The 1,117,383-nt window shown below is 47.7% G+C and overlaps 25 protein-coding genes, 1 long non-coding RNA gene and 1 pseudogene across 71 annotated transcripts; 11 read left to right on the forward strand and 16 right to left on the reverse strand.

Moving 5' to 3' along the window:
• Window positions 1–6,128: 6,128 nt before the first annotated feature.
• TIMM17A (translocase of inner mitochondrial membrane 17A) lies at window positions 6,129–19,421 on the forward strand. The gene is made up of 6 exons (XM_047704575.1): window positions 6,129–6,215; window positions 10,653–10,752; window positions 10,878–10,941; window positions 15,086–15,214; window positions 16,023–16,133; window positions 18,670–19,421. Exons 1-6 carry the CDS (start codon window positions 6,190–6,192, stop codon window positions 18,753–18,755), a joined length of 516 nt encoding a protein of 171 aa, XP_047560531.1. The 5' UTR covers window positions 6,129–6,189; the 3' UTR covers window positions 18,756–19,421.
• A 17,890-nt stretch (window positions 19,422–37,311) lies between these two features.
• Window positions 37,312–38,689, reverse strand: LOC125085805 (uncharacterized). Its single transcript, XR_007123011.1, has 3 exons — window positions 38,384–38,689; window positions 37,575–37,626; window positions 37,312–37,461 (listed from the first exon to the last, which is right to left on the reverse strand). It is a non-coding gene; the product is annotated as an uncharacterized LOC125085805 (long non-coding RNA).
• Window positions 37,771–55,389, forward strand: RNPEP (arginyl aminopeptidase). Its single transcript, XM_047704574.1, has 11 exons — window positions 37,771–38,286; window positions 42,197–42,337; window positions 42,653–42,801; window positions 46,767–46,883; window positions 47,557–47,792; window positions 50,043–50,156; window positions 51,040–51,152; window positions 51,331–51,439; window positions 52,648–52,872; window positions 53,638–53,780; window positions 54,754–55,389. The coding sequence occupies exons 1-11, from the start codon at window positions 37,840–37,842 to the stop codon at window positions 54,910–54,912; spliced, it is 1,953 nt and encodes a 650-aa protein (XP_047560530.1). The 5' UTR covers window positions 37,771–37,839; the 3' UTR covers window positions 54,913–55,389.
• A 3,737-nt stretch (window positions 55,390–59,126) lies between these two features.
• ELF3 (E74 like ETS transcription factor 3) lies at window positions 59,127–64,284 on the forward strand. Its single transcript, XM_047705590.1, has 9 exons — window positions 59,127–59,292; window positions 59,738–59,908; window positions 60,266–60,487; window positions 60,727–60,813; window positions 61,009–61,128; window positions 61,323–61,412; window positions 61,589–61,705; window positions 62,636–62,831; window positions 63,477–64,284. The coding sequence occupies exons 2-9, from the start codon at window positions 59,746–59,748 to the stop codon at window positions 63,589–63,591; spliced, it is 1,110 nt and encodes a 369-aa protein (XP_047561546.1). The 5' UTR covers window positions 59,127–59,292; window positions 59,738–59,745; the 3' UTR covers window positions 63,592–64,284.
• Window positions 64,285–138,905: 74,621 nt separating this feature from the next.
• On the forward strand, window positions 138,906–145,684 carry GPR37L1 (G protein-coupled receptor 37 like 1). The gene is made up of 2 exons (XM_047704540.1): window positions 138,906–139,691; window positions 142,325–145,684. Exons 1-2 carry the CDS (start codon window positions 139,089–139,091, stop codon window positions 143,132–143,134), a joined length of 1,413 nt encoding a protein of 470 aa, XP_047560496.1. The 5' UTR covers window positions 138,906–139,088; the 3' UTR covers window positions 143,135–145,684.
• Window positions 145,685–147,161: 1,477 nt separating this feature from the next.
• On the reverse strand, window positions 147,162–155,593 carry ARL8A (ADP ribosylation factor like GTPase 8A). 3 transcript variants are annotated; one of them, XM_047704551.1, is made up of 7 exons: window positions 155,294–155,593; window positions 150,532–150,612; window positions 150,140–150,213; window positions 149,249–149,342; window positions 149,028–149,095; window positions 148,719–148,812; window positions 147,162–148,259 (listed from the first exon to the last, which is right to left on the reverse strand). In XM_047704551.1, exons 1-7 carry the CDS (start codon window positions 155,414–155,416, stop codon window positions 148,032–148,034), a joined length of 762 nt encoding a protein of 253 aa, XP_047560507.1. In that variant the 5' UTR covers window positions 155,417–155,593; the 3' UTR covers window positions 147,162–148,031. The 3 variants fall into 3 exon arrangements, with proteins under 3 accessions (XP_047560507.1, XP_047560506.1, XP_047560508.1); XM_047704550.1 differs by lacking the exon at window positions 155,294–155,593 and adding an exon at window positions 154,634–155,066; XM_047704552.1 differs by having other exon boundaries at window positions 148,061–148,259; window positions 148,719–148,789; window positions 155,294–155,591.
• Window positions 155,594–157,623: 2,030 nt separating this feature from the next.
• On the reverse strand, window positions 157,624–169,333 carry PTPN7 (protein tyrosine phosphatase non-receptor type 7). Of its 8 annotated transcripts, none has more exons than XM_047704549.1 (10): window positions 168,831–169,333; window positions 167,560–167,727; window positions 166,905–167,088; window positions 166,516–166,597; window positions 165,040–165,116; window positions 163,722–163,859; window positions 163,229–163,339; window positions 162,351–162,508; window positions 160,132–160,245; window positions 157,624–159,333 (listed from the first exon to the last, which is right to left on the reverse strand). In XM_047704549.1, exons 2-10 carry the CDS (start codon window positions 167,679–167,681, stop codon window positions 159,240–159,242), a joined length of 1,080 nt encoding a protein of 359 aa, XP_047560505.1. In that variant the 5' UTR covers window positions 167,682–167,727; window positions 168,831–169,333; the 3' UTR covers window positions 157,624–159,239. The 8 variants fall into 8 exon arrangements, with proteins under 8 accessions (XP_047560505.1, XP_047560497.1, XP_047560501.1 ...); XM_047704541.1 differs by having other exon boundaries at window positions 166,516–166,600; window positions 168,831–169,329; XM_047704545.1 differs by lacking the exon at window positions 168,831–169,333 and adding an exon at window positions 168,230–168,313 and having other exon boundaries at window positions 166,516–166,600.
• LOC125085792 (receptor-type tyrosine-protein phosphatase V-like) lies at window positions 165,813–191,798 on the forward strand. Its single transcript, XM_047704539.1, is given in 35 exon segments — window positions 165,813–165,868; window positions 175,008–175,072; window positions 175,418–175,466; window positions 175,640–175,912; window positions 176,120–176,389; window positions 176,575–176,838; window positions 177,263–177,517; window positions 177,601–177,801; window positions 179,574–179,846; window positions 180,992–181,255; window positions 181,451–181,528; window positions 181,531–181,716; window positions 181,863–182,144; window positions 182,485–182,625; window positions 182,904–183,114; window positions 183,625–183,692; window positions 184,885–185,011; window positions 185,135–185,182; window positions 185,843–185,936; window positions 186,099–186,189; window positions 186,274–186,350; window positions 187,313–187,393; window positions 187,395–187,448; window positions 188,175–188,297; window positions 188,708–188,868; window positions 188,958–189,093; window positions 189,439–189,506; window positions 189,604–189,760; window positions 189,874–189,952; window positions 190,043–190,119; window positions 190,260–190,388; window positions 190,534–190,644; window positions 190,753–190,913; window positions 191,271–191,406; window positions 191,623–191,798. Coding segments are annotated over 35 exon segments (4,899 nt in total). The 5' UTR covers window positions 165,813–165,819; the 3' UTR covers window positions 191,683–191,798.
• A 2,658-nt stretch (window positions 191,799–194,456) lies between these two features.
• Window positions 194,457–314,552, forward strand: LGR6 (leucine rich repeat containing G protein-coupled receptor 6). 7 transcript variants are annotated; one of them, XM_047705640.1, is made up of 18 exons: window positions 194,457–194,870; window positions 221,537–221,608; window positions 224,601–224,672; window positions 232,997–233,068; window positions 270,343–270,558; window positions 275,565–275,636; window positions 292,687–292,755; window positions 295,119–295,190; window positions 295,394–295,465; window positions 296,733–296,801; window positions 298,055–298,126; window positions 299,239–299,304; window positions 300,298–300,369; window positions 300,801–300,872; window positions 302,517–302,642; window positions 303,609–303,769; window positions 308,098–308,178; window positions 310,231–314,552. In XM_047705640.1, the coding sequence occupies exons 1-18, from the start codon at window positions 194,659–194,661 to the stop codon at window positions 311,484–311,486; spliced, it is 2,904 nt and encodes a 967-aa protein (XP_047561596.1). In that variant the 5' UTR covers window positions 194,457–194,658; the 3' UTR covers window positions 311,487–314,552. The 7 variants fall into 7 exon arrangements, with proteins under 7 accessions (XP_047561596.1, XP_047561599.1, XP_047561597.1 ...); XM_047705643.1 differs by lacking the exon at window positions 270,343–270,558; XM_047705641.1 differs by lacking the exon at window positions 232,997–233,068.
• A 6,447-nt stretch (window positions 314,553–320,999) lies between these two features.
• On the reverse strand, window positions 321,000–329,088 carry UBE2T (ubiquitin conjugating enzyme E2 T). Of its 2 annotated transcripts, none has more exons than XM_047705652.1 (7): window positions 329,013–329,088; window positions 325,447–325,619; window positions 324,852–324,921; window positions 323,188–323,293; window positions 322,974–323,072; window positions 322,757–322,840; window positions 321,000–321,807 (listed from the first exon to the last, which is right to left on the reverse strand). In XM_047705652.1, the coding sequence occupies exons 2-7, from the start codon at window positions 325,553–325,555 to the stop codon at window positions 321,682–321,684; spliced, it is 594 nt and encodes a 197-aa protein (XP_047561608.1). In that variant the 5' UTR covers window positions 325,556–325,619; window positions 329,013–329,088; the 3' UTR covers window positions 321,000–321,681. The 2 variants fall into 2 exon arrangements, with proteins under 2 accessions (XP_047561608.1, XP_047561609.1); XM_047705653.1 differs by lacking the exon at window positions 329,013–329,088 and adding an exon at window positions 328,955–328,975.
• A 5,006-nt stretch (window positions 329,089–334,094) lies between these two features.
• Window positions 334,095–550,564, forward strand: PPP1R12B (protein phosphatase 1 regulatory subunit 12B). 10 transcript variants are annotated; one of them, XM_047705542.1, is made up of 26 exons: window positions 334,096–334,556; window positions 384,408–384,538; window positions 391,308–391,426; window positions 399,532–399,691; window positions 400,987–401,131; window positions 402,384–402,458; window positions 405,151–405,230; window positions 406,341–406,480; window positions 413,406–413,518; window positions 415,960–416,163; window positions 417,433–417,515; window positions 419,086–419,211; window positions 421,623–421,802; window positions 425,357–425,539; window positions 454,955–455,045; window positions 460,572–460,775; window positions 462,847–463,036; window positions 463,122–463,234; window positions 464,287–464,328; window positions 523,791–523,807; window positions 527,021–527,165; window positions 528,089–528,193; window positions 531,548–531,598; window positions 532,815–532,865; window positions 537,861–538,041; window positions 543,272–550,564. In XM_047705542.1, the coding sequence occupies exons 1-25, from the start codon at window positions 334,266–334,268 to the stop codon at window positions 537,993–537,995; spliced, it is 3,174 nt and encodes a 1,057-aa protein (XP_047561498.1). In that variant the 5' UTR covers window positions 334,096–334,265; the 3' UTR covers window positions 537,996–538,041; window positions 543,272–550,564. The 10 variants fall into 10 exon arrangements, with proteins under 10 accessions (XP_047561504.1, XP_047561498.1, XP_047561497.1 ...); XM_047705541.1 differs by having other exon boundaries at window positions 334,097–334,556; window positions 531,545–531,598; XM_047705543.1 differs by lacking the exon at window positions 537,861–538,041 and having other exon boundaries at window positions 334,097–334,556; window positions 531,545–531,598.
• A 2,469-nt stretch (window positions 550,565–553,033) lies between these two features.
• Window positions 553,034–662,417, reverse strand: SYT2 (synaptotagmin 2). 3 transcript variants are annotated; one of them, XM_047705453.1, is made up of 10 exons: window positions 662,194–662,417; window positions 566,999–567,193; window positions 565,852–566,018; window positions 564,369–564,488; window positions 563,733–563,900; window positions 563,196–563,363; window positions 561,778–561,895; window positions 560,688–560,821; window positions 555,668–559,274; window positions 553,034–555,628 (listed from the first exon to the last, which is right to left on the reverse strand). In XM_047705453.1, the coding sequence occupies exons 2-9, from the start codon at window positions 567,174–567,176 to the stop codon at window positions 559,068–559,070; spliced, it is 1,260 nt and encodes a 419-aa protein (XP_047561409.1). In that variant the 5' UTR covers window positions 567,177–567,193; window positions 662,194–662,417; the 3' UTR covers window positions 553,034–555,628; window positions 555,668–559,067. The 3 variants fall into 3 exon arrangements, with proteins under 3 accessions (XP_047561409.1, XP_047561410.1, XP_047561411.1); XM_047705454.1 differs by lacking the exon at window positions 662,194–662,417 and adding an exon at window positions 597,337–597,857; XM_047705455.1 differs by lacking the exon at window positions 662,194–662,417 and adding an exon at window positions 570,529–570,607.
• A 16,660-nt stretch (window positions 662,418–679,077) lies between these two features.
• Window positions 679,078–764,071, reverse strand: KDM5B (lysine demethylase 5B). 3 transcript variants are annotated; one of them, XM_047704576.1, is made up of 28 exons: window positions 763,679–764,070; window positions 738,727–738,804; window positions 735,919–736,041; window positions 735,027–735,197; window positions 728,942–729,076; window positions 727,049–727,145; window positions 725,723–725,832; window positions 722,760–722,918; window positions 722,182–722,301; window positions 720,561–720,719; window positions 717,930–718,111; window positions 716,534–716,696; window positions 712,373–712,492; window positions 711,145–711,339; window positions 707,520–707,701; window positions 707,243–707,367; window positions 698,720–698,870; window positions 698,451–698,565; window positions 697,447–697,802; window positions 696,222–696,360; window positions 691,575–691,754; window positions 690,768–690,926; window positions 685,843–686,328; window positions 683,865–683,976; window positions 682,616–682,770; window positions 682,110–682,190; window positions 680,584–680,904; window positions 679,078–680,052 (listed from the first exon to the last, which is right to left on the reverse strand). In XM_047704576.1, the coding sequence occupies exons 1-28, from the start codon at window positions 763,880–763,882 to the stop codon at window positions 679,915–679,917; spliced, it is 4,716 nt and encodes a 1,571-aa protein (XP_047560532.1). In that variant the 5' UTR covers window positions 763,883–764,070; the 3' UTR covers window positions 679,078–679,914. The 3 variants fall into 3 exon arrangements, with proteins under 3 accessions (XP_047560532.1, XP_047560534.1, XP_047560535.1); XM_047704579.1 differs by lacking the exon at window positions 679,078–680,052 and adding an exon at window positions 680,060–680,284 and having other exon boundaries at window positions 763,679–764,071; XM_047704578.1 differs by lacking the exon at window positions 682,110–682,190.
• A 6,567-nt stretch (window positions 764,072–770,638) lies between these two features.
• Window positions 770,639–777,803, forward strand: LOC125085807 (alpha-1,3-mannosyl-glycoprotein 4-beta-N-acetylglucosaminyltransferase-like protein MGAT4E). Its single transcript, XM_047704580.1, is given in 6 exon segments — window positions 770,639–770,799; window positions 770,901–770,964; window positions 775,185–775,293; window positions 775,665–775,761; window positions 776,615–777,496; window positions 777,499–777,803. Coding segments are annotated over 5 exon segments (1,302 nt in total). The 5' UTR covers window positions 770,639–770,799; window positions 770,901–770,932; the 3' UTR covers window positions 777,681–777,803.
• A 21,323-nt stretch (window positions 777,804–799,126) lies between these two features.
• Window positions 799,127–807,645, reverse strand: LOC125086043 (tubulin alpha-8 chain-like). Its single transcript, XM_047705085.1, has 5 exons — window positions 807,518–807,645; window positions 805,419–805,641; window positions 803,894–804,042; window positions 801,210–801,890; window positions 799,127–799,522 (listed from the first exon to the last, which is right to left on the reverse strand). Exons 1-5 carry the CDS (start codon window positions 807,518–807,520, stop codon window positions 799,229–799,231), a joined length of 1,350 nt encoding a protein of 449 aa, XP_047561041.1. The 5' UTR covers window positions 807,521–807,645; the 3' UTR covers window positions 799,127–799,228.
• A 5,899-nt stretch (window positions 807,646–813,544) lies between these two features.
• On the reverse strand, window positions 813,545–824,428 carry RABIF (RAB interacting factor). Its single transcript, XM_047705362.1, has 2 exons — window positions 824,114–824,428; window positions 813,545–815,392 (listed from the first exon to the last, which is right to left on the reverse strand). Exons 1-2 carry the CDS (start codon window positions 824,411–824,413, stop codon window positions 815,147–815,149), a joined length of 546 nt encoding a protein of 181 aa, XP_047561318.1. The 5' UTR covers window positions 824,414–824,428; the 3' UTR covers window positions 813,545–815,146.
• Window positions 824,429–827,173: 2,745 nt separating this feature from the next.
• Window positions 827,174–857,961, reverse strand: KLHL12 (kelch like family member 12). 4 transcript variants are annotated; one of them, XM_047704324.1, is made up of 13 exons: window positions 857,388–857,574; window positions 856,994–857,089; window positions 855,285–855,518; window positions 849,638–849,791; window positions 848,342–848,559; window positions 842,404–842,553; window positions 840,846–840,960; window positions 832,640–832,746; window positions 831,376–831,571; window positions 830,083–830,241; window positions 829,463–829,561; window positions 828,899–829,085; window positions 827,174–828,717 (listed from the first exon to the last, which is right to left on the reverse strand). In XM_047704324.1, exons 3-13 carry the CDS (start codon window positions 855,477–855,479, stop codon window positions 828,591–828,593), a joined length of 1,707 nt encoding a protein of 568 aa, XP_047560280.1. In that variant the 5' UTR covers window positions 855,480–855,518; window positions 856,994–857,089; window positions 857,388–857,574; the 3' UTR covers window positions 827,174–828,590. The 4 variants fall into 4 exon arrangements, with proteins under 4 accessions (XP_047560280.1, XP_047560283.1, XP_047560282.1 ...); XM_047704327.1 differs by lacking the exons at window positions 856,994–857,089; window positions 857,388–857,574 and adding an exon at window positions 857,855–857,961; XM_047704326.1 differs by lacking the exon at window positions 829,463–829,561 and having other exon boundaries at window positions 857,388–857,575.
• Window positions 857,962–864,391: 6,430 nt separating this feature from the next.
• Window positions 864,392–879,969, reverse strand: ADIPOR1 (adiponectin receptor 1). 2 transcript variants are annotated; one of them, XM_047704328.1, is made up of 8 exons: window positions 879,780–879,969; window positions 871,673–871,907; window positions 870,065–870,181; window positions 868,833–869,004; window positions 868,211–868,397; window positions 867,014–867,201; window positions 865,600–865,793; window positions 864,392–865,267 (listed from the first exon to the last, which is right to left on the reverse strand). In XM_047704328.1, the coding sequence occupies exons 2-8, from the start codon at window positions 871,811–871,813 to the stop codon at window positions 865,139–865,141; spliced, it is 1,128 nt and encodes a 375-aa protein (XP_047560284.1). In that variant the 5' UTR covers window positions 871,814–871,907; window positions 879,780–879,969; the 3' UTR covers window positions 864,392–865,138. The 2 variants fall into 2 exon arrangements, with proteins under 2 accessions (XP_047560284.1, XP_047560285.1); XM_047704329.1 differs by lacking the exon at window positions 879,780–879,969 and adding an exon at window positions 879,474–879,676.
• Window positions 879,970–883,236: 3,267 nt separating this feature from the next.
• On the reverse strand, window positions 883,237–888,378 carry LOC125086216 (NADH-cytochrome b5 reductase 1). The gene is made up of 9 exons (XM_047705422.1): window positions 888,290–888,378; window positions 887,831–887,980; window positions 887,636–887,708; window positions 887,074–887,180; window positions 886,705–886,834; window positions 885,918–886,001; window positions 884,921–885,006; window positions 884,370–884,469; window positions 883,237–884,050 (listed from the first exon to the last, which is right to left on the reverse strand). The coding sequence occupies exons 1-9, from the start codon at window positions 888,302–888,304 to the stop codon at window positions 883,878–883,880; spliced, it is 918 nt and encodes a 305-aa protein (XP_047561378.1). The 5' UTR covers window positions 888,305–888,378; the 3' UTR covers window positions 883,237–883,877.
• A 35,070-nt stretch (window positions 888,379–923,448) lies between these two features.
• Window positions 923,449–933,452, reverse strand: LOC125086089 (alpha-1,3-mannosyl-glycoprotein 4-beta-N-acetylglucosaminyltransferase C-like). The gene is made up of 4 exons (XM_047705159.1): window positions 933,322–933,452; window positions 929,622–929,796; window positions 928,252–928,408; window positions 923,449–924,684 (listed from the first exon to the last, which is right to left on the reverse strand). The coding sequence occupies exons 2-4, from the start codon at window positions 929,727–929,729 to the stop codon at window positions 923,549–923,551; spliced, it is 1,401 nt and encodes a 466-aa protein (XP_047561115.1). The 5' UTR covers window positions 929,730–929,796; window positions 933,322–933,452; the 3' UTR covers window positions 923,449–923,548.
• A 9,757-nt stretch (window positions 933,453–943,209) lies between these two features.
• Window positions 943,210–957,683, forward strand: TMEM183A (transmembrane protein 183A). 4 transcript variants are annotated; one of them, XM_047705112.1, is made up of 9 exons: window positions 943,210–943,418; window positions 943,615–943,704; window positions 944,318–944,362; window positions 944,561–944,728; window positions 949,883–950,039; window positions 951,006–951,186; window positions 953,632–953,712; window positions 955,239–955,394; window positions 956,992–957,683. In XM_047705112.1, exons 1-9 carry the CDS (start codon window positions 943,310–943,312, stop codon window positions 957,175–957,177), a joined length of 1,173 nt encoding a protein of 390 aa, XP_047561068.1. In that variant the 5' UTR covers window positions 943,210–943,309; the 3' UTR covers window positions 957,178–957,683. The 4 variants fall into 4 exon arrangements, with proteins under 4 accessions (XP_047561068.1, XP_047561067.1, XP_047561069.1 ...); XM_047705111.1 differs by having other exon boundaries at window positions 943,211–943,418; window positions 949,880–950,039; XM_047705113.1 differs by lacking the exon at window positions 944,318–944,362 and having other exon boundaries at window positions 943,212–943,418; window positions 949,880–950,039.
• A 2,643-nt stretch (window positions 957,684–960,326) lies between these two features.
• Window positions 960,327–1,007,941, forward strand: PPFIA4 (PTPRF interacting protein alpha 4). Of its 6 annotated transcripts, none has more exons than XM_047704729.1 (31): window positions 960,327–960,461; window positions 971,520–972,152; window positions 975,382–975,483; window positions 975,840–976,004; window positions 976,298–976,372; window positions 976,602–976,691; window positions 977,265–977,456; window positions 977,762–977,908; window positions 978,166–978,300; window positions 980,144–980,227; window positions 980,460–980,591; window positions 980,889–980,951; window positions 981,621–981,712; window positions 983,747–983,855; window positions 985,418–985,626; window positions 987,135–987,375; window positions 987,791–987,826; window positions 988,042–988,175; window positions 988,477–988,643; window positions 990,599–990,692; window positions 991,156–991,237; window positions 991,498–991,698; window positions 992,403–992,465; window positions 993,084–993,110; window positions 994,773–994,948; window positions 998,282–998,379; window positions 999,047–999,222; window positions 1,001,370–1,001,438; window positions 1,004,959–1,005,133; window positions 1,005,270–1,005,307; window positions 1,005,602–1,007,941. In XM_047704729.1, the coding sequence occupies exons 2-31, from the start codon at window positions 971,919–971,921 to the stop codon at window positions 1,005,752–1,005,754; spliced, it is 3,759 nt and encodes a 1,252-aa protein (XP_047560685.1). In that variant the 5' UTR covers window positions 960,327–960,461; window positions 971,520–971,918; the 3' UTR covers window positions 1,005,755–1,007,941. The 6 variants fall into 6 exon arrangements, with proteins under 6 accessions (XP_047560685.1, XP_047560686.1, XP_047560687.1 ...); XM_047704730.1 differs by having other exon boundaries at window positions 1,005,270–1,005,377; window positions 1,005,602–1,005,811; XM_047704731.1 differs by lacking the exon at window positions 1,005,270–1,005,307.
• A 4,241-nt stretch (window positions 1,007,942–1,012,182) lies between these two features.
• On the reverse strand, window positions 1,012,183–1,015,023 carry MYOG (myogenin). The gene is made up of 3 exons (XM_047703674.1): window positions 1,014,482–1,015,023; window positions 1,013,654–1,013,735; window positions 1,012,183–1,013,049 (listed from the first exon to the last, which is right to left on the reverse strand). The coding sequence occupies exons 1-3, from the start codon at window positions 1,015,013–1,015,015 to the stop codon at window positions 1,012,928–1,012,930; spliced, it is 738 nt and encodes a 245-aa protein (XP_047559630.1). The 5' UTR covers window positions 1,015,016–1,015,023; the 3' UTR covers window positions 1,012,183–1,012,927.
• A 25,004-nt stretch (window positions 1,015,024–1,040,027) lies between these two features.
• On the reverse strand, window positions 1,040,028–1,055,031 carry LOC125085581 (60S ribosomal protein L9-like; annotated as a pseudogene).
• Window positions 1,055,032–1,056,407: 1,376 nt separating this feature from the next.
• ADORA1 (adenosine A1 receptor) lies at window positions 1,056,408–1,087,710 on the forward strand. 5 transcript variants are annotated; one of them, XM_047704956.1, is made up of 4 exons: window positions 1,056,408–1,056,633; window positions 1,057,502–1,057,899; window positions 1,075,657–1,075,800; window positions 1,085,806–1,087,710. In XM_047704956.1, the coding sequence occupies exons 2-4, from the start codon at window positions 1,057,559–1,057,561 to the stop codon at window positions 1,086,443–1,086,445; spliced, it is 1,125 nt and encodes a 374-aa protein (XP_047560912.1). In that variant the 5' UTR covers window positions 1,056,408–1,056,633; window positions 1,057,502–1,057,558; the 3' UTR covers window positions 1,086,446–1,087,710. The 5 variants fall into 5 exon arrangements, with proteins under 5 accessions (XP_047560912.1, XP_047560911.1, XP_047560913.1 ...); XM_047704955.1 differs by lacking the exon at window positions 1,056,408–1,056,633 and adding an exon at window positions 1,056,796–1,057,148; XM_047704957.1 differs by lacking the exons at window positions 1,056,408–1,056,633; window positions 1,075,657–1,075,800 and adding an exon at window positions 1,056,820–1,057,148.
• Window positions 1,087,711–1,088,114: 404 nt separating this feature from the next.
• Window positions 1,088,115–1,096,455, reverse strand: MYBPH (myosin binding protein H). Its single transcript, XM_047704954.1, has 11 exons — window positions 1,096,166–1,096,455; window positions 1,095,937–1,096,071; window positions 1,094,988–1,095,155; window positions 1,092,484–1,092,572; window positions 1,091,945–1,092,140; window positions 1,091,626–1,091,765; window positions 1,090,894–1,091,053; window positions 1,089,492–1,089,628; window positions 1,089,168–1,089,360; window positions 1,088,808–1,088,855; window positions 1,088,115–1,088,400 (listed from the first exon to the last, which is right to left on the reverse strand). The coding sequence occupies exons 1-10, from the start codon at window positions 1,096,395–1,096,397 to the stop codon at window positions 1,088,839–1,088,841; spliced, it is 1,467 nt and encodes a 488-aa protein (XP_047560910.1). The 5' UTR covers window positions 1,096,398–1,096,455; the 3' UTR covers window positions 1,088,115–1,088,400; window positions 1,088,808–1,088,838.
• A 3,245-nt stretch (window positions 1,096,456–1,099,700) lies between these two features.
• CHI3L1 (chitinase 3 like 1) lies at window positions 1,099,701–1,107,223 on the reverse strand. The gene is made up of 10 exons (XM_047704961.1): window positions 1,106,903–1,107,223; window positions 1,106,695–1,106,724; window positions 1,105,599–1,105,800; window positions 1,105,020–1,105,076; window positions 1,104,118–1,104,268; window positions 1,102,958–1,103,082; window positions 1,101,917–1,102,040; window positions 1,101,277–1,101,459; window positions 1,100,580–1,100,696; window positions 1,099,701–1,100,341 (listed from the first exon to the last, which is right to left on the reverse strand). Exons 1-10 carry the CDS (start codon window positions 1,106,925–1,106,927, stop codon window positions 1,100,201–1,100,203), a joined length of 1,155 nt encoding a protein of 384 aa, XP_047560917.1. The 5' UTR covers window positions 1,106,928–1,107,223; the 3' UTR covers window positions 1,099,701–1,100,200.
• Between the last annotated feature and the right edge of the window lie 10,160 nt (window positions 1,107,224–1,117,383).

Below are 1,117,383 nucleotides of genomic sequence, written 5' to 3' on the forward strand. Positions count from 1 at the left end.
GCTCCCCCCGCCTCCTGCCACCAAATCCCTTCTAGAAGCCCTGGTGTAACCCATCGGGGTAGATGCTTCGATCTTTCCTGGCCTCTTTCCATCCCAAGCCAGAGAGAGACAGTCACCTGATCAGCATTTGCTGAGTCCAGGGATCGTCTGGGTCAAAAAGTTGGCCCTGCGTTTAAAGTCTACTAGTCCAGCTTTAGGTTAAGGCTGAGTTGGGGCCAGGACTGACGGGAGGGACTGGAGTGCAGAGGTGAGGCAGGTAGACCTGAGAGGCAGGGTGGAAGACGGGCTTAGAGAATCCTGGGGGTTGTCATTTTTAAAAGGCAGTCATCATTCTGTTGGTGAGTCGGGAAGCATGTATTTATGGAGCGCTGACTATGTGTCTACCAGGCACTATAGGGTGAGAGATACAAAAATAACTACAACCCGCTTATTCTCTTTAAAAATGTATACGTTGGGGGGCAAAACCTAATTATACTATAAGGCAAAGTAAAACAAGACAGGTGGAAGCAATTGTGAAAAGTCCGACTGAAGACACAATAATTTTGTAGGAAGCAGTCAGGGTGAGCAGCCCAGAGGGTATAACGAAGGGCTTGAGCTAGCCTGAGGTGGGCTTTAGTTTCATCTGTTGGGTGGAAAGGACGCTTCCTGCACTGACAAGGAGCCTCTAGCCCAACCCCACCCCTACTCCGGCCCCGCCTTGGGTCACTCAGTCTCTACTCTCGCTCTTGCCTCGAAGGAGATTTCTGGAAGAGGCATTATGTCCAGGAATCTCTGGCTCTGGAGCCACCATGACCAACCTTGAGCCCCCAGTCCGCCAAAAGCAGCTCTCTCTCCGGCCTCCAAGGATTTTTCCTTCTTAGGCTTTTTACCAATGATGTCCACTCCTCCAGGCCCAGGGGCAGCCTTTGTACTACCTGGTCTCAATGGCCTTCTCTCCGGGTCCAGTGGTCTCTGCTTAAGGAACACACTCCGAGAATAAGTCCACAGCTTCCAAACTTCAAGGCAGGACTTGTGGCCTCCTAACCAATGTTTCTACCCACAAACCACTGAGTCTTCTCTGCCTCGGGTCCTATCATTCCAAGTAGCCGGCTCTTCTGATATGACTCAGTCTAAAGCTTTTCACTACCTAAGGCCCCAGAGACTGTGGGCTCACAGACTCTGAAAGTCTTCCCTTGAAAGTCATCACAGTGGGGGCCGAAGATTCAGAAACACAGAGTCCATGAGTACAGTCTCCTCCAGCCCCTGCAATGAGGGACCACTGGCCCCCGACTCTGTAGGGGCATTAATTATCCAAGTTCAGAATCCACTTCCACTCGAAACACACATCTTGAGAGTCAGGGGATTCTCCAGTCCCAGAGAAAAACAAGTACTATTGTGCTAGAATAAAAGGGAGAGAAAGGAAGAGAGACCTCCGGTTTCATAGCCAAATACATGGTGGCGGGGGCAGTGGGCATAGGGAACTGGAACCGATTTAACTGACGCTTAGGGGTGGCTCTCACTTAGGCTGGATGAGCAGGAAAGGCACATTTTCAGGAAGCTAGGGTGACAGGATAGGATAGCAGATAAGATCACAGGCTCTAGAGTCAAATGATGTGGGCTCAAATCTGAGATGTGTGACCTTGAGTAAGTTATTTGTCCTCTCTGAGCCGTATGGGCCCCAAGCGGAATATGAGGGCATTAGAAGTACCCACCCGAAGGGGAAAAAAAAAAAAAGTACCCACTAGGTCTGCACAGGGTTATGGAATTATTAAATAAGGAGTCGTAAAATAAGATTAAATAGGATAATGTGTGCTAAGTGCATCACAGCATCAGACCCACGGTCAGCCCTCAATATACTGTTTGTCCATATAGAATCACACTGGTTCTCTTCTTGTTGGGGGGTGGGGGGGAAACTGGAAGTTTCTCGAGAGCAGCAGACTTTGTCTCTGGAAGCAAGCCACGGGCCTGGCCCAGCACTCCTGAGGTGAGTGGACATGGGTAGAGGGGAGCTCCAAGACAGCACATGCCAGACTAATGGACCCCCTGGAAGGAGAGCAAGGGGGAGAGCAAGAGGGTAGACACAACAGATTGCCTCCCACACCCTCACCCTGACTAAAACGTCTCTGCCCACCAAAAAGGTACTAGGCACAGACTGGTTCCCCAGACCCAAGGTCGGCTCTGGTGAGGGCCTCACTTGTCCATGCCAATGTGAGTGTCTCAGGGACTGGACCAGGCAGGACTGGGGGATTTGGAGCCTCATACATGCCTGTGACCTCTTGGTAGACAAAGCTCTTTAAGGACTCCCACAGCCTCTGGCTCAACAGAGCTCAACCTACATAGGTCTGGGACCCTTGAAGGTACTGAGTGGTTGGAAGGGGCAGATTCTGAAAATGGCCATTTCACTTCCTCCATAGGTTGGGTCTGCATAAAAAGAAGCATTCCTGCTTCTTTTACTCATTTGTGGTTTATTCTCTTGCTCACTCCCCACAGAAGCTATTTCAGGCCTCCTCCTTACCCTATGACCTCTCTGTATCTTTCTAGAATGAACTCCTTTAGCTATATTAATATAGGAGATAAAACTCTAATATGTCTTCATTACCCTGGAAAGGAAACCAATCTGGTCCAAGGAGAGAAGGGAGACATCTCTGCCTTTACTATCCTGTAATTAAATCTGTTCTAGGGAAGGAAGTCCCTCTCTCTAGCTTCCCAAGGTCATTGGCTTCTTCTTCTTCCTCTTTCCCTTCCTCCTCCTCCTCCCCCTTCTCCTCCTCCTCCTTCTTCTTCCTCTTCTTCTTCTTCTTTTTAAAAAGATTTTATTTATTTGTCAGAGAGAAAGAGAGAGAACACAACCAGGGGAAGCAGCAGGCAGAGGGAGAAGAAGAAGTTTCCCCACTGAGCAAGGAGCCTGCTGAACAAGGAGCCTGATGCAGGCCTCAATTACACGACCCTGGGATCACAACCTGAGCCAAAGGCAGACACTTAACTGACTGGGCCTATCCAAGATCATCCCATCCAAGGTCATTTGGCTTCCAGAAACATTCTGGAGAACTGGAAGGAAGTTATTTCTTCATGCTTAAATGCGTAGATACAGGAGAGATCCTCCTAACACAGCTGATTGTTCCAGTCTTGCTTGTTGGTCATTCTCCACATCTTCTGCCCTAGAACTTTATCACTTGATATAGCTTTGCTCTAGCTGCTTTAGTCTTTCTATCCTCCTGTAGGACCAGCAATCTATCCAGTGACAACACCATGTTCTTTCCTGCCCACACTTTTATGCTATCATTCCCTCTACTTAGAATACCTTTCTCCTCTCCACCGATCAAAATCTGACCACTCTTCAAACTGTGGCTTAAATGCGTTTATCACACACATTTTGTGAGCACACTCAGGCCCCCAGGTCTCCCTCTCTCCTCTCAGGGCCTCTAGCACTTACCATGTTCTAAGTCACACATTTTGGCAATTTTATATAGTTGACCCAACTATTTCTCAAGAGTGCATTTGTTCTCTCCACGCACATTTTGAGGACCCTGAGGGTAGCAACTGTACCAATATTTTTTGTACTCTTTCCACCCTAATCCTAAAACTAAGGACAATCCTGAGTACCCAGTAAGGGTCTTATAATTGACTTGGATTATACTCCCTCTAGGCTCTCTCTTGGTTCAGCATTACCTGTGCACCCTTGATATCTATCAAATGGTCATCTCTCTCCAATCTTAGGCCTTGTCAGTGACCCCTTCCCCAAGAATGGTGGAAGATGACCACCATTCCTTCCATTCACCTTCCAAGAGTGGAAGATGAATAAAAGCTAATGGGGGGGGGGGCATGGCAGGGGTGGATAATGGCTTCAGAGTGGGGAAGAAGACACCAGTGCCATTGCCAGACTTGGCTACTTCATAGAGCTCAACAATCCAGGTGGTTCCCTGAGGATGATCTTCCTTTCTTCACCTTCTTCCTCACCTTGATCTCACCATCCTTTCCCCTTCTAGGGAATTCTCACAGCAAAACAAGCCCCAGAGTCACAGTTCTTTTAGTTCACACATGGAGCTATTTTCCCCAAAGCAATACGCAAAGGACTTGGATCACAGGGGGTTCCAGCAGTAGTCTCCAACATGGCCCAGAACACTACCTTTCACCAATACACCCTGCTGTCTTGAATCACCAGTTCAAACTCCCCTCACCTTTACTGTAACTTTTCTCCCAAGGACCCCCACTCCTTTCTTCCATCGTTCCTCCATGTCTTTGGCCATCCTTTCAGTGAGGGCCACGACAGTTCCTTAGACTTCTTTCAGACTCGCTAGGAGGAGATTAAAGTGCTAGTTCTTTTCTTCTGAGACATTTCTGCACTCAGATGAAAATGGATATTTTTGAAGGAGGGGTGACATCTTCCTCCTCTAGCCAACAAAGGCTAAGTACAAGGCCCTACCCAGCCAAAAATGTCCTGTTACACCCTATTATCTGTTGCAGTTAAAAGAAAGCAAAGAGTGAGAAGTCTAAGAATACTTGTTGGCCATTTGAGAAGGGCCTCCCAGAACAGTAAGGTTCTTTTGGATAGGGACTGTTGGAATGGAGTGAGCTGGGTAACCACAGCCAAGAGTCTGGCCCTCTGTTTTGTAAACTCACAAACTTAATATTATCACCATCCCTGGTAATTGACTTGATTCAAAAGAACCCGGTTCACAAGAGGCAGATGCATAAGCTAGTATAACTACCAAGTACACAAGAATAGTTTTGAGCACAATCCAGGGAATTCTTTCCTAAAGGAAAATCTATTCAGAAACCAAATAACAATCAGAAAAATGCATAAGAGCAAGGGGAGGTAGTTAGACCTAAGGAATATTTCACTTGGGTCCTGATGAGAACAGAAAAAAATATCCTTGCCCCATGAGAATGCCAGTCTTTAGTTACTGAAATATTCATACCCACTAGGTCTGGGGTGCTGAGCAAATATCAAATTCTTGCTCTCTGGCTCCTCTTGTTGCCCATCTCCCACATTCTCTCTTCAGCTTGTGCAATTAATTAGACTTAAAGGTTCTTAATTATAGTCACATTTCAAAAAAAGACTTCTTGGTCTTTATATATAATCAGATGACTAGTGTGAACTGTTCTTTTCACATAAAGATACACGTTGCTGACAATCTCCAGTTCTGTGGAGTGTTCAGTTTATCTGCTTACCTTATTTTCAAGATTTGGTGCATACCTCACTCTTCACTGCAGTTCTCTATGAACTGCACTAATTTTTTCCATAAAATTTCCACATATTTTTAAAAATTATTTAAGAGATCTTGAGCAGGGCAGAGGGGTAGAGGGAGAAGCAGACTTTCTGCTGAGGAGGAAGCCCAACGTGGGGCTCAATCCCAGGACCCTGTGATCATGACCTGAGCCAAAGGCAGACGCTTAACCAACTGAGCCCCGCCCCCCCCCAGGTGCCCCTATATACTATTTTAAAGTCAATCTCAAAAGGAATGGAGAAGTGTTCCTTTAACAGACATCACATGACTGAGGTTTTGTTGACTGTAAGCTAAAAGAGGTCAATGGGTTCCCATCCTTTTGGTCTCCTCTTTTTTGAGCTAAACACCCCTCACATCTGGTGATCTTTTGGAGGGTGGACTGGACGAGGTTCTGTTGTCCCTTCATTTGAGGTCCCCAAATTGGTCACAACACTCAAGATGGCCCAGGTAAGTTCACTTCAAACGCATTTATGGAACATCTATCACATTCCAAGCACTGTAATTATAAGGACTATGACACTGTCGGTCCTAACCCTGCTCCTGCTCCTTACAGTTGGTTGAGTTTCACAAACCATCGCGATTTAGCTAACATTAATTCCCAAGTAGCAGCCAAGGTACTAAAAACAAACAAACAAAGAAATGTATTTAGGAAATTTGGTGAACCCTAGCGGAATAAGGCCAGGTTTATCTCAGTCCACGGAACCTTCAGTAACCGTGTAACTTGAACTCCTCGCGATTGAGAAGCTACCAGTCCACGTAACCCAGACTTGCAGCCTTCGAGGACCTGGGCGGGGCCACGGCTGCTACGCAGCGCCTCTGCCCCGCCCCCACGCTGCCCTGAAGTCCAGGCTCCCATTGGTTGCGGGAGGAAAAGGTGAACCAATCCACATAGACCTTAACGCCCTCCTCTCGAGATCACTTCCGCCTCTAGGGTCAGGCTCCACCCAAGTTGCCCGGCATCACTCGCGCAGGTGGAGTCAAGATGGAGGAGTACGCGCGAGAACCTTGGTGAGCTTTACCACTGTTACTGCTTTCCTCCTGCCCCTCTGCCCACGGTCCTCGTCCTCTCTTGTCCAGTGCCCGGAGGTGCAAATTGAACTCAGTCGCGGGCTTGTTGACCTGGGTTTGATAAACGTAGGCAGCGCCGTCTAGAGCAGCCAGCCAGCTTCTCAGCCCTGTACTCCCCGGGCCGCGTGTGGCAGCCTCGCCTCCAACAACCCGGCACCCCGATGACCTTGCATTGGATGAGGAGGCCCACGCTTAGGCTTGACGGAGCCTCGGAGCTCCCAACCCCGGGCGTAGTCGATCTTGGGCGGGGTCCGTAATAAATCCCCTCTGTCTGCTGAGGTGACCTTGGACGCGTCCCCATGTCTCGCTTTGCTCAGTTCCTGTGTTGAGGAATGGGCAGGAGGCCGCTGAAAGGGATGCCATTCTTAAGGCATTATTTGTATCGTGACCTGTGTCCGCAGGGCGAAGCATTTTCAAGTGTATGGAACAGAGATTTTACCTAAAGGGCCTGGGTAAGCTCCTGTAGACAGGAGCCTCGTTTTCACCCTTTGAATTTTGTCTTAAGGGAGAAGGGAGACAGGGATTATCTGGAAAATAGAGATAGTAGCATGTGTTCTTTGAGAAACCATGAACAGAAATTCATGTATTCAGTATTTGAGTGAGGTCTCTGTGCGCACCTCTACAGGTTCAGAGAGTAACAGCATGAATAAATCAGGCACATACATAGTTATAAAACAGGTTAATTGCTGTCCGGTCTCAGATCGCCTAAATTTAAGGCTTCTGGGGGTGTTAAGAGGGAAATCAGATCTCGTTACTGCGTTAATCACCTGTTTATTGGGTTAGAACAAAAGCCAGTGTCATCCTCAACTTGTGAAAATGCCTACGATTTTATATTTTTACCTTGCCAGCAGTAGCCATGTTACCTGCTTTGTGCCTTTTCTTTCTTTCTTTTTTTTTTTTTAAACTCACTCAAATGGGATACGGGGCATGTTTCAGCACCTCCTGGCTCTTTAAAATTATCAAATGTAATTATCCCCCTTTCTAAAGTGTGCAGAATTCAGCACATTGTAGACTGTTAATCAGCTGCTGTTGGGTGTAGTATAATGACACAGGCTGGCAGGAGGGTAATTTTTTTTAACTTTGTTGAATTAAAGATATAAGAATAATGAGTTTTTATCTACTACTTGATGAGGTGGTCCCTTTGCTTTCTCTCTCTTAGTGCATATGTCCTGAAGCAATACAATCAGTTGTCTAGTTGGTTTTGTAGTCAGACCTGCTTTTGATCTTCAGTATTACCCTGTTTGGTAAGAGCATTTTCTCAAATCCTCCAACCTCAAACTATAAGAATCTTCTTCTTCCCTCCACACCACCCCACCTCCAAACATATACACCATATGCTGTCTGAATTCTTTCATAACTCTGCCTTTCCATGCCTATTATCACAATCTTACGTGGCATCCTTAACGCCTTTTGCAACAGCTTCTTAATTGCCCTCATTAATAAATCTCATTAATACAATCCCATTAATACAGCCCACTTTAATACATCATATGAACTTAATTATCCTAAATCCTTCATTTTACCATATGTTTCTTTTCGAAAACCTATAGTCCCTGTGATATAATGGAAAGGATTCAGAGCTTTGGAGTCCTAGCTTTTGTATTTGAATTGTACTGGTTACAACCTATATGATCTTGGGCAGATTACTTAATCTCTGTCTGAGCCTCCGTCCACCGTAAAATGGAGAGGAGACAGGAATACTCTTCTTCACGAAGTTAAAAGCTTAGAAATTCTATTGGAGAATAACCTTTCTTGAAAATCATAGGTCTTATTTGCATCGAAGACATCTAAAACATAGTTGATACTTAGCAAATGATAACTTAATCGTGTTATGTTACTTTTTCTCTGTCCCCTGCATTTGTCTAGTATTTCCATTATTTTAGAGTCTGGCTTCAACTTTCCTTCTGTGTAGCCCATCACTTCTCTGTAGGAATATTTTGATTTAGCCAGAGTTCAGAAACTATTTCCATCTTACCTTTGTTTTATATATCTCTCCTGGAATACTCTGGCTGCTCTCTGATCTGAACCCTGCTGTTCTTTTTTTTTTTTTTTTTTTTTTTTTAAAGATTTTATTTATTTATTTGACAGAGAGAGATCACAAGTAGATGGAGAGGCAGGCAGAGAGAGAGAGAGGGAAGCAGGCTTCTTGCTGAGCAGAGAGCCCGATGTGGGACTCGATCCCAGGACCCTGAGATCATGACCCGAGCCGAAGGCAGCGGCTTAACCCACTGAGCCACCCAGGCGCCCCTGAACCCTGCTGTTCTTTACTGATTTTTTTAATCCTCAACTAATAAGATCATTTGGACTAGTTCTTTTTTTTTTTTTTTTAAGATTCTATTTATCTACTTGACAGAGAGAGACCACAAGCAGACAGAGAGGCAGGCAGAGAGAGAGAGAGAGAGAGAGAAGCAGGCTCCCCGCCGAGCAGAGAGCCCGATGCAGGACCCGATCCCAGGACCCCGAGATCATGACCTGAGCCGAAGGCAGCGGCCCAACGCACTGAGCCACCCAGGCGCCCCTTTTTTTTTTTTTTTTAAAGATTTTATTTATTTATTTGTCAAAGAGAGAGAGGGAGAGAGAGCAAACACAGGCAGACAGAATGGCAGGCAGAGGCAGAGGGAGAAGCAGGCTCCCCGATGAGCAAGGAGCCCAATGTGGGACTCGATCCCAGGATGCTGGGAACATGACCCGAGCCGAAGGCAGCTGCTTAACCAACTGAGTCACCCAGGCGTCCCTGGACTAGTTCTTTTTAAAGTTACTGGCATACCACTCTGAGGGAGCCACTAATTCATTCTCCTTTGTCTTTTCTCTATACTTTCTATTAGTCTTTCTACCATTTTAACACAATCTCCTAATCCTTTTTAGTCTCAAGCACTGCTTCTTAAACTATTAAAGTGAAACCAGGTCAACTGGGATCATGTTGAACTGTAGACTCTGATTCAGTAGGTCCTGAGTAAAGTTTTGAGAGTCTGCACATCTGACAAATTCCCAGGTGTTGCTGATTTTGCTTTTAGGATCACAAAAGCAAGCCTTGGTTAGCAAGGCCGGAAGCATCCTGCTGACAGTTGGAGTATGTCCTGCATGAGAGTCATTCTGTACAAGGTCCTGATTTGTATTATACTTGAAAAAGAATAAGATGTTTTGATTGCAAGGTTTTGTATTCCACCAAAGGCATAAATTACTCATTCAAATTCTCCGGGAGCAACCACTCTCAATTCACAAGTTTACTTGAGCAAAGGTGATTGCCCATAGGTTCATTATGTAGCATTTGACCCTTAAAACTAGATCAAAGAAATTGCTTTTATTTACAGTGAGTCTAAAATGAATTTTTTTAAAAGTTTTATTTATTTGACAGATCACAAGTAGGCAGAGAGGCAGGCAGAGAGAGAGGAGGAAGCAGGCTCCCTGCTGAGCAGAGAGCCTGATGTGGGGCTTGACCCCAGGACTGTGGGATCACGACCTGAGCCAAAGGCAGAGGCTTTAACCCTCTGAGCCACCCAGGCGCCCCTAAAATGAATTTAACCAGGGACGTCTGAGTGGCTCAGTTGGTTAAGCATCTGCCTTTGGCTCAGATCACCTCAGGTCAAGTTCCACAGCGGGCTCCTTGCTCATCTGGGAGCCTGCTTCTCCCTCTGCCTGCTGCTCTTCCTGCTTGTTCTTTCCCTCTGACCAATAAATAAATAAAATATTTTTTTAAAACTGAATTTAACCATTCACAGACTTTTTTATAAGCCAGATCCCTAGAATAGTAGTTCTGTTCTGATTACATTATTCAGGTTTCATCGTGTTGTATAAGTTAGGTCGCTGCATTTGGAAACTGGGTTTACAAATATAACCTCTAAATACTGGAGATGAGAGTATTCTGGTGTGTTAAGTGGATGTAATACAGACCAAAGTTCCAAGTGCTAATGCGACTCAGTGAACCCAGAAAGAATTTCAAACTTTAAAAACTGTTTAAATTGGTTTCCCTCTGCCCCTGTTGAATATTCATTTTGGGGGGTCTCAACTTTAACTTCTGTTGCAGCTGGAGCGCTTACTTCGATCCCTCGGAGATTGGATCAGCATTGAATATGATGTAATTTCCTACATAGTTGTTGAGTCACTGTTGCTCAGTGCCCAGCTGTTCATAGATGTGCTGATTATTAAATGAGAATGAAGCACTGCTAACAATAGGGGGTTAAAGCCGGTACCATTCCCTATGGCTTGGAGCTGAATAGATGCAGATATGTTCAGCATTCTTTTGTCTAAATGTTTATTTCACTGGTTGTGGTGGGCCCTGCATTGGAATCTGTTGCATCCCTTACTGTGTTAGGAAAGAAAGCTTTTATGGTTTATGAAGGAGAAATACAATCATCTTTTCTTCCCCCCTGTTCTTAGCCCTTGGCGAATTGTCGATGATTGCGGTGGGGCCTTTACGATGGGTACCATAGGCGGTGGTGTCTTTCAGGCAATAAAAGGTTTTCGAAATTCTCCAGTGGTAAGTAGGTGAATGGTCTTATTTTATCATCACTTAAAATCTGGATTTGCTAATATCACTGGTGGCCCTGTCGGTAGGCTGGAAATGTCTTGTATTTCTGCTGTATTTTTGGTTGCTTCTTATAGGGCGTAAACCACAGACTACGAGGGAGTTTGACGGCTATTAAAACCAGGGCTCCGCAGTTGGGAGGTAAGCAGAATTTTCCATTTGTACTTCACAATATCTTTTCTTGTTCGGTTGAAGATGAAGCTTAGTTCAGCCTTACAGCTTATTAGGAATTACTGTCTCTGTAAGTTCTTCTGGATTTACAGTTTATTCAGAAAATTAACTGGAATTGCTGCATCCATTCATTGGAAAATTTTGTCTCTGTCCTTCAAACGACCAGTGTGGTATTTTGGTTTCGGTATTTTGGGGTTTTTTCCTCTTATCCAAAAGGAAGACTATGTGTGTAAAGCTTAGGTTTGTGAGTCAGGAGTGATAGCTTCTGGGGTAATAGAAAGCAGAAGAGAATGTGATCGGAAGGATTGGGTTTCATGAGAGAGAGAGTGATGATGCTGCTCCGGCTCCTCTCCAAGGTTAGGTTTTGGATGTCGTGCAGAGGTCAATGCAGAATGTGAAAAGAATTCATTACCCTTTTTAAACTTGGTTATTCAGAAGTTGGGAGAAGAGAGATGATAAAAAAAGCTGGAGCGGGACACTTGGGTTGCTCAGTCAGTGAAGCATCTGCCTTCATCTCAGGTCATGATCCTGGAGTCCCAGGAATGAGCCCCACATCCCGCTCCCTGCTGAGGGGGACGTCTGCTTCTCCCTCAGAGCCTCCCCCATCTCATGCTCTCTCTCCCTCTCTCTAATAAATAAATAAATAAAAGCTTGGAGGCTGTATTCATTTACAAAGATAGAGTCAGGTTGAGGAGACCATGTGGAACACATGAAAAAGACTTAAATACTTTTAGTCATTCCTAAGTAATTTTGTGTGACAGAAGAAATAGTCCTGTCTTTGTTTTTAGCATATTTTTCTTTGGAAAGACTGGCTAAGAGCTGCCATTTATTGGGTGCTTGCTGTGTGCTAAGCACTCTCCTACGGCATTATTTTAATCCTCACAACACCACAAGAGGTAAGTATAATTATCCCCATTTTCCAGATGAGGAAATTGAGGCTGAAGTGATGATATATCTTTTTCCTTTTCTTTTCTCTGTAAAATGATACCCTTTGGAAAGTAAATAGTGACTGATTTTCCTTTGCTTTAATGGTTACTTATGTTGTCAAGAAGGGTAAGTAGTATTAAAGCACACACCAACCCTGAACTCCCAATGTATGCAGAAGTCATACAGATTTTTGTATGTCTTTTAAGAGGCTGCTTTTATCATATTATGCTTTTTCAATGGATAAAAAAACAATCAGGAAAGGTTATAGCCAAGAGGGAACTTAAGGACACCTGACCACTAAATGTAATGTGGGATCCTGGAACAGAAGGACATAAAAACTAAAGAAATCTGAGTTAAATGTGGACTTAACATTGTGTTGATATTGCGTCATTAATTGTGCAGATGCATCATGGAAATGTAAGATGTTAGAAATTGGGGAAACTGAATGTGGGATATATGGGAATTCTGTGCTGTTTTCACAACTTTTCTGTGACTCTAAAACTTTTTAAGATTTAACAGTGAAATAGAAAAAGACTAAGTTGTGGTATGAGTGAATTGGGATTGTTTATTTCAGATCCCCGAGATTGGCTTTTTTTTTTTTTTTTTAAGGAAACTATTGAGAAATCTTTATGGTGTTTTGCTTTTTAAAAATACTAGGATGACATGGGCGCCTGGGTGGTTCAGTGGGTAAAGCCTCTGCCTTCAGCTCAAGTCATGATCTCAGGGGATCGAGCCTCGCATAGGCTCTCTGTTTAGTAGGGAGCCTGCTCCCTGCCCCTGCCCTGCCTGCCTCTCTGCCTACTTGTGATCACTCTCTGTCAAATAAATAAAATCTTAAAAAAAAAATACTGGGGTGACATTTTCACAAGTAGGCAGAGAGGCAGGCAGAGAGAGAAGGGTAGCAGGCTCCCCGCCGAGCAGAGAGACCAACTTGGGGCTCGATTCCAGGACCCCGAGATCATGACCCGAGCCAAAGGCAGAGGCTCAACCCACTGAGCCACCCAGGTGCTCTACTGAGTTTTTCTAGTCAAAATCCAGGGGACAAGCAACATGGAAAAATCACAGTTGTGTCCTGAAGAGACTTATATTTTCTTTTTCTCTTTTTAAAATATTTTACTTATGTATTTGTCACAAGTAGGCAGAGAGGCAGGCAGAGAGAGAGGAGGAAGTTGGCTCTACTGAGCAGAGAGCCCGATGCGGGGCTTGATCCCAGAACCCTGGGATCATGACCTGAGCCGAAGGCAGAGGCTTTAACCCACTGAGCCACCCAGTCGCCCCAAGACTTATATTTTCATAGAGGAAATTTCATGGGGGCTTTTGACACATCCTGTTATTCATCAAGAATCTTTTACATTTTGGAACAAGATACCCCAGGCTGGTCTTGTATTTTCCCTCCCCTAGCCATAGAGTCAGCCATTCTGCCACAAAGCTCGGGTTCCTTTTAGTTGAGAATGGTGTTTAGAAGCCAAAATCTGGGTACGAAGTGCATCATTGCTTATTGGGGGGTTGCTGTTCCCAGGCTTCTTTGTAATAGAACTTGGGAGTGTATATGTAAATATGTAAACACACACAACACAAATATATATACCCAAATATATATCTATATTTGTACATACATGTTGAAAATCATGACTTCACACCAGGACCTCAGTTCCAATCCAGCCGCATAAGGTTTATTCTACTTTCTCCATTTTTATATGAATACCTCCATCTTTGTCCTGCCTGGGTGGTGGCACCCCACACCAGGCCGCCCTTCCACATGGATACATGCAACTCCATGCCCGGCTGCGGACCCTACCTTATCCTGCTTTGGCTCTGGCTCCTCACACTGGGCCAGCCTTCTGGTAGACAGCCTTCTCACCCTGCTTGCACTCAGTCTTATTCTCATCAGTTAACCATAGCTTATTCTGGCAATTATTTTTGGAGGATGGGCAGGTTTTAGACTCTTGTGAGGGGTTGGGAGAGCCTTGTTTGAGGAATTTAGTGAGGTAATTCTAATATACCGAGGCATCAGATCTCTCCCAGGACGTAGAATTACTGAGTAAGAGGAAAGAACTAGTTTATTAGTTTATTTTTATGTAGTATGTGGTATCTAGTATTGGACCAGAAATGAGGGCTTATGGTATACTGAAACTGGTTATCTACTAGATTTAATGGATAATGTGAAAACCGAAAAAGGATTCTGGTGACGATCTGGTTCTGACATTTGGAGGAACCCAGTGTGTTGCCCTTACTAACATATCCCTACTATTTGAGATTTCAGAGGGTAAAAAATAAATTGACTAGGTCCCTTTTGGGCAGTTTTTCTTCTTTAATCATAATAAATATAACCACTCTTTATATAGTGCAAGTCATGTGCACTCATGATAGAGAATTAGGATGTTGGGCAGGCATGAAGAAATGAAGTCATGTGTCATGTCACCCAGAGATGCTGACAGTTAAAATCTTTGTGTTGTCTAAAGTTTTTTGTGTACTTGTATATGTGTATGTGTGGGTATTTGTTTTTTATTTGACAAAATCGTTAACTGCGTTTAGGAAGAGTTTAAGTGCCAAGTAATTTGATTTGGTGTGGTTTTTAGTTTCATGCTCGAGGAATAAAGGATAGAAAGGAGAGAGGATAGGTAATTTCTCTCCCCTTGATGTTCCATAATTCTAACTATTTGTATCATCCATTAGCCACTTTAGCATGTATTGGCCTACACCTCTAATACATTCCAGGATAGCTGGAGTTCTTTTGTATCTCTGTTGGTGATTTTTTTTAGAGTATTACATATGCTCAGTGATACTTACTGAAGAAAAGAAAAAACAGAAGTAAGGTAGAGCTATAAAAGGAGAAAGAAGGAAGAAGCAGGGTGGCTTTGTTGTGTTTATTGCTTTTTAAACAGAGATACTTGGTTCTGAAAGGAAGATTTGAATGTGTTTAGCCTGACTCTTCTGGGCTTGGCTTATTTCTTTTAGGCTTTGGGCCATTGCTAATTTTCAAGCTGATACCATACAACCCACGCTTTGTTGAAAAGATAAGTACTGGGACTGTTGGTTCAGTGCTTAGCCAAGCTTGTGTTTGCATATTTGTTTGGAGTGTGAGAGTTTTTAAGAATATAGTGTTGTTATTTAAAGTTATTTTCGACTGTAATATTTTAAATATAAGATGAAAAAACGAAATTTCTTCTGTTTTTAAATAAAACAGGTAGCTTTGCAGTTTGGGGAGGTTTGTTTTCCATGATTGACTGCAGTATGGTTCAAGTCAGGGGGAAAGAAGATCCCTGGAACTCCATCACAAGCGGTGCCTTAACAGGAGCCATACTGGCAGCGAGAAGTAAGCAATCATTATCTAAAAAAGAAGGAAAAGTAAGCCGTCATTACAGACACACTCGTAAAAGCCAGACTTTTTGGAAAACCTTATCTGTCTTAATTTAGTGATCTCTAATAAATCAAAAAGCATTGCTTAACTTAGCATAGCATGAATGTATCTGGCAATTTTGGGGAAGAAAATTAAGAGTATTTATTTGGAACGTTTAAGAATGAGAGCATGGGGTTCTAACCTATGCCGTGGTTAAGAGCAGTTCAAGTTCCAGTTCTGCCATTTAGTAACGTGTGACTGGGCATTTTGCCAAACTTTTTGTGACAACCATAGTTTCCTCATTGGTATTCTGGAGTTAATAATCATACCTGCCACATAGTATTGTTATGAATGAGGAGCTTAGAACCATCTTCTGGATCTTTGGGTCAGAAAGCAAATACAGAATTTGGGGGTGGGGGTGTTGTGTTTTAGGCAAGGGCCAGTAAACTCTTCTGTACAGAGCCAGATGGTAAATACTTTAGACCTGGTAGGGCTGTGAGGTCTTTGCCAACAGATGCTTAGCTCTATGATAATAACATGAAAACAGCCATGGATGATCTTTAAATGAATGAGCATGACTGTGCCAATAAAACTTTACATAAACAGGCAATGAACTGGATTTGACCTATGGACCTTGGTTTGTTGACACCTGGTTTTTAGCCAGTGAGAAAGGAGGGTTGGGAATGAGGGTAGCATGAACTCTACGGACAGCTCTTTCCTTTACTGAGTCTTATATTAAACTAGTTTTCTATTAAAGTAATCTCTTTGTTATTAATGTATCCAGATGGACCAGTGGCCATGGTTGGGTCAGCAGCGATGGGTGGCATTCTCCTAGCTTTAATTGAAGGAGCTGGTATCTTGTTGACAAGATTTGCCTCTGCCCAGTTTCCCAATGGTGAGTCTTCTTCTTGCTTACTACCATAGCTCAGACGCTGGAATGGCCTCTTGATACTTAGAGCGAACCTGTCTTCTAAAATATGGTAGTTTGTGATTTCTACATTTGCCATTGTTCATGAGGGTTACGATAATAGGCCTTGGTTCTATTTGAAATGGTAGATGTGGCTGTAGTTATTGTGTTTAACCACAGTAACCAAAATGCTTTGGTTAGATGGTTTGCTGTTGATCCTTCTTAATAGTTCTCAGGTTTTGTCAGTGCTTGTGTACATATTTCTAAGAAATTGCCAGTCATTTTAGAGGTGTTTGAAGAAAGGTCCTTGCAGATGTGTGACAGTAATGGTAGTCCATCCACAGCCTCTTACTGTACACGTATGTATGTGCCAGGCACTGTTCTAGATGCTGGGATGTAGTGGGAACCAAGCACTTACATTCAGGTGGGAGGAGACCAGCTAACATGTTAACAGATAAATGAGATTTGATTGTTTTGCTTGCTTTGAAGAGGATGAAATAGAGCGGTAGAAAGTAGCTATGTTTGGGAGGGTCACTTAACGGTTGGCAGGGGAAATTTTTTTGAGAGGTTGGTAAAATAATTTGTTGCTGATTGTTCCTTTTATCTGATAATATAGGGAAAAGTTAAATCATGGGCTGAGTGATCATTACATGGTCACGTAGTATTTGCTCAGCTGTTAAATTGTGTACCTTCTGATAACCGCAGAAAACTTCAGTTGTCTGTAAAGGGCCAATGTTCGTTGACATTGGAAGGAAGAATAAAGATAATCGTGAGGGTTTTAATAGGAAAAATTTGACCTGGCATTTGGGGAAGGAAATATACAGAATAGCGACACATGTTGAAAATTATTTTTGGAGCCTGGAAAAGATTCAGCATAGAGTTAGGAATAGATCATAGTTCCCAGTTTGATTTGATTTCCCTGAGGTGCCTAGCAAGGGATTCAGTGTCTCTTTGGCACCGTTGGTAAACACTGCTCAGTAGATGCCAGGGATGTTCTAGGGACCTCCTCGATCCTCTCACCTCCTGTTCCTGCTTTTTAATCATTACTTCTGAGTTAATCTGTTTTGATGGACACATTCTAATTTTGCTTCTTAGTTTGTTTTTATCACTTTGGTGTGAAAGGCTTCACATAAAACATCAGAAAAGTTTACTTTTTTTCAGAAATTCAGAAACATGTAACAAAAACGTCAGTTATGTTGTTTTTTTGTTTTTTTAAGTAGGTTCTTCACCCTGGGGGCTCAAACTCATGACTCAGATCAAGAGTCTCATGCTCTACTGACTGAGCCAGCCAGGTGTCCCAAGTTACATTGTGTTATAAAAATTAGTCTAGGTTACTTTGCTTTAGCCTTTTTTCCTCAGAGGAAATCCTTAAAAGAACTGTATTTTATTTGAGATAGGAGATGCGTTTCTGAAAAGCTGTGTTGGGAAATCTTTGAAGAGTTAATCATATTTTTTGAATTAACTGATGTGGAAAAGTTTTTAAAACAGTGGGAAAAAAATGAAGTAAAACTGTATCTAAGTAATAATGGTTATCTTTGGTTTATCTGTTTCTCTAGTTTTCTGAAATGAACAGATAATGCTTTTATAGTGGGGAAAAAATGTATCATTGGATTGAAGCATTGGAAAGCTTCAGGGAATTTTACCACTGCCCTCTTTCTCTCTTCTGTACAGTTATGTTTTAGTCTGCTTTAGTTTCCCTGAGGAAAATAATTGTGATTATGCCCATAAAAGTCTTTTTTTTTTTTTAGAACTGCATTTTTTGGGGGTGCATTGGGTGGCTCATCCTGTTAAGCATCTGACTTTGGTTTTGGCTCTGGTCTTGATCTCAGGGTAATATTGAGCCTGTGTCCATCTGCGTGCCCAGCTCAGGCTTACATTTCTCTCTCCCTCTCCCTTTGCCTCTGCTGCCCCCCCACCTCCCCAACTCACACCCTTCACGCTTGCTCTTTCTCTCTCAAATAAATCTTAAAGAAAACAAAACACTTTTTGCCCTCAGTTCACAGGCCCTCCCATCCTTTGAAAACTAAATATTGCAAGACTTTGTTCTACAGCAGACTAGGCGATGTCTTCCCATTTCGGAACTCATTCTCTAACTAGTTGTATAAACCGCGTTACTGATTGCTCTTAAAACATGACTAAGATACTTAAACTTTGTGAAAATAATTTTAAATAGCTACTGAAAAATATGTCAAGACGTGTGAGATCTTTGCCATCTTTATAGCAGCCTGTTACAGCAATTGCTTTAAAAACTTAAATTCACTTCTTGCTATAATTAACCCATCGGACTTTCCTGGCGTACCCGTTGAGAGCTGTTCATTCTGGAGCATAAGGGAAGCCAGGCTGTCGTGTTTTACCACATTTGGAGGCACTCTCATGAAAATTAGGCAGTAGAAATTCAGAGGACAGCTCTAAGGTAGCACGTTATTTTTACTGAGTTGATTGATTTGTTCTCTACAGAGACTTGTTCTTTTTAATTGTGTAATAGTCAGGTAGTTTTTCAGATTCTTTTCTTTCTTAACTGCAGGTCCTCAGTTTGCTGAAGACCCTTCTCAGCTGCCTTCAGCCCAGTTACCATCCTCACCTTTTGGAGACTATCGGCAATATCAGTAGGACTTCTTTCCCAGGATTTCTGTAACAGAATGAGCTGTAGTTCAAGAAGGAATTTCAGAAGATAAGTTAGAGTCTGCTTTTAAAACCACAGGTGGGATAGCTACGGCCAAATAGGCTTTGAAGAGACATTCAGCTCTTTTTTCTATTCAAGGGAACATTGCAGGGGTGGGGCGCAGACATTAAAAGATAATCCATTTATTTATTCACAGTTGGATTGCATTTGTGATCAAAATAAATGTCTAATATCTTTAAAAGAAAATATAATAAATGCTTAGAAGATGAAGGACCCACGGGACAAACAACAGTGAGACGTGACCATCATTTCTTCGGGGATTTCTCTGCCTGGTTTTGGGTGTTCTGTCAGCCAAACGATAAAAAAATCCTGGAATTCACTCTTTCTTTTAAGATAAGTTGTAGAGTTCTACTTTTCAACCTCGAACACTTCAGATAATGCAAATTGTGTTGAAAATTGCATGTTTTATAGTTAGGCTCTCATCTCACTTGAAGTAAATTATGTATGAGAAGAATTATGCAGAATTAACACGGATCGTCTCACAGTGGACACTGTGGATTGAAGGCTGAGATAAAATATCCTTTACTTTCAAAGTAAAATATGCGATTTTTTGGTTTTAAAGATTCAGATGTAAAACTTTCTTTACCTTTGAGGCTCCTGTGTCTTGATTCTTTTTTTTTTAAATATAAAGATTTTTATTTATTTAGAGCGGGGTTGGGGGGATGGGGTGAGGAGCAGAAGGAAAGAGAATCCCAAGTCGAATCCACGCTGAGCATGAAGCCCGACTTGGAGCTTGATCCCAGGACCCTGAGATCATGGCCCAAGCTGGTATCAAGAGTCAGATGCTCAACTGACTGAGTCACCCAGGTGCCCCTGCTGTGTCTTGATTCTTGATAATCAGTAGCCTCACCAAAAACAACTTCCTTCCAATTTTACGTAATTCTATACAAGAAGAATTCATGCAGGGTATAGTAGCCCTGGAAAAGTTCGGTGTTTACTGTGTGCTTGAAAATAAAATGTATGCTGGTTTTAATGTGTTCCAAGTCCCCTGAAGCTAATCTTCATAAAGGGTGTATTTTGGGGTCTCATTGAGCCTGGAAAATGGATTAGCATTTCAGAATAGGCCATTTTACTGTTAATATTGGAAATGACATGTGGCCTTACAGAAGGCATGATGCTGTTACTCATTTTCCTACATCTGTGCGAGATGGAGAACAAAGCCGTGTGGCTATGGCGAACACATAGTTCTCTTGGCCCAATGCCATACACATAGTAAGCATTTAATTACGAATTGTGGTTTCAACTTTTTTCTGCTTGGTAGGATATATATAAAATACTGTTTATCATTTTAACCATTTGTAAGTGTAGAGTTCACTGGCATTGAAATATAGTCCAGTGTTGCATAATCATCACAATTATGTATATCCAAAACTTCTCATTATCACCAACATCAATTCTGTACCCATTGAACAATAACTTCCCATCCCTGTGCTTCCCCCCGTCCCCGTAACCACAGCACTACTTCCTGTCTCTGAACAAGCCTATGAGGTACCTCTATAAGTGGAATCATACAGTGTTTGTCCTTTGTCTTATTTCATTTAGCATAGTGTTTGAAGGTCCATCTGGTTTTTCTTTTTAAAGATTTTATTTATTTATTTGAGAGAACGAGTGGGAGGAGGGGCAGAAGGAGAAGAAGCAGACTCCCCGCAGAGCTGGGAGCCCAGCACAGGACTTCATCCCAGGACCCCGGGATTGTGACCCGAGCGGAAGGCAGATGCTTAACTGACTGAGCCACCCAGGCGTCCCGAGGCTCCATCTATTTTGTCACATATACCAATATTTCATTTCTTTTAATAGCTGATTAAATATTCCATTGTATGTATATACCACATTTTATTTATACATTCATCCACTGACGGATACTTGGGTCACTTTCACCTTTTGATTATTGTGAAGAATGCTGCTGTGAGCGTAGGTTAGTCCTTGCTTGCATCCCTGCTTACCGTTCTTTAGGATACATACCTGGGAGCAGATACTGGGGCTTGTGGTAGTTCTATGTTTAACTTCATGAGGAACCGCCAAACTTCTCCACAGCAGCTGCACCATTTTATGCTCCCCCAGCAGTGCACAAGGGTTCCAATTTCTCCACATCCTCCCTTACCCCAATTATTTTCCTTTTTAAAAAAATTATAGTCATTCTAGTAAGTGTTAAGGTGTTATCTCATGGGTTTGATTTACATTCTCCTAATGACGGGGCGTTTGGGTGGCTCAGTGGGTTAAAGCCTCTGCCTTTGGCTCAGGTCATGATCCCAGAGTCCTGGGATCAAGCCCCATATTGGGCTCTGCTCAACGGGGAGCCTGCTTCCTCCCCTCTGCCAGCCTCTCTGCCTACTTGTGATCTCTGTCAAATAAAAAAAAAAATACATTCTCCTAATGACAAATGATACCGTGCTTATTAGCCATTTGTGTGTCATCTTTTGAGATTTGTTCTTAAGTCTAGAACTCTAACTTTCAGCCACAAACACAAGGCTGCTCTTCTATTGGAAGAGCAGTTCAAAGCTGAGAAAATGTTTAATTGCATACAGTTCTCAAGATCTGAATTTCTTCTCTTAAATGGTATATCAGTTTGGAAAGTAAGTTCCTTTCTTATGAGTTCTGATTCTTTAAAGATTGGGTATTATGTGATATTGGTATGTTTTTGCCATTTTATTTTTTTTATTTTTAAAAAATATTTTTTTTTTATTTATCTGACAGAGATCACAAGTAGAGAGGCAGGCAGAGAGGGAGAGGAGGAAGCAGGCTCCCCGCTGAGCAGAGAGCCTGATGCAGGGCCCTATCCCAGGACCCTGGGATCATGACCTGAGCCGAAGGCAGAGGCTTTAGCCCACTGAGCCACTCAGGCCCCCGGTGTTTTTGCCATTTTATTGGTTAACTCTGGTATCTTAAACTCAGCATATCTGAAGCAATCCTTGGTTACAGATGAGATTTCTGGAATTAGGAGTAGAATAGAAGAGAAAAAGTTTGAAAAAGATGGAAAACCAGTTCTTTTTAAATGGTATTTGTATTACTATTTTTAGAATGGGGAGGGGCAGAGGGAGAATCTTAAGCTGGTTCCACACCCAACACAGAGCCCAATGCAGGGCCTGATCTCATGACCTGGAGATCGTGACCTGAGCAGAAATCAGGGGTTGGACACTTAACTGACTGAGCTATCCAGGCGCCCCAAAGAGAAGAATTTTAAATTTCCACCATATGCAGGACACCTGATAGAATAAAACCTTGCAGGGCGCCTGGGTGGTTCAGTGGGTTAAGCCTCTGCCTTCGGCTCAGGTTATGATCTCAGCGTCTTGGGATGGAGCCCCGCCTCGGGCTCTCTGCTCAGTGGGGAGCCTGCTTCCCTCTCTCTCTGCCTGCCTCTCTGCCTACTTGTGATCTCTCTGTCAAATAAATAAATAAAATCTTAAAAAAAAAAAAAAAAAAAAAACCTTGCCAGCATGTTTCCCAGGCTTCCTGCCTCTCCTACTTGGTTGATAGTCTCCTTACTGTTTACATCGTGCAGTTAGGAGAGGCTTCGCTCTTTTTTTTTTTTTTCCTTCAAGATTTATGTATTTGACAGAGAGAGATCACAAGTAGGAAGAGAGGCAGGCGGAGAGAGTGGGAAGCAGACTCTCCGCTGAGCAGAGAGCTTGGTGCCAGGACCCTGAGATCATGACCTGAGCTGAAGGCAGAGGCTTAACCCACTGAGCCGCCCAGGTGAGGCTTTGCTCTTACGGAAAGGCTTTCTACCTTTAATGCTAGAGCCAGCTTGCAGGCAGTGGTTCAAACTTACCTAGAGATGGGAGCTAGAGGAAGAAGGTGTAAAAGGGGGAAAACCAACTATTCTTTTATGTTTCTTCTGGAAACCATGTGGAGCATGTGTGCTGTCCTGGCACAGGTGTTTTCACAGGTGGTTTTTTTCTTTTTCTTTTTTTTTTTTTTTTAAACGATTTTATTTGACAGAGACACAGTGAGAGAGGAAAGTAAGCAGGGGGAGTGGGAGAGGGAGAAGCAGACTTCCCACTGAGCAGGGAGCCCCACGTGGGGCCAGTCCCAGAACCCTGAGATCATGACCTGAGCTGAAGGCAGACACTTAACGACTGAGCCACCCAGGCGTCCCTTCACAGGTGTTTCCTAACAACCAGGAGCTTCTGTGCTGTTTCCTCCGCCTGCCCTCATCTTTGCTGGGTCATTCCTGGTAGTCTTCGAAGACCCAGCTCAGATGGCTTCTCTGTAGCCCGCCGGGAGTGCTTGGACTGAGCCAGGTCTTCTTTGCCCATCTGTCGTCACACCAGCACAACAGGAGGTGATTGTCAGCGGAGTTTTACAGGGAACACCCATACACCTGCCGCCTAGTTTCTGTTATTTTTTTTTTCCAAGTTTAGCAAATAAGAGAAAAGGTGGTTTAGATTTTAATAAACGTCTTCTTAAAAACTGACTTGAAGTTTGTAATAAGTATTTTAAAACTAATTTTTGGTATAACAAAATAGAGCCCAGAATATGAAAGCTAAAATAAGCAAATTGTTTTAACAAATAATTGGAGGAACAAGCAGACAGGAGGTTTTTCCTAGGTCTTTCCTGGAATAGTGGAGTGAGTTGCTCAGTTTCAAGGTTGAAATGCCCATCTGAAAGATCCCATCTGCTTCTCCTGTTTTTGATGAGCGTCTGACACTTGGTGTGAAATTGGCACGTAATCATTTCTGAGTCAGGAGATTGGAAGACGTGTGGGTACGGCTGCATCTACCATTGAAAGTGCATCTGTTTTCATATATGAAATGTCTGCAAACTCTGAAAGCATGGGCATAGCTCCACCCTGTGGTGTGTTTGGGTTAAAGCTGTCTAAATTCTCAGTCTGTTAATTATGGGTCAGCAAGCTACATGTAGCTTATGTTTGTAAATAGCTCGTTGGAACACAGACACATCCTTTCATGTATGTGCTGTCTGTGGCTGCTTTCTTTTTTTAAGCATTTTTCTTTTTTTAAATTTATTTATTTGACAGAGATCACAAGAGAGGCAGGCAGAGAGAGAGAGGGGGAAGCACGCTCCCTGCTGAGCAGAGAGCCCGATTTGGGGTTGATCCCAGACCTGAGCCGAAGGCAGAGGCTTTAACCCACTGAGCCACCCAGGTGCTCCTTTGGCTGCTTTCTTGCTACAATAGCAGACTAGAGTAGTTGTAAGAAAGACTGGCCTACAACCAGCACAGGAGAAGCAGGATTGAGTCTCAGTAGATGTTGAAATTGGATTTGAGGACAGGAATACATTTTATAATAGGTACGTGTTAAATATTGAGTGAGTGAATTAATTATAAGCAGATGTGTCTGTACCCAATTTAAAAGTCTGAAACATTTTAAAGAAGTTATAAGCTATTTCAGGCATACAAACGTAATTTTAAAAATATCCATGTGCCATCCACATAGCCGAAGAAAGAAACCTGCCTCAAACAGTTGAAGTCTCTTGAGCATAGCTCCTGGATTTCATTCACTTGCCTCTGCACAAGAATTAGCTGTGATCCTGAATTTGATTCTTTGCATTGCCAGGTATCTATGTTTGTATGTATGTATTTAAGATTTTATTTATTAGAGCACAAGCTGGGGTGGGAAGGTGGCAAAGGGAGAAGGAGAAGCGGGCTCCCTACTGAGCAGGAAGCCCTTTGTGGGCCTTGATCCCAGGACACTGGGATCATGACCTGAGCTGAAGATAGATGCTTAACTGACTGAGCCACCCAGGCGCCCCGCCATGTATGTATGTATGAATGTATGTATTTATTTATAAAAAGATTTTATTTCAGAGAGAAAAAGATCACGAGTGCAAGCATGAGCGGGTAGAGGGGGAGGTGCAGAGGGAGAAGCAGACACCCTGCTGAGCAGGGAGCCCAATGCGGGGCTCAATCCTAGGACCCTGGGAACATGGCCTGAGCCAAAGGCAGACACTTAATCAACTGAGCCACCCAGGCATCTCTTATTTTTAATTGGCCATTTTAATTTGAGATAATTTTAGATTTACAGAAAAAATGCAAAAATAGTTTCAGTATACCTTTCAGGCAGCTTTGCTTTATGTTAGCATCTTGCATAACCATAAAATAATGATCAAAACTAAGACATTCATGTTGCTTATATTAACTAAATTACAGACTTAATTTGAATCTCTGAGTTTTTCCTGTAATACCCTTTTCCTGTTTGAGGATCAAATACACAATCCCAAATTCTATTAGTTGTCAAGTCTCCTTAATCTCTTGCAATTTGTGACAATATCTCAGTCTTTCCTTGTTTGTGACCTTGATACTTTTGAGGAGTAATAGTCTGTAATTTTGAAGGAACCCCAGTTTGGGTTTGTCCAGTGCTTTTTCAAAGTTCTGCATTATTGGGGCACCTGGGTGGCTCAGTGGGTTAAAGCCTCTGCCTCCGGCTCAGGTCATGATCCCAGGGTCCTGGGATCGAGCCCCACATTGGGCTCTCTGCTCAGTGGGAAGCCTGCTTCCTCCTCTCTCTCTCTCTGCCTGCCTCTCTGCCTACTTGTGATCTGTCTGTCAAATAAATAAATAAAAATCTTAAAAAAAAAAAAAGTTCTGCATTATTGGAAAGGACAACACACAGATCTGCCCTTCTCAGTATATCATATCGGGGGTAGGTGATGTCTATACTTATTACTGATGATGTTGACCTTGATCACTTGATTAAGGTGGTATCTGCTGGCTTCCTCCACTGCAAAATTACCATTTTTCCCTTTGCAATAAATGTCTCGGGGGCGGATACTTTGCATATGTCATGTTTTACAAATGTCATTTTTTTTTAAGCATTTGCCCACTAACTTTGCCATGTAGTAGTGATTTTCTGCTTTTCTCTTACCTTCCACATATCTTAATTGGAAGTCTGCTGTAAGAGCTGCCTCTTTTCTCTCATTTATTTGTCTATTTATTTAGTTATTTATGTTAGTATAGATTCATGGGTCTTATTTGGGGGCTATAATGCAGTATTATTATTTATTTGCTGAGGTTGTTCTAACTTTGGCCCTTGGGAGCTCTTTCATGTTGGCTCTTAGGCCCTTTGAACACTGATTTTTGGTTTTTTTGTTTGTTTGTTTGTTAGTTAGTCCTTAATTACTTCCTAGCACTACAAGATGCTCCAGGTTCATCTTCTGTTTCCTTGCCCAAGCCCTGGAATTAACCTTTTTTTCCCAAGGAGCTCTAGTTCCCGTCACTGGATAATGGTATTTAGAAACCAAACTTCTGGTTGGTAGGTGTGCTCATTGCTACTTGGATGTTACTGCTGTTAGTTTCTTTCAGAACAAAAAAGCTAGGAAATGTATGAAGTATACTAACCAATGCACATTGCACATCTTTATTTCACATCCATAAAACAAAAACCGTGAGTCTTTCCAACTCCAGTCCAGCATCATAGGATTCATTCTAGCCTTCTCTCTGTATTTCTAACAGCAAGAAACCTGACTCTTATTATCCACAATCACTTGCTTATTCAATCCTAGCTACCTATAAGGTGATTTCAGAATGGCTTAACCAATACCTCTGTGAGAAACAAATTTGCCAACTAGAGTACAGCATTTGTTCACAGTTCTTTTTAGTGTTCAGTATTTATTCAAGACATTTTCCAAAGCTATTTAGGTCCACTTCTTTCTTACCCACCTTCTTCAGTGTGGCCATGTGATTCATTGGTAACATAGTCATATTTGTTGTATATGCGTTTCATCTTTCACATCCTGGTGGATTTTTTCTTTGTTTGTTTTAAATTTACATTACATCTACATACAGTAGAATTCACTCTTTGTGGTGTGCAGTTCTGTGGTTTTGACAAATGTTGACAGGTATGCACTGCCACAGTTTGACATACGACAGTTACATCATCCCCAAATTTTCTCATGCTGTCCTTTTGTTGTTAAGCATTCCCTCCAACCCATGGCAACTGCTCATATGTTTTCTGTCTCTGAGTTTTTCTTTTCAAGAGTTTCGTATAAATGGAATTCTACAATATGTAGTTCTTTGGGTCTGGTTTCTTTCATTTACTGAAGGGCACTGAAGATTTGTCCATGATGGGTGAATCAAGTTTGCTCCTTTTTATCGCTGAGTAGTATTCCATTGTGCAGATGTACCATTGTTCATTTATTTACTAGCTGAAGGACATTGGGTGGTTTCCTTTTGTTTAGTGATTATGAATAAGAGTGCTGTAAAAATTTGCTTACTGATTTTTATGTGAACATGTTTTCATTCTTTTGGTAAACACCTAGGATTACTTCGTCATAAGGTAGGTATATATTTAAATTTACAAGAAATTCCCAAAATGTTTTCCAAACTGACTACCATTTTGTTTTGTTTTCTTTTGTTTAAAGATTTTATTTATTTATTTGACAGAGATCACAAGTAGGCAGCGAGAGAGAAGAAGAGAGAGAGAGAGGGAAGCAGGCTCCCTGCTGAGCAGAGAGCCCAATGTGGGGCTCCATCCCAGGACCCTGAGATCATGACCTGAGCCGAAGGTAGCGGGCATAACCCACTGAGCCACCCAGGCGCCCCCTGACTACCATTTTGTACATGCACCAGGAACATAGGAGAGTTCTGGTTGTTCTGCATCCTCACCAGCACTTGGCAGTACCAATTTTTGTTCTTGTTTTTTCAGTTTAGCAATTCTAGGTACATCTTGTTTTAATTTGCATTTCTCTCATGACAAAGGTGTTGGGCAGCTTTTTATATGTTTATTTGCCATCTTTGTATCTTTTTAGAAAAGTGGTTCAAATCTCCACCTATTATTTTTCTTATTATTTGGTTTTGAGTGTTCTTTCTATATTGTGGATACAAGCCCTTTGTCAGACATTGTATTTGTAAGTGTTTTTTGCACCTTTGTCAAAAATTAGTTTTGTGGATCTGTTTCTGGGTTCTCTGTTCTGTTTCATTCTTCTACGTCTCTACCTTCCACTGGTATTACACAACAGCTTTATATTAAGTTTAGAAATTGGATAGTGTGAGTCCCCCAGCTTTGTTCATCCTTCTCAAAATTGCTTTGGCTATTCTAGTTCTTTTACTTATCCCTATACATTTTACAGTGAGCTTGTTGATATCTACAAAAACCCCTGCTAGAATGTTTATTGGGATTGAGTTTCATTAGTGTTCTGTAATTTTAAGCATACAGATCCTGCATAGATTTTGTTAGATTTAAACCTAACCATTTTGGGGGAGGGGGTTAGGGAGAAGTTGGGGGGCTTATGGACATTGGAGAAGGTGTGTGCTATGGTGAGTGCTGTGAAGTGTGTAAACCTGGCGATTCACAGACCTGTACCCCTGGGGCTAATAATACATTATATGTTAGTAAAAAATTTTTTTAAAAAACCTAACCATTTCATTTTGGGAATGTTATTTAAATGGTATTGTTTTTAAAATTTCAAATTCCATCATTCATTACTAGCAGTAGAAATACAGTTGATTTTTATGTATTGACCTTGTGTCCTATAAACATGATGAACTGTTAGTAGTTCAAGATCCTTTTTGTAGATTCTTTGAGATTTTTTCTGTAAACAGTCATGTTGTCTGGAATAGAAGCAGTTGTGTATTTTCCATCTGTGTGGCTTTTTTATCTCTCTCTCGCTTTTTTTTTTTTTCTTACTGCACAGTATAATATTGGATAGTAGTAGTAAGAGAGCACATCTTGCCTTATTCCCCATCTTGGAGGAGAAGCATTCAGTAGAATTTTTGTGATTCTTTTTGTAAGGTTAAGGAAGTTCCTTTCTATTCCTAGTTTGCTGAGTTTTTGTTTGCTTCTCTGTTTTGGTCATGAATGGATTTTGTCAAACGTTTTTTCTGCATCCACTGAGATGATCACATGGCTTCTCTTTAGTTTCTTATTATAGTGGATTACATTGATTAATTTTCAAATGTGAACCAGGTTTACACTGCCAAGATAAACCCTACTAAGCTATGGTGTATTATCCTTTTTTATGTATTTCTGGATTGATTTGCTAATGTTTAGGTGATGAGTTTTACATTGATATTCATGAGGAATATTGGTCTATTATTTTTTCCATGATGCCTTTGTCTGGATTTGGCATTAGAGTAATGGGGATCTGAAAATGAGTTCGGAATTATTTCTACCTTTTCTGTTTTCTGAAAGACATTGTGTAGAATTGGTATTTTTTTCCCTTAAATGTTTGATAGAATTCAGACATTTGATAGAAACCATCTGGTCCTGGAGTTTTCTTTGTTGGAAGGTTTTGTTTGTTTTAGTGATTTTATTTATCTATTTAGAGAGAGAGAGAAAGAGACCCCGTGTGAGTGGGGAAAGGGACAGAGCTAGGAGAGAAAGCATCCCCAGATGTCTCTGTGCTGAGTGCAGAACCCAATGCCAGGCTCTGTCCCAGGTTCAAGCCTATGACCCTGAGATCATGATATGCTGAGCAGAAATCAAGAGTCGGAAGCTTAACCTACGGAGCCACTCAGGCGCCCCTGGTGGAAGGTTTTTAAACTACAAATTCAATTTCTTTCTTTCTTTTTTTTTTAAGATTTTATTTATTTATTTGACAGAGAGAGAGATCACAAGTAGGCAGAGCAGCAGGCAGAGACAGAGGGGAAAGCAGGCTCCCCGCTGAGCGGAGAGCCCAACACAGGGCTCAATCCCAGGATCCTGAGATCATGACCTGAGCCGAAGGCAGAGGCTTAACCCACTGAGCCACCCAGGCGCCCCCAAATTCAATTTCTTTACTAGATACAGGACTTTTAGATTAAAAATTCCTTCTTGGGTGACTTGGTAGTTTGTGTCATTTGAAGACTTGATCTATTTCATCTGTGTTGTCAAAAATTTTTTTTAAGATTTTATTTATGTATTTGATAGACAGAGATCACAAGTAGGCAGAGAGTCAGGCAGAGAGAGAGAGGAGGAAGCAGGCTCCCTGCTGAGCAGAGAGCCCGATGCAGGGCTTGATCCCAGGACCCTGAGATCATGACCTGAGCGGAAGGCAGAGGCTTTAACCCACTGAGCCACCCAGGCACCCCTGTGTTGTCAAATTTATGAACATAGTGTTGTCTGTAGTATTTCTTTTTGTCGTCCTTTTTAATGTTCAGGAGATCCATACGGATACCTTCTTTTGTTCTTGATACAGTTTGTGTCTTTTCTCTTTTTCATTGGTCAGTTTAGATAGATGTTTATCAATTGCATTGATTTTCTCCAAAGAACAACTTTTGGTTTCAATTATTTTCTCTGTTGTTTTTGTTTTCAGGTTCATTGATTTATGCTTTCATTATTCTGCTTGCTTTGAGTTTAATCTACTCCTATCTAGTTTCTTAAGAATGAAGCTTAGAGGGGCGTCTGGATGGCTCGGTGGGTTGGGCCTCTGCCTTCGGCTCCGGTCATAGTCCCAGGGTCCTGGGATTGAGCCCTGCATCAGGCCCTCTGCTCAGCAGGGAGCCTGCTTGCCTTCCTCCTCTCTCTCTGCCTGTCTCTCTGCCTACCTGTGATCTCTGTCTGTCAAATAAATAAATAAAATCTTTTTAAAAAATACATAAAAATAAAAAATTTTAAAAAGAATGAAGCTTAGATGATTGATTTGAAAAACTTCTTTTCTAATATAATCATTTAATATAAATTTCAAATATTTTTATTTTATTATTTATTTATTTATTTATTTATTTATAGTCTCCACATCCAGCATGGAGCCCAATACAGGGCTTGAACTCATGACCCTGAGATCAAAACCTGAGCTCAAGAGATGGATACTTAACTGAATGAGGCACCCAGGTGCCCCTAGTTCAGAATAATTTTAAATTTCCATTGACCCATCCTCTTTGAACCATGGACTATCTAAAAGTGTGTTTTTCAATTTTCAAATCAATGGGTATTTTTCAGATATCTTTCTGTTAACTGATTTCTAATTTAATACTGTTTAAAAACACTTTGTATGATTTCTGTTCTTTTTAATATGTGAAGGTTTGTTTTATGGCCCAGACTAGGGTCTATTTGGTGAATATTCCATGTGTTCTTGAAAAGGATGTATACTCTGATACTGTTCTATGAATGCCAGTTGGTGGATTGATAGTGTTGTTCAGACTTTACATATCCTTAATGACTATCTGTCCACGTGTTCTATAAATTACTGAGATGAGTAGTGAAATCTCCAGTTTTGGTTGTGGATTCATCTATTTCCCCTCTCAAGTCTATCAGTTTTTGCCTCATGTGTTTTGAAGCTCTGTTGGAAGCTCAATACACCTTTAGGACTGCATGTTTGGGGAACTGACCCCTTTATCATTATGTAGAATTCTTCTTTATTCCTGACAATATTCCTTATTCTTTTTTTTTTTTCAAAGATTTTATTTATTTATTTGACAGAGAGAGATCACAAGTAGACGGAGAGGCAGGCAGAGAGAGAGAGAGAGAGGGAAGCAGGCTTCTTGCTGAGCAGAGAGCCCGATGTGGGACTCGATCCCAGGACCCTGAGATCATGACCTGAGCCGAAGGCAGCGGCCCAACCCACTGAGCCACCCAGGCGCCCCAATATTCCTTATTCTGAAGTTTACTTTGACATTAATATAGCTACTCTAACTTTTGCTTTGTGTTTGCTTAGTTTTGTATCTTTTTTCATCCTTTTACTTTTAACTCATTTGTCTTTATATTTTTTAATCTTTTTTTTTTAAGATTTTATTTATTTATTTGGCAGAGACAGAGATCACAAGTAGCAGAGAGGCAGAGAGAGGGAGGGGGAAGCAGGCTCCCTGCTGAGCAGAGAGCCTGACGCGGGGTTCGATCCCAGGACCCCGAGACCACGACCAGAGCCGAAGGCAGAGGCTCAACTGACTGAGCCACCCAGGCGCCCCTTTTAATCTTTTTTTAAAAAAGATTTTATTTATTTATTTGAGAGAGAGTGAGAGAGAGCATGAGCAGGGAGAAGGTCAGAGGTAGAAGCAGACTGTCCACAGAGCTGGGAGCCCGATGCGGGACTTGATCCCGGGACTCCGGGATCATGACCTGAGCTGAAGGCAGTGGCTTAACCAACTGAGCCCCCCAGGTACCCCTATCTCTTTATATTTAAAGTGAGATTCTTTTAGACAATATAGTTGGTTTCTTGCTCTGTCAGTCAATCTAACAACTTCTTCTAAAGTTTATTCACACTGAATGTGATTATTGCTGTGTTGGATTAAAATATACTATCTTGTACACTGTTTTCTATTTGTTTCATTTTTTGTTTACTTTTTTCTTCTTTTTCCATCTCATGTATGTTACCCAAACATTTTAACAATCCCAGTTTATCTTTTCTGTGAACTTATTATTTATATGTATTTAAAATTTTTTCAAAAAGAATAGTAATAGTAGACCTAGGGTTTACAATATACATCTGTAATTAGAGTCCACCTTAAAATAATAAGGTATCACTTCACATGTAGGATAAGGACCTTAGAAAAGTATAGTCTCAATTCCTTCTTCCCATCCTATTGCTATTGTCCTACAGTTGCTTTTTTTTTTTTTAGGATTTTATTTATTTGTTTGACACAAAGAGAGAGATCCCAAGTAGGCAGAGAGGCAAGCAGAGAGAGAAGGGGAAGCAGGCTCCCTGCTGAGGATGCGGGACTTGAACCCAGGACCCTGGGACCATGACTTGAGCCGAAGGCAGAAGCTTAACCCACTGAGCCACCCAGGTGCCCTACAGTTGCTTTTATACATGTCAGAGACCCACAGCACATTGTGGCTGCTTTCACTTTGTTCAGCAGACTTTCAGAGCAGAAGTCAGCAAACCAAGGCCCATTGGCCAAACTCACCCTGCCACCTCTTTTTGTATGGCCTGCAAATGAGGAATAGTTTTTAAAATTTTTTAATGGTTGGAAAAAATCAAAAGAAAAAAATCATGACATGTGAGAATTACATGAAACTGAAATTTCAGTGCCCCCAAATAAAGTTTTACAGGAATATAGCTACAATCATTTCTTTATGTTTTGCCAATGTCTGCTTTCATACTTAAAGTCAGTTAAGTGGTTGCAGCAGAGACCATAAGGCCTGCAAAGCCTAAAATATTTGCCTTTTACAGAAAAAATTTTTTTGCCACCCTCTGCTTTAGAGCAATTAAAAATAAGAAAGAGGTTAATTTTATTTTACCTACAGTTATTCTATTTCTAGCACTGCTCTTTGTGCGAACCCAGGTTTCTGTCTGATACCATATTCCTTCTGTCTGAAGAACTTCCTTCAGCTTTTTTTTAATAGACTAAATCGGCTAGCCCTTAATTCCCTCAGTTTTTGTCTGAGAAAGTCTTTATTTCCTCTTCATTAAAAAAAATATTTTCTGTAGGTTAATAGGTTTCTTTGTTTTTTTCTTTTAGTGCTTTAGGCACTTCATTGGTGTCTGGCTTGTATAATTTCTTTCTATCATTTTTTTTAAAAGATTTTTATTTATTTATTTGACAGAGAGAGAGAGATCACAAGTCGGCAGAGAGGAAGGCAGAGAGAGAGGGGGAAGCAGACTCCCGCAGAGCAGAGAGCCTGATGCAGGACTCGATCCCAAGACCCTGAGACCACGACCCAAGCCGAAGGCAGCAGGCTTAATCCACTGAGCCACTCAGGCACCCCTGGCTTATATCATTTCTGACTAGAAGTTAACTAATTATCTTTGTTCCCCTGCATGCCTTTTATTCTCTGTCTTTAAGATTTTCTCTTCATGTTTTTAAAAATACGATATGCTGAGGTGTTCTTTATTTGTCTGGCATTTATCCTTCTTGGTGGTCTTTGAGCTTCTTTGTGGTTACATGTCTGTCCTTACTTTTGGAAGATCCTTGGCCTTTGCCCACTGCATGCCAGTAGTTCCTCTCCTCTCAGCTGCGTTCACTAAGTTTGTCTCTGGACATTGTCAAATATCTTCTGGTGGGCAAACCCGCCCCGACTTGAGAACTACTATGGTAAGCAAACTTACCCTTGGCTCCAGAGGGAGTCGCTATCTTGCAAAGTTCGCTATAAAATCTTTAAAAGATAGTCTAGAACAAAGAGCAGTCAGTGCCTCCTTTTGCAAGATGTGAGGAAATGCATGTGATCCATGGATAACCTTTGTCTCCCAACATTGGTTTTAACTTAATGGCACTGTGGTTAGAGGAACGCTCCATATGCAATGGATTATTTGATTTGTTGAGACTTGTTCACTTGTTGAGACTTAGTTTTTGTAATTGTCTTATATGTGCTTGAAGACAGTGTGTTTTCTCTAATTGTTAGGTGCAAAGTTTGGTGTATGTTGATCAGGTCAAGATCATGACAATTCCATATAGATCTTTTGTGCCTATACAACTTCTCTGTTTGAGCTGCTAATTACTAAGAGAGGTATGTAAGCCCTTTCTGTTGCAAATTTGTCCATTTCCTCTTGTAATTCTGTTGATTTTGTATTATATATTTTGAGGCTATATTAGTAGGTACATCCCCCAATTCGAGAGCTAGAACACTGACAGGTAATTTACTTCAGGTGTTTGTGAGCTCTTCCCCGTCCTGGCCTCTGCCTCCTCCAACTGGGATAGCTACTGTCCTGTCCTGCTCTTTTTACTTTTTCCCTAATTTTTTTTTAATATTATTTCCCCCATTTGTTGCTTCATGAGTTATATTTGAATTTTATTCTTTAGATTGTTTCCTTTCAATTCTTAACACGTGTACTTAAGAAAATCCCATATTTATCCTTAAACCTACTCTCCTTCTGGGGCACCTGGGTGGCTCAGTCAGTTAAGCATCTGCTTTCAGCTCAGGTCATGATCCCAGCGCCCTGCTCAGCAGGGAGCCTGTTTCTCCCTCTTGCCTGGCTTGGGCGCTCTCGCGCATTCTCTCTCTCTTTCTCGTGTGTCAAATAAATAAATAAAATATATATATATATATATATTTTTAAAAGATTTTATTTATTTATTTGACAGAGAGAGATCACAAGCAGGCAGAGAGGCAGGCAGAGAGAGAGGAGGAAGCAGGCTCCCTGCTGAGCAGAGAGCCCGATGCGGGGGCTCGATCCCAGGACTCTGAGATCATGACCCGAGCCGAAGGCAGCGGCTTAACCCACTGAGCCACCCAGGCGCCCCTAAATAAAATATTTTTTAAAAATCTACTCTTGGGGTGCCTGGGTGGCTCAGTTGGTTAAGCGTCTGCCTTTGGCTCAGGTCATGATCACAGGGTCCTAGGATCGAGCCCCACATAGGGCTCCCTGCTCAGTAGGGACCCTGCTTCTCTCTCTCCCTGCCTGCTGTTTGTTCCCCCTGCTTGTACTCTTTATCTGTCTCTCACTCTCTCTGTCAAATAAATTAAAAAAAAAAAGTTTCAAAAAAACAAAACAAAACAAACCTCTCCTCCCAATAATACAAGCGGCTTGGAATGCTTTAACTCCAACCACTGCTTCTGTTCTTATGTTCTTTTCTGCTAATATCCTTGTTTTGTTTTGATTCTCTCATGCAAACATTATTAATATATTATTGTTTTACATAGTGTTTGTTTAAGTTCACCCACATTTTTTGCCTGTGATTCTGTATCTCATTCCTTCCTTGTATGATTATTTTCTTTCTTCCGAGTAATTTAGTCAACAATTCTCAGTTGACAGTTGTTTTTTTCTCATTATTTTGAAGATAATAGCTCTGGCTTCCATTGTTACTAATGAAAGCCCTGCTATTCGTCCAATTTCTAATCATCATTTTTTTTATAAGTAATCGGTCTTTTTTCTTTGGCTGTTCTTAACAGCCTTAACAGATCTTAACAGGTTTTTTTTTTTAAAGATTTTATTTATTTATTTGACAGAGATCACAAGTAGGCAGAGAGGCAGGCAGAGAGAGAGGGGGAAGCAGGCAGCGGCTTACCCCACTGAGCCACCCAGGCGCCCAAGATCTTAACAGATCTTAAGATCTCCTTTATGTCTTGGACTTACTCAACTTTACTAAAAATACATCTATATGTAGATTTTTTTAAATTTGTTTGGGGCTTATTGTGACCTTTAAACCTATAAAACCACATTTTTCATTAATTTTAGAAGATTTTTAAGCTATTATTTTGAAATATGCAAGCTATGTTGCATTCTAAACATTACAAAATAAATAAATAAACAATGGAAGCAGTTTGGGAGAGAGGTGGTTTGTGTCTGCAGAATCGTTCTACAGAGTAGAAGGCCTACCTACTCTGCTATGAGTTGTTACAAATACCAGCTAGAGGTAAACCAGACACTGGCAGGCATGCAGGGAAGCAGAAATGGGAATGATGGGAATATTCCTAGGAAGCAGTTAAAGCTAAAAGGAGAAACCCAACTTCATGAATGTTTTCTCCCACAGTCAATAGATCTTCTCAATCCAGCAATATTTAACTGGAAATATCAGGCGGTATATGTCTCCCTTGTGTTCCCATAGCATACTGTTCTTCCCAGAGAGTAGCACAGCACATGGAATTGTCCTGACCTGTTTTGTTTTGCTGTAAGTTAAAATATAAACTAGACTGCGAATACCACCAGGACAATACTATGCCAGATTTGTTAAAATCGTATCCCTAGCACCCAGCCTAATGGCTGGTGTATAGTAGATGCCCAATAAAAATGCATTGCTTCAGAGAATGAATAATTTGGAGGCAGATGTACTGACTGTCTAACAGTTAACCTTTTTGTGTTGAATGCCACAGAAAAGTGCTTTTCCAGTTTTTGGATTTCACTAACAAGTTAAAACATTGATCCTTTATGGAATTTTTAATTTTTATTTATTATTTTTTTAAGATTTATTTATTTATTTATTAGACAGATCACAAGTAGGCAGAGAGGCAGGCAGAGAGAGAGAGGAGGAAGCAGGCTCCCCACTGAGCAGCAGAGAGTCCGATGCGGGGCTGGATCCCAGGACCCTGGGATCATGACCTGAGCCAAAGGCAGAGGCTTTAACCCACTGAGCCACCCAGGTGCCCCTCTTTATGGAATTTTTTAAAACTACCATATCAGGGTGCCTGGTTGGCTCAGATGGTTAAGTGACTGCCTTCTGCTGGGGTCATGAACTTCGGTCCTGGGATCCAGCCTCCAGCGAGGATAGGGTGTCTGCTTCTGCCTTTCCCCCTGCTCATGCTCTCTCTTTGTATCTATCTCAAATGAATAAATAAAATCTTAAGAAAAACTACCATAAGCAATTTCATAAAATTTTAACACTGTAAAAGTAGGTGACACATGATAGAATACTATTCTCTTTTGTGAAAGACTCCCTACGTTATCTTTTTAAAAATCTCATTTCCCACCTGATCAGTGAAAGTATCATTGACTGGCTCCTTATTCACGGAAGGGCTATTGCAAACCTATTCATACAGAAAAAAAGTATAAGGTAGAGGTGCCCCTAGCTCGATAGGCTTTGTGGTAAACAAAACACACGCAACCGACAGCCTAGCGTTACTCTTCACTGTGCTGACTATTCCTTGGCAGAAAAACGGAAAGATAAGTGTGTTTGGAGCCCCTGGGAATGGATGAACCTTGGTCTGGTGTGGAACTCTGTGTTTACCAAGTGTGTTTAGACAAATTACCCGATTGAGTTATCACAATTAACTCGTGAGATATTACTCCTACCTTACAGGTGCAGAAAGGGGTTTGGAGAGATCCATCTTTGTTGGAGGTGATATGCCCAAGGACACACACAGTCCTACTGATTGGTTCAGCGCAGAATGTGAGATCCCGAACTCAGACACTTCCAATTCAGGGCTCAATCTACATCCTGCTACCTTCCTGCAAGATTAGGGAACGCAACGTCAGCAGAGAAAGGTGCACCACTCGGAGTACTGAAGCATCCCAGTAGGATGAGTAGGGACAAATGTGGACCAAAGTATCCCACAAAATACCTTTTTGTCCAAGGTCCTGAGGTACTTCGTATAAAGCTGGAAATTGGGTGACCTGGAGAGCAATGGAGAGGTGTGGTCAAGTCTCAGGTTTTGGGAGAGGGTTCGCGACCCAGCTAGGGCCTCTCTGGGGGGCGTGACCGGCGGGGCGGGGCGGGGCGGGGCCTGGCCTGAGACTGCCCGGCGCGCTCGGGGCGTGGCTTCCCCGCGGCAGTCCGCGAGCTGGTGGGCTTCCAGCACAGTAGTTCAACGGCGGCGCTGCAGGATAATGGGGAGCGACGGGCCTCCGAGCGACGGCTGCGTGCCCCCGCGGCCGCTGCACTCGGCGCAGGCGGTGGACGTGGCCTCGGCCTCCAATTTCCGGGCCTTCCAGATACTGCACTTGCACCTGGATCTGCGGGCCGAGTTCGGGCCTCCGGGGCCGGGCCCCGGGAGTCGGGGCTTGAGCGGCACCGCGGTCCTGGAGCTGCGCTGCCTGGTGCCCGAGGGCGCCACCGAGCTGCGGCTCGACTCGCACCCGTGCCTCGAGGTGACGGCGGCGGCGCTGCGGCGACAGCGGCCCGGCTCTGAGGAGCCGCCCGCGGAGCCCGTGCCCTTCCACACGCAGCCCTTCTCGCACTACGGCCATGCCCTGTGCGTGGGCCTCCCGCAGCCCTGCCTGGCCGGCGAGCGCTTCCAGGTTCTGCTCACCTACCGCGTCGGGGAGGGACCCGGGGTGAGTTCGACCCCGGGTCCCTGCCCCGCCGCGGCCTCACTCGGCCCCTTCCTGCCCGCCCTCCCCCCGCGTTGCTGGTCCCCGGATCCGCACTCACGCCCATCCTCAGAGAGAAGATGCTTCCGCTGTTGCTGGGAGGGGTCCCGAAGCTCTTCGGTGCACGCCCCTCGCCCTCCCACCTTCTGCGCCCTCTCTTCCTCCCCGGCTGCCCCGCTCTCCGTCTTCTGGCTTCGGGCCAGCCTCCGAGCTGTGCACCCTCCGTCTTTTCCGCCCTTCCTGCCTCCCCAACGGTTCTGCTTCCTTCTCACACACCGCCCTGTCTGGTTGCCGGTTCTGCCTGCAGAGGAAACCCTATCCTGTGCGGCTTTCTGGATCACCGGCTCTTTATAAATCGAATTTAACGTGTCACAGGGCTTTGGGGCCTAGGTGCCTGATAATGAGCTACTTCGTTTTTCCTTTCTAGCAGTAGGGACAAAGCCGGTTAATTAGCCCTGGGTGCTGACTCAGCCCTTTGTCCGCGTGCTCTTGCGGTGCCACAGGCTGAAGTAACTCTGAACCCCGGAGAGTTACTTTGTTTTCTTCTGCGAAGTACTAGATCGGTCTAATGGAAGAATTTGAGTAAAAATGAGAACTGGAATTAGGGTGTTCTAGGCTTTGTAGTAAGTTGGTCCTGTTCTTATTCTTGGTTGATTCTTAAATATTGATCGACTCTTAAATATTAATTTTTTGGGGGGGTGGGACAAATACTGGAACTAAAAGGATGGGTGGTTATGTGGCCTACAGTTGTAAGAGTTTGGAACTCCTTCATAAAGAGTCCTGAGGCCGTGGTTGCAAGTCATGTCTCAGGCAGAGTGAGTTACAAGTTCCAGGGGTAGGCTGCATGCCTACAATCAAAGTTTACTTATCTAGCTAGCAGTTCCTTTCACTCTTAGAGCTGGCTAAAAGGACAGTTCTGTTTCCGTCTTTATTCAGGGAATAAAGGAACCCAGGATAGAACTTGTTTCAAAAATGAAAAGTTCAAAGCAATGTAAATTGACCTCTAAGGCAAAGGAAAAACCCAGTGCCCCCTGGGGATAACATAGCATCGGTAAATGGATTTGGTTGCCCTGTTATGTGCTAGCTTCTGGTTTGGGGCAGGAACTAGGAATTGAACAGGGGAAATGGAAATTTCAAGCCGTCTCTGAAATCACCTACTGAAAATGGCACCTCAAATAGACTAAATAGCTTTCATTAGAGACGTAAGAGCAGACACCTGCACTTTGCACTGTGAAGATCTACATTAAAGAAACCCGCATTTATTCCTTCTTCTCATTGCCAACATCCCGAGGGAGGGCACTCACCTTAATCACTATACATTACAGCCTCACCCTGAGTTGAGACTCTTTCTTATATAGTGGAAATACTTGTATTACCAGGCTCCTTCATTCTCTCCTCTATGTCATTATAAACAAAACCCCCCCAAAACCCTCAAAGATGAAGAATAAGGAATTACGGTACACTAGAGGGGATGACCAGTACTTATGAACTTGACAAAAGTTAAATGAATTTTCTTTATAGAAGTGCCTAATATAGTGCCTAGTACCTAGTGAATACTGTGTTAGTCTTACTGTTAACACGTTAAATTTCTTTCAATAATAGGATTAAAGGCAGTTTAGGGGTGCTGGGTGGTTTAGTCCGCTAAGTGGCTGACTCTTGATTTCAGCTTAGGTCATGATCTCAGAGTTGTGAGATTGAGCCCTGCTCCCGCACTGGGCTCCGTGCTGGACGTGGAGCCTGCTTGAGATTCTTTCTCATCCTCTCCCTCTGCCCCTCCCCCTGCAAATTTAATCTAAATTAAAAATAATTTAGATTAACAAGAAAAGTGAGCAGATAGTAATGGAGTTTTCCTATACCCTTCCATACACAGATTGCTCTATTGGCATTTTGTAAGTATGATACAATCTGTTACAATTAATGAACCAATACTGATACAGTATTATTAACTAAAGTTCATAGTTGGGTTTTTTGTTTGTTTGTTTGTTTTAAGAATTTTTTGTATTTGACAGAGAGAAAAAGAGAGTAGCTTCAGAGGGAGAAGCAGGCCCTCCACTAAGCAGGAAGCCTGATCCGGGACTTGATCCCAGGACCTTGGGATCGTGACCTGAGCCAACTGAGCTACCCAGGCGCCCCTGAAGTTCATAGTTTTTTGTTTGTTTGTTTTCAGTTTCTTCCTAGGCTTTACTTAGTATCATTTTCTGTTCCAGGATCCCATCCAGAATACTACAGTATTTAGCTTTCATATATCCTAAGGCTCCCCTTGGCTATGACAATTTCTCAGACTTTCCTTCTTTTTGGTGACCTTGGCAGTTTTGAGGAGTATTGTATAGGATGCCTCTCTATTGGAATTTGTCTTTTTTCCCCCATGATCAGACTCGAGTTATTAAAAATTTTTTTTAAAAGTTTGTTTTTTACAGCAGCTTTAGGTTCACCGCAAAATTTAGTGGAATGTCACAAAGGTAAAGTGCTATCTTTGCATTGCATTCCGAGTATATGGTATCAACATGATTTGTGACTGTTTCATGATGACCTCACTCATCTGGCTGAAGTAGTGCTGCTTTTTCCACTGTGGTATTCCGTTCTCCTCCTTTCCATCTGTACTATGCCCTTTGGAAGGAGGCTCATTAAATTTTCACACACACACAAAAGAAACTCAAGCAAAGAAAAACCCAACATCTCCACGTGGCGTCCTTATGCCTCTTAAAAGTAGGTCTCCAATACCCATGTTCAAAGCCTTTCAGTCCACCTGCCAAGGCATGCCTCCCACCTCTGTATCCGAAATACCTCCAGTTCCCAGGGATCGCCCATCCATTCCCTTCTTCATGTTGCTGTCTACCTCCTTGAAAATGTCTTCTCCTTTCCTTTTTGACCATCTCGATCCTACTCACCTTTAAACCAGAAAGTTTTGGTTCCCCTCTAAAACCTTGCCAGAATTAGCAAATCCTTTTCTAAATTCTAAGTGGCATTTGGTGCTGACATAGCCTCTGCTCCCTCAAGATAGAGCGATGTAGGAAGTATGTATAGTTTGGGGGACTCAGCTGGCGCAGTCGGTAGAGCATGCAACTCTTGATCTTGGAGTTGTAAGTTTGAGCCCCATGTTGGGAGTAGAGATTGCTGAAGAATAAAATCTTCCAAAGAAATTTAAATAATAAAAAAAAAAGAAATTTAAATAATATATAGCCAATGCCTATGATGGAAAAATACATTTATTCTGAAAGGGTAAGTTTCAGGAATGGAGAACGTTGTTCAGAATGGAGACTCCTCCCACTTTCCTTCTGCTTTTCTGTGGCTCTTATCTCAAGTTCAAATACAGCTGCTGCTCAGTTGGTTCTTGTTTGATTTTTATTTAAAAAAAATTTTTTTTTAAGATTTTGTTTATTTATTTGACAGACAGAGATTACAAGTAGGCAGAGAGGCAGGCAGAGAGGAGGAAGTAGGCTCCCTGCTGAGCAGAGAGCCCGATGTGGGGCTCGATCCCAGGACTCTGAGAAGGCAGAGGCTTTAACCCACTGAGCCACCCAGGCGCCCCTTGTTTGATTTTTAATGAGAAACTACTATACCGTGAAGGACTCAGGGGAGGAAGAGAGGATGCCAGGGTCAGAGGCTGTGTCTGGAATTCTTAAGATACCCAGTGGGATACAGTGAGAGATGGAGCCTTTGTGGTGTTTCTACCATGGGAGGTGGATGTCAATACCTTGGCATGGGTTTCAGGGTGGATTAAATACACAGTAGGAGAGAACTTCCTAGTCAGGACCAAATTGCTGGCAGGATCGTAAAGATTACCTAACATTCTCCCCGGCCAGCCAACTCCTTTTCTCTGGCTGGACTGAGCTCAAGTAGGGGGTGTCAGTTTTGAAATGTTCTGTTCTCTTAGGTTTGCTGGTTGGCTCCTGAGCAGACCGCAGGAAAGAAGAAGCCTTTTGTCTACACCCAGGGTCAGGCTGTGCTGAACCGGGCCTTCTTCCCTTGCTTCGACACTCCTGCAGTGAAATGCACATATTCAGCTCTTGTTGAGGTAAGAGGATTAAGGTTAAGAGAACCTGCCCTTGGGATTGAAAATTTTAGATCTATCTCTTCACATTTCAGCTGCTCAGTTGTTAACATCCATCCAGTGGTACATCTGCAAAATTCCTCCATCTACAAATATTTTATCTTTGCTAAATCCCATCAGCCTAGCACAAGTTCAGTCTCTTGAAACCTTTGTGTCCTCCAAGACAGGCTCCTAGTGGTGGCTGTCACCATGCAGGTTGCCAGCCATGCTGTTCTTCCAGCGAATCAAAAGGACACTCTCTCTGGATAAAAATCTCCTCTAAGCTTCCTCTGTTGTCAGGTTCCAGATGGCTTCACAGCTGTGATGAGTGCTAACACCTGGGAGAAGAAAGGTCCGAATAAGTTCTTCTTTGAGATGTGTCATCCCATCCCCTCCTATCTGATAGCTTTGGCCATTGGAGATCTGGTGTCGGCGGAAGTTGGACCCAGGTAGGAGACAAAGACCCCTACAGGCAAGGTCAGACTGACCTCAAGGCAAGGAGGCCTCTGACCACTGGCCCAGCTGGGATGGTTCTTGGGACACTCTCGAAACTTCTCTGAATGGACAGCCTGTTCGCAGCCCAGAAGCATGTGGCATGAGTACAGAGGGAGGATGGGCTCTCCCCCCTCTGCCCCACTCCAGTTCTCATCCTGCTGTCTGGAATGAGGTAATCAGTCCTGCGAGTGGCAGGAGCTCCTGTCCTGGGCCACCTTGTAGCCTGTGGTTGGCACCGAGGCAGCAGTTCTAGAAGACTCATCTTTGTTAGGATCTTTTAGTTCTGAATTCCCCTCTAGCAATTATATTTGCTTTTTAATCTTTGTACCAAATCGCCCCATTTTCTCTAGCACATAGTTCCCGGAAATGTACACTTTGATCTCATTGTTGGCCTCTAGAGAGGAGAGTGGGAGTTCCTTCTCCTCTGCAGATATGTACACCTGAACCCATGGTGGCAGAGATACCTCCATGAAGTTAGATGAGTTTAATGGAGATGAATAAGGATTTTGTAAGGTTTCCTGCAAACAGAAACTTGACCGGGAGTATCGGTTTCTCCTGGCTCTCTTACGATCTGCCGGTACAGTGTAATCCTGTGGTAAAATGCCCAAAGGCTGGGCAGTAAAGCTGTGGCACTTTGCCCGGCTCTGTCGCTGCCACCCTGCTCTCCAGTCCTGGAGGCGGTGCTGACCTTGACCGCATTGGTTACGAGTATCAGACCTCATAGCTGGGCTCAGTAGCCCTGCTCAGATCATGAATCTTCGTTCCTGGGCTTCATCGAGAATGAGAGATGGGATGCCACTGGCATCTGCCTCCAGCACACACACTCAGAATGGTACCTGTCCTGAAAGACCTCTCCTGTCATGAAGGTCAGTCTTTCTGATAGGGTAGTAGGTAAGCAGAGGAGCGTCATTGTTGCGGTTGACTGGAAAATAGATAAGTAAAGGAAGGTTATTTTAGAGTATTTACTCTTACTAAGGTTCTGTTAATAAGAGTATGAACTATTTATTTTATTTATTTTTTTTTTTATTTGAGAGAGAGAGAGAGAGATCACAAGCAGGGGGAGGGGCAGAGGGAGAAGCAGGGAGTCTGATGCGGGACTCAATCCCAGGACCCCGGGATCATGACCTGAGCCGAAGGCAGATGCTTAACCAATTGAGCCACCCAGATGCCCAAGAGTGTGACCTATTAATGAGAAATGAAAGAAAAAAAATATTCTAAATGCACCAGAGAATACTGATTTTTTTCTGAGCCTTCTGTAATAAAAAGACAATACAGTATACTAGTCCAAGCGATAGAATTATTTAACTGGTGATGACGTCTTCCCTCTCTTCCCAGGTAGATAGTCCTTGCCTCGCAGGGAACATCTTAGGATCTTGTGAAGCTGTGTTAGATGAGAGGCTCTTCTGGCAAACTTGGCCACCAATCCCAGTCCCTGTTAACACAGGAGGAAAATCCCGGGTACAAGAGCTAGTGGGCATGTTCTAGTCCTGATTTATGTATAATCTCTTCTAACCCTCACATAACCTCACTGAGGGGGTTACTGTTGTCTCCTTGTCGCAGATAAGCAAACTGAGGCTTCTGGTGGCATTGCTTGTACAAAGTCACGTTGCTGGCAGAGCTGGAACGCCAACCCGGGCATTTCCATTGCACATCCAGTCCTTATCGTGCTAGACTGCTGGTGATAAAATTCCAGCTTGCCTGAGAATATCCCAGTTTCTTTTGACAGAAATCTCTGTGCTAGAGGAAGTATCTTGGATGCCATCTGTCTAGCCTAGGCTTTGCCTTCTAGTTGTAGCAAGCTAAAGTAGCTTGGAGCGCCTGGGTGGCTCAGTGGGACGAACAAAGGTTGTCTTCAACTACAGATACGCCTTCAGTATTGGTCGCCTTCAGTGTTGGTCACCAGTCGTTTCATTGATCTTCCTGGCTCCCTCTCCTTAAAGGAAGACTTTTGCCTTCAAATTTCCTATTCAGACACCAGACCCTCCCTCCAAGCAGAAGATCTTGTCTCCTACTTTATTGAGAATGTTTAATTTGTCAGATACACTTATGTCAGCTTCCTGTTTTCCATGTAAAACGTCATCTTCATCGGCTGTCGTCCTTCCCTTTCTCCCTCTGAACTCCAAAGAGGGATGTCCATGCTTCTGTTGGAACCACATCTCTGCCTTTGAGCCATCATTGGTTCGGTCCCTCCCCAAATCTGGTGGGGCTTTGTCTTGTTGTTTACCCCTCACTCTTCAAATGTGCAGCCTTCTCCCCCGTTGGCTCTTTCCTTCCAACCCTAACCATGTTTCAGTCTCTCGTAGCTCAAAAACAAAGCAGAAAACATGCTCATTGACTCCATGCTCCCTCCTAGCACATGACCTTCTGCTTCCCTACTTAGCTGAGTTTCTTACAAGAGTAGCATTTCTCCTGCCCACCCTCCATGTACTGCTTGGACCTGTGGGAACCCAGCACCTCTCCCCGTTGTGCCACAGAAACTCCTGCAGTGAGAGAGCCACTGGCCTCAACTTGTGTAGCACGTTGCCTTCTCCTCCATCCTTGTTTTGGTGTTCTGCACTTTCCTTCTGCCTCTCGACCCTCCTCTGGCTTCCATGACACAATTCTGTCCTGGTTCCAGGACCCCCTGGCTCGTCCTCTCTGGTCTCCTTTGTGGGCTTTTCTCTGCCCAGCAGCCCCCATGTGCTGGTGCTGTCCAGGACTCTGTTTTGGGCCCATTCTCCTCTCCTCCGTACTTTTCTTGGGGATATGCACTCACTTTTGTAATTTAAAGGTACCTTCTGGTACGACAGCTAGAGTGATCTCTCAGGACTCACTCTGATAATACCGCTTAGTGGTTTACTTATTTATTTGAGAAAGAGAGAGCACGAGCAGGGGGGAGGGGCAGAGAGAGAGGGAGAAGCAGACTCCCTGATGAGCAAGGAGCCCAATGTGAGACTCGATCCCAGGAGACTGGAATCATGACCTGAGCTGAAGGCAAATGCTTAACCCACTGAGCCACCTAGGCGCCCACCACTTACTGGTTTAAAATGCTGTTGTGGGGCACGTGGGTGGCTCAGTCATTAGGCGCCTGCCTTCGACTCGGGTTGTGGTCCCAGGGTCCTGGGATCGAGCCCCGCATCAGGCTCCCTGTGGGCAGGAAGCCTGCTTCTCCCTCTCCCACTCCCCCTGCTTGTGTTCCCGCTCTCGCTGTGTCTCTCTATTTGTCAAATAAATAAATAAAAATCTTAAAATAAATAAAATACTGTCATGGCTCTGAAGGGCCAGCTGTGTCACGTGGCATATCGGGCCCTTTGTGACTGGAGTGTCGAGGGCTCTGTACCCGCCCTTGCCTCCCCGCCCCCAGCCCTGATCTGACGGTGAGCGCGCCAGTAGTCCAGACTCTTGGTGGTTCCTCCCCTGCGTGTACAGTTTCTACTCCGAGGCCCCTGCTTCTGCTCCTTGGGGAGTACCTGCTCCTTCTCCTGCTAGAATATTTCCTGAGCTTCCACAGGGGCAGAGAGGAAGCCTTCCCTCCTCCTCACCCGGAACCCATCCCCTTTGCTGTCTTACATGCAGTCTTCTTTCATCTTCCCCACCCACTTTACAGATGGGCACACTGAGGCTCAGGTCAGTGACTTTTGCAAGGTCACATTCATTGCTGGAGACAGAACAGGACAGTGCTGTGAGTTAGAGCCTGCTGTGCACGGGAGCCAGCTCCGCCACAACACGGCGCCGGGATCTCATTCATCAGGTGTGGCAAGCAGCCTCAGACCCGCGCAGGCGACCTGACCTCGCACCTCCTGTTTCTGTGGCTGGCCACGCCGTCACATTCATGTGGCTCGAATATGAGACCGCCACATTTCTCCAGGTGCTTTTGGGATCAGGTCTCCACAATAGGTCTCCAAAGACCAGTCTGCTTTTTCTGTGCTCTTGCCTTTAGGAGCCGGGTGTGGGCCGAGCCCTGCCTGATTGAGGCTGCCAAGGAGGAGTACAACGGGGTGATAGAAGAATTTCTGGCCACAGGAGAGAAACTTTTCGGACCCTACGTTTGGGGAAGGTGTGGTATCACATTGACTCCAATGTCTTTTGCTAAGCTGAGTCCCTGGTTTCCTCCTCTTCTTCCTTCTGGTGTTGCTTCTCCTCCTCTGTCTCCTAGAGCCAAGTTCCCCAATCCCAGAAGTAGAGGAGAGGAGGAAGGGGAAGAGGAAGGGTGAAGCCAGGCCTCCTTCATTGTTGCTGAGGAGGGGACCCTGAGAGAAGGTTCTTGAAGTGTTAAAAATGGGCCTTCTAGCTGCTGAGTGTGGAGATGGGGAAACGCTGTCAGGGGACATTTGTGACTTACCTTTTCTGATTGCTGGACGCAGCCACACACTCCCATGTTAGCCTCCTCGGATCAGAGGGTCTGTTAGATCTTTGTGACCCCAAGCGAGCCATCAGTGAGCTAACCGTGACAAAGCTGATGATACGGCCATACCCTGCTTGGAAGGAAAACAGGGAGCAGCTTCCCGAGAGCCACCTCCAAGAGAGCAAAACCTGGTGAAAAGGAGGTCCCAGCAACCTGGCTGGAGGATGGAGAAGGCTGGGTGTCATTTCAGCGCTGGGCCCAGGGTTGGGTGCCACCTCTTCGGTGGCTGTGTCTCTCAGGGCTGAGGGCCCTGCCTGAGGAAGTGAGGCAGGGTCTCTGCCCTGGGGAGCCGAGACTTGTCTGTGACCTCTTGCTCTCTTGGCAGGTATGACCTGCTCTTCATGCCACCATCCTTTCCATTTGGAGGAATGGAGAACCCTTGTCTGACCTTTGTCACCCCCTGCCTGCTGGCAGGGGACCGCTCCTTGGCCGACGTCATCATCCACGAGATCTCCCACAGTTGGTTCGGGAACCTGGTCACTAATGCCAACTGGGGTGAATTCTGGCTCAATGAAGGTTTCACCATGTATGCCCAGAGGAGGATCTCCACTGTCCTCTTTGGTAAGCCAGCTCTCCGGTGCCGGCCTTCTCCTAGGGACCCCGCGTCTCATTCTTTCATCTGCGAGGCTGTGTGGTCTCCTTCGGGGTTTCAGGACACATGCGAGCATGAAGGGAGGGGCAGTGGTGCAGAAAGCTCTGGTGAAAGGCCAGCGAGGACCAACTCTAGACAAGAGTCCCTTCTGAGTGGATGAGCCCCACGGCGTGACATGGCACTGAGTCATTGGTGGTGAGTGGCAGCGGGGGGGGAGTGTCCCAGAAACTGCGTGTTGGTGGCATGAACTGATAAGGGGCCCGAGAGTGAAAGGACCCCTCAGCTAAGCTGAAACCTCACTCGGTGCTCAGCCAGGCAACCCCTCGGGGAGAGCTGCCCAGGGTCATTCACCCACATGGCTAGTTAATTTTACAAGTGAATCATAAGATCATTATAATCATTACCTTCTCTTGAACACCTACCTACCAGCTTTGTACAGGCACCTTATTAAAAATACCTCATTTAACAATTTCTCAGTAGCCCTATGAAACAGATAGGATTTCCATTTTATGTATGAGTTCACCGTGACTCAAAAAGCATAAGAAATTTGCCCAAGCCACTTAGCAGGTGGGGACAGAACCCCACATGGAGCCCAGGTGTGCTTTTAAAATATTTTCTCAACATTGTGTCATTGAAAACCTGCTATATATCAGGTCTTTAAAAATATAACATGTATTATTTTTATTATTTCTCACATGAAAATCTATTTTGATTTCTATGAGAAAGAACACACAGTAGGTTTATCCACAGTCTCATTGTTCAGAGATCATCGACGCCTGTCCTTTCAGACATTTTCCTATGTGTGTGTGAATCATCAAACCTTCCAGCTGCCTTTTTTTTTTTTAAAACCTAATGAAGTTAATGAACATTTTCCCAAGTCATTAAATTTTCTTCTATAGCTGCATAGTACGGATGTTTCTTAACATATTCAGTTTCTAGTTGTTAGGTTATCTTCAGTTTTTCTTTTCTTTTTTTTTTTTTTAGAGAGAGAATGTGTGAGCAGGGGAAGGGGCTAAGGGAGAGGGAGAGAGAATCTCAAGCAGACTCCCTGCTCGATGCTCAGCGTGGAGCCCAACAGGGGGCTCCATCTCATGACCCTGAGATCATGACCTGATCCGGAATCAGGAGTCGGATGCTTAACCAACTGAGCCACTCAGGCGCCCCCGTTATTTTCAGTTTTCTTTTCTTTTTTTTTTTTTAAAGATTTTATTTATTTATTTGACAGAGAGAGATCACAAGTAGACGGAGAGGCAGGCAGAGAGAGAGAGAGAGAGGGAAGCAGGCTCCCTGCTGAGCAGAGAGCCCGATGCGGGACTCGATCCCAGGACCCCGAGATCATGACCTGAGCCGAAGGCAGCGGCTTAACCCACTGAGCCACCCAGGCACCCTATTTTCAGTTTTCTAATCAAAGAATGTTTTGACAAATATTTTTACATATAAATGTTCATGCATATCTAAGACAATCTTAGGGAAGATAAATTCCTAGAAATGTAATTTCTGGATCTGAACATTTTAAAGGTTTTTTAGCACACATTGTCCATTGCCTCCCAGAAAGTTGGTACAAATGTATGCTTTCATCCAGAGTATATGGAATAAGAGATTGTTTGTGGATATCTTACCCAGCCACTAAGAATCCTCCAAGCAGATGTTGTCAGCCCACTATGCAGATGAAGAAGTTGAGGCTGAGAGAGATTGAGTACCTCACCCAGAGGCAGAACACCCTGTGAGCAGCAGAGGTGGCTGGTTCAAAACCTGGCCCCCTTCCCTCCACCATTCCCTTGGTCATTTTTAGAGCCAGAATGAGATGTAGAGACCACTAGAAAAATTGGGGGTGACAGTTTCTCTTGTCTGACTGGAACGATCAAATGAAAAATAGTTTGCTTTTATAGATCAAATTACTATCTCTAAAAATAAAAATATACAGATAGGGAAAGATAACAGTCATGGGAAAAGGTGAGATTCCCTCATCATGTCTGGGCGAGACCGACAGCCAGAGCAAAGTGAGTCATTTGTAGTCCGGAGCAACCAGAAGCTAGGGGCTGAGTCGGGCTCTCTGTGGCCAGGTTGCCCTGGCGTCCCCAGGGGGGTGAGGAGTTGAATCTTCAGCTATCTGTCATGGTTCTTGTGGCCACAAGGGGGCAGCACACCCTCTTTCGTCCGGAAATTATTCTTGGGGGTGGTGTTCTTGAGTTGAGGCCTATTGATTCTTTTTGCCCCAGGCTCTGCTTATACATGCTTGGAAGCTGCGACTGGGCGGGCTCTGCTTCGGCAACACATGGACATCACTGGCGAGGAGAACCCACTCAACAAGCTCCGCGTGAAGATCGAACCAGGTCCGGGAAACTCCTCTGTCCTACTACCCACTTCCCAGCACTGAGCTTGGAGGCCCAAGTTATTTGAGCTTCATGTTAATCAGTGTACTCCCTGACTACTCTCCTTGGGAAGCAGCAGCCCTCCAGAGCCCTTTTCAGCCATTCCCTGACCTCTAGGCAGACTCAACCGAAGCCATTCCAGTCTGTTAGGAGTTCCTTCCAGTTTTATGTACGGGCCCCTGTCGTTTTCCAGGGCTCTTTGCCGTGATTTTTCTATCAAGTGAGAACTGTAGTCGTGTAGCTCGAGCCTGAGCCTTATTTTACAGAAGACGTGAGTGAGCGCCCAACAAGTCAAATGACTTGTCCAAGGTCATGTGTTTTTATTTTCTGACATTTTTCTTTATTTCCATGTATGACTAATCTAAAACCTGTCTGTGTGATTTAAGCTTACGTTCCTTGATGCCAATGACCATGAAAATGAACTTCTTGTAGCCTGGTCATTAGTTTATTTTGGTCTAGACCATTCGTAGAAACAACCAGTTGTTCTGGGAGGGGCAGTTGAGTGTAGGTGGTGACCGACTGGCCTAGAAGAGGCACCAAGCCCTGTGCTCAGTCCTAAGAGTCCATGGAACCCAATGGAGCAAAGCAACCCCAGGAATAAGGAAACTTGCCAGTTCCCCTGGAAGGCTGGTTCTTTGTCCTCTTATTAGGGCCATAGTTAATGACCCTTTAAGATCAACTTTGAAGTCGCTTGAGAGAGGCCGTGGTCGATCTGGAGACTTTCCTGGCCTTTGCCAAACCCAAGGAAGCTGAAGTCTGATCTCTTCCCTAATTACTTGTAGAATCTGGAGCTGGAGAGGAACAATGACAGTGACAAGTTACAAGTGTCTGCTTTCTCTGCTAGGTGTCGACCCGGATGATACCTATAACGAGACCCCCTACGAGAAAGGCTTCTGCTTTGTCTCATACCTGGCCCACTTGGTGGGTGATCAGGATCAGTTTGACAATTTTCTCAAGGTATAGTCAACTCAGAGATGAGGGGGGAAGGAGGCGGAGCAGAGAAGCCAGCTGGGCCAGAGTCCAGGGGTAGAGGCAGGGGTGGAAGGGACAGGGGGTTGGAGGAGAACCCAAGGCACCGAGGGACTGTTCTCCCCAGAGGATCCAGAATGACTGAAAAGTACCTCCCTCCCTGCAGGCCTATGTTAATGAATTCAAATTCCAAAGTATCGTAGCTGAGGACTTTCTAGAATTCTACTTGGAATACTTCCCTGAGCTGAAGAAAAGGAGAGTGGAGTCCATTCCAGGTGAGCAGAGGAGCTGGCCTACAGGCTACTAGGAGATAGTAGAGAATTATGTCTAATTTCCATCCAGGAAGACGAAGATCGGGGCCGGAAACGTGAAATCTGAGTCCTCCAGTAAGTGGCACCTAGGGGCGCAGACCCGCCCAGGGTCCCAGGCCTTGTTCCACAAGAATGATTTCTCTCAGCTCCTCCCAGCCTCCTTTTCTCCACTGTTCTCCCCTCAGTGTCTCCTCTCTGTCTCCATTTTCCTCAAACCTACACACACATGACCAAACCCCCACTTCTGCCCCGGGAGCTGCAGCCGCCCCAGCTATGACCCAGGGCCGCAGGACCAGCAGCCGCCCCAGCTTGCAAGCGTGGAGTTGCCTCTGTGGCCTTCGGAGTACAGGAGAAGCCCAGTGGCTGCCCTGATTTCAGCTTGGGAGGCCCCGCTCCCTATGAGTAGACAGTGGCCTGTCGTGGACGAGGCTGCCTGCTGGAGATACCCCACCCGTGCTGGGCACTCTGAGTCAGGCCACGGTTGGTCTGGTAAAGTCACTTCCCCTGACAGCCGGGGCTGGTCAGGCCCGGAGCACCTACTCTCTGCTTGGAGGCTCCCACTTCAAGGTCATGAGACTCCGTGGCTGATGGAAGTTAATAATTACTGAGTGCTCCCTTCGCACCAGGCAGCCTGCTAAACTCACACTGTGTATTTGCTTACTTAATCCTCACCACTGCCAACAAATGCAGGGCCTCTCACCCTGCCTTTTATCATTTTACAGATAAAAGGGAGGCGCGGAGAGGCGAAGTAATGTGCCAGTGGCCTCCCAGCTAGTTAATGGCAGGGCTGGGATAGGAACCCGGGTAGCCCAGTCCCAGGGCCCAGGAGCCCTGACGCCACGCTGTTCTGCTCATCTGAAGGAGAACGTGAACTTGACTGAAGCTAGGAAAGCCTTTATCCACTTGGTTCTGGTAGCACAGTGTTAATTGACTGAGATCTAGTGTCACAGTAGGAAAAGGGGCCGGGCCCTTGTTAACAGTCTGTGGGCCTCCATGGAAGTGGGACCTGGCTGGAGCAGGTAGTCGCGTGGGAAAGTGATGTTAAAATCAGAGAAGCAGTTTGGGATCGAGAGAGGCAGACAGGAGCTTGAGGTATGGGTGTTGCTGGAGCCAAGTTGACCTTGACGTTGCCAGAGAATTCCGATGGCCCCCTCTCTCCTTCTACCAAACAGGTTTTGAGTTTGATCGGTGGTTGAATGTCCCAGGCTGGCCCCCCTACCTCCCTGACCTTTCCCCTGGCGACTCACTTATGAAGCCCGCTGAAGAGCTGGCCCAGCTGTGGGAGACCGAGGAGCTGGACATGAAGGCCATTGAAGCTGTGGCCATTTCCACCTGGAAGACATACCAGCTGGTCTATTTCCTCGATAAGATCCTCCAGAAATCCCCTCTCCCCGCTGGTAAGAAAAAGTGGGGCAAATGAACGCAGCATATCAAGGTTCCGTGTGTACAGAGCTTGATGTCAGGGGCAAGAGGGAGACCCAGAGGAAGGCCGTTGCAATGCTCACCCCCAGGCGACTGCCGGGTGTTGGCAGGTGGTCACAAGCACGTCACAGGGAGCACCTCGAAGGCTGCTGGGAGTCCCACACACGGGTGGGGGGAAGGGACTCCTGCAGCCCAGTGCTCACTGCGCCCTCCGGCTCTGCACGTGATTCTGAAGTCTTGAGTCCTCCTAACCGCTCATGCCTGGGGGCTGTGACGGTGACCCTGAAGGTAACAGGAGATGAAATAGGTCCTAGAGCCAGTGGGTGGCGGGCTTGGGATCGGGATGGTCTCAACCACTACTGCCGTGTGGCCGCTCAGGCAGGAATAACCTTCCTCCAGGGGTGCTGGAAAGAGAAAAAGTGAGAGCCCAGATAGTTCTCAGCAGCTGGGCGGTCACAGCTGTTTTAGGGAGATTACCTGAAAGGTAAGTGGGATGATGACAGAAGGTCTGTAATCACATTAAGGGAAGTTTTGTGGAAGAGCCTTAGACGTGAAGGTGAGCTTGAGGGTCAGGCAGTAGTTCCCTCCCGGAGCATAAGATGAGCAGGAGGAGTGTAAAGTGGGGGGTCGGGAACCTCCCTGACGTTATCGCAGGGGCTTTCGGGAGGGCCTGTAGGCCTGTAGCCACGCGGTCGTGGCTCTGATGACACAGCCTTTAAAAACCCATTTTCTTTTTTCAGGGAATGTGAAAAAACTTGGAGAGACGTACCCAAAGATCTCAAACTCCCAGAATGCAGAGCTCCGGCTACGATGGGGCCACATCGTCCTTAAGAATGACTACCAGGAGGATTTCTGGAAGGTGAAGGAATTCCTGCAGAGCCAGGTAGGGAACCCCCAACTCTTCGACCCCTTCAGGCCCACACAGTGGGCCGCCTCACCGGTAAGGCATAGTCCTGTGGGCGGAGGGGAAGGGAGAGGACCCCACTCAGCAGTCTTATTCCTGAGTGTGGCCAGGGGAGGGATTGCCATGGCGGGGAGAAGCCTCCAGGGTTGGAAGTGTTTTGCAGATGACCTGGTGAGGCCTGAAGGCCCCAAGCTGGTCAGAGCTAACCCCACACTGGGAAGAAGGGTAAAGCGGGACTTGAGGGCTGGTCTTGGAAGGAGGGGCCCAAGGACAAGAGAGGTGAGTGGAGGGTAAGGCCATAGGTGCCTGCTTCCTAGGGAAGCCCACCACCCGGGAGGGCTCCGAGGCCAGCAGTGGTCCTGCTGGGGAAGGGCTGGAGTGCCTCCGAGCCTGGGGCAGGACGGGGCTGGGTCCAAAGCAGCACTCAGATGCCCCCCTCTATTGGCGCTGGGAGCTGCGTTCCTGTCTGGAGGAGTTCTGAGCCCTCCTTAGGCTTCTCCAAGTCTCTGGACTTGAGGAGCTTTGTGACATGGCATTCTCACATTGGTGCAAATTTGACAATTGTGGGTTTTCTGGTGCTTGCCTGCAGTTGGGCCTTACGCGGCCCTCCGTTTTAATGTGCTATCAGCTCAGGTCTTGATCTCAGTCGTGAGTTCAGACCCTGTGCTGGGCTCCACTCTAAGGAGCCTACTTAAAAAAAAAAAAAGAGTGTAGACACCCCTGTGCTAGCATGGATTGGAGTGGATACCAAGACCTACCTACAGGGATCTTTGGCCCCCAAGAAGATACCAGAGTAAGAGCATGCCTGCCTGGGACCCTCCTCGTTCCAGCCCTGATAGCCACATCCCCTTTGGCTCCTGAGCAGGCCGGCTATTAGGGTGACCCTGGGGTTGGGGCTGTGCCGACTCACTGAGCAGGCCGCTCAGGCCGTGGGTATGTGTGTCTCTTGCAGGGGAAGCAGAAGTACACTCTTCCACTGTACCACGCGATGATGGCTGGCAGCAAGGTAGCCCAGACCCTTGCCAAGGAGACCTTCGCGGCCACTGCCCCCCAGCTCCACAGCAATGTTGTCAGCTACGTCCAGCAGATTGTGGCGCCTAAGGGCAGTTAGAGGCTCCTGGGCATGGCTTCTGCCTCTTCTGACTTTTCAGGCTTTCAGAATACTGTTCCCAAATTCCAGTTCTCCAATCAAATTCCTGAAGTTTACACACCCTTCGGAAAATCTGTTCTCAGGGCTTGGTGTCTGTGACTCTTGGGCCTCTGCTCTGGTGGAAACTTCTCTGGATCAGTAAGTCCTGTGACCGGAGAACCTTCCACAGCTCTCTCAGTGTAGGCTGCCGGCTTTGGTGAAGGCGAACAGTCTTCTCCCTCCTCCCAGTTCTCTGGGAAGAGCAGAGAGGATTTTCTTATCTCTTCCCTCCCCTTTCCTCCCCTTCCCTCTCCTACTCTTCCTTCCCCTCCCCTTTCCTCCCCTCCCCTTTCTTCCCCTTCTCTGATTCTTGAAGTACTATGCAAAGGGCTGTATTCTGGTAACTCATGTTTTTCAGGTTTAATCTTTATTTTAATAAATATTTTTAAGTGAAAAGTATTTAAGTTGGAGTTACGACCTGAGTGGCCATGAAATTTCCACTTCTACACGTGTCCTCTGTGCGGACAGATGTTCTAAGAAGGTTACAAGGGGGGGGTCACCCCAGAGGCTGACAGTGCTTCTCTGTCTGCAGGGAACTCCCAGACATAGGAGATGGGGGTCCCACACCTACAGATGGGAAAATACAGGGCAGTATTGTCGAAGCCCACTTATAGCAAATGAACCTCATTCCAGTTTTCTGTGAAGGCAGCTATGTTCCCTGCCTGTAGTGCCATTCCTCTTCATGTGTTCCATTGCTTAAAAAATGGTATTTTAATGTTTTTTTCTCTGCCCTTCTCACCATCCTTCACTGGGCCCCACCTACTTTGATCCTGGATAAGGAATAGAGTGGGTTTAGAACTTGGCACTGCATTCTGATTTCCTGGTTTCAGCATGGGAATCTCAGCAGTTAGCAGCTTGGATTTGAGGGAAGGGTCACCAAGAAATATTTAAATATATTTAAGTTGCCTCTCTTCAGTACAAGGCACTCCCGACCAAGTCTCCATGTGTGGCCATGTCCTTGGCTTTGAGGTTATGCATTCAGGCCTCCTGCCTTCCATGCACCGGGGCTTCGAGAGATCTGTTCTCGCTCTTACTTCGCAAGAGTTAGGGAACGGCCGTTGAGCAGGTGGCAGGCTGGTGAGGACCTCCGTCCCCTGCTATACCAGGAGCTTCACTAGCAGCGAGGGAACTTGGGGTCTGAGGAGAGGGAACGGCCGTTGAGCAGGTGGCAGGCTGGTGAGGACCTCCGTCCCCTGCTATACCAGGAGCTTCACTAGCAGCGAGGGAACTTGGGGTCTGAGGAGAGGGATTCAGGGTTGTAGGATCTCCTCTTGCAATTCGATGGCAGACTGTCTCCATAGATCTTTCAGGGATGTTTTTGTCAATATGCTGTAGGCAAGGCTGATTTTAGGGCTACCCAGATGCCTCGCCTACTCCCCAACTCGGTGTCTGGCTTATCAGCTCTGACACCAGGGGCTGTCTTGCCTTGTTTGCACAAAAACCTATGGTATAATCGTCACAGTGACGGCACAGGGTCACCATGGAAGCTCTTCCTCTGGCCGCCACTCTCGGAGCCCACTAACTTTGGGACCTCTCACTGTGCACAGCCTGGGTATCTGCAGTTGTGGTGCCTGTCCTGCTCACCACCTTTGCCACCCAACAGTCCCGCTGGGTGTGCCTGTCCCTTTATAGGTTTGGGAGACAGTGCTCTTGCCATCCCATATCCCAGGGATGAGGCTGTGCCATTGTCTGAGCAAGCTTCATGGGGAGGGCCGACGGGCTTTCCTGCCGTTGGCAGGGTATTGGGGAGGCTTACTCCACAGCTCTTCTACCGCTATCCTAGAACCTTCTCCCCACTCCACCTCCAAGGTACTGACCTCAGACTGTCATCTTTCCCGCTTACCCTCCATAAAATCGCCCATTACTGGGCTATTGAAGACCTTAATATTTGGAGATAAGGCGCTAGCATATAGGGATTCCTTTTTTTTTTTTTTTTAAAGATTTTATTTATTTATTTGACAGACAGAGATCACAAGTAGGCAGAGAGGCAGGCAGAGAGAGGGGGAAGCAGACTCACTGCCGAGCAGAGAGCCCAATGCCGGGCTCGATCCCAGGACCCTGAGACCATGACCTGAGCCGAAGGCAGAGGCTTAACCCACTGAGCCACCCAGGCGCCCCCATATAGGGATTCCTTATCTCAGCCCCATTTCTTTGGTGAAGCCCCGTGAAGGCAAACATCCTTCTCATCCCACCCTCTGGAGCCTGAGCCAGGTGTCCCCCAGGGCAGGGGAGCATGTGAGCCGTCCTGGGGCTAGAAGCCGGTTCTCCCACATTCCAGGGTGAGTGACTGGGTGGAGGGTGTGCCCGCCTCAGGCTCCTTGGGGGAGGCCCCCTGAAGGGCTGGGGAAAATCCTACCGCCAGAGCCCCAGGCTCTTCGGCCACCCCTGGCCCAGTGGAGGGGCCCCTGACCCTGGGCCCCGCTCTTAGGTGCCCAGCACTTTCAGGGACAAAGAGAAGGTTCCGGGAGATGGTCTTCTTAGTCATCTGGCTCTAGAGGATAAAGAAGGGGCAGCTCTGGAGGGGGAGTCATTTTGTTTTGTTTGATTTGGAGCCATTTCACCCACCGAGGCTAAGCTTGGCCACGAACCACCCAGGGTTGTGGCATTAACAAAGGAGGTGCGGAAGGAGACACTCAGATCCTACATCTTAGATGCATAAAAAACTAGATCTGGAATAGACCTTAGGGATATTAGGTCCAAACAACCTTGTTTTTACCCATGGGGAAAAAAGCAGAATCACGTAGCTGGGGAGTCACCTGAACACAGGTCTCCCGCCTCCTCTTCCCGTCCTCGGCTGCCTGTCTCCAGTGGGGTCTCTGTTCACACACAAAGGACTCACTGTGCCCAAGGGGAGGGCTCGGGGCTGGCGGAGCCGCTGAGCGGGAGGACCCTGAAGCCAGGACACGCCCGCTATCAGGAAAGAGCCCCAGCCCCGCCACTTAACCAATTTAACCAGCTCCGGTGGCCTGGGCAAGTCATGTAACCCCCCCACCCCACCCCAACCTGAGCTAGGATGTTCTCAGTTTTAAAATGGGGACAATTGGGGCGCCTGGGTGGCTCAGGGGGTTGAGCCTCTGCCTTTGGCTCAGGTCATGATCTCAGGGTTCTGGGATCGAGTACCGCATTGGGCTCTCTGCTTGGCAGGGAGCCTGCTTCCTCCTCTCTCGCTGTCTGCCTCTCTGCCTGTTTGTGATCTCTGTCAAATAAATAATCTTTAAAAAAATAATAATAAAAAAATGGGGACAATCACACATTCCTTACAGTGTTTTGTTTTGGAGACTATGTTACATGTGCCTGGTGAACACTGAGCGTTCCATTTTCTACGTGGAATGCCAGGACCCAGGGAGTCGGGCTTCTGGCCACTAGAGGGTAGCAGACAGGTACAGGTCAACTAGGCCGAGGGCAGGGAGACTAGGGGAGACAAACACCGCCATGTGGATCCCAGCACCTGCAGCTGCCACCAGGGTCCTAGGGCTCCGGCTGGGGCAGAGGAAGAGCCAGGTCTCTCCAGAAGCGGCTGCAGGTTGCATGGGGTCTGGGCAGGCAAAGCGTGTCAAGACTACCACCGAAGTAGATGCCAGCAAGCAGGCTACAGAGGACACTGGGGACAATGGGGACACCGGGGCCCCGAGGCTAGACCATATAAGCCCATGAATATTGCCTAGTGTCCGGAGAGCCTTCCAGCAGGAATCCTGAGCGTGTAGGAAAATTCCCTCAACCCCACTATCTGCTCTCCCTGCTAGGCCCCCTTGTCCTCAGACCTTTTTGGGGACTAGCAGTCCTCCTCCCCGCTTCTACCCCATTCCCTCCCCCCTTCCAGCCCATCCCAGGCCTGGCCCCCCAGAGGAATTTCCTGCACCAGAGGGTGGCCGAAAGTACAGATGCCTACCCCCGCGACTCCTGCCACCCGCCCAGGCCAGTGCCCTGTGCCCAACCCCAGAGGGTGCGGGATGACAGACTCTGACAATCATTAAACCAGCCGGGCCTGATTTCCCAGCACCGCCTGCCAGGATCCGGGCCAAGTGGCACAAAATATGCAAATCACCTGGGGCCAGAAGCCCAGTCTAAAGGCCAGGAAATCCCCTCTGTCCAATGAGCCACCAGCTCCGGTTACCGCCAGGCGCGCTATAAAGGCCTGGGCTAGGGGAGGAGCTCCCACAGGCCTCTATTTAGGGCGGGAGGGGAGTGCGGGCTAGACTCCTCAGAGTGGCTACCTGGCGCAGCTCTTTGCCTCCTGGATTTCTCGCCTGCCTGCTGTCCCTTAGTCCTGCCTGCCTGCCACACCCACACTCCGCCCCTCAGGTAGGACCACCACCTGTCGTACTGCCCAGCCTGGGCCCTGGGAAGCCGGAGAGGGGTCGAGGGGACGTATAGCTCTTAACCCACCTGCAGCGGCTCCGCCTGTAGGGCCCCTGAGCAGGAGTGTCGGGCGGTGGGAGTGCCCTGAAGGTCGCAGAGGCATGGTGTCAGGGAGGGACAGAGTGGCCCTGACTCTGCCAGTCTGACTCAAAGGGCCAGGGATGGGGGGTACTGAGGAGGGGGCCCAGCAGGAGACCTGGTGCCCATAGCAGGCTCTGCGGTCTTGGAGCCCTTCATGAAGAGGGGGTATCCAAAGAGATATTGACCTTCACCATGCGCCCCGCCCCCACCCCTTGAGGCTCCTCCTGGCCCAGGTTTGGCTGGAACAGAAGAGCTGGAGGATGAGGGGAGGACCCTGGCCCTCACCAGCCTTGGCCTCTGTCCCCAGGTAGCCTCATGGCTGCAGCCTGTGAGATCAGCAACGTCTTCAGCAACTACTTCAGTACTATGTACAGCGCAGAGGACCCCGCTCTGGCTTCTGTCCCCCCTGCTGCCACCTTTGGGGCTGATGACCTGGTGCTGACCCTGGGCAACCCTCAGATGCCACTGGAGGGCACAGGTGGGTCTTGGCAGGTGGGGCGGGGTGTTTGGGGAAGGGAAAGACAGCCCTCTAGGAGCCTGTTAGATAAATGGGGAAGTCAGGCAGGGACGAGGGTCCCCTCCACCCCCCCGCAGCAAATTCCAGCACTAGGGGCTGGGGTGACTTGTAAGAGGCTGAGGTACTGAGGCTGAGGGGCAGTGAGCGACCGTGAGGTGCTGGGCGAGGGCGCTGTGACTGCCACCCCTGCTCCCCCTGCTGGGCAGGGTCTCTGAGACTTGGGCTGGTGGGGGCAGGGGGGATGCACACGGAAGCCCAGATGGGCAGCGAGGGTCCGGGTGGCTCCGGCTGAACTGACGCTTGCGCGGTCCCTTGCAGAGAAGGCCAGCTGGTCAGGGAAGCAACCCCAGTTCTGGTCAAAGGCCCAGGTTCTGGACTGGATCAGCTACCAAGTGGAGAAGAACAAATACGACGCAAGCTCCATCGACTTCTCACGGTGTGACATGGACGGGGCCACGCTCTGCAACTGTGCCCCCGAGGACCTGCGGCTGGTCTTCGGGCCTCTGGGGGACCAACTCTATTCCCAGCTGTGGGACCTCAGTGAGTCCAGCGCCCCTGGGAGCCCAGGACTTGGAGGGGGAGGCCTGCCTCCTGCCTGTCTCCCGCTCAGTTAGGGTGGCTGGCCTAGGAACCGGCCCACACCCCTGGCCGAGGCCAGCACAGCTGTGGGAAGGACCTGGAGCCCCAGGCCAATGAGCACAGACAGAGAAAGAAGCCCTGAGGGGAGGGGGCAGTGGGATGCCTGCCAGGGCTCTGACCCCTCCTCGATTCCTAATCAGCTTCCAGCTTTCCTGATGAACTCAGCTGGATCATTGAGCTGCTTGAGAAGGACAGTACGGCCTTCCAGGAGCCCCTCGGCTCCTTTGGTGAGAATTCATTTTCTCCATCATTCCCTAGCTTGTCCTATCCCATCTCTGCCTCTCCCCAGAGCACTAGAGCTGACTCTCTGTCTCCAGACTTTCCCCCAACTGGAAAAACAGCAGGTCACTGGCCCTCTGGGGAGCCTAGTGTCCCTGCCTGTTCCTCTGAGCCCTCTCTGAACCCTTACCTCCTCTTCCCAGACCAGGGAAGCCCCTTCAGCCAGGAGATGCTGGAGGAGTGCCGGCAGGCCAGCCCCTACTTCCCGGGCAGCTACGGCCCAGGAGCCCCCTCCCCCGGCAGCTCTGATGTCTCCACAGCAGGTGAGATCCCTCTTCTGGACCACAGCCTCCCTTCCCCCACAAATGCCCCGCAGCTCTTGGTTCCCTGCACGAGAGCCCAGGCTTTCTGGGAGGAACAGGAGCAGGCTGGGCAGTGTGTCCTGAGACTCCCAGCAGCCAATCCCCCAGAAGGTGTGGGTTGGCAGGGGGACTCACTCGGACCCCACCTCCCCTAGGGACCGGTACTTCCCAGAGCCCCCACTCCTCAGACTCCGGTGGAAGTGACGTGGACCTGGATTCCAGTGACAGCAAACTCTTCTCTAGGGGTGAGTGCAGGGAGCCTCCTGGTCCCGTGGGGTGTCCCAGTGGGCAGTGTCCATGGCGCTGGTCCTTCCCCTCATCCCTGCTCCCCTGCAGGGTTTTCCTCCTGGGTAAGAGCTACCCCTTGAGTCCCCCCCGCCCCATTCCTTCCCCTCCTGACCTTGCCCCTCCCCTGTCTTAGATTGCTTTCCCGACTATAAGAAGGGAGATCCTAAGCATGGGAAGCGGAAACGGGGTCGGCCCCGAAAGCTGAGCAAAGAGTCTCGGGAGTGTCTGGAGGGCAAGAAGAGCAAACATGGTGAGCTCCTGGGGTCACCCCCTTTACTCTGAGGCCGGGCGGGTTCCTGGGGGTGCCGCTGATGCTTTCTCCTCCTGTGTTCGCTGGCTGTCCACACTGCTCCTCCCTCCCGCCATCATGGCTGTGCACAGGGCCTGAGGCTGTGTGGTACTGGTCACCACCTCCTTGCAGAGCCTGGGTCGGTGGTCCTGGAGATGAGGGGAAACTGAGGACCCTGGAAGAAGGCCCGAGGGACTAGAGCCCAGGTGCCCAGCCCACCCACTCTAGTTCTCTCTGCACTTGCTCTGTCTTGCCTGCCGGGACACCCTCAGTGGTGTGAGGGGGCAGCTGGTGGGTGCTGGGAGGGCCTGCGGGGCCACAGGGGCTTGGGCAGAGGACCGTGCCCCCGCGGCAGGCCTCAGGCCCCAGTGCGCACCAGCCAGATGCTGGGAACCGCCAGGAACTGCCAGGAACCGCCAGGTGATGTGACCCTGAGCGGCTCCTTGCCTCCGTTTTGTGCTGGCAGTCTCCCTTCTCCCCAACACTGGGCCTGGCTGCTTCTTATCTTCAGGGGACTCTTTTTTCCAGAAAGCTGTCCCCTCGTCCCCCAGGCCAGGGCCAGCTCTCTGGTCCCATACTTGCCAAGCTCTCACCACCTATGGGTGTGTCTGTTTTCTCATGGTGGCACCCACCGAACAGTGGGCTCCTTCAGGCAGTCATGTGTCTCAGTCACTGTCCAGTCCAGCCAGACACAGGATCAATATTTGAGCATAAAATAGCTGTGCTGTGTGAGGGGCAGTCCCCATCTGGTGGGGGAGGCGGGAGGGGAGCAGGCCTGGTGCGGCACAGCCACCCGTGCATGGGCCGCGTGCTGGGCCCAGCGGGGGCCCCACCACCTTTGGAGGAGAGAGTGGCCACCCTGGCCTCTGACCAAAGTCTCCGGCCTTGCAGCCCCCAGAGGCACCCACCTGTGGGAGTTTATCCGGGACATCCTCATCCACCCGGAGCTCAATGAAGGCCTCATGAAGTGGGAGAACCGGCAAGAGGGCGTCTTCAAGTTCCTGCGGTCAGAGGCGGTGGCCCAGCTTTGGGGCCAAAAGAAGAAGAACAGCAGCATGACCTACGAGAAGCTGAGCAGGGCCATGAGGTGAGTGGGCGCCCGGCCCCCGCGGGAGCTGCCGGGATGGCTTGTCCCCGCTCCCCCGGCACCCTCTGACCGCCGCCCTCCTGACGGGTTTGAGTCCTGTCTGCTGAGAACAGTGGCTGCCTACTTCGTGGGTTAAAGTATGACACGGAGAGAGCAGTAGGCTGGCAGGGCAAACACAGGGGACCCTCTGACAACATTCCTTTGCATTATCTGCAAGGCTTGTCCTGAGAAAAGTTCTCTGTGGTGAAAAGAGCGTAAGCCAAGGCCTCCACCGAACCTGGCTCTCCCCCTCTTGAGTCGATTCAATTGCATGTCTGACCTCAGTGTCCCCCTGAACGATCACTAAGGTCACTTCCAGCCCTAAAACCACTTGGTTTCATGATCAAGCCCCAGGGCAGAGCCATAAGAGCCACAGAAGCATGGGTGGCATCAGGGACCGTGGACACCTTCTAGGCCAGGGTGCCATGACGGGCGGAAGGACGGCGGGAGGAAAGAAGAGGAAAGCTGCCGGAAGTGGGTCAGGCTCAGGCTGGACCCCAGTGGGCCAGGCCCTGCGAGGATAACGGGCCTGGGGTAGGGGGAGGGCATCAGCAGTCCCGGATGCCCCGTACCTGGGCACTTCTGACCACCCCTGTCCGCACGCAGGTACTACTACAAACGGGAGATCCTGGAGCGGGTGGATGGCCGGCGGCTGGTCTACAAGTTTGGCAAAAACTCCAGCGGCTGGAAGGAGGAGGAGGTTGCTGGGAGTCGGAACTGAGGGTCCTAACGGGACCCAGGACTGAACCCACGGACTTGAGGCCTGCAGCCCCTCCTGGGACGACCACCAGGCCCTCACCATTCGGGCATACTGGGGCCGGGCCACAGAGAGAAGCTGAGGTTCTGGTACCTTGTTCAGCCATCATCCTGGGATCCGAGGCTTGTGGCCTCTCCTCTCCGCCCTGCTCTTGGAATAACGAGCCCTGGGGTTTGAGGTGACTTGTCGGCTGACCACAGGGGCCAGCATCACTCCCCTTACCTGGTGCCTCCTCAGACCCCACCCAGACAGCAGCTGCAGACGATGCCCTCCACCTCCAGAGGCCTGCACTGAGCCACGGAGGCCCAGGGAAGCAACAGGGGCGCCGTGAGAGAGGGGGCTGGGCAGGGTCCTCCTGCCTCCGGCTTTTGGACTGGCTTCCACCTCAGTGCTTGGACTCCGCAGGCAGGGGTCGGAGCACTCCCTAATTTATGTGCTATAAATATGTCAGATGTACATAGAGATCTATTTTTTTCTAAGACATTCCCCTCCCTGTTCCTCTCCCACCACGTGTTCGTGGTCAGACTGTTCTAGGCCCTCGGCAGGGCCGGTGAGGGGCAGGGAGATGCCATGACCCTCAGGATGGGGCTCCTGGCTCCTCTCTCCTGTGAATGGAGGCAGAGACCTCCAATAAAGAGTCTTTGGGGTTTTTTCTAACCTTCGTCTTTGCTCCCTGTGTACTGAGATTTGGATCTCCAGATTGGATGAGGCCGCGGGGTTGGAGGAAGGGGCCAGAGCAGGCGGGTTACCCGGCTGGAGGGGAAGGCAGAGGCCAGCTTGCAGGGTAGGGACAGGTGTCCTAGAGCAGGAGAGCTGGCTCTACAGACAAGCCGCCCCGGGGGCTGGAGGGCAAGCAAAGGAAACAAGGTGAGACTGAGAAAGTGTCCCAGGCTCTGTGCAAGCAAGGGCATGAGCCGGACACCAGGCCGGCCCGGCTGCTCCCGCCAGACATTGGCTCGGTGACCTTGGTCAGGTCAGCCCTCCCAGCCTGCTTCCGTGCTGTAAGGCTGGGGTTTGGAGCCGATGCTCTCTAAGAAGTCTAGAATTAGCTACCCAACCTTGCGGAATAGACACCTTGGATTCCAGCCGTGTTGGCCATAAACGGAGAAAACAAAACAGAGATGAGTACTTGGTGAGAAAGAAGGGGGGATGGGATAGATGTTTGCCAGCCTAGTGTACGCCAGGCACTGTGCTAGACCGCCGCTCAGCCCACCTCCTCTTCTCCCAAAAAGGGAGAGGGAGGTTTATCCCTCCCATTCTACAGATGCAGAAGGTGAGTGAGGTTCAACAGGGCCAGTGACTCCCCCAAGGCTGCCAGGACAGCACCTTGGTGCTCAGTAGCTTTTCCCCTGAGGGTGTCCCCAGGGTTAGGGCTCTTCCGACTTAATCCTCAGTACATTCCAGAACTGTGTTACTCTGTCTCCCCAGTGACCCTGCAGACAGGTTCTTGGAGAGGACGTTTTGCTAACAGGGGGTGTCTGGTTCCTCATGAAGGGTATCTTCCATTGGAAAGCTCCTTAAGTTTAAGGCTTCAGATTCCAGAGAGCACATTAAAAAGGCATGTTGTAAGTTTGGAATGCTCTTTAGTTGTCTTAGAAATACCAGATTATTCGCTGAAGGTCGCGGGTAAGGAAGGGAGCTTAGAAAACCAGACGTGTGGAAGATGGGCTTGCTCTGGAGAAACACTGGCAAAAAGGAAAGTAGGGAAGTTGGAGAGGATGGTGGGGTCACCATCCAGATGCTGGAATCTTCTGGAGCCATTTTGGGCAAAGTGTTCCTATAGCTGTACTGGCAAGTTAGTTGAGGAGAGTAAGGGGAGGGGTTAGCCTCAAATAGCCCTGGCGTCCAGGCCCGTCAGGCCACCTCTCAGCTGGGGAGCCTTCGGCGACTTAGCCTCAGAATGACCTCATTTCTTGGAAATGAAGACATGCTAGGCACTGTGCTAATTTCTCAGCCCATGTTATTTTGGGGGGTCTTACACCCTAAAGAGAGGTAACCCTGGTCGCCTGAAGTTGCCTAGCCAGGAGTGCCAGCCGAACCTTAGGGACTCAGAGAACACTGCCCCGATTGTCAGTGTCTTCAGTTTTAAAACGGAGTCGCCAGCCCTGGGTGTGCACCAGAGGGTCTGAGGGGGAGAGGAGCTGGGACCCTGGGGCCGGGGCCCCTTCACCCTCTGCCGAAGGGCTGGGAGATGGCTCTGGGCCCAGCACTACACTTCGACCTTTGTCCTGCCATTTTCTGTTTATGAGGTGCTTTCCTCATCCCATTATCTCATTTTATCCACACCATAGCCCTTTGAGGAGACTGGGCATCCCTGTGTCCCTGTTGAGGCTAGTGGCTGGTCCAAGGTCACCCTCCCCGCCAGGTGAGCCAGATCTGAGGGCTCCTGCCTCTGTGGGGGCCCGGATGGCAGTAGCTCCATGCTGCGGCGCTGGGAGGGGAACTGGGAGGCCGCCTGGGCAGCCCTGGCGTTGGGGAGGCACAGAGGGCTCCGCTGCTCCCTGTAAGGGACTTCTTTTTTTTTTTTTTTTTGAGGGACATGTTTCTTATTCAAGATGTCTTTTGCCCCAGCATCGCTCTCCACCCTCTTCCCTCTCAGGTCTCAGGACACTGCAGAGCCCAGACACAGACCCCAGGCCTGGCCTTTCTCATTCCCCCTCCTTGCTGTCCTCTCCATCAGGTGTCAGCCCCCCCCATACCCCCAACTCTCACCAGCTCAGGAGCCACTTGAAACCAGAGTTGACCCACCCACTCCAGAGATGGGCCCCGTCTCTGCCCAGGGGTGTGCGGCTCCTTGGGTGGGGCTGGGCTGTTTAGGTCCTGCCCCAGGGCTGCTGGTCACCTCTTATCTGCTTCTGCAACCGGGTGTGCTGCAGGGCAGGTCGGAGGGAGGTCACCCCTCCCGTGTTTGGGTGTGTCTGCTGGGGGCAGGTGGGGGGGGCAGGCTTTGGCCCTGGGCCTCCCTGAGAGAGTTCCCGGATTCTCCCCACAGCCTACCCCTCCCCCAGTTCTGGGGAAATCTAATTTTCCCTGCCCTCCTGGGTGAATTGGGTAAACTTGTTGTAGTTTTGTGAAGGATTTATTTCAGTCTGTTCTTTTACTCCACTTACCTGTTTCCAAGTCTTTCTCCCCTGTGGGGCTGACAGGGCCTCCAGGCAGGGGCCAGGCTTACTCATCTCAGCACCTTGCACAGCACCTGGCACACAGAAAGTGCTCAATAAATATTTGTTAAACTGCCCGGTGACTCTACCTGCCTCTCCCTGCCCGGCCACCACCTCCCCCTAGGCACACACTGTCACATACTCACACATACATACACACTCACACCCACACTCACAGACGTCACACACATTCTCACACACACTCATACACAGTTGCACACCCCACGCCCCACACACATTCTCACACACACCGCGGTCTCACACAGCCACACCACTCCCATACCCCACATACGTGCACACTCACATATCCCAGTAACACCCACACCCACTGTTGCATATCAGTCACACTCTCTCACACATCACATACACTCACACATCACAGTCACACACACTCACACATTAGTCACGCTGACATATGTCAACTGCACACACACTCTCTCCCACACACATCACAGCACATCACAGTCACACACACATTAGTCACACTCATACTGACACATGTCCACTACACACACACTCCCACACACGTCATAGTCACACTCATACCCACAGCCTCAACATCCCCCCCAGTGGATTAAACCCCCAGGCTCACCCTGCCTGAGCCCTGCTGTCACACTGCTCACCTCTTCCCTCTGGAACAACTGACCCCCTCCCCCACTTTCCTTTTTTTTTTTTTAAGATTTTATTTATTTATTTGACAGAGAGAGAGATCACAAGTAGGCAGAGAGACAGGCAGAGAGAGAGGGAGAAGCAGGCTCTCTGCTGAGCAGAGAGCCTGATGCAGGGCTTGATCCCAGGACCATGGGTTCATGACCTGAGCTGAAGGCAGAGGCTTTAACCTACTGAGCCACCCAGGTGCCCCTCCCCCATTTTCCTTAAGAGAGGGAGAGAGGGAGCTCACAGGGGAGGGGAGATCTTAAGCAGGCCCAACGCCCAGCTCCGAGCATAACTTGGGGCTTGATCTCATGACTTCAGCTGAAATCAAGAGTCAGATGCTTGACTGACTGAGCCACCCAGGCTCCCCAGGTGACCCCCTTTCTGAAGCATTTCCTGCCCTCTGCTCTGCCCTTTCTCCTCACCAGATGGGCTCAGACTTTCCCTCCACTCAGGGCCAGTTGCATAATTTGCAGGGCCCGTGCAAAATGAAAACTTGGACCCTTGCTGGGGTGTCTGGGTGGCTCAGTCGGTGAAGTGTCTGCCTTCAACTCAGGTCATGGTCTCAGGTCCTGGGATCAAGCCCTGCGTCAGGCTCCCTGCTCAGCGGGGATGCTCTCTCTTTCTCTCAAATAAATAAATAAATAAAATCTTTGAAAAAAAGAAACAGAAATCAGAAGATCTGGCAGAACTGAGTCAGCTCTCCCACTGGACCGCAGTCTGCAGAAGCAAGATCCGGCTGTCCCCTGTATATTCCCCAGTCCACCATACAGCCGCCACAAAAAATCTGGGTAGCCTCAGAGGCAGGAAGTCTTCAACCCCTTCAACCGCTGGTTGAAAATATCTACACCTAACCCCCTACCTGCTGCTCCCAGACTGGGAGCTCACTGTGTACCCCTCCACCCAGCAAAATGATGGTTGTTGAGGATGTCAGTAAGTAAATGCATGACGGCAGTGTGGTGTGGGGGGAAGGGGTGAGCACAAGCAATAGTCGTGCTCACAGGTGTGGAAACCCAGGACACCTGGGTGGCTCAGTTGGTTGGGCATCCAACTCTTGATTTCAGCTCAGGTCATGATCTCAGGGTCGTGAGATAGAGCCCCTGCATTGGGCTCTGCACTCAGCAAGGAGTCTGCTTGAGGATTCTTGCTCTCCCTCTGCCTCTGCCCCTTCCCCCCACCAACACTCACTCTCTCTCTCTCTCTCCCAAAATAAATAAATAAAATCTTTAAAAACAAAAATAATATAGAAACCCAGCCAGCTCCTTCTACTATAAGGGTCTGGGATGGGGAACAGAGTCCTCTGATACTCACTAGAAGTCTCACATTTTCTTACCTCCAAGAACATTTTTTTTTCTTTTTTCTTTTGTGTGTGTGTGTGTGTGTGTCAGAGAGAGAGAGCGAGAGAGGGAGCAAAGGCAGACAGAGTGGCAGGCAGAGTCAGAGGGAGAGGCAGGCGCCCTGCCGAGCAAGGAGCCCGATGTGGGACTCGATCCCAGGACGCTGGGATCATGACCTGAACCGAAGGCATCTGCTTAACCAACTGAGCCATCCAGGCGTCCCAAGAACATTTTTTTAAAGTCCAGTTTAGCGCATGGATATAATGGGCACTCGTGCACACTGGAGTGTCAGCTATGGCCTTCTGTGCTGGGCACGGCTGCTTAACCCAGAGTGCCCAAAGATACCAGGTCTGCTCAGCAACCTTGGCCCATCTAGGTAGCTCTCTCCCTGCTGAGTGGGAAGGAGAGTTGGCATGACCTCATTCATCTATGCAATAGCTCTATTATTATGCCTATCTATTACTATGCAATAGCTCTCCCTCTAGTATTTCTTCCCTCAACCCACCTCTTTTCAGGAAGAACAGTGCCCTTAGTCCCTACATCATAACCATCTCCCAGTGATTTGTAAAATAGAGCGCAAGATCCAGACGAACAAGCACATTTTATAGGTGAGGAAGCGGAGGCTCAGAGAAGGAAGGTGACTTGCTCGAAGTCACACAGCATGACAGTGCAGAACCTGAGATTAATGTCGACAAGGGCCCCAAGCCATATGCCAAGTGAGTGCTTAATGTACCACATTCATTTATGCTCTCAGTGAGTGTTCAAGGAGCGTCTGCTGAGTGCCTGGCTCCATGCAGGGTGCAGGGGACCTGGCTGGGAAGAGGTCACCCAGGGATTGTAGAGAGCCTGGTCTGGAGCCCGAGAAATTCCAAAGTCATGGACATGAGCCTCCCAGCAAGTCTGCAAGGTAGGATGAGCCCCTCGTTTCATAGAAGAGAAACTGAGGCTTTAGAGAGATTCAGAAACAGCTCAAGTTTCCAGAGCCAGTAAGTTGAAGAGATCAGAATTTGAACCCTGGCTTCCTGACTTTCTCTCAACCCTGCAACCGACTCTGTTTTGAGAGGCACCAAGCAACGCCGATGTCGCTGACCAGTGCCTGAAATCCCACCATTAGATGCATGCTTTGAAAGGGCTCTACAATCTACAAACCCACCTGGGATGAGGGGGTGCGTGGATTCACCTAGAAATGCTTTTCAGGGACTTCCTGATCCTACGGGAAGGATGGAGAGTGAGTTTTTAGTTTTTGAGATCCTCATGGGGCCATCCCTTGGGAGTGCTGTGCCCCTCCTCCCTCTCCTCCTCCTCCTCCCTTGGGCCCCTCCTCCCTCTCCTCCTACACGAAGGGCTGGGCTGGGGCGGCAGCAGCAGCAACTAGCCCGGCTCAGCTGCCCGTTACTGGAACCTTTGTGTCAACTCTGGAACTGATCCAGGAAACCATGCCCAGTGTCCCGCATGACTCAGCCTCACCTGCCCACCTCTACACCTGCGCCAACCTCAGTGACCCAGGCCTCAACACTGAGGGGAAAGTCCCAGCATCCTTTGGTCCATCCCTCACCTATCCCAGGGGTTTGCAAAGCATGCTGGGGTTTAGAGTCCTTATAGCACAAGCTTGGGTTCTTGGCTGATGTCTAGCCAGACAAAATGCTCCAGGCAGGGCCAATACTGAGGTTCAGAAAACTGAAATCTCTATGGAGAATGCAGACAGAAGCATCTATACTTCTCTACGATGGTTTGATATGAGAAACTTACAACCATGGGAGACACTACCTTTCACATAGCAAACTGGAAAAAGAATAATAACATTCCTGGTGTCTAGAGCTGTGGACAATGTAAAGATAAACTCAAACATGCCATGAACTGTTGGTCTAGGTGTGAATTAGGAGACACTTTCTGAAGAGCAATTTGACAAATTGTCTAAAAGCCTTAAAAAAACATGCATACCCACTTCACACAGCAATTTCATGTCTGAGAATTTTTCCAAAGAAAATAGCTGGATAGGTTCACAAAGATATATATGTACAAGGACTCTCATGGTGTCATAATTGCAGACAGACAACAGTGACCCAAGTGTCACTCGAAAGAGGACCGGTGAAATTAACAGCAGGAGAGAGATTTATTCAAATACTAGACAGCCATTAAAGTGATATTTCAGAGCTATAATTATAGATATATAGACTTGTCCAGGATATATTATGAAGTGAAGCGGGGAGAGGCAGGTTTACATTCATCGTGTACAGAGTGATCTCACCTTTGTAAAATGTTATAGCTCTCTCTGGGTGGCATGATGAGAAATCACTTCATGTTTTCTGAAAAAAGTTAGATTATATATATATTGCTATGAAGGAAATTAAACCATTTCTCCTTTTGAAAAAGAAATTTAGGTATCAATGGGATTGGAAAAAGAATTCAGGGGCTGTTATTTACATCTCTCTAGACATTTAAAAAAAAAGGTCAGGGGCGCCTGGGTGGCTCAGTGGGTTAAGCCGCTGCCTTCGGCTCAGGTCATGATCTCAGAGTTCTGGGATCGAGTCCCGCATCGGGCTCTCTGCTCAGAAGGGAGCCTGCTTCCTCCTGTCTCTCTGCCTGCCTCTCTGCCTGCTTGTGATCTCTCTCTGTCAAATAAATAAATAAAATCTTTAAAAAAAAAAAATAAAATAAAATAAAATAAAATAAAAGGTCTCAGGGTGGGGGAGGGTGGTGGGCGCCTGCGGGTGGCTCAGGTCATGATCCCAGGGTCCTGGGATTGAGCTCCACAGTTCATTGGTCAGGCCCCCTTCTCAGCAGGATTCTGCTTCTCTCTCACCCTCTGCTCCCTCTTTCTCAAATACATAGAATCTTAAAAAAAAAGTCTCCAGGGTGTTTCTTCCTTTCAGTCACTCAGAAGCAAGAGTGATTCCATACGATATGTTGAGAAAACTTTGGCTCTGAGAGATTAAGACTGTCCAGAGATTCGCAGCACATTATGGTGCTCTTTTATTGATTTTTTCTTTCCTCAGCTATATTGTCTTCTGATGAGCCCGTTGAAGCCATTCTTCATCTCTGTGTCCATTTTTCAATTCCAGCATTCCTCTTTGATTCTTACAATTTTCCTGCCTCTGCTAAAATTCCCTGTGTGTTCCTGCATGTCGTCTACCTTTTCTGCTAGAGCCTTTAACATTTGGGTCATTATGACTCTCGTTCTACTGGTTACATTGTTTCTTGGCAGTGGGGCTTTTTTTCCCCTTTGATTATTTTTGTATGTCTCATAATTTTCACTTAATTATTTTTTAAAGATTATTTATTTATTTGAAAAGGAGAGAGAGAGAGAGAAAGAGAGAGCACAAGCAGGGGGAGGCAAAAGGACAAGCAGACTCCATGCTGAGCACAGAGCCTGACTCCGGGCCCGATCCAAGGACCCTGAGATCACGACCTGAACCAAAATCAAGAGTTGGACACCCAACCGACTGAGCCACCCAGGCACCCCGTCTCCTAATTTTTTATTAAATGCTGGACATCTGTGTAGAAGAGTAATGATTGAGATAAATAGTACATATGGCTGGAAATGGGTATTCCTTCTCTGCTAGGTCATTAGGGTGTGTGTGTCTTTCTGTCTGTCTGTCTAGGGACATGGAGCCAGTCTGGTGAGGAGCCTGGTTTAGCTTCAGCTTTGCTGTTGCTGTGGTTGGGAGTCTTCAGGGTGCCTCTGGCTTCCTGTTCCTACAGCATCACCTTGGGCTCGGTGCTGGGTTTTCTCACTGCTCCTGCTCCGCCCTCCGCTTCCAGCCTCCCCTATGTGCCTGTGCCCAGGAGGGTTCTCTCCGTGCTCTCCTATCACCCCTATGGGTGGACGGCTATTGCTGGTTATGTCAGGCTTGTTAGCCTGGTGGCACAGGGCCTTGGGTCAGGAGGGTTCTGTTATTCTGGTCCAGACTCCATTTTAGGCAGGCCCTGTGTGTTTGGGTCTCGAAGGTGGGAATTTTTCAATGATCGTGACTCTCCTTCCTGTGGGAGTCAAACTGCCTTGTGTCTATGGCAGACCCTGTATGGGGAAGAGTTTCCTGCCGCTCTTTCAGCTGTGGGAGACCTGTAACCCCCACCAGTAACCCCACTTCAAGTTGACACTATTGACATTGTAAACTGGATAATTCTTTGCTGATGGGGCTGGTCTTGGGCGTTGTAAGATGTTCAGCAGCATCTCGGACCTCTACCTACCAAATATCCATAGCACATCCTTTTCCCCCAGCTGTGACAACCAAAACTGTCTCTAGACTTAGCAAATGTCCCCTGGGAGGCAAAATTCCCCATCCCCAGAATGGCTGCTTTAACAGGCTTCCTCCCACCACCAAGGGAGGCTCTCTGCCGTCTCCTGCCTGCCCCCACTCTTGCCTCTGAGCCCCTAGGAGGTCCGAGAAGAGTCCACCTGTGAATGTGCAGCTCTGTCACTCTGTCATTCTGTCACTCCAGCCCTCACTCAGCCTTCAGCAATTTGTTAAAAACATCAACAAAGCTCTTCCTTACCGGTATGGCCTACTGAGTGCTCCCCGCTTGCCTTGCCTTGGGCCAGCCTGTTCCTGCATCCCACCTCTCCTTGGACGGGCCTGTCTGTCCTCGGGTTCTGTGTTACTTGGTTGCCCCATGCCCCCAGCTCTCTGATAAGCTCAAGGAAAGCTCTGATCTTATAGATTATCTGACTGTTACTAGGGTGGGAGTGACGCCCTTTTCAGTTTGCTACATCCTGAGTGGAAACGTAACCTCCACTCATTCTTTATCCACATGGAGCTGGCCCTCTCTCAGACGCTGTGCATATTGGTTCTTTGAGGGGGAGTTCTAGATTTCTTTGAGTGCTTTCAGGAAAAAAAATCCTTCCCCTGACCCCACCCCCAAATGCACACATGTGTGTAATTTTGCCTCCCAATGAATCTTTCTCCAGGCCCAAGAGCATCTTTATCCCATTTCTAATGACTCATCCTCCAGAAAAAATGTTCATGTTGGTACAGGGGTAACCACTGCAGAATTTGGGGGAGAATAACAAAATGCTGGAAAGAAAAAAATAAGTTGCTTTCCTGAGTGGGTTATTACGTGTCAGGTGTTGTTAGTGTTCTACACGTGCAAACTCTCCATCTTCACGACCACCTTTTGAAGTGGGTCTACATCATCCCCCAGTTTACTGATGAGAAGACTTGCAGAGCTTAAAGGCCCATTATGAGGTTTCACAGCCAGTCAGTTTGAAACTAGTGCTCAAACCCATGCAATCGATTCCGGAGCTGTTGCTCTTAAGCACGTGCGAATGTCTGGTAATAGAGTACTGGTTGGATAATCTCAATTGAATTAAAAAGAATGCATAAATTTATGTAGACCAATCTCCAAAACAGGTTACATGGAAAAAGCGGATAATAGGAATGTGTATAATTTGTTATCACATGTGCGGACATGTGGGGGGGGGGTGGCAAGAAAGAAAGAATGACAGAAAGAATCTCTAGAAGGACAGAAAATGAACCAGTAACTTGTGTTACTTCCAGAATAGGAATGGGACTCAGTGTGGATGAGAAGTAGACTTTTTATAAGTCTCAAATAAAACTGAGTACTATTGAATACTTTTGAGTACTCTTGAGCACAATTTGAATACATTATTGTATATAAGTGTTTTGTGTTTAGCACTGTTTTTGTTTATTTTGTTTTTAGTGATCTCTACACCCAACATGGAGCTTGAACTCATGACCAAAGATCAAGAGTCATGTGTTGTTCTGACTGAGCTAGCGAGGCACCCTTTAGCATCATTTTAAAACACAGTATCTCATTAACCTTACAGTAGTCGTACAAAGTAGGAATTATGATTTCCAATTCACAATTGACTAAACCAAGATCTAATAAAGCTAAGTAACCAGTCTGTGATTATACAAATATTGGGTAACAGAACCAGGATTTGAACCCATGTGTTGGACCCAAGTCCAGAGCTTATCTTGTATGGTATTATCTCCATGCCTCTGTCTTCACTCACCCATTCCTTCATCCTAAAATACCTACTGAGCACCTTCAATGTGATTATCTGGGGGATTTCCTGGCTTCAAAGCTGATTAATATTCTCAAAGAGAATAGATACATAAACATTTCTCCCCTCATCCCAGGTTAACATAGAGAAAACTTACAGTAATCTGCACTGTTGGCCAGGGTATGGAGATTGGCATCCCCATACATAGCAGTTGTATGTTGAAGTACAACATTGTGCAGTCCTCCTGGAGAACAGTCGGGCCAAGACATTAAAAATGTACAAACAACAATTTAACTTCAAGGAATATGTTTTAAGCAAATCCTCAGATAAGTGTTCAAAGATGTTTCTACAAGGAGGTTCATGGCATCTTGATAACAACCAAAATGTCCAAAGAGAGGGAATTTGTTAAATAAATTGCCATAGGCATACAATGAAACACTACGCAGTCATCAAAAATGATATATGACTATTTAACAATGTGGAATTTTGTTCATTTTGCTCGTGTTCGACTGTTAAGAAGGTTCATTATAATGGTGTCTGGGTGGCTCAGTCAGTTAAGCATCTGCCTTTGCCTCAGGTCATGGTCCCAGGGTCCTGGGGTCGAACCCTGCATTGAGCTCCCTACTCACTGGGGAGTCTACTTCTCCCTCACACCCTCTCTCTGTTGCTCCCCCTTCTTGTGCTCTCTCTGTCAAATAAATTAATAAAATCATTTAAAAAAAGAAACTTCATTATAAAATAGTATGGACAGTATGTCTTGAATTTGGTTTTTATTTTATTTTTTTAAGATTTTATTTATTTATTTGACACAGAGAGAGAGATCACAAGTAGGCAGAGAGGCAGGCAAAGAGGGAGGGGGAAGCAGGCTCCCGCCGAGCAGAGAGCCCAATGTGGGGCTCGATCCCACAACCCCGGGATCATGACCCGAGCTGAAGGCAGAGGCTTAACCCACTGAACCACCCAGGCGCCCCTCGAATTTGGTTTTTAAATGTAGATAACTGTAGGGTATGTATGCGTAGAAAACAGCTTGGAAAGATGTGCAGGAGCCTGGTAACCAAGGCCATCTATGGATGTTTAGATTAGGTATGATTTTTCCTTTTGTTTCCATGCCTTTCTGTACCACCTAAATTTTGTTTGTTTGTTTTTGAATTTTCTTTTACAATAACCTTGTAATGCTCTTTATTATTATTATTATTTTTTTTTTTGACAGAGATCACAGGTAGGCAGAGAGGCAGGCAGAGAGAGAGGAGGAAGCAGGCTCCCCGCTGAGCAAAGAGCCCGATGTGGGGTTCCATCCCAGGACCCTGGGATCATGACCTGAGCTGAAGGCAGAGGCTTTAACCCACTGAGCCACCCAGGCGCCCCTTGTAGTGCTCTTTAAAAAGTAGACAGATGCCTTTTCTATTTTGAAAAATAAACATTAGTAACTGAAAAAAAAAGTAAAACAAACAATACCTCTCATATTTGGAATAAGTTAACTAAAGTATGACTCATCTATTTACAATCTAGAATATTACGCTTCCATTAAAAATGATGATTCACTGAAGACTCTGCTGTGTGCCAGACATTGATGATAGGAAGGAAGGAAAGACAAGGTCGGTGCTCTCCTCCCGTCACGAAGTCGTATGAGTAAGCAGGTGTTTACCACACACTGGGATTCCTCATGTGATGAAAGTAGTTACCAAGTGATATTGAAACCAAAGAGCAGAGCAGGGAATCTGGAATGAGGTGTGGGTGGGAACTTGCCAGGGCACAGAGATGGGGCTCATCCAGGCTGAGAGAACATCATGTCCAAAGGTAAAGATGCACAAAGTGGTCCCGTTTGTACAGAGAATAGTAGGAGATTGAGTAGGAGGGTGAGCATAGCATTCCGGGCAGTGGTGGCAAAAAAAATTGAGGCCAAGGGTTTGTAGACCATAAAATGCTTTGTCAGGTCCTGAGGGTAATGGTACCCACGGAAGGGGTTGAGGTATTGGTAATGGAATGACAGAGTCGTAATTGCTTTAGGGAAACATTCCGCAAAGGGGGTTGAGGACGGTGAGGGCGGCAGAGGGTGTAGATTGATGGGGTGAAGACCAGAGTGATGGTGATGGTGGCGGAGACAGGCTTGGGGAGGCGCAAGGGGTCAGGAGATCCCAGGATGTCTAATGGGCAAAGATGTCTAAGGGGCAGGATAACAGACAGGATCTGCCTCAACGACGGGTGACTCGGGCTGCCATTCTTCAGGAGAAAAACCCAATGGGCTGAGATAGGCAGTGATCTGACCCTGCACTTGTTAGAACTAAGGGCTTGAGGGGGCGCAAATAAATAAATAAAAAATCTTAAACCTCAGCAATCTTATGAAGCTGGGATGACCACCATTCATGTTTACAAATGAGAAAGTGAAGCCCAGGTAGGTTAAATAATCACCTGGTGTCAACAAAGCCAAGTATGCGACAGGACCCGGCTCCCAAGGATCCTGACTCCAGAGATCAGAGTCTTAGCTCCCAATCATGAATGTCATGAGGACCTGGTCTTTCAGGGGAGAGAGAGGGTAAAGAATGGCTGACAGATCAGGACTCCATGAGCAAGCGAGCACACCAAGTCAGCCACCGATGGAGGCCGAGCTGTGGGATGGGAGGGAGGTATCCCCTCTCTGACTGTGGCTGGAGGGAAGGGTGTAGATGTAGGAAGTGGAGGGTCTTCTCTTCTGATGGCTTTCTCAGTGAAGGGAGAGTCTAGGTGCAATTACTTGAAAACATGTGTAGTTTCCCTCCTCTTGAATACAGTCAGGTCTTGGTAACTCCAGTGGATAGAATGCCGTGGAAAGACTTTGTGTCTTCTCGATGCTGGATCACATAAGGCAATATAGTTTCCATCTGGTTCATTCTCTTGGACACTTGCTCCCAGGACCCAGCCACCATGCTGTGAGAAAGCCCAAGCCACACAGGGAGGAAATAAGGAGCTGTTCTGTCCAGTAGCCCCATCTGAGGTCCCAGATGATGACCAGCATCAAATGCCAGACGTATAAGGAAGAGTTCAAGATGACTTCAGCCGCAGCCACCATATGCTTAAGACTGTATGAGATGCCCTCAGTGAGAGCCACCTCGCTGAGCTCAGTTAGCCCCAAGAACCATGAAAGATAATAATACTAAAGTGGTTGTTGTTTTAAGTCACTAAGATGTGAGGTGATTTCCCATCAGCAATAGAGGACTAGAACAGAATAAGAGGTGTGATGCTATTGTGAAAACAGACAACAACCCTAAAACACAGGCTGTTGGCTTTAGGAACAGGTGGTGGGTAGAAGCTGAAAGGATGTTGAAGAGGCTAAGTATTGAGGAGTCTGTAGCCTGACAATCCTGGTGGGGGCTGTTCTCTCTCCCCCGCTTTACCCAGATTAAATTCCATATTCAGTCATTATCATCACTCTCCTTCAGAGAACCTGCACTCTCTTGCCTCCTTTTTTTTTAAAACGAACATATAATGTATTATTTGCTTTAGGGGTACAGGTCTGTGAATCATCAGGTTTACACACTTCACAGCACTCACCATAACACATACCCTCCCCAATGTCCATCACCCAGCCACCCTATCCCTCCCACCTTCCTCCCCTCCAGCAACCCTCGGTTTGTTTCCTGAGATTAAGAGTCTCTTATGGTTTGTCTTGTTTCATTTTCCCCTGCCCTCCCCTATGATCCTCTGTCTTGTTTCTCAAATTCCTCATATCAGTGAGATCATATAATAATTGTTTCTTTGATTGACTTATTTCGCTTGGCATAATACCCTCTAGTTCCATCCATGATGTTGCAAATTCTTTTGTCTCCTTTGACTTCATTCCCCTTACTTGGCAAAACCACCATCTTGATCTAATTCAACTCTCAGTCCCTCCAAATCAGCATCTGTGCTGATTAACAGCCACTCTGTCCTCAGTCTCTGTCTGTGGTTCTTCATGGGGCCAATTTTGCCACCACATCTGGGAACATTTGGCAATGTCTGGAGGCACACTGATTGTCACAACTGGGGAGAGGTGCCCTGGCATCTAAGGGGAGAGGCCAAGTATGCTAAGTATCTAGTTAAAGGCGGGACAGTGCCCCACAGCAGACTTATTGAGGCTAAAATGTCAGTAATGCTGAGATGAGAAACTCTAGCCTTGATCACTGATCATGCATCCCAAGGGGGCCTTGGGGTCGACAATTACTCTGCCTTTCCCTGGTTGGCTCATTCTCCTGTTCTCTCAGGGGATCATCTCACGTCCTCAGTCATGTCACACCTCCACCTCCTTTCCCATTCTTTGCTCTTATTTGAGGACCCTTTTCCCTATTTTGCCAACAGAATGGAAACAATCAGAAGAGAACCGCTGACACCTCTCACTGCCTGCTCCCCCTTAGCACCCTCCACGCCTGGACCCTTTACCTTTCTCCTTTACCATTTCAGATGGACTGTCTGTGCTCCTGGCTGCAGCCAACCCCTCCATTCATGCCCTAAATTCCCTCCCATCTCCCCTCCCCTCTCCCTTACTCCAGCAAATCCTTCCTCCCCTCCTCAAAATGTTCCTCTTTTCTTGATTATCCCCATTGCCATGTAAGTGTGCTTTTCTTTCTTCCATCTTATACCACCAACAACACAAAACTCTCTTTTGACCCACATTCCCATCTAGCTACTGCCCATTTCTCTACTCCCCTTAATGGCAAAGAGCTGTCTGTCTTAGTGGTGTCCTAAACTCAGTCAGGCTTTGGTGTCCCCACTGACAATGCTCTAACCAATGTGCCTCAGCGACCTTCGTCATGTTAAATCCAAGTCTTAGTCCTGATCTCTCTGATCTAGCAGTGGACATGACACCACTGATCACGTCCTCCTCCTTGAGACACTGTCTTCACCAGGCTTGATTTGGACACCACCTCAGGGACTGTCCTTCTCAGACTCCTTTCCTGGTGCATCTTCGTCTCCCTAATGTCAGTGTTGGAGTGCCCAGAGGTCAGTGCTTGCTCTTTTCTATCTCTACTTCCTGTCACAGTGACATTACTTAGTGCATGGTATTAAACGCCATCTACGCCTGACTTCCCCTGACGTCCAGACTCCCATGTCCAGCTGCCTCCATGATATCTCTACTTGCCACTCCAACCCCATATGCTCAAACCCAACTTGCAACCTCCCTCTTAAACACCTCTTCCATAATAAATGCAAACTTCTTTTTGTTATTCAAGCCAAAGACCTTAGCATCATCCTTGACTCCTCTCTTTCTCTCATGGGTCATATCCTATCTGGACGCAATCCTGTTGTCTTTACATTCAAAATACATCAAGAATCCAACCACTTCACCCATCTCCTCTGCTGCCAACCAGATCTCTTAACACCAAAGCCTCCTAATTGTTCCAGCCTTGAGAGCAAGTGGATCCTTGGCTCAATCTGAAGCTTCCCTCCCCATTGGAGGAGAAGCTGAAGTCCTGCCAGGGGTAGGTGAGGCCAGACTCCCACTGTGGCCTCACCTTTCTGATCGCATTGACTGCTTTCTGTTCTGCTAGACACTCAGACCTCATGGCTCTGGAACATGCTGTCGCCTCAGAGTTTTCAACCTCCTCTTCTTACTGCCTGGAGTCCTCTCCAGACCCAGATGCTTTACTGTCTCACTTCTTGTGAGTCTTTATTTAAATGTGACCTCCTGGGGCACCTGGGGGGCTCAGTGGTTTAAAGCCTCTGCTTTCGGCTAGGGTCATGATCCCAGGGTCCTGGGATTGAGTCCCACATTGGGCTCTCTGCTCAGCAGGGAGCCTGCTTCCCTCCCTCTCTCTCTGCCTGCCTCTGTGCCTACTTGTGATCTCTGTCTGTCAAATAAATAAATAAAATCTTTAAATAAATAAATAAATAAATGTGACCTCCTCTGCGAAGTCCCCCGATCTCCCTGATTAAAATGGCAACCCGTCCTGCACTTCTGCCCTGCCGGCACTCCTCATCCTCTGCTCTCGTTTCTGTCGCTTTCTCCATTGCATTAATCATGATCAGACACACCATATCCAGGTCTCTTTCTTTCTTTTTGTCAATTGACCTTCTCTCCCATGAATCTGTATGCTTCTCGAGGCTGTGGCTTTTTGCCCATTTTGTCACAAGGCCGCAGTGTGGACAAGACATTAAATAAATATTGTATTGAATAAATGAGTGGACCCACTTCATACTTCCTACAGAAATTAATCACCATTAGTTATCGTCTTTGCCCCCTCCTCACTGGTGACCTCTGGCAAGGCTGAGGACCTTTAGCTCTAATCAACAGATAAAAGATTGGCCTCTTTGCTACCGTGGCCTTTTCTTTGTCGGGGTTTTGGGAGGGATGAGGAAACTGTGTGAATGAGCTCATCACAGGCCTTCCTCTCAGAACTGACAGGGCCTGGGGTTTGCCAGGAATTAGTATGAAAAGGCAGAGGGAGGGAGAGTAGGGTGTGGAGGCCAAGCTGGGGGACCAGAGGGAGGGGAGGGCCACCGGGGGAACAGCAGGCAAGATGGTGCTGTGGTTCAGAGCCTCAGAGCCAACCTGCATGGGGCAGAGTCCTCAGTCGGCCTTGCTGCTGCGTGGTCCTGGGGCAGGTTCTAGCTTCCCTGCCTCTGAAATAAGGCTAATTCTCATATCCGTCTCCTGGGACCGTTCTGAGGATTAAACAGGGTCATTGGTGTAAAGCACCTGACATAACTTAGGGCCTTACCAGCAGAGACAGGAGGCCAAGGAGCTTCTGGTCTGTCCTTATTGGGGAGTAAGGATGGGGGCTTGGGGTCATGGCAGAGCCAGGACTAAGGTCTACAGACTCCCAATGCAGGGCTCTGTCCTCAGTTCCCGGATTGTGTCCAAATGTTTCTTCTCTTGCCTTGCCACACGGCCTGCCCCCACCACCAGGTCCCCTCAAATTAGGTGGAAGGACTCTTCCAGATTCCCTTTCCTTTTTTAATTTTATTTATTTATTTTTAAGATTTTTATTTATTTATTTGACAGAGAGAGAGAGATCACAAGTAGGTAGAGCAACAGGCAGAGAGAGAGGGGGAAGCAGGCTCCCCGCCGAGCAGGGAGCCTGATGGGGGGCTCGATCCCAGGACTCCGAGATCATGACCTGAGCCACCCAGGTGCCCCCTTCCTTTTTTTAAATTTAATTAAATTTTTAAGATTTTATTTATTTGTTTGAGACTGAACATGAGCGGGAGGGGGAGGGGCAGAGGGAGAAGCCGACCCCCACCGAGCAGACAGCAGACTCAGAGCTCCATCCCAGGACCATGACCTGAGCCAAAGGCAGACACTTAACCGACTGGGCCACCCAGGTGCCCCAAGATTCTCTCTCTGACCTTCCTCTTGCTGTGCTGGGAGCTGGGGCTGGGTTTATGGGAGGGGGTTCCACGAGACAGCTAGGGTGGGGAAAGGGTGACTTTAGTCTGGAATGCGCCCTTAGTTCAAGAAAGCACCCCCTGTTCCCCACCCACTCGAGGCCTGGCCAGGGTAGCGGCCTCGGGAAGGGTCAGGGTGACATCAGCCTCACGATGCAGGCTGGGCTGGTTTGCTGCAGGAATTACCTCTCCCTAGTGAGCCGGGATTACCTCACCCTGGAGCAGAGCAAATGGTTAACCAGATGCAAATGGCACCAGGGGGCCGGCAGCCAGGGTGCACAGAGCCTTAAAGACCTGGCTTGGCGGAGGGCACGTCCACAGGGCACAAGACAGAGGAAACCCCTTGGCCAGAGCTGGGTACACGACAGTCCCTGCTTTACTATCTGTGTTATTGCTGGGATGCCAGGGTGGCTCAGTCAGTTAAGTGTCTGCCATTGGCTTAGATCATGATTCCAGGGTCCTGGGATCAAGTCCTGCATCAGGCTTCTTGCTCAGTAGGGAGCCTCCTTCTCCCTCCACCCACTACTCCCTGTACTTGTGCTCTCCCTCTGACTAATAAATAAAATCTTTAAAAAATTCTTTACCTGCATTACTGCTTATGAGCATTGTAATTTGACCACATGTGACCACAGTATATATAAATACATACATGATGTGGAAGGTTTCCTAATGGCAAACCATATTTTACATTTTGCATAGGCTCAGGTGGTTCTTTATTCATTCAGTATTGTCAAAAAGCATGTATTTATATCTAAACCATGTAGAGTATTTATTTTTAAAATACCTTTTAACACTTAATGGGGCACCTCAGTGGGGCAGTCCAAATCTCGGTTTCGGCTGGGGCTGTGATCTCAGGGTCGTGAGGTCGAGCCCAGCGGGCCCAACACAGAGTCTGCTGGAGATTCTCTCTCCCTCTCCCTCTGTCCCTCCCCAGCCCAATAAATAAATAAATAAATCTTAAAACACATACTCTCTACCACTTAAGATCTCCACGTCATCTCTCTTCCCTTCATCATTCTTCAGATTCTCCATGACACCAAAAGTACTTCCGCCCCAGAAGGAGACCCGAGATTGAAATAGAATATTGAAATGGGATCAGCAACTTGGAACAGAAAGTTCTTGACTGGGGACAAACATGGAATTCCTCTCATGAAGAATTGTTGTTCCCCCAAGGGGAACGTTGTATAAAAAGGACTTTGACTGGAGTTCTTTTCCTCACCCATGAAAACTCCATTCACGTCTGAATTGAGTCCTCTTTCAAAAAGAAGATTTCTCAGGATTCCTATAATTTTTAAAAGAGAAACTACTTTCTGAGACACTGTGGCTGTTGTGTAGCTGTTCCGTTTTCTGAGGTAGACAAGTGCTGATTCTTAGAATCTGTCCCAGCAGTGCAGATGCAAATTATATTTTAGAAAGCGAATTTTTTTCTCAAGAAATTTCTCAAGAATCTAGATGTTGGGGCTTCTGGGTGGCTCAGTTGTTAAGCGTCTGCCTCCGGCTCAGGTCATGATCCCAGGGTCCTGGGATGGAGCCCCACATCGGGCTCCCTGCTCAGCAGTAGGCCTGCTTCCCCCTCTTCCACTCCCCCTGCTTGTGTTCCTTTTCTCTCTGTCTCTGTCAAATAAATAAATAAAATCTTAAAAAAAAAAAAAAGAATCTAGATGTTTACAAAGCTAGATATATAAAGCTAAAAATTATATGTTTACACAAACACACATACTTTACATACATACATGCATGTACTTACACTGTATATCTTTACATATCATATATGTTAATATCACATATTTTTAAAAGAACAGTAAAGAAAGATGCAAATTCAATAGAAGATATCAGAGCTGATGATCATGTGTACATTGACTCATCCCACAGATTTTCATGAGCTACGTCACCTCGGTAGATACATTGAGTCCTGTGCTAGAAAGAGGATACCGTGGGGGAAGAGAACAGGGCTTATCTCTTCTCTCAAGGCTTTCCAGTCTGTGCAATTAAAGAAAGATATCCTGGGCGCCTGGGTGGCTCAGTGGGCTAAGCCTCTGCCTTCGGCTCAGGGCATGATCTCAGGGTCCTGGGATCGAGCCCCGCATTGGGCTCTCTGCTCATCAGGGAGCCTGCTTCCCCTCTCTCTCTACCTGCCTCTCTGCCTACATGTGATCTGTCAAATAAATAAATAAAATCTTAAAAAAAAAAAAAAGAATGATATCCTACAGCTGCACAGCTAGGGGAGGTCTGGCTGCTAGTTAGAGCTGACCTGAGTCAGAAACTAACTGATCCTGCCAGGCGAGACTGCTCTGAGGGGTCCGCACCACAGACACGGCGGTAGTCCCTCCCACAGACCCAAGGGCACTCACCCACTCAGCACAAAGCACCTTGTGGAGGGTACATGACATTTTTTAGAAAATTCCAGACAAAGAATGTGTTTCTCAGAGAGAAATCATACATCCTGACATTTCTGGTTCACTCGGGCATGGTGCTAGGAGTTTGCCTACTCTGACCTTGGGTCCGGACTCTGCCAGGACCCCAACCCTCAGGGAAGATCTGGCCTCCCTCTCTATTCTGAAAATGCTTTCATTTGTTGCAATCTCTGGAGCTTAGTCCCTGGGGATTTTCCAGCCCGTCTTCTGTCTGCTTGGTTCCTGCCTGAAGGATTATTATCTCCCTACTAATTCAGATCCTTGAGCTATGTGACTCCCGGTCATTGGTTTCCACTTGGTGTCTTGGACATACCTGGGTTAGCACCAGCTCGAAGTCCCTTGGATGCTATCGCTTGGGTCTTGCCCGGTTATATGGGTGAAAAAAAATGGTACCAGAAGGCTTGGAGTGGAACCAGATGTAGCCTGTAGATTGGGCCATCTATCAGCTGCCCATCAGGCATTCACAGAGTGGACAGCCAATCCCCAGGCTCTGGGAGTGCAAAGTCTCCCAGAATAGCCCAGTTAATTCTTCACATGAGGAATTTATGCTTGGCTCCTTCTCTGCCTCCTTCACTGCCTCCTTTTTCTCGTGTCCCTGACATGTTTCCCACACAGCCGGGCATAGCAGATGGAGTTCTGGCTTGTCCTCTGAAGACAGGAGGGGTGGAAAGTCCTCAGCTCTCACAGCCTGACAATTCCCCATCTTATTCACCCCCATGCCATTGCCACATCTGCAGACCAACTAAGCTATTTATTTATTCTGCTATTCTCCTCTTTTATTTTGCTTTAATTTTATTTTTTATAAAGATTTTATTTATTTATTAGACAGAGAGAGACACAGCGAGAGAGGGAACACAAACAGGGGGGGGGAAGAAGAAGAAGCAGGCTTCCCACTGAGCAGGGAGCCCAATGCGGGGCTCGATCCCAGGACCCTGAGATCATGACCTGAGCTGAAGGCAGACGCTTCAGTCTGAGCCACCCAGTCCTCCTGTTCTCCTCTATTTTAAAGATTATTTATTTATTTATTTATTTGAGAAAGAGAGAGCACACAAGTGAGCAGGAGAGCAGGAGGGAAGGGAGAGAGAATCTCAAGCAGACTCCCTCCTGAGTGGGGAGCCCGACTCAGGGCTCCCCCTCACAACTCATGGGATCACGACCTGAGCTGAAATCCAGAGTCAGATGCTTAACCGACTGAGCCACCTGGCACCCTCCTCTATTTTAAATAGGCTTCCCTTGATAGTATAAGTGAAATAACCCAGACAGAAAAGGACAAAGACTGAATGACCCCACCTATATGAGTTACCCAGAATAGTCAAGGGCATAGAGACAGAAGGTCAGATGATGGTAAGTGGGGGCTGGGGGGTGGGAGGATGGGGAGTCACTGTTTAGTGGGGACAGAGTTTCAGTTGGGACGATGAAGTTCTAGAGTCGGGTAGGGTGATGATTGCACACTAATGTGAGCATACTTTGTGCCACTGAACTTTACACTTACAAATGATAGAACGGATGGGGCGCCTGGGTGGTCAGTCGGTTAAGCGCCCGACTCTGGATTTTGGCACAGGCCCTGGTTTCAGGGTCATGAGATTGAGCCACATTGGTGCAGAGTCTGCTTAAGACTCTCTCTCATTCTCCTTCTGTCCCCCACCCTCCTGCATGTGTGCTCTCTCAAATAAAGAAATAAATCTTTTAAAAATGGTAGAATGGTCAATTTTTGTTTGTATATTTTACCGAAATTAAGAAAAAAACCCTAGTTTATCAACACACAACATTTTTAAAAAAGATGTTATTTAGGGGCGCCTGGGTGGCTCAGTGGGTTAAGCCTCTGCCTTCAGCTCAGGTCATGGTCTCAGGGTCCTGGGATCAAGCCCCGCGTCGGGCTCTCTGCTCAGCGGGATGCCTGCTTCCCTTCCTCTCTCTCTGCCTGCCTCTCTGCCTACTTGTGCTCTTTCTCTATATCTCTGTCAAATAAATAAATAACATCTAACCCTAACCCTAACCCTTTAAAAAAAAAAGATGTTATTTATTTATTTGACAGACATAGATCACAAGTAGGCAGAGAGGCAGGCAGAGAGAGGGAGAAGCAGGCTCTCCGCTGAGCAGGGAGCCCAAGTGGGGCTCAATCCCAGGACCCCGGGGTCATGACCTGAGCAGAAGGCAATTGCTTAACCAACTGAGCCACCCAGGCACCCTAAACATAACATTTTTATGTGATACCTAGAAAAGTCTAATTAGAAGGGGACTGCGACCTTCAAAAAAAAGCTCCCCCTTTTACGTAAATAAATCTAATTCAAAAAGAAACTTCACCTTTCTATTTCTCATCAAGGGTTTGACATGCTAGTGACCATTTTCCTGGTATGCATTAAAACGAATGCACATCTACTGAGTTTTTAGAAATGTTTGTCCTTGTACCCCTTGAATCATCAGCAGTACACTTGCCCACACCTTGCGATAGGGTACAAGCAAGCACCCACTGAGGAGGTCAGGCAGACCTTGGATCCCCTCCTGCCACTGCCACATTTAAGCTATGTAACCTTGAGCAAGTGGCTGACCTCTCTGAGCCTTAATTTTCTTAGCTGTCAAATGGGGATGCTAAGAGTTTCTGCCTCCTGAAATCAGCGATAAGATCCGTTGGCGTAACGCAGGTAAAGCGTGCAGAGTAGCATGGCATCTCTCCTAAGCCTCTACTACTAGAGTTATAACGGGGCAAAGGAAGGAACAATATTTGGTCAGCTTTGGGTGGAAACCTTGGAAACCTTCACTGACACCCTCCTCCACTACCCTGGACCAGGTTAGGGACATACTCCCGTGCGCTCCCTGACTCCTTAGGAATGTCGCCATCACCACATTTGTATCCAGTAGCCGTTAGGGGTAAGTCTCTAGCATAGTGGCTCATGGGGTGTCTACAGTGAGCTGGCACTAGGACAGCCAGTCGCTTTAGGGAAATGTTCGGCGGGTGGCTCTGTCACTCTGGCAAGGTGGCAGGTGTGCGTGCTCGGCGAACAACACAGATTCAACAGACGAGGGATGGTTAGCAGGTTGGTGGGGGTGCCTGTAGGAGCAGTCGGCTTCCAGTCCCTCATTAGGGTCAGCCCACCAGCTCCCCCACCTCCAAGCCCCCATGTCATGCCATACAAGTTCACCCTTCAAGACCTCAGGTGGCCTCTTTGCTCTGCCCCCATGCTCTCCCTTCAAGATTCGGCAGGACAGCTGCCTCGTCCTTACTCAACCTCTGGGGGAGGCTGTCCCGGCCGCCCCTCCCCCAGCTCTCTGCTTCATCATTCTCCTCCTCACTTGCTGTGTTTTCATGCACAGTGCATTGATGGATTTCTCTTGAATGTCTCCCGTCCCACTAGAGTGGACACTAATGTGGACAGGTAGGGTCTTTGTTTTGTCCACTGGTGGATCCTGGCACCTAGGAGAGTTCTTGACCATGGTAGGTAGTCAGCAAATGTCTGCTGAGTGCGTGGCATTTTTCTGAATTTCCTATGTCTCCTGGGTACTCATGAGCATCTGAGATGGACCACCCTTGGGAGGCAGGGAGCAGTGCTCTCCTCTTTCTGTCTGGGTTCCTAGCTGATTCTTGCCGAGGCCCTTCTAGATGTCCTCAGCCTTCTGTCTGCCACCTCCTCTCAACTCCTTGAAATGGGGAGCTGAAGCCAAAAGTGCGTCCTTGCTCAGGGCAGGCCACCTGGCAAACCGGTGACTCAGCCCCTGTCGCTCTCTAGCTGTGTCCTGGAGAGAGGCTGCGGGCTAGGACCTTACCTGAGGCTGAGACCCCGGCTGTGAGAGAGGACAGGTGGGCCAAGGGCAGCCCCAGGAGAGGGGAAGGGGGACCCGTGGAGGGAAAGCACAGACGGCTCTGGCCCTGCATGCTGCCCCTCAGTGGTCCAGTCCCCAGGTCTGTGGGTGTCAGCCCCCCTGCGGTGTGATGTGAGCAGCCTCTGGGCCGAGTGAGGTGCAAACAAAAGACTCGAGTCGCCTTTGTCCTCCGGCCCGCCCCTTGTCCTCTGTTTACATCCTTCCTTCCTGTAAATGAGTTGGGCACTGGGCCCCGCTGGCTGCCAGCCAGACACACCTGTAGGACAGGTTGGGCAGAGCTCCTGGGGGTGGGGAGCCGGCAGCCAGGCTGGCAGGTGACTTGGGCCCTTGGGGAGTGAGCTCTGCTCCTTTCCCTAGCACCATTGGGGCCAGGCTTGCCGCCTTGGGCCAGGGATTCTTAGCCAACTCCAAGAGGATGAGATGTCTCCGGGGCGGCGGGTGGGGGGGCCTCCCTTGCCCAGGGAACACCAGGAAGTCATGGCCAAGTTGCCAGAGGCTGGAGGACCAGCAACTCTCTTCTCAGTGGGCATATCCTAGAGGGAAAGTGAGGTCGAGGGAGAGAGAGTGTAGAGTTTGCAATAAGAGCCATGCTTGACCCACTGGACATCTCGATGAGAGACCCCGCTGTACCCTGGGTGAGGCGGCTGCCATGGGGCTGGGCTCAGTCCCACCTTGGAACCAGGCAAGGCCCTCCCTCTCTGGGCTTTGTGGGGTCAGTGGAGCCAGTGAGGGTGAACCTGGAGTTCATGCCTGTGGAGAGAACAGGAGGAGAAGGCAGGTGGGGGAAGGGGTGGATGGGGGTACCAAAAGTGTCAGGTGAGGCCCATCTGGGGGAGACTTAGGAGGTTGAATCTCTATCCCAAAAGAGGGAAGATGGCGGGGGGTGGGCCAACCCCCAAGCTTATTTCCTGCAGGTCTAGGTAAGGCTGGGACTTGAGGGGGTGTGACTCAGTGGGGAGAAATTTCCTCCTCCACAGGGAATGATTAACTGACCAAGTTCATGTAACGTGTGTTTCCCCATGGTCGCTTCTGTCTCTCGAGGTTGATGACAGGCCACTCAGTCACCCAGTAGGTACTGACTGCCCAATACCCGCTCAGCGCTTTGTTGGCATCCGATCGCTGGCTCTGTGTACATTGGTGTCTATCCCATCCCTGCACCCCATCGGTCAGAGCTGTCCCAGTCAGCGCCCCCTCCCACTCCCACAACACCCCCAGTCCTCTTTTCCAGTTCCTGTAACCCAACCTCCTCATTTCCCCTCCCCAAATGGTCTTGCTGTTTCCTTCATCAGAATAGTTAGGAAATCTGACAGGACACCCTTTGGTTTCCTGCCCCATCGAATCTGCACCCACACCACCTTCTTTCCCAGTGGGGTGGGGGGGTGCCATCTCCGCCCTCTTTGCAGGGGCTTCCTCTCAGGATGGGGGGTGGTGGTCAGCACACAGAAGCTCTGCCCGAAGAGCCTCAGGGGTCCTACTTCAGGGGACCCTGCTGTGCGGGTAGTTGGCCCCACGTGGCCAGCTGCCCGCTGTATTAGGATGCCCGTGGCAAGGCCTGCAACCCCCTCTAAGTCCCGGACACAATTTCTTGGATTTCATTTTCACCTGCTCTTTGTCGAAGACAGTACCTGATGCTGGGGTGTCACAGCAGGCCTCCGGGAGTGAACTTGTCTCCTTTCCTCCATGGCGGCCCCAAGACGAGGCTCTGGGGAGCCGGAGACCAGAGATTTCCTGGTTCCCACCACCCGGGAAGTGTCAGGAGCTGTATCCCCAGGTCTCTGCCCACATCATCTCCCAGCTCCTCGTTCCTGCTTTCGCCACCCAGTTTGTGTCCCCCAAGGCCAAAGCCCACGGCCACTTCTCCCAAGCCTGCAGTGGCCCAGTCTGGGGGAGAGCATGTCCGCAGACGTGGGCCAGCAGCCTGTTCCTGCCCCTGCAGTCCCCCGCATGGCAGGCTGCGGTCTACCCGCTGCTGGATTCACAGCCCACTGACTCTACTCCAAGCCGCCAGGCTCCCACACCTTTTCCCCATGGGCCCCACTGGGTACCTCAGTAGGCCTGGTGGTCCCTGAGCGGTGGCAGGCTGCCCACAGGGGACGCCAGGGTGCCAACGGCTGGCCAACTAAGGACCAGGCTGAGGAGCTGCCTGCAGCTGGGACCTCTGCCCCCAAGGGGCACAGGGTCTAAGGGAGACAGCCCCCCCACCCCGGGAGGCCGAGCACCTCTGCCTGGCTCTTGGTCCCTCCACAAGGGACTCTGCAGCTCTGCTTGCTACCTCTCTGGCTCTTCAGAGCAGTGATTCTGCCTGTCTCCAGCCATGATTGCTCCATCTGTTTGTCTGTCACGAGGTTTCTCCTGTCCCTTAGAACATATGTCCCAGACTCCGCAGAAGGGATGGGAGGAAGGGGCCGGGGGGTGCGGGAGCAGCTGCGTCTCCCATATGTGAGCGGCTTCCATATGTGGTCTCATCCCCATCCAACAGGAGCCCCGTGAGGTAAGTACTAGGATCCTGCATGTACTGATGAGGACCTGGAGAGCCTCACGGGACAGCCAGGTCACCTAAGGCCAAAGTGTCAGCACCCAGCAGCGGGGAGCCTGGACACCAGCCCAGTCTCCCTCACTAGAGTCTCTCAAACTGTTTGTAGTGAAAGGACAGTTTGGTTTGGGTTTGTTTTGATTTTTCAATCAAATACTGTTGCAAGAGGCAATCAAAATGAATAATTACACAAAAGAAAAGGGAAAAAAAAGTTTCACAAAGTGTGAGCCCCTTTTTTGTTGTTGTTCTAGCAGCAGATACAAAATTATACCCCCGGATTGTTGTAAAAATGTTTAAACTTGGGCTGGCTCAGGTCTGTGGGGCAGTCACATGCTGTCTGAAGAGGATCTGGGTGACCCGTCCTCAGGGACAGGACCTGGCAGGTAGGGGTGGGGGGGTGGGGGAGGGGGAGGCTTGGAGAGAAAGCAGCCTTTGGATTCCAGAGGGTAATATCACTGGTAATGGCAGGATTTAAAAAAAAAAAAAAATAGGGACTTCTTCAGTTTCTGGGTGGGATGGCTGGACAGTGGGTAATCAGGACTCGTTGATGGTGGCCAGCTCCTCCGGGAAGCCCGCCAGAGGTAGCCTCTTAACCTCCCTGGAGAAAGCACAGTCTTGGAGACACTAGAGGGGCTCACATTTCAAAGCCTGGGGGAAGACTTTGGACTCCTCTGGACCTTTGTTTATTCAATGCAAAAATGGGGTGGATGAGGCCTTCTTATCTATTGACATTCAATAGACGTTTAGGAAAACACAAAGGAACTGAGGCCCAGGAGATGTTTTATAAATTCTAAAATTACCCCAGGGCAGGGGGAGATGGTTTCTGATCTGACTCTTCACAACCTTCGAGACCTTTTGGAGAGCTGCTCCGGGGTCAAATTTACTCTTTAATTTAACTACTCAGTTTATGTATTAATTCATTGTGTTTTCATTCTTCATCCTGGAGGCTCCCTGCTGGAGTCCAGGGGAGGCAATGGAGGCAGCAAGACGCAAGCCCCGCCTTCCAGAGTGCCCTTGCTCGGTGGGTTCTGTACCCCAGGGGGTGGGGGCAGGGTGCAAAACCAGGGTGGGGGGGGGGGACTTGGAGAGCTGGTGGGAGTGTTCACGCTGGCTTGGCTTGGCCCCAAAGACTTCCTAGAAGAGATGGAAGCTTTAAGTAGATCCTGCAGTGTTCACACCGTGGACGAGGGTCCCTCCCCCCAGTCCCCGGCGATCGCAAATCTACCTTCTGTTTCTATGGATTTGCCTTTTCGGACACTTCCTCTTAATGGGATCATACGATATGTGGTCTCTGTGACTGGCTTCTTGGATTCGGCACAAGGACTTCAAGGTTCATCCGTGTTGGTGCCTGCACAGTGGGCTCTTGAGCCGCACAGGTGTGGACGGTGGGGTCCACCTGGACGCGTGTTTTCTACGGCCCAGTGCTGTCTGTGCATGCATTTCCTCTTCCTTATGATCTTCTTCCTAATGTTTTCTTCCCTCTAGCTTATTTTATTGTAAAAATGCGGTATGGGGCACCCAGGTGGCTCAGTACATTAAGCATCTGCCTTCTGTTCGGGTCATGATCCCGGGATCCTGGGATCAAGCCCCACATCGGGCTCCTTGCTCAGTGGGGAGCCTGCTTCTCGCTCTCCCATTCCCCATGCTTGTGCTCTCGCTCTATCTCTCTCTCTCTGTCAAATAAATACAGTGTAAATACATATAGCGTACAAAATACGTGTCAATCCACTGTTTAGGTTACCAAAAGGGCCTCCAGTCAACAACAAGCCATTGGTAGTTAAGTTTTTGGAGAGTTGAAAGTTATATATGGATTTTTGACTCTGTAGCGGGCCGGTCCCCAACTTCAGGGTACTCAAGGATCAACCGACGGTACTTCTTTCCTCTTTGTTACTGAATACTATCTCAACTACTTATTACTATTACAATACTTTAAAAAAGACCCGGTAGGCCCTGAGTGTGGCACAGAAATGAGAAACTGTCTAAGTTGTTAGCATAGCTCGTTTCTCAGAAACGCTTCTGTTGAGCATCTCTCCTCTGAAACACCGGAGATACACGTGTGAGTGTGACGAGAAAGATCTGGGCCCTTAGGTGCCTTATATTCAAGTCGATCAGGGACAGATGATAACCAAGTAAGGAAAGTCGCTGAATAATTTCAGGAGATTGTAAGTACTCTGAAGACGAGAGGACAGGACGACATGTTAGAGAGACGGGGTGGAGTTGGGAAGAAAGTCTGTCTTTGGTTGGGTGTTGGGTGAAGGCTTCTCTGAAGAGATGAGATGAAGCTACGACTTGTGTGACGGCAAGTGAGGAAACAGAGGAGGCCCTGAGACCGGGCCAAGCTGGGTGTTTTTAAGAAGCAGCAATGCTGTGTGTTCAGGCCAGTCAACGCATGGGGTACCAGAAAAGACCGGAGAGGTAGACTTGGAGGGCCAGAATGCACAGGGTCTTGTGGCCCAGAGTCAAGAGTTGGGTGGCATTCCAAGGGAAACAGGATGCCATAGCTGTATGCTGAGGAGTAACCCAATCCAATCTCTGCTTGCAAAAGCTCACTCTGGGGACCACATGGAGAACGCAGGTGGGTGCAAGCCTGGAGGTGGGACACCGGTCAGGAGGCCATTGTCACGGTCCTGGGCGCAGGCGGTGGTGTGTGTACTGGAGTGGGGATGTGGAAAATGGGCAGATTGGGATTATACTTTGCTGGTGGAATGGAAAGGGTTTGTTGATGGATTTGTGTATGCACGAGAGACAGAGGAACCAACAAGGGTGTCAAGGCGTTTGCTTAGGGGATGGTAATGCTGCAGTGGGGCCGGGCCCAGATGACAAAAGGTTGCTGTGACTGCTGCTCTGATCTGAACTCTTTTCCCAGACCTCATGGGGTCAAGACAGGGAGAGGCTAGGACTGGCACAGAGGCTAGACTTAGGTGTGCAGGGCAAGTATGGACAAGCCCCATGTGGCTTGATGAGGCCCCAAACCGTGAATCCTAGAAAAGGAAATGAAGCTGCCCCAAGATTCTGGTATCTATGACAACCAAGGTCGCAGCACGTCCTAACTGTTCTCCAGGAGACCTCAGAGAAAGTCCTGCTGGGTTCCTCAAGCACCCAGGCTACGTGGGGGCTGGGGTGAGGCCCTCCTGCCTGCCCAGTCCTTGGCCTCCCTTGTAACCATAGACACACCGATGTAACCTGAGCTGGTCTCACTGGTGTGCGGGCGGGTGTGGCCGCGTGGGCCTGGGGCCAAAGAACTAAGCTAAGCGTCAGACCTGTTGGCCAGCTGAGCCAGGTGCCAGTACTCTGCAAATAGACTCGAGTCACGAACCCAACAAAACACTGAGCCGGGTTGTCATCTCGGCACAGAGGGCAAATATGACAGCAGAGGGTGGGGCTGGTCACACCGTGCTGACCAGAGTGTCCTTGCTGTGCTCAGGTGAGGGGTATCCTCTTGAGGGCAGACAAATGAGCTGAGTGGGTGGCCTGGGGGATCCTGTGGCCCTCACTGGAAACATATCCCGGGGAAAGGAAGGCAGGTGGGGAGCTCGCCAAACTGCCTTTTCTGGTTTCAGGAACGGAAAGAAAGGAAGAGTGGAGCCCACTTGTCTGATCTGCCAGCTGGCGGGATGGGAGACCCAGCGTCATCTGGCCACAACGAGGGGACAATTTCATATTAATTCAATAAACACCCGTGGAGCACTTATTTATGTGTAAGACAAAGCTGAATGAAGCAAGGGTTCTGTGCCTGTGGAGCTTAAAATCTAGTGAAGCTAAGCCATGGATGTAAATTCCTTATCCTGTGCCTACTTTCCTCTCATTTCTATGTCTTCCCTCTCCTCTCTCCCCTCATCCATCCATCCATCCGTCCATCCATCTCTCCGTCCATCCATCTCTCCGTCCATCCGTCCGTCCATCCGTCTGTCCATCCATCCATCCATCCGCTTATCAGAGCCCTTATCACATTGTTTTATCTCAGTTGGTGGACCTGCCTGTCTCCCTCACCCAAACTAATCAGGGATGGTGTCTTGGGCACTATTTTGTACTCAGCACTTACTACAAAATCTGGCACTTTGAAGGTCCTCAGTAGAAGTTTGTTGATTAAGGGGCGCCTGGGTGGCTCAGTGGGTTAAGCCTCTGCCTTCGGCTCAGGTCATGATCTCAGGGTCCTGGGATCGAGCCCTGCATCGGGCTCTCTTCTCAGCAGGGAGCCTGCTCCGCCCCCCCACGCCTGCTGCTCTGCTTACTTGTGATCTCTCTCTCTGTCAAATAAATAAATAAATAAAATCTTTAAAAAAAAAAGTTTGTTGATTAAGTAAATAAATGTATGATTGACTATAATATGACATAATCTGAGATAAGTGCCTTAAGAGAGGTTTTGTGGGGCGCCTGGGTGGCTCAGTGGGTTAAACCTCTGCCTTCAGCTCAGGTCATGATCCCAGGGTCCTGGAATCGAGCCCCACATCAGGCTCTCTGCTCAGCAGGGAGCCTGCTTCTCCCTCTCTGTCTGCCTGCCTCTCTGCCTACTGTGATTTCTCTCTCTGTCAAATATATAAAGAATCTTTAAAAAAAAAAAAAAAGAGAGAGAGAGAGAAGTTTTGTGTCTTTATTGCTTACTATTAAATCTCAGAGTCTAGAGCATAGTGGTTGCTCAATAAACATTAATTAATTAATTAATTTACTTATTTAACAGAGAGAGAGAGAGGCAGAGAGGCAGGCAGAGAGATAGGGGGAAGCAGGTCCCCTGCTGAGAAGAGAGCCCGATGAGGGACTCTATCCCAGGACCCTGAGACCATAACCTGAGCAGAAGGCAGAGGCTTAACCCACTGAGCCACCCAGGCGCCCTCTATCAAACTTTAAAAGTATTTTAGACTTATTCAATTCTCCCTATCTTCACCCCTCAGATCCTAGGTTTAGCCATGGTCATCTCCCACTTGGGCTACTTACTACAAAAGCCCCTCAACTGGTCTCCTTGTTTCCATCCTTGACCTCCTGCAAACATTCTCCACAGATTAGTCAAAACGGGTTTTAGAAACTCTTCTGAAGAAAAAACGTTTCCTACTCAGAATTCTTCACTGAGCTAAACTATTGTCCAAGTGTGAGAGTGGAATGGACGTTTTCAGCTATTAATAATCTCAATAAAGTTACCTTCCTTACATTCTTTCTCAGAAAGCTACTGGGAGGTGTACCTCACTAAAATGAGGGTCTGAAACAATTTTGATTCTTGATCATATTTGGATACACTCTCTCTGTCTGTCTCTGGCCAATTATATAAGCTTGTAGGACCTCTTGCTCTATTCCTGGAGTTCTAAAAGGTAACTGTGATGTGTCTTAGTATATTTCTATTTTCAAACATTGTCCTGGGTACTTGCTGCCCTTTGAACTTGGAAATTGAAGGATATTTCAGTTCAGTTTGGGGAAATTTTCTTAGACTATTTCAGGGATGATTTTCTTACTCCTGTTTTCTCTCTTCCAAGAACCCCTAATTTTCAGAAGTTTAACTCTCTGGGACTCATTAATTTTCTCATCTATTCACTCTTATTTTTAATCTCGTTGCCTTGTAGGTCTGTCTTCTGGAAGACTTCGTCAATTTTTTAAAAAGATTTTATTTATTTATTTATTTATTTATTTATTTAAGAGAGAGAGAGAAAGAGCTTGTGAGGGAGCACAAACAGGGGGAGAGGCAGAGAGAAAGGGAGAAAGCAGGCTCCCCGCTGAGCAGGGAGCTCAATGTGGGGCTCCATCCCAGGACCCTGGGACCATGACCTGAGCTGAAGGCAGACGCTTAACTGGCTGAGCCACCCAGGTGCCCCAAGACTTTCTCAATTTCATTTTCCAACTATTTTCTATCGCTTTCATAGAATTCTTTTCTTGCACATTTGTGTTCCGTTGCTACATAGCACATTACTCCAAAACTCAGAGATTGAGATCAATAGTAAACCTCTATTGTCTCACAATTTCTTTGGGTCAGAAATTCTGGAGGGGCTTGCTGGGTGGGTTCTGGGTCAGAATCTCCCAAAAGACTTCAGTCAAGATGTTGGCTGGACGCTTGAGGGGACCAGAGTGTCCATTTACTCACGTTCTATTCTTATAAATGGAGTTGTCTCTGGCCTTTCCCACTACCGTCTTAGGATTCGGTGTGTCAACGTGACACAGGTGCCAGTGGTCAAAGCTGGAACAATCTGAACAACAAAGTGAACAAAGTGGTATTGGGCTATAACCAAGCACGTCAGGTAAATGTCCGGACACCCGTACCATTATAAATAAATGCTTGTCCTACTGGATGGCTCTTGGTATCCAGCTTTTGCCTTTCCAACCCCATTTTTTTTTAAAGAGTTTATTGATTTATTTGACAGACAGAAATCACAAGCAGGCAGAGGCAGGCAGAGAAAGAGAGGGGAAAGCAGGCTCCCTGATGAGCAGAGAGCCCGATGTGGGGCTCGATTCCAGGACCCTGAGATCATGACCTGAGCCAAAGGCAGAGGCTTTAACCCACTGAGCCACCCAGGTGTCCTTCCAACCCCATTTTTGATCTTGAGAAAAACAAAGACAAATCTCATTTGAGGGGCATTTCCCAAAATATCTGACCAGGAGTCTTCAAAATTTTGACAGTCATCAAAAACAGGGAAAGCCTAAGAAACTGTTGTGGCCAAGGAGCGTCCAAGGAGATATGACAACTAACTTTAATCTGGCATCCTGGGTGGGATCTTGGAACAGAAGAAGGACATTAGGTAAAAACTAAGGAAACCTGGGGCGCCTGGGTGGCTCAGTGGGTTAAAGCCTCTGCCTTTGGCTCAGGTCATCATCCCAGGGTCCTGGGATCGAGCCCCGCCGTCGGGCTCTCTGCTCAGCAGGGATACTGCTTCCTCCTCTCTCTCTGCCTGCCTCTCTGCCTGCTTGTGATCTCTGTCTATCAAATAAATAAATAAAATCTAAAAAAAAAAAAAAAACCTAAGGAAACCTAACTACACTACAGCAGTGCCCCTTCGTCTGTGGTCTCCTTTTCCTCCGTCAGTCGCATGCAGGAAGCAGATGACTCGCCTTCTGAAGAGTCCTCAGAAGGTCACAGCAGCCTCATGCGACGTCACAGCGCCTGCGTCATTCCCCACACCGCGGCTCATTGCATAGGCATTTTATCATCTCACACCATCACAGGAACGGTGAGTCCAGTATAGTAAGAGGTTATGAGAGAGAAACCACATTCACATAACTTTGATTACAATCTGTTGTTATAATTATTGTATTTTATTATTAGTTATCGTTGTTAATCTCTTACTGTGCCTAATTTAGAAATTAAACTTTATCACAGGTAGGTATGTATAGGAAAAACAATATATATGGGGTTCAGTACTGTGGGTGGTTTCAGGCATCCACTGGGGGGGAACACACCCTCAGCAGATAAAGAGAGATTACTACACGGTATGGAATTTGGTTAAGAATACTGTATCAGGGGGAGCCTGGGTGGCTCAGTGGGTTAAAGCCTCTGCCTTCAGCTCAGGTCATGATCCCAGGGTCCTGGGATCAAGCCCCGCGTCGGGCTCTCTGCTCAGTGGGGAGCCAGCTTCTTCCTCTGCCTGCCTCTCTGCCTACTTGTGCTGTCTCTCTGTCAACTAAATAAATAAAATCTTTATTAAAAATAACACTGTATCAGTATCATTACCTTAATTGTGTCCAATGTACCATACTAAAGTAAGATGTTAATAATAAGGGACACTGCATGTGGGGTATATGGGAACTCTTGGTATTTTCTCAATTTTTCCAGAAATTAAAAATTAGTCTAAAATTAAAAGTTTAGAGGTGCCCGGGGGGCTCTGCTCCCTGCTCCATGGGAAGCCTGCTTCTCCCTCTCCTGCTTCCCCTGCTTGTATTCCCTCTCTCACTGTCTCTCTGTCTGTGTCAAATAAATAAATAAAATCTTTTTTTTTTTAAGATTTTATTTAGGGGCGCCTGGGTGGCTCAGTGGGTTAAGCCTCTGCCTTTGGCTCAGGTCGTGATCCCAGGGTCCTGGGATCGAGCCCCACATCGGGCTCTCTGCTCAGCAGGGAGCCTGCTTCCCTTCCTCTCTCTGCCTGCTTCTCTGCCTACCTGTGATCTCTGTCTGTCAAATAAATAAATAAAATCTTAAATATATATATATTTTATTTATTTATTTGACTGAGAGAAACCACAAGTAGACAGAGCAGCAGACAGAGAGAGAGGGGGAAGCAGGGTCCCTGCTGAGCAGAGAGCCTGATGCAGGGCTCGATTCCAGGACTCTGGGATCATGACCTGAGCCGAAGGCAGAGGCTTAACCCACTGAGCCACCAAGGTGCCCCAATAAATAAAATCTTTTAAAAAATAAAATAAAATAAAAAGTTTATTCTCAAAAGAGAGCTATAAACCAGGTATGTCACTTGCCTGCTTAATTTCCAGTGACTTTCTATCACTCTTTTTTTTTTTAAAGATTTTATTTATTTATTTGACAGACAGAAATCACAAGTAGGCAGAGAGGCAGGCAGAGAGAGAGAGGGAGAAGCAGGCTTCCCACTGAGGAGAGAGCCCGATGCGGGGCTCGATCCCAGGACCCTGGGATCATGACCTGAGCCGAAGGCAGAGGCTTTAACCCACTGAGCCACCCAGGCGCCCCTTTCTATCACTCTTGAAGTAAAATCCAAATCCCTTCTCCTGGCCCATAGAGGTTAACAAAATCTGGCTACTGGCAACATTTCCAGTCTCATTTCCCACCATCCCTGAGCCAGTCTGCTTCAGTTTTCTTGGGGCTCCTTGAGCAGGTCATGCTGGGTCCCAGCAGAGAACTTTTGCATTGGCAGTTTCTTCTGACTTCCGGTCTTTTTGCTCTCGGTCGAAATGTCACCTTCTGGGGGAGGGGGCGACCTCCTAATCTAAAGCAGTTTCTGGTCTCTTGGAACCAGCTCTGTCACTGCAAAGCCCTGATTACCTTCTGATGTTTTCCTTGGTTAGTTGTTTTTCTGTGGTCTGTCTCCATCTGTGGGAATGCAAATGCCAGGAGAGTAGGACCCTGTCTGTCTTTTGTGCTGCTTTAATCCCCAGAATGTGGAAAATTTGGCATGTAAAAGGTACTGAGTATTTGTTCAATAAGGGCAGAATTGGGACACCTGGCTGGCTTAGTCAGTGGAGTATGCGACTCTTGATCGCAGGGTTGTAAGTTCAAGCCCCATGTTGGGTGTACAGATTACGTAAACATAAAATCTTTAAAAATAATAAATAAAGGCAGGATCTTCAAGAGATATTTCAGGTTCAAATATTCTGTTGTCAGATTCTGCAACTCTGGTTTGGTTATCAAAATATGATGGCTAGGGGCGCCTGGGTGGCTCAGTGGGTTAAGCCGCTGCCTTCGGCTCAGGTCATGATCTCAGGGTCCTGGGATCGAGCCCCACATCGGGCTCTCTGCTCAGCGGGGAGCCTGCTTCCCTCCCTCTCTCTCTCTCTCTCTCTCTGCCTGCCTCTCCGTCTACTTGTGATCTCTCTCTGTCAAATAAATAAATAAAATCTTTAAAAAAAAAAAATACCCATGATGGCTAAATACCATTCATTTAGACTGATCAATCCCATCCCTATGATTTATTGCTTTGTCTTGTCAGTTATTTTGTGATGTTGCCCTCATTAGTAATTTCAAACTACACTTTACGAAGTTCTGGTAGTTTCAGGAACTTTCATCATTAGGGGTAGGCTTTGGGGAAGACACCGGACAGAGTGAGAGCTTAAGCCTTAGATCCCACCACCTTTCCACCAACCCTAAGCCGCAGTTCTGTGTCTTGTGTATTAGACTTTCCTGTAAACTCTCCTCTGAAAAAGGAATTCTAAGTCTCAAGCAAGTGTGAAAAACCCTAAAAGGGAACATTTTAATTCCAAGCTAAAAGTATTGAGGCTAGCAATAACCACATGATTAGATGCTAACATCATTAGGCACTAGGGAACTGCAAATCAAAACCACAATGAGACATCCCCAAGGGGGACTGTAATAAAAAAGATAGACAATCACAGGTGTTGGCAAGGACGGGAAGAAACTAGAACTCTCCTATACTGTGGGCAGCACTGTAAAATGGCGCAGTCACTTTGGAAAAGCAATCTAGCAGTTCCTCAAAATATCAAACATAGAGTTATCTCATGACTTAGCAATTCACTCCCAGGCCAGAGAACTGAAAACAGATGTTCACAGAAAACTTACACACAAATGTTCACAGCAGCATTATTGGTCAAAGGTAAAAATTCTTCAACTGGTAAATGAATACACAAAATGATGTGGATCCCTCAGAGGAATATTATTCAGCCATGAAAATGAACGGAGGACTGATACACTATGTGGAGGAACCTTGAAAACATGGCACTAAGGGAAAGAACCAGTCACAAGAGACCACATGTTGTATTATCCCATTTATATGAAATGGCCAGAATACAAGGTAGATTCCTGGTTGCGTAGGGCTAGGGGGTGTGGGAAGAATGGGGAGCAACTGTTAACTTCTGTGGGGTTTCCTTTGGGAGTGATGAAAATGTTCTAAAATTGATTGTGGTGGTTTTATGGCAGCAATGTCCACAATAGCCAAACTATGGGAAGAGCCCAGATGTCCATTGACAGATGAATGGATAAAGAAGATGTGGTGTATACATACAATGGAATACTATATAGCCATCAACAATGCAATCTTGCCATTTGCAATGACGTGGATAGAACTAGAGGGTATTATGCTGAGCAAAATAAGTCAGAGAAAGATAACTACCATATGATCTCACTGATACGTGGAATTCAAGAAACAAAACAGAGAATCATAGGAGAAGAGAGGAAAAAATAAAACAAGATGAAATCAGAGAGGGAGACAAACCATAAGAGACTCTTGACCATAGGAAACAAGCTGAGGGTTTCTGGAAGGGAGGGCGGGAGGGTGATGGGGTAACTGGGTGATGGACATTAAGGAGGACCCGTGATGTAATGAGCACTGGGTGTTATATAAGACTGATGAATCATTGACTTCTATCTCAGACACCAATAATACATCATTATGTTCATTAGCTGAATTTAAATTAAACAATGAAAAAATAAAATTGTGGTAAAGGTTGCATAACTGTGAATATACTGCAAACCATTGAACTGTGTACTCTAACTGGCTGAATTGTATAGTAGGTGAATTATATCTCAGTAAAGCTGTTTAGAAATATGATGGTTAAGGCCATGCTACACAGAGTGTAACTTTGGGGCTTCGATTCCTCATTCTTCACACATAAAAACAGACCTATAACAATCAGTAGAAGAATGTTGCCCCTAGTTGAACAGAATGTTAAGTCACAGGGCTCCATGAAAGAGAGAGAGAGGCAAGCTTTGTCCCCACCCTTCTGTGTCTGGGGACCAGAACAGTGCTTGGTAGACCGTGTACGTTGAATGGGTGCATGTTGACTTGCACCCTTGGTAGTTACAGACAGACGATGCCTGGATCCCCTTTAGGGAAGATCTTGCTGTGTGGAGTAGGGAGTGACGTCACCAGAAACTCCCAGTTCCAGGACAGCCTGGATCCAGACCCCGTGAGCTGAGCAAGAGAACACCCGCCATCTTGCCCCAGCACAGGCCAACCCTGTAGCCAGTACTCCCTCCTGAACTCCCTGCTGCTCAACCCCGGCTTTCATGGCACTTCTATTCCTCTGTCCAGTCCTGTTCTCCCTGTCCTTCCAGAAGTGTCGGTCCTTCATACATTTCTTATACTCCAGCTCTGTCTCAGCGTCTGCTTCTAGAGAACCCAGTGGGGAGTGGTCCAAGAAAGCAGGTAGGGAGGTGGGTTTGGGGGCTGGATGCCTCCCTGCCTGGCGGTCAGTGGAGACCCCATGGCTGTGGTCAGCAGATCACACAGCACCCCATAGCTTGAGGTGCAGCACTGAAACTTCAGCCGATGGTAAATCGGGATGGGGTGTCCGCGGGAGAGAATGTACTAGAGGCTCTGACGAGCTTGGAGTCTGATAGATGTCAGAGAAACGGCATCTGTGAGGAGAAGGATATTGAAGGCCACTGCTAAGATACTGATGCTGTACAGAAAAGTAAGGACAACTGAGGGGAATAGCAGGCAACTGAAAGTCAGAGGTCGAAGTCCCGAGGGCCTCTTTGGTTGGACACAGAGGAACACTGCAATGGGAAGGCCCAGAAAACTGAAGCCCAGGCCTAGGATTTAAAAGTCAGAACAACTGGATTTCAAAGCTTAAATAGTCAATTAGGACAAGTCTATTATACCAGAGTCAGAGACCTAGTTAGAAACTTCTGGGACCCTGACACATGGGATGCAGATGTCTGTGGATGGAGACCTGTGAGTGAGCACCTAAGATGTTGATGCCCCAAGTCTGCAGATGTGGTCCGGCCCTCCATATTTAGAGCTAGCACTGTCCTTCCCCCCCACCACCCCCCACCCACCTGAAGTCAGGGACGAGGCCTCTCCCCCACCATACAACATGCACCCCATCAGGACCCACCCCCACCTCTTATCCTGGCTACTTGGCCTTTGAGTCTTAACGTAACCCAGCTGGGGAAGGTCTGGGCCTCGTGCCAGAGCCAAGGGACCATATTCCAAATGAGCAGCAAGAACCAGTGAGAGAGCTGAGCCAGGGGAGTCTGCCCAGAACCGGATCCTGAGGATGCCACATTGAGGGGCTGGGACAGAAAATGGAATAAAAAGAATGTACTGACTTCTGGAGTCATCCTGAGACACAGGATTTAGTACCCCGGTGAGGACGCCAGGAGATAGTGTGACCTTGCTACGGTGATAGCTTCTGGAAGCATGGGAAAAGTGGCCGTCCACAGGGCGTGATGTTGCAGTAGGAGTATTACTGTGCCGACGGGGAGGAAAGGATGAGGGGAGTGGGTCAGGGGGACGACTGACACGGATATACTAGGTCCTATCAAAAGACCCACCTGGCGCTTAGGTTCCATGGAAAGCCCTAAGGACACACCTTTGACCAAGACCACGGGAATGTGCTGTTCAGGGGGGCAAGGGTGACTGTAAATGTTAAGTACAACAACCCCACTCTGCAAAGGGCGTGATGACCAGTGGCTCAGGGAGCCCTGGGAGCCACACCTGGTGAGCCAGCTCCTGAGGCCTCCAGCGGGCTGGAGGTGAGCGACTCTGGAATGGATGTTGGAAGGCGGAGAAGGCGAGCGTTTATGGCTGACCAGAGACCAGAGGCAGCCCTGAAAGTGTCGGGTGTCCCCCCGCCCCCGCCAAGCTCCCCAGCAGGAAGCAAGGTCCAGGGCACCTGGGTGGCTCAGTTGGTTAAGTGTCTGCCTCTGGCTCAGGTCATGATTTCACAGTCCTGGGATGGAGCCCTGTATCAGTCTCCTTGATCAGCGGGGAGCCTGCTTCCCCCGTCTCCATATGCCCCCCACACTCGTGCTCTCTCTCAAATAAATAAAGTCTTAAAAAAAAAAAAATAGAAGCGAGGTCCTCCAGGATCCCAGAGCTGTGGCCCAGACAGACATGGAGATGTGAACCAGAGCACCAGGAGGACAGGCTGCCCCGGATGTGAAGACACAGGGCTCCAGTCCCCTTCCAGGAGGGACTTGTCGCTCTGCTGTCATGGGGGGTGGGGGAGGGCGGGCCGGCTGCAATCAGCAGCCAGCCTCCAGTTGTGACCTCTTTCGGGCTCTTCCTGGGTACCCACATCGGGTCAACGAGGACAGTGGCGGGATATAAAGTCCTGGCAATCTCAGCCCTGTGTCGGACAAGCCTGAGAGGCGACACTCCTGAACTCCGTGCAAGGTTGGCAGAGGCCTTACTGGACCCACACTGCTGTTCAGCCTCTCCCTCTGCCTGGTTCTGTTGTTCCTCCCCTGCCGTTCGTGGGAACCATGTTGCATCCCAAACTGTGACTCAGCGGCTGCTTCTTAAGAACCCAAGCAATGACACGCGGGCCCAGGGACCGTCAGGAGACAGTCTCTCTGCGTAGCTGCTCGGCGGCTCTCGGGAGCTCCGTGAGAGATCGTCTTCGGGACCGATGGGTTCATCTATTCCTCTAGTCTAGGTGGTCTTCCCTGGAGTACCTGGGACCCTGCCAAAGGTTGTCTCAGCCCCTTCTAGGGCACTATGGGTGATGAGAAGGGACACTGGACATGCCTGGGAGCCCCTGAGTTTGCTGGTTTGGAGTTGGGCAGAGAAGCCTGGGTTCAGGAGACCTCACTGGGTAGCAGAGGGTGTGCGACCAAGGACTCAGGGAAGGGACTCAGATGCGAGGAGAGGGCTCACGGGTGGGGTGGGGTGGAGGATTGCCATGCCTTCTAGAAGAAGGAAGAGATGCCAGCAAGGGATACTTCGAGAAATAAGACTGCTCCAGATGGGGCTCAGGCCCACTGACTCTTGGGGATCGGTGTGGGATGGCTTAGAATAAAGGGTAATAGGGTCTCCTGGGTGGCTCAGTCTGTTAAGCCTCCATACTCTTGGTTTAGGTTCAGGTCATGATCTCAGGGTCATGGGATCAAGCCTCACGTTGGGCTCTGCGCTCTTGCACTGATGTGGGGTCTGCTTAAGATTCTCTCTCTCCCTCTTCTTCTGTCCCCACCCCTGTCTGCAGGCACACTCTCTCTCTCTCAAAAAAAAAAGGAAAGATAATAGCTTTCACCAAGGCTGAGACGGTATAAAATACAGCACATGGACACCTTCTGCTTCCATCACTACCATCTGGGTGGCTTAAGACACATTACCTAGCCACTCTGGGCTTTGGTTTGCTCACCTGTAAAATGGTGGCTCTCCACCTGTAGAATAGGTAAATCTATTTCCTGTGAGGATCATATGAGGTAAAGCATCTAGAACCTTCCAGCTCACAGGAAGAGCCGGTGAATGCCGGCTCTGACAGTTACTCCTGGTTCGAGGTGCTTGTATACAGAACCTAGGGTGACCTTACTTCCCCGTGTGCCCGGGACTGTCTGGATTTGTCTGTTGTTCCAGCGTTATTGTTAACAGCGGGCCCCTGTCATTCTCCGATGTATCCCAGCTTGGATAATAAATTATATGGTCACCTTAACATTTTCTGATTTAATCATTGACATCCTATGAGCTAGATGTTGCGATCCCAATGTGCAGATAAAGAATGGTGAGGCCTGGGGAATGTGATCGTCTGCCAGCGGGTCTGTCTGAATTCCCGGTGACAGTTCTGTCCTTTACTTCCAAGGGCTCCCATCCCTCATTGGAGATCAACTCCAGAAAATTCAGGGCAGGTTTGTTGGGGAGGCAGGAGAAGGCGGACCCTGGAGGGGTAGGGGCAAGTGTTCCCATCCAGCCTGGGCCAGCTGAGGCTCCCAGGACCTGGCTGCTGGGCAGGCTGGTGGCGGGCCCCTGACGGTTGGCTGTGCCACACCAATGCACACGGGCACTCCCCAGCAGTCTCGAGGTCCCTCCCACTGCTGTCACCACCCTGACCTGCCTTCCCCTTTTTTTTTTTTAAATATTTATTTATTTGAGAGAGAGCAGGGGGAGGGTCAGAGGGAAAGGGAGAGAGAGAATCCCCAGCAGACTCCCCACTGAGTACGGAGCCTGATGTGGGGGTTCAACAGAGGGCTTGGGTCATGATCTCAGGGTCCTGAGACCAAGCCCTGAGCCCAAACCAACTGCCCAACTCTTAACCAACTGAGCCATTTCGGGTGCCACACCAGCCTTCCTTTTCGTTTTTGGTTTTCTCATCCCTTGGTTCTATAAATTGAAAAAAATGTTATCTTCACTTTGAATCTCAGTGACACCAAGGGCATCTTATCTTCCTAATTAGTGCAAAATGGCCGCCTTTCGGATTCCGGGAGTGCGAACATTGTGGGTGAGGCCAGACTAACAAAGTTATTGATTTGACCTTTGCCAAACCATGCATTGCCTGATTGCCTTCATCCATCCCCCTAATGATACGTCCTATTCCCGCCTTCCTTTCCCCGAGTGGAAACTGAAACCGAGGGGGTGTCCCAGGTCCTCTTGACATCCTGCAGCCAGGATTTGGACCTGGATTCGTCTGAGGTCCCTGGGTGAGCCCTTGGCTGCAACAGAGTGTGTGGGGGAGACTCAGAAGTGAGCATGTGTGTCCTGTGGTTCCTCAAGGGCTCGGACAGGGCCGATCGTTCACTCCACAAGCACCTTTTAAGCACTTACTGTGTGCGCGGCACTGAGGACACCGAAATGAAGAGGACCCAGGACGAGCCCTCAGGGCGTGAGTGTGCAGCTGGTGGAGGTTGAAACACCCAGGTTACGGCAGGACCACCTGCCTGCTACCTTAGAGGGGTGCACTCCACATTGTGGGAGGTAAAAGAGGGGGCGATTAATTCTGCAGGGCATCAAACACACACACTGATGGAGGGGTTGCCACGTGCCAGGCACTGTGCTGGGAGTCAAACAAGGACCCAAGAGGGACAGCAACGCCCCTAGACAGAGGGGACAGCAGCCGCACCGTGGTGTGGAGGCGGGGGGCACTGTGGTCCCCTGGACAGGGGAGGAAGAGGTGAAGAGAAGGAGACAGATGGGCTTGCAGCCACATCATAGAAGACTGGGCGGTCTACGTAAGGGGTTTGCCTTTTACCCCGTAACCACACGCTCACCCAGCCTTTTGGGATGTGAAGACCCTTTTGAAAAAAAAAAAAAAAAAAACAGTTTAAAAATTTCTAAGGACCCTCTACGTCCTAGGAGTTCAGCTTCCGGTATCTTTAGACGAAGAAAGACACATGCACTTGTGCCATTTCTCAAAGTGTCTTTTCCCCCCCTGTGCTGGCTCCAGAGTCTTTCCTGCAAGTCTGAGTCTCTCCCCTCGGAGTGCCCTCCCCCACTCTCAGCAGCCAAAGGACCTCTCAAAGCTGCAGATCTGGTCCTGTCTAGCGCCCACAGAAAATCTTTGGCAGCTTTCCTTTGTCCCTAGGGTCCAGTCTATGCTCCTTACCCCGGCTCAGCAGACCTGAGATGTGCCCATCTCTCTAGCCTTGTGCCTTTCCCTCTCTCTGCTCCAGTCCCACTGGCCTTTCTTTGCTGATAAGCTGCTCTGTATTGGTTTTGACGAGGTGTTCCTAAGTCTCCTTACGTTCTCCTTTTCTTGGTTGGCATTCGCCTGCTTCACAGTGGAAGGGTACAAGGAAGGGAGGGGTCTGGCCGACTTCTGCAGATGTCACACGAGCCTATAGCTAATGGAAGGAGGGCAGCCGTGGAAGGCAGTTGCACAAGTCCTTCGGGGCATGCAATGCTGTGCCCTCTCTCCCGTCCCCTCTCCTGCCCCTGCTCCGAGCTGTAGGGAGAGTCAGGGCCCTGGCTCTCCTATCTCAATGGGGCCTGGGCCAAGGCACCACCTGGTGTGAAATAAGGTGAGGCAGCTGTCAGCCTTGGCCTTCTGGACTTTGTTTGAGCTTCGTGGGGGAGTCGGTGTTCTGCTGGGGATGGTGAGGAGATAGAATCCAAGGGCCTGGTCTCTGCAGCAGTGTGACCCAGTCTCCCCCTTGCTCACTGGGCGTCAGAGGCATAATGGTGACTTGGGCAGGTGGGAGGTGATTTCCTGGGGGAGGGTAGACCAGCACACCCTGCCCTAGTTCTCCCTGGCAAACTTCTCTTCCTTCCAAAGAATGTTGCACACCGGAATATTCTTAGAAGAAGCCTAATATCCAGGGCAGGTTTTGAGGTCCCATGGCTCAGGTTGTAAGAGGAGGCCTAGGACCTGTCCCTGAGCAGGTTAGTGATGACTCCAGATGGACCTCTGGCTACAGCTTTTAGCTCTGATCCCACCTGAGGGGGCTTCCTGGAGATTCAGCCTGTCCCCTGTCTTTCCCTAGACAGTGATCAGGACCGTGGGGCTGAGAATATGGGGCCCTGATGAGTGAAGGGAGGGCAGGCACATAGCAGCCTTCCCCACGCCAGGCTAGAGACCTGGCGCTGGGCTCCTAGCAGCCTGGAAAGCTGTTATTCTACAACCTAATAACTGCATGGGCTGGGCTGAAGATAAGGGGCAGCTGTTTGAAGTCCAGAGAGATAAGAACTTCAGAGAAAGTTGATAAGAGGAGTGAGATGCACAGGGTTAGGCCCCTGTCTGGCCTGCTTGCCTTTTGCCAGTCCCAGTGCCAATGATCTACTCCCGAGTCAGCTCCTGCAGCACCGCCAGGAGCCTCCGTGGCCCCGGTCTCCTGTGCCTCTCCCCTGGTGTCCTGGAGTCCATCTTTGGACCCGCAGGCCTCTGCTCTGGTCCTATGGATGCCTGTTGGCAGCGAGCTCTGCCTTCCCGACCTCACTTCTTTGTTGCCCAGTGCAGCAAAGAAATGCATTTGCTTCCCAAATGCATTCACTCATATATTTGTTCATTCATTTAACAAATATTTTATGAGTGCCCACTTCATGCCGGGCACTGTTCTGAGCCTCAGAGATCCAGGGAGCCCACCAGGCACAGTCTCTGCTCTCATGGGAGTTGATGCTCTGTGGGGGGTGGCGGGGGCGGCTGGGGACAGACCATGAAGGAGTAATGACAGTGAGTGGTGAGTGCCGTGGAGGAAATGGGGAGCAGGTTGTGGAGGCTAACAGGGGTGCAGCAGCTGGAGGCTTTGAGATAGATTGGTTCAGATGGCCTTTCTAAGGAGACCTGGAGGATGCAAAGGGGCCAAGGGAAAACCTCTCTGGAGAGAGAAAGTGCAAAGGCCCCGGGATCAGAGGGAGTGTGATCTGTCTGGGGGAGAAGCAGAAGCAGGATGGGGGACAAGTGTGGTAGCAAAGGATAGGCGCTGAGTGAAGGCAGCCAGACAGGCCCGCGTACGAAGTTTGGAGATGGTTACATGCACAATGGGAAGCCGTGGAAAGCTGATACACATCTCAAAAATTTCATTTTCGTGGCTGCATGGAGACAGGATGGAAGGGACAGGCTTGATAACAGAAAGCACAGAGTGGCTCTATGAATCCTGGCTCTGCCACTCATTTTCTTTTGGACGCCGGGCCAGTCACTTCACCTCTCTGTGCCTCTGTTTTCATAGGCTGAAAACGGGCTTTCTTCAGCCTGTTTTTGTTTGTTTGTTTGTTTGTTTGTTTTTTAAAGATTTTATTTATTTATTTGAGAGACAGAGATCACAAGTAGGCAGAGAGGCAGGCAGAGAGAGAGAGAGGGGGAAGTAGGCTCCCTGCTGAGCAGAGAGCCCGATGCGGGGCTCGATCCCAGGACCCTGATGAGCTGAATGCAGAGGCTTTAACCCACTGACCCACCCAGGCACCCCTCTTCAGCCTGTTTTAATGGAGTGGCCCCTGTGCTCGGATGCTGTTCTGCTGGCTCATGCGGGGGTGAACCAGGCCAGGACCCAGCTGACGTGGGGCTTGCATTCTAATGGGGAAGTCAGATGTGGAAGCAGAAAGCCAGCGAGGAGGCCCCGGTGCTTTGTGGGGAATTAAAACTTGGAAGGTGACTGGGTGTGGCCTTAAAGGTGGCTGGAGGAGGTGACATTCAGCCCAGTCCGAAACCCACCTGCTCCTGGAAGGGCCTCCAAGCAGTGAAGGGCCTGAGGAGGGAAGGGGCTTGAGGGAAGGTGACAACAGCTCCCGGGCCAGGGCCGGAAGGATTAAACAGCGGCCAGGAACAGGCCCCGGCCTGTGGAAAGTGCCCAGCGAGCTCATGTTTAGAAAGGTGGCTTTCTGGCAGGAGGACTGGGAAGACATGGGGGTTTGAAAGCTGATGTGAGGACTGAGGGAAAAGAAAGGAATCCAGAAGACCCCTGGGGCTTTGGCTTCATGGTAAAGAGAGGGTGGTTCTTTACTGAAGCACTGCTTGCCGCTTGAAGGGTCCCTTGCCCTAACCTGAGGCTGCCCTCACTTAGGCCGTATCTCATTCCCGGGAAGTCTGAAATGTTCTGGATAGGCCCTTACCAAGGTCCACCTCCCGCCACTCCCTGCACACCCTGCCTCACCTGGTGATGCACGGCCTGGTTCTCCTCAGGACCTGGAAGTGAGCTGGCCCTCACAGCCCCCCTGAAGCCATCCCGCACCACCTGTCTGGCACCCACAGACCCACGGAATCCTAGAGATCCGGTCTCATCCCCTCCCGTCTTCCATGTCGGGAGACCAGGGCTGCGTGATTTACCTAGCACTCCTCTCCCTGGATTCCTTCAGCAATCGTCCTTCAAATACTTATGGAGCTCCCACTGTGTGCTATTTTAGGTACTGGAGACACAGCACCGAGTCGAACAAAACTGACCCAAAAAAACCCCTTCGGGAGGCCAGCATTCCACTTGGGGCGACTGACAATAAAAATGTAATGACCCATCAATAAGCAAATGGTTATGTCACGTGTCGGCATGTCCCCTGAAGAAGAATAAAGCAGGGCCAAGGGACCCAGCTGAAGCGGGGGCGAAAGTGTGGGCTCCTGGTGAAAGGAGTGTGTGACCAGGGACCCGAGCACGCCAGCCATGGGGCCACCGTGGAAAAGCGGATCCGAGCAGAGAGCACTGCCTGGGTGCCTGAGGCCACAGAGTGAGGCTACTGTGAAAAGACGTGTGCGGCTGGGACAAAGCAGAGGGTGGGAGGAGATGGCGTCCAGAGTGGGAGCAGATCTTGTAGGGTCTTTGTAGGGCTTTGGCTTTCAATTTAAGTAAGATGCGGGGCCGCTGGATGACCTGGCTGCTGTGTGGGGACTAGCCCGTGGGGACCTCTCTCAAGAGAATAGAACGTGTCTTTGAGTAGGATCCCTGCCTCCTTCCTCTCTCTCCAGAGTCCAGGCCACACACACGGACCCAGTCAGGGGCTCAGTTCACGAATGGTCTCCTGGCTGCCTGCCTTGCTGGGCTGCTGTCCTTGACCCCCGCGGGGGTCCCTCAGGTACCTCAACTGGGACTCACCCAGAATGCCTGACTAGTGTCCCCGTCAGGCAATGGAGGTGTGGATTTGCTGTCCCCAGCCTGCATGGTCGTGATGCCTGGCCAGGCGGCATGGCATCATAGCCATGCAGGCCAGCCTCCCTCCAGGTACAAGGTTTCATGTTCCCCGTGGTAGGCATGGTTTTGATGTAATCTCGTGCATTATAATAACCGTGTGTTTACTCATGTCCCCATCGGTCAGCTCTTATCTGTCCCATCTCTGCTTGACTGTAAGCTTCCTTAGGGGAGGGACTGGGTCTCCCTGACATCTGAATCAATCTTGACTTTGCAAAAGGTCATACACCCCTGGGGGTGGCTGTTGGCTGGGAGACAGCCATACAGAGGGAAGAGCAGCGACTCACATCAGTAACCTGGGAGTTAGGGGACATTTGCCACTAACCTTGCTGAGTGACTTCCCCACTCAGTTTCCCCGTATGTAAAGTGGTGTGGACTGGGCGACGTCAGTGATTCTTACATTATTTTGAAATTTCAACAAAATCTGTGGTTCTCCCTAGAATAACGAATAGATACATCCAAAGGCCTGTGATGGGGAGGGGCGGGCTAACAAGCTTCTAGATTCGTCCCTGAGGCCTCATCCAATTCCGAGAATGTGATTTTTTGGTGCTCTCATTGTAACACTGGGTCGGGGTGGGGGCTCCAACCTTGAGGGACGGACTGATTTTGACCTCCATGTGATAGAGGACTTATTTTTGTTGGTTTCTTTAAAAAGGTACATGGGATCTTTCGTGGAGGCAGAGAAGTTTGTGGTCCAGAGCCTGTGTCCTTAGTCTCCTCCCCTGTACACTGGGGGTGATGGAGAAGGGAGGCCCCCCAGATGCTGGCTGAGAGTTGTTCCCACGTGGGAGATGCAGGGAAGGGGTGAAGGGCCACAAGGTGAGGTAGAACGGGGCTAGGAACTGGGAGGAGGCAGGGGTTGGAGGTGGCGACCGGAAGAGGGCTGCAGAGCTGGGGCAGAACAGGGAACCTGGGCCCCTGTGTCTTGGGATAGAGACTCACCCTGCAAATGCGAAAAGAGGTCCCTGAGAGTCTGAGGCATTGCCCGCCCCCTTGACTGAGGATCTGGGAGATGGGGGTGGCCCTGGGCCAAACCAGGCACCACCCTTTCTCACCAAGTAGTGCCTCTCTGCACGTTCACACCCAACGCTGTGCTGGCAAGGGCTGTAAATTGAGCCCCCGGTGCTGGGGGAGGTGGCAGGAGGGGCGCCGGGGACCTGCCCTGTCCTCCTCGATCTCCCCCAACTCCCTTCCACTCCGAGGTTCCCACAGGCCCAGCCCAGGGAAGAAAGTGTGTTTTCAGTGGGCTCAGGACGGGTCGGATTAGGGGCTCACGACAGCTTGTCAGCCAGGCTGAGGACGGCTCCATAATCCCCAGCGCCACGCACTGCCGTGCCCTTTGATCCGGCCTCTGAAAGCTTGATTATGAGACACAGCCCATGTTTCCATAAAGGGGAGAACAATTGTTTCCAACCCAGACAAAGGACTCTTTGTACAGCCCTGGGACCCGAGAGAGAGCCCGGGGAGCCGCTGGGGGAGAGGAAGGACAGCCCCACCCTGAGGTGGCAATGCAGGGGGGCGGGGAGGGCTGGGTGAGGCTCCCACTCAGCCTGCCCCTGATGGGCAAAGGGCATTAGTGACGTCCGCGACCTGCCTGAGGGGCACGCCCAGGCCTGGATGGGGTGGATGGGGGCTCCTGTCTGAATTGCTCCAGCCTTGGACTCAGCATGCACACAGCCTCTATCCCCGTGAGGGCTGGCGTTGGGGGGATTCGGCTGTTCCCCTCTGTTGGAGGGAAGAGCTGGCTCCTCCGTGTGCCCAGTTTCCCCCACCTGAGCACACAGGTATCAGGGTAGAGAGTGAGCGATGGGGAGTAAGAGTATCTGGGGGTCAGGAGAATTGGGAGAAGGTTTGGAAGTAGAAGGGAAGAAGCGGACATTTGGGGGGAGGCGGTAACTCTTCGTGCAGTGGAATGGGTCCAGCTGGAGCTTCTTCCTGCTCTTCCCCACCTGCTCTGGTGGCTTCCCTGGGGCCCAGGTATAGAATATCCTCAGATTTTGCAAAACAAATCAGGCTGTTGGAGGGGGTGGGGTTTTGCTCTCCTTCCAACACAAGGGAGAGAAGTCTGGATTGGTGGGGATTCTGTCCACCCCCAGTTGGACCCCTCACCCATTTGTTAGTTAAATCCAACCCCTTCCCTCCCTTCCACCTCTTCTGTCTGCAGGGGACAAGAGGTGGGGGCAAGGTGGGGGGTGGTACAGGGCTGGGCCTGGCTCTGGACTGGCCCCCTGGGGTAGTGGGGCAGCTGTAGGGCAGGGAGGTGGGTTTGGCCTCAAGGAACTCAGGAGACATACTGTTCAGGGGGGCTGCAGACAGGTTTGGGGTCTTATTAGGGCTGCCCTGCAGAGGCCAGAATGATTCATCTCAGGGAGAAGATAACAAGAGTGTTGAATGTCTACTCTCCGAATATTACCAGCACAGCCTACTGATAACACAAAGCCCAGTTCACCCTTCACCTTGATGAGGGACGAGCCATCCCAGCAGGGGTTTGGCAGCCTCTAGAGCAGGGACAGCAAGGTCCAGATGTTTTGAGAATTGGGAGTTCGTCCCAAAACAGCAGTCAGGGATTGATAGAAACAGCAAAGCGAGCATTTCTGAAGCAGAAGATTTAACGAATTTAAGGGAGCAGACTGTCGAAGTCTTTCCCAGCAGGTCCTATTGTAAAGGACAAGGCTTTTTACCTGGAATTAGTAAGGTTATGCTACTGGAGACAATGGGACAGTAAAGTCATATTTAAAAAGTCATGTAAAGTTGTGTAGATAGGTAGTTCTGTCTTTTTTTTTTTTAAAGATTTTATTCATTTATTTGACAGACAGAGATCACAAGTAGGCAGAGAGAGAGAGAGAGAGAGGAAGAGAAGCAGGCCTCCTGCTGAGCAGAGAGCCCGATGTGGGGCTCGATCCCAGGACCCTGGGATGATGACCTGAGCCGAAAGCAGAGGCTTTAACCCACTGAGCCACCCAGGCGCCCCGGTAGTCTCTGTCTTAGGTGGAAGTGGGGAGGGTGAATTCTCTAGGGGCTTGTTGGGGGTTTGTAGTTGAGTGGCTGACGGTGCTATGGTCCTAAAGAGTGGGGACCGGACTGATGGAGACAGAGAAGTTTTATACCTGGAGAAGTTGGGTGGGGCGGGTTGAGAAGGAACTCCAGCTGACCCCAGAAGAGGCCAAGACCCAACTATGTGGGCTGCAGGTGCCAAACCAGTCCCTGCCCATTGAGGCAGGCTGTGTTGACTTTGGCAGCCCTAAGTCTGCTTCTACCCCAGAAGGGCCTGAAACTGACACTGGGCCCTGCGGGAGCTGGAGATGTTCCCAACCCATCCTGCTCGGGCCGGCTGGGGCAGGCGGCGGTCCTGGCAATGGAAGCCCAAGGGGAGGCGTGGCGGGGCAGCTGCCCAGGGGGTGAGATGGGGGGGGGGGGTCGGGGGTGGGAGGGGGTCCTGGGGCCCTGCTGACTGAGGCCAGAGCTGGGGGACATCAGAACTGGAATGAGAGGCTTCTTTTTGGTTTCAGACTGAATATCTGAGCAGACAAGGCAGGGGGAGGAGAGAGAAGGGCAGTGGGGATACCAGCTGGTGTCCTATGAAGTTCTTCTAACGGTGAGTGCATCTACAATGAGCTGAAATGTAGGGACACATTCCTCACTTGTCACAACAAGGCATTTATGGGGGCGTCTGGGTAGCTCAGTCGATAAGCGTCTGCCTTTGGCTCAGATCATGATCCTGGGGTCCCGGGATCGAGCCCCGGGATCGAGTCCCGTGATGTCGCTTTCCCTCCCCCACTTCCCCTGCTTGTGTTTCCTCTCTTGCTGTGTCTCTTTCTGCCAAATAAATAAATCAAATCTTTTAAAAAAAATTATGAATAAAGAAACAGAGGTGTTGGGGTGCCCAGGTGGCTCAGTCAGTTGAGCATCTGACTCTTGGTTTCAGCTCAGGTCCCGATCTCAGGGTGGTGAGATGGAGCCGCGGAGCCACACATGGGGCCCTGAGCCAAGCGTGGATCCTGTTTAGGCTTCTCTCGTTCCTTCTCCCTCTGCCCCTCCCTGCGCACTTGCTCTCCCTCAAAAAAAAAAAAAAAAAAAAAAAAAAAAAGAAAAGAAAAGAAAAAAAGAAACAGAAGCACAGAGAGCTTCAGTGCTTTGGACAGACTGGGATGGAAGTCATAGTCAAGTTCCTGTGGCTTCCAAGGCCACCTCTCTGCGGTGCCACTTGACAGCACCCCCTGTGCTCTCCAGGATGTCGTTCCCGTGGAAGCCAAGAGGGGAGCTCAGATCACTCCTGTCTTGGCTGAAGGGACAAGGTGACAGGCAGACACAGATGTGGGAAGAACAGTGAGAGGAGTGAGGGAAAGAGGAGTCCGTTCAGAGGGGTGGGCAGGACCAGAGACAGGGAAGAAGGGTTTGGGGGGGTAGGCAGATAGAATGCGTGTGTACAAGTGTACACAGGGGCACGCATATATGTGTGCAAAACTAATAGCGTTCTGAAGTTTGAAAATAACCTTCTGCCTACTGTCCCTTTCCTCAGAGAGATGAGAGCAGGTGGAATGGGGCCTTAAGGGAGCCAGTGAAGGACAAAGAACTCCGACAGTGCAGAGCTGGGGAGAGTGTGGTCGTCTGGTGATGGGGACAGCCGGCCAAGGACTCTATCTCCTGCCTCCGCCGCCCCTGGCTAGTCCTCCGGACAAGACTGCGCCTTGCTGCAGGCTGAGAGGTGGGGTGGCAGTGAGCACGAAGACCCTGCTAGGGGGTCTGAGACGCTGTTAGGAGGAGTCAGGTGGGTGCCCTGGGTTCCGGCGGACAATGGGATGCGAGGGATGGTTTGTCTACCCAGTGGAGGCTTCTGTCTGGTAATGACAGACTCTATTTTCAATAAAGAGAAAGCCTGGGTCCTATGAGAAGCCAAGAGCCATCTTTCTTGAGGAGGGGCGGGCAGGGCCAGGAAGAGAGGAAGACATGGACTGGGACCCCTAGGTTTCTCACACCCTATGATCTCAGCCCCATATCATCTCTCATCCATGCCTCTCAGCCTTCCCAAAGGGACTTAACTATAACAATAAGAAAAGTAAGAGCAACTATCGTTCACTAAAAACATACCTTTGGCCAGACACTTGGTTAAGTGACTTATTCTAATTTTATTTCTTTTTTTTTTCCAATTTTATTCCTAAAATTTGCAACAACCTGGCAAGTTAGGTATTCTTATACCCATTTTACAAGTAAGGAAACTGAGTCCCAGAGAGGTTAAATCACTTTCTCACTTGGTCTAGGATTCCTTTTATTATTAATTTTTTTAAGATTTATTTATTTTAGAGAGAGAGACAAAGACAGAGTGTGTGGGGGAGAGGGGCAGAGGGAGAGAGAGAGTCCTAAGAGAGTCCACACAGAGCGTGGAGCCAGATATGGGGTTCAATCCCATGACCCCGAGATCATGACCTGAGCGAAAACAAAGAGTCAGACACTCACCCTACTGTGCCACTCAGGAATCCCTAGGATTCCTTCAAAGCACCTCAGTTTTGTCTAGGTCTGATCCCTGCCCCAGACACCAACCCATACTCATGGCCAGCTTTCTGTGGAGGCTGTCTTCCCCAGAGGCAGGCCACACAGCCACCGAGCCCCAGCCTCCCCATCAGGCTTGCAGATTAAATCTTTGCACACAGATTCACTCCCCATAGGCTCATCCCCTTGCTGGCCTGAGCGTCCTCTCTCCAGACCAAGCCTTCCACTATTTCCTTTTGCTCTAGACTTTTCCATTTTGCCATCTAAAAGTCTTTTTTTTTTTTTTTTACGATTTTATTTATTCATTTGACAGACAGAGATCACAAGTAGGCAGAGAAGCAGGCAGAGAGAGAGAGGAAAGCAGGCTCCCCGCCGAGCAGAGAGCTCCATGCGGGGCTTGATCCCAGGACCCTGGGATCATGACCTGAGCTGAAGGCAGAGGCTTTAACCCACAGAGCCACCCAGGCGCCCCACCATCTAAAAGTCTTGACCCATGAAAATTCTCTACATGCTCCACTCAGCCCTTTGATGGATTATTCCCAGCACCTATGGCCTCAACAGACACCTGGCTCCTCTGAGGCCCCCGCTTCCCAGCAGCATCCCAGGGCAGCTGTGACTCTCCTACCTTCCAGGCGCTGAAGGCAGACCTTGCCTACTAGTGTCACTTTCAGGGGTTCTGATGAGGCCCCTTCCCTCTGGCTTTGCTATCTATCCCCCCTTTGTCACTCTTTTCTACCACCTGCTGGTCACTTGGCCTCTTTATGGATGGGAGACGTGTGTGGGTGTGTCTCCTCATCCTGCTATTATTCTGGGTGGTTTCAAAGTCCCTGGAGACACCATCCACTCCCATAACCTCTTTGTTTCTTGACCTCAACCCCAAAGATCTTCCCTTCCCTCTCCCAGCCGTCTATCTCTGTGACCATGTCCTGTATTTTGTCATCAGTTAGAACTGCCCTACGACTTCAATCTTAAATTCAAATATCCCATGACCTCCTCTTCCCCTCTACAGCTCTCCTAGTCTCCATAATAAAGAATTTTGAAACCTCCAGTCCCCACGGCACTTCCACCTTATTCCTAAATCCATCAGATACTTTCTGCTTTTGTTCGCTACAAATCCAATTCAGACCTCAGCCTGTCGCTCTAATCCCTTTTTAGCCCCCTTGCTCCTTAGTTATTCTTTTGCAACAGTTTTAAGTGCACTCGATTGCAAACAATAGAAAGCATTCTATTTTAAGCAACAGGGAACATTTTTTTAAAGCATAAGACTAGCTTCCAGAATTGTTGGAAGGGCTCAGCACACAGAATCTAGGCTGAGCTTCCGGAAAAAAACGCCCCAGAACACATCACAGCATTAGGCTGCCCCTGTGCTAATGCCAGGTCTGTACTGGGGGATGGGGGAGCAGGGGGCCATTCCCACCTTGCCGGATGGCTCACACCTGCCCCTCTGCGGTGATTCCCACCAGCCAATGCCAATCTATTAGGGGTCTACTCCACCATGTTGGGAGTAGAAGTGGCCTTTAGTCTTTGCTTTAAATATTTTGAAGAACACGCATTTCTTTCGTAATTAAAACCAATTTCGAAACTGAAATTGGTTTTAATTACAAAATTGAAATTGACGGCCCACCGTCAACCTTGGCTTTCATGCAGACACCAACGCCTATTGCCTGGTCCACTCTAACAGCCTGCAGATGGGTTTTCCTGCCGTCAGCCTGGTGCCCGCTCCCCAACCGCCCCCCACCTCCAATTTATTCTCTATTGTGCAATCAAGAAATCTTTCTGAAGTATACCTCTGACCTCAAAACTCTTATTTAATTCCTTCTGTGGCTCTCCATTGGCCACAGGATGAAGCCAGGACAAGGTCTATCCTGGTCCGACTACAGGTCTCTCTCGGCATCCCTTCCCCCTCCCCCAAACTCTATTCCACTGTGGGCTTGCCAAACCCCTCTCCATGTCTCCAGGATTTTGCAATTTTATTTCCTCAGCTGGGAAAACTCATCTTTCCTATCCTTGCCTGACTCACTCTCACCCTCTTCCTAAGGAGGCCATAGCTTAGATGGCACCTTTTCCAGGAAGCATTCCTGGATCACACATGCCGCCCTCAATACCCCCCTCCCCAAATTAATTTCCCCTTCTGGTTATTCTGCAGAGCACTGTGCCACTCTGTTTCGTCATTATCTGTCTCCCAACCAGACTGTAAACTCCTGGCAGGATTGTGCCTTGTTTCCTGCTTCAGGCCAACAGCTAGTAGAATTTGGTGACAGTCAATGCATGTGAAATGAACGAATGAATACTTAATTCATTAATTAGCAAATGCCCCAAGCTCACATAGCTAGGAGGTGTCAGACAAACCCAGATCTGTCATTTTCCTTCATGCCATTCTGCTTCTCTGAATAAGTCAGGACAATCTGGTTCTCAGGGTTGTTTTTTTTCTTTTCTTTTTTTAAAATTTTATGTATTTGACAGAGGGAGACAGAGTGCGAGAGGGAACACAAGCAGGGGCATTAGGTGAGGGAGAAGCAGGTTTCCCGCCGAGCAGGGAGCCAGATGCAGGGCTCCATCCCAGGACCCTGAGATCACTACTCAAGCCAAAGGCAGATGCTTAACCATCTTAGCCACCTAGGGACCCCTCATCCCATGTCATTTTTTCCTCTCTTCCTCCATGATCCTATGCCTTGTTTCTCACATTCCACATACTGTGAGATCATGTGATCATTGTCTTTCTCTGATTGACTTAATTCACTTAGCATAATACCTTGTAGTTCCATCCAAACCATTGTAAATGGCAAGTTTTTTTGATGGCTGCATTATATATATATATATATATATATATATATATATATATATATATATGTGTGTGTGTGTGTGTGTGTGTGTGTGTGTGTGTGTGTGTGTGTATATACCCCTTCTTTTCACCACATCTGTATCTTTGGGGTAAATATTCAGTAGTGCAATTGCTGGGTCATAGGGAAGCTCTATTTTCAGCTTTTTGAGGGACCTCCATACTGTTTTCCAGAGTGGTTGTACCAGCTTGCATTCCCACCAACAGTGTAGGAGGGTTCAAAATGGGGATGATTCTAATGGTGCTTACCAGAAAAGATTTTTGAGGATTGAACCAGTTAATGCATGGAAAATATTTACAACAGTGCCTGACACATGAAAAGTGCCCCATAAATATAAGGAGGGGATCAGAATATGTCTCCCCAAAACATGCCACTTTGGCATAAAGATTCTTTTGAACTGAAGGCAACTGAGAAAAAGCAGACACAGAAAAGCTCTCTGCCCTTCCCCTAGCAGCCTAAAAGCAGGGCATAATTCTCCCTTGTGAAGCTGTCCCCCCACTCTGGTACTAGGAAAAGAAGAACAATCCTTATTACCAGAGATGAATCTGCATAAACTAAATCTTACTAAATAATCCTTATCTTCCATTAGTTTCCCATATATAGTTCCCTTCCTACAATTTACCACCCCTAGAAGCCCAAACCCCTTTTCCTTTGTCTTCTAATGCCTACAGTTTTTCCCTGTTAAAATAATAAGCTTTTTTTAAAAGCATTTATTATATAAATAACCTCTGCCCGTAACATGGGGCTCAAACTCACCACCCTGAGATCAAGAGTCACACACTCTTCCAAGCCAGCCGCTGGGCGCCCCTAAAATGGTACGTTTAACTCACTCTGTATCTTCACTTCATTTCTCTGGAGGCCTACGTGCAGATAAATATTAAAACATTCACATCAAATAAGTGTTCATACTTGTATGCCTTTTCTCCTGTTAATTTGTTTTTTATTAGTTTTATTTGCATATCCTAGTCCCTGAACCTAAGAGGGAAGAGAAAAAGTTTTTCTTCCTCTACCTTATCATCCTTGGTAGTAGCAGCAAACAGCAGGTCAAACAGTACAGAAAAGCAGAAAATGGCACCAAGAAGAGCCCTCAAGTTTTAAATCTTTTATTTTAAAACCTCCAGGGGTGCCTGGGTGGCTCAAGTGGGTTGAGCCTCTGGCTTCAGCTCAGGTCATGATCCCGGGGTCCTGGGATCGAGCCCCGCATCGGGCTCTCTGCTCAGCGGGGAGCCTGCTTCCCCTCTCTCTCTCTGCCTGCCTCTCTGTGATCTCTGTCAAAAAATAAATAAAATCTTAAAAAATAAATAAATAAAATAAAAAAATAAAATCTCCAAGCATCAGCAACAGCTATCGTACCTTTTGCAGGATAACTTCCACAGGGACCACGAGGAATCCAGAAATAGACATGAGGTCCCCGTCTTCAAAGAGTTCACAACCAAACACGCCATGCACGGGCCAGAGGAAGTGGGGGGGGGGGAAGTAGATAAGACCTCTGGGATCTTCTCTCACCTTTCCCATTTATGGCCCCTGCAGTAAAGTGTTTTTATGTGCATTTTCAGATTTTATCCTCCCAATAATCTTGTGATGCTAGGCAGGGGAAAGGATTAATATCCATCTTTCCAAATGAAGAAACTGAGACTTGGAGAACTTCCAGGAATTAGCCATGGGTGGAAAAGATAGAGCCAAGATAAGAAGGCAGACCTCTAGGGCCTGTCTGGTGTCCTTTCTGAAACAGTATCGTGATTTGCATCATGCAGGAGATGGAAGGCTCCAACACCAAGCAGAGTGCTTTCCACTCTCGCACAGAGCTGGGGACCTGCCCCAACAAAGCCTGCTCCCACCTGCAGACACCTGCGGATTCCAGCCCTGTTATCTCCTTCCCACCCTTCTCAGCAGAAGAGGAACACCCTCTTTCCCTGCTTTCCTAACCCTTCCTCCAAGGCTCCCAGGGACCTTTCCCTTCTCCCTTGCTTTTTTTTTTTTTTTTTTTTTTAAGAGCAACTTACTGGAGATACCAGTTCCAAACAAAATACACTCATTTCACATATCCTCCTGATGAGTTTGGCTCACGCACGCAATCCTGTATCAACCACCACTATCACTACCAGCCTTAGGCGTTTCCATCTCCCCCTGAGTCCCCCTGGAGCTCCTTTGCCGTATGTCTCCTCCTTCCTTCCCCAGCCCCAGACAAATCATCAGTCTTCTTTCCCTCGCTATAGTTTCGCTTCTTCTAGAATAGACATGGAATCCTGCAGTCTGTACTCATTTGTGTCTGGCCGCTTCTAAGCAGAATCATGTTTCTGAGGTCTGCACGGGATGTTTTCTATACCAGCAGTTTATTCCTTAGTGTTGCTGAGCAGTGTTCCACTGTGCGATATACCAGAATATGTTTATCGGTTCCATTGTTGCTGAACACCGGATCGATTCCAGTTTTTGGCTAGTATGAATGATGCTGCTGTGGACATTCCTGGACGTGGCATTGTGTGGACATACGCTTTCATTTCTCTTGGGTAGACACTAGGAATGGCATTACCAGGTTGTATGATAAGGGTACGTTCATAAGAAACCACCCGAACAGTCTGCTAGTGTACTATTAAGTCAAACATCCACTTACCTCTATTTGAACGTGACATACACAGCTCTCCTTTCCCACAGTGACTTTGCATGCACGCCATCAAAGTACTGCTTTCAAGGGCACCTGGGTGGCTCAGTGGTTAAAGCCTCTTCCTTCAGCTCAGGTCATGATCCCAGGGTCCTGGGATCAAGGCTCGCATCAGGCTCTCTGCTCAGTGGGGAGCCTGCCTCCCTTCCTCTCTCTCTGCCTGCCTCTCCGCCTGCTTGGGCTCTCTGTCTGTCAAATAAATAAATAAAAATCTTAAAAAACAAAAGTATTGCTTTCAGAACATGAAAAACATGAATTCCTATGAATAGTAAGCATCCATCAAAGCTTCAGTTTAAGTGTGAAGCAGGTTCAGCAATGAGTACGAGAGACCCCATGTATCTAGTCAGTGGGAAGCAGAATACTGGAAGAAGATGGTAGAGTTAGATACGAAGTTGGTTGTTGTCTTATAAGACAATAATACCCACTCTTTGATAGGATATTTTTCTACCAGTTAAAAATTACTTGCCACTTATCAGTTTCCTGCAAGTTAGCATCTACATTTTTTTAAAAAGATTTTATTTATTTATTTGACTGAGAGAGACACAGTGAGAGAGGAAACACAAGCAGGGGGAGAGTGGGAGAGGGAGAAGAGGGCTTCCCGCCAAACAGGGAGCCCGATGTGGGGCTTGATCCCAGGACCCCGGGATCACAACCTGAGCCAAAGGCAGATGCTTAACAACTGAGCCACCCAGTTGCCCCAGTATCTACATTTAGACAGCCCTATGGGACCTTACTCAGTCATGAATAGTAAGTCAAACCGAGCTATCTTCCCTAAAGCATCTGGGCATCCTTACATGGGCTTGTTAATGCCGTAGGGTATTTCTGAAAGATCACGCAGTCATCCCTTGCCTTATTCCCAGTTTGGGGGTAATTTTTCTTAAGAAGGAATATTAAAAGGAGCATCTCTTTACTTACTGGATGGGATGCTGTCCAATTTGTGAATGGCTTAATAAGGCCAATTACATCTTCAAAGGAAAAGAAGGCATATTAAAATCCTCCAGGTTCTAGAAATACCCCGCTCTTCCAGGTCTCTTTGGGGTAGGGGGCCTGTCTCCTCTCAGCTAGCTGTCTCGCTTCCTCCTTCAGACCTGAGGTCAGATGTCCTGTCTCTGACATATCCCCCCTATCCCCCATTTCCCCCAGTTTCTGGGTTTGGGGACTTTCTGGGCTCTGCCACCAACCTGGCTTCCCTCCATCCCGACATCCCAGCCAGCTTGCTTCTTGGTCTCCTCCCCTCCGGAAGCTTGCCGCCTTTCACAGGGCGGGACTGTTTTTTCATTTCTGTATCCCCAGGGCCTAGCCCAGTGCTTGGCACCCCATAAAGCTAAATCAATGTTTGCTGAATAAATTGAATGAGGTACTGGCTAGATGCCTCCTCAAGGTCTCTTCCAGACTTGATGGATCTTCATTTATGGATTGGTTGCTGTGGTTACTCATTTATTCTCCCTAACCCCCTTCCTCCCTCCCACTCTCCCCTCCCCTCTCCCCTCCCGGTCCGCATCCCCCCCAACCTTTCCCCTCTTCCCCTCCTGCACTGAAATACAAAGGAAACAGAAAAGGTCTTTCCGTGTGAGCTGGTGGACGTGGAGAAACTGAGGCATCTCTCCATGCCCCCTCAAGCCCTTCGCCTGAGAGGTCGTTCAGCCGAGCATGGGAGAAGAGGGTCCACACTGGTGTGTATTTGGGAGGAGGGGTCCCAAGTCTCCTCACCTTTCCCCTGGGCACTTTGGGGCTGGACACTCACTCCCTCTAGGGGGGAGCTGCCCCCCCCAGAACTCTTGCAGCTTTAGCAACAAAAAGAGCTTGATTGTAAGGTAATTTCCTCTTTACATATTTATCCTGGGCCTACTGAATTCTCTGGAAATTCACTGTCTTTTAGTTTTGGCTTCCTTAATTCAATAAGCCCCAGAGTGTGAGGAGAGGAACTTTTCTGCTGGGAGGCACTTCACTCTGGTCCGTCTGCCCCACAGGTGTCTTCATTGTCCCCTGTCCCCTACAACCCCGGCCCAGGCCCAGATAGAGCATTCTACCAGTGACCCACAGCACATCTGGGAAACCGAACAAAGGAGTGACAAGAAGGAAACAACGGAGAAGACTAACACGAAATCTTTGGTTGGCAAGACCGTGTCTCCTGTCCAGGGTTCTCAGGCCTGGGGTGACTGACTGTCACGTTTTAAACTGGACACCCCGGGACGTGAAGGGGGGGCGCAATGAACAATCCTATGGGACAGCAGCCTACACTGTGACTGTCCAGGGCGCTCTGAGATGGACAATCCGTCAGGCCCTTCCCCCTACACAGACCGGAGAAACAGGTCACGGAGAGAGCCTGTGCGGTCCATGCATTCATGGGGCAAACGTTTGCTCTTATCTTTACTGGGAATTCAAGATAGCAAGAGGTCTCTGGCCTAGGGAAGCTTCCAGTTGAGATGACAACTCATTGGAGAGTGAGGAATGCTTGGATAGGCACGGTGACAAATGGCAAGAAAGGAAGCGCGGCTGTTGTGGGTGCCTGTGGGAGGGCAACCACCCCCTCAGAGAGGGGGGTTGTTGCTCTGTGTCAGCCTCTCTGGGGGCTTTGAGGGAGGAGTAGAAATGAACTGGTAGCGAAGAGGTTGAGAGTGAACAGTGAAGAGTTCTAGTCAGAAAACACAGACCCCCCGCAAGCACAGAGAGGAGAGGATGCACGGATGTGTGCAGTAGCCAGAACACTCCTGCTGTTCTCTGGCCTTCCTCTCAGCGAGATCCTGGAGCTCTGCTTCTGGAGGAGGGGCCCCACATTAACTCCATTAGCCATGGTGGCCACAGGCACCTCCTCAATGACTTTCAGAAAAGTGTGGCATACAGGAAAGACAAAGAGTCCACACTATTCGTCTCTGTTAAAAACTCGGGGCAAAGTAGAGTCCTCTTCTCTACTACTTTTAGCTTCTGGAAATCAAACCCCTATTGTGATATGCCAGAACTTGCCCCGGATTTTTATACTCGGGTCGCTCCTTCAGTTGTCCACAACAGTTCCGCGAGGTAGACGTTCTCATCTTGGCGTCACAGAAGAGGCTCAGTGAGGCCAGAAACCTGCCTCGGTCTCCACGGACCGGACCTGACAAGTGAGATTTGCCAGCATGACCTGCTCCTCTCATGTCGCTAAACTCCCCCCCTCCTAATCGCAGTAGCACACGTACTCAGGGGAGGCTGGACTTTGTTATATATAGCTTGGCCCCAGATGACTGACTCAGTCAGCGCTGGGTGCAGCACCCAGAGGGTCCTGGGTTTCAGGGGGAGGGAGGTGGGCAGCAGGAAGAACATGGGGAGTTTCGCCCCCCCCCCCCCCCCCCCCCCCCCCCGTGGGTTTGTGGGTTTGCTGCCTTCTCTGCGTTTACTGCCTCCTGCGGGGTAGCGGGTAGGAAGAGCTGGCTCTGGCCGCTGACACAAAGCCAGACCTGGATCCTTCCGCAACCCCCTCACCAGGGTGGAACCGTTCTTTCCAGCAGAGCAGGTCCAGCCCCATGACGTCACGTCATTGGGCAGGGCTTCTGGGGATTGGTGACACCCTGCTGACCACTAATGGCAAGGGCAGGGATGCGGCAGGGCCCCACGCACGCGCGCGCACCCACGTCTCCCCTGTCCCCAGGGTAGCTTTGGGACTTGTCCGCTTCTTTAGCAATGGTTACAATTACAAATCTCTCTCCGGACTCCTTCCCGGTAGACTGTGGGGTCTGACTCTGGGCAGGGCAAGCCTGCTGGGAGTTCAGTTCCTGGCTCTGGGATTCAAACCCACAGCTCAGAAGTCCCAAGACCAGCGATATGTCCTGTGTTTCTAGATAAGTCACTTGTCATCCCTGGGGCTTCTATAGGGCTCAGTCCCCTAACTCAATAAAATAAAGAGGTCAGAAAAGAGATTTCCGAGGACACTTTCAGAAGTCCCAGAGGAGGGGTGTGTGGAACCTGCGTCAGCCTGTGTTGTGGCCCCATCTGTCCTTCCCCCATCCTCCACTCCCCGTCTCATCCCTGGTGGCCTCAGAGTGAGAACGTGAGTCATCTGGCTCCCGGCACCCAGTTTCAGCCTTGCCCCGCCCCTGCCGTGGGCCCTGCATTTGCTGTTTACTCCCAGGAGCAGATGCACCTGGGTCATTTCACGGTGGGAGGGAGATGGGGCCTGGAGACACCAGGGGCTCTGTCTAACTCCATACCCCCACAGGTGGCCCAAGGCCAGGATGGGGTCTTGGGGCTCCCAAGCCAGTGGAGAGATTTGAGTGGCCTAGAAAGCCCCTTCCTGCCCCCACCACAGGCTCTGCCACTCCCAGAGGCTCTAGGTTTCAGACACCCCCCCTTCCACTCCCCACCAGCTGCTGAGTCCTCAGCTATCTGCCTCTAATCTCTTCCCCTGGAGTCTTCCAGGCTCCCCTGGTCATGGTGGTTTCAGTATTCGTCATTCAGGAGCTACTCCTAGAGCAACTCTGGCCCCACCCTTGACCCCAAAGCCCCCCCAGGGAGTGCTCAGCTTGGGCAGGGGGCAGGGCCGGGGGAGCACCCCGAAGGTGGTGAGCCTCCCAGAGCTGCTTCTCGCATTGAGGAGGTGTGGAGGGGAGGCGGGCCCCACAAACCCTGTGCCAAAAAGAGAGGACAAGGGGCTCCTCGGAGGCTTAGTGGGTTAAGCATCTGACTTCGGCTTGGGTCATGATCTCGGGGTCCCACCTCAGGCTCTGTGCTCAGTGGGGCGTGAGCTTGTTCCTCTCCCTCTGCCCCTCCACCCACTTGTCCTCTCTCTCTCCCAAATAAATAAATTAAAAGTCTTTAAAAGAGGAAGAAGGAGAAGGAGAAAGGAAAGGAGAAAGGACAGGTGTGTAAGGAGAGCAGGGCTGGGAGATGGGCACCCCAAGTTAATGTGAGATGGAGGAGCGAGGCTGGAGGAGAAGAGAGCTCTGGGGGACGACTAGAAGGTGTGGTCAAAGACACTGGAATGTGAGTCTGGAAACCTGGATTTGAGTCCTGGCTTGGCCACCACCTCCCTCTGTAACCTGGGGCATACCCATTGCTCTCTAGGTGCCTCATAGCCCCATCTCTACAAGGCAGGGTGAGCCTTGGGTGAGCCAAGACTCCTTCTAACCCTGGTGCTCTGTTGGGCACCCATGTGGGCTTCACAGCCCAGTGACAACTTAAGCTCCCACATCTCTCTACAGAGGAAAGGCGAGACCCTGTCAGCGGCCATGGAACAAAACAAGAGTTGGTTAGTCTTGTGTGAGGTCACCCAAGACAACCTAGGGGCTCTCCTCCACGTACCTGAGGAGGCCTGCCCCTCCCCAGGCCCAGGCTCCAGACCACAGAGTGGACAACAAAGCCAGGCAGGTGGAAAATTCCCTCTGGCATTCTGCCTAGGTGCCCTAGACGGCATCTGTGCCAGTCTGGGTGGGCAGGGGCTGGGTGTCCAGGGGACTCCTGAACAGCTTGGCAGCCACGAGAAGCTGGCCAGGGGCCCGCCAAGTCCTTTCAGCTCCATCCTGCCCCACTGCCCAGACACAAAACTTGTATTCTGCTCAGGTAGGCAGAGGGAGGAGGGATAGGGAAGCTCGTGGTTGTTTGTTGAAATCCCGGAGCTTCTCAGAAGTCGCAGCCCTCATTCAAGACGACAGTGCGCCAGCTCCAGTGTCCATGCCGAGTGGTCCCTGGATGCAAAGGGAGGACTGAGGGTGGCAGCTGCTGCTGTGGCCAGGCAGGAAGAGAGCTTCGAGAAGTACTGCTGGGGGCAGATGTCCCTATGTCCGCTCCCACTGGCTGCTGGTCTCCATCCTGTGACCTAGGCCCTGTGTATCCCTGTCAAGGCCTTACTCTGTCCCATTTCAAACATGGGGATAGACGTGTGGGCCCATCCCTCACAGGCTGGGGAGGCGGGGGGCATGAAGCCACACCCGCAGAGGGCCTAGGGAAAGGGAGAAGCTCTGTGTGTACGTGCGGCCTGAGACTGGGACACAACGCACTTCCCACAGCCTGTGTGTCTGGGGGTGTCTTGGGTCTGAAAAGGCAGGGCAGAGGACCCTTTCTCCCACCTCTCTCCTCCTCTTTATTAGACCCTCAGAAATTGCTGAGTTACCATGGCCACATTTCCCTGCCCGGCTCCCTGGAGGCCTTTCCCAGAATCTGGAATTACTTTCTAGAATGTTTACCCACAAACATTTTATGTTGTCAGTCAGTTCAGGTGAGGCTTTCAGACTTGAGGAAACTCCTTTGTGGCTCTGCCAGGCTACAGCCGGCCAGCGAACAGTCCCCTCGAATCACTTCCAGGGTGGGTGCCATTGGGCACAGAAGGCTTGAAGTGTCGGGGTGTAGCAAGGTCAAGGTGAAACCACGGACTGCTGGGAAAGCTACCCAAGGGGCATGTCCCACTGACCTGCAGTCAGCAGCCTGAAAGCGTCATTGCCGATACGGGAACATCGTCCGTCTGGGCTGGCCAGGGAAGGCTCTAAAGATAAGGCAGGGCATGAACCTGACTCCATGACAGCCAATTAGCTCTGCCCAAGGAACCCAGCTCCAGTGACTCATGGACAGCCAATCAGAAGGCGCTGAGCCAGAGACCTTTTTCAGCCAGACACACCTGTAACCTGCTCGCCATCTGTTGGACCACACCCCTGCCCCAACCATTCCAGAAAGAAATGTAAATCTCTGTGTATAGTTGCCTTCGGAGAGCTCTGTAACTCTAACATGGAGGGAGATGCACGCCGATCGAATCGACCTCAGACACATACACGATGCCATCCGCCTGGGTTAGAATCAGCAAAAGAGAAAAAGTCCAGGGGATTGCAAAACAGACTTGAATATGTCTCTCCACCGTCCGGTGCCAGCTTTCTATGAACGATTCCTCACCCAAGAAACAAAAGCAAACAGACAAAAATATCAACTAGGTGTCATTCATTGACGTTCCACTGTGAATACTGACTTTGAAGGGGACTGAGAGTTCTTCTACTAAAGCCTACATTTATAGGTGATGGCTGGGTCCCAGCAGGGGAATTCTCTACCCAAAGGAAGGCACAGTGCTCCTTATTGTTGGCAAGGGCATCTTGCCAAAGTCCTAGAAGCCAGGTCAGACTTTGGCTACATGGGCCCATCTGGGGGATGTCCTGAGTGGGGACTCCCGAAGTGGCAGTGGTGGGTCAGACATGCCCACATGTGGGGAAGACATGGGAAAGGGACAATGTATTGTCTTCCCAACCTTCTTACCCTGGAGCCTGCCCAAGTGTTGAGAAGTCTGGGATTTCCTGTCATTTCCGATGGACAAATGGCCGGAGTTGTGGTAAGTTCGTGGGAGCCACAGCTCAGGGCTGTGGGCTAGAGGGACCTCAACAGAGGGAGATGGGGACAGCCTGCCACAGGGTAACCCAGGAGGAGGGTTCGGAAGAAATCCACACATTCTAAGTCCTCCCAAGGCTGGGTGCCTTTGCTGCAAGTGGTGAGCTTCTCTGCATGGTCTGGACTGCACAGCCCTGCTAAGAACAAAAACGATGAGTACATATGAAGTGCGGACTTAATGCCAGGAGCCCCGCTGGGCGCCGGGGTGCAGCAGCTAACCAGGCACCTGTCTCCCTGCCATCCATACCCTCATCAGGTAGCTTCAGCAAAGGCCTTCCCTTCCCGGTTCCCATGGTCACAGGATTCAAAGTCAGGCAAAACCACAAACGAGTCTGCAAGGAGACCGGCGGGACTTTGGGGCTGGTTTAGACAGAAAAGAAAACTCCGGAATCCCAGAGGATTCAGAAGGGGAAGATCTGACCTCTGCCACCAAGGCGAGCCAGAAGTGGGAGGAGTTTTGCCTGGGGCCAGAAATCGTTCTGTCCACCCATGGGGTCAAGTCTCACTCGAGACCTTGGACAGCTGGCTTGGCTCTGCTAATTCCGGGGAATGGGCTGGGCTGGGATTCCAGGGCTAGAGAAGCCCAACCCGGGGTGGGGTCTCTGAGTCTATTGTTAGCCTCCTTTGCATACGGGGGAGTCTCCTCCATGGGTCCTACAGGGGGCTGCAGCCAGGGTCTTTTAGTTCCCCTCCCTTTGGAGCGTCTTCTCCTTCTCCACCCCAGTCTGGGGCAATGATCAAGGTGGGCATAGATGAAAGCTATCCCCCTAGGAGAAGCAGAGAAGACCCTCGAACTCATTCCAGGGTCCCTCAGAGTCCCGGGATCTTGGCAACATGGCATGAGGTCCCATCAGCAAACCGAGTTGGGCTGCATGGCCAGGCCAGCTGGACAGCAGGTCCAGAGGCCTCACAATGTGGAGAATCCTGGGGCAGAACATTGTGCTTCTCGTGGGACCAGAGGAATGCGGACTGGTGTCATGGATGGGGTAGGACTACAGGGAGACAGGAAGGGAATTGACAATGAATTGATATTTATAAAAAACCTGCTTTGGTCAGGAATGTCACTTAAGTTGTATAATTTAAGGTTCAGAACCATCCTCTGAAGTTTGTATTACTGTTCTCATTTACCGTCAGGAATCCTGAGGGTCAGGGAGGTTAAGTGACTTGCCCAAGGCTACAGGCAGGAACTACGGAAAGAGTGGTCTATGTGAATCTAACTTCATGCTGTGTCTAGGACGTTCCACCAACTCCAGAGAAAGAGAGCAAGCCGGTGCCGCTCTTGGGCTCAAAAGGACTCAAGAGTAGAGAAGTTCAGGGGCGCCTGGCTGGCTCAGATGGGAGAGCGTGTGATCTCGGGGTGGTGAGTTTGAGCCCTGCATTGGGCCTGGAGCCTACTTTACAAAAAAAAGAAATAAAAGAAAAAGAAAGACAAAGTAGAAGTTCAGCTGTCTGTTCCCGCAGGCCCGACCCTACCTGCGCCCTGAATGCCACCCAGGCAAGGGTTAAGCCCTCCTCCTTGGCTCCACACTGCATTCTTTTGTGCTGAGCCCCTGCTGGCAGCTCAAGTCAGGACATCAGGGCAAGAAAGCAGAAAGGACATGGCCAGGGCACCTGGCAATGAATAATCTGCTTGTCCTGGCTGGGCTGCCCCAAGGCTGTGCTGTGCGGGCTGGGGAGGAGAGATGGCCTCCAGCGCCAGCACCTGAGGGCAAGGGGCTGTGGGGGCGGGGAGCTCAGGGAGGCAGTGAGGGGTGGTGTCGGGGCAGGACCGGGGAACAACACTGTGTCTGGAACTTGCTTCATCTCCCAGGCTGTCACTGCTTAAACAGAAACTTCAGTGGCTTTCTCCACGTCCCCATGGCTGCAGCCACACCTCTGATAGTCACAGGCTGGGGCTTGGCTCTCCCCCGGATTTATCCCAACCAGGTCCCACCTTTAGAGAGCCCTCCAACCTGCTCCTGGGGACGAGAATCCAGTAGAGGTGTCCTAGGGAACAACCCAGTATGTCAGGGACTTAGGTGGCCTCGTGCTAGGGAGCACCCGGGGAGGACCAGACAGGAGAGGACAGAGGACGGCCCTCCGTGCGTTTCCCAGACGCCTTCAGCCTCACCCCACTGCCGCCCAGCTCTTCACGGGCCTGCTGTTGTGACTCCGGGGCCAGGCTCGCTCCTCGGGCTGGGTGACACTCCGCTTCACCCAACAGGCTGGATCTGCCTGGAATCAAACCTTCCTCCTCACCTCCCTGCCAGGAAATTTTGCCCCACCTCCTTTCTGCCAAACCAGCTCCCTCACTTCCATCCAGACTCTGCTCCAGAAGAAATCCCCTGTGAGACTTCTCTCTAGGAAGCCTTCTTTGACTCATTGAAGCCCTGCTGTTGGCCCTCACTCTTGTCCTGCTAGTGTCCTATACACACCTCTGCCCATTGCTGGGGCCAGTCCTACTCCTTATGGAATTGATTTTGGGTCCGATGAGTATCTTACACTAGATGGTGTGTGTGTGTGTATGTGTGTGTGTGTGTGTGTGTGTTTTCTGTCTTCTCTAGGGAACAGATCCAGAACCAATGGGTGGGTCTTCCTGGAGTCACATTTCTAATAAAGGAGCAACTTCCACATTATTATAGCATCTAAAATGGGAATGGGCTGCCTCAAATGGTAGTGACCTCTCTGTCCAGAAAGGGTTTCAAAGAATGGCTTGTTGCTCATTAGTGACAAATGCTTTTTTTTTTAATTTTTTTTTAAGATTTTATTTATTTATTTGACAGACAGAGATCACAAGTAGGCAGAGAGGAAGGCAGAGAGAGAGAGGAGGAAGCAGGCTCCCTGCTGAGCAGAGAGCCCGATGCGGGGCTCGATCCCAGGACCGTGGGATCATGACCTGAGCCGAAGGCAGAGGCTTTAACCCACTGAGCCACCCAGGCACTCCGTGACAAATGCTTTTGAACATTAAGTATGTGTCTGGCACATAGTAGGCTTTCAATAAACATTTGTTAAACACATCCAGCATGACCCACTCCCTTCCTACAGTATGTAAAAATTTGGGATTTTGTGCTGATGGAGCCAATCAGTTGGGTCCTGAAAGTTAGGGTGATCTTTAAAGCATCTTGATGGGGGAACCTTAACCCAGAGGGTAGTCTAGGTGGGCAAGAGAGGACTCTGGTCACCCCTGGAGGCGAGTAGTGCCTATACCGAGCTCCTGGTGCTGGCTGCTTGCTGGGAACCACAGTGGAGGTGCTCAGGGATCTGGAAGGTAGAATGACACCTTGTTGGCCACACTGTCAGTTTCCTTGTAGCGAGCTATGCTTAGATCGACGAGGCAACCCGAACCTTTCCCCAAGTCTGAACATTCCTGCCTTGGTTCAGCTGTACTGCAGAGGGCTGGGGAAAGGGGAGATGTGTCTGGAACATGGCATTCTGGGAGGGGGTGGGGTGCTTAGGGGTGTGGCCACGCCTGGGCAAGAGCTCTCATGAGAGACGCCCCGGTATGGACGTCTTCCCACTGACTACCTTGACCGTGGTAAGTCTTCCTTTTGTTGAGAAAGCCAGGGGTTTCCTCCCCAGTGAGGGGACTTGGGTATCACAAAACAAGTAAGATTTGGTGAGTCGTTTTATGACTCTACTTACCGTTTATTTGTTCTCTCTCTTTCTGTGTCTTTTTTTTTTTTCCTTAAACACATATATCAAGCGTCCACAATGCCAAGGACAGAGGAAACTGACGGGAAGATACCAGAGCTCCGTGAGTCGGTGTTCTGGGAGCTCCCAGGGCCAGTTTCTTCCTTCTGCCCCATCCACCAGCACAGCCCAGAGGGGTCTGCAGAGACACTCCCACCCACCGCCACTGGAATTCCTTACACGCGGCTTCTCAAGTGCAGCACGCATTGCAGTCCTCCGCAGCGTCTGCTGAAACATGGGTCCCTGTGCCTGCCTCCAGAGCTTCTGATGGAGCGGGTCGGGAGGGGCCTGAGAATATGCATTTCCACTAAGTTTCCAGATGTTGGTGAACCCCTGCCATACAGTACCGTGGCCGTCTTTCCTTTGGCAAATGCCTTCACAAACACCCACATTTCATTGCAATAGCATCCTCAGGAGACCTCCGGGCCGAGATGATGCTCCTTACCTTTCACGGAGAAAACGGGAGGACAGAGAGGTTCTGCGACCCCAGGGCACCATCCTCTTACCCTCCGTGTCTCCACACTTCGTCCGCATGTTGTTTGGTGGTTAGTTTCTTCAGTGGCTGCCTCCTTCCCTTCACGTGAATGTGAATCTGAGGAGGGCAGCGGTCATGCCTGTATTGTCTACTGTTTCCTGAGTATCTAAGATTATGTCAGGCACATGGTAGATGCTCAGTAAGTATGTGTTAAATAAATGAATGAGTGATTACTGAGATTACAGGCAGGCTAGCAGCAGAGTTGGAACCAGCTGTCAGATGCCTTGACTTTTAGAAACGCGCTGTCCCGTTTGAGGCCCTTTGCCTGTCCTCCAGAGCGGGACTCCAGTGCCTGTTGGGCCTGGGAGCCCAGAGTATGGAGAGTTGGCCTAGGGGGATCCAATGGGGTCAGAGGTGTCTACACTTCCCCTTGCCCCCGCCCTCGTCTGGTGCCAGCTGCCGTCCCTGTTCAGGCTGAGAACCTGGCAGGGGGAAACCTGGCTCTGCATTCCTCTCCTGCCTCTCTGGACTTCGGTTTCCCAATCTGTGACATGAGGATAGGAGCCCCTGCTTCAGAAGGTTGCTGCGGCAATTCAGTGAGCTGTCACGGCCGCGAGCGCTTTGCTTACTGTGTGCCAGATGTTGTGCTAGTGATTTACCTACCTGAGCTCATTTCACCTTCACAGCAAGCCTGCTGTTATCCCCAAGTTATAGATGGAGAAACTGAGGCACAGAGAGGTTAAGTGCTTGGCCAAAGTCTCTCTCTCTCTCTCTCTCTCTCTCTCTCTCTCACACACACACACACACACACCCAGTCAGGGCAGAGCCATTGAGCAGTTACATCTGGACAGGCTAGTTTCAGAGTGCGCACTCCGCCGGAGAGCGCATGCGCAGAGCCTGCTCCAGGAAACGCTAGCTCCGACGATTCCAGAAGGCACTGCCACCACGGTCCAGACACCCTCACCTTGCTCAGTGCCAGGGGACAGTCCCAGGCTCTCTCCCACCCTGTCCCACCTCACTACCTGTTCTGCCAGCTCTGGGGAAATTCCCAGGGAGAGGAATGGGGAATTCCTGAGATCCGGGAGAGACGTTCCTAAGGGCTAGGGAAGCCTCTGCCTTCTGCTTGGTGTGCTTGCTGAATGAGGGAGGCGCTCACAGCTGGCCCAGGGAGAGGACTCCCCAAAGAAGAAGCTGGCAGGGATAGGAGAAGAGCACCTCTGGGGGACTTGTTCTGGGTGCCCTCAGGAAGGGTGGCGTGAAACGGTAGGTAGGGGATAAGTGAACCACCACCCCTGCCCCCCCCCCGCACCCCGGGCTATTGGCCCCTGGGAACACACCCTGTCACATCTCCAGACTGCCCCCTCGGACAGCTGCGGAGAGTCTGAGGACAGGTCTTGGGCAGGGTGGGGTGGGTAGGAGGGGAGACAGGACCAGGTCTTGGGCAGGGTGGGGTGGGTAGGAGGGGAGACAGGATGCCCTTAACTTCCATCACTGAACATCTGGTTCCATCTAGTGGCCTCTGACGTTCCAACAGCCCTAGCTGCACCCAGGAAGCTCAGGACCTGCGGAGGGGGTGCCCTTTCAGCCAATGGTTGTTTCTGGAGCACCTGCTCCATGCCAGGCATACTCTGCAGTGCAATGGGGGCGTATCCATAAGTATAAAGAAGAAGGAGGGGGCTAACGTTTTCCTGGCTCACCCCGTGCCAGTCTTGGTCTACGGGCGACACTGTGTTTGCACACGCCTGACACAGAGCACTGGGTATCAGAGTCTCGCCTTGACTTCTCTGGATTTCAGTTTCCACTTCTGAAAAGTGAGGGGGCTGGTGTACATCATCCTTAGGGTCTCCTCCTGGATAAAAATTCTGTAAGGCTACACAAAGGAGTGGTTGAGGGTTTTAGCTTCAGAGTTGGACAAACCTGCATTTGGATTCCAGCTGGTGTTCACGAGCTGTGTGCCCCTGGGCAAGTTACTTTACCTCTCTGAGCCTGGACTACTAATATCAAGATTAAGTGTGAAAATTATATCAAGTGTTCAGTACAGGGCCCGGCACTTGGTGAGTGCTCAGTGAACAGTGGTGATGATGTGGGTGGTGACTCTGTTTACCAAAAGAGCCACACCACAAGGTAGAAGGTCATTTGAACAACAACGCCCCAAGTGTCATGGGCATTTGGAAGGAGCTGGCTCACTCGGGGGCAGGTCCAGGGGTCAGTTCTCCAGTGGGACTGAGAAAGCACAATTCCAAGGGGGGACCCCATGATGCTGGGGATGAGGGCTGGGCCCCTGGTGCATCTCCTCCAGTGCCTCCTCCACCCTTCTCCAGATGTGACCTTGAGTCCTGGCTGCTCTGCTCTGCTGGGGGTGGGGGGCTGCCAGGGGGCTGCTGGCAACAAAGGGGACAGCAGAGTCCTTGGCTGACCTGACTTCTGAACCCCAGACAAGGTCAGTCTTGCAGCCACCTGGGCCTCTTGTCCCCATGAAAAGGATGACCAGTAAGAAGCCAGAAAGACAAGTGTTGAAAAGTCCAAAGACTCTTCCCTGACCTTGTCTGAGTGTATGTCAGTGTTTCTCTTTTCTTCTCCTCCACCTCTTCATTTTTTTTCTTGTGATTCCTATTTTCACGCAGCAGGTCGGGGCCCCTGTGGGTGTGGAGGCTTTGCTGGTCAGGAAGTCTTCCAGGAAAGTCCCTTCCAAGATGCTATGCTCCTGGGAGGCCCTGGTTAATGTTTGCTGAGAGCTCAAGTGACCTGCAGCTCAGGCCCCAGACGTCTAGCCGCTCTTGTCTTGCTCTGGCTGGGAGGCATGGGACACAGCAGCCTGCCCTCTCCTTGTTTTTTGTCCATTTTCTTCCTGCGCCCCTTCCTCGGGCTGCCTGTGGGTGAGGGGGCCCTCAGGCCTCACCCCGCACCCTCCCCTCGGTGTGCTCGCACTATCTCTGGCCCCCTTACCCACAACTCCACCCTCCTATCCCACATCCAGCTCTAGCCTAGATCTTGACCCAAATGACTGTGGCCCATGCAGTTCCAAAAGCACAAAGCCAAGGCTTTCTCCCACCCTCACACCATGTTCTCCCCCACACAGATGAGTGTCTCCCGGTCCACCCCACGCCCAGGGATCAGCCAGAGCCCCCAACACTGGCGGTTTTCCTGTGCTCTGTTCTTTGCCACCCTCCAGACTGCTGCCTCCCACAAGGGTGCCCCTGCATCCCGTCCTCCTGCATCCCCCACCCTCCAGCCCCCGGCTACCTGCCATGACCCCAGGTGGCCATCAGGGAGCCCTGGAATAAACCCACTGGAGTCACTGTTCGTCTGCTCAGCAGCCTGCAGCACTCTCCACGGCCTTTGGGCTAAATGGAAACCCCCTGGCCTGGCAGACACAGTCCTTCCCGGAACCTGCAGTTCTGACCTGTCCGGGTTCCCCAAGCTCCCAGGCTCTCTCCCACAGCCTCCTGCATCCCTGTCTCCTTGACATACCTGCTGGCTCTCAGGTGCGTTGCCCCTGTCGCATCTCTGAGCCATTGCCCTGCTGTATCTTCCGCCCAGAGCACTGCCTTCCCCATCATCTGTGTGGCAGACTCAGTCACATCTCAGGCACCATTCAAATGCCTGCTCGTCTGGGAGGCCTTCCAGATCCCTCCAGTCCCCTGTGGGTTCCCTCAGCAACTTGTCCTTTGCCTTTCACAACATCTATCACACTGAATTATAATTATTTATTGACATGTTCCTTTCCCCTCCAGAGAGAAAGCTGCTTGGTGGCAGAGGTCTTTTATACTTCTGTTTTCTGACTGTCTGGGCATAGCAGGTGCTCAGTAAATATTGGTTATTGTGAATGTCCATCCATTGCGTGCCTGGATCAGAAAGTGGTTTTATTTTTTCTTTTTAAGATTTTTATTTATTTATTTGACAGAGAGAGACGCAGAGAGAGAGCGAACACAAGCAGGGCGCGTGGGAGAGGGAGAAGCAGGGTTTCCGCTGAGCAGGGATCCCGATGTGGGGCTCGATCCCAGGACCCCGGGATCATGACCTGAGCTGAAGGCAGACGCCTAACAACTGAACCATCCAAGCGCCCCAGAATGTGGTTTTAAAGTTTTGATTTTGCTGCTTCCCGAGAGGAGTTCATGTGCTGAAGAGGCAGGCGGGTGGACCAGTGCCTGTTGAGTTACAAGCTCTGAATCGGACCCGGGTCCTGGGCCGGGCTCCAGCACAGGTAAGCTGTGTCCTAAGTCACTGACATCTGCAAGCCTGAGAAATGGCGATGGTAGCATTTGCGCAGTCGAGCAGTTGTGAGCATTAATGGGGAAGTCTGTGCGGGGCTAGGATCAAGGACAGCGAGTGTCATCGGCAGGTTTCAAGTGGAAGGAGCCGCCTGAGAAGTGTGTCCTGAGGCCAAGGCTGGAGGCCCCTTGTTTCGGTCCGGCTCCTGTTTCGGTCCCGGCTCGGTCTCTGTGCACCGTGGGACCCTAGGCCAGCCACATTCCCTCTCTGGCTCCCATGGCAGGAGCAGGTAGCCTCCAGGGGCTCCGAAGGTCTGATCTGCTGCTACCCTGTGGGGCTCTGAGGAGGAGGAGGAGGAGGAGGAGGAGGAGGAGGAGGAGGAGGAGGAGGAAGAGGAGGAGGAGGAGGAGGAGGAGAGGGAGGAGCGTCCTGGAGGGTGAGACAGGCGAGGGCAGCCCAGAGTGCTGTATGCCCAGCAGAGGGCCCTGCCCAGCCCATGGCCGGCGGGGTGGGAGGGAGCCGCTGGAGTCTACTGGAGCAGGCTGGTGATGCCAGACGCCTGACAGGAGGCGGACCAAGAGGCCAGCTGTCTCTCTCTCTCTCTCTCCCCGGTCAGCCCCGCACTTGGGTTCGGCGCCCTCACCTGCTCCTCGGGGGGCAGCTGCCTCCTGCGCCTCTGGCCATGCAGCAGCTGTGGTCGCTGGCCATTTCTCTCACCGTGGTACTGGCCGCGGGGCTGATCAGGGTCTCCGGGGGTGCCGAGGCCCAGGAGCCGCAGAACCGGTCCAAGAGAGGCACAGAGGACGATGAGGCCAAGGGGGTACAGCAATATGTGCCCGAGGAGTGGGCCGAGTACCCCCGGCCCATGCACCCTGCTGGCCTGCAGCCCACCAAGCCCTTGGTGGCCACCAGCCCCGACCCAGACAAGGATGGGGGCACGGCAGGCAGCGGCCAGGAGCCTCGGGCCAATCTGACAGGGATGCCGGGCCAGAGGCTGCAGATTCAGAACCCACTGTACCCGGTAACCGAGAGCTCCTACGGGGCATACGCCATCATGCTCCTGGCCCTGGTGGTGTTCGCCGTGGGCATCGTGGGAAACCTGTCGGTCATGTGCGTCGTGTGGCACAGCTACTACCTGAAGAGCGCCTGGAACTCCATCCTGGCCAGCATGGCCCTCTGGGATTTTCTGGTCCTCTTTTTCTGCCTCCCTGTGGTCATCTTCAATGAGCTCACCAAGCAGAGGTTGCTGGGCGACGCCTCTTGCCGGGCCGTGCCCTTCATGGAGGTGAGTGTGCGGACACTGGAGCTCGGCCCGGGGCTGGCGGAAGTGAGCTCTGTGGGTGCGCAGGAGCCCAGGGGCCTGGAGCTCTATGTCATTTCTCCTCCGGTTTGGGCAAGGAAACAGATGTTGCGTTGGTTCCTGGTAGCTCTCAAGTAACCGTGGCCAGCTGAGGGGAGCAGGGAATTGAGCAGGAGCCCTGGGGTTCAGACCCAGCCTGGGCTCTTGCTTCCGGAGCAGCCTCAAGGAGCATCTCTCCCATTTCTCTTTCCTCTGAGCTGCCCCCTCCTCCACCTTAACCCCCCTCCATTTGTCCACCCAGGAAATCGCTCTGTCCGCCGTTTGTCTCCTTTTCCTCCCTCTTTGCCACTGCCGCTGCCCTGCCCTTCTTCACTTCTGAATATCCTGCTTCTGCAAGCGACGAGTGAAGGGAGATCCCAGTTTCCTGCAGCTCCCCCAAAATCAAGCCAGTGTCTAATCCCCATGAATGCAAATGCCAGAAAGAAAGTCTCTTCCCTACTATGATGGTCGTTGCTCTCTGAAAGGGTGCTGGAGTCCGGGGGCAGGGGGTTCAGTATCAGCTCTGTCTCTGACACACTGGGTATCCCTGGGCAGGGCACATTTCCCGTCTTGTTTGCTTAGCTCCCAACCACAGGGTAGACCAGATGGCCCCTCTGGCAGGTTCCTTCCACAGTTCCAAAGTAAACCATCATCCTCACCTTTGGGGACTTCCACCTTAAGACAGGTGCATGGGTGATGATGGAGGTGTGACCATACACAGACAGCTTAATCAAAACCTTACAAAAATATACCAATCTATGTGCGTTTAGGTAAGACCCAGCGAGTCAGGCCACTGTGTCTGTCTAGGGGCACAAAATAGGCAAACGGCCTTTTAGTGAGTGGCTTCCCCATGAAGGCTGCTGCTCTTCCTGAGAGTGGAGGGTGCTATGGGACGTGGGTGACTTGCCAGGGCAGAGAAGGAGCCAGGATCAGGTGTCTGGGCCCTATTTCCTACTCTGTTCCCAGTTCCCTGTGCATTTAGCAATGATTTCATATTTGGACAGCCTGAGGCTCAGCAGTCAGTGTAGTCCTTTGTGTCCTTCCCAGCCCAGGGAGACCACCTACCCGGGACCCAAAGGTACTCAAACCTCAGAGAAGATCCTGCCACTGGGGCTATCCTTGGCCTCTTAGTTAGCACGGAGGGTACAGAGCGCAGGGGCCTTGTGAGAGGTTGGATACAAGGACTAGATCAGGAACTGGGGTTTGGCCCTCTCTAGCTGAGTGACTTAGGTAAGTGACCTAACCTGTCTATACCTCAGTTTTGCCCTCTGTAAGCTGGGGATAATAATAATTAAAACTATCTGAATGAATTCTTGAAGGATTAAGTGGGCACTAGTTACAAAGTCCTTAGAATTAACATAATTCAGTAAGTGTTGGGTTTTGCCAGGAGAGGAGGAGGGTAGACGGATGGGAACTCTTGTCTGCATGGAAGCCTGGCCCTGCCTGACTGTGGGTCTCAGCATTCCTAATACCCAGACTGTGGCCTCCATCCTCCTCGAGGATGGAGATATCATGAGCTGATAGACCCTCCTGTTAGGCCAAGTGATGGAGTAGGAGTTAAAATAACCTGTTCTGGAACCCTTTTATAGGGAGGATCTGAGGATGGTCCCCAGGAGGGAGCAGGAGAAGGCAACTTGGAATTTGGGTTTTTTGGTTTTGTCCAAGCCCCAAAGTCTGCTCCTCCTCAGGCCTGGGGTTCCCTGCCATGGGAGGGGCACGGGTTCTCACAGAGATCACTCGGTGGCAATGTTAATGAGCCCGAAGAGGAAAGAATTTGGACAGAAGGGGGGATCTGAGCACAATCCGTGAGTGTGGTCGAGCACCACCCAGCAGCCCGGGAGGGTTCTCCTTTTCCTCTCTTCTCTCTGGCACTTTCTTCCCCTGCTGCTCTGGCTTCTTTCTCTTGGCTCCCAGGGTGATTTTCCTCAGTGCTCAATGAATAGCATTGGGGAGGGTGGGCACAGGCTCTTTTGGAGGGAGGCTGCTTCCCCTTACAGCCAGGCCCTGGGCTTTTCTGGGTAGGATGGGGAGAGTGAGTGTGTATGTGAATGTGTGTGCGTGTGCGTGTGCGTGTATCTCAGCCATGTTTTGAAAACCTTTCACTTGATGCACATAATGGGATGTGGGAATGGAAGGGCCTGCAAAGACCCAGAACTTCTATGTCTTTGTCTGGATGCTTCAGTAGGGATGATTTTCCAAGGTCTCAGAGAGCACAAGGGTCTGTGGGACCCAGGCCGTCCATTCCCTCACCCAAGAGGCAAAGAAGCAGGCTGGAAAGGGTCGGGCCAGTCTGCACGTGGACCTCAACTCTGCCATTGACAGAGTCACTCGTCCTGCCTCAGCTAGTTTCTTCCCGTGTGGGATGGTTGGCTGCAAGGATTGGGTGACGGGTGTGAAATGCCTGTTCACTAACGTGTGAGAAATGCTCACTAAATATCATTCCTCTCATTTCTACACTTGCCACTCAGCCCCCCCCCCCCCCCCCCCCCCCGTCTAGGCTGGAGACCAGGCACGGCCCGCCGCCCCAGGGCCCCCTGGGTTTGACCACGTGCTCCTTTCCTCCATGCCTTTGCCCCCAGGTCACCTCACTGGGAGTCACCACCTTCAGCCTCTGCGCCCTGGGCATTGACCGCTTCCACGTAGCCACCAGCACTCTGCCCAAGGTGAGGCCCATCGAGCGGTGCCAGTCCATCCTGGCCAAGCTGGCCGTCATCTGGGTGGGCTCCATGATCCTGGCTGTGCCCGAGCTCCTGCTGTGGCAGCTGTCACAGGAGCCCTCCCCCACCGCGGGCACGCTGGACTCGTGCATCATGAAGCCGTCGGCCAGCCTGCCGGAGTCGCTCTACTCGCTGGTGATGACCTACCAGAACGCCCGCATGTGGTGGTACTTTGGCTGCTACTTCTGCCTGCCCATTCTCTTCACCGTCACCTGCCAGCTGGTGACGTGGCGGGTGCGGGGCCCTCCGGGGAGGAAGCCCGAGTGCCGGGCCGGCAAGCACGAGCAGTGCGAGAGCCAGCTCAGCAGTACCTTGGTGGGCCTGACAGTGGTCTACGCCCTCTGCACGCTCCCCGAGAACGTCTGCAACATCGTGGTGGCCTACCTGTCCACGGAGCTGACGCGCCAGACCCTGGACCTCCTGGGCCTCATCAACCAGTTCTCCACTTTCTTCAAGGGAGCCATCACGCCCGTGCTCCTGCTGTGCCTCTGCAGGCCGCTGGGCCGGGCCTTCCTGGGCTGCTGCTGCTGCTGCTGTGGGCAGTGCGGCGGCCCAGAGGCCTCAGCCGCTGGCGGCTCGGACAGCAAGCTCAAGTCCGAGATGCCCTCCTCCATCTACTTCCACAAGCCCAGGGAGTCGCCCCCGCTCCTGCCCCTGGGCACACCTTGCTGAGGCCAGGCTCCAGCTGGGGGGAGGATGGGAGCAGGGGCACGGAGGGGCAAGAAGGGTGCCCCCCCCCACAGCCTGGGTCTGGTGTTTCTGTCCCCAGAGGTCTTGCTTCTCGGCCGTCTTGCTGTCTAGAGGTGGACTTGGTTCCTCTTGCTGGGGGTTCGGTTTCAGGCATGGCAAAGCCCCCTCCCCCAGCAGGATCTTCCCTGTCACTCTCTGGGGGCTTCCAAACCCTGTGCTCGCAGCGGGTGGGTGGTGATGCTTCCAGGTCCTTAGAAATGTCTAGAAACTCTTAGTCCCCCACCAGCTGGGAGCCAGAACTTCACCTGTCTCTGTCGTGGAATCTGCTAGACTTTAGTTAGGCCCTAAGTATTGTCGCCCTGACACTCATCCATCCTAGAATATGGGGCCTTTGGGGGCCAGGCCTACCTGGGTCTTCTCTGGACCAGATCTCCCTAGCCTTGGACACCTCCTCTCCCTCCTGTCAACTACCCACACACACACCCCCCCGCCTCCCAGAGGATTTCTCTCTCCTTCCTCTTCCTCCTTTGACCTATCCTGGGTTGTGCTGCCCCCCACCTCCCTGGGTAGCCCCCCCCATAGCAGGCCCTCCGTCACAAACAATAAACGAGGCAGAACTACCCCTGTGCCCACTACAGTTTCTTGTACCACACCCTGACAGTGCCCGGAGGCATCTGCCCTTCTCCAGGACAGGTGGGACCCTAGCGGGATTCCTCCTGGCCCCTTTGACCCTGTCTGGCCTGTGGCTGATATCCTCTCCAGCCCTACAGCTTTATGGCTTTTGAGGGCAGAGTGGAGGGAGGGCTTGGGAAGTGGAGACCAAGTCTTCATCCTGACACAAACCCGAGCATCTTTGGGAAGTCAAAAGGCTGCAAACTTGTCTCTTCTGAAGCCCTGCCCTCTGCTCCTGGCTCTCCACCAAGTCCCCATTTTAGAGAACCCCGCAGCCCTCCTTCCCTGAGCCCCGGGGGTCCAGCCTCTGACTCTGAGAGCTGCTCTCATTCAGTTTCTTAGAACAGACTGTTTCGCCTGTAGACGGCCCAGCTGCTTGTTCCCCATCTGCCCCCACCCTGCCCCCATCGCATCCCCTTCCTGGCAGCCAGAGCTCCATCCTGTGCCCCCAGAGGCCCTCCAGGTCCTCCTGCCAGTCCGGCCCCGGGTGTCCCACTTCCGCCGGGTTCCCCCTCTGGGGACCTTCCAAATGCCCCCTTAACCCTGTCTGAGCCCAGAGAAGCAGGCCCAAGGTCAACCAGAAGGGGCACCTCGGCCTAATCACCCCTGCCTTCTGCCTCCTGAGCCCAGCTTCCTTCAGAAGTGCAAAGCGCGGCTCTGGGTCCCACTGGCAACTTCTGCCTGCCAGGTCTACCTAGAACCTCTGCAGGGGGCCTCGGAAGGGTCCCAGGGACCCGGCATGATGAGGGACAGTGGTTGCTGAGGGCACTGGGCCCCATTCTTCTCTGTCCACCCCACCCACACCCCTTGGCCTCAGTCCAGCCCGGACCCAAGCCTCCTTCCCCCTCCCCTCTCTTGGGGATCTTAATGGCCTTGTTCTCTCTTCCTGGCACCCACCCCCAGGACGGGTGACGCCAAGAGAGAAGGAGGCCGTTGCTAAGTGATGAGGCTGCCATGCGCACACTCTTTGTGCTGGGGAATGACACCCACCCATTTCTCAGCAGACCTGTTGCCACAGTGACTGAAGCCTTCAGCTTTGTCGGGAGAAACTTGAGATGGGTGGGTGGGGGGCAGGCTGGAGAGGGGGCCAGGCTTATGCCACTGAGGTTACCGGGGCCATCTCCCCCACACCCCCACCTCCCTCTCTGCCCCACTCCCACCCCCAGTCCTAGACACTCCAGGAGCTTCCTATGGGATGAGGGGGGGCAGGGTGAACTGAGGTGAAGTCTGGTACTGGGAGAGGCCTGAGGATGGAAGCCTGAGGGGGGGGGGGCGCCTCAGCATCCTGTTTGTGGAGGCCTTTTCCACAGAGGGCACCCCCCACACCCCTGCCTCTCCCTCCTGCTGGTTGGCCAGCTCAGAGCTGAAGGGGGGGATGGTGTCTCCGAGGCCCTGCCACCACCGCGCCTCCCATGCCTGCCAACGTGAATGGCTTGCAAGATCAGTCAGCAGCCCAGCAGGGCCTTGGGAAAGAGCCACTGTCCCTCCAGCCTGGGCCAGCTGGGGGAACAATGTGGCATTTGTTGCTTAGGGGTCCCAGGCTTGGAATGGGGGGGGCAGGTTGGCACAGCAGTGGGCGGTGGATTTGAGCTGGGATGCTCAGGGGCAGGGCGGACATTCTCCCACCCCAGGCTTTAGGCCAGCTCCCAGACCCTGATGTAGCCCACCTAGCCTCTCCCCTCAGCTGGGAGTGGGGAGCAGAGAGCACGTGCACTTCGCGGGGAGAGTCGCCTCCCTCTGACCAGACTGGACGCGGTTATGAGCCTCTCAGTTTCCTCATCTGTAAAACGGGAACAACCCCTCTCTCCCGGAGGACTACAGTCATTAAATGGGACAAGATATATAAAGCATCTGGCAGGACGCCTGGCACCTTTTCTTTCTTCCTTTTGGGGACTGAATTCTCTAGTACTACAGAGTAGGCTTGGCCAGGGTGCTCCCAGAACTCATCCAGGCTTTTGGCACCTTGAAGGGCCCCAAGCACGAGGATTTACATATGTACGCACAGTCCGCTCCCTGTCCAAGTTTCCCAAGTTCTTTAGGTCCTATTAGGCATCTGCTGCCTGCAGGCCCAATGGCAGGAGGCTGCTTGCTGGTCACCAGCTCATCCTCTCTAATCTCCAATCTCACCCTTCATCAGGGGATTCAGGACCGGGGAAGGCAGGTCAACCCTGACCCCTGCCCTGTCCTGCCCACCCCCCCACCCCCGTATGAGTGACAGGCCCCTTCCAGCCTCCCAGGCCAGGGGCAGCCTCTGCAGCCAGGAATCCACAGGCAGACCCTGGCCCCAGCTTTGACCTCCATAAGCAGGGCCACGTTTCCTATTCCCCAGACCTGGAAGACACCTTCAAATCTTTTTGTTCTCTTTGCCAAATTCTACCTGCCTATTTCCTCAGACTCCGGTGGGAGCTACCTCTCCAGGCGAGTCATTTCTGACTAGTAAAGTGCCTCTAGGAGGAAGCCCTGGGCCCCAAGAAAGGGCTGGTGAAGTTCAGAGTAAACAAGTCAGGCTCGGGACCCTGAGCCCTGGGATCCCTGCTCCCAGATCTTGGTGAACCCTGTGGCTCCTTTTTCCTACAGAGGCAGGACAAGAGGGCATGGGGGGGGTGCTGTAGGGGCCTGCTCCATTTTCCAGAGGGAAGGGAGGCTGAGGAGGGGCGGAGCAGGGGGGAGGCGGGGCTTGCTGCAAAACTGGGTCAAGATGGCCCCGCATTTGGGTAAACAGGTCCCACAAGGCTCTCAGGCAGCAGCTGTGGGCGAGGAGGGGAGGGTGACCAGCTCTGGAGGTTGGGGTCAAGTGGGGAGAGGACTGGGACTGGGCAGAACGATAAGGGGACAGCCTCTCCCAGAAAACCAGGAGCACCGACAGCAGCAAGGGAGCAGGGAAGGAGGGACGCTACCAGGGTCTGAAGGCCCAGCAGTGGCCCTGGAAACCGAGTGACTGACTAGCTCATCGTTGGGGGGGGACTGAGTTCTGGCTTCGGCCCAGCTCTGGCTGCAGGTGGGGCTCTGAATGGACTCTCGGGAACCAGAGGCTCAGGCCCGCACACTCGGGGACGCAGCTCCACACCCCCGCCACGCTGTCCCCAGCCCACGGACTCGCTGGGCTCCCCTTGGCAGCTGCAAGCAGAAAGCTGGGACCGCGTGCGAGTCTGACAAGGGAGGGAGGAGGCGGCCGGGCGAGGCCCCGGCACACGTGCGGGAGGCTGCTTTGTGAAGTGCCATTGTGTGCCCAGTGTGAGCACGTGCCTCGCTCTCTGTGGTGTTTGTGCCCCAGCATGCGGGCCCACCAGTCATCCCGCAGGGTCTGCGGACAAATAACCAGCCCCGGACACCTCCCCAACACAAAACTGGTCATTTTATTCTTGTTGTTAGGAGGCAAAAAAATGTACAATTACAAGAATCATTTTCCAAACAGAGGTTAAATATGAGCTAAAAGTGTAAAAAAGGAAGAGGAACATCACTTTACAAATCATTAAATTAAACAAATAAACAAACAGAAAACAAAACCCAAAGAACCAACCCCCCATGCTGAGTTCTCTCCTTGTGCAACTCTGCAAAACGAGAACAGAAAATGAGGTGGCCCATGGAGTTTCGGGCCCTAGGGAGGGGCAGGAGCTGGAGCCGGGAGCAGGTGGGGACGTGCTCCCGGGGTCATGTGGACGCTGGCTTCCGGTTGGCCGGTGATCTCTCCGGCACTTGGGTATGCCCAGTGGCCCTACTGAGACTGGGGGCAGAGAGGGGCGCCTCTGGAGGCTCCTGTCGGCCTGTGACATTCAAGCACGGCAGGGATAAACCAGACTGGGAAGTGGAAACAAACGGGACATGGGGACGGTCACCAGTGCCCAGGCTGGCACCTGCCCCAGATGCTAGCTCTCGCCTTCCCAATCTCGACCTGCCCGGAGCCAGCCCTGCCTCTCTTGCCTTCTTCCCACACCGCCCCCCTCCCAGAGCCTGACGGGCCCCTGCAGCATCAAATGGTTGATTTTAGTCTTTGCTTAAATTAAAATATATATACATATATATACTGTACACACAGGACAATAACAGAAGAGTGCTGAAAAGGGCAGCGTAGGGGCGGGACACGGGAGAGAGGAGGGCAGGGGCTGTGGGGCCTGGGCTGTTAAGGGAACGGAAGCAGGGGGGGCAAAGGGCAGAGAGAAGTGGAGAGGGCCAGAGGTTAGGGGGCCCAGAATGGGAGCAGTTTATTTTACAATAAAATCAGGAGTTCAAACCTCAGCAGAACAGGACTCTGGGATCCCCAGAGGGCCCCTCCCCACGGTGAGTGAGGAGCGGCGGGCTTACGGGAGATGGTGGGGTGGGAGGGGAGTGCGACTTCGGGTTTGGATGACAGCAGGTCCCTGGTCCGAGGGGGAAGGACTGCAGTCTCAGCTTCTCCGTGACTTTGAGTGTTGAATAAGCCACTGTAAGGTGATGTCTGGGTGGGGGACAACAGAGAAGGTTAGAGGCCTTCCCGTGCTGGGCCGACTGGGGACACAGTGAGCAAATACCCAGCCCAGGGCTTCCGAAACTGTAACTGGGGATCAACTCTAAGGGCACCAAAAGCCAAGAGCCGTGGGGTGCCACAGACAGAAGAGGCCTGGGAATCGCCTGGTCCAACCCTGTAATGTATAGTGGGGGAAGTGAGGCCCACAGAAGGGAGTGATTTGCCTAAGATCACAAAACCAGTCGAGGGCAGAGCAGGGGTAATGCTCAGATACCGAGTTTTCTGGACACTGTCCTATCCCAGAAGGTTCGAGCTTTGGTCTTCAAGGAAAGTTGTGCAGGGAAAGGCTTTGAGAGCCACTGTTCTAGAACACCCAGGAGGGCCTCTCTGCCCCTCCCCTCGCCCTGTCTGTTCCCAGAATGCCAGCAACTCCCCCATACCCACGCGCACCAATGTTGTCCTTTTCTTTGCAAGAGATGGAGTAGCAGCAGATCTCTCGGTCCTGGATGGCAGAAAGATTCCTGGGGGGAAACCAGAGCAGAACCTGCTGAGGCTAGGACTGCCCAGGGGGCCTGGGGCTGGGGGCAACAGAGACCTTTTCTTGCTAAAGGAGCTACAACGGTGAGGGCGAGGCTCCTGGAGAGGTGGGCTCTGCTGCCACCGTGTGGCAGGTACTGAGACCAGCAGCAAGCTGTCTCTCTGGCGCCTGGAAAATTCAGGGAGCGAGGAGGAAGGACAGAGAAGAGTAACCAAACTCACATTTTCTCAATCAGCTCCTTCTCATCCAACGCTCCTGGGAGGTCCCTCTTGTTACCCAGGACTAAGACCTACAGAGAAGGGAGAACAGGGACTAGGTCAAGGGCCGCTGTGCCAGCTTGTCCATTTCCCCTCCCCCATGCCTGGCCTTCACCTGCCTCCCGCCCTTCCCTGGGCCACTTCCCAGAGCGCTCCCTCCCCTGCTGCTCCACTAGGCTGCTGACCGGGATGCCCTGCAGCTGGGGTTTGTCCAGTAGGTTATGCAACTCATTCTTGGAGGCCTCAATCTTCTCCTGGTCAGCGGCGTCCACCATGTACCTGGGGGACAGTGGGTGGGGACAAGCATGTTGACATTACAGGCTGAGAGGTAGGAAGGGGAGCTGTGCTTGCAGCAGGAAACATCTTACTGGGGTTTAGTCACCTCTGGATCTATGGGCCACCTGGTTCTCCTCCATCATGGGCCATTATCCTGTCATCCGAAAGTCCCCTTTGGACAAGGTGTCACGTGGGGGCGCGGTGGAGTGGGGGAAGCTTGGCCCTTTAAGATTAGGTGTAAATCCCTCCCGAAATGACCCCCTTACAGACCCCTTAGGTCTGTATGGGAAGAATAGCCCTGGTTGAGTGAAAAAAGCAAAGGCAGCCCCAGATTATTTTGCAGCGAGATACTTCTAAAAAATGAGGTTAAAACAATGAAAACAAAACAATCTTTTGTTGGGCATATATATGTAGGATAAAATTATTTTTAAAAAGCAAGGGAACAAACCATTTAAATAATACAGAATCTGGAAGAATGGTGACTCTAGGCTGGGGACGCAGGGGGACACAGGGACTTGGGGCGGATTGATGCTGTCAGGCTCTAAGGTTGGGCACAGCGAGCTCGGAGCGGTTTCGCAGATAAGAAACACACAGCCTGGGAACTAAAGGCAGGCTTCGTATGGACAGGACAGTGAATCCTGAACCAAGGATGGTGACTAACCCCGTTCTGCGCCTGTGGTCCCCCGCAGGCAGTGAGGCTGGGGGGAAAGCCAGGGAGGGGTCCCTACAGGTAGTGAGGTTGGGGGCGGGGTGGGGGGAAGCCAGGGGAGCCCCCAACTCCCGCCCAGCCCTACACTTACACGATGGCACTCACTCCTCGGCAGTAGCGCTCCCACATGCTGCGGAATCGGGGCTGTCCCCCAATGTCCCAGAGCTAAGTGAGAAGAGGGCGACATGGTCTCAGCAGGAGGCAGGCAACCAAATCCAATGGCTCCAATCCGCCCCCCCCCCCCCCAGATTGCCAGGGATGGGTCTGTTGTCCATCCCTCCTGCGCCTACACCCCTCAGAGTGACTTAGAAGTCTTATGCTCTTTCCCACCTCTCCAAGCCCCTGCTCCCCTCCAGCTTCTTCCAGGGTCTCAGATACCCTCCCTAACTCCTTCCTTGTGGGTGCCCGGCCCCAGCAGGCACGCAGGTGCGCTTCTCTGGCCCTGAGAGCTTGTGCCCAGAGTTTTGGCTTCCTGACACTCACCTTGATGGTCACATTCCCTTTGGTGATTTTGCGCATGTTGAAACCCACAGTGGGGATCATATCCTCATTGAACTGTCCTGACTGGGAAGGAAGAGTCGGAATTGGCAAAGGGGTAGAAATCGACAGAACCCGGCTGTGCCGTCCCTGGCAGCCACAGCCACAAGGCCGCAAGAATAAAGCAGTGTCACAGGCATCCCTTTGCAAGGGGCACAGGGGCATCTCCTGAGTGTCCCTTGCTTTCAGGCAGGACGGCCATAAACAACTCAGGCGTCCACCCCACACCGCACGGCTCTCCTGTGAACAAGAGGCCACGTCTTTTCCAGGCCCCCTCAAAGTCTCTCAGCCTAGACTGAGAAAAAATTCTTGCTAAGGTCTAACCAACATCTCTCCATTGGAGTAGAAGCCCCTTTACTGAACCGAGTCTCCAGTGGAGCAGAAGAACAATTAACTGCCAGCAAAAGGACTTCAGACAAGCCACGGCAAACAGTCAGGGGGGATCTCAAGGAAGCAGACATATCTTCAAACAAGCAGTAAAATTTTGAGGGAAGGTAATTAGGCCACCCCAAAATGCACCTGTACACCAAGAAATTTCTGGATTATCCATGCTTCTGATTTATCTGCACTATACTCTGTTTGTGAGGACGGATAACCCCCACCCCACATTCCCTGTTGACTCACGGGTCTCCCACTAGACTGAGAGTTTCCTGGGGAGGGGAGCCATGCCCCCGTTAACAACAACGCTAGCAAATGTTTGCTGAATAATTAGGAGTTGACCCTAATTCCATATCCTGGAACCCATTTTCAAATTCTAATGATCTTCCTGTCTTCCCCTCTGAATTATCTCCAGGATGTCTAGATTGCTCTAAACTAGCCCCAGGCCTGAAGCCCCAAACTCCTTCCAAGGTCATCTCCATGTTTGTAGGTAGGACACTTCTGCTTACCGCTCTCCTTCCCCACATGCAGGAGATGGGACTTTATTTAACCTTGAATCTTCTGAGGGTGACAGCCTTGTCTCTGTACCATGCCATTTTCTTCTGCTAGGTAGCAGGAGTAATTTGCCTGTCACATACAGAAGTCGGGGGCTCTGACCATTAGCCAAGGTGTAGGAGACAATGATTTCTTATTCAGAGCCTGTAGGCCTGAGGGAAGACTCCCGAGGTCCCATCTGAATGAGAGTGACCGATTCCCTTTCATCTGCAGGAATCACCAAGGCCCGTGGAAGAGAGAAGTGAGCCCCCACGATGGATGCTTGTTATAATGCGGACCAAGAGTTCCTAACCTGTGGGCCACAGACTGACTTCAGAGAGTGTCCAAACCCCCTGAAATTGCACCTAATCTGCATATGCAAAATTTCTGTTTGTATGGACACTCCTCTGCAGAATGTGTATAGGATATTTCTCTGTGTCTTGGTTTTTTTTAGAGAGGGAGAGTGAGTGAGCAGGGGGTAGGGGAGCAGAGGGAGGGAGAGACTCTTAAGCTGGCTCCATGCCCAGTGTGGAGCCTGATGCAAGGGCTCGATCTCACAAGATGAGATCATCACCCGAGCCGAAACCAAGAGTCGGACGTTTAACCGACTGAGCCATCCAGGCGTCCCAAGGGTCTCGTATTTTTATCAGCTATCAAAAGGGCCCGAGAGCCCTAGAGGTTAGGAATCACTGAGAGAAAGGAATGCCCTGATGGAGGACGGCTTCTCTTCTCGCTAAGGATGGAGACCCTAACCATATGCGGTCTAAGCGCCAAACCCCAGCAGGGTGCCAAGGTGGGGATGGGGTCACCTGCTGGACCAAAGCCCATTCCTCTCCATCTGAGCTCATGAAGAACCTAAGGGTCTGAAGAAGAAAGCCCAGTTTTTGTTAATCACTCATCATGGAGGAGCTTGGACAAGGCCCTTTAACCTCTGTGGGCCTCGGTTTCCGTCTGTGAAACGGGGAGAAAGGTTCTCGTTTCATAGAGACTGGCAAATAAGGCTCATGGAGTGCTTGGAAATGGCATGGATATAGCATAAGGACCCATCTGGCATCTCCGGAAACTTGAAGCCCTACAGGCTCCCATATAAAGGAAAAGCCTAGCCCGGCTGAATGTGTTCTTGGGTAGGAGGACCCCCAGGGACCCAGGCTCCCCGGCACCCATATTTCCAGTGCAGCTGTGAACCAATGCTAAGATGGAACCAGGTTATGACTTCATTTCCCTGCTAATGCCTCCTGATCTCACAAGCTCTTCATTTAACGTTGGAAGTAACCCCAAAGTCATGTGGTCTAATCTCTGGTCTTGGGTGGGCTCCACCTCTCTGAGAGTTCTTCATACTGAGTCAAAAATCCATCTTCCTGTGACTCGCACCCCTTGTTCCAAAGGCTTGGGTACCCTGAGACTAGTTCTTCCACAGGATAGCCTTTTACATAATTAAATGGCTTGAAATATTTGAAAACGGCTCCCTTGATTCCCTCAGGCAAAACATCTCCTTCTTTGTACATCGCGACTTCTTCAGAAGAACTCAAAAGATCAGTTTTAGGTTCTTAGAAGCACTGTGAAGTCTCTATATAATTTTTTTTTTTCCAGTTCACATTAGGCTCTGAGTGGTTAGACACATCAACTCAATTTCTATTTACCGTCAGACCTCATAGAGCCAGCAGACAAAGCCAAATGGGGGAAAAGTTGAGACAAACAGATGCCAAATGAGCAGGCAAAGGTGATTCAGAGAGTCACTAGCGGGTACAGGAACAGAGCCCACGGGTCCCAATTCTTCATCTCTTTCTGAAAGACACTCTACCGTGGGCATACACAAAGTGGGCAGAAATGCCAGTGCAGGTGCCCAGGAGGACCCTAGAACACCAATTCCCCTGATGCTAGAACTCCCACTGAAGTCCACAAGGGGTGGTTTTTCTTGGAAGCCTCTTTAAAGGGAAATTTTGCTTGCACTTTTAGGATGTGCAAGCCCAAGTGGCAAACTGACTATCAAAAAGGGGAACGCATGGCTTAGGAGCGGGGCACGTTCCTGTTCCTTCCAGCAACTCTGCTCCTGGCAATGTCATCTGTGACTCCTGCGTTCTGTTCCTGTTTTGGACATGACGCACGTCTAGGAGAGGCCCTCCTGACCAGGAAGTGGAACCCCCCAGGGGACCTGTGGGTCTCTGGCCAGGAGCATGGCTTTCATAAATGCTCCATGAGGAGAGTTCCCCTGGGGACTGGAGGTAACACCGAGGCTAAGCCATTAGAGCCGCAGCAAGTTGTTCTTCCTCTTGGCCTTACCCTGGAGACACCTCCCAGATCGAAATGCCTAGAAGCCAAGCCACCCAGGCCTGCAGGATCAGAGTCCAGGCATTATGCTCCTGCCCAAGGGGCCCTAGGGGCCCAAGAGGCCGAGTCAATGCCTGATTTAACTAGGCGGCCAGACTCCAGGCCCAGAGCCTGGGCACACGGGAGCTCAGGGGCACCTGCTGGCCAGGAAACATCTCATGCCAAAACACCTGCATGGGCCTGAAGGTCCTGCCCTGTCAGACGAGGAGCCAGGAGCCATGCGGTGGAGAAAGGGGCAGAGGGCATCTGCAACGCATGTTTGGAAAAGGAAGCTGGTGCCCAAACATGTGGCCATGGGGTACCCACAGCCTTCCCTCTGCCCTCCTGCCTCAGGCAGCGTTCCTTCCGGGATGCTGAGATACGGCAGGGGCTCTCTTCTTCAGGATGGGCAGCAACACAGGCGCAGGGAGGTACCTAGGCTGACTGGCCATACTTCTTTGACCACCTCTCTTACGGTGCGCTGTTTGGGCCAGTACGAGGCCAATCTGCAATTCTCAGAAACCCTAGTATGGGGACGGCGATAACCCCAGCGCCCCCTGCCCCAAGCCTCCCTCAAGCCCACACGCCCAGTCCTGCCAGACTCCTCCATGCAGGCCGCAGCCATTACTGCAGCCTTAGCTCACACACCCGTGGAGCTCGTCTTCCCTTTTTTTGAGATAGATTTTAACTCCTTCCCCACCACTCCCTGGCGGCAAAAGACAGAAAATTGCCCACCTCGGACCTGACTACCCAAAGCCCTCAGAGCCACTCTCTCCCCTGTCCCCAGAGTGGGCAGCGCCCCTCCAACTCTTCCTCCGGGCCAAGATACCTCCAGCTGCAACTTCTGAGCCAAGCGGGGACTCCAAACTCCCTTTACGACGCCGTCCTCCCCGGACCCCCGGCTAAGTCGCCGCGGGTTCCTGGAGAGGAGGAGTCTGGGCTGGAGCCGAAGGCCTCAGCTGATTCCACTACCCCCAGGGGGTACGTCCCCTCCCCCTCAATAGCGCGGGGCTTCCTAATCCGGCAGAGAGGGGTTAAAGCCCCGGGGTGGGGCTGGGCTCGCCCAAGCCCCCTCCCCAAGCCGCTCCCGCTGCCGGGTCCCACGACCCTCCGCACGCAGGGCGGGAAGGCCCGGGCACTTTCGCCCCGTCATGGCCCCCTGCGCGGGGACCGGAGGGGGCCTGTCTCTGCAGGCGCTGGTTCCCTCCTGCCTCGTGACCCCTTGGGGCCACCAGTCCCAGGGCCCCAGTCCGTGTCCTCGTCCCCCTTCCCCGCCCCCAACCGTGCCATCCCGGCCCGGGCGGGAGAGCGGGTCGCGCGCCACCCGGGTCCCCCACGGGCCGTACTAGGCCCCAAGCGCCCTGGCCCGCTCCTCCCCCGCCCGGCGCCCAGCGGTGCCCGGCCATGCCAGGCGGCGACCCCGGCTCCCCAGGGCGCGGCGCAGGCCGAGACAGGGCCGACCCTCGGCCGGCGCCCCGCGCCCCCGTACCGCGATCACGTTGACGAAGGTGGTCTTGCCCGAGTACTGCAGCCCGACCAGTGTGAGCTCCATCTCCTCCTTCCAGAACAGGGCCTTGAACCAGTCCAGCAGCTTGTTGAACAAAGCGATCATGGTCGCTGCCGCCGGCCCCGCCCGGTGCCGGCTGCCCGCCGCCCCTCGCTGCCCACGCGCTGCGGCCCGGAGCGGCCCCTCCCCGGTGCGGCCCGGGTCCCGCGGCTCGGTGCGGGCGGAGGCTCGAGCGCAGCGGCCGACGACTCGCTGCCCCCGGATCCGCTCGCCGATGGGTGTGGCTTCAGCGCCCTCCTCCTCCGCCGCCGCCGCCGCCGCCGCCCTCCCGCCCCGCCGCTGCCGGGCCGTGTCCGGCTCGCACCCGAGCGCGCGCCCCTCCCTCGCCCCAAGCCCAGCGGGCGGGTGGGGTGCGCGGTGGGCCCTCGTGCCTCCGGGGTATGGCCTGAGCCTGCTGGCGTCCGCGGGCACTCGGGGAAAGAGGTCCAGGCTATTTTCCCTCCTTCCCGGGCTGCCGCGCCCTGGGTGGCACCCCCTTCCTCCCTAAAGGGCCGAGGTGGGTGAGGTCTCCTTTAAGCGGGGTGGAGGAACACGGGCCACCCACTTTCCAGGACCCGGAGATGAGATCTCTGTAAAGGGCAGGCGAATGGAGGCTTTTTGTTCCCCGAGTCCTTGCCTCTTGAACATCTCGGGGGACTGAGCGTTACCCTCTCCAAACCTAACCCGCGGAGAGTAACAGCCGGGTTCGAGCGTGTTAATGCTCCGTCTTGTTTCGCTAACCACAGTTTACCCGAACTGCTTGTTTAGGAAGCCTCTGGCCCCAAGTGAAATCAAGAGGTGTTTGAGGCCGATGCTGATTTTCCCTAGTATCACCGTAATTCACAGATAAAATCCTGCTTGGGGGCTGGGAATTCCAGTGAAAAAGTTGGCCTGTTTTGGTGAAAGCCAAAGTTTCCTTCAGGAGGACAGCTGTCGGTGGGAGGTGGAGGGCCGGCCCACAGGCCCCAGGCTTCAGAGGTTAGAGCCACAGGGCCTCCCAGGGCTGGCTGTTCCCCCATGGTCCCAGGCTTCAGGACAGTCACAGACCTAGGATGAGTGCTCCTTAGTTTTATTGGTTTTATTTCTTTCTAAGATATTATCTATTTATTTGAAAGAGAAAGCATGGGGTGGAGGGGCACAGGGAGAGGGAGAAGCAGACTTCTGGCTGACCAGGGTTGCCACCCCCCACCCCCAATGTGGAGCTTCATCACAGGACCCTGAGATCATGACCCCAATGGAAAGCAGATGTTTATCGGACTGAGCCACCCAGGCGCCCCAGTATCTGTTTTTGTTTTTTTTTTTTTTTTTTTTTTAAAGATTTTATTTATTTATTTGACAGAGAGAGATCACAAGTAGATGGAGAGGCAGGCAGAGAGAGAGAGAGAGGGAAGCAGGATCTCTGCCGAGCAGAGAACCCGATGCGGGACTCGATCCCAGGACGCTGAGATCATGACCTGAGCCGAAGGCAGCGGCTTAACCCACTGAGCCACCCAGGCGCCCCCAGTATCTGGTTTTCAAACTTACATGTAGTCTATTGTTGTAGTTAAAAGCACATAAATTGGGGCGCCTGGGGGGCTCAGTGTGTTAAAGCCTCTGCCTTTGGCTCAGGTCATGATCCTGGGGTCCTGGGATGGAGCCCCGCATTGGGAATTGGGCTTTCTGCTCAGCAGGGAGCCTGCCTCCCCCTCTCTCTGTGCCTGCCTCTCTGCCTACTTGTGATTTCTGTCTGTCAAATAAAAAATAAAATCTTTAAAAAAAAAATTCATAAATTATCAACCCAAACAGGATCTGTCAAAAGTGCCCAAGATTGGGCACCTGAGTGGCTCAGTGGGTTAAGCCTCTGCCTTCCGCTCAGGTCATGATCTCAGGGTCCTGGGTTCGAGTCCCACATCAGGCCCTCTGCTCTGCAGGGAGCCTGCTTCCTCCTCTCTCTCTCTGCCTGCCTCTCTGCCTACTTGTGATCTCTGTCTGTCAAATAAATAAATAAAATCTTAAAAAAAAAAAGTACCCAAGATGACCCTCAATGATCAGACACAATATCATCTTTCTAGCTTCTGCCCCTTATAAGTCCCTATCTAGCTCCTAAGGGTACACCTGTGCCCCATTTCCTAAAGTGACCCCAGTGGCACTTTGATGTGTCTCAGGAAGTTCTAGAAATGTGCATGTCCTGGGACAAGGATCTGCAGCCTCTTCCTGATGTATGGATTCTTACTCTATTGCTATAAAGAGGCTCCAGGGGCCCGAGAAAAAGATGGAAAGAAAAAATGAATCAGTCATCCCAAAAGCCTTTATTCTCCCACTTGGTTCCTTTTCCAGAGCTTGTACTTCTCTAAGTTCTAGAACGGGATCAGGGCGACAGTGCCAGGGAGGGGAGCCTCTGGGCCCATGCTCGTACATGGGTGTGAACTCCTTGCCCAGTTTCACGGGCCCAGGCTGTGCGTGCCTCGCACAGGGTTTAGACAAGTTGTGGGTGCAGGAGAGCCCACTCCCGGGGCTGTAAGGAAGGAGGAATTCCATTGTAAGACCAAGCAGAAGCGTTAAGAAAATTAACCCCAGTTTCAACATTGCAGGTTCTTCCGAAGAGATGTCATGAATGAGGCGGCTCAGCTGTTCTCCAGGACCCAGTCCCTCAGGGGGTTCCTCAGAGAACTGGCATCAGCCGAAGCAGACCCAAGGGCTGAGTTCCTGGAGAGATGCTGCCTTCCTTCATCCCCATAGGCAGCCCATCTTGGATCCAAGGACAAAGGATTTGGAGTTCTTCTCGGCGGTGTGGAAGTGAGGCCTCAGACAGATGTGGGGTGCCCTGGAACTTGTGTTGCTACGGAGATGCTGAAGGGAGTTCGTTCTCTGGAATAGACCGTGAGGGACCCCGAGTTCGTCTGAGCCCGCAGGTCTGCATGGAATGCGTTCACCCTGATCGTTTGTGGACTCAGCCAGGCTCTCCAGGTGCATTCTGCAAATGCAAGGGGTGAATGGCGGGGGACTGGTTTTCTAAAGTCAGGCCAAGCTCTATGTTTCTCCCTCACTCCTTCTTCTTTTGTACCTCCTGCTACCCAGGGATCTTCCGAGGCCATGGAAGGAAGACAGAGGATGCTGGGCCTCCCTAGGGAGTAACTGGAGTGAGTGGCTGGCAGGGGTAGCCCTCTGGACCTCTGAGGGGTCCCCACACTTTCCCTCTTCCAGAGGTTTCAACTGCCTGGCCTGGTCACCTGTGTAGCCTGAACCCAGAACTCAAGTGTGGGCACAGGGGTCATCTGGGTCTTGTTCTCTTGGGCGGGGTGTCTGGCCCACCTCATGGATGGGGGGTGAAGAAGCAGAGTCACTGGTGGGATGTCGAGATCTTGGCCATGGTCAGGATCAGACTTTTCCCAGCTCTGGCATCTGGCCTATTCTTGGGCAGGCCCCAGGCGGAAGATCTGGGGATCACTGTCTTGCCAGCCCCAGGAAGGGGATCTAGGTGGAGCGGCTTCTAGGAACTTCTGTGATTGCTTTTAACTATGCGAGCAAAACACCCAATGTCTGTGTCCTAGACAGAGAGATGAAGCTCACAGAGCACTTTAGACAAGAGCAGGACTCCTGGGCTCCTTCCTCAGCTCTGTGGTCAGTCAATGCCGGCTCCTGGCTCGCAAGTCAGAGAGACATGGGAGGTCCCCCCAAGTGTCCGTCTGGGGCTAGTCGAGGAAGCAGAAGAGCGGCCCATCTTAAAGACCTGTAGTCCAGTCTCAGTCCTTGCTGATGCAGCTCCCAGTGACTGTGTGTGCCCCCCGAGGAGACACCCCTTCCCCAGGCCCATCCAAGGGGTCCCTCAGATCCAGAGGCCTAATCTGCCCGACCCCTCTACCCAGGCCTGGGGGACTTTGGCTCCGGGGCTGGTAGAGGGCGCCAGGGCTCAGGGGCAGGGCTCATCAGGGAGCTGGGCTGCATACAGGGCCAGCGTGTGATGTAAGAACTGGTACTGCTCCGTGGTCTGGATCATTCCACCCCTGTGAGGGAAGCATACAGGTCATGAGTGGAGGAGGAGGGTCAGGCCAAACATCTTCATCATTCACCAGGGAGGTTCTCTCAAAGAACCCGTCAACTACTCCATATAGTCCTCCTCTGGGCTTCCTACTCCTGCTTGCCGCTCCTCACACCTTCCCCACAAGGACAGTCCCTTGGCCCCACACCTGGAGCTAAGCCCCTCAGCCGGCTGTGTCAAGGAGGAGACACCCCACACTGGAACTCTCTGACTCGTCAGCCTCCTGGGGCAGAACCAGGTCCCTGATTCCTCGGGCTGGGCCAGGAATATTCCTGAGCCTCCAAGTTTCCTCCTCCCCACCTGTGAAGTAAAAATGGTAATTCCCTATTTGGTAAACATGGTAATTCTCTCAGCTCTCTGAGGAAAGGAGCCATTATTTCTCTCTAGATAAAGACATGGAGGCCCAGAGAAATATCATGACAGCTCAGTGAGGTACAAGGCAGAGTCTGCACCTCGGTTCCCTGTCCCCAGATCTGGGGGCTTCTGTGCCTTCTCTGTGTCTGCGTTCGTGTCCCCTCTTCCTCCACCTTTCCCTGAGTAGGGAATCTGGAAATACAACACCAAAACAGAGACAAGGCTCAGCTATCCGCAGAGTGGCATTCCTGGGTGTTAGTGGCAAAAGAAACAGCTCTTTAAGCCAAGGGCCCCTTCCTTTCTCGAGGGAGGTGCTCGAGGGGGACGTGCCTCTGAGTGCTTCTGGGGCCCAGGAAGCAGGAAGGCTACACCTTAACATTGTCGGTCCCGTCCTCATCCACAGACCCACCTGTCCAGCCGCAGCTGGCACACGATGCCCAGAATGTCCACTTCCCCGCGGGCCTTCAGTTGCTGACAGCCAATTCGGATGGCAATGAAGCAGCCAGTCCGGCCAATCCCTGCACTGGACACAACCAGGGAGGCGACAGGGAGGTCACAGGAGGCCAGGGAACATGGGGGCCAGGTGAGTGAGGGAACATGGGAGACAGGTGACCAGGGAACATGGGGGCTGTGCCTTAAACTGCAGAGAAAAGCCACAGGCACTTAGGGCCTCTGTTTTAGGGGGTGGGGACCTGCGGAAGGATGAAGGCAGCAGGATCTTCGCAGATGACAGCGGGTGTTAGAGGAGTTTACATTTTTTACTAGCCCCACTGTAAACCTATCCCGGGTCCCCCTCCAGTCCCTGTGGACATTCCAAGGAGCCGTCTTCTGCGCAGCCGCAAAGTAGCAGCAGTTTCCAGCTGTCAGTGCTCACGCTGGGCCTGCTGAGCTCCTGGGTCCGCCTTCTACCATGACCTCATCCCCATAGCGGCTGACACTCAGCTCCCTTTCCCAGCCTTGTGTCCTTCCCACAGCTGGCCCTCCACTCTGCTCTGTCTTGCTCTTTATTTCAAAACCCGCCTGGCCCCCCTTTTTGGGACGGCTTCTCGTCTGGACCCCTGATAGAAGCCACTCAGGACTTCCCAGCACTTAAGGTCCAGGTGTCACCTGTGGGGAGGGGGCTCATGAGTCCCCTCGGTCTGTACTTTTTTTTTTTTTTTTAAGATTTAATTATTTATTTGTCAGAGAAGGGGTGGACAGAGAGAGAGAGATGCAGAGGGAGAAGCAGCCTTCCCACTGAGCAGGGAGCCCAATGTGGGGCTCGATCCCAGGACCCCGGGATCATAACCTGAACCCACTGAGCCACCCAGGCATCCCACCTCTGTATTTCTGCGACTATGTTCTATTTAGGGCATGCACTCCCGAATGGTTTCATTATTATAAGCTTATCCCCTGTGTTACCCGTGACTCCATCCCAATCAGATTCTTATTCTGTAGCCAAAGTAGCTGTAGCCTTTGGCTAAATCCAAGTTTCTTAGCCAGTCCTCTGAGGTCCCTGGCCTTTTAGACTTATCTTTTACCCCTCTCCTCCCTTCTCCCACATGACCTCCAGGCCCCCATCCTCTAACTCCACTCTCAGCAATGTGTCCATTTAGAAATGTCGTCTAGGGCACTGGGTGACTCAGTCAGTTAAGTGTCTGTCTTCAGCTCAGGTCATGATCCCAGAGTCCTGGGATCAAGCCTGCACTGGGCTCCCTGCTCAGTGAGGAGCCTGCTTCTCCCTCTCCCTCTGCCTACTGCTCCCCCTGCCTGTACTCACTCTCTCTCTCTGTCAGATAAATAAACAAGATCTTTAAAAATTTTTTAAATGTCAGGGCGCCTGAGTGGCTCCGTGGGTTAAAGCCTCTGCTTTCAGCTCAGGTCATGGTCTCAGGGTCCAGGAGCCCGCTTCCCCACCCCTCCTCTGCCTGCTTCTCTGCCTACTTATGATCTCTGTCTGTCAAATAAATAAATAAAATCTTAAAAAAAAAAACCAAAATAAATAAAGAAATAAAAATGTCATCGAGGGGCCTTTGTACATTCTGTTCCATCTCTCTGGAACGCTTCCCCTTTCCACTCTTCACTTGGCTAATTCACCGCTCAGGTTTTCAGTTAGTTTAAGTGTCCTTTTTCCTGGAAAACCTTCTCTGGCCCAAGTCTGGGATGGGCGACTTGGTCTTGTGCTCCTGGACACTGCCCTCAGAGCCCTCGCCACACTGTGCAGGGCAGCTTCACGTCATCTCCAGATGTAAGCCTGTCAGGGCAGAGGCCGAGCTGTCTCCTTCACGTCTATCACTGTGCCTCATGATAACAGGTTTTCAGTATGCATTTGCAGAATAAGTGAGTTTCTCAGCATGTCAACCATGTTGATCTCCCCCTGCCCCAACCCTGCCCTGAACAGACTGCAAAGCTTTCTGATACTCTGTCCCCTCTCTGGCTTGTGCCTGAATGTCCTGCCCACATGGCAGGTTTTTCATGAAGGAGAGAATAAACACAGGGCACTTTGCTGAATGATCAAGAGAGTCCCATCCTGGGAAGAATTGGGCCTGACTGATGCTGTCCTTCCTGAATGCATTCTAAGGAGAGACCCAACAACAAGGGAAGGGGGGGCCTGTGTCCAGGCTCGCCGTGGGGGGAGAGGGCGCGTACCTGCAGTGGACCACGATGGGCCCAGTGTTGGCAGCTGTCTCTGGGCTCTCTTCCACCTCGGCTACCAGGCGCAGCAGGGGCCCAGCCGACTCTGGGGTCTGGTGGTCAGGCCAGGCAGAGAAGAGGACATGCTTCACTCCCCGACACTCCTCCTGGTGCTGGCAGAGCGACAGGGCATGAGAACCAGGGTCGGGGAGGGGCCGCTGCCAGCCTTTTCTGGTGCCCAGAGGTCAAGGGCTAGAATGACTCCATGGCACAGTCAGGGACCCTGAGCAGGCAAGGTCAGCACTCCCTTCTCCTGCCCATCGGAATTCACAATTCCCTCTCCTGAAAGGCTGGAAGGAATGCTGTTCAGGGATGGGGGGAAAGACCCAAGTTCAAGTCCTGCCTCTGGCTCTGCCTCTAACTAGCACATGACTTTGAGCAAAATCCCTTAACCTCATTCTCTTCGCTTAGAAAAAGACAGTGATAGCTGGTTGGCTTACTTCTCTGGATGCTTGGAGGATAAGGGGTTGATAGAGAAATGCTTTGAAAAGTATAAAATGCTCTACGATAATAGAAGGCATTTAAAGCACTTCGCATGTGTCATCATCCATCTCTCTGGACTTCCTGGGGCTCCTTTAGCATGACTCCGGGACCCCACCTCTCCTTTCCCGACCCATTCAGTACGGGTGGATGGGCCTTCCCAGCAGCTCCTGCTGGATTTGTTGGCTCTGCCCTATTAGACCAGGGTGGTACCCATGTTTCTCTTTCTTCTGTGCCTCAAGCTCTTCTTTTAGATTTGTGTTCAAGAAGGTTTACATGAGCCAACCCTGGGATCCCAGGGAAGGCGGGGCCTGAGTTTCAGAAAAGCCAGAGATGGCCTGACCTTCCCGTACCTGGATGGTAAGCTGTCGCACGGTGTACTCCGGACACTCTTTCGTGTCTTGGATGCGGAGCCGGAAGGGTCCATAGGTTTCCTCTTCTGTGGGCCAGTAGTGGACACATTTCTAGGAGGGAGGGAGCTGGGAGTCAGAAGGGGGAAGTGTCTGTCAGCCCATGCAGGGGCCAGGACAGCAGAAAGGGGAGTGGGGCCTCTCCCCATCTCCCACCCCTGTTGGAGGGGCTGCTACTGCCTGGGTCAGCACCTGGGGCAGGCTCTCCTGAGCTTGGCACTGTGCAGAGGAAGTGCTCATCCCATTCCCCATTATGGCTGTGGAAAGCCCCCATGGCATATAGCTCAGAAACTTTCCTAAGACGTGCAAGCTGGGCCCGACAATAGCTATTGTCAGTTCCCAGGGAGCCCCTAGTCCTGAGGTGCCCTGAGTAGGGGCATGTGTGGTGGGGTAAGATGTAGCCCTTTCTGGGTTCACTAAGGACCATGGCTCCTACCTCCTTGCCCTCTCGGAGCTGAGTGAGCATGACGATGAGTGACACTTCTTCCTGCCACACCATCTCCCAGAAGTCTGACACGGTGTTGGGCATGGGGCCCTGGGTCGCGATGTAGACCTTCTCCTGTCCATCATAGCCCTGGGGAGGTGGAGGAACAAAAGGAAGAGTGGGAAGCAGTGAGCGTTAGCTCGCTGGGGACTCTGCAGGTCCTGGGATCAGGCCTAAGCCATTGGACGTGCACACACAAACACACACTTGTGTGCACTGGAAGCCACGTGGTGGAGAGGACACAGGTTCCAGAGGGAAGAACATGTGGGTTCAAATCCTTGTTCTATGCTCCCTGGCTATGCCACCATAAGCAGGTTACCTAGCCTCCTTAAGCCTCAGCTTTCTCATCTATCAATTGGGTATAATATCTAACTTGCAGGCATAGAGTACAGATTACATCCCACAAAGCATATGACGAGGCTAGCACATACCAGATCCTTTGTCAATGAGTGCCCCCCCCCTTCCTCCCCTGCTGCTTTCTACTAGCACAAAATAAGAAAACCATGTTCAACATTGCTAGAGTGAATGTTTCACTTCTATGTATTACTTTTATATATTTAGTAGCCAGATGTAGCACACTCTTGCTGGGCCCTTCCTCTCCCTTTCAGCTTCTCAAGATGACGAAATCCAAACAGACGACCATTCACCAAGTTTCCAGGACAAATGGGAGGTCTCCTTTCTTCAGGGGACCCTGGCTAACAGCTTTCCATCTCTTGGCACCTCGGAGCGCTGTCTTACCCACTTTGAGTCACTAGGGGGCGATGCTTTTACAGCTACTTAGGGCTCTAGAGTTGGGGGTGCTGGAGTAGAGAGGCCACCTTGCCTCCCTGGCTCCTATAGTTTGATGTTAAATCATCCCCACAAAGGAGGGGCTGCTTTGGAGAGTAGTTAAGGCTAGAGAGAGAGAGAAAAGAGAGACAGCTCAGAGCTTCTGTTTGTGCAAGCACCTCCCAAGCAGAGCTAAGAGGGTCGAGCCCTGGGGATAGGTGGGAGTAGGTTCAACAATGCAACTTCCTCCCTGCGTAGAGGGTGGGCAGGGATGAAGTGATCGGGTGTGTGGAGGCTGGGTGGTTTCTTCTCAGTGTAACATCTCCTCTGTCTTCTTGGTTGGTGGCTTGGGGCCTCTTCAGGGTCTGCCCCTGCTTGGCGGCCGTGATTTGAAGCAGGAACCCACAGTTGGAAGATGTTCTCTGCTCCCCCCTGCCCCCGCCAGCCCCAACACCCCTACTCCCTGCAGGGCAGCCACAGCCAGGCCACTCATACTACTCACTCGGATGTAGTTGGCGTTGATGTAGTCTCCGTCTTCTTGGCTCTGTGCCCGGCCTAGACAGACCCGGCTCTGGGGATCTAGGAAGTAAAAATCAGCAGAGGTCAGGGGTCAAAAGGGGACCAACGAATGCACATGCCAGCAGGGTCAGGAAGAGGTGAGTTCCTGTGCTTATCACAGTATCTCTGGCATAGCAGGTGGCCAGAGACCCACTAAATTATTTTACATGCGGACAATAGGGAGCCACAGAAGGTTTCAGAGCAGTGGAGTGACATGATCAAAGGAGTAACTAGGGAAGGTTAACTGGGTGGTGCCCTGTAGGACAGACTATTAAGGAAAGGGAACGGAGCAGGGCCAAATGGGTGGTGAGTGAGTTATTCTAGCCCTGAGATTGGGAGGGGTGTGGAGCAGGACAGTACCAACAGGAACAGAAAAAGAGATGCCCTGGAGAAAGAGCTTTTTCTGATGGTGAATATGGGATTTGGATGAGTGACTTGCCTAAAATCCCAAAGTGGGGAAGCGGGACAGAACTTCCGCTTCATTCCGCTACTGGGTGTGTCAGCCTCTCCCTTGAAGAGGGAAGGCTTTCTCCAAATCCAATCCAAGCAGGAACAGAGAACCTAGCTTGTGAGGAAAGGAGACTAGCTCTCTCGGTGCTGGTGCGGGCCTGGTTCTGGACAGAGCGGGATTTCAGGCAGAGGGACCTCTCCCCTCTCTCAAGGCTGCAGGCTGCTTAGACTTGGGCCAAGAACAAGGGCTGCTCCCTCCCCCTCACTCAGATGGATGCCGGCCCACCCCTGCGGGCAGAGGGTTGGAACCACAGGAGCTGGTGGTGAGCTAAGGGCTCGAGACTGGGAGTTGCTGGAGGTGGGTTGGCCAGACAAGGCTGCTCTGAGTGGGGGAGGGAGAGAGTCTTCGAGGGTCTCATGCTTGCCTCTGAAAAGTGGGAGGTGCTGATCCCTGGGTCCTTCGAGCTTGCGGGGACAACCCCTTACAGCACCTGGACTCCCATCTCCAAATCTGTCCCCGCTCGCTCGCTTCCCTGCATCTGAGCTGCTCAAAGCCCTCTCTCTGGGAGCCCTCCTGATTGTGCCTTTCCCACTACCTCTGCTGGGTGTTTCCCACAGTGGAGGAAAAGCAGAAAGAAGCCCTGATCTTGGGCAAGTTATGCAACCTTTCTGAGACTCTGTTGCCTCGTTTGTAAAAGGGGGGGCATCAACTTCATGGGGTCATCTTGAGAAGGGGCTTCCAGCACTGCCAGGCCCTCAGTAAGCATCTACTATGAGTGGCCGTGTTCTAACTGTGGTTAGGGTTCTCACTCCTTCTTCCCCCAGCCAGGGCAGGTACTGGGATTTCCCTGCGGAAAGCAGGTGCCCCTGTGAGGGAGCTCTTCCCCAGCTGAGGCTGTGTGTCTTTCCTTCTGAACCTTGCAGCTTCAGGGACAGCACTACCTCCCTTAATGGCTGTCACAGTTCTTACTTGGCAAGATGGTCTTATATCGGTCCTTGGAGGCATGGCCAGGAATATCCAGTTCTTCAGGGTTGACAAAGTTTGAGGGGATCTTCTGGCAGAGGGAGGAAAAGAGTGAATAGCCCATACCTCTTCCCAGCCTCCTTCCCCTCCCCCACGTTCCGCACCCTGATCTAGTGGAGCTGGTCCTGGCTGGCCCCTCCTGGCTTTAGGTCTGTGTGGGGTGGAGGGCAGAAAGAGGGAGCAGGGGGTGGTTTTCTCCCTCAGCACTGGGGTTCTCGTTGTTCTGGAGGGCCCAAAGAGGAGACATACCTGCAGTGCCTGAGATAGTACGGTGCCGGCTGGCTGTCTCTGATTCAGAAGGGCAGAGTGACTGGGAGGGGACCCTAAGTTCTTACCAAGAATTCCTCTTCCAGCTGCTTGGGGCTGGGTGGCTGGTGCTGCAGGGCCCAGCGGGTGAGGGGGTGTCCAGCTGTGCGCAGAAAGTGTAGGGTGACCTCCCGGGGTGTGTTCACCGAGCAGATGGGTTCCACAGTCCCCAGGGACCGCACATCGAGCATCAGAGCAACATTGGAGCCCCGCCTGCAGACGTAGGCGACCAGCGCCTTGTGAGCGCCCAGGAACAAGGGCTGCTTTAGCCATTCTTACCCAGATCCCCAGGAGATTCCAGGGTTCAGGGCCCCCCCGTATCCCTTTTATTTGTCTCTCAGATCAAGGCAGCCTTGAACCTCCAGCTGCCCACCCCTGCCAGTTCCTTGCAGGCTCCTAAAGCTCAGACCTATATCCAGATCTGCTCTATACCCTGCTCCAGGGGCTCCTCGGCCCAACTTAGGGTTTGGGGAGCAGGCGCAGGGTTGACATGAAATGTTATATCCCAGACATGAAAATGACATGCAAACGACACGCAAATGAACACATCGGGTTTCCTTTCCTGATTGGAGTCAACAGCTGAGGGCCCTCTGGACCCGGCTGTCAGAGCTGGAGGGGCCGATGGAGGGAACCGGGCGGGGTCCCAGGGCTGGGAAGAGACCCTTCTCCCAGGCAAGATCTCACCTCTCCTGAAGCCTCACATGCTTCTTGACCGGTGCCTTGGTGGGTGGAGGCTGGGTCATGGCTGCCTCCGAAGACCAGGCCAGCAGCTGTGCTCGGGAGCACCCCCCACGGTCCTGGACCATGCTGGGGGGAAGGGTGTGCTGGGCCTCACTCAGCCATGAGTTTCACCTGAAACACAGGGCCCCTCAGCTGTTGACCTCTGGCCTGTCCACCTGGCCAGGAGGAAGACTCCCATGCCCAGGCCAGCTGCCTGCTTTCTGGCACCCCTGTTTTCACTGGGGTGTCCTCTGTTCCCTGAGCAGTTCTGTCATTATCACTGCAGGAAGGCCGGGATCTCTACAGGGGGACCCAGGGTGGTGGGCAGTCTGGGATTGGGGTAGGGACCAGACAAGGCACAGAGATTGTGACGGGAGGGGAAGGGCAGGAAAGACTCCAGAAGGAGGGTGAGAGGGGATAAGAGGCTGCCTGAGGCCAGAGTACAGAGGGCTCAAAGCTGGGGCCCCAGCATCAGAGAAGGCGAGGGAGGAAACAGAAACGATGTGTTCTGTGTAGAAGGGAGAGAGAAAGCTCACAGAAACCACCTCTAGTCCAGGCCTTCTCTGAAATGAGAGGGTTGAGGCCTCCCGCACCCCTGGAGCCAGTTGGGGACCCTTGTAGACCCTGTCCTAACTGCTGGCAGTTCCCAAGTTCATTCTGGCTTCTGGGGTCTCTGTCCAGGGAGGTTGACTATGGTGGGGGGGTGTTTCCTTCTTCCTCTGCCCATCCCCCCATCTCCCGCCTCTGTAACCGTCACAGGAAATGGCCTCACCAAGCCCTTGAGCGGCAGTGCATGGTGAGGCGACAGCTGGGGCACAAGAGGGGGACATGGAGGTGGTGGGGCCCCTCTCCTCTTGGGGGACGGTCCCCAGCTTCCAGAGCCAGGTCATAGCTTCCGAGGGGTGGTGGCGGTGTGAGAGTCGCTAAGCCCACAGGCACAGAGGTGAGGGGACAGGGTGGGCCCGGCTCAGATGTGTGTGGTAGAGAGAAGCTCTCCCAAAGCACGCAGGGGGTTGTTGACCTCTGCTCTCCATGCATCTCCGCCCCGTGGCTCCCCTGCCCCGTGCTCCTCGGGGATATCAGCTAGGTCAGCGCCCATTCCCCAGCCGGGCACTGTAGTTCCCAATGCAACCTTACTCACACGGGCCTTGGAGATGCCCACCCGCCCGCCCCCCTGGGACTCACCCCCCCACCCCGGACCACAGGGCCCCTCCTCCCCCCATTCAGGTACTTACTGAAGCAGCTGTGTCTCCCAGGCTGCCTCTTGCCAGCTGTCTGTCTGTCTGTTGGTCGGTCTTTGAGGGCTGAGGAGGCTTCAGGAAGCCGGCTTCCTCCCTCTGCCCCTCCTTGTTGCCACCCACGCACACCCCAGCTGTGTGCTGCCCTCCTGCGCCCGCTGCCACCACCAGGGGTCGGGTGCCTCTTGCCTGTGCCCCTCTGGGGGTGGGCTGGCTGTGGCCTGGCACTTCTGTCACGGGCCTAAGGCCCTGCTCCGTGGGGATGGAGAGGGAGGGGCCGGCCCATTCCTAACCACCCTGGTCCCCTAGCTGCCAAACCCCCTTGCTCCCTGGACTGCTTGTCCTCTGGGCCTTTGTCACATCCAGTCCCTGCCCGCTTCCTAGGCGGAACTCAGCTGATCCCCAGCGCCACGCTGGCCCACACAGAAACCCCAAGTTTTTCCTGCTCAAGCTGGCCCTGTCCAGAGACTGACTTCTATCTGCTTCTGCCTCAAAGCCCCCGTCCCGGAAGCCCTTGCCCCTTCAAGTCCTGTGAGTTCATGGTCGGGTACACGTTGTACCTTCTCAAAGCAGAGCTGGGTATGGACTTGAGGTGGGCTGGGAGGTGAGGAAGGAGGCAGGACTCCTTGCTCCACTCTGGGGAAGAAAGGCCCAGGCTGGACCAGAAGGGTCATCCCCAGGATTCGAGCCACACCCCAGCTGTCAGCTACCGGTGGCTGGAGATAGACCAGCTGGCCAGGAAGTAGAGAGGAGAGACAGTTTGTAGGAGAGTCTGGGGGGCTTTCTCTCTGCCCCCAGCCCCTCCAGGCTTCCTCCCAGAATCCTGACATCTATTAGAAGACTTACAGAGAGTTGACAGTCTCTGGCCTTCACACCAGGGGGACTCCCGTGTCTTCTTCGCTTCTGGGGCGCCTGGATGACTGGGGCTTAGGAAGTGGCCCCCGCGTCCAAGACTCCACTGCCCCCCACCCCTGCCTCGCCTTGGCAGGCCCCTTGCTGGCCAGCAGCCCAGCCAGTTCACGCTCGCTGCACGGCTTCTTCTACCTTGTAACATTCCAAACACCCTTCCCTTCCTGGCCCCAACACGCGCAATCCCCATCCTCTCTCTTCCTCCCACTTCTCTGATTCAGCTGTCAAATGGTGACAGCAAAAAAGAAATGATTTACAGTAGACACAGGGGGTGCACACACAGGAAGGATGGTGGGGAGGGGGCTGGCCTCTGCTGCTGGCCCATAGGGGTTGGGGGGGACAAAGACCAGAATGACCCTTTGGAGCTCGGGAGGCCTCCTAGTGCCTGTTGCTCCTGGAAGGGGTGGGGGTGGGGGACCAGGCACTGGCTCCTTTCTGAGCCCCTCCAGGGCCAGCTGGTCTTGGACCCTTCTTCACTCTGGGGAGTGGGTGGTTTCCCTGAAAGGAGGGGCCAGAGTGGCAGTCAGTCCTGGTATCAAGGACAGGGTAGGGGCGGGGGCAGGAGAGCCTGGGAATCCCTGGTAAATCTGTGGGAAGTGACCCGAAGCTGACTTCTCTCCTCAACTGCTCCCCAAACCTTGGGGATCAAAAAAGGGGGCAGGAGGGGATCACAAAGAGGTCCACCCCCCTGGGGCCAGGCTGTTGATTGTTATCAAGAACAGGAAGCTAGGATACCACAGGGGTGGGGAGGAGGAAGCAGGCAAAGCCTTCCCCCCACTGGTCCACCAGTACCTCCAGGTTTCTACCAAGTTTCCAGGGTCAGCCCCGTGGTGAGCCGTGAGCACACCCTCTACCCTCCCAAAGCTGGGCCCAGCAGCGGTTTGAGGAGCTGGAAGCTGAGCTCTCCGGGGAAGAGCAAGGAAGCTGGGGGCCAGGAGGTGGGAGAGGGAGTTGGGGGTGGGGGCAATGGCATTGGGCAAGACCCTGAGGATCTCTCAGTTCCCTTTGGGTGTGTTTGGGGTTGGGGGGATAGTCACTCCTTGCCACCTGTCCTCGCTCTCCCTTCTGCTTCTGCTCCTGCTCATGGCAGTGTGTGGCTAGAGCTCAGGAGGCGTGAGCGCACCACCCACGAGCCTCAGAGAGGACAAGGTGCCCTGCAGCAGCTCCTCCCCAGACCAGCCAGGCTGCTGGAATGGGGGAAGGCCTGGTGTTCCCTCAGAGAGACTCCTCCGCCCCCAGAACCTTCCTCGTTCCTGGGGTGGAACAGCCCCAGACAGCTCTCAAACCTCATCTCTCCAGGAGCTGATTTGCCTTCCAGAGCTGGGGTTTAGGTCCCAGCCATCCCTTGACCCCAAAGAAAATACAGAGATCGTTGAAAGCCAGATTGTGTCACATGCAATGACTCGAAACTGTGCCACATTAGCTGTGTGACCCTGGGTGAGTTACTGAACCTCTCGGAGGCTCAGTCTCCACATCAGGCTATCAGGCTTCTCCCTTCCCATGCGGAGGATCCTGGCTTCTCTCTGATCCATCAAATGGCGCTGGGCCTCTGAAGGGCTCAGGAGCTGTGGGGGGGGGGGGGGCAGCAGGCCTGGGGAGGGGTCCAGGAGAGGAATATCTGGTGGGAAGATCCATGTCTCCTCTCTCCCAGACCCCCTTCCTCCAGACTGCTCCCTTCCTCCAGCCAGTCTGCAGGGACAGAGCAGTCTGGGCCCATGCCTCCCGCCCCCCGGCTCAGCATCCCCCTCTCCATTCCCCAGTCCCAGGGCTGCCAGCCACAACTTGCTGTCCCCAGTGTCAGAAGTCCTTTGGAGGGGCAGCTGTGTCCTTCCCAGAGGTTCCTTGCTCTCTGGCAGCACCTGGGGAACAGGCCAGGCGGCCACCAGCTCCGGAGTCAAAGCCTGCCACCCTGTAAAATTCCAGAGGGGAAGGATCTTGGGTACTGGACCTGCTGCTGGGGCGCCAGGACTCCGGGCCCCCACCTACTCCACCTGTCTTGTTCCCCTCCCTAGCCCTTTTCATGCCTCTCTCCAGAAGCCCTAGGATCATAGCTCCTCCCCCACATCGCCCCCAAATCCTGGGCCAGCCGAGGCCTGCCTCCGCCCCAGTGCTGCAGGCTCCTGCTTGCCCTGGCTGTGTGGGGGAGACGGAAATGCAGAGAGCTAGGAGCCGGGAGACCTCATCCTACAGAAGCGGGGAGGCCCTGGAGGAGAGACCCTGGGTGAGTGGGGCAGACTGTCGCTGTTAGGCCGTGTGGCTGTGATCTGGGCCCGCTGGTGTGAAGTCTGAAGGAAGAGGGAGACCCAGGGCCCTACCTTTGTTCCAGCCATCCCGGAAGCTCATCCCCCGCCCGACCCACTTTCCTTGACACCTTTTGGGGACCCTTGGTGAAGGGGACTTTCCCATACCCCAACCCCCGCCGAAGGACCAGTGAGTCAGGCCAGCTCAGCACCTGGGGAGCCAAGGCCAACCTGCCTGGAGATCCAGGAAAATGTCCCATTCTTGGCCCACTTGCTGTAACTCAGGTCCCTTGTTGGAGGACTCTAGGACGGAAGAGAGTCCCTCCCTCTCTCCCAAGTCCAGAGCTGGTGAAATGGACATCTGTTGTACAACAGGGTCCTTCCTCCCAGGGACCCTCCTGTCCCTCTCCCCCTCCACGATGTCCTTGGACACCCCCATGTACACACAGACGCCCACATGAGGAAGTTCATCCAGATAGGTGTGTGCACCCTCGCGGCTCATGCATGCACACACACACACGCACAGAGTGTGTCCCTCCACACTCGTGCCCAGGCTGCCTGCTCTCCATGCACCCGCCTCACTGATCTGCAGCCTCCTGCCCCTTGCTGCCTTCCCACAGCCTGGCCAGAGGCCTCCTCCCTCCCCGGTGACCTTCCCCAGGACGTGGGAGGAAGAGTGGGAGACTTGGCTGTCCGGATCCATCTACTCCTCCCCTGCCCGGTGATTATCTTCCCCTAGCGAGGGGGATGCCCAAGGCCGGGCTTTAGGCCATGGGAGAGGAGGGGGAGGGCCGGAAGGGAGCCGTGTGGGACAGCTGCAGGGAGAGCTGGGGCTGGCTCACAGTTGGGAATCAAGATGCCTGGACCTGTCTCTTGCCCTCTTCTGCCTCCCAGGTGGTTTTCTCCAGAAGGAATCAGTAAGGTGCTTTGAGACCTTAGGAGGACCCCAGGGGTTCTCTAGGGAGAGGATGTGGGTTTGTCTGTGGGAGGGGTTGCCGGGCAGAAGACTCAGCCCTTGTGATACTTTTTTTTGCTGAATGGAGAGGCTTGGGCTGGGGAGGTGGCATCTTATCTGTCAGATCCTTTCTACCCCCTCTCTGGAGCCCCTCTTCCATCCAGGGGCCTGACAGGTGTGCCTTCTGTGGCTGGGTGCCTTCTCTGGGAATGTCCACAAGACCGGCTATGGAGTCCTGGGTGTTTTCAACAAGCCCCTCTTTTGTGGGGAGACTCTCAGGCAGGGTCTAAGACCTGACCACCCCCCCACAACCGCGTCCTGCCACAGCTCTTCTACTTAGATTCTGAATTAGGATATTTCCACCCTCCCTCCTCTTCTCCCCTGTGCTGCTGCTGATGGACACTCTGCTAGAAAGAGTAGAGTGAGGTGACCCAGGGGAGGTGGGATGGACCTCTTGGCCAGACCGGGATCTTGTCTTTGGTATCAGCTTCCCCAGTTGCTCTTTGTGCCTCCCCACTGCTCCCCTTTGAAAGAACACATGCGTGCATGGATATAGACACACACACACACACACACACACACACACACACACACACACACGCTGCCTGGAAAATCTGATGATTTTGCAGTGCTCAGTTTCCAGGCCCCTGTCCAGAGGCCGGGTGGGTGGCTCTGAGGTTTGGGGCTGGGTGGAGTGGGGGAAGGGCAGGCAGCCCCTGGTTCTGAACTGAGCCAGAGGGAGACTGAGCAGGTCTCCATGCAGGCCTGTCCTTCCTGCTGGGGCTGGCCCCTGAGAGCCTGGCTCCCACCAAGGGGTCTCGGTGTTAGGTTTCTATACCTGCCTGTTTTCTGCCTATTCCCCCTCCCCGTTTCCTGAGTTAGCGTCTGAGTCCTGGGCCTCTTTCCCGGGGCCCAGAGCCATTTCTTCCCCTTTTGTTCTCCCTTCCCACCCCAAGACAGCTGACGGTGGGGACCATCAGCTGTCTTGGGGTGGGGACACATGGGTGAGCAGTTCCAGGTGAGGAGCTGGATTTAGGCCCAGGTGAAGCCCTCTTGCTTTTAGGCCAAGCCTCAGGGAAGCTCCCCTGGGCCTTCACCTGCCTGCAGCCTGGTGGGGCCTGGGTGGGGGAGAGGTGGGAGGTGGCAGGGGGATGGGTGGGCATCACTGATCTAGGTGGGTGGGGGAAGGAAAGCAGATGTCCTAGAGATTTAAGTAGCTCCTCAGAGGGGTTCAAGCTGAGGGGACCCCAATTTGGGGACGAGGACCAGGATTTGCCTTCTGGGGCTGGGCACTACCCTCTCTGGAAATCAGCTTCCTCATCTGGGCGGTGAGGATATGGGAACAGATTGGTCCCAAGGGCCAGGTGGGCTCTTCTAGATCTATAATTCCTGTGACTCACAGCCTTTAGAATGTGCTCCTGTGCCTCTGTCCACAAAGGCATGGTGCCACATGGATGCCCAGAAGGGGACACAGACTCCCAGCGGGTCCCTCCACTCCACAGCGACACACATCCATGTGGTGTCACCAGGATCCACCCCTCCCCCCACAACAGATCCCAAACAGCCTATCTCCCACGTATTGATAGAGTCAACAGAATCACACTCGTCCCCTGGGGTCAGGGAGCGGGGAGCCAGCTGCTTCTGCTCTGTGTGTCTACTGGCAAGGCCATCTCTTGTCTTGGTCTTTCCAGAGGCCTCCCTGGAAAGTCAAGCTCTGGAGGAGGGGTGGAGGCAGGGGAGGCAGCGGGAGAGGTGGGCTTGTCTGAAGCCTGACAGGTGCCGTCCCCTTCTACCTCCTGGGCCCTGGGGTCTTTCTCCCCTCACGGAAACTTGCCAAGTTTCTGCTGCTGCACTGGGTGCAGTGAGCGGTTAGGGTCTGGGCTGAGAGGCAGCCCCTCGCTCTTTGGCTTCCTGCTGCCTGCCATCTGCCTGGAACTCGGCCTTCCCAACCTTGCCCGCCTGCCCATCCACCCGCCAGCCTGCCCGCCCGCCTGCCCGCCAGCCAGCGGGGCAAGGGGAGGGCTGGGGGGACTGGCTCCTCCCCTGCTGCATCTTGTCTTTCCTTTACAGACGTCGGGATGAGGCTCTCAATGCTGTTTGCTGCCTTCCTCTGGCTCCAGGGTTTCTTGGCCAAGGTATGGTGGGTGCTGGGGGCAGGTGGGCGGATAGGGCCCTGTCCTCCGGGGTCTGTCCAGGCTCCCACCTCTCTGCAGGGCCCCACAGCTGGTCTACATTAGGCAGAGCAGAGGCTGCTCCTTCCTAGCTGCTGGCTCTGAGCACGGCAAGAACGAATTGCTTCTGCCTGCCCGGGGCTGCCTCCCAAGCCATCTCAGAAGGGGGTGATGTCCTTTTGGCCCTGTCTGGGGTAGGGCTGGACAAGAGGACAGCCTTCTCTCTGATCCTGGCCCTGTCCCCCAGTGGCTTTCACAGAGGCTTAGAGTTCTGGGGTCTCCTCTCCCCTCCTCCCTTCCTTCCCACAGGGAGATGAGTGTCATTCCCTGGCCAGGAGCCCGGACGGAGAGAGTGGAGGTAGGTGTCTTCAACAGGGGAGGGAGGTCTGGGAGGTAGGGAGTGGGGGCAGGCTCAGTTTCTCCATGCCAGACTTGGCCTCTACTCTGCACACCCTCCTTTTCTTTTTCCTTCCGTCCTTTTTTAGAGGAGAAAGGGCTTTGGGAGACTCTGAGTGCACCCTCTTTCCCCAGGACCACCTCTGAAAGTCAACGTGAGCAGCCAGGGCAGGCCTACTAGCCTCTTTCTGAGCTGGGCAGCCCCAGGGCCAGACAAGCTGAGCCATGCCCTCCGCCTCACCCACCTGAGTCCCCTGGGCTCTCCAGAAGGGCAACCGCTCCAGGCCCACACCAACACATCCAGCTTTGAGTTCCAGGACCTGGTGCCAGGAAGTCGCTACCTGCTAGAGGTGACTGCCCTGCAAGCCTGTGGACAGAACACCACCATCACCATCACCGCCCACACTGGTGTGTGATCCACAGGCTAGGGGGGCCAGGGGTGGGCCGGCATCACCCAGGGTCCGAGCAGGAGATAGCTGTCCTGGAGGGTTGGCTAAGGAGGGCAACTTCTCTGAGGACCATGCCTGGTCCAGTGACCCATGTAGAAGCACTAGAAGAACAGGGTTGATACCCCTTTGGCCCTGACCTTGGTGCTTCTCTCCACCTCTGACGCAGCCCCATCGACTGTCTGTAATTTGCGGTTCTACAGCCCTGGGAGCCCATCCAGCCTTGAGGCCTCTTGGGGGGCTGCCCCCGGGGAGCAGGATGGCTACCAACTTCTCCTCTACCACCCAGAATCCCAGACGCTGGTGCACAATATCTCCATGCCACTGGGCACCCTGTCCTATAATTTCAGCCACCTCCTAGCAGGTAGTGAGTATGTTCTGGAGGTTACTACCTGGGCTGGCAACCTCCAGGCAAAGACCAGCGTCCACCAGTGGACAGGTAAGGCAGGCACCTGGCAGGGCACGGATGGTAGCCGATCTGGGAGCGATAGAGGCCATCAGAGCCTCACGGGCAACCCTGTCGCCACACAGCTGGTTGACACTGGGACGGCCTGGGCTGGCGTCAGAGTCCGACTCCGGGCCTCTTTCTCAAGCCTGGCTTTGTTCTCGCCATCCTTCTTCCAGCCCCCGTGTCTCCTCCCAAGCTGGTGCTGCGGTCCCTGGGCACCAGTGCCCTACAAGCCTCCTGGAACAGCTCCGAGGGGGCTGCCTGGCTCCGCCTCATGCTCACGGACCTCCTGGGTGGCACCAACCTGACCACGGTGGTCAGACGCGGGGTCTCCAATCACACCTTCCTGCACCTCTCTCCAGGCACCCGCTATGAGCTGACGCTCAGTGCTGTGGCCGGGCCCCAGCAGGTGGCGGGGCCCAATGCCACCGAGTGGACCTGTGAGTGCTTTGGGGGGCATCTGGGGGACACAGCAGAGGCTCCTCAGCTCTTCTCTGGCAGAGGGGGTGAAGAAAGAGGGATACAACAGGTGGAGGCGGGTGGCTTTGGATTCCACGGGGAAGGGGTGAGGCTCGCAGGGAACACCCCTCCTGCTGGCCGGTGGGGCGTCCACGTGAGGCAGTGCATGGGGTTACTAAGAGCCCCGCTGACATAGATACCCCTGGTCACCGGATGTGTCGTTATTTCTGTGACCGTTGTCCGTGGCCAGATCCCAGAATTCACCCAGAATGGCAAATGGCGTCTGCCTGCCTCTGGACAAGACACTTTCTGGTGCAAACAGGTGGAAGCTGGCACGAGGAGGGGAAGATGGCTCTCGTCCACCATTTGGGTTTTTCTGCACATCTTTGCTCTTTGCCCCCCTAGATCCCTCTGCCCCTCTGGACCTGGTGCTCATTCCCCTGCCCTCTGCACTCTGGGCAAGCTGGAAGGCAGGGCCGGGTGCCCGCGATGGCTACCTGCTCAGGCTGAGCGGGCAAGTGGAAAAGAACAGCACTCGGGGCCCTGGAGCCCTCAACGCCACATTCCCGGGGCCCCTGCCCGCTGGACACTACATTCTGGAGCTGAGGGCTCTGGCTGGGCCCTACAGTGCCTGCGCCTGGGCTAGTGCCTGGCTGCGTGGTGAGTCTGGGCTGGTGGGGAACAGGCTGGGGTCCTGCCCTGGGGCACCTGTGAGGAGAAGCAGCTGGGTCCTCATTCCCCAGAAACAGCATCCTCTGCAGATTCTGCTGCCCAGCCCAGACAGAGCAACGGGACCAAGTTACAGCTGGATGGGCGGGCGGCCACTGGGGAGCCCAGGAGGGAGGCACAGCTCTATGATGAGGGAGCCCCAGGCCTCCTTGGAAACACCTCTGTGCCACCTGCCACCACCCGGAGCACGACCCAGAGCCTCACAGACCATACCAGTGAGTGCCAGCTACTGTGTCCCCTTACCCCGGGGTGAGGCCTTTCCTTGGGGAGGGACCTCTGGGTAGGGGGGGAAGCTCAGGAAAGCTGGGAAGGGGCTTCTCAGGGCCACAGACACTATATGGCCCCCTGACCAAACTGCACCTCCCTTCAGAGCCCCTGGTGCCCCAGTCCCTGGAGGTCACTGGCAGGAACAGCCCCTCTGACCTGGCTGTGGGTTGGGCCCCAGTATAGCAGGGGCAGCAGGAAGGCTCCAGGGCCACCTGGCATCAGGAGGGCAGCCAGAGGTCATGGGGCAGTCTTGTTGCCTTGGGACCAGAGAGTTGCAGCCTGACTCCCAGGTCTCTAATGCCCGGCTCCCGCTACATTGTGTCAGTGTGGACCTGGGCAGGGAACCCCAGCTCCAGCATTGTGAGGACGCATGCCTGCCCCCATGATTTCCTGGGCTGCAGCTTTCGGGAGGCTGGCCCAGGACCGTGGGGCTGGGGTCCTGGCTTCCTTTACTGCCTGCTCTTCTGTGTGCACATTCTGGATTTGGAGGGTCACGTGCCCATCCAAGAGGGACTTTTGGTGAATCTGTTTGCAAGTATTTTCTACTTCCTACCCTCGGGTCGGCCATCCATCCATCCATCTAGCCAACAAATATTTAGTGTTTCCCATGTTTTAGGTATGGGGCTAGGTGCTGAGGTTAAAACTCATGAATAAGACAATCTAAAAAGGAAGACTGACAAGTAAACAGAAGAGTATATATACGTGTATACACACATGCACACACATATTCTATGCTATTTTATGTATCAGATCGCAAACGTAAACATGGGATAGGGATATGCACGATGTATTTCAAACCATATGCAGACTGTCTTCTTACAGGTGAAAATTGATGACTATCAGGGATTTTAGGTGGTTCAGTCTAATCTTTTAGGACTCACAAAAGGGAAACCTCTTAGGGAGTCAGGGAAGGCTTCTTGGAGGAGGAGGAGGAGAGTGAGCTGAGAAGGCTACGGTCTGAGTCAGACAGACAAGGGCTTTCTGGAGAGGCTAAGCACGCACCAGGGCCCTCAGGAGAGGTGGTGTGGGGAGGGAGGAGGGTGAGAGAGAAAAGGAGAAAGAGGGAGAGAGAGAGAGAGAATGAGCTTCTGGGAACTGAATGTCAGCAGGTGAGCTGACCAGGGCCCTAGGGGGTTAAAGAGGTGGGTGCTGGGTCTTGTGGGGACCCTGTGAGCCAGACATCACACCCTCAAGGAACTGACAGTGTGGGGAGGAGGTAGGGGAGCAGACAGGGCAGAGATCCATGTTTTTCAAGTGGTTTCCTTCCTTCCTTCCTTCCTTCCTTCCTTCCTTCCTTCCTTCCTTCCTTCCTTCCTTCCTTTCTTCCATCCTTCCTTTCTTTCCCTCTTTCTTTCTTTCAGATTTATTTAGCTATTTGAGAGAAGTGGGGAGGGGCCTGGGGGAGGGGGAGAGAGAATCTCAAGCAGACTGGCTCAGCGTAGAGCCAGATGCAGGGCTGGATCTCACGACCCTGAGATCATGACCTGAGCTGAAATCAGGAGTCAGAGGCTTAACCAGCTGAGCCACCCAGGTGCCCTTTTCTTGGAAAGAAAATTGAGCGTGCTTGGAGCCCCACAGAAGCTGGATTTGTAGGCTGGCCATGTTTGGGGCTCTTGTGGAGACCCAGGAAAAGGGTGCAGGTAGTGGGAAGGGGGAGGGGAAAGAGACAATGGTAAGGCATTTGGGTCATTCCAATGCTGTTTCTTCCTTCACCTTGCAGTCCCTGCTCCTCCTGCCAACCTGAGCCTGGGCCTCGCCTCCCAGCCTCCTGCCCTGACGGCCTCCTGGAGCCCCCCACCCGGGGACAGGGATGGCTTCCAGCTGTGGCTTTACCGCTTGCAGCCCCTGACTCTGGAAAGCAGGGAGACTCTGCCTCCGGAAGCTCAGAACTTCTCCTGGGCCCGGCTGCCCCCAGGCACCGAGTTCCTGGTTCAGCTGGCCACCCTGCGGGGGCCAGATGAGAGCAGCAAAGCCAATGCCATAGGCTGGACGCGTGAGTGCCACCCGCACACCCCTTTCTCCCTGGCCACCCTTGCCGGCTGGATTCCCCAGAAACTATGTGTTCTCCTCGATGTCTTTGTCCCTCCCAGGGACCATGTGACCTTAGATAGGCCTGAGAAGAAGCTGGAAAGAGCTCTGGCCTAGGAGGCAGGAGACCTGGGTGCTAGCTGGGGCTCCATCCCCAGAGCAAACCTTGTTCCTCTCTGAGCCTCAGTTTCCCCCAGTTGCAAAGGAGGTGCTGACTAGGTGACTGGGCCAGGCTTATGTGACTCCGGGGCCTGGGCTCCAGCTGAGGGTGAAGGGGTGCTGCTTGGGCCCCCAGGCATTGCCTGTCCTCGAGAACCTGCACAGTCACGTGGGGGTCTTTAAAAGCTGCTTGGGTACAGGGTCTAGAGCTTGGAAAAAGCACCTGATTTAATCCTGGGGCTGTCCAGTCCAGCCCTGAATCCGGGAGTGGTGCTTTGGTAGGGAGAGGGCCTGATTCATTCGTGCACTCTGGGTGAGCTTGAATGCGGCTGTCAGGGACGAACTGTGAGCTGTGATGTGCGGCCGCTTCTGTTGGGGAGATGCTAGGGCTCACTTGAGCACACTGAGCTGCTGTTTCCTGACTGGGGAGGATGGGGGGGACACTCAGGGGAGCGGGGAGCCAGAGGTTTGGTTTGCTTTCTCCTGCATTCATTTGCCAGAGCTGCCATCACAGAGCACCCCAGGTTGGGCGGTGGGGGTGGGACTGGGGCTCCAGGAGCAGAAATGTATTGTCTCCCAGTTCTGGAGGCAGGAATTCTGAGATCAAAGTGTTGGCAAGATTGGTTTCTTCTGAGGGCCCTGAGGGAAGGATGGGTCCCCGACCTCTCTCCTTGGTTTGCAAATGACCATCTTGTCCCTGTGTCTTCACCTGGTCTCCCCTCTGCGTGTGGGTGTGTCTGAATTTCCTCTTCTTATGAGGACATGGGTCCTGTTGTGATCTCATTTTACTTAATGATCTCTCTGAAGACCTTATCCCCCCCCCCCCAAAAAAAACGGTTATATTCTGAGGTCTTGGGGATTAGGACCTCAACATGAATTTTGGGGGGGATGTGGTTTGGCCCATAACACCCCTCTTCTCATCAACCTTCCCATATTTTGCTCTCCCCACAGCCCCCCTCGCCCCTCCTCTGGTAAATGTGACCCCTGAAGGTCCCACCCAGCTCCGGGCATCCTGGGTCCATGCTCCTGGGTCACGAGATGGCTACCAGGTGACTCTGTACCAGGCAGGGGCCCAGGCAGGGGCCAGCACCGTGGGAGCTGAGGTGGACAGCACGAGCTTCTCAGCTCTGACCCCAGGCACCCAGTACGAGGTGGAGATTGTCTCGAAGGCTGGGCCCCTCCGCACGGCAGCTGTCAACGCCTCCGGCTGGACCTGTGAGTGGGGGCTGGAGAGGTGGGCAGGGCTGCCTCTGAGACCCCTGGATTCTTTTCTCGATAGTCCCTGAGCCCCCACATTAGTTCCATTTCTGAAACTCCACACCCGAGGGCCCCACCTGGGGTCAGCGGGCCTGTGGCCTCATGCGCTGGGCCCTCAGCAGCCGGCCTCACCCGCTCTCCTTCCCTCCACAGCCCCGCTCACGCCCAGTGAGCTGCTGGTGTCCATGCAGGCGAGCAGCGCCGTAATCAGCCTGGCCTGGGCCAGCGGTCCCGGGGGCACGGGCTGTGCCATGCCCGACTCTCAGAGGCTGGCCGCCTCTCCTGGGAGCAGCGCCTGGGGCTCGGCCAGGCCCGCCTCATTCTAAGGGACCTCACACCCGGACGTAATCTCTCCCTGTCCATCCTGTGCCAGGCGGGGCCGCTCCGGGCGTCCACTCACCCCGTGGTGCTGCCTGTTGGTATGTCGGTGTCTGTCGGGGGAGAAGGACATAAACGCCCGGTCCCAGTCCCTTTGTATCTGCTGGCTTTGAGAGCTGCTGAGCCAGACGCCAGCCTCTTGGGGTGTCCCGACGCCCACACAACACCAGCCCTTTGCTTCCTGCAGAGCCTGGCCCTGTGGAGGACGTTCGGTGTCAGCCCGAGGCTACTCACCTGGCCCTGAACTGGATGGTGCCCTCGGGGGACGTGGACGTCTGTCTGGTGGTGGCGGAGCAGCTGGCCACGGGAGGGGACGCATACCTCGTCTTTCAGGCCAACACCTCGGGGGATGCGCTCCTCGTGCCCAGCCTCATGCCTGCCACTTCCTACCGCCTCAGCCTCACCGTGCTGGGCAGGAACGGCCTGTGGAGTCGTGTGGTCACCCTGGTGTGCGCCACCTCTGCAGAGGGTAAGTGCTTCCCATGACCTGGGGAGCCCCCTCTGCTCCCTTAGCTCCCCTCCAGCATTGCCCACAGAGGTTCTCCCTGCCCTGGCTCTCCCTGCCGGGGGCTCTCCCTGTTCCCCAGCCCCCAGGGCTTTCTTTGGCCCTGATCCACATACCATAAGCTCTTGAGCTCCTGTCCGGCCCCCTCGCCCGGGGGTGGGGGGTGTCCTAGTCTTTATTTAGTTGTGCGCATCTGATACTAGTTGCCAGGCATTAAAAGAGGTGCCAGGGACATGACTGCATGGCCCATGCCCTTGGCTCTGGCACCTAGTTAGGACCTCACTCTTCCCCTCGCCATCCCCAGGCTGGCACCCCCCAGACTTAGCTGCAGCCCCCCAGCTGGAGCCAGAGGCAGGGACAGGAGTGATGATCACACGGGGTATGTTTGGCAAGGACGATGGGCAGATTCAGTGGTACGGCATCATTGCTACTACCAACATGTCACGTGAGTCCTGGCCCTGGAGGGGATGGGGAGTGCCTGGCCCCTGCCTAGCATGGGACGGGCGAGGGGGCTCCAGACCCTGGGCTGGAAAATGCAACATCCGAGGCTGGCGTGAGCACTGGAGCAGGAAGGGAGACCCAGAACATTCTTATGGATAGGGCTGCTGTTGTGCTGTGCGTGGTGGGAATATGTGAGAGAAATGGGGTAGCTGCTTTGTGGTGGGGAGAGTGGCTTCAGCCCCACGGCTGACTCTGCTCTGCCCCTTTCCTGTTCCTCTGCAGTGGTTCGGCCCCCGCAGGAAGCCATCAACCACACGTGGTACGACCACTACTATGGAGGACGTGACTCCTACCTGGCCATCCTGATTCCCAACCCCTTCTACCCCGGGCCCTGGGCTGTGCCGAGATCCTGGATGGTGCCTATGGGTACAGAGGACTGTGGCCAGACCCAGGAGATATGTAATGGGCAACTCAAGGCGGGCTCCCAGTACCGGTGAGGGCTGAGACTGAAGGGAGGGGGGAGCCCGTTTCATAAGTGAGTTTCACTTACGGGTTATTTGCACATTTTCTCCATAAAAGATCTGGACTGACTTACAAAGAGAAAGCATTTGCTGGTCCGTAAGGGCCCAGGGAGTTATTTTGACTGGGCCTCCTGGCAGGCGAGGCAAAAAAGGGAACACCCATCTGTTACGTGGTTCTTTTTTTCAGAAAAAAAAAAAAAAAAAAAAACGAAACAGAAACGGGAGGGGGATGAATTCTGTTTCAGCTTGCCAAGGGTGTGCAAACACTTATTTCTAAGGCTTCTTGCTGTGAGAATAGGGTAGGGGAGATGGAAGCGCAATTAGGGGTGGCTTGTTCTAAACTTGCCACGTGACACATAGCCTGTTAGCAGGTGAGGGGGCCTCTCACTTTCTGAGTGTCTACTGCTCATAACTCTATTTTCTGGAAAGGGCTCTGCCCTCTTTGCCCCTCCCCAACAGAAGGTCCTATTTCTCTACCCCAGGTTCAGTGTTGTGGCTTTTACCAGACACAGCCCTCCTGAGACCATTATCTCCTTCTCAGCCTTTTCAGGTAGGGTGGGCACCTGGCTACGGTTCCAGCTGGGCCCCAGGGGAGGGAAAGAGTGCTGGGGACCCCTCTCCCCCGTCTCTTCTGAGGCTGGAGGAGGGATTGAGCGTAGACTCCAGAGAGAGAGCAATGTCCTACCCAGCAGAGCTGGGAGACCCAGAGCCAGGCATACAGGTGCTCCTGGCACCAGACTTGGCCTGGGTGGGCTGAGGGGGCGAGTAGAGGAGGCAGGGACATTAGTGAAACAGTGTGTCACTCCCCACGATCCAACTACCTTCCAGCACTGCCCTTCTCTGTGCTGCTTCTCCCAGATCATCGAGGTTCTAGAACAGTCCAACAGTCTAGAACGGTCCGATAGAGACAGAAAGCAGGCCCCAAGTGTGAGCCATATATGTCACTCAATATTCCTCCATAGCTACATGAGACAGGTAAGAACAAACAGGTGAAACTAATTTTAGTAACATTTTATTTAAACCAAGATATTAAAAAATTATTATAGCCACATGGGATCAGTTTAAAAATTATTAATGAGATATTTTACACTCTTTTTTCTATTACTAAGTCTTTGAAATCCTATGTGTATTTTTTTTCTAAAGATTTTATTTATTTATTTATTTATTTGAGGAGAGAGAGATCACAAGTAGATGGAGAGGCAGGCAGAGAGAGAGAGAGAGGGAAGCAGGCTCCCTGCTGAGCAGAGAGCCCGATGCGGGACTCGATCCCAGGACCCTGAGATCATGACCTGAGCCGAAGGCAGTGGCTTAACCCACTGAGCCACCCAGGCGCCCCCCCCATGTGTATTTATACTTAGAACAAATCTTAATTTGGAGCAGCCGTATTTCAAGCGCTCAATAGCTCCACGTGGACCCCTAGCTACCATACTGGACAGTGCGGTTCTAGAAGGTCTAGGAAGCCAGGTCCTCACCCTCTTTTCTTTGAGAGGGTCATAGAGGGGTGGAGAGTCTTTGGGGCATGCTCAGAAGCCAGGGGCAGGGAGAGCTGGCTGGGCTTCCTGGGTCCCCGTGCAGGACGGTCCCGCCGATAGCCATCTCTGGCCTTGGGCTGGAATTTGGGACTTCAGAGGCGGGTTGTCACCGTGCCCTCCATCCCGAGGTTTCAAGTCCAGGAGAGGTTGGCCTGTCACCACAGGGGGACAAGGGCTACTCCATTCCACCCTTTCCTTCGCCCTTCCTAGAGCCCCGGGCCAGCATCTCTGGGGCAGCCATGCCCCTCCCCGCAGCAGTGGCCATCATGGGGGGCTGTGTCCTCACCGTCTGTACCGTGCTGGGCCTGCTGTGCTGGAGGAGGGTGAAGGGGCACAGGTGAGTGCAAGGGTGGGTGGAGCCAGCATGGCTGGGGGAGGAGGGGCTTCTTCCCCCCCCCCCATGCTCCCCACGCCCCTGCTCCCTTGGGCTCACTCCCATGCGCCTCTCCATCCTTCGCAGGGCAGATAAGACTCGGTTTTCCCAAGAGCTGACAGCTTACAACCTGCGGTGAGGGCGTCTTCCCGTCTCTCTTCGTGGCGTGCTGGGCAGTGAGGGCCTGCCCTGCGCCGGCCACAAGGCCACTGCCCCCGCTGTCCCCGGCAGCCTGCCCTTTGGGCCAACATCCCTTCCTGGTCTCTTCATACCTTTGTCACACCTTCGCAAAGGTGTCCCACCCAGAGCTCTCTGGCTCCTCTCTGCTCTTTCAGCCTCCTTCTCAGGTGCTGCCCTTGACCCTGACAAACCACCTGCGAGGTGTGGGGCTGAATACCTTTCTCTCCTTTCCTTCTCGGGGGATGTGAGATCTGTCCCTCTACGCTCTGTCCTTCCTGCGCTCCCTGACATTGACCTCACCTTGAACTGACATCAGGGAGCGGCGGCTGTGCACAGAAGCCCTCCTCAGCACCAGGGACGGGGTCTGCAAGATTGGCGGGCGCCTTCCTGTGTGGAGCCTGACTGCCCTGCCCTCCTCCCCCCTTCCCCTTGTCTGTCTCTTTGCATTGGGGGTTGGCAGCCCCGAGGTGGGGTCCAGGTCTGTCTGTCCACGCATGCTCCCATGTGACCAGGTTGAGCTGCCAGGACTGAGGTCGGTTGGTGGCTCTGTTCCCACCACCCACTGAGCTCAGGGTGGGGCTCCGCTGTCGGCCTACCCTCTCCCCTTCCCACCAGGCGGACCCACCGGCCCATCCCAATTCAAAGCTTCCGGCAGAGCTATGAGTCCAAGAGTGCACATGCTCACCAGGCTTTCTTTCAGGAGTTCGAGGTAAGGCCGCTAGCACCCTCGGGCTCAGAGCAGAGAGGACCTGAGGCCCCTCACTCAGGCTGGACCTGCTCCCAGCTGTGCACCCCCGCCTCCATCCCTCTCTGGGGGTGGGGTGAGATGGGTCCTCTTCAGCAGCCACGGCCTGCTTCCCAACCTCTGCAGGAGCTGAAGGAGGTGGGCAAGGAGCAGCCCAGACTGGAGGCGGAGCACCCGGCCAATGCCACGAAGAACCGTTACCCACACGTGCTACCCTGTGAGGGCCGGAGCAGGGCAGTGGGCACGGGGAGGGGGCCGTGTGTCCACCCGGCCCCGGACACTCAAGTTTTCCTGTCTGCAGATGACCACTCCCGGGTCAGGCTGACCCAGCTGGAAGGAGAGCCCCACTCCGACTACATCAATGCCAACTTTGTCCCAGTAAGGGCCACCTGCAGGGCTGTCTGTGGGGGGTGTCTGCTTGGAGACGGGCGCCTTTGCAGGACACACTGTCCCACCCTAGCTCCAGCAGTTGTCCTCGAAGATCACCAGCTTGTATTCCTCTAGTCAGGCCAGCGGGTATTTGTTGAGGGCCTACTGTGTGCCAGACACTGTACTGGGCCTGCCGGGGGCAGAGCTGGCTACCTGTAGTCTCGGCTTCAAAGGAGCACACTGTCTGCACGTGTGTGTGCGTGTGCCTGCACACGTGTGCATTGCGTGAGTGTGTCACCTCTACCACTCAGTGTGACAAGTGCTGTGTTAAGGGAACAAACATGGTACTCAAAGCACATAGAAGAAGAAATTAAGTCTACCTGAGGAATCAAGAAAGGCTTCCTGGAGGAGGGGACATGTACTTGCTTGAAGGATGAGTAGAATTTTGATAAGAGATAAAAGAGGGGAAGGGCATTCCGGCTGGCAGGAACAGCCAGAGAAGAGCTGAGTGGGAGCGTACAGGTGGTGTGTGGCGCTGAGGTTGCTTGGTGGTGGCACACGAGACGGGAAAGGCACATTGGGTCTGGATGAAGGAGGGGCTTGAATGTTAAGTTAAGGGCTCTGGATTTTACTTGGGCAATGGGGAGCTATGGAAAATTTTGAGCATGGAAGAAACATGAGTTTGGTTTGAGAAAGGGGCTGGTGAAGAGGTTGGACTGGGGACACTATTTCTGGCACGTGAGGACCTTGTTATTTTCATGTGGGTTGTTCTGGCCCCTTAAAGGTCATGCTAGGGCGGTAGTGGCAGGGTCTCTGAAGCCACCCCTCCTGATCTGAATTATTGGTGCGCACGTGTGTTCAGTATCTCCCTCCTGGAGATCTTACCTAGGACATTTACTGCTGTGTGCTCGCTGGGGCCTGGGGGACCAAGGGGTTACCGAGGAACACGTTCCTGTCTTCCACCGCCACAGGGTTACACCGACCCTCAGGAATTTATTGCCACCCAAGGGCCTCTCAAGAAAACTCTGGAGGACTTCTGGCGGCTTGTGTGGGGAGCAGCAAGTTCACATCATTGTCATGCTGACTGTGGGCATGGAGAATGGGAGGGTGAGCATGCCCTGCAGTTTCCAGGAACGGCCACCAGGTGGCAAACGTTCTCCTTACAGGAATGGCCCTCCTGCTGTCTCAGCCTTAGGTCTGGGAATGTGGGTCAGGCAGGAGTGAAGCCAGTTAGGCCTAGAGGTTGGTGCGGGGTCCCCAGGGCCATCCAGAAGAGGGAGGTGGGAGGAAGGACTAGGTACTTAAGCTCCCAGGTTGACTCCGTTTCTTCTGACCTCTGCTGTTTCTCAGTTTCTCCACTTCCTCTTGCTCTAGGCAGAGAAGGGCATAGAAGTTAGGAGAGAGAATGGGGTACAGATGGCTCCAGGGTGGGCATCAAAAATAGGGCATTCTGCATCCTTTCTTCCAAGAATCCCAGTGGATGTGTCCTCCGTGCACTGCTCAATGCAGGGCCCTGGGACAGAGAGAATGCCTGCTGGGTCCATCCTCCAGCTGGCGCGGTGAGGCAAGGCCAGACAGCCCTAAATAAAGCCACCTAGTTTTGCAAAGGACCCCAGCAGCTGCCCTGAAGTCCTAAGGGTCATATGAGAGGTGTGGGGGTGATGGTGCCAGAGGCCAGCCAGAGGAGAGTGGCTTCTGGACGAGGTAGCCATGGAGCTGGGTTGGTACAGAGAGCAGAATTTCAGCAGGGGGACAGTGACCAGAAAGATGGGTGGGAAGGGTCATCTGGATAAAGCCACAGCCACCCCCTCTGCTCTGACCCTCTGACCCTAGGTGCTGTGTGAGCATTACTGGCCAGCAGACCCTACCCCCATCACCCACGGTCACATCATGGTCCACCTGCTGGCCGAGGAGCCTGAGGATGAGTGGACGAAGCGGGAATTCCAGCTGCAGCATGTGCGTGCCCCAGGGTACAGGGCGGATGGGCACCGTCCAGGGAAGTTGGCTAGGGAGGGGAGAGGGAGGCACAGGAAGGTTAAAGTTTTCTCCAAAGCTGCACAGTGAGAGGTGGAGCTCAGGGCTTCCTGCCTCACCCCACACCCCTCGTGCTCATGTGCCTTGCCAGGCTGTGACAAGGGCAGACCAGGGCAGGAAAGCCAGGGACCGTCATCACCCCTCTGCCTGGGCACCCTCAGAGGCAGAGACTACCCAGGAGGCTGGGGAAGGAAGGGGGCAAGGGAAGCATCAAATCTGAGGGGCAGGCATCAGCCACCCTACCCTCAGGGATCTGGTGAAGAAAGCTGAGGGGGGAGCAGAGGGAGCCCAGGGTTAGGCTCCCCCACCTTGACGCCCCCCACCCCCGTCAGGTTGTCCAGCAACAGCAGCGGAGGGTGAAGCAGCTGCAGTTCACCACCTGGCCAGACCACAGCGTCCCTGAGGCCCCCCGCTCCCTGCTCACCTTTGTGGAGCTGGTACGGGAGCAGGCGAGGGCCACCCAGGGCACCGGCCCCATCCTGGTGCACTGCAGGTGAGGGCAGGCGGGCCTGGGGGGCGGGGCTCGGGGCCTTGGGGTGGGGGGACCCCCCTCCACCCACTCAGCCCGGGTTGTCCCCACAGTGCGGGTGTGGGCCGCACAGGCACCTTTGTGGCCCTGTCAAGGCTGCTGCGGCAGCTGGAGGAGGAGCAGACGGTGGACGTGTTCAACGCTGTGTATGCGCTGCGGCTGTACCGGCCCCTTATGATCCAGACCCCGGTGAGGGCTCCACAGGGACCTGAAGGAGTGGGCGGGACGTGAGTGGCCCCGGGGCCACAGCGGTCTGGGGGGCGGGGGGGGGGGGTGGCAGGAAAGGAATCTCAGGGACACACAGGGGACCTGGCGGGGGGGGGTTCGAACAGGTAGCCACCCTATCTGTCTCCCTTTCTGTCAGAGGGGAGGTGGGACAGTCCCCTGCAAGCTTTAACCCCTTGCGGCAGCGTGGGGAAGGTTCCCAGACGTCCGCCTTCCTCACCCCATCCCTGCCTTGCTGGTGGGAGGCTGGAAAATCTCCCGCACTGGGCCCTGCTCCCTCAGCTGACTCAGTTCTCCTTCTCCTGCCAGAGCCAGTACATCTTCCTGCACAGCTGCCTCCTGAACAAGATTCTAGAAGGGCCCTCTGCCACCTTCGAGTGAGTCGTAGCTCCTTTGGGGCCCTTGTGGTGTGAGGGGGCACAGGGAACCTGTGCCCCCTCACACTAATAGGCCCCCGATCCTGTCCATGGGCAGAGCTGAGAAGACTAGAAGCGGGAGCTGGGGAACCCCGTGTGCCTTGTCCCCTGTCCACCCCTCCCCCAGGTCCCAGCCCATCTTGGTGACAAACTTTGCACAGGCCTGCGCCAAGAGGGCGGCCAATGGCAACGCTGGCTTCTTGAAGGAGTACAAGGTGTGTTTCAGACTAGGGGGCTGGCAACCAGGGCGGGGGCTGTCCCTGCCCAACCGGCCCTTCTGTGGGCTCTGTCCCGCTGAGCCTCCTAAGGCCCTTCTCTGTGGCGCCAGCTCCTGCTCCAGGCCATCAACGACGTGGCTGACTCTTCTGCACCCCCTCCTGGCTATGAGCAGGACAGCACGGGCTCCTGTGAGTGCCTGTGGTCCCACTGGGTGGGCCCCCCGCAACGGGCGTGGGTGGAGGGCTTTTGGCACCCTCACCCTCTCCATCTCCCCTCAGACGACGACTATCAAGTGCGGTTTTCTCCAGTGGAGGACAGCCCCCCTAATGAGATGCTCGAAGCCTGTCTTTTCTCTGTGAGATGATGCCCTATCCCTTGCCCTCTCTGGTCATTTGTGCTTCTTGGGCTAGAGCTGGGGTTTCTGGGGGCTCCCTAGAGCTGTGATGGACAGGGAGTGCCCTCCATCCCTGGGAGCCAATGTCGTGTGCTCTACAGGGTGGGCCTTCGGGCCATGACCACGTTGTGCTGACTGGCCCTGCCGGGCCCCGGGAGTTCTGGGAGCTGGTGTGGGAGCACAGGGCCCACGTGCTGGTCTCCCTGTGCCCGCCTGACACCTGGGAAAAGGTGAGGGGGTGCAGAGAGACGATGGTGGGGGGAAGCCTCAGTGTTGGGGCAGGGCTGGGGGAGCTCATGGCGGGGCCTATGACCAGGGGTGGGCAGAGAGCTTGGGAAGCCACCTGAGCGGCTCTGACTTGGTCCCCGGTCACAGGAGTTCTGGCCAACGGAGATGAGGCCTATTGTCACAGACATGGTGACCGTGCACTGGGTGGCCGAGAGCAGCATGGCAGGCTGGCCCTGTACCCTCCTGAGGGTCACACATGTAGGTATCGGGCCCACAGGCTGAGGGGTGCTGGGCTGTGTGGGGAAGAGGCTTGTGCTGGTTTTCCTCTGCTCCTCCCTGGGCTGGTGCCAATGGCTTTGCCCCCAGGGGAAGAGCAGGAAGGAGAGGCAGGTGCAAAGACTGCTGTTCCCGTGCTGGGAGCCAGGGCGGGAGCTCCCGGCCACCACCCTGCTGCCCTTCTTGGCTGCCGTGGGCCGGTGCTGCTCTCGGGACAAGACAAAGCCAGGCACGCTGCTCAGCCACTCCAGGTGCTGCTGGACAAAGAAAGGGCTGGGAGGGGGGGTGTGGGAGTGGGTGCCCAAACCCCCTCACTGCCTCTGCAGCAGGTCCTCACATCTCATCCCATGACTTGGGTCATGGGTCAAAAGGGCACACTTTCCCAGTGCTCCTATCTCCTTACTCTGCCCTGATATCTCTGGGGAGTATGACATCTTTTAAGAATTTACCCCCTCCTGGCTCAGGCCCCGGCCTGCTGGCCCACTAGGTGCCCAGGGGTCCCTTCCCAGTCCCCAGGCCCAGGTGGGGTTCCCCATATACCTGGATAGCCCAGTGTTCTCTGCCCCTCCCCCCGCCCCGGACCCCATCTGACCAGAGGTCAATTGCAGCAAGGGTGTGGCCCAGCTGGGCACCTTCCTGGCCATGGACCAGCTGCTACAGCAGGCGGGGGCTGAGTGCACCGTGGACATCTTTAACATGGCCTTGCAGCAGTCACTGGCCTGTGGCCTCATGACCCCAACATTGGTGAGAGGCCCCCAGGGATCAGCTGTGGGAAGGGGTGAGGGAGCAGGGAAGGTTCCAGGAGCCGTCTTTAGGCAGCGTGCTTTGGGCAGCCACTAGGTGGTGCTGGGGACCACGATGCTCTGAGATGGAAGCCTAAGGGTTGGGAGATGCAAGGGAGACTTTCTGCCCCAGATGTGGCAGGCAGGGTGAAGCTCCTTCCCCCACGTCTGCCCCCAGGAGCAGTATATATACTTCTACAACTGTCTGAACAGCGCACTCATGGACGGGCTGCCTTGAGTCAGCACTGGTCATCGTGCTTATGTGGGAACAGAAGAGGTCTGGGCCCTGCCAGGCAGGGACCAGCAGCCTCAGCACACCCGCTGGGGCCTGGCTTCTTGTGTTGTGACGGGCAGAGTTGAGGAATAAAGAATGTGGTCAAGCCTGAGACTGAATGTGTTCTGTCCGTCCACCCTCCATAGAGGAAAGGAATGGTCTCTAAGACTTGTGCAACATGGGGCCCAATGGGAGGGCCTGGTGGGCAACCCTGAGCAGGGTAGGGTCTGGCTGAAGGGTCTGACATGCCCCCTGCATGCTGATGGCTTTTCCTGGGGAGCAGACCCTGCTGCCTCATCTTCCAGCTTTCCAGTGGCCTTAGACTTGAGTCTCTAGAGTCTTGGGGTGCCCCAGATTCAGAGCCCTGGTTACTCAGGGTTCTCCTGCCCCACCTCCCACCCCTGTATGCAGTAGGACCAATGGTGTTTCCTTCTTGCGTTTGCTTGCCTTCTCCCGCCATCCCCAGCCATCTCTACCTGCCAGTGTCCACAGGGTGGCCCTCAACCCCTCTCTGCTGCCCCCAGGGCGCAGGCACCGCAGCCTCACCTACGTACGAAGAAGGCAGGAGCTGGGGGCTTTGCTGCTTCATGGGATGCTGCTGCTCAGGCCAGAGTGGCCAAGTTTTCTCTGCTCCTTCGCTCCCTCCTTCCTCCCCTGCGCCATAGGAGGGAGGGAGGAGAGAAAGCAGGGAGGGAATTTTGGAAGGGAGGAAAACCAGGAGGAGAAACAGAAAATAGGGTGGGGTTGAGGACCTGGGAGAAAGCAGTCTGTCCCACCCTGTAGGACTGGACTGCACACCACATGACATGATATGGCCTCATGAGTTCCTGTCTGACTCCCAGACTAGACCGTACAATTTTGAACAGTGAGGTGCCCGATACTCAGCATCAGTTGTCCCTGGTGGAAGGCCCTGGGATGGGGGTCGGGGCACAGAGAGAGCCTGGACAAATCAGAGTGGGAGGCCCTGAGATGCAGTTAGATCCCCAAATGGAAGAGGAGGCAGAGCTCTCACTGGCCAACCTGAGTTCCTAGTAAAGTACGAGGGGTCAGCGGTGAGAGAGGGACTTTCTCAGGCCTGGTTGGAGAAGGGGAACAGAGGAAGGGCTCTCTGCTCCATCAGGACCCTTCCCAGGATGAGGTTAGGCTCCGGTGCTCCCCAGGAGGAATGGAGGTCATGGCCATCATGACCCTTAAATTGGCGGGCTGGAGACTAGCTCTGAGCCCCCCAAAACCCGCCATGAAGGGCTGCTGCTGAGGTTGAAACAGGGCTCAAGCATGGTTTTTCCAGTCTGGGCCCCTCACACTGCAGCAGCGGGAGCTGCAAACAGGCAGGGGAATGGAGCCAAGCTATGGATGAGTGAGGCCGGAAACAGAGGCTGATCTGGGAAGGCAGGGGCGGCTTGCATTTCTGGGTCTTTTCTGGTAATGAGAGCCAGGACCATCCGTGCAGGACCTTCTCTGGCCTTCCTAGGGGGCTCAGCCCCATTCAGGGCCATGGCCCCAACTGGAGCCTGGGGTCAGGATCTGATGGCTGACCTGGGGACCTTGGGGGTTAACAGCAGAGGCAGAGAACGGGACTGGGTGGGGAGTGGTTGATGTGAGGTATGAAGGGGTCTGGAGGTATGGGGTAGAAGGAATAATGGCTGCCTCTGAGTCTCCAAGCGTTGGGGAATACTCTCTGGTTGGGCCACAGGAAGGTAGAGCCCAAATGAGAGGGCAGGCTCTAGCTCTGTACTGGGGTCTGGTTCAGCGTGGAAGAGAACAGAGAAAGCAAAAGGCTACGTGAAGGAAGCACGGCCAGCTCAGTCTGGTCTAAGAAGAGAGCAGATACTTCATGCACCCCTTAGCCACCATCTGCCCTGCCTGTCAAGGCCCTGGGACCCACCAGAAGACCCCGCCCCTCGCCCCCAGCTCAGCCTCAGGGAGACTGGGCTGCAGTTACTGCGCTGGACTCCAGGTGGCGCCCATCCGCGGACTTTCAGGAAGCCTCTGATAAACCAGCCCAGCTTAGTGTCTACCTAGTTTGGTCCCCAGGACAGGATCCAGTTGATCCCAGGGCCTTGGACCTGAGTGGGGTTGCATGCATGCAAAGTACATTCATTGGGTGGAAATCCGCACTTTCTTTGGTGGCAGGGCTCGATGGGCTCAGTGAGAAGGCCCTTCCTTTTTGCCCACTGACCCCTCCTTGCATAAGGTGGAACCTTTCACCACCTGACCCCTTTCAGGACGACTCCTTACTTCCCTCCTCCAGGAGATACGACGACAAGGACAGGCCCTGAATTCCAGTTTTGGGGATCCCCCTCCTCCCCAAGCCATGTGACGTTGAACAAATCACTTCCCTCTTGGGTCTCCGTGGAAAATGTGGTAGAGGGGTTGGGGGCTCATGGGAACTCTTAAGGTTGCTTCCAGAGAGGCTCCTCCAAGTCCCTGGGACCGTGGCTGACCCCGCAGGCAAGAGGGTCCCCAGCCCGCAAGCCTAGGTCCTGGGACATCCCATGGTTTCCAAACAAGTGCAAGAGCAGGTCCCTAACATGCCATCTCTGCTCACTCTCTTAGAGTCTCTCTTTGCCTTTTTTTTTTTCTTTCTTTCTTTTTTTCTTTCCTGGATGAAATTCCTGCCAGCTCGGAAGGAAGGAGGGAAGGGGAGCGAGCCACAGCGCAGAAAGTTTCCTTGACTCCTCCTCCGCCTGTGTCTCCCTCCCTTGCCAAGCCCAGCCTGTAAAACTGAATAACGAAGATCACTCAACAATGCCTGCCCCTCTCTGACTGCACGGTCCCCGCGCCGCCGCCGCCGACACCCAGCAGAGCCCGCGGGGCGGTCCCCACCGACGGCGCAGCCCGCCGGCCCGGCCGCGGGACCCAGAGGCGAGCAGCGGCCGCCACCGCGCCGGAGCGCTCGCCCGTCCGCCGGTCGGTCCGCCAGGTGCTCCGGCCGCCAAGATGCCCAGCCCGCCCGGACTGCGGACGCTGTGGCTGTGCGCCGCGCTGTGCGCCTCCCCGTGCGCTGGCGGCGCCCCCCAGCCGGGCCCCGCGTCCGCCGCCTGCCCGGCCCCCTGCCACTGCCAGGAGGACGGCATCATGCTGTCGGCCGACTGCTCGGAGCTTGGGCTCTCCGCCGTGCCCGGGGACCTGGACCCCCTGACGGCTTACCTGTGAGTACTAGCCCGCACGTCCCTCCCTGCTCCCGCCTGGCCGCCCGCTAGCGCCCAGCCCCGGCCTCCGGCTAGGGCACCTGCCAGGCTGCTGCCAGGAGGCATGGGCATCCGGGGAGGGCTCGTCCTCTTCCAAGGGGACTGCAGCAGGACAGCGGTCAGGCGGGCCGGGTGGGGGGAGGGAGAATCTGAGACTGCGGATCAGACAAGTGGTGAGGCTGGGCTTCCCTTGGTTTCTCAGTGGCCCCTGTCTGTGGGTTCACTGTGGGAGCTCGGACTTGGTAAGAGGTGGGTGTCTGGACCCTGAAGCTGGAGGGCCCCGGGACTGGCCTGCCCTCCTCTTGCTGCTTTCTCCCCAACGCAGCAGTGCCCAGGACCGGGGCTGAGCGTGAAGCTGACTGATTTGGTGACAGAGGAGAGAGGAGGGCCTCCAGTGGGGTGCAGAGATTGTCTGTTCCTCTGCATGGCAAGGAGAGCAGAGCTGTCACACAGAGGCTGGGTGGCCTGGTTGGTGGTGGTGGGGGTTATCCCAGAAGCTGAGAGAGGGGCCTTGATCACTCCTGGCTTCTCCAAAAGCGCCCCTGCCAGCACCATCTCCCTCTGCTGAGGCCTCCCAGCTCCCCCAGGGGCCTCCCTGAAGTCATGTCCCAAGAGGCTGTGTTGGAGACACTAATTTGTGGGCAGGCGCCGAGGCTGAAAACCAGAGAACCATTTTTAGAGCTGAGTTGGGGTGAGATGGACTTGTGAGGGGACCCTATTGGGGACAGCTGTCCCAAGGAAGGCTCAGAGGAGCTTCCCCCTCAGAGCCTGAGGGCTGGAAGCACTCCCTGCTCCCACCTGGGCAAGAGGAGGGTGTGACAGCGCATTACAGACCACCTAACCCCACCCCCACCTCAGCTCTGTGGAGGAAATCTGCGCCCCCCACCCCCACCCCCGGCCCCAGCCCTGCCTAGGCTCCTTCACCTTTTCTCAGAGAAGTTCAGGTGGGAAAGTCTGGGACCATCTGTCCCAGGGACAGGCTCTGGGGCTCCAGGACCTGGGAGCCCTGAGGAAGAGGGGCTGGGCTAGTTTTCACAGGAGTCCGGCAGGTGTCTGTTGAGCTAGATGGGATCAGCGCAATCAGCTGTGGGGCTGTCCTGGAGGCCTGTGGAGGGCCCTGAATTGCAATCCTTCATGGAGCTCCCCTCCCAGTCCTTCTGTCCCTAGCTGGATGTCCCTCTTGACTTCAAGAGGCACAGGCTGGGGACCAGGGCAGAGAGTGAGAGGAGAAAATAGTGTTCATATTCCAAAAGGGCAAACTGAAACCTGCAGAGCCCAGGAGGTGAAGGCAGGGGTAAACCCTGTGAGTCCTTTAAGGGGCTAGGAGGGTGTCCCCACAGCTGCCAGAGGAGGACTGGCCCTGGCCCCCATGTCTGCAACAGCTAGGGCAGCCCCACTTTTAGCCATTTTATATCTTGGGGGTATATGACATTGCTTCATTTGAAGACAGGGTTCTGAGGCTAGAAAGCATTTGGCAATGGCATCTGTCTTTCTCCAGGGGAGCAGAAGGAAGGGCTTTTTTCTGGGTTGCATGGGGGGTGGGGAATGGGGCCTTCCAGAAATTGGGTGCTCCAACCTCCTTTCTCAGGACCTGTCTTTCCAGACGGACCCTTTTTCTGGAAGAACTAGGGGTAAGAGAGGTACGATGCCACCTTGGGAATCCAAGCATCCCAGCATCTATGCTGATGGAAGGTTTTCCACTGCCTTGTCACAGTTCCCTGGGGCTGTGAGGTCTGCATCTGGGTCCAGTGGAGGTGGCACCTTCTGAATTTGTCTTATGGGACCGTGGAAATAGAGGAAGGCTTTCTCTCCCAAGACTCAGACCTGTGGGGGCGCCTGGGTGGCTCAGTGGGTTAAGCCACTGCCTTCGGCTCAGGTCATGATCTCAGGGTCCTGGGATCGAGCCCCGCTTCCGGCTCTCTGCTCAGCAGGGAGCCTGCTTCCTCCTCTCTCTCTGCCTGCCTCTCTGCCTGCTTGTGATCTCTCTCTGTCAAATAAATGAATAAAAAAAAAAAAAAAGACTCAGACCTGTGGGAGAGGGGAGGAGACGGAGTAGGGTCCTGAGGCAATGTGGGGGATTTAGTGATGGGCTCTGGAATACTGGAGGGAGGTGGTAGAGAACCACGGCTGCTGCCCTGGGCTGCGGATGGGTCCCATGTGGGTAGTGGATGAAGGGGTCTCTGCTGGGGGTAGCTGGCCTGAGGGTGGCTCATAGAATGAGCCTTCTTCCTTTGCCTCTCAGGAGGGAGGGTTTGTCACTGAGAAGAGTGAGGGCAGGGAGGTCATGGAGCTCCCTTCCTTCTCAGCAATGTCCGGCAATGCCCAGTCTGGCCCCGCCTCGAGGAGCCCAGCCCTAGTGAAGGACGTTGCAGACTGATGATGGAACCAGCAGGGCTTCTCTTTCTGGGCCCCCAAACCCTGGTTCCTTCCCAGCTTTGCCACCTACTGAGTCACTGAACTCCTCTGAGCCTTGGGCTCATCATTTGTGTACAGAGACAAGCAGGTAGCAGGGAGGATTAAGTGAGATAATATGTCTGTAAGAAGTCCCCAGAACAGTGCCTGACACACAAGGGGTGATGTAGAAATAGCGACTATTATTATCATGCCTGCTGTTGGGTGTGCAGTGGAGGTGGGAACAAGCCCCCAGGACACTTCACACAGGAGGGAAATTGAGTCCACGGGTGGGTATAGAACTCGAGGGTGGGGCACCCGGCTGGCTCAGTCAGTTGAGGGTCCAACTCCTAATTTTGGCTCAGGTCATGATCTCGGGCCCCACACTGGGCTCTGCACTCAGCATGGAGTCGGTGTGTCCTTCTTCCTCTGTTTCTCCCCACCTCCACCAACTCTCTCTCTCAAATAAATAAATAAATAAAATATTCAAATAAAATGAATCCAAAGGGAATGGTATGTGGCAGGAAGAAGAGAGGTGTGTGCTCGGAAGTAATCTGCAGGTGCTGGTCTTGGTCAATGCTTGGTTTTTCGGGGTCTCTGGGGTCCAAGGTGTTGGTTGACAGTAGGGATGGGGATGAGAGGGGAGGGGACACTTACATCTTCCTGACACTGGGTGGAGAAAGTGAAAGATAAGATTAAAGCACTTGGGTGTACAGGAAGTGGCAGGCCTGAGGGTACCTGAAGATTCTTAGAAGGGGCCGTAGATTGAACCATAGGAGGCACCAACGAACTATGGACTCCAGAAGATACCTGGCGGTCCTAGACCCACCCCAATCAAAATTACTTCACATCTGCCTCCTCACCCTGGGAAGGTGAGGCTCCGTCCTTCTAGCCAGTGACCTCTCATGGTGCACACACCTCTACCTTCCTCCATCTTGGTTCTAGCAAAGACCGGAAAGTCTTCTTTATACCCAACTGCTACCTTTGCTTTGACACCTAAGTCCAAAAATTATGATTCTTTTGGGGCCCAATGCCAGCTCTGTTTGATCAAGCTTGGGAGGTCAGATTTGAAATACCCACAATTTTCAAATGTCTCTCATTTTTTGAAGTGTTCTCCCAAACTGAGTTGCCATGAGGTTCCCTGGGGTTTGGACCTTCTTCTTGAGTAGGGTGTCCTGGGAACCCATCTGGAGGAGGTAGAGCTCTGGGGCATCCCAGTCTGATGGTGACACAAAGACATGATGCCTCTTGCTGTATTCTACCCCACATACACACAGTGAAGGGACAGGAATGCCCAGACAGCAAATACTGGTTGGCTAAGTCTCAGAGGTTTCCCCCAGTGGGAGAATCCAGGTAGTTACTCTGTGTTCCTCATTTTGTTCCCAATGTCCAGCCGTATCAGGAGTGGGTGGTGGGAGAAAAGCCTTTTTGGGAGGCAAGTTGTAAAAGGCCTGAGACTCCTACACTTGTACTTGGCCTTGAGCATCTGTCTCCATCACCCACTGCTTCAGGGGCTAAGAGAGGGGCAGCCGTTCTGGGCAGTCCTAGTCAGGCTGCTCCCAACATGAAGCATGAACAAGTCGCTTCAGTGGATGAGAGCTGGCCTTGGGCAGGATGAACCCGGGAGCTCAGTGTGCCTGGTCTCCTGTCTCACCTCCAAGGCTACCCTTCCTGGCTTAGGCCTCAGTTTCCCTTTCTGGTAGATTCGAAGAGCCTGAGCATCTCTGCCTTCCTGGAACTCGGAGTCTGTGAGTTCTAATCCTCGGTCCCTCCGTTGCTGTGAGGCGAGCTCCCATACTTTTCTGGACCTCAGTGTCTACACATTTCATGGAAAAACTGGAGTGGGAGAGACAGGGGGAAATCAGTCCCGAGCCTGCTCCCGTGAGGCAGGATGGAGAAAGCCTCCAGGGAGAACTGCATGGCGGAGGTGGGCAGTAGAGGAAGGGACTGAGGGAAGGGGGAGGATCCGGACGGTGCCCAGACCAGGACAGAGAGGAGGAGGGCAAAGCCGGGGAGAGTGATTCCAGGAAACGGGGTGCCAGCCTTCCTCCAAAGGGCAGCCCGGGGGGACGGGGCCATCAGAGGGCAGTCCTGGGGGGTCGCTGGAGGAGGGTGAGAGCCAACACCCCAGTTCAAAGGAAAGGCAGGAAACAACCCTAGGCAAAAGAAAAAGGAAACCTCTGGGCTCTGGCAGCAGCGGGTGCTGGGCGAGGCCGGGTGGGGCGGCTGGCGGAGGAGAAGGCCTGGCTCTGAGCAGAGTTGGCCCCCAGCCCACCCCCTGCTCAATCCTGCCTTCCCGCGTGCCATGGGCTCTCAACCTTGATGGCCCTGCATGAGCCGCAGCCCGCTTCCCGACTGCCCCGTGCCCATCAGGCCAAGGGATGCCTGCTTCCCGACTGCCCCGTGCCCACCAGGCCAAGGGACGGACGGGACCCGGGACCGGGCGCTGCGTGCGGAGTCCCTGCCCCAGAGGCCAGGGGGACTCCGGCTGTGGCCTCCAGTCTCCGCCCCCATGGCTAGGGGCTGTGCGTCTTTGAACTAGTTACTTAACCTCTCCACAGTCGCTTCTTCATCTTGAACCTGGAAGCGGGAACAGTATTTACTCCGAAGGGGAGGGGGCAGCTCATGAGACAAAGGGGAGCACAGGTGTCTTTCCTGTTCAGACCCACTTTCATATGGTGACGATTTTTTATGGCTATTTTCCATCTTTTCACATGCAAATGATCTGCTGAGGCCCAGAAAGAGAAGAACAGAGCCACTTGGGACAGGGTGGGGATGTAAGGTGCCTGTGTGATCTTCTAGAGCCCTCTCAGATCACCTGGCCACCTGCCTCCCCCACTCCCTCCTTCCGTACTAATAACGCCCCCTCCCGCTGCCCTTCAGGGACTTGGGCCTTTCACAGAGCGCAGTCAGCTCCTGAGCTCCCAGCCCCCGGGAGGATGGAGGAAGCGATCCTCCCCACTTGTGAGGAGATGAGCCCTGGCCTGACATCTGGCGCAAGACTTCCCCAGAGGCGAAGTCGAGGTTTTCAAGTCACTCCTGTCTGCAGAGTCCAGCTTCTCCCCAGAAGCAGGAGTTCTGTGGAACTAGAGCCTTCTCTGGTACAGCCTGAGGAAAAGAAGGTGTGCGAGGTGGGGGTGGGGGTGGGCCCCCCCCACCCCCTGGGATTTCTGCCTGGGGAGAGTGGGGGTGGGCCCCCCCCTGGGATTTCTGCCTGGGGACATGCCCTTAGGGGTCCATAAGGATTCTCCTCTGAGTCCATCCCTAATGGGCTGTGTGACCTTAGGCTAGTAACTCACTCCGTTGGGTGCAAGGCCAAGGCAAGGAGTCCCACTGGGGATTTGGGAAGGTATAAGAGACGGGGGTGTGGGAGAAATTTCCAATTCTCTTTTTTCATGTGGGTAATGATGCCTTCTTTTAGCCAAAATGAAACGGGCTCATTGACTCAGGGGCTTTCAGGGTTGCGGGAGCCCCTTTGTGCTAACTAGTTCCTTGCTAAAAAAAAAAAAGGGGGGTGGTCTCCAATTTCTAATGACAATTCAGGTCTTTCCTCCCGCCCTTCAGACATGGGAGAACAGGTCTCAGGAGAAGAAAAACACCCAAGAAGCCAAACTTGGGCAGGGAGCAGAGTTATTTTGGAAGCAGCGAAAGGACATGGGGGGAGGGTAGCGGGAAGGGCTCAGGGATTGGCACTGGGCCCCCCGGAGCCATGCCAGAGCAGGCCACCGGCAGGCTGGCAGCGGGCAGGTGGGGGCTGGGCCCGGCTCCTCCGAGACAGGGCACCTCCAGAGCCACTGAGGCGTCATCTGGGAGCTAAGAAGGAAGATAAGTCCTCCGGGGCTAAGAAGGAAGGCCTGTATCTTGACTTTCCTCAGCCCTGGGGCCATCAGGGCTCCCTCTGATGAATCGTTTGAGATACAAAATCTAAGGCTGGGGCCAGGGAAGCACCTCACGCCCAGTTTCCTACCTTTCCTGTCTGCTCTCGCGCACGGTGGGGATGCCTTCCTGGTTGACATTTTCATTCCTGGGACCATAGATTTTCTTCAAGGAAGAAACCGGATTGTCAAGAAGGTCATCCTTGGGGCCCAACAGACATACCCAGGAAAAGGCCATTGCGAGGGCCTCCCTGCCTTAACCTGCAGTGGGTACTAGCTAGCAGTGACTACATTTGGGTAACTCTCCTCACAGCCTCTCGCAGCAACCCCGGGAGAGGGGGACTGGTGTTATCCGCATCCTATGGATGAGGAAACTAAGGTTTTTAGATATTAAGGGTCTGACCTGAGGCCGCCAGCCAGTAGCCGGATTTTACCCCAACCACTGCCACTCAGGGGGGTCAGAGCTGGGGATTTGGAGCTCTGAGCAAATGGACAAGACTCTGGGCACATTAAACCCCCAGGCAGAGCAGTCCCTTTAAGTCTGTTTCCAGTTTCTTGTCTTTCTCGAGAAGTGTCAATGGTTTCATATCTATCGCATCAGCCAGCAGGGTCTCTGGGAGCTCCTCCGTGGGGGTGGCTGAAGGGATGGTGCAGGGTCTCCTGCGAGGCAGTCAGGATGGGGAGGGGGATGTCTGAGGAGACAGGAAGAGTTGGCTCACCATACCAGATGGTCATGGGGAGTATCCCCGGAGGACCAGCAATAAGGTCAGGAGCACTTTGAGGACAGGGAGGAACGTGCTGGTCAGGGGAGACCCTGTCCTGAGTCCTGAAGGACCAGGGGATTCAGACAGGGAGCAGACAGGGAAGGCCCTCCAGGAGAAGGGAAAGCAGGAGTCTCGAACACAGAGCACACTGGGGCTCTGTTCCTTCCTCACCACAGTCTTTCCGTCTCACTCCTCGAGGCAGGATATGCCAGAGCAGGCTCTCGGCCTTTTTCACCTCAGGCCACACATTTAAAAAATAAAAACAGATTCAAGGTGTTTAGCAGCTGGGATAAATCAGCTAGGCTGCTCCCAGCCAAAGGCAGCTAGCCAACCCCGGCAGCATCCGGACCCCCAGGGCCTGAGACCCTCTCTCTGTCTCTCCCTCTCTATCTCTATCTGTCTATCTCCTGGCCACACCTGGAAGCTGTCTTTCAGAGGAAGAGGCTCGAGTTTGCAGCCTGACTGCAAAGGTTCAGATCTCAACTCCAGCACCAACTCGCTGGATGGCCCTCCCAGATTCTTTACCTCTCTGAGCCTCTACTGCCTTAGCTTCAAAATGGGCATAAGAATATCAAACTCTTTGAAGGACGTTTGCAATCTGGCAGCGTGCTTGGCACCTGGCACATGCCCGATCCATGGGGGCTATGGTCATTACTAACTCTGGTCTTCCTTGGAAGGAGAAGCACTTGCAAGGAGAAACTGAGGCAAGCACAAAGAGGCCCTGCATCTTACCGATGCAAGTCCGCCAGTCTAGGGCTGAGCTGGGAGTGAACCCAGAGGGTTGGATCTAGAACACAGCTCTCATCCTTACCCATTCGTGCCACTGTCCCCTCCTCTTTGCCCTTGGAGGCACTGGAGGAGGTGGGGGTGTCCCTGAGAGTGTCCAAAAAGGCAGATGGGAGGACGGTGTTGAGTGCCTTTCATTGCACTCGTGTTAGGGATTTGGACATGGTCCCTAGGCCCAAAGCCAAGGCAGATGGACTACTGAAGGGGGAAGAGGGGAGGAGTGGTGGTGCAAAGAAGGTGCCATCACCATCCCCATCTACCACCCCAGCCCCGTACATGCCAGAGTCACTGCAGGGCAGGGAGGGGGTGCTTGCTCTGATGGCCCACAGAGGATCAAGACTGTCTGAGCTTTATTCCACCTCCCTGTGTGATTGGCTAGTTTGAATGGTCCCCCGACCTGAGTCACCACTGACTCCTGGGAAACAGGCCAACCCAGCAGCCGCTAAGGGGCTTTTAACACCTCCTGTAGGAAGGAAGCCTTCCCTTAAGTTGACCCAGACTAAGGATTTTTTCCCCCAGGTCCCGGGGTCTGTCCCAATTTGCTTCATGTTCCTTGGCATATAGGATCATGCTGTTCAGTGGGGATAGCTCTGGGGGGTAGAGTGTGTTTAACCCCGGATTCAAGGGCAGTTGCTATAAGGCGCTGTTAGCATCCTGATAACACCTCTCCTCCCAGCTCATGCAGCGCTCTCCCCTTCCCCTTTGTGAATGGCCAGCGATCATGCCACTTAAACTCCCGAGCTGTGTGGGGAGCAAACATCTGTTTGAGAGCACCGTGCTAAAGCCTTTCTCCTGTGTCCACACTCATGGACGGGCACCGTCCCATCCTTCCTCCCCGTCTCAGATGGGGAGAGGGACACCCAGTGCAGGGGGACAGCCAAGGTTAGAGATAAGCTTGGGCACTCCGAAGCCCATGCTCTTTCCTCTGTCCCCGGGGGCTCGGAGAGGGAGATAAGACAAGCACACAAAGAATGGTGACACTTTGCAGAGAGTGTGACGTGTACCAGGCAGCTCTAGATGAGGAATGGCGGGGGGGGCAGGCGCTTGGAGGAAGGAGAGCTCATGCTAACTGATGCCACCAATGCAGAAACCCCTGGAGAGGCAAGGGAAAAACCATGGGAGTGGGTGCTAGAAGCTCTAGATGGACACTCACTTGCAAAACAGAATCATCATCTCTCCCGGATGAAATGCAAGGTCCCACTTGGATGAATGCTTAGCACATAGAGGATGTTATTTCCATTACCCACAGCTGCTCCGCTGCTGCAGAAATATCAAGTAGGACTGCATACCCATGTCTGTTGAGGGTGTGGGTGTGTCCACCTGTCTGTCCACCAGCCTCATCAGATTCAGACTGGGGGCAGGAGTGGTGCCTCTTTGCATTAGAAGTCAGAGCTCCCAGGAGAAAGGCCAGAACTAAGGCTTCAGACTGGGAGCTTCCTGAAGGCAGGATCTGTGCTCTGGGTTCCCGTCTTTTTAGGACCTCATTAGACGCCCCCCCCTCCCCCCGCCAACTTCAAACACATGGGCACGTGTGTTTGTGTACACACACACACACACACACACACACACACACACACACACACACACACGTACCAGCCTCTGCCTGCAGGGGGCACTCTGAACAGGGCCACCAACACCAGAGGACTATGCATTCAGTCTTTCTCCCTCCCCCTCGGCTCCAGATCTGGGGCAGCCCAAGGGTGGGGGTGTCTGAGGAAGGGGAAGTGGATCGAGTGTCCAGGGATTGTGAAGGTTGAGGCAGGAAGGGGCCGTAAACTAATCCCCTGCCTTTGTGGTGGACAGAGCCGATTAGGAGGCTGGGAGGAGAGAAGAAAGGAAGGGGACTATTGTTTAGGACAAAAGCAAGAGAGAACAAGAATTGGGACAGGGCCTGGGCTCCCGCCCTCATCTACCTGGGGGCAGACCCGGGAGAGCCCCGAGCCGGGAGCCAGCTCGCTTCTCAGCCGGGACTAGACCCCAGCTCTCCCAGCACGGTGACCAGCTTCTGCCCTTGTGAACTGGGTGGCTTGGGCTCACCCCTTAGACCTCCTTCACAGACGTGCCACCTCTGCCTCCACGCGGGCCCCGTGCTTGGGTGATTGCTGTCTGCTCTTGCCGTCTGACAATTCTTATCACTTTTAAACGAGTGGCCTCACATTTTTGTTTTGCTCTGGGTCTTGTAAATTGCCCGGCTCTTCACCTCTCTGAGCCTTGTATTTCTGGTTTGTAGAATGAGGAAACCTCTTGACCGGCCTCCCATCTCCCATTTTGAGTGGTCACAGATTCAAATGAGACCCCTTCTCTGTGCTCTGTCCTCTGATTCCTAACATGGCAGTTACGTGGCTTCTGTTCTGACAGTTCTGCTAGAGGGGGACAAGGGCAGCCACGGATGGGAGGAGGAGGGGTCTCCTGAGAGATGGCAGAGGGTAGAAGAGGCAGCTTGTGTCCAGATGTGCCTGATGTGGCCCTGGGGCTGGAAGGAACACTGGTATCACTGGGCTGGGGGCGCTCCTTCGCCTAAGCATAACATCCGGAGAGGACAAGGGTTATGGGGTGCGCTGTGCCAAGGTGAGGCAAGGGGCACACCTGAATCTTGGGGTAACTCTGGGGGGCAAGGTCTTTGCTTGAATGGGAGGGCCTCTGTGTGAGTTGTGTCCCATTCCAGTTTTCCCGAGAACAGCAGAGCGGTTAAGTGCACGAGCTCTGGATCTGCCCCTCCAGGGCTCTGATCCTGGCTGGGCCTTTCATCAATCTTTGGGGAGGGATTTACTCTTTGGTGCCTTAATTTCCTCACCTGGAAATGACAGGGACCATAATGAGAGCCCCCTCCCAGGGCTGTTGGGAGGGCTGAATGAGTTACTATATAGAAAAGGCTTAGAACAGTGTCTGACGCATAGTAACCTTGACGGCTGTTAACTATTATTATTCATTCATTTACTCAACTGATTGACTTTTACCGAGCGTGTACTCCCTCACAGACACAGCTGTGCTTGGCATGCTGTATTATAACAACAGTTTTCTTCCACATAACAGCCACAGTTGGCTGGTCCAGGCTGAGAGACAAAGATTTCGTGCCCTGTGGAAGCCCCTCCCAAGATCTTCCCACCCACCTGCAGAAACCTGCTAGCTCCGCTCTCCCACTCTCTGGCTACCATGCAGTGAGGGGCCGCTCATTCTGGAAGAATGGGGAGAGGGGAATGTCAATAGGTCCCCTCCTCCAATTCTGTCGGAGACTCCGTGGGCACAGGGCCCATCTGAGCTGGAGGTCTGCTCTCTGTTCAGTGGAACAGGAACCAGGAGACCCTGGGCTAGAATTCTGTCTTTGCCACCAACGTGCCTAGGACCTTTGGGCAAGTTTTCTGATCTCTCTGGGCCTGTCTCCTGTCGGGCTGGCAGTTCCTGATCCCAGGATATTATAAAGATAAATGATCGTGTATAAATGAAGAAGGAGAGGGAAGAGAAGGAGCATGAGTGAGGCCATGTTGAGACGGGATTGAGGGAGGTGTCGGGATCCCCAGAGATTTGCGATTTCACTCAGTGAGACTTGAGATCCTGGGGGCTGGGACAAGGCACGGCCATCACCAGCACCTCCAGGGCTGCGTGCCCAGCCAGAACAAGGCCCCCCATTAACTATGTGCAGCCAGCGGAAAGAGGAATGCCCACCCCCCCGCCAGCCGACGCCACGCCAACCCTCGCTTCATTGCTGGCTCCCCTGATCTGAATGCAGAAGCCCAGGGTGCCGCCTCCCCCTCTGCCTGTCCTGCCTCTACCTGCCAGAAAGTATTAGCCTCATCCTCCAGATTGGCATGGGGGTGCAGAGGCACCATGCTGCGGGGCCCGGGGGACCCGCTGGGGTGGGGCTTGGGGTCAGGAAATACCTGGGCTAACCCCTAGAACCCTGGTGTGCCCGGCACTGATGGACAGCCCTGGAGCCCGTAGGGGGCAGGGGGTAAAGAGTGTAGCAAAGGGGAAAGGTTTGGAGACTCAGAAGCTTGCCCTGGGGGCCCTCCTGAGGTTTGGCCCTAACCCAAGCTAGAACCCCTGCACAGGCAGACCAAGTCCTTCACCCCCCACCACTTGCTTTAGCGTGGCCCTTCAAAATGTGATCCCTGGGAAGTTCTTCCTGGTGTCCCTCATCCTTCCTGTTGTAATATCCCTGAGTTTCCTTCCTGTTCTGGTCAGAGGGGAGAGAGCCAGCAGCTACCCCTGCTTCGTTAGCTTCAAACGCACTGGGGGGTGGACTGGGTTTCACTTCACTTTCTCCAAGAGGAAGTGAGCCAACCCTACGGAGGCAAGCTCAGAGGCAGGAGGCAGAGATGGGGCGCAGTGCCCAGGGATCCTGGAGGGGCTCCTGAGTGTCTCTGCCTAGCATAGTGTCTCTGCACTGCATAGCCCTGCAGCTCCCTGCCCCACAACCCCCTGGGGCTGCCACCAGCCCACTCACCATGCGGGAAGGGCACAGAGTTGGTGAGTAGAGCAAGGACCAGATTTCAGCCTCTGCTTGGCCTTGTCCAAGTCGGGCCACAACTGGACATCTCTGTGAGTCAGTCTGGTCAATACTTAGCAAAAAAGTGATTGGAAAAGTATTTATGAGGGGTTGCTTGAAGAAGACTTATTCTATCTAGTCCTTTGGATCTCCCAAAGTCTTTTCATTCCAGGTATGGGCTGCAGACTAGCAGTGTCGGCCCTGGGCACTGTTAAAGTGTGCAGAAGCTCGGGCCCCACCCCAGGCCTACTGAGTCAGAAAGTGCATTTCTTTTTTTTTTTTTTTTAAGATTTTATTTATTTATTTGACAGACAAAGATCACAAGTAGGCAGAAAGGCAGGTAGAGAGAGAAGAGGAAGCAGGCTCCCTGCTGAGCAGAGATCCCGATGCGGGGCTTGATCTCAGGACCCTGGGATCATGACCTAAGCCAAAGGTAGAGGCTCTAACCCACTGAGCCACCCAGGTGCCCCAGAATGTGCATTGCAGAGTGTGCCACGCACTGCCCCAAAGCTTATCCTTACAATAAGTCAGACCATCAGCTGAGTCTCTGGCCAGCCACCTCCCCTCCCCCATACCCTCCCACCCAGAATTGCTTTAATCTCATTTATACTTAGGTGATGCCCCATTGATTTATATCTAGGGCACTCAGAAAGAGCCTTCTGGACATCACTGTGATTTTACTGCAAGGATGTGGTTAAGAAATGGGCTCAGACAAGAAGCCTGCAGCTCTGGGGGCCAGTCTTCAGGGGAAGCAAGGGAAGCATCAGCTTGATTTCAGATACAAGGGGCTGACTGAGATAACTCTTCTTCAGGAAAGCCTTCCCTAATCCCTCAGCCCTGGGAGAGGGCTCCCCTCTGTGTGCCTGCTTGACCCCAGGGCTCATCCCCTGGGGTTCTAGCCTTTGGTTACTTGTCTGTTTCCCAAACTAGGCTGGGAAGCCTAGAAACGCAGGGCTCCAGCCACCGACACACCCTGGTATCCTTGGTGCTGGCCCCAGCCCCTTGCACGGGGGTGCTCCAAAGTGTTGGTGGAATGAGTGAAGAAAAGAACGAAAGGAAGAATACAGTAAGGAATGGCCAGAGGCAGGAGGCACAGAGCAGAAACCAGCTTCGGTCAAAGCACATGTGCTCACCTGAGAGTGAGTGCCGGGATGCTGGGAGGGAGCACCACTGTCTCCAGACTTGGTGGTGGCCCTCACCTGGCTGCGCCCTGGGCTGGAGGTGTGGCATCCAACCCAGACGGCTGCGGTGAGCCTGGAGCCATGCTGGGGAGCCTCTTAAGCTGCCAGTTTGCCAGCTCGTGGCCAGGCTTGGGTTTCATTAGAGTGAGACATCTGTTCTAGAAACCCTTCTACTTAGAAGCTTTTGCCTTTCCTATCCATTCCTTTTACTGCTTTTTCTTTTAAAGGACACTACTTTTGAAAATTTCCATCCAGTTTCAAACAAGATGAGACGAACAAAGGTATGTGCTTGCCTCTAGGCTTGGATGGAGAAAGGGCTCCAGCGACTTGAGGTTGCTGGTTCCTCAGTCTCCATTGAGTGTCTGGGTCTTGCCTGAGCTCTGAAGGTCCAAGATGAGTGAGTCCTGTGGTCTGTGCTAAGAGAGATCTCAGGCTCGTGGGTCGGAAGGTTACCATCTTGTAAGTGCTTGGATGAGGACAGGTACAGGCTGGTCGTGGGGGTACTCGGGAGGCAGAGGGCAGCAGTGGGGAGGAGTGGGTCCCCTCGTGGAATCCTGCGGCAGTCTGGAGTGCTGGGGCCAATGGCCAGGGAACTCTGGGAAGGAGTCTGAGAACACCAAAGCCTTTGGCCAGGCTAACAGATGTCAGTAAGTGTTTCTTGAGCACCTACTACTTGCCAGAGCCTGTCGCAATGTCCTGGGGGTACAGAGATTAATGAGATGATATTGAGTCATGGACTGAACTTCCGATTTCAATTCAATGAGGTGAAAAGTTGGGAAGTATTGGCAAGATGCCATGGGAATCTAGAAGGAACCCTTAGTCAGGGTTAGAGCCAGAACCCTTAGCCAGCTTGAGGTTCATGGAAGATTATTGGAATGAATCTCTCTTTTTTTTTAAATTAACTTTTTATTTGAGAATAATATACGTCACAGAAAAGACTACCTGTCACCGGCTACATTTTTACAAGCTGTGTACACTGACATCGTCAGCACCAGACTAAGAAACAGAATGTCTGCAGCTTCCTAGAAATTCTCCACACATCATGCCTTCTTCTAGGCACTACCTCCCACCCGCCCGCCCCCCACAAGGGTAACCACTCTCATGATTTCTAACAACATAGGTACATTTTGCCTTTGTTTTGCACTTTATATAAATGGGGTGCTATTTTATGTATGGCTTCTTTCCCTCGCTGTGTTGAAGTAAATGTCCATACTACGCCCTTGGGGGCAGCCATGGCTCACTCTTGCTCATTGCTGCGCAGACTCACTTCAGGAGAACATAGAACAATCTATCCATTCTACTGCTGACGAGCCTTGGACACATCCCAGTTTGGGGGCATTGTGGGTAGTACTGACGTGGGGAGTTTTGTACGTTTGGTGAGCGTCTGGGTGTGTTTCTGTTGGTTATACATCCAGGAGTGCAATTGCTGGGTCATAGATCTGGGGGGAGTCTCCAGGGGGAGAATGAGTTTCCTAGCTGAATGTGGGATGGCTCATCAGCTTGGTCTGATCATCTCAGGTTGGGGGGCCAGTGGCAGAGGGTAAGGAGAGGGCTGGGGCAGGGGGAGCCTGCCACAGGGCCTCAAGGACCCTCAGTATGCTGAGACCCATCGGACTATTTACTGTATACTTTCCCGTGGCTCCTATTACGAAGTAGCGTGAACTGGGTGACTTAAAACAACAGGAATTGATTCTCTGGAGAATTGTGCTGGAGGCCGGAATCCAAAATCAAGATGGCGGCAGGGCTCCTCTCAATACAGAGGTTCTAGGGAAGAATCCACCATGCATCTCTTCTAGCTTGTGGCCACGTCACTCCAATCTCTGCCTCTGTCTCATAGTGCAAAACAAAAGCACATCACTTTGTTCTCTGTGTATGTCTCATAAGGGCACTTGTCATTGGACTTAGGGCCCATTCAGATAAACCAAGACGCTCTCCTCATTTCAAGATCCTTCTCTTAATTATAACCGCAGTGACCCTTGTCTTAAGTATGGTCACATTCACAATATCCAGAGATTAAGATGTAGACTTATCTTTTTTTTTTATTAACATGTAATGTATTATTTGCCCCAGGGATACAGGTATGTATCAGACAGGCCCTCCCTGTCTGTATACACGGGCACACATATGCCTCCTCCAGTTCTCAGCGAGACTCGGCACGCAAGGGCACTCGGAACAAGGAACTGAGGCTGCAGGCACCATTCCAGGAGGTGCCTCTGCCTGGCTCAGCCCAGGCCACTATGCCCACTGGCAGTCCAGTGACCAGCCTTTCTCTATGTCCCTCGCCCCCAGACACCAGTACCTCAAAGGGAACCTGACTGTTACCTTGTCCAGGGCTTCTGTGGCAGTCCTGGTTACACACACACACACACACACACACACACACATCCCACAGGGAGGAGGGAGGAGCCTGGGAGAAGGGGCAGGAGCCCAGCCCTTTGCTCTTCCTTGGAGGAGGCCTGGGAGACAGGAATGCCTTTGGCTGGGGGACCCTGGCCAGAGATCAGAAGATCAAAGGATGCGAAGATCAGGGCTGGGGCAGGTGGCACTCACTTGGAAGCAGCAGAGAGAAGTAGCAGCTGGTGCCTCCTAAGGGCAGGGCTGACCCAGAACGCCCTCCCCTCCCTTCTCTTCCCTTCCCCTCTGCCTCCCTACCCCATTTCCATTGTGACCCTACTGTGCTGCTTCTCCAGGAGGGGCTCTAGGGGTTGAATGCAGGGGAGGGGAGGGATGTTAACTGGCATTCACGCCACTTGGGGGGCCCAGCCATGACCCCCGACACACAAGAATTGTCCCACGTAACCCTCAACAATTCCCGTAAGAGGAACCATTACATAACCTGTTAGAGATGCAGAAACTAAAGCCCAAAGAGGAAAGGTAACTTGCCCAATGTCAAACAACTGGTAAGTAGTGGGGCCAAGATAGAAACTCTGGGCAGTCTGACACGGAGCCCACAAGCTACGACACGCTAACGGAAGGCCCAGAACTCTGTACAGCCCAACTGCAGCATGAGGAAGTGAGGCTAGACTTCAGGAAGAACTTCTCACTGGGCAGGGATGTTAGATCTAGATCTTGCATCTAGTCTTTGTACGAATCTGATGAACCCAATAGGTAGGGAGTTAGGGAAGGGGGTAGGTCATTGGGGCACCAGCCAGGGGGTGGGATGGAGGCAGCAGGAGGACTGGAGAGATTCGTCAGGGAGAAGACAGGAGTCTCTGGGGCACCAGTCATCGGGGACCTCAGCAGCCTGCTGACATGGGTGTGGCAGGACCTCCCCGTGGCCCAGAGGCGTGCCCAGCTGGGCTTGGAGGAAGGGAGCTGAGTTCTGGAAAGTTCCACTAGTTCCCAGGGTCCCCTGAGAGCAGGACTCAGAACCTGACGATGGATGAGATGGGTGGGGCTCTCCCCGCAGGCCCTAATTCCCCTGCATTGTTCCCGGAGATGCAAATGACCCACTGCCTCCCTGGCTTCCAGGCCCTTCAGCCCCAGGGCCAGCCTCACAACCTGGTGCCCTCAGGGACTGAGTTGCCACGCTGCCGCCTGCTCACGGGCTTCCAGCTCCCCACTCCCCACTCGGCTCCAGTGTGCAGCTGGGTTCAACAGAGCAAGCCGGTAGGCCTTTGGCTCTGCCACTTATTAACTGTGAGTAGATGTGAGGTAGCTCGGTATTTCCCAGCCTCCGTTTCTTCACTTAAAATGGGAATAAATAATGCTTCACTCCCTGGCTTGATAAAAGCATCAAATTAAATGATACCAAGGATGCACCAGAACTCTATGAACTGGAGAGGCAGAGGGGTGGGTTGGACACGATTTGGGACTTTGGCATCAGAGGGACCTTGGTTTTGCTGAGTCTCCTCTGTAAAATGGGTCTATAAAGCCTTTGTAAAGCAGTATCTGCCTCGGCAGAAGCTCTTATTACATGCTCTGAACTTCCAGCTTCTGCTCTTTCCCACTGGATTCAGGTAGAAGCCGGGACCAGGTCCAAGTTTGAAAACCTTTTCGCTGGGGGTCTGGGTGCTGCCCCTGGCTGGGGTAGGAGTAAGTGGCAATCGGGGCTCCCTCATGTGTTTGTCCATGGAGATAAGTGGAGTTGCTGGGTGGGGAAGGGGAAGGGATCCTGATGTGAGAGGAAACCTTCCATCTGGGATGTGGGGGTAGGAGGTATGTGACTCTGAATAGAGGGGTGTTTCTTCCATTTTCCACCCAGACACACCCTGTCCCTTTATCCAGTGAAATAAAGGCTAAAGGCAGCAGGACCAGGAGCCTCAGCTAAACAAACAGGGCTCCGGGCTGTGGTCTGTGCACAAAGTGGGCCCCACCTGCAGCTCTCATGCGGCCCTAGTCCTTCCCACCTGTGCCCCCTCGGCTCCCCACCCCACTCAGCCCCTCAGGGATTTCCCCAGTCTGAGGAGAGACACATAGTTCTTCCCCTTGGGGAGGTTTCTCCCAATGGGACAGCACCGTCCTCTGAGATGCTCCAAGTCTGAGAGAGCAGCCAGTTCACACCCATACACCTCCGTGCACAGAAATGGTACCCTTCTAGGTGGAGTTAGAGGTGGGAATGAGGGCTGGAAAAGATGCTGGCAGGTCAGGGGAGACCAGAGCTTGATGAGGTGGCCTTGTGACACTCAAGCCTCTTGGTCCCAGCACTTGTCACTCAGGCTTGTAATTGTCCACTCTTGTCAATGTCCCCACTGGACTGGGTTCCTTGAGGGGAGGGATCATACATTATTGGACTTTGTAGCTTCACCACCTAGCAAGCCCAGTGCCTGGTATATAGTGGGTGCTCAGCAAATGTTGGTTGAATGACACATGACTGGATAAAGAAATGTGTGGATGAAGACTGGAGGCTTCCTGTAGGAGGAGGCACTTGAGCTGGGTCTCAGTGAATGGTAGAGGCAGGCAGAGGTGCTCGCGGGTCGTACTGGTTGCTTATTTACTCTGTGCCAGGCACTGGCTGAGCACTTTACCAGTGGGAAAACTGAGGCAGAGAGAGATGAAGTAATTTGCTTAAAATCACACAGCTGGTAAGTGGCAGAACTGGGAAGCAAACACAGGTTCACCTCCAGAGGCTGTTACTGGTGCTGTCCAACATCCCTGTGATGAAGGACGTGCTCTAGATCTGCGCTGTCCATTGTGGCAGCCACTAGCCATGTGTGGCTATTGATCCTTGAACTGTGCCTAGTGGAGTTGAGGAACTCAATTTTTTTTAAGATTTTATTTATTTATTTGACAGACAGAGATCACAAGTAGGCAGAGAGGCAGGCAGAGAGAGAGAGAGAGAGAGGAGAAAACAGGCTCCCCGCAGAGCAGAGAGCCCGACGTGGGGCTCGATCCCAGGACCCCAGGATCATGACCCGAGCCGAAGGCAGAGGCTTTAACCCACTGAGCCACCCAGGCGCCCTGAGGAACTCAATTTTTAATTGGACTTCATTTTAGTGAACTTAAATTGAAATAGTCATACATGGGTGATGGCTACTGCACTGGACCGTGGAGGTTTATGCTGCCTCTCAGGAGAAAGAGATGAGAGAAGGGAGTCCAGAGACCGTCCTCCCCAGCTTCCAGAGGCTCTGTCCCTTCATGTTCACGGGCTGTTCTCAGACCACCCTGCCTGGGCCTAGGACGCCTGGGTCCCTTTTAACTTCTCCACTTGTGGGTGGCATGGCTTGGCCGTGGGGGAGAAGCACATGCATACACACATTATGCAATCCCTGGGCCATACTTCGCTCATGAGGGCCTTTGCCTGGCTCTGGGCATGTATGAGAATCAGCTCCCACCAGCCCAACTCTTGACTGTCCAGTGCAAGTTCTCTGAGGGTCATGACTAATCACCTGGGGTGGAAGGAGGACTTGCACCTGACCTGTTGTAACACTTCTGACAGGAATTCAGGGACGCTGGGAGCTACCCCAGCTTAGCCACTTTGCCCCACAGAGCCAGAGATATCCCTTAGCCTGGGATGAGCCTGACTCCCTCACAAAGGGATTCCCCTGCAGAACTGAGGGTCAGAGCTCAGCCCAGAACTCCAAATCTATCCCCAGTGCCTGTCCCCTTCTTTGCTCTGCCCAGGCACCCACACCTTTGACATGCTATTGCTGTCAGATTTCCCCCTCCTTTGTTCAACAAGAAGAAGTCAGAGCCATAGAGTTTGGTTTGAGGTTGGTTCTGATCGCCCCAAAACGCGTTTTCCCAGATCTAGCATCTTTGAATGGGAGGGACCTCTCTTGGGCCTCTTCCCTTCTTGGCCTTCTTTCTCTGCCATCAGAACTTGAGACCCACACCACACAGATGAAGTATCATGATACCCAGGAGTGACTTTCCCTGACTTCTGTGGTCTTTTAACCCAGGGCTTAAAAAAAAAAACCAAAAACACCTTGTACTTTTCTTTCACCTGACTTATAAGAATGTCTCCTTCCCTCACCCTCTCTGCCCTGCCTTAATAAATTGGGTCACCTGAGAATGATCTGGGTGTCCTGGCTCTCCCTGGTTCTCTTCCTTGTGCAAGCCTCAGATTTGGGGAGCAACTACTGGGGATTTTCTTTCCCTTTACAAATGAACCCCAAGTCTAGGGGGCCATGCCTACCCCGGCCACCCCTCCAGCTTCTCGTATGCTGTCCGCTACGTTCCCTCCATTCCACACCCTCTTGCGTCTCCAGGCAGGCTGGAAAACGTGCTGTGCTTATTACAAACAGGGGAGCTGAGACATAAAACAATGAAGCAACAGTACTTGTATTGAAAACTACAGCATTGTTCTCACGTAAGACTTTGGGCAAAGCCTAAGAGAATGTGTCCCCGCTGCCTTGTGAAGACGGATACATTTTATCCTGATTGCAGTACTCTCCCTTGTTTGGAAATCTGGGAAAATTGCAGAAACCCAAGAGAACTTTGTGTCAACTAGTGGGTTTAGAATCTCAAAGAAGACAGCTGGTATCACGTCATTTCTAAGGTCGTGCCACCTATAGGGGAATCAGCTGGGCAAGGGGAAGCTGCTTTAGAAAACCCAAGATCAATGTGATGGGGTGGCAAGAGCATTGCCCTGGGGTTTAGGAGACCTCATTCTCACTGCCATCAACTTGCTATGTGACGTTAGATCACTTTGTCCAGCTTTGGATCTGTTTCCTTGCTTGTAAACTGATTGAGTGCAGGAAGAGGAAAGCACCTTTCCTTCAGGGGTGTTTGGAAATGCATGGGGTGTTTTGGATGGTCACAACAACGAGGAGATGCTACCAGCACCAAGGAGCAAGCTCAGGGTTGCTAACAGCCTTGCGGTGAATGGCCAGCCCCGTCCACTGTGCCGACGAACCTCCTCCCCCACTGCGTAACATGGGGTGTTCTCTGGGTGCTTTCCACTCCGAACTCAGTTCTGTAAGCTACTCATGTCTCATAAACATCCCACCCTCATTTCTGTCCCAGGAAGCCATGCTGGTTTACCCTTTCCCCCTTCTGAGCCTCTGTTTTAGTCTTGAGTCTAGACACACAGCTCAGAACTTAATTGGGATAGTGGTTGAGGGAGTCACTTGTAAACCACAAAGCAGAATACATATGTGGGTTTTCGTTGCTACTCTGTGAGTAAACAATCCTTCCCCAGCAACACTATAAACTCTTGGAGGGCCCAGACCCTTCCCTGTGCTTTGTCTCCCTTCCAGGATGCCTAGCCTTATGCTAGGCACACTGAAGCCAGTCAGGAAAGAATGATCTGTAGGGATTGTGGGTCAGGGGAGAACCTTGGTATTGGCTTCACTGAACCAGCTTCCCTGATTCCAGATTCCACATTCTTTCCCCTTTCCCCTGTCACCTGCTTCTCTTGTTGACCGAGGAATTCAGCAAGTGTTTCCTGAGTGCCAGATGGTTCCTGGGGCAGCCAGCTTGTCTACTGGCCCTTTTCAGTGGGAGGGACTTCCCCATCCCCCTCACTGGACAATTTCTACCCTGGCTTATCCTGTTCCCCGTCAACCCCCAAGCTGTCTCCCATCATAGCAGGAAACGCACCAGGCCTGGCCTGGCCCTTGTGAGGAAGGAATGTTGTGGCAGCACATTAGGCCCTAACCAGAGACTGTTGCCCTCAGAGGAAAAGCCCAAAAAGAAACCTGAAGGTTCACGGTAGGTGCTTCAAGAGATCCTTCAGAGGATGACCTCACTTTTACCTTCTCTAGACGATGCTAGATGGAGAGACGAGTGAACATTGTTATCAACAGGCCCCATGGGTTGTGCACCAGACTGGAACTAAGCACTGACTAGGTTCTTTACAGAGGTTTACGCCCTTAACATATCATTGGGAGAAACTCAAATTAGACAACAGGAAGAACTTTCTAGGAGCAAGGTTGTCAGCCGCAGGAAGAGAAGCCAAGGCAGGATCATCGATCTCCAGTAATACATTCATTTGCATGTCTACTGCACACCCCTATTTGCCAGGTATCCCGCTAGGATTAGAGGATACAGAGAGGTCTAAGATGAAGTCCTCACCTTGAGCTCATAGTCGTATGGGTCATTACATACTAATCATTATAATTTAGTTAGATGAGTATAATATTAATAAGATCTATTAAGCACTATGTTTATTTTACATAAATGTAACTCGTGTAATTATTGCTACAACTAGCGTGAGGTAAGTACTGTTATTATCATCCCTATTTTACAGATGGGAAAATGGAGCCTTAATGTCAAGTGGCATGACCAGAGTCATGCCGCTAATTAGCCTTGTGCTGGTGTAATAATGAAGGTGGGTACAGCACTAGATACATAGCAGGAGCTCAGCCATCATCGCTGAGGGAGCGTGTACAGAATATTGTAGGTACCCAGAGGACACCACACCAGCTCTGCCTCCAGGGGCTGGGCAGGGCCTCGTGGAGGAGGTGACCTTGGGGAGTCATGCCTGGGGACAGGGGCTTATCTCCTACTCACTCTAACTGCCCTTCACCTGGCTGCAGAGATGGGCAATCTTAGCTCGAGGCGGAGACAGTGTCGAAAGGGCCCTGTTTCCCGGGCTTCTTCTCCAGCCAGGTGAGGACAGTCCTCCCAGGCCTGTCCCAGCAGAGCCCAGGGGCTTCGCTTTTCTCTGTTTCTTCTCCCAGAGGAAAAATGCAAACAGAACAACTTCACCAGCACCCTTGGGTATCAGCCAGATTGCCAGGGGGTGGGGTCCCCTACTGCCTCACCCCCCTCCAGTTTCGGGTCTTGCTGCTGTCTGTCCCCTTAGTTCCCCAGCATCCTCCCTCTTATCAAACCCTGTTCCTCGTCTCCATGGTGACACTACTGCCTCACCCAGCTTCCTTGGGTGGTCTGGTTGCCTCACAGGGTAAAACTCTGAGAACATTTTCCTAATGTGCAGCCAGAAACTTCCACTTCCTGTGCCCAGGGCTGCCCCTCTCTTCACTCGCCTCCCTCCCCTCCTTCCCCTCCTGCCAGCCTCGCCCCACTGACCCTCTCCTGCCGCCCCCCCGCAACTATGGTTGTGTCCAGCTAGAAGAACATATAGCCCCTCTGAGTGCAAGAAAACTTCAGAATGGGGTTGCAACCCATCCCCTCGATCCCCCCGCAGTTTGATTGAGAGAAGCAATTTGCAGGGCTCAGTACAACATGAAAATGTGGTGCCTCCTGTTCAGAATTTGTTAAGGATTTCAAACCGACAACAGCAGAGACGGAACGAAGCCGGACCCTTCTGAGTGTGTGTGTGTGTATAACTACACCGGCCAGCTCTCATGCCCAGGAAGTTGGTCAGGCGACCTGTCGTGCGTGCGCGTGCATGTGAATACGCATACGTGCGCATGTGTGTATTCGCAGTGGCCCGGGAGCAATCGTAGAGGAGGGTTTGTTTCGGTTCAGGCATCGTGTGTCTAATCCAGCCACAAGTTGGACCCCCAGACAGGGTCACTGAGGGACCTGTGCCCCTTCCTGGGGCCAGGAGATAGGCCGGAGAGGAGCCTGGAAGCCAAGAGAAGGAACCCGGCTTGCCAGAGGTCACACAGCCAGAAAAGCTTTCCAGCCCCAGGAGTGAGACTTGGGTGAGGCTGTTTGTTTCTCCCAAAGAATTTCTATCTTTTAACATGTGATGCTCTGAGAACGTTTATGACTTTTAACAGTACGCTAGTCCAATGTGCACATTCTAGATATGCACATGTCCTCACACATGGCACATGCGTGCCCAGCACCCTACAAGACAGGCACACCCAAGAGCCCGTATACCCCAATACAGGCCTCCCCCACCTTGTAGATACTGACAAGTTCATACAGCCAAGCAGATACGACCACAAGCAAACCCCAGCATCCTCCCCTACCTCCCAGGATTGGATGCCCTCTTCTTTGTCCTGGGTCCAAGCATGGCCTGAACGTGCTCGCTGGCTTGCACAAGGACAACTGACCTCGCCCCCGCCCCACCCCCCACCAAGGGACGTACTGTCTCAGAACCACCACTTCCCAGGATGATCCCTGTGTTCACAGTGCCTGCATGCGGCTCCCCTGCCTGCCAGAGACTGCCCAGGCGCACCTCGCCCCCAAGCAGGGCCTGGTGCTTCTTGCCAGGGCCCTCCGCTGTTCCCAGGGCCTGTGGCATCAACTTGGAGGATCTCAGCTCTGAAACCTGCCCTGCACCTCCCTCTCTCGGCTCTACGCATTCCTCTTCCTCTCCCTTTTCTGGGCACGAGCCCTACCCCTCGCCTTTTTTGAGAGGGCCAGGTCTGAATGGGGCTCCCCACCCCCAACACTGGAAATCCACCCTCCGGTGCCCCTCCTTACTGAGCCTTGCAGCTGGGCTGTGTGTTGTCTTGGGCAGGATGTGGGGGCGGGCTGGGGGGTCCAGGCCCCTTCCTCCCCAGGGGAGAACAATGAGGCCGCTAGTTAGGGTGGGGGGGCGGAGGGAATGGGGTGGGGGCATGGAGCCACATCAGAGCCTCTGAGGTGCGGCCCCTGGAGGGACAGCTGAGTGATGAGGTCTGAGTCACATGCCCCGTGTGCTCCTTGAACTCCTGCTGCCGTTCCTGTGGAGACACGTCCAGAAATGCACAGGGTAAATATTTAGAGGTAATCGTTTTTGGGGCACCTTGTGCCTCCCTGCCTGGCTGAGAATGAGCCAGGCCCAGGACTCAAAGGGGAGGAGTCCAGTCAGAGGCAGGTTCTGTGGGCCTTGACATTCCTTCCCCTGCCACTGTTCTATGCACCCTCGCGTCTTCACCTCTCCACCGGAAGCCCAGGCCAGTGGAGCCTAGATAAGGCCCGAGAACCAAACGCTGACATAAAATCCATCAGTGAACTCTCTTAGTTATGCTCCTTAAACCATGGCCATCAGCACACCAGCCCCCTCCACCCCCTCTTCTGCCTAGCCCTCTTCTGGATGGGACAGGCCCAGGGATGGCCCTCCTGTCCCCACATGGAGCAGAGAGGGAGCTGTGGACAAGAAGCATCCCTGAGTTCAGCAGGCCAGTTCCTTGGCTCCTCTCTGAACGGAATGTCTTCCTTCTTTAGAGGACATGGCGTCTAGAGTCTAAGCTTTATCAAAGATAAAACATTTGAGACTAAACAGTCTTTTTATAGATTGGAACTGGGCTCCCAAGCACACATTTCCCCATCATCTCTAGCCTGCCTTTCTGAGCATCCACGTAAAGCACACTCATTTCTTGGGGGAAAAGGGAGACACTCAGATTTGACAGCAAAAGTGCATTCCTAAGGAAGGGAGAAAGCTGTAGGCCGGCCTGGGGGTGGTGCCCAGCCATCTGGTGGTCTGGTTTGGACCCACCTCTATACCCCTCAGGGAGGGTGCTGGCAGAGGCAGGAAGCAGCTGTTAAGAGTTTGAAATAGGATGGAACCCAAATGTGTGAGAGGCACACACATGAAATCTTGAGACGTCATTGCTCACCCAGACACAAGCAGAGAAGGAAATACTAGCACAGTACGTGACCAAGCAGTGAAAGCCCCAACTCCTGCCCACTGAGCTCCCGGGCCTATTGGGCTAGGACACTTGCCCACAGGTCACCGAGGGGCGGGTGGCAGGAAGAAAGCAAATACCGTGTATACTATTTGTTAGGCAGTCTGTAAGCACTGGCTCATTTATAAAGCCCTTAGGAGTTTGGTGTTATTCATCCCATTTTTATGGATGAGGATACTGAGGATACTGAGGTCACAGTGGTTAAGAGCCCAAGGTCTGATAAGTGAGTAGAAGACAGAGTTGACCTCAGGGCCTTTTGACTCCAAAGCCCAATGTTTTTTCCTTTTTGTTTTCTTGCACGTGAGATGGAGAGGACTAAGGAATCTACCTTGGGGGTGGTGTGAGAATTACATGGAATTATTTGGTTAAAGATTAGCCAGTGACTGACACAGTAGGCCTTGTGTCAGCTGTTAATATTGTGGTTCTTTTGTGTTGAGGTATCTTTAGAGGACAGTGACCCTGAAACAGGGACCCTGGGACAGAGACCCAGTGGGTCTCTCACGGGATATGGGAAGGTTGGAATGATCCAAAGTAGGAGTCCTTGGAGGAATCAGGATGTGCATCGAGAAGCTAGGCATCTTTGGGGACATGCTGGAGGTCTTCTGGTAGCAGGAGAGTACGGGAGGAAAGCCAACAGGAAAGCAACTGGCAGAGAACACAGAGGGCAGCGAAACCCCGCTGGTTCTGGGATTGAGTAATAGGATGATCCCACATGGCCATTGCGGGGATGGGCACACCAGTGCCTGGATATGCACGAACTGGCTCCACAGAGCATAATGGCAGTAATCTCTAGGCTTCAGATTCCCCTTTGGTTAAAAGAATGCATGAGGCATCACATGTATTAAGTGACCCCTCCCCTCGTGCTCTGAAACTCTGCGGATGATTCTCTAGTTTCTCCCATTATAGGGAGGTCAGCCTCCTTCATAGTCCCAACCACAGTCATTCTTGGGGGAGTCTGGCCGAGGGAGGAGAAAGGCAGAGGGCAAAGTTGGAAACCATGGAGGGAATGCACACATATGGACCTGGAAAGCCTGACTCCCAGCCCAGTGCTCACTCTTAGAGACTGCACCTGCTCCTGCTGGGCTGGCTTGGGAATTCGATGGCACAGTGTGTATGTGTGTGGGATGTGCTGCGGGAACGGCTGGAGCTCTCTGTGGGTGTCTGGACCTGGACAGCACGGGTTGGGACTAATGGGCGGCTCACAGCTCCCTTCCTGTTTTCTCTCCATGCAGAGACCTGAGCATGAACAACCTCACAGAGCTGCAGCCTGGCCTCTTCCACCACCTGCGCTTCCTGGAGGAGCTGTGAGTAGATGCTTCATGGGATTCAGAGGCAAAGCTGCGGGACCACTGGTAGCTGTAGGAGCTAGGGCTCCCCAGGAGGAGGGCTGGAACTCAAAGGGAAGGGAGTGGTAAGCTGTTCTTGCTGGTACCCTACTAGCCAGCTGTGAATCCCAGGTGCTGTGTGGGACCACGTGCTATAGGACTCTGAAATCTGGCTCTTGGTCCTCCCTGAGGCCAGCTCTTACCTGCAGCTTCCCCTCTGTCAATGGTGCCTTCTCTTCCTGAAGGTCATCTTTGACCTGCTCCCATCCCTGCGTCCAGCTACCAGCCACCCCGCAACCCCCTGTCCCGGTGGTTCTTTCTCTGCAGTGTCTCTTACCTCCACGCCTTGCATCCCTATTCCCACTGCACCAGCCTCCTCTCAAATATACTCTGCCATCATCGGGGGGCATCTCCCCAGCTCGAGAACCTTCTCTGGGTCCCCAGTGCCCAAAGGATCCACTTCTTCTTCTGCTTCTTCTTTTTTAAAAAATATTTTATTTATTTATTTGACAGAGAGAGACCGAGTGAGAGAGGCAACACAAGCGGGCGCTGGGCAGGGAGCCCAGTGCGGGGGCTCGATCCCAGGACCCTGGGACCATGACCCGAGCCAAAGGCAGATGCTTAGCAACTGAGCCACCCAGGTGCCACCCCCCCAAAGATTCACTCCTAAGGCCTCTCCCAGCCTGGCCTAAACCTACCTGGTCAGCTTTGCCCCACTGAGGCCAGTCATATTTACTATTCTGGTTTCAGAGACTTCCCCTCCAACCAGTGTCCATCTTCTCAGGCACAAACCATTCCTCTATCACTGGCGAATACATAGGCCCGCTACTACCTCCACCAAGTCCTCCCCGGTTAATGCCTTCCCATAATGGCTGTTGCTCTCCCTCTGCGGTCCTTGGGGGCTGGCCTCAGACTCCACGGGTGCTCATGAATCAGTGACCTCTTCGGTTAGAGTCGCTCTGCTCCCAATCCTTGCATTTGTCCCAGCCCTGTTTCTGTCCTCCAGCCCTTGTCCCCAGCCTGCTTTTTCTTGGTTTTCTACCTCTATGGATACTCAGGGTTCTACCAAGGTTTGCTTAACTGCACAAAGCGTGGACTCCTGGCCCTGAGAACATTCACTATTCCACCCCACCCCTGGCCCTGCTGCTGCCCTAACTGATTACCCATCTCCACTCTAGACAGTGCAACCCCAAGATGTGGTCAGCCTGCCCCTGCTGGAGTTAGGATTCGGTCAACCACCAGGGCCATGGCTGGGTTTTCTAGACTCCATACTTACTCAGCTCCCCCTCTGTGTGAAAGACAAGCTCAAGGTGCTCTGGGGGGGAAACAAGATAGAAATCTAGGGAGCTTCTAGGTGAGGCATTAGAGCTGTGCCCCAACAGGTGAGCAGGGGAATCTGTGTTAGGAAGTGGTCAGGATGCAGGGGTGGGGGAGCTCTAGCCTGTGGACAGGGAATCCTTCCTGGAGGAGGAGTGTTAAGCCAGTGCTCAGAGGAAGTGACAGAATTGGAGGCAGCAAGGGGCCCTCTGAGGTGGAGGTGCCACAGTGTGGGTGCGAGTAGAAACAGGTGGGAAGGCTGAGACGCTGGAGCACATGACACCCACGGCGCAGTCTGAGGACGGAAGGCTCAGCTTTCATCTTCTGTCCCTGAGAGGGGCTGGGCGCTTTTAAATATTCCATCTAAAGGATCTTTCCATGGCAAATGGAAAGATTCTTATTCAAGATAGATTTTTTAAAAAGATTTTATTTATTTGACAGTCAGAGATCTCAACTAGACAGAGAGGCAGGCAGAGAGAGAGAGAGAGGAAGCAGGCTCCCCGCTGAGCAGAGAGCCCGATGCGGGGCTCGATCCCAGGACCCTGGGATCACGACCTGAGCTGAAGGCAGAGGCTTTAACCCACGGAGCCACCCAGGTGCCCCTAAAGATAGATTTTTTAAAACGAAAACAACTTGGGGTGCCTGGGTGGTTCAGGCGTTAAGCGACTGCCTTCGGCTAAGGTCATGGTCCCAGAGTCCTGGGCTTGACCCCGGCATTGGGCTCTCTGCTCGGCGGGAAGCCTGCTTCTCCTTCTCCCACTCCCCCTGCTTGTGTTCCCTCTCTCACTGTGTCTCTCTCTGTCAAATAAATAAATAAAATCTTAAAAAGAGAGAGGGAAAGAAAGAAAGAAGGAACAACAGCTTCTGAGGTGTGTCAGCCCAGCCTGTACACCCACAGCCTCCCAGTAGGAACGGAAGGACACCATAATGTGGGCGACTTGGGAGATCCCGAGTGCCTTCTGCATCAGCCATCGTTCGACGCCACTCATTCTGGTTGGGGCATTAAGGATATTCTGTCACATTTGCTCCCCTTTAGAACTGGCAGTCACCCCATGACAAGCGTGGAGACGCTTCATTAGACCCGGATGTTGAACTAATTCTAAAAGCCCATTTCCTAACCCTCCTGGATTAGCGGGGGTTAGCTGTGTCATTGAGGGCATGGGGAGGCATGGTCCCACCCTGTGTGTACCACCCCCCCCCACCCCCCCACCCCCCCCACCCCCGGTGACAGGATGCAGAGCAGCTCGACAGCTGAGGGCAGCACTTGAGTCATCCAGGTTAGCCAGGGAGAGGATGTGGCGCTGCAGGGCGGACCAGAGCCTAGAAGTGGATCAGGTCTAGCTGACAACACCAGGCTCGGCCACTGCCTGTCTCTGTCACGGGTAGGGGAAGTGACTTGACCTTCTCTCGGAGCCTCCGATTCCTCCTTTGAAATTTGGAGAGAATTCTAGGCACTAGACAGGGTTATTGTACGAGTTAAGTGGAAATGGGCATGAAGCAATGAACGCATTGGCGATATCAGTAAATGGTGGTTATCACCCCATCCTCCCTCCCAGATCCCAAGATGCTGAGTAAGCGGGCGGGGGCGGGGGTCCCCCACTCCTCCTATTTGGGTTCCCTGCTGACATCACTGACATTTTTCCTTGGTTCACAGGCGTCTCTCGGGGAACCATCTCTCACACATCCCGGGACAAGCGTTCTCTGGCCTCTACAGCCTGAAAATCCTGTAAGTACATCTTCCCTGTTTTCCCCAGAGGTGCAACCCCGAGAACTGTGGGCAGGTCAAGCATTTGTAAGCCAGGTCTTGGTTTGTCACTGGCTTGCTTATTCCCTCATCTTTACTTTTCATTTTAATTGTGATTTGCATTTCTTTGTCTTCACGTTTTCTATAACAGACATTCTGACTTGTGAACATTTCATTGCAGCTGATATGGCAACCCTCCATGGAAGTCAAGTATCTTTATTTTTTTTTTTTTCCATAATGTGAATAATGACCAGAGAGGCAGGTCTTCGCTCTCCCCTCATGAGACATCTTGGGCCAGGAGAGGAGGAATCCAGATTGGATTTCCTTGGCCATTTTTCCTCCTGAGACCCAATCTTAGTCCCTGTACCTACGTCCCTGAGTCCCCATTCCCACGGTAAATATTTCACTGCCCTCTGTTTCCAGGCTTCGTCATCCAGCTTCCTTTATCTTTCCTTTAAAGCAAAAGGAAAGTGAGAATTGGAGAGGACCTTGTGTTAGTGCACTAACTTACCCACTTGTTATTGAACTGATGGCCCATTTTAGAGAAGGGGAAACTGAGGCACCATTTCCTTCCATCCCCATCCATGGCTCACTTTGTTTCAACCAAGACTGTCTCCCCCGAGGCTTCTATAATGTTCTGATGAGGAGTGAGGATAAAAGGCCATAGGGGAAAGTGGATGCATGGGGTCTGAAAGTGGATAGGAGAGGTTCCTGGGGAAAGCACCTCACCACAGAAATGGACTTGATAAGAAAATGAGGATCTTGACAGCTGATCCTGGAGCAATAGAATGAGTGTTTGGAGCTTCCCTAAACTGGTGAGCCATTCCCCAGCTCTGCCGCTCCCTGAGTCCTCACTCACTTGACCTGCAGATCTTCTTTGTATGGTTGAGCAAGTGGTTTACTGCACAAGAACATCGGGCTGAATGGGTACGGAGAGGCTGAAATCCAGTCCTATGCCTGGCTCGGGTCTCGTCTCTAGCCACCTAGAAAGGAATATCTTTTTCGAATGTGCTCAGAGTTGTTTATGGGCTACCAATGGCCTTGGCCCCTTGGCCTGTGAGATTCAGTCTCTTAGGGGGTCAGCAGTCCATGGTCCATGGCTAAGCACTTTCTTCCTTTTCATGTTCCTGGTCTTAGAACCCCTCTGGCCCTTTGCCTCTCTCTGGATCTTTTGCCTCCAAGTCTGACTCCCAGGCTGTTCCAGTCTCTTGTCCTTCCCTCTGCTTCTGCAGTCCCCACGGGTCCTGTGGGTTCTCTCTAGCCTTGGTCTCCGGGTCTCTCCCGTCTTCCCCTTCTCTGTCTCCCAGCTCTTGCTTTCCGTCCCTTTGCCCCTCTGTGCCCCACCTCTCACTTCTCCTTCCTGGTTCTCCTCTTGGTCTGTCTTGATCCCCATCAACATCACTGCCCTGGGGTGTGGGGAGGCATCCCAAGCCAGACACAGAGCACAGGCAGCCTGCTTGGTGGCGTGTCTGTGCCCAGTGGCAGGCTCAGGCCTGCAGCTGGGATTAGAGCGCGGGCTCTGCTTGCTGGGCCTTCAGAAGATGTGAGACTCCTGTCCCATTCCTAAGACTCTGGCTTAGAGATGAGCCTCCTCTTTTTCTTTGCCTGCATTAGGCAATAAATCAAAGCCTCCGAGAAACCGCAAGCCTCCCGCCCCCTTTCTGCAAACGGCGCCCTTGGCTCTGGGAGCTGGGCAGCCAGGAGAGGCAGCTGGTTGGAGCCAAGGACAGCTGGACTCCCACTCCCCACTCTGCCATTGACCCCCACGTTGCCCCATCCTCCGAGACCCCAAAGCCTGGTCCCCCAAAGCCTTCGTGTCAGTTCTTTGCCTGCAGAGTTCTCTACTTGAGAGATGAGTTGGGTGGTCTTGGGAGCTTAGGCTCTAACTCAAGTGCTTCAAAGCAGAGGATTCCTCCTCCTGCATCTGGGCAAGAAGGACTTTCAGATGTCTCATGTGGGTTCTCTTGCCGCCTTGTCCTTCCGTGCTCAGTGTTCAGCACTGCAAGAAAAATAGAGCAGTAAGGGGCCCCTGGGTGGCTCGATTGGTGAAGCATCTGCCTTGGGCTCAGGTTATGATCCCAGGGTCCTGGGATGGAGCCCCAGGTCGGACTCCCTGCTCAGTGGGGAGCCTGCCTCTCCCTCTTCCTCTGCCCCTCCCTCCTGCTCCTGCTTTTGCTGTCTCTCTCAAAATGAATAAAATGAAAGAGCTTACAAGCCTTTTGTAAGCCTTGGTGACTTACAAAAACAACAATAACAACAACAACAAAAACAGAGCCATCAAGCCCACTATCTGCATAATAACCTCTTTTTGTACCAGGAAACTGTCCCTTTAGCTACTTCCCTGTCTTCTCAAGGTCTGAGACTCTTCGGGAACTGCATCTTCCTTTCTCGGAGGCCTGACTGTCCCTATAGGACACTTTGCCTCTTTCCTCTCGGAAGCAAAGGACAAAGAAGGGGGGATTCCCTCTCTGATCTTCTAAGTGCCGGTGGCAGACCCCTCCCTCCGTCCTTCCCATGGCAGCCCGACGCTTGCCCCACGCCTGCCCTGGAGGTGTTACTCTTGGATCCTCTCCTTCCTCTGCTGCTTTTCCAAGTCTTGGAGCCCACAGGCTCTGGCCAGGCTCCTGTGGGGAGAGCCAGCCCTGCAGGGGATTTCCAGTCTCATGCCTTTTCTCCAGACTGTAGGTAGGAATGTCTGTCCTCTAGAGTCGGGTAGTTGAGGCCCTGGGTTCACTGCCCTGTCCCTGCCCATTGCCACCGTCAGAACTGTCCTAAGGGAAGCACAGTTCTTGGGGCTGCTGCTGTGTGGGAAAGAGCCTGGCCCTCGGAGGGCTCCTAACGTGTGTGCCCTGTCAGGGTGAGGGGATGGCAGAGGCTGGAGCTCCTGCATCCTGACCCACAGCCTGAGGGCGAGGAGCTGGCCTGTGAGGGAGCTGTCCTGCTCTAAATGGCACAGAGGAGGAAGAAGGGGCAGACAGAGGGAGAGAGGGAGAATGGGGTGGGAGAGCAGGACAGAGAGGAGAGGGATAGAGAGAGTGTGTGTGCCCCAGCCACCTCTTCCCTCCTCACAGCTGCCTCCGTCTCCTCAGCTGCGTGAGGTCTGAGCCTTGGTGCCTTTCCTGCCAAGGCCGCCACCTTACCTATGTCAGGCGGGTCTGGCTCATCTGGAAAGACTCTTGATGGGCCTCAGTTGTTTCTCCCCAGACCTAGATCTGGGAAATGGGGGTTGACGGGTCAAGGACTTGCTTCCCGTTCATGCCCCCAGGAGGCTGGGCAAGAGATTTTCCCCAGACTACCTATGCCTGGTTTGAGCCCCAAATCTCTGGGAGGCCGTGGTTTGGGGTTCCTAGCTCATGCTGCCTTGGTGAAGCCTGAGTCTCACAAAGGGCAGCCGGCTGCGTCGGGAGCTGTGGCTGATCCCATCCGAAGCCCTGCCCTGAGGCCACCAAGGGGTGGGCAGCGTTAAGTCCCTCTCCGGCCCCATCCCTGAGAAAATCTCCCTTGGCTGTCCTCTAGTGTTGCCCTCTTCACTCTGGACTGGACAGTCTTCGATTGACATGGACTGTGTTTACTCTCCCCCTGGCTGGACAGCAGCCATGCGTGGCCCAGAGTTGGGCTTCCACTGGTATTGATGAAATGAATTGGACTGACCTAGGGAGGAGAGACTTGTGAACTGTTTTAGAGTGGGGCCTTCCTGCCTGGCTCTTGGGAGAAGGATGCTAGAAGCTGTAGGAGCCCAGGGAGATCCTCTGAGCTGTTCTTCTCCAGGAGGTGGAGCCTACCGCCCTGGTCCTGTCAAATGACTGGATGTCAGGAAGTGGGTCTCCGGTGCAGCAGATCCCAGAACACGAAGGACACTCAGACTTCCTCCGTTTTCTTTCTTTCTTTCTCTCTTTTATTTATTTATTTATTTATTTATTTTTAAAAGATTTTATTTATTTATTTGACAGACAGAGATCACAAGTAGGCAGAGAGGCAGGCAGAAAGGATGGGGTGGGAGGCAGGCTCTTTGCTGAGCAGAGAGCCTGATGCGGAGCTCGATCCCAGGACCCTGAGACCATGACCTGAGCCTAAGGCAGAGGCTTTAACCACTGAGCCACCCAGGCGCCCCCTCCCTCCGTTTTCTTACCTTTAAAATGGGGACACTGGAATACATTTTCAACATTTTAACTGCAAAAACTTAAAACCCAAACACCTCTTGCAGAAGTCCCAATATATAAAATAGATGAGGGAGGATTTCTCTGGTCACAGTGGATGAGGGGGTGGGCAGCCTCCAGGCCCCATCTAACCCACCCACCCCAGTGACCCCCAAGGCCTCTCCACAAAACCAAAGGAAGGACCTTTGTCAGCCATGGGTGGATCGCCTCTCTGGAACCTTCTAGCTATTAGTGCTCATGGTTCCTGCCCCCAAATGCCTCTCTAAACAGAGAGAGACTCCCCAGCGGAGCTTCACGGGTAACCAGGGGAGACGTCCCCTAGCCTAGGGGTGAGGCGGTGAGGCTTCACCTAGCCTAGGAGCTGCGCATTAGAGTACCTGGGAGTTTGCCTAAAATCCCCTGCCCAGAGATTTGGCCCCAGAGATTAACTGGGCTGCCGTGTCGTCTGCACGTTGGGATTAAAAAAAAAAATCTTCCCAGGTGGTTCTAACATGTAGCCGGCGTTGAGACCCAGTGCACTGGACAGACTCTGGCTCACCAGGGAGAACCAGGGCCAGCGAGAGGAGCAGGGAAATGTGGTCACCAAAGCAGTGACCTAGGAGACGGAATTGGGTCTTAGTCCTGATTCCGCCATTAGTTTGCTTTGTAATTGAGGGCAGGTCACTTCCCCTTCCTGAGCTCCAATCTCCTCATTGGGAAAACAAGGGGGCTCTTCCCTTCTAAAGGTACTTCCAGCTTTGATGACCCAGTTGTGTTTCAGTAAAGGAGTGATGGTTGGGAAAGGAGGCCAGGAACAGCAAGGGGCGGGGGACAGCGCCAGGCCCAAAGCCAACTGCCATGCTGTCCTTCAGGTTAGTGGGTTTTGATTCCATGAAAGCAAGGTCTTTCTTGACAAACAGATCAGACTGCCTGGCATGGGATGAGTTTTCTGGGACAGCACTGACTTCCCTGGCACCGGAAGGATGATTGTGCTCTGCACAGGTGCTACAGCATCTTTGTTGGGAGAGTGGTACAATTCGGAGACCATAAAGTTCTGTCTAGATCGGGGATTTGACAGAGGAACGAGTAAGGGGATCTGAGCAGTTGATGGGGTAGAGATGCATTGCGATGCTCAGGGGAGGTGGGCTTCTGCCTGCAGAATGACTGGATGCAGCCTCAGGGGCCCTTGGTGGGGTGGGGGCCTGTGAGGTGGCCTGAGCAGATTGTGTCCCTTCCTGTTTGCCAGCCATCATTTCTCTGTCTCCTTGCTCCAAGCACTGTGAAGTCTCTGGACGAGAATCAAGGCAGCCCCCTGAGGTCCCCAAGTGAAGTTCCCACTCTTGAGATGCAAGATGTTGATGTGTCTAGAAGGATAGAAGTACTAAGCAGGGTGAAAAGCAGGAAATGTCTTGGGTCCCTGAATGTTGTAACCGAGCAAGGGATTTTGCATCATCTGGCAGCCTCTTCCTTTGAAAGATGAGAATATTGAGGCCCAGAGAGGGGGAGTAACCTACTCAAGTCGTCCAGCACGCGATAAAATTTCATCAGAATACATCAGCTGGCAGGCTTAGTGCCTCCTCTGCCGTTTAATCAGTGCACAAGGTCATTATCATCATCCCCAGTTTACAGATGAGGAAACTGAGGGCCACAGAGTTTACGTAGGAGCTTGCAGGCCTCACACAGCTGGACAGAGGCAGAGCTCAGGAGCCAAATCCAGGGCTGCCTGACTTCAGAGCCTGCCGAGAGAAAACTGCTACACTTTGAGGAAGTCTGGGAGGCTCAGTTTTAAATTCTACCTTTTTTTTTTTTTAAAGTTGATTTTTAATTAATTAATTATTTATTTTTAAGTGGGGAGTGGCAGAGGGAGAGAGAGAAGGAGCCCAGTGCAGAGCCCAACTTGGGATTCGATCTCACAACCCTGAGATCACGACCTGAGCTGAAATCAAGAGTCAGACACCTAACCAGCTGAGCCACCCTCATGCCCCTAATTTCTACCTTTGAAGCAAAACTGTAGTTGGAAAAGCCCCATCCTGGGCTGTGTGGAGCCTGGCTCGGAGGGGCCCAGGGAGTGTGGTCCTGTAGGAGCACAAAGTATGAGCAGGAGGGGACCCTGGGCACTGCCTCTTCCTGTAGCCTGACCCTTCACTTCATGCTGCGCTCAGTCAGCCTCAGGGACAGGGGCAGGGGAGGACCCCAAGCTCAAAGCCCCAGTTCTCTGCACTCCTCAGCGTCTGGCCCTCCCTCCTCCTTCCTCAGTTGACCGGCATCAAGCGCTCCTCTCAGTCTCCAGGCCCACAGTGAGGCCAACGTTCTTTTGTTCTTGTGGTGCTGTGGTTTGGTTCCTCTTTGGGATTCTTATGTATCTATAAAGGGGTTTTAGGAGAGGTAACAGGGGTGGCTCTGACCAGGACAGTCATATAGGAGGTATGGGTAACTACTCGGTGCATTATCATCCCGCTCCGCATTTTGGGGCCCTCGCTGTCCCCTGCCATGCTGATGGAGGCCAGGTATATGATGGTTAGGTATTTGGACTCTGGGACCAAACCCTCTGGGATAAGTTTGAGTTAAAACGTGTAAAGCTCTATGACCAGGCATGTCAGCTGCTACTGTTTTCAACTTAAAGATTAGGAAAGGAGCTATTCTTCCCGAAGTACAGCAGCCTTCCGTGCGCAATCCCGAGTGAGATGCCCATCTCTGCTGAGCTTTCCCCTCTGAAAGATTGACAGGCTGCCTTAAGGAGAGGACAGATGCTGTACCTGGCACACAGTGGGACTCCCTGAGTGCTCCTCTGCTCCTGGTTCCTGAGGCACCTGGCACGTCCGGATGCACCCCTCGTCTCTGGGGCCGTGTGTGGCCCCGGGGGTCGCTGGATGGGGTGCAGTGCGGTGCAGGCAGGCTGGGTTGGGGGAGGGCCCACTCGCTCTGTGGGGGGCACTGGACACTGGTCCTTCCTGACTCTCTAGCTATTCTCTGGACTCCAGAGTGCCCACACCCCATGTGCCCTCCTCCTCTCCATTGCTGGGACCCAGCTCTCCAGGCGTCCCTGTAAAGAATATTTGGATGGTAGTGCCACCCGCGGGCTTTCCTATCCTTTCTTCACTTGGTCAGGAATCCTTGCTCAGGGCCCTACGTCTTAGAGTCCGTGTGCTTTGGAGTACCTTGTTCAAACATGTCTGAGGCCAGCTGTGATGCCTGGGGCCAGCAAAGCCACCCAGAGGGACAGCCCAGGCCTCCATGTCTCCCCTCTGTGTGCTCTCTGACCCTCTGCCCTGCGCGTCAGGTTTCCCAGGTGCCCAGAAGAGCTCCAGGACTCCTATCTGTGGGGTAGTGCTGGGGTCCTGTGGCCGGGCCAGTTCCAGAAGAGCAGCCTGCCGAGTGGATCAGGTCCACTGGCTGGCACATTTCTTCTGTGGGACCATGAGATGCGGCCATTGGAATAGTGCTCGCATGCTGATCTGGGGTGCCTCACGTTGTCTCTTTAAAGTTTTTTTTTTTGTTTTTTTTTTAGATTTTATTATTTATTTATTTGACAGACAGAGATCACAAGTAGGCAGAGAGGCAGGCAAGAGAGGGGGGTGGTGGGAAGCAGGCTTCCCACCGAGCAGAGAGCCCGATGTGGGGTTGGATCCCAGGACCTTGAGACCTGAGCCAAAGGCAGAGGCTTAAACCACTGAGCCACCCAGGCGCCCCACGTTGTCTCTTTAGACATGGCTTCCACAACAACATATTTGCTGGGATCCTGCCACCCAAGGGGTGGGGGTCTTGCCCTCATCCACATCCTCCCCTTCCCCAAAGACACTTCCAGCCTTTCAGTGGCACAGACAGGGACTCAAGCCTGGGGAGAAAAACCTGCATTTCTCCGCGTCCTTCCTGACCAAACTATGGCAGAATTGCAAGTGTTCTGACTTCCAGCCCTTCTGCTTCTCCATGGTCCTCTTCAGCCCTGCCTCATCCCAGAAGCCCTCCTGAGCCCCGCTCTGGCCCCACACACAGCTCGCAATTCCTCGGCAACCTCTGGACCCCCCTGATAGGACAGGGCGCTGGACTGGGACTCTGGGGCTCGGAAGCTGGGGCGAGAGGGAGGGGTCTGGTGTGGCTCAGGGGGTCGAGGGAGGACCCCCCAGCTGCACACGCTGTGTGGGTCCTCCAAGCCCTTCCCTCCCCTTACAGGATGCTGCAGAACAACCAGCTGGGAGGAATCCCCGCAGAGGCGCTGTGGGAGCTGCCGAGCCTGCAGTCTCTGTGAGTCACTGGAGGGCTGGGCTGGGGAGCCAGCTTCCTGGGGCCTGACTCACAGCTCTGGGCCCCCTGCCTCGGCTTCCCCTCCTTTCTGCGGGCCCCCCTTTCTCACTCCGTGTTCCAGACAGCATGCCGCTCCAGGCTTTGGTTTTTTCGGGGGTTGTTGTCATCAGTGTGTGTATGTGTACACTTGTGTGTGTATTTGGGAAGGAAGGCCCTAAGCCCGGACCCGAGGACTGTGGGAATGGGACCTCCCTAGGTGGGGCCACCAGGGCAGCGGTCCTGGGCTGTCTGGCATTCTGCCATGGAGCCTGGGGCAGAGTTTGGAGACTGCTACCCCAAAGAAGTGTCATGAAGGAGCTATCTCCCCCACCTAGTCTGCTCTAGCCCCCAGGGCTTGCGGTGTGTGGGGGGGGGCAGGCTCAGACACCCATCTCCTCTGCTTGTGGGTGGGACTCTATTCAGGGACTCACTGGCCACCCAGGACAGAACCATCTCTTCAAGGAGCCCTGCAGTTCCTTTCTTGCCCAATAGGGGCATCATGGAGGCAAGACTGAGTCCAAAGGAGGAAGCAGAAACAGGTGCTATCTAGTGATGTAAGCCCGCCAGCTGGGATCCTCTGGGCCAGGAGCTGTGTTTTTTTCATTTTATTCACGCAGAGCCCATCTCGGGGCCTGGGTCCTAGCAGGTGCCTAGTACAGGCCCGCTTTTGAATTTCCAAGTGCATCTGCATCTGATGGGAGAGTAAATAGATGTTTTGGGGGATATCAAAGTTGAGAGACAGGCCTGGCCATAACATTTAACCATGGTGGAAACTGAGGCGCAGGTAACACACACTGTGTTAGGACGAAGGCCTCTGGCATCCTCAGCCTGTGGGTTCTTCCGTAGTCCCTGCCCAGTCAGATGTGTCTGATTCTAAACTGTCCTGATTCTCCCCAGGTGGAAGGGTGAAGGAGGTAGAAAAGTGGCTTTCCTTCCTATAACCTGTATTCAGGCCCCACTGCACCATAAATAGAGGGGTCCAGCCGTGGTGGCCCTGGCCAGCTGTCTGTGCCACACCCATCCATGGTCCGGACTTGCCTCTCCTACCCCTGCCCTGGTCATCTCCTACCCTCTTCCTTCTGTGTCAGCACCCCAGCGCCCCCAGCTGCCTGACTGGCCGGCCCCTGCCTCCAAGCACTCTCTTACCTGCTCACCCTTCATCCCAATAAGTGCTGGGCCTCTGGTCCCAGACACTTTTTCTCCCTCCATCCAGGTCACCACTGAATGGGGCAGGCAACCCAGCATTTCCCTAGAGGCCAACATCAGAAGATCAAAGGCCAGAAAATCCTATGCTTGATCTCCACCTCTGAGTGCAGACTAAACATTTGCTTAGGGCACCAGCAGAGCAGGGGCAGCCAAAAATGGAGGGGTACGTGTGTGCAGAATTTGACATTTCATCCAAAGGATCAAAGAGGTATTCATAAGGGGGAAAAATAGAATTTTGCTGGACTTCACACTTATTTTAAGGTTAAGTTTTGTTTGTTTTAGTTGTGATTCACATCTTTTGCCTGTTTAGGGGTTCCAAAGGTCTTGTGTTTCAGACCAGGCATGAGACTTTGGGGCTCTCAGGCCATTTCTTCTGTACTTTCTGAGAGATGGGCAGCCCCTGTGGCTGGGGGACCTAGGTAATTAGCTTCCCTCTGCAGCCCTATTACTCCCTGTTGTCTGGGTGGGTCAGGGCAGGGCACAGATGCCAGCCCCCCACTTCCACAGTCTTAAGGCAGCTGAATAGGTTTTGCCTTTTGCAGTTTGGTGAGGAGAGCACTGGCCTGTGAAGCAGAAAACTTGGCTTCAGGTCCTGGCTCTGATCCTGGCTACTTTGTCACTTACCCTCTCTGTGCCTCAGTTTTTCCACCTTCAAGCTGGAAGGTGGCCTATCTCACAGGGTTATCAGGAAGACCAAATATATAGTAAACAGGAGAGGAATTTGTAGAAAGAAGACTCCACACAGCTGCGATGTGTGGTGACGCTATTATGACATTATTCACTTAACTAGTCATTGATCTATTTATTTTACGCATATCTTTTAGACTTTGCTGGGGAGACAAAACCTGACTTGCATCTTGAAGGAACAGTAAGTGTCAGCTGGGTGAAGAATCAGGGAAAGACATTCCAGGCAGAGGAAATAGCACATGCAAAGGCACAAAGATGAGGAACCCAGTAAATTCTGAAGACTTTACAAGGAAGTGAGTTTGGCTGAACTGTGTGTGTGTGTTGAGGGACTGGTGAGAAGGGCAGTGCTGGAGAGCGATCTGGAATTAGCAAGAGGTAATGCCTAATGAGTAGGTATGGACCTTGGTAAGAATTTGAACACTCACGAGCCACAGGAGAATTTGTAGCAGGAGAGCAGTGTGATCAAGTTTGCATCACTGAAAGATTACTTTGGCAGTAGTTACGGAGGACAGCCTGGAGGCGTGGAGCCAGTAAGGGACTGGTGAACCCAGGGAGCTTAATGGCAACTGAAGAAAGGCAGCACAGAAGTATCAAGATGCTATGTCGTCAGGACTCTGGATAGATGTCCTGGGTTGGCTCCTTCACTTACTACCTGTAGGACCTTGAGCAGATTAGTTAACCTCTCCGCTTTCATTTGTTTAGGGGTAAAATGGAGGTGGTGTCTATGTACCTCGATAGGATAAAATGAAATGAATTAAAATACCTGAAAAAACAGTATTTTTTGTTGCTACTACTACAGTTATTACCAGTAGCCGTGGTATGGACTGAAGGTGGGAATTGAAGGGGAGGAGGAGTCAAGTGGATGGGCATGTCTCTGGCTTCCACATCTGGGTGGACGGACAGACAGGCTGGTCACAGCGAGCCTGGCACATGGTGAGAACACAGTAAGAATGTGGGTAGTGACCCGCAGGGGATGAGCGCTCTGGGAGGGGCACAGGGAGACCTACTGAGTGTGAGGTACCTGTGGGTAGGGTGACCAAGCATCGTAGACAAGCATCGTAGACAAACTGGAAAGGGGGTCGCCCCACCTGCAGGACATCAGTGTGTGCTTGTGTATGTGTGTCTGTGCTGGGGAGAAGAGGGGGTGCATAACCTAACTGGAATGTTCTGTTTGGCAGGTGTTATATCCTGAGCTTTGGGCAGCTGGGGACCTCTGTATGAGGCTCTGTCCTACTAACTCAGGTTCCTCCATCTCAGATAGAGACAATAAAACCAGCCCAGGTTGGTAGGCTGAAAGGAGAGGGTGGGTGCAAATGACAATTTGGGGATCCCCTCTGTGTGCCAGTGCTACCGGAGATGTTTAATATGCATGATCTGACTTCATTCTTGCCAAAACTCCTTCATAGTTGCCTCCTCTGTTGGCAGATGAGAAAATAGAGGCTCAGATAAGTTCAGGGACTATTCCAAGGTAAGAGCTAGTGAGTGGGGAAGACAGGGCTATACCCCAGTGTTGTTGCTGTGCCCTTTCCATCATGGCTGCAAGGGCCAGTCACTTTTGGTGGCCATCACTGGGTTGCCCTCCCTCTTTCCTGGCAAATACCAACTGATAGAAATCTCCTCCTTTCTGTAGGAAGTCCATGGATCAGGGAGGCTGTATATAGGAGACGCATCTCTGCCCATGTCATTCCTGGGGGTGGTACCATCTCCCTGGAGCAAGCCAGACCCACCCAGGGGTTCAGGTCCCTGGGAAAGGCTGTTCCTTGCCTCCAAAAGGCAGGGTTCCTTCACAAACTCTTGTGGACATTCTTGGAACCTCAGTGAAGGTTCAGTCCTGTGGTTCACCTCTACCAGCTAGAACCAGACACTGGGGAGTAGAAAGTGGGTTTGGATTAGTCAGAAGTAGGGCCACATTTAGGGGATGGGGCCCTAAGTGACCAGTTGGGCATGATACACAGGCTGTTTGTCTTGGCACCTGGGTGGGTAGCACCCAGCTCCACAGTACCCTTTCCCTGGATACACTTGCTTCTTCCCCGACCAGTGTGGGAGGGAGAGGATGGCAATGCCAGATGTGTCACACCAGGCTTGAGCCAAGGCCAAGAGAAACCACGGGAAGCCAGTGGAGCCTGGGGGAAAATAGAAACTGGGTGGGGGTGAGGCAGGGCCAGGGGGAGAGTGCATGGAAAAGCAGAAAAACAGCCCAGAAAGACCTCAAGATGGGGCTGGGGTGGGGCCCGAGAAGTGCAGGCTGGCTGGTCCCTGGAGAAGAATCAGAAAAGCACAGTGGCAGGAATAAAGGGGAGAAAACAGGAAAACAGCCCAATCCTGGACACCCTGAGGGGAGAAATGCATAATTGCAAAGGATAGCCACATGAAACTGGCTAGCGTTGTGCCGAGCTGGGGAAATTAATTAACAGTGGTGCCGGACTCCAAACTGAAACCCAAGTTAGAACCACCACAACTCTCTTAGCACAAGCCAGCCAATCTAAAACACATTGGCTGTGTGCAGCTGAGGGGGAAGCGTTAGAGGAGTCCAGGATGGAGGCCTGTGTGGGGCGGGGGTATACCTGTGTGCATGGGAAGGCAACTGGGCTTAGGGTGATGTGGGAAGTGAGTAGTGGCTCCCACTTATCATACTTCGAAATGCTAAGCACATTCATATCTCATTTAATCCTGAAATCCCATTTTGGGATAGAAGACCATTTTGTAGAAGGGGCAACTAAAGGCCAGAGAAGTTCAACAACTTGACCAAGATCTCACAGCTAGGATGTAACTGAGCTGGCATTCTATTTTAGCTCTAATTCCAAAGTACTATGTTCTTTCTTTCTTTCCTTTTTTTTTTTTTTTTCCCCTTTTGGAGATAAAGAGAAAGTGTGTGGGCATGTGTACATAGGGGGAGAGGACAGAGGGGAAGGGGCAGAGACAGTAGGGGAGAGAGAATCTTAAGCAGGCTCCATGGCCAATGTGGAGCCCATTGGGGGCTCAAGCTCATCACCCTGAGATCATGACCTGAGTCAGAGTCAAGAGTCAGATGCTTAAAAAAAAAAAAAAAAGAGTCAGATGCTTAACTGACTGAGCCACCCAGGTGCCCCCAAAATACCATGACTCTATCTCTTAGCACTTCCTTTAAGACACAATGCTTTAGGATCCAGAGACCTGGATTTAAGTCCTGGCTCTGTCACTGACTAGCAGTGAGGCCATGGGCAATCTTCCCTTTCTGAGCCCAAGTTTCCCTATCTCTAAAGTGGGTAGGTCAAATGAGATGGTTGACAGAAGGTGTCCCAAGAGAAAGGATGTCATGCTCCAGATACAAGGAATGTCCTAATGGGGTTACTGGCCCTGTTCTCTGTCACTTATGATTGCTGTGTGTTTGCTCTCTCTGGGTCTCAGTTTCTCTCTCTGTGCAATAGAGAGCATCTTCATTGAACTATTTCAGTCTCCTGGGAATCTGGGAGTGGGGATGAGGAGGAAAGACTCAGACTTTTCCAGGAGAAAATGGAGAAACCGTTCTGGCCAGTGCCAGAGGCCAGTTCCATGAGGACGAGGATCAGAAAAAGTGAAAGCAAGGGGCTTTTGAGCAGTTCCCCCTCTCCTGTACATCTGACCCCCCCCTCCAAGGGACAGTTGTCCCCCTGGATGGATGACCACTGCCAGACCAATAATAACCAGTCCTTAGATGTCCCTTTCCATGTGTGAGGCATTCGTTCTTCTTACCTATCTTACTCCTTGCAGTTCTCCTCTGGGACACTTAGTGCTCATAGTCTCATCACACCATTTTACAGATGAGCACACCACTGAGGCACAGGGAGGGTGATGTGACTTGATGGAAGTTATTACAGGGAGTATATAGCAGGGCCGTGGCCCAAAACTCAGGCAGCCTGGCCCAGAGTCTATGCATATAGCCGTAGTGCTGGGCTGCCTCTCATCAGCATTCTGAGGCTGCTGAGTGAGCCAATGACAAGCCCTGAGGAGGGGTCATCACTGGGGCTCTGGAGACCAAGGTGTTTCCAGAGCACCTGCTCCCAGGGCTGACTTTGGGGGGTGCACCCTGCTGGGGGATGCTGGAGGAGCCCGGACTGGGCTGTCTCTGTCCTTACTCTGGCTGTCCCAAGCTTGAATGGAGCCAGTCTGGGTTGCTCTCACCAAGTACCATAGACTGTGTGGCGCATAACCAGGAGAAATTTCTAACAGTTTTGGAGGCTGGAAGTCTGAGATCAGCTGGCCAACTCGGTTGAGTAGAAGGGTGAGGGTCCTTTCCTGAGTGGCAGACTGCTGGCTTCCGATTTCACCCTCTTGTCTGGAATAGCAGAGATAGGAAGCAGGCTCTGTCCTGACTCTTACAAGGGCACTAATCCCATTCACATGGGCTCCATACTTGTGACCTCACCTAATCCTAATCACCTCCCAAAGGCCTCATCTTATAAACCCCTCACATTTCAGTCCATAACAAGGAGAGAGTATTGATTGCCTGGAGAGCTAGGGCTGCTGACACTGTGGCATGAGCATTGATCCCTAAAGACTACTGGCTTTGATCATAACCCCAAAGAGAGAGGGCCTGAGGCTGGTTGTCCCTAATAACCATCTACTTGTGAAGAGCATTAAGATCTTTCTAGAAACTTTTCATGAGAAACAGCTTTTCTTTTTTAAGATTTATTTATTTATTGTAGAGAGAGCGAAAGCACAAGCAATGGGGAGGGACAGAGGCAGAAGGAGAGAGAGGGAATCTCAAGCAGATTCCCTGCTAAGCATGGAGCCCAAAGAGGGGCTTGATCCCATGACCATGAGATCATGACCTGAGCCGAAATCAAGAGTTGAACGCCTAACCGACTGACCCACCTAAGCGCCCTTGGAACAGCTTTTCTATTTTACCCTTGCAAGGAATTGCACCAACATTTATAGCCCATTTTATAGACCCACCTGAGAGGGAAGGTACAGAGGGGAGGTCCTCTGCTCAAGATTCCCCAATGAGTTAGAGATGGAGCCAGGAGGGGAACTAAGTAGGACCTTCTTGTGGTGAGGGCAGAAGAGCCCAACCATGACTTACCTCACCACCTGCAGCCTCCCTGAAGCAAATCTCTGAGAAGCCCCAGTGGAAGGCCTGGGTGATTTCAAGAGAAAGAGCCAATGATGCATGAGATTAGGGAATTCCCTCAAGGAGGGAATTCTCAGCTGTCCTGAGCACTGTGGCCAGGAGGAGGACATTACTGGGTGGGGGACAAGGAAGGTTCCTTTGGGGGAGAGAATGGGCCAAGACAGTCATGAATAGGACTTATAGAATAGTGGTTCTCAAAGTGTGGTCCCGGGGCCAGCAGCATCGGCATTACCTGGAAATCTGTCAGAAATGCAAATTCTCAGGCCCCACCTTGGACCTACCGAATCAGAAACTGTGGACCAAAGAGACCAGCAGTCTGTGCTTTAAGAAGCCCTACAGGGGATTCCATGCACGCTGAAGATGAAGAATCGGGCCGGGAGAACCGAGATCTATTTGTTTCCTTGGGCTGCCACAGCACATTGGGCAGCTTAAAACAACAGCGATTCATTCAGTCATAGTTCTGGAGCCCAGAAGTTGGAAATCAAGGTGTCGACAGGGTCTCCTACAGCTTCCCTTGGTGGCCAGCGTTCCCTGTGGCTGCACCATCCAAACTTGGCCTTCCGTCTTCACGTGGCCTGCTCTTCTCTCTGCGTCTCTCTGTGGCCTCCTGTCAGGACGCTTGTCGTTAGATCCAGGGCCCGCCCAGATAATCCAGATGATCTCACCTCGAGAACCTTGACTTAATGCCATCCACAAAGACCTTTGTGCCAAATAAGGTCTCCTTCACGGGTTCTGGGAAGCGGGTCATGGTCTTATCTATTAGGGATAAGGGTCTATTATCTATAAAAGGGTCTATTATCTATTATAGATAATGTCTATTATCTATTAGGGTCTTATCTATAGGGAGCCCCTCTCCAGCAGGCCCCAAGGAGTAAGGTGGATAGTGGAGAAGGGCGAGTGAGCCTGCAGCCTCCAGGAGAGCACATGGGGTGGAGAGCTGAGAGTCGGTCGTGTCAGAATGAGGAGAGGAGGCTTACAGAGAGCCGTAGACCAGGAGCCAGCTGTGCGGGCACCTGGCAAAGTAGGGCCCAAGGCAGGCAGGCCAGGGGAGAAGAAGGCCCCGAGGGCCGTGCAGTTCTGATCCGCGTCCCATCCTGAAGATGTCCACTTTGCCATGGAGGAGCCCGCCCAGGGTGCCCCTGAACCCTTCAGGTGATCCAGGGAATCTCATCATTCCCAGCCGTCCATGTCCATTCACCCCTGCCCTTCTCTCCCAAGTTCTTGTCAGTGCCACCCAAACTTGCCTGCCTGCCAGAAAGGGCCCTGAGGCCCAGCCATGCTGTGGGGCCCAGCTGAGGGGTCCCCGGGGACGCCCGAGGTGGCAGATGGCCTCCCTGTCACAGCTATTTTGGGCTCCGTGATTATATGCTACCATATTTGGATCTCCCCAAGGTTCCGGGAGTTGATTACTACATTTGTCTGGGGCAGAGGCTGCTCTGAGGTGGGAGGGTGGGTGGGCGGGCACGCGGGCAGCCCCCTGCATATGATGAAGCTCTGGACGTGGGTAATTTGGCTCCTGGAGATTCTAGGAGAGTGTCCGTGGTGGGCTGGGCCCTGGGATCCTGTGGGGGTTTTTTTCAGCTGTAAATGCTGGTCTGAGATAGAGTCAGCCCAAGCAGGGCCACCCAGGAGCAGTGTGGTGTCTCAGCCCCATGAGGAACACCTCAGTCCAGATTTGTGGGTCTCCCCACCCTCCTGCCCCCTGAGTCCCCTGGAGCTCTTCCAGGCTTAGGCCTGAGAGATCTGAGAGAGGCAGGAGCGCCCCAGATTGGGATGTGGGAGCTGATGACTCAGATGTAGTGTAGGTGCACGTGGGCCCCAGGTAGAACCAAGAACTGGGTGACCCCCCTCCCCTCCCCAACAGAGGCAAGTTTCCTTCCCCCTGTATCAATGCCCTCTCTGAGCAGCTGACATCAGGGCAGAGCTCTGGCCTGGGTTCTGGGTATGTCCGGAGGAAAGAGGAGATCCAGCCCCTGGTGTCTGTCCATCCATCCATCCTTCCATCCTTCCTTCAATCCATTGGCCTATTTGTTCAAGCTTTGCTCAGTGCCTGGAATGCCCAGCAGAAAAGTTACCGAGATGAATCATAAAACAAGGGCCTGTCTTTCAGCAGCTTGTGGTTTAATGTGGGGGTATCACACACACCCAGACACCCATCTTCACTCCGCCCCTCCCATACATTATGGGAGGAAAGTCAGTGCAGGTGAACATGATATAAAATTAGTGTACAAGAGCAAAATGGGAGTTGACCAGAATGTTGAAAACCAGGCGAAGCCCAGTAGGGGTGTGGTAAGAATCCCGGTAGTTAACGTTTGCTGAATGCTCACTGTGGCACCGACCCTAGGCTGATGCTTCGCAAATAGCACCTTAGTTCCTCGTGACAAAATCTCTGTAGGAGGTACTATGATTTCCGTTTCATAGAAGAGAAAATTAAGGTTTGGGGAGTTGATCGCAGAATTGATAAAAATGGTTCATCTGAATTCCAAGCCCCTATCTGCCCCTATGCAGATGAGGTCCGTAGCTAGGAGGAACCCACTAGGTCTGGTCCCCATGGTCATCTGCCTCATGGCACTTAGGGAAGTTTACAAAGTGCGGATGCCCAGGCCATTTCTCAGACCACCTGACTAGGAATCTTGAAGGCTGAGGCTCAGGACCCCAGATGAGGAAGAGCCCTGCCAGGTGGTTTCTGAGGCAGAGCCAGATTTGGGAGCCAGCATTCTGACCCTCAGTCCTCCAAGCGTGGCTCGCAGGCCAGCAGCCCTTGTGTCTCGGGGTAGTGGGAGCAGGTCAGCATTGCCCTCTCTCAAGCTCTGGGGATTCTGAATCTGCATTTTAACAAGACCCACCCTTTTCCCTTCCGGGATATTGGTGCGCAGTTACAATTTGAGAATCACTGTTCTTTTGTCTGGGAGCTTCTGGGGGCACCCTGCCCCTCTCCCAGCCTCAGTGAAGATGGCCCTCAATCATTCCCATCCATCCACGTCTGTTCACCCCTGCCCTCATCTCCTAGGTGCTAAGGACTTTCTATGCAAAGTCCTCAAGCCTTAAAGCTCTTTTTTTGCATCATCAGTTGCACCTGTAGGGTGGAAATTTGAGGTTTGGATTGGTTTGGTTGTGGACCCACCTCCAAGATGATCTCTTGGAGGATGGAGGTGGAGACATAATGGTTAGACTCTGGGAAGAACTTCCCAGCAGCCTAAAACCACAGGGAAGGGGAAAGCCTAGAGCACTTCTTCTGAAAGTCCTCTGGAATCACACTCCCCATATCTGGCCGGGGAACGGGAAGTGACCCCATCTCACTCCTTCAATCCATTCAATGGATTGACATTTTCAGGGCGCTCACAACATCTTGTCAGTTCTGTGCCTCAGAAGCCTTAGAGTAGTCCAGAGAGGAGGTAGGAGAAGGCTCAGATCGCAGCCAGGAAGAGGTGGAGAGAGCGCCTGTGTGCCTGCAGCCAGCCTTCCCTGGCTGTACCCCTGACACCGGGCCACCCGCTCCGCGCACCCCCCTTCCCGCTCCCGAGCTTGCTGCCACCCACCATCCCTGTGAGAGAAGACTGTCAGGGGCTGGGAAAGTGTGGTCTTTTCCGAGAGTCTATGAGTAATTTTCCACCCGTTTATGAGCCTGTGGAGCCAAAGTGGCTGCCAGCCGCTTGCTGGAGTGTGGAAATCCACACACCAACCGGAAAAGGCTGTGAATGCGCCGGGCTCCTGCTCTGGCCACCAGCAGGGGCTGTGTGGGTGGAGGCTGCCCACCCCAGACCACAGGACCTTAGAATACCCAGCTGGAAGGCACAGCGGGGGTCACTCAGTCCAAGTGCCTCTTCCACAGGTGAGGAGACCAGGCAGCAGAGAGGGGAAGTGTCTCTCCCCGAGTCATCCAGCAAGTTAGTGGTGGGGGCTGCAGCTCGCTGGAGCCCAGGTCAGGCCAGCAGATGCTTTTTTGGTTCTGAAAGGAGACGATCTATTTATGAGCCTCTGTGACCCTCTCCCACCAGATGGCTCTAAGAGCGGTTGTTCTGGAATACGCCCCCTCAGGGACTCTGTCACCAAGGTGGCTTCCTCCTCCCTTGCTGGCCCTACACCTGTTTTGGATTGGTAGCCAGTTCCTTCCCCCGTCACCCTTAAATAAAACAACTCCGACAATGAGCTGGTCAGGAGGACCTTGGGAACCTTGGAGGGGCCTGGGTGCCAGGGAGGGAGCAGAGAAGGCCCACAGGGCTTGGTGGGGGTGAGCTGCTCTGGGTTGGTGGCCCTTGAAAGGATGCTGAGCTTCCGGGGGTTCTAGCAGGCCCTGGAGAGGAGGTCACTTCTGTCCCCTGCAAAGCAATCTCTTCCCTGAGGAAAAAGGGCCAGCTTGGCCATCCCAGCTCTTTCCCCTTTCCCATGTCTGCTGGAGAAATTGCCTCTTTCTCTGGGCGCTTTTTCACGGTGCCCTGCCTTGATCACCTTGGAAGCGGGGAATATAGCCAGCCTGTGGGGTTGGGGGCCACAGAGGACCATCCGGCAGAGGTGACCTTGGCCCCATGCCTCTCCTCAGTGCGAAGGCAACAGTATGGGACAAGACTCAGGGAAGAGTAGGAGAGAAGGCAGGAGATGGAGGAATCTTCCCCAGAGCATCTCCCATGTGCCAGGCATCACACCAGTGCTGTCAGCAGCTGGCCTGCTGGTACCACGAGGACTCTGCCCTAGGCCACTTCCAGTTGCCACCTCTCCTCTCCCCTCCTTTCAGTCCCACCAGTTGCCTCCATTTTGTCACCTTCAGTCCGGCTTCTCTGGGCCTCTCAGACCATCAAATGGTTCTTGCCAAGGTCACTGGACCTTCGCTCAGCCCAACAGGCTCTTTCTAGGCCTTATCTTCTAGCAGTATGTGCCAGTAGTGTGGGCCACTCTCTTCCAAGTCCTCTCCTCCCATGGCTTGTGTGCACAGAACTCAGCCTCTTGCTTCTCCCCTACCCTTCTCCTCAATTTCTTCACAGGTGGCTCTCCCTCTGCCCACCCTATAAATGGCAGAATTTTGTGGGGGCTCTTTCCTTGTCACTCTGTTCTGTGTGCTCCTCAATTTGTCCCTAGGCAGTTTCTTACCTGCCTATGGGCTCCCTTACCCTCCACACTGACGGCCCTGGGAAGGCCTCGCCAGCCCAGACTGGCATGTGAGTTACCCGTTGGACTCTCCACGTGGATGAGCCAACAGTACCTCAAACAGAACAGTTCCCCAAATGTGCATCATCTTCCCTCCTGTGGACAGTCCTTCTCCCATCACTGTCCCAAGAAGAAATGGCACCACCGTGCATTTCAGTCCCTCGTCCAGGGACTTGGCAGTCTTCCTTGACTCTGTCACCAGAGTGACATCTCATCGGTCAAGTCCCAGTGACTGCACGTCCACATTGCTTGGGAATAAGCCCTCCTGCCTTCTCCCCTGCACACCAACCGTCACCTGCCGGCCACCAGCCCTTGCGTGGCTTGCTACAGCAGCCTCTGAATGGTCCCCTGCTTCTGTTCCAAAGTCACCTTAATCTATCCCCACGTTGCAGTTACATGGGTCTTAAAACAGAAATCTGATTATGTCACTCCCCGACTTAAAATTCTTCAGGGGCTCCCCACTGCCTCCAAGACAAAGCCCAAACCCCTGGGCTCAGCTACAGAGTGCCACCTGGCTTCTGACTTCCTCCCCCCAGTTCACTCTCCTGCCGTCGGAAGGTGCGGCTCGGGCTCTCCTGGACCTGCAGCCCGTGTTCCTGAAACACTCGATCCTACTTCTCCTGCTCGCCCACCCAAGTCCGCCTCACCCACAGGCCTTAGCTTAAATGTCTCCTCCTGGGGGAGGCCTTTTCTGAGCACCCCCCCATCCATCCAGGTACCCCTGTGATGCTCTCACAGAGCGGCCTGCAGTCCTCTTCCCACCCTGTTTCATTGTCAACGTCTCCTTCTATACTCTGAGTTCTATGAGGCTGACACTGCATCCTTTTGTTGTTGTTGTTGTTATTCAGGGTTGCCCGCACCTAGTACAGTGCCTGGCACGTAGTAGGCACCTAGAGGTCTTTGCTCGTGAGTGCACAAATGAACAAATGAGGACACAGGGTCAGAGAGGTGAAGGAATTTGCTCAGTAACACACAGTTGGTGTGACCGAGGGCTGGATTGAAGCTCGGGGGTGTCTGATTCTGATGCCCCCACTTTCTACCAGGGCTCACCACCTCCCACCTGCCCGTGGGTGCTTCCCAAGAGTATCGAGAATTTGGGAGCAGCTCTGAGCAAGGCGGGAAGTCCAGGGGACCAGGGCCCTTCCTGCCCTCCACTGCCACTTTTAGGGGAGGTTAGGATAAGCAGACAGAGCTAAGAAAGGAGTGAGGGTGTGGAGGTGACCCAAGGGGTTCAAAGTGAGAGGAACGCAGATTGCTGCCTGACACCGATGAGTGCTGTGGCTTGGGCTATGCTTGGGGGGTCTCCCAGCTGTGTGTTCACAGAGAGAAGGTGTGAGGGGGACTGTAGGCACCCCCACCATCAGGTGGAGCAGTCAGGGACTGTGCGTTACTGTATCAACCTAAATAAAACAGAAATGGGAAATAAACTTATTTTTTAAAAACCCATGTCATACCTTCCAAAGCCAAGAATAACATCATTTAGAACTACCTGCTACTTAGGGTCGATCTCTGTCCCAACAGCGCTTAGCCCTAGTGGGGCGCGGAGCTCTTAGTGAAATAAAGCAGCAGGGGCTGGGGAAGCACTGCCTCAGGCTGACTACCCTGGGGGGCGGGGCATTCATAATTTCTGGAGCTCCAGCTTGGGGTGGGGGGTGGGGATGAAGAGGAAACCCCAGATTCATCCCAGCCAGGGAGCTGGGAAGGCTCTTTTTCCCCAGCTGGGACAGTCCCCCCAACCCATTCACTTTCCTTCCTGCTCTGTCAGCTGCAGCTGACAGGAATGAGGCTGCTAGGCCTCCCCAGGGAGCCATCAGGCCTTCTGGGCCAACGCAGCTGCCTCGCCCCCCCCCTCCCCCGCCTCAGCCCCTGTGAGCTCCCTTGGCCCCCATTAACCTGCCTTTCAGCTGCACATCTGCTAACCTGCGGCCTGAAGGGTCTTACAGTAAAAACCCCTTCGGAACATCTGGAGTGCAGGGGAGGGGCCCACCTGGAGGAGAGAGGAGGTGGGAGAGGGGACTGAATGGGAGAGCATAATCTGGTGTGTGGAGTAGGGGGAGGTTGTGGGGAGGCTGGAAGGAACTAAGTAGTCCCTGGGTTCTATTGTGTGTTGTTGAGGCAGAATGGGTCAGAGGGGGCGTGGTGAAGGGCGGGGCCTAAGGTGCCCACAAGTTATCAGATGGCACCACAGAAGTAATCTTCCTCCTCTGATTGGAAACCACCCACAGACCCCCAAGGACTAGCTAGGGGCAAATCTTCATTTGAGTTCCATCTGCTTTCACGTTGGTGTCCCTGCTTTCCACACACTCCAGCAAAGTCACTGACCCTTACCTCCCTGGCTCCCCAAACCTGTCCTCTTCTACCTCTAAGCTTTGGCTTAAGTTCTTTCTCGGCCTAGGATGCTTTTCCTCTTCCTTTTGGCCAAGCCTTCCCTCTCTACTCCCTATATCAATACAACATTCATCTCCTCCAGGAAGTCCTCCTAGACGATTCCATCTGACTCTGAGCCCAGAAGCAGGGGTTCTCAGTCTTCATAACCAGGAGGGGCAGAATGAGAGGCCCTGGCCAGAGGAGAGAAGGAAGATTGAGCAGAACTCTTGTCTTTGCAAGACCTAGAGAAGAAGCTGATCAGAATTCAGATTAGTAGAGAGGGGCAGGGTGTGGGTACAAACAATAAATACTCCTTAGGTACTGTCTAGAGATCTGGTTTCAGAACTGGGGCAGAGGTGGGGGGATTGCTGGGACACTCAGTGGTCACCTTCTGGCAAGTCTGGAAAGCTCTGAGTAAGGGCTCCATGCCTAGCCCAGGGCAGGTGGCCACCCTTCTTGGTTCATCTCCTTAGTATGACCTGACAAGTATCCTAAATCTCACTGGGCACAGGCTGCTCTGAGTCTGGACAGTGAGAAGGCAGAAGGAAATTAAGTCTTAGAGAGTGTTTGCTGAGTGCCTGGTGCTGTGCCAGACACAGACCTGGGCTCTCTCACACGACCCCTTAATCAAAACCCTCACAAACCCAGCCTGGGAAGACCCTGGCACAGGTCTAGCATTCTTCAAGTCTTGGCTCAGTCTGGGGCTCTAGATTGTGGTGGCCCAGAGAATCTGTCTCCTTTCGGCTCAAAGCGTGGCTTGTGATTTGAGGGTCTTTCTCTGGAACTAGCTGCTCTGTTCTTTGGAAGCCAGCTCTGCCCATCTTCTAGGTTAAGGATCATGGGTGAATTGTTCTGAGCCTTGGTTTGGTGATCTGTAAAGTGGGGATGAGAAAGTGATTGTTAGGAAGATTCATGGGTAATGTATAGATACTGCTTAGAATCTACAACTAGGGATATCCTAAGGACACAATAAATGGTGGTGGCCCTATCATTAGGCTAAACTCCAGAATTGTCCTCCCACGGTTGTCACCATTTTACACTAGTGAGGGGACTTGAGGAAGATGATTTTGGGCGGCTCAGAGAAACCCTGGCTGGGAGGAACTGAGCAAGACAGACTCAGGGGGCTAGGACTATGGTCCTTCCACCCCCCACCAGGCTCTGCCGCAAAATTAGATGACCCTGAGAGGGATGGGGTTCTCCCCCAAACCCTGCCCCCAGGAGTGGTCTTTTAGGGGGTCAGTCACCCCTCAGTGAGTGAGTGAGTCTCATCCATTCCATATCCCTTTCAAAATGTGGATCCATGGTGAGCACCTTCCTCAGTGAGTTCATAGTCGGGGCGTAGAGGGCGTATTCACAAACATACATAACAGGCTACGGCTGGTCCATGCTTCCAGAGTGCAGTGGGCAGGGGGCAGCTAACACCTGCTGGGCTCCTGCAGTGTCAGCTGCTGTGCCAAGTACCTCTCAGCACCGAGCATCAGAGCTGAGATCTCAAATCTGTATCTAACATCCAACTTCCTACTACTCTGCAGAGGCGAGAAGTCTGACAACCTAGTTTCTTATTTTTCTTTTTTGGTTTTATTGTACTTACCTTTGAAGGGCAAAAACTTAGATAACTTAAATACAAGTCCAACAGAACAATGGTAGTGCAAGGCAGCAGTGGTGCCAAAATGCATTCTCTCTTCCAGACCCTGAACAGTGCTATCTGAGTTTTCCGTCAGTAAAAGGAAAGGAGGGCGGGGAGGGGGTGGGGAGCGTCTGCTACCTTACGCATAGGCAGCTTTCTGATCTGCAGTGTAATCTGCCATTTCCTGTGGACACCTGAAGTTTTCCACATCCGTCTCAGGAATTTCAAGCCCAGATTCATCCTCTGAGGTCATGGTCATCTCCACGTGGTCCAGCTAAGCTGGGGTCTTTCATAAAATGAGAAGCTACCGAGATCTTTTTGGGTCAGTCTTGTCAGGGAGGTTGAACACACAAAGAACACAGTCCTTGGCTCCCTCTCCCATCAAAGTGGGGGGCGTCCCTGTGCTGGTAGCTCAGATGTGCAGCTCTGCACAGAACCTAGAGCAAGGGCAGGAAGGAAATGCTGGGCATAAAGGGCCTATAAATACAGAAGCCCAGAACTGTAGCATTTTCCCCCAAGCTTTTAGGGCTTTAGAAAACCCACATCATCTGACTCTATTTGTGGCCATCAGGTCACCTGGAGTCCCAGTGCTGGTAGTCACAGGAGCCTGACAATCCAGCTTCTGAGATGAGAGGGGAGGCTTTTGGTGTGGGGGATGCGCTGTGGCTGGGAGGGTCAGGAGACCCCGTGCGAGAGACCACGCTTATGTTGGGTATTGAAGGGAGACTAAAAGGGGGACAGGTGGAGGTCAGAGGACAGCTTTTGCTGGGAGGGGAGGGGCCTGAGCAATGTGGAGGCAGGAGATCCAAGGCAACCCCAGTGGGGGTGGGGGGTGGGGTCGGGGAACTGCAGCTTTGCTTGGGATGGGCCTAGCCACCCTCGCTGGCAGCACCATACCCCGTCTTGCCTGTGAGAAGACCTGGAGCTTTCAACAACCAGCCAGGGACTCTCTCAGAGGCAACGCAGGTCACTGCAGGCTTTTCACGGAGACAAACCTTTGCCTTTGAGAGGGCACAGTGGACCTCGCTGAAATAGGGACAGTGAGGCCAGTTACGAGGCCGCAGCAGGATAGGGCCTCAGCTACAGCAGGGACCCTGGGCTCAAGAGGAGGGGGCACAGCCTTGAGGTTCCTTTGCCGGGGCCTGGTGATGGCTTGGGTAGAAGATCCAGGGAAGGGTGGGGCACAGAGGTGATAAGATGCGATGCTGTGAGTTTCCTTCCATTGCTGGCTCTCCAAGCTTTCCTTCCCTCGAGCCCTTCCCCAAGCCGGCTCCGCGCGGAGAGCTCCCTTGCTGGCCTCCTTCATCTCAGCACTCCAGAGCCTGGGACTTAATTATACACTGACGCACTTTGTTTTTAAAAAAACATGTTTATTTTGGTTCTGACTCATTGTAGAAAATTTAGAAAACACAAAAAATAAAAAGAAGGAAATAAAAGTCACCCACAAGTCTACCACCCAGACACAATGCTTTTTAACATTTCTGTGTACTTCTCTATGAACACACATGTTCTTATAAACAGACATGCTTCTTTTATGATACATTAAATCTTTACAAGTTATTTAGGATCTTTTGTTTTTTCTTCAAGATTGTACTAATAGAGCACCAGTGTAATTATTTTAGGTTTAGATGGTTTTGAAAATTGAGATATGGGGCACCTGGGTGGCTCAGTTGTTAGGCATCTCCCTTTGGCTCAGGTCACAATCCCAGGGTCCTGGGATCGAGCCCCGCATCGGACTCCCTGCTCAGCAGCAAGCGTGCGTCTCCCTCTCCCACTCCCCCTGCTTGTGTTCCCTCTTTCACTGTGTCTCTCTCTGTCAAATAAATAAATAAAATCTTTAGAGAAAAAAATTGAAATATAGTTCATGTAGCATTAAATTCACCCTTATGAAGTGGACAGTTCGGTGGGTTTTAGCATATTGGTGAACTTGCGCCTCTATCGCATGATCAAATTCCAAGGCATTTTTTAGCAGTTTTTTCCCCATCTCCCCTCCCCCCATCCCCTGATGAGCGCTAATCCACTTTCTATCTCTCTGGATTTGTCAGTTCTGGACACATATAAATGGAATCATACAATAGGTTGCTTTTTGGGTCTGGCTTCTTTCAGTTCTCATGATGTTTCCAGGACTCATCCATCCTTATATCCAGGCATGTAACCAATGCTTCATGTCTTTTTGTGGCTGAAAAATATTCCATCGTATGGATATACCACATTTTGTTTACCTATTCATCAAGCCGATGGACACTGGATTGTTTCTGTTACGGCTTGGTAATCGTGAATAATGCAGCTCTAAACGTTGTGTAGACATATGTTTTCAGTTATTTTGAGTATTTAGGAGTGCAATTGCTGGGTTATATGGTGACTCTACGTACAATGTTTTGAAGAACTGACAGGCTATTTTCTGAAGTGGCTACACCGTCTTACGTTCCCCCCCAGCATGGTATGAGCGTTCTGATTTCTCTACATCCTTGTCAACACTTGTTACTGTCTTTTCGATTATGGTCATCCTCATGAGTGAGGCAGTGTTTCATTGTGGTTTTGATTTACATTTCCATAGTGACTAATGAGATTAGGTATTTTTTCATGTGCTTATTGGCAATTTGTTTATCTTATTTAGAGAAAAGGCTACTCAGATCCTGGGCCCATTTTTTGTTGTGTTGTCTTTTTTTTTAATTGTTGAGCTGTAACTGTTCTTTATATATTCTAGATATAAGTCCCTTATCATATCTGTAATTTGCAAATATTTTCCCCTGTTCTGTGGCTCGTCTTTCCATTTTCTTTTTGAAAAAAGCTTTATTTATTTATTTTAGAGAGAGAGCATGCAAGGATGGGGGAGGGGAAGAGGTAGAGGGAGAAAGGAAATCTCAAGCAAACTCCCTGCTGAGTGGGGCTCCATCTCACAACCCTGAGATCATGACCTGAGCTGAAATCAAGAGTTGGATGCTGTCCGACTGAACCACCCAGACTCCCCTTCATTCTCTTGATAGTGTCCTTTGAAGAACAAAATCTTTTCATTTTGATGAAGTCAAAGTTGTCTGTTTATTCTTGTTTCTTATTCTTTTGGTGTCATATTTAAGAGACTATTGCCTAGTCCAAAGTCAGGAAGATTTATGTGTATGTTTCCTTCTAAGAGTTTTATAGAATTTTAGGTCTTTGATCTGTTTTGAGTTAATTTATATATATGGTGTGAGGTAGAGGTCCAACTTTATTTTTTTGCATGTAGAAAGACAGTTGTTCCAACACAACATTTTCATCAACCGAAAGACTATTCTTTGAAAAGACTTATTCTTTCTGCTGTTGAACTGTCTTAGCACCCTTGTTGATAACAACTGTCCATTAAAACATGAATTTATTTTTGGACTTTAAATTTTATTCAGTTGATCTGTATGTCTGTCCTAATGCCAGTACTATACAGTCCTGATCACTATAGCTTTTAGTAAATTTTGAAATTGGGAAGTGTGAGTTCTTCAATTTTGTTCTTCTTTTTAGAGATCGCTTTGGATATTCTGGCTCCCTTGCATTTCCATATGAATTTTAAGATCAGATTATCAACTTCTTTTCTTTCTTTCTTTCTTTTTTTTTTTTAAGATTTTATTTATTTATTTGACAGACAGAGATCACAAGCAGGCAGAGAGGCAGGCAGAGAGACAGGAGGAAGCAGGCTCCCCGCTGAGCAGAGAGCCCGACGCCGGACTCGATCCCAGGACTCTGAGATCATGACCTGAGCTGAAGGCAGCAGCTCAACCCACTGAGCCACCCAGGCGCCCCTTTTCTTTTTTTTTTTTTAAGAGAGTGGGGAGAGGAGAAAGGCAGGGGGAGAGGGAGAGAGAGAATCCCAAGCAGGCTCCTCCACCCAGCACAGAGCCTGATGGGGGCTCAATCTCACAACCCAAGATCATGACCAAAGCTGAAATCAAGAATCAACCATTTAAACAACTAAGCCACCTAGGTGCCCCTCAGCTTGGCAATTTCTGGGAAAAAAAAAAGACATTGTGCATTTAGTAGGGATTACATTGGTCTGTAGATTAATTTTCAGAGTAATGCCATCTGAACAATATGAAGTCTTCCAACCCATGAATATGAGATATTTTTCCATTTATTTGTATTCTTTAGTTTCTTTTAACAGTGTTTTACAGTTTTCAGAGTATAGATCTGGTAGTTTTTGTTCGATTTATTCCTAAGTATTTTATTCTTGTTGATACTAATGTAAATGGAATTTTCTTAATTTCAGTTTTTGATTGCTCATTGTAAGTTTGTAGAAATACAATGGATTTTCATATATTGATCTTATAAACTGCAATCTTGTTATGCTCATTATTCTAATTAGTTCTAACAGCTTATTAGATATTTTATTTTTATTTTTTTATTTTTTTTAAAGATTTTATTTATTATTTATTTGAGAGAGAGACAGTGAGAGAGAGCATGAGCTAGGAGAAGGTCAGAGAGAGAAGCAGACTCCCCGCGGAGCTGGGAGCCCGATGCGGGACTCGATCCCGAGACTCCAGGATCATGACCTGAGCCGAAGGCAGTCGTCCAACCAACTGAGCCACCCAGGCGTCCCTACTTATTAGATATTTTAATGTTTGATAGAAGTTCTAGTCTATTTTTTGGTTATATTTTTCTCATCTATTTATTTTATGACATGAATTTCAGTTTTATTTTGCGAAGGCACCCTCAACCCCCACCAAAAAAATCCCATTGGGATCTTAGTTGGAAAGACATTAAATCTATAAGTTGAATTATAGACAGTTTATATATTTATAAAATTTATTCTTATATATTTATAAAATTTATTCTCATACGGGACTTATTTCTCTTATTTCAAAACATCTTTTATACATCTCAGTAATATTTTGCAATTTTTTTCATTAAAGACCTATGTATTTCTTGCTAGAATTATTCCACAATATTTATTGTGTTTTGTTTGTTCATGAGGTTTTTTTTTTTTTAAAGATTTTATGTATTTATTAGAGAGAGAGCTTGCACACAAGTTGGGGGAGGGGCTTCTGAGTGGAGAGCCTGATGTGGGGGGGAGGGGCTCAATTGCAGGTCTTGATCGCAGGATCCCAAGATCATGACCTGAACTGAAGTCAGATGTTTCAGTGACTGAACCACCCTGGTGCTTCTGTTCATGAGCTTTGTTTTAGAGGTTATTAGTAATGTAAAGGAGATGTTTTCAGCATTATCTCCTGTTTGTTTTTGGAATTCAGGAAAATATTGCAGAATATCCATCCATTTGTATCTGGTCACTTTATTGAATTCATTAATCTTAAGGGTTTTAGCATTGGTTCTCTTGGATTTGGAGCTATCTAATGCTCTTTACAAATAATAAGTATAGATAGACTTTATTTCTCTTTTCTGCCTTATGAATTAATTAGAATTTTCAGAAGAATGACTATGATTATTAATAATTATGACAATGAACATATTTATCTTGTTCTGGATTTTTTTTTTAAGATTTTATTTATTTATTTGACAGAGAGAGAGAGAGAGAGCACAAGTAGGCAGAGAGGCAGGCAGAGAGAGAGGGGAAAGCAGGCTCCCCGCTGAACAGAGAGCCCAATGTGGGGCTCGATCACAGGACTCTGAGATCATGACCTGAGCCGAAGGCAGAGGCTTAACCCACTGAGCCACCCAGGTGCCCCTTGTTCTGCATAATAATAGGAAAATCTCTAAGATTTTCCCATAGACTATGATGCTTGATATTTTTTTAACATAAGTAGAACTTATCATTTTGAGAAAGCATTCCTCTATTTCAATATTTTAAGTCTTAAAAATTAGGATTTGGGGATGTTTCGGAGTGACTTTTCAGTATATATTGAGATTATATATACTGAACCCATTATACTGTAATAGAATTCATTATTTTAATTATTATAGTATTCTTGGAATTACCCTATCCTCATGGTGGTCGTTGGTAGAATTATTCTTATTGTATTATTCTGTTGCCAGTGTTATATTAGAATATTTATATCCTAATAAAATATTCATAAATGAGAATGAGCTATATTTTATTTTCTGTGCTTCCACTGATAACTTTTGCTATTAGGTTAAACTAAGTTTGAAGAGTGAATTGAGTATCATTCCAACTTTTTTTTATTCCTGCCACTGTTTATAAAGCATCAAAGTTATTTTTTACTTGCAAGTTTGGAAGAACTCACTGATAAATTGTCTGGTCCCAGACCTGTGTTATAGAAGTAAATTCTTTGATAATGTTCCTAATTTCTTCTTTACTATTAAATATTTTGCCAGAATGTGACTTGTTATGAATTTCTTCTCATTCAGTTTACCTGGAACACGATAAACACTTTTTAACAATGTATCTTTTCAGCTCAAAGTGTTTCATTTTGTTTCTTCCCCCCAGGTAGCGCTATCTTGTCTTCCGCTCCATTCACTTTGTCTTTAATCCTCGGGAACACCTATAGTTCTTAAGCTCAAATTCAATTCTCTCTCCTATTTATCTCTCCTTATTTTCATAACTTTCATCTTTTACAGAGAGAGAGAGAGAGAGCACAAGTAGGCTTTTACTCTGACTTCAAAGGTCGGGTCTCATGTTTATTCTCCCTATTGCTGATTTAGTTTTCTTTGGTGCCAATTCTATTTTTATTACCTACAATGCAAATCTGAATTTTACTCTTTCAACTTTACGTTCCTGGACACATTCTTATATATCCCACCCAGTTCCCTTTGCATTTCAGCTTGTCTTCCAGATTTACCTTTATTGTTTTCCCATTTTATGCTGTTCTTCTGTCTCATCTTTTTTTTTTTTTTCCCTTCGGATTTTTGCTCTTATTTCACAGAGGTCATAATTTTTTGTACGTTATTGAGGATGCCAAAAAAGCTTCTACTTTTTCTTTTCTCATTCTGCTAGTCAATTATTTTCAGAGATTTGATCTTTTTCTGGGTTTTGAGATGCTATTAGCACTTTTTTATTTTTCAGAATTTTTTTTAAAGTGCTTTAAAATTTTTCTTTATCTTTTGAAAAAAATGTATTTAAAGGAATGTGGCAAAATACATATGACATAAAATTTATCATCTTTACCGTATTTAAGTATATAGATAAGTGGCATGAAGTACATTCATATGGCTATGTAACCATCACCAGCATCCATCCACAGACCTCTTTTCATCTTGCAAAACTGAAACTCTGTGCCCATTAAACACTAACTGCACGTTTCCTCCATCCCCCACCCCATCCCTGGCAACCACCACTCTACTTCCTGTCCATGAATTTATTGCTCTAGGTAGCTCTCATGCAAGTGTGACTGCTCTATTTTACATAGCAGAATGTCTCCAATGTTCGTTTATGGTGTAGAGTGGGTCAGAATTTCCTTGCATTTTACAACTGAATGGTATTTCGTTGTATGTGTATACGCATATACCATATTTATTCATCCATTCATTCGTCAATAGATGCTTGGATTGCTTCACCTTTTGGCTCTTGTGAATGATGCTGTGAACATGGGCTAACAAATCTGGAGTTTGTGCTTTTTCCTCCTAATCTTTGAATACAGCAAATTTTATCTAGCTACAGTAATAGTCATTAGGGAGGTCATGTGAGTTACACTGTTTTGCTTTCTAGCCTCCTGGTGCCAGTTCAATCAACTTCTCAGATACACAGATGGAAGAAGTTGGCGTGTACAATTCCCAGGCCAGTTTTCAGCGTCTCCGCAAATGCTCATCGGGTGCAGCTTGGGCGTCCTGTGGTGGGATCTTGCTCCTCACCCAGGGAAGAATTCTCTGATCTGCTCCACCAAGGCCTCTAGGAAAGCCTACACCAGTGGTTTGCTACCCTGGCTGAACATTAGAACCTCTGGAGGAAATTTAAAGTGATACTATTTTTATGCCCCACCCTGAACAAGTGGACTCCAAAATTTGAGGGATAGGCCCAGTCACTGTGGTTCTAGGCAGCCCCGTAGGTGATGCTCCCGTGGAGCTCTGTCTCAAGACGTGTGACCACTAAGGCTGCCCTCTCTCTGCCCCAGGATGGTCCTCGGCTTTGGGGACACTCACCTCCCAGGATGAAAGTGTCACTTCCAATCCTTCTCTCCACCTTCCTGCCATGTTGTTTTCAGGGAGCTAAAATCTCTAGGTAAATCCAGAAATAGGAGTTATGGTGGTGACGGTGGAGAATATGTTTGCAGCCTCGGCAAGCATCATTTGTACAGAATAGGAACAGGGCTGTCCAATTTTCTGGATTCTGGTTCAGAATAGATAGATGGGGAAGGAGGACTTGGTTTCATGGACCTCCTAGATAGCAGAGGCAGCAGATCCTGGTTAAGTATTGCTTTTGGTCAGGGTCTAAGTTTTCATCTTTTTTCTATGTCTTCACAGGTGTTTTAGTGAGAAGGTGGCTGAGTTTTCTTCCATTCGAACTGAAAACAACTTGAGTGTGTCTTGCTTCTTTCTTTCATTTCCCGCCTAGGCCAGAGGAGAGGGATTATGGCTAGTCTCCTTGTGTCAGTGATTTTAGTATGGAGTTGGGGGTACAGTGAGTACTTACGGATCAATCAGGAAGGACTGAGATGATGAGTATTGGAAGGACCAGCACCATGTGGAGTTCGGTCAGGACGCTCCTGAAGGAGGGTAGTTTTAAGCTTTGAAGAGAGGAGGGAGAAACATGTTTCTAACCATGGCACCAACCTTTCAAAGGTACAGAGATCAGTAAACCATGAACTCTGAAACAAAGAGGGAGTCAGAAAGGCATATTTCCCAGATGAAATGGAAATGGGGGGACCTTCGGAGAAATGCAGATAGCAAGAGAGTTATTTCAGGAAAGGAATCTTGAAACCCAAGCTTAAGGGTTTGGAGTTTACTGGAAACCACGGATGACTGTGATTAAGAGAGAGACAAGATCACAATATGGTCAGGGGAGGGGTTCTCTAGTCTGTGTGAATAAATGGATAGATGGATGGACAGATGGATGGGTGGATGGATAGGTGGACAGATGGATGGGTTGATGGATGGATAGACTGATGGGAGGTGGAGAGGTTGGGAAGGAGAGGACCGATACCACATATCTGTAACCTCCCTAGTTCTCATACTGGTCCACAGGGAGCCTGGGAGCCACTAGAAATAAGGAAGGAGAAAACGGTCTGGGAAAGACTGGAACCCTGTGTTAAGGAGGCCAGATCTGATACAGACTTTTTCCTTTCCTCCTTCTCCTCCACTTACCATGGTCCATGCAGAAGTATTAATGCGTGGCCTGGTCTCCCATGGTACTGCCCACTGCAGAGTCTGCTGGGAGGGCCTTTAAGTGTCTTTAAAGTGCTGCCATGTTGCCTATATTCCCTAAACCTGTGACATCGCCTCTCTGGAGAGACAAGTTGGGAAAATCCCCATCTGCCTCTTCCTCCACCAACCACAGCTGCCTTTTGCCAAGGGCAGGCATCCAGGCCCCAAGGAACCGCAGGACCCAGCTCTCAAACCCATCCCAGACAGCCCAGGAAGGTCCCCAGAAGCCAGCCTGATGTCTGGAATCCAATGGCTAGAGGCTGGGGGATGGACGAGATGGCTTTTTGTAGTCCCCACCCCGAGGATTCCGGGATCGTCACCCACACAGCTGGCCCTCTGCCCAGATCTCTAGGTCTGTGTCTTCAGGGGAAGCTCATAAAGTCTATACACAGAGCCTTGTCCCTGCCTCCATCCTGGAAGCTTGGGTAATTATTTCTATATACTGCTGCAGATTAAAACACAAGGAATGACTTGGAGGAATGCTCAGGTATCAGCCTTTGATGTATACAAAGGAAGCACCTTCCCTGCCTCCTGGGGTTCTTCTGCGTCCATCAGTTCTCTTGACAGATGGAGAGAAAAGGCGATTTGGGCATTAGCATAGCCTGGAGAACCAGTTGAAATTGCCTTCGTTTTAATATCCCACCTTTGATCTGTTGCAAGCCTGACAGTGAGAGGGGAAGGATCTTATTAGGTGGCATAAATCAGAACTGATGAAATCACTTTCCCCCAACGAACTCAGACCTTCCCCTGTGTAGGGAGAAGGAAGGGAAAGCCTTGCTGCAGCGAGGAGCTGCCCTCCCCCCTTCAGCCAGGAGCAGGGACACACAGATTAACAGAAGGATCCATCAACCCCACCCCGTCCCCTACAGGGAAGCTTGGGTTCTCTAAGCTTCTGGTGGCTCCACAGGGTTCTCTTCTCCCCGTGCTCTCTGTCACCATGGGACCCATCCATCCATCCCTCCTAGACTGTTTTGGTTCCAACTCCCAAGAGTTTTCATTTCTGGACTGTCAGAACTTGTGCCCACCCTATGAGGGCCTGGTGATGGGTTCTAGGCTAGGACCCAAAGTATGGGACCCAAATGTTGACTCTGCTGGCAATGGCTCTTGGAGACCAAGCTCTTCATAAGACCTACTCCAACAACATAGGGGTGCAGCCATCCTCCTGGATCTCTGGGAAACTGTCCCCATGGCACTGTCTCTGGGGGCAGAGCTTGATGAACAGCCCCCAGGTGAATAGGGCAGGAGAGAAGTAAACCCTGGACTCAACGGCAAAAACGTTCTTTGGCTCTACTGTCTATTCACTCTCTGACTTTGGATGCTCACCCCTTTCCTCTTGGCTGAGTGGGGTCCCTTTCAGCTCTCATTTCTATGACTGGTCGTCTCTTCTCAGCAGGTAGTTCCCTGAGCAGTGCTGGAAACAGTCATGATTTCATAAAACAAACAAACAAAAAACAACCCCACAGATTGAATGCCCACTGTGGGCGAGTCTCAGGGAAAGGGAAGACAAAGTCCATGCCCTCAAGGGGTCTTCCAGTCTAATGAAGAGAAAAGCGATCAAAGTGGGAGCTTGGTAAATTTGCTCAAAGGTCCAAAGTTGGCCCTAGCCTTTCTCCCACCTACACTGATCATCCCTCCCAAGTCTCTCTGGCCCAAAGCTCCTTGCATTCCAAGTCTGTGTCCCATGTCCAGAAGTTTCTCTCAGAAAAGCTGTTCTCCATTTAAAGTCTACCTAATAATACTTGCCAGATTAAAACATATATTAATTGGCAACTTGTACATCTAAAAAGGAGTATTGTCCAATAGGTAAAATTTTAGTCATCTTAAAATATTTGTAGGTCATGGGGGGTGGGGATTGGCTGCCTTAAGCTGCTGCATGACACCAAATGCTTCTAAGTTGGCCTGCCCAGTAAGCCCCTTATCTCAGGTATCCAGGGATACAACACAGAAGACTTGTCCAAAGAAGGTGTAGACACCCGGAAGGACAGAGCAAGAAAGACACTCCAGGCTAAGCCTCCCTTCGCAGGTGAAGAAACTGAACCCAGAGAAGGGAAGAAGACCTGTCTGAAGGCAACAGCCCTGTGCGCCCAGACGCACAAGTCCTTTGTCATTCTCCCCTCCCCAACCAGAGTTTTGTTTTTCAATCTCAGCTGAGAAATGCCTACACCTTCTCAATGCCTACAAGTTACAGTTCAGCTTCATAGAGCCCCCAAGGACCAGCACGTTTTCTTGCCAACTGCTTATTCCCATCTTGCTCATCTTGCTCAAGCCCTGGTTCCTGGCACACGTAGCTAGTTCACTTGTACGTGGGTCAGCACCTTAGCACGCACTCCCCTCTCTGCCGGAGATGCTTGTCCCCTTGTCCCTTTGGTGAAAATTCAGTTACTCATCAAGGCTCAGCAAAAATGTACCTCTTCTGGGAAAGCTGTCCTATCTTCCCTTCCTTGGATGAGTGACTCACACTGTTCTGCACACACTTCTGCTTGTTCCCCCAACTCTTGGTGCACACCCCACACGGATTCTCTCTCTCTCATTCTTCGTCTTTCTCATACACACACACATACACACACACACACACACACACACACACACACACACACACTGCATCACAATTGGTATTTTATTTATTCATCCTCATTGCTAGGCCGTAAGCTCCTCCAGGCAGGAACCAAATCTCATTCCATGTCTGTCTCCCTAGTGTCCTGCATGGAGCCTAACTAATTTCTTACAGCCACGTCGTCCAGCATGGCAGCCACAAAGCATGTGTGTCGATGAAAGTTAAATGAATTTAAAAATGCAGTTCCTCAGCCACACCAGCTACATTTGAGTGTTCAATGCCTAGTGGCTGCCATTTTGGACATTGTGGATATTGAACATTTCTCCCATCACAGAAGGCCCTATTGAACAATATTATCTTAGAAGAGACCAGAGACCTACAGTCCCCAGGATGGAGGAATCACGGGTCTGGGAAGACCTTAGCTGCCCAGACTATACATACGTCACTGCCTTGCACAGAGATGTGTAAAGGGAACATCCTAGAACTGGGTCTGGAGTTCGATCGCTTGGCTTCAAGGCTTGGTTGCTACTTTTAGCGCAGACACACTGTCAACACCTTTCCTGGCTACAGCCCCAAACTGTCAGCTCTCTCAGAGCCTCCACTGGACTGCTCTCCTTAGCTAGGAAATTTCCTTCCATAGAATAGAAAGGGCCTTTCAGGACAAGTGCTGATGTTCACGTCTTGCTAAGGAGAAGCCTCATCAGTGAACCTGGACTGAGTGATGGCCTTGTGAAGGTGAAGAGCTTTGGGTCAGAGGTTGCCTAGCTTCTCACTTTTCCCTCCCCTGACCCTTTACCATCCTAGGACAGGAGTAAAGGGTGTTGGTTGAGACAAAGTGTCACCTTCCACAGCCCCCATGAGCTGGGGGATCAGGGTGACGGGGCTGCCTGAGGCCCCCCAGCGCATGACTGTCATTGGCAAGATTTCATAGAATTATGCAGCTGACCCATCATCTGTTCTACACAACTGAGGGGCGTGAGTTCCTGGTCTGACAGCCTGGGAAAACTAAGCTTGCTTTTCCTTGGTGTCTCACACTTCCCTGACCGTACTCTTTCTGTTCTCCTGAGCCCTGTCCTCCAGGAGCCTTCCTTTATCATAAGGAGACATCTTTGACTTCTGTACTTAGCCTCCCAACTCTTGCCCTGCCCTCTGCCTTCACCCACCCCTCCCAATCCAGTCTCAACACAGGAGCCTCAGTGATCTTCCGAAAATGCCATTTTAACCTGAGAACCACTGTCATCTGCCCCTTTCCAGTTTTGACTGTCTGGTCTCTGGACCTTCCTCGCTTACTTTGACATCATTGACTATGTTCAGTGATGGTGAGGTACCCCCACCTTGCCGCCTCTGTGGTTTCTCTTGTGTTGTTCTTTTTTGCCTTGTGTCTCTTTCTCTAATACTGCCTCTTCAGAAAACTCCTACTCCCCTCTTGGGAGCCAGCTCAAATGTCACCTCCTCTGTGAGGTCTTCTGGATTTCCCAAGGAGGAAAGAGTGGGATCCAGCTTCCAGAATATTTTCCATTCACTTAACTGAAGTATGTATAATTGTGAGTTTAAAGCCACAGACATTGGCTTCACCTCTGTGTTCTTCCTTTTCTACCTGTAAAATGGGGATAATAAGATTCCTACTCCATCGGACTGGGATGGAGGTTAAATATAAAAATATATGTAAAGTGCTGAGCACACCTGGCAATCAGCTAGCTCCCAGTAGATGTTAGCTGAAGTTTTTATCCTGTCTTATTAAATAATAAAGTAAATAGTCTGAGAGCTTCTCTGAAGAGGGACTCTGTGTTAGGCATGTTTGAATCCCAGCACTGAGCACAATGCTGGCCTAGCGTAAGTATTCAGTGAATGTTTAGTGGATTTAATCCAATCCACCGGATTGAATTTTTTAATCCTTTTTGATTGAACTAAATCCAATCCGATTGAATTCTAGACCAAAGGAATGACACTTGGTGATTGAGTTGAGGCTAAAGTAATGAGGGGGCATTTCAGGCAACCTGATGGGTAGTGGGGAGATATTTGGGGGCAGTGGAGACTTTATGGAATCCTCAGGAAACTGCAAAGGGCCTTCACAGGAATCAGGCTGTGGTCTCCACAAAGGGAGCTCAGGAGGCTGTCAGCTTGTGCAAAGGTAAAGGCACCTGAGTGTGGGGTCCGAGCTGGTTGAGTCTGACTGACGCATGAGCCCTCCCTAATCAGGGCCAGGGTGTGCTACACCCAGGAGAGCAGCCCCCCTCCCCGCCCCCACCACACTGTTAGAGCCCCATGGCCCTCCCCGTGGAGGCCGGCGGCTGGCACTGGCAACTGCTGCCAGTGCGGGAGGCTGGGGCCTCCTGCCCGTGGAAGGCCTGGGGGTACCTCCTTGCCTCTCTGCAGGTGCCAGCCTGCTCCCTGCTGGAGCCCTCACCTTCCCTGGCAGGCTTTCCGTCAGGGCTGTTGGTCCCTCCAGGCAATGAACAGTTCCCACATAGAATATTTTCCCCACAGAATAACCATTTCCATAGTGGCTCCTTTTTGTTCTTTCTTCATTTTCAATATCCTCCCCCTTCCACCCTGCCTGTACTCCACCCCAACCACAGCCTGAGATGCCCCCGCCCCCGTGCAGCCCCTATCCTCTCTTTTCTTCTCCTTGCCCTGCTGCAAGTCACCTCTGTGCCTATACGTGCTGGGGAGGGGGCTGGGAGCTTCCAGGTGAAAAGACAGCCCGTTGACAACTGGGTGCCAAATGCACAGTCCTTGTCCTCAAGGTACCTCACCCCCAACCTCTTTCTTATCCTCACACTCACAATTAGGATTTGACAGCGGAAGGTGTGGCCCACAGCTTTTGAGGATTTCTGAGCTTGGGAGCAGGACTGGCTTCCCTGGCGTGTGCCCTGTGCCATTGTTCAGGACCTCTGCGCAGAAGGTTTAGTGCTTGGCTCTTGCCATCTTGAAATTCTTCATCATTTTTGAATAGGGGTTTCCCATTCTCATTTTGTGTCAGGCTCCGCGACTCACAGAGCCCATCCTGCCTAGGAGGGCTGGAACGGAGAGCAGCTTCAAGGAGAGGAGGTAGCTAGGTTGTAGTGGGAGTTGGAGCAGAGGAGCGCCACCAAATTCAGTGACCAGGTCAGGGGCGAGAGGTGGCCGGGGTTCCCCCTCTCTGAACTTCTGCATTGGAAATGGCACACTGGCCCTCCTTTCCCACTTTGCAAAAACCTGATGGGCTGATGAGGGAAGGGGATACTCTGGAGCCTAAGATTGGCTGGGGACACTTTCTTAGAAAGGGGGCCACATCAGGTAGGGGTCCTGTAAATACCCTCTGCCTCCAGATAGATGAAAAGCAAGAGTCTTCCCCCAGATGTCCCCAGCCCTTAGAACCTACTTCAAGCCCATCTGTTTTCCTGGATCCTGGTTTTCAGCCTCTCTCTACTCCTACGTATCCTGTCCTATAATCACTACGTCTTCTCGTATCATGTGGTTCAGAACTGGAGAGAGAACTCAAGTTGCACCTGACCTGAGTGCAATAAAATAGAAACCACCCCCCTTTTCTCCCTGCTGTCCTCCTGGTCCTGCCCAGGGACATGTTGACCTTTAGATTCAAAGTCACCATGTGTCCTGGGAGCAGGTACCAGGTGGCAGCTACCTAGCTTAGAGCTTTATGTGAATGATCCCTTTTAAATGAATACCTGGTGACATCCATGGGTCAGCTGGTGGTCCACTAGGAGCTCTGAATCTGTCCCTAGTCTCATATTTGACTCAGATCTGTTACGAAATAAGATGGATTAAAGAGGGAAATTCCAGAAAGGGCCCATTAGGTCTGCAAATGCCCTGTGGGCTGTGAGGGACTTTGGTTTTCAAATATAAATGTGTTTCCTACAGCTCAGAGAGGTGTATGTTTTTCTGTCATCCAGTCCTTTTAGGGAAGCCAGGCATTAGAAAGAAATGGAAAGGAGCCCTGAGTTTGAGTCCCAGCCCTGCCCCTCCCTTTGGGCATTTTCTTTATCTCTCTGGGCTTCAGTTTCCTTATATAAAATGAGTGAGGCTGCCAGGCTCCTTCAAGCTGATATAATGTGACTCTGAGTTTACACTGACACTGTTGTTCTTCTGGGTCATTGTCAGTGAACAACTTCTTGCTGTCTAACCTGACTCTCTGCTATAGCCACTTGCACCTGGTTAGGTCTTGATCTCATTTTAACTCAGTTGGACCGGGTTCTCATGTCACCAGCTCCCTGGAATGGCCTATGGCCAGGTGACTTTCAGACCACCTTTCCCATGGGACTTGGACCTGGAGGGAAGACACTCCAGCCATCACACACGTTCTCCCCACCCACTTCCCCGCCTCAGCCTGGGCCCTGGGCTGGGGGTGTATGAGGAGCACTTTGGCCCTCTAGAGGTTAAGCTGTTTCCCCAGAGCCCAAGCAAGCCAAAACTGGCCTGTGAGGTCCTTGTTAATCTGTCCTATTACTGCAGGTAAGAATTATAGTCAGAAATCATTCAAGGAGCCCAGGCCCACAAGGGAGAAAGAGAAGGGCTGTTGGGGGTTGTTGATTTTATTCTAGGGCTTAATTGGTATAATTGCTCTTTTCTTCCTGCCAAACCAGAGTCGGTCAGGATTGACTCTCCCACCTGTGGATGGGCCCATTAGTCCCAAGTGGTGAATTCAGGCTGCTTGGAAGCTCCCCTCCCCCCCGCCCAGATGACATGGGAGCCCGGGCCCATCTGCCCCAGAGGGGCCCCAGGACAGCCTGAACCTGACTCAAGGGGGTCAGGCAGCTTCTTCAGAGAGCACCTGATCCTGCTTGCGGTGGGGTGGAAAAAGAGTACAGGGGACTTCTCAGGGCTCCCCAAGTTTCAGAGGTCCCTGAGGGAGGGAGGGGATGCCTCACAAGAGGGGAAGGGGGAATACAAAAGTAAGTACTGCTCCATTTCTTCCCCTGTTGCCTTCCCCACTCCTCTCTGGGCCCCCTCGGAGCCCACTTTGAAGGGGGTGTTTTGTCTTCACGGACAAACCTACCAGGAGGACCCATAAGCCTGAGTCCTGTTCTCAAATAAGGCCCCTTGTTAGCTGGACCATGAACCTGCATATCGGGCTTGCCAGGCCCCTAGGCCAAAATCCTAACCCAAGTTGGGCTTATCCAGGCACCCATACCTGCTCTGAAATCCCTTTTTTGGGGGGATGCCCAGTTCCTCCCTTGGGTCCCCAGGGCACCCGTGGCCAGCCTTCTTGTTAGAAGGGAAGCTAATGGCTGGGCCTCTTATTTGCATTTAACCTCAAAATAGGTCCCTGGGTGGCCAGGTAGTCACACTACAGAGCTGAGGAAGCCAGCTGAAAATGTGAAGAGAGGGCCTTTGTGACTAGATCTTTCTGGAGGCTAAGCCTACACGTCCTCCAAGCTCTCCCCCACCTCCTCTGGGGACAGAGTCACCACATAAAACAGGAATATTGCATGGGACCTACTTATGTTTAAAAAGTTGTTCCTTGTATATCTGAAATTCAAATTTCACTGGGCGTCACCCCAATAGTACGTGGGACACATTATATCTGACAATTATTTGTTACTTATCCAAGATTCAAATTTTAATGGGCAACATGTATTTTATTTGCTAAACCCAGCAATCCTCTGCTGGGTCACATCCCAGCCCAAGCCTGCCTGGCCTGCGAGTGAAACCCTGGGACCTTCTGCTCACCCCAAACACAAATTCAGATCTGACTGATTTCCTCCATGAGCTTATCCCATCTTCTTCATTTGCCAGCTTGCCTGGTTTCCCCCTCTGGCGTGTCCCTGTCCCCAGGTCTCAGGAATCCGGCTGTAGGCACCTTCCTTCCACAGTCCCAGGCATGCCCCACCACACTGCTCCTGGAGATCTGCAAGGCCTCGCAGGAGAGGCATTCTCTCTAACAGAGCAGAAAGGGGCCTGGCCATTAGTCCAGGCCAGCCCTCACCTGGGAAAGTGTCATCCTGAGCCAGGGCTGTGCTTGGCCTGGCCTCTGGGGAAAGTGGCCCTTCTCTGGCCCTCCCGCCTCTGGGTTGCACACAATGCAGGCAGTGGTCTAATCAGGGCCATAGGTTACATGTGAAAGTGTGCGTGTGTGCATGCGTGGGTCATGTATGTGCTCACATATACACATGTGCATAAGAGGCAGCTTCCAAGTGCCTCCACAGCCACAGAGGACAAGATCGTTTCCCTCTTGCCCTGCCCCAGCGCCACTTCCTGTCTGCCCCAGAGCGCCTTCCCTCTGTCCACAGAGCAGGGCTACTGCCTACCAGGGGCTTGGGTCACGGCATCTGCCCTGTTTCCCAGGCTCTGTCAAATAGGTCAGCAAGTTCTCACCCCCTTCCCCCAGTACCAGCATCACACAGTGGCGAGACACATGAATTTGGGCCCCAGACAACCTGGGTTGGAGTCCCAGCTCTGTGGGTCACTAGTTAAGTGACCTCGGGCAGCTTAATCTCTCTGTATAATGGAGCTAACCAGAGATTTCTCATGGCATTGCTGCAAGGCACAGATCACACACTTGTCCCTGGCTCTGCACCTGGCATACGACAAGGGCTCGATATGTGGAAGCGTTGACTGCTATTGGTGTCATGGTTGTCACGATAGGGTTGCTCCCAGCCCCAGGCTTTAGAGAGAAAGGGAGCACCCCCCATCTTGGGGATTCCAGCCTCCTGAGTCTCTTAATCCCCCCCTTTAGGTAGGCAGTTGCAGAGACCCAGGCCCAGGCCTGTCTGACGAGCCAGACCCCAGCTGTCCTCGTCCCCTACATTCAATGGGTTGTTAGGCCTTATCAATTTGACTTCCTAAGGATGTCTGAAGTCTGTGCCCACTTTCCCCATCCACACTGGCCCTCTATTCTCCTGCCTCGGGGCCTTCACTCATGATACCTCACCTTCCACCTTGCCACCAAGACACTGCCCTCACTGAGCAGAAGGAAGTGGCGGTGGCATTCTTATGGGACGATAAGAAGACTCCTGGCATTGCTGGGTGACTTTATTGTTCCAGGGAGCCTGCCTGGCCAGCCCGGTACTATCCCAGGTCAGGAGCAACAAGAACTACCCCTAGGAGAGGATGCTTTTTGGGACTGGACAGCAGGGTGGCCAAGTTCACTTCTCAAGCTTCTAGGGCCATGGCTGTCCCTTTCCGGATGAGGAGGTTGTGTAAAGCAACTATCTCTTTGCTGATCTTCCTGCCTCCAGTCTGGCCCTTCTCCTGTACCAATAAGGTCTTCAGAGGAATCTTTTCAAAACAGAAGTCTGGCTAGGTTCTTCCTTTGCTTAAAACCCTTCAGTGGCTGTTTCCTTTAACACAGCGTTGCTTACGAGACCCCGAGAGCTCTGGCTCTGTACCTGACTAGCTCACCTTGCACTCTCCCTGCATGCTTCCCTCCCTCCTGCTGCAGCCCTACCTGACCGTTCTCAGCCCCGTACCTTGCTGTACCCTCACCTTCCCACTTGCCTTCCCTCTGCTCAGGATTCTTTTCCCCATCTCCTCCCCTGACCAGTTCCTCCTTGGCCACCAGGTCTCTATGTAAACATTACTTTCTCCTGGAGGCCTTTCCAGATGCTCACACAGGTGTGCTTCCCCTGCCTTTGCTGTCCTGTGAGTACGTCTGACTTGCCCACTGGATTTAAGCTACATCAGGAAGGACAGGGACATTGTCTTCTTCATAGCTGATGTGTATCCAATATTTCCCAAACCTGTCTGTGCACAGAAACTTCTAGGGTATTCTTTAGAAACAGATTCCCAGGGGCTCCTGGGTGGCTCAGTTGGTGAAGCATCCGACTCTTGATCTTGGCTCAGGTCTTGATCTCAGAGCCATGAGTTCAAGCCCCATATTGGGCTCCATGCAGAACACGGAGCCTACTTAAAAAAGAAACAAAAACAAGAACAAAAACAGATTCCCAGGCCCCCTCTGGACCTTCTGAACAACACTCTCCTGGGGAGAAGCTTGGGAGTCTGTATTTTCACAAAGTTTCATCCAGTCAGACCATCAGGAGTATGGTGACCACCATGGACGGACCATATCTGGAGTGCTAGGCCTTGCCAGTAGAGGGCACTACTCACTGAAGGGTGTTTGGTCCCATCCTTCCAGGTTTGATATGGGTGGGTGGTCTTTCTAATCTCAGCTTTCAAGAACAATCCAGGTCGGTTTGCTTTCCCATCTAAGGTCCCAGCATTGACCTGTTCTCTCCCCTTGATGGTGAGCCAGGGAGTGTCTCCCAGTGGCCCTTAAGACATTTGGCAAGAAAGGCACTGGTGAATTTGCTCAGGGAAGAGATAGAAGCCCAGCAGGACCTTCCTCTGCCCACATCACTTGTTCTTCAGGTTCAGGGCTATGGATTCCTTGGGCCTTTGTGGACAAAGGCTGGGTTGTCAGTGACTGAGGTGCCATATACATGTGGGAGAGCCATACCTCAGGGCAGAGCCTCCCCTCAACATAGAAAAGTTCAGGAGGGGGTCCCTAGTCACAGGCCAGCTTGTCTGGTCTCTGTGGGACCAGCTACCTAGAGTGATCCAATTTCAGCCCCCACTGAAGGCAGAATAGTGTATTGAAAAAGGACATCATGGCTGGGATACAGCTGTCAAAAGCTGACATGGGCAATCTCCTGTTTGGCTGGGCTGAACTTCTAGGTCTTCTAGATTTTGCATCAGAAGTTCCCGTGTCACCTGGGAACCTCTGGTTGTCACACAGACAGGAACACCACCATCTGTTTTCCTGTCTGAAAAGTAGCCTAGCAAGGACTTCAACTATAGCATATTAGGGACAATCAATTGAGCAGGAAGCCCTAGGACCTCGGCAGGAGCTTCATCAAACTACCGGCTCCTTGAAGAGACAAGGAGCAAGCGGGGCTGGGGTCAGGGGACAGGGAGTGGCTTGAATCTTTGGGGAAGCCTTCTCTTTGGCTAGGTCCAGAAGGAGGAGATTTCCCTCTATAAATGGTGGGACTATCCCTACCGTATGGCCTTGCACTGGAGAGGGTTGGGAAGAATAGTGCCTCACCCAAAGGAGGGGAGCTATGGCATAGAGTGAGAAGTCTGGGGGTGTGAGGGAGATACTGGTTATCCACAGAGGGGCTATGGATTCAACATTGGGTCTGAGAGGAAGAGCTGGTGCCATAAGTAGGAACATATGGCATAAAGGATCAAGAATTATGGGTTGGAATGGAGGCGAAATAGGGGAATGTGAAGAGGCGGGGTATAGGCTAAGTGGTGGTGAAGTCACAGCTGTAGTGCTAGGGTACCTCGAAGGCCCCGCAGGGGTCGGGGCTGGCCCAGCTCAGGTCAGTCCCAGACCATGGTCTGCATCTTGCCCGGGATTGATCCTTATCCATCCTCTCTTCCACCAGGCGCCTAGATGCCAACCTCATCTCCCTGGTCCCGGAAAGGAGCTTTGAGGGGCTGTCTTCCCTCCGCCACCTGTGGTTGGACGACAATGCGCTCACCGAGATCCCTGTCAGGGCCCTCAACAACCTCCCTGCCCTGCAGGCCATGACCCTGGCCCTCAACCGCATCAGCCACATCCCTGACTACGCCTTCCAGAACCTCACCAGCCTTGTGGTGCTGTGAGTGCTGCCCTGCCCGCTCCCCCGACCCAACTCCCAGCTGGGTCCTGCTGGGGCTTCGTGTTTACTCCAGAGCTGGGTTGGAAGTCTGGATAGCTCTGCTCTTCTCTGCATGGTACTGAACCTTCTGGCCTCAATTTCTCCTTTTTAAAGTGAGGACAATCATCCCCTGTTGACCCCATGGGGATTATCTTGAGGCCAAATGACAGTAGAGCTGTAGAAGTGCTTTGAGAAGCCAGAACACCATGATCAGAAAACAGGAATTAAGCTACTAGTTTCTCGCTATGCAAATATAATATAATAACTATACCAAGCTGATTGGAATATAAGTCAACAATCTCTTAAGCGATTTCTACCACATTCAACAATCAGGTGCCAACGCTTTGACACAGGGATAGGATAAATTCATCTCATTTCCCAGACTCCGAGAAGCAGAGAAAAGCCATCACTAGTAATTAGACAGCAAAGCCCCGTCAGGGTAATTACCTGGGAGATAGTATCCCTGGCAGGAATTGGGGACCGGGGTTACCTCTGCCTCCCTGGTGGGAACTTTGGAGTGCAAATTAGCTCCCAGCTAATTGCTATGAGTGATTGGAAGTTCATAGGGTAATTACTAAGGGCTTGGAGGTCATGTGTAATTGCTTTGGGTTACACGCTAATTGCTGCGGGAACATATGTGTTAGTGACTCTGCTAAACGGCAACTTGCCTCCCCTGCTCTTGGAAATCTGGTGTGATTTTCCAAACCCGAGCATAGATGAGGTGTAGGTCCATCTAAAAGCTGAACACTCAGGCACCAATTTGTTTGTTTAATCCTCTGTCCTGGAAGACTGGAAAACCAAGAGGACCATTCTTATGGATCATGTCCTTTTATCAGGATGGCCATTCCATCCCTGCTTCTGGGGGCCAGTGGGGGTATTAATAGAGGGTGAACAGAGCAAGGTGACTGATTCTTGTTTTGGTGACAGCCTAGTGACACCCTGAGGGGATGGGATCAGATCGTCGTCATGAGAGACAAGACTGGGAAAATGAGGGCCACATGAGGGGTTCCAGACAAATGAGGAGCAACAGGTGTTTCCAGAACCCGTATGTGGGGTGCTATAGAGTCTGAGAAGGATGCAAACAGCGGCTGCCCTGCAGGGGCTGACAGTCTAATTGAGAGAGTGGACTAAATGATGGAAAAGACAGCTGGTGATGTCCTTACTGTACCTTATGCCAAGATAGCTGGTGACAGATACAGATTCATGCAGTGTCGGAAACCTGGGCCGATGGGGAAGGCTTCATGGGGAAGTTGGGGTGGGTCCTGGGCCTGGGAAGATGAAGAACCAGACAGGTGAAGACCAACAGAGTTCCAAGCAGTGTCATAGAAGTCTGGCTGTTTGGTGGCAGTGAATAGGCTAGTTTGGTGTGAGCAGAGGATCCTCCTGCAGAATGTGGCTGGGAAGGTGGGTGAGGAGACTCAGAGTCCTAGCAGGGACTTTGGCTTTTGTCAGTCAAGGGGAAAGGGAAGCTTGAGGGTTTTCGAGTAAAGATGAGCAGGGCAATATTTCAGGAAGGCTAATTTGGAGGATGGGTGGAAATAGGCGACAGGTAGAAGGCTCTCGTCTATCAGCTGAGGTCTAGTATAAGGGGGTGGGAGAAGGAGTGGAAGGGAAGACATGACTGTGAGGGATGTTTTAAAGGAAGGATAAATGTGATCTAGGAAAGACCAGGAGGAAGGGGAATCAAGAATGACTCCAAAGTCTGGTTGGGAACCAGGAAATTGGAATGCTAGGCAGGCTGCATATCTGGCGGAGCCGGGGGGACCCCACTGGGCAAAAGGAGGGGCAAGGGAAGAAAACCTACCAGGGCAGAGTAAAGCTCTAGGGGAACTGGTCCCTTTGCCTGGAGCAGAGCCAGAAACATGACTCCTCTGTCCTGCCTCCAACTCACCGGGACCTGGGAGGGAAGAGAAGTCTGGAGGAAGCTGTCCAGGGACTATGGGATGAGGTATAAAAAGACCCAGGAGGCAGATAAGGAAGACCGAGGATGATAGGAAGTAGGAAAGTTTGATTAAACCCAACTGCTGCGTAGAAGTCTGGCTGGTAGCGTAAACAGACAAGTGAGGTGGAGGAGAAGGGGCTTCTGTGCAATCCAAACCCAGTCTGCTTTGATCGGGCTGCTATGAGCATGTGGACCTCCTTTGCCCACTGCTCTGATGTTGGTGGGACCCCGAGGCAGCACTTAACTGGCTGGGTTAAGTGCAAATCTCGCAAACATGCAAATCTTGTCTCTTCATCTGAACTAGAAGCCCCAACACCCCGCCCCAGGCTGGGCTGCTAGAGGCACCCAGGATGCCCGGGCTGAGTGAGTGGTTTGGAAGAGGGAGTCGGAACCCTGGAGCTGGATATTTAGGGAGCTGAGATGGTGTAGACCAGAGTTGCTGGGGGAGGAGGAAGGGGCTGGAAAATGGAAACGAGAGTCCAACAGGACACGGGAAGAAATGGTTAAGTTTGGTGACAGTCGGGATACAAGCATTAGGCAGTAAGGGAAATCAAAAGCCCTTGTTAGGGGAGAGAGTATATTCCCAGAAGGCTACATTTTCCCTGTCAAATCCAAAGCTGCCTGTGGCAGGGGCCTGTCTCCCAGTGGAACCTGGGAGGTGGACAAGGATGGGGAAGACCTACAGGACCCACAACTCTCAAGACCCCTATTTCTATCCATGTGTGCTGGATAGGGTCTTCCTGTCACCTTGGTATTTGAACAGCATCTTGGAGGCCTGTGTGATTTCCTCTCCTTGTAAGGGATTTCCTTTTTCTGTCTGAAGAGGCTTCTTAATTCTTGAACTTTACTAGCTTAACTAGAATATGTCATGGTGTAAAATATTCTGTATCTGATTTTTCTGGAACATTGTATGCCTGGGAGCTGCAGATTCTATGCTTTCTCCACTAGAGAATTTTCTTCCATACTCTGTGTTTGAATACATCTTCTGTCTCGTGTTTGGGTTCTCTCCCTCAGACATGTCAGTTACCCTTGTATTGAATCACCTTTATGTCTTCTCCATCTATGCACTTCTGTTCTAACCTTTTTGTCTCATTCAGCCATGTTCACCATGATTATCTCAAGCTTTTTCTCTGATACCAGTTCATTTTAGGCAGCATTGACCCTGTTTCTTGGCTCAAGTTTTCAATAGTGTAATTTTGGTTCTCAGTGTTTTTGTTGCCTATGATGTCATTTTCTTTTTCTTTTCTTTTTTTTTAAGATTTTATTCATTTATTTGACAGATCACAAGTAGGCAGAGGGGGGAAGCAGGCTTCCCACCAAGCAGAGAGCCCAATGCGGGGCTCGATCCCAGAACCCTGAGATCATGACCTGAGCTGAAGGCAGAGGCTTTAACCCACTGAGCCACCCAGGCGCCCTTTCTCTTTTGTTTTTAAAACTTCATTTTGGAAATACTGTTTTTTTAGTTTGTTTTGTAGCAGGAGGCCATTGTGGTAATTTTCCTTCTGTGTCTCATCCATTTGTTGTATTTTTTTTTCTTGGCTTGAAACTTTACCTGCCTTTGCACCTTCTCTTTTCCCCATCCTCGGTCTCCCTGGTGCATCCATAATTACCATGTGATTTCTTTGTTCTGGCTTATGCATGGAAAGCTGTCTCCTTGTTCTAGCTGTGTCATCTGGGGAGCCCCTGGTTTTCCCCTTCTAGCTGTCATTTGTGGGCTATTGTGGGTAATTGAGATTCCATCTGCTTTTCTGTGCCCGGGCAGTGGGGTGAAGGTAGGGGGAATGTGCTCTGAGGGGGAGCCCAGCCTTTGTCAGGCAGCCGGGGCTCTGCTGTATCTACAGGTTCAGAGTGTGTTAAATGTGTGAGTTCACTCCCTCCACCCAAGAATTCCCTCGGGCTTCGAGTCATTTCCTCAAGTCAGTGAGTAGCTTGGAACCTTTATTTTACTCCCCAGTGTCACCTGTTTCCTCTGGAAGCCAGACGTGGGGAAGGGAAACAAACCTTTTCCATAGAGCTGCCTCTCTTTAGATTTGGGGTTTTAGGGGAAATTCTCAGGGTTTCGTTTTCTTGCCAGCTCAGTTCTTGGAGAAAGCAGGACTAGTTAGGAGTTCCAGAGTTTCACCTCAGTCACCAGTCTGTGCAGTTTGTTTACATTGGGTTATGTCTCTGTCCTTGCTTTGCTGCTACTTGTAATATTTGGGCCGGAGTCGGGGTTCTTGTTTTTGCTATTTTTGCTTATTTCGTTAGGAATTGGGAGAAGATCATTCTGTCATTCGCTTTCAGTTAGCTCTTTACTTTGGAAATTTCTTCCGAGCTGATCTCCCACCTCTCCCCGACCTACATGCGCTCTGGCCAGGCGCTTCACCATCCAGCACAGACACACGTGCTCATTCCCACCTCCCCTCCTCTATCCCCCTGTTACCTCTGCCTGGAATGCCCTTCCCTCTGCTTGTCCAGATCACCTATGCTTCAAGGCTCTGCTCTGGATTACCACCTCTGTAAAACCTTCCCTAACTCCTCTGGTCTTACCAGTCTCCCATCTCTGAGCCTGTCTACAGCTCTCTCCAGCTATAACAAAAAGCTTAGCCTTTAATTATATGTTGTCTACCGCGGTTTGCTGTTGGCTCCCATAAGCGCGTCTGGCCACTGAGTCAGGCGGGCTGGGTCCTGGGGAGCAGGACCATAGAAGAAGCCTCAGAATGGAGTCCCCCTGACATCAGGACTCTCTCCAAGAGCTTAGTGGGAGCCTGCCTTAGCCTTGGTCTTGGGCATTCCTCTTGTGTTTTCCTTCAGTAGGAAGTGAAAACCATGTAGCCCATGGTTGATTCAGCCGTGGGGATTGTAACTTCAGAAATCAGTCTTGGCTAATCATTTTATCCCTGGAGACAAAGGGCTGGACCACTGGGGTCAGTGTGTTCATGCTTCTGCCTCCACCTTCCGACTTAAGCCATCGTCTGCTTTCTGCCCCCACCCTGAGCCCGATGCTGTGGGCACCCGTTCTGACGTGCCTTTCCTTCCCACACAGGCATCTTCATAACAACCGCATCCAGCATCTGGGGACCCACAGCTTCGAGGGGCTGCACAATCTGGAGACACTGTGAGTGCTGGGGTTGTGGTGGGGCCCTGTCCTGGTGAGGAAAGCCTGAATGCCTGGAGGCCGGGGGGAGGCTGGCAGAGGGAGAAGCCAGCGGGACTGGGGTGCTGGGCACTGGCTCTAGGCCTGCTCACCCACATGGCCCTCCCTGGCGTTCTCTCTAGGATGCCTCTCTGAATACATTCCTTCATCCTTCAGGTGGGTGGAATGTGCCCTCTGGGAGTTCAGGGTGGCCCAGAGAGGGAGAATCTAGGATTCCTGCCAGCAGAGACCACCGAAATAATGAACATTCCAGATAGGAAAGCCAAAAGAACGAGGATCTTGAGGCTGGGGACTGTAAGGCTTGGGGATGGGGATGGGCGGACTTCATGGCAGTTTTGGCATGTGTTTCAGGGTGGCTGCTGACGGAAGGGAGGGTAATACCATGGACTCATGCCGGCATGGTTGGCCAGTCGATCTAACTAGCCAAATGATTAATGGGGAGATGGCCCATTCAGCAGTCCAGCCTGACTATAAAAAGCACCCAAGTTGTTGACTCTCAAAAAGCCATATTATTCACACATCATCATCCTGGAATTCAGTTAAGGTCAGAACGCACCCAAACCCTCCCATCATTTCCTCTGGAGTCCCGCCAGCCCCCACAGAGTGGGCTGAGTGGGCCCCATTTGAGCAGACAACTGGCTGGGCTCTCTAAGTATGCTGGCCATGCCAGCTGAGGTCCCGCAGTTCCCACAAGGGAGCTGGCTGCCACAGCCACCTGGTGCAGGCCACCAGCGCCAGGGAGAGAGGGAGCCCCCCCCCAGCCCCGCCCCCGCCCCTGGTCACTGAGAGTGAGCCATTAAGGTTGGGGCAGGGCTCACGTGTCAGGGGCATGATCACGGTCACGGTGCCTTTTGCCTTCCCTCCTCCACCTCTTCCCTCCCCGCCCAACACCCAGACATGCACCCAAGCTCCCAAAGTGAGGGATTTTTCAAGAACCCAAAGCAGCCTGGGAGAAAATGCCGGGAGACAAGCTGTGACCCAAGGAGGCAGTGGTTTGGGGAAAACCATTTGGCAAGTCTAGCCCAGGAGGTCTGGGCTGTCTGCGTTTGTGGTTGTGGAGGGGAAGGGAATAGGGAGGCTGAGACCAATGCTCTGCTCCTCTTTCCGGTGGGCAGGAGACCCAGAAGCCCAGTTGTTCTCTTGGGCTCAGCCTGGAGCAGGAGAAATGGCAGAGCTGGGCCTGGCTTTCCCTGTGCCCTCACTCTGCCGCTGACCAAGTGCCTGGGAGTGGGGGATGGGGGGATGTGCCCCAGCCTGGAGTCAGGAAAGTTGGAACCTCTCCCCACCACTGTGTGTGACTTGGGCTCTGTGTTCCCTTCTCTAGCCTCCACAGACAGCCGGCCAGTGAAAGCCGGACACTGTAGCCCACTCCACCAACACACTAGCAACCCGAGGTCCAGGGAAGTGGCATGGCACGCCCAGAGTTACTCCCTCGGTTCAGGACAGAGCAGATCTGGGATGTGTTAACTGAGAAAATGCCCATGGAAGCTCCTAGCTTGGTGCCCTGCGCCCCTCAGCCATCTGAGTCGACTGTGAATTGTGCAAGTCTACTACGGCTAGGTGTTTGGGGTCAGGGGTGGCCAGGGACCTCTTAAGGCCCATGCCACCAACACCACCCCCCCTCAGGAGATACGGGAGGCGGGGGGCGGAGTTTGGAGCTGCTGGGCATCAGCAGAGTGGCAAGGAGCCCAGTGTTATCTGCCCTGGGGTGTGAGGGCTGTTAGTTCTGCCGGGAACTCCAGTGGGGAGGGGGCACACATACTGGGTGTGGGTTGGCACCTCTAAAAAGCCACCTAGCAGCTCTTTCTTCACTTTTGGGGCACACTGCCTAATTCTTTCTCAATTAGCTGCTGGATTGCTGCGCAGGGCATTTGGCTCAGCTGGTGCTGGCTTAATTACAGAGCGATCCTGCCGCTAAGTGCCCACTGTACCTTTCATCTGTGAGAGTGCTTGGCTCCGTCACACAGAGCCCAGGGCGTGCACCCACTGCCCAGACGTAAAGGCAAGGCGAAGAGATAGGAGAAAGCCTTATCGCAAAGTCTGTGGCCCTTAGCATCTGATACCTGGGGCTCATGCCAGTTCTACCAGCTGTGGGACCTTGGTCGAGGCATTTGCCTTCATGAGTTCTTAGTTTTCTAATCTGGAGTGTAATACCTGATCTAATGGGTTGATGTGTGGATTAAATGAGCTGATGTGTGTACGATGTCTGTCCGTACAGAGCCTGGGAATCCATGTTAGGAACCTACCCTGCACTCCTTTCTCATCCCCACCCGCTCCTCTGAGGGCCTCAATCTCCACAACACAGCTTCCCTCCCTGCCCTTGAGGGATAAGCTCTTCTTCCAACTTTTGATCTCCAATTAAAAAGGGGAAAAGTGTGTTCTTTATCCTCTATCCCCCCCCCACCCCCCAGCATTTGCTGGGGGAGCCTGCCGGGGCAGCCAGATGTGAAAAGGGGGAGGAGTGGCCGGGAGAATAAAAGGAGAAAGAAAGATAGTGAAACCTTTTAATTGTTGCATAATTGGCACACTTTGCAGCCTCGGTTATTACTTTGGAGCTTTTCATGTGAGCGTCTTCATTGGAAGGGTATTTGTCCCTCGGGCCCCATAAATCTCTGCCACTTAGACCTCTCTCATCTCCGCAGCAGGGGAAGATCAAACCCCCCTAGCCGGAGCTGTGGTTTGGCTCTGTCTGCAGGCTTTTTTGGGGGAGAGCGGCTCCCAGTCCTTCCACCTGGGGAGGAGGGGCCAGGTATGGGCCGGCGCATGCATGGTCACACAGCCATCCCCTACCGCACGCTGCGGGTGATGCACATGCACAGTGCACGCGCCACCACGTGCCCGTGCGGCTCGGGCCCTCCACTTTCTTCACCGCACAGTGCAGCACTCCCACCTCACACCTCCGCACAGCACACAGATACCTGGTGTAAACATGCCCAGGGCAACACAGTCTCGCCTATGCTCTCCGCTCTGGAGGTCAGGCCGCCTGGGTCCCACCCCTGGTTCCACTTCTGCAAGCTGGGTCAGCCAGGGCAAGAAGCCACACCTCTGTGAGCCTCGATGCCCCTGTCTGCACAATGGGCTGCCTCCAAGCCTAAGGAGTGAGTGAAATAAACAGGCCCTGTATTCTCATTTATTCCAAAAGAACCAAGCTGATCCAAGTGATTTGGGCAGGGCCCAGGGTCTGGGTGAGCAGAGCAAAGCATGCAGACTCCACAGGCCCCAGGCAAAAGCCTTACTACAAAGCGAGAAGCTCTGGGACCTGGATCCCATTTTTCCTGATGCCTTCATCATCATTCCTGACCTTGCCAAGAAATCCTAGCGGGTGGGAGACAGGATGAACTCTGTCCTGCCCCCACAGCTCCTTTCTGCTTCCACAGTGAGGATGTCCCACCCCTGCTGGGAATTTCAGAATCAGAGAAGAGCCAGCCCTGAACCCTTGAAATACCTTTTTCTTCTACTTTCCAGATCAGACCAAATCCAGAGATTTGGGACGAGTTGCCCAGATTTCTGCAGTTTGTAAGTGATGGTAAACCACTAGAATCCAAACCTCTTGCTTCCTAATACATTGCTCCACATAACCCTAGCTTCTGTGAGGTCAGATTAATTACAGGACTTCCCAGACTGAGAAATAAGAGAAAGCATGACCAGGAACAGTTCTGGGAAGGTTCTCCCAGGAGATCCCAGGGACTTGAAACCAGGCCCTCGTGCCCTTAGGTCAGTTGCCTGGAGATCCACGCTCAGAGGCCACAGGATGCTAGTCAGGGGCTGTCACGTCATGATCCTTGAATCCCCAGCCATACCTACCAATAAAATCTGTGCTAAATACGTACATATACATACATACATACATACATACATACATATATACAGCCTGGCAAATGCAATTACAGCCCACAGGCCCGCCCCCACTCCCTAGATCTGGGAATCTGATGTCTGTATCTTAGGTAGAACTCAGAGGGGCAAGGCCTAGGAAGGATCTGGGGACAACGTGCCTCTCTGCCCTTATTCCTGGGCAACGATATCTGGGCCCTGTTAGAACCTCATTGAACATATCAGACCCTATTGGAGCTCCTGTGCTGGCTAGACCTTTCTGCCTTTGGAGGGGAACTTGGGGTCATAGTAGGAACAGAAACCTCCTGTACAAATCAGTAGCAGCATTCAAGGGTCTGGGAGGAGAGGAGAGCAAAGCAGGAACTTACAGAATTCTGCCTTATAATATAAGATCGTGCATCCCATGGAATCCTCCTTTGGTGCCAGATGCCCCAGTGAGCTGCTTCTACAGAATATTTTATTTCAGCGGCAGCTGTGGCTGCAAAGTGTTCCTCTGTCTCCATGTCATTGAAACCACCCCCACCAACAGATTTTGCTCTAACTTGGTCCTGAGAGGATCTGGCCACCTCTCAACCCTGGGCCTGATGATTAGCCTTTGGCCTGGGCGGAACAACCAGACAGGTCTCCACTGGAGGCTTTTCCAGGGCTCGGGGACATTCTAGAGTCGAACAAGGACTGGACTAGAGTTAGAACACCTGCTTTGAGATCCACATGCCACCAGTGCGTGATCTGTGCAAGTCCTCTGACCTCTCAGGAGACTCAGTTGCCATCAGAGAAAATGGGGATGATATTTTACCATTCATAAGCAGTATTTACAGTGCCTGGAACACTGTACGTGCTTCATTTATGTTGGTGTTCTCTTTCTTGTCCTCCCATTTAATGCTGGACAGATAGCAATGTGCCACCCCCCCAAATTAACTAATTAAATAACTTTTCTTTCTTTCCTTTCTTCCTTCCTTCTTTCCTTCCTGTCTTTCTCCCTCCCTCTCTTTCTCCCCCTCTCTTCCTCCTCCTCCTTCATTTGACCTTGGGTCTTAGGGTGGCAGGGAGGGAATTGCCCAGAGGTGTCCCTTCGTAGCAGTCCACGGGTGACTCATCCCCTCTAGAGGGTGGGTAGAAGTTCCCAGGAGTCAGAGCATGGCTACTATATAGTTTCCTGTGGCTGCTGTAACAAATCACCACAAATTTTGTGGCTTAAAAACAAAACCCAGAAATGTATTCTCCCACAGTTCTGGAAGAGGCCAGAAGTCCAAAATCCAGGTGCTGGCAGGGTTGGTTCCTTGTGGAAGTTTGAGGCAGAATCTGTTCCAGGCCTCCCTCTCACTTTTGGTGGCTGCTGGCAACCCTTGGCATTCCCTGGCTTACAGATGCCTCCGTCCCTCCAGACTCTGCCTCTGTCCTCACATGGCCTTCTCCTTGTTTCTTCTTATAAGGACACTTGTCATTGGATTTAGGGCCATCCTGTTCATCCAGAATGATCATACTTGAAGATCCTTACATCGACAAAGGCCCTTTTTCCCAATAAAGTCATAGTCACAGGTTCCAGGGCTTAGGACTGGGTCATATTTTTGAGGGAGCTACAGTTCAATCCACCGCAGCTACCTCTGAGGCCGGGCTCTCTTGGGCAAAAGCATGGGTGGGGCAGAGGTTCAGATGAATCTTGTCAATTTTCTTTCTTTTTTTTTTTTTTAAAGATTTTATTTATTTATTTGACAGACAGAGATCACAAGTAGGCAGAGAAGCAGACAGAGAGAGAGAGGGGAAGGGAAGCAGGCTCCCTGCTGAGCAGAGAGCCCGATGCGGGGCTCCATCCCAGGGCCCTGAGACCATGACCTGAGCCGAAGGCAGAGGCTTAACCACTGAGCCTCCCAGGCACCCCTCAATTTTCTTTCTAATCTTAAGACACTGCTGATCATCCCACGATAATTCCCTGCAGTTAAGAGAATCAAAAATAGTTTTGTAAAGGCTGTTGCACCTCAGAGCTCCCTTATCCCCACGCCCACCCCGCCCGGCAACCACTTGTTGAGGAAAACAAGGCAGGAATTAACGTATCCTTTGTGTTAGAGGTGAGGAAACTGAGGCAGAGAGGGTTTGACTCACTCATTTCATTAAAAGCCGGGACTTGAACCTGAGTTTCTCTGTCCTTGGCACAGCTTCAGCCCATCAGACCACACTACTTCTCCAGGCTAACCCTGTAAGAACCAAGGACCTCTTTCCTTGCCAGTTCTTAATCATCTTACATTTGTGGGTTTATTAGCTGCAAATTTATGGGGTTTTGTGGCTTATAGAGGAATTTATTGTTCCATATAAAACTTTTTTTCTGGCTTTCCCCGCAGAAGCACTAATGACTTCTCAGAGGCAGAAAATCGAGCTGCCCAGTGAGTTTGTGTCGTGTTCTCATACTGTGACATGTTATCATTGGTTCTTCCCGGTACCGCGTTCCCATGCCCATCACCCTCGTGCTTGGGGTGACCAAGGTCACCATTCTTGTCACTGGCAATGGGGCCAAAGCTTCTACTCTCAACTTCTGCTGCTCCCACAGGCACCCTGGCCAGCTGGTTTGCAGTTGGGGGGTGGGGAATAGGAGTTTAAGGGGGCGGGTGGGGAGTGGGGCGCTGGTGGCACCGTGTTGGAACCACTTAGCAACAGGTTCTCTGGTAGACACCATGGAGAGGAAACAAGTTCAGGGCTGGCCCTTAATATCTGTGGGAAAGAGGAGCTGGTAAGAATGAATAATTACCAGGGGCACCTGGGAGGCTCAGTCAGTTAAGCGTCTGACCTTTGATTTCAGCTCAGGTCATGATCTTAGGGTTGTGAGGTGGAGCCTCATGTTGGGCTCAGCACTTCGTGGGGAATCTGCTTGGGATTCTCTCCCTCTGCCCTTCCCCCTGCTCTCTTTCTCGCAAATAAATAAGTAAATCTTTTTTTTTTTTAAAGAAACAATAATTACTGCTCTCTTTTCTGTTTCTTTGGATTTGCTCATTCCATAAACATTTATTGAGCTGATAGTATGTGCTGAGCTGTCACATGAGCACTAGGGAAGGACTTATGAACAAGAAAATTGCAGCCCCTGCTATCACAGAGACTAAGGGTTCTAGATCAGGAGTCCTGACTTCTTTTTAACTTATTACTCATGTACTGTTGCCAGCATTCTGACCTCATCACCCTAGCTCCCCAGAATCTGACTACTCACCCTTCGACTGCTACCATGCCGGCCCAAGCCAACACCCTTCTCTCACCTGGTCCTTCTGCCTTCATCCTTACAATCTCTTTTCAACACAACAGCCAGAAGGATTCTTTTAAAATACAAATTAGATCATGTTACTCTTCTATTCAAAACCCTCCGGTGGCTCCCCAACATCCTCTGGAAAGAAGCCAAAGTTCTACAAAGTTCTGGACAAAAGCCTACAGGTTCCGCAAGGTCTCAGGTGATGTGACACCCTGCTACCTCTCTGTTCTCACCCCTTCCTCAATCTACTCCAGTCACAGTGGCTTTCTTGGATATACCAGATGGACATGCTCCTGTCTCAGGACCTTTGCACTGACTCTTTCTTTGTCTGGAATGTTCTTCCTACAGTTATCCACATGTTTCAGGTCTTTTCCCACATGTTACCTTTTTAGCTAGGTCCTCTCTGATCACTATTTTGCAACATTTCCTATTACTCTCCATCTCCTTTTCCTACTTGAGTTTCTCTATGGAGCTCACCGATCTGATACCAATTTTATCTATCTATCTATCTATTTAGGTTGTTTGTTGGTTGTCTGTCTCCCTCCTCTCCATGAGGGTTTTTTTTTTTTAACTTTATTTATTTGTTTGACAGAGAGAGAGAACACAGCAGGGGGAGCGGCAGGCAGAGGGACAGGGAGAAGCAGGTTTCCCACCAAGTAGAGAGCCCAATGTGGGACTTGATCCCAGGACCCTGGGATCACGACCTGAGCCGAAGGCAGACCCTTAACCGACTGAGCCACCCAGACACCCACTCCATGAGTTTTGTAGCCCCTGACATTGTGCCTGGCATGGGGAAGGTACTCAATAAATACTTGTTGAATATATTAATGGGTTTATGGCCTTTGGCAAGTCCCTGTTCCTCTCTGAGCTTCAGTTTCTTCACCTGTGCTGTGAGGGCAGTGGATTCCCCAGTCTGTAGGGTTCAGCCTGGCTCTGGTCATCCATACTTAGTGCGGTGTGAGGTCTCCAGCCCAAACCCAGAGAAACAGATGGAGAAACAGAAGCCCCGAACATGGGCTGAACCCACTGGGATGGTCCCTTATCCTTGCCATAGGGATAGGTCACCCCCTTCATTCCCCGTAAGCCCTGTGGTTGAAGCCCAGGACCCTGACATTAGACCAATGAACTGAAGTCACTAGCACAAATCCTCAGGCCGCATCCTGCTGGGACCAGGGCAGTCTCAAAGCTGTCAGGTCATTGGGCGCCTGGGTGGCTCAGTGGGTTAAAGCCTCTGCCTTTGGCTCAGGTCATGATCCCAGGATCCTGGGATCAAGTCCCTCATCGGGCTCTCTGCTCGGCGGGGAGCCTGCTTCCCCCCACCCCTCTGCCTGCCTCTCTGCCTACTTGTGATCTCTCTGTCAAATAAATAAATAAATAAAATCTAAAAAAAAAAAAAAAAAAGCTGTCAGGTCCCCTGCCTTAATGGGCCCATGACCTCCAGGTGAGGGGTGTGCTGCCCCAGGGTCCACCCACATCTAGAGGATGCAGTTCCGTTGTACCATTCCTCCATGTGGCTAGGACTTTTCTGGGGAGAGTGATGAGAACATGAAATATCCACGTGCCTGGTTTACATGAGGGAGAAGTCTTTGGTGGAATATGGCAATCGTCTTTGGAAGACGGTTACGCATGGTCTTCCAGCTGACAGGACATGGACTAAGGGAGGAAGGAAAGGGGGTGCTCGAGCTCAGGGTGAGGAACTGTTCCTTAATCTTCCGAGCAGCCCCACTGTGGCGCCCCGGACACCCAGCCTGGACAGTGGGCCCTGCCATTTGCACGGTCCAGGCAGAAACTGAATCCCTGTCCACTTGGAATCTCACAGAGGAGTCCCGCTCGGGAGCAGATTGGACTGTTCCATGCCTCCCTTCCAGGGCTGGGCTTCTCTGATCCCAGGTGCTTCATGAAGGTGCGGCAGCAAGTGATGGCAGGGGCCGGGGGCCGGCAACTTTCATTCCAACTGGGGCTGCTATGGCTTCGGGTATTTTCTCAGTTTTCTTTCTGGCAGGGAAGTGAGTGTGGGTGGCAAGAGGTTAGGAGGAAGGTGTGTCTGTGTCTCTCAATAGAAACTGAGGACAATTTTACTAATTGCTGCATTTATTAATGGGTGGCCTTTTATGTAGGTTGTTTAGAAGGTAAAACAATGCTGTTAGTCATAAAGTCTTTGTTGGTTCCTGGCTTGCCAGGTCATCTGCCCCGAAGCATGCGGAGTCAGATGGAGATAAAGGCTCAGTCTGCAAGACGGGAAGAGCAATTAAGCCACGGATTTGTTGCTCGTCTTTGTTACAGGCCTTTGGGAGATAAAAATGGCTCAGAGTTTACAATCAGGAACGTCTGTGTTTTGTGTTTCACACGGGGGAGCTAGGCTCACCTGCATTCCTCCATGTGCCCTTATCTGTGATCTGATTTAAGAAACACAAATATTAGCCTTGAGAATAAAAGTGTAAGCGGAAGACCAATTAATTATATTAATCCTCCTTTATTGTTGTGAAGAGTAGAGAGACCAACTTGTGTATCTGCTGTTGCAGTGTCTGATGAATAGAAGCATCTGTTCTGGTGTCTCGTGTCTAGTAAAAGGAAGAGAGGGAAAGAATTGGCATTATTTTTTTCTTTTCTTTTCTTTCTTTCTTTCTTTCTTTCTTTCTTTCTTTCTTTCTTTCTTTGTCAGAGAGAGAGAGCACAAGCAGGGGGAGTGGCAGGCAGAGGGGGAAGCAGGCTCCACGCTGAGCAGAGAGCCCGATGTGGGACTTGATCCCAAGACCCCGGGGATCATGACTTGAGCAGACCTTTAACCGACGAGCCACCCAGGCATCACGAATCGGAATTATTTGAATAACTACTTTGTGCAGGCTCTGGACCTGGTGAACAGAGCAGCCTTATGTAATGGGCATTCCTAACGTATAGATGAGGAACAGACCGACCAAAGTTAAGTGCCTGCTTCAAGGTGATCCTGTTGGTACACAGAGGACAAAGCTCCTTCTACTCTAAAACTGGTATCACACAAATGGACATCTAGCCTTGTAACCAACAGGCTTTGACAGCATGGTGGCACCCAAAGAGACTGCCACAGGAGTTTCTTCCCCTGGGGGGAAGCCTGGTCCTCCCCTTCCACTTATCCTCCTTCCCAGTCTCCCTAAAATCTTTTTTCTCAGCCCTGCTACTTGGAGTCTAGCTGGGATGCACCTCCGGTGGTCTATAGAAAAGATATTAAACCAAGAGCCAACAGGCCGAACTTCAAATCCAGGCTGTGGGATTTGCCGTGATTTACCTCCTCTCTCTGAGCCTCCATGTCCTTATCGATAAAAAGAAGACTCTGGACAAAATGACTCTTAAATCCTGCTGTCTCTGCTCGAAGGCCATGGTGAGGCTCCCCAGAGAGCTCAGGAGTTGGCCATTTCTGCGCAGCCAGATGGGAAGGAGAAAATTGGGGATGTGGATCCTTGAACAGTTTGGGGCTTGGGTCACCTCTTTAGCTACTTTTACGGAGGGTGTGGGTCTACCATCAGTTTTGATTAGGTTTGCCTGGAAGCGGCTGAGCAGATGAAGGGGGCTATTAGCCGTGGACAGCTGCAGCCTCTGGACTGAATTCTGGCTGGAACTGAAAATGGTTTTTCTTTAACCTCAGCCCTTCCCTGCCTGCTCCCAGCTCCTGGGAACAGCATACAGAACAATGAACTCTTCCTGGGCTTCTGGCTGATTCCGGACTATTAAAGATAAAAGACTATAAAGCCATGGATGAGTTGTCTAGCTGAAGTTTAGGGCATCCTACACCGCCCTGCAATGCAGGAGTCAGACCAAATGAGGTTGTGCCAGGAAAGGTCCTTCCTGCGATGCGATTGCCAAGAGGCTGCATGATAGCTTCTAACCCCAAGGGCTGAAACAGTGCCCGAATGCGGCCAGCCACAAAGGCCAAAGCAGCCTCCATCTCCAGGTCTTGACAATATGGTCATCCTTGACAATGACTATTCACATATGTGGCCCTGTGCCTGGGCTTCAGGAGACCCAATGGGAACCCACGTGCTTCTTGATGGCAATAAGCTTCCTGTCTCACGGGGAAGACACTACGTATGCAGATAAGCCCATGCTGGACTCAAGCTGCCTGGGCTTCAGTCCCGGCTCTTCCGTCCTGTGCCCAGATTGCCTCTCTCTGTGCCTCAGTCTCTCACATGCAAAATGAAGAAGGTAGTAGTATCTACCTCAAAGCGTTGGCATGGGAAAGAAATGAATTAATATCTTTATATAAATCACCCAGAATCGTGACTGTTCCATAGTAATTACTATCATTATTATCATCATTATTACCACCACCGCCATTATTACCAGTCTAATGGTATGCATGTTTCTGGAGAAAACATCAGAAAAGCATCAAGAGAGTAAGTGATTCATTCTGACTGCAGGCATGGGGTAAGGTGTGCAAAGGAAGGGGTATTGACTTCAAAGGGGGCTAGGATTTCGACAGCTAAGTGGGGGGAGGGGGAAGGGTGTCCCAGGCTGCGAGCATATGAGGGGCACCAGGAAGCACCCAAGGCTGGGAAGATGCATGGGGCCGAGATGGTAGATGGAGCTGAAGGTTGCATATGGCATCACAGCCCACTGAGAAACTTGAACTTTGTGCTGTAAGTAATGAGGAGGCCTTTTCAGATTTCTCAGCAGGAGAGTGACACAGGCAGCCTGGCATTTTAAAATGGTCTTTCTGGCAGATGTGTAGCAGCTAAGAATGTGGACTCTGGACTCACACTGCCAGGGTTCAAATCCCGGCTGCGATGCTGACTGAATTAGTTAAGGTAGGCTAAATTGTGTGGCAAATAGGCCAAAACATGTATGACGGCTCAAACATAGTAGAAGTTTATTTCTGGATCATATAACAGCCTGAAGTGGGTGTTTCTTCTTGGCAAGTGGCCCTCCTCCATGTGGTGACTAAGAAACCGGACTTGCCTTCTTAGGATCTCACCATCCCCATAGCCTCACTGTGTTTGGTATCTAGCTAGTGGAAGGATAGAGAGACCATGGAGAGACCATGGAGACAGTCTGGCTATTTAAAAATCCTGCACTAGGAGTCAGGGGTTGGGGTAACTGGGTGATGGGCATTAAGGAGGGCACGTGACGGAATGAGCACCGGGTATTGTACATGACTGATCAACCACTGAACTCTACCTCTGAAACTAACAATACACTATATGTTAATTAATTGAATTTGAATAAAATAAAAATTTTTAAAAATTTTTTAAAAGTAAAAGTCCTGCACTAAATGTGGGACAGATCACTTCCGCCCACCTTCCATGGGAGAGCACACCTACCACGAAGAAGGCTGGAAAATACTCTAGTCCCATTCCTGGCTGTTCCTGCAATTACTCCAGGATGGCGATGTCCAACAGAACTTTATGTGATGAGGGAAATGTTCTAACTCTGGGCTTCCAATACGGTAGCCACTTGCCCCATGATATTTTGAGCCCTTGAAGTATCCCTAGTGAAACTGAGAGCTGAACTTTTGAATCATACTAACTTGTAATTAATTTACATTTAAACAGCTGCACATGGCTGGTGGCTATGGTATTGGGTTGTGGGGCTGTAGAGAAAGGAGTGGATTTCGGTGGAGAGATAGTGGTTTCTGGCACAGCAGTTTAATGGCTGTGTGATTGGGCAACATTTTTAACATCTCTGTGTCTGACTTTCCTCAACTGTAAAGTGGGTATGATAGTGATATCTACCTCTTGGGCTGTCATGAGGGTTATGAGATCATTCAGGCATAGCACTAAGTGCCCGGCACATAACCAGCACTCAACCAAGGTTATCCTGTGGATGACTTGGAGGTGGGGACTCCGGTTAGTCCTGGAGTTATGCCATGTCTCCACAAAGCCCTCCTGGTCTTCCCAACTCTGTGTGATCTCTGAAGGTTCAGTATCTGCCACATCGTGCCAAGGCCACTCATCTGATTGTCTCGTGCATTTGTCCTGACTGAGCTGTTTCTCGCCCATCTCTACATCTTCCACTTTCCCCAGGAGAATTCTCTGCATATTTTGAGCAGGTAAAAAACATCCATTGCACTGAATTGAATCCATCAAGGGCAGAGAGAGTCGCAAAGACGTGTTCCCTGGACAGTTAGAACCCGAAGTCACATCTACCGGGCCCCAAATGTAGCAGGGCTTTGCTACTTACCCAGGTCATTGAATGTGTGTAGGTGTCCAAACGGGAACATTCAGGCCACCCCCCCCCCCCCGGTGTGTTTGCAGTATTTCTTTTAACATTTGCACAGTTTTTATTCTCCACATTACACACACACACACACACACACACACAAGGCCATTTAGTTCACATGCCTTTTACTCTGTATCTTTTCCCACTGTCTGGAAGGCCATTCCTGGCAGAATTCCTGTCCAGAAGCTGCCAAGGAAGACTGGAACTACTCAGTTTGGCTTCCTGGACATGAGTCCAGTGACCTGTAGAAGGGGTCGGTGATAGCAAAATCACATGGGACCTGTCCCTGGGCCCTGGGGCCCTGCGCAAGCCTCACAGTGCCCCTCAGGATTCTCTAAGTGCCTCAGAGTCTTAAGGAAGTTCTGCCAAATATTCTAGATACTCTTAAGAGTCCATTAATGCTTTTCATCAATCAATTTATCTAGACTGTCTCATGTATTCATTCAACAAATATTTGTTGAGCCACTGTTCTATGCCAGTATTTGGTGTTTAGAAGATGAAACAGAGTTTCTGTTTTCAAGGAACTTTCATTTCTAGTAGGGTGGGAAGAAAATAGACACATATGTATCAGCTCTCAGTATGTCCTATGAGAAAAAGGAAAGCAGAATCTCTCCTTGTCTACTGCTACATAACAGATCAGCTCAAAACATCAGGGCCTTTCTCATACCTCTGTGGATTGGGACCTTTGGGACCTTTGCTGTTGGAACCTTCCCCTGGGCTCACTCATGAGGCCGCAGTTGGCCAGAGGTTCAACGACAGCTAAAGGCTCTGAGAAGCCTCATTCACAAGTCCGAGAGGGCAGCCTTGGTGCTGGCTGTTGGCCGGTCCTCCCCACATGGCTCCTCCACGGGGGGCTAGCCCTGGCTTCCTTGTGTGGTAGCAGGAGCGTTCCAAAGGAAGGCGCAGGCTGTGAGGCCTCTCGTGACTTAGGACCAGCTCACACCGTGGCCTCTCTGACTCATTCTGTAGAATGAGACTGTCAGGGCCAGTTCCAAGCCAGCCCCGTCTCAGGAGTGGGGAGGTAGAGGCCACTCCTTGATTGGAGAAGCCACAAAGGATTTGTGCCACCTTTTCTTCTCCAGCTTTATTGAGGTGTCATTGACATACTGTGTAAGTTGAAGGCATACAGGCTGCTGATCTCATACACATGTATTGCAATAGGAGAAGACGTGTGACCACTTTCAGTCTACCACACAGGGTAAGGGAACACAAGTGATGCTGTGTTAAATAGAGCCGTCAGACGAGTCCTCTCATAAGGTGCTCTTTGGGTAGAGAGAGACCTGAATGAAGTAGGGGCATAAGCCATGCAAACCGCTACAGTGTTGCAGGCAGATGGAAGGGCAAGCTAAAGCTCTGAGTTCGGGCAGCTGCAATTCTTTGCATTTTATGATAACACCACAATATGAAGGCTTTAAGAGAAAGTGCTCTTCTGTTACTTACCCAGCTCTCCCTGCGCGACAGTAGAGAATTCCTGAAAGGGCTGAGCGGAGTTAAAAGGGGGACCCTTGATTTGGAGACACCGAGATGTGAGGGTGAATCCTTTATAAAATCTAAGACCAGACATAGCCCCTCTGAGAGGATCAAGTTCTGAGTCGTTGGAGGGATAGGTGTAGGATTCACAAAGGAACGGGGCAGAGCAGAGCAAAGTGGGAGGGTTTAGGCTGTAATTAGCCAAGATCACCATGGGAGTCTGAGTGTAATCGGGTAATTAGTGTGTTTTGGGGGGGTAAGGGAGGTGAGGGAGTGCAATTACCCGGCTCACCGGCTGCCAGACGGTTGTCACTGCTCTTCTGACCCTTGGGCTGGGTTCCTGGCTCTACCTGTGGACTATTAAGTGTAATGACCTTGTCATGTAGGGGAACCTGTCATTATCTCTGTGTTAACATAGTATTTACCCATAGAATCTGCCAAGTCACTCTGTGATTAAAGGGCCTTGGCATGGTCCCCTGCCCTGGCATTGGATAGTCCTCTCATGAGCGTGGTCAGGGCAGGGAGGGCTGGAAAAGACTGAGAGAAGTTGGGCTGGGGTCATCCTGGGGGCGGTCAAGAGGGACCCTGTACCTGAGACTGTACCACAGACTCTGGCCACGGGAATTTGGAGACGCCGAGTCAACCCTCGCACAATCAGGCACATTTCCACATGGAGCTAACTCATTAGCCACTGAGGGAAACAAAAGTCAACTTTAAAATCTTGAAGGTTAAAAAAATATTAATGAAAAAACAAATGAAATCTTGAAGGTTGAGGGACATCTGGCTGGCTCAGTCAGAGGAGCATACAATTCCTGATCTCAGGGTTATGAGTTCGAGCCCCACATTGTGTATAGAGATTACTTGAAATTAAAAATCTTTTTAAAAAAAGTAAAAAGTTTTTAAAAATCTTGAAGATTGATGATCTCTTCTGAAGTCTCTCTCGTAGGAAGGCTAGGGGAGAGAATCCCATCACATAATGTAGAGCAAAACTCGCAGAAAGTCTTCTGCAGCTCTTGCTTCCTACTCCCCAATCACCTTGCACTGTCTTCCCCACAATGCAAGCAAGCATCCCTCTCTTTCGGCAGGGTCCCCCCTGCCGTTGGAGCTCCTTTGTCACAGGCAGCTCCAAATCTTCTCTAATGAGAATCCGATTGGCCCTTGGTCTCATGCCTTGCTCCTCTCTCCCATTACCCTGTCATTGCCATAAGGGCACAAACCCAGAAGACCACTTAAGAGGGTAGAAGGAGCAAACCTGTGATCACGTATGGGCCAACAGTCTGGGCGCTGATGCCTAAACAACACTGTGCCAAGCGTCCTCCTGCATATACCTTCACACCCAGGGCTAGACTTTTCTGTAGGATGAATTCCTGGACTTGGGGTGACTAGGTATGAATCTTTGAATCTGAAAAGATACTGTTGAATTATGTCTAAGAGATGATGCACATTTAATCTCTGGCGAATCATGTATTAGAATGCATGTTTCCCTGCTCCCTTTCCAATGTGGGTTGCTCCCACTTTCTCTTTTAAGATTTTATTTATTTATTTGAGAGAAGAGAGAGAGTACGAGCGGGAGGAGGGGCAGAGGGAGAGGGAAAAGCAGACTGTCCGCTAAGCAAGAAGCTGCTGGCACCGGTCTCAATCCCAGGACCTGAGCTGAAGTCAGACGCTTCACTGACCCAGGCATCCCTAGTTGCCACTACTTTCATTGCCTCCGTTGTTTGCTGATTGTATGTGTGACACATGTTCATTGTAAAAAAATAAAATAAAATAAAAAATCAGGAAATGAAGAAAAACTAAGAGAAATAAAAGCTAGCTGTCCTGCCACCACCCAAAGATAAAAAGCGTTGGTCTTAGAGATGGCAGAGGCCACAGCTAGCCAAAGTAATCACCTGATGGAACCTTCTGGAATCCCTAGTGCTGGTAACAAGGTGGTAAAGATGGCCTCATTCTCTTCTCTGTCCCTTCCCCAGCCACTGATGTCTCCAGAGGCTTGAGGTATTTTCCTCAGCCAGTGGGGACTGTTCCTGAAGGAGTCCATTCCAGGTATCCATATCCCTCATGGGTCTCCTGAAAACAGTTCCACTGCCAGGAAGCCTTCAAGCCTGAGGATTTGTGGAGTAGGAATGGAATACGAACATTCCAAAAATGTGGTTCCAGGCACTGACAGCTGGATCTGACAAATTGGAAAACGCATCTCTCCGGCCAGTCCCAGAGCCAAGTTTGTGTTTCTCCGGGGCCCTGACATGCCCTGTTAAGCCACCCGTCTAATGACGGCTCTGCTTTCCATTCCAGAGACCTGAACTATAATGAGCTGCAGGAGTTCCCCGCCGCCGTCCGGACGCTGGGCAGACTACAGGAACTGTAAGCTCTTCTGCTGCTTTCTGGGGGGTCCTCTTCTCTCTTCTCCCAGGGGCAGGGGCTGAAGCCGCCGGCCCTGGGCTTCCCTCACATCCTCCTATCCTGTGGTCCTTGTGGGAACCGTAGCCGCGTGCCCTCCCCGGCCCCCCGTGCGGGTCTGAATAGTCACAGACCTCCTTAGTTTGGCACGGAGCGTCTCCAAGTGGCGTGCCACCAGCAGAAATGGCTGTGGGCTCTTCCAGCCTGGAGGGACACATGGCACACGACACCTCTCGGTCGCTGGGCCCAGCACTGCCCCCACCTGGGTTGGGATGTGTCCAGAGACAAATGAAGAGAGGAGCTGGGGGCTGGGTAGCGGGGTCACTGCTCCAGCACCTGATTCCAGGGAGGAGATGAGAAACCGGCTGTGGGTCCTTGTAGACACCACTTCTTGTTACTCAGTTTTAGCACCAACTGTGCGAAGCACTATGCTCCCTGCTAAAGACAGTCCGGGAGTCAGATAGTCCTGGGCTGTCCCTAGGGATCTTTAGGTCTGTCAGGGAGCAGGACAGAGCAGCTTCGGGTGGGTATATAATTCCAGCTCTAATGGAACAGTAGTAGCTAAAATGACTGGGAATCCAGAGTGACTTGGAAAGAACACTGTGGACGAACACATCTGAGATTAGCTTTACAGGATGGATGGGATTTAGGTGGCCGTGGCAGGAGAGGGGAGGAGGCGTTTCAGACAGAAGAACAGAGTAGGCAGGCGGAGATTGGAAGTTGCATGGGCCGAGAGATGACTGCAGGAGAGGCCAGCCTTACTGGGGGAGAGGCTCTTGGCAAACAGTAGGTGATCTATTGTTAGTAAAGTGGGACCAGATTAAGGGAGCCTGACATTTCTTTTCTTTTCTTTTTTCTTTTTTTTTTTTTAAGATTTTATTTATTTGACAGAGAAAGACACAGAGAGGGAACACAAGCAAGGGGAGTGGGAGAGGGAGAAGCAGGCTTCTGGCTGAGCAGGGACCCCTATGTGGGGCTCGATCCCAGGACCCTGGGATCATGACCTGAGCCGAAGGCAGACGCTGAACGACTGAGCCACCCAGGCATCCCGAGCCTGACATTTCTGAGCAGCGCCCCACACTTTTAAGTAGCCTCGTATCTTTACTCAAACTACCACCTGAGACCTTCAGGACCAACCCCATGCCACCCACCATTCCCACCCCATGCAAGGTTGGAAGGTGTAAATGCCAGATGTGTGTAGCCGAGAAGGAGCAACTGGACCACCTCGGGGGGAAGGGTCGGGGTGAGAAACTACTGGAAGTCCTCCTCTGCCGATGAATCGCCAATGCGTATAAGAGTGTGCCTGTGTATGTGTGTGTCTGTCTGTCTGCCTGCCTGTCTGTCTGTCTGTCTCTGTATCTCTCTGTTTATTGAGAGAAGGCTGCTTGAGGACAAGGCCTCTAAACTTCTAAATCTCTCAGAGCTTAGCTTAGCTCAGCATTAGGCACAAAGGAGGAGTCCAAGAACGTATAACGAGTGAGTTAACAAAGAAATGAGAGAGTTGGGGGAGCAGCCTAGGTGGGTCGCATGGGCTGGGGGTGTCTGCGGGGACCTGTGGGGAGAGCATGAAAGTGGAAATAATAAGGGGAGGGGAGGGAGGAGAGAGAGGAGTGGAGGCAAGGAAGGCATGAGGAGACACTAGAAATCTCCCATGAAAAAGAGGGTGGCTGAGAGGGGTCTGCTCAGCCTGGATCATGTGTTTCTCAGTCCAACTTTTATCTTGTAATGTTCCCCCCAACTAACCAAACTTGTAATTCCTGGCTTCCAGAGCCCTGGACATTGGGACCTGGAGCAGGTCCTGGAGAGGGTCCCTCCCTTCTCACCTCCTCATGAGGCCACCCAGTCCCTCAACACCCGCTGCCTCTCCCCCATTCTGTGGTGTTGTCCTTCTAGATTCCTTAGTCTCCGGGCCTGAAGACCAAGCCAGCCTCCATTTGGGGGACATCTCTCGTTCCTGCAACCCCCAGAAGCTCTGTTTTTCTCACACACCCTCAGCTACCTCTTGGGGACCCTGTGGGTTTCCTGCCACATGGGACTGAGGAGAGGACGCATGTCCTGGGGTCTGAACTCAGCCTACTGCCCCCAAGTTGCTCCCCCACCCTTCTGCTCCCTAAGGCTCTACTTTTCACAAATGTCAGAGAAAAGGACGGGTGTGTGATGGAATGAAGCAGACACATCCCAGGCAGAGGTGAACCTGGAATCTCGGGCTGCCATCTCTTTGGTATTATGGCCCTTCTAATCAGCTTTCTGGAAGCTTCATGGAATTCTGTTTCTCCCTCTCCACACCTTTCTCCAAGTCTTTACTGACTCGTGGTGTTGTCTTCCAGGGGGTTCCATAACAACAACATCAAGGCCATCCCAGAAAAGGCCTTCATGGGGAACCCTCTGCTGCAGACAATGTGAGTCCTCACTTCTCTGTCCCTTGGTGCTGTGCCTTTTTTGGGAGAGGGGCCAGGGCCTGGGGAGGCAGGACTCTGTGAGGGGGGGCCTTCCCTGGTGTGTTCTTTCCTGGTCTGCTTTCCTGGACAAAGCAGAGATCGGCCGGGGTCTCAGCTCAAAGGGCCAAGTAACTAAATTCGATGTTTGGGTCTTTTTCTTCCAGACACTTTTATGATAACCCAATCCAGTTTGTGGGGAGGTCAGCGTTCCAGTACCTGCCTAAACTGCACACACTGTAAGTTGGACCTCCCCCAGGCCTCCCTCCTTCCCGCTGCCTCTGGCCTCCCTTCTGCAGGTGTCACACCAGCAGGGTGCTGCCCCCACTGCGAGGCCTGGTCTCCGACGCTGCGGCCTCTGCTCGGCTCAGGACTATTCCTGGACCCGGCTGCTCTAATCAGCCTCTAGTTAGCTCCCTGTGGCTTCTTCCCGGATCCCAGATGAGTGAAAGAGGGCCCTCCTCCAGAGCCCAGGAGTCTGATCTGGTGTCTTCAGGGTCCTGCTCGACAGAGCTGTTCCAGAAACTTTTGCTTCAGAAACCAACAACTGGGATAAGGGTCTGCTTCTCCAATGACCTTGGAGCATGGACCCCTCGGCCCTTTGCCATACCACCTTTATTACTTTGGGCCCGACGGCATTCCCTTGTTTCCTTTCTCCCATTCTTTTCATTCCCAGCCCAAGTCCCACTTCTTCAAAAATCTTCCACGGCTGACACATGACATAGGGCATCCCAGGAGCATAACTAGCCTTTTCAAGTGCACCCTTCCCCTTCATGTCCATTATCACGTTTCACTGCCCTTCTAACCACATGAGGCAGGTGGTGTTAGCACATTTTGTGGATGGATCTCGAGGTTCCCGGGGTTCTGCTCTGCCGTGAGCTAGGCCCCTGGTCTCCAGCTCCGAGAGGCTCCTTTCTGGACCCTACACTGCCTCCTTGTGGTCTGGCAGGACCCGTTTTTGCTGTGCTCTGGTTGGGTCCCTGTCCTCAGCCCTGTCCTCACCGGCAGGGGATGGCGGGGAGGGGAAAAGCCATCTGTCTAAAGCTGTCTGGGAGAGAGCCAGTGGGGAGGTGGTGACAACGCTTTAGCGGATGACGATTTAGGGGAGACCCTTTCTCAGACTCTAATAAGCAAACCCCTGTAGCCAAGAACTTTTTCAGAAGCACCCACCTTGGAGCCTTTTAGAGTCCATTCCCATGTCCCTTGCCTATATTTTTTTTGTTTGTGCATTTGTTGTGTTTTGCATGCTGGGACCCAGATGCCAGTTTGGGGGCTCTGCCGGGGCTCTAGGGGGCTGGGCCAACTTAAGGAAATAGCGGTTTGGACCCTGCTGAGCAAAGCCCCTCCCCTACAGGCCCTGAGTAGCTGGGGTATTTTTGAGGCCGGGTGAAGGATGACATTTTCCCAAAAGGTAGCTTCTCTCCAGGGGAGATCAGTGATGGTGGGGAGCCCAGATATCGAGATGCTCTGACCCCACCCTTCAGAGTGTGTCGCGTCTGCTTCCAGATCCCTGAATGGTGCCACGGACATCCAGGAGTTCCCAGATCTCAAAGGGACCACCAGCCTGGAGATCCTGTGAGTGGGGACCCTCACCCTCCACCTCATCCATGCCCCTGCTCCACCCCCAGGAGCTGTCCCGTGGAAGGCTGCTGGAAGGATCCTTTGCTTGGCCCTTATCTGGCCTGCTTCTGCTGCTGGCTCCAGCCTGGCCCAGAGGTCACCTGGCTCAGCCCCAGGGATCCATGGCCATCTCCTGATGTGGCACTGCCAGGCAAGGCCAGGGGTAGCAGATGGTTTGGGGTGAGGAGGCTGGTCTTCTCCTGACCATGCTTGGATTTTTCAGGCATGCCTTCGGAGTTCCTAACCCCAAGCTGTGAGCATCCTGAAGACCCGTGACAGGGGAGAAGAGTTGTGGAAACACATCTCCTTTGCCTTTCTGAATCACGATTTCAACAAGGACTTCCTCATATGTTCTATTATTATATCCTGTGGAGTGGGGGAGGGGTACCAGAACACAGTAGGACCTCAACACATTTAAGAGGATGAATGGAACAATCAAGCAAACACCCAGAGTGAGTGTTAGGAAGCCAACTGCCCTGCCCCCCATCACACAGCTCATTCATGGCATGGCCCAGACAGGAACTCTCTCTCCTCTGTGCCTCTGTTGTCTTCCCCGAGATTTGCTGGCATCTGGAAAATTTTCCATGAGGGAAGTAATAGTTCCCCAAGAATGACCTTGGCCTTGGGTATTTCTTGGGACACCCTGTCCCTAGCCAAAACTGCCCCACAGCCCTCTCTGTCCCAGCCCCAGGTCCTTCCCTTCTTTCCCACCCCTTCCCCCTTCCCTGGGGCACGGGGAGCAGACTCTGTGCAAGGTTCCCATGGCTCCACTGGGGTTGTTTTGTTTCATTTTTCCTATCTACTCCCTGCCCATGGCTATGCCCCCCCTCTCTAAGGAGGGCAGACGAGATTCTAGTTCCTGTCCTACATACCCCGTGTTGCCGGAGACCTCTCTGGGACAATGGGTGGGGACCCGATGGGTGGGTGGGGTGTGGGCTGCGCAAGCAGGAACTGTCCGCCAAGCAGAGAGCCCCTGGGCTGTGTCTCTCTCTGTTGCCCACCCCCACCCGCCTCCAGTCCCAGGGGAGCTCTGTGCTCAGATGCCAGACTTGCTCCTTTCTCTCCCTATAGCCCCACCCCTGCCCTGTGCCTTCTGCCACTTCTCTTCTGTCAGCTCTGTGCTCCATGTCAGCATCAGGCCCACAGCTGGAGGCAGCGGCCAGGGATGGCAGGGCCTGGTGCCAGCTCTGTCTCTGCTCTCTCTGCAGGACTCTGACCCGTGCAGGCATCCGGCTGCTCCCACCAGGGATGTGCCAGCAGCTGCCCAGGCTCCGAGTGCTGTGAGTGGCTCACAAGTATTCCCCAGTCTTGGCATTGTGCCCTTGCTCCCATGGGCTGGAGCAGAGGCCCCTCCTGCTTCTGTCCCTCTGGGTTACTTCTTTTGCTGGAGAATGGGACAGTCTGCGGAGTACCTGCTCGGGAGGGACTGGGCTGTCCTCTCTTGCTCGGGGCAAAGGGACAATAGCCTTTGGAGTCTGACCAGGGTTTAAGGCCCAGCTTTGCCCCTTAGTAGCTGTATGAATTTGGACTCACTCTCTAACGTCTCACGGCTTCAATGCCTCATCAGTAAAATATGGATAAATGTGTGAGGGTTGAAAAAAATGTCTGTCCAGCACACAGCACAGAGTGCTAGCACGTAAAAGCTGCTCAGCCAGTGGCATTGCTTATCTAGTAAGAACATTAAGGTCTTCCGGAAGCATGGAGGCATTTAAGTGGCCTATGAAGTCAAGGGGAGTTTTGTTCTCCCTCCTGAATCCGTTCAGAATGTGAGGCTTCTCCACATGGACCCACAGCTCAGGATGGGGAGGCTGACCCAGGAGACACTGTGTCCGCAGCTGTGCTAGCCTGGGTGTCTGGAGACGTGGGCTCAGCTTCCAGCCTTGCCACTGACTGGCAGTGTGTCCTTGGCAGATTCTGTCCCTTCCCTGTGCCTCAGAGTCCTCATCTGTTAATGAAGGGGTTGAGCCAGATGATCTCCACAGGCCCAGGCTTACCCCCCCTCCCCCACCTCGGGACTCTGTGCGTGGGGACTACGGGGATGTTTCTTGGGTTGGTGGTGACTGGCTTGCCCAGTAAGGCCTGATATGGTCCCTGCTGGCTGTCGCAGAGCCCCGGCATCCTCTATTCCTTTTCTCATCTCTGTGCCCCTCTCACTTCCTGTCTCCCTTCCCCCAGGACCCTCCTAGGGTCCCCTAGGCCTTGGGACTCAGCAGGAGGAAGGGAAGTCCCCTTGCTGGGAGGCGTGTCAACAGCCACATCCCTGCAGAGTCCTCCCAGCCCTCAGCTGCTTGACAGGAAGGCACATCCTGGCGGGGCTGCTTCTCCTGGCCCCCAGCCTCACCCGGTCTTGCTCTCTCTCTCTCTCTCTCTCTCTCGCTCTCTCTTCCCCCAGGGAATTGTCTCATAATCAAATCGAGGAGCTGCCCAGCCTGCACAGGTGTCAGAAACTAGAGGAAATGTGAGTTGGGGGTGTGGGAGCGAGGTGAAGGCATGCAAGCCAGACTCGGGACAAGTCTGAGGGGAGGGGGGTGGGCAGGGAGCACACTCGGACATTTCTCCCTTCTCTGAGTTGGTTGACCCTCCCAAGGGTTAGGGCTGGGAGCTCAGCAGAGGCCTAGACAAGGCCTCCAGGGACCACCGACGATGGACCCACCCCGTCAGTCTCAAGGTGGCTCATTGGGGGTCAGCCACAACAATGAAAGGTAGTAGTGATTAGGGCCAATGGAGGGCCAGAATCACATCAGCACTAGGAGGTGGGACACACTCACACATAGGAGAAGAATCCCAGGATTCAAATTTGACAAGGAAAAAAATCACCTAAAAAATTCTCTAAACTCTTTTCACTCAGCTTCTGTTTTTGTTTTTTTTTGTTTGTTTGTTTGTTTTGGGTTTTTTTCAAGCCTGGTGGGTCTCCTGAGCCTCCCTGTCTGTCCCTTGACCCCAGGTAGGGCAATGCCTTTTGGGGCCCAGGCAGGATAGGGGTGTGAGGGTCTGTCCTGTTTGTCTAGATGCCCAAGGAAAGAGGGTCTTCAGCATTACAGAGGGACACGCTCCATCTCCCATTCAGACAAGCAGTCCACTGAGCTCCACCCCCCAGCTTGGGCCAGTCACTGGGTCATCCAAGGGCGGGGCAGTGCTCTGCTGCTGGACTAAGGTCTGAAGAACGCAGGAGCGAGGTTGCCTGGGCTGGGAGCCAGCCCCGGTGGGAACCGTGGAAACTGACTCCCTTCTGGGCCACAGGGATGGTTTTGTGGCTTTGTCTTCTGACCCACTTACCCAAGGCAACCGGATCCCCTTGTGCTCCCTTTAATTCTGGTGACTTCCGCGGGCCCTTTCTTCCCGTGCCAGGAGAAGTGGGGGGCTCTCCTTTCTTCCTCATAGTGCGCGGGGGGCGTGGAACGGGGCCAGGGTTTGAGCCTATTGGCTCATCTAGTCTCTCTTGTTGCCCTAGAGGCCTCCAGCACAACCGCATCTGGGAGATCGGAGCAGACACCTTCAGCCAGCTGAGCTCCCTGAGAGCCCTGTGAGTATCCTGCAGCATCCCAGACTGGACCCTATGGGGGCCCACTGTGCCCCTCTCTCGGGCACACTCCATACCCACAGTGTACGTGGCAGTGGCAGGCACAAGTCTTCCCTGCTCGGTATCCCTGCCCCCAGCGCACGCGCACACACGCATACACACACACATATACCAGGAGAGGTGCCTCCCCTTCCAGATGGCTTCTGAAGCCACTTCTCCAGCTGGTGCCCAGGGGCTGATGAGATTCTGAGGCCAATCTGCCAAATCCCCTTTTCTGTGGCCCCAGCCAGGCAGCAGGTACCTTCCCTGAAAGGCTGAGGGTTCTGCTCCTGGGGGCAGCTCAGATGGGGAGTGTGAGAAGGAGAACTCAGGAGGGGAACGGCGAGCCCTGCACATGTCCTGGGTCTCACCTGTAATCCCCTCTCTGTGCACAGGGACCTGAGCTGTAACTCCATCCGGTCCATCCACCCTGAGGCCTTCGTGACCCTACGCTCCCTAGTCAAGCTGTAAGTGCATTCTGCACCCTCCTCCCGCTGGATGGAGACCAGTGGGGACCCTAGGCTAGCGGAGGGTGGGGGTGGGCAGGGGTGGGAGGACCCACCCCAGAGTGGGGACATGCACGAATGTCTGACCGCACATCCCAGCCTCATCAGTCATTCTGACGGTCCGTTTGACAAGCCATGGGTCCTGATAAACTCCTGCAAGCTCTGGAACCTCATCTGCTAACATTTGGCAACATCTTAGTGGCCTCAGTGCCCTGTGCCCCCACCCCCTCTGGTCTCAGGCCCTCCCCCAGCCTCTACATGTGCCAACAGAGAGGAGGTTAGAGCCCAAAACTCCTTCACAACCTGGGACAGTGGCAGCAGGTGTGGGAGCCAGGGTCTCAGCTCAACAGTCCCCCACATGAGCAGTAACACTAGAGGGCTGCCATTCTGCAGAGAGGCAGAGGCTCACAGGTTCCCTAAATTACACAGGCTGCAAACAGGGAGCATATAGTGCTGGCTGCATGGTCAATAGGTCAGAGCTGGAAGGGACCTCTGGTGGGACTGTCACACACTGTGGTGCAGGTTGTGTACTGCACAAGGGCTCCCACCCAAGAGGGAACTGACTGGCTGCTTCCATCCATGTCCCAAAGATGTGTCCATCCTAATAGGACCCTTTTCTGATTAACACCCAGACTCCACGGGCTAGCTCTAGTCCTGGCCTTGGAGATCATCTAGCCCAATCCCTTACTTCACAGGAGAGGCCTCCAGGCCCAGGGGAGAAGCCCGCTCAAAGCAAGGCCAGAATGCAAGCCTTCCAGGAGGTTCACAGTGCCCCTCCTGTCTGCCACTCTCTAGGCTCTGGGCCAGAGACTTGCAAAACTCACACCTCGGTCTTCCCTCTCCTGTTTGCTCTGCTCCTGCCAGATAGGTAGGGTGGATATTTTTATCCCCTTGAAAGATGAGGACATTGAAACTCAGGCAAATTTGTGATTCCCCTTGGTTATGCAGGGAGTCGGTGACAGCGCCAGGTTTCCTACCTTCCAGTCCAGGCTGTTTCCACGACGCACAGTCTGTGGTGCTGCTGTTTGGTTTGGAGTACTGGTTCCCTGTAATGTGTCTCCAGTAGAAGACCGTGCATGTCCTCATCTCTGGCTACAAAGCCAGCCCCCAAAACAGAACAGATGACCAAACCCCTGCTTGTAGTCAGAGGCCAGCTCTGTCCAATCCTTGACTCTGGCCTCTCATGTCGTCAGAAAAGTGGGGGAATAGGGGGAGGCAAGTACAGGCAGATGCCCTAGGGGGGTGGACAGGGACCCTCGGATGGGACTGGGAACTGGGCATAGGAGCTGTGGTTAAGGAACTCTGTGACCTATGAGTTGGGATGGCTTGACATTACCTTAGAGCAATCCCTAGTATATAGTTGGCCCCCAGTATTTGATGAAGGAATGAATGAATGAGTGAGTGAGTTAGGGGTGGTGCCTCTAGCAATCCCTGACCATCCTCCTGCTCCAGCATTTCGTGTCTTTGTCTCTCTTTGCTGATCTTCTGTCCTCTGCTCCTCTCCTCTTGCTTCCATCCCAGGCACCCTGGTCACACCCTCAGCACAGCCCTGCCCCCTCATCATTCCCACTGACTGCCAATAACCCTGACCATGCACTGTCCTAGGGACCTGACGGACAACCAGCTGGCCACACTGCCCCTGTCTGGACTTGGGGGCCTGATGCATCTGAAGCTAAAAGGGAACCTGGCTCTCTCCCAGGCCTTCTCCAAGGACAGTTTCCCAAAACTGAGGTGAGGGTCTGGCTTTCCCCCACTCCCAGATAGTTTTGCCCCGGAGTAGCTGGGGAGGCCAAGGAGGGACAGAGAGAGCAAAGCCATGGGGCTTCACCTTGAGAAAAACCTGATGGCCCAGAGGCATAGGGTTTGGTCACTGCTCAGTGGGAAGGGCTCGTGCCTCCCCTTCCTCATCTCATTCACAGCTTTTCTTTCTGTCCCAAGCAGCAGCCCTGAGGCTGCTGAGACCTCCTGTGAGGACAGGAGGAAGATGAGGTGCAGGCCCCCGGACCTCCTTGCTCCTTGTCCCCTTCGGGGCACACAGACTGCCTGTCCTCACTTGAGCAGCATCTGGGCCCCTGCGGTGAGGGCCGAGCCCAGGGCACCGAGGAGTGGAAAACAAGCCGCCCGACCGGTCCCTGGTGCTAATGACATCCAGGCCTTCTGCCTGCAGCGGCAGCACAGCCTGTGTGGCCCAGGCCGCCCCTACTGCCAGCTAACGAGCTGCCTTGGGGCATCAGCCCTCGCCTTCAGAGGGCACCAGATTCAGCTCTGCTCTGCCCAGGGGTGGGGCTGGGGGACAGGGCAAGGGTGAAGCAAGAGTCACTATGAGAATCCCTGTCTCCTGAGATCTCAAAAAAAGAGTTGCTGGCTGGGAGGGGAGCAGAGCACTGGAGTGCTGTGTGATCTTGGGTGAGCTGGTCCCATCCCTGAGCCTACTGAGGGGACCCCATAAAGGACAGAAAGTTTATCTTCCCATCTCATTCTCAAGATGAGTGAGGAAAAGATTGGCAGATGCTCAGAGCCCTTCAGAGGCAGGAGCCAGGCTGTAGGATCCGTACAAAGAAAGCCCAGAGGGCCGCCTGCACTGTCATCGGGGCGCTTTGGGGTTGAAAGGCCGGTGCTGAGTGCTGGGTCCCTGGGTGGGCCGCCTAACCATTCCTCAGACAGCTCATTTTACCCCTGTGCCCCCTCGGCCCCCAGGATCCTGGAGGTACCCTATGCCTACCAGTGCTGTGCCTATGGCGTCTGTGCCAGCTTCTTCAAGGCCTCTGGACAGTGGGAGGCTGAGGACTTTCACCTTGAGGAGGAGGAGGCTCCCAAGAGACCCCCAGGCCTTCTTGCCGGACAAGCTGAGAACCACTGTGAGTGATGGGGCTCCTGGGCAGGGCGGGTAGGTGGCCGTGGAGAAGAAGTTAGGGAGGAGGCCCGGGGGACCCTGAGAGGGGTCTGGCAGGGGCTGCGGAGGCAAACCCCAAGGGTGACCTGGGAGGTGACCTCTGTTTGCATCTTGTCTAAGAACGTAGCCCAAAGGTGCTTGGGGAGAAGATGATGACAAGGACAGTAGTAATGTTTCCATATTTGTCACGCCCTTCTTGGTCCCCAAGGTGCTTCCCAAGCTGCATCTTGTGGAGCACTCTTGCCCTCGTGGTTCACACGTTCCTTCTCCATGGCTGCCTCCTGGCTACATGGGCCCTGTGATTTCATTCTCAGAGAGGACACCCATTTTCTAAATCAACCTGAGCCAAGCAGGATTGAATTAAGTCAATTAAATTAAACCTCCGTTTAAAAAAAAAAAAAAAAGTCCCCTCACTATATGTCCTAGAGCCAAGTGGAACAGCGTGGGAGATTATCACTCTCCCAAGTCCTCCTGTCCCTCAGAGGCCACTGGCTGCAAGAGGACCTTGCTGAGAAGGGCCACATGGGTCTCTTTCTAGAACAGTTGTAAAAGAAGGAAGGGTGGAAGTAGGCAGCTGAGGGGGCTCCGAGAGACCATCTGCCAACGGTGTCTTAGATAGAGGGCAGCGGGGAGGGCTTCTGTCCCCCTCACCGTCACTCCATGTGACAGAACACAGGTAGAATCAGGAGGAAGCAAAAAAGGGCCCCTGATATTTGAATTTCGTTTTCAGTCTCTAACCCCCTCTCCACAGTATGTCCATGGAGAAGCGAAACAGAAAAGTCAGAACGAAAACATGTAAGAAAAGCATCTTATGGTGGTGTAGACAGACCTGGGTTCTAAACCCAATGACACCGTTTACCAGTTGTGTTGCCCAGGACAAGCTCTTCAACCTTACTGAGCCTTGTTTTTTGTTTTTGTTTTTTTTTTTTTTAATCTGTACAGTGAGAACTATACTACATATCTCACAGGTCATAGGGAGCAAAGCATGACCCCTGGTACTACCTGCCACTCTTACTACTGGGAACAGGGGCGGGGGCCTCCCCGTGTATGTGAGGAGGAACGGCGTGTTGTGTAGTTTGGAACACAGCTTATGGAGGCCAGTATTCCACAAGCAGTTAAGGGGTCTCTGGGGTCTCTCTCCCAGACCCCTCCCCGGGGAGGGCGTCAGGACCCCTTGAAGAGCCCAGAGGCCAGGCTGGCTCTGGGCCGGCAGACAGCTGTCCCCAGGGGACATTCCCGGATGTCTGTCTGCTGTACACTCCCTCAGGGGGCTGGAAGGAGGAATGGAAACTTTCCTTCCTCAAGGTGAAACTTTCCACCAGGCTTAGGTCTTGGAGAGCCACAGGGCGTCAGAATCGTGGGCTGCCTGCCGCTGGTAACGGGAGCTGGGGCAGGGCCCCCCACTTCCTGTGGGAGCTAATAAGCCTTGAGGAAGAAAGCCAGGAGCTTCGGCTGCAGCCAGATTTGATTTCCTCCTCGTTTCAAGAGTGGTTACTTAACACCTTGGCTGTGACTTTCCCAGCCTCAGACGGAGTCCGCGGGCCTCAGCCTGTGCATTTCATTCATGCGTTCTGATTTCAAAGAATTGCTGAGCTCCTTTCTGGAGAGCCGGGGTGGCAGGGAATAAAAGGTAGAGAGGAGAGGAAATGCCAGCACTCTGTGGGCACACCTCGGCCTCCTCCCCGCCCTGATGGTGTCTGGGCCAAGGGCAGCTCCACAGAGCCTTCCTGCCTCCTGGGAAAATGTCCAACTGAAGGTGTTTACCCTTTAAGTGGGGAGGAAGGAAACAAACCACATGAGTCAAAGATGGGGACAAGCATGACACAGAGTCACCCCTTGTTAGTGTGTGGTGGAGGACGAGCCCACGGGGCACTGTCATTGAAGCCCGGTGCCTTACAGGCGTCCTTCAGAAGAGAAGCAGGGCTCTCCTACCACTCGGGGCCTCAGACACCTTGCCTAGTCTCACTAGAGAAACTGAAGTCTTATTCTTTTTTTTTTTTTTAAAGATTTTATTTATTTATTTGACAGAGAGAGATCACAAGCAGATGGAGAGGCAGGCAGAGAGAGAGAGAGAGAGAGAGGGAAGCAGGCTCCCCGCTGAGCAAAGAGCCCGATGCGGGACTCGATCCCTGGACCCTGAGATCATGACCCGAGCCAAAGGCAGCGGCCCAACCCACTGAGCCACCCAGGTGCTCCTGAAGTCTTATTCTTAAAAAATAGTCTTTCGGTGATGAATTATTGCTGCAAACAAGCGTTTTGTCTTTATAAATGATAAGATGTTTAAGATGATCATTTCAAAATTCTTGTAGAATTTCTGGACTCCCAAGGTATCCCTAACACCCCTGGAGTTCATAGGCTCTGGTTTAAGAAACCCTGCCATAGTGACTAAGAGGAGAAAAAAAACTCCTACTTGATTCAAACAAGTTACAGAGTTTCTTTAACAATGGATTTATCTTTGTAATCCTATTTTCTCAGGCTAAGGAACCGCAGGGTCTAGATTTAGAATGGGAAGGATTGGTAAAGATGATCTAGTCCTGCCTCTCACCCCGCTTAGAAGTGCCCTTTCTCTTATCTGGGACTTTCTGTTCCAGCACCTCTGGGGACAAATGATGCCCAGCTCGTGCATCTGTAAAGCTGTCCCCACATTCCTTCCAGGCTGCCCCCCTCCAACAGGAAAGCATAACAGTTAAGTACCTGGGCTCTGTAGTGAGACAGACCAGGTCAGACTTCCGCCCTGCTGCACACCGACTGGGAGACCTGGGGCAAGTGCCTTCGCTTCCATGAGCCTCAGTGTTCTCATCTGTCAAATGAGGTCAAAGGACACCTGCCACATGCGGCCACCGGAAAGGTTAATGAGACCGTGAAGACCACGGCTCGCTGTGTGGAGCTGGTACAGGAGCTCAGAGACTCTTAGCCTCACTGGCACACATATCTGTTAGTTGACACGGTTCACACTGCCGTGACTGCCGGATCCTCTTCTGTCTCCATGAGCTCCCTGAGACCAGGACCGTGTCTTCCTCATCCCCAAGTTGCTCTGCCCTTGCCCGAAGCCCAGCAGATGGCAGGCATGGCATGCGGCCCCTGGGACCTCAGGCCCACCTCTCTGTCAGCTCTAAGTGTGGGAGCTTATTTGTGTTAGTGACAAGGAAAGCTCATTTGAATTGTTAAGTCACCTCCTTCTATGACCCTTCCTGATTCTATCCTCTGCACCAACACAGCATGTATGAGCACAGTTCCTTTATGCCTGATGGGACTTCAGCTCCTGGAGGACAGCCACAGTCTTCCCACTGAGTCTTGCCTTGCCTAAGTTAATCCCCCAGTGGCTTTGACCATTTCTCAAGTGTGTGGCTTCTACTCGTTCACTCTCCCTGGTTCACCTCCTCTGAATATAGTCCAGCTCACTACTCTGTCTTAAGAAGATGTCCTTCCTGGGGCACCTGGGTGTCTGACTCTTGATTTCGGCTCAGGTAGTGATCTCAGGATCATGGGATCAAGCCCCGTTTTGGGCTCTGTGCTGGGCATGGATCCTGCTTAAGATTCTCTTTCTCAGGGCTCCTGGGTGGCTCAGTTGGTTAAGCATCTGCCTTCAGCTCAGGTCATGATCCCAAGGTCCTGGGATAGATCCCTGCATGGGGCTCCCTGCTCAGCGAAGAGCCTGCTTCTCCCTCTTCTGTCTGCTGTTCTGCCTACTTCTGCTCTCTCTCTGTCTCTCTGTCAAATAAATAAATAAAATCTTAAAAAAAAATAAAGATTCTGTCTCTCCCTCTCCCTCTGCCCCTCAACCCTGAACTTGGGTGTTCTATCTCTCTCTTTCTCCAAAGATAAAAAAAAATAAAAGTAGAAAGATTTTCTTTCTTGCACATGGTGTTCACAACTGGACAGGGAATTACAGTGGGGGACTGGCCAGTGTGGAGAACTGTTTGATTACCAGCTCCCATTTTTAAGGCAGCCTCCACCCTAACTCTAACACGGTAACTCTAACACGTGCTAACCTAGCAAAAATAACTAGGCTGCCTGGAGGGGACGCGCGTGCTCAGTTACAGGATAAGACAAGCAAGTCTCAGATGAAAATTTGCCGTAAAGAGCAGACAATGCAAATAATCCACATGTAAATAATAGGAACAGACTCTTTTCACCCAAGAGTAGAACAGATGTGCAGGGCTGCTGGGATGACCTGTGCCGAGCAGAATGAGCTGGGGATGGCAGCTTAAAGAGGTGGGCATTTGGAGAAAGATGGGGCTTGATTGTCACCAAGACCTGGCCCCCAAGCCACCTTCTGGTCTCATCTCTCAGATGACCTGGATCTGGACGAGCTCCAGCTGGAGATGGAGGACACAAAGCCACACCCTAGTGTCCAGTGCAGCCCCATTCCAGGTGAGATGGGTGCCTTGGTACGGGGTTGGGGGCAGGACTGGGGGAGGAGTACCCAAGTATTTAGATGAGATGCCCATTCAGCGTGGCATGTTTATAACCATACTTCAGGCGCCTTCTCTGCCTAAAAGCCAACATTCTGAGGGGAAGACAACCTCTTCTGGTGATTCTTGGGGAAGGAGCTAGAGTTCTTCCCTTGGGTGGCCATTTGGAACAACAGTAGGGGAGGGGCGACTGCGGGGAGAGGGAAGTCAAAGCAAAGATCAGCCAATAAGTTAAACATCCGAGAGAAAGTGTCTCTCACTGAAGAGAGAAGCAGTGAAGAATGTCTTGACCCCATTGTTCTGGGTGGTGTGTGGCGCTGCTTCTGAGCACCCCCTCAGTCTAAGAGTCACAGAATCCTAGAGTCAGATGGGCCTCCGAAAGGTTGCCTTCTCCATCCCTCTCTGCTCTCTTTCTTGAACAGTGTGCTTCTCTATTTCATCTCCCCTCCATTTTCCCGTTTTCTCTCTGTCTTTGGTTCGTGTCCCTTGGCCACCTCTCTTGCTTTCTCTGAGCTAAAACAGTGCTCAAGGACTGCCAGCACCTGCTCGCAGCACTCAGTGGCTATAGCACGCCCTCTAGTGTCATCCCAGAGCAAGAACACCAACGCAGTCTGGAGGAAACAGGTGGTGTTTTCTTCCTGACTTGGAAACCCACAGGCTTCACACTGCCATAGAAATTTCGCCTCTGAAAACCAATAATCAGCAGTGTTGAGGTAAAAGAGGAGGCTCCAAAAGGCAAAGTCCAGCTTGAACTTGCTTTGAAGATAGATCGTACAAGTGGTCAGATAAATTATGGTACATCCATATGGGCAAGTATTTACTACGCGGACATGGAAAACATTTTGGAGGAAGATAAAGATTTGGGAAAGTGTGCATAATAAAATTTTAACTTAAGAAAGGGAATTAAAGCCTATATGTGGAAAATCCCAGTTTAGTTTAAAAACATATATGTTTTAGGTGCCTCGTTAGCGCAGTAGGTAGCGCGTCAGTCTCATAAAAACATATATGTTTGTATGTATCTTTTAAAAAATGGGAGGAGACATACCAAAACGATGAGTTCTTTTGGAGAGGTGGAATGATAAGCAGTTTTAATTTTTCCATGTTTTATTTTCCAAACTTTCTGCAATGACCATCTATTATATGGTAGTCGGGAAAAAAATATGTTTAAAAAATAGTTCCCACAAAAGCCTCTCAAATTCCCAAGCTACTAGAAATACATTGCAGAAGAGGAGTCTGAAGCCAAAAGAAATGAAGACATAACATGTCCAAAGTTACAGGGTGATTTAAGGACAGAACCTGAGGGGAGAGATGGAAAACACCACCATCACAACCATTTGCACAAAACCAGGTTGGAAAAACCCAGAATCATCTGTGTTTTCATTTACTTATTATGCTTTTCTTTCTGAATACCGATGGACTCTGTGAGTACCAACTGTGATCTCTCTCCCCGCCACAGAGCAAGGGAGAGCCAGCCAGGTACAACACCTCATCCACGGTGGGGTCTTTATCGGATCCCTGGGCACTGACTGGGAGAAGCAGAGCCTTGGGATGCGGACTGGTCACTCTCCGGGCAGCCCCCAACACCTCTGTGTCTCCAGCTCAGCCATATCCCAGTTCAGATGCCCCCGTTTTATGGCACACTCCTGTATGCTGTCTCACCCCTTCCTTGCTCCGAAATGCTTTGGAAAGTCTGCTTTGCTGAACGTTTCCTCAATGCCTGGGTTTGCGCTGTGTACTTTGTGTACAAATTTGTTTATTACGTGTTTCTATTTCTGCATGTATTGGGTGAGTGTTCCCTGCATTTGCAGCTCCTTGGAAGAAGAGCTGCGTATATGTGCCCACTGCCCCCTATCCCCCACCCCACCTGACAGTCCTCAGAGACCAAGTCAGCTCCTGTCAGCCCAGGAGTTCTCTGGGGACAGAGGCTGTGTCAGCCTCCCCAGCCTCATCCCCAGCACGTAGGCCCAGCAGCCTTGGACCTAGGGGTAATGTCTCATCCCCTCTCCCGCAGGCCCCTTCAAGCCCTGCGAGCACCTCTTCGAGAGCTGGGGCATCCGGCTGGCTGTGTGGGCCATCGTGCTGCTCTCTGTGCTCTGTAACGGGCTGGTGCTGCTGAGTGTCTTCACAGGCGGGCCTGGCCCTCTGCCCCCAGTCAAGTTCATCATCGGTGCCATCGCGGGTGCTAATGCCCTAACCGGCATATCCTGTGGCCTCTTAGCATCCGTGGACGCCCTGACCTTTGGCCAGTTCGCACAGTATGGAGCCCGCTGGGAGATGGGGCTGGGCTGCCAGGCCACAGGCTTCCTGGCCGTCCTGGGGTCCGAGGCTTCCGTGCTGCTCCTCACTCTGGCCGCCGTGCAGTGTAGCGTCTCCGTCTCCTGCGTCCGGGCCTACGGGAAGGCCCCCTCCCTGAGCACCGTCCGAGCGGGGGCCCTGGGCTGCCTGCTGCTGGCCGGGCTGGCCGCGGCCCTGCCCCTCGCCTCGGTGGGAGAGTACGGGGCGTCCCCGCTCTGCCTGCCCTACGCCGCGCCCGAGGGCCGGCCGGCTGCGCTGGGCTTTGCCGTGGCCCTGGTGATGATGAACTCCTTGTGCTTCCTGGCCGTGGCCGCTGCCTACATCAGACTCTACTGCCACCTGCCTCGGGGCGGCTTCGAGGCCGTGTGGGACTGCGCCATGGTGCGGCACGTGGCCTGGCTCATCTTTGCCGACGGGCTCCTCTACTGCCCTGTGGCCTTCCTCAGCTTCGCCTCCATGCTGGGGCTCTTCCCTGTCACCCCAGAGGCCGTCAAGTCTGTCCTACTGGTGGTACTACCCCTGCCTGCCTGCCTCAACCCGCTGCTCTACCTGCTCTTCAACCCCCACTTCCGGGATGACTTGCGGCGCCTCTGGCCCTGCCCAGGGACCCCAGGTCCCCTAGCCTATGCTGCTGCCAGCGAGCTGGAGAAGAGCTCCTGCGATTCTACCCAGGCCCTGGTGGCCTTCTCTGATGTGGATCTCATTCTGGAAGCTTCTGAGGCAGGGCGGCCTCCCGGGCTGGAGACCTATGGCTTCCCCTCAGTGACCCTCATCTCCTGTCAGCAGCCGGGGGGCCCCAGGTTGGAGGGCAGCCATTTTGTAGAGCCAGAGGGAACTCACTTTGGGAACCCACCACCCTCCATGGATGGAGAACTGCTGCTCAGGGCAGAGGGAGCCATGTCAGCTGGTGGGAGCCTGTCAGTGGGCAGGGCCTTCCAGCCCTCTGGCTCTGTCTTTGCCTCACACTTATAAATGGCCCTTCTCACTCTTTTCTTCCCATGTCTTCCCTCCCCTCTCCTCCCACTCCATGAATGATGGCTGCTTGTAAAATAAATCCAACCAAAACTCCACAGTGTGATCCACAGCAGGACGGCCCAGTCCCGGGGCCCTGGGCTCCACTGGTCTCCTCTCTCCCATGGCCATCACCAACATGTGCTTCTTGGCCTGGGGTCCTCCCCTTGGCCTTCCTCTGGGCCTCTTTCCTCTCACATCTGAAGCTGTGGACCAGAGATCTGGACACCTGTCTGGCTGAGGAGAATGAGGGATGAGGGAAGCACAAAGGAGTGACTGCGATGGGGAATCGAGCAGGTCAAGGATCAGGGTACAATGGGCAGGGGGGCCTCACAGGGAAAGACCAATAAGGGGGCAGCCAAAGGCATCCGGGCATCTGCCCTTTGACTTGCGGATTGGACACGAAATGTATTCTGTGTCCTGTTAATCTCAAGATAGGACATGCAAAAAGACTCTGTTCAAATCAGTTTTAGAAGATACGACACATTGTGTCCCTTTCTCAGAGAGTCACAGTGCATATTAGCACGGTAACGGCTGCCAGAATTCCCACAGCGGTAAAGTCTGTTGAACTTTGTTTAACCCACTTCCCCAAAATATTTGACAACAGGTTTTTGTTTGGTTGGTTTTCATGGACTATCCGTTAACATCTCACAGAATGTAACACTGCTCTCTCCTGGGGCCCCTCATGTCTACACCACCTAGTGTTCCCCAGTGACCTCACAAGTGCCACCGATCCTAGAAAACCCCTATTGTAGGAGTTTCACCTGGGGCAAAGATGATTCCACCAACCGGAGAAGACTCTCCACACTACTTTCCCATCCTTCTTGCTTTGCTCTGGGAAGGATGGGGGAGAGGCTGCCTTTGGCCCCGCTCACTGGGGCAGGGATAAAGAGATCCCGCACGGGGTCCCCCGTCTTCCCAAAGCCTAACCACCAGTGCAACTTCTGCCCTTAGTAAGAGAGTGCGTCCCCGGATCCTGGCAGGGTACACACAGGGAAGTCAATGATTGCTTGGCTTCCTTCTGGCTCTGACTTGCCTTCCTGTGGTTCTCCACCATAAGCCTCTTGCCAACTCCGGCCACAAGCCTAGTTTCTTTGCATCCCAGGTCCTGCCTTCTCTGTGGGACAGGGAGCCCCTGGCCAGCAAACTAGAGGGATGTTTGCATTGTATGTGTTGTTTTGTAGGAAGCATTATAGGAATCTGGGGTCCCTGGATGCCCCAAAGAAGCATGATGCTTCTGCCCCTCCCATCATAACCTTCCTACCTTATGGTTTACCAGGTGCTTCTGAGCATTCTAGCACTCCCCACCCCAAACACACACGCATTCGATCTCAGGATGAGGAGGTAAGAGCTAGGACATTCTTGGAGACACAAAAAGGGAACCCAAGGCTCAGAAAAGAGGTTCTACTATTAAGACAACTCTGAGAAGGTCCTTCCTAGCCTGCAGTTTATCTTCTCGTCTATCTCCCCACTGCCCCTGGTGCCCAGTGGAAATGCTGATGCATGTCCCCAAGGCTGACTAGGCTGGGGATGAAGGGATGAGGCAGAGACCGTGAGTGGAACTTGGCGTATTTCTAAACCTCATTTGACCAGCAAGTTGCCTGGACTCTTACAGGCTCTGGAGCTAAATGTGCTGACCTTGTGATCACCCATCCACCCTGTGGCTCCTAGCATAGGGTGAACCTCAGAGTAGGCACTCACTGGATGATGGGGAATTCATTCAGCAATTGGTTAAGAACCCTTGGCTCCTGTTTTCTAGGGCTGACGAAGAGCCTTTTATGGGAGGAATTTGCTCTCCTTTGGGTACTGGGAGTTGGTGACTGTTATGTGGAACGTTTCTCAGAGGTGCCCCAGGGATGTCAAAGTAGGTGAGATTTGGGGGAGCCTGGACTTTTAGGAAGTCCTTCAGGCCCTTCCTCACAGCTACCCCCACCCCATGTGATCACTTTTCCCCTTGGGGCCAGGGAGCCAGTGTTGAGTGGAATGTGGAGTGAAGTGGCCACGTGTTGGAGGTTTAGGAGTCATGGGAACAGTCCCCTACAGGTGGCCTCTTCTGTGAAAAGGGCGTCAGTGTTTTTTGGCTGCAAGCTCTCGGGTAGCGCCACTGTCCTCTTATCATTTACTCCCAAAGATCTGGGCATGTGCCAAGTCTGGCCCTTCTGGGCAGAGGAAAGGTGTAGGGGAAGGGAGTGGAGGCATTTACCATGAACTATCTTCCTTATTCAGAAAGCCTAGTCGATGCTGTACATTTACCCAAAATAAGGCGGCGAAGTAGTTTCTTTGTTTCTGACAGACTTTCTAGCAAGTCAGTATTTTACTCTTTTGGTTATCTCCATTATAATCACTAGAAGACTATAAGGTTTTATATGTCTTTGATGAAACCCAAAATCAAAAACCAAATAACTCAGTGCATGTGAAATCTTCCAAAATGGTGTCCATGGGGATGAATCCATCCAAAGGGCCGTGGTGGTAGAAATGTTGGGAGCTGCTGACTTGGGATGTCCTCCCCTGGCCTCCTTGCATTGTGCCTTGGCAAACAGTGCCTACCACAGTCTCTTCTTCTCAGACCAACTTGCGGAGAACTTTCTATATTCGACCAAGGTTTTTAAAGCACCTCTGCACATATCAAGAGGAAAACTCCTTAATTCAGTGCTGAGATTTGAAGACTGTGGATTAACAGAGCCTCTGGTTACGCTTTCTCTTAGCCTTCCTCTCCCTACCTCTGGTTCCTCAACCTCCTTCCGAATTTTCCTCTTCCAAGAAGAATAAAAGGTTTGAGGATTGAGGGAGGGGAAAGAAGAGTTTCCAACAATTAGTAGGGCCTGAATGAGTGAGGATGACGGGAAGTAGCTAGAATCCTTGATCCTGTCTGGCACCATCTCCTCTAACTACCTCTGCTCTGGTGTAGCAAGTCCTCCCACCCACCCTGTATCCCTCACATCACTTCTGGGTCCCCACCCCGTGCCCTCTCCAGCTGTGTGAAGTGTAAGAATTGTCGAGATGTAAATATTTGGATTCTTCTGTACAATAAAGCACCAGTGAGGTATCGCGTGTGTCCCTCGACGCTTTTCTGCTGCCGCCGATAGCTCTGTGGGGGGCTCCGCCAGACGTGGGGCTGCCTTGAGAGAGGAGTGACCAGAGAGTCAAGGCTCTTCCTCACCCCGTCCCCTGAGTTCTGGGGCATCGGGGGCACAGCCAAGGAGGCTCAGGTTGGAAGTTCAGAGGGATCAGAATCAATTTGGCTCACCCGTGTTTAAGTGGCCTTTGGGGGCTGGACCTGGGTTAGGTGGAAAACAGTCTAGAGAAAGCAGGCAACATGGTAGACTTGCTGTTACCCAGCCCCGAGCATCCTCTCAGACCCAAAGCCTATTCCTGGGGTTTCCCGATTCTGTGAATCCCAAAGAACCTATCAGCTTCCTTCCCTCTACTTGGGCGACCTTCTTCACCCAGTCTCTGCCTTGAAAATCTTCTCCCTGAAGCCTTGACCCAGGGTGGGATGATGTTCCCGAGACAAGCAGGTAGGCCTCTTCTAGAGGTAAGGGAAAGAGAGTGGGTTGAGTAAAATCCCACATTCGTGGGAAGGATGTGAGCCCGACAGGGCCTTACTGACCTAGCGCCCGACTTCCAAGAGGCCAGACGGTGCCTTCAGGAGCACCCTTCTTCCACCCTTACTGAAGTTAGAATCCCAAACCCCATCCATCCTTGTGGCCCAACTACCGGGAAGGCCATTCTGCTGCTCCCGCTGGACTGGACAGAGACGGAGACACAGGGGCTAAGTAAGTAAGTACATGTTCCCTAACAGGGTCTGTGGGGAGCAGGAAGGGAGGCAGAATCTCAGGAAATCGAAGACCAGCATGGCGGCAATGGGCCATTCTGGATGAGAGGCCATTCTGAGATCCAGCCGGTGGGAGTCTGTGGTCTGGGAGCCCACCAGCACCAAGCAAAGCTGCCCTCTCTAGGCCTGCCCAGGTATCTGTCCGCCTCTCACCACAGTCCACTGCTCCTCCTCACCCCCTTTTTACCTGGAGTAAGTAGTACCCGTGCATGGTTCGAATAAAACCCATCTGTTTAACTGTCCCCATTTGCCATTTGCAATTCCCTCGCTGGTCGCCCCTGTTGTTTCTTCTATATCCTTCCAGACTTACTTCACGCATAACAAACAAAATGCATATATATTCTTACTTCTCCTTTCTGCCCAAGGTAGCAATACCACAATTCCGCTTCTGCAGAATTTTTCATGTATTAAGAGAGCTCAAAGATCTTGCCTTACCAAAATGCTTTCCCATTTTTTTTAAACAGTATCTTACTTTATATAGATGTATCCTGAATTTTATTTCCTTCTTATGGAAATGTGGTTGCTTAATCTTTTGCTTCTACAAACACGGCATCAAGTAACACCGGACAAATGTCATTTAGCACACGTGTAGGCATATCTGTAAGACACAGTCCCAGACGTGGAATTGCTGGGTCAAAAGAGGGTTCTAGATCTTGTTCCTGAAGCCGTGGAGCCGCACGCGTGTGTGGGCGGTAGTGCACTCTGGGCGGGCGCACTGTGTCCCCGGGGTGTGGGACTCCGGGAGGCACGTGTCCTCACTGCTCCAGCTGGGGGGGGGGGCGGCGGTGCCGCGTGAACCCGGCCTCTGCTCCCTCTAAGAGGCACCTCTCAGGCCTGCTGTGCTCCCGGCCGCCCGGCCAGCCTCCTGGATGTAGGGTGTTCTGGGCCATGGGTCTGGCAGGAGGGGGGGCAGGCTCGATGGGGCCAGTGCCTCAGAGGGGCCGAGATGAGCCCGGGTGAGGCTTGGATCCGGCCCGGCATCATGCCCCTGATGGGAGTGAGTCACAAAAGCAAAGGGTTTTGTTTTTTTTAAACAAGAGTTTTAGTTAATAGCATCTTTCCTTTAACTCGTTTTTTCTTTTAACTCATAGTCTACGTTTGTTCATAACTTTTGCTTACGTGGGCCTCACGATAACCTGTTCTTCCTTAAGCGCTCCTCTAGGCATCCTTTCTTTCGGCTTCCATTCCTGGCTAATTGCCTTGCTTTCTTTTGGTATTTCCTAGAGACTGAGGGAGAATCTGACTAGCCCAGCTTCCTTTCCTACACTAGGTCAAATCACAGGTCAGTGTCAACCAATGCACTGACCACTCAGTCCAGGTGCCTGTCCCAGGCCACTAAATTGTAGCACATGTTTATGTGGGATCCCGTGGGACAAAATGTGCGGCCTTAGAGCCGCCCCTGGAGCATGGCTGTGGGCTCCTTCTCCCAGAATGGACAACTGGCGTCACAGGAAGATTCCACAAGTGCAGGGGCTGTGTTGGTGTCTAACCGCTGTTGTGTCCTCCGTCCTTTCCACAGGGCCTTGAACAAAAAGATGCTCAATTAATTTCTGCTGGGAAAAAAAATTTAAAAATTAACATATGTAAGTAGTCCCTAAAAATTCTATTTCCCAGCCTAATGGGGACATCTGGCCAGAAGATGCCAATAACACAGAACAACAGACAGCTTCTTGTGTGAACTACATTTATGTTCCTGAGAACTGGCACTCCATTCAGTAGCTCCGTGTCAGGCCCTTCGGGCATGTCCTTTCTCTTTCTAAGGAAGCAGAGTGCGCAGCTATTTCTGTGGTGAGATTTGAAGGGCCATCAAGTTCCCTGACCCCCTTCTCTGTGACAGCTCCTCCCTTGGCTAGCACAGCGGTTGAAATGCCACCATCATTGTTCCTCATTCCTCCAGCTTAGGTCCTCTGCCTGGGGCTTCAGCCTGCCCAGTCACCGCTTCCCTTCTTCCACGAGCACTAGCTTGGCTTTTCTAAAGGCAGTTGTCCCCACTGCTCCTTAATGCCTCTGGTTCGGTGGGGTTGACTCCTCTCTAGGTTCCAGAGGTGGGATGTGAGGCAGTCTTTTCAGTGTATTCTATGCCTGGCCACAGCGACTGGTCCAAGGATGGGCTCCCATCTCAAGTCCTTGTAAAGACTTGCCTGACGGTACATTGGGACTTCTCAGTTTGTGAAACAAGGTCTGTCACTTGTAAATAGGTTTCTTGGACACACCCCTCTCTGATCACCGCCTCTCCATGGCCCAGGAGTAAACTCATTGAGCTCTTACCAACTCTTAGGCTGGAGAGGGCAGTTACAGAATGGGAATAAGGAAGCAAGGAGGATTGTCAGGCTAGACTGTCAGGTGGGGATAGTGGGAGGCTGGGGGGAGGCCCCAGGGGGTAATACAGGGCCAGAGAGTGCTGGAGGAGTGGGGAGAATGAAAAGGGCAGATGAGAAGGTAGCTGAGACCAAACTCATTTATTTCATCGCTGAGCCTGGCCCCACAGGCTCTGGCCTTGGATCCCACAGGTAGTTTGAGAATCACAGAATTGCCAGGTATCAGCACTAGGAGACACCTTGGAGGTCATGGGCCAACAGAGGAGGGAAACCTAGACATTCCCCCAAAAGGAACCCCATCACCACCTGACCCTGTTAGGCAGTTCCCAGACATAACTCCCAGATCTGGAGAGAACCTAGTAAATAAATAAAAACTCACCTTAACCACCCTGTGGGATCATGGGGAAAGGCAAGCAGAGGAAACTCACAAAGGGATAAATACTGGAGTGGGGGTGGGAAGTGGGGGGAGGTGGGAGAGACACTGGAGAAGCTATCATCCTTGATGGGAACGGAGAGTTGGAGAAAAGGATGGGTGCTCGCTGGGAGTCATGGTAGGAGCCAGGGCAACCTGCCAAGGAGAAAATGGAACGTGCTCTTTCTGGGCATAGCACATCTGCGTCCATCACCCCAGGCTCAGCCCAGCCTCTCCCAGGCTTCACTGGCAGCCTTGTGTGGGACTCCAAGCTGCCCTGCAGCCTGCCATCCTGGAGATCGTGTTCTGAAACCACAGCACCCTACCCATCCCCCGTCCCGTTCTTCCCTCCCTCAGGCCGCCCCAACCTAAACAAGACAACCTGGGCAGGGGGGCCACACGCTGTTGGAAAAATACACACTTAGCTGGAAAAGGAGCTTTATTTGTGTGTGTTGAATTCCCACAGCAGCTGAAGGATAAATAGCTAGTCCCCAGCCTTAGCTTAGAGACTGCCCACAAGGTGGGTGGTAAAATCTGTTCTTATTTAGATAGCTTTTGGGGAGAAATGGGGAGAGGGAGTGGGGGCAGCAGGAGAGGGGAGCTTGGAATCTACAATGTTTATATGATCAGTCACGGAGGTCATCTCTCCTCTTTAATTAGGGGTTTGGAGCTGGGAAACTTCGCTCAGCTTGCTTGTCCTAGGAGCAGAGCAGACTGGCAAGTAGGCAAGGGGCACAACATCTCTTTGGGGCCCAGTTGAGGTTGGACCACTATCTTGTCTCCATCCAGTCTCCAGCTAAGCACTCGGTAAACGTCAGTACTGTGCCAGGCCCTGTACTGGACCCTTTATGTGCATTATCTTAGTCAATCTGTAAAACAACCTCAAGAGTTAGCTACTATCATTATCTCCCTGTTCTGTGGGAGAACCCCAAAGCACAGAAGGATTGAATAGCATACTGAGGGCACACAGTTGGTAAGCAGTGCAGCCGGGACTGGGCTGGGGTCACCTTGACCCCAGTAACCATGCTTTTAATACTTTTGCATCGTTCCTTGGGTGGGGTAAGGACCTGGACTTTTCTCACTCTCATTTTCTTTTATTTCTGTTCTCTAGCCCAGGTCTTCTGTACTCGCTATGTCAGAGAGTTGGATAGATGACTTCTAATCATTTTTGGCATTGTTTTTCTTGCATTAGAGAGAGAAGTTTCTTGTTGCCACTATATCCCCAGCACTTGGAACCAGACAGTGTACACACAATGGACACATTTTGTGATAGGTACAAATGCCATGAATTAAGTCAATGAGGGTAATGGGCTATATGCTAGAGTGCCTGGGACTTAAGGTGCTCCTTTAGATGGGACAGACAAAGACTTTCTGGGGCAGCTATATTTAGCTGAGACTATCATGGACGATGTAGAAATCCCTGAAGAAGGAATGAGCTAGGTCTGTTCAAGAGATTGGAAGTGGCTCATATTGCTGGAGTGTAGTGTATAGGGATAGAGGGTATGCCACAAGGATGGACAGATAAAGCAAGCAGATGCTAGATCAGGATCTTCTGGCCCAGGGAAGGAGACTGGATTTTCCACCCTGCTCCCCAAGTGGCAAAAGGAAGCCACTTGGAGTGTTTCAAGCAGGGAAGTAAAATCTGGCTTTGACATCATTTAAAGATTATTCTTGCTGATCTGAGAAGCATGGACTGTTGAGGGTCAAGGCTGGAGGCAAGGAGACATGGTCAGGTGACTTCAGTAAACGTGAGATGAGAATGGCTTAAATTAGTGTTAGAAGAGGGAGGGACAAGTGACTGGTAGAACTGACCAGACCTAGTGATCAGTTGTGGAGGGGGTTTGTCCCATAGGAGGGGCTCCTTTCCTACAACTCTTCCCTAAGTCCAGCTTACATTTCACATCTGGTTTCACCCTGCTCAGTCAGCACATGGCATTTCCCTGACCAAAGCGACTGGTTTCAGGGTGGTCCCATCAGAGGAACTTTCTTGCTCCACGGCCTGCTGGGTGTGAATTACAAAGTACCTGGCCCTGAGTGTGGCTAGGAGTCGCTCTGAAAGGGGACTATGTTTAAGGAGCAGGAAGCGAAGACAAAGTTTTTACTCTGGATGCCAGGTGGAAAGAGACTGAAATCTTGGTATTGTTGAGCCTCTGAACACATCAGTCCAGACGCTCACCTTACTCCTGGACTTTCCATTTATTCTGTTAGAACTTCTCGTGTTGCATCGTCACCAGTCTGAGTCGGATTTCACTCACAGCTGCAAGTGGCCAAACTGATATACTAATGTTACCTAGGAACCCCAGATCTGGCTTAAATATGCATGAATATAGAGAAAAACCTGGAATAAAATAATTTCTGGGCTTTAAGAAGAATTAATTTTGAGAAGTAGGTTTAAGAATTCTAGAGAAGTGGGAAATTGATGAAGTGGGGGATACAAAAGAAATTCATATTTTCAGTTTATGCCATCATTTGTCATTAACGGATTAAAAAATTCACACTTCCTGTCTTGTTTGCCTTGAGTCCAGCACCACACGTCATGTGGCAGGCTGTGCTGGGTGAGGACACACAGTAATGCCTCTTCCGAGAAGCGCCGTTTTACGTGCACAGTGCCTAGCCAAGGTATAAAATCACTGCTCCGGGATAGAACTGCTGCACTGGGATGTGGACAGGGACATTACGGTCTTTATTTTCTACTAGGACTCCTAATACCTACATTCTTCAGAAAGCCCTTCACTCAGCATGGGCAGCCTCTTTCCGCTTCAGCTGATTTCTGCTCAAGTCCATTTTCTCTGCATCTCAATAGAATACTAAAGTCTAAGTAGATTATAAAATCATGAGTAAGGGATTCAAGTTTGGCATCTATCTGTTCAGAGTAGTACCTGCCATAAAATGAAGCTAGGGACAGAAAGTGATCACAAAAATATTTATTTAAATTTGTATGATTACTTGGTTAATCTCATGTCTGATTTTTTTCCACTGTTATATTCTAAAACACGTGCACAATATTTGGTACACAGCAGGTATTCAATAAATATTTATTACCATGGTAATTCTGACCAGCTGTGTAAATCACAAAAAGTGAAAAACCGCAAAAAAATTAACAAAAGGGTCCATTACCTTATTCCCACATTCTGTTAAGACTTCTGAAAACCTAGAATCCTTGAAAGCCTGGTGGTAACTGAATTGTTTCCAACAGCGATTTTACATCTACGTCAAACATTCGGCGTCCCTAGTGATGTTGGTAAGTTGGCAAAATAAAAGACAACAATTCCAAATATTTTAACATTCTTATTATATAGCTTTCTGGACAGTTTGCTCCCAGACACACATTCAGGATAAACACACACTCAACATTAAGTGGTTATTTATTTTTCAGGTTTAAAAGGTTTCAAACTATGTATGTACAAGCTAAATAAAACAAACTAGTCTCAGAGAATCACTGTAGAGCAGAATCCATAAATACACAAGGTCTGTTTTATAGGACAGGAAAGATGATAACGTCATCAAATACAAAGAAAAACATCCAAGAGAGAGGTAGGCAGATTAGACCATCTTAACAAAGAATATATTAACTAGGACCAGGACAAACCCCTAAAGGTCAGAGCAAAATTTCTTTTCTATGCCTCCCAGCTGCCTGCCTTTTCTTTTCTGCGTTGTATTGCATACTTCTGAGTCACCAGCCTCTGGAAGATCATCAGGCATCTCTCCCTCATCAGCCTGAGAAGGAGCAAATAAGGTAAAATGTGAGGTTCACACCAGGAACCAGGATGGAGAACAATGAAGTGCTGTAATATTATTACCAAGTACTTCTTTGTGGCTTCTTGTATATGATTATTTCCTTCAAATGCATCTTTCTCAGTCTTTTGTATGTTTTAAGTTTTTATTTCTTTTCACAAGTAACTGTTACTTAACAGAATCTGAAGGATGTTCTAACTCAGCAAGAACCAGAATATGCAAATCTTTGTGTTCCTACAATTTATATTGTTAAATGAGGAAGTTCTATCAACTTAAACTGGGGAAATTTTCCTTCTCCCTTCTATCAATGGTCCTGTAAGAAATGTTAATTTTCCCCTCTTTCCTATTTCTCTCTCACTCCTTCCTGATTCCTGCAATAGTCCTTTCTTGTATTAGAAAACTTCAAAAAAAGAATCGGTCATCTCTATTTATCCTTGCTACCTCCAAGAATATAAAAAAAATTAAGCAGATGCTGCCTGCCCTCTAGTGTTGTCAAAGATGTTAGGAAAAATATACTGTTGGTTGAGCTACTAGGCTATTTTGTTGAATACCTATTTAGAAAGTTGTAATGGGGGGGCGCCTGGGTGGCTCAGTGGGTTAAAGCCTTTGCCTTCGGCTCAGATCATGATCTCAGAGTCCTGGGATCGAGCCCCACATTGGGCTTTCTGCTCTCTGCTCAGTGGCGAGCCTGCTTCCTCCTCTCTCCCTCTCTGCCTGCCTCTCTGCCTACTTGTGATCTCTATCTGTCAAATAAATAAAATCTTTAAACAACAACAACAAAAAGAAAGTTGTAATAGGAGAAAAGATCAATTAGCTACTCTAGAATACGGTACAAATTTGGCAAAGTAATAACCACTTATGCATTTACAGATAAATACACTTTTAACGGGTTAACAACAGAAGCAGAATCAGAACTGTACAATCATCATACCTTCTGTTTCTGTTTTGCATGCTTCTCTGTCCACTGCCTGGCATTCTTGAGGAAGACTGGCTTATTGTATTTAAATTCAGAGGACTGAGACAAAATCAAAGACAAGTCAATGGAGAGAAAAATGATCTGTAGTGATTAAGCTGCAGCTGCCATAAATGAAAAGTCAGAGGTATGAAGAAAGTAGGACGTGTGCTGCAGAGGCAAAAAGGATACTTACTATGTCGGCCATGAGTGGGTCATCAGGGTTGGGTTCAGACATGAGCAGCTGAATAGAAGTCAGTACAGTTGCAATGTTGAGGGATGGTCTCCAGGCACCCTATACACAGACAGACAGGCAGCTGCTTTTGTATTCCTAAGAGTGTGATACTCTAATTCAAGTTTTATAGATGAGAACCACAGAATGTTGTGTCCACCGTTTACCCACCACTCACTTTTGGTGGCAATTTGAGGACATCTAAACAAATCCTTCCAGCAGAATCAATGTTTGGATGATAGATCGGAGTCAGAAATCGGATCTGAGGAGGTTCAAAGGGGTACCTTTGAAAGCACAGGACAATAGAGAATTTTTATTAAAGTACTTGTTTCTTTATAAACATATATTATAAAGAGCTTCCTGGTGACTCATCAGGGTTGCCTTTGAGAGGCAAACCTTTTTTCTCCTCAAAATTTTATTATGAAAACTTACAAACAATAGAAAAGTTGAAATAATAGCATTACAAACATTCCTGTACCCACCACCTACATCAAGCCACTTTATCCTGTGAATGCTTCAGCACATATCTCCCAAGAATAAGGCTGTTCTCCTACATAACTGCAATACTATCAATATATCTATAAAAAAATTAAAAATATATTCCCCAATATCATCTACTATTCTGATTTCCTCAATTGCCACCCCCCCGTTTTTTTACAGTGAAGTTTTAAAAAACAGAATAAAAAAAAAATTCATACATTGCGTTTGTTTTTTTTTTTTTTTTTAAAGATTCGTTCATTTGAAAGAGCACACACATGAGAGCGAGCGTGTGGGGCAGGGGGAAGGAGTAGAGGGAGAGGGAGAATCTCAAGCAGACTCCCCACTGAGCACAGAGCCCAAACACAGGGCTCAATACCACAACCCTGGGATCATGACCTGAGCCAAAATCAAGAGTCAGACACTTAACTGAGCCATCCAGGTGTCCCCATTGCATTTGGTTTTTATGCCTTTTTAGTGAGACACAAACCTTGGAAAATTCCCAGCCGATTTTTAGAACTGATATATCACATGATTATCAAGCTACTTCTCTCAGGACATTAACAAGTTTAGCCAGGATCTGATCTAGTGAAAAGACATCTACATGTCAATAGTTAGACATTCATTTCTTCTCTTCCCCATTCCGCACAAAACTACAACTACACCTCACCCGATGAGAACCTTAAAGGAGACCTGAATTAAGAGAGGCCTTAACGTAAAGACAGAAAGTAGAATGGTGGTTGCCAGGTGCCGGGGGGAGGAGGAGCTGGCAAGTTACTGTTGAATGGGTATGGAGTGTCAGTCTGGGAAAATGAAAAGGTTTTGGAGGTGGATGATGGTAATAGGTGATTAATAATGTGAATATACTTAATGCCACAAACCAAACAGTTAAAATGGCTTAATCAATTTTATGTTATGTATATTTTAGCACAATGAAGAAAAGAGGGGCCTTAGATATGATCCAGCCCATTTTTAGAGAAGGAATTTGAACTCCAGAGATAAAATAACTTGCCCAAAGTCATATTATATCATAAGACTAGGATTAAAACCTACGAACTTTAACTTCTACACTTAACACTCTACTACATTACCCTATCTTTCAATAACCATACTCTACCCTATAAGTTTAGAATCTAATTCACCCTGGGCACCCTGGGCATTCAACCACTGGGTGGCTCAGTCAGTTAGGCGTCCAACTCTTGATTTTGGCTCAGGTCATGATCTCAGGTCAGGGTCGTGAGATTGAGCCTCACATTGGGTGTGGAGCCTGCTTAAGATATTCTCTCTCTCCCTCTGCCCTTAGCCCACTCTGCATGTGCTTACTCTCAAAAAAACAACAACAACAAAAATCTAATTCACACTAACCTCTCGGGAATGGTAACTTCCAGCTTGAAAACACCTTTTTCATAAGGTGTGTCAGCTGCACCTAATATTTCTTTAAAGAAAATAAAATTAAGAGGTAATCAGATGATTTGAACAATCACAAAAGCTGGGTCTAGGACAGTAATTCTCTCTTAGGGCTTTAACAAGCTTCTCATGCAATGCACCAATGTACCCAAAATGTTGATGGCGTCAAACAAAGGACAGACAGAAGATCAAACAGAAGTTGGACAGTACTGACCACAGATCAAACATAAGCCGCAGTTTTGTTTTGTCTGTACTGCAGTATTCTAATTATTTATGTTTCCTGTCTGACCTCACAGATATTTGAGATGGTGAGGTTTGGTCTAAACACTGCTTCAGAGCTAATGCCCAGATCTTGGCTATGAATCAGCAAAAGGTATAATAAAAGGCCAAAGAAGAAATGTCAAGCAAACCTCTTATACATGTAAACAAATTAGGTTTAGAACGCTGGTAAGGTACTTTGACCTTGCCACTGTTCTCTACTTTAGAATATACAAATGTTCAGATTTCAGCACAATCTTCAATAGGGTCGTCATAGGCATGACGTGATACCTACGAGCTTGAAGATCATCCATTTTGTCCTTATCTTGCCAGCAAGTGATGCCTGGGGGTGGCTCTGTGGCTAACAAGTTCAGTTCTCTCTTTAGACGTGAAGCTCTCTGCATGGTTCCCAAGTGGAAGGAACTGTACACGGTTCACTGCACCACACTAGAAGCTGGCTGGGATTCACTAGGGAGAAAAGGGGCAACTATGAAACAGTCCGCAAAGGTGACTCGAGTTTTTAGCACATGGCTTCAGTTTAGTGAAAAGCAAAACAAATTCTTCATTTTAATCTCTATTCTAAGAAAGGAATCTGAGTTTCTTCCATTTCCTTCCTGTTATCTATTCAAGCACATTTAAAAAATAAAGATTAAAGGGGCCCCTGGGTGGCTCAGTGGATTAAAGCCTCTGCCTTTGGCTCAGGTCATGATCTCAGGGTCCTGGGATCAAGCCCTGCATCGGGCTCTCGGCTCAGCCGAGAGCCTGCTTCCCCCTCTCTCTCTATGCCTGCTTCTCTGCCTACTTGTGATCTCTGTCTGTCAAATAAATAAATAAAATCTTTAAAAATAAAATAAATTTTAAAAATTTAAAAATAAAGATTAAAAATGCGAAGCATTCTACAAACAACAAAAACACAAGTTTTCAATTAACATGTTTCCACTGATAAATTATAAACTTATGAGGTAGAGCCTAGGTCTAATTTTGCCCCCCACTACATCCTCAGTATACCTGGCATAGAAAAGGCTTGACAAATATTAGCTGTGGGAGGAAGTCTATATATGCTTTGTAAGGAGAGCAAGGAATGATGATGATGGAGATAGTCTCTCTCTGAGATATTTGTAAGCGAATGCTTAAATGTGTGAGGCTTTCTCCATGTATTCTGGATGCCACATCCTCCCAATTCTTCAGTATTTCCAATCTTTTTTCCCATCAACATTCAAATATGCTCAAAATCTCTCTCATCTAAAACAAACACCCACACCTAGACACACTCAACACCCCTTCTAACTCTAGTTCTCCCTTCAGCTGCCAAAGGATACCGATCTTTTGATATTATGAGTTACATATACTATCTCCCAGTTTGTGGCATGTCTTTCCACTTTATTCATGTCTTTTGATAGTCACACAACTATTAACTTTAACATAATCAATTTTAAAACATTTTCCTGTACACTTACCCTTTCATGTATTAAATTTTTCCTTATCCCCAAACTTAGATGTTTGTCTAAATCTTCTAAGTGTTTTACAGTTTTGCTTTCACATTTAAGTCTTTAATCCAATAGGAATTGATTTTTGTGTATAATGTGAGGCAAAGGTCCAATTTTGGATCTTTTCCTCCATATGAAGAACCAATTGTCCTAGTCCTTTTTATTGGAAAGTCCACCATTTCCCTGCTGATATGGTCATAAACTAAATTTGCATATATGTGTGGATCTGTTTTGGGATTTTTCAGTTTGTTCCACTGATCAACTGGATTATCTTTGAGCCAATACCTGTTTTAATTACTGTAGCTTATTAATAAGACTTGACATAGAGCAAGTTGGGTTCCTCCACCTGTTCTTTTTCTTCAGGAATGTCTTGGTTATTCTTTTTTTTTAAGATTTTATTTATTTATTTGACAGACAGAGATCACAAGCAGGCAGAGAGAGGGGGGAAGCAGGCTCCCTGCTGAGCAGAGAGTCCGATGCGGGGCTCGATCCCAGGACCCTGGGATCATGACCTGAGCCGGAGGCAGAGGCTTTCACCCGCTGAGCCACCCAGGTGCCCCTATCTTGGTTATTCTTGATCCTCTGCTCTTCCATGTGAGTTTTAGAATCACCTCATATAAGTCCACACATATATACATCTCAGGATCTGGTTCTCAGTTTTGTAAACTGAAAACCGGACTTGGCAGTAAATCTAGATTTGGTAGGGCTTACTCACAAAGGCTTAAATGTTAAAAGGTCAATTTATTAATTTGTACAACTATGATACAATTTTTAATTTTAATCCCATTCCCTCCTTAAGCTATTTCTATTTGGAAAACTAATTATAACCAGAAGATTACCTGGTGGGCACAGATTGTCATTATTAGATGGTTGTTATGATAATCATGCACTTAGATTGAGGCCATCTACCTCCACCACCGGCATGTTTAAAGGAGACTAACTTTGTGTATTGGTTAGGTAAAGACATTCTCTTGAATTGTGCTGCAGACAAAATGGCCCTTTGGACCTTCCTTTTCTAATCTCCAGGCTTGCTGCTCCTCCACAACTCAAAAACTCTTCCAGAAATATTTAAATGAGAATAATACAACAGGTGAATTAAATTGTCAAACAGAATTACAGGACAAGTCTTTCATATAAATTATTCTTTAAAGTATTTTCAAATTTCCTTAGACCCTCATAAGACCATCTTTTGGAGGCAAGTATTTCATTGGATAATTGAATTAATTAATTCCATTGGATAATTAATCTCTCATTTTATATACAGACCCTTACTACTTTTCTCAGGAAGCAGATGCTGAGAAAGCGACCACAATAAGACAAGAATCCACAAGAAACAGAGGGTACCTTTATATAAAATGAGAACCCAGGGGAAAGGGATTAGAACAGGGTTGAGGAATTTTAAGCAAGACAGTTTCTCTAATGGGGGCAAGCAGACCCCAGCCTCACTATATTAACACAAATTGGTATATGACACTCCTTGGCTCAAAAGCCATCAATTACTGAGTATTCTCTGGGCACACAGGTTCTTTACAACCAAACCCCAACTTCATATCCTGTAACTACTCCCCACAAACTTAGGCTTCAGCCACACCGACTTCCTTTTCTTTTTAAGATTTTATTTATTTATTTGACAGACAAAGATCACAAGTAGACAGAGGCAGGCAGAGAGAAAGGGAAGCAGGCTCCCTGCTGAGCAGAGAGCCCGATGCGGGGCTCGATCCCAGGACACTGGGATCATGACCTGAGCCGAAGGCAGAGGCTTTAACCCACTGAGCCACACCAACACCGACTTCTTTTTGCTGCCCACTAAGAGTCTCATTCTCCTTCACACCTACAGATATTACACATGAAATGATCACTTCTTGCCTTTCTCTAGTAATGCATCCCAATCATTCACTCCTTTCAACTGTCACCCTCTCTGTGCTTCCACACCAACGTGCACCGGGAATCATCTCTGACAGCTTCTTCTCGTGCGGCAAAAATCCCTAGAGGACGGGTGTAGTCACCGTATTTTAATTTCTAAGTCAGCAATGCCACGACTATGCAGCCTGTTAGTAAGTTTGAATAACTAGCGGAGGAAACGTGGCTTGGGGACCAGATGGTGAGGAAGGCAAAACGGCTTGCGCGCGGCTCTCAGCGAGCGCGGCGCGGCGGCGTCTCTTGCCCCGGGGCACACCCCTCCCTGCCGGGCAGGGGTGGCTCGGGCAGCTCTGGCCGCCGCCGGGCTGCGGAGATTCCCCCAGAGCCTCCGCTCAGGAGCTGCTTCAAGAATCTCCCACATTAGGCAGAAACAGGACGCTGGTCCCTAAGACTCACAGGCACCGCCGCCAGGATGCCTTCTCTCCGTCGGGGAACCAGAAAACAGCCCTCTTACCTGTGCGCCTCCCCCTCACAACCTCCAGGCGCGGACGAGCGGCTATCCACTCCGGCGCATGCCCAGTCTGTTGGCGTCGCTCCGCCTCCCGCCACGAGGGCTTGCGATTGGTCCGCGGCAAGGCCCGGGAGAGGAGCTCAGCTCCCTATTGGCCAGCGCTCTGAGTCTGGTTTCCGCTCACGCCGCTTTCAAATTAGAGCGCGCGTAGGACGCAGTCTCTTCGCCTCGTAGGCGGAGCTGTCTATCAGGGTGGAGGCGCTCAGAGGTTCCGGCTGGCTTCAGGACTTGGTGTGGCCCGTGTGGTGACAAGTTTGGTGACGAGGTCAACTGTCTTTGTCAGAGCGGGGAAGGAGCTGGAAATCGCCTCATAGGAGGAACAGTGAAGGGAACCGGAGATATTTGGACTGGAGTAGCGACTGCGTGATACGTCTTCGCGAGGAAACTTTTACCGCGTCAGAGGATGCATCTAAGGCTAGCGGATGAAAGTTAAAGGGATGCAGAGTGTAGCCCAGTAAAGCATTCTAGCAATGAGATCCCTGAAGAACAGAACCGGTCACCTTGGGCCGCAGTGAACTCTTTCATCACTGCAAGGGCTCGAGTGGAAGTTGATGAGGGAGAGTGCAAAGGGGGATCCCCGCCTTTGGTGGAAGCTGAGAATAGATGGCTTCGAGGCCTTCTTCCAACTCTAAAAGTGTGGTGCTATCTGACGAAGGAAGTACCTGTTTATGGCTAAGCCAGCCTTGACTTTCGAAGTTTCTGGGCTCCGTGAGCGTTCATGGGTGACTCGGATTGACCTGAATCTAAGGACGCGGCTGGAACTTGACTAGCCTTTGGGGATACTGGGGGTGGAAAAACACCAGCAACACGTAACATGCGCCAAACCCTCCTCTCACTGCTTTCAGCTCATTGTGTGGCTTAACGCCCAGTCTTTCTAAACTTGCAAACCAATATAATTCTGGCCACTTCCGTGATTTCTGCGTTTCGTCCAAACTGGTGTTAAGTAGCTCGTGCTTCCCCGAGTCCATTGCAGGCATGTTACCTCTTCTCCAGAGACCCATACATTCACTGGCATACAATCACTGTCCGTGATTCTACCCTGGAGATCCTCACACTGGTTGTAAGAATGAATCAACTAAAATAGCTTATGAATTACAAGCATAAGGAATCCTGGGACTGTCCAGTCTAATTTCCAGTTAGCTGCTGGGGTTTTGCATTTATTGTTAATATTTAGTCATTGTAGTCAAGTGTGTTCTGTCATAAATCTGGAATTGGATGCTTATTTTACTACTGATACTTTGTTTTAATTCCTTCAATGTCTTTTCTTTTTTTTTTAAGATTTTATTTACTTACTAGACAGAGACAGAGACAGGGAGAGAGGGGACACAAGAAAGGGGAGTGGGAGAGGAAGTAGCAGGCTTCCTGCCCACAGGGAGCCCAATGCAGGATGGGGGGCTGGATCCCAGGACCGTGGAATCATGACCTGAGCTGAAGGCAGATGCTTAACGACTGAGCCACCCAGGTTCCCCTTTTCAATGTTTTCTTTATTTTCTTCCTACCCCAAATGTAACTACAGTTCTGTCTCCAGAACTGAAACCGATCACTTCCTTGATCTCTGAGATCAAGGTGGTTCTCTGAGAAATTAGTCTTTAAAATGTCTCTTAGAAAAAGCAGGAACTGTGTTGAGTCTGGTGGAGAGAAGAGATGGTATCATAAAACAAGCAAATGCCAATAATTTTGGCAACTAAACTCAAAGGATTGAATAAAAGGAAAAAGGTAAAAAGAACTCCACAGGCTAAATGTACAGTTTCCATTTGTCCACCAGAGGGAGGTATGTTAATTGGTGAGACTAGAGGCCAGGCTGGAAATTTTTCCTTACCTGTGTAGGGTGTCATTGCTTTTAAAAAGGGAGTATTTTAATATTATGATTTATTTCTTAAGTGTATGTGTGGGAAGTTATTTAACAAAAGTTTCTTCACACAAGAATATAGATGTATCATAGCTGGCTCAGTACATTTAAAAGCACAAAAATTATATTTTATTTATACACAGGATTATTTGCCAGGATTTATCACTTTTGTATAAAAAATTTTCTTTAGTATAGAGTATTTCTAAATCTAAACTATTATATATATGCATCTAAACTATTATATATATGCATATATAATAGTTTGTTATATATTTGCTATATATGTATTTACTATTTATTATTTTTATTATTACTATATATATTACTATAAATATATACTATATATACTTACTATATATATAGTAAATCTAAACTATTATGTTTGTTTAATGGGCTGGTTATATAAGTTTACTCTTAGAAAGTCCTGGAGGAAGATGTTACAGGAAAAAAAGCTAATGTGATTTTAATTTTGAAAACCTTTTTGATCCATTATACACAGATAAATTTGGGGGGGGGGTTTGTGGCATAACTTTTTTTTTGGTTGAGCCAGTTAAATTAGATTATAATAATTATTACTTTCATTTATGCTAAAATACTTTTATTTATACTAATTATTACTTGCTTTTTGTAATCATGTAGCTGAAGATACATTCCTCTCCTTCCAGGTAGGGATGCACTTAAATTATCCAAGGAATTTAGGACAAGCTCCAAAGAGGGTATTATATACTCTAACAACCTCAGGGGGAAAAAATAAGTAAATAAATTAAATATAGTAAGGAAGTATTTCCTGGAACTTTCTAATATTGAGATTGAATTCTTCCTGTTGAAATTTAAGTTTACCTCTTAAGAATAGAAGGATTTAACTTGAACTTGGCCAATTTTAGCATATTTATACAACTGGAGCCATATAGTTCTTCTTCCCTGATTCTGAATGTGAAAATAGTATAACCAAAAGAAATATAACATTATTGATCCTTGAAAATTTTACCCCTGGGGGCGCCTGGGTGGCTCAGTGGGTTTAGCCTCTGCCTTCAGCTCAGGTCATGATCTCAGGGTCCTGGGATCCAGTCCTGCGTCCTCTGCTCAGCCGGAAGCCTGCTTCCTCCTCTCTCTGCCTGCCTCTCTGCCTACTTGTGTCTCTCTCTGTTAAATAAATAAATAAAATCTTTAAAAAAAAAAAAAAAAGAAAATTTTACCCCTGTTAAGAATTGTTATTACAAAACATTATGTTGGGGCGCCTGGGTGGCTCAGTCAGTATCTGCCTTTAGTACAGGTCGTGATCCCAGCGTCCTGGGATCAAGCAGGGAGCCTGCTTCTCACTCTCCCTCTGCCTTTCCCACTGCTTGTGCTCTTTCACTCACTCACTGTGTCAAATAAACAAAGTATTTATTTTTTTAAAAAGATTTTATTTATTTATTTGAGAGAGAGTGCATGAGCAGGGGGAGGGACAAAGAAGGGGGAAAGGGAGAAGCAGACTCCCCACTGAGCAGGGAGCCCAATCATGACCTGAGCTGAATTGAAGGGAGTCGCTTAACAGACTAAGCCACCCAGGCACCCCCACATCTTGATTGTTTTATTACACATTGTTATTCACTGTTTATAAAGACTCTATAGTAAGAAAATTAATAGTTACAAAGTATTTAAGAATACCTAATTAAAACATATTTTGGACAGACACAGTATTCTTAAACATAATATTTTGCATGTGCATGTCATTTTTCATTTAATTCTCAGTTCATCTCAGGGGAAGTTGAGGCACCCACAAATGTTCACAATGGAATATAATAAAGTTTCCCTTTAGAATGTCCTAATCACTCTTGTAATAATTTTTTTTAAAGAAGATTTTATTTATTTATTTGACAGAGATCACAAGTAGGCAGAGAGAGAGAGAGAGAGAGAGAGAGAGAGAGAGAGAGGAGGAAGCCGGTTCTCCGCTGAGCAGAGAGCCCAACGTGGGACTCGATCCCAGGACCCTGAGATCATGACCTGAGCTGAAGGCAGAGGCTTAACCACTGAGCCACCCAGGCGTCCCACTCTTGTAATAATTTTTAATGAAAAATTTTAAACACAGAGAAGACTATTTGAAAACTTACAGAACCTAATAATTGTATATGCTCTCTTTCACTATGGACAGCACATTTAATTATATTTTGTCCAGGGCTAAGGCTGTGGGAGTGGGTATAGGTATTAAATCAATTGTATGGGTTTTATAACAAAGTTCACTGTAAATATGAAAATGTCCTGCCTGCTGCCGTAGGAGTTTAGTATGCCCATTGTTGTCTTTTTGTAACTTTGGGGGAATATTCCCAAAAGACCAGGTATCCACTCTGTCTCCTAAGAATTTAAGATCCATGAAAGGAGTAGAGGAGGAGGAGGGAGTAAGAAGGGAAATTAGTATTAACTAGTATATTAATGAGCTGATAATGTGCCAAATATAGTACTAGGTAGCTTTGCATGTATTATTTAATCCACAGGACTATTCTGTGAGATATTACTATTCCCATTTTACAAATCAGGAAACAGGATCAAGGAAAGCAAGTAACTTGTTTAGGGATGTGAATTCAATTTGAGTTGAAAGCTTTCGTGTTCTTTCCACCATGGTTGGATGCATCCTTTTCTGGATCTTTTAAGGGCCCAAAATATAAGTGACTCATTGAAAGAATTAATGCATAATATATGACATATTATGACAATATATGTATCCATGCTCCTCCTCCCCATGCACCTTTACATTTACTGTGAATAATATATGGTAATGTATTACACGCTATAATGTAAATAAAATTTAGATTTAGAACCAGGGCATAGATTTGAGTTTTTAGAGTACTTTATGCCTAGTTTCCCCCAACAGAAAATAGGGATAATTACTGCTTCTTTTCCACTTCAAAGGACTGATGTGATAATTAGGGAGCCAAGATTAGTCACAACAGGAATAAACTACAATTCCCGAAAGGCTCAAAGAGGCTGACGCCGGTCCGGGACACCGTTCCAGCTTTAGGGCAAAGGTGACCCTTCTGGCTCCCGCGGCCGAGTAGGGAGCAGCCAGTCCTCGCCTCTTCCCTGAGGCATCCAGGGATTTGTAGTTCCCTCAAGGCCATGATCTGCCGTTAGGGCCGGTCTCTCACTACAAGTCCCGTGATGACCAGAGGCGCGGGCAGCGCCTGCGTGTTGAAGCCAAGGGAACCGTGCGGGCGGTGCTACTGGCGGGAGGAGTAAAGATGGCGGTGCTGGGGTCTCCGCCTTCTGCTCCGGGCTGAATCGCTCTGAGGGAAGCTGCGGCGGCAACTGGGGCAGCAATAGCAATCCAGGGGTGGTGAGTTTCAGCAGCAGCTGCGGAGGTCGGAGCAATGGCGGAGCTGGAGCACCTGGGCGGGAAGCGGGCAGAGTCCGCGCGAATGCGGCGGGCTGAGCAGCTTCGGCGCTGGCGGGGCTCGCTGACAGAGCAGGAACCCGCGGAGCGACGAGGCGCGGGGCGGCAGCCGCAGACTCGTCGCGGGAGCCCCAGGGTCCGCTTCGAGGACGGTGCTGTTTTCCTGGCCGCTTGCTCTAGCGGGGACACCGACGAGGTGAAAAAGCTTCTGGCCAGAGGTGCGGACATCAACACGGTCAACGTGGACGGCTTGACAGCCCTGCACCAGGTAACTCCCTTTTCGGTCGGATAGGCGTCCAGTCTCCTACAGATGAGACTGTGACCCCTGCGGGCCGCCCATGGGGAGTGTTAGTGTCACCACCTAGCTCTCCTGCACGCACACTGGTCCTTTGGGGCTAGTCGGTTTCATTCTCGTACAGCTTGCTCCACTAATCAAGTCTTTTTCCGACCCCAGGGTCTCTACCTGAAGGAGTAGTGTCACCCCGCTGCCTGGTCAGTGTTTGTATTTCCCTCCACCTACTTGAGTTGTCATGGTTACTGATGATTTGGTCGCTGGTGTTATCCCTATAGATTAGTCATCTTCACTCTCTAGTTGGTGTGCCTGTACACCATGTCACTCGTATAGGCATCGTCAATGTCATCTGATGCCTTTTCAGAAAATTCAGTTTTCTGTGTGGCCCTGTTATCTTAGATCATTCAGAGAGTAAACCCCTATATTAGGTTAAAGCAAGCAGATCTTCTGAAACCATACCTCTTGTTTTGCTGGTTTGTAATGATTCATAAACAGCTTGTGTCTCCCACAGGCTCCGAGAACACCTCTGACCTCATTGTTACGTGTGTCTTTTTAGGAGTATTACCTCCCTAAGAGCTTCCTATGGAGAAGCTGAATACTTCTGAATACCTACTGAATCACTTATGTTTGTTTGATACTTGTGGAATAGTCTTTTTCTTTTCTTTTTTCTCAAAGCTTTTTATAAAAATCATATGCCCTATATATACCTATAGTATATGGGTTGTGGCTATAACTTAACAGTGGTGTGCTTAGTAATAACACTCTTAGTGCCCTCAACTTATGCAACAGTATTCTTACTTATGCAGTAATGTTCAATACATTCTGACTGTCATAACTAACTCCCCCTTCCCTCCCCTAACAGAACTTCACTCCTTATTTTGGTGAGCTGAGAGCTGGTCACCCACTCCTAATCTTTCTTATTTTTTTTTCCCTGCCGTGTGTACAAAGTAAATGTGTTGGCATGAGAATCCACTTCTAAATAATAATTCCATTTTGTGTCATACCACTTACTGAATGTATTAGCCAATAGCCTAAAATTATCCCTTACCGTGTTTGCAACCCTTCTCTTTCAGATGGAAGAACCTTCTCTTCTTTTCATTCTGTTTGTATCTGGGTTTTTTTTTTTTTTCCCTGCTTATAAGAGTGGCCCACCTAATTAGCAAGCAACATTTGTATAGTCCTTTGCTGTTTAAAAATTCTTATGTATGTCTTCCCCTATGTGGATCTCAGCAGTGATTCTTGAAGGAGGTGTGGCAAGTAGTGTTGTAACTCCCATTTTACAGATGAGGAATCTGAAGCTTGGAAAATTGTTACTTGTGCAAGATTAGAAAAGAAACAAGTTGCCCTTAGGCATTGATTTTTCAGACTTAAATTCCAGAGCTTTATATCTCACCTGATAAGGAACTGAATATAAATAAGCTAGATGCTAAGAGGGCCATATGCATTATTTTAAGTTTCTGGATTCTTTGAGAAGGTGAATATTTATTTTTCAAATATATTTGGAATGTTAAGGAGATGGAGATCTGGATTCTGGAAGGAACCGTTTCTTGGGCTCATAGATGGTAGAGAAATAGCATCCAGCTTTCTGGTCCATGTGCTCCTTTACTGAGTCCCCATTCTATCAAAGCACAGTTTTCTTAGTGCAACTCAGGAGCCCTGTTTCTTCTAAGGCGACTCTGCTACCTGAATCTGGTTCTTACTGTATACATTTTAGTAATGCCCTGAGAAAAGCACGTGCTTTGAGGTCACTCTGGTAGAGCTCCTTCTCATACAAGGTAACCACTCTTCTGATCCCTTCTGAGACTGACTTTCTTGGTGCCTTTCCTTCTGTCTTAACTACCGTCCCAAGTTGTGAAATACAACTTCTCTCACTTTATATGCTGTTCACATTCAGTTATCTCTTGAAACAAGAGAGGAAGGACAGCTATGAGATTTTTAAAAACAATGACACCTGCATAGGCAATGTAGGGATTTGTCCCCGTTTATGGGTCTGGCAGTGAGTTGAATTGAATAGGTATACTTAATACTAGACAAATTCAACCGAAGATTAAGCTGCTTCAAGATTTGGAGCCAAACAAACCTTCTGTTGAGAAACTATCTCTTTGTTTGAATCCAGACAAGGGGCCTTTATTGGCTCAGGAACTCTTTTACAAGTCAGTTTCCGTGGAGTGACAGTATGTTTCTCCATGCTCTGAAGAGCTCTTAAGGTACATAAAAGGTTATATTCAAAATGTGAGACTGGAGCTGCCAGGAGCTGAACAGCTTACTTTGTGACTGATTGTCCTTCTGTGAAATGGAGAGTGGTACAATTATCTGAATTATTTAGTTAAAATATCCATCAGTTATATAAACACAGTATGAATTATCAAGATAATTGCTTTCTTTCTCCCTTCTGTTTGGCCAAGGCCTCTTGACCAACTGTGAATGACCATCTTGGCATGTTGGAAGAAACCCCCAGGTGATAGGGGTGGTTGATTTTTCTCCTCCCCCAACAAGGTCACAGTAAATGATTTACACTTCAGGTTGTGGTGCCTTGATGCTACTTTTGACTTAGAGACCTTTCTTTCTTGGCAGCCTTTGCTAAGACCAGGAGGTGCTTGAGTCAATGATAAGCTCCAGGGGGCCTATTAATAATACTTGAAATAGGCTGAGGTAAGAAATATCTCAAAGGTTAGACCTCTGATGAAAGCCTTGGAAACTGATGCAGACTAACTAAACTTGGGTGAGTAAATTGTATATGCCCTTAGTATCCCAGAGCTAACAATGGAAATTAGGCATTACTCTGATTCTCTAAGCCGTGAAAGTATTTGTTTGCTCACAGAGGAATTCCCATTTCATTTATTTATATACACTATCAGTCATGACATATGGGTTAATATAGTTCTGTGTAAGGTGGTACTTCTTAAAATTTATTTTTATTTTTTTATTTTGCAAGGTTGATTGTTATCCCCTATTTTGGTATCCTTAGTATTACAATCTCGGGTGCTCTAGGTGTAGATACAGGCTCTTAAAACTATATCTGTCAAGTTGTTGGGCTGCTGTAAGAGGCAAGTGCTTGCTTTCAGAAAGGAGATTTTCTGGGATTTGTTAGAATGAGTGCCTGAGTATTTCTTCAAAACATATTTTATTGGCACGTATCTGTGTTGGGTGTAATGGATTCTAATGTCAGTCCACACAGAGATGAGGATGATTCTGTACTTGATTCAGAAACTCAGGTCAGTTTTGTAGTGGTCTCAGAGTCCAAGTTTGGGGACATCCCAGCCTGGAATTCAACTCCTAGTATTTTCTATTATTCTACAGCTGCCTCCATCTGACCCTGTAGCTTCAGGGAGATTAAAATGATCTATCTCTCTAGAAGACAGAAACAGATGAGGGAAGGAGGAAAGGCAGAGCAATTTATATTCAGAGTAAGACAGAGTAAGACAGAAGAATACTAGGATGGTAATGTGTTCAGTTCAGTACAAAATAGTATGTATATGTGCCAACAGGGGTGGTGAAATAAAACTTTGTATTCTTTGTAGTTTGTTTTTAAGTAATCTCTCTGTCCGATGTGGGTCTCAAACCCATAACCCCAAGATCAAGAGTCTTGCTCATCTACTGAGCCAGCCAGGTGCCCCTAAAACTTGTGTTCTTAACCCTTTCTCTTTTATTGCAAGTTCGTTACTTATTTCCCTTGTAGTTCTGCTTGTGAGATGCTTTACCTCACCCGTGTATATTGATGAATTCAGTTCAGTGTCAGGACCCGGGGCAATATGGGATTAAGAAGATCCTGTTGGCTTCGTTATTGTGGATCTAGAACAGTCATCCTGAGTCATTTAGTAGTTTACCTCTTTCAGTCGGTTATGATGCATCAGACTATGTCAGGCACCTGGCTCCTTGCCTTATGAGTATTAGTCCCAAGTTTCCATGCTATAATGGACCTCAAAGCCAGATTTGAAAAATAGGCTTATTTTTATGGTGGGGTATTTTTTTGTTTTGTTTTGTTCTGTTTTGGTTTTGAGTATAGAAGCAAGTTACTTTTATTTGTTCCCTAGCCAGATTTTTGTTGCCCATTCTTAAAGTCCTGTAGAGTAGCAGTATACTATCATTTGGGCTTATAGAATCTTCTCTGTGAATATTTTTAAATAGGCAAGCTGTCAGTGTGTTTGGTTTAAGCATAATTCTGCTAAAGGTAGAAGGTTGGATGGGTCTTGTTGCTAAATTAAAATTAAGTCATTGTTTGCTTATTTTTATTTTAAAGTATTTTTAAATTAAAGTACACTTTATTAGGATGCCTGGATGGCTCAGTCGGTTAAATGTCTGCCTTTGCTTAGGTCATGGTCCCCAGGTTCTGGGATCAAGCTCCAAGTCGGGCTCCCTGCTTAGCAGGGAGTCTGCTTCTCTCTCTCTCTCTGCAGCTCCCCTTGCTTGTGCTTGCTTTCTCTCTCTGTCAAATAAATAAAATCTTAAAAAAAAAAAAAAGTATACTATATATACAATAAAATTCACCTTTTTGCATGTAGGGTTCTGTGAGTTCTGACAAGTACATGCAATTGTGTAGCCACTATTGCAAATCAACATATAGAATATTATCATTATCTCCATGATTTCTTTGTCCTCCTTGTAGCTGCTTCCTCCTCCCACCCCCAGCCCCTGGCAGCCATTCATCAATGTTCTGTTCCCATAACCACAATGCCCTATAGATGAATCGTACAGCATGAAACCTTTTGAATCTGGCTGCTTTCATTTGCTGTAATGCAGTGACATCCATCCATTTTGTCGCATGTGTCAGTAGCTCACTGGCCTTTATTGCTGAGTGGTATTCCAGCATATGGAAGTACTACAGTTTGTTTATCCATTCACCAGTTGAAGGACATTTGGATTAATTTTAGTTTTTGGTAATAATGAATAAAGCTGCTAGAAACATTTGTGTACACATTGTTGGTGTGGGCATGTTTTGTTTCACTTTGGTCAAATTCCTAGCAGTGGGATAACTGAGTTCTGTTGCAATGAATGTTTAACACTTTTTAAAAATATTTTTATTTGTTTATTTACTTGAGAGAGAGGGAGAGAGGGGTAAGAGTAGAGGGAGAGGGACATGCAGACTCTGTGCTCAGCAAAGAGCCTGGGGCGGGGCTCCATCCCATGACCCAGAGATCATAACCTCAGTCGATGCTTAACCGACTGAGCCACCGGAGTGCCCCAGAGAATGCTTAACTTTAAAAGAAACTGCCAAACTGTTTTCCAGAGTGGCTCTACCATTTTGCATTCCACCTAGCAATGCATGAGTTCTAGCTGCTTTGCAGCCTTTACCTTGTATTATCATTTTATTTAAGCTATTCTAATAGTTACATCGTGATAAGTTGTTTTTAATTACAGTAGTAAGAATAGTAGTAACAGCAGCTGTGGTAGATATGGGGTACTTCTACGGTATTTACTCTGAGCCAAGGACTCTTCTAAGTTCTTCTAATATATTAACTTGTGTGGAATACTCAAAACAACTCATGAATAAGGTACTTTTATTATTGTCTGGAGTTTATAGAGATAGGGAAACTGAGACACTGCCCCTGGTCACACAGATAATAAATGGCAGAGCGAGAATTTACGCCCAGCAGTCTGACCGGAGAATCCGTGTTCTTAACTTTATATTGCCTCTTACTGGACTAAATTACTTCTCATTCTAAAAAAATTAGAAAGTGAAATTATAAAAAAAAAGTTGAAAGTAATTTAAAATCAGGCTACTCAGAGATATATACTACTAACATTTTAGTGTATTCCTTTCAGGGTTTTTATTTTTTAACATTATACTGGGTTCATATGTATGGGTATAAGAGCATATTTACAAAGTTGGTATTATATACTGTCTTCTGATTTTTTCACTTAACTTTCCTTGTAATTGTTTTCTTATATCATTAAATGTGCTTTGAAAGTAAAGTTTTTGACATTTGAATAGTATTTGATATGCTTTACTATATTATCTTCCTTGTTAAAGGTTTTATTAGATTGTTCAATTTACTGCTAATATTGAATGCCTAATAACAGATTCTAAGTCTGTGTTAAAGTGTATGTTTGTTGATAGATATAGTTTCTTCCCTAAAGAAACTCACAGTCTGGTTTGGAGATAGATAAATCAAAAACAGTTACTTTTAGAGTGATAATTTCTATGACGACAGGGAAAGATGCTTTCCTAAGTGGAGGGACGAAGGAAGATGGTCCATGATGATGGAACAGTGTGGGCAGAGAGATAGGAAGAGGTGTGGTGTGCGGGCAGAGGGGACTCAGTGGAGGAGTCCTAATGGATGCATTTGGAGGGTTAGGAAATGGGTGAGGATGACATCCTAGAAGACTTTGAGCATCAAACACCAGGCCAAGAATGCTTGATGGAGTTCTTAGCAGAAGACTTTTGTGGGTTTCGGCAGGGAAGTTAACCCAACCAAAGCAGCATTAAGGAATATGAGACTGCATTTGGATTTCAGAGTGAATAGAAAGACGCAGATGAAAGAACCAGCCGAGAGAATGCAGATAAGAAAGGAAAGTATAATACAGTTCTGTACTGTGAGTCTGAAAGAATTTTGTTACTCCAGTGGATATAGGAATCAGTCTGATTTTGGACCGAGGAGCTCTGAAGACATCCAAGTAGATATACCCTGTAGGCATCTATGATTCAAAGCTGATCACCACTTCCCTATCTAGGCTTCCTACCACTTCCCTACCAGTTTCCTCATATTTAAATGAGGGTTGGCGATTACCATAAAGGTGAGAGTTGAAGAAATGAATATGGAGGAGGAGAGACTATAAAAGAAAAGAACAAAAAAACCCACAATTAAGTGGTAGGCAGAGGATGCAGAAGTTCCCATTAGGGCCATAGGAGTACGTGGTGGGCTGACAAAGGCCCCCTCAAAGATGTCCATATCCTAATCCCCAGAACCTGTAAATATGTTACCTTGTATGGTAAAAAAACTTTGCAGATATGATTAAGTTTAGGATCTTGAAGTGGAAGATTATTTTGGATTATCCAGAGGGAGTCCAGTATAATCAGAAGGGTCTTTATGGGAGGGGAGCAGGCAGGAGAGCAGAGTCAGTGACAGATGTGCTGATAGAAGCAAGCAAGGGAGTGATCTGAGGAGGGGGCTGTGAGCCAAGAAATGCAGGCAGCCTTTAGAGGCCGGAAGAGGGGCACCTGGGTGGCTCAGTGGGTTAAGCCACTGCCTTCTGCTGGAGTCATGATCTCAGGGTCCTGGGATCGAGTCCCGCATTGGGCTCTCTGGTCCGCAGGGAGCCTGCTTCCCCCTCTCTCTGTCTCTGCCTGACTCTCTGCCTACCTGTGATCTCTCTCTGTCAAATAAATAAATAAAACCTTTAAAAAAAAAAAAACAAACTTTAGAGGCTGGAAGAGGCAAGGAAATGGGCCTCTGCCCATTTGGCCCTGCCAAAAATTTGACTTTAGCCCAGTGAGACTGAGTTCAGACTTCAGATCTCCAGATCTGTAAGGTAGTAAGTATGTGCTGTTTTAAGCTACTAAGTTTGTAGTGATTTGTTGCAGTAGCAACGGAAGCTAATAGAGAGGAGAACCAAAAAAGCACAGTGAAACTAGGGAGGAGTTTCGAGAAATGGATGGTTGATAATGTAAAGGGAAATTGAGGGGAAGACCTAAAAAAAAAAAAACAAACCCAAAACCAAAACCCGTTGGACTTGGTCATTTATAATCTTGGAAAGAAAAGTTCGATTGAAAGATGTTTTTGAGGGCTTTTGTGGAGATTATTTGAAGTTTTTTCTTATTAAGGGTAAGTTAACCTTTCTGTTGATTTTTGGAAAGAAAAAAAATAGATCTGCCATCAGTATGATTCTCAATGTAAATAAGGACCCAAAATATGTGGGAAGACTCCTAAAAAGCTGGCTTTTGGCTAATTCAAAATAATGAAAATGGTTTCATTATTTATGAGTTAAGAATATTATAGAATATTAAACTTGACTCTGGGAACAAAAAGGTTATAGTCCTATTACTGAAGGGCTAATTAGCTAGTTGAGATTATTTTATTTCCCAGTTCTGGTTTGGCCCATTTCCCACTCATTAGCACTGTCACTGGAGGGTAGCCTTAGGGGAATAGTGATAGGAAGGTTAGGACCAATAAAGAGTTTCTGCTGCCATTTATTCTTTCAAACTCATTTATTGAATGTCTACTTTATGCCTGACTCTGTGCTTCTTGTTGTTACTTAGCAATTCATATATTTTAGAAATGAACTAGGATTTTGGGAATGCTTTCCAGAATAGCTGGTTCCTATTATCATTTATAATAGGAAATTGGCTACGTAGTAATTTTCTATTTTAGCATCATATCTCTTGGGGATTGGAGGGAGAATCTTGTATTCATCAATATTTGTGATTATTTTTATCTGTGCTTGTGGATTTATACTTTTATACCTAAAGATGGTGAAAAATGGAAATTTGGAATAAAGTTTTAGTGTTTCAACAGTAGTAATAAATCCAGATGAAAGATCTTGACCCAGAATTTTATATAGGGCAAGGAAAACTTGCTCAATTTGTTGACTTGGGGCAGGAGGCTTTGAATGCATTGGGGATTTCTCCCCTACTTTTGAAGTGTAATTTGAAAAATCGTTTCTTAGGAGTGCCTGGTTGATAGAGCATGTGACTCTTGATTTCAGGGTTGTTAAGTTCAAGCCCTGCATTGGGTGTAGACATTACTTAAAAATAAAATCTTTTAAAAAATAAAATAAAAAATTGTTTCTTAAATCTTGGATTTTAGATTGTAACCAGTTAGAATAAATTTGGGAGACTTGAAGTTTTATCAGGCAGCAATGAGTTTATATTCATTTCATGGGTCGATGTAATTAGAAAACTGAATCCTTATTTCTTAATATTGAAAATTGATCTGCATGTGGTTTCTTTTTTTTAATTAATTAATTAATTAATTTGACGAGATCACAAGTAGGCAGAGAGAGAGGGGGAAGCAGGCTCCCTGCTGAGCAGAGAACCCGATGCGATGTGGGGCTCCATCCCAGGACCCTGGGATCATGACCTGAGCCAAAGGCAGAGGTTTTAACCCACTGAGCCACTCAGGCGCCCCTGTACTTTGCATCTTAAACGTTGTCATATTGTGACAATCTTTTGAATCATATTTTGATGCAATTTTGGGAAAGTATTTTACAATTCCATGCTTGGAATACCCATGATATATATGGTATACAACCTGGCCGTTACTTAGGAATTTTTGGTCTAGTGACCCACTTTCTTTAATTTTTATAAACCTTTTTATTGTAGAATATTTAAAAATACAAAGTACAAAAGTAAAGAGAATAGTATAAATGAATTCTCAAAACTTACCAACTCATGGCCAGTTTTGTTTCATGCCTAGGTAGGTCCTTTTCTCCTCATACCCAATCTACTGGATTATTTTACAACCAATCCTAGATGTAACATACTTTTATTTGTAAATATTTCAATATGCATTTCTAAAAGATGGAAGTGTAATAAAAACAATTACAATCTCATTATTACACCTAAATATTGAACACTTAACTCCCTAAATTATAAAATATTCAGCAGTGTTTAAATTTCCCTGATAGGTCATGGAGTTGTTTTTTTTTTTTTTTAAGATTTTATTTATTTATTTGACAGACAGAGATCACAAGTAGGCAGACAGGCAGGCAGAGAGAGAGGAGGAAGCAGGCTTCCCGCTGAGCAGGGAGCCCGATGTAGGGCTTGATCCCGATGTAGGGCTTGATCCCAGGACCCTGGGATCATGACCTGAGCCGAAGGCAGAGGCCACCCAGGTGCCCCCATGGAGTTTTTTTTATAATTGTTTTATTTAAATTAGAATTCATGTAAGGTCTGCATGGGTTCATATATATCTTAAGATTCTGTTAATTTATATTTTCCTCCTCACTTTTTTTCTCTGCATCGTATTTGTTTAAAAATAAGGGTTGTTTGTACTGTTGTTTCCCACAATCTGGATTTTGCTGACTGCATGATTGTACTGCTAACATGTTCATTTGTCTCCTATATTTTCTATAAACTGGTAGTCAGATCTAGAGATTTGATCTGATTCAGATTTGAAGTTTTTAGCAAGAATTCATCATAGGCGGTGGTGTATGTTTCTCTTGGGAGGCATATAGCATATAATGATCTCTCGTTGTGCTTTAATGGCATTGATGGCCTAACAGAATTTTGACACTTCAAGACAGACATGACTAGACCTGAATTTTAGCGATTAATTCTTTTTTTTTTTAAGATTTTATTTATTTATTTGACAGACAGAGATCACAAGTAGGCAGAGAGGCAGGCAGAGAGAGAGGAAGGGAAGCAGGCTCCCCGCTGAGCAGAGAGCCCGACGCGGGACTCGATCCCAGGACCCCGGGATCATGACCTGAACCGAAGGCAGAGGCCTTAACCCACTGAGCCACCCAGGCACCCCTGATTAATTCATTTTTTAAAAGATTTTATTTGTTTACTTGACAGAGAGAGGGACAGTGAGAGAGGGAACATAAGCAAGGAGAGTAGGAGAGGGAGAAACAGGCTCCCGCTGAGCAGGGAGCCCGTAATTAGTTCATTTTTATAATTGTTATTACATTTTCTTGTGTTGACCCTCTAAGTGGGATACCAGTGATCAACTAAAAAAATTGTGAACACTGTGAATAAAATGGTTAATATAGGTATAGCGTATTGACTGTTGGAAGGCTGGACATGGTACTAGCAAATTTAGATCCGTACCCTTCATGTGTAAATATTTGTCAGTGATGACGACAATGGAGTAAACTTTCTCTATCACCTCTTCGTATCAGTTCCTTTAACTCTCAACTGAAGTTCCCCTTATTTTGAAATAGTGTCCAAAGTCCAGTTCAGTAATATGATTTCTTGTCCCCTAAGATCACCACCAGCCCTTGAGCTTTATTAGAAAAGAAAACTTGAGGGGCACCTGGGTGGTACAGTCAGTTGAGCTCGAACTCTTGATTTTGGCTCAGGTTGTGATCTCAGGGTCCTGAGATAGAGCCATGTGTTGGGCTCTGCGCTCAGCCAAGAGTCTGGTTGGGACTTCCCTGCACACACGCGGGTTCTTTCTCTCTCTCTCTCTCTAAGATAAATAAATAATTAAAAAAAAAAAACCCCAAAACAAAAAAAACTTGAAAGCCTCCAAAGAAAACTAAAAAAAAAAAAAAAAGAGTAAATTGGCTGTACAGGAGAGACCTTCTTAATAGGCATCTGGCCTTATAGGGGAGACGATAGGAAGAGAAGGCTGCTCATTATAAGTGCCACAGTTTTGTAGGCAAATGATGTGCTCGCCTTAGAAAATGGGGGTGACATTTGGAATATTCTTATGGAGGTTGGGCTGGCAGATTTTGTGTTGTGCCCTTTGAGGCAGAGGAGAGATCTGCCCTTCTAATTGAATGTGAACTTCACAGTAGAGTATATGGTTTTATGAATTATGTTTTATTTATATGGGGCATTTCATGGGAAACAGGTTTACTTTCTTTCTGCTTCTCTGCAACCTTTTTGCCAGCTTTCTTATTTTGGTTAGCTGTTTTTGTTCATTTACTTATTTTTTAAGTCATTTGGCCTCACTATGAGATATGGCTGCGAAGTGCCAAGGCGGATTGTGTTTGGGTTTTTGGATGCAGTTTCAGTGTTGTATGATCACGACTCTTGTATTGATTTTCTTCCCCATGTTTAGATTGTTTCCCTTTGACAGTAAATAGCATGAAAAATGAGGTCAAAAGAATGACTCACTTCATTATAAATCACTAGAGGTAATGGAAAATGATTTGAAGGATGACCGAGCTATGTCCCATCTGTTGACAATCACTGTTGGAGAGCTCCTGCTGCACAGACCCGAGTGAAAAGGTCCCTCCATTCCGGTCTCACCAAGTGCTATACTGGGCTAGTATCAGCAGAATGTTCCTGCTGGAACTCTTTTAAGTGCTTAGTAGATTTTTTAAATAGGCAACATATTTTTTTTTTTAAAGTATCTATTTTAAATTTTATTTTTTATAAACATATATTTTTATCCCCAGGGGTACAGGTCTGCGAATCGCCAGGTTTTCACACTTCACAGCACTCACCATAGCACATACCCTCCCCAATGTCCATAACCCCCCTCTCCCCACCCCCCTCCCCCCATCAACCCTCAGTTTGTTTTGTGAGATTAAGAGTCACTTATGGTTTGTCTCCCTCCCAATCCCATCTTGTTACATTTATTCTTCTCCTACCCCCTTAACCCCCCATGTTGCATCTCCTCTCCCTCATATCAGGGAGATCATATGATAGTTGTCTTTCTCCGATAGGCAACATATTTTTTATTGGCATCCATTTTCAGGTGAGAGTGGAGACTTGTTTGCCTTGATTCAGTTCTTTCTGTGCTTTAGCAGGATTACCAAGACTCAAAAGTTTTCATAGGGGAATAACTTTGAAATATAATGATTTTTATCTCTCTGTTTCTAGTAAGTATCTAAATTAAGAAGGCTCTTATCTTCATTTTTTTTAAATATCAAGAGAAGAGAGAATTCCTGTTCTTATAATGTGCTTCTGTGGTTGGATCTTTAAAAATCCCTTTATTAATTGTTTTTGGTCAGATATTTATTGTGTACTTCTAGATGCCAGATCTTTCAGTAGATGCTGGGATACAGCGATGGCAAAGTCTCTGCCCTTAGGGATTCTGCAGTTACTGGGAAACTCATAGTTTTAAAGATATAGTCTGGTTCATATTGCTCCCATTTATCATTGAATCCATTTCCTATTATCCTGTTCATAGTAAAAGAAAAAAGGGTATTGATTGTTATCCATAGTTTGCCTTTCTATGTTTTTTAGATTATCAAGTGTTGGTCTTCAGCCTTGTGTAGTTCAGTCCTTAGCCTTCTCTAATCTAATGAACATGACCATCTGTTTAATTTAATTTAATTTAATATCAATTTCCAAATCATTAATCATTTGCTATCTCTACTGTGGATTTTTAAGCTCTCAAGCTCTCTTTGGGCTCAGTGATAAGAGTCAGTAATGGCTTCAGCCCTGGGAGAACACTATTATAGGGCCACTTGAAAGTAGAGTTTTAGGACTAGCCATTATGTATTTGTTTTGTTACAGGATTATCAAATTCCAGGACATTATAGCAAAAAGAACATTAGAGGACAACATCTGATCCACCTCTGTCAGTTGATGAATGAGAAATCTGAGTTCTAGAAAGAAGCTAAAAGAATGCCATAAGCATGAAACAGAAATAAAATATAATGAAATGTTTTTACTTATAAACCAAATGATCCAATATCTGCTTGATATTCTTTTCTATCTATGAAAGATAAGTTTGGGAAAAAGTAAAATATTCTCTAAATTCTTTTAAGAACTTTTGAAGAAGGATAATACCCTCTAGTGTATTTCTCTTTTGTAAGCCTCAATATGATAGAATCTTCATGTTATAATTATTCACATTTCAAGAGAATTAATCTCAGAGTTCTTTTAAAGTGCTGGTTTCACATTTAATTAAGTCATCTCTGTATTTACTGTTAAGTATCATCATAACATTACAACAAAATTATATAGGGGCGCCTGGGTGGCTTAGTGGGATAAAGCCTCTGCCTTCAGCTCAGGTCATGATCCCAGGGTCTTGGGATCGAGCCCTTTATCGGGCTCTCTGCTCAGTGGGAAGCCTGCTTCTCCCTCTCCCTCTGCCTGCCTCTCTGCCTACTTGTGATCTCTGTCTGTCAAATAAATAAATAAAATCTTAAAAAAAAAAACTCAAAAAACAAAATTATATAAAAGAAAAAACAATTCACTAGTACAAATAACACCATAACAATGAACTTTTTTCATTTTTCTTTGTTTTTTCCCCCCCAGGCTATTAATTTTTACAAATGTTTTACCATGGTAGAAATCAGTGTGTCTTGATTATAGCAAGTACTATTTACTGAGTGCCCACTGTGTACCAAGTGTTGCATTATGCATTTTGCTTTTAAAATTATTTTTACATCAACAACTCTACCAAGTAAGCGGTTTTATTTCATTTAATAACAAGGAAGTAGAATCAGAGAAGGCAATTTGCCCTTACCTAGGTCTCATTGAATCTAGGTCTGTCTGACTCAGAAGCTTCAAGTTTTCTGTCTAGGTTTTATTGCTTTTATTTTCTTTTTTTTTAAAGATTTTTTTTTTTTTATTTGAGGAACAGAGAAAGAGAGAGTGTGCCTGTGCACACATGAGGAGGAGGAGGGGCAGAGGACCCCATGCTGCTTTTCTGACAGTTCTGGTCCACCTCTCCTTTTAGAACTAATATTAACTTTATTTATTTGTTTTTTTAAAGTAGGCTCTATGCCCCCCACATGGGGCCTGAACTCACCACCCCAAAACTGAGAGACACATGTTCCACCAACTGAGAAAGCCAGGTATCCTTAGCCCTTCTGTTTACTTTTAAAAGGCCTCTTAGATCCTTTAGATTCGTACCATTTTGGGGCAAAGGGGGAAGATTTCCTTTTTTGCATTCTGTTGCTCCTTTGATTTTTTACATTGTCAGAATTTACATCTCAACTCTGTGAGATGATGCACGGCTTCCCTACCTCTTTCATGTCATGGCGCGCAGAAAATGACATTATTTGTATAGCACACTTGGAAGCCGTGGGAGTTTTATATAAAAGTGCATTGTATTTCCCTAACATATCATGAGAAAATCTATTAAAAAATTAAACTTTGGTTAATTGTTAGCATTAAAATCTATTATTAAGGGGCGCCTGGGTGGCTCAGTGGGTTAAAGCCTCTGCCTTTGGGCTCAGGTCATGATTCCAGAATCCTGGGACCGAGCCCCACATCGGGCTCTCTGCTCAGCAGGGAGCCTGCTTCCTCCTTTCTCTCTCTGCCTGCCTCTCTGCCTACTTGTGATCTCTGTCTGTCAAATAAATAAAATCTTAAAAAAAAATCTATTATTAATAAATGGGGCGCCTTGATGGTTCAGTTGGTGGAGCTTGTGACTCTTAGTCCTGTGATTGTCAGTGCCAGCTCCACCTTGGGTGTGTAGACTACTTAAGAATAAAATCTTAAAAAAATTTTTTTAAAGGAAAATCACTGTTTAAAAAATAAAAAATAAGTAGACCAAGAAGTAAGTCAAGAAATGAATAAAATAAATTAAATCTTATTTAGAAACACCTATTAATACCACATAATGACTATGTTGGTCATGGTGATAATTATGACATACCCACCTTCTAGTTAGAAATATTGTGGAGGGGCGCCTGGGTGGCTCAGTCGTTGGGCATCTGCCTTTGGCTCAGGTCATGATCCCAGCCTCCTGGGATCGAGCCCCGCATCAGGCTCCCTGCTTGGTGGGAGGCCTGCTTCTCCCTCTCCCACTCCCCCTGCTTCTGTTCCCTCTCTCTCTTGTCTCTCTCTCTATCAAATAAATAAATACAATCTTAAAAAAAAAAAAAGAAATATGGTGGAAAAATTGGAGCAAATTAAATAGAAAAACAATATATTTTACATGTGCATTTAAAACATAGAACTTCACTAGTGTTAAACAGTGGAGACTAAAATTAAAACATAGGCGAAAATGATTCAATAGGAAGATCAAGGAAAGGGCTATTTTATGGAGTCACTATAGCAAACTCACTGGCAATGGAGTTTTATATACCAAAATTCTTATTTCTAAATTTAGCAAGTTTATAGAGGTAGACATAAAAACTAAATATAACTTTACCTATTTTAAATTTTGATTGGCTACAAAAGATTTTTTAATAGTATTACAAAATTCCATTCAAAAAGATCTTTGCATCATACTTGTGACACATTTTTTTTTTTAAGATTTTATTTATTTGTCAGAGAGAGAGAGAGAGAGAGTGAGCACAGGCAGACAGAGTGGCAGGCAGAGGCAGAGGGAGAAGCAAGCTCCCCACAGAACAAGGAGCCTGATGTGGGACTCGATCCCAGGACTCTGGGATCATGACCTGAGCCGAAGGCAGCGGCTTAACCAACTAAGCCACCCAGGCGTCCCATACTTGTGACACATTTGTAGTACAATATTTGATTGGAAAGACCTAATAGAAAGTCCTTTAGATTAAAAAAAAAAAAAAAAAAAGCCCTTTAGATCAAACATTTAATAGTTAGCACTTAGTAAATATTGACTCTTATTATTATATTGAGTTACTATAACAAAATGGTTAAGATTATGGTTAAAATATACCTGGGTTCTAATCCTGGCTTTGCTTCTTACTAAGCTTTATTATGTAAGCTGCTGAGCAGTGCTGATTGCTAATAGGCATGTAGGTGATTTTTCCATTAGTCTTGAGATGAAGACCAGAATCTTTAAGGAGGCCTTCTGTGACCCATCAGGCACTATATGATCTGATCTCTATCACTATTTGCTTATCTACCTGAACTCATTTTTCTTCTTGTTCATTCCACTCCAGCCACACTGGCCTCTGCCCTGTTTCTGAAAAACTCCCGTTGCTGTTTCTGCTAAAGGACCTTGTATCTGTTACCCCTTCTGCCTAGAAGGCTGCTTGATCAGATAATCCGCCTGCCTTGCTTTTTGACTTTCAACAGATCTTTACTCAAATGTTACCTTTGCAGCAAAGCACTCCCTGGTCACCGGTCTAAAAATTTCAGATGAACTTTCCTCATTTTCTTATTTTTTTAAAAAGATTTTATTTATTTATTTGACAGAGAGAGATCACAAGTAGGCAGGCAGAGAGAGGTTGGGGGAAGCAGGCCCCCCTGATGAGCAGAGAGCAGGATGCAGGGCTGGATCCCCAGGGCCCTGAGATCATGACCCGAGCTGAAGGCAGAGACTTAACGCACTGAGCCACCCGGGTGCCCCTCTCATTTTCTTATTTTTTAAAAATTGAGGTATATATTGCATTTAGTAAAATGCATAGATCTTAAGTGTACAGATTAATGGGTTTTTGACAGTGTATATTACCATATAACTATCACCCAAATCAAGAAACAGGACATTTTCATCACCCTTGACAGTTACATTTGAGCTCTCCCAGGCAATCACTACTGTGATTTTTGTCATTCTAGGTTAGTTTGACTGTTCTTAAAATGGACTAGTATATGCTTCTTTATGTTTGATTTCTTGAACTGAACATGTTTTTGAAGTTTATCCATTTTTTGATGTATCAGTAGTTCATTCTTTTTATGGCTGAGTAGCTACTCCATTTTGTGAATTTTTGTAATTTGTTTATCCTCCTGTAGATTGACTTCTGGTTCTTTCTTTCCTTTTTTCTTTTCTTCCTCTTCCTTCTATTATGAATAAAGCTGCTGTGACTATTTTTCTACTGTACAAGTCTTTTTGTAGATATATGTTTTCCTTTCTCTTGGGTAAATACCTAGAGATGAAATTGCTGGGTTGTAGAGTATGTGAAATTTTAACTTTATTAATAACTTCAGCTTTCCAATGTGGTGGTACCATTTTACACTACTACTAGTCATGAATGATAGTTGTTTGCTCTACTTCCTTCTTAATTTTTGATTTTGTCAGTCTTTTTGTTCTTGTTGTTAAATCTTCTTAATACTAGCCATTTGAGTGTTTGTATATTGCTCTCTGATTGAGGTTTTTTGTTTTCAATTTTTTTTTTTTTTAAGATTTTATTTCTTTGAGAGAGAGAGCATGAGTGAGGGGCGTGGCAGAAAGACAGGGAGAGAAAATCCCAAGCAGACTCCTGGCTAAGCCCAGAGGGCTCAGTCCCAGGACCCCAAGATCATGACCTGAGCCAAAAATTAAGAGTTGGACGCCTAGGTGACTGAGCCACCCAGGCACCCCTCTCACTAAGGTTTTAATTTGGCATGACAAATGATGTTGAACACCTCATGTACTTACTGATCATTTGGAGTATGTATGTGTGTGTGTGTGGTGTCTGATTTAAATCTTTTGCACTTAAAAAAGTATTTTTTGGTCCTTTTATTATTCATTTGTAGAAGTCTTTTTTTTTTTTTTTAAGATTTTATTTATTGATTTGACAGAGAGAGACACAGCCAGAGAGGGAATACAAGCAGGGGGAGTGGAAGAGGGAAGAAGCAGGCTTCCCGCCGAGCAGGGAACCCAATGTGGGGCTCCATCCCAAGACCCTGTGATCATGACCTGAGCCTAAGGCAGATGCTTAATGACTGAGCCACCCAGGTGCCCCTTGAATGTTTGAATATTTATGTGCACGCAGGCCTTCACGGAAATGAAGTGAAGATATAAAGAGTGAGTTAAACTTACCATATTAGGGATGCCCAGCTGGCTTGCTTGAAAGAGCGTGTGACTCTTGATCTTAGGATGGTGAGTTTGAGCCCTATGTTACAGGCAGAAGTTATTGATATAATAAATGCTTGTTTCTGGTTTGTTAAGGTTTTTTTTTCCTTTAAGATTTATTTATTTATTTTAGAGAGTAAGCACACTCAAGCAGTGGGAGGGACATAGGGAGAGAATCTCAAGCAGAACCTGACACAGGGCTCAATCTCACAACCCTGAGATCATGACCTGAGCTGAAATCAAGAGTCAGATGCTTAACCAACTGAGGCACCCACGTGCCCCTGTTAAGGTTTTTTTGGTCGTTTTTGTTTTTGTTTTTTTTAAGATTTTATTTATTTATTTGACAGAGAGAGAGATCACAAATAGGTAGAGAAGCAGTCAGAGAAGGGGGGAAGCAGGCTCCCTGCTGAGCAGGTCCAGATGTGGGGTTTGATCCCAGGACCCTGAGATCACGACCTGAGCCGAAGGTAGAGGCTTAACCCACTGAGCTCCCAGGTGCCCCCCTGTTAAGGTTTTTAAAAACCGTTTTATATTGCAAAATGTAGTATGCATATAGAAAAGTGTGCATAAAATATAAATATACAAATTAGTGGAGTTTTGTAAAGCAAAGGCTTGAATTACCACTACCTCGGTCAAGAAATTAAAGATTTGCTAATGATTTAAAGAACAGGAATGGGTATTAATTTTTTAATACTTCTGACATTAAAACCATTAGTTAATAACCTTGGGAAGTTTAAAGGGATTATTGGAGTGATATCATAGACAGTATCCTTTAAAAGTGCCAGTTATCAACTGTAGCTTTAATTGAGGCACTGAAGCTGCCATTATTTTACATTTCCAGGAGGGTCTGATTTTCTCCTGTGCTTTGTAATTGATATCCGTCTGTGTTCTCATTATCTGTCCTTGGATGGCTCACGGGTACTTCAAAGTCAACGTATTTATGCTTCTCTTCCGGTGTTTCCTGTCTTAGTAAATGGTACCTCCCTCTCTCTACCCAGTTGTTATGTGAAATCTGAGTAACATCTGTGACTCCTTCCTTTCTTGACTGATTTGTTCAGCAGTGTTTATCTAGCACTTACTATGGGCTAGATACTTATTAGCACTGAGGAGGTAATAAGTAACAAAACAGACATGGTATTTTCATGAGCTTACACCACCATATCCTGTGGATAGCACCTCCTGAGTGTCTCTGAAGTCTCTGCTTTCGTTTGTTCCCCTCACCATTACTGTAGTCCAAGTCATTATCTTTCACCTGGGTTACAGAAATAGTCTGCTGAGTAGTTTCCCGGCTTGTCCTTTGCCTTTCCCAACCATTTCCTGTACTCGAGCCAGGAACAGCGGAACATTTTATGCTTTCCTTAAAATCCTGCGATGTTTGTCATTGCCCTGTTTTGAGAACTGAGAAGTCCATTCTCACTTCTTGCCATTCCCAACTTCGAATTCTGCGCTTCAACAATATTTCATTTACTCAGTTTGTGTTCTGTTTTTTGTACATCTCCTTCTACTTCTCTGATGCCTATTGTCTCTGTTTGCTTACCCATTTTTCAGGTCTCAGGTTCAACATCATTATCTCCAAGGAACCTCCCCATAGCTTACCCATACTATGTTTTTTTTTCCCATGGTAGGTTCTTCTCCTGCATTTTCCCCTTGGTCTCTGATAGCGTACGTGTCATAGCACTTGTCATATAGTTTTCTAGTTTCTCATTTCTTTGGCTGTCTTCCCCTAACTAGACTTCAAGCTCTGGGAGGGCAGGGACTATGCCTACCTTATTAGCCATTGTGTTAACTGCATCTACCACAATATCTATTAAATTTTAGGCACTGGGAATAAATATTTGTTCAGTGAATAAACTAATTAGGGATAGGGGATGGTAGCAAGGGAGGAGCAGTGAGTTGTTCCAGCCAATAATTTAATGAGAATAATCAGAATTGGAATTAGGGTTCATATTTCAAGTCTTTTCCTCAAAGTGTATGTTTTTTTCTCGGTAATTCATTTTCTGTTTTGGATTTTTTTAATCACTTAAACTTTGGTTGGTTAAGACTTAGAGGGAATTAGGAATTGGATATCATGTTCTTACATCTTTTGAAGACCAAGACAACAAGAAGGAAAACATAAACCAGGATTTTGGATGCTAAAAATATTGCAGAATTTAGAGCCTTGACCTTCAGGCCGTGTGTCAGTATGATGAGAGTTGTACAACTGTTAGGAATAAGCATCTCTGATATAGAAAGTTTTTGCCAAGTTCAGACAGTCTGCTATGTCGTAAGTCTTACAGCTTTGGAAATCAGCTGAAGGCAAATCAAAACACTAAATCGAATGGATTGGTAGAAATGCAAGCATTGTAGTAAAAATAAAAAGAAATCTTTAGCATTGTTTGGGGATTGGTATATAAATGCAGTGTTGTCCATAAAGCTAAGAATTGCATCCTTTTAGAAATTATAATGAATTAAATAAAATTAGTCTGTCATTTATTTGATATAAAAATTATACTGGAAGTTGTTATTTGTAGTAAAGGAGTGTGGAAAGGATCTTTAAAGTTTTTTTCAATATAATATAAATATTAAATAACGTAGTAGGATAATAAACCAAACCAAAGTTCACCAGGGACTTCAACCTGGCGCTTCTCTTGTTATGGTTGTTGGGAAACTGTTGGTCAAGGATGGTAGATACTTTTGTGCACTGCACTATGCTTGCAGTCTCAGCAGGATAAAAAAAAAAAGTAAAAGAAACCTTTTCTTCCTTCAAGGACTTTTTATACTATTTGGTACGATAAGACATAGTTACATGAAAAAAACCAACAGCAACAAAACAAGGTGTTTAAGGTAGAATAATTATAGAATGATTAGACTGGATAATTAGTACAGAGGTTTTGAAGAAATAGGGGTTACTGTCAATGGGAAAGGCACTGTTTCTGGCAGGTTGGCATCTCGTAACTGAGTATTGAACAGACTGGATATTTTGGAGCAAAGAAGTAATGTGAAAAGAGTAGTATTTTAAGTGATTAATTTGACAAAATTGTATTGAATAAATTGATTTGAGGAGGGAGAAACATAAGATGTGTAATAGCTTATGATCATAGACTCTATGGCAATAGTGAAAGGGGTTGAAGAGAACAGTAAGATGTGAAAAGGCATTTAGGAAGAATACAGGATATTGGAAATTACTGGATATAGAAAATAGGAGAAGGAGAAGTAAAAAACAATTTTAAATTTTAAGAATAATACTGAAATTCAACAAATATTTATTAAGCATCCATTCCTTACCACATACTGAACTAGGCGCTGAGAAAAAATGATAAGAAAGACAGTCCTCTTTCATTCTGCACTAAATTGTAAATTGAAATGGGGAAGGCAAGAAAGGAAGCTGATTTGGAGCAAGAGTAGAGCTTAGTCTTAGGTTATTAATTTCGGATAAGATATCGAACCGCTAATGTGCACTGAACAGTTGGAATTTAGAGAAGAGTTTAGGATCTGTGAGATAGATTATGAAGTTAGAACCAGCTGGGCTCCCAGGACACTAGTCATCACAACTGTCCTTTTGTAAGTGCCCTCTACTTTCCTTATGGTTTGTCAAGTTCACAGTCCTTACCCTGCCTCTTCCTAGTCTACTTCTCTCTCTCCTATACTGCTCAGCAGTGCTAGGTGAAATTTTAGAATATTTCTTATTGGCTACATGACAGACATACTGATTTTTGTATTAAAGAAGCAGCACAGTAGAGTGGTTCAAAGCACAACTTTGGAGCCAGACAATCTGGATTTGAGTCTTGGTTGTGTCATTTGCTAGCTTACACAAGTCACTTCATCTCTCTGTGTCTCAGTTCCATCACACACGCAATGAGAACCATAAGAGTGTGAAACTCATAGAGTTGGTATGAGGGATAATTGAGCTAATCTATGTAAAGTGCTCAGAACACTGCCTCAGCACACAGAGTGCTTGTATATGTATTTGTTAAGTAAATAAATTGAAACGCCCGCATTTGGGCCCTCATTACCACCTACCAATGTTTTAATCATCTCTAGTGGCTCCATATCTAACCACATCTTTCCTTTCTTTCCTCTTAAGACCTGACCTAATCATCATCTACTCAACAAACAAAACAAAACAAAAAACAAAGCAAAACAAAAAAACCCACATTCAGTATGCTCTTCTCCACCTCCAAACTGTCTCTGTTGTCATTTCTTCTCCCCTCCTTTCAGGGGCTAGTATCCTCCTTCCCCACCTCTTCCATGATATTACTAGATCAGTTATGTCTTCATTTGTGTCTTTACTTTCTTCTCCTCTCCTTTCTCCTTCTTTTCTTTAAAATCCCTCAAGTTGGGGTGCCTGGCTGGCTTAGTCAGTTAAGTGTCTGCCTTTGGCTTAGGTCATGACCCCAGGGTCTTGAGATAGAGCCCCACTTCGGGCTCCGTGCTCAGTGTGGAGACTGCTTCTCCCTCTGCCTCTCCCCCTGCTTATGCGCTCTTGCTCTTTCTCTCTCAAATAAAATTTTTTAAAAAAGAATCTTAAAAGTAAATAAATGAATGAATGAATAAATAAATAAATAAAATAAAATGTCTCCGTTCTTAGAAATAAAAATGACATGGGGTGCCCGGGTGGTTCATTCGGTCAAGTGTCCAACTCTTGATTTTGGCTCAAGTCATGATCTTAGGGTCATGGAATCAAGCTCCACCTTGGGCTACGCTGGGCCCTGTTTAGGATTCTCTTTCCTTCTCCCTGTGCCCTTTCCCCCCACCTCCCACTTGTGCTCTCGCTCTCTACCAAAAAAAAAAAAAAAAGAAAAGAAAAGAAAAAAGAAAAAAAATTGACCTTAACTGGACTTATTGTGATGCTCATTTTGCAATATATACAAATATCAAATCATATTGTATACCTGAAACTACTATAATGTTATATCGATTATACCTCAATAAAAAAATACACAGATAAAAATTACTACCAAAATCACTTTTTTTTTAAAAGATTTTTATTTATTTATTTGACAGACAGAGATCACTAGTAGGCAGAGAGAGAGAGGAGGAAGCAGGCTCCCCGCAGAGCAGAGAGCCCGATGTGGGGCCCGATCCCAGGACCCTGGGATCACCACCTGAGCCGAAGGCAGAGGCCTAACCCACTGAGCCACCCAGGCGCCCCCCAAAATCACTTTTTGTCTTAACTCTTGCTTTCGAACTACTGACTTATCTTTCTGTCCTTTCTCCTCGGATTCTCTAGGGAGTGGTGTTTACCCACTTAGATTCCTGTCATTCTACTGATACTGCTTTCTTGTAGGTCACTACAGACTTCCTAAATACCTTCCATACCTTCTTAGTTCTTTTCCTTTGGGACAATTTTATGATATTTTGTCTGCTTGATCCCTTTTATTAATTAAAAACTCAACCCTTGGCTTCTAAAACATTGCTTTTTTTTCCGGGTCCTCCTCTGCCCACTCTTTTTCCAGACTTCCATCTCCAGCCCACTTTTCTCTCTTGCCGTTTCTCCATTTGTAACTTTACCCACTCCCATGGCCTCATCTAGTGCGTACATACCCATGATGTCCTGATCTATCCAGCTCTGACCTCTCCAAACTTTATGTTTTCTCTGGACTCCAGATTTGCATTTCCTAGTCATCTACTACACATCTTGATCTACATGTCTTACAGATTTGTAGCAGTCTCAGTATTTCTGGAGCAAAACTGTTTTTTTCATCCTGTTGCTCCTCCTCCTTCTCTTCTCATCTTTTCTTCATAAACCATTCAGTCATCTAAGACATTAATTCTCATTTGTCAGTCCCACCGTTGATGCTCAGCTAACTGCAGAGGGCACATGTTAAAAATAGAAACTCTTAGTCCTACCCTCCAAAGAACCTGACTCAGTAGGTCTGGGGTAGGACCCAGGAACCCTTTACTCTGATGCTCATCCAAATTTGGGAATCACTGATGAAAACTGGAATTTGCTCCCTTCCTTCCTTCCCCTATGACCTGTTGAATCATCAAGACTTGTCAGTTCTATCTTTTTTGTGTCTTGACTCTGTCTTCTTGTCTCCCATTTACATGGCTGGTACCCTAGTTCAGGCTGTCATCTCTCATGTGAACCAGTAGGCACTTATTTATTTAAATGGCTGTTGAATAAATGAATGCGTCATTGCCATAGTCTGCTGTAGGTCTCTCTTTTTCTAGTTTTGCACACACTACTGTCCATTTTTAATGGAACCTTCAGAGTTATCTTTAAAATATCAATCTAATAATAAAAGTTTCCTTAAAAAAATCTATCAATGGTTACCAAATTTTATTACACATTAGGATACTCATTCAAATACACATGTCTCAGCCCTATCTCTGGAAATTCCAGTTCAGTAGCTCTGGTGTAGAGCCCAGGAATCTGTATTTTTTTCCATGGATCTCAGGTTATTCTGATGCAGCTTTACATTTTGGAACTATTGACATGGAGAGTAAAAAGGTTGTTTCCATGGCATGGAAATTTTTTAACCCATCTTACCAGTTTCTTTCCCCACGACTGCTCAACCATATTCACATAACCTGCACGTTTATTACTTGCCATTTCCTGAGCACTCCTCGTGAACATATGCTCATGTTGTTCTCCTTGCTTACATTGCCCTCCCTGCCCTTCTGTACTTGGTAGAGCCCCCCTAAATCTTTCAAGGTTCTGTTTAGATGTTACCTTCTCTCCAAAGTTTATCTTGTCAGAATTTATTTGTCCTTCCTTCTTGTCCTCATACACTTGTTCTTCATGATAGTTTATCAACTACCTGTGAAATCATCTTACACAAATTCATATTTAAACTTTTCTTACGCTAGACTGAGAGTTCCTGATAAGAGGAAGCGTGTTTCAACCATCTTTTTCTCCTTAGTGCCCAGTATACTCCTTAAATGAATGAATCAGTGTCCACTACAGTTCTGAAAGAAGAGGAACTCTGTTATTGTCAGGAAGAGGAGACCGAGGTCTGACCCTTCAGAAATTTACATGTTTCAGAAGAGAAGGAGTGATCATACAGAAAACTGAAGAACTAGTTAGTTATCAAGGAAGCTAAGGAAGCCTCAAGAGATACCATTTAATGGCTCCTTCATCCAGCTGTTTACTAAATACATATGTATTTATTGAGCATTTACTATCTGTCAGGCATTATTCTGGGTAATGAGGGATATTACTTGCTGCAGAGAACTTGGATGTGTATTTGCATCTAAAATAGAAAAATAGGGGCGCCTGGGTGGCTCAGTGGGTTAAGCCACTGCCTTCGGCTCAGGTCATGATCTCAGGGTCCTGGGATCGAGTCCCACATCGGGCTCTCTGCTCAGCAAGAAGCCTGCTTCCCTCTCTCTCTCTCTCTGCCTGCCTCTCCATCTACTTGTGATCTCTCTCTGTCAAATAAATAAATAAAATCTTTTAAAAATTGATTTTAAATAAAATAAAATAGAAAAATAGAAACATCAAAATCTTTTTTAAAAACTTGATTTTATCTTAATGAGGTTTATAGTTGAGGTTTCTTTCTATACTATTAAGTCAGTTATCTCTGTCTTTTAGAGGACAGAAGATCAATGTGTAACTGTCACACTAGCCCATGAATGCCGGGCCCCACAGAAGCTCAAGTCTGTTATTTTCCATCGTTCCCTAAGTAAATGTCCAGTTAGTTATTTTCCATCATTCCCTAAGTAAATGTCCAGCTAGTAAAGTCCAGTTAGTTGTAGGTTCGAGAAAGTTATACCCCAGTTTCCAAAACTGAATTTTCTAAAAGATTGTGAGGAGTCAGACCTTCTTAATTATTTGGAATAAACTGTTAATCTTACATGAAAGCGCAGGGATAAAATCTTTTTTTCCCTTTAATCTGAGAAACCTTTTTTTTTTTTCTGGTGAGATTCCTGGGAAAGCAACCAACTCATTTAAGAAAAGTTTAGCTGGTCTGAGACGAACATCTCAACTAGTTTTTCTTTTTCTTTTTTTTTTTTTTTTTAAAGATTTTATTTATTTATTTGACAGACAGAGATCACAAGTAGGCGGAGAGGCAGGCAGAGAGAGAGAGGAGGAAGCAGGCTCCCCGCTGAGCAGAGAGCCCGATGCGGGGCTCGATCCCAGGACCCTGGGACCATGACCTGAGCCGAAGGCAGAGGCTTTAACCCACTGAGCCACCCAGGCGCCCCTCAACTAGTTTTTCTGAACACATTGGGCAGAGGGAATTGTCTCACTCCCTCCTGTAGGGGCTCTAAATCATAAGAGCAACTTGATGAAATACCTTTTCCGTTTCCAGATCCAATAGTCGTGTGCTGGTAGAACTCTGACTATGCCATGATTGGACATCTTGACTGGTTGTTACATTTTCATGATTACTTGTTGGACAAGGGTGAGGAGTCCCATGTCTCCTGTATGATTTCTGCTTTTAATGAGGTTCTAGTAATGCCTCTACAAGGTTCCTGTTTTGTTTCTGTTTAGCCCTATCCTCAAGCAATTTTATTAGGTTCCATCTGGCCCGTGGCTAACAGCAACAATTTATTGCCTGGATTGTGCCTTTCTTAAATCTTATTTGTTCCTGCTAAAATCAAAAATGTTTTGTTTTAAACAGTGGGAAAAAAATTTAGGCCAGGACTCCAAGTCAGCATCCAAATGCATAAATTTTATTATTGCAAACTGTGGTCAATGACCAAACAGTTGACATTTGGAGGCATATAGTAGCTTCAGACTTCGCAGACTATCCATCAAATCTTTTTGAGCAAGTCATGCTGTGGCAGGTGGAAGACTCAGGAGCCAAAGCAGTTTCATTATTTACCTACTGTTTCCAGCCTAGGGCTACTGTTGCCCCAGTGGAGAGATTTATCAAACGGTTTTGATATGATGACCTGTGAGTAAGGAGGAAAATGTATTTCCAACAAAATCTATGAACATAAGTGGAACTTCGGGCTATGGTGCTTTCTATCCACTCTAGAGAGGGGATACACCTGCCTCATCCCCTAACAACAGAGCCCTGAAGATTTATGCTCTTAAGCCTGCCTTCCCCCTTGGTTCTGTCCTTCCTGGCCATCTCTTGACAGTGTCAGTAGAGACCTTCTCTCTGCTTTGCTGTAGGCCTGCTTTGGTTACTGATACAGTATAAAATCTGCTTGTCCTGATTATTTCTCTGAACTTGAGTTTATCCCATTTAGGACCTCTTACTTCTCCAAAGAAAGGATTACGCATATTCCTTTTGAATTCTTCATGTTTGAGTCATGTTCTGTTATAACACTTGAAGGACTAAGGTCTCTACTATCTGTGGTCTTTGAAAGTCACTGTCTCACCTTTTATCAGGGTTTCCCGTGGTTATTTAGGGAGTGATTGGATTGCACTGAGAGCATTAGGCTTTGTAAAGCGGTTAACTTGCTTTACTAATGACTGTTCTTCTTTCTTTATCTTATTCATAGATTGCTGTCTTTTATTGATATATACATAAATTGTTTCTTTTTTTTTTTTTTTTAAGATTTTATTTATTTATTTGACAGAGAGAAATCACAAGTAAGCAGAGAGGCAGGCAGAGAGAGAGGAGGAAGCAGGCTCCCCGCTGAGCAGAAAGCCCGATGCGGGGCTCGAACCCAGGACCTGGGATCATGACCTGAGCCGAAGGCAGCAGCTTAACCCACTGAGCCACCCAGGCGCCCCGACATAAATTGTTTCTTAATACCATTCCCCTTATGCAGATTTCACTAGTTTCACATGCATATACATACATACATACATACTTACATGCTTTTCAGGTTTTTAAAGCCCCAAGGGGCTCTGATGGTATCTGCAATTACTCAGTGTAAGAATGTTATTGTTTCTCTTCTAAACTTTAGTGGGGGCAGAAATCCCTTCTGATCACCTATCTTACTCTTAAGAAAAGGGGGGAAAACACATCTTTTGGTCTGACCTGATCTAGATTATCTGACTATTGACGCTTTGCGTTAAAGAGTATTGGAGTGCTTTTGGTGAGCTTTGTTGTGGTTGTGCGTATGAGTGTGTATGTGTTTCTTATCCCTCCACTGCCTGCTGCAGCCTCAACCATGACTCAAGGAACAGTGCTCTCTAGCCACATTACTGCTTGTCTAAGCTTTCAGTTATGACTTGTGAATTCCATCACTGTTTTTCCTAAGCTAATAGGGGATTACATCTAGCTGCCAGTGTATCCTGCTCTGTGCTTTTGGACCAGCTCGAAGACTTCTTTCTGGTAGGAAAGTTAGTATTACATTTTCTGTGGTTTCTGGGAATGGCATAAGAAAAGGAAATCTAGTAATTCTAAACCCTCTTCTTATGGTCTCTGTTAATATGTAGCATATTAAAATTATTAGAATTTCGCCTCTCTTCACCCTCTCGTGGACTAATAAGTAGTTTAAAGGCCAGAATTATTAGACAGTGGCAAGTCAGGAGGAGAAACAAAGAAAGTGGGACATCTGTAAGCCAACCCCTGGAACTGAAAATGTCTGGGTAAAGGAGTCTCATGCAGAGCTCAGAGAGATATAGGCAAATTATTGTCTCAGTAGCTCATGTTAGATCCCAGGAAATTTTTTTTTTTACCCTTTTATTTTGAAACAGTTGTAGATTCATAGAAACTTACACAGAGAAGTCCTGTTAATCCTTCATCCAGTTTTCTCCCACTAGTAATGTCTTATATAACTGTAGTATGTTATCAAAACCAAGAAATGGACATTGGTACAATTCATAGATCTTACTCAGATTTAAACTGAGAAGTCTTATGAGATGCCATCTAACTGTTGAGTTGTTTCCCAGCCTTTAACTTTGGTTGTATACTTGCTAGCAGTGTAAAGCGCACAGAAGTACTAGATGTGATGGCCAGACTTTTTCTCTCATTGACTTATTATTTTCAATAAACTCTTTGAAACCTTGCAGAGAATGATGTAACAAATACTCGTGTAGCTGCCAGCTAGCTTAAGAGATAGACTATTAGCAATACAGTTGAACATATCTTTATATTTTTACTTCATATGAATGAATCCCTGTATAATGTATGTTGTTTTACGTTTTTAAAATATGTAAATGGTGGGGCACCCGGGTGGTTCAGTGGGTTAAGCCTCTGCCTTCAGCTCAGATTATGATCTCAGGGTCCTGGGGTCGAGCCCCACATTGGGCTCTCTGCTCAGCAGGGAGCCTGCTTCACCCTCTCTCTCTGCCTGCCTTTCTGCCTACTTGTGATCTCTCTCTCTCTCTCTCTCTGTTAAATAAATAAATAAATAAATAAATAAAATCTTAAAAAATATATGTAAATGGCATATTCTACATATTCTTTTGCTATGTGCTTTTTACAGTTTAATATTATATTTGTAAGATTTGTTATCATAGCATTAGTTTATTCATTTTTACATTGATACACGGGATACTTTCTCATTTTCACATTATCCTATGGTAGCCCACTATATGATTGTACTAAAATTTATTATCTTCTGCTGATGGATATTTACATTGTTTTTAGGATGGTGATGTTCATTTTGCTATTAAAACAATGTTGAAATGAGAATCAAAACCACAAAGATAATACTTCCCACCCACTTGGATGTTTGTTTTTTAATTAACATATAATGTATTATTAGTTTCAGGGGTACATTTCTGTGATTCATCGGTCTTAGACAATTCAGAGCATTCACCATAGCACATACCATCCCAATGTCCATCACCCAGCTACCCTATCCCTCCCACCCCCTTTCCTTCCAGCAACCCTCAGTTTGTTTCCTGGGATTAAGAGTCTCTTATGGTTTGTTTCCCTCTCTGGTTTTCTCTTGTTTCATTTTTTTCTCCCTTCACCTATGATGCTCGTGTCTTATTTCTCAAATTCCTCATACCAGTGAGATCATATGGATGGTTTTAATAAAAAAGATGGACATTAACAAATATTTGTGACAATGTGAAGAAATTGGAACCTCATACATTGCTTGTGGGATTGTAAAGTGCCATACCCACCTTGGGAAACAGGCTTGGTAGTTCCCCAAAATATTAAATGCAAAGTTACCACGTATGTCCACGCAAAAACTGGTTCATGAATGTTTATAGCAGCATTATTCCTAATAACCAAAAATTGGAAAAAAACTCAAATGTCCGCTAGCTCATGAATGGATAAACAGAATGCGCTGTATCCATACAATGGAGTATGATTGGCCATAAGAAGGAATGAAGTACTAGTGTATGCGACAGTGTGGGTGAACCGTGAGAACATTATACTAAGCGAAAGAAACCAGATGCAAAAGACAATGTATTGATTCCATTTGTATGAACTGTCTAGAATAGGCAAAGACAGAGAGAGAATGTAAGTTAGTAGGTGCCAAGGGCTAAAGAGAGGGAGCACTGGGGAGTGTTGACTAGTGGATATGGGGTTTCTTTCTGGGGTAATGAAATGTCCTGAAATTAGATGCTGGTGATAGTTGCACAATTCTGTGAATATACTAAAAACTGCCAAATTGTATGCTTTAAAAGAGTTAAGTTTTTATGGTATGTAAATTACATCTCAATGAAGATATTATAAAAACAAAAAACTCATAATGCTACCGTGAGCATGCTTGTTCCTTGTCCCATGTGTACATGTGTTACAGTTTTTCTAAGGGTTATATGAAAGATCAAATGTTCGTGCATCTTTACCAGATAGTGCTGTTCTGAATTCTTGGCTGTACCAATTTGCATTGCCTCCAACTGTGTGTGAAACTTCCTATAGCTCCACATTCTCATTTTGTCAGATTTTTTTTTCATTTTGTCAGATTTTTTGTGTCATTGACTTGGCAGCTCAAAACTGATGTTCTCAAATCAATTGCCTACTATTCTCAGACAGTGCCAACAGTGTGATGCTATTCGTAAATGCCTATTGACTATTGCTACAGATTTCTTAGTGATTAGCTATAAAATATTAAGGCCCAAGTACTTGGCATATTGCTTGATATTTGAGGTTGGTGCATGACTAACATCATACAAAGTTTATGAAATCAGGGAGAGATTGGACAGGTCCATTATCAAAAACCTTCCTTAGCATCAGACAACTGCATCTCAGCAAACCATATTTGGATTTTTTAGTTTATAAATTATCTAGACACTATACATTTTTTCCACTGCCTCTTCTGTCCCACCATATCCCTCTGCAGTTTCTTTATAGTAAAAGTTTTTCTTTTCTTTTTTTTTTTAAGATTTTATTTATTTATTTGACAGAGAGAGGGATCACAAGTCGGCAGAGAGGCAGACAGAGAGATGGGGGGAAAGCAGGCTTCCCAGTGAACAGAGAGCCTAATGCGGCCTTGATCCCAGGATCCAAGGACCCTGAGATCATGACCTGAGCCTAAGGTAGAGGCTTAACCCACTGAGCCACCCAGGCAACCCTATAGTAGAAGTTTTTCATGTTGTAGTAGAGTTTTTTTGTTGTTTTTTTGTTTTTATTTTTATTTTTTTAGGATTTTATTTTTAAGTAATCTCTACACCCAACATGGGGCTTGAACTCACAACCCCGAGATCAAGAATCGCTTGCTCTCTACTGACTAAGCCAGCTATGAGCCCCTAGATTTTTTTTTTAAGATTTTATTTATTGGGGCTCCTGGGTGGCTCAGTGGGTTAAAGACTCTGCCTTCGGCTCAGGTCGTGATCCCAGGGTCCTGGGATCGAGTGCCGCATCGGGCTCTCTGCTCGGCGGGGGTGCTGCTTCCCCCCACCCCTCTCTCTCTGTCTGCCTCTCTGCCTACTTGTGATCTCTGTCTGTCAGATAAATAAATAAAATCTTTTAAAAAAAAGATTTTTTTAAATTTACTTGACAGGAGACATAGGGAGGAGGGAACACAAGCAGGGAAAGGGGTAGAGGGAGAAACAGGCTTCCCGACAAGCAGGAAGCCCAGTGTCGGGCTTCATCCCAGAACCTGAAATTACGACCTGAGCCAAAGGCAGATGCTTGGTGTCTGAGCCACCCAGGTGGCCCTAGATTTTTTTTTTAATGGCAAAATTCTGGCTGAACACATAGAAAAAGAAACTTAGATCCTTTTGATATATTTTCCATTTCAATCATACAATAATTGCCGCCTTTCCCTCTGGTTAGTGTTATGGTTTAAATAATTACGATTATTCCAAGAACTTTTTTTTTTTCTCCCAGTGAGGAGAGTCTTTATTAAAAAGGATTATTGCGGGGCGCCTGGATGGCTCAGTGGGTTAAGCCGCTGCCTTCGGCTCAGGTCATGATCCCAGGTCCTGGGTTCGAGCCCCGCATCGGGCTTTCTGCTCAGCAGGGAGCCTGCTTCCTCCTCTCTCTCTGCCTGCCTCTCTGCCTACTTGTGATTTCTCTCTGTCAAATAAATAAATAAAATCTTTAAAAAAAAAAAAGGATTATTGCAAGGTAGGAAGGGAGTGTGGTTATAGGGGAAGGGGGATATTTGCAATAGGGAAAACACTGTGGTGATAAGGTCTGCAACTTTAAGAATGGCTAACTTCAGAAATGTACGTGTAAGTCTGAGTATGTATTATAGGTTCCTGTATATTTATACAATCTGTTGACTTTCTTTGATTTTTGGCACATTTAAGGCACTGAATAATTGAGAATCAGCTAAGTGCTATTGTTTGACAAAGTTTTGTTTGTTTGTTTGTTTGTTTGTTTGTTTTTAAAGATTTTATTTATTTATTTGACAGAAACACAGCTTTCCGTGCGATGCAGGGCTGAATCCCAGGACCCTGGGATCATGACCTGAGCCAAAGGCAGACCCCCAATGACTGAGCCACCAGGTGCCCCTGTTTGATTTTTAAGAGGTTGTGTGCCAGGTATACTGGTTATAGCCCCATATTACCAGACACAAGGAGTCTTTTGTCAGAGGGAATGTTGTGTCTGGCGCAGAATCAACTGGGCACAGGATCATAGCTTGCCTGGCAGACCTCTAAACAGAGAGCCAGAACACCCCTGGCAGGCTGAGAGTGGGAAGGGTGGTGCCTTGGGTTGCCCAAGTAACTCTGTTTCAGTGAGGATCCTAACCGGCTGAGAAAACATACCCCTTTCAGTGGCCTTGGTGAAACCTTTTGATCGTTGACTATTTCCTTCAGAATTTAAGGGCAGGATCAGAAAAGGGCTCCTATTCATACTTCTTGCCATGTGCAGTGTTATGTTGGTGGAATTTTCAAATTTCACTGTTTAGTTCCCCTCCTTCACCCACTACCAAACACAGATCATTTTGTATTCATTGAGGTGAGAGATGGATTTTTGTATCACTAAAAGCTAGTATTGTGATTTTCATTGTGTGGATTCTGAGATGTCTGCTACCAGCTAACAGTGCCAGGACAAACTGGTTTCTCACTGGGTATGCACAGGAATGAATAGTAACCTGATTGATTATGTTAAAAATAGGATATTTGAAATTATTTTCATACTTAGTTATAGTCATAGGTTTGTCATTTAACTAGGAGATTTCTATCCTACTTACACTTAATATGTTAGGTTCTGTTCTGTATTGTTAATAATACCATTAAGCAAATAAATATTGAATGCTTTCTCTTTGTTTAGCACTATTCTGGGCCCTAGGGATACAATTAGTAATTCATAGTCTGCATAGAAAGAGTTCATAGTCTGGTTGGTAAGTTGACAAAGATAAGTACAGTAGAATGCAATGTACTATAATAGGCCCTCAGGAACACAGGTGGTGGTGACTAACTCTGCTAGGGTGGGAAGGACAGTCAAGGCAGGCTTTTAGTCTAAGTCAACTAACTCTTTGAGACCACAGAGAATCTCCAAGCAGAGAAGTATATTCTAGGCTGAGGAGATGGCATGTATAAATGTTCAGAGGCATATTAAAGTATGGTACATTTGGAGAATTGTTACGGGAATGGTCTGTGACAGCTAGTAGCAATATGTATGAGCAGTCACATTGTGCCAGGCACATACTTAACATGTACAATAGTAAATAATGTAGTCCTTACAAGACACTCTAAGAAAACTATTAATTGTTATTCCCATTTTAAAGATGGGGTAACTGAGGCAGAGAGAAATTAAGTAACTTACCTATGGTCTTATAGCCATTCAATTTCACAGCTAGCATTTGAACTCACATTTTTTGGCCAGTGCTCTAAATTGGGTGTCAGCAAACTATAGCCCACAGGCCAAATCCAGCACACTGCCTGGTTTTGTACAGCCTACAAGCTAAAAATGGTTTTTGCATTTTTAATTAGTTGCAAAAAGCAAAAGAAGAATAATATTTTGTGACATGTGAGACATATATGAAATTAACATTTCAGTATCCATAAAATTTTCTTGAAACACAGCTACACTCATTGGTTTAGGATTGTGATGGCTGCTTTCACACTGCAATTGGCAGAGTTGAGGATCTGCAAGAGACTATATGATTTGCAAAGCCTAAAATACTTATGGTCTCTTTACAGAGAAAGTTTGCCGACCCTTGCTCTAAAACAATTACTAGATTGCCTCATCGTATATTTTGTCGGCTAAAATAACACAGAGTGTGTGTTAATAGCAATAGTTGGCTTTATGTACTACTTACCTTTTTTTTTTTTAAGATTTTATTTATTTGACAGACAGAGATACAGGTAGGCAGACAGGCAGGCAGAGAGAGAGGGGGAAGCAGGCTCCCTGCTAAGCAGAGAGCCCTATGTGGGGCTCGATCCCAGGACTCTGGGATCATGACCTGAGCTGAAGGCAGAGGCTTTAACCCACTGAGCCACCCAGGCGCTCCACTACTTATCTTTTTAAAAATCTGTTTTCATATTTGTTATCTTATGTGTCCTCACATCAGCCCTGAAATTAAAGGAAGGTTAAATTTGGTACTTTATGTCTTACAGCTAGGAAACCTAATTGTGGGAAGATTGGGATGGGCTGTGACATTGAAGTTGGACTGTTTTTCCTATACAGTGTCTTGTAATATCCTGCACTCTGTTCTAAAATTTGCCTTCTACCTCTGTCTTAGATACACAGTTGCTCAGAGCTTGGGCTCAGGGCCACTCCATAAATCAGACAGTTGGGATAGATTGAAAGAGCAAGGTAACAACACTCTTTCCTTAACCTTCAGCACCTCTGCAACAGTGACTGAGATTCTCTGTCTTGGCAAGGTTCGACCTATTGGGAGCACACTACCAGTGAAGTGCTCCAGGAGGCTTGTATCTGATTTCAGATAAGTAAGCACTTATGGTCAAAGGAGACGGGGCATTTCTCGTTTTCATTTCCATGAAGGATGCCATTGCACTGGTGGACTATGTGGAAAGTCTTTGACTTAACAGTAAATTTTGAATCTTTTTTTTTTTTTTTTAGGCTTTCCCTTGTCCATTATTCTGCCTGTGGAGCATGAGATTTCTACTTTTTTGCTATACCAGGTCTTTTCTGAGCTTAGGAATGCTGCCTCTTAAGTAAAGGAATTTCCCTGGTTATCTTGGCACTACCACCAAGCTAGTCAGGGAGAGTGAAGTCTAACTCTTATATGTGACTACAAGGGGTGTTTGTGTTATCTATTGCTTTTTATTATTCATTGCACTCTCCTACCTCTAGGACATAGCAGTCTGAGGATTGAACTATAAGCCACATTTCTTATATTATTAAGCTTGATGCTTTCAGGAAAAAACAAGTCATTCAGATTTCCAAAGCCTTAACCACTGCAGTCTGCTCTTTCAGCCCAAGTGGTAAATTCATATTATTAGCAAAATTTATTATACCCAGATTTGGTCTGTTAAGGCCCATCAGAAACAAGATGGTACCTTAAGAGAGGTCAACTACATTTCCACTGACGGTCAGCCTTTTCTTAGCCACTGACAGTGCTGAGGTCAGAGCAATGTAGTAAACATTTTCTCTGTCCCAGGGGTCAGACACCTCAGGGATGCTGAAATGCCTAAAGTGATGGATTATTATAAGGGTATACATTTGTCAAAACTCAGTAAATGTGTACTGAAGATCTGTGCTTTTCACTATATGTAAATTTAACTTCAAAAGAAAAATAATACTCTAAACAAGTTTTGAACTCTTTTTTTTAAGATTTTATTTATTTATTTGGCAGACAGAGATCACAAGTAGGTAGAGAGGCAGGCAGAGACGGGGATGGGGGGGGCGGGAAGCAGGCTCCCTGCTGAGCAGAGAGCTCCATGCAGGGCTGTATCCCAGGACCCCGAGATCATGACCTGAGCCGAAGGCAGAGGCTTAAACCACTGAGCCACCCAGGCGCCCCTGAACTTTTGCTAAAAATGTGCATGTGACATGTTTGGGGAAATTATGATGAATGTCTGAAATGAGATGAATGAGTGAAGGGATGGGCATGTGATAGAGTAAGTGCAGCGCAGTGTTAATGGCGGACTACAGGTCATGTGAAGGTAAATGGATATTCACTGTGAAATTCTTTAAACTTTTCTATGTCTGAACATTTTCATAATAAAATATTTGGAGGAAATGTCTAAAAAGGATAGGCATGTAGTGTAACTTAATAAAATAGGCTAAGTATAAGATAGTAGAGAATGGTGGGGCGTGGGCCACCAGATATCATTCTCTGCGTAGAGAAAGCAGCTGCCATTCACCTTGGACTAATTGTTCCTTTGCATTGCCAGATATTCTAATTTTTAAAAAATCTCGAATGTAGAATTTTTTTTTTTAAAAGACACATTTATTCAGCGTCATGATCAGACTATTACATTTAGCAATCAACAGTATGGGTGCAAAAAAAAAAATCTACATTAAAACCCTTTGTTGGAATGCTTTACACTTTCCACAGAACAGAAACTAAAATAACCTGTTATACAATTAGTCACAAATACAGTCCTCGAGTTTTTTTGCCCATACACATGAGTATTGTCTAAAACATGTCTTCTTTGTAGCAGCTAGGCCCTGCCACCACTGTGCTTGGCTGAGTTCACAAATCTGTTGTAACCTGTAGCTTCCCTGTCACTTCTCTGGCTCTCCTCTCCTGCTAAGCTTTGTTTCCTGGCAGTAATTAAAACCTTCTGCCACTGCCGTAGCTGCTGCTGCTGCTGGAACCACCATAGCCACCTTGGTTTCGTGGTTTGGCGAAGTATTGGCCTCCACCACCATAAGGGCCAGAGCTTCTGCCTCCAAAATTGCCTCCTTTCATGGGTCCAAAATTTGAGGATTGATTGTTGTAATTGCCAAAATCATTATAGCTTCCGCCACCTCCAAAGTTGCTTCCATCGTTACCAAATCCGTTATAGCCATCCCCACTGCCACCATATCCACCACCACCTCGACTGCCACCAAAGCCACCTCGACCACTGAAGTTTCCTCTGCGACCAAAGTTGTCATTCCCACCAAAACCACCTCCACGACCACCACCAAAGTTTCCAGAACCACTTCGACCTCTTTGGCTGGATGAAGCACTAGCCATCTCTTGCTTAGAGAGCGCTTTCCTTACTTCACAGTTGTGGCCATTCACAGTATGGTATTTTTGAATGACAATCTTGTCTACAGAATCATGGTCATCAAATGTTACAAAAGCAAAACCCCTCTTTTTGCCACTGCCTCGGTCAGTCATGATCTCAATCACTTCGATTTTCCCATACTGTTCGAAATAATCTCTTAGATGATGTTCTTCAGTGTCTTCTTTAATGCCACCAACAAAAATCTTTTTCACAGTTAAGTGGGCACCAGGTCTTTGAGAATCTTCTCTTGAGACAGCCCTCTTTGGTTCCACAACTCTTCCATCCACCTTGTGTGGCCTTGCATTCATGGCTGCATCCACCTCCTCCACAGTGGCATATGTGACAAACCCAAAGCCTCTGGAGCGCTTGGTGTTTGGGTCTCTCATTACCACACAGTCCGTAAGTGTTCCCCATTGCTCAAAATGGCTCCTCTGACTCTCATCGGTAGTTTCAAAGCTCAGACCTCCGATGAAGAGCTTCCGCAGCTGTTCAGGCTCTTTGGGAGACTCTGACTTAGACATGACGGCGGTGGGAGGGGAGACTTTAACGATGCTTACTCGGCGGCGTCCACGGGCAGAAAGGAGTAATCTAACGAACGTATCTCTCGAATGTAGAATTTTTTAATGTGAAAAATCTTTATTTTAAAAATGTCACATGGGCCAAACAAAATGCTTTAATTTGCCAACATTTTTCTGCCCCAAAGATTTCAATTTTAGAGGAAAAATTGGAGGTGTCCATTTGAGTTGTAAAGTCACCATTGTTATCACTAACATGTGACTTTGAAGAGATCTCAGCAGTAGCAGAGACCTTCTGCCATAACCTCAGTTCCCCTGTTCTGTGGGCTGTTGTACAGTAATACTTTGCCAGGGCCAGGCTGCCGTATTCATGACACTGACCCAACCAGGGCTTTGCTGTGGGGCTGGGAACAGCTGTGAGACTGGGCTGGTTGGCATCGATTTTCCTGGGCTCACTTTAGGATTATTTAATAGGGAAAGGGCAGCGAGTAGTACGTGCTAGTTTGCTGCTCAGAGGTAGTTCCTGGATATAAGTCACTTAGGCTTTAACAGAAATTAGCACTCGGTGGGAATCAGCAACAGAAAAGACTTCTGAGACTTCCTTATATTCCCTGTTCTGACTACGTGGTGTCCCAGTCTACCCAGGGTCCTAAGCTCTTAACAGTCTCTGTGTTATTAGCCTCTTTCATTCTGATCAGCTGTGCTGTCCGTTCTACCCCGGGGATGCTTCTCAAATCCTTCCCCTCCACGTCTTCACTGCCAGTATCTACTTCAAGATCTCGTCCTCTCTAGCCTTGATTATTTCTCAGTGGTTGTCTCTCTGTTGTGAATTTCTCCTGGAAGCAGTTCAATCTTCATATTCCCACTACACTTACCATTCTGGTAATATCACTCCCTGGTTTAAAAGACAGTACCTCCCTGTTGCCTTCAGGATAAAGGTTAAACTCTTTATCATGAGATACATGGACCTTTATTGCTGCCAACCTATCCTACCAGCCTCTTTTCCTTCCATTTCTCATGAACCTGTAGGGTGAAATTCAGATTCTTCAGTATGGCAGATGAAGCCCTGTTCAGATTTTCATGTGTGCCCCCACCATCTGAGTACAAACACACCAAACTTCTCACCATTCCAAAAGACTTTCTTTTTTTTTCTTTTCTCCAGACCTTTGTATTATTGTTCTCTTTGCCTCTGATGTTCTTCATCCCTGCATTTCATTTCGTTTCATTTCATTTCATTTTATTTTTATTTCTGCTTTTTAAACTGGCTAACTCCTTCTTTATAACTCAGGAGAATAATATCCATGCTGCAAAGTGTTCCCTGTTACCCCCAGACAAAGTCAGTGACTTCTTACTCTGCATTTTAATACTTTATACATATCACTCATTTTATATTAGAGTATGATTTCTGTTGCATGTATCATTTGCATATCTCTTTCTACTTCTAAACAGTAAAGACTTACTCATTTTTGATTCCTGCATCTCCCCCTTAGGATCATGTCTGGCAGCATATAGGCCTCAGTAAATGTTTGTTACATGAATAAATGGAAAGGCACTTTACAGTCAAGGAATGTATTACTAAGATAAGTTCTTAACCTGTTCTTTGGTAATGTGAGTCAGTGTCCGATCCGGAACTTAAATCTGTGTTCTCAGATTTTCTGCCTGTTCTAACAATAGATTTGATGGACCCCTCTGTAGCCAGGGACTCAGATGAATTTTGGTTATGGCAAAACCCAGCATGCAGCCCCTGAACTTCCTTTACCAGCCGGAGGAAAGTCATTTGTCAACTCCTGGCTTAATTGTCTTCCCTTTCCTCTGATCTTCTAATTTACTTCCTTCTCTTGTTCCTAGAACCTGACTGTGATCTGTTGGCATCTACTAGAACTTACAGAGAGTTTATGCTATATTTATGTTTAAGTATATATATTTTTTTACCCTTTCTGGTGTGGAAAGGATTGTTCTTGCTAACTCTTAGAGATAAGGGAGGGGGAAGCAGTAGTAGTAATAATAATGCTAGCAGCAGTCAACGTGTGGCTTTAACTATATGCTGGACATTAAGTATTTTTATGTACGTTAGCTCATTTGTAACCCCATGAAGTAGGTACCATAATTGGTGTGATAATTTTATAGGTGAGGAAACTGGAACATACAGAATAACTTGTTCTAAGAACACAAAGTTTAGTAGACCTGGGATTTGAACCCACGAAGTCTTATTCCATAGTCTGTACTCTTAACCAGTACACTGTTCTGGGTGGGGGTTTTCTTTAGTATTCTCTACCACAGAGGACCCTACATGTGGGGAGACATTCAGTAAGTGGTGTGGTCTACCATATGACTAGCTTTGCCCGTGTAAAACTCTTGATGAAAATGTGCTGGGAAAAGAGTTACCTCTTGTTATAATATCTCCTTTTAGGGATAAAAATTTGCTGTACTGATTTGTACTTTCTGAGAATTCGGTCTTCCTGTAATTTTTGTGGCTTTTACTCCTTACCCAACTCAGATCCCAGAATTGCCTTCCTTCTTTTCACAAGGCTTACTTGACAGCCATGGATCCTTGCCCATGCCATAGCTTTCAGGCCGTACTCTTGCAGCTTATGAAACACTTGTTTATGGGCACGGAGTGATCTGGAGTTAAATAGAAAAATCCCTCTCCCTGGGACAGCAATTTATTCTACATGCCAAGTTGGCAGCATGTAGACCTTTGGGGGGCTGTGGTTAAGACAGGTAGCCAAGATATGAGGGAGGTTTCTAATCCAGACTCATGCTAATAAACAGAGTGGTAACCAAAGCACTTTAGTGTTTTGCATGTCGTCTAGCCAGGAGTGACCAACTCAGATCAACCAATTGGCCACATTCCTCATATGAAATTATTTGAGTTGACTAATATCAGTTTACCCTATATATGCTAAAGCAAAGTTATTTTTAGGAAGATAGTATCAGGTATTAAAAATGTCCCATGAGCCAAGTGGTATCTGGAGACTGGCCCATGAACTCTATTTTGGATAACTCTAAATTGGTAGGTAGAAACATTTAGGTGAACTGCATCTGTGACCTTAAGCAAGTCACTTAACTTTCTCGGGACTAGTTTCGCCACGTGCAACGTGAAAAATCGTAGTGCTTATTGTGCTAGCTACCATGTTCTTTCCTTCGTTTGCATCTTTGTTGTAACACACTTTTCCCAAGTGTGTAAAGATAAATCAAGTCTGCTCTTTTGCTCACGTCTGTAAAGATGAATCATCCCATTAGTGTGCTTCAGCTCTTATGTGCAGAGTTTGTAAGGAAATAACTTCAAGAAGGGCTTTCTTATTTCTATACAAGTGTCCGAGTAACTCAGCTGTGTACAGTCTTCTGACCTGAGAGGAATTCATACTTGGGATTTTTACATTATTACTAGGGCCTCCTGTATTGGTCCTCAAAGTCAGGGTTATCGGTGAATTGTGACGCAGAGATTTGGACACTGGGACTGTCAAAGTTCTGTTTGAAGAATAACCATGAGCTTTAAAAAGATGGGCCCTTTATTCTTTCTTCTTCTCAACTTTCTAAAAAGCTGTCTGGACCTAACAACAGGCAGGTCAAATGTGTGTAGCCTTGTATGGCACAAAAGTTGCCAAAGTAATACCTGCAGGACAATCTAATCGGCGCTTCTTCATTTAAGTGGATAAATGCATGGGGAATGGAGAAGACTGAAGGAAGCATTATTTAAAGGGTTTGGGCTTGGGGCATTTAAAGGAGGCCTTAGTAGAATCCAGAATTAACACATTTTTGATATCTAAATATCGTCAACCCTTAGTCTGATACTTGCTCTTAACTGAAGGAAAGTGTTTTCTGGTCCCAAATTATAAACGTTTACAGTCTTGCGGTCTATATGCCAGTTTACTGAGAATAAAATCTTAGTCAGTGTGACACTCCATGGAAAATTCTTTGCTTCTGCTGTATCTCTTGGCTGTCTCTCCCGAAAGGCTACAACAAATCAGTGTCCAGAGCCTGTCTGATCACTGAGTACATAATCAGATATAGTTCTCACCATCTGGGAGCCAAACTGTCTATGCCAGTGGGGTTGTGAGTCTTTCACCCAGGGCTGACAGTTGCTGGAGTCACCTGTCATGTTGGAGCAGAATGCTATTCTGATTTTCACTCGAGTAGTAGTTCTACTATATCATGATTGCAATAGGGAGACAGGTACTTGGAAGGAGTGACTCAAACGTTGGATCAGTCAATCTTAACTACCAATATGTTAAAGCCTACTTGTAGTGATAATCTGCTGATGGTGACGTTTTCCAAATTTACTGATTCCTTTATCACATTTAATTTGCTGGCATACATTCTTGTTCTGTACTGAGGCTTCCTCGTTCGAGCAGGGGGACTTTGAGCTTTGAAATGTTGGGTTTCACAGCAAACTCCTCAATCAGTCCTGCCCCCTAGTTTCAGTTTCAGTCCTCAGCCAGAGCACTTCCAGCAAAATACCTAGTGGAAGAACCATGGGCAGGTCTTTCAAGGCATTTGCTATTAGGGCTAACGACTAGAAAAAAAAGCCTTCGAAAATTTTCTATTAAATGTAGTCATCTTTCAAAAAGTGGTATAATTAATGTTTTGACCATTTTAGATCTGGCAAAGGATGACTCACTGCTGTGATTTTCATGAATACCAAGGAATAAGGATGTGGCAGACTCTTCAGGGTCTGGTTTCCTGTTTTCTGCCAGCTGCGTTTTCTCTGGGTTCAATAACAAATTACCAGAAACATGGTGGCTTAAAACAACAGAAATTTATTATTGCACAGGCTAGGTTGTATTACCTGAAGGCTAGAAGCCTGAAGCCCAGGTGTTGATAAGGCTGCACTCCTGTAGGCTGCAGGGGAATGTTTGGTCTTTGCCTCTTCAGCTTCTGGTGACTGTCAGCATGCCTTGGCTTGTGGCAGTATCAGCTCAGTCTCTGCCTCTGCGGTCACATTGCCTCCTCCTCTTCGGTCTGTTTCAAATCTCCCCCTGCCGCTCTCTCTTTCTCTCTTTTTTAAAGATTTATTTGCTTTGAGAGAGAGAGAGTATGTGTATGTGTGTGAGCAGGGGGAGGGGAGAGGGAAAGGGAGAGAATCCTTGAGCACACTCCACGCGGGGCTCAGTACCACAACCTGAGATTACAACCTCAGCCAAGACCAAGAGTCAGATACTTAACCAGCGATACCACCCAGGCACCCCCTGTCTATCTCTTATAATAACACTTGTCATTGGAGTCAGGGCCCACTTTGGTAATTCAAGATGATCATGTTATCTCAACATCCTTAATTATATCTACAGAGACTCCTCTTCCAGGTAAGGTACATTCACAGGTTTCAGGGAATAGGACACGGACATGTCTTTTGGGGGGCCACCATTCAACACACTGCACCATTGAAAAGGAGACACATGGACAGTACAAAATGGGTGGTAGGTAGCAATGTACAACATCCTTGACCTGGCCCTACTCCATGCATGGATGTGCTGTATGATTTTGATGGAATCACCTTGGGGAGCCAGAGAGAAGTCTTTGGGTGATTCTAGATATCTGAGAATCAGCTGAATGAACAGAAAATGTGACTTTCTATACATTTGGGCATTTATTCTTCCACTTAACAAATATCTAATGAGGTCCTCTTCTGTGCCAAGTGCTGCTCCGGGTGTTTGGGATACATCAGTGGACAAGTAGCCCTTGTGGAATTTATATTCTAGCTTTGGTGGGAATGACTTGAGGTATTCATATAGGTGATTCAGAAATGTACTGCTTGCCTGATTAATGTTTGTGTGAAAGAAATGGTGCTCTTTGTCTTATCTTCAAGCATTTAGAGTTTCCAGCATAAAGTTGAAATTATATAATTTGGGGGGTTATATAAATTTTGAATTGTATACCTTATATGTAAATTATTATTATTATTATTATTGAATTATATAAATCTTGGGAGGCTGAAGGACAAAACAGTGAAATGGATGGAATGGGGATATATTACAAACGTCATCATCTCTCAACATGTTTGTCAGCATGATTTGTTGGAATCAAGCAATGTGAGCTGAGATGTCCAAACACACAGGTGGTACGCTGCATAAAGCCCAGCTTCTAAGTGTCATCTGGCCTGGCATCTGGAGCTGGGTTTTGTGGGGAAGAGAGTTGTTCTGGGGCTAAGGCAGGTAGTTTTAGCAGTATTCTGAGACACGAGAGCAAGGTCAGCTCTTTGAGCCAGCAGCACTTGGTGGTGGCGACAGTTGCAGCTATTTTGGGAATGGAGGAGGCTTTGTTTTGTAAGGCTTTCTCTGCACTCCCAGATTTAACTCTGGCACTGATCAGCCATCAGCCACTTTTGTCTTTGATATAGAGAGAGCAGTATTAGGTACAGCAGAGAGATCATAGTGCTCTTTTATCATTTTATTGGTAAAATCAAGTGTTTTTCCTTGGAGATAACTTATCACTGCCAAGGAAATGTGACATGCTGATTTTAGGAAGCTTTAAATTATTACCTGGCAATTTTCCCAATATTTCTCTGGACCAATAATTAAATGATATCTCCTTTCGTTAAAGGAGCTTAGGACTACTTATTTTAGTAATGTTCTGTGTGTCCTTAGGAACGAAAAGCGGAAGGAAATGACATAAGCCACAGCAGAAGGAATAGGGTTAAATGGCAAAGAATATTCCCACTGATGTCATAAGTAACATCAGAAATGTCTTTACCATCCTTTGCTTATTCAAGGAAAGGAAAGACTCATCTATCTGGAAGGTTCATTATGGCACTATGTAGAGGACGTCATGTTGGAGTCCGTGCCCCTGGACAAGGTTTGATAGACGGACAGATCTGCTCATCCAACACGCTTCGTCGTGAATGAGTCAGCAGCACCAGCTGCAGATGGAGTGGGCAGAAGGGCATCTAAATTTAGTCATTATTCACTCGAGAAGGTTTTCAGTGACTATTTGTCTCTCCTTCATGGCTTTAGTCATATTCCTTCTTCTGGAGACAGAAACAAAAAGAATGGAGAATGGTCAGTCCAAGATATTTCATGAGCACAACTCTGTCGATTATATCCGAGGATGATTCTCTTTCAGTTGAACCATGATACACACTATTTATTCACACAGCTCCTTAATTTAGGAACCTAAATTCAGGTTTAGATTCCTAAACCTAATGGGCAGAATCCTGGACACTAGAGAAGGAATTTTTTGGAATCAGACTTAATAAACAAGCTCTAAAATCTTGATAGTTCAAAGACATTTTTTAAACCAAATTGCCTTCCTCCTCTAAGATCCGGGATGTGGGGGAGAGCAGTGGTGGTGAAGACTTAGTACATTTTGTGCTTTTTCCTGGGCAAGTTGCTTGCTATTTCTTAAACTGGTGGCTTAAAAACAACAATGCCAGGGTTTAGCTCCTTGAATCCTCACAGAATCCTATAAGGTAGGTGGTATTCTCATGCTGTAGTTGGGGACAGTGAGGGCGCCTGGGTGGCTCAGTCGGTTAAGCATCTGCCTTCAGCTCAGCTCAAGATCCCAGGGTCCTGGAATCGAGCCCTGCATTGGGCTCCCTGCTCAGTGGGGAGTTTGCTTCTGCCTCTCCCCCTGGCTTATGCTCTCTCTCTCTCAAATAAATAAATAAAATCTTTAAAAAAAAAAATGAGTACACTGATCCTCAGGTTACAAACTTCACTCCAGGTTACACATACTGGCAGAGCTGGTATGCAACCCTGGGTCTGTGTGACTTCAAAGCTGATGTTTTTAACAATATAATGTTCTTCACTTTGTGGAGGGCGTGGGGACTAATTTAACTGTTGACCTACTTTATTTTCTCTGAGATGATTCTTTGGAGACCGATGATCTGCCAAAGTACATTGCAGATTAGGCTAGCTTTTTGCTGTTGTCTTCTCAAACATCCTCACGATGTCTAAAAATACTAAAAATACTGTATAAGTTTGAGATTCAAAGATAAAAATGTCACAAAACTGAAAAGGAAGAGAACTGAAGTGGTGATAGGGTGAAGGAGATTAAGAAAAGGAAGGGAGAGAAGTAAGGGGGACGGAAGGAGAAGTTTTCTCCTGTTTGATACCTGGACTCACTAGGCTTATTTTAAGCCCTCTGGGATTTGGCTGCTCTCATCTTCAAGGGACAAAGAATGATCTTGAAAACCTTGGCTTCCAAAAGTCTGCCGGGTGGTGGTATGGTCATTGGAGCTAAGTTTTTAGATTGTTGAGCCAAAGAAATTTTGCAACCGAGCAGGAAGCAGTTGACCCAGCTGCTTAACACAGGTTAAGATGGCACATCTGATCTTCATGATACAGGAGTTTATTATTACATGAGCAAAGCATTTTCTTCTCCTTAGACTTTAGTGCCTTTTTGAAAAGTATTCCCTTCCATCCTTTCACTTGAAAGTCTTTACAAACAGTTTTTTGCAAGGTACTCAGCAGTGAGTTAGCCAAATCTTACCTGATGGGGCTTACAGACTGGCAGACATTCAATATTTCTGAAATTTTGTGAGAATAATAGCTATGAAGTATTTTACGTGGTAAAGAAGTAAAGAGTAAGTGAGGAATGCTTGTAGAAATTGATAAACCTAAGAGAACGTCGTAGAAGAAATGTAATTTTTGGAGCTGCTTGTTGAAAAAGAGACCAATATGAATTTTGGCAATAAGAGTCATCTGGCTTCCAAAGGTCAGGTTAGAGGAATATGTTATATTGCATCAAATCAAATCTAGGCTGATATGTTAGCTAATCCCAGTATTTGTAAAGAGAGTATCAAAAGGTTTGGGAAAAATGAACAAAGATGCTTTTTGTAACCAGGGTTACCTAATTAAATTTTCATCCAAATTGAATCAGTCTTTGTTCATGCATGCCCCTGCTTCTAGGCAGGGTTGATGTGAGGTTTATCTCTGGAGATAACTTAAGTTCCTTTAAGTTCTTTGAGTAAGATATGTATTACTTAAGCCCCATAGATAGATAAGCTTCGAAAGAAGAGTATTTTAATAGCCTGTATAGACAATTGTGGATACTTTTCTTAGCTATTATACTAAAAGTCCAGCAAGTAGGAGTTTCTTAAATATTAGTTGCAGTGCAGAATCTGAAACTATGTCGGTGGGTTTTTCTTACTTTTTGACATCAAAATTGAGTGGTCTGACTTACACTTTTTTTTTAAAGATTTTATTTATTTATTTGACAGTCAGAGATCACAAGTAGGCAGAGAGGCAGGCGGGGGTGGGGGTTGGGAAGCAGGCTCCCTGCTCAGAGAGCCCGACACGGGGCTCCATCCTAGGACCCTGGGATCATGACCCGAGCCAAAGGCAGAGGCTTAACCCACTGAATCTTTTACCCATGCATGATTATCTAATACCATGTATTTCATTAGGACTTGGAAAATAAGGGTTCATTGTGTTATGCAGATTTTCCAAATGTTAATGCATTTTCTTATATGTTTGTGAATAGTCCGAATGATCTCATCAGAAAAGTATTAGGAAGCTGTCAAACTCGTGGGAGTGGTATGTTTCCCAAATTCCAAGTTCTTTTGGATGGTCAAATTTTATCACTGGCAATAAATGCTAGTTATTTTCTTTGAAGTGACAGGCTCACCTTGTTCATTTTCAAGTCTTAAACCATAATTTGCACATCAGTTGTTCTTTTGAGTAAAAATAGCATTACATGAAAAAGTGGCTTTTTCATCTCACAATAGATCCACAAGTGCTTCTTTCTTTCTTTCTTCCTTCCTTTCTTTCTTTCTTCCTTTCTAAAAGATTCTATTTTTTATTTGACAGAGAGAGACACAGGAAGAGGGGGAACACAGGTAGGGGGAGTGAGAGAGGGAGAAGCAAGCTTCCCACTGAGCAAGGAGCCCGATTCAGGGCTCGATCCAGGGTCCTGGGATCATGAACTGAGCCGAAGGCAAATGCTCAATGACTGAGGCACCCAGATATCCCACAAGTGCTTTTTTCTTGGAGACAACCATCATGCTTTGGGATGCAGCAGAAGTGCTTTATGTGTACCTCCTATGTCACACAAATATTTAAAAGACTTATAGCCAAGGATTGAGATTTAATGAAATTAATAATATTTTACTGCTTTACCAAGGTTATTCTTTTTTTTTTTTAAGATTTTATTTATGTATTTGAGGGAGAGAGAGAGAGAGAGAAGGTGAGAGAGACAGAGAGAGAGCATGAGCAGGGGTTGGGGGCAGAGGGAGAGGGAGAAGCAGACTCCCCACTGAGCAGGGAGCCCGAAGTGGGGCTCAATCCCAGGACCCTGTGATAATGACCTGAGCCCAAGGCAGACACTTAACCAACTGAGGGACCCAGGTGACCCCATCAAGGTCATTCTTAAATGAAACTGTTTTGTTTTAAACTGTGAGTGCGTGATAGGGAAGAATACAGTGAGTACTAGTATCCTTTGATGGTACTGTCTTGATTCATATTAAGGCATCAGTAGTTTTACCCATAATACCTTTTGTATCCTTAGTGTAAATGTCAGCACAGTGAAAAGGGCAAATAATGTCTTAATATTGTTATAGAAAAATCATTTTGATCTGATAATAGCTTCTCAGCTGGAGTTTTAACTCCCACCACACATCCACCCAACCCCCACAGAGGGGATTTAAAGACAAGTTTTTTTTTAAAAAAGGAATTTCGGTGCACCTGGGTGGCTCAGTGGGTTAAAGCCTCTGCCTTCGGCTCAGGTCATGATCCCAGAGTCCTGGGATCTCTGCCTACTTGTGAACTCTGTCAAGTAAATAAATAAAATCTTAAAAAAAAAAAAAAAAAAGAGTCTCATTTGTTTCTAGGTCCTGAATTATTCCAGCTGTTTTAGAACCATCAAAGTCTTGATAATGACTGCCTTTATCAATGTGGACATTTTACCTCCTCCTTTTTGTTCTATAGATAAGTTAAGACAGCCTTTTGGTCTACAGATCTCATTGCTATTTGCTATTGGTTCTTTTAGGCTTATGGTAGGCCTAAAGTTTCTATTCAAAGAGCTCCTCTGCTTTCTCCTAATTGTTGCTGTGAGATGGGCAGCTGAGGATCCTTAACCATCCATAACGACAAGACACATGGACTTTGCCATATTGTTTGGAGCCATTCAAAAAATACATGAAAAGAAAGTACATTTCTTCGCTTTGAAATGATCACCTCATCCTTCCTCACCAAAGTGGGGATTGTGTGGCAACCCTAGAATCTTAAAACTATAGCTTCCTACTGAGAAAATTGCATTTGATTCTGTGTGACTGTTTTATTTTGAAATTCATAAGCAGATGAGTGGTTTCTAGCATGTCCTTTTTTTATATTATGATGATGAAACAGCTCATCTATTTATAGTACTTTGGAAATCACTTCATAATTAATCCTAATAGTACTGTAAATAAAATTAAGTATCGTTCTACCTATTTCACAGCTGAGGTGTTTTTTTTTTTAAATATTTATTTATTAGAGAGTGCATTCATGTGCACCCATGAGTGAGAGGGAGGGAGAAAGAGAATTCCAGCAGACTCCCCACTGAGCACGGAGCCTGATGCAGGGTTTGATCCCATGACCCCAAGACTATGACCTGAGCCAAAACCAAAAGTTGGGCACTCAACCAGCTGAGCCACCCAGGCATCCCTACAGCTGAGATATTGAGGCACCCAGACAATTCAGGGGTTTGTATAAAATCACAAAGCTTAGAAGTCATCCTCTGGACACTTCTGTCAGCATGCAAGAAATAGAAATTAATATGCTATTACAGCTGCCATATTGTCAATACCCAGAGCGGTGTCTGGCACATAGTAGAACTCAGTAAGTACTTGTTGAGTCAATGAATGGACTTTTCTTTTCAGGCCTGTATTGATGAAAATTTGGACATGGTGAAGTTTCTGGTGGAGAACAGGGCCAATGTAAACCAGCAGGACAACGAGGGCTGGACACCTCTTCATGCAGCAGCTTCCTGTGGCTATCTCAACATAGCAGAGTGAGTCTCTGTTTGGGTTTGGATTATTTGTAGGAATAGCCTTCCTTTCTCTTCTGCTCTTAAAAACTTGAATTCATAAATAGTTATCATTTATATTACAAATTATAAAAGTGGGAGGTTGAATAATTTTTTAAGAAATAATTGATACTGTGTTTTTATATACCTGCTAAATCCACAATTTTTTTTTTTAAGATTTATTTATTTATTTTAGAGAGAGAGAAAGAAAGACAGTGCAAATCAGGGGAAGGACAGAGGGAGAGAATCTTCAGGTGGACTCCCCGCTGAGCACAGAGCCCAGCATGGGGCTCCATCTCATGACCCATGAGATCATGACCGGAACCCAAACCAGGAGTCATCTGCTTAACCAACTGACCAACCAAGTGCCCCAAATCCACAGTTTTGTAGTTGAAATTTTTTGTTTGTTTCTATTCTCCGGTAATTCATACTTGCTGAGCTATTAGGAGGTGGCTTCTGTTGAACTCTCTGGGTCACAAATATGTGGGCAGGCCTAGAGATTTTTTCTGGACTTCTTTGTAAACTTGTTTTATTGTTTAAGAAAAAAAAAATCAGTGCTCAGTACAAATGAAGGTGGAGAATTCCTGCATACTGATCACAATACCCATACAGTTAATAGCAGAAGAATGAGCCTAAACATGGAACAAAGGAAGGGTAGGGTTTGGCATATGTTCTCCACATTAGTGGAATGGGTATGTTTATTAAGACACATAGATAGCTCCTGACCTCCATGACAACCACTTGTCCCTGTTTTGGGCAGAAGAATCCTAGCCATATCATGTCTGGTATACAAGGGGTACTAAATAAATGTTGAATGAAGGAATGAAGGTTATTGTTATTTTTATATTACGTATTTATTTTTAAATTTTAATTTATTTTTTAAAGATTTCACTTACTTTGAGAGAGAGAATACACATGCAAGTAGGAGGAGGGACAGAGGCAGAGGCAAAGAGAGAGAATCTCAAGCAGGTTCCATACTGAGCATGGAGCCCAACATGGGGCTCAGTCTCACTACACTGAGATCAAGACCTGAGCCGAAATCAGGTGCTGGCCACTTAACCAAGTGACCCACGCAGACACCTCTGTTTATTTCTTTTTACATAATCTCTACGTTCAGGTGGGGTTTAAACTCACAACCCAAAGATCAAGAGTCATAGGCTCCACCAACTGAGCTAGCCAAGCACCCTTGAAGGTTTGTTGTTTTTTTTTTAAGATTTATTTATTTATTCTTGAGATAGAGAGAGCAAGAGTGAGTGTGCCTGTGAGTTGGGGGAGGGACAGAGGGAGAGAATCTCAAGCAGACTCCCTGCTGAGTTGCAGCACCTCTCATGACCCTGATCTCCTGCCCTGAGCAGAAACTGATAGACACTGAACCAGCTGAGCCACTCAGGCACCTCCGAAGGTTTGTTTTTTTTTTTTTTTTTAAATAGGAAAGAGGCTGGGGTGCCTGGGAGGCTCAGTGGGTTAAAGCCTCTGCCTTTGGCTCAAGTCATGATCCCAGGGTCCTGGGATGGAGCCCTGCATCAGGCTCTCTGCTCCCCAGGAAGCCTGCTTCCTCCTCTCTCTCTCTGCCTGCCTCTCTGCCTACTTGTGATCTCTGTCAAATAAATAAATAAAATTTTAAAAATATATATATAAATAAATAAATAGGAAAGAGGCTTAGCAGTTAAAACATCTTTAAAATGAGATGGTTGAGTATATTCTAGATAAGAGTAGATTTAGGTTGATAAGGTAAATTCACTAAATAAAATCATGATATTCTGTGATCCTTTGCAAATCAGATGCTTGTTTTAAGGCACTTTTCCATATAATTAGAGCTCTATTATATTTCTCTTATCCAGCAAACAGCAGGGAGGATTCTGTTGGCAGCTCTGTGGAGGCCTGGAAATGGCTTCCCACACAATCTCATTTGCCCAGGTTTCCTGGGGGAGAGCCTGTGTCTCAGTTTTGCTTTTGAGCCGGGGATGCTTGGTGGGAGAAGTTAAACAATGGAAGAGTCAGAGCCAGAGAAACACTAGGCAGTGGTGCTGGTGTTTGGGCTGCTTGTTCTAAAAAGTGGACAACGGGACTGGTCCCAAAGCCAACAGAAACGAACAATGCCGTTTTCTTTAGTCTCAGTTCTTCTCCCTGTTCTAATTTAGTAAAAATCAGTCATCTCTTCATCCCTTAGCCTGCCCGCTTTTCAGAGTCTCATAGGAAAGGCACTGATTCTTACTCAGCCTTACCACTAATGCCAGCATTCTGATGTCTAAGAGTTGTGGTGGCTTCCTCATAGATTTTGTTTTTTACTTTAAAAAATTTATTTAAGAAACAGTTATAGAACATTCTAGCACCTCATTTTTTATATTTTATTGTTTGTTCAGGTAGCTTGTTGGTGATTTTTAAGTTACCGAATCTCATTACATTCAAGAATTCCACTTTTTTTCTCTTGGAAGGTAACAAGCAGAGCTCATGCTTGGAATTAGGATCACTTGTGCTGGCATTGTCCAAGGGGTCTCTTTCTTTCACTTCTTTTTGTGAAGCTGAGTACAGAAAATGATTGTAAATGCTTTTTTACAGTGATTTCTTTAATTCATCTCTCTGGATGAACACGATTCCTTTGGAAATAAGTTCAAAATTTAACAGTCTCCTGCCCAAATAAATATTACCTTGAGTGAAAGGAATCGGTAAGAGTTACTATTTCCTCATATAAATTATTACTCATTAGACAAAGTCTGATCAGGAGAGTGATGATCTAGACTAGACTGTATTGTATAGATGGGGTGATGGTTAGGGATGGCCTTCTTTAATTTATCTTTCGTTATGCATATCATTATTAGACAGGTTTTGACCTTGTCGTTATTTACTTATTTGTGATTATTTTCTGTACAATGGAAAAGAACACCACTGTTTATGTAATTCATTTTGGTTACCTTACCTTAGGTCCTATGAACAGTGTTTTAGATAAGATTAGCCCTTGGTCATTTTTTTCTTTCTTTTTTTTTTTTTTAATTTTAAAGATCTTAAGTTTTACACCCGTATGCTCTGAATCATAGGAATTCTAAATTTCAAGGGAGTGGAAACAAAAGGCAAACTAGCTTTCTAGGAAGAATCTAAGGGGCACCTGGGTGGCTCAGTTGGTTAAGCCTTTGCCTTTGGCTCAGGTCATGATCCTGGGGTCCTGGGATTGAGCCCTGTGTCAGGCTTACTGCTCAGCAGGGAGTCTGCTTATCCCTCTCGGTCTGGCTCCCTCGACCCTGCTCATGCTCTCTCTCACTCTCGCTCTCTCTCAAATAAATAAATAAAATCTTAAAAAAACCAAAAGAAAGAAATGCATTCTATTTCATATTCCATTACCTTTTTGTCTCATATTTGAACTCAGTATGGTATATTTTTAAAAAGAGGTTTAGAGGATGTTATTTTTCTCATTTTAATTTGAGTCCAGGCTTATTGTTAGTTAGCTGGATATTTTATATTTTTATTACCAATAAGTGTTTAACTTAGAAGCAACAGATAGAGCCAAGGGTACAGCATTTAGTTTGACTTTATAGCTTATTGGGATGCTAATTTATTCTCAGTTTTTAAACACATTAAATTTTCTTTCTTCCTCCTTTAGATAGTAGTAAAAATATATCAATCATGAGTTAGGAAGACACTAGAAGGGCTTTATTTTCTAAGGATGTATTTATTGAGCTAATGGGTATTTCTGAGCCTCTGGATAACTATAAAGATTCTCAAGGGTAAAGTAAATATTACTTTATAGATTGATATTTATTCTTTCTCAGGTAAAAGTGGGAAACTAAACAGGTTTTTACTTCTTTTTTTCCTAAAAATGGTCTAGAAAGGTAGATTTGATTAACCATAATCTCTGATTCATGGTGAACCAGATTGCTTTCTAGAAATGAGTCTTCTTGATCATGAGCGTAAGAGCATGTCGGAAAAGGAAAAACAGGGGCCGTTATACAGTGCCTGATCTAGTAAGGGATGGAGTAAATGTCAGAGCAGAGTGGTTAAGATGTTTCATTTATTTCAGGTAATGTTTATGTAGTGCCGAGAGAGTAGAGATGCTATCAGAATGTCATAGCAATGATAACAGTAAGGAAGATACAGTTCTTGCCCTCAACTAGCTTTCAGCCTAATTGGACAGTTGCGTCAGTAGTGTCTTGGCAGAGGTCCAGAATTGGTAATGGGGAGGACTGTGGGGGAGGGTGGAGTTAAAGGAAGCAAACAGAAAATTCAGTTGGTGAAAACAAGCAAAGGCTGCATGAAGGCAAAAACATTTCAAATGGACATTGAAATACGAAATTTCTAGAAGGAAAATGATAAGGGAGGGTGTTTCATCCAGTTGGAGGAAACTGTTTGAGCTGTGGAAGAGAGCTGGGTGAGAGTGGGATGTTTGGGGGAACATCAAGTAGTTCAGTTTGATTAAAGTGTAGGGTACAGCTTGATCCAAAAAGCATTTTTTTTTTAAAGATTTTATTTATTTGACAGAGAGAGACACAGCTAGAGAGGGAACACAAGCAGGGAGAGTGGGAGAGGGAGAAGCAGGCTTCCCGCTGAGCAGGGAGCCTGATGCAGGGCTTGATCATGACCTCAGCCAAAGGCAGACACTTAACGACTGAGCCACCCAGGCGCCCCATCCCAAAAAGCATTTACTGAGTGCTTACTCTGTAGATTATTTCCATTTTGATTTTTCAGGGTGGGGGAGGTATAATTAAATGTTTCTTTGACCTGAAGTTGAGGAACCAGAAGAGAGAAACTATTGAATATGTGGAAGTGAAGGAGTAATTGATGAACAGAGGACTGGTACTTGATAGAATTAAGAAAGCAGATACAGGGAATTAACCTTTGAATTGAAAAAAGTCTCATCCTCTGAGACTGTGAGGGAAGGACAGGGAGAGCTGAAAATTAGATGAATTGTGAGTGCTTTTGCACTTTATATATGCGCAGTTAATCCAGAAATTCACATTTATTGAGGCTCCATTATACCAGGTACTAGGCACTGAGAAAGCAAAAACACGATTTCAATATAGTCTTTTTTTTTTTTAAGATTTTATTTATTTATTTGACAGACAGAGATCACAAGTAGGCAGAGAGAGAGAGAAGAGGAAGCAGGCTCCCTGCGGAGCAGACAGCCCGATGTGGGGCTCAATCCCAGGACCCTGGGATCATGACCTGAACCGAAGGCAGAGGCTTTAACCCACTGAGCCACCCAGGCGCCCCTTCAATATAGTCTTTGTTGATTCTCTTTTGCCAACTCTTTGAGTATAGTGACAGTCTTGATTATCTTTTGCAAATCTATGATATCTGAAATGTGCCTTAAACATAGTAGGCGACCAATAAATGCTCACCGCTTTGTTGAAATTGATTTAAATAGTATTTCTTTCCCCCCTTTAAATACTCTGAGTATTTGGTAGTGTTCCCAGCATTACTGGGATTCTCACTGGCCCAAAAGCAACTTGATCTAGTGAACAGATGAACTAGACCTGAAGATGGGAGGCTTGGGCCATTACCTTTGTCGTTTGCCACTTCCATGATTTTAGGAAAATAACATGTATGAGTCTCAATTTCTTGTGCTGATGGTACTTCCCATATTGTCTACTTCTTAAAATTGCCTGACACATTATGTAATTTTATGTGAAAGCACTTTGAAAATCAAAAAGGATCCATTTAGGATATTAAAATGATCAAACCTTCTTCTTCAGGATTGACTATTGTATTTCAATATAGAATCTAATTGTTTAGAATTTAACTATTTCTTTTTTTTTTTTAAGATTTTATTTATTTATTTGACAGAGAGAAATCACAAGTAAGCAGAGAGGCAGGCAGAGAGAGAGGAGGAAGCAGGCTCCCCGCTGAGCAGAAAGCCCCATGCGGGGCTCGAACCCAGGACCTGGGATCATGACCTGAGCCGAAGGCAGCGGCCTAACCCACTGAGCACCCAGGCGCCCCTCTTTTTTTTTTTTTTTAAGATTTTATTTATTTATTTGACACAGAGAGAGAGAGAGAGATCATAAGTAGGCAGGGAGGCAGGGCAGAGAGAGGAGGGGAAGCAGGCTCTCCGCAGAGCAGAGAGCCCGATGCGGGCTCGATCCCAGGACCCCGGGATCATGACCTGAGCTGAAGGCAGAGGCTTTAACCCACTGAGCCACCCAGGCACCCCTAACTATTTATTTCCTAAGTAAGTTAGTTTCCTCTTAGAGTGTAGAAGTTTTCATGTAGATGGCTGGTTGAAGGGAAAGTTTTGTAGAGGCATAATTTAGGCAGATTCATGCACATTTTATTTCATTACTTTTCTGTTTTCATACCCAGCACTACTTAATATACTCTAATGCGGCATTGAGAAAGTTTTTGTGAGAATTACTTCCTTATATATCTTCTGAGGGCTCTTACTGCCAATATTCAAGTGTATAAATCCTTTTGGGAATCTGTCTTTGGACCTCAGAGATGGTGGGTGAGTTTTTATGGCTGCATGTCTTCCTTAAAGTATTTAGAAAATCTCTTGCTATCCAACAGGAGTGAGAGGACGGAAGTTAGGAATATGAGTGTGAAAGAAATCTTGCTTGTTGGTATTGCTCATCATGAAATAGAGAAGCTTCCAGTCCTAACTATTGAAGGCTAATGGAGTTAGAAAATAACAATGGAACATGTTATCTGGGACCATATTTAAGACCCCAAAACAGTGGCCTTGCTCTGCATAGAAGACGATATGCACAAGTATAAATCAATATTAGACTGACCGAGATAATGTAGATCCTGGATCTTGTCTACGCAGGTATTTCATTAACCATGGAGCCAGCGTGGGTATTGTGAATAGTGAAGGTGAAGTCCCCTCGGACCTTGCCGAAGAGCCTGCCATGAAGGATCTTCTTCTGGAGCAAGTGAAGAAGCAAGGTAACCTAAGTGATTCCAGGAGGCCAGGAGAGACTCTCAAACATTGCTACTTAGAAAATAATCCATTTGCTGTGTAGAGTTTTTCATTATCATATTATGAGAGGATTAGATCTGTCTCCACAGCATTGGGTATCTTGACTATCAATCACCAAAATCATGTGTCCTCTTAATAACTCACGCAAGAATAGGCCAGATGTCAAAAGGATGACCGGTGGTTCCTTGTTTTTGCCGTACCCAAGGGTGTATACGCATTGAATAGTTGGGAGTGACCTGAGTATTCTTTGATAATATAAATCAGACTGATGAGGAGCATGAAGTTTATCCACTGTGTGGACATGATACTGGATTTTTGCTACACATTGTGAAGTCTAAAGAAAGGATGATATATAGTGTAAATTGGAGTATTGGTCAAATTCCGTTGATGACTTTGTATCTTTCTCTTGATGAGACTAAAAAGTGGTGCTATAAAAGTATTATAACCTCTGAATGATCCTTAACCATACTGACCATGACAATTATTCTGTAGTTTGTTTATTTAGAGAAGAATAAACTCTATAAATAACTTATTTTAATTTTCAGAAGAATCCATATCAGAGAGTAAGTCAGGATTTTCCTGAAGTCTCTGGGTTCTTTTATTGCAAATGGTCAGATGGCAAGGAGAACAGGTTTTTGGAAGTTTGCTAGAACCATCAAAAAACTTTGTGGACATGATTTGTGGCGATGTTTATTTAGTCTTTCTGTTAAACTAGTTTACCTACGGTCTGCAGTTTATTCCAGAAGATTAAGCTCCAGTGGCCTTTCCTGATACGAACCTTTAGAGTAGGCAGGCCGAGGCTGGCTACATCCATTTGTTCACATATTACTGAAAGCTGCGTTTGCACTACCACAGCAGAGTTGAACAGACAGAATGGCCCACAAAGCGGAAAATATTTAAGATCTGGCTTTTTATGGAAAGTATGCCAGTGCCTTAAAATAATGATGTTCTAGTGTAGTAAATACTTGTTTTTACTGACTTCCTGTGTATAATTTTTGTGCCCTTTGAATTAAAGAACTTTATACTTAGTTTACCATTCAGTCCCACTCGGCCTTATGCTAAGATAGACATCACAATTTACAAATACTTTTTTTTTAAAACAAACAGTTTTTTAAGATAGCTTTGATTTAGAAAACCAACTTTTCTTGTGTTAAAAAAAAAATTATTTATTTGAGGGAGAGAAGGGGGAGGGCAGAGGGAGAGAATCTCAAGTAGATTCCCCACTAAGTGCAGAGCCCAGTGGGACTTGCTCTCACCACCCATGAGATCAGGACCTGAGCCTAAATCACCAGCCAGACAACTGACTGAGCCACTCAGGTGTTCCAAGAAACCAACTTTTCTATTTTGATTTCTGACTCTTCAGTTAAGGAATATGCTATGTTGGAAGAGGTGTTCAAATGTATGCTTAACTTTGTAGCACTGTTCTCTGTGTGGAATTCTGGTATGTTCTCAGTCAGATACCTCTTTCAATTCATCAAGATATAAGTCATAAATACATATGTACCCAACTTTTGAACACCTAAATATATTAAATACTGACAGATCTGAAGGGAAAAATAGATGATAATACAGTAATAGAAGGGGACTTCAGTACACCACTTGCAAAATGGATAGGTCATCTGAACAGAAAACCAACAAGGAAACATGGACTTGAACTATACTCTAGACCCTATGGACCTAATAGACATATATAGAATATTCCATCAATAACAAGAGGAAAACTGGGAAATTCATAAGTATGTGGATATTAAACAACCTGCTACTAAACACCCCGGTGGGTCAAAGATAAATCAAAAGAAGAATTTAAAAATATCTTGAAACACACAAAATGGAAACACAGCATGCTAAAACTTATGGAATGCAGCAAAAGTAGTTCTTAGAAGAAAGTTTATAGTGACATGCTTCCATTAGGAAAAAATAAGTATCTCAAATAACAACTCACCTTTACATTTCAGAGGAATAGAAAAAGGACAAAACTAAGCCCAAAATTAACAGAAGGAAGGGAAATAACAAAGATCAGAACAGAAATAAATGAAACAGAGACCAGGACAAAAAAAGAAAAAAGATCAATGAAACTAAGAGCTGCTTTTTTTTTTTTTTAAATAAATAAAATTGACAAACCTTCAGTTAGACTAAGAAGAAAAGAGAAGACTAAAATAAAACCAAATGAAAGGAGAGGCATTACAACTGATATCACAGAAATACAAAGTATGGTAAGAGACTACTGTGAACAACTATATGCCCACAAATTGGATAACCTAGACAAAATAGATAAATTCCCAGAAATTTACCACCTACCAAGACTGAATCAGGAAGAAATAGAAAATCTGAACAGACTGATAACAAATAAGGAGATTGAGTCAGTAATCAAACAATAAGAAAAGCCCAGGACCAGATGGTTTCTTTGGTGAATTCTACCAAACATTTAAAGAATTAATACCATTCCTTCTCAAATTCTTTCAAACAAAGAGGAGAGAACACTCTCAAACTCATTTTATGAAGCCAGCATTACCCTGATACCAAAGCCAGATAAGGACAGTATAAGAAAAGGAAACTGTAGGCCAATATCCGTGCTGAATATAGGTACAAAAATTCACAACAAAATATTAGCAAACCAAATTCAGCAGCACAAAAGAAAGATCAGACACTATGATCAAGTGGAGTTTATCTCTAAGATGAAAGGGTGGTTCAGCTACATAAATCGATAAATATGATACACAGCATTAATAGAATGAAGGGTAAAAATTATCATCTCAACAGATGCAGAAAAAGCATTTGACAAAATGCAACAACCTTTCATAGTAAAGATTCTGAACAAATTGCATATAGAAGAAATTATCTCAACATAATAAAGTCCATATATGACAAGCCCACAGTTAACATCATACTCAATGGTGAAAAGTTGAAAGCTTTTCCTCTATGGTCAGGAATAAAACAAGGGTAGCCACTCTCATCACTTCTTTTCAACATATTACTAGAAGTCCTAGCCAGAGTAGTCAAGCAAGATAAAGAAATAAAAGGCATGTAAATCAGAAAGGAAGAACTAAAATTTTGTTTGCAGATGATTATGATCTCAGATACAGAAATCCTGAAGACTACCAAAAAGCTGTTAGCATCAAAAGCAATAAATTGGTTGGGAATAAATTTAACCAAAGAGGCAAAAGATCTGAAAAGAAAGAAATTGAAGAAGACACATATAAATGGAAATCCACCCATGTTCATGGATTGAAAGAATTAATATTGTTTAAATGTCCAAAGCCATCTATAGTTCAGTGCAATCCCTATCAAAATTTCAGAGGCAATTTTTCACAGAAATAGAAAAAAAATCCTAAAATTTGTATGGAATCACAAAAAGACCTCTAATTGCCAAAGCAATCCTGAAAAAGAACAAAGATGGAGGCATCATACTTCCTGATGATAAATTATACTACCAGGCTATAGTAATCAAAACAGTTGTGGTACTGGCATAAATATAGATACATAACCAGTGGAACAGAATGGAGAGCCCAAAATTAAACCCTCATTTCATGGTTAACTACTATTTGAACAAGAGAGCCAAGAAGACTCAATAGGGAAGGGCTAGTCTCTTCAATAAATGGTGTTTGGGAAAACTGAATATAATCACATGCAGAAAATGAAATGAGACCCCTATCTTAAAACACTCACAGAAATTAACTCAAAATGGAGTTAAGACTAATGCATATGACCTGAAGCTATAAAACTCCTAGAAGAAAACATGGGGAAAAACCTCCTTTTTACATTGGTCTTGACAATAATTTTCGGGATATGAAACCAAAAGCACAAGCAATAAAAGCAAAAATAATAAGCAGGACCACATCAAACTGGAAGTTTCTGCACTGCAAAAGAAACAATCAACAAAATTAAGACATTCTATAGAATGGGGAAAAATATCTGCAAATCATATGTTTGATAAATACAGAAGGAATTCATACAACTCAATAGTAAAAAAAAGAAAAAAATGGGCGTTTTTTTCAAAGAAGATGTACAAATAGCCAACAGGTTCATGCAAAGATGTTCAGCATCACTAATCATCAGGGAAATCAAAACCTCTGGGAGAGATCACCTCATACCTGTTCAAATGGCTGTCATCAAAAAGACAAGAAATAGGAAGTGTTGGCAAGGCTGTGGAGAAAAGGGAACTCTTGTACACAGTTGGTATGTATGTAAATTGGTATAGCAGCTATGGAAAACTGCATGGAATTTCCTCAAAAAATTAAAAATACTACTACTATACGACCCAGCAGTCCCACTTCAAGGTATATATCCAAAGGCAATGAAACTAAAATCTCAAAGAGAGGGGTGCCTGGGTGGCTCGGTTGTTTATGCGGCTGACTCTTGACTTCAACTCAGGTCATGATCTCAGGGTCCTGGGATTGAGCCTCACAGTCAGTTTCCTTGCTCAGCAGGGAGTCTACTTGATTCCCTCTCCCTCTGCCCCTCCCCACTAAAATAAATAAATCTTAAAAAAAAAAAAAACTCAAAGGGATATCTGTATTCCTCTTTTCAGTGCATCATTATTCACAATAGCCAAGATACAGAAGCAACCTAAGTGTCAGTCTATGGATGAATGGATAAAGATAGATACACACACACACACACACACACACACACACATACATATGTATATATGTGCATATATGCACATATATACATATGTATGTGTGTGTGTGTGTGTGTGTGTGTGTGTGTGTATGAATATTATTCACCCATGAGAAAAAAGAAAGAAGGAAATATTGCTATGTACAACAACGTGGGTGGACCTTGAGGGCATTATGCTAAATGAAATAAGACAGAAGAAGAAACAAAGAGCGTAGAATGGTGGTTTCCAGGGGCCAGGGATGGGGATAAATGGGGAGATATTGGTCAAAGGGTACAGACTTCTGGTTATAAAATAAGTTCCATGGATCTAATGTACAGCATGGTAACTTTAATTAACAGTATTATATTATGAACTTGAAAGTTGCCAAGTGATTTTAAATGCTCCCAGCACAAAAAAGAAATAATTATGTGAGATGATATTGTTATTAATTAACTTTATTGTAGTGATCATTCTGCAATATGTGAGTATCAAAACAACATGAACAAATTTAGCTTACACAGTGTTTTATGTCTATTGTATCTCAGTGATGCTGGGGGAAAAAAGAAATAAATTGCTTACCCTTTCACCCCATCTGTCTCTCCAAATCAGGCAGATAATCCTTAGGGTAGTTCACAGGTTTTCATTTAGGAAATTAGTTGGGAGTAGACCAAGCTCAGATAAAGCCTGCTCATGAGTATAGAACTCTTTGGATGGGTATGTTTGTATTTGGGACATGCCATTTTTTTGGTAATTTTTTGGTATTTTTTTATTAACATATAATGTATCATTTGTTTCAGGGGCACAGGTCTGTGACTCATCAGTCTTATATAATACATAGTGCTCATTACAAAACATACCCTTCCCAATGTTCATTACCCAGTTACCCCATTCCCCCAACTCCCTCCCCTCCAGCAACCCTGTTTGTTTCCTAAGAGTTTCTTATGATTTGTCTCCCTCTCTGATTTCATCTTTTTTCATTTTTTCCTCTCTTCCACTATGATCCTCTGCCTTGTTTCTTAAATTCCACATTTTAGTGAGATTATATGATAATTGTCTTTCTCTGATTGACTTATTTCACTTAACATAATACCCTCTAGTTCCAGCCACATCATTGCAAATGACACAATTTCAATTTTTGATGGCTACATAATATTCCAGTGTATATAGATACCAAATCTTCTTTATCCACTCATCTGCCAGTGAACATCTGGGCTTTTTCCATAGTTTGGCCATTGTGGACATGGATGCTATAAACATTCGGGTGCACTTGCTCCTTCAGATCACTACATTTGTACCTTTGGGGTAAATACCCAGTAGTGCAAATACTGGGGCATAGGGTAGCCCTATTTTCAACTTTTTTGAGGAATCTCCATGCTGTTTTCCAGAGTGGCTGCACCAGCTTGCATTCCCACCAACAGTGTAGAAGCGTTCCCCTTTTTCTGCATCCTTGCCAACATCTGTAGTTTCCAGACTTGTTAATTTTAGCCACTCTGACGGTGTGAGGTGGTATCTCATTGTGGTTCTGGTTTGTATTTCCCTAATGCGGAGTGGTATTGAGCACTTTTTTCGTGTGTTTGTTGGCTATTTGGATGTTTTCTTTGCAGAAATATCTGTTCCTGTCTTCTGCCCATTTCTTGATTGGATTATTTATTATTTGGGTGTTGAGTTTGATAAGTTCTTTATAGATTTTTGATACTAGCCCTTTATCTGATATGTCATTTGCAAATATCTTCTCCCATTCTGTCTTGTCTTTGGTTTTGTGGACTATTTCCTTTGCTGTGCAAAAGCTTTTTATCTTGATGAAGTCCCAGTAGTTCATTTTTGCCTTTGTTTTTCCCTTCCCTTTGGAGACGTGTTTAGCAAGAAGTTGCTGCAGCCAAAGTCAAGGTGGTTGCTGCCCGTCTTCTCCTCAAGGATTTTGTTGGATTCCTGTTTCACATTTAGGTCTTTCATCCATTTTGAGTCTATTTTTGTGTACGGTATAAGGAAATGGTCCAGGTTCATTCTCCTGCATGTGACTGTCCAATTTTCCCAACACCATTTGTTGAAGAGACTGGTTTTTTTTCTAGTGTATATTCTTTCCTGCTTTGTCAAAGATCAGTGACCATAGAGTTGAGGGTCCAATTCTGGCCTCTTTATTCTGTTCCATTGATCTATGTGTCTGTTTTTGGCCTGTACCATACTGTCTTGATGATTACAACTTTGTAATAGAGTTTGAAGTCCAGAAGAGTGATGCCACCAGATTTGGTTTTCTTTTTCAACATTCCTTTGGTTATTCAGGGTCTTTTCTGGTTCCATACAAATTTTAGGATTATTTGTTCCAGCTCTGTGAAAAAAGTTGATTGTATTTTGATAGGGATTGCGTTGAGTGTGTAGATTGCTCTAGGTGGCTTAGACATTTTAACAATATTTTTTCTTCCAATCCACGAGCTTGGAACATTTTTCCATTTCTTTGTGTCTTCCACAGTTTCTTTCATGAGTATTCTATAGTTTTCTGAGTACAGATCCTTTGCCTCTTTGGTTAGGTTGATTCCTAGGTATCTGATGGTTTGGGTGCATTTGTTAATGAGATCAAGTCCTTAATTTCTCTTTCTTCTGTCTCACTGTTGGTGTATAGAAATGCAACTGATTTCTGTACAATGATCATGTCATTATTTTATGGAAGGGGGAATGCCCCATCGCAGCCCCTTTTCAGTGGCACACAAATGTTGGAGAGTTTCTGGCTAAAGAGAGGAACTTTTTGGAGTTCCTCTATAATGTTTTAAAGCGAAACAAAAGCTACATTCCCTTAGAAGCTTTAACTGCACGTGACCTACTCAGCTGCTCTAGATTATATGGCTTCAAGTCAGTATATTTCCCTACATGTGGAAATGAACATTAGAGGTAGATTATTTTTTAAAGTATATCATACCTGAATCTAAGATTTTTTGATACCAGGCTTATGGACTAGTAAGTGGAAAAGAACGACAGGGACCTAGGGTGCCAGGTTTCTAATGACAGCGCTAATGTGTTTTGTGGTCTTGAGCGAGGCACCTTTCTATGTTATTTTCTCATCTGTTAAATGGTGATAGTGATATCTGTTACATTTACCTCAAAGGATTGTTAGGAAACTAAAATGGTAAAACATGTAAAAGGTCTTTGAAATGTAGAGCATTGTATAAATACTATAACACAAAACTCAAAGTCCACTTCGGTCTTTATGTTCTTAAAACTGAAAACCATTTTAAGCATGTTACTTTAATGGATCTGCCATCACAGCGTATTTAAAATGATGCTTTAACCCTGATAAAACTACTAATGTGTGTATAAATGTCATTGTTCTTCTAAATAAAGAATAAATTTAATGAATACCCAACTTGATGACTTAAACCGTTATTTGTGGTTTTATTTATGATGTGTTTAGAATCTAAGGAAAATACCCCGTCAGATTTAAATGGACCCTGAGTAATGCTGGCTGTCTGGTTTCTGCAGGAGTTGATCTAGAGCAGTCAAGAAAAGAAGAGGAACAACAGATGTTACAGGATGCCCGCCAGTGGCTCAACAGCGGGAAAATTGAGGACGTAAGGCAGCCTCGCTCCGGGGCCACAGCCCTCCATGTGGCTGCTGCCAAAGGCTACTCAGAGGTCCTCAGGTATCGTCCATTTATGTCATTCAGGAGTTTGCCAGACTAGGAGAAGATGAGCTGGGGTTTGGAAGCAGGGGGTGAATTAGATTTTCAACTACAACATGTTTCCTTATTGTTTTCCTCTCTAATCACGCAGTCTTTTCTTATATTTTGTTGATAATAACCCATAGCTGGTCTCCCACCCTCCTACTGTCACTCTAGCTTCTCACTAAGAAACAGATGAGGTGTACTGGCCTAGAAGATGACCTTACATGATCTCTTCCAGTGCTATGACTTATCGTTACTATCCCAGCAGTCTCCTCCCCTGGTGACATGTAATACAGGACAGACTTGTGATTTGGGTCCTTTTTGGACAGAGCTAATTTCTCTGGGCTCTTTGGATTAAGGGTACAGATCTTGAATGTGCAGTGTCCAGTTAGAGTGGAGTAGTTAAACTGATAAGAGGGGATTTGGATTCTGCTACTCTGCCTGTTCCATTTTTTCCTTGTCCGTACATGCTTTATGTAGCTTTTGATCCTTACAGGTTGACAGGCTTTCCCGGATGCTCGCAGCTGATAGCATTGTGTGTGTGGTCATTGCCAGAATCTTCCAGTGCTTCGCTTTCCACTGAATATGGGGTTTCTAATGGGTGTGGCAATACGTCAGTGTACTGTTTCTGCCTGAGAGTGACATTCATATTCTGGTCATTTCTTAGAAGGTGTCTGGAGGCCCATGATATGGGTGACCTCAAGTCAGGCCAATGCATTTTGGGGTCTCAGGAATCATACCTTTCTTCCTCCATGCACACAGATTTTGATAGTTAGCAAGAAGTCCAGGCAAATACTTCACAGAGTTGGGAGTTTGAGAGTCTGCAGTAAATATATGGGATCCTGCAAATACTAACTAGAAAGTTAGTAAGTAAAAAGCCCGGAGGAGAATTGAGCTCTCATTCTAGATGTTCTTTCCTCCCCATACTGGGAAATGGAAAACATACCTTGTAACAGAATTGTGATTTGGCAAATTTAATCAGGCTTTGGTGACTCTCAAAGGGATACACCTTTCTCAACACTACGCTTGTGTGGTATAACATGGATATGCCTGGGAAATACCTTATGACCTTTCAGGGTGGTTGATAACTGCTGTCTGTGGTTGGTTCTCAGTGTAGGAACCATGAAGCCTGAGCTGTGCCTTAGAGGCCAGAAGTAATCACAATTTCCCAGTGGTTCAGGGCCGAAGTCTGAATATCAATTAGGTGTTAGTTTATTTGGCAGAAAACTGTAATATAGAGAGTGTAAGTGTCTTGTTTGGGGTTTTCTTCTTAGACTTTTAATCCAGGCTGGCTATGAACTCAATGTTCAGGATTATGATGGTTGGACTCCCCTCCATGCTGCTGCACACTGGGGAGTGAAGGAGGCTTGCTCCATCTTGGCAGAAGCACTCTGTGACATGGATATCAGGAACAAACTGGTTAGTATGCCTGACCCTCTAAAAGGGAGTAAAATTGGTGGCTGGGTCTCCAGAACGAAAGGCTCAAAGTTTCAGTTAAATGGCCGGGCTTCCTATCTAGGGAAATACGTATCCCAAGTAGCTATTGGCTCTCTTCCCTGCACCCTTCTCCTTCCCCCCTGCCCCATTACCAACACAGTAGTGTTAGCTATGTAAAATAAAACTCTACTGATCAGCGTTCTGATTCTATTTATATTGAAGGCCCTAAAATCAATTGGAAAAGAAATTTTTGCCCTTGACCAAAATGAGCTCTGGGAAATCCTAAGGTTACTGTCTATGGTGGCATTATGAAGGATTTTATTTTATTTTTAATTCAAGGACTTTGATCGCTGAGCTCTACTCTCATCTAGTCATCAAAAAAAAAATCATTATAATGACAAAGGTCCTCGAGTCTGGCTGAAAATAGTTACTCAGCCTCACCAAAGGAACTTTAGAGGCCTTAGAACTCCTATCCCTACATCTAGTGATTTTCTAGGAATACAGAGACAGTCTTTTTACTTCGTAGCTGTTCTACCTGCTTCACATCTCTCCTGAACCCAGCTTTCACCCCCAGATTATGGGTTAGGGTCCTGAACTGCGCCAATGTGTCCTAAAAGAGATACCCTTCTCTCACTTAAAGGGACATGACTGCTGTGACTTAATCTTTAGTGCACATGAGCCCTGGACCCCCTTCTGAGGCTTTTAAAAGCCCCTTATTGAATTTATCATATATATTAAGTAAGACCATTTGAGAACAGGTACAAATAGAGATTTCAATTGATTATATGCCGAGGTGCAGTAAGCATTAGAGATAATTTGGTGATTTCCTCAATCCTGTTTTAAAAAAATGTAAAAACATGTATTTAAAGGATTTGATGTGGTTTTTTTTGTTTTGGTTTGGTTTAGAGGAAGAGAGTATGCGTGGGTGAAGGTGTGTGTGTGTGTGAGGAGCTGCAGAATCCTAAGTGGGTTCCACGCACAGAACATGACCTGAACCAAAATCAAGAGACGCTTAACCAACTGAGCTACCCAGGTTCCCCAGCAGACTTGCTGTTTCTTGTTAAGTTTCCTCTGTGATAGATGAAGGCATTATTATAATGTAGAGTAGATAAGTTAAGGAAGTAGCTATCACTGGAACAAAGGCATAAAGTGAGTATTGAATAGTTCTCTGATAAAGTCACAACATCACTACTTCTGTTTTCTTTTGATCATGGCACCCCCTTTTCTGTACCAGGGCCAGACACCATTTGATGTTGCTGATGAGGGTGTTGTGGAGCACTTGGAGATGCTCCAGAAGAAGCAGAATGTGGTAAGTCTTTGGTTAATGCTTTAAAGCTTTTATAACAGTGCAGGTATCTCATACCTTGTTTCAGTTATGTCTGCTGAGAGTTGAAATGGACATATCTACATTTCAGAGATAACAACTGTTCCCTTCAGGGACTAACAACAGTCTGTTAGAAAATATCCCAGAAACCATTGTTGTTAAAGTTTACTCATTATAAGCTAGCCTTCAAGCAGCTCAAAGTCAAAAATGATGAGAACAGCAAACTAATAATTACCCTTGAGTTCTAGGAAGTGAATGTGGTATATTCAAAGTTTTTTCCAAATAGGGAGTACTAGATAGAGTAGAGGACATCTTATAACTTTTTTCTCCCCTTATTGACTGAAAGGACACATTTATTTAAAGCAAATTCATTACAGACAGAAATATATTTCTTTCTTAAAGAGTTTGGGTGAGCCTGGTGGTAGGTATTATGGAGGGCATGTATTGCATGGAGCACTGGGTGTGGTGCATAAACAATGAATTCTGGAACACTGAGAAGAAATAAAAAATAAATAAATAAAAATTAAAAAAAAAACTAAACCTGTCTTTTTGTATTGGACAATAATTGGTCAGTGATTCATATTTAGGATTCATCAGATATCCAGAATTCAATCCTCTCCCTTCTCATTCTAAATCTTCTATTGTTTGCTTATATGTACCGTTACGTTGCTTAGTGCTATACAAGAGAACTACCTAAGTATCGTACTCATGTACAGACTGCGGAAGGAAAAAACCCACCCAATATCTAAAAAAACAGTAAATAATTCACATTTTCTACCTGTAAGTGAGATGAGTAATTTTGGGCAAAGAGAATAAAGATCAGCTACTGACGATCATCAGGGCTGATGTCTGAACAGAGTAGGACAGAAAAAAATCACTAGCTTTCCTTTGTGTTTTCCTTTGCATGAGTTGTGACTAGGGCGTGTGAACTCAAGTTTAGGACAAAGGAGAGAAGCTTAGAGCAGTCCTGAAAAAAATAACTATGGAGTTCCCTGGTGGCACAGGTCAACTGTATTCCACCTCACACATGTACAGCACCACGTCTGGACTGGTAGAGGGAAGATCCTTGTTACTTCAAGGCTGAGTGGGACAGTTGCATACATAAAGCTCAGACAAACACAACTTAATAGTTCATTTTGTTTTCTTTGGTAAGCTGTGGAACCTAGGCTAAAACTTGGGACTTACCACACACTATCTGGGCTGTTATCTTGCAGAATCAGCCTTCCTAAGTTGTATACTTTTTTTAGTTAAGTTTTTGTTGTTTTCTTAAACTTTTTATTCTGAAATAATTTTTAGAACCACATAGAAATTATGAAAATAATAGAGAGTTTCAATGTATTCGTTACCCAGCATGGTTTGGTTTTTGAACATAAATGATATTTTCACTAAATAACATTTCTGCTTCTCTTTGCTCCCTGCATAACTTTGGGGTCCAGGGATATAGACTCATTTTGTCTAGAGCATGTATCTAAATACCAGATAATTGATTCTAAAGAGTGATTTCCCCTTTGGTACCTGTTTTTTACCTTGAGAACTATTGCCAGCCTAATTCAGGATATGGTCATAAAGAATTCTTTCAAAGTTCCTCCTTTTTTTTCTTTCTTTCTTTTTTTTTTTTAATAAACATATCATGTATTTTTATCCCCAGGGGTACAGGTCTGTGGATCGCCAGGTTTACACATTTCACAGCACTCATCATAGCACATACCCTCCCCAATGTCCATATCCCCACCACCCTCCCCCCCCCCCCCCCCCCCCGCCAGCAACCCTCAGTCTGTTTTTTGAGATTGAGTCCTTTATGGTTTGTCTCCCTCCTGATCCCATCTTCTTTCATTTTTTCTTTTCCTACCCCCCATACCCCCCCCACACTGCATCTCCACTTCCTCATATCAGGGAGATCATATGATAGTTGTCTTTCTCCGATTGACTTATTTCGCTAAGCATAATACTCTCTAGTTCTATCCACGTCGTCGCAAATGGCAAGATTTCATTTCTTTTGATGGCTGCATAGTATTCCATTGTATATATATACCACCTCTTCTTTATCCATTCATCTGTTGATGGACATCTAGGTTCTTTCCATAGTTTGGCTATTGTGGACATTGCTGCTATAAACATTCAGGTGCATGTGCCCCTTTGGAGCACCACGTTTGTATCTTTAGGACATATACCCAGTAGTGCAATCGCTGGGTCATAGGGTAGTCCTCCTCCTTTTTTTTTTTTTTTTTTTTTTTTTTTTAAATCCATCAGAAGCCAGGCTTTTTTTTTTCTTTTTAAAGTTTATTTTATTTTATTTTAGTAATCTCTCTACATCCACCATGGGGCTTAAAGTCACAAACCCCAGATCAAGAGTCGCATGGTCTTCTGACAGAGCCAGCCAGCCTCCCCTAGAAGCCAGGGTTTTTTTGAAGATTGAGTTTGGATATTTGATACAGACAGTTTTATTGAAGCTCTAACACCATGGTTTTTCTCTAACCTTGGATGAGGATTTTTGTCTGTCATTTTCTTCGAAGGAGACCCAACTGATGGGTTTCTCTCTTTCTCAGTTCTTTCTTCCCCTTTTGGTGTTAGTCCTGTCTTCTGCAGAATGACAGTACCATTTTGAGTTCTTCTCATTGCTGCTGATTTTACCAATAGTCAGCTTCTTCCCTTTCCTCTCTGTTTTCTCAATTTCCAGCTTCGAAGTGAAAAAGAGACACGGAATAAGCTCATTGAGTCAGACCTGAACAGCAAGCTGCAGAGTGGACTCTTTAAGAAGTAAGACATTCGGGGCTTGAGAAATGCAATGAGCTTTGCTGTGTTTGGGTGCATATGTGTGTGTGACATACTTAGCTTGAGAATTTATACAGGAAGGAAACTGTGTTCAATTTAAACCAAATGATCTTTAAACATGTGGGAAGTTTGAGGGGCAAAAGAGCTGGCATTGATACATGAGGGAGACACTGAGGATGGATGAATGTGTTGTTGTTGTTGTTGTTTTAATTTATTTTTTTAAAGATTTTATTTATTTGAGAGCAAGAGTGCAAGCGTGAGCAGGGAGAGGGGCAGAAAGGGAGGAAAAAGCAGACTTCCTGATGATCAGGGAGCCCAACACAAGGGATATGGGGCTTGATCCCAGGACCCTGAGATCACAACCTGAGCCAAAGGCAGACACTCAACCAACTAAGCCACCCAGGTGCCCCAGGTGATGATGTTTTATTTTTTATTTTTTAAAGATTTTATTTATTTATTTATTTGTCAGAGAGAGTGAGCACAGGCAGACAGAGAGGCAGGCAGAGGCAGAGGGAGAAGCAGGCTCAAGGAGCCCGATGTGGGACTCGATCCCAGAACACTGGGATCATGACCTGAGCCGAAGGCAGCCGCTTAACCAACTGAGCCACCCAGGCGTCCCGGTGATGATGTTTTAAATTTAGAAATTAATTGAGACAGTGTACAACATATTTCCCCCCCCAACTTAGGAGTTCTTAGTCCTAGCTACATCCTTAACTGTAAGTGCTCTGAACTCAGGGACATGTGTGTTTTGTTTATCACTGTAACCAGCTTGGTTCCTGGCAGGTAATGAGCACTCAGTAAACATTTGTTAAGTGACTTTTTAAAAACATTTACCTGCTTCATCACCGTCAAGATTCATAGCCCTCCTTTTTCCTGTGTGTTGAGCAGGCTAGATCTACTTCAGTCATATTCGAAAGTATGAACCTTAGTCTGCAAAAACCCAAGGATTCAGAAGAATGTGAAGAAGGATTTGATGTATTTCTGTTATTGCTTTTACACAGAAGTTTATGGATTTGTTTTCCTTATGTTTGATTGTCAATGAACCTAAATAGTTTGCCATTTCTGAGTTACACTCAAATCGTCATCTCTAATTAGCAAAGAGAAGATGCTGTATGAAGAAGAAGTACCCAAGTCCCAAGAAATGGAGGAAGAAAGCAAAGAGTCCAGCAGCTCCAGCTCAGAGGAGGAGGAAGGTGAAGATGAAGCTTCTGAGTCAGAAACTGAGAAGGAAGCAGGTAATGTAAAGATGTTGGTAGCAAAGGTCTTCTGTTTCCATAATGCAGAGAGATAACTGCTTATCAGAGCTAGGAGGCCTTAGAGGACTTTAAGTTCTTTAAGTTTAGTTTTCCAAGATAAGATACCAAATTTTAAGTGAAAACTTGGTTGTAAAAGCCAGTGAGCTAGGTTAGAATATGTGTATTAGTTTCTATGTAGCCATATGACAAGGCATGCACAAAAATTCCTTTTTTAAAAAAAGTTTTATTTATTTATTTATTTACTTATTTATTTGAGAGAGAGAGAGAATGAGTCAGCACCCAAGCATGTGCTTGCGAGCAGGCAGGGAGGGGGAGAGGGAGAGGATCTCAAGCCCACTCAGCATTGAGAGTGGAGCCCAAGAGGGCTCTTGATCCCGTGACCCTGAGGCCATGACCCCAGAGGAAATCAAGAGTCAGAGGCTCAACTGACTAAGCCACCCAGGTGTGCCACAACCCACCTCCCTCCTGCGCATCAAAATTCTTGTGTAAAGGAGCCAACTCTCTGACCTCAGGTTGGTAGGGTATAGAGACTAGATATGCAGTAGGCTGAGAAGGTGAGATCTTCATATTTGGTCAAGTATCTTTAACCAGCTGGTGAAAATTTGCATTTAGTTTTCAGGTTCCTCTGATTCCCTATACAGAATCCCAAGATCTTTTCATTTTCCTTCTGATTATGTGAAGCTCCTTCAGTTCCTGAGTTGGGGATTGAAGAAGGAACAAAATCATATTTACCTTTATGACTCTTATTGATATTATTATTCATATGGCATTTCTTAAGGTTATCATATGGAAGCCCAACAGTGAGAGTGAGGTGCTGAACATGGTTAGATCCACAAGTTGCAGAAGTACCCATTGGTTTTGATATATAGTCAGGCAGACATTGAGAAAAGAGATACTGGGTTGTTTTTTTTTTTTTAAGATTTTATTTATTTATTTGACAGAGAGAGATCACAAGTAGACAGAGAGGCAGGCAGAGAGAGAGAGAGGGAAGCAGGCTCCCTGCTGAGCAGAGAGCCCAATGCGGGACTCGATCCCAGGACCCTGAGATCATGACCTGAGCCGAAGGCAGCGGCTTAACCCACTGAGCCACCCAGGCGCCCCGAGATACTGGGTTTTACTGAATAGAGGTTCAACGGCAACAGAATAGCTCTCATGGATAACTGGAAGTTAACAATACTAAGGTTTTGTTTTGTTTTTAAAATTTTATTTATTTATTTGACAGACAGAGATCACTAGTAGGCAGAGAGGCGGGGGTGGGGGGGGGAAGCAGGCTCCCTGCTGAGCAGAGAACCCGATGCAGGGCTTGATCCCAGGACCCCAAGATCATGACCCTAGCCGAAGGCAGAGGCTTAAGCCACTGAGCCACCCAGGCGCCCCAATGATAACTGAAGTTTTATAGTACATGTGTCCTGCACTCACTGATTTATATTAGTATATAGTATAAGCTCACTGAATGTTACCAAAGGAAATTAAAGATCATTGATTGTATTAGAGAAGATAGATACCAACTAAGTTTATAGCATAGGAGATGACTTTTTACTCATGGAGCCTTGAATTTCTATTATTAAGCAAGCACAACTTAATCTGGAAATGCTAGTCTAGTACCTACCAACATTTGTATATGTTCATCTTTTTTATGTTTTTATTATTTATTGAGGACTTACATGTCTTAAGCTTCAGGAATTAATTACTATCTGGTCTTGCTCTATGCTAGATCACTTTGTTAGCTACCAAGGTATTTGAAGAATGGGAGGGAGCTCCCTGAACTACTGTAATTGCTTCGTGATATGTTCCCATGCTTCAGGTCTCTGGCCCATCTCTGCATTGTGGTTGGAGTAAAACACCCTCAGCTCCCTTTGATTATATTACAGCCCTGTCCAGAAACCATCTACGACCTCCTTCGCTACTCCCATCTTTGCTTGTAGAGTAAATCCCAAGTCCTGTAGCCTGACCTTCAAGATCTTTCATAATCTATCTCTAGCTAAGCTTTCCAGTGCTATCCATAGGCAGTGTCATCTACTAGCCAAGCTGGATTTCTTGATTTCCCCAAACATGCCCTTAGTTTTCCTACCCCTAAACATTTATTTGCACCTTAGAATTCATTTCTGACTATCAAATGTTTATTGACTGATTTCTGTTACAAGCTATAGGATTTACTGGAATGAAGAGCCCTTCTTTAGGTTTTTCTATATAAAAAACTGAAAAGGAGTGGATTGCTTCACTGTTCTCCCACCCCATGATAATTGCTCCCCTGTTTGTATCCCTCTAGCACTTCATACTTACCTCTGTTGTAGCACTCATCATTCTGGCTGGGAACTCCAGGTTTATCATTTACTCCTAAGTCTCTGCATGACGCCTGACACAGGACAGGCATCCATGTTCATTACATAAATGCTTTTTGTTGGATACATCTAGGACATACAGGGGAATAGAAGGGCATGTACATGAATAAAATACATGTCACATGAGAGATATAAATGTTGTCAATGGTATTCACTAGTAAGAGAGATTATATTTAGTTTGGGGGATTATAACAACATTTGGGTAGTGCTTTTTACTCTGCAGTGTACTTACAGCCACACCCGGAGGGCTGTATTATCACCATGTTTTAGAGTGGGAAATTGACCCTGTAAGGGGTGAGGAAAATTGGGTCTCATAGCTGGCAAGTCGTGTGCCTGAGATCCTGACTTTTTTTTTTTTTTTTTTTCAGGTTTTAATTTTTTTTTTATTTTTTTTCAGCATAACAGTATTCATTATTTTTGCACCACACCCAGTGCTCCATGCAATCCGTGCCCTCTACAATACCCACCACCTGGTGCCCCCAACCTCCCACCCCCCACCCCTTCAAAATTCTCAGATCGTTTTTCAGAGTCCATAGTCTCTCATGGTTCACCTCCCCTTCCAATTTCCCTCAACTCCCTTCTCCTCTCCATCTCCCCTTGTCCTCCATGCTATTTGTTATGCTCCACAAATAAGTGAAACCATATGATAATTGACTCTCTCTGCTTGACTTATTTCACTCAGCATAATCTCTTCCAGTCCCGTCCATGTTGCTACAAAACTTGGGGATTCATCCTTTCTTTTTTTTTTTTTTTTACAGCTTTATAAACATATATTTTTATCCCCAGGGGTACAGGTCTGTGAATCGCCAGGTTTACACACTTCACAACACTCACCATAGCACATACCCTCCCCGATATCCATAACCCCACCCCCTCTCCCAACCCCCTCCCCCCATCAACCCTCAGTTTGTTTTGTGAGATTAAGAGTCACTTATTGTTTGTCTCCCTCCCAATCCCATCTTGTTTCATTTACTCTTCTCCTACCCCCTCGACCCCCCATGTTGCATGAGATCCTGACTTTGATCTGGGACTCCTCAGAGTCGCAGAGGCAGAGTGAAATGTGGAAATCATCTGCCTAAAAGGTGGAAGCTAAAGGTACGGGAAAGGAGGAGATTTCCCAAGGGAGAGATTGTAGAGAAAAGATGTTCAAGAAAGAGTCATGGGGCATGCTGTGTTTAGGAGGCAAAGAAGGTATGGTCAGAGAGGTTGAGGATAACCAGGATATGTGTTTCTGCATCAGGAAAGCCAGGGTAAGGGGATGCCTGTGTGACTCATTCAGTTAAGCAGCTGCCTTCAGTTCAGGTCATGATCCCGGGGTCCTGGGATCGAGCCTCATGTCAGGCTCCTTGGTCACGGGGGAGCCTGCTTCTCCCTCTCCCTCTGTCTCCCTCTCCCTTTGCCTTCTGTTCCCCCTGCTTGTGCATGCTCTCTCCCTCTCTCTCAAATAATTAAATAAAAGCTTAAAAAAGAAAGAAAGAAAGAAAACCCAGGGTAAGAGTGGGAAGGGAGAGGTCAAGAAATAGACGGCATTTAGGGAGTCTGGTAATCTCAGCAGTTTCTGTAGCCTGATGGAGGCAGAAGCCAAATGGTTCCAACAAGCTTCCCTGGTCATTTCTGCCAGTTGAAGTTTTCCTAATATTTCAAAGCCCAGTTCAAATCGCTTCTCTTATGAAGTTTCTTTTATGAAACTTGTTTTCATCACAGAAACAAGTTTTTTCCTCCTTCTCTGACTGGTAGCTATCTGTTTGAACTTCTTTCATATTACTTACCCTACCTAATAGTAGTGTTATTTCTGTTTGTTTCTCATCTCCTCTCTTCTTCCCTTACCAGCAAGTTTCAGAAGCACTGAAATGTGTTGTCTGTTTTGTTTATCTTTCTGTCTTCCATAATGCCTGGCACTGGGTCTTCTAAGTGGTAGGTGCACGATAAATATACATTATACGTAAGTGTATATTGGAAGAATACGGGGAAGTGGATTATATCTAAACCTTTCCAAATGCCCAACACATTATATATGTGCTAAACAGTATTTCATTTTTTTTAAAGGTTTTATTTATTTATTTGATAGAGGGAGAGCACAGGCAGGGGGAGGGGCAGGCAGAGAGAGAGAGGGAGAAGCAGGCTCCCCACAGAGCAGGGAAAGCCCGATGTGGGCCTCAATTCCAGGACCCCAGGATCATGACCTGAGCTGAAGGCAGTCGCTTAACCAACTGAGCCACGCAGGTGTCCCTAAACAAGTATTTATTGAATTCATTTATCCTGTTTTTAAAGATCCACAGAGTAGGAAAAGAATTAACGAAACAAGATGGGATCGGGAGGAAGACAAACCATAAGAGACTCTTAATCTCACAAAACAAACTGAGGGTTGCTGGGGGGACGGGGGTAGGGAGAGGGTGGTGGGGTTATGGATGTTGGGAGGGTATGTGCTGTGGTGAGTGCTGTGAGGTGTAAACCTGGCGATTCACAGACCTGTACCCCTGGGGCTAATAATTTTTAAAAAGATCCACAAATATAGTCTCATAAAATGACAGTTTTCATGTGTCTTCCATGTAAATGTAGTTGTAAAGAATACTAACTCTCTCTTGAGGTGAATGTAAGCGGTTTGATCTGGATTTCTGTTTTCCCCTTTCTTTTACTTATTCAACTTAAACACTTGGTATATTAGTTATCTATTGCTAAATAACAAGCCATTCCTAAATTTAGTGGTGCTTAAAACAACTATTTATATATACCCAATTCTGTGGGTTGGCAATTTGGGAGGGACTTCCCTGGGATGGCTTTTCTCTCCGTGTGGTAATACTGGGCTTACACCTGTGTTGGTGGTCAGTTGGTAAGTTAGCTGGGGCTGGCTGGTCCCAGATGGCCTTACTCACCTCTCTCGTTGTTGGTTAAAATGAAGCAAGTGGACTGTGTTCATCAAGCAGACTAGCCCCTGCTTCTTCCCACAGCAGTTGGATTCCACAAGAAGAGAGGGCAATGTTCAGTGCACAAGCACTTTCCAAGCCTCTGCTTGTGTCACATTTGCTAATGTCCCAGTGGCCATCGAAAAAGTCACATTGAGGGGCGCCTGGGTGGCTCAGTGGGTTAAAGCCCTGCCTTTGGCTCAGGTCATGATCCAGGGTCCTGGGATCGAGCCCCGCATTGGGCTTTCTGCTTAGCGGGGATCCTGCTTCCCCCTCTCTCTCTGCCTGCCTCTCTGCCTACTTGTGATCCCTGTCTGTCAAATAAATAAATAAATAAAATCTTTTAAAAAAAAAAAAAAAAGAAAGAAAAAAAATAAAGTCACATTGATAAGCCCAGAGTCAATCTGAGAGGCCACTACACAGGGGTATAGATTCATTGAGGGTTCTTACTATAATGATCTGTCACATTTGGGTAGTAAGGTGTGCTTCTTGGGGAGAGAGATATTCAGATAATATTTAAAGAATGTCTTAAATATTCATAATAACCACAAGAAATGATAACATTAATAATAAATAACTGTTTACTAGGGACTTATTATGGCCATTAATAATACAATTTAAAAACATTATCTCTAGACTTTATAGCAATTCATAGGTAAGAATTAAAATCCCTGATTAATCAGTGAGAAAAGAGAGGTTCATATATGTTAAGTAATTTGCCCAATGTCTGCAGCTAGAATGTGGCTTAAAATTGTCACATAATTCATAGGTGGATTACTCTGGGGCCCTATTTCCAGAGTACATCTATCAGAAGGCACCACCATACCTATTAGGTGTAGGCGCTGATGTAGCAGTGAACGAGACAGATGGGGTTTCCACTTGATGGTCCTATAAGATGGACTACCATTATTTATTAAGAGGGTTCACCTACTACAGTTCTGTAGCTTAATTTGCAATATCCCTTGTAACCCTTTCTACCTTTACTTCCTGTTGTAGTCCCAAGAATGTTCATTACTTCAGTTAGGCGTGCTTAAATTAGGCCCACTTAGACTTAAATTTACTGACCAGCAGATGTGTGTATTTTGATCTCTGAGTCATTACTCATACCCTTTCTTCCTCTTGCCAGTTGGTATTTGTCTTCCTGTGTTTCTATGGCATCTTTCCTTGTCATTTCCTGCCTCAGAGGATTTACTCTAGATTCATAAAGCCCCATTGATCCAACTCAGCCAATTTAGCACCTAACTTAGATATGATCTTCTGTTGTTACTATTATCACTATGCATCTTATCTCATGTCTTGATTATAATTACCTAGAAAGCAAGATCTATCTGGTTTTTCCTGCCCAACCTCCCAAAACAGAGTAGATTCTTATTACGTACTTACTGATGAATTTTATATATGGTACATGATGTGGAGAAAGTTTTCAGCTATATATCTGGGAATAAGAGCCTATCGAGAAAGGATTTTACCATGGAGTTTATTTCCTTTTGGCAACAGTTGCTAGAGGTTTCATTTTAGTTTGAGTCCAAGCATTACACGGCCCTAATACTCTGTTTTGATAATGGGTAAACCTTTTCTGTTAGCAGAAAAGTACATACATAAATGCACAGATAAGGTTTTCATATTTGCCCTTGTTGCTTCTCTTATCTTAAATAATAGATAAAAAGCCAGAAGCCATTGTCAACCATTCCAACTCTGAAAGCAAGAGTATTATCACGGAACACATACCACCACCAGCTCAGAATACCTTCTCTGCCTCTTCAGCTAGGAGAGTGAGTATTTTGGAACTTACTTGAATATTATATTTCTCTACTATGGTTACATACAGTTTGAAAGGCCTTAAAGATGCACTCTTCATATAATATAGATACATCTTGCCTGTCCTTGTCTGCTTAGTCTGCGTAACAAAATACCACCAACCAGATGGCTTTAAACAATGCAAATGTATTTCTCACAATTCTGGAGACTGGGATGTCCAAGATCACAGAGCTAGCTGAGTCAGTTCCTAGCGAGGTCTCTCTTCCTAGTGTGCAGACGGCTACCTTGTCTCCAAATATTATAGTCATATTGGGCAGAGCTTCAAAGTATGGATGTGGGGGGGTGCACAACCATTGCATTATAACATTGCCCACAAAAGCTACAAATCCATCACCAAATTTGGCTACAGTGTGTTTAAATAACATAGGATATAGTGACCTGAGACCAAAGAATTTTGTCCATTGCTTATTTTCTTCATATCTAAGGTTAAGTAAGGTAAGTATATGTAAAGTTCAGACTGGGTTAGGAGGATAGCTAGCATTCAGTATTAATTGATTCGATGACTTACGTCCTTTTTTTACTTCTTGTTTAAAATTTTACTTTCATAAATAAAGTCTTGGCAGTACTCATCATAATGAGTAGAGAGCAGAGGTAGAAAGACCTTGTCGTAATACCAAAGACACCTCCTCCTGCAGTTCAGCCCAGACCTCTAAGAAGCTATAGGCTTCTAGGCAGTGAGATGGAGTTGAATAATGACCTTGCTCTACAAAGGATACAGTTAGTTTTGAGATTAAGAATTGATCTGAGTTCTTGGGAGGAAAGTTGTCGAAAAACTCTATGGTTTTATAGACACTAACTTATACCGATCTTAGTGCCTCATGAATCAAAAAGACAGGATTATGGTATCATTGTGGAGACGAGGAAACAAAGGCCTGGCTGCTTATTTATTCCCATGAGCACCGCTTTGAATCCGTAGCAATGTCTCCGAAAGAACCCGGACCTCCCTCCTCACCCAGGCATTTAGCTGTACCTCACGTACTCCCACTGCTTCTAAGTACGACTAGACTTCTTGCTTTCTTTTAATTTATTTTATTTCTTGTTTTATTTTTGAGAGAGAGAGAGTGTGTGCGTGACTCTCAGAATCAGGGTGGCTTAGAAAGAGCTGGAGGGAGTACATAAATATATCCATTCAGGGACTAAGTAAAAGAGAAAGTCTAAGTGTGAGCTGGAGATGAGTGTCTCTATTGCATTTTCACTCCACCAGGCAGTAAAGGTGGCCTGATAACCTGGAGAAAGACCAAAGCCATCTTGCAGAGGTCCCCCAGGTCCCAGGCATGGATCACTGACTGCCATTCGAAAGAGCAGCTACTTCAGACCGGTGTTTGGGCCTAACGCTAGTCTATGATGTTTTCTGTGGTTTATGGCAAAATGAGATGAAGACAATGGAAGCTTTTCAGAAAGCTCTCTTTTCTGAGGATTAAAATGTTTTTCTTTTTTTAATGAAATGATAGTGATGGAAATGGTAAGCAAGTGTTTAAAAGATGTTGTCCTGGCAAAATCTAGACAGATGGCAATTCTGTGACTTCTGCCATTTTTCTTCTTTTTTAATTTTGCTGCATGGTGAGATCTGAAACACTTGGAACTGCTGCCCAAGATCAAATAAACTATTTTCTTGAAATAAGCAATTAGAATTTGAGTGGAGTGAGTTTTAATATATTTTTTAAGATTTTATTTATTTATTTGACAGACAGAGATCACAAGTTGGCAGAGAGGCAGGCAGAGAGAGACGGGAGACGCAGGCTCCCCGCTGAGCAGAGAGCCCCAGGACCCTGAGACCATGACCTGAGCTGAAGGCAGAGGCTTAACCCACTGAGCCACCCAGGCGCCCCAAGTTTTAGTATTTTTATTACTGTTAACTTAAATCGGCTTACCACAGTCTTACCACAGTACCTTAAAACGTATTTATACATTGCCTCATCGGTGTTTTCTAGTCTTCACATGTTATAAGGAGGAATTAAGCTTATTATCACCATTTTACAGGTGAGCATGTTAAAACCTAGAGAAGTAAAATGTCCCATTTTCAGTTACACAGTCGAGCAAGAGAAGATGTTTTTACTAGAACGTGGATCTCCTGGTGTTCTAGGTCAGTACTCATTGCTAAGAGAGCTAACAGTGTTTAATTTCTCAGAGAGCAACTCTGTCAGTAGGAGCACTGTGTTAAGAATCTGAGGCTATTTCTGGCTCAGGGAGAAAGGGAGCCTTGAGCAGTTACTAGCGTCTGCCAGGTGAGGAAAGGAACATTGGCAGAAAGCCTGCCATGTGTTTGTTCTCCCTGTACTGCCCGATACTGCCTCGCTGAACTTAGTTAAGTGTGGGAAAAGGCAAATAGGCTGAAAAGAATCATCAGGACCTTTTTTTATTCCTCCTTTTCTTTTCTTTGCTTCTTCCCTCATAGTTCTCCTCCAGCCTTTTCAACAAGCCAGAAGAGCCCAGAGATGAATCTCCTTCTTCGTGGAGACTGGGACTCAGAAAAACTGGCAGCCACAACATGCTGAGTGAGGTGGCCAATTCTAGGGAGGCTCTGAGGGACCGAGGCTCCTCCATCTACCGGTCGTCATCAAGCCCTCGGATTTCTGCCCTGCTGGACAGCAAAGATAAGGTGCAGTTTAGGCAGGGTGCGGGGGAGTTCGTAGGTAGTTCCCTTCTGTGGAAATTCAGTCTCAGAGCAAAGGAAAGTGTGTTCTAGTCCCTGATTTGATTTTGGAAGTACAAAGTCTTTAAAGGGAGATGGCACATCGGTAGTTAAATCAGTTAGCGATTTGCTTGCTATTACTACTCGGCCAAAAAAGAAAAACCCTTTACCTTTTGGCATAGCTTATGTTCGTTTTTCCTTACCCTCCTTACCTAGGACAAATTAATTAATTAATTAATTAATTAAATCAGAAACAGGAAGATTTGGATATGGCCTAAGTTTCCCTTGAACCAATACCAGTAATTTATTCTTCCAGTGTTTGGAAGCAAAGTTCCTTAGCTGGACCTTTTTTTTTTTTTTTTAAGATTTTATTTATTTATTTGACACACACAGAAATCACAAGAAGGAAGAGAGGGAGGCAGAGAGGGGGGGGAAGCAGGCTCTCCACTGAGCAGAGAGCCCGATGTGGGACTTGATCCCAGAACCCCGAGATCATGACCTGAGCCAAAGGCAGAGGCTTAACCCACTGAGCCACCCAGGCACCCTGGACTTTTGATCCTAATGAAGCTCGGGCAAATTAGCACGTAGGAAAAACATGTTTCAGTGCCTCATTTTTTTCATGACTAGATGTCTGATCAGGCTTACTTCATAAACCCCTCATCCACGTAATCATCCAAGATCAGTGCATTGTTATTTCTTAACTTTTGGTTCTAGATTTTCTAGAGCTCCCCTGATGCCCTTCTCTGGGGTCAGGTCTGCCCTGTAACCATAGTGCCCTTGCTCAGGATTATGTTTCTGGAGATCCTGAGGGAGAGGAGGCCTTATTGGTTGGATGAACTCTGCCGCATGTTAGTCGTACATGAAGCTGCATTTCAAAGGGAAGATAGGCTGGGGAAGAAATAAGGCTCATTTCATGAAGAACCTTCTGTTTGTGGCTTTCAAAGGCTCCGTCTCTCCTGACAGCCGCTGCTTGTGTCATTTGTGCTGCTGTTTTCCTGTATTTGATCATCTTGGCTTTTCCCACGAGAATTATTTCCCTACATATTGGTTTTTAATGGAGGAAATGTAGGAATCAGCCTTTGGAAGGTAACCTTTTGTAATACTGCTCAAAGCAGAATTGGTATTGGATCAGGAAATAAGATGATACAGGTGCATCGCTGTCTGCTTTTTCACTCAGAACGTTACACCGTGTCAGTGTTGTACCTTCTCTGTGCTTCACTTGTTTTGATTTTACAGGAGAGAGAAAACAAAAGCTATTTTAGTTCACTAGCCCCCCGGAGGCTCAGCAGCACAAGCGACATTGAAGAAAAGGAGAACAGGTAATCCGAATACAGGCCAGAAGATGGTCCTCTGGGGGTAGGTGCCCCTGGCCCATTATGGATTGTTTATCCCTTCTGCTTAGAGCTCCTCCCAGCCCTAGCTCTCGTGCTTTGCCAGTTCTTCACCCTTCACGCTCTCATTTCAGCTTGGGTATTATTGTCTTTAGGAAGTCTTCCCAGACCCTTCCAAGGGTGAATTTGTTTAGTACACCAACAGGCTCTGTGAAGGTAGGGTCTGTATCTGTCTGGTTTCTCAGGGACCCCTAGTACCTAGCACACGACCTACTCCATAGTAGATAAAAAGATATTGTTCTTAATAGTGAACAACTTCTAATGTGTATGTACATAAAATTTCAAGTCTTCCTCATCGGTGAAAATGAATGTGAGGACTTTGAGATACTGCTGCATCTCAGGCAGAGCCTGATTGAGAGCCTTGCTTTTCGTTCTTTTTTATTTTATTTTATTTTATTTATTGGACAGAGATCACAAGTAGACAGAGAGGCAGGCAGTGAGAGAGAGAGGGAAGCAGACTCCCTGCTGAGCAGAGAGCCTGATGCAGGACTCGATCCCAGGACCCTGAGATCATGACCTGAGCCGAAGGCAGCAGCTTAACCCACTGAGCCACCCAGGCACCCGAGAACCTTGCTTTTCAAGGTGTGGTCTTCCCACTCAGCTGCACTAGTATCACCTGGAAGCATGTTAGAAATGCAGAATCTCAGGCCCCACCTCAGACCTGCTGAATTAGAACTTGCATTTTAACAAAATTCTCTAGGTCATTCAAATGCACATTGAAGTTTGAGGACTGTTATGGAGAGCCGCAGCTTTGGTCGCAAAAGCCCTGAGTGAACAGTTGTGAATTAGAAATCCTACTACTGCCCTTTCCTGGATGGCTTTTATTTATAACACTAAGTAGACTTCCAGCATGTTCTTCTCTTTTCCTCTTTAGTTACCTCTTTCCCTTGTGACAGACTTCCTCGTCTTCCCCATCATCCTCTTCTCTGCTTACTTAGGAACAATCTGTTGGTTTTGTAAAGCCCTTTAAAGGCGAAGCAAAAGTGAGTTCTCATTACCAAAGAATTGGAGACCTTTGATACAAGGATTTGGTACCTGTTGAAGTTAGTTGGCTTTGAAGTTGATAAAAGAAAGCAGGCAGTAGTAATACTTGACCCATCCTTTGTGTATACAGAAAACAGGTTCATATAAAACAAAGCATCACTCGAAAAGTGTTTCTATTTCTTTAGCCATATTACAGTTCCTGTCCCTGGCTCTTCTCTCCCAGTTTGGAGTGTTTTTGTTTGTTTTGTTTTATTTTGGTTTTGATTATTTACTTGCAGTAGAGAGAATGTGAGTCAGGGGTGGGGGGCGGGGCAGAAGGGGAAGCAGACTCCCCACTGATCAGAGAGCCCGATGTGGGGCTCAGTCCCAGGACCCTGAGATCATGACCTGAGCCAAAGGCAGACGCTTAACCAACTGAGCCACCCAGGCGCCCCTCCCAGTTTGCATTGTATCATGGACAAAACTGGTGGCAGGAATCAGTGCTTTGTTTTCTTTTTCTTCCATGCCTCTCCAGAGAATCAGCTGTTAATCTAGTGAGGAGTGGTTCCTACACACGGCAGCTGTGGAGGGATGAAGCAAAGGGAAGTGAAACTCCACAGACAGTTGCTCCTTCTACCTATGTATCAACCTACTTGAAAAGGTATCAGGTTCCACGGGGAGGGAGATGATTTTTCTTCACTCTGGTTATGGGCGTATGGGTAATAATTGCATGCCATTTTATATCCAATTATCACCACAAAAATGAATCAAAAATGAATTACTTTTAGATTTCTTGGGAGTAACATCTTGACTAATTTTAAATTAACATTTATTTTTCTGACTGAAGTAAAGTAAGCTAATTCCAAATTCTCACCACAGACAGATCCGAATTTTTACTCTTTCTTCTCAGTCCTATTAAAATCTTCAACTGGAAGTGACTTCTAGTAATCCCCGAGCAGGACTGAATCTAAATCACCTTTGTCCAGTAGCTAGTTTTCCTTTTTCTAAAACTTGAGTAGTTCTCATCTCAAGTTACATTTTTATGGGGAGGAAGGGAGGGACCCTATAGGGTGGTGAGGTGGGTGGGTAATGGGGAGTTTTGAATTGCATTAAAGAAGTTTCATATTGAAGCCTGTTAATTTAGGGACTTGAGTTGTTTTTTTTTTTATGACTTTAATGGCCCTCAGATCCATCAAGATGTGAAACTCGCAAGTTTGGTGCAGAGAAGGTACATGGGTTTCCTTCCCCTTTTCTCATTTATATATTCTCTTTTCTGCCATTATTTTCTTTGCCATGTACCAGCCAGCAAGCAAAGCACCTTTGCCAGAGCCATTAAGCTATAAGATACACTTAATTAGTGTTTTGATTTGAACTTTGCTGCTGATGTGAAAGAGTCTGGCTCTCATTGCTTACTTTGAATTCTTTCTTCACTTTCATTTACTCAACCCCTCCAGCTGCCTCTTCATGCCATGGGCTTCGTCATTAGGTTTTATGGATGATTGGTTGGCTGCCCGAGAAACAGCCTTTTGCCATAAAATACGTGTTTGGGTTCAAAACTTATTTCCACTGGATTGAAGGAATCTTGTCAACTAGTTAATGTCAGAATGTGGGAATTAGCGAGCTATAAAACAGCCACTGTGGCCTTTGGATGGTCTTCAGTTCTACGGGGGTAGTGGGTAGTTCAGTGATCTCACTAAAGCTTCATTTTATATACAAACTCGGTGTTTTTGGCTCAATGAAGCTATCACTTACCTGTCTTCAGGGCTAAGGTCTTAGTCTATCTAGATACATCATTACCTCTTATGGTTGCATCCAAGACCAAGAAAACTTTTCTAAGAAAGTAACGTTCTAGATCTAGGAAAGAGAGAAAGCTGCATTTAATTTCCAAGCATGTTGTTACATTGTGGTGGGGTGGTTCTTTTTCACCATCCAGATCATTAACACATGGGTTGAGTGAGTAGCATCTGCATAGATAGATACATACATATAGTTGGCATAATTATGGTAAACAGAGGAGAAAGGGACTGCTTCTGTTTAGGGTGGAAAGCATGCTTAATTATGAGTTCTTTTTGAAAGATCCACAACTTGCTTAATACTTTGGATTTCCAAACCTCTGTCACCCTCAAAGCATTTTTTGCTTATACAAAATCTCATTTTATGATCTTTTCAAAAGGGAAGAATTGTATGCTATCACTATTTTAAAAAGAAAGTGTGAGAAGATGTGTGGCCATCTTGGGCTCCACCAGTCCTCAGCATACTTTCCATTTTCTTCTAGTTCATCTCTTGTCCTTAGGCAGAAATTTCTTTCCTGTGTCCCAGTAAAATGCATCTTTACCAAAGAAGGCTTCATAGTTTGTCTTGGTCACCCCTGCTTGTGTCTCATTACTATAATAGTCAAGACTTTTTTTAAAAAATTCTAATCCAAATAATTTTTTGCTTCGATTGAGATGGTTCTTTCTTATCTTCATTTGAAACAAAGGAAAGTTACCTTCTGTTGCCCATGCGGTATTATGTTCTAGACTTAAAACCTTGAATCCTCCCAAGACACATTTTAGGCTAAATAACCACAATTCTCAGAGACTTTTTTTCCCCCCACAGAGCTTTTTTATTCTTCTCCACTCTTTAATTTTAAATTGCTACTCCAAAACCTCTCCAAATTCTTGGTCTTACTTTAGCTTCTGCACTGCTACTTCTGTATCAGGTAGACATTTGGGGTTGCATGATTTTTTGCCTTGGGGTTTGTTGGGAATTACTTTTTCTAATGAAATTATTCTATTTGCTAATACTTCGTAGTCCCTCTTCTGTTTCTATATACTACTCTTCTGCTTTCTCTTATTGCGTATCCTCTGTCCTACATGTTCCTTCACTCTTTTGGATGATTGACAGATGCCTGCTTGCTGCCAGTGACCCAGCTCTAGCTGGGGTTGATCACTCACTCCACTTCCCAGTTGCCGTACCCTCTCTTTGGTCTACATTCCTTTTAAAATGCACAATCTTGGGGGGGAAGGTGGTGCTGGGAAATGGTGGGTGAGCAGCATGTCCTGAAGAAAGTGACTGTGTGCTGTTTTGCAGTGCTTCATTTGGTAGAAGTAGTGACCCCACAAGTCCCTACATTTCAGCCAATCGCAATCCATCTGCTACCTCACCCATTACCATTGGTTCATCTACCTCTCGGGGCAGCAAGTGGCAACCTGCCTCTTCTTGCCCTGCACCAATCAGTGCAAACACTACTGCATCTGTACACCATGGCAGGTAAGGCTTCTTGGGGCCATTTGAGTTACAGTCATCAAAACTCATGCCTCTAGATGCACATATGAGATTCGAACCGAAGGGACTTTGGCACTGGGGATGCAAGTTTGAATTCTTGTGAAAATGTCTGTGATTTAACAAGGATGTTTTGTTTGGACTTGTATTAGCCACTCAGCAGTTGCTCATTGGGTATATATATATCTTGGTACTTGGTGTTTAGGCATCAACTTAAAATGACTTCTGTTGTGTGATTTCTGTGTAAGGGTCATCCTATTATGGGAAAACACATATTAAAAATATCCCCATACTTCACTTACATTAATTTTCCAGTAATTGTGAGTAGGAATCTTTTCTACTTACTCTTTTTTTCAGAGGATGAGATACAAACCCGAATCAGAAGAAAAGCTAACTCTTGTTTCAAAAGCTTCCTATAGTTTTCTGAAAATTCCCAGTCAATGAGAGCATTTTGCTGGAAACACTGTGGGAGGGAAGAGATTTGTGTTTGTCTAAATTTGTCTAGATTTGTGGTATTCCTGGGGCTATGGTGTCTACTCTGTCTAAGGGGTAGCATGGGGGTAGCATGGGCAAGGCTTCATTGTGAGAGTGCAACAGAACTTCAGCTGTGGTTTTGACTATGGCTTTTGACCCTGTATGTATGGTCAGAGATCTTTTTTACTTTGGGGTATGGCAAGGGGACCCCTTTTTGAGGGCTTGTTTCTAGAATTGACACAAAGAAAATGAAAAACAATGATGATAGTGTTGCTTGTTGCTGCAAGAACACTTGCTTATGGTAGTGCTTGATTGATTTTTGTCCATTTATTAGATTTCTTTCCTTAAAATAACTGGTGAGCATTGGTTGGCTCAGAGGAATAGCCTCGGGTTGGATTATTATTAATAATACTATATAGTTATGTAGAAATTTATTAGACCCTCACAATAATTCATCTGCACAGGCATAGTAAATATTATACCATAGATAAAGAAACTGAAACACAGAGAGGTTACTTGCTTAAGTATTAAGAGCTAAGACTAGGGAGAAACAGTAATGGCCGCCATTTGTTGAACCCTGTCATGTGCCAAGCATTGGCTTCGGTAATTACAAAAATTACATGAGCAATTGGTTTACTCCCATATAGCAGTAAATCTAAATAATTAAGGCTAAAATATGATAAAGGTTTATCTTTTTTTCCTCTCACTTAAGAAAGTCCAGCAATAGGCAGGGCTGGCACCATAGCTTTGAAGTCATTAAAGAACCCTGGATCCTAATGTCTTGCTGCTTCACAATCCTTAAATCATGCTTCCATTTCCATGGGTTGCCTCATGGCACAAAACAGCTGTTGAAGCTCTAGGAGTCATGACTGCATTCTAGGCAGGAAGAAGGAAGAAAGGGAGAAATACACAAAGAGGGAAGGCCTCTGAACGGAAGTTCCCCCCCAAAGCACCGATTTCTGCTTATGTCTCACTGGCTACCTCTAGCAGCCAGGGAGACTTTGGAAAATGTGAATTTTTAACTAAGTACAATGCTGGCCTCAATAATGTATGGGTTCTGTTAGGAAGAAAAGGAAAATGAATATGGGTCAGGCAACTCGCTATCTCAGGCACACGTACATTGTTTTTAAAGAGGCCTCCAGTATATGAAGTACCATTTTAATTTTATAGACATGGAAAGTGAGACCCAAAACTTATTCATCTGCTCAAGGTCACATATCTAGTAAGGAATCGAGGTAGAGTTTGAACCTGGATTTGTCCACGTCAGAGATCCTGTTTAACTATTTTGTTTCCACTGAGCTTATGTTTTGTTTTTGTCAATACTAAGTATTTGTCAATACTAAGTGTTCTTCATAAATTATTTTATTTAATTATCACAAGACCCCTGGATTTTATGGTATCGTTATTCCCATTTTACAAATGAAGAGACTAGAGAGGTTAACTTGGCTGCAATGTAGCACCAATGGTTCCAGAGCCTTTGACGCCTGCTTTGGAGCTTTTCCTATTCTGGCAATCTTTTTTTTTTTTTTTTAAGATTTTATTTATTTATTAGAGAGAGAGGGTGTGTGTAAACAGGAGGAGCAGCGGGCAGAGAGAGAAGTAGGCTTCCCACTGAGCAAGGAACCCACTATGGGACTCAATCCCAGGTCTCTGGGATTATGACCTGAGCTGAAGGCAGACACTTAACTGGCTGAGCCACCCAGGCATCCCTTCCTATTCTGCTCCTAACATTCTACTTGTAAAATCGTACCACACATCAAAATAATAGTTCAAGTCGTATTCTGTAATTCAGTAAAAGAAAATCCTTGGCATTTCTACAGCAGAAAAAACCACAGAGAGAACAAAACATGTTACTAACCTAAAAAGAATGTCAGGTAAGATTTTGATAAGTGTAATTTTTTATAGCTTTGTTTCTGGCTAATTATATTGGTATGTCCTATATAGACTTATACATCTTGTAAGTCTGAGGAATTTAATTTCACCTTTTTTCTGAGTTATTAATTGCTTCTGGGGAAGTGGCTTGTGTTTTTTAGATATCACTTCAAAACTGTTCTTTTTTATATTTGCATCTAGGTACCCTGTTTAGATTTTTACAATCTGATTGTTGCTTTCAAGCTTATTCTAATGATGTGATTATTTGAAAATGAGCTTATAGCTACTTACAAGCATTTCTGGTAATTGTGAGTACGTGAAAAAAAAACACCAGATTTTTAGCATTCTTTATTTTCATTGCTTTTCCCATCTCTGTGAATATCAATTTTGGATCTCTGTTACCCCAGCAACAAGCTGTGACATCACAAATGATAGCTTTTTGGGTGGAGACCCAATGGTTGCTCTCAACTCTTTGTTAAGAAACAAAGATCTTGTTTTCATGTAAATGAGCTTAATTATACAGCTTGCTGTTGGAAAGTCTGCAGTTAAGGTTACATATAGAATCTTAATTGTTTTTGTTTCTGTGGCTCATGTATACACTTAAGGATACAGGCAATCAGGCCATTTGGTTAAATAGAGAGCAGTTGCTGAGCTAGGTGAGAAAGAACTAGACATACTGAGGTTGTATTTATCACATATATCTGGAATCCAAGAAGATGGTCATCTAATCTAGGCAGAGGACTACCACAGACTCCTACTGCCAAGAATTAAGGGGCAGGTGGAGATTAATATCGTAAGTGACTTTAGTGTTGTTTTCATGTGTGTGGAGAGGCCCTGCCTCTGTGTGTGCGTGTGTGTGGAGACCAGATGGTACTCAGGAATCATTTAAAGCACTCTTGCATATGTTACTATCTTCCTCGTGCCATAGCTAATTTTTAAAAAAAATTTTAATCTTAAAAAAAAAATCATGAAATAGAACTCTTTGGGCAGAGGATATCATATTAAATGTATAATCATACTGTTCTCAGATTTAAGAGCTCAGAATTTAAAAAACCAGTCAACCAGCAAATAAAATCTGAGCCAGAAGATTCTCTAGTTAAACTTATCTCAAACCCTCTGTCTGTGTGCTAGTGCTTTGTTATGTAGCATGCCTGACCATTCTCTTTCTGCTTGTGTTTTTGTGTTTTTGGTTTCAGGACTCCTTACAAATCCCAGGCAGACTCAACAACAGAGAAAACAGTAGACAGTGTCTCTTCTAGCACCCCGCTCTGTGTGATCACTAATCGCCCTCCACCTAGCACTGCCAATGGGGTTACAACTGCCACTCAGCTCTCCGCTCCTGGAACAGACTCCTCTGTGGAAGCCCGGGACAGGAGGAGGTATGTTCTGTACTGATTGCATTTGCGGGATTCTGCTTTGAGGTAGGATAAAGGAGTGGGTGTGAAGTCTTTCCCCCAATCCCAAATATATTTGTGAAAGTAGATCTTTATATTACAGTATGGGTTTTCTATTTTGCCTCTGGGAGACTTTTGATGGAGCTCTTAATTATTTCTAATTATTTAACATACTTATTCTGTTATGAATATAGGCATATCTCTTTTCCACTTGTCTTATAAAAGAAATCGGGGTCAGGCATGTTTTCCCCATTTTGTGATGGAGAACCTGAAGCACGGAGAAGGATCTTTTCTTTTGTTCTGAGGAGTCGATGAAGACTTTTCCGGCAGCAAAGAAAAGCAGTATCATGAAAAAGACTCAGAGAAATAAAGCTAGGATATCATTTTAATTCATTAAAAAATACCAGAAAAAGAACTCAATAGTATATGATAATATGGTGGAAGGATAGGGACTGGTTACTGTACAATTTCTTCCAAGAAAAATTATGAGAGAGCAGTCATGATTGGCACAGGAGAGGTTTAAGGTAGACGCTAAGAAGAACTTTTTGATAGCATTAGGAAATCTTGGAAAATGTGACCCAAAAAAAGGGACATTTTCATCCACTTGAAAAAGTGGAAAAAATAGAATGCCCTCCATTTGGCTGTTTCAGATCTACTTAAAAACTGAAGCCATACTTATTCCTTTTTTAAGACTGGAAAAAGAAGTGAAATCTTATCAAAATTTAAATTTCCGTCTGGCTTCATTTTCTTTTGAATATCCAAAGGAAGAAGATTTTATGTTTGTGAGTGTGTGTATATGTGTAATAAATCAAGAAGTCTTATCATCTATAAGAATAACGAGTTAAACTTTTTTTTTTTTAAGATTTTATTTATTTATTTGACAGAGAGAAATCACAAGTAAACAGAGAGGCAGGCAGAGAGAGAGGAGGAAGCAGGCTCCCCGCTGAGCAGAAAGCCCGATGTGGGGCTCGAACCCAGGACCTGGGATCATGACCTGAGCCGAAGGCAGCGGCTTAACCCACTGAGCCACCCAGGCGCCCCACGAGTTAAACTTTTTATATGTTTGTTTATTGTAAAGACAGTTCGAAGAATAAAATTCTGAGAAGTTGAAGAGAGATGTTAAGTGATTGAAGAATAGTGTTTTTCTTCTTCCTTTCTTTTCCTTTCTTTTAATTCCTTCCTTTTTTCATTTCTTTATATAAAAATAGAAGGAAGTCAGTTTTCTGGGCTAACACATTACAGAGCGTCATCTTTTCATTGGTTTCCAGCTAAGGAAATTTTAATAAATCAATCTTGAATATTTAATGTTTATATATTTAATAGCTCAGATGGAATTAAGGTATTATTAGTTTCATCTAGGAACTAAATGTAAAATTAATTTTTTTCTGAATATTAGGTGAAAAAAACTCCCTTTAAAAAATCCTTCTGGGCTGAGGCAAGTAAAATGAGTTAAATTCATCATTAAGATCATGATCCCTGAAAGGATGGCTAAATCAGGCTTTTTATCAAACTGCATTACTAAATACTCATTGCATGCACCATTATTTAGAGAAATCTAGAGAGATAGTTAATGTCTTCTGGGATTTTTACAACCTACAAACAAAATGTAGCGCCTGCTACAGATTTTAATTTTGTTTTAGAAGTTTTACTTAAGCTACAAATATTTATTGGTTACATACTGTGTACCATATATTGTCACTAGGACATAATTCCTCAAGAAGCAGCAAATATAAGAATAGAAGAATTATATCAAAACATCACTGAATTACATGAATGTGGTGTATCAAGGTAAGTGCATTTTTAAAATGGTGCAAGATAATAGGGAGATATTAGATATTTATTAGATAACAAATAATCTTTATTAGACAAATAAGGTAATGGCACAAGATAAATAAGAAGATATTGCATAAAGAGCTGTTGGACTCAGTCACCAGCATTTATTCTATTCAAAATATTTATTGAGCATCGGCCATTGCAAAGTACTATGGTGAACCTCGGTAATACAGCAGTGAATGAGAAAAACAGTCTGAGCTCTTGGCAAACATATATGGTAAGTGAAGAAAAACAAACACTAAATAATGTGATATATACTGTGAAGAAGTAGTAGGATTTGTTATGACAAAAGATCTGCCTACAGAAGACTTCCTTTCTCCTGCGGGATCGGAGAAGGTTATCTTAAGAGGATGATACTCAAAGTGTAAAGGGCAAATAACAGCTGGGAGAAGGGGATAAACATTCCTGCCAGAAAATGTAACTGTTGAAAAGCCACTAAGGTGGGAAGGTCCTTGATCCTTTGAAGAATTTGGGGGGAAAAAAAAAGATTTTATTTTTTTTGACAGAGAGAGACACAACGATCTAGGGAACACAAGCAGGGAGAGCAGGAGAGGGAGAAGCAGGCTTCCCGCTGAGCAGGGAGCCCACTGCAGGGCTCCATCGCAGGACCCTGGGATAGGACCTGAGCCAAAGGCAGACACTTAACAACTGAGCCACCCAGGCCCCTCCTTTGGAGAATTTGAGAGAAGATGTTGTGGCTTTGGGGTAGAGAGTTAGGGAAAGAGCAGTCTAAGGCGAGGCTTGAGGAATAAATAGGAGCTATATAATGCAAAGTCTTAGAGCCAAGGACAAAGATTGTGGATGTATATGTTAAGAACCATGATGAGCTACTGGGAGCATTTTTTTTAACAGCTTTATAAAGATGTAATTTATATACCGTATGATTTAAGGTGTATAGTTCAGTCATTTGGGGTATATTCACAGATATGTGCAGTGATTACCACAGTCAATTTTAGGACATTGTGATCATCTTAAAAAGAAATCCCATATCTTTCGTTATTGGCCCTCTTGCTCCCACCCCCATCTCCCCATTCCCTAGACCTCAGCAACCACTGATCTACTTTCCGTTTCTATGGAGTTGCCTATTCTGGACATTTCATATAAATGGAATCAATATGTGGTCTTTGTGACTGACTTCTTTCACTTCGAATAATGTTTTCAAGGTTCATCCATGTAGTAGCATGTATCGGCACTTTATTCTTTTTTTATGGCCAAACACTATTGTATTGTGTGGATATACTGCATTTTCTTTGCCATTCATAAGTTGGTGGACATTTGGGTTCTTTCCACCTTTTGGCTATTTTCAATTATGTTACTGTGAACATTCGTGTACGAGTTTTTGTGTGGACCTATGTTTTTATTTCTCTTGGATATATATGTAGGCGCAGAATTGCTGAGTCTTATAGAAAATATCCAAAAAGCAAAAAGATAACATGACCTGACTTACATTTTTTAAAATTCTGGCTTTTAAACTCTGGTTACAGTAGTCCATATGAATTGGGACATGGGAAGGATGGAAAGGAATAGATGTAGGAGGACCGGTAAGGACACCATTGCAGAAGAAAGGTGCATGAGAGAGAGCAGTGGCTTGCCCAAAGGTAGTAGCAAAAGAGATCGAAAAAAGTGAATGGATTCGAAACTTGTTTAGGAAAACGTTTAGCAACATGGTAGATGAATTTATAAGGACCCCTACCCATTATAAATGTAGGAAAATAGAGTTGAGTGTAGAAAAGTGAAAGGAAACTGTGAAGTGACAAAAATGAGGAGAATCCAAAAGCCAGAATGGTTTGAGTGGCCCAGGGTTGGTATAAGACCTCTAGAACAGACGTCAGTGTCTGGAGGCTCAGATTTTAATGCCCATGCATGGGTGTACGAAGTATGGCTTTGGACCTGACTAGGTCAGGAGCTGTAAGTAAGAACCCATATAAAGCTGGAATTCTCTAAAGGCTGCCCAGTTCATGAAAAGGATGCTTTGCCTGTGGCCTAAAGGAGTGTCAAGGATGGCGCCTATCCAAGGGTCTGAGCAGGGACAGAAAAGTCTTCTGTGGGAAATTTTTTACAACCCATATATATGTGTGGAAATCCCAAGCCAAGAATTTTATTTATTTATTTATTTGTTTGTTTATGTATTTATTTATTTAAGAGAGAGAGCGCAAGCATGTGCAGTGGGGAAGGATAGAAGGAGGGAGAGAGAATCTCAGGCTGACTCCATGCTGAGTGGGGAGCCCAATGTGGGACTTGATCTCAGGACCCGGAGATCATGACCTGAGCTGAGACCAAGGGTTGGATGCTTAACCCAGTGCACCACCCAGGCACCCCCGACCTAAGCTGAGAATTTAACATAGAAACTAGGTCTGCATTCTTGAAACTCTGAGGCCATAGACACAAGCAATTTGAAACGACTGTGAAGAAACACATCGACAACCCAGGGTACCAAGGATTTCTCTAAAACAGTTGCCTGTCAAAGACAAACTCACATAGGAAATGAACCACTCTGAGGAAAAGTTAACAGATGCGGCTTCTTAGATACTTAGCTACTTTTAGAAGAAATACATCACTATACAGATCACTATGTAGTAGAATTTTTGGATACAAATCAGAAACCTCAAACTATTATTTAATTTGGTAACAATAACTAGACGTGAACCAGTTATATTGAGAATAGACGCATCTGTAAAAATGGCAAATTAATCAGAAGCGGTGCCTAGAATAAAATATTTTGAAAATGTGTTGTTCCTATATAAAGTCCTATTTAAATGGGAATCCACATATGTAAAGCCATCTATCAACCCTTTATTGACAGACTGCCATGTGCCAGGCACAGTTATTAGAGATATAAGGTCAAAGAAAACATCTTTCCTGCCCTTGAGAGTTTAAATTTACCTATTGTGGGAAGGCAAACAAGTAAATCAAATAATACAGTCAGTTGTTAAGTGCTCTGATAAGGATGTGTATAGATTGCTATGGGAGCACAGAGCAGGGAAGACTAAATCAGACTGAGTAGGGTGACAGAGAAGGTAATGCCAGAGGAGGTGAGTGGAGCTGAATTTTGAAGGCAGCTGGAAGTGAACTCTGAGTAGTAATAGGATCCTGGTATTTTAGAGGGCACACAAGAAATTCAAGAAACAAGTTTAATATGCCTGAAGCAGGGAGCAGGCAAGGCCCAGTGTTGTATTTCTGAAAGTGTCTTTGTGAAGTAGATTTAGATGAATCAAAATTAAAAAAAAAAAATCTGTGGGCAAATGAGTTTGTAAAAGAACGGTTAAACATAGTTAAACAGAATTACTCCAAAGCTGCCTCAGAATCCTTCCTCTCAGGGGGTGGGGGTGGGTGGGGGGAGTTGGGTGAGGAAAGGGGAGTGTAGGGGTGGTTAGAATTTGCAGCATTTTCCAAATTTCTGTGTCCATCGAATAGTTCTGTTTTATTTTTTTTTGTTTGTTTGTTTTTTCACAGAAACCCAAGACTGGTATCCCACTGGGTATACTTTGGAAATTGTGGAGCTAGAGAGATAGGCAGGAACCAAACCATGTAGATTTTTGTTGTGCTATGCTAAGAAACTTGAACTTCTGTTTTCAAAGCTATGGAATACCATTGAAGTATTTTCAGCTAGGGAATGACTTGATCAAATAAAACATATCATTTAAGCCTTTACAGAATTAAAGCCATTTAGAATCTCTCCCTCTAGACAAACATAAGCTGAAAGAAAAAAAAAATATCACATGTTTTGAAAACAGCTAAATTTTCCTTTTGAAAGAGCATGCTGGGTGCTAATTCTTCTCTTGAAGCTGCAGCTTTCTCTGTAATCAGCTCCTTGTGGAAGCATTTGGACTCCTGCTGGGAACCATGATGGAGGCCTGAAGCTCACATTCACAGGTCCAATTTGAAACAATTAGTGAACACTGGGATAAATGGGGCTTTAAAACTGGCCACAGGGAGACCTACCCAGTGGAAAAGCCATCTTCTAGAAAGAATCTCCATTTGCAGTGTAATTAGAGCACGTGGACTGAGGAGTAGGTCTTGCCATTAAAGCTGCACGGCTGGCTTTTCTTTTTTTTTTTTTTTTTTTTTTTTTTTTTAAGATTTTTATTTTTATTTATTTGACAGAGAGAAATCACAAGTAAGCAGAGAGGCAGGCAGAGAGAGAGGAGGAAGCAGGCTCCCTGCTGAGCAGAAAGCCCGACGCGGGGCTCGAACCCAGGACCTGGGATCATGACCTGAGCCGAAGGCAGCGGCTTAACCCACTGAGCCACCCAGGCGCCCCACGGCTGGCTTTTCTTTTCTGAGAATGCTTAGTCCTAAGAAGGAGTAGATGGGTATGTGCGTACCGACTGGCTTACGATGAGTCTCAGCCTTACACTGTGTGCTCTTGTCAGTTCATAACTACAGATACGTGATTGAATGGACAGAGCTAGAGACAAAAGAAATAGATGATGATACCAAACAATAATAAACATGGAAATCTTAACATTAGATTTTTCAGAGGGGGCCAAGGGTAGTTTTTTCTTTTCTTTTTTTCCTGTATTTTCTGAAGTTCCAGAGTGATAAAGTATTACCATTATAAGCAGGGCAGAGGAAGGGGAGCTTGAAAAAAAAATTTTTAACTCTAGAAACCACAGTCTTTCTTATGATATAAGTCTGTGAAGATGGCCATAGTCACTAAATAGTTAACAAAAGAGTTAAGAGTTTCAAGGTTTACGGCAGCCTGGGTGGCTCAGTGGGTTAAAGCCTCTGCCTTCTGCTCAGGTCTTGATCCCAGGGTTCTGGGATCTAGCCCCACATCGGGCTCTCTGCTCAGCAGGGAGCCTGCTTCCCTCTTCTCTCTGCCTGCCTCTCTGCCTACTTGTGATCTCTGTCTGTCAAATAAATAAATAAAATCTTTCAAAAAAAAGTTTCAAGGTTTGCAGGATTTTAGATAATTTATGATTTTGCTACATAAGCTCAGGGCAGGACTTCTGAAATAGCTTATTACTTTGAAAAAGCACATGATCTTGGATTTGCAAAGTTCCTTTGGTTTTCTTTCCTGAAAAGCTCAAGGGTGATTAAATGTATTCTCTTTATAAATGGAATTGCTGAGGCCCTAAGAGGTGGAATGATTTGCTTAATAGCACACCTGAGTCAGAGGCACAGTGGAGATTGTCACCCGAGCCTCTTTTTCCCTTGTCACTGAGCTCACCAACCATTTCTTCTTTTGGATTTCAGAATAAAGGTTTTGATTCAGGGGCCCGTCCATCTTAGTTGGGAGCCCAGCATGCAGCAGTCTACCTCCATGGCACCATAATCACTGTCATCCAGTCTTTGGAGTGACCCTGAGGATTACAGAAACCAACAGGGTCATCTGATTGTAAAGGAGTTGATTTGACTGGCAGACAGCGGGACAGAAAGGGCAAGTGGCAAGCAGTTGGCAGACAACTCTGCAGGGGCATCAGAGCCAAGCGGCAGCTGTCACAATAGTGTAGTGGCTGGGTTCATTTTCCAAAGCGCCACGTTTTACTTAGCAACAAAATGTAAACAGTTCCCTTGGCTAATATTAGAGTCTGATAGTGTCTGCCTTTGATCCTCTTGCTGTTTCTCCTCTAGCTTTTTTGCCTCTCAACCCAACCCCTGAATTTTGCATCTTTCTTTTTTTAATGTATGCAACTTCAGTAAGAAATGAGATCTAGATTACAAAATACTACCACTTAATGCTGAGTTTTACACCTTTTTTTATTAATGCCGTTTCCTTTTTTTAGAGAACCAGCCAAAATAGTTTTTCTCCACAGTGAGCTAAAATTGGGGGTGCCTGGGTAGCTCAGTAAGTTAAGCATCTGCCTTCCACTCAGGTCATGATCCCAGGGTCCTGGGATCCAGCCCCGCATCGGTCTCCCTGCTCAGCAGGAAGCGTGCTTCTCCCTCTGCTCTTCCTCCCTGCTTATGCATGCTCTCCCTCTCGCTCTGTCAAATAAATAAATAAAATCTTTTAAAAAAAAAAAACTAAACTAAAATTGTTTCCCTTTCCCAGATAGCCCGCATGCGACTGTGCTTGGTCAGGATATGGTCAGTATTGGCTGAGTCCTATATACCATACTTAACCAACCTTCTTGAATCCCTTGGGGTCCATGTAAGCTAGGTAGTTATTCCTGCTAATGTGAAGCTGTCAGCAAATTAATTTGGCGTCGTTTTTGGAATGTTAGAAATTTAAACCAAGTAATTAAACTCTGAGTCATGGTTTTTTAAAGTCATTTGACTCGTCTCTTTGTCTCCAGGCTAAAGACAGGCAGTTGTCCATTGGAAAAGATGCCCTAGAAAGGGGATTCCACAGTTCCTCCACTCTCTCAGCTTTGATTCTAAAATTAGTATTTTTCTCTCCCTATCTAAAAGACTGCAAAGAAGCTGAACTTACATTTTTCTCTACTGAGATAGTTCTCTCTCTTCCTAACTGTGACTGCGAACAGGAAGAGAGTGAAATGTGTATAGCAGTAGATACATTTTCTGCCCCCATCCTCAGGTTTTCTGGGTTGCTTAGGTGATGAGTTACTATGTTACCTTATTTGTATATATAGATTATGCTCTCCTGATTCCTTTCCTGCCTAGTTAGTGAGGTCAGTTTCTGTTGTTTTGTAACCAAGGACGCTCCAAACCATGCATGCACTATTTGATACTGTTGATTCTAGGGTGAACATTTTTCACATTTCAATGTATCTAAAGCCAGGATGTCTTACTGCTGGTTGTTCTAGTGCATGTGTGAATTTGGTCATAGGTATTCCATTACTGCCACTGAGGTATGTGCATTGCTGGTACAAAATATGTCTAAATCTGAAGGATCCGTTTCAGTAACTATTAGACCAAGTGCTGAAAAGGTGATGAAAAGCATGTGTGATTGGCACTGCTTTTTCTTTATTAGTGGTAAAGTGCCAGTGCAGCTTGCAATGGGCAATCGTTAGCTTTGGTGCAATGCAGCCCCCTTTAGCCAGTGAGAATGATGCTGTTGATTTATATTTAAAAACATGAACTGGAAAGTGAATGCTAATGCATGTGTGGTTTCTTTTTGGGGTGATGAAAATGTTTCAAAATTGATGATGGTGATAATTACATAACTGTGAGTGTACAGAAAACCAATGAATGGTACACTTAACTGGGGATGTGAACTGTATCTCCAAAAAGCTGTTTAAAAATAACACTAAGACCATATAGGTCCACCGAACTGTTCTGGGAAAGAAGACCTCGATGGTGCCTGCTAAGAGTTACTACCGCAAGATTTAAGGCTCTTGAATTTCCAAGTCTGTTATCTTTTTCCCTGTATTTCTGCTGCTAACCACAGCTGTTAAGACACAAACTCACTTCATTTTCCAGAGATAGTGGCATTTGTCACATAATTCCTCAGCACACCACTTAACAGTTGAGGAGTGGAGCTTTAAAACATTCCCCCACCCCTTCGGGACACATGCATTCCAAAGAAAGGACAAGAATCCGTTCGCTGGTGCGGTAGAGCCTCTAGTGGTTCTGTCCCAGTTCCCCAACCACTTCAGAGTAAAGTGAGCATTCACCCAGCACCTGCTACTCAAAGCCCTTATCAGCTGTGTTTTTACAGTTAATCTCCTTCTGATAAAGTGGTTCTTTTTTCAGAGCTGTATTGGTGACATGTGGGAGGGACCAAAATGTTGTGCCCTCTCTCAAATCCCCCTCCCCTTTCTCTCCTACGAGTTGATTTTCCCGGGTTGGAACAATCTCATAAAATGAGCTCTGGTGTTTATTAGGTTACTAGGGAAGGACAGTCCAAGGAGTGGCCACCTGTTTGTGAAAATTGGGCTTCTGGGAAGCTGCTGCACAGGTGTGTGGCAAGGTGTGTCTCAGGTAGCTTGACCTGCTCTCCCCTAGAATGATTTGATCTGGCAGTGGAGTTCCTTACTGTTCCTGGTTTTATGGAAATCCGAGGCACAGGAAGTTGATCTTTGTGTTCTGGGGAATTGAATCAAGCCCCTGCCATAATTTACTAGCGCCTTCTGTGTTTGGGAGCTAACTCGGTATGCTGAGTTGAGACATCAGGAATGGGCATGGAATAGCAGAAGCAGAAGGTAAAATTTCTTTGCTTGTTGGCTTTGATGTCCTAGATGTGTGTATTGATTGCATACCTTGTGTTGGTGGTGGCATGGTTGGGAGAAGAGGGAGAGGGTGGGTGTTTAAAATAAGATGTACATGGGCACCTGGGTGGCTCAGTGGGTTAAGGCCTCTGCCTTCAGCTCAGGTCATGATCCCAGGGTCCTGGGATGGAGCCCCACATCGGGCTCTCTGCTCAACAGGGAGCCCACTTCCCTCTCTCTCTCTCTGCCTGCTTGTGATCTCTGTCTGTCAAATAAATAAAGTTAAAAAAAAAAAAAGAATTAAGGTGTACAGTGTTCAGAATAACTGGTTTAGAACTTCTCTGGTGTTTCTTCATATTCCTAAAGAATTTAAACATGTGTACTGACTTAAGGATCCCACCCAAGAGGTTAGAGTGGCAGAGGACAACTAAGAATTTCAAGAAGTAGAAACATGCTTCTCTTTTCAAGAAGAAACTGATATCAGTAATGTATTCTTAAGTTGGATGATAGGTGGTGGTTGTATTCTTTTTTTTTTTTTTTAAGATTTATTTATTTACTTTAGAGAGGAGGGAGGAGCAGAGAGAAAGAAGGCAGACTCCTCGCTGAGCACTGAGTCTGACATGGGGCTCCATCCCAGGACCTTAACCATAGCCTGAGCTGAAACCCGGAGAGTTGAACTCTTAACTGACTGTGCCACCCAGGCGCCCCTGGTGGTTGTATTCTTTGTATCTTTTTAAGTCTTAAATATTATATAATATATTTTAAATAAATGAAACAAAAAAAATTGTTGGATATGAAGGACAATTGCAGAGAGAAGCTGGTTTAGGTAAATGAAAGGTTAGACTACTCTTTGTGATGGCCTTTGAACAGGAAATTATAAAATGCAAAGACTAGCTCATTGAGCTGTTTACATACTGCAAACCATACATTCGCATTGAATCTTCATGGAAGTAAATGTTTTCCCATACCTACAAGAGGAGAAGTTTCCTAAGTCATCTTTTATATTCAGAGGACCCATTTTTCTAGACAAAATTGAAAATCGTGCTGTGTCCGGCCACGTAAAGGATTCTGTGGATGGATAGTCATTTCAGCCCTGTAGAGAGATCACTCACTAGTCTGAGCTCAGCTTGTCCAGAACTAAACTTCTGCTCTTCTCACTGGTCCCTCTCTACTCTTCTTCTTGGGCTTTGTGTCTTTGACATCGTATCACTCTGTGTACTCAGGTAGAAAACTCTGGCTATTTCCCGAACATGCTTTTCCTTTTATGACCCTCTTTGTGCTCGACCTTCTTTCTGGAAAGGCCTTCTATCACCTTCCCCGCTGAAAAAGATTCTATTCATGGGGTGAAAACCCACCACTGGCTACCCTGCTTCCCCAGCTCCAGGCTGCACTCAGTACGATCTCCAGACTGTTCTTCGGTAGCACTTTTCTTAGGACTGCTTTAACTAATTAATTAAATTAGGTGTTGTCTCTCCTCATTACTACATTGTGAGCTTCTTTTTTTTTAAGATTTTATTTATTTATTTTGACAGACAGAGATCACAAGTAGGCAGAGAGGCAGGCAGAGAGAGAGGAAGGGAAGCAGGCTCCCTGCTGAGCAGAGAGCCCGATGTGGGGCTCGATTCCAGGACCCTGGGATCAGGACCTGAGCCAAAGGCAGAGGCATTAACCCACTGAGCCACCCAGGCGCCCCTACATTGTGAGTTTCTTGAGAATGCTTTTTTTTATTGGGTTTTCTGCATACCACAGAGCCTAATACATAGTAGGGGTTGGGTAAATATGTATAGAAGAAACTTCTCAGTGAAAATGAGCCTCTATGTAGTAATACACTCTGTCCAGAAGGTGGCAGCAGAAGAGCGTCAGTTGATCTACTTCATGTAAGGTGCCCTAAGACCTGATTTTGTGTTTGGGTCAGTTTGCAGATAAGTGTATTTACCCCATTCCGTGTAAAGTGTTTTTCTACAGGGAGTGCAGCTGTTTCTGGCATGGGGAGGCCCTCTGTGGACATCGCTGGGGTGCTGCTTCACCAGAGCGCAGCAAACTCCCTGGGGGCAAGGCAGGAGACTCCAGTTTCCTCTTCAGCTGAACACACAGTGTATGCCCTCTCAAGCAAGCCATTTAACTTCTTCAGGCTCAGAGTCTTAATTGGTTAGTCAGTGGAGTTAGGAGATTTGTAGGTAGTATTGGATTCTAAAATCATCAGATTCTAAGTCTTTGATGGCCATCTGACCGTTTCTGCGCTCTGTATTGTGCTGAGTATAATAAGAAAGGAGTATGTCCTAGGCAGTGCCTAGATGATCAGGGTCACCACATACACACACAGTAAACCAAGAGTACACATTAAGGAGCTGTATATCCTTGACTGCAAAACTGTGTTCCTGTATATTAGGAGTTTAGAGAAGAAGTTGAATGAATGAGGGAGGAGGGAGAGGGTAGGAAGGGCTTCGTGAAGCCACTGAAGATAGAATTTGAGTTGGCTTTTGAACATATGAGTTGGGTTTAAATGGGGTAAGAGAAATCATATTTTTGGAAGCTTGTTATGTTATACGTCGGTACCCTCCTAGATGCATTTAATCCTCCCAGCTTTGTGAGATAAGTAATATTGCTTTCTTAAAAGACATAAGGAAATTAAGGCTCAGAGAGACAATGGAAACTGCCCACACTCACAGAGCTAGTAAATGGCAAAACCAGGATTCAAAACCAGATCTTTTGGAATTTAAAGTCCATGCTTACTGTACACCACTGAGCACACAGATGTGTGCCAGGGTGCAAGGCTTCATTGGACCATTGTATACCATAAGCTCACAAGGAGCACAGTGGTTAAAATCTCTTGACATTTTTTTGAAGGGAAGACAGAACTTCTAGGAAATGAGTATTCGTCTTGGGAGATACCACTTTTGAAAACAAAGCAAATCAAATACTTTCTATCCTATCTGAAACTGAAATAGGAAATAAGGGTTTTGGGGAAACAAATGAGAAGTTGTCTTGTAGGTCCACTGGCTTATTCAGTGTTTTGTGAGGATGCTGGATATGGGAAGTTTACTTTTGGGAGAATTCCAGAGCCATGGGCAGGCTTGTTTCTATTTTAAGAAATATTTTAAAAATTGGGATTGGATGACAGCAATTACCATTGTTTCTGGTTTGTCTTTAAACCATTTCCCCCCCTTCCCCAGAGTCTTTTAGCTAATTCTGGGTAGTATAATTGACCCAGCTCTTTAAATTGTTTCCTCTGAATAAATCTTAGTCTTCTAACCTGAAAAAGGAAAATTGAATGTGATTCACAAATCTGGTGCATTTGTGCTGAAAGTGGCTCACTGCTCATTGCCATGTAAATAAAATATAGTAATAACTCAAGGACTACGTTCCTTTACAATGAAGCTTATAGTCTTTAAAAGAAAGAACATTTGGCACCCAAAATTCATAAGTCATGGGAACCAGAGCTGCAAGCTTAGCTGTATCTGTGACAAAAATACTCCTGCACAAAAATGTTATTTGTCCTTGACAGGTGCTTGTCTCTTGTGTCTTCATAGACTTACCTTCGGTGCTGCACTACCTTCTGAGGTCATCCTGTCTCACTCTGTCTTCCCTATTACTCTTGGAAAAGCCCTTATGTCACTTTATTTACTTCCTAGCCTCCTATTCTCTCCACAGCCTATTAAAGTAGAAATTCTGCCCCACTCGCCTGTCCAGTGAAATTGCTCTAGGAGGGGGCTCGGTGGCGTTCCTAATGATCAGATTCCTTAATCACTGCTTCATTTGTTACCTTGAACTCCCAGCAGCACGTTATGATGTTGACTGCTGTCCTCTGAAATCTTTATTCTCCCTTGACCCCTGAGATACCATTCTTTCTTGGCTCACTTCTGTCCTTTCTGACTGCTCCTTCTCTGTGTCCTTCTAAGCTCGTTTTCTTTTGCAAACACCTTATGTATTGTTCCTCGGGCTTCCTTCTTTTCTCTTCTCAGGACTCTCTAGTTGATCTTGTCCACTCCAGTCTCCTCAGCCATTTCTCGACTAGATTTCTAGCCTAGACATCTCTGATGAGCTTCACGGCACTGCGTGGAAAGGACTTAGGTAGAGTAGTGCCTGACTTCCAGTAGCCACACCTAATGATAGCCATTTCTGGCCATTTTTTTCCTTTCCCTAATATTCATGATTTCAAGTGTTATTACAGGTACGCATTTTTAAGGATTCTCTAGTCCTCTATAAGAAAGAGAATATAACCAAACCAAACCATTTCCTTCCCTCTGACCCAAAAAGCCTGGAAAGAGAGACAAAAACCTGTTAGTTTTCATGTATTTCTTTAGGATTTATTTATTTATTTGAGAGAGAGAGAGAGAGAACGTGAGTGGGGGTGGGGGGAGGGACAGAGTGCGAGGGAGAGTGTCCCCAGGCAGATTCCCCGCTGAGTGAGGAGCCCTGCACAAGGCTGGATCCCAGGACTTTGAGGTCATGACCGGAGTCAAAATCAAGAGTCAGACACAACCAATCAAGCCACCCAAGTGCCCCAGTTTTCATGTATTTTAAAAAGTCTTTTTGTCCCGAAGAAGTGTCACCCAATTGAGAGAAACAGAAATCAAACTAGAAACCTTCTCTTTACTTCCCACCAAGAAGTGACATACTCCTCACCAGGTCCTGTCATTCATTGTCAAGAGCCCTTCAATTATACTCTCTCTCCATCTGCACTGCCCTCTGTTAACTTGACCCCTCCCAGCTGGACCCTTGGCCGCCTTCTCCCCTTGCCCATCCCAACAGTCCCTCCTCTGCAGTGCAGATCTGATCGGCTCACTCTCCTGCTTGAAATCCAAGAATGGAGCCATAAGCAGTGCTGTCACTGGGCTTGGTTTAGGAAGCCCTCTTCCCAGTCTTTCTAGATTCCGTTCACATCACCTCCTCTATGTTTTATCTCTCACCTTTCAGATAATTCTGGGCTTTCTATCCAGAGCACGAGCTCTTTATGTCATGGCATTTCTTATCTTAAATTTTAATTATCACTCCTTTATATGTACGACTTCCTCACGAGATCCTATTGGAAATCAGGCCTTGTTTATTTTGAAATATAGTATCTGGAGTAGGTTAAAAAAAAAAAGTGTAGGATGGGGCAATTGTTGGTTAAATGGAATGAAGAAAATGAATGGATCAACACACTGATGGTGAAACTTTTCAAATGGTAAATAAATGAGCATGTGATTGGGACCAACCCTAAGAAAAAGCTATGTTAACTTGGATTCTAAATTTCCTCCATAACCTTAATTGAGTCCAGTAACCATGTTGGAGCACCTACTATAAGCTAGACACAGTGCTAAATGTTAATGATGTGATGACAAAAAATAGCCCACCTTCCTAAAACTTAGAGAATGGTGGCTAGTGGTGCAAAGAATATAAGGAATTTTATTTCACAAGAGCTTAGGCTCGTTTTTGTTACGATATAAGGTAGTGGCTAACACCTGATTTAGTGGGTTAGGACAGTTATTGGTTTACTTACTACTTTTTAGTGTGAATGAAAAAGTCAGTGTGTTCCTTTAGTATCAAGTTTTAAAGCTTTTTGTGTAATTACAAAAAATTCCCATAGACTGGGATTGGGAGAGATGGACTACAAAGGGGCATGAGAATTTGGGGAGCTAATAGATGTATTCTCTATCCTGATTGTGGTGATGGTTACAGGATTATAGGCACTTGTCAGAACTTACAACTCTTTGACCTGTATGCTTTCTAGGGCAAATTTTACTGTGTGTAAATTATATCCCAGGAAGCCTGACTTTTAAAAAGTGCCACTGAGGGCTAATTAATCTGTCATCTGCAAAGTGGGGTGGTTGGCTAGGGAAGATAATCTGTTTTACAGGCCTTCTCGGAAGAGAAATCTGATTTAGGTCCTTGAAGTCCTTCCATTCTAGACCCGTCTCTTCTTCTTTTTTTTTTTTTTTTTTAAAGATTTTATTATTTATTTGTCAGAGAGAGAGGGAGAGAGAGCGAGCACAGGCAGACAGAATGGCAGGCAGAGGCAGAGGGAGAAGCAGGCTCCCCGCCGAGCAAGGAGCCCGATGCGGGACTCGATCCCAGGACGCTGGGATCATGACCTGAGCCAAAGGCAGCTGCTTAACCAACTGAGCCACCCAGGCGTCCCTAGACCCGTCTCTTCTTAACCCAAGCTTCAGGAAAGTTCAGAAATCCCTGAAATTGTTAGCAAAATTTTGTTAGGTGTAAATTCCCTTTTTTTTTTTTTTTCTGGGAAGAGATGACAACTTAAATCTTGTTGTTATAAGTAGGTTACTGTTCAATAAAGGTTAAAAAAAACAGGTTGGGGTGCTTCCCCACTTCCCAGGTGCTCCCTTTTTCCTAATGAAGCCCATGCTAGTGATTACAGCAGTTGGAGACCAGTTTCTGGAGGGTGAGAGGAGTCCGTGAGTCCATTGACCTTAGTACTTAGAGCCCACCTGGTGCTAACATAGGCCTGTTCCTAATTCCCCACTTACATGGGTTAGAGCCCCTTTTTCCACCTTCTTAAACCTAAACTCTCACTCCCTTCTCTGTCCTAAGGGTGACGAAAGGATATTTTTTTCCCTGAAATATTTATATTACTTTAGTATATCCTAGAAAGTACCTGTCCTTTCTAGGTCACTGCCAATTATGGTAATAAAGGATTTTTCTAAGTGTGGAATATAACTACATCTTACTCCTTGAAACAGTCCTTTGAATATTAATAATCAATTTTTAAAGTTTGGGGTACCTGGGTGGCTCAGTCGGTTAAGTGTCCAACTCTTGATTTCAGCTCAGGTTGAGTTCTCGGGGTGGTGGGGTGAAGCCCCCGCATTAGGCTCTGCACTCAGTGCAGAGTCTGCTTGTCCCCCTCCCTCTCCCTCTCCTTCTGCCTCTCCCCCCACACTGTCTCTCTCAAATAAAATCTTTAAAGGTTTTGGAGTTTATAAAATTTTCCACCATGTGCATATTTTAAGGAGAAAAATAATTATTTATCCATAATCTTACCATTCAGCAATACCCCTACTAACATCTTTTTATGTTGTGTTGATTTTGAGATTATACTGTAGGTTTTTTCTTATTAAAATATTATTATTAAATATTACAAATACCCAACATATCCATTTTCTGGCTCAATTAAGTCCTAGCTATATTAGCTTCAGTGGTTTTTTTTGTTTGTTTTTTAGCTTCAGTGTTTTTTAAATAAAATATTAAAAATGTCGTTGAGGCCCCTGCATATGTCTCAGTCTCATCCCCTTGACTCCCTCCCTAGCTGGAGATAGTTACTATACTAAATTTTGTGTTTGTCATTTGCAAATTTTTATTAGTTATTATTCTGTTTATATATACACATATTAATACTTTCACATGTTTTTTTCTTCCTATAAATTATATCATTCTGCACACATCATTCTGAAACCTCATGTTTTTTATTTAGCATTCTTTTGTTCATTTTGAATGCTCATTTTAGTCCATTGTGTAGATATACCACAGTTTGGTTTTGGGTTTTTTTTTTTTTTTTCCTGCTAATGTACATTTAAGTCATTTTCTCTCTCTCTCTCTTACGAATACTAATTATTCTGTTGCGTTGCTGTGTACATTCTTGTTCATGTTTTCTTATCTAAATATGTAGCAGTTTCTCAAGGGTATTTATTTTCAAATGGAATTCCTGGATCTAAACAGTGAGTACCTCTTTACTTGAGATGCCAGACTGCTCTCCTGTTTCCACTCTCACCAGCAATGTAGGAGAGTTTCTACATCTTTACAACTAATGTTATACTTGATAATGTCAGTGGTTTGTGCTTTTGAGAATCTCAGGAAGATGAAGTGGTTTTCCTTGTTTTAATTTTGCATTTCATGATCATTAAGTGGAACTGAACATTTTCTCTTATGTGTATTGGCTTTGTGGGTTTCCTGTTTTGTAAATTCCCTGATTATATGCTTTGTTATTATTTCCTCTTGGATTCTTGGTCCTTTTTTAAATTGGTGTAAGTTCTTTACATATTCAAAATGCTAATATTTTGCAAGTTATGTATCTGTAGTAGTTTGCAGTTTGTCTTCTAATGTCTGGCAGACTCTGTCATGTGACTGTTCCATAATCTGTTCAGTTGTTCCCCCTGTTGTTTCCTATTTGGATTATTTCCGTGAATATTTTATGTGTTGACTTTTTGAATTTTCTTCTTAAAAAAAATTCAGTGGTGGTGCTGAATTTGACCTGGTCTATTTTGTAGTTAGTGATGAATGTTCGAGACAGTTGGCCAAGTCCAGTTGGTACAGCCTGTGGGTATGAAATAAAGCAGCACTTGTGCTTTTGGCACCTGAATCTGCCATTCTTGGCATCCCTAACACCTGTTCTGACCAATGAACTAACTGTAGAGTGACCTAAATAAGTAAAACATTGTCATTTGTAAAAGTGGTTTTGGCACTTGAAGCTGGAGTGTTTTTAATGGAACAAATGTTCAGAGATACAAGAATTTGAGGCAATATAGTACTTATCAAAGGTAGGTCACAGAAACACCAGGCTCACATGGTTTGTAAAGCAAAAGGAGTTCTCTGAGCTGTCATTTGGTGCCATATAACTTAAGAGGTTAGCACGGGGGATCAGCAGACTTTATTTGTAAAGGGCCAGACAGTAAATCTTCTGGGCCTTTTGGGCCCCGTGCTCTCCGCTGCATCTGCTTAGCTCTGCCCCTGCAGCATAGCAAGCAGTAGGCACACAGCCTCGCCCCTCATTTCTGTATTGTCCGTGACTGCTTTGGCACTACAGTGGAGGTGTTCTGTAGCCTTGCAAAGCCTGGAAGATAGGCTGTCTGGCCCTTCACAGAAAAAGTTTGCAAACTTGGCAATATTGACATTTGGGGCCAGATAATTCTTTGTCATTGCCCCTGGTGGGGACCAAATTGTTCCCTATTGAGGACTGCTGGTCTAGAGGATTCAGGAAATGCTTCGTTTAGTTGAGGGAACTCCTCCCTCCTTTTTAAATAATTATTCTGCGTAGGGGAGATGTAGCTTTGATTGCTTGCTTAAACTTTCACTCTGATCTCAGTGTTGAGTTAGGAGTATGTCAAATGAGCACTTGAATACAGTTGTCCCTAAACTGTGAATCAGGTCATACCCCGATATGTGACACATGCTGTATCTGGAAGTCTTTCTGATCTGTAGGTAGCTTAGCAAATTGAGCAGTACTTAGTCTTCCTTATTTAGCTTTAACCCACTTATGCCAGATTGGGAATTTGTCCCTGCATTTGTCTGTTCGTGTGTTCTTTTTTGTCTCTTTCTTTACCGTTGTTGACCTTTGCCAGCCGGCTGGGCCTGAGCCTCCAGTGAGGCAGTACTTAGAGCTTACGTGGGTAGATGCGGCAACCAGGATAGCCCAAGGGCAGACGAAATAACATCCGGAATAAGAATGCGGCATCTCTCTTGCTCTTTCACACAGAGTTCCTACCCCGCCCCTCTGTATGAAATGAGAAGTAGTATTGATTGGTTTGGTACAGTGTATAAAATATGCATCTAATGGAATGGTATTTTAGGCACTATTAGCAGCATTCGCTGTGCCGAGCCCCAAGAGTTTGCCTTCCTCGCCTTTTCTCCTCCCCTTCCTTCTCCTCCTCCTCCTTAGTAGCAGGTTCTTAGCAAATTGCAGCTTTGCCTCTGGCTTGCTGGATAGCAGTGGAAGCTCAAGCCTTTCCTAGTTTCCAAGGGAGACCGGGTGCTGAGACTGCAGTCTTGCCCAGCAGCCGCTTACCTTTCTTGCTATTCATCTCCACACATCTTGTGACCTTCATTCTGCTATGCAGGCCTGCACAAGGAGGTAACAGTCCGTTTTCTTGACGCTCTCTTTGTAAAGGGGGCAGAGGGAGAGAACGGTGGTTACGGGGTAAGGCATACGGGGTTAGCAGAGAATAAATGCTGCCATTAGGTAAAAAGTGTCTCTGAGGTGTGCTGTATCTTGAGCTTGTTCCTGTTCGCTGTGTCTATAAATATCTTACAGACAGGAGCCCCACCACTACATTATAGGACTTAAAAGCACCCCATGTAAAAATACAAAATTAACGTCATAATGCCTCTGAGAGGCACAGAAAAAAAAAGGGAACTTTAATCTTTGGAAATAAAATAAAATCAATTGGTTTTAAACTCAGCTGTCTGACAAACTGCATTCTGTTAGGCTGATGTTGTATGAGCTGAATCTGGTTTTCAGGTTTAAGGAGAAAGCTTCGTTATAATGTGTCTTAATTGGATTTTCAGGACTTCTGGAGCTGTGCTTTCCAGGATGGTAGCCAGTGGCCATGAGCGGTTGTGTAGCTTTAAGTTAACTAAAAATTAAATAAGATTAAAAATTCATTTCCTCTGTCATACTAGCACGTTTTAGGTGTTTAGTAGTCACACATGACCAGCAACTGCCATTTTGGACCATGCAGGGATACGACTTTTCCATTATCATACAAAGTTCCGTTGGACTCTACTAAAGCAAGTGACCTATAGAATATAGGAAATCTAGTATTTGAGCAGAAGCAATGAATAGGCATTTTAGTGAGAGACTTAGAGATAGTTTGTCCAGAATCAGCGTAAATACGGACTCACTAGGGCTTTAAGTTACATGGGACCTTAAAACTATAGACTTACCCTTCATTTTGTAAGTGGAGAAACTAAGGTACCAAGAAATGAAACCATTCTCTTGAGGTCAAGCATGTAGTTAATGGCAGAACTGAAACTGGAACCCGGGTACGTGTTCTTTCTGCCATACCACAGCGTTAGCATCCCAGAGCCCATTAGAAATAGCGAGGGAAACTTGAACTCAAGCCTACCTGCCAGAGCCTTGGCGACTGTAGCGTCAACTGCATTCTCTGTCACTTGTTCATGACAGCTTTATCGTGTGTTGGTGGCAGGCTCTGAAAATGGAAAAATCATTCTTTCCCAAGATAGAGTGTTGATTATGGCATTCTTCTGGGAAACATCAGGGGAAGATAGGGGAAAGTCTAATGCATGACATCTTTATACATTAATTCCTGATATTGCTAAATTTGGAAGAAGTGGTATCCTGCCCCATAAATCCAATAATTAGGGTACCCTTCACGGTGCTGGGTGGAAGAAACAGTTTTCAGTTCGTTGGTGTAATCTAAAAAAAGCTGTACTTGAAGCAGGAGACCACAGTTACAGTCCCTTTAGGCTTGTGACTGAACAACACTGTGAGCTTAGGCAAGTATGTTAATGTTTCCTTAGGCTTTTATCGACTCATCTCTAAAACAGGAATTTGTCATCTTAGCTGCAATCTTGGAATTAGATGACTTCTTGGAGTCATAAAGTCTTTATCCACGGGTTTATGAATCTGTTAATCCTCTTAAGTTGTCCCCCTCCCCTATAGCTATCTATAGGTGCTTCCAGATTGATACGGAAACGGTTCTCTATGGCCTTTCTGGAATACCTTGTCTCTGTATCCTTATAACATAGGATATAGTCCAAGGAATGACAAGCTGTCTCATAGGACCACTAGATATTCTATAATTAACGACCGCGGCCTCATGAGTGCCATGAAAGACACATATGGAACATGGTCCTTCCCGGTTTGAAGCTAACCATGTAAGTACCCTTTCTCTTCAGTACAGATTTTGGATACAGGACTCCTTAACGGTATTTCAAAAACCAATTTCCTATTGGTAGATTCCAGACAAAAATTTTATTCTAGGGAAAACAGCTTTGTTCTTATCTTGGAGATCATGGAAATTTATCTCTCTTTCAGTCTTCTACTTACAGTAGTTTTATTTTACTCAGAGAGCCCTTTGATCCTTCCTAGGGCGTATTTTCAAGGGAATCAACACCTTTTCCAAATGAATTATCCATTTCTGGTAAAAATAATTAAGGGGAACACTTAGATTAGATGGGTTGCCTATTACCGTACACACAGCCTTTCTTTTCCAATTGCCACTGCTGAGCTTTTACTGCGGCGATGAGAATAATGTTGTAGGCGGTGTGGTGTGCCCTGGTGGCAGCAGCAGCGACACTGTGCTGAGTACTGGCTGCGTGCCAGCTCGTGTTCTAAGCGCTTTATATGTTTTCTTATTTAATCTTCACAAGAACCCTATCTATATCTGCTAATATCTATCACAGCTATTAATATCTTCATCGTATAAGAAACTTGGGTTTGAGCGTACTTAAATACTTTATCCAAGGTCACTACCTAGCAAGGAAGTTGAGGAGTCAGGGTTCAAACCCAGGTGATTTGATTCCCACTCCCGGGTATTTTCTTACTACACTGTCCTTGTCAGAAGATATGTTAGGTCTTCTGTTATTATTTATTGTTACTTTCTTCAGGTTCACTGGTGATTTGCTAGGCATTCTGCACAGCTTCTTAAGCTAATATCAGCCCATCTGTGGTATATAAAGGGGCACTATGAATTTAGATGCAGAGAGCAAATAACTTTTGTGATGTCATGCTGATTACCTGTAATTATGTGAATTCCACTGATTATGTAACCTCAAAGTCCTAGCAAATACAAAGAAAAAAATGCTTCCTGCCCTCCAGGAAAGGTAGTAGTAGACAAATAGGGTAATCAAAGGACTTTGGCATTGGAAATCCTTTCTGTGCCGCTGAACTGGGGTTTTAGCCTAGTTTTATCTGGATGTCACAAACATGTAGAGCCATGGCTTCTGTTACACTTTCTGTTGTACTCTTTTGTGAACATAGACCCATCTTCTTTTCCTAGCAATAAGGACTTGTGTAGCACTCAGATTTCATGGATGGCTCAAATGCTTCTCAGAAAGAGCAAGGTGTGTTGAGCATGGGTTTGGTACAGGAGTCACCAGATTTTTTCTGTAAAGGACCAGATAGTGAATCCTTTAGGCTTTGCAGGCAATTTTGTCTCCATTGCAAATATTAAACTCTGTTGCTGTAGTTACATAAAACTTTATTTTACTTACAAAAATATGGCAGGCCAGATTTGGCTTAGGACCAGAGTTTGTTTACTACCTGGATTTTAGAAAGTGTAAGGACCTGGGCTCTACTTAAAACTTAGTACGTCCCCAAGGCAACTGTAAGTTAGGTGTGTTACTTTTGTGAACCTTGGGATCCAATCTAGGTAAAGGAAAATGAATGGAAATGTTACTTCCTTCCTCAAAATATTTACAAATTCAAGTATTGGAGTTTTCCGGGTTTTTTAATTTTTCTTTTACAATTTAAATCCTAAACCTCTCATATATTGACACAGGTAACAAAATAGTATACATGATATTTACTAAAAAAATACACTACGTACATACATACGTACATAGATAATAATCTAGACATAGATGTGGTAGAATGAAAACGGATTATTTTCATGTGGTGGAATTTAAGTTTATTTTTGTTTTTCCATTTTTGTCTTCTAATTTTTCTGTGAAAAACATGTATGACTTCAAATATTTAAGACTTCTTACCTACCAGGCCTGTTTTTACCATGTCTCTCATTCAATAAAACTCTAGAGTATGCAATGGGAGAAGCCAGTTTGAAGTTCTTTTCTTTCACTGTGACTCCCATCTAGTATGCAAAGAAAGGTTAACAGTCAAGAATTAAGTATAAGAGTGATGCTCTCTATATTTTGCAGGTAGAAATGACGTGTGTAGGCCGGTTGGTAACCCAGACAGAATTTCATGGGGAGTTAGTCCTCAGTGGTCCAGAGCTTTCCATGTTTGGAGACTTAATTTTTTTTCAGTTCACCGAGAAGAGAGGAACATATTAAGGAAGGACTCAAACCTACCAAACTTACAGTGGATTAATACATATATCAGAATTCCAAATCTGCTAATTCATATCAAGGGAAAAAGTAAGACTGTTAAAATATGCTTGGGGGCACCTGGATGGCTCAGTCGGTTAAGCATCTGCCTTCAGCTCAGGTCATAATCCCATGGTCCTGGGTTTGAGCCCCACATCAGTTTCCCCACTGGGCGGGAAGTCTGCTTCTACCTCTCCCTCTGTGTCTCCCCCTGCTTGTACACGCTCTCTCTCTCTCTCTGTCAAATGAATAAATGAAATCTTTTTAAAAATATATATAGCTTGGTTGGGAACCTCTGCTTCAGGCTATGGCATATCTTGTATTAGACAAACTCTCCAACTGAGAATAACTAGGAAAACTGGACAAATATTAAAAAGTACCTTTGAAGATATTGGAGAGTTATTAAGGAAGTGAAGTCAAGATCCTAGAGAGAAAGAAATCATAAAGAGGTGAACCCAACAATTGGCTGTGCTTTTCCCTTCGAGGCATTTGCTGATTGATAGAGCTGTAGCTACAAAGCTAAGAAACTGGGCAGGATTTTCAGTAATTGAAGTCTCATGGAGCCGAAGGAACAAAAACTGGGGTTCAGATAGTGGGGCCCCATATATTCACCTGAGACCACTGAAGAACTACTTTCTAAAGTGAGGACTTATCAGAAATAGACCAGCCCGGGGCGCCTGGGTAGCTCAGTGGGTTAAGCCGCTGCCTTCGGCTCAGGTCATGATCTCAGGGTCCTGGGATCGAGTCCCGCATCGGGCTCTCTGCTCAGCAAGAAGCCTGCTTCCCTCTCTCTCTCTCTCTCTGCCTGCCTCTCCGTCTACTTGTGATCTCTCTCTGTCAAATAAATAAATAAAATCTTAAAAAAAAAAAAAAAGAAATAGACCAGCCCTTGCAAACACTGAAGTCTACCTTCCAATCAGCTCAATCTCAAGGTAGATGAAGGTCATTTGCCTTGGCCCTGTAGTTCTCAGAGTATGGTCTCCAGATGAGAAGCATCACGGAGACCTGATTAGAAATACAAATTCTTAGGCCCTACTCCAGACCCGATGAATCAGGACATCTAGGGGGTGGGGCCTAACAATTTGTATTTCACAAGCCCCCTAAGAAACGCTGATGCAGATGGAAGTTTGAGAATCACTTCCTTAACCTAACTGCCAGAGGAAAAGAATATTTTCTCATTAAAAATGTTTGGCAGTTGACGCTTGCTGAATGCTCAGCCTCTGAGCAGTGATGGGTTCAGTGTTAAATGTGATAAATACTGTATTTTGTATTTTTTTAATTGGAGCTATAATGTGGATATGGTCCAAATAAGACAGCTTCCTCTATGCAGTGTGCTTTTTTTTTTTAAACAAGTAACAACTCCATTTAAGAAACAGTCACTACTTTGAAGTCATATCAGTGAGAAAGATGTGTGTGCACTTACAGTTTTCCTAATAAAGACATGTATTCAGTGTAAAACAAAATGTGGATTTTTTTTTTCAGAGATTAGCAGACATGCCAAGAAATAAGACTGCTTTACCAAAAGACTAAGAAAACAAAACAACATGAAACAATACGAATAGAGCAGATATTAATGTTATCAAACATGGACTTCAAATTAATTATGGTTAATATGTTCAAGAAAATAGAAGGTGGAGAATTTCAACAGAGAACTGCAGTCTATTTTAAAAAGAATCAAATAGAAATTCTAGAACTGAAACTTTAAATAACTGTAATTAGAAACTCAACTGGTGAGTTTATAGTAGACCAGCTGAAGAGAGGATTAGTAAAGTAATTAGATGGATGGTAACAAATATCTGGCGCAAGGTGTCCAGCTGGCTCCGTTGGGAGAGCGCGCGACTCTGGATCTCGGGGTTGTGAGTGCAAGCCCCATAATGAGTGTAGAGATGACTTAAATAAATAAAACTTAAAACAGAAAGAGGAAGAAAATAACTCAGAATGAAACTCAGACAGAGACTAGGAAGGGAAATATAGAAAAAGCATAATAAATAAATAGAATATGGCAAATAAGGTCTAACATAAGTAGAATTGGAATGCAGAGGAAAGAAAAAGAAGAATTAGCTGCTTTTTTCCTGGGACACCGTTTTTTACTTGAAAGAACAACTAGGCAAACTATGGTCCTTTAGACTTAAGTATCTGGCAGACGTTTTCTTGAAAATGAATATAGTGAGCTTGTCACAAAGTTAGTTGTTGCCAATTACGAAATAAATTTCAAGGAGAGATTAGAATTTTGGAAAACTTGTATCTGCCATTATGAGTGGTATTATTGGCTGCTTCCCAATATTAGAAGACTGCCCCAAGATCAAAGGTGATATTAAAGAATGATTTTTTATGTTTTATTTTTCTGGTTTTTTTAATTGAGATATAGTTGACATATTGTATTAGTTTTAGGTGTACAACTTAGTGATTTAGTAAATATATTACAAAATGATTACTACAGTGAGTTTAGTTAACATCCATCATCACACATAATTATAATTTTTTCCCTAAGAACTTTTAAAATTACTCTTTTAACAACTTTCGACTTTATAATACAGCATTGTTATTTATAGTCACCATACTGTACATCATATACCCAGGGCTTACTAATCTTGTAAATGAAATTTCATACCTTTTGAGCACCTTGACCTACTTTGCCCAGCCACAGATCAGTTCTCTGTTTCTATGAGTTCGTGTTTTTTTAAGATTTCACATATAAGTGAGATTAGATTTTTTTTCCCCTCTTATTTTGTATGAGTTCTTTATCTGTTTTGGATATTAACCTTACCAGATATATGATTTGCCAATGTTTTCTTCCATCTGTAGGTTGCCTTTTCTTGTTGATGGTTTGCTTTGCTATGCAGAAGCTTTTTAGTTTGATACAGTCCCACTTAATTTATTTTTGCTCTTGTTGCCTTTGCTTTTGGTGTCAAATCCAAAAAAATCATCATCAGGGCCATGTCAAGGAGCTTACCCCTATGTTACAGAATGTGATTTATAAAATTATTACTTTATAATGCAATGTGTCAATATTTGGAAGATCTGCACCAGTGTTTTCCAAATGACCGATGTGCAATGACCCAAATTCGTGCAGGGGTAAGAAGGTCCATTCAAAATGCAAGACCAATAGATTTCAATATAACAATATGAACAGTCTATTAACACGGTTTCAGATTCCACTTGCTACTAACCATTTTTTTCTTTATTTTTTCTGCTACTAACCTTTGAGAAACTGCCATTTGTGTTTTAGTATATAGTTTTTTTTTAAAGATTTTTTTTTTTAAGATTTTTTTTTTTTTTTTTTTTTTTTTTTTGTCAGAGAGAGAGAGCGAGAGTGAGTACAAGCAGATAGAGTGGCAGGCAGAGGCAGAGGGAGAAGCAGGCTCCCTGCTGAGGAAGGAGCCCGATGTGGGACTCAATCCCAGGACGCTGGGATCATGACCTGAGCCGAAGGCAGCGGCTTAACCCACTGAGCCACCCAGGCGTCCCTTAGTATATAGTTTTAAAGAAGAATATCCATAATTATCTAAAAAGGCTATTACAATAATACTGGCTTTACCAACTACAAATGTGTGAAAGACTGTATGTTCTTTATATATTTTAATTGAAACACCATTATATAACATATTGAATAAAGTGTGAATGAAAATCTGGTTATCTTCTACTAAGCCAGTGTTAAAGAAAATGATAAAAATGTAATACAACACCCTTACTAAAATCTTTTGTTTTAGATAATAGTTATTTTTCATAAAAGCTAAGTTATTGATGTAACTTTCTGTAATAGGGCTATTATTTTTAAATGCATTAGTGCATATTTTTCAAATTGATCAGTTTTAATTTCTGCTAGGGTAAATATGAATAGATACACATAAACAAAAGCCCTTTGAGGGGAGGTCTTCAGTAATTTTTAAAAATGTAAAAGGGTGGCACCTAGTGGCTTAGTCAGCATCTTAAGCATCTTCCTTCAGCTCAGGTCATGATCCCAGGGTCCTGGGATCAAGCCCCACGTCTGGCTCCATGCTCAGTGTGGAGTCTGCTTCTCCCTCATCCTCTGTCCTTCCCTCTTGCACACTCTCTCAAATAAATAAATAAATAAAATCTTTAAAAAAATGTAGGAGCCCCCTGGGTGGCTCAGTTGGTTAAGCATCTGCTTTCAACTTAGGTAATGATCTCAGGGTCCTGGGATCGAGCCCCACATCTGGCTCTCTGCTGAATGGGAAGCCTATTTTTCACTCTCCCTGCCACTCTCCCCTGTTTGTGCTCTCTCTGTCTGTCATATAAGTAAAATCTTTAAAAATATATAGATATAGATATATAGATACAGATATAATGTAGAAGGACCCTGAGACCAAAAAGTATCATTGCTACAGATACTAAAATGACAGTTAAAATATACAAGAGTAAAATAAATAAATAAAATATACAAGAATATTATGAATAATTTTGTGCCACTAAATATAAGAATATTAAGTTCTTTGAAAAATAAATATTACCAAAACAGAAAATCTGACTAGGCCTAAGTCAATTAAAGAAATTGAACCCCTTATTTAAAACCCTCCCATAAAGAACACTTTAAATCCAGATGGCTTCATTGGTGCACTTTACTAATTGTTTAAGAAAAAAACAACCTTAATCTTATACAAATTCTTACAGAAAAATAGACAAGGAGAAAACACTTACCAACTTGTATGATCTTATTTCTAGAGCTGACCAGGTTATTATAAGAAGGGAAAAATTAGGGACGCCTGGGTGGCTCAGTTGGTTAGACGACTGCCTTCGGCTCAGGTCATGATTCCGGAGTCCCGGGATCGAGTCCCGCATCGGGCTCCCAGCTCCATGGGGAGTCTGCTTCTCCCTCTGACCTTCTCGCTCATGCTCTCTCCCACTGTCTCTCTCTCAAATAAATAAATAAAATCTTTAAAAAAAAAAAAAAGAAGGGAAAATTACAGGCCAATTTCTCTAATAAACGTGGATGGAGAAATCCTAAACTAAACAATACTGAATCTATATAAAAGTAAGTAGATGTAGGGGTCTCTGGTTAGCTCAGTCAGTAGAGTATGCAACTCTTGATCTCAGGGTTGTGAGTTCAAACCCCATGTTGTGTATAGAGCTTACTTAAAAAAATAATAAAATATTTCTTTTAAAAAAATGATACATCATGGCCAAGTTGAGCTTATCCTAAGAATCCAATGTTATTTTATCATTCAAAAATTATTCAGTGCAATTCACCATATTAACAGAAAAAAGAAGGAAAATGATAATAATCTCAGTATATGGGGAAGAAAACCATGTGATTAGTTCAACACACACCAATGATTAAAAAACAGAACCAATAACAACAAAACCCTCTTAGCCTACTTCCTACTGGAATAGAAAGGAGTTGATTGAACTTGAGAAGCAGTGTCTACAGAATTCTTGCAGTAGACATCAGAGTGATAAAATGCTGAATGCTTTGTCTCTGAAGGCAAGAACAAAGCATGGAAACTTGCTATCATCACTCCTTTTCAACATATCCTGGAGGCTCTAGCCAGAGCATTAAAGCAAGAAAAGAAAGAAATAAAAATTGTAAGGATGTGGAAAGAAGAAATGAAATTCTCATTTTATAGATGACATGATTCTGCTTGAACAGTAATACATTTACAAGTAATGTCTTGTTTTCACTGATAGCATTTCTATCATTTTGATTCTGCCTAAGTTCATTCTAAGAGTGTAGAAATCACCACAGTATGTGGAAGTACCTTGTCATTCCCCATTCCCCAAGTACATGCAACAAAGGTCTCTTACTTCTGCTATGACTTTTTTTTCTCTACAGATCATATCTGACTCCTGTACGGGATGAGGAAGCAGAGTCCTTACGAAAAGCACGCTCCAGACAAGCTCGGCAGACTCGAAGGTCTACCCAAGTGAGTGTGGCCTTCTTTTTTATGTCATTTTGTCTATCTTCCTTTCTGTTGGTGGAACGATTAAAAAATCGTAAAACGAGTTCCTTACTCCAGCCACTGTTGTAAAAGTTTTCACCTGTGTTAAATCTTATACTACGTAGTATCAGATGTATTTATAGCTCCATCTGCCCACTCTCACTTTTATTTCTCTAGGCTCAGAGCAGGTTTATCTCCTTTCCTTCACAAGACTAATCATTCCATTTGTATTTAAGAGGCCACATCTGAAGAATCCCTAAAGGAGAAGGGTTTGGCAGTTTCTCAAAATGTTATCTGTACAGTTATCATATAACCCAGCAATTCTACTGTTAGGTATATAGTCAAGAGAAATGAAAACATATGTTCACACAGAAACTTGTATATAGTGGTGCCTGGGTGGCACAGTCAGTTGGGCAGCTGCCTTCAGCTCAGGTCATGATCCCAGGGTTCTGGGATCAAGCCCTGTATCAGGCTCCTTGCTCAGTGGGGAGCCTGCTTCTCCCCTGCCTGCCATTCCCCACTGCCTGTGCTTGCTCTCTGTCTCTCTTGCTTGCTTGCTTGCTCTGTCAAATAAATAAATAAACTTGTACACAGATGTTTATATAACAGCATTATTCACAATAGCCCACATCCCAAATTCAGTCTCATCTCTGAACTCTGACCAGAGTTTACTTGCTGTGTAGACCAACTCAGCTGTAGAGTTGAGTCCTGGGCCCCCAGCAGCAGCAAGGGTTAGCATTGTGTGGCTGGGTGTGCCTCAGCTATCCTCAGCAGGTATAGGAGTGGTAGGCATAGGTTGAGCCATCAATCAAACCAAATAAATTGAGCAGTTAGCATAATTGGGGAAAAAAAGAAAACAAATTTCCATCAACAAAGGAATGGATAAACAAAATATTATAGATCTGTACAATAGAATATTATTTGGCAATGAAATGATACATGCTAATGCTACAATGTGCAGGTACCTTGAGAAAACATTATGTTAAGTGAAAGAAACAAGACATGATTCCACTGATATGAAAAGATCCAGAATAGGCAAAGACAGAGAAATAGAAAAAATTAGTGGGGCACCTGGGTGGCTCAGTCACTTAAGCGTCCAACTCTTGGTTTCGGCTCAGGTCGTGATCTCAGGGTCATGCATCAGGCTCCGTGCTGCCCATGGAGCCTGCTTAAGATTCTCTTCCTCTCCCTCTGATCCTCCCCCAGCCTCACTCTCACTCGCTGTCTCTCTTAAGAAAGAAAGAAAAGAAAAGAAAAGAAAATAGGTTAGTGGTTGCCAGGGTGGGAGAGAGGAAGAAACAGGGAGTGACTATTGATGGATTGGAGTTTCTTTTTGGGGTGATGAAATGTTCTGAAATGAGACGGTGATGATGGTTGCGGAACTCTGAACATGCTAAAACCACTGAATTGTATACAGGCATCCCTCATTTTATTATGGTTTGCAGATACTGCTTTTGTTTGTTTTTTTAACTAATCGGAAGTTCAGAGTTCAGTGGCGGAAGTCACTGCGGATGTGGTGGAAGTAGCAAGGGAACTAGATTTAGCAGCGGAGCCTAAACATGGGACTGGATGGCTGAAATCTCATGATGAAACATGAACAGGTGGGAAGTCGCTTCTTACAGATGAGCCAAAAAAGTTGTTTTCTTGAGAGGGGATGTACTCCCGGTGAAGACTATTGAGATGACAACAAAGGATTTAGAATATGATCTCAACTTAGCTGATGAAACAGTGGCAGGGTTGGAGGGATTGACTCCGATTTTGAAAGCAGCTCTGCTGTGGGTAAATGCTGCCAAATAGCATCCGCTGCTACAGAGAAGTTGCTCGTGGACACAGGAGTCAAGCAGCGTGGTACACTCCTGCACTGTTGTCGTATTGTGTGGAATTGCCACAGCCGCTCTGATCAGTCAGCAGCCATTAGCGTAAAGGCAAGAGCCTCCACAAGCAAAAAGACTATGACTTGCTGAAAGCTCAGACAATGGTTAGCATTTTTTTTTAGCAATAAAGTATTTTTAATTCAGGTATGTACATTGTTTTTTGGACATAATATTATTGCATACTTAATAGACCACAGTATAGTATGAGCATAACTTTTATAAGTACCGGGAAACCAAAAAATTTATTTGACTCACTGTATTGTGATACTCACTTTATCATGGTGGTCTGGAACCAGACCCACAGTATCTCTGAAATCTGCCTGAACTTTATTTATTTATTTATAAAGATTTTGTTTATTTATTGGACAGAGAGAGACACGGTGAGAGAAGGAACACAAGCAGGGGGAGTGGGAGAGGGAGAAGCAGGCTTCCCACTGATCAGGGAGCCGGATGCGGGTTCGATCCCAGGACCCAGGACCCATGACCTGAGCCGAAGGCAGACACTTAAAGACTGAGCCACCCAGGCACCCCATGCCTATACTTTAAAAGGGTAGGTTTTATGATCTGGGAGTTAGGTTTCAATAAAGATATATATACATTTTTTTAAGATTTATTTATTTATTTTAGAGAGAGAAAGCGCGTGCGTGCCTGCACAAGGCAGAGGAAGGGGCAGAGGGAGAAGAGAGAGAATGTCAAGCAGACTCCCTGCTGAGCATGGAGCCTGAGTCGGGGCTCGATCCCAGGACCCTGAAACCATGATCTAAGCCAAAATCAAGAGTTGGCCACTGAACCCACTGAGCCACCCAGGCACCTCTTCAATAAAGATAGTTTTAAAAGAAAAAAAATCACTAAGGGAGCCACTAAAGTAAGGAAGAGTCTGGATATAATCTGCATTTATATAAAATATAGATATAAATATTTATATATATAATATTAAGAAATAAATTTATATATATACATATATAATTTTTTTTTTTAAGTAGGCTCCATGCCCAGTGTAGAGCCCAACACAGGGCTGGAACTCACAACCCTGAAATCAATACCTGAGCTGAGATCAAGAGTCAGAGGCTACGGAGTGCCTAGGTGACTCAGTCGCACTCTTACTCTCTCTCCCTCTTAAAAAAAAAAAAAAAAAAAAAAGCATCTGATGCTTAACCAACTGAGCCACCCAGTGCCCCAATCTGCGTAATATTGCAGAAATCACCATGCAGAGAATTGATGGGAATGGACGGCGAAAGTATGTTTGGCAAGGCAGGAAAACAAGAAGACATGTTAAGAAGCGTTACAGTAGTCCAAGCTGGGAGAAAAAAGACCATGAACTCAGGATGCACTGGCAGGGAGAAGGGAGAGAAAGCTGTGACTTGGCATTAAGGAGGCAGAGGATGATGAGCTGATAAAACACAATTAAAAGGAGCAGCCAGAGAGATGAAAGGTAAGCCAAGAAATAGGAACAGCATAGAAGTCAATGAAAAGTCAGTTTCCTGGTAAAAGGTGAAGGTAACAGTTGTAAATGCTACAGAGGTCAAGCAGGAAAGCTGAAGACTGAAGAAAAGAACTTTATTTTATTTTATTATTTTTAAGATTTATTTATTTGAGGGGTGCCCGAGTGGCTCAGTCGGTTAAGCATCTGCCTTTGGCTCAGGTCATGATCCCAGGGTGCTGGGATCGAGCCCTGCATCAGGCTCCTGCTCAGTGGAGAGCCTACATCTCCCTCTCCCTCTGCCTGCCTCTCTGCCTACTTGTGCTCTCTATCTCTCTGTCAAATAAATAAATGAAATCTTTAAAAAAGGAGATTTATTTGAAAGAGAGAGGGAGAGAGAGCACAAACGGGGGGAGTGGCAGAGGGGGAGGGAGAAGCAGACGCCCTGCTGTGCAAAGAGCCCCATGTGGGGCTTGATCCCACAACCTTGGGATCATGACCTGAACCAAAGGCAGACGTTTAACTGACTGAGCCACTCAGGCGCCCCAGAAAGGGACTTTATAAATAGTCACAATCGTACCCCTGTCTTCCCTGACTTTTCCAAAGTAGGTTAAGTGTCCTTCCTTTGTAGTAACTATGACTACTGTTACTTTGTTTTTGCTTCATTATTTCTCTGTTTTTCCCTCTTAGAATGTAACCTCCATAAAGACCAAGACTGATGATAACTTTTTTGTTTTGGTTTGGTTTATTGTGGTAAAATACACATAGCATGCAATTTACCACTTTACCCATTTAAGTGTACAGTTCAGTGTTAAGTTCATCTGCGTTATTTTGCGACTGTTACCACCATCCATCTCCAGAACATTTTTGATCTTCCCAAACTGAAACTCTGATGTATATTCAACAGTAATTCCCTCTCCCACCCCCTTCAGGTTCTGGCCACCACCATTCTACTTCCCGTTTCTCTGAATTTGATCAGTCTAAGTACTTCTCACAAGTAGAGTCATACAGTAGTTGTCCTTCGGTGACTGGCTTACTTCACTTAGCATAATGTCCTCAGAGTTCATCCTCGTCACAGCCTATGTCAGTGCTTCATTCTTCTTTAGGGATGAAGGGTATTCCACTCCGTGGTTAGACCATGTGCTGTTCATTCATTCACTTGCAGATAGCCACCTTTTGTCCACTGTAAATAATACTGCTGGGAGCGCAGATGTACAAATGATCTCTTTGAGACCCTGCTTTCAGTTCTTTTGGGTAAATACTCAGAAGCAGAATTTTCTGGATCATACCTTTTTGTCTTAATGACTTATATTCATTCCATTATGCTCATCTGTTTAGTATGTCTTTTCCATTAGATTAAAAGGTTCTTCGGTGCAGGAATCATTTGATTTGTCTGTAGTTCCAGTGCTTAAGGACACTTAATTTATTAAGAGAATGAGTGAGTAAATTCATGAGTAGTTAACAACAACAACAAGGTATAGTACTTGCTTAACTACCTCAGCTTTAGAACCTCCTTCTCCTGAAGACTTGAGCACATAACTGCTTAAGTTGGAATCAGTTCGCTCTAGTCCTAACTCTCTCCCTTCTTCTGCAGATGGCTCCTCCTCATTTTTCTTCTGTACTGCTGCTCCTAAGAGCCTGGGGGAAATATCAGTTGTTGGAATGTCTCTGTGTCACATTCCTAGAGTTACTTAGGAAATCATCTTAGAGTAAAGCTAATTTAGGTGGTGTCGTTTTTGTTGGTTGTTGGTTGGTTTTTTTGTTGTTCTCGCCTGGCTCAAATTTTCACCTTTTTGAGCCTGATTTTTCTTTCTATAAATAAAATCAAGTTTTTCTTATTATCCACTGTTTAGAGAATTTGTTTCAGTAGCCATTTGTTCTTGGGAGGTATGCAGCTTTCACATGAAGGTGTTGAGAATTAAGGGTATGAGAGAAGTACATCTGTGACAGGCAGCCATCAGTGTTGCCCTATTTTCTGGCACTCAAACTGGAAAAGCTAAAGTATTACATTTGAAATATGCATGGCCTCAGGCTGGGGCTCTCTGCACACCGAGGTGTTTATTTTAAGCAGATCTTACTTGAAATGGCCTCATACGTTTTGAGAGCTTCATTTGGAATTTGATACCATTAGAACTTTAAGGCAGTCTCCCTGCTTATTTATCAAGAGTTACTCCGCGGTTAAGGTGAAACTTCCCTGACCTTGTATCATTTTCCCAGGGCGTGACACTGACGGACCTTCAGGAAGCAGAAAGGACTTTCAGCAGGTCAAGAGCGGAACGGCAAGCTCAGGAGCAGCCTAGCCAGAAGCCCGCAGGCACCGAAGGGCTTGAGAGAAGCTCAGAGAAGCATGAGCCCTCAGCAGCCCCAGCAAAGGAAGCTGGCGAGGGTCGTCAGCCCTGGGGCGGGAGTCTGGATGAAGAAGTAAGTCACTGGCCTGGCCTGTGCTAAAGCAGGGTCATTAACGTGGGGAATCCCTCCTCGCTGGTAACTCGAGCACGTTGCTCCTTTGCAGTGGACAACGCGTAGAAAATACTGGTAACGTCTGTCTGTCATGGGCACACCTGAGTGGCTGAAAGAACTCAGAGGAGGTCCATCCGTCAGTCATCATTTTGTGCTCGGAGTTAACTGACACTTATTTTTCATCCAGTTTTATTGAGATGTTGACCTATAACAGTGAATTAACACGCAACATTTTATTAACTTTAGGTTATGTACAACGTGATGATTTGATACATGTGTATGTTGTGAAATGATTACCACAATAAATTCCATTAACTAAATTAATTCTTTAACTAAAGATGTTTTTCTGTTCTCAAGAGAGAGGTTATAGTATAATAAAAATACAAATAGAAATAAGAGGATTTACTGAGTGTCTACTTTATACCGGGCATTATTTCAACGATTTCGTATGTATTCAAAAACAACCCTCCGAGGTAGATGATATTATTTGTATTGTACATGTGAGGAAATCAGGTCACAAAGAGGTTAAGTAACTTGCCCAGCATTTCACACAGATGCGAAGTGGTTAAGCAGGACTAGAGCATAGGCAGTCAAGCCCCAGAGTGCTCTCTCAACCACGATTAAATTGTTGTCTAAACCCCTGCAAACCTAGGAGTTTATGAAGCACCCCCTTAATCCCGTGCCACAAGATGTCACTATTGAGGTGGACAGTTTTAGCTTATGTTCCCTTTCTCAAGTGGAGTTGGTAGTCAAAGGTATAGGGTTCTATTTAGAGTGAACATAACTTCTAGTTTACCTAAAATGGTTCAGATTACACCTGTTATCTCAGTGTAATTGTTGATATCATTCATCTCCACTCTCCGAAGTATCTTAATTGGGATGACAAATTTTTCTCGTCATCATACTTAGAGGAAGAAGAATCTCCTTGCTCCAACTCTGAATGGCTAGGTTATATAAACTAATTGAGGTTCTTTTTTTTATTTTGTCGGCTACTGTTTATTGATTACTTACTACTAGCCACTGTTCTAAGGAGAGCATACATTACCTTTATAATCCTCACAACCCTCTCTGAGAAGGTTATTATCCCTACTTTACATAGGAGAAAGCTGAGGCTCAGAGAAGTTAAGTAACTTATTCAGGGCCACACAGCTAGTAAGTGCTGAAACTAGAATTTGAACCAAGTTCTGCCTGATTCCAAAGCTTACTATATTTTATTGCTTCTGTCTTTATAAACAAAAAAGTATACAATCTCTACATGTAGTAAGAATTTCTCTCTCTGTGCACCTTTAATAAATCAAGTTAAGGCTTATTGTCAGGCTCTATCTTTCTCCTTGGGGAAAAAATTCAAAGTGGAAATGGGAATTTTTTAAAAAGATTTATTTATTTATTCATGAGAGGCAGAGAGAGAGGCAGAGGGAGAAGCAGGCTCCCCACTGAGCAGGGAGCCTGATGCAGGACTCGATCCCAGGATCCTGGGATCATGACCTGAGCTGAAGGCAGATGCTTAACCACCTGAGCCACCCAGGCCCCCAGGAGGTTTTTTTTAAGTTTTAATAAGCCTGGTTATGGCAGGCTTGTAGAGTGTTCAGAAATTGGTACACTGCTCAGACTTGGTCGCTGTTCTTGGATTACTGTCTTATTTCTTCATATTCTCGAGCTGCTTTTTATTTTTCCCTGTAAACTTTGCCTTTCAGTGCTCCATCTTAAACAGGCCATCATCCTTCTTATTTTCATTCCAAAATGAAAGGAATTTTTATTAACAAGGTTAATGCTACAGAGTACCCTTTGGTCAATTTAGGGGAAATTTTCCTGGGCTGCTGTCAACATGATGATGTTATCAGATAGGAATCTAGAAGCTGTTTCCTTTCTGGCTAATTAACTAACTAACTTTAGTTCAGCTCAGCAGCTACTTACTGAGCATCTACTATTAATAAGCTTCTTGGTATAGGAAAAGCCCATTGTTATAAGCCTGCTATCCTTATCATTTGGTTGGATTTGACCTCTAACATCTAGGCCTGTGGATTATTTCCAGCCTGTCTATCGTCGCCTGAGGTATCCAACTCAGCCAGACAAACCCACAACACCAGTGTCTCCTTCTGCATCAAGGCCGTCTCTCTACATCAGTTCCCATCTGCTACGGACAAGCAGATCTTCAGTCCCTGACACTGAGAGTTCGGAGACCACCACAAACACTGCAGTTGCAAAGGAAATGGACAAAAATGGTTTGTAGAGCTTCAGAATATGCAACCCCCACTCATGTACATGCCCCCACTTCCTGAGATCACACTTTGTTTTCTCTCTGGCCAGAGAGTGAAGAAGCGGATGTGGATGATCAGACCTCTAATAGACTGTCCATCCGTGAGAGGAGGCGGGCCAAGGAACGACGGCGAGGCACGGGCATCAATTTCTGGACAAAGGATGTAAGTGGATTGGTCCGCACTGGGACATATCACATCACCCATGGCTGCCATCCTTTGTTTGAGGGTCCCATGTGGTCCGATGAATCTTGCAGATGATCAAGAAATATTAGTGAGGAAAGAGAAGAAAGACTCCGCTGGAGTGGGACTCCTTTTATATATTCTTGGCTGGATACCCAATGCCTAGAACTGTGCCAGGCACAAAGTAGGCACTCAGTAAATAATAGGTGATGAATGAAAAGACCAGAAATGTGTAACAACCATGTAAGCAAATATAACAAGGGAATAAGCTTGTCAAATATTAGCAATTCTCCCTAGTAGTCCCAGAAAATCATGTAGTTAGATAATAGTATTATCCCATATAAGCAGAGGTTCTAATGAACTGTTTTAGGAGCATTACAAGAATTTCAAGGAACCTAAAATCTTAGTAACACAAGTTCATCTGACCCAATTTTACTCTTTTAGGGGAAAAATTAAAAAAATACATATAAAACAGATTAACTTCAACTTTAAAATAAAGGCAGGTGCACTGGTGCCTACCAACTACAGGCACATTCAGTACTCTCATTTACCCTCTTACTCTATGCCTGTTTCACTCAACTTTGTTATTGGCATTTTTTAAAAGTAAGTGACCAAGAATCAAGATGTCCCTGCTTACCAGTGACTCATTTGAAAACTAGATGAAACCTTCAGGGAGACAAGGAATGAAATGGTAATGGTCATCTCTTAGAAACTATTAAGATAAAAGTATCTCATTTTTATAGGACCAAATAGACTGCTAACTATTGACAGAGATGAAATAAAGTTCTTACTTTTCTGAAGATACCCCTTTTCCTGCTACGGCCTATGTGGCGTTTTTGATGACAGGCGATGTTCCTGCTCTGTCTGCCTCTGGCGTCTGTTAAAAACAGCAGTAACAGAGCATCACTTGGCAGTCAGCCCTCACTGCCTGTGTTGGAAATGCCGAGATGCATAATTGATGGGAGCTGCCCTTGTTGCTTTCAAGGAGGTCTGTGACCATGGGCTTCTTGTTTTTCTCCCTCTTCTCTTTTCAGGAGGATGAAGCTGACGTGTCCGAAGAGGTAAAAGCAGCACTGGTAAGTGGCAAGCCCGTGAGGACCGTCCCTTTCGGTTCAGCCTTTCTCGTGCGCATACAGTTTCGAGCGAAAAGAGCAGGCCCTATGCAGATTTGAGTTGTGGGAGGATTTGGAGATAGACATTGCTTTGAGAGATGGGGCAGGTGTTAGTTGGCGGTATATGGTCTCAGATGCTCTTGAGCAAGTTTCCTGCGCTTCTCTATGTCTTCTGCTGATCCCCAACACAGTTCTAGGAGCTGTCTAGGATCTAGAATCTGTCTGCTTTTTCTCTCTTTTGAGTACGCTACTGGATTGTAGAAAGTACTTTGAAGTCTTTGGAAGAAAAGTGAAGCCTGATACTATTTCTTTAATGGATCTGTACTTACATAGAGAAAAGGACATAAATGTGTAGAATGTAAACATCGCACAATCCAAAAGTCACTTATATTTGACTTTGAAATGAGGTTAAACCCTTGACTCTTATACAACTCAGGCCTGGCATCCAACTTTTCTCTGTAGTGGATGGCCTGGGCCCAGCTTTCCTGACATTCCAGGTTCCTGAAAGCCACTCAAAAATGACAGAAAGTTAGTGGTTTCCTTATCAGTACTGTTATTGAGGGAAGAAGGAATTTGGTTTTGACTACATGAATTGAGACTACATGTACATTTCTACTGGAAATTATGTAAAAAGATGGCCTTTATATATCCTGCAGTTAGCTGAAAGTAGGTTCTCAGAATATATTTGAGGGGCATCTGGGTGACTCAGTTGGTTAAGCGTCCAACTCTTTTATTTATTTTTTTTTTAATTTTTTAAAATTTATTTTTTTAAAAGATGGGGACTGGGCAGACGTCAAGAGAGAGAATCTTAAGTGGGCTTCACACCCGGTGTGGCACCTACTTAAAAAAAAAAAAAAAAAAAAGGAATGTATTTGATAAACCATACTGAAAATCAACAACTAACGCATTCTTAGCAGAGAAAATAGAAATACTGTATTATGTCATTGACCTGCCTGTATTTTAGTCAAGATGCAAAGCAATCAGTACGGCCTTCCAAAAAAGCAATGCCTAGACGACTAGTGGTGACATAGGTGAGAACTGCCCACCATTGGTTAAAGCCAGGTGGACTCACAAAGAGGAGCTGTATCAGTCAAAGTACCACAAAGACGTTCCTACACTTGCATAAATAACAGCAACTCTTCAATTCTTCACTGGGCTGGGAAGGGCTTTTGGAGTCATAAAGAGTGAATGTAGGAAAGTTGCTTTGGGGAATTATAAAATACCTAAAGAGAGAATCTGAATAATAAATTACAGAGCACTAAAATGGACTGTAGGGGCGCCTGGGTGGCTCAGTGGGTTAGGCCGCTGCCTTCGGCTCGGGTCATGATCCCAGGTCCTGGGTTCAAGCCCCACATCGGGCTTTCTGCTCAGCAGGGAGCCTGCTTCCTCCTCTCTCTCTGCCTGCCTCTCTGCTTACTTGTGATTTCTCTCTGTCAAATAAATAAATAAAATCTTTAAAAAATAAAAAAATAAAAAATAAATAAAATAAAATGGACTGTAATTCCTAGAGGGTTATAGGGGCCATTAAATCCATAAAGGGAATGACAACAAGAATGGCTTTGTTGTGACAGAATGTCTTTCGTCAGTGAGAATCTGTGTCTCCACCTTTCCAAACCACTTGGCATGGGAAAATCCTGACATAGGGCACAGGTTAGGAAAGCTAGAATGTTCTTGATGCAGTGCTTCCCAGAGAATTTCATCTCAGGGCTTGAATGAAATTGAATGAAAATTATAGAAAAAATTTTCTGATTGGAGGAAGAACAGACTATTGAGGTTTGATGTGAAAGTCATTTGTCAGACTGAAAAACATTTCACTCATTCAACTGCTTGAGGCATCTGTTAGTGTCTGCCATGTGTCAGGCGGACTCCAGCAAGAATCTTAAGAGAAGAATGAACAGTCCTTTATCTCTAGAAGGTAATTTAACTGGAGAGGGAAAACAAAAAGCCAAAAACACCTGTTTTTCTCGCAAGTACTCTCTTTTAACACGAGCAGGCATGATGCTATTATCATATGGACCCACAGACCAACATACTAGGCCGCGTAAGGTGCGGTTGTATTTCAAGACAGTCAGTGATCTCTTAGGACCAGTCTTTCTCCCCCTCCTCCATGTCCTTCCATCAGGCAGCAGAACTGAGCCAGCCAGAGGAGGGGGCATTCTGTTGAATTGGCACTGTTAGCTAATGAGCATGGATACTACTGAGAAGCCAGGGAAGTTCTTTCTTTTCTTGGTTTTTGGTTCAGTAAGACTATATATGCTATTGAGGTCATGACAACTCCCTTCTCTTTCTTAGCCTGTTGTTGTTAAAGAGTAGTGTCGGTATTTTTAAAATTAACTCTTCCCAAGACTCTGGCATATATGTTTTTTGAAATATAATTTACAATCTATAAACTGACGGATCTTCAGTGTACAATTTGATGAATTTTCACAACTGTATACACCAGTGTGAACACCACTCAAATCAAGATATAAAATTTTTCCATCACCTTGAAAAGTTCCCTCATGCCCCCTTCCCTGTCCCAAGAGGCAGCCACTCTTCTGATTTCTGTCACCATGGATTAATACTGCCTGTTTTTGAACTTTATATATATGAATCATACAGTCATACCTCATTTTAAGAGTAGAAAGGAAACTTTAATGGTTACCATCCCTATCTTATTGTCCAGTTAGAGTTAGAATTAAAATGACTGCAAATAAGTACAGATTCTGTTTCCTTCTCTTAAATGATTTCATAAGAAGAGTCTTTACCCTCGCACCCATCTATCAGTAACAATAGCATGGTTAAGAAAACTTCTCTGTTTAATCTAAATCTCTATTGGTATCATTGAAATCCATTTCTTCTTTTTGTGTACCTGTGCTAGAAAAATGTCATCAGCATTTATATACAGATATCATTTATTACCAGGAAGGGCCCTGGTGTTTGTTTTCAATTATGTGGTAGGAGAAAGACCATTCGTGCATTTCTATGGTGGTGACACCAAGGAATGATACTTAGAAGGCTGAGGACTTTGCTTAAGCCCAACACATTCCATGATTTTAGTCAGAACCCATCTTTATTGGTAAATCCATGAACAGGTGAGACTGACAATATATAATTTGATGTCTTAGCACCTCCTTGACAGGTGTGTTCAAAGCACATCTGTTAATTACATATTAGGTATGTAATAGAGACTTTCCAGAAGTCTTTTTGTTTGTTTGTTTTATTTATTTATTTGACAGAGATCACAGTAGGCAGAGGAGGCAGGCAGAGAGTGGGGGGCAGGCGGCTCCACGCTGAGCAGAGAGCCTGATGCAGGGCTGGATCCCTGGACCCTGGGATCATGACTTGAGCCGAAGGCAGAAGCTTTAACCCACTGAGCCACCCAGGTGCCCCCAGAAGTCTTAATAAATCTTTTATCTTGCTAAATGAAAAAGAGACTGTATCCAGATCTTAATGTAAGGAAGAACGGTATTCCAGTCATACCTGAAAAAACTTTTATATTCAGGAGCATGTTTGTTTTCTTCACTGTAAGTAATTACTAGAGGTAATTCCTTTACAGTGTTTGTCCTAGAAGGCACAGTCATAACCACACTGCAGAAAGTGATAGCCATTTGATTTCTTTCCAGCTGTTTGTTTGTTTTTTGTTTTTTGTGGGGTTTTTTTGGGTTTTTTTGTTTGTTTGGTTGGTTTTTTACCTACATCTTTGGCCTGCTTCTCTTTTGCTTAACACTGATTTTATCTACTGTGTTCTTGCTGTTTTCCCCCTTTTACTCCTCTGGAACAGACTGTTTGCCAAGCCAGTTCTGTTGTATAATTAAGTGTGTCACTAGAGGGCGTAAGTAGTCAACAGAAAAGATGCTGGAGAACGAGAGTGATGCCCTAAAAATTTTGAACAGAAAACAGATTCTTTAGTTTTAAAGGAATTGTTAAAGAACCCAGCTCAGTGTATTAAAGTTACTTGCCTCCCAACTTTTGGGAATTTAGAGATAACCTGGGTTAGGGACGTCAATTTACAGTTAAGAAAACTGAGGCACAGGGAAGTTAAGAAGTGTTCAGGGACATGAAAGCTCTGCTAGTTGATTACCCTGTGCCCCACATCAGGGAATCTTTTTATTCGACCTAAGTGAAACAGACCTGCAGTCAGGTCTTCTGCATTCCCTGTTGATCCTTCTGCATTCCCTGTTGATCCATTTGGTTTTTTACTCAACAGATTATGTGTTCAAATTGACTTGCTAGTAGCATCTCACTTCCTTAAGTGAAGGAATGTCTTCCTGAAGGACAACTGAAAAGCCTACTCTGAGTATCAAGATTCAGTCGGTAGGTAGAATAACAACATTCTTCTGTTGTCCTTGACATAAGTAGATACTTACGGCTTTTAAGAAGTAAGAATTTCCATACAAAATGCTTCCCTCCCGTCCACACCCTCCCTCCATCCCTGTTGGCTTTAGGCAAATCAGGTAGCACTCCATCTGAACAAATTCACTGAAGCCTCACCTCAAAATTAGCAATGTCATTTTTCCACTCCAGAATGGAACCAGTAGATCTTGATGGCTAATCACCCCTCAAAATGCTTTGGTAAAGGAGATATTGTTAAGGAATTACTAATTCATGAACATTAAGATATCTGTCTTAGAAAAATGGTGGCCTGGGGCGCCTGGGTGGCTCAGTGGGTTAAGCCCTGCATCGGGCTCTTTGCTCAGCAGGGAACCTCCTTACCCCCACTCCTCTCTCTCTGCCTGCCTCTCTGCCTACTTGTGATTGCTCTCTCTCTCTCTCTCTCTCTCTGTCAAATAAATAAGTAAACCTTAAAAAAAAAAAAAAAGATAAATGGTGGTCTGCTAGTGGATAGATGTGTTGGGAAGTTGCTCCAAAAGAAGCAAGCTATTAAATGTAAGTTTTTCATATTACATAAAAGAGAAACCATACAGAGACTTGCTGCCAAAGCTTGGTTTTGAACTAGGTTTTAACAGAAAATGAAACTTGCCTTGGGAGCCACTTGGCCCCAGAAATGTTTCTACTACCAGAAGTCACTAAATGCATTTCCGATTTTGTCCTGCCTTCTCCCTTTATAACCTTCTTCTCATTTATTCACTGAGCAAGTACTTTTAAGTAACATGTTATAATCAGGCAATTTTTTAGATACTGGAGATGCAACAATGAATGAAAAGCCCTGCTCTTACAGGTTTTACATTCTAGTGGAGGAAATCGACAATAAATAAATGTGTGAAGTAATATGTGAAAAGGTGGTAAGTGTTTTTGGAAAACCCACGTAGAGTAGGATAGGCAGGAATCAGAAATGCCTGAGTGGGATAGGAAGTTGACATGAGAATTTTAAGTAGGGTGGTCAGATGAAAGCATCATCTGAACCTAGACTGAACATCATCTGAACCTCTGGAGCTGGCCAGGGGGGATAGCACTTACAAAGATTCTGAGGCGGAAGTGTGCCTGATGTGCTTGAGGACAGGTGAAAAGAACAATGTGGCAGAGCAGAATGGGCAAAAAGGCCCAAATGACATAGACTGATAAGTCATTTTAAGGGCTCTGGCGTTTGATCTGAGTGAGTGGGTAGCCATTGTAGAGTTTTGAGCAGAAGAGTGACATGATTATACTTATATTTTAAGAAGTTACTCTGCCTGCTGTTTTGAGGATGTCCTCTAATGGGGTTTGCGTGGAAGCAGGGACGTCAGTTAGGAGGCTGCGTATAATTATCCAGGGAAAAAGTGATGGCGGTTTGGACCAAAGTGATAGTGGGTACTAAAGATACTGAGAAGTTTGCAGAATCAGGATATAGTTTGAAACTGGAATGAATAGAATTTGCTGCTGGATTGGGTATAGAGTGAAAAAAAGCCTGGGGTTGTGGAGAGGTGTAGTGATCAAGGTTGACACTGAAGCTTTTAGCCAAAGCAACTGAAAGTATAGAGTTTTCATAACTGAGATGGAGAAGACTGTGGAAGGAATGAATTTAGTGGGGGAAAAAGAGGCCTGTAGTTTGGGTTTTAGGAGTGTTAAATTTAGTATGTCTGATTGACATCCACTTGGAAATGTCAAGAAGAGACTTCATGTTTGGAATCTAGAGTTCAAGTGAACGGTCCAGACTGGACATACAAACTTGAATGTCAGCAAATGTATAGATTGTATTTAAAACCATGAGATTGAATGAGATCACCAAGAGAATGAGAGCAGACAGAGAAGAAATCCAAAGAAAATCCAAAGTGCCCTGGGGCACTCCAAAATTCAAAGTGAGAAGGGGAAGAACCACAGAGGAAACTGATGAATCCTAGCACTTCACTCTGAGAATATGACTATTTTTGGTTAAATTAGAAGAATTCTATTGATAACCATATTGCAGGTGATCTTTTACATAGACTCAGCTTTTGGTCTCCTTTGCTTTGCTTAACCTCCCTTAGCTTTATTACATCTTTGAATAACTAGCACTTCCATTCCACTTAAGAATAAGAGACTTTCTTTGAAAAACTTATTTCTGAGTGGTATCGTATGCTAAACTCTGAGTTAGCTCTATGATGGATAGAATAGAAATTATACTGAATTTTAGAACTGAAAGAGACTTACACTTCTAGTAAACTAGTTAAACTTCTCATTTTAAAGATAGCCACTGAAGCCCAGAGAGATTAAATAACTTGCCAGGATCACATAGCTGTGTTCCTAGTCCATGGCCATTGTACTGCCCTCAGGTGTATTTTTATGTCTGTTATGTATCGCCTAGTAGTTAAGAGTGCAGACCCATGACCTGGATGGACTCCCTGGGCCACTTAACTGCTTTGAATAAGTTGAAACTCACATGCTTCAGTTTCCTCATCTGTACAGTAGGGATAATCATAGTAGCTACCTTTTAAAATTGTAAAGTGAAAATGAAGAAATACATTTAAATAGTTAGAGATGATTGAGATTTATTCATGCTATCTTCCAAACTATAGGTTCGTAAATCTGCATGAGTATAAGACTTTGGGAATACTTTCCTTGACCTTAGAGTCATGTGATCTGGAAGTTATTTATTAATTTATCCCTAAAGAATGGGTTCTTTGGAGAGTCAGGGCAGTAACCAGGCTCCTTTCTGACTCCAGTATATGTCCATGCCCTAGAATGTACCTGATGAATTTTGAGAAGAAATTTTCAAGGGGGTTGCTGGAGTAGGAGAAACAAGTAATGAGTTGAAAGGGAAGAAAGAAGAACTAAACATTGGGACGCCTGGGTGGCTCAGTGGATTAAGCCTCTGCCTTCAGCTCAGGTCATGGCCTCTGCCTTCATCTCAGGGTTCTGGGATCTAGCTCAGCATCAGGCTCTCTGCTGGGCAGGGAGCCTGCTTCCCCCTCCCCCTCTACCTGCCTCTCTGCCTACTTGTGATCTCTCTCTCTCTCTCTCTCTCTGTCAAATAAATAAAATAAAATAAAACGAAGAAGAACTAAATGTTTCCAGTTTAGCTGGGAACTCTCTGAGCATCTGACCAAGTCAGGTTCCTGCAGATTTCTCTGTCAATCAAGCAGGCTTTCATTTCTGTGCCTCAGTTACCCCTCCATTTATCTTTCTCTGCCGGTATTACTCCAACAGTTCTAGTTTTATAGATCTTTACTCTCTCCCTATACTCCTCCCTCCCCCCACAACATACACGCTCTCTTTCTTTGAGGAAATAATAGTTCCTTTGCCTATTTGCTCTATTTTTTCCACAGCTTTGCTTCTGGCTATTTGCTGGGTCTTTTCCCCTCTTTCAAGCAGTATTTTTAAAATCTTGTTACTTAATCTTGTGAAGCCCCTTAATCTGCTGGAGGGCATCCAGTGATTTTCTGTCTGCTCTCCACCACCGGGCAGTATCTTTGCCATTCTCCTTTTAGGTAAAATCCTAGAACTGTTTTGCTTTCCTCTCTCTCTGGAGCTTGATTACCTAATATGGTAAGGTATGTCCCGGACAAGACGGCACTGTCGAGATGGAACAGCAGTTTGACTAAGTTTAAAGACACCGTAGGTGAGCCATCAGAGCTAGCAGGGTTAGTTATTTATGTAGGAAAGTCGTATTTTTTACAGTATACCATATATCAGCCACAGTCTTGTGTGTGTGTTTTTTAAAGCAAGTCTTTCTTTTAATCAAGTGAAAGGATAAGAAAATATAGATTTTCCTCCCTCTGCCTCTTTATCTTTTGCCAGATAAGGGGGGAAAAAATGAAGAGAACGGGGTAGTTTGTCCCCAAATTGAGAGGGTTTTGAGAAGTCTGAGAAATTTAGTTACATAAAAATGCTTATAAGGATATTAAAAAGAACAGTAGATTTAATAAGTGATGGCTGTTATAAACAATCCTGTGGGAGCGGGCTAGCATTCACATGAAGAAAAGCAAGCCGTCCTGGATTTGACCAATTGATGACAATGGGCAGTCCCAAGGAAGGAGATGGAGATTGAGACATGGCAGCCGACCAGCTCTGTGTGGGGGAGGCCGCCTTCCATCCAGTGTGCACTAAAGAATCTTCTCTAGTGGTTGACTCCACGTTAGCCTGGAAGGATCTTTTCTTTCACTGTACATTTGCTCTTGCTTTGCGACTGTAGTTTCTTAAAATACTGCAGATGCTGTGATTTTCTATATATGGGTCATACTGTGCCTTGCTCTAGCCCAAGCTATATAAACCAACAAAGTTTCTTTTGGCATCTTCCTTTTAAAGCCTCTATTAATTTTAGGTCGTGCTGTTGCCAAGGAAATCTCAGTAATCAAAGCTCAGATGTATTCCTTTGAGACCCTGTAATTTTTGGACCCATTGTCCCATTACATCAGTGAATTCTGCTCTAGTCAGAAATCGTTTTTGAGATAGAATAAACTGACCTTCGAGGTATCTGTTTGGGCCTTGCTCACACTTCTTATCCAAAGATGTGGAAGGTTTATCAACTAGTAAGGAAGTACAGTTAACCTCTTGACCTTTTGCTTTTCTTCCAATTTCTTTCTTCTGCTTCGCATTGCCTTCAAGGTATTGCTTTGTGTTAGTCACCTGTGACCTTCTGTCTCTTTGTTGGAGAGACACTGATGAGCTTGAAACTCTACTGAAACTTTTTTTATGGCTATGAAGTCAATATATGTCATTATAGAAAATATACTAAGTATAGGAAGGTGTAAAGCAGGGTTCTCAAAAGCAGCAGGAGCATTTCTAGAGGTTGTAAACATTCATGGGGATACTCGATGGGTCACAGCGATGGGGGGATGGTCTACATGCATTCAGTGGACAGAGGCCAGAGATGCTAGATGCCCTAATATGTCCTGTATGACAGTTGTCCCTGTAGCTTGCTTGACTTTTGACTACCTTCCTGGACAGTCATAGATGAAACCTCTCTGTTATCTGAGTCTAAAACCAAACTTGATTTTATGTACAAATTCGCATTTTATGGCAGAGGGAATCTAAAAATTCAACCACCATCTGAACTGAGGAAAAACTATAGTTTTAGTTTTACTCATTCCTGATAGCACTGCCATTTGTATAATGGCATTGTTATAAAACACATTCTACAGATCTGCATCTGACTTTGTTTTTCACTGCTATCTGTAAGGAGTCCAAGCCTCTGATTATTTCATTATACTTTCTAGTACTATTAGCCCAAGAGTGTATACATTGAAATAAATATTTCACTATAAATTTTTGTTTTTCTTCATAGTCTATTTTTGTTTTTCTTCATAGTCTATTGTTGTTTTTTTAAATGATTTGGGCTAAGTTTTGTATCTATGAGTTCAGGATAATAAAGATGGGGAGAGGCTGTTAGAAAATATTTATTATAAAAGGGGATTCTTTATACTATAAAGAACAAGAAAATAGTTATACCACTGAATGAATAGTCCAGAGTTATACCACTGAAAGGAAATTACTGTTTAACATTCTGGTGAGATTTCTGCTGGTATTTTCCCCAAGTTGTTTTATTTAGTTTTGTTTTGTTAAACATATTCAAGACTAACTAAGGACATTTTTAAGAAAAGGATCATTTCCAACCTGAGCATTCCTGAGACCCCATCATTACCATGATGACAATCTCATGACATTGTCTTCAAAGCACTTGGGTCCAACTCTTTTATCAAAGTAGTCAGTCCTGTGATGGCTTTGATTACAGAGAGCCTCCTGGAATAATTGTTTCTCTTTCAGTTGGAATCTAAGGGTTACCTTAGTTATGAAAGTATTCATTTCTTTCTGTTGATAGCATGGCTAGAGAGTTTTAACCATGGCTTAGGCTTAGCTAATGTCAGAGTTCTAGCCCCATGATTGAGGTAAAAAGCTTAGTGTGGGATTTGCAGCTCTTTTTCAGCAAATGGAGTGTTTATAGATTTGCCCCAGCAAGAATGTTGCCCTCAAGGCGCTAACAGATGTTGCTTTTAAAGCTATAATTCATGTACAAGCTAAAAGGTAGGATAGTTGGGGTGAAAAACCTAAAGATAAATGCTTACAGTCTACCAGTCTTAATTTTGTCTCTACCATCTCAGTCTTCGATGAAACAAGTTCAAGAGTCAGCAGCCATTTAGTGACATGACTTTCTTTCATAGAAAATCCAAAGTTTCATATCCAAATATGATTTTTCAAGACAATGTTCATACAGGTATGACTTACCAGTATGTGCTTTTGAAAATACTTGGCTTTTTCAATGCTTTAAAAATGTTTTTATGCCCTGAGCTCTTTTTTTTTTTTTTTTAAGATTTTTTTTATTTATTTATTTGACAGACACAGATCACAGGTAGGCAGAGAGGCAGGCAGAGAGAGAGGAAGGGAAGCAGGCTCCCTGTTGAGCAGAGAGCCCAATGCTGGGCTCGATCCCAGGACCCTGGGATCATGACCTGAGCTGAAGGCAGAGGCTTAACCCACTGAGCCACCCAGGCGCCCCTGCCCTGAACTCCTTAAACTATACCAATGTTACTGACCACTGAGAAGAAAAGAGGGGACATTTTTAAGACCCATTGGCATAAGTAACAGGGACTTAACAAACAGTATGGCAACTATCGTTTAAAATGCTGTGTGGGGCGCACACAGCTTCCTTCTCTCTCTCTCTCCCTCTCTCTGACTGCCTCTCTGCCTACTTGTGATCTGTCTGTCAAATAAATAAATAAACTCTTTTAAAAATAAATAAATAAATAAATAAATTAAATAAAATGCCGTGTTTCATAGGGCATGTGGGTGGCTAAGTGGGTTGAGCTTCTGCCTTCGGCTCAGGTCATGATCCCAGGGTCCTGGGATCAAGCCCTGCTCTCTGCTCAGCAGGGAGCCTGCTCCCCCGCCCCCCGCCCACCGCCTTCTCTCTCTGCCTGCCTCTCTGCCTACTTGTGATCTGTCAAATAAATAAAATCTTTTAATAAATAAATAAATAAAATGCTGTGTTTCGTGGTTGAAGGTTGCTAAGAGAATAAATCTTAAAAGTTCTTATGATTAAAAAAAAGTTCTTATGGTAAGAAAAAAAATTCTGTAACTATGGTAAGGGATTTTAACTAGATTTATTGTGTTTATTTTGAAATATATACAAATATCTAATGATCGTGTTGTACACGTGAAACTAATATAATGTGTATCATATACACCTCAATTAAAAAAACATTGGCAAGTTTATAGCTCAAACTAAAATTACTTAGCTGTTCGGGGACTTTGAAAAGTGGTATACCAAATTGGTGAGTCATGGGCTATCTATGGTACTGAATTCTTAGTTTCTTATTTCTTCAGGTGTCTAGTAGAGCTGCTTACTGGCTCTTGTGGAGGGTCAACACTGCCTTCTTGAGGTCCACAGGTAGGGCAGATGTCTATGTCTGTTCTCCAGTGGTGTGTGTTGGGGGAGGGACAATGGCAGCACGGCCAGCCTAGTTTTCATCTTCCGTACATTACACTTTCTAGGTCAGGGCTTAGCAAACCTTTTATATAAAGGGCCTGATTGTAATATTTTGTACTCTGTGGTCCATATAGTCTGTTGCAACTACTCAACTCTGCTATTATAGTGGGAGAGTAACCATAGACAGTATGTCAACAAATGGAGTGGCTATGTTCTAATAAAACTTTACTTATTAAAGCAAGTTGGTGGGCTGGCTTTGGCTTACGGCCCAGGCCACAGTTTGTCAGCCTCTGCTCTTGGCTACAGATTCAGAAATGTTTGCTGATGTAAACGTGGCTCCAAATGTCAGTTTGTTCTCATCCAAGCGCTTTTCTGGTAATTCAGCATTTTTCTAATTCCTCCGATTCTTTAGTATCATTGACACTTTGTGGGGCAAGGGGAGTCATGTGAAGTGATACTTGCTGTTTGTCCGCACTTGGAAAGCATCAGTTTTGGTCACGCTGCAGAAAACAAGCTATAACAATTCCTGAATGAAGGAGTAAAGGAGGGGGAATTTCTTCCATGTCATTTTAAGTGTAATTTCTCTGTTCTCTTAGTCCTGTACCTTTTTTCTTTCTTAAATATTTATCTTTTTAATGAAGTATAGTTGACACAAAGTGTTACATTGGTTTCAGGTGTACAACATAGTGACTCAGCAAGTCTACAGGTTTACTGTGCTTACCACAAATGTAGCTGCCATCTGGTAGTTCATTACCTTTTAAGGACAAAGTCTGAAATTCTCCTAATATGTCCCTATCTGCTTTTTTTTCATCTAATCCCATCCCTTTTTACCTCCCAAAGACCTGACTTTGAGGTTAGCTAAAATTACAGTTCGGGGATATATAATCACTTGACACTTGAGAAATTCTGCTTTTTTTAGGCTATGGCCATAAATAAGTTTGCCTTTAAGGCTCACAGATTCTTGGAAGGATACCTGTCATTCACTTTAATTGCTGGTTGTCATTTGAATTCCTTAGTCAGGAGTAGGTTATGGAGTATATTAGATTTTTTTTTTTTTTTTTTGCCTTGTTAACTTTGGAAGAATTTGGGGGAGATTTACAAAGGGGATGACAGAACTCTTTAAAGCTTTGACCTTGAGCTTACTTGAAATGATCATTAAGAGCAATGGATTTTTGGAAAGAGAAGCTAAAATTCTGGTTATTGAACAGATTTTAGGAAAAAAGTGATGAGAGCTAACAGTGATATGTCACAGTAAAGACTCATGTCACATATGGGAATCATCGATGGGTTGGCACAATGAATTTTGTGCCAAGTAAACAAAACCAGATCCTTTCTATAGAATAAAGTTCTGCCTAATATATGACATGTTGTCTAAGAAATCTTTCCAGTCACTGGTGACCTCTGGTTCTCAAATAAACCTAAGGAAATAGTGTTTGAGCAACTTATAAATCACTTTGGGGGTGTTCAACTTAGCGCTAAGGGCAAGTTTGAATACTGCTATCCAGCAAGCTGAGCCATTTTCAATAATTACGTAATTATGAAGCTTCTCTAGTAGTCTTCCTCAAACTTGTCAGTAAGAATTACTGGGGTCATTTGTTTATAATACAGAATTTTAGGCCTCTCCCCATTGAGGTTCTGAATTAGGAGGGGAGATGGTGGTGGAGGATGGAAAGCCTGGGAATCTGTATTATAATAGAAGTCGCCTAGGTGATTCTTAACAGGCAGATTTGACAAACACTCTTCCTACCGGTATAATATTTAGAGATTGCTAATATCCCAGGTCATTATTAAAAAGTAGGATTAACTATGGCACACTGAGGGGACTTAGAGCCAATCTCTATTCCTTCCTCTACTCCAAAAATGCCCATTTAACCCACAGAGAATCAAATTCTTAAAGGCCCCCTAGGACAGTTCAGTCCCATTCAGGAAGTCTTTGGCTCACACAGCAGCATGCCTTTATTCAATCAAGAAATGGTTATTGGTTACCTAGTATGTGTTAACTATTATGCATTAAGGATACAGAAATGTATAAGGTAGACAATGATCCTGCCACTCATAATACTCGTATTTTAATGGGGCAGGTGGTATTCCTATCAGACAGACAAGTTGAGATATCACATAGGCAGTTGAATATAGGAATCTGGTGATCGTGGGAGATACTAGAGCTGGAGATGAAGCTATTTGGGAGTCATTGTCTTAAAGATGATACTCAGAGATGGTGAACTGGGTGAGATCTCTCAGGAAAAGAACATAAAGAGGACAAAGGAGTCCATGATCACACCCTAGAAGACTCCAGGGCCGGCTCTAGACAGAAGCAGGAATAGTTCTTCTGTGGAACAGAACTTATACAGGTAAGTTAGTGGATCTCAAATGGAGAAAATGAAGTAATTCTGATCTGACTTGCTGTAATATGCAACACACACACACACACACACACAGTTTTTTTTTATACCTAGAGAGCAATTAGAGTCTATTTGTATCTAAATGAAAGATAATGAATGAGATTTCTAATGTTAAGTGTGGTTTGAATGGGAGGAACTTAAGAAATATGAAAACTCAACAGGATTTGATATTTTACTGGATGTGGACAGTGAACATAAAGAAGAGTCTAGAGTGGTTGAGAAGATACATGGATTGGTAGAAACCGTATTTGTAGAGCCAGAAAACCTAGGGCCAACGCAAGTTCCTTCTCTTTTTAGCTGTATGGTCTCAGAAAAGTAATTTAACCTCTCTGAATTCTAAAAGTGCTTTAATTGACTGTAAAACTGAGATTGTTACTCCTATCTTGTAGGCTTGATGTGAGGACAGCAATAATAATGTATTTCACTTTAAATAGTGCCTAGCTTTAGCAAGTTGTTAATTAACGAAAGCTGTGAGTTTAATAGTACTTCATCAGTGGCCCCCCCCACCCCCACCCCATATTTTTGAGCTTTCACACTTCATTCCCATTTCCTGGAATGCTCTTCCTCCTACTTTACTGCCTCTTCCTCTACCCACTCCCTTTTTTAACACCCATTTATGATTTAGATTAGGCCCCAACTGGGGCCTCCAAGAAGCTTCCTTTGACCCCTTCTTAGAGTAGATTAGGTTCTCCTCAGTATCTTGAATTAATCTTTAATATATAGTGATAACTATTACCGTGTGGTATTCACCAATTAAACTAAAATCCTTAAAAGCAAGGTCTGTTTCTTGTTCTTTATTTTAGCTCCCCAGGATCTAGCAGAATATCTAGTATTCAGGTATGTTTTCTATGAAGATTTGTAGAACAGTCCAGTTGATGACATTCATATTTCCAGCTTTGATGAATGCATGGATCATATGCCATTAATGAGATTGGGAATTCAGGAGGAAGAACATGTTTGTGATGAAGATAATGTGTTTGCTTTTGGACATGCTGACTTTGAGGTACCTGTCAGACGTACGAAATTAAATATCCTATCGGCAGTTAGATAGAGAGGCCTGAAGTGTGGGAGGTTTGGGGGCTAGAAATAGAGTTAGAGGGTATCAGCCTGCTGGTAATAGTTTTGAACTCTGAAATGAGTGATATTTTCCAAGAATAACTTGTAGAACAGTTGCTTCTCAACTTTTTTTCTTCCCCATTGTTGTAAGGGATGCACTCATTTGAGTAACTGGTTCAGCATCACAATGGTTCCAAGCAGGATGGGCAAAAGGAGCACGTTCCCCAGGGGAGGCCTCTCAAAATGACTGTGGGGCGCTGAGGAGGATCACTGCTATGAGAAAGGAAGAGCAGGCAGATTAGGACGGAGGCTGGGCCACACCTTAAGGGATAAGCCCAGGAGGAGAGGTGCCCATGGAAATGGTCAGAGAAGAAGCAAAAGAGCCAAGAAGGAGTATGTCCCGTCCAACAAGGAAGTGAAAAGTTTCAAGGACTCGAGGTGACTGAAATGTAACTTCATACGGCTCAGGCTCAGGCAAAAGGCTTATGTAACTCAGAAATCTGCACGTTGCTCCAGCCTGGTATCAGGCATGGCTAAATGCAGGAGGCTAAAACTTGGTCGTCGGAGCTCTGCCTCCTTCTCTGTGTAGACCACAAGAGGAAGAATTCCGTCCCTGTCTTAGTGTCTGTCTATCCAGCGGACCCTGCCTGAGTCAGGTAAACCTCCTGAGCCTATTTCTGTAGCCAGAGATTAGACAGTTAGAAGGGCAGTGAAGCATAGTGGTTAAGAGCCAGCACTTTGGAACCAAGGAATTTGAGTTCAGATCCCTGCTCTGCTACTTACTGTGCAACCTTGGGCAAAGTACATACTCCTTCTGTGCCTCAGTTTCTTAGAACTCTAACATGTAAGAAATAACAGTAGCTATTACATAGGTCATTCCTTTAAATGAGATAATACAGATAAAGCTTACCGTGCTGGACATGGGAAGTGCTCAGTAAATGGTAGCTACCATTGTGGTGGTAATGATGATGACAGTGGTAGTGATGGTTGTGATAATGAGGAAGTAGCAGCAGGAGCTACCCCTCGTTGCAGGGGGAGGGTTAGGAGAAGGTCAGCTATGCGTATGGCTCCCCACAGGCCAAAAGGATCCTGTTACCAAAAGAAAAGAAAGGGATAAATTGCTGGAAAGACAAACTGTAGCTACCACAGCCCTCTGTAACCATATCCAGTTTGATTCTATAATCCACAGAGTCTGAGAACCCCACACTACCCGGTGGATTTGGCAATAAGGAGATCTTGCTGCCGTGAGAGCAGTGTGGTGGTCTGGGTGACGCTGAATTAGCGGCCCCTTCTCTTTGTGACTGTCCACAATAATGATCTCAGTTAGTTTCCTGGGGGTTAATAGCATCTGGTTAGCAGCCATTCGCTCTGTAGGCAAAGCTCCAAGATGGTTTGCTAGGAAAGAAGGAAAGAAGAAAAGAAAAGAAAGAGCGAGGGAGGGAGGGAAAAGAGAAAGACTTTGTAAAGACTTAAAAGAGTTCAAACACATCTCATCAGCATATCATTTGGCAGATTGTGGTGACTGACTGATTCCATGCTTTACTCTGAATTGGGCTTCGTCTTAACAGTCCTTATTCCAGGGGCGCCTGGGTGGCTCAGTGGGTTAAGCCGCTGCCTTCGGCTCAGGTCATGATCTCAGGGTCCTGGGATCGAGCCCCGCATTGGGCTCTCTGCTCAGCAGGGAGCCTGCTTCCTCCTCTCTCTCTGCCTGCCTCTCTGCCTACTTGTGATCTCTCTCTGTCAAATAAATAAATAAAATCTTTAAAAAAAAAAAAAAACAGTCCTTATTCCACATTTCTGCCCCCTCTCCTTGTGGAGAACAGATGGTAGGCTAACATTCTTGCCTGCTCCTGCAAGCATATTTTGAAGGAATGAAAAGCAAATATTCCTCTACCCCAGAGGAGCATTTTCCATGTTATGCTAGCAATTATGAAAGAATTAGCTAGTGAGATGCAATTATCAGTCACTGTCAGGTTCTCATTACTGATCATGTTGTCCAGACCTACCATGTTTTTTCTGACCATCTTACCTTTTTTGTGTCTTAGTTGTTTACAGAGCACCTTCAGACAGAAAGCCTAATTCAGGATTGACAAAGTTCTGCTAAGCCACCCCAAGATTATCATAGCTAAAGAAGTTCAATAGAGTGCAGTTGTGGAAAACAACCCTTAGAGGTTCTGGATTAATTTAGAATGGCTTCCTGAAAGAAAAATTCCAGAAGAATTATATGGGAACCTTTTCCCCCAGCGTTGCCCCTCCTCAGCTACATCATCACCCCATAAAAATGACACAAATAAAACAGAGCTGTATAGCAGATAAGTATTAGGGAAAGATCAAGAACTGAGAGTTCTCGCTTCCAACTTGACAATTAATAAAAGCACATTGCAGTGTAATAATAATGCATAAGCTATGAATAAGCTATTCCCAACTATGCATTTAGGTTAGTCCCTTAAAATTTCTTCCAGAATTTGCTCCCTAAAAATGTCTTTTTTTAATTGCAGCCTACCACTGAGCTTAAGGAATAAATTTGATTTAGATAGTAAAGATTATTAGAAAACTATTTCAAGATGGACAGTGGTTAACATCTATAAGAGAAAGTACATAACCTCACTAGTATTCAAAACTATAAATTAGTATTATAAGTAGGGCTTTTTTTTTTTCACTAACCAAAATAGGCAAAGTTTTGAAAAGATAATGCCCAATTTACGTGAGTAAAGTGAAATGGGCCTCCGTGTATTTTACTGTTGGGAATGCAAGTTAATACTTCCTTTTTGGAAAGCAAACTGTCAGACTATGAAAAGCCCCAATTTGATACAGAATTTCCACTTACGGGAATCTTTCTCTAAGAAACAGCCCTAAATATAGGAAAGTCGGGAAGCTTTATATACAGAGATTTTCTTCACGGTACATTATATGTATGCAGCTCTATAAACGTTTATTCATTCAATAAATACTTGAGTACCTATTATGTGAAACGCTGTTTGCGAGGTACTATTGAACAAAACAGATTGAGTCCATTTAGCTATTCGTGATGGTGGAAGAATTGGAAACAACCTAACTGTCCAGTATTCTGGCAACAGTTAAGTAAACTATGATTCACCCATGCAAGGGAATACTATGAATCATAGTTTGCTTTCCTGTTCCCTGACTACTAGCCGTTTTCGGGTGTTTCCTTGGAACAGATTAGAGTATGAGGCAGCCATTTAAAATTGAGTTACAAAGATAGTGTAATAACCTGGATAAATGCTTATGATAAAATATTACTATATGAACTAGATGTACAATTATGTATATAATAGGAGTACAACTGTGAAGGGATAGAGGACACCCAGGTCCAGGTAAAAGAAACAGTGGGGAGAGTCTCCAGAGTGTTACCAATGATTGTGTTTCTAAGGTGAGACTAAATATGACTGGCTTTTTTCTATTTTTCTTTATTTTCTTTAATGCGCCCGTGCTACTTATATATATATTTTTTTCCTTAAATGCTTTGGCCACACAAACTTCCTTAAAGTGATGGCTTGCCTGAAAGTGAAGACTGAACCAACTGGGAATTTTGTCAGAGCACTTTTTCTGTCTCTGGTGATGGGTTGTGTGTTTCTGTTGGAGTACGAGTACTGGATGGTGGAGTCAGAAGTCTCCTGGGCACCCACCCTGCCCCTAATACCATCTGTGTCCACACATAGCAGGGTAGCTGCAGAGTACTGTGCCCCACACGTAGCATGTGGATGGTAAGGTGCCTTTCAGTGAATGTTGGGTTCTGGTTAGTTTGTTTGTTTGTTTGTTTGTTTGTTTGTTTGTTTGTTTTTTAAGTGTCTTTAGAATATTGTCTGAAGACTGCTTGGGAGTGGGGCTGGTCACATGCTAATTCTCCATCTTCGCATCTATGAAGTTGGAATCTCTGTGGCTTTTAGTGCAATGTGGTGAAATTAAACAGTTCATAGAAATTTACACTGTGACTTAGTCCAGGTGCTGAGAAGCTCTAAGATCATTGAGTTTTCCTTGCCAACTTAACTGAATTTTTGGATTTTTAATCCACTCTTCCTTCTTTTCAGTAGAACCCCAACTTTATTCTTTCCTTCCTCATTCTCTCCCCTACATGAAATCTATCGTGGTGCAGACTTTACAATGAGCAGAGTCAGACCCCTCACATCTTGTGACTGCAGCAGGATGCCCACTTTTGCCACTCTCTGCGCTTTGATGTGCTCAGTGTATGATTTATTTTCATTGTCTTCTCAACTGTTAGTGACAGATGTTTGTAGAAAAGACCTGTTTTCCTCTGTGGTGTCTGAGACTGTGTGTAGGGGTTTTGTTTTGGTCTGGCTTGGTTTGCTTTTCTCTATTTAAAACTTAGATTGTGTCTACACCCACACAGAAACTTCATCCAGTCACCAGGCACCAGTAGGCTGTTCCTTTGCAGAGTGGTGATCAAAAAAAGCCATACTTCTGGTGATTGTAAGTTTCAGTTTTTGAAGACTGGCTTCAGGACTGCCTGGTTTTCTTCCTTTACCTGGCAAGTTATTAACTCAGCAAACCAAAGAATGGAAGATTCGGCATAAGTATGTACTTCATAAGTAAGTACTTCATTAAGTATGAAGTACCAAACTGTTGAGATCACAGAAAATTATTTCTGGAAGGTACTTTAGAAGCTCTTCTAGCCCAGCTCCCTTATTTTACAGATAAAATACCTGTAGGGATCATGGCTTAACTTATGCTGTAGAATAGCTTAGTGGCAGAGAATGAGCTAGAACAGTTCTGAATTCCCAGATGGGCATTCTTTCCACTGCACTGATGGCTGTCTTCCAGGTGCCGGAGTGCAGGTGGTGCTTATGACAAGACTCTGCTGGCTGCAGTGCTGGCCCAAGGTCATGGGAAGCACCCTCTTCTTTTGCTCAGTCTGATTCCATTTATGGTAGAGTTTATACACAAGGTCTACAATTAAGTCTGCCGCTGTCCCAAGTTTCTTACCTTTTTAAAATAATCTTCCCTCCATTTCTGGTTTTTCAGTCTATCTGTTACATATTTTAATCCAAACTACTTACAAGTAATTGGAATGTTCAAACTACAGTTGATTTTGAGTTCAATCCTTGGATGTATTTGCTAATGTTTATAGACTGGTGAGATTAGGAGAATTGAACTGTTATTATTTCAAAAATAAAAGCTACTCCTAGGACTTCCAAGTCAGGATGGCAAAGTAAGGACACTGAATCCTGTTCCTCTCATTATAAAATTAAGAAGTAGTGTGTAAATATTTTTTAAAAGATTTTTAAAAGTACACAATCATACTTAAAAACAAGATGGAAAGTCTCTTTGGGCCAATAATGGAGAGAAAAGCCACTGTGGGAGGGGAGCTATAAATGGATATAGGCAATTGGGTCAGGGTTTTTTTGTAAAGATTCTGCCTACTCAGAGCATGAACCAGGAACACACTATGCTACCTGCAAATGTGGGCTGGGTTAGTTCAGCTCATCCCAGTAGCATTATAGAAGTACATCGCTTGCACCTGGCCAGAAATTAGAAAGGGCAGCCAGAGGCTGCAAGCACAAGGACCCACTCAAGATAGAACCCAGAGCTGTCAAACTTAAGATGGGGTTCAAGGCCAGCATCTTACCAGGTCTAAGATGAGGCAACTTGAAACCACCCTGTAGAGACAGATACTCATATTTTAACACTGTCATAGAAACTGAGTCCTCAAAATCCTATAAAGAATTCATAAAATTTAAGACCATGAAAAGCAGTCGGGAGACCCAACAAATGAGAGAATTGATACCTGAGAGAAAAGGTAATAGAACAGTCTAAAGAGGGTTTTAAAATAAGTTAAAATTCTCAACATACAAAAGAAGTTAGATCCCACAAAACAAGAATAACAGGTAATGAAACAAGAACAGAAAGGTGTGCTGGACGCCGGGTGGCTCAGTTGGTTAATCATCTGCCTTTGGCTCAACTCATGATCCCAGAGTCCTGGGATCAAATCCCACATCAGGCTCCTTGCTCAGCAGGGAGCCTGCTTCTCCCTCTGCCTGCTGCTTCCCCTGCTTGTGCTTGCTCTCTCTTTCTGACAAATTGGAAGGAAAAAGAAGAAAGAAATCTTTTTTTAAAAAAGGAAGAAGAAGAACAGAAAAGTATGAGAAAGAACCACTTCGAGGTCTTGGAAGTGAAAATGTAAAATATTTAAATGAAAACAATATCTAATGAGGTGACAGAAGAGAGAGACTGCACAGCATACTGCTTCCAGCTTCATAGAAAAACCAGTGAACTGGAAATAGGGTGGAGAAAACATCTCAGTGCAGCGTGGAGATGGTGGAGAAGTGGGACACACAACACAGCCTGAGGAGCTCAAGCTCACATCTGCCAGGAGGCACAAAGAAGCAGAAAGAGGGAATGAAAAAGAGGGGATAATAATGAAGATTGCAATAGAGTATTAATCCATGAAGGCAGGAGTCCTCAGAATAGAAAAACCTCATCCACAAAGCACAATAAATAAACCCATAGCTGTTAATCCCTTCCATAATGAAATTGTAGGATATTAGTGATATAGAGAAAAAAATGTTTTAAGATTTTATTTATTTATTTGAGAGAGAGAGAGAGAGCATGAGCAAAGGGCGGGGCAGAGGAGAAGGGAGAGAAAGAATCTGAAGCAGGCTCTGTGCTTGGAGCCTGACATGGGGCTTGATCCTGTGACCCCGAGATCATGACCTGAGTGAAAACCAATAGTCAGACACCCAACTAACTGAGCCATCCAGGTGCTCTGAGAAAAATTTTAAATGCAAAGAAAAAATACAGATAATGTATCTACAAAATGTTAATCAAATCGGCATTAGGCTCTGGCCGCAGTAGACAATATCCTCAAAGTACTGTGGAAAGACAATTATAAACCTACAATTCTATGCAGTGCTTTGTGTATACAAGAGTGAAACAAAGGCATTTGCAGATACACAGGGGCTAACTTCTCAACCTCCAAACTCTTGCTAATGAAAGAACCAAAGGAAAAAAGCAAAAAGAGAAGTACATGCAGAAAACAGTGGAATACTAGAAGCAGAGGTATTAAAATATGGTGTAAAGCTAATTTTTCTCTTTTATGTGTAAAAAACTGGATCTAAAATTCTAGCAACAACAATGTGTTAAATATATAAAAGCATGGTGAGGTCCTTATTTTAAGTAGAGAAGATACTGATTAAGTTTATAAACTTGAAAAAATACATTTAAATAACTTTGTTGAATGTAGGAATAATCACTAAAGGGGAATATGGAAATAGAAGATACAACTCCTAAGTCAGTAGTGGAAAAATTGGTAATTTTTAAAAAATTTTTTGAAGTTTACTTACTTATTTAAATAATCTCTATACCCAACATGGGGCTCGAACTCATGAACCTGAGATCAGGAGTCACATGTTCTTTCTATTGAGCCAGTCAGGCGCCCCTGAAAAAATAGGTAATTTTAAAAATGTATTTACTCGATTCAGTAGAAGGCAGGAAAGGAGATAAGAAGCAAAGGGAAAACATAGTAGATAGGAAATATAAAATAAAATACGTAAGCAATCATAATGAACATAAATTAATCTACAAAGCCAGAGAGGCACTCAGATTATTCTACTTACTTTATGCTGTCTTCAAAATGATACTGAAGGGGGTAAAAAAAATATGGGGAAAAATATATGCAGATACCCATGAAGAAAAAAACTGATATGACAACATTAATATCCATCCAAAGATAATTTCCTGCCACCTGCCACCTGCTCAATGCCAAGTCAACACACCTTCACCTCAGATTGCCAGCGGCTCAAACTGACACTCTGCCCCCCAGATTCCAACCCTGCGCTTGAGTCTGTGCACAAATCTGGGCTTAATTAGAACAGGAGAATGAAGCATCCCAAATAGTGACACTAATTCTGTGGAATATATAATGGGTAAAAGGAGTGTGCTAGGCTGAGAACATCTCCAACAAGCACATCAAAGAACAATACATACAGCATGATTCTGGTTCCTAAAAGAAACAAACCTGGGAAAAATAAAATAAGATGAAAACAGAGAGGGAGACAAACCATAAGAGACTCAACTATAGGAAACAAACTGAGGGTTGCTGGAGGGGAGGGGGTTGGTGGATGGGGTAACTGGGTAATGGGAGTTAAGGAGGGCACATGATGGAATGAGCACTGGGTGTTATATGCAACTGATGAATCACTGAACTCTACCTCTGAAACTAATAATACATCGTATGTTAATTAATTGAATTTATATTTTTATATATTTTAATAAACTAAATACTAATAATATACTGTATGTTAATTAACTGAACTTATATTTTTCTAAAAAGGAGCCCCCCAAAAAGATAATTTTTTATCTTTTTGAAGCAAAAAGCATCAAATTATAGGAAGATATTTCTTACTTGTTAAAAAAAAAAAAAAGGAATAGTCCACAAACAAGATACAAAATAATGGACTGTAGACACTGATATACAGTTTCAAAATTTATAAAAAGCTGACAGAGTTGCAAGGAAATAGTATATTGACATTCAGCGTTGCAGATTTTAACACACCTCTATCAGAAACTAATGTCAAATAGACAAAAGTACTTAAGGACATAAAAGATTTGAACAACATAATTAACCCTCTTGATCCAGTAGATATAAAGCACACATGGAATGTGTGCTTTATATCTTTATTTAAATTTAAAATCAACATCACTTAAATTTAAAAACAACATCACTCACTTGTTCATCAAATATTTGAGTGCCTGATATTTGCCGTACATTGCTGTAGGCACTTGGAATACATGAGTCAGCAAGACAGTTCCTGGCCTCGTGAAGCTTAACATTCTAGCTGGGAGGAGGAGGCAGACAGTGAGCAATAAACATAATGAAGTATATAGCATGTTAGACAGTGATAGATGCCGTTTGAAATAAAAAGAGTTGGAATAAGGGGGATTGGTAGAGGACAGGTTATAGTACCAGGTAGGTTGCCTGAGTAAACCTTGTTGACAGACTAAGATTTGAACAAAGATTTGAAGGTGAGAGAGTTAACACAAAGATATCTGGAGAAAGAGTATTCCCGGCAGGGGAAACACCTAGAGCAAAGGCCATGGGGTGGGCAAGTTCTGGCACATACAAGAAATTATAGAGGAGAATTGTAGGAAAGAGAATCAGATCATGTAGGTATAGGATGTTGTAAACCTTTGTTTTTACTCTGAATAAAATGAAGAGCCTTTGCAGGATTTTGAGTAGAGAAGTGACATGATCTGACTTAAGTTTTAAAAGAATTCTAGCTGCTGCATTAAGATTAGACTTGAGACAAGAGTAGAAGCTGAGGGACTATTATGGTAATCCAGGCAAGAAAAATGATGGGAACTTGTATCATGTGGCAGTGGTAGAGGTGTTGAGGGTTGATATATTCTGGATCTGTGGGATGTAAGGGAAAGAGGAGTCTTGGATGACTCCAAGGTCTATTGGCCTGAGGAATTGGAAAAGATAGAGTTGCTGTCAATTGACATGGGAAAGTCTGCAGGTGTTGAAAGTTGGGAAGGAAAATTGGGAATCCGGTTTTAAGATATGTTAAGTTTAAGATACCTATTAGATATCCAGCTGGAAAAATGACAGAGCTGTTGCATCTTTGGAGCATATAGAGGGCAGGTTGTATTTAAAGCCATCAGACCATAGGACATGATGAAAAGGGGGCTAAAGGGATGCCTAGGTGGCTTAGTTGGTTAAGCATCTGCCTTCTGCTCAGGTCATGATCCCAGGGTCCTGAGATCGAGTTCTGCATCGGGCTCCTTGCTCTCCCTCTGCCTACTGCCCACCCCCTTGCTTGTGCGCGCTCGCTCTCTCTCTCTCTCTCTCTGACAAATAAATAAATAAATAAACACTTTAAAGAAAAAAAAAGAGGACTAAGGACTGGAACAATATGGATATTTGACTAATTAGAATGGATTAAAAACCTAAATGTGAGATCTAAAACCATAAAAATTGTAGAAGTAACAGAGGCAGTAATTTTTCTGACTTGGCCATAATGATATGTCTAGATATGTCTCCAAAAGCAAGGTAAACAAAAGTAAAAATAATCAATTTGGACTACATCAAAATAAAAAGCTTTTTGCACAGCAAAGGAAACCATCAACAAAACAAAAGGACAACGCACTGAGTGGGTGATGTTTGCAAATGTGATATATCCAAAAACAGCTTAATATCCAAAATATTTAAAGAACTTATACAACTCAACATACATACACACACATACAAATCAGAGTAAGAAATGGTCAGAGGACCAGAATAGACATTTTTCCAAAGATGGCCAACAGACACAGGAAAAGATGTTCAGCATTACTAATCATCAGGAAAATGCAAATCAAAACCATAATGAGATACCCCCTTACACCTGTTAGAATGGCTAAAATGTGAAACACAAGAAATAGCAAGTGTTCGCAAGGATATAGAGAGAAATGGAACCCTTACACACTATTGATGAGGATGTTAGTTGGTACAGCCCCTTTGGAAAACTGTGGAAGTTCCTCAAAAAATTAAAAATAGAAATACCATATGATTCAGTAATTCTGCTATTGGGGTATTTACCAAAAAAAAAAAAAAAATACTCGTTGGAAAAGATATACGCACCCCATGTTTATTGCAGCATTATTTACAACAGCCAAGGTATGGAAGCAGCCTAAGTGTCCATCAATAGATGAACAGATGAGGAAGATGTGAGTGTGTGTGTTTGTGTATATATATGTGTGTGTGTGTGTATACACACACACACATGCCATGGAATATTACGCAGCCATAAGAAAAGATGAGCTTCTGCCATTGGAAATAACATGAATTGGACCTAGAGGGTATTATGCTAAGTGAAATAAGTCAGACTGAGATGAAAGACAAATACCATGTGGTTTCACTCGTTCATAGAATCTAAGAAAACAAAACAAAAAACCAAATGAATAAAAAATAGAAAGCAGAATCAGATCCATAAATACCAAGAACAACCCGACAGTTGCCAGAAGGGAAAGGGTTAGAAGATAAGGCTCTCAGTTACAAATGGACTATGCCGTGGGAATAAAAGGCACAGCATAAAGGATATAGTCTATGAAACTGTAATAGTGATGCATGAGGACAGATGGTGGCTACACTTGTGGTGAACATAGCATAAAGTATAAACTTGTCAAATCACTATGTTATACAACTGAAACTGTTGTAACATTGTGTATCTGCTGTACTCAATATTTAAAATGTAACAAGATATGATATGACTATATCTAGGTGGTGCAGGTTTCTCTGTTTGGACCATCAGACTTTGTGATCATCCTTCTGGGTGGTTAAAAATAGATTCGCTTTCCGGGCGCCTGCTGGTGCAGTCGGTTGTGCATCTGACTCTTGGTTTTGGCTCAGGTCGAAGTCTCAGAGTCTTGAGGTCGAGCCCTGTGTAAGGCTCTGTGTTCCACACAGTCTTAAGAGTCTCGCCTCTGCCCCTACCCCCTTTTGCTCTCTCTCTCTCTCTCTCTTTTTCTCTCTCTCTCTCTCAAATAAATAAATAAAATATTTTAAAAAAACAGATTTTCTTTGCTCTTAGAGTTTTGATTCCAGTTTTAATGATAGGTATTGTATACTCGGTTTATATTAGGACCAGTGGTATACATTTGTAAGATAGCTAGGTCACCAGTAGTCTGTTATGGAAAAGTTAATTTTATTTTTTGGTTTGTTTGTTTAAATATGTGTTAACTAAACGTATAGAGACTATGACCTTAACTCCAATAATGCATTATTATCACCACCCAAATTGACTAGCCCAGATAGTAACATTACATGCAGCATCTTACAAACTGATTAGAACAGTGCCCAGCGCACTCAAATATTAGTTCTTACATGCCCTTTGTGCTCAAAGCAATATTTGGTTCTATATATGCCAGTCAGTCAGTCAGTCATCATGGAGCTTAGTTCTTTCTGGAATTGCATGCTAAGCAACACACTCCAGGAATCTAATTAATTTGATCCCCACTTTGGTCCTCTGTGCTACAAACATTGCCATGCCTCATGAGCATTATATGTTGTGTTTCTCGGAGAAATGCATACATAGCATTATATTTATACTCTACAGCAGTGTTTGCCTCCACATAATTGTGTTTATGTGGAATTACATTGGCATTGCAATGTGGGAATGACGGGGTTGACAGGACCATTAACTTGAGTACTCTGGGAATTGTCCCCCCCCCCCCCCGCCGCCCCCAAACCATGGCTGACTAAAGGAGCCGTGTTTCTGAATGATGTTATGGTGTGGGAGTTTGAAATGGATTTCTTATTAAACAGTACGTAGACTGTTCTTTACCTGCCATGGGCAAAAATAATTTGGACAAAAAATAGTACTCTCCCTATGAAGTGTTTTATCTTTCAACTTTTTCTCTGTAATGAATGGCTTTTTTTTTTTTTTAATCTCTTGTACCTTAGGTATAGGAAGAAACTTTTATGTCCTCTTCAGAGTTATTGCTGTACTTTTTAACCAGAACCAAAGCTTAAACTTCCTCTGGCAGATCCCTGGTGAAGGGGCAAACTTAGGTCCATTGGAAATGAGAAAGGCAGAGAAAGGAAAAATTGGATATGGAGAGGATTCACTTGGCACAGAAGAAAATAATTTGAGCCTAAGAGAAATGAGGGCATTAGAAACTAAACCTATAGCAGTGCAATGGCATCTTCCATTTCCAACTATTTTGAAGTATTTTTAGCGGAGAGCATGAACATAGAGCATATATACACGGCACACAGACAGCTCATAAAGCATATGGATGCCCATTGACGCTGTGTCTGTCAGCAGTACCTGCAAAGCAGAAAGGTGCGTGCCAGTTTGTTGTAGACTAGGAAGCTTCCTTCATGGCTTTTCCAGGATCTGTACTATCATAAGAAAATTAAGTGTTGAGTTACTCTTTTTTTTTTTTTAAGATTTTATTTATTTGACAGAGATCACAAGCAGGTAGAGCAGCAGGCAGAGAAAGAGGGAGAAGCAGGCTCCCTGCTGAGCAGAGAGCCCAATGTGAGCTCCATCCCAGGACCTTGAGATCATGACCTGGGCCGGCCGAAGGCAGAGGCTTAACCCACTGAGCCACCCAGGCATCCCAAGTGTTGAGTTTCTAACTACATTTTTAATGCTACGGAGTAGTAGTCTTAGTAAACCTAGATGAGTGGAGCAGATTTTATATCTCAACCAACTATAAATTCACAGTTATGAAAGATTTAAAATTTCTACATGAACCACACATAGATTGCTCTTCTTAGTAATGACCTTTTTTCTTAAAACTCTGCCATCACTAATGATGGGAAATATTGTTCCTTTTCTTACTACCTGATGGAGGATTCAGCCAAATTTACAGGCTGTAAAGAAAGTTACCAAAACATTACAAAAAATAATAAATCAGGCTGATGACAGTTAAAAAACTTGAACTTAAGGTAGAATTTCTGAACCTTTGTGTTTATAATTTGTTTTTAAGTTGTAGTTTACATTGTCAAGAAACTCATTATCGCCAAATACTGAGGCTTAGTTTAAGGCATGTTGCCACCAGATGGTAGTACATTTTGCCTGATATACAGATTATAAGCACAACATAAATATCAAACATATCTTTATGCACCAAATTTATTTTAAAGACTACTCTAAAGTATAATTAAGTATATTAGGGTATTATAAAAAATGTAGTATTCGGCATCATTTTCCTTGATTTTTTTTTTTTTAATTTTATCCATTTATTTGAGAGGGTGCACACATGAGCAGGGGGAAAGGCAGAGGGAGAGGGAAAAGCAGACTCCCTGCTGAGCAGGGAGCCCGATGTGGGGGCTCTATCCCAGGATCCTGGGATCATGACCTGAGCTGAAGGCAGACACTTAACCAACTGAGCCACCCAGGCAACCCCTTTCCTTGACTTTTTAAAGTAACTGTATTAAGATAAACAACTTTTTAAAACAACTCTTGGGGCACTGGATGGCCTAGTCGATTAAGTGACTGGCTCTTTGTGGCTCAGGTCATGGTCTTAGGGTCATGGGATTGAGCCCCAAATTGGGCTCTGCACTGGGCATGGAGCCTGCTTTAGACTCTCTCTCCCTCTCCCCATTCCCTACCCGCCTCCCACCCCAACCAGTGTGCATGCTCACTCTCTCTCTCTCTCAAAAAATAAAAAATACAAATAAAAAAATAAAACAACTCTTTACTGAGTATTTATAGTTTTAACAAAAGGTTTAGATAAGTTACAGTTTTAAGTATTTAGTGTTTAACCAGCCGTATAACCAGAGAGCACCCTTTGGGCTACTTTTAAGCTAATCAAAAAAGATTTAATTTGCTCTGTTAGTGCTTCTGATCAGTTGAAACATTTTGACTGATCAGGGTATTGTGAGCATTTTGACAGAGTAGTTACTCCTTCCTCGTGTGGCTCTGTCTGGAGCAGAGCAGGGCACATTCAGCATCCCTGCCCCTGGCCTCCTAAATGCTGATAGCACTCTGCAGTCACCGTGAGAGCCAGTGTTCCCACATGTTTGCACATGCCCCTAAGGGAGAATTGCCCCCACTCCCACGCTACCCTTGGAAAAAACCTCCGCTCACGTTCTGAGTTGCCCCACCTAACTTTACTTAACTGCTGTTGCTATCAAATACAGCCTACAAAGAAAGTGTGAATATAGGAAAAACTACATAAGTTAATTCACATGAAAAAGGAGGTAGCTTCTCACTTCTCTTTGTCTTTTTCTGTTTAAACTTAATTGCAAAACACTAAACCTACAAACTAATTTTGGGACAGGTTTCTTAAAGGATCTGTAATAATCCCTTACCCTTAAGTGAGTTTCTGGGATTTAAACTTTTATAACACTGGGACGTTATTTACGTGTATGAGAGCAACATGGGAAATGTGCTGTAGACGAATAAAAACTGGTGAACTCCATGCTAGACAACTTATAGGTCTTATCTCACTTTGCTTCTGTGTTCCTACCTTGTACCTCAAAATGGCATTATCTTCTGCTCCTTTCCTCTGCAACCCGCCAGACTATACACAAGCCTTTTAGTGGTCGTGTTTTGTTGGTCTGATTTTTAGCTTTTATTGCTTTTTCATAAAGAACACATGTCGAAAGCCCTTTATTAAATGGAAAGAATTGCATGACTTCCTTCTGCTCTTTATTTCCTTATATCGTAATGAAGACCGACTGACTCTTCACTCTGCAGTGATTCGTTTCAAAGGAGAAGTTGAGGGTAAGAGAGTCATTTCACAGTAAAATCCCTAATATGTCTGCCTCACTCAAGAGCATCTTACCATCCAAGAGCTCCGTTACCATCATCGATCTTCCCCATCCTCAAAGAAGGGGGAAGATTTTCACATCACATAAATTAAAAATGAGGATTAAGATGGGAAAATGGAAGGACAAAGGAGTTATGTGACAAAGAACTTCCTGTTCCCTTCAGAACTTCTCATATATCCCTTTTCCCCCAAGTAATGCTTGTGGCCCCTCCAGGTGCCCAGTAGTCAGAACAACAGTGGAGAAGTAAGTGCATAGCTCTCACTCAACACAACAAAAAAAAAACAATGGAGGAGTAAGTGCACCGCTCTCACTCTCACTGCTCTTCTGACTTGACTGCGTGCTCGTGATGGTCGCCTTCAGAAACAGCTTATTTGTTTAGTGTGAAATTAGATATTACACTGAGATCATATGGAAGAGTAGGACTTGATTGGGTTTTTTGACTTTTGTTTTTTATGTTTACAGTTTGTTTTTTTTTTCTAAAGATTTATTTATTTTGAGAGTGCCAGATCGAGGGAGGGGCAGAGGGAGAAGAAGAGACAAAAAAAGAGAGAGAGAGAGAGAAACAAACTCTTATGAGTGCAGAGCCTGATGCAGGGCTCGATCGCGGGATCCTGAGGTCCTGACCTCAGCCGAAACCAAGAGTCGACCGATCACTCAACCCACTGAGCCACCCAGGTGCCCTTACAGTTCTCTCTTTTTTTTTTTAATTGAAGTATCGTTCACCTACAGTGTTAGATTAGTTTCAGGTGTACAGCATAGTGATTTGACAATACATCAGGCCATGCCACAGTGAATATAGTCACCATCTGTCACCATACAAAGTTATTACAGTATTACTGACTACACGCCTGATGCTGTACTTTTCATCTCAGCGACTTGTTTATTTCATAACTGGAAGTTCGTACCTCTTAATCCCTTTCACCTGTTTTGGCTGCCCCCCAACCCCCTCTCTTCTGGCAACCAACATTTTGTTCTCTGTATTTATAAATCTGTTCTGTTGTGTTTTTTAAATTCCACATGTAAGTGAAATCATACAGTATTTGTCTTTCTATGTCTGACTTATTTCACTAAGCATAATACGCTCTAGGTCCATCCATGTTATAACGAATGACAAGAGTTCATTCTTTTTTATGGCATATAGTATTTTTATTTTTAGGTTTTTGAGAAACCTCTATAGTGTTTTCCATAGTAGCTGTACTAGTTCACATTCCCACCAACAGGCATGAGGATTCCCGTTTCTTCACATTCTCACCAACACTTGTTATTTCTTGTTTTTTCTATAGTAGCCATTCTGACTGGTGTGAGGTGATATCTCATTGTGGTGCTAATTATTAATTTTAGCAGTATGGGGCCCTCACTTTGCCGTTATGTAAATCTTGACATTTCCTGTAATCTCTTTGAAGACAACAGTCGTGTCTTAAAGAACTTTATATAACCCTAATAATACCTTGCATGGAGTAAGTACTTAATAGTATTAGATAGATTGGTGGAAGAAAAGTATCAGTTGATGATTAAAAATAAAAATGTTTTCAGGGGCGCCTGGGTGGCTCAGTGGGTTGGGCCTCTGTCTTCTGCTCAGGTCATAGTCTCGGGGTCCTGGGATCGGGTCCCGCATCGGGCTCTCTGCTTGGCGGGGAGCCTGCTTCCTCCTCTCTCTCTCTCTGCCTGCCTCTCTGCCTACTTGTGATCTCTCTCTGTCAAATGAATAAATAAAATCTTTAAAAAAATTTTTTTTTCAGGATACCAGGGTAGCTAAATCGGTTAAGTGTCTGTGTTCTGCTCAGGTCATGATTGGGATGGAGTCCTGCATCAGGCTCCCTGCTCAGTGGGGAGCCTGCTTCTCCCTCCGCCTGCCGTTCCTCCTGCTTGTGCCCTCTCTCTCTCCCTCTCTGACAAATAAATAAATAAATAAAATCTTTAAAAAATAAGTAAGTAAATAAATAAAATATTTTCTTTGGCCCTTATATTCATAAATGGGGCTGAAAATGATTGCTCTATTTTAAACTCTTAGTTCCAAAAGGAAGAACAGGGATCTTAAACGATTTGTAGTTCTTAATTGTTAATATTTGACTCATTACCTTGTTCCCTAAATCTAAACTAAAATACTGTATAATGGGCACCTGGGTGGCTCAGTGGGTTAAAGCCTCTGCCTTCATCTCAGGTCATGATCTCAGGGTCCTGGGATTGAGCCCCACATTGGGCTCTCTGCTCTGCGGGGAGCCTACCTCCCCCTCTCTCTCTGCCTGCCTCTCTGCCTACTTGTGATCTCTCTCTCTGTTAAATAAATAAAATCTTTTAAAAATAAATAAATAAATAAATGAAATACTGTATATTGTGGCTACTTAGAAGTTTTATAAACTAAGCTACCAAAAAAAAAAAATTGATCTGCCGAAAGCAGCATAAAAATTTTTTTGGAAGACTAGGTAATGTCTGCCAATTTAACAATGTCCTTTAAGCTTTGAAGACCTTGTGGTTTGGAAGCCATGCTTACCTTCCAAGAGGAACTATCCTATGCTTTTTTTTTTTTTAAGATTTTATTTATTTGAGAGAGAGGGAGAGATCACAAGCAGGGGGAGGGGCAAAGGGAGAGAGAAAAGCAGACTCCCTGCAGAGCCGGGAGCCTGACACTGAGGCTCAATCCCAGTACCCTGGGATTATTACCTGAGCCAAAGGCAGACACTTAACTGACTAAGCCACCCAGGCGCCCCCTACTTTTGCTACATCTGGTGAAATGGGTGAGGAGAAAGGATTCTTTTGGCCCTATGCCAAAAATAGAATTTTAGAGATTAAAGTTCTAGATGATTGAGTTTCAGGTGTTGGGACCCCATCAGTAAAATCTAGGCCTGATGTTTCTGACTATAACCGTACAACATTTATTTATTGACTTAAACATCTCATAGTTCAGGCTCAAATCTGACATTCACAAGTGCTAATAGGTCTTTTCTGATCCCTCTCGCCAGAAGCACTTCAGAACTTAATTCTGTTACTGTATTTCCTTTTTTTAACAGAAGAGCTTGGAAGGTATAGATAGGGACCATTTGAGATTGTGAAACCACTCGGAGATCATTTTCATTTTAAAAGTGACTAGTTCTAAGAGATTAGTTTTTCTGTGACCTAGACAATGATAAAATAAAGCCTCTGTGGGTTTTACAATCTAATAGAATTATGAGGTCTAGGGGCGTCTGGGTGGCTCGGTGGGTTAAAGCCTCTGCCTTCAGCTCAGGTCATGATCCCAGGGTCCTGGGATTGAGCCCCGCATCGGGCTCTCTGCTCCGAGAGGAGCCTGCTTCCTCCTTTCTCTCTGCCTGCCTCCCTGCCTACCCTGTCTATCAAATAAATAAATACAATCTTAAAAAAAAAAAAAAAAAGAATTATGAGGTTTACTTTAAGCAGTTGTTCGTAGTTGATACATAATTTGCAGGTGTATCCAGCCCTTCCAATTCACATCCATTTACGTTTGTCTACTGTGCCCTCCGGAATTTTAAAAAACTAGTTTGGCTCTGAACCAAAGAGCAAATTATGTTCTTTCTAGCTGGCTATTGTCTCACCTGTGTCTTCACATTCTCTCTGTCCTTATATACTTAGTCCTTGCCCTATTCAAAATCTTTACCAGATGAAGTTTAAAAAAATATATATTTTTAATCTCTCCTGGGTAAACATCAGGACCCCTTCTATAGGCTCCTAGTCTGTCTGGAAGAACAAATACAGCAAGCAGAGTATCTAAAATGTTTTTTTTTGTGAACTTAATAATACCATGTTTAATATCCAAAATGTAATATGCTTACAAATTCTAACTACAGTCTCCCTGTTCATATGGTAATGAACACTGTTGATCTTGAATTATCGGTTTATTGGGGAAAGGGGGGAATCTGTGTTCTTCAACTAGGAAAAAAAAAAGTTGGAATTCCAAGCATACCTGTTTAAGATGATAATAGGGGTGTACTGGTTCCTCTAGTTAAAGCCCTTCAGTGACATTCAAGGAATCTCCATTCGAGCCTTAGACCACACAGAGGATTTGCAGGGTGCATTTGGGTAGTCTTAGTGTTTGTAAGGTGAAACTCTGACAGTCTGACACTAGAGATGTTTCTGGGAAATTTATCAGCCATAATAAAATCATTCTCTGGTGTTTGTCCACCAAATCCCACCAAAAAAGAAAATTTTATTTAATAAGTAGCGACTTCTTATAGTATTTTCAGATTTTACTGATCAAGCAATATAATATTGGGTCAAATTGAGTTCCAAGCACATATCTTTTGCCAGTTTGATAACTCAACAATGAGAGTCCTATCATGCCAGAGTAGAAACTACTCTTTGGCTTCTCCCCAGTGAAGGACTTGTACTGGCTCTTTGTTCTTTGCTTTCAGACTTTTTGACCATGACCCACAGTAAGAAATCCATTTTACACTGTGACCCAGGATACATATAGATGTATTCTGTCTAACAGAAACAATGGTTCCATGAAAGCATACCCTTACTCCATGTGTAATATACTCTGGCATTTGCTATTCTTTTTCACTTTTTTTTTTTAAGATTTTATTTATTTATTTGACAAGCAGAGATCACAAGTAGGCAGAGAGGCAGGTAGAGAGAGAGGAAAGGAAGCAGGCTCCCTGCTGAGCAGAGAGCCTGATGTGGGACTCAGTCCCAGGACCCTGGGATCACGACCCGAGCCGAAGGCAGAGGCCTTAGCCCACTGAGCCACCCAGGCACCCCTCTGTTTCACTTTTTATTGATCTGGTTTGTGAACCACTAAGTTGATTCATGGTCACGTAATGAATCTCACTTAGTTCATTGTGCTTTAGCCCAAGTGATTGCTTACTGCCATTAACAAATCCAGTTCTTTGGTGAACGCAAAATCTTAATTATATCTGTAATGAGAGACTGTGTTTTGGAAGTTCTTTGGAGACGGGCGCCTGGGTGGCTCAGTGGGTTAAGCCTCTGCCTTAGGCTCAGGTCATGATCTCAGGGTTCTGGGATCGAGCCCCGCATCGGGCTCTCTGCTCAGCGGGGAGCCTGCTTCCCCCTCTCTCTCTCTGCCTGCCTCTCTGCCTACTTGTGATCTCCATCTGTCAAATAAATAAATAAAATCTTAAAAAAAAAAAAAAAGAAAGTTCTTTGGAGTTAAAAGACGTTACCTCATTTGCTCCCATTTCCCACCCTCATAATACGAAAGAACTGAGTGGGTATTTTTTAACTTTTTATTTTGAAACAATTTCAAACTTACGGAAATATTTTAAGAATAATACAGGGGCGGGGTGCCGGGGTGGCTCAGTGGGTTGAGCCTCTGCCTTTGGCTCAGGTCGTAATCTTGGGGTCCTGGGATCGAGCCCCGCATCGGGCACTCTGCTTGGCAGGGAGCCTGCTTCCCCCTCTCTCTCTGCCTGCCTCTCTGCCTACTTGTGATCTCTCTCTCTGTCAAATAAATAAATAAAATCCTTTAAAAAATAAAATTAATTAATTAAAAAAAAAAAGAATAGTACAGGGGCACCTGCCTGGCTTGGTCGATTAAGCGTCTGACTTCAATTCAGTCGTGATCCTGGGAAGGAGCCCTGTGTCAAGCTCCCTGCTCAGCCTGGAGTCTGCTTGTCCCTCTGCTCCTCCCCCTCTCGTGCTTGCTCGTTCGCTCTCTCTCTCTCTCTCAAATAAATAAAATCTTTTAAAAAAATAGTCCAAAACCCTTATATATTCTTCACCCAGAGACCACATTCAAATTTCTCCACTTGTCCCAATGATGTTCTCTGTAGCAGAAGGATCCAGTACAGGATCACACATTAGACCTGATTCTCATGTCTCTCTAGTTTGATCTTTCCCTTGCCTTTCATGATGTTGTTTTTGGGGTTTTGTTTTGTTTTGTTTTCAAGATTTTATTTATTTATTTGACAGAAAGTGAAAGCACACAAGCAGGGGGAAAGGGAGAGGGAGAAGCAGTCTCCCTGCTGAGTGGGGAGTACAACACAGGGGCATGATCCCAGGACCCTGAAGGCAGACTCTTAACTGACTGAGCCACCCAGGCACCCCAACCTTGGTATTTTTTAAGATAACAGGCCTGTCATGCATGTCCCTCAATTTGGGCCCAGTGTTCCTCATAAGTATACCCAATTTATGTCTTTTTTACAGTGTCACAAAAGTGATCCTTTGCTCTGCTCATTGTGCTCTAACAATTTGTCCAACTACTGGCATGCTGAGCTTTGGTCACCTGATTAAGGTAGTGTCCGCTAGGTTTCTCCACAGTAAAGCTCCCTTTTCCTCCTTTGTGATTAATAAATATTTTATGAGGCGATACTGTGAGATTGTGTAAAATCTAGTTCCTCATCCTATATTTATCTATCTTTGGTATCCACTGTGTTCCTTTCTTGGGTTGATTTTGCAGAATGGTCATTTTTCTAATTTCATTACTACTTCTCCATTTCTTAGTAGGCATTCTATTGTAAGGAAGAACTTTCTGTCCTCCTCTCTTTTTATCATTCATTTATTTATATTAATGTGTGCTCATGGGTTCCTATTTTGTTCAGTGGGTTGTAACTTCTCACTACTATTATTTATTTTGATGCTCAGATTGTTTCAGGTTTGGCTTTTTTTTTTTTTTTTTTAAGATTTTTATTTTCTTGAGAGAGAGAGAGAGAATGAGAGCAGGAACACAAGCAGGGAGAGTGGGAGAGGGAGAAACAGGCTTCCTGCCTAGGAGGGAGCCCAATGTGGGGCTCGATCCCAGGATCCTGGGTTCATAACCTGAGCTGAAGGCACATGCTTAACGACGGAGCCACCCCGGTGCCCCCAGGCTTGGCTTTTTAAGCAGGTCTCCGTGTCCTTTTGTCATGTTCCCATTATTGTAAAGTGCTCCCTTACTTTCTGACACAAGAGACCCAGGCTCATTTTCTATCCCTTCATGCCAACTCTGGAATTAGTCATTTCTCCAGGGAGCCCCATTCCTAATGGAGAGTGGCATGTAGAAACAACGATCTGGGCACTAGATGTGCAAAATGCTGCTAGAGTGTCAGTCTTCCCACATGTCTCAGTGCACAGAGGAAGGAAATACACATATCGATGCATTTACTTAGATACATATGCACACACACATCCTTGCGTATTTTTTTTAAAGATTTTATTTATTTATTTGACAGAGGGAGAGAGATCACAGGTAGGCACAGAGGCAGGCAGAGAGAGGGAGGGAAGCAGGTTCTCTGCTGAGCAGAGAGCTCGATGTGGGGCTTGATCCCAGGACCCTGAGATCATGACCTGAGCTGAAGGCAGCGGCTTAACCCACTGAGCCACCCAGGTGCCCCACATTCTTACATCTTTCATTATTTATGTCTGTATATATTGTAGATTACTTGTTCACACCGATACCTTCAGTCCTGCGTATCACAAGGTTTATCCTAGGTTTCCCTTTTCTCTTATTTATACCTGCCTTCGCCAACATTGAGAAACCTAGCCCCCATTAGCCTTAATATGTTTGTTTATTTGCTCAACCCTACTGTATAAAGCCAATCCCCTAACTAGACCAGGTTATTGCCTCTTGGTATTGAGAAGATCAGGTGAGATAACGTATGTTAAAACACTTTTTTCCCCTAAGATTTTATGTTTTTATTTGAGAGACAGTGAACAAGAGAGCATGAGTCGGGGGAAGGGGCTGCAGGAAAGGGAGAAGCAGGCTTTCCACCGAACAGGGAACCCTTTTCAGGGATTGATCCCAGAACACTGAGATCATGACCCATGCTGAAGTCAGATGCCGAACCAACTGAGCCACCCAGGTACCCCAAAACACTTTAAAATATAAAAGAGTTTACCACTGCCTAGAAGTTGACACAAGAAAGAAAAAGAGACAGGAATAATAGTTGGGAGTAGTAGGCTTTTACATTTCCTGTTTAGTTGCCAAGGAGTAATGAAATCACTGTATAAACCTCACAGAAACAGGTCAGAAACTGACTGATCAGACTTGTTCTTGCCATGTCTTTCTTTTTTTTTTTTTTTTTAAGATTTTATTTATTTATTTGACAGACGGAGATCACAAGTAGGCAGAGGCAGGCAGAGAGAGAAGAAGGGAAGCAGGCTCCCTGCTGAGCAGAGAGCCCGATGTGGGGCTCGATCCCAGGACCCTGGGATAATGAATGACCTGAGCCGAAGTCAGAGGCTTTAACCCACTGAGCCACCCAGGCGCCCCTTGCCATGTCTTTGAGGAATAATGTAACTTGATGACTTTCATTCTTCCGAGTGAAAAAGTATCCCTCCTAATCCTTCCCTAGACAATCATGCTTGTTATGGGACTGTTACTATTTAGGTTTACATCAATATTTCTTTTCTAAGTCAAGAGATGTAATAGAGAAAAACTCTCTTATCAGATGAGATTAATTGTGTAAGTAGGATCTAAAATGTAAGATTCATAGATCTGAATTCCCAAGATAATTGGCCTTTCAGACACAATATAGTTCTGGTTTGTGGTAAAATTAATCAGTCTTCTTAAGTTTTTTTAGATTGGGAATGAATTAAGACCTCTTCTAATAAACCCTTGTCAACCTGTATTCCTCAGACCAACCCCCAAGTAGCTGATCACTTCCCTTCATTTAATTTCACAAAATTTGTCATAAGAATAAAGAAAATGTCAAGATAATTAGAGGAAAAAAGAGTGGCATGCTGGGAAGATTTGAAGGAAAAAGTATAAATTTTGTGTAGGAAAAGGAAGGGCAGGATAGAGTTTCCAAGAGCCCAGAGACAAGTGAGTTGTCACTTTGGGGCTAAACCCACTGGCTTAGAAAGCATTTGGCCTAGAAATGTTGGATAGGGTGGTGATGACAACAGAGTGCAAAAGATTAAATTTGAGATGTTTCAAGGCCAAATCCAAAAACCTTCAACACTAAGAAAATAAATTCCTTTCTTTTTAACCCTTAGTTGTGCCTGTGGGTAACTCAGTCCTGTAGTCTTGCGTTTCCGCTCCTGTCTCTGCTTTCTCTCTTCATTTCTGACCCTTTCTTTCCCCTTACCTGAGCCCCTTTCCTGTCTTGTTCTTCCCTGATTGCAGCATTTTGGAAAACTCTCTGGTAAGCTGTATACTCAGAGACTCAGCCATTAAAGTCTCTACTGCACAAAGAGCTTCCTTTGCAGTGGGCCAGATTTTCAGTTTGCTGGGCTTCCTTGTGCAGCCAGAATGACATGTCATTAAAATGAAACATAAAGGGCCTGAAGGTGCTCTGACTGATGTGTCTGTCAGGGCTTTGTTACTGAAGAGATACAGAAGTTGAAAAGTCCTCATTCTCCTATTTAGCTCACTGTTCGGAGAAATCAGCGTTGAAACTGCGGCTCACTCTAACTGAAACAGTGGATACCAGAAGGTTTGGTGGGGTTCACCCCTGAGAGTGTCCCCAAAGAGCCTCCCTTTATTCCTAGAAGCTGGCAGGCTTTCTTTTCCTCCTGCAAGTGGCAACCCGAATTCTGAGTTGAAAGTGAATCTTTGCCCTTGGCTCTTCTCCAGCATTCCTCGCTGAGCGAATAGGGATTTGGAATGTCAGAAAATAGAAGAGGGGAGGGGAAAAGATGTGTGTATGACTGTGAGTGTTTATATGTAAAAGCAGCTTCGTCTGGGAGGACTTCGGGAAACTTGACTTCCTCCGATTGCTTCCTTCTCATAAACTCTTGGTTCCTTATTTGTGTTTTGTTTTTTGTTTTTTGTTTTTTTAAGTTGTTTAATCTGAATTATCACGGCAGTTCTAAACCCCTTCCAGCCCAGTGGAGTCAAGCTAAGGAAAGACAGCATGATTTCCAGAGGATTTCTCTTTCTTCCCTCTGGATAAAGTGACGGTAATTCGTCCCAGGCTCGTCTCCAGCAGGATCCAAGGTCGTCTTTCCTCTGGGATTTAATCCGGTGTCATCGGGAAACTAGAGTTAGGTTTTACTGGGGAGCAAGTCTCACCAAGAAGTGTCCTTTTGGGAGAATCAAGGACTCGATCTAGGCAGAAAAGGTGTGGCTCAGCGCAGTACCCTACATCGTAAGCTACCAATCCTGAGCACTTGTGGTTGAAGCTGGACTGAAAATATTGATGGAACACGCTTCTCAGACTCTGTTTAACTGTGGACTGGTTCAGAGCGCAAGACTATAATTTACAGGGTGGCTTTTATCCTTTATTTAGTTCTATCCAAAGTCTTCTCGCATCAAGTCAAAAGGAGAGATTCTGGGAGGGTAACCTGCAGGGCCAGTTTCCCAGCGTTGCGTGAAGAATCCAGCGGTTGAGTGTCTGTCTCCATCCTGAGGAACCATGTCCTCTTTATACACCCGAAGTAAAGATTTCACTCGGAATAGGAAATCTCAGTCTGATTCTCCCCCAGCATCTCCCTCCCCGACTGCCAAGACGCTTCGAGTAAGCAGCATTTTGTTTACATATGTTCCTAGTTGTGTCAAAGGTGGAGAATGTGTGTGTGTAACTTGGGGAGTTAAGTTTAGAGCAAAGGCATTTCGGAGCATATGGGAATCGGTAGAGGAAAAAAGGAAAATTTGCAAGTAAAGACCGTGTATGCTTTTCTGCAGGAGGTTATGGTTCACAATACTTAACTGTAGTCTTAAGTAAAAGCAGATTTAACTATGTCAGACTACAGTTTCTGTCTTTTAGCTTTCAACCATCAGTTGGTAAGCTGTCTGACAGATTTTAGAGTCCTTGTCACTGTATCTGACATGCATTTCTTAATTTCTGTGGCTGTTTTTAGTTGCTCCCTTTCCTGTTTTTTTGTGGGTCAATACTATACTTCTAGAGAAAAAGCTCCCAAATGGTCATGAAACCATATACATTAAACTTCAGTTATGTGCAAGTTCCTCGTGAATGTGAGAGAGAATATGCCCTTGCCTGTTTTATGTGTCCGTTGAGTGATAGAAAAAACAAAACAGAGCAAGGAATTAATGGACACTTGGAGTCTTTCTTACTCCTCAGTCACCATCAGGAAGTTTCCTGCTTATAAAGGCAAAGAAAGAACTCCTAGCTATTGACAACCAGCTGTATGGAGGTGTTTGTAATGTCCTAGGCAGATCCACTTGAGTTTTTTCTCAAATGCATATTTCTGTGGAAGCAATTTGCGTCTGATTTAGTGTCTGCCTCCGTAGGAAACTGACAGAAGCGAGGACTGTTACCAATAGCAAGCGATGAGAAGCCCGATGGGCATATTAGGTAGTAGGCAAGGTAGCAGTTCCTTCTAGGGAACAAGATTGTGCTCTACTGTATATACAGAATAACAAGCATGATGGTCACAGCTTCCTTATTTGGGGAGCTGTGGGGGAAATATCTGCAAGAAACCAGAATTGACTGCTGCATTTCTGAGTTATTTTATATTCATTTTCGGTGTCTTTCTCATGGGATAAATTACCATGGAGTGGCATTTGGTGTGTGACATGTTGGTCTAGGACATCAGCTTGAGATGTTTAGTTACCGGAATACCAAAAGGATCTTGTTATAAAGCTCTTTCATTCATGACTTCTTTCTGTGAGAGGACTGGGAGGCTCCAGGGTATATGTCATCCTTGTTGAGTTCTGGGAGAGTTCCATAGGCTGCTGCCTTTCCTTTCTAGGAAGCTACAGAGTATGGGGCACCATGGGGCACTCAGCTGGTTGAGTGTCCAACTCTTGGTTTCAGCTCAGGTCATGGTCTCAGTGTCGTGGGATAGAGCCTTGTTTGAGCTCTGTACTGAGCATGGAGCCTACTTGGGGTTCTCTCTCCTTCTCCCTGTGCCCCGCCCCCTGCACACACATGTGCTCTCCCTCTCTCTTTCTCTCAATTAATTAATATTAATTAAAAATAAAAGGGACTATAAACATACACTTATTTAAAAAGAAGCAACAGCAGCCACAGAATGCTTTCCCCTCAACAGCTGTTGGGTACTTTTTGGTGGCCTCCAACTGAGGTCCACAAAATGGAGCACTTTTACTTCAGTAGTGTGTCCCTTTGTTCCTGTCCCTCTTACCAAACTTGGCAGTACGTCTGGTGTAAAGAACCCATCGTTAACATTTGTTCACTGCTGTAACCACAGTTCCCAGAGCACTCAGCAAATTCTGTTTGGTGACACATGTGCCTTTTCCTTTTCTCTTTGAACCCATTTCTTCTTCACAGTTAAGTACTACTTTCTTCTTGTCTCAGTCCTCACAGCTGTCATCCACCGTTTCCAGCCTCTTTCCATCATCCCCCCCATCCCCTGACTTTTTAGACAGAGGTCACCATGGGATAGAATTTGAAAATTTGGATTTACAGGAAACCAGCACATGCATGGCCTGATAAGAGACCGCATCCCAATGTTAGTGGTCAGTGGCTGTGGATTCCCATAATAGCATCTGCTTACTGTGACCAGCTTCTAGGTCCACACAGCCTTGGGCTCTACTCTGGAGACTGTTGATTTTTGTATATCATTCATGTTCTATTACATTGCTTGTGTCTTTACTGTCTGAGAGAGTAAAGGATATGCAAGACTAATTTGGAGGTTGAATGGGTTACAAAACTAGGATTTATCTCCTAAGAGTCCCCTGTAGCCTAGTTTACTCTCACGTCCTAACTAACTAGGGTGCTAACTGGTTTTGAATGCTGTGACCATCGCGTCTCTCACTCTGTATGTGGTGCTCTTTAATGACTAGTGTTGTGGTGGCGATGTTGCGCTCTTTGCCTTCTGATGCCCAGTTATTTTCACTGGCTGCTGCTACACCATCATTACCTCATTTCACCCCTAGCCACCCTGAAAGGTGAGTGTTGCTCTCACCATTTTACATGTGAGGAGACTGAGATACATGGAAGAGAAGTGGCTTCCCCACATCACTCAGCTAGTAAGCAGCAGAGCGTGGTCTCTCTGACCTCAAAACCCATATTTATCCACAACACTGGTTTTATACCAAGTACATTGGAAGGTTAAGGACATTCTAGAGTCAAAGATGACAGTTAAAAGCTTGGATAGCTGTGGGAATCCAAAATTCAGGCATAATGAGGACCCAGGAAACTGAAATTGCAGGAAGGAGGAAGGCGGTATCTGTAGACCAATGGAGGGAATTGACAGACTCTACTGATTTTCCCACGACTGATTCTCGAATCCTAGTCAGAGCATATGGAAACATGGATCCCATAGGGCCTGAGACCGTGTGGGCTACAGGTCTTCATATTTCTCTTAGAGGCAGAAATACTTTAGCAAGGATGCAGGGACATGTCTGTGTGCATCTCAGAGTTAAGATGGGAACACCTCTCGTTCTCCCCATGCAAACTTGTGTACCTTCGGTTTTCTGCTAAAAGTTGCACAAAGAAGCCAACATTTTTCTAAACAAATGTTTGAAATTTTGAGCCAGCGTATAAATATTTATGATTTTTTCTTACTATGGCTAAACAGGCTAAATATTAAATGCTTTCGTATAAGGAAAATGCTCTCAAAGGGAATTTTTAAATAATGGCTATTCACAGGGGAGCATGTTTTGGACCCCTTCCTCTTAGCCAGATGTTCAAGCAGCAGCTTGGGCAGACTGTAAACTGTAACTCAAACAGGTATGATTTTTAACTCGAGAAAACAAACAGGATGATTTCTCAGTACTAGAAAACTGAAACTCTCTCATCATACCTTTACTTTTCAACTCTCATCAGCTTCTGATCCTTTTAACATGACGTAATTCTGTGTTTCTGTACTTGGCAAACTAGGACCCTTTTTAATAGTATAAAAATGTAATAATGGGGGGCGCCTGGGTGGCTCAGTGGGTTAAGCCGCTGCCTTCGGCTCAAGTCATGATCTCAGAGTCCTGGGATCGAGCCCCGCATCGGGCTCTCTGCTCAGCGGGGAGCCTGCTTCCTCCTCTCTCTCTGCCTGCTTGTGATCTCTCTGTCAAATAAATAAATAAAATCTTTAAAAAAAAAAATGTAATAATGGGGGCGCCTAGGTGGCTCAGTCGGTTAAGTGTCTGCCTTTGGCTCAGGTCATGATCCCAGCATCCTGGGATGGAGCCCCACATCAGGCTCCCTGCTCAGCAGGAAGTCTGCTTCTCCCTCTCCCACCCCTCTGCTTGTGTTCCTTCTCTCACTGTGTGTCTCACTGTGCTCTGTCAAATAAATAAATAAAATCTTTAAGAAAAAAATGTAATGCTGGCCTAGAGATTAAAGGACTAGTATTCTCCCTAATGAAAAATCACTAGCATATGGAAGATAGTATGTGTCTTAACCAGCTAAGATTTTACTTCCTCTAATTTGTATTTCGAAAATATTTTTCATTCTCTGAACACAAAATTACACTGTTAAACATGGTTTTTAAAAATACACCCCTCTCTTTCCATAACGAAAATATCCATCATCCATTCTTTTAGTATCCTCACCGCGCTCTAAAATGGCTATGTCCTGGGATTGAGGCCCTTGTGGAGGCCTGCTTCTCCCTCTCCCTCTGTCTCCCTCCCCTGCTTGTGCTCTCTCTGTCTCTCTAATAAATAAAATCTTGAAAAAAAGAAAAGAAAAGATATCTGAGTCAGTCTGGAAGTTGTTCTGTTTTCCCTGAGTAAAAAAAATCAGAGATGAGTAGATCTGTTATTCAGGGAGCTCCACAAATTTTAGAGACAAAAGAGATGTTGACCTAGTGTGAAAGCCCAAAGACTTGTTTAAAAAAAAATAATTTGGGGCGCCTGGGTGGCTCAGTGGGTTAAAGCCTCTGCCTTCGGCTCAGGTCATGATCCCAGGGTCCTGGGATCGAGCCCCGCATCGGGCTCTCTGGTCAGCAGGGAGCCTGCTTCCTCCTCTCTCTCTCTCTCTCTGCCTGCCTCTCTGCCTACCTGTGATCTCTGTCTGTCAAATAAATAAATAAAATCTTTAAAAAAAAAAAATAATAATAAAAATTTCACTGTTCAGGGTCAACAGAGACCAAAACAGCAATATTAAGAGCATACCATTGAGAATAGTCATTTTATTTTTTAAAAAAGATTTTATTTATTTGAGAAAGGGTGAGAGAGAGAGAGAGCACAAGCTCGGGGGAGAGGCAGAGGGAGAAGGAGAAGCAGACTCCTGGCTGAGCAGGGAGTCTGATGTGGAGCTCAGTCCCAGCATCCTGGGATCATGACCTAAGCGGAAGGCAGACACTTGACCAACTGAGCTACCCAGGTGCCCCTGGGCTCAAATTTCTAATTTGAAACTCAAATTTCTAATGGGAACCACACCAGTGATTTATGTATGAGAATTTGAAGGCTTAGCCTCTGTTCTCACACTCTGAAACAACTACGTGAGGTGCTGGGTTCACACAATTAGTAGAAAAACTTCCTTTTGGGCTGCCTGGGTGGCTCAGTGGGTTAAGTCTCTGCCTTCAGCTCAGGTCATGATCTCAGGGTCCTGGGATCGAGCCCCACATCAGGCTCTCTGCTCAGTAGGGAGCCTGCTTCCCTCTCTCTCTCTGCCTACTTGTGATCTCTCTCTGTCAAATAAATAAATAAAATCTTTAAAAAACAAAAATAAAACTTCCTTTTGATGTAATTTTCCAACATTGAAAAAAATAATAATTCTGAACTACAAATACATTAAACACCTCTAGCTCTTGCTTTTTCCTCAGCATTTATATTATCGGGTCTCAAGTATATAAATTCTGTTAACTTAAAAATTAGTCAATTTAGATGGCTTAGCAGTTCTAAATCATCTTGAAAACAAGAGCCAGGTAATCAGTCATTGGTCAATGGTCTCAAATTATTATTTGCTAATTTAACAACATATTTTTCAATATAGGTATATCAAAAATAATAAAATACTAAAGAGTGTCCACTTTGTAGGGCTTAGTTGATATTTACTTCTTATATGGAACATTCTTGAAGTAGGTAGGTCATCAGCTGAACCCTGGGAATCTTTTAATTAGACAGATTTTCATTGAATTGCTTGGTGTTTATGATAATAGGATTGGGCCTGCATCTATAAAGCAAGATCCGTAGCATTTTTCCCACTTAATCTGGATTGTTACTCCTTCAGGATTTATATCTCAACTGAAAATGTAGAGATTTTTCATAACGTTTTTCACCCCAGCCATTAATATAAATAAAGGGAACAATTAACCAACTTGTTTTGTTTTATAACCAGTTCTACAGACTAATCAGGGAACTTTTGGTAAACAAGTGAGTGATAAAGGATCGCTGCTTTCACAGACCTCTCAGGTTAACAGCCTCCCCTCAGCCTCTTAGCCTTCCAGACCATTCATTATTGATAGTCATTCTTTGCATGTCCTTTCTGCTCTCCTGTGGCAAATACCAAACAGTTCTTTAGTGTATTATCCTGTCCTTTCTACCTCTCATTCTGCATCTGGGCACTACCAATCTGGAATTCATACTTCACTTTGCTTTATAATCCATTGTCATGGAATGAGAAACATTTGTCTGGGTGAAAAAGGCTAATGAAGGATGCAATCTGTGAACCATTTTTTTTCCTAATGAAAACCACTAGCGTATCTGTTTTCTTTTTTAATTCCACTCAAGAAAAGTCAATGGCAGTAATTCTATAACCCAAGGACCCTCCTAAGCAAGAATAGTAGAACCTGTAGAAACAAAAGCGGTTTCCCTATTTGGAATCTGAGGTGCTGGACTCGTTAACCCATGTTCTACATAAAGCTGCATGAGATGATGGGGCGCCTGGGTGGCTCAGTGGGTTAAAGCCTCTGCCTTCGGCTTGGGTCATGATCCCAGGGTCCTGGGATCAAGCCCCGCATTGGGCTCTCTGCTCCGCAGGGAGCCTGCTTCCTCCCCTCTCTCTCTGCCTGCCTCTCTGCCTACTTGTGATCTGTCTGTCAAATAAATAAATAAAATCTTAAAAAAAAAAAGCTGTATGAGATGGCATCTGAAGTCATGGTTTTTCGACCAGAGAGACTGAGAGTTTTGAAGGCATCAGTTCCTTTCGTGGAGTTTCCATGTGACAACACAGAGAGGCAAGCCGTGCCCTACCCTTGGCCCTCCAATTTTCTGGTTCCATGATAAATGTTTATCAAGGCCACCTACTCTATTTTCAGTCTTCTCACCAAATTAACATTCCTGGAGCATCTGCTATGCAAAAGCCCTATGCTGGACACTGGAATTCAGAAATGATAGATACAGTCCCTGCCTTCAGGGAATTGACAGTCTAACTAGAGAGATGAAAAAGAAAATCAAGTACAAGGTGTTTTTGTTTTAAGAGATAAGTCAAGTGTAAATGCATTAGCCGGATGTTTAAAGAACAATAGAAGATAGGTGGTTGAAGAAGGAGGAAATTACATTACAAAAGTGGGAAAAATATGTATGAGAAAGTATAGGATTATTTTGAGAGCTGCAGATCAGTGTGGCTAGAACAAAAGATATATTTAAGAGTATATTAGGAAATGAAACTGGAAACATAGCAGGAGCCAGGTCACATGGGGCTTAATATGTCATTCTAAGGATTTGGGGAGTTATCCTGTAGATAAAGGATTGTAAAGTTGCTGTGATCAGTATTGCTTATTTGAGAGATTTCTGGCATCTGTGGAGGCAGGATTGAAGCGGGGGGAGTCTAGAGGTTAAGTCCGTTGCCCCGAATGCTATACTCCAGTGAGAATTGATAAGGGCCTGAACAAAGACATTATCCAGGCAGAACAGAGAAGCATTCAGCTGTTTAGAAGGTAGAACTGACAAGACTTGGGAATTGATAGAATAGGGCTAAGGATGAACTTGTGAGAAGGCAGAGTCCAAGATGACTCCCAGGTCTCTGGTCTAGGTGACTCAGTAGAAGATGGCGTGACAAAACTTAGTTGGCATACGGGGGAGGGGGAAAAAAAGGCATGAAGTGGGGGAAATGATTTCACTTTTGGATATGTTAGAGGTTTGGAACATCCAGGTAGTGGTATCCAGGAAGAATTTGGTCTAAAGCTCAGGAGAAAAGTATGGGCTGAAAACACTGATATTTATGATTAAGCTATGGGAGTAGTGAGCTTGTCTGAGGAGTAGATATAACATAAGGGAGCTGAGAATAAAACCTTGAGGTGGGGGAGGTAGTAACAACGTGTGGCTTCTTCCTGTTGTTTTTGTTATTCAGTTACTGCACAGAAAGCAGATCTTATATATTGTTTGTTTGTTTGTTTGTTTGTTTGGAGGTATTGTAGTCACCTCTTAACGGTGATAAGCTTTAGTTCCCGAAGAATCCAGAAATTTAGGAGGTCAGTTTAGGGTCAGTTAAGAGTGTAGGGTTCTCATTTTATTTTCTGTACATAATCAGCTGTGCAACCTGGGGTTGTTTTTCGAATTTGAAAAAGTTTTCAATTTATTCAGCTTTGTTTTTCACTTCTCTTTCTCAGTCATAATATTTGCATGAACAGACAACTAATTATTGTCAGAAGACCCAAGGGAAGCAACCGGAGTTGGCTTTCATCCCCTTTTGTTCTTTTTCAGCCCCTTTTTGTTTCTGTTCTTAACCTGTTTATTATGCAGTGAGTGGCGGTTATCCACAACTGGGGCATTAATTCTCATCACAGCCCATCGTCTTTGGTTACACAATGCAGGGAGTTCTACCGGTGCGGTGATTAGATGGTGATACTAAAAGTATGGCTGGACCTTAGCCTTTATGGTTCATTATGAAAGCAATATTTTCATACAGGACTCTTCACACCTTTGTGTTTGTTGACTTCATGTGGTTGGTTATCTGGGAGTATAACTCTCCAGACAGTAAAATAATGACCTTCAATGTCTGTAGGTTAGAAAGGGTAAGTAGGAATTAGCCTGGATTATCAAAATCTACAAATAATCAAAACCCTTTTCTTGTGTGCCAAGGAATTTGTTTGAGCTCTTTACTCTTGCCGCCAACAAGCATTGGCAGAGCCAAAGGACCAAACAGGAGTGGAAGAGAGAATTAAAAAACAGAGAAATTGTGGTAATATCAGTAGCTAACATTTATAGAACATTTGCTGTATGCCAGGTACAGTCCCAAGCACTTATGTTTATTGTCTCATTTAGTGTTTTTGATAACATTATACACTGGGTACTATTGCCCCTGCTGTAGTGATGAGGACACTGAGGCAGAAAGATGTTAAATAATTAGCTAAGACCACCTAACAAGTAAATGCTGGAGTGCTTAAGCAGTAAGCCATCTAGCCAGGCCAGTGAGACTCCGGTCTCCAGTATACAACTCCCGAATTACAGCTAGTACCCCTGCCTACTGAACCTATTTCAAAAAGACTGTCATCACTAAACCTTATCAAAGGAACAAAAGCTTTACTGAATAATTTAGGAAGAAACAAATCTAAACTAGTCAAAAGTCAGAATTTTGCATCATCTCAAAATAGGTAGTTTTATTATTTGTAAGTATCTGTGATGAACTATTGCCAAGGAATGAAGATCTGCTATACCCTTTAAGGTAGTAATCTAGACTTTTTAGTGAGTGTATTAATTGTATATAAGTAATTATGCTAAAGCTCTAAGTGCTCAAAAGTAGATCCTTTAATAAGGTTATTTCTCTTCTTTCGCTTATGCTACTATAATTTGCTTTATAAAGTAATTTTTAAACAGGTGGTATAAGGGTCACCTGGGTGGCTCAGTTGGTTAAGCATCTGACTCTTGATTTTAGCTCAGGTCATAATCTCAGGATTGTGAGACTGAGCCCAGAATTGGGCTCTGTGCTAGGTGTAGAGCCTGCCTAAGATTCTCTCCCTCTCCCTCTGCCCTTCCCCACCCATAAATAAATAAGTAAAAGATGGTACAAAGATACGCTTGAATTCAGGACTTGTTAAGTTATAACAAGTTCTGAATTTGAAGAGCCTGAATTATTGAAGATTTTCTTATCTGAGGGACCCTTCTCCTGCCAAAAATCAAACAGACTGCAAATACTTCCCCTCTCCCAAATTTCTTCATTCTGAATTACCTGTTTTGTTTGGGGAGAAAAATTTAGCCCCCTAAATCCAAAGAATCTTATGTATCTAATACCTAAGGTCTATATGGGGGGGTATAAAACATTTCTAGTGGAAGAATCAAATTCAGTGGAATCAAATTTAGTGAAAGAATGCAAAGGGAAAAGAAAAGCTTGAGTTATCTTTTAGAGCTTCCAGTAGCATTTAGGGATAACTATGGCCCCAATAAGGTCCCAGCTTGTGCCAGACTTCTTACAAGTCATTCATGATAGTGTCTTTCTTCATGACCACCTAGTTTCAAACTCCAGACTGGTGAACCCGTTAGGCCTGTTCTTTCCATGAAACCTTATGGAAAATCTGTAGTCGGTATTGGTCTCTCTCTTTTCTGGCTACTTTTTTATTTGCTGTACTTAGCAGAAAATCTAGTGTCTGATCAATTTCTTGCATCATTCTCTCATTGTTTTATGAATACGCTTATCTTTCCTTCCCAAAGAAGAGCTCTTTGACATTAGAGAACCATGTCTTAGATTCTGCACATATCTATTTTTTCCTCTAAATATCACTCACAGAGCTGGGCACACAAAGGTATTTAATATACATACAAGGAATGAACACTGCTTCCTAATTAAGATCTGGTCTCTCTGTTCCTATCCCATTTGCGCACCTGGAAAGGAGTCAAAGGCCACATACTAGAAAACCCTATTTCTGAAATGAAGGCCAACCATAGATCTTCCCGGGGCAATTCAGATACCTGTTCATTGCAGTTGGCTAGTGCATCGGTAGCTCCAAGATACATGAGTTAATATTTTGGCTTCTTTGGGGACAGGAGGAGAAAAGGCTAAGAGCAGAGAAAGTGCCTGACCTTATGTGGGACCTACTTAGAAGTAAAAACGTTTACCTTATGTTATTTAGGTTCCCAAGTGTTTATTTCCTCTTGAAATGTGAGGTCTGGAGAGCCTCACTAACCCCCTTGCAAAGGTTTTGATTTGATCGTAGCTGTCTAAATCTAAAAAAACTGCTGCTCAAGCAGGCTGTTTGTTATACAAGGACATTTACCATGTTAAGAAAAAAAAATCCGTCTTTTCCCAGGCTTTGGGAATGGAGAGGTTAATGCCTAAAGTAGGTGTGAGTGGTGATCAGTAACAGTGTCTACTGCAGAGCCTTTTTCTTTTTTTTTTTTAAGATTGTATTTATTTATTTATTTATTTGAGAGAGAGAGAGAGAGAGAGAGAGAGAGCGAGAGAGAGAGAGAGAGAGAGCATAGGCCCAGGGCAACAAGCCCTCCAGGGAGTCTGCTTCTTCCTTTCCCTCCACTTAAGTGCGCTCACTCTGAAAACTTAAAAAAAAAAAAAATGTATGATATAAACTGAACGTTAAGTACTGTATTTATTGACTTTCTTGCTTATGTTCCATGGGAATTAAATAATTGGGAAAGACAAATCAAGGAGTATAATATGATAAAGTTATATGTAATTTAATCCTTCTAAAAGCTAAATTTTACTGGGACGCACACTCTCACACACAGCACCTGCTTGCACGGACAGGAGCTTCTCCCCAGTGCAAGACCACGTTCTCGGCATTATTCTAGTTCTGAACGCATATCATCACCTAACTGCAGCTGATTGGCCATATGTACTAGTGATATTTCTTATTTTGAGGAAGTTATAAACTAGACCACGTGTTTTTGTTTTTGCTTTTGTTTTTAATTCTTTTTTTTTGTTAAGATTTTATTTATTTGACAGAGATCACAGGTAGGCAGAGAGGCAGGCAGAGAGAGAGGGGAAGCAGGATCCCTGCTGAGCAGAGAGCCCGGATGCAGAGCTCCATCCCAGGACCCTGAGATCATGACCTGAGCCGAAGGCAGAGGCTTTAACCCACTGAGCCACCCAGGAGCCCCTAGACCACGTGTTTTTTAAAGAGGGATCCTTGTGCTAGTTAGAATTCTGAAATGGCTCCGCAGAGATGTCCTGGCCTAATCTCCAAAGCTCAGAAATATGATGAGATAGTTCTTCTCTGATTATGTCATGTGGCACAATTCCCCTTAAGACAGGGGGATTTTTCTGGGTGGGCCTGATCTAATCACATGATCCCTTAAAAGCAGAGAGCTTTCTTGGCTGATGACAGAGGGGAAGCCACAGAAATTTGAAGTGTGAAAAGGACTCAGTCTGCTGTTGTTGGCTTGAAGATAGAAGAGGCCTTGCGGGAAGGAATGTGGACACCTGTAGGAGCGGTGAGCAGCCTCCAGCTGACAGCTAGCAAGGCAGTGGAGATCTAAGACCTACAGCCGCAAGAAACTGGATTCTGCCAACACCGTGAATGATCTTAAAAGCAGATTCTTCCCCGAGCCTCCAGCTAGGAGCCCAGCCAGTAGACACCTTGATTTCTGCCCAGTGAGAACGTGAACAGGGAACCCCGTAGACCTATGCTGGACTTCTGACCTGCAAAAACTGTGAGATAATAAATGGATGTGTTGAGGCACTACACTTTATTATAATTTGTCACAGCAGCAATAGAAAGCTAATACAAGTGAGATTTTTTTTAATGATATTAAGGAAATATTAATTTTTTAGATGTGGAGAAAAACCCTGATATAGGCCTCACCATCACTATCCTTTCCTGTCACACCTTTGTGTAAGTCTTGAAAGTTTTTCTCCACCCCGCCCCTGTATTTTTCCAAATTGTGCAGGATCCCCAAGTTTATTACTAGAACAATATAGATTCAGAAAGATCCCTTTTCAAGCTAGACTGGGAGCCTCTCCTTTCAAGTTACTCAAGTCCCATCTGTTTGAGTTGTAAAGAGTATTCTTCCCTTAAGGTAGAAAGCTAGGAAAACTTTGTCTCTCTGAGACATAAGTAGGAAATCAGAATGATTCTTAAGCTCAAGAAGTTACAGAATTCTATTACTTGTCAATTAGCTCCGATATTGAGTAGCTTTGCAGTAACCCTACAAATCCGAAAGGTCCATGTTGCAACCACACTCCCATCCTTGACTTGTTCATCATCAGTCATTAGTCTGAGAACACTGAAGGGAAAGGCTGGTTCTCTGTAGGCCATCCCAGAATAGCTCAGATTGTTTCCCCTGGCTCCGCTAGTGCACGAAAACATGATATAAAATGTTCTCTCTGCTTAGTCCCTTTCAGGGAAAATGTAAATAGGAGATTTTTTCCCATCACTGTGGGGTCAGGCCCTAACTCCAAAGGAACATAAGTTAAACCCCTTTCAGTCTTGGCAGAAGACATGTGACTTAGTCTCATTCCTTTCCCTTGGGCCCAGCTTTCCAGAGCCACAATTTTATTTTAAACTTGGTCGGAAGAGTTTGGTTTTAATTACGTGCCTTCCTGAACTCCTGATAACTTTCAAGTTAAAAGCTTTTGTGGGGAATTTTCTAAGCCAGTCTCTGGTGTTCTGAGAGCCCTACACATTTCACAAATCAAAACCAGCCTGGTTCCCGTCCCTTTCCAGGATTGCCGTCTGAATTAATGACGATCTTCACTCTGTTCTTTGATCAGAAACAGGTCCCAACCAATGAAATTATTATGGGAGAATTTCAAGAGGCATGAAAGGAGAGAGCCCACTTCTTGGTTTTGGAGCACTTTTTAATATGGCCTATGTAGCTGATCATTCTTTTTATCTCTGTTTTCTGTGTTCCTGGTGGTTTCTGAAGATCTCTTAGTCTTTACCACTCCAGGGTCTCATTCACAATACCTAGTGCCCCCAGTTGGGCCCTAAAAAGCTGTGAAATTAATTCCTTCTGTGAACAGTTTTTATATCATTCAGATGCACCGAAGAGTTTCTCCATCATTCGTCTTCAGTAGAAGGTAGAGGAACACTCTTTAACTAAAACACTTAGAGAAGTGCCTTCTACGACTTCCTGACTAAAGCACCTAACATAACACATGTGTGTTAACTGCAAGTAGGGTAGAGTACTCATGCCTTCTCTAAAATATATGATGTCACCATGTACAGATGAGATCTTCAGACCCTATTGAAAGAGTAGACTAAGAGTAACTGTTGTTTTTTAAAAGCGAGAGCCCAGGGGGGCACCTGGGTGGTTAACCGTCCGACTCCTGATTTCAGCTCAGGTCATGATCTCAGGGTCCTGAGATCAAGCTCCACATTGGGCTCTCCACTTAGTGCACAATCTGCTTATCCCTCTCTGTCTGCTCCCCCTGCCCTCTCTCTCATAAATAAATAAATGAAATCTTTTTTAGAAATAAAAACAAAAGAGAGACCCTGCAGAGAAAGATAGGGCTATGGGAAGAACATAGGTAAGAGGAACTCACATTCCTAGCTTCCAGAAGATCCTAGATTTGGCTAGCGTCCCCGAGCCCTGTGTTGTAGGGCTTCTCCTTATTTGCTGCCCAATAGGCTGACTTCTTAGAATCTTCGCTTGGAAAACCTTCAGTGTTCATTTCCCCAGCCTGTGTTCTGCTTACCTTTTATGATGTCACTTCCTGGCTTGCTGTTCCCCTGAGACCACTTAGGCAAACTCCTACTCTATCTTGTCTCCCTCTCTCCACATTCACTCAGTAGTCTCCCTGCAGGGATGGCAGGCAGCTTCGTAGAATGAGAAGCAGTGTCAGGATAATGGTGAACTGTGCTTTAGTTTGATCGACAGCAGGATGAAAAGGGAAGACTGAAGTGAAGTCTTCACCAGTTCAGCAGCTCTGCTCCTTTTACCCAAGAACCAAGAAACCCAAACTTTTCTCTCCCTAAATCTAACCAGTGTTTTTTCATCAAACACCAGATTATCTAGAATATCAAGAAGCCAAACAAAATAATAGTTTCTAGAGATACTCCACCAATGAAAAAAATGAGGACGTATGATCTGAAAAGGTTTTTATTAGAAGCTGGGAAATTGTACCCTAAGTCCTGTGTGTTTTGTTGTTGTTGTTGTTGTTGTTGTTTTTAGAGAGGGAATGGGGGAGCATGGTACGGGGGAAAGGAGAGAGAGAGAATTTTAAGCAGGCTCCATACCCAGTGTGGAGCCCAGCACAGGGGTCAGCCTCACAGCCCTGAGATCAAGAGTGGGCTGCTTAACTGAGCCTCCCACATGCCCCATGTCCTGTATACTTTCAGCCTATAGGAGCACTCCTCTTAAGCTAATTGCTGTTGTAGTGAGAATAGCATCACCTTTAGAAATCCCAGTTGTCTTCTTTCTTTGGAATGATACTGTGCTATGCTAATACGCTGCCTCTATTGTATCCACATCTCAGTTCATAAGGTTGATATACTCTCCTCTATTTGGTTGGGTTGGCCTTCCCAGGACATACCTAAGGTAGCCCTTGAAAGCTATAATAAAAAAAATAAAAAATAAATTAAAAATAAACAAACAAACGAAAAAAAAAACAGGGAGTCCAGATAGCTCCAAAGGTCAGGTAAAAGCTGGAGGGGGGGGAGGAATGTCCGAAGAAGTGAGGAGAGAGCAAGATTAACTGGAAGTCCTGCTTTCTTGAATATCTGGATCTAGGGACATCATCTTCCCTCATGTCTCCTGGATCACTCATCACCTAGACTTTTTTTTGATTAAAGTTCACCCCAAAATCAATTGATAACGCAAATCTTAACATGCCTTTAAAAATGATAAACAGCAGACTGTGATACTTGCTTTCAGTTGCTCCCAGCAGGTGGAAATCAGTGTCCTTCATCAGCTTCTACGGGGCTGTCTGTGGGAGCTCTCTCCTACAAGTATGCCTGGAGGGACAGAACTGGTACGGCGGGCACAGGCTTGAGCACCCTTAGCAGTACCTTTCTCGGCATGCTGTCCTCTGTGGAGAAATTCATTTAGGCCTTTTGAAAACCCAATGGAATCTACCTTTTCCCATCCAGGAACCTGATTGCTGCGTGGTAGCTCTAACCTATTTCTTGTTTTTAAGTGTTAATATTTTATATCAGCCTCCTCAGTGGTGGCCAGACGGTATATCCAGCCATACTGTGCAGTCACATATCTGTCTGAGAACTTTCTTGGGGGTGACGACAGGACATAAAAAGCTTCATAGTGTTTCCAGACCATCCTAAATGAGAAAGGTTAATTATGTGTCATTCTTATAAGGAATAAGTCAGTGGAAATGATTAGCATGCTTTGATGTCTATGTAATAGCTAAAACTGATACCTGGTAAAATCCTAATTTCCTTGTCTTCGTGAAAAGAAACACTGTTTCTTCACTCTAGAGGGACCTGCCAGAGTCTATGGGGCCTGCTGGACTTAAAGCTGAAGATGTAGCTAAAATCTTACCCAACAAATTAGATTTTTACAAGGAGGAAACTAAAGCATTTTCAAGTGAGGGCCCACATTTTAGGAATAACAAAGTCAATAGATAAACATGATCTGTCAGTAAATGAATGAGCGTATACCATGCAAGGTAAGCTTCTGTTTCAGTTAGGAGGAAGCAAAAGAAGGCACAAGGCAGAGCAGTTTGATTATACATGGGTCCTTTTCCATACCTAAGACATGGTGTGGCAGGTCTGTCTTGGAGAGACTGACAAGAATGATTCTCCCAAGGGGGTAGGTGGGGGAAGAATGATTATCTCATATGGATAATGAAATTTGAAAAAGGCAGCTCTGCCTAGAAGCAGCAAGAGAAAGTAAGTGGTCTCCTGAATTGCTAAATTATTGTTTCATTTGGTTGTCTGTGAGCTCAGTTCCCTGAATCAAAGGTCCTAAGCTAACTTACTGCTCTAACGGACATCAGCGGCCAGTATAGTATTTCTACAACCAGAAAGGGAATGGGGGAGGGGGGTCAGGGCAGGAGAGGAAGCCGACATTTTAAGAATGTACTTCCTCGTAACTATCACATTTAATTTTTACCACAAGAGTAGCTGGTAACTTGCACAAGGTCACATAGCTAAAAGATGTCAAAGCAACAATTAGAGCTGAGGTCCAGCCAAGGACATCCCACTCTTTCCCAGAAACATTAACAGTTTAGTTCAGTGAGTCTTTACCAAGCACCTGTCATGTTCTGGCACTGAAGGTGTCACTGGGAATAAATGCATGGATCACTGCATTAAGGAACCCCCACCCCAACAACATATCTTTTTTAAATGTATGTATGTATATCTTTGTATTTCTCTAACCTTCTCTTCTCATAATTCATGAGTTTCAGGAAGCCTTTGTGGTTGGAGCCCACTTGTGAGCTCACCTGGGTTCCTCCCATCGCTTCAGACGATTGTTGATTCTGTTCATAGTGCTCTCCTGACTCATGCAGCCTATTCTGGGCATTCTTCCTTGGGACCTCTTCTGCAGGGCTTTACGTGCAGTGGGTTCTTAAATTCAGTAGACCCTTAACATTTGCTGGTATGGAGTTGATTCTTAATTCATGAATCTTTGGCATATCAGTTTACAGTCCTCCTGGGATATGAATTTGAATTCACCCAGATGCCTTAAAGGCTGGACCTTATCACTAAGCTGGTGAGTGGGCATTGCCTACAGTGTAGCATCTCAGTTTTACTTGAGTAGACTTGAAACGTGTTTATATGTTAATTAAATTCTAAAGAGGTGATTAGAATTTAGTGTCTTTGTTTAAAAATAGGATTTAAGTAAGAGAAACAACCCTAGGGGCGCCTGGGTGGCTAGGTTGGTTTTAAGCTTCTGCCTTTGGCTCAGGTCAGTGATCTCAGGGTCCTGGGATCAAGCCCCACATTGGGCTCTCTGCTCAGCGGGGAGTCTGCTTCCCCCTCCTTCTACTTGCCTCTCTGCCTACTTGTGATCTCTCTCTCTCTCTGTCAAATAAATAAAATCTTAAAAAAGAGAGAAACAACCCTAGTTAATGTTGATAGGGTAGTCATTGATAGTGTAGGCTAGGCATATGGTTTTCACTGAAGATAAGTTATAAATGTGAGACGGAAATTCTTCAATTCCAGATTTGAAAGCTTAGGATACCCCAAGCGTCTGAGAAGGCTAAAGATGCACCATATACTTTTCTTACTGGCTTCCCCATCTCCAGCGGTCCACATCCGCATGTTGAAAGCCTTTGTTTAGTCCAGTGGTGCTTGGCCAGGGCTGTAAAACAGAATCACCTGGGGGACTTTATAAAGAAATACATGTCAGAAGGCACTACTCTAGACCTTGGGAAAGAGGGTCTCTAGGATTGACGTTGGGATATGTGCATTTTGAAAGTACACAAAAGAATTCTTATGAATATACTCATGATTTAGAGAATTCCTTTCAGCAAACACTTCTGGACCGCTTTAGGGGGTGGTTCTGTATTGTACTGCCATGCTCTGTTGGTTGGCAGACCAGTGGCTTCCAGGGACTGTGTAATGCTTCTACAACAAAGCAGTATCATTGAGCGAGTCCTCAGTAGTCAAAGAATTTATTATTCATTTTGTAGATTATTGGGCCCTTGTTTCCCTTCCTCCTCCTCTTCTGTGTCATTGAGGACTTTATTGTTCTTCAGTATCTCCAAAGAGAAAATAAGTAAATACATTGAAATCAACTGCGTTTCTGTTTGCCTGAGTTCTTAAAAAAAAAAAAAAAAAAAGTGGAACTAAGAGGGTAATGGTCATCTATGATTTTTAAAAATGTAAAATATCAACATAATTATTGTTTGTTTACAACCATAGATAGACCATCGGTAGATAACCAAGCTTATAGTGTGCATCTACAAAACTCCTTTCTGCTGGGACCTCAAAGTACTTCCTTATTCTTTTCATTTTCTAACCACCCTCCTAGGGACTAGGATTCCTGTTCCCCGCACCCTCTTACTCACCCTTCACTAGGTGTCTAGGGTAAAGCCAGGAACTGTCCTCTGTTTTAATATTTGTAGATTGCAGTACTCAGGGCAGGGCTGGGGGTTTGTGAACCAAAGGAAGTTAATAGAATGGACATTGAGATCCAGAGAGGCTAAATGCCACACAGAAAATCAGTCCCTCCTAGAACACAAGGATGGTTTGTTGGGTGGCGCGGATAAGAGTGGGGGTGCAGTTTTTGATCATTTTACAGTTTGCTGACTTCCAGTTTAAAAAGATGCTTTCCCCAAAGTCTCGAATCTACTGAGTCATGGAAGACTGGCTAAGTAGCCTTCTGTGCTGTCCGTTGAATTGCTCTTCTTAAATTGCACCCGTACCTCCAACTGTGAAGTTGAGACATCTGATTTGAAAAGTGCATTTGTAAATGGAAATAATAATTATCAGTCCCTTGCTAATGCTGGTTTTTTGTTTTGTCTCTTCCTTTCTCTAGCATGAAAGACTTTCTAGGTAAGACCTTTCCCTGTTTTATATGCATGCTTAATACTTGTGAGAAGTGCATGTCTAATTGAACTTAGCTTTATATCGTACGCTCATATTTCTCACATCCTTTCCTTCCATTTCCTCAGCCACCACGGTAGTTCAGACTTCTGTTATTTCCTGCCCAAGTTAATGCTGCAGCTTTTCAACTCACCTCCGGCCTTCAGAGTCCCCTCCTTCCAATTCAGTTTATGTACTTCCACCACATCAATTTTCCTACAGCACCTACCAGGCACTGTGCTACAGAAACAACTCGAATAAAACCCTATCCTCACCTTCAGTAAGGGCCAAGATAGTAGTATGGACAGGTATTATGAGCAGAGAGAAAAGGCCATTAGCCTAAACTGGTGGTTCAGGGAAGACTTTGTTGCAGGGTACGTGCCTGAATTGTGATTGTGTTTAGATACTGTCACTTAATAATGAACCTAACACAATTCCTTGTACCTAGATGGTGCTCTGTAATAATTTATTGAATGAGCTGAAGACCAGAGTTGCAAGTGCTGAAAAATTAAGGAAACAGATCAGAGTTTGGGAATGATCCTAATTTTTCACCTAGCATCTGCGGATACAAAACTGATCTTCCTGAAGAACAGATTAAAAAAATATAAAGACTGTGGAGCCAAAAATATGAACCTCTCCCTTTCCACTTTTCCTCTGATAGAGAAACTAAGAAGAGATTGAGGAGAAATGTAGTTATGGGATAACATAGAACAAATGAGTCATAATTTATTTGATAATTGAGCTTATCCTACCTTAATATATATTTCAAAATGTGTAAACTTGCGTGGATTCTTCCTCTGCTTACCCTCTCACCAGGCGCAGGCTGAAGATAAATAATTTACATCTAACCTAGCAGAAAATTAGCTTTGCAAAACCGGTGGAGAGTGGTATTTTGCTATAGTTAATTTTTTTTTAACTCTGTTACATTATAATAGCCATTTATGAAAAGAGACTTCCCTATAGACCTCAAAATATGTTACAAAACTAATGGTTAAAAGAGTGAGGTATTAGTTCAGGAATAAACAAAGATATCAGTGGAACACAGTAGATAGTCCCCCAAAAGTCACGTGTGTATAAGGTGATGATGTCTCAGTTCTGTTGGGGAAGAGTTATTTGGTAAGTGATCATTGGCACAACCAACTATTTGGGAAGACAGATCCTTCCCTGAAGCCATACCAAAAAAACAAAACAAAACCAGATTCCAGATGGATTACAGTTTTTAAGAGAAAATTATTTTACTACAAAAGCAATAGAAGAGAATATTTATAATCTTTATATAGGAAAGACTCTCCCAGGCATGGTACCATAAAGGTAAAAATTGTCCAATTTAGTTATATAAAATGTAAAATCTCTGCTAGTAATAGATACCATAAACAGAGACAAAAAATAAAGTAGGAAAAAATATTTGTACCTTATGTTCGTCTTAAAAGCCTTGCTCTATAGAATGCTCCCACAGTGTAACAAGCAAAAGATTAACAAAAGCTTTGAATAGACAATTCAGAAATGAAGATGAATAACCAAAGATACTCAGCCTTCTCAGTGACCTACAAATATTTAATTTAATGAGAGTTTATCTCCTATTGGATTAAACTCTCTGAAGGACAGTATGACAATACGTATATCAAAATTTAAAATAGACTTGCCCCTTGACCAGAGGGTTCCACTTCTAAGATTGGACAAATGCACTAAAATTTATAGACAAGTCTTCTCACTGTAGCATCATTTCTAATAGCTAAAAAGTTATAAATAATATCATTGTCTGTCACTAGAAGATTCAGTTGCCATACAACCACACGGTGCAAGACTCTGCATCATTTTTTTTTTAATGAGGCAGATCTGTTTACTTACGTGGTGAGATGCCTCCAAGTGGAGGGAGAAGGAGGAGAGTTAGATAATAGTATGTATTATCTGGTTTAATTTATAGAAGTATGTACATTTTAACATCTATGTGTTTAACATTGCAAGGATATGAAATAAACTGTTAATAGTGGGTTCGTTCTTGGGCAGGATTATGGAATGACTTTCACTTTCTGTTTTAGACACTTTGGTATTACTTACATTTTTCTTCAAGCATATATTGCTTTTGAAATCAGAAAAGTCAGTAAAGAGGTTTCTATTTACAAATTTTAAAAAAAAAAAAGTGTAAGAAGAAAAAGAACGTTTCAAAGAACGTTGTAGGACTTAGCGTCTCTGTAAGACAGAGTGGCCATTAATGTCATTAGGAGCTTTGCCTCTCCCGCTCTGTGTCCTCCCTGTTGTCCCTTTACTACTTCTGACACTTAGTTCAGCTCCCCGACCCCCAGCTTTGGCAATAGCTATCGCAGGACAGAGCCTTCAGATGGAAGTTCCACAGCTGTAACTCTGCACACCATCCCCGTTCGGGGAGGGAGAGCTCTGCAGGGCTGGTCTGTACGTAGCAGTCTCGTGGGCCACATTTTCATTTGGAAAGAGCAAAGTCTGAGAAAAATGTAAACCATGGTTAAGAATCAGGATAATCGTTGTACACTTAAACAGATAATCAGCTGAGAGACCCTTCCACTAATGAACTTACCACTCCTGGAAATGAGGCCCCCGTCAACTCTCAGAGCTCAACTGCTGGAAGGTGTAGAAACCCTCATCACAGTCCACAATGTGGACCAGAAAACAGAGGGTAGAAAAATAGCTGTGGTGGTACCCTGAAATGTTTGAGATTCCAACAGACCTGCAGTGCACCTAAAAAACATACGCACCATGTCCTCCTTATCATCCCCCCCAGGCCCCCTTCCGGTTCAGAACTCTCAAGTCCATATGTTTCTGATTCATTGACAGTTCGTTGGAATCATTGTCTAAGAGCACTGAGATCCAAAAAACTTATGCTTTTAAAAGCACACTCTTTGAGGAAAGCTGTTCAACCCCAAACTAATTTGAAAAGCTCTAAGATTTAAGTCGGCACATGAGTCCAAACCGCCAATTTTTCAAGTAAGCTCCATTCTTGGCAAAAGACAACCGCCTCCTCCAAGCTGGCTCGGCTTAGCCCCGAGGTCCGAGAATGCTGGCGGAGGAGATTTGAGGAAGGAATGTGCCTTGTTTCTAGCCAAGGCTCTCAAGAGCTTCTTAGAAAAGGCGCAACTCCCCTGAAGCATTACCCTCCCCCATCTCTTCATTCTTGAAAACCAATGTTTACCTTTAACGTATCTCCAACAGGTTGGAATCAGGAGGTAGTAACCCTACAAGCAGCGATTCTTATGGTGACCGGGCCTCAGCGAGAGCCCGCCGCGAGGCCCGGGAAGCCCGCCTCGCCAGCCTGACCAGTCGCGTGGAGGAGGACAGCAACAGAGATTATAAAAAAGTAGGCTCCCTTTTCAATTTCCCGTTGTTGGGTTACAACACGTCGAGCTCTCAGCCTTTTCCCCAGTGGAGAAAAATGAGTGTAGTTCCCATGAACCAGAAGAAAAGGTGCTTCCGTGATAAATCCAAGCAACTAATTCCTTTCGGGTTTCTTGGTTTGCTCCATCTCTCTTCTAGCTAAATACAGACCATTCCATATATTGTTTTTAGTGCAGTAAATCTATGCCTTGAATCTGGTATTTAGAGGTGTAGGAGAAAGTAAAGATTGACAGTTGTAGGAAGGGAAAATAAAAGTAGATTTCATGTGTCTGAGCCGTGGAGAGTCATTTGGTAAGACTTATATTAACAAACGTGCTTTTCATGAAGTCCTGTGAATGTCAACCAAATACTTCTTGGTGATGGTAAATGATAATCTGGTTTGGGGGGGTTTAAAACACTTTACAGTTCATTGCCTTTGGTTCTTGCAGAAGAGGACCTAGCTCCAGGGGTCAGCTTGAAAAGCTTCCCTTTCAAGTGCTTGAGATGCCAGGGGGAAAAACCGTTTTTGTTAACGAAATGTTTGTTTTGTTAATGTGTTAAACAGAACTTGACTAAAATTAATATATACACTAGACCAGCTCTAAAAAAAAAAGTTCTCTTTGTACGGGGAACCACATTGACTATTTTTTGCCCTGGAGATTACCATTTTTGAAGTTGGAGCACCATTCTATTCGTTTGTGTTCAGCACCTGGGACTTCACCAATACTGAGAGGCAAGAAACCAATTGGCTGAATATAATTTGTTTCCTAGACTTCCTCCATCTTCTCCATCTGCCCCACAGTGATGGTCTGGGGCAGCGGGGATTCTCATAGGATGAAACTGTGGGAGTGCTAATCCTGGGAGCCCTGCCTAGTAGGTGACCTGATTCTTTTTCCCTCCCTTCAGCTCTACGAGAGTGCCCTGACTGAAAACCAAAAACTGAAAACAAAACTTCAGGAGGCCCAGCTAGAGCTAGCAGATATAAAGTCCAAGCTTGAGAAGATGGCCCAGGTAAGGGAGAAGAGGAAAAAGCCTGGGTGGCAGGGTGAGTGCAAGGAGGCAAAGTAACCTAAGGCTATGAGAGAGGGGAAGTGACAGGGAATGAAGACTGGCCCTCCCCAGAGACAGGAGGACAGAAGTGGAGATTCTCATCTGATTTCAGGGTTCAATCGGCATTTAACTTAAAGCGGAAAACTGATCGTTCAGTGAACAATTCCTAATAGCCTGAGTGCTAATAATTAATATTATGGATAATCTACTTATTTCTTAGTAGAAGGGTATTAACCAGTATCACAAGATTAGTGCCTAACAGTGTCTCCTGTCGTGATCATCATGTTTCAGTTCAGTTTATCTGCGGTCAGCTCCTAGAGAGGGATAAGCAAGACACCATTGAACCCAATGTAGAGAGGCAGCAAATTAGGCCTAGAGAAATAATGGTTAGCATGGGTCGTACAAGAAATTAAGGACAGGAGCACCTGGGTGGCTCAGTCAGTTAAGCATCTGACTCAGTTTCAGCTCAGATCATGATCTCAGGGTCGTAAGATAGAGCCCTGAGTTGCTCCTTGCTGAGCATGGAGCCTGCTTAGGATTCTCTCTCCATCTCCTTCAGCCTCTCCCCTTTCCTCATGCTCTCTCGTGCTCTCTGTCTCTCTCTTTAAAAAAGAAATCAATGTCTTGTTAGAATGTACAACCAGATCCCAAAGCAAAGATTCTGTCCTACAGCATATGTTACCTCCTCAAGCCACCATCGTTGTTCAGCCTAGGAATAAGGAATGTTAGCGGCAAACAGACCAGATAAACCCTTTTAGTGCCAGGCCTGATTAATTAGGCAACGCTTTAGAGGGAACTAGAGGCAATAAACTCATCACCAGTGAGACAAACACTGCAGCAAGTGCCGTCTTGGGTGATTGCTGAGTTGACAGGAAACCTATGGAGTTATCGCCCTCCTGGAATACCCAGTGACTAAGAATTTTGAAAGCTGAACGGGGGTAAAAATGGCTCTTTACTGGGAAGCCATAAATGAAAACCAGAGACAGCTAGTTGTTCTGGCTGTATGATATAATGGAAAAGCAAAGCCTAAAACACTAGGAGTGTACAGTACTGAATACTCGGGGCTCGGTGGGGCAGGGGTGGTCAGGCACCTTGGATCATCTAGAATGGGGTGAGCCAGTGCTGGGAGACCGCACGACTTAACTGCAGACAGCTGGAATACAGGGCTCTCTGGAGAGGGGCCCGGCCAGGCGCCCAGTGGGTGGCCTGGACTGTGAACTGCCCGTCATTTGAAAGAGGCCCCCCTCCGCCTGGTTGGAGTAGCTGAGCATGGCTCTTCAGCTGGGGTTTGTAAGACCTACTGTAGTGATTCAGTGGGACAAGAGTGATTCAGTGGGACAAGAAGAGTGGGTCTCAGTCCAGAACACACACACACACACACACACGCGTGCACGCGCGCGGCAGGGGGATGGAACTAAATGAACCTCGAGGGCTCCGCTGACCCCAGCATGCCTGAGGCAGGCAGAACGTCTCATTCACAGCACACACGCGGAAGATTCCGAAGGCTGACTTTTCTTCTGAGTCGTGCCACAAACTGACAACGATTAATTAATACAGACCTGCTGCTGCTTTCCCTCAGGAATGACCAGGGGTATTTTACAGGAAATGAGGGGTGTGGTCACGTGAGCCATGGGAGGACCCAATGTCACCTGCTCCCCACTCTTTCCAGAAGCACATTTCTTGATCTTTAGGGGTTCTTGGCTTTTCCTCCGGCTCCGGAGCAGTGAGCAGGCTAACAAGTGGTGACATTGACTCTCACGGGGGACACTGAAAATAAAATCAGCCCTTCCAGTCACCGGGGGAAAGGGCTTACTTTCTAGCCAACTGCTCTGCTGGGTATGTCAGAATATACTGAGTTTTGCCAAATACACATGATGGAAATTCAGAAGAAACAGTGGTGCTACAAACCAGTCCTCTGCTGTTTACTACAAATGGAGTGTCTGGCAGGACAGGAGGAGAGCCTGTCAGCCCCACACATCGTAGAGAGACACTCACCGCATGGACACATGCGACATTTTACATGAAAGGTCTGCCCTGACTCTAACGGGGTTAAGCTTTTAAAAGCAAAACAAAACAAGTTCTTTGTAGAAGTGAACTAGTTAAGGTCACTCTGTAGAAGGGGACTAAATGAAAATACTGAAATCGTGACAGTTTCTGTGCTTCTCAGGCTCAGGGAAGGGAGTCGGACGAGGATACAAACCAGAGCCCGGATCTACTTCTGCCTTTTTTCTTTTCCTTCCACTTCTTGTAGATTCAGTGGAAAGGCAGATGGCCCTGACCTTCAGAACAGAAGGTGAAAGCCTAGGACAGGAGCCAGAAATCAGAGTTTTACTGTTAGCTCTAGCTATCCCTTAACATTCTGAAAAAAGAAATCTCTGCCAAAAGACCAGTATACCTTCTGTATTTTTAAAGTGTTGCTTGCACATGGTACTAGGCAAAATAAAAATAATCACCCCGTATTTATTAAATATAGTCTATTAAAAATACAAGAAATTTTATAGCGCTAAGGCCAAAAGGAACTTAAGGTTCATTTCCAGTCCCTGTTTAAGAGTCACTACCTGAAGTTATTCTACTTTTTAGCTACGGTGGCTAAATCTTCTTGGCCCTTCTGTGACATTTATAGCAAAAATCAAAGATGTTATAAGTTCCAGTCTTTTGTTCAGGTAAAATCTCACCTCACCTGGAAGCTCAGTATACAAAAGAGATAAAAGTGGAGCTGTTCAGTTCAAAGCAGGGCTGATCGCACGAATGGGCTCCGAGAAACCCGGGAAGCCCGCCCACACGTGCACGCCACTGCTTTAAAAGAGAAACAGCGTCAGTGCCCAAAGCAGAAAGACAACAAGTGCAAAGGGATTGCTTAGGAGAGTGCCATGGGACTTGGACCCCCAAGTTCATGAGCCTCTAGCTTTCAAAGAAGAAAAGCCACTTTTCATTTCATCTGAGTCGTGAGATTACTCACAGACCAGGAGAAGAGAGGGGCAGTGAGGTATAAGGAGACAGTTGGCGTTGAAGACCTAACAAATGTTTGTGTGTCTGTGTTGGGGGATGGCTTTGCACTTGGGACTGTGCTAAATCTTAAGAAGCATTACTACCACCTCTGCTCCCTCGTGGGAATCCTGCAAACTTCAGAAAGGCAATAATGTCAGACCTAGAGATCTATCGGAATCTGTTAACTAGGGTTTTCTGCCCCAGTGAGAGCCCAAGCCCTGACATCTATTTCTGGGTGTCTCACGGTGAAGCTGAACCAGACTGGGCTTCCTAGTGACCCTGAGACAACCGAAGTGACCACTGTTTGTCTTCAATTTGCACTAGCAGAAACAAGAGAAGACCTCTGACCGATCATCAATGCTGGAGATGGAGAAAAGGGTATGTGTGTGTTTCTTCCCCCGGCTCTGTTTCATCTGAGTTTCTCTGACTTTGTTGTTCAGGCCAATGGAAAAAGTTTGTCTTAAGAAGGCGGGAGTTCTGCCACATTCCATTCCTAGCTTGATAATAAATTCTTTTTGTGTGACTCTGGACAGCAGTTTGATTGCTAGTCCTTTTGGCTTCTTTAGATGGTTAGTGCTTTTCACTTAGTCCAGTCTTAGGGTCTGGGGTGGGTCCTTGGAAGGTCATCCCATGCCCTGGTTTGGCCTATAGGCAGAACTGCACAACACACACACACACACACACACACACACACACCCCTACAGTATATTTTGGTTTACTGTAAATCAGCACACATGTACACATCCGGACCAAGGTCTCTTTTCCCTTCCTGTCACCTTGAACAGAATGGAAGCTTTCAGCAGGACCCTGTGCCATTGATTTAGGTCTTCTGACTTGTTCTATGAGCCAGCAGAATCTTGCACTCACTCTGACTGGGGGGTGGGGAGGGGACATTCCAGTTCAATTGCTGACCTCCCAACTGCATTCAGAATATTTTTCTGGGATTTGACATTCTTGGATTGGGAAAACTCAGATTTATTGATGAACCTAGCTGTGATTTGACCCTAAGAGTATAATATGTTCTCATCCCTCCTGTTTAATTTGGAAAACATCAAAGTTTTATATTTTATTTCCTTGGCCTATAACAAAACCTCACTGGCATGTCATCTAATCAAGGAATCTTCAGAGTGCAGGCTAAATCAGGAGTGGGTTGCTGGGAGAGAGATGGGCTAGGGGAAAGGGTGCTGTTTCTTCCCAGATAATGATGGCTGCTTCCCCACTCACCATCTGCTCCCCACCATGGTAGAGGCAGCTCCTTAGGAATTTGAGGGGAGCATTATTGAAGATAAGGATGCCTTTTATTAATAGAAAACAAGGGCCCTGGTCACTGGCAGTCATTTGAGAAATTCCGTAAAATCAGAATATTCAGAGGACCCTGGTCCTACCATTTGCTTCTCTTCGAACATCCTGATGGAGATTTAAGTCACGTGATTTCTATCAACGAAGTAGTTTCATCCCACAGATCAGTCTCTTAGTCTCCTGCATGAGGTTTGCCTGAGATGTGACGCAGCTGATCACGTGGCCCCTGGGAGGCAGCATTTTGACTCCCTTTTAACCCCAGTCGATGTTAAACAGTCTCATTGTTTCTAAACAGGAGAGGCGAGCCTTGGAGCGGAAAATGTCAGAGATGGAGGAGGAGATGAAGGTATGGAGAGCTCTTTCTTCTTTCTTTGTGTGCCCATTCCCTAAATGCCTGCTAGGACTGGGTCATTGAGCTTAGGCCTGCCCCTCCAGATTTCCCCACACACTCAACCCCCTCAAGAAGAGATGATGTGTGAAGAGGAGCCGAGCAGAGCATCTCTCCTCAGCCATTTCAGAGGCCCCCTGTGGGCACTTCGCAGCCTCTCTGGGAACCAGTGCTGCTCTGGCTTAAGGGGAGGTGTCTGCAGGCTGGAGACAAAGCGAAGGTCAACTTCTTCTAAGATTTTTCCAAGCAATAGCTTCACCCTCAGGGGCTGGATGAAAAGGCTAAAACAAGGGTCCCAGCTCTCTAGGCCTGGGGTGCCCGAGGGAGCCTGAACACAGCCAGAGACTTTCCTGCGCCTTCGCTGTGACACAGTTTGAGTCATTCTGCAGCAGAATGCAGATTAATTCACACATCCATTTCCTGCCCCAGCCCATTTCCCCCTAAATATTCAGTAGTATTCAGCACTCGCCCACTAGAATAAGCTCATGCCCCCAGTGACACCCCATGGCTTACTGCTTTCCTCTCTCCCTTCATCGTGCCCTGCGTTGACCATCATCTCCATTAGCCGCTTTAACAAACAACTGCTGTCCCAGGGGGCTTTGAGTGCTGAGAACTGGCAGTCAACCCCGAAGAGGCAATTCCCTGCTCTGGAAGGGGCCTGCAGAGCAGTAGGGAACATATTGCTGCTCGGGGTAGCCACCTAGGGGTGACGTGGGAGCATCTGAGCCCTGAGAGTACATGTTGCCTCATGTCCATAGTCACCTAGCACTTGCTCGGCTTTGGCCTTTTTTTTTTTAACTTCAAGGATCTTATTTTACTAGCTGTATCATACAAAGCATTCCTCTGAAGAAACGCGGGTTTTCTGACGTGGGAGCAACAAACACTGGGGTAGTACAAGGCAGATCCCCAGAGCTCTTGCGAGCGAGCATCCCTAATATGCAGTTAGAGCACTTCAGGAGAAACATTTATTACTACAATGGCCAAAAAAATCGGTAATTTACTGAAGAAAAAACTTCTCAGCACCTGACAAGGCCCAAGTTTACAGAAGATCCAGTGCTCATAGTCCTATTACTCTTTATATAATTCCAGAATGAGGGAGATACGCCCTGCCCTTGAGTTCTTAGTCACCATTCCAAAGCTGTAACTGATCCCATTCACATAGAATTTCAAGCAATACCTATTTATATCTCCAAAAAGTGGCATTTATATCTTTCAAGTTGATGTAAAACAGCAAGAAGTAAAAACACTTAATGGTTAATTCTCCTATGGTAAAAACAGGATGACCCAACACCCTTAGCTTCTCCATCTTCTGATTTTTCCAAACGCACCTCACCTAGACCACAGAAGTATTCTCTCCCATTTCGAGCGGTGTGTTAGTGGAGCTGAACAGTTTTGGAGGAATGAATAGCCACAGTTCTTGGTTGCGCTGGGGGCTCCTCCATTTTTGAAACCCCTTGAGTAGACACTGTCTGTACTCTACTGTTAGGCAGCTGTCGGTGGTGCTCATTAAGGAACAGCCTAAATGCTGATGGGGAACATGTAAATGAAGCCAAAGGTGGTGCCTTCTCATGAGGACCCAGGAGCCCAAGGCTAGCCCAGACCTACTAGTCACAGAACTCCGCACCACTCTACCCAGGCCCGCATGCAAAGACCCAGAAAGTCCCCAAGTAGAGCAGCTGAGGTCCTTCTTTATTTCTGTTCCGATCCTAAATTGCCGAGCATGAGAGCCCCTTCAGTGGTTCTAGTTGCTCTCAGGCCTGGTTTGAGACAGGCTTCCAGATTTCTTTCTCCCTGTTCTGTCAGGGCGAGGACTTCCTCAACTAGGTCACGAGTTCCTTTCTTTCCTCAAGAGATCAAAATACATGAAGGTGTTCACTCCCTCAGGCTCAAGTTGTTTGCCAGCCAGCTTAGATCCAGTTGTTTAAATTATCAAAGGAAGCCAGATTCTGGCTGTTTAGACCTCAAAAAATAGGCACACTGATTTGAAACTGGTTTTTGTTGTTGGGTTGTTTTTTTTTTTTTTTTTTTTAGTTTAAAAATGGATGCATTCCGTCAATTGCCATTATTCTCCATGACCAGGTGCAAAGTCAAATGGAGAAGACACACCTGCAAGTTCCAAAGCCCCTAAACCCCCTTTGCTCAGGTCCAAGCCCAACACCAGGTTTACAGATCGTCCGGCTCCCCCTAGAGGACGAAGTGGGAGGAACATACAAGCCTCACAGCCAACACCAATTTCGTGTTTGTGTCTATATCTTGAGATAAGCAAAAACGTCAAATATTTAGATACAGACATCATAAAATTGATGTCACTGACCTTAAAGGAGTCCAAGAAGCTGCTTGGGTAGCTTTCAGGTCCTTCTTCATCCAGGCTACAGTTTGTGGTCAGTAACATCTTGGGAATGATCAGTGATTAAAATCTCTGTGTGCTAGGCAGCCAGTCAACCACACAGGTAACTAACTGTCTTATCGAATCTGAGACCCAGTACAACTAAGGTCCAGTTAATCCCCTGGCCTGTTGCGTATTTGGTTTATACAGATGCTCAAACCTCTGGGAGCAATCAATAGGGAGCAGGTTGAAGGTTGACCTCCATTGAACCCCGAAGATCCAGTAGGTCCTCAAGGACTCTGGTGCCTGTTTTTCTGATTCTGGCAAATAAAGTGCAAAGGCCAAGTGAAATGGGGAACCCTGAGATGGGCTTGCCCAGATGTCCATGGGGCTCTGAGCTTGTGACATGGGTTGCATCTTTCTGGCCTTACTAGAAAGGTAAGTATTTATGAGTTCTCCCCAGGACATACTGCACTCAGATCCTGGATTGGAGTAGAATGATGTGCCAGCCTCTGACAGGTGTGCATGTCAGCGTGAGCTGTGCGAGGCTGCACTGGGTCTGGCCCGCATCAGACCGGATGACTTTTCTACTGCATCAGCCATTCAGCATTGGCCTCCTTCCCAGACCTCCTCCCTGCCTCTCCCAGGTCCTTGCATGAGGGGCCCAGCAGCCACTCCCCTTTTAGATCGCTCTTGGAATTTTTATTTTTACTTACTCTGGAGATACCACTAGCTGATCCTGCCCTTGCCCACCCTGCTCTGTGCCCTGCCCTCCCCTCCATCTTGCTGCCTTATTTTCAGTACTGTTTCCTACGGAACATTCCCCCAGATTGTTTCCTGCCTCTCTCCCTCATGCTGATAACTTCCAAATTCTTCCACCTCGATCTGCTTGTACTCACTTGTTAGATTGAATCATTTCATTGCTCGTGCCTTTTATATTATTCCCTAGGAGGCAAGGACCACTTCATGTAATGACTGTGGTTATGTTGAAAGCTTTGGTGCAAGGTCAACACCAAAGAAGGGTGAGAGCCAGGGACTTTCCATTGGTTCTTATGTTTGGTCCCTGCCCATTTCTTTAAATATTTCCATATGCTGCACCATGATCTCCTCTGATCTCAGTCCTCTCCATGGCCTGGATGCTTGCAGAGGGTAAGATCCACTGCCTGGTCCCTACCCTTCAGTGGCTCCATGGAAGTGTTGGACTGCTCTGCCTTTTTTCCAAGGTGCTCATTCTCCTCCTTTGGGGAAAGAGATATTCTGCAGTTTGTCTCTGCTTGTTTTTCCTTTTCACTGTTTTTCCCCCCTCATGCTGCCTTTCATTTTCTTGCTTCTTCACGTCCAACTATAACTCTGCTAGTTCTTCATTTCTGTGCCTCACATCCATGTGGGTATGAGAGACTTCTCTCTGGTTTGTCATCACTGTAATCCACAGGATTTTTCATCTTCCTCTGTGAAGCCCTATTTGCATAATAAAATCCTTTTCCTCCTCCCAAAGAGCTGAAGGTCTTGGTTACAGGGTCAGTACGGACAACCACTTAGGCAAGGACAGTAACAGTAAGCAGCCCTGTGATATAGTCCCGTTTATTGAAGTCTTTAGGTCCTTTATGGGCTACGAGGTATTAGGAAGAGTATCTGTGGACTGGTTATTCTGTCCCATTTGTAACACTTACACATAGGGAGGTCTGAACTAGTACATCAGTCCAAGCAATCCCCCTGTCTTGGACATTTGTTTCTCCAGCTTCTGTGCACAGCTGTAATTTTCAGAGCATGAGTCTGTATGGGAACACCTCCAAGCAGCCATCCGCCTGTTCATGAGCTGGGACAAAAAGCACAGTCAGCTGTGAATTTCACGACGCAGGTAGTCCTCTAGCAGCTGAACGGCGGGTTGGCAGTTCTTGGAGCCTGGAACAAGCTTCCGGACTGCAGTGGAGAACTAGCAGGGTTAATGAGGCACCCTACAAAACAGGCCGGAGGACCCTGCCGATCGCTGCCCGTCTCTTAGCTTGTACGTGCCCCTTCGACCTTCTAAACAGTACATGCCTCGTGCAGAAAGTACTTAAAACAACAGGCCTCTCTTTTGTTTTCCTTGTTTCATTTTTTTAAATAAAAAATGAAGAGAAGGACCCGGGGGTCAGGGGAGTAGGAATAGGGGCCAAGTATGGGGCACGATGAGAGGAAGGAGAGAGAAAAGGGCCACAGCTGGGTTTAGGAACGCATGGAGTCCTCAACTCCAGGTCCCACTGAGGATGAAGAAGGGCCCCTGAGGCAATGGGTCAAGCGTGTTAAATCCGTTCAGAAGGCCCAAGCCACATGGTGGCTCTCCTTCTCAAAAGCCATCCACACATGCTGTTCGAGAACATGGTGGTCGTATTCACGTGCTGACCTGCAGCGTAGTTAGACCTTAGCCAAGAATCGTAGGCCCGGCTCTCCCCCTCGTTGGTGCTTTTCTCCCTTCTGCCTCCTCTCATCCTGCACCATCACTCCTGCCTTTCTCATTTCCTTTCTTGCATGCCAACTAAAAACAAAAAACAAAAAGTCACGTGATTTCTTTGTCCTACTTTTATCTCTTCTGGTCTGTCTTGTCTCTCTCTTGTCTGTCTGTCCTCTCCATGTTTCACTCTCTACAGAACCTCCACCAGCTAAAACAGATTCAAACCTTGAAGCAGATGAACGAGCAACTGCAGGCTGAGAACAGGGCCCTGACCCGAGTTGTGGCCAGACTCTCGGAGTCCGTCGAGTCCTCGGAAACCCAGGAGCTCTAGTTCTTGCCCCTCTTCTCCACCTCACTTCCCTCCTCCACCACTCCAGGCATGTTCACTCTTCTTGTTGGACCCAGAAGCCCTGTGCTCATGCCCCTCCATCGGAGCCACCGTATTGTGGGTGCCTCTAAGTGTCGGTCATCTGCAGATGGAAAGAGCCAGGACTGAGACCACAGAGTGAGACATAACAGCCTAGGTCAAGGGGAGGCCGTGGAGGAACCCTTACCTGGGCCAGTGGTCTATTTGGTAAGATCACCACATCACCTCCTCCCCTGGAGACTGGATGTGGATTTGCTCACTCGGCTACACATAGGAGTACACAGATGTGCACCCAAACCCGTGGATGTGCAGACTCGGCAGGGTCATTGCCGAACTGAAATTGAGCTGCTTGGTCGGCAGCAGCCTGAGTACATCATGGTCGCTGGAGCAATGGCGGCTGGTCCTGGACTCCAAATTCTTGTTGGGCCCGGGGTAACCAAAGTTAGGGACTCTGAACCCTGGCTGGGAGCTTTTAATGTATGTAGTGCCTGGTGGACCCATTCCCCCCTTCCCCACCCTGCCCCAATCCCCAGAACGTACCAGACAGAACGAAGTCTTCCACATCTGACAACATGCTGCATGGGGACGACCAGCACTAAAGGCTAGAGCTCCACCACCAGCAACGACACTGCCCAGCCCACCATTTGAGTAGAATTGGCTGTTCTTTGCCTCCCTTCTGCAATAATCTTTGCTTTCTTCCCCCTCCTTGGGAGGGATCGTTCTCATCCCTGTCACAAATCTCCGGGTCCTAAGGATGTGCCCCTTTACCCCCACCCCTAGCCAGTGTGGGCTGTGAGGCAGAACACAGCCTGGATAAATGAGACCCGCACATAGCCAGACCTTCCCTAATGGGGGTAGGTTTGCAAAGGACATGACAGTCGTTGGAGCAGAGAGGAGGGATTTATTCTCAGCTGGGAACCAAAAACTATGTTTGCCAACCTGGAGCCTTTCCTTGGATAGAGGCCTGAAAGACAAGCTCACAGATAACTTGTTTTCCCATTCCGCGGTGGTGTGATGGGGTCACCGCTGCTGAGCAATTTCACTCTCTGAAATGAGTTTTTAATTTTCAGCAACAATCTAATTAGCCCTGACCAGTGCCTGTTCTTTTCTCTGCCTATTTGCTTGTGCCTTCAGGGTCAGCAGCTGGTAGTTAATACCCACCAGATCTCAAGCACTCAAATTACCATAAGGGCTGAGCTAACATCCTGCTGTAGATGCTATCACGCACAGAAAGAAAACTGAAAGGGAAGTAATACCGGGCCTGGCACCAAGCAACTTAGTCACCCTACTTACCGAGTGCCATGTCAGGTCCTAGCTCCGTGCTTTAAAGTAAGCCTCGGGATTACTGGAAAATTCGACGGGTGAACTAGGGACCCACAGAAGATGTCCCAGTTACTTTTAGTTTCCCTCTTGGTGCAACATAGTATAGAGTATGGAGCAAAACTAGATCTCGTGCTTTCAGTAGTTCATAACTAAGGTAACAATTATCACTTATTAAGGCCTGTGCACAGTACCTTCTATGCTTTTTCTCACTTCTTCCCCAGAACAGTCCTTTTAACATGTGGGGGGAAAGCAAGTTACAGATCAAGTAACCTGTCCAGGGTCACTCAGAGAGTAAATGGTAGAACCGAAATTCATACCCAATATGTCACATTCCAGACCCAAGCACTCAACCACTGTGATTTTAGCTGCCTCATGTTTGGCTCAGAGTTTTAGCCATTTGTTAAGCATATGCACTAAACAGTGCAAGAAGAATCTGTTGAACAACCATAGTGTGCCCCACCTTTGCAGCTGAGGGATGGGGGGCAGCATTCTGCTTTCTCTGCACTCTTGACTACTTCAACAGCCATTATCACCCAAAGATTTTGCCACTGCAAAGAAACCATTGCATAGCACATGTAACAGACCAGCAAACCGTGGCCCATCGAGTCTGGCCCATAAGCCATACAAATGGAGGGGGGCAGAAATCAAAAGACAAAGACTATTTCATGACACATGAAAATAATGGAATCAAATTTTGATGTCCAAAAATAAAGTTTTATTGGAACTGAGCCATGCTCATTTGTTTACATATTATCATTATGTTTATAAGTACTTTTGGGCCACAAGAGCAGAGTTGAGTAGTTGGAGCGGAGACCATATGGCTTGATACCAGTTTTCTGGCCCTTTACAGAAAACACTTGCCGACACCCACCAGAAGAAAGAGGGGATAAATAAGCCAAACTGACAGTGTGGCCAAGAAAGTTTGCCCTGACTTTTTGGGTGTTTTGGGGTTTGTTTTGTTTTTTAATAATCCCTTAGAGAAATCATCTTATCTCAATGTGTTGTGTACGCCATTTCCAAAAGAATGTAAGCGTGGGACGCCCTCCCCACTTCCCAAGTAGTCAGAAGCAAAGCAGCCTGGGTAAGGCTCGTCCTGAGCTCCCATCACCCTGCAGCTAGCTAGCCTTGTCCTTCCCAGGACTCCGCAGCTTTAAGACCCTCATATCCTCTCCCTCTTCAACACATTCCTCATCAAAGGCTGTACAGAGTCATGTTTGGAAAAACATGCACTTAAATTTTATTTGCCCAAGACACCTTAACATCAAACCGGTGAACTGGTAATTTAGAAGTTAAGAAAGCTGACCTCCAGGGGGCTGAAATGATAAAGCTCCGTTAAACCTCCTCCTCCTCTAGAGCTTCCGCATGTGTTCTTATTTAATCATTCTTTAACTCCAAGTGAGTACCAGATAACACTGTTCATTTCCCCCTCTCCCTTTTGAGAGTCAAGTTTATGAGACTCTTTTCCCCCTTGGTTTCTACATTCCACGTCTTGTACTTTTTGACACTCCCTTAAGATGTCAGTTGTAGCGTATTGCAGCTGGGAAATTGCCTTGTCCAAGGGTTTTTTTTTTTTGTTTTTTTTTGTTGTTGTTGTTTTTTTTCCCAAAGAATTGAGTTCTTAATGTGGAAATAAATCACCAAGTCTCAAAGAGTTGTTTGTACATTTAAAAAGCAGGGAGGGGTCAGCTCAGTTCTGATTTGGTGAGCTGCCGGCAGAGGAATGAAATCCAAGAGACGTACAGCTCCTTCCCTGCCTATGGAATGCTATTGTGGAAATAACGACTTTCAGAGTCTCACTGATACCCAGGCTGGCGGTGGGATCCAGGATGGAGCACTGGAGAGCAGATGGGAAGCTGAAGCACTGTGGGGCCAACCTGGCTCACTTTTTCTAAAAATCTTCTTGGACTGAGCTTTCTGAGCATTCACTTCTGGTAGTCAAGGCCACAGGGATAGAGGCACAGAAGAGAGCAGCCAGAACAGCTTTGATTAGGCCAGAACAGCTTTGATTAGGGGAGGCAGAGGCAAAGGACCAAAACTTTATTTTGATACTATCTGGATTAAAATCTTCTCAGTAAAATTTGCAGATCACCTACCTGCCATCCCATATTCATGGGAGGACTCACCGCGGTCATGAGAATCCCGAGGATCACAGAGCACGTCCTGCCCGTCAGCACACTTCCCCGTCCGGTTCTCCTGGGGCCCTCACAGGGGCCCGACTTGATGAGCGACCGGGGCAGAGAGGATGATTCTTCTTCAGACACAGAAATGGAAGCCCAGACAAACTGAGTGATTTGCTTAAAGTAATAGAGACCATTCATGACCGCGACGGTGCTGGAATTCTGGACTTCTGGTGCTCTGTTTTCCGCCCCCACACGACCTCTGTAATGAAAGAATCATCTTCAGAGTCAGGCAAACATGGGCTCGGTATCAGCTTTGCCATTTAAGAGCTGGGTACTCTGGACTAGTTAGGAAATTCTTCATTTCCTCATTTGTAGACGTAAGGATAGCACCTGTGTCACAGACTCGTGCAGTACTAATGAGACGATGGGAGTGAGACCTTCCCCATTATGGTTGTTCACTGCTGTTTTCGTTCCCTTAATACAAATCCTTTATGTCTCTGTGATACATATATTTGTGCATACACATAGTATTCGTGTAATCAAGTCTACATCCTCCATAAGAGATTGAGGAAACAAAAATTCTGTTTCTTAATGTACAGTTACAGCCCCTAAGTGGTTAATAGCATGCCGGAGCTAGAATTAAACGGGCCTCATGACCGCTGAACCCAGGCCATCCTTGACTGGTGACCTCACCTCCTGCTGGAGTCCTGTAGGTTTGCTGACTAAAAACATCGAAGCACGTTTGCCTTGATGGGATGTAGATGTAGATTTCTGTAGCTTTCACGGTGAAGATGTACTTCCCCTCTAACCGAAGTCTCCCTGAACTGCCAGCAGGGCCCACACAGGAACTGTCCCCTCAGCAACGTCCCATTGTAGTGCTTTAGATGCTCAGCACACCTGCCAGCCTGTCTGGTCCCATATGAAGACTTGGCTGTCCAGACTAGGGCCTGGGCTGCCGCATTTCCTTTGTTCGCCTGTTGAACAGCACTGTGTCGTGTTCCAAGATGGCAGAACTGATGGACTTGGAATCTCTATTCCCCCATCCCCCAAAGCACCTATTTCCCAGATTTGTAACACTATCCCCTAAAACTGCTGCTGAGGACCCTTGGTATCCTGTGGTAGCTCCCCACAGGGAGCTCTGGGTGAGAATTAAATACATAACCTATCGCTCCCTGTGCGTCACAGCTGTACAGTGACCGAATTTGTACACTCCCTGGGTTTTAGTGGTTGAAAGTGGATACTTTGGGTGGATTTTATCACAGAAGGCACAAGGAGGACCTTAAATCTCGTGGGTGTGACAGAAAGCCAAGTTGTGCCCCTCCCCCTTGCATTCCTATTTTTGATGGGGTGTGAAGCAGTGTCTGCCCTTAACTCTTTTAGTTGACCAGGACTCCTTTTTCAGTTTCTCCTCTATCCTCACCAGCTCCCTTTGGCACTCTCCTTACTATCTCCCGGCTAGAAGTGAGTTCAAGCGCCAGAACCATTGTGAACAGTTAGCAATTCAGGAGAATGAAAGGACACGAGGTGTGCAACGTGAAATAAGACGCTATTGCTGAATATGCTAGTTCAAAAGATGGAGGGCTGTGGTCTCCCTAATGCACATCTCCCTTTGCACATCACCAACTCAACAAACATGAAGATTCGGGGGACTTCCATCCCTGGGAGAAAGGGTGGTGACAGTACCCTGCATATGCTGCCTCCGAACGCCCTGCTCGCTGGGCTGGCCGGCCTGGGCAGGGACAGTACGGAGGTGATGATTCCAAGCTCTAACACACCTTTCCCTCTGTCACCCTGCAGGTGTTAACAGAACTGAAATCCGACAACCAGAGGCTGAAAGATGAAAATGGTGCCCTCATCAGAGTCATCAGCAAACTATCCAAATAGACTAGGCTCCCAGTTTGGGAGGGAAGGGGCAGCATTTGCTGTTCCCACCCCTCTTTTCCAGCCATTGCCTTCCAACCAAAAGAAGTGAATGTTTTGGTGGAAGGACTTCTTTCTGACCCTCCTCCAGTCACCTCCTCTGCACCGTACGTGTCCTCCGCACTCTGAATGCCCTGTCCCTCCTGTGCCCCGCACCCCCTGAGTTTATGGCAGTTTTAATTGAAGCATGATTGTGATCATTTGAGCTGTTCAAGCCATCTGGAGAAGGCCTTGGGGAATCCACCAGGCTCAGCTGTGGGTCCCAACTCCCTGCTGCGCAGCTACTCATCCACACTGGATTTGATCCAAACATGTAAGGCTCTACCCAAACCAGTACCCCACAGCCTTTCACACGGACCCAGTGTCCTCTGATATAGGTGAGTCTTACGGTGGCCATTCTAGGATCCTGTCTGGGATGCCAGGGGAAACAGGATGTTGGCATAACCATTGGACAGCCTCTGGAGCTATGTTTCCATTAGATTCCAAGGTGACCGTGACTCTGCATTGAAGGCCTCTGCTAGTCTGCACCTCTCAGGAACTGACTTTTCTCTTACTCCTTGCTGGTGTTACTGTTATTTTTTCTATCAACAACCCAGTAACATGCCTGATTAGTCTTAATTCTTGTTCTTTCCTCATGCCTGGCCCCCTTCCCCAGGGCTCAGATGACCCTGGCTTCCTTATTCCTTTCCTCTCTATCCTTCTATTTTCCTTTCTGTCTCCCCTCCACCACCTTACCACATTGTGTAAGAGCTAGAACAGAGCATCTGACCTCACTTGTCTTTGGCCATTATGGAAAATCATTTCTCCTGGGGCGCTCTGGAGACCAGAAGAATTGCCTTGGCGGCACCACTGGCCCTGTTGCAGGAAAGCCATACCATGGCATAAGTGTCAGCCCACTGTTCTCATCTCCCACTTGTCTTCCCTGGGCTCTGAACACGCCATTCTGCCCCATCTCCTTTTGACCTTGTTTTCCTCTCTTCACTCTGGCACCTGCTCCAAATGAGAAAGGAAGTCCTTGGAAGGAGTCAAGAGCTGGGATGGGTGGGAGGTGGACCGGGGAGTGGAAGCACACATACCTGGTGTGAGTAGAGTATCTGGGGACATCTGCAACCTTGTGACAAAGAGGACAGAAGATAGGTCGTGCTGTGGTAATGGTGGTGAATGTGATGATCTCCAGTGGCTAGATGTAGGGGAGAGACCATTTGTTTTCTAAAAGCCAACAGGAGAAATGACCTCTTAATAGAGGCTTAAAGTGATGGGATACTTCCAACCCACTAAGTCTCAGAATCTTAGAGTGGCAAAGCCCAGAGGTCATTTGGTTGAGCTTTCCATTGTCATGTTAGAGGGACCCCCGCCGGGACCCCACTGCCCCAGCTCTGGCCCGCTGTCAGATAGCTGTGCATTTGTCCCTCGAAAGGTGGGCAACTCTGATAACCAGAAAGCTTTTCCTAAGATAAGTCGAGGTCTGCTGTGGGGGCTCCACACGGTCCAGTGCTGCCCTTTGATATGACAGCCCCTCGTGTCGTTGGTCATCTCCCCTTAACCTTACTTCCAACTGGCGTTTTCCCGGTCCTTGAAGGCATCCCTCACATTGCATACTTTTCCTGCCTGTCACATCTCGTCTGTCTGCCTAACGTATTTGGCCTTTACAGGCATTTTCTCCCATGGTTGGTTTGAGTGTGCGGGTCATGTAAATCCTCCTCATTTTAGAGTGGCCCATGGTATTCAGTGCTTAGGGTGGTCCATTCTCTTAACATATACCACCTCTGCCCATTTTTAATTTCTTTCCCAAAAACGACAGTGTAGTTCTTCACGGCCCTCTGAAATGTTACATGCTCTTTAAACCAGAGGTCCTAATTCCAGAATAGGAAATATGTCTCCTCTGGCAAGACCCCATTTTTAGAATATACAAAATTCTCTCTTCCGTTTCTGACCATTTTCCAAGAGAAGCCACTACTGATTAGTATTTCGTATGACCTTGGGAGCACTGTCAGCTCAGTTCTCAGGGAATGCTAAATTAGAGTAAAATGTTTCCTCACTTCCACTATAAACATCTTCTTCATTCTAGGGAGAGGGAAAATCAACAGAAGGTGTTGACTAATTGATTCTCCGGGCACATCCTGGATATTGGGCAAGGCATGGGGGTGGTTCCTGCCTCTTTCTTAGGAAAGGAAAGCTGAATTATTAGGAAAATATCCTGACCCTCTCACATTAGATAGACCAGGGAAAGGGGTTATAGTTCCCTCATCTGTTTGTGCCTTTCAAAAGCGTGGGACAGAATCTAAAAACTCTTAGGTGGGTGTTAGGCCCTGCTGCTTCACACAGCCCTTTCACATTAAAGATGCCTTTTCTTGCCAGAAAGTTTTCCTTGTGATGAAAAATTTGCAAGCTTTTCAATCTCAGGAATATCGGATTCTATGGCCAAAAACCATGAAAGTGTAAACCATCCCAGGTAATTTCAGGCATTCTCTCTTATGCAATTAATTTTATTGGACAGATAGACTTTGAATTCTGGTCCCTTCTCAGAGAATAAAATACCCTTTCCTCACAGTTGCGTTGACTGGAAGCCCAGGAGTGATGTCTAGAGACCTAATGGCCAGTCATGTGCTCTCGGTGCCGACAGCAGCAGGCCTCCCTCCACTTGTGCTTTTGGTCTCTGCAGTGGCCACAGACCTCCTGTCCTCAACCTACTGGTCTGGATACCAAGAGCACCCCAGATAGCTCAGGCTGTGTGAATACTGCCGGTCTGGCCAACAATTTGGGGCTCAGCTGTGCTGGGTCACTTTCAGACTCTTTACATGAAATAGCAGGATGGGGACGAGAAGGTTCTTGGTACGACTTTATATCCTCTGTTCTCATTAATTTGATATTTTTCAAAACCAAGCCACACCTTCGGGAGTAATGATTCGGCCATTCCAGAGATTCTCTGGCTGAAGTTTCACTTTTCCGCCTGTTTGGCCTTCAAGGGCTGTGTACTCTTTTCCAGATCGCTCTTGGGCATGATGGCCCCTGCCCCAGTCCCAGTCTCCAGTGCAACAGGGTCATGCAAATCTTGGGGTGTTGCCTGTAACGAATCTGGAGAACAGACATGCCCTGGGCTTGTGCAGTGCGCTGGGTTCTCTCTCGGGCAGTCTTGCTTGACGTCTCCTGGAACCCGCCTGGCTTTTCCTATCCAGCTACAGGATGCGTTCACTTCTTTCTGTGCCTTCCTGTCTCCCACTCCGCGTTTGAGACCAAGATACATTTATTGCTTTCTGAGGCCTCTGGTGAAGGAGGCTTCAGATCTCTGGTTTGGGTCATTTCACCGGCTTCCCCTGCCCAGAACAAAACGTGCTCATTCGGTAGTTGTGCTCAGAAAGGAGAAGGCTGAAACCCCATGTGTTAGCCTGTGACTCTCGCAAAATTGTGCGTCAATTTTCAGGGGCTTTTAACTGAGCCACGGATGAGATGAGGAGAAATTCTCAAAGCTGCGCGTTTGGTTTGGTCTCTGGCTTTCTGGCCCCAGCGCAGCCTCCCCTAGCCAGACAGACAGACTGCCTCCTCTCGGACACAGGCCAGCGTTTCTATCCCGATCACGGTGGCAGTCCTTCTGCCGTGGGAGAAGCATAGAGAGGAGAGATGAGCTATTGAAAATATTGCCGGTTCCTCAGCTTCCAGGCTGCTCAGCCCCACGAAAGGGAAAGCCTGAAGGATTCAGCAGCTGAGCCACGAGGCAGGGGGCAATTCCTGGTACCACCCCACTGGGTGAGCCCCTGGTTCCACTGGAGCTTAATGGGTGACACTAGATGGGCGCTGGCTGTGGTCCTTCCCTCCTGGCCATTCCCAGGGCCACTATTTGTGCCAGCACCACACCTAACTCTAGACACACAGTTGGCAGCCCCAAATCTTGGCCCGATTCTAACTGCAAAGCTTGCACCCCACACTGATTTTTAAGGCAGGTTTCAGCCCATCAAAGGATGTGAGTCCCCTCACCCAATAAGCACGGCAGCTTTGAGGGCAGAAGAAGGCAACAGGAAAGGATAAGCCCCTAGGAGTCAGAACAGCTGCATTGTAGGGCCAGCTCTTACTAGCCGTGTGACCTTGGGAAAGTCACCTTCGCCGTCTGCAGAATGCAGTTTTGCACTAGATTGTCCTCAAGATCCCTTCTAGGCTTACGATTCTGTGATATATTTATTCCTGGGAAGATCAGAACATTTCTTAACTCAGAATTTTTGCTCTTTCTAATGGCAGAAAATCTTGTTTTCTTCTGGATTCATACTGTTTAACATCGGCACGTCAAGGTTGACTTCTCATCCTTGTTAGAAAGTGAATTTAATATTGAGGGTAATGGAATGGTGTTGCAATTGCTTTCCCTCCTAATGGCTCGGTAGGAATATTAAAACCTGCAGAGGTGGAAATTGGAGCTCATGGGGAAATGGATGGAAAGTAATTCGTTGCAGGCAGCCTTTGGACAAGTTGTTTTAATAGGAAATAGAGCTACTGCTTCATAGATTTCGTCAGCCTTCTCGAATGTGGTCTTCATGGCCCTTAGCATCCAAAGGGCAGACACGGCCCTTCTGCTTAGCACCAGCTTACACATAGTCTTAAATTCTGCCCTACAGGAGCAAGAGAGTTTTCCTCAATAAAAACCTCAACCTTTAGTTCTGGGGAGCCCCTCTGGGTTCTGGACTATCCAAAGTAAGAGGTTCCCACGCTGTTCAGGGTGATCCTTCCTTTAAGCAGGTCTGCAGAGGAGACCGCTGGTGCAGGAAGAGCTCAGAGACCCTAAGTCCACACAACGGTGTGGCATAGAACAGCGCTCGGCTCCGAAGAGCCTCCTGCAGGACTGGGTGTGAGTGGAGTGAAAGGCCAGAGACCCTGAAAGTGAAGGTGGCCCGTGCGCTGCGGTGGGAAGGTGGGAAGGAGGCAGAACCAAGAGCAGGATGGAGGCTGCCAGCGGGGGGCGGGGGGGTGGAGGGGGTCACTGAGCAGTAGAGCTGCACGCAGGAAAATGAGTGCTCGTCCCTGGTACCCTGGTCCCTCGGCCTCCCGCAGAGCAGAGATGTTAATCAGCTTCCCTAATGGGTATCGACATGGCTCTGGAGAAGTAGACCCTATCAAGGACAGCTATTGATTACTTGTGTTCTGATTAGATTGGAAAATAGATCAACTTCATTGCAGCCCAGGAACTGTTACTGTCACAGCTACTAGGGAGGAGGTGGTCTCTGGGGGCTGATAAAAACCAGCTTGAGAATCTTGACAAGCCTGCTAGCAACTGCAGAGTAAGAGATGCATTCACTTCTCCTTTGAGATTTGTGGTTGAGGGTCAAATTGAGCATAGGTGTGGCTTGCAACCCAGTTTCCCTGAAGAGTATAGGGAGTAGGTTTGTTCACAGATACCACTGGTGAGTGATGAATTGACGAATGATCTGATCTTACCTCAAGAGGTGTAACGACTGGGAGATCGCCCTTGCTTCTAACCTGCATGCATGCGCATGTGCACACATGCACACACATGTGCACACAAGCACGCATGTGCACACATGTGCACACATGCACATCTGCTGGCCTGGTGTGTGCTTGGATCATTGTTATCCAAGTCTGTTATTCTGTTAATTCATATCTTTTGCTCTTCCCCTGCCCTTCCAATCCCCCAAAGGCCTTCTCTCTGAGCCATTCTCCAGTCCCATCTGCTTATCATTTCAGACTGTGAATCTGCCTGAGTAATAGCTTCTGTTATTTCTCCTCCAAATTTCCCCTTCATGCTTCCAATAAACTTCTTGGGTGTCCCCTTAAGGTGACATTAGGATGCTCTTGTGTCCCTACAAGCAAAGAAACTTTCCGTTCACCCTTCCTCTCCCATCTCCCACCATTCTTTGTTCTCTGCTAGTCTCACTTGGAGCTAGTGGCACTTAGGAGGTTTTCCACACATCAGCCATCGTTCCTGTTCCACTTCCATTCTCCAACCACAGCCACCACCACCCCTCTTCTAGTTTCAAAGGTCCCTGGCCGTTCTAACAACCTCTCAGAGAGGAGGTCTGAATGGTGGGCCTGTCTGACTTGTCCATGGCCTGGCCAGGGAGACCATGGGTAGCCGTGTGTAGCTTACTCAGTCTTTGTCCTGAGAGCTTTGACTATTTCTAGCTAGGGACAGAATATTTTCCCAGAAAAAACCTCAGCCCATTGCTCCCTTGCAGGAGAGGATGCAGGAGAGGCACACTGACTGCAGGGAGCCTCTGAGAGCCTCCGATGTTCCCACAAAACCAGATTTGAGGATGAGGGGCAGATCCTGAACAGGGACATGTGAAGTCAACACTCACTAGACTCTCACCTTAATATATCTGACCTTGTCTTTCCTCCCTCCCACACCACTGAAGCCTGGGACAGATTCCAGCTTGTCCTCTAGTGAAGAAGGCCAGATAACGAGAGGTTAGAGGAAGGAGGATGTAGGGGCTCAGGCACAGAACACCAGGAGGTGGGCTGCAGGGCTGGGAGAGGATTCTGGGAGGTTGCAGCTATCCAGAATAACACCACTTCTGGCTAGAGTCCCTTGAGCCTTTGAAAGACTGGGCCTATCACCTCGCTGGTCCCCAGGAAGGGCCATCATTTCCCTGAGGAGGGATGGAACCTGTTTCATCCTTGCTCCCCTGCTCCTGGAGAAGATACAGCCTGTTCTCACGGGACTCATGCAGATTCCGGCATTGACTTCGTGGTTTCCCTCCCTCTGTTCTTCCTCTGCCCTTGACCGTGATCAGTTAGGGGTGAGAAGAACTTAGAAGAACCACTCTGGGGTCCTCATGCCTCTCCCATTTTAGGGGTTGAATTTTGTCTTTTCTCCACTCAGTTCACTCTCCACTCCCGACCTTACTTCCACCGCAGTTAAAGCACCAGATGTAAGTTTTTCAGCCAACTTGTACGGATTAACTTCAGTCCATTGTAAATACACCTGGGGTGGGATAAGGGCATTTAGGGAGGGGGAGCCAGATTCGCTTTGTGAATTGAATGTATTTTTATGCAATTTTGAGTGGCCTTTCAACCCTGAGATGAATGATTTTGTTTTACTGGTTGTTATTATATAGTATTATTAAGTATTCTGTGTTTGAAAGTTTGGGAGTAATATTCACATCTATATGATGCCTGTAAACACGACCATATTTATAAATGAGTAAATAAAACCGTGTTTTAACTTTGTGACTGTGTCTCCACGGTTAAGGAAATGGGGTTTATAGACTCTTCCATCTGGGGCATCCCATTCCAGTTTTACCGGGGTGGAGGGTGCTCACCCTCCTGCCTCTGTCCCAGGAACAGCCAGGAGTGAGTCACTGTCACCGAAAGCGGGATCTCTGGAGTCAGACCAAGGAAAAGCCAAGATTGGACGTTCAAAGGAACCATCCAAAGAAATCAAGCTTCCCAGTGTTGAGCGACTTGGAATACGGTGATTTCTTTGCTGGGAGCAAGGCTCCGTGGCTGAGGGGCGGAGCCAGTCTGGATGGATACTGACGGCGCGGCGCTCGGGCACACGGGGCCGAGGGCTGGAGAGGCGGCAGCTTTCTTGGGCTCCTGGAGGTCGCCCGGCGTTCCCCCTCAGCCCTCTGCTGTATCCATAGTGGTCTTCGCTAGGCCACTGTGTGACTCAGGAGAGCCGAAACCACGCAGCAGCTTCCAGCTACCAAGCTGCGGGGTTACTGGAGGTTAAATCCGAACTCCCAGCCAAGCAGCTGTGTGCAGGGGGGCGGCCGCTCAGGCCTGCCGGCCGGGGGTGCAGGTGGGTGGCCAGGTCTGACCTCGCTCAGCCAAGGTTCGGGTCTGCTTTCTCCATCCAGCAAGCCCTGCCTCGGCTTGGCTCAGCCCTGTGTTTGCTGCCAAGCGGAAGTCCCTGGTCACCGACTTGGTACAAGCACCGGGAGGAAAGATTCTTTTCCCTTGCTGTCACCCAGCTGCTCGTAGCCCAAGCAGCAACAGAACAAACATGACATCATGGTTGAAGAGTTCAGACCTGTCCTGGGGCCCGAAACAGAGGCAAAGCAGCATGTGTGATGTGAGGGCCTTCGAAACCGCAAACGTCCTTTCTCCTTCTGTTCTCCCCGGCTTGAGCTGGTGAGGTGTTTGTTCCCAGTCCCGGTATCCCCTGGCCAGCCCTCTGCAAAGGGGAAGAGCCCGTGGCGGAGAGTTCACGTGTTCAGCCAAGAGACCCACCACCGGCAAGTCCCCAGCCCCCCAGGCTGCCCAGCCCGCCCTGCTCGGGAGCTAAAGCAGCAAGCCCAGATCCGCCTTCTGGTCTGGGTGCCGTCGCCTCCTCCTGTGTCCACACCCGACAGGCAAGCTCAAGTTTGGGCCCAGCGGCCCCGCTCCCACCCGGCTGCCCTTAGAATCAGCCTGGGCGAAGCTCTCGAAATGGCAGAGATCTGGCCCGTCCTCGAGGCGAGGAGACAGGTCCACAGGAGGGAGGGAACCGAGGAAGGGGCCTCACCCTTGCCAGTTCTTAGGGGTGTGGACCTGCGTGAAACCTCAGAACATAAGAGACTCCATTCTGGGACTGACGCTTCATCGTGCTTTCAAAAACACGGACTGGGGCGCCTGGGTGGCTCAGTGGGTTAAGCTGCTGCCTTCAGCTCGGGTCATGATCTCAGGGTCCTGGGATCGAGTCCCACATCGGGCTCTCTGCTCAGCAAGAAGCCTGCTTCCCTCTCTCTCTCTCTCTGCCTTCCTCTCCGTCTACTTGTGATCTCTCTCTGTCAAATAAATAAATAAAATCTTTAAAAAAAAAAAAAAAAAAAAACACGGACTGAACTACTGAATTAGCCAGAGGCACAGGCCTGAACACGGGCCTGCTGCCTCCACATTCTTGATAACAGTCGGACACTGCAAAAGATTTTCCAGAACCGACCGTACTCGGAAAACCAACTGTACAATATGATTGTATCTTCCAATCATAATTTTTAGAAAACAACTTGTGTGCATTTCTTAATACTTCCACAGTCTGCTGATAAAAACCTCAGGGTTTTACCCTTGAAGGGACACAACTGGTTTGCTACCTGAAGTTGGGTCCCCTGAATTGCAATTCTAAGACCCCACACAAATGCCTTTATTTCAGTTCGCCCTCTTTTCCCTCTCAATAGGGGCGGTTGCTGCTCTACTTTCTCTTTTCTTAAAATTCTTAAAATTCTTAAAATTTCTTAAAATTCTTAAAATTCTTCCTCCTTGGCCCCTAACATCTTTGCCTCAGAAGTCAAAGACATTTGAAGTTCTTTACAATGGGGCAATCGAGGACTTCGTAGACATTCTCACTTTTCAAACTTCCATTCCCCAGGCCCAGGTTCCATGTCTTAGCGCTCGGAAGGTCTGTTCCCCCAAGCCAGGCCCACAGGAAAGGAATGGAGGATCCCCCAGCCTCCCAGGCCGCATTCCCCAGCACCACTGCCCTGACCCTGTCATGGGGATGTATGCGCCCCACCGCCCATCACAGACTGCATCCCCAAGAAGAGAATGGGCCTCAGGACCCTTGCACTGCTTCCCTGAAGGAAGACGCTGGCCTCGAGGCCAGATTCTCCAAACCTGCTCCCCACACGCACCCGCCACGCAGACCCTCAGGAGGCAGCTCCTGCCAGGCCCCTCCCCACAGCCCAGCAAACAAGAGAGACACCCCCCCACCCCCGCGTTTCTTTCAGCTCATTTCTTTAATAAGGAGACGCAGCTCATTACAAAATAACAGTTGACAAGAGATCAGACAAGAACAACAGAGTCCACATAAGGGGGTGTGGAGAGCATTGCCAAGCAGAGGAGGTGGGGGGGCGAGGGCTACACATGTGTCCTTCTTATGAAGACAAAGGCAGGGTTCCTGGCAGGGCCGATGCATTCCAGCGGTGACCCGAGGCAGGCTAGGGTCTGCCCCGCCGGTTTTGAAGTTTTCAGATCCCTGGGATTTCAGAAGCAGCAAATCAAGTCCTTAGAGGAGGAGGAGTCAGGGCAGAACAGTCAAGCTTCTTTGAAGAGGGTCCTCCCCGAGTCCTGATGGCTGAGGAGGGCTGGGTGGAGAGACCCCCGACCCCATGCACCCGGCTCTGCCACTCCACCAGGCCTGACCCCCTCAGCTCCTGGCATTGCTGTCTGCCGTAGGTGGGGAGAGCGGGAGGGTCCCAGAGAGCACTAGCAGGGGCTGGGCTCATCTTCCCTCCTCCAAGCTCGGGATCCCAGCCCACCCGGAGACGGTCCCCAGCACAAAGATCCCTGGGACTTCTGTGTGCTCACGAGTCATGGTTTGTGAAGGGCAGAGCCCACCTCACCGCCTTTGGCCTTGCTGTCAGGTTTTTGTCTCTCTTCTCCCTCATGCTTACTGGTTTTCATGCCTCAGGCCTCCGCATGAGTCTTCTGCCCTCGTCGGTGCCCTTGGGGCCAAGACCTGCAGGCTGGGAGCTATGTGCCCGTCCTGGTACAACATAGTGACATGGGACCTGCAGAACCCCCAGCCCCCCCACCCCAATTCTCTACCACAGGATGCTCCTGGCTGGGGCTGCCCTGGAGAGCTGACGGGAGGGTCTGCAGGCCACAGGCCACCCGCTCTTGGGCGCTGTCAGCCTGCAGGAGGGAGCATGGTGGGAAGAGACCAACCCACGGCGTTCTCCAGTATACCCCCCAGAGGCCCTCCCCCATTGCCACCCACAGCCCCTGAGCCCACAGGGTCACAGAAGCAGGGCTGCTTCTGTCAAGCCTGGATGGTGATGGGAACCTGAGCCGCTGACTAGCTGCTCCTGAAAATCCTGGTGGCCTCCTCAGTGCCCTTTGAGAATGTACCCAACACTATGGCATCCCCGCCACTGCCCCGTCCACGCACGGGATGGAGATGGAGCTGGACTATCAAATCCAGGTGAAGGAGCCCGCTCGGGCAGGGCCAGCCAGGACGCCTCCTGGGACTCGGCCAGAACCCCTGGATGCCATCCGTCCTCATGACACGGGGCTGAGAGCGGGAGGGGTGACAACAGGTGAGCCCTTCACAAGTGTTCTGTGGGGAGCCAGTCAGAGGGACACGGGGGGCTCCTAGGAGGAACCAAGGGCAGTCTCCTGTAGGAGGCCCCCTTTATGGCTTTTCAGTTAATTCATACAGTGGGAGGAAGGGGCACACCGCATACACACACACACGGGGCACAGAAGCTACTGGGACAGCAGACACCAGGCTGGACACAATGCTCAGTACACTGAGGGTCAGCTCGGAGACGGATGTGCAGCAGGCGGTCGGGACGGGACTTCGGGGCGCCAGGGGTCCTCCCATGTTCCCGAAGGCAGGGCTGGGGCTGGTGCCGGAAACTGGTGCCCCCGGCCCGCGCTACTGGGGGATTCCCGATGGGGTGAGACAGGGTGGGGCTCGGGGACAAAGACTGGACATGACATAAAATCGAAGGGGCAGCCTCAACGAGGTGTGTAAAGTGGGATCGAGGTCAGGGGTCAGGGGTCGGGGGCACTCTCAGCATATGGCCATGCGGCTATTTACAGAAAGTCAGAGACATGCATGTTGGGTAAACAAGACTCGGCTCGTATGTTTATATGTCACTATCTTCTTTTCTATCTAATTAAATGCACATGGAGGGGGTCATGAGGCTCAAATGGCTTCAGAAGGTTCTTGTTTTGTTGTCACTTAAAAAATAAAGTATATTCGTGTGTCTTCAAGTCACAGTGTCCCCTTCTCAATATTGCAGCTCGAAAAGCAGGTTAAGTAAGATCCTCGGTGACCAGTCGTCTCTGGCCCCCTGGGACTGAGGGGAGAGGGGGGAAGTGGTCATAGAATGGGGTGTCAGATAAAACAGGATGGCCAGTTAAATTTGAATCTCAGATAAACAACAAATCACTCTTTGTATCGTATGTTCCAATTTTTGCCCAAGACATACTCAGGCTTTAAAATTATGCATTGTTTATCCCCAATGCAAATCGAACTGGGTATCTTGTATTTTTATTTGTCAAATCTGACAACCATGTCGTGGGGCTCTGGGCCACCAAGGTCAGGCCTTGGGACTCTTCCCTGCCTGCCACCAGCCAGGGCTCTGAGAAATGACCCCCCAACCAGCCTCAGGTGGGAAGGGGGTGGAGGGTAAGGACAGAGTAGAGGGTAGGAGGGCAGGTCCCGGCTCAGTCTCTTCCTACCTTGGCGTGGAGGGACAAAGGACAGCCTCTCTCAGTATAAGGTTGGGTGAGACCAAGAATTAGCATACATTAGCATTCATGGAATCTCTCACTCCCAGCCCCAGGGGAGGTTTCAAAACCTCTCTGCTCACCCACCACCACCCCACTGCAAGGAGGCAGCACTTTCGGGGAGCTGGTTTTACCCACAGGAGGACTGCTGCAACCTCTCTCTTCTCTCTCACTGGAGCCCTGGGCCAGCAACATCAGCCCAAACTGATTCTGCAGAAACCTAGCTAAGTATGGTTTCCTGGGAAGAAAAAAAAAAAAAAAACCGGATCTGAGGCTGTGCTCTAATCCCGGCTGGCCCATCCTCCAGCTGAGGGATCCCTGCAAAGGCACTTCTCGCTCATGCCAAGCACCTGCTCACTCCCTGTCTGGGGCCTCCTGAGTGTCCTCTACCCTGCTTCCCCCAGACCTCAGCTTCCGCTTTCCAAAGTCCAAAAATGTGCCCACGGCTCTGGCAGAGTTACCTTCCCTTCTGGAATGACTATTCAAGGAGAAAGGCGAGGACCAAGCTTTCTGGCCTCCCCCCAGTTCTGGGTGGGACTGGGTTTGGGTCTTTATGGTCTCAGTCCCTTTGGAAGAAAATCACTCCTATGCTATGTTCCTGTCTGCAATAGACTTTGGGCGTGAAAACGCACAGCCGCAGAGACCTCCAGAACCCCTCACTAGCCAGACCCTAACCCTGTCCTACTTAGGGCTCGCATCCCAGCATCCTAACATCCCCAGAAATAAACCTGCATGGCAGTGAGAGTTCAGAACAATGCTCCGTGCTTCGGGTAACATCATCTCTCAGATGCGGAAAACTTACAAGCATAAGTATGTTTACCAGCCTAGTTCATAGACCTGGATAGAGGCCTTCGCTAGGATGGCTCATCTTGGCCAAGTGCCCATCCAAGGACCAGCAGGAACCTAGGCGGGTGGGAGGGAGGAATTGTTGCCCACACTCAGGTCTCTCCCCTGGGCCACACTGGTGCCAACACCCAGTCTCTCGGCAACGTGTCCCCACCCCTCAAGGCTGCTCACTAGAGGGGGGCCCAGAGTAACAAAATCCAGCCCCTGTCTTCTTTCTGGAACATCACCCAAACCACCAGAGGTACCCGCCATTTCCTCTCCTCCCCATCAGGAGAGTGGCAAATCTTGGGCTCTTAAAGGGCTAAATAAGGCTCATGGGCACAGAAGAATCTCAGATGGTAGAAAGTACATCAGGAGAGGGCAAAAGAATGGAGGTAAGGAAGATGAGATCGACAGGGAGGTCCTCTGAACAGGGATTGTGGGATAGAGCAGGGAGAGAGACCTGAGAAAGCACCAAAATCCCACAGCTCTGGGGATGGGAGAAGAGTCCAGTGACTTCGGATGTCCATACCAGGACATCCTATGCTGCCGTCAGCCAGATTCTGAAGGCACCCTATTTTCCTACAACTCTCTACTATGACCACAACTCTGGTCCCAAGGGCCAAAGTTCACAGTCCTTGTCGGAGTCCTACCTTCTGATCATTGAGTACACACCCACACTCACACAGGGTCCAGTAAAATACAATCTCCCATGTACCAAGGGCCACTAGCAAGAAGGAGAAGGGTCTCTGAGAGATGAACAAGGCTGAGCCCTGCTTCCCAGTCTGTTTCTGGTGGAAGTGTTCCCTCGTCCCCAACTCTAAACAAAAAAGTTGGCACAGCAGAAACAAAAAACCCATCTTTCTTTTAACAAAATAAAAAGACACTCTGCACCTTCTTCATGTGGATCCTCAAAGCCTGATTTTCTCTAACACTGTCCATCTGTCTCAGGTACCTAGAGAAAGCTGAGGTGGCCCAGATGGGGCATGACAGGAAGTGCTGCCATTTTTGCCGGGAAAGAGAGAGATCCCCAAGGTTCTGAGGAAGCTGTGAGTCTTCTGTGGCGAAGAGATGACAAGGGCCTCAGGGCTTCATGGATGGAAGAGAGAGGCTGAAGGCTAAAGGAAGGGAGGCAAGGACGGGAGGAAGGGGCAGAAGGAAGTGGCGCTGGCCTCAGGCCGTGTGGGGCCTAACTCTCTTGCCCAGACTGAATGTTTGGAAGGAGGCTCAGTGCAAACTTGTCTAACATATATATGGCTTTTTATCAGTGTTGGGGACAAAAGGTGAAGAAGGAATGGGACACAATGGAGCGTGGGGTAGAAACCCCCACAGCTGTCGTCCACCTCCCATTTGGAATGGATATCCTGCTTCTTGGCTTTCATAGAGAGAAGCCTCCCTAAGAAGTGGTAGGATGGGGCTCCCCACAGGTCTCCCTGGGCCACGCCAACTACCCATAAGCTATCTGGCATGGAAGGCAGAGGAGTGGGAGCTGGGGGGGAATCTCAGCACTCCCACCCATCTGATCCGGGAAATCTCTGCCATCTGTCCACCATCCTCCCCCTTCTTACCTGGACCTCAGGGGAACTAAGAATACTTAAACCTTCCTTTTAAGAGTTCTCTGGCTCTGTACAGATAACAGTCTTCAGATAGCATTGCTCCACTTAGATTAAAAGAGAAAACAGAAGCAAAGGCATGATGGGGAATCAATGCAAATCAACCGCATAGCTTATATTCTGGAAAGGGAGAAAGCATCTGTGTTTCCCACTGGAAGGGACTGAAGAAGATCCAGGAGTTTCATTTGGTCTTCCTAGGTAATGGGTCTTGTTTCTTCATAGTTTGATGTTAACTGTCAACAACAGTGAGATCCCAGGAGTGATGGTCCCTTGTTAGAGCCTGACCGATCTAGTAATAGTTCATGTCCATGAATGTCCCAGAAACCACACTTGGGGAAACCATGCCTGACAGGAGAAAGTCTATGATGGCATCAGGGGTTTGGTCCTAGTTCTGGACAAATCCAGTCTCCACATCTTGCCTCCCACACCCACCCACAAGGAGTATGGGAGTTTCTGGCATCTGGCCAGGATTCTGAGCCCTCTCCACGAGCTGACAGATCTCCCACTTAGACAGTGGACGTCTCTTCATTTCAGAGTCCCTGAAGAGCCTTCTCTTCCCACACAACTTCACTGTCCATGGCTCATTCCAGGAATGCAGAGAGATACTCAAACACATACACACACACATGTACACACACACATGCACACAAATACACATACACATCGTAGGCCACTGTGTTGCCTTTCCTATCAGGAAACAGGATGTGCTGCCATTTTGTTGGTCCAGAACGCTCGAAAAACAGGAAGTGCTGAGACTTTCTGCCAGAAGAGGGCCTCACTCAGGGTGAGGCTTCAGAGAAGCTTTGAAGGAGTGAGAGGGAAAAGTGACAGGGCATGCAGCAAGGACAGCTCCTGGGACGATGAAAAGAGCCAGGCTTCTCTTTCACCTGTTAGGGGATTCTCCTCACACAGCCTTCAGAGGGAAGTTGGTCTTTAAAAAGAGATGAAGGAAGGAAAAACAAGGACAAAACCACAAACAAATGAGAAAGAAAACCTCTAAGGTCGCATAACTGAGGTATTGATAGCTCTGGATCTTGTCAGTGTCTGTCATGGTGCGGGCTCCCGGCCACTGCTGCCTACTTGTTCTTCCCCAGAAGCGCGTCCACCTCCTCCTCAGGCTTGAGTGAGTGCCACTGGGCGATGGGCCTCCGGGGGTTGGCCAGCATGTCGGACCAGTGCCGCAGCTCCGTGCCTGTGGCGTTGCTGCCCACGAAGATCTTGCCGATGGCTTCATTCTTGCCCAGCTTGTCATAGTCCAGCACGGTGACCACCACCTGGACTTTCTGTGAGGAAACAAAGGAGGGAAGGAGTTGGCAGGTGAAAACGAGCGATCACGTGACCGAACTTCTCCTCTTCCCTCCTCTACTCCAAATGCTTGGCAAGGAGAGCACCTTGCTTCCCTTTCTGGCTCCAAGAAGGCTGGACTTACACACAGGCAGGGGCTGCACCTTCTGGAAACAGCCTTTGTTTCTACCAATAGCTACTTACTGAGCACGTGCCATGCTCCGGCCACTGCTGAGGGCCAGTGGGTGGAGGGGGATGAGGAAAAGGGAAAAGGCAACATCACCTCTAATGAAAGCAGCAGACACGTACTCAGAAACATACAACTCAAAGTGATAAAGTTTAAGCTAGAGAGGTAAGTAGAAGATACTATGGGAACATGGACAAGGTGACCGTCCTCCTCGGGTCAGTCAGGAAAGGCTTCACAGAGGTGACACAGATTCACTGGAGGGAGACTGGGCCTGGCTGGGGGGCTGCGGCAGGGTTGGGGGGGTGGGGTCGTGAATGCCTGAACCAAGGTGGGGCAGTGTGAATGGAAGCAGAGGCCAGACTGGAGAGGTGTTGAGTGGAGAGAATCAAGAGGACTTGGTGGGTCAGTCGGACTGACTGAGGGGACAATCAGTACCTTCCTCTGGCCTGGCTACCACCCCCCCCCCAGCCTCTCCATCCCTCCCCCATCTCTGGCTCATCCTTTAGGACCAAACTTGCTCCAGGGAGCCTCAGCTAAGTTGTTCACCGTGCTCTGCAGTCACACACACTGAAGCCCCATCTCCCTGTGTTTCGGTGGCCTGTTCCTGCGGTCCCTCCCGACTGTGAGGTCCTCGACAGTGAGGACTGTGTCTTCTACACCTGTGTTTCTCTAACGCCTCACAAATTCCTGGCACTTAGGGAATGCTCAGCGAAGTATGTTGGATAAATGAGGAAGGAAAGAAAAAGGGCAGATGATCTGAAATGATGCCCAGATCTCTCACTTACCAAGCTTGCTGGTAGGAGGAAGGAAAAAGGAGAGAGCAGAGAAGGGAAGGATGGAGGGAAAGAGGGGAGAGGAAGGGGGCGGTGGGGGGAGCTGGGAGCAGACCTAGGGAGCAGCAAAAGTGGGGGAAGGACGACCAAGGCGGGAAGTGGCCGGGCCAGGAGGAGGCTGCCGCCCACCTCCTTGGCAGCTCAACCTCACCGGCCCATCGCACAATCGGGTGCCCTCCCCCCGGTAGAATTGTTTTGAGTAGTTCATGTTCATCTCAGAAAAATTCTAGAAGGGGGCCTGGGAAGGAGATCCCAGGACGGCACCGTGAGAGCCAGAGCCCTCCCTGACGATCGAGGCAGCTCCAGGTCTGCGGGTGAGCTCCCTCATGCCCCTCAATGGCACAACTGCCGCCCCCACCCGCCTGGGCCCCCGCGCCCGGAAACGCGAGCACCTGAATCTGCTCGAAGGGGATCTCAAAGCTGAAGGACTCGTTGAAGTAGGGGTTCAGCGTCTTCTTCTTCACCGTCGTCTTCTTCTTCTTGAGCCTCTTGCCATTCTGCATCAGGTGGATCTTCACGTAGGGATCTGCGCAGGGAGAACCGTGGCCCCGGAGAGGCCCCCTCAGCCCCCCACCCTCCCACCAAATGCCCTCGCCCCCCCCGAGCGTCCCCGGGCCAGGGCCAGGCGTCCAGCAAGCCCGGAGGCACAGGTGGCTGAGTCCCAAGGAAGCAGAGTGAGTGTCTAGTTCAGGGACAGCAAGAAGGCTGCCCTGGGAGGACCAGCGCGGGCTGACTGGTTGTGGCCGCCTGGAGCATTGGATGTGGGCCATTCCTGAGACTAAGTAAGGCATCATCCAGAAGGAGTAAAGCGGTCATGTGCTGCTCTGTCCTGGGCAGGGGACATAGGCATGCCACAGGCACCACACACATCTGCCATCCCCGATTCCATCTAACCCTCCAGACCTTGCAGATGAGAAACTGAGCCCCACAGAAGGGAAATGACGTGCCCTCGGTCTCATGGCCGGTCCGTGACAGAGTGGGGGATGAGCCGCCAGGCCTGATTCCCGGCAAGGCGCGACAGAGACAGCATGCTCCCCTGTCCCAGCAGACCCCCTGCCATGGGCCAGTCCCACTCCAAGTGCTCCCCATCCCGCAGTCCCCTTCCAAGGTAGAGCCAGCAGGGCCACCCGTAGAGAAGTGTCCCAGGTGGTTGGTGACACGACAGAGAAAAAAGCGCTGGCCTGCAACCCGTCCGCTTCCTACACCTCCCTGGGAGAAGCCATTAACTCATCTGGGAGATAAGACTCTGATCATTTCCTCCACAGCCCATACTGCCTGGCAGCTCAGAGTGGGGGCAGGGCACCCTTGGAGAAAGGAGGCGTCTCCTGTTCCATGGTCCAGCCCCAGGACCCACTGCTGCTCAGACAGCCTCTGGTTCCAGGGACAGGAAAGAGTTCCTCGAACCAGTGCAGGAACGGAGGGCTCTGGGCTGTGACTGGCTCGCTGCTGCCACCCAATGGCAGCCAGAAGCCCTGCATGTACCTGAAAGGCCGCCCACGTCCATCTTCTTCAGGTTCTTGGCCTCCAAGATGCAGACAGTGAGTTTCCCGGCTGTGGGCACATAGCGCAGGGAGGTGCAGATGTCGCCCAGCTTCTCTGGCTGTCCAGGGGGGAACAGAGGGACTCAGGGTCATCTCAGCCATTCCGCCACTTCTAGCATGGTTCACCCTCCTTTTGCTGAGACTGGCGAGACAGTGGTCCTCCCCAGCTCTCTCCGTCCCCAGTCCCCATCCCCATATCTGTGATCTTTGAGGTCTCCCAGCCTCCTGCTGCAGTTCAACGAAGCCCCTGAGAGTGGCGCTGCAGGAGCCATGGCCTCCAGAGTGAGAGGAGCAGAGCACAGGCTGCGGGTGATCATAGACTCGGGGTGCGGGGTGTGGCCCGGCTCCTACCCCAGGCCTAGGGGAGGTGGGAAGGAGTGGGTGTGGTAGACTGGAAAGGGTTCATTTCCAAGGACACTGGGAAACTGTCTCCGAAGTCTTCCTCCCTGATTCCTCCCGCCCTTGAGGCCGCTCTGGGTCAACCATTCCGCCTGAAGAGGGATCTGTGGTCTTCCAAGCACTTTGCATCCCTTTTCTTGGGTGACTGTCCCCAGAATGCTTTCACATAGATAAGTGGGGGTTCCTTGTGACCAGTGAGAGTTCCACAAAGTCCACAACAATTTAGCACTGGGGGCAGGGGAGAGCCCAGCGCTGGTGGGTCCTAAGAGCTCTACCAACACCAGGCCAGAGTCGAGCTGCTCAGAGACAGGGTGCTCAGAGACGAGGTGCTCAGAGACGGGGCCCCAAGGGAAGGAAGGGTGTTGTAAGTGTCTCTTCTCACCTCCCCCCATTACCACCCAGTACTGCACTGGGCACACAGCAGGGGCTTGGCTGAGACAAAGAACGGATGCTTGAAAGGAGCAGTGGCTAAAATGGAATGTTCGGCACAGTATATGGCACACAGGTGCTTAATAAATGTTGGGTAAGTGACCAAGTGTCGTAGCAGTTGCTGGGAGGGCAAGCCCCCATGCTGAGAAGCTTTTAGAATAAACGTGGGCTTTCCCTGGGGGTAAACTGAGGCACAAAGTCAGGAACCCCCTGGCCCTAATGACAGCAGAACCTTAGGAGTAAAATAACAATGGTGTTCTCCTTTACTTGAGCACCTACTAGATGCCAGATGTCTACTGGGTGCTGGGGCATTACAGAAATAGGTAATTCTCACCTGCAAAAACACACTACAGGAGAGAAGCCAGGTCTAAAGAGATTAAGTGATGTACCCAGGGTCACACAGCTCTGGCTGCAGAGCTGGGATCCTAACCCAGCCCACCCACTCTAAAGGCCCCCCTCTCCCTGTCGTGCCAGTAGGTGGCAACCCAGGTGGGCAGCCACATTCATCTTCCATCCGGTCTCTCCTCTCACCTCCTCCTTCTCCCCGCCCTGCAGGTCTCTCCACTCCTCGATGGGCTGGCCAAGGTCCACGGTGTTCATAGGCACCTTTACCTCTCCGATGATGTCGTGTTTGGAGAAGCGGTCAAAGTCGTAGATGGCCATCACCAGGGTTTTGCCTCCTAGCTCCTGGTATGGCACCTGGAGGGCACAAGCAGGATCAGAGAGGGGTCAAAGCAACTCACACACCTCCAGGGGCTGCTGTGGGCGGGACCCTGGGTCTGAGCTCTACTCCCCCTAACCCATGGGACTCCCGACAAGTTTGTAGAGACAGAGAGACAACTTCGGGGTCTAGGGGAGAAGAGTGTGTGTGGGAAGGTGGGATGTCACCATCCTACAGGAGCCTGAGTAGTGACCTCACCCATAAGACCACAGTCCAACCTGCCATTGTTCCAGCCTGAGCTCATTCCAGGGCCTTAGCCACGGCCAAGGACCAAGGAAAGGTCTGAAGAACTGAAATAGAATTGGGATCAGGGAGAGAACTGGCATTATCCTTTCCAGCCGCATCACCTTGAAGGTGAAAGTTTCATTGAAGGCAGGGTTCAGGGTCTTCCGATGGACTTTGGTCTCGTATTTCTTCTTCTTGTCTGGAAGAAGGAAGACTTTGACATAAGGGTCTGAGGTGCCTCCCATGTCCAGGGCGGGCAATTCGGCAGCCTGCAGAACGCCGACGGTGAGCTGTGGAGAGAACGAGAGGGGCCCTGAGTCTCGGGACTGCTCCAACACCAGACGTGGCCCCGGACCCAGCACGCACCAACCCTTCTCCAGTGCTGGGCAGCTGGGGAGGCGGGAACAGGCTGGTGCTAGAGAGGAAGACCGGTCTCCATCTCCACCCCAAGAACTTGGCATGACATCGGTGGAAGCCGGAGCTGAGAGGTTAACTGATTTGCCCAAGGTTGGTAGGCAAGTTCACGGCAGAGCCCATCCGAGCCAGGGAACCTTCTCTAGAGCACAGTGGTGGCCAAGGCAGTCTTAGGGTACATGCCTGTGGTTTCCAGCCCACCCCACTCCATGAAAAGGAGCAATGCCTATGGGCCGAGGAGGGAGTGAGGTGTGTGGGAGTGTGGAGCTGTTTCTATCCCCTTCCCACCCACATCCCAGCCCTCTGCCCCAGCCCCCACTTTACCCTCCAGCCAGGTCCTATACCTGGTTGGCCTGGAAATCATAATCCAGGGAAAACTGCAGTTTGCCCAGATTCTCTGGCTCTTTCTCTTCCTCTCCTTCACCCTCTCCCTCAGTCAGGCCGGTCTCTGCGTCGTCATCATCCTGTGGGGGCTGGGCAAGAGGATGGGCGAGTTAAGAGAAGAGAGAACAGAGCCTGGCCAGTGCAGGGCCAGCGGGAAGCCAGGCCCTCTGTGCAGAACCTGACTCGGAGCTGGGTGTGGAGCGAGGAGTGGGAATGCGGCACTGCCCTGGGGGACTTGCTTCTGCACAACCCCTCAAAGCCCCCAGGCAGCCCGTCAGGACCCCAGCCTGTGTCTGGAAGACGCGGCTCTGGTTTGGGTGTGCCCCTCTCCCTGCAAGACACAGTCCTGTGAGCCCAGGCACCATGCCAATGCTCTAGGACTTCTTGAGGCGGGGGAGAGGTGCTTCCCTTGTTAGCCTCTCCTCAGTGGTTCCCCAGCTCAGGCCCCACCCCCCCAGGGCAAGACTTACCAGGAGCACAGTCCGGGCATTCAGGAGTATGGAGAGTCCACAGAGGTGAGAAGGGAAGGAAAAAAGGATGTAAGAGAAAATCATACAGCTCAGACCAGCCCCTGAAGTCACAAGCACCTGGTGAGAGCAGGCTGGGCTACATCCAGATCATTCTTGGAGTCTTGCCCCCACCTCGACTGTATACTGCAGGCTTTCTTTGGGCGCGCGCGCGTGCACACACACACACGCGCATACAGGCAGGAATATACGAGCACACACAAGCCCTCAAAGGCTTAAATCTCTGGCTGACTTCTTGAAATCAAGCCCTTCCTTTCACCTTCCATATTGATTCCTTGAGCAAGAGATTTCCCCTCATCACTCCCAGAACAAATGAGCAAATGTGGGCAAAAGTGAAGCACACAGGGGCCTTTGTAAACTCAAAAGGAGAAACAAGAGTTTATCAAAGGACCTTTCCGGGCCAATCAACGTCAAAAAACAGGGGTAAATAAGCCAAATTATTATGTGAGAGACGGATTCCACTTGGCCCTGTCTTGGTGCCTCGTGATCATTCTTTTACCTCATTCGGTCCCCCACCCGTCCCTAGCAGAGGCCTCCAGCCAGACTTTGTCCTCTAGTCTCTTCCGGCAGGAAAACACAGGGCCACTCCAATGGTGGTTTCTTGGCAGGCTGGGGTTTCTCTTTCCAACATTTTGTCCCATAGCCTCGTTGGGCGTCAATATATTGTTCTCGTCGTCTGTGTTTTCAAGGAAGAGTCCGTGCTAACATGTGACTAAGCCCCCCCTTCCCACCAGCTGATGGGTAGACAACAGTTCACTCGAGATGCAGCCAATAGGCACGAAGGTGGGGGCATGTGGAGTTCTAAGAAGGGGAGCTGTTTTGGCTGTAGAACCCAGAAGTCTTTGTTTCACCTTCTAGAATCTGGAATGGCTGGCCTGGGCCCCTTTCCATTCCTCCCACCCCTGCCTTGTCCTACCTGACCCCCTTTCATGTCCTTCATGTTCATGGCGTTCTTCATGCCTTTGCCTTTCTCCTTCTTGTTCTTCTTCTTCTTACAGCAGCACTTTTTGGCGATACAGAAGCAGCAGGTGAGAAGCAGGAGGCCCGCGACCACGGCGATGGCGATCAGCGCCCAGGGTGGTACTGCCCGCACAGAGAAGACCCCGAAGTCAGCAGCGCTCTGCCTTACAGCCCCTGATCCCAGAGCACTGGCTAGAAGGGGTGGAGACTATGAACTCCAATGCCCACACTCCACCTTTGTGAACCACACACTCACGAGTGATTGACATAGAAGTTGCTTATCCTTTTTGCGTGTCTTTTCATTAATACCCTCCTCTCTCCTTAGCCTACTACCCTTGTGGTATAGGTCCCTGAGAGACAGCAGCCAGGTGTACATAAGGAAGAACATCAACTCTGGTTGTGGAGTTGTCTTCCCACTGGCTCTGTTGAGTTTTGACTCCTTTGATCTATGGAAAACTGGCTTATAGTGGAGAGAATGGGATGGTCCTTATTGGACCAAGTATAGGAAGAGCCCCTCCAACCCACTGCCTATGCCCAGTCTTGAGACGGCTGACCCAGAGCCAGCAGGCCAAGCTCCTTTAGGACCTAGAAGGCTCAACTTGGCAGACCTTGCGGGCCCTGGGCTGCTCTCCGTGGTCCTGAAGCGCCATCTCCCACAGGTGGGGGGTGCTCCCCTTCATCTCTGGTGATCCCATATAGCCTTTGCCAAGAATTCAGAAAGCGATGGGAGATGAGGGGAGGTATTTTCCGTCTTCCACACTAACGTAGTTTCAGAATGTGACTGGAAAACCTCAATAATAACTTCTGTTTTGTGATTTTTCATCTTCCTTTGGTTTCAAATTTTGATAATTTTCTAAACTTTAAGAGTTTTTATTTTTCCCCCGGAAGACTGGGGCATATAAAACCCTTTTTCCCTTTATTAGTGCCAGACCACACTCTCCCCCATTCCTGAAGGGACTCCCCAAATAACCCATCCTGAAATCCAAACATGCAGCCAATCTTATCCCACGGGCATTCCCCACTCTTCCCCACCCTGCCCTGCCCACAAGGCCTTTCACTAACCCTAGCCTCACCCCGCCCTCTTAGCCCCCTGGGACACTCACAGGGGATCTTCTGGATCTCATTGAAGAATTTGTCCTTTATCGTGGCAAACATGTCCTCCTTACTCTCCCCAGCACCCCCGCTCTCGGTAGAGTTGTCTAAGAGCCCAGTTGATATTGTAGCGGTGGTAGTGGCAGGAGCCACAATGGGCTCCTGGTTCCTCTTGAAGATGTTCCTCATGGTGGCAGAGGAGGTCACTGCAGATGAGAGGGGAACAGGAGCAGATGAATGTCCCAGGGGTCTGATTACAGAAAGCTCTACCCAAAGGACTGGAAAAATTCTTTCAAAAGTGAGACTATTCAAATAGTCCCTTTATAATTCAAAGATATTTCCTGTAATATTAACAACTATGGTAAAACAAAAACAATAATAGTCATTATCAAGTTACGATGTCTATGAGTCAGGCATGGTGCAAAGTATTTCCATGCATGACCTCAACTAATCCAAACAATTGCCTAATTTTTTTTAATAATTTTTGCTCTACTTATTTATTTGAGAGACAGAGAGTAAGAGAGAACACAAGCCGGGGGGAGGAGCAGAGGGAGAAGCAGTCTCCCCGCTGAGCAGGGAGCCCTATGTGGGACTCAGTCCTGGAACTCCAGGACCATGACCTGAGCCAAAGGCAGCCACTTAACCGACTGAGCCACCCAGGTGCCCCAATTCTTTTAAAGATTTTTATTTTATTTACTCATTTGAGAGAGAGAGAGTAAGAGAGAACACAAGCCAGGGGAGGAGCGGGGCAGGGGCAGGAGCAGAGGGAGAAGCAGACTCCCCACTGAGCAGGGAGCCCGATGTGGAACTCAATCCCAGGACTCCAGGATCATGACCCAATAGCCTAATGTTTGATTACTATTCCCATTTAACAGATGTGGAAATGGAGGTTCGGAGAGGTCAGCCAGTTTTCCCAAGGTCACTTAGCTGGTAAGTTCTGAGACTGATGTATGAACCGGTTGGCCTGACTCCAAAGCCTGTAAACCTTATCGCTTTCGTATATCTCATTTAAATCCAAACACACAACTCTAGGAAGGAGGCAAGGTTATGCTATGGAAGACTTCTTCTTGAGCCTGTCTTCTCCTTAACTTCTTCCATGACCTCGTTCTGCCTAGATTCCTGCCCGTTCCTATCAAATTCCTGCTGTCTTCATCCCTGCCCTCAGTCTACATCAGCATCTCTAGAAAACAGAGGACAAGAGACTGAAAGAGAAGCTTCCCATAATTTTACCACCCAGAGATAACTCAGGTTTACATTTTGCAGCATTTTGTAAGTTTTTCTGGGTGTGTTTGACTTGTTGAGACCATACTACGTGTAATTCAGCATTTTGCTTTTTTAATTTTTTTAATTTTTATTTTTTCCATGACCCTGACTTTTTAAAAGATTTGTATTTATTTATTTGACAGAGAGAGAGAGAGAGAGAGATCACAAGTAAGCGGAGAGGCAGGCAGAGAGAAAGGGGGAAGCAGGCCCCCCGCCGAGTAGAGAGCCCGATGTGGGGCTCAATCCCAGGACCCTGAGATCATGACCTGAGCTCAAGACAGAGGCTTAACCCACTTAGCCACCCAGGCGCCCCATTTTGCTTTTTTTAATATATAATTTTACCATAAGCCTTTTCTCTATCTTTTTTATTTTTTTTATTTTTTTTTAAAGATTTTATTTATTTATTTGACAGAGAGAGATCACAAGTAGATGGAGAGGCAGGCAGAGAGAGAGAGAGAGAGAGGGAAGCAGGCTTCTTGCTGAGCAGAGAGCCCGATGCGGGACTCGATCCCAGGACCCTGAGATCATGACCTGAGCCGAAGGCAGCGGCTTAACCCACTGAGCCACCCAGGCGCCCCTCTCTATCTTTTTTAAAAAAGATTTATTTATTTATCTTAGAGAGAAAAAGAGCACGTGCACAGGCGAGTGGGGGAAGGGGCAGAGAGAGAGAAAAGCGAACTCCCCCCGGAACTCAGAGCCTGATGTGAAGCTCGATCCCAGGACCCTGAGATCATGACCTGAGCCAAAATGAAGAGTTATTAGATGTTTAACAGACTGAGACCCTCAGGCATCCCCAACCTTTTCTCTTGTCATTAACATCTTCCTTTATTATTAAATAACTAGACAGCACCCCATTCCGTGGAGGTCTCATATTTGCTTAACCATTGCACTATTAGACATTTAGATGGTTTCCAAGTTTTTGCTGGTAAAAATATTACTCTGGTGGCATTCGTTTAAGGCAGAGGAGTGACCTGCTCTGTTAAAAGTGGGGCTTTGGGAAGACAGCTCCACAGGCACTGGAGGAAGTGAGGCTGGGGCTGAGGGCCAGCAGAGGGCTAGTTCCACAGACCAGACAGAGACGACGTGGATCCAGACCAGAGTAGGAACACAGGGGATGCACTAGAGAGGACAAATGTGAGAACCATTCATTCATTCATTCTAAGTGAAAATAAAAGTGTGATTCTGAGAAATGCCACAAAGGAGTGATACTTGGTGGTATGAGTTTATAATGGGGTACATCTGACCTAATCTGGGAGAGAAAAAAATGCTTTCCCAAGGAACTGACCAAGACCTGAGGATAGTGGGAAATATCCAAGTGAGGAGGAGAGGAAGGAGCAGCCTAAACAGACAGGACAGCATGTGCAAAGGCCCGGAGGCAGGAAGCAGTGTGCTGAGTACAGAACCTGAAGGGAAATCAGAGTGGAGGGAGCCTGAGTCAAGATGGGGCTGGAAGAGCAGGCCGGGGAGGCCCAGGCACAGACCCTCACAGGCCACAGCAAAGACTTTGTCTTCACCAAAAGAGTAATGGGAAGCTGTCAGAGGGTTATAAGGATGCAGATAATGTGTACAAAAATACATTTTGAAAACTGCACTTTGGGGCGCCTGGGTGGCTCAGTGGGTTAAGCCGCTGCCTTCGGCTCAGGTCATGATCCCAGGTCCTGGGTTCGAGCCCCACATCGGGCTTTCTGCTCAGCAGGGAGCCTGCTTCCTCCTCTCTCTCTGTCTGCCTCTCTGCCTACTTGTGATTTCTCTCTGTCAAATAAATAAATAAAATCTTAAAAAGAAAAGAAAAGAAAAGAAAACTGCACTTTGGCACCAGTGAGTAAAAGCCTAGAAGGCACCCTGACTCCAGAGGGAAGGGGAGAGAATTTATTTAAAACAGCCAATAATGGATGTCATGTCATCCCCAAGTTCCCATGAAAGATTCTCCAGTGTTCTTGGGCAATCCCCACAGGGGAATGACAACAGCGGCTTGGAGGTTATGTGGGGGCTGTTAATAAGGCCACAGCACAGAGCAGTGGCTTCTCCAGGGCCCGGAGCCTGGAATGCCCTTTTAAATCCACTTCTGGCCAAAAAGCATGAGAACGAAACTGCCCAGCTAAGCAAGGGAATAATGGAGATGCTGGAGAAGATGGCTCTTGACACAAGGCAGGGGCAGGAGCAGGGGCAGGCGCGCGGAGATGATGGGGCGGATTCAGGGCCCACCTGCTCAGCTACGCATCTAGAAAGTGCTACTTTCTAGATGCATCACTTTCTAGAGTTATCCTGAGCTCCTCACCTGCCGTCACCCCACAGGGGGTGTGCAAACTCGTCAGCTCCACTCGCAGTGGTTTCCAAGTCTGGCCACTTTCCACCTCTCCACCTGGAATCCCACAGTATCCACCTGTCTGGAAGCTTCCCGCTCTCCTCTGCTCAGTCTAATCATGCGGCAGCCAGCCATGTGTTTGAAAACCCTCCAATAGCCTCTCATCTCACTTAGATAAAATCTCTGCTTGGCCTGGCCTCTGGCCCCTGGCTGGCTCCCTGGAGCATTTCCTAACTCCCCTGCTCTCAGCCCCTCAGTTCCTGTCCCAGTGGTCTTCTGGCTGCAGGTCACAGGCTCACCAACCCAACTCACAACTTTCACACTTATTTTCCCCCAGCCTAGCCTGACTTTCCTCCAGAAAGCTCCTTGACCTTCCTGAGGCACCGTCAGCCCCTCCTGTCTTCACCTTCATCTGGATGAAGACAGGAGGGGCTGACCACTTCAGAGTGGTCCAGCACGCCAATAACTTTCTCCCTAATTCCCTACATCCTCTCCCCTTCTCTGCCTTTTCAATGCCCGCCAGGCTAAACACCGCCTGGAGAAATCCCCTCCCCCAGGAGGTCTGAGTGTTTGTGAGTCCCCCCCCCGCAAACTCCTATGTTGAGATGTCAAGCTCAGCATCATGACATTAGGAGGCAGGGTCTGGGAGGCATTTAGGTGATCGGGTGGAGCCCTGGGATGGGGTTAGGGCGGGAGAAGCAGAGGCCAGAGCTAGACGGCTCCTTTCGCCACGTGGAGAGCCAGACATCTGCAGTCTGCAGCCTGCAGGAGAGCCATCACCGGAACCCAGCGGTGCTGGAACCCCAACCTCAGACGTCCCAGCCTTCAGAGCTGTGAAAAAGACAGTTCTGTCATGGATAAGCCTCCTGGTTTATGGTATTTTGTTATGGCAATCGGAGCTAAGACCCACACTATCAGCATCGTCCTCTCTGCTGCCCCCCAGACCACCGAGCACCGCAGGTGAGCAGCCCGCATGAAGGCAGCTGGGCGCCCCCCGGATGCTCAACACGGAAACCTTCGCATACACGCCCCCATCAACTCACTCCGCCTCCCTTCGCAATGGACACGGCCACGTGACCCTTCTATTTCCATGGCCCCAACACCTGGCCCGTTATTATTAAGCCATTGAAAGAAATCTGAGAATGCCCCACCAGAGGCCAAGCCACCCACCCTCTCCTCATGACGGCCTGTTTCAGCTGAGTACTTTCCTCCTATCGAAGACCAGGCCCTCCATCTCGGTTGGAGGCGACCCCTCTGACCTCAGGACACCGTCTTGATCTGTGGTCTTCCTTAGCCCCACCTTTCCTGCTCAACCAGTTCGTTCAGGTCTAGTTGCTTCATAGCCTACCAGGACTGGTCACCAGGTCTCCTAATGCCTGCCCAATCCTATTTTCCTCTGGACCATGCAACCTCTTCAATGGTAGAGGATACACTAGTAAGAAAAGTTATTTGTAGGCTCAGGAATTATTTTAGAACAGTGGATGTTGTCATTTGAGCCACCACTGTATTAGTAGCAGCTGGCAGTTGGTGAGGGATACAAAACAAATACAAAGTGCAAGTAACAGAAACAAACAAGACAAAACAAAAATGGAAACAGGGCAAGGCCGGGGATAAGAAAAGTTTCCTCTCTGGGGCGCCTGGGTGGCTCGGTCAGTTAAGCATTCGACTCTTGATTTCTGCTAAGGTCGTGATCTGAGGGTTGTGAGATGGAGCCCTGTGTCAGGCCCCGCTGGAGAGTCTCTCCCTCCGCCTACACCCCTGCTTACTTGCTCGCTCTCTCTCAATCATAAGTGAATAAATCAGGAAAGAAAGAAAGAAAGAAAGAAAGAAAGAAAGAAAGAAAGAAAGAAAGAAAGAAAGAAAGAAAGAGAAAGAAAGGGAGAAAAAGAGAAAGGGAGGAAAAAAAGAAAGAAAGAGGAAGGAAGGAAGGAAGAAGAAGAGAAAAGAAGAAAAGAGAAGAAAAAGAAGGGGTTCCATGTGCTGGATTTTTCCCATTTTAAAATACCACCAACCAAGCAATGAAGACCCTCCCTGCCCCTCCTCATTCAGATGCTTCAGTCTCCCCCTCCCCTCAGGGTCACACCTACCATATGGTCTCTGTTCCCTCGCCCCCCTCCCTTCAGCGCCCCCTCCGTGGCTTTGCCCCATCACTCCACTGATGTGGCCCTCTGCCTAGCCACAGATGACCACAAGGTCGCTGAGCCCAGCAGAACCTTTCATTTGGTCATACTTGACCTCCCTTGTGTTCACCCCCACCACTTCCTGATTTTTATCCTAATTCAGACTCCATCCGTTGCCTCAAGGTTTGCCCTCAAGCCTTCTCTCCTCAGGCCTAGGGTCCCCCCAGGTGACCTCTGGCACACCCTGGCCTCGGCCACATCCCCATTCCAACGGCTGTCACAACCCCCCTTACTTCTGAGCTCCGAGGCCCTGAGGTCCAGCCAGGCCCTTGACACAGATCCTCCGTCCCCTGTATTTCCTCTCGCCCACCTCCAATCAGTTCTGCAGGTGCCACTGAAGCAACCTTCATAAAACATGAATCTGACCACGTCACTGTGGTTAAAAGCCATCCCAGGGGCACAAGCCGCCATCCCAAACGTGGCCTACGAGGCCGTCCTGTTCTGTATCCACTTCATCTCCTCTTCCCCTCCCCAGTCTCTAACACCAACCACACCTGCTCTCTGCTCTTTCCTCTAATACACATGCACCGCCCCTGACACACACACACACACACACACACACACTCTACAGGGCCTTTGCACCCGCTGTGCCCCCTCTCCCCAACTTCACGGAGCTAAGGCCTGCACACCCCTCTCAGCCCAGCTCAGATGGCACCTCCTCGAGAAAGCCTTCCCGACCACACCCACGGCTCCTGCCGCCACCCCCACCAGACCAAGGCCTGCTATGGGTCCGTGGCTCCGTCCTCACTCTCCCAGCCCTTACATGGCCTGTAACTATTTAAGCAGAGACCACGCTTGTTTTGCTCACTCCTGTAGCTCTGGGGCAGGGTTTGGTAAACTCTGGCTCGCGGGTCACACGGAGCCCACTGCCTAATCTTTGTAAATAAAGTTTTATTGGAACACGGCCACACTCATCCGTTCACACGATCCCTCTGGCTGCTTTCTGTACCACGACAGAGCCGAGTGGCTGTGGCAGAGCCTGGGTGGCCCGAAAAGCCTACCGTCTCTACTCTCTGGTCCTTTAAGAGAAACTTTGCTGACCGTGCCCTTGCAGATACCACAGCATCTGACATATCACAGGCATTCAGTAAACATCTGATACGTGACTGGAACAGTGAGTGAGCAGGACACAGACTCTTAGATCACTGGGCATGTTATGTCATCTCACAGATGACACCAGAGCCCATCCTTCCCAGACACGGGGAGCACCACTGCCTGACTCTGCTGGCGGGCTCTTTCCAGAAGCATGTTAAAGACTCCATCCGACTGCTCCAGTAGTCCCCAGGCTGGTTCAGTGTGCGTGCATGCACATGTGCGTGTGTGTGACAAGACAGGTAAGTGGGGGTGTGCACAGTTCTGGGGGCTGCCCACCCTTCCTCTCCCTTGGCAGCCAGGCCCCTGCCATGGAGTCAGGCACATTCCCAGATGAGCTGTCTGACCCTGGCTGGTTTCTTTGATCTCCCTGAGCATGAGATGGCTTCACTGTCAAACAGATAGCGTTCCTCCTGCCTTTAGTCTCGGCTAGGATTAAATGGGCTGGTGCGAGCGCTTTCCAGGGCCCTGTGCCTGCCCGGAACACTGACAAGTGCTTCTCCTCTTTCCGAGGCTGCTCTTTGGGCTGCATTTCCATTTCCCCTCTAGAGTCACTCCCTCCGAAGTGACTCAATGACTCTTATCTCCTCCCTCATTCTCCCAAGCCCTCTCCCCACCACCCCATAATCCCACGGTGCCCTCTAGAGGCTCCAGGCCTCTCTGCCCCTCTGCCCTGCCCCGGAGCCCTCCCAGGCCTGATCTTCCCAGGGTGTTTTTCTTTCTTTCTCTCCCGGCATAACCCCTCCCCCACCACGCGGGATTCGATCCCAAGACCCTGGGATCATGACCTGAGCTGAAGGCTGATGCTCAACCAAATGAGCCACCAGGGACCCCTCAGGGGGCCTTTCTGTCAGGACAAGGGGGATGGTAGGCTCCCTACTTTCCCTCTTGTCCATCTCTAGTTTGTCAGCCCAGCAGGCAGAAGGATCCTGTTACAAAAACAAAACGCTTACAGTGGCTCATTCCCCCTCGAAGTACCCCGTCCTCCCAACAGCATCAAGGCCCTGCACACGGAGCCCGTGCCCTTGCTCCTCCCCTCCCTCTGCTTAGCTGGCCTCCTTCCAGACCTTCATGCATGCCAATCACACTCTTAACTCAGAGCCTTGGAACCTACTGTTCCCTCAGCCTGAAACACTGTTCCCTGCAGGTTTCCACATGGCTACATCTTTAGCTCAGCGAGGTCATCGGTGATGACCGTTTTTGAAAGTGCAAACCCCACCAGCCACTGACACTTCTTCCCCCCACTTTTTTTCTCTATAGCACTTCACCAACCAACACATGCTGTATTTTATCATTTTATGTGTCTCCACTCCCCAGACTTGAAGATTCATGAATACAGGGATGTCTGACTAGTACACAGTAGGCCCTCCCAACCATCTGTCAGGAATAGATGAATCCCATGCCTTTCATGTCCGCAGTGTCTCCTAGAACTCACCCAGTTGTGAATGTTTGTGACATCACCAACCATTTCTAGAGCACGTATGCATTTCTAAAAACAACGAGGTTTTATGTTCCCTCTTGGGTAAGCCTAGGGGGTCAGTGTTTTCTTCCCTACTTATTCCACCAGAAGCTAAGGAAACAAGAGGTTGAAGACTGGGTGCCAGTTCCCAACAGTCCTGTGGAAAACAGAGGCCCAGAGAGGTGAAGTGACTTGTCCAAGGGCACACAGCCCATGCTGCTGGCAGTGCTAGGAACAGAATCTTCTGGAGCCCCAACAAGTGCTCCTTCCCTCCAGCAGAACCACCTCCTTCGTCTCCAGGGATCTTCCCCACTCTAGGCTTCCAGGGTCTGAGCAGAGGCAGAGACAAGCACAGAAAAAGAGGAAAAGTCCAATCCTCGGGGATTTATAGCTGCCGTGGCCTCCCCCGTGGCTCAGGCTGCAGTCCTGGGGAAGGCAGCCAGCTGGAAGGGTTGAGGATGATAAATGATTAGAGGCTCCGGGGGCTCCCAGGACGGAGTGAACTCCTGTGTCTGGTGAGAATCGCCAGAGCGGGAAAGCATGAAATGGCACCATCAGGCAGGGAGGGCTGCAGGGTGCTGTGACACCAATACCGGGACAGCTGGGAGATGGGCTGGGGGCTGGGTGGAGGCACCCACTCTGGGCCTGCAGGGTGGGGCTCAAGGTCTGACAGTGGGGGGCAAAGGGGCTCCCCAGGAGACCCAGCCAGGAGCAGACAGACAGAGGAAGGGATGAGGGAGAGTCTCATTCCTAGGGAAACCCTGGGAAGCCTGTGCAGACCCACACCCCCCCCCCCGACAGCCTGTGCCCTCAAAGCCTGGCTCACCGGGGTGGAAGTGTGATCCTGAAACCCCTGAGCAGCCGCAAGCGCCCTGGATCACCGTGACACAGGAGCTCAGGGGCCACACTGTGGGAACTGAGGTTCTAAGACTTCAGAGAGGCTTGTCAGGGGAAGTTAAAGTTCAAGACCAGTGCCTGGAAGTCAAATAAGCCTTGAAGCCTCTGCGACAGCGCCCTCTGCAGGCTGCTGGAGGAAAGGCAGGCAGGAAGGACTGAGTAGTCAGGTCTCCAGTCTTGTTCTCCATGAATCGGCCTGGGAGGGCACGGCCATCAGAGATACGGCAAAAATTCCTCTCAGCTAAGTGCCTGCCCCACAGTCAGCATCATGACTGGAGCCCAAGTCTGCCTGAGGCCCCTCCTGCTCTCCCACTCCTATCCCCCCCAACCCCGGGGGTGGCATCGGGGGAAGGGGCGAAGCGGAAGCTCAGGACGGGGGAGTCTCCAACAGTGGAAAAAGAAGCCCCAGGAGCAGGGGTGGAGCTGAGCTAGGTAGCTGGGTGGATGGAGAACCCCCGCAGGTATTCCCTTCTGCCCCCAGCCCACTGGTTGCCATCCTTCTGTCTGTCTGTCTGTTCAGGATGGACACTTGGCTCCTGTGACGGTCTGAGTCCTCAGCACTCTGGCCTCGGCTTCCCTCCTCAGCGGTAGTCAGTTGGGCCTCTGGGCTGCAGCCACCACTCAATGAGCCCTCTCCACCACCACAAACTCCGTCCCCAGCTTCCCCTCCTCCCCCACCCCTGCACTCTCCCGGAGAAAAGCAAAGAGGGGAGGCAGGCTTGGGTGGGCAGGGCCAGGTGAGGTGGTGCAGGTGTTCTAAGAGTCCTTGCACACTCAGAACCATGCTGGGATCTCTGAGCACTACTAGCTTGCTGCCTCTGGCCCCCTCTGGCAGGATGAGCAGGCACTGACACTGGTGGGGGGGGCAGTGTAGGGGAGCCAGTGACAACCTGGTTGACTTATTCCTTATCTTACCCATCTACCTGAGGAAGTGCCCTGGAGCATGGGAGGAAACAGGATAGCCCGTGGGGGTTAAGCAGAGCATATGAACAGAGAGCCCTGGGGTACAGCAAGACAAAGAGGGCTACCCCCTTCTCCAGAGAGCCCTCCCAGCAAGCAGAAACAACAGGCCCCTGGAGGTGATCTCCTCATGAGCCAGAGGCGCTCCGAGCTTAGCTGCGATCCCTGTTATCTAAGATGCCCTTGACCACAACCTGTCCGACAGGATGGAAGGGGGTCAGACGAGAGGCAGAAGGTGGCATGAGCCAGCCTCGCACCCCCTCAACACCCACAGAAGTTCTCCAATGCTCTGCTTTTGGGGTCTTTGCTCAGCTCATGGTCACCAGATGCAAGAGGGAGGTTAATCTGCCCCAGGGCTTCAATCTGTGGGTGCAGATATGGAGCAACCTCAAGAGAATGTTAATCAAAGAATGAATATGCACGAGGGTAAGCATAATATCGGTTGGGGGGGAGAAGACGTGTAGATACGGGCTTATATATTCAGAGACTGCTTCTGGAAAGATGCAGAGGGAGTTGGTGACATGTGTTGTCACTGCTTCAGGGGAGGGGAGCTGGGAAGGAGTAGTTGGCAGAGAGATTGCTGTGCACCCTGCTATGGTGCCTGGGTTTTGAAGCACACAGGTAAATCTGCCTATCCCCTCCCCAGCCCCGGGGGGCTTCCAGAACCAGGAGCCCAGTCCCCAGCCTTGCAAAAGACGGCACAAAGGAGGGGGCTTGTGTAGCTGACCCAGGAATCAACTAGCTTGGGGGTCACCGAGACCTCCCCTGCCTCCCCTACCCAGAGCCCACCCTGCTCCCTTCCCCTGCTTCTCCTCTGCCCTAGAAAGCATCAGCAGCTCTGAGGCCCCACACGCTTCTCAGCTTCTCCAAGGGGCCCCTGGACCCCCACGGTGTCCTTCCTGATGAGACTCCCTTCAAAATCAGACTCTGACCCCACATCAAAGCTGAGTACATTTGATCCCCACCTCCCACCCAAAGCACAGGAGCGTGCATGTGTGCACACATGCACACACACTCACCAACAGCCACCTCAAACCTCTTCAGAATGATCTGGGGACGCTGCACGCCTGTGGATTACCACACTCAGGCCCAGATCATGGGGTGCTAACTGGATACAATGTATTTAATGTCTCCTCAGGTTATATTTGCAGAAACCACCATAAGGAGATGGAAACACACAACCAGCAAGCTGCCTCTCACCAAAGCCGGGCAGGCTAAAAAGATCAATACTTCAGGATAAGTTACTTTCTTATTTTATTGAACCAATGCTCCAATCCCTCATTTGGTCCGGGAGGCAGAAGATAAAGTTTCAATGAATTACTTTTTTAGCTCATTTTGGAAATACATGAGCCATCTCTGCGAGTTCCTTGTGTAGCGAGGCCTGGGACAGGCCACACGTCCCGCAACTTGGCAAGGTCGCCACGGCTTCTCTATAGAAGCAGAGCCTGCTGTGGACCCACCACAAGGTCCCAGGGAGCTAGAAAGTCCTTCTCAGGGTCTAACTTCAATCCCTCCTACGGCAACACTTCACACTCCTTTCCCTTCTTTTGCATTTAGGCTGAGGTCAGCAAATCCTAGGCCACCTGAGGAGAGGCCCGGGCAGATGGGGGTGATGAGCGAGACTGAGTCCCTCCGGAGCCTTCCCTGGCACCTCGCTAAGTTAACCATCCCCGCTCGGCTGCCCGATGGTGCCGAAGGGGAAGGCCGCACACCTGGCGCAGGGCGTCTGTCCCCGGACCTAGACTTGAGGCACGGCTACTCTTCATCACGGACGAGTGAGAGCTGAGGAAACCCAGCAGACAACGCAGTCCAAACCCCTTGTCTGAAAAGTGAGGAAACCGCCCCCCAAGGGATGTGAGTTCTCACCTCACACAAGCAGCAAGGCAGAGCACAGAGAGGCGGGAGCAGTCGCGTCCTCGACTCCCCGCTCTTTGTCGCCCCTGCTCCACCCCCAGCAGCCCACAGGAAAGCAGGGTGCAGGAGGACCGTGGGGGGGCAGGGATGCCCCATTCCGGCCAGGCCCCGGGGACCTGCGTCCCTCTGCCACTCCAGCCAGGACCACAGCTGGGACCAGGAGGGAGGAGCGCCCACCCACCCCCTGGGCGGTGGGGAGAGGGACCAGGGTCCTGACTTCCTCAGAGCAAGAAGGCTCTGAGAAGCTGCTGAGTCACCTCCCCAGGCTGCCCGCCAGCCGCTGGCCTGTGCAGAGCAGCCGATGGGGGCTCCCGTGCCACCAGTCTAAAGGGTCCCTCTACCCCTGGACCTGCTGCTTTCCCTCCCCCTTCTCCCAAGACTCAGAATCCTAGGTCTTGGTCCCGAGCCCCGCTGCCTGACAATGTCTCCCAGACAATGTCTCCCAGACCCACAGGCAGCTCTCCTGGGGCAGAGGAAAGGGTTTCCAAGGGCTGGGTATAGGGATGCTTGGGAACGGGCTAGGAAGGCTGGGGAACCCTGACCGAGTGGGGATACATGACAGCTTGGGGACACGTGTCTCCCAGGCTGCCTGGTGCAGTGGGGGTACAGAGGCCTGACCCCCAAATGTCACGGAGCCTCCGTGTACGGGGCAGGGAGGGGGCTGTGCCCTCGTCAAGGGTACCCAGGAGAGCCGCTTCCTGTAGCACATGGGGAAGCACTGGTTTCGGAAGAGGAACCCGATGGCTTAGTAGTGATTATTTGACACCAGTCCACGGGCTCCTTGCTCTGCCACGTGAACGGCTCTGCACTTCCCAGCACGGCCCTGTTACCCTGCATGCCAAATGCACATCTTCATTTTGAGCTAAAAACCGTTAAAAATTGATGCATCTTCTTCCTGACTAAACGTTACGAGCTTTGAACACACCAGCTCTGCTCAGCGCTGCCCCACTAAGGGACCGGGGGTTAGGGGCTGGGCTGCAAGCAAAGGTCTTTGAGTTTGAGTGTGTGCGTGTGGCGGTGCGCGCTGGTGCGTGGGATGAGTTTATGAGCGTGTCGGAGGGGGCGAGCGTGTGAACGTGAGTGTGTGATGTGTGTGTGGGGAGGGTAGTGTGGGTGTTGGGGAAAGGAGGAGCAGGCAGGAGCAGGAAGCCGTAGCAAGGTGACAGGGGCCCTAGGTGGCTCTGAGGAGGAAGTGAGAGACCCCAGGAGCCTCCTCCTCGGCGGCCTGGTGGTGCCCCCACTGTTTGCCAGCAGGCTGCAGCCGGCCGGCCCCATCTTCATTTCTACATGGGGGGCCATGGATGGGGCCCCCCAGCCCTGCTCAGGCTCACGGATTCCTAGGCCCCACTCAACGCTCACAGCCCAGAAAGGAGGAGGTGGGTGAATGGTGGAAGGCCCCATTAGCCGAGTGATGGAGCAGAACTGCGGCTCCGTGGCGTGTGCTGGCAGCCGCTGGGAGACAAGGGAGGCTTGGTACCCCTCAGGCCCAGCCCAGCTAAGCGACAGCAGCCACTGAAGGACCGGGACAGTGAAGGGCAGAGGTACCGGAGAGGCTCTGTATGTGACACCATGTGCCACTGTGCTAACACGTGTGCACGGCACTGTGAACACGTGTGTAAACAAGAGAGTAAATGTGTGTGTCACGCAGCCACGTACAGGAGTGTGAGAAGCCCTAGGAAGAGAAAATTGGGGAGTCCCAGACCACACCCTTGTCCAGGGCTTCGGGTGACATGGGAAGACCCTGTACGTGGATGGCAAGCGGGACGGACCCCAGCTTGGGGCACCTTGCAAAACCGCAGAGCCCTGGGGGTGGGGGAGACCCCTGGCAGATTCCCACTGCAGCAATCCTGTCACCTCTCATTGGTCCCCAGGCGAGAGGATCCTCTGCTTCCTCAGATGGCCTGAGGTACGGGACCCGACGGAGGCATGGGGGGACCTGGTGTCTCCCCGCTTCCTTCCACTCTCTGGAAAGTACCTCTGAACCTCCCTGGGTGGTCTCGTGACCTTCCGAGATGCTTGGAGACCTTGACCTCTGAGTGGGACCAGGCGCCTAGCAGTGGGGCACCTCTGGGAGCAGGGCTCAGGCCCCAGCAGAGACAGGGCGAGGTGCCTATCCCGGCAGGGCCCCGTGAGGACAAAATCAGCCACGAGGCACTGCCACAGAGTGGCCTGAGTGCCCACGCCTTGCCCTTCCTCACCAATCCCCAGAGGGGCTGGCAGTGTCCATGCTGACCATGGGCCCCAGGTCAGGGCTCCTGTCCCCAAAAGGAGTCCGCAGCCCTGGCTGAGAGTCAGGTACTCTCCCCCGAGCCCTGCCTTGTCTCGGGGAGACTGCGCCACTCCTGTGTCACAGTCCCTGCATGAGGCTGTGAGGTGGGAGGTGTCTTGTTGGCCTCCGCATTTCCTGCCGGCACCGGCCCTGCACCCTAGAGCAGCCTGGCTGCTGCGCTTGACGGGCAGGGAATGGAGAAGGGGGGGGTGTGCAGGGCACAGCATCCTCCCCTCCGGCAGCCACGCCAGCAAGCTCCCGGCTTCGGAGGGGAGGGGAGAGACTCCGAGGCTTGAGGCATGCTGTCAAGGCCAGACCCCCACAGCCTAGGGCCTGAGCAGTCCTAGGTCCAGGAGAGGCAGGCCTGCTTCCCTGGACGGCTCAGCAGGGAGACAGACATGGACAGCCTCCAGCAGGCTGTTCCCTCGGGCTCCTCCCTCAGGAAAGGCAGTACCATGCGGTTCAGACCTCAAGAGAGACACAGGCCGAGGAAGAGCGTGAAAATTCCTTCCCTCTGTAATGAGGGACCGGGCAGAGGTCGCCCGCCTCATCCAACCTTGAAGGTCATGTCAGGGGTAAGTGCCGGGAATACGAATGAAGAAAACTCAGCCCCATCCTCAAGCAGCTCGGGGCAAGACGACACACTCAGGCTTTCTCAGAGGTGGCGAGCAGATGGATTCTCCCCAGTGACAGGAGACCTCTGAGGCTCAAAGATCAACGTCCCAAGGCCTCACTGTGAACTGGAACCCTGATTTCCTGGCACCCAGCCCAGGGCTCTGTTCCCTCCTAACAGTCAGCCCCAGCTTGTGGGACCAAGTGTCGGGGGAAGAGATCACGAAGGCCCTGGGCCCGCAGGGTGGGGGTGTGTGTCAGGGGAAAGGAAGGAGAGCTTCCCTTTCTCGAGTTTCTACTGCCTGCCACACTGAATTTCATTCATGCTCAGCCATGTCAGGTAGGTACAATATTCCCATTTTACAGATGAGGAGACTGAGGCCGAGCAGGGTACATTCACATCGTGCCCAATTTCCCCTGCCCCATAGGATGGGAAGAGCTGCCCTCAGGGGCAGAGCATTTCATACTCTGAAATACTGAGATCAGAGTATTTCATCGGAGGCCGAGCAGGGAGCCGGGGCAGTCAGAAGTCAGGGGAGCCCAGTGCGCTCTCAGCACCCAGGCGGGGGGTCAGCTGAGGGGGGATGCTGTCTGCTCCCCCCACATCCCCCCAGATGCTGGACAGGCCCTGGGGAAAAAGACGTGCCCTTCACTTTTCCGACGAAGATGCCCATTACCCGCCAACACCTCTGGCAGCTCATGGTCTCCAAAAACTAAAGTGGGTCACGTAAGTCCTGGGGGCACAATTATAGTCCCCGAAGAAGCCGACTTTCTCTTGCCTGACCTGGGAGTGAGAAGAGACATGGGGAATAGGGGCGCACAGGGGCAAACCATGTCCTCAAAATGCCAATGGGCTGGAGGAGGGAAGAGATGCAGGAAAATTCCAAGTTGGAAAGTCCAGCTCAGATTCTATGTGGATCCCAACCTGGGAGGCAGGACCACTAAGAAAACGGAGCCCCTGGGGCCAGTTGGGGGGGGCGGCGGTGGGCAGCCACGTGGTGCCCGTTAGCACCCGACCTTGGGGTCAGACGACCTGGCTTCAGGTCTCAGCTTTGCCACTTGCAGCCCTGCGAACTTGGGTGGGTAGCTTAGCTTCTCCGGGTCTTGCTTCTCCAACCCTGAGATGAGAACCAGGAGAGTTCCTGCCTTAGAGGGTTGTGAAGCTCAGGGACAGTGACTGTCCTGTTCCTGAAGGGTGGGGGAACCTGCAGGCAGGCGGGCCTCTCCCAAGCACATAAGCCTCCAGCCAGCACCCCCATTCTGCAGCGACAGAGCCTGGAGGCAACGGGGCTAGTGGTGCTGGTGCCCGGAGGATGTCCCAGCTGCACCCTAGCCATGCCAGTGGGCCACCGAGGGGCGGTGACATCGGCAGGTGCCTGGCAGGCCCATGTGCACTCAGGAATGGGCGCTATGGGGAGAACTAGGGTCTGGGAGTCATTAGCACAAGTTGGGGGGGGGGTGTTGGGAGAACAGTCACCCCAGGGAGAAGGAAACCAGAGACAGGCTCCGGGGAACATCCACATTGAGAGGATTCGCAGGAAGAAGGGAAATGCCAGGCAGATGAAGCACAGCCAAGTACGGAAGGAGACCCAGCAAGAAGAGAAAACCGGATGGGCGGCAACAGAGGAAAGAGAGCAGTGGGTGGGGACACAGGTGGCTTTTGGGACGCTCGCGCAGGAGAACATTCCGGTGAGTTGTGCATATTAATCTAAGTTCCACCTCAATCAGATAGACCAAAGAACACGCAGAGCAGAAAGCTCTCCCGGCAGACCCGTGGTCAGTGCTCCAGCTCCGCACTGATACGCTCCATTTGGTCCACGAGAGCCAGACTAGAGGGCCACCCGGGGAGACTTAACATGGCCCCTGCCCCTGGCGCTGGGCACCAAGCAGCGCACCTGCTTCCTCCATGATGCACAGGTGCTCCTGCTGAGAGACCACGGAGCAAAGGCACAAAGAAAGAACCAGAGAGCACCCCTGGGGGGAGGCTTCCTGAGCCCCAAGCCAGGGACACAGACGTGGACCTGGAAGGGGCTGGACAGTTCTAGGCAAGAGATCTGGCAGGTGGCAGGGGTGGGTGTCTGACAACCACAAGATGAGATGGGCCCACTCACCACCATGGCCTGGAAGGTGCAAGAATGACATCTGACAGGCAGTAGGACATCAGCCCGGGCTCGAGAAACCCCACCTTCTGGGACATCCACCCCAGAGCCTGACCTGGGGCAGGAGAGTCTCCTTGGGCCAGGATACCAGAGGCCTCTAGGCGTTCTCTCCGGGAGCTGAAGCACTGCTCTACACCCACCATTGCCAAGCACACTGGGAATGAGCCAGGCCATAGTCAGGGGCAAAATGCACACAGGTTTCCAGCCTCTCCACCATAGGCTAAAGGAGACCCGAAAAGGCATCGGGCGGGCGATTGTCCCCTCCATGCAACCGGGGACACTGAGCATGACAGCATTCAGCAACCGCAGGGCGAAGATGCCCACGTCCGTTCTGAAGGGCCACACGTAACACAGGTTAAAGCAGAAGAAACCGAGCCAGAGGGAGGAAGTGACTGGCCCAAGGTCACAGGGTTCATGGGGCAGAGCCTGGCTCCCAGGTTCAGTGCTCTTCCAAGCCGGCAAAACCCTCAGGACTAGAAAGTTTCCCAAAATAGACACAATGTGAACATCAGGGGTTTCCGTCTCCCTATGGAAGGGCCCGGGTTAAAACTTTAGCTGGAATTCCTGGCGTTGCTCCCATCAGACCCCGCAGCCCTGTGGCTGGTAAGCGGGAAGCCGCATTTCACCTTTTCCATATACGGAGCCGGTCTGTTTTGTCATTTTGATTTTCTGCCACAAATTCAAGCTCCTCACACACTTGAAGCAGGAAAGGCTTCAGGCAACTAACTTCAGTTTTCTCTGGCAGCCATCTTGGCTCTCCTTGGTAGCCCCCTCAGAGGTGAGGACCATAGCACACCTCCAGGGCTCAGAGGCCAGTCTGCCCCTGCCCCGCACACTGCGCTGAGGGATTCCTCTGCTTCCCCTCTTCAACTCCAGCAGTGTGAGGGCTGGGGAAGAAGATGAACTCTTCCTCAGGCTGAAAATGAGGGAGGAGTTTTGCACAGTCAGCACTTTGCAAAATCCTGATGGGATGGTGGTTTCGTGAGGTAATGAGTACCCTGTCATGGAAGGTATTCAAGCTGAGATTAGACTACAGAAAGGGATGCCATAGACAGGGAGGAGAAACAGAGTTGGCCTAGATGAACTTCAAAGTTCCCTCTCCAACCCCATGAGACTCCAAACCTCTGACTCTCATCCCACTGCCTGCTGGCCCCTGGCTTCACTCGCTCCCAGGCTCTTTGTCCTCAAGAGAAGCCACCACCGGATAACATGGGGGTGCTCAACAGTTCTCTTCAGAACATCACTACTCTTGCAGGGATGGCTTCGGGGTATTGAACTTAAATACAAAACGGAGACCAGACTGGAGAATTCCCTGAGCAGACAAGACCATTTAGGCCATATCAGCAAAACTAAACCTAGCTTATTTGATAAGTAAAATTTAACTTAGATTTGTTCTTGTAAATGCCTCCGATGATCGTTTAAAAAAAAAAAAAAAGCTGCCTTCCTGAAAAAACGATGTAAGATATTCACCTTTAACCAATCCCCTGCTAAGCGGAAACCTCCATTGTAATAAGGCACTCTTGGTAAAGGGTAAACAACTTCCTTCTCACTTTGATAAGCCATCCTGTGATGCCAGGTCCCTGAGCTTCTTATCAGTCTTTGGATTTAAAAGCTCCCAGTTCACCAACTATTCTTAAATGCACAATAAACTCTCACTAAATACTATTTATTGATTTGGTGGTTTCAATTTTGCTTTTTCTGGGCTTGGGGCAGGATGGGGGGAAAAACCAGGACAAAGGACGGCATGGAGGGAAGGGGAGGGGCATGGAATCCAGTGTGGCCATCACCAAGGCCAAGTTGGGGGGCACATGGGAGGGCGGGTGTCCTTGAGCAGAGTTGGGACCCAGACAGGCCACAGCCCAGCGCTGGCCTCCTGATTGGGGGTGGTTGTCAAGTGAGAAGGGAGCCCGCTCAGCTCTCCGAGGTTCATTAGAGAAAAAGGTGAATGTTGAAGACGTGTCATGGCAGGCAGCTCATTAAGCCCACGGAGCTTAAAAATAGTGAGACACACAGGCATGGTGGGGGGGGAGGAGAACTAGGGCCTGAAACCAGCTCAGCACCCCAGAGGCAGGAACAGCAACCCCTGGAGAGACTGAAGCCATCCCCAGGGGAAGGAAAGTTTTGCTTAGATCTCACCTGATCTCCCTGGGTAAGCTTGGAGCAGGACCCCACTGGAGACGCTGCACCCCAAAGGATGACTGAGCTCCATGCAGATGCAGACAGAGATACGGCAGTGGGACACACACCTACCTTGGAGGACTGCAGAGCCTGCCTGCTCATAGACACTACTCAGTTTCCCTGGGTCCGAGCACCCCTCAAACGTCCTTTATACCACCTTTCTGATCAGTCTGCTGTGCAGGCTCTGGGATTAGACCGCCTTCACTCAAATTCTCCCGCTGCCACCTACCAGCCTGGTCACCTTGGAGAAGGCACTCCCCTCTCCTGGACTGGCCTCCTCTTCCATAAAACAGAAACACCATGGATCCCCACCACATAGGGCTACATGCACTAGCCCCGCTATGCCTGGAACGCAGTAGGACCTCTGGCAGGTTCCAGGAAGCAGGGAATGCAGAGTAAAGGGAGGGCCTGGGAAAGGATACCATGGCTCGAAGAAGATGCAGAATTGTTGCGGCTGCCTTGCTTGGTGGTGCTTGGCTGGGTTTGGAAAACAGTTACGGCTCTCTCTGAAAAAGGGTGGGAAACTAGGGGAACCAGATTCCGTCAGCCAGCACACGCGGGGCACCTGCTGTGTGCTCTGCTCTTTTCCACAGGTGGTCCCAAACCAGGAGGTGGGGCCAAGCACCAGAAGCCAGCAAGGTAGTTGCTGGTGTGGGGATCGCAGTGACTCTAGCCAGAAGAATTCCAGAAGTGCAGGACTCAAGAGAAGGGAAACCGAGAAGGAGGGGTAGAGGTCGGGGGGAGGTGGGGTGTGAAATGGCTCTTTTCTGGGTTAGATCATAGGAGAAGGTCCCCAGTCCAAGGGCTCTAGGATGAAGGGGGCACCAAGGGGGGAGGGAGGTCTCGCCCACCACCCCACTCAGCCCCAACCTGGCCTGTTAACATACTGGGTGGGAGAAGTATTGTTGAGCACCCATGGTGACCCGAGACCCTGGGCATGTACTCCAGGCTTCGCTCCCAGGGGGTTCAGGCCACTGAGGAGACAGCATGGGGCTTACACAGGACAGAAGAGCTGCAACGCACCTTAGGGTAGATTATTCCAGCCCCTTCTGGAACAAAGGGAAACCAAGACCCAGAGAAGGGAAGTTGCTTTTTCTTTTTTTTTTTTTTTTAAGATTTTATTTATTTATTTGTCAGAGAGAGCGAGGGAGAGAGAGCGAGCACAGGCAGACAGAAAGGCAGGCAGAGGCAGAGGGAGAAGCAGGTTCCCTGACGAGCAAGGAGCCCGATGCGGGACTCGATCCCAGAACGCTGGGATCATGACCTGAGCCGAAGGCAGCTGCTTAACCAACTGAGCCACCCAGGCGTCCCAACTTTTTCTTTTTTTTTTAAGATTTTATTTTTATTTACTTTAGAGAGACAGAGCATGGGGGGTGGGGCAGAGGAAGAGGGAGAGAGAATCTGGAGCAGACTCCACACTGAGCGCAGAACCCGACATGGGGCTTGATCCCACAAGCACGAGTTCATGACCTGAGCCGAAATCAAGAGTCGGGTGCCCGACTGACTGAGAGCCCACCCAGGAGCCCCAGAAATTACTTTCACGTCAGTAAGAGAGTCAGAGCTAGAATCTGGGATGCTTTCCACTGCACTGCACTTGCCACACCCTGACCCTGGGTCATAGGTCCTCTCTGCCTCTTCAATTCCACACTGGAAGCTTTATATTCTGGAGGGAACTGGACTAAGGCTCAAAGGGACACAAGATGTTCCGAAGGCCACACAGCAGGCCAGACAGAGAAATGCAGGGTGCCTGATTATCTTCCCCAGGATACAACAAACATTTACTGAGCATCTACTATAAGTCAGGCAGTGTGCTGGGAACACTCTGGTGCTAACACTCTCATTTAAACCTCACATACAGAAGCAAGATGCTCTGGCGCTACCCCCAGACGCTCGAGGTTCAAGTCCTGGCCTTGTTAGTTCAGCACCCCCAAATACATTATCTGGGCCTGGGTCTCCTCATTTTGCACAATGGGACTAGTAATAGCACCTGCCTCACAGAGTAAAGGAGATAATCCGTGTAAAATACTCACAACAGGACCTGGTAGAAGTCAACTTTCAAAATAAGTGTACAATGGACCCAGCAATTCCACTCCCAGGAATGTGCCCCAGAGAAGTGAACATACATGTTTTCTCAAAAGCCTTGACATGCAGAGCCCCCTGGTGGCTCAGTGGGTAGAGCACACGACTTGATCTCAGACTTGTGGGTTTAAGCCCCACATGGGGAGTAGCGATTACTTAAAAAAAAAAGGAAGAAAAAAAAAAGTACATGAATGCTCATAGCACTCGTAATAGTTCAACCCAAATGCCCATCAACTGATAAAGGATAAACCAAGTGTGGTCTATCAGCACAGTGAAACATGATGTAACAATGAGAAGAAATGAAATGGAATCTGCTACAGCCCAGAGGCACCTTGAAAACAACATGAAGTCAAAGCCAGACATGAAAGAACATGTATTATATGATTTTGTTTATATGTAATATCCAGGACAGGCAGAGGTGGAGAGACAAACCGTAGACCATCTGTGGGTTAGGCTTGAAGAAAGGAATAGGGAATGACTGCTAACGGGTGCAGCTTTCTACGTGGGCTGAAAAAAAAATTCTGAGATTAGATTGTGGTGGTGTTCATACAACTCTGTGACTGTACTAAAAACCACTGAATTGTGCACTTTAAATGAATGAAGTATATCTCAATAAACCTTTTTTTTTTTTAGTAAAAAATCGATATCCCCCAGTAAAAGTAAGGAACTTCCTATCACATTTAGGGAGGGAAAGTGATGAGGTTCAGAGAGATCCAGCACTTAGCCCAATAGGGCTAGAGTGTGTAGGATCTGACTTTGGACTTGGTGTTATTGAACTCTGAGTCCAAGGCTCTTTCCCGAAGCTTCTCCTAAGACCTAATCCAACCTGGACTCCCAAATGTTTTGGCAAAATCTTCCTTTCTCTCCTCTTAACAAAGCTACTCTGCAAATTCTCCTTGCTATTTAATCTAAGTCCTTCCAACTCCCTGAGATATGAGGTACAGGGAAATCTGAGGTCAAGGCGAAGGTCACAGGAGACAGGCATCAGGCTGGGCCCCTCCATTTCTAGCCAATGTCCAACGCCTTCTTTAGGATGCCTGGGGAATGGAGCGGATAAAATACAGTGGACTCTGAGCATGAGCTCACGGCTGACTTTGGAGGTGACCTTGGCAAAGCAACCTCATCTCTGGGACTCTGGGTAAAATGATATTTAGAAAGAGGCTCTGAGGAGGGCTCCAGAGGAGACATTTCCAAGGCCCTGAGTAACTCTGAAATAAAGTGTCCTCCCTTCTCCAGATCTGCCATTCACCCCAGATGACCAGCTGTGAGGGATGGGGACAGTGGGCAGCTGTCAGTTGCGGGCTTGGGTATCTGCAGCCTGGTCACCCCTGTGGTCTTCGGCAGAGACCTTTGGTGACCTCGTGTGGGACCCTTGGCCTAATCATCAACCCAATACTGTCAGCAGGTCAGCTTGGTGCCATCTCCCACCCCAGGAAGGAGACGGATAAGGGAGGGGATAAAAGCGCTATCAAGCAGGGTCCTTGACTTACTTGGCAGGAAAGGTGCTGAATATGACCGGCGCCACTGCCCTGCTTCCGGGCAGCACCCCCTCTTCCCCCCTGCACTGCAGATAGCCTGGCTGAGGGTGGGAGGAAGGAAGTGTGGCCTATTTTGGCCAGCCCAGGGAAGGCATGACCCCAGTCTGCCTGTGGCTCCTGGCCAGGGTGTCCCCGCTTGAAGGAGATGGTCAAGCCTCCTGCTCCCTGTTTGTACAGCTGTGGGCCGTGTCCAGAAGCGCTCCTGTCCCACTGCTAGGAAGCATGGAGAGACACAAAACCATCATCCCTTTTCCTGGCCAAATGAAGAAGAGCAGACCTGGAGAGAGGCCAGATTCCCCCCAGAATCACCCAGAGTCTGAGTGGTCTCACTGGGAGAGCGGCCCACTGGGTTTGGTGCCATTTGTAGAAATTTCAACAGGCCAGAGCCTCAGCCAGGAAGCCTGCCTGTATCACAGAGCTCAGACAGGAGGACGCCAGGGTGTGCTTCCTCCAGGCCCACCTCACTGGATCCACAGGGCATCCTGGAGGAGGTGAGAGAGAGTCATCCTTCTCCACATTTTCAAATGGGGACAAATGAAGTCCAACGATGGGAAGACACAGCGTGTGTGGGACCATGTGCAGTAACTCAGCAGTGAAATCATTGGCTTCTAGATCCTTCTAGTCAACTACGGTCACATCCCTGCCTCACCCCACTCCTAGCTCCAGTGTCACGTTTCTTTTTCTGCAAAATGTCCCTTTTCGTTTTTTTTTCTTTTTAAAGATTTTATTTATTTATTTGACAGAGAGAGATCACAAGCAGGCAGAGAGGCAGGCAGAGAGAGTGGGGGAAGCAGGCTCCCTGCTGAGCAGAGAGCCTGATGCGGGGCTCGATCCCAGGACCCTGAGATCATGACCTGAGCTGAAGGCAGAGGCTTAACCCACTGAGCCACCCAGGCGCCCCTCCCTTTTCGGTTTTAAGAAGCTCCACAACAACAGTTGTGCTAGCACAGAACGCCAGGTACTTGCTCTTCCTGAACTTCTCATGTCAACCCTCCGGCATACCAGCTGATTTATTTCCATGTTAAAGATGAAGAAACTGACATTCCAAGTGTTTAAACCACAAAATCCCAAAGGAGTTGGGGCAAGCTAGCGCCCTGGCATCCGAGATCTCAGCCACCGTGCCATAGTACCGAGGACCCAGGAGGATCTTTATGCTCCAAATCCCACCAAAAGCGGGGGCAGAGGTCCCCAGGCAGGCCCAGGAAGTCTGCTCAAGATAGAGCCCTGATGCGGGGAAGCGGGGCTATGCTCCTGCCCAGAGGCCATGTGCTGGGAAGCCTGGGGACAGGCTGCTATCTGTCCCTGAGCAGCTGGCTGCTCCCAAGGCCCAGCCCTGGCCAAGCAGTGGGAGCAGGCTGAAGGCAGGCCCCGAGCTGGCAGCCTTGGCCTGCCCCACTGCGAGCAGCAGCTCTGAGAGACTCTCCTGCCGCCAGGGCCTGAGAGGCTGGGTGGGGAGGCCCAGGGGCCTCCTTCTCCCCCTAGCTCAGCCCCTCAGCCCCAAGCCCGCAGCAGCAGCAGAGTGGGCCCCGATGGCGGGAGGTCACTCTGGCTGCATGGTCTCCAGGGCCCATCAGTCCTGCTGATTAGTTTGGGAGCTACAGCACCAGGGTTAGCCTTAGGGGGCAGGGCTGACCTCCAGGAAGGTCACTGCAGCCTCTTCCCGGGGCAGGTAAGAAAGCTAGCTCATTGCCAAATGAGCTCAGATCCACCCCCACGGTTCCCCCCTAGCAGACTCACAGAGAGCCGGTGAGTCCCACCTTAGGAAGTCCTTCCTCGTACCTCACCTGAGTCCTTCCTGCTGCAGTTCAACCAAGCCCATTTGCCTCATATAAGAAATGCTTCTGCTTCCAAAGGCACCCTTTGTGACATTGCTAAGATGCGACTCCACGAGCAACACGGCCATCACAGAAGCCATTAAACCAGCCGGCAGCTGGCGTGGGGTCAAGAATTTCATTTCAGTGAGAAAAGGCTGGGGGCTTCGACCCTCCTCCTCCCAGCCCCTATCCAAATTCAGGACCCAGAGAACAAGTAAGTGGGATGCAGAGGAAAAAAAGGGAAAAAAAAAAAAAAAAAAAAAGGAAAGATAACAAAACAACGGCAGGGGGAGAAAAAATCATTCACAGCTTCTCTTGACCTGCCAAGGACTTTTTCCACATCTTTCCCTGGGCTCAGGGGCCCAGATAAGGAAGCAGCTTCTCTATGGCTCTGCCTGAGCTTCGCTCAATGGGCATCTGCTCCGAGGCCTTTCTGCAAAAGCTTTAAAAGTCCCATTTCTCCAGGGAGCTGGAAGCTGGGGGAGGCGTCGGCTCCAAACAATAAGGGAAATTTATTAGGGATCAGGGCTGCCAGGAGGATGGAGCAGGCAGATGCTGTCCGAGACGCAAAGGGTTATTTAATGCGGTAAACCCAAAGGCTCCTTTAGAAGTCAAGTACTCACCCGGGAGGCCCTACACTCGGCAACCTTCCTTTTCAGAATCCCTCTCCTCCTCCCCAAACCTCAATCCCAAGTCAGACTTATTTCCCGTCCTTTGCCACTGGGCAAATATTGACTTTCTTTCACTCAGCGTTGCCAGTGGAACTGAGACCAGCGGGGCTGGCTATTGTCTCCTTCCTCCGCGAGGGCAAGGCAGGCTGTCAGCAGAAGAGCTCCGAGCAGGGGCTGACAGAGACGCGTCAAGAAAGAAAGCCTGGAAGGAATATCATGGTCATGAGAGTAATATTTCTGTCTTTCTTTCTTCTGCTTTGTCTTTCTGTCCTCTGTCCCTTTCTCAAGCACACTGGGTTTTATCTTCTCACGTTCTGGCTGTCCTGCGGCCACGTAGCATGTCTGACCCAGGAAAGACAGCCTATGACAGCTGGCAAACGACCAGAGCTCTGGCCCGGGAATTACAGTCTCAGACATGGGGCAACCTTTTGCTAGTCTTGTCATTTTTCTGGGACCTCAGTGTTCACATCTGCAAAATGGGAATGTCAGACTAGATGCTCTCAGGATTGGGTTGGAGGTGCTTTCCCACCCATGACCCCTGTCCTCTCCGTGGCCATCAAGACGTAATGCCTTGTGCTCTCTGATTTTAGAAGATCTGGAAAATACCTGCTTGGTGCTTACTGGGGAGAGTGCAAAGGGCACTGCACGAGGGCCCCCAGATGCAGACTCAGTGCCACCCCTGGCACCAACGGGTCGTGTGGTCCTGGGCAAGGGGCTCCCCCTCCCTGAGTCTCAGTTTGCCCATAATCAAAGTCAGACTGGATAAGATGAACCGCACAGCCTCTTCCAGTGCCTCGTGCTGTGGTTCCGATCACCTAACCCATCCCCAGGAGCAGAGATGCCTTTTCCCCAAGACCTCATTTTACAGCCCTTTCCTCGCGACTAACCTTGAGTGGAAGGCTGTGGCGCCTCCAGCTTGTACTCCCTGAGCACCAGCACGGGGCGCGTTTTGTTAACCTCCATGTTCTCTCTGACAGTCTCACACTCTGCCTGCAGCCCCCTGTGGCTGAGCTCACCCCTCCACGGGCCCTGGGACAAGGACCAATGCATCCAGACTCCTGAAGCCCAAGCCAGGGCACAGAGGGAACCGGTCTCAGAAGCCTGTGCCTGTTGACAACTGCACCGCTGTGGGCTCTGTCCCCACCCTTCCTTTAACCCAAGCCCCCCTTAGTGACAACACAGAGCCTCAAAAACTCATTGCTAGGGGCGCCTGGGTGGCTCAGTGGGTTAAGCCGCTGCCTTCGGCTCAGGTCATGATCTCAGGGTCCTGGGATCGAGTCCCGCATCGGGCTCTCTGCTCAGCAGGGAGCCTGCTTCTCTCTCTCTCTCTCTCTCTCTCTCTCTCTCTCTGCCTGTCTCTCCGTCTACTTGTGATCTCTCTCTGTCAAATAAATAAATAAAATCTTTAAAAAAAAAAAAACTCATTGCGTATGCAGCACCCAGTCCCCACCTAGAAATGCCCATACTCATGGTCCTGGGAAGAATTTTATAGAAGTTATTCTCATGTAATCTTCATAAGAACCCTAGGCGATAGGTAATTTTCTTCCCAATTCACGGATGAGATAGCTGAGGCTCAGAGAGCTTACATAATTTGCCCAACTTCACACAACTCATAAGAAGAGAGAGCCAAGATGAGAACCCAGGTCTGTCTATGTGCAAAGCCTTTGCTCTTAACCCTCAGCATTCTTACTAAGAGAAAGACGGCATCCCCTCTCCCCAGGCTGTCCTTGAATTGTGACCAAGGGGCAGGGAGTCTTGATGCCCAGATCATGCCCACAAACCTCCCATCCATCCCACTGAGCCTCAGCAAGGGCAGTGCCAACCGGGCCCTGAACCCAAAGGGTTGGAAGGACCTTGGATTCATCTCAAGCAACCTTTCACTTTGCAAATGAAGAATCAGAGGACTGTGGATGGGACTTGCCTAAAGTCACTCCAAGAGCTGGCCCTGCCACCCCTCCTCCCAGCCCACCAGGGCACCCTGTCCGGTCTGGCTCTGGGGTCTGGGATCCTGAGAGCTCCCCCAGGGCTGAGCCAGGGCCTTTGCCAGCCCTTCCACCCAGCCCAGACATGCCTCTGGCTCCTTGCCCCCCAGGATCCAGTCTCAGCCCTCCCTAGGCTTGTGGGGGGGGCTCATTCCTGGAAAGTTCAGGAAGTGGAATCAAACCCTCATGTGTCCTCACCATGGAAGGGACCAGAGGTGTGGCAGACAGTGGGGAAGGGAGAGCTAGAGGCAAACAGGTATGAGGTTATAGGAAAGTCAAGCAGTTTTTTTTCTTTCACATGAAGATTCTACTGCAGAATGATGTTAATGATGAGAGAGGAGGGGGGGAAAGGGGGAAAGAGAGAGGGAGAAGGGGAAAGAGGGAGGGGGAGAGAGGGAGGGAAAGAGGGAGACAAGGAAGGAGAGGAGGAGGGAGGGGGAAAGAGGGAGGGGAAAAAAGGGATGGGGAGAGAGGGAGGGAGAAAGAGGGATGGGGAGAGAGGGAGGGAGAGAGGGAGGGAGAAAGGGAAGGAGAGAGGCAGCCGTCCCATAGGGAAGCTCTGGAAGCCCAGAGGAGATCCCAGGGCCCCCTCCGCAGGGAGGCCCACCTGCTCCTGCAGGCTTTCTGGGTACCACGACTAGCAGCTACCCACTCACTGAGGACACAGAGGGCTCAGCACTGGATGAAGCATTTTTTGAGCATTTCTTGTTTAATCCTCACAACAATCCTAAAATACCACGACTATTTTCATTTCAACCGAGTAACTGAAACTCAAAGATGTAAAATCCTGTATCTCGCTCAAGGTCACTCAGCTAACAACCAGTAGAGCCCAGGGTCTCCCAAGGATTCACTCCTTGGTGTGCAAGGCCTTGAAAGGGGTCCCTCCATATAGGGAGTTGAGGCTCTGGTGGTCTCTGCGCTGGGGACAGAAGCACTGGGGACAGAAGCATGTGTGAGGCTGAGGCTGGGGAGCACCACCTGCCCCCATCACCCAGCCAAGCCCCCTGCTGGCTACTCAGACACAAGTTCGGAACTCCAGCCACAGAACCACAAGGTGGGAAGGGCTGGGGGAAGTGATTCAGTTCAACCCTCTCCTTGGACAGGTGAGGAGAGCAAGGAAGGGGCTTGCCCAAGGTCACACAAGGTCACACAAATTGGAGGCAGGGCTTGGAATGAAACTCTTGGCTCCTGTCTTAAGCCAGGACTCTCCCCCCACGACACCCTGAGGCCCAGGGAGAAACTAAGGTCCCATCCCACCTGCAGACAAAACCAGAGTTCACCCGAGAAGGAGTGAGACGAGGTTTTCCTATGGCAGAGGCTTCGAGGCTGCCCAGTGGAGTGCTGGGGGCTACGTTAGTGGAGATCTCTCTAATCAGAGACAGGATCTTTCTAAACATAATTCCTTCAGATCACCCTTGTCTGAGGTGGATGCAGCCCTGTCCAGAGCCAGGGGCCAGACAGCATGACCTTGGGGGGTTCTTGACATCCCCCTTTTGCCCAGGGGACTCCTATCTGTCCCTGGGAATCTCTTCCCAGGGAAGCTCTGCGCCCTGCAAGGACATGTGGCGCTACGAAGCCGGATAATCTCACATCCGGACTGGAAATTCTCGAATGGGAAGAAATGATGGATGAGCAGGCAGAGGGTCTCAAGGCCCCGATAACTTTCTTAGGGGGCGGGGACCCACAGCTTCCCCAGAGGCTAGGTCACAGCAGGAAGGCAGTTCCTGCGGCTGCACCCCATCCATTCCTTCCATTGGCCTCCCCTGCATGCTGGGGCCTGCAGGTATCAGAACGAGGAGACTTCAGATCCAGAAGCTCCAAAACCCCATTCTGCAGATTACCAGACTGAGGTTCAGAGGACCAAGTGAGTTGTCCAAGGTCACAGGCTGGGTCAGAATGGAAGCTTCCTGACTTCCCCTGGAACGCTGGGTACACAGTTCCACACTGCCATCTCCTCCCCAGGAAGTGAGCGCGGAGCTCCCCGCAGAGAGGCCTTGGATCAAGGGCGTGAGTTCCTAGGCTCCAAAGCAAGGGACAGGCATCCCGGAGGCTGGTTCCCCTGACCACCCTGTTCCCCACCTTGTCCCCATTCCTGACTGGAGCACCAAGTGTCTCCATCTTCGTGAAGTTCAGAGAGGTGCAACAACTTGTCCAAGGTCACACAGCAAACTGAATAGAGCATGTCCTCCTCCTGCGCTGTTGCCCCTTCCCCAACCCCCACCCGTGTCTCCAAGCTCTGCCGCTTGCCAGAATCCTTAGGACCGGGCTTCCTCCAACAAACGGAGCCGCGGCGCTTGTTGGGAGTATGAAAAAGTTTCGAGGAGAGGAAGGGGCGAAGATGCCGCGGTCCATTCCAGCCCCAGAGCGCTGCGGTGGCGCTGGGGGCGCGGAAGGGAATAGAGAGCTCCGCGCACCGCCAGCGTCCACAGCGCGTCCCGCTCTGCGCCAGGGGGCTCCCGAGCTCCGCGCGCGGGGCCCTTTGGCTCAGCCTCACTGCGGCGGGGGCGGCGGGGGGCCCCACGTGCCCCGCACCCACTTTTCACAGTACACCCACTCCATCGGCCTCCTCCGCACCGCCTCCTGCCGTGCCCCGCTAGCCCCGGGTGCCCGCGCAGATGCGCCGCGGCCTCTCTCGCCTTCTCCCCGCGCGCGTCCCGCGCTACCCGCGAGGAGAAGCAGGGCAATGGCGAGGGGTTCCCGGCATAATTCAGGACGCTTCCCCCGGGACCCCCCCGGTGGTTCGGAAGCAAGTGGATTTCCGAAGCCCACTGCCCCCACCGCGGGCTCCGTCCCGCACTTAGTTTATCCGGCTGTGAGCGCCGAGCCCAGAAAAAGTCGGAGCGTCCCAGATTGGCGACCCTGCATCCATCCGCCCCGCGCCCCAGGCCCTCCGGGTGGCCGCGGATGGTCGGCGCGCTGCTGCGCTCGGGACCACGCGTTGCCCTCGCAGGGTGTCCCCGCCCGGGGCGGCTCTTACCGGGGACGTCCGTGCGCGGTGCGGTGTGAGCTCGCCCAGAGGCCAGAGCGCGGGGACGGCCGGGGTCTCGAAGTCGCGGTCCCCTCTTTCCACTTCGCGGCGGGCCGGGCCGCTGCGGCTCTCCTCCCGCCCGCCGGCTCCCGGCTCGCCGGCTCGCCCGCGCTCTCTCTCTCTCTGCAGTAGTAACAGCCCGATCCCGCTCCCCCCGCCCGCCAATTGAGATGCTCCTCACATCCGCCTGCACACGGCGCGTGCCGGCCCCTCCGAGGGCGATCCCCGCAAACCGCGGCGCAGGGCCCCCACCCCAGCAATCCCGGCTCGGGGGAGGCCGCCCCCGCACGCCCCGCGCCCCCCTGCTCGGGTCCGGACCGCCGGTGGGCGGGGAGGGAGGGGCGACAGGGAAGGGGAGGTGTGTGCGAGGGAGACGCGGCGTGCGGGAAAGGGGTTCGACCCGGCGCGCCCCTAGAGAAGTTTGCGGTGGGTGGGGCCGGCCTCGGGTCCCCAAAGCCCCGCGGGGCAATGCGGAGGAGTCCCCTCCCGCCCCCTGCCCTCCTGCGACACTCCCCACCCCACCCGCGCCACCCACGAGCTTTACGAGCCTCTCGGGAGCGGGGACTGGCTGGGGGAGGGGCGCGGGGAGGGGGATCGCTGCGCGGTCGGGAACAGACTAGCGGGTAGGAGGGAGCCGATTTGCTTCAGGGGATACGGATGAAGGTTTTCCTGAGTCGGGAACGGAAAGAAAAGGGAGGGAGAAAGGGAGTGATGGAGACAAAAGGCAGAGAGCAGAGAAGGGGCGGTGGGGGGTGTCTGGCCCGGAGAGCTCGGACGGGGCGCAGGCCCCCGCTTCAGGGCGGGAGGGCTAAGTAGGGACGGGCACCCGGGACTCTCCTCCCGTCTCTCGGGAAGGGAGGAAGCGGGTGGAGGGGCCCCTGGGGAGCGAGGGGGAAGTGTGCGCTGCCCTGGACCTGGGCCTGGCCCCCAGGTAGGAACCCACCGAAAGGGCTCCGGCCGGAAGAACCCAGAGACTCCCCGCTTGCCACAACTCCGCTTTCTCCCTCTTGGGGAACGCCAGGCCTCAACCCTTAAAGAGCACCGAGAGGACCAGGAGTTGCCCCGACTCTCAGGGCAGGAAGGGGCGGGGAGGGCTGCGAACCGGGTCGGGCTCCTTTGCCTGGCCTCACCCTCGAGCCTCCGCCCTCAGGGCTCCAGCTCACCCCGTCCAGTTCGTGCTGGTGTGGTGCCACCACCCATCCCTGGACCTTCCCAGCCCCACCCCACCCCACCCCTGCCCTCTTCCCCACGGCTTCCCCTCCCCCTCAGCTTCCTCCCGTTTGCTCCTGCACTTCAGATCCAGACTCAAGAATCAACTTTGGGGTTTGACTCAGGAGGTGATTCTCCCGTCACGCCCCACCCTCCGAAAAAAAATTCCCATATGTGTTATGTGTTGGGGAGGGCGTCCCTCAGAGCTTTCCAGGGCTTCTTATCTCCACAGAGTGTGAGGAACCCTGGGAATTCCCCATACCTGCAGCGAATCCCCTCTCCCTGGCCCAGCCCCCTGACAACATCACCCCAGAGCCCGGCCACTGCAATACTGCGACACCCGCAGCTTCTGGCTGGGCTGGAGCCTCTCTTTAGAACAGCAGCTCGCTAGTCACGGCCCCTGGGCTGCAGAAATAGCTGATTCGGGGATTTCCAGGCTGCGATAGAGTGGGGGAGCGTGTGCCACCCACCGATGTGGGGCCGCACATCGCTGCTGGGAAGGGGGTGTGTGTGCGCGGCTGTGTGTGTGTTTAGGTGTGGGCTAGGGGACAAGACAGTGGCCCGACGAGAACTCTCTGGTCAGCTCTGCTGACCCCTCACCATCCTTCGGATGGAAAAGGGGATCGACCATCAAAGCTTCAAGGTCAGATGCTCCGCAGGGAGGACACTAGGGATTCTCCCCCACAGCACCACACCGAGGACCACAGGGCTGCCGGCCTCCCACACTGCGGGGGGCTTGTCACTTGGCTGCTGCCTTTCTAGAGGAAGAAACGCTTCTCTTTTGAGATCCACCAAAGGCTTTTTTGCCAGGAGGAGGGATAAAAGGGCTGAAAGTTCAGTGGCCTGGATGGGGCACAGACTGGGATGTCCTGAGACACTGGGACAGCGGATGCCTTGACGACTGCAACGGACTGCTGCGTGGATGCTGGGGGATGGAGGACAGGAAGCCCCTGGCTCTTTCTGGTAAAATGGAGGAAAAGATACCTGAGTCTTATCAAAGCTTCTGCCAGTTAAATTGGGTCTAATGACAGAAAATAAAGCATTTATATAGGACTGTGTCTGCTCATGAAAATCCCTGTGTTCAATGTATAAGCCTCCTCCACTGTGGCCTCTCCCTTCCTGGGGGAGTGGGATTCTGATAGGGTAGGGAAGGATCAGGTGACATTTGCACAGGCAGGGGGCTGGGTCAAGATGGGGAAGGGGTAGCAGTGTGGTCCTTTGAGAAAAGCTAGCTTGGGTTTGCTGAGAGCCCCTAGGGCCCCAGAGGGGCACCCCCACCACAGTCCACTATAGGGTGGTAGCAACAGCTTATAGCCTTGATTTTACTTGTTCCTTTCAAGCAATCCCAGGAGGTAGCAAGGCAAGAAAGGGACAATTCTTCACTGAGGTATAGGGAGCCCTCAAAGGGGGAGTGACTCCCCCAGGTGCCTGTGTTGTTTTGGTAGGGAGTTAAGAGCATGGAGCTGGGTCCTGTGACCTCACATGCTGACCCTCTGAGCTGGTTGTATAGCTCCAGCTGGGGCCTGTTCCCCAGGGGCTCCTTACGGTTACCTCTCCTACCGCCTTCTTGCAGATGTTTCTAGATGTGGCCCCTGCCCACCCTCCAGCTCGGCCTGCCACCCCCCCAACTCCCTCACCCTCTGAGCCCCAGCTGCCCTGATCTTGCAGGTCTGGAAAGGGCTGTGCTCTTCCCTCCCACAGAGCCTTTGCACAAGCTGTTCTCTGATGGAGGACACTTGTCCTCTCTGCCCCACGTCACCACACCAACTCCCCTCTGTACTGCCTGCCAATCTCAATTCCCTGGGACCTCTCTTGTGTACTTCTCATCTGTAGCACTTGTCACCCTTGCCATTTCCTGCTGGAAACTACCCCCCCCCCAGACTGTAAGCTCCAGGAGGGAAAGGAACCCCTGCCCATCCAGCTGGTGCAGAGTCAGCACCCAATAAATCTTAGTGGTTCTAAGTTTCAGGGTCCTCAAATCCTGGCACAGCCACTTGTGTGCTGTGCTGTGTGACCTTGGGCAAATTACATAACCTCTCTGAGCCTCAGCTCTCTTACGTGCAATGTGGGGATTTTAATTATAAAATAGGGTTATCTCAAGGATTACAAGGGGTAATTAATGTAGAGAGACTAACAGTGCCATTCCTCACATATCCATGTTAGAGAAATAAAGGTTGTAAAGAAATACAAATGAATGAGGATTGAAGGAAGAAAGGAATGGCCCATATTCCTCTGCTTCTAAGCTTCTCCATGGGGTGCTCAGTGAATCTCCTCTCCTTGCCCTCCCCAGGCTTCCAGGACCAAGTAGTCAGCATCTGCCGTGGCTCCTTCCTCCCCACCCAGGCTTTGCCTTTCAGCCCAACATGGCTTCTCTGCTCTGACCCTGCGCTGGCTTCAGCGGCTGGCACAACCCAAGCCTGCTTGGAGCTTGGCAGAAGGCACTGGCAGAGCCTAGCACAGGGCAGCAAGGTAGCCTCCTTCCTGATCTGTATCAGCATCTCCCAGAAAATCATCTCCAACTAAAACCAGTCCCCTCACCTCCCTTCCGGTGAGATGGCAAAGTTTGAGCTCCTCCTACACAGAAATTCTGGAGCTGCCCCGGAGCTCTGGGCTCTAGGCCAACGCCGCAGGATCGGGCTCCTGTGGCCCATATGTTTCCTGGGCCCTGGGATGGAGGGCCATGTGGGGAAGAGGTGTCCTGAAGAGGACTTTGCAGGCTCCCCAGGCTGGCGTCCTGTTGCTGGTCGGATGTCCTCCTTTCTGTGTGAGTGACCCGGGCCTTCCTGAAAGCTAGTGCTTAGCAGGTTGACAGCCCCTTCCCCCCAGCCCTGTTCCACGAGTAGCCCCACAGCCGGTGCTCTGGAGGAGCAGCTAAGGCAGCCTTGCTGGAAACCCCCAGGCCACAGCCCAAGCCCAGGCTGACTGAGAGAAAGAAGGGAGGAGAGAGGAGAAGAGGAGGGTTGAAAAGCCAACCTAGCTCTTCACCTTGACCAAGTTCCCTCTCCATTCCAGACCTGTCCAGACAAAATAATGACTCTCCATTCTTCCCTTCCAGAAATGCAACTGGATTTATGCAAAGAGCTTCTAAATCCTGCAGCCGCCACCAACTAGTGTTAGCACTCATGCTAACAGAGCCCCGCTCCTCCTCTCCCCCCACCACCCCTACTCCTGTCCCTCCCTCCCCCTCAGCTTCACTGAGCAGCGGTCTCTAGTGTTTGTCATGGGGCCGTAAGACTTAGAATCATGGGATCTTCACAGCAGTCCTAGGTGACAGGGTGGACACTACGCTGGGTAAAAACACAGGCTCCGGGGTGCCTGGGTGGCTCAGTCATTAAGTATCTGCCTTCAGCTCAGGTCATGATCCCAGTGTCCTGGGTTCGAGTCCCATATCGGGCTCCCTGCTCAGCGGGGAGCCTGCTTCTCCCTCTCCAGCTCCCCTGCACTTGCATTCCCTCTCTCGCTATCTCTCTCTGTCATAAATCAATAAAAAATATTAAAAAAAAAACCTGCAGGCTCCAGCTGTATAACCTTGGGCAAGTTTCTCAACCTCTGGGCGCCTCATCTGTAAACTAGGAACAAAAATGGTATCTATCTTGTGCAGTCATTATGAATATTACATGAATCAATACATGTGAGACACTTAGAACAATGTCTGGGACATAATAAGTAGTTAGTACATGTTAGCTCTTATTTTTATATTATCTCTATTTTGCAGGTGAGGAAACTGATAAAAATAGCTACTATTTATTAACTGCTTACTCTGTGCTAGGCAGTTTATATGTTGTCGGGGGCGAGAAGTCTGGGACAGTTACAGCCAAGAACCATCTGCACACACTAAATCTGGGGTGTGCGCAGACACCCCTCCTCTTCTGGAGTATGTATTTGCATCCGTTGGTTTACATGGGGGCTACACATTATAGGGAAGCTTGAACTTCGCCTATAATGGACTCTAGACACAGGAAGTTTCTGATAGTCAAAAAGAAGGAATATGGCTGACAAAATGAGCCAGACCCCACAGGAGGGCTTGAGGGTTAGAGGGAGTGACCCTCCAGGTTGAGGAGAGTGGCTAGCACTTGACCTTGCCTGATTCAGTGGTCTGCAAAGAAAAAGAGCTGTGTGTAAACTGAAGGGAGGTCTCACGGGCTGGCTTCCCAAATCTGACACCTCGGGCTCAGGCCACCCTGTCCCTCAGATGAGTATTTCACGGTGGGGGGTGGGGAATACTGTTCTCCATCTCCCCTTTGAAAGAGCACTTGCGGGGCAGGGGAAAGATGGAGAGCCCGGGCTGATGGGCACATCAGAGGGAGGAGCAGGGAGAGGCTGCAAAGAACAGCTGGGACAATGACAAGGTGTGGGGAACCAAGACACCAAGACACCAACAGCAGGGTCAGCCCAGAGCCACGTGGAAGCACGCATTAGGAGGACCCCACACAGGCACTGGCTGCAGCAGACTTAGGAACTAGACTTCCTGTAGGAGCAGGTGGGTGCGTGGAGCTGATGCAGGGCGGGTACTGAGATGCTAAAACACAGTGACAGCCGTGGGGACAGGAAACACACATGGGGAGCGTGTTCTGTGCCAGGCACTGTTTAAGTGTTCAACATGAACTTACTTAATGCAACAACCTTAGGACCGAGGATCTTCTTATTCCCAGTTTACAGATGGGGAAACTGAGGTAGACAGAGGTAAAGTAACCTGCCAAGATCATGCAGCTAGGAAGTGGAAGATGGAGGATTTGATTCTGATTTTCTGCTTCTGAGGCCATGCTCTCAATTCCTCTGTCCCATGTCTTGCCAATCCTTAGCATGTGCCCTTGTTCCTAACCAAAGCAGGACAGGGGTGGGGACGCTGGGTCCTCCATAAGTTTTTACAACGACCTTAAGAAATCAGTGTTTGTCCCCATCTCACAGCTGAGTAAACTGAGGCTCAAAAAATGCAAATGATTTGCCCAAGTTCACATAGCTGGGAAGTGCCAGAGCCGGGATCCGAGGGCTGGCCTATGGGGCCCTCACAGTCATCCAGCTCCTGGGGTGTGACATGACTTGTTCAAGACCACCCAGCTACCTCCGGTCTCTCAGGCTGCTGTAAGTTCAGTCCCAGTCTTACTGTCACAAGAGAACAAATCACCTCCATGTCCCCCGTTTTCCTGGACATGAGGAGGGAGTCCAAGTGCTCTCTAGTCTCAGGCCGGACATGTAGGCCGTCTAAGAACAGCTGTTTGGCAGAGGGCCCTGAGGAGGGAAAGGGACTTGTGTCAGAGGATCTTCCCAGAGAATTCAGGAAGCCAACGTAATCAGCTCCCACTACCGTGGGTGTGTAAGTGGCAGTCCGAGGAGCTCTGTCTACCTGGGCAAGCCTCAAGCTTCCAGGTCAGTCTGCCCACCTGCGAGCCGGGATTTTAGCTGGCCTGAGACAATCACCAGAAGGGGACTCGTGTTTGCACAAGGTGACATTTCTGTCGCCATCTACTGGTCAGAGGATATATGTACAGGACATAGCCTGAGCGTATATTCCTTTTGGCGTGACTTTGGTCTAGTGGGTCATTGGAATTTATTTGTCAGAGGGAGAGGGAGAGCACAAGTAGGGGGAGCGGCAGGCAGAGGGAGAAGCAGGCTCCCCAAGGAGCAGGGAGCCTGACACAAGGCTCCATCCCAGGACCCTGGGATCATGACCTGAGCTGAAGGCAGATGCTTAACCGACTGAGCCACCCAGGAGTCCCTGGAGGGAGCAACTTTAAGCCACCCAGGTGAGGGCCCCGTGCAAGGCCTGGAAGCAGTGTGCTGTCAGCAGCAGTGAGCTCAGCGGCCATACCGGACAGAGAAGAGGCGGGCCACTGCCATAAGTAGGTGAGAGATGATCCCAGCCTGGACAGGGAGCACAGAGGGAATGAAGAGGAAGGGGAGGAAGACTCCCCATACTGGTGTCTGGGAGTGCAGGGTGGGGGAGAGGAGCCCAAGAGGGCCCTGATGTGGGGCTCGTGTCTCACCACCTTCCAAGATGGCGGAGCCATTCACTAGGAGAAGTAGTTCCCCCAAAGGGGGATGCGGGGCGGGTGAGGGAGGGGGATGTGAGCTGTGAGTTCATTTGCAGGTGGGTTCTGTGGGGAACCTGTGCTAGATTTAGGAGATGTTTGGGGGGTACTTGGAAACGCGGGCCTGGAGTTCAGGAAGGAGGCTTAGACAGGAGATATGCCTTTGGAAGTCACTGATTAATAAATGAGAGAGAAAACCTTGCTCTGAAGATGTTAATGACCCAGTGAGTGGCAGCGACTGGATCTGACCCCCAGCTGTTGTATCCCTATGCTGGTTACTTCTCCCACCTCAGCACATTCCTACCTATTAACAGTTACTACTTCGGGGCACCTGGGTGGCTCAGTCGGTTAAGCGGCTGCCTTCGGCTCAAGTCATGATCCCAGGGTGCTGGGATTGAGCCCCACATCAGGCCCTTTGTTCGGCAGGGAGCCTGCTTCTCCTTCTCCCTCTCCCTCGGCCTGCCTGCCTGCTGCTCCCCGTGCTTGTGCTCTCTCTCATTATCCATCTCTCTATGTCAAATAAGTAAAAATATTTTTAAAAATAGTTACTACTTTTCAGGTGTAAATTTCTATTCCAGTATTATTCTACCCATTTTACAGAATTGGAAAGTCGAGACACATTTTAAAATAAGCCACAGAAGTTGATTAGAGAGTTTGAAGTAGTGTCCGTCACAGCCATTCAGCCAGAACTCTCTCTGAGATTCTCCCTCTGCAGAGCGGGTGGCAGTCGATGCCCACGGAAAGGACGCCGCTGGAGAGAGAACACCCCCTACCCCTTTGCCTTGAGTGAGTGGCATCTCAGCTCAGGACAGTTTGGAAGTCTGGCTTGCTGGGGAGAAGTGGGCATGTGTCGAGGGTTGTGGTGGTGGCAAAGTTGGAACTCATGGGCCGTGCAGATGTTGCGGGGGGCAGGGAGTGTGAGGGGGTTCAGTTCCCATCTTCACTGTTTTCCCAGAATCCACCACACAGACCTCCTAAGCTTCTTCTTTTTTTTTTTTTTTTAAGATTTTATTTATTTATTTGACAGACAGAGATCACAAGTAGGCTGAGAGGCAGGCAGAGAGAGAGAGGGAAGCAGGCTCTCCGCTGAGCAGAGAGAACCCGATGTGGGGCTCGATCCCAGGACCCTGAGACCATGACCTGAGCCGAAGGCATAGGTTTTAACCCACTGAGCCACCCAGGAGCCCCCCTCCTAAGCTTCTTATCTCTCACTCTCCTTCGGTGGCTGGCACCTGTCCTTCTGCAGGAGACCCATCCCAGATCAATCTGTCTTCCCTGCTTTCTGCTTCCTTGACAACAACGGATGAGCACGGGGGGACAGGACCGTCCCCCTGCAATGGTGGGATGGCTGGAGCTCCAGGGCCAAGGCGGGAGGCCACCTACTGCGGTGCTTCTCAACGTCCATCCGTCACCAGAGGAGCTGGAAAGAAGGATGGCCAGTTTCCCCCTGCCCCCGCCCGGAGATTCAGATTCAATTAGCCTGGGAGGGGCCCGGGCATCCGTCATTCTCTGTGTAGCCAAGGGTGAGAACGGACGGCTTGAGAACCGGTCTTCCCCTGTGGCTTCAAAGTCAGACCTGGAGTCTCTGCTCTGCCTTACTGTCAATGGTGCCACTTGGATGAATGACTTAAACTCTCTGAGTTCTGTTTCTTTCTCTGAAGGAACGTTCAGAGCCAATTCACCCAAGAGAGCACATATAGCACCGTGCCTCGAGCTTGGGCTGCCCTTTGATACCTGTCACTCGGCCCCCAACCTCCAACTCCCTCAGAGCGTGGGGCTTCCTCTTAAGCAAAACTTGCGAGAAGTCCCCCAGCTTGGCAACCCACGGAAAATAGGTCTCTCCCCAAGGCTGGCGTTCCCCCACTGACTCCGCATGTGTGGCTGGATACCGCGGTGCCATTACCTTCACTGAAAACCCTGAGCATCATCCTTTTCTAGCGGCAACCAGGCAAAAGGCTGCCCTCTGGCCATCGCGGCCCTTCCTGAACTGGCCCCATCGGATCATTCCAGCTCCCTTGCTCTGCCCTCAGTGCCGACCCTCCTGAGCCATCCAGCCGTCTGCACCTGCCCATGCAGGGACGGGTCTCCCTGCACATATTCAAACAGCCACCTGGAGCACCTTTCATTGTCCCTCAAATCCCTCCCCTCCCCAGACGCCGTCTCTTCCTTCCTGGCGCCAGTCCTCCCTGGCTGGTCCTCGAGGACACACCGTTCCATGCTCCATTACTCGCTCTCTGCGTGGCTCTCCGGCTGCTTCAGGGAAAACTGTAAACTTGGGGACGTCAGGGCTCATCCTAGCAGTTGGATCGAGCCCCCAGTAGGTGCTTAATCAGTCTGGACTGATCACTCATGGGGACGTCAGAAAGAGACTGGAAGCTTTGCACCCAAGACTGTCCCCAGAGACTGGGAGCAGGGCGTTGGGGGGGGGGGGCTCTTGAATCCTACTTCAAAGACTCTAGCCTCAGTTTCCAGATGTGGGAAGAGAGACTGGGGGCTAGAGTCCCGGATGGGGGCGGGGGCTCCTCGGGTCAGCCTGTGGCTCTGGGTGAACCATGTCGTGTGACCCTGTCCCCACACCTCCTGGGCCACCATGGTCATCATCCGTACATCTTCTCTTCTCCCCCTCAGGAGGCGGCCCTGGTCTAGGAAGCTGGGAACCAGGGCTCTGGGTCTGCCCCTGTGTGACCTTCGCTAAGTAATTCTCTCTCTGGGGTGACATCTCAAAGCCCTGGAAATCCTATGTCTTTATCAGGGGGTCCATGAGGTAATGGATGGTCATGGGCCTTCCAGTGCCCAGGCAGCCTACTTTCAGCCCCCAGGGACCCTCTCTCCTTCCCCCTCCAGGCCCCAAATGGGGGAAATTAATTGTGTGTTCATGTCCCACCCCTTGCCCAGCCATAGCCGAGCTTACTGGGGAAATTAGGGTGACATTGGTGCAAATAATTGAGTGTCTTTCCCAAAACGGTCTTCAGGCCCTGTTGCTTTAGCTGCTGCTTAAATGGATGAGCTAATTAATTTAACTAATTGTTCTTGAGGACTCATATTTTCAGTCACATCACCTAAAGGCACATTCTCCCAAGAAGGCCACTCAGTAGCCCCCAGTCTCTGTCGGACCAGGCTTTGGGGGAGCCTGTGATAGCTGCCCCCACCCTGCGTGCTCTACACTCCCCGGATCTTTTAGGAACCAGAACCTTCTCCAGCCTCTATCCACACGCAAAACCCAGGGCTCTACACTCTCCCTCACCAGTTCATTCATCCGTTCAACAGCTTTGTGCCTACCTCATGTGTCAAAGCCTGTTCTTGGCATTGAGGTGTCAATGAGGAGTAGGAGCAGACAAGGCTGTGCCCCATGGGGTGTTCAGTCTACTTACAGATAAGACACTAATCCTACGACCACAAACACACACACACACACACATGCATGCGCGTGCACGTCAGATCTATACTATAGTCAGTACTGTGAAGGGGTGTGAGACGGTACTATACAACTCTACTAGACAGACTTCATGGGGGAGATCAAGGACGGCTTCCTGGAGGAAGTGGCCCCTGAACTGAAGCTTGAAGGCTGCACAGAAACTAACCAGAGAGGAGGAAGGGAAGTGCATTCCAGGCAGGGTGAATAGCTACTTCGCAATGCAGGTAAGAGACTGGCTGGACCAGAGGGCTGGAGAGGGACAGAAGTGGAGGGCTTTTTTTTTTTTTTTTCATTTTTTTTTAATTAATTTGAAGTGGATGGTTTTAAGAGAAGGGACTAGCTTTGGTATGGGGTTGGATATGAAGGGAGGGGGTGGGGGAAGCGTTAATAATCACTCCTAAGCTTCTGGTCTGTGCTGCTGGCTGGATGGGGAGGTCACTCACTGGGACAGAAAACCCTAGAGTCAGACAGGTGTGGGCAGTGGGTATAAGCATGAGCTGGATGCCGAGGTGTCTCTGAGGCCCCCAAACAGGGATGCTGAATGCGCAGATGATCAAGTGGCGGTGTTCGTGGAAAGAGCGGAAAGAGCGGGCTGCGCTGGAAATGCGCGTCTACACGTCCCCTACGAAGAGGTGGGGGCTGATGCGGCAGGGTGTGGTCGGTCAGATGACAACTGTCCTGGGAGCGGCAGCTCGAGCGAGCAGGTACAACTGGCCCCAACCGCAGCCCTGTGAGACGACAGATGCAAGCGCGCGCCCCATTTCCACAGTGTCATCTGGTTCTCTTTTCCTCTCTCAGGGTCACGTAGGTTTCCTGTTTCCTTTATCTCCTGTTAAACCGACAGCTGTGTGAGTGAGACTCTCCCTGTGACAAGGGACCACTGCCTCGTTCACAAGGGACACCACGGTTCAGCTGGGCACTGTGCCGAGTCTTTCCCTGTTTTCACTTACTGCGTCTCTGAGGCAGAGACCCCTGTCCTTGCTTTTCAGAACAGGATGCAGAGCTCACAGAGGTGAGCAGCGTTCCCAGGGTCAGGCCTGTGTGATGCGTTCTCACTTCCACATGTGTCTCCCCAGAAGCGGTGGGTGTGTGCTACAGGACCTAAGAGACCCTGAGAGCACTGGGGACCAGAAGATTCCGTACCTGGTTTCCTCCAGCTGCTCCCAGGCCTGCGAAGATGCAGGTAGGGAGGGCACAGGGGCCTCGGGGGGCCAGAAGTGCTGGGCCAAACCGGGGAGAGGTCTGGGCCAGTGACTTCCTGGTCAGCGCAGCAGTGGGAGACTGAGGCAGGGAGTGGGACCAGAAAGCGTGGCCTGTGCGCCCAGAGGAGGCTGTGCTGGGGAGAGGGGGAGGGCAAGGTGAGAGAAGTAAGCCCGCACACAAGAGTGGGAGCAGAAAAGGGCAAGCTAGCCTAGGGGGGTGCCAAGGACTCCAAACCTGAGGGCCAAGGGGCTCCCGCCACGTCCTGCCCACCCCACCTGCTGCCCACCCTGCGGGCTTCATTGCCAGTAGGAGACGAGGGTAGGACCCAGTCTTACTGGGGCTGTGGAGGATCTGGGAGGGGGCTTAGCAGGACAGAAGCCAGGAAATCCTCCCAGCTGCAGCCGCTTAGAGGTAGAACAGCAGGTGTTTCCAGCAATTGGTCCCGCAGCTCGTGGTGGGCTGGGATGAGGGACCGTGAGGCACTGCGGGCAGGGGCGGGCTATGGGATACACACGTGTGCGTGCAGGGACACACAAGTGTACACGCACATATGCAGGGACACACGTGCATGAGCAAGCACACGCATACACGCGCGCACACACACCCCAATAGGGGTAGTCAGTGGAGGTGGTCAGTCATAATCCAGGGGCTGGGATAACCCAGGGGCTGAATGATCGTAGCTGTATGACTCCGAGGCAAACAATCCTCTCTGGACCGCCATACCTTCAGCTCCCCAGGGCTGCTTCTGCTCCCCTCTCTCCTTGACTTTGCTGCTTTTTATTCTAGACCCAGAGCAGGAGCGATGTGGTCCTCCATCTGGGCATCTGGCCGCTCCCTCCTCTCCAGGGCCCCAGAGAACCTGAGACTCAAAGCTGAGAGTGGGAGGGGCCAAGACCGAGGGACCCGGCCTGGGTTTGAGTCTTGGCTGCTGCTTCCTAAGCCGGACAGCCTTGGGGAAGAGTCCTGAACCTTCCCAGGGCTCAAGTGTCATCCTGAAAAGCAGAAAACCACACTTCTTTCAGCAAGGACGCTGCGAAGTTTTGAGGATTACAAGGCACGTTGACTCAACCCACTCAGACCCACCGCGCGCAGAGGGCCGGCCACAGCCGTCACTGGAGGTCTCTTTGCTTCTCTGCTAGGCTGTCCACGGCCCCAGCTCCCGCTCCCGGCAGGAACTCCCTGTCCCCATCTCTGATGACCTGGCCTCTGCCTGCACATTCTAGCAGGGGCCCAAGTGAGGAGACACCCCTTCCCACTTTGTACGTCTTCAAGACGGGCTTCCTTAGCTTGAGCTGTAATCTTTTGCTGGGGCTTCCACGCCGATGAGAGCGGAGCTGCCCAAAAGGGTTGGTGGTCCTCCCACTCTCTGACAACAGCCGCTGGGGCCCCGAGAGGTGGCCATGTCTATCTACCAGGCTCCCTCCATCCTTCTTTCAGCGTTTGCCAAGCCTCTACTGACCCGGCCAAAATTCTTCCGGACAAGATCTGGTCTGTCTGTCCTTCTTGAAACAGGGTATCCAGAGAGGTACAACTGACCCTACATAAGAGCCAGGGAGGCCAAATTCCCGGCGTCAGACTTTGGCAGAGCCTGGGCAAGAGGTATGGTTACATTTCTCCCCCACGGATGTACTTCCTATGACCACTGACTTTTTACATAATTCATAATCTTATCTGGAGATGTTCTCAAGAGCGACCCAGACCTGACTGAGATTTCTGGTCAGTGGCACACAAATGTTTTCATCCGCCTTGAGCAGAACTGGTCCAAACACACGCACATGGGAGGTGCGCTCACCACGGTCTGAGGGCCGCCTCCCAGAAGGTCCCCATGGCAGGCTTCAGGAGGCGTGCTCAGGACCCGGGGAGGGCCTCTTTGCCCACCCATAAGTCTGTCCCCTCCCAGGCAGACTGGAGCAACCTGCCTGGGAAAGGGCAGGTCAGGCCCCTGGACAGAACTGTTCTTTGCTTTTATTTATTTATTTTTTCAAAGATTTTTATTTATTTGACAGACAGATCACAAGTAGGCAGAGAGGCAGGCAGAGAGAGGAGGAGGAGGCAGGCTCCCTGCTGAGTGGAGAGCCCCATGTGAGGCCCGATCCCAGGACCCTGGGATCATGACCTGAGCCGAAGGCAGAGGCTTTAACCCACTGAGCCACCCAGGCGCCCCTGTTCTTTGCTTTTAGAAGGGACGACTGGAGGGGTGATCACACAGCCCTGGGGAGAGTTGGGTGGGAAGGAGAAGTCGGACAAGTCTGTGAGCTGGAAAAGGTTGGCAGATCTCTGTCTTTTTCCCTCTCCTCCCTCACAGAGGGAGCTGTGAGCTGGCTTTGGGTGCATGGCTCCTGGGGCGATGAATGGAAGGTGCCCCCCTGCTCAGCCTCTCTCCTGGATGTCGGCACCCCAGTCCAGAAACTGAGAGCTGCCAGCACAGAGGAGGACCCTGAGAGCCCCCTCACTGTCCTTGACAAGTTCTGGAAGATAGGTTTGGAGCAGCAGTAGAGAGAGGGCTTCTGGAGGGTGAGGGCAGAGGGCTCCAGCGGGGACTACCCCTGGAGGAGCTCAGAGTATTGGCGGGTGACACTGATCCCACACCTCCTCCCTGGCTGCCTTGAACAGCTAACCTATGAATTCATTAATCAATCAAAAGAAAGCCACTGGACCCCTGGGGGTGGGGGAGTGCGCTGTCCCTTGGTCTCGCTTAGCATGTCCCCATCACTTCCTGTACTACCTTTGGGCCTCTGCTCTAGGACCAGCTCTGACCCCAGTTCGCCGAGTGACCTTGGGCAAGTCACTTCACCTCTCTGGGTCTCGGGTTCCTGGGTGATACAATAAAAGGATTGGGCCGGATGGCCTCTCAGGTCCCTTTCACCTCTGATGGTTCTAAGAGTCTGTAAGCTAGAAGGCAGGAAGTGGGGGGACAGCAAAGGCTGTGTGGCCCCTTTTCTGGAGAAGGAGAAAATGACAGGGATGTCTCCCAGTGGGTGGCATCAGGGATGAGCCTGCGCTAAATGTGCCCTCGGCCATGGAGATACCCAGAGGGTTGTGACAGAGCCCAGCCACCAGGTCCCCCCTGCTCTCTCCCCTCCCCCGGCTCTGTCATCCCCAACTTTGCCTCTCCCAGCACCCCTGGAATCCTGCCTGGGCCTGTCAGGAGCTGGGTGACAGGAGGGCTAGTGACCCGCTGCCCCTGCCCCTGGCCGGCAGGGCTGTGTGGGCAGCTGCCTGCAGGGCTGACTGTGCAGGGTGCAGGCCGGGTGAGGACGAGCAGCGGGTGTGAGCCTCGAGCACACACCCAGCAGCCGGCCCCAATCTCACAGGCACTGCAATGCAGTGGCAGGATTTTTTTGGTCATTGTTAGTTTTTTCCCTAAAAGTCCTCATTTCCCAGGGAAATGTACAGCCAAATGCTTCCAGAAAGGAGTGGCCAGGTTGCCTGGAGATGTGTCAACCCTTCTACTTCAGCATGGTGCCCCCCACCCCCAACCCCTGCTGGGGTACAGCCCCCTGCCCTCTGCTCCTGGAGGAACCGGGAGGCCAAAGGAGCAGGAAGGGGCCCGTCTTCGCTTCCCAAGGCCTGAGACACAGGCTGATGGAACTTAAATATCTGCTGATTTCGAGCACTTGTCAGTTTCCTGATCCCCGGGGCCTCCGGCTGGAAGCTCCTTCCCTGAGGCAGAGATGCCTTCAGATTCAAAGAGAATCCATCTCTCTCTCTCTCTAGGAGCATTTTTTGGGGTGTAGGGGGGACCACGCCCCTCTTTAGAGTGTCAAATACCAAATCTGCTGCAGGGTCTCCTAGGAGGCCAAGAACTTGAACCACCATCTTTCTCCCCTGTTCCACCGCACAGCCCGCTCACCTTGCACACACTCCCCTTCTGTGTTCTTCTGTACTTGGGTTTCATTTTAAGGGGACTTTGCTTGCTTGCTTCCTTCCTTCTTTTCCTTTCCCCTTTCTTTCTTTCTAGATTTTTATTTATTTATTTATTTATTTATTTATTTATTTATTTATTTGACAGAGAGACAGAGAGAGAGAGAGCGCACGAGCTCTCAAGCAGGGGGAGCAGCACACAGAGGGAGAAGTAGGCTCCCAGGATCCTGGGATCAAGACCTGAATTGAAGGCAGACATTTAACTGACTGAGCCACCCAGGCGCCCCTTAAGGGAAGTTTTTAATCCAGCTCCGCTCTCCCAACTAAAAAAGTGATGGGTTCAATCAGCTATGAAAATAAAGCCAGACAAGGAGTCTAGGGGAACAGGGGAAAACCTATCCCTACCAGCTCCACCCCTCCCCTTCCCTCTTTTTCCCCACAACTCCAACAGGGTTGGGGGGGGCATGGGGAGCAGGGGTGAGCTGTGAGCTCTTTGCTGACAGAGAGCAGCAGCAGCAGAGAGCTTAGATGAGTAACTATGGAGTTCATCAGCAGCATTTGCTAGGGGAGTGGCATTTCCTCCTTAAAAAGGACTTTGAAAACCCTCTCTCTGCAGGGGCAGGTAAGGCTGGGAACCTGCTCTCCCTTGCCCTAAGCTCTCTCCTCACAACCTGGAGGGGCTCTGAGGGCCCCGTCTGCCCTTCTCTGTGGCGTTGGGTCTCTTGGGCACAGATGGCTCTAGCTCCGGGGCAGCCAGGACACAGCCAAGCCATCTGGGTACAGCCCAGGGGCAGGGGCTGCCAGTCGGCCATCTGCCAAGCAGGTGACAGCCAGCGACATGCAGGTCCTGGCTGAGGGGCAGGGAGCTCAGGGCTGGCAGGGTCCGAGCTGCTGCCTGCAGAATCCCCATCCCCAGGCCCCAGACAGGAGGTGCCTCTAGGCTCTGAGCAGCGGGGAGTTCTTTAAATGAAAACAAACCAAGCCTCCGCCCCCTTCTGCATTGTATATTTCCATCAAAGCACAGGCTGTAGATGAAAGTGACAGCGCTTCTCTTCTCCCTGAGATCGGGACAAGGGACTCCACTCCGAGGACCGTGAGGGGAATCGAGGTTAGCCACCAGGAAACACCCTACCAGGACAGCAAAGGGAATCCCAGGCAGTGTGCAGTGTTTATAAACCACACTTTGGTTCTGACTCTGCTACCGTCTTGCTGTGTGCTGCGGGGCAAGTTCCTTAACTCCTCAGAGCCTGTTTCCTCTCCTCTAATAGCTGTGTTTCCCAGGGCTGCTGGGAAGTTACAGGACAAAGTGCAGAGACACCTGGGGGAGTGACAGCTGTTTGTTTTAATACTACAACCCGGGAGAGTAGGTGAGAAAGGCAGAGAATCTCCACCTCAGCAACCTTAATCAAACAGCTCCCAGATTTTTTTAGAAGGCTGGGAGGAGGGGCGGGGGGGTGGGTGGAGAGAGTCTCCAGCCCAGAGGGAAGCCCAACTCAGGGCTCAACCTCAAAACCCTGAGATCATGACCTGAGCCAAAATCAAGAGACTGAGCCACCCAGGCACCCCAAGGCTCCCAGATTTTAATGTACATTAAAAATCTCCTGGAAGCTTCCAGAAAGTACAGAGTCCCAGGCCCAGCCCCCCAAATTCTGATTCAGTAGGTTCAGTTTGGGCATCTTGTGTTATTATGACATGATGGTTCACAGAACACATTTTGAGAAGCACAGCCCCCGGAGAGATGGTCCCAAGACCTTGGCTCAAGGATTAACCCTTGCCCCTGCTCCTCTCCCCTGACCAGGCCTTCCTCCTCCCAGGCCTCTCCTGTGCCTTGTCCCTGCCGCAGCCTCACACTTTGGCTCCCACATTGCTCAGTCAGGTCCTCATTCAGCAAATCTTTCCTGAGTGCCCACTGGGTTCCAGACGCTTCTAGGTGCTGGAGAGAGGGCAGTGAGTAAGACAGAAGTCCTTGCCCTTGCAGACCATATAATTCGTGTACTGATTGACTCACTCAGCCACTCACTCTTTCATTCATTCATTCATTCATTCATTCATTCATTCAGTGAATACTACCAGGCACCCACTCTCTCCCAGGCACTGGGCTAGGTGCTAGCGTTGACATTCGCAGAGTCCTCCTTGTCCAAAATAAGGGCAAGGAAGAGATGCTCTTAGGGACCACATGCCCCTGGGGACTCTCTGATCCAAACCCCAAGGCAGAGGGCAGTGTCAGGCTGGCTGCTGCCCCTTCCCCCACAGAGGCAACCTGTGGGGGACCATCCGCCAGCCCCACCAAATGCAGGGTGGGATCATTAAGCAGAAGCCATCTGCAAGAGATGGATGGCCTGCCCTTCCTCCCCCGCTCACTCATCGTCACTGCTGGATACAAAATATTTCTTTTTTCCTGATCCAGCCCTGTCCCTTTACATAATCCTGTGCCTCGTAATTACATGTGAGGACGAGCCAATTCCCCCAAACACGGTGTCAGGCCATCGATAACAGTCCCTTGCTGTTGCACGGCGCCACTCGGTGGCCCTCAAGCCACCTGGCAAGGGGGGCTCAGCCCCTGGCCTCGATTTTTCATGGCAGTCCTGCATCCATCACCAGGCCGCCAGCTCCGGTCTCTGCTCCAAGGGGGCAGGTGTTCAGTGAGAATGCTCTGCAGGCTTTGGCCCATTCCCACTACCCCTGTCAGAGGGTTTAAAAGCACTGAGGGCCTTTGGAATCCATCGAACCCAATCCCCTCACTTTGCAGGTGGGGTAACTGAGGCTCAGGGTAGGGCCTTAATGTGCTCAGAGTTGGTCACAAAGCTAGCTTTACCTCATTCATTCATTTACCCATTCATTAATTAATCTGTCAAACACCTTGAGAGTCTGTCAGGTATGACAGCTCTGCTCATCACTGAACATGGAACATGACCAAGACACAGTCCTTGACCTCAAGAGGATCACACTCCATTTAGGAGACACACATCACCGTAGTTTAATATAGTTAGCACACTAATGTGTGTGGTGGGATTAGAAAGGAGCTGAGGGGGCTTCTGGGCAGAGTTTTAGAGGGAAAATAGGAATCACCCAAGCATATGGGACAGGAAGGGCATCCCAGGCAGAGGGCACATGATAAGCAAAGACCAGGAGGGGTACCTGGGTGGTTAAGCGTCTGCCTTCAGCTCAGGTCACGATTCCCAGATCCTGGGACAGAGCCCCGCATCATTGGGCTTCTTGCTCAGCAGGGAGCCTGCTTCCCTCTGCCTCCCCGTCTCCTGCTCCCAGTCTCCTGACTCGTGCTCTCTTTCTCTCTCTGTCAAATAAATAAATAATCTTAAAAAAAAAAAAAAAAAGCAAAGACCAGGAAGTGACAAGAGGCTCATTGTATGCAACACTAGTGGTAGAACTGGGCCCCGATCTCCAGATTCCAGTGTTTTCCCCTCCCTCTGCAGCCTTGTGGCTTCCTAGGGTCCTAGGGATGCAGGAATTACACTTCCCTCTGTGGAACCAGGCCTGCCTGGGGGAGAGGTGACCCTCTAATTCATGGCGATGTCCAGGGTGACCTCAAGAAGGGAGCAAGCCAATTACTAATACCTGCTGGGGTCAATGGCCCTTCTGGAGGTAGAGCAGGCACGGATGCCAGCAGGGCTGAGTGCGACCCCTGCACCTGCTCAGGGACAAGACAGTTAGGCGGCTCCACGTCATCAGTCAGCAGGGGGTAGGGGTGGAGTCAGCAGGCTGGAGACCCTGAAGCGGAGCTTCCTCCAGACTCTGAGCTGACCGTACATGTCCCCCACCTCCTGGGCCGGTGTGCCAACCTCACCGGGAGACTCTATGGTGACGACAGATACAAGCTTTGGCATCACACCAAGCCTGGTCTGATCCTAGTTCAGGCGCTTACTAGCTGAGCAGCCTTGGGCAAGTCAGGCAACATCTCTGAGCCTCAGGATCTTCGTCTACAAAAGAGGATTCCTAACGCCCGTGCCAACAAGTCAACACGGTGTATACAGAACGGCGAGCCTAAGGGCCTGGCACGTGCTCAGTAACCTGGACGTAACAACAGTGGAGAGATGACGGGGGCTGCGAAGGAGCTTGTTCCTTCTCAGAGGACAGAAGCCACAGCAGGACAGGACCCTGGGTCCTTGGACACAGTTCCATTGCCCAGAGTTAACTGAATGAACTGGCCCAAATGACTCGTCTCTTGGCTTTATTGGTTCTTCCTTTTATTTTTCCCTGTAATGGAAATACGGTTTCACAGGGTTATTATGGGAATGACCTAGCCTGTGCCTGGGAGCTGCTTGCATGTAGCAAGAGTGTAATAAAATTGTCTCTGCCTTCTGAGAACCGGGCTCCCACTCATGGAGGGCACATGGCGGTCCCCTTCCCCGGATTAGCCTGAGATGATGGGTAGGTGGGGCCACAGATGGGGCCAAGGTACCAGAAATTTCCCCACACATATACAGTCAGTTTATGACAAAGGAGCCAAGACTGTATCAAGGGACAACAGAGACCAATAACCCTCAGCAAGAAGAAGGCCTCTGGGCCAACACGCTTCCTCGGTGGTCCCTCTTGCACAGAGGCTGGGTTCCCACGCCGGCATGTCAGCCTTGCTCCCAAGGCCAGGCCTCCCCTTTCCAGCTGTTTGCTAGACTCCATCACCGGCATCCGCTCCACAGTACCTTCCGTGCAAACTCCTCCAAGCAGGCTCCTCCTCCTGACTTCCCCGTGCCTGGTCGTGGACCCCTGTGTCTCGGTCTACTCTGCTTCGAACCCTTTGGGAAATCTTCTTAAAGACTTTTTATTGGGGCGCCTGTGTGGCTTAGTGGGTTAAAGCCTCTGACTTCAGCTCAGGTCATGATCTCAGGGTCCTGGGATCGAGCCCCACATCGGGCTCTCTGCTCAGTGGGGAGTCTGCTTCCTCCTCTCTCTCTGCCTGCCTCTCTGCCTACTTGTGATCTCTGTCTGTCAAATATATAAATAAAATCTTAAAAAAAAAAAAAAGACTTTTTATTTATGGACATTTTCAAACTTCCAGAGAAGAAGAAAGACTATAATACACCTCATGGGCTTGTCACCCAACCTCAACATTTATGAACATTTGCCCATCTTGTTTTACCTAGCGTCCTCTACACATTTTTTTTTTCCTAGAGTATGTTATTTATTTTTTTGAACACTTTACTTATTTATTTGAGGGAGAGAGCTTGAACTCGAGAGGGGGGAGGAGCAAAGGGAGAGAGAGAAGCAGAACCCCCACCAGCCGCTAAGCAGGGAGCCTGACATGGGGCTCTGGGGCTCGATCCCGGGACTCCAGGATCATGACCTGAACCAAAGGCAAACTCCCAACCAACTGAGTCACCCAGGTGTCCAGTTCTGGAGTATTTTAAAGCAAATCCAGACATCATATTATTTTTCCCATAAATACTTCATCATCGCTCTCTAAAAACCTTTTTAAAACACAATCTTCGTAACTACCATGTCACTATCACACCTAGCACAGTAAGATTCTTCAGTAGTATTTGACACCCCATCCATATTCAAATTTTTCTGATTGCTTCAAAAATACCTTCTCCCTCTTATGTTTTCTTCCAGAATTGTTATGGTTTCTCATCTTACGTTCAAGTCTGTAATCCACTTTAATTTATGCGTGTGGTGTATGATAATAGTCCAGCCTTCCTAACACCATTTATTGAAGAAACCATCCATTCCTCGTTGAATTCTTGCCTCCTTTGTCATGAGCTCACTGACCACGTATATATGGGTTTATTTCTGGGCTCTATATTCTGTTCTGTTGATCCGTGTGTCTGCTTTGATGCCAGTACCATACCATTTTTTTTTAAGATTTTATTTATTTGACAGAGAGAAACACAGCAAGAGAGGGAACACAAGCAGGGGGAGTGGGAGAGGGAGAAGCAGACTCCTTGCTGAGCAGGGAGCCTGATGGAGGGCTCAATCCCAGGACCCGGGGATTATGACCTGAGCCGAAGGCAGACGCTGAATGACTGAGCCACCCAGGTGCCCCGGTACCATACCATTTTTGATGACTGTAGATTTGTAGTATAGTTTTGCCCTTTCAAGGTCAGTTTGTGGGGTGCCTGGGTGGCTCAGTCGGTTAAGCGTCTGCCTTCATCATGATCCCAGGGTCTTGAGATGGAGCCCTGCATCGGGCTCCTTGCTCAGCCAGCCTGAACTCGGCTTCTCCCTCTGTCCTCTGCTTGCTTGTGGGCGCATGTGCTCACTCTCTCTCTCTCAAAAATAAATAAATACAAATTTAAAAAAAAAAGATTTCAAGGTCAGTTTGTTTGCGTCCACACCTTGCATTTGGTTATTATATCCAGTAAGTCTCCTTTATTCTACGAAAAACCTTTCTGTCTCCCTTTTGCGGTCACTGCTTTGTGGCACAAACCAGGTCACTGCTCCTGCACCGTGTCCTGCTCTGGGGGTGGGCTGACTTAGTCCTCCTGGTGTGGTTTAGCTTTCCTCTGCTTCCCCGTCACAGCTCACGCCTCCACATTCTTCATTTACCAGTTTACTTACATGTTTCCCCCTGGACTGGGAGATCCTGGGGTGGGGGGAAGGGGAGACTGGCTTTTAATCCTCTTCCCACCCCCAGGGCCTAACACCATGTCTGTCCCATCATAAGCATTTAATCAATATTTAGAGAACAGATGCAAGTCCCCCAGAAATGGCCCTGGGATCACAAAGCCTAGGGCAATGACAGGGTTTTAAAAGCGCTCTCCAGTCAGGCGCTGGGAGCTCACAGGCACACAGAACCAGGGACCCACGGAGCAAGAGGAGCCTCCTTTGCAGGGAGCGGGAGTGAAAATTCCCTCCTGCGCCTCACATCTCCTCCCTGCCTGTCCTTCACCCCATCGCCCCTCGAGGCTTCCTTCAGTGGACTGGAAACAGATGCTCCCCGGGTGGGCTAAGGAAGCTCTGCTCTGGCCACAGGGCCTGTGGCCAGTCCCCGAGCCTGAGCACCGTGATACTCAACAGCCCCCAGCAGCCCCCAGCACCCGGGTGCTCTGTGCATTGGGCTCTCAGGAAAACGGGTTCCCCTTTCTCTCCACTGCACAAATTTTCTGACGGCCTTGAAACCCAAGAAGTTCCTCTCCAGGATGCAAGTCAGCCAGATTACCAACTCCCAGGATTCCATGAGAGTGCCCTCTGGGGTTGTACCATGAGGCAGAATTTGGGGGTGGGGGGAATCAGCTACTCTGCCCTGTGCTATTCCTTGTCACTACCCTCAAGTAATTGTCTTCTCTTCATGCTCACAGGTGGGGACGCAGGTTTACCCATCGCCTGCAGCCGGGCTTCCCCAAACAGAAGACGTGACTGGTAAGGGAGTATTGGGATGACCTTTCCACATGAAATGCAGAAACCAATTCCTGGTCCCTCTTCCTAACATAAGGTCAAGACATCCTTATGAGGTCTAACCTCAAGCCCCTCCATCTGGTCCAGCCTTAGCCGGCAAGAAGGCAACTCAATTACATCCAACTTAGATTTCCCCAACACACACAACACCAGCAAAGCCCAATTCTTTCACTGCCCCTATTTTCGTGTTTTCTAATCAACTTTACTAAGGTATAATTACATAATATAATAAAACATACCAATTATAAGTGTACAGTTTGATGAATTTTGTTAATTTCACCACCATTCTAATTTAGAGGCAGAACATCCCCATCACCCCAAAAGTTTCCTTGTGCCTCTTTGTGCTCAAGCCCCCATCATCCCCAGCCCCAGGTAACGACTGATTTGTTTTTCTCACTATAGATGAGTTCATCTGTTTGAAAAGCTCATCTAAATGGAATCCTTCAGTACATACCCTACTGGACTGGCCTCCGTTACTCAGCATAATTGTTTTGATTTTCACCCACATTGTTGCTGATAGCAATTCATTCTTTTTTGTTACTGAATATAGTATGCCATTATATGGAGAACCTATTTAAATTTAAATTCAATTTAAAATAATTTAGGCAGCTCTTTCTGCCCATGGGTCCTGTCTCCATGCGTTAATAAAAACAACTTTTTGGGGGCCCCTGGGTGGCTCAGTGGGTTAAGCCTCTGCCTTCAGCCTAGGTCATAATCTCAGGGTCTTGGGATCAATCCCCACATTGGGCTCTCTGCTCAGCAGGGAGCCTGCTTCTCTCTCTCTCTGCCTGCCTCTCTGCCTACTTGTGATCTCTGTCAAATAAATAAATAAAATCTTTAAAAGAAAAAAAAAACAACCTTTTTGCACTGAAAAAAATAAAATAAAATAATTTAAAGGTTATTTATGTCTTCTGTTCTTACCCTTCCCCCAGTCTCCTGTTCTAAGAAATTCTGCTGCCTTCTAAGAGAAAAATGAGTTTGTCTCTGGGATGAACATGTTAAAGTTAAAAAAGGAAAACTGCAAAAAAAAGAGTAAAAAAGGAGACTCTCTACTACTACCTCTTACAGACAGCATGAAGTCCAAAAGGTTATGCCTGGACTGGGGAGAGGCTGAACCAAATAACTTCTTAACACTGATTTTCAGCTCTCTGATTCCCTTTCTGTGACATTCATCAAAAAAATGTGAGCAGCAGGACGCAGTCAGTAGAGAATGTGACTTTTGATCTTGGGGTCATGAGTTCGAGCCCCATGTTGGGAGTCGAGATTACTTTTAAAAAAATATATGAGCACTGACTATGTCCTTATCCCTGGGCTGAGGACACTTGACAAGGTTCCTGAGTTCAAGGTACTTGTCAGGGAGGCAGGCAGATAAACACGTGTTTCTACCCTGGACTAGAGCCGTAGAGACCTCTGGGGATCTGCCTTCAGATAGGGTCTATGCCTATAGCTGGGAAATAAAACTACTTAAGTCTGTAGCTGTGATATCCTAAAAGGCCACAGGAGAGAGGCATCACTTGGTGAATTATATGTTATTTCTCTACATTTCTATCTTGTTCTGTACATGAGGGTCTCTCACAGAGCCTCTGAGCATGTCTCTCTCCCCTCCCCACCTGTCCCTTGCTCCCTTGTTGTCTACCCACATTAACTGGTCATTAGTCCAAAACTTAAATTTTTGTTATTTTTTTGTGCTTATTTGATATGCTTTTTAAGAAGCAGATAAATAGGACACAAATTTATTTCCTTAAAAATCTCACCAAAATGAATTAGTTTTGTCAGGATGACCTGGTCCCTGGCCTTCGTGACAGCAAACAACTCCTTTAACTTGAATTTCCCTGGTGATGTGACAGCTTGACTGAAAGTTTCAGCAGAATCTGGGTCCAATCTGCTTGTTGAAATGGCAAACTTCTGTTCACCCAGAGAAATCTCCCATCCAGGAACCTGGGACAGACTGGCACCCCTCGGAGCAATCCTGTGGAGATTACGACCCCGTAGGATTCTACACGATCTTCAGGTCTTACACAACACATCAAACCAAGGGAGAGTTTGAAGGGCAGAAGCCAACTAAGGGCAAAGAGTTACTGCAAAGGAAAACAAAAGCAAGAAACCCCGACCACTCCCAGAGCTGGTACAGGGAAAGCAAGAGGAGGGGGTACCATCAGGACCCAGAATCTGGGGCCATCTCTTAGGAAATAGAGCCACAGAGGAAACACAGATGCTGCCAGAGAGGCCTCAGGGAGCCAAAGGGAGACAGGCCCCTCCAGCCCTCCAGTCGACCTTTGGCTGAACTGGCCCAGACGCCAGTTAGCAAAGGAGCTTGGGAAATGTAGTTCTTGCTGTCAGAGCCGAGCAAAGGGCAGGTAGCGGATCTGAGGGCAGGCAAAGAACCAACATGTTTGTGTGTGTGTGTGTGTGTGTGTGCATGTGTGCACAAATAGTCATTGTCGTCGTCGTTGTTGTTGTATGTGTGCGTGTCTGTATAGCTATTGCCAGAAAGCAAGAGGTACTGATACTTTAGTTTATGCTGGCCATTCTAAGCAAGCCCCACGAGAGCAATTCACCGGGCCTGCAGCAGGCTTCTCCGACATTCCAGGCAGCTCTTCCTCCCAGCACTATCCGAGCTCACAGAGCAGCTCAACAGCATACAGGAGAATGGAGGTGGACCGCCTGCTGCGACCAGAATAGAGGAAGGAGGCCGGAAGTTCGCCCAGAATAGAAAGGTCTGGAATATACCTCCGCCGACTGGCCCTCCTACTCACAGACACGTGGAGATAAGCATCGGCTCACACACTCACCCATTTGTATACTCAGACACACATATTTACACTGCGGCTAGCACACATAATATCTGCTTTAAATCTTTTTTTATTGTGGTCTGGAACTCTCAGGAGCAGTGTGGGATGTAAACAGAGTAGTCTACGTAAAAGCGGTTTATGGAGTTTATAGCACATTACTCAAACAAGCAGAAAAATGGAACCTGGATTCCAACTTTATTCCGTAGTTAGTTTGTTGTGAATGAAGCCTGCTCGTGATGGTTAGAGGTGTAATTATTAAAAGACTTACTAGGTTTAAAGACTCTGGGATGGGGGCGCCTGGGTGGCTCAGTGGGTTAAAGCCTCTGCATTCAGCTCAGGTCATGATCTCAGGGTCCCGGGATCGTGCCCCGCATCGGGCTCTCTGCTCCGTGGGGAGACTGCTTCCCCCTCTCTCTCTGCCTGCCTCTCTGCCTACTTGTGATCTCTCTCTCTGTGTCAAATAAATAAATAAAATCTTTAAATAAATAAATAAATAAATAAATAAATAAAAATAAAGACTCTGGGATCAATAAAGAGGAACCTTTATTTGGGGAAAATATCATAAGGACAACACCCACTTATCACATGCTTACCAGACACCAACTATTTTATGTGTACTCTTCTATTTACCACTTGGAGCATTTCTGAGAGGCAGGCATTACTTTTCCAGTTTTCCAAAGGAGACAAGGTTAAGTAACCAGGGGAAGAGCTCACGCCTGCCAAGGGCAGAGCCAGGATTTGGGGCTTGGGTCTGTATGGTTCTGAGTCCCACCCACCCCTATGTAAGTCATCTCCTCAAAGAAGGGAATCGAGGCATTGCTGAAGGGTACCCCAGGAACCTGAGGGCTTTCATTTTGAAGCCACGGGTATTTCTTGAAGCAGCAGCAAAGAACAGTTAAGTCAGGTAGAAAGGATGTAAGGAAAAAATGGCCAAATGGAGAAGAACAACACAGCGGTCAGGTTATCTATTTGTATCTCCTTTTTGTCAAGCCTTCAGTAATTTTGGAACCCTCTGATGATTCTGAAAGTCTTGAGCTCTATGAATAAATTCAGAGTGCCTGAATTCCACACAAACCACGAAAATATCAGCTACTAATACAAAATTAGATATTGTGAGTCACATAACTAGCCAACGTCTTTGCATCTCTTTAAATTTTGCATTAAACTATGTGTTAAAACACCATTCAGAAATACTGGCTAAGGTTTAATCCTTAACTTTAATAGATTTTTAGGAACCACAGTCGAGCAGAAAGACACAAATACGCTCCCCTCACCCAGTCTACTTACCCGGGAGCCCTGGCCTTTCAGATCACAGCATAACTAAAACACCGCCTCTGCCTGGTGACAGCTTTTCCTAGTTGATGTGGAAGGAGAAGGTCTGAAGAACTCAAGGTTTGCATGTTCAGACCCAATGGAGGTCGGCGTCACACTCCACTCCAAGCACTGATTCACTTGCCTTTATGCTCAGATACATATGGCAGCGCTCAGGAGGAAACAGAGCCCACAGAGGCCCCAGAAAGGATGGAGACCCACAGAACACCCCCATGCTGTGAGCCAGAGGGAATGAGGAACAGGGTTTTCAGAGTTTAGGGTGATACCAGAATGTTAGAATTTAGCTCCCCAGGTCCCACGAGAGACTTTCCCTCACGGGAGCTCTGGAGCTGATGGAGAAGGAACTGGGGACAGGCTGTCTATCATTCCAGAAGCTCAGGAACCTCCAGAGAGAACAGGGCTGAGGCTAACAGAAAAGTGGGAGAACTTAACTCTCTAACCCCTACCTCGCCAAATGTCCTTTCACACCCAGTGAGCTACTGGTTCAAAGTTGGGGTGAGGCACCTAAGGCCCCGTAGCTGAAGAACCCCAGAATCTCCCGTTCCCCAGCTAGACATCACCCTGGAGTAACGCTCTTCTTTGAGCCATTCGCTGTGTAGAAAATGAAGGGAACGGGGGAAGGGGGATGCTAGTACATTGGGCACTAAATCAAGATTAATGAAGTTCCCTCCAGGATTAATTACTGCTCTCCCTGGGAGCTTGCGAGCATAATGTGGGCATGGCCATTTATAATGGCGGAGTCTGGATCTGAAAAGCATGGGCGGGATGGGATGGGCACCTTAACCCTCTCACACCTGACGTTTGAAGGCAGCTGTGAAGGAAGCAGGGTGAAAGGAAGGCACCCCCGACAGCCCTGGGTCACTGCTCTGCATGGAAATTCATCCTTTGTTCGTCCCAGTTCTTGCATCTGCTCTGATCAGTGTGGGCTCTGAAGAAGTCACACCCAGCCACGGATAAAACAGAAAAGCAATGTATTCAACGGCCTGTGGATGGGGAGGTGGAGTTGAAATGTGACCTCCCTTCACAGATTCTTCCTCCCCTTTCTGGACCCTAAATGTGCACCATACCAAGGCCTCCCCGTGACGGACAGGCCAGCAGAGCCTGTGTCTGCTCACGTGGTCAGTGCTGATCTAGGGGAGTCCAGCCAAAGAACCAATTGGTTTAGCTAAGCGACCCATCATCTCCTTGGGACATCAGCTGGTCTCATGAAACAGAGCAAACAAAGCCACACTAGTCCTCAACCAGTGTGCATGCGGACAAGGGACACGAGCAGCCGCCCCTCACCCCTTCACACAAAAAAATCTGTGACCATCCTCTCTGACTCCTGAAAATAAAAGCTAAAAGAAGTTTGGGGAAGAGTGAAGACCAGAGCCAGAGCTATGTGACCTATAACCTCAGAGCGGGAGAGAAGTGTCACTGTTCCTACCTTCGTGGGACAAGCTCACAGCTCCAGGATACCACCCTAGTCATGGCCGTGGGGCTGCGCGGGGCCAAGCGTGCACAGGCCAAAACAGAGGGATCCACTTTAGCAAAGGGAAATTAGGGAGTGAAGATCAATCCTCCCACTGAGGACAACTAAGAAAAGTTTGAGGAAATACAAAATCATCTTTTTTTTTTAAGTTTTATTTAAGTAATCTGTACATCCAAAGTGGGGCTTGAACTCATGACCCTGAGGTCAAGAGTCGCACACTCCTCTGACTGAGCCAGCTAGGAAATGAATAGGAAATCATCCTAAAAGCTTAAAACACCCAACCAGGTAATGAGGAGGCCCTGAGCCAAAATCTATAAGACAACAAAAGCCTGCAGACGCAAGTCTGGAAGAAAAACCACTTTTGTCCATGAGGAGGATACTCTGAGAAACTGAGTACAGCACCACGACCCCTCTGGCAACTGCCTTGGGTCGGGGGAAATTCGAGTCAATGTCCAGGGCCCGCCAAAGCAGGACTATGATAAACTACCTATTGTTTTAAACTATGGTCTCATCCTTTAAATGCATTTCAGAATGAGACTTCTGGTCTGATTTTCTGCTCTCTGATTTAAGGAAACTTAAGGCCTGAACTTAAATTAAGGTACCCTGCTCTAGGAATGTCCCTAGGCAGCCCGTGGAAGCAAACAAAAATCCAGGGGAAGACAGCATACACTTGGCCCAAGGTAGTGCTTATGAGCACATCATTGAAGAAAATTAGATGCGCCAGGAAACAAGACTCCTCAAATGAGAATGGGCAGGCACAACAGATAACAGAAAGAGACCCACAGGCACTCTGGGAATGAGAATTAGCAGATGCTGATTATGAAACTACTGTTTGCTATGTTCAAGCCAATAAAAAGCCAACCATGGAAATTTCAGCAGGGAACCAAAAACTGTAGAAAGGACCACAGAATTGAAAGAATGAATTGTAAGCTTCTAAGCGATAAATACAATGAATGAAAATAAGAATTCAGTGGGCAGATTTAACCACAGGTTTTATACAGCCGAAGAAGAAATTGATGAAATAGAGGAATGATCAGAAGAAATAATCAGTGCACAGTGGTGAAACGTGGCAAATGCAGAAGACAGGTGAAGAGACCTAGTGAAAAGAGTGAGAAGAGGGGCACCTGGGTGGCTCAGTCGTTAGGTGTCTGCCTTCAGCTTGGGTCGTGGTCCCAGGGTCCTGGGATCGAGCCCTGCATGGGGCTCTCTGCTCAGTGGGAAGCCTGCTTCTGTTCTCCCACTCCCCCTGCTTGCCTGTCCCTCTCTCTCTCTCTGTGGGTCAAATAAATAAAATAAAAAAAAAAAAAGAGGGGCGCCTGGGTGGCTCAGTGGGTTGGGCCTCCATCTTCGCTCAGGTCATGATATCAGGGTCCTGAGATTGAGCCCCGCATCAGGCTCTCTGCTTGGCGGGGAGCCTGCTTCCCCCCACCTCTGCCTCTCTGCCTACTTGTGATCTCTGTCTCTCTCTGTCAAATAAATAAGTAAAATCTTAAAAATAAATAAATAAATAAACAAACAAATACAAGAGTGAGAGGAAAATATCTATTTCATTGGAACTATAGTAAGAAAAAAGAGCTGAAGGGACAGAGGTTATGTTTAAAGAAATGAAGACTGGGACAGATATCCAGGGCTGATATTCAGAGCTGATAGGAGATTCAAGAACCCCAGCAAATCCCAAGTGGAAAACGGGAACTGAAATTCACAGCGGACATCTCTAAGAGAAACTGCAGAAAAGCAAAGGAAAAAAATCTTAAAAATATAGAGCCAAAGCAAGCAAACCAAGAGTCAGGAGAGCAGTACAGATGCTGGTTGTCTCATGATATCCAGAAGTTTGCTAAAATGGAAGCTGAATGAAGACACTTTTTACTCCTTGCCTGGACATCTGGGCCCATGGATGTGGTGGGAGGGAGAAAAGAAAATCTTGGGGATAGGAAATAGGGGAAATGAGAAATATGAGTCCCCCAAGTGTAGATGGAGGGGTGGGCCTGGATTTATGGAACATTCTTTTTTTTTTTTTAAAGAGTTTATTTATTTATTTGACAGAGATCACACATAGGCAGAGAGGCAGGCAGAGAGTGAGATGGAAGCAGGCCCCCTGCTGAGCAGAGAGCCCAAATCGAGGCTTGATCCCAGGACCCTGATATCATGACCTGAGCCGAAGGCAGAGGCTTTAACCAACTGAGCCACCCAGGTGCCCCATTTATGGAACATTCTAACAAACCAACCAGGAAGAGACAGGCGTCTAAGTGATAGGTACAATTAAGTCTCGCTTAGTGATACGAATGAGAAGTCTTTTAGAATAAACAGCAGGATAAATCTTCCAAGACCGTGTAGCAGGTCAACTTCAGCACTGGGACATAGAAGTCAAAAAAATAAGTGAAAAGGCCCAAACAATATTGTAAAACCATGGGCCTGAAACCTCAGTGACTTTCCAGGAAAGAATCAGCAGTCTGTATCAGATCAGGCCCCAGAAAGATACAGATGTTTTGGCTAGATATTCCAAAAACGGTTGGAAGTGAGTTCTGACTCAACTAACGCTTCTCCTCCCAGAATGAATCAAATGATACGGACGTTTCTATGTCAAGAGGACCAACAACACTCAGCCCATTCTTGGGGGCGGTCCAGACAGCAAGGGCTGACAGCACGCGTCACCCGTCACCCAGGGAAGGAAGCCTCTGTTACCTTGAGGTGACCTTCCAGCCGCCTTCCCCGCTCTTGGGCAAGTGGAGAGCCCCAGCTGCTGGCACGCCCCTCACAGATTTACTACTCTGTCCCCACCACCATCTACAGCCACCTCTAGTCGCTAGGACTTTAATGCATTTTTTACATCTGTACAAGATTTATTTGAGGTAGGGAGATTTATTTAGCACATTCATGCTCAACAGAAAGGACAATTCCTCACAGAGTTCTGATCTCATTTGCCATTAGAAACCTGGATGACATTGCCTGGGTGATGGGCGGCGCGAGTTGGCCAACTCCGGGTAGGAGTGAATGTGTGTGTGCATTGACGCGGACGTGAAATTCGTGTGTCCCGTGGAAGTCCTGTGTGGGCAGGCTGGTGTGTGAGCGTCCTCGCATGCGGTGACAGTGCAGGTGTATTTAACTACACCTAAGCCCAGAGGTCGGCATGGCACAGTCAAGCATCTGGACATCTGTGTGGAAGAGCATGGAAGTCTGCGGAATACAGTGCTATCCATATACATGTACGAATAGAGGGAAGATGAGGTTTTCTTTTTTTTTAAGATTTTATTTATTTATTTGACAGAGAGAGAGACACACATACATACACAGCGAGAGAGGGAACATAAGCAGGGGGAATGGGAGAGGGAGAAGCAGGCTTCTTCCCGCTGAGCAGGAAGCCCGAGGCGGGACTTGATCCCAGGACCTTGGGATCATGACCCGAGCCAAAGGCAGACGCTCAACAGCGGAGCCACCCAGGCACCCAGGAAGAGGAGCTTTATCTGATGATGATGTGTGCATACCACAGTCACACATGTTCAGCCCCACACCTGTATCTGTATAACCCATGGGAGCACAGTCCATTACTGACCAGACAGTTCTTCCAAAACAGTGAGCCACATTACCTCTCTTCAGCTTAAAACGCTCCAAGAGTTCCTGGTGCATTTAGGATGAAATCCCAAGTCCTTATTCAGACCTTGAAGGCCTTGTGTGGTCCAGCCTGTCCAGCACACAGACCTCAGCATCCCACTGGAAGCCTCTCCTGCACTGCTCTGGTCACAGCAGCTCCCTAGTGTTTCCTCCACCCACCACGCTGGCTTCTTCCATCATACTTGAGGACCCCTCAGACTGTAGCCTCTGCCCCGGGCCCTTGACCACTTCTTCTACCCCTCCTCCCCCAGATGCGTTAGTCTGCTAGGGTTCCTACAAAAATACCATAGACTAGGTGGCTTATAATCAGAAATATATTTCTGGAGGCTGGGAAGTCCAAAATCAAGGTGAGGGCCTGCTCCCTGGTTCACAGATGGCCATCTGTTCACTGTGTCTTCACACAGTGGAAGGAACAAGGGAGTTCTCAGGGGTCCCCTTTATAAGTGAAGGCTCTGTTCTCATGACATGGGAACAGAACCCCCCCAGCGAACACCAAAGGCCCCCCCTCCCAACACCATCACATTAGGGATTAAGTTTCAACATACGAATTTGGGAGGGAACACAAGGACTCGGTCTCAGTTCAAATGTCTCCTCTTCGGAGAGGTCACTCCTCATTCTATCACCATAGCATTTTCTTCAGAGAACTTACTGCCCTCTGAAATGATCTTCTTCCTGTATTTACTGTGTTTACCATCTATCCCTGCCTTCCACGACAAAGCAAGAGGCAGAGGGGGGACCCCGGACTTCTTGTTTATGTCTGTACCCCAAGAAGAGCTTGGCACCCAGAAATGGCTCAGTAAGTATCTGTTGAATGAAGGACTCTACATGCTCAACCATGAGATACACATAAGGAAAAAGGAGATGCAGTGAGTGTCCGTGGACTCCGGGCACAGGAATTAGAATGAGTCTCTATTACCCTATATTTCATATACAGTTATCCATTCAACAAATATTTACTGAGCTCCTACCAGACACTCTAACAGACCCTGGGGACATGCTAATAAGCCCTGCTCTCATTGAGCTTACAGACTAGTGGGGGAGGCACACAATAAATTTTCAAAAACATAAAATTATGCCCCGACTAGGAACACAAAGCCCGGAGAGCCGAAGAGTATTTGACCAGGACACACGGTTGTGTTGAGGACTGAACAAACGCACTCCTGAGGGCTGCAGGCATGGCCAGGCTGAGGTAACACCAGTAAAGGCTGCACTTTGCATCCCGAGTGTGTATATTCCTCAGCAGCTGTCATCACTAGAGGTCCTGGACACAGAGCAGGGAGAACTTCCGGTCTTTCAGGATGAAACCTACTCGTTCGCTGACACCCCGATGGGTTTCTCTCGTGGCCTCCTGGCTGGTCTGGCTCCAGCTTCCCCCACGTCTTTACCCATCCCACCCAGCCAGGTTGATAACCTGAAACAACACCTAAAGGACCAAAGTCAAGCTCTTCAATTGAGGTTCCGGCCACCTGTCCCCTGGCCTTTGCCTGCATGGCCATCATCGCTCCTCATCTGCCTAGTTTACAGATGGAGAGACTAAATAACTTGTCCCCGGTCATCCGACGAGGAAGTGGCAGAAGTAGCAGGTTCCATCCCAGCCCAACTCACTACAAAGGACAGTCTCTCCAAGGCCACTGTTTTTTTCCATCCAAGCAGCCAGGCAGGTGACTCGCTGTCACTCCCACCCGGGTACCCAGGTCACAGCCCCTTGCCACGGAATGCCCATCTCCTCCCCCCCCCACCAACTCCAGTCCCATTTCCTGCATTCCGCATGCATTTAGAAGGCAGGAGCCCTTCAGGGGACTGGGGACAGGAAGCTGGGTGAGAACTACACTAGCCTCAGGAGCCCAGGGGCAGGATACCCCACCCAAAGGCAGCTTCTAACTCAGCCCCTGCTGATCACACCCTCTGAACTCCACTTACAGACCTCGCCATCCCTGTGGGTGCTTGTCTCCTCTGCCGGATTACTGGCTTCTTAGGGGCGAGAACCCTGCCTTCTATTTCTTTGCCTGCCTTACAACTCAGCATACAGACTCTCACGGAATTCATTTTGACTGATTACGTTTCTCTTTGCCTTATCTTGCTGAGATTTACAGTTGAACAAGTGGCAAGAGTCTGGAATTTCCCAACAGACAACCAGGCTCAGCCTTTTGGCAATGATAGCACTCATCAAAGCAAGAGCTTTCCACCAGGTGAGCATTTGGCCTTACTAATATAGGGCTACACTGAAACCAAACCCATAATATTGCTAACAGCTCTCCCTCACTCTCTGAACCTGAACGCCAGCTACAACAGGCATAAGAAGTAAGCTCAGTGGGGCGGTTGCGTGGCTTAGTCGGTTGGGCGTCTGCCTTTGGCTCAGATCATGATTCCAGGGTCCTGGGATCAAGCCCAGCATTGGGCACCCTGCTCTGCAGGGGGCCTGATTCTCCCTCTCCCTCTTTCTGCTATTCTGTCTACTTGTGCTCTTTCTTTCTCTTAGTCAACCGGGTGAATGAAATCTTAAAAAAAAAAAAAAAGTAAGTTCAGTTCTAAATTTCACATGATGCTGAGCGAGAAAAGCAAAGCAAAGCAGAGTACAGACTATAAAATTCTGTTTAGGTCAAAGTATTAAACACACTTGTGGCAAACTATTACCTCCCATCCAACACAGTCTTCCTGCAATGTGACTTTGACATTGACGGTCCACATCTGTCCATCTGCGTCCCCTCATTTTGAAATTGGGTGGATTCTGTGACTGCTTTGGCCAATAAATTATGGCAGAAGTGATGCCATGTAACTCAGGCTTGGTAATAAAAATGTAATGTATTTCCGTTTTGTTCTCTTAAGACGCTTACTCCTGGAACCCAGCCCCCATGCTGTGAGGAAGCCCAAGCAACACACAGGGGAGCTCGTGTGGAGAAGAACAAAAGTCCCCAGTCCACATAGCCCTCTACTGCACTCCCAACCACAGCTAGCACCAACTTGCTGGCCATGTGAATGGACCATCTTCTTTTTTTTTTTTTAAGATTTTATTTACTTGGGCGCCTGGGTGGCTTAGTGGGTTAAAGCCTCTGCCTTCGGCTCAGGTCATGATCTCAGGGTCCTGGGATCGAGCCCCACATCCGGCTCTTTGCTCAGCAGGGAGCCTGCTTCCTCCTCTCTCTGCCTGCCTCTCTGCCTACTTGTGATCTTTCTCTATCAAATAAATAAATACAATCTTTTAAAAAATTTAAAAAATAATAATAATTTTTAAAAAGATTTTATTTATTTATTTGACAGAGAGCTCACAAATAGGCAGAGAGGCAGGCAGAGAGAGGGGGGGAAGCAGGCTCCCCACTGAGCAGAGAGCCTGATGTGGGGCTCAATCCCAGGACCCTGAAATGACCTGAGCCAAAGGCAGAGGCTCAACCCACTGAGCCACCCAGGCGCTCCCTGAATGGACCACCTTGACTCTCCACGCCTCCGTCAAGCTGACACCACGTGGAACAGAGAGGAACCGTCCCTGCTGATCCCCGTTCAAATTTCAGATGTCTCAGCAAAGTAGATGCTGGGTGTTTTAAGACACTAATTTGGGGTGGCTGGTTCTCAGGCATTTTATCAGGTCCCATAAGGTAGGCTGTTGCAACACACCACCCGGTTTATGAAGTCTGCACAGCAAAATCCTCATGGCAGCCTTCAAAGAAGTGGACAGGGAACGAGATTGGAGGGGACACTCCAGAGGGGACCCTGGCTTCATTCTGTGATGTGTCCCATCCATACACATATTTTCATAAAGGGCGGTGTGCACCTACATTATTTGTACTGTTCTTAAATATATAGAAAAAAAGACTGACACACATTCGAAGTTGTTAGTTCTGTGAAAATGGATATTTGTCATGTTCTTCCGCGATTTTAATTCCCCAAAAACAATTGTTTAAAAAATATGGCAACCTTTCAAGATTGATTCTACAACCTGTGCGAATCCAGATGCAGTCTGTGATTTGGAGAGTGAGACTGTGTCTCTCAAGGCACTTCTGCCTCTCCCCTTCCTTTTTGTTTTCATTTCGAGGCTCTCCCAATTCCCTGCCTCCCCCACGGTCCCACAGCTCCGTTGTTAAAGTCTCTCCCTCTGGGATCCTACATGGGTTTCCATCTCCAGGGCTTCCTCCCTGTCCCTGTCTTCCCCCAGCCCCACCATTCTGCCACTCCCCCTCCAAGTCTCCCAGGCAAGGACTGGCCTTATTCCAGCATGAACAAGTCTCCCTGTGCCCTTTTCCCCACACTTCCCACCACGGTCCTATTCCTCGCCTCTCCCCAGCAGCTCCTCTATCTTCCATTTGCCTTGCCTTTTCCACGTACAGAGGAGCTCAAGTTTATTCCATTGATAAATTTAAACACACGTACAACCTCCAGCCATGCACACGTATTTCTTCTTCCTGACACAAACACACTGCTATCACCTGTTGGAGCACACGTACTCCCCTTCCTGCCCACCCCAGACCTACTGGCCCCATAATCTGACAGGGTCTGGCTCTGTAGCCCTGGAGGGCCGATTCTCAGGGACACCTCCAGCCGCTGCCTTGCTTGACCTCACTGGCATCTACATAGTCCCAGCTCCTTTACCTCCCCCTGCCCACCTGCTCTGGGGCAACAACCCACCTTCTGTTCTGCAGCAACTGCTCCCCTCCCCCACCACGCCTGTCCTGCTGGGACAGACACCCCCATCCCCTTCCCTGTCTTCCCTCCCTGCCCACCCCCCCTCCCCTGACATCTGATCCTCAGCAACCACCCCATGGGGCAGACACCCCCACCCCCTTCCCTGTCCTCCCTCCCTGCTCTCCCCACACCTCCCCTGACATCTCATCCTCAGCAACCCCACCCCCATGCCCCATCCCTCCGGAGCACTAGACTCACACTTGCAGCTGTTTATCTGTAATTTCCACACAGACGTCCCAGAGGCACTCTGAACTCACTCCATCCCAAACTGAATTCATTCTCATCTCTTGAATTAAACCCATCCTTCCTGCCCCACTTCCCTTCTCAATGCACAGCGCCATCGTCATTCAGTCATCTCCAGGTTCAGAGGCTCAGTGATCATCCCCAGCCCCCTTCCCCTCTGCCTCCCGTGTATAATTGGTTATCAGGTTTGGTGCATTATTCTTCCTAATTAGCTCTCGAACGCAGACTCCAGCTCCCAGAGGCCCAGGCCTCATCGCTTCTCACCTACATTCCACAATTATCTCCTAGCCGCTTCCCCTGCCTTCTGTCTTTGCCCCCCTTCAAACCAGGAATTGCACCTCTGTCAGACTGAAGCTTCTAAAACGCACGTCTGGTCTTACTTATCAAAACCCTGCTTATTATCCGGCAAAGCATAAAACCCAAACTCCTCAGCCTGCCATGCACGATCCTTCATGGTCTGGCCTCATTCCCAACTTCTCTGCACACCCCAGAAAGCCCTTAGTCCTCATCATGCCTTTCCATTCATATCCATCTTGTTCCTTCCATCTAGGACACTCTATTCAACAAGCAACCTCTACTCCTTCACATTTATGGAATGACACCTCCCCTCTGCTGTCCACCAGGTCTTCCTTAGCACACCCAGTATTCCCATCCTTCTGAACGTCATCTTGCTGAACTGAGGTACCGTCTTGCATGTCAGTTTCCCTGGGACATGGGCGCTCTGAAAGCTGGGGCCGTGATCATCTCTGTACCTCAGAAGCCAACACAGTGAATGTGGAGTGTATGGAGTTGGGACTCCATACATTTTGGCTAAATATAGAGCTTCCTTAAATCAAACATGAAAATTCAGAGGATTCTAATTAATATGGGCCATCATGTAATTGTTGCTGAAAGAGGAAACCGGAACATGCCAGCTTCTGCCTCTAGGGGGTCTAGCAAATAGGACCTACCTATGCAATCTTTGTGAATGATTCTTCCTCTCATTATGTAGAACCCGTTGGTGGTGAAATGTGTCACTGTCAGAAGCGATGGAGCAAGAAGGTGGGAGGGAGGTGCCCGAGAGGAGAACAGAAGAGTAACCCCACATCCCACTTCACCATAGAATTTGCATCGTTCCCGCACATTCTCAGCTTCTTCCCCGCTACCTGCTGCCCCTGCTTCTCTCCACCTAAAAGCATTCCCAGAGAACCAAAGCCCCAGCCCACAGCAATGAACCCTTAGTGTTGTCCAACAGCAAATTCCTGAAGCAAACCTGCCAAGAAGGAATGTAGACAGAGGCTGGAATGATCCATCGCTCCCGAGTGAGCACGCGGATTTCTGCAGGCCCCACTGACTGCCGTGGACCCAGGAAAATGGCCCTGAGCTACGCTACCGGGTGACTTGAGCAGACAGAGAAGAGTCCTTGGCAAAAACAGCTGTCCCATCCCCGCAGCTGGCGCCCGAAGCCCACCATTATGCCTCCAAGATGGCATCATGTCCAAGTCCTTCACTCAAGTGCAGGTAGTTCTGGCTGAGCCAATGCAGCATGGCCAGTGCCTCAGCGAGGTACCGCTGAGGCCCAGCCTGACTCCCTGCCACATCCCGCTCCAGTCACACACACACACATGCCCCGCCCCCAGCCACGGCCACTGGGCATCAGGAGCCCACCTTCCCTTGCTGCCCATCACACTCAGAGCGTTCTCGAGGCCCACTCTACCCACTGGCCTAACCTCAAGGGGGCCCCCGTGATGCTCCCAGGCCCAGGGGGCCCGGAGGGTGGGAACGAACTAGAGGGAAGGGTCCCCACCCCAGGATATGTAAAGTGCAAGTTGGCCATTACAGAGGGCCCACCGCCTCCCCACGGTGTCTCTGTCTCATCTTACTTAACAGGGGAAATCCCCAGAGCAGGGCCCTTAACTTCTCCAGGTGAGGCCGGCAGACAGGAGCACTCAGGAAATGTTAAGTGAATCTCTAAGAGGTCCCACTGAAAGCCCATCGGCCTCCAGGGCTGAGAACAGGCTTCAGACCAGAGGAGAATCTGCAGCCATGAGAGCAAAGGCTGGGAATGCACCCCCTCTGCCTCCCCAGGGGGCTCAGTTGGGAGCAGAATGAGTCATCCTCCAGAGTGGGGGCAGCGGGGTCAGCAGAGCCCTTCTGCGGGCTGCGATGCTGTCCCGGGGCGAGGGGGGGGGGCGCGGACAGCAGGGGCTCCTTGTTCCCAGCAGTGGGGAATGTGTGGCAAGGAGCTATCCCTGTTTCCCCCACAGCCCCGTTCCCCCCAGCTATAGCACTAATAAGCACACCGAAGTAGTAGGAAGTGAAGAATTCCCATATCCTAGCACAGCCTCCCCTGTGAGGCGGGAAATGGGGTGCATGAAACAGAGGTGAGCGACATTGCTTTCCTGAGAGCAGCTGCGAGCCCTGGTGGGGATCAGATCTGGGACAGTGACCTCATCAGCCACCCCATCAACCAATCAACGGTGCAGCCTTCTGATTATAGGACCTCCTTATGAGATCGGGGCCACAGCCTGTCAGTGACCTTGGGTTTCTCAATCTGGATCCCCCAGCCCACACCTGCTTTCACACCACCTCTACAGCTCCTGGGCCCCTGTCTTGTCTCCCCAAAGAGAGTGAACTCATGGAGGGGAGGTACTGCTCATGGCTACATCCCTACCCTTGCAGTGCAGAGCTGGCACCTAGCAGAGGCACAGAAAAGGCATGTTGGTTGACTGAGTGCCTGACAAGTGGGTTCACAGAGAGGACAAAGGGAGGATGATGAGGTTGTCCTGTGACCTGACTTCTGACTGCCCCCTCCCCTTTCCTGGCTCAAGTAAGCAACTACATCGTGCCAGGCACTGCGGAAACACAGTGACACCACCAACTCAGGGAGATGAGGCAAAAACACACATGTTAACAAAATAAGACAATAATGGAAGAGGTGTCACAAGACTGACTGACTGAATGGATGGATGTATGGATGTATGGATGGGTGATTAATTGCTAAAGGAGGCCAACAGACACAAAGGGCCAACCGTCAAAGGGGAAGGGACCATGGTGAGCTGTTGGAGGTGGGAAAAGGCTCACAGAAGAGGGGGGATTTCATCTGAATGGGGCTGGGGGAGCACTGGGATTTGAATACCCCAAAAGGCTCCTAGAAAGCATTCCGGGTGAAGAGCAAAGGCCCGGAGGTGGGAAGCAGAGAGTGGATCTGAGGCTGGGCTGTGGTCTAATCTGACCCAGCCCAGGGTTTTTCTGAGTGGGATGCAGGGAGGAGTGAGGGATAAAGCCCGAGAGCTGATGCGGGGCCAAGCATGGACACTAGACAAGCAGCAACTGGATCCAAACAGGTGAATGTTGATGGAAATCAGGGAATGTGCAATTACCAGCCAGGTCCTGGTTTCCTGAACTACCCGACCCAGCTCTTGTGCTTTCGGAAGAAGAGCACGAGTGAAAGGTCAGGGCCTGGACCTTTAAGAGAAGTAGGCCTAATAGGCCTGATGTGCACAAATCAACAAGAAGACAGACAACCCAGCAGAGAAATGAGCAGAAGACTTAAAGAAGAGTAATTTTATTTTTATCTATTTATTTTTAAAGATTTTATTTATTTGACAGAGAGAGATCACAAGTAGACAGAGAGGCAGGCAGAAAGAGGGAGGGAAGCAGGCTCCCCGCTGAGCAGAGAGCCCGATGCGGGACTCGATCCCAGGACCCTGAGATCATGACCTGAGCTGAAGGCAGCGGCTTAACCCACTGAGCCACCCAGGCGCCCAGAAGAGTAATTTTAAAACAAGCTGTCCAGGGCCACCTGGGAGGCTCAGTTGGTTAAGCATCTGCCTTCGGCTCAGGTCATGATGCCCGGGTCCTGGGATGGAGTCCCACATCAGGCTCCCTGCTCAGTGAGGAGTCTGCTTCTCCCTCTCTCTTTGCCTGCTGCTCCCTTGCTCATGCTCTCTCTCTCTCTGTGCCAAATAAATAAAATCTTTTAAAATAAATAAATATAAACAAATAAATAAATAAATAAATTTGTCCAAACCTCCAACAAGTACATGGAGAGAGACTCAGCTTTTTTTCAGTCACAGGGGACGTGTACATTGAAATCAAAAGGAGAGAACATAAACACCCACCAGAATGGCTAAAATAAAAAGACAGATAGTACTAAGTGTTGGCAATATGGAACAGCAGCGACCCGCCAACACCGCTCATAGGAGTGTAAATTGGCAAGAGCATTTTGGAAAATGCATAGCCTCCAGTGACAAAACCAACCATGGATGGACCCCAAGACCCAGAAGGAGAAATGTGTTTACTGAGAGGCATACAGAAATAAGTCACAGCAGCACCGTTCACCACAGCCCCAGAACAGAAACGATCTACATGCCATTAACAATGGAATGGACAAATAAATTGAGGTACATTGTCATAACGGGCTGTGACACAGCAATGAGAGGAAACAAACTCCAAGTACAGACAATGACATGGTTAATGTCACAAACGTGAAGTGGAAGAGGACAGTCACAGGTGAGTGCACTCTGAAATGTATTATTCCAGTTCAAAGACTGAGCTATAGTGCTAGAAGCCATGGCTGGAGAAATGAGGCATTTCTCATTTACCCGGTGCATCTCCTCCGTCTGGGGGGCTGGAGATGTTCTATCTCCTGGTCTGGCCGCAGGAGACACAGGTACATTTCATTTGTGAATTTCACCCAACTATACACTTAGGATCTGTGCACTTTTCTGGGTTTATATTTCAGTCAAAGGTTTTTTTTTTTTTTTTAAGATTTTATTTATTTATTTGACAGAGAGAGATCACAAGTAGACGGAGAGGCAGGCAGAGAGAGAGGGAAGCAGGCTCCCCGCTGAGCAGAGAGCCCGATGCGGGACTCGATCCCAGGACCCTGAGATCATGACCTGAGCCGAAGGCAGCGGCTTAACCCACTGAGCCACCCAGGCGCCCCTCAGTCAAAGGTTTTTAAAAAGAGAGCATATGCAGAACCTTGTCCCCAGGTATTTGTCCCGAGTGTCCCCCCCTCCTTCTTGCCCCCGATATAATGGGTCTCAGTCGGGAGTGAACCCTTCCCCTACCCCGCCGAACTCAACATGTTTCTCTGTCCCCAAGCTATGAGGATCTGTCAAAACTCTCCATCCCGGCTAACGCACCTCCAACCCACTCGCCCGCTGTTGGCATCATCACCCAGACCCTCCCTCTGGCTCCCTGACACCTTCTGGGAAACAGAATTTGAGTGGGGGAGGGGAAGGCAGGGACATGCTCAAATGACAGTTCAGGGATATCAGTGTAGCCGTGGGCATGGGGTGGGGGCTGGGGAATGACCAGGAGCCCTGGGTGCCAAGACACTGGTCTAGATAGGATGACGGCAGCAGCATGAAGAGAAGGCTGCAGAAGCTTGGAATCGAGAATCATCCCTGGGGACATCCCCCTTGCCAGGGGGGGAGACAGAGCCCTTGGCAGAATCCGGCTCTGGGAATTCAGCCCTCTCCTGGCAAACCACCCGCTGAGGAAGTAACTGCGCGAACAAACAGTACTTTTACCTCCTAAGGAGTAAAATAAACGAAAATAGAGCCATTTCCCATTCACCTGGCTGGCATTATTCATTCTCTGGGTACAGTCTGTTTGCAGGTTATGAGAAACAGAAGTGGGGTGTGCTGAGAAAAACCCGATCCGCACCAGTGCCCACACACCCCCGGGTGCCAGGCCCATCCTAACAGCTCCATTGCTCACACCAATAGGAATTCTACTAGCAATGCAGAGAATCAATGGATTTAATTATTCAGGCCCAGGTATCCAGGAGCTTTAAACATGCCTATTCTTTCTTCTGTGTTTCTAAAGTCGCCATCATTCTAGAAATACAAGGCTTCAGCTCTAGCGATATCTCCAGCGCTTTGGGGTTCTGGAACCTCCACAGCTCCTTTCCCACATCTTTCACCCCTCACCCCACCCCACCCACACACAGGGATGCTCAGGTCGGGGACAGAGGAAAGTCTGGGGGAAATGTACCCTTGAAAGCTGGTGTCTGGGTGAGATCCCCACATTATTCCTTTTTAATGCTCTGTTGCAAAATACACCAAGTGTTTTATTTCAATCCACACTGAAGCATATTTCAGGGCAAATTTCCTATTGCCTGTCACAGCTCAGGGGAAAAATGAATGCACATTTCCCCAGCTCCATTAGCTAGGGAAACAGGCTCACATGGCTAGAAGGCATGGTCCCCGCAAGCGAGGCAGGGGAAATGAGATCACTGGGAAACAGTCTCATGGGGTCCGGGCATGGGGTGCACAGGTGCACAGAGCTCTCGCCTTCCCGGGGGCGACTGCCAGGGGGCCCCGGGAGCAGGGACAGGCACATCCGCTGGAGAGAGGATCAGCCCAGGGGATGTGACCCTGGTCCCCATTAGCACTGTGCTCCCTGGGTGCTCCCCTGTGGCCTTCCAGCGCCAGCCTGTCTTCTTATCATCCCTACTTTAGACAGACAGACAGACAGACAGACAGGGTCTCAAGAAAAACAGTTGAAGCCACAACGTCTCTCTTTCTTTCTTGAAGGTGGAGTTCTAATGCCTGTCTCTACTAGACTGAGAAAGCAAAGGCATAATCTGGGGTAGGTTCCCCACTCCCAGGTTTCTCAAGGAGCCAAGGACAAGCTATCCTGACACCCATTCCCTACACTCTGCTGAGTGGGGGTGGGGCAGAGACTGGTTCTGGTTCCAACCAGTCCCTTTGTCCACCACCTTACAGGGCCAATGCCGCTAACAAGTCCCCAACCCTAGCTTCCTCTCTCTTACCACGCTCTCCATGCCATTCTTTGCACCCTGAGTGAGGGCCCCAGGGGCTCAACTAGCTCACCTCCGTCCTTCCCACTGAACATTCACCACCTTCCGGGGAGTGGCCCCTACCTGTCCCCCTTCAGCCCGATTTCTCACTGCCCCTTTTGCCACTATTTTTGCCCCCCCCCCCCCCCCCCCCCAGCCTTTCAAATCCCCCCAGGATAACTCCAACCTCCAAGTCTTCATTCCAGTGACTCCCTCTGCTGGAAATGAGCATCCTCCCTTTGTTCATCTGGAAAATGCCTGACGTTTCTTCTAGCACCAGCTCAGGCTTCTCCTGGTTGAGGTCCTTCCTGATTCCCTTCAGCAGAACTGACAGAGATGCCTGGGAAGTAGAGTCAGCTAAGCATCTGGCTCCTGGTTTCAGCTCTGGTCATGATTCAAGGTCCTGGGATGGAGCCCCGTGGCTGGCTCCCTGCTCAGCAGGGAGTCTGCTTGAGATTCCTGCTCCCTCTCCTTCCACCCCACCCCTCCCCCCACTCACTGAGCATGTGCTCTCTCTAAAATAAATGAATAAATCTTTAAAAAAAAGAACAGACAGCTCCCTCCCTTGCCCTACTGTACACTGTAAATTTATCTCAGCACTTACCTTTCTATCCTGAAATTACTTGCTGATGTGCTTGGACCCCAAGCCCATGGGGGGAGGGGCACATGTCATCATTAAGCATCTCTATCCCCAGCACTCATAGTGCCTGTCCCCTGATAGGTACCCAATGAAATATTTGTAAAATGAATGAGTGAGCTCTCAAAGACCCCAGTGAGGTGTGCTTCTGATATAAGTGTCCTCCTCCAGGAGGTCCTCCAGCCTGCAACAAAGCAGTCCTCAGTCTCCTCACCCTCCTGTCTTGTGTGGCTGCCCCCTCCCCACCGCCGATGCTGACTGTCCCATCCGTGTGACAAGTTTGTGTTGCCATCTCCTGCCATTTCCCTTACCCCCAGGGGAGTTTAGTCTGAATCTTTTCCATGTCACCCAAGGGCAGAGAGGAGCCTTTGGCCCTGCACAGTCTAGCCCTGGGCTGGTGTGCAGTAGCCCTGCAGCAGAGCCTAAGGACTCAGGGACTGATGGATGGAGAAGGGAGCTCTGTGAGAGGGATGTCCCCTCGACCAGGTGCTGGACAGTAAGCCCGGGGACGGTAACTCCAAAGGCACGTGTGGCTCAGACAAGGAGGGCTGCTCTGTGAGAAACAGCCTTGTTTCTTTTTTTAATTTTTATTTTTTTTTAAGATTTTATTTATTTATTTGACAGAGATGGCAAGTAGGCAGAGAGGCAGGCAGAGAGAGAGGAGGAAGCAGGCTCCCTGCTAAGCAGAGAGCCTGATGTGGGGCTCGATCCCAGAACCCTGGGATCATGAACTGAGCCGAAGGCAGCGGCTTTAACCCACTGAGCCACCCAGATGGCCCTGTTTCTTTTTTTAAAGAAGAGATGCTCTTGCATACCATTAATATTTCCTTTTGGGAACCCGAGGCATGAAAGCTATCCTTTTCCTCGAACCCTGTGCCTTCCTATTTGCCAAGTCCTTTGCACCTAACACAGAACTGAAGCTAAAAGAAGCAAGAAGAGCCTTCGAAGCCATCACAGCTCAGAGAGCATATTAACAGGGACAGGGAGGGATGCCTGGGAGGCTCAGTGGGTTAGGCATCTGATCCTTGATCTTAGCTTAGATCTTGAGCTCAGGGTCATGAGTTTAAGTCCTCTGTTGGGCTCCATGCTGGGTGTGGAGTGTGGAGCCTACTTTGAAAAAAAAAAAAAAAAAAGATAATGGAATAGGGACAGTGCCCCAGATGGCAGCATGGGCCCACTCTGTGCCTCAGCCCATCTAGTCTGCCAGGGCCCCTCCTGCAGCAGAGGCCAAGAGAACAGAGACAACTTTCGAAGGTAGGATCCTCGTGGCTTTCTGGTCATGCTCACTCCCCATACCCAGGGCCTGGATTTCTGAGCAGAACACCAACAACACTTTCACACTCCCACTGCAGTGTGAACTTTGGCATGCCATTTTACTCTGAGTCTCAGCTTCCCCATCTGTAGAATGGGCTAATGAAATCTGCCATAGTGACCTCACTCCTTCTCTACCCCTAGCATCAGGAGGGTGAAATGAAGGAGGTGGTGAAAGCCCACTGAGGTTTTTAGTCATTCCTTAGCAAGGATGACCCTTTTATTATAACACTCTGGCCTGCCCCAGTGGGAGGACACAATCAAGGGTCTACACGAGGCAGGGAACCGTCCTGCTAGATGTTCTGATTTGGCGTCCTGGACAGCGCCCAGGTATCGAGCGGAGGAATGTGTCAAGTTGGAAATGAGAGATAGCGACACAGGGATTTGGCTCTAAACCCCAAATCCTGAATTGCGTTTTCCTCTCTGTTAAGCAAGCATTACTCATCCATCTCCCACGCCTGTGGTGTTACAGGAGACCGCGGAGGGAGAGAACTGTAGACCCAAAGAAAAGAGGATACGCTTGGTTGCAGCAGGAGGCCATGGGACTAGAAGCCAGAAGAACTTCCTGATGGTGGGAGGAGCTGGTGAGATGTGGAAATGGGTGGCCAGGGGCAGTGGCCCTCTCCCTCTCCTCAGACTATTTCAGAACTTAGGAGGGTGGGCTGAGTTAGGTTGTTCATCCTACAGTCCTGTCCTTAGGCAGCCCCTGACCTAGCTTCTGGTGGGGATGGAAGACATGGGGACAGAAGGAAGATCTATGGGAGTCAGGATTTATGGGTTCTAGTTGGGGTCCAGAGCTCCATGGAAGGTGAAATGCTCCTGGGAGCAGCATCAGGAAGGCCAACCAGATATTGAGAGTGGGCTGGGGCGTAGCAAGGGAAGGCACTCCTTTCAACCCCACCATGGAGCCAGTCCCTCACTGCAAATCTGGCAGTGTCCTCCTTTAATTCCTGGCACTGATATACTCAGGGGCTTCCTCTCCTCCCTGCTGAGCTGATCAGACTCAGACACACACACACACACACACACACACACACACTCACACACACACACACACACACACTCTCTCTCTCTCTCTCTCTCCCCGCCCCCCCCAATCATCCCATCCCCCACAGTGAACCAGCCAGCCTTCTCTGCACAGCTGCTTGGGGCTGTAATTCAATCCCGGGATCCCAATGACATCATTCCTACAGGGTCAGTGGGGAAGGGGAGGAGGGGACAAGGCAGAGTTGGGGAGGAGAGAAAGGGCCAAGAGACTGTCAACTGCAGACCCAGCTCTAGGAGGCATTGTGGGAGAAGCCCAGCTCCGCAACCCTAAAACAGTATGACCTTAGGCAAATCGCTTAACCCTTCTAAGCATTCTTCCTCATCTGCATAATAAGGCCATTCTACAGAGTTGTTTAAAGTACCCAAGGGGCAGGGAACACTGTGAGAGAGGGGGTTTCCCCCATCCTCTGTGTCAGTCAGCATCTCACTGTCCCCTCTCAGATAGCCCAGGGATGTCTGTGGCATCATCCTCTCTGTAGTTCAACATCCTGAAAGTAAGGCAGTACACTGCCCCACAGAGCAGGCAAGTCCAGAAGAAAGGATTATGGGCTCCTGCCCCCTTTCTCTGTAAAGTGCACCCCGAAAAGGCCACTGTAAGGGGCCCTCTGCACCGAACCTACTTCTCTTTGGGGCAGTGCCCCCCCCAGGATTCTGAGAGTCGGGGAAACCCAGGAGTCCCACGCCTACCAGGAGGGCGGCATGAAACATCTGATTACACAAACCTGCCACAGTCCCTGCTGAATATTTCATCCGGGAGCAATGATCCATTAGTCACCATCAATTATTCATCCTCATCAGGGCCAGGGACGCAGCATGGGAGCAGCTGGCGCTGGGACCCACACCCACTCCACCTCCACTCCCCCTCGAAGGCGACCAGCAATCTCTCCACCCCCCAGGCCCACCGAGGGTCCTACTGAGCACACATCTCCAAAAAGTGAGCACGGCAGTCAGACGGACATCACCGCACCGAACAGATGGCCAAGCAAATCACAGGCCAAGCTGAGGCTGCCACACACCAGCCGCGCGCTGAGGATTTCCAAGAAACTATGAGAGAGAGATTCTCCTTTATCAAGTTCAACAAGCGTCTTCAGCAGCAGGTTGATTTCACAGAGGGGGCTGGGCCACAGGTACGGGGTTATCTGTCCCTGATGAAGACTCCCATGGTCAGGCCAGTTCTGGCCCCATTCCGAAGGTCTCCCTCCTTCAAAAGAAATCAGAGTCCTCTCAGAGTTGGAGAGAAATGGCCCTGAAGACCAAGCCATCAGTGTCACAGGAGCCCATCCAGCAACACGACAGTGAACGCACCTCGGGACAGGATGCTTGTGTCTCCTAAGAAAAGCCACTGAGTGTTTGGACGTACTAATCCTTCAACATCCGTTCAGTAAATATTTGCTGAGTGTCTTCCACATGCCAGGCACTGAATGAGACACTAGGTTTACACCCAACACAGACCAAATTTTTGCTCTATTAGAACTATCTTCCCCACGGTGGGTCAAAGTTAGTGTCCACGTGTCTTGTGCTCTCTAGACCTAGGAGAAGATGAGAAATAGAATCTATTGTCTTTAAGACCAAAGCCTTGGGGTCACTGGAGTAAGACTGTGGGACCCAGCTTGCTCCTCCAGGCTGAACTTGTACCCCAAAGGGTCATGGTTAGACAATGGTTTTCAGGACGGGACCTGAGCAATGGGCACTCTTGGTGCTAGTGGTTTAAGCCCCTAGTTCTCCCTCCCCCAATAAGAATAGTGTACCCACAGGGCGCCTGGATGGCTCAGTGGGTTAGGCCTCTGCCTTCGGCTCAGGTCATGATCTCAGGGTCCTGGGATCGAGTCCCGCATCAGGCTCTCTGCCTACTTGTGATCTCTCTCTGTCAAATAAACAAATAAAAAAAATCTTAAAAAGAAAAAAGAAAAAGAATAGTGTACCCACAAATGCAAATTGCTCCACCTCTCCCTGCCCCCACTCCACTCCCAAGAACAGGCTCTGCCCACTGGTGAGGTAGGCAGGGTTATAAATGATAGAGGAAAGCACTGCCTTAAATATGTTCCCCAGTAGCCCTAACCAGGCCTGGAATCCCATCATTATTTATCCAGCCCTTTCTGGGTAGGCATCACTGCCTGTTCAACATGCAGATGCCTTTTTGTTGGGAGGAGTGCCATGTTCAGGAGAGGAGCAGCTTGAATCTGTTCCTGGGGCTGCAGAAAAAGACATATTGCACTGTTCTCTGGGCTGGCAAAAGGGAGATGAGGTGAGCAGACCAGAGTGGGGAGGACTGGGTAGGACAGGACAGTTGGGAGGCACTTGACGTCTCTAAGGGGAGAAGCACACCGAGGGGAGACAGAAGGTAACCAGAATATTGCCTGGAATTTGCCTTTTGTGTTGGGTAAGTTATGGAGGGCTCCGAGGGATCCAACCCAGTAAGCAGAGCCCGAGCTGCCTCTCTAATGACCCAAAGAATGACAGGTACACACTCTCCCCCACACTAAGTGCCCTGGACAGGGAAACAAGGAGCGTTGGGATTATCATTTTAGCAAAATATATGGTGGTCAGGGAAGAAATGTAGATGCAGGGAAAATGAGAAAAGAAGGAACTAGAGGACAGAAAAGAAGAGCTTCGCTCCCCTTACAGGATTTCTGGGGGTCAGAAAGCAGAGGAATGACCCCATTCAGATGAACCAAGAGGCTGAAAAGGTGGTGTAGTCCTCCTACAGGCACATAAGGACACAGTCATGGTCTGATACTCTGATACAGTCATGGTCTGATACATGGTCTGATATCTTCTCTCCCACGATCACAGGCTCCCCCAGTCCTCAGAGCTCTGCAGAGCTTCCAGTCTCTGCCCACCCTACCCCCACACCTGGCCCCATGCCAATCGATGCAGCCATTCCTCCTCTCCTGTTGCAGGCCTGCTCCCACAGCAGCCCAGCCCTCCCACAAATGAGGGAGGGGCTCAGTTCTAACACCCTTCTGACCTCCCAACAAGGAGAGGACTGGATTCTCCACTCAAATTCCGACATAGTCCTCTCCCCTGCAGGGATGACCAATCAGCTCCAGCTTCATTTCAGCACTGTCTTCAGTTAAGCTACATGTGACTGCACCCTACCACGAAAGCCCTCCCCTCTCACCAACCCAGGCTAGATTTTGCCTACGAGTGGAGTGGACACTCGGGTATCTGGAATAGTGAATATTATAGGAAAGATGCCCCTGCTTTACACATCTCAGCAAGCTGGAGGGAGATGCAGGTCACGGACTCCGGGAGACGACAGCCAGATTCCAGGATTTGAGGTCATGTATTCCTATCACCTACAAGCTAAACTGACCCTCCCCTAACCCAGACCAGGCATGTCAAAGCTACTTTTAAAGACCTCCTGGGAAAGATGATTATGTAAACACTCAGGCTCATAGCATGTTTGGAGTTCATCCCTCTCATTTTACAGAGTAAAAAGTGGGATCCAGGAAGAGGAGGTAGCTTGGCCAAGGTCTCACAGTCAAGAAAGGGTGATAACAAATTTCTACAACACCAATGTTCCTTTCACCCCTGCCTCTATCTCCAAAATTGGAAAGTTGGGGCTTAGCCTCTGACCATCCAGTCTGGACCAAGAGTGTGCGGGTGCAGTGCTCTGTCCATGGTGCTGAACCTCCTAGTCCAAGCAGTCTAAGTTTGCCTTTATTTTTAATTTTTTACTTTTATTTATTTTTTTTCCAAACCTGCATTTTTAAAAAATGTTATTTATTTATTTGATAGAGAGGGAGATAGCAAGAAAGGGAACACAAGCAGGGGGAGTGAGAGAAAGAGAAGCAGGCCTCCCACTGAGCAGGGAGCCTGATGTGGGGCTCGATCCAAGGACCCTGGGATCATGACCTGAGCCCAAGGCAGAGGTTTAATGACTGAGCCACTCAGACGCCCCTCAAGACCTGCATTTTTAAGCACTGTCAGTGTTGGGCCCTCTAGCATGGCAAGGGTGCTATGGGAGATTCAGGGGAAAGTTGATAATATAATCCAGGAGACCATTTATGTAATGGAAGGAGAGACTAATTCCAAGGAGATAAACAGGCAAGATGTGCAAGAGAATGGGGAAGGGGACAGTGCACCATCCCTACCCCTGACCTCTTTTCATCCTCTTGAACTGGGTATGGCTTTCTGGTTCTAAGATACTGAGATACAGGTCCTTTCAGAGAAGCTGAAAGTGAGAAAACTATGTGACTGACAGTGTTTAGTCTCAAAGTTTCCAAGAGAAACTTTCTCAGAAAGAAGTCACCAGAAGCAAAGGCCAAAAGAAATTTGGAGTATATGTAGATAACGGGAGTCTTCAGAAGATGTGGGAGATTTTGAAAAGTCCTGCCATGAACATGGAGACTGGTTATCAGGATCTTTCAAGGTCACACCCCGAAAGTCCAGAATCATGACTGGGACACTTCTGGGGTTCCTTGGAATCAAGTGGGGGGAGAGCGGGGGTGAAAAGTAAATCCACTGTCAGGATTGTTCTAAAAAGGTTCGTCTAGCCTGAGCCCCAAACTGGAGTCCATGCTGAGAGAAATCCAGAAGCCATATTCTTCACAAAGTCCCTGGCTCTGTACTCTCTTCAATATGGAGGCCAAATGACGGTGCCTTGTTGGGAAAGCAAATCCGCAGCATGTGTGAATGGACCCCAAACAAAGGAGCTGTCTGATGGGTGCTCGCTTTGCGCAGCTGTTAGAGCATGTGACTCTTGATCTCAGGGGTTGTGAGTTCAAGCCCCGTGTTGGGTGTAGAGCCTACTTAAAACAAACCAACAGGAGCTGTTCTAGCAAGAGATGGACAGCATCTTGAACTTAAACAGGCAGCTCACAGGATAGCAGGCATCTACACATTCTGCTGCAGGTTTGACTCTCCTAAGGGAAGTCTCCTGATGTTGAGTTCACACACACACACACACACACACACACACACCCTCCCTTACCTCAGAGATAACTTAATACTGATAAAAGGCTTTTACTCTCCTGAGCCCTATTATGCACAGCATTATTCTCTTCCCCTTCCTCCTCCTCCTCCTCCTCTTCCTTTTCCCCTCCCATACTGTGACACACCACTGAATACAAGTCAACTATAACAACTGTGCACACAGCCAACTCTCTTCAGCATGTCTACCTCCACACTCAAGAACCTTGGGATGCAGAAAATCTTGGCGGTCAGTCTATCCTTTCTAAATATCTACCCTGTCCCGGGGCACCTGGGTGGGTCATTGAGTTAAGGCTCTGCCTTCACCTCGGATCATGGTCTCAGGGTCCTGGGATCGAGCCCCGCATCGGGCTCTCTGCTCAGCAGCAAGTCTGCTTCTCCCTCTCTCTCTCTGCCTGCCTCTCTGCCTACTTGTGATCTCTCTGTCAAATAAATAAGTAAAATCTTAAATATATATATATATATATACCCTTTCCCAGACAGTCTTCTCTTTGGAGATCTCACCATCTGTTTGCTTTTCTGTCACAACATCTAACCACATTTACCGTTCAGAAATTCCTCTTTGTGTTTACCTGAAATTCTTCATGCTCTAGGATGCTATTCTGACATTATGAATCACTGAAGATGAAGAGCGTCTTCCTTGGGGGGACAGGGTGTCATTGGACCTTTCAGTCTAGAGGCAGAGACATGCACCAGGACAATACTCACCCCACCTACGTACACACGGAGGACCTGCGACTGCGGAAAATAACGACAAAGAAGTCCAAGGTCACAAAGAACCCTTGAGATGGCATCGGATCTATCCCCCACTCATGGAGAGAGGACTGCCTCAGGGTCCTCTGAGAAGACGGTCTCGTGGGCTGCTCAATCCCATGCCCTCAAGAAGCCCATCTCCAGCCTTTGTTTCTGCGTCTGCAACATAAAACACCCTGGCCTCCCTTAGCCCCCAAATCCAGCCTCCCAAGCAATCACAGCAACTAATACACTTCTCAGAAGCCATATTTATATTACAGCCGGACAAGAGAGCAAAGGTGTAATTGGGCTCGATTTGATTGAGTGTGACAATTGCAGTTAGCCACATGTGTCACCGAGAGATGTGAACTGGGGATAGTTTATGCTCAAAAACTCATTTCCAAGAGGACCTGACATCTTCCTCTCCCAGACATCAGACAGCGCTGACATCAGTGGCAATGCAAGATATCCACAGACTCGCTTGGCTGAGGGAGACCTAGTAAGGTCATCTATCCGCCCCCACACCCACCTCCACACAAACATTCCCTCAGAAAAGCTTTTTCTCTACTTTCTGGAATACCTGACGCGCTCTCTTCACCCCCTTGATGGCCTGCCAGATATCTCAGTGCAACATGCATGAGAGTGCTGCCTGACGTCTAACCAAAACCCGGCTTGCTTCAGTTTCCACTCCTTGCTCTAGTCCTGCTCCTGGTGCAATGACAGCAGCCTTATCCTGTTATGTTTCCATCCCTGATTCCAGCCACTCCGGGGACACACCGCCATGCTCACTCCCCCCTTTGTGACCTCAAAGAACCATGATCCCCTAGTTCTGGGCTTGTTCTCTCCCCACTGCTCTCTGGAGTCAGTGGCCAAGGAGCTTTCACATCCTTATTCCTGAATTCTTTTCTCAGTCTCCAAGAGAACTATAGTTTGGCATTTGAATATCTCTAATGCTTTTGCTGGGACTCTGAGAAAGGACTGCAGGGGCTTCTGGTCAAAGATCCCCATTTTAGGGCGCCTGGGTGGCTCAGTGGGTTAAGCCGCTGCCTTCGGCTCAGGTCATGATCTCAGAGTCCTGGGATCGAGCCCCGCATCGGGCTCTCTGCTCAGCAGGGAGCCTGCTTCCTCCTCTTTCTGCCTGCCTCTCTGCCTGCTTGTAATCTCTCTGTCAAATAAATAAATAAAATCTTTAAAAAAAAAAAAAAAAAAGATCCCCATTTTACAGAGGAATGAACAAATTCAAAGGGGGAAAATGACAAGCTCAGGGTCACCAGTGTAATCAGAAGCAGAGCTGGACACTCCCTTGCCCTTTGCAACCCAGAACCCGCTTCGCAGCTCCCTGGCAGTGACCTTAAGTGGCCCAGGAGTGCTTACGGCTCTCCAGAGTTCAGGAGCCATGGGGGCCATTATGCCCATTAGCTCCACCCTGCTAGGTACCCCCATTATAAGCCCTAGGAGCATTGAGCTCTTTTTACTTCACATTGATTATCATAATTGTCATTGAATAATCAATGGTGTGCTTCTTTTCTTCAGTGCCCTGCTTCCCTCAGACTATAAAGATCAGACCAACTTTATCACCACTGCAGCCTCGCTCATAAGTGCTCATTACATGAATGAGCGACTGAATAAAGTATTTTTTTTTTAAGATTTTATTTATTTATTTGAGAGAGAGAAATGAGAGAGAGCATGAAAGGAGAGAGGTCAGCAGGAGAAGCAGACTCCCTGCGGAGCAGGGAGCCTGATGGGGAACTGGATCCTCGGACTCCAGGATCATGACCTGAGCCGAAGGCAGTCGCTCAACCAACTGAGCCACCCAGGTGCCCTGAGCGACTGAATAAATAAATGAATGAGTGGGGCCTGTGGAGGGGTGGCCGTGGCCAGGAAACGAGAGAGGCTGCAAGGCTAGGGGGTCCTAGCCTCTTGCCCTGCCTCCAACACTGAGGAGAGGAACAGGTAATGTCACCACTCTCCCTTCACTAGAGAATTGGGACACAGAAAGGAGATTTGTCACTAAGGGGTCCACGCGAAGCAGCCCCCTGCTTTAGGTGAGCCCTTCACCTCAAGTGGTTGGGGAAAGGATTTAGTGAGTCTACATATTTTCTCACCTATCTTTCTCCCCACCGCCACCTCCGCCGCATCACCTCTGTCACTAGAGCAATGACTGGTGCCCCAAGCCCGGGTCCCAGACACACTGTCTCATTCACCTTCCCACCAAGCCTCCTGCTTCTGAGCAACACAGCACCCCCCCCATCAATGCTGCCTCCAGAAAGGTCTAAGCTAACAGCCACCACCAAGCAGGCTTCACCTACATTAACTCCTAATCACAGATGGCAGCTGCCACAGGGTCTGGAAAGGCAACAATAGTTATGGGAGAAACCACGGGTCCAAATCCTGCAAGCGGATCAGAGAGCTGCCATGCCCCCGCCCCCGCCGCCCCCAGGCCTCCCCGCCCCCGGCCACCATGCCAGACCTCAGCCTAGGACCGCTCCCAGCAGTTTCTAGCCTGGCCGGGAAGTGGCAGGTGGAAGGAAAAGGAGAGCACATGTCACCTGGAGAAGTCCTCTCCAACCTGAAGATAAGGTCTCAGATCCAATTTCATTCTCAATTTCCAAGGAATGTGAGAGGGAGGCCCCACTGCCCACAGGCAACCTGCCAAGAGCTGTGTGTGTGTGTGGTAGGTCTGCATCTGTGTGTTTATGTGGAGTTGTGAGTCTTCCCTACTCCGAGCCAAGTGCTCCAGGATGTCACAAACCCCAGACAAGGAAATGCTTCTGAAAGTAGGGCAATGGGATAGACTCTGGGAAAGGCTGTTTGGGAATCTGTCTAGCTTGTTAAAGGCCAGAGCTCTGCACCCCAAACTGAGAGTCCTGGGGGTACCACCCTGCCCTATGGAGGCAGCCCCGTCCTGTCTCTCTGTGCTTCCAAATTTACTGTTCAGTCTCCCCTGCCCACCAGCTGCCAAGCCCAGGGTCTCTCTCCAGTGCATCTCCTGCCTCGAGAGAAAGAGCCAGAGGGACAGAAACACATTCATGGGGCTGAGACAGTGGATCAGGGACCCAAATCCTGCTTTAGCTCCGTGAAGCCATAGGATGGCTTCCAGGGGTTCCATGTTCCCTCCCCTCTCCCAAGAAAGGACAAATTACTCCTGTGACCCTCTCATCCAGGAAGGTCTCCATCTTTTACTATGTATCGGTCTTTCCCATTCCTGGTCTAGGATGAGGAGTCCAGGATGGCTGAGCTGGGGAAGGAGCCATGTGCCAGGATAATCAGTTCCCCAGCCATGTGGCCACTGAAGATCTGTGAGACACATGTTCCCGGGGGGGCAGATGTGTGTGTGCAGACACCTGACCTCGTCTGAAGGTGGCTCTTCCACTGTCCTAAAGAGCCTCCCTGCCCTGCCCTTCACTTGTCCTCCCAGGACGAACCGACCACATTCCCTCAGTGCCCAAGCCACAAAAGCCACAGAAGAGCCACGAAGACTGCCCATCCTTCTTGAGGCAGGAGCAGTTACCTCTTGGCCTCTCAGATCAGGGTGCTGACTCTTCATTACAACAGGCGGGTGCCCAGGCGACACAGCCCGTAATGCGGGATCCAGCTCGCAGCCTCTCTGTGGCTGCGGGACTGCGTACACTGACCCCCAGATTCACCTGGCAGGAGGCGGCAAAGGATGTATTTTATAAGAGGAAATAGAACTCCGCAGCAGGAGAGATACGGTTAGAAACAAAGAACTTCCTCACTCTAGGGGGTTACCATTAAGGACTGATTTTACTTCCCACCAGATAGCCCTTGGAGGGCCTGTCCAATAAGGAGTTCTAGGCGCCCTATACAAGATAGGCAACAGGAAGCCTAAAGGTTACTTCTACAGGGGGCTGACATCCAGGTTTCCTCTGCATCCCCAGAGCTGTGTGGACAGAACCAGTGTCCAGACTCCACCAGCATGACCAGTTCCAGAGAGAGCCCTGTGAATACCAGTCTGTAGTGGGCATCTATCTATGGTCTAGCCTGATTGCCCCCCACCCACACACAGTCCAGCCTGACCAGCCCCATCCACAGTGTGCAGTCTGGGGAAGTAGGGCGGTGGCAGGGGGAGGTTTTTTTGTTTGTTTTTTTTAAGATTTTTTACTTATTTGACAGAGAGACAGTGAGAGAGGGAACACAGGCAGGGAGAGCAGCAGAGGGAGAGGGAGAAGCAGGCTCTCCACGGAGCAAGGAGCTGGATGCAAGTCTCGATCCCAGGACCTGGGATCATGACCTGAGCCGAAGGCAAACGCTTAACAGACTGAGCCACCCAGATGCCCTCCCCGTTTTTTTCCCAGCAGCAGCAGCTCTTTATTGGGGGGGGGGGCGCACCCAAGCCTGATCTGTCTGTTGACTCAGCCCCCCACTAGCAGTGTGACCCTGGGGACATTCCCCTTTCTGAGACTCACAAAGAGGGTGAGAAATCATATGCTCTAAAACAAGAAGGGCTTTGTGCGTCCTCATTTCTTCACAAAGAACATTAAAAAGATGAGCACTTGAGAGTCAAGATTTAATAAAACTATGTAATCTTTACTCCTCCATCAAAGAAATTCTTAAGTGAAACCAGCATTTATGTGTTTCTTATTTAGCAGGCGTGTGGTGGGGAAGAGTGCGGCGGACACAACAGTTTGGGGCTCTGCCGTGATCCGCACTACGGTACCAGGAGTTCAACCCCTGGCCTCGGGACCGTCACTGCCACCATATTACAAATGGCAGATCACCTTACGATTACGCGGAAAATAGCTTTGACCTTATGGCTCCCCCTGAACAATTCTCGGGGACCCTCAGAGGTCCACAGCCCACAGTTTTGAGAACTGCTGTCCTAGGACATCTCGTGTTCTCGTCCCATGGGCTATATCCCTTGTGCAATACTATCGCCATTTTCAAATGAGAACCTGAAGCTCAGTCCAAGTCGCTTCCCTGGGAAGACACAGGCAGGACAGGGCAAGTGCAGTGTCTGTTATGCCCTGCAAAACTCACAGCTGTGGGGCACTGACCCAGGGGGTGTCGGGCATCACCTTTCTGCCTTGCCCATCACCTGTCTTCCCCAGCCCTTGGCGCGCTCACCATCTATATCCCTGGGGAAGCCTGAGGACACCTGCCGGCCTCTGCAGTGGTGAGGACCTAGCTTTTGCTACAGTCTGTCCCCCCTGGGCACCTCTGTCACTCTTGTACCAGAAGGACACCTGCCAGGGCTGGGGATCAAGGTCTCTCCGGGAAGCCTCAAACTCTGGGGGCCTGAGCTGTCTGCCCATCGCAGGCTCAGCCCTCACTACTCCCCTGCCTCCTAGAGCAGCTGCCAGCATCAGGCATCAAAGAGCTAATCCAATTTCTCTGTGTGCTTCCCCACTCGCCTCCTGCAAAGCCAGGATTGATCTGGAACCAGGGCAGCCTTATTAAAGTGATGCCTTTTCCTCCTCACGGGAGAGTCAGACTGGGAGAGGGAGCCCTCTTGCCTTCTCTCAATTAACTCCAAGTGTCTTGCTGACCGCAACCCCACCTTGCCGCCACCCTGTGCTTCCTGGGGCTTAATTCTAACTCACCTTGGCTCCTAGTGATGAGGTTGGGTTTCAGCCCCCAGGTCTGCTTCCGTAGGATCCCAGAGCACTAAAATGCTAGCTTCCTGTTCATCCTCTGTACACTCCTCAGACAGGGTGGAAACACGGGAACGCAATGGTTCTGGCATCTATTCTCTGACCCCATCACTTGGCCCATGACTTTGGTCCATGGCGGTTGGCACAATAAGGGATCCATGGCTAACAATGAAAATGGGGAGCCAAGGAGCCCCAAGGAGGACAGAGATAAAGGACCATGTGTTTGCGTAATATGCTTTTCTCCAAAAAAACACAGAAAATGAGAGACAAAGAGGGTCCCTTGAGACCACGATGCAGGGCCCGTGCCCAGGACCCCCTCATGCCACCTGTCAAGCTCTCCTCCTCTCCAGGAGGGAGGCAGGGGATGAAGTTGAGGTGGAGCAGAAAGACATCAGAAAGGAATTCCTTTCCATAAAGACCATAAAAGCTGCTTCCCCAATCACTTGGGGGAACAGGAAGCTAAAGGAGCATGTTGAAGGCCCAGGTGAGTCTCCTTGATTCGACCACAGTCACCTCTTGCCATCTGCAGGGGACCCAGCCTGGTCTCCCCTCTAGGTCATGTCCTCCATGCCCCACCCCCATGCTCTGTCCAAGAGGACCCCCCATCCCATTCCTCCATTCATTTCTGTTTCCTCAGCTCCCTAGTGCCAAGCTCCTCATTATAACCACTTACACTCAATATTAAGATGTATGCCATGGTAATGGGTGACTGCCACCTCCAACTGCAAAATTCTCTAATTGCTAAATTCCAGAGCTACCACTTCAACCCAATTATCAGATGCCCTGCCAGGGGTTTCAAAGGCCTGAGGACTCCCTGTCCCACCCAGAGACACCTGGGTCTCCCTGACTCCCCCGCTCAGCCTCTGCTCCACCCTAGTCCCAGGCTGTCCAGTGATGAGCCCCTTGGGGTTCTCAGTCTCTCTGCAGAAATAGGAAGGGCACAAGGCTCCAAGGACCGAGGGAAATCTGGTCCTTGCAGGCAACTATCCTGGGGTTGGGGAGCTCTGGGAGCCCAGGCTCCTTACACCCAGCCATCACAAATGCTCCTGGCTACAGAGCACTACTCTGAGGGCTGGGGGGCACCCAGCAGAGGAGAGGGAGCCCCATGCTGTCTGCCTTTGGGGAAACCCCAGGCCAACGGACAATACGCGGTTATTCAGCCCTAGAGCCTTTTCTAGAACAGGTGCTTAGTCCATCTGAACTGGAAGTGGAAGGGAAAGGAGGAAAGCGGGAAATCAGGAACAGTGTGCTCTGGCTCAGCCACTGCTTGGACTCTAGCTGCCGCTACACAAGAGGGTTGAGTGCTGGGCTGTTAAGTCCATGGGGATCTTGACTTCTCAAGCCTGGACTTTCTGAAGAAAAGGGGCAGTCAGATACCAACCAGACACGAGCATCTCTGCCCGTGCCTGGGTCCTCTGGGCTTCAGAGAAGACTTGACCAAGCTGGGACTTGCTGAAGATGCCAGCACCCCATTCAGAGAAGGCCGCCTGAGGCTGGGGGCAGAGTCCCCGGGTGCCCCGGCATTTGCTCTGCTCCTTCGGCCGGGGCTCCTCCCTCCTCGCTTCAGAGCAGGTGCTCCTGAAGATGCCAAATTCCTCACAGGGAGTCCCAGAGAAACCCAAGACTGGAGAGGGAGAGCTGATTCCCTTTCTCCAAGGGATCAATCCCTAATTTTGTAAAAGCCTGCTACGTGATTTCAATGACTGGTCCCCTGCTTATACTCAGAGCATTAATGACCCGGGGGACCCCTGTCCATGTGGGCAGGCTCCATACTCTAGATGGAGCTGGTGAGAAGGAAGAGGGGAGGCTCCTGGGGGAGGAAAAGTTCTGACCGATCAGCTACAGCAGCCTGGAAAGACACCCCCCCTCCCCAGAGTGCCCACATTCTGGGTTTGAGACCTGGCTCTGGCCTCCATGGTGGGAGATTTTAAACCAGTCACGCAACTTCTCTGGGCCTTTGCCTCTTTGTTGGAAGTGGGACTGTGATGTCTGCTCGAGACCTCTGTGGTCCTGAGGCCCGCAGGGATGGGAGGCGGAAAAGCGCTATCATAGAAGGAGAAACAAAGAGGGGAGCTTGAGACAGGAGCGGGCGGGGGGGGGGGGGGGGGGGGGGGGCTGGAGAGCCAAGTGCTGCCTACACCCAAAGCTGGAGTGCCAAGGCCGGACAAAAACGGTCAGAAGGCGGGGCTCTCCCGACTTTACAAGAGCAGGGCTGTCCTCTCCTTTTCTTGCCCCAGGCCTGCAACTTGGGAGCTGCCTGGCAGCTCCCACCCCTCCAAGCATCAGTGGCTATGATAACAGACAGAGCAACTCCCAGCCTCCTTCCCTAAGGAGCCAAACTCCCCATCCAGGGCATTCAGTCCTGCGGTCTGCTGACCCGCCAGGTGGGGAGGTCTGTCCTAGTCCGGAAATTATCCAGGGAGGAAGGTTTAGAACATCTCTTGCATACTACATATTTGGGGCACCCTTCCTGATGTTTAATTTTAGACCCCCCTGCCAAAGCACAGACCTCTGCATGTGTCTGCTGGGTGGGGAGAGAGGGGGCTAACAGCTAGGTGCTCTATGCTCTCGACTCAGCAGGACTGCTCATGTCTCTCTAGGCCCAGAATCAAAGGGACCCTAGTTCCTACCCTGAACTATCAGTTCCTGGGAGGAAAATGAAAGACTGCTGGGACAAATCCTTCCCAGAAATTAAGCTTTGACAACATAGGGCCTCGTCGGGCATAAAGAACTGCGTGAAAATCAGAGGAAGAAAATTCTGGAATGGCCACCAAAGTAGTTATAGCAGTTCCTTCCTTTGAGTTTTTAAGATTAACAGAGGTGGAGAGTGTTCTGAGAGATTCTGGGCTGCAGGCAGGGAAAGGGCTAGGAGGGCCAGCAGGCAACAGGACAACAGTGGAACACATTTGCCAGGCTTTCACCAGCTGCTAGACGCTGCTCTAACCCTTTCCAGGAATTCACGCATTTTGCCTTGGCCGAAAACCGCCCAGGTCAGATTCAGGTTTTATCTCCACTCATAGACAGGCAGACTGAGAAAGAAACTGAGAAACTAAGAATTTGATCAACTTGCCCCAAGTCAGAGGGAGGGGCAGAACCAGGAGGAACCCAGGCAATCTGGCTGGAGGCACAACACCATCTCCACAACTTGACCTCTCACCGGTGGAACCATGGTATTGGTCACAGGCTCCCTGTCCTCATGAGAACCCAGGAGCAGATCCTGGCGTCTCTACCTTGGTTCCTCTGACCTAGTGGAGGACGAATAAGCAACTCGTGGCATGGAGGAAATTTAGAATTGTATCTATCCACAGCACCACATGAACAGGTTATCATTTACTGGATGCTTCCTACCTTGTGGGATAATATATTGTTATATTATTGTCGGATTTACAGATGAAGCCTTCCAGACATGGTCAGGTGACCCCACGGCACAGTCTCGAGGCATCCTGTACATCTCCCTAACAGATGTCACAGTTATGATGAATTATTTATGTAATAATCTGCTTAATCCTGTATGTTACTCACTAGATGGTAAGTGCCATGAGGGCAGGAACCAGGCCTGTTTTGTTCCCAGCTGAGTCTCCATGGACTAGCAAACCCCCTGGTACACAGCAGACTCTCGTAAGCTAATAGTTGAATGAGTGTAGAAACTGATCCTCAAGAGTAGCTAAGCAACTTGTCTAGGCCTGTGGCATGCAAAATCCACAGCACCCAGGGCTTCTGTCAGTTCACTGCTGTATCCAGTGACTAGAACGATGCACATAGTAGGCGCTCACACAGCAGGTGCTCACTAGTAAATAAGTCGCATGAATGAATGAACAAAGTCACACGCTGTGTAATTAGTAGCCCTGGGATGATGGACCCAAACCTGTTGGGTTTGCTGCTTCCTTTGTTAACCGCTACCCTGTCCTGAGTAAACATCCTCTACTGTTCCCTCTGGCTTGCCATTCCAGTTCCCAGAAATCATCTCCCTCACTCTGGACTTTGTGTCTCGCTCAAACAAAGCAGATCCAGCTTCAGCTAGAACCCAGACCAGGAAAGCCCAAATCCCAAAGGTAAACAAAAAAATAAGTCTACCCTCCAGGGTCTCTGACTATCCCCAAGGATGCTTCTGTCCGAGGAAGGGGAGGACGAGCCACTCTCCCAGCCCACTGAGCCTCAACTTCCTCCCCCTCCATCCTCTGTCCTATCCTTCCCACGCCCTGGATCCCAGAGCACTGCTGGCCTTCTATCCGCTCTCCTGACAGGGCTCCACAGACTCCACAGGGTCGGCAGGAAGAGACAGGAGACTCCACTGAGAATGGACAGAGTCCAGGTAGAGGCACAAAGGTGGCGGGAGATCAGGCTTGCTGGGGCTGGGGAATACTGGCTCAGGGGGAGCAGGGAAGAGGCTTCTCCAGCCATATCCACAGCCCACCGGCCCACAGTTCCCTGCAGGGCCAGGGACATTTCTGTCACTCCTGCACAGCAGCTGACTGAGAGTGAAAGGGAGAATGACCTCTGATCCCCTTCTCCTAGGGACAACCGGCCAGGTCTCTGTGATTCTGGAAGTAGGACACTTATATCTGCCTTCCCCTTTTTCAGCTTTCCAGAGTTCCCCAGCTCCTCCTTGGGCAAGGCATGGAGAGCGGGCCAGGGTCAAGCCCAAGAGGTCCCCAGAAGAAGCAAGTCCCCGCAGGAGTCTCCTAGAGGGTGAAGCCAGGGTCTGTCTGAGCGCCAGGCAGGACAGAGGCTGGCAGCACCCCAGAGCAGCCCAGGACTGAGGGATGAGCTGGTACCAGTCATTCCCAGGGGCATGGGGAAGAGAAGCAGACTTGGGGCTGGGCTCCCTGGCCCAGGTCTCAGTTTGCCTGCTGTGGACCCCTGACGCTGACTCACCCCTGGGGCCCTGACACAGGCCACAGCCGGTAGTGGCTGCCAGGGACGCACGCCAGGCACGCACGTCCCACTGCATCAGAGCCTCCCCATCCCTCCCACCTGCCCCTCTGGCCCCATCTTAGGGCATGGCTCTTCTTTTGGCTCCTCTGGTGGGCACAGAGATAGTTCTAGCAGCCCAAAATCTGCACTTTGACCTAAGCAGGGGAAGAGAACTGGAAGATTAAGGGCTATCCTGCTTCTCGTGGTCACACAATCTGATGAAGGGCTTTGTTACCAAGGGCTGGATGACTCAGGTTGAGGATAATCTATTACACATGGGAGACCCCCTCAGGATGGCAGCAGGAGGAGGGGGAAGGGCACCCCCAGCTCTCTCCAGGTTAGACATGGCCCACCTTCCTGTCTTTCTGGGTACACAGAGCCTAAGGACTTCTCCATCCTTCCACCTACTCCATTCCAATCCGGGTCCACCCACCCCATCAGGCCTCTGCCCTTCTCCCCCCACACTGCCGCGCCACCCCCTCCTGGGCCACCTCCTGTGTCCTTGCACTCCTTTCTGCTGCCACAGGAGAAAGCAGCCAGAACACTTACTTCTCTACCTCAACAGTGAATGGGGGGAGAATGCTGCAGAGGGCGCGATGGGACTTTGGAGGCCCCCACACACACCATGGGCTGGGGGTGTCCGGAAGGCACCTGTGGAATGCAACAACGGAAGGGTAGAAAGGAGAAAGGAGGGGGTATTGGGTTAATGGGGTAGGAGATAGGTAAATCATCTACCCTTTTAGTTAAAAAAATAAAGCCCCTGTGTCCTGAGAGAGAGGTAGGGGGGTGAACAGAGACAGGGGAAGGGGGGGACCCCAAATGGGGAAGGTAAATGAAGGAGTCCAGAAAAACGGGGTGGGATTGTCTGCACTTTCTGGGCCTAGGTCTGGGAGCCCAGCCCTGGGAGGAGGGCTGAAGCAGGGACGGGACGTCCTAGGTCGTGCTGAGTCATGAGATTTGGAGAGAGACTAGGGGTGCTTCCATCCCCCTCTCGCGTCCCTGTCCCAGTTCCTCTCGACCCTCACTTCCGGATAGTCCCTGGAGTCTGTCCCCCGCCCTCCCGCAGCCCCCCGCCCTCTCCTTGCCTCCTAGAGCCCGCAAACCCGCCCTGCCCCTCCCACGACGGCGGGGCCGGGGGTCCCTGAAGCGCGAGGCGTGGGCGAAGGAAGCTGCGTTGGGAGACGGCCGCGAAGGGCAGGGGGCGGGCGAGACGCGGGGCGGGGGGCGTCCAGGAGACAGGGCGGGAGCCGCGGGGACCCAGAGCTCCGGGGACGTCGGCCCGCCGCTCCGCTCTGCACCTCATTCTCCCCCCACCCGAGCCCAGGGAGGAAAGCTGCTCCTTCCTCCCGCCCCAAGCCCGCAGAGCCGCGGACTCCTCGCCCCTCGGGTCCAGCTTCCGCAAACGAACCTCCCACCCGCACGCGTCCAAACTGCCTCCGAAGGAAGGACGGTGCGGGCGCGCGGCCCCCTTGGCGTCGAACTTCCCGGACCCCACCCCCCACCCCTGCCGGAAGCCCCCTCGACCCACCGAGTGGCCCCTCCGCTCAGTAGCGGAAAACCCGCCCGGGGAAGAGAAACTTTGGAGGGGGGAGTCGGTGCCCCCCCACGGGCGCGGGGGACGGACTTACCCGGAGCGGCCAGGCAGGAGGGATCCCGGGACCCCGAAGTGAGGGGGCGGCGGGCTGCAAGGGCGCCGCGCTAGCCACGGCGCAGAGGGGCGTCCGTTCCCCCGGGGCCCGGAGTCCCCGCTCCGCCCCGGCCCCAACTCGGTGCGAAGTGCCTTTGCCGCAAGACTTGCTGAGCTTGGCAGTCTGCGCCCAAGCGGCGGCGGGAGGCGGCTGACGGATGGGCAAGCGCGGCGAGCGCTGCAGTGAGGGGAGGAGACGCGGCCGCGGGGGGCGGGGCCGGCGGGGCGGGACAGGCCGGGGCGGGGCGGGGGCGGACCTGCCCTGCGGGGCCCCGGCCGATGCGCGCCCCCGCCTCCCGCTCAAGGTCACGGCTGCGGCTCGGGGTCCGAGAGAGTCGGACCGGGACCCTGGCGTCCTTGTCCCCACCCGCGAAGGGCTGTCACTCTTGAGCCAGCTCCCTCTCCCAACCCCCGAAACCCACCGCAGCTCAAGGCTCCATTATTGGCTTCAGGAGCCCATGTAGCCATTTGGGATCTCTGAGCCCCTCCCCCCCCCATCTGGTTCTCCAAGTTAAGGCCACCTGGAGAGTAGGGGCTTCTGAGCCTAAGGGGTTGATCACCAAGAAGGGGATGCTTGGGAGAAGTTATAGGTGGAGAATAGGGTGGGTGGGGGGAGAGAAAGCACGGGGAGGGGCCAAGGAAAGGTGGGAGGAGAGGGAGGATCTGGAAGGAGGTGGAAAGGAAAAGAGGAAACTCCCATTTATTAAATGACATGGTTTCCATGCTGGAAATCCATGCTGGTTTCTTAATGCTTAAGACATCCCTTTAAGGTAGGGTCACGAGTAGTGTGTAGTGAGGAAACAGCCTCTGTATGGTCCTTTGGGCAAGAAGCCACAGACACACAGTCGGGGGTGGCATGGAAGAGCCTGGGGAGAAGAGTTGTGAGGACAAGGTGGAGCCTTCCTCACCTGCCCAGGAGCCCGAGCCAGGGCCAGGGGTGGGCAGCAGGACTTGCTTATGGCACAATTTGAATATTCACTTTAACTCTTGTGGAGTCAACTTTTTTTTTTTTTTAAGATTTTATTTATTCATTTGACAGAGAGAGAGAGAGCACAAGTAGGCAGAGAGGCAGGCAGAGAGAGAGAGGGAAGCAGGCTCCCCGCAGAGCAGAGAGCCCAATGCGGGGCTCGATCCCAGGACCGTGAGATCATGACCTGAGCGGAAGGCAGAGGCTTAACCCATGGAGCCACCCAGGCACCCCTGGAGTCAACATTTATAATAGGACATGAGCACCCTGCCTCTCCTCTCCCGTGGATACTGGGAGAGGCTCCCATCCAGATCTGACCTGACATCAGTCCTCAATCCCTAGTGACCCAGTGAAAGACTAGCTGAAGGACTGCAAGAGGAAATGGGATTTCAGGCTTGGGGGCAGGGAGGGAAGCAGCACCGAAGGGGGCTTCTTCAGATCACTTTGCTGGTAATGTCAGGTAGAACATGGAGACCATGCCCAGCCACCTTGCCTCAAAGCAAGGGGCCAGGGCTGCCACTCAGTGGCTCTCACAAAAGAGGTGATGAAGGTCTTTAGGCAGTCCTAAATGAGACTGAAGCCGTGCCTGCCATCCCCGGAGGCTCAGAGGTCATCCCCACTCCCCTGCAGGGCATCTGCTGCAAGGGGCAGAGGAGGAAGTTGGGAGTTGAGTCTGAATCTATGAGGGACTGAACCAGACTAGTAAGTCATCCAGTGGTCCTCAGAGGACACTCAGTCCCACCCTCAGCCAGGAGCATCCCAGAACTTGTTGCTCACCAGAAGGGCTCGGTGTGCTCCTCCATGACAATGAATCTGCAGGACATTCATTGGGGAGGAGGCCAAAGAGAGCTGCAGCCTCCTCACACAGACCCCAGCCAAGCTAACTGTTCCCACTCATGGGCCACCCTTGTCTCACCTTGTAACCCATCTGCTGCCCCCAAGTTCTCCTAAATCCACCTGGGAGCCTGGGGTGGAGGGGTAGAAGAAGCCAGCCCGCCTTTCCAGACTATAATTTAGAGAGTCAGTGCTGCAATCAATTTGGTTAAATGAAAAATGTGGTGTCCCTAGCTATGGCCTTAATGTTCTTTTAATTCATCAGGACCAGCAGTCTCTTGAGTTATAAACCTAATCAGGAGCTCAGCCTCCCTCACGCTTATTCCCCCCAGGCTTCAGCTGGAAAAGGAAAGAATGGAAAAGACATCCATCCCCTCCACACCCAGCCAATTAGCCAGTACTTTTCTTTCTTTCTTTTTTTTTTTTTTTTAAGTACTTTACTTTTCAACCGTTGGTCCTTGTAAAAAGACAAGCCCTTGGAAGTCTTAGACCCGCCATCCCTGACTTGCGTCAGGGACCACCCAGGTAACTTGCGTCAGGGACCATCCTGGTAACTGACCTCTTTGGCTCCTTACCATATCCCATCGCACCCATGGCGATGCTGGGGAGACAGGGTTGCCCGACTAATCCCAAGCATTTTCCAGGGAGGAAGAGTCTGTAACTCCCTGGCTACAGGTGGTTTCAACACTTTCCACTGAACAGTGCTGCCTGGAGGTTTCATTTTTCTGGTTTTCCATAGGGAGCAGAGAGGACAGGGCAGGGAAGTGCACCATCACCCCCATCGCACCTCTCCTGGGTGGGGGACCCAGCTTCCCTGCGCCCTCCCCAGTGGGTGGCTTATCTTCAGCTTAAATAACCCCGTCCTGCTCCCCTCTCACCACCACCACTAGCACTTGCACTTCCTCACACTTGGATTGGATTCCCTTCATTCTGGTGAGGTCTTTGTCTCCACGAAGCTTTCCAAAGCTCTGCTTGTCATCAGAGCAAATAGAAAAGAGCCGGAGACAGGCCAGCCGGCCTTACCGCAGGCCCGGCCAGCCAGCTCCTGTTTCCTGCTTTCTCTTCTCACGAATGCCAACACTAACACCTCCCCCCCCCCCCCCCCCCCCCCCCGCTATTCCCATCCTCCCCCCTGCACACGCCTGCGTTTGTCCTCTGGAGCAGTTTCTATTCCTGACAACTAAGCAAACAAGGATTAAACTCTCCACTGAAGAAGCAACACCTGCTTTACCGATGGGCATTGAGAAAACAGTTGTAAAAACTTCCTTAGAGGGGCGCCTGGGTGGCTCAGTGGGTTAAAGCCTCTGCCTTCAGCTCCGGTCGTGATCCCAGGGTCCTGGGATCAAGCCCCACATCGGGCTCTCTGCTCAGCAGGGAGCCTGCCTCCCCCTCTCTCTGTGTCTGCCTCTCTACCTACTTGTGATCTCTGGCTGTCAAATAAATAAATAAAATCTTAAAAAAACTTACTTAGATGCAAGTCCTGTCAGCAAAGATCTTGGTTTTCATCTTCTGATCTGAGTTTGGGGACATGCCAACTGCAACTGTATTTTAAAGTTTACTTAAATTAATATATTTCATACCAAAATCCACTGAACTTTCAGATATTGCCTAGAAATGGTTTTAATCCAGAAGACACTAATTCATTAGATGGGGAGGAAAAAATAAAGAAACATGAATAAAGTTAAATATCCTACAACCCAGGGCAGTGATGACCCCAGCGTGATTTCTGTCCCAGCAAAAATGAGCTCCTCCAAGGAATACTTGACCTGTAAGAGCATTCTGGAACTGTGGGTGAAACTAAAGACTTCAGTGTTTCTGTTTATCCTAAGCTGGTGTGTGGGGCTGAATAGGAAAATTTCCCTGCGGCAGAAGTCAGCCAGATTTTGAGACATCAGGAGTGCAGTAGGGGGCGAGATAGGAGATGACTCCTGAATTGAGTGTGTGTGTATGTGTGTGTGTAATAATATCAGTCTGGAGTTCTTGATTTTTATTTTTTTAACAATTTTATTTATTTGGCAGAGAGAGAGCACAAGCTGGGGAGAGAGGCAAAGAGAGAGGGAGAAGCAGACACCCCACTGAGCAGGGAGCCAGACATGGGGTTTCAACCCCAGGACCCTGGGATCATGACCTGTGTCAAAGGCAGACGCTTAACCGACTGAGCCACCCAGGCACCACTGGAGTTCTGTGATTTTTTAAATGCAATAATAATAATTTCTTATTTGGAAAGAAAAAAAAAGTATACATGCTACACAATATCTTAGGTCTAAATTAAAAATAACCCCTGGTTGGGGGTGCCTGGGTGGCTCAGTGGGTTAAGCCTCTGCCTTCAGCTCAGGTCATGATCTCAGGGTCCTGGGATGGAGCCCAGCATTGGGCTCTTTGCTCAGCGGGGAGACTGCTTCCCCCCCTTCTCTCTCTGCCTGTCTCTCTGCCTACTTGTGATCTCTATCAAAAAAATAAATAAAATCTTTAAAAAAAAACACATTAAAAAAAAAAAACAAACAACCCCTGGCCTCCAAAAGGCCAGTGAAAGCCAGCTCCTCCAGGAAGCTGATTAAGTGAACTGTAATTAATTATTCCCCATGCAAGGAACAAAACAATAAGTAAAATGGAGTCAAATAAAACTCTTAAATACAACAGAATGAGGAGGAGGGTGAAGGGGGACTTCCTATCTATAATTTTACACTCCTATAGGGGAAGCATTCTAATGTTTTCTGGACCATATTGGGCATATAAAAGAAATTCACAAAGTCACAAATAATAATCTCAGAATTTTATCAGATTCCAAGAACTAATTTATATCATGGGGACTTCATCTTTTTACATTCTTCTATCTCCTAATTTGTCTGGAAATTATTTTCTTTCTCAGAGAGAGTAATTTAGGGGCGCCTGGCTGGCTCAGTGAGAAAAGTGTGAGACTCAATCTTGGGGTCATTGGGTGTAGAGATTATTTAAATAAATAAAACTTTAAAGTTTTAAATAAATAAAGATTATTTAAATAAATAAAACAAAAGGATTAATAATTTTAACCACCAGAATAGACTGGTCCTCCTTCCTCAGGGAAGCACCTGTCACACAGCTTCGTGTCCTAGGTAAGTCAGTCTGAGCGTTTTTTCATTCCTCTAATAGAGGACATGGTTCTTCTGGATTAGTCTGCCCAATGTCCAAACTGTCTCCTTCTCCAGCCACTTCCCCTCGCACTTGCACTTTTAGTGAATCCAAAAAGAAGCAGGAGATGGTACGCACAGAGATGTGCTTGCTTTCTGGAATGTGAAGAATGAGTGGCTCAGAACTAGAGATCATACAAGGGAAGGATGTCTTTTCTTCCCAGGGAGTGAACATGGACTTTGAAGCTACCCATCACTGGGGCACCTGGCTGGCTAAGTCGGGAGAGCATGTGACTCGACCTTGGGGACAGCAGTAGGAGCCCCACATTGGGGATAGAGTTTACTTTGAGGAATAAAAAAAACCTTAAACCAAAACTAAAGCTACCTGTCATCGAGGGGACGGAAAACAAGTCAGTTGAAACACTTTCTGAATCATTAACCCTGGCCCTTTAATGTTCCCTTGTCCATTAAAACCCTCCAGGGACGCCTGGGTGGCTCAGTTGGTTAAGCAGCTGCCTTCGGCTCAGGTCATGATCCCAGCGTCCTGGGATCGAGTCCCGCATCGGGCTCCTTGCTTGGCAGGGAGCCTACTTCTCCCTCTGCCTCTGCCTGCCATTCTGTCTGCCTGCGCTCGCTCTCTCTCCCTCTCTCTTTGACAAAAAAAAAAAAAAAAAAAAAAATCTTAAAAAACAAAACAAAACAAAAAACCCTCCATAAACTGGGGTGCCTGGGTGGCTCAGTGGGTTAAGCCGCTGCCTTTGGTTCAGGCCCCTCAGGGTCCTGGGATCGGTCCTGGGATCGAGCCCCACGTCGGACTCTCTACTCGGTGGAGAGCCTTCTTCCCCCCCCCGCCTGCCTCTCTGCCTCCTTGTGATCTCTGTCAAATAAATAAATAAAATCTTTAAAAAAAAAAAAAAAACCTCCATAAACTGAGGTTGTATCGCAGATGTGCCGTTGGTGTGTGCCCTAGCTGTGGAAGGGAAGCATCAGAAGCCAGATCAGAGGACATCTGGGGAAGAAGCTCTAGGAAGGATATGCTCCTTGCTTGGGGGTCCCAGGGCCATCTGCCAACTTCCTCTCCTCTCGGTCTTAGGTGTAAATCTGGAGCAAAATCTCATAAACTGCAGACTCATTGACTCATGTCATCATCCCCCTAGTCACAAAGTTTTACCACCACCAAGGATATTGTCTGCCAGGCACTGTGCTAGGGTCTGGCAACATGGAGGTGAGTACCAAAGGAGTTCAGAGCCTAGTTAGGGAGGACGGGCAGGGAAATAAACAGCCACAGTGCAGGGAGTGAGACATGCGCGCCAGAAGAGTGTACAGTGTATGGAATGGAGGCGGTAAGAGCCACCAACTCCACAGGGTGGGAGGGCGAGAACTAATGGCAGGCTTCCCTGATGCAAGAACCTTCAGCTGCCTTCAGAGGAAGGGCTGGTTGTCCAGGTGGGCGATGAAGGGGAAGGCGCTCCAGGCAGACACACCTGCCTGGTTAAAGAAGGTACCGCGCTCACTGCAGATCTTCGAAGTCCAAGTCAGGAAGCTGGGACCTTGGGCACATTTCTTAACATCTCTAAAGCCTCCATTTCTTTCTCTGTTGGAGCCTTCGCCACCTACCTTAAGGCATTGTTGTGAAGATCAAATAATGTAAAAGCGGGGTCTTAATAAAAGATAGTGACTATTATTCTGCTTAAGGAAATGGAAATCGCTCCCCAGGGGCTATGGAGTGAGGGGTGGCTCTGGGGAATCAGGAAAGATCAGGGGGGCAAAAGCAACATCAAGATGGCTCCGGCAGATCAGACTGTCTGGATTTTCTTCAGAGGCCACAGAAACTGTGAAGGAACACAAGAAGCGCAGGGCCAGTTTTATGTTTTGGAAGAACCACTCACTAGGGGGTAGGTTTGGAGATCCTGTAAGGTCCTTTCCCCTGCTGGCTTCTCAAAAGAGGCGATATGGAAAGCGGTCACCAGTTGGGCTTCTGGATCCCAGTTGCCAGGATTCAAATCTCAACTCGCCTCTCACAAGCCCTCAGGCAAGTTAGGTGACTTCACAGAGATGGGCTTATAGGATTAGTTAACTGAGGGGATCCAGCTCCTGGCACTGTACCAGACACCCTAGTAAGCACTCAACAGTAATTATTGCTTCTGGCGCTAGGAGGCAGCAAAGAGGCGTCTCCTTGTTGGCCCCAGAGCACCTGAGTAACTCCCAGGGAACTTCACTAAGTCTAGAAGCCAGCTCCGCTAGGGGAAGGTTGGAAAAGGACCCAGAACTCTGAGCCTGCCCCCCGCCCCCTAGGGAGCCATGTTAGGTACCAGCTCCTGTCTGGACGGAAGAGGGCTCTGTGTGTGTGCAGCTAAGCCCCACAGGCAGCGCAGGCCTGCTGGGTCTTGCGTGGGGCTTAGGAGCCACTGACCACAGCTTCTGGCCCCTCAAGGGCAGCTGATCTCGGGGCAGGTCCTCTTTCCAGTTAGGCCAGTCACTTGGAGACTCTCCATACTTATGCTTATGCAACTTTTATCACTAAAGGTCTTGGTTTTCTCGTACTGACTTGGTCTCATTGCCAGGAACACAATAAATCTGCCTGACCTCAGTCCCAACTAAGGGGACGTGGCTACTGGTGGGAGGAGTTGCTGGAGGGGAGCTGAGGGGAGCCACTATCCACCCCCAGGAAGCCCCTGAGGGCAGGGTCCCTGCACACGGGCCTGTATGCCGCTGGCACCCTGCACCCCGAGGCCGCAGATACCGGGATGTTAATGAGGCAGCTGAACACCCAAACCAGTTTAGGAAAGAGAAGAATGTTCACTCACTCCTCTAAAAATAAGGCTTCTATAAGCCTCAGCCTACTGGTCGTGGGAAGGAGAAAACCCGCAGCATTGAAGGGCGGCAGCAGGTTTGCTGGGGAATTTTAGGAAGGGCTGATTGCTTTGGAGAGCCAGAGGCTAAACTCAAGAGAGCTTCTATCTTGTTTTTATGGGTCCAGACCCTGGAAGTAGGCTATCTGGGTTAGAATCCTGGCTCCTCTATGTACCAGTTAGATGGCCTTCAGTCTTAACCTAAGTTCCAGTTTCTCATCTGTAAAATGGGTATGATAGTGCCAACCGCACTGGGATGTTGTAAAGACTAAATTACTTTATATATGCAAAGTGCTCAGAAAAATGCCTGGCACATACTAAGGGCTGGGTTGGCCTTTATTATTACATGGCATTTCTTTGCCCAAAATGTCTTCTTCCTCAGCTTGCCCCAGATGTACATCTTGTTCTGGTCACATTGTGAATCCTTGCAGGTGCTAAGCAGACTCATGGGACCACTTCCCTCCTTCTCCACTCACACAGCAGAGTGCGTGTATCCAAGTGTCCCACTCTTAGGTAAGACCTACTCCTACTCAGACGCTGGAACAATTTGCTGTCCCTGTTTGACTACCTTAGGTGGTGCTCTAGGTAGCTGTTGTTAAACCAAACTTGGGTGAGGGAGGGAGGAATGATGTCCCTGGGGATCTTGTAAACCAGTCTTAATTTTTTAAAAAAGATTTTGTCAGAGAGAGCACAAACGGAGGGATCCCCACTGAACAAGAAGCTGGATGTGGGACTCAATCCCAGGACCCCAGGATCATGACCTGAGCTGAAGGCAGACACTTAACCGACTGAGCCACCCAGGTGTTCTAACCAGTCTTCATTTTATTTTTTCAAAAGATTTTATTTGACAGAGATCACAAGTAGGCAGAGAGGCAGGCAGAGAGAGAGGAGGAAGCAGGCTCCCCACTGAGTAGAGAGCCCGATGCAGGGCTTGATCCCAGGACCCCGAGATTATGAGCTGAGCCGAAGGCAGAGGCTTAACCCACTGAGCCACCCAGACGCCCCAACCAGTCTTCATTTTAAATGTGCTAAGCCTTCGTCCTCTGCAAGGCCAGTTTGGTAAGGACATAGTTCAAGTGTCAACTTTTCACTTTTCCAAAGCCTTGCTCTCCTCTGGCTCCATCACAATTATGCATGCCCACTAGAGAAGAAACTGTTCACATAGAGATCTACGCTAAAGTTGGAGCTCCTCGGGTGCAATGTCCATGTTCTACCCACCCTGAGTCTATAAAACTTAGTGCAGGGCTAAGAATATAGGAGGTGCTCAGTATGCTGGGCACATGACTAGGATATCCAGCGGTTTAGGAATTTGCTCTGCCTTAGGTGGAATGAGGACCCCAAGCCTGGGCTTCGATCTTAAGTCTACAACTCAAAGCTCTTTCTAAACAGCGAGTTAGACAAAGAACTGAACTTTGTAAAGGGGTTAACATCGTATTAGTCTGTGTCTGAAGGCAGGTTACAGAAAAGCAAAGATAAGAATGATCTTGAGTGTCTAAGCCTACCATGGCCTCCCCTCCAGTGGGCTCCATACCAGCTCTGGGAACCGGGTAGGAAAACAGCCCAATCCTGGTCCTCTGCTGCCCTCTTGTGTTGCTTATTAAGTAAGAGACGTTCCTGTAGGCTTGTCCTGAGGTCCCGGGCAAACACCCACTTTCCTCCCCAGTAAATCACGCCGCCCCGCCCCAGGGCAGCAGTGTATTAGAGCATTAATAGTAGAAGCAAGAAAGAGAACTGTGATTGCCATTAGTTCAGCTAGGAAATAGACCGCTATCTTCCTGGGCAAAAAGGTATAGGAATCCTGAATGTCCCTCCTTCAAAGGATCTGGATGTGGAGCAAAAGAAATACTGATGTGCTCCCTATTCCAAATTTTTTTTTTTTTTAAGATTTTACTTATTTATTTGACAGAGATCACAAGTAGGCAGAGAGGCAGGGAGAGAGAGATGGGGAAGCAGGCTCCCTGCTGAGCAGAGAGCCCAATTCGGGGCTCAATCCCAGGACCCTGGGATCATGACCTGAGCTGAAGGCAGAGGCTTTAACCCACTGAGCCACCCAGGTGCCCTCCTATTTCAAATTCTAAAGCTAACAATTAAGGGCACAATTTTGCATCAAAATCCCACCACCCACCCATACCCAGAGGGAAATATTACTACTTCTTTTTTTTTTTTTTTAAGATGTTTGGTTGTCTTTTTTTTTTTAATTTTATTGACAGAGATCACAAGTAGGCAGAGAGAGGAGGACGCAGGCTCCCTGCTGAGCAGAGAGCCTGATTGGGGACTTGATCCCAGAATCCTGGGATCATGACCTGAGCCGAAGGCAGAGGCTTTAACCCACTGAGCCACCCAGGAGCCCCTACTTCGTTTCTGTTAGCAGGATTAACTAATAGATGTAAAACCCCGAAGAATACTATCTGGCCATTTGTGTTGTATAAGCATTTTATTTATTTATTTAGATTTTTATTTGAGAGAGAGCACGCGCCCAAGCAGGCAGAGCAGCAGGCAGAGGGAGAGGAAGGATCAGGCTCTCCACCCAGCAGGGAGCCCCATGCAAGGCTGGATCCCAGGTCCCCAGAATCATGACCACCCAGGTGCCCTTATATAAGCATTTTAAAAAAGAACTTAGGAATGTGGTAGAGGTCACAGCACAGTGGAAAAAGCAGGAGTCACGTATTAGCAAGATATGGGTTTGAGGTCTGGCTCAGCAACTGGCTTCAAGCCTCATACAAATTCTATCCGTATTCTAGCTCAGTGCAAATCCTACACTCCCCAACTTCCTCAGTACTCAGTCTATCACCACCCAGCAGAGATAATGACCAGCTCCTACATCTGCTTCCTCCAGGACCCAGCCACTACGGATTCATAGAAAGCCCTCCATTATACATGTCAGTTTTGTTATGGCCCAACGAGGGTGGCCCTGAGGAAGACACAGGCTTCCAATCAGCTCACCTCACTCCTCTGATCAGGCCAGCCTCTCTCTGGGGTTTTCCCTTATATCCCAATCCCTGAACCAAGAGGACCTTTATTCCTAATCTCTACCTGTCCCATTTTCCCTTGGATTTATGAATTTATTCAAAAACCAAAGTCGGGGGGGGGGGGTCTGTGCAAGAAAGGACTGGAGCCTTAACTCCTATTAAAAATAGCCTAATTTGTTTCCCTTTTGGTCAATTCTAAAGGGGACAAACCTACATCAACATGGCAGGAAGATCCATGGCGTTTATGGCAACCAAGTAGCGCTCCCTGGTGGCCAAGCCTGGAGCGACAGCCAGGGTTGCCTCTAGTAGTGGCTCCTTCAGGGACATGCATCCATGTATAGACAAGGAAGTCTGAGAGCTTTCATATCCCGCCACACTTTTCAGATTTTATTTAACAAAGAGCACAAGTAGGCACAGAGGCAGGCAGTGAGAGAGGGAGAAGCAGGCTCCCCGCTGAGCAGGGAGCCCGATGCAGGGCTTGATCCCAGGACCCTGGGATCATGACCTGAGCCAAAGGCAGCTGCCTAATCAAGAGAGCGCCCACACTGACTTATTCCTTCTTCAGACTCTCCTCTGCTTTGGTTTCTGGACACCACTTCCCCTGGATTCAGTAAGAAGCCCCACTCTAAGCTGCCTATTCCCCCCTTGAAGAATTTCTCTGGGTGGGGTGACGAGGTGGGACAGCAACAAAGAGATCATAACAGGGGCGCCTGGGTGGCTCAGCGGGTTAAAGCCTCTGCCTTCGGCTCAGGCCATGATCCCAGGGTCCTGGGATCGAGCCCCACATCGGGCTCTCTGCTCAGCAGGGAGCCTGCTTCCTCTCTCTCTCTCTGCCTGCCTCTCTGCCTACTTGTAATCTCTGTCAAATAAATAAATAAAATCTTTAAAAAAAAAAAAAGAGATCATAACAGCCTGGACACTCCCACCTGCCATGCTCAGTCATCTTGCAAGGCATACACAAGTTTGAGAGGCCTGTGCCCATGACCTGCCTCCGCTCATGAAACTAACTGCCTGAGGAGACACACAGGTCTCTGGCAGGGCCAGCACTCTCATGGGACACACGTTATGGACCGTGTTCTGTCAGGAAAACGAAACTTGTTGAGGGCATTTTGCCCATTCAGGAGTGGCCACTTCAAGGCTAGTGATGGCTGCTGGATCATGTCATCTCTAGAAAATAAAAAGCCTCTCACAACCATAGTCACAACAGAACAAATGGCCCACTGGGGACTACGACCTCGGTCATACTTGCCCACTCCTCGCCTACTGTCTGGAGACAAGAGGAAGGTGGGGGCTGGGGCAGAGGGTGAAGTGGGGTCACCAATGCCAGGAGCCAATATGCTGAGTCCTTTGAGACTCAAAGAGCCCCAGACCAGAAACCAACAAACCACACTGAGGGATTGGTTCTTCCAGATCAGTCTCCTCACATTCCTAAGCCCACCTGACCTAGGACTGGCTTGCTTTAGTTTTCACACCTGTGAAATAGGGATACTTGCTACCTTCACCTTGAGACGTCACCCTAAGGAACAGTGACCATGACAGGGACTCCGTTAGCATTAAAGGAACAGAATTGTCTGTGCGCTAAGTGGTCAGCGCGTAGGGCCAGCTCCAGAGGCTACAGGTTATCTCTAACAACAGCCTCCTCCGAGCGGCTAAGAAAGCCTCACAAGAGCTGGACCAAGTCTAGCTTAAGCTAAGCTTGTTGTACTTTCTGTAAAAGGCACTGGTGGTCTTGGCCTGTAGAGTGCTGGTAATTTGCTCCCTTCTGATCACCTGTGGAGCCGCATTTGCTCCTCATCCTATACTAGTTCATCTGTGCAAGTAATTATGTTCTCATTATTACACAACCAATGAAATGTGTGAAAAGAACCTGTATAAAAACTAGATTGGGGGAGTCAGTAGAGCACGTGACTGGCTGACTCAGTAGAGCATGTGACTCTCTACCTCAGGGTTGTGAGTTCGAGTCCCACATTAGGCATACAAGTGACATGAATATTGAGATGCTTATAAAACTTGCTATTAAATTAGATTTAGGTCAAACTATAGATTGGAGAAATGAGTAAATTATCTAGAATCCTGAAGTCCAGTTCCTTCACAATGTCTAAATTCTTTGTGCATTTTAAAAGAAGTCCATGCTAGGGCTCCTGGCAGGCTCAGTCAGTGCAGCACGCCGACTCTTGATCTTGGGGTGCGGAATTTGAGCCCCATGTTAGAGTAGGGTTCACTTTTAAAAAGTTCAAGCTGAAAATCATAGATCATTCATTATGATTATTGTGAATGAAGGTCCCTTGCCTTCTTTTTTTTTTTAATCACCATTTTTTTTTTTTAAAGATTTTTATTTATTTATTTGACAGAGAGAGATCACAAGCAGGCAGAGAGGCAGGTAGAGAGAGAGGAGGAAGCAGGCTCCCTGCCGAGCAGAGAGCCCGATGCGGGCCTCGATCCCAGGACCCTGAGATCATGACCTGAGCCGAAGGCAGCGGCTTAACCCACTGAGCCACCCAGGCGCCCAGGTCCCTTGCCTTCTAACCATAATTTTCCTCACTTTTAGAGTTTATTAGTAAGCATATGTAGGATAACTATGCTGTATGGCCAGCTTAAATGTACAACTTTTTCACACTCAACTGACTTTTTAACTGTTAAACTACCCATCCCAATCATATGTAAAAGCGGCTTTTGTTTAAATTCCCACTAAAATTATGGTGAGAAACCACTGGCACGGGACAAGAGGAGGAGTCAGGGCTAGAACGTGCACTCCTGTCTAACTTTGAGTGGGGAGGAGACTGCTGGGAGCTGGATTTTTATTTTTTTATTTTTTGGAGAGGGTGCTTTTGGGCATTTATTTAAAAAAATAATAACTTTTGTTTCCCCAGAAAGGCAACTTTTTAATTTCTCTGTTTTTCCAACTTAGGGGAAACAAAGAATAGTCCTTTGGCCTCCACTCACCTGGAACAGATCAAATGACATCACAATTCCATCCCTCGATGGCAATGCAGCAGTTGTCCTGAAAATAAAAGACATGTCCAAACCCACCATGTCCCAGCCCTCCATTCTTTACAATTAACCCAGAGCCAGGACAGGGAGCTGGATGGCCTGTTGCTGGGTTCCATTCATACTGACAAAAATGTAAAGATCTATTCCTAAGTAAGCAATCATGATAACATGAAAACTTTACATAAATTTGGAAGACGTGAAATATACACTTTACAAATTAATTCTTTATACTTTCGAAATGGATTTACAACAGTATTACTTTACACAAGTTCCTACTTTATACAATATTTTGTTTAGGCAGCTTTTCAGTAACATTTCAATTACAAGTTAGTTACACATGGAACCTCTCAGAAAGTTGGGAAGACTGAGGAGCTACATGCAAGGGGCTGATGACAGGGGCAAAAGGTGTGAAGCCATCGCTCTGGTGCCCAAATAGGAGCTGAGAAAGACTCCGACTCTCATATGGGGCTAAATCAAGGCACTGGGATCTTCACTGTTTTCCTCAGCTCTTCTTCCCAACAGGTAAACTTTCATCAGAAGAGGACTGTGTTTTCTACATCAATATGGCAATGAAAGGCCTCTTAATATAGGTAGACACCTATCATAGACTAGCACAGATACTGAATGGTGATGGGTAATGACTCTTGAAGTATCTGTCGTTCAATTCTATCTCCTGTTACAGGTATATAATAGCATCTATAATCCATTCCAATCTGTGCTAAATCCATTCCAATCTGTGCTATATAGCAAGAAATCTAGGCAGGACTAAGCCCAGAACACCCAGGAGCACAAAATATCACTCAGTGCCTGATCCAAGCCTGAGGCAGGTCTTAATACAGTGCCAAATACCCAGCAAGATTATGAAAAAACAGAAGAGGCAGAAACCCATTACAAAAGGGCCTTCAGAGTTCAACAAAACGTACAATGCAACACCAAGTTTTACCCCCTTTCCAGGTAGGCCTCCACTTTGTTCTCACGGTTATCCTGCATAAATACCTGAAGGGTCAGGTTAATTTTAACAGCAAATTAAGTGAATCCCAGATACTTCTGTCAAAACGGAAGACCTAAAGTCTCAAGATCTTTATATAGCATTTTTTGAAGCTCTGTATGGCAGAATGAAGCACGGAAATGCAGGCTTTTACCAACTTCCACCATCATGGACAGCATCTCTGGCTTTAGGCTAACCTTGAAATAGAAGAAATAAGTTCCACCTCCCACGATGCTGAAATGAAATTGTGAAAATAAGTCTAACTCCTTTACAGCTAGTCTAAATTACACAACCTTTCTCCAGCCTAGAGCCTACATAAGAAACAAGCCCTTTCTTGAGTCCATGTAAGAAATCCTCTAGTCTGATTTGGAAGAAGGAAAAACAAAAACACAAGAGCTGGGCGCCTGGGTGGCTCAGTGGATTGAGCTGCTGCCTTCGGCTCAGGTCATGATCTCAGGGTCCTGGGATGGAGTCCCGCATCGGGCTCTCTGCTCAGCAGGGTGCCTGCTTCCCTCTCTCTCTCTCTGCCTGCCTCTCCGTCTACTTGTGATCTCTCTCTGTCAAATAAATAAATAAAATCTTTAAAAAAAAAAACAAAACAAAACACAAGAGCCACCGGCATGAGGCAGGGGCACTCATCCGCCCTCTGGCGCTGAGTTCACTAGACTCCTTCCCCCTCCCAGCTCAGAATCCGGCTGACGGTCCTTCCTTCTCACACCTCATGCAGCTGCAGGACTACGGAGATGAAGCATCAGTTTCTCTGTGTTTTCTCCTCTTTCTCAGGTGCAGAAATTTCTCTAGGACACAGGCTGGCTTCACAGCTAACACCCCGTAAACAAGTTTTTAGATAATACCACTCTGCAGTCGAGATCTGGGTTCTTAACAGTGGGCAGGTGACCGCGCTCTCCAACTTCAGTATCATCGTATGTGAAAACATCAGAGGCTCTCTCCTGGGAGGGGGGGGGTAAATACACACATTCTTGCCCTTCCCCCCGACTCAGAGGGGCAGAGAAGCTACCTCACTGGGAACGCTGTAGTCAGGGACTGTGGACAACCCACACGTGAGAAGAAAAACGAGGAGGGGGCACAGGAGGTACATACCAGATGGGCAAAAGCTCTCTAAAGGCAAAGGCTTTATTTTAACCGCAGTGTATCCTTTTAGCTTATATTCGCAATGGAATTGGGACAGCTGGCATCCTGTCCCAGTGTCAGGGGTTCTAAGAATTCGGATACTTAAAAAAGGCCAAAGCACAATTATTCCAGATTGTCCCCTGGAGACTCTTCTTCTCTTTTGGCCCCAGAACCCTCAACAGATGAGGACAGACATCACAACTGTGGGAAAACTGCAGACAACTGCAAGTCATTCTTAAAGAGATTTAATTATTTGAATTGCATCATTTCAATCTCTGCTACATCACAAATTGCTGTTTTTGTTTTCTTTCATTCAAGACCCACTAGTTCTACCCATCTCCTGGTTTACGGCTATAGAATGGGGGGTGGTGGTGGTGGATAACTATGACCAACAGAAGATGAAAACCCAAGCAAGGGTCTGTTCTGTTCAGCAGAAGGCCTTCTTCACTGCAGAACAGAGCCTTTTAAAAAAGAGAGGAGGAAAAAGACTGTGGACTATGGACAACCAGTAACAACAGCTAGAGTCAGAGACAGGGAAGGACGTGTCGGAGGCAGAGCCTGCATGTTGACAAGCTGTCCCTTGACCCACACTTTCCCAGCCCTCCGCAAGGACCATCTTCCTTAGATTTCCTTTTGACATCTTAACCCTAAACCAGGTTTTCCTGTCAATTCCAATATAATGAAGACATCATTCTCACGAGGAGGACTGGAATGCTTTGCCACCATTCTGAAAAGCTTACTGAAAAGCATCATGGCTTTAAAGACAAGTTCTGTTCCTTGAAGACTAGGTGGGGTTCTTGATTAGTAGAGACGGGAGGCATATGGCCCACCAAGCAGAATAAGGTACAGAAGAACCGTCCACCGCTGCTGTAGCCTAGTTGGGCAGAGGCCAAAGCAAGCAACCCCCCTCTTGCTCTTCCAGGCCCACAACGTACAGGGGCGTATGAAACTGTAGTCTAATGGCTCTAAATAACCAGCATTTAGTGTTAAATTAGGACCAAGGATTTATTCCACAATATAAACTGCAACATTTGATACAAGCTACCAAAAAAATAGTAGGAGAGGAAGGAAGGGGCAGGGGAAAAGCCAAAATACAGCTGTGGCAATTACTTACAGAGCAGTCTCTTTTCTACATCACTAGTTCATCAGTGACACTAGAAACTAGACATTTGTGTTCTGTACATCAACCAAATGCTAAAGCACCAACACACTGTTTGGAAGTTTGTTTTGTTTTGTTTTAATTCCAGCCACTGAAACCAACATAGAAGTTATTGCTTTGATAAATAAATCTAGTCTACCAGGAAAAAGAAAAGTGGATAAAGAAACAAACAAAAACCCCAAAAGTGAAAAACTTAAGTTCCCCAATATGGTAACAGAGTAAACAAGAGAGAAATTCCTCAAATGAGGATTTACTGGAATCTCTGGAGCCCTTCTGGGCACTGGAACTGAGTTGGACTCTTAAGCCGGTAAATCCCAGACAGAGGTAAGACTTTAATGCTGTACATGAAAAGGTGAAAGCTCCAATGCCTTCCAAATTGCTGGAAACCCCTGCAAAAAAACCAGTCAGCATTTCACACCTCAACAACCACAAACAGCTCTTAAGGAAAAAAATACAAAAAGTGTCAAAAAATTTTTTAGTTGTTTTTTCTTTTTTTCAAAGAGTTCTGGAAAAATGATCCCGTAAGGAATAGAAATAGCACCGTTTACAGGCTGGTCTGAATACCAGTCCTGTAGCTTTGCTGAGAAATTGAAGAAATCTTCTTGGTTGGAGTCCTGAATTACATTAAGTGGTTGGGGGTGGGGGGTGTTTGTGTTTGTGTTTTTTATTTTCGGCTTGGTGCGTCCTTCACAGTACAGCGCACACAGATGTAGTCTTCTTTCTCTGCCATCTCTGGAGAAACACCAACACAGACCTGGTGAAACCACTGATTGCAGCTGCCATCACACTGGACCCAGTCCACCTGGTTACAAAGAGCAGGGAGACGGGGTTTTCAGAGGAAAAAATGTGATTCGAAATTGGGCAGGCCAGCCTCAAGATATTCAGGCCGTTTGCCACCAACGGCCACCGTCCCACCACTGGGACCTCCGGCACAACAGCTATGCCACATGAGTGTAGCTGGCCCACCAGCCAAAGCAACCAAGTCAAAGCCATTCTTCAAGTCGTGACTGCTTTGGGGTTAAGACAGCGCCGCCCTGTGATAAGTAAGCAAAAGGGCATTACATCAGCATCCCTCCCACCTTCTTAGCGCCGGGAGGTGAAAGCTGGAAGAGCAGGAAAAGGAAAAAGGGAAGAATAAGAGTTTCTTCAAGAGAAGGGAGAAGACCCAGGAACGATGTAAGAGCAGAGATATCAGTGGGGGAGGGCTGAGCAATCCATTCAGATCAGCTCAAAGCAGATAAGCAGGAGAGAAAGACCCAGCGAGATGAGGTGTAGCTTACAGGGTTTCTGAGTTAAGGGAAAGCACGTCCTCTATGGCCCAAACCTCACTGACCTCATCTCCTTCTGGCTGCAGGCAGCTCACAGCTGGGCAGATGGCATCTTCATCCTCAGAGTCCTCCTGTTCGGAATAGGATGTATCTGAGGGCAGGGAATGAGTTTCGGCAGAACGGACTAACTCATAGCTACGCTCTCTCTCTAACTTGAAACTGTTCATGTCCTTGGAGTGGCTCAGTTTGATTTTCTTCTTTTTGGGGGTCCGCATTTTTTTAACTCGATCCCATCGGTCACTGGAGAGGCCTTCTCTTTCCAGGCGTCTCTTCAGTTTTCTCTCAAGACTGTTGATTCCGTCTCGCTTCCCGCGGCAGCACTCATTCTAGGTGGAAGATAGGCAAATTGGATTTTAGCCGTCCGTCTGCCTGTTACTCAAACTAGTGAATTATTAGCTGTATGAGAAACCGGATGATCTCTCATCAACATTAAAAAAAAAGCCTGCAACCCGGGGCACCTCGCTGGTTCAGTCGGGGAAGAGCACTCAACTTTATCTGGGGGTGAGTTCGAGCCTCACATCAGGTGTAGAGAAGACTTACTGAAGAAAAAAACAAAACAAAACAAAACAAAAAAAACCAAACCAAAAAAACCCAAACCCGCATCCTAACACCCCTGCTACCACGTCCTCTCACGTACTACAGGACAACCTGTTTGGGTTTAGCTAACTTAACTGCTAGTGCTATCAAAAGAAAGAGTAGGAAAAGGAAATGTTAAAGACATGATTAGCTTTCAAATTAGCAGCAGAAGATGGGGAGATGCCTACATTCTTCTCTTCACCAACTACAGGAGTAAAAGACTACCATGTAGTTCCTACCTAGGTGTATATGCTTATCCTCTTACCTATGGACTTCTAAGGAACTGTGCTGATACGTTCCTTAAGGACATACATCCCGACCCCTTAAAGAAATAAAGTGCCTTAAATGAACGTCATCAATAATGGTGCTACACTACTATTTGGTATCATAATGAAAAATAAAATTCTAGGGGCACCTGGGTGGCTCAGTTGGTGGAGCGTCTGACTTTTGTTTTAGGCTCAGGTCATGATCTCAGAGTCGTGAGATCGAGCTCCACGTCAGGCTCCATGCTCAGTGGGGAGTCTGCTCTCCCTCTCCCTCTACGTTCTCTTCTCTCAAATAAATAAATAAATCTTTTTAAAATTTAAAAATATAAAAAAAAATAAAATTCTAAATGATAGTTGATAATGAGATTCTTCTCTTCACCCTGACTACATTCTCATCAGGAGGTTTTTTGTTTTTGTTTTTTTTAAAGATTTTATTTATTTATTTGACAAACAGATCACAAGTAGACAGGGAGGCAGGCAGAGAGAGAGAGGGAAGCAGGCTCCCTGCTGAGCAGAGAGCCCGATGCGGGGCTTGATTCCAGGACCCTGAGATCATGACCTGAGCCGAAGGCAGCGGCTTAACCCACTGAGCCACCCAGGCGCCCTCATCAGGAGTTCTGAATGTTATAGGTCAGCTCGCTCACTAACATAAGAGTAGCAGCATCTTTAAGCTAAGACGTAGGACATACATGGTATCTATCCCCTTCAAGTAAGTCAGCACTCAAAACAGGCCCCCTCAGTCTGATGACCCAGTCCTTGCACCAGCTGTCCTGTTAGGGTTAGAGCAGTTAAAACATTTGTTAAACATTAACTCCAAGATATTCTTTAAGTTTTGAAAGCTTTATACCAAAAGCCTTCCCAGCTATAATTTTATTTTCATCTCTACAGTCTTTCTCTTACAGGAAAAAAATTCTACTTCTAGCTATTATCATATGGAGATGATGAAAAGCACCATGCTAAAAGGAAAAAAAAAAAAAAAATTCACAGTCACTTAAAAAACAGCACCAAACTCCAGGATGTGAGGCCAGAGTGATGCCTACCGCCCTTCTGCTTATCACAGCCTTAGGAAAGGAGGCTGTGAGGTAGAAGTCTGCATCCTTTGCTGGATGGAAAACAGAATCCCATTCACTGAACGAATTCGACGGGATGCCCCCCACGCCAGGCTGTATTCCCCGGCTGCCCGGCGGACACGCACCTTCTCACTGCTGGGTCTAGCTGGTGAGCTTCGATCAGTCTGCGGAGCAGGGGCTGGCTTTGCAAGTAAAGTCTGGTAAAGTTCCTGAATTTCAGGAAGGGATACCTGGAGCAACTGGGCTTCCATCAACAGTTCATTCACTTCTGGACTAACACCTGTCAAAGAACACACCAAAGCGTAATGACGACAAATGGAGGGTGTTCCACATGGACGCGGACATGCAAGCAAAGCAGGACTAGCCCTCAAACCACTGCCACTCTCTCCTTGGGAAATTATATTCAGTTGCAGTCAGGTTCACATAATGTGTTTAAAGCCATAATATAGTAAGAGCCCAAACAAGATTTTCTCAGGCTTCTGATTACTGGGGAAGTACTAATTCTACACGGAATCCCATCTTCACTTTCAATTACAGCTAACATGGAAGAGGCCGTACATCTGCCTGGATAGCTTCTGCCTTCAACAGAAAGCAGGGAACAGGGGCAAGACGTGGGCAGTCTGGGTGAACTGAGTAGCTCCAACCCCATTATTAAACAAATACTACTAGGGCCTGACTAAGGGTCAGAACTCCCGTTGTGGCTCCAGGCAGAACTCCTGGGACAGCCATGTACACACAAGCACAGCGGACCCCTGAACAACGGAGTCAGGGGGGCTGCGTGCCTGCACAGCTGAAAATCCGTTATTACTTTCAACTCCCCAAAACTTCATGCTAACAGCCTACTGTTCACTGGAAGCCTTACCAATAAAGCTGATTGACACATTTTGTATATTTATGTATTATATACTATTTCCAGAATAAAGTAAGCTGAGGAGAAAAGACTTCAGAAAATCAGAAGGAAGAGAAAATATACATTTGCAGTCATGTATTTATTGAGAAAAATCTGTGTTTAAGTGGACCTGTGCTGTTCAAGAGTCAACATAGAAAAAAAAGGAGGTAGGGTTCAAGTATAGACTATGTGTAAGATCCCAGCAGAACCCGTGACGTGGCATCTGACTGAAATGACTGGTATTTAAATGTCAGCTGGCACGGGATTAACCCTTTCGTCCCTGAAAGCAGTGTGTTAAAGCCTTTCTCTGTTTGTTTTGCATTTATAACCTTAAAGCATGATCATTCTCCTACCTTGCAAATACACAGTAACCCATATCCGAATCTGAAGATAAAGTCTTTTTATGGACCTGAACAACAAAACCTACTGCAAGATTACTTGTTCTAGCCCAGCCCTCCCCGCTCCTCCTCATCAGAAATACAAACCATGGAGGGGGATGCAACTTCGGCCAGTGGAGAAGGGAGAGTGTACGTATGAGGCTTTGTTGTCCCAGTCATCAGGCAAGGAGAAGGATGTTGTGCCAGTAGGCTGAGACACCTAATGGAAGGAAAACATTTTATAGAAAGGCTTTTTCACCATTTGCGACGACGTGGATGGAACTAGAGGGCATCATGCTTAGCGAAATAAGTCAATCGGAGAAAGACAACTATCATATGATCTCCCTGATATGAGGGAGAGGAGATGCAACATGGGGAGTTAAGGGGGTAGGAGAAGAGTAAATGAAACAAGATGGGATCGGGAGGGAGACAAACCATAAGTGACTCTTAATCTCACAAAACAAACTGAGGGTTGATGGGGGGAGGGGGGTTGGGAGGGGGATGGGGTTATGGACATTGGGGAGGGTATGTGCTATGGTGAGTGCTGTGAAGTGTGTAAACCTGGCGATTCACAGACCTGTACCCCTGGGGATAAAAATATATTATATGTTTATAAAAAATAAAATTAATTAAAAAAAAAAAAAGAAAGGCTTTTTCAGGATTAAAAATTCTCCTACTAGTCCAGGGAATGTAGTCTGGGTTATCAAGCAGGTAAACAGGAAAGAAGGATTTCAATTCCCAACTGAAAGAAGTCTCTATTTTAGATCAAGCTAAATCAACTCATATCCAACAAGCCTTTAGTCTTCCTGGTTTTACCTGGACTGATTCCAGAGAGATCAAGACCACCATTGGGAGATAAGGCATTTTCTTTGCATGAGGACAGATCATACAGCCTTGTATTCCCTATGTAATTCTCCTAACGAAGGCTGTAACACAATGAACACAGACATGTGCCCCTTTGAGCAAACCGAGCGAGGAACTGCCAGATCTCATGCATGTCCACCTTCTTCCCTTCCTCAGTGTTTATTAAAAAGTGCTAGGAGAAACACTCCTTTGACTGTGAACTAGTAAATAAGTTAAACGAGTTATGTCCTCTCCTTTTATCAATAGAAGTAAACTTCTAGCCTATCTTACGTAAAGAGCAGACATGTTTCCCCTGTAGGCTACCCAAATGACCACAACTCACCCTATGCAACAAGAATTTAATTCATCATTTGCTAAGTGCCAGGCACTGCCTGTATTTCACAAGCCTGGAAAGAAATGTAGAAGAAAACAAGGAAACATATATGATAGAAATCAATTTTTTTATCTTTTATCTTTGGTCGGCTGAACAATTTAACTCATAATTCACTGTCTGTGTTAGTATAGCACAAGCAAGCTATGAGATCTCGGCTAGAAAAATCTGTATGAGATCTGAAAATCAGGTCAAACTCCTAAGACAAATGAATACGGCCCTCCTGACTCTACTTTTCTGCGATTTCACATTCTTTTCCTGCAGCCACCTTCTATGGAAGAAGACAAAACACTCTGCCCACCCCAGTGATGGTCAGGAGAATCTGGCTTTTATAGCAGAAAGATCACGGCTGGTATGAAAGCCACTGCCTTTCCTCAGAAGCAACACAGTACTCAGACACTTCAAAACCTACTCCTTCCTCAAGGGGCAGTAAGAGACACAAGGCAGAAAGCACCTTCCCCTCTAGTCAGTGACTTACACGAGAGGAAGCAGGGGGGGAAAAACCAGTCAAGCAAAAATTCCAAAAATTCAAGTACGTTAAGTATATATCCCACAGAATGGGAAAACGTAGATAGCTACGTTATCTATGAAAAGGTGAAAACTGCTCTCCAGAAGTAGACTGCCTGAGAAACATCTTCCCAGTGCCGGGAGCAGAGGAAACGAAAACAACACGGCAGGGACACAGAGCCCTCGAAGTGGAGAGCTGCACAGTCAGCACTGGTACCAAGCACTGGTACCAGCACTGGTATCAAGCCATTGCCAGGAGCAGCAGCCGTCCCAGAGCAAAGGTATTAGGGAAAGGGACAGAGCTGGGCAGATCCCAGGAACTGGCAGAGACAAGTCCAGACTCACCTTATTTGTCTCGGCCACCTGTCCCGCTGAGGCCTGCCATCTGCTATACCACAGTCCCGAGCCCACTCGATCCTGCACAGACTTGAGGTTCCCTGATGAGAGCAGCTGCTGGGCTCTGTGCTGCCAGTTCACCGTTCTTTCGATCATGTATCGAAGTGCATCTCCCTCAGGAAGGCGAACGCGGATACGCTGCAGGGAGGCCAGCAGGGGCAGAATTTTCTCTAATGGAGGCTTCTCTGACCTCCGACAATGGGGACAAAGCCAGATTCGGAGGCCTTGTGAAATACTGGGTACCGCCACACAGCTTGTGTGGAAAGCATCCCTGCAGAGTTCACACTGGATCATGGGGGCAGCTGGGGCCTTCTGACACAGGCAGACTCTCAGCTCCACATCTTGGACAGGTGACAGCAGCTTCCCTTCATTGGCTAGCCTGAGAGACTGCAAGGCTTCCATTTCCCTTAGGCGAGCTTCCCCAAGTGTTGCCATCTAAAAAGGACCAATCAAGGACAACGTCAGAGAGAATGTAGCCCTCTCCTAAACCCCAGGTCCCAGAGAAGATGATCTACGTTCGAATCCTGGCTCCATCTCACTGAGCTGAGTGGCCCTGGGCAGCACATTCCACTGCAGCTCAATATTCACATGTATTAAATGGGGTTCACAGCGGAGCCCACCTCCCAGGCCTGCAGGGATGACTGCGGGGCAGCCGCTGTGCCTGGCACACAGTGAACAATGAGAGCAATGACTGAGCACACGCTACTAAAGTCTAACTTCCTTGCACATTTACTTCTCTTAAAAGAAGCAGGCTTCTCACACATCTGCATGCTCTAATTCCCGGGGTTCTCCATGTTTTCAGAGTCCCATTAGCTCCTGTCCTTCTAGAGAGGCACTTTGGGTAGAAAAGGCTCTAGAGCAGCTACTGCGCGGCTGGTAGTTTATGCCTCCTACAATCGCTAAGGCCTTCGTGTGTGCTGAACACAACCATTGCAGATAATGAACCTGATACCTCATGAAAGAATTAAATAGAGAGCACTTTATCAGACTTCACTTATACACGTGTACACACGCACATGTCCATGCTAGAAAATAAGCTCACTGGGGCACAGACAAAAGCAAGTTGCTTTTGTGCAGAGTGTGGCAGGTATATTCAAATTGGAAAATCTTTCCTCCCTATTAATACACGAGCCATGTCCCAGAACAGTGGGGAGCTCAGTTAACCTGTATAAGTGGCTTGAAAATAACTCATAAACAGAAGCCACTTCACATAAAAACCTGAGGTGACACTGAACATATTCCTGAACAGTATTTACAAGATGTCCATAATTAGAACCTTTATATGAACGGACTAATGAACTATATAAGCTGTCCAATACATAAACTAGGTCTAGGCATTACAGATTTATCCATTATGCACCATGAAGTAAAAGCTATTTAAATGTGATAAACTAAAATCACTGGCTACATTAAGAGTTAGCTACTACCACCTTGAACTTAATACCCAGTTTCCCCGATAAAAGGCTGGACCACCATGGTCCTCCAACAGCACTTCATTGATACAGAAATATAGATAAATGGAGGAGAAAGTGTAGACTTTTAAAACGGAGCTCTTCCCTCTAGAAACAGAAGCTACAGGCTGTGGGAACCATTCCTTTCCCCAATTCTATTTGCAAATCCTTAAAATGTTAACCTGTTACAGTTAAAACCATTCCCAGTTATCACACCCACCCACCATCAGACCCATTATGATTCACCAGATGAGGTGCCCTGAGTCATAAGGCCAAAATGAACTCTCCATTATCTTTTTGGAACGGGAAAAAAAAAAGTATGAATGAGTAGGAAGAAACAAAAAGATCTAGAAGTAAATTAGGTAACAAATCTTTGGCATATTTTTAAAAAATCCACTGTTTCTGTAGACAAAAACAATGTACAGGCAATATATACATGGGTTATGTGATAAGATGCCTTCCTAGAACTCACAAATGGAGAGCCGACAGCTTGTCTTTCAGAGTTCTACTATGAAGTCAAAAAGTAATGTCTGAGTTCTTAAGCCATGGCTTCATACACTAGATGGGGAGAGACTAGACTCTGAAAGATACAGCATGCAAAGTTCAAGAAAATGGATTTACAAAAATAGACCACAGAAGTTAACAGTGGAAAGCAGCACCTTAAAAAAACCAGAATGAGGGGTGCCTGGGTGGCTCAGTGGGTTAAGCGGCTGCCTTTGGCTCAGGTTTGATCTCAGGGTCCTGGGATTGAGCCCTGCCCTGGGCTCTCTGCTCAGCGGGGAGCCTATGCCCCGCCCCCTTCTCTTCCTGCCTCTCTGCCTACTTGTGATCTGTCAAATAAATAAATAAAATCTTAAAAAACAAACAAACACAGAATGATGCTCAAGCAGCAGAATGTGATTAGAATCTGACCAATATACAAATATGTGCTAAGGAAATCTGTGTCAAAATACATAAATCAAGGCAATCCCATGTCAATCACCAGAAGTCAGACAGCTACAAAGGAATGGACTGGGAAGAAGCTGGAAGAGCGGAGAACACTTTGTGCCACTTAAAGCACCCAGATGGGACTACATCCAACTAAAAGCTTCTGTATAGCAAAGAAAACCAACAGAATTAAAAGCTGACCTATAGAACAGAAGAAAATATTGGCAAAGCACATACTGATAAGGCGTTAACAAAATACATAAAGAACACATACAACTTAATAGTAGAAAACAAACATAGGCAGAGGATAGGAATATTTTTCTAAAGAAGACAAAGAGGACACAAGTACATGAAAAGGTGGTCAACCATGAAACTGCAAATCAGAACCACAATGCAAGATCAATTCACACCTAGCAGAATGGCTATTATAAAAAATGCCAAGAAGTAACACATGTTGGTGAGGATGTGCAAAAAGGGAACCCTGATGCACTGTTGGTAGGAACATAAATCAGTGCAGCCATCCTGGAAAACAGTATGGAGGCTCCTCAAAAAATGAAAAATAGAACTACCAAATGATCCAGCAATTCCACTTATGGGTATTTATCTGAAGAAAAGAAAAAAACTAACTTAAAAGTTAGTTTTAACTAACCTGCACCCCCCATGTTCACTTCAACATTATTTCCAGTAGCCAAGACATGGAAGCAACTTAAGTGTCCACCAGTGGATAAATGGATAAAGATGTGGTGTACGGAGATGCCTGGGTGGCTCGGTGGGTTAAGCCTCTGCCTTTGGATCAGGTCATGATCCCAGGGTCCTGGGATCGAGCCCCACATCGGGCTCTCTGCTCAGCAGGGAGACTGCTTCCCCCTCTCTCTCTGCCTGCCACTCTGCCTGCTTGTGATCTCTGTCTGTCAAATAAATAATTAAAATCTTAAAAAAAAATGTGGTGTATGTATATACAATGGACTATTATTCAGCCATTAAAAAAAAAAAAAGGAAATCTTGCCACTTGCACTAATACAGATGGAATGTAACTGCGTTAGGTTAAGTGAAATAAGTCAAAGACAAACTCTGTATGAATTGAGGGGAAAAAAAAAACACCCAAAAAACAAAAAACAAAAAACCAAACCCACGGATATAGAGAACAAATTGGTGGCTGCCAGAGGCCAGGGGTAGGGAGTGGGCTAACTGGGTAAAGGCAGTCTAAAGGTACAAATTTCTTGTTATAAAAGAAGTTCTGAGGATATAAGGTACAGCATGTTGACTACAGATAATATTGTACTATACTGTATACTTGGATGTTGCTAAGAGAGTAGATCTTTTTTTTTTTAAAGATTTTTAAATCTTTAAGATGTAAATTTATTTTTTATTTTTAAATTTTTAAATCTTTAAGAGTGCACAAGTAGGCAGAGTGCCAGGGAGAGAAAGACGCAGAAGCAGGCTCCCCACTGAGCAGTGAGCCAGCTGCGGGGCTCGACCCCAAGACCCTGGGATCATGACCTGAGCTGAAGGCAGCACTTAACCAACTGAGCCCCCAGGCACCCCAAGAGAATAGATCTTTAAAGTTCTTCTTTTTTTTTTTTTTTTTAAAGATTTTATTTATTTATTTGACAGAGAGAGATCACAAGTAGGCAGAGAGGCAGGCAGAGAGAGAGGAAGGGAAGCAGGCTCCCTGCTGAGCAGAGAGCCCGATGCGGGGCTCGATCCCAGGACCCTGAGATCATGACCTGAGCCGAAGGCAGGGGCTTAACCCACTGAGCCACCCAGGTGCCCCAGATCTTTAAAGTTCTTATCATTAAAAAAGAAAAAGTCCATAACTATGTATACCTGAAACTAACAATGTTATATGTCAATTACAGCTCTATAGAAGAAAAAACAAAAAACAAAAAAACAAAGCATCCAAATCACCTATCTTCTTTTGTCCTAATACTATGGCTCACTAAACATGAGCTAGACTCTGCTTCAGCTCCTTATGATGATATCATCTTTGAATCAACAGCGCTTACTAAATGCAGCCAGACACAAAGGTATCCAATACACTTTTCTTTTTTAAGCATGTGTGTTTGTGTATTTATTTATTTTTACTTAGTAAGCTCTACACCCAACATGGGGCTTGAACTCACATTCACATTTGACAATTTTCAGAAAGTCTTTCTGGTAAAACGGAGTTTTTTTTTTTTTTTTTTTAATTTATTTGTCAGAGAGAGAGGGAGAGAGAGCGAGCACAAGCGGACAGAATGGCAGGCAGAGGCAGAGGGAGAAGCAGGCTCCCCGCCAAGCAAGGAGCCCGATGTGGGACTCGATCCCAGGACGCTGGGATCATGACCTGAGCCGAAGGCAGCTGCTTAACCAACTGAGCCACCCAGGCGTCCCAAAACGGAGTATTTTTAAGGTTATCCTTTTACATGCCTTACCAATATCCCTGTGAACAAGAAAGGGTTAGAAATCCTCCTCCCTAGGCAACAGAGAAAGAAGAAGAAAAAGCCCACTACGTACAGCTGAAGCAGTCTCCTTGCTTTCACTTAAAGCTCTCTCCAGGTCACTCAGACTCTCTAGTTTGGTGCTTTTCTTCTTTCCACTTGGTGAGGGCTCCTTGAACTTTCTCTGCTTCCTCTTCAATCCCCAAAGGCCAATGTCACATCGAGGACACAGGACCTAACGTGGGGCAAAGCACAACAGTAAGATGGTTTCAGATTAAGCCTTAGGAATAAGCCCCACAATAAAGCCTAAGCAGTGGTTAGGATGGAAACTTCTTATCTAACGTTTCCTCTATCACATGCCATCCTAAAGTCAGAAAACTCTCCTCTACCAAGGGAGGGCCGAGGAGGGAGGGAATGAATTTCCCAAAAATGACTGACTTTGATTATAGATCAGATGAAACAGTAGTTAAGTTCAACATGATATTTACCAATTCTAGTAATAATGTACCATCAGTATCAGCTACAAAAAATACAACAAGTGCAACTCCAGCAGTTCATGAGCGGTGGATGAGACCATTTACCAGGCTTATTAAATGCAAATGGTGCAGCATGGACAAGGTTAGAAGTCCAATTTCAACCCAGATTGAAGAACTTCAATGAGAAAAATGTTCTTCTTTAGACACTGAATGCTATCCCTAAGTATATCCAGATGACATTTAAATGTTATTTCACTGGAAGTTTAGAAGAATCTCCCTGGCTCTACTGAAAAAATAACTCCCAGTATGTAGACCAGTCAGTGATGCCACCTTTGTAAGGGAAGGGACTGCACGTTCTATAAGCTACGAGATCGAAGGTCTCGTAGGTGGGCTGGTTGCAAACTTACCTCTAAGAGAGAATATGGAGAATTCTCAGTCAAGAATGTATTAGCAGCACATTCTTTCCAAGCCTGAACCTCAGCTACTAGTAATTCCAGTCTTGGTAAAGAATTCAGATGTACCGGGATAGATCGGCCTCTGGTAACAAGTTCTATGAGTGTGTCTAATACTGGCACACGTCCTCCAACCTAATGAGTCAAGAAAAATTGTAGCAACTTAGGAAAAAGAATACTTCTCTGCAAAGTGGGAAAAGCACAATTCAGAGTAGACCTACTCCATGATTTCAACATGTTAATTTCATGGAGATGGACAAAATTTGCCAGCTGACCAGTGGCAGTGGGGGTGTGGGTGACATGTATTCCTTCACTTAATACTTTAAAAGAACCTAGTTTATACTAGTCGCCAAGGATACAACTATGAACGTGACATACACTGTAACCTGTTGATTTTTTAAAAAATTTATTTATTTATTTGACAGGCAGAGAGTACAAGTAGGCACAGCAGTAGGCAGAGGGAGAAGCAGACTCCCCGCTGAGCAGGGAGTCTGATGCGGGGCTCGATCCCAGGACCCTGGGATCATGACCTGAGCCGAAGGCAGTTGCTTAACAGACTGAGCAACCCAGGCACCCCTCTTATTGAGTTTTTTAATTTAAGATTTTATTTATTTATTTGACAGACAGAGATCACAAGCAGGCAGAGAGGCAGGCAGAGGGAGAGAGGAGGAAGCAGGCTCCCCACTGAGCAGAGAGCCCAATGCGGGGCTCAATCCCAGGACCCTGGGATCATGGCCAGAGCCGAAGGCAGAAACTTTAACCCACTGAGCCACCCAGGCGCCCCTCTTGTTGACTTTTAATGCCCTTCTAAATTCAACTGTCATCTTGATCCCTACAGACAGTCTGAAAAAAATTCAAGAGAAATGCAGATTTGCAATAACTCAAAAGGTTTTCACACAGACTTATGTTGATAAAAGCAACAGTATTTTACTCCAATCCACCAATGATGAAGCAGCTCAGTATAAATTATTCAGAAAACTAAAAGAAGGCAAAAAGTCCCATGGTTCTCAAATGTTCATATGCATTAAGAATCAACTGGAAGCTTGTTTAAGTAAGTTTCCTGGGCCCCATCTGCAGATATTCTGGTTCAGGTCACCAGCGAAGAGCCCATGAATTTGTATTTCTTTCTTTTTTTGTTTTTGAATTTGAATTTCTTCATATGTTTCCAGATGATGCTGATGCTCTAGAGATACTGAGACCACATTTAAGATTTTATTTATTAATCTGAGTGAGTGAGCATGAGCAGGGAGAGGGGCAGAGTGAGAGGGTCAGAGAGAAGCAGATTCCCCACTGAGCAGGAAACCCGATGTGGGGCTCTATCCTAGGATCATGGGATCATGATCTGAGCCAAAGGTAGATGCTTAACTGACTGAGCCATCCAGGCGCCCCTTGGGACCACCTTGAGAGTGAGAGACCCAAACAGGAGAAGAATAAAAACATGAGGTTGGGGGTAGGAGCACTGGTGTGCTTGTTCTAATACAGTGGTAAATTCTAGCCTCACTAAGTAGTCATCCAAATATGTCTCCTGACGTGATGCAATACAAAGTATACAGTATCATCTGATTATTCTAAGTAAAAAATATTTAACTTCAACCCATCAACTCTTTGAAACTAATTTCCAGTTTAGAGGAAATACCAAAGCCAGAACACACCATAAAGAAATAAGGAGACAAATCCAGAAGGCAGAACCCACCACGGGGTGACTATTCTAGACAATGACATGAAAGAAAGAAGGCTCAAGAAGAAAACACCATGAGACTCAAAGCAACTTAAAACCATATGTCAGTTAGGTGCAACATGTGGTGGCAGACGAGATAAACAACCAGAAGGGACATTTTCTGGGAAACTGGGGAAAACTGAACATAGACTAGGAACTTGCTGTTTCATTGCTTTTGATATTTATTCTTACAGGCTGGAACTGTAAGGGCATAAATGTTCTGTTAGACACTTAAAAGAGGTGACTCACAAATTACATGCTGTCTTTAGTATTTATTTATTTATTTATTTAAAGATTTTATTTATTTATTTGACAGAGAGAGATCACAAGCAGGCAGAGAGGCAGGCAGAGAGAGAGGAGGAAGCAGGGTCCCTGCTGAGCAGAAAGCCCGATGCGGGGCTTGAACCCAGGACCTGGGATCATGACCTGAGCCGAAGGCAGCGGCTTAACCCACTGAGCCACCCAGGCGCCCCTGTCTTTAGTATTTATTTATTTATTTATTTTAAGATTTTATTTATTTATTTGTCAGAGAGAGAGAGAGGGAGAGAGAGCAAGCACAGGCAGACAGAATGGCAGGCAGAGGCAGAGGGAGAAGCAGGCTCCCCGATGAGCAAGGAGCCCAATGTGGGACTCGATCCCAGGACGCCGGGATCAAGCCCCTCATTGCATCGGGTTCTCTGCTCAGTGGGGAGCCTGTTTCCCCCGCTCTCTCTGCCTGCCTCTCTGCCTGCTATCAAATTAATAAGTAAAATCTAAATAAATAAATAAAATAAATAAATAAATGGAGTGCTTCCTATGTGTAGAGTACAGACTAACATTGTAAAGTACACAACCCACTAGGTACGAAGAGGCTCCATACTGTTCATCACGTCCCTCCGTTAGTCCTTAAGCACATAGTACAAGTAAAGGCCAGGCTGTTATTTTAGGAATGGAGCAAGACTTGCTTTTTGTCCTTGTGGGCGCTATGGAAAACACAGTTACTAAGTAGTATATAGTACGTCCTCCTCCTGATTCCACGTGCTCATCTCTCCTTACTGCAATGACCTCACCCTGCCTTTCTGGTTGCCACCAACTCTAAGTAAAAAGGGGGACCGCGACTAAACCTAATCAACAATATCTCCATCATTAACAAGAGCTTGCATCTAAAACTCCCATTAAGAAAGTGTATGTACACAGTACATAAATTTTTTTCCTTTGGCTAGCTGGGGTCACCCCTTAATTAGGTAATAATATCTATCAAACAATAATGTGTTCTCTCTTCCCTTTCAACTAGAATAGATGACCAGATGTTTTGTTGCAAACAACTGGCTAAAACTGTCTGATTTGGCATTTCTTGTTAGCAAAATTTATCAATTAGCACTACTTAAAATTAGACAAATATTCAGAAAACCAGGTAGTATTTTTTATTTTTAGAATCCAATGGCTTCAACAAAACAGAACTCGAGACTCAGAATGAGATAAAATTTTAAAAACCTAGCCTATTGAAGAATTCAAAGATCTTTTTTCCTCAATATGTCTGTAAGACTGACCTACGACAATTACAAAGACAAAAGCAAGACACTATCCACCAACCACTTTTCAAATGAAGCAATCCAACTGCAACTGGGTAAATCACAGAATGCATTTTGTCTGTACCTTAAAAATGCTACAAGTGAATTTAACGCTTTTCTAAAATATAGGCAAGTCATTTAAGTATGACATCTAGCACGTACACTTAGCGCTAATTACTTTGGAACTTGTTAAGTTTCATTTCTTTTGTGGGGTGGGGAGGCACTGTTTTTTTTTTTAAGATTTTATTTGACAGACAGAGATCACAAGTAGGCAGAGGGGCAGGCGGAGAGAGAGAAAGGGAAGCAGGCCCCCTGCTGAGCAGAGGGCTCAATCCCAGGACCCTGAGATCATGACCCAAGCCGAAGGCAGAGGCTTTAACCCACTGAGCCACCCAGGCACCCCGGCACTGTTCTAGTGAGGGGTCACTAGACTAGTAGTCTAGTCACTACTTAATGAGGGGTACTGGGGTGGCTCAGTTGGTTAAATGACTGCCTTCGGCTCTGGTCATGATCCTGGAGTCCCCAGGATCGAGTCCTGCCATCAGGCTCCTTACTGAGCAGGGAGTCTGCTTCTCCCTCTGACCCCCCCCCTCTTCTCATGCCCCCGTCTCATGTGCTCTCTCATCTGCTCTCTCATGCACTCCCCAGTCTCTCATTCTCTCACTCACAAATAAAATCTTAAAAAGAAAAAAAGTCACTACTTGGTGAAAAATTCCGGGCCCTGTGGCTTACTTTCGCCTTGTAATCATATAACCAGACTCACTAAATCTGTTACTCTTGTCTGTACTCTAAGTTGTTAACAAGCCAACTAGAGACAACTGTACTCAAAGATCAGAAACTACCTTTCTCCCACTTCCATTTTTAGCTTTTTCTTTGAAACTTAACCAAGTACTTAAGTTTGTTAAGAAGATCCCAAGCTCCCAGAAAAAGTTGGTTGAATTACCTAAACTTTAAATATTTAAGCCAACTGGTCAGGACAACAGGTGGGTAAGTAGGTCTATGTAAGGCTGAATAGAAAAAATTATTAATCTGGCCAACTGAAAACAATCTGTATGGTGAGATTCAACAGTACCTTTTAAAATTTTTTAATTATTACTCTTCATAGATGCACCTATACATGCAAGACCTTTTTTCCTTTTTTTTTAAATTTGACGGAGTGAGAAAAAAGCATAAGCAGGGGATGTGGCAGGCAGAGGGAGAAGCAGACTCTCTGCTGAGCAGGGAGCCTAATGTGGGGCTCGATCCTAGAACCCTGGGATCATGACATGAGCCAAAGGCAGACACTCTACCACTGAGCCACCTAGGCACCCCAAGACATTTTTTTCTTACACCAACCTGCAGGGCCTCCACATCCTGAAGCCAGTCCCTGGCTCTCTGCACTGAGTCTTTGAGAGCTGCACCATTTGGCAGATATGCAGGGATCTCCTCAATCTCCTTAACTGCCGTAGTAAGGCTGCTCAATGAATGCCGAGGTCTAAAATATGAAATGTAAGAACTATTTAACATTTTATATTGTGGTTCATTTTTTCTTTCTTTTTTTTTTTTTTTTGGTGGTTCTTTTTTCTTAAGGTTTACAAAAGAAACTAAAAAAGCCATTTCAAAAGAAATTCAGGATAGCAAAGAATTTTTTTTAAGTGTCAGTAACTACTAGATATCCAACTAACGAGTTTCAAAAGTCTGCATAAAACTTTAGAGCATCAGAGACAAAGGAAATAACCAATGTAAAGCATTTAAGTTCTACCTATTCCTGAATTTATGCTGCTATAACCACAAACTTTTCATTGCAGAAGGTAACTTAAAGATAATTTACTGTATTGAATTACATACACTGTTAAGATTCATACAGTTTCACTAAGGAAATTTAAATTCTCTAGGTTATCAACATACCAAAAGCATAGTATCAAAAAATGTGCTCTCTACTCAAAGACCACTATTTTAGGATTAGAGAAGATGTCTGTAACCATGCATTTTTTTGGTACTTTATGTCATCAATTGGACCAGTGAAGATCTGTCAGAAAGCAAAACTAGGGAGGGCCTAATCTTTCTCTCAGATGGTTTACCTGAGTCTAATCAAATCTCTCTAACACAGGTAAGATGTTCCGTGTTACTACCCAACAGCAAAAAAGTACATTCCTACTCCTGTTGGGAATTACTGGCACTACCTTCATTTTACAGAACAGTGCCAGCAAGTAAATGTCTTCAACTCAAACATTTCAAGACTCCTTGGGAACTTACTAGCTGTGGGTTTAAACAGTTTGCTACTTATTTGTAAAATTTTTTCTTCTCTTGAAGATGGATGGTATCATTGGGGTCCAAAGAAATTTCAAACAACTCTAGGAAAGGCAATTCCCCTTTGAACCATTCATTTCACAATCAGGAAAGTAAGAAAAAAATTAATATTCTTTTAGTCGCGTTCCAAAGCACCCCAAACATCTCAGATATTTCTACATGTATTCTATACCTATATCTGCAGCTCCTGAACACTGGTGTGTCTACTGCTCTACGATGGGACATATTACCCAATCTTCCCCAAAAGAAAGAGGTGGGTTTGCTTTTTTACCTGGCCTTGAGAAGACTCTTGGCTTTGTCATCCCAGTGCTCTGACACTGTGAGCAGTTCCTGAAGCCGGGCCATTGCTTTCTCCACTGCTGAATATGGGGCCAGACCCACCCCTAGGTCTATGAGACGTCTCATATCATCTAATGTAAGGGAGCTGGGGTCTAGGCAAGCTTGCTGCACCTCTTCTAGCCAACGGGCCTGCTCCAGACGGATACGCATCTCAGCAAGCTGTGGAAGTTCAACGTCGAATTCAAAGCTGACGTCCAGCAAGTCTTGCAGCTCTGCAGCACTGGGCATTTCCTCAGAGAGCAATTTCTGGCTGTGCTGTTGGAAATCTTCTACACGATTCAAGAGATCCTAAAAAAACACAGGTTGTTTTATCAAAATAGCAATTTGAGTAACTGGATTCTTTCGTACTTAGAATCTTCAAATCATATTAAATGGACTCTTCCATCTCATAGGATTTTAGCAATAGTACTGGTAAATGAGAGAATATGTAAGTCAAATGACGATCGAAAGAACGGACTATAATAGCCCTCTTACCTACTGCAAAGAGGAGCAGATGGTTACTTTTAAGGTAAAAATTTCCAACTTTACCTCTCCTTTGTAGGCCTGTTATAATCTCTTTATACACACACACAAAACACTCAGCAGGTTATTAAAAACATCTGCAAAACAGGGTGCCTGGGTGGCTCAGTTGGTTGAGCAACTGCCTTCAGCTCAGGTCATGATCCCTTGGCCCCAGGATCGAGCCCCACAGCCCCAAGATCTAGTACCGCACCTGGCTCCCTGATCAGCAGGGAGTCTGCTTTTCTCTCTGACCCTCCCCACCCTCTCGTGCTCTCTCACTCTCTCTCTCAAATAAATAAAATCTTAAAAAACAAAAATAAAACCTGCAAATAAATGTACAAATTAACCACCCAAGATGACTTAATCATGTCAGTTGAAATGATTTACAAAACAGAGGATGACCAAAGTACTTCCCCACACATCTCTAAGAGTTACCTTTAGCAAAGGTGTTTGACTGAGGACACATGGAAGCGCATACAGCTGTGTCACAAACTGTCGGAGCTCATTCACTGTCAACTGATTTTGGGATTTTCCACCACCAGATCGGTATCTATAAAGACAAAGGCCCAAGAAGCCATGAGAACATGATACATTCATCATTCTCAGATTCAGTGTCACAGGAATACAGGATGAAAGGAAAAACTAGTTACAATAGGTTTCCAAGTTTAGTCACAAAAGAGTCCAAACTCAAGCAAAGTAAATACCTAGTCTGTCTTTTGCCATTAAGCAGCTGCTGTGCGACAGAGGCACACTTCTCTGCATCCTGCGTGACTAAGCGAAGGTGGCGCAAAAGATCGTTGTCTGGGAATTTCTTCATTTCAGATTCTTCAATTAAAGCCTTAAAGCTGACAAGACCTAGGAATAAAGAAAAGGTCATTTTTTATCTGAGATCATTATTGTTTATTATGAGTGATATGAAATACAGGAGGAGAGTTTGTCATTTAATTTTTATTTTTTTGCTAAGGGTGGAGTGTTTTTATTATTTTTAAGTTTTATTTATTTATTTATTTAAATTGTTCCCCGACACTATTAATTTTATATGTTTTTTATAAACATATAATGTATTATTAGCCCCAGGGGTAGAGGTCTGTGAATCGCCAGGTTTACACACTTCACAGCACTCACCATAGCATATACCCTCCTCAATGTCCATAACACCATCACCCTCTCCCTACCCCCCTCCCCCTGACTCCCCTCAGTTTGTTTTGTGACATAAAGAGTCTCTTATGGTTTGTCTCCCTCCTGATCCCATCTTGTTTCACTTATTCTTTTCCTACCCCTCGAACCCCCAACGTTGCATCTCCACTTCCTCATATCGGGAAGATCATGTGATAGTTGTCTTTCTCTGAATGACTTACTTCACTCAGCATAATACCCTCAAGTTCCATCCACGTCATCGCCAATAGCAAGATTTCATTTCTTTTGATGGCTGCATAGTATTCCATCGTGTATATATACCACCTCTTCTTTATCCATTCATCTGTGGATGGACATCTAGGTTCTTTCCACAGTTTGGCTATTGGGGACATTGCTGCTATAAACATTTGGGTGCAAGTGCCCCTTCGGACCACTACATTTGTATTTTTAGGGTAAATACCCAGTAGTGCAATTGCTTGGTTGTGAGGTAGCTCTATTTTCAACTTTTTGAGGAACCTCCATGCTGTTTTCCAGAGTGGTTGCACCAGCTTGCATTCCCACCAACAGTGTAGGAGGGTTTTCCTTTCTCCGCATCCTCACCAGCATCTGTCATTTCCTGACTTGTTAATTTTAGCCATTCTGACCGGTGTGAGGTGGTATCTCACTGTGGTTTTGATTTCTATTTCCCTGATGCCGAGTGATGTGGAGCACTTTTCCATGTGTCTGTTGGCCATCTGGATGTCTTCTTTGCAGAAATGTCTGTTCATGTCCTCTGCCCATTTCTTGGATTATTTGTTCTTTGGGTGTTGAGTTTGATAAGCTCTTTATAGATTTTGGATACAAGCCCTTTATCTGATATGTCATTTGCAAATATCTTCTCCCATTCTGCCAACTGTCTTTTGGTTTTGTTAACTGTTTCCTTTGCCGTGCAAAAGCTTTTAACCTTGATGAAGTCCCAATGGTTCATTTTTGCCCTTGCTTCCCTTGTCTTTGGCGATGTTCCTAGGAAAAAGTTGCTGCGGCTGAGGTTGAAGAGGTTGGTGCCTGTGTTCTCAAGGATTTTGATGGATTCCTTTCTCACATTGAGGTCCTTCATCCATTTTGAGTCTATTTCCGTGTGTGGTGTAAGGAAAGGGCCCAATTTCATTTTTCTGCATGTGGCTGTCCAATTTTCCCAACACCATTTGTTGAAGAGGCTGTTTTCCATTGGGCATTCTTTCCTGCTCTGTCGAAGATTAGTTGACCATTGAGTTGAGGGTCTATTTCTGGGTTCTCTATTCTGTTCCATTGATCTATATGTCTGTTTTTGTGCCAGTACCATACTGTCTTGATGATGACAGCTTTGTAATAGAGCTTGAAGTCCGCAATTGTGATGCAAACAACACTGGCTTTCTTTTTCAATATTCCTTTGGCTATTTGAGGTCTTTTCTGGTTCAATATAAATTTTAGGATTATTTGTTCCATTTCTTTGAAAATAAAAAGGGATTTTGATAGGGATTGCATTAAATGTGTAGATTGCTTTAGGTAGCATAGACATTTTCACAATATTTGTTCTTCCAATCCATGAGCATGGAACATTTTTCCATTTCTTTGTGTCTTCCTCAATTTCGTTCATGAGTACTTTATAGTTTTCTGAGTACAGATTCTTTGCCTCTTTGGTTAGGTTTATTCCTAGGTATCTTATGGTTTTGGGTGCAATTGTAAATGGGATTGATTCCTTAATTTCTCTTTCTCCTGTCTTGTTGGTGTAAAGAAATGCAACTGATTTCTGTGCACTGATTTTATATCCTGACACTTTACTGAACTCCTGTACAAGATCTAGCAGATTTGGAGTGGAATCTTTTGGGTTTTCCACATATAGTATCATATCATCTGCAAAGAGTGATAGTTTGACTCCCTTCTTTGCCAATCTAGATGCCTTTTTGTTGTCTGATTGCTGAGGCTCGGACTTCTAGTACTATGTTGAATAGCAGTGGTGATAATGGACATCCCTGCCGTGTTCCTGACCTTAGCGGAAAAACTCTGTTTTTCTCCATTGAGAATGATGTTTGCGGTGGGTTTTTCGTAGATGGCTTTGATAATATTGAGGTATGTGCCCTCTATCCCTAAACTTTGAAGAGTTTTGATCAGGAAGGGATGCTGTGCTTTGTCAAATGCTTTTTCAGCATCTATTGAGAGTATCATATGGTTCTTGTTCTTTCGGTTATTAATGTACTGTATCACATTGATTGATTTGCAGATGTAGAACCAACCTTGTAGCCCTGGAATAAATCCCACTTGGTTGTGGTGAATAATCCTTTTAATGTACTGTTGGATCCTCTTGGCTAATATTTTGGTGAGAATTTTTGCATCTGTGTTTATCAAGGATATTGGTCTGTAATTCTCTTTTTTGAGGGAATCCTTGTCTGGTTTTGGGATCAAGGTGATGGTGGGCTCATAAAATGAGTTTGGGAGTTTTCCTTCCATTTCTATTTTTTGGAACAGTTTCAGGAGAATAGGAATTAATTCTTCTTTAAATGTTTGCTAGAATTCCCCTGGGAAGCCATCTGGCCCTTGGCTTTTGTTTGTTTAGAGATTTTTGATGACTGTTTCAATCTTACTGGTTATGGGTCTGTTTAGGTTTTCTATTTCTTCCTGGTTCAATTGTGGTAGTTCATATATCTCTAGGAATGCATCCATTTCTTCCAGATTGTCAAATTTGTTGGCGTAGAGTTGCTCATAGTATGTTCTTATAATTGTTTGTATTTCTTTGGTGTTGGTTGTGATCTCTCCACTTTCATTCATGATTTTATTTATTTGGGTCCTTTCTCTTTTCTTTTTGATAAGTCTGGCCAGGGGTTTATCAATCTTATTAATTCTTTCAAAGAACCAGCTTCTAGTTTCGTTGATTTGTTCTATTGGTTTTTTTGGTTTCTATTTCACTGATTTCTGCTCTGATCTTCATGATTTCTCTTCTCCTACTGGGTTTAGGCTTTCTTTGTTTTTCTTTCTCCAGCTCCTTTAGGTGTAAGGTTAAGTTGTGTATTTGAGACCTTTCTTGTTTCTTGAGAAAGGCTTGTACCGCTATATATTTTCCTGTCAGGACTGCCTTTGCTGTGTCCCACAGATTTTGAACTGTTGTGTTTTCATTATCATTTGTTTCCATGATTTTTTTCTATTCTTCTTTCATTTCCTGGTTGGCCCATTCATTCTTTAGAAGGATGCTGTTTAGTCTCCATGTATTTGGTTCTTTCCAAATTTCCTCTTGTGTTTGAGTTCTAGCTTCACAGCATTGGGGTCTGAAAATATGCAGGGAATGATCCCAATCTTTTGATACCAGTTGAGACCTGATTTATTACCCAGGATGTGATCTATTCTGGAGAATGTTCCATGTGCACTAGAGAAGAATGTGTATTCTGTTGCTTTGGGATGGGATGTTCTGAATATATCTGTGATGTCCATCTGGTCCAGTGTGTCATTTAAGGCCTTTATTTCCTTGTTGGATCTTTTGCTTGGATGATCTGTCCATTTCAGTGAGGGTTGTATTAAAGACCCCTACTATTATTGTATTATTGTCAATGTGTTTCTTTGATTTTGTTATTAATTGGTTTATATAGTTGGCTGCTCCCATCTTAGGGGCATAGATATTTAAAATTGTTAGATCTTCTTGTTGGACACACCCTTTGAGTATGATATAGTGTCCTTCCTCATCTCTTATTACAGTCTTTGGCTTAAAATCCAATTGATCTGATATAAGGATTGCCACCCCAGCTTTCTTTTGATGTCCATTAGCATGGTAAATTGTTTTCCACCCCTCACTTTATATATGGAGGTGTCTTTGGGTCTAAAATGAGTTTCTTGTAGGCAACATATTGATGGGTTTTGTTTTTTTAACCATTCTGATACCCTGTGTCTTTTGATTGGGGCATTTAGCCCATTTACATTCAGGGTAACTATTGAGAGATATGAATTTAGTGCCATTATATTGCCTATAAGGTGACTGTTACTGTATATTGTCTCTGTTCCTTTCTGATCTACTACTTTTAGGGTCTCTCTTTGCTTAGAGGACCCTTTCAATATTTCCTGTAGAGCTGGTTTGGTGTTTGCAAATTCTTTCAGTTTTTGTTTGTCCTGGAAGTTTTTTCTCTCTCCTTCTATTTTCAATGATAGCCTAGCTGGATATTGTATTCTTGGCTTTATGTTTTTCTCATTTAGTGCACCGAATATATCATGCCAGTTCTTTCTGGCCTGCCAGGTCTCTGTGGATAAGTCCGCTGCCAATCTAATATTTTTACCATTGTATGTTACAGACTTCTTGTCCCAGGCTGCTTTCAGGATTTTCTCTTTGTCACTAAGACTTGTAAATTTTACTATTAGATGACAGGGTGTGGACCTATTCTTACTGATTTTGAGGGGGGTTCTCCGCACCTTTTGGATTTTGATGCTTGTTCCCTTTGCCATATTGGGCAAATTCTCTACAATAATTCTCTCCAATGTAACTTCTGCTCCCCTCTCTTTCTTCTTCTTCTGGAATCCCAATTATTCTAATGTTGTTTCATCTTATGGTATCAATTCTCTCTCGAATTCTCCCCTCGTGGTCCAATAGTTGTTTGTCTCTCTTTTGCTCAGCTTCTTTATTCTCTGTCATTTGGTCTTCTGTATCACTGATTCTTTCTTCTGCCTCATTTATCCTAGCAGTAAGAGCCTCCATTTTTTATTGCACCTCATTAATAGCTTTTTAAATTTCAACTTGGTTAGATTTTAGTTATTTCTCCAGAAAGGGTTTTTATTTCTCCAGACAGGGTTTCTATAATATCTTCCATGCCTTTTTCGAGCCCGGCTAGAACCTTGAGAATTGTCATTCTGAACTCCAGACCTGACATATTACCAATGTCCATATTGATTAGGTCCCTAGCCTTCAGTACTGCCTCTTGTTTTTTTGTGGTTTTTCCGCCTTGTCATTTTGTCCAGATAAGAATATATATGAAGGAGCAAATAAAATACTAAAAGGGTGGCAAAGACCCCAGGAAAATGTGCTTTAACCAAATCAGAAGAGACCCCAAATTGTGGGGGGAGAGAAAGGGGGTAAAAAGTTATTCACGGGAAAAAAAAATTAAAAAAAGAAAACAAATAAAGAAAAAATATAAAAAAGAAAAAAGTATATATATATATTAGACTGGTGACTAGAACAGGGTCACCCACTTAATTTTGGGAGTATTTTGGTCTCTTAGAAGAAACTACCTCCCAAAATTTTAAAGAATGAAAACCATATATAAGGGTAAACACAATGAAGCAATGGAATAGGACTATAAAGATGAAAAAAATTTTTTTTAATTTCTAAAAAGGGAGTTATAAGGTAAGTTGGTTGGGAGAATAAAGAAAAAGGAAGTGGAGAGAATTTGCTCGGGCTGGAGACTAGAATAAGCCTGGTGCTAGATTTAGGGTGTATTTTGATCTATTAGAAGAAGTTGTACCCCAAATTTTTTAGAAGAAAAAATCCTATGTGTATACAAAAAATAAAGTTAGATACAATGAAGGATAAAATATGACTATAATAATGAAGGTTTAAAAAAAATTTTTTTTTAAAGATTTTATTTATTTATTTGACAGACAGAGATCACAAGTAGGCAGAGAGGCAGGCAGAGAGAGAGGAAGGGAAGCAGGCTCCCTGCTGAGCAGAGAGCCCGATGCGGGACTCGATCCCAGGACCCTGAGATCATGACCTGAGCCGAAGGCAGCAGCTTAACCCACTGAGCCACCCAGGCGCCCTAAAAAATTTTTTTTTAATGAAAGGTATTGTTAAGATAAACTAGTTAAAAAAACATTGAAAGAGGAAAGGATAAAAGTTAAAAAAAAAATTAGCAGAAGAGAAAAAATATTAAAAAAAATTAATTAACTTTGCAAGACTAAAGATTCATGGGGAGAAAGCCATGAATTCCATGCTTTGCTTTCTCCTCCTCTGGAATTCCGCTGTTCTCCTTAGCAAGTGAACTTGGTCTTGGCTGGATTTCTTGTTGATCTTCTAGGGGAGGGGTCTGTTGTAGTGATTCTCAAGTGTCTTTGCCAGAGGCGGAATTGCACCACCGTTACCAGGGGCCAGGCTAAGTAATCTGCTCGGGTTCACTTTCAGGAGCTTTTATTCCCTGAATGCTTTCCATAGAGTTCCGGAGGACGGGAATGAAAATGGCACCTCCCAATCTCCGGCCTGGAGGAGCCGAGAGCTCGGGGCCCCATTCCTCAGTGTGCCCTCAGAGAAAAGCGCTCAATCGCTCCCGTCTCCCTGGCTGCCGGCCACACTCTGAGCTCACCCAGGTGTGACCAAGTGTCTTTGTCTCTGGCACACAGCTCCACCTGGAGTCTCAGAACCCCTAAGATTCCTGAGCTCTTCCGGGGGGAGGTCTTCTGGGATCTTGTGGGGTTCCCACTCACAGAGTAGTGGCCTGTGCCACGGATTACGGTTCAAGGTAACCCCGAGCTGAGAGCTCACTCCTCGGCTCTGTCAGTAGCCAGCTTCCCCGCTCTAATACTTGCGAGCTCTGCGACACTCAGGCACCCCAGATCCTTCTGTGACCCCGCGGGACCTGGGGCCACGTTGTCCCCACGTGGGCTTCACCCCAGTTTAACCTCTGGAGCAATGTCCCTCAGTGGAGCAGACTTTTAAAAGTCCTGATTTTGTGCTCCCTTATTCCGCTGCTTGCCGAGAACCGGGCCCTCCCCCTGCGGTCTATCTTCCCGTTGCTTTAGATTCACTTCTCCATGGGTCCTACCTTTCAGAAAGTGGTCAATTTTCTATTTCTAGAATTGCTGCTCTTCTTCTTTTCAATCTCCTGTTGGATTTGTAGGTTTTCGCAATGGATTGATAAGCTATATAGCTGATCTCCTGCTGCCTGATGTCATCTCAGCCGGCTACTTCGCCATCTTGACTCCTCCCCCCAAAGACCTATTTATTTACTTTTAAGTAATTTCTGTATCCAATATGGGAATCGAACTCATGTCCCTAAGATCAAGAGCTGCATGGTCTTCTGAGCCAGCCAGGAGCACCTTTAGAGTGTTTTAAACAAGTGCCTAGAGTTGCTCTTCAATGTGCAAATGTTTCAGAGATGGAAGACAATGGACTTGTCAAAACAAGGCAAATGTAGATTTCCCATTGCTGCATGACCAGTCCTTTCTCCTACACTCTGTAAGTGATGGGAAAGTCGTGACTTTCAAGGTAATAACAAGAGACAGAAACTGTGACTTTGATTAGCACTGAAAAGTGATAAACCAGAAATTCCTAATTTAATATAACACACTTCAGGACGCCTGGGTGGCTCAGTTGGTTGGTTAAACAGCTGCCTTCGGCTGGGCTCGTGAATCCAGCATCTTGGGATCAAGTCCCACATCGGGCTCCTTGCTTGGTGGGGAAGCCTGCTTCTCCCAATGATTCTGTCTGCCATTCCGCCTGCCTGTGCTCACTCTTTCGCTCTGTCGCTCTCTCTTACAAATAAATAAATAAAATCTTAAAAAAAAAAAAAAATAACACACTTCCTTTGTCTTCAGCTCTAGGTTTTTAAAATGTTTTCCTAGGGTTCCATATAAAATGTGAGATATTTTTGTTTCTGAGACAAGAGGTGTAAAAGGTTATTCTGTTTCCTAATACGGTCTTTGTTAAAAACATGATCTTATACATTAATTCATCTATCAAGATTTTCCTCTGCCAAATCTTGTGGCTTCAAACTTCGTATGCTTACACTCCATAAACCTGGCTAAAAAGGGGAACTACAGGGGCACCTGGGTGGCTCAGTGAGTTAAAGCGTCTGCATTCCACTCAGGTCATGATCTCAGGGTCCTGGGATTGAGCCCCTCATCGGGCTCTCTATTCAGTGGGGAACCTGCATCCCCCCTCTCTCTGCCTGCCTCTCTGCCTACTTGTGATCTCTCTCTCTCTCTCTGTCAAATAAATAAATAAATAAAAATCTTTTAAAAAAAATAAAAAATAATAAAAAATAAAAAGGGGAACTACACAAGGAAAAAGTCAGGTTGTTTCAAGTAATATGTTGATAACTACACTGGCTACATTAAAATCAGTCCCCATTTGTCAATCACCAAGACACACTTTGTATACTACATACTTTTCTTTTTGTTAATCTTTGCCTCCAAAGCTTCATTCACATTCAGGGCCCATTCATTGTAAGATTCTGCTCGAAGCTTCAGTGCATTCATCATGGGGTAGAGATCATCCAGAGTGTATCTATACCTGGACACAGAATAGCAGACTTAGTTTTGACAGATTTGGGTTTGGAGAAAATCATACATCTTATACTATTTCAATCCTGGAACAGAAATATCATTGAGCTTTCATTAAGGATTTAGGGTTTTCCACAGAAAAATATCATTCTCCCTACTCACCTCAGTTTATATTTGTAAGGAGGACAGGAACACAGTTCTTTTACATGATGCAGGCAAACAAGCAGGCCAGGTTTACAAGAACAGGAGATGGCAGACATGAAGCATGTGGTTTTACATTTTATACACTGACGCTCATCATCTGGCAACAGCTCGAAATCCATTCTTTCTGAATCAATTACTCCCTAGAATAAAGTGTACTTTAGAGATCTCCAAAGGAATATATAATCCACCAGCCCCCAAGACAAATACGCAATAGGTGAGTTTTAAAAATTTTTTTAAAAAGGGAGAGGGGGAGCCTCACCAAAATAGGAGTGCATGATTAAAAATGTGTGGAATACAAAGTAACAATGACCTAGCAAATATGGGCAAGGTAAACTACCTCACTTGTTTGGGAAGAATGTCTTTGTAGACAAGATAGGTCCTTAGGTTTGGCCATTTTGATCAGAGTATGAAAACAGTAATTAATAGGACTATAGACTATTGAGATTTGCTCTTTATTCTACTCCGAGCTGGCTCTATCCACAGTTTGGGTATAGATGATAAGAGCAAAAGAAATGTGTATGTTTTCTACTTCAGAGGAATTATTATACAGAATGCCAGAGTAATACTGCTAGAGAATCCATAAAAAGAACAAAACTAAATAAAAGGAAGAAGAGAAGACTATCATGAAGCAATGACTGATGAGAAGATGCTGAGTAGTCAATTAGCTTTCACAGGCAAAGTTACCTAAAGGGACAGTATTTATCTGAAATGTTAGAAATATGCACAAGACACTAAAGTCATAATAAATCATTTCCTAACTGAAACAGTATCAAGTAAAATGAGGTCTTAAACCAATAAATTTTAACTGCAGTTTGTAACACCTAGAGAGTCCTCCCTACGATATACCTTTTGTCACTGAAAGATCAAGCTTTGACCACTTTTTCTCCCTATCCGAACCTGGATCGAAATCCAACCATGAGCATGCCAGAATCTGATTAAGTCAATTTATAAACCATCAAGCTCCTTTGTCTTACTGTTTTATTCTGTATTTTAACCTTTTGATCACTTCTTGCTGATTACATGGACCAGCAAAAACAGAGGAGAGTAAAGAAACCGCTAATGAATGAATTTCGGTTTTAAACTGGAACTGATAAGGGACACCTGGGTGGCTCAGCTGGTTAAGCCTCTGCCTTCGGCTCAGGTCATGATCCCAGGTTCTGGGATTGAGTCCGGTATTGGGCTCTCTGCTCAGCAGGGAGCCCACTTCTCCCTCTCCCTCTACCTGCCGCTCCTCCCATTTGGGCTCTCTCTCTCTCTCTCTCTCTCTGACAAATAAATAAAATCTAAAAAAAAAGTAAAATAAAAAAATTAACTGGAACTAATTAAAAAGAACTACAAGATAAAAAAAATGGTTGCGATTTTTATTTAAAATGAGCTTAAGGACCAACTTTATGGATCTTAGTTAAGAACGAATGATATACAGTTCACCCAATTTTAACTTATCAATTTCCACATTTGGAAAAACTTGTAAATTCTCAAAGTTCCTCAAATGAGTTACCATTTTTGATTTAAGACATTAGTAAGGCACTTAAACCCTCTGGGCATTGCTTCCCTAATCTATAAAATATCAGAGGAAGGTGAATAAACTTGCTGTTGGTCCATAACAGGCTTCAGAGAGCCAACATTCAAGGATTCTATCTAAAAAGTCATATTTAAAAAAAAAAAAAAAATCAGTGTGACTCTATTTGTAGATTCCAAAACAATCTATTAAAAAAAAGCCAATAGGGGCGCTTGGGTGGCTCAGTGGGTTAAAGCCTCTGCCTTCGGCTCAGGTCATGATCCCAGGGTCCTGGGATCGAGCCCCACATCGGGTTCTCTGCTCAGTAGAGAGTCTGCTTCCTCCTATCTCTCTCTGCCTGCTTCTCTGCCTACTTGTGATCTCTGTCAAATAAATAAATAAAATCTTTTTAAAAAGAAAAATAAATAAATAAATAAAAATTTAAAAAGCCAATAGAACTATTATTGAGTTTAGCAAGGTTGCAGAACATAAAAAGTCAATATACAAGTCAATTACATTTATAAATGCTAGCAATAAACTGTCTGAAATAAAATTTTAAGGCATCATTTATAAAAGTACCAAAAAACATAAAGTACGTGATTTTTTAAAGATTTTATTTATTTATTTGACAGAGGAAGAGAGCTCTAGCTCAAGCAGGCAGAGCAGCAGAGGGAAAGGGAGAAGGAGAAGCAGGGCTCCCCAAAGAGCAGGGAGTCCAATGCGGGGCCTGATTCCAGGATGCTGGGATCATGACTTGAGCTGAAGGCAGTCGCTTAGCCAACTGAGCCACCGAGAAGCCCAAGTACGTGATTTTTAAACCCAAGAAAATATGTGGAAGATTCCTGTGTCGTAATCTGCAAAGTAAGAAAGAACTCAAGACTTAAATAAATGGTGGATCTACTATATCCATGAATTGGAAGACTCAACATTGTTAAAGATATCAATTCTCCCAACTATATTCATGGATTTAATGGAATCCTAATGAAACTTGTCACAGGATTTTTGGTAGAAATCAATAAGCCAATTCTCAAATTCATATGGAAAGCAAAGGAACTAAAATAGCCAAACCAATTTTTAAAATGAACAAAGCTGGAGGACTCACACTACCTAATTTCAAGACTCATTACAAAGTTACAGTGATCAAGACCATATGGTAATAGCAAGAGAATAAATGCATAGGTTAAGAAGAGTAAAACAGTCTAGCAATAGACCCACATACAGGTGAACTGATTTCATAACAAAGGTGCCAGGGCATTTCAACAGAAAAAGAATGGTATTCTCAAGAAATGGTGCTGAAACGATGAGAAAACCGTTTGTAAAAAAGGGTAATTTCAACCGCCACCTTGTACCATAAATAAAAATTACTTGAGATGGATTAGAGATTTACTTGTAAAACCTAAAACTAAAAATTCTAGATGACTAACAAGAAAAGGCCTTTGTGACTTTGGGTTAGGAAGATTTCTTAAAGACATAAAAAAAGATAAGGGTGGCTTAGTCGGTCAAGCATCTGACTCTTGATTTCAGCTCTGGTCGGCTCAGGTTGTGATCTCACGATGGTGAGATCGAGGCCCACCTCAGTGGGGAATCTGCTTGAGATTCTCTCCCTTTCCCTCTGCCCTTCCCACCCTTGCCAAAAGATCCATAAAAGAAACAACTGCTTAACTGAACTTCATCAAAATAAACTTCTGCTTTAGAAAGACAGTGCTCTGAGAATGAAAAGTTAAGCCACTGACTGGAAAAAATATTTGCAGAACACTTATCTGATAAAGGACTGGTATATAGGATGAACGGACATCTCACAACAATCCAATAAAAAAGGGGGTGGGGGGAAATATCTGAACAGTTAACCAAGGAGATAATATACAAAGAATAAATACGTATATACACGATAGGATGTTCAGTAAATCAGTGGCCATTAGAGAAAATTAAAACCACAATGAGATATTAATACACATCTATCAGAATGGGTCTTAGAGGAAAGTAGCCTAAGAAAAGACTTCTTAAAATGGTATTAACATGATTAACATGTAAGAATTTTACTAAGTTATACCCAGAGCCATGCAATAGGGATTCCAGAAACCTTACCAATTTACGGACAGTTTCTCTTAAAGCCTTCTCATCCTCAATCATAATGGCCATGTCTTTCTGAACAGTTGAAGCCACCACGACATCTAGTACATCAGCCTTGGAAGCCATCTTGCAAATCATCTCATCATGGGAAAACACACAATAGCGGTGAAGCAAGCGGTAATGCTCCACACACTGTCGGCCTAATGGCAGCTGTGTCAAAAGACAGAGGATAATATGTGACATTCATCGTTTTCCTTCCTATTTACAAAGACTTCTGACCATTATCAAATTACCGAAGATCATATTCCAGGTCATAATACATACATCAACCCTACAGCCAGACTCGACTCTAAGAGGCCTCGGGCCTTTTTAAATCTTTGCATCTCAAAGATCAAGCATATTAGATACCTTTTAATTAAAAAGCAGTTTAAAAAAGCCAACATACAGTGATACCTGGCCAGCTCGGTCAAAAGAGCATGCAACTCTTCATCGTGGGGTCGTGAGTTCCAGCCCCATGTTGGGTGCAGAGATTAATTAAAGACACTTTTAAAAAAACCCAACGTATTAACAATGTAGTTAATGTCCAGAACAATGTACAATCTAAATGGACATGTGAATTTACACATTCCCTGAAACAACTATGCTGAACTGGTGTGGTTAAACCTACTTCAGGGAAAAGGATGCTCCAAACTACATAATGGAAAATAATTTTAGATATAGGCAGTACTATTACTCAGTAAAGCACTGAAACAAGGTTATAATTCATCAGATTTAACATCACATACTTTAAACGAGATCTTTTTACGTAAATGAAAAGTATTAGTACTAATATAAAAATTCTACTTTACAACTGAAAGCAAGTGCATCATTAAAAAAAGTTATGCTGTAGATGATCTAAGGTAGTGTTATATAGTCTTAAGAGAGAACTCTTTATTATGAGTTTGCAGTAAGAGACTGAATTTTGCCCCCAGTGTAAATCAACACTCATTTATTCATCAAGCCTCACTTTTACAGCAGAAAAACTTATCAGCTGAACTGAGCAGTGTGTTGAGTTAGTAAAGGCTTGGTTTACAGTGTGGTGCCAAGTGCTTTATCCTGCTATGGATGGTAAATAATTTGTAGACCAGCCATTTGAGGAGCAACAGGTTTAAGCAACCACACCTGAAAGCTTCTTAAGTATTATATGCCATTTCTGCAGGAAAACAATACATTTGAAAAGGCGCACTACATCATGATTACATACCCAATCAACAGTACAGAAGTTAACAGCCTCAGCAAAATTAAAACCTTGATTAAAACCACTGTGGTAGGCTCTTGGAAATGTAATCACAAACTCCCCAGCACACTGATTAGTTCGGTAAACCTAGAGAGACAGAAATTGGGGATTTTTAGTGACATTCATGAAAGACAATCTGGACACAGACTATCAGATGATTCTCCAGAAAGGGAGGCTTTTTTCCAAAACAAAAGACAAAAAACAGAACAACAACAAAAAAACCCAAAAACACACCAGAACAGAATGTAACAGAAAGAATTACGGTAAAATAATCAGAGAGATACTCAATTCTGCCACAAGATGGGAGTAGTATCCCAGATTATGAGGGCTGATTAGTATCTGAAAGGAAAACATGGCTTTCACTAGGCTTTGACTACAAAAATTTAGCTACATCCAGGATTAGGACATACCTAAATATAACTACAATTAAGAATATTCTAGGGGTAGGGGCGCCTGGGGTGGCTCAGTGGGTTAAGTCTCTGCCTTTGGCTCAGGTCACGATCCCAGAGTCCTGGGATCGAGGCCGCATCAGGCTCTTTGCTCAGCAGGGACTCTGTTCCCCCCTGCAGAACCCCTCTTCTGCCTGCCTCTCTGCCTACTTGTGATCTGTGTCAAAAAAATAAATAAAATCTTAAAAAAAAAAAAAGAATATTCTATTATTATTATACCAAAATAGAATCTCCTGCCACCAATTAATGAAATTGCATTATTTTTCAAGTATATCATCCCATAAAGAGATCTTGATTTAGGCCTCACACATCTCCCTCCAACAATTTCCCTTTTCCCACCACCCACTCAAAAACCACCTGTAGTAAGGTAGCAATCTCTTGGACACGAGCCTTAGCAACGTTTTTCTGGACAGGTCTCAGGTAAGGGAAATAAGTAAAAATACACTACTGAGACTACGGAAAGCTAAAAAGCTGTTGAACAGCAAAGGAAACCATCAATAAAAATGAAAAGGCAAGCTACTCAGTGGAAGAAGACATTTGCAAATGATGCATCCAATAAGGGGTTAATATCCAGGATAGATAAAGAACTCCTACAACTTCACACCAAATAATAATAACAATAATACAATTAAAAAATAGACCTGCATATACATTTTGCCAAAGAAGATATCCAGACGGCCGACAGGTACATGAAAAGAGGCTCAACATCACCAATCATCAGGAAAATGCAAATCAAAACCACAGTGAGAGATCATTTCACATCTATTAGGATGGCTAATATCAAAAAGACAAAGAAATAACAAGTCTTGGCAAGGATGTGGAGAAAAGGGAGCCTTTGGAATGGAAATTGGTGCAGCCACCGTGGAAATATGCGAACCCCTGTGTTCAATACGGCATTATTTATAATGGCCAAGATACGGAAGCAACGTTAAGTATCCATCGATAGATGAATGAATAATGATGTGGTAAAATTTAGAATGGGAATATCACTCGACCATAATCCTGCCATTCACAACAACATGGATGGTCTCAGAGAATATTATGCTAAGTGAAATAAGTCAGAGAAAGAAAATTACAATGATGTCATTTTTATGTGGAATCTAAAAGACAAAAATAAAACCAGAAACAGACTCAGAGACACAGAACAAACTGGTGGTTGCCAGAGGGTAGGGGGGGTGGGGGCATAGGCAGAAGGGGATTAAGAGGTACAAACTTCCGGTTATAAAAAAATAATAAAAATAAATAAGTCGCAAGGATGAAAGTACAGCATAGGGAATATAATCAATAATAACTTTGTATGATGACAGATGGTAACTACACTTACTGTGGTGAGCATTTTGCCATGTATAGAACTGTCAGAACACTATGATGTACAACTGAAACTAATGATGTATCAACTAAACTTCAATTAAGTTTTTTTCTTTTTTTAAAGGTTTTGTTTATTTGACAGAAAGACCTCGCAAGAGAGAACACAAGCAGGGGAAGCAGGAGAGGGAGAGGCAGGCTCCCTGCCAAGCAGGGAGCCCAATGCGGGGCTCGATCCCAGGACCCTGGGATCATGACCTGAGCCGAAGGCAGACGCTTAATGACTGAGCCACCCTGGCACCCCCTTCAATAAAGTTTTAATTTAAAAAACCTATATTGCTCTAGGCACACAAACCCTCAGACTGAACTTACGAAATAAGAAAATTAAATAGCTTTTCAATGTATCTCTCTCCATCAGTGGTTGTACAAAATGTAGTTCCTGGACTGAATGGGGAACTTGTTGAAAATGTAAATTCTTGAGCACCACCCAGACCAGCAGAACAAGAAATTGGGGGTGAGGATCAGCCATGTGTATTTTTTTTTTTTTAAAGCTAAGGCGTATATATATTTTTTAAACATTTTATTTATTTATTTGACAGAGATCACAAGTAGGCAGAGACAGGGTTGGAAAAGCAGGCTCCCCGCTGAGCAGAGAGCCCGCTGCAGGGCTTGATCCCAGGACCCTGAGATCATGACCTGAGCCAAAGGCAGAGGCTTGACCCACTGAGCCACCCAGGCGCCCCTAGCCATGTGTACTGTAACCTGCCATTCAGGGTTCAAATATAGTTAGCAGTTTGAAGACCACTACCCACCACATGAACACAATCCCTCTTACTGCTAGTACTTCCTTCCCTCCACCCCAAATCTGCCAAAAATATTCCTTCTCAGAGATCCAAGTTTTAATTCAAATGGTCATTTTGGGTCCTTTCTAATTCTCCATAGAGTTAATGGGTCAGCCTCCTCGACGCCACCATCAAACCACACCACAATGCCATTATCTGTGTAAACACTATCTGCCTTTTCTGACAGGTTATGATTCCAGGGTCCTGGTATCCAGCCCCGCATCGGGCTGAGTCCCCAAATGCACAGGTTCACTCATCCATCTCTGTGGTCCAGAATCAAGTCTCAAGGGTTCTTCAACTTAATAACTGAGAACCATGGCCAGAGGTCCCATTTAGGGCAAGTTACTTATAACAAACCAGAAAGATCAATCAATATGAGGGGGGAAAAAAAATCAATGTGCAAAATACCAATGAGGAGACCGGCATTTTACTGGTCATTATTTTCTAAGCTATTGTCCATGAATAATTTATAATCCCTCAAAGAAAAATCCTTTCCATCTGCCCCCATTTACTAGCCTGTGAACCCCCAAAGCATGAAATTTAGGTCACAGCAGCATTAGGAATTCACTTAGCACAGTAAATATATCATTTACATATGACTTAGCAAACTAAGATGGACCCCCTCAATTTCATACATTTCAATCTGGCCTCCCAAGATATCTTCAGAGCATTCTCCAGCAGGAAATCAGTATACAAGTAAGTGTCACTTTGTATATCAACTGCAGAGACAGTATCACCAACAGTACCTTTCAGTCTAGAAGAGACTCCCCTTAAATCCAAGCCCAGGAGCTTAAAATTAATTTTTTCTTCAGGGGCACCTGGGTGCATCAGTCTCAGGGTCATGGGATGGAGCCCCCCATGTTGGGGCTCCCCACTCATCAGGAGTCTGTTTCTCCCTCTCCCACTGCCCTTTCCCCCCAACTTGTGCATGTGCTCTCTCTCAAAGAAATAAAATCTTAAAAATTAAATAACCAAGCAAGCAAGCGTAATTAGGGGTGGAGGTTTAATATCTACTGAGCATGTAAATTATTTCAGTTTATCATTCAGAATTAAGTTCATGTAGATTCCATAAATTATTTTTTTAGGTATGGACAGAGTATGAAGGATTCTAACACTAGAGTTTAGATCTAATTGTAACAGAACCCAGACATTTTCACAGTAATTTATACAGACAAGTAACATTAAGGTTTTTGTTTTGTTGCATTGAAAGACAGAAGTTCTAAGGAAAAATTATAGTTTAGAAACCCTAAAATAGACACTGAATAAAAAAGAAAGCATCATACTTATTATTTGCAAAATATGGCAGCTAGCAAGCTAGTTATTAGCAGCAACAAATTAGTTTTTATGGTGTCTGAGGATCCAGTCCTACTGGCTTATTGCAATATAGTATCAAATTCACCAAACAGCTATTTTTTCTATCCAGTTATCGTATGGAACACACATAACTAAATCAACTTCATAAAAAAACTGAGTAACAGGGAAGAGAAGTGGTGGATTAAGCCTAAGTACAGGAGAATTGATGCAGAACATACAGGCACTTCGTGAGTCATCAGGGTATTGGGGTTCATGATGGTCACAAGCTGATGGAGAAGATCTGGCTGGGACACAAAGAGCTCTGGAGCTAGTTTCTTCATTACATTTTCTAGCTGCTCAGCAGCATACCCCGGGACTCCATACCAGGTTTTTGGCTCACCCCTGGAAACAGATTGTAAAAATAAATCAATCTCAAGAAATATATAAACATCAAATTTCATTAGAAAAAAATCAGTCTGCAACACTAACACAAACAAAATGGTTAACAAGTCATGTTTCTCAGACCCTGCTTTGTAAGATTATTCCACAAAGGAAATGTTCAAACTGAGTGTCATTAGAAATGCGATCTGAACATATGTGATGCATTTTCCCCCTTCACATACAGAGTTTAAATGAGAGACTTTCCATCTGAGGCTCCCCTCCTCCCTCCCATTTTTATCTGACTCTTTAGAAAATGTAAATATCTAGAATTTCTAAAAATACGAGGCATCATATGTTAGCTACAGGATATGTGGTTACCACAGTCTCTTATAGCAACTGACAAGGGATGGCAACTCTCCATCTTCCTTTTCCCTTGTCCATTCTGACAGGCGAGGGTAAATCAAACACTAGTAAGGCAATTAGCATTTCCAAAGAGCTCTTATTCTTCAAAGCACTTTAAACTGTCAACCAATTAATCTGTAACATCCCTGTGAGGTATGGTAAATATAATCTTCATTTTACAGCTGGGAGCAATTGCCTAGGGAGGCAGAACTGATGCTCCACATATATTTCCCAACTCTCTCTTTCTTGTGGTACATCCTCAAATTCCTCGTGTGGGGATTTAAGTGAGTTACAGAGCTTCAGATATTTCTGTACTTAGAAAAGCAAAGGAAACGGAGGGGGTAAAAACAGATGTGAAAGAAGACACAAAAAGTAAAAAAAGTCTGAGTATCTGCACCCCGCCTCCACGCACTTGTGCACTGATGAAGTCCATTCTACCGTGTGTAATGATGCCAAAACTCAGCGCAACAAAACAGGCCCAAGGAGCTGGAGGGCACTTTGGGACCTATATTCCACTACCCAAAGGGTATGGTATCTGGGCTGTCCCTGCCACAGAATGGGATTTCTCCATAGGAAAAGTAATGTTCGGTGCTTTTTAATCTTTCCATGAGCAAAGGCTTCTTTCACTAACAGCTGTTTATCCCCTCCCCGGAAACATGTTATACTTGAAAAATAGTATATATGCAATTTCAGGGAATTGATTGGATTTCCTAGGATCATTAAGAACCACTGCCTTATTAAGACGCCTGGATTCAACAGTAGTGAAAAAAACAGTTCGTTACTCTTCAGACACATTTAAAAAGTTTCCAGCCCAGCTCGCATACGATTCATAGGTTATGTGGATCTTCTTACCAGTGCAGGTAGTTGATTGAATAGCTCCAGTGGTCTTCAATATGCCAACAGAATGAAGAAAAGCACATTCCTACATACAACCAAGGAAGTTTCATGCCACATATATCAGCAGTAATGTGAGCAAGGACAGACTGTTCCATCACTGGCATATTGTTCAAATTCCAGCCACTATCAAGGTACTCCTAAAAAGGAAACAAAAAAGGTATAAAGGATTAGCTATGCATGCTAACATTTTAGATTCTCAATGTTTCAAAAAGCTGGCTGAAAATAGTCTCCCTCAAAATAAAAGGGTAAGGGTTGGAGAAAAGGAGGGGAGACCACTATGCTAACTTCTTAGATGCCCACTTCTGCTCGGTTTTGAGCTTAACATAAATAGATTCACATATTATATACTTTTGTATCTGTACAGCCTCCCCCTTGTGTTGTCTACAGAGGAAATAAGATAGCAATGAGTCTGTTTATATCAAGTCCAAAAATAGGCAAACTAACCTATGGTGTTGTATCTCAGGATAGTGATTGTCCGGAGGGTGGGAGAAGTGGTTTTCCTGAGACAGGGAAGGTAGCGAAAGAGGGAGGACAAAAGGGGAACTTCTGGGGTAAGGTCTGGTAATAACTGGTAATGTCTTAATTCCTGTTCTAGTGCTGGTTACATGCATGTACTCAATTTGTGAAAATTCAGTGTGCATATTATTATGTACTTTTTTCTGTGTATATGTTACATTTGAAAAAGATTTTTAAAAATCTGACTTCTGGGCGCCTGGGTGGCTCAGTGGGTCAAGCCTCTGCCTTCAGCTCCGGTAATGATCCCGGGGTCCTGGGATCGAGCCTGCATCAGGCTCTCTGCTCAGCAGGGGATTTGCTTCCCTCCCTCTCTCTTTCTGTCTGCCTCTCTGCCTACTTGTGATCTCTGTCAAATAAATAAAATCTTTAAAAATCTGACTTCCTACTAGAATAGGAATAGAAACCCTCCTAGACGTTTGCTATTGTGCAAAATAATAGACTCATAAACACTAAAGTTCAAAGATAAATTGAGGTCTGGTCCCAATCCCTCAAATTTTCCTCAGAAGGTAGTATCATAGTTATAGACTGAAAGCAAAGGGAGCTTAAGTAATCTTCCCATATCATCACAATGTAGTTGAATAGCTGGGACTAGAATCCTTCTATGGGCTCTTTCTACTTTTCTTGAAATCATTAAAAATCTAGTAATCAGAGTGCCCGGGTGGCTCAGTGGGTTAAGCCTCTGCCTTCGGCTCAGGTCATGATCTTAGGGTCTTGGGATTGAGTCCCGAATCGGGCTCTCTGCTCAGGAGGGAGCCTGCTTCCCCCTCTCTCTCTGTGTGTGCCTCTCTGCCTACTTGTGATCTCTCTTTGTGTGTCAAATAAATAAATAAAATCTTTAAAAAAAAAAAAAAAATCAGGGCACCTGGGTGTCTCAGTGGGTTAAAGCCTCTGCCTTCGGCTCAAGTCGTGATCCCAGGGTCCTGGGATCGAGCTCCCCATTGGGCTGTCTGCTCAGCGGGGAGCCTGGTTCCCCCTCTCTCTCTGCCTGCCTCTCTGCCTACTTGTGATTTCTGACTGTCAAATAAATAAATGAAATCTTTTTTTTTTTTTTAAAGATTTTATTTATTTATTTGACAGAGAGAGATCACAAGTAGACGGAGAGGCAGGCAGAGAGAGAGAGGGAAGCAGGCTTCCCGCCGAGCAGAGAGCCCGATGTGGGACTCGATCCCAGGACCCTGAGATCATGACCCGAGCCGAAGGCAGCGGCTTAACCCACTGAGCCACCCAGGCGCCCTAAATAAATGAAATCTTAAAAAAAAAAAAAAAAAAATCTAGGGGCGCCTGGGTGGCTCAGTGGGTTAAAGCCTTTGCCTTTGGCTCAGGTCATGGTCTCAGGGTCCTGGGATCAAGCCCCACATCGGGCTCTCTGCTTGGCGGGGAGCCTGCTTCCCTCTCTCTCTCTCTGCCTGCCTCTCTGCCTACTTGTGATCTCTCTCTGTGTCAAATAAATAAATAAAATCTTAAAAAAAAAAAAAAAAAAAAAAAGCCTCTGCCTTGGGCTCAGGTCATGATCCTGGCATCAAGCCCAGCATCCAGCTTTCTGCTCAGCGAGGAGCCTGCTTCCTCCTCTCTGCCTGCCTCTGCCTACTTGTGATCTCTCTCTGTCAAATAAATAAATAGAATCTTAAAAAAAAAAAAAAAAATCTAGTAATCAGGGGTGCCTGGGTGGCTCATTTCCGTTAAGTGTCTGGCACTTGGTTTTGGCTCAGGTCATGATCTCAGGGTCCTGGGATCCTGACAAGAGCCCTGTCAGGCCTCCCCGCTCAGCGGGGGAGTCTGCTTAATTTTCTCCCTCTGCCTCTCTCCCTGCTCGCACTTGCTCACTCTCTCTCAAATAAATAAATAATTTTTAAAAAAAATCTGGTAATCAAAAATGTACTGAAAGTGATCATAAACTATTTCAAGCAAACCAAACAGAATTTTAATTAATAATTCAAGTTCCAACTACATGCATGTTTGCACTAAGGCAATTAATCCTGTATTAAGCACTTTAGATAAGGATATGCGGAACTATTAGGTTTAAATGCAGGTCTCTGCTTGAACTAGAAGTGCCTCCAGGTGAGAGCCTACCTCCTCCTCAGGCGATAGTTTGATTTTTCCATCTCGGACAGGGAAGCCACTGCCAAATTCCTTAGAGGCAATATCGGCTCCATATTCTACTGTGACATCCTCTTCAATAGTGCTTACCAGTCGCCAAAATTCTTTCTCAACTAGTTCTGTGGGAACCATCTGGAAACAAAACAATGAGGAAGACAAAAAACTGAATTTTCAGACACTCACAAACTACCCATGACCAATCTGAAGAGATTAGCTAAGTGACAGGAGTCACAGCACAACACACCCAGGAAAATCATACCCATAATATTCCACAATTGATCCCAAGCGGTTTAGACACAGACATTATTTTCTAAAAGCAATTTTGTAACCAAAAAAGTAAGTACTGATTAAGAATTCATGTTCCTCTATCACTGACCTGGCCACTATACTAAAAGGAAGTCAAGGAAAGCAAAATTCTGAATCAAAAATGGAGATGTTTTTGTGTGTGAGAAATGTAACCTATAACTTGGTAGACCATTATACACTAGTAATAGCTGTGTTTGAATGACACTTCATCCTTCAAGATGTGTTCAAACACACTACCTGAGTCCATCATTTCACTCCTTGCCCTTGACCTGGCTGAGAGTAAGGCAGACAACCATGATGAAAAAGACAGAGTGCAAAATATGAACAGAAAGAACAATTCCTTTGCAGCAGCCTGCAGCGGTACAAAGAGCCACCAGACGGCGTGTCCAGGATCTGTTGTTAATCTGATGCAAATCTAGAGAAAGGTAACTTAAATGCCTTAAATTTGCGCACCACCAAGACTGGCTAAGCAAACATACCGGGACATCATACAATGTATGAGGCGTCAAAAGAACTGAAACTCAAATGGAGTATAATTTGAATTTATAAGCCCTTCAAGTAAGCAAACATTTTAAGTAACTAACAGCTTATGCTAGTGCTATCAGGGAAAAACAAGTTCACACACACATTGCTGGGTTCCCATAAATGATACAGCCATTAAAGTGGGGAGGGCAGGAATGGATAAATATTCTTATCTGACCTCAGTAAGAACCCCAAGAAAATAATCCAACTAGAGAGATCTAGATGTGTGAAGTGTCTGCTACAGCACTTTGTTGGTAAGTGAGAAAAACACAGCTCAAGTGTCCAGCATTAGGGCAGAAAACCATTTAATTCTGCTGCACTCACTTGACAGAATGTTAAATGCTGAATAAAAGATGCTTATGCTTCTAAGAGCATAAATGAACTCATCCTAAAGTTTACAATACTAACTTACAACACAACAATATATAAATGTGTTCCCAATGCATAGGATGATGACTGGCACATAAGAGTCATTCAATAAATTGTGAAATTTTCTTTAAGTTACATTTGTTGAACTGAAAGGATTCCTGATAATTGCCTTTATTAACATCCTGTTATTGCTACTGTATGATGTGTGTGGAAAAGACCACCTGTAGAGAAATCAAGTGAAAAATCAGAATGCATTTTAACATTTTAATTTTTAATATCATTTTTAATTTTAACACCATCAGACAAGTTAAAAATAAATGCCTAGTGAAATTGTCTTGATACACTTTTTTCTAACAGTTATTAAAATTCCAAATCAAAGCAGTATATATGTACATACATGGACTGGCATGTTGAAATAATCAGATTTGAATGCATCTGCCATTTCCCCAAAAGTACGGAGGGTATAGTCCCTGGCTGCTTGTTCAAAGCCAAATGCTTCTTGTGGCTTACTACACTCCTGCCAAAAATAAAAAAGGTAAAAAAGAATATTTTTATTAATATACACATAGTTATATTTTATTTATATATTTGTTAAAAACAGATCAGTAAAATTACTTATGTAGTGTTTAAAATATAAAAAAAGTCTGGATGGATATACAACAAAATAACTTGTCTATCAACTGCGAAATCATACTCTCTTTTAAGTCATTTGGTCTAAGAATTTTTGCAAAGAACATGCAATGCTTTTTTAAATGAAAAAAAAAATTTAAGTGTAGTTAGAAAATTTTTTCTGCCTCTTCGCACGTTGCATAGATGTGGGACTCACTGCCAAGACCTCCTTCCTAGTCAGGTCCAGCCCACTCTTTACCATGAGGCTCACTGTTACCAACTGCTAAATCTAAAACCCAAAAGCAAACAAACAAAAAAATACTGTGAAGGAAATTTTCTAATACTATCTCTGCTATTAATTCTTACCTGAGCCAAACACTTAGGACACCTCCAGTCTCCCTTGGGAACATCATGGAGAGGGGGGATCAAGCAAAAGGTGTGGTAACTGTCGTCACACCCGTCACACAAAAGCAGCCGGTCTTCATCATTGCCACTGCCACATAAGAGGCAGACATATAGATCCACCTGCAGCAGTGCAAACAGGTACAAAACAAAAGAGCATGAGCTACATTTGATTTTGTGAAATTCTAAGAACAAAATGGATAGAGGCGTAATCTAGTATTCCCGTCCTTCAAATGAAAATGATTCACCTCCCACGAGAGGTATTTTAAATAAAAATGCTTCACCTTTTTTATAAGAGATACTTTATAATGCTTAATGCATTCCCAACACTAAAATCTAATGTCAGAACTTTTTCAGCTACGTGTGTGTGTGTGTGTGTGTGTGTGTTTCTAAAGATTTCTCTGGGGCACCCAGGTGGCTCATTCATTTAGGCCTCTGCCTACATCTCAAGTCATGATCCCAGGGTTCTGGGATCAAGCCCTTCATCGGGCTGGGCTTCCTGCTCAGTAGGGAGCCTGCTTCTCCCTCTCCCTGCTGCTCCCCCTGCGTGTGCTATCAAATAAATAAGTAAAATCTTAAAAAATAAATAAATAAAATAAAGATTTTTTTATGTAGGGCACCTGGGTGGCTCAGTCAGTTAAGCGTCCAACTCTTGATTTTAGCTCAGATCATGTTCTCAGATCTCATGCCCCTCTCCCTTTTTTTGGAAAAAAAAAAAAAAAAATAAAAATAAAATAAAAATAGATGTATTTATTTGAGAGAGAGTATACATGGGAAAGGCAGAGTGAGAGAAGAGAAAATCCCCAGCAGACTCTGGCTGAGCAGGGAGCCAGAAGTGGGGATCCATCCCACAGCCCATGAGATCAAAATCAAGAGTCTGACACTCAACCGACGATGCTGCCCAGGTACCCCTCAGCTGTGTGTTTTAAAGTTTATTACTAGGATATCTAGCTTCCAGTGGCTTAGAGAAAGCTAATCTTCTAGAAGAACAACATGTTCAGTAATAAATTATCAGCTTAACCAAAAACAGAATTTTAGAGAAAAAATTTCCATTTTGCCATGCTTAAAAGAAAAGAAAAATGTTTAAGTTCATTAACCACATTAAGTTACTTTATATTGGGGTACCCAGGTGGCTCAGTGGGTTAAGCCTCTGCCTTCGCGCCAAGTCACGATTTCAGGGTCATGGGATCTAGCCCTTTATGGGGCTCTCTGCTCAGCAGGAAGCCTGCTTCCCACCCCGCCTCTGCCTGCCTCTCTGCCTACTTGTGATCTGTCAAATAAAAAAATAAAATTAAAATTAAATAAATAAATAAATAGGGTACCTGGGTGGCTCAATGGGTTAAAGCCTTTGCCTTCAGCTCAGGTCATGATTTTAGGGTCCTGGGATCGAGCCCCACATCAGGCTCTCTGCTCAGTAGAGAGCCTGCTTCCCCACCCTGCCCCCTCTGCTTGCCTCTCTGCCTACTTGTGATCTCTGTTAAATAAAATAAATAAATAAATCTTTAAAAAATAAATAAAAATAAAAGTTAAAAAAATGAATAAAATAAACCACTTTATATTCTAATTAAGGATTCATGGTTAAGAAGTTCCCCCAAGGGGCGCCTGGGTGGCTCAGTGGGTTAAGCCTCTGCCTTCGGCTCAGGTCATGATCCCAGGGTCCTGGGATCAAGCCGCGCATCAGGCTCTCTGCTCAGTGGGGAGCCTGCTTCCTCCTCTCTCTCTGCCTGCCTCTCTGCCTACTTGTGATCTCTATCTGTCAAATAAATAAATAAAATCTTAAAAAAAAAAAAAAAAAGAAGTTCCCCAAACACAGTGATAAAAATACATAGTTATTATCTGTTAATGGACTGAGCCCCAAAATTCGTATCTTGATGTATTTTTTGTTTTCATATCTTGATGTTTTAACCCCCAGTACCTCAGAATGTGACTATATTTGGAACAGGGTCTTCAAAGAGGTTAAGATAAAATGAATTCATAATGAGTGGGCTCTAATTCAATATGACTAGTATTCAAGAAGAAATTAGGGCATAAACAGGTACAGAGGAAAGCCACATGAAGACAGGGAGGAGACAACCATCTACAAGCCAAAGAGAGGGGCCTCAGGAAAAAAACCAACCCTCTAGACAACTTGATCTTAGATTTCCAGCCTCCAGAACCATGAGAAAATAAATTATTGTTTAGGCCAGTTTGTGATACTTTGCTACGGCAGCCCCTAAAAACTAATACATCACCCAGTAATACAGAAAGCTAAGAATTCAACTAATCAGGGAATCTTCTCGGTCTTTCTGTTGTAGCAAATAAAAACCTGGATTCTGATCATTTTCTGATTGTATTTTTTTTTCTTTTAGTGGTAGGGTGGGAATGATATTTATGAATAGAAGAACACGTAATTAGAATAATTTCAAATTCCAAGATAAAAAGCACTGTTGTCAAGCTATTCACTGAGCTCTCAGAAGGGGCAGAGAAGAAGAAAAGCAACCAGATCCTCTGTAAAGTCCTCAAGCTTTAAGTTTCCATTTGAGTAAGTGGCTACCTAGTCCTTTAATTCTTATTGGGTGCTCAAGTCCTATTCCCTCAACCCCTTTCCTTTACTCTTCCTACCCTGTTGTAAAGTTGGAAAACGTGAACCTGATTTCTGATCTAGCTCTCAGATCATCTGGATGTGATCTAGTGACTTAGGAACATTCCATATATAATCCAGCTCACATTATTTGTCTTTAAACTGCATGTACTCCAGAAAAATGGCTGTGAATGCCCCCTCCCTCCCCCATATGTTACTATTATCTTCATAACGCATTTGTGTGTTTCTTCGATTAAAAACGGATACTATAAATGGACATGAAAAGTTCTTTTAATTGTCACACTCTAAACTAGCAGTCCTAAGTAAGGCACAAAAGTGGTTAAAGTGTTTAAACATGTCAACTCACAGCATTGGTGGCTTTTTTAGATCGGCTCTTGGGTTTTTCCTTCTCGCTTTCTACAATGTATTCTTTCTTCTCAATGGTTTCTTGCTTGACGATACCTTTCATTTCTTTCTCTGTAAGAGGCAATCCGAGTTAGAGCTTCATGTACTACACTTGACTCACCTTGTTCCCTCACCTTTCCCTCCCCCAAGCACACGCAGGACACAAACACAATTTCCTTGTTTCTTTTCAATGCAGGAGCAGCACCCAGTGTTACTATGTTCAAGGGCTAGGTGCTGATAACTTGTGATAAAATGAAAACTCTCACACCATTTAAATGTGGTAATAAATATGGATATGGGTACTTCTGGAGATGTTGCTCAGGTCTGTAGGCTTTTAATAACATAAGAGCTGAAGATACAGTCTTCTTAACATGTACCAACATATATTATACTGACATATATACTTAGCATGACATATATTGATGAAAGCAGGTTCCTCCTGACCTTAACTGTACCTCCTACACATTACAGAGTATCCCTCCATAACCTATGACTACTTACTACCCCAATATCCTGGTTCCAAAGACTGACAATTTCAGCTATAAAAGTTAACTATCAATTAATGAACTATCCTATCATAGGTAGGTGCTGTGCTAAATGCTATCCGTAGATTACCTTTTGCAACAAATCCATTTCAAAGACAAGAAAACGGACATTAAAAGAAATCAAGAAATATCTACAGTCATACAACTTGTTAGTGGTTAGGCCAGGATTCAGATTCAGATCTGTATTTTTAAAAATCCATCTACTTTCCACTACAATGTGCAGCCTTTCCACTAAATTCACCAATCACTAAGCAGCAGCAATTTTACTAACTTCTTCATTTGTATGTGCCTGCCCATACAGGGTTGAGGACTTCTCTTTTAGAGTCCTGAACTTACCTCTCAGTGAGTAACATCAAGCAACAGCCAGCTACGCAATTATCAACTAAAATTCAGATTTAAAAACCATGTCTGCCTGCCATGCCTGAAATAAACTTATCAGCTATCCAGTCAAAGGCACCTATGCTACGCATAAATCACTTTTTTCAACGAATGCCATTTAACCTAATTCCAAAGTAGCAATTAGTGACAGCTGAGAAACTCAGTCATATTTCTAATATGCAGATCTGTTTACTTCTACCGGTCACTATGAGAACTGGGACATTAACGTATTAAGATTTTATTTCAAGACCCAACCCACTGACTAGTATTCAACAGTTGTTGTAATGTTTTCTTAAAAAATGAATACTTATTTTTACTAATTTACTTTTTACTCTCCTTTCCTACTCTTGGATAAACTTTCTTACCATTTTCACATTTTGGAGTTGGACAGCCCATTCGTCGTCTCAGGTTATGAGTTCTGGCTTCTGCTGTCTCTTCTGGTTCTATTTTAATATTCATGGCCTTTAAAAAAGTTGTCATATACATAAATATTTCCTTTTAAAAAATAAATCTTCTAAAATCCAACTGAAATCTCCAGGTGACTATAATCTTATAAACAGACATTCAAAACATGCTTCTCTCTCCCCACAGAGGTGTGATGTACCCTTAAAATTACTATTATTTAAGGAAAGGAAAAATCTAGTAAGTTAGAAGAGTATCTACACTTTGACAGGTCAGAAAAAAATATGGAAAGAAAAAAATAGAGAAGAATCAAAGGATCAGGAACAAATTCGGGGGAGTATCATTACCCCACTGGGATCAGCTCTGATTTTCCGCCTAGAAGCTTCCCAGTTCTTATCTACTCACCTTATGTTTGATTCAGTCATCACTAAGCCAAATCCTTACTAGTTATATAAGTATCATATAATTTCATTAGCCTTGAAAAGTTTGCTGGCTTCTTCCAAAGTTGGCTCGCATTTACAGAAAACTCGGCTTCCGTAATAATTTTCTATTAATTCTTCTGTTAAAGCGTTAACACAAGCTACTCTTCTAACATCACTAAAGTATTAAGGATTCCCCTATCATTAAGTCAGTCTAAATTTCCAATGTTTCCCAAAGTGGTGATACTTACTAATAAAGCAAAACAACTTTTGTGAAGTTTGCAATACTACACTTGATCATTTTTGCCCATGTTCATTCGTATGTACTCAGGGTGTCCACTGCTGACCAAATCCCTCCCAGGGTGCTATTATCACCCTCTGCATCTCTCATCAAGGCAAACCTAGGCACCCACAGCACTAGGGCATGTCTTCTACATTTAATGATCAAGACGTGCTCAAACAAGAATATTTTAGATTAATGAAATATAAGCAGGTTTATGGGCTTCAAATTACCATATTTTCCTATTCTGAGGCAATCTTAATTCAGAAAAATGGAGTTACTAAATTTTTTCCTATCTCCAACTTACCTAAGTTAAAAATAATCCCCTTATTTATATCCATTTCTTCAGGAAACAAAATAGGTATTTTCTTTTTCCCTTTTTTTTTTCCATCTTGACCAATAATTACTAATAACCGACTGATTTAAATACCTGATTAATGCAACAAGGCTTCCCAGTTCTAAGATGTTCCTAATACATTATCACTGATTCCTAACATTTACATGTCCAATTAAGGTAGGCAAAACCCCCAAACCTTCACACCTCTGTACAGAAATAAGGTAACCAGCAAAATATACCTTTCATAGCAGAAAAATCTTGACGCAAACTGGCTTTCTTATCCATTCATTCCTCCTGATCATCCCTCATGTTCTTTCATCTTATATATTCAAAGCCTCCACCCCCATGCTGCCTAATTATTTCCTGTATTAGCATAAGTGTCTCCCATAGATTCCATACTCCTTTTCAGGAAGCCTGAGAAAAACAGTTTCCACTATCCTCTAACCTCTCTGGTTCAAGAAAAAAGGCAAGTTTCCAGTTCTCTATTCCCTAGCCTCAAACCTCAATAAACACTGCCTAATTTCATCACGGTAACAGGCAAACCAAACACCATCACAATGAATGCCTATTCTTCCAAACTCTGTCAATAAAGCAGCTGTCTGTTCAGGCAGCAGAAACCTAGTAAGAATTCTTCAATCCCTTATCGCTTTGACAGTACAGTCTCCCCAAGTGTAAAAGCTAGAATACAAACAGCATCCTTCTCTGAGGTTAACAAGGTTCAAAACTATGAAGAGCACACGCATGAGAGAAATCCAGTGTCAGACAGACATTGGTACAAGGGCTCAAGAATTCTGTCTGATCAACCTCATGAGGCTCTCACCTCTGCTCTCATGCGTTTTGCTCGTCGGGCTGGGGGGCATGTTTCTGAGGGCTGCACAGACTGCCTCTGGGGAATATCATGAGGTTTGTACTCCTTGTCCTTTGTGTCTGTGCTCAGGTTTGGCTTCTGCAGACACTAGAAATAAAACACAATTTATTAATGAATTTCCCCTCCTTTTTAAAGAATTTCAATGTATTTTTGCAAGGTATATTTTATAGTTGTTTGCATAGATACATAAAAAGTCTGTAATTTTTAAGATCTAAATAAACACAAGTCTGCAGTTACCAATCATATACACACACACACGTAAGAGTTTAAAAAAAAATTTAGTAGGTGAATGGTGTTGCTTTAACTCATTTAACTGCTCATGACATCAGGTTATACCAGGCCACAGCAGGCTCAAGGCATCCCAATGAACCACTTGCCATTATCCCTGCTTGCAATTGTCAATTAATTGAAGGCTCAAACTGTTAGATAGGCTTCTTATGAGTTTCCAAAATAACTTTCCATATTAAGAATATTCGATTTTTTACAGTGTTTAGAGTCATAAAATATGGAACCCAATAGATTTTCTACATTTTATTTAGAATCCTGCAGTTTCAAATATAACTAACAATGTTGTGATCAAAGATATCATCTGAACTGAAAAAACAGGTAGTAAGACTGAAATGTTCTCCCTTAGTAGTTTTACTTACTTCAACATATTCCTACAAGGTCTAACTCCCAAGACAAAGGCTAATAGGTAGCCCACAGCAATAACTTCTGGTTCTGATCAGACCAGAGTTTCTTCTTGCTTTGATTATTTTTTAGTTTGTTTCTAAACTTGCTGATAGAGGGTACTTAATGCCAACACAACAAAACACAGTAACATCAAAATATTACCATGGAATCTAATACGAATTTCAAGTAACACTCCTTTGTAATAGGACCCACGAGTATCACAAGAAGCACTTTTTAAAAAGCAGGTTCCAAATTGTTACCACTTTAGGTATATCATCTATGCTAGAGTAAGACACAGTAAATTAATACTCTTCTAGAACTCCTGGCTCTACGGGTACCATTACTACCATACAGTCTCACTATTGGCTCCTTCCTCCTAACATTTGCAGAAAGAATTCAGAGAAAGGTGGGAAATACAAGAATAACAAAAGCTGGGGCGCCTGGGTGGCTCAGTGGGTTAAAGCCTCTGCCTTCAGCTCAGGTCATGATCCCAGGGTCCTGAGATCGAGCCCCACATCAGGCTCTCTGCTCTGCTGGGAATCCTGCTTTCTCCTCTCTCTCTGCCTGCTTGTGATCTCTGTCTGTCAAATAAATAAAATCTTTAAAAGAAAAATAGCAAAAGCTGAGTAATCATCTAACAAACCCTATTTCTAACATTTAAAAAATATAATACACTATAAAAAAGCTGATACAGATTTCTTGATATTCCAAACAAGTAAATAATCTACCACAGATACAACAAACATATATATATATATGTGTGTGTGTGTGTGTGTGTGTGTGTGTATATACATGTATATATGTGTGTGTGTGTGTGTATATATGAATGCTCATTTTAATTAAACTCATATACTGATTTGTCTGGAAATGTTAACAAAATTAGTATGGAATACCACCCTCCATTCCATAGTAAGTTCTCAAATTAAGTACTTAAGAGTATTTTTTTTTTTTAAGATTTTATTTATTTATGTGACAGAGATCACAAGTAGGCAGAGAGGCAGGCAGAGAGAGAGGAGGAAGCAGGCTCCCCACTGAGCAGAGAGCCCCATGCGGGGCTTGATCCCAGAACCCTGGGATCATGACTTGAGCTGAAGGCAGAGGCTTTAACCCACTGAACCACCCAGGCGCCCCACTTAAGAGTATATTCAATGAAAGCATACAGATGGGAATAAAACCTATCATCTAAATTAAGCTCTTTTATGTATTTTATAAACTTTCTATGTGATACCTAACAGTATGTGTGATCATGCAGGTAACAAACTGAACTGAATCAAGGAACTTTTAAAGTAGATGGTCAGATATTCAGAGATTAGGAGCACCTGGGTGGCTCAGCTGGCTAAGCATCCGAGTCTTGATTTCAGCTCAGGTCATGACCTCAGGGTCCTGAGATCGAGCCCCACGTAGGGCTCCACACTCAGCGGGGAGTCTGTTTCTCTCCCTCTCTCCTTCCCCACTCACATGCTCTCTCTCTCCCTAAAATAAATAAATTTTTTTTTAAAGGAAATTAAGAGATTATATATGTGGTCCCTATCTCTCACAAAGTTTATATAGTTCCATAAATGATGGTCTGCTTTGTTCTATAAGGACTTTAGAGATTGAGAGCCTTATTATTTTTTTAAGGTTTTATTTTTATATATTTTATAAGATTTACTTGACAGAGAGAGCACAAGCAGGGGGAACAGGAGGCAGAGGGAGAGGAGAAGCAGACCTAAGCCGAAGGCAGGCACTCAACTCAGCCAACTGAGCCACTGAGGTATCCCTTTTAAAGATTTTATTTAGTTGAGAGAATGAGTGAGCAAGAAAGAGCACAAGCTAGGGGAGGGGCACAGGAAGAGGGACAAGCAGACTCCCGGCTGAGCAGGGAGTCCTAGATGGGACTTGATTCCAGGACCCGGGGATCATACCTGAGCTGAAGGCAGATGCTTAACCGACAGAGCCATCCAGGTACCCAAAGAATTTTATTATTTTGTTCCAAATCACAATTCCCAACACACAACTGATGTGTTTGCTCTGTATCCATTGCTAGTACATCAGACTAATTTTAACCTTTGAGAAAGTGGGACTGAGAGGTGACTGACAGCACAGCATGAGGACACCATGCTACAGAGACAGAGACATTTAGAAAACACAGAAATACAAGAGGGGCACCCGGGTGGCACAGTCGGTTCAACATCCAACTCGTGCTTTTGGCTCAGGTTGTGATCTCAGGGTTGCGAGATCAAGCCTGGCATTGGGCTCCATGCTCAGGGCAGAGTCTTAGAGTTTCTCCTTCCTTCTCCCTCTCTAAAATAAATAAGCCTTGAAAGGAAGAAAGAAAGAGGAAAGGAAAGGAAAAAAAAAGAAAATGAAAATGAAAATGAGAAACAGAAGAAAACACAGGATTACAGGAGTGGAGCCTCCATGCCACTGCACCAGTACATCTCTACTCAACTTTTCGTTAAGTTTCCCAAAACTTGCTCTCAGCTTCGGTTCACCCTTTTGCAACAATTCCTTTGTTGGGCATGATATTTTTCCTCTTAATATTAAGCCTTTATTTTTTTTAGAGAAGTTTTAGGTTTATAGCATAGTTGAGATGAAGGTGGAGATTTACTATACACCCTGCCCCCCGCCACTCACAGCCTCCCCCACGGTTGCCACCCCCACCAGAGTAGTGGTACATTTCTTACAAGTGATGAACCTACGAAGTCCATAAGTGACATTAGGGTTCACTTGTGGTGTACATTCTATAGGTTTGGACAAATGTATAATGCCATGGAGGATATCTTTACTGCTCTAACAATCCTCTGGGCTCTGAGTATTCCCCCCACCCCTTCCCTCCTTCTTGCCCCAAAACCCCTGGCGACCACTGATCTTTTTACTGTTTCTATAGTTTTGCCTTTTCTAGAATACTATGTTTGGAATCACACAATATGTGTAGTCTTCTCATGTTGGTTCATTCACTTAGTGATATATATTTAAGGCTCCTCTCCTTGTCTTATCATGGCTTGAGATCTCTTTTTTCTTTTCTTTTCTTTTTTTTTTTTTTTTACATCTCCTTTTAATGCCTAATAATATAATACTCCATCGTCTGGATACACCATCATTCATTTATCCACTTACCTACTGAAGGACAGGTTGGTTGCATTCAACTCGTGGCACTTAAGAGTAATAAAGTTGCTAAAACACATCTGTATGCAGGTTTTGTGTGGACAAAGTTTTCAACTCCTTTTTGTAAATACCAAAGAACATGACTGCTGGACTGTACGGTAACAGAGTATGTTTAGTTTTCTAAGAAATGGCCAAGTGTCTTCCAGAATGGCTGTGTCATTTTAACATTCCAGCCAGCAATGAATGAAAACTTCTGTTGTCCTTGCCAGCCTTTGTGCTGTCAGTGTTCTGAATTTGGCCATTCTAATAGGTGTGTTGTGCTATTGCTTTCTCCATTCTTTTAAAATATATGTATTCTATTTATCCTTTTTCTAAGGGTTATTTTCAAAAATCAGAAATGAGCCAAAAATTAGGTACAAAAACTGGCCATCACGGTATAATATAACATTCAATAATAGAGAAATCAAGTCTAGCTACAAAAATGGAATGCCAGAGTCATTCAACTAGACTTTCAAAAATATTCAAGGACATGGCGAATGCTCATGATATATTAAGCAGAGGAAAAGCAGATTATAATATTGTAAATGAAGAATACAATCCCAGTGTGTATATATATGCATAAAAAGAGCCTTAAAAGAAAAAACAGGTGAAAGGATTAAAGAGTGATTTTATTTTCATCGCACTTTCCTTTGTTTTTAAGCTTTCTGCAATGAACACCTTTCAGTGCCTAGAACATACTTGGCACACAACGGGCCCCTCAATAAGTATTTATCTGTGTTGTATACGTAATGTTTGTAAAAAGTATCTTTAAATACCCACTCCCCTTCAAACTACAATTGAATAAATGCTTACATTCTTTTCAACTACAAAACTTACACTACCTAAGTTTATAGATATTCTTAAAATGTTGCCAACCCATAAAGCAGGCAGACTCTTTCCTCTTACTCATTGTGCCTTCCACACTGAAACGGAAAGGTTATGAAGGAGAAAATCTACTGTAGGCAACTGTATATAGATCTGACTATAAAACAGAGACTTATAGATTCCAAATACAACGTTCTAAATAATTTCATCCCTGGGTTCATTAAATATTCACATGTGTATATTTAAAAATGACAACTTTCTGAATATCAGACTGATCATGTTCTTCTAAGCTGAAAAGAAGCTCTCCTGGAATAGAGAAGGGAGAAAGGAAAGAAAAATGCAATGCTATAAAAATCTATAGGATTTGAGCATTACAGATGGTACGTCTCTAATATCAAGACAGAGTTCTGATTAGTAGTTTACCCTCTGAAACTATGTTATTAACTTTCTAACTTCACTACAGCACAGTAACAATTCTTAAAATTACAGGGCTTACAGCTCTTGCCTTAGAATAACTCAAAGGGTATAAACGGATTATGACATTACTCTTTCCATCAGTGTCTTGAAATAAGTAGGAAGATTTTATAATACAGTTATACTTTAATTACAACAAAAAGTTCCTATTTGAGTAAGCTGGCAGATACCATCTTTGTAAGAACAAACATGGCTACCCAGGAACTATTAGAAGAAGGATCCATTAGCTATCTAGCCATTATTAAGTCCCCTACCTTTTACCCCCATCAGCCTTGTATCTGAAAATCTCCTTGGAGATTTCAGCTGGCCAGAGAACAGGTAGGCAAGTTATTTCACAGGTTGTACTTTCATGTGACAATTAGGAATATGATCGCCAACGTACGTGAATGCAAAAGCATGAACCATAACAAAATAATAATCAACCTGTCATAAGGAAGACGCAGTTTTCGTGAAGATAAACACAGACTTCAGCCTCGGACAGCAAAAGGCTATTTCCTCCACAAACATATTCGTTCCAGAAACAAACTTCTAAGTATGGCTGCTCTCAAAACAGAACAACACAAACACTGGAGGAAAAATTCACAAAACAAAATCTTCTCAACAATTCACAAAACAAAGTCTTCCACAGAGAATTAATTAAGGCCTCTTCATTCACCCTAAAAGACAACATACCAATAAGCTGTGAAATAAAACAGGTTAAAGTTGGGGTGCCTGGGTGGCTCAGTGGGTTAGGCCTCTGCCTTTGGCTCAGGTCATGATCTCAGGGTCATGGGATGGAGCCCCGCGTCAGGGTCTCTGCTCAGCAGGGAGCCTGCATCCCCATCTCTCTCTAGCCTGCCTTTCTGCCTACTTGTGATCTTTCTCTCTGTCAAATAAATAAAATCTTTAAAACAAAACAAAACAAAAAAACCACCAGGTTAAAGTTGACCTGAATACTCACCCTCAAACTGTCTCCTGACAGGAACAAGTTGTAGGGATTGAGGATGCGTTCATAATGCCCTCTGATATGGGACCCCACAGCTTTGCCAGGAGCAAATCCCATCTTGGTGGCAATTTTGGTCCATTTTCTATCCTTGCAAACAACTGTAAATCCACCTTCTTCTGCAACTAACTGTTAACAGCAAAAGAAATCAGAAATGTCTGTATAGAAATCACTTCTAATTCCCTCTTACCTAGGTACAACTCCAAGAACAGAATGTTCTTGCCTGTGCTAATTTTTAAAAATACATTTCCCAAGTCAGATGAAAATATGTATGCATTACTTATTTCAAGCTAGAAAATTAGAAGATCACTTTTCACAATACAGTCCATAAACATTTTGTACCCCCAAAAGCTACTTCTCAGCTCCCCAGAGCAGTCAAGATTTTCTGGGAGGAAGAACTAGATCAACAATTAAATCCGTAACAAAGAACAAATCCTTGGTCTAACGCAGTGACCCTCAAAAATCTCCATAAACTAAGGAGTGGGAGAGATGGCACTATTTTGGGGAAAAAAACGTAGGCTTTACGCTAAAGTAAACCTGAATTTCAGGTATCAGCCTTTAGAGCTCGGTCAATTTTCTCCCTAAGCCCCAGTTGTTTTAGCTATAATAAAACAGAAAGGAGTATCTTACAGAAATATTGTTAAGTTTTAAAATGATACCCACAAAAGGTAGCAGCAAAATATTTCACGAGGCTTTCAGACCTGACAAATAGAGCCTAATTACCACTCAAGTGAACGGAGAATTTCATTTTATATTTCAAACAATAACTTTTTTTTTTTAAGATTAGGAAGATCAAGTTTATGCTGGCAGAAAAGCACTAAAATGAGGGAGATGGCCATTGGCCTCTTACCTTATTGAGCTGAAACAAGTCCAAGATCTTCCTCTCCACATGTGGAATTTTCAGAGTACTTCCCTGTAACTCCCAGTACTTTGCAATCTGGTCCAAGAAATTCAGTTTTACTCGAGTTTGAGCCTAAATGACAAAGAAATGAATTTTAATCTCACCTAGCTTATTTTAAAAATCCTGTGTGTGGTATTTTCACTCCTAGAATATTTAAGTGAGGTGTGCCTGGGTGGCACCGTGGGTTGAGCATCCAACTTTTCCTTTCGGCTCAGGTCATTTCAGGGTACTGAGACTGAACCCACATGGCGCTCTGTGCTCAGTGCAGAGACTCCTTGAATTCTCTCCCTCTGCGCCCCCACTCATGCTCTTTTTCTCTCTAAAATAAAAAAATCTTTAAAAAAAAAATAAGATATTTAAGTGAAGAAGTATCACTCCTAAATCCAATAGAGAAACTGTAAAAAAATATACAAAATAAAGCTGGTTGAATAATTATAAATTGACTCAACAAAAATTTAATTCAGTGCCTACCATGTGTAAGCAAAGAGTTAAACAAAGTAAGCCTCCCTTAAGTAGGCACTCTGAAAAGGGCTTCACTTATAGAGGACTTGAGCACAATTTTGTTATTGGTTAAAATTATATGACAAATAAGTTTCTATATGCCCCTCTAGTTTTTTTTTTTTTTTTTAAGATTTTATTTATTTATTTGACAGAGAGAAATCACAAGTAAGCATAGAGGCAGGCAGAGAGAGAGGAGGAAGCAGGCTCCCCGCCGAGCAGAAAGCCCGATGTGGGGCTCTATCCCAGGACCTGGGATCATGACCTGAGCCGGAGGCAGCGGCTTAACCCACTGAGCCACCCAGGCGCCCCCCCTCTAGGTCTTTTTACAATTCGGGTATTTTATGAGACTTGACACACTGCCTACTGCGCTAAGGAGGCATCTTAATTGGGGTATTTTGAAGGTCTGTTCTTTCCAAGCACAAATTTTCTTATTTTCTCAAACACAAATCTAAAAACAGATTTTACAACAGTGATTCCGTATCAATTTTAATGAGTCCTGATAAGGTAACAGAAAACTAGGAGATACTTTTTTTTTAAGGATTTATTTATTTATTTGACAGAGAAATGACAAGTAGGCAGATGTAGGCAGAGAGGCAAGCAGAGAGAGAGGGAGAAGCATGCTCCCTGTTGAGCAGAGAGCCTGATGTGGGGCTCGATCCCAGAACCCTGAGATCATGACCTGAGCTGAAGGCAACTGCTTAACCAATTGAGCCACCAGGCACCCCAAGGAGACACTTTTTTTTTTTTAACTTAAAAAAAAAAATGTTTTTCTTAAAGATTTTATTTGTCAGAGAGAGAGAGAGAGAGAGAGAGAGAGCGCGAGCACACAAGCAGGGGGAGTGGCAGGCAGAGGGAGAAGCAGGCTCCCAGCGGAGCAAGGGGCCTGATGTGGGACTCCATCACAGGACCCTGGGATCATGACCTGAGCTGAAAGCAGACCCTTAACCTACTGAGCCACCAAGGTGTCCCAGGAGACACTTTCTTAATTAAATGTTATTCCTTTTATTACTGTTGTCTGTAATTCATTAAAAAATTTTTTTGTCATTTTTCTTTCCCCTCCTTGAAAATTAAGTTTAAGTCAGACAGTTTTAGGAGTTTTATCTTGCTCAAGGGCAAAACTGAGATGAATGTTCAGATGTTCCCAAACACAGTCCAAGACCCTTTTCGTATCTTTGGAGCTCAACTTAAAAATACAGACACTAGATTCTACTACCACCAAATCCATGTTTCTACCACAGAATCCCAATGAACATGTGCTCCATTTAAGTTAAAAGGGTTTTGTTTTTCTAATAAAAAAGCAAAACATGATTCAATGTTAAAATCAGATTAGAAGGCACCTGGATGGCTCAGTTGGTTGGGCGGCTGCCTTTGGCTCGGGTCATGATCCCAGGGTTTCAAGATTGAGTCCGGCATCGGGCTCCCGGCTCCACAGGGAGTCTGTTTCTCCCTCTGACCTACCCCCACTCATGCTCTCTCTCACTGTCCCTCTCTCAAATATATAAATAAAAATCTTTAAAAAAAAAATCAGATTAGAAAAAGGTTGATATAAACATTATTTCAGGGTTATCAACACGCAATTCTCATTCACCCTGTACTTCAGGGTTTCAGTAGCAAAGAAATTGAACAAACATCATCTCTTCTCTGGAGAATAGCCAAGTAAGTATTCCTCACCCCTTCTTAGGAAATTAAAGTGTGTTATTAAGTCTAAGTAAAAATGTGTATTTGGAAGAAAATTAGAGCTGGAAATCTTTTCCATTAGATGGTTCTCAAAGTACATTCCTTTCAAAATCTAAATTCTTGTGGCTGTCACCTAAACTTAGAAAGATGTGTATGAATTAAGAGGCCAACAATGATTGACTACAATTGCTGTTTTTAATGAAATCTTGATTGCTATGAGGGCCTTACCCTTACTGCCATTTGTTTTACCATGATTATCAATAATTGGCCATAATTTAGCTTCACTAAAACCACTAGATTTGGGGCGCCTGGGTGGCTCAGTGGGTTGGGCCACTGCCTTCGGCTCAGGTCATGATCTCAGGGTCCTGGGATCGAGTCCCTCATCGGGCTCTCTGCTCAGCAAGAAGCCTGCTTCCCTCTCTCTCTCTGCCTGCCTCTCTGTCTACTTGTGATCTCTCTCTGTCAAATAAATAAATAAAATCTTTAAAAAAAAAAAAAAACCACTAGATTTGTGACGGAGATTCCTCAAAGAAAGTCCCTCTGGTATACAGTCCACCAGAACAACAGTTAAGATATTACCTCCAATTCATTCAGCCTCTGGATACGTGGAGTAAAATGAAGTTTGTCAACATCACATGCAAATGGTGGCTGCCAATCCTAAGGGAGAAGCAAACGCTTTGATTAGAAGAATTTATAATTCTGACATTTTAAAAAAATTCTGTTAAAACCCCAGGTGAGTAAAACACACTATCTCTAACCAGTTAAATAAAATAGAACATGGAGGGACGCCTGGGTGGCTCAGTTGGTTAAGCAGCTGCCTTCGGCTCAGGTCATGATCCCAGCGTCCTGGGATCGAGTCCCACATCGGGCTCCTTGCTCAGCAGGAGCCTGCTTCTCCATCTGCCTCTGCCTGCCACTCTGTCTGCCTGTGCTCACTCTGACAAATAAATAAAATCTTTAAAAAAAACAAAAATAGAACATGGATAATAGTTAACCTTTTTTCCACCAGAACAGCAGAATATGTATGATTACCCTTCCCCATACAAATGATGCAGCTTGTGCACACGCCTCTTCACACCTTTCAAATGAGTAGTTACTGAACTGCAAGTTGTTGAAAAACCCCTGCCTTTAAAGTTTATTCACGGGGCCCCTGGGGGGCTCAGTCCTTAAGCGGCTGCCTGCAGCTTGGGTCATGATCCCAGGGTCCTGGGATCAAGTCCTGCAATGAGCCCCGCATCAGGCTCCCTGCTTGATAGGAAGCCTGCTTCCCCCTCTCCCACTTCCCCTGCTTGTGTTCCCTCTCTTGCTGTGTCTGTCTCTGTCAAACAAATAAATTAAAGGAAAAAAAAGACAAAAAACAAGTATTTTTTAAAAGTAAATAAATAAAATAAAGTTCATTTATTTTTAGTAATCTCTACACCCAACATATGGCTCCAACTCACCACCCCAAGATCAAGAATCACATGCTCTTCGGACTGAGCCAGACAGGAGCCCCCCGCAAAAATCACTGACTTTGAAAGAATCAAAATTCCTCTATTCCATAAAGGTTATCTTTTTACAAAATAGCTGTATTAACGTCAAAACATCCATAAACTAAATTTTTATATGTAATTTCCTAGTTACCTTAACTTTTATTATAAAATTAAAGTTAAGTTTGGGGGTGGTGGTGAAGACTGCCATGCAAGACTAATTTTAAAGCATCGTCCTTAACGTATCTACTGCTACAGATTCTTAGAAGAACTGCTGTCATGAGGAAATAATCAGACAAGGAAAAGTATTATGCTACCTGTAAGTAGAGAAAACTGCAAACAACTTAAATGTCCACAGTAGAATACTTAAAGGAATAAAAATTATGCTGTATTAATGGGGCACCTGGGTGGCGCAGTTGGTTAAGCAGCTGCCTTGGGCTCAGGTCACGATCTTAGTAGTCCCACATCTGGCTCCTTGCTCCCTCTCCCTCTGCCTGCTGCTCCCCCTGCTTGTGTTCCCACATGCATGCGCGCTCTCTCTCTCTCTCTCTCTCTCTCATAAATAAATAAATAAATCTTTAAAAAGAAAAATTATGGGGCACCTGGGTGGCTCAGTGGGTTGTCTCTCTGCTTTCGGCTCAGGTCATGATTTCGGGGTCGTGGGATCAAGTCCCACATTGGGCTCTCTGCTTGGCAGGGAGCCTGCCTCCCCCCTCACCCTCTGCCTGCCTCTCTCTGTCTACTTGTGATCTCTGTCAAATAAACAAAATCTTTAAAAAAGAAAAGAAAAGAAAAATTATGCTGCATTAATGAGTACAGAGTTCAGTTTGGAATAAAGAACAAGTTCTGGAGATATATTGTTAATGGTTTTTTTTTAAAAGATTTTATTTATTTATTTGACAGAGAGAGAGAGAGAGAGACAGCGGCGGGGGGGGCGGGAGCGAGAGCGAGCACACAAGCGGGGGAGTGGGAGAAGGAGAATCAGGCTTCCCACAAAGCAAGGAGCCGGATGCAGGGCTCAATCCCAGGACTCCTGGATCATGATCTGAGCTAAAGGCAGACTCTTAACAACTGAGCCACTCAGGTGTCTGGCGTTAATGGTTATGAATGTACTTAATGTCACTGAATTGTACCCTTAAAATTATTACAATGGTAAATTCTTTATTATGCATATTATAATATTTTTAACACATTTAAAAAAGCAAAAAGACAAAAAATTATGCAGTGGTAGAGCTCTATTTATTGACACTGAAAGATGTTCCTTATATTTGTTAAGGAGGAAAAGAAAGGCAGACTATGCAATATAAAAGTGTAACACTGGAAAGATATACAGCAAAAACGATTAATTGTGGTTGTCTTTGGTGGTAGGATTACAGATGATTTTCTTTTACTTCCTTAGCCATTTCAAATACAATCTGAAATATATTACATACATTAAATAACATTTCTTACATATTAAATAAATTACTTTGGATTAAGAAAACAATACAAGGAAGTTCACAGTCTTTTTACCCTATTTCATACCCAGAAGTTTGTTCTAAGAAAATAATTCACCCGGAATCAACATACATGAAATTAACTACAGTATAATGTTAGAAAGATGACTGATATTATAACAACACTGAATATTATACAGCATTTTAAAATTCTAGATTTATGAAGAACTCATACCAGTAAATAAGAAAACACAGAAAAATGGACAAATTGTGTTAGTAGTTACCAAGAAAAAATGGCTAGCTGTAAAAAGACTGGTGTCCAAATTTACTCAAAATTCAAAAAATACACAAGATCCCCGTGTTTTTACCTACCAGGTTAGCAATGATTTAAAATATACACACCACCAGTATTAGCAATATGTGAGGAAATGTGGACCCTGATGATTAGTATGCTGTTTCTGGAGGTCAATTAGAAAGCATCAAATTTTTAAAGGTCTATTGACCCAGCAATTCCTCAGGTTAGAATTTACAAATATTTGTTACCATTCACAACACCAAAATATAAAGAAAAAAAATTAACTGCAGAATTGTATTAACTTAAGACCTTACTAATGGGGCATCTGACTGGCTCAGTGGGTGGAACATGAGGGTCTTTTTTTTTTTTTTTTAAAGATTTTATTTATTTATTTGATAGAGAGAGATCACAAGTAGATGGAGAGGCAGGCAGAGAGAGAGAGAGAGAGAGGGAAGCAGGCACCCTGCTGAGCAGAGAGCCTGATGCGGGACTCGATCCCAGGACCCTGAGATCATGACCTGAGCCAAAGGCAGCGGCTTAATCCACTGAGCCACCCAGGCGCCCCGAAACATGAGGCTCTTGATCTCAGTTTGAGCCCACATTGGTTGTGGAGATTACTTTAAAAAAAAAAAAAAAAAAATCCGAAAAAACAAAACAAAAAAAAACAAAAAACAAAAAAACCTTAGTATCTATCAGTGAAGAATAAGGTAAGTAAATGTTGACACATCTGTAAATAGCAATAAAACACTCTGCAGCTGCAATAAAGAAAAAAAATCTACATGTTCTAAATATAGAAAGACAGCCAAGACTGAATGAGTAAAAAAACCTAAAACATGTAAAATCGTGCCAACAGTATTACATGTATGTAAATTTTAAAGACTTTCATAATAGGAGGGGGAAAGAGATTATTATTTGACACACTGATCACAACTGGGCAGAGAGGCAGTCAGAGAGAGAGAGAGGAGGAAGCAGGCTCCCTGCTGAGCAGAGAGGACGATCCAGGGCTTGATCCCAGGACCCTGGGATCATGACCTGAGCTGAAGGCAGAGGCTTTAACCCACTGAGCCACCCAGGCACCCCAAAAGAGATTATTATTATTTCAAATCTATATTATTAGAATTTTTATTACTATTGGTTAATTTTAGTTTAAAAGTAAAACAAGGTCTGGGGCACCTGGCTGATTCTGCCTCAGTTCGTGGAGAATGTAATTCTTCATCTTTGGGTCCTTAATTCAGATCCCACACTGGGCACAGAACTTACTTTAGACCAAAAAAAAAAAAAAGTAAAAGAAGGTTTTGTTTTAGTGATCAGAAGACTTCAGTAAAGTGCCCACCAGCGATGCCTGATAAACTATTATGCTAAAAAGATTACATCTTACCACAATTTCTTTTAATAAGGAAAATGCAGATCAGAAATTGGTACAAAGCTATTTACTATTAGAATACCAAAAAGAGGGGCGCCTGGGTGGCTCAGTTGTTAGGCGTCTGCCTCCAACTTGGGTCATGATCCCAGGGTCCTGAGATGGAGCCCGGGGGTTCCTGCTCTGCGGGAGGCCTGCTTCTCCCTCTTCCACTCCCCCTGCTTGTGTTCCCTCTCTCGCTGTGTCTATGTCAAATAAATAAATAAAATCTTTAAAAAGAAAATACCAAAAAGAAACAAAAAAAAAAAAAAAAGAAAAGGAAAAAGAAAAAGAAAAAGAAAAAAAAAAAAGTGGCAGCACTACCTGTTTAAAAAAGTCATCACAGATAAGGGTTTCAAGTATTTTATGTTGTCACACTGCCTCTTCCACAAAGACTATGGCTCCTGTTTCTTTTTTTTTTTTTTTTTTTTTTTTTATGGCTCCTGTTTCAATGTCAGTTGTCATTTAAAGAAATACTATACTTTATTAATCAACTTAAAAATATTACCTACTCCATCCTGGGTTGGAAAGGGGCAAGTTATTTATTTTTGTTTGGCTTGATAACTAAAGATAAGGAAAGCAATGTGTTTAATTATATAGAACACAATGTAGTGGAAGACAATCACATTGCTCAATATTCTATCACAGGCTAAGAGGAAGACTTTATGTTGCTCAGAGCTTTGCTCTCTAATATCTCATAAAAGCTGTAGGCTTTCTGAAATGAACTGATCTGGGTTGAAGGTTACACCAAAAACGTATCAAAGATAATATGTAAGAATATACAAGTAAATGATTAACATACTGTCCACATGGCCTAAGATTTTATAAGCTAAGACTTATGGGTAATGTAAGACATCCCCTAATTAATCAAGTCGGCCTTTTTCTTTGCCAAATAGGCCTTCTAATCCCAAAACACAATGATAGGAAATTAATTTCATCTTATCTATATATTTAAGTTTTATACATACAGTGAGTTATGTCTTTGCATGTACATGTGTATGTATATGTATGTATTATATAATATATGCTTATTTTATACTGAAGCTTTTTCAAATAAAATGAATCCTAAAAATAAAGCATCAGGAGGAAAACAGAACATATCTATCACTAAGGAAGTTCACACAGCAGGGTATAATAAGCTAAAAACTAAAACTCAGAAGATCATTCCTTCATTAAATACAGATCGCTGAAAACTATCACTTCTTCTAGTTACAGAGAATGAGGGAAAATGGGATGCCATTTAGTTTCAAGACTTTCACTGTCAGCTGCAAAGCTTTACTACAATAAAAGAATTACATATCATTTGCAATGCTCACATTGAAATATTAGCATTAAGATATCATTGGCTGAGTCTCGCCTCAATGAGCTCTACCTTTAAATGGGGAGGAAAAGCCAGCAAAGAAGGAAAGAAATCATTAAATAACAGTGTAATAATTTTGGGTTTGACACTTAAGTATCTAAAGGGAATACCATATAATCTAACCAAAACTTTCAGTCCCGAACAATAAAATGATTCACAAATCATTTTTCTAGCATAAAAAGAGCATTTCCATACTAACTAGGTATTCTAAGAGTTCATAGATTGCAAGGCATCCCATATAAATTTCCTGCTAAGATTCACTCACTTTTAAAACTTCAAAATGTCTTTTAGAGGTGCCTGGGTGGCTCAGTCAGTTAGGGGAACAACTCTTGATTTAGGCTCAGGTCATGATCTCAGAGTCATAGGATTGAGCCCCATGTCGGGCTCCAAACTCAGTGCAGAGTCTTGCTTGAGTTTCTCTCTCCCTCTTCCTCAGCCCTCTCTCTCTCACTGAAATAAATAAGTCTTTTTAAAGCCTTCATTTTGAAAGGCTTATTTATTTATTAATTATTATTATTTAACTATTATTTAAACGTTCAATTATTTTCCTAATCACTAAAAAAATATATTCCTTGGAAGGCAATTAAATAGGAAGTTGAAGCTTCAAAATCGTCAGAGGCCTGGGAAACATTAAGCAAACATTTTCCTTAGTCCCAGCACTAACTGAGCAACAACTTACAGTACATTTAACTGAGCAATGTGCAATAAAATTGACCAGTGGGAGATTAACTTAACTTTCATAGGATGCTAAGAATTTTTCAAAAACTCCATGAAAATTCATTCTGCGAATCATCCCCAACTAGCATCCACATATCAGAATACTGTCTTAATATTTCTAAATACAGAGAAGCTATCACCATTTTGAGATCTAACACTAAGAAAAATTAGAAAGTACATACTTTACAAAAGGCTTTTCCAGAAGTTGGTTCTCGGACTCCTGCAGACAAAATAACTTTTACAGAAATTAATGTCAAGGGGCGCCTGAGTGGCTCAGTCCTCTGGGCATCTGCCTTCAGCTCAGGTCATGATCTCAGGATCCTGGGATCGAGTCCCATGTCAGGCTCCCTACTCAGCAGGGAGTCTGCTTCTCCCTCTGCCTCTGCCCCTCCCCCTGCTCGGGTTTGCTCTCTCACTCTCAAATATATAAATAAAATCTTAAAAAAAAAAATCATTGTCAAAAGCTCATTCTGGTTAGTTTACAAAGAATAACATTAACTAAGGACCACCGTATTTTGTAACTGCATATGTTCTATGAAAGCCAGTCACGCCAGAATAAACGCACTCAAAGGATTTTTAATCCAGTGCAGCAGAGCTACACTTTGTGCCTGAATCCAGAGTCTGTCTCTAGGTTATCAACACAGTAACACAAAATGATAGTGCAAAATTTTAAGGAACCGAACAAAGAATCTGTTAGTATTTTAATTCAAGTCAGAAAATTTTTCAGTTAAGCCACCAAGATTTATCAACCTGAATAAAGATTTTTTTGAGCTGTTTATTTGAGAGCTCCGTGGTGGGAGGAATGGTGTTGTTAGGGAAGCAGAGGAGAGGGAGACAGAGAATCCCAAGCAGGCGCCACACGCAGCACACAGCATGGAGCCCAAGATGGGGCTCAATCCCACAATCCCAGCGGAATTGACCCCAGCGGAAATCCAGAGTCGGGTGCTTAACCAACTGAGCCACCCAGGCGCCCTTCAAACTTAATAAAAATCTGAGTAGCACATATGGAAGTATGTATGAAGTACAATTTAAAAGACTACTTTCTCATACATTAACAGTTTTATGTCAACACGATGTCCTTAAGACAAATTCAAGGAGGAAGAACTGGGAAGAGCATAATCACTATAAATCCCCACTTATAAATTAAAAGACAAGCAGAGTTACTATTTGTGAGTCCCTCAGTAGAATCCACTGACCACTCACTGATGGGCAGTCTACCAGGCAAGTTCTGTAATACAAGACTTCAGTGTCTTCCCAAAAGAAATAAAACGTGTTAGATACGACTAATTTCTCCCTTTTTTCTTCATTCCCTCTGGATAGGCTTGGCACTAAGCAGCTTTAATTAGCCACCCATTTGTTCAAAGTCTAAGATCTCCTACCCTTAGTGAGCCACTAGTAAAAAAACAAACAAAAACACTGAGAATTTTCTTTTTAGACTTTAGAATCACACTTTCTTCCTTAAATCAGAGGTTCTCACATTGTACAGAATTGAGTGAATGTGGATTTTGGCCAGCCAGTTCACAGCTTTCACCAGGGTTTCACAGGGGTATGTAACCTCAAAAGAAAGAAAAAAAGTCCTGGGAGTATGTTTGGCTTTCATAAATTTTTGTACCTCCAAGTTCTTTCTCACTACCCCAACCTACTTAACCAAGACATGATAATGGATAAGATGCGTGGCTCCTCAGAATGTCAGGAGGTTGTAGATATTATAGTATAGGACACAAAGAGCAATGCACTTAGAAGTCAGAAGACCTGGATTTGCATTTTGGTTCTTTAACCGCCACTAGAAGGATCTTAACTTTTCAATTTGAAATGTACAAACAAGAGCCACCTTCAGAACTATGGCGAAAATTAAAACAACAAATATAAAGCACTGTTTATTGTAAAACAAAAATAGAAAGTACTATATTTACATTAAGTTCGGATTACTGAAATATCATTTCTTCTAGCAAAAAGTCACTACAGGGGGGCACCTGGGTGGCTCAGTGGGTTAAGCCTCTGCCTTCGGCTCAGGTCATGATCTCAGGGTCCTGGGATCGAGCCCCGCATCGGGCTCTCTGCTCAGCAGTGAGCCTGCTTCTTCCTCTCTCTGCCTGCCTCTCCGCCTACTTGTGATCTCTCTCTCTCTCTCTCTGTCAAATAAATAAATAAAATCTTTAAAAAAAAAAAAAAGGGAAGAAAAAAAAAAAAAAAGAGGTAGTTCTTTTGGACCTGCTGAAAAGGTCTCAAGAACACTCCAAGAGTCATTCCTCAACCCAAACCGTGGAAACAGGGGCGCCTGGGTAGCTCAGTGGGTTAAGCCTCTGCCTTTGGCTCGGGTCATGATTTCAGGGTCCTGGAGTAGAGCACTGCATGGGGCTCTCTGCTCAGTGGGGAGCCTGCTTCCCCCTCTCTCTCTGCCTGCCTCTCTGCCTACTTGTGATCTCTGTCAAATAAATAAAATCTTTAAAAAAAAAAAAAAAAAAAAAAAAAAAAACACCAACCCCTGGAAAACAACTCTTAATAATCCTTATCCCTACGGAATTCCCAACCAGTCTGTCCCTCCATGGAACTCTATCCATCCAGATTTTAAAAATAGTCCCTTTAAGTGTTTTCTCTATTCACTAACAATATTTCTTGACCTATATGTGTACTGCCAACCTTTTTAGAAAAGGTATACCAGTGTCAGCCCTGTCTTCCCTAAAAACCCTACCACCAAAAAGATCCTGAAACTACCAAATTAATCATATGCAAACATAAAGAAATGATTAACAGAGGTACTAAAGGGGCACCAGGGTGGCTCAGTCAGTTAAGGGTCTGCTTTCAGCTCAGGTCATGATCCCAGAGTCTTTGGATGCAGCCCCCAGTTGGGCTCCCTGCTCAGTAGGGGTGTTTGCTTCTCACTCTGTCCTTACTCCTGGTAGTGTTCTTTCTTGCTCATTCTCTCTCAAATGAATAAATTAAAAACAAAAAACAAAAAACACCACTTGTACTAAAATATTAAGGACCTTTGTTAAAATTTTAATGCCTATAATTGACAGGACCTGGTAAAAGCTGTCAGTTTACATTTTACAGACATCTTTACAGACATCTTTACAAGAATATTAAGTGTCCAAGCACTATTTCTATGGAGGAGAATCTATTAGTAAATGAAAACACACTGGTATAAAAGGGACACCCCATGTACTTTTTAAGCATCAGTCCCAATAAGGTCCTCTTTCATCACTTTTTAAAATTTTTATTTATTTATTCAGGAGAGAGAGAGAAGAGAGAGAGAGCATGTGTTGGGGCAGAGGGACAGAGAGAGAAGTGGACTCCCCACTGAGCAGGGAGCCCACCACGGGACCTGATCCCAGGAGTCTGGGCTCATGACGAAAACGAAAACCGAAGGCAGATGCTTAGCCGACTGAGCCACCCAGGTGCCCCTCTCTTCCACCACTTTTTTTTTTTTTTTAAAGATTTTATTTATTTATTTGACAGAGAGAGACAATGAGAGAGGGAACAGAAGTAGGGGGAGTTGGAGAGGCAGAAGCAGGCCTCCCACGGGGCAGGGAGTCTGATGCGGGACTAGATCCCAGGACCATGAGAACATGACCTGAGCTGAAGGTAGAGGCTTAACGACTGAGCCACCCAGGTACCCCCATCTTCACCACTGATAATAAAACTTGCTAACAATAATCTGTATTTGTAGGACCTCTAAGTGACTTAAATTTATTATTGTCAAAACCATGTGGAAATACCATGGAAAATAGTCCTCCCAAAACTTCAAAAAAAAGATGGTTTCCTTTCCAGGCCAGTTACAGGAACAAGCTAAGTACCACCTTGTTTACAAACAGTAAGAGCAAAGGAATAACAAGATCACATGAAGACCTTACTCTTTCAAAAGGTCCCTAACAGGGGTGCCTGGGGGCTCAATCGATTAAGCAGCTGCCTTTAGCTCAGGTCATGATCCTGGGGTCTTGGGATCGAGCCCCACTTCGGGCTCCCTGCTCAGCAGAGAGCCTGCTTCTCTCTCTCCCTCTGCCTGCCACTCTGCGTACTTGTGCTCTCTGTCAAATAAATAAATAAAATCTAAAAAAAAAAAAAAAAAAGTCCCTAACAGATGTCTACCCCCCTACCAAAAAGTTACGTGCTGAGGTGATTCATACAAATTTTTGGCATATTTCCAAAAGTCTTATTTATATGCTTCTATATAGAAGCATCCTTTTAAAAATCACACGGAAGGATCATAAGAAAGCTAAATCCCTAGTAAAAATAATCATCTTCCACTCAAATAGGTTGACATGATAGATCACTCATGAAAATTTAAGAGGAGAGCATTATTTCTTTCGGATCATTCATTGACACCTCATGACACAAAAGTCACCAAATAAAACCAGAAGAAATGTCAGAGTCTTCTCCCCTACAGCAATTATAACTGGCGTAAATATTGCTTCAATACAATCAAGTAGCTGTACTGCCAGAGTTTCTCCCCCAAGGAAATTTAATTAAGTAATTTTGATTCCATTTTTCTTTTTTTTCCCAAGTAGGATCCCAGTGAGGAAAAGACAATTTCTGACAGAAAATGGAGGCTACCAAGGTTAAGAAAAAATAACATGCTTCAGAGAAAGGTTCCAGAAATGATCTGTCAGGGGAAGGGGTTGAGGAAAAAGGTTGGACTCGGTCCCTACAACCTTCCCCTCAGCAACACCCAAACCCACCCAACAGCCCACACCCTACCTTGAAGGCCTTGCTGTATCTGTAAACACCTGTTCTACAACTTTAGTACTTTACAAACTGGACACTCCAAGATTCAAAATCAAGGTCACGAAAGGGACAGTAACTACACTACCAAATGCCCTGTCTCTGAGAAGATACTAAAAGACTACAAAATCTTTGTTTTTGCTTGATGTTCCATATCAAGACATATTTGGCAATTGTACTAAAAAAGAGAAACATAAATAATAAGCCATTCATTTCACTAGATGCAAATATTTAACAGCTGTTTAGCCCAGCTACAATTAGCTGCAAGCCTAACGTTAAAACTGGAAATAATTTTAGAACCTGTATGATCCCTAACAGCCGTATCTGAAGTAAAAGACTGAAGTCTGGACTTGAACAGGAATTGCTAGGAAGCTGCTCTACACATCCCACTACCGGATCACTTAGTATTTCTAGGGCAACATGCAATTCTACTCAATATGCTATCATTCTGACCATGGTTCAAGGCTGGGTAGGTCTGCTATTTGAAAGAGAAAAAGATGTGCTAACACATAGGCAAGCTCAACTTACAATGGCAGATAAATAGGTCTTACCTCCAAAGGTCTTAAATTTATCCTGGGATAGATCTCAAACCATGCTGGTATTACTGTAGAGACAGCACCATCAACTGCCTTATTGATTTTACGTTTACTGCCACATTTAATAATAATCTGATTTACAAGAAAACCCACTTTAATGTAAAATACGCAGAAACTGCAGCCTAATTAAATCGCTCCTCATCTGAACGGCTGCCTGGTATCAAAGGGACAAACTCCGCAAAACTCTTCTATTTTTGCAGGTTTTAAATAAAGGATTTTGCAGCTGTGGACCATTCATTTCTTCATTCACCAGAGCTGAAAAAAAGGAGTCTCTAGTTTCTGGCCCTACAGTTGAGAAATTCTGCTAATTCAAAGTCGAGGGATAGAGAATTCCTTATATTAACAGCTGCCTAAACCTTATCAGGGAACTATCTAAAATCAGTTCTTAAACCTAGATGGGGGGCGGGGCACCTGGGTGGCTCAGCCGGTTAAGCCGCTGCCTTCGGCTCAGGTCATCTTCCCAAGGGTCCTGGGATCGAGTCCCACATTGGGGTCCCTGCTCAGTGGAGAGGCTGCTTCTCCCTCTCCCTCTGCGTGCCACACTGCCTACTTGTGTTCTCTCCCTCTCTCTGTCAAATAAATAAAATCTTAAAAAATAATAAACAAACACACACACCTAGATGGCTTTTAAAATGACCAGAGGAGGGCGCGTGAGTGGCTCAGTAAGTCAAGCATCTGCTCAGGTCCTGGGAATGAGTCCCCCCCACCACCAGGATCCCTAGTGGGAAGTCCACTTCTCCCTCTAACACAGCCATGCCCCCCCCACCATTTTCTCTCTCTCTCTCAAAACTAAGTAAAATCTTTTAATAAATAAACAAATAAATATGACCAGAGGCCAGAGGAATGCCTTAAAATTCAAACATGGGCATCCCATGAGATTCTAATTCAATTCTGGGGTGGAGTCCAGGATGATTTTGATGGGAGTTAGGGCTACATTCAGGGTGCCTAAGGCTTAATGGATACTCTTCCATTAAACCTGGGTGGTTACTAAAATTGATGAGCCAGGAGTCTCATACAAATAAGCTCAAAAACCAATAGTATATGAATGAAGTGCAAAGCTCATACATATTAATAAACTAAAAGAATGAAGATAAAAAAAAGAATTAAGAATACAGGATTTATTTAAATTTTCATAAACAAATTTTAGAGACAGGCTAAAAATGAAATGGTATTTTAGTATCATTCGGTATCACTACTAATTTTATTGATGTCCCTTCAGTTGTGTTTGGATGGTGAGAAGGAAGCTAGGGAAAACCACTCTTCTCCCCAAAAAGCCTATGAGAGGAAATAAGAAGAGCTAGCTAATTCATGGGACTTATTAAGGGAGTCACTGTATATAATAAGGAAGAACAGTGAACTTGGAAGTAAAGCCATGGTTTGGAAGTTTCTAACCTGTCCTTTAAAAGCTGTGTTACCTTAGGGGGTACACCTGGGTGGCTCATTTGGTTGACTGTCTGACTCTTGATTTCGGCTTAGGTCATGATCTCAGGGTCTTGAGATCGATCGAGTCCAGCACTGGCTTCTACGCTCAGTTGGGGGGTGCCTGGGTGGCTCAGTGGGGTAAAGCCTCTGCCTTTGGCTCGGGTCCCAGGGTCCTGGGATCGAGCTCCGCCTCGGGCTCTATGCTCAGCATGGAGCCTGCTTCCCCCTCTCTCTCTCTGCCTGCTTCTCTGCCTACTTGTGATCTCTGTCAAATAAATAAATAAAATCTTTAAAAAAAAAATACACTCAGTTGGGAATCAGCCTGAGATTCTCCCTCGCCCTCTGCCCCTACTCCACTCACACACACTCTCACTCTCTCTCAAATAAAGAAATAAACCTTAAAAAAAGGCTTTTTCACCTTAGACAAGTCACTTAACTTCTCTCAGCAGTTTCCTTATCTATGAAACTGTCATATGTTAGCAGCAAGAACTAAGTAACAAAAATGTTTTCTGCTGAGTATATCAGAAAAAAAAAAAAAGGGTAGCCTACACCAGGACACGAAATGTATAAGCAAAAGAATAATACAAACAGTTAATAAAACAGCCAATAATAAAATAATAAAAGACTCATAATTTTCCATCAACTGTCTCATCTAATCCTAACTGTATCTTTACAATGGATATATGAGGCAATATAAGTAGTAGGGTTTTTTTTTTTAAGATTTTATTTATTTATTTGACAGACAGATCATAAGTTGGCAGAGAGGCAGGCAGAAAGAGAGAGGAGGAAGCAGGCTTCCTGCCGAGCAGAGAGCCTGATGTGGGGCTCGATCCCTAGACCCTGGGATCATGACCGGAGCCGAAGGCAGAGGCTTTAACCCACTGAGCCACCCAAGAGCCCCTAAGTAGTGGTTAAGCGCACTAACTCTAGGTTCAAATCCTTACTCCATCACATAATGGTCAGGTGACTATGAGTAAGTTTACTTACCTCTTTTAGGACTCACTATGTAAAGCAGGGCCAGCATCAACCCCTTTTATAGGCAAGTTCAATGGAATAAGAAACTCTGAAAATAGGACCGGACCCTCTTAAAGCTAACAGCTCAAGGATAACACATTAGCAATGGAACACACACCAGAAGGCAAATGTTTTGTTTCCTACTCTAGTATTCTTTCCATGAATCTGTTCTCTTGAAGTTTTCACTTCCTAGCTAATACCAACCTCCAAAAACAAATTACCTTGGATCCTAAGTCAAATTCTAAACTCTGTTCCTCTCAAAAAAAATCTTGATAAGCAATTAAAACATAAGTCGAAGATATATTTTATAAATGAAGAGGAGAAAAGCCACAGATTAGCAATGAAAAAAAGTGGTGAAAGGAACCCAGTAGAATGGACTGCCATGAAGTACAATTTTTCCTTTAATGACAATTTTCTTTTTGTTTTTAAAATTTTATTTATTTATGACAGAAAGATAGTGAAAGAGGGAACACAAGCACAGGGGAGCTGGACAAGGAAAAGCAGGCTCCCCACTGAGCAGGGAGCCTATATGGGGCTCCGATCCCAGGACACTGGGATCATGCATGACCTGAGTCAAAAGCAAATGCTTAACGACTGAGCCACCCAAGCTCATGAAGCACAGTTTTTAAAAACCCTAAATCCACACCATACACAAATCCCCGAAGCCAGCCTCCTACTGGAAAATCTGGTGGCTATTCTCATTTATCCATAATACATCATACCACTGGATAAGAGCCTCTCTGGGAGAAGAAAAAGCTTTGAATATGTGAATATCTGAAGTTCTACAAAATGGAAATTATACTCCGAAGTCTGTCTTTGTAGACCTCTCTCATCTCCACTCCCTCGCCCCTGTCCCACAACTAAGATATAATACAAATCCTAAGAGATCCTGCTCTCCCCATCTCTTCGCTCCAAGTTAAAGACTGGCAAAGATGAGACATTACCATCTGGTTTAAGTATCACCAAATGATGAGTTGGTACAACCACAGAGAAAATTGGGAGGATTTTTTTTTTTTAAGATTTTATTTATTTGACACAGAGAGAGAAAGGAACAGGGAGAGAGGGAATACAAGCAGGGGGAGTGGGAAAGGGAGAAAAGCAGGTTTCCCACTGAGCAGGGAGCCAGATGTGGGCTCCATCCCAGAACCCTGGGATCATGACCTGAGCTGAAGGCAGAAAGCTTAATGACTGAGCCACCCAGGTACCCCTGGGACGATCTTGCCTTAAAGACCTTGTAAATGTGTGGGTTTGATAAGGATTTCTTCTTTGTTTCCGGAGTTATGAGATTAGAGTAAAATGGTAACATTTCAGTATCTAGTTTGGAGTATGTATGCCACATAGGAATATGAGCTTAATGAAAGCCCCAACCAAGTGCTCAACACACACTAAGTTTTCCACTTTAGTTCTCTGAACATTACAATCTGGTCAAGCCAGTGAGACGGCAAGAATCAGCACAGGAATGCACAAAAATCTACCTACGGCCACATAAGGAACATAGCTCGGAAGAGAACTCTAAGGCTAGGTGCATGTTCCCTAACTAAAATACTCAACATTTAAAGACTTAAAAGTTGTTTAAACATACTGGAGAGTGTTTTTAATACATCTAGGAAGCAATACTGAATAAACTGCTTGATTCAAGATAAAAACAAACAAAAAAGAAACGGGCACCTGGGTGGCACAGTCTGTCGAGCCTCTGACTCTTGGTTTCGGCTCAGGTGGTGATCTCAGGGTCGTGGGATCAAGGCCCGCAGTAGGCTCCACACTCAGTGCAGAGTCCACTTGAAATTTTCTCTCCCTCACCCACTGCCGCTCCCACGCTTGAGCACTCTCTCTCTTGAAACAAGAACAAACCAAAAAAAAAAAAAAAAAGCACTAGTACAAACAGTATATATGGGTCTATGTAAGAGACAATGTTATGAGGTCCAATAACAAGATACAACCGGACAAAAAACTGGGGAATCCAGGTTTGTATGGGAATTCTCAGCAGCTTACTTTTTTTTGTTTTAAGTTTGCCTAATTGTTACTAAGGAAAAATATACAATCTGGCTCTGTCCTGAGGATCAAAATAAACATCTTCCCTGCCGCCTTTTACTTTTCTCCCCATTTTACAAGAAGAATTACTGTGGAATATTACATTAAAGACTCAATCTAATAACTCAATTTCCTACTTAGGAAAGACTGGGATTATTTAAATTGTTAGGTAAGATAAAAGCCCTCCATTTACAGGGCTTTGACAGCATCACAGCCATCTCATACTAGGAGAGATTTAAATGATTTTAAACATTTCTTAACACAAAGCCCACCTAATAAGAACTCTTGCCTAGATATGCACACTACACAAGACACACATAACATATACACCTGCAAATTTTCTGAAATAGTTTATAACAGCTCTACTTAAAAAAAGATTGTAATTTATTTTTTTTAAGATTTTATTCATTCATTTATTTGACAGACAAAGATTACAAGTAGGCAGAGAAGCAGGCAGAGAGAGAGGAGGAAACAGGCTCCCTGCTGAGCAGAGAGCCCAATGTGGGGCTCGATCCCAGGACTGTGGGATCATGACCTGAGCCAAAGGCAGAGGCTTTAACCCACTGAGCCACCCAAGCGCCCCTAAAAAAAGATTTTAATCTAATTTTAAAAAATATCTAGGAATAGACAAGCTTCATCTAGACCAAAAGAAGAATTACATCCTGTACATCGTAGTTTTGATGCTGAGTTTTTTACTTTTCAAGTTTCACTTTTTAAAAATCCTTTCACTGTAGGGGAGCAGGAGGGATACATATTTGTACTAACTCTTGCCTCACTAAATCTGTTCCCAGACTCTTCCTAGCAGTGAACAAATAAAGCTTTAGGATTTAAGCTCCTTGCAATCCATCAATTAATTAATCTGGACAGCAGCCCTAGGTCAGTGTCAGATCCCCTTAAAGCAGATGAGAAGGCATACATTGGAGAAAAATGACATTGTCCAAGGTCATGACAGAATTAGACTCAGAACTCTACCCACCTATGCTCTAAAATCTAGAAACACGCAACTCCTTCTTTTACATAATAAAGGAACAGACTTTAGGGGCTCCTGGGTGGCTCATTTGGTTAAGTGCCATGGTCCTGGAGTCCTGGTATCAAGCCCCAGTTGGGCTCCCTGCTCAGGAGGGAGTCTGCTTTTCCCTCTCTCTCTGCCCCTCCCCTGCTCGTTCTCACACACACTCTCTCTCAAATAAATAAAATCTTTAAAAAAAATAAAGGAACAGACTTAAAAAATAATAATCCAGGGGCGCTGGGTGTCTCAGTAGTTGGGCATCTGCCTTTGGTTCAGGTCATGATCCCAGGTTCCTAAGGTCAAGCCTCTGCTCAGCAAAAAGTCTGCTTCTCCCTCTCCCACTCCCCCTGCTTGTGTTCCTACTCTGTGTCTTTCTCTGTCAAAAAAATAAAATCGTCCTAAAAAAAAAAAAAATTCCACATACACTCCCCTTGATAAAGCTTACTTTTACCCATGCAAAATATTCCTTAAATTTTACATCTATTGTAAAATAACACATTACCAAGTGAAATGAAATCAGTAAGTTCTAAAAACCATTCATGGGACACCTGGGTGGCTCAACTTCGGCCTAGGTCATGGTCTCAGGGTCCTGGGATCGGGCCCCGCATCAGGCTCTCTGCTCCCCTGCTTCCCTCTCTCGCTCTGCCTGCCTCTATGCCTACTTGTGATCTCTGTCAAATAAATAAAATCTTTATAAATAAATAAATAAATACAAGCATTCATTATGTGATCTTCTGCCTGGTGTTGTTTAACTAGTTTCCTACTGAGAAATTAAGTTATTATTTTGGTGGGGAAAGCAATTAAATTTTAAGGGCTTACTGACAGAAAATATTTTTCAATGACCTGATTTTCATACTGTGCCTTTTCAACTTTTGACACCACAGAAATGTTTATCAACAGTTCTGCTGAAACAGAAACTGCACCGAGGCTGAAGGCCAAACTACCCCTCTTCACAGAAAAGTGAACCTAACAGCCTGAGCAACAACTCAGCCCCCTTTGATTCTCATGTTCTTAAAACTCCTTTTCCAGGAGAAATTTCAGATTCTTTTCCCCTACAGCAATTGTTAATTGGTGCAAATAGTATTTTAAACATGCCTATCCCAAGCCATGTTATAAGGAAGTAGCTACACTGCCACCGTTTGTCCCCCAAGGGAGAGAACAGTTGAGCTAGCCTGGCAGACAGAAATGGACAGGGAGAGAATGGAAGGATGCTTGCAGAGCATGCCTCCAACCTACTCCAACCTACTTCAACCACCACCACCACCACCACACTTCTGGGTGCCAAGAGTTGACCGAAGATGGTCAAATTTCTGCATAGGTTCCAATAATGTGTAATAAAGCAACAAAGCCACTGCTTAAAACTGAGAAATGCAGGGTGCCTGGCTGGCTCAGTCAGTGGAGCGTGAGAGAGTCTTGATCTCTAGGTTGTAGGTTCAAGTCCCACATTGGATACAGAGATTACTTAAAAATAAAATCTTAAAAAAAAAATTGAGGAATACAATCCCCATTCTAATTGGGTAAAGAAACCATCACTCACTAAAGGTTAGAAACCCCATTCCTAACTGCCCAAATCTCACTCACACCCTTTATAAGACAAAACGTAAGCCAAAATTGTTCTTTATAACTAACTGAAGGCACTAGCTTACTCTCAATCCCAATGCTACTAATCTGCTTTCTGCTCTTCTATATCCAGGAAAATAGCTAAAAGGGACTACATTCTCTGTGCTTTTGTGTATGGTTGAGTATTTTCATAATAAAAATCTTTGACTTTACACACTGGAAGTGATAGCTCTGGCAAAACAAAATAATCTTTCTGTCCAGAAAGAAAGGTAAATGAGAAAAACAAAAACAAAACCAGATGGGATGACTCTAGACAGTGTCTAAGGTATAAGGCAATGATAGAAACTTTAAGAGGAATGGTCTACAATGAAATATTTTTAAAAAGGGGGGGGGCTTTTAAGAATGCATTTAGTCAGATTCCAAACATGGCACAATTATGGAACAGAAATGTCTCAGTGCCCTGGTGGCGGCTTTTCCTCATTACTCTGGTTCATAAACACGGGACTGTATAAAAAGCACATTCACCACAGAAATCATCTAATAGTTAATGACAGAAAAAGCAGTACTTTTGGAAGAATTTTTGGAGGTATGAAGGTAGCATCTCATTTAACTTTTTTCCATGCTAAGACACAGCAGTTAACAAAAAAGTCCTCGGTATGCTGCATACAATTCTCATGTCTCCAACAAGTCTCTCACAAATTACATTTTAAAATCCAGTCATAAGTTCCTCGAACTTTATATTTTTAAAAGATTTTATTTCAGAGAGAGAGACCGAGAGCGCGCGCACAAGCAGGGAGAACAGCAAAGGGAGAGAGAGAAGCGGGCTCCACCACCCCAGGACCCTAATCCCAAAACAGCCGCTTAACCATCTGAACCACCCAGGCACCCCTCTCAACTTTAATATAAAACAAAATGGGAGAAGCCCAAGTTTTAGGTTTTCCCAAAGTACCACTCTACTCACCCACTTACCCTAAACTCATCAGTTAGCCTCTGGTAATACCTCTTCAAGTGACTCAAACTTAGAATTTCAGAAAGAAAAGTACAGACAGCCTTTCAATTCCCAACATTTATCCCACTTAACCTTTTTTTTTTTTTTTTTTGAGATTGGTTTAAAAAAAAAGTTTTTTTTGAGGTTGTTCTACACTTTAAACAGGTGTATTAGCATCTCTACAGAATATCTAATTATCTTAGAAAGGAAAAAAAAAATCACTAAGTCAACACAAATCAAGCTGAAAGGTCTGTACAACGAGGAAAGCAAAGATTTTCTAGGTTCCTGGTTTTTTAAACCTATATACAGCCTTTATATAGCCTTTGGAAAGAGGTAACACAAGTAGGCTTCCTGGAACCAAAATCCAGGAACCTAATTAGCACTTTCATGGTGGGGGGCGTACATAAGTTCTCCCTTTATCCCTTTCTATACCCAACTTCTAATGTGGTCCAATTAAAACAAGAAGTTACAAAAGTCTAGAAAAATATCCCATTTACAGCACATAAACCAGATTCAATTTTTTTTATCCAGTAGTTTGCAATGATATATTTTTTTAAGATTTTATTTATTTATTTGACAAACAGAGATCAGAAGTAGAGAGGCAGGCAGAGAGAGAGGAGGAAGCAGGCTCCCTGCTGAGCAGAGAGCCCAATGCAGGGCTCAGCTCGGATGCCAGGACCCTGGGACCATGACCTTAGCCGAAGGCAGAGGCTTAACCCACTGAGCCACGCAGGTGCAACCCCCCCCCACTTTTTTTTTTAAGACTTCATTTGACAGAAAGAGAGAGAGAGCAAGAGAGGGAACACAAGCAGGTAGAGTGAGAGGGAGAAGCTGGCTCCGTGCTGAGCAAGAAGTGTGATGCGGGGGTCCATCCCAGGACCCTAGGATCATGGCCTGAACCAAAGGCAAATGCTTAAAGACTGAGCTACCCAGGCGCCCCTTTTTTTCCTTTCTGAAAGAAAATTCTCTCCCTGGAAGATTTCTATCTGCATATTAAAGTATCCTAAACATCCTGAACTTTCTGTCCCTCAAATTAAACAAATAATTAAGTTCTGCTGATCAAACTGAAATACTCTTAAACTTAGGCTAACACATCATAAAGAAAATTAAGTACCTCAGAGACAAAAATTGAAATTGAGGGCTAAATAAATTTTTCCAAATTTTTTCTTATCAGTATATCTCAATAATGAAAGCTTTAACCCCAGCTTTAACACAACATTAACACTTTTCAAAGGCAATTCTCAGTTCATTTTGCTCTTGAAAAAGGTTTAGGTTGCATGTTTAAACAAATCCTATAATCAATGGTAGGGAAATTTTTCCAGTGGGGTATGAATCTTAGGCTGAGCTGGCTGATGTATTTATAACACCGCTCACATTCTATTCTAAAAATCTATAAATTTTGTTGATCAGTTCACTAAACGTCACAGCTAGGTGGATAGATTCGTGGCTCCCCGTGTGACCAATTTACAATTTACTACTAGCAAAGTCAAATTCAGCTAAGCACCCATTCAAAGACTAATAACAAATGAAGTTTGTTTTTATGTTGTTAAGGCAGACACTTTCAAACTACCTGAAGGACTTAATCCAGTCTACTAAGTGAGAAAAAAAGTTTTTCTTCTGAGCAGCACAGTCCTAAATTTGTCTTGAAAGACAGTTACAAGTGGGCAACAGGGTTTCTTTCGGGAGTGATGAAAATGTTCTAACACTGATTGTGATGACCTGAAACTACTTAAAACTACTACGTGTTACATTTTAAGTTGATGAATTACATGATATATATGAATTATATCCCAATAAAGCTGTTATTTTTTAAAAAGTAATTATAAGTTTTTCTTTCACTCAAGGATGTTTTTATTGATAAGCTTTTTCTCCAAATGGTGAAGGGGACTAAGGCGGCTAAAGAATCCCAACCAGAGAAAAACTCCGAGACACCAAAGGAACTGGGAAAACAACAGAAAGGGTTAGGCCAAAGTCAATCAAACCTAAAATTAGGGAGACTGATAGGGTGGAATGAGAGTAAATGAGCTCCATATCATTAACACCTCTAACCATACAAAGAAAAGTGTATTTAAGTTCCTCCCTGCTCCTAATGGTAGAACCAGCAGGCTCACTCAAAGATGCTGACTGCATTAAAATACTCGAAAGTTTTACACTTTGCCTATAAAGAGGACGGGATCAAACTAATGACCCACAGGAAGTTAAAGTTGAAAAAAAAAAAATGTGTCCATTGTGCCATCTGGGGTTTGATTTAAATCCCTGATTTTTGGACACTGCCAAAAAAATATGTGGAATCTGACTATCTATGGCCAAATGTTAGACATTTGAGGACAACAAAGAAAGTTATTAAAGCCATCAAATATATTCCAATCAAACTTGGGAGACTCAATAAGTATCACTGAGCAGCCAACCTATTTTTTGCTTAACAGTTAACACTCCTAAAATTAATCACTTCCAAATACCACAAAGCAACATGGAAAATCTGCCCTTAAAAAGACATCTAAGCACATCAAGGAGGAAATGAAAATGTGCATTTTGCAGGTAGCAAAACCAGAAGTCAGATTAATTGTAAAGTTAAAAAAATTGAAGCTCAGGAAATAAGCCTTGTTATCCTACATACGTCACTTGAGAGACATTTATTTCCTTCTTTAAACTTTTAACTCAGAATTTAACAGTCTTCTTAATTTATTACCTTTTATCACATTTATTAAAATTTCACAAATTTCTGTGAACCCCAAGTTTTCAGAAGCAAAACAGTTTAGGACCATCACAGAATGCAGCTATAAACTGAAACTGTGTAAGTAATATTAATTAAAGATATAAAGATAAGAACAAAAGGAAACAGAAATGCTTTATAATTCTTCCCCTACTCTCCCAACAACAAATACCAACAGACCCAATCTCCATGTTAATAGAGCCACTTGTATTCCAAAAAACTAGAGAACAAAAACCATCTAGAAACACAGGCATTATATAGCTATACCAGGGACAATATTTCATATCTCTTGGGGTTTTTGTTGCTTTATTTCAACTATATGAAACCACTTGTTCACAGCTTTCTAAAACAGAACAGTTTCTAAAACAAAGACTGTTTACATCCTTAAGAAACCTTTGTTCCAACAAGACCCTTCTTTAAGAGCTACAACTTCTGGAAAGATTTCCCTTTTTGTGGTTATATCAACAACAAACTCTTTCCATTTGACACAGGAGTTTGTTAAACAAAGGAGGAAGAAAGCCCCCCTCACACAAAGGAGGTCTCCAAAACAGAGCACTGGTTATGTTTGTAGATTATGTGTGCCTACTTAACACCCTTTCTCAGGCTGTAGAATGTACTACTCTCATTACAAAATGGTGGCCATCATGTCTGTCTGGCATTCAGAATGGGAAAAGGCAGTATGATCACACATTTTGCAAAGCTTACCATTAATACCCTAGCCAAGATGAAGAAATGGGTAGCCAAACCTAACCAGAGCCAACACTATCTTTCTGGGAAAGGGTTCTATAAAAGGCACAGAATAATAAAGTAAAATAAAGGGCTTACCCCAGCCCTAGTATACCACAATACCAACATGGAGGACAACTCTCACTCCTAGGAACCCGACTCCACACATTTTGGTTACCAAGAACTTAATCAAGTTGCCGGATTTCTGAATAAAGTCTCATTAATGCAAATGAACAATACTCACATTCACTCTCCCTAGCATATGACATAAAGCCAAACTGCTAAATGTTTGAAACATGACCTATTCTTCAAGAATTAAAACCTTAGCTCTAATAAGCCCCGGCTATAACTTCTGCAGGCCTCTGCACTCTAGAAGAAATACACTTCCCTTAAGCAACAAGAACCAACCTTATCCACTTCTTGAAACAAATGGTTCTATTTTCAAACATTTCCCCCATTCTAGCTGAGCAGTAATTTTCTGAGGCATAGGTCTCATCTCCATCCTCAAACTTGTCCAAGAAAAACCAAAGTGTGATGTGTTTTAATTTTGGGGGGAAGGAGATGGGAGACCCGAGAAAGGAGACATACAGAGATCTCCCTCAAAACTGCCTTTCCAAACCAGAAGGATTACATACAGAACCCCTGCAACTCCAAATGTCATTACAAAGAGCAAGCTTAAGAAAGAAAGGGATGGGGGGGGGGGGGGCGCAGAATCTTCCTCCAGCGGGTGTGGGAGCGGGGGTAGGAGTGGGGGTGGGGTGGGGGCTGGGGAGGATAATGGGGAGAAGATTCTTCAACTGTAGGAAAAGCAGTTAAACATCCTTCCCAACGGTTCCAGCCCGTCCAGGCCCATCCCAACGGTTCAGGCCAACTCGGACTCGGACCATCCGCAAGGTGGGCAAAAAAACAGGGGTGTAGGCGCGCACCCAGTTCCGGGTGGGGGTGGGGGTGGAGGCGGGGGTGGGGGACAAGGAAGGGCTGGCCGGGCTCTGCTCAGCGAACGTTGGAGCCGTTAGGGATGACTTCAGCAACACCCCACCCCTCACACACACAGCCCCCAGGCCCGAAGCGCTTTAAACGGGGCTCAGAGGGCTTAAGTGGGTCTGCATTTCAACCTCCGCGGGTTGCGGGGCGCGGGAAGTGCGCGTGAAGCCTCCGGAGGTCTTCTGGTCTGACACGTCCCCCTACTGCACGACCTCGCCCCCACCCCAACGACACAGCCCAGACCTCCCCGGGGAGCCGAGCGGCCCGGCACAAAGTCGGGTGTGTGCGCAGCCGGGCGCGCGGGCGGGCACCCGGCCCTCCGCCGCCGGTCCTGCGCCCCAAGCGCCCCCAAGCGCCCCCACACACACTTACGCCCCCCACAACACCACCTCGGCTCTGGGGCCGGCCCCGCGGCTCCTCCCCGCCCCCCGGCAGCGCTGGACGCCCCCTCCTCGAGCTCGGCCCGTGGGACAGCAGGAGGCCCGGGGCCCGGGGGGCAGGGGGGTGCCCCCGCCTGCAGGGTGGGGCGCCCAGGTGAGGGCCGCTCCGGGCCGACGCCGCCACCACACAAAGGACCAGGGGCTCCCGCCGCCATATTGAAAACTTTCCTCCGCGCACGACAACTCGCAAGTCCCCCACCCCCACCCAGCACACACCCCCGCACCCCGGGGGAGGAGGCGAGCCCCAGCCCGCGGAGCCGCGCCGGGCCCGGCGCCCGCCCTCCTCGCCCGCGACGCCGCCGGCCTCCGGCAGGAAGCACTCCCGCGCCCACCCCGGCCGCCACTCCATCCGGAGCCGAACCCGAACCCCGGGCCGAGCTGCACACCCGTCCGCCCCGGCCGCGCGTCGCCCGGGCCCTCGGGGTGGCACCACCGAAGCGCCCGCTCTCCCACGCTCCTCTTCTCCAACCCCGGAGAATCCCCGTCCTCCTCCCCCGGCCTCAACTCCGACCCTGGGGCAGCCCCAAACTTGACGCGGCCTCTAGGGCGACCCCGCTCCCCGCCCCGCCGCCTTTCGGGCCTCCCCGGACCTCGAGTCCCCGCTCCCTCCCCCAGCCGCAAGCAGGATCCGGGGTGCCGGCGTGACTCACCGGCGGCGGCCGCACCTTACAGATCCCAGTCTGCTCGGCTATGGGCCGGATCTTGTGGATGAAAGCGAAGGGGTCCGCGAACTCTTCCCAGCTAGGCTCGAAGACCGGGCACTCGGGGGGTGGCAGGAACTCGCCCAGCGGGCCCGGGCCCCCGAGGGGCAGCGCCGGGCGCGGGCCCGGGGGCAGCGCGGTGGCCGGCTCCATCACCGCGGGTCGGAGACGGGTGAGGACCTGCTGGGCTCCGGGACCGCGGCGGCAGGCTGCGCTCGGTCCGAGACGTGTACAGACACGACTCCGACGACAGCAAATCCGACTTGTATCAGCAACGGCAGCACCTTGGGCTTTTTCAGCCTTCCTCCGACGACGTCTTGCCGCTAACCCACGCCGTGCGCCTCCGCCGCCACGGCGAGGAAAAAGAGTCCCACCCCCACCCCCACCCCCACTCACTCCCCCACCCCCCAGCGCCAGGATCTCGGCCCCGCCCCCGAATCGGGCGGGGCCGGGGCCTTTAGCCTGGGGATGGAGTTGATCGTTACAGTTCAGTCAGGCCAGCATTTATTGACCATTTACTACGTGCCAGAGTCCCTTCCCTCAAGAAGTTAATACTCTGGTGGAGAATATCAGACACTTGAGTGGGTTATTCAGTCATGTCGGCACACTCTGGTAGGTGCCATGATAGAAGTGTACACACTTAGTAAAACCTGGGGAGGGGCAGAAAGTATCCGGCGTAATGGAGAAGGATCTTCTAGGTAGGGGGAGCCGCTTGAAAGCAAGAACAAAATGGAGGTGAGAAAACAATCGTTTTAATGTTAATAATAAGCCAACTCTTGAGCACTTGCTATCCTGGGAACCGTTCTGAGTGCTTTGAGTAATCATTTAATCTGCACAGCAGCCCTATGATGTAGGTACTCTTATTTCCATTTTACAGATGGAAAGTGAGGCACAGGTTCAAAGTTTACACAAATTCATACAGCTAATAAGGAATAGAGACTCTGTCTTTGGAAAGAGGCAGGGAAAAGAGTGATCCTTGAGCAATAGAACAAGGAGACGGTGGTGAGAGAAGAAGACTTTAAAAATAATCTAAATGAGAAACGATGGTGCCTAAATTAAGGCAGTGGTGCTATTCATTAGGAAGAAGGGATGCAAATGGAGATAAAATTAGGACTCAGTGATAAATTGGGGAGGGACAGTAAGGTATGGAGGATGATTCAGGCGTCCAAGGTACGTGCCTGAATGGTTGCTCTGCCATTGACATTGCTGAGACATTCCCCTAGATTACATACAGGAGAAATCAATATGAGGAGGGAAATAATGTGTTCACTTCTGGATGCGTTTTGCATATCGTTGAATCTGAGGTGTCTTTGGTACAGCTGGAAATATTTAACAGGCTGAATAGTATGAAACTGAAGTGGAGGTGTAAGTCTGGAGTTTTTGGCATATGAGTGATAGCCATTATCTAATGCTTACTGTGTGTAAAGCATTGTTGTAAATGCTTTGAGTGTGTTAGTATATTTGCTCATTGAATCTACAGAACCATCCTGTTGGGTTGGTACTATTATGTCCATTTTTTTAAAAGATGTTATTTTATTTGTCAGAGAGGGAGAGACACACAGAGAGCACAGGACCAGGGGGAGCGGCAGAGCGAGAGCGGGAAGCAGGCTGTCCACTGAGCAAGGAGCCGGGTGTGGGACTCAATCCCAGAACCCTGAGATCATGACCTGAGCTGATGCCAGACACTTAACTGACTGAGCCACCCAGGCATCCCCTATTATGTCCATTTTGCAGAGGAAGCAATGGAGGCACAGAGAGGTTATGTAACCTTGAGAGATATGAACACTTTTGAGGCATCGGGGTAGGGGGACAGGTTGAGTGCCTAGTGTCCTGCCCAGAAAAGAGGAAAGAGGAAATTCAACAATTAGGACCTTAACACACAAAAAAAATCTCTCTTATCCAGAAATCAGCCAAACCCATGAAAGTACTGTTTGGGTCAACATAGTCCTAGTTCTGCTTTCAGATTCATTAGAAGAAAGAACTCTCTCTTATCCTTAAGGAGTCTTCAATTTAAAAGAGGGGAGGAGGGGCGCCTGGGTGGCTCAGTGGGTTAAGCCGCTGCCTTCGGCTCAGGTCATGATCTCAGGGTCCTGGGATCGAGCCCCGCATCGGGCTCTCTTCTCAGTGGGGAGCCTGCTTCTCTCTCTCTCTCTCTCTCTCTCTGCCTGCCTGTCTACTTGTGATCTCTCTCTGTCAAATAAATAAAATCTTAAAAAAAAATAAAAAAAAATAAAAGAGGGGAGGAGAGAAGACTCCTCTTCAATAAACTCTTCCCAGAAGTACTTGGCCCCAAAAGATTCCAGAAAGGTCCTTTACAGAAAGTACTACTTGTCTTAGCTCTCTAGGACTCCAGACCTAGGTGAATCTGTTTGGCTCCCCACTGCAACAGACGCTTAAGCCAGGGGGCAGCTGGCATCCTGCTGGAGAAAAAGTCTTCAGTGCAAAATAGATACGAGATACAGTAAATTCTATAAAATGCTAACGGTACCTAGGTAGTGGGTCTAGAGGAATTCGCTGCAAAATTCTTTTAACTTTGCAGAATATTTGAAAATTTTTCATAATAAAATGTTGGGGGAGAAGAATCACTGTTGCTCTTTGCCGAGAGTATATATGCTTTTGAGGGTCTCGCTGCAGTTGATTTCCTGTCATGTGCTCTTTCCTGGGAGAGCGTTAAGACGATTTTCACACTTAACACTGGCATCCTTCAACCCGGATAGGTGTAACTTCGGGGAAAATCTAGGGACATATCAGTAATGACTAATACTTAACTGAGGGGCACTGGAAGGAGTCTAGGAAAAGCTTTCCCAACCCTCGGCTGTGTACTAGGACTCCCTCACGCTCCCAACTCCCAAGCTCTCTCCATTTCCGGTAGTGACCCTAAATGATGAGATTTTGTTGCTCCCAGATCTGGCAGCAGCTGTTTGGCTCCCCACGGACCCGATGTGACGTTGAGGGAGGGGGCGGTTGCCAGGGTAGTGAGAGGAACCTAGGGACCCAAAGGGCTCTCCCGCAAGGCGACAACTCCCCCATCTCGCACCAGACGCTTCCCTTGCCCTTTATGATGTGTGTTTACATGGGCGGAGGGATCCCTCGCCAGCTGACAGCCACACCGCGGCCGGCTCTTCTTTTTTTAAAGAGCCTAGCCACAGGCGGTGATTGGCCGCGGCCGGGGCCGCATCAGCCTCCGGGGGCGGGGCCCGGGCCGCATTGTCTCGTCTGGGGCTGGCCGGACGCCCCACAGGCCGGACCTGGGTAACCCCGGTCCAGAGGTCCCAGGGCTGGAGCTCCCGGAGGCCTGGGTGCGAGGCCTGGGCGGGTCCGGTCCGGCTTTCCGGGGAAGAGCGGGGTTGGAGCCCAGGCGCCCGAAGCGGAACCAAGCCCCGCTCGGAGTGCCACGTCTCCAGTAACCCCCTCCTTACTCTTGGACAACACTCCGCCCCACCCGGGCCTCCGTCCCCCAAACCACCCCTATTTGTGCAGCCCCAAGTGCTTCGGACACATTCCTAACGGTCTCCATCCTCATCGGGCTCCCTTGGTCTCCAGGCCTCACTCCCCGAACCTGCGCGATCCTACTCCGCCCCCGGCCTGCGCCCCAGATCTGCAGCCTTCGCCCCTAGATCCGCCCGCCTAGTGATGAGGCGCTCCCCGCGTTCCTTCCGGTCGCCTCTACAGGACGGCCAAGCTCCAGGGTTGCAAGCCGGAGGAGCGACTTTCCCCTTCCCCAACCCCCACCCCCCCATCCGCCAGTCCCCAGCTCATTGCGGGGGGACTGGACTCCAGGATGAGGGGCCGGCCCGACTCCCCAGCAACCAGGGAGGGGGCGGCGGCCCGCGCAGCACGTAGCGCACGTGTAGGAGCCGCTCTCCACCCGGTCTGCCGCCCGCCGCCTCCGACCACTTTCCAGAGCTCCGGGTGTCGGTGGTGCGCCTGCCTTCCGCCCTGACCTCCGGTGTCTGCGCCCTCCGAGTACTGCACTCCTTCGAACACCACCCTTCCCTTCCCAGCCCTGGTGATCCTCTGCTCTTTCTCCTTTCCCCCAAGTTCCCCGGTGCGCGGGCCTTTCCTCCCCGCCTCTTCACAATCCGTCTCAGCGCCTCGGCCAATTCAATGCCCTCCTCTCTCTCCCTGTCCCCCGCCCCACTCTGGGTGTCCTGGAGTGTTTTGTGTCAGATGTTCCCTGTGGGAACTCACAAACCCTGAGATCTCGAGATGAGCTGCAGACTCTTCGGCCTCCCTGTTTTATTTATTTTGTGTACTCCCACAGCGTCTCGTTACTACTCTCTTACTGCACTCATAACTCGGTAATTGTCTTTAACATTGCCTTCTTCCCCTATACATGGCTCTCCTCCAGACTGGAAGCCGCTAGCCCTGGCAGCAGGCACGTGGTAGAAACCCCAGAAATATTTGTTGAAGGGGACGGAAAAAGGCCTTGAGCGTCTGTGGCTCCTACTGGCTGAGGATGCAACTTTGGGCTGGAGAGGAGAAGAATCTGGCCTCCACAATAGATCAGTATGTGCCGGACGGGGGCCCACATAATGGGATAAATCCATCTCCCCCATTCCCTGCCCTGTTCATTTTCCTGGAACCAGCAATACCGTTTCCTCTACTGGGCTTGTCTCTCCTGTGGGGCTTCTTTGCTCAATCCTCTGCCCTACCCCCAGCTAAGGGGGCTGTCTCTTGTCATCAGCTCACCACCCCAGGACAAGGATCTCATCTCTGGGCTTCTGTCCCTGGGAAGCTGGGTCTGGATTCTGGGGAAACACCTGATAAGTAAATATCTCTTCCCCCTTCTCTACTTCTATCCCTTCTATCCCTTCTCTACTGATTCAACCCAAGGGGATCCAGGATTCAGGGTTTTGGTTGACCTGGGTGTGGGGTCCAAAGGGCTAGACCCTCCTCCTGGCCCCCTCCCCATGGAGCCTCCAACAGACACTGGCAAGTGGGGCAGTTCCCACGGTGTGGTCAGCCCTGCCCATAGGGGTGGGGAGGGCCAGAGTCACCCGCACTAGGGCTTCAGGGTGTTTCCTCCCTTTCTGGTTGGACCACTTTAGAGGCCCAGGACTCCTGTGGAACAACCTTGTGCTGAGGAGAGAAGTGGAGAGGCGGAGAGGGAGACACCCTCTCAGTTCATTCTGCGGCAAAACCGCCCCAGCTAAGGTCTGGGGACAGAGGCGTCCCTCTCAGCACACTGTATGGCCTTGGATAGCTGGAATGTTTGGAATTCCCTATATCCGGGATGAAAGTCTTCCAACAGGAAGAAAATGACTTCTACACGAATTATGTCAGAACTTCAGGGAGCACTACCAAATCTGCCACGCTCCTTGGAAATGCCCAGTGTTTTGCCGAATCCTGTTGAGTGACCCGCACAGGGTCTCACACACTAAATGCTAATTCCCTTCCTTCTCTCCCCTGGCCGGAAGTGGTGATATGTGAACAACGAGAAATTCTGCCCTAGCATGAACGAGACAGGGCCAGCGGCAGGGAGTAATTCAGAGTCTCTCAGACATATCAACAAGGTGAAGTAGGTGGCTATTAGTGGCATTGCTTTTCAGAGGGGGAAAATGAGACTCAGCAAGGTTAATGAGCCAAAGTCACACAGATAATAACAGAGCCAGGACAGGAATGGCGATCCTAGAGCCTTTGATCTTTCCCAAACACCAAGCTGATTTCTCTAAAGCTGAGAAACGGGAACACAGACTGTCACCCCTGCCCGCCTCTTCCCGTGCCAACACACATTCTCTCCCCTAAGCCCCAGTGGCCTCACACTTTGACTGTGATCTCCAGGACTTTTGTTTATATCCCAAGAGTTTCACAAAACAATACAAGTTTCACAAAACAGCACTTGCCCTCACACAGTGACGTACTTCCTTGCTAATTAAGATCCACGGAAGCTGGTTGTATAACCCATTAATGGACTGTGACCCTCCATTTGAACAAGGGCGCAGTTTGTTTTTCCTGCTGTTTGGGCAGCTTTCAAGATGATACGGATCAAGCAATGAGTTTTCTCTACCCATACCCTTCTAATCTTGAATTTTGGCCACTGCCCCTTCCCCCACCCCACCTCACGTCTTCTGTAAGCCCTCCAGAATGTTATCCACATCACATACAAAATTGGTCATCTCTTCCCTCCTCATTTTTGTTTTTCATTGTTTATCATTCACTTGTCTGCAACCCTCTATTCGTTTTCTTCCTACCCTTGACCATGGCACTTCAGCCCCAGGGATGATTCTGTGCCTCATCTTTTTAGCCCCTTATCCCAAATGGGTGCCCAGTATAAGACTGGGATCTAACATCGTCTTCCAGTCTCCCAAGACCTGACTTAAAGCAGTGGCCAAAGACTCACATGCTTCAAGGGGCAGAAGTAACAGGAAAGTCAAGCAGGTGGCATCTGAAGCAGATGGCACCGAGGGCCATCACCCATCAGGTGGGGGCGGGGGGGTGGGGAGGCGGGCGGAGGGAGCAGAAAGCTGCAATTTTTCAAGAGAAGCCAAAAGTCTAGGTTTTTATACAAGCTCCCCTTGTGTTGAAATATTCAATCTTCAAACAGATTTTTTAAAAAACAGTGTGTGGGCCAGGGGCACCTGGGTGGCTCAGTAGGTTAAAGCCTCTGCCTTCAGCTGGGGTCATGATCCCAGGGGTCCTGGGATCAAGCCCCACATTGGGCTCTCTGCTCAGCAGGGAGCCTGCTTCCTCCTCTCTCTCCCTGCCTCTCTGCCTACTTGTGATGTCTGTCAAATAAATAAATAAAATCTTTGAAAAAAAATTAAAAAATAAAAAACAGTGCGTGGGCCAATCAAATGGGCTTGTGATCGCTGTGAGCTGTGTGGGGCCACCTGTCCTGGAGAGGCCAGGGGGATGATGAACTTCAGACCTTCCGAAAGAACAATGGTTGTGAGGGGGATCACTCACTGAGGCACCCAGAAAGAAATGCTGGAATGGGGGTGGGCTCCTGCCCCATCCCTAGCCTGTGGAACAGGTTCACGTGCCCAGGCTTAAAGGAGAACTCTGACTTTCAGCCAAGTCCGGAGCCCACACCCAGGACATACCGTGGCAGCAGGCCCGGTGTCAGAGTTGGTCTCCTCATAGATGCAATGCTAATGAGGGACCTGGGGGGTGTCGGTGCTTTTCAGTATTTACTCCCCCCCCCCTCTATTTTCTGTCTCCTCTAAAGCCCTCAGAGAAGTGGAAATCAAATGACAAGACATGGAAGAGTCCTCAAAGTCTCGTGCATCAGTGTAAGAATCTCAAAGGAAAACTGGGGTGAAAGTTTAGGAATTAAAGTAAGACGCTCTCCCAAGGGTGAGGGAAAAGAAGTCCATGCTGAGATGCCTGGGGGGCTCAGTCAGTTAAGCATCCAACTCCTGATTTTGGCTCTGCTCATGATCTTGGTCGTGAGATTGAGCCCCATGTCGGGCTGGGCACTGGGCATGGAACCTGCTTAGGATTCTCTCTTCTTCAGCCCTTTCCCCACTCTATATATACGTAAACATATAATGACAGTGCTGTCATGGTTGAAAACGATAGTTGTTCAATTTACTGAATGCTAGCTGTGCTAGGCATTTTTTGTGTGAATGATCTCTTAAAATCCTCATACGAACTCTCAAGAATAGACATCATCTTCATTTTCTGGATGAGGAACTGGGGTTCAGAGAGGCTGAGTCATTTAGCTACGGACACACAGCCAATAAGTTTAGCAGAACCCAGATTCTGCCCAGGCTGAGTCCAGCATCTGCATTCTTTATCCATTGGCCACACATTGCCTTTCTCTGGCATACTGCACGGTCCCAGCACCTAGCACAGTGCCTGTTGAAGACATACATGATCATTCACCATTATCACATAATGCCTGATAATTACTGAGCTGATAACTAGCTGCAGAACATGTTCTCTGGGCCAACTACCAAGCAAAGCACTGTAGACATAGCACTGAATAAAACAAAGTCCTACCCTTCAAGAGATTATGCTCTAGTCCAGTGGATAGAGACAGGCAATAAACACATATGGTTTCTGGTAGAAACCGATGCTAAAGAAAAGCGAATATGTGACAAGAGTGATAGGAGGCTAGATGGGAGGGGTGGTGAGTGGCTACTTGAGGCACAGTGATCTAAGGCAGGAAGAAAAACATCTGGGCTCAAATTTGAATGTTGGGAAGAAGATGGCTCTTGGAAGGTCTACAGAGAATAGCTCCAAGAAGAAGAGTACCATACACAGAGGCAAAAAGCTTAGACTATCCAAGGGATGACGCCCCTCCCCCAGAAAAAGCCAGTGGGTAGAGGGAGATGGGGTCAAAGAGGCAGGCAGAGGGCTGGATCAGGCAGGATCTTGTAGGCCACGGTCTGGAGTTGGGATTTTGGAGTTTGGATCTGATCTTTCAATGGCAAGCCTTTGGAGAATGTAATCCAGGAAGGGATAGCATTTGATTTACAATTTTAAAAGGTCTCTCTGGGAGCGCTTGGGTAGCTCAGTTATGCGTCCAACTGTTGATTTCGGCTCAGGCCATGATCTCAGGATAGAGCCCTAAGTCAGGCTCCCGGTTCAGCGGGGACTCTGCTTGGGATTCTCTCTCCCTCTTCCTCTGCCCTCCTACCCACCCACCACACCGTCTCTAAAATAAATAAATCTTTTAAAAACAAACAAATAAAAGATCTCTCTGCCACATGGAGAATAGATTGCAGGAGAATGGGGATGGAGTGAGAAACCAATTAGAAGGCGGTTACAATAGTCCAGGCAGGCGATGACGGTGGCCCAGACTCACAAACGTTGTAGCAGTAGAGATGGGTGAGAAAAGCTCATGCTGGGGATACGTTTTGAAGGAAAAGGTAACAGGACTAATTCAACTGAATGTAGACTGTTAGAGAGAGCTATCAAGGATGACTTGTACATTCTTCCCCTGAGTGAATGGGCAAAGGGTAGTACTGTTTACTGAGATGCAGAAAACTTGGGAAGGAAGACACTGGGGAGGTTTGTCAAATCTGGTTCTATTTTGGTTCTATTAAAGCTCAGGCACCTCTTGTTCACCTGGATGGAGGTGTGCGATAGTCAGGTAATCTGGAGCTCAGGGTAAGGGGTCAAGGTTGCAGGTAAGATCAGCTCTGGGTTATCTCTGTGTGTGTATATATATATGTATATTTCCACAGGCTTATACATATATAAGCCTGTAGATATAATGTATACACACCTATAAATATGCATACATGTACTGTATATACAGGGAGAGCATGTAGGAAGAAGAGAGCCAAGGACAGAGCCCTAGAACACTCCTACATTGACAGTTTGGGAAGAGGATGAGCCAGGAAAGAAACAGAACAATCAGTGTGGCAAGAATGATGTCAGGGAAGAAAGTATTTCAAGGAGGCAGTAGTCAACCACGTGAAAAGTTGCGGAGAGGTTGAGTAAGAGGAGAGAAAACGTGACATGAAGTGGGACGACATAACAGAGGCAAGGCTTTCGAGGAGTTTTGCTGTGTTAGGGTAGCAGAGGAATGGGCAGGATTCAGAGAGACCATGAATTTTGAGAGGGATTTTGCTTTTTTGCCTCTGTTCCCACCGGGATATAGTAGAGCTCCTTGTCAAGATGACAGGAATGGCGGAGCAGAGAGAAAGAGAGTAACACAGAAGAGAAAGGGTTCGTTGCAGGGGTGAAGCATCTGAGATGGTGAGAAGGGGGTGGAAGTCAGGGCACAACCACTAGAAGCGGGGGGAGTATGGCATTGAGGTTCAGGGAAGTGGAGGGCACGGTGGTGGGAATGTTTGATGGTTCTTGGCATCTCTTTGTTGAAAGATGCTGATGCTGGTCTTTGGAATGCATCATACCAGCTACCAGTTCTGAAATGTACACCTGTGCCCTGGTGAGTCCTGCACCTGCTCTGATGGTGGGGCAGTAGGTGAAGGGGACACAAGAGTAACATCACAGAGGGGGCTTAGCTCAAAGCTAGCTCAAAGACTTGCTTTGCTGGCCTCACCCTTTCTTGTCATTGTGCCTGGAGTGACTGGTCTGGTCCTCTGCTCCCCAGCCCTCTTTTCCTCTCTCTCCTGCCTCTTCCAGAAGTCTGTGCAACTCAGAGGGCTACAGAAGAGTGGTCCTCCAGCTGCGACTGGTAGGTGACCCAGGAAGGGCTGAGGAGAACGGAGCTATGGCTGTGGCCGTGAACTCCTTCAGCTGTCATTGTAAAGCCTTTTAATCCGATATGTATCTTTGTGTTTATGTTCTGGAGGAAAGAAGCTGATCTCTTTGACATCAAGTGGTTTGTACGTGAATCACCTAAGTGACTTGAAGTCCTGGCTTAAGGCAACTAGGTAAGAAAAGTTTACTCTGGGATGCCTGGGTGGCTCAGTCTGTTAAGCTTTTTACTTCAGCTCAGTCATGATCCCACGGTCCTGGGATCGAGCCCCATGTCAGCATCCTTGCTCAGCTGGAAGCCTGGTTTTCCCTCTGCTACTCCCTGTGTTTGTGCTCTCTCTCTCTCTCTCTCTCTGTGTCAAATAAATAAATAGGAAAGTTTACTCTGTGAAGCCTTCCTACCATGTGCAAGTTTTCTCTTTATAATTCTTATCAAAAAGCTAAAAGGTTAAGGGAGCGTGTTAAGCTCTGCGGAAATACTGCACTGGCAGGGATCCAGAAAACAGGGAGATTCGAGAATATTACAGCCTCAGGAACACAGAAATCACCCACTACCATTTCTTTTCTTTTGTGTGTTGAACATGGAAAGAATCAAGAGCAGGTGACGAGGCATACTAAAGCCTTTCCTCTGATCATTTAGAAACAATCAGGGAAACACATGCTCACTGGAGAAAAGACACTGAAACAGAGGAAGAAAGCTGTAGACAAGTGCTTTTGAGGCTGAATTAGCTTGAAGTCCAAAGCCTAACATTTACAAAAGGATTTTCTTTTTCACTCTAACAGAATCACGTTCTGATCAAGGTATGTGAATAAGATTAAACATTGCAATAAGTTAAGGAATATCATTTATTAAAAAGGAAGAAAGGCACCAAATTGCCTAGCACTTAGCAGTACTTCAAGTTCGGCTATTGTAATAAACTGGCTGTTTTTTAAAATAGCAAGGGTGGGTGGTGGCATCTGTTTTCCAAGATAAAAGGGCCTCATCACTGAAGCCCCAGCTGACCCTTATCATTTGGAGAAGGGAAAACTTTGGGAACGTTGAATCTCCAAACAAACCTATGATGAGAAGGCAGCAGAAGTCACAGGACAGGTGACATTCCTTTTGGTCAGGGAATAAGGCTATTGTTCCCAGCTCAGATAAAAAGCAGGCTTTGGTAATAAGTTAACAAGGAAGAGGAGGAGGAAGAATAGAATATGGGGGAGTGTGTGGGGGGAAGCTTCCAGGGGACGAAGAAGTTCTAAGCATGGACAGACGGAGAGAGTGCCCAGCTGCTGTCCATGTTGACTTTTTGCTATAGGAACAACACCCAACAGCCCCCATGCGGTGTTCCATCAGGCGCAGCTTCATAACCTCTGTGAGCATCGGATTCCTGTGGCTCTTTATCACCTTGAAAGTCCCGGAGCAAATTGAACATGATCAAAACGAGATGACTCTCAAAGGCCAGGTAGCAACCCTTGCTTCTCTGTACGGGAATCGAGGGTGTAGGGTGGGAATGGTGTAGGCAGGTGGTTCCTCAGAACACCTGTGCCTTTTCACCTGAGAGCAGGAAGCTCCAAAAGGAGTTGGAATATGAACCTGAACCCATTGGTCCATAAGGAAGCTCCTCGCCCACCCCCAATATTTGTTAAGGTAAGGAAGAGAGCAAATAGAGCTGGAGCCCCCAACACTTTGGCTAGTGGTCAGACATCCTGAGGATGTGCTGGGCTCGCTCTAGGGAGAGTGATCCATTCCCTCTCTTATGAGAAGCCTCTAGGGGCTAAACCCTATTCTTTTTATGAAAGGAGGTACATGTTTTGCCTTTTGTGAATGCTCTAGGAGGACAGTTATGACAAAAGGAAAGATCTGAGACCACTAGAAGACTGGCAGAATCTTACCTTCAAATATTTTAAAACGGTTCAGCAGAGAAGAAAAAGTGAGTTCTAAGGAGGAGAATGGGGGATCCTAGTGGAAGTAAAGACATCAAGAAAAGTATGGTAGCTAGGAAGGAAAGAAGAAGGGAGAGGAGAAAAGGCAGGACAGTGCCCAGGAATAGTTGAATCTGGCACACAATTCCCTCTCTACCATGACATTTGCATATCAGGAATGAGGAAGAAGGAGGGAAAAGATAATTGTTACAGGAAGGCAGAGTCACTGCATTAGAGAACATCTGGGTTAGAAGAGGCCTTAGAGTCAGAGTCCAAACCCCACTGTTTCGTGGATCAGGACTAAGCTCAGGAGTAAAGGGCCTTGCCCAAGGTCACACAATCAGGACTCCTGACTTATGAAGAAGTACTTTTCCTCTCACCTAAAGGTGAGCTTTAGAAAGATGAACTAGATAAAACAAAAAGAATGATAATAACTATAATATTTATTGAGTGTAAACCATGTGCTACAAAATTCTGGCTCAAAAAAAAAAATTCTGGCTCAAAGAAGACTCAAAGGGACCTCTAAAGCAGCATCACCTAGCTTAGTGCTTCTCAAACTTTAACGTGCATGTTAGGTCCTTGGTGATACAGTCAAAATGCAAATTCTGTTTACCTAAGAACACAGATTTTGTGTTTCTAATAAGCTTCCAGATGAGACTGATGTTACTGGACTAAGGCCCACATTCTGAGTAACAACGATCTAAGCATCCCCTCTACCAAAAGAGAGAATAGAGTGGAAATAGGAGAGGGAAGAAAGAAATAGAAAAGGTCCCAAAAAGCATCCCAACCCTGAGCCCTCTGACCACCTTTATCATCAACCCAATGGACACTGACAGTTGTCCCTATTTTGCCTCTCCTCAGCATGGCTGACAGTGGGGATCTCCTCAGTGCCACAACCACATCAAAGAAGCCTCTTGCACACATTGGTCTCTCTGTTCCGTGCTTCCTCTAAGAGCGAGAAGAAACGTCTCACAGTGCTGGTCCACCTGGCACATTCTGACCTCACCCGCCTCAGAGAAACCGTTCTCCGTATTTCAACCCTCTTCAGCCCACAGATCTTGGCAGGGCAGCTGCTACTGATCCATGCTCCGCCTGATGTCTACCCCTCCGTGGATGACATGAGGAAGGAGGCCCGTCATGGGGAATTCTACTCTAGGCAGAATATAGATCACGCCTTCCTCATGAACTTTGCCACAAGTCTCTCTGAATACTTCCTGTTACTGGAAGACAATGTCTTTTCTGCCCCCAACTTTATCACCCACATTGATTGGAAGGTGAACACCATGAGGTCTGACCCATGGGTGCTCCTGGAGTTCTCAAATCTGGGCTTCCTTGGCAAACTCTTTCACAGCAAGGACCTCCCACTCCTGGCCCATTTCCTCCTCCTCTTCTACAAGGAACAGCCCCTTGACAGGCTGATCCCCCACTTCCGTACCCTCCTAGCTCAGAAAAACCCAATCATCTGCAGACCTTTCCTTTTCTACCCCAGGTTCTTCTTCCACATCTCTAATGACACCCAGAAGGCCACGCCAGCTCAGAAAAAGAACCCCTACATTCCTGACAACCCACCTGGAGCCATTTTCACAGATATGAAGGTTTTTGATGTTCATTTCCCCTGGGAAGCCTACACTCTGGATGAATCATTCTTCTGGACCCACAACGTTAGTGCAGGGAACCACCTGACAGTCATTTTGAACCATCCGGCGAACTTGAGCAAAGTGCAAGTGTTGACAGGCACCATTGTGGATGGAAAGTACGCCCTAGAAAAGGGGCAAGTGGAGCTGGGCTACAACCCCGAGGGAATGCCCCAGTACTGTACCAGCTTCACCTTGCTGGGCCATCTCTTCGAAGGGCAGATGAATCAGGAGATATTTCTGAAAAGTATGGGGCACAATGTGAGCTGCATAAGGCTGGTGGTGAAGGCTAATCAGGTTGGCAGTCTTATAATCAGGCATATTTATCTCTGGGAGCAAAATGCCAAAGATATGGAAGGAGGTCAGAGTTGGAGGTAAATCAATAAGGGTGTAAAAGAAATTAAAGTCTTGAAGCCATTCCATTCTAAGCCTATCTGGTTAAGAGACCAGTTCCTTCTTTTCTTCTACCCAGACAAGTGATTCTTATAGGACATCTTTTTCTGGGAGCAGATACAGCTTACCCCACCTTGGTGAAGGCCTCAGTCACCCCCAGAATGTTTGGATTTGGGGGGATGCTGTTTTTGTTTGTGTGTGTGCATATACACAATTATATGTTGACACAGGTGGGGGGAGTGTAAATGTGGGAGTAGGAGGGTAAATGGGGAAATCCTGGGGTGTCCCTAAAATTGACATAAGAAGCCAAGAAAGTGACTCTCATTAGAAGTCAAATTCTCTGAAATCCAGGAAAGTGGCAGATGGACTGATAGCAATAAAACTAAGCCCTTAACTCTACCCCTTTAAGCTGTTTCATTGTGCCCATCTAGTTTCATCCGTTCCTCAACAACTTGGCCATAAACAGTTTGTAACTAAAACTTCACTTTCTCATCAACAATTCACTCCTTAACCCTCAACCCCCTACTGGCTTCTACATCCACAATGCTATGGAAACTCTTCCCTATTTGTAATGACAAAAAAATAGTAAAAAACCCAGTGACATTTTTTCAGAGCTCATTCCCCTAAACTCTCCACAGCAATACACAATACTAACTAGTATTCCTTCTTGAAACAACCTTCTTCCTTGACTTCTGGGATGCATCCATTCCTCAGACACTTACTGAGTGGCTACTATGTGCCAGGCACACAAAAAAGCCCCTGTTGGGGTTAAGTGCATGGTGTTTTGGAAGCACAAAACTACTCTTCCTAAAACATTCTTGGGGGCTTAGGAAAGGCTTCTTGGAAAATAAAATATCCAAGCCTAGACCTGACAGATAATTAGAGAAGATATCCAGGTAATGTGGGAAGAAGGTCAGAGAGATTTTCCAGTAAAAGAATCAGCACGCTGAGAAGTAGGCCAGAGGTGAGAAAGGCTCATTTGGGAAAATACAAATCATTTAGTCGGACAGGAGATGGAGAAGGAATGGGGCAGAAGGTGAAGCCACAGGACCGAGAGAGGACCAGTTTGAGAAGGACTACAGACAATTCAATGGGCGAAAGAATTGTCTTTTCAACAAATGGTGTTGGAACAACTGAATATCCACATGCAAAAGAATGAAGCTAGACCCCTACCTCACATCATATAAAAAAAATTGACCCAAAATGGATCATAGATCTAAATGTAAGGGCAAAAACTATAAAATTGGGGCGCCTGGGTGGCTCAGTGGATTAAGCCGCTGCCTTCGGCTCCGGTCATGATCCCAGGTCCTGGGTTCGAGCCCCACATCGGGCTCTCTGCTCAGCAGGGAGCCTGCTTCCTCCTCTCTCTCTGCCTGCCTCTCTGCCTACTTGTGATTTCTCTCTGTCAAATAAATAAATAAAATCTTTAAAAAAAAAACTATAAAATTTTTAGAGGAAAATATAAGGTATAAATCACGGTGACCTTGGATTAGGCAACAGTATGTTAGGATATGACACCAAAAGCATCAGCAATCAAAGAATAGATAAGTTGGGCTTCATCAAAATAAAGACTTCTGTGTTTCACAGGACACTATCAAGACAGTGAAACAACACCACACAGGATGAAAAAAAAATTTGCAAATCATATTATCTAATAAGAGACTGGTATTCAGAATATTATAAAGAACTCTTATACTCAATATAAAAATACAACCCGGGTGCACCTGGGTGGCTCAGTTGGTTAAAAATACAACCCATTAAAGATGGGCAAAGGATTTGAATAGAGATTTCTCCAAAGAAGATGTAGAAATGGCCCATAAGCACATGAGAAGATGCTCATCATTGGTCACCAGGGAACCGCAAGTCAAAACCACCATGAGATACCACTTCACACCCACTAGGAAGGCTCTGATTAAAAAAAACATGGAAAAATAAGTGTTGGTGAGGATTTAGAGAAATTGGGACCCACATCCTTGCTGGTGGGGCTGTGAAATAGTAGAGCCACCTTGGGAAAGTGTTTAGCAGTTCCTCAAAATGTTCAAGAGATTACTGTGTGATCCAGCAATTTCACTCCTAGGTCTATACTCGGAAAAATGAAACTTACATCCAGGCCAAGACAAATGTTCATACCAGTATCATAATGACCCCAAACTGAAAACAATCTACGTGTCCAACTGATGAAGGGATACACAGAATGAAGTATATGCCCATACAATGAAACAGTATTTGGCCATAAAAAGGAAAGGAGTACTGATATATGCTATGGCATTTATGAACCATTCATTATGCTACATGAAAGAAATTGGTCACAAGAGGCCACATGTCATAGGATTCCATATATAGAAAATGTCCAGACTAAGCAAATCCACAGAAACCAAAGTAGTTTAGTAGCCAGGGCTGAGGAAGAGGGAATTTGAAAGTGACTTCTAGGGATGCTTAATTTTGGCTGAGGTCCTCATGTCAGGGTGGTGAGATGGAGCCCCACAATGGGCTCTGTGCTCAGCAGGGAGTCTGCTTGGGATTTTTTTCACTCTCCCTTTCCCTCTGCCCCTCCCTCCCACTTGCACACTCTTTCTCTCTCTCAAATTAATAAATTTTAAAAAGAAGATGGGCATGGCTGTCTTTTCTGGGTAATGAAAATATCCTAAAATTAGGGGCACCTGGCTAGTTCAGTCAGTTGACTGTGCAACTCTTGATCTTAAGGTTGTAAGTTCGACTCCCACGTTGGAGGTAGAGATTACTTAAAAGTAAAATCTTTTTTTTTTTTTTTAAAGAAAGTGTTCAGGATGCCTGGGCAGCTCAGTCATTAAGAGTCTGCCTTCAGCTCCAGCTATGATCCCAGGGCCCTGGGATCCACATGGGGCTCCCTGCTCAGCAGGGAGCCTGCTTTCTTCCTCTGCCTGGTGCTCCCTCTGCTTGTGCTCTCTCTCTCTCTGACAAGTAAATTTAAAAAAGAAAGAAGAAAAGAAAAAGAAAAAGAAAGAAAGAGAAAATGTTCTAAAACTGATTGTCATAATGGTTGCACAACTCTGTGAATATCTAAAAACTATTGAATTGCATACTTTAAAAGGCAAACTTGGGGTGCCCAGGTGGCTCAGTCAGTTAAACGTCTAACTCTTGATTTCGGCTCAAGTCATGATCTCAGGGTTGTGGGATCGAGCCCCTACATTGGGCTCCATGCTGAGCATAGATCCTGCTTGAGATTCTCCCTTTCCCACTCCCTCTACCCAAACCTTGCTTGTGCTCAATCTCTCTCTATTAAAAAAAAAACAAACACGTGAATTTTATGGTATGTGAATTAAATCTCAATAAAGCAGTTGTTTAAAAAAAAAAAAAGCTGTAGAAGCACAGGAAGGGGTTTCGACTACCCTGATGGCAACAGGGGATTGACGGAACAGTTTTAAGCAGGAGAGCAAAGCGATCTGTGCTGTGCTTTGGAAAGATCACTACTGCTGTGCCGACAACTCTGAAGGGGGTCCAGATGGAGAATCCAGTTAGAATTAAACAAGGAAATACAGACAGATGTCTATCTCAGCACCTGGCATGTAACAGACACTTAATAAATGACACTGCCCACTTTCCTTTCCTTTCTCCCCTCTTCCCTTCTCTTTCTCACCTTTCTTCCACAAATCCTATACCAAATCTTTATTTCCACCTGCCTCTCTGAACGGTGATCCCTGTCACTGACACTGTTTCCTCCACCCATCCTTAAACATGGGAATGTTCCAATGTTCGTCATTGTAATATTCCAATATTCGTCATCTATATCTTCTTTCTCATATATATCTTCTTTCTCCAATTTCTCGATCATGCTCAGAGGCACCTGAAGGAGTTTCCAGGTGCTACCTAAGTCAGCAGCATCCTCTGAGGTCTCCAATCTGAGCCTCTGTGTCTTCTCTCTGGCTTTTACAGGTACCCTCCACTTGGTTCTTCCACTGTCATCTCGAGCTCAGCATGCTTGAAACCAAATTCTTTAGCTTGCTCCAAAAGCCAGGACACCCTTCCAGATGTTTCTATTTCTGGCCATGGTTATCTTACATAACTAAACTCAAAATCTTAAAACAGTGTTTTAAAAGAGTGGTCTAGGGGCACCTGGGTGGCTCGTTGTGTTAAGCCTCTGCCTTCGGTTCAGGTCATGATCTCAGGGTCCTGGGATCCAGCCCCACATCCGGCTCTCTACTCAGCACGGAGCCTGCCTCCTCCCTCCCCCTCTGCCTGCTTCTCTGCCTACTTGTGATCTCTCTCTCTCTCTCTGTCAAATAAATAAATCTTAAAAAAAAAAAAAGAGTGGTCTATGAACCACTTGCAACAGAATTACCTAGAATTGCTTGTCTAAAATGCTTTTACCAAATCTTGCTCATTCTCCGCCCGAAGTGTTTCAACCTCTATGATTTTCTATTTTCATATCCTCCCCAACGTACACCTATTACTTCGGCTCACGTTCAAACTTTTCCACGGAGTAACTTCTTACGAGCCAAGGAGCATTCTGTGTCAGGCCCTGGGCCCCAGGGTAAGAGGCCCTTGGCTGTGGACTCGGGCTTAAAGAGCTCTTGGTCTAGTGTGAGGGACAACTAAAATACAGAACTCAGGGGGCACAGTGAAGGGAGGGAGTGACTGTGCCTAGAGCCATTAGGGACAGTTTCACAGAGGAGGTGACCGTCAAATGGGTGAGGTACTTCTCAGGCAGGGGAGTGGGGGGAAGAGTATTCTAGGCGCCAAGTGTTAAGTGAATAAGTCAAGCAAGAGGACTAAGACCTTATCAGGGCACCTTCTCCTTGGACATTGGCTGGGCCTTATTCATGTGTCACTGGGACCCTGAGGTAACACTGGCAGGTGAAGCAAAGCCTGGTGTAAGAACCCAGTAGCGGGGCACCTGGGTCACTCAGTGGGTTAAAGCCTCTGCCTTCGGCTCAGGTCATGATCTCATGGTCCTGGGATCAAGCCCCACATCGGTCTCTCTGCTCAGCAGGGAGCCTGCTTCCCCTCTCTCTCTGCCTGCCTCTCTGTCTACTTGTGATCTCTGTCTGTCAAGTAAATAAATAAAATCTTAAAAAAAAAAAAAAAAGAACCCAGTAGCAACACTGTTGTCCTAACTGGCCGCTGGTCCTCAGCCTCAGTGTCTGGGAGATGGTGGAAAGTGGTGAGGCCTGTGGCCTACGGGTTCACACCCCCATGTGAAGGTCTGCACAGCTTTACTGCATGGGTGCCTTGTAGGCATGTGGGTCCTGTGTTGCCCGATCTGGAGATTTCTCAAGAGAAGATGGAAATCCCAATTTTCATGTCAGACTGCTCAATTTTTAATTTTTGTTTTTTTAAAGTTTTAAAGTAAGCTCTACATAGACCCAGCATGGGGCTCGAACTCATGACCCTGAGATCGAGGATTTCATGTTCTACCAACTAAGACCCTAGACCTCTCAATTTTTAAAAAGCCGGCAACTGATTCAAAAGATATAAAAACACTATTTTATTATTATTATTATTATTTGTTAAGATTTTATTTATTTGACAGAGAAAAAGAGCACAAGCATGGGGAGCAGCAGGCGGAGGGAGAGGGAGAAGCAGGCTCCTGAGCAGAGAGCCCGATGTGGGACTCAATCCCAGGACCCTGGGATCATGACCTGAGCCAAAGGCAGATGCTTCACTGACTGAGCCACCCAGGTGCCCCTAAAAACACAATTTCAGAGCACAATGTGCGACCACCCTGCCCTGCTCTGGGGAGGCTTTCCCAGGCTACCAGCTATAGTTCAGGTTATAAAGCCTATAAAGATTAGATCACGACATTCTTGGATACCCTCTCCGCCATCCTTTCTGCTCCAGGAGCACAAGTCACTCAGACAGAGTCTCAGGACACACCCTCCTCCTCTCCCTCAGTCACGCAAACCATCTTTGAGCACGGATTCGTCTGCAAATGGCCGAATCGATGTGCTCCATTTCTTGGCTCCGCTTTCAGAGGCTGCCAGGGTCCTCCTATCGTCACCCCCACCCTATTTGAGGCTTAATGTCCTCCAGAAGGACCACACCATTTAGCATAAGCCATCTAATGATTTACCCTGAGTGCTATAATTCAAAAGGAAGCCTTGTCACTACGGATTAGGGTCATCCAAAGGTTGAGGAGCCGAAGGAGATCGCCTGTGTAGGATTTAGGGTATAGCTCAGGCCAGGTCCTGGCTGGGTGTGACTGACCCAGCCGAGGAGGGCAACGGGGGTCGAAGTCACAGACCCCAGAGTGGGCGTGCAGCCCCCCAAGATGGCCTCCTTCCCATGCTCTGGGCTGCGGGGTCTTACCTTGAAGGAGCCGAATGGTAAAGGTCAACGATGAGCTGAGGCATCATGGGGTTGGCAGATGAAATGCAGTTAGGGAAGAAAGCAGCCACATCACTGGGGAATGATTACAGGCTGTGGTGATGAGTGCTGAGAATGACGTGCCTCGTCAGACCTCTTTTTATTTATTTAGATTTTATTTATTTGAAAGAGAGAGAGCATGAGAGTGGGGAGGGTTGGAGGGAGAAGCAGACTCCCCATGGATCGGGGGATCTCCCGGGCTCCAGGATCATGACCTGAGCTGAAGGCAGTCGCCCAACCAACTGAGCCACCCAGGCGCCCATCAGACCTCTTTTTAAAGAGAAGTCCAGGGGTCATTTGGGTGGCTTAGTTGGTTGGGCCTCTGCCTTTGGCTCGGGTCATGATCTTGGGGTCCTGGGGTTGAGCCCTGCATTGGGCCCTCTGGGAGCCTGCTTCCCCCTCTCTCTCTGTCTGCCTCTCTGCCTACTTGTGATCTCTCTCTCTCTGTCAAATAAATAAATAAAATCTTAAAAAAAAAAAAAAAAGGAGAGAGAGAGAGAGAGAGAGAGAGAGAAGTCCAAGCAGAGGTTTGGAGGACGTCAGGCTTGTGGCTGCCATGTGTCTGATTGAGCCTTATAGGCTTACCTTCCCCACCACCCCTTTCTCGGGAACATTCTTTGTCTCTTTGTTGTTGTTGTTTTTTTTAAAATTTTAATTATTTATTTATTTATTTTTTAAGATTTCATGTATTTATTTGACAGAGAGAGAGATCACAAGTAGGCAGAAAGGCAGGCAGAGAGAGAGGGGGAAGCAGGCTCCCTGTTGAGCAGAGAGCCCAATGTGGGGTTCGATCCCAGGACCCTGAGATTATGACCCGAGCCGAAGGCAGGCACTTAACCAACTGACTCACCCAGGCGCCCCTTTTTAAAAGATTTTTATTTATTTATTTGAGAGAGAGAAAGAGAAAGCAAGAGCAGGAGGAAGGGCAGAGGGAGAAGGAACCTGGGATCATGCATGACCTGAGCCAAACATGCTTAACTGACTGAGCCACCCAGGCGCCCTACGTTGTCTCTTAAAGGGGTTGCTCTGCTCCTGTTTTCAAGTGAGGGGCAGGGGAAGCCAAGGAAGTCACTGATCAAAGTTGCCTTAATTTTCCTCTGGAGGAAGTAAACTCTGTAAGGAAACTAGCCTTGGCTATGAGAAAGCAAGATGCTTCTCTGAGCACGAATTCTGCTCTTGCTTTTCCAACTCCTTGCTGGGGCATTTTGGGATTGCTGAGATGCAGAGCTTTTGGTCAGGTTTTGAGTTCAATCTAGGCCTCAGCCCCCTCCTAAATACATCCCTCTGACTCTTCTTTGTGTGTCCTTCTAACCTTACTTTGGCCTCTCTCAAGCCAGAAACCCTCTTACGAAAAGCTAAAGGAATTGAGATTTTGGATTGAAACTCATGACCCTGAGTTCAAGAGTCCCATGTTCTAGGACTGAGCCAGCCAGGCGCCCTCGGGGGAGGGGGGGGTGTCATGCTTAAGGAAAGGAAATGTTGCTTTGAAAGGATATTTTGGAGGGTTGAAAAAAGTAAGAGGACTCCTTTTTTTTTTTAATTAACATATAATGTATTATTTGCCCCAGGGGTACAAGTCTGTGAATCATCAGTCTTACACAATTCACAGCACTCACCTTAGCACATACCCTCCCCAATGTCCATCATCCAGCCGCCCTATCCCTATCCCCCCACCCCCCAGCAACCCTCAGTTTTTTGTTTTTTTTTATATTTTATTTATTTATTTGACAGAGATCACAAGTAGGCAGAGAGGCAGGCAGAGAGAGAGAAGGGAAAGCAGGCTCCCCGCTGAGCAGAGTGCCCGATGCAGGGCCCGATCTCAGGACCCTGGGATCCTGACCTGAGCTTAAGGCAGAGGCCTAACTGAGGTGTCCCCGCCTCAGTTTGTTTTGTGAGATTAAGAGTCTCTTATGGCTTGTCTCCCTCCAATCATAAGGGGGCTTCTTAAAAAGGAGGTCTTAAGTTGTGGCTCAGTCGGTTAAGCATTGGCCTTCTGCTCGGGTCATGATCCCAGGGTCCTTGGATCAAATCCCACACGGGGATCTTTGCTCAGCTTGGAGTCTGCTTCTCCCTCTGCCCCTCCCCCTGTCCATGCTCTCTTTCTCTGAAAAACAAATAAAATCTTTTTTTTTTTTTTTAAAGGAAGTCTTACAGTGAGTGGTTACAACTGCACCTTTTAGAGTCAGCCTAACAGGGTCCAAAGCTCAGGGGTCGTTTACTGGCAGAAGGAGTTTGGAATGTTACTTTCTCCTGCGGACCCAAGTTTTCTCATCAGGTACCAATGGGGGTAATAAGGCGCAGAGCTGAGAATTAAGGGCGAGAAATACAGGAAGCCCTTAGAATTTTGTGGGTACTTAGTAAGCACTGGATGGGTGTTAGGCTTCGCTAGAATTACCCAAAGGAAAAAAAGACAAAAAAATTCTGTCGTGGCCATCAAGTGTGCCTTGGCTCCCTGTCGCCCACACCCTCCCCACCCAGTCTGGAATCCCTCCCTCCTTTTCTGCATGGCTAACCCCTGCTTCTTCCGCAGGATCCAGCTCAGCGGCCCTTTCAAAGAGCTCCCAGGGCAACTTGAGTTGGATTTGTCTGGACAGTGAGTTCCTGCTTAACCTCCAATTCCATTGCCCAAAAACTCTGTGGGTGTCTGCTGAATGAGTGAATAATCCCCTTGCTTTTTATAGTCACTTTAGTTCATAAAGCTCATAGGAAGGAATACCTTATCCGATTTAATCTTCAGAAGCACACCGTATAAGCGATCTCTCTTTTATAGATTAAAATATACAAATACAAATGAGAGAGACAGATGACCTGGGGTTTGCAGGGGTCTCACGGGATTGCCACAACCCAGACCCTGGCTGAGGCCCTTGCGGTAGGAGAGCAGCCAAAGGTGGCCGTGCTGGGGCTGGGCCCCTCCCCCCAACCCCATGCCTGAGGGACAAGCCTGCCCAGAAACCTCACAGAAGTCACCACCCAGCCGCCTGCTGCCCCCAGCCCTTGGTGACGCAGTGGGGCTGCGGGGGCGGATGTGGAGGAAGCGAAGCGGGATCACAAACCACCCCCCATCCCATCTGGGCTCCCCCAGGTCGGTCCACGCTGTCCCCTTCGCTGGCCTCTTTTCCTCCCTTTATGCCTGCCACATCCTTTATCCAAAGCAGCTGCTTCATGTCCTTTGAATTGCCTTTTCGGGGAATGGCGTTTCTCCTTTGGTAGCCAGATTCCGGCTCCACGCCCCAGCCAGGCGGCACAGCAGCTGGTGCTCAGGTGAGACTGGGGAGCCCTGACACCCACCACTCCGGGAGGGTTGGGGAGAAGCCTGCCAGCCAATGGGCCCCGCAAGAGACCCCTGCCTCCCTCGCCTAGGCCCCCACCCCCACCCCACCCCACCCCCACCCCCACCCCACTCCCAGGACTCAGCAGCGAGCCCTCTCCCGCCAGGTTTCTCATTCAGGCAAACCTTCGCTGAGCTCCCACTGAGTGCTCAACACCTGGGGTGAGGGGCTGCGCCAGTCTCACATCCTGCTGCAAGCCTTTGAGGCTCTCCCTGGGAATAAGAAAACTCTGTTTACCCGGTTAATGCGGTTCAACGGGGAAGCTCTCAGGCTTGGGGTCACCCAAACATGGGCTTCAGTTCCGCTCTGTTTACTAGCTGAGATTTTAAAATGTTATTCCCTGACCCTGAGCGGGGGGTGGGCGATCAGAGCACAGCAGTTTACCCTCCCTTCGCTTTAGGAGACAGGGCAGGATCAGCCCTCCCACGGGGTCTGAGCTCCTCCCCTCTCCTAGGGAGTCTCGGACAGGCCGGGGCAGGTAGACCGTTTCCTTTGTGTTGTCTGCCCAGCCCCAGGTGGGTGGGGAGGGGCAGATTTTCCCATCGAGATACCTCAGGGTATGATCCTCCTCCTTCTGGTTGGGCTGTTTGTGAAGTCCTGGACATCCTGGGAGCGGAGGGCTCAGACGGGAAGGCCACCCAGGCCCCCTGCCCCTCCCCCAGGCATCATCATTACCACTCCCCTCCCATTGGTCCACTTGGGCACTGGCAGTGTCTCCCTGGCCTGCGGAAGGAGAAAGGAGTGGGACAGATCTGTGAACTCAAGACACTTACTTGACCTCTGTTATCCCAAGTGTTCTTATCTGTCAGTGAAGGTATTACCCACACAGGGTTGCTGTGGGAGTCAAATGAGATTAGCATGTGTTAGGGCTCAGAATTTTTAGGCAAGGAATACATCAGGTTGGGTCACGACATTGCCTCTTACAGTCCCTCCAGGGGCTGCCCTATGGCTCTTTGGGGTAAACCCGTTTTTCAACACTGCCTACAACTGTGTCACTGATCTCTGCTCCCACCACCGCAGCCACACGGTTCCTGCTGTTCTTTTCATGGGTCTGACCTGGTGCTAGACCTGGGGCTTCCCCATGGGCTCTTTCCTGGCCTTAACCAAATCCATCTGGCTAACTCTGTCCTCTGCTTCAGTGAAGGGTCCTCAGAGGGGCCTCCCCTGCCCACCCACACAAGGCCGGGCCTCCTGCTACCTGCTCTGTCTGCGTCCCCCCAGCTGGAGCTGGGAACTGTGGGAGATCTGTCACCCGCTCCTAGAGGGTGTGCCTGTTTGTTCACCCCTGGACCCCAAGGCCTCACAGTACAAGGCAGGCATTTTGTTACCTGCTGAAAGAAGAAGCTGTAGAGGGGCACCTGGGTGGCTCAGTGGGTTAAAGCCTCTGCCTTCTGCTCAGGTCATGATCCTGGGAGCCTGCTTCTGTTTCCTCCTCTCTCTCTGCCTGCCTCTCTGCCTACTTGTGATCTCTCTCTATCAAATAAATAAATAAAATCTTAAAAAAAGAAGAAGAAGAAGAAGCTGTAGAATCCTAGAATCTGAGGCAGCTTCCCATCCAGTTTCAACGCTCCCTTAGCCTGAAGTCTACAGCAGTCACATCGTGCCCACCGCCCCCAACCCCCAAGACACAGCAGGCCCAGCAGAAAGAAGAATTGGGAGGGAGGGTCTGACTTTTCCCTCCTCATTCCTTCCTACCCAAACTTGAACTTCCGGTCCCTTGCGTCTTCCCTCTCTGCTCCCTTTCCAGACCCCAGCGGAACTTGCCCTGTTCACTCTGTTGCCTCAGTGCCTAGCTGGGGGCTGTCCTGTGGATGATTAGGTTCACCTGTCAGCAGACCTCCTGCCTGCTCCCATCCCCCTCTGCCAACCAAGGAACAGGGCATCTCCTAGCAGCAAGTGGGTGCAGGTCCAGGGTGCCCTGTCCTAGCTGTGCCTTTGTCATTACAGCTCAGTGCCATGGAATCCGCTGACCTTCTGTCTGAGGTCGCTGAAGCACAAAGAATGAAGCATAGGAGCCCAGAGACTTCCCGACTGTGGGCTTGCTCTGTCAAGGTCAAGGGCAGAGTAGGTGCCCGGTAGGTTTGGATATTTTGACTCAGGTTCAACAAGTTACTGAAGGCACCTGTGGAAGGTTTATCTGCTAAGGCCGAGAGCCTCCTCAAGTCCATGCTGCTGTTTGAGGCGGGAATGCAGAAAAGAGGGATTCCTCTGCTCCCTCCTTGTGAGGACTGAATTCCCACCTCTTTCTTGACCAGTGGCACTATGTCTGTCATGAGAGGGATATGGGACCAGAGGCAGTTACAAAGTGTTCCAGAAGGGTGACAGGAACTTAAAAGTCAAATTCCTTAACCTCAGGAACTGAGGGAACACCTTTTTCATCATCAAAAACTGTATCCTCCTCAAAAAAACAAAACAAAACTGTATCCTCTTTGGGCCGTTGCTGGTCAGATTGAGGAACAATTTTTCTTAAAAGCACTTTATTGGCTTTATGGTACTGTCTCTGTGAAAGTCTGGGTTCCTTGAGCCCTGGCTTTCAACTCCGGCTGCACATTTGCTTCACCTGAGATTTTTAGAAAAATACGAGAGCGTGGATCCTAGAGCAGTTAGACATAAGCTCTAAGGTAGAGCCCTGGCCTTAGTGTTTGGGAAAGCCCCCCAGGCAATTCTAACAGGCAGACTGGGCTGGGAACCACTGCCCCAATGTCTTAGAAATGCAAATTCTCAGGCCCCACCGGGACCTATAGAATCAGAAACCAAGAGTGGGGGGGTGGTGACCAGCCATCATGTTTACAAACCTTCAGGGGATACTGATCCAGGCTACAAAAGAACTCTTAGGAAGCCCAGAGTTTTAAAGCTGGCAACAGTCCAAAAGGTTATCTTAGCTAAGCTTGTCCTTAGTGTCCGGGAAAAAGGGGATGAGAGCCACACGGCTTCTCCAACACTACCCAGAAAGTTCTGGGGAGTCAGGCGTAGAACCTGGGCTTCTCTAGTCCGTCCACTCTTGGGCAGTCTTGGAGCAGAGGGTCTGCAAGGACAGCCACACATCCCCATCCCTGTACGTGTAGGGCTCCCTTCCCACCAAGAGGCAGACTTCATTTCCCTTTGGGATTCGTTTGCTGGGCTGTTGTAGCAAAGTCCTACAAATTGGGTGTTTAAGACAACGGAAAGTTGTCCTACGGCTCTGGAGGCTAGATGTCCAAGATCAAGGTGGAGTCGGGATTAGATTTCCTCTGAGCCACTAGGGTGGTCTCTGCCCCAGGGCTCTACCCTAGCACCTGACAGATGTACGAGCATGAACTCCAACCCGCCTTGGTATTCTCCTTGTGGACATGTCCAAACTCCTTTTTTTTTTTTTTTTTTTAAAGATTTATTTATTTATTTGACAGATCAAGTAGGCAGAGTGGCAGGCAGAGAGAGAGAGGAAGGGAAGGAGGCTCCCCACTGAGCAGAGAGCCTGACACGGAGCTCGATCCCAGGACCCTGGGATCACAAACTGAGACAAAGGCAGAGGCTTTAACCCACTGAGCCACCCAGACGCCCCAAACTCCTCCTTTAATAAGGGGCGTAGGGGTCCACCCTCCTCCATGATGACCTTCCAATTAAGGCCACATTCTGAAAAACCAAAAGAACGTCAGCATATGAGTTTGAGTGGGTAAGGGCCACAGTTCAACCCATGACGCCTCCCACTGAAGCTGGGCGTGAAGGCCTCAGTCTCCCGAGTCCCCCGAGCTTCTGGCTTGATGCTCTGGAGGCCGACGACTCTGTAATGCCTGATTACGCCGCAGGATGAGGGACGTGGATGAGAGAAAGGGAAATGCAGGCCACCCCCAGACATCTGTCACCTCTGCTGAGGCACTGGACGTGGGTGAGGCTGTCTCGGGATCTCGGGCTGCCCCAGCCAACCCTACTGAGCAACGGTGAGCGGCTGCACCAAGCTCTGCCCAAATTACAGAATCATGAGCAAATACATGGTTGTTTTAAGCCACTGAAATTTGGGGTGGCTTGTTTTAGATGGAAGGAGAGCACAGGAACAAGGCTCAAACACAGGGCCTTCACAATTCATACGGGATTCTTCCTGTTGGAACCTTTCTGCCAGAGCCAATGCCTGCCTATCGCTCTGATAAAATATTTGGGTCTCACTGCTGGCTGAGTGGCTGGGAATTAGGACAAAGTTCTGCTTGTACATAATGAATGGCACCCTCTGACCTACCTAGAAGCTTCTGAGAGCACGGGTGAGATGCCGAGGCCCTGGCTGCGGGCAGGGGAGGGAGCAGAGAGGTACTGAGGGGTGCTTTGTGCGGGTGGGCCTACAGCCAGAGCTTGGACGCACAGAGCCAATTGTGCGGGCTCCAGAACACTGGGACTTGGGGAGAGGAGGAATGCAAGTGGTGAGAGGTCTTGGCGGAAAGGAAAATTGGAATAATTAACCACTGAGAATGAGTATCTTCAAAAGAGCTTAATTTGGGGGGAAGGAAGAGCATCAGGGAAGACAAAGACGTGATTGCTTAGAATAGGATCAGAGGATTCTATATGGAGAACAGTGATGGAAGATGCTCAGACCAATACAGAAAGTCCCCCTCGTCCCCCTGCAGCGGGTTATGCTAACTGCCGTATTGACAGCAATGAGCGCCAACGGACACTTGCTGCGTGTCCCAGGTCCTATTCTAAGCACTGTGGGTTTAGCCTCATAACCACCCTAGGAGGCAGGGCCTGGTGTTCTAGGCTCATTTGAGGGATGAGGAAACGGAGGCCTGGGAACATGACAAAGGCCACACAGCGATTAAGTAACCAAGCTGGGATTCAGATCTAGGTATTCTGGCTGCAAAGTCTGCTCTTAATCATGAGTTAAGCTGCTCTGTGCTTTTTAAAGCCAGCTGAATGGATTTGCACACTGCCCCTCACACCTCTGCAGAGTCTTAAATATAGCAATTAGACATGAGTTGTGCTCAGAGCTTATGAAATCCACTCCAGGGGCCCATCCCCCAGTGGGGATGGGGACTAATCCCTGGTAAGCCCCTCGTTAGTACAAGGTGACCAAATGGGCCAGGGTCTGCTTTTTCGCCTTTAGTTGCTGCTCCAGAAAATCCTGTATGGGACTTGCCTGTGGACTTCCTGATGTGATAGTCTAAAAGCAGCCCCTCCCAGAGGAGGCAAGCCACAGCCTTCCAAGGAGCCTGCCTGAGGCGGGGAGCCTGCTCAGACTTGATGGGAAGAACCAGACTCTAGATCAGCAAGAAAGAGAGAGAGAGAGAGTGCGCGCGTGTGTGTGCCCGTGCGCGCGCACCTGTCCCTTGAACACCCGCGTTGCTGGATTTCTTCCTTACTGCCTAGGTTCTGTGTCCATGTCCATACACAGGAAGTGTCCCTAACTGGACATCTGGTCCATGGCCTCCACTTACAGACAAGGAGTGTCCGGAGGAGAGAATTACTTGACGAGGTCTCCACCCCTCCCCTGAGAGCTGGGTCATCCCTCTTCCCAGCCTGCTGTACTGCTCGCCTCCCTGCTAAAGGCTAGAGCAGAGGGGGAGAGGAAGTCAGGCGCCTGCAGCACCCCCCAGCCCTTCCTGTCAACAAGGGAATTCCACACAGCTGCCTTGGCTGAGTCCGCCCAGGTCTTCGTGAGCAGGTGTTCAAGTCACGGCCGAGCCAGCACCCAGAGCGCCCACTTGCTCTTCTGATGGGGGGGTTGGTTGGTGCGTGTGTGTGCGTGTGTCAGAATGCTCCAGGAAGTGCAAAAGCAGTCTCTGCTTGAGGCTGGGGCCTGGAGCTCTGTCACCAATTTTGTATCCAGCTTTGTTCTTTCTCCCCAGTACGAAGGAACCTGCTTCAACTGTGGGTTGAGGTGGGAAATAAGGGGCCAGGGATGTGGGCAGTCAGCAGAATTTATAACCATCTTCTAAACCTTAACTCCCAGACTTCTGAGGTCTCAGGTGGTCACCATCTTTCTCTCCTTAACAGAGCACTCCGACTCCCATCTTCCTGACTCACACCTGGGCCTGCACTATGTGGGGCATGACTGAAACATAGGCCCTGTCCTCAAAGGCTCAAGCACAGGAAGGGTCCTTTCTTCTCACTCTTCATAGGGACCTCTTTTTTGGGTGGGAAGATAGCTGTGCTGTGGAGACATGGCCTGTTCCTGTTGAATTTTCACCTGTCTCCCACCATTCTGCCCTGAATCTTTGGCCCTGGCAGCAGAAATCTAGCTGTAATAGTTCTGAGATGTTATGCTGTGCCCTCTGCCTTGTTCCTTTCTGGCCAACTCCTATTCAGCCTTCAAAACTCAGTCACCATCAACCCCATAGACTAGACTCCGGACTTTATTCCCATTCCTACTCATCTTTGTTGCATATTGTAATCTGTTCACATAGCTTCCTCTTTGTGTTTCTTCCCTTCTAAGCTTAGATTCAGGTGCCCCCCCCATGCCAGGGACCCCTTCCTTGGTAGTGGCTGCATTGAGGGGTCTAGGACCCTGAGGGCTCAGAGGGGATGAGGCGATGTCTGCTGCTGGGCATTTTCAGATTCATTGGGTAGAGAGCAGGGAAGCTTCTTCCCATTACCCCCAGAAAATCAAAAGTCTCGAGTAGTATCCTATTCTTTTTATGCCATTCACGTGAATGAATCAAAGATGAATTCTTTTTTTAACATTTTATATTTTATTTATTTGTCAGAGAGAGAGAAAGAGAGAGAGGGCAAAAGCAGGGGGAAGTGGCAGGCAGTGGGAGAAGCCCCTCCCTGCTCAGCAGGAATGTGGGACTCGAATCCAGGACCCCAGGATCATGACCTGAGCCGAAGGCAGATACTTAATCAGCTGAGTCACCCAAGTGTCCCAAAGATGAATTCTTCTACTTTAAATAAAAAATAGGGGTACCTGGGTGGCTTAGTTGGTTAAATGTCTGCCTTTAGCTGAGTCAGGATCCCAGGGTTCTGGGATCAAGTCCCACACTGGGCTCCCTGCTCAGTGTGGAGTCTGTTTCTCCCTCTGCCCCTCCCCCCACTTGTGCTTTCTCTCTCTCAAATAAATGAAAATCTTTTTTTAAAAATTTTTTAGACTTAAAAAAAAGATTTTATTTATTTGACAGACAGAGATCACAAGTAGGCAGAGAGAGAGAAAGGGAAGCAGGCTCCCCGCCAAGCAGAGAGCCCGATGTGGGGCTCAATCCCAGGACCCTGAGATCATGACCCGAGCTGAAGGCAGAGGCTTAACCCACTGAGCCACCCAGGTGCCCCAATAAATAAAAATCTTTAATAAAAAATAAAAAACAGAAGCCAGGAATTCCAACTTCCTACCTGCAGACCCAACTATACCAGTACCCGTCTGTCTCTGTTGCAGCTCTGACTCCAGCATCAAGGACTAAAAACACATCCCGTCCCCAAACCTTCTGTGATTGTTCTCTCCCCTGGGCTGGGAGGTCTCTCTACCCCTCTGGACAGCAGAGCTCTCTGGGGCATCTCCTCTGTCCTTCGGTACTCTCCATGGGTGATCTCACACCCTGACCCTGAGTTTCAGAGCAGCATCTCCGGGGGCTCCGTGTAATTTGGCTGGCCCCAGGGAACTCAAGCTCAGCATTGTCTGTTAAAGGCTGAACTGTGCCCCTGCGAAATTCATATGCTGACATACCTCAGAGTGGGACTGTATGAGACATAGGACCTTTCAAGAGGTAATTAAGATAAAATCATACGGTGAGTCCTAGATGACTGGTGTCCTCATAAGAGGAGGAAATGGGGACACAGGCACAGAGGGAAGACCATGTGAGGACACAGGAAGAAGATGGCCATCTGTAAGCCCAGGGGAGAAGCCGCAGAAGGAACCAACCCTGACGACACCTTCGTGTCGGACTTCCAGTGTCCAGAACCGTGAGAAAGTTGATTTCTGTTGCATAAGCCCCCCAGTCAGTGGTCCTTGGTTTATGGCAGCCTTAGGAGATGAAATACAGTGTCTGAAGATGAATTCCTCTCCAAACCCAAGCAGAAGAACATGGAGGGACAGCATCTCATGGCGTCCATGGCAGGAATGCGGTCATGCACAACTCTCTCCATGGGCCACACCAGCTGGTCCTAAATATTGGGATTCCAACCTCTTCTCTTCCCCATCTCACAGCTTTGGCTGAAGCATCAGCCCTCACCTCGCTTACCACAGCTGCCTCTACCCCTCTCCTGCACTGTGCTTGGGAACGGACCCTTCTTGCAACAGCCAAGCAATTCTTTAAGGCAAGGTTTTCAGTCTCGACACGACTGACATTTTGGGGCAGGACAGTTCTTGTTGAGAGGAGGTCTGTCCTGTGCCTCATAGGATGCTTGCAGTAGCAGCCGAGTTCTCTCCCCGCGGCACGCCCAGCACCCCCTCTGCAGGTGTGCCAACCCAAACCGTCTGGCGACATCACCCTAGCCTGAGAACCACTGCTTTAAGGACAGGTGACCCTGGATGCTGGCACTTGACAGCCACTGAAGGTTTTATACAGAAGAAAATTCAAACTCCTCTGTTGCCTCATTGGTTCTGTCTAGCATCTAGAATAATCTGTGCTACATAGTAGGTAGTCACTCAATAAACATTCAAGAAAGAGAAGGCAAAACCAAGGTCCTTTAGGTCAGTACCTTTTTCTCCTTTTTCTCTAGCTTCCCCTTCTTCCATCTCAAGTTTCAGCTACAAACTGAAGAGAATGTATCTGTGCTTCCTGTAGCTTTTCCTCTGCCAGTCTGCTGGGAACAGCCTGCCTTCTCTCCATCCCAGTACACCTTCAGTATCTGGCTCAAGTGCCAGTCCCCTCAGAAGGAGGAGCTGGGGATTCCCACGTCCTCTAGATGCACCCTGCCCATTTCTCACCCCAACCTGAGCTTTAAGGAAGAGGGAAGACAAAGAGAGGCACCAGATCGGTTCCTTGCTGTAGCTAGGACTGGTGTACGACACTATGTGCTTACAAGAAGCAAGAGGGCTCCCATCACCGATCTCCAAAAGGCCAAGGGACTGGAAACCCTGGGGAGTTCGGAAGGTGGAGGCAGGGGAGGGGGATACAGGGAAGAAGCAAGAACAGCAAGACCAGTCAAAAGTCTTCAAAAAAGCAGTCAGACCCCAGGACCCTGTCTTTCACCTTAGAACTGGCAGGCACCTGTTAACACATCCAGAAGAAAACAAGGTTACACCTCGAAGCAGTCAGATCTAAAAGGCTCTGGTGTCCGGCATCTCAGGCACAGCTCAGGGGAGAGGTAAGGAGTGGCCTGAATACCAGGAATTAGTGAAAATCTGCACCAGAGAGAGAAAGAAACACCCGAGGCCTCCATACTTTTTTGAGGGTGGGAATTTTTTGTCAAGCTTCTAATACCGGCTAGCTGCGGTAGAGATGCTCTAATCTTCCCTGTCATTGAGGCTAACGCCTTTTAGCGTCCTGTTCTGATCACCAGCGGGATAACCACCCTCCTCTGCAAGGACTCCGCAGAGCCAACTTCCCACCAGACTCCCAGGTCCTGGGTCTGTTACAAATGGAAGGGGGTACCTGCAGGAGGTCATCTGGGTTTAGGCCCTGCTATGGCCAGGGCCGGTGCACACCTGCTGCCAGCTCCAGGGAAAACTCTGCGTGAACACCCCACCCTAATGCTCATGGTAGGGTCACGCTTTACGTAGTAGAGTACTTGTGAAGACACGGAGTGCTCTCAGTGTCAGACCACAGCTCCCATGGCAAAGAAGCTCTAGGCTTCTCCATCATTACCCCACCAACAACTCCATAGCTGGAAAGGAACCCGGGCAAGCCTCTCCCTGGGGACCCAAGGATATGGCTCTATCTGGGGCTCAGCAGTGGGTGTTGGAGGGGAGGGGCAGAGTCCAGACACAGACGTAACAAAAGACTCCTCCTGCTTATTTCGAAAATACACACAGAAAAGGGATAGGAAGTGAGAGAAGGGAAAGTGACTTAAACCTATTCTGGTTTGGGGCCACAGGAGAAGAAGATGACAGCTGCAAGTTTATCCAAATAAATTATCTGGCTCGCTCCGCCCACTTGTAACTGACTCACCCCATCCCCGGCTCTCATCACAGGAGGGCCTTGGGGTTAGGTGTCTAATTCCCACCGGCTGTTCTCCTTCCCAATGCCTGGGGCACCTGTAGGGCGAGGAGGGGTCTCTCTATTTAGTGGTTTGAACCCATAGAGGAAGAACTGCTAGTATGTATGAATTCATGTGTCCAGTGAGACAAAAAGCAGAGAAAGAAAGAGGAGAGAAAATGTCAGCTCTCGGTTTCTGGGTGAAGATACAAGTAGAGCAGGCTGGACGTACTTGCTGAACATAGACTAATCCAGGTCCTTGAATAGGCGCTGGCCACGTTTTCCTAACCTTCTTCCCTTCCTACTACACCTTAACTCCACCTCTAATCCAAGCCCTAAGTCCTTGCGGATCTTCAGGAAGAGACCCATTCAGTTGCCTGAGATTGACAATTTGCATAGGTCCACAAGCCCTCTGAAACGTCTGCAGCTTCATGGGTAGGGGTCAAAGTGTGGAACAGAGTGCTGAGCTCTAGGACACTGAACGCCCCCCCCAGGGATCAATCCAGCAAGGCTTAAAGATGTTGGGAATCAGTTCCTAGGTTAGCATTAAGAAACTTGTCCCCTGAACCCAAAGCAAGGCCACTGCGGACACATCTGGGTAGCCCCAAAGCTCACTGGTGCCTAAAAAAGGCAGAGACCCATCCTGAGTGACACGCTGCAATTCAATGTCTGAAAGATAAAAAGCAGGTAAACTCAGATGAAGAATACAGGCCCTACCCTTCTGGTGGGGGCTGGGCTGGGTTCCGCTCAATGGCCTTAACAGGGGCTGGGCTTGGTCAGATGGAGATATCCCACCTCTTTAGAGAATACATTCCTGTCTGGCCGAGGGGCTTTCAAGCACATTAAAGAGACCTCCCGGAACCCGGGCCATGCTGGAAGGGACCCTCCACTTTCCTCCTAGGTCCTGCTAGGTCCTTCCACTGACTAATACATTGATCTCTAAGACCGTATGTGGCCAGGTCCTAGAACTGTACCTTTCTCATCAGGGACCCCTTTAAAAATAAAAAATATAAACTTTTTTGTCTAAAAGGCTCATAGGCACTTTGAAAAGTATTTCAGATGTTCACAGCCCCAAGCTAAAGACCCCGTCTTTTGGGATCCTGGTTCTTGGACGCCGTGCCTTCACTTCATACGGCATCCCGCTCGAGCCCTAAATTTTAAGATGGCAGCTGCAGATCGGCTGGTCAGTTCTTGTGGCTTCAACCTCTACTGCCCTCTGTTGGCCATGAGGGAGGGAGGATAGGTTAAAAACAAAACAAAACAAAACAAAAAAACCCCAACATACTTGACTCCTTCCTGGCATTGAAACGGAGACAGACTTTCTGTCCTGGAATGCTAGGGGCAGACAAACTTCCAGCAGCTTTCGCCAGAACCTCTAGAAGGTTTACCTTTCTTTGGGGGGTGCTGGGATAAGGGGGTACACACAGGGAACCACCATGTGCCGTCAAGGCACCACAGGCCAGGTCCTGAGCCCCTGCCTAGGTGTCAGGGTGGTCTGATCGGTCCTCCTGTAGGCCACCCCCCTGGCTGGAAGCCCTGGGAGGCAGAGGCCGCCCTGCCCCTTAACTCAGAAGGACGACGAGGATGTTGGGAAGTTAGTGAAGGCCCGTGCCTGGGCAGAACCTCACATCACAGAGCTCCACATCACTTGCAACACTGACTGTATTGGTAGGGGGTTAGGGAAACAGTGGAACAAGAAATACAAAACTAGGTAGAGAGACCGGGCATTGCAGGGGCCAGGACCCCCTAGAACTCCTCACTTTCATCTTCGCCGTCTATAGACTCTGTTCCCACTTCTTCATAATCCTTCTCCAGGGCGGCCAGGTCCTCCCGAGCCTCTGAGAACTCTCCTTCCTCCATGCCCTCGCCCACGTACCAGTGCACAAAGGCCCGCTTGGCGTACATCAGGTCAAACTTGTGGTCGAGGCGGGCCCAGGCCTCGGCGATGGCTGTGGTGTTGCTCAGCATGCACACGGCCCGCTGCACCTTGGCCAGGTCGCCCCCGGGCACCACTGTGGGGGGCTGGTAGTTAATGCCAACCTAAGAAGAAAAAGCAAGCACGGTAAGCTCCTGGTTCTGGGTTCCCGGGGAGGGGTCTGTGGAAGGACTCCCAAAGCCCGGAGAGGGGCTATCCCCTGGTGTCTGGCATTTGCCAGTCTAAGGAACACAGGGATAAGGGAGCAAGTTTACCGCCATTAGGAAACAAACGGATCCAGAATGTGGGACTTTCAAGACACTAAGACCAGTCCCTTCAAAACCACCGCCCAGAAAAAGGGCGGCTGCTTTACATTAAAAGAATGAAGAGACCAATACTATGCCTGGGCCTAGATTATATCCTGACTTTGGCAAACGGATATGAGAGATACTTGTGGAAATTGGGAAAGTTCAAATATTGACTCAGGTATTCTTATTTTGGAGGAGTATTAGTTTTGTTAGGCACAAAAACAGACCAGTGGGTCAGAAATGTCTGTAAATGAGTGTAAATGGGTCAGCAAAGCAAAAATAAAGGAAGCCTAGGAGAGTCAGATGTTGAATCTAGACAGTGTACATGTAAATTGTACTAATCTCCCCATTTTTCTATAGTTTAGAAAATAGTTTAAAAAATATAAAATCTTGGGAGATCTCCAATTGGATCTAAAACTAACCTACTTTAAACACTGCTCTGTCAGAACATATACATTTCATATTCAGCGTTTAAAAAAAAAAAAAGTCGGGGCGCCTGGGTGGCTCAGTTGGTTAAGCAACTGCCTTCGGCTCAGGTCATGATCCTGGAGTCCCGGGATCGAGTCCCACATAGGGCTCCCAGCTCCATGGGCAGTCCGCTTCTCCCTCTGACCTCTCCTCTCATACTCTCTCACTCTGTCTCTCTCTCAAATAAATAAAATCTTTAAAAAAAAAAAAAAAAAAAGTCAACTTCCCTCTTAACTGCCTCTCCAGACAGCAAGCTTACTACTTCCTGAAGGCAGCCTATTCCTTCTCCCAGTAGCTGAAGCTTTCCTAATATGGAGTTGGGAGAATTCACCTCCCACACTTCCTAGCCCAGGTTGTTAGTTTTGAGCTATAGGACAGCTCTTCAGTCCCAGCACATGGCTGTTGGCTTTAACACCGGAGTCCCTGTGTCCCCTCCTGTCATGGTCACGTCTGCAACAGCAACCCCGGGCAGGGAAGCTGTGGGTTTTCTAAATGCCACAGCTGCCACCTTTAATCTTTCTAATTTCACCCTGGAACAAAACCCATAAAACTTGAACGTGCTCAGTACCCTCTGGGAATGTGGAGTGAGAAAAGAAAGGGGTATAAACAAATTCTTCCTCATTACTTCAAAAGGAAGGGGCTGCGTTCATAGATCTTCCGACCATGTCTTGCCCATTATCTGAATGGAAGGCCTTTCTGCGTTTCCAGAAGCATGCTCTTCTCAGCAGGAGCCATATTGGGTGGGTACGTCCCTGGCACAGGTGAACGATTGGTCCCAACCTGACAGGCAAACCCAGAGAGTGCCTATTTGCCAGGCTAAGAGACGTGAAACCTACTTTTCCTTTCATAAAGACAAGATTTTGAGCAGAATAAAAAAGCTGTTATTTGCCCGAATCTCTCCATCCCTAGAGCTTTTGTCGTCCTGCCTGGCGCTCTGTAGCAATCTCCCCTCTTGGCGGGTACACAGGCCTCGTGCTCACCGCCTCCCCTCTCCCCCACTGCACCCCTCCCACCCCCGACTTCATTCCCAGCTTGCCTTGAAACCTGTGGGACACCAGTCCACAAACTGGATGGTGCGCTTGGTCTTAATAGCAGCGATGGCAGCATTCACGTCCTTGGGCACCACTTCCCCGCGGTACAGCATGCAGCAGGCCATGTATTTGCCATGGCGAGGGTCACACTTGACCATCTGGTTGGAGGGCTCGAAGCAGGCGTTGGTGATCTCTGCCACTGACAGCTGCTCATGGTAGGCCTTCTCGGCCGAGACGATGGGGGCATAGGTCACCAGGGGGAAGTGGATGCGGGGGTAGGGCACCAGGTTGGTCTGGAACTCCGTGAGGTCCACATTGAGGGCCCCGTCGAAGCGCAGGGAGGCTGTGATGGAGGACACAATCTGGCCGATGAGCCGGTTGAGGTTGGTGTAGGTGGGGCGCTCGATGTCCAGGTTGCGCCGGCATATGTCGTAGATGGCCTCGTTGTCCACCATGAAGGCACAGTCCGAGTGCTCCAGGGTGGTGTGGGTGGTCAGGATGGAGTTGTAGGGCTCCACCACGGCCGTGGACACCTGGGGCGCGGGGTAGATGGCAAATTCCAACTTGGACTTCTTGCCGTAGTCTACAGAAAGCCGCTCCATCAACAGGGAGGTGAAGCCTGAGCCAGTGCCACCCCCAAAGCTGTGGAAGATGAGGAAACCCTGAAGGCCAGTGCACTGGTCTGTCTGGGGTAGGAGAGAACAGCGTTAGCAGGCAGGTGACCCACCCCGCCCCCTAGCTTCCAGCCCCTTTCTCCCAACGGAACCCTTTTCTGTCCCCAAAGCTACTGTGACCCAACCACAACTTTATTCACTTCTGTATTTAGAAAACAAACAAAACAAAATAAATAAACAAAATAAGACGTGTACCACAATTTGTACTACATTTTTTTGCAGGTATAATGAACGGTTCGACAAGTGTATATACCTACATTACCAAATTAATCAAGATACAGAAATTTCTGTGACTCCAGAAAGTTCTCTCATGCTCTTTTGTTTCTTCTCAGTAGAGGTGAGAAGAGAACACCTACAGGGGTTTGGAGTTCTAGGGGACAGATGACCTCGAAGGGCATTGCTGTGTTCATGAAGTGGCAAGTGAGGGGCGGTGGGAGGGGAGAGGTGAGGAGGGTCATGTGGGATGGAACATTGTTGTCAGACAGCTGGGCCCTCTCAACTCTGCAAGAGAGTGGGAGGTCGGGGGAGGCAGTGGCGGCATCTTGTTGAACATAGAGATTCCCTGGCCCCACACTTGAGACTGGAATCCAGGGACCTGCGGGTTTAACAAGTACCCAGACTGACTTCTGATGTAGCTGGATCTTGGGACTAGAAGAACGTCAATCTGGGGGTGCCTGGGTGGCTCAGTGGGTTAAAGCCTCTGCCTTCAGCTCAGGTCATGATCCCAGAGTCCTGGGATCCAGCCCCACATCTGGCTCTCTGCTCAGCAGGGAGCCTGCTTCCCCTTCTCTCTCTGCCTGCCTCTCTGCCTGCCTGTGATCTCTGTCAAATAAATGGATAAAATCTTAAAACAAAAAAATGCACCCTTTATGGAGTGTACATTTTTTTTAGAAGAGCGTCAATCTGTACCAGATACACAGGGACTGAGGACATAAAAATTCTCCATTTATTTGTGATCTATCCATATAGTGAATCATTCTGTTGTACACCTGAAACTAATGCTATGGCAATTATATCCCAATAAAAATCACTTAAACAAAAAGCAAGCTTTATGCAAACTGTTAACAACTAAAAAAACCCAAACACCTCACCAAACTAAAACCAAAAAACAAAACCCAAAAAGCAAACCATCCCTCCTCCCCACACCCCCCAGCCCAAAAATCTCTTAAAAAAATCCTAGGACACCTGGGTGACTCGGTTAAGCATCTGCCTTTGACTCAGGTCATGATCCCAGGGGCCTGGGATAAAGTCCTACATTGGGCTTCTTAGCCGGGAGTCGGCTTCTACCCCTCCCTGCTGTTTGTATTTATTTTTTTGAGAGAGCAAGAGATCACAATCTTAAAAAAAAAAAAAGAAGAAAGAAAGAAAGAAAGAAAATCCGAAGCCCAAAGGGAACTTTGTTTTTGCAAGCACAGAATCCCATTCCTCAAGTCAATGACTGGCAAGTCCTCCGTCTTGCAGAAGTATGTTTGGACAGTCCCTCTAGAGGACCAGTGCCATAGTACCGGCTCCCACTTGGCCTCACTCCTGGTTCTCAGTGCCTCAGGCAAGGGATGGGGTAAACTGGGAAGTGGTTAAAAACTAACCAGTAATCGGGGGGCCTCTCCCAGGTGTAAAGTTCTGCTTAGGAATCTAAGAACAGGCTGAGCAGCCAAAGCAGCTTCCACCTACCCGCTGGGGGCAGAGAGGGATCAAAGCTCAAAGAAGGCTTGGATTGGACGGTTAGACCTGCCAAAGCTAGGAACCAGCCGCTCAGGAGCCTGAGTCCAGACTCGGGGCAGAACCAGTTATTCCGGCTCCTAACCCTAGATCCACACCCAGGACACGCAGCTCCCCCTAGGGGAAGGCGAGGAGACAGACAAGCCAAAGGAGCCATCAGGACACCACAGGCCCTGGTCACAGCCACAGATCTGTGGTTTCCCTTTCTTCCACGCGTGTCCAGCCTCCCAGGCCAGGAAGGGAGAGTCAGGACACATGGAACTCCTGAAGGGGTCAAGGGCGCTCGGTCTGCTCACCAGTTTTCGGATTCGCTCCAGCACAAGATCGATGATCTCCTTTCCCACAGTGTAGTGGCCTCGGGCATAGTTGTTGGCAGCGTCCTCCTTGCCAGATATCAGCTGCTCAGGGTGGAAGAGCTGCCTATAAATGCCAGTTCTTACCCCATCTTGAGGGGAAGAAAGAGGGCAAAGGTAAGAGAGGCTGGTCTCCGCCCCCACGAGGACACAGGTGCTAGGATTTATGCTGTTAAACTAAGCTCCCCTAGGTAAAACTGCAAAAGGGAGCATGAATGGCAAAAGGCCTTCCAGAGACCCCCTTCCAAAGTCTAGTTCATCCTCCCTGGGCCTGAGAGGGGGTAAGTCAGGGGGTCCCTTTAACAGCGCCTTCCCTCATAGCTACTTCTACTTGGTGAGGAATCAGAGGAGGTCCAGGGGAATCTCAATGACTTATTTTTTTTTTTTTTAAGATTTTATTTATTTGAGAGAGAATGAGAGAGAGCATGAGAGGGGAGAAGGTCAGAGGGAGAAGCAGACTCCACATGAAGCTAGGAGCCCAGTGCGGGACTCAATCCCAGGACCTTGGGATCATGACCTGAGCTGAAGGCAGTCGTTCAACCAACTGAGCCACCCAGGTGCCCTCAATGACTTTTGACTGGGACTAGAACACAGACTGATGCAGAAAACCCACTCCACAGTTTAACATCTACAAAACGGTCTTTGGAAAGATGGGGAGATGGAGAAGTGCTTGGGTGGCTCAGTCGGTTAAGTGTCTGACCTTGGTTCAGGTCACGGTCTTAGGGTCCTGGGATTGAGCCCCTCATTGGGTTCCCTGTTCAGTGGGGAGCCTGCTTCTCCCTCTCCCCCACACTTGTGCTCTCTTTCAAATATGTTAAATCTGAAAGGAAGGAAGGAAGGGAGAGAGAGAGAGAGAGAAAGAAGGAAGGAAAGACACAAGGAAGGAAGGAAAGAAGAAAAAGAGAGAGAAGAGGAAAGAGAGAAAGAAAGACGGGGAGAGGGTAGGCTAAACTTGTCAGGAACAGGAAACTGAGGGGATCCAGATGCAGAAAGGAGGAAGCAGAGAACCTCCTGGGAGCCAGCAACAGCCAAGTTCCCACAGGTCCACATCCTATTAAGGGGCCCACTCCTTCCAGTTAAGGCTGAGTAGGGGGCCATTAAGAATGTTCTCAGTGCCCGGTTCCGTAGGCAGTGTTAAGCTCAAGAGTCTGCGGGTAGGAAAAAGGAAGTAAGTTTAAAGTTGCGGCTTTTATAACCATTCTTTTCTGCAGCCTTCATTCTGCGTCTGACCCCTGACTCAAAAAATCTGGCCGTTTCTGGGCAGAGCAGTTTGACTGATAACCCTCTCGGCACAGAAAGCCCTTAGGACCCCTCCTGAAGTCAGAGTCTAGACAAAAGAGCAGACTTCAGAGTTGTTCTTGGCAGGGGGCTGCCTGCATTCCAACAGCTTTTCCCCTAAGCAGAGCTCCCCACTGACTTTGGGGCTGACAAAAAATACAGGCTGGAGAGGGGAACCCCGCCCACTCACCTATGACAGCAGGCTCCAGGTCTACAAAGACAGCCCGGGGCACATGCTTGCCAGCCCCGGTCTCACTGAAGAAGGTGTTGAAGGAGTCATCGCCGCTGCCCAGCGCCTTGTCACTGAGCATGGTGCCATTGGGCTGGATGTCGTGCTCCAAGCAGTAGAGCTCCCAGCAGGCATTGCCCATCTGCACGCCCGCCTGGCCCACATGGATGGAGATACACTCGCGCTGTTGGGGGGAAGCAGAGAGATGATGTGGTGTGAATGGAGAAGGGAAGCAAGTGGGCCTTGAAAAGGCCCTAGAAGCACCCTTTTATCCTCCCTCCCTGGAGCCTGAGGCCTGACAGTGAGTTACATGGTCCAAAACCCAAAAGCCTGGGTTCCCTTTCCAGACCTTCCCACACTTTAAGCCAAATGACCTCATTTTCTTTTCATTTCCTTAGGGCTCAAGAACGAAGGTGGCTAAAAAGCCTAGGTCTTCAGGGGCAGGAACTAAAGAAAGCCGATACCAAGCCGTCAAGTCCCACTGCCTAGTGCCCTGTGTGCTGGGCGGGGCAGGGACAGGAAAGCTCAGAGTCCTGCACACCAAGATGGGGCCTCTAGCACTGGACCCCTAGGAGAAGGGGTCTCCCATGGTGGGGACTCTGTGCCCCTTCTGAAGGGGCAGAAGATGAAGTTCAGGTCTGTGGGTTAACAGAGGCAGCGGCTCGGAGTTAGAGCTAGTCTGAAAACTCATCTGCAACCTCCCCTTCTTTTGGGGGGGGGGGGGAATAGACCCGGACTCTGGACACTTGTCCCTGCCCACCGCAGTACACAGTCAACCCAGGTAAGTGCTGCTGGATGGTCACGATGGAGCCAGAAGACTCGCCCTGCCCTTTCAGCTCTCCTGAGGTAACTCCTACAAGGGACAGACTCTTTTCTATTCTGGTCCTTCACCCCCAGCCCACAGTCTAGAGTGTGAAAGCGCTTGCACACGTCCCAGAGGCGGAGGAGGTCTTCTTTTTTTTTTTTTTTTTTTTTTTTAAATTTGACAGAGATCACAGGTAGGCAGCGAGGCAGGCAGAGAGAGAGAGAGGAGGAAGTGGGCTCCCTGCCGAGCAGAGAGCCCGATGTGGGGCTCGATCCCAGGACCCTGGGATCATGACCTGAGCTGAAGGCAGAGGCTTTAACCCACTGAGCCACCCAGGCGCCCCGGGAGGAGGTCTTCTAAGACAACCGGCAAGAGTTTAGCGATTTCAGGAGCTATCCTTCAAGACAGCGTCCGAGCCTTTACAGGGGCTCAGGACACAGGCGGGGTCTAAAGATTCCTGGGAGGCCCTGACGCCTGACACACGCCGAGCCCTTCGGTTTAACTGAGGGAATTCACGGGCTTGGGCAACCAGAAGAGAAGTGGAGTAAAGATAGTCCTCCTTAGAGGGCAGGAGGAGCTCACGGTCATGCCTGACCAGGGAGGGGTCAAGGTCGTGCACCTCTGACTTCTGGCCGGAATCTGGCCGCTGGCCGGGCGAGACGAAGGCATCCGGACGAACAGTGCAGAACTGGAGAAACCTGCCGGAGTTGGCCGAGCGGCCCGGGTCCGGCCTCCAGCGCGGGAGTGTGACTTCACAGGGAGGCGGGGACTGCAGCTGGGGGCGGGCGCCCCTTTGTCCCGGACTGCCGCGGGACAAAACTGGGGCGGGTCCAGGCTCCCAACTCCGGAGCGCGCTGCCCAGCCCTGCCGGGGTTGGGTGCCCCCAGGCTGCGCGCAGCGCGGGACGGACCTCACCACGCTGGCGCCCCGCCTGCCCCGCGCCCTTCCCTCCCGTCCGCAGCCGAAGCGCGCAGAACTTCTCCAGCTCACGTCCGCCCCTCCCCGCCTCTCCCGGGCAAGGAGCTCAGAAGAGCAGCGCTCGGACGCGGCGGGCGTCCCCGGCCTTCCGCACAGCCCCCCACGCCGTAGTCGCCGTGACCGCCCAAACCCTCCAACACACCCCGGACTGCCCGGCCTCCCCTCCTTCCCGCGAAGCTGGCCCTTACCCGGGACCCTCGGGCGCCCCCAGCACGCTCTCTCCCGCGCAGCACCCCTCTCCCCGTGGACTCCGCCAGTGCCCCCAGCTCCCTCTCACCATGGCTATTCCGACAGGTGATGCTTGCGGAGGGTCGTTGGCTGCAGACGCGTTACGGGTCTCCAGCAACACTAGGAATCCCAGAGCAGGCCGGCTAGCTGGGGCTTATATATCCCCGCCCAGCCGCCAGCCATGCCTCCTGGCGGGGCTCCCGCCCGCTCCGCGCCTCTCATTGGGCCGAGTTCCCAGCGAGGCCCGCCCCCCTCTCCGTTATTGGGCGGGCGCTTATGAAATATCCCCGCCCTAGCAGGTCATTGGGCAGTTTGTAAAGCCAAAGGGAGGGAAAGCCTTGGGGATCCGAGTCCTCCCGGGCCGCTCGACCCTCGTCCCCTCTGTTGGAGCGTGTGCTGGATCTGAGAGGTTGGCGCTTTGGAGAAACGCGTTTGTTCCGTTGTTGTCTTAAGTCATTATACGGGTAACGCGGCGGACCTAGTTCGAAAAGTGCATAAACCTTGGACGGTGGCGCAGACTGGAGCTCAGCAACCGCTAGAGAAGGAAAGATGCTGTGTTGAGAACCAGGTGCTGAGAGCTCAAAAGGCAGCTAGGGTGGGGGAGGGTTGGGCAAGCAGGTGTGGGAGAGAGCATTCCAGGCGCAGGTAATTGCAATTTACCTCCTTTCACTGCGGCAAGCGCTTCAGATCAGGTGACTCCGATTGCGAGCGAGCAAGGGGTCCAGGCTGGGTAAAGCACAATGAAGAGGACTTGTAGGGTGAACATGGATGCTACTTTGAAGAGTTTGCACATAATTCCACTGGCTGTGGAGCACCTTTGAGGGCTAGTGATTAGAAGAGTGATGTGATAAGCAGTATTTTAAGCAGTTCATAGATGTTACTTCTGTATTTTTTTTCTCCCGGTGGTGGTTTCATATATTTCCATGCGAAAGGGCATACACACATTTTCCCTCAGTTGTTTCTAAGATGAGGTCTTACTTCTAAATACCTAAGCGAAACAAATTAGCCCATTTCTTAGCTTGGGAGGGTTAATTGGCATTTGGTTTAATCAAATATCTGGACACCCCACAATGATTACCTTAATATTTGTTCAGCACATTCCAGAGGAGTCTGAAGCATCTGTCACCTCCTGTTCTCACTTCCCACTGGCAAGGGAACTGCACCCAGATTATGCCAGTCAATCCTGGAGAATTGAATTGTTGCTTTAGGAAAATCTGCAGCTGCAATGACTTTCTGTTGATACAACTCATGAAGACATAAAGTTACTGTGTCACTCACCAGTGTGACATCAAATCAGCTGCCCCCCTGGATTCCTGCACCTGTTTCTCTACAAGACTCTAGACATATTGTTCAAAAGTGTCTTGACATGTTTTTGAGACTAAATGTTTGTCTAGGTGGCTTGGTGGTTTAAATTCAGGGTGCAAAGGTTAACTTCAAACTCTGAAGTGTGTTCTTTGATCCCAACCCTTGTATTTTATGAGGCTGCTGGCTTTAAAGTGGTTGTCTCTGGTCAAGGGATAAGGTGAGAGAGTGTGGTTGAACATTCAAAGAGGTATTTTGAAAATCCTTGGATATACAAAGCTAAGACATAGTTATTCATTGTCTGTTAGTGGCCCAAGCAAAACAACTCAAATGTTACATCTTACTGAATGTGGGCATATCAGTGATTAAAATGAAGCTATCTGGCCGTAAACTCAAAAAGCATAAACTCCACACCATCATCTCTTCCTTGCCTATTAGGTATTCATCCCACCAGCTTTGTAGCGTCTGCCGGTTCAAAATGTCCTTCCATTTCATTATTGAATACAGTGAGTGGGCTTTACCACCAAATAAAACTATATTTGCAACAGTAATCCTGTGTTATTGTGGAAATGACACAAACCAACATCTCTTGACAATGTGTTCTTTATAGAGCACAGATTAAAATCAGTTCTCTCATAAGGTGTTTGGATTTATTTTTGTTATCTAGATGACTGCAAAGCTTAGATTTTTTTTTTTAAGGTCTTATTTTACTTATTTGACAGAGCGAGAGATCACAAGCAGAGGGGCAGGCAGAGAGCCTGATGTGGGGCTCGATCCCAGGACTCTGGGATCATGACCCGAGCTGAAGGCAGAGGCTTAACCCACTGAGCCACCCATGTGCCCTCCAAAGTTTAGATTCTTTTTCTAACTTTCATCTTTTTCTCTATATTACTCCGCTGATCTCAAGCTTAGTGCCATTGCAGACATGCCATTTTTACACAGTTCTTCAAGAATTTAAGATATACTGAAGTTCAGAGGGAAAGGTCATGGTTACCTCTAAGTTTCAAACAATCTAAAGATTCCTGATAAATCTGTATCCTTTCCCGATAGGTACTTCCTTCCTGTCCTGCCTTGCCACAAAGAATCAAATAACACTGAATTGAAAGGAAACCCACAGTCCCGTCTGGGTGAGGGAGGGACAAAGAAGATGGAGAGGCTTTGTGGGAACAAGAATATCCTGTTCAAGGCGCCTGGGTGGCTCAGTGGGTTAAGCCTCTGCCTTCGGCTCAGGTCATGATCTCAGGATCCTGGGATTGAGTCCCGCATCAGGCTATCTGCTCAGCAGGGAGCCTGCTTCCCCTTCTCTCTGCCTGCCTCTCTGCCTACTTGTGATCTCTGTCAAATAAATAAAATCTTAAAAAAAAAAAAAAAAAAAGAATATCCTGTTCATCCGCTGGTGAAGAATCAAGGTAGACAGGGAGACACCAGGGCCATACCTGACCTATTCATTCTTGAGTCAGTGCCAACATTGTAGAGGTAGTACCTGCTTTTCAAATGACTGAGTTACCTAACAATTCATGGCCACTCTAGCAAAGCTGCCAAAGTTGGGTGTATCTGTGAGCTCGCTTTTCCCCCTATTGTCTTATCTTGAAATTCACCTACCCTGGGATTGGGGCAACTGCTCCCTAGGATGGAACCTCTTTCCACCCAGTCCCTATTTCACATCTCATAGCAGAACCCATTTAGGACAAAGTAGGGAAGGATTGTATAAACCCACCAGGAGTTGGTAACTCTTCCCTCACTTCCTTAGGACTGTAAGTGTCCCTAGCCCACATTTAATCTCTTTACCAGTTCCCGCAGGTAATGGTTCATCCTGGCCCCATATCTGAAATAGGATGTCTGGGGTCACCAGGTCTGGATTTTGAAGGGACCCTGCTCTAATTGTTGCAGACGACTTGTTCCTGATGTGCAAAAATTAGAACCACTGGTTGTAACACCGTGCTTTGGGTACTCGGAGTTTTGTGTCACTGGCTACTAATTACTCGTGGATAACACTGTTTCCATACAAGGCTAAATGAATTCTAAGTTTCAATAGATTTGAAGCAAACTGGGTGGATACTTCTCTCGACCTTAAATTTTGACATTTAGATACATTTTGACATATTCCAGGAATTTAACTCTCTGAACACAAGAACACCTTGGTCACAATGGAAAGATTGACAATACTGAAGTTAACACCTTTATTTTCTTACCCTGTGAAGACTTAGATGTGGTCATGACCACATAGATGTACTCTGTGCATGATTCTCTACCACAAGTTTTCATTGTCTTTATCAAAAAGCATTGGGAAAACAACAACAGTTCTTTACCTGGCCTCTAACCCACTATTATTCACTGCATCGGAAATATAATTTATTCTAGGGACGGCTGGGTGACTCAGTTGGTTAACATCTGCCTGTTTCAACTCAGGTTATGATCCTGGGGTCCTGGGGCTGAGCTCCACACCAGGGCTCTGTGCTCAGTGGGAAGTCTGCTTCTCCCTCTCCCCCTGCTCCTTCTCACTCTTGCTCTCTCTCTCTCTTAATAAATAAAAATCTTAAAAAACAAAACCAACTTCCACTGAATTCTTTATTTTGGTTATTGGATTTTTTGAAATTCTAGAATTTGTATTTTTTTCACATGTCCAGGTATCTGTTCAAATTCCCTAAATTTGTTTATCTCCTTGAACAGAGTAAGCAGTTATTTCATAGTCTGTGTTTGAGAGCTCCACCGTCTGTGGCTCCTGTGGGCCTCTTTCCACGGTCTCCTATTTCACTGGTTTTCTTTTTTTTTTTTTTAAGATTTTATTTATTTATTTGACAGAGAGAGATCACAAGTAGGCAGAGAGGCAGGCAGAGAGAGAGGGGGAAGCAGGATCTCTGCCGAGCAGAGAACCCGATGCGGGACTCGATCCCAGGACCCTGAGATCATGACCTGAGCCGAAGGCAGCGGCTTAACCCACTGAGCCACCCAGGCGCCCCTCACTGGTTTTCTTAATATCTTGTCCCATATGCTTGGTTCCATTTTATTGTATTCAGGATATTGTATTAGCAAAATTACTGTAGAAACAAGTCAAAGTTTAGGGTGATGACATTTTTTCTCCAGAGAGTTTTTGTCTGCTTATGCCAAGGGTTTGGGGAAATCACTACTCTGGGATCAACTTAATCTGATTTCAAGGACTGCTATCATTGGAAGCCTAGATGCATCTCCTGAGTGAGCCTTTCTATTTCCTACTCTGGCTCACCCCTGTTCTTGGGGTGCAAAGGACTGAGAGCCTCGACCCAATGTGAGAAACACTTACAGAGTCTACCACCCCCTGACAGGCCCAGACCCCTACTTCTGGAAGGCTGTCACAGTCACCCACCAGGCTCTGACCTGCCCCTCTCCACACTGCAAATGCCCCCAATGGAAGAGTGGCCTGTAGTACTGAGTCCGGTTCTCAGGGCAACTATCTTCTCAGTGGTCCTGGTCCAGTAATTCTTCAAACACATGTTAGTTCTCTGAGGCCTCTGGATATTTAAAATACTTTGTCCAGCCTTTCTAGTTGCCCTCAGTCGGATGGTCATCCAAAATTACCCATGTACCATGATCAGGAACCGAGGTTACACTTAGGAGTTACCTGAGTAGGTTCACACATGGCACAGTAATGATATGGAAAATGTCAGTACACCCCTGTCCGCCTTTGACTCTGTGTTAAAAGAATTTTGTAGAAACAATTAGGCCTTGGAAAAATCAATTGCTCTCCCTAACAGGAGCTGCTGGTTTCTGTACTCCTAGCAGCAGGTTTCTATACTCACGGGCCACTTCTATCTGTGACAAAGCAGTTAATGATTTCATGAGTCTTTTCCTGAGAGCCAATGAGGGCCTATTATGCATAAGGGGAACAAAGAGGTGATATCCTCATTTTACAGGGACACTGAACGATTAATTAATTAGTTGACAGACCTCAAGAGAAACCCTAAGGTTCAGGTTTCCGCTTTCCTCTGCTTTTTCAAATTGCGTATTTTTCCCAAGGACATACAGGAATCTAATTTCTACTGTTTAAATGCCTTTATTTCCATTTAAACTGCAAAGGCAGAATAACAACTTGATATTTTTGGCTATTCGGGCAACAATATTTGGCAATTCTCTAGAAAAAAATACAAATGACCAGCAAGTATATAAAAATTTCATTAAACATAAAATAAATGCAAATTAAAACAAGGAGATACTTTTTCTATTAAAGTGGCAAAATATTCTTTTAACGATAATAAATACCCAGTGTTAGGAAGGTTTCAGAGAAATGGGTGCTCGTCTACGCTGCTGGAGGAGGGTGGACTTGCACAGCTGTTTCTGAAGAATATCTGTCAATAATCCATGAAAACGTGCATATTTTACTTCTAATAATGTAGGAAATAATTACGAATGTGTATACAGATTTAACTATAAAGTCACACATTACATCACATTGTTTATAAGAAACTGGAGACAATCTAATAGTAGATTGTTTAAATAAATGATAAGACAGAAATATAATGGAATGCTAAAAACAAGGGTGTCCATGGATGGTTATCTGTTAACATGGGAAGTCATTATTTTGTCAAATGGAAAAAGCAAGTCGTAAAAGAGCACAGTATGATATTGTATTTATTTTAAAAAATCATACATGTTTATATATACATTTAGAAAAACACTGAGAACCGGAGTTTCACCACACTACCAGAAGCAATCTCTGGATGGTGGAAATGAGGGATTAAAAAAATGTTAATACCCATTTTTGTGTTTTTCTTCAGTGAACGCATACTATTTCTGTGATTAAAAAAGGAAAGAGAAGTCAAAAATCTAATCTTAAAAAAAAAAAAAAAAAAAAGCTTTGCTTAGGTTTTGGCTTGTGATTGAAGGGGCCATGTGCCCCTAGAGGCATCTACTTGGTTTTGTTCCTTCTGACCTGAGTGGATAATTCTCACAGTTGTTTTCTGCAAATGCCATAATCATGGACAGTTGACTGTCTAGAGAACAGTTCTCTCATTTTCAACTAGAGCTCACTGAGGCTATGACTGCGGAAGGAAGCCACCTTTCTAGAGTATGTTGGTTGCAAAACCATGGCCAAGGCCCACACTTTTTAGTTGGGGAGCCCTTAGAAAAGTTCTTGGGAGAAAGAAGGCAGAAGCAAGCAGAGAACAGATACAGAAGGAGGGGCTGTAGATTGTAAGGTTTCTGTTTAGTCCTTATTTCAATTCTAGGGTCTCCTCAGTCTTAGATGTAGGGCTTATGCAAGGACACCTGAGACCTGGTCACAGAAATTCCTAAGATGTTGAGTTATTTCAGAAGATGTTCAGAAGATGTTATTTCATTTCGACAGAACAAGTGACAATCATACTGAAGGGTTAATCAGTCTGCTAACCTCGAACTGTTAGAGCAGTCCCCACAGCTATAGAGATAGTGGCATTTGGACAGAAAGTCTGTGTTCTGGGTTGGTACAAGGATTCCAAATGAACCCAAATTCCGATGAGCACTCCTGGTAGGTTCAGTAAGTGATGACTCTATCCATCAGAGAAGTCTTTCCTAAGAACAAAGGAAAGAGTTACCTGCACAGATAAGACAAACCTGCAAAGTCACATACAATGTGGCAAGGGTCTCTCCCTCCTATATTCTGCATCCTCCACTCTGTTTCGAAGCCAGGGCTGAGTTTTCCTTGGATTGGCTGCCAGATAGGGTTGAAAATCTGATTCTCAACTTACAGGCTATAATGTAAAGAGAAACCACGGCAAGATTTGAAGGGAAAAGGGGATATATTCATCTTCACAATATAAAGTCACTATCCACCTAGAGGCTCGGCTCTCAAACATGGTATTACAGGTGTATCCAAAGTAATGTGTTTCTTAGTAGTAGCTTAAATTCCGAAGTCTGTAAATGCTACGCTTTTAAAAAGAATAAATTACTGTAGATAAAGTTAGTCATATGACAAAGTCACTCTCAGACACTTGTATGCTTTCTTGAATGAGATAAAAAGGTGGCATTTGAACTATTAGCACGAGCATCAGCTGTCATGTGTCATCTTGGCTGAAAGGCTGGATGTTGCTCTTACAAAGCAAGAAACAAGGGAGCCCAGGGTCAGGGAGCCCAGGCAAGATGCCAGGGATGAGAGATTTGTGGACATGTTCCAGTGTCCTGCAACTGGGGGAAAAGGGAGATCAGGAGATGTTGGGCTGCAAAAGTGAGCTACATAAGAGGCATGCACTTGAGGCTTTAAGGAATCGGGGTCAGCTCTATGCATGTTCAGCCGGACATGTCGATACTCATCATTTACATCAGTACAGAGAAGGCGGCGCCAGAGCAAGGACACCAGCTTACATGCCAGTTCTCGAGGGGAGTAGCTTTTATAGTCGCGGCTGGAGCTGCGTTCCCCTCCCCTCAGTTACTCATGGGAAACCCGTTCCAAGGCCACATAGAAACTGTTCTTGTCATCCAGGCAATGCCAGCCAATTGGTCCGATTTCACAGTCTGCGCACACCAGGAACTTGATGTTGCCCACGTCCTTGGTGAAGCCCACGTTCTCAAAGATGAACATGTCATCAACCAGCCAGTGCTCCTGGAGGAGATCGCCATCAGGATTGCTGCCGTCAGCGAGAGCGGGCTTCTTTCTCATGGAGGGAAGGAAAAGCTGTAGTGGAAGAGAACACAAGGAATTCGCAAGCTGATCGGCCCGGTCCCATCATCACCACATTCTGCAATACTTCACATGCTCCCTGGCAGTTTCTTGGAATGAAAACGAAATGAGCAGCCCAATCACTAAGTTATGGACCAGGATGTTGGGTGGCTTTTCTGTTGCCTCTAGTCCATGCCTGGATTTCTTAAGACACATGAAAGAGGTAATGTGCTGTTATCATGTGGCTTTACTGCTGTCCTTACCGTGGTCTGTAAGGCCCTGCCTGTTCTTAATCTCCATCTAGGTCATTCTGCTTCAGCCACACTGGCCTTCTTGCCTTGCCTTGCCTTCTGCAGAAAGGGTGAGTGTGCTCTGCCCTCCGATCTTGGCAAGGCTGGCTTCATGATATTCAGCTCAAATGCAACCTCTTCAAGGAGGCCGTCTCTGACCAAACAATCTCAGTTAGCTTCCCATACTGCCCACTGTATTTTATTTTTGAAAATACCTTTCCTGAGGTATAACTGACACACACACGGCACATACTTGAAGTGTATAATTTGATTCATTTTGGCCCATGCAAATACTAATAAACCATTACCAGCAAGATGTCACCCCAAAAGTTTCTTTATGCCACTACCTCTTTATTGCTTATCATTCTCTGAAATTACTAATTTATTGGCTTAGTTATTGACCATGGGTCTCCCTCCACTGGAATGTAGGCCCCAGGAAAGCAAGGAGCTCACCTTTCCCATTTGGAATATCATCCCAAGGATCTTTGTACCCATTAATCAACATGGCTTCCTGATCATTAGGACAAAGCTTCACGCACATACACACCCTTTAATTTTTTCTCTATGGTTAATTTATACACCTTTAGCTGCCCTAGCGTACATGAAGACACGATGCCAGCAAAGCTTGTTACTACTCTGTCCCTCATCATTATGGCTGCTGCCAGTGCACCCATTTTCCACCCGAGGGTACACTTCTATTGCATCCCCAAACTCTAACAGGATGGCCTCAGTGAGCTAGTCTGACATTAGCAAGCAGAATAAAAGCAAAAACACATTTTTTTAATTAAAAAAAAAAACAAAAAAACAAAAACCAAAAAAACCAAAACTGTACTGACATTAGTCCAAAAGAGACAAATGCTTTGGGACAGATGAACAAGTCTCTTCCTGAACGCTACAGTTAGGGAACCACAGAGCTGCTGGTTTGTATTCAATACCCTGGAGTTTGCACCTCTGAAGTCTGGACCAGATTCTAGCCAGTGGCTGGCCCTAATAGGGAGGAGGGAGCACTGAAAAGAGGAGGGAGCACGGATCCATAACATTTCTACTCCCCATCTCCCAAGCACAGGTATCTGTGCACTACCCTATGGTGTGTCACCTGAGACAGCATTTGAGGATGTCACAAAAGAGGACAGTCCCTCCTCCTCTTACATTGTCATTCCAGTCGCCCTTTTCACCTCATCTAATGTTTAAATGAGGCCCCAATGCTTTGTTTTACCCTAAGTGAAAATGGGAACAGGCAGAAGCGAAGAGGAATCAAAATTCAGGGACCGGGAAACCTGGGTTCCAATCCTAGCTCTATCTCTCTGTGGGCCTAAACTTCCCTACAAGTATTTCTGGCCTATAGTGTAGGTGTGAAAGCAACATCTTAACTAAACAGAAGGCGAGTGAAACTTTAAGGGGAGAAATATCAAAGACTTTTTAAACGTTAGTTTAAAAAGTGTCTAACAAAGGAGCACCAGCTTCCCTCCTACTGTCTTTTGTTTATTTTTTTATAATCCCAAACACCTCTGCAGTCCCTTTTGAGTAGTGATTTTTTATTTTTTATTTCTTTTTTAAAAGATTTTATTTATTTATTTGACAGACAAAGATCACAAGTAGGCAGAGAGGCAGGCAGAGAGGGAAGAGGAAGCAGGTTCCCTGCCAAGCAGGGAGCCCGATGTGGGGCTCGATCCCAGGACCCTGGGACCATGACCTGAGCTGAAGGCAGAGGTTTTAACCCACTGAGCCACCCAGGTTCCTCTGAGTAGTGATTTTTAAAACATTTTTCTTAAAAAATATTTTATTTATTTGACAGACAGACACAGCGAGAGAGGGAATAGAGAAGCAGGGGGAATGAGAGAGGGAGAAGCAGGCTTCCCACAGGGAGCCTGATTCGGGGTTTGAACCCAGGACCCTGGGATCATGACCATGAGCCAAAGGCAGATGCTTAATGATTGAGCCACCCAGGCTCCCCTCTTTTGAGTAGAGATTTTAAAGGAAATACTATTAATCATTCATTCAAGGGGTCAGACTGGGTCCTGTTCCCTTTCTTTCTCAACATACCCATTTTTATTTAAATCATGTAAGTCAGACCCACAAGACTAGACTTATTTATGTGTACGTTGTACACGTATCTGTGTGGATCCCAACCCATTCTCTGCAGCGCCCAGGGCTACTGCAGGGTCAAGTTCTGGGATCTAACATTTGGAATACAATTAGGCTTTCTAGACAGACCACTGGGGTGGAAATCAAGATATTACTATCTAATTTGAGGCTGCTAATTCAGCTGGTTGGGGGCCAAAGTCGCCAGTTCCCTCCCTGACCAGGTGGGTTAGCTGCTCAAGACCCTAGCCAGTACCCTAATCCTGGACCATCTCTTCAAAGAGATGTAGAACATCGCACCTCAGTGAGTGAGAGTGTCAGCAGAACTCCTTTTGCTTTTTCAAGAACTGCTAACAGGGGAGCCTGGACAGCTCAGTCAGTTAAGAGTCTACCTTTGGCTCAGGTGATGATCCCAGGATTCGGGATTTATAAAAATAAAATCTTAAAAAAAAAAAAAGAGAGAGAGAAGAGCACAAGCGGTGGGGGCAGCAGGCAAATCTTTGAAAAGGGAAAAAAAACTGGTAAGTACCCTTTCATTTCATTAGTTTTTAAGATTTTATTTATTTATTTGGCAGAAAGAGATCACAAGTAGGCAGAGAGGCAGGCAGAGAGAGAGGAAGGGAAGCAGCCTCCCTACGAGCAAAGAGCCCATTGTGGGGCTTGATCCTAGGACCCTGGGATCATGACTTGAGCTGAAGGCAGAGGCTTAACCCACTGAGCCACCCAGGTACCCCGGTAAGTACCCTTTTAAAAATACTTTCTTTCTCTTTGTAAAAATCCATTCTCATGGTAGAAAACTTGGCAAGCATGCTACATACAATATAGATGAAAATAAAAACTGTTACAATACAGAGTAAACTTCTGATAACTTTTTTGAAATTTTCTCCCTTCTGTATTTGTGGTGGTTTTATTTATTTATTTATTTATTTATTTATTTAAAATATTTTATTTTTTTATTTGACAGACAGAGATCACAAGTAGGCAGAGAGGCAGGCAGAGAGAGAGGAAGGGAAGCAGGCTTCCTGCTGATCGGAGAGCCGGATGCGGGACTCGACCCCAGGACCCTGGGATCATGACCTGAGCTGAAGGCAGCGGCTTAACCCACTGAGCCACCCAGGTGCCCCTTTGTGGTGGTTTTAAAACGTGCACAAATTCTTTGACAATCCTTCCACCAGGAGGCAGAGTCCATGCCTCTCTCCCTGAGCCTGGGCAGCCCGCTGTGCCAGTCCGGATGAGTCAAGTGTGAGGGAGATGACAGGCTAGCTTAGAAAAGGCCAGGCTGCTTTTGGCAGTTTCTGTGGGAACACCTGCTCTGGGAGCCTTCAGCTTCTATGTAAGAACTGCAGCTTCTGAGGCCCCCATGGGGAGAGAGGCCCCTGGGGCCTGTCCCAGTGCTCAGGTGTGTGAGTCTTCCCAGGCCACAGGCAGACACATGAGGGAGGGAGCGTTTCAGATGGCCCTTCTGACTGCACATGAAAGACTCCAAATGAGAACCGTCTAGCTAGGCTCAGTCAACTCCCCAAACTGTAAAGCAAAATAAATGTTAATAATTTAAGTAACCAGTCTTGGGTGGTTTTGTTACGTAGCAACAGAGAACTAGAATATTGCCTGACCTAGTTGAGATGCATGTTCCATTCTAATTCCTAATTTTTGTGATCAACTATATATACATACCATAAAACTTAGCAATTTAAAAAAAAAAAGACTGTACTTATTTCAGAGAGAAAGAGAGACCAAGCGTGAGCAGAAGAAAGGGGAAGAGGGACAAAGAGAATTCTCAAGCAGGCTCCCTGTTGAGAGTGGAGGCTGATGGGGGTTGGGGATAGGGTTTCCCAGGACCTTGAGATCATGACCTGAGCCAAAATCAAGAGTCAGACGCTCAGCGCTCAACCAACTGAACCATCCAGGCGCCCCTAAAACTTACTGTTTAAGTCACGTTTTAGTGTGTGGTTTAGTGACATTAAATATCATGTATGTTGTTATTGTAACCATCACCCCCATCCACCTCTAGAATTTTTTTCACCTTCCCGAACTGGCACTTGGTACCCATTAAACACCAACTCCCCATTTTCTAGTCCATGGCAACCACCGCTGTGCTTTTTGTCTCTGTGAATCTGACTACCCTCGGTACCTCATAAGAGTGGGATCATACAGTAGTTGTCTTTTTGTGACTACCTTATTTCACTTAGCATAATGTCCTGATTTTTAAAATGTTTAATCAGTTTTAAAGTTTTATTAAGGTAATTACAGGTTCACATTAGTGAGGAAATAATACAAAAACATATATACTATTTCTTTTTTTTTTTTTAAGATTTTATTTATTTATTTGACAGAGAGAAATCACAAGCAGGCAGAGAGGCAGGCAGAGAGAGAGGAGGAAGCAGGCTCCCCGCTGAGCAGAGAGCCCGATTCGGGGCTGGAACCCAGGACCTGGGATCATGACCTGAGCCGAAGGCAGCGGCCCAACCCCCTGAGCCACCCAGGCGCCCTACTATTTCTATTTAAGAAACAATACAGGGGCGCCTGGGTGGCTCAGTGGGTTAAAGCCTCTGCCTTCGGCTCAGGTCATGATCTCAGGGTCCTGGGATCGATCCCCGCATCGGGCTCTCTGCTCAGTGGAGAGCCTGCTCCCCCCCCGCCTGCCTCTCTGCCTACTTGTGATCTCTGTCAAATAAATAAATAAAATCTTAAAAAAAAAAAAAACAATACAGAAATTCCATGTACCCTCTTTTTGGTAATACAGTTTCCCCTGATGGTAATATTTTGCAAAACCAGATTATAAAATCACAACCAGGACATCAACACGGATACACTCCGCTGCTTTCATTCAGATGTCCCCCGTTTACTTGGACTCCTTTCTGTGCCTAACGTGTGTATATAGAGTTCTGTCAATTCTACCCTGGGTAAGTTCATGTCTCCACCACCACTGCTGTCAAGACACCAGCAGGAGGATCCCTCTCATCACCTTTTTAACCAGACTTACCAAAGCCCCCAGCCCCCCGTTCCTAACCCCGGGAATCCCTCGCCTGCTCTCCATTTCTAAAACTCAAAAGCGGCACAGAAATGGAATCATATAGTATGTAATATTTGGGGACTGGCTTTTTTCACTCAGCAGAATTCCCTGGAGATGCGTCCCAAGTTGTATGCATACTAGGTCACTCCACTGTCGTTCACTGCAGCGGATGCCTGACCAGTCTCTTTAGTCATTCCCCTGTTGAAGGACACCTGGGCTGTTTCCATTGCGGGGATATTATGAATAAAGGAGCAATGGACGTTCATGTACAGGTTTTTGTGTGAACATAGGTTTTCATTTCCCCAGGATACAGGTCCCACAGTGTACTGGCTGAGTCTGGATTAAGGACATGTTTTGCCTCAGAAGAAAGTGCTCTTGGGTGCGCTCTCAGGTCCTCTGCTCTCATATTCTTCACCAGACACCGCTCTGTACCTCCTCTCTCTGAGTTAATCTTCCACTGCCCACTCCTGCCACGAATCTCCCGCTCCAAAAAATGGGACAAAGGAAATTACCCTCTTCTCTTATAACATCATCACTCTTTCCTACATTCTCAAACTCTGGTGAGTGTTTCCCTTTTCTCTTTGTCTTTAAAGAAATAAGGCTCTTGGCCGAGGACACCGCCACTGACTCCTGGGTGCTGCCCATTCTCTGACACTCCTCCTACTCTGGATGGGGAATGGGAACCAGTGCTCTTCTTGCTTCCAAATTCTTACTCCTATATCCTCACATCCACCTTTGCTCCTTTAAGGTTTCTGCCATCCAGTGACTGGTCACGGTCATCTGAGGTGGCCTCGTCACCCTGTAGTATCCACAGCTGACTGGCACTTGGCTTAGCTTCCAAAAAGGAAACTTTCTGATTCCACATCCTACCCTCACTGAGGGGCTTCTACCCCGCAAGGGGATGAGTCCTCCCCAGAGCTCCCTCACCTCGTCTATTCCAATCCCCTCAACTCGTCTGGCCTCACTTCTTGCCAGTTGTATTACGTCCTGTGTTCTGGCCAAGTTGAACTTTTTAGTTCTTCAAACATACTATACGTCCTCTAACAACAGCGAAACATCACACTGCTGTTCCCTCCATCTCTGTTCGGCTTCATTATAATTTCCTCTGTCATCAATTTTAGATAAGATTTCAAGCAGTACCAAATTCAAGGGTGTGAACATTTTATATGTGAAACCGAACCAGTTATAGGGGCACCTGGGTGCCTCAGTTGGTTAAGTGGCTGCCTTCAGCTCGGGTTGTGGTCCTAGGGTCCTGGATCGAGCCCCACGGTGGGCTCCTTGTTCAGCGGGGCGCCTGCATCTCCCTCGGCCTCCTGCTCCCCCTGCTTGTGCTTGCTTTCCGCCCTCCAAATAAATAAATAAAATCTTCAAAAAAAATTTTTTTAAAAAGATTAAAAAAAAAGATTTTATTTATTTATTTGACAGAGAAAGATCACAAGTAGGCAGAGAGACAGTGGTGGGGGAAGCAGGCTCCCCACTGAGCAGAGAGCCCAATGCGGGCCTCGATCCCAGGACCCTGAGCAGAAGGCAGAGGCTTAACCCACTGAGCCACTCAGGCGCCCAAAATAAATAAAATCTTAAACAGTTATAGGACTTACAAAGAACACATGTTGCACCAAATAAATAAAACAGTAAATATAAAAAAAAAAAAAATCTTAAGAAAACCCCAAAAGTTATAGGACTTACAAAGAACACATGCTGCACCAGCAGTGGCATACTAGTCCATTCTCTCCCTGCTAACTCATTATTTACACTGGGCTAATAGCTTTTGTTCACTAATTTATTTACATCTAATTATCTACTATTATCTTATGTGCACGGTGTGTTTTTTTTTTTTTTTCTTTGAAGATTTTATTTATTTATTTGACAGAGAGAGAAATCACAAGTAGGCAGAGAGGCAGACAGAGAAAGAGGGGTAAGGAGGATCCTGGTTGAGCAGAGAGCCTGGTGTGGGGCTCAGTCCCAGGACCCTGAGATTATGACCTGAGCGGAAGGCAGAGGCTTAACCCACGGAGTCACCCAAGCACCCCTATGTGCCCAGTCTTAAGTGTAGGAGATACGCAGGTGGGTAAGATACAGGACCTCACAGGCTAGTGGTATAAACGACAAATACTAACGATACTGTAAACTCAACTGGGATTACACATGTGAATGAGCTTTGTAATCTTTAGGCCATGGTTTCTCAATCTTGGTACTACTGACATTCTGGGATGGAGAATTCTTTGTTGTGGGGCCAGGTGGAGGGAGGTTGGTGTCTTAGGCTTTGCGGGATGCCTGGCAGCATTCCTGGTTTCTCAGTACTAGCTGCTAGGAGCACCCTGTTATAGACTGAGCGTGCCCCCCCCCCATTCTTATGTTGATACCTAACTCCCAGTGCCTTAGGTCATGAGGGCAGAGCATATTTTTAGGGACAATTCTGAGTGACAGGGTATGCACATAGCTGGAATGAGATTATACTTTGCACTTTCCTGTGGGTATGCTACACCTCAATGAAAATTTACCAAAACACAAAAACGGGGGGCACCTGGGTGGCTCAGTGGGTTAAGCCGCTGCCTTCGGCTCAGGTCATGATCCCAGGTCCTGGGTTCGAGCCCCGAATCGGGCTTTCTGCTCAGCAGGGAGCCTGCTTCCTCCTCTCTCTCTGCCTGCCTCTCTGCCTACTTGTGATCTCTCTCTGTCAAATAAATAAAATCTTTAAAAAAAATACAAAAACTGTTTTCAGCTTTCCCCTTTGGGGGGTGATGACAGTATGAACAGATCACAATTCGTAACTTGAAGAAAAGATTAAAACAGAAATTAAATCTTCCTTCAAAACTGACTTGAGGTGTCCATCCCACCTGAAACAGGATTCGTGTGGGAAACTCTGCGTTCCGCCCAGTACCCTGGTAAAGCGTGTAGGTCACGGGAGGCATCTGTCACAACCCCTACACTAAAGTTGTTTCGGGAGCTCCCCCTGGAGCGAAGGGGTCGCCCGACGTCTGGAAGAGCGGCGGCGCGGCGCGATGCGGGCCGGGAGTGCCGGTACACCGGGCGCCATCGGGCCGCTCCGCAGCGTGCGTCCCGGCGCGCCGAGCCCTCGGAAGCCGGCGGGCTCGGCTCAGCCCCGCACCGCAACGCACGCGGAGCAGCAGCGTCCACACCTAGCGCCGGGCTGGGGCCGGGGGTCGGCCGTCCCGGGAGACCGGCCCCGGGCTGCGCTCCTGCCGCAACTCCGGCGCGGACAGCCTCGGGCGGAGCCGGGCCGCGACTAGGGGCGCGGTCTCCGGAAACGCGCGCGGGGAACGGGACTCCAGCCGCCGCGGCCCCTGTGAAGACGCGCGGGTGTGAGCCGCCTCCAACCTGCCTCCCTACCTGTCGGCGGGAGAAGAGAGCGGTTCCTGGCTGCAGCACCCGGGAGCCACAGCGTTGGCACAGCACCGCCTTCCGGTTTCGGCCCTCGGCTGACACTAAGTCGTTCAGCGGCTCGGCTGGTTCCATCGCCGCTACCGCCACGGCTCCCTCGGCCACGGCCGCGCAGGCGCTGTCTCTGCGGGATCTTTCGGAACTGCGCTGGCGCGGCTTTCCGAGACGGGGCGGGGAGCGTGCGACCACTCCCGCTCTGCGCAGGCGTCCGCTTCCCCCGCTCTGGATTCTACTGCGCAAGCGCCCCATTCATCGCTTAACCTGAGTGGTTAGGTGTCCGCCGGCTTTGTGACAGGGTCACTCACTTCCTGGGACGTGACAAATCCTCTCTTCATACTCACCTGGTCACCGGCCTTCCCTTATTATTGAGTAAAACCCGGGTAGGTAATTCACTAAAGTTGACCAAATCTTTGTTTACTGAAATTTAAATTTAGTCTTAGGAACGAATGGGGACGTTTCTGGAGGCGATGTGAAGGGAATCCGGGTCACACTACACATCAGCAAGTCTTATCCATGTTAGTTCCTTCAGTAAAAGACTATTTAGAGGGACATGTACCTTTTTGGTGTTGGAAAAAGGTGCCTGGAAACTTTAATTGCTGGTCTCTGTTCTGATCATACTGTTTACTATGTGGCAAAACACCATGTTGATACGCTTTAGAAACAAACCTATTGAATTATCACATTTCCTTATGAGGTTGTCACTAATTACTCCCAGGGCACAACTGAGAAAGGTAAAGATCAGAAGGGTTACTTTCCAGGGTCAATAGATCCAGGCATGGCTCTAAAGCCACTGCTCTTGGTCATTACACTATACTTTCCTGTTCCATTTGATTAGATCTCTAGCTTGCCCGTTTTAGTGCTTTAGGCCATGGATATCCTGAAATGGCAAGGGAAGGAGAATATGAAGGGGAACTAAGCTATTGATTAGGTAATGTCTAATCTACTACCTACCACCACCATCTGCATGTTTTTCTTCTTCCTCTTTGTCCTTCAGTAATTCAACTTTTTTTAAAAAGATTTTATTTATTTATTTGACAGAGATCACAAGTAGGCAGAGAGGCAGGCAGAGAGAGAGAGAGGAGGAAGCAGGCTCCCTGCTGAGCAGAGAGCCCGATGTGGGGCTCGATCCCAGGACCCCGGGACCATGACCTGAGCCGAAGGCAGAGGCTTTAACCCACTAAGCCACCCACGCGCCCCAGTAATTCAACATTTAGTGAGTCGTTCTGTAATATAATTATACCCTGACAATACAATGGTAATAGGGACCCTATATTTGAGAACATAGTCTAAACAGGAAGGCATTCTCCAAACCAATGACATGTGATAAAGACTACCATGGGAACAAAGTAAATGGAAGACAGGATTAGGGAATAATCCCCACCTGGAGAGTCAGAAAGGCTTTTCCTAGGTGACATTTGAATAAGGCATCTGAATGTGACTAGGATTTTTTTTTTTTTTTTTTTGAAAAGCAAGATTATTTCAGATAGAAGAACAGCAGAATACCTGAACAAAGTTGAGAACAAATTTAAGAACGGTTAGTAGTTCACTGAACTACCTATACCTACGTGAAGAGAGAATAGTAGAGGGAAGAAAGATCAGAATGGTAGAGCGGGCCCAGAGCACCATGGGTCTAAAGTCATGTGAAGGAATTTGAACTTTTTTAAGATTTTATTTATTTTTTGACAGACAGAGATCACAAGCAGGCAGAGAGGCAGGCAGAGAGAGATGGGGAAGCAGGCTGCCTGCTGAGCAGAGAGCCCAATGCAGGCTCGATCCCAGGACCCCGAGGATCATGACCTGAGCCGAAGGCAGAGGCTTTAACCCACTGAGCCACCCAGGCGCCCCAGGAATTTGATCTCTGTAATATGGGCAATGCGAATCAATAGAATTTTGGGCTAGGAATAACTTTGATATTCTCTGAAAATTTGCTGTATGTTAGGTATTGTAATGATCCTAGTTGTACTTTAGGAAGATCACTGATGACAAAATGGAGGGGTTCTAGACTGGAAGAGTATAGGTAAAACTATCAGGAGGCTCTTACTCCAGGAGTCTGGGCAAGAGATACAGGCCTGAACTATGCAGTAGCAGAGGGAATACAAACATAGGAATGTATTTGGAACTTTAAAAGATAAAATCATGTAATCTAGAAATGAACTGGATGTCTATATTGTGATAGGGGTGACACAAGATAAATGACAGCTCTCTGAGACAGGGTAACTAAGTGGCTGGCTGCCATCTAAGAGAGCTAGAAAGACAAGAACCTCTAAATTAGGGGTACCTCTGTACACGCATGAGCAAAGCATGTAAGACTGGGAGGAGTGGAAAGAGAGCAAAGAGTTTCAGTTTCTGCAGAATATTTAGTTGGGGCTGCCATATATGAACTATTTGGGAATTTGGTCTGAAACTCACAAAAGTCAGCAGTAAAGATAGCCATCAGTTCTTTTTACCCCCTCACTTCCCTGCCTCCCCTGGATCTCTTCCTGATAGGAGGAGTCACATGTTTCATAGCTGTGGTCTGATCAGCAGGCACAATCCATCTGCTGAGGAAAGGTTGGCAGGCTCCTTTAGAGAAAATAACTTCCTCTTTGGCTCCCCCTTCCCTTTTCTCTGGAAATATCAGGATTTTTTGCAGTGTTGCAGGGCAGGCCTTCCGGATAGCTGTTTACGTCACGTGACATAACTCTGTAAGCGAAGAGTGAATAAAATCCTAAAAGTCAAGAGGGTACGTACTAAATGAGCTCAAAACTGAGTCCTCTTTATTCTGTTTGGCTTTCAAGTAAACTCCAAGTATGAGAGGAGTCGATACCTATGCCATTTTTGTATAAATATTTTACCCACAAGGGTAAAGGGGTAGGCTACCTCTTACCCATATCTAACAGAGAAACACAGAAGAGCTAGTTGGCTAACACGTAAGGTGAACGGGAAGAAGAGAAAGGACATACAGCTGACCGCCTGCTCCCCCAATATCTGCAAGACAGTGCTGGTTAGCCATAAACTCTCCTACAGGCATTTGAGACAATTGATTTTTAATATTTTCTTAAAAAAATACAAAGGAAATGAACTCTTGAGGTCAATACAACTCAGGGAAAGAGGAAAAAATGGAATTTTGGAATAAAGGGAAAGTGCATCCTTGTTTAGGTTATCACATCCCCAACACTCCCAATACCCACAAAATCAAGAATTTCACTGCAAAACACAGGGGAGCCTTGCATGGTGGCTCAGAAATGGCAATACCAAGTACTGGAACTAACAGAAGGATTTTGGTTGTTCTTGATTATTCTGTCCTGGGATGAGTAAAATCCACTCTAAGGACAGGTGAGGGAACCTTCTAGTAGGAAAAGCACTCATTGTACCAAACACAGCAGTAAAAAAGCACTCCTCAGTAGGAGTGTGCCCTTAAAAGAAACGGGGCCGTAATCGGGCGGCTGCATTTGTAGGCTGCTGCATCCCACCCCTCCTCAAATAAATAGTAACGAAGTATAATAGTGTAGTAGTATTTGATTCAACACAGAAAGAGTGTCTCACCCACTCAGGGCAAACCATGCCATGGATAGGCGAGCCCTGGCAGGAAATAAGACGACTGTAAAATCACAGGTACTTCTAGTTTGTTCCCAGGCATAGCGAACTCCCACATTTATTCTGTTATCTGTTCACCCCAACATTTGTTCTCTCTTATTCTGTCAGTCTCCAGTGCCAAGATGCACACCATTCTAGTTCAGAAAGACCATGGGGAAATAAAAAGATCCTTCCAATAATACACCCTTGTAAGTCTTCCAGGTTATACTTCAGTGGTGTTCTAGGTTCATTCACATTCCATCAAATTCCATTGACTTCCCTTACTCTAAACCCAGTCCTGATATACCAACCCTGTCCCTTAAGGAAGTGCCAGGTCTCTCCTCAAGCCCCCCAGATTTTGACAGGGGGCTTTCCCCTTTGTTATTCTCCAGAATGGAATTGTGTTGCCCCTAGCTACTGTAGACTAGGAAAGATATTCTTGGAAAACAAGACTTGGGTTTTACCCAGCTTACTCAAGTTCGTATCCTTCCAATCATCTACACGCTGGATACTGCTCACATCTAGTAGGTCACACTCACCATCTTTCTCTGCAATACATGAGGCACAACAGATACAGATTCTCCTGAGCACACGAGAGTGCTCTCTACACCAGAAGGAGAGGTGATCTGGCCTCTCAGATCCATTCGGTGTGCACGGTCTTCCCTTGAGTGTCTGTTACCCACCCTCCTCAGGGACAACTACCAGCGCAAGGCGGAGTGTGTGTCAAGTAAGTACAATCATCACTGCGCTGGTGCTTGTAATCATCCTGTGCACACAGTGAGAAATAGATATTCTGGAAAGGATCCTTGACTCTCCCATAAACTGCCCCCCTTGGACTGGTCACTAGCTCTGGATGGTGCTCCAACAGTGGTCACTTCTCACGAAGAACACACACGCCAGCATCACAGCGCTGGGTTCCCATGGATGTCACTACTTCCCAGTTGTCGATGATAGGGTCATAGCACTCAATGCTACTCAGCAGGGAATTCCCATCATATCTGAGTGGGGAAGAAGCAAAAGAAGAAAATAAATTTTCTCTTCCTTTCCATACAGTCCTACATTAAAGGCTGTCACTGGAGAGGTCTCCCCCAACCTAAAGTCTGTCTTGATCCAAGGATTTGGATCAGATCATTTGGTCCTGGATGCATGACAACTTTAGTCTGGCTTCCAAATCCTTACCCTGCAATAGCATAAAGTCTCCCTCGAAGCACCGTGGCCCCTACATAGCATCGTGGAGTGGTCATACTAGTGACAGTTGTCCAGGAATCGGTGCGAATGTTGTATGCTTCCACAGAAGAAAGGTGGGCTGTACCATCAAATCCCCCTACTACATAAATATGGTCATTCAGCAGGGCTACTCCTGCACCTGGGGGAAAAAAAGGCATAGCAAGTGAATACTACTAACCTTAGGATCAGAATTCTAAAAACAAAACATGATCATTGATGGCTAGCTGAACTCTAAGTTAGTTGAGGGATGTGGACTAGGGCCAGACAGGCCTAGAATTATCTAGTTGTCTTTATTATCACTATATAGTGATCACTATATAGTGATAATAAAGATAGTGATAAAAGATAGACAAAGAGGAGAACAGATCCTCACTCCTTTTACTTTAAGTGTACAGTGAAGAAAGAACTTTAACTCTGATTTGTTGATCCCCCATTTTTGACTGCAGCACCCCTACATAATGTAAAGATTTGTCAGCATGGTCTACTGTCCTTTCCCTTAGATATGACTGGTCTTACCAGAGCGTTTGGTGGCCATTGGTGTAACATTAGTCCAGTGTCCTGTGTGGGGATCATATTTCTCAACTGAATTTAAGATATTCAGGCCATCATATCCTCCTGAAAAAGCAGAGAGCATTTCGGAAAGAATGGGAAATCCTCATGCCCATTCCCAGGCTGCCTTTCTCTTGGGTGTTTCAACCAGTTCTTTTAATTTCAGTTCTTAAGAATTTCAATAATCTGGAGAGAAATCTGGCGGTACCCTAATTTCTGCTTCCACAAAAAAGACAGTCCCAGCTAAGAGAAAAGATATGAGGATAGACTAGGATTTTAGTTGAAAAAGTCTATGAACTTTATTTTATTAAAAAGGGATCTGCAGGGGCACCTGGGTGGTTCAGTGGGTTGGGCTTCTGCCTTCGGCTCAGGTCATGATCTCAGGGTCCTGGGATCAAGCCCCGCATCGGCCTCTCTGCTCAGCGGGGAGCCTGCTTCCCTCTCTCCCTCTGCCAGCCTCTCTGCCTACTTGTGATCTCTCTGTCAAATAAATAAATAAAATCTTAAAAAAAAAAAAAAAAAAAAAAAAAAAAAGGGATCCCCACCTAGAAGTTGCCACCCATTAAGTTCCCTCCCATACTGAATACCTAGACAGTAGATCACTCCGCTGGCCACAACCAGGCCGGCGCCCTCACGGGCTGTCTGCATATCTCCTAGCATGCTCCACTGGTCAATGTTTGGGTCATATCGCTCCATACTGGTATGACGCCTGCTTCCGTCAAAGCCTCCGGACACATAGATCATATCTGCTCAGAATGAATGAATCACAGACTATTAGAAGATGAGAGATTTCTAATAACTCCTCTCTTTATAAATTCCCCGCAAGTACTTCAAATGTTTGGGAACAAAAACAAAGTGTTTTTCATGGGTAAGTCTTATAGATAAGGAAGGAAGACATCACAGTTAAGACATCTGAAAAGATGGGGTACCTGGGTGGCTCAGTCACTTGGGCATTGACTCTTGATTTTGGCTCAGGTCATGATCTCAGGAGGACTGTGGGATTGGGCCCCATGTCAGGGTCTGTGCTCAGCAGAATCTGCTGGAGATCCTCTCCCTCTGCTCCTACCCCTACAACACCCCTGCTAGTATGTGCCTGCCTGCACTCTCTCTAAAATAATAAATCTTAAAAAAAAAAAAAAAAAAAAAAGACATCTAGGGGTACCTGGGCGCTTCAGTTGGTTAAGTGTCTAACTTTGGTTCAGGTCATGCTATCAGGGTCCTGGGATCAAGCCCTGAGATTGGGGGTGGTGGGTAGTCCCTGCTCAGCAGGGTGTCTGTTTCTCCCACTGCCCCTCTCTCCACTTGTGCGTGCACACTCTCTCTAATAAATAAATAAAATCTAAGGGAAAAAAAAAAAGGACATCTACAAAGAATGGGGTCAGATGGAATCCTCAAAGACTGGCTCGAGGGGCACCTGGGTGGCTCAGTGGTTAAGCCTCTGCCTTCAGCTCAGGTCATGATCTCAGGGTCTTGGGATCGAGTCCCACATTGGGCTCTCTGCTCTGCAGGGAGCCTGCTTCCTCCTCTCTCTCTCTCTGCTTGCCTGTCTGCCCACTTGTGATCTCTCTCTGTCAGATAAATAAAATCTTAAGAAGAAAAAAAAAAAAAAAAAAAAAAGACTGGCTCGAGTTTGCAAAAATACAACTAGGGCCAATTCTCCACTCAGCACATGGAACCTGATTTACCAACTCTGTTGTCAGTGCTGAAATACCCATTAATACTGAAAAGCTTTGGTAACATTACTATTTCCAAAAGCAAAAAGGAATATTTATCCTTACCAGTATCTTCCACATTTCACACTCCTGCCAGCTAACAGGAGAGGTATGAACACTGATCCAGCCACGACAAAATGGAAACAATGCCCTGCACACCAAGCATACCTCCTAGGGTGGTGGCTCCAGCGAGGCCTCTTCGGACATTCATAGGGGCTACGGAATACCAGACCCCATCCTCATCTGCTGTGTAGTCAAGGCATTCCACTGAACTGAGGCGGGAACGACCATCATAGCCACCAATTACATAGATCCGGTCATGTAGGGACACGGAGGCCACATAACGTCTCTTACGAGTGATGCTCTATGGGTTTAGGAGAGAAGAGATACAGATCATTTTAGGCATGGCAAGTCTTAGACTTTACTTTTTGCTAACTTTCCTATTTTTATCTACATTCCTCTCCTTCACTTGTCACCATAAACCCTTTCTAAGACAGTGGTTCACCCTCATGTGGTCTCCACTGTCTACTGAATGAACATCCTCTTGCTTGTTATGATGCTTTTCAAGATGCAACCCTTCTGAACATCTGCCTCTTTCCAAGGTTTCCAAAAAGTTTAATGTCTTCCCATTATCCAATATCTGATTCCTTTCTATTCTACTATCTATTCCAGGGCTAAAGAACTTTATATCCTTTATATCCTTCTATAAGGCAGAAAAGTATCCCCAAACTGCTGATCAAAGGGCCAGAGATCCTAAAAGTTAGGAGGGTAGATTAAAAGATTTCCATGTTTTGTGGGGTACCTCGGTGGCTCAGTCGGTTGAGCTCATCTGATTCTTGATTTTGGCTCAGGTCATAATCTCAGGCTGGTGGGATCAAGCCCTGAGTTGGGCTCCTACTTCAGTGGGGAATCTGCTTTTCTCCTCCTCCTTTTCCCTCTGCCCCTGCCCTGACTTGACTCCTCTTGCTCTCAAATAAATAAATAATCTTAAAAATTGTTTTCCCATGTTTTCTCAGAATTATTGTTCATCCAGTACTAAAAGAGACATATTGAGGGAGAAACATACAAAGACTTCAAGTAAACACTAGCTCAATGTAATATAATTTAACACTGAGTTCAGTTTAACAGAGCATGATAATAGAGCATGCTGCGAGTTACATAGACAGCTCAGGAAGGTGCCCCAACAGTGGTGGGCCAGGAAAGTTTAATTTGACACAGGGCCTTTGATAGTTCTGAAGTCTGATCTTCTACCTAAATGGTCTGTAACTACTGACAGACTGATCTAGAACCCACTATGCGTATGACGCCATTGTGAAGAGCATCATGCGGTTACTAGGCTTTGCTACCTGCAGGGCTGGATTAGTTAGGATCTAGAGTCAGCGACTGAGAACATTTAAACTCTTTTCCCATGACTGGTTCCCCCACTGCTCACTGGCAAAAAGCTCCACTCCTGAGTCTTGGGGTCATATTTCTCTACCACATCGATGGGAGACTGCTGGCTTCCAAAGCCCCCGACCACCAGAAGTACTTCATTGGCTCCTGAGGACAAAGAGAGAAAAAGACAGGTTACTTTACCATCCCAGGGGAAAGGTAAGTAGAAACAGTTGTAAGATTTTGTTTTATGGAGCACAGAGAACAATCTGACATAGGACCTTCATCATAAGGCTGCCTAATAGGAAACTACTTCTTTCCGAGGCACTAGCTCTTGAGGACCTGGATCTCTGAAATTAAAATTTTAAGACAACATCAAAACTCTGAAGGCAAACTTGAACACATTCCAACCCATCTAGATGACTCTGGTTGACATAATAAGTGAAGTTCTCAGTGCAGGTAGGGGGCTAAAGGGGGCTTCCCTTCTCAGCCTGTAAAACTCAAAATGGGGAGTTTTTGGTAATGGGGAAAGAACATTCTCCTAAAATAGTCTCAAGAAAGTTAGAAGTTATGGTTTAAGAACCAAGTGATAGGGACGCCTGGGTGGCTCAGTTGGTTAAGCGGCTGCCTTCGGCTCAGGTCATGATCCCAGGGTCCTGGGATCGAGTCCTGCGTCAGGCTCCTTGCTCTGCAGGGAGTCTGCTTCTCCCTCTACCACTCTGTCTGCCTGTGCTCACTCTCCCTCTCTCTGACAAATAAATAAATAAAATCTTAAAAAAAAAAAAACAAAACAAAAACCAAGTGATAGATTTTTAAACCTCTCTTTCCATGAGTTTTTTCCAATTTAGCCAACTTTATGATCATGTTCCCTGCCCATTCATCACAATTGCCAGGTAGTCATAACAGCAGGCTTTTAAAGAGACTTTTTTTCCTATTATTTTCCCAAAGAAGGTATTTTGGTGGCCTTTGTATCTTCCCCTCTTCCTTAAAGCCTTCTTGTGATATCTCCTCCTTTACCTCTTCAAAGAGCAAAGTCTTTTGAGAAAATCCTCTGTACATGTGCTCTACTAGAGCTCATGGAAAGAATCAAGCATTTTGTAAATTCAATTACTAGAAGGGCACTGAGGAAACCAAAGTGATCTTATAAGTAACTAGACTTGAAAGAGCAAATGGAGTACCTTTAAAAAAACACAGATGCAGGGGCACCTGGGTAGCTTAGTGGGTTAAAGCCTCTGCCTTCGGCCCAGGTCATGATCCCAGGGTCCTGGGATCAAGCCCCACATCGGGCTCTCTGCTCAGCAGGGAGCCTGCTTCCTCCTCTCTCTCTGCCTGCCTTGCTGCCTACTTGTGATCTCTGTCCGTCAAATAAATAAATAAAATCTTAAAAGAAAACCAAACCACAGATGCACCCCAATGAATAATGGCTCTGACAATTATTATCAAAAGCTACTAAAATCATTAAGGAAAAGCAAAAATACTACTTCATAATGCTCCATAGGAAGTACACCACCATCACCAATGAAGTATTCTTGCTAAAAAAAAAAAATGAACCCAAATCTTGAAACTTACCTACTAGACTAACCACTAGTTTATAGGCAATTCAGGGGACAGAACATACTAAATGACACTACATGGATGCAATCAGCAAAACTGAGAATGTGGGAAATTCTACAAGTCAAACAGCTTGGTTTCTTCAACAAATAAACTGCAAGGAAATACCAAAGTAGGATGGAAAAACCAATGGATTAAAAGAGCCTAAAGAGAGGGGCGCCTGGGGGGCTCAGTGGGTTAGAACCTCTGCCTTCAATTCAGGTTATGATCCCAGGGTGCTGGGATCGAGCCCTGCATTGAGCCCCGCATGGGGCTCTCTGCTCAGCAGGGAGCCTGCCTTCCTTCTCTCTCTCTCTGCCTGCCTCTCTGTCTACTTGTGATCTCTGTCAAATAAGTAAATAAAATCCTTACAAAAAATAAAAGAGCTCAATGCAACATGTGGACCTTGTCTGGATCACAAGTGGGGCAACATAAGTGTTCAAAAACAAAACTGGGGGAATATGAACATGTCCTTGATATCTGATGAAAATAAGCTGGTTGTGGGTTTTCTTTTTTTAAAGACTTTATTTATTAGAGAGAACACGGCAGGGGGAGCAACAGGCACAGGGAGAAGCAGGCTCCTTGCTGAGGAGGGAGCCTGATGTGGGACTCCCACCTTGAGATCATGACGGCCAACAGTCTGACCCACCCAGGTGCCTCTGGTTGTGCATTTCCTTTGAAGAGTGAGAATGGCATTTTAAACACATTTTTAAAAAGCCCTTTATCTTTCAGAGATACATATGAAAGCATAATATATATGGGTAGAATTATATCCCGAGATTTGCTTCTAAATTGGCCATGAGTTGCTAATTATTGAAAATGGATGATGGGTATGGGGAGTCTTTCTATTATTCTGTTTCTGTGTATGTTTGAAATTTTTCCTAATAACTAACACATAAACCCTTAAGTTTAACCTCATTAAAGAGAGCATCTGTCTTGTGTACTTGCCAAATAAAATAAGTAGATCCTTTTCCAAGGTGAGCCAGTAAGCAGGTCTCAGGAGTCAGTTCCTTTTAGAAAAGCAAAGCATTTAAACAAAGGTCCTTTCATATTATGCTTATTTGTGCATAGAATTCCTTCAAGCTGGGAGATGCCAGAACCACAAAGTATTTGCTTCTTCCTTGGTAGCATTATTCCCCTATTTGTCCCTTTCTTAAGGCACCTTTTCTCTCCCTTTGATTTGAACAGAGGCAATAAAAGCAATCCTTCTATCCAAACATATTTCCCCTTATAGAAAAATATGATGCTAGGGACACCTGGGTGGCTCAGTTCATTATGTGTGAGACTCTTGATTTTGGCTCAGGTCATGGTCTCCGGGTTGTGAGATCAAGCCCTTTGTCAGGCTCCATGCTGGGTGTGGGGCATGCATAAGATTCTTTCTCTCCCTCTGCACGGCCCCGCACCCCCAGCCAAAATAAGAAAACAGTAATAAAAAATCTAAATCTTTTTAAAAATAGTGATGCTAGTGAATGATACCGGTAAGACTAAGACAATGAAAATACTCCACAACTGAGAGTTTTTTCTATGCTTTGTACATTTAAAAAATTTCCACTGATTTTCAGCTTTAATTCCTGCTGCCATTTTTTGTTTCTGGTAATTACATCTTTATGTAATTACCAGAAACAAAAAATGGCAACAACAACAACAAAAAAAACCTAGGGAAAAAAACATTCTTTCTTAATAATCTGATTTCACTCAGGCAGATTTTGAGGGATGGGGACATAAAAACACATAGGAAATATTCAGATTATGCTACAAAACCCAGAGAACTGACAACACTTCCTCTTATTTCAAAGTTTCTCAGTAAGCATTCTGATAGTAACTATATTTCTACAGTGGAACATGGACAAAGGTGTCAGTGTGAGTTACTCAGTTATTTTATGGTTCTAAATGCCTGGCGCCCTAGGATCATTGGTTCCAGAACTTCTTTGCCACAAAGCACTCTTTTCATTATTTTTCCAAGATAGACCTTATGTTCTAAAAGATGATCTACCAAGATGAATTAGCAAGCTAACTTCCCTATTACTGCCAGAGTTACATCTAAGTGCCAACGTAAGTATGAGAACACCAGTGTTTTCACAACGAATAGATATAATTTTAGTCAGTTCTGAGGTCTTTATTTAGTGTAGTAGCTTTGTCTAGCACAAAAGCCATTTTCTTTTAGAAAATTTGAGAAATAATTCGAGGATTAGTATATTCTCATCTTTACTTGCCTACTAAACCCCCATTGGTTAAAAAGATTTAGAAATCATTTCTTGTGATTATATTTATTTATTTGACAGAGAGAGAGAGATAGAGAGATCACAAGTAGGCAGAGAGGCAGGCAGAGAGGAGGAAGCAGGCTCCCTGATGAGCAAAGAGCCCGATGCGGGGCTCGATCCCAGGACCCCGAGATCACAACCCAAGCCGAAGGCAGAGGCTTAACCCACTGAGCCACCCAGGCGCCCCCATTTCTTGTGATTATAAAACATAAGTAAAATACATGCTCACTGGTAAAAGAACTTAGAAAATAGAGACAAGTATTATGAAAAATGTTTACCCGTAATTCCACAACATGAAGACACACCAAAATTTAAGAGATTATTCCCTTCCAGCCTTGTTTTTAAATATTTATATAACATAAATGGGACATTTATTGTATCCTAGTTTTTTAATTATTTTTTTATGATTTTATTTTAAGTAATCTCTACATCTACAACCAACGTGTGGCTTGAACTCATGACCCTGAGATCAAGAGCTGCACGCTTCACCAACAGAGCCAGCCAGGCGACCCCCTCCAGCTGCTTATATATGTATTTTTTAAAATTTTATTTATTTATTTGACAGATCACAAGTAGGCAGAGAGAGAGAGGAGGAAACAGGCTCCCCACTGAACAGAGAGCCAGATGTGGGGCTCGATCCCAGGACCCTGGGATCATGAACTGAGCCGAAGGCAGAGGCTTTACCCAACTGAGCCACCCAAGCGCCCCTCCAGCTGTTTATATTTAATTTCCCAAAGATATTAACAAAAATCTTTTAATACATAATTTTACTATTCTTAGGCATTTCAGGTGTTTGTAATTTGGGACTATAAATAATCACATATAGTCCTGTAATAAATATGCTTGAATATGAAATCCCAGTTATTTTCTTAGGACAGAAATGGGAGGGTTGCTGGAGTGAAGAACGTGAACTTAAAAAAAACTTCTAATATACATTATAAGAGGAGCACCTGGGTTTCTCAGTCAGGTAAGTGTCTGCCTTCTGCTCAGATCACGATCTCAGAGTCCGAGATTGGAGTCCTGAGATGGGCTCCCTGCTCGGCATGGAGTTTGCCTCTCCATCTGCCCCCACCACACCGCCCCCCCCCCCCCCGACCTTGCTGGCACGTGTGCTTGCTCTTTCTCTCTCAAATAAATAAAATCTTTCAAAGAATATATGTATATTCTAAGAATACTTTCTGAGGTTTAAACCAATTTTTTTTTTTTTAAAGATTTTATTTATTTATTTGACAGAGAGAGATCACAAGCAGGCAGAGAGGCAGGCAGAGAGACAGGAGGAAGCAGGCTCCCTGCTGAGCAGAGAGCCCGATGCGGGACTCGATCCCAGGACTCCGAGATCATGACCTGAGCCGAAGGCAGCGGCTTAACCCACTGAGCCACCCAGGCGCCCCGGTTTAAACCAATTTATATTGCCACCAACAATATAAGGTTGCCAATTCATTCTACTCTCTGTAGCTAGATAGTTTTCTAAATCTCTGATGCTTTGGTAGACAAAAACAAAAAATTGTAGTTATTGTTTTAATTCTTACCTTATTACTAATAAGACTCTATAAGTAATTAGGTTGAATTTCCCCCCTCATATTTAGTAGTCAATTGTACTCCCTCCTCTGTGAACTATACATTCAAGTCTTTAGTATTTCTCTCATGTATTTTTATTATGAGCTCTTTATATATATATGTATGTATATATACCTTTATAGATATATATCTTTATATATAATATATATTATATACAAATAAATAACTCTTTTCCATGGTTGTAGAAAATCTACCTAATTTGTCTTATAATGTTGTGCATGATTTTTATTTAGTCAAATACACTGATCTGTTCCTTTGTGATTTCTTCTATTGCTTTGTGCCTAGGAAGTCCTTCTCTCCTGGGTGAACTCCTAAGTGTTTCAATGTCTTCAGACTCTAAGCTGGGACACTATTTAACAAGCTAGTGAAAGGAATAATTAGAAGGAACCCTGTTTGTTCTCTGCCAACGAATGGCGGGGTGGGAGGACAGGGGACTGGACTTGTTAAGTTAGATTTCTCTGTATCATGAACAAAGTATGTCTAAAACACCTGACAAAAACAGTATGAAAAAAGCACATTAGTAAAACTGAGGCATCTTGACTGTGCCACTGTTATTACTGGGTGGTGGGGGTGGGGGAAGGAGTGTGTGTGGGCTGTGGTGTGCTGTTAGAGGACTACAGCAGACGGCTTGCAGGATTGCTAACATCACAGGGTTCAGAGACTACATTTCCACATGTATTGATTTTTAGCTCAGAAAAGGAGACGGTGACAAATCAGCAATTGCAATTTCCACTGTACCTTCTGTAAAAGAATAATGGGTAAAAGGTAAATAACTAAGACAAAATCCCCACCCATTATCTGGCATGCAATTTTTATGTAGCTGTAAATTTAATTTCCTTATGTGTATGCAGAAGAATCATTATCCTGGTAGCTGGTTTAGCAATCTCTGTGAAGAGAGATGAGTAAAAGACATGATGGTAGGAACAAATTTAGTTTTAAGGAACTGACAAGGAGATGCTAAAATAAGAATCTAGTTGGAGACAGCTTCAGAATTTCTTTCCTGGAACTTCTGAAAAATAACCTCACAACTCTAAGGGCACGTGTAGAATCATATACTAATCTCTCGAGATCTTCTCTGTATTTCTAACATTTCTACACTGAAATACATCGACGTACAGTGCTTATGCCATTAAAAAATTATAGGAGACAAATCATCATTCTACTTAAAGCAATAAGTAAAACTTAATTATCAATTAACAACTTCATATATATGAGTCCACAATTAGGTAAGAGAAAAAGTAGACAAGAACAAAAACAAAACACCCCATAGATCATTTATAACCTACAATAGTGGAATAGGAAGGATAGGAACCGGAAGTGAGGTAATATCTAAGTACTTACTTAACGTGTCAGCTACAATGTCAGGCATCTTACATATACTATCCTACTTAACCTCCACAACAACCCACTGAATGAAGACATTAGTATCCTCATTTTAGACTTTTTTTAAAAAAAATATTTTATTTATTTATTTGACAGAAAGAGAGGTCACAAGTAGGCAGGCAGAGATAGAGGGGGAAGCAGGCTCCCTGCTGAGCCGAGAGCCTGATGCAGGGTTTGATCCCAGGACCCTGAGATCACGACCTGAGCTAAAGGCAGAGGCTTAACCCACTGAGCCACCCAGGCACCCCAGTATCCTCATTTTAGAGGCAAAAGCACAGGTTCAGATAAATTGATACCTTACCTAAGGTCACACAACCATCATTGGTGGAGTTGTGATTTGAACCTAAGTCTCTTTGCTAAAGTAACAGCTAATGTATATAGTACTTTTCATGTGCCAAGAACGGTCCTAAGCCTTTTAAATAAATTACTTCATTTACTCTTCCTAACAAACTTGGAGATAAGAACTGTGATGATTCCCACTTTACAGAAGAGGCAACTGAAGCACAGAGAGGAAGTCTCCTGCCAAAGTTAATATACCTAGTAAGTAGTAAGCTGGGATCTACACCCACACAGTCTGACTCCAGAGTCAAGGCTCTGCACGACTGCATGTCACCACCAAAACCCCTGAACTTTCCACTGTGCCGCACTCCCATACTTGTACACTTCTTTTCCTTCCTCTTCTCATTCCAGAATGTGAAACTACTACGTGGCATTTGAAATAATTTCTAATCCAGAAAACTCCAAAAATAGTGAAAATAAGGGGCACCTGGGTGGCTCAGTGCGTTAAGCCCCCTGCCTTCGGCTCCCGTCATGATCCCAGGGTCCTGGGATCCAGCCCCACATCAGGCTCTCTGCTCAGCGGGGAGCCTGCTTCCCTTCCTCTCTCTCTGCCTGCCCCTCTGCCTACTTGTGATCTCTGTCAAATAAATAAATAAAATCTTAAAAAAAAATAAGTGAAATAAAATTTTATCTTTTTTAAAAAGAAATATTTTATTTATTTATTTCACAGAGAGAGGATGGGGAACAAGCAGAGGGAGAGGGAGAAGCAGGCTCCCCACTGAGCAGAGAGCCTGATATGCGGCTGGATCCTAGGACCTGGGATCAGGACCTGGGCTGAAGGCAGACCCTTAAGCTAGTGAGCCACCCAGGCACCCCAGTGAAATAAAATTATAACTTATTCTATCTAATACTTGACAATTTAGAAAGTGTTGTTACATACTCTATTCCATTTAATCCTTCAAACAGTTATGTGAAATAGACAGGGAAGTATCCTTGGTTTGTAGGAGAGCTCAGGGTGGTAAAGTGGCTTGTCCAAGATGACACCATCACTAAAAGATTAAAAACAGGTCTGACCCAGGTCTTTGTACTTCTTACTGAATGTTTTCAACTACATCATGCCACCAAGAGGTGTTGAGAAATATCCCTTCCTCCTGCCATCTTAAGATGCTAGCTTACCTAGACGAGCCCTTGTCCTGGGTCCCTGCATCTGACTTCGCAGTTCAGGCCTCAGATGAAACTTCTTTGCTTCATCAACTAGATCCCTGCACTGCAAACTACAGCGGATGAAAGGCTGAAACACAGCAGACAGTACAGTGACCCCCAGGGGCCACGTCTTTAATATACAAGTATAAATGGCACACATAGGAAGTAACTTCTTGATACAGAAAACCAGTTCCAAAAGGGCTGCTGGTAATAACTATGCAGTGGGCTTCCACAAATTAAGAGAACAATTTTTTAATAGACAATATATTATTACACGGTTCAAAAATCAAATGACGTAAAAGGATGTATTGAGAAGTGTTCTCTCTCTGCCTTAGCAGTAGGCATTAACTCTTTTTATTAGTTTGTTTGTACATCCTTCCAGCGATTACACAAATATGAGTAGGAAATAGCTAATAAGAATCTTAAGGGAAAACCGAAAGGCCTCTGTTAATTCCTGGGATGGTAGGAAGAAGTAAATTTTGCCTGAAATAATTTCCCCAAGGTTCATAGCACCATCACAATGCCTATGTCTCCTGACGGAGCTCTGTACTGGGCAGCTCTCCTTTACATCCCCAGATTCACTCCACATCCTTCCCCACTCCGCTTGCTGGCTTAGAAGGCTGGCCTACATGAAGAATGTCGTAGGGTCCCTAGGCCCTCTGGCTTCTGGCTGGGCTGAGCCAAGGAGGAGCTCTAGAAGAGCTCAGAGGGAGAAGGGGAGTGAGGCCAGGCTCCCTCACTGCGGGATGAGCAGTGAATTGAATTTGGGATTTCAGTCTCCTGAGTTGGACTCAAGAGTCTGCACTATGAACCACAATGTAAAGAACAGAGTGATGGCTATATGAGTTGTTAGAAATTACAAATATGAGAAAAAGTTTGACATGTGACACTAACCAGCCTGCAACTTTTCTAATGTGACCTGGAAAACTGTGTATGTAGTTAATTCCTTAAGAGGTCTGGGGCTGGGCCAGGAGGAAGAACACATTCACTGACCTGGTCTTTATTTATATGTTAAACGGCAGTATTTGCCCACAATATGGTCTAGGTAAATCGGTGATACATATGGTAAAAATTATGAAAACCTACCACACAGGAAGAACTTGGGCCAGAAAGATACTTTTATAAATAAACACAGTATAACCCAAATTGGTACTAAAAATACATCGAACTACTTTCATGTTGCTATCAGGAGAAGTCAAAAATAGACTTGATATCAAAGCATCTTTTTCAGGGCAATTTGGAACTACTTATGTTGAATGGGGAAGGGGACATTTATCACCTCATGTTGCTTATGTAAAACACATAGGGACATATAAAACAAAAAGACAAGAAAACAAAAATTAAACCATAGGTTTCCATCCCCAGAAGGCTGACTTGCCAAGCAATTGTCTAGAGACTAGTACCTAGCGCCACCCTCTGCAGCATTCCTAGACAGCTAGCTAATGTAGGCTCATAACCAATTTTGAGTACACAATACTAAGTTGCAAGAGATATTCAAGGCTTTGGACCCTGTGTGTTTTGTGTGCCTTACCTCAGCATCTATTACGTCTGTGATGTACCTGGGGGTCAGCAGGGGCATCCGGACGTACTGCAGCAGGTCAGGCAAGGATTCTTCTCGCTCCTTCTTGGCATGCTTCACCCAGTTGATGACAGCTTCAAAGACAGGCTCTTCAGAATCCACCTAAAAGTGTGTAATTACACAGCATGGAACTGTTTTTCCAATTACCTCAGAAAGCAACCGTGCTTTCTCCTTCCTGTTCCCCATGCTCTCCCACCTTTATTTCTTCTCTTCCAGAAATTGCTAAGCACTTGGGAAAACAACACTTGTCCCACACAACTCACTAAGATCAATTAAAGAGCTGCAGTCAAACTGGATAAAAAAAATCTGAGATAGGGCCTAATAAACCATCAGTCACAAGTTGGCTTTTACTTCAGAAGTTTTTCCATTCCTGAATTTTTTTTCTGGTTATTTCTGAAACTTTACAAGGGGAGGAGGAATCTGTTGCCCTATTCAAAAGTGGTTTTTTTTTTTTTTTTTTTTTGGTTGTTTTTTTAAAGTATGCTCTTTGCTCAATGTGGGGCATGAACTCACAACGCTGAGATCAAGAGATGCATGCTCTACTGACTGAAGCAGCCAGGTGCCCACAAAATCAGCTCTTAAGATAATTTGTGTTTAGTAAGTGTTGTCTGAGAACTTCCAGGATTGCTCCCCAACTCTTCCATCCAAGCTGATGAGGCAGGAACTTCTCTTCCGTCATTACGCTACAATGCTGCAGTTTCCTAAGAAGTGTCCATTAGCATCTGAACAATTCCTATTTATCAGGCACTGTGCTTGGAGATGATAAATATAATTAATCATTTGGGGAGTGTATCTGTTCTGAGGTACCTTTCAGAATGTGACAGTGCCTAGATAAAGACATCATTCTGTGAACTTTTCCCAAGAACTAAAAATAGAGAAAATGTCTCAGAATATTCATTCATTGGCTTTACCAAACACCTACTAAGTGCCAGCCACAGGGCTGGAAGCTGGTTATACACTGGTAACAAATCAGACATGAACTTTGTTTTTATGCAGGAAGAGAATGCAAAAATGAATAATCCCACTTTGTCATTATATACCATGCAGGAAAAGTACAGGGGCTAAGAGACAGAATAACATGAGGTTTCCTAATTCAGACTGATGGGTCAGAAAAGGCCTCCCTGTAGAAGAAATACATTTCAATCTGATGGCTGGGTAGCAGTTAGCCAGGAAGAGTGAGAGAGGACTCCAAGGCAAAGAGAAGAGCACAGCAAAAAACCTTGAGCTGTACTGCCCAACACGGTAGTCACTAGCCACGTATGGCTATTTATAGTTACATTAATTAAAATTAAGTTAAGTTAAAAACTCAGCTTCTCAGTCAACTAGCCACATTTCAAGTGCTCAGCAGCCACATGTGGCTACAGATTAGCAAATCAGACGGCACAACTATCGATCCTCTCCGTCTTCACATCAGAGTCTACTGGACAGCACTGTCCTAGAGCAAAAACAGACAGACTATAGGATGGTGTAGTAGAATGAATGAGGCAGGGGAAGAATGGTAAAAGATCAAGCTGGAGAGGTAGCCAAGGGATAGTTCAGAGAGAGCATTAGAAGACTGGAATTTACTCTAACAGCAATGGGAAACCACTAAAAGGTTTCAACCAAGCTTGTCATATGATCATATTGATGTTTGCATATTACCCTGACTACCATGGGTAGAACAGTTTAGAAGGGCCAAGAGCTGGGATACCAATTAGAGGCTCCTCTGGTACATTAGGCAAAAGGTGATGGGTGCTTTGGGGTGCCTGAGTGGGGTGCCTTGGTGATGGGTGCTTTGGGGTGCCTTTGGCTTAGGTCATGATCCCCAGAGTCCTGAGATCAGGCCCTGCGTCAGACTCCCTGATCAGTGGGGAGTCTGCTTCTCCCTTTCTTTCTGCCACTCCCTCTGCTTGTGCTCTCTTTCTGTTAAATAAATGAATAAGATCTTAAAAAAAAAAAAAAAAAAGCGACAGGTGCTTAGACTATGGCAGTAGTGAGAGAAATTTATGCACCAAATCTATGGGAGGTCAAACTAACCCAGCTGCCTGATGCATTAGATAGAGACCTGTGCAGAAGGCGGTCCACAATTAAAACTCTTTTTTTAAAGACAAGAAGGACAAGCTAATAGTTGTAAATAGCTACATACTAGGCTCTGATATAGTCTAGGTTTAAATGAGATGTATCAATTTATAAAGAGGTTTTCCAATCCTAAGCAGATATCCTTGATCTCACTGAAGACGGAATAAACTAGTATTGCAGAGAAACAACTAAACTGGGAGGGAAAAACCCCTGCATTAATACCTCACTACGGAGAAAAATTTCCCCATCACAAATTTTCACAGGGAACTATTTTATGTATTGGATACTGATATTTAATGATCAGAATGGCCCTATGCACTAAGCACGATTACTATCTATGGCAGAGGAAACTGAAGATTAGTGGTTGGGTTAACATGTGTCACACAGCCAAAATAAACCCCAGGATGATTCTAAAGCCCATGTCGTTTTAACCAGTACAATATACTGTTTCCCACTGCATTAAATACTGTCGTTTTATATAATTAAGAGAAAGTATTAGCTGGGGAGTAAAACATCTGGTTCCTCTTTCTGGCTGGTATATGGAAGAGAAAAAAATGTGCCATTTGCTGTCTTTCCAGAAAAAGAGACAGTCCTGACAGAGGCTGACGGAAGACTATACAAAAGAGTTCTCCGACTCTTTTCGTCGCAGTTTCTGAATAAAAGTTAGTCTTTTCCTATACCTGTTCCATTTAATTTTATTCCAAAGTTTATATAGTTCTAGAACAAATGATTGCTGTGACTGTTTGCTGATTTGGTCAATGAGAAACTAACTAGGCAACCTGCTCATAGTTTCTTGTAACAGAACAATCTGGAGCCAGATTGCCCAGATATGAGGACTGGTTCTACCATTTATTAGCTCTTGTATGATGGGTACCCTCGAAGCCTCAGTTTCTTCCTCTGAAAATTGGAGACACTTTTGGAACTACATTAGATAAGATATACCATTAACATGGTATATCTTATTAATGGTATATATATTAATATGGTATATACCATATTATTACCAATAATACCAAGAATGATACCGTTAAAATGAAAAGTCCAGAGTACAGAGATTTTTATCTTTTTTGTCCACAATCAGATTGCAGGCACCTGGAACTGTTCTGGATATACCGCAAGTACCCAACATATATTTAATAAAGGAACCAATAGTAAATGCTCAGTAAGTTTTAGCTCTTTTATTATTATGCGCAGTAAAACTTCAAGTCTATGGTACTCATCCTATGTACTGTATTTTCTCATGTATGGATAAATCAAGAAAAATCAAGATATTCTAGCAAGTTATCAGTTTCCCAAGTCTGAAGAATGTGCCATTTGTCTATACCTGGCATTTCAGTGCATGGACACAATGTCCTACCATAACAAGATTGAGAACAAAACCTTAGAAATATTTGGCTCAGTAACATTTCTAACAGCAGCTTCTCTGGACTAATATGACACTGTGTCGAACTGTAATATGATTCCTCTTTAGTTGGGAACAATGTCACCAAAGTGCCCTAATCAATTTTCCCTCAGAAAATTCAGTAGGGAAAGGCAAAAAGAAAAAGCTGGCTAAAATTTGATAAGAGACATTATTAATACTATTTATTATATTACATAAAAATCTTAGTTTTAATAAAATAATTATCATTGGGTTTACAAAAGTATATTATAGGATTTCTTTAGCAAATTCCTTCCATAGCACTTACAAAATTTGTCAGACTTTGATTCTTTCCAATATTAAACTGAGGTGCCACGAATTTCTGGGCTCTGCGAGGCATTTTCTGGGAGCTACTAACTAGAGAATTTGACCACTGGAAATTAATGCTTTGGGCTTCAAAGACATCTCTAGCCCTTTATTGGACTTCTCACTCCAACTGTCAGCCTAACTACAGATCTCCTGCAGTAAAAACTCGGCTAAGCTACTGACACCGTAATTTAGCATTAGGATTGACCAACATCCTTCTTGCTGGGGTAAGTCGCTGAACCCTTGCCTGCCCACAGGTAGTTTCCCCTCTGCTAGGTGAAAAACAACTCCTTCAGGGCTCAGTTCACATGTCCCTTCTTCCCACTCTGTCCCACTCCCAGTCCCGTCAGGCATTTATCATTTGCCTCCTGCTTATGATCACCAACCTTTTTTCACTTCTTTTTTTTTTTTTTTTTTTAAAGATTTATCCATTTATTTTGACAGAGAGAGAGATCACAAGTAGGCAGAGAGGCATGTGGCGGGCAGGGGGACAGGCTTCCCACTGTGCAGAGCTCCTGATGTGGGGCTCGATTCCAGGACCCTGGGATCATGACCCGAGATGAAGGCAGAGGCTCAACACACCGAGCCACCCAGGTGCCCCTTTTCACTTCCTTTTTGATCTACTTCCTTTTTAAAAAATTTTATTTATTTATTTTAAAAGATTTTATTTATTTATTTGAGAGAGAGAATGTGAAAGAGAGAGAGAATGTGAGAGAGAGAGAGAGCATGAGAAGAGGGAGGGTCGGAGGGAGAAGCAGACTCCCCGCCAAGTAGGGAGCCCATTACTTGATCCCAGGACTCCAGGATCACGACCTGAGCTGAAGGCAGTCGCATAACCAACTGAGCCACCCAGGCACCCCACTTCCTTTTTTTTTTTTTTTTTTTTTAAGATTTTATTTATTTGACAGAGAGAGATCACAAGTAGGCAGAGAGGCAGGCAGAGAGAGAGAGGGGAGGAAGCAGGCTCCCCGAGGAGCAGAGAGCCCGATGCGGGGCTCCATCCCAGGACCCTGGGATCATGACCTGAACTGAACGTAGAGGCTTTAACCCACTGAGCCACCCAGGCGCCCCCCACTTCTTTTTTTTTTTTTTAAATATATATTTATTTGACAGATAGAGATCACAAGTAGGCAGAGAGAGAGGAGGAAGCAGGCTCTCCGTTAAGCAGAGAGCCCGATGTGGGGGTCGATCCCAGGATCCTGAGATCATGACCTGAACCGAAGGCAGAGGCTTAACCCACTGAGCCACCCAGGCGCCCCCCCACTTCCTTTTTGATCCACTTCCTTTCTGATCTCATTTTTAACTTAAAAGGTTTAATTCTTCTTTTTCTCTAACTTCTTCACTTTGAATAAGTTCATTACTCTCATTTATACTCTATAAGTTTTGTCTTTTTGTCTGTTCTCTACCACTACACAGTGAACTACTGAAAACAAGAACTGTATCTCACTCACTTTGTGACCCATAGCACCTGGCATGTATAGTTTATTGAGAATATCTACTGCTGTATAGCAGAAAGTCTTAATAAATGTTTGTAAAATTAATGAATAGTAGAGAAGTATTCTACAGAAATCTACTTTATTTCCAATTTCTGCTTATTCTACACTCTCTTTAACAGTGATTCTTGGGACACCTGGGAGGCTCAGGTGGTTGAATGTCGGCCTTTGGCTCAGGTTGTGATCCCAGGGTCCTGGGATCAAGTCCCACATCGGGCTCCCTGCTCAGCAGGGAGTCTGCTTCTCCCTCTGCCTGCTGCTCCCCTGCTTGAGCTCTCTCTCTTACTCTCGCTCTCCGTGGCAGATAAATAAAATCTTAAAAATGGTCAGTTGTAACACATCTAATGTTTCTCTAAACATTAAAAAAAAAAAAAAAAAAAAGTGACTCTTAACCATTGGGATCATACACTGAGGAAGGTGGCTAACTCCCTCCCATAAAAATGCAAATAAATTTGGCATATAATTTCAGGGTATTGAGTGAAACCTTTGGAACCAATACTGACAACTCGATTAAGGTGCCCTCCTACAGAAACACAGTAATTCCACCTTGTTTTTCCCAAGTTCTGTAATGGCCCAGTCTTGAAGAAACCCGAACACCAAACCAGATTTGTACCTGAATCTCATCGCATTTGATTAGCTTTTCCACCTCTCCTTGACTTAGAAGAATGAATTCTTCGTGCTGTACTACTTCAGGAAAATGCTTCTGGCTAAAGACCTCAGCTGCTTGCATCAGGTCAACACAGTTGTGAGTTTCAGCAAAATCCCTGATACCCAGGCAATTGGAGGGGTCCAACTGACTTTCTAAGAATTCACAGCAGGCTTGCTTCACACCTAGGACAAACACAGACAACGAACACTTCAGGGTACTTGACCAGGTGTGAACTGGTCTACATCCTTGGATCAAGGTATCCTCTCTACATATCTTCTCTACAAGGTAACAGAGGAATCCTGGCTCAACACTGATGATCAGATTAGAAATTTTATGCTTAAGGAATTCAATTTCTGTTTCATGTGCTATGTGACCTTGGCCTTCACAACTATGTCTCTGTTTTGGCTTTAAAATAAGTATAGTAAGACAAACTGTTTCTATGGACAGTGGCACAATTAAAAATGCCTATAAGCCTCTTGGGAATCAAGCTTTTATAAAACCAATCACAATTTAACATAACGTACCCAATTTCTACTCTATATGCAAACTTACTGAAAGACTCCAATGAAGGAAAACTAGAAGATACTAACACCACTCTTTTATTTCTCTAATCGACAAGTTCAGATCATAAATCTAATTTTACGGCTGTGCAATAGTGCAAAAGCTTCACACTGTTTTCAATCATGTGTTAAAAAATGAAAATTTTCAACCACGTGTTTGAAAAAACTGAATCATAGAAACATCAGGGCAGATTAAGAAAGACAGACTGGGAATATGAATGTTTAATCCTGTGAAAACATTATATACTTTCATTTTTGTATGCCAATTTAAATTCCCAAGAGATAGTTTACATGATTCAAAAATTCAAAGTACAAAAGGGTTTACCCATGAATAATCCCTCGGCCTCCCTGTCTACCTGGCCATCTAGTTCCTTTCCATGTCGGCCATGAATAGTTAAGTATCAGTCTCCTGTGTTGCCCTGTAGAGTCAGTGCATACATATATGTAAGCAAATGTGTCTATTATTCCCGCTTCCACTTTTTAAAAAACAGAAAAGGCATAAATGCTTTCTTTAAACGAGCCAAATACTCACATGTGGAGAGGTTCTTTGAAATTACGACTGAAATCTGATCTTTTGTGCAACAAACAGTAAACACGAGTGCCCACAGTCCGCCTCCGTAATTTTCAGGATTCAGTTTACAGCATTAATTTTAAACACTCCTAAGGCTACGCGGCGCGACAGCATCGTTAACAGCCGTACCCTTCAGCTGCAGGAGACAGGCTGCAGGGAGCAGTTCTTGCACATTCTCCACTGTCACGTGTACCGTTTCCGTGTATACAAAGTCCAACAGAATTTCCATAGTAGAAGCAGTTAAGCCTTGAATATCAACATAAGGTTTCCCCTTCTCCGAAAGCTGAAGGTTCAAAGGGCATGAAATAATGGTGATTATACTTCCATGAGATGAAGGCAGAATCTCGTATCCAAGAGCTTGAAGGAATGTTAACATTAATGGAATACACAGTTTTAAAAAATCACGGTCTAATTTGTTTGATTTGTATAAAGCAAAGATGGCATGTATTTGTAGCTTTTCCTTTTTTTTTTTTTTTTTTAAAGATTTTATTTATTTATTTGACAGACAGAGATCACAAGTAGGCAGAGAGGCAGGCACAGAGAGAGAGAGAGAGGAGGAAGCAGGCTCCCCGCTGAGCCGAGAGCCCGATGCGGAGCTCGATCCCAGGACCCTGGGATCGTGACCTGAGCCGAAGGCAGAGGCTTTAACCCACTGAGCCACCCCGGTGCCCCTATTTGTAGCTTTTCAAATTGGGGGCAGCTGTATGTAACCCAAGAGCACACAGTGAGGTGACGCCTTGGAATATCAATTTTACTAGTGAATAATTTAAAACACTACTTTCGTAATAAAACAAACAGAGATCTATTACAGAATAGAATTCAACAATTCTGTGAACATACACTACTGTGGCCCTGAGCTTTCACGGTAAAACTCAAAATTTCAATGACATTTCATGCTCGTAGAGGACCCTGTGGCTTACAGCTCGACCCTCCAAGACTACTCAGTGTTGTTGTCTGTCGTTAGACTACACTTGGAAATGATGAAACGTGCAAGTCATCTTAAGGGGCCTTCTACTGGGGCACTGAATATAACTGAACTTGTGATACTTTTTCAAAATACTGGATTGAGTCTATTTCGGGATTACTGAATTGTTAGTGGCATATTTAGTCCCTACCTTAGGAGTTATGAGTATCAAAAAGGACAGATAATCACAGAAAACTTTGACCAAGAGTGCAAATCTTCAGTTTTACAGGACAGTAAACGACCTGGAAACTGATTACCTTATGAAAATTTTATTACATCTTAACCTTAGTTAGAAATTAAAATCACTCACAAAACTTCCATTATAAACTAAATGACTTTATCATCTTTGATTTCTCCATAAGCCCAAAATAATAATCAAGAAGTATTCTCGGGGCGCATGGGTGGCTCAGTGGGTTAAAGCCTCTGCCTTCAGCTTGGGTCATGATCCCAGGGTCCTGGGATCGAGCCCCGCATCGGGCTCTCTGCTCAGCGGGGAGCCTGCTTCCTCCTCTCTCTGCCTGCCGCTCTGCCTACTTGTGATCTCTGTCTGTCAAATAAATAAATAAAATCTTAAAAAAAAAATTATCATCTACCAAAGCCAATAACAAAATCAACCCCTAACATTAAAAATGTCATTAGTGGGGCGCCTGGGTGGCTCAGTGGGTTAAGCCTCTGCTTTTAGCTCGGGTTGAGATCCCAGGGTCCTAGGATCAAGCCCCGCATCAGGCTCTCTGTTCAGCGGGGAGCCTGCTTCCCTCCCTCCCTCTGCCTGCTTCTCTGCCTACTTGTGATCTCTGTCTGTCAAATAAATAAATCTTTAAAAAAAAAGTCGTTAGTAATCATTTTGGAAAAATGTTTTATTAACATTGCAAAAAGTAAAAATATTTACAAACAGAAACATATAAGTAAATCTATTCCAGAAATTTCTTATTCAACAAACCACATTCCCATCAAATGACTTAAATATGAAAACATTTTGCTATTTATTAACTCAGAACAATTTATAGTATCATTTCACATTTATATTTGCTTTACAATTTTTCCAAGTGCTTCTTATTTCCTATTATTTCACCTAATTCTCACAGCAACCTGGTAAAGATTTAGAGGTCTGGTATTATTCCCATTCAAAGCAGTTATGTGACTTAACCAAGGTATCTTAACTAGTAAGAGACAGCTAAAACTCAGGTCCTTTTGTCTCACTGAAATGATCTTTTCGTTGGACTTCATTCAAGGAGCATTTCAGGGCTGGAAGAGAACAATGAAACCATCTAGTTCAACTACTTTATTTTAAAGATCAACCCAATGAAGTTAGATGGTTGTCAGGGTTCACAAAGCACTGATAAGAGAACTGAGTCTTGGACCTAGATCTCTGGTCCCTCTCCTTTGTATCAGCTACTTTTAAAAATAAAGACAAACCAGCTGGCATTTTCTTGCCTAATACCAGTTTTTAAAGAAAGACTATAAAATAATCCCTGATGAGAAAAAAGAAAGAATTCTTTTATAGAACTCCGTACCAATTTCAATGTGCAGAGAGAGCAAAGACAGGCTGATTTTCCTCAAGCTGACAAAGAACAGGATGTACAATATATAATTAGCAGTCAGCAGTCCTGCTCCATTAGTACCTCATGCTCAGCAGCTGCTGAGAGAACCTTCCTTACCCAGTTAAATGCCAACTGCTCCTGATGCTCCTGGGCAGTTACTGTTTCTGGAGGAAAACAGGACGTGATCGGTGATGTTATATTATACAAGAGCGTTTTACAATTAGCCTGAATTAGCAGGAATGATCTGGCAGGTTTCCATGTTTTTCCTACCAGCCATGTGACCCAGCATTGGCTCAGAGCATCCTAAACTATTTCGGCTTTGAAATTACAGAATATAAAAATCCGCATATCAGAGGCTGAGGAAGCACAGTACTTAAAATTTGTATAAAGCAACTAAGTAAGATTTGTATAAAGCAATGTGGCATATATTCATAGCTTTTCAAATATGGCATATATTGTTTAGGTCTAGAGTCAGAAAATTTAGGAGTAAACCCTACCTCCACCGTTTATAAGCTACGTGACCTAAGGCAATATTGGGGACCTTGTTTCTTAGTTTGTAAAATGAGATGGCAACATCTAACTCTAGGGTGAATGAGATAAAACCATCATTCTCCCATTCAGATCCAATAACATCTTCACTAAGGTAAAAAGATTAAAGAAAATACTGATGGTTTAAAAAAAAATGTCTTTTAAGATTTATTTGAGAAAGAGGGAGAGAGAGCACGTGCGCATGCTCATGAGCAGGAGGAGAAGGAGAAGCAGGCTCCCCTCGGAGCAGGGAGCCCAACGTGGGGCTTGATCCCAGGACCCCAGGATCATGACCTGAGCCAAAGGCAGAGGCTTAATGAACTGAGCCACCCAGGTATACCCCGTTTTTGTTTTTGGGTTTTTTTTTTTTTTTTTTAATTTTTTTAATTTTTAAAGGGGCGCCTGGGTGACTCAGTCAGTTAAGCCTCCAACTCTTGATTTCGGCTCAGGTCATGATCTCAGGGTTGTTGAGACTGAGCCCTGCATTGGGCTCCCCACCAGAGATTCTCTCTCTTCCTCCGTCTGCCCCTTCCCCCTGCTTGCGTGCTTTCTCTCTTAAAAAATTTTTTTTGAAAATAATGTTAACATAATAATGTTAAAAATAATGTTAACATGAGATATTTCAGACACATGCATAAATACAGATACATGATATAATACACTGGTGTACTCTCACTCAAGCTTAAAAAACTTCAAGAGCTTGGGTGGCTTGTAAGTTAAGCATCCAACTCCTGACTTCTTTCTTTTTTTTTTTTAAAGATTTTATTTTTATTTACTTGACAGACAGAGATCACAAGTGGGCAGAGAAGCAGGCAGAGAGAGAGAGGGGGAAGCAGGCTCCCCGCTGAGCAGAGAGCCCGATGTGGGGCTCAATGCCAGGACCCTAGGATCATGACCTGAGCTGAAGGCAGAGGCTTTAACCCGCTGAGCCATCCAGTTGCCCCCAACTCCTGATTTCTTGATTTCAGCTCAGGTGATGATCTCAGGGTTGTGAGATCAAGCCCTGTGATAGGCTCCATGCTCAGCTTCCCTTCTCCCTCTGCCTCTACCCCCCACTCCCATACTCTCTCAAATAAATCTTTACAAAGAATTCAAGATAATTGATTTAAAATTTAAAAAACCAGACTTGAGATTTTGAAAAATAAAAAAAAGTTGCAGTGCTCTCTGTTGTTTGGCTTTGTAAGAGCACTTCACAATATATTTAAGAGCCTTACTCTACATTTTAAGTATTCTGCCAACTACTAAAGCAGTTTTTTAAAGAAAGATTTATTTAGGGGCGCCTGGGTGGCTCAGTGGGTTAAGCCGCTGCCTTCGGCTCAGGTCATGATCTCGGGGTCCTGGGATCAAGCCCCGAATTGGGCTTTCTGCTCAGCAGGGAGCCTGCTTCCTCCTCTCTCTCTGACTGCCTCTCTGCCTGCTTGTGATCTCTCTCTGTCAAATAAATAAATAAAATCTTTAAAAAAAAAATTTATTTATTTATTTATTGGGGGGGGGGGCAGAGAGGGAGAGATGCTTCAAGCAGACTCCCAGCTGAGTGGAGAGGACCAGGATGGAAGGCAGGCTTGTCTCATACCCATGAGATCACAACCTGAGCTGAAACTAAGAGCCGCTTAACTGGCTGAGCCACTCAGACACCCCTAAAACAGTCTCTCCTTCTTTCTTTCTTTCTCTTTTAAAGATTTTATTTATTTATTTGACAGAGAAAAAGAGAGAGGGAGGGAGAGAGAGAGGACGTGGTGGGGGTAGGGAGGGCAGAGGGAGCAGACTCCCTGCTGAGCAGGGAGCCCAATATCGCTCAATCCCAGAACCTTGGGATCATGCATGACCTGAGCCGAAGGCGGACGCCTAGCCAAGAGAGCCACCCAAGCGCCCAATAATACCTATAAGCACAACCTTTTTTCTTGTAAAGTCAACCTTTTCCTTATTCCCTTTAACTGCTTACACCCCACAGTCAGCATCTTTTTCCAAGTTATACTCCATACACCTATTCAGTCATGCAGTCATTTATTAAGTCCTCCTCCTCTCATCTGAAATTACTCTAACTCTATACTGGTCACATGATTGTTGATTTTCTTCATATACTGTTAGGTGGAGTTGGATGAGGACTGAATCCTACTCTTCTTTCCTTCCCTCCCTATTATCCTCCTCGAATTCACTTTAAAATATTAGACTTTAGAAGGAGAAAAAAACCAGGAAAACAAATTTTAAAAATAAGTAAAATCTAGTAGCTGACATTTGCGTTTTGCCACATGCCAGACACTGCTCTAAACACTTCATGTTATTTTCTCAAATAACTGTCACAGTAACCATATGTGATTGCACATTGCAAATACCCCTAATTTAGAGATGAGGAAACTAAGACATCGTCTAAAGGCAGATTTTGACCACAGCCTGCCCACCGAACCACCATACTATAGAAATGTACTATTACATCAAGCTTCTACTATTTTATCCAATGAGATGAGACAACTACAAGGTTACAAGTGTGCGTTTCGGGGCGCCTGGGTGGCTCAGTGGGTTGAAGCCTCTGCCTTCGGCTCGGGTCATGATCTCAGGGTCCTGGGATCGAGCCCCACATCAGACTCTCTGCTCAGCGGGGAACCTGCTTCCTCCCCTCTCTCTCTGCCTGCCTCTCTGCCTACTAGTGATCTTTGTCTGTCAAATAAATAAATAAAATCTTTAAAAAAAAAAACAAAACAAACAAGTGTGCGTTTCATTTGTGAGGCAGTGACTGACCACTTACCTCGCTGGTGAACATGGCACAGAAATAGTCGCTACATGCAGCTAGCACGATCCGATGGGCAGGGAAGTCTTTCTGCTCTACTCTCAGGGTCACATCACAGAGGGTGTTGCTCTTCCGGAGAGAGTTCATTGAATTGAGGATGGATTTAGCGTGAGTATTTGTCATTATGTCTTTGGGGGCCATAATGCCTCCCATCAAGCAATATGGAGAAGGAAAGAAAGGGGTCCTTGGATGCTGCAAGTATAAGAGAAAAAAAACCCAGAGCACACTTGAAGGACTAGCAAAATTAAACATATTCAATTAGCTATACAAATTAAGGCGGCTTCCTCAGACCCAAACACAAGTACAGAGTACTCCTACTACTGATCTTCCCACAACAATCTCGCCATAAACCCAAGTAAAAACAATCTCCTCTTCCTACAAATTCCAATATCGAGTGCCCCTACCACTTGACATTTACTATAATCAATACTCAACTGTACTTTAAATGGAAAAAAACCCATACATATCTTGCATATCTTCACAATGCTGTCACAGTCTCAAATGATAAAATGAAAAGATAAAATTTCCTAGAGGTGTGATATCACTATTACTTAATATACATAAATAAAGTAGGTAAATATTTAGAGGATAGGATTCTGTTTTATATATTTTTTCCCTATACTAGCAGGTGTACCTTAAATGTTTAGAAATCAAATGCAAGAAAATAAAGATTGTGTATTCAACTTAGAGCAATAAAGGCCAGAGTCACTGAAAATAACTTTTTTCTAAAGACATATGCAAAGAATTATTATGACTTCCAAATATATCTGGATTTCTTCTTAAAATGACATTTCAAATGAGGACCCATTACCTACACTAAATAATGGAAATACTGCAAGCTTACCTATGGCTCTCACGTGATTAAGTTATTGAAGGCTCTCATGTGATTAAGTTATTGAAGGTTCTACATTAGTAGCAAATTCTAGCAAATTAGTAGTAATTCTTCTATACTGAAACCAAGAGCCTAATTATTAGGGTAGAAATCTATTAAAACTCCACTACTAATTTCACTGCTACAGCCTGTCACTTGCAAAGTTCACTTACATGCATCAAGTTAAAAAAAACTCAGTAATACATTCTTATTAAAAAGACCCAATGTACTTTTTACTTTCTTGATTGTTGACAGGCTTTAGTGACCTTTTTTTTTGTTTGTTTCAAGGACAATTTCTGGGGAATGAAATGGGATGGTTATTAAGAGTCTATTTGGGATCTATCACTTTCTGATATAATCCAAGGGAAAAAAAATTAAACAATGATCCTCAAGAGTCCACAACTCACAACCATAATTTTTGAATAGCACACACGAGATCCTAAATTCTCATCTACTTCTATGTGCAGTTAGCATTATTTTATAAGAACTCTACATAAGCTCTCCAACAACCTGCAAGATCCATTTTACAGAATAGGAGGCGATTCGTCAAAGTATATGACGTTTTTCAAAAGTATTTTCCTTAAGTGTATTTACTTCCAATTCTGGAGAATTAAGAAAAAATCTGAACAGATGCCCATTTTCGGTGAAGATTTTCTGAGTTACCACAGGACTCAGCCCAGGACTGGATTTTACAGTTTGTGTCACAAGCGACAGTTAACCTTAATTCAGTGTAGTCTTCCTCCTTGGGCATTCCTGCCTCATCATGCAAAACCTCAGCCCTATCTTTCCCTCTCACCTTTCTGGAACTTCTGTTAACATCTGAACAGAGGGGTTCCACCACGGAAGACTCGGGAGGAGGGCGAGAGCGGAAAGATGTCAAATTCTGGAGAGACTAAATTCCAGGTGGAAGAAGGGGAGGACTCCAGGTGGGAGAAGGAAAGACAGTCTTCCCTCCTGACAACACTGGGAACAGCTCTGGCAGTTCCAGGTGGAGGTCCTGGAGGGGCGCGGTCAGGAAGGGGCTGAGAGAAGGGCGCTCTACACTAGAGCCCCGCAAGCCTCCCTCAACTCTCCGGCGTCTCCGCGTTCCAACACGGAGGGAGTCGATGGATGGGGGAAGGGCTGTAAGCGGGAGCCAGGGGCTAGGAAGGGAAGGGCAGAGCTGCCTGCCACCTCCTCCTGCAACTCACCTCCGCTCGCGGGCCCACCGAGCTACGCCGGGCTGGTTCCCTGCCGGTGGGGATTGGGTGGGGCTCGGGGCCAGCAGCCGGCTCAGGAGGAGCCCAAGCGCTGCCGCCGCCCCGACCCGGAGGCTCTGGAGCCGTCACCGTGGTCGTCCGGGATCTCGCCTCCGCGGCCGCGCGACGTAATGACGTAATGCAACTCGAGACCCACCCTACTCCCGGCCCCGGTTGCGTCACGTGAGCAGTAGGCATCATGTGACCTTCAGGTACCCGGGAGCCGGCTTCCGCCCACTTAGAGAAAAGCGGAAAGAAAAGGTAGGGCAGGGTGGGGTCCGGCAAGGAGGGGCGGGTGTACAGTTCTCTGCCGCGTGATTGGCTGAGACCAGATTCTGCCCGAGTCGCCCGAGACCCGGCGGATGGACGCGATTCCACGTTTCTAAACTCAAGGGCTGGTTGCAGGAAGCATCTTTTACCTGCCGGGTATTCAGGAACCCCCTCACATCGAGAAAACGCACGGGGGCTTCAAGTTTCTTTGCGTCCATTGTCCACAACGGCCTTATCCCGCGGACCATGGCTGTGGGGAGAATCCTCTGAGCCTTGCGATCCACTGACCTCAGCATTCTCTGCATCATAATGGGCCTATCATCACCCTTGAGGTGGTTCTCCTCTACTTCTTGTAGTGCAGGACAAAGTGGAAGGAACTTGTGGTCACTAGAAGTTGGACGCTTTGAGGGAAATTGCAAAGGATCGTATGGGAAGTCCCAGTGGTCATCATATCCCCCTCTTTCTCTTCTGCTGGCTTTTCACCAGCTCGCGAGTGCAGAGTGTTCAGTTTAGGAATTTTGTTTCTAATTGATTCTGGCATACTTAATCTTAGTGGTCCAGAGGGGAATGAGGAATTACCAACTTCTATGCATGTCCAAACTATTTTTGATGGTACAGTGCTTCTGCCTTATCCAGGGGGGATATGTTCCAAAGCTCCCAGAGGATGCCTGAAATCACAGATAATGCTGAATACTATTTTTGCTATGTTTTTTCCTGTGCATACGTATCCTGAAGTTTAATCGTTAAGTTAGGCATTGTAAGAAATTAACAACAGTAGTAAAACAGACTATACCAACACACTAAAAGTTGTGTGAATGTGATCGTGCTCTCTAAAACTATCGTACAGTACCCACTGTTCTCTTGATGATGTGAGATGATAAAATGCCTACGTGATGAGAAGAAGTGAAGGGAATGATGTAGACACTGTAACATAGTGTTAGGCTTCTCACTGACCTGGCCATATGTCTGGAGCATCATCTGGTTCCAGAGATCAGTGGCTACCAGTAACCGAAACTGGAGAAGGGAGAACCACTGTACTGTTTTCCTTTGTAGGGCCTTTGATTTATGGATAATAAAATGATAGCCTAGTGGATAGCAATCTAATTTTACACAGTGTTTCCATCTTTTGTATCATCTCTCTCTGATCTAAAAGTATTCCTGATTGGGCCACCTGGGTGGCTCAGTCATTTAAGCATCCCACTCTTGGTTTTGGCTCAAGCAGTCATCTCAAGAGTCATGAGATTGAGCTCCACCTAGGGATTTGGTGCTCAGCAGGGAGTCTGCTTGAAGATTCTCTCCCTCTGCCAAGCACCCCCCACCCCGCTTCTCGCTTGCATGCACATGCTCTCTCACAAATAATCTTAAAAAAAAAAAAAAAGGAAGTATCCCTGATTTACACATTATGGGTGGGCAAGCAGGACTGGCACAAGTTCCTTTGGGGGCAGTTGGGAAACGAAAATGATGAATGAAGATAACTTCGAGGGATTTTCATAAATTTATCCCTCCTATATACTCATGCACATGTAAAATGATGTGTGCACCGGGTTCTCTGCAGATTAGACTGAAAACAAAGTACATCAGGAGGGAACTGCTTCAACAAGTGTGGTACATTCACATACAATCCAATATCATGAAGTTGTGAACAGTGTGTATAGGTTGCTATTATTTGTGTAAACATTTGGGGAAATATTAATACTCATATTTGCCTGTATATGTACAGAATTCACCTGGAAAGATACAAAATGTTGGTTTCTTTGGAGAGAGGAACTGGTTGGTCATGACACAGGGTGTAAAGATTTTTCCCTCTATAACTTGTGCCTTTTGAGCTTTTCATCATGTGGATTAAACATACATCCAATTTAAATAAAAAGTGAAAATGGGGCACCTGGCTGTCTTGGTCAGTGGAGTGTGTAACTCTTGATCTTGGGGTGGTGAGTTTGAGCCCCATGTTGGGTGTAGAGATTAAAAATAAAATCTTTCAAAAAGCAGGGTGCCTGGGTGGCTCAGTTGTTAAGCGTCTGCCTTTGGCTTGGGTCATGATCCCAGGGTCCTGGGATCCAGCCCCATGTTGGCCTCTCGGGAAGCCTGTTTCTCCTTCTCCCACTCCCCCTGCTTGTATTCCCTCTGTCACTGTCTCTCTCTGTGTCAAATAGATAAATATAATCTTTTAGAAAATCTTTTAAAGGGGCACCTGGGTGGCTCAGTTGTTCAGCATCTGCCTTTGTCTCAGGTCATGATCCCAGGGTTCTGGGATCAAGCCCCACATTGGGCTCCCTGCTCAGCAGGAAGCCTGTTTCTCCCTCTCCCACCCACCCCTGCTTGTGTTCCCTCTTTTGCTGTGTCTCTCTCTGTCAAATAAATAAAATCTTTAAAAAAAGAAAATCTTTTTAAAAAAGAAAGTAAAAAGAATCCCATGTTTTCCAGATGCAAAATAGCACTTTAATGATAAAATGCCTAATTCCTGTCTGCTAAATTGAGAATTTTTCATGATATGAGAGGGAACTTAAAACAAAAAGTGGCTTTGTTTAGAATATGCCCACACTTTTCCCAGAGAATAAAAGATGGAGAAACTGCTAGCAAAAAAGCCAGAACACTGAGGGAGTTAGTTCAGGCTTATCCAATTTTATTCAGGGATACAATCTCAGCATGTTTTGGGTCTTTAAGTCATGGGGATGCTATCCTTTCCCCACAAGAATATTTCTAGTCATTTGGATAACTGACCCCAAACCCTATAAACTTATTCTGACCTTTTTAGGCCCATTCTGGAGGGCTAGGGCTGGATAGGGTGAGTCAGTCAGTCTGGTTCCAAACATCACCCTGGCTTTATGGTTTGGGTGTTAAAGGGTTTCAGGAACAGAAAACAAAGAACTGGTCTTGGAACCCCAGATCAAGTACATAGAATATAGGTTGAATCTCTGAAACCAGCTAGGCAGGATCCATTGCATTTCTGTACCACCAAAACATGGCAGACAAGAGAATATATCTCTTAATCATTCACTGAATGTCATCAAAGCAGGTCCCCCGTTGCTGCTTTGAAATTCTTCAGTGAATTTGCACCCAGGTCATGTCTTCCAAGGGCTGGTTCCAGGCCCCTTTCTGGTTGATAGGAGAGAGAGATGCTAAAGCAGACCTTTTCTAGGGAAAACGGGACTCCATTGTCAGGGGACTCTGGGTCAAGGGCTTCTCCCAAACAAAGGGCTTTGCTGAAGCTTTCTTAGATTGCAAGGCAGTCGAGGATGGCTCTCCCAACCTTCTCTCCCTCTTTTCTTCAGTTGGGGGGGTGTCAGGATGGCATCACAGCCTCATGGCTCTCCCTGCCTTCTCTGGCTCCCTTTGTATTTTCTTTTACATATATGCGTTTCCCATAATAAAAATCCTTGTATACTTAATTTAATCTTGGAGAATGCTTCTGTGAGGACCAGACTGACAGAGTGTTCAAGAATTTCCTTAGATCTTATCCATTTGTAGTAATTTAAGAGTTTACTAATGTTCCCAAACTTCTATGTTTAAATTGAAAATGGATGTTCTAAGGATAGAGATAAGTTAGTCTCCGTCCTAATTTTTAATTTATTGATAGGGAAGAGCTAAAGGCTGATCCTTTTATTCTTGGCTTTTCTTTAATCAGAGCTTGGCAGTGTTTTGCCATCATTTACTTCTTCTCTTCTAGTGCCTACTATACAGCAGGTCCTGAACAAGTATTTAGGAAGTGAATGAACTACGTGTATGCAGCTAGAGAAAGAAGATAATACTCACTTGCTACTAGTTAGCAGTTCTGATAAAGATAAGGGAGGATACAGAAATCAGGAGCAGAAGGGATTTTTAAATGATCCAAAGCTTTAGAGCATGGGGTTTAAGTCAGCATGATCTCCATTCAGATACTGACTCCAAACCTGTCCATCAACTTCGCAGAAAGTCTTGGTCTTTTGGGACCTTAAGTTTTCCTTCCTTCCTACTTTCCTTCCTTCCTTTTTAAATATTTTATTTATTTATTTGATGGAGACTCAGCAAGAAAGAGAACACAAGCAGGGCGAGTGAGAGAGGGAGAAGCAGGCTTCCCACTGAGGGGCTTGATCCCAGGACACTGGAATCATGACCTGAGCCGAAGGCAGACACTTAACGACTGAGCCACCTAGGTGACCCATGGGACCTTAAGTTTCTCTCATCTGTGGATTGGGATAATGCTACCTACTTCACAGGGTTAGAGATAAAAAAGATATAATATGACATATGAAAAGTACAAAGATAACAACGTTCTCTCTTAGATCCTCTTACCTGGATCCTACTACTGACAGATGATCCAACACCTACACACTAGGGTTCACTAATCGCTGGGGATCTCTGTTTGTCCGCACAGACAAAAATGGATGCAGTTGGGTCAGATGCAGTCTGTTTCCTTCCAGCTTTATACTAGTGACTGCAAACTTAGCTGCTTCCAGGAGCTAGGCCAGTGACCCCAGTGAGCGAGGGGCAGTAATGCACTGAGAGCACGAGCCCTCCATCAAGGGCATTGCTGGTACTGAGCAGCAGGCAAATGTTTGCACACTGTAGGCCAAGCAAAACATGTTTGTGGAGGTTTGCAGCCTGCTGGTCACCAGTCTGTGACTTGTGATATCAGCTCTTTAAGGACTTTCTGAACTTCAAGTTGTTTTGTATTCAATGGATATAAATACTTCCGTATGTGCAAGAAAACACAACTATGGTATGAGGCACGCCCAGGTGGTTAAAAAGATGGGCGCCTGGGTGGCTCAGTGGGTTAAGCCTCTGCCTTCGGCTGAGGTCATGATCTCAGGGTCCTGGGATTGAGGCCCGCGTCGGGCTCTCTGCTCAGTGGGGAGCCTGCTTCCCCCTCTCTCTCTGCCTACCTGTGACCTCTCTTTCTCAAATAAATAAATAAAATCTTTAAAAAAAATGTAAGCGTTACTTTTGAAATATTCTATGGGCCCCTGTTCTAATCCTGTTCTTACTCTTCCAGAGGTAACTATTTTTTTTTTCTGAATTAACATTGCTTCTTTCAAGTTTTTACCATGTCTATATCCCTGAACTAGCACTAGTTTTGCACATTAATAGCTTTATGTAAATGCAATCATACCAGATGTATTCTGAGTTGCTTCCCTCCTATCCCTAATCTGGAGATTCATCCATGTTGTTGCTTGTCACTATAATTTTCACTGCTAATTAATGTTTTCTTATATGAGTAAACCAAGATTTATTTTTCCATTCAATAGTTTTCGACACTTGGCTTGTCTGTATATGTTGCTACTAGAGACAGCTACCGTCTTTTGGTATAAGCTAAGTTTCTCAAAGGTAGTGCTTTTCAAAGTGTGAGCTGTGGCCCACTAATGACTTATCAACAATTTAATGGGTCAGACGGATCATTTTTATTTATTAAAGATTCTATTTATTTGAGAAAGAGCATGTATAGGGGAAAGGGGCCGAAGGACAAGCAGACTCCTCGTTGAGCACGGAGCCTGACTTGAGGCTGGATCCCAGGACCCCAAGATCATGACCAGAGCCAAAGTCCGATGCTTAGCCAACTGAGCTACCGAGGTGCCCCAGGAGCATTTCCAAAAATGAAGAGATCGAGGATAGATATCAGATGCATTTCATATGTAGAGTGTTGTTTCATAAAATGTTTGAATATTGTAATGTGTCTATATGGTCTATGCATGTCCACACGGAGTCATCTACCAATGTGCACTTGCACCAACAGCATCTGGTCTGCTCCACATCTATACCAACATTCAATAAGACCTTCAATTTGTGCCAATCTGCCAGGACTGAAATTTTTTTATCACTTTGGTTTTAATTTACATTTCCCTGATTACTACTTGAGGTTGAGAAACGTTTCCTATGTGTTGGCCTAATTGGATTCTTTTTTAAAAAGAACCATTTGTAAAAAAAAAAAAAAAAGAACCATTTGTTCTCCCAGTTGTACAAATGTGACCTTTGAAGTGAACCCAACTTTGTTTTTTTTTTTTTTTAAATTTTTTTTAATTTTTTTTTTTTAAAGATTTTATTTATTTATTTGACAGAGAGAGATCACAAGTAGGCAGAGAGGCAGGCAGAGAGAGAGGAAGGGAAGCAGGCTTCCCGCTGAGCAGCGAGCCCGACGCGGGACTCGATCCCAGGACTCCGGGATCATGACCTGAGCCGAAGGTAGCGGCTTAACCCACTGAGCCACCCAGGCGCCCTGAACCCAACTTTGTAACTCAAGAAGATTCCTATGTAACTGCGTACAGTCAGTGACAACTGCAGACCGTATGCCGCCTAATGAAGACAAATCAAGTTGAGCGCAATTCACAAAAGCCCAGAAAAGCATGGAATAACCTCTTGATGAGACATCCTCAAGCCAGGCAGCTTTAGAAGAATGAAACTCTTAAGTAATATGCAGTAGAGATTTGATCACAGGGATATATTCCCAACACCTTCGAGAATCTTCTAATTAATACTACTACAGCAAACCAAACTCTCTAGCACAAGGTCTGTGTGGTAAGTAGAGAAAAACAAAGCTGTATTGAGAAGCATATGCTAGGAATTCAATTAGGCTCATTCATCGGCCCGCATATGCCAGCCTGTCAATCAATGACTATGATTCAAGTTTGTATCTCAGCAGAATCTGAAACTACGTTACTGGTTTTAATCCTTTGGAGTTGTGTACAAATAGTTGAGACCACACATGTTAAATCTTCGAATGCCGAGTGTCTTCTGTACTTTCTTTTATTATCATCATAGTCTTTGCATCAAGATACATAGCAATGATAGCAGGTTTCTTTTTAAAGCTTAGTATTAAATATTAAATATCTTTCCCCATTTTAATTTTACATTACTCTGCCAAGAAAAAAAAAAAAAATTAAAAGTCAAGTTACTTGAAGCCTGGACACACTTCCATGATTAGCCGGGCTATGTAAAAGTTGGTGGCTTTGTTTTTCCTGCTGTAAAAGCAGATCCAGGCCCGAGAAAGATGGGACCAGGTTCTAATTGTTTTTGAAAAGTGTGCTACAAAAATGGATGGCCTGTTATAAGCCAGGTTACAAAGTAAGGATGGGGGTAAGGGAGGGATATTTTCCTCCAGAAAGAGAATTTCTGAAGAGTCCCAGTCCATCATTTTTTCCCAAAATGGTTGGAGGAGGGGTAAAATCTCAACATGAGCTTCAAAGTACTGTCTCTGTGAGGGGACGGTAGTTGCCTTGCCAACAAGGGGGAGCTGCTGAAGACGGGCATGGCTAAATTGGGCCATCCCCGCTCTCCTCAGCTAGGGAAATGGAAAGTATTGCCCAGTGGGTGTGAAAGTGGGCTGAAGCTTGGTTGGTACTGAATTCTCTAAGAGGTTTCTTCTAGAAACAGACAACTCAGACTCTTCCTCTCACGTCAACAAAGAAGTTATTTTTAAAAGCACTTGGGAAGTTCCTCCTCCACCCCTCAGGTAGGAAGGCTCAGAGAAGGGAGTCGTCAGTACAGCCGCCCTCTAGGCCGTAACGGAATTCTTGAAGGTTGGAGACCCCGTAGAAGTGGACAAAGGCTGCGGCCACCACCAGGACATGGAAAATCTGATGAGACTGGAACTGCAGGAATGACAAGAGAAGGGCCTTTAGGACAGTGGCAAGGGGAGATCAGTAGTAAGTAGCAGGCATTTGCCTCTTCTAGTGTCTCCTTAAAAGTCTTTTTACATCATAAAAGTGATGTATTTGTTGTAGAAAATTTTTTTATAAATCTTGTGAGAGATACATCAAAATGTTAATACTGGTTATTCCCCTGCCATTTCTCCCTGTGTATATACAGGTACCCCGAAACACTACACTACGTGGTCCCTATGTTTCTTACCGCCTTGTACTCAGACCTTTAACTTTGGCTGGTCACTCACATCATAGGCCCCGCTGGAAGAGTCCCTTCTTACCCATATGTCAAATTTCCCAGGAAAGAAACGCTCAGGAATTCGCGCAGCATAAAGGCCGGCTCCAGTGATGTACATCACAGCCATGAGGAAGAACCAGCCCATCTGGCCCACTGTGGTGGCCTTGACAAAGCCCTCAGCGATAGTAAAGTGCATGGTGGGCACAACACCACTCAAGCCAAGTCCCAGGAACACTCCTGAACAAAGCAGACATAAGATTGTCAAGGAAATAGCCACCACAAAATACCACCACTAAGCACCACTGTCTTACTCTACAATTCAGATGTTTATTGTCACAATTAGCTATTTTCTGGTGAACAGGACATGTTTAGGAAACTCCACCACATGGCGAATAACAGACAGCAGACATTTCTTCAACATCCAGAATGGGAAGAAGGCTGTCTGTGTCCGTGCTAATCTAGCTATTACCTTTAAGGAGCACCGAGAACAAACATCCGACATTCTTAATTATTTGTTAAGAAATGTGAAGGCTGGGCCAAAAGCCTATGTCAAACACCTCTCATGGCTGACTTGGATACAGAACCTAAATGGCAAGGCTTCAGGTGGGTGGCTTCCAAGTCAGAGAGAAGCTGGGCAGCTTTTCCATTAAGTTCATAAAAAAATTAAGCAACGGGACTCTGACCTCTCCTGAGTAGACAGACATACCCAGATCAGAAGTTGTCAAGGCTCAGGGACACACAAGTCAGGTAAGAGGAAGGGAAGAATGGGTATTTGTCTCAACATCACTACCCTACACTTAACTGGAGGGCAGGGCTGACCTTCCGCATTTTTGTAGATGCCCTCGTTAAAGCACAATGCTGGCACACAGCTGGTGCCTCATGAATATTTAATTCTTTTAACTGAAGGTTTAAGACACAGCACATATTAAGAAGTCCAAAGGGCCTGAAAACTAGTGGTAACTAATGTGCTGCTGCAAAAATGAAGCTTAAAAGGAGAGTCCAGATGAGACAAGACAAAGATGTTTATGTTTGTAGCTGTTACAATAGTTGTGACCAGTGTTTATGCGCAAGGTGTGTGTGTCTGTGTGGTTTTTTTGTTTTTTTTTTTTTTAATAATTCACCAAACCAAGCCTTCCATCCCCTTGCTTAGGACTCAGGTCACTAAAATGGCTCCATATATTTTTTAACTTTCTCAAACCAAATTTGAGAGCAATCACTTCTATACTTACAGCGAACTGACCAGCTTGGTAGTTATCTGTCCTGCCAACATGCCACTCAGATACTATGAAACACGGGGGAGAACTGAACTTTGAAAATTCCTGGTGCTTTCCGAGTTCTAAACACAAATCAGGGCTTGGATGGGGTCCCCCAACTGCAAACCTTAGGGTCCAGGGTTAGGCCTATTAGACTCAAGAGCCAAATATAAATGAAGTTTACCTCTATGTCTTCCTACCCACCTGCTCTTGTCTGCCGGTGCTTAGGAGTGGCAAACCGGTCCCACTGTGCCACGATGATGGCAGAAATGCCCAGGACACAGACGATGGAGAGGTAGATGAGCCGTGGCTGTGGGGAGCAGTAGAAGGAGTAATAGAGCCAGGGGACAAAGCTCCCCATAATCAGTAGAGCAATCCCTGAATAATCCAGTCTAAAGAAAGAGCCATAAACATGAAATCAATCAGCGGGAGAAATGAAGAAATCCCATGGCTTGTTGAATTTGTTCTTTCTGTTCACCTGCTCCCGTATTTCAACAGCTCCACTCAGCCTCCCCTCATTTCCCATACAGTCTATCCTGCATCCTGGATGAAAAACCCACCAGGTCAAGCGCGTCTATTTTGCAATGGAAAAGTTTCTAAGAATCCGGGATCCCAGGACTTCATCCCTTCCCTTCCTTGTGAGCAGCCAAATCTCCCCCTAGTGGAGACTTCAGTTTAGGAGTTCTGCACTAGCTCATACCCAGCTTCCCATTCACGAAGGGCTCTGAATGTTCTTCAGTTCTGATCACTTGAGTTCCTCAAACAAAACCCGTGAATTGGGAGTACTCCTAAGACGTACTGTTGTGATTTAGTTGACTTTTTTAATGATGAAAATGTATTCCTGTTAATGGTGTTATGGGAAAGCCAAAATAACCCGCCGCTGCCACCACCAAAACCAACAACAACCACCACCACAACAAGCAAATAAACAGAATTCCAGGCACAGAGTTGGAGAATCTAAAAAGCATTAGAGGATGGACATCTGGGGCTTCCAGCAGTGCGTGGGCAGCAAAGATAAGGCCAGTTGGACGAGTGGGGAGAAGCATTAGCGGCATGAAGCAGGAATACCTTATCATGCCCTGCTGTGGCTCAGGCCAACGGGAAGGTCAGATAGTACTGAGTACTTGGGCTCAAAGAGCAGCCCACTGGTACCCCAAATTTCACAAGCGATAGTACCATACAGGTAAAATCCATCTGTTGAGGAGGCTGTAGTGTATTTTTTCATGAAGGATTTAAGAGAAGAACTTCACCACCCAATTATACCCACAAAATAGAAAGCCCTTCCTCTGCGACATCAGGGAACCTTTAGGAGTGACTGGACCTTTCAGCACCCGGTCAGCTCATATCACAAGACGTGACAGTAGTGTGTGGTCTTTCCGTACTGACATTCTTTCAACTCACTTGGAAAAAGTCCGAGAGACTTTCTCTGAATGACAATAAACGGTGTGAAAGAGCCAGGAGAAACTGAGGCAGAGCACTGCACCCAAAAAGAACATTCCAAAAACCACCTTCTCCTGTAGAGGGGCCATGAAGTACATATTTGGTCTGAGCATGGTCAAGATTCCCAAAAAGAGAAACAGCACAAAACCTAGAGGAGGGAAAAGAAAAAAAAAAAGCCTAAGACAGTACATGCACCTCGACGGTGTTAAATCAGCACTAAAACAAAAGAGTTCAGAACTGTGGTCTAAAATTTCAGGAGAAAATGGCACCAGTCATAGAAACTCAGACTAAAACAGCACTTTTTGAAATGTTGGCATTTTGTTTGCACAGTGGGAATTCATGAGATAGAAGCGACTGCCTCCACGGACAGTTCTACCAGGAATCCCAAAAGAACATCTAGTTCCAATTTCTTCTCCTGGTTCTAGGCCTTCCTTTTCTAGTCTCAAAGACCAGGGATCAAGGATCACTGATCAGTCAGAACAACTTTGTTCTTTTCCTTCCCCTGGACAAAGGCTATATAATCTCTCCTTTGGCATTTAAGGAGATCGAAACATTGGATTTCTTCCCCGCCCCAATCACTCACCAAGCAGATGGGTCCAGATGTTGCCAGTTTCTGTATGGATGCGGAAAATGCTCTTGAAGCAAGCCCGGAAGGAGGGCATAGGTGGTCTATGGCCATGTAGCAAGTAGTCATTGTCCTTCAGCCAATCAGGGAGTACGTCATATGGGATGACCCTCCAGCGTCCTTCCCAGACCTGGAATATGTACACTCTAAGAAGGGCCCTAAAGAATGGTAGTTTCCACAAGGACAAGGAACTCAGCCTGGACTTGCAGATATCCAAGACACAGTACGAACGAGCCCGTCACAGTACTGTATATCTTGACCAATTTTTGCTAATGCCTTTGTTCCTGTGTCATGTTAGTTTATCTGGATATGCTTTAGATAAATGTATCTCAATCTTGAAAAAAAATACGGCAGGACCTTCTTTAAGCTACTTGAAATTAAATAAGTACAATTAAGTAAAAATAGTGAATGAAAACAAAGAAATAGAAATTACATATAACGGTTTCAAAAATATACATTTTATCCCTCCTTTGCCCCTCTAATCCAGAAGATTCTATTTGCCCCCTGCTCAATCCTCTCCCCCCAGTAGATTCTAAGTCCTTCCTAGGTTGGGACTATGTCTTTATAGAGCAGGGGTTCTTAACCCAGGACACACAGACAATGGATAGAATCCAGGGAGGGGTGGAAATCCAGATGGAAAAAAATGATCTTTCATTTTCACTCACCTCTACCTGGAATCTAACACTCCTTTCAATTATAAATGTGACCAAAAGCACAGTAGTGCTAGAACCTGTGACTGTCACCCATGGAAATGGGAGGGAATTTCATACACTAGTTTTGCAGATCTCAAAATATTGTTACTCTTCACTGCTTAGAAGTATAAATTTTAATAAAATACATTATCACTTGTCATTAATGCATATCTAATGTGTGCATAAAAGGAGCCCACATTAAAATTTTGGAATTTTTAAAAATTAGAAAATTCTAACAATTGCCAAAGGGATCCATAGCAAAAAAGAAAGAAAAAAAAAAAGGCTAAGAACTTCTGTTTTAGAATATATTCTGAGCACTGCCTAACACAGTAGGTAGTAAAAATGTAGCTACCCTTCCCCTTGATATCCTTCACCCTAAGTAAAGACAAACCCACAAGAGGGAGTAAAAGTTCTTCAGTCCAATGCGTGGATGCCAGCTGGGAGCATCCCGGGGAAGCCCACTGCCCTTGTTCCAGGACAGAAGCTACTGGGCTGTACCTTATACACAAACTCCTCCATCTTCTCCATGGCATGGTGGGCCTGCAGGGGAAGCGTCAGTACCCGCACCTCCTCCTCCTCTTCCTGGGGTACCGGGCATGCTTGCTCTTCTTCAGCCTACAGGGATGAAAAATATGCAAAAACCAATCCTAAGGGCCGTCTCATAATCTCTGCTAGTCCAGATCAGAAAGATCCAGAGAAACCCAAACTCAACACTTCCTGCCTGGCCACACTCCTACACATAGGACCTTGTGGCCTTTTTCTCCAAAAGCATGATAGTTAATGAGTTTATAACACGGTAGCTCAGGCTTGTTAATACTTTGCAAGTGCTGGAGTGAGAGCTCGATTCAGCACCCAGGAGGTAGACGGATGGGGGCTGACGTGAAAGGGATACGGGACTGCCACGCCAGTCCTAAATGTTAAGTTTGGAGGCCCCTCCTCCTCTCGGACAGTGGTTCTCAACTGTCCCCAATTTCCAAATATCTCTCTATTCTAGACCACTAAATTCTCGAAACTATGGAAGAGACAGAGTCTCAGAGATTCCCTTAAGAATTTAAATCTGTTTATAGTTCCCAGTTCACAGACTCTGGGGATTATATCGTGACTGTAACTTTGTCTTCCTTGCAGCTCCCAAGGGTCTCAGGGCCTCCAGACTGGTTTTGTAGAAAGTAGCAGCGCTGAGTCCTATACCCCAAGGAGCCTTGACACAAAGTGTGCACACGGGAGAGCACTTCCCTTTCAAGGAGAGAGACTTTTCTCTCAGTCCCAAGGCTCTAAACCATGGAGATGAAGAGCCAGGCGGTTTGGCTCCTTCTCTTTCTCTCTCCCGTTGATGGTCCCTGGGAAACAAATGGTCCCTCTTAAATTTTGTGGTACAGATTTCTGCTTGCCTACCCCAATATCCATTCTCTCTCTCTCTTCCTCAGTAACAAAGTCCTTGGTTTTACTCAGGGTGGCAATGTTCCTGTAATTTTACTCAGGCCCAAAGAAGAGACTACTTTGCCTATATTCCACTGCAGCCGAATATAACTGTGTAATGAAGTCCAGCCTATGGGATGTAAGTGGAAGGGTTGTGAGGTACTTCCAGAAAGGGTGGGCCCTTCTTCTCTTTCCCCTTCCTCTTTTCTGGTGGCTTGTAGGGGAGTGTGATGGGTAACACTGACAATGGAGGAGGGGAGCAAGACAGGGCCTGACTGGAGTGGAGCCTCTGTTATCAGCCTGGGATGGATTACGTCTAAAATTCTTTTATATGAGACACACCATCTTGTCAAGACTACAGGGGTTTTTGTCTGTTATATGAAGCCAAACCTAATCCTAACTGATGCTTCATTCATTCACAGGAATTTACTAATTACTTACTGGACTTCAGGCCTTGTGTTAAGTCCTAAGGTTCTAAAGATGAGTGAACTTGCAAAAGCTTACTGTGGGAAAAGGATACAAATAAGTAAGATACATGTAATGTAGTATGATAAGCCTGGGATAGAGATATTCCCAGGGTGCTATGGTTCCTCCTTTGGGGAAAGAGGTGAGATTTTAGAAAAATGGATACTGACACAGGCCTAATGAGAAGTTCTGATCAAGGCAATGACTCCTGGGAAGACAACTTACTTTGGTTGGGTTGGCAATTACCCGTTTGCCCTTCTCTTCTAGCAGGGGTCCCAGTTCAGCCAGCTCCACCGTGTCCGTTTCCCTGTTACTGGCCGGAGCTCCATTGCCCTGTGCCACCACAGATCCTCTGTGAGAAGACATCTGGCTGGTACCCCAAAACCCTGCAGCTTCAGCTTGGGGAAAGGTTGGGGCCTCTCAGCCCCAGGGGGCAGAGATCTCCCTGTGATGGTGAACACTGAAAGCAAACACAAACAAGAAGGGTATTGGCAATTGATTCCTCTTCCACTTTCATGACCACGAGTCAACCCTGAATAAGACACAGCTAATCAGCTGACACCCTATCTCCAATTCTGAAGTCTAGGTGATTGCTAAATTAAAATCTATTCTTTGTTCTCCCTCTTCAATGTTAGTCTTGACTCAGAACTTCACTAATCTTTTTTTTTTTTAAATTTTTGTTTATTTATTTGACAGAGATCACAAGTAGGCAGAGAGGCAGGCAGAGAGAGGGGGGTGGGGAAGCAGGCTCCCCACTGAGTGGAGAGCCCAATGCGGGGCTTGATCCCAAGACCCTGGGATCATGACCTGAGCTGAAGGCAGAGGCTTTAACCCACTGAGCCACACAGTGCCCCAGAACTTCACTAATCTTACAGATAAGGCTGAAAATATAACATCTGATTGGTTGTCTTCAAAGGATCTGTGGTTATTGTACCAAACTGTCACCACAGAAAACCAGTGACTCACCCTCAACCACCCCCTGCCACAGGTGTGGAGCCCATTTAATGAGAAGAGTCTAACCTACCATTCCCAAAGCTATTCTGCTCAAGAAAGGTTTGGCTCTGAGAATGAAGAGCAAAAATAGGAGGCCAGGCCCCGGCTGTAATTGCAGCTGACCCTTCAACAACACAGGCTTGAACTGCGAGGGTCCACCTGTATGCAGATTTTCTTCAAGACATATATGTTCAGTACTGTAAATATATTTTCTCTTCCTTAGGATTTTCTTAATAAGTTTCTTTTTTCTAGCTTTATTGTAAGAATACAGAATGTAATACATGTAACATACAAAATATGTGTTCATCAACTGTTTATGTTATTGGTAAGACTTCTGGTTAACAGTATGCTGTTAGGAGTTAACTTCTGGGAAGTCCAAAGTTATCCGAGGATTTTCAACTGTGTGGGGATCACTGCCCCTAACCTCTGTGTTGTTCAAGGGTCAACTGTATTTCAAGACCACCCAAGCTTGAAACAAATCAAATGTCAACTGAACTCGGGTGGGCTTTTTCTACAAATGCTCTGCCAAGTATGCATCACATGCAGAAGGAAACTAATTGTGAGCCAGATGTTCAGTGGTTAATTTCTCCGCAATGTCTACTAATTCTGTAGTAGGATAATAGCCTGGGTTTAACACGTGGATAACAAGCTTTCATCATAATCTCTCCTTAAAGCAAGCAATAACTTACCTGGGACCAGGAAGTTGAAGACAAGGAGGCAGCCCCAGCCTTGCCCTTTGCCAAACACATACCAAACAACCAGCTCAGCAAGTGCTTGTCACAAACACTGTAGCTCATAATCTAAGCCCCACTCAAATTAGTTTTTCAGAAACTAGAGACAAGTACACAAATCCTTAAGGAAAACCAGAGAAACCTAGAAGTCAGTTTTCTAGGAAAAACTACTACTTGAGGTTTTCCTGAACTGGACTTCAGGCAGTGGTCTTTCAATCAGGTCTCAGGGAGATGAAAATAATATTGAAAAGAGAGGAAAAGTGTCCGAAGATATTCACCATTTTGCATATTACTAGCCCTCCACCCAAAAGAAAGGAGTTTATTACTCATAGCAACACTAATGACCAGAATATTAGCATTTTTATGCACTGGCTATCTGAACCCAATGAACACAGGGCAATGCAGAGAGGTCAAGCAGCACCTGCATGGGGAGTGTGCTGCATTACCAGAGAGGAAATGGAAGCTTAGGGAACCCAAACCTTTTATAATAGGCAGTAACCATGACTGCTCATGAGACAGACACTCCCACTGCTGTTCACTACATAAACATATTTGATAGCTCATACCAGTTCTCTTTTTATCCAAGACTAATTACAGTTCCTTCTCAGGGATTATAATTGGATATAAGTAGTCAGATGAGGGCAGTCCTTAAGTTTCAAAAGTCATGCTACGCTCAACTCACAAGCACATCTGAAAGCAACAGGCAAATCTGGTTCAAGAGCAAACAGTAACTCACTGCACAATAGACTTTTACACGGTGTCGACACATGGATAGTTCTTCCTTCAAATGGGCGAGATTCTGACAAGACAGATGCCAGCCCACAGTCAAAGCCAACAACTGAGCCTAAGGAGAACAGGCAACTGGAGGCTCCTGAAAACCTCAGGAAATAGGCAATCCCCATAAGAAACACTGGGAAGGGCGCCTGGGTGGCTCAGTGGGTTAAGCCGCTGCCTTTGGCTCAGGTCATGATCTCAGGGTCCTGGGATCGAGTCCTACATCGGGCTCTCTGCTCAGCAGGGAGCCTGCTTCCCTCTCTCTCTCTGCCTGCCTCTCTGTCTACTTGTGATCTCTGTCTGTCAAATAAATAAATAAAATCTTAAAAAAAAAAAAAAAAGAAACACTGGGAAATCTTTTTCAACGGGTTGACCACAAAACAAATTTCCTTAGAGTGAAGTACTACTGAATTAACAATTTTACTAAGAAATAATTTATACTAGAGAAACAAAGAAAAGCTTTCCGCACTTCGGACAAGCCTGAATTGGGAGCATACACTTAGACTAGAACACTGCTGCCAGGGCAGAAGAAAAAAAAACACACAAAAAAAACAACAACTCAGGTTCTGTGCTATGTATCCTTGATTTTGGTCAGAACCCAGCATTCTAGTCAGCAAGCATATGACTTATTAGCTTCTTGTCACCAACTAAGGGTTTATGTACTTTTTCTTATGCTTATGGGGCTTTCTCTTTTCCCTCAGAGTAAGCTGAAATATTCACGAGTATTTAACAAATATATCTAGTATTAGCACCCTAAGGCGTTCTAAGGTACTGTGCAAAATACACAGCTGAAGAAGTGTCATCAAAGGATGGCATGACATCACTTGTAATACGTACAGAGTCAGTGATATAATTTCACAGTCCCAGGAGCGCAGCGGTGGGGGGGGAGAACTCATAACCTAGAATGGTCGCATACTAAATTCAATTATTTCGAATGCTGTGTCACTATTTCACTAGTGGCAATGAGACTGACAGAGTCAAAGTGTAAGTTGGGCAGTTAGGGTCAGAGATCCAATGCAGAATCCAGCTTGGTATTCTTACTGATTTCCTCATTTGATCTGCAAAGTTTTTATGCCCTCGAGTCTAGTGTTCTCCTAGGATGATCTCTTTCTCTTGGCCATCATGTCTTTTCCCTTTCAGTCCAAATCACTGTCTGTTAATTCTTCTGATGCCCGCCAGCTCCTCTATCCCTAACTCCTACACCTCCCCTCAGCATTGACTTCTAGGCCTGGTCACTACACCTAACAGACATCCCAATGAACTCACAAATCAGCCACCAGCTATGACTCAGCATACAAGATATGGCATCATGCATCATGTAAAGTACATGCAATGGAGGTCAATGGAAATCATGTCATCATAGTGAGCAAAGTCCATTGTCCAGTTTGGTCTTCTAAACTGTAGCAACGCAGAGACAGGAAAGGGAGAGATAGGGATTGGAGGTCTGGCAAGAGAGAAGAGCAAATAATACTGGGACCTGGAAATATAACTTCTGACAGGGTGACCAGTCACAAACACCTGGGAATTATTACAAGCAAGCCTTTTTGTCTGTATTCTATAAAACCAGCATAAACCCGTATGGTGTTAAGACCAATTCTGGGAGCGCTCAGGAGAGCCAAACATACTTCAACTTTCTGCCACCTTTCTATATCCTTAGTATTTTAGAGGAAATACATTTCCCCTCAAACTCACCACACCCAGTGTAACAAATTATAACTGGGCCAAACTCCACTGAGTGCATTTTTTAAGGGATTTCTTCAATTCAAGCTAATAAAAATCTTTACCACTAAGCTTTCCAGCTGGATAAATCTATGATCTTAAAAGAAAAGCGCTGTGGAGGCAGGGAGGTGTTTGTGCTCCTATAAATAAGATAATCCTCTGCCACACTTGAGGAAAGAACTGATTCTTAATCACCAGCCAGTGAGCCAGACAGTTTACTTCCCTCACAGTTTCTGGAGATGTTTACTCTGAGAACCAGTTCCTAAGTTTTCCAAGCACACTCCTTCCGTGGGGTCAAAGGCATCAAGCTTCTTCTGCAAATTTTTAAGCCGGGGTTTCTGGACTCTTAGAGATTCTGTGCGTAGGCATGGGTAGGCTCCAACTATGCCTGCCTGACTCTATCATTCCAAAGCAAGATTAGTTTAGCAGTAAAGTCAAAGAACGCGGCCATCTTCGCTACATCTGCTCTGTTAGGGGACATGGCTTCATAGCACTGCTACGGGAAAATGAGTAAAGGCGAAGACCCATGTTTGAAAATTACCAAACTGCAGCAGCGGGCCTTAGCATTCTCACTGGATGCTAAGTGTCATAGATGTAGTGTCTGAAGTGGAAAATCACACTCTAACCTCCCTTGTAGCTTTCCTCCAGCTACCCCAACAGAAGACTTTTCGATCCTACAGAAAGAAAATATTTTTTTTAAAATATTTTATTTACTTATTTGACAGAGAGAGACAGCGAGAGAGGGAACACAAGCAGGGGGAGTGGGAGAGGGAGGAGCAGGCTTCCTGCTGAGCAGGGAGCTCGATGCGGGGCTCAATCCCAGGACCCTCGAATCATGACCTGAGCTGAAGGCAGATGCTTAACGACTGAGCCACCCAGGCACCACCAGACAGATAAGCTTTTCAAATGCCATGACCCCATCCCCACATATTTTTAAAAAATTAAAAATTAAAGAAAATACCCAGGCTGACGATGGAGTTTCATGCCAGTCCCTGTTTTTAATATTTGGCTTTTAGACATACAGTCAGTATAGTTCTACATCAGAGCGGTCACATTACACTGTGCACCTCAGAAACCCCATCTAGGTGCATGCCTAAAAGCCAATCAGTTGGAACTGGTTTGCCTACAGGGCACTTTCAAGGATCACTTCCATTGAAGATAGTTACAAACTTTATAAACACTAATCACGCCCCCAACATTACTGAGCAGGAATCAGGCCCCCAACATTACTGAGCAGGAAAAGGGAATTAACTTTGAGAATGGTGAGAGGAACAAAGTTTGGTGGGTGATATTAGAGACAAATGGACGTCAAGGACAAAATGTAATGACTTTGATAAGTACCAGTACCAGAAAAAAACAATAGCAACACCATAATTAATAAAGCTTCTGGGTTTGAACATGACTATTTAGTTCACCAGTGCAATCACACGTAGATGGGGCAGGATAATACAGCAAGGTTTTTTTTTTGTTTTGTTTTTTTTTTTAAGATTTTATTTATTTATTTGAGAGAGAGAGCACGCATGAGTAGGGAGAGAGGCAGAGGGAGAAGCAGGAGCAGGGGGAGGGGCAGAGGGAGACACAGTCTCCCAGCTGCAGGGCTCTATCCTGGGACCCTGAAATCATAACCTGAGCCAAACACAACCTGAGATCATGACATGAGCCAAAGGCAGCTGCTTAACCAAATGAGCCACCCAGGTGCCCCTACAGTAAGAGTGCTGAAGAGTTCACTTTGGGGCGCCTGGGTGGCTCAGTCGTTAAGTGTCTGCCTTTGGCTCAGGTCACGATCCTGGGATCCTGGGATCGAGCCCCGCTTCTGGCTCCTTGCTCAGCGGGAAGCCTGCTTCTCCCTCTCCCACTTCCCCTTGCTTGTGTTCCCTCTCTCCCTGTGTCTCTGTCAAATAAACAGAATCTTAAAAAAAAAAAAAAAAAAAAGAGTTCAGTTTGGCTTTATATTACAGGGGTCAAAGGAAATTTCCTAGGGAAATAGAGAAGAAACTTAACTGGCCTAGAAAGAAACACAAATTCTATTCTTCATCCATCTGACAATACCTACTGATTGTTTGCAGTGTACGTGGCATTGTGGCTACAGAGATAAGGCAAAGAATTAGCAGTATGACATGGTTGCTGGCCTCTATTTTAAGAGGGGGGCAATAACTTTCTTCTACTAACATCACTACAGAGCTAAATGCCATTAAGTGCTGGAGGAATTCAGAAAAAAAGCTCAATTTTAGTTGGGGGGCGCCTGGGTGGCTCAGTGGGTTAAAGCCTCTGCCTTTGGCTCAGGTCATGATCCTAGGGTCCTGGGATCGAGCCCCGCATCGGGCTCTCTGCTCAGCAGGGAGCCTGCTTCCTCCTCTCTCTCTGCCTGCTTCTCTGCCTGCTTGTGATCTCTGTCTGTCAAATAAATAAATAAAATCTTAAAAAAAAAAAAAAAAGCTCAATTTTAGTTGGAATGACCAGGAAAGGTTTTGTGGAAGATTTTAAGGAAGTATCTTGATAGGTAAAATGGAAGTAGCGCCCATTCTAGAAGTGTACATAGCATGAACCAAGGCAGGCTTGAGAGAACACAGTCCCCAGGGCAGTGAATAATCCACTTTTCCATAAGGGACTCTTCCACAGATAAAATGAGGCCAGACTTTAAGAAACTGAAGACAGCCTAAAAGCCTACTTAAGGTGGAATCCTTTATCCATTAGCAATGGTGAGACTAGTGATGCTTTCCTACTTGCAGGCAAAGTGGTCATTTATTTTTAAATCCCTTGGGAATCATGTAATTTCTTGGCCACTGAGAACAGAAGGTTTTCATATTCTATTCCACAATCAGGTATGGTTTTGTGGCGGTCTACCCAAAGAGGGACCCTCACATACCACAGTTTTTCAGAAAATTGATTCCCCAAGTACCAACGGCTATAGGGGAACATAGAAGTTACTCCGGAAATAAATTTAGTGGCTGCAAGCTGGAAATGGCTACCCTGACAGGGCAGTCTACTTAGGAGCTCCCGTCTACATTCCTGGTGCTGTACAGATGCTCTAAAATATCAGCAACAACAGTTGCACCCTAACAGGTGACCCAGCCCCTATCAAGAGAGAAAGGCAGTGAACAACCCCACTAGGACTTCACATTAGAAAAGAACCAGCCATTATGGTGTTAACTTTAAATTAACATCAGCAGCCTAAATATTCCCTGCTGTTTTCTCGCCAGTCTTCTAAATACTTGGGGGAAATAGTATGGTTAATCTGGGAAAGTAGTATGTAGGCCTCCTATTTCTCCAGGCACCTGAAATTGTAGAAACTGAAATTCGCCGCCTCAGTTTCCCAGTAGCCTGAGAAGTACCAGAAACTGAGGGGAAGCACTTATCTATTTTATTTTCTTAAAAGCCAAAGGCTTGAAGACCCAAAATCTCACACGTAAGATAGTACACATCAATGTGAAATTTCTGACGGAATAAAATTCCGTTTTTCTCCCAGTTTCGATTTTGCTCACGTTCCAGCTTTTGGGATTACCTTAAATAAAGGTAAATCGTCCACTAATCTCACTTTCTCCCCCCGCCTCCCACCCCGTCGAGGTGGGCACACTGTCACAGTCTGATCTGCCAAAGACTTGTGATGGAGGACCCTTGGGGCTGCCCCTGTCACCAAAGGCTGAGAGAGGCGCTTCTGCGACCCAGGCCCACACCCCCATTCCCCACTTGCCTCGCGCAGCGGCCTTGGGACCCGGCTTAGCTCTGGCCTAGCCGGTCCCGATACGATCCCCGGGCCGGGATCCCGACGTCTCAACCCCGTGCCAGGGCTGGGAAAACTCAGCACTCACCAGGACTGTTGGCAGCCGGGGGGTTAAGCCGAGAACGAGCAGCCCACCCGCCCTTAGACAGCCGTGGAGGCCGCCCGGGAGGCGGCGCGCAGTGGGAGGGGCCGGAAATGTTTACAACCCCTACCGCGGAGCAGCCGGGAGGAGCTGCCCGCTCCGGGGTGGGGGAACTCGAGACCCTCGCTTGTCTGGGCGGGTGAGCCCCACGGGCTGTCCCCGCCTCAGGTCTGCGTCGAGGCTCCCGGGGGTCCCAGTGCTGCGGCCTATCCTCGCCCACCCGCTCGCCGCGGCAGCCCCGGGGGAACTTACGGCCGGCGGGCGGGCTCTGCTGGGGGCCGCGGTCCCCCGCGCTACATCCCGCGGCGCTGGAGGCGGCCTGCGGCCGAGGGGCCCCGGATCTTCAGCGCCCTCCTCGCGCCGGAAGGGGCGCGCGACCACACAGCGTCACCTCCGCGGCCGCGTCACCTCCTCTCAAGCGCTCCCTCCCCTACTGCCAGGCATTCCTCCCGCAGTCCCAATCACTGGCCCCGTCCCCTAGGCCACGCCTCCCGAGCGCAGAGTGCCGCCCCCTCTGACTCGGTCCCGCCCCCTCCGCGGCAGGCACCACCCTCGAGGCGCAATTTCCCCGCGGCAGGCCCCGCCCCCTCGCTCTGTTCCAATGGTAAACTCCGCCTCTCCAGACCCTGCGAGGACCATACCTCCGAGTTACCAACTCCAGAGCGTGATGGGAAGGAATTTCAGGGATTTAGACGGAACCCAGCGAAGGAATGCCGAATTTCCTACCATGCACCTTGTCTTCTAAATTGGGAAATTCTCTCTACTTCATCTATTACCAACGCCAGTGTTTTTTTTTTTTTTTTTTATCTCTACAACACTTAGTTCCTTCTTCATTCTCACCGTCCCTTTCTCCCCTCCCCGAATGTTTCTTGAAGTGCCTATCGTGTGCAAGGCACTGGGCTAGACTTTTAAGTTTTTTTTTTTTTTTTTAGACTTTTAAGTTTTGACTCCTGTTACTTCTTTTCAGAAACAGCGGGGCTGTTTTCTAACTAGTCCTGCTTGAGAACTCTCTGCTCCAGCTCCCTGCTCCCATATCGCAGTCAGAAGGGTGGTCCCAGAGTGCTTGTCTGGGAGACAATTGGGTGGTGCAGCCTTCATATGAATCACAGAACACAGAAACTTTGAGGAACTGACAATTTTCTCAATTCTCCCAAGAATGGTATATAGCTAGTGCTATCCTACATGCTGAGAGAGAAGGCAGTTTATTATATTCTTACATGGATGGCTCAGGGCACTGGGATTAATTCTTTTGGTGCTGGTTAAAAGAGATTCAGGAGTCACATAGAACCAAGTTTCTGACCCTGGCCAGCCTATGATCTTGAGTACATTACTGATCAAGAGAATGATCTCATCCGAAAAATGCGAATAAAATCGTGGTGTTTCAGGGGCACCTGGCTGGCTCAGTCATGGAGCACATGACTCTTGATCTCTGAGTTGTGAGTTTGAGCCCCATGTTGGGTATAGAGAGTATATTTATTATTTAAAAATAATAAATATGTATTTATTAAAATATTGCATTTATTATTTATAAATAAAATGGTATTATTAAAATAATAAAAAATAAAAATGTAAAAAATAATAGTCATAAAATCTTTTAAAAAAGCACTAGCTCACTGAATCTTTGTCAAGATTAAATGATAATTTATGCAGATTCTTAGTGTGATGGCTGGCAAATGCTTCATAAAAGTTAGCTATTATGAGTTGCTCACTGTATAAAACCCTTAGAAACTTCCATTGTCCACAGAATTGAGTTTTAAATTTCATTTTTTAAATTATTTATTTGTTTGACAGACAGAGATCACAAGTGGGCAGAGAGGCAAGCAGAGAGAGAAGAGGAAGCAGAGACTCCCTGCTGAGCGGTGCTCGATCCCAGAACCCTGAGATCAGGACCGGAGCCGAAGGGAGAGGCTTAACCCACTGAGCAACTCAGGCATCTGAGCTCTAAGCTTCTTTAGTGTGACATTACAAAGGCCTCTATCAGCTGGCTCTCACCTACTCTCAGGATTCATCTTGCTCTACTTTCCCTCTGGCATTTGGGCCTCTATGAATTTCTAGTTCTCCAAATACAGACTTTTCTTTCATTTCTCTAGGCTTTTGCAAATGTTGATCCTTCTGCCGGATTGCCCTTCCTTCCATTCTCTGCTGAAAGACCAAAGCAATTTACAATCCCAGTCCTGGGTTTGGCTTTGGACTGAGACAATGCCAGGTGCACATTCTGGCTCTGCCAGCCACTGACCGACCAACTGTATGACCTTTGGCAAAAACTTAATCTTAGACTCACAGGATTATCACAAGGATTAAATTATACAGATGAGTATTTACCACAGCATGTATTAAATGGCTAACTCAAAAATGTTAGTTCTTGGGACGCCTGGGTGGCTCAGTTTGTTAAGCAGCTGCCTTTGGCTCAGGTTGTGATCTCAGGGTCCTGGGATAGAGTCCCACATCCAGCTCCTGGCTCAGCAGAGAGCCTGCTTCTCCCTCCCACTCTGTCTGCTGCTCTCCCTGCTTGTACTCTCCCTCTCTGTTAAATGAATAAATAAAACCTTTAAAAAAAATGTTAGTTCTCTCTCCTACTCTGAGTCTTTTCCCAACCCTTCCCATCTGCATCTTGTATCTCTACTATACTGTTAATCACACTGCACACTGTGTTATAATTGTTTATCACTTGTCTCTCTTACTCTAGACTGAGTTCTTGGGGGGTCTAAGACCAACCTTGGTCAGAATTGTATCCTCAGGAACTAGCACACTGCTTGGCTGGTGGCAGGTCCTTAATAAATGTTTCTATGTTGAGTGAATGAGGCAGAAACCCATATAAGACAAGGAATGGTGAGCTCTTGTGTGGGAAATTCTCTTTGTTGGGCTGCTTCACTATTTGAGCCTAACAATCAATGCAAGATCTTTGTTTTTGGAGGTGAGGTAAACAAGTGTGTCTCATGGGGCACAGGGACCTACACATTCTAGTTGATCATGAAATGTTTGATGGCATACTAGTAACAGCATTCACTGATGACTCCACTTTATGGAGGGGTAAATTCTGTGGGTCCCACAAGCCTTTCTCCTGGGGCCCCAGGGAAAGCAACACATATTCCATGCAGAGAAGCAATGTCGACCTTCCTCCTGGGATTGATTCACTGTTCTGTCCCACTAACAGTGGGACTAACAAAGAAGATCTGAGAAAGCTGCCCTGGTCCAACCCTGGGGGAAGGGCAGTCAGGACAGATGGGCCTGGGGTAGGCCAACTCTCTCCAGGCACCAACAAGTCTGTCTGGGGATGGTGATATCAGGTTACTATTTAAAGGAGAAAGTGTCTTTTCCAAATAGAAAGACAATACTTTAGTTTGCTTGCCAGGTACCCTAAGATAGAAGTATGGTGAAGGAAGGGGAAGGGTGGGCCAAGAGAAGGCAGGGAAAGAGTGGCCAAACCAAGGGACCACTGTGATCCTATCTGGGTTCAGAAAGCATCCCCTCTGACTTGTGTTCTCCTCCCCCACCCATAAAAGGCTCCAGGGAGAAGCCAAGCTTCTGGCTCTGCTGCGGCACCTGTTTGTTAAGCCTGAGTTGGTGGCCGGTCAGATTTCAGCACATGGCTCTACTGCTCAAAGGTTCTCTGGAAGGCCTGGGAGAAATTCTGTGCTGGGAAAGGCTTCCTCCCAGGATTCCCAGGCATGAAAAGCCTTAAAAACAAGGATCCCAAACACAACAACCCTTTAGGTATAACACAGGGGCCTGAGCCCCATTTATTTGCATAGCCAGAGGTTTCTGCCACAAGCGGCTGATTAGACTGTGGGTATCCATCTCCTTCCAGCCTGGGCAGGGGCAGGGAGAGACAGACACACACATACATTATTTCAGATTCCCTTTTCTGAGGTCTAAAGAAATCATTTCCTCCTTTCCTGCAATTGCTATGAGACTGTGTAAGGCCGCTCAATTTGCACTCACACGTGCAGAATCTGCTTGGGTTCAGCACCAAATATTAAGTAAAACCCACGACACAGATTGTTCCTTTCATCACAGACACCCAGTGTGATGCTATCAAGGAACTAGCTAGTCTTGGGATGAATGCACATGCTTCCTTCTTTCTTACCCGTGGAAGAAATTGGTCTGTGGGTCTGACCTGGACCTTCTATCACAGGGAGATCTGGGGGGCCTTCCAGGGAACTACTCAACCCTGGCCCTCCTCCATGGCTACAAGGATGTTGTCCCTGCAGGTAGCATCCAGATTTCTGCTGCAGAGTAAGACAAGAAGGCTGATACTGTCAGGAAAGCAATCTGGGACTTAGAGCATTTGAGTACTGACTGAGGACAACTGCAGGGACCAGGGAAATAGCACCATGGAGAGCAGGATGCTCAGTAGGTGAATCGCATCTTTTGGGAGTAGCCCAGTTTGTCCAGGTTGGGATGGCAGGCCAGCTGCACCATCGGGGGTGGTCCACAGAGCAGCAGTAGCACATCGTCACCTGGGGCGGGCAGATGCTCCTGGATCATGTCTGCCGTCACAAAGCCCTTGCTGTAGGCCCAACCTGAAATACAAGGCAAGAGGAGGGCAGACACTACAGACTCAGGCTGGCAAGGGGGTCGGGGGCCATAGGGTGGGGAGGGGTGAGTCCTGGGTAAAGCCTCTTGAGAAGGGATCAAGTTGTAGCAGTAGCTCAGTGGGTATACCGAGCCTGCTTCAGGTTCACAGCCAACCCTGCCACTATCCCCCGGAAACAGGAACCAGAAGGAGAGGGCTCAGCAGAGGCACTAAGTCTGTGCCCTCACACTTGGGAGTTTGGTGATGTCAGGCAGGGTTGGTTTAACTGAAATCCCCAGGGGGATGTCCAGAAATGGGGCAGGTACCTTCTGGGGGGTGATCCAGGGTAAACCACAGCTTAAAGCGATTGGGATATCGGGCCTGCAGCTCCTCCAGGTCCTCCCGCAAGATTATGTCCTTTTCAGTCTGAAAGGGGAAGCCAAGACTTTAGGAACCTCCTTAGGCGTGTGTGAAAGAAGTTCTTTGCTATAACAACTTTCCAACCAGGATGAAAACAAAAAGCTGAAGTTCTGGGGAAGAAGCAAGGCGTTTAGAGAGGTAGCATGTGGGGAAGGAGAGGGGAGTAGCCCTCACACAGGAATAAAAATGGAATATTTAACAAAGGAAATTCAAGAAACAGCTTTCTACACTTAGAACTAGCTTCTTTGTACATTTTCTTTTCATTTTCCCTTGGGGGCCAGGGAAGGAGTTTGGCTCAGTGCTTTGTCCTCCTTGTGGCAGGAGAGGGTCCTCTGCCTTGAAGGGGGGGTCCTTGGGTAGAGGCCACAATTGGCACTGGACTGGCTGTGCCTGCCTGGGTCACCTCTCAGCCTCTACTACAACTTAGAAGACTGAGGCCTGACAAAAGTAAACCAACCTGGTTAGCAAAAAGCAGACAGCATTGGGTTGGATCATCAGGGTCTTTCAGGATGGCCCGGATCAGCTGTAGCATGGGGGTGATTCCTGCCGACAGACAGCCCACGATGAGGTGAGATGGCCGCAGCCCCTCCCCCGTCCCCACACCTTAGCTGATCAACCTTTCATTTTCATTCTACTCCTTCACCACTCTGCTCCATCTTCCTGTAGTACCTGAATCCTCTGTCTTGCTGTGTGTCCTGCAGCACTGACATTCCAGGGCAGACATGCCCTTGACCCCACACTCAACTTTGTATCCGGTAGGTGAACTGTGGTCATGCTCACTATTCACATAAGATTATACTGTTAAAATCCTACTAAGGAACCCATCTCAGATTCTTCCTCTGAAAATCTATTAGAGGCTAGACTCAAATGTCACAGATAACTATGAGTACCTACTGATTCAATGATGAAGTTTTGGGAACACCGGGCTTGTGGGTAGAGAGCATTTGCTTTGGAACTGGACAGAGCTAGATACTAATCCTGCCCTTGCCCATTATTATTTAGCCCTGTGGAGACCATTTGATCTCTCTGAACCTCCACTGTTCTCAACTGTAAGCAGGGAAGACTGGTACTTACTTCATAGATACACATATAAGGTCACTAGCATCATGTCTAATATTGAGAAATGTCCAGTGTTTGTTCATTTTCTTCCTTCTTGACTACCCTATTTCTAGCTGCTTCTCCATTCTCACCTAAAGATTATTAGATTCATTCAACTGGAGGTCTTGGGAGAGCCCACACAATTTATTTCTCATTCTATTTGTTAATTATTATTATTATTTTTTGCTTTCCACCTGATTATGCTTTTGTTTTTCTCATACTGGGGAGTTCTAGGCATTGCCAGGAACCCCTGATTAACATCTTGGCTATGATTACCAAACCTTCTAAGAGTCACCTGGGTGTTATGGCAACAATTAACAATGGAGGGAGAGAACGGCCCCTCAAGTGACCGATACCTGTTCCGCCAGCAATCATCCCCAGTTTCTTCACCACTTGGGGTTCCGGTGGAGACTTTTTGTTTGGCTGAATGCTAAAATTCCCTGAAAAGTTAAGTGAAGAGAGGGTAGAAGAAAAAAGTCAATACCGAGAAATAAGAAAACAAACACAGAACTGAAAACATGTCGCAGGCCAGTTTAGCAGCTGCTACGAAATTGGATCCCGCAGCTTGGGTGGGTGGAGGTTTGATCTGAGCAGCCCTGACAATAATATACTTGAGGGACAATGGGGCCAGGACTATCTGTCCCATATTATTAAGTCTCAGTCAGTTTAGGGCCACACAGTGAGTCATTAGCTGCTTCTGGCAGAGGGTCACTCCCTGGTGAGGGCGACAGGCAAGGGGCCAGGTGGTAATCTGTTTTCCCAAGTGGCACAGAGCAGCTCTGGAGGCCTGCTAGTGCACACAGCTGTTCCCATGGGCAGGGATGAAAAAAAGCTATCTCCAGCTATCTGAACTGCTTAGCACGAGAAGTGAATCTCTTGAGGGCGGGAAACAGAGACATGGGTTTGCTTTAGACATCTCCACAGCAGTCATGGCTGATGAATTCGAGTGGCTAGGGAACCGATCCCTGGGGCAAATGGAGCTGAGAAATATGCCTATCCTATCAGTGCTGTGTTTAAAGGAAGGGCGGCTCTGGGCCTTCCCCATGGGCGCACATATACGCATGCGCACAGCCACACAGTGCCAAGAGGACTATGGGCACTGGAGAAGCAGGAGACAGGCTTAGGGAGGAGAGAGGCCATTACCTTTTCCAGTGTAAGTGAGCAACCCACTTGGCCCTCGAAATTCCACCACATCCCCAATTTTCAGGCTATTCAGGTACTGAGACATCTTCCCTCCCTCAGGAAATTTGGGGTGCACACCTTTCATGTAGACCTGGTAAAAGAGGATGGAACATATTTTATTTGGAATGTCACTGACTTCTGAGCCGCCTGCTGGAGGATCCTCCCTGAAGCTGGGGCAGGAATTACGCACGTGCTATCTTTCCCAGTCCACATACTTTCATCATATGACCAAAGGACACGTGTCTCCTGCTATCAAACAACTCCTGAAAGTTTACAAATGCCAGAGAGAGAAGGATAAGGAGCTCCTGGGGCTCCTTCCCACCCCCTTACCTTGATGACAAGATCCACGTAGCCTTGGTCCTCGTCACTGGTGACAGGAGTGTATGGCCTGATGACCAGGCTGCCATCGATCCGCGCAGAGAGGTAGACGTGTTTGCCTGGGGACCACGTGGGGAGCTACATAAAGGCTGCTTGTAGATGAGCGGCATTCCTGTTATCTTTCGAAATACTTAAGGAGTTTTGAGAGAATAAGGATGTCTTGCTTCCTAACATGGTTCCAATGAGCTACCAGGCATGAGGTGACCCTTTGGGCCATCAATTGTATCCCTCATAAGCCCCCCATTGGAGAAACTCATCACTTACTGCCAGGAAGGGCAGGTGAACTGAGGGTCTGGGCAGTGAGAAAAAAATTAGTGTTTGCTCAGGGGGAGGTATAAACAAATCCTGCAGGGAGGAGGAAGAACTGGTGTGTGAAGGATGTCTGGGGGCACAGAAGCCACACCCTGGAGGGGTCCAAGGGTCAGTGGTACCTGATGGATGCAGAACTGGGTGGGGAACGGGAATTACCCTGTTAGGATACCAGGGAAAGGAGCCCACTCCACACTTTCCTTACCCACAGGCAGCCCCAGAATGTGGTGGGCGGTGGGCAGGGCAAAGCGGAATCTCTTGGTGTTGTGGCTCACAGTCTGGAGGGGATGCATGACACACAAGTTTCACCAGGCAGGTCTGGTGCTGCGAAGTCCCCTGGGGCATCCCAACCACAGTGGATGGTCCCCCCTCTACCCAGGTTCCTTCCTTCACAACTTACCGTCTTGTCTAGAAGTCGCAGCAGGTACTTCTCATTGGGATCCAAGAGAGTGACCTTTGGCCGGCGGGACCTCCGAACCAAGTAGGAGCCCAGAGCCAGGCCCAGCAGAGTCAGCAGCCCCACCCCCAGGGAGGCCAGCAGGACTGGGCTCTGTGGGTAGAGGAGGCAGCGTGACCGTCATGCTGGGGAAGAGCCGGGGAGTGGGTGATGACTGCCCCGTACGACCAGCCGCCCTAGGGATAGCGATCCCGAGCTCCAGCGCGGGAGCCTGTCAGGGCTAGAAGGGTAACCTCAGCAGGGTCCCGAGCCCGACTGTGCGGTACCGGGACCCCGGCATCCTGGGTAGGTGCAGCGCCCTACAGGTCGGGGTTGGCGGCGAGAGCCCCTGGTCCGGAGCGGAGTTCCCAGAACCAGACAGGGCGGAGTACCCTGGTGCAGGGCAGCTAGCAAGGGTCTCACCGGCTGGAAGCCCATTTCCGCGAACCGTGTCCTCTGCCGTCAGGCCCGCGGACAGATCCCACAATGCGCCGCGGGGCGGGCAGGAGGCGGGGCCCGGTGGGGGCGGGGCCTGGTGGGGGCGGGGCGTTCGGGCGGGCGGAGTGGCTCTGCGCTCTACCCCTTTGCTCCCAGACTCGCGGCCACGGGGCATGGATTAATCCAAGATTTTTAAAGATCGCAGCTCCATTCCTCTTTCCCCTCCCTAGCCTTCCGTCCCTGCCACTTCGATCCACTCTTCCCGAACAAGATGGGAGACCCGTCAAATGTAGAACCACACCAAGGGTGGGGAGGATTGGAAAAACGGAGTCTGCGGAAACTAAACAGAAAGTTGTCTGGCATTGAGCCAGAGATGGGCCCACAGTCGAGAAGGAAAGGCTGAAATTAATTACCTTAGTTTTCCAACAGAATGAATTGCAACAGAATTGCACAGTCTGGTGGGGGTTCTTTCAGGAATGAACCGTGTGGCATTGCAACTTCATTTCCCGGTCCCCCTTGACTGGTTATGCTTATAAGCTCCAGGCCATCTGGGCCGCTCAGTAGCTTCCTTTGGGTCCAAATCCAGCTTGTCCTGATCGGGGTTCTCCTATCCTCAGGGTCAAAGTCTTGGGATTTGGAGGCTGACTGTACTGGATAAGAATCTCGCCTCTAGCACGTCCGGGCTCTGTGACCTTACTTAACTTCTCTGGGATTCCTCGTCTATAAATGGATCTTTACTACCATCTGTCTAGTCCATAAGGTTGTTGTGAGGCTTGAATGAGATATGTGCCTAGTGTACTACCTGTTAGAGCAAAATACTTGACAGATGTCAGCTGCTATCATGGCTCAGAAGATAGCACTGATAGGGTTTTAGAACTGAGCTCTGTTAGCAGCAAAATGGGACAAGAGACGCTGAGAGCCCCCGGATGCCAAGATGGCCATTCTTTCTCCTATACAGTTTCCCAACCAGACTGACATTTTGCCCTTGGTTTCTTCTGAGGTCTCTGACGTGGGCTGGTAGATACACATCTTCCGGTATTTTCCCAAGGTCTTATCTCTGTGTGTTTGTTTCCTAATATCCTCTCCTTATAAAGCCACTGGTTGTATTGGATTAGGTCCCACCCTACTGACCCCTTTAAAGTCTCTATCTCCATAAGAGACTCTTAGTCTCAGGAGATAAACTGAGGGTTGCTGGAGTGGAGGGGGTGGGAGGGGTGGGGTGGCTAGGTGATGGATATTGAGGAGGGTATGTGTTATGGTGAGCACTGTGTATTGTGTAAGACTGATCAATCACAGACCTGTACCCTGAAACAAATAATACATTATATGTTAATAATAAGAAAAATTAAAAAAAATAAAGACTATCTTCGAATACAATTACTTTCTGAGGCTAGGGGCTAGGACTTCAATATATGAATTTTGAGGGGGCTGGTGACACAATTCAGGCCATAATAGAAGGGTGCTATTTTAAATGCCATTGCTTCTTAAAATTTTGATTTCTAATTGTACATTATTAGATAGAAATAGATCGATTTCTATGTGTTGACCTTGTATCCTGTGATCTTGCTAAACTCATTCACTAGTTCTAAGGGTTTTGTTTTGTTTTGTTTATGGTAGATTTCTTGGAATTTTCTATACAATCATGTCATCTGTGAATAGAGATAGTTTTGTTTCTTCCTTTCAGTCTATATGCCTTTTCTTTTCCTTGCCTTATCGAACAAACTAGTACTTCCAGTACTAGTACTGTCTTGTTCCCGATCTTAGGGAGAAAGTACTCAGTCACCATTAAGTGTGGTGGTAGGTGTAGGTGTTTGTTTTGTAGCTGCCCTTTATGAGGCTGAGGAAGCTCTCTTCTACTCCTAGTTTTCTAAGAGTTTTTATCTTGCATAGATGCTGAACCTTGCCAAATGTTTTATTCTATATCAATTGATATGATCATCTTTACATTATAATATAGTGGATTATGTTGGGTTTTTTGTTGTTAATATTGAACCAGTGTTGCTTTCCAAGGATAAGCCCCTCTTGTTTCTGGTGCACTGTTCTTTTTATGTATTATTGTATTTGATTAATATTTTTTTTGATAATTTTTAAACCATATTCATGAGAGATAGTGCTCTGTAGTTTTTTACTTCCTGTACTATCTCTGTCTGGTTTACATTTTTAAAAAATGTGTTGTTTGAATCAGAATCCAAATAAGGTCTTCACACTGAAATATGTTTACATCTCTTAGGTATTTTTAAAGGCATAGATTTCTCCTCCATCTCTCTCTCTCTCTCGCCTTTTTTCCCCCTCTTACAAATTTGTTTACTGACAAAACAAGGCTATACTCCTAACACTATAATAACTTACTTGTAGAAGGTATTTGAGGTCCAGTATCTAAGATTTATTTTTTTTAAATTTTTATTTATTTATTTGACAGAGATCACAAGTAGACAGAGAGGCAGGCAGAGAGAAAGGAGGAAGCAGGCTCCCCACCGAGCAGAGAGCCCGATGCGGGGCTTGATCCCAGGACTCTGGGATCATGACCTGAGCCAAAGGCAGAGGCTTTAATCCACTGAGCCACCCAGGCGCCCCAGAGGCCCAGTATCTAAAAAGCACAGCAATGTCTAAGTCTATAGATATTCCTGGGTGAATCATAATAAGTCACAGGGGGTCCTACTGATCTGCAGGAAGGTGAATAGTTGTTATCAGGGAGCTCTGTAACTCCTTCTCAGATAGGGAGCTCTGTCTGGGTAGAAACCTCTAGTCCAGGAATATTTGTGTTCAATCTCTATGAACATAAGTGTAAAATTAATAAATAAAATATTAGCAAATTATACCCAACATTTATTTATTTATTTATTTGTTTATTCATTCATTCATTCATTCATTTATTTGCGAGAGATGGGGTGAGAGACAGCGAGTGAGCGGGGAGGGGGGCAGAGGGAGAGAATCTCAAGCAGACTCAGCACCAAGTATGGAACCTGATGTGGGGAGCTGATGCGGGGCTCGACCCCACAACCCTGAGATCATGACCTGAGCCAAAACCAAGAGTCGGATGCTCAATCGACTCAGCCTGAGGCACCCAGGCAACGCTATCCAACAATTACAATTTTTTTTAAATTTTAAAGCTTTATTCATTTATTTGAGAGAGAGCGAGAGCGAGCGTGAGTAGGAGGGGCAGAGGGAGAGGGAGAGAGAATCTCAACCAGACTCCATGCTGAGCACAGAGCCTGATCTCACCACCCTGAGATCATGACCTGAGCCGAAACCAAGAGGCAGACACTTAACTGACTGGGCCACCCAGGCAGCCCTCCAACAATTGTTATTGTTATTTTTTAAAGATTTATTTATTTATTCGAGAGAAAAAAAAAAGAGATCACAAGCTGGGGGTGAGGCAGGAGAAAGGACAGCAGACTCCCCACTGAGCAGGGAGCCCAACATGGGGCCTGATCCCAGGACCCTGAGATCATGACCTGAGCAGAAATCAGACCCTTAACCAACTGAACCACCCAAGCCCCAACAATTATTTAAAAAAAAACCAAAAACAATAAACCATAATCATGTTGGATTTATCTCAGGAATTTTAAGAAAGGAAATATCTATATAAAATTCTTTGCATTAACAGATTCATGGAGAATGATCACATGATCATCTCATTAGTTGCTGAAAAAACATTTAATAAAATTCAACCCTGGGGCGCCTGGGTGGCTCAGTGAGTTAAGCCTCTGCCTTCGGCTCAGGTCATGATCCCAGGGTCCTGGGATTGAGCCCTGCATTGGACTCTCTGCTCAGCCGGGAGCCTGCTTCCCCCTCTCTCTGCCTGCCTCTCTGTCTACTTGTGATTTCTGTCAAATAAATAAATAAATAAATAAATAAAATCTTAAAAAAAATTCAACCCTATAATTCTTAGGAATCTAGGAATAGATGAGAACTTCGTTAACTTGGTAAAGATCATACATCAAGGGCGCCTGGGTGGCTCAGTGGGTTAAGCCGCTGCCTTCGGCTCAGGTCATGATCTCAGGGTCCTGGGATCGAGTCCCGCATCAGGCTCTCTGCCCAGCAGGGAGCCTGCTTTCCTCTCTCTCTCTGCCTGCTTCCCCGTCTACTTGTGATCTCTCTCTGTCAAATAAATAAATAAAATCTTTAAAAAAAAAAAGATCATACATCAATACTATATTGCAAATATCATATTTTAGATACATTTCCATTAATCAGGAACAAAGCTAGAGTATCTGCAATCAATGCTATTATTTAATATGGTATTGGAAATCCTAGCCCAAACATTGGCAAACTTTTTCTGTTTGGGTTGAATAATAAATATTTTAGGACATATAGTTTGTGTTGCGATTATTCTACTGTGCTGTTATAGCATAAAAGTGGTCACAGGTAACACACGAATGAATGAAAGTGACTGTGTTCCACTTAAACTTTATTTACAAAAACAGGTAGTAGGAAATATTTCACATGCAGGCCATAGTTTGTCAATCTCTGTTCTAGCCAATGCAACAAGATAAGAAAAATAAATGAGAAAGAAGAACCAAACTTGACAAAACAGTCATTATTGGCATAGAGTGTTCCTCTGCATAGAGAATTCAAGAGAATCACTGAGCTATTATTAATAACAAGAAAATTCAAGATGATATTTGGATACAAGATTAAACTAAAATACTAAAAAGTCAACGGACATCTGGGTGTCTCAATTGGTTAATCACTGGACTCTTGATTTCCACTCAGGTCATGATCTCATGGGTCCTGACGTCATGGGTCATGAGACTGAGCCCCATATGGGTCTCCCAGCTCAGCGGGGAGTCTGATTGTCTCTCTCCTTCTCCCAATGCCCATCCCCTGCTCATGCTGTCTCTCTCAAATAAATAAATCTTTCAAAAGTCCATTATGTTATAATTGATAACTATGAAGTATAAATATTATAGTAACAGTTTAATATATTAATATCAACAGAAAATAGAAACTATGTAGGAATAAATATAACGAAGGAAGGGCAAGGCCCTGATGAGAAAATTACCAAATTCCCTTAAAAGACATATAAAAACTTCTTTCCTATTTCAGTGGAAAACAGCTCCATCTTTCTAGTGATTTGGTCAAAAACTTTGTGGAGTTATTCTGACTGTTTTCTCAAACCCTACAACCAGTCATTCAGGAAATTCTCTTAGGTTGATTTTCAAAATGTATTAAAAAATCTGGCCACTTCTCACCACCTCCACTGCCATCACTCTAGTCTAAATGGTCTTCTCTCGCTTGAATGCCTGTGGAAGCATCCTAATTAACCCTGTTTCCGTCCTTATTTCTCTATAATGTCCTTGCGACACCGCGGCCAGAGTAATCCTTTCATAACTTCAGTCAGATCATGTCATTCCTTTACTCAAACCCCTGTAATCTCCCTGCCTCACACTTACTTATTCCTTCCGCTCACCGCCTCTCTCACTTTAGTATATGTGCCCCACAAGGCTAGCCATCTTGGCCTGCTTACTGATGCATCCTGAGTGCCTACATTAGTGCAAATAATAAAAGAGATAACCACTAGCTCCAAGGAAAAATTATACGTGAAAGAAAATATAATCACAGATTGCTATTGTGAAATCAAACAATCAGGCAATCCCTAAGCACAGCATAGCTGCTAGGTTGTCTTGCCACACTGCCATAATGCCAGTTGCTAAGGAAACAAAGAAACTATTATTTCCCATGACACAGTAGGTAGCCTGGACTTCATGATGCAATAATTCCCTTTGCTCCCTGCCTCAAGTTCTTCCTGGGAAAAACAGCAGATTTATGTCACAGCTGAGAAATGCTAAACTGTAGAAGTTCTCAGTCTTATGAAGGGACTGCTAGCGAACCCAACCTTCGCCCCTCTGGGAGACATTATCTGTATTATCCTGGTTTAGGAAACATCTTCTTTGAGGAGGGAAAGGAGACCTTATTATTCTGCAGTGTCTCTGGAGTATTATGTCTCTAAATCTCTCCAGAGAGAGTTACTGTCTTTTAAAACAAATCTTCCCTCTGTTGTGGCAGAAGACACTAGCTCTAACTTCCAAGTCTATCTGCTGTACAAATATCCTTGTAAAGAGAGTGCAAGGGGCGCCTGGGTGGCTCAGTGGGTTAAAGCCTCTGCTTTTGGCTCAGGTCATGATCCCAGGGTCCTGAGATCGCTCTCTGTTCAGCAGGGAGCCTGCTTCTCCCCCCCGACCCCCACCTGCCTCTCTGCTTACTTGTGATCTCTGTCTGTCAAATAAATAAATAAAACCTTAAAAAAAAAAAAGAAAAGAGAGCGCAAGTTATATAGAAATGTCTTGGAGGACTGCCTGCCAATGACTTGTTCAGCAGTGAACACTTCACCTAAGCATCAAAATGTGATCATGGAGAAAACTACATTGGAAGAATGAAAGGATAGGTGTCTATTTGCGGAGTAGCATGAAAGGGTTAACACCTTAGCTGTCATGGCATGGAATTGTATATAAAGCTAATCAAACAATGGTAGTGTATGTATAGTATTTGGAAATATGGATACAAAGAAACATCAGAAAAAACAGTTAAAAGGGCTGAAAGTAATTGTGTCAGGTCACACTCACTTGCTTTTCCTCCGATCTCTATGTCTGCTCTTTCTTGCTCACCTTTGCTGGCTCCCGTTCATCTACTCAGCCTCTTCATATTGAAATGATCCAGGGCTCAGTCATTGAAAACCTCATGGTTTTACATGCTGACAAATTTCAAAATTTGCAAGCAGGAGGTCATTAGAATCTTGACAAGAGCTTTTTTGGTAGAGTGGTAGGGGCAGAATCCTGAGTGGAGAGGGTTTGAAAAATTCGTAGATTTTTAAAGTATGCTAAAATGAACCATAAATTTAATAAAATTAAAAAAAAGATTTTTAAAGTATGGACATAGTCCCTTCAAGGATTCAGATCATCTTTGTATTACAAATCCTAAGCAAAACCTTATATTTGACAAAACACCATAATTCAAATGGAAAGAATCATGAAGTTAGAAGAAATCCTAGTAGAAATTCCTTAAAATTTCACACTCCTAAATTCTTTTCTTTATAGACATTTTTAAAGATACATTTTATGCATGCTACAATTTACTCACTGAGCTAATGGTTTTGCCTTTTGTGGCTAACATAATTTTTTGATCTGTCTGCTATGTGATAATTCCATTTTCTCCTTACATACTTTTGACACCTGCTTCTGAAAAATTGTTTAAAAGTAGTGTCATTTTGGGGCACCTGGGTGATGCAGTTGGTTAAGCGTCTAACTCTTGGGTTCAGCTCAGGTTGTGATCTCAGGGTAGTGGTCTCAGGTGAGATCAAGCCCTGCATTGGGATCCATGCTCAGCGAGGAGTCTGCTTCAGATTCTTTCTCCCCTTCCCCCTGCCCCTCCCTCCTGTGCTCTCACTCCCTCTCTCTTTCTAAAATAAATAAATATTTTTAAAAAATAAATAAAAGTGGGGTCACTTGTCAGGTATGCTGCGGCTGATTCATTGGAATACTGGCTTTTCAATGTGGGCACTGTTGACATGTTAGGTGGGATCTTTCTTTGTTGTCAAGGCTGTTCCATCTGCTGTGGTTTGTTTAGGAGTACTCCTGGCCTCTCTGCATTAGATGTCAGTAGCATCCCCCAGTTGTGACAACCAGAAATATCTCCAGATATTACCAAAGCTCCCCTGGTGGGGAAGGGGGGCAAAAATCACTCCTGGTTGAGAATTACTGTTGAAGAGAGGGTCAGGGAACCATGGAATGCAGGGAGGCTGGGAAGAAGGTACCTCTACAGTGAGGGTAGAATGGGACTGAGAAAGAAAACTGAGTATTTGTTTGTTACCTCTGTTAGGGTCGGTGATCAAAGGAACGAGACCAACACAAAGCAAAAGTCAAGCAAAGCTTTATTTCGCGCCAAGCATAGAAAATCAAACCGACCGGTCGGGGCCATCTCTTATGAAGAGGTGACGCCACTGCTCCTGATGCCGCCGCTCCCGACTCCGCTACCCGTTGGAATCGCTACCCAACAATAACGACAACGACAACCCTACCCAGCGGCGCTGCTCCCCAGCTAGGCCACTCCCCTGCGACTACCCTACCCTACGACCACGCTGCTCCGGAAGACCATGCTGCTCCGGAAGACCACGCTGCTCCAGAAGACCATGCTGCTCCCATGACTACGCTTCCCAGCCTCTCAGACTAACTTTTATTGAGGTGGGGTTGAGCCCGGCCCACACACAGGTGGCCAATGAGATTGCAATACACAGGGAAAACTGCACAGTCTTGCTAGGTGGGCAATACGGGTGACCAATTGAATTTCAATTTACCATAGTAAATATATGTGCACCCTACTGATTGGATGTCTCCATTGGGCATGGGCCCCCCCCATATCTGGGGTTTGCAAGGAACTTCCTCTGGGAGGGGCAGGGCCAATCCAAGTTTACAAGGAAATGGCTCCCTCTGGCTAACCAGGCCCTTACAACCTCATTTTATCTTTACCTTAGTTCTGGTCTTTGTCACTTTTTGTTATTTAAAACAGTCCCCAGTCCTCCAGGAATGCTAGGTCAGTGTTTCCATATCTGCTAGACTTACAGTGTATCTTTCTTGGGCAGAAACAGATTGGGGGTAAGAAGCCAATATTCACAGAGAATTAACGTTTTCTGTGGGCACAGAAAGCACTCTGGACATGACAGATCATTTCTTTCTTTTTTTCCCACTGTTGTTTCTGTACCCTTTGTTTTTCTGCCTGATGAAGTTCTTGAACCTAGGTGAGGTTCGGTGGGGTGAGGTTCAGAGCCGATGGCTAAGAAAGAATTCTTAAGACGTCTTTGGTGCAAAAATGTGGTTTATTAGAGCACAGGGACAGGACCCGTGGGCAGACGGAGATGCTGCACCGGGCATGTGAGGAGTGGCTGGTTATATACACAGCAGTTGGGTAGGTGAGGACAAAGGGGTGTCCAGAAGGGCTATTGGGGTAAAGAAGACTGTCAGGATATTGAAGGCCTGGTTACCATCAAGCCAAGGCCGCTTTCCCCTAATGAGGCACTAACATAAAGACAATTGGGAGTCTCCCGGTGGAATGTCACATTCCTGCTATCAAGCGTCCTTGTTAGTGAGATTTAGGTTTAAAAGAAAGTTAACTTTATTTACCTTTCCTTCTACCTCAGCCTTCTTCAGTTTTTATGGAGGGGAGGGTGACATTAGGGCTTGAGGAACTGAGTTATGTGCCTTTGGAAATTGGGCTATTGATAAGGTAACTTCTTTGTTGTAAATCTCAAGGACATTTGTAAACCAAGGGAGACTCTGTCTTGCAGGATTGTGATCTCTGCAAGTTAACTATTTGTTTCTCGTTTATGGCAGTCAGGGGTGCCTGAGGAATGTGACACATATTACTGAGGGGAGCGGGTGGAGAGGGGGTGCAAGGTGCCAGCTTTTGCTTTGTTTTCAGCCAGCCTCCTGCTCCCTCATCATGCCTACTACCTCCTTATTGTGAGCGGTACTGTGCCTAGATCTGTCTTTGCTAAGGACAATCGTATGAAACAAGTCTGAGTTCTTCATGCCCCTTTGAACATGGTAGTTCATCAAAGAATAAAGGCAGAAATGGTATTTTGGGGAGTGAGTACAGTGCAGGATGGCTGGTAGAGGGAGAAGTGGTGAGTGAGCTGGCAGATACAGGCAGTGGTTAGATTGTATTTTTGCAGAAGAATTAGGGTTTTCCTTTAAATAATAGTACTAAAATCAGATGGGGGAGGAGCAAGATGGCACAGGAGAAGGAAACCTAAATTTCAGTCTGGTCCCAGGAATTCAGCTAGATGGTGATCAAACCATTCTGAACACCTGCAAACTCCACAGGAGATTGAAGAAAAGAGTAGCAGCAACTCTATGAACAGAAAAGTGACCACTTTCTGGAAGGTAGGACGTCTGGAGAAGTGAATCCAAGGTGATATACAGGAAGATAGACTGCGGGGGGAGGGCCTGGAGTGGGGCAAGTGAGAGAGCAGCGGAGCACAAAATCAGAACTTTTAGAAGTCTGCTCCCATGAGGGACGTCGCTCCAATGGCTAAGTGGGGATTGGAGCCCTCAAGGGGACAGTGTGGTACCAGGACCTACAGGGTCACAGAAAGACCTGGGATATCTGAGTGTGGCAGAGCTCCCAGGGATCGGAGCGGGGCAGCCGGCTTCAGAGATGGAGCCGAGGAGGGGGCTCTCAGCTCAGGGTTACCTTAAACTGTGATCCGAGGCACAGTCGGGCCATTGCTTTTCAGGCAGGGACCCAACAAGCAGCAGATCTGGGGAGACACCCCCCCCCAGCTTCCTCCTCTGGGAGGAGTGGCTTGGGAGCACGGGGCAGGAATCTGCTGGGTTTGGAGACTGTGCACCAGAGACAGAAGTGCTCCCAGGCCGGGTGAGCTCGGAGCATGGCCCGAGACAGGGAGACGGGAGTGATTGAGCGCTTTTCTCTGAGGGCGCACTGAGGAGTGGGGCCTGAGCTCTCGGCTCCTCAGGGCTGAAGACTGGGAGGCCGCCATTTTCATTCCTGTCCTCCAGAGCTCTACAGAAAGTGTTCAAGGAACAAAAACTCCTGAGAGTGAACTCCAGCAGATTACTTAGCCCGGCCCCTGGCAAGGTGGTGCAATTCTGCCTCGGGCAAAGACATTTGAGAATCACTGCAACAGGCCCCTCCCCCAGAAGAATGGCAAGAACATCCAGCCAAGACCAAGTCCACGGATCAATGAGAACTGCGGAACTCCAGTGCCAGGGCAATACAGCACATAGAATTCATGGTTTTTCCCTCATGATTCTTTAGTCTTTCGAGGTTTTTTTTTTTTAAATTTTCTTTTTCTTTTTCTCTCTTTTTCTTTTTGAATTTTTCTTCTTTCCTTTTTCAATCAACATCTTATCAATTCCTTTTTAAAAATCTTTTTTAAATTTTCATTTTTACCATCATATTTTATCCCTTCATTGTATTTAACCTTATTTTTTTGTATAGATATGTTTTTCTTTCTTTAAAATTTTGGGAGGCAGTTTCTTTTAACAGACCAAAATACACCCCAAATCTAGGGTGTGCCTCTGTTCTATTCACCAGCCTGATCATATTCTTTTTTTTTTTCCCCTTTCTTTTCCCCCTGGTTTTGTGTCTCTTCTGATTTGTTTTGTGTATATTTTTCTGGGGTTGTTGTTACCCTTGTAGCATTTTGTTCTCTTATTCACCTATTCTTCTCTGGACAAAATGACAAAATGGAAAAACTCACCTCAAAAAAAAGAACAAGAAGTAGTCCTAACTGGTAGGGACCTAATCAATACAGACATTAGTAAGATGTCGGAACTAGAGTTCAGAATGATGATTATAAAGAAACTAGCTGGGCTTGAAAAAAACACAGAAGATATTAGAGATTCCCTTTCTGGTGAAATAAAAGAACTAAAATCTAACCAATTTCAAATCTAAAAGGCTATTAATGAGGTGCAGTAAAAAATGAAGGCTCCTGGGGCACCTGGGTGGTTCAGTCCATTAAGCAAGCATCTGCCTTCATCTCTGGTCATGATCCCGGATCCTGGGATCAAGTCCCACATCCGGCTCCCTGCTCAGTGGAGCCTGCTTCTCTCTCTTCCTGCTGCTCCCCCCAGCTTGAGCTCTCTTGCTGACAAATAAATAAATAAAATCTTAAAAAAAAAATAATGAAAGCTCTCAGGCGTCTGCGTGGCTCAGTAGGTTAAGCAGCTGCCTTTGGCTCAGGTCATGGTCCCAGGGTCCTGGGATCAAGTTTCCCTTTGGGCTCCCTGCTTCTGCCTCTCCTGCTTTCTCTGCTTGTGGTCTCTCTCTCTCTCTCTGACAAATAAATAAATGAACTCTTAAAAAAAGAAGAAGAAGAAGACATGGCTCTAGCAATTCTTCTTTCTGTCATCTGTATCATTAAATTTTCACTCTGCTGGGTTATTATCATCAGCAGTCTTAAAAAAGAAAGAAAACTTCTCTTGTCTCCATTTGCTCTGCCAAATATCTCCTGATTTTTTTTTCTTCCTTTGCAGCAAAACTCCTTCAAAGAGCTGTTTCTAGTTTTCCTGCATCCAATTTCCCCTCTCCCACTCCTCTCAACTCAATGGAATCAGATCTTCACCCCTGATGTGCAACCAGACAGATATCCATGACTTTTTCACCAAGTGAACATACTCACGCAGATCAAGAAGTAGAATGTCACCAGCACCTCAGAAGCCTCCATACTCACTCCCATTCACAGAGGTAACTACTACTCAGATGCAACTTTAGTTTTGCCTATTTTAGGAACTTATATAAAAAGGATAATACAGTACGTATTTTTTCATACTAGCTTCTTTTGCAATGTGTTGGGGATTTTCCCATGTTGTTATGATAGTCGCAGTTTGTTCGTTTTCATTGCTGAGCAGTATTCCATTGTGTGGCAAAATCAAACTTATTTATGCATTCTACTATTGATGTACATTTCGGTTGTTTCTAATCTGTGGCTATTACAAATAGTGCTCCCATATACATTCGTGTAGCATGTGTACTTGTATTTCTGTTGTGTATATACATACCTGCTCCATCAGAAGGTACACAGGTGTTTGTAGATAGTAGAAGTAGAAACTGCCCATTGTCCAAAGTGGTTGTGTTGGTTTACACCACCGCTAGCAGCATGAGTGTCCACATTTCTCTACATCAGAAGCTGACAAGTATTTTCTTTCTTTTCTTTCTTTCTTTCTTTTCTTTTCTTTTGAGAGAGAGAGCAAACGTGTGTGTGTGTGTGTGTGCATGTGCACACATGGGGAGTGGTGGTGGTGGGAGCCCAGAGGAAGAGAGAGAATATCTTTTTAATGTTTTTTTTTTAAGATTTTATTTATTTATTTGACAGAGAGACACAGCAAGAGAGGGAACACAAGCAGTGGGAGTGGGAGAGGGAGAGGGAGAAGCAGGCATCCCATGGAGCAGGGAGCCTGATGTGGGGCTCGATCCCAGAACCCTGGGATCATGACCTGAGCCGAAGACAGACGCTTAATGAGTGAGCCATCCAGGTGCCCCAATAAGTAAGTTTTTTAAAAAAAGTTCTGTATTTCAAATATTCTCAGTCCTTAATCTAGTCATTTATTTTTTACTCATATTTTCAATCCTAACTTCAATTTAAAGAATATATTAAAAGTTATTCTTTATTCTGTATCTGATATTTTCAATATTTGAAGTCTTCTCAGCTCTGATTCGGTTATGCTTTTTTTTTTTTCCTGGTTCTCATTATAGTGTCATTGTGCCTTATGGGTTCTGTGAATTTTTACCAGGAGCCTGTTTTTTAGAACTTTGTGAGGATTCTCTGAGTCCTAAATTCCTCCAAAAGATTTACATTTGCCTTTTCCCAGAATCTTGGGAGGCACTACCAACTTGAACTGTGACCAATTTAAAAATATAATCTTTTTTTTAAGATTCTATTTATTTATTTATTTATTTTCTAAAGATTTTATTTATTTATTTGACAGAGATCACAAGTAGACAGAGAAGCAGGCAGAGAGAGAGGAGGAAGCAGTCTCCTTGCCATACAGAGATCCCGATGCGGGGCTCGATCCCAGGACCCTGGGATCATGACCTGAGCCGAAGGCAGAGGCTTTAACCCACTGAGCCACCCAGGCGCCCCTAAAGATTTTAATTATTTATTTGATAGAGAGATAGAGAGAGAGCACAAGTAAGCAGAGCAGCAGGCAGAGGGACAGAAAGAAGCAGACTCTCCGCTGAGCAGGGAGCCCAATGCGGGGCTCCATCCCAGGACCCTGGAATCATGACCTGAGCCGAAGGCAGCCGCTTAACCAACTTAACCGACTGAGCCACCCAGGCGCCCCTAAAAATGTAATCTTGGCCAGAGATTTTTGGGAGCACTTGGTTATGTTAATTTGGGTCACAGCAAATCCATAAAGGACAACTTGTGTTTAGGAATATCAGGGAAAAATTTTTTCCCATCTAATAGTGCAGACTGAGACAGGTAATTTTATTTCTGTTCCCTCCTGAGGAGTTGTCTCTTTCCAGCTCTCTATGATGAGATGTAGTTGTTTGGTATAGTAGATTTACATGGCGGTCTCCCATTATCCACAAAATCTTAAGTATCCCTGACCTTTTCTTTAGTCTCATGCACTCCACACAGCTGTCAAAAATGGAGCTCATAGGAAACAGATTGAGGGTTGTTGGAGGGGTGAGGGGTGGGGGAATGGGGGCAAATGGGTGATGGACATTATGAAGTGCGCTGGATTTAATGAGTGCTGGGTATTAAGTAAGACTGAGGAATCACTGAACTCTACCTCTGAAACTAATAGTACACTATATGTTAATTAATTGAATTTAAATTAAAACATAAATTTAAAAAATGGAGGTCAGTGTTACTGATGTTTGGTTAATTTCCTCAGGGCAAAATTCAGCTTAAGTCCTTATTTAACTTATCTGGATTCTTATTTTTGTTTAACTTTTTGGTCTTTCAGTATTTCTTATATTCTTTTCATTTCTTTGATACACTTAAAAACAACTTTTATGTAGTATGTGTAGTATATTTAGTTGTTTTAATCAGGAGAGTTTTTATAGGATTCATAGACAAATTGCCAGTAATAGAGTCTTCTGTAGTTTCTTTTTATAATGATGCTGAATGAAAATGCATAGAATTTTTTCACATGAATGAATAATTTTGTATATATTATATTGAAGCTGGGGATTTTTCATTTAATGGTGTGTCTTGACAATTTTTTCAAGTTATACATAAAGTTTTTTTATAATAGCAATTTAGGTATTTGAACCTCTTATGCAAGACAGCTAGAAAAGTTGAACAAAATATAAATAGCATCTGATTGAAAGCAATAGCAAAGTAACAAGATGAAGAATTATTAGGTCAATGCGAAAAAGGTTTCTGCCGGCTGGCTAAACCTCTATTGGAATTTTTTTTTTTAAGTTTTTATTTATTTATTTGACAGAGAGAGATCACAAGCAGGCAGAGAGGCAGGCAGAGAGAGAGGAGGAAGCAGGCTCCCTGCTGAGCAGAGAGCCTGATTCGGGGCTCGATCCCAGGACCCTGAGATCATGACCTGAGCCGAAGGCAGCAGCTTAACCCACTGAGCCACCCAGGCGCCCCTCTATTGGAATTTTTTAATGGAAATCTCCCCCAAAGTTTTGCTTTCATTTTATTGGTCAACCAAATTGCAAGGAACATGGGAACTTTTTTCTTTTTTAGATGTGTTCATGGTTTTCTGTGATGTTATCGTTTCTAATGAAATGGGAGAATTGGAGTATCTGGGTGGCTCAGTCAGTTAAGTGTCTGACTCTTGGTTTCGGCTCAGGTCATGATCTCAGGGTTGTGAGATTGAACCCCGTGTTGGGCTCTGTGCTCACTGGAGAGGCTGCTTGGGATTCTCTCTCTCCCTGCCCCTCTGCCTCTCCCTCGACTTGTGCTCTCTCCTCTCTCAAATAAATAAATAAAATCTTTAAAAAAAGAAATGAGAGAATAAATATTCTAGTGAGAGGCAACTGGTAGAGTCAAATATTTTTTTCTTTTAAATTCAGGAATAATTTCTGGGCACCTTGGTGGTTCAATTGGTTGAGTCTGCCTTCAGCTCAGATCATGATCCCAGGGTTTTGGGACTGAGCCCCGCATTGGGCTCTCTGCTCAGCAGGGAGCCTGCTTCTCCTTCTTCTCCTGGTTCCTGCTCTCTCTTGCTTATCTCTGTCACTCTCAAATAAATAAATAAAGGTAGATATGATATTTTAATGCTGTGATGAAAGTATTTTCTTCTAGGAAAAATGCACATATGAATTCCTACCAAATTTTGCATACAGTTCTAGGGGATTCAAGGTATTTTGTTTTATTCATAGATGTTTTAAATGTCCATTCCTGAATCCCAACTAAGCAAACTTTGCCTCAGCAAGGTCTCAACCTTGGCACACTGGAGATTTTGGTCTTGCTATGGCCTGAATATGTCCCCCGAAATTCATATGTTGAAATCCTAACCCCCAAGGTGATAGTACTAGGAGATGGAGCTTGTGGGAGGTGATTAGGCCTTGGGCGTGGAGCCTTTATGAATGGGATCAATACCCTTATAAAAGAAACTTGAGAGTTCCTTTACCCAAAGATGCAGCCAGTCATCTATGAACCAGGAAGCAGGCCCTCACCGGACAGTAAATCGGCCAGCATCTTGACTTTGGACTTCCCAGCTTCCAAAACTGTGAGAAATAAATTCCTGTTGTTTATAAGGCACTCAATCTATGGAATTCTGTTATAGCAGCCCAAACAGACCAGGACAGGTGTATAGATCTGATCCAAAGTCAGTTCCACCATGATCATAATTCTACCGCTATAAAGACTGCCATAACTCTAGATAGGGCAATAACTCCTTCATGGAAGATCTTGGGATGTTATACTTGTTTGTTGATGAGAACCCAGGCAGTTCATGGTGACTCCTTCCCTCTTTCTGGTCCTTGGAATCCAGAGGACATTGTCTTGTCTCTGTTCCTCATTAGGCTGTGTTACCTATCTTGAGTAATCTAGAAAAATCAGAAATCAGAAAAATCAGGACGTTGGACTTATCTCAGCTACTGTGGATCAGACAGACCTGGATTAGAGGATCTCCAGGGACCTGCATAAACCCATGGGTTCTGGCAATCTAGGGTACAGCTCATCAGTACCTACCCAACCTTTTCTTCCTCTACCCAGTGCTTTTTACCATAGCTCTCTTCCCCTCTCTTCCCCTCCCCTCCCCTCTCTTCTTCTCTCCTCTCCTGCTCTTCCATCCTGTCTTACCCCTACCTCCTCCGAGGGGGGTGGGGCATGAATGAGCTTCACTATGGGATGGCTCCTTAACAGGTCACTTAACAGTCACTGTGGACTTCTCAACTTGTTAGTCATTCACGGGGGAGACCAGTGGGAAGAAAGTCCACTCAGCATTATAAACTGTACCAAATTTCATAGCATGGCCCTCCCTCAGAGCACCCTGCTTTCCTCTCCAGACACCAGCTCATGTTCCCTTTTTACCCATCCTCCTTTTTCTTGTTGGAACACTTTGTCTGATGTCCCAGTCTGACCCCTTCCTCCCCTATACTCACTCTTTTCCTGGGGAGGGGATCCAGCCAGGAATTTGTAGTTGGCCTCTTGGGGTAAAGAGGAGGGATTCTGCATGTCCTTGAAGGTCACCAGATGGTTCTTGCTTTCAGAGCTGATTTGCTCCTCATTGAGCTGCCACAGTATTTTCTTCTTTTCCTCCTGCTGAGGATAAGATAAACATCAGCCCTGATGTTCATCCTGAGGCCCCTGGAGACAAGTAAGGGGCAGATCCCCCTTTTAAGGCAGGCGGGGCAAGCCTCGGATCCAGTCACCAGAGAGCCCAAGTGTCAGGACTTAGCTGACTGCTGTTCCACACCTCACCATGAGAACACACAGGACTTTCCAGAAGGGGTGGTGGGCCCTGGAATCAGGTAGAAAGTAGGAATACCTGTAGGAGGTTCCTAGGCTTCTGTAGAGTAGAACATGCTTGCTCCACCATGCCTCACACCTAATTTCTCCTACCATTATCAGTCTGGCCAAAGTCATCTAACTTGGCTTAGACTGTGCTGGCTTCTGTGGCAAGCACTGAAGTCCGGTGCCTGGTCCTGTCCTTGCGGAAGTTGCCCACAACGCTTCAATTCTAAAGCCCGTTCTTTTACTCCACTCCGACTATGTGTATGTTTCTCAACCACTTCCCCACATCCACCTACGTTTTGCTGTAGCTGGCATTAAGGGAAGGCATTAAGGAAATACAGACTCCCAAAACCCAAGCACGACCCATATCAGATTTGGTTTTCTCTACCTGCAGGTGTCATATGGGAGAAGTTAAATTAGGGTTCTGTGTCTCAATTCCTTTGTATGAGAAATGGGACGGATGACATCTCTCATGCCAGGCTCTGGTGAGGGAAGTGGCCACTCAGGCAGGCCTCATCACATGCAGGTCCTGTCAGTCAGCATGGTTTTCTAGAAGTGTCTGTGCATTGCTCTCTCTACACTTAAACTACCCCCTCTTCCTCCTTGCCTTTATTCAAATATTATACATCTTTCTTTTCTTTTCTTTTTTTAAAGATTTTATTTATTTATTTGACAGAGAGAAATCACAAGTAGGCAGAGAGGCAGGCAGAGAGAGAGGAGGAAGCAGGCTCCCTGCTGAGCAGAAAGCCCGATGCGGGGCTCGAACCCAGGACCTGGGATCATGACCCAAGCCGAAGGCAGCGGCTTAACCCAGTGAGCCACCCAGGCGCCCCAAATATTATACATCTTTCAAGGCTGGTTCAGAATTTACCTTTTCTCTGACACTATCCTGATTCCTCAAGTGTCCTCTTCTTAGAAATTCTGTGGTGATAACTAGAGTGTTTGCATGACTGGAAAAAACTCCTCCTTACCAAAGGATTGACAAGCAGTCCAATCTCAGTCTCTGGTACTTACCAATGATAAGTTATATGTAAGATGCTCTTTATTATTCTCTTGAAGGAGGCGGCTCGGGAAGGTTAAGGACACAGCCAATATGATATATTCCCATAGGTAGTGATGCATGGTGCTGGAGCTTGGAGGAGCTCTGCAAAGAAATGTGAGCAGGATACAAAACCTGAGGGCCTCCAGCTCTGAAAAGCATGGGGATGGTCTCCTCTTGCCTGGAAGCCTCCCACTTCCTTTCCCCCCCTTCCCTCCTCCTGGACACCATTGCCAAATTTTTTCAGTTGTCTTTTCCCCACCCACTTCAACCCTCCTTCCTACTTGCAGCCAGCTAAGGAGAGACAAAGGCCAAGAAGTCTGATTCCATTCCACTTCTACATTCTTTACCTCCTGTCTGGATTTCCAGGTGAAATTGAAGTAGGTTCTCTTGTTTATCCACTTGTGGAGTAGACACCCAACCAGAGAAGTTGTGTTACCAAGAAAGGGAAATCAAGTGTTAGGCATTAATCATATTATTCCCTAAACTCTAAATTCAAGTCAAAGTCTCTACTTTGATGTCGTTGATCAATAAATTGGGTCTTGTCTGTTAGTTCCCCATTTACTTTTGTATCTGATCTTTCTTCCCAGGATTATGATGGGCAGATTATGATGTTTGGAATCAAGTCAGAGGGACCAAGGGAAACTCTTGGTATATCTTGTATATCACACCCCATCCTGAACTGGTAAGTAGGATGGAAACCTAAAAGTGACCAGAAATTTCTACTCACATGTAAGTCTTTACCATGTTTGGAGTGCTATATCCATGGAGTCTTTTTGTCTAACAGAAGATGTGGTTTGAGGTTTTATTGGAGGGCTGGAATTTCTCTGAAATCAAGGAGAAAACACTTAGGTATTTTTATGCATGCAAGATGGGGTCCCAGAGTGGCTCTGCTAAGATAGCAGAAACTAGTCACCCCCCCAGGAGACTCTGCTTGACAACCATTGTCCAGCCTAAATGGGGGGCTGGTTACCACTCTAGCCTCACATCAAGTACCTGTTTCTGGATAAGGTGTGGCTAAAGTTTTAAAGCTGGCTTTCCAGTCTTTTATCTCAAACCCAGAAGTGTGGAAATAAACTGTTGGTTTGAATCTAATTAACAAAAGCAGATACTAAATGTCCCTTTCCCCTCTCAGAGGGCTGCCACAGATGGTTCCTGGAGGACTTATCGCTCCCATTCTGCCCCCTGGCAACCCAGGCTCTGTGACACTGTGCTGCCTGGGGGATGTGGCAGTCACTGCAAATTGGTCCTCAAATCTGCAGCTCTGACGTGGGCCTCCTACTTCCCAGAATTGCCCAGTGGGCCTCTGAAGGTTCCTTTTCTTCTCTTTTTCTGCTCTGTCTCATTACCAAGATCACATTTCCAGTTCTTCCTTGTTCTTCCCACCCCTCCCCTCCATGTTTGACTTGGCATTAGGCAAAACATAGATTTGGCCTTTTACCAAGGAAAGAGCAGAACCCAATGACATCGTCTCTTAATGGTTCAGCTTTTTATTTATTTATTTATTTATTTATTTATTTATTTATTTAAAGATTTTATTTATTTATTTGAAAGAGAGAGAGACACACACAGCAAGAGAGGGAACACAAGCAGAGGGATTGGGAGAGGGGGAAGCAGGCTTCCTGCTGAGCAAGTGAGCCCGACGCAGGGCTTGATCCTAGGACCCTCGGATCATGACCTGAGCTGAAGGCAGACGTTTAATGACTGAGCCACCCAGGCGCCCCAGTTCAGCTTTTTATTTTTTTATTTTTTTAAAGATTTTATTTATTTATTTGACAGAGAGAAATCACAAGTAGGCAGAGAGGCAGGCAGAGAGAGAGGAGGAAGCAGGCTCCCTGCTGAGCAGAAAGCCCGATGTGGGGCTGGAACCCAGGACCTGGGATCATGACCTGAGCCGAAGGCAGCGGCTTAACCCACTGAGCCACCCAGGCTCCCCAGTTCAGCTTTTTAAATATGAAGAAATAGAACCTGGGGCGCCTGCGTGGCTCAGTTGGTTAAGCACCTGACTTTGGCTCATGTCATGGTCCCAGGGTCTTGCGATCGAGTTCTACGCTGGGCTCCATGCTCAGTGCAGAGTCTGCTTGTCCCTCTCCCTCTGCCCTGCCCTGGCTCATGCTCTGTCTCTCTCTCAAATAAGCAAATAAAACCTTTAAAAAAAATTAAAGAAAAACAGAACCTACATTTAGGGTAAGATTATACTTACAATAATGTTTTATTTCCTTTCAGTTTTATTGAGATATAGTTAACATACAGAACTATATACATAGGTTTAATGTGCACAGCCTAGTGCCTTTACTTACATATATTGCAAAATGATTATGGCCATAATTAACACCCATTATCCCATGCACACACAAGACCACACACACACAGGAAGAAAACAATTTTTTTCTTTGTGATGAGAACTTTCAGTGTTTACTCTCTTAGCTACTTTCAAATATACCACACAACAGAGTTAACCATAGTCATCATGTTGTACAATATATCCTCAGTACTTACTTATTTTATGTTTGTATGTTTTGATCACCTTCCTCCACTTCCTTCTCCCCTCAACATCCCACTTCTGCTAGCCACAAATCTGATCTCCTTTTCTGTGAATTTGCTTGTTTTTTAGATTCCACATATAAAAGAAATCATACAGAAGTTTTCTTTCTCTGTCTGACTCATTTCATTCAGCATAATGCCCTCCTTGTCCATCCATGGTGTCACAGGGGGCAGGATTTTCCTCCTTTTTTTTTTTTTTTTTTTAAGATTTTATCTATTTATTTGACAGACAGAGATCACAAGTAGGCAGAGAGGCAGGCAGAGAGAGAGGAGGAAGCAGGCTCTCTGCTGAGCAGAGAGCCTAACGCAGGGCTCGATCCCAGGATCCTGGGACCATGACCCAGGCAGAGGGTGTCATCAAAGCAGTAGACAAGAAGGCAGCTGGAGCTGGCAAGGTCACCAAGTCTGCCCAGAAAGCTCAGAAGGCTAAATGAATATTATCCCCAATACCTGCCACCCCAGTCTTAATCAGTGGTGGAAGAACGGTCTCAGAACTGTTTGTGTCAATTGGCCATTTAAGTTTAATAGTAAAAGACTGGTTAATGATAACAATGCATCGTAAAACCTTCAGAAGGAAAGGAGAATGTTTTGTGGACCATTTGGTTTTTTTTTTGTGTGTGTGTGGCAGTTTTAAGTTATTAGTTTTTAAAATCAGTACTTTTTTTTTTTTTAAGATTTTATTTATTTATTTGACAGAGAGAGATCACAAGCAGGCAGAGAGGCAGGCAGAGAGAGAGGAGGAAGCAGGCTCCCCGCCGAGCAGAGAGCCCGATGCGGGGCTCGATCCCAGGACCCTGAGATCATGACCTGAGCCGAAGGCAGTGGCTTAACCCACTGAGCCACCCAGGCGCCCCTAAAATCAGTACTTTTTAATGGAAACAACTTGACCAAAAATCTGTCACAGAATTTTGAGACCCATTAAAACAAAAGTTTAATGAGAAAAAAAAAAAAAAAAGCGGGGGGGGGGGGGGCGCGCCTGAGTGGCTCAGTGGGTTAGAGCCTCTGCCTTCGGCTCAGGTCATGATCCCAGGGTCTTGGGATCGAGCCCCGTATTGGGCTCTCTGCTTAGCGGGGAACCTGCTTCCTCCTCTCCCTCCTGACTGCCTCTCTGACTACTTGTGAAAACAAAACCAAAAAACAACCTGAGTTAAAGCAAAATGTAAAGATTAAATAAATCTGGGTCTTTAGTACACATGTGCTTGCTATATAAAAAAACCCACTGAGCCACCCAAGTGCCCCTTCCTCTTTTTTTCTTTAAATAAAGATTTTATTTACTTATTTGAGAGGGAGAGAGAGCGAGAGAGCGAGCACAAGTAGGGTAAAGGGCAAAAAGAGAAGCAGACTCCCTGCTGAGCAGGGAGCCTGATATGGGACTTGATCCCAGGACTCTGAGATCATGACCTGAGCTGAAGGCAGATGCTCAATGGACAGAGCCATCCAGGTACCCCTGATTTTCCTCATTTTGATGGCTTAAGAGTATTACACACAATTTTCTTTCCCCATCATAATGCTGTTTTGAGAAGTCCATGTATTTAAAAAATACTGTCTTCTACCACAGCATAACTACCTTGAACCAAAATCCTTTTTCCTACCCCTTTCTCCCCCTCTTTGAATCCTCTTCTTCCAATTTTTCCTCTCCTCTCCTTTCTCCTCTAGAAACCAAAAAACAAACAAACAAACAAGTAAAGAAAAAAACTATTACACTGAAGTTAAGATGATTAGAGGAAATCTAGGACAGTTTTTTTTTTTGCATTTAAATTATGTATAATTTTGTGTTCAATTTATTATTATTTTTTCTTTTATGGTCAGTGATTCTTTTTCCTGTTTAAGAAATATCACACACGGGACACCTGGGTGGCTCAGTTCGTTAAGCAGCTGCCTTCGGCTCAGGTCATGATCCCAGCGTCCTGGGATCGAGTCCCACATCGGGCTCCTTGCTCATCAGGGAGCCTGCTTCTCCCTCTGCCTCTGCCTGCCATTCTGTCTGCCTGTGCTCGCTCTCTCTCCCTCTCTCTCTCTGACAAATAAATAAATAAATCTTTAAAAAAAAAAAGAAATATCACACACTACAAGGTTGCAGAGATAGTCTCTGACATTTTCTTCTAGAAGCTTTGTAGTGTTAATTTTCTCCCCAGCTTTATTGAGGTATGTGGTAATTGACAAATAAAAATTAAATGTATTTGAGGTATATGACTTGATGTATTGATACATGTTTACACTGTGAAATAATCACCACGATCAAGCTCAATAACATATCTGTCACCCCACATAGCGACTATTTTCTTTCTTTTCCTTTTTCTTTCCTTTCTTTCCCCTCTTTTCTTTTGATGAAAGCGTTTAATATCTACCCTCTTAGCAAATTTCATGTATTCAATAAAGTATTATTAACTATCCTCACATTGCTGTACCTGAGATCCCCAGAGCTTAGTAATGTTGCATAATGGAAACTTTGTACTCTTTGACGAAGATCCCCCATTTTCCCCTTCCCCAGCCCTGGCAACCACCATTCTCCTGTCTGCTTCTCATAGGTATATACTGGTACTTCATTGTGTTTGTTTTTCTTTTGTAAACTAAGATTTAATTTTTATGGGGTAAAATCACCTTTTTAAAGCATAGATCTCTGTAAATTTTGGCATGCAGACACTGTCATGTAGTTGCCATATATTCAAGATAGAGAACACCATCATCACCTTCCCAAATGTCCTCATACCCTCTTGTAGTCAGTCCTTTCCCTCACCTCCAGCCTGGCAACTATTCACTTGCTTTCTGTCTCCATAGTTTTGCTTTTTCCAGAATGTCATACCCTAGTGGAATCATGTAGTACGTAGTTTTCGGAGTCTGGCTCTTCTCAGCATACAACCTTTGAGACTCATCCATATTTTTGTGTCTATTAGTAGCTCATTCCTTTTTACTGCTGAGTGGTAGTCTACTTTATGAACGGACCACAGCCTTTTTATTCACTCATCTGATAGACATTTGGGTCGTTTCCAGGTTTTGGTAATTACAAATAAAAATGCTAAAAATGTTCCCTATCAGGTTTTTGTGTAACACACATTTTCATTTCTCTCAGATAAATACCCAGGATAGCAATTGCTGAGTCATATGCTAAGTGCGTGCTTACTTTATAAGAAACTGCTAATTTTTTTACTGAAGTAGTGGATCATTTTGAACATCCCTCCCCTCACCCCACAATAAATGAGGAGAGTTCCTGTTGCTCCCAATCAATACCTGGATTGTTAGGTTATTTTAAAAGTATTTTATCTTTAAAAGTATTTTATCCCTTCGAATAGGTGTATGGTGGTATCTCATTGTGTTCCTATTTGCATTTTCCTAATGGTTAATGATGTTGATCATTTTCTGCCTTAAAAGAAGTTTTTAAAACTATATACTTTATTCTCAGGACTGTTTTAATTGTATCCCATAAATTTAGGGGTTGTGTATTCATTATTATTCAGTTCAAAATAGTTTGTAATTTCATTTGCAATTTCTTTTCTTTTTCTTTTTAAGATTTTATTTATTTATTTGAGAGAGAGACAGCGAGAGAGAGCATGAGCGAGGAGAAGGTCAGAGGGAGAAACAGATTCCCCATGGAGCTGGGAGCCCGATGTGGGACTCGATCCCGGGACCCCGGGATCATGACCTGAGCCGAAGGCAGTCGTCCAACCAACTGAGCCACCCAGGCGTCCCTGCAATTTCTTTTTTTGACCCATGAGCTGTTTAGAAATGTTGTTTAATATTATACATCTTTGGAGATTTTCTAGGTATGTAATTGTTCTTAGTTTCTACTTTTATTCCTTTTTGGTTTGAGAGCATATTTTGTGTGATTATAATCCTTGAGACCAGGGTCGCCCTCTAATACACCATCATTGTTATGCTGTTGCCAAATATTTGGCAAAATCTTCTCCTCTGACTTTGCTTTTGGTTTCCCACCTCACTCCTATCCTGACTTTTTGGCTTTCAGTCTCTGGCCAGATAACTGTTTGAACCTGAAGCAGATCTGGCTTCTATGGCTTGTCTTGTCAGTCTTCTCTTTGGCACCATTTGTCATCTCCTGGCTTCCTGCATTTCTGGCAGGGCGCATTAAGATCTTGCCTAGATAAGCCCTGGCCTGAGGCCTGGTCCTGATTGTCCCTCTTGGTCCCGGAACCCTGGGCAGGAAATAGCCAATTTTTCTCATATACATACAGTGCGCAAGGGATCGCGATGGGATTAAGGAAACATGGGTGGCTAAATTTTGTTTCACCTAGTCAATCCGGTGAAGATGCTCAGAGCAGAAAGGGTAGCGGCCGTAGAGGCCAATGCCAACAATGAGATGGGAGTATATTTCCCATGCTCACGGACACAACCAGCCTTGCTCTTGTTCTGCTGATGTTTTGGGTACAATTCCATGAGTCTATAGACAACCTCTCACTTCCATGATGCAGCCCTGGCCAGACTTCTAGACCTACACCTGTGCATTTTGTGGGTATGCTGAGAAGGTGGTATTTTCCCTGAGCCCCTTAACAGGGATTTGAAAAGATGGATTATCCCAGATAGTCAGCCATCCAGCGAGTAGCCCAGGAAGAACATGGCAGCGTTCCTGGCTGCCCTTCGTGTAACTTCACCTGAAGATACTTGAATTGCTTCACTGCTACGAGCCTTCATCATAAAAGGAATGGTGCTGGTTTTTAAAAATGTAATCTCAAGAAAAGCTTTCAGGGATGATATTATCAGGGCTGGGCTGGTTTACCGAACTGGAGAGCCCAGCAGAGCTGCCAGATGCTCTGTCAGGTTTTGAACATCGCTGGCCACATGGTGTCACTTACTTTGCCTAGCCCAGGGCAGGCGTCTGTGTAGATTGGGGAACTGAGGCAGTCAGGGTGGGTGTATCAATACGGCAAGCAGGGTCATGCCTGGATATCCTGGGGTGCATCGTGCATCTCAGGGGTTGACCAGCCCAGGACCTGACTGGAAGCCAAGTAGTTCACCAGGTGCTCAAGGGGAGGCTCAGGGCCGGCTTGTAGGTCCATTATGGGCACTGGAACCCCAGCTCCTTTTACTTCTGAAGCTGGAGCTCACCAACCTACCTCCTCCTTTTTGCCCTTCTGATGCAAGGAAGGCCCAGAAATAGAATAAAGGCAATAAGTGTGCAGTAACAGGTGCCCTCTTTCCCTTAGGAGTCGTTTTGTGTCCCTGCAGAACAGCTGGATGATATCTAGTTCACGAGGCCTGTACTATACTCAGGGATGGTCCTATATGGGGACGCTCTAGACTGACAAGCTCAGATGTTCTTCAGAGGGAAAGGGAAGAATATCCAGCGGATGTTCTTAATCATGTTTTAGACAGACCTCTTTGGATCTCCTCAGCAAAATGTATAAAACATACCCAGCCCCTCACACACTCCCCAATACATACTTATACAAAGATCACAACTCCTCCAACCACCCACACATATACCCGTTAACACCCCCACACACCCGTGCATGTATTCACTCTCACATGGCCACACATCAACCTTCTACACACCAACCCCACACACCGACATAATATATCCGCTTATACACATAATACACTCTTCTCACTAACACATTTACCCACTCACCTACCCACACACCGGTGTACTCCATCCATACCCATTAGTACCCATACAGATACCTCCTTACGAAAACCACACACACATCTCACACACACTTTCGTATTGCAGTTCAGGTTAGATCCAGGTTAAGAACTCATCATTATAGGGTATCTTTTCACAAAAGTCCCCTACTCATAGACTTCTGTATCTGACAGCCTAGAATTTAGGATCCTGAGGAATCTCTTGGAACACACCATCCATGCTTTGGAGAAGTGTGGGTAGGGGCATTCCTCTCTGCTGTCCTTACTCTCTGTGCTTATCTCTAACTAGCATTTCCCATTACATGATGATGTGATATTCTAGAATGTTATTAGTCTTGCCACTAGTCTGTAAACATCTTGAGGCCAGGGACTATATCAGCAATCTTTGAATTCCCAGTGCTTAGCATAATGCTTAGAACATAGAGGGCACTCAATCAATGTTGACAGAATGGGTCAAGTTCAGACCGCCTGAATGAAAATAATTCACCTTTTCAGCAAATACATGTTGAGTTTCTATTGGTTGCCTGGTGCTGCACTAGTCTTATAGGAGATGAAAAGAACACCAAGACTTTGCCTAGTGACTTTTGGAGATACAGTCGAATGTAGAAGATAGAAAGTTATAATACCTGTAGGGCATTTATTAGCGCAATTCTTATGACATGGAAGGGACTCAGTATAATTTCTTGATTGAACAAAGTGCTATAAGAGAGTCCAACATAATGTATTATGAAAAATACCAGAAAGGTGTTAACTCTATCTCTGGGTGATCAGGAAAGACTCTCCAGAGGAATTTACATTTGAGCTAGAATTTGAGAGTGGATTGGGAATTTTCCAGGTGGATCTAAGGGAAAGGGTGTATTAGTTCATCTGAGTTTTGGCTGCAGGAGGTAGAAAAATATGAGTCTGAGAAGTTTGATCCAGATTGTGAGACTCTTATGAGTAATACAGGGTTGATGTTCAACCCAGTTACTAGCCAATTAGTAAACACCTGGCCTTGGGTGTGGTCCAGTGTCCCAGGAGGCATCTCTTCCTCTTCCCTGATACTCCCTAAGCCTTCCATGACCTAGCAACAACAGTTAAGAACTGGCACTTCAGGAGACTTCTAGGACTGTGTCCTAGTGCTGGGGCCAGTGCCTGTTTTAATTGAAATGTTCTTGTTCCACCTAGTTTTTATTTTATTTTATTTATTTTATTTTTTAAAAGATTTTATTTATTATTTGACAGAGAGAGACACAGCGAGAGAGGGAACACAAGCAGGGGGAGTGGGAGAGGGAGAAGCAGATTCCCTGCTGAGCAGGGAGCCCAATTCGGGGCTCCATCCCAGAATCCTGGGATCATGACCTGAGCCGAGGGCAGACGCTTAACGACTGTGCCACCCAGGAGCCCCTCCACCTAGTTTTAAAATTTTTAATACCACCTCTGGATATAATGCAAAGAAAAAGAGCTAAGAGAGAGTATTTACCGAGCAACTTTTGTGGCAGACATGGTAGTGATGGAACGGGAAGTCACTCGCTAATGTGCTCTTAGTCAGTCCTCATAAATGCCATTGAATGCATATAATATTGTCCCTACATATGATGAAATGTGGTTAAATAAGGAGAAGAAATATTTATTGAGTCTGTTATTTATAGATTCTGCTTTGCCCCAGCCTTTGGCCTTGGGTCTTGGTATTTGCATTTCTAGACTCTAACTCTTGGGAGACTTTGCTCAGTTGTCTTAAGATATCCCAACTTAATTTTGATCACAAGTAACCAACTGTGTTTTCCCATCAGCACACAACAAATTGCTTTTAAAATGGGCAGAAGGTCTATAAAAGACAGCCTGATGTAGAGATTCATACAAGATGGGTGGGGACAATACAGTAAGAGAAAAACAAAAAAACAGTAGTTACTGAAAAGATGATGAGAGAGAGAAAGAGAAAGAGAGAGAGAGCCAGTGAGCAGTGTGAAGGGCGGAGGAAGAGGGAGAGAGAGAATCTTAAATCCCTGCACCCAGCAGAGTCTGTTGTAAGGCTTGATCTCTCAACCCTGATATCATGACCTGAACCAAACTCAAGAGTCTGACGCTTAACTGACTGAGCCACCCAGGCGCCCCTGGGATGATCCAGTTTTGGATCAGAAAATGCACCCATTTATGAACTGACGTCTGAAGTCAGTGCTTCCACATCTGTGTGGTTGTACAGATTGTGTTTGCTTGAGGGGAATGGTAGGGAACTAAAATCCACCACTATAAACCCTGGTTTGGATTTTCCAACTGGGAGCCAGCCACCTTAGGAGGAGTGCTTTTTTTCTAATTTGTGTAAAAGAGTAGTATAGACTGGGTTGAATCCACTCTGTGCAAGGTGGGATTCATGTGGGTGATTTACCAGGATTTATAGCCTTCAAGAATGCAATGGAAGTTTGACATCGGGGGAGGGAAGGAAGATTGGGTAGAAAGCATCTTGTGCATCAGTGCAGGCTCAAGAAACCTCAGGTAGGCTGTTAGGGAATTCCAAAGCCAAAGTTGCCCAGTGGAAGAGTCCTGATCTTGTTGGAATTGGCCTGTTTTAGTAACCCTGATGTGCTCCTTCAACTGGTGAGGAACAGTCTGTAGGAAGTGTGCTCAGTCTTTCAGTGAATTATGCTCCTCACAGCAGGAGAGCCAAGGAGCGCATTTTCATGGCTGCTATAGTCCACCCCTCGTACCACACAGATCTACTTCTCAGCCAAGGTTGGGGAGCGGCTTCTCCCTTGTTCCCATTGGTCTCTCTTCCTGAGGGGGAACCTCAAAGAATGAGCTATTCTGTAGCACTCATTGCTGTAGCTGGCATCAGGACCATGACTCATACTCATCATCATTCTCTTCTCCCACCTATTCTAAATTCCTCTCACCCTCAATTATTATTTTGGCAGATCTTGGTGGCTTCCCTTCCCTGGTGGTATGACCCAAACCCACATTCCTAAGAGGTTTGAGTTCCTGTCAATCACAAAGCTTCTTGTACTAGGGTTGCTGCAAATGTCCATTCACAGTGACACTGGGGCGGGGGAGTACCTGCAGGTGCCCAAGTGGGTCACCTGGATTCCATATGTATTTTCTCTGTTCTCACTGTGTAAAAGTAACCCTACCTCCTCTTGCTGATCAAGGACATTTACTCTTCACACAATGGTGACTACTTGTCTTCTGGTCTCTGGATATGGAGTCCAAAGTGCTCTGATGGCAGCTATAACTTGTAGTTCAACAGGGCCCTTGCTGTGCCCTTTGGCAAGGGGGCAACCTCTTTGGGAATCTGCACTTTCAGCCCTGGAGAGTCCAGAGTTGCAGATATGGGAAGCACAAAATCCCTTGGTGGGTCATGGGGAGTGATGGTAAAGTGGGGTCCCCTCCTGCTTTCACCTTTAGGTTCCCAGACCCATATATTCTTTCTTTTGAGGATGATTTAGACCCTTTGATTTCATCTGTATATTGCATCTGAAGGATGCCATCCCATACTGTGAGTATTTCTGAGCTAGTATTTCAGCTGTACCTTTAGAAAGGCATTCCAGTACTCTATGAGGTCAGCCACTTCTGGATGGTGTACCATATGACATGACCAGTGGACCCCAAGGTCAGGGACCCACTTCTGTTGTGAATGGGTCCCCTGATTGGATGCTATGTTGTGTGTGAGTCCATGGGTGAGGATCAGGCATTTCATAAGCTCCTAGACAGTGGTCCTGTCTGAGACTCTCTGGGCAGGAAAGGACAACCCATGCCCAGAGTAGATCCCTAATCCTATGAGGATAAACTGCTGGGTCTTCCAAGATGGAACTTGCCACCAAGCAAGCTGGCTGGTCTTCTCAAGGAATAGGACCATAATGGGGACTTACACTGGCCTCTTTTGTTGGCAGGTTAGGTATTCAGTGGTAGCAATTGTTAGGTCAGTCTTGGTCACTGGGAATGTATGCTCTTGAGCCCATATGTAGTCTCCATATCTGCGACCATGGTCACCTTATTCATGTGGCCATGGTGCCACTTCCATGTTGCCTAATGTTAATTGGCTGAATCATTTGTCTACTTGGCTGTAAAGGGTTTCTTCCACGGGGATGCTTCCTGGTGGTTATTAGCATTTTTCACACTTTGTGCCCATACCCATATGTCCTTCCACATTCCTCTATCAGTCCTTGGTATCTTCAGGCTTCTAGTTCTTTCCCTTCCAGGAGCCTTATAAGACAATTAGAACTTCGGTCACTGTCCAGAAATCATGACACCTGTTTAGAGACCAGGTACCTGTTTAGAGTTCTTCCTGTTGGGAAGATTTTCCTCTACTTTCTTTCAAAGTCACCCCTAAATATGTCCATAATGCAACCAACATCTGTTTTCAGCTTATACTACATGTAAAGCACACCTATATGTAAATCAGGCTTGGGCCTTTCCCCTTTCCTTCAGCTAGTAATATGGAACCCTCCATATGACTATACGTATGAGCTGGGGCAAGGTATGGTGTAATTGTTTTGAATGGTATGAATTATCTACAATTGCAGCTTATTTCCGCCTTCTGGCCCCACTTGATCCCAGATACACCATTTTTGATGGACTGCTGCAAGGTCTGCCTGACTTTATGAGTTGGTGGGTATAACTGAATTTAGCTCATAAAGGGAAGTTATGGACACATGGTCACTAGGTGCTCCATGCTCAAGCATTTTGTGTCTATCAGGATTCAATTACATGCCAAGAGCTGTTCTTCAAAAGGTGTGTAATTTTCTCTTACAAATGGCTCGAACTTGCTCCAGCGTACTAGGGGACTGCATTGTGATTCTCCCATGGGGGCTTTTCATAAACTTTACACTTTATCTTTTCCCATCAGCATAACCTCTAAAATCATCAGGTCTGGTGTATTGTATGATCTTGGTGGCAAAACTTCTTGTCTTGCAACCTGGACCAGCTGCAAAGCTCTTTCTTGCTCCAAGGCCCATTCAAAGCTGGCAGCTTTCAGTATCACCCAGTAAATGAGCCAGAGTAGCATTCCTAGATTACGAAACTGTTGCTCTCAGAACCCTACCAGGCACCATGATTCCTTTTTTGTAGTAGAGGATGCAAATGCAGTAATTTCTTCTTTAGTTTGGAGGGAATGTTCTGGTACTCTCTTGACCACTGGATTCTAAAATACTTCACTCGAGTAGCAAATTCCTGAATTTTAGCCTCTTATCAAGACCTCCAGGATCTAGCCACCTACTTATCCTGTCTAATCAGTATGATATTCTGTGGGATATCTAGGCAATCCAAATATCTTTGGACTATATTATGACAGAGGGCAGGAGAGCTTAGATAGTTCTTTTTGCTTTTGTTTTTTTAGATTTTATTTATCTGACACAGAGAAAGATTGAGAGAGAGAACAAGCAGTGGGGAGCAGCGGGCAGAGGGATGGGGAGAAGCAGGCTCCTTGCTGAGTGGAGAGCCCAATGTGGGGCTTGATTCCAGAACCCTGGGATCATGACCTGAACTGAAGGCAGATGCTTAACCAACTGAGCCACCCAGGCACCCCTGAGTTTACATAGTTGTGGGGCAAAAATGAATATTGTCATGTGAATGAATATTGTCAACTCATGTGAATGTGAAGTCTTTCTGATTTTCTTTTCTAATCAGAATAGAAAAGAATGCATTTTCTTTTTTAAAAAATTTTTTATAAACATACAATGTATTATTAGCCCCAGGGGTACAGATCTGTGAATTGCCAGGTTTACATACTTCACAGCACTCACCATAACACATACCCTCCCCAGTGTCCATAACCCCACCATCCTCTCCCTACCCCCCTTCCCCCAGCCCCGCTCAGTTTGTTTTGTGACATTAAGAGTCTCTTAATGTCATTAACATTAAGAGTCTCCCTCCCAATCCCATCTTGTTTCAAGAATGCATTTTCTAAGTCAATGGCTGCATAGTATGAGCTCAAGGGCTTATTAATCTGCATTAACAATCACAGTATATCTGACACAGCAGCTGCAATCATGGCTATCAAATGGATGAGCTTGTGGTAGTCTATGGTCATTTTTTAGGAGCTGTCTGGGTTCTTCAGGGGCTAGACTAGTGAATTAAATAGATATTGTAGGGACCTCCACAATTTATACTTTAGGTGTCTACTAGTAACATTAATCTCTGCCATCCTTCCCTTCCCCACTTGGCATTCTGTTTTTGATTTACTATCTTGGCCAGGAATAGGGGACAGTTTCAGTGTTTTCCACTTGCCCTTCCCCTTTATGATAGCTCTTAGCCCATAGACCAAGGATCCAATGTGGGGTTACTCCAACCGCCAAATACATGAATTCCAATTAGACACTTAGGGACTGGAAGGATGGCCACTGAGTGGGTCTGTAGACATAGTCGTCACACTGTAAGCATGACTTTGTTGAGGACACCATTTATAATATGCTCCCCTTAAGTTCCCACTCTAACAGGAGGCCATGATTATGCTTTGATTCTGGATATCAATATCAGCCCAGAACTTGCATGCAATAGTTGTGAAAATGTCTGGATATTCCCCTTCTCCTGTTGTACAATTATCCAAGTAAATGGCTATAGGTCCTTTTTTGGGGGGGGCGATTTGGGAATGCTTACAGGAGATATTGTTACAGGGTCTTTTTTCTGGGGACTTGGCCACTTCTTCTGTCCATGTATATAGGCCTGAAAATTGGCTTGAGTCCAGGAACTAAGCGAGAGTTTGTGACTTTTCACTGGGGAGAGGGCCTTCAGCCTCCTGTTCCTCCATTTTTGCCTTTTCTTGCTTGTAGATATCAAGTAGCAGTCTTCTTATCTGCCTGTTTTGTCCACAGTGATGACATGTTCTATTAACCTATTTAACCTCTATTTCTACAACTTCCCAAGGGTCCTGTGTAACCGGCTGCAAATCCTCACCTTACTATCCACTTCCTCAGTGCACTCTTAGTACCTCTTGTATTAGTTCATGCCTACCAACAAGCTGACATGAAAATGGGGTTAGATATCCAAGAGATTAGTGGAGGGAGAAGGAGAAGGCCCGGAGAGGCTTCAGAGTGTAGTGAAGGTGTGAAAACTGTGGAAGGTGGCAGAGAAGAAGAAATTGCTAAGAAGAGTCTAGGACTACAGCATCGTTCTAAGACAGCTTCAAACAGGCTGATGGAGAGTTCTTGAGCCAATGTCACCTGTTGGAGGAGTCCCCCCTCTTCCAAGGATGGGCCTTGCTAGCACGCCTGCTATAGTCACTTATTGGCTGGGAGCATTCTGTAGGAAGTATGGCCTTGGCACCAACACTGTGGTGAATCCAGAGAACAGCAGTGGAGCTGTCAGTTAGTCATGAAGCTTGTAGCCAATTTCAACAATACATTTTTATGCCAACCATATACACTCACCCCATTTCCTTGCATATGATGCTCCCAAAGCCTCTGCCTCACATCCTTGTCTGGCTTCCCCCATATCCCTCTCCTTGTTTCCATCCCATTATCCTATTTCTGAATCCCCCAGCTCTTTCTATCCATTTTTATTACAACTCATTTGGACATACTGCCTAGCTTTTTATTCTACTTCTTCCCAAATATCCCTTTTCAAGCGGTCCTTTCTTTTTCCTTAATCTGCACCTTCATGGATTATAGTTCTCAAGCTAGTGAAAACCAGACAATGCACATTAGTTGAGTTCAGGGCTCAGAGCTCAGATTCTTCCTGGAATAGAGAGCTCATAGCAAAACTCCTGGAATAGAGAGCTCATAGCAAAACTGAACTGAAAAAATGTTAGCAAAATATCCAGTTTTTCCTATCAGAAACATCCCAGTTGTCTTATAGTCCCAGAGATAAGACTATGCTGGAGACAAGGGCAGCCAAAAATCAGAGAAAATTACTTTTTTAATAATTTTGATGCTGTTTAAAAAGGAATACCCTGACATTTTAGGTGATCAGGTAAGAGAAAATCTGTGCCTAATATGAAGGTTATACAATAAGTATTTATCAAATGAATGACTGCCTTGTAATGGGATAATGAGATCACAGAGAAAATAGTCATGTTCCTCTCCTGACCAACTAATTTTTTTTTTTTTGTCACATAGGAAGTGCAGCCTTTAATGACCCTCTTTCTTGGCTCTTGGAAAGATCCTCTGTCTTCTCTCATGCACTGCTAGAGTCTTGGGATATGAGCATCCAGTCAGTCCTACCCATATGTTCCTGTTGCTTCTAGAAGTCTGGTGTTCTTGCTCCAAGGGAAGAATTTTGGATGGTAGATCCTTTTGTATAGAAAAACAGGGAAGAAAAAAAAAAAGAAAACCACGGAAGGGTTAAAAATCCTGCCTCTTCCACCAGTGGCTCTCTGGGACCAAGAGGATGTTACCTTCACTCTGCCTTTCAACATGTTGTGTCTTCTGTGTTAAGGATCCTGAAAGGAGGGGCACCTGGGTGGCTCAGTGGGTTAAGCCTCTGCCTTTGGCTCAGGTCATGATCTCAGGGTCCTGGGATCGAGCCCCACATGGGGCTCTCTGTTCAGCTGGTAGCCTGCTTCCCCCTTTTTCTCTGCCTACTTGTGATATCTTTCTCTCTGTCAAATAAATAAATAAAATCTTAAAAAAAAAAAGAATCCTGAAAGAACCCAAGAGTGAGATGTCCTTGACCAATTTCAAGACTTTAATTTTTTTAAATCTCTATACATTCTAAACTCTGACTCAATCCCTCCCAGAACTCCCAATGGCTTCTTCAATATTATTAAACTTCACTTAATCCATAGGTTGATGTGCCTGACTATTATTCCAGAGGGTGGAGTGGCTGTCACAAGCAATCTCACACATTTTACCTTCTTCCCAGACTCATCAGATAATACCTGCTTATTCAGGGTGCCATTTTCTAGTAGCCCCAGTAGAATATAGTCATCACAATCATTGACCCTATTAGTAGCATCATAGCCCAGTTCTACTTGTCCCTCTTCCAGCTGATTCTTGCCTTTTAGGTGAGAGCCAGTCAGCACTTGAACTTGGAACACTTTGGCAGGTACATCCAAAACCACAGTCAGATGACTGCCAGCCTCCGCTGATTTGGTATAAAAGAAATTCTTATCCAAGCTATAGGCATTCATGAGAGCAGAGTCATTGGCAACCTTCAAGCTGGTGTAGATGGAAGCAGCAGGGTTGCTGGGAGAACCAGGGTCATTTTCCTCAATCTCTTTATCTTTGAGGCTATTGAATTTGCTGTCAAAGAAGGAGTAATTACCCATGTGCTGGAAAAGAGAAGGGAAGAATTGGATTGGTGCTGGTTCCATGAGAAGGTCATGAAAATGAGTGAGGATGTAGTCACAGGGCATTTTTTGGTAGAAGAGGAAAAGGAAGTGAACCAAGCAGGGAAGGTCTCTAGTACGAAAGAGTTTTCCAGTGAAGCCCAGCTGAGAGAAGTTTAGAGTCAGCCAAGGTTTGTTTCTCCAGGCAGACACTGCAGTAGCTATCTGGGTGACAAATCCTGGAGCACATGTCACATCATCTTCGATCATCAGAAAATAGTCAGAGAGGTTGGTTGCAAAGTTCATGAGGAAGGCATAATCCATGTTCTGCTTGAAGTGGAAGGCTACATAGGCTGGGGTGTCATGAAAGTTTTTCTTAAGGTCCTTTAAAAGAAGATAGTTTTTAAGAGGTGTATTGATCACTACTAGCTGTCTGGCCTGGATATATGGTTTAAACAGGGTTGAGATGTTGGAGATCATTTGACCAAGCCACTTGGGGTCAGGATCTGCCAGGTGTACCAAGACAATGAAGTGTTTCCGCTCAGATGAGGAGGAAGCAATGAAGAGAGATTGCAGGGTGTCCAAGAGGTAGCTCCCACTGGAATGTTGAACTGAGGAAATCCCTATGGTCAGCAGTTCTAGGATTGGGGAGAAAAGAGGACCTTTAACAACTTAGAGAAGTGAGGAAAATAGTTGCTATGAATGAGGTTATAAATCTTTCTTAGGTCTTTCCATATGCTAAATTCATTTGTCCCTCCGGTTATTTTATATTTTCTCTCCCCCAGGCCTGGGTATGGACCATATTAGAAGTTAAAAATATCTGGTCATAAGCTATGAGTTAAAAAGATTATCTTTGAAAAACTACTGTGGGAGAAATAGATAAAGAAGATAAACTAAAATCATTGCATCCACGTCTCCTCCCACCCAAAGTCCCACTGAGAAACCAGGAAGGTTGCCATGAAAAGATAATAATATTTGAAGAATTCCCGGAATATAGAATTTGGAACAGGATTGGTGGAGAAATCTAAGTAGAATTTATAGCCCCAAAGACACACAGAGAAAACAACTGCACAGATGCATCTGTATCAGAACTTCAGAAAAGTTCTCAGTTTGAGCCACTAGATAGAAGAGGTATGGACTCTGGAATGGTCACCTGGATAATTACAGAACTGTTTCCAGAACCACAAGACCAGTGATCACCAAGAGGCTGGTGGTAGCAACACACATGCCCAGGCAAAAGTCATAAGGATTTCTGTCTAAATAAAGTGGAAGGTTTGCCAGGCAAAGGCCCAGGGTGTGAATCCTGGGGGTGAAAAGAACATCAGAAATGCAGGCAAGAACTCCAGGCAACAGAAGAAGGGGGAACAGAGAGAGCATAGCTGACTATGGCATTTACCTTTACACTCCCTCAAGTAGACATTCAGAAATGTAGAGCCTGCCAGAGTGTGTAAGCAGGTAAATGGTGGAAATTCCCCACATGACTTAGGGTTCTACTGGGAGAATTAGCAGGACACTTCGCCCAGAAGATCTGTTATCCACATTCCTTACTTCCTGTATGTGTCACTGCTCCCCCATAATCTAATGAGGCAGGCTTCTATAATCACAATACACTTCTACAGAGAGGCAAAAAGGAGTGGTTATCTGTAGAGAATTACACTGTTCATTCTAGATCCTGGAATATAAATCTGAAACAAGAATCAAAGAACATTTGAATATAAATATGAAACAAGAATCACCAACATAATGGAAGAAAAACAATGACTCAACCAGAAAGAAAACTGTAAAAATGTAATAGAGGGAATCCTGAAATGAAGAACATTTCAAATATATTACTATCAATCCTCAGAGAGATTGAAGAAGAAATCATACTTTTTGGTAAAAGGACAGGCTCGTATGAAAAGAAGTTTGTAGAAAATATGGATATGGTGACTTGATCGAGTTCAGCTTAGGTTTATCTGATATGTTCTTCCAGCAGAAGACACACAATGGCGAACTGTTTCTGTTTTTAGGATCTTAGCAGCCTTTGATGTTCAGTGTCTAGATCCATTAATACTCTAAGGATTGTAATATGGTGATATTTTAAGTCAAACATTCCTTCTGCATTCATTACCTGGAATGTTTCTATGAAGTGAAAATTCCCTTAATCTCCTCTTTGGTTACCCAGTGGTATAGTTCATATAGGTAAATGAGATAAGTATTTGATTCTTTCCTTTTACTCACCAGCTTTCAAAATAATGATTGGTTGCCTAGCATTTTCCAATTGTGACGAAATTGGTTGGTTGGTTTCTGTTTGTTTGTTTTGGTATCCATATGAACTTATGAATTTTATGATTCAAACCACAGAAATTTTATCGATGTTTAAATTGTCCTATCTTAGGCAAGTAGTCTCTTGAAGTTGGGTCCTGAGCCCATTTAATACAAGTTTAGTAATTTTTCTTTTCTTTTTTTAAAAAATATTTTATTTATTTATTTGACACAGAGAGAAATCACAAGTAGGCAGAGAGGCAGGCAGAGAGAGAGGGGGAAGCAGGCACTATCCCAGGACCCTGAGATCATGACCCGAGCCAAAGGCAGAGGCTTAACCCACTGAGCCACCCAGGTGCCCCAATTTTTATTTTTTTTAAAAAAGATTTATTTGTTTGTTTTAGAGTAGGGGGAGGAGAGGGGGAGAGAATCTCAAGCAGACCCCCCACTGAGCCAGGCTGGACATGGGGCTGCACGTGGAGCTCAGCATCACGAACCATGAGATCATGACCTGAACTGAAAGCTAGAGTTGAATGCTTAATCAACTGAGCTACCCAGGTGTTCCTCAACTTCAGTTATTTTTGAAAGATTCCTTGCAATCGGTATGACACTTCCTGCCTTGGATGTGAAATCAGCCTTTTTTTCCCAAGGAGGACTGGTTATTTTATTATAAAATGGAATTACTCATTCCTAGTGGGTCGTTTCTAGGACCTAGGGGACAGAGCTAAAAAACCTTTTTTTAAAGTCTTTTTACTTATTTATGACAGAGAGAGAGAGCAAGAGAGGGAACACAAGCCATGGGGAGCTGGAGAGGGAGAAGCAGGCTCCCCGCTGAGCAGGGAGCCCAATATGGGGCTTGATTCCAGGACCCTGGGATCATGACCTGAGCCGAAGGCAGAGGCTTAACCCACTGAGCCACCCAGGTGCCCCCTAAAAGTTTTTTTTAGAAAAAGATAAAAAACATCATGGGTTCAAGCAGATATTTCAAAATGCATTCAATTCAAAAATGCATTTAAACTTAAAGAAAAATGTAGTTTTCCCTTGCTGAGAGTTCTTTGTATTTTTAAGACCAACAAGCTTAAGCCCTCTTGAACTTAATCTTATTTTATTGACAATAAATAACTTTGTGTTGTCCTTTGAATTCTTAAAGTATCTGAGTCAGTTAATGGTTATTCTGTCACAAGGTTTATTTTTTCTTATCAAATACCATCACAACTTATGGGGATCAAATGAATGCCATAGCTGGACCTCAGAAGGGTACACAATGCCAAAATGAAGCTTGTTCAGCGAAGAGAATCACAAAGTCCTGGTTGAGCTGACAGATAAAAGCCACATAGTCGGGGTGCCTGGGTGGCTCTGTGAGTTAAGCCTCTGCCTTCGGCTCAGGTCAAGTCCCGCATCGGGCTCTCTGCTTAGCAGGGAGCCTGCTTCCTCCTCCCTCTGTCTCTCTCTGCTTGCCTCTCTGCCTACTCGTGATCTCTGTCTGTCAAATAAATAAAATCTTAAAAAAAAAAGCCACATAGTCTCTAGCCATAGACTTCATAACGGATGCTAGCACAGTTACCAGCGATAGGGGAAAAAGGGGTACCCTTACTGCAGAAGTTGGTGAGGATCACAGTCAGATCTAGGCTGGAGCCGTACTTTTGAGAGTACGTGATGGTAGTTAAGGCTGTGAGACTAGATGAAGTCACCAAGACAGTGAGTCTAGACAAGAACTAGGATACATCAGCATTTAGGCAATGGCGAGAGAAGATAAGCCAGCAAAAGAGACTGAGGATCTACTAGTGAAGCTGGAGGAAAACCAGAAGAGTTTGGAATTCTATAAGCAATTGAAGAATGTTAAAAGAAGAGTGATCCACTGTATCAAATGCTATCATAGGTCTATTTCCTTCCTACTGCCTTCTGTCTCTATTCTTGTCTGACCTGTCCCAGCGTGTTCCATACCCCTTGTGCATACTCACTTTTTTTCAAAGGAGGAACTCCAATCAAGATTTGGGCGTTTATGTTTTTGAGCAGTTCTAACTTTTTCTGCATATTTTTGAAGGTTTCCAAGTGGTTTGTTCTACCGGGGTTGATCTGCATCTGGGCTCTCTGCCAAGCTACCATCTTGTTTTCCTCCTGAGAAAAAAGTAAGTTTCAGCTCTATTATTCAAGCCCTTTGGGAATAATAGTTGAGTGGATTCTCTTTGTACGACACAATGAAGTATCTCTAGGATACAGGGCAGGTTGCTCAAGGCTGACTTCAATTTCTTCCTTATTCTCTAAAGAATATTTATTTATTCTTTATTTTTATTTATATATATTTATTCTTCTAAAGAAGTTCTACACGAGGGGCTCTTGTATAAACTGTGGGTCTTGGGATGAAGGGAACTGGAATTTCGCTAGCTTTCCTGGGTCCCCTATGACTATAGCTTGATATGGGTTCTGTGAAGGGCAAAACATCTATTAAGTGTGAGAGATATAGGAGAGAACGTACTTCCACCCCAATGTCCCAATCTAAACTCTTTCCTCTAGGTGGCACTTCACTCTTGCAAATTCGTTTACTACTCTCCCTTTTCTTGTCATTTCTGGTTTCTAGGGCAATTTTCTCAACTCTTGAGACTTTTTCTTGGCTTCGATAAATGACTTAACTTTTCTGAAATTCAGCATCCTACTATATAAAGTGGGCCGGAGGAGATATGTAACTTTAAAACTGAAGGAAATTTTCTAAAATGGGAAACTTACTAAACAAAGAGAATATTTTAAAAAATAAACATATAATGTATTATTCGCTTCAGGTTTACCACTGTGAATCATCAGTCTCACACAATTCATGGCACTCACCATAGCACATACCCTCTCCATTGTCCATCCCCCAGCCACTCCATCCCTCCCCCCACCACTGCCCAGCAGCCCTCAGTTGTTTCCTGAGATTAAGAGTCTCTAATCGTTTATCTCCCTCCCCATCCCATCTTGTTTCATTTTTCCCCTCCCTCTCACAACCTTCCACCCTGCCTCTCAAATTCCTCATATCAGAGAGATTATATGGTAATTGTCAGAGTATATTATGTCTCATCAATTGCTATTAAAAAAGAGCCAACTTTGCTGAAGTATTAAATAAGTGTTATTTTTTCCTCAGCCCTAAATTCTCTGTTCTGGAGTGCCACATCACTTATTTTCTCCATCAAAGAAGAATGATATGCTGAGTCCTCAAATTCATTATCTTTTTTCTTCTTTGAGTGTCTACAGTGTTAGTGACAATTTCACACAAATAGATAATTAGATAATCTGTTTTTTTTTTTTTAAGTCAAGGGATTTTAACTTTGCCCCATCCATAGTTTCTGGTACTCACCAAAGATAGAAAACTTGTAGTATCAAAGGGATTTTCTCTAATGAAAAAGCAGATTGGGAACACCATTACTATTGCAATAACAATGAATAGCCATAGAAAATCTTTCATGGTGTCGGGGCTGGGAGCTTGTAGAGCTGTTTCTCAGTCTGTGACTCTTGGATGTATATTCGGATGTCTGCAATTTATAGAGTATCAAGAAAAGTTTTCATTTGGCAGTGATTTTTTTTCATGAATCAAGGAAGTTTACAGTATACGGTTTACTTATGTAAGTAGCATTCTTTAAAAAAAAAAGACTTTTTAAAAGAGCAGTTTCAGGTTCACAGCTACATTGAGAAGAAAATATAGAGATTTTCCACATACCTCCCACGCCTACACAGGCATAGCCTCCCCTGTGATCAACATCACTCATCAGTATGTGTTGTTCAACTGATGAACCTACATTAGCACAGCTTTGTCCCTTGAAGCCCATAGTTTACATAATGGTTCAGTCTTAATGGTGTATTTGATGGATTTGGACAAATGTATAAATGACTGGTACCCATTATTATGGTATCTTACAGCATATTTTCACTGCCCTACAAACCCTCAGTGCTCTGCCCATTCATCCCTCCCTCTCTTCTAATCCCTGGAAACCACTGATCTTTTTACTTTCTCCATGGTTTTGTCTTTGCCAGAACATCCTATATTTGGAATCGCGTAATGAGTAGCCTTTTCATACTGCCTTCTTTCACTTAGTAAGATGCGTTTAAGGTATTTCCATGTCTCTTCATGACTTTATAGCTTATTCCTTTTTAGCACTGAATAATATTCTGTTGTCTGGCTGTACCACGGTTTATTTATCTAACCATTCCCCTACCAAAGGGCATCTTGGTTGCTTCCAAGTTTGAGCAATTATGAAAAAAGCTGCTAGTAATAACCCCATGCAGGTTTTTGTGCAGACATGTTTTCACCTCCTTTGGGTAAATACTAAGGAACTCAATTTCTGAATTGTATGTTAAGAGTAGGTTTAGTTTTGGGATGCCTGGGTGGCTCAGACGGTTTAGTGTCTGCCTTTGGCTCAGGTCATGATCCCAGGGTCCTGGAATGGAGTCCAGTGTCAGGCTCCCTGCTCTCACCAATAAATAAACCTTAAAAAAAAAAAAGTAGGTTTAGTTTTGTAAAAAAACCACCAAAGTGTCTTCCAAAGTTGCTGTACCATTTTACATCCCCATTATGATATATCAGAGTTCCTGTTGATGCACAGCCTCACCAGTATTTGGTGCTGTCAGGTGTCCTAGATTTTGACCATTCTAATAGGTTAGTGATGGTATTTCTCATTGTTGTTTTTTTTTTAATTTTTTAAAGATTTTATTTATTTGACACAGAGAGAGACATCACATGCAGGCAGAGAGAGAGGGGGAAGCAGGCTCCTCGCTGAGCAGAGGACCCTGAGATCATGACCCAAGCCGAGGGCAGAGGCCCAACCCACTGAGCCACCCAGGCACCCCTCATTGTTGTTTTAATTTTCATTTCCTTGATGGCCTATGATGTGGAACATCTTTTCATATGCCTATCTGTCATTTGTATATCTCTTTTAGCTAGATGTCTATTAAGGTCTTTGTTCATTTTTTTAAAAGATTTTATTTATTTGACAGAGAGAGAGTGAGCGAGCAAGCATGAGCAGTGTGGAGGGGCAGAGGCAGAGGGAGAAGCAGACTCCCCACTGAGCAGGGAGTCCTATGTGGGACTCAATCCCAGGTGCCAGGGATTGTGACCTGAGCTAAAAGCAGACACTTAACTGACTGAGCCACCCAGGCACCCAGCATAGTACTCTCTTATACTTTTTTGTTTTTGTAGAATTGGTAGTAATGTCCCCACTTCCATTTCTGATTTTAGTAATTTTAGTGTTCTCTTTTTTTCTTCATCCATCGAGCTAACAGATTTTCAATTTTGTTGCTCTTTTAGAAGAGCCAGCTTTTGGTTTCATTGATTTCTCTTCTATATTTCATTGACCTTTGCTTTCATCTTTATTACTTCCTTCCATTTTCTTTGGATTAGTTTGTTCTGCTATATCTAGATCTTTGAATTGTAAAGTTACGTTATTGGTTTGAGATTTTTCTTATTTTTTTGGTGTAAGCATTTATAGCTATAAACTTTCCCTTTAGAACCACTTTCACTATGTCCCATAAAGTTCGGCATGTTGTATTTTTATTTTCATTCATTTAAATATTTTCTAATTTTTTTTGTGATTTCTTTTGCGATTTACTGGTTGTTTAAAAGTGTGCTAACTTCCACAATTTTGTGAAATTTCCAGTTTTTCTTATGTTAGTGATTGCTAACTTCATCCCATTTTGTCAAGAGTAGATACTTTGTATGGTATCTATCTTTATAAATGGATTGAGACTTAATCTGTGGCCTGACATATCTATCCTGTAAAATGTTCCTTGTGCACTTGAGAAGAATGTGTATTCTGTGGTTGGTGGGTAAAGTGCTCTGAAATGCCTGCTAAATCTAGTCGGTTTACTGTGCAGTTTAAGTCCTCTATTTCCTTACTTATTCTATGTCTAGTTGTTCTGTTCATTATTGTCAGTGGGATATTGAATTCTTCAACTATTACTGTATAACTGTCTATTTTTCCCTTCAATTCCATCAGTTTTTGCTGCTTATATTTTGACGACTTGTTATTAGGTATGTAAATGTTCATAATTATATCTTCTTGCTGTGTTGAACACTTTAATGAACTCTTAAAATGCCCTTCTTTGTTTCTTATAAACTTTTTTTGCTATAATGTCTATTTTGTCTGGTATTAGTTCAGCCACCTTTCTCTTTTGCTTAGTATATGCATGGAATATTTTTTTCCATCCTTTCACTTGCAACCTGTTGGTGTCTTTAGATCTAAAGCAAGTCTCTCAGGGTGCCTGGCTGGATTAATCAATGGAGCAAGCGACTCTTGATCTTGGCCTTGTGAGTGGGTGTAGAGATTACTTAAAATTTTAAAAAAATAAAAAATAATAAAATTGGGTCTCACATAGATAGCACAGTTGGATCAGATTATTTTAAAAGATTTTATTTATTTATTTATTTTAACAAAGAGAGAAAGACAGAGAAAGAGAGAGACAGGCAGCAAGAGGGGATGGAGCAGGGGGAGAGGGATAAGCAGGCTGCCCTGAGTATGGAGTCTGAGGATGGCCCAATCCCAGGACCCTGAGATTATGACCTGAGCCGAAATCAAGAGTCAGATGCTCAACTGACGGGGCTACCCAGGTGCCAGATCAGTTTTTTAAGTCAATTCTGCCAACATCTGTCTTGATTAGACAGTTTAGTCAATTTAAAGTAATTACTCCTAAGAGTGACTTCTGACATTTTGTTACGTGTTTTCTAAATGCCTTACAGTATTTTTGTCCCTTATTTCCTGCATTACCATCTACTTTTGTGTTTAGTTGATTTTTTTTGGTAGTGAAATGTTTTAATCATCTTCTCATTTCCCTTTGTGTGTATTTTATAGCTATTTTCTCTGTGGTTGCCATGGGGATTACATTTAGCATCCTAAACTTACAACTTTTTAACTTGAATTTCTACTGGCTTAACTTCAATAACATAGAAACTGCTCCTTTATAGGTCTACTAAATATATATATATATATTTTTTTTTATATACATTTATTTGTATTTCTATATTTATATATATAAAAGTTTCAGCCACAACACATGAAAGTCCTCACCTTTATTGGAGCTGTAGTTCTGAGACTTCTTTTGGGAAGTGCAGAGGAACTCAGCTTCAAAATTCTTCAGAGTTCCGGACTTTCTCCAAAGTCAAGAAGAAGAAAGTACCATGTTTGGGGGAGCTGGGTTGGGGCCATAATTTGCACCCTCTGAGGTAAGACAAAGTTGGTCACTGCTTTCAGATGACACTCCACCTGACAACCATTGTTCTCCCTCAAAGGGGCCTGTTTACCCTCCAACTTCACACCAAACACCAGCTCCTTGGTGAAGGTCCTGGGGAAGTAGTGAGGAAGTTCTGATACCAGCTTCCTGGGATTCTGACCTAGATCCAGGACTGTGGACTGGGCCACATTTTTCTCCAAATAAAAATAGTTTTATCGGTGTTTCCCCCAAGTTTAAATACAATGCATGTTCAATGTAACACTTTGGATTAATTACAAAAAAAAGAGAATAAAAATTACCCAAAATCCCAATGGCAGGAGCCAACCAGGTGACCCATATAGCTTACTTTTAACAAATATATTTACTAGGTAGAGAAGCATATGAACGAACAGCTGCTGGAGGCTTCCTGGATTTAACTTGGTGACTTTCACATTACAACCCCATAAGGATGAAATGGTTGGTGACATATTTGACAGGATACTTCCATTTATGGATTTTCTGTCTTTCAAAGAAATGTTTCTGGACTACAGAGCAGAAAAGGAGGTCAGGTACAGGAAATAACCAATGGTTTAGTGGCTATTCGTGCAAATCATCTTTCTGTCATCCAGAGCACGGCAACACTGGCTTTTACCTCCAGCCAATGGGATTGCTTTGGACATCTACAGCTCAGTAGGCTGGGAGAGGATTAGGCTAACAATGACAGAAAAATAGATCTTGGAAGATATGAATTTGTACCTGTTCATTAATGTTAAGTACTGATGAGTCAAAAAGAAAACAGCAGATTTAATGTTATTAACATAACAACACTCCCCAAACTGATATGTAAAGAACTGTTGCAATAAAATGACAACCCATTTATGAGTGGAGTATTCTCATAGACATTTCACCAAAGAAGATGTACAAATGGCTTATTAGCCATGAAAATATGCTCAATATCAGTAGTCAATAGGGGAATGCAAATCAAAACCACAATGATATACCCACGAGAATGGCCATAATAAAAAAGATAGACAATAACAAGTGTTGGTGAGGATGTGGAGAAGGTGGAATCCTCACACACTGCTGGTGGGAATGTTAACTGGTACAGTTGCTTAGGAAAACAGTGTGACAGTTCATCAAGAAGTTAAAATTACCAAATGGGCTGGGTGGCTCAGTTGGTTAAGCATCTGCCTTCAGCTCAGGTCATGATCAGGCTCCCTGCTCAGTGGGAAGTCTGCTTCTCCCTCTCCCTCTGCCTGCCACTCCCCCTGCTTCTGCCCCCCTACCCCGCCAAGTAAATAAATAAAATCTTAAAAAAAATTACCAAATGATGCAGTGATTCCACTTTCATGTATATACCAAAGAGAAATGGAAATATATGTCCACACAAAAATTTGTATATCAATCTTCAAAGCAGCATTATTCAAAATAGCCTAAAAGTGGAAGCAATCCAAATGTCCATCAATTGATAACAGACAAAGTAAGATAGTTCATGCAATGGAATATTACTCAGCCATAAAAAGGAATGGAGTGCTTGTTTATACCTGTTACAACATGCATGAACCTTAAAAACATCATGCTAAGTGAAAGCAGACAGATTCAAAAGGCCACGTATTGTATGATTTCATTTATATGAAATGTCCAGAATAGCAGATCTACAGAGACAGAAAGTAGATTAATGGTTGCTAGGGATTTGGGAGAGGGAGAATAGAGAAAATTGATAATTAAAACTGTGTCTTTTGGTGGTGATTAAAATGTTCTGAATTTGATGTTTGCGACGGTTGCACAACTTTGTGAATATGATAAAAAAAAAAACCTACCCAACTGTACACTTTAAAAGGACGATTTCTATGCTGTGTGAATTATACCTCAATTAAAAAACAACAACAACAACAAACCTTTAATGGCCTGAAACCTGACTTCAGGGATTGTGGTTTCCTCTAAACTATCTTCTTGTATTCGTAATTCTAGAACACCTCTCAGAGTAGAGAACTGTCCCAGGTGCTTCTGAATCAGACTACTTCAGGATGAGCTGAGGTTGAATATTCTACCTGGGAGCCCCTTTCCCCAGCACACATGCAGAACCCCCACTTCCAAATGCCAGAGACAGGATTTGTATGAATCTTTTGTGTGTTCACAGCTCTTTCCCATGGGCAAGCGTTTCAATTTTTCAAGCGCTGGAAGCTCAGCTGTGCGGTAGTTTTGAGTGTTTGGGAATGTTTATCTAAGATGTTACTCAAACTAGCTGCCCCTTCTTAAGTTTTCTGAAGATCCTATTTTCTGCCCACCATTCTAGGAAAATCATAGTTTTGGTGGTGGGAATCAATTGAAAGTGATGTGCTTTACCTAAAAGATAGATGTAAAAATCAGCCCCTAGGCTTATGTTTGCAGTCCTTTTTAAAAAAATTTTTAAAATTTTATAATAAACATATAATGTGTTTTTAGCCCCAGCGGTACAGGTCTGTGAATCCGCAGGTTTACACACTTCACAGCACTCACCATAGCACATACCCTCCCCAATGTCCATACCCCCTGCAGTCCTTTTTGCTAAAAGGACTATATCTTTTGCTGATCCTGATGTAATTCTACTGTTTCTAGGAGAAACCTCTTTCTTAAAAAAGCATTATTTTTGAAAAAAATTTTTTTAAAATATTATTTATTTATTTATTTGACAGACAGAGATCACAAGTAGGCAGAGAGGCAGACAGAGAGAGAGAGGGGGAAGCAGGCTCTCCACCGAGCAGAGAACCTGATGCAGGGCTCAATCCCAGGATCCCGGGATCATGACCTGAGCTGAAGGCAGAGACTTTAACCCACTGAGCCACCCAGGTGCCCCAAAAGATATTTTTAATACATTAATATTCAGGCTAACCTAGTGGATTTAATCTTGGGATTTTGAATGATCACCTATTTAAGGATAAAATACTATATATCGTGTGCTTTCTCATTGTTAGTGCTGAGAAGGCAAAAACCCTTTATGTTTTGGAGTCCCTAGTTTCTTGGGCACCCATGAATGTATACTGTGTACTGGAAGCAAATTAAGCAAGGTGTTCTTTTCATATGGCATGTTCTGTGTCTTTGTGCAGGTTTGCTTAAAATCCTTTCTGTATAAATCAGTTCATTAGGTTTTCTGTTGGTGTGGGAGTAAGTTTGGCAAAAAGGCTACTGACTGTAAGCTAGGAGATTAGGAAATTCCAACTAAGTCCTCCTGTCAAAATCTCTTCTACCATCATGTTGTTCTTTTTTTTTAAAGATTTTATTTATTTATTCACAAGTAGGTGAAGAGGCAGTCAGAGAGGGGAGGGGAAGCAGGCTCCCTGATGAGCAGAGAGCCCTATGTGGGGATTCGGGGCTTGATCCCAGGAACCTGAGGTCATAACCTGAGCTGCAGGCAGAGGCTTAACCCACTAGCCACCCAGGTGCTGCCCATCATGTTGTTCTATAGTCTAGTTCAACATGAGTAAGAGGAGGTAGCAAACAGCTTTACTAGTTACCTATTTATTTGGCTTTGGTTTAGTAAAATGTTTGGTATAATATTATTTACCAAAAAGCATATATGTCAAACCTTTGAGCCTAGGCCAGGCAATCTCAACGAGCTCAGGTTATGGGAGGTAGATGAACCCAGGGGTGGAAAGCCTTTGGCCTCTCTGCCATGGGTAGAGCAGGAACTAATGATAGATTTCCCCCTCCACGTCACTGTCCCCTGGTATGTGATTTATTTATCTAGGCTTCTGATAACAAGGCAGGATGGGGGAGGTTGTTTTTGTTTGCAGAGGATGTAAGCTGATGGCATGAGGTTAAGTAGAAGGTTTAGGTATTTTAGGTAATAATGTGGTTGTCGGTTTGAGCCAAAGTCTGAAGGTCCAGGGGAAATGTGGCCGGCATTTCAACATTCTCCCACATGTACAATTGGAGCTGTCAACTCTCCCCATGTGGCTAAGACTTGTTCCTCAAGGCCCTTCCCAGTAGTTCTGTTTATTCTTAGCATTCACTGAGTGGTACAGCTTGCTATTTTTAGCTCTGTATGGTTATAACCTCTATTTCCCATCTACCCATGCTGAGCCCCAATCAGTAAGTTGCAAGTACAGTGTTTACAGGTAGCAATGCAGTTCATTTGTTCTTTCTTTTCTTTCTTTTTTTTTTTTTTTTGGCATCCCACAGGGCTCCTATGTTACTCAGAAGAAAGGAGCAGAGCAGATGTTCCCTAAGGAAGGAAATGGTATAAAGGTCTCTGAGGTTAGACTTGAGTCTAGCCCTCAAAGTTGACTGAGTCACGAAGTGTGGGCTTATGAGGCTAAGGAAGGTTGTGTCCACCCCCTAATGTGGTCTGCCATTTGGACATGATGCTTGATCAAACCTCTTCAACTAGTATCAATTTCTTCTTATCTTGTCCCATTTTGTACTAAACCATGGTTTAGCAAGTTAGCAACCCGATTCTCAAACTTTGTAGGGTTAATAACGACGTACAAAAGCAAAGTAGTGCACCTACTTGGGCTGATACCCATCCTAAACAGAGTGTATTAAGAGAATACAGGTTAAAGGAGAAGAACAAAGAGCTTCTTAGCTGTGAGCGTGGCCAGATAGCAAGAGAACTGAGAATGTGAAATGCCATGGAGGAGAGAGTTTGAAGAAGGATGGGATCTCCATAGAAATACAAGAAAGAGAACTCAGAAAATACAATTAGGAGGTCATTGGTGATCCTGGAGAATAACATTCAATGAACAAATGAGCTTTGAAGCCAGAGTTCAAAGACACCAGAAATGACTAGGTGCTAAAGAAAGGCCATGGGTAAAAGCTCTTTTTACTAGGCATGAATGGTAGACAGAGGAGGGATCAATGTCTAGCATAGTTTTTTTTTTAAGATTTTATTTTTGAGTTATCTCCGCACCCAACACAGGGCTCGAAGTCACAACCCAGAAATTAAGAATCATATGCTCTAAATATAGCCAGCCAGGTACCCCTGGCATAGATGTTTTCAATACAGAATAGACTTATGCATGATTGGAAACTAGAGAAAAGAGCTTATAGGTAGGAAAAGTATACTCATTTTCATAATTCCTGATGTGTTTAGTTTAGCAGTCAATTTTCAAGTTTAATAGTCTCTAAAATCTTGATCCTGTAATGAGGCTGTATTGCCCCCGTGTGGTATGGGCTGCCCAGCAACTTCATTCTAAACTAGGAATTGACAAACTTGCTGTAAGCAGTAAATATCTTAGATTTGAGTAAAAGTAGCCACAGATACACATAAACAAATAGGTGTGACCATGTTCCACTAAAACTTTATTTTCGAAAGTAGTTATGGGACAGATTTGTCTGGTAGCCACTAGTTTGTTCACTCTTTTTTTTTTTTTAAGATTTTATTTATTTATTTGACAGACAGAGATCACAAGTAGGCAGAGAGGCAGGCAGAGAGAGAGAGGAGGAAGCAGGCTCCCTGCCAAGCAGAGGGCCCAATGCAGGACTCGTTCCCAGGACCCTGAGATCATGACCTGAGCCGAAGGCAGAGGCTTAACCCACTGAGCCACCCAGGTGCCCCAGTTTGTTCACTCTTGATCTAAACCTCATTATTTGGGCTGAACATTAAAGTTATCTGGGGGTCTTTTTTTTTTTTTTTTAAAGTAGGTGCCCAGGCCCAAGACTTACTGAAAAAGAACCTTTGGTTGTGGGGCGAGGGGGTATTTCGTGAATCCCACCAGGGAGTCTGTTGTGCAACCAAGGTTGAGAATCACTGATTCAAACCAGTAAATTTCTAGTTGAAGTGTAGCAAATAATAACTAATTTCATCAAGTTGTTATTGTATTCCAGGTGCTGAGCTAGGAGCTTTCCATATATTATCTTATTTAATCCTCACAACAACTCTATTAACTGGGTGCCATTATTATGCCCATTTTATAGATAAGGAAAGTGAATTTTAGTGAGATTAAGTAATTTGTTCAAGGTTAAGGGTACAGAATATGCCACCCCCAAATATGCCACTTTGTGCTAAAGGTATTTGAGATTCAACAGCTGCAGAAGAAAAGGCCTTTTAGACTTCCCTTACCTGACTAAAAGAAACCACTTCTGGGAAATAATACTACCATAAATTCTTCTTGAGGGCAGATCTACTCCCAGAAGGAAGGATAAGGATGAAATAGATGAAAATGAGAATGAAAAAGAATGAGAATAAAACCTACCTTAAATCCTTTATTTAGGGAAGTTTTATGGTCCTAAAGGAGACAAAAAGACCACTTGCACCAAGATAGAAAACCATTTTCACAAACTCTCTTATCCCCTGTTTGTTCTCCTGAAAATCCATTTATCTTTCCAAAAAGTCATTTGTTTTCCTCTAAGTGCTTTGCTCCTCCTCCCTCTCACCTATTAAGATGGTATATAAACCTCAAATCCTAATAATCTCTTTGAGTTACTCATCACTGGAGTCTCTTATGTGTGTGCATTTTGCACATGTAAATAAACTGATCTTTTCCTCCCATTAATCTGTCTTTTGTCAGTTTAATTTGCAAGACTCCAGTGACAGAAGCTAAGAGGGTAGAAGAAAAGTTTTTTTCCTCACCTCCAAGGTCATTAGCTTTTAAGAGGAGGAACAGGGGTTTAAACCTAGACATCTGCTTCTAGAAACTGAGCTCCCCATTACTAGACTACTCTATTTATTATTGTTTTTAACTGAAAAAAAAAACCCTCCATCTTAAACTATTTTACCACACACTATATTTTAAATAAATTATATAAAAAGTTAGTCATAAGCACTTTTCTCTAGATTTAAGTTAATATACTTTTTCTAGTGCCACTGAATCTTATTTTTTGAATCAAATTGTTGACGTACCTTGTCCATGGCTTTGGCACACCATAGAAATTCATTAAGTACCCTTTCAGTTTGTTTTCTGTCCTATAGATTTTTCCCCCTCAGCCACTGTTTGATTCCACATCTGTTTAGGCTATTAATATCATTCAAAGGCAAAGCTTTCATATGACTCCCTTCATTTTGGTGGTAATACGGTGCAGTGATTTTACATATGAGCTTTGAAACCAGATGATCTGAGTTTGAATTCTGTACTGTCTTACTGCATGGTAAGTACTCAATAAGTATCAGCTAGTCTTCCAGCATTTTAATGAACTAGAATGTATGTCTTGCTTCAATTTCTCTCTTTATACAGAAGCTAAAAGGACCTTAGTCATCTAAGGTGCCTTTAAATAAAAACACCACTACAATTTTAACTATCACTACCACAACAATAGCTGACATTTATTGAGAGACTACAATGTGTTATTTTAAATACTTTCCACGGATTAACTTAATTATTCCAAAAACCCTATGAAGCAGGAGTTATCATTATCTTTAGTTTATAGACAGGAATCTGAGGCCCAGGAAGATTAAATAACTTTTCCAAGGTCACATGGATAAGGCAGAGACATTTTCTGAACCCAAGTAAGTCTGGCTTCAGAATCCACACTATTAGTTTTCTATATTGCTTTATACCGCTTCCAACAGGAAATGCTACTATTATGTATTTCTTCAAATCAGAAGGAACAATCTTCCAGTCTCTCCAAAACAATGGTTCCTAGGCTTAGGACTTCATAGGCTATTAAAATTTAAAAGAAGATTCTGATAAACAGCATAGATTTGCCACTTTTAAGTTTTGACAAGAAAGGACCTCAAAAAACCAACCACCACCACTATCATTTATTAGCCCAAAATAAAGGATGACTTAATACCCCCAAAGTAGGATGGATATAACTTAGGAAGATAACATCCTAATGCTCTCTGTATTCATGTATTGTCCTTAATTTTTCCACTTTGTTGAGGACAAAGACTTTAGAACATTCTCCTTCCTTCTTTTTTTTTTTTTTTAAAGATTTTATTTATTTATTTATTTGACAGACAGAGATCACAAGTAGGCTGAGAGGCAGGCAGAGAGAGAGAGAGAGGAGGAAGCAGGCTCCCTGCCGAGCAGAGAGCCCGATGCGGGGCTCGATCCCAGGACCCTGGGATCATGACCTGAGCCAAAGGCAGAGACTTTAACCCACTGAAACATCCAGGCGCCCCTTCTCCTTCCTTCTTAATACTAGGTTAATAGCTACATGCTACTTGCATTTAGATACAACAGCTCTTTTAGTAACGTTTACAACTTGTCTTTCTAAAAAGAACCCGTGTTTTGGATCTGGAAGCTAACAGTGGTACTAATGAAAAGTTATTGCTTTTTAATAAAAAGTGGAATAAAAGACCTATAGGTATTTTGTTCCACTAAAGTGGCCAAAGGACTTAATGGTCTGAGGGGCCTTATTTCTCATTCTTGAAAATTTGAAAGGTGAAATAAAGTTTTGGGATCAGCACTTCTTTCATTCCAATGCATTAAAGTAGTAGTGCACACCGTTGAAAATGGGAACATTTCAGTTAAACCCTTTAAGTCTGCAACAGTGACAGCATTTTAATAGGACTTTATCTTTTGCACCTTTGATTTCCTCCGGAGTCCTGATCCCTGAGTGTTTTCAGCAAAGTGCCACATCAGCAGAAATCTACACGAACGTTGACCTTATTAATTTTTTATTGATAACATTGTGAAATGAGAAGGCTCAGTGCTTATCAGCTGCATATTGAACTTGACAACAAACATGAATTATGTATATGTGGAAAATTATTTGCAACAATTTTTAGTTAACAGTCTATTGGATCCTTGTTTTATGTTATGCCTTTAGATAAATTAAATTTGAATAGTTCACAATTATAATCAATTATATTCAGCTCCAATTATAATTCCTAATTGATTCAAGCCTATTACGACAATGTTAGGAGAGTGGTTTGTTCCTAATGAACTCTTATGTATTACACAATCACATTAAAAACAAGAGTTTCCTAGGGCGCCTGGGTGGCTCAGTTGGTTAAGTGTCTGCCTTCGGCTCAGGTCATGATCCCAGGGTCCTGGGACTCAGTCCCACAACCGCCTCCCTCTGCCTGCCACTGTGCCTACCTGTGCTCTCTCTCCGTCAAATAAATAAATAAAATCTTAAAAAACAAAACAAAAAAACCCCGAGTTTCCTAAATATCTTAGGGTGGGTCCAGCAGGTTGGATATCTGGCTTCTCAAGACCTGGACCAGCACCTTTTGAGAACTGCAAGGAAGTGAGAAGGACAAAGAACATAACTCAGAACAAGAAATAGCTTCTTATTCGTACTAGCGCTACCCGTCCAGGATCCTGCTCCCTTGCAGTTCTGTAACCTACACTGTGACTTTTTTTTCTCTCAACACAAAGGAATGACAATTTTCTTTTCTCATCGATCCTTCCAGAATTTTGTTTGGAGGATGGTGGTCCATCGAAAAACTTTTAAGAACCCCTCCCTCCATTTTGAGAACTCAGAACTTTATGGCTTTTGTATAAGAAATAAGAGTGAGGGCTCTTTACAGACTCATGTTGGAATAGCAAGCACCAAGGCGACAACGTACGGACCCTTGGGTGCTGAAGCGAACCCGGTGTGTGGACAGAGGCCGTAGCTGAAAAATCCTGGGGACCAGGGTGTAAACTCAGTTTTAGTCAGCACGGGCGTGGGATGCAGGTCTGAGACACCAATCACCTCACAAGACGTGCGGCAAAATCCCACACTGCCCAGAAGAACCGCAATCCACACACAGGTCGATTCCCTACCGAACCCCGGGGCAGGTAATCAGTAGGCGCGGGATGATGACGTACTCCGCAGGCCAGGCGGTGATTGGTTTCCGAATGGGGCGTGGACTGCCAACGCTACACGGGGCCCGGGCCTAAGTCCTCGCGAGAGCCGCGGACTCCGGTGCGGGATGGCCGCTGAGCCGGGCGGAGCTGGCGCGCGGCTCCCGGAGCCGGCTCTCCGGCCCAAGACATGGCCCGGGGGCCCGGCCTGCTAGGCCGGCCTCGCCCCGACACGGTCGCCATGCCCAAGAGAGGGAAGCGACTCAAGTTCCGGGCCCACGACGCCTGCTCTGGACGAGGTGGGTGAGGGGGCGGGGGCGTTGAAAGGCTGGGTGCTGGCGGCAGGGAGGGGGCTGGACAGCGCCGAGGCAAGCGCTTGCTTGCTTGTAACGGGAGGGCTCTGGGGCCGGGGACCTGCAGGAGAAGGAGGTCTTGGCGGAGAGGACGCTGACGGAGCGAAGGCCTCCTCCTTTGAGGGTTGTTGCTGTATTTCAGTGACCGTGGCAGATTATGCCAACTCGGATCCGGCGGTCGTGAGGTCTGGACGGGTCAAGAAAGCCGTCGCCAATGCTGTGCAGCAGGAAGGTAGGCTGCCGACGAGTCTTTCAGACTCGGGCCGGGAAGGCAGAACTAGGTGTTTTATTTCCTGGAACTCCGCCTCAGTGTTTTTCTTGCAAAATCCTTTGGGCATCCTCCCGTGAACGTGTTTGCGGTCTTCAGTGGCCCGTCATGTATTCGGAGGAGGGGAACGGGAGGATTAGCCAAGAGCAGTAGCAGGTTCTATAGCAGAAATACTTTATTTCTGTCTTTGCATCCAAAAAAAAAAAAAAAAGAAAGAAAAACCTTTGCATTCTCTTCTGTAGTTTCAACTGCTTTCTTCTGGGTTATTCATCTTTTTCCTGATTCATTCACATATATTCTCCACGTCTTCTGCAGTTTGCTTTCTTTGTGAAATAACCCTGAAGTATGCCTTTCCTTTTCTCAACCTTTCTCTTAAGTTTCAAGCCTTTTACTCACAGATCCCTGAGACTTGTGTTTTTATAACATCTAGTCTCCAGCTTAGGAACAGGGTCAGATTGGCTTCATTTTCTCTCAAACATTGCTCCTCAGAACTTACACAAATGAGAATAGCGTTCACTTTTTGTTTTTATCCTGCAGGGCTTATAGTGGGAGAATAATGCACTCCCTTTTTCTTCAGGTCTGAAGTTGACACTTTTAAGGAGTCAGTCTCTGCAACTTTGGGGTCAGTTTGTTTATTGCTTTCCAGTTTTTAGTATTTAAATGCTAAAATTTCTTTCTTTTTAGTTCTCAACCTTTCTACAGCAGACTCACTCACACTATTGCTTCCCCCCACTCTTTTTCCTTGTCCTCATCCTGTCTTAAGTCATTTGTATTTCTGGATGGGACTCTGCCATCTCATTCTCCCCTTATTTTCTTCTAGTAAAATCTCTTTGTGGCTTGGAAGCCTCCCAGGTTCCTGCAGTGGAAGCTCTTTCTGGGGTTGGTGAGCCCTGTGACATCATTGACAGCAGTGATGAGATGGATGCCCAGGAGGAGAGCATCCGTGAGAGAACCGTCTCCAGAAAAAAGAAAAGCAAGAGGCACAAAGGTATAGGGCTTGTTTGCTTTTGAATTAGTCCTGTCTGTGGTGATAGCTTGAAGCTGTTCACTTCAGTAGCATTAAGAGGTGATACCAATGGAGAACCAGGGTTTGGATCTTAGTAGTGGGACAGGTTTAATATACCAGGGCTTTCTATTTTGTCTACATTTAAGAAGAAAGGAGGTTGGTCAGAGTCAGATTTCTGGAGCTCTAAACTCGAATATAATAGCCATTCTTTGAGATCATGTCATTATTAGGTGAAAACCCATATGGTAACATGAAAACAAAAAATGTTTACATTTCTGGATTTCTGAACAGGTAAGGAATAAAAAAATGTGAAAAAAAAATGTTTTCCCAAGTATGTGGATTGCATATAACCGATTTCATTTCAGCTGGAGTTAGATATTACTATGGACTTTTTAAGTGCTCTGCAATTATTAGTGTCTGCTTTATGTCTAATAGATACTGTGGGAAATAGAAAAATATGTGATTTTATATCTAAAGGCAATAAGACTCACACAAAGGAAACAAAGAAAAATAAACTAATAGTATATAATATGCCAAACCTTCATGCAGTGGTTTGCTCTAGACTTAATGAATCAGACTTTCTTGGGTTAGTACCCAGAATAGCTATTCTTTTTTTTTTTTTTTTAAGATTTTATTTGTTTATTTTACAGAGAGAGAGAGAGAGAGATCACAAGTAGGCAGAGAGGTAGAGAGAGAGGGGGAAGCAGGCTCCTCGCTGAGCAAAGAGCCCGATGCGGGGCTCGATCCCAGGACCCTGAGATCGTGACCTGAACTGAAGGCAGAGGCTTAACCCACTGAGCCACCCAGGTGCCCCCAGAATAGCTATTCTTAAAGCTAATCTGATTCCAGTGATCAGCTAGAGTTAGGGGAAGCTGATATAATAAGTGATATATGTATTTTTGGTCTCAGATCTATCAGAATTTTAACCTGTACTTGAGAGTCAGATAACAGACATTTGTATTTACTGAAATGTATTGAAATAATTGATAATTAATGGACTGTCATCACTTTGCAATTATGCCAGCTATTTTCAGTGAAACCATTGTTTTCCAGAAGGCCAAAATTAATACTGACATTCCTCACACTTCTTTGTTTTTTAATTTCCTGCTTGAAATCCCTACTCATCATCACCATGCTATTAGAGACTTAGCTCGCTCTGTTTTGTTTTTGGGCACACTCCATAGAACAGTTTCCAGACTTTTAAAACATCTTTAATGACTATTGAAAAATGAATAAAATTCATTTTTTTAAAGTGTACAATTCAGTGGTTTTAGTGTGTTCACATGGTTGTGCAGCTGTCAACGTGATTTGAGTTTAGAACATTCCTGTTACTCTAGACAATTATATAATTATATAATTAGCATTATTCCTTATGCTCTCTCAATCCTCCCACTCCCCCTCACTCACCCCACTGACCACTAATTTACTTTCTGTCTCTATAGATTTGCCTCTTCTGGATATTTCATATAAATAGAATCACATAATATGTGGCCTTTTTTGTCTAGCTTTTTTCACTTAGCGTGTTTTCAAGTTCATTCATTTTGTAGGATATATCAGTCCTTCAGTGTCTTTTTCAGTTGGCTATTTTGAATAATGCTGCTTTGAACACTCTTGGACAAGTTTTTGCATGGATATATATTTTCATTTCTGTTGGGTTGGGGTAAAATTGCTGAATCACATGATAACTCTAGTTTAACTTCTTGAATAATTGTCAGTGTGTATGTGTTTTTAAAGATTTTATTTATTTATTTGAGAGAGCATGAGCCAGTGGGAGGGGCAGAGGGAGAGGGAGAAGCAGACTCCCTGCTGAGCAGGGAGCCCAACATGGGGCTCAATCTCAGGACCCTGCAGTCATGATCAGAGCTAAAGGCAGACATTTAACTAACTGACTAAGTCACCCAGGCACCCTGCTGGTGTGTTTTTTGAGGTTTCCATTTTACATTCCACCAGCAATGTGCTTAGAGTTAAAGTTTCTTTACATTCTCGCCAACACTTGTTATTGTCTGACTTTTTAAATCATAGCCATTTTAGTGGATATTTTGTGGTATCTCATGGTTTTGAGTTGCATTTCTTTGATGGCTAATGATGAGCATCTTTTCATGTGTGCTTGTTGCTCATTTGTATGTCTTCTTAAGAGAAGAAGAAATGTCTATTCAAATCCTTTGCCCATTTTTTTTTAAAGATTTTATTTATTTGAGGGATGACTGGGTGGCTCAGATGGTTAGGTGTCTGCCTTCAGGTCAGGTTACGATCCTGGGTCCTGGGATCGAGTCCCATGTCGGGCTCCCCACTCAGCGGAGAGTCTGCTTCTTCCTCTGTCTCTGCCTCTCCCCTTCTTGTGCTCTCTCTCTCTCAAATGAATAAATAAAATCTTTAAAAAAAAAGATTTTACTTATTTGAGAGAGAGATTGGTTATAAAAGAGTACACGCTGGGGGAGGGGAGGGGAAGGAGAAGCCGACTCCTTGCCGATCAGGCAGCCTGACATGGGACTCAATCCCAGGACTCCGAGATCATGACCTCAGCGGAAGGCAGGTGCTTAACCTACTGAGCCACCTAGGTGCCCTCCTTTGCCCATTTAAAACTCGGGTTATCTTTCAATTACTGAATTGTGGGAATTCTTTGTATATTCATGATACTAGTTGCTTATCAGATATATGATTTTTGGCTTACAGATTTTTAACTATAATTCATTTTTTAGTTGTTTGCTCTGCTTTATTCCCATTAGGTTCCTTTATTCTAGTCGGACTGGTTGTTTTTCCCCCTATCTTTTAGCTTCTTTTTCACGAAACAAATACAGTAGAAGAGAGAATTGTACAAGGAATCCCATCTAGCTCTTACCCAGAATTAACACTTACTAACTCATGGCCATTTTTGTTTCAGCCACTATTCCCCAACTCCCAACACACCCACTGTATATCATTCTGAAATAGTTTCCAGGTATCCTATTATTATCTCTAAATGTTTTGGTAGTTCCCTGCAGAAGACAGGTACTCTTTAGCAACAACAAAAAAAGTCAATTATGTCTAAAAAAGTTTACGGTAATTTCTTGATAGCATCAAAATCCTGGTTTTTGTTTTTTTTTTTTAAAGATTTTATTTATTTATTTGACAGAGAGAAATCACAAGTAGGCAGAGAGGCAGGCAGAGAGAGAGGAGGAAGCAGGCTCCCTGCTGAGCAGAAAGCCCGATGTGGGGCCCGAACCCAGGACCTGGGATCATGACCTGAGCCGAAGGCAGCGGCTTAACCCACCAAGCCACCCAGGCGCCCCCAAAATCCTGTTAAACTTATCTCTTTATTGCTATCACATGTATTTTGTTTTTCTAAGTATCTGGGCTTCCTGTTAGCTGTTTATTTCAGTTGGAATACTCTTGCTCTTAACCTGTACCTATCAAAAAGTTCTTTCTCTCCTTCATGGTTTATCTCTGTGGAGTTTTACTGATTCCATTTCCTATATTTTGAAATTTCTTTCTTTTCTTTTCCTTTTTTTTTTTAAAGTATTTTATTTATTTATGTGTCAGAGAGAGAGAGAGAGTACGTGCACAAGCAGGGAGAGCAGTAGGCTCCCGGCTAAGCAGGGAGCCCAGTGTGGGACTCCATCCCAGGACCCTGGGATCATGACCTGAGCCAAAGGCAGACGCTTAACTGACTTAGCCGCCCAGACATCTCCATTTTGAAATTTCTTAATAATGTTGCTTAAAACACAATTATTCCTCATCAGTAATTATTGAGTTATGTCACTAAAGACGGAACATTTTTTTTTTTTTAAAGATTTTATTTATTTATTTGACAGAGAGAAATCACAAGTAGGCAGAGAGGCAGGCAGAGAGAGAGGAGGAAGCAGGCTCCCTGCTGAGCAGAAAGCCCGATGTGGGGCTCGAACCCAGGACCTGGGATCATGACCTGAGCCGAAAGCAGCGGCTTAACCCTCTGAGCCACCCAGGCGCCCCAAGACGGAACATTTTTTAATAGCACCTTGCTATGTTAAAGTCCTGATGGATCTCAGTGGGAGAAATACTGATAGTCATTTACCTTCTCTTTCAGAGAGAGACTTAATGTGGGAGAAGATGGGGCTCAAACATGGTCACTGGAGATTACAGGGAAGATTAGGAACCAGAAAAGAGGATGTTGTTTTAGACTTATGAAGAACCCAGTGCAATAACCTGACTGCGTCATACTGCTGCTGTTAGCTCGAAAAGTAGAGGCAGCTTTGGGGAGGTAGTGTAGCGTCTTTTTGCCCAGGAAACAGAAAGAAGAAAGCTGGTTTTTGGATAGTTCTGTGAACTAGGTCTGAATTACAGGTTAGAAGTAGGATTTGCCCAGATGCAAGTGTATTTATGGAGTGTGAGATTTTAACTTGAACCTGAGACACCCAGTGGACCTCAGGTTCAAGAGAATGAACCCTAACAAAGTCTGAAAGAGGAGGAGGTGGGGATACATTGTCACAGGGTATCTATGAGTACTGAACACCTGTGGCTGGAGTCATAGCTCAAACTGGCAATGAGATGAGGAACTAGAAGGAAAGAAACGTCTACAGGCATTTATTGAGTAATGAAAATATACTGTAACATACTGGGTGTTTTACTGAGCTTATACTTTGACATTTCCTCATACCATCTTAAAATCAGTTGTGTTAAATGACTGAACTGAAGAAAGTGTTTGGTGGAAGGGGACCAGGAGGGAAATCGGGGCAGAGTTAATGGTGCAAAGCTGGAATTTAAAGTAGAAACCCTGGGTCTTTTTACCTTAACTAGTGGTGAGGTTATATCTTCTTACTAGTGAAAAGGGCACAGGGATATTTTCCTTATTTCTGTTGAAGGATTGTGAGAATGGAATGATAGTAATGTGTGCAAAATTTTGAAAAACTTTGAAAACTTCAAAATGGTGTGTGAATAATGGTTGAAGAAAGGCCTAAAGAATGAGACCCAGTCACTTGGGCAATAGAAAACAAAAGTTTCCAGGACCTAGAAGAAGCAGGAAATCATGAGACTGAGAGGCTTTGTTGGACTTATTTAAAACTGTTTTCTTAACTGTGCAAGCCCTGGGAGAATTGAGATGATTGGGGTCCTTAGTATGTACGTAATTGAAGGTCAAATGTTATAATTCTTTTTTTTTTTTTTTTTTTTCTGTTTCAGAAGACCTGGACGGGGCTGGAGGAGAAGAGTATCCTATGGATATTTGGCTATTGCTGGCCTCCTATATCCGTCCTGAGGACATTGTGAATTTTTCCCTGATTTGTAAGAATGCCTGGACTGTCACTTGCACTGCTGCCTTTTGGACCAGGTTGTACCGAAGGTGCGACCACAGAGACTCACTCTGTTATCTGTGTAGCTGATTTCATTGCTGTTTGTGATTTGGAGCTGCTCCCTGGATGGTGACCTCTTTTCATTTTCTTTACTCCATTCCTGGGCATGAGCCTAGTTTTGGACTCCTTGAGCCCTTATCTAATTTAAATTTGATATTATTAATTCGTCCAGGTAATTGTCTTCCCTATGGCTGTCCCCTTCCCCCATCCAGTATCCACTTTGAGCAAAAAGTCTTGCTTCAAGTCTTAAAAAGCTGTGTTTGACTTGTCTTCAGAAGTTTATCTTAGCTAGAATTTCCAAAAGCTGCAGATGCCTATCTACTTACCTTTTTAACTGGATTGGTTGTTTCTTATTGGGTAGTTATCTGGAAGTATCATAGAGTTTTTGTACTCATGCTGCTGAATGTAATAGTTGTAGTGGTGAGGAGGGAGTGAATAATAGGACTACTCAGACAGCTAGCTTTTGATACCGGGTGCAGAAGTGTAAAGAAGATTATAAACTGTCAGTCAGGATGTTGTAGGAAGGGATGTTGAAGTGGAATGGTGTAGAGAACTTGCCGAGACCTATGGTGGGAGAACCTGGTCGTTCTTCAGTATACATTTCTTTTGAGCAACTGAAGTATATTGTACTGGTGTCAGGTCTGAGACTTGTCATTTTTTAGAGTAAAATAGGATTTAAAATTTTAACATGGATGGAGGGAAGGATTAAAAGGTGTATGTGAATTGGGTTTTGCATAGCAAAGAAGCAAAAGTAGCTGAGAAACGAAGGAGGTGGTGATGTGTGTGTGTGTGTGTGTGTGTGTGTGTGTGTGTATGAGAGAACACTGGGGCCAAGCTAAGTATTGGCCAGTAGAATAGTGTAATTAAGTTCATACAGAGACCAGGAGTCTTGGGAGACTGAGCTAGAGCAGGGGAGATAGGTCACATATTGGTAGGAGTAATGTGTCATGTTTCAGGCACTACACGCTGGATGCCTCTCTGCCTTTGCGCCTGCGACCAGAGTCAATGGAGAAGCTGCGCTGTCTCCGGGCGTGTGTGATCCGATCTCTATACCATATGTACGAGCCGTTTGCTGCTCGAATCTCCAAGAATCCAGCCATTCCAGAAAGTACTCCCAGCACATTAAAGAATTCCAAAGTAAGTGCGAATTTTTGTTGGGGCCTAACTAATGATGTGGTGGGCCTGTTAATACAGCTTATCTCTGGCTTCCTTGATGGGGAGGGCTAGGGCTGTTGGTCCCAGGCTGCCAGGGGGCTAATGTAAACTTCAGGGTTTCACTTCTCTAAGACATTCCTGCTCTGCTGGGCTGGCTTCTCTTCTCTTTACCTTAAAGCTTTCTTGTGCTTTTAGCATATTCTTTATTCTCTTTAATTTATTCTCATGCATTGTACCTTGGACCACTTTAGATGATTTTGATGGTCTGGGTTAGGAAGAGCACAACTCACATTGGGGTAGATGTTAACTGTTAATTTTTCAGGGTGCTATAAATCATGATGCAGAGATACAATATGAACACCTTAGTAATTTTCTTTTTCTAACATGACTTGATATCTGGGATTCTTCTTTCTTGTTGACCTCTTTAAAAGATTGTGGTATGGACTTCAGCATACGCTAAGTGTCCACTATTGCTAAGCTCTGGGCTAGGTCATTTCGGATACTGTAAGGCATTCCCACTCACAGACTTTAACTCTCTAAAATTCTTCCTGTGTCTTAGGCTATATCTTATATCTTGGGATTTCCCCAGTAGTTTGTATTCATACATTGTATTCAAGTGTTTGGCATTCTTTTGATTATAAATAGGTCTGTTAACCTTTGGCCCTTTCTCCTTTTCTCCATAACAAAATATCCAATGAACCCACCTTTGCCAAGCTAGACCGTACAACAGATGCGATTACTTAGGCAAGTTAATGTCTCAGCCTGTTTCTCCTTCAACTAATACCATTGTCTGAATTTTCTCTGTTTTGAGTTAGTGAGTAATTTTTATTACTCTGTTCCTACCCCAAATCTGGTGTTTTATAGCACTTTCTTTGCTCTTCTATTTTGTTTCTATTTTGTTTTTGTGTTCTGGATGTTCTGTAATGATTCTTCTCCCCTAGTTTGGCTCCAGTGTGATAATATTCTACCTGATACATATTGATTGGAAGGGTCCTATTGGTCTTAAGATTATCAGGGTTCCTTCAGAGGTTGCAAACTGAGAGGGTCAGGGCCATGGGCTGAGCTCAGTTTAATATCACACTAGCTGGTGGCTTTAGGGCAGGAGTAGAACGCGGGGCGAGTAGAATTTCACCCAGCAGCTGCTTCTGCTAGTAATACGAGTGGACAGTGTATCATCTCACATTTGCAGTTTCCCTCCCTCAGAAACATTTGATAGTATCAGACCAACTATGATGAAGTGGGGATCATCCCAAAGCTAACCATGCCAGGTATGACTCAGTTGCTGGGAGTAGAGCAGCATCGGGCAAACTCCTCATGCTGGACACATCCTAGCGGCTCCAGTGCACAATGCAAGTGCTACTGCCTAAATCGGAAATACCTGTGTCTTCATATTCGTGTCACTGTTTATGAATTTTTTTTAAAGTAGATTATAAAAAGCCAAGGTGGTGATAACTAAGGTTGTAATGCAGACAGTAAGCCCAGGCCACCTGGTCGCTGCTTTTGTGCCTTGTTAGAGATCTCTGAAGAGGATACGGGACCTGCAGTGACAGGTGTCCCATGCATGGCCTTGCCACTTGTATAACCACGATCGCATGGCATTCAGGGAGTTGGCAGCATGCCTAAAGGAAGTTGTCCCAGGTTCCTGGACTCCAGCTTTTCGTATTTGATTCTCCCTCTCTCTCTCTTCAATAGCATAGCTTGTATGGGACACTGGAGCCGCTGTGATGGCAGCAGAAGTATTTGCCCCTTAAAGCCAAGCCCATTATTTTTGATGGAACAGCAGGACGTACAGGGCATGTCTGAAGGGCAGGACAGCTGGCACGGCGGACGACCCACCCCTTATCCCCTGGGAGGTACTTAACTTCTTGTGTTAACCCTAGCTGTAGCCTGACTTTCATGGCGGGGCTTACTCTAGACCGAATCCAGTCCAGCTCTGTCATTTTCACACCGGCTCTCTGCTCCCAGAAGGTTCTGAGTGGCTTGCTCCTGTTCCAGGAACGGCCATCTCTGCCTGCCTTATGGCTTTGTTATCATCTTGCCTGGTGGCAGCTGGCTGCCCTTATATTTTCATATAGAGGAGTGGCTTGCTGACTCAGAGAATGTCCCAGTCTCTAGAGACCATGATTCTGTCTTTTTAACGATGAGAACAGTGGGGGTTGCCCTCAATTGCATCTGAGGTTGACTTATGTCGGTCCTCTTCTCTTTACGGAATAGCCCTGGGACTGTCTCTTTTCATATTGCACCAGTGTCAAATTGGGGGGGTTCTCTATCTGTGCCAAAGTGAAATCTCAGCATTGGGGCTGTGGCTGGCCTTGGAGCTGTCAGACAGGTTTTTACTGATTATTTTTTATTACCTTATTTTGAGTTTTTCCTTTTCTGTCTTTTATTTATTTATCTTTGGCTTATTTTATTTTTATTTTCTTACAGTGCTTACTTTTCTGGTGCAGAAAGATTGTTGGGAACAGACAGGAACCAATGTGGGAGTTCAACTTTAAGTTCAAAAAACAGGTATGTAGTCATATGTTCTCTTTGTTTTTCAGGTAATATGTTATTCTAATAAATTTCATTAGGCATAACATTTCCTCATTAAAATCCAATAGGACACAGCGACATTTACAAAAGTGCCGGGAAAAGAAAGGGTAAAAGGAATTGTTCTGTATGAAAGAGACACAGCAGTGTAAAAGCTGAATGAGTGGGGACTGGATCAGGGAACAAAGGGCTATAAAAGATACCTGGGACAATTCAAGAGATTTGAGTATGCTGTAAATGTTAGATGACATAAAATTATTGTTAATTCCTTAGGTGCGATAACGATACTGTGGTTATATATGTGTCTTTATTCTTTATTCATGCTGAATAGGGGTGGAGCGTCAGTGCTCCTTTCAGATGACTTTGCCCTCCTCCACCATTTTCTACAAATGAAAGGTGGGAGGAGAGGAAGCAAATTTGGCAAAATATCTAATGGTAGGGGCTATACAGGAATTTATTTACTATTTTATTAACTTTCTGTATAGTTGAAGACTTTCTAAAGGTGGGAAAAAGGGGAAAACTTGTTACAGCAGTGTAGTGAGGTTATTTGCTTATAACTTTTTTGTTTTTCAAAACAAATGTATTTGCAAACAACAAAAATTGATGTGACTTTATACCTGAAGCCGTTTGGGGAAGTTTTGAGGAAAGGGACCACTGTTAGGAGGCTCTTTATAAGAAGACTAGATAGTATTCTACTCTGTTTCTGCCTTTTGCTTGGATGGTACCTGAGATCTTGGCCACAGAGGATCTCCTTTGCTTGTCTTTATTCTTACCCTCACTAGCTCATTTTGTCCTTCTGTCTCCCCTCCTTAGTATCTCACCGAGGAGACCCATTACAGATAGGATTACTTATCCCTCACTTGATGGCTGGCAAGTTAAGTTTGTAATTAAAGTAAATCATATTTTTCCATTGATTTTTTTCATAAACATGGTTTTAGGGAAGAATTTTGGTTTCTAGTCTCTTGCTTTTAATAAGATTCTTCAAATTTGCTGTCCATGAGATGTTGATGGAAAGTCCACCATAGGATCTTTCTGGGAAGGGGCTGAAGGGCGATCTCAGCAGGGTTCAAGCTGAGAGCGGAATTAACTAACTATAGGAGGGTGAATGCTCGGGTTTCCTTTAGTTCTGAGACTTGTGGTTCTTTTACTTCTGGTGCCTAGAACTAGATGGCCACTTCTGCTTCTGCCCTTTTGTGCAGCAGATGTTCTTTGGAGCCCGAAGATTCACGAGGGATCACAGGTTCAAATATTGGGGAGCCTCTGATAGAACTATAAGCTCCCATTTCTTGCCAGATGGCAGAAACTACCATCTAAACGAAGCATATACTCACTACCACATTGCCTATCCAAATATGTATCCTCTTCTTTCCAAGAGCAGGTTTTCCTTGAATTGTATAGAAACCAATATGTGTATAAAGAGAACCGTAGGATTTTCACTGATGATGGAATCTTAGAGTTATCAGTATTTCCTCTAAGCCGTTTGAGTAATTCTCGGTTCTGTTCAGTCCCCTAGATTAAAGAGCAAGTGTGTGGGAGGGTTGCAGCCTCCCATTCAGTATGAAGATGTTCATACCAACCCAGACCAGGACTGCTGCCTACTACAGGTCACCACGCTCAATTTCATTTTTATTCCAATTGTCATGGGAATGATATTTACCCTGGTAAGTGCAGACAGATTGTCATCCTTAGCTCTTTTGTAGACTCTCACTATAGCTAGGTTTTGAAAGAAATTTGTAAATTTAACCACTGAGGAGAAAATCTTTGAAGAATAGTTTTTAAAGTCTGAGAGCAGACTTGTACATTAGGAATGGAGTTATTATTTTTTTTTAAATTGATGTTTCATTCTTTTTTTTTTTTTAAGATTTTATTTATTTGACAGAGATCACAAGTAGGCAGAGAGGCAGGCAGAAGAAAGAGGGGGAAGCAGGCTCCCCGCTGAGCAGAGAGCTCGATGTGGGGCTCGACCCCAGGACCCTGAGATCATAACCTGAGCCAAAGGCAGAATCTTAACCGTATGAGCCATCCAGGCGCCCCCGGAATGGAGTTAATTATATCTGAGAATATTTTATCTGTTTCCTTCTTACAATAAAGAGAATGTTTTTGCATCTTCTGTGTAGTGATCATTAATATTTGAGAAACATTATCCTTTTAGGGATAATAGGCTTATATGAGCACTGTATGTCAGGACCTTGAGGCTTGCTTATGGTGTCCTAAGTGGAATACTAAAATGTAGGGTGATCAGCTCTGTCCCTTATGTGATGATGACTATTCACATCTTAGCTAAGAACTAGATTAGTAAATAACAAATATGTCTTTGGTATATTTTCCAGGTTTTTAAAAATTTTAACCGGGTTGAGAACTTGAGAGTGTATGCAGTTTGTTTTCCCTGTCCTTTAGGCTTATTTGAGATAGAGTGAGCGATGGAGAGAATAAGAGCTGGGGTGGGGAGTGCAGAGAGAGAAGGAGAAGCAGACTCCCCACTGAGCAGGGAGCCCCACACAGGGTTTGATCCTGGGACTCCAGGATCATGACCTGAGCTGAAGGCAGATCCTTAACTGACTGAGCCACCCAGGCGCCCAGCTTTATTCTTTTTTTAATGGTGAAATAATCAATCCATGCTTCATGGAAAGAATTTAAATAATATATAAATACATGGAAAAAGTAAAGGTGGCCGAGGCTTTTACTGGCCTATAACTATTTATCTTTCGGGAACTGTTCTTTCATGTATCTGTTATTATGTACTTGTATACACCCATTCTGTTAAATAATTTTGTTTAATTGAGATTATATTTTTTTATGCTGTTTTGGTTGTTAGGCACCTCACCCCTCCCTCTAGGTTGAGTCACGTTAGTAATCTAGTTATATACTCCTATTCCGTGGACTTCATATTCACATAATTCTGTTCAGACCAGCGTATACATAAACAGATTTAGAGAATTTGTGGTGTATTTTACCAAAAATGTGATCAGATGTATGTTTCATGCATCTTGGTTGACTTGCTCAACAATATCTCATCAGAACCCCTTCAAGTCATTTTGTATAGTTCCAACCCACTTTTAAAAAATTGGTTTCAGTGCTAGTCTATGTGCATGTATCCTAATTTATTCAGCCATTTGAGAGGCTTTCTTTAGCATAGTTTAAATGTGAAGAATTTCATTTCGTGGCCTAGTGTAAATTTTATCTAGACTGTCTTATTTCAGAGTGAGCCATGGGAAAACAAGGTTGTTTAATTTGGGTACTGAATTTGCTTTCTCCTAGTTTACTATCAATGTGAGCACGGACATGCGGCATCATCGTGTGAGACTGGTGTTCCAAGATTCTCCTGTCCATGGTGGTCAGAAACTGCGCAGCGAACAGGGTGTGCAAGTCATCCTGGACCCAGTGCACAGCGTTCGACTCTTTGACTGGTGGCATCCTCAGTATCCGTTCTCCCTGAGAGCATAGTTACTGCTTCCTGTCCCTGAGGGCAGCCCTGAGCTAGGCCAGTCCATTAGTAATCAGATCCCAGTTTGGAAGGGGTGTCTGGATTGTATATCTGGTTAATAATGCACATGCTCTTCCGGTTCCTGTTGGGAAGGAGAAGGATTGAATCAAGAGGAAAAACAACTATGATTTATAAACATATTTTAATGTAAAAATTTGCATTTGAAAGGAGAAACTGGGCCCTATTTTCTGTGTTAAACCCCATTTGGTGCTATTGAGTTTGTTGTTGTTTATTCTTTTATCCCAGCAAAAATGGATGATCTTGCTATAGGGAAAAATTAAACTCATCCATCTCCAAACAAGGAAGTTTCAGCATTCCCTTGTGATCAGAGAGGAGCCTTTGAGGCCTGAAATTGTTGCTATTGCTGTTTCCCATTAAGCTGCCCCTCAAATTCAAGTGAATATTTTCTCTTCTCCCTTTACCCTTCTCCAGAAATAAAGCAGGTGACAGGGTTTTCAGAATCTTATAAGATTGACTTGTGTATCTTTCTTTAAAAATAATTTTGGATATTTATTGCGTAAATATTCTTTTGCCAATTTTGGATTTTAGGTTTTTTTGTTTTTTTTTTTTGCATGAGGTTTGATAGTGATGGTGATGATGACTTCGTGCCCTTCGTATTATACCAGGAACTTTGTGAAATATCTCTAATTCTCATGATCCTGCAAGGTAGGGATGCTCTTCCCATTCTGTAGTTGAGAAAACTGCATCAGTGACGTACCCAATGCCATATGGCCAGGTCTTTTTGCTATACCACAGTTAAAAAGTTCATTTTCATTCCCTGTGGTAGATTGTGGCAAAAGGGATTAGGCAGAGGGTACATAGACAAGAAAGTAAAAGGGTGAATAAAAATTTGATTGTGGTATACCTTATCCCTCATCAGTGTAAAAGGTATATAACATTGATGAGTCTTTGAAATGATACGTTTCTAAGTAAATTGTAAAACTAACCAAGAAAGGCAGGAAGGATAAGAAGCACAATGATATTTTCATTGAATTGTTAGAAAGGCATTTACGATGCTGAAGGTCATTTAAAAAAAAATGCATCCCATGTTAAAACTAGCCTCCTGAACTATAAGCACTTAGTGACCTTCTTCTGCTTTGCCAGGGCCTGTGCTGCCCATCATCCTGTGTGCCTACAGGCCTTTCATCCCTGCAGAAATGCTAATGTCCTGTTAGAGGGCTTGCTGTAGCTGGTGTACTCTGAGAAGAGGATAGGGGGTAGGATTTTGGTTTTATTTTCTTTTTGCTAAGAAGATAACCTTGCTACTTGTCCTCCCTCCTTAGCCCTCCAAGTTAGCTAGTGAGCTGGGTATTAGCTGGATGTTGCCATGAGATGGCCATTATTAACATAATATTCTTTGAACATGAAAATCTTGTGGGGCAGTTATTATCACAAACCAAACTGTTAAATTAGTGGTTTTTTTTTCCTTAATCATCCTCCCTAACCCCTGTTATTTAAAGAATATTCTTAGGAAGCATCTGCTTAATACAGCTGCTAGCAGTTAAACGTTTACCCTGCACTGAGGGTGGTACTAAAAGCTGTTTACACGGAAAGTGAGCCTGGGTCAGTGAAAATCAGAATTTGCTCAAGTAAATGATAAAAAACAATAAAAGAACCCAAGGACAATAAGCACCTTGGACAATAAGTACCTTTCACAACCAAAAGTTGCTTCTTTGAGGCAGAAAAAGAGAAGCACAGAGTTCTGGTTCCCTGGACTGAAGATGCCTAGAAGTAGAAGGGAATTATTCTGGTGGATCCATGTCCTTCCCCATTTGAGAGTTACCTTTAAAAGGGGAGTGAAATTAATAATTTAATAATTTTTAATTTAATAATTGTGTTCCGACTCATCCTTTAAGTTTTTATATTAAACTTTATGATGATAGGTACAATATGAGGTGTCATCTCAGCTGTTCTCTTAGCATGATATTGACAGGCATTTGGTAAAGTGTATTATCATGGCTTCTGCCTTCCTTCTGCATTGACAGAGTTGCCTTTTATAGGATGATTCATTTTAGTGAAAGGATGTGTGAAGTGTCTCAGATTTCCTTTTGAAGAACCCCAAACCACCTGGAGAAGAATTGGAACTTCTGGACTACTTTTGTAAAAACTGCTTTGTAATTTTCACTTTTAAAAATACATGTCTTGATTTTGCTCTCAGGGTCAAACAAAATAACACAAATTTAGCTTCATTTCTCACCCTTATAATAAATCAGAATTACTCAAAATTTCCTGCCTTCTAACTGAAGATACAAGGAAACTAAGCCAGTTGGTGAATTTATTGGGAGGAAGAAAAAAAAATAAATGAAAGATTGTATGTGCCACCGATCTCAACTATGTACAGTGTTTGTTGTAGAAACTGTTGCATGTGTATTTATAAATATGTACACATTGCATGTATGTAAAAATTCTTTGCACTTGTAGCAGTGCTTAGTGGGTATTGTAAAGGATTGAGTAGTGATGACACTTCACAAACCAGATGGGAAAGATGCAATTAATAGCCACACAGGACAGGGTAAGGAGTAATTCAGGAAAATGGAGAGATTTAACTAAAATTTGTCAGAAATTTGGCATTGAGACTGTCTTCATACTATGTATATATAACAAACATTTCATATTCTAGTAACAGTGTTAGCACAGCCAGGGGCCTAAATTTCACTCAAGTGCACACTATGGCAATGTATCTGGATTTCAAGATTCTCCACTTAAGAAACAGATGCTACCAAGAGAAGAGTAATAAATGGGCGCAAGAGAGCAGGTGTGAAGGGTGACAGACTGTTGGCAAGGAGAACAAGGCCAGGACCGAGGTCAGTTTAGTGAGCAAGTGGTTAGATGAGGAACAAGGGTGGAGGTCAAATGGAGGGACAGGACATGTGCTGCACCTCACTGGGAAGGAGAGGGGGCGCCACTGAGCCCCGACACTTTAGTCGTCCTGGGTAAAATGGTTTTCCGCAACCCCTGCGCGACTCTCCAGGCCAAGTCAAGATGGCGCGCAGTAGCAAAGTGGCTCCCGTCACGTGTAGGGGAGGGGGCGTGGCCTCGAGGGAGCCGGCCAGGCCCCGCCCTTGGGGGGTGGGGCCAGAGGCCTTCCGGGAGACAGGGGCGGGGCGCTTCGGCGTTGGCGGAGGCTGCAGCTAGCTACCTCCGCGTCCGCTCCGCTCCCTAGGACGCGTCGGGCTCTCCGGGTAGGGGGCGGCTCCCTTCCGCTTCGCAGCTGAGCAGCCTTTCTTTCGACTACTGCAGGCAGGTGAGCGTCCAGAACATGGGGTGGGGAAAGGATGCCGCTTTTCCCACCTCCAGCTCCCCTCCAGTTTGGGGAGGGGTCTCTGTCTAGCGCGCATTGGAAAACAGCATCGTTTTACTCCGGATGTGTCTTCTGCGGATGACATAGATGCTGCTCCCTCCGCCGCTCCTCGCCGGCCTTTGCAGTGCCCTGTGCCCTTGGGGGTGAGAATGGGGGGCGATGCCCGGTTTGCGGGAGGGCGTGGAGTTCGCCCTCAGCTCCATCAGCCTCGGAGGAGCGGGGCTGAGTTGGCAAGTCTTCCGGTGGGAGCTGGATGGACTGCGCCCCCATTAACCATCCTGGAGAGTCAGAGAAAAAGCACCTCTTAGCTCCTGGGCCAGCTCCGCTCATTTGGACACAGGAGGTGCTGAGGTCTTCGCGCTTACCGGGGGTCTTAATCCTTCCCGCGTTGCTGCTAACGCCCCTTATTAATGTCGCTAGCTCTCTGTTCCTTGAACTGTCAGTCTCAGGCTCTGCCAGAAATGCCCCCGTCTCCGCAGTGCTAGGGCGATGGGATGGAAGGAGCGGCCAAACTGAGGTCTGGCGGGGGCGGGGGTGAGAGTGGGCGCAACCGGAAAAGAGGGCTGGAATAGATTCCTGAACTGGGAGGGTGGGAGTAGGGAGTTGACTTTGGACCACGCAGTAGGGGTGTTTTGGTGTTTTCCGGTATAGATCCTGCAGCGTTTGATGGTGGGTGGGAAGAGAGAGGTCGGTTTGGAGGACTTGGAAATGTGTGGGTGGTTTTCTTTGAGGAGGAGGAGGAGGGATCCAGGACAAGGTGCCATTAGGTGCTGATGTCACCTTTGAGGAGAGGTATGCTGGTAGTATCCATTAGAGGGATATGGGAGTTGGGGCTGCTGTTCTGCTGTTCTGTGGTGAGCAAGTGGTTAAGGAGGAGGCTCTGCTTAGCATGGAGAGATCCCCTCCTGGTGGGAGCTTACAGGGCCCCTCCAGTAGCTAGGTTTCAGGGACTTCCCTCCGTCTTTCCGGAGGTGTTGGAACTGATACCTAGTAGTTTGTGCAATACTCAACAAATATTTATTGGGCACCTACTGTATGCCAAGCACCATGCTATGTGCTGGGTCTTCTGAAGGCAATTTAGGTCCATGGAGCAGCCGAAAGATACACACAGTAGGCACTCTCTTAACAGCCCCTACTCCCCATTTTGTTACATCGGCTATTACATTATAAAAAAGCAGAGCCCTGTCCACGTGCTTTCAAACAGCTGTCCGAACTGGATTCCAACCCATCCACCCCCTACCACTGTTAACTGGCCAGGTAGTCCCGAGAGAAGCTGCCTTAGCAAAAGGAACAGTTTGAATGATTTCGCTTGGCTATTTTCTAAGACTCTGACTCCTGAGAAGGCTGCCTGAAAGAAACAGCGTCTCAAAATAATGAGATGATGAGTAGCACAGTGGTTATTGGGGGCTAAGAATGCAGCGAACAGCTGGCACAGTGGGAGATGCCGGCTCTGGAAGATAGAAGAGTGTGGGGGAAGGGGGTGTGAAGTGAAACCTTGTCCGGGGGAGCTGGGTGTATGCTGGTGAGCAGGTCATGATGTCAGAACTGCGGCGTATATGAGGTCTGGTCTTTGGGTGGTAAGGAGGGATTGGAGGAGGGGCAGGGCAGGCAGCTGGGCTCCAGCGTCTCTTTTCTGAGTTGATGGCTGGAATCTCAAAGTTGGCAGGTGTCATCAGGGACTTTAGTGGGTCCTTTCAGAGCCTCTGAGAATAATAGGGTGAGAGCTGGGGGGAGGTGGAGGAGCCAGGGTTCAAGCCCAGTGGGGCCAGGGAGCTGGGGTCAAGGGTCTTTAGGGTATGGAGGCCCTAGCTGAAGACTTTTTCTGCCAGGGATACTCTCCCATGGGGCTCTGCGCCCTTGGATGGGTCACTGTAAAGCAAGGTTTAGCTTCTGATGGGCACAGAGTTGCATGTGGCATGTGTGTCCTGGAGAGGAGCTCGTAAGGAGCAGGGGGGACCACAGAACGGACAGCTGCCTCAGCGTCTAGGTCCCAGGTATGGGACCTGGAGAAACCAAGGGGAGGTCAGAGGGAGGGGTGGTGTGTATCGCAGCCACATGAAGACACCATCTGTCCCCCCTCTGGCCTGCTAGCTCACTGACCTATAATTAGCTCTGGAGGGCATCCTGTGTTGGCTCACAGGAGCGTGGCACTTCAGATGGCCAGGAGAGTAAAAAGTACTGGGATGGACCGTGGTGAGAGGGGCAGCTTCTAGGGGCCCCTCAGTCTCTGCTGTGCTGTGAGGAGCCCACGGGAACTGAGAATGCCTCGAGGGCAGGACCCATGAGGGGTAAGGGCGGGGGTGGGGGGATAGTGGGAGAAGGAGCTCTGAGCTAGCAGGGTGTGAAACTCCCGGGCTGGGCAGAGCTTGAGGATGGCCCTCTTCTCCTTGGCAATGGCTCTCCGATCACACAGGAAACATGACTGCTGCCCAGCTCATTGCTTGGCTCTCAGAGAGCCTTGGTTGGGTGCTGCAGACCACCCCCCCCCCACCCCCCCCCCCGTCAAGTGTCTTCTATTCCCTTGGGTGAAATCAACTCTAAGACAGCAGCTTGTTGCCTGTGGGGCTTCGAGGCCCTGGCTGGGGCTGCTTCATTCTGAGAGAGCTGGAGGAGAAACCGCCACCAGTAAATTCAGTTGGTCATACTCCAAGTGGTTCTCTGCGCTGACCCCCAGGCTGTGCCAGAGATTGGGCGTTTGGTCTCGTGCTACTCCCTGTTGCTTTTGAACATCGTGTGGGGATGGCAGTCTGCCTTTTCACAGGGGATACATTCCAGGACCCTCAGGGGATGCCTGAAACCACAGGTCATACTCGGATCCTGTATATACTCTATTTTTTCCCCAAGCTCCACACCTATGATAGTTTAATCTATATGTTAGTCCCAATAAGAGATTAACAACAATAACTGATATTAAATAGAACAATTATAACAATTTACTATAATAAAAATTATGGGACTGTGGTTTCTCTCTCTACATATCTTACTGACCTCCCCCTTTTTCTTGCGATGATACAAGATAATAAAATGGGGGTGCCTGGGTGGCTCTGTGGGTTAAAGCCTCTGCCTTCAGCTGTGGTCATGATCCCAGAGTCCTGGGATCCAGCCCAGAGTCCTGGGATCCAGCCCCGAGCCCCGCATCGGGCTTGCCGCTCGGCGGGGAGCCTGCTTGCCCTTCCCCTCTGCCTGCCTCTCTGCCTACTTGTGATCTCTGTCTGTCAAATAAATAAATAAAATCTTTATAAAAAAAAGGATAATAAAATGGCTCCCTGATGGGATGAAGTGAGGAGAATGATGTGGGCGCCGGGATGTAGGGTTAGGCTACTGTTGACCTCCTGATGTGTCAGGATCTTCTGCTTCCATCAGTGGTTGACCGCTGGGAACTGAGATCACAGAAAATGAGGCTATGGATGGTGGCGGGGGAACCACTCTGTGTTCTCTCAAGCAGACCATAAACTTTTGGGGGGTTGATGGCATATCTTACCCACCTCTTGTGTCTATGACAACTCTTAGCACTGGATTCAAGGAAATCTACTCCATAGGTTAACTGTTGTATTGAATCAAAGAGGTCTGTCTTCTGATTCCCTGAATTCAACGAAACTAGAAACATTGAACCTGGAGCAGAGCAGCCTTTGGGGACCTAGTATGGTGTTGGTACATCTCAGTGGGAGAATTAGATTCTATAGCAGTAGGTAAAGTGAAAATCCCCAGGTCTCCCATATAGCATGGTATATGGCTGTAGGTTTCTAGTGTGGAACAATAACGTTACCGTACAGACGTAGCATACATTACATATTAATTATGTAATGTGTACAATGATTTTAAAAAGAGTACTTCCATACAATATAATTTTGTAGTTAAGTGTGGAATGAAATAGCTGGTTTGCATTTGAGTCTTTTATGGCTTATTTTGCTCACCCAAGATAGTTGGATTCTTGTAGATAAATTATGCTGCCCGTGTGACTTCATGGCTACTGTCTTCAGATAGATAACTGTCACTTCAAAGGGGAGATAGGTTTCCATTCAATGGAAGAGGAAGTTTCCTTAGGACAATGAGGGCTTCCTCATTTAGCAGGGAGCTCCTGTTCCTGAAGGATAATCAAAGAAAGACTGAGCTGTAAGGGAGGTGTGGAAGGAACTTCCACACTGTGTGGGAGGTTGGCCTAGGTGACCTCGGAGAAGATGCTTCCAAGTTGGAATATGCAGTTCTAGGTAAGGGATGGGTTGGGGTAGGCGATGGATGGTAGGGGTCCTTGGCAGCCACTCCAGAAGAGGAGTCCCCTTCTCCTTTCTGGCTTGGAGGATGCTGAGGGTGGAAGGCTTGGGGAGGGGGACCAGCCCAGGACCTTGGTCCGGGCTGTTTTATGAGGAGTGACACGCCGGGACATCCAGGGGTTGACCACTGCCATCTCTAATGCACAGGGAGTCCTGGGCTTGGATGGGTGGCAGTCAGAAGGGTGGGCTGGGTGCCTTTCCTTGGCCTCGGCTCCCACCAGGCCAACTGCGGAGTACCCAGAATGATTGGCTCTCGTTTGGGTCAGAGCCCCTGGAACAAGTGGGATTTTCATTCTTTCTTTATCCTCTCCATCCCTCCCTCTTCTCCCTCTCACACACACTCACACAGGTCAAGACTACGCATGCGTGGACTCTCCTTCATGATCGCGCACGCGCGGGAGCTCTCATGGCACCCACGTGCTCTTCTGAGCACGCGCGATTTCACGACTCCCAGGTGTATGTGCTTACATAGCCACATGCGTTCACTCTCATGACTGTACGTGCACGACACGTTGGCATGACCATAGTCCTATGTCGTGAGTCCTTGATAAATGACCACACACAGTCTGTCTCCCCATTATGCATATATACCCACCATTATACGTGCCGCTCGCTGTGCATGCACCTGCTTGCAGGACCCCGTTCTTATGACCATGGCCGTCCCTGCACACCACATATTCTTATGACTCTTACACACTGTTGCATGGACGCACACCCCCTCCCCCCCCCATACACACACATTCTCTCTCTTTGATAATCACCGCCTCCCCACACCCTTTGGTCACCAGGCACACACATGATAATGCAGTTCTGAGTACTCTGGACCTTCCATGCCCTGGCCCCGGTCAGCACTTCCCTCTCGTGTTCCTGATGCGGGCAGCTCTGTTTTCTGCTCCAGGACAGCTCCCTCATCTAGGAGCTCATCTACTAACACGGATACTTCTGAGCTTTTTTTTTTCCCAATGCCAGAAGAGTCATATTGGGCCTATAGCTTTGGACCCCTAGTTTTGAAAGATTTTTATTCTCCAAATAAGCCACATTTATTACTTTGTTTCTTCTTTTGCAAACAATTTTTAAGGGGATGTATGAGCATTAACCAATGGCTCTGGTTAGCAGAAGTCAACCAGGGTTGCCGAACTTAATGAGGTCAGTTCAGCCCAAGTCGTGTGCTGTGTTCCGGGGCTGCAGGCTTGGTTAGTTGAGATCTCTGGGAGCCCTTTAGAATGTGGGAAGGAGTCGGTGGACACCCCCGTGTCACCTGTGCAGCCTTCTCAGGCTGGTCGTTCTGTGGCACTGACATGCTGATTCTCTGAGGGAGCAGGTGTTTACTTAATGGGAGCCTTCTGGAAGCCGTACATAAACATATGATGCTTTTTCGACTTGAAGCCCTTTTAAACAAATGAGACCTTAATCAGACATCCAGAAACATCGACAGATTCGGAACGGATGAGATTATATTAAGAAAAGGGAGTTCAGGGCCTTTTGCCTTTGCCTCCCCTCTGTGCTGTGGTATTGTGCAGGCCCTAAAGGTACTATCTCAGTCTGCAAATCCTGTCTTCTTTTATTTTTTTTAAGATTTTATTTTATTTATTTGACAGAGAGAAAGAGAGAGTGGGCAGTGGGAAGGCCAGGGGAGGGTGAGAGGGAGAAGCAGGCTCTTCTCAGAGCAGGGAGCCTGATGCAGGGCTTGATCCCAGGAACCGGGGATCATGACCTGAGCCGAAGGCAGATGCTTAACCGACTGAGCCACCCAGGCGCCCATCCTGTCTTCATTTAAAGAGTAGTTGCGATGGCTCCACTTTTGGGTATTTTAGAAGAGGAAGTGTTTAGAAGAAGAGACTCCCAATCCTCCTTTCCCCACTAGTCTTTGACGTTAGTCCCCCTGGGGCAGTGATAGTGAGGGTGACCATAAAGCCAGCTGTGCCTCAGTTTATACCTGTGTTCTGGTGTGAGTGTTCACAGTGCCTCCATTCATTCTCAGGAAGGGCTCTTTTGGACAGTAAGTCATATACTTACTGATTAAGCATCTTTTCCCAGCCACATGGGTGGTCAGTGGAGGAGCCAGCATTCAGACCCATCAGCCTGTTCTACAGTCTGCCTTGCCAAGCAGGGGTGGCCCCTGTCTTGCTCTCCAGAAGCTTTCATTTTCAGAAGGCAAGATAAATGAACCTATTCCCAGGCCTTGAGCCAGTTTTTATTATTTTGGGAACTTGGGCAGGGGTGGTCTGTCCAGAACCAAACCCTGTCACACGTGTCTGTTCCATTCTATGTACGTTACAACCCCTGCGTTGGGGCATCCAAAGGTAAGTAGGGCATGGTTCTTAGCCCCGGGTCTTCCGATGAGATGATGTATCACAGAGAGAGGTAAGAGTAAAAGGCTGTGCTGGGTCTGTGGAAGGCTTGATCTTACTGGGGGGGATCACAGAAGGCCCCATGGACGAAGTAGTGTTTGAGGTGGGCTTAGAAGGGTGATTGGAAGTGCCTTAGGCTGACATGGACGGGGAGACTGAGGCAGGCTGGGTGAGATGCCAGGATCTCGTGAGCAGTGGTCCAGGAGCATGACAGTGAGCAGGGGAGGAAGCTCACTGGGCTCTCACAGGAGAGGAGGAGTGAGGGCAAGGCTTTTTTGGGGCGGTGGGCTGAACAGGGAGAGGGTCGGGAGGAGGAGAAGCTTCTGGGTTAGAGGGAAGGAGAGGTGAGCAGCTGGATGTCTTTGTCCTGGGAGGGTAGTATCTGTAAACCCCGCAGGGTGAGGGGAGCCGAGGGGTGTCCTCAGTTCCTGAGGGATGTGGTGTGGTGTGCGGGTCTCAGGGGACTGCTCACAACTCAGTTGGGAGCCCCTAGGGGAGGTGGGGTTGGGGGAGGGATTTAGATGGATGGTGGCTGAAGCCTTGGACATGGGTCACCTCTGGTGGGGAAGTGGCCCCCTGGGGAGCGCGGTGGTTGCTCGTCAGGGGCCTTCCTTCCCCAGTGGGGTGGGTGGAAGAGGGCCAAGGAGAGCTGGCCCTGGGCTGCCATGCCTTTGGGCGAGGGTGAGAAATCGTGAGGGAGTCACAGTCTCTCTTGCCCTTTCTTAATCCCTCTCCCTGCCTTGGAGTCAGACAGACTGGGATAGAATCCGAGTTCTTCCTCTTCACAGCTCTGTAGACTCGGGTACATGACTCTGAGACCCAGTCCTCACGTCTGCGGAGGGGGACGGACTGTGTCTTCCTTGCGAGGGACTGTGAGGATTAAAGTAGGTGAATGGAGGACAGCCTGGCCTGGGGTAAATAGCCAGTAAATCAGAGCTGCTCTCATAATTGGTATGATTTTTCCAGAGGACCACCTCCCTTCTGGCCCAGTGGGGGCAGGGCCTGCCTGTCTTACCGCTTCGCTCCGGGGCCTCCAGCCTGAGGCCCACTCACACGGGCACAGGGGCAGCCAGCTTCGCCCCGGCCCTGTGGCCCCCACAGGGCCGCCGGCTGTGCCCTCCAGGAGCTCCCTTACCAAGGTGGGGCCCAGCTGGCATCTGGGAGGGCTGTGGGGAGCCAGCCGGTTGCGTGTGTGCATGTGTGTGGCTGGTCAGAGCATCAGGCCCAAGTGCACAGCCCTCCTGTTTGTGCGGAAGAGATGGGGGTGACTTTTGAGAAGCTAGAGAGGCCTCTGATTTGCCTCTTCTGGCAAGAAGAGCCCAGACACCTGGTGTGGGTCTGACACCCCCCCCCCGCCCCCGCCAACTCCCGCCACATGCACACACACCCTCACGCCTGCGCTCTCTGGAGCCCTCTCCCTCTGTTTCACAGCCTGCCCACACTCCTCGCTGGCAAAACCCCTCAAATGCTCACTTTGGGGGCTGGTAGCTGTCGCCTCAGAATCAGGACCTGGGAGCGTTACTTAGAAATTGTGCAGGAGTCGAGGAGGCTTCCGTGAGGCTGAGATGATAATTACGCTATTTAAAGCCGGCCCCGGAGCCAGAAGGAGCCAGGTGTCCCCGCCTGGCTGCCCTCGAGCTCCCTTCTGCTCTCCTCCCTGCACTGGCAGGACCAGGGCGGGGGGTTCCTTTTGCTCTCCTCGCTGCAGCTGCACCGGCCGGGGCTGGGGCGGGGGGTCTCGGGCAGTCATCTTGAGGCATGGAACCTGGCAGCGCCCTCTGGGCTCATCCACAGCCTGCTCTCCACGATGCCATTTCACAAGGGGAAGCACAGTGGCACCCGGCTGGGAGGGAGGCTGGGAAAGGGCCTTGCTTACACAGTCAGCTTCTCTGTTGCCAGAATGACCAGAAGGATTTGAGGAGGCCAAGTTGGACCAAATAGCTAGCACATCACAGCGGGCGGCCTGAGGTCTGTTCTCCCTTCCTGAGAACTTCCAAGCCCCTTCCACAGGCCTGCCTTTGCACACCACTGATGGTCCTTCACACACCCCTGCAATCCTGCGCTGCTTTCTGTTTATCTGTGATCTCCTCCCTGGAGGGTGGGCAAAACAAGGGTCGTGGGTTCCATCTGACAGCAGAGCTCTGAGTAGGCGGTGACAAGCCCAAGGTCATCCCACTGATCTGTGGCAGAACCACAGCCTCGCTGTCCAGAGTCCCAGCTCTGGGCTCCCTCCTCTCCACTACCCTGCAGGATGCTCGGGATCTGTTGGGCTGAGGCGGCTCCTGGACCCCTGAGCTCCTGAGCACACCATGGCTCTTCTCCAAAGGACAGATTCTGCCCCCAGGAGCCCATTTCCCAGCCTAGCCTTCCCTCCTGCTCTCTCATTTTTTTCTTGGGGTGGGGTGAGGGTGTGGGAGGGAATGACGGCCCGGCCGCTTGTGAGCTTGGAGAGGTCTGGGGGTGGGGGGGGCGGCATCATGGCTTTCAGCCTCAGAGATCAGAGCATTCAGGGTGGATGGGAGAACTGGAGGAATGGCTCTTATCAGCATCAGTGAGTTGTCAGTCCTGGCAAGACTGGGCTGGCAGCCCGGTCCTGTCCACCCCCTGCTGCTCTGTGGGGTGGGGACATTGAGGTGTGTGTGGGGGGTGCAGACCAGGGGGCTACTTTTCACCTCTGTGATTTGCTGGGACACTGCCCTCCACAGTGGCTGTTGAGCTTGGGGAAAGGATCCTCTGGGTTAGTGTCTATGTCCAGTTTGTGTCAAGAGCAAGTGTGTGGCCACATGCTTAGGTCCCAGGTCCCCAGGTTTCTGCGTCTGCCTATGTGTGTGTGTGGGCACACCTCTGTGCCAGCCTGAAAGCCCGGGCCCCCTGGGAAGGGCTGTGGGGGTGAGCTCAGGAGTTCTCAAGCTGGTGCTCTAGCTTGTGTCCCATCCAGGCTCACATTCCTCCCCAGCCTCCCTCTTGCTGCTTCCATTTCTGCCTAGATCCTGAGTACTTGGTGGGGGGTGGGGTGGTGGGGGAGATGACAGTTAGGTTCAGGTGGAAGGGGCGTGGCCCTTCTATGGTTGCCCTGCTGGGCTCAGCCCTGCCACAGGCTGGGGGCCGCCCAGGGTCTGATTTCTCATGTTGGGTCCTGACACCTCCTGTCTCTTCCCTGACCGTCCCAATCTGCCTGTCGCCCAAGCTGGCCACCTAAGGGGTAGGCAAGACGCTGTCCCCATGTCTCCCAAATGGGGAGGGGAGGGTAGGGAGGAGAGCACCGTATATGGAGCATCTCCTGTGTGTCTAGGGCTGTGCTGGCTGCCTCCCATCTTGTTTCTCATGCAGCAGGAGCTCTGAAGACAGCTTCCTCTGAAAACCGACTAAAGTGGTTGTCTTCCCACAGCGGGCAGGACAACTGGAAGCCCATGGCGGGCAGAGAAATCCCTAGCTGCAGTCGCCTTCCCTAGCACACCTTCCTTTGCTCTGACCACTGGGCTTCCCTGTGCCAGGCTCCAGGGGTTCCTGGAGTCAGGCTGTGCACACGCTAACCGCCCTGGCTGGTTATGGCTGTAGACAATTACACGGAAGGAGAAGATGTCTAGCCACGAGCCGGGGCCCGTACACATCAGGAAAGCGACGCCCTGTACCCCCCGCATGACCCCGGGTCCCTTCACCTCATTCAGGTCTTGCTCCGCCGACAAGGAGGTGGTGGGCCACAAATTCAGTGTGGCAGCCTGCTGTCTGCCTGGTTTCAGGAGTGGGGATGACTTGAACCAGAGCCTCTTTCCCAAATGATGGGCATGGAGCCGGTCAGGGCTGTCTGCCACCCCTGTGCCCAGCCTGTGCCTTTCCAAGGAACCAGACTGTGTCAGTGGTCTGGGTAGGAGCTGCCCTGCCCCTGTTTCCTGTGACCCTAGTGCACCCCTGCCCATGAAGAGCCCTTTAACCCCTTCTGTGCTTACCTTGGCCTAAGTGCGGGGGAGAAGGCTATGGTGAGGGCAGAGACCCTATCCCCCCACTTTTCTCTCCCACCCCTGGGTCTCAGGAAGACTCTGGTCAGCCTGCTGGCTGCTCCCTTGCCACTGACTGAATCATTTCTATATTTGGCCAGTGAGCCACGTGGGTGGGGAACCACTCCACTGCGGCTGCACTTCTGACAGCTGGGGGTGGGGAGAGCTAGAGGCAGAGGCTACGGCAGGCAGCGGGCATGTGCATTCCTTGGGAGAAGTGAGCAAGGCGCCATCTGAGTGAGTAAGCCTGGAGAAGGGGCATGCGCCAGTGCCTCGCTCTCCTCCCCCACCTTCTGGTCCAGGTCCTGTGTCCTGTGCCCCACCACCACCCCTGGATGCCCTTCTCTACTCAGCTGGTCCTCACGGCAGCCTCTTCTTCCACAGACCACTGCCTTCCAGTAACGATGGGTGTCGCTAGACCCAGCTGGGACTCGGCCAGGCTCCAGCGCTCAGCCTAAGCGGAGGGCCCTCTTCCAGCCCTGCTCCGTCTGCCTGTCATGGCCACATTTGGCTGCTGCCTGCTTGTCTGGGGACATAGGGCACCCAGCCCCAGCCCTGAGAGGTTAAACCTGACCCTCTGGCTCCAGTCCACAGGGGCGCCCCGGGCACCAGGCCCCTTCCAGAGCAAGAGCAACTGATGCCATGGGAGAAGCGCCCGCCCACCCGTCCACTTGCCTGGCGCCACCTGCTCGGAGATCCATGCCCTGGGTCCCCCCGGAGGTGTCAACCCTGTGAACTCCGTCCCAGTCCCCTGCCGCCGAGAAGGCCCTGCCCACCCCCACCATGTGTGAGGTGATGCCCACAATCAATGAAGGGGACCCACTGGGGCCCCCCCACGGCGCCGATGCTGACGCCAACTTTGAGCAGCTGATGGTCAACATGCTGGATGAGCGGGAGAAGTTGCTGGAGTCCCTTCGGGAGAGTCAGGAGACCTTGGCGGCCACGCAGAGCCGGCTCCAGGACGCCCTGCATGAGCGGGACCAGCTCCAGCGCCACCTTAACTCCGCCCTCCCCCAGGTAAGGCCACGTGGTCCGCACCTCCCTCATCCCCCAGCTCTCCCCTAGCCCCTCAGAGCCCAGCACCCGGTGAGCTCTGGGCCCTCAGTTTATCTGCACCATTTGCATATCAACAAATGGAATTCACAGATCTTTTAACTTCCCTTCATCTGCCTGCATAAGTCCTTTCCCACTTCCAAGCTCCTCGGCCTGGGATTGGTTTCACCCGGAGAAATGGATGGAATTTGATGCTGGAAGAAAACCCAGCCATAGCTGCCCACTGCAGTGAGCCCATGCGGCCAGCAGGTGGTACCCTAGACTGGAAAGACACCTCTGCCTTGCCGGCGCCTCATCAGCGCCCTATTCTCGGAGGTGGTGGGTGGGGAAACGGAGGGTGGAAATGGAGAAGTCTTAGGATCATCTAGCCCACCTCTTATCGCACAGATGGAAAGAACAAGAGGCACGGCATAGAAAAGTCTAGGCAGAGCTGGATTTAGAAGCCAATTATCTTGACACCTGTCTTGGGCTTCTTAATCAATACTACCACCACTGCTAGCAATGAAGTCACCATTTCTGTGTTTTCTGGGTACTAAGCACTCTGTGTGCAGTTTGCTTCGCTAAATGCTCACAGCTATGAAGTTGGTACTGTTACCACCATCATTTCTATTTCACAAGTGATGGAAGGTGATGCTTGAGGAGATTAGCCGGTTGCCCAGCCTGTGTGTGCGTGTGTGCGTGCATGCGTGCATGTGTGTGCATGCATGCATGTTTGTGTGCGTGTGTGTGTCTGTGTGTGTGTTGCTGCCTGGACCGGGGAGGCAGCCGTGAGGAGCCATACGTCCACCGGAGAAGAATCAGGGTGAACCCAGGTGGACCACAGGACTCTCCTGCCCAGTGCTCAGATGTTGTGGGGGCAGAGCCTGGTGGTGCTTCATGGAGAGGGATATGGAGTCCTGCGGGAGGACAGGGTTCAGGAGGCCCTGAACAAGCCATAGATTGAAGGAGCCAGGCCCCCCCTGGGGCCAACAGACTAGAAAGGAGACAGATAAAAAGCCTAGTGACTAGAAGTCCAGGTGGGTAGGGGAAGAGAAGAGCGGCACCAACGGTCATTTAAACTGCATCCGTGTTAAAAGTTGCTGCCTCTGGCAGACTCGTGCTAAGCGCTTTACATACATTGGCTCATTTGATCATCATAGCAACATGGGATGAGGCATGTCCTTCCATCTTATAGATAGAGGTGGAGCTTCAGAGAGGCTAGGTGACTTGTCCAAGGTCACACAGCTAATGGGACAGAGCTGGGATTTGAGTTTAGCCCCATGCTGGGAGCTGCTGGCAGGCAGGGCTTATGTGTTTCTTGTCACTATGTCCCCAGGGAGCATCACAGGACCTGGTACATGGTAGGTGTTCACGGTAGTTGTGGTTGAATGATGGGTTCCTAAGCTGGTGCTGTTGAGCGCTGTTCCAGGCAGCATTCAGGGCAGGGAGACAGCCTTCCTCTGTGGAGTCTGGAAAGGTTCCAAGGACGTGTATCCTTTGAGATGGACTTTGAAAGATAGATGTGATTTCATCACCTGGTGACAGAGGGTTGGACTTTCTGTGGGGGTGTAGCCCACTGAGCAAAGGTGTGGAATCAAGACAGTTTGCTGGTGATTGGACATGGCAGGTGACCCAGGTTGACCAGGTTTTAGGGTGTATGAAAGGAGCCCATGAGAGAGAAGCTTGAAAATCAGGATCCTCAGGGCTTATATTCCGCGTTGTGGACAACGCCGGGCTTTGGGAGACTGTCCTGGCAGCATTGGTCCAATGGGCTAGAGTTGGGGAGGAGGCAGATGTCCTGGGTGGGGAGCCCAGGGAAGGGCGGGGAGGAGAGCACGGGTCCTTCATGTGGTGGCGCCATGGCGTGGGGCTAGGGACGCGCTGAGTTCCATCTCTGGGTATATGTGTGTGTGTGTGTGTGTGCATGATGTGTGTGAGCGTGAGTGTGTAACGTGTGTGAGTGGGCGTGAGAGTGAATGTGTGTGAGTGTGCATGTGCATGGTGTGTGTGTGTGTAAAGGAGGGGAGCAGCACTGGGGCCATGCCTGGCTGGTGAGATGTTTGGCCACCTTTGGCCATGGCCTTGACAGAAAGGCAATAATCAAGGAACAAGGTTGGAGAGATCTGAGGCTTCTCAGGCTCTGGCATCCCTGGGTCCCTTGGCCCCTTCCCACAGGTCCCCCTGTTGCCTAAGCTGGAGTGATAAGAGGGGATTGCTTTGGAATTCTTCCTTCAATCACGAGTCCTTGGTGGACAGAAGGAGGCTTCAGTTAGGAGAGAGCTGCAGCTGCTGTTCAGTCCCTCCCAGACCCTCCACATCCACAGCTCAGGCCACCTTTCGGAAAACTTTTCTGGAATGAGGTGATGTCTGCTTGAATAAGTAGGGCACGATGGACCTGGAACTGCGGGGCCAGCCTCTCACCCTTGTGTGCTTGTCCTCACTGAGATGCGTGGGCTGGAAGGTGTCTCTGTGTGTCTGGGCCTGACAGTGTGGGGACAGGGCTCCTCAAAGGGACACTTTGAGCATGGGTACTCGGTAAGGCCAGAACGAGTGACCTGGCATCAGGCACCAGGTTGCAGCCCTGGACTAAGGAAGTGGGGGTCCCTGGGATGTGGACTAGAGCCACATGGCTGACCAGGCAGGTCTGCAGGCTCTCCTGTTCCCACATACGTGGGTCCTTATTTCAGTCCCTTTATTTCACGGCCACCCGTATCTTGCAAAGCCCTGGCGGCGGGGGGCGTGGGAGGGAGCTCCCTGGGGCACTTGCTTCAAAGCCCCCTCTCTTCCTTATCTAATATCCACCAGTCTCTGTCTGGACCTTGCCTTGCCAACCCAGAGGTGAGATTGCCCTCCATCTGTTTCTAAAGGATAATGTCATTGAGCAGAAATACAAATTAGGGGGCAGGATATAATGGGGTTATGTTGTTGGCTGGAGGGGGAAGGGGCCTCAGAACAGATTCCTTGACTTTCTCACTCTTGTTTCCACCTCCGTCCCCTCGTACCCTAATGTGTACTTGGAGTGGATGGAGGACCCAGAGATGGGGACCCCTCTGGGGGCATGGATGCTAACTGTGGTTTGGATGGATGGGGACTTTTCTGGGGGCAGGTGCCAGAAGTAAGGGGTGGGTGAGAAGATCCCACCACCGATGTGGGCATGCAGGGCACTGGTTAGGGGGCAAATCCCCGAGCACTTAGGGGCTTTGGGGGTTTTTAGGAATTTGCCACCTTAACTCGGGAGCTGAGCATGTGTCGGGAGCAGCTTCTAGAAAGGGAGGAAGAGATATCAGAGCTGAAAGCAGAGCGGAATAACACGAGGGTAAGTGGAGTGACCTGGTGTGTGTGTGTTGTGGGGTGAACCCCCCACCAAGGGCGTGGCCAGGACCGGGCACATCCCCGGCCCCGTGCTGACCTCTTCCGGTCTTATGTTCTGGGGTCGATCCTAGGTTTCTCCCCCATAGATGAGGGTGGCCCTGGGAACGTCTGGGTCTTGGGACAGAGGCTAGGGCAGCTGGCTCGGGGCAGCAGCTCTTCACCAACCTGAAGCATTTCAACATTTTAATAAGGGGGTGCACGGCCCTACTCATGTCTTCTCAGTGGTCACAGGGGTCCTGCTTCTAGCTCCCGGGGCACTGCTCACAGCCCTCCCTCTTGCCCTGCCCCGTGCCCTGCCAGTTGCTCCTGGAACATCTGGAGTGCCTGGTGTCCCGCCATGAGCGGTCGCTGCGGATGACTGTGGTGAAGCGCCAGGCCCAGTCGCCTTCAGGGGTATCCAGTGAGGTGGAGGTGCTGAAGGCCCTCAAGTCGCTGTTCGAGCACCACAAGGCCCTGGATGAGAAGGTAGCCGGCCTAGGCCTGCTGCCTGGCCCACCCCACCACCCGGCCTCGCCTCTGCGCATCCCTCCTCTGCGGTTTCTGCACCCCGTGTTGAGGGAAAACTGCCCTTGAGCTTCGCCCCGGCCCCTCCTCCCACCAGCCTTATTTCCGGGTCCTGTGTTCCGTTCCCTCTCGGAGATGGGCCTCTTGGCAGGCCCCTCTCTCTGCCCCCGTGCTGGTAGACCAAGGCCAGGCTCCTGCAGCCGGAGTCCCGTGGGGTCCCTGTGTCTTCCTCCATCTCCCCTTACCCCGGGCAGGTGCGGGAGCGGCTCCGAGCAGCCCTGGAGCGAGTGACCACCTTGGAAGAGCAGCTGGCAGGGGCCCACCAGCAGGTGAGCCACCCGCCCGCCCTCCACCTGCAGGCTGAAGCTCCCGGTAGCCAAGGCGGGTTCACTGCTCTGCCCCACTTGCTTCTGCACTGGATTTCTTCCCACGGTCATGGCTGGAGACCATTAGCCAACGCAAGGCTGGGAGGAGGCAGGGGACTCAGAAGGGTCTGGAATACACCAGAAGTTCTCTTCTTTTTGACTCACCACCCTGGGGGCCTTGCCCTCCATACAGGTGTCTGCCCTGCAGCAGGGGGCTGGGGTTCCCGATGGAGTGGCGGAAGAGGAGGGGACCGTGGAGAGGGGACCGAAGCACCTGTGGAAGGTGGGTCATGGGGAACTGCGTGGCAGGGGCAGGGCTGCCCCCAGACGGGATGTGAGGGCCCCACCCTGAGTTTGTTCAGGAGAACAAATGCTTGAGTGAAATTCGGGGCTTTCTCCAATATTCCCATGTCTCTTTCCTTCTTCCCCCTACCCCACCCGCAAAGAAACCGATAGATTTTGTGTGTGTGTGCCCCACATGCTGCTAGGCGCCTACTCTGTTGTCTGCTGGAATCCTTAAGGCACTGTGTGTGTCAGTGTCAGATCCGATCCCTTCTCTCTCCCCGAGCCTTTGTTCCCCTAATCATGCCCCTTCCCGGGTGACAAGATTCTGAGACAGCAGGTAAAACTAGACACTACGGTTTTTCAAAAGAAACACAGGAGAACAAGGGTGTTTTGTTTGGTCCCTGTCTGGCGCAAGCTCCTGGGGCCCCGAGGAAGGCCGGTGCTGCTGGAGATGTGCACGGTCATTGGAGGCAGAGCTGGGATCTGCTCTGGAAGTGCCGTCCCTGGGGTGGGCCAAGGGAGTGGGCTACCCCGGGCCCGATGACTGACTCATGGCTCACTGTCCCTGGAGGATGACACGGGCCAGGTAGAGGAGCTGCAGGAGCTCCTGGAGAAGCAGAACTTTGAGTTGAACCAGGCTCGGGAGCGACTGGTCACCCTGACGGCAACAGTGGCCGAGCTTGAGGAGGATCTGGGCACTGCCCGCCGGGACCTCATCAAGTCGGAGGAGCTGAGCAGCAAGCATCAGCGGGACCTCCGGGAGGTGAGCTCGGGCCCCTGCCTGCCCCGACCTGGTTGCCGTGTGCAGGCATTCAGCACTCTGGAGGGCAGCTGCTAGGATGCCCTAGGTGTGGAGGGAGGCCAGGCTGGGGCTGGGGAGTTTAAGAGGGAACACTGGGTGGGGTCCACTGTGCGGAGGCATAGCAGGAGGGCTGGGTCAAGGTCAGAAACTGGCAGGGAGGCATGGGGAGGATACAGGCAGTCAGGCATTGGTGAGGAGGTGCAGGCAGGATGGGGGCAGAGAGAAGCTGATGTCCTTCCCTCCCGTGCCCTCCTCTCCTGCCCCAGGCTCTGGCCCAGAAGGAAGACATGGAGGAGAGAATCACAACACTAGAGAAGCGCTACTTGGCTGCGCAGCGCGAGGCCACGTCCATCCATGACCTCAATGACAAGCTGGAGAATGAGCTGGCCAATAAGGAGTCCCTGCACCGCCAGGTAACTCCTCCCGTTGGTGCGGGGACGGGCGTTGTACTTGACTCTGGAGGTCCTGGTGATCATGATGGAACCTCTTCCTTGGGCCCAGGAGCCTGGGGGTCCTGCAGGTCTCCTTGTGGGCAGCCAAGAACCGGGTTATCCTTGGCTCCTCTGGCCTGTCACCTGCTCTCTCCTGGGGCAGGGCCCGGGGCAGGGACGGGGCAGGGGGAGGCTTTGGGGCTCCCTCTTGACTCCCGGTCATCCCCGCATGGTACTAGTGTGAGGAGAAGGCCCGGCACCTACAGGAGCTGCTAGAGGCTGCAGAGCAGAGGCTGCAGCAGACCATGCGCAAGGCTGAGACGCTGCCCGAGGTGGAGGCCGAATTGGCCCAGAGGATCGCAGCTCTCACCAAGGCAAGTGGGCCCAGGGTGCAGGGCTCTGCCTCTGTTTTGGCTTCTGGAGCTTTATGGAGCTCTGATGTGGTGTGCAGAGAGAGTGGGAGGCACGCGGGGCTGGGAGCCAGGAAATGGCCTGTCACCGCATGACTCCAGGAACACACCGTCAGTGTCTGTCTGCTGGAAGAGTCGTCCCTGCCCTCATCACCCCTCAGGGAAGTGATGGTCCCCTGACAAGGGCTGCAGAAGTTCACAGAGAAGTAGATGAGACTGTTGCCGATGCAACGTGTTTTGATGATCGTTGACACTATTGTGTCACTACTAGCCATCGCTGGGGGCTGGACTGGAAAAATCAGGACTGTTTGGTCCCTGGAAAGATGAAATCCGAGAGGAGATCAGATCAGAGCAGGTTGGGGGGTGGGTAGTGGGAGTGTGGGCTGAGCATACCTTTCTTTGTCAAACGGAAGCATGCTGGATCTAGAAACTAGCTCTGGTTGCTTGAAGGCTGCAGCCGGAGGATTCATAAAGGGGAATAGATTTGTACCTGATGGATAGTTAACTTGATGGAGGAATCATTTCTAAGAGGTAGGCAGGCTGAAGTCATCATGGGATCTGGCAGAGCTGGGTAAATGCAGGGACCTAGATGTGCAGTGGGCTAATCAGGAGACTTTTCGGTATTTGCACCCCATTGGATGCTGTTGGGGGGCTCACGTGGGCTCCCCATAGCTACCCTCCCACCAGCCTTGGAGAGAAGGAAGTCAGCACTGAGTAAGCAGCAGGCTCTGAAGACTCTGGAGGATAGAGGCTGTCAGCTGTGCCAGTGTGACAGCTGGGGGCTTCGTGGCCAGAGCCTCCAGCCTCGGTGCTGGTTGGTCAACCCAGGACCAAGTCTGCTTCTGCCACCGACTGTCTCCGTAACCTGAGAAAAGTCCCTCCCTCCCTAATCAGGCACTTGTGTCATTATGTCTTTGATCATGTCATCATCTCAGTGATGATAGCATTGCACTTGGCGGTGTGTGAGGTCTTTCTTGTGCCCAGGGAGGCGGTGCTGGGCTGACGTGCGGTGGAGGACACCACGTGATGCTGGGCCGTCCACGTCCCCAGCTTCCCAAACCAGACAGGATGGGCTGCAGTGCTTCATATGTTCAAATGAGTCATAGTAGGGGGTTCTAAGGAGGGGTTTCCTGACTGTAAGGTCTGTGCTAGTCTGGAATATCTTATCAGCAGAGACATGGGATCTCCGCCTCTGGAGACACAGGAATGGAAGGGGGCCCCCTCTGCCTAGGCTGGTTATAACCATGGCCAGCATTTGCTGAGTGTTTATGGCATCCTGGGTGTTTGCCATGGATTATCTGATGTAGTCCTCGTGGTGATCCGATGTGCAGAGATGCTATGGTTACCCATATTTTACAGTGGAGGAAACTCAGGCACATAGAGGTCCAGTAACTTGCCCAACATCACACCCCTGGGAAGCGAGGGAGCTGGGATTTGAACCCAGGCAGTCTGGCTTGCATTCATGTTAAGTGCAGGTCCGTCTGCCTGGAGGCATAGAGGAGATTTATGGCAGCTCATACTTTCAAGTGGAGTTTTTTTCTGGAAGTGGGGAGTCCGTTGGGCTGCCAGTTCCAGGCTGTTTTAAGGCAGGCCCTGAGCTGGAAGCAGGGGGTGGGGATCACCTGGCAGGGAGCAGAGAGGGCTTGGGAAGAAGGGTAGTGGTGGTGGAGTTCTGCTCCAGGGGGGGAGGCGGAGGGTTGGGCTTTTTCGGTACTGAGGCCCTGACCCCCAAATGGGTATGTGGGCTGCGGGGCCTGAGCAGGAGGGCAGGGGATCTGGAGATGCACTGACCCGTGCCCGCCTCCAGGCTGAAGAAAGGCACGGCAGCATTGAGGAGCACCTGCGGCAGCTGGAGGGGCAGCTGGAGGAGAAGAACCAGGAGCTGGCGAGGGTGAGGGCACCGGGCTGGGCTCGCAGGCCCCCTCTTTGTCTCCAGGGCAGCCTCCCAGATTGGCGCGTGGACAGGCCTGAGGAGTGGGAGCTGGGAGGGGCCCCGGGAGGTGGTCCTGGGAAGCTGGAGAGGGGGGCTCTGGAGGATGAGTCCGGGGCAAGTGAGTGGGCTGGCACCAGGTCGGAATGGGTGGCCCTGGGGTGACCTGGGACCAGGTGTGCTGGCTCTGCAGGTGCGCCAGCGGGAGAAGATGAACGAGGACCACAACAAGCGGTTGTCAGACACCGTGGACCGGCTGCTCAGCGAGTCCAACGAGCGCCTGCAGCTGCACCTCAAGGAGCGAATGGCGGCCCTGGAGGAGAAGGTGCGGTGGGTCACGGACCTGGTGGGCGGGGCTTCCAGGCCGGGGCGTGGCGTGGCGAGGGTGTGGGTGGAGCCGAGGGGAGGAATTGGGCCGCATGAGGTTAGTCAGGGGCGGGGCGCGTCTGGGACATCGACCTGGGTGGACAGACGTCGGGGAGGCTGGGGAAGGGTAGAGCAGGAGGGGCGAGGAGGGGCGGTCTGGCCTGGAGAGGGGGGCTGATTAGGGAGGGGAAGGCGCCGGCTAGATCGGGTGGAGGAGCCAGGGCGGGGTCGCTAGCTCCCAGCTGTTCTCCCCCAGAACACGCTGATCCAGGAGCTGGAGAGCTCCCAGCGGCAGATCGAGGAGCAGCACCATCACAAGGTACCCAGCTGCTGGGCCGCCCCGCCAGCCTGGGAGGGCCGGGCTTGCGGTGAGGAAGGAACACGCCTGTGTTTCCTGCAGCTGCTCTGCCACCCAGCACCACGCTAGTCTGTGTACAGACGGGATTGCGCTGATCCTCGCTAGAGCCCTTCACGGTGGATGCGTCACCACCCACATGTAAAGAAGAAACGGAGGCCATAAGCTTAGGGCATAGCGGGGGCAGCAGAGGCAGGGCCCAGGGAAAGATCTGATGGGGCCTCAAACCAGGTGAGGCAGGAGTCCAGTGATTCTGGGAGGACTGGTCACTGGCCCTGGCTCAGCCACGTCTGTGAGGTCTGGGCCGGCACCCCGTGCCCCTCGGCTGCCCAGCCTCCACCGCCATGCATTTATGTAGTGCTGAGGGCTCATTAGACCTATTCCAGTAGAATCCTTACCAAGACAGACCCTCTTCTGGCCCTGCCCCTCTGCCTGCCCGCTGCCGACCCTTCTGCTCACTTTCCAGTTGGACCTCTTCTCTTGGTGTCATCTGTGGGCCTGGCCGGGGGCCCCTGGCTTTGGACTTTGCAGTGCATTCTTCTGCTTCTCCCCAACTCTGCTGTCCTCTTTGTCCCTCTCTCCCCTCTCCGCCCCTCCCTGGCCCCACCCCCACCCTGGGTCTGCCTGGCACAGGGCCGCCTGTCTGAAGAGATTGAGAAGCTGCGCCAAGAGGTGGACCAGCTGAAGGGTCGAGGGGGGCCGTTTGTGGATGGCGTCCACTCCAGGTACTGGAGCGCGGGAGGCTGGGCGTGCTGGGATGGGGTCCTGGATGGACCCTGAGGAAGGAGACTTCCTCCCACCAAAAGACCGCCCAGGACCTCAGGGTCCTCCTCCTATCCATGGTGGGACACTGAGGCTCCCAGAACTTGGTCAAAATCACCTAGCTCACTTGGGCCGTGTAGAAGGAGCACCTATCCTCTGAGGGATGCTGAGAGGCCAGTAAAGACAGGATGCTCCTTCCCCAGTGCCGTGGGACACAGGCTGTGCTTCCTGATTCCTTGACAGAGGACATGCCCTGGAGAGGGGTGTGCTGAGTTACCTGCTCACCGATGTCCCACAGGACTTTCTCATGGAGAGTGACTGGTTCATTCTAGTTCCTTGGAGACACCATCTTTAGAGCTCTGGAGGATTGTTGCTTCAGAGTTCAGGACCACCTAGGTTCAGACAGCAGGCAGGGAGCAGCAAGGCAGCACGAGGGACTGATGTGAGGAGGCTCCAGAACTTCCTCATGGTTGGAAGTTGAGATGCCACGTCATGGTTGTGACCACCCTTATCCCGGAAAACATTGTAAGAGACGGGGAGTGGCGCTGTTCACCTAATGCTTGAATTAGGTCCATGTTTTAGGGAACTTCTGGATTTTTCTCCACATTCTGTGAGGTAATTGGCATTGAACTCAGACCTTAGTCCTGCCTCCACTTCTCTGCCCGGAGAGGCAGGGTAGAGACTGAGGACACTAGTAGGCGATGCCCCTCAAGGTCTGTGGGTCCGGGCTGTTTTCTCTCCAAACCAGTATCTCACAGAAGGGAGTCTCTGAGGTTTCCTTCAGTCATGCTCTTGCTGTGTTGGGGCAATAGGGATCAGTTTCCCTGAGGAGAGGTGACAGGAAAGGTGTACCTGCCCATCTATGTGGGGAGGGGTGGGGCTTGCATTAGGGAAAGGGATGTTGAACCTGAAGAAGGGAAGCCTGTGGGTGTCTGGGGTGGTAGAGACGTAAGTACTGCCTTCAAGTTCATCAGGAATTTTTGTTTAGGACATACGGAGACAGGCAGGAAACAGAGACAGGGAATAGTAGTTGGAATTCCTCTGACTTCTTCCTTCCCATAGGTTTCTCTGAAGAGACCCCCCCCCGCCCCAGCCCCCAATGAATATGACTCATGACTCCTAGTACACTGAGCTATTTGCCTGATTGCTTTCCTTAATGGTTGAGAATTCTTGGCATTGACCATAGGAGGATTGGACCTATCGAGGAATTGGGACTGAGTTGGAGGAGAGAAGGGGGGATAAGCAGAAACTCCCCTTTCCCTGCGGCTACCTTATCCATTATAGGCTTGCCCTGTCCCTCTGCCCTGAGCCCCCTCAAACTGGGAAGGCTTGGGAAGGCATCATAGGGAAGGAGTGTCACTAGGGAAGGCATCCACACCTTCCAGAGCCTCATTACTGGGATTCTAAAATCCTAGGGTTGGAATAAACCCAGGGGGCATGTAAGTGGTTTTTCTAGTCCATGTCTCTGATAAGAGTGTTGGAGCCCCCCGAAGCTTCCTGGGGATAGGGAGTCTGCCTGGGTTGAATTTCAGCCAGGAACTCAGTCTAGATTATGGGGAAACCCAAGGGAAGTTGCTGGGAGAGGACTAATCCCTTGGGATTAAAAGGATCTTTAGAGACCCTTCCTTGCAAAATCCATTCTTGTCAGATGGCCCAAGAGCTGTTGCTTGCATGCCTCTTTGATGGGGAGCTCAGCTCTTTAAAAGTCACCAGTTGCATCATAAACCAAATCTTACCATCTGAAGGTGCTTCTTAGGTTAAATGGAAAGCTGCTCCCCTAGAATGTTCTCGCCTGGATCATTCTGATCCCTGGGGCACCAGAGAATAAATCGAATCTCTTGTTGACACAGCCACCCTTAAACTATTTACAGTAGCTCTCTGCCAGCTAAGACTTCTCATCACCAAGCCAGAGATCCCTTAACTCTTTGGGCCCTAGTGGGTGTGGCTGGGGCTCCCAGTCCTCAGGGCCGGTCTTTTCTCCCCCTGAACCACTCAAGGTCGCACATGGGCAGCGCAGGGGATGTGCGGTTCGCCCTGAGCACAGCCACGCACGTGCCCTCAGGCCTGCACCGCCGCTACTCAGCCCTGCGGGACGAGTCTGCCAAGGTGAGGGGTGGATGGGTGAGTGTGGAAGGCTCTCCCCTGGGGGAGTTTGGGGTCAGTTCGGCCGCGTGCCTGTCTCCAGTTTCACAGACGGCTGGCGTGCGGTGCAAATCCTCCCCCTCCTGTGCCACCCCCACGCCCCATGTGGACAACAGCTGCAGCCCTGGGGCTTGGGGCCATTGTTAGCTGCGACAGCTGTGCCCCTTCACCTTGGCCTCCTGGTGGGCAAGTGGTCGGGGCTGGCGGGCGGCCAGCCGGTCCCTGAGGCCCTACTGAAGCGTGTGCACGTGTGCCTGGGGTGCGAGCGTGTGCTTCTGGTGGGGTGGGAGATGCAGGGGTGAGGTGGAATTGGCCGGCTTTCTGGAACACGAGTTGTGGTTTATGGGGGAGATGAGGGAGGGATGGCAGGTTTAAGTGGCCCTGGGGATGGCACCTGACGTTTTCTGAGAAGCAGCTTTGCATTCTTGCTGAGACTGCTGCCTGGGGGATGGGGGTTGAGGGTGGGGGGAGCAGGAAAGAAAGGACAGAAGAGGACTGACCTCATCTTTTATCTGGGGAAACGTGATTCCCTCTTAACCCCAGAATTGTTAAGTACACTGTGCCCTGGGCCCAGGGCCTCGGCTTGCTCTAAGGCACTACAAGATACAGGTAGAGGAGGGAGCTCCTAGTCTGATGGGGGAGGACTCCTCTTTGCCCTTAGGTAAGCCCTAGTCTGGTGGGGTCACAATCTGAAGGCCTCTCTTTCTCCCTTCACCCTTTCCTCTCTCTGTTGATAAGAACAGAGCAGGTGCCTAGAAAAGAGCCTTAAGGGGAACTTGTGGGTCTGGGTCCAAGAGGGTGGGGTTAGTATACCTCTCTGTTCCTGCCCCCTGCTCTTCTGGCTCGCTCAGCCTCCTTCTGTGCTCTTTCCTCTTCCGGGCCTTTGTCCACGGAAGATGTTTGTAGCGTGACTTCTGAGACCACCGCCTCTCAGGGCTGGGTACGTCCTGAGACGTGCTGAAACCCTGGGAGATGCCAGTCAGATAGGACTGCTTGGCTTCTCTTGTCCCCTGGATCTAGTTACTCTTAGAGAGTTTGTATTCGTAGAAAGGGGTAGCCTTTCATAGTGCTAACTTTGTGCCAGACACTGTGCTAAAGTCCTTACTCTGTTCTCACGATTACCTACCACATAGGTAGGTACTGTTACCATCCCCACTTTACAGATGAACAAACTGAGGCACAGAAAGGTTAAACAACTCTACCACTGTTGCACAGCTAATAATCAGATTCCAAAGCAAGACAGGCTCTCTCTGGAATCTGTTTCTAACCATTCTGCTACCTCACTCCTTGAACTGGGGTAGTATTTCTTAGACTCCAGTGGCAAATAAATCACCTGGGAAACTAGTTAAAGTGCAGGTACTCACTTTGTGTGTAGCCTGGGGTGGGGCCTGACGTTTTGCGCTTCTAAGTTCTAACGAGTCCCCGAGTCCCCGGGAGGAGCCTTTGCTGCTGGGATAGGTGGGGAGGGGCCGACTCCTCAGCTGCCCGGTGTGTCTTATCACTACTCTCCCCTCTCCTTTGCTAAGGACTGGGAGCCCTCTCCACTGCCTGGGGGGCTGGCCCCCACCGCCGCCCCTGCCTTTGACAGTGACCCCGAGATCTCTGATGTGGATGAGGATGAGCCAGGGGGTCTGGTGGGCTCCGTGGATGTTGTCTCCCCCAGTGGCCACTCGGACGCCCAGACTCTGGCCATGATGTTGCAGGAGCAACTTGACGCCATCAATGAGGAGATCAGGTTCGAGCTGGGGCAGAGGGCCTGTGGGCGCCTTGAAGGACGGGACCCCTTTAGGTTGGGGCACCGCAGGACAACTTCTCTGTGTATCTGCTTATCTCTTCTAGCTGCACCTCTGAGTGCCTAGTCTAGGGACTCTGTGTGGGGCATCAGGCCCCATGCCGGACCGCGAGGGGTGAGAGCTCAGCCTGACTTCTTGGGCTTCATTTCCCCTCCCGGGACTGGGGAGGCTGTGTTCCCGCAGCACCTGTGTTTGAGACTGGAGCTCCCACTGACTGAGGCCAGATCAGGGGGAGAACTTTGTAGATGCCCCCGGCAGTCTTGCCACAGTCTCTGAGGGAGGCAGTGTTATTTCCATTGTCCAGACAAGGGACCAGCAACCAGAGAGGTTAAGTGATTTGCCTGAAGCCACACAGTAAGTGGCAGGGTCAGGATTCAAACTCAGGTCTACACTCAATGTATTGTAGCATTCCTCCCATCCCTAATGAGGTGTCAAACAGAAACCAGGGGCAGGGCAAGGGATCAAGACCTGTACTTGACCCTGCCTTTATAGGAGGTTTATGAATGTTTATGCCCAGCAGCAAGCAAAAATCTGAGCCAGAGTGCCTCAGCCTAGAGGGCTGTAGGGGACATCTGGTTCCACGGTTTCCATACTTTGGGATTTCACAGACCAGTTAGAAAGAAAACCTCTCTCTCTCTCTCTTTCTCTCTTATACACACACACACACACACACACACACACACACACACACACACACACACGGGAAAGAAGGATATTAACATAGGGCCGCCAACTTTTATTCTGGAAAGGAAAACATGAAAGGTAACTACTGTCTCCTATCACAACCATTCTACAAAAGAAAGGGCATTTTCACATCCCTCACATTGGAAAGACATACTCTCAGAATAAAGACGAGTCTGGCTCCTAATGGACAGTTAGCATTGTCACATCAATGCATGTACGTGTGTGCACATGAGTGAAGGAACAAAGACATGTGCCTCTGTGACCACCCCCTCCCCGCCCACACATACAGAATGATCATGGGTTTTCTCATTTTTCTTGGAAGAGGAAAAATTCTGTCAGGGGTCAGCATCAGTTAAGGGACCCAGGTTTGGGACCTGTTGGCTTGGGCCCCTCCTGACATTGGGTCTAGGGGGAAACTGAGGCCAGAGCGTCTGACTCCGGGTGGCCCGCCTAGTCAGGGATAGGTCAAGAATCCTGCCTTCCGGAATGGTTTGATTCCCACTGACTAAATGCCCTCCTTCACGTTCTGTTACGTGAAGTCAGCTAATAAGACAGAGAAATGTTTCCGAGCTGTTGGGGGGAAGATCGAGCTATGTCCACGAGGCCTGGTGTGTCCTGGCCATGCCAGAAACAGTGTGGGTTCCCCTGCCATTGCCTGCTGCCTGGGGTCCCAGGGTGGGGGGTATGGTGCCGGCACCTGCCCCCCCGCTGGGCTTGCAGGGGATGTGGGGGGACCAACACAGTGTCTGGTTGGGCCTGGTCCCAGGATGATCCAGGAAGAGAAGGAGTCTGCGGAGCTGCGTGCTGAGGAAATCGAGACTCGGGTGACCAGCGGCAGCATGGAGGCCCTCAACCTGACTCAGCTGCGTAAGCGCGGCTCCATCCCCACCTCTCTGACCGCCCTGTCGCTGGCCAGCGCGTCCCCTCCGCTCAGCGGCCGCTCCACGCCAAAGCTTACCTCCCGCAGTGCTGCCCAGGACCTGGACCGCATGGGGGTCATGACCCTGGTGAGAGTCTGAAGGCAGTTGATGAACTCTGCTCTGGGGGCTGGCTGAGGGTCGCTGAGAAGGCTTGGTAGGGCTCAGTCCTCTCGGCTGGGCCTGGCATCCTCTTCCCATGTTGGGCACGGACCCCAGCATGTCCGGCCACCAACATGTCCTCCTGGGATTGGCCGGGGCCTGTCATGTCTTTCTCAACCCTGTGGAGAAGCAGAGAGCGAGAACCTCAGCTCCGGCCCGTACCTCTCCCTCTCTTCCAGAGGGAGCCCTGACTTAGTTTTCCAGGCCGGCTTTTTTTGGCTGTGGTATTCTCTTCAGGCCACTGAGTCCTACCTTCTCCTCCTAAGGCCACTGGGCTCCCTTGGGGTTGACTTTCAGGCATCTGGAGGGTGATTCTGAGCTTACCCCTTACTTTCTCTTCCAGCCCAGTGACTTAAGAAAGCATAGGAGGAAGCTGCTGGTGAGTACTGCCCGATGACCCAGGTACTAACGGGTGAATTCTCCCAGGCCCTTCCCTTTGGCTTCTCTCCCCTGGGCCCTTGAGTCTGAGTCTGGGCTCAGAGAGGCCCCCAGTCTTCCCACTGCACTTCTCCAAGTTCCTCTGCCTCGTCTGGGCTGGGTAGGCAGGCCCCAGATCTCTCCCTCTATCCCCTGACGGCTTCACTGTCTGTTCAGTCGCCAGTGTCTCGGGAAGAGAACCGAGAGGATAAAGCCACCATAAAATGTGAGACTTCTCCTCCTTCCTCACCCAGGACGCTGCGGCTAGAGAAGCTTGGCCATCCCGCCCTGAGCCAGGAAGAAGGCAAAAGGTAAGTGGCACAGGCCCCACACCTCGAGTCCCTCTACCCCAAGGTCATCTCATTCCTCCCCCTGCCTCTGGAGGGACAGAGTCTCCCGTATCCAGGTGTCTGAACATCTCACTTCTCTTTGAAACACCGTCGAGGAAGGACATACCCATGTCTCCTTTGGTCACCTTCTCTAGTCACCCCCGCCTCCACCCCCGACCAACCTTACTGCCTGAAAGTTCTCCCTGAGGTCTCACTTCAGGTCTCCTGGTGTAACGAAAGCCTGTCTCTTTCATTGCGTCCCCTCCTGGCTGTCTTCCTGTAGTGCTTTGGAGGATCAGGGCAGCAACCCGAGCAGCAGCAACAGCAGCCAGGACTCCCTGCACAAGGGCGCCAAGCGCAAGGGCATCAAGTCGTCCATCGGCCGCCTGTTCGGGAAGAAGGAGAAGGGCCGGCTGATCCAGCTGAGCCGGGATGGAGCCACGGGCCAGGGTGTCTGTCCACGTCCTAGCGAATGGGTGCAAGGGGAAGGGCCAGAGCAGAAGGGAGTCCTGGGGTCTGGCCTTCTGCACTGGCCTCTTGGGGGCCCGTGGGTGGAAGCCGCAGTCACGCAGGTCTTGACTCCAGGGAGGAGAGGCAGGTGCTGTGGACGAGAGCTGTGTCGCCGTGGCTCTTGGAATGCTGTGGAAGGGATTCCTGCCCGGGGTGAGAGGTTGGACCTCTGAGGTTTCTTGTAGTACGGAGGTTTTCTGACGTCCTGTGCTCAGGACCTTTGGGAGGACTCGGTTCTTGATTAGAACTTATTTCTAGTGCATCTGCCCTCCAGGATGCCACAGGTCGTAATGCCTCTTGATGGCTTCTTAGATACTACATTCGCATAAATGCTCGGGCAGCAGTGGCATTACCACCTCTGTGCTAATAGAAAGTTCTGCTGCGTGCTTGGCACCTGGTGGGTACACAGTAAATGTCTGCTATCCTCCTCCGCCTTCCCCTGTTCCTGCTTTCCTTTCCTTCCTCCCCGTCCTTCTTCCTCTTTCCCTCATCTATTCCGTCATTTGTTCAACAGACATTTATTGAGTACCTCCCGTATACAAGGCTTAGTGTTGGCCATTCTCTCAAGGAGCTCAGTGTCTCATAGAAAGGGAAAAGGGAAAGAGATGATTCCAGAACAGTGTTAGGATAGCAGTGTACTTCAGGCACTTCTGGAACGCAGAACTCAGCCGCGGAGTGGTAGGGACGCCTGCAGTGGCTTCCTCTACTAGGCAACTGCTGGGCTCAGGTTGGAAGGCTAAGTGGGAAGTAGCCAAGCCAAGAAGAGTTGTCTGTGAGGGGTCTGGGGGTCTGGGGGAGGCAGGTTCTGGGAGTGGAGGCTCTGTATGCGATTGAGGCTCTTCAGAGTGGGGGAGAGAGAGGCTGGAAGAAAGGAGGAGGTGGCTGTGGACCCTAGGTGGGCTGGCTCAGAAGGGCATTGACAATGGCATGCCGGGATCAACTGGAAGAAAGGAACCTTTGAACCCAAAGGCATAATTAGACCTTCCTTTGCCTCAGAGAAGGTGTGAATCAGAAGCCAGCTAGCTAAGTGAGGAGGAGGAAGAGGGAAAGCAGGTACCTCTGTCTAGGTGGGGAAGGAGGGGGAGCACCCTGCCCCCAGCCCTGAGGGGTGCGGGGGGGTGGTGGTGGAGCAGGTACAGAGGGCGCTGGGAGAGAGCTGAGAAGGGCTCATCTGTGGACGAGATCTTCTGCGGGCAGTCTTAGGATTTTCTACACTCCCTGCACCACAGTTGTGCCTGACCCTGAGATAGCATTTCACCTTGTTTCCTGGGTCACCCCAGACCTACGGGTCAGCTACACTGGGTGGAGGGACGGGAATGTGATGAATTCTAAGATGTGGCACCTGCTGTGAACTCTATAGGGGCCTGGCGTCTGTTCAGAGGATCCTTAATAGAAGAAGACAGAGCTAGGGATGCTCCCCTATGGCAGTTGTGCAAGATTGCTCCCTGAGCAAGAAGCTGAGGGGCACACGGCTCTCAGTGTGCCCGTCTTCCCCCACCCCAGCCAGGTCAGGATGATCCTCTGTGAGCCCGGAGTAGACTCACATCTGGCTCTGTGGGTTTCCTTTGCACCCTGGTTTGGAGGAGAGCTATGTTCTGTCTAGGATTCTGCCGTTGGAGGGGTAGGAAGGCCTCGGTCCATCTGGCTGGAAAACGCCTCCAGGGCTGAGTCTCCCCAGGGGAGACTCTCTGGTCTGGGTGACCCCTTTGATGCCACGGTGGGGCCACCGGGATGTAGGGACATTGAGCAGAGGCTCTGGGAGTGATAGATTGTCCCATTAGGCCTCCTGGGTTGTTAAATGCTGAGGAGCCTCCTGTGGGTCTGCTCCCCAATCCTGGCCCAGGCCAAGGGAGGAGAAGGAGGGGCCTGGCTCACATGCCATCTCTTCCTTCTAGTTCTGCTAACAGACTCCGAGCTTGGTCTGCAGGAGCCCATGGTGCCTGCCAAGCTGGGGACCCAGGCAGAGAAGGACCGGCGGCTGAAGAAGAAGTAAGAGCCACAGGCCAGGGGAGCACCCAGCCCCTCACCCACTGTCCTTCTCTTGGCCTGCCGTGGGACTGACTCAGGCAGCCAAAGCCAGAGCCAGGCCCTTTCTGAACTGAGTTGGCCCGGTGCACCTGGGCACAGCAGGGACTGGGAGGTGATTCTGAGGGTGAGCCAAGGAAGAAGGAGGCTGGGGGCGCTGGGGGAGAGAGACCCAGGACCTGTGCGTCTCTGGCAGAGCAGACCGAAATGTCTGTGGGTCAGGCCATGTGCAAACAAAGTCGGAGCCCCTTGTCCTCTGGGGATGGAGAGGAGTCCTGCCCATGTCTTGCAGCACGGAGCAGGGGACGGCAGTCTAGTGGTGGGGAGTCGGGTTGTTGAGAGTGCACTTAGCACATCCTGCGGTCTCAGGAGTAAGCATGTTTGGGAGAAAAGGAGACTAGGAGTCTGTTCTTCCTCTTCCTACAAGACACCAGCTGCTTGAAGATGCCCGCAGAAAAGGAATGCCCTTTGCCCAATGGGATGGCCCTACTGTGGTCTCCTGGCTGGAGGTAAGCCTATAGTTTGTCCCCAGAAACTAATCACCCATGTGATATTGGGAAAATCCCCTCACCTTCTCAGGCTGTAGATTTTTCCATCCGTAAAATGGGAAGGAAAGACATTCGGTGGTTGTCATCTCTATATTCCTAAATTCCGCACAGTGTTTGCTCTTTTGAGACTATGGATGAGGCCTGGCCCTTGTTCCTTGATATCATCAAGCTCTTGAAGGTGGGGAAGGGGCTGAACTTACCCCCTGTGCCCGTGTCTGCAGCTCTGGGTGGGGATGCCTGCCTGGTATGTGGCTGCCTGCCGTGCCAACGTCAAGAGCGGAGCCATCATGTCGGCCCTGTCGGACACAGAGATCCAGCGTGAGATTGGTATCAGCAATGCCCTGCACCGGCTCAAGCTCCGGCTGGCCATCCAGGAGATGGTGTCGCTGACCAGCCCCTCTGCCCCGCCCACCTCCAGGACCGTGAGTGGCCTATCCCTCATGCAGGGTGTTTTCTGAAATCCTGGCGTAGAATTTGCGAAGTTTCCCATTAGCCTTTGGGAAAGTGGCAGCCTTGATTCCTGCCCCTTCCAGTCCCTCAAAGGGCTCCATCTGGTCTCTAGGAGGGGCTGACATACTAGGAGGATCCCAGCAGCCTCATTCCCTGCCTTCCAGGTTCCCTGCATACCACCCATGGGCCCCACCCCCCTATCCCCACTCTGGGAACCATTGCAGATCTCTGGGCAGAGTTTCCAAGGATGGGGCTTCCAGGGGTTCTGCGTGGTTACCGGACTTGGGGATACAGAGGGGTAGGGCACTTGTGAATTCTGTCCTGGTCCTCCAGCCTCTCTGTCTGACTGCAGACTAGTCTGCGGACTCTCAGAGTAAAGTCGCTCACGGCCATGCATCTCTCTGATTGGGATCAGCCTGTATTCTAGATCTGCACCATTCATCCATCTTCATTCAGGAAATGTTTGTGGCGCTTTTGAGATGCCAGGCCCTGTGCCAAGCAGTGTGGCTGCAGAGATATGGGGAGGTGCTCAGAGCCTCAGTCTGCGGGGCTTGGGGCTACGCCTGTGGGAGGGCTCACGGGAAGGGATGTTTGTCCTTGTCCTTGGGGTTCCCAGCCTCCAGGGAACCCTGGGGACCCACACGCAGGACCTGCTAGGTTTCCTCTCTGCCTACAGTCTTCCGGGAATGTCTGGGTCACCCACGAAGAGATGGAAACTCTGGCAACACCCACTAAAACAGTGAGTCTGGGCCTCGGGCCTGGGTTGGGGCTGTTGACCCCTACAAGGATGACGGGAAGGTGGTGGGAAGTCAGAGCGGGTGGCAGTCGGTTTATATACGAGACTGATATCCTGATGTGTGTTGGGTTCTGTTCTCAGGGTGGTGGGTTGGGAAAGGAGTGGAATGGGAACAGTTAGTGGGTGCTGGGGGTTCTGTCCCAGGAGGCCCCAAGCTCACCCTAGGCCACTGGTGTGCTGTAGTGGAGAAGAGCCGGTCTTGGGAATAGGAAGTGCTTTGCCCGGCTCTGGGCCTGAAGCTGCAGAGTCCTTGTGCTTGATGCTTGGTCGGGGACAAGGAATGGGAGAGCCTGGCCCTTTGAGGGGCTCCCAGCCAAGCCTACAAGGTGTGGGCATGTGTTTTCACCACACACACATTTGTTCTGCCCTCAGCGCAAACACAGACACCTGCACTAGCACAGACACCTCGTGTTCCGTCTTGCCACTCCAACAAGCTCCTCCTAGTCCCCTTCCCAGCCACTGGGCTGTCTGCTCCCTCTGCTTGATGGGGCCAGGGGTGGATGCTTCCAGCTTTTTTGACTTTGCCTGTTTCCCCTGACACGCTGCACTCGTTCCCGCTAGGACAGTGAGGAGGGCAGCTGGGCTCAGGTAAGATCCCCTTCTCTGTCTGGAGCCACCTCTCAGGAGTTCAGGACAGTGTTCTCCCCACGGGCTCTCTGCCCAGCAGGACTCCCCGAGTCCCAGTCTGTTTATGTCCCCTCTTTGCACGAAAGGTCCTAGACGGGTTTTCTCATCCCGCTGAAGCCCCCTCCTCCTCGTTCCCCTTGAGCTACTTGTTCTGGCTTCTCAGGGTGGCAGATACCGCCATAGAGGGCCGTGTCCCTGGCACACCTGCCTCTTCCCCTCTCTTCCCAGGAATAATGAGACTGAGATTGACATGAGTCCTCATGCTCACCCCATCCCCTTTAAGGGGCACCCCTGGTGAGCTGGGCAAAGACCTTTTCCTCATTCACCGAATTGGCAATTATCATGTCAAGTGCAAAATCTAAGCCCCAGAGATTTGTAGAATTTTATACTACAACTCAAAAACAAGCAAACTTAATAATATATAATTTTAGAGAAATACACATTGGTGATTGGAAAAACTGTAAAAACATTTCTTCCAGCAAGGGCATGATAGAACCTCAGCATAGTAATGACCTCTAGAGGGACAGCAGGGGACGGGACCGGGAAGGCGAGCACCGGGAAGACACAGCCGTGGGGTGGTGTGGTTGGTGTCCATTGATGTTACCTTCCTCTTTATGCTTAATATCGAAGCTATACTATGATATTATGCTACGTTTATTTTTATATGTATAACACTTTCACTTTTAAAAGCTAAAATCAGTGTTTCAATCTAAAAAAAATGAAGTAGGGTAAGGAAACAGAGTGAGGGAGCGGTGCTCTTCCTAAAGTCTTTTTTTTTTTTAAGATTTTTTATTTATTTGACAGACAGAGATCACAAGTAGGCAGAGAGAGAGGCAGAGAGAGAGGAGGAAGCAGGCTCCCTGCAGAGCAGAGAGCCTGATGCGGGGCTTGATCTCAGGACACCGGGATCATGACCTGAGCCGAAGGCAGAGGCTTAACCCACTGAGCCACCCAGGTGCCCCCCTAAAGTCTTTCTAAGGATAGGTGGCCAGAGGAGTCCCTGCTGTCGGCGGGAGGTGACAGCAGAGCGGGTGGACGGGGGCGTCTGGGATGTGCAGAGAGTGCTGGCAAAAGCAGCAAACAGAGGGGCTGGGGAATTCCTGGAGTGGACACCAGAGCTCAGAGTGCAAGTGCAGGCCAGCTCCTGTGGCTTTTGACTTTAGTCTGTTCCTAACTCTCAGGTAGATGTGGGAGGCCAGTTTCCCAAGTGAGATCGGCTTTTTTTTTTTTTTTTTTTTCTTCCTTGCCGCTCTGCGGTCCTCTGTAACTCGGCCTGTCCCCTGGGCTCAGTGGGCTAGAGGCCAGTGGAGAAGCAGGAAGGCAGGTCGGCCACACACCACCGCAAATACATTCCTGAGTCGACAGGAAGGACTCCATATTATCTGCTGCCTGGATAGCTGCTTCTGTTCATTAGTGTAGATAATCGATCCGTGAGTGGAGCCATATCATTCTGAGGTCTTAAAAAGTGCCATTTAAACCCCTCCCCCTCCTCCCACTCCCAGCTTCTCAGTGAACATAAGCGGCTGTGGCGGCTGGGGGGGGCCGTTTCCCTCCACAGGCTACGCCAGCTGCAGCCAGCTGGCGAGGCCCTCCTCCTCCACAGACACTGCCTTGTTCCTCCAGACCCTGGCCTATGGGGACATGAACCATGAGTGGATCGGGAATGACTGGCTCCCCAGCCTGGGGCTGCCCCAGTACCGCAGCTACTTCATGGAGTGCCTGGTAGATGCGCGCATGCTGGACCACCTGACCAAGAAGGACCTGCGGGTCCACCTGAAGATGGTGGACAGCTTCCACCGGTGAGCAGGGGAGCCCGGCCCTGGGGCTCTGTCTGCAGGAACGCGGTTGCCTCTGGCTCTGCCTGTGGCCCGTGTGGGTGCCAACGGGTCCCCCCCTTGCAAAAGCTGGGTCCTCTTCCCATCCCTCGACGTGAGGGAAGATTTGGTACTCTCTCCTCCAGCCCTGAAGACTCAGCTTCACATCCTTGGAGCTTTCCCTCCTAGGTCTGCCTTTCGTTTCTCTGCCTTTGGGCTGCCCAGGTTTCTCTGTTTACTTTGGGAAGCCTCCGCCCAAAACCAGGGTCCCGCTTCCTTGTCTACTGATTTCCTTCCAGGCTGAGAGGAAAGGTCTTTCTGGGCCCTGCTGCTCCTTGCATCCCGGATCGTTGCCTCTCAGCTTCGAGCCTGCGCCATTTGGTACAGGATGCCATCCAAGGCTCTCCTCCCCCTTGCTGACAAGGTCTTCTGTTCACATGTGTCTGCGGCGGAGGTCTCCAACTGGCAGCCCGTGGGCAGACTTTGGCCCCACAATTGTGTTTTGTTGGGCTGACACGGTATTTTAAAGATTATGGATTTAGTTGCCAGTGTTTAAGCACTAGGGAATTTTCCACAAAATTCTGGATGTCTGGCTTCTCTTAAAAACTGGAAGATGTGTTGACACATTCTAGCGTGGGGACAGCTAGCTGGAGCTGGTGGCAGCCGCCCTCCTACGGCAGGTAGACTCGGTCTCCAGATCTGCATCACTCGCTGTGGACCTGCTTCACCGCAGGAAGCACTGGGGCTGGGGAGCCCGGTGGGCAGTAAAATCTAGGGCTTGACCGTCGTTAGGAAGGCTTTTCAACACGTAGCTTCAAATCACACAGGTCGCTATTTCAGCCACGTTCTTTGTCTTTTACCTCTAATGCCCACAGCCAGCCTGCAGGAGAGGTATGACCCCGGCTCACGCGCTCTCAGTGCCACTCAGCTGGATAGTAGTGCAGCTGGTGTTCAGACCCAGGAGAATGAGAGGATAATGCGATGAATGTTGGGGCTGGGAGCGTGTGGCTTTTCAAGGTTCTCTTGGGAGTCTGCAGACGTTTCTCGGTCTCTCTGACTCATAAACCAGGGAAGGTTCAATTCGGAAGGGATCTAGCTGGCTTCCCCATTTCACGGGGAAGGAAACTGAGGCACGGGAAGGAGCATCAGGGATGGTAACCGAGTCCAGCCCTCTTGCCACCACTCTGCAGAGCCTGTGATGCTAGAACTCCCTACTGTGACCTCCCTTGGCACTCCCCAACCCCTTCCCAGGGCTGGAATCTCTTGTCTCTGTCCAGGAGGCTGCCAGGCCTTGCTGCACCTGTTCCCCACTCAGTGATGGATAGGGCTGGGGAGAAGAGGGGAACCCCCCTGCTGAGCTGGGAGACCTGCGCCTGGTGGGGTAGGGGGTCAGTCAGCCCGGCCCCACCCAGCATTCTGGAGGTCCTCCTGACGACCCTCTGCCCAGGCCCCTGGAGAGTCTCAGCTCTTTTCCTTGGAACATTGTGTTCTCTTGAGTGGTTTTCCTAGAGAACTGGCTGTTTTGATAGAAGAACCCGCGCACACGGTCATAGCAATGTTCTCCTGATCGTGGTGCCATTGCTGAGGGCCTGGATGCCTGGATGCTCCAGGGGCTAGGCCAAGCCCATCTGTGCACCATTCTCTGTGATGCTCATGGCAGCTCTGTGGGACAGAGGTGGCCACATCTCCATGTGCTGAGGGCCACCAGGCTGGGAAGTGGCACAGCTGGCATTCAGACCCAGGCTGATCTGACTTTAGATTTTTGCCATGCAATGCAACGGCTTTGAAAGCCCTAGGAATTAGACAGAAAACGATAGCAAGTGGGATCAAAAGTAGACAGAAGGCATTTCCAATCAGGAGGTATGTGTGCACCTGCTGCCTCCAGTGGACCATGGCTTAAACCAGGGGCCTGAGCAATCACTGGTTGCCTTGGGCCAGAAAAGAGTTCCTAGAAGTGGTATCTGTGAGCTTCGAGGGCTTGTTCTAGGAAGCAGGGCTGCCTGGGGAGAGCTGAGGGGAGAGAAGGAGGGAGCAGGCAGCATGATTTAATTTCACAAGGCAATGGCCTCAGTAATAGAGTTGGGAGGGAATGTCTATTCCTATGTTTGATAGATGACAAAGCGCAGAGAGGCTGAATGACAAGCAGGTTCAAGGGAAGGAAGAACACTAATGAAAGGCGGGATGAGATGCCTCGGGAGGTAGTGAGTTCCCTGTCTCAGAGGAGCTCATGCTACTCAGAAGGATTCTACACAGGTGTCGTCTGCATGAGATGGGAGCTTGGGCTGGTGGTCCGTGGAGTCTCTTCCAGCCTACAGATTCTGTAGCGTCCTTCTGGCTTGTTATGATTTATTGAATGCTTACTCTGCACCTGGTACTGGTTAGGTACTCTTAGTATTTTCTGCGAACTATTTCATTTCCTTCATTAAGCATTTATGGTGTTTACTGTGTGCCAGGCATGATTCTAGGAGTTTGACACATATCCGTGAACAAAACATGTTGCCCTCATGGACTTTACATTCTAACTGAGAGAGACAAACAAGGATCTATCCATCCATCCATCCATCCATCCATCCATCCATCTGTACTGTGTGTGTATACATATATAGTATGTTAACAGATAAAAGGCACTAGAAAAAAAAATTAGACCAGGGTAAAGGGGATTGGGAGTACGAGCTGCGGTCATGATGGCAATGTTACCATTTTAAATCAGGTGGACAGGGGGACCACTGAATGGAGAAGATGACATTTGAGCAAAGACTTAAAGGAGACAGGGGGTGAGCCATGCAACAGATAGGGGAAGGAATGTTCCAGGTAGAGGGAGCAGCTAATACAAAGGCCCTGAGGCACATAGGCAGGCATAGTGTGCCTACTGTATTTGAGGAAGAACAGAGGGGTCAGTGTCCAAGGCAAATCATATAGCATGCATAGGTCATTGTTAAGACTCTGAGTGAAATGGGGACTCAAAGAAATATCTGTAGGGATCTTTCTGTAGAGTCCTATCTGTATGGGTCAGGTATCTGTAGGGCCATTCCAGTGCCTAGAGAGTGGTGGGAGCTGTTGCTTCATTCAGGGAACTTTCTTTCCATCAATCAGACCCATACCCTGGCCACAAGGGAGGACCCGGGGTGGGCAGAGGAGGGGAAGTGGCCTTGGGCTGGGTCACGTGTAAATCCTGGGAGGAGGAGCACTGTTAGGCTGGGGGCTCTTGGAGCTGAGAGACATAGGCCTGGATGTGCTGTGCTGGTGTTGGATGTGGGGTCGAGGTGGTAGGAATGCGGCCCCACGGAGACTTGGCTTGGGGGGGCTCTGTGCCTGCAGAACCAGTCTTCAGTACGGTATCATGTGTCTGAAGAGGCTGAATTATGACCGGAAGGAGCTGGAGAAAAGGCGGGAGGAAAGCCAGCACGAGATCAAGGGTAAGCTGGCCAGGCTCCTTGGGCAGCCTTTGGGGAGCAGGGTCCTGCCTCGCTGTTCCCTGCCCTGGGGGAGTGGCGGGGAGAAGAGGCATTCTGTGCCTCAGGGAAGCTCCAAACGCTAGTGGGGACCCTCAGCCCCAGTCTGTGTGAAGAGGGAGACATAGTCCCTCCCAAAGGATGTTGCATCTGGTGGAGAAGAAATAGTCCTTGCTCAGTCAGCCGTAACCCCACCCTACCCCAACAATGGCCACCAACTGGACAAACACAGTGACTCCCCTAGGACAGTGCTAGAAACTGGTGTGGGAACATGCTCATGGAACTTGGTGATCTGGGCAGCAGTGGGCAGAAAAGAGAGGCAAGTCTTAGAAGACTCTTCGAAGGTGGAAAACTAAGAGGACCATTCCAGTCTGGGGGCAGGAGAGGGCCCAGGCAAGTGCTCTGGGAGGACAGCCAGGAGCCGGCTGGCCTGGCCTTGAATCCTATGGGCTGGCAGGGATGGAGGGAGGTGGGGCTGGTTCTCTAAGAGAATCAGCCAGGGAAGACGGACGAAAGACAGAAAGTGCGGCAGACTGGCGCTCTGTGTCCAGGGAGCCCCATTTCTGTCCCTGGAGGGGGTGTGGCCAAACCTGTTGCCTCTTCCTGGTCCTTTTCTTGTTCTGCCCTCCAGATGTGCTTGTCTGGACCAACGACCAGGTGGTTCACTGGGTCCAGTCCATCGGGCTGCGGGATTACGCAGGAAACCTGCAGGAGAGCGGCGTGCACGGGGCCCTGCTGGCCCTGGACGAGAACTTTGACCACAACACGCTGGCCCTGGTCCTCCAGATCCCCACACAGAACACCCAGGTGGGCGTCCTTGTTCTCAGTCTCAACCTCAGGCTCCCTGCTCTGCCCCACTCCGGTTCTCTCACGCTTCCGCGCATGGGTTTATGGATTTGTTGGGGGGATTGTTCTAGGGGGGCTGTTTCAGAGGGGAATCATGATGGCCTCAAAACTCCAAGTGGTCCCGGTGCATAGCCAAGGCATCTAGGGAGAACCAGTGTCCTTCACATACAAAGCCCACCCAGCCCAAGCCCTGCCATGGACACTGTGGGCACCCCGCTCCCTCTCCCGACCCCATCTTCGCATTTGACACTCTGCGGCTATCTTTCCCTCACTCTGCTTTTCTGACCTTTTTCTTAGAGGGGAACTAGCCCTGGGGTCTGAGGGGATCAGAGAACCCACTGTCTCCTTTGTCTCCTGCCCTGAGGATCTGCTCCTGGGGCCCCCAGGCTTGTGAAAGCTAAATATACCAAAGAATACGGCCCAGAGCCTCTCCATGCCAGGGCTGTGTCTCCCTGTCAACAGCTCAAAAGATGAGATGTCTCCTTAAATTACATTTCGTAATTATTACGGAGCTGCCATCCAAGACTATCTAAACTCTCTTGAACCTATTTATATGCTTGGCCTTTCTAACTTCCTGTGGGTGATGGACTACCTGTTGTGCAAAGTACTTCCTGATTTTATTTGTCCTGAATTGGGCTCCCGCAGGGGAAGGGAGGGTGCTGCCTCCTCCTGACTGAAAGGGTTTGATCCAGCCTCACCTTTTGTCATTTCATCAACTTTGATTGTGTTGCCTCGGGGCCCAGGCCTTTGTCACTCCAGACGGAGTGGTCTTAATTCTTTTAGGCTTTCCTCATATAGCGCCTCTGTGCCCTGATCATTTTAGCCGCCCTTGTCTGGACTGTTTGCAGCTGTCAGGCCTCTTGAAATTCAGCCACCAGAGCCACGCAAGCTATTCTGGGAGCAGATGCGTGTTGGCTCGTGTGAGGGTCGGCTGTGTCGGCTCATAGTTCTGCGGGGGCGTGGGGGCGGGGAGGGGGGTGGGTGAGTTGGCCTTTTGGACATATTGGGCGCCGTGCAGGGCCAGTGTGTCCCGTAGGCCCCCTGCGGTGACCCCACCAACCAGTCAGCGCGGAGAGCACAGATCCCCTGTTCTCTAAGAAGAGCCGAGGTCCCATGTCCCCTGTGGTTTTTCTGTATGTGCACACTTCTGACCTCCTCAGCTTTCTAGCCTGCTCCCACAGCTTTGGGAGACCTTTCCGAAGTTTTTATCAGCTTCTCCCCCCACTGCCTGGAGGAGCGGTGTCTTCCGGGTACTTGGACGTGGACTAAGCTTCTCCCTTCCCGTCCCTTAAGAGAACATTACGTTCTCAAGACTGACAGAGGCGGTCCTTATGAAGCTCTGTGGTTGCCGTTTTCCACCCAGAAACAGGCTTGTTCTTCTCCCTTGTTGCTCTCCTGTCTCTAAATGCGTCCGGGTTTTGTGGCCAGCAGTGCCTTTGCACCCAGCAGCGGGAGACCTCTCTGGTGCTTGCTGACCTTCTGGTTTTCCTGGCTGGTCCATTTCACTCAGCTCTTAGAGAAAGTGGCCGCTGACCCGATGTGGAATTCTTCATCAGCAATGGTTAAAAGTATCTGGTGGCAGTTTCGAAAACTGTTGTTCCTGGCATTTCCCAAATCTCCTGCTGAGTTAGGCTCTTGGGAAGCCAAGCCCAGGCCTATAGGCACTAGTCAGCCCAAGGGCCACTAATGTCTGTGCCTGAGCAGTCCTCCTGGTTTAAATTTTTGATATGGAACCTTATGAAATATGTTTCTTTAAATAAACTAAATCCTTATTTTCTGTGATCTACGTGCTTACTGCCCCTCCAGAAAGGGAGGAAGGCATGATTTTCTCATATAGACAGAGTGTGAGGCCACGTGCTCTATGGTCCCACTTTGTACAAAGTTACAGTTTTCCAGTGTGCTCTGTATGAAAGAATCCTAAGGTTTATAGTTTCACTTCCAAGAACGCACGGAGGTTTGTGTGAAGGTGCAGTATTGTGTGAAGGGCTCATGGGCTGAATGCATTGGATACTCCATCTCTGCCCTTGGGCCCTAACGGGGGCAAGATGGCGTAGAGGTCATTAACTCTACCCCTTCCATCTCTCTGCCTCTAACCCTATGGACTCCAGGCACGCCAGGTGATGGAAAGAGAGTTCAACAACCTGTTGGCCTTGGGCACAGACCGGAAGCTGGATGATGTGAGTACTTGGCTGTGAATTAGGGGTCTTTGGGATTTGGGCACTGTTGGTTCGTTGGGTTGAAATTCATGAGTTGTGTTCTCCTTGGGCTGATGATTGGTGGGTGGCCTAGGAGAGGAGAGCTGAGGGGATGAGGATGAAGTCAGGGACTTGGGGGAGAGGCGCATGGCCAGGCCTAGAGGAGTCTCCATGAAACTCCTTGTACAAAAACTAAAGGCTTCTATGTGTTATACTTCATCTAGCATCTTTCAGCTCTGTGCCCCACCGCGCTCCTAACCACACAGGATCGGAGGCTCCCCTCAAAGGCCATCTCTTTGGGATCACACCTTTTTCTTCATTTCTCAGACCCCATCTCTCAGTGCCCTTGGTACAGCACAACTCCAGCCTGCTTCTCAGGATTCCCATCCCATGCTGGAGTGGTTGTTTGGAGGTCGGTGTTATGCCGAGGTCCTTAAAGAAGTGTGTGCTTGCTCGTTTGGCCGTGGGGTTTGACGCTCTGGCCCGGACGTTTTTCAGTGCGGCTTCCTCTGCAGTTCTTCTCTTGAGTTAACTTCCAGCCACGTTAAGGTTCTCCTCTCCTGGCCTTCCCCCCCCCCGCCCCCGGTCAGTGAAAAGCCAACCTTTTCCCCTGGGTTTCGTCATGCCTTTCCCTGAGTTTAGGCTGGACTGTGTCCGGGGGGCCCTGGGCGTTCTGAGCTATAATGCTCCCTCCCAGTGGCGATGCCTCACAGAAGATACCTGTTTCCTGAAGAGGCAGCCCCCTCCTCAGCCCTCCTTCGCTCTTCCCTCCTCCCCCTCCCTTCCTCCCTACTCACTTTCCAATCACCAGCCTTGCCTGGCTTTGCCTGTCAGGTCAGGCTGGGCTGCCTTGGCTCCAGACAAGTTAAAAAAGAACCCAGATTATTTATTTGTAACATCTCCATCTTCAATCAGATCTGTTTCTTTCCGTGTCTTCAAGGACTGCGTAGCTTCCCTTTCTACGTACTCCTGCCCCATCCAGTGCCTCTGTTGACTTTTGGGCCTCTTTTTTTGGGACACCCTTAGTGTCCCCTACGTATCAATTAGTCTTTCTCAGTTGGGTTTAACAGGGCCAAAGGCCACCTTTGTGGAGTGGCTGTTCTGCTTCAGTAGCTAGGATACACTCAACAATACACAGAATTTGTGGAGGGGTTTTTCTTCACAGAGGCACCTTGAAATTTGGAGCGTGTTATTTACACACACATAATATATGTGTGTATGTGTGTGTGTATGTACTCCTGTCAAGGAGATAAATTGCCAGACCCCACCTGCTGTCCCTGCTCCCAGAGATCTTAATTTTGCCAGTGCCCCTGCTGTGTGGACCCTCCTCTCATCCCCCACACACCTAGGATCTTAGATTTCTTTGAAGCTGCTTAGAAAAATGACACCTCTACACATTCGCGTGGGGCTTTCTAGTTAGAAAGCTATTTATTCCTTCAGTCCTTATAAAAATATTCTTTGAAGGCCTAATCTGGGTCAGGCATTGGCCCAGGCAGAGGGGTATAGTGGTGACAGACATCTCATTTTACGCTAACAGTCATCATGGGGGATGGGTTATTACCTCATGGGACTGACTGATGAGGAACTAAGCTCAAAGGGGTAGCTTACCTGCTGTCCCAGGCTGATGCGTGGCAGAGCAGGGATGGAGAAAGTATATCTGAGTCCTGTTCTCTCCCCTACATCTTGCTGCTTCCTAGAAGCATGCAGAGCTAGCCAGCCTCTCTGGCTTGAGACATTGGGCTCAGTATTGAGTAGATGATGTCATCTTGACAGCACAGAGGGATTTCTGGGATGCAGCTAGGTGTGGGGCTGCAGAGGACTGGTTCTTGCAGGAAGCTCAAAGTCAAGGTAATGGGAAGGAGGTGGGATTTGGTGATGGCGGGTGCAGGGGAGGTCAGAGATCCAGGGACACTGCTTCCTGGCCAGACATCTAGTACAGCCTCAGCAACCTTGAGCTGTCTCTTGTACTGTTCCTCTGTCTGTTCTGGTTCTCAGTTTCCCCCTCTCAAGCTTCAAGGGTTGCATCCAATTCTCCCCCTACATGGAGAGCAGAATTCCAGGGGAAAGAGGAGGGGAGCAGGAGGAACATCTATTAGGGGACAGGTGATATAGACATAAGTCTTAGGGTTGCTGAAGGTGGAAATGGGGGGGGGGAAGGAGCAGGGATGGAGCAAGAGAAAGAGAGAGAGAGAGGGAATGCACTCTGGGCTAGGTTAAGGGGAGGATCATGGAGTGGACAGAAGCAATGAGGAAGGTTCCTGATGAACTCACAGGTGGGATGCCTGCATAGGAAGCCAGCTGCCATCCATTCATTTAACAAATATTTATTGAGGGCCTACTGTTCCCAAGCACTACCTTTGCAGCTGGGAATATGTTGGTTGGAACAAAAAAGATCGTGGTCTCTGTCCCTTGGAGCATAGAATTTGAAAGAGGGAGAGCGTTGAGGGAGCGGGGTGTTGGGGAAAGGAGAGGGAGAGCTTATTGATATATCATAAGTAAATGGAAAAATGATACTAGGGTGAGTGCTGGGACAGAGGTCCATAGTGCCAAGAAGTGATAGGAGCCCTTGGCTTCCTCAGGGCACAAGCAGCAAACCCCAAGGGCTTGGGGCTGGGAGGGGCTGTTGAGGCCAGAACTGGTGGGTTAGTGTCCCTTGCTCCTCTGGCAGCTCTCGGCCTGCCCCAGTTCTGACAACAGGGGTTGGTTTGGGGGTGGGGGGAGATTAGACATGGCTGCCAAGCAGGGTGGAAGTGGGCTCATCAGGGTGAACTGTGTGGAGGGGCCTCCTGTAGGGTTATGGCTCTGGGTGCCCTTTGGCAGACAGAGTTTAGGGACTCAGCTGGTAGAGGGCAGAGGCCCCTGGAGCAGCCTGCCTCTGATGGGCCATTCACCTGATCCATCACTGTCCCAAGGTGATCTCACTGGATCCCACTAGGGACAGGCAGCCAGACAAAGAGATAGGGCAGATAATGTCCTTCCTATTTTACAGAAAGGGGAGCTCGGAGAGGTCGCTTAACTTGCCCAGGGACACGGAGCTAGTAAAATGGGTGCACTTCCAGCGCCCGGGGCCCAAGCCAGAGCGAAGGCAGGAGGGTTTGGGTGGGGGCTGGCCGCTGCCCATTTCCCACGGGACGGACGAGGCTGAGTGGTGGGGGCGGGGGTAAATACTTGAAAGGTCCGTGGGCATCCGCAGCTCAGGTTGAGATGACGGGGCGGGCAGGGAAACAGTTAAACTGCAGGAGGCTGCCCGACGACGACGGTGACAGGTCGGACCGCGGGGACCGCACCCCACCTGGAGACGGGGAGCATCAGAGCCTGTTAGGGCCCGCGGGAGTCCTCTCCCTCCTTCTGGTCCATCTGACAGATGGAAGCCCGGGGTCCAATGGGGGAGGTGAGCCTGCTCCCCGCCGCCTCCGGGTGGGACGGGCGCGGCAGCCCCAGGAGCGGCCGCGGGGGCCCTCCGCGCAGGCAGGGAGTGACGGCCCCCGCGTGTCGCGTGCAGGGCGAGGACAAGGTGTTCCGGCGCGCGCCGTCCTGGAGGAAGCGCTTCCGGCCGCGGGAGCCGCATGGCGGCCTGCTCGGCGCCTCGGCGGAGACGCTCCCGGCCGCCTTCCGCGTGGCCAGCCTGGGGCCGCTGCAGCCCCCGCCCGCGCCGCCGAAGAAGGTCACGCCGGAGGGTGAGTGACGGGCCGCGCGAGGGGCCTGCGGGCGCCGCTGCACTAACGCTGCCGCCGGGCCGGCGGGCGGGCGGGCCCCGCCGAGCGCGCACTAACCGCCGCCCTGTGTTCTCCCGCGGCCGCCGACTCCTGCCAGCGGGGACGGCGGGCGCGCCGAGACTGGAGCCCTCCACGGTGCGGACCTACTCCTGCTGACCCCCCCCCTCCCGCCCCGGCCCTCGCGGGGGTGTGCCCGTGGCGCGGGGTAAGTGGGCCGGGCCCGGGCCGCACGCCCCCCCCCCCCCACCCGCCGCCGGCCCCCAGCTTGCGCGCGCTGCCCCCGCCTGGCTGCACCCTCCGCCGCACCCCGCTTCCGCCTCCGCCGGGGCTCCTGGCGCTTTTGCAAGCTCGCTGCTCTCGCCTGCATCCCGGGGCTGGGGACGACGCCCCACTCACCGCGCAATTCCTCTTTCTCCCTCTCTCTCTCAGCTCGCTCCCACTATCTCTACGGACACATGCTCTCCGCCTTCCGGGACTAGCCACGGCCCCCAGGGGCAGCGTCCTCCGGCTGAGTGGGCTCAGCTGGCCCTGGTCCCTCCTGCTCGTTCCCCATCTTCTTACAACTCCTGGTTTCATCCGTGACTTTCCAGTTGCCCTGGACTTCAGAATATACTCCTCAATCCCCTCGGCATCCCACTACCCTGAGTCCCACCGTGTGCCCTTTGTAAGTCTCTTGTGGCTGTGGCTGGGTGTCCGGGTTGTCCATGCTTGGGATTCTGCAGAAGGGACTGGACGACAGCAGCCCAGGGCCGGGTGTGACTTCACCCTCCTTTTTCTGGACCTAACCTTGTCTGGACTGTGACCTCCACCAGAGACCATGATGAGGTGCCAGGGACTAGGGATGGCCCTTCTAAGAAGATGGCACTTCAGACTCTGCCTTGCTTGGGCCGTGGGGCCTTCCCATCCCTGTGCACATCCCAGCTGTCTGACATCTGGTTTCAGCACTCCCAGCATCACACCTTTCCCAGCTCATCTCCACCAGGGCACCTCCTGTCTCCAGGACCTCCTTGGGGGCTGGGAGGGGCTGCAGAAGGCCCCATTCTCTCTCAGGATGGTGAGGCTGGGGAGGAGAAAGGCTAAGCTGGTGATTCCAGGCCTTCGCTTAAGATGAAACCCAGACGTGATTTGGGGATGGATCTGAGAGAAATGGGCTCCTGAACTTTGAGCCAAGGTTAAGGACGGGGAAACTCTCAGCCCTCCACCCAGTGAGAGGTGCAGGTCGGCCAGCTGGAGGGAGAGCCGATTGCCTGTGTCAGCCTTAAACCTCAAAGGCAGGGGGGAAGGTGTCCTGTCCTGCCCAGCCATAAGGTGTAAGGGGGAGTTGCTGCTGGGGCAGGGCTGGTGGGGGGTGGGGTGGTGTGGGGTCTTGGCTCTGGGGCAGAAGAGAGCTACCCGTGCACTGCCCACTTCATTTCCAGTATTCCCTCCCTTGCTGTCCTCCTCTGCCCCACCTCTTTAGTAATCCAGCCCCAAGAATATACACGATGGGTGGGTTGAAGATACATTGAGCTCCAAATCAGATTTGGGAAAATGTAGTGTGAAGCTTTCTTCTCCTGATCTCTTGGGAAGAAAATAAAGCTTCCCCTTCTGTGAGTCCTGTCCTAGGTCGAGGAAATCCATTATTAATGAAGGCCATCACTCTCCTGCTTGTCCCTGCATCAACCGCCCCTGGTTCAGGGCTCTTTTGGTGTGCAGGGACCGCCTCCTCTGGAAATTCCAGAGACATCCCACCCCTCCACCACCGCCAGCCTCCATCATTTTAATTGCTTTCCTCAGCAGCGTGCTGGCCGCCGGTTTGGTCAGAATGCCATTCCCAAGAAATCCCTCCTCCTTACTCACTTCCTCATCCTGCTAAAACGCCTGGAAGTGTTTGAGACCCAAGTTCAGGGTGAGTTGATGGACCCCAGTAAAAGGAGGGGAGGAGTAGCTGGAGCCGGTTTCCTGGAGAAGCGCCAGTGCCGAGCCGTCCTACAGGTGACTGAGCAGCTGGTTTGCAACCTGATCGACATGGGTTCTGAGGGGCTCAGCTAGCAGGTGGTATAGTGGGTCCGAGCACCCTGGCCAGAATGAGTGATGGAGACTGGGGCGATGCCAGGGCTTGGAGCCCTCTGCTGTTTTTCAGTAAAGATGTCCACCCGTGCTGGGGCCGAGTGGGCTCCCGCGTGTGGGCACGGCACCAGCTGCTCTGTTCTCCCTCGTTGTTCCTTGCCCTCCTTGCTTGGCAGTTGACTGCAAATGGAGCTGGAGGCTTTCTTGAGCAGAAAATGAGTGGGATGGAGGGAAAAGGCCCCAATTCCTGGGTAATGGAGGTTAAGATTATGGAGAACCCCTAGATTACTAAGATTGGTGGAGGTGGGGACCACAAGGCCATCTGACTGCTGGCAGGGGACTTTTGATGGACCAGCCAAGTAGGAGACTCAGCCCCAGCTTCTCCTCTACACCTTCCCCCAGTCATGGTTGCCCAGGTGCCTGGGTCTATTCAGGGTGTCCTGGGAAGTATTGGAGGGAGGTGAGGGGCAAGAGAACTCGCGCATACAGTGCCGGAAGGCTGTTGTCCTGGTGTCTCTCTTGCCTCACAGTCAGAGTATTTTCTACTTGGAGAGTTGTTGCCAGTGCCCTGAACGCCCCCCTCACCAGCCTTGTGTATCTCGTCGGTACCCCTCTCAGTACTGTACTGGCTCAGTGCATCAGGAGTGGGTGTGTGGGTGTGGATGAGTGTGAGTGTGCGTGTGTACGTACCAATAAACAACCTGGTTTTAAGACAGCCTACACGTGGCTCTGGTCTTCTTTTTTTTTTTTTTCAACTTAGACCTCAGCAGACCTGTCCAGCTTCCTCCACAGTCCTCAGGGCTGTGGCTCCTCTGGGAAGTAAACATCTGAGTTTTAAAGACATCAAGTCAGGAACCTTTTGTTTACTTTCATACCCATGGGACTGCTGAAGAAGCTAATGTTCAGGTTGCTTGTGTCAAGGGAGTTGAGGACAAGGAGTGAGGAGCCCCGATGCTGGGCTTGACTTCCTCTTCTTCCTGTCTGCTCACACGGTCGAGCTCCACCCTCCTCCTGGCCTCCAGGGCCACTGTGCCCCTGCTCCGATCCCCCCGGCTCACGCTGCAGCAGCCCTCGCTGCCTGTGGATCAGGGGCCCCTCCCCTCCACATGGCATGACGGGCTGCCTGTGACTGGGCTCCAGTGCCCCCTCCCTCACCAGTCTGAGTCCACCGAGTTCCAAAACGTCTGACCCCCAGCCCCATCACCAGAAGGCAGCAAGAATGCCTCTTGCCTTCCCTTTGCAGCGACGAACCTTCCAGACCCACGTAGAGCATCACCGGGGAGGCATGGCCAGCTCCTCCCCAGCAGAATTACATAAGCAACAGCCCTTTGCTCCCTGGCACTCTACACCACCATGCTTTGCAGGCTTTCTCCTTGTCTGTTCCCACGGGAGCTGTGAGGAAGCCCCTTGGGTCTGTCTTATCGATCTCCTGATCCCTAGATGGACACACTCGAGTAAATAAATGAATCAATCTTATCTCAGGGGGTTTTTATGAGGATTATTATTAAATAAAGTAAAAGTTACTGGGAACTATTGTGTGCCAGAACCCACTTAAGTATGCTCAACGTATTAGCTCATTTAATTCTGCAGCCCTGTGATGTGTTTATTGGCTATTTTGCAGGACAGGAAATTGTAAAGCTGAGACCACACAGCTGGTAAGAGACAGATGTAGGTTCCAGAACTAGGCCTTCTGACTGCAGTGCCTTGTCCTCACTACAATATGTATGTTATAACTTCTGACTTAAAGCCAGGACTGCCTACCAAATGTTATTTGCTTCTCTCTCTTTTCTTTGCTTCTGTTTTAAGTGAGCTCAAGCCTCTGTCCCTTGGCTCAGCCTCCTCCAGCTCCCTTTCCCAAACCCACACTCATGTGTCACTTGGCTTCTATGGTCTTCTTTGGACTATGTTTCTTCTGCTCACCTAAACTGTGGACTCCTTCAGAGCAGTGTAATACACCGTATCCTTCCCAAGGCTATCACTATCCCAGACACTGATGGCACAGGGTGGCAGAGTCCGTAGGCACAGGGGACAGGATGGGAGCCAGACAAGGCAATCTGTGACCCAGGAAGGGCACACAGAGAAGGGAAGATGCTGGCCTAGTGCCTGCAAGCCTCTGGGGGGTCGCCTCCCACCACTCCATGACCAAAGGTAGAACTGACCAGCCTTGGTGACCAGCTGGCTGCAGGATAAGATCCGAAAGAATCCAGAACAACATTTTTTGGACTGAAAACTATTTCCCAGTGTTGCCATCCACTGGGATGGGGAAGGTGGAAGGAGCAAGCGTGTGGGGAAATGTAGGTTTAGTTGTAGACACGCTGAACTTTCTGTCAATGTTTGTAGAAAAGAAAGAAGATTCTAGGTTTCCATCCTATAACACTTTCCTTTGCCTTCCTTAGGAATGCTCCAAGCAGAGCAAGAGGCCAAGAGTCTGTGTCTCGTGGTTGCTTGTGGCTGGCGGGTGAGGTACAGCCACAATTGCCATGGGGTGGAGATTGGGGGTTACCACCCACGCCTGGGCTGTGGGTCCTTAGCCAAGACTCCAGCTGAACCTGGAAGCTTCAGTCCTTCTTCAGCTCTGGTGTACCACCAGGCATCCCAGCTTCAGCCTGGAGCCCAGAAGCCAGGAAGTCAGACAAGTCCAAGGGATGAGACATGTTGGTGATGGGGGGATGGGACACGTTGGTGATATGGTTTATTCATGAAAGGGACACCTGATTTGAGAGGGCTCCTCTCTCACCCTCCATTGCCCCCTCCACCTCCCTCTCCAGCTAGTCCAACCAGCTACTACACCAGCAGCACTGAAAAGGTTTTCCAGTTTGCCAGATAGATGACTGAGAAGTTGGATACCTAAGCAACCCATAGTATTGGAAACAACAGCTAGTCCTGGAAGCATTCTGCAGTTCATGCTAATTAGCTAAACGCTCTGAGAAGTCCCTGTTTACACACAGACAACCAGTATGCCAATTCTTGAGTAATTCTTATCTTTATGTTCTAGAGGATTCCCTGAAGTCCATTATTAGGTAACATTTGATTAACCCGGTTTGATTCATTGCAGGTACTTCCACTGGAGACTGGATTTAAGCTAATTTCCCTAAAGAACTACCACTCATTATTCATTAATTGGAGTCTTATCTGTAATTTAATTGGGAAGGCTAAGCATCTAGCTCGGGAAAGGCCCAGCGCGTTGATGACAGTTGTGTATTCTGTGCAAATAATGGCTGAGGTTGAGCTTCCATTTGCAAAGTCTTCTGTTCACACCTGTGAGATCCCAGCACCTTGTCGCTCTGGTGGGAGGCTTAAGGACTTAAAGACCAAAGAAGAAATAGGTAGACCGTGGCCACCACTAACAATGGTCGGGAATGTTGACACTGATGGCCATTGCTGAGGACTGTTCATTTTTATCAGGCTAGGGATATGAGCCTCAGTTTCCAATTGATGTGATAAGTGAAGAAGAATAGCTTAAAAAAAATATATCCAGCCACTCCAGAGCCTGTCAGCTGTGTAGCAGAGATGAGTACGCTTGTCCTTGGCTGCTCCTAGGCCCCCAGTGAGAAGCAGGGTGACTGGTGGGATTGTATCCACCTGGGAGCTTGGGAGGCAGCAGGGACAGAGGAAATGAACTTGAGGGAGACCCCCGCCTCCCTTGAATGTGGAGTTCAGCGTTTTCTGTGGGTAGTGAGGGAGTGAGTGTAGATTCGAGAGCCAAGGTGCTGCGCCCAGGCCTGTGGCCTTCCTCATCTCCAAGGGCAGTGAGTCAGGGGGTGCTGAGGGTCCTGCAAATGATGTAAGTATTCCTCTTCGGCCCTTCCAGAAAAGGTAAGACTATAAACACAGGGACACAAATGCAAGAAGACCCCACAGATGGGGCAAATGAAGCCAGTCTGGGACTCCCAGCAGGCCCAGCTTTGACTGGTTGGAGACAAATGGGCCCAGGGCTCCCTTCTGCACCCTCACCTTGGTCCGTGAGCCCAGAGCAAGTGCAGAATGGGTCCCAGAGCCTGGGGGGTCAAAATGGGCGAAGCCCACTGAAGAACTGAGTGGGGGCTAGGATATATCACGCTCCGAATCCCCAGACTCCTGTAATGATTCTGAAACTTATAATTTCCAGTAAATCAGGCAAATTTAGCCTAAAGCAGTTGGAGTTAATAAAATTTTTAGTAGATGCTCATGGTCCATTCAAATTCTAGCTTTTGCTCTCTCCCCAGCTAGTCGTTAATGTAATTTCTGTTCAGAATCTCAATTCTCCACCCACCTTCTCCCTTCAGCCTGTAGTTGGAAGATAACATCCCATGAAGAAAACCCCAGCTTCTCTTCCGCTGATTGTTCCTTGTGAGGCCCACCTCCCGCCCCCCACAGAACCACCTTCATCCTCTGAGCTGTGGGCAGGGGCCAGGATCCGCTTCAGCTTGGAGGGATGGAAGGGTGTGGCAAGGGGACACGCTGGTTGGCCTGCAGGGAAGTGGCAGAGTCTGACCTCCATCAGGCTGATTTATTCACGTCCCGCTTTCCTGCAGGGCTCCTGGTAATGTCACACCAGACAGGAGGCAGGGATTAGGGAGGGGAAACCCACAAATTCCCCCTCCACAACCCTGCCTGCAGGCTTTGGGATGAGCGCTGGGCATAGAGCATGGTCATTAGTTGGAAAAGACGGGACCCTCTGGGCTTGAAGACGGAGCACATAGACCGTTGCAGTGTCCGTGAACACGGAAGCGCACTGCAGAACGCAGTCCAGGCTTTCCTCCAGGCCTTGAGGGGTGTGTGGATCTGGTCTTTGCCCAGCCGGTGCGCCACACCCAGCTTTCTTCATGGGGGAAACAAGAGCAGAGCTCCCAGGACTTAGTGACCACAGCAAGACAGTTGCCTCAGCTGCTTTTGAAACCCCACTAAATCCAGTCCTTAGGAGGCACCTAAGAGGGGGAGGGGCAGGAGCGGCGGGCACGCCCCCATCATCACAGACGCTCTTCTAGCACCCAGTCTTTATTCATTTTTTTAAAAAGAAATCCAAATAAGTTAGCAAAAAAAAAAAAAAAATACAAAATAAGTTCAAAACCACACGATGCTTAGTTAAGAAATCACCCCAAGAGCCCCTGCCCCCCTCCCTGCCTGTCCCTGGCAGCTCGTGCACAGGAGACCTTGGTCAGATGGGAGCTTTACAAACAACACAAAACATAAAACCACTGGAAGGTTCCCAGTATTCACTGCAAAAGCTTGGCCCCCCAGGGACTTGGGAACAGAGGATTGTTCCTCTCCCTTTCTTCTCCCTCGATTCAGGGCAGGCCCAGCCCAGCCACTGGCATTGGGAAGAGATAAGAACAGGAGATGCACACAGCTCATCCTGGCCAGGACACTGTCTCCGGCTCTCAAACCACTTTTCTCAAGGGGGTGGAATTGGCGGCATTATGAACAAAGGGAAGCTCCTGAGTTTGCCCCCTGAGATGGGGCACACATGAGGGGCACTCTGGCCCCCTGCTTCATCTCCCCGGAAACAGGATGCTCCTTGCTGTAGGGAGTCAGCTACATGAGAGTAGCTGTTCCCTCTCTGGGTGGTGAGTTAACCTTATATGGATGAGGAAGGGGACATTCTGGCATTTGGCAGCCCCGGGGCTGGCTTTCTGGCATCAGGACAGCCTGGCTTAGGACTGCGGGAGCATTGGCATCTGTGGCCAACGTTGGGGCTCCCACGGACACCCAGCCTGGCAGACGGTCTCAGTTAGGCATGGTTTCATCCGGGAAGGCCACAGAGACATCTTCCACTGTGATGCTGTCCACAATGGAGGTGAGCGAGTGCAGGTTGTGGGCGTCTGCAGGATCAGCTGTGAGCAGGTGATCTGTACAGAGAAGCAGGGAGGATGTTACCTGGGTGGTGAAGGGGGTGTTGAGATCCAGGACAGGGACTGAGCTCGTTGGGGGTGGCGCAGGTTTTCCCGGACAGATGGGTGAGCAAAACTCAAGAATCCTACTCCCCAGCCCATGCCTTTCCCAGTGCTCTGCGCGCACCCACGTGTTTATCTGTGTGTGTGTACACTGAACACATATGCCTCCTCTCTGAACTCCCCTAGTTGGGTTAGAATTTGAAAGCAGCTACTCTGTGGTGGGGCCAGGACGGCGTCTCCTGGGAGACTGGAACTGCCTTTTGCTGGCCCCATTGTGCAGGACTGACTCAGCGATTCCCTGTGGATTCCCCTGGAGCAGGGACATTCTCCTCTCCATGGAGCAGGTCAGGCCCCAGGCATGGGCTGGGGAGCTGCAGGAGGCCTAGACCGGTCCTTAGCTGGTCAAGATCTCAAGGAGGCATAGGGCCTTCCGGCCCACCGTTTGGGACCCTGGGTTCAGCTGTTCCCTGGAGACACCAAGGGAAGAGGACTGGAGCAGACAACTGGGCCTAGAGACAGGCTGATGGGGTTGAGCCAAGGTTTGGAGGGTCTCACTTACCCGCTGTGTTGGGGCCAAACTCCAAGGTGCTGCCCCACTCTGGACTGCAGGAGGCGCTGTGGGAGCTGCATTCGCTGGGCACCTGAAAGACAGGGTGAAGGCCCAAGGTCAGAGCACGGGCCATTTTTGGTGATGTCTTTCTGTCCAGTTCCACGGGGCGAAAGCTCCCATTGTGGGGTTGGACAGTGGGCCACAGGCTGCAGCGCTCCAGCCCAGGGCAGCCCCCAGCCTCAGGATCTTCACAGGCAGCAACTTTCATGCTCCTGCCTGACCACAGAGCCCCTGCTTCCAGGCCTTTCCTGTCCTCCATCCTGGGTGGTGAGTCCATCCTCACAGGACACCCAGCCTAAAGGGGTCCCAGGTTTTCCTGACCCTAGGATAAGGATGGAGGAAGCAGGTGCAGGTCGGCCGGGGCTCTGGGAGAGACACTGGGTAGTTGTTCTCTCCGCTCAGCCACATACCCAGGATGGGGTGGGGTGGGGGTGCAAAGTGGGCCTCGGCCGTGCCTTTCAGACCCCAACCCCAGGCACTGGGATGAACCCTCGCTCCCACCCAGGCTGACTCTGGATTTGTTCTTGGATCCCCTTCTTCAGTCCTCTGCCACCCCTCTCCACATCTGCTTCTACCCTTCTACCTTCTACCCTTTAGCCTGGCTGGAAAGGACAAAGGGACACCAGAGGTCAGTTAGACAGCCCCGTTCTGACGAAGGATCCCACCTGTCACCTGCTCCCACCCTCCGACCGAGCACACCCCCCAAGGGTCACGAGGCTGTCCAGGGTCTCCCGTGCCCCCTGCCCCCGGGGCAGCCAGGGTGGGACAGCCACTTACCCCTGGCTGGGGCCCGCCACCGGCCTGGTAGCGGAGGTCCCGCTCTTCCTGGTGGAGGGAGCTGAGCAGGGCCTGCAGGCGCTCGATGTACTGGATGGCGCTGCGCAGGATCTCCACCTTGGGCAGCCGCTGGCTGGGGTTGGGCAAGGTGCTCCTCTTCAGAGCCTCAAACGCCTCGTTCACCTTCTTGAGCCTGCGCTTCTCCCTCAGCGTCGCCGCGCGCCGCCGGTCCACTGACACCGACTTCCTCTTACACACCTTGCACGCCCATGGCAGGCACTGGCCCAGGCAGTGCTCGGGGGTCCCCAGCCCCTTGTCCTCGAGGGGCCCTCGCACCTCGGGGCTCAGGCTGAGCTCGGCCCGCTCGTAGCCCGGCGGCTCGAAGGCCTGGAGGTGGACGGGCAGGTAGTTCTCCCCGTCATAGAAGTGGGGTTCCTGGTAGAAGTAGGGGGAGGTCTCATACAGCTCCATGGGGTCGGAAAAGACTCGTTCCCCAAGCTCCTGCAGCCCCTCACGCCAACTGCTGGGTGCCATTTAAACCCTCCCCGCTGGCATGGAACCAGAGATAAATATAGCCAACGCCGCAGAAACCTGAGCCCCCCCTAAGCTGTTGCTGCACATCAAGACGTTTACAGTGGATTAGATGCGACTCCCCTTCCCTCTCCCCGCAGCCCCACCCCACCCAGCCTCCTGCCCCAGCCTGGGCTGGCTCCTGTGCACGGGGAGGGAGGCCATCGGTGTAATTTGATTAGTTTTCATTTCTCAGCAGCCCCTGTGGGGCAGGGGAGGTGGGGGAGGACACACATTCTCCTCTCATCTGCTCCTTTCAATTACTCCTAGCTGGGCGGCCTGCCTGGTTTCTCCTTGCTAGTCCCAGAGAAGTGCGGTGGGGGTGGGGGAAAGCCTAGGGAAGGGAACAAGGAAGGGCAGGGTTCAGGCTGGAAGAGGCCTGAAGAAGTCAAGGTGTCCGTCCCCCTGCTTCCTGACAGCACCTCAGCCAGCCTCCATCCGTTGGAAGCATGAGACCGCTTTGAATTCAGGGTGTGTATGGGGGCTCCATGTCCAGTGGTAAGAAGGAACCTGGAGAGGAAAATGACTTCAGCTCCTGGCTTTCTAAAGCAGCCTGGATGTCTTATATCTCATAGGTCTCCAGTAATAGAGGAAGTGGAGGCAAGGAGAATTTTTTGGTCTTTTTGGCAAAAGTCGGTAGAAGTCTTCCCTTTAACACAGCTGGTCAGAGGCAGAGCAAGAATGAGGACTTACAGGGCACCTGGGTGGCTCAGTGGGTTAAAGCCTTTGCCTTCAGCTCAGGTCATGGTCTCAGGGTCCTGGGATCGAGCCCCGCATTGGGCTCTCTGCTCAGCAGGGAGCCTGCTTCCCCCCACCCCCCGACTCTCTGCCTGCCTCTCTGCCTACTTGTGATCTCTGTCTGTCAAATAAATAAATAAAATCTTTAAAAAAAAACAAAAAAAAAAAGAATGAGGACTTACAGGCTTACCCCTTGCCACCTTCCCCGTAGTAGCAAGGTCAAGATCTAGGAAACCCTCTGTCTCCTCCCTCTCACCCTCCGGATCATCTATCTGCCCTTCTGTGTTGCCTCTTCAACTCTGTTTCCTGCCCCATGGCCAGCCTTTCCTGACTGCTTGGTGTGGGTGGGTGGGAGGGGGAGAAAGCAGAGCCCTGCGGACTCACTTTGAATCTCGCCTCTCCTCGACCACCTGGTGTGGTTCTGCATCTTCTCATCTAAGCCATCAGTTTTACATGTAACGCGTAGGTCTCAAATGTCAGGGGGAAGAGGGACTACTCCATCTTTAGGCTTCTCAGTCCATGGTTACCTCTCAGCAGAGGGTTTGGGGTCTGAGAGGACCAATCCTCCCAAGACTGTGGGCTGGCCTGAGAGACCAGCGGTGGACAAACGCAGTCTTAGGGCTGAAGAGTTACAGGGATGCCCCAGGCAGGGTCTCTGCCCTCAAGGACCTTAGCAATAGTAGACCCTGATGGTTACCTAGTTCTCGCCAACCTGTGATGCCTGAATCCCCCTCACGGGTGGCCATTGTCCAGCTGTGGCTCACGAGGCAGCTTGTTCCACTGATGTGCAGCTCTAGCCATGGGGAGGCCTTCTGGATTTTGGACTATGCTGTGATGTCTTCCCTTTTTTATCCTTTGGTCCTGTTTTCTTCTCTAGGAACCAGTGGACTAAGTCTGGTTCCTCCTCCACTTGATATTTGAGATTGATGTTATAAGTTCCAAATGGTGACAAGGACGATAAGAGGTGGAAGAATGGTGCTGGGGACTCAGAGAGGACTTCTTAAAGATTTTTATTTTATTTATTTGACAGAGATCACAAGTAGGCAGCGAGGCAGGCAGCAAGAGAGGGGGAAGCAGGCTCCCCGCTGAGCAGAGAGCCTGATGCAGGGCTTGATCCCAGGACGACGGGATCATGATCTGAGCCGAAGGCAGAGGCTTTAACCCACTGAGCCACCCAGGCGCCCCTCAGAGAGGACTTCTTAGGGGAGGTGAGCCCTGCATGGAGCTTGAAGGAGCCGGCTTTCCTGCCGCTCACCGTCTATGGTGAGGAGCCGGGAAAATGCTGGTGTCTGTTTGGGGTAGGGAACAGAGATGAGGAGGGGTGGCACCGGGGCAATAAAAAAAAAAACCCTAAGCATGTTGAGGGAAGCAGTGAGGTCTTCACAGGGTTCTGGATCTTCCCAATGTGGCAGCGGTTGGGGGCGGGGGGGGGGGGGGCTTTGGGTTCTAAATCCTGCTTTGACTCTGCTTTGACCAACTGGGCTGAAGAAGTGCTATTTCTTTTTTTTTTTTTTTTTTAAAGATTTTATTTATTTATTTGACAGAGAGAGATCACAAGCAGTCAGAGAGGCAGGCAGAGAGAGAGGAGGAAGCAGGCTCCCTGCTGAGCAGAGAGCCCGATGCGGGGCTCGATCCCAGGACTCTGAGATCATGACCTGAGCCAAAGGCAGCGGCTTAACCCACTGAGCCACCCAGGCGCCCCAAGAAGTGCTATTTCTAAAACACATCCCGCCAAGCAAAGAAAAAAGAAAAACTTTGCCTCAGTTTACACCCCAGTCCTATGAACCCTGAGGAAAGAAGTGATATGGAAGTTACTATGGAAACCAAAAAATTTCATCCTTTGGTCCTTTTGGGATGCAGTCTGCCTTGCCCCTAAACAGTGTGTTCACATCCTCTAAAAATGGAAGCAGGAAAGCTGGGCTTGTTCTGATTTCCAGGATCTTACTATCTATTTGGCGAGCAGGGACACTCAAGTGTGAATGTTAGATTGTAATGTAAGAGCGCTATTTTAATTCAGCAGGAAACATGGGGGCCGTGATCGATTGCAAAGGAGTGGGCTCACCAACTAACGTTTCAGGAGTTTATGGAAAGTCAAAATCACCAAAGTCTGGTCTCTGTGGAAGGCTTGAGGAGGAGGAGAGTGTTGGGCTGGCTCTTGGAGAACAGGTGGGATTTAGATGAGAAGAGAGGAGGGGAAGGGGGCTCTGGGTGGAGGGTTTGCATGGCTCTCTGGGTTCCGGTAAGTAGGCGATCCAACGAGTCTGTACAGATGGGAGGGGGCCTAACTGGACATGGGCAGATTCGAAAGCTGAGACAAAGAGACCCCATAGAAAACCATAGCAGTGATCCAGGAGTGAGGTGCTGAAGGTCGGAGCAACCCACTAAGTTGGGGGGAGATAGATTCCACCAGGAGAGGGTGTGGGGATCAGCTGGCAGAGGGATGGTGTGCGTGTGCATGCATATGTGTGAGAGGGGAATGGTTATTGTAGTGATGAACACGGACCATGGAAACGCCCAATAAGTATCAGTCCCTTTCCTTGCTTTGTCCTCTCTACTCCTGGCCTCTCTCCCAGGCTATTGCCCTGGCTGTCACTGCCTCCAGGGGACCAGAAGAGCAGGAGTCAGGGAGGGAAAACCTGGCCCCATCCCAGATGTGCATCTATTTTCTCACTCACACCTTTCAATCAAGAAATATGTATCGCACACCTTGTGCTGCGTGTTGGGGTCACCGATGTGAATAAGATGTGGTCTTTGTGCCTGCAGCCTAGTCACAGTGGAGTAAGGGACATGAGTACACGAAGTTCTCTAGCCAGAGTGGGCCGTGTTAGCTGGTGGAAGAGTAGTTTAGAAAAAGTGCTATGCTATAATCCAGAGAAAGAATTTATGAACTCCCCCCCCCTTTCTCGGCTGAACCCGGTTTCCTAGGAGCCCACTCTGCATCATTCCCCGGGGCTGGGGCTGCACCTGGGTGGGAGCAGGAAACAGGCTCAGCGGCCACTCTCAGGTTCAGGTGTGAGTTTGGTCTTGTGTGTGTAATGTTTGTCTCTAACCAAAGGTGAGGCAGGGCTGGAAGGTTAGGGTGGTCTTCTGTGCCTGGGTTTCAGTGAATCCCTGTCTGTAGATGTGTTTGTATCTGTCTCCCCCGTGTAAGTGGCCTAAGGACCATGTCAGGGCCCAGCTGTGGGGCACAGACCCTCCTAGGACTGAGAAGCTAGGGTGGCCCAGGCATCTCTGACCTCAAAACCCTGGTGGGGGTTCCCACCTCGTTTCTCTTTCATAGCTGAGCTGCGGAGCAGCCGTATCTCAGGGTTTGGCCTTCCTCCCCTGCACACTCACCCACCCCACGCAGGCTGCCCTCTGATGGATGGGAACACATTGGTGCCAAGCACAGAACAGCCTTTGTGCTCCGCCACCAGCGGTGATCCGTCAGCTCTAACCTGACAGCAGGGCGTCGGGCCCTAATCCCCACTCCTGCTGGCTTGGGCACACGGGGGGGCCCCCTGCCCCAACTGTAGCCTCCTCCATCCGACCCTCTCCCTCCAGAAGAAGCCCTTATCTCTGGCTGGGGCTCCAGGGCTAAGCTGTTTGTGCCCCTACCCTGTCTGTCTCAACTCAATTCTGTCTATTTGCATGCTGGACTGATCTCATCTGCATGGTAGTGGTTGGGTTTCCGAATGCCCAGAAATCCCCTTCCCCTGCTTCTCGGATCCTTCCTTCCCCCTCTGCTGCACTCCTAGTTCTACTCTCTGATTCTTAGCCCCTTCCAGTCCCTGCCGACCTCACAGGTGGGCTGACCTGGGCTGCCATGTAGCTTGGCCAACATCAAAGCAAGTTTTCCATTCTGGAGTCTCAAGTGCCTGGCAATAGAGAAGCAAAAAGAAGAGTCTGGAAAGGGTGGGGGCTTCGGGCTTCTCCAAACAGACCTCATTTTTTGTTTTCTTCGCCTGGGTCTCTGGGTGTTGTGGATGAGAACTGGGTGGGGGTTGGGTGGAAGGAATGTATGTACATTTCAAGGACCTAGATGCATGAATGTGGCATACAAATCAGCTTGATTATTTGGGGAGCAGTAGCCTCATGGCAGGGTGAGAACCCATCACAGAATCATAGAATGTCAGAGCTGGGAGGTAGCGAAAGGATTAGCTCGTTCACCTTCTTCCTTCTACATGCTGGGAAACTGAGGCCCAGAGGTGGGATCAGATTTGTCCAAGGGTGCACAGAGCACCAGTATCAGAAGTCTGAAGGGTGTCGCTCTTGGATGGCCCGATTTTAGGCCTTGGGGCTGAATCCAGGTGTCTCCTCTCCCTCCCTGAGGCTGACAGGTAAGGAACACACTTCATGTGAGTACGTGATTTCCAAGTGGCAGTCCGTGAGGGGACTGGAGTGGCTCCAGGCTTGGAATGGAGAGTCAGGGAGACGTGAAGAGATGAAGACAGGTGAAGGGGATGAGAGACACTAGGCTAGGGAGACCAAGGGAAGCCTGGGGGTTTGAGACAGGAGGAGAGGTCTAGAGGCAGATGGGAGCCCCAGCTGAGAGGTGAGGAGCAGGGGGGGCCCTAGGCCTCCGGAGGCAGCACATTGTTTCCATTGAGGACTGAGCATCATATAACCACTGGGAAATCCGTCCCTGCCTGGAATCTGGAGCTCAAGGCCAGGCTCATTCATCAAGAATCTTTGGCCTTGAGTAGGGGAGGGTGTGGGCCTGGAGGCGGAAGGGAATGGGTCCCCAGGGACGGTGGGGGGAGGGGGCGCTGGGGGTGGTGATTGGTGGACACAAAGCACAGAGCTAGGTTTAAAAATAACCATACCGGGCTTCAGCATAGTGTGTCGCTGGGTGAACCTGGGGGCCTTTGACAATCGGGGTGAGGATTTCTTATGAGTATTCCATGTTCCTGTGTGAACTGGGCCTTCAGCTCCGGATGGAGACAAATACTGTGGGGAAGTTAAGGGCAAGTGGAAGAAGGAACCATGGATAAGGAGGAGGGGCACGTCACTGCCAATTCTCCTCTCCAGTTCTCAGTTTCCCTGTTTGTAAATCAAGATGCTGATCTGAATGATCCAAATGACCCCTTCAGAGGTAACATTCTTTTTCTGATTCAGCCTGTGGGTCTGGAGGAAGTGCTCATAGGGTCAGCATGGGACTGTTTGGAGAGTGGTTTGATCCGAGCCTGGCCCAAGAGAATGGACTTGTAGGATGAGAGAGGACAGGTTTCCTTGGATTTTTTTTGTCCTTTTCCCATTTCCACTTCTACTCCCAAACTCAGTTTCCCTGAAAGGCAACCAGATGGTTCTCGGGACTCATTTCAGTCTCCCTAGAACTGGCTGGCATGTATCTGTCATACTTGCCCCCAGACTTAGTCCCCTGACCTAGCCCCCTTCCCTTCTAATGCCCTAGTACTCCCCCACATTCTGCCCCCACTGTGGGTTCAGAGCTGCCCCACCCCCTTCCACTCAATGGACAGCTTCTATTTCTGCCTCTTTGACAAGTTGTGACATATTTGGGAACAGCTGCTGCCTGGGTGGAGATGCCTTTGCTTTTCTCCTGGCTCTGTCTTCTCGTCCCCAATACCTCTCCCAACAGCCACCCCTTCCCAGAATGTGCTGGAAGACCCTCCCTGCATTCCCCTCTGTGGAACTCAGACATCCAGCTTTTCCTCGGTTTCTGCAGGAGTGGCCCAGCCTCTAGACTGAGACAAAGGGAGCCTTCTGGGATAGAAAGTCAGGTGGTCGGGTGTGGGGGATAGGATCTCTTCTGCCAAGTCCCAAGCTGTGTGGTTTGAGGCAAGTCCCTTTCTTGCCCTGGGCTTTATTTTTCTATCTTTAAGATGGAAGTGATGAATTTTGTCTTCCCTGCCAACAGCAAGTAGTTTTGCCACCTGTTAATTGCAGAAACTTGGGAACTCCCCCTGTGCCATTGATCCCATTACCCTTGTCTTCTCTAAAGATTTAATTTCAATGTGACCTGTAGAGAAAAACAAGCCAATTGAAATGGATTAAAAAAATGATAGGGAAGGGGCGCCTGGGTGGGCTCAATGGGTTAAGGCCTCTGCCTTCGGCTTTGGTCATGGTCCCAGGATCCTGGGATCGAGCCCTACATAGGGCTCTCTGCTCAGCGGGGAGCCTGTTTCCCCCTCTCTCTGTCTCTGCCTACCTGTGATCTCTGTCTGTCAAATAAATAAATAAAATCTTAAAAAAAAAAACAATAGGGAAGATAGAGGGGGCACAGGGGTGGCTCAGTCAGTGGAGTGTCTGACTCCTGATTTTGGCTCAGGTCATGATCTTAGGGTTGTGGGATGGAGCCCCAGGTTGGGCTCCTCACTCAGCGGGGAGTCTGCTTGAAGATTCCCTCCCTTTGCCTCTCCCACTGTGTGTGTGCTTATGTGCTCTCTCTTTCAAATAAGTAAATAAATCTCCTTCTTCTTCTTCTTCTTCTTCTTCTTCTTCTTCTTCTTCTTTTTTTTTTAAGAAATAATAGGGTATAGAATTAGCAGGCAGGGCCATTAAAAGAGCTATTATAAATATGCTCAGTATGTTTAAGGATTTAAAGAGAAACATGAACATAAGAGAGAATTAGAAGATACAAAAAGGAATCCTATCCTGTGAAATACAATTTCATAGGATAAGATTATATATTAGTCTGCTTTTGTTGCCATACTAAAACACCATAGACAGGATGGCTTAAACAGCAGAAATTTATTTTCTCACAGTTCTAGAGGCAGAAAGTCTGAGGTCAGTGTGCCAGCATAGTTGGGTTCTGGTGAGAGCTCTCTTCCAGTTTGCAAACGGCTGCCTTCTTGCTGTGTGCTCACATGGCCTTTCTTCAGTGCATGTGTGTATATACAGAGAGATATCAAGCCTCCTGGTGTTTCTTCTTATAAGGGTTACTAATCCCATCAGACAAGGCACTCACCTTCATGACCTAATTACCTCTCCAAAGCCCCATCTCCAAATACATCACACAAAGGGCTTTGACATTTGAATACTGGGGAGAACACAAACATTCCATACATTCCATATTAATAGCAGATAAGATGTTGCAGAAAAAAGTTCACTGAATCTGAATACAAAGCAATAGAAATATCCAAAATGAAACACAGAGAAAAATAAAAGATAAAAAAAGTTTCACTAACCCATGGGACAATATCAAGGAGACTAACATACAGGTAATTAAAGTCCCAGAAAGGGGCAGAAAAATGTTGGAAGAAATAATGGCTATAAATTTTCCAAATTTGATGAAGACTATAAATTCATAAATCGAAATCATTTATCCCCCAAAAGCATAAACACAAAGGAATCCACACCAAGACACATCATAATCAAATTTCCAAAAAACAGTGGTAAAGAGAAAATTTTAAAAGCAATCAGAGAAAAAGAGGCACACTATAAATAAGAGAATCAAGTTTTTAAAAAGTATTGATTTATCATCAGATACTACGAAGGCCAGAAGACAACAGAACAACATCTTTAAAGTGCTTAAAGGAAAGAAAAAACTATAAACCAAGTCTTCTATGCCCAATAAAAATATCTTTCGAGAATGAAAGTGAAGTAAAGACTTTTTCAGACAGAGACTAGCTGGCAGAATTTATCACTAGGAGATAGTCACTCTAATAAGGGTTAAAGGGAGTTCTTTAGGCAGAAGGAAGATGATACAAGATGGAAACTTGAATCTTCAGAAAGGAATGAAGAGAATCAGAAGTGCTAAGCATGTGAGTAATATGAAAAGGATGACACTCCACCCCCAAGAAATTTAAAAATTTCTTTAAAAGATAGCTGTCTATTTAAGACAGAAATAGTAACCATGTGCTATAGGATATATAATGTAAGAATAGAATGTATGAGAACAGTAGTACAGAGAATGGGAGGTGGGAAATAGAATTATACTGTTTTAAGGTTTCTACATTATATGTGAAGTAGTATAGTATTATTTGAGGGTAGACTGTGAGAAGTTAAAGATGCGTATTGTTAATACTAGAGGAACTTCTAAAAAATAAATTGTAGACCTATAGCTAATAAGCCAATAGTAGAGATACATGGGAATATTAAAAAAAATTATTCAGTTAATCTAGAAGAAGACAGGAAAAGAGACGAACTGGAACAGAGAGCAGATAGAACAAATTGAAAGCAATTTGCAAGATAGTAGATTTACCCCCAACTATATCTCTAACTGCATTATATGTAATTAGTAGGACTGGATAAAAAGGAATATCCAACTATACGCTGTCTATATGAAATTAACTTAACATGTAAAGACAGATAAGTTGAGAGTAAAATGATAGAAAAATATATACCATGGGAACACTAATCAAGAAACGTTGGGATGCTTGGCTGGCTCAGTCAGTGGAGCGTGTAACCCTTGATTTTGGGGTTGTGAATTGGAGCCCCATGTTGGGTGTAGAGATTACTTAAAGTAAAAAATCTCAAAAAATTGAAAAAGAAATATGGAGTGGCTGTATTAGTATCAGGAAAATCAGATTTCAGACAAGCAACATTGCTAGGGATAATGAGAGACATTACATGATGAAGGGGTCAATAATGCATCAATAAGACATATTAATTTTTGAGTGTCTATGCACCTAATAATAGACCTTCAAAATAGATGAAGCAAAAAAATGACAAAACTGAAAAGAATACTAGATAAACCTAAAATTTCTGTTAGAAATTTCATTTTCAAAAACATTTTATTTTTTAAGTAGGCTCCATGTCCATCGTGGAGCCCAGCATGCGGCCCAAACTTACAACTCTGAGATCAAGACCTGAGCTGAAATCAAGCGTTGGATGGTTAACCGATGAGCCACCCAGGTGCTCTCGTTAGAGATATCAAAAATCCTTTCTCAGTAATTCACAGAACAAGTAGGTAAAATTAATATGGAGATAGAAGACTTCACTCATTCCATCGATTTGCCAACTCATGTTTGTTAACAGTAAGTGGCTTACAGAACACTTACATATGACATGTGACATAGGTCATATGCTGGGCCACTGAAAGTCTCAATAGATTTAAAAATACCATAATAAATAGCATATGCTCTGACTGCGGTGGCTAAATCAGAAACCAATTACAGAAGTTTCTCAAAAATCCCCCAATATTTGGAAATTAAACTTTTAGATAACCCATGAGTCATTACTTATTGAACCCTTTCTGCCAAGTCCTGTGCTGCTAGATAAATTGTGTCTTACTTAATCCTTACAATAATCCCCATGAGACCATTACTCTTGTCACCATTTTGCCAATGAGGATCCAGAGCCCAGAGAGGGTAGGCAGCTGGTAAATGGTAAATCCAGGACCAGAAACTGAGATCCGTCTCATGCCAAAGCCCAGCTTGCACTCAGTTATGTTGTTCAACAGTCAACTAGTTAGAGACGGGCACCCATTTGAGATGGGTGCCCCAGAGAGCTCTGTGCTGGGAGACCCCTGTTGGGCCTGGTGTGGAGGAGTGCGTGGCTGAGCTGTTGACAGGCTGCTTGCCTCCTCTCCAGCTCCCCATCCGCAGTCTCACCACCAGGCTCAGTGCTCAAGAACATTCCCTATGGAAAGTTTCCCATTGGAGGTTTCTTCGTGCTCTTCCCCACCCAAATTCCTCTCAGCTCTGGGGCTCCCGTCCCCACCCAGCTCTCTCCATGGCGGGCTCCCTGGCCTTGTGCAGATGCTCCATCCAATCTCTTTCCAAGTGCTATTGATCTTTTTCCTCCAGGGATCCTACTTCTACTGCCCCCATCTTGGCTCCCCGAGCCTGGCTCCCCCATCCTGATCTCAGTGAGCCTGCTCTCTGCTTCAGGCCTTTCTGGAACCTTATCCCCAGGTCCTCCGTTCCAAGCAAGCCCTCAGACACTATGCTCCTCAGATAGCTTTCTCAGGCCAGACCCACTGTGTCCAGTCACCTGGAATCCACGGTAATCAAAGTACCCTCAGACTGTCCAGCACTGCTCAGTGGCTTGTTTTTTCTTGGTCTTTTACTTGAGAGACCCTTGAGCCGGACTGCCTGGCTTGTAGTCCTGGCATTGTCACTTTTAAGCTTTGTGACCTTATATAAGTGACTTGACCTCTCTGTGCCTCTACTTTTTAATTATTTTAATAAGGATAAAAATAGGACCTTTTCATGGAATTTTTGTATAGATTAAATGGGTTCATATTCATAAAGCACTTGTTACTTAGTGTCTACTTAATTAACTTAGCTTCATTATTATTATTGAACCTGCCTTCTGTCCCTGTCTCCTCCATCAGACTGGGAGCTACCTGAGAGCGGCAGTAGTGTTTTTTTCCTATCACTCTATCATCCTGGGAGCCCTCTGGGGGCTCCATCTTCCCTAACGAGCAGGGGGCTCCCCAAGGACACAACATGTGTCTCTACCATTAAACAGGAACTGTGTCTGTGTCCACAGACCCTTCTTTCCCTGCCCCTCTGTTCTCAGGACAGGGACGTGAATGTGGCAGGCCCAGGGGAGCTCCTAGGAGGTGAGGATGGTGCATGAAGGGGTCCTGTTGAGGGAACCATGTAGACAGATTCCTACCCAGGGCAGGGTGGCCCCCAGAGAGAGTAGGGCAGCTCTTGGAACGATGTCACAAGGCAGCCTCCAAGGACTACTTCTGTCCTCAGGAAGGGGCCAACCAGGAGTTGTCCCAAGACCTTCTGTCCACGTCTACCACTGAGGTCATCAGCCCTCGGCACAACCTTATTCCTCTCTCTCCATCAGAAGACGGGAGATGCGGATGGCATGGGGTAAAGAACGGCCTGAGATGACACTGAATCCGGCTTTGCTGCTTGCTAGTTGTACGATCTTTTATTCATTTAATATCTTGGAAACTCTTTTAATCACAGACGAAATGCTCTTTAGAAAACCTGTTTCTTCAGGCCCGTCATATACTCAATAAATGTTTTTTGAATGAATGAATGAGTATTTGTTCTTTTCTTTGGGGACAAAGCTCGGGGAGTGGTACAACCAGCTATGCTTCTGGTAAGTTGAATTCTAGCATCTGTGGGCTGAACAGGTCATTGAGATGACATTTAGCTCACTCCCAGCCTTTAATCCATGCCAGGCACACACTTAAATGAGCTCCCAAAATGGAACCCTTGGTAATGCATTCCCATGCTTCGGCCATGAGAAAATCCCTTCTAACATCACTTCACCCTCCCCCCACCCCACCCTTCAGGGCACTTCATAAGCATGTCTTGTCTTTGATTCTTTTCTGTAGCTGAGATAGGAATGTGGTGTTTCTCTGGGTTGAGAGTCAGGACATCTGTATTCGACTCCTAGCTCTGCGGCTAACTCCTCCATGGCCTTGAGAAATGGAAGCTGATATTTGCTCCGTCTCTACCTTGTTCTGGCCACAGTGCTAACTGGTCCCAGTACATTACCTCACTCATTCCTCACAAGTATGTGGAGTGAAGACAGAGTCCCCGTTTTACAAAGAGGAAACCTGAGACTCAGAGAAATTAAGGAACCTGAATCAAATCACACAGCTTATAAATGATGAGTTCCCATTTCTGACTCCAGAGTTTCTTTCCACTGTCCTATGCTGACTTCTCTAGTGACCTCAGTTTCCTGATCTGTCAAACAAAGGGATCGGATTCAGTGTTCTGGAAGGTTCCTTCCAGCTTTGGCATTTTTGTCACCCCCTGCTCGAGCCCTGTAGAAGGATCTCAAGAAATCGGTGCTTGGCTTCCTGGCTGGGCTGCCCTGCTCTTCTCTGACCTTCTCTTCTGTTTGTCTATCCCCAGGCCCGTCCTCACAATCCTCTTCAGTGAGTTGGTGTGAGACAAGAAACCAAATGTTTCCCTGGAGTTGGGGCAGATACATCTGCTGCGTTCCCCAAATAGCGGGCTGTGGGAACACTGCGTTCTGCCCTCTGGCCCTGGAGTGTTCTTCCTGAGCCATACTGCCTGTCTGCATTCCCCTCTCTGTGGGGGCTTAGGCCAACCCAAGGCAGGACCCATTTGCTTTTCTGCGTCTGAAAGCAGATGGCCTTCTTGTGGTAGGGGTGGGGTGGGTGGGCTTGCTTCCCAGGCCCCGGGGACTCTTCCTCTGTAGGCTGTTTTCATTCCTAAAGTGCCAAGCCTTGCACCCTCAGACGACTGATGGAGTTCACTAACTCACATGCTCCATGCCCTCACTCCTTCTTGGCTCCCCCACAGTGGTCACAGAGCCCTGACTTCAGGTCTCTAGCCATGGCTCCCCACAGCCTATGGTTTGCTTTTCTGCATTTATAGCTGGGGAAGTGGAGGCCCTGGGAAGTGGGTCAGGGGCTCGGACTGGGACAGGAACTCATGCACCTGCCCTCCCCCGCAACTGGACTGCACTCCCCACGCCTGTCTTTCAATAGGCTGCTTTCCCAACATTGTGTCTGGCTTCCCAAGTCTCCAGTTGCCTCTTTCTCATCTTTCTTGGCTATAACCAGATTTTTGAAAGAGACTGTTTCGTTTGTTGGCTAGTGAGCTCTCACACTTCTTGGCCCAGGGGTGAGGAGCAATGTTTTCTTAACTTCTCCAGCTGCCTTCTCCATCTCGTGTCGCCTGGTGGCCATGGGCTGGTCAGGGGATGTACCCCGGGCCAGAGCAGGACTGACTCAGGGGGACAATCTGACTGTCATTTCTAGGTCATCATCAACAACTACCTCACCATTTAGGACTTTCCTATTTACCAGGCACAGTGATAAACGCTTTATACACACAAACTATTTGTCCCTACAATAATTCTCTGAAGTCAGTATTATTACCTCAATTTTCAGACCGGGAGTCATGGTTAAGAAATTTGTTAACAGTACTGATAGAAGGTGGAGGCAGGATTAGAACCCAGCCTGGCCGACTCCAGATTTGGTGGGGGTCTCCTCCATGAATGTCTACTACCTCAGACCCCAGCCTTCGGTGACCCTGGTGAGCAACTCTCCTCTACAGTGGGTATACAGTAGGCATTCGGCAAGTGCACGTGTAGATGTTCACTACATACTTACTGATTAGCTGAGCTAAACAATGGAACCCCCGTCATCAAAGCAAGTCCCTTCTTCAGCACAGAATGAGAGTTTGGGCCATTTTTCCTTCTCTGGGCTGACCTGAATGTCAGAGACTTCACGCTCTGTGACCTGGGGTGAGTTCCTGGCTCTTTGGGTGCCGGTGGGAAAAGTGGGAAAAGTGAAGATGTCATGCAGAGGGGCAGAGAATTGTAAACAGGTTGAGACAGCAGGCCGGGCGCGTGACCTTCAAAAGGGCTGCTGCAGAAATAGTGAGCTGCTTCGAGCTGCCTGGGGATTTGCTTATTCTGAGACAGACAGCCTCGCTCCTAGAGTCATGAATTTAGGAATACGCCATCCACCCATTGGCGGGCACACCTGGCACCAGTGCCTGTAGCCTTGGGAGTGGGTGTTGGCATGATCGGTGATGCTCATGGTGCCTCGTTCCCTGCCACATGGAGCCGATGGAGACAAGCCTCCTGACTTTTCTTCCTTTTGCTTTGCTCTTGCTGGCTGTCCTCGGCAGGGTTGGTTCTTGGCCATGGAGGTTGGTAGCCAGAAGCTTGACTTCTCACCTCTGACCACCCTAACCCTCCCCCTCCTCCACACTTGCTAACTCCAGTGAAACCATAGCTGCATAGATGTTCAGAGCTGGGAAGAATCTCAGACCAACTGTCTCGTTTTAAAGAGGAAAAACTGAGAAGGAGAGAGGAGGAAGTGACTTGCCTAAGGGGACAGATGGCAGAGTGGGGTAAGCCATATTGGACTTCAGCAGCCTGCCTGCCTTGTCTTCCAGAGCCAGGAAACTTTCACTTAATATACATGTAAAGTCTTCTATGTCTAATCACGTTGTCTCCAGTTGAGTGATCACCTGGGTGTACCTACACACCACACACGCATGCGTGTACACACACGTGTACACACACATCGTTCAGAGCCCCCCATCAGTACCTCCCCCGGCTCTGGCAGCTCACTGTCCCCTTCCACCCTCACCAAAGCTCCTGGTCCAGATTTCTGCCCCTTGTGGTCTTGCCTTTTCAAGTGGCTAAGGGCTGATGTGACTGTGGAAGATATCCAGACCCTTGACATTTCTTCCCTCCTGCACAAGCCGGGATGCCAGGCAGAGAGCTTCATCGCTTAGAGTTACGAAGCCTTAGATTGGTTACTTACCCTCACCGAGCCTCAGCTTTCTCATTTGGAAAATGGGCATAATAACACACTTAGCTTGGTGCCTGGCACCCAGTCGGCTGATAATTCGTTAGTTACCATTTATTATTATTAGTGGGACCATCATTATTCTACGCTTTTCTGGGGGATTTTTCCATCTAGCTGGGAGAAGGGGCTGGGGTTCCATAAACTTCTTGATGGTACCCCTTTCTCCCCGCCACACACACACACACACACACACACACACACACACACACACACACACGACTAGCATTCTAGGAGTCCTTGGGGAGGTTTCAGTCCCTACCCTGGCCCCAACCATTGTCAAACAAGCCGATGGCATTTCACGGATCTCAGCTCTGCCTGTTGCGAGTTATAAATAACCTCCAGCCATCTGTTCTCTGAAACCCCAATACTGAGCCCAAAAGCAGAAGCTTCCTAGATCCCTGTCTCCATCCTTACCCATCTTCTTCTGTTTCTGGCAGGATTTTTATTTTTTCTGCTTTAGAATTTGAAACTCTTCCCAAGCCTGTGTGTGGACTCTCCATCATTGCAGATGTCGAGGAACTCTCTGGGGGAATGGTTCTTTTGGAAAGAAATGCCCGTTTAAAGAAATTGCACAGAAGCACTGTGCTCCCTCTCTTAACCCATGGCCGGGCAGGGTCAGCAGCTACACGGCAGATGGAATGTGCACAGAAAACCTGCCAGCCTGTGGGGTACGTGCCCCCTACCCACAACCCACAGCAGAGGGGCTCGGGAGCACTAGCTCTCAGAGTCCCCAGAGCTAAGCAAACCCTTAACCTTGTTGGGGTGATAAGGTGAGAATCCCTGGGCCCTTTCTTTGTTCTCATTCCTGCCCCTAAAACACATAGGAGTCCTGTGTGCCTCAGCCCCTCTCAGCCTGCAATGATTAGGTATCATATATATGACCCAAATAGAACAATGGCTGATCTGGGTGGCTATATGTTATGGACCGAATGTTCGTGTGTCCCCCCAAATTCAGATGTTGAAGCCCTAACACCCAGTGCAATGGTATTTGGAGATGGAGTCTTTGGGAAGTAATTAGGGTTGGATGAGGTCACGAGGGTGGAGCCCTCATAATGAGATCAGTGCCCTTTTAAGAAGACACAGCAGAGAGCTGACAGCAGAGAGCTTGCCCTCTCTCCGTTTGTACTCACTGAGGAAAGGCCAAGTGGGAGCAGAGCGCGAAGGCAGCTGTTTGCCAGCCAGGATGGAGGCCCTCACCAGACCCTGACCATGGCGGCACTCTGACCTTGGATTCCCAGCCTCCAGAACAGTGAGACAATAAATTTCTCTTGCTTAAACCCTCCTGTCTGTGGTATTTTATTATGGCAGCCTGAGCTGACTGAGGTACTCCACAAACACTCCCTCTTCTCAGGAAGAGCATTTTAACAGGCCTTCCTGTTTAGGAGATGACGTCCGCGGCTATGGTCTGCTTCTTAGCTGAACCCTGGGATGGGGACAGCCATGTTTCTCCCACCACAAGCCAGTTGCTCAGAAATCCATAAGGATGTGAGATACGTAAAGTGTTAAATGTATCAAATTTTACCAAATAGAAAGTAATATTTATAAGTTATGATGTATAACAATAAAACTCAACAAACACTCACAGTCCTGCGGTCTATTTGAAGGAACAGGATGTGACAGCATTGCCTCTGAATGGCTCCCTCATCTTACCGTCCCCTCCCTGCAGAGCTGAAGGAACCCTCATCATTAATTCTGTGCTTATGATTTCCTTGCTTTTCCTCACCATTTTATCACATTTCTATCCCCAAATGAGATATGACTTGATTTCATACGTTTGTGAATATTTTATCATAGGAATCAAAGGACACATCTTCTCTGGAGACTGGCTTCTTTCATCTGTGGTGCGTTGCGTGGCCCTTCACTTTTTCTTTCATTATAGTGCAGGATTCCATTGCGTGAATATACCACAACTTCTCAATTCTATGGCTGATGGGAAGGGATCCCCCCTCCCAGTTTGGAAGTACTGGATAGTACACTGCCACAGGTGTTCTTCGTGGAAGGGCAGCTCTAGGGTACACACAGAGCAGTGGCATTGTTGCCTCACAGAGTAAAGACATCCTAACTCCGTTAGCTATGTAAAACCTGTTTCCTAAGGTGACTGCACCCATTTACACTCCCACTAATAGTGATATTGTCAAACTTAAAATTTGTTTATTGGGAGGTATTAAAATGGTATCTCTTGGGGCGTCTGGGTGGCTCAGCCAGTTCAGCGTCTCCCTTCGGCTCAAGTCATGATCCTAGAGTCCTGGGATTGGCCCCGCTCAGTGGGCAGTCTGCTTACCCCTTCTCCCGCTGCCCTTCCACCCACCACCCACCCTGCTTGTACTGTCTCTCTCTCTCTCAAATAAATAAATAAAATCTTTTAAAAAAATAAAATGGCATCTCTTGTGGTTAACATTTGCGTATCCCTGATGACTAATAAGGTTGAATATTTTTTCAGATATTTACTGGTTATTTATATTTCTTCATTGGTGAAATTCCTGTTCGAGTATTTGCCCATTTTTCTATGAGATTGTTTATCATTTTCTTATTGATTGTAGGAGTTCCTCATATTTTTTTTTTTTTTTTAGGCAGGCTCCATGCCCATCATAGAGCCCAACGTGGGGCTTGAACTCACAACCCCCAAGACTGAGACCTGAGCGGAGTTCAAGAGTCAGACACTGAACCAACGGAGCCACCTAGGTATCCCTCATATTCTTGATAGAAGTCATCTGTAAGAGCGAAGTATGACGGATAACGTCTCCCACTCTGGTTTCCTTTTCACTCTTAAGATGTCCTTTTGCTTCTTTTCCTTTAAAGTTAAGCATTTTTGTTCCTGCCTAGGAAATCTTTGCCTAGGACAAGGTCATGAAGATACCTTTTTCTGTTTTCTTCAAGAAGTGGGTTTTTTTTTTTTTTTTTGGTTTGTTTGTTTGTTTGTTTTTTACCTTTCACATCGGGGTCTCTATGTCTGAACTGAGTTTTGTATACAGTGAGAGGCTGTTGGTGTCCCCAGTGGCAAAAGCTGCTGGTGTCCCCACAGAGCAGGCCACCGGGGACCTTGATGGCACTACCATGTGACTGATACAGATAGCCCCCATGCTTCTTCTTTATTCCTGGCCATCTTCAGACATTCAGGTAAGTCAGTGTCCCTAGCAGTCTTTCTTTGTGGGTATTTTCTGTTTTTGCTCCGTGGTATCGCTGCAGGTTATTAAATGGATGGCTGAGCCCTCTGGGGGTTATTTTTGTTAGTGGGTAACTGTCTGTTGTTTTTTGTGGGGGAACAAAGCCTGATATCCCCTACTCTGCCATCTTGCTGATGTCACTCCAAAGTTGTGTTTGCAGTTGATAAATTCTAAATGTGCAATTATTTCTTTTTAGCACTTTAAAGGTTTACTCCATCGTCTCCTAGCTGTCATTGTTTCTGTTGAGGAGTTTGCTAACTGTATGAGGTCTTTTGCAACAATGTGTCTTTGTTTTGCCTATTTTTAAGACTTTCTCTTTGTTTTTGTTTCCTCCAATTTTACTATGATGTATTTTTTTTTCTTTTTCTTCAGGGGAGGGGTATGGATATTCTTAGTCTATGGGTCTATTGTTGTTGTTACTGTTGTTTTCTTCATTTCTCTTTCTCCCCTGTGTGTGTGTGTGTGTGTTTTATTCAAGTATAGTTAACATACAGTGTTATATTAGTTTCAGGTGGACAATATAGTGATTCTACAATTCTGTATATTACACTGTTCTCCTCAGGGTAAGTGTGTTCTTAATCCCCTTCACCTATTTCACCTATCCCCCCCACCTACTTCCTCTACCATTTTGAAATGTTCTAGGATTTGACATACTTATATTTATTTATTTATTTTTAAGATGTTTAAAAATTTATTTGGCTGGAGGAGGGGAGAGAGATAGAGAGAAAGAGCATGAGCAGGGGGGAGGAGCAGAGGGAGAGGGACAAGCAGACCGCTGAGCAGGGAGCCTGACTCGGGGCTCGATCTCAAGACCTCAAGATTATGACCTGAGCCGAAGGCAGATGCTTAATTGACTGAGCCACCCAGGCACCCCAGATTGCTTATATTTGAAGTATCTCTTCAAATACTGCATCTGTCCTATCTTTCTTTTCTTCTGGCGCACCAATTACACATATGTCGGGATTTTAACTATATACTATATGTCTTACACATTTTTCTGCCTTTTAAGAGAGTGATTTTAATTTTAATCTGAATTTTTTCTTATTGATTCATCTTCCAGTTTACCAGTCCTTTCTTTTGCTTTGTTTAATCTGCTGTTAGACCCATCAAATGAATTATTTGTTGTTAATTATGTTATTCTATCTTTCAGTCCTAGGATCTCTTCAAGAGAAGAGAATCATTCAAGATTCTACTCCTCTGTTGAAATATACTATCTTTTAATGTATTTCCTTGAATACATTAATCATAGTTATTTTAAAGTCTGTAGCTGATAAATAACAAATCTGAATCACCTATGGGTCTGGGTTTTCTTCTTGGGGAAGGGTCTTTTTTTTTTTTTTTTTCTCTTGGCTTTCAATCTCTTGTGTTGCCAATTTTTGATTGATTGCTAGATATTGTTTTTTGATAAATTGTAGAAGATCTAGATGATGCTAACTTCCTCCAGATAAGGATTTAATTTTCTTCTGGCAGGCAGATAGATGATGATCAAATTAACTTGATTCAATTGAGACTTGTCTGTTTCCATGTTACCCTTACTTCGAGGATCTAGTTCTTCCAGTGGCTAAATTGAAAGCCTGGGGCCCTGAACTCTAATTTGTCTCTCCTGAACCATAGCATTGCCAACATTTCTACTTGGTTTCTTGAAGCATTGCCTTACATATGCACAATTTAGGCAAATTATTTGATGGAAAATTGTCTTTAGAATATTGTGATCAGCTGAGTACATTTCTCTTTTCTTTGGACCTTGGCCCTCCATCCAAGATGGCTGCCATGGCTTCATGCCTTCGAGCATTTTTATCTAGCTTTTAAAGTTCTCAGTGTGAGGGACAATCTGATGCCTGTTACGTTTTTATTTTTTTAATTTTTATTATTTTTTAAAAAGATTTTATTTATTTGACAGAGATCACAACTAGGCAGAGAGACAGGCAGAGGGGTGGGGGGAAGCAGGTTCCCTGGTGAGCAGAAAGCCTGATGCGGGGCTCCGATCTCAGGACCCTGGGATCATGACCTGAGCTGAAGGCAGAGGTTGTAACCCACTGAGCCACCCAGGTGCCCCAGTTATGTTTTTATAAATAAAAGCAAAATTCCTCCCCCCACTCAGACTAAAAACTCAATGAGAGCAGGGACCATGTCTCTATTTATTTAATTTACTAAGAAAGGCAACATAATAGTTTAAGAGCATGGATTCTATGGCTAAGCTGCCTGGGTTCAAATCCCAGCTCTATCATTCAATAGATTTCTTGTGATAGTTTTTAGTTTCCTTATCTGTAAATGCAATGATTATAATAATAATGTCTTTCTTGTAGGGATGGTTATGAGGAATTAGTAGGTTAATAATTGTAAAGCATTAGAAGTGATTGATATATGTACTGGGTTTTGTGTAACTGTTGTATGAAATAATAATTCCCCTTTTATGTTTTCCAATAAAGTTTTAAATATTTCTTTATAAAAAACTTGCAATCTTCTGTTAGATATATTCCCAGCTATTTTATATTTTGATGTTATTTTGAATGACCATAGTTATAAAATTTGTATTCTCTATCTGTTTTTGCTGGGTCATGGAAATAAAATTAAGTGAAATTGATTTTTGCATATTGATATTTTTGGTCAGTAATCTTGCAAAATCCTTCAATTTGTTCTAATTACTTATCTGTGCATTCTTTAGGATTTGTCATACAGATAATATTAATCATCTGTGGAAAACAGCAATTTTGATTATCCCTTATCAATTCTTATAACTTTCCCCCTCCCTTCCTTTTCTCCTTTCCCACCTTCTGTGTCTTGCTTAGAACTTCCAGATCAATGGGTTGATAATGTATATTCTCTTCCTGTTCCTGATATTGTAGGAAATAGTTCCAGGATTTGCCATCATGTAGTGTGCTCGCTGTGAGTTTTTCAAGGCTATCTTTTATCAATTTCCTTCTGTTTCTAGTGTGTTAAGAGTTTTCATCATAAACTCTTAAATCAAATGTTTTTTTAAGTTGCAAGTGAGATGATTTATCTTCTTTAATCTGTTAATGTGGTGAATTACATTAATTGGTTTTTTAAAGAAAATGATAGAACAACTTTCATTCCTAGAATAAAACATTGGTCAAGATGTAGTATATTTATATATGTTGCTATATCTGGTTTGCTAATATTTTGTTTAGATTTTGCATGCATATTCATGAGGAAAATGGCCTATAAAATTTTGTTCTCATACTTTTTTTTAATCTGGATTTGGTATCAAGGTTATGCTAGGTTTATAAAATAAGTTGGGAACTTTTCCCTTTTTTGTATTTCTAGAAGAGTTTTTTTTTGAGATAGGAATTATTTATTTCTTGAATTTTTGGGAAAACTACTGACTCAATTTCCTTATTGATAAGACTATTCAGATTTTTTTTCCTTGGGTTAGTTTTGGTAAGTTATACTTTCCTAGAAATTTTTCCATTTTGCCTCGAGTTCCAAAATTTTGCACGTAAAATTTTTCTTAATATAATCTATCTTTTAAAAATCCTTGTAGCGGGCGCCTGGGTGGCTCAGTGGGTTAAGCCGCTGCCTTCGGCTCAGGTCATGATCTCAGAGTCCTGGGATTGAGTCCCGCATCGGGCTCTCTGCTCAGCAGGGAGCCTGCTTCCTCCTGTCTCTCTGCCTGCCTCTCTGCCTGCTTGTGATCTCTGTCTGTCAAAAAAAAAAAAAAAAAAAAAATCCTTGTAGCTTATATAATTTTGTCCCCCTTTTTATTCTTCATTTTTTTTCTGTCTTCTCTTTTTCACATGATCATTCTTGCCAGAATTTTATCAATTTTATTAGGTTTTTCAGAAAAGCTCACTTTTGGCATTATTGACTCTCTCTATTTTCTATTTCATTAGTCCTGGTTCTTATTTTTATTGTTTTCTTCCTTCTACTTCCTTTGAGTTTAATCTGTTGTCCTTTATTAAATTAATGTTAAATGTTATTAATAACATTAATGTTATTAATGTTAAATGTTAAATGTTAATTTTTAATCTTTTTCTTTAAAGGTTTATTTATTTATTTTAGAGAGAGAGAATGAGAGAACGGGGGAGAGGCAGATGGGGAGAGAAACTTAAGCAGAGTCTGCACTGAGCATGGAAACTAATGCAGGGCTCCATCTCATGACCCCGAGATCACCACCTGAGCTGAAACCGAGCTGGATGCTTAACTGACTGAGCCACCCTGGTGCCCCGAATTTTTAATCTTTTTATTTTCTAATATAAGCATTTGAGATTATGGTTTACTTCTAAAGTACCAGTTTAATTGCATTTAACAAATTTGTCATGTACTGTTTTTGTTTTTAAGCTTTTGTAAATTTTTTAATGTCCATTATAATTTATTCTTTAACCTATGAATTATTACATGTTTTTATAGCTCTTTCATGATATTTTCACTAAGAATAATAATTCTAGGGTGAGAGTTTTTTTTAGTATATTAATGATAGTACTCTACTGTCTTCTGGCTTTCACTATAGATGAAAAAAGCAGTCAGTATAATTGTCCTTTACTTGAAGGTTATATATCTTTTCTCTCCAACTGCTTTTAATATCTTTTCATTCTTTTGAATTAAAAAAATTGAGGCATTCTGAAAATTTCACTGTGATGTGGTCTAGATGTGGATTACCTTTTATTTATACTGCTTGTGACTAGCTGGGCTTCCCAATTTAGTGGACGGTTATCAGTTATCTATTCTTCAGTCCTAAGAAAATGTCAGCTATTTAACTTCAAACACTAAGTCACTCCTTCTTTCTCTCATGTCTTACAGGATTCCAACTTAATTTTTCTGTCAAACTTTCCATCTCTTTGTGAATCTGACCTGCATTCTGGATAATTTCTTTAGATCTGTCTTCCAGTACAATAATTCTCACTTCAGCTTTGTCTAATTTGCTGTTAAAACCTGCCACTTCATTTTTAAGACTTTTTTTTTAATTGGGAAAATGCAACACAATTCAGAAAAGTGTGAAAAAAATAAACACACATCTTAACCATTAATTCTGATATAAATTCCAAGTAATAGCCCTAGAAATAGAACATGACCAAGAGTCCAGAAGCCCCTTGTGTGTCCTTTCATGATTTCTAACTCCTACCTCCACAAGAGGTAACCACCACTTTGACTTCAATGTAATTAATGTCTTTGCTTCTCTTTATAGTTTTAGCAGCTCTGTCCATTTTTGTCTGTTCTCTTTAATAATTTGTATATATTTGGAGTCTTGCTTCTTTTATTCAACATGCTCTTTGAAAGTTAATCCTTGTTTGTACCAATTGTTCATTTACTTTCACTGCTGTGAGGTAGTCTATTATATGACTATATTATGCATTTTCATTCTATTTTGTTGAGTTAGTTCTTCCCCCTTGTTAAGGAGGAACCACTTTCAACAATGCTGCTATGAACATTGGTGTATGTATTTGTATTTATGTACACCACTGTATATGTAAGTTGGAGCACATGTGCAGTTTCCCTAGGCTATATACTAGAAATGAACTTGTTGGGTCACAGATTATGTCTATCTTCAATTTTGCTAGATAATTCAAAACTATTTTCCAAACCTGGTTGTGCCACTAATTTTTAAATTTTAGTTGTTTTACTTCATTCATTTTGAGATTTTTTTTTTGTTCTTCTTCAAATCTGCTTGACAATACACTCCCTTGCTTTTTAATCATATGTGAAATGTCTTCAAGTCTGCACTTTTACTTATTGAATGTACTATTTTTTTAAAAAAGATTTTATTCATTCATTTGACAGAGAGAGACCACAAGTAGGCAGAGAGGCAGGTAGAGAGAGAGAGAAGGAAGCAGGCTCCCTGCTGGGCAGAGAGCCCAATGTGGGGCTCGATCCCAGGACCCTGGGATCATGACCTGAGCTGAAGACAGAGGCTTTAACCCACTGAGCCACCCAGGCGCCCCTGAATGTACTATTTTTGATCATTCCAAAACAAAAACTTTGCAGGTTTGATTCTGCTGTCTCAGGGCTTCTTGACCTTGGCACTGTTGCATTATGAGATAGGCAAGTCTTTATTGTGGGAAGCTGTCCTGGGCATCGCAGGATGTTTAACAGCATCCCTGGTCTCTACACGCTAGATCGTGTAACTCACATTTCTTCCTTTCCAGTTGTGACAACCAAAAATATCCCCTGCAGGGCAAAATTACCCGGGACTGTGAACCACTATGCTTTCTAATTTTTTTTTTCTTCTGGGACCTCACTGATGGGGTCTTATTTCCTTGTGTTTTGTGATTTGTTTTTTTTTACCATAAACTCATGTTGCTTAGGACTATGGCTGTGGAAATTCTCTAATGCCTGGGTTGAAGGTGTTTTCCTACCAGACTGTTTCTCATTTGCAACTGCCAAGCACCTGAGGGCACTGGCAGCTCAGGATCCACACAAAAGTAAATTCTTAACTGTGATTATTTGGGCTACCTAGATAGTGTAAATTTGGGCAGCAACCCTGCTCAATGGCTAGCTGGTAGTTGTTAATTCTCAAGAGCGATGTTTTTTTGCCTTCTATTCAGTGCAAGTAGGTAGAGCATGGCTTAATTTTGAATTTGACCTTATAATAGACTGTGCTTTGGGCTCTAGGTTTATAGGTTTATGCTGGGAGTGCAGCCCCTCATTAGACTCCTCACCTTGGACAAGCCCTCCAGTGCGCTGTGAGTTTGTGAAAGTTGAACCTCATTGTAAATGCTGATGTCAGTGTGAGATTCTCGCTGGCTTCTGCTTTCATGGCTTGAGGCTTCCAAATTCATCTTTCATTCTCTTCCAGTCAATTCATGCATTTAAAAAGTGGTGTTTTTATTTGTTGGTTTGGTTTGTTTTGCTTTAAGAAAAAGCCCCAAGTCAATATGGCTTTCAATGCATCTTTAAAATACCACAAATAAGTTTGAAAAGTTGTCTGGCATTTTGCTGTTTCTGTAGCTGGACAACCTGGATCTTATTCATGAGCCTGCTCAGAAATATAGATACCATCCTGAAACGTTCTGATATCCTTGTTTTTAACTGTTGTAGTTTGCTGAACCAAAATAGCTGAGTTTGACACAAGTTCAATGTCATTTCCTTCAAGAATTAACTCAGATTTCTGGGCTTGAGATACTGAACAAGCAACACCTGGCCTCATCCAAACCCTGTGGATCTATTTGTCACCCAAGAAATTTCAGATTTTAACCAGGGAACCATTCTCCTGAGTAACGACGTTGACAGGGAAGTGAGCATACCCAGACCTCAGCTTGTAATGGAAGCCCAGTGTAATGCCCTTGATCGTGTTCTGTACATGACTACAGAGAGTATGGATGGTAGCCAGTTCTTTTCTAGGTCCCACCATTTGAAGGAAGAAACTTCTTCTTTTTCTTTCCAGGGAGACTGCGTTCTACAGTGATGTGATTGAAGATTCTTTGCAGGGCTCCTCTGGGGCCCATCAGAGTAACAGCACATCAGAGTGATGTCAACATGTTCTGGAATGTCGGCAGTCTATGGCTGAAAACGGTCTTCATTCTCGCAGTCGATGAGGCAGAGTCAAAAGAAGTTTTCAGTGGTTTTATCTTTTATTTTTAGTTGCCTTTAGTGAGACAATCAATCAGTAAACTCCTCTGCTATATTTGGGCTCCTCTGAAGCCCACCAGTTTTAAGAAATTAATACCAATAGTGAAGATAGCTGAACAAATGTATGGATTTTTAACAGCCACACAAAAGCAGTACAAAACCGAATTAACATAGTTGATACACAAGTGCACTCCTGTGCACCTGTCCTAGATGTGGGTCAGTTTGGAGAATATCAGTGAAGTCCATGTGGATAGGTGTTTAACGAAGGGAGTGGTGGAGTGTCCTTCGGTCAGGTATGTGTCAACATAGACCCTGGGTATACATCGCTAGTGACTGTTCTCAGTGTTAGTCTCAGTTGTTTTATGGAAAGAAGGAAATGGGCCCAAACATCACCTAGAGTTAGACCACACAACAGATGCATTATTCAGTGCATTCTTAAATTCTAGGAAGAGTAAGTCCTCTTGACTTAGTTGACTTTGGCATAGTTGACTTTCAGCGTAGAAGTTCCCTGGAGATGAAGCCCCATTGGTAGGGCTTACGCCCCATGGTTCGGATCCATCCTCAGGTTTATGAAAAGTGGCCAAGAGCACTTAGGGCATATTGCCAGGGTCAGAATCCAGGTGCCCCCACTTAAAAGGTTTTGCTTCTCAACCTCTCTGTGTCTCTGTTTTACTACCGGGAAGTAAGACTAATACTAGAAACTACCCCACAGATTTGTTGTACAGCGTGTATGAATAAGTGCACATAGGACACCAAGAATAGTGCTGGGAATATATAAACACTCAGCAGATGTTAACTTTAAAAATGTAAAACAAAAAACAAAACAAAACAAAAAAACAAACAAACAAAAAAAAAAACCCACCCCAAAACCAGAAACTTGGAGCAAAACTCATACTTAGCAAAATCCAAGAATTTCTCCTAAAAGGTGATGTCACCCCCATCAGAGAGCGCTGCGTTTCTTTACCATTGGTGGTTTCACTGCACTCAGAGTAGTCAAGCAATAAGAAAGGAAAGCAGATGCCAGTGGTCAGTCACTTAGTCTGTGGGTCCAGCTGAAGTTCCACGCAAGCATCTCCTCCATCTAATGCATCAGCAGTGTTTTACTTTCAAGATGGGAGTGTTTACAAGTCTTGTCACATCAGTGAGAAGTGAGCCACCTGACATCTGATGAGTTAGTTGGGTCCTTCAAAGCCTTTTAATTCCTCGTGGCAGGAAAGCAGTTCAATAAATCTTTCTGACAACTTTCCATGATGTCATCACTCAACAGCATCAACATAAACAATGTCTCCATACTCCGCTTTATCTTCTTCCAAATTTCCAATAAACCAGCAAAAGCCCACAAAGAGAGAAAATTCAGTTTTGGTGACTTGCTCTGTGGAGTCATGTAATGAATGTGATTTTTGCCAAGTGCATGGTCCATACTCAAAAAAATGATGTCATGCCAACTCCTGCCAATGGGACTAAACTGCCGAGACCCTTCTGCGGCCATCTTTGCTTTTGTATGTGGGAGCCCTGTCTATCTGCAGTGAGCTCTGGTGCATGCTTATAGCCACACTCTTTTTAACAACCTCTTCTTGGGAGGTTGAGGTCTGGTTTTGTCAGAAATCTCTGGTGGACTGCCTTTTGGGACCAGGGGGCCAAAGTGTTTCCCTGGTCTCATGGAGAGAGCCGAGCCTGGTAAGTGTGGGTCTTGCTTTGAGTTTCTGCACTTTTTGCTTGTTTTCTTTAAGTTAGCATTTGTTGGGCACTTACTCTGCCAGGAACTATTCTAGGTGCTTGCCATTGGATTCATTCAACTGGGAAGGCAATAGGAAGCCTAAGCCACATTTGGCTCTTCTCAATGGGGTAGGGGCAAAGCAAGAGAGGTCCAAGTTACAACCATTATCTGCCTGCAGACACACCTTTGCCCTGCACTTTCTGATGGCCCCACTGTTCACCCAACATCTGAGGCGGGGACCTAGAAAGACCTCCCTCCCTTCCCACATCCCATCTGCTCTTGGCCCCTCATGGTCTCTCCCTCATTGGCTTACCTTTATTACAGCACTTTTCACACTGATCTGGAACCATCTATCTCCCTGTCCATCTTTCCGTCTGAGGACAGAGATTGTCTTCCATCTCTGAATGCTTGATGCCATAGCAGACCCTCAAAATATGTTCATTGCATAAACAAATACTGTTCTATCATTTCTACATAAGAATTTCTCGGGTTAACCATTCTGTCCCCATCCCATTAACCACCCCAGTTGAGGGTCCTGCTTTTTCCCATCAGAACTCTTAAAGTAACCTCCCAACTGATGTTCCTTCTCTCCACTTTGGCTTACCACCCACTTTCCTCATCCTCTCAAGAGGCATTAAACACTGCAGTGCTTCTTTTTGCCCTTGAATAATTCAAGGTCTCATCACGTGCCTCTGTTTCTCCTGAGTCTTATGTTTGACTATGCCAAATGGGAGTGTGTGTGCGATGTGTGTGTGTGTGGGTTTCAGTGCCTTTGCTCATGTGCCTTCTACCTAGGATGCTAGCCCCTTTTCTCTGCCTGCTAATCTCCTGCTCATCCTTTGAGACCCAGCTTGTGAGGGCTTCTGGGACTCTAGAGCTTCCAGCTTCACAAGATTAGATCTCTGGTTGAGCATTTGTTGATTGTCATTGCTTATAGATCAATGTCCCCCTTCCTACCTACTAGACTCTGATCCCCTTAAGATCCTGAGCTTGGTGGGGGGGTACCTGGGTGGCTCAGATGGTTAAATGTCTGCCTGTGGCTTAGGTCATGATCTCCAGGTCCTGGGATTGAGCCCCATGTCAGGCTCCCAGCTCAGCGACGAGTTTGCTTCTCCCTCTCCCTCTGGTGCTCCCCCTGCTTGTGCATACTCTCTCTCTTTCTCTGTCTCTGTCTCTGTATCTCTCTCCAGTGAATAAATAAAATTTTGCAAAAAAAAAAAAAAAGATCCTGAGCTTGGTATCTCTACCTCTTTGGTAAGCTTTAAAAAGATAATGGAGGAGGAGCAGGAGGGAGGTGTACATCTTCTGTGTACGGTGAAAACTGCTTTCAGCCCAAAGGCCCTGCAGGAAGAGCCCAAGTGGACACCGTGGCTCACATGGCTGTGAAGATGGTCCAACCCCCAGAACATGGACTTTTACTCCAGCTTCCCCGCCTCATCTCTCCATCTATGCCCTCCTCCTTCCCTCTCTTCTTCTTTTCTTTTATTCATTTTCCTTCCCTTCCTTCTTCCTGTTGCTATTTAGCATTAATCCTATGTTGCACAAAACAATATTATGGCAATGGTAATGGGAATAAGTGATAATAATAGCATACCCACAATTCTGCTACTGAAACAAATCTGATTGTTTTCATTTGTCTAGATTCCCTTCCAATCTTTGTATGCCCACATCATTTTCAGAGTTGTAATCATAATGCAGTTTTAATTTTGTAGTCTACTTTTTAACTTAATATCAGAAGCATTTTCCATGCTCCTACATAGTCTTCATAATTATCATTTTAATGGCTGCATAATATTCCGTAGAATAGATATGCCAAGTTTTACTTAACTGTTTCCTTTCTGCTGGACAGCTCCAGTTTTTCCCTGTGGCAGAGTGCTGTCATACCCAGGATCTTTTACTTCTCTTTCTTGTTCCTCCCTGTTCACTCTCCTTCACTTTCTCTCTCTTCACTCTATCTTGTGTCTCCTTCTATCTCCTTGACCATAGCTGTTTCCTAGAACACTAATTTGCCTCCAAGTTTATATGGAGGTCATCTTAGAGGGACCCAGGATTTTGAAAAAAAAAAAAATTACTATGAATTGGTTATAAAATGCTCTTGAGGTTACTTTTGCTATTTTTGTACCCTTAAAACAGTGTTAATGGTTAACCTTCTTGCCCCCAAGGGGTAAGAACACAGGACTGGCAGGACTATGAGAGAAGGCTCAAGCCTATGACAGGGACTCAGTGTTTGTAAGGGAAGGAAAAGAGAGACGACCTGAATGTCTATCGATAGGGAAACAGCTAAGGAAACTATGATGTGTCTATGCTCAGAATATTATATATCATTTAAAGGGATTAATAGGGGCACCTGGGTAGCTCAGTTGGTTAAGTGTTTGCCTTTGGCTCAGGTCATGATCCCAGGGCCCTGGGATTGAGCCCCACATCCCCCACCCTTGCTCAGCTGCTTCTCCCTCTGCCTGCCACTCCCCCTGCTTGTGCTCTCAAGTGAGCTCTTTCTCTCTCAATAAATAAATAAAATCTTAAAAAAATAAGGATATTGTTGTAGATCTGTATGTACCAGCTTAGGTAGATAAGACTTATTTTTTTTTTCAAGTGAATTTAGTTGCAGAATATTTCTAGTTACAACTTACATAAAAAAATAACAGCAAAACCCAAACCCACATGATAGTACCTTGTATTTTCTATGGCTACATACAGCTAGGCTGTTACCAGCCTAGCTGGTACCAGTGATCACCTCTCTGTTTAGGAGAAAAAGTGTGGATTTGGGGGGACCAATCGAAGGGAATGGAGCCTGAACTACAGTGGTTTCATTTTTGTTTTAATCAAGGAAAATGCATTCACGTATTGCTTGTGTAACAAAAAATTAATTAAATGAATTAAATGTTGCCCCTGTTGTGTCTTTCTGCTTGCATTGTACACTGACCAGCCCAGATTCAGGCGCTGTCTGTGAAGAAACGAAACGTTAATAAGAGAATGCTGCTAAATATGCAAATGTTCTTTTGGGAGGAGGGGGCTTGTTGCCCCCACACCCCGCCCTGCTGGTATGTAGGCTGTTTCAGACAATACTGGTGGAGCCGGGTGGGGAAGCTCTTCCATCCAGGAGATGAGGATGCCACTGATTCAGTCCCTGCCTCTCAGCCAGTTCTCCCCACCCCCATCCTGGCAGGTGGAAGCTGAGGGTTTTGAAGTGTAGTCTCTTGTGCTGAATCCTGGATGGAGGACAACAGATGGGGCCACACAGCCTTGCTGCTCAGACCGAGGGGAACAGGTGGAGGCTCTGCTGGCGATTCATGAGTGGTGCAGGCAGGCGGAGTGCCCAGCTCAAGGCCGGTGACAGCTGGGCAGCACGTGGGCTGGAGAGGGAGCAGGGGCACAGGGGTGCGCTGGGGTGGGTGGGTTCAGCCATGGAGAGGAGGCATGAGAGGGCAGAGGGTAAGGGAGGGAAAGAGGGAGAATTCCTCTCGCCCACCCCCGCCCAGCCCACCAGGGAGATTGGGGCGGGACGGAGATCAGAGGTCCCAGGCTGACCTGAAAGGCTTCGGGAGCAGCAGGAGAAGTGGACATGGTGAGGGAGTAGAGGGTTCCTTTTCTGCCCCTTCGCCTTCCTCCCCCATCCCCAGCTGTCCTCTACCTAGCCCTAAACCCGAGGCATTTGGACCATTCCAGCAGCTGTGCCAGGCCTTTGGCTGGGTCAGGGCCCGGGCAGGGGAGGGAAGCAGCTGCCACCCCTCCCCTTGCAGACCAGGGGGAGGAGCGCAAGGAGGTGACCAGGTTGGGAAGTCATGAACACATGAGAGGACAGTCCACACTTTTATGCCCAAAACTCCCATCTGCCTACTGCACCCATCACCCCATCTCTCTTTAGTTAAGTGAAGAATAGGAAAGGTAAGGTACGAGAACTATGAATATAGTGATAATTATCAGTAGCATTTACAGAACACTTACTGTATGCACAGGGCTATTGATTTCATAATTTATCCCCGTATCCTTCCAACAGCCCACTATGAAAGTATAGTAACTTCCATTTTACAGGTGAGAAAACTGAGGCTTCTTGGTTAAGTAACGTTCTCGAAGTCAGACACTAAGAAGGGACAGAAGTGAGATTTGATGTCATATTTGTTTGACACAAGAGACCAAAGCCATAACCTTTGAGGAGAACTGATTGAACAAAGCGCTCACGGAGAGCCAGCAGTCCCCCCATTTCCAGAAACAGCAAGAACTGGATGGGCCTAAATTAGCCTTTTTCATTGTCAGAACAGAGTAGTTAGATGAGATAGGGTGGAAGGTAAAGGAAACTAGAAAATCCTTTTCTCGGGGGTTTTTCTGCAATAGGACAATCTCATCCCTTTGGGCTGGTTTAGGACACCTGGCCTGGAGAAAAGGGAACCAAGCACTTTGGGCGGGGCATCATGAGACAGGCGTCTCCCCATTCCCTCTGCGTGGGCAGAATTGCTGGCTTGCCTAGACCCCAGGCCCCTTGGTCTTATCTTAGAGCTTTCTGTCTGAGCAAGACAGAGCCATGGAGCCGGTGGGGTGGGGGTGGGGGGGTGGGGGGGGGGGTGGGGGGGTGGGGGGGAGGGTCGGTTGCGTTGGGGTGGGGCACGGACTGTGTCTCCCTCTGGCCTGGCGCGCTCTGCCCGTGGTACATCCCACCTGACGTGACGCCTGGCGCAGCGCACCTGCGACTTGCCCTAGCCTGAGCCCAGGTACGGCTTCTTGTCCCAGCCTCAGGAATTCGGCACAGAGCGGGCTGGGTAGAGCGAGAAGTGCGGGAGCCGGGGCAGCCCAGGGCAGCTCCTCGCTCCACGCCCAGACTCCCGTCCGGCCAGCAGGGGGAGCCCGAGGCCCAAGCAACAGCCCCGAGCGGGGCGGTTTCTTTTGGCTCGGTTGCTATGGGTCAACGGATCCACCCACCACGCTGAGTCTTAGTTTCTTGGTCTGAGAAATGGGAAAATAATTCTACTTAATTCATCAGCAATGCGGTGGGAGTTAAATGAGTTTTAGACAATAAAGTGTTGCTAGACTCTCTTCCTGATCTCTTTGTTATTCTGGACATTCAGCATTCAGTAAATGTTTCTTGAGCTCTGCTAGGCACTAGAAACCCATTTTCAGTCCTGGATGAAGCCTGTCTAACTTGTGGGCCGCGGACAGAGGTTACAATGGAAAATCTTGGCAACGGGAGGGCTCCTCTGTGCCTCCCCTGCCCCTGACCAGATAGAGTGGATGGCTCCCACAGAGTGGCGGGCATTCCAGCAAGCTCCTGTTTATTCCTCTGGCCTGGAATTTGGGGCTTTGGGGTGGGCCCCCAGAAGATGCAGGGAGACCAGGCCACAGTCCACCCCTCCACCCTGGCTTTAGGAAAATGCACTTACTGCAAAGAGCTTTCCCACACGACCCAGGGCTCTCTGGTGACAGAGCCTTGGGCTCAGGGCAGAAAGGCAAGGCAGACGTGAATGGAATAATCCCCGAGCAGCATTCACAGTTCTGCTTAAAATCAGGGTGAGATGAGCTGAGAGAATGGGCTGAAGCCAGGATCTGTGGCCAAGCCTGAGATTTTTCAAAGGTCTCTTGTCTGTTCTTTTCCCAAGAATGTGGCCCCATTTGGATGCTGCTGTGCGACGACGGAGTCAGTGCCTAGTGGTTGGACTCCGGGCTCCCATCCCTGCTGGGCGGGGCTTCTATCAGCCGATGGATCTCTGTGGAAGCCTGTGTGTGGGCGGGCTTTCCAGCTCTTTCCTTCCAAGAAGGTTCAGCTTCGGTCTGCCCTGCCCTCCCCCACCCCCAGGACACGGTCCCCAAAGCACCTGATAAGGAATTCAGCGTGACAAGTTGACTGTTCACACTGGTTATGCTGCTTTTCAAATTCCAGATATTTTGTTCCCTTGGGGGATGTGTTGCAAAGAACCATGGACCCTGAATGGGAGACCTGTTTCAATATTAGCCTTTGGTAGTCTCAGGCCTCCCTCTGAGCCTCTATGTTTTACCCTGTGAAAGGGAATCATGAGAGCTTCTGCAGCAGGCAGCAGGACGATACCTCGGATAGATGGGACAAAGGTCCAGGCATGTGGTCCGGCCCCTCTTTCTGTCTGTATCTTCCCAAAACAAGTGAGAACACATGTTCACACAGAAACTCATACAGGAATTTCCTAGTGGCATTGTTTATAATAACCTCAAAGTGGATACCACCCAGATGTCCACCCACCGATGAGTGGGTCAACACAGTGTTGTACAGACATGCGCTGGAATATTCCTCAGTCCTCAAAAAGAATGCAGTACTGACACATGTACTACACAGGTGAATGCTGAAGACCTTAGGCCAACTGAAAGGAGCCAGCCACAGAGGACTGCATGTATGGTTCCATTCATACGAAGGCTCCAGAAGAGGAAAACCCACAGAGACTGTGAGATTAGTAACTGCCTGGATCTGTGTAGGAGAGGATAGGGGTTGGGCAGCAAATGCTAATGAGTGCAAGGTTTTGTTTTGTTTTGTTTTGTTTTTTGAGGGTGACGAAAGTGTTCTCAAATTAAACGATGGTGACGGCTGCACAATTCTGTAATTATGCTGAAACATCATTGAGTTGTACACTTTAAATGGGGGAAATTTATGATAGGTAAGTTAGGGATCAATAAAACTGCTTTTAAAAATGCAACTGGGTGTCCTGAATTTAATCTAGAAACTCTTCTTCTGCCCCTCCTTCTCTCTTTCCCCCAATCTTTCTGGCCCTCTTCTCGTTCTCAGAACATACAGAAGGTTAACAGGCATACTTCTCTTTCTTGAGGGGCAGGGGAACAGTTGGATGTGCAGGAAGGACTAGGAAAGCATCAGGGAATCCGGAATCTACCCTGCCTGACCTACAACAGAAGCCACAGGAGCACCCCTGCCTCGATTTCCCCTTCTGCTCAGTGTGAGGACAGGAAGCTGGGGATCCATGCCCTTGCATCCGGAGATGATGTCTGGGGAGTCCAGGAAGGTGGGGAACGTGGCAGGATGGGGTGGGCTGTGCGGAGAGCTCTAATGAGTCTGGTACATGGTAAAGCCGACTCGGGGTCTTCCCGGCAGTGGCGGGGTATAGGGGGAGGGCACAGAGGTACGTCTTTGGCTGCAGTCCCGGCCAGAGAAACCAAGAAATCCATGGCTGGCGCCCTGTGGTCTGGGGTCAGGTGTGGGGCCAGGCCATGGGCTGCCCTGTGAGGAGTTGCTGGTGTCTGGAGAAGGCTGAGTCTTTAATTGGTGCACAGCCTGACAGGGCAAACCACTGGCCGCGTGTCTTGTGTGGGGGGTGGGAGTGGGGTGGGGAGTGGGGGAGAGACGGTCTGGGGCAGAAGGCCCAGGGGCCTGCCCTCAACACTCAGTGTGGTGGGAGAGAGGGGCTTGGAGATGGTGGAGATGTACCTCCAGGTCTGTGAGCATCCAGAGCTCCGTGCCCAGCCAGTTGTCATTAACCACTTAGGATACTTGACAAGTGGGGTCTGTTCTCGGTTCCTCTTCCCTCTGATTCATCTCTTCCTTGCCCCTGCTTCGCTCCCTCAGGCTGTGCGCATGCTCAGATCTCCCGCCTAAAACCAACCTCTTTTTGACCCCACTTTCCTGCAGCTAACAGTCCATCTTTTATTCTCCTCCCTGCCACTCTCTTTCAAAGCCTTGTCTGCACCCGCGGCACCCCTTTCCTACCTGCTCCAGCGCTAACTCTGGAGATAGTGCTTCTCCCCCCACTCCTCCCCCCTCTTGTCACTAAATCCTATCACTTCCCCCTCAGATCCTTCACGGCTGCTCTCCAGGTCCGAACCACTCAGCACCGTTCCTCCCGAAACACCTGCTACCCTGCTCCTCCCTCTGGCTGTTCTTCCCCGTGCGGTGCCGTGGGCACAGCCAGCTTCTTTCCAATTTTTCTTCCGCAGGCTCCCCCTGAGCGACCTCCTCTCTCCCAGAGCTCTGACTGCCATCTTGATGGAGACGACCCAGCTGGAGCTCTGACCGTCTCCTGGGTCATGTCCCCAAGCCTGCACGCCCTTGCGCCTGGATGTCCCCTTAAGCACATCCCACGCAACCTGTCCCCCTCCCCCCACCCCCGGCTCCTGAAAGCTGCCTCTCCTGCTTCCTGTCCATCTCGAAGTCTCCAGCACTCCCCAGGAGCCCCAGCTAGAAATCCAAGTCATCGCTCTCCACTCTCCCCGGCTGCTCTGCGTCACTGGCCAAGGAGCCTGGGAGTCCCATGTGACATCTCTCTTGTTCATTTTCTCTGCTCCCACAGCTTCCTCTTAGGTCTGGCTTTTAATCTTCTTTGGCCAAGACAGGTCTTCCTGTTGTACCTCTCCCTCCTGCAATCCACTCCACACTGGGCCGCCGAACGGTCTTCCCAAAGCATCTTTCAGATCCTTTCGCCTCCTGCTCAAAAATGCCTGGAGGCTTCCCATCACTAATAGCGCAGGTCCTGATATCTGTCTAGTGATTTACACCCTGAAAGGCACTTTTGAACAAATAAAACAGGTAATGTAATTATTCCTCTTTTATGGAAAGAAGGACCAAGGCTTAGAGGGGCTCGGTGAGTGGTTGGGGTTCACCCAGTGCTGCGGGGGAGGGTGTGTGTGTGAGACTGGGGCTGAGGCCTTCTGGATTCAACTGGGTGCACGGCCCATGCGAGTCTTCTCAGCCTCCCCCAGGAGGCCACCAGCAGCATGGCCCTCAGCTATCACCCTGCTGCCCAGCCTGAGGTCAGCACCCTAGCCACCGCCCTGGTCTTGCTCAGAAACGCCGCCTCCATGCCAAGCACTTCTCCCCAAACTCATAGCACCCGGCTCCTCCTCCAAGGCCCCCAGGCTGGGCTGGCCCAGTGAGCTCTCTGCCTTCTCTGTGGCATCTGGAACATACCCCCTGGAGCTCTAGCTAATTCTGAGTAGACTTGACGCTAGTCCTGTCCTCTGGGTGCCACACTCTGAGCTCTTGGACAGCACCTTGGAACAGTGTCATCTTCATTGTAGGTCCCTAATAAAGACTAGTTGTGCAAGCTGATGAATGGATGAGGCCGCTGGAGAGTCTCTTCTCCAGGAACCCCTCCCAGACCAATGGGTTCAGTGATTCCAGTCACCCCCCGACCCTCACTCGTCCTTCCAGGAGTAAAACACACCACATCTGGGTCAGTCCCAGCTCTGCCATGTGGCTTCCGTTGAACCTCACCTGGCTTCAGTTGACAGTGGCTTTGCTACCTGCCATTAAGTGGGATGCTCTATATGGGACATAATGCATGTCTTTATAAACAGTGGCTGTGTACCTGGCGCACCTTTATTCTCATGGAAGTATGTATCCATTCGATGCTGGTTCTGCCTGGTGTGCTAGCAGTACCTCCTCCCCCCGGTGAACTGGGGAGGCTGTGAACACCAACCAGGGTTTGAAGGGCTGGTGCTCAAGGGGTTCCCTGAGTGATCCATGGGGCCGGGGGCTGGGGTAGGGCTCATTTCTGGATGTCTCCCTCTGGCACCAGGCTCAGCCCCATCTCATGGGTGGGTTTGACCAAGTTTATTGCCCCTCTGGGTCTCAGTTTCCTTATCTATACAACGAACATGTTGGGTTGAACTTCAGATTTTCAAGTTTTTTAAAGCCCCAGAGCCCATTAAATCTTATATTCAAATAAAATCTCACACCAGGAAGCCACCTGTAGGATCAGTCAGAGCACAGATCCTCTAACTGAAGTATGGGTGGCTTTGCGAGCCTCCAAGAACTGACCCTCTTTCCCAGCCTTGGAGGGCCTCTGCCAAGCCCTGAAGGGTCCTCAGCTCCCAGTGCTACTCGCCCACCCCACGCCACTGGTGAGAGGGCTGCCAGCCACTCTTCTGGGCCTGGCATTTTAAGCTCGTTTTCATCCCTGTTGAAATTCAGCAAGACTGGGGCGGGGAGGGCATGGGGAGGAAAGACCCAGGCTGGAAAAACATCCTGATCCTCCCAGGAGGGATGGATATTGCTCAAACCAGTGTTCCCCACCTGATTGGAGCTTTCTGGAAATCATGGGGGAGACTTCAGTTTTCTTATCTCTCTATCCCCAGGGCTTAGCTCACTTTCTGATACAAAAGAGGGGTGCAATAAATGTTTGTTGAATAGGGTAAAAGAATGAATGAATGAACAAAGGAACAACGAGGCTGACAAAGACATGAAAGTGACATCCTCCTTCAGGAACAGCTCTGCGCTGTCTGGAGGAACTTGGACTAACTAGCCCTGACCCAACCCATGCATCCCCTGCCCTCACGAGCACACAGGCACGCCGGGGGTTCTCATGCCGCACTGAAGCTCCTTCCCCAGCATCTCCCCAGCAGGAGCCTCTGACCTGGGAAAGGGAAGAAGAGATGAGGAGGCAGAGAGACCTACATTCCAAATCTGAAGAGGGAGGGAACTTGGGGGAAGTCATCACAAGCCTTGGAGGTGGGCTCCCCAGGGGACAGGCCAGGGGCTTCCCAGCCATCCAGAAATCCTTCCCCTCCAACCTGCCCGCCCTGGTGCCCTCCTCCTCCCCCCTTTCCTTGTGCACATACCGCCCGGAACAATGTTGAGAAACACCAGAGGGACCAAAATAACCTCCCGCCTGCTGGAAAGGGAAAAGAGACAAATCTTAAAACCTCATCCAGTCCTCCAGGCTTCTCTGGGGGCCTTGCTGGCCTTGCTACCCCATCCTTGCTACCCTGCCCCCTCCCCGGGAATGGCTTCCCTCCTTGGATAGGCCCTTCCCTGTCTAGTTTGGAGAATTCTAGGAAGGGGGGCATGGAAGTTTGCCTCTCAGGAGCGCTACACTTCAGCCCTCCCTCTTCTCTCTACACCCCTGCGTCAGCACAGAGACTGCAGGGGTGAGGGGCCTGGAGAAGCCCAGGATAGGGTGGAAGGAAAGAAGGAGGATCAAGAGGTAAAGGGGAAAGGGGAGGAATGTAGGCCCTGGGAGCATTTAGACTCATTGTGATATTATCTTACTCCCAGAGCCACATGCTAGATAGAAGCTTTTCATTGGGTCCCCTTAGGGGCCCCCTAACTGGTCCTTGTGGGATTCAGCACAACTAGCTGCACCGAGCAATTTCTAGAATTTTATACTCCCCTACTCCTTCCACTGCCGACACTACCCCACCTGCCTGGTGCTGCCTACTTGCCTTACGGATAAAATTTCTGTGCTAGCCACTCTCCATAAATCAGCTCACAAAGCCCTCGCAATTGCGGTGAGGTGGTATTTATATGCCCATTTTATGGATGAGAAAACCAAGACTCAGCTGTTCAAGTCAGGGGAAAGCATGGAGGGTCATGTGTCTGCAGAGCACTAGTAGACCCTGGTATGGGGAGGATCGTCCCGTCTGGGGGTCCCGGACATACTTCAAAAGCCAGAGAGTTTTTGGCTCAATGTAAATTCTGGATATCTTGTTCTACGTGTTGCGCCTACGCTTTCCGACACTGTCGTTTTCCCACTATAGACCTCCAACATCCTCCTTCCCCTGCCACCAAACTCTCTTCTTCTCAGTCCTGGAATCTGCTCCAGATGGAGTAGCAAGGACTCACAGTGTTTCTAGGTGGAAGGCCCAGCACCCATGGTCTCCATCTTGGCCACCTTTCCCACCTTCGAATGGACTAACCAGCTTTTGGAGCTGGAGAGGATGAAAGATGTCTGTTGTCTAAGCTGGCCAATGGGTAAACGGAAGCCAAAGGAGGAAACGTGATTTGCCTGGACCGCCCATCCAGTGAGTGGCAGAGTAAGGCCTAGAAGTCAGCTTTCAGCTCTTCTGACTCTTAATTAAGTGCTCTTTTCACGTCACCAAATGGCTCTGATGTCCAGGAGTGCTGTGTTTGCCATAGACATTCCCACACTCCCTCCTGCCCAGAAGACTCTGAGGAGATAGCGTGTTTTTTTCCCAGAACAACTCTCTGGGATGGACCCTGACTGGGCCAGCTCTGTTCTCAAACAGGCCAGTCTAATCCCCCAGGAGTCCTGGCCCCAGGAACAGGCAGAGGTTGAGGGAGGGAGGGAGGGAGGGAGGGAGGGAGAGAAAGAGGAAAGAAGGGAAGAGGATTTTGGTTCATTTTACCCAGAACTGAAGAAAAACAAATGATCTACAGGTATTACACAAACATAGCCACTATATATCAGCCACCCACAGTACGAAGAATAGGGAGTGGGCTCAGGTGCCCTCCAGAACAGAAGATGCTGGAAGGTTGGATAGGGTGATGCAATCCCCTCCCCGCTCCCCCGCCCCCTCCCCAGGCTGGACCTGCCTGGGTCTTGGCGGGGGCAGAGGTTTTCTATCAGCTACATGAGTGAAAATCAGGGGGCTGAGTGAAAATTTAAAAAAAAAGCCTTGATCCCAAAAGAACTTGGGTCAAGACAAGGGTTCAAGGCAGGGGGACAGATGCACAGGTTGGCATGTTCACGTGGCATGGGGAGTAAGCAGAATGTCGGGATGTCATTGGGAGTGTTGAGGAAGTCTGCAGAGGACTCGGAGGGAAAGGAAGGGAAAAGAAAGTGGGCACTACCCCCTTTCTCCAGCTGGGCTCTGGGGAAGGACTGCGATTTGGCTGCCCGAGGCACAGATTCCTTGCTCCCGCTGAAGGCAGAAAAGGAAGTGATCTTTCCCCAAGCTCAGTTTCTTCCACTTCCCCCAGAAAGACTCAACCTGCCCTTACCTCCTCCTCCTGGCTGCTCAGCTTCCTGTCCCAGCCCATCCCCACTGTGCTTTAGCCAGACCGCCCCCCTCCACAGAAGCCTTATGCTCACCCTCCTCTGGGCAGAACTTTTTTCTGGCGATCCGGAGACCCAACAAGGGGGCAGTGCCCACAGGGGCCGGGGTGTTGGCCGGGTGGCACTGATTTTCTTTCCTGACAACCCGACTCTCTTTGTCCTCCCAAGCCCTTTTCCAATATCCACGAACAAGGATTTCTTAGGTCAGAGTCTCGGCAAGACACAGTGTTCTGGGTGAGGGTCTGCCCCCAGGTGGCCCTCGGTGGGTCCCAGTCGTCCACCTAAACTGTAACTGTACCAGGAGGCAGCCAAGGGAGGGATCAGGATGGGGCACAGTGTGGAGAGCACTGTGTCAGGAGTCAGGAGTCGGGAGCCTGGTTTCTGACTCTGACCCCCCTTGGGATTTTGCTGTGCGATCTGGCGGAAGTCCCCTCCTTCCCCGAGTCTGCTTCTTTTTTTTTTTTTTTTAAAGATTTTATTTATTTATTTGACAGACAGAGATTACAAGTAGGCAGAGAGGCCGGCAGAGAGAGGGGGGAAGCAGGCTCCCCACTGATCAGAGAGCCCGATGCGGGGCTCGATCCCAGGACTCTGGGATCATGACCTGAGCCGAAGGCAGAGGCTTTAACCCACTGAGCCACCCAGGTGCCCCCCCCCCGAGTCTGCTTCTTTATCTATAACATGAGGGGATTGGACTGGATACCTTTTGGCTTAGGTATTGTGCCACGAAGAGGGAGGAGGAGGAGGAAAGAAAAGGGGCACAAGAGGGAGTGACAGTGGCAGAGATCATCTTAGGAAGAGAGGTCACTCCTCTCAGTCCCAGTGCCCTCATTTGTAAAATGGACATTGCTAATATGTGAATAAGCAGTTCTGAAAGATAGAGGAGAAAGGAATATAATGACTCAGGACAGAGCCTACAAAGTAATGTGCTCTGGAAGGATGTTAGTTTCTGAGAATGAATAGGCAGGGGCTGGCTTCATGGGAGAGCAGGGTTTCAGCAGTGAGGGGTAGGACCGTGTGGTGGGGGGTGCGGGGGTTGCTTCTAGCTGACGGCTGGGAGGGGGTCCTGGTGGGGGGAACCCTGCAGGTGAGAGGCCAGGCCGCCGGCTACAGGGGTTCCCTGCGGCCAGACCGGGGCTCCGGGCATCTCGCATTGAGAAGCGAGCCACTGAACACACGGAGGCTTCCCGTCTGTCCACTCCTGAGGCTGGATTCACACACCAGACCCTGCGAAAAGCTCACATTTTCCCAGCTTTTCTCACCCAGAATCACTTCCTTTGTTTAGAGGAGGGGGTGGGGGAGGAGACGGAGGGCGAGGAGGGAGGGGCCCGCGGGTGCTGCCGCCGCCCCCTCCCCCTCCCGGTGTGCGGAGCCGGGTTGTCACTCAGCTCCCGAGCCGGGGGCGACGGAGGCGCCGGCGCCCGAGTGGAGTCCCAGCCAGCGACCATCCCCCTGGACCTGACAGGCTGGCCCTGGATCGCGCACGCATCCCCGGAGCGGGCGGCTGCCGAAGGCGTCGAGCGGGGAGGGCGCTCGGACACAGCCGTTCAGGTGGCTCGGAGCTCTGCCAGCCCTGGTGACCTTGGGTAAGTCTGTGCCTCGCCCCCGTGGCTCCCCAATGGGGATGCAGGAGAGGGCCGAGAGGGGCGACCAGAACGCCCTTTGGGGCAGGAGCGGGGAAGAGTCGCTGGCCTGGGAGGGTCCCTGCAGCGGGACCCGGCGGCTGCTGAGAGGTGGGCGCCAGCCGCGGCTGGGGTGGGTGGCGCCAGGCACGTGTGCGCGCCGGCGGGCAAAGGGGCGTCTGCGCCGCGATCTGCGGCTGGGCTCGGTCCTCCAGCCCCGCGCCTGCCAGCCCCGTCCCAGGTGCGACATCGGGGTGCTACCTCTTTAAAAGCGCCCGGGGCTGAGCCTCCGCCACACCATGTGATTGCTTGAAAGGCCGGGCTGGGAGAGCTGCGGCGGGAGCCCGAGGACGATGAGCCGCCGCGCGGTGCCTGGAGCCCAGCCCTGCCCCGCGCGGCCCCGCAGCATTGCGCGCCGCCAGGTGCCCAGAACTTTGGGCACCGCCTCCGGGACCCCCTGGTGGCCAGCGGGCGGGATGGTGAGCTCCTTGCGGCCTCTTCTGGGGGCTGGGTGGGCAGAGCCAGGCACAGGGACCCCCGTGGGGGGGGGCGTGTGCCGGCAGGGAGCTGCCTCACACCTGATAAAAAAAGCTAATGGAGGAGTGAGCACTGCTATTTTAAGTTTTTGAATGGAACCTCTGGGGATGATAAAGGGAGGGGACAAAGATTAGGCAGAGAAAGGGCCAGGGAGGGTTCCCTCCAGCCTGGGCAGGCACTCTATGTATATGCCAATTGGGGTAACACTCCAGAGGACAGCGGAGTTTCTTAGCTGCCGGGGCTCCCCCTGCCGCTCCCAGGCAGGCCTCCCCACCCTAGGCTTCTGTGACCACAGGTGCCTGCCTCCTGACCTTTGGTGCCTGGCTGCTGATGTGCCTGGCCTGCGTCTGCCATGCCGCCCTCCATCTCGGCCTTCCAGGCCGCCTACATTGGCATCGAGGTGCTCATCGCCCTGGTCTCTGTGCCCGGGAACGTGCTGGTGATCTGGGCAGTGAAGGTGAACCAGGCTCTGCGGGATGCCACCTTCTGCTTCATCGTCTCGCTGGCGGTGGCTGATGTGGCAGTGGGCGCTCTGGTCATCCCACTCGCCATCCTCATCAACATTGGGCCACGGACTTACTTCCATACCTGCCTCATGGTCGCCTGCCCTGTCCTCATCCTCACCCAGAGCTCCATCCTGGCCCTGTTGGCAATCGCCGTGGACCGCTACCTCCGCGTCAAGATCCCCCTCCGGTGAGTCCAGAGCCGCTGAAGGGACCTGCGGCGCCCCACCCTGGACCCCAGGCTGGGTGGCTTGAGAGAGGATAAAAGGTAGAGCAGAAGACCCCATGGAAGCCAGAGAATCCCTGGGCCATTGTGCCCCAGCCCTCACTCTGCCTTCCTGTCCCCTCTACGTGCCAGGCTGAGCCTCAGTGGAAGTGGGGGTGGGGAGGGGGCTGAGTAGCGGGAGGAATGGGAACCTGGGAGTGCCCAGGACCCCAGAGCTGAAGCTGCTGCGGCTTCTCCTGAGCTGCTTCTCCTGGCCAGGGAAGCCCAGGCTGCCTGCCCAGCCTGGAGTTGGGGATTGGAGGGAGCCACCAAGACGGTCACAGTGAGCACCGGATGGGAATAAACCAAGCTCCCATGTGGGGATGGGGAAGGGTCCAAGCAGATGGCTAGAGTGGGGTGAAGGTGTCAGGATGGTGGCCTTCCAGGGACAGGAGAGCTGCTTCTCCAGCTAGAGACCCCGGCAGGCTTCCTGAACACACTCTTTAGCTCTCGTGTTTTCTGGCTCTGCGGCAGTCAGCTCCACCCTCCTCGGCTGTCCCGTGGAAGCCTAGCGGTCTGATCACCTCTGCCCAACTTCCACTCACGGGATCTCGGTTGCAAGCAGGAGCGGGGAGAGATGCTGGTGCCTGGTCTTGAAGCCGCCATTCTGTGGCTAAGCTATGTGTGACTTTGCCGGTCACTGCTGAAGAGCTGACGCTGGGTCCAGGCAGTGCCAGGGTGGGTGGCCTGAGAGTGGCGGTCCTCAGGCAGGCGTCCCGTCCACGCTGGGGCCTGCCAGGCCACAATCTCGTCACCAGGCAGTGCCTGGGCTACCAAGTGCCAGTGAATGCCTGGGCTCACGGCCAGTCTCTTGCCAGCTCCGCTGGGACACTCTCGGGAGGCCCGTTGGTCACCAACAGATTCCCTTTCTACCGGGTCTGGTCTGGTCACCAACAGATTCCCTTTCTACTGGGGAGCTCCGGCCAGCTCTGGCACCTGCCATCCCCAGAGTAGCTTCCATAGCTGGGACATGGGGCCTCTGGCCTCACTTGGCAACTTGCCCAGGCAGGCCTAGGCACCCACATTTCTCCCGGGTGTGTTACATTTGTGCACGTTTACCTTTTCAGAGCTTTTCTTCATGCACCATTTTTCCCCCTATCCTCCTCATGAGCCTCTAAGGGAGGTGGAGTAGGAGCTGGTAAAGGAGAAACTTTGGAAAGACCCAGGGGGTCTCCCGAAGCCGGGTGGGAGCACAGCCTAGATTTCACTGCCCACCTTCCTTCCTGACTCTCCCTGGCCCCGTGCCGATATGATATGCCAGTCCCCATGCCCTGCGTACCACCCTCACAGCCTCCACGTTCCCAGGGGAGGTGGGTGAAACTGCTGCTCGGGGGACAGGGGGAGGTAGAGAAGGAAGCCTTATAGCCGCCCGTGGGCGCGGCTGTAGAGGTGCCTTCCTGCTGCCATTCGTCCCAGGCCGGTCCCAGGCCGTGGCTGGGCTGTGCAGAGGAAACCAGTCTCAGCCCATTAGGGCCGCCTGGGCCTCCCAGCCGGGCCATTCTAGCAAAGTGTTGCCACATTAGGAAACTCACTCAGATATGCAGATGTAGGAGGGCTGCTCGCTGTTTGCTGAGCGGGTGCCAAGGTGAACCCAAGGCCTGATCCTGATGTGACAGAGGTCACAGGCCTGCAGAATGTGCCCGACTCGCCCTGTGGGAGTGGGGGTGGCTGAGGCGGCAGGACTGCAGGCTCGGTCTTCCAGGGCGCAGCTGTGGTTGCTCCTTGCTCCAGCCTCCAGGAGCTGGGAGTCTTGGGGAGTTGCCTTTTGAAGGCCAAGGCAGGGGGGTGCCTGAGACAGAGGATACAGGTCTGGGCTCAAATCCTTGCTATGAGTTCCTAGCTGTGTGCCCTTGGGGAGGCCACTTTTTTACCTTGTGAAGCTTCAATTTCCTCATCTACAAAAGGGAACATTAGTAAGAATGCCTTCTTCGGGCACCTGGGTGGCACAGTTGGTGAAGTATCTGCCTTTGGCTCAGGTCGTGATCACAGGGTCCTAGGATCGAGCCCCCGCATTGCCCATTTCTCCCTCTTTCCTGTTTGTGCTCGCTCATTAATAAATAAATAAAATCCTTAAAAATATAAAATGATAAACATCATTTAAAAAATAGTAGTACCTTCTTCCTAAAATGATGGGAAGAAGATAATAAATTCCTATATATAAACACTTAGCACGATATGATGCACTTAGTGTTACCTGCAAGCCATAAGTGGTATGTTTATGTGTGTAGCTTTATTAACCTTATTAACATCTGGCTCAAAGTGGGTGTGAACAAGCCAGCCCGGGCGCTGCACCCCATGCACACTTGCGCTCTCCTGCAGCCACGCACATGCCCTCCCACCAACATGTGCATGCACACACATGCACACGCACACCGCATTTCCAGGGAGGTTTCAAAATACTGCTATGTTATATTTATACATGTCTCTTCCTCCTTGGTGGCTTGTCAGTGTGTTCAAGGCAGTGACCTGAGCAGCCAGTGCATGTTGTCCATTTCTGCAAATTCTCCAGAATGCCTAGCTCAGTGCCTGGCACAAGGCAGACACTCAGTAAATGTCGATTGAGTTGGATGAGTTTTCAGAGCTAACTGGCTTGAGCCTCCATCAGGCCTTCCTGATGTCTGATCTCTAACCTTCTTGCTGGGAACTAGACCTCCCCTGCATTCTCCTTCAGGGATCTGACCATAGCTGCCCCGACAGCTCAGGCCGTTCCTTCAGAGCCACACCCCAGCACTGCCTGGGAGGTCCTGCTGCTGGAAAGGAGTCCCCTCAGGGAGGAAAGGCGGCTGGGGTCTAGCTCCTAAGGCCAGGATCCTGGAGCCTGGGTTGATGGGCTGGGCCACTCCAGACCATGCCCCGTCCCCGTCCCCGTCCCCGTCCCCGTCCCCCTACGAGAGGAAGAGGATGAGTTCGAGTCAGCAGTCTGCTGGGCCTGGGAGAATATCTCTCAGCCGAAGGTCCCCCTGCACTGGGCTTGCTGCTCTGACAAGCCAGGCGGAGGCAGATGCCGTGGACACTGGGGAGTACTAGTGCCTGAGCACAGGGGAGGCATCTGTGGGGTGGCTTGGTGACAGAAGTGAGCCTGGGCCCCTCACCAAGCAAAGTGTGGTTTGGTCAGCCAACCACAAATTTTATTTCATTCCATTTGGCACAACGCCAAGAGAGAAAAAAGCTTCACATCACATAGTATGATCGAGTTACTAAAAAAAAAAAAAAAAAAAAAAAAAAGAGCGAGCTCAAATTGTTGATTCATCAATAACGTGTGGTCATTTACATGTGTTTTGTATCTTATTTGCATAGCACCTCTGCATGCCTGATAATCCAAACCCTGTTCCCCCAGAGCTCCTACTTCTAGGGAATCTCCAGTGTTCATCCACCACCCCTCACCCTGAATTTCTTTGGCGGCCCTCTGACTCCAGGGGGCTGGTTATGGGCTGGGGTGCCAACAGGGGGCTCCCCGACCAAAGCCCTGTCTGGGAAGGAGCCCTGAGCCAGGGCTGTCTCCGGCCAGAGAGGCTGGGGTGGTGTGAAAGGGTGGTAGGCTTCTGGGAGTCAGAAAACCTTGAGTTTGAGCCTTGCTCTGTTACTACCTAGCTGTGCATTCTTGGCTAAAATACTCAACCTCTCTGAGCCCCACCCTCACCTCACCCGTTAGGTGATGGGACTAGATCTGAGGCCTCTGAGCGTCCTTTTAACTCTAACTCTATGGTTCTTCCTTATTGTGACTCGGGCTGGTGTGGTGCTGAGACCATGGGAGGGGTGTGTTGGGTTGTATTTTCTAGTTCCCAGGGGTTCTGAGTCAGGCACAATGCTACGTGTTTTTGTTTATTTGTTTTTTACATGGTTCATCGTATTTAGTGTTCTGGCCTCTCACTCGCAGACAGCATTGCTATCCCCATTCAGTAGACATTTTTGTAGATACACTGAATTCTGAGGGCCAGGGGAGTTCAGTGATTTGCCCAGACAAACATCTTGTCAGGAGCAGAGACAGGATTTGAATCTGGGCTTGTCTAACAGACGTCTCTGAGCAGTGAGCCCGCAGGTATCTTGAATCGGACCCACAAAGCTGTGGGATTTATGGAGGAGTTTCCTCAAGGCTGCCAGTGGGGTGATTTTTCTCCTCTGATCTTTGCCAGTGGACTCTGCACTCGGCTCGGCCGTGCTGGGTACCTCCCTCTCAGACTTCCTCACCTTCCCTCCAGTGGGCAGTGGAGCCCCAGGCTGGCCTACCTCTGTCCATAGCTGGAGGCCTGCCCAACTGGGCTGCTGACCCCGGAGAGCCCAGGAGAAAGTGCTGGAGGCCAGCATGCTGGAGCAGGGGAGAAATCTGGTAGATTAGGACCCGTTTGCTGTTAGGAATCAAGTCAGCCTTTCCCACAGTGGTGAGCCTGGGTCTTTTTTGATAACCAGAGTGTCTCCTGTGCCTGTACTCCAGGAGTTAGCACTGCTTGGAAGCAGGGGAATGGTCACAATGCCTTCTAGAGAAGCCTTTGACCAAGGGTCATGGGGTAGAATCTTGGAGGCCGTGCCCTGACACTTGATATTTATTTCTCAGCATGAATGGAATCCATGCTCATGGTGAAAATGTTGAGAAATGTAGGGAAGAAGAAAGATGGTAAAGTCACCAGTAATTCTACCACCTACAGATAACTAGTGTTAACATTTTGGTGTTCCAGAAAATTTTTCCACATGTACCTCTCTATATATCTGTATCTCTAAATATATATATATGTATATGTGTATATATATATATATATATATATATATATATATATATATGTATATATATATATATAAATATATAGATAGATAGATAGATAGATAAAAATATAATTTTTACATGGTGGAGAGCACGTGTGGCTCTCTATCCCACTTTATTTACTTACTGTATTATAAGTATTTCTCTATGTCAATAAGAGCTGTTTTGTAAGAATTTTATGAGGGTAAAATATTGGATTGTCCCTTCATTCATCTTGTAGGTCTCAGCTAACACAGTCCCTCCTCCGGGAGGATGTCTCTGACCCCCTCTCCCCCTGGACCGGGCCAGTCTCCTCTGTTAGGTACTCAGGCTGCCTCTACTTCTCCCCAGTTGCTCATGGTCTAGGTGGTTTTCCTGAGCTTGCTAAACAGCAAGAGGACCAGGACCCCATCTGTGTATGTATCCCCTGTGCCTGGCCCAGAGTAGGCATGCCAGACACTTGTTTTGAGTAAATGAATTTTACGTTTTATTTATTCATTCTTACATTTTTGGCCGTTTGGATTGTTACTGATTTTGTATTATTGCAATTAACTCTGCAAGGGTGCTCACAGTTTACATCGTTTGTGCGGTCAGGGCCAAGTCCAGAGCCCTGGGTGTGGGTCAGGAATTTTAAATGGGGTTAAATATTTCCCGTCTTTACTCCACCTCTCCCCACTCCTCTGGCCCAACTCCACGGACACTGCGGATCCCCAGAATGTGTCTGGTACTCCTCTGCCCATTTGCTCTTCCGGGCTAGGCAGGGCAGGACTGGCGGGCCCGGCCTCCTTCTCATTGCCTCGTCTCTATTCCTGGAGGCCTAGACATCCTGTTTCTTTGCCTCTCGGTGAGGAGAGCAGTCCTCTGGGGAGAGGTTCGGAACGTGGCGCTTCCTAGTTGGCCCCATTTGGCAGGGTGGGCACAGAGCAGAGAGGAAGGAGGACGGAGAGTTCCTTGGGCTACGTGAATTACCTCTTCAGCCTCAGCCTCCTTACTCCAGCCCAGAGGAGGCTGCCAGCTGCTGTGGAACAAAGAAGGGGCTGGTGGGTCGTGGTGGGATGGGGGAGGAAGAGGATGCAGCGGTGGGGGGGGAGGGTGGGCCTTGGCACTCATGCGCCCTTGGAGATACCGGCTTGGAGGTGGGCAGGGAGGTGGAGGCAGCTGGCAAAGGCCTTCCCTGAGCCCAGAGAAGAGGAGAAGAGGCACCTTCTCCTGCGTCGCTCCTCAACTTGGGGGTTTTACCCCTAGTAGAGGCAGAAGGTCAGAGAGATGGTGACTTCCACAGACCTACTTCATAAACTGACATTGAGCCCCTGCTGTGTCCCAGGCACTTTGCAGGCCTTGCACCTGCAGACACAAAGATGAGCGGGCTGGTCCTGTCTCTTCTCCATCTGGAGGCTCTTAGCCACTGTCGACATTGTGGATTCCTGCAGGGCAAGGTGGCCGAGGACCAACTCCCAACCTGCCTTTGGTGGGACTGGGAGTGTCAGGAGAGACTCCGTTGAGAAGGTGCCATCTGAGCAGAACCTTAGAGGAGAGGGGCTATGCCGGGAAGCCATCAAACATTCACGCAGAGGAAATACTTAGAGCAAAGGTCCTAGGGAAGGAATGTACCTGAAGGGTTTGGGGACTGGCAAGGAGGTCTGTGCAGCTGTGGTGGAGTGAGAAAGCTGGAGAATTGTTCAAGACAGGACTGGAGAGATAATGACCTCCTCCTGGCTTGGGGCCTGCTGGAAGGACACTGGCTTTTATTCTGAGGGAGATGGGAGCCATTGCAGGGTTTAGAGCAAAGGAGCCACATGATTTGACTTAGGTTTTAAAGGCTTCTTCTACTGCTGTGTTGAGAAGGCACTGTAGGGGAAAGCAGGGGTCTCATTAATATGTGCAGTAATGGCTTGAGGGAAGAGGGAAGTGGCCTGAATCAGAATGGTGCCCAGCGGGTGGTGAAAAGTGGTTCATTCTGGCTGTGCATTTTCAAATTTTACTTTTTATTGAGTTAAAATGTTTATATAGTGAAATGCTTAAGTCTTAAGCATATACCTTGATACACTCTTGCATGTAGGTGTAACCAGCGCCCCATCAGTATTTGCAACTTTTTCAGCACTCCGGAAGGTTCCCTTGGGTCCCTCCCATATCCTCGGAAAGGTCACCGCTATTCTGACCTTCATCCCCCTGGACTCATTTTGCCTGATCTTGAACTTCTACAAAGGGAATCCAGTAGTATGTTCTCTTTTGTGCCTGGCTTCTGAAGCTTAAAATTACATCTGAGATTCATCCCTGTTATTGAACGAAACAGTAGGACTTTTTCTGTTGTTTGTTGGATGGCTTGTGGTTTTTCTTCTCATTGCTAGAATTCCATTGTATGAATGTACGATGATTTGTTCACATTCTGGATGTATTTTGAAGAGCCAAGGAATTTGTTTATGGACTAGATGTGGGATGGGAGAGAAAGAAGAGTCAAGCATGACCAGATTTTCAGTCCTAAGCCACTGGCAGGCTGGAGTTGGCATTATTTGAGGCGGGAAGGGCTGCTGGGCGGTATGGGTTTTGTGAGCAATGGGGTTCAGATTCAGACACATTGAATTTGGGGTGTCTGTCGAATAGCTCTGGAATGTTGAGCGGGAGGTTGGATGGATATGCAAGGATGGAGTTCGGATGAGAGATGCAGGCTGGGGATATAAACGTGAGAACCATTGCAGGTCGATGGTGTATGTGTCTCCAAGGAACCTTGATGAGATCTTCAGAAGCAAAGTACAGATGGGGAGGAGACGAGGCCCGAGCACCGAGAGGCAGACGAAAGAGGAAAACCCAGAGCCCCGAGTGAGTGCTTGGGAAGTATGTCAAGGAGAAGCAAGGGATTGGCTGCTGCAGATGGCTGCCCATGGGTCCAGGGAGATGAGGCCTGAGAATTACCAGTGGATTTGGCAAAAGCAATGTCATGGAGTGGTGGGAGCAGAAAGCCTGGCTAGAGAAAGCTCAAGAGAGAAGAAAAAGGAATCGAAGGCAGCTAACGTAGGTTACTCTTTTGAAGAATTTTGTTATGAAGGGAACAAAGCAATGGGGCAGAAGCCACTGGGAGAAGTGGGAACAGGGTACTTTGTTTTGTGCTGTTTTCTAAGATTAGAGGGACATTAGTACATTTGTGTACTGATGGCTAACCATCCAGCAGAAACCGCAAAACTAACATTGGAGCCAAGGAGAGGATTTTGGGGTTGATGGCTTTGGTTTGGCCGGCAGGGTCGGGACCCACACAGAGGGGCTGCCTTAGAGACGCTTGGCAGGAAGTCCGAGTATGTGGGTGTAGATGCTGGGAGGTGAAGCTCTCTTCTGCGTGTTTCAGCTTTCTCCTGGAAGTGGGAAGCAAGGTCACCGGCTGGGAGGGAGGATGCAAGAGGAGGTGGGAGGAGGCGGGAGGGAGAGTAGCAAGTGTGGAATAATTTTCTGGAAGTGGGGGAGGGACTAGACTCGGGAAGTGGACTATAATCGGGGACGGCATGAAGGGCCCACCTGAAGTTCAAGGTGATGAATCTGAGGGGAGAGTCCAGTGGCGTGGTTGCGTGCTTATCACAGCCATGTTCAGCTGGGCTGACACAGGCATGGGAGAAGGTGGAGAGTTCATTCCTGCATCACCCAGAAGGGCCAGATTCTGGCCCAGGCACTAGGTGTCTCATCATGGTCATGGTCAAGGAGTGGGCCCCGGTCCCCGGGGCTTAGGAACTGGTGGAGGGAGCGAGCCAGCACACCGGTAAGCGAGTGGTGGCTACAATCATAACTTGAGGAGAATTCAAGGAACGTGACCATCGTGCTCTTCTCTGCGGCTGGCTCTGGCATCTCCAAACCCCGAGTAAGTGTCCAAGGAAACCCACAGGTGCCTGAGAACTTAGGTAGAGCCGTGTAGGCCCTGTGGTTCATGGTCAAGAGTTTGGATTTTATTCTAAGTGCGCAATGAAGCCACTGAGTGCTTTCAGCAGGGAATGACATAATCTCAATTACATTTTTAAAGGTCAGAATTCGTCAACAAAATATTAGCAAATCAAATCCAGTGATAGATAAAAAGGATAATATATCACAACCAAATAGGGTTTATTGCATTCTTGCAAGGGTGGTATAACATTGAAAAAACTCAATCAGTGTATTCAGCACATTAACATGAAAAGGTCACTCTGCCTGCTGTGTGGGGGATGGGTTGGAGGGGGCAAGAGAAGACTGGAAGAGCTCATGGTTATAGGCAGGGGTGGGGGCAGGCAGGGAGCCAGGAGGCAGTGGAGGTGGAAGGAACTGGAAAGAGTTAGGGTGTGTTAGAGTTAGAACCAAATGGTAATGGACATGGTGTGCAAGGCAGGAGGAGGGGTCAAGTGTGGCTGCCACGTTTATGATTGAAGCCATTGGGTAGATGGTGGTGCCGATTCTGGAGAGAGGGTAGGGAAGGAAGAAACTGGAGGGAGATTCAGACCCTAGTAGGTACTCAGGTCCTCCAGTCATCTTCTCTCTCTCGTGCTCGTTTCCCAGCTTCTGCTCCTTCATGGGGTCCAGGACCTGGGCCCTTTCTTCCCCCCGACAGCTTTTAGGAAGGGTCCGCTCAAATATCCAGCCAGCTTCCTGGGTGGCTCCAGCTGCTGCTTCTACTGTCTTCCTACCTTGCTTCTTAGGAGGCTGTTGGCTTTCTTAGGCTGGAACAACCGTAACAAGGACGTGTGGCTTTGGGCTCCCTAAATCTTCCAGAAGGAGACAGCAGAGTTGGGGGTTCTTCTTTCCTGCCAGGCTCCATTCAGAACGAGATGCAGTGGCTTCGGGGATAGCTGAGGCCCCCAAGTCTCTGCCCATCCTTGGTGTCCCTCGGTGGCACTGTCCCCGGACTCTCTGTGTCCCTCCAGAGCCTCCTTTCCCACCCGCATCGCTGCAACCCACCCGGCTTGGCACTGTGGATTGTGCTGATCCCCTGTGTGGTGGCCGTCCCTCCTCCACCCTACAACAGGGTCCCCCTGCACAGCCGTGGTGGGGTGCTGAGCAGTGCAGTTTCCACCAAGGCAGCAGAGAGGACAGACGGTCAGGAAACAGTGAACCAGTGTCAGCTCTGGCCCTGCCCTGATGGGCAGAGCAGGGGGGACCTGGGCTGCTCAGAGAAGCCCCGTCTGTCCTTCTACGAAGAAGCCTCATGCAGCAGAGACTGCTTTGCGGGGCAGTTGGCACAGTGGGCACAGGCACCAAAGACCAGACCTCGCAGCGGGCAGCATGCGGCCTGATTTCAGACGCCACCAGGCTCCGATACTCCCCTCTCTGCCCTTAGGAGGGGCCCAGACTACAGCAAGACAAGAGCCTCTTCTCAGTTCTTTTTTCGCCTGTCCCCGCGGAACCAGGAGCTCCGAGGCACACCCACCCAGCTGGAACGGGAACTCACCAGGCAATGATTCTCTGGTGGACGCAAGAGGGGGTCTGTTTGCAAAAATCTACCCCAGATATATTAATGATCCCCTTTTCAGGCAGGCGTCTCTCGCCCTGCTTCACGGAGATACATCAGTGGAATGAAGGGTGACAGGAGTGTCCCCATGCCGATCGTGCCGGCATGGAGGGCTCTGCTACTTTGGAGCGCTTACTTAACCTTTCTGAGCTTCTATTTCCTCTTCTGCCAAAGAGGCTTCTTAATACTTCCTCCCAGTGGTCATCAGGAGGCCTAGAGATGAGCTGGGTTAAGACTGGCGCATAGTAGGCACTCAGGGAGCGGGGGTGTTTCCTATTGTCTGATAATCCTGACTCGATTTCCATCCACAGCTCCGTGTTATGTGACTGCTGGGGTCCCACCGGGCTCAGGTCCGTGTCAAATGGGTGCCGCTGCCAGTGAGGGCAGGACGTGGTTCTCTCCTTCGGTCTTGCTCATTGTATCCCAGTACCTAACACACGCACCCCTGCCTCCTGGTAGGCAGCTGAGTCAGTGTCTGTCCCGGGAAGGAACGAGGGAATGCTCGCTCGCACGGAGGGAGGAAGCCTCCGTGGGCCAGATGGAGTGGCCGGCTTGGGAAGAAGTCAGTCGGATCTCTCATGTTCATCCACAGAGGGCAAAGGCAGGTAGTGGAATGTGAAGGGTTATTTCATGAAAACATTCCCGAGAGATCAGAGGGTGTGGAGGTCGGGGTGCGGAGGGGTGAAAGGTTTCACCCGAGCTTCCCTGCAGGTTGCAGGGAGAATCCTGGTGTCTGGACCCAGCCTGGCTCCCTCTGGTCCCCATGCTTCTGTTTCTATGAGGGAGGGTCTGAGCAGCCTCTCCTGAGCCTTCCTTGTCCTCCTGAGGGGCCTGGTATCCATCCAACGGATGGAGCTGAAGCAAGGGCTTCCCTGGGGGGCGGCGCTCCGTAACTGCTCTCTGCGGGGGGCGGGGAGCATTCAGAGTGTTTGGGGACTCACAGTGCCCAGCAGACACACCTACCAAGGAGTAAACACAGCTCCCAACCCCCCACGTCCTGGGCTCCCAGGGCTGCCTTGATGACAGTGGCCCAGGGAGGGCTGGGGAGAGACACAGACACCATTCAGAGCGGCTGTGTCAGGTCCCAGGGGGGCAGCGGGGGGAGCTGACAGTCTGGGAGTGAGCCAGCGAGCCAGCGAGGGCTGGGGAGGCTCTTAGCGGGGTGTGTGCGTGCATTCACATGTGCACATCTGGGTGTGTGCTTGTGTGTGAGTGTGTCTGTATATATGTAGAGGGTTATAGCTTTTTCTTTTTCTTTTTCTTTTTGCAAATAAAAAATAATATGCTGGAGGGTCTGGAAGCCCTTCCATTTGACCCTGCTTGCTCTCCCCAAACCCCACCCAGCTCTCCCTCTCTGAGGCCCAGACAAGTGTCCCAGCACAGCTGGTCTCTTTAGTGTTTGTGGCTCCCCCAAACCCCAGTCCTCATGCCCCATCCCCCACCAGGAATCCTCCTTGACATAACACAGGTTATGGGTTCAAGTCAACAAGTGTTTTCTGACAACACAGATCCCATCCTCAAGGGCCCAGACCCACAGTCTGCTCAGCTTTTGTGTGGTGAGACATGGTTTACCGGCTGCCACGTAGCAAGAGGCCTGAGCCGGCCTGGCCTGCACCCAGGGCACACAAAGCCAAGGTCACTCCCCCAGCCAGGATGCTCAGTCCCACACCGCCTTGTACCTGGGCTCAAAACCCACTTTCCCTGTCTCTAGGCCAGTCACTTCTTACCCTGTGCATCCTTGGAGTGGAGAAGAAGGATAAACAAAGGGGGTTTAACATGTAAGACCACGACTTAAACACACACTCACACACACACACACAAACACCCCAGGAAGCTATTTTCTTCTCTTCTCTTGTCTAACTCCTACTTCTTCTTTAATGCTCAGCTCAGATGAGACCTCCTCCAGGAAGCCTTCTTTGATCTGCCTTCATGTTCCCACAGTTCCTCAAGGGCTTCAAACACAGCCCTTGTCAAATTGCGTGGAGGTAATCTCCTTCACTTGCCCCGTGAGCAGTTTATGTGTGTGCGTGCCTGTGGGTTGGGAGGGGGGAGCCAAGCCTATTCCTCCCTGTCTCCGTAGTGCCCAGTGTGCTTTCTGCCCATTTTTGATATCTGACGACTGGTGCAGTGAATCAGTGAATGAATGGTAATAGTAGCAAGTGATTCTTGAACACCTAATATGTGCTAGACCTTGTGCTCAATGCTTTATATGGACTCCCTTCATTTAGAGTGTACGCGAGAGGCGGGTGCGGAGGGAGAGAGACTGGGCTCTCTTATTGAAATCTATGCACAATTTTATGAAGAGTGCTAACAGTGTTTGCCGTGAGTAGTATAATATAGCCCTAATGTCCACAGTTTCTGAGAAGCTGAGGTTCAGTGAGGTTGGACAATGTGAGTTCAGGCACATAACGGCTAAGTATAACCAGAATTGCTGAGTTAAAATCCGAATGGATGAGTGAAAAGATCTGTATTTGAGCCCGGACTCCAACATTTATTCTGGGTGATTTGGGGCAAATCACGGCCCTCTTTGGGCCTCAGTTTTCCCATCTATAAAATGGGCCTAATTCCAGTCCCAACTGCAAGGAGTTCTCTGTGAGGCAGTGTTCTTGTTCTTGGAATGGGATGGGAGAACGGCTTCACTGTTCGGGGATCTGTTGGTCCTGGGGAGTATGTGGGGGAGGGAGGAGTTGCTGTGACCCTCAACCCCAGCCCAAGTCTGCTCTCTGGCCTGTAGTTCCAAGTGCTGCCCGAGGGGTGGCCTGGCTGCCTGGCACGGAGGTAGCAGAAGGAGCCGATGTGTTCTACAGGGCTGCGCGTGCGTGAGGGGAGCAGAGACCCAAGGGCCAGATGGAGCTGCCACGAGGAAGCGGGGAGGGTCAGGAAGTGGGTGCTGCAACACGCCTGGCAGGGGAGCCAAGTTTGCCTTGGGGGCTGATGTTTAAAGAGAAAGCTCTTCCCTCTCCAGTGTCAGGCCATGCTGTCTACCACCTGCTGGAGCTGTTGACAGCTCCCGGCTCCAGCCCGCTCCCCGGGCCAGGAGCATGAGGGTGTCGGAATGGAGGCTGCATCCCATCAAGACTCCCCTGGGGCCACTGAGGTGGGGAGGTGTGCCTTGAGGTTGGCGGGGAAGGACTAGACAGTGACTTGTGTCTGCAGGCTGGTGCGGGGCTTTCACGCCTCAGTGAGGGGGCAGGCCCCCCCGGGTGGGGGGCTACTGTTCGTGCTCAAGAGTTCCCGGGGGTGGGGGCGGTTACCTGCACAGGAGAGGGTGTCTGCTCCCGCTGCTGGAATCATGTAGGCAAGGAAGGGCCTTCTCTGTGCCCCACTCTTCCTGTTGGAACGTGGCCCGTGCCAGAGTTCAGTCTGCAGGCAAGCCTTGAAGAAAAAAAAAATGTTCTAGCAAAACACCTGTGAGGAGAATCCAGGCCAGGGAGCCTTCTCCCAAACCAGGGGAGGCTGGGGGAGACGTGATTTCCCCATCTGGCCAGTACAGAGGGAGGCTGGTGGCTGGGAACCAGGAGGCCAGGTCTCGGGGCCTGGTCTGGCACTGGGACAAACAACCTCCCCTCGCCCCACGGGACCTGCATCTCCACTGGTAGAGAGCTCACGGCCCCCCACTTCCCCGCCAGGCTGGCCATACTGGTCTCCCAGTCTGGCCTCTGCTACTTCAGTAATCTGACCTTAGCCAAATTCTGAGCCTGTTGCTACGGATGAAAATGGAACAGTAACCAGTGCACAAGATTGTCTGTTGTTAGACATGAAAAGGGACGATTAAGCCCAGCATCTCCCTGCAGGATCATGGGGCTCGTTCTTCCCTTTCCTGCTGTTTGGTGGGAGGGAGGGAGATGGATGGATAATGGTGTGTGTGTGTGTGTGTGTGTTTCTTCGTCCACGGTGCAGTTGGGGTGGGCAGCTGACATTATCTGCCTGTGGGGCTTAAGGGCGTCCTCTGGGTGCACGCCGAGGTCTGGCGTTGGTGAGCTGGGTCTTGGGGAAGTGGCCGGGTGGCAGGGCTGGGAGGTGCCCGAAGCCCTACAGGCAGGTAAGGTTGTGTCCCATCCCATTCTGGATCCAGAGCCTTGGGCACCTCCCTTCCTGCTCCAGGCTCCTCCCCTGTACTCTGGCTAGAGCCTGGAGGGTTCCCTGGAAGGGGTGTTGGGGTGTGGACTACCCGCTCAGTGTCCGGAGCATCACCCAGAACCTTCTTGGGCAACATATGTAACTTTCTGCCAGGCTGAGATCAGCATCATTTTACACGTGAATACGGTGCTGGGGAGGTAAAGTCACTTGAAAATGGTTGCCCGGCTCATGAATAGCAAAAGCGGATGTCGTTGCTGATACCCCACTTGCCACTGCCACTGTCCTCGGGGATTTCCAGACCGGGGACCCTGACCAGCTTCGGGGATTTCCAGACCAGCCCTGACCGTCCTCAGGAGGCTTCGAGGCTGAGATGGGCACAGAGCACAAGGTTCCGCAGATGGTGAGAGAAATCAGCACGGGCTGAGCTATGACGGCCGAGGCTTCTGGGGCAGGGACTACCAGTGGGTACAGACCTGGCCTGCTGCCTGGTTTTCTCTAAGCACCCCCTGTTTCCTCGCAAGCCCCCGGGCCTGCGTGTGCTCATTTGCACAGCTGCTTCCATCACAAGGGCAGGGAAGCTAAATCCGGAGGTGTTACCAGCACCATGGCAGCAGAAACGATCCCACACAGTCCACGGAGGTGAGAGTGCTGGAGGTGGGCTAGAGAGGCAGCCCGGCGGGACCTTGGCTGGGTGCAGTGAGGGGCTCGGAAGGACCTTCTCTGCCACCCATAGGTAGAGGGGGCATCCTGTAAAGAGCCCTGGGCCAGAGTCAGAGGGTCCTGGCTTCAGGCTCAGCTCAGACCCCAAGTGGCCTTGGGCACTCACCAAATCTTGCTGGGCCTTAGTTTTCCAATCTGCAAATTGGCAACAATCTGCTTTTTGTTTACCGGGCGAGCTGATGTTTGCAACAAGGTGGATCGCTGGCTTGGAAGCACTTTGCAAGCCGTGTTGGGCTGTGTTGTTACCACATTGCCAAGATGGGGAACTTCTCTCTCCTCCTTCTCCTCTAGTGCTGGCTCCTGGCCTTTTCTCTCCCTGCACAGTGGAGGTAGTCATCCATTAAGAGAAACAGGTCATGCAAGTGGATTTGCAAGGAACCTGGCAGGGGTCTCTGTTCCTCTTTCCTGTAGGATCCAAGACAATGCCTTTCCTTTCTGTGGCCTCCTGAGTCAGCCTCCTCCCCAAACAAAGGTGAGGAAGGCTACTTTTGCACCAGATATTGTGCTGTGTGCTCCTGGGTCCTGCCCCTCACGCATATTATAGTCCAAGGAGCTCAGACAATATGGGACACTAAGGAGTGAGAGATGTTAGTCCCTGTCCTCATCTCCCTCACCGCCTCCTGGAACGTCAATGTGTGAAACACAAAACACCGCCTTTGGAGGCAGCCAACCTGACCTTGGGCGATCGCTCTGTCTCCTGGGATGACTGAGGGAAAGGAAGGAGAGACCGTGCGCAAGCCTCGGTATCAGATGGTGACAAGGGGCACATGGGGGGCTGGGCTGGAAAGATTTCAGCTCCATTTTACAGATGTGGAAAGGAAATTCTGACGCTGCGGGGTGGGTCCATCTGCTAATGGGGCAGGTTTGGAACCTGACCCGAGGCCAGACCCTCCACTGCCTGTCAAGTGCCTGCTCGCGCTGTGTTGCCCTGAACTTCTTGCTCCCTGGCCAACCAGGGTGACTCCGTTGGAGACGTGGGGACCAGCGTGGAGGTCCGGGGAGGGAGAGGTGTGGGAGGTCAGGCCTCTGCAAGATTTCAGCGTTGGGGGCCCTGAAGGAGGACCTTCCAGACTGCCCAGATGGTCGTGTTGGTAGCAGGGAAACCACTTCAGGGCAGCTCCAGCCCCGCCTCCCTCACCCCCGCGCTGTGGTGCCAGTCCTGCCTGCTTCTTGGCTGGCTGAGTCCCCAAGGCCCATTACCGCCAGCTCTCTGCATTTTCTTTTTCCAGCTCCCAGCACGGCACTTTGAAGTTTTCGTGAATGGTAGATGGGGAAAAAAAAAAAAAAAGAGGCTTCGATTTAATAAGCTTCCTCCTCCCCCACATGCATCATAATGTGAGATTCCCCCATCCAGGGTCATGGCAGATGTGAGTGATTTAGAGGGTTTTGCAGAAGTGGGAGGGACTGAAAATGAGTTTATCGATCAGCCCTCAGAGCAGCTGCCTCGCCAGACCCCTGCATGGGGACGCTGGCAACGACTCAGCCTGCTCTGTTCTCCCGGTGCAGTGCAGCCGACAGGGGTGCAGGCCAGCTCCCTGCAGAGCAAGAGAACACGCTGTTCGCCACCTCCGCCCAGGGCTGGCAGTGAGGAGAAGAGCTGGTCTTGTAGCAGGAGGAAGAGTGGTTAGACTCTTGCTAGAACTACCTTATTACATGGCTTAAATGTACCAGGGGTCGGGGATGGAGGAAGGACCTGAGGGTCCTGTAGGTCCTATAGAAGGTGCCTGATCTGTGCACACTGGGAGCAAGCTCCTGTACCTGCCTGGAGGGATGGTGTGAAGAGGAGAGGGGAGACTCAGCGGACCTCTGACCCTCCTTCCGACTTTATCCACATTTAAAGTGATAATTGATAGCATCAGATGAGTACCTACCATGCCTGTAACTGTTCTCTATTCATTGGATTTGTTCCTTATTCCTTCCTCCTGCCTCTTCTTTTTCTGCTTCCTCTGGTTTTAACTGAGCATGGTATGTGAATCCATTTTCCTTCCACAATTATTATTGGGTGCCTAATGTGTGCTGGGCACTGTGGCCGCTGCTAGGACTACAGCACTGAACCACACCTGTGTCCTGCTCTCAGGGTACTGGCAGTTTTGTGCTTGAGACAAAGCAAAGAGTTCAACTTGTCGTCCCACGTGGGGAGGAGGAGAGCATCAGCCTCCAGCCATGACCCAGGATATCCAACATCCTTCCTCCTGCCACCCGCCATCCTGGGGATAGGAATCTAGGCCCTCCCTGCATCACACACACACACACACACACACACACATACACACACACACCCCTGCCACTGGGCGAGACTTCCACTGCATCAGGCCCCCACTGCCAACCCCCAGCTCATTTCCGTGGCTGGGGCAGAATAGAGGGGGCAACCAGAGCCGATGCATGGAGGGTGCTCAGAGGAGTGTAGGACCAGGGCTCCTGTACACTGCTGTCTGGGCGGCTGCTGATCTGGAAGGACTGGAGCCTGGGCTGGGCCTGGCCCTGACTTGGCCTTGTAGGGCTGGGTGAGTGTGCATGCGTGCAGTGAGACATGAGGCAAACAAAACAGCAGGAGACACCTGGGAGCAACCGCTGGGAAGTGCTGGCATTCTGACCGCTATTATTGTTAGCGGGTTTGGGCTCCAAACTCCACTGACCTGGGCGTCGGTGGGAAGAAGGGCCAGGACCTGGGAGAACATGCAACTTCTTCCAGGCCTGAAGAGCTAAGTACCACCTTGGGTTGTGAGGCAGCAGGAGGGACTGAAGTTAGACCCAGGAAGGACTTCCTGATAGATGAGGAGATGCTCTGGAGTGGAGGCCTGATGGTGGGAGTGGACTCTTTGGAAAGATTTCCAAGGTGGAGAATTCCCTCTGTCCTCATACATCTGTAACATCTTTTCTAGAAGAGAGGGTACGATTTTAGGAAGGCCCAAAGGCCCAGGTAACAAACACAGAGAAAGAACCCATGCCCCCTGAGAACGGTTGCCCTCCTCCCCCTCCCAGGGGGAGCATCCCTGTCTCCTAGGCCAAGGAAGGTCTGGAAGGGGCACTGCCTGTCCCTCCAGGCTGGGCGCCTGCGCAGAAGGCCTGCCTCCTGGGTCCCAGCTGGGCTACTGCAGTCTGTGTGGGGTCTCCCTGCTGCAGTGTGACATTATGGTCCCTGGCCCACATAGGCTTTCAGGCTGAAGCTAAGTATCCCGTGGTATCTGACAGGCGGGGAGATACTCAGAAGGGAGGAAGGAGAAAGGGCAGGGGCTCCCCCCAACCGAGTCAGCCTGCCCTTGTCTCCAGCCTCACACCGGCCTCTGCCCCCGAGAGAGCTTTGCTGGGCTCCGCCAGGGAGCACGCCTTCTCCGGGGCCCTGCGTGGGCCCTGGGCTGGGCTGAGTGAGCTCCCACACCCTCACCCCAGACAGCTCAGGAACACAGACTCAATCTGGACCAAGGCTGGGGGTTAGGTGGGAGAGCTGGCCGGAAATTAGAAACTAAAGCCGTGTGACCAGTCCTTCAAAAGGAAACAAGTCACCATTTTTTTTTTTTTTCAATCTGCGCCCTTGCAAATTGTTTTGTATCTCTTTCGGAGATGACTGTATTTTCCAGCGGAATCAGGGATGTTGTCGGAGCAGTGAGGAGATAAGGTTGGGCACCAGTTGCTATTATGTACCCAGGGCCCCGGCGAGCTGGCACACCAGCCCCGTGGTCACTGCGAGCCTGCCAAGCACGTCTTCTCCAGGCCTTGTGCTGGGGACAGAACTGAGGCTGGAGGGATGGTGACTTGTTCAAGGCCATGAGCTGTCACCTGGAGGAGCCGCAGCAAAAAGTCCGATCTGACTCCTCAGCACGCCTCAGGGGAGGGACTCTCTTCTGGGGACTTGTGGGTGCCTCACAACCACAGCCCCTGGGGCCCCTCCTCCCCAAACTAGGAGAGGCGTTTGGTCCACAGGGCTTTCCTCTCCTTTCTGTTCGTGCCAAGCTCAGCTCTCCCTCTAGGATGATCATTCCAGAAGAGGGGAACACGACCTGTAGAGCTTGGGAGACATCTGGTTTAGTCTCACATCATCTCGATGCGGACACGGATGCCCCAAAGGGGAGGGGTCTCCCCCAGACCTGCTCACTCCCAGTGGGGCCCAGACCAGAACCTGGGTCTCCTGGAGAGAGAGAGACCTTGGAGGAGGTGCTCCAGGGGGGATCTCTCCTGCTTTGGGGGGACCTGGTGTTGTTCCCATGCCGGCAGGTACCCCTCAATGGGCAGCAGGGGCCCCTCTGTGCTCACGGGCCCAGCGAGGTGCACACATTCCCAGGACCTCCCACACCAGCCCTGCTGATGGGCCAGGGGGACAGGTGGATCCTCAGCTGCCTCTTGGAAGTGACCACTGTCTGCAGAGGCCACAGGGCACTGTGGGAATGATCCAGTCAGCTCCCTCTCCCCAGAGGCAGGTCTTTCTGCCTCACTGGAAAAGGAATTTGGCCCTTTTCCTGCCATGGTCGTCGCCATGAGGCCTCACTGCACCAGCCACTCACAGGTCATTAAACCCGCACGCAGACAGGACGGGTTTTTCCGTCCCACCCCCTGGATGAGTCACCTGCGGCAGGTGGAGCCATTCGGCAAGGCCTCTGCCACCTTGGCCTTACCTGAGAGTTGGAGAAAATCAAGTCTCAGGGCAGGAAATGGCCAGGAATGCTGAAGTCTGGGCCCGTTTCCCCCAGTTTCCTGATCAGGACAGACACCCTGCTCAAGGATCCCCCTGTCGCTGGGATGTGGGGCTCCACCTGGCCTTGTCAGAGAGCTGCTTCCCAGTGTGGGGGGGGGCGGGGTGGAGGAGGAAGGGACACCCTGATTCACTGGGGACGGTGGAAAGAACTGGGGACGGCAGCAGATGTAGTTGGAAGATGTAGCTCCCCCAAATCTGAGGACCTGCTCCCTACACACTGCCTCCACCCAGGAGCCTCCTTCGGAGCTCTGAGCACATCCAAAGGCCTCCTTGTAAGGATGAGAGAACGAGCCCGGAGAGCAGAGCACCTGTGGCGGGGAGGGGACGGCAATGCCGGGCTCCCTGTGGCCCGTGAGTCTGGGGGTCGGGCCGGCAACCTTGGCCTTGTTTTAGCCGCTCTCTGCTCAGACTGGCTGCTCCCTTTGGGCAGGCGCTGTACCCCCCTGTCAGACAGAACCTTCCTTGAGGGCAGGAGCTCCGTTTCTTCTGCTCACTGCCGGATCCAAGGAAGAGGCTCTCCCTCCTAAGCAGGGAGGGGAGGGGAGGGGGTTGGTCCCAGACTCACATACGTGCCCTCGACGGTCTTCCCACCAGGCTGTGGAGTTCATCTGTCCCCAGCAAGCGACCAGGAGTGATTTCCAAGGCCCGCTTACACTAATCACCTAACCAGTTTACCCAGGTCTTTCCAGGAGCCCCAAGTGTCTTCTTCTCCTCTTGGCAGACTTTAGGCCGGCCCTGGAGGTGTCAGACTGATTGCTCTCCTGGGGATGGGAGACACTGACAGGGGTGGTAGCCGATGCTGCAGGGTCTGAGGGGGGCAAGACTCCAACAAGCAGGACGATCAGGACCTCCTGCCACCCCCCAACCCCCCGCCTTCCGGCCCCTGATCCAGACTCCTCTGGGCAACATTACTAGTAAATCTTTGGCCCCTGGAGTGCGCCCAGCGCCGCTGATTGTATCTCGTTTCCTGTTCTCCTTGGGGAGGAAGAATTTCTCTGCAGGAAGTATTTTAATAGTCTGAAAGCCTTACTGCTCTGGTCTGGAAATCCAGGTTTCCCGTTGCAAGTGGCCCAGATCCTTGATGAAAAGGGAGGCAGGAGGGAGGGGACCCGAGCTCTGTAGTGTTGCTTCTTCTCAGACACGGAGGGCAGAGGGCGAGGGAAGGAGAGACAGAGAATTCAGTTCCTGACCCTCCAAACTGCTGGGGTACAGAAACATGCTCCCCGCATCCCGCTCCCTTCTCCCCACTCCAGCCCTCGGCCGGGGCTCTGGCTGCATGCCTGGGGAACAGGGCCAGCGGGGCCTGACGACCCAGCCCTGGCCCCGGGAGTTGACAGGACACTTCGTCACCCGTGTCATCCAACAGAGCCTGTGTCTACCCTTTTCCAAACTGACCATGTGGCTTCTCTTTCTCTCTCTCTCCCTTCTGAGTCCACGTGGATTTGTTAAGAGTCTGGTCTATTCTCTGCTGTCCCTGGCAGGGAGTCCTTCGTGATGACTACACTTGGCTCTTCCCGCTCTGGCTTCACTCCTGAGCTGCTAGGGTCCAACCTGGAGCTCAGGGGTCCCTGAGGTGCTTACACTGGAGGAATTGGTTATGCGGGTGATGATGTGTCCCAGAAGCCCGCAGGGATAGTGAGGGAACCCAGAGTTTAGCAACAAGGGGAAGTTAGCTCTGGGCTGCAGGACAAAGGGAAGAGCTGGAACCGAGGTGGGCCTGCTGGTTGGGAGATAAGGTCAGGGAGGAGATGTAACAGCTACCCGAGGCAGAGAGAGGGGTGGAAATATCCTGGTTTTCCTCTCCTCCCTCCATGCTCCAGTGCCTCCCGTGGCCCTGCTGATACAGCAGCTCTGGAGATGCAGCCTGTGAGTCTCAGCCCCTGCTGATGCAGAGCTGCGCAGGGCGAGGAGAGTAGGCCGAGGAGAGCCGGCTTCAGGACCAGTATGCTTCAGCCTTGTTCAAGCAGTGGCAGAGCAGCTGCTCTAAGCGCCTTTCTCTGTGTGACTGTTCTCTGTCCACCAGACAGTTCTGCAGGGCCTCTCTGTCTTGCCCTTCTCTTTTCTCTGTCAAATGTTTCTTTCTTGCCTAAGTCTCAGGGTCTGCTTATCACCTGATGACATTCAGAACTTTTCCTGTTCGTAGGAGGCTTTTTGTTCATATTCTCAGGGTCAGCCTGAAAGTCAGTCACCAGCGGTGTCCAGGAAAGAGCCCCTCTTTGAGGCTGTGGCCAGGGAGAGGCCAGCCCTCGGCACTCAGCCAGGGCCTCTGACTGGACCTGAACCTAACTGTGAAAGGGCCCTATGTGTGGGGCACAGGACCCCCTGGGGCCTGAGCACACTCATGGGTCCCATGAGGACTTAGCTTGAGATGGAGACATGGCTTCTCCAGACCATAGGCTGAAAGACTCCCGGGAAGCTGGTTCTGGCCAGGGGCACCTCTGTTGGTCCCACAGTGTGCCGGGCAGTGCTGGGCCTGGGCTGTCGTGGGTGTGCTGGGGGTGCTGGCTGGCGCCGGCTCATGCCTTCTCATCAGAGGCCCTCGTCAGAGCGGCCTATGTCGCAGGACCTGTGTAGGGCTCCAGTGGTTTCCCAGGTCAGCAGTGGGCTCCCCACAGCTCCCAGCACAGCAGGGAGAGACCCAGGGAACTTTTCTTCTCACCCAGGGCACTGTGATGGCTTCCAGGGTGATGGCTGAGCCTTCCGCCTCTGACCTTCTCTAACTGAGCTGCGACACATTCCTCTTCACTTCTGGTTCCCGAGAGGTGCTCACGGGCTAGGTCCTCAATCAATTGCAAATGATCGAATAAGTCATGTTTACTTATCACGGAATTTTATTTATCATTGAATAGATCATAAGCAGTTGTGTAAGTGGGTGTAAGGACTCCCCTGCCCCTTGCTACACGTATGTGTTTATTTTTTCGGCAGAAAGAGACGGAGCACTGTTCTCGGCACTGGGGTTGCAGTGGTGAACCAGCAAAATAGAGACCCTGTCCTAAAGGGACCTGGTAGTCCGCTGGAGAGCAACAGATGATCAGTGCAAACCTATATATGGAGAATGAGAGAGAGAGACAGGAAGTGGTCGGCTCTCTCACGACAGTTAAACGTGGCACGAGGTACAGAGTGGTGGGCTGTCTTCGCAGGCCGGTCGGGGAAGCTTCTCTGAGCAGGCAACATCTGAGCTGGGATCTGAATGAGGGGAGAGGAGCAGGAAGGGCGAAGGCCCCCGGGGGGACACAAACGTGGGTCCTGCAGTGTGGTGTGGACCTCGTGGTTGAGGGCGTCAGGGCTCAGACTAAGGGGAGGGGCCCCTTGTGGAGACAGGGGTCTGGGAGACTCAGGAAATGGAATCTCTCTCTACTTGGTGGCCAGGAGCAAAACCTGAGCACCATCTTGATTCCTTTCATCAGCCAGACAGCCAGACTGGGCAGCAAATCCTGTTGGGTCCATTCCCAAGTGCACCTCAAAGCCGTCCACTGCGCCCCGGCTGCCTCGCCAACTAGAGCGCACCACCTCCTGTCTTGCCTGGATGGCTAAAGTAGCCTACGTGTGGTTGCTTGTCTTCTTTCCCGGCTGCAACACCTTCTCCACAGGGCGGTCTGACTCAGCTTTTATAAACAGAAATTGGAGGATATTACCCCGTGGCTTGCAGTGGCTTCCCTGCACTTAGAATGTAGCCCTGAACCTTGACTGTGGCCCTCCCAGCCCTAGGTGGCTGTCCCTGACCACAGCTGGGACTGACCTGCCCGACCCTTGTCCTCACCGGCTTCCCCAGCGGTAATCTCCTCCTTGCCGTCCAGCCTCAGTGCCTTCACCTGCTGTATCTTCTGTGTGGAAGGTTCTGACCAACCCCCCCGCCCCACCCTGCCATGATCTTTGCCTGGGTGGTTCTTGGTGATCATTTAGCGAACTGCTCAGCACATCCTGCCCAGAGAGGCCCCTTGGCTGTCTGCTACTCACACTCTCGGGGGGTTCTATTGATTTTACTCTCTGAAATGATCCTTTATTTGTGGATACCTCTAGTTCTTGTTCCCCTCCCCCTGGAAAGTTACTTTCATGAGAGCCTGTTCTCTTCAGCATTTCTGAACCCTACCTTTACCACTTGGTACCTGGAACCTAAAGGTGTTCAAGGAATATCCGTTTAATGAGTCAAAGGGAGGTACCATATTTGCTTCGTTTCCCCAACACCACTACCCCCCGCCACTAAACAGGCAGCTCATCAGTAGAGCAGTCCAGGGTCTGTGAAGAGGTCAGACCTGAGGGAGGAGGGAGGCTTCCAGGCAGGTCTGATGGCATCTTAATGGGTGCCATCTTGATGGGTCAGTCCAGGGAGCTCGCCGTGGCTCCCCGCCACTCTGAGGCCACACCCTCCAAACCCCTTCACCCCCTCCCATTGGAGTGCCCGAGCTGGGTCCAGCCCGGGCTTTGGACTTGGACAGATCTGAACCTTAGTAATTCTGTCTCTATCTCTTTCTGGCTAAGGGACCTTGGGCAGGTCTCATAATCTGAGTCTCAGTTACTATAATTAGAAAATGAAAATAATAATTATAATCATACCTAACTCACAGGGCTACCTTTAGTCAGTGCCAGGCTCGTGGAAAGTATTAGTAAATATTAGCTCTGGTTAGCATTATTGTTGTCATTACTACTGATCAGTTAGCTGTTATTTTTCTTTCTGTTTAAAGATTTGTTTATTTGAGAGAGGGAGCAGGCACATGAGTGGGGGGGAGGGGGAGAGGAAGAGACAGAATCTCAAGCAGATTCCCCGCTGAGCACAGAGCCTGCCCGGGGCCTCGATCTCACAACCCTGAGATCAAGACCTGAGCCAAAACCACGAGTCAGACACTCAACTGACTGAGCCCCCCAGGCCCCCCAGTTAGCTGTTATTTTTCAAGGCCCTTCCTGCCACCTTAGCCTTCAGAACCTCCCTCCCGCCGTCCAGGTACTCGGTCTGCATGTTATCACCACCGTCAGGACCGTGACTCCAGTACTCTGGAGTGAGTACTGTCTTGGTTTTCAGAAACAACACACGGGGTGGGGGACACTTCTCAACCCGAAGGAACATCTCACCCATGGTGGGTTCCAAGCACTGTGAGGGAGACACTGGAGACGATGGGGCTGGTTCCCTGAGGAGCGGCCTGCCCTGCTTGCTCCTGAGGACAGCCGTCTCTCTGGCTCGTTCCCAGCACAGCCCCGGGGGTGGTGAGGCCTTGCACCCCAGCTTGGGAGGGAGAGCCCGAGCATTGGAGAGGATATTCAACATGCCCCACCCCCATCACCCCCCCCCCCAGGACTTGTAGCCTCTGCTTCTCTTTCCCACATGTGGGGAGAGGTGAGTTTCTCCCTGGCCCTGAGGCACAGCCCTTCCTGTGGGAGCCTGCCCCACCTCAGCTGAGGTCGTGGGTCCAGCCCTTTCCCACCATGGAGAAAATAGCAAGAAAAACAGATGAGAACTGATACCCTAAGCTGCAGGTCTGCTGGGACCCAGCCCTGGAGGAGCCCCAGGAAAGCTTTAACCTTGGGGCTCTAGGCTGTCAGGAAGGGCGACGGGAGGAGGGCAGTGGGGGCCTCCCCGGTGAGACGCTGCCTCCTCCCTCCTTCGCACCTGGGTCAGTGTCAAGACCATGTCTTCTCTCAGTGGGTCATCGCCGCTCAGACGTGGGTCCTGGGCAGCCTCCCCCCACCCCCAGTCCTCAGGCTGGACGGCAGCATGAGGTGACCTTGTCCACCCCCTTCCCCCATCTCTAGGCACACTCTCTTTGAACAGGGTCTGGATGTTCCCATTTTAAAGCTCTTAGGAAAGGGACATTCCCAATCTGCCAACCATCCCATATCTAAGTGACTCACGATGAGCCTGGTGCCCGGGAGGAGCTGGTCTTGGAGTCAGGAGACCTGGGTCATTTGGGGCCATTTCTGGGCCCGGGGTTCCTAATCTGTGAGGTGGTAATCCCGTTAGGTGCTGCATCACGGGGTGGTTACGGGGATGACCTGAGGCACGAATGTAAAGGGCTTTGTGAACAATAAACGTGATGTAAATCATACATGCGATGGACGGGGATGGGGGGCAGGGCAGGGGCCTGGCCTCTACCCTTCCTTCTGCAGCTGCAGCCTGATTAGCTGCTGAGGCTCACCTGGAGACCTGCCCCCCGCCCCGATGACAGCCGTGGCAGGGTCCCTCAGCCCTGTCTCTCAGCAGACTGATCGCCGCTCCTATGGTCTTGGCCCATAGATTCACCCAGAGCTGCTTTCACTCTAGGATGTGTGGGGGGCACTCTGAGACCATCACTACCAAGCCCTGAGCCAGATATTTGCAGAGCTGTTAGGCTGTGTTGGCCGAGCATCTAGAGATGCTGGAGGTTTTCCAAGTGTGAGTGTTACTGGGGGTTTGGAGGGTAGGGGCTCTGGTACAGGAATATCCGTGGGCTGTTCACAGACTTTGTCGCTTATGTTTTCTCATCTGGTCCTTCGTCTCTGAAGCGGGGTCCGCTGTCTCGCTGAGAGCTGATCGAGTAGTTTACAGGTTGATTTCCAGCGTGCGCATGAGGCCGGCCTTCCTGCTGGGGATCCGAGAGGCGGGAATGGGATTCCGTTCCAAGATAGCAAGGATTACGTGTAAGAAAACGGGAAGACACACACGTGAACTGGGTGCTTTTGAAGTACCTTGGTGCTTTTGGGGGCACAAGGACCCCATGATCACAAAGCAGAGGAGGGGCCCCAGTGAGGTCTTGGGCTTCTCTAGGTTCCTCCTTTCCCCACTGGAATGATGAGGAGATTGGAAAAGAGGTTCCGTGATCCCTTCTAGTTCTTGCTTCCTTGATAGGGATCTGGTTTCTCCCACCACCCCTGCCAAGGCATGCCCCTCCGCATCCCTGTAAAGCCTTTCTGGAGCAGTGGGGGCTTTGGTGGGTGGACGGATGTCCAGGGTGAGACATCTCACCCTGGTGAGATGTCCAGGGTAACATCATCGCTGTGAGGAAGAAAGCCCCTGATCCTGCAGCCCAGGACAGAAGAAACCAGAGTCGGAGGGAGGCTTTGCCTTTACCCCCGTGGGTCTCAGTAGCGGCTTACATGCTCAGGGGGCGCTCCCTCCAGAAGCCGCACTGGAAAATAACAACTGGGCAAGCAACCGCGCTGAGCCGACTCCTCGGCGCAGAGCCGGGCAGGCCCCAGCCCCTGGCACTTGCTCCAGGGCAGCGTCTGGGCAGAAGATGTGCTGGCCGCTGGCTGCACTGGCTTAAAGGGAAGTGCAGAGCTCCCAGGACATTGTGTCATCCGCCTCTTCACCCAAAATGGGAGTGCAGAGAGGCTGGGATCTGGTCTTACTCCAGGCGCAGGGAGTAGTGCCGGCACAGAAGGCACCCGTGTTTGGTGCTCTGCTGAGCAAATGTACCCACGTGTGCATGCGTGCGAGTGCCTGGGCGGCTGCAAAAGCTCCGTGAGCTTTAGGTATCTTTCTGAGAATAATTCTTCCATTAGCTTGGGGACGCAGAACTGGTGCATGAGCAGAAGCCCTCAGGAGATGAGCACTGTGCTGTGATTGGAAAGGGGAAGGGGAGGTAAGCTGGGAAGGGGAAATGGGGACACTGGTGGGGCAGGGCCGGAAAGAGGAAGCTTTGGAAGGCTTTTTGGCCTAAGTGGAAGAGGGCTTCACCAATGATCTGGCTGTTTTGGGTCAGCGTGGCTCAGGAAAGTGCTGCCACCTTCCATGGGGCCTTGGGCAGATCACGTGATACTTTCAATCTCCACTTAGTCCTCTGTCAAGGCTTTCCTACCTTGCAAGGACTGTCACACAGCAAGGATGAGGGGACCAATAGCGATGTGCCGGGCACATGTGACTGAGTTTTACTCTGGTGATTTTATTGGTACTTCTGCAGGAGGTCCTTTGTTATTTTCCGTGATGACTTTTATCTTGATTTTTTTGTTCTTCATGATTTTTATGTGAACCAGGTTTCCCATCTGCTGCAGGTGGGATGGCCAGGGTGTCGCAAGCTCTGGCCCAAATCGTGTAGATCCTGAAGTCTTGGACCTCTAGCCAAAGACCCGCAGCTCCCCACTCCCTGGGCCCTGGCTGGGAAGGGGCCCTCCTCTCAGAGACCCCTGGGGACTGGCGGAGCCTAAGGGGGAGGACTCACACTCTGCACTCCCCTCCCCCAGGTACAAGACGGTGGTGACTCCCCGGAGGGCGGCGGTGGCCATCGCTGGCTGCTGGATTCTCTCCTTCGTGGTGGGCCTGACACCCATGTTCGGCTGGAACAGGCTGGGGGAGGTGGAGCGGGCCTGGGCGGCCAATGGCAGCGAGGGCGAGCCCGTGATTGAGTGCGAGTTTGAGAAGGTCATCAGCATGGAGTACATGGTCTACTTCAATTTCTTTGTCTGGGTGCTGCCCCCGCTGCTGCTCATGGTCCTCATCTACCTGGAGGTCTTCTACCTGATCCGCAAGCAGCTCAACAAGAAGGTGTCCGCCTCCTCTGGGGACCCGCAGAAGTACTACGGGAAGGAGCTGAAGATCGCCAAGTCGCTGGCCCTCATCCTCTTCCTCTTCGCCCTCAGCTGGCTGCCTCTGCACATTCTGAACTGCATCACCCTCTTTTGCCCTTCCTGCCGGAAGCCCAGTGTCCTCATCTACATCGCCATCTTCCTCACTCACGGCAACTCAGCCATGAACCCCATCGTCTACGCCTTCCGCATCCAGAAGTTCCGGGTCACCTTCCTTAAGATTTGGAATGACCATTTCCGCTGCCAGCCCTCACCCCCCATTGACGAGGACCCCCCAGAAGAGGGGCCCCACGACTAGACTCCACCTTCTGCTCCCACCTGGCTGCCCACATCGGGGGCATCAGCCCAGTCCCACCTCCCCACTGGTCCCACTCCTGAGCCTTCCTGGCAGGGCTGTGAGGTGTGGGTGCCCTGCAGCTTGGGTCCTGGAGAAGGTTTGGGAGGGCGGTCCATGGGGAAGGAACCAGGGAACCTGAGGAGAGGTGGAAAGTGGCTTGAGCCTCCCCAGCCGTGTGACCATCATGCGGGCAGCCCAGAGCTTTGGGCTGGACGGACCTGGGGAGCCTGAGGCTGTAAAGGGGCCATGTGGGCTGGGAGGGCAAGCTGGGGTTCCCATGGCAGTCGGGGGAGCCTGCTTGTCTCTGGTGGTAGTGAGGCAACCCTGGGAAGCCTAAGGAAAGGAGAGGATCCCCTCCAAGATGGAGGGAGGGAGAAGAACTGGACATCGTGGTCTTGCCTTCTCTTCTTGCTGTGGGAGAAGTTGGCAGAGCCACCGAGAGGCAGGAATCAAGGAGCCTCAGTGTCCGCCTCCCAGGACCCTGAGCTCCTAGCCATGCTGGGTGCCTGGGTGCCTGCTCTCCCTGCCCTGGAGAGCCCAGGTTTATACTTGGGAGAGGCAGAAAGAGCAGGTCCAGAAATCATTCCCAACTTTTGTTTTATTCTCCACGAGCCCTGGGACCCTGAACTGGGGTGGGGCTCCAAGCCCCTTGGAGCTCATGTGGAGTTGAAGTGCAGGCCTCACACAGCCACCAGGTGGCAGCACTGAGCCCTTGTTCTGGCCCGGGCTTCCCAAGAAGGGGCCTGGGCGGTAACTACCTGTCCACTGGGCCCTGATGATGGCCTGGACTCTCTTAAGTGACACCCATCTCTGCTGTTTCTGGGCCAGATGGAGAGGAGAGCCCCAGACATGACAACACGAAGGAGCATTAAGCCTGCTTGTGGAGGGGGTGGACAAGGGAAAGTGCTGGGGTGACTTGTACCAGGCTGGAACAGGCCAGGGGAGACCACACCGCTGAGGGGGAGGCAGAAGGAGCTTGCTGGCATTTAAATGTCCCCAGCATCCCTGGCACTGAGCACAGTTTTCAGGGGCTTTGGGGCTCTGTGGCACGGTGTAGGCTTTAGAGCATCTAGGGAAGTGTCCACCCTCTGCCAAGCTGGGGGGCGGGGCTTGTACAGAGGGGAGGGGGCGGGTTCTGCGCGTGATTCCAGGCCCCGCCCGTTCTTGGAGGTGGGATGTTCCCTGGGAGGGCCTCCTGACTAATAAAGACTGTGAAACTTGATTGACAGCATGCCCCTGGATACCCACCCCCACCACCCTCTGAGGGCAGCAGAAGACCTCAGCAGAGGAGAGCAGTGGTGGCATGGGGGAGAAGCACAGACCGGACTGAAGGCGGGGGGGCGGGGAGGGGAGATATGGAGGCATTCAGAGTCAGGAAGTTTCCAGAGAAGAGTGTGTCTCTTCCTATAGCTATGCTCTCGGCATAGCAAACCCTGAATGTGAAAGCCAGATGCTAAAAAATCTCTTGTCTGGAAACCTGGAAACCCCCCTTACATCCTGAGTCCCCTCCCACTGGCACCTTCCTCCTGGTGTCATATGTGGAGACCTCCTCGTGATGACGCGCTCCACCCCCCTCGCTGTGACACAACCCCTCCTCCATCACAACGATGCTCACCATCAGAGGCCCCGGCACTGGAACACATCACACACTTTTATTTGAGCGGTTCTCACCCAGAATGCACCGCTCTGCAGGGGCACTCCAATCTTTGCATCTCCAGGCCCCCTTGTGCCCAGGAAGCCTGGCCTGGGGCCTGCCAGGCCTACTCCTGGCTCCTGGGCTCCAGCCTCTGGGGGAGGGAGACTAGGCCCGTACCAGGGAGCAAAGCCCTCAGCCGTCACCATGGAAATGGGGCTCTGGGGCATCTGTGGAGCTTGATTCTGAGTCTTGTGGGCCCGACCCCCCAGGTCTGCAGCACCTGGCAGAGAACACGCTTCATGAGCCCAGGGTTTGACAGAGCTGGGCTCTACCTGTCCTGCTGAAGCAGTGAGACGGGGCAGAGGGACACAGAGGCCCTCTTTCCTTCCCAGGCTTCCTGCCGCAAGGGCCCAATGCCCAGCGCTTAGCTCTGCCCCTGCAGCTTTGGAATCCTCCCCTACTTGTCTGGAGCCTCAGAACCATCTGGGAGGGAAGGTGGGACACAGGTTGTTGTCCCCTCTTTGCTGAAAAGGAAACAGGCCCAACAGAATGCCCTAGACTAGACCCCTGTCCTATGTGCACATTGCCAGGGACAGCAGAGTTGTCCGCAGAAGGGACTGCCACCTTCCCCGTCCCCTCCACCCCCAGCTCTGACTGTGCCCAGAGGCCCCGGGCCCAGCCATTTACCATCCTCCTCGCCGCAGCCTCCTGTCGCTCTTCAGTGTGTGGCTGACGCTGGAAAAAATGCCACAGTCAGAGTGGGGGAGGGGCGTGTCTGCAGGGGACCCGAGTTGGAGGTAGTGGGACGAGAGGGGCTCAAGGCTATATGTCTTCACCCCAATCGATCAGTTTGGGTGACAGACTCTGCTACCTCCGTTCCCTACACTGGGCTGTCCTCCCACTTGGAAAATCCTTCCACTAGCCGGACCTCTCCGTCTTTACTAGCCCTCTGTCTTGCCTTGATTTCCAGCACCCAGCCTCATCTAGCCCAGCAGAAGAGGTGGCCTCTATGAAGGGACGGTCCCTAGCGAAGGACGTTCCTCATACCTTTCCCTTTGACCTCCAGCCGGCAGTCCACAGATGCCTCCCCTAACACGTTGACAGCCTTGCAGGTGTAGACCCCAGAATCAAAGGGGCTGGGCTTCCGGATCTCCAGCGTGCAGACGCCTTGCTCAGAGAGGGCGCGGTATTTGGGGTCACCCTGGATGTTCATCTTGTTTTTCATCCAGATGATCTTGGGCTAGGGGGGCATGGTCAGAGGAGAGCTGAGGAGGTTGTGGGCTGGAATGGGCTTTGAAGTTGCTGCCTGGGAAGATTCCCCATCCCCCCTGCCCCCACCCGTCCAGGACACAGTGGGGCTTCAGCCCTAACCTTGGGTGATGCTCGGACGCTGCAGAAGAGCTGAGTGCTGTAGCCGGGGGTGGAGGTGTGGTCAGCCAGGGGCTGGGTAAATGAGGGGGCTTCGGAGAAGTCTCGCTCCACAAACCCCTTAGGTTTGGCAACAATATCTGGGTTCAGGGGATAAAAGGCAAATTTGAGATTCCAGGAGTAGACCTCTAGAACTGACTTCATCCATTTTCCTAAAATAATCACTGTAGCTTACATTTAGATGTCTTATTTAATCTACATCGCGTCCCTCTGCAAGAGCGAGTTTGTTATTACTACTTGACAGATGGGAAACTAAGGCCCTTCATGGATGAGTGGCTTGCCCAATATCACTTCGCAATTTGGGGCTTAAAGGGTAGACAATCACGTGATGACCATGGCTCTCTGGGCAGAGAGCTGGTGGTTTGGAGGATGATCTTAGCATCAATGAGGGCAGGAGACAAGCCATTTCATTGTTGCTGTGGGGTACAGGAGCTCCACAGCAAGACCCCAGGCTCTCGGGAAGCCAGGCGTGGCCAGTGTGTGGGAATTTAGAGACAGAAGGCCTCAAAGAGGCAGAGGAATGCCAGCACCATGCCTGGGTGGGTCAGGGAGAAGACAGAGAGGGCAACGGGCAGGGAGACTGGGTAGATGAGATGCTCTTGGCTGAGGCTGAGGACTTGTAACCGAGAGACACACCCTTCATTTCTGTTCGTCTTTGGAGACCTGACTGGTTTTCTTTTTTTAAACGAAAATGTCTTTCTAGCTTTGTGCAGCACACGCTAGTGTTAAAATTTGCGTGTGCTTTCCCGAGCCCACACAGACTCCGCGGTAGGAGGAGAGGAGGCCCGGAGATCGCAGGGTGACAGGGAACAAGGGTTTGACATTTCATATTTGACGCAAGCATGTCACAGGGCTGTGTGGACACAGTAAATACCTCTATCTCTCTTGTCCATCTCTGTGGTGTTATATGAGGGTCAGAAGGCTTGTGTTTGAGCCAATTCACCAGACTCTACCTCCCCACGCATCCTGCCCCCCAGAGTAGTTCCCTTGGGACACCATGCGTGAGCCCCTGTGACCCCTGTGACGTTGGCAGCCACCAGCAACTTTGGAATAAGCGCGAAGCCTCCCGGGAGGCACGTCTCCTTCCCGTGGGTTTGCTCTGATGTGTTTGTTAAAATCAGTCCACCACATGCACTTCTGTACCGTCCCTCGTGGGAACGGGTGAGCATGTGCATTGCTGCGGAGTCGGGGCGCAGAGGGCAGAGGGCACTCTGGTGAGCCGCACCCACGAGAAGCCCACCAGGAGGGGTGCTGATGCCCCAGGACAGGCCGAGCCCAGCCGGGGACAGGCAGAGGGGTGCATCAGGCGGGCCTGACTTGGTTTTGGTCCCAGGCCCAGACCCACCTGCCTTCTGGATGCGGGCTAGCTCCTTGGTGGTCGCGGCCGAGGTGCTGAGCCCGCACTGGTTCTCGGAGAAGACCCGAAAGGAGTAGGCGTTTCCCACGATGAGGTCAGAGATGGTGCAGGTGGTCGGGTGGTAGCGCTCCAGCACCGTGAACCATTGCTGCGGGGACCCCGGCCCGGTCATCCTCTCCTCTGACCCCTGCCCTTCCCCTCCCAGCTCTCCCTGCAGCCCCTTCCTCAGAGGGGTTCATTCCATGCCTTATCCCAAGGGAGCTGAGCCATCCAGCTTTGGGAGAAGGGGTCCCTGGAGCACTCAGATGACCTCACTAGGGTCCTCGGAGAGTTCTAGATTCTTACTGCTCCAAGTGTGGTCTGAGGACCTGCTAAGTCAGAATCACCTGGGAACTCCTGGGAGGTGCGAGATCTCAGCGCCCGCCCCAGACCTACCAAGTTAATCGGCATTTTAGCAAGATTCCCAGGTGACTTATTGGCACATTACATTTCCAGAGGCACTGCTCTAGATCTGGAAGGGCCTCCCAGAGCCCCCCTTGCAGTCTTCAGGAGGCAACTGAGGCCCACAGAGGAAAGTGATCTTGCTAAAAAGCCATAAGAGGAGTCAGGTTAAAGGTAGTTAGACTAGAACTTGGTCCCTGACTCTTGGAGGGCTGGACCTTCCTGGCCACCTTGGCCACTTCCCCCAGCCCCGCCCCACTCTGCTCCAGCAGGCCTCACCCCTGTCTTTTTGTCTGCCTTCTGCACGGTATAGCCCAGGAGCTCTGTGTTGCCTGTGTCCTGGGGCGGTGTCCACTCAAGGGCAGCGTTGCAGCCCCAGACGTCCAGGAGCCGGATGCTGCTGGGGGGTCCAGGTTTCTCTGCAGGACCAGAGTGCGAAGGCGAGATGAGGGGCAAGTCTGGGCTTGCTGCAAATTCCCCACACCCACGATCTGGCTCCTGTCACACTCCCTGGCCTGATCCCATCAGCCATCAGCTCTGGGTGGGGTGGGAGCTCTGGGTCCCATGCAAGGCAGCCCTGCCTCCCCTGGTCTCATACCAATCACCAGGATATTGATGGCTGCCTTGGCCTCCAGGCCTTCCAGACGCACTGTGAGCTCGTAGCAGCCCGAGTCGGAGCGCTGGGCCGAGCGGATGAAGAGGATGGAGTCCTGGTCCCCGGTGCGCACATTCACCCGCTGGCTATCCAGGGCGTGGCCATTATGGGTCCAGGAGGCCTGAGGCTTGGGACTCCCCTGGGAGGGAGGAGCTTTCAGGTGCAGGAGATACCAGCATCCCCTTGCCCACTCAAGTCCCGGGACCTCCGGAGCTGGACCCATCAGCCCTTCCCAGGAGACGCAGGTGCTGCTCACAGCCTCCCTCTCCAGGGGTCCAGCCATCCCTAGGACCACCCACCCCATCCACAGGCTGGAGAATCACAACTGAGTCACGTGTACAATGGAGGGAGGGTGAAGCTCCCTTGGTGGGTCCATGAGGACCGACCCCCATGAGGATCCTGACATTTCTCCCTCTGACATGCCTCAAGTAGGGACCCTGAGTTCCATCCAGGCTGTTATCCTGGGCAGGGGCCACACTTACCTGGAAAGGGATTTGCAGGTTGACTGGCTCTCCCACCTGGCGGATGTAGGTCTGACGAAGGTGGCGGGGGACTCGGATCTTGGGGGCCTCTGCATCAAAGGGAGACAACGTGGGGTTTAGGACAACGTGGTGTAGGAAGCAAGTGGTGAGGGTTGCTGGCGGGGCGGGGGGCTGGATCCTAGGTGTGTTCTGGGGCTGCCTGCTTGTGGGAAAGGCAAAGCTCACTAGTGGAGATCCCGGGGCCCAAATCCCCCGAGGCCCTTGGGGAGTTGAGAGCTGAGAGCTTCCAGGAGGGCAGGGCCCCCATGGTGTGAACTAGTAAGCATCCTGGGCACTCCCTTGGTGCCCGAGCCTGCCAGGCTGGGATTTACTCTGCAGCCCAGGCATTCCTGGGCTCCAGATGGGTTCTGGCGGGCTCCTTGGCTCCCCCTAGTGGGGAGCAGGTGCTGCACCTGCTGGCCTGGGTTCTGCGTTCTGTTCCGGGGAAAGGTGGCCATGCCTTCTTCCCCGTAATCCAGCCCCCTCCATTCCACAGCAGCCCAGAACCTCCAGAGAAGCTCCTAGGAGATCCATTTGCCCATTTCTCTGTCAGGGGCCATATGGGAGGATTAGGATCTTTTCCCTTCTTAAATGAGGCTGGAGCAGTTGTACCCCCTTCACCTCTGTCACCCCTCCCACTACCTTTCAGGCTCCCAGTTGGGAAGTCCTGCCTGAAATCTCACTTCAGTCCCATGCTAGGGCGGGGAGTCACCTTCCTGACTAATCAGATGCAAACACCAAAGCCCCTGGGCCTTCCAAGGGAGGTTGCAGCCGCCATCGTCCCCCTCCCCCCCGGGGTGGGGACAGGAGCAGGAGCGGCGGGGGCTGCTCAGCGGCAAACAGGTGGCAGCAGTTGGTCAGTGGTACACAGGCGGGAGGGGAGGAGGCGGTGAGAAGGAACACTGTGTCTCCGAGGATTAGCTGTGCAGGCACTTGGCCCTGGGAGTAAGGAGTGGAGTGCTCCAGGGGCAGCTGCAGGGGGCCAGGAATGCTTGGCAGCTCCAGGTGGCTAAGAAGGGACAGCTGAGCAGCTGAGGATTCTGGACAAGGTCCCCACCCTGCCCTGCCTGTGAGGAGGGCCTGGCTGGTCCCCGTTTGTTCATGGCCTCCCCCCCCCCCCCCCCCCCCCCGCCTTCTCTCCAGGAAATCCCCTTCTCTCCTGCCAGAGGAATTTTAATGGAGTCGTGGGTGCTGAGTCTGGCTGGCTCCCTCCAGGTTGGGCCTTGGAGTAGAGGGCCCTGACCTCCGTACCCTCTCAGAGTCTGATCTCCTGGCGTAGTTCCAGCACCTTCCCGGTCAGGAGGGCTTCCTGGCACCTCCAGGCCAGAGCCCACCTGACCATACAGTGGCTGCTCGCCCAGACTCAAAGGATGGGAGGGCCGCAGAGAAGACTCCCCGATACTTGGTGACAGGAATGGTCCCGTGTAGGAGGCAGGTTCTGGAATTGCTGCTAATAGACTCAATGACCTCAAGGGAGTGCTTGGGTCCCTTGGGACCTGCTTGGCTTGGAGGGACAAGCTATCACAGTCTATGATTCTAATCTCCCTGACCCCATGCTTCCTACATCTCTTGGGCCCTGAAGTTGAGAAGTATTTCCTTGAATCCAAATGTGACCTCTCCTGTGGCTCTGAAGCCCACTCTTTTTGGAGGCCTTGTCCCAAACTCTGGGGGCCAGAGGGTGCAGGGGAACAAGAAGGAAGGTACAGAAGGCCTCAGGCCACCTGCTGGCCTGTATCTCTCTTCACCCTGGGCCCTGGGCTGTCCCCAGAGACCTCAGATCAGCCTAAATGACTCACTGCCATTAACAGACTGAAACCTGATCGGCTCCGGGAAGGGAGCAAGGGTAGGCTTGAGGCTAATGCACCCTGCAAATAGAACTCTTAGCAAAGGGACAGCAGCTGGCCTCCAAGGTCCCCGCACACTGTTGCCCTCTGGGGATGGAGACCACTTCGCAGGCCTGCAGGCTCTCGTCCTTCTCCCACTAGAGACGTAGTGGGATAAGAAGCAAGCAAAGACTTCTCTCTGCTCCAAAACCTTTGGGAAGATCTGGAACCCAGTCCATAGGACACGAGCAGAAAAGGGGCAAAAAATGAGCTTCCCTGGTCGCTGAAGGGATTCCGATTAGACAGGAGGAAGAACAGAATGGCTCTTAGCATTGGGACGCTGAGGCAGGTGACCTGGGGAGCTTGAACTTTCATTTCTGGGGTTCTGGGAGCCCCTCTCAAAATGTCTGGGGGCTGGGCCGCTCGGGGAAATGGCCTCTTTGACCTCCAGAGGCTTGCTACTAAGGAACTTGGAACTTTCTTAAGGCAAAATGGTGATAGCATGTGGCTTGTGCACGGGAGAGTGGGATGGGGGAAGACGACTGTCCTGTTTCCTCTGTGCCTCAGCCTCAAGTTTCCCTACCTATCACATAAGGTGCCTGGGAAGGGCTGGGGAGCAGGAGGTGAAAGGATGGGCTTTACCGATGATCTTCTGGATGTGGACAGGCTGTTCTAGCACAGCTGGCGGGCCAGTCCCCGCAGAGCTCACCGCAGACACACGCAAGAAGAACTTGTCCCCCAGAGCCAGTTTCCGCACGGTCAGCTGGGTCACCATCAGGGGCCGGGCGTTCACGGGCACCCACTCTGAGGCTGGAGAAATGGACAGCAGGCAAGGCCCTGGCTTCATGACCATGACCATGGGCATCCGTCTCAGTGGGGCTTTTCTCCTCACTGGTGATCTGGGGCAGCTGACCTCCCTCCCTGGGCCTTACTTCCCCCTTGCTCTCCTTCCCTGACTTCTTGTCAAACGGTATCAAAGATACCCGGTGTGAGAACCCTGGAACGGTGCTCAGAGAAGGTATCGCTAGAGTCTGGAGAGGGTTGGACACATTTGCCAAGTCACACAGCAAGGTAACAGCAAAGGCGTAAGCCAGGCTGAACTTGGCCACCATGGAGGTGAACGGGACAGTGACAATAGGAACTGGGCCACTGCCCTGGTTCCCTGTTCCTCTTCACTGTCTTCTCCTCTTAAGTCTCCCCACTCCCAGCTTCTCTGTTCTCCCCTCCCACTTGCCCTCGCAAGCAGGCTCCCCCAGGATTCAGCATCTCCTTCACTTCTCATCAGGGCAGCACCCCAGCGGCCCCGATCCCTCTCTCCCTGTTACTCACTCGGAGGTTGCCTGGAGCTGGGGGATGGGGGTAGGGGTCTCCCGGGGGGTGTCATTTGGACACGGGGTTGGACGCCCCCCTGCCTCAGAGATCCATGGGGTGAGCAAGAAGCGGTGGATGAGCGGGTTGAGGGGACCACTTGCACTTTCTCCTTCGGTATGTCCCCCCCAGACTGGCCCAGCTGCAGGGACTGGCGCTTGTCGTCACGACACCTGCAAGCCCACCTCCCCTGGGGGTACACAGGGCTTAGCCCAGAGCTCACCTCCCTCTCGGCAGAGCTCCAGCACGTAGCCCTGGAGCCCCAGCCTCCCTAGGCTCTCCGGTGGCTCCCAGCTCACGGTCACCGAGCTGTCATTCACATCCTCCAAGGCCAGCAGCAGCGGGGCGCTGGGGACGTCTGAGGGAGAAGTAGGGGGAGATGAAGAGGTCTGTGGTGGAGACCTCTCCCCCGCCACCTGCTTCCCTCCTCTACCTGGCCCGCCTCTTGTCACCTTCACTTGGAGGTGCAGGTTTAGTGGCTTGGGGGGCCGTGGGGGCCGTGGGGGCTGCAGGGGCCGGGGCCTGAGAAGCAGGCTCCGGTAGCGGCGTGGGAGCCCGTTCTTCCCCGGCAGACTCCAACGCTGCCACTTCTCCAGCGGGGTCTGTGGTGGGCGCCTTGGCCAACTTAGAGGCAGACTCTTCTGGACCACAGTCGGGGGCCTCCGAGGTGGCTTTCTCAGTCATTGTGGGGCTGGCTGGCGGTGGTCAGGCTGGAGTGTGCCGGGGTCAGTGGGGGAGGAGCTGGGCCTCCAGGGTGCCAGGATACCGAGGTCCAGGCTTATATAGCCAGGGCAGCCCCACCCCCAGCCAAATGATGATTCCCAGCTGTGGGGTCAGGTCAGGCAGGGGGACCGGGGGGCAGGGAGATGCCTCAGCCAGGAATAGCTCTGGGGGAGGAACGCAGGGTCCCTTGAGGAGCACAGTAGCTCGTCCATCACTCCGACTGGATCTCAGCAGCCAGGGTGTTGGTGCCCAGAGGGGAGGACAGCCCAGATGGGTGAGAAGGGGCATTGCCGAGAGCCGGTGCCAGGGGTTAGGACAAGAGCTTCCATCTGGAGAAGGAACCCAGATCACGCTTTTTGTGTTTGGTCTCTGTGGAGCCTCTTGTCCCCAGGGTTTCTCCGCCTGGGTGCTGGGACCCAGACAGCCTGAAACAGTCTTCCCCGGGGAGCGCTCCCAGCTTCGTTTCTGGGATCCCACACTCCCCTCGGCCTCCCATGCCCTGGACACTCTCCCATGTGCTGTGTGGGGTTGAGGGTTCTAGAGCAGGAGGGGATTGCGATATCCAAGGTGGGTTGGAGGAAGGTCTTCCAGCAATGGGACCCCAGGAAGGGAACCTAAGACCCCCGGTTACTGATTTTGCTGGAGAGGCTGGAGAGGACCCAGTCTCCCCAATCCCTGTGACAACCCCCTAGCCCTTGGCAATGAGATAAAGTCATGAGGCAGAGCTGGAAGGGACCCCAGAGGAAGACAGCACTCTGAAAATTCTAGGCTCTTCGAAGCGGGGGGCGGGGGGTGTACAGGGGGTATTATGAGGCAAGTACAAGCAAATGTCTACTCATGGATTCATTCACCCAGTAAAACGTTCTGACTGGTAATCATTTAACAAGCTGGAAAATACCACGTTTCAAGGAGGAGGGGAGGCGATGGGAACAGTCATTGCGGGTGGGAGCAGCAGTCCAAGACACCCCTTTGGAGAAAGGGTGATGGGATCTGGTAAAAATGGGAAATGGGCGTATCTGCGACCCAGCAGTGACAGCCCTGGAAAGTGTCACCCGTGCCCAGGAGACACGCATGCGAATGCGCGCAGCAGTGTTATTCGTAATAGCCCACACCTAGGGAAAGCAGCTGGCCCTCCACAGCTCCCCGTGACCACGTGCCCACCACCTATAATCCAAACTACGGGACGGGACGAGCCAACTGCAGCCCCAGGCAACCTAACGGATCTAACAGTTTCGCGGTGCACAGAAATTCTTAAATTCAAACGCAGGCAACCCCAGGCTCTCTTCTTCCAGGGGTTTCTGTAGGTGGTGAGATGCCGAAGGGAGGCAGGGGAGGTCAGGAGTGGCTGCCTCCAGGCGGAGGACAGGGTGTCTGTGCTGGTGGGGTTTTGGGGGACACTACTAAGGTTTCATTTCTTTTCCTGGGGTGGGGTTTACACAGGTTTTCACCAGTTAGTAATTCTTTTTCTTTTCTTTTCTTTTCTTTTTTTTAAGATTTTATTTATTTATTTGACAAAGAGAGATATCACAAGTAGGCAGAGAGGCAGGCAGAGACAGAGGGGGAAGCAGGCTCCCCGCTGAGCAGGGAGCCCGATATGGGGCTCCATCCTAGGACCCTGCAATCATGACCTGAGTCAAAGGCAGAGGCTTTAACCTACCGAGTCACCCAGGCACCCCGCACCAGTTAGTAATTCTTTAAATGAAACAAATCCATTCTGTGCCCTCTTTAGCATGTATCATACATCCTGACATTTAAAAGTAAATACACATGTCATTTATTCATGGCCCTTGGCCACACGCAGCCTCTCCCCCTTCCCTAGGCCTGGCCACACAGGAGCGTGGCTGCCTCTCACGGCTGGCTGTCCTCGCTGTGGAGTGGCAGTGGAGGGCCTGGGTCCGGCCCTGACTGGTTGCCCGCACCCTCTGCCAGGTGACTCAGTGTCCTGCCAGGCAGGAGGCGGGCCCTGGAGACCCGATCCCCATCCCTGGCCTCTGACTCCGCAGCTATAAGTGAATGTGACTAACTCTGCCGGACCCTGAGTCAGCCCTGCAGAGCTTGTCCCAGGCTGGGGGAAGGGTGGCTCTAGGGAGGAGGAGGGGTGTTGGCTGTCCTGGAGGGCTCGTAGCCCCGGGGGTTTTGAAGACCCTGGTGTGGTGGGATGGGCAAAGAGCGGAGATTGGGGAATTCCTGGCCCCACTGGTCTGTGATGAAATGCCAGGTACCACTCTGAGTCTCTGGCCAAGTTCTTGCTTTCATTGCCTTTAGCAGGGCTGTGACCTTGGGATCAGCTGCATCTGTTCAGCTCCAGCTGGTTCAGATTTCAGGGTGTCCAATAGGTACTTCCTTCCCTACCCCTCAAACTAGTGTCACAGACCACTAGGCCAAGTCACAGATGGTTGGAACATAAGGGAATCCGCACATAAATTCTCTTTGATTTTGGAGTGTGCCTCTGGACTCTGGACACAAGGCAGGCCTGGGTCCCTGGGAACTCTCTAGCAACCAGATGAGAGCATTTCTACATCATAAAGGCTGGAAGATCTGTTGGTCTTCTGAGCCCATCCGGTCTCAGCTGTATTCCCGGCCCACTTGCCTGCCACCTCATGTCCCCAGGCAGCCTGAGCACAGCAGCCTCCTCCCTGCTTGGGTTGAGGACCGAGTATGTCCCTTGGGAAACAGAGGGCAGAGCGCTAGGACATCTGACTTACGTCAGCCCAGCCATGGAAGGGGCTCCTTCAGGTCATGAATCACCTACTGGTCTCTGGGAGTCTCTGAGGAACCTGGACGGCCATGTCTCAAGCCCCCTGCGGAGGCTCTGGGCCTGGGCTGGAGGGAGGGTGCAGGAGGACACTGGGGTCTCCTTCTAGCCCTGAATGGCCAGGGTCAGGGCTCTTTAGCCGGGCCCTGGGTTGGCTCCCTACCCCTCCCAGGAGCTCAGAGGAGATGAAGGGTTGGATTGTGGCTTCCTTCCTCCTACCTGCTGGCCTTCAGGAAATAGAAAAGTTTCTTTCAATGAGGAACTACGTCAAGAGGTCTGGACTACCGTAATATCTGGAAGGCCGTGGTCCACGGCGGATGGATCTGAGGAGGCTGGCCTCCTTGTGGGGACTCTCTGGGGCCCAGCAGAGGCCAGGGTAGCGTCACCTTCTGCACCTTCTACAAGCTCCAAACCCCCAGGCCCAAGAGAAGAATCCAGAAGAGACGAGGGAGGGGAGCTCAGGGGGTCCCATGGGGCCACAAAGAGCCCGAAGCAAAAGCGCCAACATGTGGGGAGCCCTGGGTTCTGGAGCTTTATTGAGCAGCAGCTGCAGAATTAGCAAAGGGAAGCGGGAGGGGCCACGGGATCCCATTGCTGGGTGCAGGCTTCAAGTGGGGCTTTGCGGAGGGTGTAAGTAGTGTGGTGGCTGCTTCGTGAGAGATGTTTGGCTGCTCGTGCTGGCCAAAGTGCCCTTTGGCAAGGAGGCCTGGGGGTAAGGGAGTCTAAGAAATCTCCTTGTGTGGGGCTGGGGTCATGGGGCATTTTCACAAGTCAGTAGGCATGTGCTGACCCCATGTCTTACAGTGTGCTGGTCCCCGGGCCTTACCCGCCCACGGCCCCACCTCTACCTGCTGGTCCCCTGGAGCGGAGCTCAGACGGCTCCTCTGTGGCCGTCTGCGTGGGGTCCAAGGGAGGGAGACTGAGGCTCAGTCAGGTACTCCGCAGGGCGGGCTGTGAGGCTCTGGGCCAGCAGGGATGCCCCCTAACCCCACGGTGTGCAAGACAGAGGTTAAGCTGCAATGAGCGCGTCCTTGATGGCACTGGTGAGAGGGAAGTGCACGCCTGTGCTGCAGAAGGCACCCCGGAAGTCATCCAAGTCCAGAGCCCACACCATGGCACCGGCCAGCTGCCTGTTTCTCAGGTACTGCACCTGGCAGGGAAGACCCAGAGGGGGCAGAGCTGGCTTCCCGGGGCCAGAGTGTGCATGGGGCGAACGTGCTGCCTGGGCCCCTGCCTATGGGAGGGAACAGCAGGCACCTGAGAACTGAGCCACCCCTCCCCCATGACCCAGCACGGGGCGCCCTTGGGTGTAGGGGACCTGACTCTGGCTGCTCGGAGCAGGCGCTCCCTCTCCCTCTTCATCCTGGGACATGGCCTTGAGAACCTACCTTCTTTTGGACGCTCTCTTTATCATCATACCCCACCCACTGGTTGCCCTTGGTGGCATAGGGGACCTGCTGGTCATTGAGTCTGTGGACCGTGGCTTGGTGGAGGAAGTCACAGATCTGAGCAGAGAACAGGGCAGGGTGGCGTGGAGAGCTGGGTGAGATGGTGCAGGTCACCAGGGAGAGGCCAGTCCCCAAACCTCTTTCAGCCCCTTGCTTCACACACCCCCCACCCCGCTCAGGGCATCCCTCTAGTCCCCAGACCCCAATCCTCATGCTAATGTATGTAAACCAGATACAAATGTCCCAGGGTTCTGGGGGTGCCATAGCCAGAGAGCATGAAGGGGACTCTGGTTTGCCTCTGGCATCTTAAACAGGGATGTGGGAAATGAGGGGCTGACATAAGGACTGGCCCGAAGCGATACGGAGCGGCAGAGGCAAGGGTCCAAAAGGAACCTGCCTTGGTCTATTGCTCTTTTCTGGGCTGGCAGGAAAATCTCAGCTAGGGCCGGAGGGGTGTCTGGGAGCTTGGCGGTGCAGAACGGGTGTGTCAGCAGGAGGCTTAGTAGCAAGAGGCCTGACTTTCCCCCTCCCTCCTCCTCAGGGTGCGAGGTTCCCCAGAATATATGTTTTTATTCCCAAAGAAACAAAAGGGGGTGGCGTGGGAGGCTCTCCCTCAGGGCCTCTCCCTAGCTCATACCTCATAGTAGGCCAGGGTCCCTTCCTCCTTGGTGAAGAGGCCTGGCAATCCGGGCCCTGAGATTGGGGCCCCCACACCGGAATTGGAGGAGGCCAGGGTGAAGCTCCTTCCAAAGGTCGGGATGCCCATCACCAGCTTGTTCGCTGGGGCCCCCCGCCTCAACATGTAGCCCACCGCATAGTCCTGGGAGGGGAGGGGAGAGCTGTCAGCGGGGCTGCGGGTGCAGGACGGGCAAGACCCGACAGTTCCCCACTGCCTGGACAGGTGGAGCTCCAGGGGTGCCTGGCAACTAGGACTCGCTTCCTTCTGGGAGCTGATAATTACAGTCGAAAATGCATTTTGTAGCTGCATTCTCGAAAAAACGGTCTTAGGTACAGGAAGTGATTATTACTATTGGCAGCCAATCAGGTGGTTGGCTTAGGTTACACACCAAGTGCAAGGCTGGTCTAGACCAGACTCCTGCCTCTTCCCTTCTGCCGCCATGGAGCACTCGCAGATTTTGGGCCTCAGTTTCCTCATCTGCGGAGTGGGCCCCATAAGCCCTCCCTTGAGGGGCAAAGGGTTGGTGTGTGAGCACTGGCAGGTGGCAGGTCTCTGTGGCCCCCTCCTGGCCAGCCAGCCTCTCCTTCCAGACACTCACAGCGTTGTTGAATCTGTCGGAGCTCGCATCCATCTGGCCTCGGAACAGGGGGCTGTGATGGCCTGTGGTCTGACGCCAGGCTCCGTGAAAGTCATAGGTCATGAGGCTGATGAAGTCCAGGTGTCTGGAGAAGAGAGGTCAGAGCGGGAGGCAGGGAATTAGAACGGCTCTTGGCCTCACATCCATCACCCCAGCACGAGGGGAGAAGGGCAGGCAGGCGACCCCGAGGCAGGCCCCGTAGAGCCCCGCGGTCCACTGTCCGGGCTGCCTGGCCTCTTCTGCCATGCCCTGCCCTGCTGGATTTCCTAAAATCTGTGTCTTCGAGTCCACTGAGACATCAGCCCCGTGAGGCTGTGAACTGCTCATCTCCACGTGCGGGAGAGGGCTGGGAGAGGAGGAGCTGTGGACAGGGGAGGGTCGCCTACATGTGTGAAGGCACCTGGAGGCATCTAGCAATGCAGAGTGTTATTGCTGCTTCTTCGCTGTGTCTCCAGTGACTAGCGGGGTGGTGGGGCGGGGGGAATGGGGGCATGCCTGGAGCAGAGGAAATGCCCCGAGGTGGCTGGCTGCTTTGTATATCATTTCCTACTTCCTTTTCCACAAATGCATTCAGAGAAACTCTCTCAACGCATTAACACAATATCCCATATGAAAACGGAAGGACAGGGGCACCTGGGTGGCTCAGTGGGTTAAAGCCTTTGCTTTTGGCTCAGGTCAAGATCCCAGCATCCTGGGATTGAGCCCCACATGGAACTCTCTGCTTGGTGGGGAGCCTGCTTCCCTTCTTCTCTCTCTGTCTGCCTCTCTGCCAACTTGTGATCTCTCTCTGTCAAATAAATAAATAAAATCTTAAAAAAAAAAAAAAAGAAAACAGAAGGACAGGGATTATAGTGCCCCATTTGACAAACGGAGAGACTGAGGCATGGAGTGAAGAAGAGACTTGCTCAAGGCCACACACCCAGTTTTTGGAAGAAAGGGGCTAGAAACCCAGTCTTGTGACTCCACATGGAGTGCTAGGGCAGGGTGGGGCGGGAGACTCACTGGGATATCTGGGCGATGTCGTAGCCACTGTCGATGGTCACCTTCCCCGCGGACACAGCGGCACTGAGCAGCAGCTGCTGCTTTGTTTCCTCCTGGGCTTCCCTTGCGAACTCAGCCTTCATTTCCTGGTTGGGAGAGAGGCAGGTGAGGGACAGGGGCCCCCGCTGTGTGCGAGGGAGCCTTGTGACAGAGGCCGAGGTCTCAGAGCATGTCATTGACCTTCCCTATCTGTGGGAACCCCACCCTGACTGGGTTTTAGGGGGAATGCTAGAGCGGCCAGTGGGTGGTCCCACTTTGGGCTAACCCACCCTTCTCCTAAAAAACTGCTTGGACCGGTCATGTCCCCACACCCCACACATACCCATCAGTATTCAATTGCTCCCTGCCCCGGGAGGGACCATGAGGACTAATGGTGGTCCTCATTGGCCCACAGATCGTGTTGGAAAAGATTTGTTTTTCAGTCTGTGTTTTGTTCATGCCAGTACAGGAGACCACAAAATTTAAGTGGTCTTTAAATTTATATCCAGTTGTCTTTAAGATTTTATTTATTTATTTATTTATTTGACAGAGACAGAGATCACAAGGAGTCAGAGAAGCAGGCAGAGAGATAGGGGGAAGCAGGCTCCCTGCTGAGCAGAGAGCCCGATGTGGGGCTCGATCCCAGGACTCTGGGATCATGACCCGAGCCGAAGGCAGAGGCTTTAACCCACTGAGCCACCCAGGTGCCCCTCCAGTTGTCTTTAAAATTAAAATGCTGTTGGTGCTGTGGACAATTCGTTTAGATAGTCCCTCTGCGCCTGCGGTCACGGAGACGCTTGGGCTGCCCTTATCCGAGGGGGCCACGTGTCCCCAAGGCTGTGCGTGCTGGTGAGTGGCATCTGTTTGGAACCAAACAGTGGGTAATGCCGCTCCCCCACTAGGTGGGCGCTCTGCTGAGTGACCTTCTGCCTCCAAGGACCCCACCGCACCTCCTACCACGGTCACAAGACAAGCCAGTTTGGCCTTCCCCCATGGGTCCCCAGACTCTGCAGCCTGGAGGCCTCAGCACCCCCCTCCACCTGCCCTCAGGGGACCAGCTGCCCAAGACAGCTCCTGCCTACGCCACCCCTTGGAGCCAGCCCACGTCACTCCCGCCCCCGCTTCCCCTGCACGGCCAGCACCTTGACCAGCCTGGTGAAGTAGTGCTTGTCTCTCCGCCCAGGGTGGAGCCAGGCCAAGTCCAGCCCGTCGAAGCCGTGGGTTCGCAGAAACGGTGGCACCGACTTGATGAAAGTCCTGCGACTCCCGGACTTGGATGCTATTTTAGAAAATCTAGGGCCCGAATCACCCCAGTGGAGTGCTCAGCGCGGACAGGCTGGTGGTCTCGGGCATCTCAAGGGGTTTCTGAGGCCTGTGAAGTGGGGGCCTGAATCCCAAGTTCCAGAAGGGCGTGGCTGGGACAGGACCCACCTCCAGGCATCTCATCAGAGCTCTGGAGCGGCCAGTCCCGGGTTCCAGGCCCTGCACTCACGCCCACTAGCCAAACAGCCTTGGAAGGGTCATAACCCCCATCTCAGTTTCCTTGTCGGTGAAGTGGGGATCATTAACGTGTCTCACGGTGCTGTTGTGGGGTTCCCCTGTGATCGTGGCTGGATGGGGTGCCTGATGCTGAGTGATCACCCAGTAAGTAGGAGCAAGTATGGCCATGACTTGCCCCCTTTTTTGGGCCTGCTCCAACCCTACCCACCCCAGGGCATGCCCCCAGGCTCTCCACACTCCCCAGTTTTCCATTCCTTCCCTCTCTCTCCTTCCAGACCTAAGGGCAGTATCTCTCAGAAGTTCTGTGTTCTCAGGTCTGAGAGGCAGTAAGTGGAGCATCTGTAGGGAGTCAGAAGACCCACCGGCAATGTACTGTGTGTCCCCCTCTCTGGGCTCCGGTTTCTTCGCTGTACATGGGGTGCCCCCTGACAACCATTTGGGTCCCCATGCCAAGCCCGTCTGCAGCCCCTGTGGCCCTCTCCAGTGGGTAGGGGAGACCTATGCCTCCTCCCCCTTCCATCATCCTCTGGGGATTGGGTCCTACCTTTGAGAACCAAAGTTCCATCCTCCAACGGATAAGAGGGTCTTCAGGTTGGGGTTCCTGTGGGGCACAGGGAGGCAGGAGGGCCGGGTGGAGTGAAGCTGTTGTAACATGGGCCCCATGGGTGGGAGGCTGCTGCAGGCTTCTAGCATTGGGTGGCAGGTCTTTCCCACCCTTGAGATTCAGGGTTGTAGGAAGCATGGACTTTGGGGGGGGGTGCGGGTAACTCTGAGGTAGGCGGCCCGTTTTTATTTCCCCTGAGCGGGGAAGCCAGGAAATGGCAAAATAGGGTCATGAGTATTTTCCATGTTCCCTCAAGAGTCACCCCTGGGGGGAGAGAGGGCTCCCCTTCCCCAGGGGAGCTCAGCTGGCCTTGCTCTACAGCCTGCCTCTGTCATCACTGGGTATGGCCCAGCACGTGCCCTCGTCACCTGCTCCCCGCAAAGCCCAGGCCCTCCAATTCCCCAGCCAGGGTCCCAGGGACCATCACGCAGCTTCCCGAGCCCAGGCACCCTGCCCTGGGACCAGCCAGCCCGTCTAGCCCTCCCCCCTACCTCCCGTCCTGGCAACCTGGGGCCCAACCTTAACTTGAGCATGTTCAGCGTGTCATAGAGGGTGACATCATTCCACTCCCAGGTGTCGATCTCGTTGTTGCTTATGTTGGCGAAGCTGTAGATGACGTGGGTGCACAGGAAGGGGTCGATGGCATCTGGGAAGCAGCTCCCCAAACTGTCCCTATACTGTGACCAGCTGCTGTAGTAACAGACCAGTTTGTACGCAGAGCCTGGAGAAGAAGTCTGGGGTGATGCCCAAGCCAGGATGGAGCCAGGGGCCTCTGGCTGAGCCCCTGATGGTGTACTGGGGGCCGAGATGTGAGCCAGGTTAGCTTTCTCAACACAAGGGGCTGTCTCGGTTCCCTCTGCTTCTGATAAAAATAAGGCCTATTCTGAAAATGTTTTGAACAATTAAATGCAGTGGGTGAATATGCCGCAGACTAAGGACAGGGCACTGTGTATGGTGAGCATGGGGGCTGGTGAATAAAGGGAAAAGGGGACTCAGTGCAAGTAAAAAAGGCTTCCTGGAGGCAGTGGCTTGGCAGGAGAGGAGGGACCCAGCCCCAAACAGTTAGCGTCAGAAGACCCTGGCCGTCAGAGTGGAGCCTCGTGGAACCTGCAGGGGGTCATCGATCTGGGAGGCTCTGCTTCTTCTCTGCCTTCCTTCAGGAGTATCCCTAACTTGTAACCCACCCAGAGGGGGCGCGGTCCCCAGTCCCCCTCAGCCTGTCCCACAAGCTGGGGCATGATCACAGCGGACCAGGAAGTTCTTCCTCTCCTCATTCCAAGTCCGCCTGCTACAGAGTAAGCCTTTTCTACCCTCTCAGTTACGGAGGGAGAACAGTGGGCATTGCTCGCCCCCGCTGCCCCTGGGCCCATCTGCGGTGCCCACCAGGCCATAAGTCCAGGCCTTTAGTGGACCAGAGCCTTGGAATGGTTTTTCTTTTGAAAAATTTCAAATACACAGGAAAATAGAGGATAGTATCATAATCATCCGTATGCGTACGGCCTTGGTTTAACAAATGTTACTGTTTCTGAGTCATTTGACGCACAGGAGAAACTCCTGTTCTCCCCCCTGCCAGGATCTCCTCCGCATCAACCTCCCCACAAAGAGGGGTACTTACAGCTCTGGAGCAGCACCAGGACCACGAAGCCTGAAGAGAAACCCAGAGTCAGAACCCCCTGTGAGGACCTCCTGCCCTTCCTTCTGCTGCTCCATCTCCCACCCGGGCCATCAAGGGATTAACAGCCTCTGTGCTGCGGCCCCCTGGCCTGTTTGGGCCTCTCAGCCTGAAAACCCACAGCCAAGCTGGCCTTGACTGGCCCCCAGACCTGTCTGAGCCGGCCTTAGCACCATCCTGGCAGTGGAAGAGCGGGCCCTGGTGTGGCCTGGTCCTGGGTGCTCAGCTCCTATGTTCAGTCGCCGAGACGGCCTCTTCCCAGGGCCTCATGCTTCCTTTTTATACCTGTCCCCTTCCACTCCCACGAGCCCCCAGACATCCCATTTACGGGAACTGAGCTGTGTCAAGGAAGGAACTACAGGCTGGGACGTGGCCGGGGAGGAGCACTGCGAGCCACCAGAAGATTGAGAAACCCTGGAGAGTTTTGGAAATTTGGGGCAGGTTTCTGGGGGGCATCTGCCACCCACGGGGTTGATGATCTGGTGGCTCCTGGGTGAGTGACCCAGCCTCCTTCCCAGCCACCTTCCTTGTTGCACCTGCCAACCCCGTCCTCCCCTCACTTTTCTGCCTGCAGTTCCCAGGCTTTTCTGGCTGCCTCTCGGTTGGCATCACCAGCCCTCCGCCCAGGCCCTCGGCCAGGTGGAAAGCTGGCACAGCTGAGTTCTGTAATCCATAGCGCCCCAAACAGGCAGTTATTTACTTTCTCCCCAGGCCTGCCACATCCTGCCTGATTCACTCCCCGACTCAGACTTTCTTTCTCCAAGCCTGGTTCCCACAGCCTGGTTGCTGTGCTGATAATTTAAGGGAAACCAGGGGAGGAATGGAAAATTAACCGCCCCACGCCACCACTGGCGGCTGCTCTGAGGCCTGAAGCTGTTTTGCTTCCTTTTTTGAAATTCCAGTTCCAGGGAGAGGGAGGTATTTTCCCGCAAGCCTAGGGCTGCTGCGAAGGACCAAGGAGTTAATCCCTGCAGCTCCAGATTTCCCCCAGGAGCAAATAATCCCAGAAGGTCGAGAACCTCTGTAAGGGCTCTCAGTGATGCTTCTGACACCCAGACCTCACGATGTCACACCCCTCCCTCCCCCGCCCCCAAGTCCTTGAATGACTCCTTATCACTGTCAAAGTAAGAACGGAACTTCTTAAGGAGGCTGTGCAGGCTTTGCCCTTTGTTTGGGGATACTTCCTTTGGTTAAAGATCCAGGGCAACTCCATTCTCCGCAGGCTGCGAATTAATGAATAGGCGGTGAGTGAACATTTCCAAACTCCAAGAGCCAGAGTGGGTCAGAGGGTTTCTTAACAAAGTTCTTTTATTTGTACCCTAACGTTAAGTAATAATCCGACACTGGCCACCGCGGTTTCACAGGCCTCTCTGGGTGAGTGAGGTCTCTCCCCGCCTCCCGCTCCTCTCCCTTCCTCTCTCTGTAAAACTGGAACGACTCCTCTTTACTGGTCGAGGGGTGGATAAGAAATGCTTTGTCCAGAGTCACTCTCTGTGTACCAAAGGGTCACTGCCTCTCCCTTCTGAGGCGACTGCCTCCTTTTGGACCCTACAGGGTAGACTGCAATGCCAGTCAGCGATAACTTTTCCTCATTCATTGCACGCTGAGAAGGGGACTTCCTCTAATCGTTAAAAGAGGTATTACAAAGTCACATGCAATAAAAATGTGTTCAGGGGCGCCCGGGTGGCTCAGTGGGTTAAGCCTCTCTCTGCCTTCGGCTCAGGTCATGCTCTCAGGGTCCTGGGGTCGAGCCCCGCATTGGGATCTCTGCTCAGCAGGGAGCCTGCTTCCCCCTCTCTCTCTGCCTGCCTCTCTGCCTAGTTGTGATCTCTCTCTCTCTGTCAAATAAATAAATAAAATCTTTAAAAAAATGTTTTCATTATGGGGTGAAGTATGACTTCCAATTTTCAATCTCCCTTTGTTAAAAATTAGCAGTGAAATAAAAAAAAAGCGGTGGAAACCAGCCGCTTTCTTATACGTTCTCATTTATGACCTATCTTCACTTGTTAGCCTCGTCAAAATCAGGGATACAATTGTTTTTGTCAGAGAGCCCATACTTACGAGCCCATAGGCTCAGATTGGCACAAGTCTTGTCCTGTGTCCCTCTTCAAACCAGTTTATTAATTCCACATGTTCTATAGGAAAGTGGCATCGTCACAAAAAATGGCCAAGATATCCCTGTGCCAGCCTCAGCAGTACTGGCTAAGGGTCCCATGGCTCAGCCTCTCCCAGCCTCATCTCATGTCCCCCTCTTCCCTGCACTCCACCCATGCCTACCTTCTTTTATATCCTTATATATGCTCTACCCTTGCCCACCACAGGGCCTTTGCATAGGCCATCCTACTTGCCTATCAACAACCGAAGGGCCTGAAGTTTTAAGCTGTTTGCAAACTAATGAGACAGCCAGTTTCCTGGATTCTGGCAGAAGACACAAGAATCCTAGGTCAGAGACGAAGGACTTATTTGCACAACAAGAAGCATGAATTTCATGTTTGTGTCATTTTCTGTGATGAGAAAGCAGCTACTTTGAATTGCGGTTTGGACATTTTCTAGTATGATAATGCTGTTCACACTCAGAGGCTGGACATTCAGATAAGGACCCGAGCTCAGATTCCTGCCACAAGCTCCTGCTTTGCTTTTCCTGACATACCTTTTAAAAGAACCTGATATACCTTTTAAAAGAACCGTTTACAGTTGAGCCTGTGAAAAGTTAGTGACCTCCACCCCAACCACCTTGTAAGTAATAGGTGTTTGCTCTCTATCTCCTGCCTCCAGAGGACCACCCTTCCTCCTGCTGATTACCATTTATCCTTGTTTCTGGGATTTTTAAGTAAAAAATCTTGTGACTTGACATTCCTCATGTGACGGTATAGAAACTGTGCCTCCAGTCAAAATGACCCCAGGGTTTTCACTTCCCCAGAATGGGAGCTCTGATGCTGGAGGTGCCACCAGCCGAACCCCTGGGGATGGCTTGTGCCTCTTTCTTCAGCAGGTCATAATCTGCATTTACTTCATTTAACACACAGCTACGGGCCCCCAACACACTTCCCTTGGCCCCACATTCCGGGGGTGGGCAGGAGTGACTTCGGAGCAGCCCAGGTGGGTGCTGTGTATGCAACGTCTTGCCCCACAGCAGAGGAACTCTGAGTTTAAGAAACCCAAAGCTTGTACAACGTGCAGCGAGCCTGCCTCTCCTTGGACCTGCAGGGAGACGTTATCTTTACTATATTGGACAGTCAATGAAGCTGCCTTTTGCTCCTGGGGAAGACACTGTTTCTGTCTTCCAAGGCTGTTTGCTATACAAATGTCATCAAAAAGGTAGCCCGGAACAAAGACAGCCTGGTCCTCTGCTCCTAGGATGTGCAGAAATGCAAGAGACCCAAGGGCAGTCATCTCCCAGCTCTGACCTGTGGTCATTTCACTCCTATTCATCCTTCAGACTGCAGGCAAGGACTCGGCCAATTCTTTTGAAGTTTATTTTTAAGTTCAAGTATAATTAACATAGTGTTATATGAATTCCAGATGTACAATATATGATTCGACAAGTTTATGCATTAGTGCTCATCATAGTAAGCGTACCCTTAATCGCCTTCACCAGTTACACCCATCCCCCTGCCCATCTCCACTCCGGTAACCACCAGTTTGTTCTCTGTATTTAAGAGTCTTTTTTTATTTGTCCTTTGTTTGTTTTGTTTCTTAAATTCTACATATTAGTGAAATCATATGGTATTTGTCCTTCTTTGATTTATTTCACTTTACATTATACCCTCTAGATCCATCCACATCATTGCAAATGGCAAGATTTTCTTTTTTATGGCTGAGTAATATTCCATTGCATATCTCACACACACACACACACACACACATGCACACACACACGCAATGGAGGAAAAAATACATATCTCATATCTTCTTGCTTCCATATCTTGGCTATTGTAAATAATGCTGCAATAAACATAGGGGTACATGTATCTTTTTCAATTAATGGTTTCATTTTCTTTGGGTAAATGCCCAGTAGTAGAATTACTACATCATATAATAATTCTATTTTTAATTTTTTGAGGAACCTCCATTCTGTTTTCCAGAGTGGCTGCACCCGTTTGCATTCCCACCAACAGTGCAAGAGGGGTCCCCTTTCTCCGCATCCTTGCCAACACCTGTTGTTTCTTGGGTTGTTGATTTTGGCCATTCTGACAATTGTGAGGTGGTATCTCATGGTGGTTTTGATTTGCATTTCCTGGATGATGAGTGACGATGAACATCTTTTCATGCGTCTGTTGGCCATCTGTATGTTTTCTCTGGAGAAATGTCTATTTATGACTTCTGCCCATTTTTAGTTGGATTACTTGGTTTTTTTTTTTGGTGCTGGGTTGTATCAGTTCGTTCTATATTTTGAATATTAACCAGGATTGGGTTAATTTTATTCACTGTTGTGTCCATCTTTAGTTATTGACACGGAGTAGATGCTTAGTAAAATACTCACTGAATGACTAGACAAATGAATGAGTGAGTGATCTCAAGAATGGTCCATAACTCCAAACTCCTCTATTCTGAGTTTGGAACCTGATATTCATCTCATTCGATAGTTCTTGTCACTCTGAATAAGCCCCCATGTTATCCTGGTCATCCGTGTACTCATCCGACCAATGCTTACCGAGCCCTCACAGGTGCCTTGCACTGTAGGGGAGGACAGAGACAGAAAGATGAGCGAGAATAGAGTCAGTCCCCATTCTCTTGAAGTATATGGTCTGTCAGAGAAGATGGACATTAAACAAAGAATCACATAGTAAGTTATTCATTAGAATTGTGAGAAGTTTACCAAGAGGGAGTTGGGAGACTTTATAAGTGGTGTGGGTCTTCGGGGAAAGCTTCCATGGGAAGCGATGTGTAAACAGAGGTGAGAGGGAAGGGAAGGTTTCTGGTCTGGCTAAAGAAGGCAGAAGAGACAGAAAAAGCCTGGGGTGGGAAGAGGCCGCCATGTTCCAGGAACTGAAAGACCTCAAGAGTAGTTGAGGCGGGGAGAGGAATGAGGGTGGCATGGATGGGGCTGGATCAGGAGCAGGAGTGTGGACAGAACCACGTCTCCTGGGACAAGTTCCTGGCCCCCTGGGGTGGCCTTTTGGGCATAACTGTTTTGAGGATCCCTTCTTTTCTCATGAGGTGTCAAAGCAAACAGATGTGGTATTAACTTCCCACAAGATATTTGAAGGGGAAGTCCTCATTTTACAGGTGAGTCTTCTCCTCCAGATGTGGACTTCTGCCAGGCAGGAGTTCAAGTTCATTTCCAAATCCGCAGCTCCAGCTCAGTGCTGTCATTGGCTCTTGTCCATGCCATCAACGACTCAGAGACAGAAGCACTCAGACAAGGGAACAATTACTTGGGAAAAGGGAAAAGGAATCAGACTTTAGGAAGAAAGACTGGATTGTCAAATACAAAACACAAGCGTTTAGAGGGAAAATCGAGACGACCAAGGCTACCGTATTCACGGTGGAAACCAGCCGCTTTCTTATACGTTCTCATTTATGACCTATCTTCAACTTGTCAGGGATAAAATTGTTTTTGTCAGAAAGCCCATACTTACGACAACCAGTCAAGGCTTGTCGTAAGCCCTGAACCAGTCAGGAAACCTGTTGTTTGGGTTTTTATCCTGATGCACTATGTCTGCCCCACCCCTCGCCTCCCCCCATCCCGTGTGGTGTATAGTCAGGAATCAGGGTCAGCTTTTGCTTCTACCAGTTCTCTTTCCTTGTGCGCAAGTTTTTGCCATTGAGAAAACTTTAAGATGATTAACACTCTTCCGACTCAACGTCATTAAATTAATATTTTGTTTCAGTTGATGAAAGTTTATTTCCATATGTATATTAAGAGGCATTGATTAATACATACATACTTTGTTTTTGTTTTTTAAAGATTTTATTTATTTATTTGAGAGAGAGAGAGAGCACAAGCAGGGGGAACTGCAGGCAGAGGGAGAGAGAGAAGCGGGCTCCCCGAGAATCAGGGAGCCCGGCTCTGAGCTCAGTCCCAGGACCCCGGGATCATGACCTGAGCTGAAATCAAGAGCCAGTTGCTCAATCGACTGAGCCACTCAGGTGCCCTTTACCATCTTTATTAGCATGATTTTCTCTAAGATTCCCATATTTGTTAATAGTTCTGGCCTGCCAGGAAGTGAAATTTTTCACTTCCAGTAATGCTGGAATTTCTTGTCATAAGGCTTGTTCCTGAGAAGTTTCTTCATCATAGATGTCATTCCCATATGTGAATTTTAGCCTATGTTCTTTAATAATGGGTTCGTCCTACCTAATTAAGCATTATTTTTGGCATAGTCAATATCCAATTATATCCTGGCGAGAAAAAGAACAGATTCTTACTGAACCTATGTAAATGACCTCCATGATTTTAAGTATCAATTCCCTCTAGAGGCAGATAAACTATAGCGATTTGGTTACAGTTTCCCCCTCAAACTTATAAAATAGGAAATTTAGTCACAAAAAAGTAAAGGAACTCAGTAAACTCACTTTCCATATTATCTGACATTGGTTTGTAGGTGAGAACAATCAATACACATCATTAATCTGCAGAACTATTTTTCTCATTGTCCTGATGACATGTTAGCTTATAATCTATATTAAGATCTCTCGTAGAATTTTTTTTTCTTTTGAAATTTGAAAGTTCAATTGGGATAAAATGACACTGAGGGTGCTTTAATAGGCTGTAAGCATAAAAATAAACACTGGGTTTGAAGATATAAAAGTTTTTTTTTTAAGATTTTATTTATTTATTTGACAGAGAGAGATCACAAGTAGGCAGAGAGGTAGGGAGGGGGGGGGAGCAGGCTCCCCGCTGAGCAGAAAGCTCCATCCCAGGACCCTGAGACCATGACCTGAGCTGAAGGCAGAGGCTTAACCCACTGAGCCACCCAGGCGCCCAAAGATATAAAAGTTTTAACATGTAAAATATTTTTTTTTCCTCCTTGTATCATTATTTTATTTATCTTTTTTTATTTTATCATGTTATGTTAGTCACCATATAGTATATCATTAGTTTTTGATATAGTATTCCATGATACTTGTAAAATATTTCATTAATATTTTTTAGATTGATTACATGTTGACATGTTAATATTGTGGAAATACTGGGTTAAATAAAATATATTATGACAATCTTTTTTTTCATTTTTTCAAATATTTTATTTATCTATTTGATAGAGAGAGACACAGCAAGAGAGGAAACAAGTAGGGGGAGTGGGAGAGGGAGAAGCAGACTTCCCCCCGAGCAGGAAACCCATTGCGGGGTTTGATCCCAGAACCCCAGGATCATAACCTGAACCGAAGACTGACGCTTAACAACTCAGTCACCCAGATGCCCCTATTATAATATTTTTTTAAAAGTGCTTCATTCTAGTTTGTGTAGGTATAATCTGTTGAGGGTAAGAAATCGATGGAACAGAAAGGTTTTTTTTCTTTATGTCAGTTAGTGTAAATATGAATCATAACGAAATCAGTTCATTTAGTTCTAGGAAGTTAATTTTTATTGTGCTGCTCTTGGGTTAGGCAGTCTTCTTCTACAGAGCTGTATGGTTTTCCACTGTTCGCACACACAACCACTCAGCTCTGCTGTGGAAGTGGGAAAGCAGCCACAGATAACGGTAACACAATGAGCATCACTGTGTTCCAGTAAAACTTTATTTACAAAAAGATACAGCTAGTTGCGCTCATCCCGAGGGCCACAGTTGGCTGACCCATGTTTAAATTTAGACCAAAACCACTCTACAGATTCTGATTTGATCCCTTAATTCAGTCTACCAGGGCCACGGCAGAGATGGCAGCTTGCACAGGGAAGCTTGTACCCATGGGGGTTTGTCCTGTGGTATCAAAAGTCAACAGTTCAATTCTTTATTGATGCCCTTTTGTAATTTCTTCCAGAGGACTCAATTCCTGATCTTGAGTTTATAGCAGGAGCCTTTACTAGATGCACAGAAAAAGGAAATATCATCTGTAATTGTAAGATTAATTAATTATCTATAATAATGAGATGAAATGGTTCTGGCTAATCAGCAAGAACAGAGGAGCTTGGAGTCTTTTATGAAGGGATAATATGCAATCAGTTTGTGAGACTGAGGGCATTAGTGAATCTCAAGGGCCTTTATTGTACGCCATAAAGTAAGAATGTTATCAATTGACAAGGACAATTAAGAGTCAGGACAAAATTTAAAGTAAATGACTGTGTTGACAATTAATGTGTCGGTCACTGTCCATGAACATCGGAATGTTTCTTTTCAAAGTGAAATGTGAGCGTGACTGTTTCCAATAGAATCATTGAAATGTTGAAATCAATCCATTTTACTATTCAACCTTGATAAAGCTGAATGTTTCTTTCCGATCAACAGGAATAAACAAGACGGCTCTGACAACTGTGTCAGGCTAATGAGCCACCTGGAGAATGGCAAATAGAACTTACTATTTTTCATATCTCCCATTTCATAGAGTGAAAAAGTAAATCCTTGTGTTAACTTTGGCCATCTTCGGTGTAAAAGATGTCTTCACAGTTTCTGCATATGGAGCCTGAATTTGGGCAAGGTCAAATTTGAAAAAGTTGTCTGAAGATACAACACATGAATTTATTTAAGTATTTAAAGGCAGAAACCAATCATAAAACAATACTTTTAAAAAACACAGAGCAATAAGTAGTAATAATTTAGGAACATGAACACGTTCAAAAAGAAGGAATTTCTGTTAAAATGTAGAAATATAACAAAAGAACAGAGAATTAACAGAGTATGTTTATAAAAATGATTTGCATCGTTTGGGATAGATTACTTGGTATAAAAACGGGCAGCAAATCTCAATTCTACATTTGCTCCTTGCATATATCATTAGTGTAATAATTTACAGTAAAAATATATAATACTAATGAGTAATGTAATTAACATCAAGCCAACTGATTAAAAAAATTATCACATCATTTCTCCTTTTGAAGTCATTATTTATAGCTAATCTTACACAAGAAAATGAATTTTACTTCCCCTCAGACCATCTAAACTGGCGACACGACCTCAAATTTGTCTCTTACTGCCTTCTTTTATGTTTTGGCACAAGGATACTTTTAGTTTATGATAAAATTATTCTTTTCTTCCCTCTTGATAAACAAAAACATACTCATTATCTTGCATACGCATCTCATTGTAACAGACATTTTTTACTCTTCTTTAAAATACCTATATGTACATTAACATAACCCAAAGGCATTTATTCAAGCTTTCCACCTGTTACTGCAGGCTACGTGATGCTGTATTAAGTAACCACAGAGGTATTTTAAAATTATTTTGTTCAAGTATCCAAAGACTGTTTATTATTAACTCAAGTTAATATTAGTTTAAGGTCTTAAGGTCTAAGGCTCTGGAAATTATAATTTAATAAACTAACACTGTGTATTCTTTTAAAATGATACAAAATAATCTCTTTCTATAAAATGCTACCTTTTATTATTAATGTAGCTGGACTTTTTATTTTGCAATTTTATAATCTTAAATAAATTAATTGTAGTTTATGTGACCAGAAAAAACAGTAGAGGAAATTTAGGCAATTCAAAATAACTGGGGCACCTGGGTGGCTCAGTGGGTTAAGCCTCTGCCTTCAGCTCAGGTCATGATCTCAGGGTTCTGGGATCGAGCCCCGCATCGGGCTCTCTGCTCAGCGGGAAGCCTGCTTCTCCCTCTCTCTCTCTTCCTGCCTTTCTACCTACTTGTGATCTCTCTCTATCTGTCAAATAAATAAAATATATAAAAAAAAATGCACTTTCTACAAGTAAGCAAACCCGTGAGTGTACAGGCAAGAATATTGTCTTCACATTGGCTTTAAGACGGTGGTAGAATCAGGGAGAAGGCGTAGAGCTGTTTATGAACCAAAATTATTAACTGGTTTAATTTTCCTAAAGAATAACCTTGATTAGAGTATTATACAAATTTTTCTTCTTATACAATTACAGATTAGATCTTAAAACTCTTGGGTTGGTTTTTGTTCTTTTTTTTTTTTTTAAGATTTTATTTATTTGACAGAAAGAGACACAGCGAGAGAAGGAACACAAGCAGGGGAAGCGGGAGAGGGAGAAGCAACCTCTGCTGAGCAGGGACCCCAATGTGGGGCTCGATTCCAGTCCCCTGGGATCATGACCTGAGCCAAAGGCAGACACTTAACCACTGAGCCCCAGGTGCCCCTAAACTGTTAGATTGTTTTAACTGTAATACTTTTGCTTATTTTATAACCTAGTAACCAAGGCCATTAATTAAACTCATGGGCAAAACTGTGGGGGGTTTTCCCCCTTTTCTCCCTACATTAAAGTTTCAGCAAGAAAAAAATTCTCAAAAAGTCAACAGATTTAAAGCATGAAAGTAGAAAAATATTTTAGAAATCTTTGGATTCTTCACATTTACGTGAGTGCTTGATATGGTAATATTTCTTTCAGAAAAAAAGATGTTTGGCATAGGACCTTACTCCACTAGATTTTAAAAGATTTTATGCCATAATTTGATTTATTATCTCCTGCCAGAAGTGACTAAACTATCAACTGGTTTGCTCAGAATTTTTTCATATTTATAAAATAGATAATTTTATCAACTCTTGTACAAGTTG

Source organism: Lutra lutra, chromosome 15, assembly GCF_902655055.1.
Source record: "Lutra lutra chromosome 15, mLutLut1.2, whole genome shotgun sequence".
In the NCBI taxonomy this organism is placed as follows: domain Eukaryota; kingdom Metazoa; phylum Chordata; class Mammalia; order Carnivora; family Mustelidae; genus Lutra; species Lutra lutra.

Bases quoted from the DNA above. Each gene is read 5' to 3' on its own strand.
- MYBPH (XM_047704954.1), bottom strand. From the start codon at position 1,096,397: ATGACTGAGAAAGCCACCTCGGAGGCCCCCGACTGTGGTCCAGAAGAG. The intron at 1,096,072-1,096,165 runs GTGACAAGAGGC...CTTCTCCCTCAG, and splicing joins ACCTGCACCTCCAAGTGAAG to ACGTCCCCAGCGCCCCGCTG. The intron at 1,092,573-1,094,987 runs GTAAAGCCCATC...CCTTTGATGCAG, and splicing joins CCACATCCAGAAGATCATCG to AGGCCCCCAAGATCCGAGTC.
- LGR6 (XM_047705640.1), top strand. From the start codon at position 194,659: ATGCCCAGCCCGCCCGGACTGCGGACGCTGTGGCTGTGCGCCGCGCTG. The intron at 194,871-221,536 runs GTGAGTACTAGC...CTCTCCATGCAG, and splicing joins GACCCCCTGACGGCTTACCT to AGACCTGAGCATGAACAACC. The intron at 302,643-303,608 runs GTGAGGGTCTGG...CTCGGCCCCCAG, and splicing joins GACAGTTTCCCAAAACTGAG to GATCCTGGAGGTACCCTATG.
- PTPN7 (XM_047704541.1), bottom strand. From the start codon at position 167,681: ATGGTCCAGGACCGTGGGGGGTGCTCCCGAGCACAGCTGCTGGCCTGG. The intron at 165,117-166,515 runs GTAAGAACTGTG...TTTACTTCCTAG, and splicing joins ATATAAGACCATCTTGCCAA to ATCCCCAGAGCCGGGTCTGT. The intron at 160,246-162,350 runs GTACGCGCCCTC...GGTTGTGTCCAG, and splicing joins CCCATCGTGGTCCACTGCAG to TGCAGGGATTGGCCGGACTG.
- ARL8A (XM_047704551.1), bottom strand. From the start codon at position 155,416: ATGATCGCTTTGTTCAACAAGCTGCTGGACTGGTTCAAGGCCCTGTTC. The intron at 149,343-150,139 runs GTAAGTGTAGGG...ACTGTCCCCCAG, and splicing joins CGAGGAGTGAGTGCCATCGT to GTACATGGTGGACGCCGCTG. The intron at 148,260-148,718 runs GTGCGCGTGGGT...TCCCCCACCCAG, and splicing joins CAAAGAAAAGGACAACATTG to ACATCACCTTACAGTGGCTT.
- TIMM17A (XM_047704575.1), top strand. From the start codon at position 6,190: ATGGAGGAGTACGCGCGAGAACCTTG. The intron at 10,942-15,085 runs GTAAGCAGAATT...TAAATAAAACAG, and splicing joins CAGGGCTCCGCAGTTGGGAG to GTAGCTTTGCAGTTTGGGGA. The intron at 16,134-18,669 runs GTGAGTCTTCTT...TCTTAACTGCAG, and splicing joins CTCTGCCCAGTTTCCCAATG to GTCCTCAGTTTGCTGAAGAC.
- PPP1R12B (XM_047705541.1), top strand. From the start codon at position 334,266: ATGGCGGAGCTGGAGCACCTGGGCGGGAAGCGGGCAGAGTCCGCGCGA. The intron at 401,132-402,383 runs GTTAGTATGCCT...TTTCTGTACCAG, and splicing joins TGGATATCAGGAACAAACTG to GGCCAGACACCATTTGATGT. The intron at 425,540-454,954 runs GTATGTTCTGTA...TTTTCTCTACAG, and splicing joins GAAGCCCGGGACAGGAGGAG to ATCATATCTGACTCCTGTAC.
- UBE2T (XM_047705652.1), bottom strand. From the start codon at position 325,555: ATGCAGAGAGCTTCACGTCTAAAGAGAGAACTGAACTTGTTAGCCACA. The intron at 323,073-323,187 runs GTGAGTGGTGGG...GTCTGTGTATAG, and splicing joins TCCTCAAATTGCCACCAAAA to GGTGCCTGGAGACCATCCCT. The intron at 322,841-322,973 runs GTAAGTATCCTT...ATTTTGTCTCAG, and splicing joins ACCCACTCATGGCCGACATA to TCCTCTGAATTTAAATACAA.
- GPR37L1 (XM_047704540.1), top strand. From the start codon at position 139,089: ATGCAGCAGCTGTGGTCGCTGGCCATTTCTCTCACCGTGGTACTGGCC. The intron at 139,692-142,324 runs GTGAGTGTGCGG...CTTTGCCCCCAG, and splicing joins GGGCCGTGCCCTTCATGGAG to GTCACCTCACTGGGAGTCAC.
- SYT2 (XM_047705453.1), bottom strand. From the start codon at position 567,176: ATGAGGAACATCTTCAAGAGGAACCAGGAGCCCATTGTGGCTCCTGCC. The intron at 564,489-565,851 runs GTAGGACAAGGC...CAGCCCCCACAG, and splicing joins AGGACATGAAAGGGGGTCAG to GATGATGACGACGCAGAGAC. The intron at 563,364-563,732 runs GTGATGCGGCTG...TGTGCCCTCCAG, and splicing joins ATGAAACTTTCACCTTCAAG to GTGCCATACCAGGAGCTAGG.
- ADIPOR1 (XM_047704328.1), bottom strand. From the start codon at position 871,813: ATGTCTTCTCACAGAGGATCTGTGGTGGCACAGGGCAATGGAGCTCCG. The intron at 870,182-871,672 runs GTAAGTTGTCTT...TCATCCCTGTAG, and splicing joins TAATTGCCAACCCAACCAAA to GCTGAAGAAGAGCAAGCATG. The intron at 869,005-870,064 runs GTACAGCCCAGT...TACATATTCCAG, and splicing joins TGGAGGAGTTTGTGTATAAG to GTCTGGGAAGGACGCTGGAG.
- PPFIA4 (XM_047704729.1), top strand. From the start codon at position 971,919: ATGTGTGAGGTGATGCCCACAATCAATGAAGGGGACCCACTGGGGCCC. The intron at 977,909-978,165 runs GTAACTCCTCCC...GCATGGTACTAG, and splicing joins AGGAGTCCCTGCACCGCCAG to TGTGAGGAGAAGGCCCGGCA. The intron at 985,627-987,134 runs GTTCGAGCTGGG...GCCTGGTCCCAG, and splicing joins GCCATCAATGAGGAGATCAG to GATGATCCAGGAAGAGAAGG.
- TMEM183A (XM_047705111.1), top strand. From the start codon at position 943,310: ATGGCCCGGGGGCCCGGCCTGCTAGGCCGGCCTCGCCCCGACACGGTC. The intron at 950,040-951,005 runs GTGCGACCACAG...GTCATGTTTCAG, and splicing joins TGGACCAGGTTGTACCGAAG to GCACTACACGCTGGATGCCT. The intron at 951,187-953,631 runs GTAAGTGCGAAT...ATTTTCTTACAG, and splicing joins GCACATTAAAGAATTCCAAA to TGCTTACTTTTCTGGTGCAG.
- KDM5B (XM_047704576.1), bottom strand. From the start codon at position 763,882: ATGGAGCCGGCCACCGCGCTGCCCCCGGGCCCGCGCCCGGCGCTGCCC. The intron at 698,871-707,242 runs GTATGTAGTATA...CTTTATTCCTAG, and splicing joins AAAGATTAACAAAAAGAAAA to GTCTTGTCAGCTTTAAGGCT. The intron at 680,905-682,109 runs GTATGTCCTACG...TCTTCCACCTAG, and splicing joins TTGAAGGGGATAGATACCAT to AATGAGTGCTGCCGCGGGAA.
- ADORA1 (XM_047704956.1), top strand. From the start codon at position 1,057,559: ATGCCGCCCTCCATCTCGGCCTTCCAGGCCGCCTACATTGGCATCGAG. The intron at 1,057,900-1,075,656 runs GTGAGTCCAGAG...AACTTCTTCCAG, and splicing joins CGCGTCAAGATCCCCCTCCG to GCCTGAAGAGCTAAGTACCA. The intron at 1,075,801-1,085,805 runs GTGGAGAATTCC...CCCCTCCCCCAG, and splicing joins TCTTTGGAAAGATTTCCAAG to GTACAAGACGGTGGTGACTC.
- LOC125086089 (XM_047705159.1), bottom strand. From the start codon at position 929,729: ATGAAAGATTTTCTATGGCTATTCATTGTTATTGCAATAGTAATGGTG. The intron at 928,409-929,621 runs GTGAGTACCAGA...CTTTTTTCTCAG, and splicing joins CTACAAGTTTTCTATCTTTG to GAGGAAAACAAGATGGTAGC. The intron at 924,685-928,251 runs GTGAGTATGCAC...CCCCAATCCTAG, and splicing joins AGTTCCTCCTTTGAAAAAAA to AACTGCTGACCATAGGGATT.
- MYOG (XM_047703674.1), bottom strand. From the start codon at position 1,015,015: ATGGCACCCAGCAGTTGGCGTGAGGGGCTGCAGGAGCTTGGGGAACGA. The intron at 1,013,736-1,014,481 runs GTAAGTGGCTGT...CCTGTCTTTCAG, and splicing joins GTGGCGGGCCCCAGCCAGGG to GTGCCCAGCGAATGCAGCTC. The intron at 1,013,050-1,013,653 runs GTAAGTGAGACC...TTCTCTGTACAG, and splicing joins GTTTGGCCCCAACACAGCGG to ATCACCTGCTCACAGCTGAT.
- LOC125086043 (XM_047705085.1), bottom strand. The intron at 804,043-805,418 runs GTGAGTGGGCGG...CTTCCCCTCAAG, and splicing joins CCTGGAGCCTGCTGTCATAG to ATGGGGTAAGAACTGGCATT. The intron at 801,891-803,893 runs GTGAGCAGACCG...CTCCTACCCCAG, and splicing joins TGGAGCGAATCCGAAAACTG to ACAGACCAGTGCACTGGCCT.
- ELF3 (XM_047705590.1), top strand. From the start codon at position 59,746: ATGGCTGCAGCCTGTGAGATCAGCAACGTCTTCAGCAACTACTTCAGT. The intron at 61,413-61,588 runs GTGAGTGCAGGG...CCCCTGTCTTAG, and splicing joins CAGCAAACTCTTCTCTAGGG to ATTGCTTTCCCGACTATAAG. The intron at 62,832-63,476 runs GTGAGTGGGCGC...GTCCGCACGCAG, and splicing joins AAGCTGAGCAGGGCCATGAG to GTACTACTACAAACGGGAGA.
- RNPEP (XM_047704574.1), top strand. From the start codon at position 37,840: ATGGGGAGCGACGGGCCTCCGAGCGACGGCTGCGTGCCCCCGCGGCCG. The intron at 38,287-42,196 runs GTGAGTTCGACC...CTGTTCTCTTAG, and splicing joins GCGTCGGGGAGGGACCCGGG to GTTTGCTGGTTGGCTCCTGA. The intron at 42,338-42,652 runs GTAAGAGGATTA...CTCTGTTGTCAG, and splicing joins CATATTCAGCTCTTGTTGAG to GTTCCAGATGGCTTCACAGC.
- LOC125086216 (XM_047705422.1), bottom strand. The intron at 887,709-887,830 runs GTAAGTTGTGAA...CATCCCCTCCAG, and splicing joins TGCGACTTCTAGACAAGACG to ACTGTGAGCCACAACACCAA. The intron at 887,181-887,635 runs GTAAGGAAAGTG...CGTGGTCCCCAG, and splicing joins CATTCTGGGGCTGCCTGTGG to GCAAACACGTCTACCTCTCT.
- RABIF (XM_047705362.1), bottom strand. From the start codon at position 824,413: ATGGGGCGCTTGCGCAGTAGAATCCAGAGCGGGGGAAGCGGACGCCTG. The intron at 815,393-824,113 runs GTAGGGAGGCAG...CTTCCACTACAG, and splicing joins CTCTCTTCTCCCGCCGACAG to CTTTTCCTTCCCTCCATGAG.
- KLHL12 (XM_047704327.1), bottom strand. From the start codon at position 857,953: ATGGTCCGCGGGATAAGGCCGTTGTGGACAATGGACGCAAAGAAACTT. The intron at 829,086-829,462 runs GTAAGACCAGTC...TTTTTCCCCCAG, and splicing joins AATGGCCACCAAACGCTCTG to GTGCAGGAGTAGCCCTGCTG. The intron at 828,718-828,898 runs GTAAGGATTTGG...TTCCCCACTCAG, and splicing joins AGACTTTATGCTATTGCAGG to ATATGATGGGAATTCCCTGC.
- CHI3L1 (XM_047704961.1), bottom strand. From the start codon at position 1,106,927: ATGGTGCTAAGGCCGGCTCAGACAG. The intron at 1,102,041-1,102,957 runs GTGAGTCTCCCG...TCTCTTCTCCAG, and splicing joins GACATCGCCCAGATATCCCA to ACACCTGGACTTCATCAGCC. The intron at 1,100,697-1,101,276 runs GTATGAGCTAGG...TTCTCTGCTCAG, and splicing joins GGACCCTGGCCTACTATGAG to ATCTGTGACTTCCTCCACCA.